The sequence below is a fragment of the Schistocerca serialis genome, chromosome 1 (assembly GCF_023864345.2).
Source record: "Schistocerca serialis cubense isolate TAMUIC-IGC-003099 chromosome 1, iqSchSeri2.2, whole genome shotgun sequence".
NCBI classification, from domain to species: Eukaryota; Metazoa; Arthropoda; class Insecta; order Orthoptera; family Acrididae; genus Schistocerca; species Schistocerca serialis.
Genome location: NC_064638.1, coordinates 232496502 through 233649934, shown reverse-complemented (window position 1 = coordinate 233649934; position 1153433 = coordinate 232496502). Strand labels below are relative to the sequence as shown.

At 42.4% G+C, this 1153433-nt stretch overlaps 1 protein-coding gene and 1 non-coding gene across 4 annotated transcripts; one reads left to right on the top strand and one right to left on the bottom strand.

Moving 5' to 3' along the window:
- The first annotated feature begins 206501 nt into the window (after positions 1–206501).
- Positions 206502–842529, top strand: LOC126466578 (serine/arginine repetitive matrix protein 1-like). 3 transcript variants are annotated; one of them, XM_050096396.1, is made up of 13 exons: positions 206502–206721; positions 497825–497865; positions 543978–544086; positions 645593–645669; positions 678045–678153; positions 753872–753993; positions 766232–766283; positions 775268–775757; positions 789986–790096; positions 805946–806083; positions 806238–806418; positions 827005–827187; positions 839469–842529. In XM_050096396.1, exons 1-13 carry the CDS (start codon positions 206661–206663, stop codon positions 839568–839570), a joined length of 1776 nt encoding a protein of 591 aa, XP_049952353.1. In that variant the 5' UTR covers positions 206502–206660; the 3' UTR covers positions 839571–842529. The 3 variants fall into 3 exon arrangements, with proteins under 3 accessions (XP_049952353.1, XP_049952352.1, XP_049952355.1); XM_050096395.1 differs by having other exon boundaries at positions 839466–842529; XM_050096398.1 differs by lacking the exon at positions 789986–790096 and having other exon boundaries at positions 839466–842529.
- Trnas-cga (transfer RNA serine (anticodon CGA)) lies at positions 610379–610453 on the bottom strand. Its single transcript has one exon. It is a non-coding gene; the product is annotated as a tRNA-Ser (tRNA).
- Positions 842530–1153433: the final 310904 nt, after the last annotated feature.

The following is a 1153433-nucleotide window of genomic DNA, read 5'->3' as shown; positions in this document are numbered from 1 at the left end:
TGCGACAGGTGTTTCTAATAGATCCATCATCCAACCTTTCCTCAATCTTAGATCCTCTTCGCTGCTACTCTTTGTCCGATTCTCCCATTCTTTAGAAGTTTAAAACTGATCGATACAACGTGAAAAAGCCGTTTCAGCATCGTACCTGAGGGCTGGGTACTTGTTCATTTGGAGACCCTGAAAGGATACAGGTAAACCCGATTGACGTGTGCGATTTTAAGTATTAGAAGAACTTCCTGAGAACAGTCCCACATCTAGCTCTGCTGAATGATTATGATGTCAGTCTCCCCATGAGAAATAATATAATCTTGCTGCAGTCACTGATATGGTTGTCTTCGCCAAAGTTTCTCAATATATTATTATGTGCCTAATACAACTCAAGATATGTAGGGGATCGCCTACTACAATTTACGAACACTGCTGAAATTTGTTTTATATTGCGTTGTCGGACATGCGTATTATATGAAGATACTTCGTTGATTTTATGGCTTGGAGTAAAAAAATATATTTGAAGCATGTCGTGACATAATCATTGTTGTAATGATTTTTGTCATTATAGTCCGTTACAATTTTCGGCGAAAACACATGTATATGAAACGGTAAACTAACAAACAAAGAAAAATATAAATTTAAAACGTAAAATAACAATTACAACCCAAAACAAAAATAAGGGAAACAATTACAGTAATAATTAAGGTTTAGGAACTTAAATTAATTAAGTTGAAAATACTTCGACAGCACATTATGTACAGCTTATTTTCCAAAAACGGTATTTCAGAAACCGGCTTCACTACACGTGGGTGAAAGATTCTTTAGTTTACGCTGTAAGAAAGGTTTTCATTTTTCAGAATTAAATAAGTATAACGGGTTATCTTTCAAAATTTCAAAGTCTTACAAAAGCTGATCATACTATTAAAGAACGTTGCTTACATTTAAACTTTTACAAGAAACACGGTTTTCTTTTATCTAATATCATTTGAAAGATATACCCTCTAAACCTAATGTGCCAAATAACATTTCGGGTTTTGTTTTATCCTTTAAAAGTAAAACTGGGGCAACGCGAAAAGAATACGTGTTGCCTTACTTTGACGCCTCTACATACCAACCAAATTTCATCAAGCTTGTTTATTTACATCAGGAAACGTTCTTTTGTCGGTATGCCAACGAATAAGAGAATAGCAACGGCTCTAAGGTCCCGAAAATCTGGAAAGCCGCTGCCTGACAGTAATATCAGACATAATGCCTTCACTGCCTTGATTTACCGACGAAAAACTATAGTATATATAATATAGTATATATTACTGTAGCACAGATCTAGATTCGCTGAGGCTTTTTTACCGAAGTTGCATTCTAAAAGCAAATTTGTAGCACAGCCATCGTTGACACAACTGCAAAAAAATACAAATGGTTCAAACAGCTCTGAGCACTATGGGACTTAACATCTGAGTTCATCAGTCCCCTAGACCTTAGAATTACTTAAACCTAACTAACCTAAGGACATCACACACATCCATGCCCGAGGCAGGATTCGAACCTGCGACGTAGCGGTCACGCGGTTCCAGACTGAATCGTCTAGAACCACTCGGCCACCCGGGCAGGCGCAAAAAATACAAAGCACATAATATCTACGTTGACTCTTACAGACAAGATAACGAATACGAGCCACTTTCTATAATGTTATTTCTTTATTTAAATAACGCCGTTACCTGTTTCGAGCCGACAGCTTCCTCTTCAGACGGCTCGTTCGCGTTACGACACATGTTGCATTAGCTTTCACTTTTTGTTTTCCCAAATTATGAAATTTCCTGGAGGTGATGGTGCCCTGCAACCAAATCAAAATGTGAGACAATGTCTTTTTAACTGCAGTTGTGCCAGACACTGATTTTAAAGTTTTTTCAACGTTTAAAATCGTTGTAATACACAATTACAGTTAAAAAGACACTGCCTTACATCTTGGTTTGGTTGTAGGCACCACCACCTCACGGAAATTTCATCATTGAAAACAAAAAGCGAAAGCTAAAGTAAAATGTATCTTAACGAGAACGAGCCGACTGAAGATAAAGCTGTCGGCTCAAAACCGGCAACAGCACTATTTAAATAAGTAAATAGCATTGTAACAGGTCGTTGGTTGCCGTTATCTTCTCTGTAAAAGTCAACGTATATTTTGTACACAGCCATGGGCTCAGAATGTGAGTTATCAACAAAATTGCATATAAAATCATTTGACGATTAATGTATCAGTGACGGAAATTTTCATAGTAAAGCTATGGATGGTTAACGCTTGAACTATCAAAATCCAGTACTAAGCAACCCCCCCCCCCGACGCTGACGGATATAATCGAACTTGAACTTACGCAAAGTGATAGCCTGTCATATAAGCAAGAAACACAACAAGTTCTAGGGTGAATGCGGCTGTGATTGACGCGTCCTAAGTTGCATTTCAAATTTAGTGCACATTCAAGAACTCAAAGCATATAAACTGTATTGACGATGGATGTGTTATTAACAGAAACCGTATTAATAAATTTGTGGCAGGATAATGCTTGTGCTATTAAGTGGCGGACGGTAGCAGCAATTAAATCACAAGAGACAGCGGTTCTTAAGACAGAAATAGAAACTTCGACTGGAGCACCAACAACACTGTCACATCTGGCAGCTGGCAGCTCGTTTGACACAATGTAATATATTCTAAAGGTCGGACAATGTAGCTTAGTAACGAGAAACAAGCAGAACATGTGCTGACATAACCTAGCAGATAACTATTTATAACACACACACACACTCATCTGAAAGTATCTCTCCGGTTGGCTCTTATAATCATAGTAAATTACTTCTTGCTGAAAGATTTATGCTTCCACTACTGCTGAGTTCTATTTTCCGACGAAAAATTTGTTTTATTGATAAATAATGCGAGCATATCATATTGAACCAAGTGAATAAAGTTACTTTTCTTCGTTATACACACACAGTTCCGTGACTTTATCATGCCAAAAGTACCATGTATAATAATTCAGTCATTCATTGAACTTTTGTGAGCATCAAGCTACCTTAAGTGTGACACCTGACTCAGTACAGGTTTTTTAATAAAGACATTTAAACTCCACAACGTACAAGATATTCAGGATTCTGTAGACTTCATTTCCTAAAACAATCGCATCTTCTAAATCAGACTTATACACCTCCCTGCTCACACGCCTTCCGTTCACATTTTAAACTACATTCTCTAGACGATTCGCTTGAAATCGTAATTCCAACACCAATTGGAGAAAAAATTTATCATGTGATTATGTGTGTTGTACTGGAAAGTGCAATGCGCACTTCAGTTCAGGTCTGTAATAAGACGCCGGCCGGTGTGGCCGAGCGGATCTAGACCCTTCAGTCTGGAACCGCGGGACCGCTACGGTCGCAGCGTTCGAATCCTGCATCGAGCATGGATGTGTGTGATGTCCTTAGGTTAGTTAGGTTTAAGTAGTTCTACGTTCTAGGGGACTGATGACCTGAGATGTTAAGTCCCATAGTGCTCAGAGCCATTTGAACCATTTTTTGTAATAGTACGCGTGTCAGACACTGTTAAAACAAAGGCATAGAGCTATTCTAAATGCTTCATCGTTCAGTGATAACCTGTTTACAGTGCAGTATTTAAATTTAATGTACTAGCCATCCACTCACAGTATTCAACGCCTTTAATTTACTAGCCAATATCTTAAATGAACTTCTTATTACGGATTCAACGAAATACAAAAATGGTGTGGTTGAGATGACAGATTCCTCTCAATTTCAGTTTAAGTAATACTTCTGCAGAAAGCTTCAGAGCCTTGAACTAACAACACACAAATGTCACTGTCCATGCCCCATTCAAAAACTATTATATGAGATCTGACTATAGACTGTTAACAAGGATAGGGCATGGGTGAAATTTCCTCAGTCATAATAGCAATGAATATGTAGTGGAAGCTGTAAACTTCACAGACTCAAATGCCACTTATAGGCTCAACAAGCGCCCACCTATCACAGCTTTACAAACTATTCCTATTGCCCAAAGTTTTCAACTGCAAACTTGTCATTGGAGTGATGTGTTGACATCGAACTTACTGCTGAAAATTACGTACAAAAACTTTTTGTAAGGGAACATTTGTGTCCCACGTGATCTTACGTAAAGTGGAGCGAGCATATTCAATAGATACGTAGTCCTATAGGGGGAACCTGTTGAAATTCCAACGTGGAACTGGTAGAACTGGGGAAAGGTCAAGAAAAGTAGATTGAGTGGACGAATGTGTGTAGTCAAGTTAAAGTGAATGCCCATATATTTGAGATATTTACAATTCAGGTCAAACTATTCACTTCATCATGAAGATTTCGTGACTGACACCCACATATGATGTGCACACATCCAGTACATGATAGCCTCCATTTTGTACATGACGCCGCATCGTCGTCAATATTAAATGAAACAACAAGTTTACTGTTACCAGTCACTGTTTATTTATCTCCACGACGCGTTTGAAGGGTAAATCAGGTGGATTTATGTTTTGTAGTATGCCGTGTGTGTGTATGTGTGTATGTGTGTGTGTGTGTGTGTGTGTGTGTGTGTGTGTGTGTGTGTGTGTGTGTGTGTATGTGTGCGTTGTGTTACAGATTTTTTGAGGTACTTGTGGCCTGTCTAGTGGAGAGACAAAACACTATTTCAGAATATGGTTTCGGGGTTTTTTTTTGACAAAAAGTTAAAGTATATCTAACAGTAAAAATAAATAAAATAGAGTACCTCCTGTAACCACAAGTTCCTTTCACTGTCGTAACATATCACATATATACTGTCATATTTTGTAAACAAATATGGCGTCTTAATACTGTTAGGTGCAAGGATAAGATAGCAGAAGAGAAAAATTGTCACAAAGTACAAAGAATAAACCTAATAACAACACTATTACAGAATGAATTTTCAAGTATTTTGGAGATCTTTAATTTTAGGTATTGAATAATGCCTTGGAATAAATGTTTTAGGTGGTATACAAATCCGATTTGGTTAAGTTAAAATAGCTTAAACTTCATACTCGTTGATACAGTCAGTTGACATGTTACAAACTTCAAGCACAATAATTATATTGAGTACAGTGGTAAACTTATATACAAATAACAATTTCGGTTGGGATTCAGAGACAGATATGAAAGGCAGTAGGTACAGGGAGAGGAAGAGAAAGAGAAAGTGAAGGGAGAGAGAGGGTGGAATGAGTGATAGGATGAGACAAAACATTCCAAAGCAGGACGTTCTTAAGATTATATCTATTACATAAAATAACAGTGTAAAGGTTGGGATAACACACTGGTTAATGCTTTATACGCAGATTGATGTACAATTTGTGCCAGTATTTGATGTACATGTAGTATCAAGCTGACAGGGGTTGTAAGCTGTTGGTGTGATGGTATATTTGTTAGTGAGGTCAATCCCTTGTACACTTGGGGGATTTCAAGGTCAGGGATTTCAATGTTGGGGATGTCAAGGTAACACAACTAAATAATTATGGTAAATAGTACGGTGTGTGTGTGTGTGTGTGCATTTGCAAATTTAATAACATAGGCGGTTGCTGAAAACACAGATGATACTATCATAATATATTTATGAAGACGATGATGACTATTGTAAATATTGTCATTTTTATCATTTAAGATGTATTTAGGTTGTTTTGTTTGTTGTTTGTATATTTGCAGTTTTTCAATAATGTCTGGTATTTTATCTATCGGTTGGATGTGTAGGATGCTGATACCTGTGTTGTTAACGTGGTGTTTTGTTTCATGTAGGTGGGTGGCTATTGCTGATGTGTAGTATTTTTATGTTTTTATTGGGGTCATGTGTTCTTTGAATCAAATATCAAATGACCTGCCTGTCTGGCATTATGTTGATACGATGTATACTTTTTGTAATTTGCCATAATGTTTCCTTTCTGTTATGTGATCCTAGCATCTACTAGTTTCCACACCAAATAATTGTTTACAAAATATGACACTACACATGTGACGTGTCACGACAATGAAAGGAAAATGTGATTACTGGAGGTACTGTATTTCACTTATTTTATTTTCACTGTTAGATATACGTTTACCTTTTTGTCAAAAGAAACCCGAAACCATGTTCCGAAATAGTGTTTTCTCTCTCCTCTAGACATGCCTCAGGTTACTCAAAGAATTGTAAAACACACACACACACACACACACACACACACATGCACACACACACACATACACACACTCGCACACATATCATACGAACAAAAGTAAATCCACGTGATAGTACCTTATTCTGCTTCATTGTACGTCCCTTAACCACTGAAAATATAATTGTAACCATATTGAGAATGTGTGAGGCCAATTCAACACAATTATAGTCTGGGCATTTTTCATTTGTTTCGTCATCTGACACCCGATTAACTGGTATATGGTTAAGTTCGTAATTATGTATCGCAATCAGCAATTCGGTCTCTGAAACTGCTTTCGCCTGTGGTCCCGGTAGCGAAGATTCTCGAAGAATTGATATGTTTTGAGTCTCATTAACTGCGTAGCGTTTTCTTCGCGTCTCTTTACATATTCTTTCGCCATTCCCTCTCGATCCTCGTCGGATGAATATTTAATTTCATTCGTGAATTTCTCTTGTGGGTTTTTCTTAGTACTCCCTACACTCTATGTATTTCTTTCTAGATTATATTGTTTGTTATGTGGTTTTCACTTGACTTTTGCTTTTCGCATCGAGTAGTGCCATTATTTCCAGCTAACTGCTGCATTCAGGTGTCTGGTCCTCGGCTTTACTGCTAACTGAAGTTGACACTAGTTCACTCTGTTTTTATATGTATGAAGTCGAAATTTTACTCGCGTTTAGCTCTGCTATTAGTTCCATGTTTACAGATTCTCTGCTAGTCACGACCCCAGACCCGAAGTTTTTAGTTCTGAACTATCTTATTTCCCCTCCTTAACGAGCTGAGCTCCCTCAACACTATCTGCTGCTACTTGTTCTTTCGCTGACAACATTTTAATGCGTGATAGTGAAATATAGAAAACGAAAGCACAGCTTCCTCTTCAGAAAATACTTCATACGCCAAATGATGCAGAAGTTTCACCTAGAGCAAGAGATTCAAACTATGTTCAGTTAACTTTATTGCAACACTTAACGTTTATTGCTGCGACTGCTGATTGACGCGTCAAGGTGTGACGTTGTAAACTGCGACGCTCCATTATCAGGTTGACATGCCTGTCTCGAACAATTCCCATCCAAGGTGCTATAGATTTCTGACTCTCGTCTCGAACCGGTACCGTCCAAGGAAATGCACATTGACGCTTCTCACACGATTCTGTTGGTGATGACGCACTCCTTTAGTCTCTCCATACGTAGGAACATCACTCTATTGATCATAGCTATTTCCTATGGATGGTTAACGCTTGAACTATCAAAATCCAGTACTAAGCAACATCCCCCCCCCCCCCCACCCCCCGACGCTGACGAATATAATCGAACTTGAACTTACGCAAAGTGATAGCCTGTCATATAAGCAAGAAACACAACACGTTCTACTGTGTACCGAGTCCCTAATCATCACTCAAAAGTGTATTCCATGCACGGTGCACCAAACGTAAAGTTTTGGTTCCTGTCACGGTGTCAAATTTAGGGATCTATTGTCACTGTTTCAGTTATTTGGCGGCTATACATAATGAAAACGCTTCGTTACGAAATAATGTGACCAATACCAACACGTGTCTCGTAGAGTCGTTTTGCACTAAACCGGCAGATTCGTAAAAGGAGTTTGTACGCGACTGTCAGGAGGTACATTTTATGAGACGTTTCACAGTTGCTCGGTGTCGATTAAACGGCACCAGGCACCCGAATGCCGTACTGCTGCTGTTGGCGGCAGCTCCAACTGCCACAGCCGGCAGCTGGTGACGGTAAAACTAGACGAACAATGGAGAGGAGGCTGTGTGGCATTGTTGGTATTCACACCTGGTGGTATTTGATTTTGATGTCTGTTGTTCTAGTCCTCACTGCTCATCTATTCTTTCGTGTGCCATATTTGTTTTGACATGTTGTTGTTGTAGTGGTCTTCAGTCCTGAGACTGGTTTGATGCAGCTCTCCATGCTACTCTATCCTGTGCAAGCTTTTTCATCTCCCAGTACCTACTGCAACCTACATCCTTTTGAATCTGCTTAGTGTATTCATCTCTTGGTCTCCCTGTACGATTTTTACCCTCCACGCTGCCCTCCAATACTAAATTGGTGATCCCTTGATGCCTCAGAACATGTCCCACCAACCGATACCTTCTTCTAGTCAAGTTGTGCCACAAACTTCTCCCCATCCTATTCAGTACCTCCTCATTAGTTATGCGATCTACCCATCTAATCTTAAGCATTCTTCTGTAGCACCACATTTCGAAAGCTTCTATTCTCTTCTTGTCCAAACTATTTATCGTCCATGTTTCACTTCCATACATTGCTACACTCCATACAAACACTTTCAGAAATGACTTCTTGACACTTAAATCTATACTCAATGTTAACAAATTTCTCTTCTTCAGAAACGCTTTCCTTGCCATTGCTAGTCTACCTTTTATATCCTCTCTACTTCGACCACCATCAGTTATTTTGCTCCCCAAATAGCAAAACTCCTTTACTACTTTAAGTGTCTCATTTCCTAATGTAATTCCCTCAGCATCCAGCATCACCCGATTTAATTCGACTACATTCCATTATCCTTGTTTTGCTTTTGTTGTTGTTCATCTTATACCCTCCTTTCAAGTCACTGTCCATTCCGTTCAACTGCTCTTCCAAGTCCTTAGCTGTCTCTGACAGAATTACAATGTCATCGGCAAACATCAAAGTTTTTATTTCTTCTCCATGGATTTTAATACCTACTGCGAATTTTTCTTTTGTTTCCTTCACTGCTTGCTCAATATACAGATTGAATGACATCGGGGAGAGGCTACAACCCTGTCTCACTCCTTTCCCAACCACTGCTTCCGTTTCATGACCCTCGACTCTTATAACTGCCATCTGGTTTCTCTACGAGTTGTAAATAGCCTTTCGCTCCCTGTATTTTACCCCTGCCACCTTCAGAATTTGAAACAGAGTATTCCAGTCAACAGTGTCAAAAGCATTCTTTAAGTCTACAAATGCTAGAAACGTAGGTTTGCCTTTCCTTAATCTAGCTTCTAAGATAAGTCGCAAGGTCAGTATTGCCTCACGTGTTCCAATATTTCTACGGAATCCAAACTGATCTTCCCCGAGGTCAGCTTCTATTAGTTTTTCCATTCGTCTGTAAAGAATTCGCGTTAGTATTTTGCAGCTATGGCTTATAAAACTGATTGTTCGGTAATTTTCACATCTGTCAACACCTGCTTTCTTTGGGATTGGAATTATTATATTCTTCTTGAAGTTTGAGGGAATTTTGCCTGTCTCATACATCTTGCTCACCAGATGGTAGAGTTTTGTCAGGACGGCTCTCCCAAGGCCGTCAGTAGTTCTAAGGGAATAATGTCTACTCCCGGGGCCTTGTTTCAGGTCTTTCAGTGCTCTGTCAAAGTCTTCACGCAGTATCGTATCTCCCATTTCATCTTCATCTACATCCTCTTCCATTTGTATAACATTGCCCTGAAATACATCGCCCTTGTATAGACCCTCTATATACTCCTTCCACCTTTCTGCTTTCCATTCTTTGCTTAGAACTGGGTTTCCATCTGAGCTCTTGATATTCATACAACTGGTTCTCCTTTCTCCAAAGGTCTCTTCAATTTTCCTGTAGGCAATATCTATCTTACCCCTAGTGAGATAAGCCTCTACATCCTTAGATTTGTCCTCTAGCCATCCCTGCTTAGCCATTTTGCAGTTCCTGTCGATCTCATTTTTGAGAAGTTTGTATTCCTTTTGCGTGCTTCATTTACTGCATTTTTACATTTTCTCCTTTCGTCAATTAAATTCAGTATCTGTTATGTTACCCAAGGATTTCTACTAGCCCTCGAGTTTTTACCTACATGATCCTCTGTTGCCTTCACTATTTCATTTTTCAAAGCTACCCGTTCTTCTTCCACTGTCTTTGATTCATCTGTTCTTGCCAATCGTTCCCTAATGCTCTCTCTGAAACTCTCTGGTTCTTTCAGTTTATCCAGGTTCCATCTCCTTAAATTCCCGCCGTTTTGCAGTTTCTTCAGTTTTAATCTACAGTTCATAGCTAATAGATTGTGATAACAGTCCACATCTGTCCCTGGAAATGTCTTACAATTTAAAACCTGGTAATTAAATCTCTCTCCTACCATCATATAATCTACCTGAACCGTTCCAGTGTCTCCAGTCCTCTTCCACGTAAGCAAACTTTTCCACGATTGTTAACCCAAGTGTTAGCTAATGTTATGGTCTGTGCAAAATTCAACTAGGCGGCTTCCTCTTTCATTCCTTACCTCCATTCCTTATTCGCCTACTACTTTTCCTTCTCTTCCTTTTCCTAGAATGGAATTCCAGTCCCTCATGAATATTAAATTTTCATCTCCCTTCACTATCTGAATAATTTCTTTTATCTCGTCATACATTTCTTTAATCTCTTCATCATCTGCGGAGCTGGTTGGCATATAAACTTGTCCTACTGTGGTAGTCGTGGGGTTCGGGGGTTCGTGTCTATTTTGGCCACAATAATACGTTTACTACGCTGTTCGTATTAGTTTATCTGCGTATACTCCTATTTGATTTTGCGTTTATAACTGTGTATTCACCTCATCAGAAGTCTTTACCTTCCTGCAACCGAACTTAACTAATTCCCACAATATCTAACTTTAATCTATGCATATCCCTTTTTAAATTTTCTAATCTACCTTCGCCATTAAGAGATCTAACATTCCACGCTGCGATCTGCAGAACGCCAGTTTTGTTTCGCCTGATAACGACGCCCTCCATAGTAGCACTCGCGCAGAGATCCGAATGGGGGACTATTTTGCTTCTAGAATAGTTTACCCAAGAGGACTCCATCATCATTTAACCGTACAGTGAGGCTGAATTCCCTCGGGAAAAATTACGGCTGTAGTTTCCTCTTGCTTTCAGCCGTTCTCAGTACCAGCACAAGAAGGCCGTTTTTGTTAATATTAAAAGTCCAATTCAATCAATCATCCAGACTGTTGCCCCTGCAACTACTGAAAAGGCTGCTGCCCCTCTTCAGGAACCACACGTTTGTCTGGCCTCTCAACAGATACCACTCCGTTGTGGTTGTACCTACGGTACGGCTATCTGTATCGCTAGGCACGCAAGCCTCTCCGATAGCGGGAAAGCCCAGCGTTGATTAGAGGGGAGGGGGATGAGGAACCAGACCTAGCTGAACTAATTACCGCAATGACGCAAAAGCAAGACCGACACAAGTCTTATTTAAATGAGATAATTCCGTCCTACTATGATAAGGTAATGAAATTCCAGTTTAGAGTGTTACAAATTGCTTCTGAAGAATCAGCAGAAAAATAAAATTATGACTACTTATGCTGACACATCCAGTGGATACATTCTGTGCAGGATAGCCTGAAGCAGCTGCTACAGGTGCGTTGCTAAAACTTCACACAGAACCATTACGAATTGTCGTAGTTGATTCATTCACCTTAAAATATTTAAATTTCCCTCTAGGATGTAGTTTTGAATTTGAGGTTCTTTGAGCATCTTTTAAATATTTAAATATTCCTCTAGGATGTAGTTTTGAATTTGAGGTTCTTTGGTTCTTAACCCTGTTTATAATATATGGTATTATTGAATCCCTTTCAAACACGAACAAAAATTTCGAAAACATTATGATGTTTTAATTTTTTCACTTATTGAGACTGCCAACAATATATGGGCTGGATACATTCTCTGAAAGATGTCATGATGTTCGGAAGGACTCCTCTAACAACCGGTAAAATTGTTGATTGTTAAAACAAGACGCCTCATTAGGTGCAAAATGGTTCAAATGGCTCTGAGCAGTATGGGACTTAGCTTGTGAGGTCATCAGTCCCCTAGAACTTAGAACTACTTAAACCGAACTAACGTAAGGACATCACACACATCCATGCCCGAGGCAGGACCGTAGCGGTCGCACGGTTCCAGACTGAAGCGCCTTCAACCGCTGGGCCACTCCGGCTGGTGTCGTCGATGCCAGTACTTTGTTACGATATACTTGCGGAATTCTATGTGAAACATTTGGAATATCTGTACAAGTGAAAAATCAGGAATATCTGAATAAGTGTATGTGAAAAATTAAGAATATCTGTACAGGTGTGAACGTGTACAGCAGTCGCTACTACTATACACGGTGGGCGCAAGCTGCAGCGCCGTTTGCACGCTAGCTTTTTTGATGGCTAGAGCGCCTACACCACCAACCTGCACCCGGCGCCGTTCGCTCGGCAGCCTGGTAAGTGGGAAACGAAAAGTACGAAATGGAAAAGGCCCCTTGAAGTAATAAAAGTACAAATCAATATTACTTCGTTTTTTTTTCATCCCTTTAGCATGGAACACACTCCCTAGAAATGTCTAGGCTCATCCATTCTTGCATCGACAGTTAAGCTAATTTCACATTCAAGCTGAGGCAGTCGTTGCTGCATTGTAATTACACATTAATTTAATAGGTAATCACTGATACTGATTACGAAAGTGTTTGCCGTTTGTTCCAACATGGATATGGTCCACCTCGGATGTTACTGATTAACAAAGACGATGCTGTTTCTTCCTCCAATTTCATAAACTACACAATGCGACAACAACATCCACCGCAGAACAAAAGTACGTGGTTGTTATGTAGTTCAGTGCCCTAATAACAATGATGAAAACTATTATTCCCTATCACATAAGGTTTTTCTGCCAATGAAATTTCATCTGCGCTCGGATGGTTATTCATGTGGTAGCGGCTCTTATCACATTCTGTTGTTTTAGGAATTTTGTTGCCTAGTGGCGGTAGTAGAAAGGGGAAGGGGAGATAGCCACTTGATGCATCTGCCAATCGACAGTGGGCCATCGGCTATCGCACTGTGAGATCACAAAGTAGCAACTCTTGACATCTGTATATCCGCTAGCGTGAAGAATGTTGTTTTGTACGTCTTCTCGTGTTTCTTACATTCAGTGATGTCTACATTTTTGGGAAATTTGTGGTAAGGACTATGGGAGCAAACGACTGAGGGCATCGGTCCCTAGGCTTACACACTACTTAATCTAACTTAAACTAACTTACGCTGAGGACAACACACACACCCATGCCCGACGGAGGGCTCGAACCTCTGACGGGGGAGAGCCACGCAAACCGTAACAAGACGCCTTAGACTGCACGACCATCCTGCGCGGCATCAACGATGTCTAGAAAGTGTGTTAATGCACGATATATCTTTATTTATGTTTGTAGCAATTTTACGACTAAGTTTCAAAGACATCTCATTTCACCGATCGTCATTTGCAGAGCTGCCCAGGCAGTAACGTCGTAATCCTGATGAATGTAAAAAAAAAGAAAAAAAATACCTGTAGTTTATGACTGCGTAGAAATGACTAATGAACCGCCACTTGAAGGAGGGTCATATTCCAATGGATGATGGAATAAGGCGCTCATTATCGGGTCATCAGCGACAGCACAATTTCCCAATCTTTCCATTTCCAGTGTCGACGTCTCGAATGATGATGAGATGAGAGCACAACACAAACACCCATCTCCGGGCAGAGAAAATCCCCGATCCGGCCGGGAATCGAACCCGGAACTCCCTGATCCATTCCCAATGGGGACGTGATGTTACTAAACGTGTGAAAGTTAATCCCACCCATCAAAAATTCAAGTTTCGATCAGAAGACTTCGAACTTTATTTGGTATTTTTTTAACTTTTTTCCGTCTGTGGTAGGAGTACCACCTCTGTCTCGTGAGTTTAACAAGGGTTATGTTCGGTGTATGCTACGCGAATGTGCGAATTGCCAAAGGGCTTGCATTTGTTGGCATTGAAGCAAATGAGATTTACTACACTGCCACCACTTAATGTGTTCTGAAATACATGGGCGGTGATGTCTTATTCCAGTGGCCGAGTGCAGAAGTAAGTTTTGTGAATTGACTTCTGTCCAGTGAACTAACTTTTGTGCGGTAATAAAAAATGAAGAAAATACTGTTGTTTCTCTTAACACGATTTTGCTCGACAGTATGGTACTGCTCGACTACATTTGTATCTCCAATTGTTTATTACCACCCATAAGTAAAATTCCTAGAAGTAACTCACTTTTCTTATTTTCTGTTACTTGTGCTGTTTAAGATATATCATAAATTTATAGTCAACGAATCACTTCCTTAAAAGTTCCTTCACCAACATAGCGAATACTTTTAGGTAATCTTAAACATATAAATGACACGCGGGATTAGCCGAGCGGTCTAGGGCGCTGCAGTCATGGACTGTGCGGCTGGTCCCGGTGAAGGTTCGAGTCCTCCCTCGGGCATGGGTGCGTGTGTTTATCCTTAGGATAATTTAGGTTAAGTAGTGTGTAAGATTAGGGACTGATGACCTTAGCAGTTAAGTCCCATTAGATTTCACACATTTTTAAACATATAAAGAACACACTGTAATACTTCTACTGTCCTTGGAGTGATGTCATGTGTCAACAAAATAATCTTGGTTTTCAAGCTGCGTCAGTTCGAATAAAATTCTAGAGCTTTCGGTTGTTTTTATTCCGGCCCTCAAAAGATTGAGTATTTTACTTGTTTTGCAGATCAAACTGCCTTTTCCTGCTGATAATTATTTTATTTAATCAAATGGTTCCAATGGCTCTGAGCACTATGCGACTTAACTTCTGAGGTCATCAGTCGCCTACAACTTAGAACTAATTAAACCTAACTAACCTAAGGACATCACACACATCCATGCCCGAGGCAGGACTCGAACCTGCGACCGTAGCGGTCGCCCGGTTCCAGACTGTAACCACTCCGGCCGGCTTTTATTTAATCCATACGCGTTTCGCCTTCTACTGTTTTAAGGCAACATCCGTGGGATCTATAATGATACAGTTTTGTTAGTTACAGATTATCAAACAGTTCACTTTGCGATTTTTTGTAAAAATGTGATTACTTACGATTTTCTGGTCCGCGTTTCCTCACATCTGGTCTGGAGGTCTCACTTCCAATTTTTAGCACTTTTCTATATTCACCTCTTCGTGTTCGTGTTTCCGCCCTCCACACACTGTACACCATGTTTTTCACTCTTTTTTGTGGTGGATTATCGTTCTTCTGTCACTCGACACAACTATTTCGTCGTTCACTTCTTTTCACAGCGTAAATATTGCGACTCCATTACGTGTTTCATCGTCTTTGGTATGTTTACCTATGTGTCGCCAACCTAACCAAGTATATGTTCGTTTCTAACTTCTGTTTATGCTGTTTATACCGTGTGTGCGCGTATGAGTGAGAGAGAGAGGGGGGGATAGAGCCGCTTTTTTTTATTTATTTATTTTTTTTTTTGTGGCGAAGGGTCGCGGTTATTACACTGAACACTATTTTTATATTAATCCTTTTTGCGAACATTATTCTATTATTTTATCTATTAGTGTAAATAATGAATTGCTTGGCATGCGTACTTGGTCATTCAACAGGATATTCCCCTCTGCTTTGGTTTCATGTGTGTGGTAATTTTCTTGCATGGTGAGAAGGTGCTTTTGATTGTTGATTCTAATTATTCTCATGTCATCTTCTCTAGTTGTTGGTTTGTGGTCATTTTCTCTAAGGTGTTCTGCAAATGTGGAGTGGTTTGTCCCATATTTCCATGCCCTCATGTGTTCCTTGTATCTGACACGAAGTGTTCTCTTTGTTTGTCCTATGTCTGGGCCTTCACAAGTGTTATATTGTAGCTGGTATATACCTGCTTTCTGGTATATGTCTCTATTTTTTGTCAGTTTTGGGGTGTATTTTTGTATAGAATTGTCTGTTGTGTGTGCTATGTCTATTCCCTGTCTTTTGAAAATGTTGGTGATTTTATGGGTGAGTTTGTGTTTGTATGTCATTGTGTACCATCTTGTGATTTCTTTCATCTTTTTCTGATTATCCTGTGTATTTGTTATGGAACTGCGTGTTTGTGTTTGGTTCTGTTGTGTTGTTATCTGTGGTTTGGAGCTTTCTGTTTTTGTTTTACTTTTAATTTTGTTGTTTAGCTTTGTGACTGTTATTATTGTATCCATTACTTTGTGCTATCTGCATTATTATGTCCAGTTCTTTTTGGTAGCTTTCTTTGGTGAGTGGTACTGTGTTGAGTCTATGGAGCATGTGTCGAAGTGCTGCTTTCTTTTGTGCGTGTGGGTGGTTCGAGGATTGGGGAATTATAATTGAGTATTTTACTTGAGGCGCCCTGAAAACCAAGAAAAATTTTTCCTGTGAAACTATTTCTTGGTAGTGAATATAAGGCCTCCCTGCAGACTTGGCTCATAATTTTCCGTATCGGAGTTCTGATTTTGCGTTTGCAGTCAGGGTGTAGTTTGTCCCTTCTCGCCTCGTGGCCTCAGATTCTCCCAGTCCCCTTAGAGAGGGCGGCTGCTGGGGCACTCCGAGGGCCCACAGTAGCAGGTGCACGGCAGAGGGGTGGGGCGGTGAGCCGTCCGTCTGCAGCCGGCCCAACATAACACGATTAGCGCTCCTCAGCTCTGCTCTGGTCTGTAATGGCTGCGGGGTGAGCAGTCCAGATACCTTCGCCGGCAGCACCAGACAGCTACGAAATTCTGTGGTCTCGCTTCCTGAGATGCCGGCTACTAGACGAAGGCCACCGCTAACTGAGTTGTGCGCCTGGCTGTGCTCTCGGAGTGAGCCGCTAAGGGACGACTGGAACTGTGCAGAGTTTCCAGCATCCAGGGGCGAGTAGCGGTTCAGTGCGGGTATTAAACCGCCGTTAAGGCATCTGACTGTCTGCTGTCAAGAAATGTGTCGGAGGTAACACAGGGAGTGTAGGTGAAACTTCTATAAGCTACAAAATACACTCCTGGAAATTGAAATAAGAACACCGTGAATTCATTGTCCCAGGAAGGGGAAATTTTATTGACACATTCCTGGGGTCAGATACATCACATGATCACACTGACAGAACCACAGGCACATAGACACAGGCAACAGAGCATGCACAATGTCGGCACTAGTACAGTGTATATCCACCTTTCGCAGCAATGCAGGCTACTATTCTCCCATGGAGACGATCGTAGAGATGGTGGATGTAGTCCTGTGGAACGGCTTGCCATGCCATTTCCACCTGGCGCCTCAGTTGGACCAGCGTTCGTGCTGGACGTGCAGACCGCGTGAGACGACGCTTCATCCAGTCCCAAACATACTCAATGGGGGACAGATCCGGAGATCTTGCTGGTCAGGGTAGTTGACTTACACCTTCTAGAGCACGTTGGGTGGCACGGGATACATGCGGACGTGCATTGTCCTGTTGGAACAGCAAGTTCCCTTGCCGGTCTAGGAATAGTAGAACGATGGGTTCGATGACGGTTTGGATGTACCGTGCACTATTCAGTGTCCCCTCGACGATCACCAGTGGTGTACGGCCAGTGTAGGAGATCGCTCTCCACACCATGATGCCGGGTGTTGGCCCTGTGTGCCTCGGTCGTATGCAGTCCTGATTGTGGCGCTCACCTGCACGGCGCCAAACACGCATACGACCATCATTGGCACCAAGGCAGAAGCGACTCTCATCGCTGAAGACGACACGTCTCCATTCGTCCCTCCATTCACGCCTGTCGCGACACCACTGGAGGCGGGCTGCACGATGTTGGGGCGTGAGCGGAAGACGGCCTAACGGTGTGCGGGACCGTAGCCCAGCTTCATGGAGACGGTTGCGAATGGTCCTCGCCGATACCCCAGGAGCAACAGTGTCCCTAATTTGCTGGGAAGTGGCGGTGCGGTCCCCTACGGCACTGCGTAGGATCCTACGGTCTTGGCGTGCATCCGTGCGTCGCTGCGGTCCGGTCCCAGGTCGACGGGCACGTGCACCTTCCGCCGACCACTGGCGACAACATCGATGTACTGTGGAGACCTCACGCCCCACGTGTTGAGCAATTCGGCGGTACGTCCACCCGGCCTCCCGCATGCCCACTATACGCCCTCGCTCAAAGTCCGTCAACTGCACATACGGTTCACGTCCACGCTGTCGCGGCATGCTACCAGTGTTAAAGACTGCGATGGAGCTCCGTATGCCACGGCAAACTGGCTGACACTGACGGCGGCGGTGCACAAATGCTGCGCAGCTAGCGCCATTCGACGGCCAACACCGCGGTTCCTGGTGTGTCCGCTGTGCCGTGCGTGTGCTCATTGCTTGTACAGCCCTCTCGCAGTGTCCGGAGCAAGTATGGTGGGTCTGACACACCGGTGTCAATGTGTTCTTTTTTCCATTTCCAGGAGTCTATGAGAGGCAGTTTACTGAAACCGAGTATCCGCCACAATGTGGCCATGGAATAGTTCCTTTCAAAAGAAACTACCACATGCATTTAGATATTTTTCCCACTGTGAGACGAGACGATAATTTCCTGTTTCGCAGAACACGGTCGTCCGCTGATAGATCCACATACGCACCCACCATTGCACTTTCCCGTCCGACTGCAGCTGACGTCTACACGTCTTTCTTCAAGTCGCCAAAGATGAGAAACTGACACAGTGAACTGTCCAGGCTGTAGGGAGCATATTGCATTGTTTCCAATCTAAATCGCTGAAGCATAGACTTCGTCCAGTTGCCAGTGTGAGGGCGGGAGTTACCGTGCAACAGGATAACTTGCGCCATCGGGTGGTGGGTTTCCGGGTTCCGCGCAATAGGTCAAGAGTCCACTACACACGGGAAGCGGCTACACGAGTAGCGGGTGTTGTGTGAAAGGGGATGGGCGGTATTTTAGGTTAGAGGGCCTCAGGGAAGCACACAAAGAGCGTCTGACAAAAAGTGGGCAGGTGAAACACAGTACGTAAGTCGTAGAAACGATCGATATTGTAGTTGTAAATTTTCATAGCTGTGATGGGAAAGAACCAGAGCTCCAAGCCCTAATAGAAAGCACTGAAGATGAAATAATTATAGGAACAGAAAGCTGGCTAAATCCGGATATAAGCTCAGCAGAACTTCTTTCTAACGATCTAACAGTGCTAAGAATGGATAAATTCAATTTGTGGTGGAGTATTTATTGCTGTCAGAAGTAGTTTACCTTGTAGTGAAATTAAAATAGAAAGTTCCTGCGAAATAGAATGGGTAGCCGCTACACTTGACAGTCGGACTACACTATTAATTCGGTCGTTTTACCGATCCTCCGACTCAGAAGACATAGTTGCTGAACAGTTCAAAGAAATCTTGAGTCTCATTTCAAATAGGTACCCAACTCATTCAATTATAGTCGGTGGTGACTTTACTCTACCCTCGACATGCTGGAAAAATTAAACGTTTCAAGCCGGCGGGCAAGCATAAAACGTTATCCAAAATTGTACTTAATGCTTCCTCAGTAAATTATTTTCAACTATTAGGTCATGAGCCCACTCGAAGCTTAAATGGTTGCAAAAGCATACTTGACCTCTTAGCAACAAATATTACTGGACAAATAGAGAGTATCCTGACGAATAAAAAAACGCAATCTATTTAAGAAAGGTGATAAAATGATCTTAACGCCTTTTTAAGAGACAGTCTGCACCCCTTCCAATCTGATCATGTGAGCGTAGGAAAGTTGTGGAATGATTTCAAAGAGATAGTATCGACAGCAATTGAGAGATACCAAATAAATCAATAAGTGATGGCACACAAAACGGGTCAGATTGTTTTACAGAAGCAGCGAAGAAAGCATGCCAAATTTAAGAGAACGCAAAAATCCCCAAGAGTGGCAAAGTTTTGCAGAAGTTCGAAATATAGCACGTATTTCAATGCGAGATACTTTCAATAAATTCCTCAACGAAACTCTGTCTCGAAATCTGGCAGAAAACCCAAAGCACACGAGTGGCAAGACGCAATCAATACATTCACTGTGCGATAACAACGGTGAAGTCACCGAGGACAGTGCCACTAAAGAAGAGTTGTTAAACACGATTTCCCGAAACTCCGTCACTAAAGAAGACGAAGTAAATATTCCTGAATTCTAATCAAGATCAACTTCCAAGATGAGAAGCATAGAAACAGATATCCTCGATTACACAAAGTAGCTTAAATCACTTAGTAAAAGCAAGGCTTCCGGTTCGGATTGTGAACTAGTCAGGTTCCTCTCAGAGTATGCTGATACAATAGATCCATATTCTGCAGTTATATATAACCGCTCGTTCACAGAAAGATCCGTACCTAAAGACTGGAAAATTGTTCGAGTCACACCAGTAACAAAAAAGGGAAGTAGGAGTAATCCGTTGAATTACTGGCCCATATCACTAACGTCGATTTGTGGTAGTTTTTTTGTACATTTTATTGTATTCGAACTTTATGAAGTACCTCGAAGAAAACTATTTATTGATACATAGTCCGCACGGTTTCAGAAAATATCGTTCTTGCGAAACACAACTAGCACTCTATACTCATGAAGTAATGAGTGCTATCGGCAGGGGATGTCAAATTGATTCCATACCTTTAGATTTCCAGAAGACTTTCGACACCATTCCTGCCAAGCGTCTTCTAACCAGGTCACAGTTAGTGGTAATAGACGGAAAGTCATCGAGTAAAACAGAAATAATATCCGGCATTCCTGAAGGAAGTGTTATAGGCCCCCTATTGTTCCTGATCTGTATTAACGACATAGGAGACAATCTCAGTAGCCGTCTTAGATTGTTTGCAGATGATGCTGTCATTTATCGTCGTGTAAAGTCATCATACGGCCAAAACGATTAGCAAAATGATTTAGATAAGATATCTGCATGGTGCGAAAAGTGACAATTGACCCTGAATAGAGAAAAGTGTGAAGTTATTACATGAGTACTGAAAGAAATCGGCTAAATTTCGATTACGCGAGAAGTCACACAAACCTAAAGGCTGTAAATTCAACTAAATACTTAGGGATTACAAATAGAAATACCCTAAATTGAAACGATCACATAGATAATGTTGTGGCTATAGCCAACCAAAGACTGCTATTCATTGCCACAACACGTAGAAGGCGCAACAGGTCTACTAAAGAGACTGCTTACACCACGCTTGTCCTGCCTGTTCTGGAGTATTGCTGTGCGGTGTGGGATCCGCATCAGATGCGACTGACGGATGACATCGGAAAAGTACAAAGAATGGCAGCTCGTTTTGTACTATCGCTAAGTAGGAGAGATAGTGCAACAGACATGATACGTGAATTGGAGAGGCAATCATTTAAACAAAGGTATTTTTCGTTGCGACGGGATCTTCTCCTAAAGTTCAATCACCAGTTTCCTCTTCCGATTGCGAAAACATTCTGTTGGCACCCACCTGCATAGGGAGAAATGATCACCACGATAAAATAAGAGAAATCAGATCTCACACAGAAAATTTTAAGTGCTCGTTTTCCCGCGCGCCGTTCGGGAGTGGAACGGTAGAGAGGCCGATTGAAGGTGGTTCATTGAACCCTCTGCCAGGCATTTTATTGTGAATAGCAGAGTAATCACGTAGATGTAGATGTAGATTCCATCTGTCAGCATTCCGACAGCCCAATGGTAAATAGCAAAGCAACTACTGAAAGCATCCGAAATCTCCTCCGCCAAAGAAATACATTCATACAAGGGCCAGTATGGTGATAGTGACCTTCATCGACTGACAGGGCCATATGCTAATCGAGTTCCTCAAGCGTGAAACTACAATCAATTTTCAAGGCTAAAAAGATACTTTGCAGTAATTGCGATGCACCATCAAGTCAAAACGCCTAGGAATGCTGTGGATGGAATTATCCTGTCGCACAAAAGCTCCCCCACACTAGCAATTGGATAAAGGCTGTACTTCAGCAGTCTGAGTGGGAACACTGCGACATCCTCCATACAGCATGGCTCTTTTAACGTGTGTTTTCCACGTGCTTCGCAACCTGAAGAAACACATCCATGGACATCGACTTCAATCGGACGATGAAATGCAAGAGAGGGTGTGGCTGTCTATCTGTCAGGGGCCAACTTTTACAAAACAGGAGTTGACTGTCTCATCTCCCAGCAAATTAATGTCTTAAGACCTGTGCTGGTTACTTTGAATGAAACCATTCCATTATCACACTGTGGCGGTTGTTTGTTTTTCGTATGATTGCTCCTTATAAATTAGTGAGCCGTGTGTGGCTCGCGTTGGTGCCGTTGGTAGGTTGGCGTCGTGTAATAGAGATAGTGGCATCTCGTTTTCTTCTTCTGTTTACTGGCGCCACTACAGGTTCTAACATTGTCTGTCCACGAGGGGCAGCAACAGCGTTTATCGATATCTAGTACTCGTACTATCTCTGGAAGGACGGAGCAGCAGAGATGTCCGGCAGTGCGGGGACATGCTGGGGCCACTGGCAGCACACAGGCATTGTCGGATCGAGGAGCTGTAGTTGTGAAGGCCACAACATCGTTGCCCACTGGACCCAGGACGTTGAGTTGAGTGAGCATTAATCCAGTTGTGTAACCTCCACTATTTTATGATTACGCCGTTTGTTCGTGCGTTGCTGCTCGCAGGATCACCGTGAGACGACAGCAACAAGTGGAGCATGTCGAGTTGGTGGAATCTATTATTCGTCTTCTACTGCCTGCTATCAGTTTTTGAGTTTTGTGTTACTATTATTGGTAAAGTGCAACCAGCAGTAAAATACCGCTGGCAGTATTTTTGCGGCAGTGTACTTTTCCTCGTCTTGCCGATGCTGTTTGGCATGATGTGTAGTTCGATGGCCTCCTTGATTGCGGTGTGGATTGTGCTTTCTTTTGCCTACCTTGGTTGTAGTGGTTCCCTCTGCCTTTAGATGTTTTAAACACCGGATTCTGAAGACGCAGTGCTGTCTGTCATGTCGTCCTCACTCTCATTATTACGTTGTTGTACTGGTTGTCACACGTTAGGTGGATTTGGTAAGAGCATTGATCGCCGTTTAAACTGTCCCTAGTTTGAGTTGCCATTCAGTTAGGTGAGCATAACTCTTGGCTGCCTGTCTCACCGCTTACGCAGCTGTAGAGACTTTTCTCGGGTCGATCTTTGGAGCAATGTCTTCGATCACTCCCTTCTGACTGCGTCAATCGTTTAAAAATAATGTTTTGTTTGAATTATTCCTATTGCTTGTGGCCTACAGATTTGAATTCTTCTTAATAAAGCCTTCAGCCATCAGTGTGGCTTGTGTTACAGTCAATTTTTTGATGATTATTTAAAAAATTATTTTGGTGTTTTTAACGTGTAATCGTCTTCCTCACTTGTAATTCAGGCCTTCAGACGCTAGTTATACTGAAGTATTGGTAGTGGATTTCAGCCAACAAATAATTTTGAATTCTTTCTTAATAAGGCCTTCAGCCATCAGTGTAGCTTGTGTTACAGCCATTTTTAATATGGTTGTTTAAAAAAAATTATTTCCTTAAATAAAATGTATGTGTTTACTGTGTAACCAACGGTAACTGATTAGGCCCCGTTCACACCTTTACCTGCTTTCCCTAAGCCCCACATCTCAATCAGGATTAGTTAAATAATGTAATGAACTGGGGACGGCCCATTCACTTTCCATTTCTTAATATTCTGTTGCTTCAAGAAACAGTACACCTCTAAGGTAAGTTTTCCCGACACATCAGTGTTAACTACAAGCAATATGCAAGTTTGTGGAAATTAGCTTGCACATTGGCTAATGAGCTAATGAGCCACTCCATGGCTGTAGACAGAAACTCGCCCTTTCATGGTGCTCTAATTTTCTATTGGATTGGAATAATACTGTGTCTAAAATAGAATAAAAGCCACATTTGTTAAAGTAGTAGCTTTTGATTAGTGACTAGCCAAATATTTTGTGTCTAGGGAAGACACTAATCACTCGTTAGGAATGGTACATGTGCATTTCTTTTCACGACAGAAGTAAGCACCAGATAACTAATATTCAGTTATTCAGTATATATTTTAGTGCAAACATGCACTTTTTAAATGGGACAATGCCTGTTGACATCAAGAAAGTAAAATAAAAGCAGGGTAAAGTAGAATGCAGTGGGGTTACTTGTAGGATTCTAGTGCGACTCGCTTACAAGATAGCGTATTTTGAAAAGTTTCCGCACCGACACTTTTTTGTGCCATTCTTCCTGCGTATATACTGAAGAGTCAAAGAAACGGGTAACCTGGGTAATACCGTGTAGGGCACCCGCGAGCACACAGAAGTGCCGTGGCATGGACTCAATTAATGGCTGTAGTAGTGCTGGAGAGAACTGATAGGGTGGAGATCTCTTCTGAACAGCACGTTGCACGGCATTCCAGCTATGTACAATAATGTTCATATCTGGGGAGTTTGGTGGCCACCGAAAGTGTTTAAACTCATAAGAATGTCCCTGGAGCCACTCTGTAGCAATTCTGGACATGTGGGGGGGGGGGGGGGAGGGAGGGGGTGTCGCATTGTCCTGCTGCAATTACCCTAATCCGTCGGAATGTACAATCGATATGAATGGATGTAGGTGATCCGACAGGATGCTTACGTACGTGTCACAGGTCGTAGTCGTATCTAGATGTATCAGAGGTCCGACATCATTCCAAGTCCACACGTCCCACACCATTACAAAGCCTCCACCAGCTTGAAGAGTCCAGAGTCCCCTGCAAACATGCAGAGTCCATGGATTCATGAGGTTGTCTCCATACCCGTACACGTCCGTTCACTCGATACAATTCGAAACGAGACTCGTCCAACCAGGCAACATGTTTCCAGTCATCAATAGTCCAGAGTCGGTGTTGCCGGACCCAGATGAGGCATTAATCCTTGTGTCGAGCAGTCATCAAGGGCACACTAGTAGGCCTTCAATTCCGAAGCCAATATCGATGATGATTCGTTGAGAGATTCGCATACTGACGCTTGTTGATGGCCCATCACTGGAATCTGCAGCAATTCGCGGAAGGGTTGCTCTTCTGTCATGCTGGAAGATTCTCTTCAATCGTTGTTGGTCGTACAGAAAAATCCTCACTTCATCGATATCTCGGAGATGTGATGTCCCATCGCTCATGCGGCGACTGCAACACCACGTTGCAACTCACTTAAATCTTGGTAACTTTCCATTGTAGCAGCTGTAACCGATCTAATACCTGCGTCAGAAACTTGTTGATGTATATAGGCGTAGCCGACCGCAGCGCCGTATTCCGCTTGTTTATATATCTCTGTGTTTGAATATGCATGCCAATATCATTTCTTGGGCGCAACAGTATATATATATATGCCAATTGCTTTGCCGCAATGGTAACACCGGTTCCTGTCAGTTCACAGAAGTTAAGTGCTGTTGTGCTGTGCTAGTACTTGGATGATCTGCCAAGTGCTTTTGACAAGCGGGATGCATTCAGCCCTTGTGAGGTAATCTGATGCGCTACTAGATTGAGAAATAGCATCTACGGTATAGTAAACTGATAAAACAGGTAGTAGTGGGGTTGTGCTGACCACATGCCCCTCCATATACGCATCCATTGATGCCTGTGGGCTGACGATGACACAGCGGCTGGTCGGTACTGTCGGTACCATCGGGCCTTCATGGCTTGTTGGGAGGAGTTTACATATTCCGATGAGTCACCTTCACCCTTCAGCCAACAGGATTTGCTCGTGTCTCAGGAAAATTCTCATATCCTGTGTTTACCCACCAGCCTCCCTACATTGCCCGTCTAGTTGTCCTTTCTTTGCGTGTCATCTTCTCATAATGTCCCAAACGACCATAAATTGTTTCTGAAATACAATTGATATATTGCTTTGTGTATTGCTACTCTGATTTGGAACACTCTGTTGTTGTTTGTAACTATTTAAGACGTTTCTGGAGTTGACAATAGGCTCCTATTTTATATTAGGTTTCTTGCAGTTGTGACACTCAGTTTTACAAGTCTTCAATTCAACGTTGATCTTTGTTTGATTCACATCTGTCTGTAAATGATCCAGTTATTTAGGAGGAGATGTGGTACACATGTACAAGTATACTTACGGGTACATTTGTACATGCTACAATAGCGTGAACTCTCCTCTGTTTGTGTCAGCTCTATTCCAAAGCTACCAGGAGAATAAAGATTCGGTGTGACCTCTTCACCTATATGTTACAGAGGCAGAAACGGCGTCATTATAGGTCAGGAGACTCCATCTGTAGTTGTTGTTCAGCAGCCTACTGGAACTATTTTTATTTGACACCACTTCGGGGACTTGTGTGTTGATTATGATGACGACAACACTGTAATCAGAAACCGAGCAGATAAAATCTCTGACGTCGATCTGTTGTAGAATTTTAGAACATGTTTTTTGCTCGAGTATCATGTTGTTTTTGGAAACCCAGAATCTACTATGTAGGAATCAACATGGATTCCGGAAACAGCGATCGTGTGAGACCCAACTCGCTTTATTTGTTCATGAGACCCAGAAAATATTAGATACAGGCTCCCAGGTAGATGCTATTTTTCTTGACTTCCGGAAGGCGTTCGATACAGTTCCGCACTGTCGCCTGATAAACAAAGTAAGAGCCTACGGAATATCAGACCAGCTGTGTGGCTGGATTGAAGAGTTTTTAGCAAACAGAACACAGCATGTTGTTATCAATGGAGAGACGTCTACAGACGTTAAAGTAACCTCTGGCGTGCCACAGGGGAGTGTTATGGGACCATTGCTTTTCACAATATATATAAATGACCTAGTAGATAGCGTCGGAAGTTCCATGCGGCTTTTCGCGGATGATGCTGTATTATACAGAGAAGTTGCAGCATTAGAAAATTGTAGCGGAATGCAGGAAGATCTGCAGCGGATAGGCACTTGGTGCAGGGAGTGGCAACTGACCTTTAACATAGACAAATGTAATGTATTGCGAATACATAGAAAGAAGGATCCTTTATTGTATGATTATATGATAGCGGAACAAACACTGGTAGCAGTTACTTCTGTAAAATATCTGGGAGTATGCGTGCGGAACGATTTGAAGTGGAATGATCATATAAAATTAATTGTTGGTAAGGCGGGTACCAGGTTGAGATTCATTGGGAGAGTGCTTAGAAAATATAGTCCATCAACAAAGGAGGTGGCTTACAAAACACTCGTTCGACCTATACTTGAGTATTGCTCATCAGTGTGGGATCCGTACCAGGTCCGGTTGACAGAGGAGATAGAGAAGATCCAAAGAAGAGCGGCGCGTTTCGTCACAGGGTTATTTGGTAACCGTGATAGTGTTACGGAGATGTTTAATAAACTCAAGTGGCAGACTCTGCAAGAGAGGCGCTCTGCATCGCGGTGTAGCTTGCTCGCCAGGTTTCGAGAGGGTGCGTTTCTGGATGAGGTATCGAATATATTGCTTCCCCCTACTTATACCTCCGGAGGAGATCACGAATGTGAAATTAGAGAGATTAGAGCGCGCACGGAGGCTTTCAGACAATCGTTCTTCCCGCGAACCATACGCGACTGGAACAGGAAAGGGAGGTAATGACAGTGGCACGTAAAGTGCCCTCCGCCACACACCGTTGGGTGGCTTGCGGAGTATAAATGTAGATGTAGATGTAGATGTAGAAAGAATCGAATCTATGCCCCCAGCATAGCAGGTAGCCCACTGAATGCACGTTTTCAACGAAAAATTGGTATCACAAGTCGGTAATATCATATCAATGTCAGAACACAACTGTGTAAAAAGAATGAAAAAGTCCAGACTCTTCCTTATAAGCAGACATAAGATGGGAACAATGGGAGATGAGCACATCTGCGGCGTCTCCTCGGGGAGGATGGCAGAATGTCTAGTGATTGACCACACAGGGCTGAGCCATAGCGTCACCAGCACCATCAGCCAATCTGAAATCGACGAGAAAGGTCAATCAAGGAAGGAGATCGTAAGCTGTAATTATGAAATTCCATCGCTTGGTAAGTAGGGGAGAGGTGAAACAGAAAACAAAGACAGTGTATTAGCAGACTCTACCCCCACCAGGGTCTTAACATGAAGTGCACTTGACAGCACTCAAGCCAACTGCACCTGGCACATTCCAACTGAGCAGGAGGTTGCTCAAAATCCTGTGGATTTAGCTCGCGAAACAGGACTAGGAGTGAAGACATCGCTCAACCACTGCACAAGCATCCTGTGGAAGGATCCAAAGTCTAAGCCACAGTTTGACCTCCGTTTCCATAAAGGTAGACGACCATCTATTCTTTGACCAAGAGTATTGCATGGGTCTTGGCTGCAGGGGAGCACACATCCCCCACATGAATGAACACATATTGTGCTATCTTGGATGGAAGAACGTGGAGGAAACAGGTGACCAGTTGCCACCCTGCATCCAGAATTCACGAATACTGCTGCAGGTCAAGCAATATGGGTTGACAATCAGCGAGTGACAGATGGAACATAAAGGAGGATCCATCAAACCAATAGCATGTAAACGAGGGTTTGTTTCGAATTTTCCACAGGCGATGTGTACCATGTCACTTGGACAAATGTCATGAGGTTTCACCATACCACAGTCGACACTGTTTATGGATACTTGATATCAACATTTTTGCAAGATATGTCATGCAGTAATATAATGTAGAAGTCTTTCAGGCATGGGGGATGTGTGTTTAGGAGGCCAGTTTGTGCACAGCTGAGATCCATGAAGATCACAGGCAGGTGGATGAATATGAGTGCAGTGTTTCCTACCAACAACAGGAGGCGATGGAGACCTGGGTGTAAATATCCAGGAGTAGTTACATGAGTAGGGTCCCTGTAGATAACCAGTGTTTAGTCATGGTGATTAGATATATGACTGCTGTGTACATTGATAAGTCCAAGTGAATTCACATGGTGAATTATGTTGTGTTCCACCTACAAAATGTTTATAGGCATCAGGAAGTGGCCCAACGTGGTCCTCAGGGTGCAACCAATCGCTGGAGATATTGGAAGGACCTATGCTATGTGCACCAACTTGCAAACATCATGCGTATTTAGATATTCCAGATAATGCAGTGCATCAGGTCATGTCGGTGACTTGGAGGGCACACTGGAAGCTGACTGTTGTAGTGCAGCCTGTAGTGGACTTACAGATAATGGCAAGACAGCAGATTTTCTAGACACAGAATAGAGGTGCCAGTTCTTCTTGGGTGAGTCCGTCGCCAACTGATATCATTGTAGATTTGGCCCCACTCATAGCATTGCACACCACGTGCCAGTATTTAGAGATCACGCCAGGTATGCACGTGGTCACTTCCTGAGAGCATATAAACAGGAACAGGTCTTCTGTATACGCACGCAAAACAGTGGATTGTGTATTGCTGCAGGGTGAATCCTGAAAACTGCATCTTACAACTCCTGATAAGGGCCTCCAGGGCCAGATCACAAGTCACATCGAGATTGGACACAACTGATGTAAGGATACGATCGTTTAACTGGACAAAGGAGCACATACTGATGCAGAAACAGTGTAGTGAAGCCCATCTCCCTTGTTACAGCAAAGAAGTAACCATGTCACATTGAGTGAAAAGCACTGTCAAATTAGATGTCCTCCAATGCTGTACGGAAAGTTCACATAACCGATAGAGCGATCACATCTCGATATTCACCGGTGTGCATCTAGAGGTCCACTTTGTGTCGTTTCTTTGGTGGATATTATAATCAGAAGGATGCGACAGCATCATACCCCCAATGTATGTGTAAATAACTTGCAGTCGGTTTTGAGTAGGTTTAAATGGCGGTAATGGGCAACTGTAGTCACCTCAGTTGGTTTGTGTACTAGGATGATAATGCCTTCGACAAATACTGGTGAAATCCTGGCAGCAGCCGTCAAGAATACTTGGTCCATCGTGATCCTTATTGGTGCCACAAAATCCGGGAAATCCCAGTAAAATTCCACAGGGAGACCTTGAACACCATGAGACCTGTTTGGAGCACCCTTCATGATCGCAGCCTCGATATCATCACAAATGATTCCTCGATTAGCGTTACCACTTTAGTGATAAAGGAGCTGCAAGTCATGTAGGACAACACCAGCTGAAATCATTAACTACATACTACTCATACTGGTAAATATAACGAAAGTATTCCTCAAACCAGCCACGATATCTGCTTGGTTGGTGGTCCGAAGTGCCCAGTGAGAGATGAAAATGGCTCAAATGGCTCTGCGCACTATGGGACTTCATCGGAGGTAATCATACCCCTAGAACTTAGAACTACTTAAACCTAACTAACCTAAGGCCATAACACACATCCATGCCAGAGGCAGGATTCTAACCTGCTTCCGTAGCAGTTGCGCGGTTCCGGACTGAAGCGCCTAGAACCGCTCGAAGTGAGAGATGAACTCTGAGACTAATTGTTGCTGGTGGTCCTACCTGTCAGTTACAATATGATGCATTGTGCAGTTCTGCTGCCACTCTGTGTCTTTACAGCGAGTACTCACGATCACTCCAAGCAATCCGAGGTGCGGTAATGTGACTATGTGAGACCTGATACTGTTGTAATTCATCAGAACGGCTGGAGAGGGCAGTTGCATATCAGCGTCACAGAGCACAGTGATGTAGTGTTCTGCTGTGTGGTAATTACATGCATACACTTCCCAGCCAAACTACATTGCAGCATCACAGGCTCTGCACAACCCGCCAGCAAGCCATAATCTTCGCATATGCCAGACGCCTGCATTTGCATGCTGGCCAAACCTCTGCCACCCGCTACTGGCAGACAGGTTTGGTAAGGTGAGAGCTGTTTAGGTGCACAAGTGTGTCACACCACCGCCTGCCGTGGGATGAGGACGATGCTGACGAAAGCATGATGATCCCAGACTGCGAAGGTAGCACCGCCGTGGACCTGAGGAACATAAAGCCAGGTGACTTGCTGAGTGTCCTGTCGTATACGTGTAACGTCGGATATCCCAAATATCACTGAGGGATGGGTCACGACGACAAAACACAGTTCCTGGCAAGGTTTCACGTGTGGTTGTTGTTCCACAACTGCAATTGCGGAGAAGCAGACAATGTTCATAGCAACTGAGAAAGAGGGTAGCGTATTCCTCACAGCAAAATCTTGCTCTGTTCCTTTTACAGTCAGAAGCACACGGGATGCACGCATTTAATATACGGGTGCCCATCATGGTAAATGCTATCCTCCTCACTGATGGCTGGTACATGACGTGCATAAGTGATATGCCCTCACGAACGTATGTTGCCACTGTGCGCCCAAGATCGTTACCGGGAGAGGTGAAAGAACCCGCCACTTCTGGCAGGGTTACCATGTGCACCTCCTGAAGCAGCAGAATGTCAGTGTCAGAAGCCCAAATCATTATTCGTTGAAGTTGTAGTGTCACCCAGCTATTAATGATATTGATGTTAATCAGAGCTGCGCCCCTCGGTTAGGCCGGATTCCGCTAGCACGCGTCAGAATGGGGGCAGCCTGAAGTGCAACGTTCTGGGTATTCCTGACATTTATCGCAGGCGCCGTAGACCTCCACAGGGGATCCGGTGGGTACTCGACGTCGCTTCATGCCGACGTCGTTAGTGCCTTGGGTGTGTCATCGCAAATGTCGGCAGAACAGCCCAGCCGTCATGGGACGGGGTCGTACTAGGTCGCCGGTTTGCGCTAGCAGCTTGTACACTCCTGGAAATTGAAATAAGAACACCGTGAATTCATTGTCCCAGGAAGGGGAAACTTTATTGACACATTCCTGGGGTCAGATACATCACATGATCACACTGACCGAACCACAGGCACATAGACACAGGCAACAGAGCATGCACAATGTCGGCACTAGTGCTGTGTATATCCACCTTTCGCAGCAATGCAGGCTGCTATTCTCCCATGGAGACGATCGTAGAGATGCTGGATGTAGTCCTGTGGAATGGCTTGCCATGCCATTTCCACCTGGCGCCTCAGTTGGACCAGCGTTCGTGCTGGACGTGCAGACCGTGTGAGACGACGCTTCATCCAGTCCCAAACATGCTCAATGGGGGACAGATCCGGAGATCTTGCTGGCCAGGGTAGTTGACTTACACCTTCTAGAGCACGTTGGGTGGCACGGGATACATGCGGACGTGCATTGTCCTGTTGGAACAACAAGTTCCCTTGCCGGTCTAGGAATGGTAGAACGATGGGTTCGATGACGGTTTGGATGTACCGTGCACTATTCAGTGTCCCCTCGACGATCACCAGTGGTGTACGGCCAGTGTAGGAGATCGCTCCCCACACCATGATGCCGGGTGTTGGCCATGTGTGCCTCGGTCGTATGCAGTCCTGATTGTGGCGCTCACCTGCACGGCGCCAAACACGCATACGACCATCATTGGCACCAAGGCAGAAGCGACTCTCATCGCTGAAGATGACACGTCTCCATTCGTCCCTCCATTCACGCCTGTCGCGACACCACTGGAGGCGGGCTGCACGATGTTGGGGAGTGAGCGGAAGACGGCCTAACGGTGTGCGGGACCGTAGCCCAGCTTCATGGAGACGGTTGCGAATGGTCCTCGCCGATACCCCAAGAGTAACAGTGCCCCTAATTTGCTGGGAAGTGGCGGTGCGGTCCCCTACGGCACTGCGTAGGATCCTACGGTCTTGGCGTGCATCTGTGCGTCGCTGCGGTCCGGTCCCAGGTCGACGGGCACGTGCACCTTCCGCCGACCACTGGCGACAACATCGATGTACTGTGGAGACCTCACGCCCCAAGTGTTGAGCAATTCGGCGGTACGTCCACCCGGCCTCCCGCATGCCCACTATACGCCCTCGCCCAAAGTCCGTCAACTGCACATACGGTTCACGTCCACGCTGTCGCGGCATGCTACCAGTGTTAAAGACTGCGATGGAGCTCCGTATGCCACGGCAAACTGGCTGACACTGACGGCGGCGGTGCACAAATGCTGCGCAGCTAGCGCCATTCGACGGCCAACACCGCGGTTCCTGGTGTGTCCGCTGTGCCGTGCGTGTGATCATTGCTTGTACAGCCCTCTCGCAGTGTCCGGAGCAAGTATGGTGGGTCTGACACACCGGTGTCAATGTGTTCTTTTTTCCATTTCCAGGAGTGTATATATGCTAGTCCGTCGTCCGAAGAAAACATCGTTGTCCGCATGAGAAATCGCCGAGGTGTCACCAGGGCGTTCACACACGGGATTACCGATGGAACACGAGGCATCCCCATCGGACGACGAGTGGTGCCTCCACTTGCGTTTCCTGGGCAACCACTCTTTGTGACCCGAGCTTCAGTGTCTGACGACGGGACGGTTTCCCGACGTCCCGGTACAAAAGTCGAAATGGGAACGGTGGGTGAAGAAAGTTCCAGGGCTTCGACAGGCGTTCTGTGATGTGAACACGAATTACACGGTAGGACTGGAATGCTGCTACGTATTCTTTCGCCGTTTTATCTCGAAAGGCAGCTTAAACACGTGTGTGGTTAGAAAGCCCAAGTCCGCATGCGTCACCGTGATTGCGTCGTCGTTACCGTCAGAGTCACAAAACCAGAGGCCAAGTAGAGAAGGTTTCAGTATTCTGTCATATGCCACACTCTCAAAGATTTTCACATATGCGGCTCTACTAAGTACGAAAAGGTGTATTCCCAGTGTGTCCGATGGTGGCATCTTTGCTTCATCAAGGAGGAAGCGTTCTACCTCCTGCACTTTTGTTCCTGCGTATTATTTATTGATGATGCATCGAAGTGTTGCTTTCCTAAAGTGATTGGCCGTGTTCCAGTGCACAATCAGGCGGACCGTAGGCTATGTGCGCAAAGTGAAACAATGCATGATGCGCGTATTGCAGGCAGAAGCTTAGCATGCATCAACACCGGTCGGCTTCTAAAACCGGACTGTCACCTATGGATGTGCATAGAACATAAAAGAAATTGAGCCATGAACGCCGACCACTAAACACATCAAAGCTGACAATAAAGTCTACAAGTAAGTAAATGTTGGGCGGTCAATGGCTGTGACCACTGCAGCGGCTGGTAAGACTAGAGCAAGGTGAATGACTGCTTCCCCATTCCCTACCTCACCTCTTGTAAGCATTCTTCTCAGCTGCGTACTGTATCCAGTTTGGTGGGGTAGTTCACAAAAGTTAGTGTGTGAGGCAAGAAGAGTCCAGGAGAAACAACATCAGAACATTTCTGTCCGCTCTCAGCCGACGGTGCCATCCGAGAATGAATCAAAGAACTTTTACATTTTTAGTATGGATCTGAACTGTGGTAGTTTCATCCAAACTCACATGTCTGCAGAATTATGTTCCCGCACTTTGAAGTTGCGTTATGACGAGCGATGTCTGACTTATATCTAGTAATTAAAGCTGTAACTGACCTAGTTGAATATTTATTAAAAAAAGTTGAGTAGCAGTTATTTTTAGTCAACAAGCGTTACATACTACGACGTGAACTAGAATTCTGAAGATTTTTGCTGTTTCACTTTTGGTTAGTTACTACGGGGTATAAATTACTCTGTAGATACTGCTGGTAGTTAAGCATCATGCTGCTTCATGTATCGGTCATCAAGTGGTGCTAAGTGTACAATAGACTAGTGAGTAATGTGTTATCAATCTGAAACTACCATAGTTGATTGGGAATATTGAGAAACACCACATGTTCATTTTTAGACAAAATTGAGTTAGCTATGATTCTGTACTTTAAACACATAGCGCAGTCATAATACAGAGGAAACCGCATGTGTTCTGCCATTTTCTGTGTTTTTATGTGGGCATTGTATCACCTAAACAGAGGAGAAACACAGCATGTATGAAAGATTTGGGCCTTCTCTAAATTTCAGTTCAATATCAGTTTTATTAGAAAATTTTCCTTGGTCATTTTTATTTAAAATTTGGCAGCCGCAACGGAACACGTTTTTTAAATGTGAAGAACTCGGTGCAAGACTAAAGTCAGCCTCCGAATGATGCTGCTAAAAGGGCAGCAACAGCTGAGTTAATAATGGAGCGGTGTGCTTATAAATTCTGCACAAAATTACATGCAGTATAAAGAAAACTCAAACAGACTCTACCATTACACGCCGCTCGTTTGATCTTACGCAGAACCTGCAACTGGTTCAGATACCAATAAAACACGTGTTTTACTAGGGTCATCTTCCAGTAAATGTCTTTAATGTGCTTGACTGACGGAAAAGAAAGGCTAAGTTTTACTTTTATATGGAAGGACAGCATGAAAAACGCCTGATGAAGTCTATTCAGTTCTTTGTTATTATATAAATGAAAATGTTAGACAATAGGTTAAAAACTTTCACTTCTTCTCCTATTCTTGCGGAGGCCTTAATAAAAGCTATACTTGTGGCACATGGAAGATTTCAGTATATCACCCACTACTTTCCAATAAGTTACCTTCCCTGCGATAAGTATTTCAGCATGGTAAAATGGAAAATCAGTGTGACAGAATGTAACTGCTGAAAAATATGTGCATACAGTTAGCAAGAATATTAATTTTGAAGTGAAAATACAAAAAACCAGAACTGCTAAATTTTAATAAACGGTGGCCAATTTTCTACCAAAATGCTATTTCCCTTGAAACTCAAGGAAGGGCTACACAAAGAGATAAGAAATAAGAAACAGGGCTATCGCATAACACAGTTCATGCAGTCCCACTTTACCCACGAAAGTATTTGTGTTACAATTAGGCCATTCAGTGACGGAGCAGAGGAGCATAGGTTCCTACAAGCTAACCCTTCTGTAATTCCACCACCTCTGTAAGTCAGGTTTAGCAAGATCATGTGCCCATAAATGAGAAGAAAATTCATGGCCTAAGGCAATTCCTACCAACGCCACTCCTACCAAAAGCAGAAATAGTCCAAAACTGGCCAACATTTGTGAAAGAACTATGTATGGTATAAAGCGCCAAGAGAACGGCAAATATGCATAATTCTTCTTTTCGCCACATTAGCAGCAAAGTGGTAGTTAAGTAACGATTGATGCTTATTTATTACGAAATATTGAGGAAGCTCATAAGTTCATTACATAAATTTTAGCTTAATGTCAGGAAAATGAATCAGGTTTGTCTACACTGCATTGAAATTCTTCCGTCAACATAAATTTTTTTAAAAAAATTGTAAATAAAACGGAATTTGAGATTAAGTTTAAGACCTGGAATAGTTTTTGTATCTCCTGAAACGTTTAGTTTTCTGGACATGCGAGGTTTCTCAATATTCCCATTCAAGTAAAATCTTAGCTCTCAAGCACGGCAAATACGAGTATAACCTCGCTTTCATACGCATTGGTGGACTTGGGTAGCAGCTTTTGGTTCAATAGGAGGGCATCACCAGATGCAAACCTGCGGAATTCCACAGTCAGGAGATATTGCCGTTAGAAGGAAACAATCATCAACTGAACTGGCATTGATGAATTACAGATAGAGCCAAAGGTGGACTAAAAGCCGAAGCGACGGCATTCTAAAACGTAGAAGATGACCACTATGGTGCTATGAATTCTACTGAAATGGGCTTTAAAGATTGGTTATTGCAATTCTACCCCTTTCCTACTGCACTTTCCTTGGTGAACGTAGTGAATAAAACTATTCATTTACGTAGCAGTGGCGTACTTTATTGAAACACTTAGCCCCATTCCTAATTGCTGCCAACAGTAAAGATCTGTTCTGTTGAAAAATATTTCTAATGGATACATACTAAAAATTTATTTAATATCGACGCGCAAGTCGCCAAAGTGGTTTCGAATCGAAAGACTTTTTAGACAATTTATTTGAAGTCACAATTCACAATGGTGGCTGGTATTAAGTCCTATACTTATTTTAATTATTGTGGAGCTTATTTTTTTCCAAAGGGACAGATATTTATGTTTACACATATTAATTTGATGAAGATTACATAAATGAACCATTTTATTGCAGTAGTATTTTCGTATCTTGTCTTTGCACCTTTTCTTTCGGTTATGTTTTGTTACTGATGTGCAAGAAATGAATGCATATTTATTTGCAATCTGTCAGTGTCATTCGGTCTTCAGTCGACTCATATTTCCTTGTTTTGTACGTATAAATTTTCCTTCCCTGGGTAAATGTGGATCGCTAAACTCGTAAGTACAGAGCAGAGTGCGGTTCTAGATGAATCCAGTCTATGTTTCACAGACTTGTCGTCAGGCTATAAAGATTCACTTATACGGGGTGTTCAAACAGTCTCTCCACAGTGCCGTATGATTGTTAGCCGCGCGTGCCATATACCGCGGTGAATATACCGAAATGAAACTCAGTGAAATACAAGTTATTAATTTATTGAATATTCATTTTTACTTACAAATTTTCACATTAAATGTTGAAAGTGTCCGCCCTGTTGTTGAATATACAATTCAATTCGTCTAATCATGTTAGCAAACACAACCTGTGATATTTCTTCTCTAACAGAAGCAGTGAAAGTGGATATTGCAGTTTTCAATTCACCGATGGATTCTGAACGGTTTTTATAGACAGTTGCTTTCGTTGTTTCGTTGTACCCCAGAAGAAAAAGTCTGGTGGTGTTAGGTCAGGCGATCGTGGAGGTCAAAGTCCATGTAAAAATATGCGATCACCGAAAACATCAGCAAGCAGGGACATGGAAACGCGAGCTGTATGCGCAGTTGCACCATCTTGTTGACAATAACCGTTCAGTATTTCACATAACACAAGGTCTCCTGTGTATAGGTGCATCACTGCAGTATCGTTGTGCGTTTATTGTGTCGTTGAAAAACCCAGGCAGACGAACAATCATACGGCACGCGCGACTGAACATCATCGACACCGCGGAGACACTTTGAACACCTCGTATATGCCGGGATTATTAAATATAAGTGGCTTTTTACATGTCTGTTTAGACAGAAATTAACATTACCTAAAGTACAAAATAACATTATGTAACGTACACGCACTCAAACGGACCGAAGTTTTTACCATGAATTCCTAATATTTTAGTTGAAAATTTTTTTAAGGCCACGATTACGATCCGAAGATTTGCAGCAATTCCTAGACGTGGTAATCTCATGTAGGACGGTTAAGTGAGCGGAATATCTAAAGTTGAGAGGACAGACATCATACCAGGAGCTTCCTCTGATTGCACGGGCAATCGATATACAACGAATGATACACTAGCTGATCAAAAGCATCCGAATATCCCTATGTAGAAGCTGTAACACCGGAATACATCAGACAGGAAGCTCAGTGACTTCAAACGTGGACTAGTAGTTGGTTATTACCAGTGTCATATGTTCTCCGCAACATTTCAAGCTTTTTGGAGATGCCCTAGTCGAATGTTGGTAATGTGTCTGGACTGTGATGTGGAAACGTGAAGGAACGACCACAGCTAAAACCAAGTCTTGGCAGACCTTATGTAACGATGGACATGGACCGTCGAGCATAGTCATACTAGCACGGTGACTGTGCGTAAGAAGTTGAAGGAAATGGGGTGCAACGGCCGAACATCTCCTGGTAAGACATGAATTTCTGCATTCAGTGCTACGTGACGCTTGTATGGTAGTTAAGAACGATGCCACTGGACAATGAATGACTAGAAACGAGCGGATAGAGTGCCGAATCACATTGCACCCTGTGGAAAACCGAGGAATTATTTGCGTTTTTCCAACGCTTTGAAAACATAAGCTGCCATCATGTGTAGTGCTAACAGTGATGTAAGGAAGACATTATGTTACGGTATATGGGTATTTGCCATGGCTAAAGTGTGGCCCCTCTTCTGCGCTTAAGAAAACGCTAAATGTGGAAAGATCTGAACACACAGTACCATGTACTGCGGATTGTAGAGGAACAGTTTGGATCGATGACTGTATAGCGCGACAATGCACCATTTCATAAAGAATTACTTATGAATCAATGATTGGTGGACTATATCAATTCTTAAATAGACTGTTCTTCCCATGGTCCCGTCCTGAATACAGTGGAACACTTTCGGAATGCGTTAGAACGTCGACTTCACTCCAGACCCAGGCGTCTCACGTCATTACCTTCTACAGTTTCTTTTCCTGAGGAGGAATGATCTGCCTTTCCTCCACAGATACACAGACTCCTCATTCAAAGTATCTCCAGCAGAGCTCAAGCCATTTCAAAGGTGAAGAGGGGAGACGCCTCATATAATTGTCCCCAAATATGTGGCCAGTTACTTTTGATCAGATAGTGCTTCTGCAATCTGAAACAGTCATGAAAATATGGTACATGAAGTACTAGGTGACAGAAATGATGAAGGATGGTTACCCTGTTTTACAAATGTTGCTGAAAACGAAAACGATATAGTCTAGGAAAAAAAACGTCACTTGAGGTAGTGATGTTATATGAATAATTCCAAGACGTCGAGGGATTATTGACTGGACTATCAAGTGAACACTGAAGAGATGGACTGATAAATATCAAATTTTGTATCCAAAATGTCCCATCTACATCTACATGGATACTCCACAGATCATATTTAAGTGCCTGGCAGAGGGTTCATAGAACCACCTTCACAATCCTCTATTATTCCAATCTCGTATAGCGCGCGGAAAGAACGAACAGCTATATCTTTCCGTACGAGCTCTGATTTCTCTTATTTTATCGTGGTGATTGTTTCTCCCTTTGTAGGTCGGTGTCAACAAAATATTTTCGCATTCGGAGGAAGAAGTTGTTGATTGGAATTTCTTTAAATGATATCCAGCCCAAATCCTGTATCAATTCACTAACACTCTCTCCCATATTTTGCGATAATAAAAAACGTGCAGCCCTTCTTTGAACTTTTTCGATGTACTCCGTCAGTCCTAACTGGTAAGGATCCCACACCGCACAGCAATACTCCAGAATATGGCGGACAAGCATGGTGTAAGCAGTCTCTTTAGTAGACCTGTTGCACCTTCTAAGTGTTCTGGCAATGAATCGCAGTCTTTGGTTTGCTCTACTCACATTATCTATGTGATCGTTCCAATTTAGGGTATTTGTAATTGTAATCCCAAATTTATAGCCTTTAGATTTTTGTGACTTCTCGCGTAATCGAAATTTAGCGGATTTCCTTTAGTAATGTGAATAACATCACTTTTTTATTTATTCATGGTCAATTGCCACTTTTCGCACCAAACAGATATCTTATCTAAATAATTTTGAAATTCGTTTTGGTCATCTGATGACTTTATCAGACGGTAAATGACAGGATCATTTGCAAACAATCTAAGACGGCTACTGAGATTGTCTCCTATGTCGTTAATATAGATCAGGAAAAACCGACAGCCTATAACACTTCCTTGGGGGACGCCGGATATTATTTTTGTTTTACTCGATGACTTGCCGTCAGTTATTATGAACTGTGACCTCTCTGCCAGAAAATCACATATCCAGTCACATAACTGAGACGATATTCCATAAGCACGCAATTTCGCTACAAGCCGCTTGTGTGGTACAGTGTCAAAAGCCTTCCGGAAATCCAGGAATACGGAATCGATCTGGATTCCCTCGTCAGTAGCACTCAGCACTTCATGCGAATAAAGAGTTAGTTGAGCTACACAAGAACAATGTTTTCTAAACCCACGATGACTGTGTTCAATAGATCGTTTTCTTCGAGGTAATTCATAATGTTCGAACACAACATGTGTTCCAAAATCCTGCTGCACATCGACGTTAACGATATGGGCCTGTAACTACGTGGATTACTCCTATTACCTTTCTTGAATATTGGTGTGACCTGTGAAACTTTCCAGTCTTTCGGTACGGATATTTCGTCGAGCGAACGGTTGTTTGTGATTGTTAAATGTGGTGCTAATGCATCAGCATACTCTGAAAGGATCCTAATTTTTATACAGTCTGGACCAGAAGACTTGCTTTAGTAAGTGATTTAAGTTGCTTCACTACTCCGAGGGTATTTGCTTCTCCGTTACTCATGTTGGCAGCTGTTCTTTATTCGAATTCTGGAATGTTTACTTCTTCTTCTTTTGTGAAGGCTTTTCGGAAGGCTGTGTTTAGTAACTCTGATTTGGCAGCCCAGTACTAACAGTGTTGTGGATAAAGTACTCACAGAGCAAAAAAGAAGGGGACTCTTACTAAACTTAAACGTCTTATGAGTTTAGTAGTAATTACCGACATTGTGTTTTCCTTAACTTTACGGAAATCATTTTCTCGTCCTATTCCAAACACAGCAGTATTGCAAACGCTTGTGTCAGAGGCGATAACGATAACCAACAAGAGGAAGCCTAACTCAGCAAGTTCTGTTTGATTCGCAGTTACGAATAAATTTAATGTATTGCATAACGGCTGTAGTCTCTGCAGTGCCTGTTCCTTTGAAATGCATGCGTGCATGCATGTAAAAACGAACTTTGCATCGTAATCAGAATCATACAGGCGCTGCAATATCGTATATAATTATATAAGTAATGGTAAAAATATATAGAACTTTACTCACCACAAAATTCTGTAACTTAATAATGAACAATACCTTGCAAATAGCTTTATTGTACAGTTTTTAAATTTTTGGATCTGAAAATATTTGCAAACGCTGCACAAAATACAACCTCAACCCTGGCAACAAAACGAGTAGGAAATCACGTAAACTATCCATGCGATCTCTAAATCGTATTGCTTCATGTGATTCTAAAATCAGTCATTAAATTGAAACGCCGACGAGGAAATATCACGTGTTCCTAGGCGTAACTCTCTCTCCTGTCTGCAGGAGCGATGACTACCCAATCTGTCTACGAAAGTGAGGCACTTCAGCACTTCCTTTTAAGGACAGATGCCTGAATACTTTTCTTTTGCGATAAATAATGTACATGTGGTGATGAACCTATAAAAAACTGAAGAAAAACTCTAGTAAGGGAGAATGTAGAACATTGTACTTCCCTGTAAGACGAGTGTTGGTACCACGAAGAAAAGGAGTATTTAAAATATAATTTCATAAATTAATAGTTTTAATAAACAGCTAATTAGTGCACTTAGTGAACAGTAGAATAGAGTGAAGATAAATTACAAGGATTATTAGTGCAGTTACTTCGCAATAATTGTGAAGAGTTGGTAAAATTGTGATAGAGTTCAATTGCAGAGTAAGAAAATTGTAAGCAGACTGATGAGAAAAGCGAGACTAGTCCATTAACCTGTACCACCCTCTTTCACCGTGATGATGGTGACGTCACACGTCATGCTATCGGGAAATATTGGTGGGGATGCCGATCAAGTAGATCCAATACTGTACAGGATGGAGGTTTGTCTAACTACTGAATATCATTTGCACACAATCGTCTGGGCACTTTAACCCCCCCCCCCCCCCCCCAACAAAAATGAATCAGTTTTAATGATGACACTGAGCTATTTCTATCTGAAAACGGAGAATTTCTGAATGTCCTATTAATAAATATTGAAGCAAGCATTACCATTAGCATTGTGTATTTTATCCATGATGGAAGCTGAACCATCAAATTAAAAACACGGTAACCAATAATTACCGAGCTGCATATTCAGACATAAAATCATGGCCGAGCTTGAATTGTGAGAATTTCGAAGAGTGAGCTAAGTTACATCATGTACGCAAATTTCTGTTTGGAAAGCAAGGGTGATGATGTTTCGTTTGTGGGGTGCTCAACTGCGTGGCTGTCAGCGCCTGTACAAATTCCCCGTCTTTACTCAGTCCAGTCTCCCCACTTTCGTGAATGATGATAAAATCAGAAAGACAACACTAACACTCAGCTCCCGGCAGGAGAGAATCCCCAACCTCACCGGGAATCGAACCCAGGACCATGTTATACAGAGGCAGAAACTAATGCAATGTTTCTGTGGCTGCTACAGTGTAAGCCGTTAAACTCTCTTCTAAGGAAAGAAAAAAAAAATAATATTCGAAATACCAGTCAGGACATTCGATAATTTCCAGCAATGCTTTGTATTCTGCAACATATACATTTTTTTTCACGAAGTATACATGTAGCTTATCATGAGCATTTCCTTTCGAAATGAGTACTTAAATTATATTACGCTAAAAGTTAAATTGCGTGTTTCTGTTAACTGAGCGACGTCTGCTTATGTTTGCAGTACAGTGCATACTGATATCACAGTGGTATCCTTCTGCTGAAGTTTGTTACGTGTAATTAGTAGTAAGTTACTTATTTTCTATTTGTAAACTGCTTTTGTTTACAGAATCAAACAGAAGTGCAGAAGCGGTATTTGTGTGTGTTCTTTTCTCTGCCTCGTGATGACTGGGTGTTGTGTGATGTCCTTAGGTTAGTTAGGTTTAAGTACACTCCTGGAAATTGAAATAAGAACAGCGTGAATTCATTGTCCCAGGAAGGGGAAACTTTATTGACACATTCCTGGGGTCAGATACATCACATGATCACACTGACAGAACCACAGGCACATAGACACAGGCAACAGAGCATGCACAATGTCGGCACTAGTACAGTGTATATCCACCTTTCGCAGCAATGCAGGCTGCTATTCTCCCATGGAGACGATCGTAGAGATGCTGGATGTAGTCCTGTGTTACGGCTTGCCATGCCATTTCCACCTGGCGCCTCAGTTGGACCAGCGTTCGTGCTGGACGTGCAGACCGCGTGAGACGACGCTTCATCCAGTCCCAAACATGCTTAATGGGGGACAGATCCGGAGATCTTGCTGGCCAGGATAGTTGACTTACACCTTCTAGAGCACGTTGGGTGGCACGGGATACATGCGGACGTGCATTGTCCTGTTGGAACAGCAAGTTCCCTTGCCGGTCTAGGAATGGTAGAACGATGGGTTCGATGACGGTTTGGATGTACCGTGCACTATTCAGAGTCCCCTCGACGATCACCAGTGGTGTACGGCCAGTGTAGGAGATCGCTCCCCACACCATGATGCCGGGTGTTGGCCCTGTGTGCCTCGGTCGTATGCAGTCCTGATTGTGGCGCTCACCTGCACGGCGCCAAACACGCATACGACTATCATTGGCACCAAGGCAGAAGCGACTCTCATCGCTGAAGACGACACGTCTCCATTCGTCCCTCCATTCACGCCTGTCGCGACACCACTGGAGGCGGGCTGCACGATGTTGGGGCGTGAGCGGAAGACGGCCTAACGGTGTGCAGAACCGTAGCCCAGCTTCATGGAGACGGTTGCGAATGGTCCTCGCCGATACCCCAGGAGCAACAGTGTCCCTAATTTGCTGTGAAGTGACGGTGCGGTCCCCTACGGCACTGCGTAGGATCCTACGGTCTTGGCGTGCATCCGTGCGTCGCTGCGGTCCGGTTCCAGGTCGACGGGCACGTGCACCTTCCGCCGACCACTGGCGACAACATCGATGTACTGTGGAGACCTCACGCCCCACGTGTTGAGCAATTCGGCGGTACGTCCACCCGGCCTCCCGCATGCCCACTATACGCCCTCGCTCAAAGTCCGTCAACTGCACATACGGTTCACGTCCACGCTGTCGCGGCATGCTACCAGTGTTAAAGACTGCGATGGAGCTCCGTATGCCACGGCAAACTGGCTGACACTGACGGCGGCGGTGCACAAATGCTGCGCAGCTAGTGCCATTCGACGGCCAACACCGCGGTTCCTGGTGTGTCCGCTGTGCCGTGCGTGTGCTCATTGCTTGTACAGCCCTCTCGCAGTGTCCGGAGCAAGTATGGTGGGTCTGACACACCTGTGTCAATGTGTTCTTTTTTCCATTTCCAGGAGTGTAGTTCTAAGTTCTAGGGGACTGATGACCATAGATGTTAAGTCCCATAGTGCTCAGAGCCATTTGAACCATTTGTGTGTGTTCCTTTTGTTACTTGTCTCACAAGGAACCCCTCGAGTGTAAGGTCACAAAAGGTGAATGATGTATGCGGCATTCGACGACCCACATATTGTCTGCAATCGAACAACTACATTGACTGCTAGGGCAACAAGGGCACGACTGGAGATTTCCAATGGTGAGCACAGCATGAGGCAATGGAGCGGAGTCGAACTCCTTTGTCGACGAGTAGTTGCAAACGGTGCTATAGTGCTAGGGGTGTTCGTAGAAAGTAGAACGATGGCAACCATAAACAAAACAAACACAATATTACATCTACAAAAATAGTAGCTGATGTTGGCATTTCGTCAGACCGTGCAAGCTATGAATATTCTATAAAATCACTCCGTCTTCCGGCCACGAGTGGCCTACCGGAACCATCCGACCGCCGTGTCATCTTCAGAGGAGAGTGCAGATAGGAGGGGCGTGGGGTCAGCACACCGCTATCCCGGTCGTTATGATGGTATTCTTGACCGAAGTCGCGACTGTTCGGTCGAGTAGCTCCTCAATTGGCATAACGAGGCCGAGTGCTCCCCGAAAAATGGCAACAGCGCATGGCGGCCTGGATGGCCACCCATCCAAGTGCCAACCACGCCCGTCTGCGCTTAACCTCGGTGATCTCACGGGACCCGGTGTATCCACTGCGGCAAGTTTGCTTTTTGTGAAAAGTAATGTCACACAGTTCAGTTTGGCATCTTACAGTTTAGTTGTAGTTTCCACATTTCCAAAGATGTTTGACACGAAATGGTAATCAATTTTTATCTTGCGTGGAATATTTGATATCTGCATCTACATGTATACTGTGCACACCACTTTGAGATCCATAGCTGAGGATATGTCCCATTGAGTTCGTTATTAGAGATGGATCTCGCGATGAATGACGACTTAAATTCCGGAGTACGTGTTGCTATTAATCTAAGCTTGCTTTTATGATCCCTGCGCAGCAGTATTATATTCCAAGAGTCCTGATTTAAAGCCGATTCTTGAAACTCTGTCAAGTTGGCTTTTTTCGGGGCGTTTACGTTTATCTTCAAGTGTCCGCTAGTACAGTTTCTTCAGCACCTCCGTGACAGTCACCCACAGATAAATAAGTTCCACACATTTGGAACATATTCTAGACTGGGTCGCATGAGTTGATTTGTAAGCAATCCCCTATGTAGACAGTTTGGATTAGCCTAGTATTCTAAGAATAAACCGAAGTCAGCCACCTGTCTTACCTACGATGAGCCTGTGTGATAGTTCTATTTCATATCGCTAGAAATCCTGAATCCAGTGTGAGTTGATAGATTCCAGTTGCGACTAATACATGTTAGTAGACACTACGTTTTCTCATCTTTTCGAACGTTTAAATCAAGTTTTCAGTCCTTGCACTACTTTGAAAAATTTTAAACATCTGAATGGATACTTGTGCAGCTTCTTAGAGACACTACCTTATTACAGATAACTGCTAAATCTGCGAAATGTATGAAGTTACTCTCAAGTGTTCACAAAGTCATTAATATACAACATTAACAGTAAGGGTCCCTACACAGTTCCCTGAGATACAACCGAGGTTACTTCTACATCTGTCATAAATTTCGCTTGATACGCCATATGATCAAAATTTTGACAATAAGCGCTGTTATGGTGTTGAGTCAAATACTTTACGGAAATCGAGGAGTGCTGTATCTTATTGACTGCATGATTTTTGGGATGTTACAGAAAATAGTGCGAGCAGGATTCCACATTGTCTATGTTTATGGATTCCATGCTGGTTGCCATGGAGAAGATCATGCCTTTCACGATATCTCATTATGTTTGAGCTCAAAATAGGCCTGTGTTCAAACATTCTACAACCACTCGATGTCAAGGATTATTGACAGTACTTTTGCGGATAACTTCTGTTACTTGTATACGGCAGTGACCTATGCTTTCATCAAACGTCTGCGAACGGTATTTTGTCTGAAGGATCTGCTGTAGATTACAGATAAAAGAGGTGCTAACTCAGCCGCAAATTCAGTATATAAAACGACGGGGATTCCACTGGTCCTGGAGATTCGTTCAGTTTTAACGACTTGAACGGTTTCTTAACGTCACTTTTACAATGGTATGACGATCAAACCAGGGCCATCGTCCTGAGACTTCCTTTCTAAAGGAAGTTCTGAAAACTAAGTTAATAATTTCTTCTTTTGCTTTGTTACACACAGTTTCAGTTCGCTCAGAATGGATTTTAACTTTGGAGGCGCTAACATCCTTCAACTAAGACCAGAATTTCTTTGGGTGTATTGTAATTACAGTTTCATTTATTAGCTAAGGCATTTGTTCTTATTTTGTATTTTTTTAAATAAAAATGTCGAATGCAACACCAATATGAATTTTTTCTGTAACATACACAGTGTCAATAAATCTTCCAACTAAATCGGTGATTATCTGGCGATAGCCGTTTTGTTGTTGCAGTTAGCTTCAATACTTTGTACATTACCTTGTTGAATTAGAAAGCAAAATTTTAATCTGCAAATCACCGCCCCCCTCCCCCCACTCCCATTCCAAAAAAAGGTAGTCAATGATCACACCTGAATGCGTGTAGCCAAAAGACACGGTCAAAATGTGAGAACATGCGGAAATATGTTAGGTATATTTGCGTTCTTAAACAGATTACTTTTATGATATAAATCATTTCTACTACTGTTGTTAACGATTTAACAAGGAGAAATACAGGACAGAAAGTACCAACATACCATTTGCAATTTTTTGTTTCTTGAAATGTTCGATCAAAGATCTTTGTTACGCGTGGTTAAGTTGTAATTCTTACTTTTACCGTACACAGCACTTCATGTATTCATCACTGCATTTGGGATTCAGTGTGACGCCGGGATGAAGCAAGCATCAGTGTTTACAGAGGGCATTAATCAACACTTTATGTGACATACTGGTCAAATTTTTATTCCTGCGAGAGTAACGTGATAAATGTTCCGAGGAAGGTAGTAGAAAATGAGTACATGCAAAGAAGTAATTTATTTCAGGACTCATGTCCATATAACACATTCACTTCTACACTGAAAAGCCAAAGAAACTGGTGCACCTGCCAAATACCGAGTAGGTCGCCGCGGGCATGCAGAAGTGCAGCAGCACGACGTGGCATGGACTCGATTAATGTCTCGAGTAGTACTGGAGGGAACTGACACCATGAATCCTGCAGGGCTGTACATATATCCGTAAGAGTACGAAGGGATGGAGATCTCTTGTGAACAGCACGTTGCAAGACATCCCGGATTTGATCAATAATGTTCATGTCTGGGGTGTTTGCTAGCCGGTGGAAATGTTTAAAACTAGAAGAGTGTTCCTGGAGCCACTCTGTAGCTATTCTGGTCATGTTGATGTGTCGCATTGTCCTGCTGGAGTTGTCCAAGTCCGTCGGAATGCACAATGGACGTGAATGGATGCAGGTGATCAGACAGGATACTTACGTACGTGTTACCTGCCTGAGTCGTGTCCAGACATCTCAGGGGTCCCATATCAATCCATCTGCACATGCCCAACACCATTACAGAGCCTCCACCAGCCTGAAGAGTTCCCTACTGAGATGCAGGGTCCATGGATTCATGAGGCTGTCTCCATACCAGTACACGTTCATCCACTCGATAGAATTTGAAACGAGACTCGTCCGACTAGGCAGCATGTATCCAGTCGTCAACAGTCCTATGTCGGTGTTGACGTGCCCAGGCGAGGCGTAAAGTTTTGTGTAGTGCAGTTATCAAGGGTACACGAGTAGATGTTCGGCTCCGATAGCCGTGTCGATGACGTTTCGATGTATGGATCACACGCAGACACTTGTTGATGGCCCAGCATTGAAATCTGCAGCAGTTTGCTGAAGGGTTGTACTTCTGTCACGCTGAACGATTCTCTTCAGTCGTTGTTGGTCCCGTTCGTGCAGGATTTATTTCCGTCTGCAGCGATGTCGAAGATTTGATGTTTCCTGATTTTCACGGTACACTCGTGAAAAGGTCGTACGTGAAAACCCCCACTTCATCGCTACCTAGGAGATGCTGTGTCCCATCGCTCGTGCGCCGACTACAACAGCACGTTCAAATTCGTTTAAATAGTCTGGTGACGGCAATATATGTGAAGTGCTTCACAACCAGACGAGAGGGATTATTACCCACATTTATAACTTTTTCAAACGTGAATTTGGAAGCAGGTCTCTTACTGTTACATTTGAAGACACAAGGATGGACTCCATAACCACGTGGTGTCCTCAAGAAAATTATAAAGAGAATTGTAAACGAAAGGGTCAGAAGAGGAGCTGTAGAAAAAGTTTGTTTCATGTCGCCTGGAAAGCATCGAAATCACAAGGAACTTGTAACACAAATGGATAGTTTTAACAACGATGTTTTAAAGTGTTCCATGTGAATGATGAACGTCTGACATTAACAAGAACGTGTTACAGTTACGCAGGACAAAATTGGCTTCGATGGGAAGCGTCTCGTCAATGTAAATAATTTTAAAAGACGTTCGTTCCAGATATGTTGAGAAGAGAGTGTTTAGTTCAAAGAAGTGACAAAGGTGCAGCACGAACTATATCCCAAATAGAAGATTCGCAATAGAAGAGAAGAAGGTAGTTCGACAGTGTATTACCTTAATGAAATATGAGTCAAATACAACCTTTCCAAGGATATTTTGCAGAAAAATGAGTGATGGTACAGGAGGTTTAGAGTTCTCTTAAGAATAGGTTCTCTGATAATTATTCCGTAAACTGGCTCTTCTTCTGGTTTGTCTTCTGAGAATAAACTTGTATTTATGTGTAAGAAAGCAGCAGGTACTACCGTTCGGAAGTGAATGCTGATGTTTCGTGACATGATTCACAATTCTTGTCATACCTTGTTTCGAAGTCGGTCATTACCAGTTATAATTCAATTGTTACAGAGAAAACACAAAATACAAGAGAAGCCAATATTTTTCCATGGCTTGAAACTAAATATTATTAAGCACAGTATAAAACAGAATCGTGCCGATCTCCTGCAGTTCCTTAGTTTATACAAGTCAAGTGACAACGTACAAAGTTGATTTTCTTGCATGGGTCACACAGTTTCCCCTTTACCCACATGTCACTGTCAGTGTAGCACCATGGAATTAATTTGGGCAAAGGTTAAGGCTATGTGGGAGACAAAAACAAAACATACAAGATAACGTACACTGAATCACTTGTGCATGCTTCAATAGACAATATCTCACCTAGCGCGTGGGTACAGTCTGTGCGGCTTGCTGATACCCTTCAGAAAGAGGAATTTGACAGGGAAGCGATGATGGATATAAGCCTTGAACCCATCATCGTAAATTTAAAGTCAGATTCTTTGGAAACCGACTTAAATAGAAGTGACGATGGTACTACGATGTTGACTTTGGAACAAAATAATAATATTTCTTAGTTTTCAAGACTCATGGTTTCAAAAATGTGTTGGTCAACATATCAGTTAGATATATAACAATGAGAACTTCTTAGCTAATTCTTTTTTATGTGCAGTGAGTACACTTAACTATAGTCAAATTCATCCACACACACAGCTTCAACATTTTTAAAAGTTGTATTAAGTAGAAGCAGTTGTCCAAGCAAATATAATGATGTGATGTTTAAAGCTTTCCCGGCGTACTGATTGTTCCATAAAAACACGGGAGAACTGCCGGATGTCAGTAACGTCCTGCCACGATATTTCGGTGCAGTCTTCTGGCCATCTTTAAGTGAGTACCACTGTAATTGATGGCCAGAAGACTCATTATTGCAAGCAGTTACACAATTGTATATTTTGGGAAAAATTGTACTTCACGTCTTCACAAAGCGACACCAGCTGTTCTCGCCTCCCTACACACAGAGTAAATATGTGGAGAAGTGAATGCAACGTCGTCAAGACGTAAATTAATACTTCTCTCGTGACGCTTGATCGAAATTGGTTGTAATATGTACTATCACCCACAGAGACTTGACTGTATTATACGATGTACCGTAGGCAAATGAGCCTGACTTAATCGCAGCAAATGCAATTCGGCAACGTGCACTTCTTTTGCCCGCTCTATGCTGCCGCACGTGTGCAGTTCTCATCCCTCCACTCTTCCTTACGGCTCCGCCTTCACGGGCGGAAGCGCCGTCCTACGTGACGCGGGCTTCAGTTGTTTTTGTTTGTTATGAGTGCAGTGAGATTGTAGAAATGTTTTCAGAAACTATTGATTAAAAAACACTCTTACTTTCCAAATAAACTGCCGATTATTTTGTAAAAAAGAGTTGTCGCTGTCTTCTGTGCGTACCAAGTTTCTACAGGCTTTCCTCATGAAATTTCCACGAGGAGGGACTTTGAATTCTCAGCGACGGTGCTGCGTCCTGGCGACGGAACAGCTGCACCCAAGAGACCCTCGGAATCGGCTCATTCCCAGCTACCATCAAACATTCATTGTACTGCCACCGCAACGGCTTCATTCATATTTCAAGGCGGAATATTGGCTGTAGAAACAGCTATGAAAAGTTACGCCGCAGATACTTCGAATGGAGAAGATTCGTACTGCAGCGGTGTCATCTGGAGGAATTGCGGAATATTACTCGTGAATGTATTTTCCTCCGTCATGCATTATTGAGTGTGCTTTGACAGCCGCACTAACTGCAACAATGCCCAAAGGCACGAAGAAGCAGAACCTCAGTTAAGGATTCCAGTATTTTTGTTCAGATACTCTCTGTTGCCTCTGGCCATATGAATTTTAAGTTTCTTTTGAATACACAGTGGAATCTCGGAAATATGACCTACGCCGTATAGCCAGCCATGTGCAACACTAGCACAACCTGTCGCAATGTGAAAGACTGGAAGACTCGCAGGGATTAAGTTGTCTTCTGCAATGATATTTCCTTCTTTGTACGTCTCGTGGCTTGCATTCGTCATGCATCATTGAGATTTCTCTCACACCACCGTTGCTACATGGAATGTATTTTCGATTTAAAAATGTCCCTTTTTCTGCACATATGACGCAAGTTACCATTTTTAGCACAGGATGATTCTGTTTATGTTTTAACTGTATCGCCACTGTTTTTGATTTCTTTTTATTTAGTTCTGTTGTTTCAAATTATGTTTCGGCCATGCTATTATCGTCGTGTTATTGACAGCACGTAGCTACAACAAAGGAATATAAATTAATTTCGGGCTTTGAGTGGTTACACTTTACTGCATCCTTATAAATGCTACGCTATAGTATTTTACATCAATTTTAAAGCTACAAATGAAATGTTGTAATAAAAGAATTGCTATTCTGCTAACCTGAACAGGTTGTGTAAGGTATAAAGTACATTACATTTATATCTCTGAATATAAAGGATTATTTTCCTGTCAGTCAAAACTGCCCCCCATAAGATCACAGAAATTGATGCAAGACTATCTTTTACTTTGTGTTCTTAGGTTTTGGATAGTTTTTATGTACTTATTCCAAGTACTATCCCATTGTAGTCTAGGGCATGCTGCAAGTAATGACTCCAAATTTTTTATTCTGTTCTCAGTGCCTGTTGAGGTATCAACGTGTAACCACCCTGTTAAATTGTTGCAATCATAGTCAGCCCGTGTCGTAATTTTGAAATGAGTGTGAAGCGCTGTTGCGACACAGGCAAAGGTCAATTGTGGAAACTAAGCTACTGGGTATTAAAAGTAATGATGTTAACTACTGACTACTGAAAATAAGAAGGCAAATACATTCGCGAGTGAGTGGTTCAAAATAAGAATTAATACTGCGAAGGCAATGGGTCATAAGTATAGTTATACTGGTACACAGTCAAATGTATGCGAACGTACGATGAGTTGAACACATTCGCGTACCTGTATTGTTGTGCAGCGCCGTCGTGAAGATCGTCTCCTGCTTCTAAATTCTCCATACAAAGTTAAAATAATAATAATTTTCCAGAGTTACGGAAGCTGCGATCCATGGTATCGTAAGTCAGAAAATCATAATGTTTATAAATTGCATTCATTATATGACACAATTTCACTTTTAAATTACATAGCACGTCTTATCACCAAGACATGAGAACAACGAAAGGTAACTAATGCTAAAACTAATAAACGAAGAGCGTAAATCTTTTTCGTCCATCAACGAACGACCAGTTTGTTGATACCGTCGCTGTAGAAAGTTTGACTCTGTTATTGGAGCCACGACCTCACGTCTGCTTGCACGGCATCATCACCTTTTAAAGTGAAGTCCTCGAAGGTGCTACTTAGGTATTGGAGACTACTGGTGGCATGTTTCAGAGACAGAACGGTGAACCCAGCTTTCAAGACGTGTCACGATGTTGTTGAAGAACCCAACACCCTCACCCTGAAAACGCAAAATGAGTTACTTACAGAAGTTCATTCTCCTCTGTTTCATGTCAGGAGTTCGCATGCGAGGTACCCACCGTATACAGAACTTTCTGTATCTAAGTTCTGCAATGATACTGTACATACTCTCGAGATATGCAGCACTTACCTGAGAAATGTGTCTGTGTTATCCGACGAGTGTTCTCTTGAGTTCGTGTATAAATTATCACTCGCACACAGTGCTTTCAGTTCATTAATCGCTATTGTCATAATTAATTGGGTAATGTAATTGAGGATGTGTTCGCTGAGTTACGCTGAGTTCCTTTACAAAGAAATCAACCACGGACAAGGTTGTCTCTTGCTTAACACTAATTCCTTGTTCATTAGACATATATCCATCATTTTAATTATTACTGGGACGTAGATGACGGGTCTTTGTGGTTTGGATTGTTAGTGGGTTAGTTAAAATTTAGTTACTCATTTAGACATGAAAAACATTATTACACCTCAGAAGTCTACTGATACTGGTTCGAAAACCTCATAGTTACTTTCTAGCTCGCAACCCACTACGGAACATAAGAATCCAATGTGGTCACTCTACCAGCACTGCTAATGTTACACTGTTGAACTTCTCATTCACCTTCACTTCACCTCTGTTTATCAGCTTTTGTTTGCTGCTCAATTTCCACTCCTCTTCCTATAATGTTTTTACCATTGAGAATTGATCTTTCGCCATTTCGTGCAGCTTGAACATTGGACATTTCTTCTATCCGTGACACATTTCATACCCCTTCTTGTGTATCACAACACCTAATTCCCTTAGAACAGTCAGTACACGTGGTTTCACGTTACCACCCATATTTACATCTATAATTACATGTATCCATGTCACAATGTCCTCCGCTTATTATCGAATTTCTTGACTCCCTGAAACAACGTTTTCTTTAGTTCGTCACAGTTCACAAACAATGCTCGTGGTAGACTTATCGTTTGTAATGGTGAAGTCAGAGTCTGAGCAGCTATAACTTTCGCCCTCCAAACCTCTAGTTACTGTTATCGTTTGGATTGAACATCTGTAGTCTTTCGAATCTTTACTATACTGATCATGTCTGCTTGCGTTATTTAGCCTATATTGCATCCCTCACTGCCCATACTTCTCTTATGGTTCCTTTGATTTCTGAATCTTCAAGTAGGATGTCACGCTCCACTCTTCAACATTCTGTTAATATCTTTCCATTTGACAGTAAGTCCCTACGGAGTGCACCAGCTCTTCGCTCCTGTACCACAATCGCAACAAAGCTCCTAGATACTCCTGGAGTGCTCTTATATCTTGGTTATTTCTGCCTGCTACCTTAATCTAGCTTTGTAGGTAAAAAGACAGCTTCATCAAACAGATCTTAACAAATCTGTCACCTCTTATGATGCATTGAAGAAATAGGTTGTGGTTAACCATTTCTGTAGTGTAATGGATTGGATCTTTCATAAATTTTCATCATCAATTCCTAACTTCACCTGATACATTTTAATCTTGAAACAGTTCTCATTCAACAACTCACACCTCCAGTCTTGGAATACTTTACACTCTCCCATGATTACTTGCATTCATGCTGATGCTTCCTCACGAAAATGCTCACAAACTGAATTTTTCTTTAGTGTGTGAGACCTTATAATTGTCAGTGCCTCCTGAAACTCTTCTATCCAGTTTTCAGGACAGATGCTATTTGAAGAATTCGGGAACAGTGAGTACCTTTGTGTTGGTACAAAGTGTTTTCCGAATTCACCTTCATCAACGTTTTAATATACGGTCCTCACTGTTGCAGCTGAATATACAAGTATATATGATTGTGTGGGCACACCTTTAATACGACGATGTGTCTTTTAGGTTTCGTAACTCTTCCCCTTGTTACCTCTTCTCTCCCTTGGTCGTGTTTGCTTCATTGTCTTCTCCGTTACTTCGTGTCAGTATTCTTTTCGTCTGTAACCAGTTTTACCACTGTCGGCCCCCCACCCGTCGATTGATGTGGGCCTGTGCTCTTCATATTACAATAATTCCTTGATGTCTTCACGATCACGCAGGCTAGTCGGAACTATTCTATTAGAAAGCGAATCTCCATACACAGGTAGCTGGTCTTCGACCATGATCAAAAGTTTGATTCACCGATTTAGTTTACCTATTTCTTCGTACTGTGACGTTAAACTTTATTTAACTACTTTCACCTTCGCTGTGATTTCTCCTTTCAAGCACTTTCTTTCAATGAACTTTGTATTAACAGTAACATTTTTTTCTAAATTCGTTGCTTGTTTTCGTAATGTTCTGCACAATCAACTCTAATTTCATATCACACGTTAATTCATCATCAGTTTTCGGCGTTAACTGTTTCTGCATCTCTTTACCTAAATCGTATATTTCAATTCGGAACAGAAATACTAAGAAATGAAGATATATGCTTGAGGTTCCCAGAGGCTATTGTTACTGCCATAGTGAATGGCTTCGTAGACGGTTCAGCTGAAGAGGGATAAACATTTCTAGAAAAGGCAATCATAGGTCTTGGAAAGAAAATCATACTTGCAAAGAAGGTATCTCCGAAGAAACCCTGGATAACAGAAGACACACTTCAGTTGATCGACAAAAGAAGGAAATACAAAAATGTGCACGGAAATTCAGAAATATAGAAATACAAGCTACTTACGAACGAAGTAAATAGGAAATCCAGGGAAGCTAATGGAAAATGGCTGAAAGAAAAATGTGAGGAAATCTAAAAGAAATGATCGTGGGGAGGAGTGACTCTGTACATAGAAACAAACTTCGGTGTATTAAAGGAAGAGGCGGTAACATTAAGAGTGCAGTGAGGCTTCCACTAGTATATGCATAGCAGAAAGCGGAGAGCTGGAAAGAGTACATTGAAGTCATCTTTGAAGGGGAGTATGTGTGTGTGACGTGACAGAAGAAGAAACATGAGACGTTAGGGAATTGATAGGTGATCCAATATTGGAATAAGAATTTAAAAAAGTTTTGAAAGACTTAACATCAAGTGAGCCACAAGAGATACGTAAAAGTCCATTAGAATTTCTGAAATCATTGGTGAAAGTGGCAACAAAATGACTATTCACATTGAAGGGGGTGTGTAGAATGTATGAGACTAACGATACGTCATCAGACTTCGGGAAAACCGTCATTTACACATTTCCGAAGATGGCAAGAACCAACATGCGTACGAAGTATCGCGCAGTCATCTTAACAGCCCATGTACCTAACAAGAACAGTACACATAAGAATGTAAAATTGAGGATGAAGATCAGTTTGGCTTCAGGAAAGGGAGAGGCTCCGGAAAGGCAGTTCCGACTTTGCGGTTGGTAACTGAAGCGGGAGTGATCTTAGGATCTGTCAGATGGAAGAATCTATTGATGATGAAAGTTGGTGCGATATTTCGGAAATTGTGCTGGAACAGAATGATTCCGCACGTTTTGGAGAAATAATTTCGCAAGGTTCGTTTCACTCGATTGAAACAGCACGAGACAAACTATGGGAAAAGTAACACATAAAAGTTTTTAACATTCCGTGTGTAATGTATATCTTGTGTATTTGTGCATATAGTCGAGTACCTTGTACAGCATGTTCACGAGGTGTCGGCAAAGATCATCCGTCAACCCACAGACGGCTGCAGAGCGCTAGAGCCAGAGATCATCGTACACCAGCTGGCCGTTAGAAGAACGACGGACGGCTATACAGGGTCTTACAAAAATGATGATAAATATTCAGGGATATGACAGGAACAATCATTCGAAACAAAAGAGACAAGTAAACATGGGCTTAAAACGCATACCTTAAGAGCTATGAGATATTCTTGATCGTCAATATTGTGAAACAAATCTCTTCTACTACACGCTCTTTGCTTTCCATATTCTGGGACGTGGTACTATGGACCGAAACAAGAAAAAATGTCCAGTAAACATGTGCTCTAAAATGCATACCTTAAAAGTTATGAGCACTTGTTCATTAGAAGAGTTGTGTTCCAAAGTACTGAAGATGAACAGGTGCTCATAGCTGTGAAGATATACATTTTAGAGTACATGTTTACTAGACTTTTTTTCTTGTTTTGGTCCATACTACCACTACCCAAAATATCGAAAGCAAAGAGCTTGCAGTGCAAGAGATCTGCCTCACAGTATCGAAGAACAGGAACTGCTCATACCTCTTACGGTATGTGTTTTAGAGCCCATGTTTACTTGAAATTTTGGTTAGAGTGATCAGACCTGTCATATCCCTGAATACTGACCATCACGTCTGAAACTGCCTGTATATTGCTCTATGATAATTTTTAAGGAATAATAGGTTTATGCCTGAGGAGTGACAGTTAGTATCGAGGAGCCGTAATAGCCTAAGTTTGCGTCCAGAGGATCGGAAGGACCGTATATGTACTTGATATTCGTTCGCTAACTTTAGCTGATGCGGTTAGCTATCGACATGAATTAACTGGACGGTTGTATCGATTTTCAGTCTAGGTGGGGAGTTTCCGCAATCTTAGAGGTATAACTGAAAGTGTCCGTATTTCGGCGAAAGACTGCAGAAGGATACAGAGCTGGATATTAAAGACTGGAAGTAATTTTATTTTATTGTGCTCCTCGATTTGAATTAGAGAAGTATCACTGCGACGCATTCTTCAGTTATCTGAGGGGGGTGCTTTAAGTTTTGTAATTGTAACGCGGTTACGAGTTTTCTGAGGATTGAGAATCGTCACTTAAAGAGGTATTATTTGATTTCAGCAATTAGACTGAAGCTATTTGCGTCGAGGTTCCGGTATGGTGTATTTGTAGCACGCCTATATAGTGGGTGCTGTGATTGTAAAAGTTGTCGAAGACGTTCTTGAGGCACAGGTAAAACGACAGTGAATGTGTTGGATGTATTTGGTATTTGAGGTGACATGTGAATAGGATTTAGTGGATGATGAATTATTTTATTGCCCAGCGAAATTCTCTATTTCTGAATAGATTTGAAGGTTGTTACCGGTAAACCCAGGCCGGTGGTTTTTCTTTAAAATAAAGTTTACCTTACTCGGTTGCGACAGTAACGTTTGGTGTTGATCCAGGTCCTAGCTGAACCATATTTAAGAGGAATTCCATTACAACCATAATTCCTGTAGTTATTAGTGGCGAGTGACTTTCTCATAGAGGTTTTGTTAATGGCACTGCGAATCTTTAGCACCTGAAATGTCGGAGAATTTAGTAATTTGGGTATTAATTTGAGTTAAAAATTGATGGTACCATCTAGGATTTTTGTTTAGAGGGGGGGATAGTTTTACTTGTGACTCGGCCACCCCATGGCGTTTGTCTCTGTACGTAGTTAGTAAAGAGAAAGGAAACAAACTGTTATTTTGCATCAAAGTGAAAATCTAGACTCGGCGTTCCCATTTAGCCCGCAGTAACTAAATTTGCTATTTCAGAGAAATTATTCCTAATGGCAGAAAGAAGTGAGATCTTAAACTGTGGAATATTAACGAGTAGAAGAGTGCTGTCGAGGTCATAGATCGTTGAGTAACAGATGGGGCAAGTTGGGAGTCCAAAGTATTTATGAGTTCAAGAATTTTCACTTCAAGATCATTTAATTGGTAAAAGTATAACAAAATAATTAGGGCTATAGTTTGTGTTTAAAAGGATGTGTGAGTGAATTATCTATTTAAAAGTATAGAACATACGAAGTACTGTTCTATTTTTGTAGAAAAGTATAAAGTTCGGGAACGTCATTTCATAACATAAGGACAGGACATTTTTTATATTATCAAATAACGTTGCGGTAGCAACAAAATGGATCGCTTACTGTATGTGTCAAAATTCATACATTTGAAACATTTTGGAGTTTTTGGTGAAGGAAGTACACATAAATAAGACGGTAACAAAATATGTCAACCTTATTGCGATTTTACTGAAAGCTCAATAGGGAAGTGAGAGCATTTAAGGTCTGTGATTTATGTTAAAGAGCGGTCTGATGTGTGTACTGCTAGTAGTGATTCTTAGCTACCCTAAAAGTTCACGATTAAGTAAATTAAGTTATTTCTGTTATTAAAATGGTCTAGAGTGCGACCTCTTACACATTTGTTTAAACAAAACAATTTCATATTAGTTTAAATCAATTTATGATATTTAACATTTGGTATTACCGAGAAGTATACAATATGTAACTGGATATTTCCGTTATTTTGTTGACGTAAATATAGGAGGAACTACCTATTAAAAGTTACTGCTATTGACCTTAACATAATAAATGAAAATTCACTGTGCCTAGGGCCTCCCGTCGGGTGGACCGTTCTCCTGGTGCAAGTCTTTCGAGTTGACGCCACTTCGGTGACTTGCGTGTCGATGAGGATGAAATGAGAATGATAAGGACAACACAACACCCAGTCCCTGAGTGGAGAAAATCTCCGACACAACCGGGAATCGAACCCTGTCCGTTAGGTATGGCATTCCGTCGCGCTGACCACTCAGCTACCAGGGCCGGACACTTTAACATAATAACAACATATAAGGAAAAGGTATAAACTGTATCGATAACAGTCTACGCAAATAGCTGCAAGTTGTCGGCTCAATTGCAATTCCCCAGAATCTGAAGTGTAGCACGATTCTGCCCTTTTTAGGAACGAGTAATCTTGGTGAAAGATTCCATCGCTATCGAGAAGCAGGTCAAATGTGAAAGGTGCAGATCGTCCGCTAAAGTGCTCGCGTAGTCCATAGCTGTCACAGTGTCTTAGGTTACTTCAACAGGCACCACGGAAATTAAAGTGAATTTCTCCCAGCAGCCTAATACTGCTCCCAGAGACCTGAGTACACGCCGCGGTGCGTGTTTAGAGCAGCCGGAAACGACCATTGACCCGATTCATGCGACCAATCTACAAGTTCCCGATCGATCTCAATAATCTCGCGTCCACTGAAAAAGTAACGGAAGATGTCGTGGGAATACGTCTGCTGGTGAACTCCAAGTTCAACAATGTGCACTTAACGGTGTGCCCAGAAACACTTGTGCCGGCTCAAGCACTGTATTCTGTCATCAGACCCGCCAGAGATGGTTGTCTATCCTGCTTTACTGAACAGGCAAGCATACGAACTCCACGTTTTGTGATGAGGTCTGGACATCCAACTTTTTGTCGTCTACATTTAGTTTCACCGTCTTTGAAACACTTTCCATACATGGTAACGGAGAGTAGCACGCGATCAGCCAACCAACTTCACCGTTTCCGAGAGTTTGGTTTCCTCACGAAAGGCCAGAACAATGTGCACTTTTTCGAAGTAGCTTATGTCGCTGAATTTCACCATTTCCGGTCCGTTTCGTTGCCAGAATGTTTTCAAACTGTTCTCTTCTCCTTACGTGCGGGCACAATTTCTACAACAGGCTTCCAGGATTTCGGTACAGAACCAGTATTCGGAAATGTGGTTTTAGGATGTAAAATAAGTTTGAATACAAGATTACTTTCAAATCTCCATCTCCTACAGTACGCACAAAGCGGGAACAGTGAGCTGTGACCAGTGTGACACACATGAGCCCATGGTATGGATTATATTTCATGTGCTCGTTGTCGGAATCTCTTTTACGTGATATATTGTGTCGTCTTGGAAGTCGAGAGTGTGGCGCGTACATGGAGCACCACAGTCAACTCTCCTGGTTGCGAACGCATCATTTTCTTCCAGCCGTTGTAGTTGGATAAAAAGTATATTTGATATCCTAATTACGACATGGACTGACAACAGGGCCCACATTTCATTCTATGCGCGAACCGTGAAGCGGAAGGTTTGGAAGTTTTCCGATTTTGAAACATTTTTGTACCAGACAATCTTATTTTGTGTGCGAACCTTGAAGTCGGAAGTCTGGATGTTTTCAGATTTTCAAACTTATTTTGTACCGAACAGTTTCAATTTGTGTTCATTTTGTGGGCGAACCCTAAAGCAGCAAGTAGGAAATTATCCAATTTTCAAACTTCTTTGTACCGGACAATTTCATTTTATGTACGAACTGTGAAGCAGGAGATTTGGACTTTTCCTATTTTCAAACTTATTTTCTATCGGAAAGGTTCGTTTCAGGACATAGGTTTCTTATCACAACCCTATCTACTATGCCCCATTTACAAATCGTAGCAGTATATTATAGAAATTGTAAAAGGCTATCTATAATATATATATGTATATTATTTTTCTAGGCCGTAGCTTGAGGTACTTGGATGAATGATCGCCTGTCAACCAGCAGATAGCGAAATCAGTCAGCGAGCACAGAGAAGACAATTTCGAATATCAAAATTTTATCAATAAATTGTTGAAGTATTCATAAAAAAGTTCTCGGATTTGCTGCCCTCCAGAAAATTTCTCTGCTCAAATCATCCTCAGGACCGAGAGATGACTGAAACTTGAAGCAGAGTTTTCTGAGATATTCAACGAGTCAAAGAACGTATATAGGAAAGGCAGATTAGACGCTATAGGAGGGGACGTGTTATTTGCATTCGACAGAAACATTGTCTCTATTGCGAAGGAATTTGAGAGTGACAGTGAAGTATATCGTCATGTTATACAGATTTGGGTGAAAACACGTTAATCTGATTTTAGAGTCATTCAAACCAAGTAATGGCCAGCAGCGCGGAAATGCGCAGATCATGCAATATTAGTTGGAGGCGACTTTAATCTACCTAGTATACACTGGTACGTCTATGGATTCTTTGCGGGGTTTGCGAACAATCTTGTGAAGTACTTTTGAACACGTCTTTCGAAAACTGTCTTGATCAGCTAGTTCGACAGCCTACACGCAACGGAAATGTTTCAGTCCTTGTAGCTACAAACAGTACTGACCGTACCGACGATTGTCAGTACGGAGACAGGGATTAGTGATCATGATGTTATCACAGCGACGATGATTACTTAAGTTTATAAACCAATCAAGAAGGATATGGGAACAAACGTTCTCTAAGAGCAGATACGTATTATTTAGCATCATACTTAGACAATAAATGGACATCATGTAATTCCATTATGATGGACTTAGAGAAATTATGTTCAAAGGTTAAATGGACTGTAAATTGTACTCTGGAGGATAATCGTCGGGTAATCGGATTAAGGACGGAAAATTCCGACCTTGATTTAACAACCAAATTCGATGAATGCTTAAGAAGCAAAGTCTGTTGCCCTCTCGGTTCAAAAGGGAACGTACAAATGACGACATGCAAAAGTCAGTAGAGATTCATAAATCTGTAAAAAGATCGATGCGCGAAGCATTCAACAATGTGATAACTTGGCAAGGAACGTGCCAAGAACCTGAGAAAATTCTGGTCCTACGCAAATCCATTAACATGTGGAAGGCTTCTATCCAGTAACTCGTTGACCTGTCTGGTGCGGCAGCAGAAGACTGCAGATGGACAGTCGAAGTTTTAAATTTCCCGTTCAAGACGTCGTTCAGACAGCAGAACTGTACAGTCATACTGTCGTTTGACCATTGCACAGTCTCCCTTATGGGGGACACAATTTCGATTCTACAGAATCTCAGCTAGCATTAGTCACGAATCCCTCAGACAGCGCAAAGTTCCAAGCGGTTTGTGAAAATGCTCCGGTGAGTCCTGAATTTAAGAATGATAAAACAAAGGACCCAAAAGATTACAGAGCAATATTATTAAAATCGGTTTGTAGCAGAGTTCTTGAAACTATTCTGATTTGCTGAAGATGCAAAAGCTTCTGTCCACAAACCAGCACGGTTTTAGAAAGCATGGCTTGTGAGAAACTCAGCCTCCCAACTATGGAAGAGTGGCAAAAGTGGATTCCATATTCCTAATTTCGCACTGTGCCCTATTTCAGACTGTTAACGCAGGCACGAGCATACAGACTAGGTTCACGGATATGTACGTGGCTCGAAGACTACTTGAGTAATACAACCCAGTACGCTGTCCTCGACGGTGAGTGTTCATCATAGACAAGGGAATCGTCAGTAGTTCCCCAGGGACATTTGATACAGGGTGTTTCAAAAATGACCGGTATATTTGAAACGGCAATAAAAACTAAACGAGCAGCGATAGAAATACACCGTTTGTTGCAATATGCTTGGAACAACAGTACATTTTCAGGCAGACAAACTTTCGAAATTACAGTAGTTACAATTGTCAACAACAGATGGCGCTGCGGTCTGGGAACCTCTATAGTACGATATTTTCCACATATCCACCATGCGTAGCAATAATATGGCGTAGTCTCTGAATGAAATTACCCGAAACCTTTGACAACGTGTTTGGCGGAATGGCTTCACATGCAGATGAGATGTACTGCTTCAGCTGTTCAATTGTTTCTGGATTCTGGCGGTACACCTGGTCTTTCAAGTGTCCCCACAGAAAGAAGTCACAGGGGTTCATGTCTGGCGAATAGGGAGGCCAATCCACGTCACCTCCTGTATGTTTCGGATAGCCCAAAGCAATCACACGATCATCGAAATATTCATTCAGGAAATTAAAGACGTCGGCCATGCGATGTGCCCGGGCACCATCTTGCATAAACCACGAGGTGTTCGCAGTGTCGTCTAAGGCAGTTTGTACCGCCACAAATTCACGAAGAATGTCCAGATAGCGTGATGCAGTAATCGTTTCGGATCTGAAAAATGGGCCAATGATTCCTTTGGAAGAAATGGCGGGCCAGACCAGTACTTTTTGAGGATGCAGGGACGATGGGACTGCAACATGGGGATTTTCGGTTCCCCATATGCGCCAGTTCTGTTTATTGACGAAGCCGTCCAGGTAAAAATAAGCTTCGTCAGTAAATCAAATGCTGCCCACATGCATATCGCCGTCATAAATCCTGTGCACTATATCGTTAGCGAATGTCTCTCGTGCAGCAATGGTAGCGGCGCTGAGGGGTTGCCACGTTTGAATTTTGTATGGATAGAGGTGTAAACTCTGGTGCATGAGACGATACGTGGACGTTGGCGTCATTTGGACCGCTGCTGCAACACGGCGAACGGAAACCCGAGGCCGCTGTTGGATCACCTGCTGCACTAGCTGCGCGTTGCCCTCTGTGGTTGCCGTACACGGTCGCCCTACCTTTCCAGCACGTTCATCAGTCACGTTCCCAGTCCGTTGAAATTTTTCAAACAGATCCTTTATTGTATCGCTTTTCGGTCCTTTTGTTACATTAAACCTCCGTTGAAAACTTCGTCTTGTTGCAACAACACTGTGTTCTAGGGGGTGGAATCCCAACACTAGAAAAATCCTCTGTTCTAAGGAATAAACCATGTTGTCTACAGCACACTTGCACGTTGTGAACAGCACACGCTTACAGCAGAAAGACGACGTATAGAATGGCGCACCCACAGACTGCGTTGTCTTCTATATCTTTCACATCACTTGCAGCGCCATCTGTTGTTGAAAATTGTAACTACTGTAATTTCGAAAGTTTGTCCGCCTGAAAATGTACTGTTGTCCCAAGCATATTGCAACAAACGGTATATTTCTATCGCTGCTCGTTTAGTTTTTATTGCCGTTTCAAATATACCGGTCATTTTTGAAACACCCCTTAGGACCACAATGACAAGTGTTACGCTTCGTGTCATACGTGACTTGACGGAGAGGAAGAGCAACAATCTGCGACTGTTTGCTGATAATGCTGTGGCATATGGGAGACTGTCGTCATTGAGTGATTGTACGAAGATACAAGATGACTTAGACAAAACTTATAGGTTGTGTATTTAATGACAGTTAGCTCTGGAGGTAGAAGAACGTTTGTTAATATGGATGAGTAGGAAGAACAAACCCGTAACGTACGGATACAATACATGGTGTCCCAAAAGAATGACCGGATTTTAACTCGTAATAATAAAATGTCACTAGGTAACTGAAACAGAGCTAGATGTAATCGGCATGGACTAGAGTTTCAGAAAAAATCCGCTAGATGTCGTTAGGAGCGCTGACCTGGAGCGTGCAGCCAGTCTCGCACAATACGGCGTCGGCGCAACAGAAGGCGTGTTGTGTTACTGAATTTAGTCGTACTCAATCAGTGATCGCAGTTCAGCAGGCGTTTCATATTCGATTTCGTGCTAAACCACCATCACCAAAGAACATTCGATGGCGGTATAAACAGTTTCAAGGAACAGGGTGCCTCTGTGAAGGCAAAAGCCCTGGCTGGCCACGTTTTTTTGAACAAACAATGGAACAAATCCGACGAGCATTTGAGCAGAGCCTCCGCAAGTCTACGCGTCGTGCTAGCTGAGAAGTTGCGTCACCGCAGTTGTCAGTGTGGCATGTGTTACAGCGTCCTTTAGCCCTTAAACCATACCAATTACAACTGGTACAACCTCTTCGAGATACTGACAAAATGAAACGAGTGGACTTTAGCGATGCTATTCTAGACGACATGGAGATGCCACTTTAATGTTATGGTTGATATTCAGCGATGAAGCAACTTTCCATATTAGCAGTAAAGTTCACCATCATAACGTGCATACGTGGGGTCTCGAAAATCCTCATGAAACAATTGAACACGAACGTGATTCACCAAAAGTGAATTTTAATATTTTGGGCTGTTTCGGAAAGCAAGGTTTATGGACCTACTTTTTTGAGGAAGAAAGTGTAACAGGACAGTCGTATCCTGCAATGCTACGGAACTGGTTATTCCCACAACTTGACTCTGACAATTTCATCTATCAGCAAGATGGAGCACCACCACACTGACAACAACGTGCTCAGATTCCTCAATGCCAACGTGCTTCAACGTTAGATAGGGCGTACAGAAACGCGAGACCCGGCTTTACACTCTTGGCCTCCTATGTCCCCTGTGATTTCTTCCGGTGGTGATATTTTAAACGATGTGTTTACGCTCCTCCCTTCCTACGTGAGACAGATGAAATAAAAACCAGAATATCAGCTGCTGTAGCTTCAGTGACAGAAGACACCTTATGCTCAGTTTGGGATGAATTTGGCTATCGGCTACATGTCATCCGTGCAGCCAATGGAGGAGATATTGAACATTTATGATGGATTTTTATCAACTTCTGTCTTTTCTGAGTAATTTAGTATGCAATCTGCTGGTGTTAAGCCCTTCTTCCTAATAAATAATTCTATTTAAAATCGGGTCATTCGATTTGGGACACCCTATATTATTAGTGTCCTGCTTGACAAAGTCACATTGTTTACCTATCTGGGCTTAACGTTGTAAAGTGATATGAAATGAAACGTACATCTCAGGAATGGAGTAGTGAAAGCGAATTGTCGACTTCGGTTTACTGAGACAATTTTAGGTAAGTGTGGTTCATCTGTAAAGGAGACCGCGGACAGAACAGCAATACGACTCATTCTTGAGTACTGCTTGGGATCCTCAAGAGGTCGTGTTAAAAGAAGACATCGGATTAGTTCAGATGTGGGCTGCTAGATTTGTCACCGGTGAGTTTGAAGAACACGCAAGGATTACGGAGATGCTTTGTGGACTCAAATGAGAGTCCCTGGAGGGTAGCCGATGTTCTTTTCGAGGAACATAACGCGTAAATTGAGAGAACCGGCATTTGAATCTGCGCAACGATTATGCTGCCGCCAACGTGAATTCCGCGTGAGAGCCATGGAGATAAGATGAAAGAAATTAGGGTCCGTAGGGAGGCATATAGACAGCCCTTTCTTTTTTTTCATTATATCCATTGCGGATGAACTGCGACTGTAATTTAAATTGACGTTTATTTGGTAAGAAATATGCGACCAGTTGATTTTTTACGATTTATTCAACCATGAACATGTTTTAGAGCCACTGCAGACTCACCTTCAGATGGAGGTGTTAGAGAAACATTATATTGAGGACCAAGTGTAGCTAGATGCAGTGCTGGTGCTGCTGGCGGAAATCACAGAAATTTAGTAATCGGTGACGAAACATCTACGAATCCGAAAGTTTTTTTATGTTTTAGGTACTTACAGTGCACTGCCTTGTGATATTCACATCAGATTGCTTCTTATATTGTGCATGCTATGTAAACAGGTAAACACGGTATGTAGCTACACTTGGTTTTACACTAGCTCACAGGATGGCAAACATTCGATGGTTTTGCAAAGAATACGGATATGACAGATACTGCACTTTTGCTACATGATAAGCTTTGGCAAGAGATGCAATGTGTTTTATACAAAAATTACTAGTAGAGGTTTCACATTTCAGTAAATGTTGCCTGCTGCATATAAAAGGTAACCATCTAGAGGTGAATATTTAATACATAACTAAAAACTTCTTGTTAGTTACAGAATACCACAGTCGCTGCACATGACGAAAAACAAGATTCATGCAGGAAGATCAGTTATTGTCATTTTTGTTGGATTTTGGTGCCAGGACATCCTGAAAATTCTGGAAGAAAAGGTTTTGCGATTCATTCAGAATTTTTTGGGGTGATTTTAGTTTGTGGATGAAAAATTCTAATTGTTCAAAGAGGTCCATCTGTAGTTCTTTGTCAGCAACGTGTAGCACAGAAAGACGGTCATTGATATCATCAACAGAGTGTTCATAATGAGCAAAATTGATGCAAAACTGGATTATCTGAGTTTGAGTCGAAGGGCATCCATATGTTCTTTGTAGTGGGTTGCAAAATTTCTCCCTGTTTGGCCTATGTATAAAGAAGAACAGGAGCATGTGAGTTTGTATAATTCAGAATTTTTATGCCAATCTCTAGTGGATTTATTATTGTGAACAATTTTATTATGTAGTTCATTGTCATTCTGGAAGGATATTTTTGTGTGGCCTGAGAAGATTTGCAAGTTTACATGACATTTTGCCAAGGAATAGAAGACAGACAAATTTTGGGATTTCTTTCTTAGTTTGTAACGGTGATGGTGGTGGCTTGAGTTTCGTTAGGATTTTTTCAGATAGGGTGTTTATCAAAGAGGTATTATAACCATTATTTTGGACTACAGATTTACGTCTGTTCATTTCTTTATATGCATCTTCTTCACTGATAGGGATTCAGATCATGTGGGTTACTGATGACCTGAAGAAAGCAGTTTTATGTAGGTTCAGGGGGCATGAGGTATTATTAATGGTAACATCAATGGTAGTGGGTCTTCTGTATATTTGAAAGGTATGCTTGTTATTGTGAATGGAGATAGCCATGTCAAGGAAGTTAGTTCTTTCAGTGCTCTGGTGTTCAACTGTGAATTTAATATTTGGGTGTGTTTTATTCATTTCATCTGCTAGGTTATATAGTTCTTCGTTTCGACCATTATTGGTCATCCACAAATCTTTTACGAGGGCAGTTCAATAAGTAATGCAACACATTTTTTTTCTGAAATAGGGGTTGTTTTATTCAGCATTGAAATACACCAGGTTATTCCCCAATCTTTTAGCTACACAACACTATTTTTCAACGTAATCTCCATTCAATGCTACGGCCTTACGCCACTCTGAAATAAGGGCCTGTATGCCTGCACGGTACCATTCCACTGGTCAATGTCGGAGCCAACGTCGTACTGCATCAATAACTTCTTCATCATCCGCGTAGTGCCTCCCACGGATTGCGTCCTTCATTGGGCCAAACATATGGAAATACGACGGTGCGAGATCGGGGCTGTAGGGTGCATGAGGAAGAACAGTTCACTGAAGTTTTGTGAGCTCCTCTCGGGTGCGAAGACTTGTGTGAGGTCTTGCGTTGTCATGAAGAAGGAGAAGTTCGTTCAGATTTTTGTGCCTACGAACACGCTGAAGTCGTTTCTTCAATTTCTGAAGAGTAGCACAATACATTTCAGAGTTGATCGTTTGACCATGGGGAAGGACATCGAACAGAATAATCCCTTCAGCGTCCCAGAAGACTGTAACCATGACTTTACCGGCTGAGGGTATGGGTTTAAACTTTTTCTTGGTAGGGGAGTGGGTGTGGCGCCACTCCATTGATTGCCGTTTTCTTTCAGGTTCGAAGTGATGAACCCATGTTTCATCGCCTGTAACAATCTTTGACAAGAAATTATCACCCTCAGCCACATGACGAGCAAGCAATTGCGCACAGATGGTTCTCCTTTGCTCTTTATGGTGTTCGGTTAGATAACGAGGGACCCAGCGGGAACAAACCTTTGAATATCCCAACTGGTGAACAATTGTGACAGCACTACCAACAGAGATGTCAAGTTGAGCACTGAGTTGTTTGATGGTGATCCGTCGATCATCTCGAACGAGTGTGTTCGCACACTCCGCCATTGCAGGAGTCACAGCTGTGCACGGCCGGCCCGCACGCGGGAGATCAGACAGTCTTGCTTGACCTTGCGGCGATGATGACACACGCTTTGCCCAACGACTCACCGTACTTTTGTCCACTGCCAGATCACCGTAGACATTCTGCAAGCGCCTATGAATATCTGAGATGCCCTGGTTTTCCGCCAAAAGAAACTCGATCACTGCCCATTGTTTGCAACGCACATCCGTTACAGACGCCATTTTAACAGCTCCGTACAGCGCTGCCACCTGTCGGAAGTCAATGAAACTATACGAAACGAAGCGGGAACGTTTGAAAATATTCCACAAGAAATTTCCGGCTTTTTCAACCAAAATTGGCCGAGAAAAAAAATGTATTGCATTACTTATTGAACTGCCCTCGTATTACACACAATTTTGTCTGTAAATTGTAGGTGTGGTAAGAAGAAGCTTTGTTTCAGATTATCGATCAACAAGTCAGCAAGCAAGCCTGCAAGGCAGCTACCCATTGCCAGACCATTTTTTTGCATGTAAAATTTACCATTGAATAAAAAATAGTTATGTGAGAGGACTAATTCATGCCACATCATGAGTTCATAAACTTCTGCATTACTTAGCTTATTCTATTTCATTAGATTCTTTTGTATTATTTTGAGAGTGTCTTTCCAGGGGATATTTGTGTAGAGGTTTACTATGTCAAAGGAGCCAAACGTTGCTGTGTCTGGCACTATCAGATCTTTAATGTAGTCAATTAACTCTGAACTGTTGATAATTGAAAATCTGTTTTCAAAGGCCTTGATAATTGAAAATCTGTTTTCAAAGGTGTAATTTTTCTTCAGTATATCATGAAGTTTTCTAGTAATTTTGTATCCTGGGCTGTTTATTGCATTTACAGTTGGATGTATGTGACAACCAGTTTTGTGAATCTTTGGCTGAGTCCTTAACCTAGGGACCTGGGTGTTCATTGTAACTTAGTACTGAGTTTCACTATTGGTCAGTAGAAAATTACAGTTTTTAAGTAGCCTTTTCAGCTTCTCTTGGTAATTTTGGGTGAGATCTGTTTGTAGTTCAGTAATATTATTAGATTAAAAAAATCCAAGGGTTTTGTTGTTGTAGTCTCCTTGGTACATGATAACTGCTGTGTTGCTTTTATCTGGTTTTATTACTAGGGCTTCATGACTAGTAAGTTTTTTATTGATTTTTGCAAGTATTATCTGCTCACTATAGGCTAATTTTGAAATTTTATTTTTTGTATTTTTGTATATAATTGGGTTTCCTTTATGTACTATGGTGGTCGGTGTGTTGTGGTTTAGTTTGGCTGTGGCACAGGCTATTTTGGTGTTATAATTAAATTTTTAATATTTTTTATTTAGTTTTGGAGCTATATTGTGTTTGATCCCTTTATTTAATAGGCTCAGCTCATTACTGTTAAAAGTTATATCAGTGTTATTCACAACTCTATGATAAAATATATGTGGTGTACATGCAAAGTCTACAGATTCGTCTTTTGGTTTCATTGTGATCTGATCAGAAACTTTTTCTTTTGCTTACATTTTATTTCTGGTTGTATCTTATTAACCTGTGCATGAACATTGTCAAGAAATCGCGTTAAGGCGACTTGGGTCGACGACATCACATAGTTCAAAGTGCAACTCATACAGCTGTTCTGTTAGCAGGTCTGTCTGTTGGTAGTGATTTCCGAGTTTAGCCAGAAGATTTCGCAACTTCTTTTGGCCTTCTGTGGTGACTTGCTGTTGTTATTCATCTCTACATGAATGTACTTTGGAATACCTTTTTCTGTGAGACACTTCTTATTAAATTTGATGGCTTGGATGGATTTAATCAGTTTAAACATTTTATTCCTGTAGGTGTTCATTGTTCGTTTTACCTGGTGAGGAAGTGGTAATTTCAGTATATCCATTGTGGATGACGAACTGCGACTGTTATTTAAAGTGACATTTCTTTGCTAATAAATATGCAACCAGTCGCTTTTTTACGATTTATTCAAGCATTAACATGTTTTCGAGCAACTGTAGGCTCATATTCACATGGAGGTGTTACAGAAACATTATCTTGTGGACCACGTGTACACAAAGTGTCACTTGGTCCACAAGATAATGTTTCTGTAACGCCTCTATCTGAAGATGACAGCGCAGTGGCTCGAAAACGTGTTCATGGTTGAATAAATCGTAAAAAAGCGACTGGTTCCATATTCATTACCATATAAATTCCAGGCAGTCTTTTCAGTTTGTGAATCGATGAGGAAAGGAAATGACTAATGGCTGTACGAGGCGCCTCCGCCACGCTACATGCGGTGACTTGTGGTATGTATGTGCATATATCAAAAAAAGTTTCGCATCACCCCGCTTCCCAGAACTCCTGAAGACAGATGTTGACTGTGTATATTGCATCACAGACCCAGTCCCTTTGATTGTTCAAAGATGTCACTAAATCCTCCCAAAGAAGTAAACAACCACCCATGAACAGCGCCTATTAGACGGAGAGAGTCCGACAGCCGATCACTTCCAGTCATTCCACCAGGAAGGAGGTGCACGGCTCTTGTTGTCTGTAGTTTAACCACGCCTAGACGATTAATACCGTGGTTCGATCGCGTCCGCATTGTTATTTTGTGCCAGGAAGGGCTCTTAACAAGGGAAGTGTCCAGGCGTCTCGGAGCGAACCAAAACGATGCTGTTCGGACAGGGAGGAGATACAGAGAAACAGGAATTGCCGATGACATCCCACGCTCAGGCTGCCCAAGAGCCACAACTGCAGTGGATGACCACTGCCTTCGGATTATGGCTCGTAGGAACCCTGAAAGCAACGGAACCATGTTGAATAATGCTTTTCGTGGAGCCACAGGATGTTGTGTTAAGACTCAAACTGTGCTCACTAGGTTGCATGATGCGCACCTCCACTTCCGACGTCCATGGCGAGGTCTATGCAGCACCGTATGGATGGCCCAACAACATGCCGAATGGATCGCTCTGGATTGGCATCATGTTTTCTTCACCGATGAGTGACACATATGCCTTCAACCACACAATCGTCAGAGATGTGTTCGGAGGCAACCTGGCCAGTCTGAACGCCTTAGACACACTGTATAGCGACTGCAGCATGTTGGAGGTTCCCTGATGGTTTGGGGTGGCATTGTGTATAACCGACGTACCCCGCTGGTGGTCATGGAAGGCATTATAACGGCTGTACAATACGTGAATTCCATCCTCCGACTGATAGTGCAACCATTTCGGCCACATATTTGCGAGGCACTCGTCTTCATGGACGGCAATTCGCGCCTCCTTCGTGCACATCTCTTGAATGACTTCTTTCAGGAGAACGACATCGCTCGACAAGAGTGGCCAGCTTATTCTCTAGACATGAACCCTATCAAACATGCCTGGGATAGATTGAAAAGGGCTGTTAATGGACGACGTGACCCATCAACCACTCTGAGGGATCTACGCCGGATCACTGCTCAGGAGTGGGGCAATCTGGATCAACGGTGCCTTGATGAACTTGTGGATAGTATGCCACGATTAATACAGGCATGCATCAATGCAAGAGGACGTGCTACTGAGTTTTAGAGGTACTGGGATGTACAGCAATCTGGACCACTAGCTCTGAAGGTCTATCCGTATGGTGGTACAAAATCCAAGTGTGGCTTTCATGAACAATAAAAAGGGGAGGGGGGGAATAGTGTTTATAATATCTCTATTCTAATTTTCTGTACAGGTTCTAGAACTCTCAGAAATGACGCGATGCTAATCTTTTTTTGATGTGTGTATATATAGATGTATAATCTCGTGATGGTCGTGAGCATAACCTTCTGGCTCATCAGCGTAAGCGCGCTTCATAAATAATAACATTCTCTGAAAAAAATGGAAATAATTTTTGACACAAATTGTTGCAGATAGATGTACTTACATACTTATGATGGCAATAAGAGGAAAGTTTCCTACTAATTAAAACTGAGTACTTACTTACTTACTCCTTGGCACTAAGTTACCTACTAATTGAAACTGAGCCCAATGCGGCCTTCGCCTCTCTGATGATCACAGCCCAGTCCTGGTAATTTTCTGATCGTTTCTTCCATCTCCTGACTCCAAGCTTTCTCAGATAATTTTCCACATCCTCCAGCCATCGTTTCCGAGGTATCCCATTGCTCCTTTTGCCAACTGGATTTCCTGTGTAAATCTTTTAGACAGGTCGACCCTCCGACATTCGCTCTATATTGCCCAGCCATCTCTATCTGTTACACTCAATTTCAGTCACCAAGCCAGGATTTCTAAACGTTTCTTCCAATTTCTTGTTTCTCCTTATCCTCCATTGCCCCGTCTCATACACGGCTCCAAAAATGGTTCTTCATATTTTCCCTCCCATCCTCTCAAGAGATCTTCTTTTGCTACAGTGATTCTCCACGTTTCTGAGCCATACATTACCACCAGTATTATGACTGTTCGATAGACAGTCACCTTCGATTTTCTGCTCAGGCTACGTGACTGAAGGATCTTGATCAGTGCCCAGTAAGCTCTATTTCCAGCTGCTATCCTAGATTCAATTTCTTGTCTTATTATGCTATCCTCCGTAACCAGCAGTCCCAGGTATTGGAACTTCTCACATCTTTCATAATTACCTCTGTTTAACTTAATATATTTCTCTTTAACAACAGCATGTTTCCTGGAAACAAAGAGGTACTGTGTTTTTGTGTTTTTTACTCTAAGTCCCAACTGTTCTGCCTGTTTTTCCAGTCTGCCAGATCTTTCTTCCATTTCTTTCAAACTTCTAGACAGCATACACACATCATCGGCATACGTTTAAACAGAGTGCCACCTCTGTTATCAATCTCCACCCTTCGCCTCTCTCTCTCCAACACTATGTTGAAGAGTAGCGTGGATAATACACCACCCTGTCTTAACCCTTGGCTGATTTCACATTCTTAACAAAATTTTCTTTCTACGTTTACCTTGCATTTCCTGCTGGTGAGAGTCATTTGTACCAATCTGATAATTTTACTTGGGAATTCCATCTCCATTAAGGTGTCATACAGCTGAGTAGGAAGTTACAATTGCGCTGCCACATTATAGAGACGTTTCAATAAGATAAAACCGGTGTAGTGAAAGAAATAACTTTGACTCGCTGGTTCCTTTCACTGTGTTCCCTTCTTCTGCATTTATAGACGCATCTGAAACTTAACACAGAGTTAAAACAACGACATTTTCTCCTTCGTAGTCTTTACGTACATCATTAAAAATTTTCTAAACCTCTTCCACCGCTGTGTATAACGAAAGAAAATGCTTATAACTACTCGTAGATACAGTTTAGATCCAGTTGCCTCAACGACTTTGGTGGGATGTCACACAGTGTCGCAGCACAGGTGAAACAAGACTATTTCGTAACCTGGCGAGAGTGTTGACAACGTTTCAAATCAGACAAACATGTATCATTCCGTTTAGAGAAGACACTGGCCACTTAAGTGTTGTCTAGAAATACAAGTTGACTGAACAGCCAATACAACATCGTAAACGACACAATGGGGAAACATGAAGACGATTATGGCATGAAAGGTATACCGAACAGCAAGTTGCAGTACTACTGTCCTTGTTTCACTGTCACAGGTAAACGTTTAAACTGTCGACTTGTAAACATGTTTTGTTGCTAGATGGTGAGACTATGTGTCAACTTGTGGCCGATTCTCTTCTGCATTAATGATAGTGAATCCTTGATTTTAAATGATTCCGGATTTACTACATTAATTTTCGTTAAGTTAATGTGAAATTATACTGAGTTTTAGTTGATTGGTTTGTTTTAGAACTAGAAATATATTTCCAAATAAAACTCTCAGTAGCTAATACATTGAAGATTTTTATCATATTACCTGCTTCGATTCAGCCACGAAACACAACCGTTAGTGCTAAACGTTGGTACCAAGGATATGAAAAACGTGTAAGTTTGGAGGACATGTGTCGTTGTGAACTGTAGTAATGATTTATAGCCCAGCTGACAATTGGTTCATAACGCTTGTTTATGTTTTTTCAATAAATAATTCGTAATTGATTCCTGCTTGGATATATTTATGGAAACCAAACGCCTGTTTAACATATTTGGCAAGCTTCTGATACGCAAATATTATCGTGAATAGTACTAATGATCCGTCAGTGTGGAACAAGAGATGAAATATTTATAAAAATTGCGGAAGAAAATTTCATCTCTGGTGTTTATACAAAAACTATGAACCCACGTCGTCAAAAATTTGTGTTTGTAGAGGAACGTGGGATTTGTTGCATTCTAATAACTACATAAAGGGCGAAATTTCGTTTAACTTGTATCTGTTTTCATGCACCACTATCCATAGTACATTGACTACAAGGGTCGATGCTCTTCCACAAGACAAAAGTTAGTGGCGAAGAGTCTGTTGAGTATATTCCTGAAGCAGCTCTCAGTTTAGTGTCATTAATGCTGAACATGGTTCAAATGGCTGTAAGCATTATTGGACCGAACATCTGATGTCATCAGTCACCTAGACTTAGATCTACCGAAACCTAACTAACCTAAGTACATCAAACACATCCATGCCGGAGGCAGGATTCGAACCTGCGACCGTAGCAGCTGCGCGGATCCGAACTGAAGTGCCTAGAACCGCTCGCCCACAGCGGCCGGCTGCCAAACATGATCTGCTAGCTTTGGGCCTGGAGACTTTTCGAGGCATTCTACCGCCCATTCTCCTGTGTTTCTGGGCACCACTTTTAGCAAGTTACATTATAATTAGGTAGTGATATTCTTTAAACATATGCTGTCGACGTTGTTGTTTTTAACGCAAAGGACCATGGAAACGTAAATGTTTAAGTCACAGGAATCTAGAAAATTTAATATGATTTTATAAACTTTATAGGTAAGTAAAATTAAAGCAATAACAGCTCCCGGGGGCAAAAATTAAGTATTTTGAAGTAGGTACGCTACTGGTATGAGTACCCTCATCAGAAGTAAAACATTCAAACTGGCCTATAACATAAGTGCAAAAATTATGGGAAATTTTTTTGTATAAGTATAAATACTGACTAGCAGTACAAGGAATAAACAGTACTTACATGTCACGCATAAAATATATGTCAATCGATAAAGCGTTAGTCACACCATTTTTGAAAAAGAGTATATGGAGGGCAGGCCACTATGGGCCGCTCACACATCTCTCATAAAGCGTTAGTAAAAAAATTTTTGAAAAAGAATACATGGAAGGGAAATCACTATGGCCTATGGGCTGCTCACACATGTGTGTGAGAATCCCATAGTGGTTTGCCTCCCATGTATCCTTTTTCAAAAATTTTGTGACTAAAGCTTTATCGATTCATATTTATTTTATAAGTGAAATGTAAGTACTGTTTCTTTCTTTCACTGTTAGTATTTACACTCATATAAAAATTTCCCTTTATTTTTTTTTATAGAATAGTTTGAATGTTTTACTTCTGATGAAGGCACTCGTAGTAGTACCGAAACCAGGTCAAAATACTTAATTTTTGGGACCGAGGGAGGTTATTGCTTTAATTCTACTTTTTAAACAGTCGCTGGCCATGCAGCCATGTTTAAAACTTCATAGGTAACCCTTTTGAAATATAGTCCGCTTGCTGATGCGTGATATACGGGGATAGCATTTATGGTAGAGAAAGAGCTAGAGACGTGGGCAGCTTCTGAGTCTGATCTAGAGCCGCTTTCACAGCAGTCGTAAACGTGAACGTGGATCCGGAGCGTGACAAGTTTTGCAAAGCCATAATGTGGAATTTAACGTCACGGAACGGTTTAGAGCGCGAAATAACGGAACCGACGAGGCCGGCTTTTCGAAACTGTCTGTGAAACCTGAACCAGTGCAATGCAAGATCGCTTTACAAGCCACAAGCCGTAAATAGCACTCGCCACATGAAAATAAACATTCCACGAGTTAAAGTGCTGTCTTTGTTGGTTTTTGCTTTCGAAATAACGTTCTATAAAAAAGTACTGTTTAAAGACAGTAGCAGAATCACGGTCGTTAGGTTACGACTTTTTATAACGAAATACCGAGAGATGGCATTATTGCATCGTAATATGTCTCCAAAATCCAAAAATATGAAGGGAATGTTAACCACCTTTGGTGTTTATCGCAACAAATGATTTTGGGTGTCTCCAATAGTTCTGTAAAAGTGAAACTTTGCTTTAATTTGAAATTGTAGAGTCTGGGAGGAAACCGATAAAACGTATATATTTCAGGATCTATGTGTATTCCATTGTAATAGCCTGTGTGGTATTTAGAGAAATATTTGCGGAGGCAGAAGGACATCTTATTCATCTTTCATTTTTCCGATTTTCTGTTCTTGTGTTTTTTCCGTGTCTGTCTCAACTTTAAAATACAGAAAGGTCTTGATCGCACATTTTCGTGTTTGCACTTAAAATTATTGGACATAGGTTCGGTATTTTATGTAAAACACTGTTTTTTCTTGTTACCCATATATGTTTGGGCACCTCTGTGCCATCATCGTTGGGTTTTGTTTATTGAGAAACTGTAAAAAGTAGAGATACTATAGTTTGTAACTGATCTAACAAACTGAGGCCTAAAGACAGTTTTTGATAATTTTTGTTCTTACCTTGATTATACATTATATGGTTTTACAAGACCATCCGTAGCGTGTCCTTCGTTGATAGCTTGCCATATGCAAACCAAACGATGTAAATTTGACTTTTATCAGTGAGTTAACCCATCACTTCATTTTTAAAAATGTGATTTTGGTGTGGCAAAATGTTTTGCGTATATATATATATGTTATTACTCACGTTTTGATGTGACTGATCCTTCTTCTTTCGCGTTCCGAGTGCACTGGACACACATATTAAATGTAATTTCTGTAATTTCGGTTTCACAAACGCCTTTTTACTTTCTTAAAACGCGGTGTGCATGAGGTTGTTCTGTGTCCTAATCCCATCGGCGTTCATTTGTCCCCGAGTGAGTTACGCGCCGAATTTTAATTTTCTTTATTTTTCTCTTAAAACTTGTTTTATTTCTGCTATTGTCTTCTGTACGTGGAAGTTTTCTTATACTGTTAGTTTGTGGTATAGGCGTTGGCTAGATATCAGTAGTTTTAAATCTGTTGGTACTGTACTGGGGTGGTGGTTACAGGCTGTTAGGTGGTTATCAAATGTGCTAGGGGTGCTGTAACTTTTTAGGGCTCTGAGGTGTTCTGGGTAACCTTTTTTAAAGTTCCTGCATGTTTGTCCTATGTATACTGATTGGCAAGTGTTGTATGTGAGTTCACATGTTCTTGAACCTACTGAATTTATATTGAGACGTCTCCTGTGTTCTGATATTTTTCTGTGTTATGTTGTCTGTCCATATACTATTTGAAGCCCCTCTTCCTACTATATGTTGCCTATCCTGTGCACAGTTTTATTGGTGTTGGTGAGTATGTGCCATTTTGCTTTGTGTGTGTGTTGTTACACTGTTGTATTTCGCATGTGATCTTTGGGTGCTGTGCTGTTCTGTTTTGTGTAAGGTTTTGGGTGTGTGTTGTGCACCCGTTCCTTTTCTGTTTATTAATTTGTTTAATTTTTCTATCACATGGCGTTTGTAACCATTCTTCCCTGATGTTCGTTTTATTGTGTCTAGCTCCTGGGTGTAATTTTGTTTGCTTATGGGTGTTTTGCTCAATCTTTGGATCTTGAATCTCAAGCTTGCTTGCTTGTGTGACACCGGCTGATTCGATAGACTGTGAACGGTGATGCTCATGTTGTCGGTTTCCTGAATACTGTGAAGCCATGGCTGTTGTTTGCTTTTCGTATGGTGAGATCCAGAAAATTGATTGTGTTCTCTGTTTTGTTTCTAGTATGAAGTGAATTATTGGGTGTAAGTTCTTTATTTCCATGTGCAGGTGTTCTGTGTGTATGTGTGTGTGTGTATATGTGTGTGTGTGTGTGTGTGTGTGTGTGTGTGTGTGTGTGTGTGTGTGTGTGTATGTGTGTGTGGTTCATCAGTCAGGCATATTATGTCATCGACATAACGATATCAGTATGTAACTTCGTATGTTTTTGTTTTATTATGTGTGTGAAGACCTCATTCTCTAAGTTGTTCATTAATAGGTTGCCTATGAGACCACTAATTGGTGATCCCATTGACAGTCCTTCGTGTTGGGTATAAAATTCTTTCACGAACGTAAAATAATTTTATGCTGTTTTGGTCTTGAGTGTGGTTGCTATTTCGGTAATGTGTGAGTATGGTGTTTCTTAGTCTCTGTATGATGATGTTGATGGTTTCATTTATTGGAATGCAAGCATACATTGATGTGACATCAAATTATATGAGGCTTGCTGTCTCTGGTATGTCTGTGTCCTTTGAATTTTCTAGGTTCATGTTGCTTTAAACATGCATATTTTCTGTGGTAATGTGTGCATATGTTGGGCTACGAAGTATGTCGGAGGTGGTGACTAGTCTTCATCAGATGTTCTTCGTGCACCTTGAGCAGAGATTTTAGAGTGGGTGCCCTTGGATTTTTTGTGTAATTTTTATTATCTGGACATCTGAGAATGTATTTGCGATGTTTCCCAGAGTCTGTTGAATGTTTCTTCGGTATCATGCTTTTGGGTCACTGGTCACTTGGTGATGATGTAGTCCTTCAGAGATACTAATGTCTTATGTGTGTATTCCTTTTCATTCATTCCACCAATAATCACAGAAAGGTGTCCTTTGTCCGCCATTGTTTGTATAGCATTCAAATTTGTTGCCAAACTCTCTCAGGAACATGAGCACCGATGGGGTTAGGACACGCAACAACATCATGCACACAGCGTTTTGAGAAGTAAAGAGGAGTTTTTAAAAATTAAATGCACAAAGTACATTTAATAAGTGTGTGCAATGCCCTCAGATCGAGAAAGAAAAAGGATGTCACAACAAACCTGGAGTAATAACAAGTATGTACTCAAAACCTTTCGCCACACCACAATCCCTTTTTGTAAAATCATGGGACGTGTTAACCCGCCGATAAAACTCACATTCACATCTTTAGGTTAGCAGGTTTTACAAGTGACAAGCTATCAGTGCAATACGTCATACAGATGGTTCTACAAAACTATATAATCTAAAATCAAGGTAAGAGCAAACACGAAAGAAACTGTCTTTAGCCCTCACTTTGTTATATTAGCCACAACCTAACATGTATTCAATTCTTATACTTCTCCAATAAACAAAACGTGCTGATGACGGCACAGAAGTGCCAAAACATGTTCCAGTAACAAGGAAAACCAGTGTTTTGCATAAAAGGCGGAATCTATATCCAATATAGGAGCCTTTTTTTTCTTTATTGTGATTTCATTCCCCTGCCCCATATGCCGCTCTTCCGCCGGAAGACATGACAACTAATACAAGAAATAAATGTTACATACAAGGTGATAAGAAAGGGGGGACATAAAACAGAGTATGGGGAGATAATGGAGGTAAAAATACAGTGGCGGAGACGTTCATGGGGAGACACACAAAAAAGTCGACATAAAGTTAAAAAACACAGTTGTCCATTCTTAAAACACAAAGAAGACACTGAAGGCACGTGGACAGATTAAAAGTCGGCCACAATATTAAAAACACTCCAGAAGAACATACTTTAAACCCATTTGGAGCAACATGATGAAGAATAAAACTGCCAGATGGGACCTGCCAAGTGAGAGGCCGAAGAGGATGGAAAGGGAGAGGAGAGCAAGGTGCAGCAGGGGAGGGGGCGGGATGAAAACTGTAGGGGGTACACCAAGAGGCAGCAGGTAGGAGGGTAAAGCTGCTCAGGAGAATGGAGGGAGAGGAGAAGAAGCCCTGAGAAGGAGGCAGGAGGAAGTTGGTGTTACAGTTGGTAGGAAGGGTAGATGTGACAGGGCGAAGCTCATCATCCGGGAGGGGTAGATGGTGGAAGTTGCGTTGGGAAAGGAGGCGGAGGGTGTGGAGATGGAGGGAGGGTGGGACAGAACACTAAAGATGTGGCAACGGGCTGGGGGTGGAGAGAAAGGGAGACACCAAAGGGTGAGGGGGATCAATGCGACGGACAATATACAGTGTGCAGATGTGTTCATGGAAAATGAGAAGGTGGGGGAAGGGGATGAGGTCGTAGAGGACTTGTGGGGGTGGAAGGTGGATGTGGAAGGCGAGGCGGAGGGCATCGCATTCGAGGATATGGAGGGATGTTTTGAACCGGGGAGGAGCGGAAATCCAAGCCACACTGGCATAACAGAGGATGGAGCAGATCAAGGATTTGTAGGTGTGAAGGATGGTGGAATGATACAGACCCCATGTTGTGAGCTTTGTGTTGGAAGGTAAAGAGATGGGGAGTCAGGTGAGTTGGTGGTCCAAGGTGAGGCCAAGGTATTTGAGGGTAGGAGTGAGGTGGATAGGATGACCATAAATGGTGAGGTAGAAATCATGGAGATGGAAGGATTGGGTGGTGCAGCGTTTGATGATCGCCTGTAGAGGAGCCTCTTTTAGTTCCCAGTTGACTCCTGGAAAATGCTAGAAACTTACGATTAGTTTACACGATAACAGATATTGAATCAGTATATGTATTATATTTAAAGCTCTCTGTTCAACATGTGTTGCACCCTTATGTCTCCAAAATGTCCTTCCACCATTGTTTTTTCGGCAGAGGCGAAAACTATACGGTCGGTGCGTCATACGTTAGGCCAGCTGCCACTAGAAAGCGCTGTAATCACTTATCACACTCCATGCTGTTCTGAGGTGCAACGTGGCTGTACACAGTGTTTCACCAAGTTAAATCTGTGTAACATGTTACCGTAAATTAACCTTGCCCACCAACAGATATTTCATTTCACCGAAAATGTTCTATGATGTACTGAATATATATACACAGTATTTAGAAATATCACTAACATATTTTGAGTAACGATAGCTTACTGACAGGAGATTATTTTCAGCCTGACAGTTACACGCGTAAGTCATGTCAATCGTCTCAAGAATTAATAAGAAATGTTGTAGAAAAATTTCATTTTGCTAAAAAATAAACTTAGTGCCGGTGTCCTGCATCTGGACTTACTGTATGTTTGCCACCGTTGCATTAGGTACCCGCCTGTTCCACAAGACGCGGCTGTACGGGCTAGAACAAGATGTTGCTGCTCGAAGGAAGCTGTATCGCGTTTAGCATTACATAAAGCGTTTTTTGTAGTAACTACCACTATGCTGTTTACTTTTAGCATAGTATTAAAAGTTAAAGTTCTTGAACGTAACCATATACTCACTGTATACTTAAGTAGGTGAAATACAACTAGTCTCACTTGGGGTTTCATATAGATGTGATTTTTCCTGGTGTTAAAATATCTTCCACTAACACCTGTGAGCAGCAGCATCATCAATACTTGGATAAAGAAACCACGGCACAAGCTCCAAACAAGATGTTAAACGAGTGGTCATATTGTCTGCACCTGCAGAAGGTGGTCGAGGTGTACGTTGAACTCGTGCAATAGCTTCCAAGCACTGTCAGCGTTCGTTCTTCCACGTATCATTTACCCGATGATATCTCACATGTCGCCTCAATTCAAACACATAAAAAATTACAATGTTAATGAATTCAATGATACCGGCTCTACGTACACATACGCCGGCCGATGTGGCCGTGCGGTTCAAGGCGCTGCAGTCTGGAACCGCAAGACCGCTACGGTCGCAGGTTCGAATCCTGCCTCGGGCATGGATGTTTGTGATGTCCTTAGGTTAGTTAGGTTTAAGTAGTTCTAAGTTCTAGGGGACTAATGACCTCAGCAGTTGAGTCCCATAGTGCTCAGAGCCATTTGAACCATTTCTACGTACACATACACTGTGTGATGAAAAGTATCCGGACACATTGCTGAAACTGACTTTCGGTAATGCTGTAATTCATTATGGTGTTGGTCCCCCTTAGTCTTCATGACAGATTCCACTTTCGCAGACATATGTTCAATCAGGTGCTGGAAGGTTTCTTGGGGAATGGCAGCGAATTCTTCACCGAGTGCTGCACTGAGGAGAGGTGTCGATGTCGGTCGGTGTGGCCAGGCATTAAGTCGGCGTTTCAAAACACCCAAAAGGTGTGCTATGGTGTTCAGGTCAGACCTCTCTGCAGGTCAGTCCATTACAGGGACATTATTGTCGTGTAACCACATCACAGGCCGTGCATTATAAACAGGTTCTCGATCATGTCGAATGATGCAATAGCCATTCCTGAATTTCTCAACAGCGGGAAGCAAGAAGGTGCTTAAAACATCAATGTAGGCCTGTGCTGTGACTATGCCACGCAAAACAACAAGGGGTGCAAGGCCCTTCCATGAAAAACACGATCATGCCATAACACTACCGCCTCCGAATTTTACTGTTGGCACTACAAACGCTTACAGATAACGTTCACCGGGCATTCGCCATACCCACACCAAAGCTATCAGATCGCCATATTTTGTACCGTGATTCGTCACTCCACACAACGTTTTCCCACTGTTCAATCATCCAACGTTTATGCTCCTTACACCAAACGAGGCGTCATTTGGCATTTACCGGAGTGATGTGTGGATTATGAGCAGCCGCTCGACCTTGAAATCCACGTTTTCTCTCCTCCAGCTTAGCTATCATAATACTTCCAGTGGATCCTGATTCAATTTGAAATTCCTATGTGTTGGTCTGTATAGATGTATGCCTATTACACGTTACGACCCTCTTCAACTGTCAGCGTTTTCTGTCAGTCAACAGACAAGGTCGGCATGTACCCTTTTGTGCTGTACGTGTCCCGTCACTTTTTCACTTCACTGTCACATCGGAAACAGTAGAGCTAGAGAAGTTTAGGAGTGTGGAAATCTCGCGAACAGACGCGTGACACAAGCGACACTCAATCACCTGACCACGTTCGGAGTCCGTGAGTTCCGTGGAGCGCCCCATTCTGCTCTCTCACGATGTCTAACGACTACTGAGATAGCTAGTATGGAGTTCGTGGAAGTAGGTGGCAGCACAAAGCACTTAATATGAAAGACGTTTGTTTTTTTTTGGAATGTCCGGATACTTTTGATCGCATAGTATAGGTAACTAAGCATTTGTAAATTGTGAAGATACTTCTTTGCAGAGTTATAAACAAGTTAATAAATAATCCAAATAAATGCTGGAACACTATTTATTCATGTCGCTTCACTGGTCACTGCTACATTTCCTCCTTGTACACTAGGACCACGTATTATACATTACATGCATTGCAATTACTTTCTCGGTTGACGTATGGTTCACAATGAATAGTTCTGCGTTTTTATTATACTCTTCCTGTTTTTCCATCTCTGTTAACAGCGAAATTGGCGTCTGTGATAATATGAAAGATGTGCGGATCTCGAGGAAACGGAAAGGGGTAATTATATAATTGTACGAGCTGAGTACCTAGCGTCGCACAGGTATGATTTGTTATAGTCTTGTATTAGACCATCTCCCACTTGTTCCTCTCTCTTTTCACCGCTCCCATCCCCTCTCTTTGACCATCTCTTCCACCTGCACATTTTGCCTCTGTCCTTCTGCTCCTTTCTTCTTTTCTTCTCCTCACCCTTTGTCAGTCTGCCCCTCCTGCCCCCTCTGTCTATCTTCTACTTCCCCCTTTGTCCATCTCGTCCTAATCCACTAATTCCATCTCGTTCTCCTTCTCTTTGGCTCCATCTACTCCTCCCTACTTTTTCCCTGTCTCTCTGTCCATTTCCTCGTCCCCCTATTTGTGCCCATCTCCTCCTCCGTCCTTCATGTTATCACACTCACCCAAATAAAAGGCTGGTTGCACTCGTCCCCTATCTCTACCCATCTCCTCCTTTTTCCTTCTCCCCCTTCTGTCTACCTTTTCGTCCCTTGTCTCTCTCCATCTCCTTCTTTCTCTGTATATTACCTCTTCTTCCTTTCTCTGTCCATTTCACCCACCCCTCTCTCTATTACTTTCTGCCCCTATCTATCTCCTTCTCCTCCCTCCCCCTCCCAGTCTGTCAATCTTCTCCTCTTTCTTTCTCTCTTCACCTTATCACGATCAACCCAACAGGAGGCTGGTGTGTCTCACCCTCGGAGTATTTCTTTCCTGATTGTAATTAATATAATGACTTGTCGAGTTCTTAAGGAGTGCTGCGATGAACGTCTTCAACACGTGGCAAAACCAAGGTGAAACCACCTCTAGACGTCCTCATGTTGGGCGGCCACCCCTCGTTACAGATATCGGATGTCATAGGCTAGGTAGACTGGGAAAACATAGGAACTAAATCAAACTTTAATGCTGGGCAGAGTACAAGTGTGTCTGAATACAAAGCGCACCGAACACTCCTAACGATAACCTCCAGAGACGACAACCCATACATGTGCGTACGTTAACATCACGAAATCGGCAACTATGACTGAAATGAGCACCTCTGCACTGGACGTTGGCGCCGTGGCAGGGCGTTGCGCACTCTGATAAATCCCGCTAACTTCATCATGCCGATGGGAGGGCGCGAATTCGTTGTCTTCCGGGACAACAGCTTCTTGACACCTGAACTGCGGGGTGGAGAAAAGCTGGTGGCGGCTCTATTATGCTAGGGGGAACATTCACGTGGGCAGCCACGGATCCCGTGGAGCTCGTTCAAGGCATCACACTAGTTTTTTTTGTTTTTTTTTGTTTTTTTTTTTTTTTTTTTTTTGTGTGGTGGTGCTGAAGTCTGATCAACTTCGTTGATTTTTACTTCTGTAGGGAATGGAAGGGGTAAAAATTTTCTCTTTATTTATTTATTCTTCTTTCAGCTTTAGTTTGGGCACACAGAAGGGTCCTTTAACTCGCTGCTTTTGGTGTGTGTTTGAAAACATGTGTGTAGAAGCGCTAAAGGACGATATGTCCTTAAATTATGGAGAATTACGTAGGGATATCATTTACGGAGGCTCAAATACTATCGCCTTCGGTACTTTATATTTGTGGTTGCGTAAGGGTACTACCGCCCCTACTGCGGTGAGTTATGGTGTACTGTCACGTATCATGTCCAACTTCCGAAATAAGGTTCGTGCCTTCTCCTTGACCTTGTCTGAGAGGTAAGATTCGCTTAAGGCTCGATGAATGTCTTGATTTCGGATCCACCATTGGGCTCCTGTGATCCATCGCAGGCATCTGCTTTGTACAACCTGTAACTGCTTGTAGTTCGTGGCACACGTAGTACCCCAAGAGGTCGATCCATACAAAATGGATGGTTCGACTGTGGCATGGTTCAACTGGAGTTTCGTGCGTTGGCTGAGGTATGAGCTCTTCAGAAAGGGGAGGAGAGCTCCCAGCATTTTGAGGCCAGACGTCTTCTTCTCCATAATGTGATGACTATACAACAGTTTGGCGTCTAGATGCACTCCCAGGTATTTTACAGTTGTTGCCCAGGGGAGTGGCTGGTCTGATATCCGCAGGCGGTCATTGACGATGGGTCTCCGACGTGTGAAGACAATAACTTTGGTTTTTTCCGCATTGACCGTTATTTTGTTCATGTGGGTCCAGTGGTCCACTACATCTAGTTGGCGCTGCATCCGTGTGACGAGGTGGTCCATTCTGGTGCCTGCAGTCAGGAGCGCTGTGTCGTCGGCATAGAAACTGACAGTAACATGTGGCACCGTCGGGAGGTCGTTAATATATAAATTAAACAGCAGTGGAGAGATGACCGATCCTTGTGGAAGTCCTTCAAGGACAGGCCGTGTTGTTGAATTCTTGTCATCAATGCGAACATATAATCTGCGATCCTGAAGAAAATTGTCGAGAAGTTTTAAATAGCAGTCTGGTAGGGGAGTGGTACGTCGGAGCTTGACGATCAAGTTGCGTTGCCATATTTTATCGTAAGCCTTCTCTATATCGAGAAAGACTCCAATAGTATGTCGTTTCTTGTTGAAATTGTCCTGGATAGATTCCGTGATGCGCAGTAGTTGTAACTCAGCCGATAGCTTCGCCTGGAAGCCAAACTGCTCCGGTCGGATGATGTTGTGTGCCACAAGGATGTCCAGCAGGCGTTTCAGTAGGACACGTTCCAGTACCTTTCCCAGCGTCGACAGTAAACTTATGGGTCTGTAGCTGCCAGGGTGTGAGAGATCCCTGCCCGGTTTTGGTATTGGCACTATTCTGGCAATCTTCCATGCCTCTGGGAAGTATCCAATCCTGAGGCAGCTGTTCACTATCCGGGTGAGAAGCACAACAGGCTTTCTCGGGAGGTGTTTCAATTCCGTATTGCTGATTCTATCCGCTCCAGGTGAAGTGTGTTTGCTATACTTGATAATCCTCCGAATTTCCTCCGGCGTTGTCAGCCGGGGCATAGTGTTAGTCGGGGCGTCCCGAATAGCTTCCCATTCCGCCGCTGTGGCCTCCTCTGCACGGTGGAGTGCATCATCTCCATCCTCCGTGGGGGGCGTAGTCATCTGTTGTTGGTATGTATCCGCATACAGCTCCGCCTGCGCCAGTGAGTCGTACAAGAGGCCATGGGGTCCTCGAATTGCCCTTTTGGGGGGCTGTTGCTGTCTGAGACTTTTAACTATTCGCCATTCATCTTTGGTGCGTAATAGAAAGTTGTCCATTTTGAGTTCCCATGTGTGTTGCTTCCAGTCCTGAACCTTCCGCCGGAGTTCTCGGGTTAGTCTGTGAGTTTCCCGTCTATCGTCCGGATGGCGGTAACGGACCCATCGTTTCCGACAGCGATTGCGCCTTGTCTTAAGCTCCTGCAGTGGTGGTGGAAACTCGTCATAATTGACTTCCGGTTGCAGGTGCTCCGTGAGTGCTCGTTGTTTCGCACTGGTAATCTTCTTCGTGAGTACTGCGACTGCCACATCAATCGCTTCTCTTGTAGTAACAACCTGGGTTGGTCGCACATTGTTGTTGAGGTACGCTTGGAACTGCTGCCAGTCGTAAGTTCTTGTCGTCGGCAGTGGGAGTTGCAAAGTAGCCCTCTCTATGAGTCCTAACAGCGGTCTGTGGTCCGACGAAAGATCATCCAGCGTCCGCAGATGGAGATTCGGATTGATGTTCTTGATTATGGCGATGTCTAGAACATCAGCGTCTTGTGTCTGGACGTAAGGTATCCTCGTCGGTTCCCGTGGTCCATGGACGGAAACATGTAAATTCTCAGCCAGTGCAAACAACATATGTCCTTTTGGGTTAGTCTTACGGGAATTCCAGGCAACATGTTTACTATTAAGATCCCCTCCAAGGAGGATCTTGTCGTAACCCTCTGTAACGGAGTAAAGATCTTCTGGGTGGAGAGGCTTCTTTGGGCTAAGGTAAGCCGCAATACAGGTAATGTTTCCGAGCGTCGTGTGGATTGTTACTGCCGTGGCCTCTAAAGTCTGGAGTTGAGGTAAACGTTCTTGGTGGTGACGAATACATTTTTTGATCAGAACTGCGGTCCCTCCACCCCGTTGGTCCCGTCTGTCCGTCCGGTAGATGTGCATGTTCCTCAAGCGCAGGTCGGTTGACTCGCGAAGATGTGTTTCGGAGACAAATGCTACGTCTATCTTGTGGCGATGTAAGAAGTCCGTGAATTCTATTTTCTTCGGTTTCAGGCCGTTGGCATTCCAAATGCAGAAGTTAAGATTCCTCGCGTGATGCCGTCTATCCATTTAGGGTGTTTGAAAAGCTGTCAGTACGCTTTCTACAAGCGAGAGGATAGACGTCAGCTTCTGCTGGAGGGCGGTGAGTAGTTGAAGAATATCTGTTAACGCTGGTGTAAAGGTGGTCGACCAGGCAGATGACGTCTCCGCTGGTGTTGGAGTCGGCGGATGGGCATGTAGTGCTTCGGAGTACGTGCGCTGTTGTCTTGTCTGCCGTAGAGTCACTCTGGGTGCCGGTTGTGGTCGAGAGGCGATTGTTTCCACAGGGAGAGGTGCCGCTTGTTGTTGGGTGGCCGGAATCGCAGCCATGGCCGAGTTCTTAAAAATTATAGGCCGTTGTGGGGTCGACTTCTTTGGTGTCCTTCTAGTATATTTCCGTAGGAGTTCTTGAAATTTGGGGCAGCCACGGAAGGTCGCTGGATGTTCTTGTTCACAATTGGCGCACTTTGGGGGCGCCGTCCTAGGATGGGTACAATTCGATGATTTATGGGATCCACCGCAGCGGACGCAGCGTGCTGGCATGCTGCAGTAGTTCGCTGTATGCTCGAAACGTTGGCAATGTCGGCGCTGGACTGGTCCTTCTTTACTGTTATAGGTTTCTATTATCACTCGTGTGTAGAGCAGGTATTTGACATCATAGATCTTGTCACTGTCTTTTCCGGATGGGAGGGTGACTCGGTACACAGGTTGCGGTATCAATTGTTTCGTCTTCTCGTCGCGTTCCTTAAATTGGTAGACTTGTAGCACTTTGAAGCCTTTTTCCTTGAGGGCATAGTAAAGTTGTTCTTCGGTAACTTCCGCCGGAAGGCGTTTGACAACTACTTTCAGTTCCCTGTCTTCTGGTGCTTGATGTGTAAAATAGGAGAAGTTGTGGTTCGTGAAGAATTTTATTGCACGCCTTTGGTCTTCGAAGGACTCAAAGTGGTATTTGATGCGGTCCTTTTGGTATATAGCTTTAAGGTTGCCCTCTAGAAGTCCGTTGAGCGTTTCATTGAGGTGAACGTAATCCTTTGTGTAATAAATTGTGACTGGGGGCACTTTGCGAAGCACATTCTTGTCTCTGTCCACGGCTTCTGCGGCATTAGAAGTTTGTCCCTGCGGCTTGTTGGTGGTTGATGGAGGCGCAGCTTGAGGTGTCAGTGGGGCGAATCGGTTCGTCGTGGGGATGGTCTCCGTTCGTCTCTTAGCCGGGTTGGCTAAGTCCTTGGCTAATGCGTTGCTTCTGCGCCGTTTGTTGTGTACGAGCGTAAAGTCCCCCTCTGCGTGTAGGGAGTCGTTGTCGTTGTCTGCTGGAAAGGCCGCTGCCATCTCCGCGTCGTCGACCGTTTGGTGGGAGTGCTGTGATTCGACATCTGAGTCCACAGATGGAGATGCCAGACAGGTGTCGTTCTCCTGCTCTTGCGTTTCCCGTGAATAGCGGATAAGGCGTTGTAGGTCCTTCAGCGTTTCTTTGTCCTCCTCCCGACATATATCGAGCCTTCTGGCGTAGTCCTGGCGGTCGTCTTCATTGCTGCGTCCGTCGTGATGTGATGTATGGCCGACGTCCGAATATGGTTTCGTCGTGTGGTGTGTAGTTTTCTGCGGTCGAATAGCGCCTGTCGATCGTCGTTCTATCCTGTCATGAACCGGTGCCGTAGCCTGGGTCGTCAACCTGGGATCCGTCCTGTGTGGAGCGGCCGCTGGAGCGTCCGGTGGGCCAGGCCCAACCGACCGACCAGCGGCCGACTCCAGCGCGTCCGAGGCGGCTGCCCCGGCCGCGCGCGCATCGTCCTCGCTCGTCGGCATCGCGAACTCCCCCTCACTCACACTAGTAGCAGACCTTGTATACCCGTTCATGGCGATCATGTTTTCCAAAGGCATTGGCATTTTTCAACAAGTTAATACGCCATGTCATAAGGCCAGGAGCGTAATGGAGTCGTTCGAGGGACACAGCGGCGAGTTAAGTTCTGGCAGATGTGTTACTCCCCACCCCCTCCCCGCCAGATATCTCCAGATTAGAGTGCTGCAACGCTCCATGTTTGACCGGTCACGGCTCGCCTGTTGACGGAGGGACCGAGCAGCTCGTGTCCGACCCCATACGACTCGGCTCGGTCACGTACTCGCCCCATGTCTGTTGTCCGGATTCCGGACACGCGGATAACCGAGCATGACAGGTCACCGCTGACGTCTCACCTCGCCTCGCCCCGGCTCGCTGCACTGTACATTACTGTACAAATCCAACGTCTCTCTCTCTCTCTCTCTCTTTTAATACAAAAGTAACATTTCCAAGAACGGGTACGTGACACAGCTAAATTCATAAAGCACCTGGAAAGTAAAATGATATTTCAATACAATCGCAGATAGAAGACGAGTCTCATTTCCAAACAAAAGAGATATTTTTCTTTTCATTTATAGGAAACATTAAATAACTGCTTTCCCTGTAATCTAGAAGACAACCATCTTCATAAAGAAAGCATACAAAGAACATTAAACATTTACAGACGTAACTTGTCATACGTTTCAATTCTTTGCAACATAAACAAAATTATAGTTATTGTTGATCAGCAGGAAATCACTAACGCGTTCCGGATTTAATTGGCTGCGGCAATTTGTTAGTAACATGCCGGCTTTACTAAAGCACCTTTCAGTAGGTGCGCTTGTTGCTGGGATACGTAAAATACGTCTTGCAACTGCAGCCAAACCTGGCAGATCTGTTTCATGTCTGCTCCACCACTTTAAGATGTCATCATCTCCGGGGCGCATTAAAATGTACAGATCTACTTCATCTGCTGCGGATGATCTGTTGTTCCTCCATTCCTTGAAACGAGCTCTCTTTCTGGGTGGTGATGACACAGTACTTGAAGGATCTATGATAATAAACAAAAGAGACAAGTAATACAGAACTGATATGGAATTCATCGAAACATTCCCGTAAGAGACCGATGACCTCGCTGTTTGGTCTCTCCCCCCAAAACAACCCAACCCCCGTTCCCATAAAAACGAGATGTTTTACGTTAATGAAATATTATACGAGTCACAACATTCCCGTTTCTCTATAATACACTTTCCACTAACTATGCAAAACCGATTATGTTAATGATTGAATGTTGCACCTGCGTACGTAGCACACATTTGTCGCACATTGTTAAGAACTTCCTGCTTTTCACTTATTTCAAGCATATTAAGATAACGGAAGGACGGCGAAAGAAACGATCAGTGAGAGGTTTCTTGCAACTGTGTTTCTTTAAATGAGTGGTTCCCGACTGGAAAAACAATAAAGTGGAGCAGTTTATGCACGATACGTACCCAGTAGACGCAATGTTTTCATCTACAACCAACAGAAATGTACTCCATACTTGGCTTTTAGACCTTCCCGTTTCTTTAATGTGTAAACATTGGTTTCAATCTTACGTCTTACTACACTGGCTTCCTCGCGCCGCATGATTACAGAGAGAGACACACCACAAATAAGATGCCCGTACTGGCTGCAGTGTCACACGGATAGTATCACGTGAAATGTGTTTGAAGTTATGTGCTACGTATTCGGTCACGGCTTCTATGCTCGGTCACATGAACTAGTGCGGGTAGCCTATCCAGTTAGGGTGTGCTCGCCCCACCTCGTATTTTGTGCTCGCTTACTCGGTCATGCAGGACTCTAGTCCAGATCTATATAACGTGCCTTGAGGGCTCATCACCTGCTTCCCTGAAATTTACGGGAATTAGGTGACTTGTGTGTGCAGATGTGGCGCCGACTCCCTCCAGTACCTACCAGGGCCTCATTGCTTCCATGCTACGACGTGTCGCCCTCTTATGCTCTTATCTGTTCTAATGGTTCAAATGGCTCTGAGTACTATGGGACTTAGCTTCTGAGGTCGACAGTAATGTAATGAATCCAGTTGGTTTATATATGCATATTGTCGAACAGGTGAACACTTCTTCCGTTTCTAGTAGTATTAACATTAACGGGGATTCTTGTTTCCTTGCACATAGGGTCGTGTTGTGACAGGGCAGTGTAGTATTTAGCGTTCTCTCATTGAACGTCACCTGTTTTTGGTCTCCAGTTTCGAAGTTTGGTGGTGATCTGTTTCATTTTGGTTTATTACGTTAACTTGCGTCTACGAATTTACGATTAAAGAGGGGAACGACATGGTAATTTCCAAACTGGGAAGTGAGTAGGTAGGAGGTAAAAAAGTGAACCTGTTACGAAAAATGCGGAAGAAGAGTCAGTCATCAAATTAGAAACTGTTTCTGAATTCACACTTCCCATAAATTATACGTTTGGCAGATTCAAAGATGAGTTTTTGAAACAAGCAGAGAGACAAAATTCGAAACGAATAGAAAAAAAAGAAACTTGTCAGGCTCATTATGAGTAGGACGCTTGTGTAAAAAGACTATAGCTTAGCTTTTGAGGATAATAAAAGGAAAGCTGAAGCATAGAATGAGTATTCTACATCTACATCTACATTTATATGCGGCAAGCCACACAACGATGAGTGGCGGAGGGCACTTTACGTGCCACAGTCATCACCTCCCTTTCCTGTTCCAGTCGCATATGGTTCACGGGAAGAGCGACTGCCGGAAAGCCTCCGTGCGCGCTCGAATCTCTCTAATTTTACATTCGTGATCTCCTCGGGAGGTATAAGAAGGGGGAAGCAATATATTCGATACTTCATTCAGAAACGCACCCTCTCTAAACCTGGCGAGCAAGCTACACCGCGATGCTGAGCGCCTCTCTTGCAGAGTCTGCCACTTGAGTTTGTTAAACATCTCCGTAACGCTATCACGCTCACCAAATAACCCTGTGACGAAACGCACCGCTCTTCTTTGGATCTTCTCTATCTCCTCCGTCAACCCGACCTGGCACGGATCCCACACTGATGAGCAATACTCAAGTATAGGTCGAACGAGTGTTTGGTAAGCCACCTCCTTTGTTGATGGACTACATTTTCTAAGGACTCTCCCAATCAATCTCAACCAGGTACCCGCCTTAACAACCATTAATTTTATATGATTATTCCACTTCAAATCGTTACGCACGCATACTCCCAGATATTTTACAGAAGTAACTGCTAACAGTGTCCGTTCCGCTATCATATAACCATACAATAAAGGATCCTTCTTTCTATGTATTCGCAATACATTACATTTGTCTATGTTAAGGGTCAGTTGCCACTCCCTGCACCAAGTGACTATCCGCTGCAGATCAAATTTCTAATGCTGCAACTTCTCTGTATACTACAGCATCATCCACGAAAAGCTGCATGCAACTTCCGACACTATCTACTAGGTCATTTATATATATTGTGAAAAGCAATGGTCCCAAAACACTCCCCTGTGGCACGCCAGAGGTTACTTTAACGTCTGTAAACGTCTCTCCATTGAGAAAAACATGCTGTGTTCTGTTTGTTAAAAACTCTTCAATCCAGCCATACAGCTGGTCTGGTATTCCATAGGCTCTTACTTTGTTTATCAGGCGACAGTGCGGAACTGTATCGAACGCCTTCCGGAAATCAAGTCAAGAAAATGGCATCTACCAGGGAGCCTGTATTTAATATTTTCTGGGTCTCATGAACAAATAAAGCGAGTTGGGTTTCACAAGATCGCTGTTTCCGGAATCCATGTTGATTCCTACAGAGTAGATTCTGGGTTTCCAGAAACGACATGATACGCGAGCAAGAAACATGTTCTAAAATTCTACAACAGATCGACGTCAGAGATATAGGTCTATAGTTTTGCGCATCTGCTCGACGACCCTTCTTGAAGACTGGGACTACCTGTGCTCTTCTCCAATCATTTGGAACCTTCCGTTCCTCTAGAGACTTGCGGTACACGGCTGTTAGAAAGGGGCAAGTGGTTTCACGTAGTCTGTGTAGAATCGAATTTGCATCCCGTCAGGTCCATTGGACTTTCCTCTGTTGAGTGATTCCAGTTGCTTTTCAGTTCCTTGGACACTTATTTCGATGTCAGCCATTTTTTCGTTTGTGCGAGGATTTAGAGAAGGAACTGCAGTGCGGTCTTCCTCTGTGAAACGGCTTTGGAAAAATGTGTTTAGTATTTCAGCTTTACGCGTGCCATCCTCTGTTTCAATGCCATCATCATCCCGGAGAGTCTGGATACGCATTTTAGAGCCACTTACTGATTTAACGTAAGACCAGAACTTCCTAAGATTTTCTGTCAAGTCGGTACATAGAATTTTACTTTTGAATTCACTGAACGCTTCGCGCATAGCCCTCCTTATGCTAACTTTGACATCGTCTAGCTTCTGTTTTTCTGAGAGGTTTTGGCTGTGTTTAAACCTGCAGTGAAGCTCTCTTTGCTTTTGCAGTAGTTTCCTAACTTTGTTGTTGAACCACGGAGGGTTTTCCCGTCCCTCACAGTTTTACTCGGCGCGTACCTGTCTAAAACGCATTTTACGATTGCCTTGAACTTCTACCATAAACACTCAACATTGTCAATGTCGGAACAGAAATTTTTGTTTTGATCTGTTAGGTAGTCTGAAATCTGCCTTCTATTACTCTTGCTAAACAGATAAACCTTCCTCCCTTTTTCATATTCCTATTTACTTTCATATTCAGTGATGCTGCAACGGTCTTATGATTACTGATTCCCTGTTCTGTGCTTACAGAGCCGAAAAGTTCGGGTCTGGTTGTTATCCGTCTGTTCTCTGTTTAATTGCTCGAGGTAATTTTTGGATAGTGCATTCAGTATAATGCCACTCGATGTTCTGTTCCTACTACCCGTCCTAAACATCTGAGTGTCCCAGTCTATAACCGGTAAATTGAAATCCCCGCCTAAGACTTTAACATGCTGAGAAAATTTATGTGAAATGTATTCCAGATTTTCTCTCATTTGTTCTGCCACTAATGCTGCTGAGTCGGGAGGTCGGTAAAAGGAGCTAATTATTAACCTAGCTCGATTGTTGAGTGTAACCTCCACCCATAATAATTCACATAGTGCTACACTACACTACAGGATAAACTACTACTAACAGCGACAAACACGCCACCACCGATTGCATGCAATCTATCCTTTCTAAACAACTTTCCCAGAATGTAGCAGAAAGGATGAACCGAAACGGAGAAAATTATAAAGAAGTCACTTTTGAAACCAAGAATAATTAGAATGTTTAGAATGTTCAAGACAAAAATTTCTGTGGGACACTTTCAGCAATCGATCTACAAAGTCATAGTAACTCTAACATAATGCATTGTGATCAAAGATTAGAAAGAAAAAAGGTTCAGATGGCTCTGAGCACTATGGGAATTAACATCTGGGGCCATCACCCCCCTAGAACTTAGAATTACTTAAACCTAACTAACCTAAGGACATCACACACATCCAAGCCCGAGGCAGGATTCGAACCTGCGACCGTAGCGGTCGCGCGGTTCCAGTCTGAATCGCCTAGATACGCTCGGTCACCGACCGGCAATGTGAAAGCACGCTCGATTAGTGCTATAAATAAGGTTAGAAGTTAGGTTACAGCTGAATGGTGAGAAAAGGACGAGTTGTGAAATGTTTGTGTAAGGAAATTATTTGCAAATTATAACTTTCAGTCACTACGCAGTGTGAAAGAGATTTTATTGTACTGTTGCTAAGGAAATTTCTTTGTCACAAGAGGTGTCGGTTGTGATACTTAACAGGCCATTGCCGGGCCGCCACGTCTCATGTGTTATTCATACGTCATTAAAAACATTTACCATCTGACCTCTATTGTCATTAATAATGAAATAGTTATTTCCAGGAGTAAGACGTCTACTTCTCTGTCTTTTCATTCCTCATGGCTGTTTTCCATATAATTTTTTCTGTAATTAGATACAGAATCGCAGCGGCCCAGCCCAGTGACTTGGTGGCGGACTGGATCCTCCGGGATATTGCGGCCCGCCCTTCAGAGGAAAACGCGAGGGAATAATACGAGCTGACCAATCAGGGCTGGCAGCTGCCAGCGACGTAGCCATTGTCAGTGCAGTTTTCGCATAATGTACGACGCACGATGTGGTGTTCAGAGCTACGTTTACAGAAATCATATAACATAGCGCGACGAATACCTGCAGTTGCAGAGACCATCCGGACACAGAACACTTCAATCGAACGTTGTTCTGTGCCGAACAGTCGCCTTCCAAGAACGATGTGCGTGGGAGGCCCATTATGAATAAAGGCCGCGGCATTTTGTCATCTTCAGAATTGTTAGACGGCTCCCTTGTGTGTAATCTGTCCGCCTCCTTAGCTGAGGTGCCCGGGTTTCATTTCCGGCTGGGTAAGACATTTTCTTGGCACCGTGAGAGGGTGTTTGTCCTGTCTTCATCATCATATCATTCTCCTCTACACACAATGCGCCGAAATGGCGATAACTAAGAAGACTTGCCCCAGGCGACCGGACTAAGCAACAGGAGCCCATAAAAAAAGCAAGAAATCGGAATGCCAATTTCCAAGAAATGCAGGCGCTGAGCTGATCATACTGTAGTAGCAAACGTAGCTGAGGAGTGCGAAAACAATTCATAATTGTTTAAGAACTGCATACCTGTGTGTGTAACGATTGACTGCTGTTGTCAAACTTTTGTTGGGAAAGACGATAGTTGTCTTGTTAGCAGAAATACCATTTTAGAATAGATACATGTTCCAAATAAGCTGTCTTCGTCTTATGATCTGTGCAATTGGCCATTTTCAACCATGTGTCATTTTAAAGGGCATATTTTCAGTTTCCAGCTATATTTTCCTGACAGCTTAAAATGGGAGCTTGTAGATGACTAACGATGGAATCTGTTCAATTGTACAGATAAAAAAAGAATACAGCATATGTGGACCATGGTTTCGCCCTCAAAACACGCTGATGGCGTGGACGCCCACAAAAACATTTTAAAACCATCATTGACCATTATTTTTGTGCAGCCTTTTTCATTGGTACACAGGAATCGTGCAGCCTCGTAGAGAGCAGAAAGAGCTCCATGTCGGAGATGACCACAGGCTCAGAACATGGTGGCGAAGACTTTGTCTGGAGACCAAGAAGTAAACACTTGGACTAGAGATTTCATCTGTAGATACGATAGATAGCTGTGTGTCATAGTCTGTGAGAGATCGTGAAGCCTGCTATGTTCTACACATCAGAGTGCTGAATGTGGCAAGAATTCGCAGCTTGGGCGAGCAGAACATGACAGACAGTGTGCATTTGATGGCGTGTTATTGTTATTGGTCACATTTTACAAATCCAATATTTTCTCACGTGACTCAAGGCACAGTCATGATTTAATCAGAATTTTTTTTTGCATATGTGGTTTTCCATTTTTCTGGCGGATTCAGGCAACCTCTGTGTGGCCACATTAGATTCATCTTAAAATAATTCATGCACAGACGTGGTCTTGTCCATTCTAATCACTTCGAGTCTTTGAAGTTTCAGATTAATACTGTCCATGTCATTAATTGCTAATTTTCTTTTCCTCTGGATTATTTCTGAATTAAGGGATCTACAATAATTCTTTATTCGTGACCTCCGTAATAAACACGGATTAATGGACCACTCTTTCATTTCATAGTTACACAGTCGCCACGTCGTCTTTTCATATGTATATCACCTATTTCCCTTTGGTTAACTGTTGTGTGACACATTTTTATTAAATATGTGTGAGCCTACGGAAGCGATCTATCGGCGAGTCCAACCAATGTGGATGATTCTGACAGTCTTTAAATTTTTATTTGACTAGTTTGATGCGGCCCGCCACGAAGTCCTCTCCTTTGACACCGTCCTCAGTTATTTGCCGGATGTGTTCCAGTCTCTGACTCATTCTACAGTTTTAGCCATCTACTGTTCCCTCTCGTACCATGGAAGTCATTCCCTGATGTCGTAACAGGTGTCCTGTCATCCTTTCTCTTCTCCTTGTCAGTGTTTTTCATATATTCCTTTCCTCTCTGATTCACTGCAGCAACTTGTTCTTAATTTTATCGGCCCACCTAACTTTCAAGATTCAATTGCTTCGATTCTTTTCTGTTCCTGTTTTCCCACAATCATTGTTTCACTACTATACAATACTGTGCTCCAAACGTAGATTCTCATAAATTTTTTCCTCAAATTAAGACCTACATTTGATATTATTGGCCAGGAATGCCCTTTTCGTCAGTGGTGGTCTGTTTTTGATGTCCCCCTTGTTCAGCCCATCATTGGTTAGTTTGCTGCCTAGGTAGTAGAATTCTTTAACTTCATCTAATTCGTGATCGTCAATTCTGATGTTAAGTTTCTCACTGTTCTCATATCTGCTACTTCTCATTATTTTCGTCTTTCTTCCGTTTACTCTTAATCCATATTCTGTAATCATGAGACTGTTCATTCTATTCAGGAGAGCATGTAATCATTCTTCACTTTCACTCAGGATAGCAGTGTCATCTGCAAATCGTATCACTGATACCCTTTCACCTTGAATTTTAATTCCACTAATGATTTTTATTTTATTAACACCATAGCTTCTTCGATGCACAGCTTGAGCAGTAGGGGCGACCTTGGGTAATCTTTTGCTGAACTTGTCACAGAACTAACCATCATACGTGGACTTGATTGTCATTTCTAAAAATAGTACCGAACTTTGAACCGGAATCGGATGACTTATCGTAGTACTGGCCAACATCATAACATAATCGTAAGAATAATTTTGTAATGAAACTTCTAGTAAAATAATAATACTGTTGTGTATAGGTTTAGTTCACTTTTAGAGGACGAGATGCGTCATTTTCACTTCTTTACATTGTCACACTGTAAACTGTGTAAAAGCGTGTATTTCCGTGACAAGATTGCAATACTAAACAATGTCATTATAGCTTACAGAGTTGTGTTCAGTCATAGAGTAAGGGTAGGCGCAAATTGGGACCCGTATAGCGCGTGTGGCGCTTCACAGGTTCAAATGGGACCGCGCAAATTGGGACGCGACGCGACTGGGACGCGACACACGCCCTCGCCTGGCCGCAAGGCGTTGTGGTTGCGGCACAGTTTCTCGCGCCGCGCGACACACGAGCACTGTGGGAGGGGTGAGGTTGCGAGCGGGAAGGCAGTCCTGCCATACGCTCACTTCAGCATGGCGCATATGGGCAGTGGAAATATTGCCCGTCCAAAAAATACAGCCTTATGGTATACTGAATTTTAGTATCATTGAGTAGTATTTCGTTTTTCGCCGTTTGAGCGCCCAATCTATTTTCGTTAGTACATAATAGTTTTCAGTCACATATAAAATACCTGTACGGTTTTTTTTTTCTTTTTTTTTTCTTTTTTTTTTTTTTTGAAGAGCAGTGGTAGTGAATACGGAATTAAGGACCCCTTTGTTCTTCAGGTAAAAAGCGTCCAAGATGTGAAGTTCATAAGTTTCACCATCGTTACTTGGATATGGATGTAACAACAGACATTATACTATGTACATGTGGACATCACATTTCAACTGCAAGCTAGGAACAGTCGAAAAGCAGTCACAGATAACAATGTTTTGATCGGCTCGCCGCGATAAGAAAAAGCATTTTAATTGTTGCATGCACATTATCAGCATTAATAATGATACAACAGGCTACACAAATGAAAAAAAATTGTCGGTATTATTACGAAAGTAGGAATATCCCAAAAGAGTGTGGTGATAAGATATATTTCATTTGTAGAAATGTACTGCTGACAAAGGCAGATCTACACTACTGGCCATTAAAATTGCTACACCAAGAAGAAATGCAGTTGATAAACGGGTATTCATTGGACAAATACATTATACTGGAACTGACATGTGACTACATTTTCACGCAATTTGGGTGCATAGATCCTGAGAACTCAATACCCAGATCAACCACCTCTGGCCGTAATAACGGCCTTGATACGCCTGAGCATTGAGTCAAACAGAGCTTGGATGACGTGTACAGGTACAGCTGCCCATGCAGCTTCAACACGATACCACAGTTCATCAAGAGTAGTGAGAGATCTGGAGAATGTGCTGGCCAGGGCAGCAGTCGAACATTTTACGTATCGACAAAGGCCCGTACAGGACCTGCAACATGCGGTCGTGCATTATCCTGCTGAAATGTAGGGTTTCGCAGGGATCGAATGAAGGGTAGAGCCACGGGTCGTAACACATCTGAAATGTAACGTCTACTGTGTAACCAATGGCGCCCCATACCATCAAGCCGGGTGATACGCCAGTATGGGGATGACGAATACACGCTTCCAATGTGCGTTCACCGCGATGTCGCCAAACACGGATGCAACCATCAACATGCTGTAAACAGAACTTGGATTCCTCAGAAAATATGACGTTTTGCCATTCCTTCACCCAGGTTCATCGTTGAGTACACCATCGCAGGCGCTCCTGTCTGTGGTGCAGCGTCAAGGTAACCACAGCCATTGCCTCCGAGCTGACAGTCCATGCTGCTGCAAACGTGATCGAACTGTTCGTGCAGATGGTTGTTGTCTCGCAAACGTCCCCATCTGTTGACTCAGGGATCGAGACGTGGCTGCACGATCCGTTGCAACCATGCGGATAAGATGCCGGTCATCTCAACTGCTAGTGATACGAGGCCGTTGGCATCCAGTAGGCGTTCCGTATTATCCTCTTGAACCCACCGATTCCATATTCTGCTAACAGTCATTGGATCTCGTGTATGTGAAATCGGTTGGAAACTTTCCTCATGTCAGCACGTTGTGCGTTTCGCCACCGGCGCCAACCTTGTGTGAATGCTCCGAAAAGCTAGCCATTTGCTTATCACAGCATCTTCTTCCTGTCGGTTAAATTTCGCGTCTGTAGCACATCTTCATGGTGTAGCAATTTTAATGACCAGTAGTGTACTTTCACGACAATGTTTTTCGAACTCCAGCTCACAATACGCACATGGCGAGCTTCTGCATTCTTGTCGCGCGCATTATCCTCCGCTGTTGACTATACACTAACCATTGTGGTGTGCGACAGATCAATTGCTTATTTTTCTCAGTAACAACCATTTTATTCGCGATCACACATTGTCAGTTTGGCAAGCCGTAGGTGAGTAGCCAGAAGCTGGCATGTGCCTATTATTGCTCCTGAAGGAACGCTCATCATTATTATAATACTGCTCTGATCAAGAGAAGGAATAAAGTCCTGTGGTAAGTTTCCATTCCAGTCGCTCAGTGTTTAAAATACGAAGGTTCATGTTGATTCAACCAAAATTCCAACAGAATTGGCAATTTATTTTTGTGTGAGTTTCACATTCAAAGAAGGATCACCACTTACGAGTAACGGCCACATTTCTCTTGTTGACAGGATTAATTGTACTTCCTTTGTCAAAAGACAGTGTAATTTGCACAAACTCATCTCGCAGCAGCTATTGCGTCAGAATTATGATAGAGAGTGCCTCATTAAACAAATAATTGGCAATTACGGAGCTCAATAGTTTACGAAGAACCTCATGGTGTCGATTTGCAGTAACATAACAGAAGAAACTCGATGTTTCTTTTCATAGTATGAAACTCTTGTTTCGAAAGCTGTCGATAACTCTTAAAAAATTACAGTCACTGGAGTAAGAAAGAAAAAGGGAAGTGAAAGTACTGATATATCGCCATAGATAAGAAAGATCTCTGTGTTTACGAATTGGCAAAATACTGTCCTCCCCCTGTGCTATCATCCGCCGAACTTTCGTTTCGATGTCTCGAGCGGTTTAGGAGATATGATAGATGTTCTGTGTATTTAATTCTCGCGGACGTGAGATCGGAAGTGAGTGCGCTACATAGGATCCATTGTCTCGAAATCGGAGGCAGATAGAGACCTGCTCCCAAGTCTAAACAAAAATTCAACATTTTAGTTAAATTTCATACACAGCAACATATGGTGTAATACGCACCAAACGCAAAATCATAGCGACCCCTATTTTCCTCTGCAAACCTTCCGATTTTTGCGTAGCGTCTTACTAAGCTGTGTATACCTCAATAAGTATGACCATGAGCGAGATGATGGGCACTTCGTCACGAAACTGACATATAACGCTACAAGCAAGGTAAAAATGAAATATTTTTACTCAGTAGTTTCTGTGAAATTGTTTGAGAAAGATTAGAGAGTGCGCGCGCTTCGTTTGTGTCAGCGCAGAGCACCGTCAACCGGCGCGTGCAAATGCATGTACGCGGCTCAATACGAGTTGGAACCGCGCGACATGCACGGAACGTGTGCGTCGCGCTGTAGTGTCGTGTCGCGTCTCACGTGCTATACGCGTCTCAATTTGCGCTTAGCCTAAGAAACCACATAACGATAACCTTACATAACGTTTGGTCCTAAACACTGTAAGAGGGCTCCTCATTCGCTCATCTAGTGTCACATTAGTACCGTCCCATGCCAGCTATTGTTAATTTTCTTTTTCTGCATTTCTTATGATCGACCAGATCCTGTAATAATATCTTATTCATGAACGTCAACAGGGAACGTCATAATAAAGACGAAGGTATGTCGATCATTGTCTCATTTCATAGTTAGACGATAACCGTGCTTTATTTAATGCTTTACAACACCCATGTCATATGTTTCTAGGGTTAGCCTATTAATTATGTGTTTGCATGACATCCTTTCTGTTAAATGCATATTATCCCGTAGGGAGCGGTCTATGGGCCAGTCGACAGTGTAGATCGTTCTGACATCGACAGTGGCAAGTCGAAAACTAGTAACGCCGTAAATGCATATCCTCCTATTTCCGTCTATTGTACTATAATTTTTTTTCCTTATTTTGTTACCTGAAGAAATGACGTTTCTGTGTCTTTGTATATTGTAATTGTTTTACTATTTGTATATATATGCATTTATGTCGATGTATAATTGGTTTGTTTTGTAAATATTATTTGTATTTTTACCCTGGGTCTTGCCTAGGGAAAACTATGATATCAAACGATTACATCGATAGGTCGTGTGGAGAACCAAAGTGTTTAGGATCTTTGGTAGTGTTAACTCAGCCTCGTGGAGCGCGGGCAGAGCAGAGTCTGGCTGGAGTAGTGCAGTGGAGCAGGTGTGTTGTGTGACGCTCCCGCGAGTTGCCGCGCTTTCGGGGTTTGGCAGCATGTAATTGCGCTCGACTTGCTATGTTGGTTTCTGACATGGTGTCGCGGACGGGAAGCGTTAGCTGGCACACATCAAGAGCCCGTTTCGGCTGGAGACCGTGTCGAGAAGAAGGCGCGCCAACATCCAGCTTCTACAACAGCGACGGCCGACAATGAGTGACTGTCGCCACCTCCTCGATCGACGACTTCAAACTTTCAATCAACCATCAAGGAAGACTGGTAGCACGTAAAGTTTTAGAACTGTATGGCAGACCTCAGCTTTTAAAATTGTTCCATTTGCCTCACAAAATTACAACAACTTAGCGTGAACCTTTGTTGCTCATTGTCCCAATTGCATTACCAAGCAGGGTCCCTTCCTTTTCCGGAATGAACCCGAGTGTCGTTGAAATTCAAACGCCAGCATTAAAGTAATATCATTCGATTTCACTGCTTTAATTTCAAAGTTCAGTTAAGGTATTCATAGCTGGCTTCAATATTTAGATTACACAAGCACAAATTAAGAGTGCGAGTTTTGTTACCGTATTTTAGCTTACCTGTGACTGCAGCTCAGCTTGGTACGTACTAAATTTTACTATTGTTAATTGCTCAGAATCATTTAATTCTAGTTCAAAGTTAAATCTCTGATTTATAAATTGCGTAGATTCAAGTAGCTTTTGAAATGACTGTTGAGGTAGCCCAAGACTAACCGTATTTCACTGAATTTCGAAGTGCTTCAGAAACGAAGCTCTCTATTAATTTCAGTCACTAAATTAACTTTCAGTTTTTCGGTTTTATTAATTCTTTTGCTACATTAAGTCAGAGTGTAGCGAAATTTATTACTTCTGACAAACTTTCAGTTTTCACACTACACGTGTCAACCTTCAGTTGCCACACTTCTAGTGCTAATTATATGTGTAATAACCTTTCTTTTTCAGTTACTATAGTAATTGTCCATAGGACTGGCGGCCGTAATTTCCCCGAAATCTTAAATATCTAATTATCGCTAATTAATTGTTAACGTAATGGCCGCACATTTACTTTCTTTATTAACATTACCCCTTTTCAAAATTAATTTCCACCAGTTTCATTTGCGTTTTTCCTTTCATTTAGATGTAACCCTTTCCTCCCTCTTTACCGACAGATTAACTTCGGTGACGATTGCTTTTCCCAAATTTCCATTAGGTACACGCGGTTTAATTTTTCACTGTCATTAAGGTCTATAAGAGAGGGGGAGGTTACAAACTCAGATGTACTTCACTGCACCTTCGTTTCCTCTTACACTTTGTGGGCAGTTTATTGTTCAAAATTATTTTCCGATAGAAGATTTAATGTGTTTTCATAGCTCATCATCGAGCAAAATAAGATCATCGAGATACTATAATCCGCTCCGTGATTATAGGCAAAGCAAAATGATGACAAAGAAGACCATTGTTTCTACATTACAAAAGAAACAATCGTCTTTAAGTATTCTTTGATTTGGTCGCATCAGAGAAGCGGCTTCTATATCCATTTGGAAACTCCTGTGAAATTCCTGTGTCCCGTGCCTCTTTTCTTTACGCCATTTTGACACGGTTCACTTACACTTTGTCGCAAATTTTTCAAGGAGACATAACACAATGCATGCTCTGCAATGGGTCCCCATACTGTCCACATGTAATAACGAATTCTTATCAGTGGATGTTCCATTCCTCCACCATCGCGGCGGACAAATGCGGTAGACGATCAGCGGTCCATTTGAAAGTGCAGCAGTACGCCTCCCCAACGCATTCCCCAACGCATTCCACTTTTGCTCGATGGGGATTCCAGTCGAGGTAACTAGCAGGCCAGTCCTCTCTCCAAATACCCTCTTGTTCCAAGTTCTCCTTCACTTGCCCTGTTTGACGCGGTCGATTGCTACCATCCATAATCATTTATCCAACCGGGAAAAGGGGACCTACAGTTTCACATGTAGTCCAAACAACGTGTCGTTTCATGCGACTCCTCACATCGTTGAGAAGTGAGGGCTAGGACAGAACGAAGACTGAAAATTCCGGTGACCAACCGCAATTCCATCCCAAGACCCCTCAGTTTTAAAGCACCCAGTTGACTACTAGACCAAGAGGTCCGACAAGTGTGTAGATCGTTACTCTACAGGCATTGATGACTGAGTTTGAGAAGTAAGCGCCGAATGCTCCCATAAAAAGGCGCATATGAGGAAGGTGTATGCTATAGGAATATCGTTGACCAGTGAGTGTACCGTGTACAAATATCTGGAGATCAGTACGTCCATGGGACACTGAGTGTTCCCACGCCATAAAAATGTCAATCAAAAGGATCATTTTCAAGAATTTAGCAGTTGTGTACCTGGCTGTTCTTCAACAACCCTATACTAGTTTCAACGTAGGATTAAACAGCCAACCGGTTGCACATAAATGGTAGGTACATTGATCTAGCTTTCGACACGTACTAGGGGTATTGCTAAATGATATAAAATAGTACATAGCAAATCACGTATGACCAAAACCCGTTAACCAAGATGACAATTTTCATGACACACGAAGTTCACTTACGTAAAATTACATTGCTAAAAAGCAATAGTCAGAATTTAGAGCAGTTACGTTCATGTCAAGAATAACATATTACGTTTTTACCATTTGGCACGTGTGCCCAGCTGGGAACAATGTTGTATCATGAGCTCACTAAAATTTTTCCTTTATTTTTTGACTCTGAAACATGTATTTTAGGATATTAATGACGATTTAGATAACTATAAGAATTTTATTGCAAAAGAAAACGAGAAGAAACTGGCTAATCTTAAGAGCCTTTTACGTGTAAGAAATCCTGTTATTACTAGTTTTCAAAGGTATGAACACGAATGATTCAACACAGTGCTGAATAAAACAGAAATAAACTCTACACCTGAAGAAACTGCGTTGTTGGAAAAAGAAATTAAATACAATGTAATGCCTAACCTGCCAAATAAAAATGTTGTAGAAAATGTGGTTGTAGATCATAAAATAGGCCTCGATAGCGTCAAAGTAAACGCTTCTCGACAAACGAGAGTAGATCATGACTTATGTAGTATTTTTGAGGGACAAGCAGTTGAAATCTCCTGTCAGTATGATTGTGATAAGATACTGATTAAAACTCTTATTGTTAAGCTAAAAGACAACAATGCCTGTATAACGATGTCTGAGAAATGGAATGTTGTAATCATTGCTACTGAGAACGAGTATGTGTCTAAAACTTTACAATTTTTTGAAGAGAATAATGTCTCGGAGCTAGATGAGGATCCGACCCACGTGATACAAAAAGAAATTAGGCTACCCGTTAACAGCGCTATGCATTTTCTCGAGCCATTTAATAAAAAACAGCTTATTAGTACGAAACCACAGACCCAAAAATTGCGTTCCCAGTTTAAAGTTCACAAAAGTCACCAACCGATAATTCCGAGCGTCAAAAACTTGATCAATGCATATCATTAGTTAGCTAGGTATCTTCACGAAAAAATAAAAAATACTTTGTTTTTTGAATTAATTATTCTGTCGTCAACAATCAAAATCTAGTCAGCAAAACCAAAGATCTGCAGTGTGACCAAGATACTAAATTGTTTTCATCAGACACTACGATCCTATACACTAACGTACTTTTAAAAAAAATATTTCTGATGAGCAGATCGCTGATCTAATTCGTTAAGAAGAGTAGTAAAAAACAACTGTTTCGTTAAGAAGAACAGTACCAAAACAACTCTTTCTTTCTCAGTGACAAATTACACCATCACCCTGGCGGCCTGGCACTGGCAGGCATCTTGGCAGATATTTTCATTAATTGTCTGGAAGAGAAATTCTTCAATAATTTTTCAGTTGTTGATCTTGGTATTTTGTCCTACGCTTGGTAAGCAGATGATATTTTGATCGCGTACAGTGGTTCTCGGGAAGGAATTCAGCATTTTTTTGAAATTTTTGATAGTCTTCATAAAAAAAAATTAGCTTCAGTTGGGAGCTAGAAAATAACGACCGTTATCTTAATTACTTGGATCTTAGTATTGTTATTGACAACGACAGACTTTCTTTCGGTGTTTTAGAAAAGCCTCTAATACAAATTGAATTCTGTCCGCTACTTCAGTGGGTCCTCATTCCCATAAGAAAGCATTTTTCCATTCAGCCGTTCATCGTGCAGTTTCTGTGCCTTTGTCACCTGAGAAGCCTAATGAAGAGACGAACGTAATAAAAACTATTGCAGTTAATAACGGCTGTAATTCCACGTTAGTTGACAAGATCTTTAAAGTTAAAACTGAAGCTAAGGTGACCAATTTAGACAGCAGTGCTGTTACTGACAGTAACGAAGTGTTTCCTCGATACCATTCTTAGCCCTATTTCGTATAAAATTCGTCGTCTTCAGATTAAAAAATATAGATTCAAAGTTGCCTTTTCCACGAACAATAACTTAAAAAAAATTCCAACCACAATCTCAAGTCCACAGTTGCTCCGATACACAACTCAGAAGTGTATAAAAACACTTGTGGTACGTCTCCCGTTTGTTACATAGGACAACCTGGAAGGTCAGGTACAAGATCATTTATTAGTAAAAAAAGAGGCACTAATGTACATAATTCCACTTTTGCAGGCCATCAGCTAATTTCCGAACACAAACCGAAACGCATTGCCCATATTTCCACTTTACACAGAGAAAAGAAAGGTCATAGGCTCGGTGTACTCGAAGAGCTAGATGTCTTCAAGCACATTTCTAAGAACGATGGTCTCATTCTCAATGAACCGATACGACAATGAAAGAAATATTTTTTCAATGGCTTCAATCCCCTGCTCGCGGAATTTTGATTCCTCAATGTTTTACAATATTTTCCCTGCTTCTGGTTTCGAAACATTACATACTTCTAATTTAATAGATATGTGCTGCCGAGGTTATCTTCATGTAAATATTTTCTGGATTGTACAGCTGTTTGTAAAATTTTTTCTATGTTATTCTGTCCTTTATATTTTAGTGATTTCTGTAAATCGTAACAGATGGCTCTATTATACTTAATTTGCTTGACTACTGTGTGTTTTCAAAAGGACACTATGCGCTCTTTATATTTTGTTTTTAAAATTAACTGTCGTTTTTTTCGAGGATTTTGTTATGATGTTTCAAATGGGTACATGTTACTGTCCGCACCTGATAGGCTGCCCAACTCGACTTGTTTTCGTGGCAGCAATGGAAGCTGAAATGGTTCAAATGGTTCTAATCACAAAATTGTTAAGGCTTTCGTGACTACTTGTTGACAAACTGCCTATTGGCTTCTGTCTCTGGTTCTTCGGCCGACGTTCATCTAATGATTTTACTGACTTTTCGCCAGCACCAGTGACTGGCATTGTGAAGGCTTCACCCTCCATTGCCGGTGGTGAACTGGAGCCGAGCTCGCGGCCGCAGACTATATGTACACTCCTGGAAATTGAAATAAGAACACCGTGAATTCATTGTCCCAGGAAGGGGAAACTTTATTGACACATCCCTGGGATCAGATACATCACATGATTACACTGACAGAACCACAGGCACATAGACACAGGCAACAGAGCATGCACAATGTCGGCACTAGTACAGTGCATATCCACCTTTCGCAGCAATGCAGGCTGCTATTCTCCCATGGAGACGATCGTAGAGATGCTGGATGTAGTCCTGTGGAACGGCTTGCCATGCCATTTCCACCTGGCGCCTCAGTTGGACCAGCGTTCGTGCTGAACGTGCAGACCGCGTGAGACGACGCTTCATCCAGTCCCAAACATTCTCAATGGGGGACAGATCCGGAGATCTTGCTGGCCAGGGTAGTTGACTTACACCTTCTAGAGCACGTTGGGTGGCACGGGATACATGCGGACGTGCATTGTCCTGTTGGAACAGCAAGTTCCCTTGCCGGTCTAGGAATGGTAGAACGATGGGTTCGATGACTGTTTGGATGTACCGTGCACTATTCAGTGTCCCCTCGACGATCACCAGTGGTGTACGGCCAGTGTAGGAGCTCGCTCCCCACACCATGATGCCGGGTGTTGGCCCTGTGTGCCTCGGTCGTATGCAGTCCTGATTGTGGCGCTCACCTGCACGGCGCCAAACACGCATACGACCATCATTGGCACCAAGGCAGAAGCGACTCTCATCGCTGAAGACGACACGTCTCCATTCGTCCCTCCATTCACGCCTGTCGCGACACCACTGGAGGCGGGCTGCACGATGTTGGGGCGTGAGCGGAAGACGGCCTAACGGTGTGCGGGACCGTAGCCCAGCTTCATGTAGACGGTTGCGAATGGTCCTCGCCGATACCCCAGGAGCAACAGTGTCCCTAATTTGCTGGGAAGTGGCGGTGCGGTCCCCTAAGGCACTGCGTAGGATCCTACGGTCTTGGCGTGCATCCGTGCGTCGCTGCGGTCCGGTCCCAGGTCGACGGGCACGTGCACCTTCCGCCGACCACTGGCGACAACATCGATGTACTGTGGAGACCTCACGCCCCACGTGTTGAGCAATTCGGCGGTACGTCCACCCGGCCTCCCGCATGCCCACTATACGCCCTCGCTCAAAGTCCGTCAACTGCACATACGGTTCACGTCCACGCTGTCGCGGCATGCTACCAGTGTTAAAGACTGCGATGGAGCTCCGTATGCCACGGCAAACTGGCTGACACTGACGGCGGCGGTGCACAAATGCTGCGCAGCTAGCGCCATTCGACGGCCAACACCGCGGTTCCTGGTGTGTCCGCTGTGCCGTGCGTGTGATCATTGCTTGTACTGCCCTCTCGCAGTGTCCGGAGTAAGTATGGTGGGTCTGACACACCGGTGTCAATGTGTTCTTTTTCCATTTCCAGGAGTGTATTTGGCGCGCCAACGTCCGAGGGCTTCTCCACTGTCAAAGCACTATGGAACTTAACACCTGAGCTCATCAGTCCCCTAGACTTAGAACTACTTAATCCTAACTAAACTAAGGACATCACACACGTCCATGTCCGAGGCAGGATTCGAACCTACGACCGTATCAGCAGCGCGGTTCCGAACTGAAGCGCCTAGAGTCGATCGACCACAACGGGTGGCAGCAATGGAAGCCACTTGGCCAATTGGGCTTATGATGCTCCCAGCTGGGGATACGTGGCAAAGGCTAGAACGTTATATTTCAGTTTTGTCCTCAGCGTAGTTGCTCTAAATTCTGACTATTGCCCTTTTTGCAAAGATTCTTGGTTAATGTGTTTTTTGTCATACTTGATTTACTATGTATTACTTTATTGGATCCAACAACATTTCATTGTGGTGAAAACACCCCTTAGTAGGCGTCCATAACTAGGTGACTGTACGTTCCGTTTATGTACAACCGGTTGGCTGTTTATTCCTACGTTGAAATTTTCGAGAATGTTAGTGGATAAATTTCGTCATCGCATCTCCGCTATATGAGGGTAGGTCCATCATTGCCGAACATGATCGTTTTGGTGGTCCAGATGTTTGGGTGCACGGAGGCGTAATGTGGCACACTACATTCGCTGCTCACTGTTATTGCGATGCTGTATTCCTTCCCCATTTGCGTCTTTTCATTGGTGAATTCTGCCCTGAATACGTGTTTATTGACGACGATGAGTGATCGCATGGCCGGCCGGTGTGGCCGATGGGTTCAAGGCGTTTCCGTCTGGAACCGCGCGACTGCTACGGTCGCAGGTTCGAATCCTGCCTCGGGCATGGATGTGTGTGATGTCCTTAGGTTAGTTAAGTTTAAGTAGTTCTAAGTTCTAGGGGACTGATGACCTCAGATGTTAAGTCCCATAGTGCTCAGAGCCATTTGAACAATTTAGAGATCGCATTGAACAGTGCTGGCGAAGTAGTTCCTGTAATGAGAGGATATTCGGTGAATGGGCTGGCCTACCAGTTCCTCCAACATGAATCGCACTGAACACATGTGAAATGCATTCCACAGACGTGCTGGATCAAGTCCACATGCATCATCGAGCATCCAGCAGTGGTCAACCGTGCTGGTGGAGAAACCGCTCCGCCACAGTAATGTCCTTACTAACCTTGTGGCCGTCCGTGGGGCACGTAACAGAGCATACATGGTCGTCCTTGGTGAACACACACCCTATTAAAGTCCCGCCGTTTGTAATGTCAACAGTAGGCCTACCGTCACAGATCGCGATTATTTCAGTATAGTTATTGTATTTGAATAAAAGTACCATTATTGACTCATTACCTGTGTTTCACAGCTACCTTCAGCACTATTCTGTAGCAGTCCTATATGTGGTCCAAGTTTCATCACGTTGTGTTGCTTGGAGTTGACAAATTGTGCAAAAGTTACTTTCATCGTTAAGTTTTGTGTATCATTTTACATAGCATACTGGGAGTTTCGTGTTGTTGTTGTAGCGGCTGTATTATATTCAGTCGTAAAGTTCGTGACATCTTCCCGGAAATTTGCATCGAAAAGTTAAGAGGCAACGTCATGTTTTAGCATCAGACTTTGTTGAGTAACATACATTTTTGCAGTAAGTAGTTTTATACCGTTGGAAGCCTTTCGCCCGATTTATAGCATGAAGAAATATCTGTTGTCTTGACGTCGCATATTTCCATCGAGAGTGACGTAAATATTAAGAATCGCTTCCAACGCCGGTAGAGTAAGGCGGAAACACCCGAGCGACCAACCATTTAAACGACAGCAAAAACGGGACAAACATCCCCACATTGAATGTATTTTTACTTCGTAATTTCTTCTCAAACACCAAAAACGATGTACTGCTCAGACTCATAAAATTTAGGAAGTAAACCTGTTTTCTGTAATAGTTGGATTTCCGTTCACGAGCCCCTGATCATTATTTGTCTAGGACGTTTGACGCAGTGTCGTTTACATTCACTTACAAGTATTCCTGATATCGAAATGAACAACATGACTGTCTGAATGTGCAGCGAAAATCAGACACAAGTGTTAACTAACTTCCGTCTCGTCAAATAAATTAACCGTTAAAAATATTAGTGACGCACTAAAAGAGCCCACGGATCGCTATGGAGCCCTGAGGGGTGTACAGTGCAGACACTGTAGTGCTGGTATCAGGCGGTCATGTGACCTGCTCCTGCGTAACAGTATCGAGGTTTGCACGTGCAAGTCGGGGCAATAAGACGCGGCGGAGACGTGACAGAATGCCAGAATGGAGATATAGTGTTTGGATATCATCTGTGCCTGTTTGTTTATGTTTCAACACAGGCTGTAAAAAGTATGGAAAAGAAGGGGACCCACAACTGCAATGAAACAGGAAGTAAGAACAATATCCTAACCGATATTGACCGTAGACGTGTGTCATGCCACGTCAATTATAGTCGGTTTCAAACCTGTCAGGAATTGCTGACGTCTCGAGGCGTGGAAATGTCACAATTTGGAGCGATAGGGAAGCTAGAAAATCTTAAAAAGGGAGATGATAACGCTCAATCTAGATAATGTAGTGGTCAGTAAAGTAAAATGTGATCATGACAAGGATCTCTGGCCAGACGAGTATAAGAAAACATCAACTGCAGCAGAAAGTGGAATAACGGGAGTAAGATTAATTAAGAATAGGGAGGTAAGAGGGTGAGTTACTCTGAATAGTTCAGTGACAGCTTTGATCTCATCAGAATCGACAGCAAACCAAAAGTGACAACAATAGTTCAGGTATACATGCCGACGTCGCAAGCAGTAAGATTAACAGATAGAGAAAATACATGAGGATATTAAACGGACAATTCAGTATGAAAAGGGGGGATGAAAATCTAATAATGATCGGGGATTGGAATGCGGTTGTAGGGGGAGGAGTAGAAAAATGGTTACGGGAGAATATGGGCTTAGTAGTAGAAATGGAAGAGCAGAAGGCTAATTGAGTTCTACAATAAATTTCAGATGGTAATAGCGAATACTCTGTTCAGAAGTCACAAGAAGAGGAGGTATAATACAAAAACCCAGGAGTTATAGGAAAATTTCAGTTACACCACATCAGGGTCAGGCTGACATTCCAACATCAGATATTGGAGTGTAAGGCGTACTCCAGCGGCAAATACAGACTCAAATAACAGTCTGTTAATGACTAAGAGTCTAAAGTTTAAAAGAGTAGTCAGGAAAAATTAATGTTAAAGGACTGGGACACGGAAGTACTAGAGAAGGAAGAGGTAAGCCTGAAGTTCTCTGACAACGAAATAATGAATTGCTCAGTAGGCAGATCCGATAAAGAGGAATGGACATGTCTGAAAACGGCAGTCACAGAACTTGGAAAGGAAAACATATGTACTGTGAAGGTAACTGCGAGGAAACCATGGATAACGCTTCAGATGATCGACGAAAGAAGAAATTATGTTGCGGGAAAATCAGGTCTACAGAAGAACTAGTCACTTAGGAATGGAAGAAGTAAGAAGTGAAGGGAAGCTGAGGCAAAATCGGTACACGAAAAACGTGAAGAAATCGAAAAAGAAACGATTGTCGGAAGGGCTGACTCAGCATGTAGAAAGGTCAAAACAGTGTTCGACGAAATTAAAAGCAAGAGGGTTAACATATAGAGCTGAATTGGAATTCCACTGTTACAGCCATGGAAGGATCACGCAGGCGGAAAGAGTACGTTGTGCACCTCTGTGACGGGGAAGACTTGTCAAATGACGTGAAGAAGAAACAAGGATCGATACAGTAGAAATAGGGGATCCAGTACTAGAATCAGAATTTAGAAGCGCTCTGGAAGGCTTAACACCGAATAACGGATACATAACATTCCTTCATATTTTTAAAGTCGTACGGGAAGTGGCAGTGGGTATTCACGCTAGTGTATAGAATATATGAGGCTGGCGCTATAGCATCATAGTTTCAGAGGAACATCATCCACACTATTCCAAAGAGTACAAGAGCCAGCAAGTGCGAGAATTATCGCACGATCAGCTTAACAGTTCCTACACCCAAGTTGATGACAAACATAACATATAGAAGATTGAAAAAGAAAAAAATTGAGGATTTGTTAGACGACGATCAATTTGGCTTTAGGAAGGTTAACGGCACCACAGGCAATTCTGATGATGCCTTGCTAACGGAAACAACACTGAAGGAAATTAAAGACACAATCGTAGGATTTACCGACCCGCAAAAAGCGTTTGATAATGCCAAACGCTCCAATATGCTAGAAATACTACGAAAACTGGGGGTAATCTTTAGTAAAAGACGAGTTTTGTACAATATGTACAAGAATCAAGAGGGAATAATTAGAGTGGAAGGCCAAGAATGAAGTGCATGAATTAAAAAGCGTGTTGGTCGGGAATGTAGTTTTTCATCCCTACTGTTCAATGTGTACATCGAAGAAGAAATGGCGGTAATAATAGAAAGGTTCAGGACTGGAATGATGAAGAAAAATAACAGGAACTGTTGAATGGAATGAACACTCTGATGAGTAGGATATGGATTGAGCCTAGATCGAATAAAGAGATTAATGAAAAGCAGCAGAAATGAGAACACTGAGAAACTTTTCATTATTGGTGATCATGACGTAGATCGAGCTAAGGAATTCTGTTACACAGGCGGTAAACAATCCATGACTGACAGAGCAAGGAGAACATTAATAGTTCAAATGGTTCAAATGGCTCTAAGCACTATGAGTCTTAACATTTGAGGTCATCAGTCCCCTAGACTTAGAACTACTTAAATCTAACTAAGCTAAGGACATCACATACATCCATGTCCAAGGCAGGACTCGAACCTCCGACCGTAGCAGCAGCCGTTCCGGACTGAAGTGCCTAGAACCACTCGGCCACAGCGGCTGGCGAAACATCAATAGCAGAATACCACTGGCAAGGAGTGAATTCCTGGCCAAGAGAAGTCTACTAATATCGAACATAGCCTTTAGTTTGAGGAAGACATTTCTAATAATGTACTTCTGGGGCAGAGCATTGTATAGTAGGGGAACATGGACTGTAGGAAACCCAGGAAAGAATAGAGATGTGATGCTACAGAAGAAGGTGGAAAATTAGGTGGACTGTTTGTGATAAGAAATTAGGAGATTGACTACAAAATCGGCGAGGATAGGAACATATGGAATACACTCCCAAGGAAAAGGGACAATATGATAAGGCATTTGGTCTGACACCGGAGAATAACATCCGTGGTACGTGGCTGTGTGATTTCTTGTCGATGTTTTTCGTATCACGACATAGGAAAATTGATTTTGGTTAAATATGAACCCGATCCTCGGTGACCTAGTACTGCTGTTCCTTCTTCGTTTACATGACGAGTATGCAGTCTGTGGTTCGATCCTCCGGTTATAACAACTGTGTTCACAGGGCTATATGTTTTGACGAACTGTGTACTATCTTATCGCACCTCCATTAGTCCAATGAATTAACTGAACATATTTACAAACGTAGTATTGAACGGCCACCTTATTTGGCAGATTTACGGTAAGTAGTCAGCAATGGGTGGCGTGCCTGAATAAACTATCAGAATCTCTTCCTAGCTGTTTTGGAGCCAATACAGGGTGAAAAGTATTTAAATCGACAAACTCTGGGAGGTTGTAGGGGACATAAAAACAAAAATTTTTTTCCTAGTGTCATTTTTTCCTATGAGGATTGTTTAAACCGGTGGAGGCCGTATTACGCTCTTCAGTTGTTAGAGGCCGTATTACTATTTTCAGTTGTTAGAGGGCGTATTACGCTCTTCAGTTGTAGGAAATTGCTGTCCACCAATGTAGTAGTGCATTGTCTCTGCTTACTAATGGAGCGATACACCTGGAGTGAGTACACTGACGAGCTGCACAGCGGGTTTATCAACAACATTATCCTAATCGTCGTATCCCGCATCATACGACCTTAGCTGCTGTGTACCAAACGTCTGCGTGAGACCGGGTCATTTAGCAGATTACCTGGACAGGGAAGCCGTCGCACGGTAAGAACGCTCCAATTTGATGAAGCTGTCTTGCAGCATGTGGAACGGGATCCTTCAATCAGCACTCGTGCAATTGCACGTAACATGGGGACGAATCAGACGAATGTAAGAACTGTCCTTCGAGAGCAGTTGTTACATCCATTTCACTTACAGCGTGTCCACGACCTGGAACCAGTTGATTATCCATCCATAGCAGAGTTTTCGCAGTGGTAACTGGAAGATTGTGAAATGCATCCTACATTTTCATCCTCTGTGTTGTTTACCGATGAAGCAACGTTCGGGCGTGATGGAGTCTTCAATATGCACAATTCGCATGTTTGGAGTGAGGGTAACCCACATGCCACAAGTTACTATCGCTCATCAAGTACGGTTCTTCATTAATGTGTGGGTCGGTGTTGTTGAGGACTGTTTAATTGGGCCGTATCTGCCTCCTAGGCCATTAAATGGCAGGCACTATCACAATTTTCTCGCCAGAGCATTGCCAGATTTGCTGGAAGACGTCCCGCTCCCTACAAGACAACGCATGTGTTTCCAACATGACGGGGCGCCGGCACATTTCAGTCGTAGCGTGCGTCGATTCCTGGACCGACGGTTCCCAGAAACGTGAATTGGCAGAGGTGGTCCTGTACCATGCCCTGCTCGATCCCCAGATATGTCCCCTCTGGACTTTTTTGTGCGGGGAGAGATGCGCAACCTTGTTTACGCAATTCCTGTTGCATCAGAAAAGGATCTGGTTGCCCGGATAGTAGCAGCAGCAGGAACAATTCAGGATACTCCTGGGGTTTTTGCCCGTGTCAGACAGAACACGAGCCGACGGTGTAACCTTTGTTTACGTGTCAATGGAGACATTTTTGAGAAGCTATTGTAATTGAAATTGGGTTATGTTAATCTGTCGTTTCTTGGTCATAAAAAAGATCGAAAAGTGTTTGTTGGCTTAATTAATTTGCCGACAGAGGAATCTTCCTCTACCGGTTTAAATACTCCTCTTAGGAGAAAATGACATTAGGGAAAAATAATTGTTTTGATGTCCCCTACAACCTCCCAGAGTTTGTCGCTTTAAATACTTTTCACCCTGTATAAAGGATAGAGACGACGCTGCATCTACATCTACATCTACATCTACATTGATACTCCGCAAGCCACCCAACGGTGTGTGGCGGAGGGCACTTTACGTGCCACTGTCATTACCTCCCTTTCCTGTTCCAGTCGCGTATGGTTCGCGGGAAGAACGACTGTCTGAAAGCCTCCGTGCGCGTTCTAATCTCTCTAATTTTACATTCGTGATCTCCTCGGGAGGTATAAGTAGAGGGAAGCAATATATTCGATACCTCATCCAGAAACGCACCCTCTCGAAACCTGGCGAGCAAGCTACACCGCGATGCTGAGCGCCTCTCTTGCAGAGTCTGCCACTTGAGTTTGCTAAACATCTCCGTAACGCTATCACGCTCACCAAATAACCCTGTGACGAAACGCACCGTTCTTCTTTGGATCTTCTCTATCTCCTCCGTCAACCCGACCTGGTACGGATCCCACACTGATGAGCAATACTCAAGTACAGGTCGAACGAGTGTTTTGTAAGCCACCTCGTTTGTTGATGGACTACATTTTCTAAGCACTCTCCCAATGAATATCAACCTGGTACACGCCTAACCAACAATTAATTTTATATGATCATTCCACTTCAAATCGTTCCGCACGCATACTCCCAGATATTTTACAGACGTAACTGCTACCAGTGTTTGTTCCGCTATCATATAATCATACAATAAAGGATCCTACTTTCTATGTATTCGCAATACATTACATTTGTCTATGTTAAGGGTCAGTTGCCACTCCCTGCACCAAGTGCCTATCCGCTGCAGATCTTCCTGCATTTCGCTACAATTTTCTAATGCTGCAACTTCTCTGTATACTACAGCATCATCCGCGAAAAGCCACATCGAACTTCCGACACTATCTACTAAGTCATTTATATATATTGTGAAAAGCAATGGTCCCATAACACTCCCCTGTGGCACGCCAGAGGTTACTTTAACGTCTGTAGACGTCTCTCCATTGATAACAACATGCTGTGTTCTGTTTGCTAAAAACTCTTTAATCCAGCCACACACCTGGTCTCATATTCCGTAGGCTCTTACTTTGTTTATCAGGCGACAGTGCGGAACTGTATCGAACGCCTTCCGGAAGTCAAGAAAAATAGCATCTACCTGGGAGCCTGTATCTAATATTTTCTGGGTCTCATGAACAAATAAGGCGAGTTGGGTCTCACACGATCGCTGTTTCCGGAATCCATGTTGATTCCTACAGAGTAGATTCTTGGTTTCCAGAGATGACATGATACGCGAGCAAAAAACATGTTCTAAAATTCTACAAGAGATCGACGTAAGAGATATAGGTCTATAGTTTTGCGCATCTGCTCGACGACCCTTCTTGAAGACTGGGACTATCTGTGCTCTTTTCCAATCATTTGGAACCCTCCGTTCCTCTAGAGACTTGCGGTACACGGCTGTTAGAAGGGGGGCAAGTTCTTTCGCGTACTCTGTGTAGAATTGAATTGGTATCCCGTCAGGTCCAGTGGACTTTCCTCTATTGAGTGATTCCAGTTGCTTTCCTGCGGGTGACTAATGTTCAGTCCGGTGTGCCTGTGTGACATTTTTACTGAAACTCTATCCAGGTAGTGAGGCGGCAGAGCCCCGGCAGTGTTGTGGAGTGTCGTGTACACGCGCGGTTGCGGGCATCGAGTGGGCAGGCGACGTGATTGCCGTGCTGCGTGCTCTGTGACAGGAGTGGTCGCCCGCTTCGCCTTTGCCAGCTACTGTCGGTTGCGTCTCTTCTGTGCCCACCCTTCTCGGCTGGCCTGGTCGGTGCATAACCTAATAAGCGGCGGTGATGTACGAGCCATGCGCGGGTTGGACCGCTAGAAAACTGCGTTACCTGCCTTGGACCGCCGCCGGCCTGGCAACAACCGTGTTACGATAACGCAGTTACCTTGTAGCTTCTGCCGCGGGCCCCGGCCACCTGCGTCCAACGCCCCCCCCCCCCCACCCCTCCCCCAACCCCTTCCCCACCACTTCCCCGACAGCTGCCCACCGCCACTACCACCGCGACTCCGAACCGGCATCGACCAGAGAACCGAAGTTTATCATGACCGCAGCAAGTAAATTGCGCAATAACATCTTCTTTGCCCTTACTGCTAGCCCTTAAGAGTACTGTATTCAGTAACTAAAGCAAATGCTGAAGCTTTTACTTGTTGTATGCATATAGTGCAGGAGAAGGAATGCATCATTGAACGTGATTTTGAATTGTACAAGGTGTGAAAATTAATACAGAGCTGCTACCTTCTGCACCAACGGTGGCACTAAATCGATTGAGCATCGAATCTAATGGAGCTTAGACGAGAGGTGTGGGTATGTCTCTCCATTTTGTTTCGACTCTGTGAGTCCATCAGTCATAGTGGCTGGCCACTGGTGGCACGTCAGTATCACGGTAGCTAATGACGAGATGGTTTCAGTGAGTTAGAAACTTCAGAGTAGGCAAGTTTGTTACTTTATGAGATGCGGCAGTTTTATGTGTGGTATCTACCACAGCAGACTGTTCTACTGAGTATACGTGTAAAGAAGACTATCTGGATTCCACAATTTGGAGTGTTCTCAAGAAGTCAGGCCGTGTGGGCATGCGCTACGGCGTCGAGAGTGTGAGATCTAATTCCAAGTAGGGGTAAGCTCGTTCCTTCTTGCCTTGTAATATACGCCAACAAACGGTTTAGTGGCCTTGCAGTTGTCGACTGTATTTTTCGCTGAGCCTCTGATTATAATTATGACTAACCAGTTGATTAAAGCTTGAGGAGATCTTTAGTTCTCATTTTCTCCTATCATGAATAGAGTTCTTTGTTACGAGAGTTAAAGATAAGTTGCGACTCTTTGGTGTTTTCTTGTAAGGGCTTCATCTTTTATTTACTGTCTTTTGTTAACAGCACTAACTTGCCTCATCTTTTGGCCGACTTCTCTATGCCTCACGGGCGCGGGGACCTGCCGATGTTACGGGCCGCTTTCTTGTTCGTTAACTTGTACTGTGGTGCTGAGGTTTGCCTTACGCGCAGTAATTCAGGCCATCTGTTGAAACGAGCAACTTTTAAGCTCTTGTGTATTTTACGGCCTGTGTTCTTATTAAAAATTTTACCCGTTCACATACAACATATAGATCATTAGCGCTTAAGATTTAAGTAACTCTACTGTACCAGCCCTCTCTCGACCATGAGTGATTCATAGTTTATTTCAAGCTGTTTATATTGACTGACTTCAGCCTGAACTTCCATTGTACTACTTTCGCGTTGTATCGCCTGGAGGCATTTCAGTGTTATTTACTGAAAAAAATGTAAAAAAAAGAGGAGGAATATCCTACTTTAACAGTATATTCGCTTTTTGGTACAAGGAACTGTTAATACTACTGCAAAATAATTGGTTGGCTTTTATGAAATTACTGATCGTACCATAAATTGCGATTAACAACATAGCTTGATCGAGTGCAGACTAAATGTGAGAATTTTCCTCCGAGGGGTAATTTTTGCCATTTCCTTAATGCGAAAACCTACTGTTCCTTATTGTCTGAATATATATGTTACGCACTTCTGACATATCTGCCCTTTGGTTGTTGTTTGTGAAGAGTGAGTCTGATCATTAGTGTGTTAAATAATATTTGTGTTTATTTCAATAAATGCAGCCGCGCGGAGTGGCCGCTCTGTTAGAGGCGCCATGTCACTGACTGCGCGGCCCCTCCCACCGGAGGTTCGAGTCCTCCCTCGGGAATGGGGGTGTGTGTTGTCCTTAGCATAGGTTACTTTAAGTTAGTTCAAGTAGTCTGTAGGCCTAGGCACCGATGACCTCTGCATTTTGGTCCCTTAAGAACTCACACACATTTGAACATTTTGAACAATAAATGCAATCAAATATCAAGTAAAATTACTACTCTGGGTTGCGCTCTCACGCTTACATATCTTTCCATCCTGCCTAAAGGGCTTATCACATAGATTGCTGGAGTATACAGTGCATTACTTCCTACAAAGTGTACATTGCGGGAAGACTACTGAGGGGAAACTCAAGAGATTCTAATTAATACGGAGTCTCGCGAGCTGCCGTTCCTCCATTCGGCGTTGCATTCGCGACTTGAACCTGAAGAGGAGCAAATGGGTTGTGTGGGGAGTGAGTGTGGTGCTTGAGGTAAACTCCTCCACACACAGCAAGGCACATTCCTGATTATACATGTAAATGAAGATGTAGACGCAGATGTACGTCTGTACTTTGAGTGACACCATACGGTTGCTGGCGGTGAGTACCTCGTGTAAGTCTGTTCGGTTCCTTTCTCACGCGCTTGGTCCACGCCAATGAAACTACGGCTACTCCTCTGCTTGGCCACAGACATCTCTAACTGTACCGTAGTAGTAACTAGGTGAGACATATGTTGCAGGAGGTAAAGCTTTTGTTGAATAATTTAGGAACGTGGGTTTCAGGAATTTGTGGAGTAAGTTTTTCCACGTCGTACATCGATTAACATGCAACTTTGGCGACTGCAATGCTTTCTGTATTTCGGTAAAACTTTTTATGCTAAGGAAAATAACCTGTGACGAATTGTGCCTCTCTTTCATGGATCTTTCTTTTACATTCAGTTCAAGTTGGTAACGGATGCAAACGAACGAACGGTACTAAAGAACTCGTTGAACGACGATCTCCTTATCGATCTATGTCGTGTGTAAATTACACTTTCTTACGATTATCGTAAGAAATCGATGTCTAACACTTGCGTTGCACACGCCTAGGGTTATGATCTCGTTCCAACTTAAGATATTTCTTAAGAAAGCATTTGCTGCTTTTATACATTATATGCCCGGTGTAAGTTATCACCTTTTTAAAAACTTGTCTTAAGATATCTGCCAATGCATACTGACGTGGCTTTTATATGTTAACTTTTCCCTCTGTATGATTAAATTGGGCAGTATACAGATTATTAGCTGTGTGTATCCATCAGTCTTACCGGTTATGAAGCTTCTATGTTTAAAGCACCTACATCTGTAATTACTTATCTTATTTGCAATCTTTACGAACACTACGTATCTGACCTATTACATGTTACTTTATAAACTTTATGCTTTATCTAAACATTTGGATCTCTAATGCAAAACACACACACAACCAAAGAGTCCTGCATACTAGGAGACTGCGACTTATTTCACGAGCATGAAAAGATATCGCATCTTTCCATCTATTTATGCGCATTGCATTTTGAGACGTGGTATTTTGCTGGTATGAAGGAAAACCTGGAAGGGAGGACCCACGAATGTTCAAAAAATGTGTGTGAAATCTTATGGGACTTAACTGCTAAGGTCATCAGTCCCCGTGCTTACACACTACTTATTCTAAATTATCCTAAGGACAAACACACACATCCATGCCCGAGGGAGGACTCGAACCTCCGCCGGGACCAGGCGCACACTCCATGACTGCAACGCCTAGACCGCTCGACTAATCCCGCACGGCCCCACCAATGTAACATTGCTTTGACACGACCTGTTTATTTAACAATATATAATCATAAATTGGTTTTCTTCCCAAATTAACAAATTTGTGAAATGAATAAGCTTTTATAATAGAAATGAAAACAAGGACAACATGACAATAATTACAAGGGCACGGACCTGCAGCCCGCCCATTATCGGGTGAAACAGCAGTGTCTACTACCCGCTTGACACACAGTCTCTCTCATTAAATTCCCTTCTGCAACACATGAAAACTTATAAGTACTATTGATGACAAGAGTGACAAGAGTGTTCCAGTTACTGAAACAAATGACGTAATTTTTTTATTTGTAAACCGTATGTCCAGAGTTTGGGGGATAAGACGCTCACTAATGCTTAAAGGTTAAACAAATTAGGAAACAATTATGACAATGGTAAGGCTTGCTTCAAAGTCAGCAACCCTTTCATCTCAACGCCAAACAAGTTGCTAATGTACCCCAACACGTCCCTTTTGACAATCTTACTCTGGCTAAAGCCCTGGTGACAGTTGGCTGTTAATATGTCAAAAGTTAAATTGCTTATCAGTTATGAAGGCCGCTCTGAAGGAACGTTTTGAAACATTACGTATGAGCACTTATTACAAGAGAACTCACTCGGCGGAACGAGTTAAAAATACACCGGTCTTTCAAAGACAGGAACGCACAGCATAGTACAATAGGTAGTTCAGATTAACTCAAATACAGTTACAATCAAGGAACTGAACCGGTCAACATCTATATCTAACCATAAGACCCTAGTTTGTTTAACGGCAACCTGTGTCTTGGTACAGTTGTTCCGACTGTATTTCCGAGCACGAGCTGATTCATTAAAACATTAATGACCGGGTATGAACAAGAAAGGAAGGGCAATGTAATGTCAGAACAAATTTTCGAACGACCACTAGTGTCTAGTTCAATACTAGGGACTATATTCACGACCAAGGAGCCGACCGAGTTTAGCTCAGAAAATAATTAGGAGTTCAGGTAGACATTGACACCAATCGCCACGAGGATTACAGCATGTTAGTCCCCTTTATCAGCAAGCATCTCCATGGATCCAGGGTGCGTTGCGGCGTTTGCCTAGTGGTGCCGATTAGAGATGGGTCGAACTCGTTCATTCCCGTGAACTACTTCATTCGTTTCCCTCTTTGCCGCGAAGCGTTCAAATGAAGTAGTTCATTCATTAAGTACGGAAGCCTGGCGAAGTTGCCCAGTTCGCCGCTCAGCCGCGGCTACGCTCGCTTCGCCTCGCTCGTACAATAAAGCTTCGTAATAATTCATAATTTTACCAACAGATGGCAGAACTATGCAGTAACGTGCACGCAACGTTTTACGCTCTTACAGCGTCTGAGTTAAATAGAGCATGATCGAAGGGGACAAAGGAAAGATAAACAGAGAAGGCTGTCGCATATAAAGAAGGTGATACCTTTAATCTTGCTCGACATTTTTTCATGAAGCGCCCAAAAAAGTCTTTATCCGCCAAGTGAAACATTATTTGTTGTATTCATGGACTGAGAACTAGGACTACCAACGAAATGCAGTCCAATTTTATGTTCCTTTTAAAATTTAATCCAAAATAGAATGAGTATGTTTACCACTGTCACAAAGTCTATACACCTACGTTAAGTAATTATTCAGAAGTTTTCCTGTAGATTTTATTTTGTGGTGAGAATAATAACCCTCACCATTCAAAACCTAAATTGTCACCTGTAGTCATTGGTACGATTTCAAGTAAAATCCCTCTTTCAGTGTTATTAACAAACCTTTTTATTTTCATGTTAGCTGTGCGTGCTCATACAGCCAGCCTCTTCGTTTGTATCTTTAATATTCATTTGTCTGCAAGCGCTGCCAACGGCAAGCTACCCCGTGGACGCGAAGTTTAACTGCACAAATAGTCACGGGTAATGCAGGAAGCAGCTGACGCTGCCTTCCCCTCACCCCTCACCGCCAGAACCGCTCATAAACCTATCGCTCACCACAAACACCGCGCGATTCGTCGACAGGCAGTAGAGGGAGGACTGAAGTGAAGGGAGAATGAGTGACGTAGCGCCGATGTAGTGGGAGAGGGAGAGGGGAAGAGAGTGAGTGAACTAGAATAAAGTGTGGAGTGTGCTATCTGTGAAGAGTCTGAAGTACCAGTTCATTGAAATTGAGTGGTTAGTTCACACTTCACTGGAGTGAAGCGTTCATTTGAATGACTCATTCACGAGCTCCCCATCACTAGTGCCGATGACAGCCAGGTAGAAGGGGGCGGCCAGGCCACGAGCGGTCGTCCGACACAATTGTTGCCAGCCAACCAACGGGATGTCGGCCTGCTGCTTGTAGTCGACGCTGACCCCGGTGAAGTACTCCGGTATCCTTCCTCTGCACAGGCCCTCCTTACGCAGCTCGTGTCTTCGGCTGCTCGAACCTCGTGGCCGCCTCTTGTCGCGACGCTACCTCCAATCCTCAAACTTGGTGCCTCTTTTCTAGACCCAGCGAACCCGTATACATACCGGGTGATCAAAAAGTCAGTATAAATTTGAAAACTGAATAAATCACGGAATAATGTAGATAGAGAGGTACAAATTGACACATGCTTGGAATGACATGGGGTTTTATTAGAACCAAAAAAATACAAAAATTCAAAAATGTGCGAGAGATAGCGCTTCATCTGATCAGAATAGCAATACTTAGCACAACAAAGTAACACAAAGCAAAGATGATGTTCATTACAGGAAATGCTCAATATGTCACCCATTATTCCTCAACGATAGTAATAATGTTGTGAACAGCACTGTAAAGAATATCCGGAGGTATGGTGAGGCATTGGCGTCGGATCTTGGCTTTCAGCATCCCTAGAGATGTAGGTCGATCACGATACACTTGCGACTTCAGGTAACCCCAAAGCCGACTATCCCACGGACTGAGGTCTGGGGACCTGGGAGGCAAAGCATGACGAAAGTGGCGGCTGAGCACACGATCATCACCAAACGACGTGCGCAAGAGATCTTTCACGCTTCTAGCATTACTTAGTTTTTGTTCTAATAAAACCCCATGTCATTCCAAGCATGTGTGTCAATTTTTACCTCTCTATGTACATTATTCCGTGATTTATTAAGTTTTCATATTTATACTGACTTTTTGATCATTCGGTATATCATCAAGCAAAGAGGTTCTGAGGACACAACCCACAGATACCAACTCTTCCTTATAGATACGGGCAGCGTGGCCGCAAGGGGGATAGTCGATACTAGCCTTGAGCTAGTTCAAAAATGGTTCAAATGGCTCTGAGCACTATGGGACTCAACATCTTAGGTCATAAGTCCCCTAGAACTTAGAACTACTTAAACCAAACTAACCTAAGGACATCACACACACCCATGCCCGAGGCAGGATTCGAACCTGCGACCGTAGCAGTCCCGCGGTTCCGGACTGCAGCGCCAGAACCGCTAGACCACCGCGGCCGGCCCTTGAGCTAGTGTTGCCAGTCAAAACAGTCTACTGATTTAATGGCACCACGGCTCGCATTTCATTTATTTCAGTTTAGATTCGACTGTCAGCCTTTCCACCATCTTATCTTTCTCTGTTTTAGGTCTGCATTTCGCAATGAGTCTCTAAAGTCGCATCTCTCCTCTGAAAACAACCGCGTCATCGGCGAACAGCACTCGAGCTACAGGAGTTATCCGATAGGTAATATACAGGATGATTCCGTGATGATGTAACAAACTGTCAGGGATGTGCAAAAGGGTAAATCTATCTACTTTAGGTTAGGGACACTGGTCCGAAAATTATCGAGTTGTAAGCTATAATCGAAAATCGTTCTAATGTCTCTGAAAATGGAATGTCTATACTAGTACTGTTGTTGCTAAGACTCTAGGGTAGGCGACGGGCAGTGGTATACCCCAAAGCAAGGAAAACATGTGTAATAAACAATGGGCGCTAAAATAGATACCTTAAGAGCTATGACCACTTGTTCATATTCACTTCCGTGAAACTCGTCTCTTCTACTCATCAAGTGTCCGTAGCTCATAAGACATGCAGTTGCAGAAGCCCTGCTTATTGGACGTTGTAACTTTCGACCCGGTCGTTCTCGGAACATGGTCCATTACCTCACATTGATATATTTACCCTGCTCAGACATCCCTGAAAGTTTGTAACATCATCATGGAATTACCCAGTATATGAGAAAAGAACAGGCGCTATCACGCAACCTTAAGAAGATTGACCACTTCGCACTCACCGCTGACACTATTTCAAAGGTGAACAACCATTTATGTAAGTCCTGTTGTACACCTGTTTCAGTCGTCGGTACAAAATGAAAGCCATGAAGTAATGTTCTCAAGTTAATGATCAGGTTATAGGTGGAGATATGATCAAAACTACACGGTCATAAGCATACTGATAGATCATGTTGAACGACAATTTATGTATCCCATATAGCCCCTTGCAGGTACAGTACAGTCTTGCAGTTGTGCACAGAGGTGATCATGCTGGTGTCGCATGCCACTAAATACCCCCCCGAACTCGAACTGCGGTCTTCGTGTTTCCGTAAACCTATTAACGCACAATTTGTGGCAAGTCTTTAGATTTAAAAATTATATAGATGAAAGAGTATCCTAACCCGAGCACCATGAGAAGTGCAATACGGTATATGAATTTGGAACAGGGAGGGGGTGAAATGACAGTGATAATGTAAAACATGAGTTTGTTTCCACAGTCATAACGTGCACTGAGTTGTCTTCTCTACAGGGTGTTACAAAAAGGTACGGCCAAACTTTCAGGAAACATTCCTCACACACAAAGAAAGAAAACATGTTATGTGGACATGTGTCCGGAAACGCTTACTTTCCACGTTAGAGCTCATTTTATTACTTCTCTTCAAATCACATTAATCATGGAATGGAAACACACACCGACAGAACGTACCAGCGTGACTTCAAACACTTTGTTACAGGAAATGTTCAAAATGTCCTCCGTTAGCGAGGATACATGCATCCACCCTCCGTCGCATGGAATCCCTGATCCGCTGATGCAGCTCCGGAGAATGGCGTATTGGATCACAGCCGTCCACAATACGAGCACGAAGAGTCTCTGTATTCGGTACCGGCGTTGCGTACACGAGAGCTTTCTAATGCCTCCATAAATGAAAGTGAAGAGGGTTGAGGTCAGGAGAGCGTGGAGGCCATGGAATTGGTTCGTCTCTACCAATCCATCGGTCACCGAATCTGTTGTTGAGAAGCGTACGAACACTTCGACTGAAATGTGCATGAGCTCCATCGTGCATGAACCACATGTTGTGTCGTACTTGTAAAGGCACATGTTCTAGCAGCACAGGTAGAGTATCCCGTATGAAATCATGATAACGTGCTCCATTGAGCGTAGGTGGAAAAACATGGGGCCCAATCAAGACATCACCAACAATGTCTGCCCAAACGTTCACAGAAAATCTGTGTTGATGACGTGATCGCACAATTGCATGCGGATTCGCGTCAGCTCACACATGTTGATTGTGAAAATTTACAATTTGATCATCAGAATCGAGGAAGTACAGTACATACTGACGAAACTAAAAGGAGCTCTAACATGGAAATTAAGCGTTTCCGGACACATGTCCACATAACATATTTTCTTTATTTGTGTGTGAGGAATGTTTCCTGAAAGTTTGGCCGTACCTTTTTGTAACACCATGTATATGAATGCGTTTAAGGAAGACGTATTTACTGTATGTTACACAACGGTACCGATAGACTTCGTCGGGGTGTATAGGATATCTACAGGAACAAAATGAGTATAGGAAGTCGTGTCCGTGGAAACGTCATCGAACGACGCTACAGAGAGTCGAAGTTACATACTCCGACGCCGGCGCCTGCAGTTAGGCTACCCATTTTAGGGGTAACAGAACTTTGTGCGCTGATAAACTGTAGACTGTTTGTTATTCAGTGATCGCGACTGACTGTCGGAGAAGATGGAGCTAGCTGCTGCTTAGACAGGCCTTGACTCCTATGAATGAAATGGTTTGTTGCCTCGGGGAATTCAGTTTCGTACAGGGGTTTCCACCTGTAGTTCATTTTTCTCTAGGAACCCTCTAAATTTTTCAATGATTTCAGTATACAAGAGAAAAACTGTAGTTGGAAATTAGTGTCCGAAACTGTCATCTACCAAGGCACCAGAGCGCCGCATTCGTAGGGGACAATGCCTGTTTACGAAGCTGCAGTTCTATCTTCTAAATAGTTCAGATGGCTCTGAGCACTAGGGGACTTAACATCTGAGGTCATCAGCCCCCCAGACTTAGAACTACTTAAAGCTAATTAACCTAAGAACATCACATACATCCATGCCCAAGGTAGGATTCGAACCTGCGACCGTAGCAGCAGTGCGTTTCCGGACTGAACCGCCTAGAAATGCTCGGCCACAACAGCCGGCTGTATCTTCTCTACTGGGCAATCGTTACATTCAATCGCTATCACTTAATAATAAAAAAACATTGCGAAACGTTGCACCTACGGTCTATCAGTGGGCAAAATCACGTGTTCTGACAAAGGAGTCGCCTAGTAGCTGTCCCCATTGCCTATAACATCGACGCACTGTGTCGTCGGTGGAGGCCGTTCGAAGACATGGGTTCCTACACCGACTTTGTTGCTCAACACACCCTTTACAGACCATCGATTTTTTTTTTTTTTTTTTTGTTTTGCAACACACTGCGAACTACTCTGAAGACATGTTCCAATGTCAACGTAGTTCCGTACACGTATACACCATAGGTGTGTATGCAAATACACTCCTGGAAATGGAAAAAAGAACACATTGACACAGGTGTGTCAGACCCACCATACTTGCTCCGGACACTGCGAGAGGGCTGTACAAGCAATGATCACACGCACGGCACAGCGGACACACCAGGAACCGCGGTGTTGGCCGTCGAATGGCGCTAGCTGCGCAGCATTTGTGCACCGCCGCCGTCAGTGTCAGCCAGTTTGCCGTGGCATACGGAGCTCCATCGCAGTCTTTAAGACTGGTAGCATGCCGCGACAGCGTGGACGTGAACCGTATGTGCAGTTGACGGACTTTGAGCGAGGGCGTATAGTGGGCATGCGGGAGGCCGGGTGGACGTACCGCCGAATTGTTCAACACGTGGGGCGTGAGGTCTCCACAGTACATCGATGTTGTCGCCAGTGGTCGGCGGAAGGTGCACGTGCCCGTCGACCTGGAACCGGACCGCAGCGACGCACGGATGCACGCCAAGACCGTAGGATCCTACGCAGTGCCGTAGGGGACCGCACCGCCACTTCCCAGCAAATTAGGGACACTGTTGCTCCTGGGGTATCGGCGAGGAGCATTCGCAACCGTCTCCATGAAGCTGGGCTACGGTTCCGCACACCGTTAGGCCGTCTTCCGCTCACGCCCCAACATCGTGCAGCCCGCCTCCAGTGGTGTCGCGACAGGCGTGAATGGAGGGCCGAATGGAGACGTGTCGTCTTCAGCGATGAGAGTCGCTTCTGCCTTGGTGCCAATGATGGTCGTATGCGTGTTTGGCGCCGTGCAGGTGAGCGCCACAATCAGGACTGCATACGACCGAGGCACACAGGGCCAACACCCGGCATCATGGTGTGGGGAGCGATCTCCTACACTGGCCGTACACCACTGGTGATCGTCGAGGGGACTCTGAATAGTGCACGGTACATCCAAACCGTCATCGAACCCATCGTTCTACCATTCCTAGACCGGCAAGGGAACTTGCTGTTCCAACAGGACAATGCACGTCCGTATGTATCCCGTGCCACCCAACGTGCTCTAGAAGGTGTAAGTCAACTACCCTGGCCAGCAAGATCTCCGGATCTGTCCCCCATTGAGCATGTTTGGGACTGGATGAAGCGTCGTCTCACGCGGTCTGCACGTCCAGCACGAACGCTGGTCCAACTGAGGCGCCAGGTGGAAATGGCATGGCAAGCCGTTCCACAGGACTACATCCAGCATCTCTACGATCGTCTCCATGGGAGAATAGCAGCCTGCATTGCTGCGAAAGGTGGATATACACTGTACTAGTGCCGACATTGTGCATGCTCTGTTGCCTGTGTCTTTGTGCCTGTGGTTCTGTCAGTGTGATCATGTGATTTATCTGACCCCAGGAATGTGTCAATAAAGTTTCCCCTTCCTGGGACAATGAATTCACGCTGTTCTTATTTCAATTTCCAGGAGTGTAGTTACGCATGCAGTTCTCTGTAACAGGCAGGACGCAGCCAGGCTGTATTGGTGCCGTTCATGTTTAGTAGTAGCCTACATAACGGATGTGAACAGCATCAAATACTGAATGCCTCAGATGTTAAGTCCCATAGTGCTCAGAGCCATTTGAGCCAAATGTTGAATAATCACTATGATGTCAGCGTTGTCAGCACCAGACACAGACTGAAAGGACCCTCGTAGTCTGTCTCTATTTAATCAGCCGGTCGAATAGTGCAATATCAATATTTGTGGGAAATTCGGGTGCCACGGTGGTTCAAAGTTGGACAACATAGGAACGTGAGAGCAGGCACATTCGTCATCAAGGTTCCACTGGATCACGTCTGACCGTAAAGGACCATCACTGGATTGTGGACGCAGCACGTGTTAACTCATTCACACCTGCTGTTGCTATCCGAGAACAAGTAATGGTGTCACCTTGCACCACTAGTCCAAGGCTAGCAGCCGGCGGGTTTGGGAATCACTATCCCAGGTGTAGGTTGACACAGCAACATAAAGGCCTGTATTTGAAATGACAGTGACCAAGAAGTATAAATTGCTGAATAATGGTGTCACATCGTGTTCAGAAAACAATTGCGGTTCTGTACAACACGACCATCACCGGCAAGTATGATAGCGATTGGATAGAGGTCCCATAATTCCAAAATATTGGAGAGGAACAGTTGTGTTACTTCTGGCGTTATGGTGTAGGGGACCATCGGATATGATTTCATGTTATGGTTGGTAACGTTAAAGGGAACCCTGATGGGTTAATGGTATTTCACGGTCATTCTGCGTCATGTGTTTACTTCTGATATGGCAATAGCGTGTTCCTATTTTGCAGCACGGCAATGCTCGTCGACACATGACGCTTTTCTGTGAACACCTGTGACCAACAAGAGCCTCTGATTTGTCTCGGATAGGAGATGTGTGGAACCAGCTCGGAAGTCAATATCGTGCCAATGGCAGTATACAGGCTGTGCAGGACCAGTTACAACAGTTGTTGACCTGTTCGCCTCCAGAGAAGATGCAGTGGGTTTCTGACACGTTTCCCATCAGAGTCAATGTATGCATTCAGATTAGCGGATCAGCTACATCATATTAATTAATAGACTCATATTGCTACGTTCTTTGGAAATTTTACTCGATTTTGCTATCAGAGAAATAAGATTACATGTACGCTTAACGCGTGTGGTTACTTTTCGTTGATTCCTCCCCTTTCTGGAAGCTTCACTTTTCTTGTCAGGTGGTGTATGAATATGAATATAACTGTACAAATTTATGAACTCATTGCCTGACTATTCTTTCCTCGCGACAGAACAAATAGTGCACGTAATAAACACAAACCAATTGTTTGGAGAACCTTGCTGTAAGCACACCATACTGTAATAATAACAATGATAAAGTCTATTATACTTAACATGTCCTGTTGATCAAGCAAGAGTTACTCGAAGATCAGAAAAAGTATAAATAAACATCGCTATAACGGTCAAGGGAAAACCACAGATATTGCACAACAAATAGCAGAGGGGGTGATAACGGTGACAGAGAGTGAGGAATGGGAACGAGGAACGGCAATGGTGACAGGGAGACAGATAGGGGCTGTTTCAAGAATTTTAATGCGGCATATAAAAAGATGCGGAAGGTACAAATGATAAACGATCATAACGAGGAAAGAGAAACGTAATGAGATAAGAAAGGAAGATTTCTACTGTTGTACGGAAAGAACGGAGAAAGTTATTGTTATGACACCAAAAACCGTGTAAATTTTTCTGAAATATTATACATCTCTCAACTAAATTCAAGTAGCTAGATAATGCAGGATCTGGCGTGCTGAGGTCAGCTATGATGTTATCGACGACGTAACTGATAAGTCTTTGGATTTGTCCCCATCCATCCCTCTGAAAAGGCCAATTTCCCTACGTATAAAAGGCTGGAAATTCAAATTTTTTGGGGCAAATTCAAACATTGGCGGGGTTTTCCACAACTACTATGACCTCACTATTGATGTATGGATGTTGTCTGAAGTATAAATTAGCAGAAAAATCATAAATCCAAGATGGTGAATTGTTATGCTGGTGGAAGCAGATAACTTTTACGAAGTTTAGATTTCGAGATGGCTGACCTGCAATACTAGCACTGGCTGTATAGTGCCAGAATCCAAGGATTGCATTATTAGCACTATGATGTCTGATTACTCCCCTGAGAAAAAGAAGGCTTCTTTCCCCTGTAGGTCCGTTAGATAAGCGGTGCCAGTCTGCTGAATTATGTAACATATCTCCCCCAAGCTGTAAATCACACAGAGCTGTATGCCAAGTTGACACACCTGAACTACTGACGCAGTTCTGTCTCACGAACTGTCGATTCAACTACCTAATGTAAAGTAGCAGATAGTAGTGCCATGCTGGTTGTGATTGCGCTACAACCATCGGCCACATGACCGAGGTTATATGACAGGTAACATGAAAAATTAAGATGTGCACATTTGTCCTCGATTCGTAAACACTCATGCTCTGGCTTTCAACAGAGATACAGGGAGAGAAAGAGAGAGAAATAGAGAGAAAGGTTTCTTATACTATGCTTGTAAAATACACCACCAAAATTGATTTTTGGAACGGATGTTGGCTATCTGAGTGACAGGAACATAGCCAGCGACCACAGATCCGCCAAACACATGAACTTAGGTATACCAAATGAGACAGTATGGTAATTTCTATCAGAGTAAGTGGTGAACACCACATTTCGGTATGAAACCAGTCACACCTGAACGTCGTCACCAGCAGAACCCATCGTCATATACTGGACATAAGATATACACTCCTGGAAATGGAAAAAAGAACACATTGACACCGGTGTGTCAGACCCACCATACTTGCTCCGGACACTGCGAGAGGGCTGTACAAGCAATGATCACACGCACGGCACAGCGGACATACCAGGAACCGCGGTGTTGGCCGTCGAATGGCGCTAGCTGCGCAGCATTTGTGCACCGCCGCCGTCAGTGTCAGCCAGTTTGCCGTGGCATACGGAGCTCCATCGCAGTCTTTAACACTGGTAGCATGCCGCGACAGCGTGGACGTGAACCGTATGTGCAGTTGACGGACTTTGAGCGAGGGCGTATAGTGGGCATGCGGGAGGCCGGGTGGACGTACCACCGAATTGCTCAACACGTGGGGCGTGAGGTCTCCACAGTACATCGATATTGTCGCCAGTGGTCGGCGGAAGGTGCACGTGCCCGTCGACCTGGGACCGGACCGCAGCGACGCACGGATGCACGCCAAGACCGTAGGATCCTACACAGTGCCGTAGGGGACCGCACCGCCACTTCCCAGCAAATTAGGGACACTGTTGCTCCTGGGGTATCGGTGAGGACCATTCGCAACCGTCTCCATGAAGCTGGGCTACGGTCCCGCACACCGTTAGGCCGTCTTCCGCTCACGCCCCAACATCATGCAGCCCGCCTCCAGTGGTGTCGCGACAGGCGTGAATGGAGGGACGAATGGAGACGTGTCGTCTTCAGCGATGAGAGTCGCTTCTGCCTTGGTGCCAATGATGGTCGTATGCGTGTTTGGCGCCGTGCAGGTGAGCGCCACAATCAGGACTGCATACGACCGAGGCACACAGGGCCAACACCCGGCATCATGGTGTGGGGAGCGATCTCCTACACTGGCCGTACACCACTGGTGATCGTCGAGGGGACACTGAATAGTGCACGGTACATCCAAACCGTCATCGAACCCATCGTTCTACCATTCCTAGACCGGCAAGGGAACTTGCTGTTCCAACAGGACAATGCACGTCCGCATGTATCCCGTGCCACCCAACGTGCTCTAGAAGGTGTAAGTCAACTACCCTGGCCAGCAAGATCTCCGGATCTGTCCCCCATTGAGCATGTTTGGGACTGGATGAAGCGTCGTCTCACGCGGTCTGCACGTCCAGCACGAACGCTGGTCCAACTGAGGCGCCAGGTGGAAATGGCATGGCAAGCCGTTCCACAGGACTACATCCAGCATCTCTACGATCGTCTCCATGGGAGAATAGCAGCCTGCATTGCTGCGAAAGGTGGATATACACTGTACTAGTGCCGACATTGTGCATGCTCTGTTGCCTGTGTCTATGTGCCTGTGGTTCTGTCAGTGTGATCATGTGATGTATCTGACCCCAGGAATGTGTCAATAAAGTTTCCCCTTCCTGGGACAATGAATTCACGGTATTCTTATTTCAATTTCCAGGAGTGTAGTTTAGAGCCCAGAGCAGAGGCCATGTAACAGAGTCCTTTACGCTATCAGCAGTGGAGATATTGGCGTGCCACCATACATGCACTGCAGTTGTTGGATTCATGCCAATGACGTTGCCGCAGTGGTAACAGTGCCTCCTGTCAGATCACCGCAGGTAAGCGACGTTTGGCTTGAATTGCATTTGCATAAATCACCATCCAGCTCTTCCGAGTGCTATTGGCAAGCGTGTTGCACACAGCCCTTGTGTGGGCAATTGAGGTGCTACTTGCTGAGAAGTAGTGGCATCGGCCCTGACAATGGTCAGGAGAGCGGTGTGCTGGCCACATGCCCCTCCGTATTCTCATCTGGTCACGCCTAAGGGCTTCAAGACCTGTTCAGACAGTGTTTTTTCTTAGTTATTTGATTCATGCAGCTTAGAGTAACTGTGCAACCCGCTACCGACCGCATATACCTGCTGGCTACCATGAGTCTACAGTCTAGCGTCGCAGCTGAAGCTGCCGTGTGTGTTGTAGAATAAGGAAGTTTCTTATGTATTTATACAACCATAGGGAACGTCATCAGACGGCAAAAACACTACTGGCCATTAAAACTACTACACCAAGAGGAAATGAAGATGATAAACGGATATTCATTGGACAGATATATTATACTAGAACTAACATGTGATTACATTTACACGCAATTTGGGTGCTTAGATCCTGAGAAATCAGTACCCAGAACAACAGCCTCTGGCTGTAATAACGGCCTTGATACGCCTAGGCATTAACAGAGCTTCGATGGAGTGTACAGGTACAGTTGCCCATGCAGCTTCAACACGATACCACAGTTCATCAAGAGTAGTGATTGGCGTATTGTGACGAGCCACTTGCTCGGTCACCATTGACCAGACGTTTTCAATTGGTGAGAGATCTGGAGAATGTGCTGGCCAGAGCAGCAATCGAACATTTTCTGCATCCAGAAAGGCCCGTACAGGACCTGCAACATGCGATCGTGCATTATCCTACTGAAATGTAGGGTTTCGCAGGGATCGAATGAAGGGTAGAGCCACGGCCGTAACACACCTGAAATGTATCGTCCACTGTTCAAAGTGCTGTCAATGCGAACAAGAGGTCACCGAGACGTGTAACCAATGTCACCCCATACCGTCACGCCAGGTGATACGCCAGTATGGCGATGATGAATAGCTTCCAATGTACGTTCACCGATATGTCGCAAAACATGGATGCGACCATCATGATGCTGCAAACAGAACCTGGATTCATCCGAAAAAATTACGTTTTGCCATTCGTGCACCCAGGTTCGTCGTTGAGTAGACCATCGCAGGCGCTCCTGCCTGTGATGCAGCCTCAAGGTAACCGCAGCTGTGGTCTCCGAGCTGATAGTCCATGCTGCTGCAAACGTCGTCGAACTGTTCGTGCAGATGGTGGTTGTCCTGCAAACGTCCCCATCTGTTGACTCAGGGATTGAGACGTGGCTGCACGATACGTTACACCCATGCGATTAAGATGCCTGTCATCTCCACTGCTACTGATACGAGGCCGTTGGGATCCAGCACGGCGTTCCGTATTACCCTCCTGAACCCACCGATTCCATATTCTGCTAACAGTCATTGGATCTCGACCAACGAGAGCAGCAATGTCGTGATACGATAAACCGCAATCGCGATAGGCCACAATCCTACCTTTATCAAAGTCGGAAACGTGATGGTACGCATTTCTCCTTCTTACACGAGGCATCACAACAACGTTTAACCAGGCAACGCCGGTCAACTGCAGTTTGTATATGAGAAATCGGTTGGAAACTTTCCCCATGTCAGCACGTTGTAGGTGTCGCCACCGGCGCCAACCTTGTATGAATGCTCTAGCTAACCATTTGCATATCACAGCATCGTCTTCCTGTCGGTTAAATTTCGTGTCTGTAGCCCGTCATCTTCGTTGTGTAGCAATTTTAATGGCCAGTAGTGTACATCATCGTTCGGATGTAGTACCTCCATGTTCGTGATCGAGGTGACCTATCGCTAGGACATGAGACACAGACATCATTGAGTTAATGGAATACATATGCACAATCCAACGAAAGTGAAGCGCAAAGTATTAGCATTCATTTTCTGTGACTATCGTACCACGGATGCTGTACAGCAGTTAATTCTTATCATCCTAGCAGAGAGTCTCTGATTTCCTTTCATATCTTTTCTCATGCACTTTAGGACCGTTCGTATTATGACCTACATGTCGTTTTCCCTTTACAATACATTATGCACCGAAGTGCCAAAGAAACTGGACAGGCATGCGCATTCAATTACAGAGATATGTGAACAGGCAGAATACGGCGCTGCGGTCGGCAACGCCTACGTAAGACAAGTGTCCCGCGCAGTTGTTAGATCGGTTACTGAGTGAGTCTGAACGTGATTTTACAGTCGGCGCACGAGCGATGGGAAACAGTATCTCCGAGGTATGGATGAAGTGGGGATTTTTTCGTTCGACTATTTCACATGTGTACCGTGAATATCAGGAATCCGATAAAACATCTATTTTCTGACATCATTGGGACCGGAAAAAGGTCCTGCACGAACGGGACCAACGACGACTGAAGAGAATCGTTCAACGTTATAGATGTGCAACTCTGCCGCTTACTGCTGTATATTTCAATGCTGGGTCATCGACAAGTGTCAGCGTGCGAACAATTCAACGAAACATCATCGATATGGACTGTCGGAGCCGAAGGCACATTCGTGTACGCCCAAGGACTGCACGACACAAAGCTTTACGCCTCGCCTGGGCCCGTCAACACCGACATTGGTCTGTTGACGATTGGAAACATGTGGCCTGTTCGGACGAGTCTCGTTTCAAATTGTATCGAGCGGATGGACGTATACGGATATGGAGACAACCTCATCACACCATGGAACCTAGATGTTAGCAGGGGACCGTTCAAGCTGGTCGGCCGTGTGAAGTTGGGGTGCTATGAAATCCCTGGTACGTCTAGATACGCCTCTGATAGGTGACACGTGTGTAAGCATACTGCCTGGTCACCTGCATCAACTTATGTCCATTGTGCATTCCGACAGGCTTGAGCAATTCCAGCAGCACAATGCGACTGCCCACACGTCCGGAATTGCTATAGAATGTCTCCTGGTACACACTTCTGAATTTAAACACTTCTTCTGGTCACCAAAGTCCTCAGGCATGAACATTATTGAGCATATCTGGGACGCCTTGCATCGTGTTGTTCGGAGGAGTTTCGTAAAGCTTTTCAGAGTACGGAATTACTCACAATTCACGGAACACAACTCCTTATATACGATTGCAACTATCCCACTTATCAGTATGCATAAATGACAGACATAGAAAGCAAATCCTTCCAAGGGATTTCTTAGTCACTTCTGACGAACTACGTCTAAAATTTGAGACTTGTAGTTTGATAGGAGTTGTAGTTGGTACATACACAAGCGCTCTAGGTGGCACTACATTCGTTGACGATGTACACTCCTGGAAATGGAAAAAAGAACACATTGACACCGGTGTGTCAGACCCACCATACTTGCTCCGGACACTGCGAGAGGGCTATACAAGCAATGATCACACGCACGGCACAGCGGACACACCAGGAACCGCGGTGTTGGCCGTCGAATGGCGCTAGCTGCGCAGCATTTGTGCACCGCCGCCGTCTGTGTCAGCCAGTTTGCCGTGGCATACGGAGCTCCATCGCAGTCTTTAACACTGCTAGCATGCCGCGACAGCGTGGACGTGAACCGTATGTGCAGTTGACGGACTTTGAGCGAGGGCGTATAGTGGGCATGCGGGAGGCCGGGTGGACGTACCGCCGAATTGCTCAACACGTGGGGCGTGAGGTCTCCACAGTACATCGATGTTGTCGCCAGTGGTCGGCGGAAGGTGCACGTGCCCGTCGACCTGGGACCGGACCGCAGCGACGCACGGATGCACGCCAAGACCGTAGGATCCTACGCAGTGCCGTAGGGGACCGCACCGCCACTTCCCAGCAAATTAGGGACACTGTTGCTCCTGGGGTATCGGTGAGGACCACTCGCAACCGTCTCCATGAAGCTGGGCTACGGTCCCGCACACCGTTAGGCCGTCTTCCGCTCACGCCCCAACATCGTGCAGCCCGCCTCCAGTGGTGTCGCGACAGGCGTGAATGGAGGGACGAATGGAGATGTGTCGTCTTCAGCGATGAGAGTCGCTTCTGCCTTGGTGCCAATGATGGTCGTATGCGTGTTTGGCGCCGTGCAGGTGAGCGCCACAATCAGGACTGCATACGACCGAGGCACACAGGGCCAACACCCGGCATCATGGTGTGGGGAGCGATCTCCTACACTGGCCGTACACCACCGGTGATCGTCGAGGGGACACTGAATAGTGCACGGTACATCCAAACCGTCATCGAACCCATCGTTCTACCATTCCTAGACCGGCAAGGGAACTTGCTGTTCCAACAGGACAATGCACGTCCGCATGTATCCCGTGCCACCCAACGTGCTCTAGAAAGTGTAAGTCAACTACCCTGGCCAGCAAGATCTCCGGATCTGTCCCCCATTGAGCATGTTTGGGGCTGGATGAAGCGTCGTCTCACGCGGTCTGCACGTCCAGCACGAACGCTGGTCCAACTGAGGCGCCAGGTGGAAATGGCATGGCAAGCCGTTCCACAGGACTACATCCAGCATCTCTACGATCGTCTCCATGGGAGAATAGCAGCCTGCATTGCTGCGAAAGGTGGATATACACTGTACTAGTGCCGACATTGTGCATGCTCTGTTGCCTGTGTCTATGTGCCTGTGGTTCTGTCAGTGTGATCATGTGATGTATCTGACCCCAGGAATGTGTCAATAAAGTTTACCCTTCCTGGGACAATGAATTCACGGTGTTCTTATTTCAATTTCCAGGAGTGTATTTCCAAATCTCAGTCTCTTGTGGGTGGCACTTCACATCAACAACACTGGATTTTCAAGCATGTGTTTGGTGTTACCCCCTGTCTATGGTAAATCCAAGGTCTTGACAGTACGTTACTAGTTATACTCACAAATGGAAAGAAACGATTACTGTCAGTACAGTTGTAACTATCCAACACGATGATACCAAGTTGTTTGCTGGAAAGAGTAAATTCACGGCAACAGCGTTTGACATCCGAACTTAAACAGTACTTTGCAGTAAAACCGTGAATAAGAACAGAACAGTAACTGCCCTCGATCCCTCTCTCTCACACACAACTGTTAACAAATGTATAGAGAAACGTATGCATAGAAGTGAGAGGACGTCACAACTTACTGTCATTATCTTAAGAGTCACTAAAGCTACGAAAACGAACGACTCGATTTATATTCAAGGGGTTTTAGAGTCATAACGACGTATCTGACAAATGATTGTTGTAAGATAAACTCAATAGAAATTTTGGAACAGTAGAAACACTATCACTGCTGCCACCAAGTTCACATTGCTGAGTGTGTTTATATTCATTTAACAAGTCCGGGGTTTAACTTAAGACAGCGGTAAAGTAGATATGTCGAAATGACGAATTTTGTAGATACGTTGTTATGTCTCTAAACCCGTCATCCCACATGCATCTTCGTTTGATGGACTCTAACGTCTGTAGGAGGAGCGACATGATTTTTGACATTTTGCATGAGAAACGAGGAATATCACATTGAAATTAGATTTCAAGCAATTTCTATGTAACCTAAGGCAATCTCAGGCAACATAGTTAATTTTATAAGGTTTTAGTTTGTGGCTTAGCAAAGGTAGGTGAACGTCTTATACCTACAAGTGATGCAAATAGTTCTATATAGTTGTAGACTTTACAGAGTAGCCCTTTTGATCTTAACTGCGAATGTGTTCCTCTCAATATACATAAATGACAGAAAGATATCGCAAATGTTTTTAAGGAATTTCTGAATAATTACTGATGTACTGTAACGCGGCACACCACCGATATACCTTACTGTGCTCACCACGTGTAGTAATCTATCGAGCGGCCCAGAGGAAAACAATGCGTCCCAGTTCAAAGCGCTGAAGCTGTACAACAGATACTCATCTGTGGGCATGTATCATTTAAACGATGTTCACTTCTGTTACTGCCTGCAGAGCCAAAACAGAGCCTGATCGTCGTTCACCGTGAATCACGAACACTACAACTCCTCAGAATGCTCATGTGCCATTGAATACAGTCATTGAGGCTGTTGCACTATCTTCCGGCAATGTACGGGCAGATAGAAGAGCTCCCTTCGACCTCACAAAGGTATCTCCGCAATACTGTGTCTTTACAAAATGGTCATGATGGAAACAATGCAGGTTATCGCCAGAAAAAGTACGCTAGAAAGCGCGGAATTAACGCATGTTGACGGGGAACTCGGTTTGTACTTAATTTCCCTCCAAGAACCGTACTCGAAACAGGGCCGTCTCTCATGTATTCCTCCAGAAACAATAACAATTACTGGTGACCAAATATCAGTGGTTTCCGTAACCGTACAGAATAAAGCCATTTTAATAAACAAAGCAGCTCAACACTGCCTAATGCGCATAACAACACAGCTCACATGGGGAGCCACCACACAGTGTCATAGTCTCTCTCTGTGCACAATACACCGACAATATAGAACCAGGTGTAAACTGCGTTACGAACACCTCACAATACGCCAGACATAAAACCCTTTTATCACGCGCAGACATTAACGCATTATGGCACTCAAATGCAACTGACAACAGAGGAAAAGTAATAAAGAATCGGATACATGAACAGAGTTTAGTCGTTATTGACAGGAAATAACAGCCACTAAACTTCCTAGGAAAAACTGGATGGATGGGTATCATAGATACCTGTGTCCCAAATAATAATGTCCCTTCACAAATAGACTAGACCGTTCACGAAGGTTGCACACAAAGTGTCCAAAATATAATCACAGTTAAAATCAAAACCTATAACAAGAGACTCTTATTCCATAAAGCAGAGCGGGATACTGTACGAGGAATCATATCAGATAATTCTGTACAAAATTCAACATGAAGCGTGGACTACAAAATGCGTGGATTGACTGAACTGATACAAACAGCACAGAAGACAGCAACACCACACACAAACAATAACCAAATCAACACAAAAGATCTGGAGTCCAAAAACCTAAGAAAACAAACAAAACAAAGAATAAAATACAACCAAGAAGCAAACAACACCGAAGAAACACAAGCAAAACTGCAGATATAAGGAGAGATGAAAAATAGATACAGACAAAGAAACGACACTGAGCAGACTTTAAGAGAAAAAAAAACTACAAATAAACATAACGGAATTACATTACAAAATTTTAACACTAAAAGAAAATCAAGTGTCAAATAGGCTCGTCATTGCTATATGATGACAGCATGCGAACGCACGGATGGCGACGCACTGCAGAATACTCCTACTTCATGATGATCGCAACACAGATCTGCAGATGCTCACGAAACCACCAAAAGAGCAGCTATATTACGAAACTGAAAGCGTCATTTGTCCTCGTGCGCTAAAGGACGTCGCGAAAGCGATAATGAGGCAAAATTGGCTCCGATGGCATCAGGCGGAAGTCCTACACCATATCTCACCGCTCATTATCCTATTTTCAACCGAGAATTGAAACGAGGCTCTGCTGATCGGTATAATACACGCAGTACGGAAAATAGTAAAGACTGTAATCTTAAAGTGAACCGTGGATTAAGACCCAACCAATCTACAATCATACGGGTCAATTTGCTTACTGAAAACATTTCATTAGATGCAGGAATATTTTCTGTGCGACACACAAAAAGCTAATGGAACTTATCCTGCCACACTACGGATTTCGGAAAAAGCAAATTTACTCTGTTATAAACCAAGCTATCCGCATACTAGAAAACACAGATCGGAAATACGTAAGGACTACTGACATCGCAGACGCATTCTGTAACCTCCTGCGGCTTGCAATGATGGCACGTCTTCGGGAGCTGCGGACACCGGCCACTTGGTACCACCTATGGGATCACTCTAGGGGCGGGTTTGATGTGTAATGAACAGGGAACTCAAAACTGTTCAGAAGAGAAACCAAGGAATGCCCATAAGGCTCGGTCTGTTAGCTTATCTTCAGGGAGCAAGCAATATAGCTTATTACACCTCGTGGAGAACCTTCATTGCGCCGACGGAACCGTCGCACAAGCCTACGGCCTGCTGGTGGTTGCGTCAGAAAACTGCCAAGCATAGCTCGGGGAGAAAGGCAGTGACATACCACTACACATGAACAAATGGTATGCGCAGAATAAGCTGACAGCACCTCCGAACAAAGTACTTTACAAAATTACATTTGAATGCATTACGGGAACAGCAGTGATCAATGTCTTATAAATAATTACTATTAAAAACAGTCTTGATCACGATTTATTTAACACGGTGACCGGTTTTAGTGATTCTCCAACAGAAAGAGGTTCCTACTCAATGGTCTGAAGATGACCACAGTAGTGGTCGAAACCGGTCACCTCGTTAAATAAATCGTGATCAAGACTGTTTTTAATAGTAATTACTTTACAAAATGATTCAAATGGCTTTGAGCACTATGGGACTTAACTTCTGAGGTCATCTGTCCCCTAGAACTTAAAACTACTTAAACCTAACTAACCTAAGGATATCACACACATCCATGCCTGAGGCAGGGTTCGAACATGTGACCGTAGCGGTCGCGCGGTTCCAGACTGTACAGCCTAGAACCGCGCGGCCACCCCTGCCGGCAAAGTACTTTACATACTAGTCACAGGAATACTCGTTGGAAACCTATCGGTGATATTTGAAAACAGAAAAATAGCGCTAAAATAAAAGACAAGGTACTGGAGAGTTACAATATATAAAGGAGTCTCCTTCGAGACCACATAGCAACTACAGCAAACAAGAACGAAAACGGGTACAAAACTGGCAAGAATGAACACTACAGATTCCCAACTTTCACTGACACACGTGAGAATTTAACACTGTGCAATATTTGAATTCATTACATGCTTTGAGCTAACCTCATGGGCGAATTTCCTCCCCCCGGTGACAAAAGTAACTTCTATGAGGCTTACGCTACAGTTATCACGCACTTTTGTAACTAAGTTTATGGAAACCCTATGTGTAATCTTTGGCGCCCTTCCAATCGATGTCATCATTAGACGAAGTACTGACATTTGTTGGATGAAGATGACTCGAGAGACTAAATAAGAACAATCACAGAAGATGACATCAGCGATAAGTGTCATCTTAAAATATGACGTATGAATACGTGCCAGAGGGCGAAGGGCACATTCCAAAAGCGCTGGAGAGTCTCGGAGCTCGTCCCGAACCTAAGGGGATTATTAGAAATAAGACAGGCTACCTCAAGCCGTGGAATGGCAAATATCCTAATTGGACTCATTAAAGGGATGTACATCCTTCTGAACCAAGAATGCGCGTGTAGAGAAATTGGCTTCGCCGAACATGTAATACTACCCTATCCCGTTTACACATAGGCCAGACGACAAAGTACGACGCACGGCAACATATTCAACTCCCTGTGCAATCCAGACAAATGATCGGACTTAAGCAGCATAGCGGAAACCATTTCCAAAATATTACAAGAGGAGTACGGAAAAGAGACGCCGTGTAGCCTCGTACACAAACCAAACATAACCATAACGCTATAACCGAAATACTCGTCCCGAGAGAATCAGCAAGTGTATTGATGTTTACAGCAATTCACATATTCTTCAGTTTCAGTTGCACATTGTTAATTACATCAGATGGTGTGAGCATTCTGGATCATCTTCAAATCCAAGCAGTTCGGCCATCTTCTTGTCTGCTGAGTACCTCATACGAGACTACTCAAATATGAGGTTCTGAACAGACAAGTGGGGTTGCTGGCGCAGCTACTTGGATCTGAAGATGATTCAGTGATTGAAAGGTGTAATGTAATAAAAATGTGCAAATGTCATTGAAGAATAAATGAGAGTTATTTCGAGATCTCCTTCCCTAACAAGCTCCAGAACCAATCACAGAAATAACTGCTACAATGAATGTCTTTGAAGTGTAATTAATAATAGTCTATAGAAGAAGACCGACAGTTGTTGCCTAAGGCTCACTTAAAGGTGTAACTAATTTAGGGAACTGACCATTAATTGAAAGTCAATTTATATACACTACGGGCCATTAAAATTGCTACACCAAGAAGAAATGCAGGTGATAAACGGGTATTCATTGGACAAATATATTGTACTAGAACTGACATGTAAATACATTTTGACGCAATTTGGGTGCATAGATACTGAGAAATCAGTACCCAGAACAACGACCTCTGGCCGTAATAACGGCCTTGATACGCCTCGGCATTGAGTCAAAGAGACACTGGATGGTGTGTACAGGTACAGCTGCCCATGCAGCTTCTACACGGTACTACAGTTTATCAGGAGTAGTGACTGGCGTATTGTGACGAGCCAGTTGCTCGGCCACCATTGACCATATGTTTTCAATTGGTAAGAGATCTGGAGAATGTGCTGGCCAGGGCAGCAGTCGAACATTTTCTGTATCCGGACAGGACCGTACAGGACATGCCACATATGGTCGTGCATCATCCTGCTGAAATGTAAAGTTTAACAGGGATCGAATGAAGGGTAGAGCCACGGGTCGTAACACGTCTGAAATGTAACGTCCACTGTTCAATGTGGCGTCAATGCGAACAAGAGGTGACCGAGACGTGGAACCAATGGCACCCCATACACTCACGCCGGGGGATACGCCAGTATGGCGATGACGAATACACGCTTCCAATGTGCGTTCACCGCGATGTCGCCAAACACGGATGCGACCACCATGATGCTGTAAACAGAACCTGGATTCCTCCGAAAATATGACGTTTTGCCATTCGTGCACCCAGGTTCGTCGTTGAGTACACCGTCGCAGGCGTTCCTGTCTGTGATTCAGCGTCAAGGGTAACCGCAGCCATGGTCTCCGAGCTGATAGTCCATGCTGCTGCAAACGTTGTCGAACTGTTCGTGCAGATGGTTGTTGTCTTGCAAAAGTCGCCATCTGTTGACTCAGGTATCGAGACGTGGCTGCACGATCCATTACAGCCATGCGGCTAAGATGCCTGTCATCTCGACTGCTAGTGATAAGAGGCCGTTGGGATCCAGCAGGACGTTCCGTATTACCCTCCTGAACCCACAGATTCCATATTCTGCTAACAGTCATTGAATCTCGACCAACGCTAGCAGCAATGTCGCGATACGATAAACCGCAGTTGCGTGATGGTACACGCCGCGAGGGATTAGCGGAGCGGTCTAGGGTTCTGCACTAATGTACTGTGCGGCTGGTCCCGGCGGAGGTTAGAGTCCTCCCTGGGGCATGGGTGTGTTTTTCTCCTTAGGATAATTTAGGTTAAGTAGTGTGTAAGCTTAGGGACTGATGACCTTAGCAGTTAAGCCCCATAAGATTTCGCACACATTTGATGATACGCATTTCTCCTCCTTACACGAGGCATAACAACAACGTTTCACCACTCAACTCCGGTCAACTGCTGTTTGTGTATGAGAAATCGGTTGGAAACTTTCGTCATGTCAGCACGTTGTAGGTGTAGCCACCGGCGCCAACCTTCTGTGAATGCTCTGAAACGCTAATGATTTGCGTATCACAGCATCTTCTTCCTGTCGGTGAAATTATGCGTCTGTAGCACGTCATGAATAAAAATCTCTCGGTGTACATGCCGCGTCAATTCAGGATAAAACTCCAAGCTTTCGAGCACTAGCTTCATGGTCGTCGTCAGGGCTAAAACTGACTGTTGTGAACTATTTTTTTTTTTCTTTATTGTATTTCAATTCCCCATCGGGGAGGGCTGGCAGCAGCATATGCGCTGCTCTTCAGCCGAAAGACATAAACAAACAATAGAAGACATTTAAAAATAACAAAGGAGAGAGTATGGTGAACAGAGACATAAAGAAAAGGGTGAACATCATGGAAGGCAATAGACAAAAAACAGGGTGACTGTAAAATGGAGATAAAAAAATACCCTGGTTAAAAGTAGCACACACAAAGAGCCACACACTGCGACAATTAAAAGAACACAAGGCATAGTATGACTGGAGCATAAAAGGTATCGACGGATGGCGTAGCACATAACAAACACTGACGGCGAACCTCAAGGCAGTACACAATTAAAATCACACCTCTGGATGCACAGGAGAAACAGCACGAAACACAACATTGATATGGCACACTGACGATGATCAAAATGGAGGACCGGCCAGGCGCAAGGAGATGAGGGAAACCAGAAGAAGGGAGGGAGGGGAAGAGATGGTGGAGATGAGCGGGGGGCGCACTGTAGAGGGCCAGGTAGGGAAGGATGTGGGAAGGAAAGAGGCAAGTATGGGGTGCAGGGTCTCAGTGGAGGGGGGAAGGAGGAAACTCCGCTCTGGGAGAAGGAGGGAAGAGGAAAAAGGGGGGCCCTGGGGAGGGGGTGGGAACAAGGCCAGGTTATAGTTGGGAGGAAGGGTAGATGTCACGGCGAAGTTCGTCATCCGGGAAGGGGAGGCGGTGGAAATTGCCTGATGAAGCAGTTGGAGGGTGTGGAGGTGGAGAGAGGGAGGGATACAGCGATAGAGTCGCGGCGGGGGATGGAGAGGAAGAAGGAAGCCAGAGGGTGGGGGGGGATCAAGCCTGCGGACAATGTAAAGAATGCGGAGATGTTGGAGGAACAGGAGGAGGTGGGGGAAGGGGATCAGTTCATACAGGAGCCGTGTGGGGGAAGGAAGGCGGATACGGAATGCAAGCCGGAGCGCATGGCGTTCAAGGATTTGGAGGGCCTTGTAAATGCGGGTGGGGGCAGAGATCCAGGCAATGCTGGCATAACAGAGGATAGGATGGATGAGGGATTTGTAGGTGTGGAGGATGGTAGAAGGATGCAGTCCCCATGTCCGGCCAGACAGGAGTTTCAGAAGGCGGAGGTGGGAATGGGCTTTCTGCTGGACAGTCTGGAGATGAGGGGTCCAGGTGAGCTGTCGGTTGAGGGTGAGGCCAAGGTATTTCAGGGTGGGGGTGAGTTGGATGGGACAACCATAAAGGGTGAGGTAGAAATCATGGAGGCGAAAGGAGCGAGTGGTGGGGCCTATGATTATTGCCTGGGTTTTGGACGGGTTAAGATGGAGGAACCACTGGTTACACCAAGTGGTGAACTGGTTAAGGTAGATTTGGAGGGTACGTTGAGACCTTTGAAGGGTAGGATAGAGAGCCAGGAAGGCAGTGTCATCAGCATACTGGAGAAGGTGGACTGGTGGGGGTGGCTTGGGCATATCAGCCGTATACAAGAGATAAAGGAGAGGGGAGAGGACAGAACCCTGGGGGACGCCTGCTGTGGGATAAAAGATACAGGAGTTGGTGTTGTGGAGGGTGACATAGGAAGGATGGTGCGAGAGGAAGAAAGCGACCAGACGTACCAAATTGATAGGCAGGGCGTAGGTTTGGAGTTTAAAGAGTAGACCGGGATGCCATACATGGTCATAGGCATTTTGGAGGTCAAGAGAAACAAGAAAGGCGGAGCGACGGGAGTTGAGCTGGAGGGACAGAAGGTGAACGAGGTTGAGGAGTTGGTCTTCAGCAGAGAAGGAGGGTCAGAAGCCACACTGGGTAAGGGGGAGGAGGTGGTGTTGAGCAAGGTGCTGATTGATACGGTGGGAGAGGAGGGATTCAAAGACCTTACTGAAGATGGAGGTGAGGCAGATGGGACGATAGGAAGAGGAAGCAGAAGGGGGTTTGTTGGGTTTGAGAAATAAGAGGACGCGGGAGGTCTTCCACAGGTCAGGGTAGAAGCCAATAGAGAGGATGACATTATAGAGATGGGCGAGGACAATCAGAAAGGAATAGGGGCTTTCTCGAAGGTGGCGGTAGGTGACAAAGTCGTGACCAGGGGCCGTGTTGCGTTTGGACCGGAGGATAAGTTTAATGTTTTGTGCTGTGATGGGAGTGTTTATGTCGGAGGGGGGAAACTGCCCCAAGTACTGGAGACTAGGAGCCAGTGGAACGAACGAGGTATCGGCACATTCCATGATGGTGGGGAAAAGGGAATAATCAAAGTGGGGATCATCAGGTATGGAGAAGACCTCGGAGAGGTGGGAAGCGAAGTGGTTGGCCTTACTGAGGTTATCAGGAAGGGGTTGATCGTTATGGAGAAGGGGGTAGTTGGGAGCGGAAAGTGAACCAGTAAGGCGATGGAAGGCGGACCAGTACTTGGAGGAGTTGAGAGGGAGGGTGGCGTTGAGTCGTCTGCAGGTCTGGCGCCAGTCTCGGCGTTTCGTTGCTGTAATAAGGTTCCGTACGAGCCGCTGTATTTGCCGGTGGTGTTGGAGTGCATCCATGTCACGAGTGCACAGAAAGGAGCGATAGAGGCGGCGGGATTCACGGAGGAGGAGGACAGCCCACGGAGGGAGAGTGGGACGGTGTGGGTGGATGGTTTTAGTAGGAACATGGGCCTCCGCGGCGTCAGTAATTACCTTCTGAAGAAGGACAAGGCGTGGATGATGTCGTCAGGATGGCGATAGGTAAGAGGGTGGCTTTCGACCTGGGTGGAGATGGAGTTCCGGTAGGCATCCCAGCTGGCACAGTGATGGTCATGGACGATCATGGGAGGGGGTGCAGGGTGCGGAGCCGGAGGGGGGCAGTGAGCAGACGTTATGGTGAGAAGGGCAGGGAGGTGATCGCTACCTGTGGGGTGAAACGTCCCCTTTGAACAATTATACAAGACTGTGCTTATCCTGACACAGAATATTTTTTAGCGCAACGCGATCTGACTTTCAAAAAACCCCTATAAAAGAATGGCCCTGACTAACATTAACCTATACCTCTCACAAATCACTTACCTCACAAAAATCTTCGTTACTGGAACTACTGCAATTAAGCGAGCGCCACTACTGCCAGCTAAATAAAAGATTCAAACTACGGAAGGCACTAACTACTGATAGGCATAGTTAGCAAATGAAAGATTTTAGTAGAGAACAAACAAAGTATTTACCTTAATAGTCATAATATATATATAGCAGTTCATGACATCCAGTGTTACAAATTCAAAACACCGCCATCTCTCTCTCCACATCCACCACTGCTGGCGGCTCACCTCCAACTGCGCAACGCTACGCGCTGTTAACAGCCAACAGACCAACACTACAATGGCAGGCCCTGAGTTATTATTTTGTGGCTGTTCCGTATTTCTATGTCCCTCTTCCAGTATTGGAGCGCGAGTGGCCTCTGAAATACGTAATTCTTGTATTACCTGTGTCAGCTGATCTTGTACTTCCCGGATTTCTCTTTGGTGTTGCGTATTAATTTGATTCTGATTTTGTTTGAATTTCCTAATTTGTTCGCACTCTTCTGTGTCATTAAAGACTACCGGTTTTGTGTCATTCAGATTATCATCTACCTTCGTAGATATATTATTTAGCTGATCAGAAAGTTAACTACTTTCTCTGATAATGAACTAATTTCCTCCATGTGTCTTTTCCTGAGTCATTGCAAGTTGCGTAACCGAATCGGTAGATGCAACTAAGTCAATTTTAGCTTGTAAGGGCTCATGATTTTCATGAACAATAGTTTGCAGTTCTTTTATGGCTGCTTCGTGATTCTGTAATACATTTTCATGACGCGAAAAAATAGGTTGGAAATGCTCACAAATTTGTGTTTTTACGTCATTACAGACTTTTTGACATTTCGATTCTATTTTATGTAACTCAGTAGTTAAATCTTCACGTGTTTGTTCAAGTGTGGTGTCTAACTTTTGAAGATTTTGTTCCATTGTGTCTAACTTTTGAAGATTTTGTCCCATTTGTTTCTGATTTTGTTCAAGCGTTGTGTCTAACTTTTGAAGATTTTTTTCCATTGTGTCTAACTTTTGAAGATTTTGTTCCATTGTGTCTAACTTTTGAAGATTTTGTTCCATTGTGTCTAACTTTTGTAGCCTTTGTCGCATTTGTTGCATTAACTGTAATAACAATGCACTGGTGTCTGAAACATGTTCCTCAGTGCTTTTCGGCAGTGAAGTTGCACCGGCAACATTCGCATTTTGACAAGCAGAAAATGTGTCTTGACTTATTTGAGAAAACGGTAAGGACCCAAAACCTGAATCTGCAGTATTTGCAAAATTGTGTCCTGTCATTCCCGATTCATGAGGCGGGCTGTTGCCGACCGATCGATCGATAATGCTTCCCTGTTCACTAATTGTTTCACTGTCTACACCATTGTTTGCCGCCCGCTCCATTTCCCTATCCACAATTACCAAATTACTATGTTGAACATTATTTAATTCATTACACGGTGGCGCTAACACACTGCTTTCGTCTTCACTGGCATTTCTAAGTTTACTTTGGAGCCTAGTATTACGTTTTTCACACGCCATTATTGTCACAATATTTCACACGACAACACAGAAAAGCACAATTTGAAGAGCAAAATAAGAAAACACATTAACATAGCATTGAAAATAATATCTCGTTAATTGCAAGTGCAGCTGCGAAATACTTGGTGCAAATCTACATGCATACTACAACTGTTTTACGGTACAAGAATGAAAGACTGCAACTACAAGGGAGATTCTCTCTACAATTACGCGATAGCAATAAACAAAATCTGCACTAATTACACAAACTGCAAGGAAAAAATCAGAAGATTCCAGTGAGGTATCCTCGGCTAACGGTCAACATATGAAACGTCCCCTTTGAACAATTATACAAGACTGTGCTTATCCTGACACAGAATATTTTTTAGCGCAACGCGATCTGACTTTCAAAACATCCCTACAAAAGAATGGCCCTGACTAACATTAACCTATACCTCTCACAAATCACTTACCTCACAAAAATCTTCGTTACTGGAACTACTGCAATACAGCAAGCGCCACTACTGTCAGCTAAATAAAAGATTCAAACTACGGAAGGCACTAACTACTGATAGGCATAGTTAGCAAATGAAAGATTTTAATAGAGAACAAACAATGTATTTACCTTAATAGACATAATATATATATAGCAGTTCATGACATCCAGTGTTACAAATTCAAAACTCCGCCATCTCTCTCTCCACATCCACCACTGCTGGCGGCTCACCTCCAACTGCGCAACGCTACACGCTGTTAACAGCCAACAGCCCAACACTACAATGGCAGACAACAATGCAAACTAGCCACAGACTGCACACAGCACAGCCAGCGATTTTCATACAGCGCGTTACGTGGCGTTACCAATAAGAAAACTTCAACAGCCTACTTACAGGGGTCAAGGACGGCGACAGCGATACGCCCAAGGAGGTTGGCGGAGGCAATGACAACATCGGGGGTGGTGTCACTTTCGGGTCGGGTGTGCTGGGGAAGGGGAACAAGGTCACCTTGGATCGTGGAGAGGAACTGATGCCACTGCCGAAGGGCAGCAGGAGTGCGACTATGGATGTTGAGGTCGGCGGCAATCACATAGGCGGAGAAGGTGCGGTCAATGTGTGAGAGGAAGTGATAAGGAAGAGGAGCAGTGGAGCAGACACAGATGGTGGCACAGGTAATGGTGAGGGAGGGGAAGAAGACGCTAAGGACAAGGTGTTCAGTGGGGTCATTGAGGAGAGGTTGTGGCCGGACGGGGATATGCTTAAGGTGGCCAATCGCGACTCCACGCTGCGCATGAGGATCAGGAGCGTCAGTGCGGTGGAGGATATTGGGAGAGGTGCGGATAGAATGGTGGGACTGGAGAAAGGTTTCGTTCAAGAGGAAGGTGTCGACCTGGTGGTGGGAGAGGGTGTGCATGAGGAGATATTTGTTGGAGCGGAAGGAGCAAATGTTCTGGAAGAGGATGCGATACTCTTGCCACGCCATGGTGGGGAGGAGGGGGGAAAGAGAGGGAAGGGAAGAGACTTAAACTAGGGTGTCGAGGCGGGTGAAGGTGAAGTGGGATGGTTATGGGAGTAAGTGACGAAGGTGTTCAGGTGGAAAATGGAGGGAGCGGCAAGGGAGATTTTCTTGGAAGGTGTGGGGGCGCTGAAATGGGTGAATGTTTTGGAGTACAACCGAGGGGGTTGGACGGAGGGAATTGTTGGGATGGACAGGGGGATAGATGGGACAAACTGGGACTGTAAGCTCAGGGGTGGCTGGAGGAGGTTTAGCTTTACACTTGTGGGAGTAGGTGGGATGGGGGCCATTGCAGGTATTACAGGAAGGAGGAGCAGCGAGATTGTGGCAGTTCTTAAGAAAGTGGGAGGCCTTGCAATGGGGACAGGTGCGGGGGTTTTTGCAGTTGGGATTCAGATGGTCATTGTACATCAGGTACCGCTGGCAACAGTAAGATTTGGGAGGGGATTTGGAGGATTCAACAGGGTGGCGACGGTGGTATATCAGGGCACCCTGGGTGAGGAGATGGTCAATGAATGGGGCAGACTCAGAGAATACCCACATGAGGTAGGTGGAACCAGAGGCATTGTGGATACGGCAGGCAGAGCAGATTTCCAAGTCTGGGTGGGAGTTAAGTTCTGCCAACACTTCATCCTCTGTGATCACCAGACTGAGCTTGGTGATCACAGCGGTGTAGGTGTGGGAGCGACGGAGAGGCTGGGGCTGACGAGGAGTGGAAGTGGAAGGGAAGGGTGTCAGAGAGACGTGGGGGCCCAACATAATTCGTGGGAGTTTTCGCAGGAGGTCCGTGTGAAAGGATGGGTTGGAGGACTTGATAAGGACTGAGTCCCTGTGGGGAATGAGTAGGGAGATGGGAGCACCAGGTAAGTACTTTCGTATTTCCATGGTGAGGGTACGAGCGTAGATGAACTTAGGATTGGGAGTTGACAGGAGGGTGGGGGCCGAGGTATGGGTGGCAGGAGGAGGGGTGGTGTCCATGGAGATGGCAGGAGGAGGGGGAGGTGTTGCTGACTTTTTGTGGGAAGTGGCGGGAGCAGAGTCGGTAATGACGCGCTTTTGGGGTTTTTTGGAGACTGGTGGCTGGGAGGAGGGGAGAGGGACGGGGAGGAGAGTGAGGTGGTGGGTGGCAGATCCCTGTGGCGTAGTGGAGGCGCCAGGAGAAGCAGCTGGTTCAGTGGTGGCGATGGTGGCTCGGCGCGACGTGATGCGTGCGGGATATGCAGATGACGAAGCGACAGGGTGGGTGAGAGAGGGGAAGCCGACCACCTGAGGGGCGGCAGCAGAGGCGGCAACAGAGGCGTATGTGAGGGAGGGGGTAGTGGTGGGAGCTGTTGAGGGTGTGGATGCTGGAGGAAGGGTGTAGAGGTGTGGGTATAGAGCAGGGGAGGAGATAGGTGGATAGTAAGTTGGGGAAGGGGAGGGGAGGTGTGAGGTGCAAGGCCAGGGGCGGCACTCCAGGAAGTGATTGTGGGAGAAGGGGAAGGGGAGGTGTAGATGACAGTGGAGGTGGGAGTACTCATTGCAGGCGAACGGCGACGGACGGACGGACGGGCAGCAGGCGGCGGCGGCGGCGGCGGCGGCGAACAGACGGACGGACAGCAGGCAGCGGTGGCGGCGGCGGCGGCGGCAGCGGCGGCGGCGTTTACGGCGGACGGACGAACAGTTACAGCAGCAAGCGGCGGGCGGGCAGACAGACAGACACAATCTTCGAAGACGGAGATTCCACCCTGAGAGAAGCCCAGGTTTTGCAATCTGACGCTTTCGAAGGAGGGGATCCAACCATCTAGATCTGGTCGCAAAAAGGAAGCCGCGCTATGTGTTGGTCCTCTTCTTGTATATGGCCGGCATCGTGTCTTACTTTCTTGGACAATACTGATTTAATTTCACAGGCAGAACGAGCGTTGAGCAGTCGCCACCCCCGCCCATCATGCTTCTACAGATACGTCGACGATACTTTTTTAATCTGGCCACACGGCAGCGACATGCTGCAGCACTTCGTCGAACATTTAAATGGTGTACATCCAAAAATAAAATTTACATTGGAGGTAGAGAAGGCAGGGAAATTACCTTTTCTAGATGTGTTGGTGGAGCGAAAGCCGGATGGACGACTGGGCCATTCTGTGTACAGGAATCCAACCCATGCAGACTTATATCTCCATAGCCACAGCTTCCATCATCCGTCTCAGAAGAGAGCTATGCTGAATACTTTAGTATACAGAGCCAGGACTATATCCGACAAGGACACCTCGGTCCTGAGATTAACCATTTGACGACTGTTTTCAAGAGGAATGGTTATTCTGCCGGTGAAATTAAATCAGTATTGTCCAAGAAAGTAAGACACGATGCCGGCCATATACAAGAAGAGGATCAACACATAGCGCGGCTTCCTTTTTGCGGTGCTACAACGAGCAAGATAACCAGAGTCCTGAAGACGCAAGGAATAAAACCAGTTTTCCGTCCACCTAGGAAATTAAGGAAATGTTGAGACCAGTCAAAGATAGTCTCGGCTTAAGAGTGCCGGGAATTTATACTATTCCTTGCGAATGCGGCAAGAATTACGTAGGCCAGTCTGTAAGAACCGTTGCCGACCGCTGCATCGAGCATCAGCCCCACCTGAAATACAGGTATTTGAAAAAATCAGCGGTGGCTGAACATAGCCTGCTTAACAAGCATAAGATATTATTTGAAGAAACCAGAGTAATAGCCCACGCATCGAATTACTGGGACTCTGGGATCCGGGAAGCAGTCGAAATTAGACTTAGCGATAGTAACTTTAACAGAGACAACGGCTATGCAATTAGCAACACTTGGAAGAGTGCACTGGATAAAGAAGAATCGCAAACTTCCCGCACTTTACCTCCTGATTCAAGGGATGGCGCTGCAAGAAACGCGTGATAGAAACTACTTCTATGGAAGTAGAGGGCACCTCTTCACTACGCGCCACATCGCTGTTGCTATGACGTATCCGAGCCAATCAGAAGCCGTCCTTTGCATATAAAAGTGGGAACCTCGCTAGTTCACGACAGTCAGTTTTAGCCCTGACGACGACCATGGAGGTAGTGGTCGAAAGCTTGGAGTTTTATTCTGAATTGACGCGGCATGTACACCAAGAGATTTTTATTCAAGAAATACGTCGCGAAAGACTTCGTAGCCATGTAGCACGTCATGTTCGTGTTGTAGAAGTTTTAATGGCCAGTAGTGTATGTATATGTATGTCAAATCGAAGAAAAAGAGGCTCCAAACAGTTCCGAGGCTTTCCGTTGCTACCACTTATCTGTGATTATCCGCTCTCATTCTAAATTACAAACATTTTTGTTCAACATACTCCGTTTTCCTTAATATATTTGCAGTTTCTATATTGCTCAATTTTCCTTGTTTCTAATTATTACTACTTTCATTTTTCTATGCCGAAAACAATATTTTATAGTAAAATGAAAGGAAAGCTCGATAGACCAAGAACGTGCTCGATTCCAATCAAGTTTCGGTTATTGTTAGGATTGTCGTCGAGTATTTGAAAAATGCACCCAAACACTAGCACTTCCGTTGCAAACTGCGAAGTGGATCACGTCAGTAAACAAGAACGAGAACAGTTACTTATTTTTATAGTAATTATTTTGCTACTTTCCTATACTTCCTGATGCCTCACAGTATGGGAATTGGCTCAACGGCATTCATGTGGTGACTTTTTAAGTGAAAAAGAACGTTGCCTTCAAAGATGTGTTTAAGACATTGAAATGATATTGATTTATCGTCCATAATACGTAGTTGCATTGAGATAAACCGGTAGAATTTTCTAAGATTTTATACACAAATTTCTATAAATGATACCAAAGAAAGAAGAGGATAAAGTAATTTGACGGTTCTTATAAAATCACGAAAGTTGCTTAGTCTCAAATTTAATTACGAAGTTCTCAGATATTCGTTATCTCTTTTTGTGGAGGAAGAAGTCATACAGCTATTTTCCTTCCAAATCAAGTTCTAAATTGTTGTAATTACGTGCCGTGAGTCAATTTTCGAACATCATTGTGATCATGATCAAAAACTAAGAGATAGCCAGTTCGTTATTAGAGTACAAAATTCTTATTTTTATGGCAAGGAAGGTGTCATAAATCACTGTTATTAATAAACATAGAGAATCTGTGGTTGCTGTTATTCACTTTAGTATATTCACTCATCGAAGATTGTATAAGACCGATGTGGGGCGAAATTTCTGGATGGAACCGTGCCTCAAACATAGGCGTGATTTTTGCGTTACTAAACTTACCCTGTCTTTCCTCGGACGTTTCTGGCAAACGACTTTTGTAATAATTTGTAGATTCAAGTCCTGTCTAAATGTCTCCAAATACGCTTTGACGAGTGAGATTAGCTCTGCCCGAGAAATTAGACGATATAAACACGTCCGTATTGACAAAATGACCGATAGTTAAAACAAAATAACCAAGATAACCCGTTTGTCGCGTTTATGTCCCACAATCATTAAAACTAGGTTTTCTCTGAAATTACGTCAGATAGTATGAGAACAGTAAAGTAGACAAACACAACTGCGATAAATTTACTAGTTCCTAAAAAAACTAAAATAATGAAATTAGAGACCAGCTCCTCCTCCATCTCTCTTCGTCCATCTCGTATTGTCAGTCTTCTTTCTGTCCCTCTCATCCTCCGTATTTCCATGTCCATACTCTTATCTCCTCCTCCCGCTATCAGTCTCCTCCTACCCCAGCTTATTTATTTATTTACACTTGAAATTCCATAGGACCTAATTGAGGAGCAAATCTCCAAGGTCTTGGAATGTGGCAGTACATAAAATTACAACATAAAAGTAATAACAGATAAGAATAAATGTTTATGAACCCGAAAAAAAGCAGACCATGAGTTTAAGTGAACGCAATCAGAAATACAACGAGAATCAGTTTAATCTCTTAAGGAACTCCTCGACAGAATAGGAGTGACCCATGAGGAAACTCTTCAGTTTCTATTTGAAAGTGCGTGGATTACTGCACAGATTTTTGAATTCAAGTGGTAGATTATTGAAAATGGATGCAGCAGTATACTGCACACCTTTCTGAAAAAGACTTTAGAAAGTCCGATCGAAATGTAGGTTTGATTTCTGCCGAGTATTAACTGAGTGAAAGCTGCTTATTCTTGAAAATAAGCTAATACTCTTAACAAGAAATGTCAGTAAATAATATATATACTGAGAGACCAGTGTGAAAATACCCAGACTCCTTGACAGGGGCCAACAAGAGGTTCATGAACTTACACAAGTTATTGCGCGAACCGCCCGTTTCTGAGCCAAAAATATTCTTTTAGAACAGGAAGAGTTACCCCAAAATATAATACCATATGGCATAAGCGAATGAAAATAAGCAAAGCAGACTAATTATCGTGTCGAACGATCGCTCACTTCAGATACCGTTCGAATAGTAAAAATGGCAGCATTAAGTCTTTGAACAACATCCTGAAAGTGGGCTGAACACCTAAAAATTTGAACCGTTCAGTTTCACTAATTACATGCCCACTCTGGGAATTAAAAATTAAGGGTTTTGTTGAATTGCGTGTTAGAAACTGTAAAAGCTTAGTCTTACTGTGATTTAGCGTTAGTTTATTTTCTACAAGCCATGAACTTATGTCACGAACTGCACTATTTGAAACCGAGCCAACGTTGAATACAACATCCCTTAATACCAAGGTAGTGTCATCAGAAAACAGAAATATTTTAGTTACCCATAATACTAGAGGGCATATCATTTATATAAATAAAGGAGTGGCCCCAACACTGATCCCTGGGGCATCCCCCACTTGACCGTACCCCACATCACAGCCATTGTCGACATTGTGAATAATGACCTATTGCTGTCTGTTGCTAAAGAAAGAGCTGAACCATTTCTGAACTGCTCCCTGTTTTCTGTAATGGTCCAGCTTTGGGAGCAATATTTTGAGATTCACACAATCAAATGTCTTAGTTAAATCTGACCAAGCGGTTCTAGTCGCTACAGTCTGGAACCGCGTACCGCTATGGTCGCAGGTTCGAATCCTGCCTCGGGCATGGATGTGTGTGATGTCCTTAGGTTAGTAAGGTTTAAGTAGTTCTAAGTTCTAGGGGACTGATGACCTCAGAAGTTAAGTCCCATAGTGCCCAGAGCCATTTTAGTTAAATCAAAAAATTTACCTAGCGTTCTAAACCTTTTGTTTAACCCATCCAGTGCCTCACAGAGAAAAGAGAATATAGCCTTTTCAGATGTTAAACGACTTCTAAAACTGAACTGTACATTTATAGCAAATCGTGTGATAGAAAACGATCTATATCCTGACATACACAGACTTTTCAATTACTTTAGCAAGCACTGATGGCATAGAAATAGGTCTAAAATTATCTACAGTATCCATTTCTCCCTTATTATATAATGGCTTTACTACTGAGTACTTTAATCGTTCAGGAAACTGGTAATTCCAGAAGGAAACATTACAAATATCCCTAAATACAGGGCTAATAAGAGCAGCACAGTACTTTAATATTCTGGTAGGCACTCCATCATAACCATGAGAGTCCTTAGTCTTCAGTGATTTAATTATTGACTCAATCTCCCTATCGTCTGTATCACAGAGGAGTAGTTCATATATCAATCTCGGAAAGATATTTGCCAAGAAACTTATATGATTCCCTGTTATTTAATTCACCAGAAATGCTCAGAAAGTGATTGTTAAATACTGAAAATATATCTCATTTATCAGTAACAGAAAATTTTTTACTGGAAACTAATCTTATATCGTGAGCTTGTGCTGCTAAGCAGACACTTCCTTGACAACTGAACATACAGGGTTATTACAAATGATTGAAGCGATTTCACAGCTCTACAATAACTTTATTATTTTAGATATTTTCACAATGCTTTGCACACACATACAAAACTCAAAAAGATTTTTAGGCATTCACAAATGTTCGATATGTGCCCCTTTAGTGATTCGGCAGACATCAAGTCGATAATCAAGTTCCTCCCACACTCGGCGCAGCATGTCCCCATCAATGAGCTCGAAAGCATCGTTGATGTGAGCTCGCAGTTCTGGCACGTTTCTTGGTAGAGGAGGTTTAAACACTGAATCCTTCACACAATCCCACAGGAAGAAATCGCATGGGGTTAAGTCGGGAGAGCGTGCAGGCGATGACACGAATTGCTGATCGTGATCTTTACCACGACCGATCCATCGGTTTTCCAATCTTCTGTTTAAGAAATGCCGAACATCATGACGGAAGTGCGATGGAGCACCATCCTGTTGAAAGATGAAGTCGGCGCTGTCGGTCTCCAGCTGTGGCATGAGCCAATTTTCCAGCATGTCCAGATACACTTGTCCTGTAACGTTGTTTTCGCAGAAGAAAAAGGGGCCGTGAACTTTAAATGAAATTGCACAAAACACGTTAACTTTTGGTGAATTGCTAATTTGCTGCACGAATGCGTGAGGATTCTCTACCGCCCAGATTCGCACATTGTGTCTGTTCATTTCATCATTAAGAAAAAATATTGCTTCATCACTGAAAACAAGTTTCGCACTGATCACATGCTCTTCCATGAGCTGTTGCAACCGCGCCGAAAATTCAAAGCGTTTGACTTTGTCATCGAGTGTCAGGGCTTGTAGCAATTGTAAACGGTAAGGCTTCTGCTTTAGCCTTTTCCGTAAGATTTTCCAAACCGTTGGCTGTGGTACGTTTAGCTCCCTGCTTGCTTTGTTCGTCGACTTCCGCGGGCTACGTGTGAAACTTGCCCGCACGCATTCAACCGTTTCTTCGCTCACTGCACGCCGACCCGTTGATATCCCCTTACAGAGGCATCCAGAAGCTTTAAACTGCGCATACCATCGCCGAATGGAGTTAGCAGTTGGTGGATCTTTGTTGAACTTCGTCCTGAAGTGTCATTGCACTGTTATGACTGACTGATGTGAGTGCATTTCAGCCACGACATACGCTTTCTCGGCTCCTGTCGCCATTTTGTCTCACTGCGCTCTCGAGCGCTCTGGCGGCAGAAACCTGAAGTGCGGCTTCAGCCGAACAAAACTTTATGAGTTTTTCTACGTATCTGTAGTATGTCGTGACCATATGTCAATGAATGGAGCTACAGTGAATTTATGAAATCGCTTCAATCATTTGTAATAGCCCTGTATGCCTTTAATTTTATCCTATGAATTAGCTACTCTATTTGCATACCACATACCCCTGGCCGCCTAATAACATTTTAAGCACCTTACAATACTGCTTGTACTGGGCTACTGTAGCTTGATTGTGACTACTTCTAACATTTTGATATAATTCCCACTTTGTTCTACATGATGTCCTTATACCACTAGTCAGCCACGTGGGCTGCCTATTAATGCTAGTACCCTGTAGCTTGATTGTGACTACTTCTAACATTTTGATATAATTCCCACTTTGTTCTACATGATATCCTTATACCACTAGTCAGCCACGTGGGCTGCCTATTAATGCTAGTACCCTGTTTAGAACGTTCCGATGGAAAGCAACTCTCAAAGAGCATGAGAATTCAGTTAAGGAAAGCATTATACCTATCATCTATGTAATCGGCACTGTAAACATCCTGCCACTATTGTGCATTGACAGGGTTTAAAAAACTTTCTATTGCTGTTGGATTAACTTTCCTACAAAGTCTGTTATTAAATGTGACATTTGTTTGGGTACTAAAGACTTTTAGTGTTAAAATTTGTGCATCATGGTCTGAAAGGCTATTCTCTGTTTTACTAACAGAATGCCCATCTAGTAATGAAGAATGAATAAAAATATTGCCTATGGCTGTGCTACTGTTCCCCTGCACCCTAGTTGGAAAAAACACTGTCTGCATCAGATCATATGAATTCAGGAGTTCTACCAACATCCTTTTTTCTTGAACCATCATATACAAAATTTATATTGAAATCACTACATGTAACTCATTTCTGGTACTTCCTACAGAGTGAATCAAGTTGCAGCAGAAATGCTCTGAAGTCAGAGTTAAGAGACCTATAAACAACGACAATCAGAAGTTTAGTTTCACTATATTCAACTGTTCCTGCGCAACATTCAAATATGAGTTCAGTGCAGTGCCGTGATAAGTCTATAGAGTCTAATGGAATACTGTTTTTTTTATGTACATTCCAACTCCCCCACCCCACAAGGATCTCCTTAAAAAACAGCCAGCTAATCTGTGTCCTGGTAAAGGATCCATGTGTATAGCACCATTGTGCCCACAAAACCTTTTCACCCTTATGTCCATTCATGCACTGCTGACTCTCAGCTAGCTGGTAAGTGCCAGTTGCACCAAGCAATGCTTTAGGAGAAAACGCTGGACATACACAAAGATACATACTCTTATTTATCCATGTTCAGAAAAAAACATAACACCTTGAACGACATAAGATAGGATATTCATATTAAGAGGGCATGTACATTACTATGTTCTGCAGAAATCATTAGCATTTCAATCACGTTGGCTTAGCATATGTTGTGTGGCCTTTTATGCACTAGTTCCCACATGGACCCTTATAACTTGATCCATGTGTGATGGGATTGATGCATATAAGGTATGAATGGCGTCCTGTGGTATACCCCTCGACACTGCATTTGCCTGGTTCACTTCATCTGTGGTGGGTAGCATTGGGTCACACCACTGGACCCATCATATCATCACATCCCCACGCATTTTAGCTTGGCGACAAGTCTAGTGCTCTGGAGGGTCAGGGAGAAGGCTGACATCCTATGACAGCAAGAAGGCACATGTTTGTGCAGCAGCATGTGGTCGCACAGTGTCTTGCTGAAAAATGGCGTCTGGGGTGCCTTACATACAGTGTATGGCTACTGGTCGCATATGTCACACTGGTCACAGTGCCCTGGACATGCACCATCCATGATTTGTGTTTGTAACAAATAGCACTCCACACCATAAGGCCTTGAGCTGGTGCCTTGTGTCTTGCGCGAATGCATCTGTGTCTGTGGCGAACCAAAATACTGCCACATTTTCAAGCAAACCGAACCTGGACCTGTCAGTAAACATTATCTCATGCCTTTACTGTCCCCAACAACGTCGTCCACACTGTTGCCATCTGGCATGTTTCTGGACATTTGTCGAGTGTAGGCGGAGTGGACTACACACACGTAACCCATCCTGTAATTAACGTCGACAGGTTGTTACCATTCTAGTGTACGATGTTTCACTGTTGCCTCAGAGACGAGGATGGTGCAGATATGGCCTGCAACACCATTTGGATGAGGTGTCGATCTACTCAATGGGTAGTATATATATATATATATATATATATATATATATATATATACCAGCCAAACCCGATTTTAGGATAAACTAGTTATGCCTAAGCCAAACTTGTTCACCCTGTTACCGATAGGATAAAACAATTTAGCCTAGGTCGAATCAGTTTACCCTAGTCAGAATATACATGGCTTGGGATAAGCTGGTACGTCCTAGTTTGAACTGGTATCACATAGTTTGTACCTTCAATAAGCTTTTCAAAGTAAACTGAATAAATGAATAGAAATAAAATATTCAATATGATTCATTAATGGTATTTGTTAACTAATTAGCAATTTCACATTTCTCAATAGAACAACTTACATACATACATCCACAAAAATCACTTTATTTGCAATTGGTTATTTACTTATTTTTGCAAGATTTACTTTGGTGGCACTTAGAATTGCAGCGTACTGTGTTTTTCTTACAATTGCATTTGTTTGTTGTACACTTGTTGATGCAACTGCGTTTCACAAAGTCTTGTCCTGATCCAACACAATGTTTTGTGGCTGCAGTCCTTAAAGATATTTCAATATCCTGGTTAATATCTCCCACATCTAAAAACTTCTGAATGCAGTCATCAAAATCAGTTCTAAAAAAATATAAAAATAAGTTAAAGGGAATGTTTTATAATATTTTATTACAAAAAATTATGGAAAGTTTTAATAAAATTATACCTGCATACCTTTTTTGAACTACGCCATATTTGGTGCCAACTTTGTACAGACCCTCATCAGTATTCTGAAGCAGTACTTCAATTATGTTTCGACGGTCATATCTGCCTTTATCTACATCTGGAATAGCTATGGTTACGTTGTCCCCAATGTCAGTTGGTGATGGGACTTATCAGAGGCAGCTTTCATTTTTTTAGCTTTTTTTTTCAATTTTCTGTCGCATTTTTTCTGCCATTTTGAACGTCGTATCTGTCAATTTTCACAATCTTATCATCATCACTGTCTTCATACTGTTTAGTATTGCTGTCATCTTCGATTGCCTTCTTTAGGTCATCATCATCCTGAATATCGTTTATGATTTCTTGATGCAACGAGGAAGTAGAAAGTCCTACTCGAGGTTCGATTACGAACAATGTTTTGTAAGGTGATTGTTTTATGCCAGAATGGTAAGCTCGATTTTTCATGAGTTGGACATACCTTAATCCTTCCGACCACTTCGTCGAATTGCTGTCCTTTAGAACTTATTACATTTTCGATGTCTTGGCTGGCACGTTTAACAGAACCTTGACTTTGGCTGTGCCTTTGTTTTCCATGCACATATAATCAGTTCTGAGACAAGCTTTGCGAGCTCACTTATAACATTATTGACAAATTCTCTGCCATTATCAGATTTAAGAATGCACTGCGCCCCGACAGTTAGGAATATGTCATTGAGATGATAACCCACTTCTTCAGCCCTCTTTCATGTTAATGCACGAAGGAGAACAAATTTTGTGAGATGGTATTGGTAAACTAGAATGAATTTCAAATTCCTATCTGGTTGTGTTTGGGAATCAATCAAATCGACTTGGCATCTGCTATCCATTTCCGAATGGATAATTGGCTTTGAAACTAGCCCTCTTTTCTTTTTTGTCTTTTTTTGTTGACAAACGTCATGCATTGATAAATAGAGGCATATCATTTTCTTTGTGATGTTGACTTATTTTTTTGGTGTCTCGGCTAACATCCTATCGTGACCGCCATGACCTACAGCTACATGAGCTGCGGCAATCACATCATAAAGTTCATCAGCTGGAACAAAGTATTTTATATTCCCTTCACAAAGTGCAATCAGTTTTTTCACATCACCAATTATCAAAACAGCAAATCGTTTCAGTCTTCTTTCTTGTATGACGTTCTTTGTACGAACTTTTCCGCTTCTTCTACTCGTTTAACAGAATCCTCATTGTGGTGTGCGTACTGTAAGACCTTCGGTACACACACCATCAGATTATTTGACTTGTCGCTCTAACGAAGTAGGCGAGTGTCAACAATATGTCTCATGGTCTTATCCTGGCACGTTTATCTTCTGCCATTAGGTCAGATGATAGAAATGCCACTTGCATGCTTAGAGTAGCAGATTGACAGTGACCAACTTTAAACAGAACTTGATTAATTTTCACACACATTTATTAAAATAATAAAAATCATAGATATTACATAACTTGATTCTGGATGCTGTTTACAAGTGACAATCTGAAGTTCCTTTGGTCTTGGTTTGTTACTCTTATTCTCACATATCTCTGATACTTGAAAAAGTGTCTATACATTTCTCTTCATGGCTATCTACAGGAAAATGATAATTTTATTAGGCGCATACTGAAACTTGAGTACAGACTAATGCAGACTAACGCAGACTGACTAATCGGAGGTCTGTACACTCGTTACAATACCTCGCGCGTTCAGGTATCACTGCGCGAGTGTGATCCCTGAGGAGAAAAGGTTCTGCGTTAGCAGCAATCTCATTGGCTGCATTACATATTAATACGCGGATCGGCGGAAGCAGAATTTGGTCCGTCTCTAAGACAGCGCCATCTCGTAGTGGCGGAGACAGGTGAGCGCTGCGCCTGCGCTGTTGTGCTTAGCAGGGCGCACTCTAGTGGGAAAGTTGTGTACGCGCTGACTACGCGGAACTATGTACACAACACTCATATTCTTCTACTGATAACGCTTTATAATGAGAAGACTTTTTGTTTTCACTCTGAAAAGTTTTCTCCAGGAACTTTTCTCTTCACGGCTTTTGATCGGGTTGTCTACTACACGAAGGCTCATCCATGATGAAAAATTGTACTAGGATTATAATAAAATCTTTTAAACGCAACCAGTAACTTAACACGCGCACTCATCGATGCAAAATACCGTTCGAAACGAAGAACAGTGTGAGCGAAGAACGGTTGAGAGGCGTGAGGGACGAGCCAGAGGTGATTCGGGGATTCCTCGTTCGTACAGGCGGCGACATGCGTTCCGGCTAGGCAAAATTACTTCAGACTAGGACGTACCAGCTTATCCTAAAGCATGTAAATTCCATCTAGGATAAACCGATTCGACCTAGGCTAAACTGTTTTATCCTATCGGTAACAGGGTGAACGAGTTTGACCTGGGTGAAACTTGTTCATCCTAAAATTGGGTTTGGTCCGTGATATATTTATAAAGTGTTTGGTTTATGTTTTCAGTGCTGGTGTCAGCGGGGATATTGAAGTAGGTATGTTATTTAAAATGGATCCGCATACTTTTTATAACTGCATTCAGTAGCTTTTGAGAAGACAGTTACAGTGATATAGCGTTTGTTAATGTTGACGTTGAAACCTGCAGCAAAAAAATTCGAGTGCTGTCCTAGAATTTCATAGCACGGCAGCCGGAATCGGCATTAGCGGTGCAATCTCCGCCAAGCAGAGCTCTCGTACTACGCTGTGTCAGAATGCCAACACATTTGCCCGTTTAACTTTCTGCACTGCTGGCGGCTCATTTCTGCTTTAACATTCGTTGCTTGCAGACATGTTCACTAATGAGAAGTTTATTATACTACTTTTGTATGGTGAATGTAAAAGAAATGGCGGAAAAACGGCACAGCGATATAGCGTTATCTATCCAGATGGCCAATATCCGACGCGTCAGGCAATTGCACGAATTATTAACACGCTTGTTTTGAAAAATAAACCACCTTTTGTTGCTTCAACTTAATTTACTTTTTCTCAGACGCGTTTCGCCTCTTTATTACTCTAAGGAATCTTCTTTGGAATCTAGAACGATACAGTTTTGTTATTTCTAAATTACCAAGCAATTCACGTAGCGTTTTTTTTTATGTAAGTAAGTAATTACCTACAGTTTGTTGACATCTGCTTTGCAGCAAGAAAAGCGATTTTATTTACAAAAGAAGTATTTCTCTGCGTGCTGCGGAGGATGGCCACGCAGACAAATTTGTTATTAAGACGCTACTGCGTGCAGGCTGCTTGAACGTCCAAAAGAGGACAAGAAAGAAGACGGCAACTGACAGCAAACAGGAAGAAGCTGTTCTGGCTACGACGCTAGTGAATCCGCACAGTCATACGAGATAATTTTCCAAGGAATGTGGAATCAGCCAGACGAGTGTCATTCGCATCTTGCATCGGCAGATTTTTCCATCCCTTTCATCTGTCACTACATCCGGCACTCGACGACCGTCAAATCGTACGTCGTTCAGAAATTTGTCGGTTTGTTCTTCAGCAACTAAGAGACGACCATAAGTTTTACCAACGGGTGCCCCTTCCCGATGAAGCAACGTTTACTAATGTAAATTATCGTAACATGATGTAATGGGCACACTAAAATACACACTGGCTTTGTCAGGTGCAACATCAACCGTCTTGCAGCGTAAACGTATGTAGCAGCCTCATAGGAATTACACTGCGGCCCTTACTTCATTTCATGCGTTTTAAATGGACATTCTTATGCACATTTCCTCACGAACGTTCTGTTTCTTTTTCTAGAAGAAGTGCGGCTGGGTATTTGACAGTGAATGTGGCTGCAACGCGATGGTTGTCCAGCTCCCTAGTCCCCTGTCGCTAAGCAAATGCTGAATGAGAACTTTCATTGACACTGGATGGGATGAAATTATGTTGTCAAATGGCCTACGAGTTTCCCAGATTTGACTTCTCTCGATATATTATTTTGGGGAACAGTCAAAGATGCAGTCTATGACGAAGCTACAACTACGCCAAACGACATGTGTCCTCCATTCGCCAGTGCGTGTTCCACCACATCGTCCACTGTAATTACGCCTGTTCCCAGTTCTTTCGAATGCCTACTGCAAATATGCCTCGTGATCAACAGTTTGAACGAATGCTTAAATTAAGGATAAAATCATTTATTTGGAAGACAAAGTTAATGTTATGTGATTTCGTTGGTTACCTAATCATTGTTAGTAATTTTTTTATTTCATTTACATATTTACGGAATTGCATATCCAATGTCAAATAAATCGATAGCGTGTAATGCACGTAGCTAGTAAGACTGTTATTACGTGCTTATCTTTTTTCGGTGTGAAAGGACTTTTCGTCAACAAGAACATTTGTTTTGCGATATACAGGTGATCACCAAAGTATTTTTAGTAAAATCTTTAGTTCAATCCAGTGCACCTGTATGATGTAATTTGGAGCGGTGTAGATAGAGACACTTGATCCCAAGCATATATTTTACCTCCAAGAAGCCACAACCACGTACAGAAAAAGAGAGATCAAATCCATATTCTAACATGCAGATATTTAATACTGTAGCTGTTTTCTGCAGCGAATAAGACCTCCTTATCTTTGAAGAATTAACGGTTGATTTCTCTGTTTCAGCTCACGTAAATCTGCGAGGATTTACAAACGTGAAACGGTTTTCCTAAGCCCTTTTTCGTTCGGTAGACTCTAGCCTATGTCGTACTTCCATGTACAACATTCGTAGGTGAATCTGCATATAGGTCGTAAGTTGGCTCAACGGGAAATAAGGCCTTATTCTTGTAATACAGACCACCATACGGTATACGACTACATAGCCCAATCCAAGAGGCCTGCTTGGCAATGTTTTTCACCGGAAATGCCGTTTTCGCCCATCGTGCTCTCACATTCTAGGATATTTCTCTAATTTTTTTACGACAGGCTTCAACGTCATCATGAACAAACGCTACTGTATTTTAATTGTCTCATCAAGAGCTATCGAATGCAAATGTAAAAATTATACAGCTCAATATAAAACGTACTTATCTCAGTATCTCAGAGATGATATCAGCGCTGAAAACATAAACCAAAATGTACGTGCATCTCGACTCTCTAACATTTAACGAAAACCCTGTTTCGATATGTGTAACCTCTTACGTGCCTCACCCTATATACACACAGGATGAAGCGAAATTCCTGCACTCAGACTTTTGATTTATTGGTTTTTCCGGTCTGGTTTGACATTATAAGAGAACAGACAAATAATTATATGTAATGATAGTAGTATGTGGTCACAGTATGAATTTTTAACTTAGCGTAATTGTTACTGTTAATTATCTGCTTTACGGCACGAGCATCCAACACCACTCTAATATTTCCGTTGGGGATTTTGACAAGTAATGGACTACCGTAGGGTGATGTGGAAGGTTCGATGATCTTCCACTGTAACATCTGTTTATATACTTGCCACACTGCAGGTCGTTGAGATAGTGTTACGTTGCAGGTTTGTGATAGAAAATTTGGTGAGACTTGACTTCAGTTTTATAAACATATGTCTTAATGACACCTGGTCATTCAGTAAACACCTGTATATACTTCTACATATTTTGTACCCAGCACAATACTTGTTATATTTGAGAGTCCTGGTATCCACGGCAATCGTGATTTCACTGCCCTTGCGCCTAAGGAAACATTTATATTTCGAGAAGTCAATAATACTTTCCTTCTCACATAACATATCTAAAGCTACAATACATTAGTAACTAGATTCTGGACCACGAGGAATGGCCATTGATCTGTTGCAATTACCTATATCCATGGTCGCAGAAACCTATGGCAGTTAAAATTTTACACTTTTGAACAGGGAACTCTGTTACAGGTCCAAATTCAGTGATTATCTTATAGAAATTATACGGCAAAACACTCACAGCCGCTCCTGTGACCAAGACAATAGTATTTGGAATACCTCCTATTATACCAGTAGTTGTAGCTAGAACTATTTCATTGCTAGTTGAACGACATTATGTATTTTCTTGCAACAGTTCACCAGATAAGCTCTCATCATGATTGTAGCGTATAAATGACTGGTTGCTGCTTAAACCTGTTCGTTACATAGTCGCTGTGTTCTTCATCAGTGGGTGTATCAAACAATGATTTGACATTGAAGTTACCCGCAAACCTTTTTCAGCCACGACCTGGGGCACAGTAGCGACTGTCTTTAGTTTGACGTCGCCGTAGTTGGTGCAGGTAATGATACAGGCAGAGGTGGAGTTTCACATGACACTTCTATTATGCTTAAATTAGGATATTGTGAATTCCACTCACCAGTCTGTTGTGGCTTTTGTGGTTGAGCACTTTCACTTACCTGCTGATTAATGGGTAAAGTCCAATTTTAATTTTGTAGAGGCTGTGGCGTCATTTGCCACGGACCTATGTTGATGTTGCACTGAGTTGGTGGACCAGTATTTCGGTAAGTATTACCCGTAGTTACTGTTTCAGTTTTGCTGTTCATTTGGTACAAGCTGATAGTTGATTCTATTTTTGTTGTTTCCGTTTCTGTTATTTCTATTATTGTTACTGCGGCGCCTCTTGTGTGGGTTACCACTTGCTGTGTATGATATGTTGTTTGTTGTTCATAATGAGGTGTGCCTGCCGATTTTGGTACGTGTATTGGTTTGCGGAATAAAGCTGTTGATTCTGCTGCGGTACGTAAACGACAGCGGCCGGCCCGCCAGCATTAAGTTAGCTAGCCTGCGCGTTTTGCATGCCTCTGACGTAAGAATTGTGGCAGCTGTTTTGCCGTGCGGAACGTTGATCCTCAAATAACATACTGTATCAACAGAATCAAGCAAAGTCGGAAATCATTCTGCATCATTGTCTGGAATGTGCAGTAACTTCTCTTTAATGTTAAAAGCTACTTCTTAAAACATTCTTGTACCGACTGCGACCAAAATTTGGCGGAGAAAGCTCTTTCAAATTGCTCATATGTCAAGCATCTGTCGGCTTCATAATATTCCTAGACAGTAGCGTAAGAAATTCCCTTTCGGCCACTCCATTCTCTTGCGAACGCACTTCTAAACGCTTTTTCGCATGAAAGATTGAAATTGCCCATGTTTAATCAGACTTTCTTCTTCTTTGCCACAGTAATGTCGATTGCTTTCACAGTGATTATTGTAGTGATCGGATGGAGAATGTAAAGGAATGTACTGCCCATAATGTAACGACTGTATTTAGGTGTCATGTGTACGGGTGTACGGGTGTACGGGTTTTGTGCACAACCGTAGGTAATTTTTCCTCTGTACGTTGCTCAAAATATTTATTTTACTGAAAATTTTGAAAAAGCTAGGAAGCAAGCTACAGTTACTGAATCACAGAAAGCGCTTGGACTAGCGTTCTAATGTAAAAATGCTATGCCTTATCTTGGATCAAAGCATGCAATGTAGATTGCAGGTTTCATCAACAATTTCAATATTTCGTCTTTTTGTTTGATCTTCGCAAATATTCAATGGCAATGTCTTGTCAGATATGAGGCCATTATCCATCCAACAAAGAAGAACACTGTACCAAATACAATAAAAGGTCCAACCGCGAAGCCGCCAGTCCGATTCATAGGCTTTTCCGATCTGGTTACAGAATATCAGAGAAGAGGCAAATAATAATGAGTAATGATAGTAGTATGTGGTCACATTATAGATTTTTAACTGTGCGTAACAGCATCTTTGGGCGCTTGACAATGGCTTTTCGCATAAAGTCCGTTCATTGCAAAATTCAAATGGCTCTGAGCACTATGGGACTTCACATCTGAGGTTATCAGTCCCCTAGTACTTAGAACTATTTAAACCTAACTAGCTTAAGGACGTCACACACATCTATGCCCGAGGCAGGATTCGAACCTGCGACCGTAGCGGTCTTGCAGTTCCAGACTGAAGTGCCTAGAACCGCTCGGCCATTCCGGCCGGCGTTCATTACGAGTTTGACCGTGAATGACTCTTCTGAAAATATTTCTTTATCGGACTTCATCGATTGAATAATTCCAAAGCGTTCGTTCGTGCTGGACCATTCCCAGACTTTGTAACACTAAATCTTTAGCCATGCAAAGACGGCGTTTAATTGGAACAATATCTTGCAAGATAAATGTAACACAAAAATAAATAATATCACTGTATTCACGAGATATTATATTAAGCTAAATTATATAGACACTTACATTAATTCTGTTTCTGTGTGTAACTGTGAGTAAGCCTAGAGAGATTGCGTCTCAATAAAACAGAATAATGGCGGTGTGCCGTATAATTATCGGCAGCGATGGCAGATATGCGTCCGATCCGGACCGCTTCAAGAACAAAAATGCGTACTTATTCTACTATTGCAGCGACTGCACGCCACAATCGATACTAGCGCTTATATTAATTAATATTTTAAGTAATTATTTATTTACATTCCGAACTTACACATACGTTTTTGCATTATGTATAAGCCCATTCTGCAAATGTACATTTAAAAACTTCACAGCCTGACTAATCACAAGCCAGTGTTAAAAAAAATGTCTGTCACAAAATTTCGTATGGCGAGTACATCCGGCAGAAAAAGTACGTTAAAAAGTGGCAATCTGGCAACACTGTAACCACATGTATGTTAAGTATCTTCCACAACTATCTTTCTTCGCGTTGTGTAGTTGGTGCAGTGGTTAGAATTTTGGGTTAGCATGCAGAAGGACGAAGGTTCGTTCCTGGATTAGGACGCAGTTTTTTTTTTATTTGCTAATTTCATTCAGACATTTCATATTATAATATACATCTGTTCTTAGGTCACACAGGTCCTATGTTTACAACATTTTATAACGCTGAACGTAACAAATATACGGTTAGACAAATAAGAAATAGGCAGTTGATACAAATGAGCTGTAATAGGACAGAATAACTACAAAAACAATACCAATTTCTAGATGCTAAAGATGAGAGCACAGTAAAATAACACAACATATAGTTTCCATCTATACTGCATGTAATACGACAGCTCAGATGTCGCACATTAGCAACCAGTGACAGTACTAATGTAAATGTTAATGACCGCGGGACCTTCGCAACAGAATACGTTGTCCTCAGAACAATACGTGCTCAAAGCAACCTTCCTGCCCATCCAGACACTGTGCAACCCGCCGTATCATAGAACTCTTGACCCTTCACAGGAAAGCTGCGTCCACAGTAAAGAGAGCAGCATGAACACACACTACCAATTCTTCCATATTTGTCGGTGGAATAGAGTACACATCCTCCTTGAGGTGTCCCCACAGGAAGATATCCTTGGCATTTAGGTCAGATGAATGCTGTGGCCATTTAACTGGAACTCTACGTCCGAGCAATTTCCCTGGAAATGTTCCCTCATTAATTCCAGAGTGTGTAGGTGCTCCATCATGTTGGTACCATATCCTGTGCCGAGCAGGTAATGGAACATCTTCCATCGCATCAGGCAGATAGTTTGAGAGGAATGCATGATAAAATTGTGCAATCAACCGGTCAGGCGACATGTAGGGACCAAACATCTGTTGCCCAATATTCCAGCACAGACATTTTTACCCAAGGGAACTTGATATCAACGGTTGCAGGTGGCGTGCGGGTTAACCTCACAACAATGATGGGCATTGTGCATATTGAAGACATCTCACGAGCGAATGGTGCTTCATCTGACCATATCACAGTGTTCACGAAGTCATCTTAGATTCCTGTTATTGTAGGAACCATTCACAGAATTGCATCCGCTGATGGCGTCTGCAGGATGCAAGTGTTGCTTGAAAGCATAATGATAGGGGTGTAGCCCATGCTCGAGCAGAATGTTAACGACAGTGCGTAACGAGATACGCAGCTGCCTTGCTACGCTAGGTGTACTTCGCTGAGGTTCTTGGTGTATGACCTCCAGAATAGCTTCCTCAGTAGCTGGAGTACGGCGAGTCCGTGGACAACCTCTGTCACGTGATGGTGGAGGGATAGAACCTGAATCACGAAGGTGCAGCTCTAGACAACGAAACACATTTTTATCTGGATGGCGTCGACAAGGATATCTAGCAGCATATTCACGAGTGGCAACAACAGCCCAGTAATCAGATGCATCAGGGACCAGCAACATAGCCACATATACACTGTCTGCCTCACTAGTTTAGAGGTTTACAATGAGAAAATTCGATACATGTACCCATGTACACCGGAGTCTGTCATGGGCACATTACTCCGCTGACAACTAGTCCCTCTCTGGTGAACAGCGCATATAGTATAAACACGCCATCGGTCCCGCACTGATCCACGTAACGTGCATTACCTCTCTGACACATATTGTTCTGCATTATTTATCCCAACTCCGTTAACTGTGAAATGTTCGGATTCGAATTACACTGTTTCCCTAACGGTAACAGACGTGATATTTCCACAATCCCATCCATAGAGTAATAATAGTAATAATAATAATAACAATAATAATAACAATAATAATAATAATAATGCATTGAGATGCATACTAAACAGCATGCGGTTACCACACTCAATGCTGAAAGGCATAAAAGTGGGACCATGGTAATAACACATACAAATATTAATCGAGTTTGGATGTTATTCAGAAATCATTCTGCTAGTCCTACTTGTAACATAAGGCCCTAACGAAATGTAATGGATCTGAACTAAGCAAGAATAACAATTGGTACTAATCCACGGGATCGATGGAGGTTGGTACAAAGAAAATAGACTTCTCAGCTAGTAGATGAAGTGGTGCAAATGAATTCATGCCCACGATGTGGAAAGGGCTTTTTTCAAAGCTGACCAATCTTTCATTTCTACCACTGTAGTATATAAGTGCAAATTTTTTCCAGAGGGGCCCCTGCAATCGCTGTTGACGATTAAGACACCAGATACCGTACCACCTGGACTACATTTACCAAATAAAAAACATATGCTTCAACCAGAAACAGAACCATCCACCTCCTGCATGCTAACCCAGACTCTGTCCACTGCACAAACTGTACAGCGCGATTAACGTGTGCTGACAGAGGTGGTTACCGTATATGTGGTTACAGTGTTGCCAGATTGCCACTCTTTAACGTCTTTTTTCTGCGGGATGTACTCGCCCGACAAAATTTTGTGAGAGACATTTTTTTTATCGCTAGCATGTGCGGAGTCTCGCTGGGAAGCCCGACAGTAATCTGTGCGAGCAGCGCGTTTTATTCTTTACATGCGAGTGTGAACTTGTTGCATAGTTCATGTAGGTACAATTTTAAAATCGGTAACATGATGGAGAAGCATTATATTTGATTCAGAGTTTCTTAAATTCAGTTTTGTAGGCTGTTTTATCAATAATCACTATCAATGCGGATCTTTGGCAGCAAAACCTTGCCAGATGCAATTGCCACTTTACACATTTAGCATAACGTAAATAAAGACAAATAGTCTGTCTTAGTCGTAAATCGACAAACCAATGGACAAATGCATAATTCTCTGTCTCTATATTTATTAAAACTGAGTAACAATTAGTAAATTCTATTTGTTTCATATGATCTTTAGCCTACGTAGTATTCTTTTGTTCAGCTATTCCTTCCAGAATTTATAGTCAGTACATAACGTGACACACAAGTGGCAAATTCAAACCAGCAGGTAGGTATGGTCTTCAGTTAGACTTGGGAGCACATGACAGCGTCTTTTTACCATAGTTGACTGATATCCTTTATTGAGAGTAAATATTATTTTTATTCATACTAGCTGCTATCGGCGAAGGAAGGTAGAAGAGTTCGACGATGTAAATTCTCCTATTGTGTTAAATGGCAGCGGTTACACTTAAGTACGTCATTTGCTTTCCGCAGGGTCTTCTGATGTTCCTAATCGGGCAACCTTCTGAACGCTGTCGACTACTGCAGGTAGCCCAGAAAATGGCAGTCAGTGTCCTTTGCTGCGATTCATTTTAATAGGCTTTTTCACAATCTCAGCCCCTTTCGTAAATTTTCGTATTCTCTTCATGGTAGTTGTTTGCCTAGCCACTATGCGAACTTTCCGAAAGTGTACAGCTTGGCCATGATCGTTATAAATTCCTCTACTACTGACCAGCTGTGCTGTCCAACATGTAAACTGTTTCGTGTTTCTTTAAGGGAACTGTATATATGTGCTATTATATAATAGACATGAGGTGAGTGCAACTTCTCGGTAACTTCCTTCGTGGAGCTAGAAAATAAATGATGAGCGTACTCCGTGGAGAACTTTACCGAAACGTCACTTTTACATATAGCAGGACAGCGACTTGCTTCTGTTCGTCGCCTCCCGTTTTAGTTTGATCATCATGCTTCGTGCAGTTCTTTTATCGTAACCATTGAATCTGAAATTAGCTCTCAGTTTCCGCACTTTCACCTTTAAAAATCCAGTATCGTTGATCGGTTAGCTGTATTGGTTAAAGTGTGAAGGGTAGAAGTGGGTTATGGTTGGAGATGACATACAGTTATATGTTGGTGCTGATACATTTCCCGCCCATATTGTGACCAAGTAAGCCACCAGGTTTGCAGTACAAAAAATGGCTCTGAGCACTATGGGACTTTACTTCTGAGGTCATCAGTCCCCTAGAACTTAGGACTACTTAAAACTAACTAACCTAAGAACATCACGCACATCCATGACCGGGGCAGGATTCGAACCTGCGACCGTAGCGGTCACCCGGTTCCGGACTGTAGCGCCTAGAACCGTTCGGTCACCCTGGCCGGCTTTTTTGTACACTTCTTAAAAATTGAGTGGCGTGTTACCATTTTTCGGTGTGGAAGTAGTGTGATGGAACTGAATAGTTTGACATTTTGTTTACATTAATGCCATTATTGCAGTTATGCAGTTACGTTTTTCATATTAGGTGCATTGTGCTGCCACTTACTGCCAGGTACTCCATATCAGCGGCCTCAGTAGTCATTAGACATCGCGACAGAGAAGAATGGGACGCTCCGCGGAACTCACAGACTTCGAACCTGGTCAGGTGATTGGGTGTCACTTGTGTCTTAACTCTGTATGCGAGATTTCCACACTACTAAACATCCCTAGGTCCACTGTTTGCGATGTGATAGCGAAGCGGAAACGTGAAGGGACGCGTACAGCACAATAGCGGACAGGCCGACAGCGTCTGTTGACTGACAAAGACTGCCGACAGTTGAAGAGGATCGTAAAGTGTAATAGGCAGACATCTACCCAGACCATCACACAGGAATTCCAAACTGCACCAGGATCCACTGCAAGTACTACGACAGTTAGGCGGGAGGTGAGAAAACGTGGATTTCTTGGTCGAGCAGCTGTTCATAAGCCAAACATCATGTCTGTAAATGCCAAACGACGCCTCGCTTGGTGTAAGGAGCGTAAACATTGGACGATTGAACCGTAGAAAAACGTTGTGGGGAGTGACGAATCACGGGACACAGTATGGCGATCCGATGGCAGGGTGTAGGTATGGCGAATGCCCGGTGAACGCCATCTGTCAGCGTTTGTAGTGCCAACAGTAAAATTCGGAGGCGGTGGTGTTATGGCGTTGTCGTTGTTTTTTTCATGGAGAGGGCTATTTTAAGCACCTTCTTGCTTCCCACTGTCGAAGAGCAATTCGGGGATGGCCATTGCATTTGTCAACACGATCGAGCACCTGTTCAAACAGCCTGTGGCGGAGTGGTTACACGAGAATGACATCCCTGTAACTGACTGGCCTGCACAGACTCCAGATCTGAATCCCATAGAACACCTTTGGGATGTTTCGGAACGCTGACTTCGAGCCAAGCCTCACCGCCCGCCATCGATACCTCTTCCTAGTGTAGCACTCCGTGAAATGTGGGCGGCCATTCCCCAGGAAGGGCGCTGATGAGCGCGCAGTTGAGCGTCCCACAAAGCAATCATCATTATCATCATCATCATCATCATCATCATCATCATTCCCAAAGAAACCTTCCAGCACCCGATATAAAACATGCCTGCGTGAGGGGAAGCTGTAATCAAGGCAAAGGGTGGCCAATACCATACTGAATTCCAGCGTTACCGATGGAGGGCAATACGGATTTGTAAATCATTTTCAGCCAGGTTTCTGGATATTTTTGATCAAATAATATGCGAATTATTCATGACGTGAATTCTGCAGTGCCCTGAAGAAGTCTTTCCAGACTCTAGGACATACTGACTTATGCTCTCAGTATATTTATAGTTTTTAAAATTTTGTCATTGTATCAGCAAGAGACGCTTTCTAACTTGTGACCGGCTTTCAACATTTATCTAGCGTAAGAAGAGCATTAAGACATTTTTGTCCTTACTACATTATTTCTTTACTATAACTACACTCCTGAAATTGAAATAAGAACACCGTGAATTCATTGTCCCAGGAAGGGGAAACTTTATTGACACATTCCTGGGGTCAGATACATCACATGATCACACTGACAGAACCACAGGCACATAGACACAGGCAACAGAGCATGCACAATGTCGGCACTAGTACAGTGTATATCCACCTTTCGCAGCAATGCAGGCTGCTATTCTCCCATGGAGACGATCGTAGAGATGCTGGATGTAGTCCTGTGGAACGGCTTGCCATGCCATTTCCATCTGGCGCCTCAGTTGGACCAGCGTTCGTGCTGGACGTGCAGGCCGCGTGAGACGACGCTTCATCCAGTCCCAAACATGCTCAATGGGGGACAGATCCGGAGATCTTGCTGGCCAGGGTAGTTGACTTACACCTTCTAGAGCACGTTGGGTGGCACGGGATACATGCGGACGTGCATTGTCCTGTTGGAACAGCAAGTTCCCTTGCCGGTCTAGGAATGGTAGAACGATGGGTTCGATGACGGTTTGGATGTACCGTGCACTATTCAGTGTCCCCTCGACGATCACCAGTGGTGTACGGCCAGTGTAGGAGATCGCTCCCCACACCATGATGCCGGGTGTTGGCCCTGTGTGCCTCGGTCGTATGCAGTCCTGATTGTGGCGCTCACCTGCACGGCGCCAAACACGCATACGACCATCATTGGCACCAAGGCAGAAGCGACTGTCATCGCTGAAGACGACACATCTCCATTCGTCCCTCCATTCACGACTGTCGCGACACCACTGGAGGCGGGCTGCAAGATGTTGGGGCGTGAGCGGAAGACGGCCTAACGGTGTGCGGGACCGTAGCTCAGCTTCATGGAGACGGTTGCGAATGGTCCTCGCCGATACCCCAGGAGCAACAGTGTCCCTAATTTGCTGGGAAGTGGCGGTGCAGTCCCCTACGGCACTGCGTAGGATCCTACGCTCTTGGCGTGCATCCGTGCGTCGCTGCGGTCCGGTCCCAGGTCGACGGGCACGTGCACCTTCCGCCGACCACTGGCGACAACATCGATGTACTGTGGAGACCTCACGCCCCACGTGTTGAGCAATTCGGCGGTACGTCCACCCGGCCTCTCGCATGCCCACTATACGCCCTCGCTCAAAGTCCGTCAACTGCACATACGGTTCACGTCCACGCTGTCGCGGCATGCTACCAGTGTTAAAGACTGCGATGGAGCTGCGTATGCCACGGCAAACTGGCTGACACTGACGGCGGCGGTGCACAAATGCTGCGCAGCTAGCGCCATTCGACGGCCAACACTGCGGTTCCTGGTGTGTCCGCTGGGCCGTGCGTGTGATCATTGCTTGTACAGCCCTCTCGCAGTGTCCGGAGCAAGTATGGTGGGTCTGACACACCGGTGTCAATGTGTTCTTTTTTCCATTTCCAGGAGTGTAATTGCTGTAATAGGCCTTAACTACCAAGTGGTAGATATGTTAAGCATATCACATGTGGTGAGTTTTAATTAAAATCAGACTTGTTCAGATAATAATGGAACTAATAAAATTAGTATAAACGACTACTTAGAGAAAGGTTTTACGGTTTTATCTACAATAACTTACGAATTGCTTGTGTGTCTTTGTTGAATACGTTTCTGGGGAATTATTGCATTGTTTATTAAAAGTAGATATGTTCAACATTTTTCCTGTTCCAAGTTGATGAGCAGCGTATCTACGAAATAAACATTAAATACAAGAATATGGACTTTTGTACAAGTGGTGCCCTGCCTATTGATCGTGAGTTGTTGAATGTTTTGGTGTACAGCTGATTTGATGTTGGTTTAAATGTTTCGTGGAGAGGTTCACAGAGCAGTGAGTAAAAAGTGGATCTTATTATTATAATTATTTTTGTGATAAGCGCCTGTAGAAGTGTCAGTCTATTGTTTTACCTATTATTGTAAACAAGGAGTCGTTTGGCTTGTGTACTTGATGGCACAACACTGTCTTCTTTTCTGCTTTGATATTATATGTGTAGTTACTTTCTTGAAGTAGTTGGAGGTGTTTTTTATTGTTGATTCTAATTGCTACATGTCTTCTTCTCTAGAGACAAGTATGTGATTGTGTTTGCTTAGGTGTTCTGCAATGTGGAGCGGTTTGTCCCACACTTCCAGACTTAATGCGTTCATCGTATCTGAAATTATGTGCTCTGCCATTTTGTCCAACGTAACTGCTACCAAAATGTTACACAGTAATTGATATACACCTACTTTCTGGTGTATGTGTCTGTCTTATGTCACTTTTGGGGGTATTTTTGGTTGAATTTGTCTTTTCGATATCTTATGGTTATGCTATGTCTTTTGAAAATTTTGGTGATTTTATGTGTGGATTTGTATTTGTATCTAAGTGTGCACCATCTTGTGTTTCCTCTTAGAATTTCAGGATTAGGCTGTGTAATTGTTATAGCATTGAGGGTTTGTGATTTTTTTGGTTCTTTTGTGTTTTGTTAATGGGTCTGTGTTGTCTGCTGTTGTTTCACTTTTGATTTTGTTGTTTACCTTCGTGATTATGTTTTTTGTTTGTCTGGATTATTATGTCAATGTATTTTTGGTAGTTCTCTTCTTTAATTAGCCCTGTGTTGAGTCTATGGGGCATGTATCAATGTGCTGCTTGCCTTTGTTAGTGTGGGTGGTCTGAGGATTGGAGAATGACTATTTCAGCTGCTGTCGATTTGTGGGAAATTTCAAACCTCTGCTTATTGTTTTGTTTTTAATTGTTATATTCAGAAAATTACTCTGATTATTCTGTGCTCTTCCGATTTTGAATTTTATATTTTTGTGTTCATGTATCCTACGTGCTTATAAGTGGGAATTTTCTGAAAGCAAGTACTGGCCTAACAGGACGATTCTTTTGTTGATCTTTTGCTGGCTTTGGAGGACAGATGCAGTGGGATTAATCTGTGCCAGTTTTCTTTTATCTGTGTTACCCAGCACGATCTTTATTTTGTTTTTTTTTTTTTTTTTTACTTTTGTATGTAATCTGTTTGTTGGGTCTGACTCTAATTCTGTAATGTTATCTTGTAGGAGGCATAATTGCGTTTTTACAATGTGTTGATCTTTGTCTATAAGTACTACTGTGTTCCTCTTGCCTGATTTTGAAATGACGATATTTTCATTCTCAAGATTCGTTCCAAAGTTTTCTGAATGTTATACATTCTGCGATTGTGTTGTCTTATGCTTATCTTTGCATGTCGTTTATTACATCATGGATCTCTTTTTTTTACTAGTTCCTAGATAATCCAATGTTGACACTGCGTTTTCTTTCCTATCTTCCGCAGTGAATGCACTTTCAGCATCTAAAATTGGATTTTCTGTGTAATTTTCATCTGTTTCTGAATTAAGGTATTTCAATCCTTTCTCCGACGGTTATATTTCTGCACTATTTATTTTTGTGTCTTTAAGTTTCACTAACCTTGGGTTGAATTTGTGTGTGTGTAATTTGGTTCGTTGTGTTTGGAGTTCTCGTCTTTTGATTGAAGGTTTTTGGGCTGATTTATCTTTCTTCTGTGAATTGTCTGCATTCCTTGTACAGTGGTTTTTCTGTGTGAATTTTGACTTTGATGACCATTTTGGAGAAATAAGTCATACTTTTAATAGAGTTTAAGAGTTGAAAATGTTTCCAGACATATTATTGACGGTGTTTGCAAATTTGAAAAGTGTCTTATGTACTACACAATTTATCTTTTGTTTTGTAGAGTATAGGCATTAGATTTCGGATTTCGACCATGTATACTGCTTGACATGCATTGCTTTTTGCGTGCTGGATGGCGCATTTTTAATCCTTATGCTGATATATTTCGGTACAAGATCGTTACAAGTGCATGCTGTGTTGAATTGTATGTGTTGTATGATTTTATGAACATTTTTGTGAACTCTTCTGAATTCCTGGTACAGTCTACATGGAAATACCTGGCATGGCGTTGTTTGTTCCCGTGGCGATCATTCGCAGCAACCATAGAAATATTTACTTTGCAAATAAAAAACCATCGTTTCTTGCTCGCGTGTATTTAGTTTCTCCCAGGCGCATTTCGGTTTTACCCTAAGGCATCTTCCGTGGTTTATAGAATGACATACCGTTCAGATATGTCATACCTGTGCATTATAAAACTGTTCACGTTACGTTTTTTACTTAAATAAGTTATTACTTATAGGTTTTTGGTTGGCATCTGCGTTTCTTCTCATATGGTCGCATGCTAGGGTTTCCACTATAACTTTTTCATTTACATGTTACAATTACAGAAATTAATTCCACTGCACCTCTTCTCTGAAGCCAACCAAAGGTCGGCCAACCAAATCTCCTTGTGAGGTCAACGCTTGGTTTTAGAGAATCTTCCAATGATAAGCTTGCATGTTATTTGTTAAAATTACTATCTGCAAACGTTAATTTCTACTAGACAGATCCACTATACAGCTAATACAACAAATAAAAGATGTAAAAATCTCTGACACGCCTATACTCCTCTCTTTTGATATGTAAACTTGTATTACAACAAACTAGTACAAAAACAATAGACACCATCGATGTAAACCTGAAAGCACTTAGTCACATCTCTGATGAACAGATTAATGTAACACTCACATTAAAAGCTTATAACATAACAAATTTACTTCCAATTTAATATTTGATATTCCTTACAAGGATGTGGATTTCCAATGGTGTCCCCAGCATCAGGATCCCAGGCAAATATTTTTATAGTCCACAGTGAGTTCTCCATTCTCACGAATATAGTAGCAAAAGAATACAACATATTGTACTGCTTCAGGTGCATGGCTGTCATCCCCTACTTGATACGCAAACCATAAACAAAAATTTAAAAATTACATACTATCCGAACAATGTACATAAAAACATAAAATTCACAGTTGAAAGAGAAGAGAATAACCAAAGAACTTTCTGGATATAACAATGAAAAAACTAGGCAATAAGTATATTTTTGAACTTTATCGTAAACCCAGACCATCTGGCATTATCATTCCCCAATCTATGAAACACCCATACTCACAAAAGCAAGCAGCACTCTGACACATGGTCCATAGACTCAACACAGTGCCACTGAACAAAAATAGCTACCAAAAAGAACAATACATAATATCGAAAGTACACAAAATGCATTTTTACAACAGTAACATGAACACAAAGCTAAACATTAAGACTAAAACTAAAATAAAGGAGGAAGACACTAAATCAAAGACAGAAACACAACACAACCCAACACAATCACAGACATTCAGGGAACTATAAGAAGAAAAAGAAAATGGTACACTGTGACACACACAAACAAACCCATACATAAAATCACCAATATTTTTTTAAAGACAGGGCATTAACAAAGCATACACAACAGACAGTTCTGTCCACTTCTATCCAAAAATACAGCCCAAAGCTGATGAAGGACAGAGATGTAACATAGAATTACAGTGTAACACTTGTGATGTCAAATACATGGGACAAACTGGCAGACTATTTGATGTCAAATAAAAAGGACACGAGAGTCTTGAATTGTAGGACAAACCACATCACTTTCATGAAACATCTAAGACAACACAAACCCACCTCTAGGGAAGAAGACATGAGAATAATAAGAATCGACAACGAAAAGATATCTTTAACTCCGAAAAGATATCTTTAACTCTGTAAGAATATTATCATGTCCAGAAAAACAAACCACAAAATAAAATGCTGTTTAGTGATTAAGGACATGTCCAAAACCACTAATTCTTTATACTAATAAGTAGAACTATTCAGGAACACTGAAACGACTTCTCTTTCTATGTCAGGTCATGTGTACAAGCTATTCCATCTGTATGAACATATACTACTTAAACAATTTCTACTACAATTTACATTTGTTTATACTACACTTAGCATGTGGCCAGGTAAACTCATAAGTAACGAATCTCTCTACAGACGTTATGAAACAACAAAGTAAGACTAGTGACAATGGAAAACGGAAAGTGATAGCGATGATTGATATGGTCGTCCTAGAAAAAGTGCGTATTTAGCTTGAGACTTCTGGAATCAGTGCAACGAATTTCGGCTTTCTAAAATAGTCACCTGTTGTCAAGAACTTAATAAGGTGTCACTTAACAGTATACACTTGTCAGGACGACAACAAGAATAACATTAATGCAGAAAAACATCGTATTTTGGGCCTGGGGAACTATTAACTTTTCTTCTGATAAAAGCCCAGTACGCAGAAAATGTGCTGTGGGCTGTACAAAGTGTAGTCAGAGTTTTAATTAACACGTTGAAAACATAAACTTTTGTAATTAATAATTTGTTTGTCTGCAGGCAAATTTCTGTTGCTGCGATCAGTATTAAATTCCTTATCACAGTAGAGTAGCAAACTGTTAGAGGAGGCAAAACAAAATGGTGCAGCTCAACTCCACTTTGCCCACAGATTCGCCAAAATTTAAGTGCACATTGGTCCATTATACATGTCACAGGTGTCACACAATGATAAAAATAAAGGAAAACTCATTTCAGAAACATGACTCCCGAAATCTACTGTAACTTAAGGAACAACATATATTCACAACAGAAAACAGGAGGGAAATTACTTCTGGAAGAACATTCAGGTGACAATGACGTACTTTATTTGAGCCTTTAAACGCTTAGTAGACATAAATATATCACTTGGCCACATTTTAGTTAACTGAAAATTATTTTGAAACTTACATAAGTAACAGAAAATTTCTTGTAACAACTACCCATAACTAGACTTTGTGGTGCACTAATTCTTAAGTTTACAAAGAAAAATTACTCTCCATAATGTTATGTTCATACCATGTATTTTAAAATAACAAACCTCTAATCATTTACGAAATATGTAGCGACAATGCAGCCATAGCTCACAGTAACAGTAGTTGAATTCACATGAGGTAACAGTATAATCTTGAAATTATTGGCTGGGCATGCTAACTCTATAAAGCGAGTGATCAAAAAGTCAGTATAAATTTGAAAACGGAATAAATCACGGAATAATGTAGATAGAGAGGTAGAAATTGACACACATGCTTGGAATAACATGGGGTTTTATTAGAACCAAAAAAATACAAAAGTTCAAAAACTGTCCGACAGATGGCGCTTCATGTGATCAGAATAGCAACAATTGGCATAACAAAGTAAGACAAAGCAAAGATGACGTTCTTTACAGGAAATGCTCAATATGTCCACCATCATTCCTCAACAGTAGCTGTAGTCAAGGAATAATGTTGTGAACAGCACTTTAAAGCATGTCCGGAGTTATGGTGAGGCATTGGCGTCGGATGTTGTCTTTCAGTATCCCTAGAGATGTCGATCGATCACGATACACTTGCGATTTCAGGTAACCCCAAAGCCAATAATCGAGCGGACTGAGGTCTGCGGACCTGGGAGGCCAAGCATGACGAAAGTGGCGGCGAAGCACACGATCATCACCAAACGACGCACGCAAGAGATCTTTCACGCGTCTAGCAATATGGTGTGGAGCGCCATCCAGCTCGTACGTTACAGCAGGTGATTATCAGCCAGGCTGGGGATGATGCGATTCTGTAACATATCGGCGTACCTCTCACCCGTCACGGTAGCAGTTACAAAACCATAATCATGCAGTTCCTCGAAGAAACAACGCCCGATAACGGTAGACGTGGTAAATCCAACCCAAACCGTGACTTTCTCGTCGTGCAATGGAGTTTCCACGACAGTTCTAGGATTTTTGGTAGTCTAAATTCTGCAGTTGTGGGCGTTGACAGACCCTCGGAGCGTGAAATGAGCTTCGTCGGTTCACAACACGTTACTCAACCAATCGTCATCTTCCATCATGTATTGAAACGCCCACACCGCAAATGCCCTCCGCTTCACTAAATCGCCAGGTAAAAGTTCATGATGCCGATGGATTTTGTACGGATAGCATCGGAGAGTACGCCTAAGTGCCAACCAAACAGTAGTGTATGGAATGCCAGTGCGACGTGCGACTGAACGCGCGCTGACTTCCCCGTGCATAGATGAACCCGCTACAGTCTCCATTTCTTACTGAACTGTCTCAGCAGCATTACGCTTTGTGCTCGGTCGGTCACAACGGTGTCTATCGTTTAAACAACCCGTGGCTTCGAACTTCGAAATCATTCTCACCACAGCTGCATTTGTCAACGGACATTTAGCCGTTCGAATCCCCTCCCATGGTGATAGGATCGTAACGCTGAACTAGCACAGTCCCATTCTGATAATACAGCTTCACTAAAATCGCCTTTTCAGGCAACGTCAACATGCTGCGACTGCTGGCGCATCTGATTCTCTCTCTCATTACAGCTCTTTTTATACACAATTGTCATGCGCAGTCACTGACGTTTTGCTGTCCATCTCCATCTGTCGGACATTTTGTGAACTTTGTTTTCCTGTTCTAATAAAACCCCATGTCATTCCAAGAACGTGTGTCAATTTGTACCTCTCTATCTACATTATTTCGTGGTTTATTAAGTTTTCAAATTTATACTGACTTTTTGATCACCCAGTAAATTACTCAAACAAACATCATCTGCGATAAAATATTGGATGGTAAAACATTGATGTGATAAATAACCAGGTTAACGTGATATTAAGTAGTTGGCTGAAAGGTACTGAGCACTGAAGAAGCCTGAGGAAACAAAAGACTAAATTATTGATTTAACATTTTGTACCCCAGACTACCGCCAGTGACTCAGAAACTATACTGTAGTCTACTGAGGGTTGTCGAAGCTCCAAACCGCTAACAATACTATCTCTGCAGATCGAACGAAAAAAAATCACCATCAAAACAAACAAACTGCGTTGTTTTCAGCTCAATCTCACGGCCGTAGGTTTAATTATCGCGCAAAACAGTGCTGTCGTTTGGGATTACCTCTCTTCCGGATGTCGCGTGCGCCTGGAGTGCCGAGCCGGTATGTTTGTGCCAGGCAGGTCGCTGCCCAGTAACGTAGCAGAAATTTCACCCTCCGAGCTTACCTGCAACCAGCAGCTCTTCAAACGGAGTTGACATCACTGAGCCAACGAGAAGTAACTCACAGCTGCCTCAACGGAGATAAACTTTACTTGAGTTTATCGTTTCACTGGAGTTCATCTTCACCATCATACAGCACGGAATTTCACTTGACTCTATCTTCGATCAGTCCTACTTCTAGCTGGTGACCATAGCCCCAACAGACTTAATTTCTGTAAGAACATTCAACATCAGAGACTGACTTTCACATTGCACTAAGCAGTGTGGGCTGACGTCCCAAGGGAACTGTGCTCTTGTATTCTGTTGATTAGATATGATTTAAATACTTTTGTTCCTTGCTGCCTGGGCACATAACGTACTGTTCGCTTCAATCACGAACACTACATAATTAATCGATTTACAAAAGGCATCTGAAATTGTTAGCGTAAGAGGAGAGGGCTAACGGTAAAGGTAGTGAAACGTTAACTAATGAAAACCGCTACACTTGCAGTGACTAAGGTAAACTGCTTCTCCGTGATCACTATTTTGGAAAGTTGAGCCTTCTCTTATGTTGATACATCTTTGACCAACAATCAAGCACGATATTCATGATGAAAAAAATTCTTTACTGAAATGGAAATCGCTCTTCTTTTCACGATGCGAAATAGATGTGCAGCATGATATACAATGTTAAAATAGATCCAAATGTTAATAGCATTCACAAAAATATCTTTGATTGTCCACAGTTATTTCAGTCTTTTACCGTTTGAACGTTTCAACGTTTATTGGACAATTTAACTGTATATTATAATATACAGGAAAGCTATTAATTTTCATTCTGTAAATTTTAACATTCACATATGAATAGTTATACACAAGGCAGACAAATAAATGTTTTTGATTTTAATGCTTATGGTACCTTAAGCCGTTAACAACGAAAAAATATATTTTCGTGCTACCGTTTCCGGTAGATCAAGACACTTAACAGTTCAGTATCGAGGGACATAGCTTCCGAATGCCCTCTTTTAATGAAACAGAATCCAATCAACAGAACCTATTAGTATTGACTATCTATTAATGTTTGGAACACTGCAGGAATACAGAACACGTCAACTTTATGCAACTGAAGCATAGCCAGTTATACAAGAGTAGATAATCGTCCAAAAGACAAATACCATTTTCAAAAAATAAATCACTCCCCTCACTAGTAGAGTCAGTTTTGGGAACCGGCACTGTCATGGGATTCATATCTTTGCAGTCGATACCCCAGTAGTCTGGGAGAGTGGTGCAGAAGGTCCCAATTGGGAATGTTTGGCAACGGGTTTGAAGTTCATGGATAACAACCAAGTGATAACTTGCAAAATCCCCAGTCGGAAAAGGGGGTAGGACCTATTTCCCTCTTTTTTTTTTTTTTTTTTTTTTTGCGGATGTTACCAGTCGTCCTTGAGAAAAATTAAAATGTGATTTGTGTAAGAGCTCCTATGTACAATGATTGCCCAGAAAGTAATGCAACAGAATTTCTTCCTCAACAATTCTTTATTGAACATTGAGAATTACATACACGAAAAAATGGTGTTTTATCTACACACCCTATAATTCGACATAATCTCCATCCCGTTCTACGGCCTTCCTCGAGCGCGTATCAAGGGCATGCATGCTGTGTCGGTGCCAATCCTTGTCCTGGAGGCACAGCAGGTCTTCACTGTGTGAATCAGCTCCTCATCGTCATCAAAATGTCTTCCACGAATGGAAGAACTGCCGAGTCGTAACGTGTGTGACCTTGCGAATGGCCGGCCGCAGTGGCCTTCGGTTCTAGGCGCTGCAGTCCGGAACCGCGAGACTGCTACGGTCGCAGGTTCGAATCCTGCCTCGGGCATGGATGTGTGTGATGTCCTTAGGTTAGTTAGGTTTAAGTAGTTCTAAGTTCTAGGGGACTGATGACCTAAGATGTTAAGTCCCATAGTGCTCAGAGCCATTTGAACCTTGCGAATGACAGCATCAGGTCGCTGCAACATGTCAGATGTGACAGTCGTGGATGGTCTCCCCGACCGCTGCTAATCGTGGAGCTCTGCCGAACTGCCTTCTGATGACGTCACTCTCCGTGCCCAGCGACTAACTGTGCTTCTGTCGACAGCAGGCGCTCCATAGACTTTGCACCAGTATTTGTGAATATTCCCCACAGTTTCTTTCTCTGCACAGAAAAATTCAATGACGGCACATTGCCTGTAACGTACATCACCTACAGACGCCATTTTGAAACTGTCCTGTATCTACACTATCCGTCGGAAGTGACGGAAACTTGACGCGTTCTCTCAGGAGACTTCAATTAATACATGCTTAACGTTTGGCATTTGTAGCAATGTTTGGGGCTGAGAAATAAAATGCTGTGCATTACCTTCTGGGCAACCTTCGTATGTGTGTACTGTTTATGGATTACAGCTCGTCATTTGAATTACAGCGGCGAAACCAGATAAACAATCATTCCAATTTCGCCGATTACATTCCATCTTCAGACACATGAAAGTTAATAATATGGTGTCAAGCATATGATTAGACATTAGCGATATTCACTGCACCAAGTGATCAAGAAAGAGCTGAAAGAGGTACCTATATGTAGCTGTATGTGGAAACAGTTTGATAAGGCGGGGGAAGCAGAAGTTGGTATCTCATTTTACGTATGAAGATCGTTCTAGTGGGTGAAAATTAGAATTATTCCAAATTTGGGAGTATCGATTCAGTAAGATATGAAATCAAACTCATTACAAATTTAAAACTAATTCCAGAAACTTTTGAAGTTAATAAAACTGGGTGGTTATGAAACCCATACGTGTATAGACGGTGTATGAGGTATAAGTGCAGATATTTTTATCGATGGTACCTAAATATATACACAAATCAATATGTTGGTTATTTTTCTCTGTGTTGAACAATTTCACACAAACACGTCCCACTCTTTAAGATCTGTTTTCTGCAATGTCGTAACTGCCGCACTAAGTGGATTACACCTGTTAGTATGGAGTAACTGTGTTGTGTTCTGCATCCACATTTCAACATCTGACGTGCTGATCGTGGGAAAACAGCCATTATTGGGCCGCTCTTGCCACGTGTACTTGCAAGTACTAAGTAACTTAAAACATGCTCTACTGCTTATAGCTATAATTACTAGGCTGCAGGATACGTAAACACTGATGTAGCGTTGTTCATTACATCGGCTTCAGTTACCAATAAAAATATTTGCACTTGTACCTATTACTCTCTGCGTATACAGCGAGAAGATAAAAATGGCGCACTTGTAGGTCGGCTTGCTGATTCAAGACAAAAGTTCACCTAGCAAATTCAGATAGGATGCGTTTTGAAAACACTGTGACATTGTCCAGCACATTGGAATATACAGAAGAACGTCTACAATGCTGCACTACCGTATCAGCCATCGTTGCTCACTAAGTACGCAGCTTGGCCATCAAACCCATATGCACTATGGAGCTGCGATCAGGTCACATTTGTCATTTTTTAGGAGTCCGGTCCCTATTTCCTGTCGTTTATAAGTAGGAAATCATTTTGTCACATGACAATAGCCTACTGTATGAGAGTGGGATCTATAAAATTGCATGCATGTGTCTCCTAACCGCACAGTGCACAACCATAACTACTCCTGTTCATGTAGGACGGCTTCCATATGGAGCACACAAACGATGAATCCGTCGATACGCTTTTGGTGCTGGGCGCTTCCGATAATGAAGATGCTGCCGCTGCTGCTTGTCCATACCCTCCATGGTAGTCTCAAAAGCGCCATACTGATAAGAATGTTTTTCGTCGCCTGGAGCAACGCCTTCTGGAAACCGATAATTTTCGTCCACAAGTAATAAACAGAGGTTTCCCAAGGGCTAAAGGTACACCACAAAGAGATGACGCGACTCTTGTAACCGTTCACCCACTACCTCAGAGAAGTACCCGTGATATTATAATGCAGTTTAAGATGTCCCTAACACTTGTTGTTGAAGTGCCGTACGACGAAGGCTGCATCTACACTCCTGGAAATGGAAAAAAGAACACATTGACACCGGTGTGTCAGACCCACCATACTTGCTCCGGACATTGCGAGAGGGCTGTACAAGCAATGATCACACGCACGGCACAGCGGACACACCAGGAACCGCGGTGTTGGCCGTCGAATGGCGCTAGCTGCGCAGCATTTGTGCACCGCCGCCGTCAGTGTCAGCCAGTTTGCCGTGGCATACGGAGCTCCATCGCAGTCTTTAACACTGGTAGCATGCCGCGACAGCGTGGACGTGAACCGTATGTGCAGTTGACGGACTTTGAGCGAGGGCGTATAGTGGGCATGCGGGAGGCCGGGTGGACGTACCGCCGAATTGCTCAACACGTGGGGCGTGAGGTCTCCACAGTACATCGATGTTGTCGCCAGTGGTCGGCGAAAGGTGCACGTGCCCGTCGACCTGGGACCGGACCGCAGCGACGCACGGATGCACGCCAAGACCGTAGGATCCTACGCAGTGCCGTAGGGGACTGCACCGCCACTTCCCAGCAAATTAGGGACACTGTTGCTCCTGGGGTATCGGCGAGGACCATTCGCAACCGTCTCCATGAACCTGGGCCACGGTCCCGCACACCGTTAGGCCGTCTTCCGCTCACGCCCCAACATCGTGCAGCCCGCCTCCAGTGGTGTCGCGACAGGCGTGAATGGAGGGACGAATGGAGACGTGTCGTCTTCAGCGATGAGAGTCGCTTCTGCCTTGGTGCCAATGATGGTCGTATGCGTGTTTGGCGCCGTGCAGGTGAGCGCCACAATCAGGACTGCATACGACCGAGGCACACAGGGCCAACACCCGGCATCATGGTGTGGGGAGCGATCTCCTACACTGGCCGTACACCACTGGTGATCGTCGAGGGGACACTGAATAGTGCACGGTACATCCAAACCGTCATCGAACCCATCGTTCTACCATTCCTAGACCGGCAAGGGAACTTGCTGTTCCAACAGGACAATGCACGTCCGCATGTATCCCGTGCCACCCAACGTGCTCTAGAAGGTGTAAGTCAACTACCCTGGCCAGCAAGATCTCCGGATCTGTCCCCCATTGAGCATGTTTGGGACTGGATGAAGCGTCGTCTCACGCGGTCTGCACGTCCAGCACGAACGCTGGTCCAACTGAGGCGCCAGATGGAAATGGCATGGCAAGCCGTTCCACAGGACTACATCCAGCATCTCTACGATCGTCTCCATGGGAGAATAGCAGCCTGCATTGCTGCGAAAGGTGGATATACACTGTATTAGTGCCGACATTGTGCATGCTCTGTTGCCTGTGTCTATGTGCCTGTGGTTCTGTCAGTGTGATCATGTGATGTATCTGACCCCAGGAATGTGTCAATAAAGTTTCCCCTTCCTGGGACAATGAATTCACGGTGTTCTTATTTCAATTTCCAGGAGTGTATATCAGTACACGTTAACACCACAGGCCAGAAGACCACATTAGACGAGTACTGTTTTGTGAATGGCTTACGCACAAAGTGGAAGATAATTAAAATTTTGTAAACAATGTGATACGGACTGACGAAACTAACTACAATTGTGAAGGTATTTTCAACCAGCACAACAGCCATTACTGGTCGGAATACAATGCACCCGCGCAATTGGCTTTCACGTACGATGCTTTGGCATAAACCTGTGCGCTGGAATCGTGGGAGTAAGGCTTTTGGAACCTTATCTCTTTACAGAAATGTTAACTGCGCTGCTGTATTGTGCGTTTCTTTGCAGTACTTTGTTTCCTGACGCATTTGAAAACGTTCCACTTGGTGTTCGGCGACAGGTATGGTTTCAGCATAGTGGTGAACGGGCACACTTTGGAATAAATGTGCGCAACTATTTAAATGAAGCGTTTCCAGAGGAATGAATTGGTCGTGGAGGTCCAAAGTTATGGCCTCGACGTTCCCAGGATCTTCATACGTAGATTTTTATTTGCGGAGACACTGAAAACTACAGGTTTACAGTACTCCATTCAAGGACGTAGATGACCTAATAGCTGCTGTGCATGCTGTTTCGCAAATGGTGGATGCAGGTGTGTTGCGTAGTGTCCAGTAAAGTAGGATGCAGCAGGTGGCGAAGTGTTTGCAAATGTGAGGTGATCACTTTTAAACATGTTCTCTTAAGTGAATGTTGGTCGTACATGTACGTACCAGCTCTGTGAAAATAAGACAGAATTTAAACGTACAGAATGAAATTATTGTGCATAGCCTAATTCGTAATCAAACATAGCATACCTACCGTATTTTTCGTACCTCTTTGCATAAAGACGTCCAATTATTATTTCCTGTTGGATTTATTTGTGTCATAAGCGAAATAAAGTTGTCGTTTACGTCTGTAAGAAGTTTACGTTGTGTCTTAATGTTTAAATACAGAGGACGGTGCCGGCCGCGGTGGTCTAGCGGTTCCAGGCGCGCTGTCCGAAACCGCGCGACTGCTACGGTCGCAGGTTCGAATCCTGCCTCGGGCATGGATGTGTGTGATGTCCTTAGGTTAGTTAGGTTTAAGTAGTTCTAAGTTCTAGGGGACTGATGACCACAGATGTTAAGTCCCATAGTGCTCAGAGCCATTTGAACCATTTTACAGAGGACGGTAACAGATATAAATTCGCAAGATACCACGTTGTAGAGGTGTAAATTGGATACAGTTTGACGCTTTAACTGAAAAATGGTTTTGTTTGGTACGAACGAGACTCGAACATCTGCAGGTCTGCCTATCAGTTCCCCACAGCATTATCTCGTCCAACCGAGCTAATGGGACAGCTCCGACAAAGTACATAGTTTACGCAACCTGTTCTTGGCCACAGCGTTGTCAGAGTCTCGTGTTACAATCACATTTCTGTTTAACCTAGTGGTCGGACTAGGTTTTTTTTACATACACTTTTGTCTTGAACTGGGCTGAGAAATAGCATGCAGACCGCCGAGTGCGTCGTTCTTCCTTCACACTGTATATAATAAAAATGGAGGTATGTGCATGTGTATGTATGTATATATGTATGTATGTATGGTTCAGCACTCTGTGTAAACCAGGGGATCAAGTTAACCAAACTTGGTACGCATAACCCTTAGTGTCAGACAATATTCGGGTAAGAATCATCTACGTATCGTATTTCAAGAGGTATGACGTCATAAACACTGAGATGCGTTCAAAAACTTCCACATTGTCTATTACGCTTAAATTTATTACTTGTTTGCTACTAATTATGTCCGCAAGATATTTCCCAAACAGTACGCACATACGCCGCTGAATGTACCTTCACAAAAGGTGTATGACACATTCTGCGAGATATATGAGGTCGTTAACAATGAGATGCGTAAAAAAATGCATGTAGTGTTAATACATTTATTCTTTACTACTTAAGGCACAGCTACAGGCAAGTCAACGTAAGCAACGCCTTGACATCTAGCAGATATTTGACAGTTTTCAACTACGTAGCGCCAATGGCTGTAGACGAAAACAATAGCGGTTAATACCGCTATGAAGAGGGGTTTCCATACAGACGTTTACAAAATCACTTTGTAGACACGCGAAGCAGCTGCCTCCATTATACAGAGACTCTCTGGGATACTGTACTTATACATTTGTACGTTATTCATACTTCTTTGTACGACTGTTTCATAATACCGAAAGCATTTTCGCGAAAAAATGGAAATGCAATTTTTCGATGTTATACATGAACGCAGTTCAATTTCTTGTTTTCGTTTCTAGTAGAAAATTGCCGAAATAAATAGCCCGGTAATGCCGGGTTCGTCAATTAGTATATGTACATATTTTTAGAAAAATTTTGACGAGTAGCTCGGCTGATCTATAGGTCTGTGCCCACCAGTCACGAATGCGAGCCCCTGTCAAGACACAAGCTGCGCCTTGGCGGCCGCTTCCCGCGATACTAGGAGTGTCTGCGGCTGGTGAAAGACGCGGTGAGCAAGCGGCGGCGCTTAGGCGACAGCTGCGCGGCAGCAGATGGTGGTGTCGGCCTACAGCCACAGCCGGCTCTTCTCCATTAGGTTCCTTTACTGTATTTAAGTAAGGTTCCGAAGCAGTGGAAAAGTCAAACCATTAATAATTCCAGAAACATGAATTAAAATACTGATAGCATCAGAGAGGAGGTTACACAACTAGCCGTTTTTTAAGAGAAATCTCTCATAATCAGCAGATTTTGCAAAGTTAATAAAAGATTTCTAAACCAGTTCCTAATTATAGAGGTTTCGATTTTATATTGTTCTGAATTAACGTTTCTCAAGTTTGAACGTTGTATTTTCACCTAAAAATGTACTGCACCTTTAACAGACGTGCTACATGTGTATAGAACAACACTATATGACTTCCGGCTGGGTAAGAAAATGCAGATGAACCCGCTGACGGAACAGCAAAGCACACACTCCAAGATTGTCGGTCGTGGATGCGTACCTTTTTGGCATGGTCACACATCTGCGACGAGCATACATTAGTGTACATAATAATATTGATACTTTGTGAAACCATTAATCGCTCACTCATGTGAAGTTAGTCACTACGATAATTTCAAATGGTTTTATTTGTTTAACAAATGTAGGGGTCGTCGTCACATTCAGTAGAGAAATGTCTTTGCACCCTATAACGGTAACACCGACCACCTTAAACGGCAATCGATGCTAACGTTATACCTCTTGCAGAAATTTTTGATAAGTTTTAACTGCGAGATAACCTAATGGAAACGAAACAATCAAACTCTGATTGGTTCCGAAACACTCCACTCGAGTGTAACCAACAGTAGACGGTGGGTCACTTCGGGAACAGGCGTGCTCCCAGCACAAAAGCAAGTTGTAAAATTACATCTTAAAACCGCTCGCCAGCCTAATTAGGCATTCTTGTGTCAAGCAAAATGATAAAGCAGAAGGCAGTGCTAAGGCTAACCTAACCCTCCTTGGCACACACACTAAACTCTTTCCTTATATCTGTTCACGCTACAACACAGCGACCTAAACTTTAAGATAAATATGCGACAAACAAACAAATGGCCATTGGTATAGTAAACAGTAACATATGCCTCTCAACAACACGTACCTTAAATGAACTAGGCGTAACAGTTTATAAAACCAATCACCGACACACATAAAACTAGTAGCAATGCTGAACAGGGAAAAGCTTGAAATGATTTTGAATTTAAATCAGGAGGTCTGTTAATGATCATAATCTATAACTTCATTGCTTACTACAGGGTCTCTGTGCCTGTGCGTTAACCAACTTTAACACAGTAAATAGTTCTTTCCTAAACTCGGTTAGAAGCACCTAAACAGAATGCAAATATTACTACATTGGTTCTGAAGGAGCCTTTGCATTGCTTAATTAATTAGCCTAGTACATAGCGCTCATTAACGAAACTACACCTGTATATACGAGAAATGGTAAGTATTCTTATCATTAGTTAGAAATTAAGTAAAGCACAACAAACTATAACTCTTTAACTAACAAATGTCCCTTCATAGGCAGTCTTTACACCTACTGAAAAATATAATAGGCTGTGCAAATGACAACACAACATGAAATTCAAATTCAACCACTTTCTTATAATAAATTACGAGACTTCGAATTAAATTCACTAGGATAGGCTTCTTGTCCAGGTTTGTAATTTTGGATAATCACGGGTGTAAGGTAGAGTTTAAAGCAACGGCAGAATTATTATTATAAAATCAAACAAATTTCACAAATACCTGGTCATTTACAGAGTGCCAAATACAGACAATTTAGTGGAAGGCTGGTGGTAATGGTGGCGTAATTTGCAGTGGCTATTAACCTGACGGCGATGCAATCATAGCAATATTGTTGGCCACGCCTTGTTACATATCTTCTTCGCGTCGTAATTAAATTAATAGGGCTAAAAAATACAGCATTCGAGGTCGATAAATATTGCCCTTAAGCTCTTCTGGCATAAAAACTCCAGGAATACGAGCCACAATGATCCGCCATTTCTAGCGAGGTGTTAACCAGAGCACTGTTCAGCCCAGATTCCTTACCCGTCACAAGAAACGAGTGGCCACCACATCTTGGCGCGCCAAGGACAAACAGTGACAAAGGGGTACTATCAAGATGTTTTCCGGCGACTCCGTGACGCAGTTCGGCGCAAAAGACCAGACAAGGAGCCGGGTGCAAGTCTCACGATTTGACGCCACTTCGGCGACTTCCGCGTCGATGGGGACGATATGATGATGATGATTAGGACAACACAACACCCAGTCCCTGAGCGGAGCAAATCTTCGACCTAATCGAGATTTGAAACCGGGCTCTTATGATTGACATTCTGTCGCGCTGACCACTCAGCTACCGGGGGCGTACTAGTAAACACTAAAACGAGAGAGAGGAGACTCATTAGAACAGGTGTCCTTTTTGCTGGTGTTTGTATAAGAAAATATTTATTTGTCCTTTTAAATCGCTCTCCTACAGTATTGAAGTGATATATTCATTATACGGTAGATAACGTCAACGTATTATAACCAGCCGCTAGTGAAATGGAAGTTCCAAATGTAAATTTTTTTCTATCACTTTTCATTTCAAATCTATGAAATTGGCACGCCAACCACACCTTTTTCACTCCGCCAGGCTACTTCCGTCCCTACGGGGGTTCCCCACATCTTTTAAAATCAACACGATGTTCCCTAACTATGGACCAAGTCATTTACAGCACATTATATAACAATGATTTCAGTAGTTATTTAAATTTACAAGCATAATTTAAACAACAGCTTTGAAAAGTTCACATAAGTAATATGTACACAAAGTCTAAGAATTTTCATGACAGATACAACATTACATGTATGAAATACTACAAATTGATTTAGAAATAGCGATACAGATAAAGAATAGTTCAAAAACAGATCTTAAAGTCGTACTTAGCTACTTACAAAATCATTTCCAACTATCATCGAAAACCTTTCCTAGTAACAATCAACGTAGTGTTAAAGGAAACTGTTAAGCGGCGACCGAGCGTTGCCTAATGGGACAAGTGAGTGCAAAGTACAGTTTAGTAATATAATCGTATATTTGAAGAGCATACGAGGCTTGTCTAAAAAGTATCCGACCTTCGACCAGAAAAAATGTTTCGAATACCTGACGGAGTTGGGACACTAATCCCCTTCAAAGTAGACCCCATGTGCTTGCACACACTCCTCCCACCGATCCTTCCACTGTTGGAAACACCTCTGTAAGTCTTCGTTTGGAATAGTGTTCAGCTCCGAGTCCGCAGCTCGTGGTCGTGCGGTAGCGTTCTCGCTTCCCGCGCCCGGGTTCCCGGGTTCGATTCCCGGCGGGGTCAGGGATTTTCTCTGCCTCGTGATGACTGAGTGTTGTGTGCTGTGCTTAGGTTAGTTAGGTTTAAGTAGTTCTAAGTTCTAGGGGACTGATGACCATAGATGTTAAGTCCCATAGTGCTCAGAGCCATTTGAACCATTTTCAGCTCCGTATTCGTGTTCCATACTATCTCTTCTCTGCTCTCAAAACGGCATCCTTTCAGTGGCGTCTTCAATTCTGGATACAACCAGAAATCTCAAGGAGCCTTGTCTGGATAGTAGGGAGGTTGCCGAACGGCTGTAGTTCCATGTTTGGCCAAGAAATTTTGGATAAAGTGGGATGAATGTGCGGGGACGTTGTCGTGATGCAGTTAGCCAGTTTTTCGGCGTCCAATTGTCTGGTCTTTTGCGCCTAACTGCGCCATGGAGTCGCCGGAGAACATCTTGATAGTACTCCTTTGTCACTGTTTGTCCTTGGGAGACTCCGTGGGAGAGTTATTTAAAAGGACAAACAATATACAAACACCAGAAAAAGGACACCTGTTGTAATGAGTCTTCTCTCTCTCGTTTTTAGTGTTTACTAGTACGCCCCCGGTAGCTGAGTGGTTAGCGCGAAAGAATGTCATTCCTAAGAGCCCGGGTTCGATTCCCGATTGGGTCTGAGATTTTCTCCGCTCAGGGACTGGGTGTTGTGTTGTCCTAATCATCATCACTTCGTCCTCATCGCCGAAGTGGCGTCAAATCGTGAGACTTGCACCCGGCGAACGGGAGGCCATAGTCACTCGACGTTTCATTTCAGTGTTTACGTGGTCACCTATATTCATGATTGGTGATATTCCTTTCAACTTTCTGGCTGGTTAATCTTCCACTCACCACAGCTGTCACTTAACTTAACGCAGGGAATTCGTGCGGCATCTATGTATCCAAATGGCTCAAATGGCTCTGAGCACTATGGGACTTAACATCTGTGGTCATCAGTCCCCTAGAACTTAGAACTACTTAAACCTGACTAACCTAAGGACATCACACACATCCATGCCCGAGGCAGGATTCGAACCTGCGACCGTAGCAGTCGCGCGGTTCCGGACTGAGCGCCTTAACCGCGAGACCACCGCGGCCGGCCTATGTATCTAAAATCTAAACTTTGTTCTAGTTGTTATCGTATTTGAAGTGTTCTTGTATCGTGTTTTCTAAGGCTCAGATTTGGAAGGAGCCCAGCATGACCTGAACTAGTGTGGAGAATGTCTGAAAACAGCTGTCAGGTTTGACGAAGTATCAGGCCAACGATCGTCTATAGGCCACGCACATTCGATCCCTCTCTGGCGCACAAGCACACTGTGTGTCACTATGCGAATAGATGGCTGCAACGGTCTTCTGAGTAAAAATACAACGGAATGAAAGAAGCTACTGGCTTTTATCCTTTACATGGCCAAAACAAGCAGTTTTGTGGTGCAAAATAACTTAGTTTGTAAATATGATATAGGAAAGTCTCTCGTTAGCGTCATTTGGGACCTTGGAACGCACCAAGACTGGCAACATTCAGCACCCTACACTATGTTTACAGTCTGTGTTCGAGTCCCGGTCTGGCATACAGTTTCAATGTGCCAGGAAGTTTCATATAAGGTCACACACCATCACAAAGTGAAAATTACATTGCGATGTTTGTTCTCCGGTATCTTGTAAAAGAACGGAAAATATGATTAAACTACTTGATGATCAGGAGTAACACGCTGTAATGAAGAAAGTCATTAGATTGATATTTCAAATACAGTTTTAGGAATTCACATGAGACATTAACATCTCTGTGTTCCTTTGGGAATTATCTCCACTAGAAAATATAATTTTCAGAGGTAATACCTATACCGGCGTAAACTATTTGTTACACACTAGCAATAGTTATGGAGTTCAGGTATTCATTGATAATCTCGAACATGGTTCCGCTTTGTTTCTTCGTTAAGCTTAATATACGCTGTGTTCTTTTTGTTGAACTATTTGTAAGAAGAAAAATAAACAGTTGTATTTCGGAAAGATATTAAGTCACAAGAGAAGCTCTTCCCAACGTTTTCGAATTACGTAGAGGCATTAATACGTCTAGAATAAACAAATGCTTATTGAAGCCCCCAGGTGTACGTTTTGGTGCAATGTCGGAGAATATCGATGTTCCTTTATGACACACATTTCCGCTCTAAATCCTTCTTTCAATTTGCTGTGTACGTCATACATCGGACGAAAGCTTATAGAGCGATGACGTCAACTGTATATCTGTTCACCAGATTTCTCCAAGCGGAATGCGAAGTGGCGACGGATGCAAAGTCATATTTACGGCTTCCTGATATTTTACACCGATTCAAAAGCTTTCAAGGCAACTCCTGGTAGATACGAAAAACATTTCACGACAGCAGTTTCGTTGTGAAGTGTTCGATCCAAGCTTACGTCAATGCAGTTTCTGTTAACCAGGCTGCTAATGCTCTAGAAAAAACAGCTGCAACTAGTTCGTTGTTACTCTTGGATACATTAGGACGTAAATGTCGATATTATTTGGATTATACAGACTGCTTTTATACATATGTATGTCCGGGAACGTGTTAGAAAATCGCGATGAATAATATAATAAAAGGAATACAACATTGAAGACACAGATTTCTATTGCCGACAATACACTTCTGTGAACTGTCGCCAAAGCTTGTTTTCAAATAAACAAAATCGCGAATATCGTCTGGAGTCATTTACAGTTTGATTCAACACTTAATTGCTTGAGTACTCGAGCCCGGATTAAATTAGTAGTTTCAGATGCCAACACAATGGTTTGCAAATGAGATTGAAATGGATAAAACATGTCAGTGAAACGTCATTACTGTTCAGCCTGTACTGTCTTCTGATTTTCCGTCGATACATATTTCACCTTACTCCCATCATTAGAAATACAGCGTTAACACTGTCCTTTATAATTCCGAAATCCTTCGATATCAGTCTTAGAGACTGTCGTATTCTAGTATCTGAAATCCCTTTTCGAAGCCAGAAACAAGTCAACGTGGTGCATTGGCAAAACATTCATCCTGATTGAGGCTTCCTGTGAGATGTCCAAACTCCTTGAGCTACATGATAGTATGGCTCCTATCAATTGCGCACAACCAGTTTCCTCCTTCAGATTCCTCAAATCGCTACTTGGGTACCGTCGACAGTTACATCTTCGTCAACAAGACGTTAAGCCTAGATCTTTCATTTTGTTCTACGTTATCTGGCGAGGAGTTTGTTAATAGTCACCAGAGCGTGTTACATCGTCGTATGCTTTGCATCTTAAACGCATTTCCGCGAGTCGTAACACACGAGGTTTCGTCCATGCCTTCCTATCAGAGTCTGTTGTATTGACAAAGTGTGGATGAAGAGCCGGTAGATTAGGTGGGAGACGGGGGTTGGAAAAAACAGATTACAACAGTAGACTTCTCCTTCTGACCCATCGAGTCATTCTCCCTCTCTCAACACAACCTCCATACAACTCCTCTTTCACCTTAACAGTGGGTTTTTGGAACATATACTTTGTTCGAACATCATGAAGTACCTCTAACGTAACGACATATTGATACACAGCATGGATTCAGAACATATCGATCTTGAGGAACATAACTAGTTATTTATTCCATGAAGGAATTAATGCTATCGACAGGGGATCTCAAATTGTTTCCGTATTTCTTAGTTTCTAGATGGCTTTTGAGACCGTGCCTCACAAGGAGCTTCTAATCAAATTCCATGCCTAGGAAATATCGCTTCAGTTATACCACCGGATTCGTAATTTCCGGTCACAAGGGTCAGGGTAAGTCATCGAGCAAAACAATATGCAGAAATTCTGGAGGACGCATCCAGATTTGGGTATAGAAACTTGTAATACCCTGACTAGAGAAGCAGAGAAGGAGATCCGCATAGCAGAAGTTCCAGATAAAGGAACAAGAACTTTTCTTCAAGACTAAGTGGCCGCGGAGAATGTCGTCAACTAACGGAATCCACAGGGATTACAGACATTCTTTTCTGACCGATGGCTTGTACGGAAATCTGTATTTTCGTGTCGCAGGGTGGAACATGGTTGAGAGACAGCGAACGATAGAATTACCTCTTAGCCGTTCCATTAAACTAAAATGCTTATAGAATTACAATGAAAACCACAAATATTTGGCACGAGATAGACTGCAGGGCAAAGAGTTACTAAAGTGACACTATGATTGGCTCGGTTCAGACTTGCCACAATCCTATCATAAAGACAAGGGTAATCAAGAAGTGATTCTGAGAATTTAAAAAAATGGTGAAAAAAGATATTTCGATACACAGAGTATTCTAGTTTTGCGGTTGTACGTAGTACACGCTACATCAGACTAATAGTCTTGTCAGCTTGTATTTTTCTTCAGTTTCATGTATCGATAGGTGCAGTAAATGGTAAGCTAAGGTTGTGAGACGTGCAATGAGACTCAGTACGATGTTTAGACGCGGAGGAATTTATTTCGAGGGAAAGGTTCATCTCACACCTACTTAGGAGTTGCTGATTTCTTGTTCCGTCTGTGACTAGTAATTTGATATCCGTGCCTTAAGCGATGTCAGAAAGATTTGTGATTTATATTGCGACGTCAGGATCGACGATTCTGACTGTTAGCATACATATCCAGCACAGTGATACTGAGATCTACCAACATTCATTTGAAACGGCGTTAGCTTGAGCCGCTACTGATAACGTACAGCACTATAATCACAGCTCCTTTGGTAATACACAGGAGTGAAAAACTTAAGGATGAAATTAACATTCACATGATGTGCCTCTGCCAAATAACATAGCTCAATGACACTTAGATTATACATTGACTGCTACGCTATGGTGCTGGAGGTTAATGAAAAAAATGCGCACTGAGACGAAAATGCATGACACTTTTTCTGGAAGACAATAACTACACTGAGTTCAGCGCGACTTATTATGGTCTCCTGTGTGAACTCCTTAGTGACCAAACTGCTGAGGTCATCGGCCCCACACATACACTACTTAAACCAACTTAACTAACTTATGCTAAGAACAACACGCACTCCCATGCCCGAGGAAGGACTCGAGCCTCCGGTGAGAAACCCGAAAGGGACACCGCGCTCCACCCCATTCGTCTCATTTTTCTCTTTCATATTATTCCTTTAATCTGTTGAACAGTCATAACTCATTCGATTCTCGTTGGATGCATATTCGTTCTTTCTTGGCGTGTACATTGGCGCAGCAGTCTGTTGCTATGGTAGATAACAGCATGCTCTGACCTCCATTATTCCGGAGTCGGACTTATAAAGGGCAGCCTTGCCATTAATTCCATCGCTTTGCGAAAATATGGTATCGACGAACACTAGAATGCACGTCTGTGATCGATGCTACGAGCAGTGCTGTGCTGCGTCGTATGTGTAGGTATGTGTGTGCGTGCGTGTGTGTGTGTGTGTGTGTGTGTGTGTGTGTGTGTGTGTGTGTGTGTGTGCGTCGGTATGCTCGTTCCTGTTTCGGTCTATGTCACCCTTAAACGAATATCTAGAGGTCTGATGGCTGATTAGTAACTCGCATTCGCTCGTTGTTTTTTTTTTTTTTTTTTTTTTTGGCATGTTAAGTTCGACGTATTTTTTGTTTCACATAGAAGGGTAGTATTAATTTGTCTGCTGACTTTTTGTTGTTTTCTTTAATACTTTTTTCAAATCATATATTATCCCTCGTCTAATCTAACTGTAAGGGGCTGTCAAAAAGCTTCGGTCAGAGAGCCATATTGTCCAGAATTGCTATGCCACTGAGACAAAAGCACCGTGAGGATTCTGGAAATCATGCTACTGTCACACCAGGTTGAAGATAACCGTATGCTAAAAAGCCGCGTCCTGCTGCGTGACGTAGTCTGTACTTGCTTGCTGGCGTTGAGAAGTCCATAAATGCTTGCATCGTCGTCCGACAGGAATCGTCGACTCTTCAAAAAGTGTCTTCCACTTGAGCTGATCGGTAATGGCCTGGCGTCTTGTGTGGAATCATAGCCAGCACGGAACCTGCCGCAGTATTCCACAATGGGGGTTTTCGATTAGGCGTCTTGCCCCATTCACATTCTTCCGATGGACCTCGTTCGGTGTTGGTATTTCGGCACCCAAGAAAAGAGTAACACGCTCATACGCACACACACACACACACACATACATACATACATACAAACCAAACACCACACGTGCCAAACACACTTCAAACTCGCGCGTATCACCCATTCAAATGCGCTACGAAACAGATGAACACTAGACGGACACAACAACACGTAATGGCGGCGAAAACTCTACCTATGTTTTGAAAAATTTGAGAAAGTGCAGTGTCAAGTGACAGTAGGTTCACCAACAACATATGAGATAGCACCACAATATCAAAACCGTAAGTTACGCACGAAAAACGTGATATGTATTCATTTTCATTTGCAAATGCAAAATAAACAGAAAAATTAAAATTACTTTTCGCTTTTTTGCCGATGGGAGTTTGTAGAATAGCTACCAAAATAAATGCCCAGTAGTATCACGTAAGGTATGTAAACTAATGCATACATCCACTCTTTTTGCCAATTAGCTATAAACAAAACTTCGACATAATGTTATAAGCAACACTTAGTGCATCAGGTCGTTAATAAATATCTTAACTGTGAACGATGAACAAATGATGTATAATATTGTACAACAGTTATTCATTCACAATTGTAAATATTATGTACGAAAAGTTTTGCTAAATGTTAATATGTAACAATAAGTTTACAGCTAGAAAATACCAAAATAACCCACTGAAGAAGGCTCAAAATGTGCTGAAACCTGTCTGGGTCAAACAAAAAGGTAAAAAGGTGTCTTGGATAAGGCGGAATTCCTCTTCCCATTTCGTAGCAAGCATTGACATAACAAGAAGAGCTGCAACACCGCAAGATGATTAGAGTAATAACACGTTGGTGCTGTTTGGACACATTTGCTAGTAATATCGCCACTTTTCACGTTTACCGCATACGCTTCGGAAAGACTTGATAGCCACACTAACCCTTGTCTACATGTCGGTGCTTGCATACCTGCGTCGGAGTCGCACGACGTTGCATATACGCTGCAGTAACTTTTTGATCGCCCCCTTACATTTATCTCGATAATCCGGTATAGGTAATAATAGTCCTCATAATGGCAAGTTTACCATAAAAATGAAGAATATATTTAAATTACACTAAAATTCCCGTGACAGTATCTCGTCCTGTATGTATACAGCAAGTTTCCGCAGAAGCACTTTCAGGACGACACTATCGCCTTGTCAAAGTAGTTTCTCTGCAGCTATGAAACAGCTGAGTACGGAAGTCGCCCCTACAGCATCGAGATACGTGTAATAGGAATAGTAAAACAACCCTTACTGAACACTCATGACGTTTCTTCGAGCAGCTAGTACTTCTGCGCATAACATTCGAGCGCCAACGCTGCGAGGTGGCAGCGACGGCGGCGTCGCCGTGGTGACGCCACTGTTGTCGCTCCCAGCGTGCCCCGCGCGCCACTATAAGCGCGCGGACGTTCGGTCGCGTCTCCAGTGCGCGTCTGCACGCCCAGCGCGATACAGCGGTGGAGGGGCTGCTGTTACGTTGCGCACAGGTCTCGCATGTCGCTTCTGTCGAGTCGCGCGACAGCCACGTCGCGTCTCGCCTGAGTGCTCGTACGTCGCAGGCTGGAATGTAGTGTAGCGTTCGCAGCCGGCTCCACACAGTCAACATGAAGTTCCCTTTGTCGTCATTCGTTCTACAACTAGCCGCTGTTTATCTCTCTTGCTTTGGTGAGTTCCTTTTACAGTTTCAACGAGGCGCTATGTTATGAGTTACTTCAATAATGGAGTAATTGCGCGAACTTCAAAATTCATTCAAGCCAAATGTGTAAAGCTTCAATGTGTGACGTCACTGACAATGTTATTACAGTCCCACTAAAAACTTATTACAGCATTTGTACACTGCTTTTCGTCCATTTTGAGAATACTAGAGCATGGGAACAACGAATTAAATTCACAAATTTAAAAAATAAACGATCGAAAAATATTTTTTAGGACTCATCCTTCTGATTTGATATTATTCTTACAACGGATTGTTTTTTAAAAAGCTAGGCAAAGCGTGTCTTTAATGGTAGGACTGTGGACCACAGTATTCTCAGCAGTTTTGCCCGTGTGGATTAACAGTAGTGAGCACCGCAGATGTGAGCCAAACTGTACCACACTGAAAACAATTGCTTCTTCCTATTAACCTTCGTAATAGTAATTTTTCAGGTATATGTTAACGACGATTAATGCGACTTTTATGTTATTTTGAAAACCCTCACCTTTTTTCAAACTTATTTTCAAGACTCGTGAATAAACAAGAATATTGTTTAAATTCATGCTTTCTAATTTCACTGGCGGTATTTAGCTTAGGAACACTATTGTACCGTAGCTCTAAAAGCCCGTTCTCCTAATCCCTTTGACTGCCAAAAACTTTTGTTGAGGGACCTCATTAAAGCATTCACACAACTTATTTCGAGTATAAAATGGAACGGAAGGGAGAATCATACCAACAAATAAAGCTTAGTCGTAGTGAACGATGTGTGCTATTACACCAGTTTTTCATTCGCATATGTTTATTGAAACACCTTATTAAGCTATACTGCAAAGTTTTACATAAGCAGTGTGGCTTCATTCATTTTATAACATAACGTGAACATATAATCGGTCACTGTTCTATCGAGTATAACAAGATTGAACAACAATATACGAATGGCTGCTTTAGATGCACTGATTCAAAGAGCGTGTGTTAAATTGATAGTGATAAGCATTTAGTAATCAAAAGCTAAATTCACTACACTCATGAAGAAGTTTCGAAGAAATTGCAACCTTATAGCTGTGACTGTAAATTTAATTAGTATAGGTATAGTACAGAAACTTTATCAGGTGTGAACAGTACATGTCCACCTTTTGTCTCGCTTAAATACAAATATTGTAAACTGGTATCTCATCTTTAACAGCAACTTGTGTCAGTGGAAAATTGTAGGTAACGATCACACTAGACGCTCTTGATTAAAACACACTCCTCTCTCTCTCTCTCTTTCTCTCTCTCTCTCTCTCTCTCTCTCTCTCTCACACACACACACACACACACACACACACACTAGTAAAAACAAATACTGGAACGCAGTAGTAAGCACGCACTTGTTCACAACATCACGCAAATTTTCTACAAGTAATTGATTAGCCAATAGAGCTTATGACAAAGAAACCTGCTGAAAACTAATTACGAACTATAAATTATTATTAAACGAAAATCTCTCTCTCTAAATGACGCTACAGCGTGGTACTATTCTACAATACTATAAAATTTTACCAAGTGAGATACATATCAAAGTGAACCAGAGCTCACTCAGATATCCGGCACTATAATTATATAATTTTTGGAGCAGTATATGACTCAGAAGTTGTGGTTAGTACATCAGGACGATTACTTCAAGTTCAAAATCGCATCAGTTTCTCTGGTACACCTAAGTCCTGTCAGGACATTAATCAGGCTTTCAGGAACGACACAATTTTACTTTTAGCCTCTGACACTTTAAATCAAAAACGTGCTCATCGTTAACCATACTTTACAGAAAAGAATTTTTCGATTTTCTTAATTTCTTTTTTATTACAGTTTCAGTGTCATTATTACATGTTATTATGTTTCTCAGCAATTGAATTATAATTAATTTTATGCAGTAATTCCAAACCAAAATGCGTACCGGATATGCGGTCCCTTGTTTAATAGCTGATCTGGCCTGTTTATAGTTCTGTCTTGAAACATTCAGGGAACTGAGAAATTGTTCGTTCAGAACAGGTACAGTCATTTTCCCTTACATTTGCTGAAACTGAAATGCTGCTGCCTGAAAAGATTTTCGTAGGGTCATGTGAATTTCTGTACTGCACCGTTAAGATTATAAAATCAATTCTCGTATAAGTCGCAGTACCTCAGTTTTATCACTCTTGCGTACATGTAACAAAATAAAACACAATATATGTGACGTTCTTATGAAAACATGAAAAAAGTCAGAGTTCAGTTTTGCAATTAAAGGGTCACTGATCTGCATATCATGAGCTGACCGGTTGCAAAGATAGTGTAATGCATTAATATTAGCAGAGCAGTAATTTATAGACGTCATTCTGTTTGTAATTACTTTTAAGGATCACTTTTGAGATAGTAACATTTTTTGGAGGGAGGGCATCCGTTGAATGCACTTGGCATTCTCACAGACAAAATTACCTTTCTCTGTCTTATAAAGCGTACCCCACTCTTTCTCTCAATTCGTAGATTTGAAGTTTTCGGACTTGGGATGCTACTGCGCTCAGTACTTTCGCCGCGGAGACACTTTTCGTCTGTTTCTGAGCAAGAATTCTTGATACTGCACTCGAGAGACAAAGCTACTTTGAACAAAGTCATCTAAAATACAAGTTGTTTATTACAAATTTTACTTATGAAATCGAGATAAATTAGAAGACACTACGAAAGTAGAAGGGGTTCATGATTATAGAGACATAGTGGCTAAATTTAGGAAAATGAATGAATGATGCATTAGAAATCCACTATCTAAGGCGACATTAGGTCTTTCCGCCGACGTTATTGAAGAAAAACCTTGACAGGACGCCCCGTGCTTTAATATTATGTGTCGCGACCGAAGTCGCAAGTTCGACTTTAAATTGGTCTTCTGTTATCGTCACGAGACGTTTTGGAACCGGCGCATATCATCTCATAAAGAAATAGTTCTTCGCTGTTACAACGGACGTACCTTGGTCCACGGTGTCGACTGGGGGTGCTGTCTGGTCAGCATTGATTGTTATGAATGACGTGTACCGTTAGCACTACACGACTTTGTATTACGTACATAACGTTTAATGTACTGTGGCATGATCTTGATGTTGTCAGTACAGTCACTGTATTGCTTGATGTTGTAAAAGAATTACTGTACTCATTTTTCATAATAAAGAAATACGGATACTCATATTAACATTACTAAATATACGAATCGTGCAACGCCTGTCGAATTATTAGGTTTCTTGAAGAAGTCACTATGTTTCCTTTATTTCCCAAATATGTTTCATCTAATACATTTGTACCGCTACAAGCGGAGATTCTCAGGAAATTTATTTCCGTAGCTCATCAGTGAGTGGAAAAATATACATTAAACTAAGTTCGTTGTTTTGTAATTGCCTATAGCTGTAACCATGGGTACTGTAAACGCACTTCATTAATGTTCTTCATCAAGAAATACGAAGTTGGTTTTGCGGTTTCAAAAATTCCAAGAAATCTTAACCTCTTTGTATTTTGTTCTTGAAGTGGACTGCAGTTCAACATTTAAGAGTTCAATGAGTAGCACAGTAGTACCGATTTGTGTGTACTGCATCTTCTTAGAACTTAATTTTCGTCCATACGCCTTGAGCCAAGTATTGGAGTTCGAAATATTTAATTAGCTTCACTAGCTTCATACACGGTGAAACGCCCCGTTTATCTTAGCTCTGCAATTTTTCCTTACCTGTTGGACTGCTTTCAGAATGCATATCACTTAGTATTCCATTGAGGGTAAGCACCACTACTGTATGTCCCTATCACATTCTCTAACTTACTGTTAATGTTTTGTGGAACTTTTTCAAATTCGTACTTCAGATCTAGCCGGATAACTTGTTGTTTAGACCACAGTTGAAGGAAAAAGCACTTGGACTGCGTCACAATTTACAGCCCTGCACTAACGCCGCCCCCACAGCACTCTGTTTCTTCAGCCAAGGGCGGTTCTGCTCTGGCTCGCCCGGGCGGGAGGACGAAATTTATGTTGGAGCGGCTGTTGCTTCTTGGTAAGCCGCAGGGTCTAAGACCTGTTGCTGGGAGACAGTACCGTACCACGTCGAGTTGCTCTGAGAGCTCATAATAATTCTTTTATGCTGTCCTCACTTCCCGCAGCGCAACGCAGTCTCGCGATATTAGGTATAAATATATAGCTTCTTACGTCCGGTTGCAAGTTCACAGCGTTGTTAACCTGTTAGTCGTTAAATAAATTTTCCTTGAATATTATTTTCCATAGGTTCTTGTGATCCTTTGCCCGTATACGTTACGTAACACCTTCTGCTAGGTAAGAAATTTTCTGTATTATCTGTGTGGACTTCACTACTATTTCGTAGTTAACGTAAGCTTGAACAGTAGCGACGGTTACTCACTTCCGTCACTTCTATATCACAACACGTTTCATTGAGTTAGCTCAACTGTCTTAAAGGATTATTGATTCCTTCACTTAAAGTTATGAAGAAAAACAGCAAACCTCTGTTTCTTTATTTCAGAGACTACGTTGTTTTGGTTTGGATCTGCCAGTATGTAGAAATCAGTATTTGTGGCAATCTATGTTGCAACTGCAGAATAGTCGTATAGTTGAGATATCTCTCCGGAAAGAAACATCCATCTGATTATAATAAATTTTATTCTAAGCATTCCTGTTACTATTCTACAAAACTGGCATTGTGACTGGTAGCTATTTGAAAGATCCTTGACATTCTCATCATCATTATCATCATCGTTATCACTATCATCATTGCGTTCGCCATCTTTGTTCAATGGTTAGGCTAGATACCCTGTATCTGTTCCTAATCGTTTCCTTGATCTTCGTCAATATCACCATGTTATCGCAGGGACCCGGCTTGACGACATAGATACTAGGTGGTCAATGTAGCGTTCTCCGTAATCCTTTGTTATACCCAGTACACTTTCTAATATTAATTCATTGCGCATGTCATTGTGTCTTTTGAGTACTCTTTTACAGTTTGAAGGAACCATGTATCAGTGGGCTGCAGCACAGATGCATTTGCATGTGTTAACGGTTCACTTCCATGTAGCAGTTTTTGAAACACTCTTGTTTTGCATAATTTTATCCTGGTTTCTTTCCTTGCCATATTATTCAGGAATTTTTGCTTTTCGCCGTACGTATGATTAAACTTAGTAGTTTTTACCATGTTATCAGTATCTCTATTAATAGTTAGCATGCATCCTAGATTACTGAAGTCCGCTGCTTGTTAGAGGATGTGAGCTTCTAGCACTATTTTCGATCAAACGCGGTCTTTGTCTAGAAAGACTAACTTTTACTATAGTTTTAGGTAACGATAATCCAAAATAAGAAAAGAACAGGTGTAATATTTACATTGTTCTTTCAAAGTCAACTTCAGTTCCTTTTGTACTATCTTCGCCATTTAAAAGAAATTTAGCGATTGTGTAACTATTTAGGTAGGTCTCGGCTGTAACTCGATACTCCTAGTCTATCAGAATGTCATCTGCGTAAATATTAAAACTATGGAGGATTCACAGTAATCTTATCCCACTGATTTTTTATTTACAATTGATTTTATTATATGGTCATTATAGTAATTGTGATACCGTACCTTGCTACAACTACTTCCATGGGATACCTCCTCTTTTGAATTACCACCTGTAGTTGTTGTTGTTGTTGTTGTAGAAAACTGCATGTACATATAATTTTCCCAAAAAGTCTCATACAGATATCATCTGTTAGAACTTGAGCTGCATGAAAAGAAAGAGAAACCCCAGGCACGCAATTATCAGTTGATTTTTATGATACCATGAGTTTTGGAATCTAACGAACACTGAATCTACCAGCAACCTCATTATTTTTTTACTAACGATCTCACCCGAAACACTCACAGAAAAAGGTTACTAGCTGTCTAACGGTTGGTATTTAAAGAAACCCCAGTTCTCACGAAAGTTTTCGTGTACCAAATAACTATAGTTTGACAGCCACATCTGCCGTCATGTCCCCACTGGTGGATAATATCTTCATTCATGCCATTGGATCGAATACAATATAAATTCCACGAAGAGCTTCATCAGGTTTAAACTAAGCCTGTATTGTCATATTTTAAATTATATCGTTCATTGGTAAAGTTACCGAGGAGTATTACGTGTTTTCCTCTAGTTCAGTTACAATTTCTCTGACGTACTGTGAGATTAAGTTATTGATTATTGAGGCACTCTTTATATCTCGCTATATTACGATGGAAATCACTATTTGGATTTTCGATGTACATTGTTCACAGTGAATTACACAGTAAGGGAACAGCTTCCGTTTTAGAGAATCGCTAGAATCGTGTTTGTATCTACGCTATTAAAGCTCGATTATTGCACATCGCCCACTACTATACTGTACTGTACTGTACTGTACAATACATCGCGAGCAGATTTTCCGCTAACCTAAATCTTTGCGAGTTGTGCCTGTATCGCAGAAGCAGTTTATGTTTGCGCAGGTGGATGTAATCTTCAGGTTTGAATCCGTGTTCTAGTGTAAATATCAACTTTACATGTAACCAACCAGGACATGGGATTTAGGGAAGCTTTGACATTTTCCTGACAGTCCACGAAGAGAAAAAAACGAGTAGCATGAGGTTCATTACGGGAAATTTGCTAAAGAACTACATCAGTCCCCTTTTTTTTTGTAACTTTATGCGGATGTTCATTCTACAACAGGTACTAAGTAGTAAAGTTTCATTCCATTCCGAACTGATGTCATTCATCAACATCAATATAAGGCATTACGTCCACGGGAACGTATACACCGTCTTATATGTTGTGTCAGGGAAGCAAACAGGTTCTGAATGTCATATTGAGGAATATCTAAACCACATAATATGTCAGTTCATGAAGATTGGTGGCTAGAGACGGGTATGAAATTATACGTCTCCCCATCGCACCCCAGACAAGCTCTCTGGATGATATATCGAGAAACAGGCAATCCGGTGAAGTATCCGTTATATTCCACAACGAATTTGTGGTGTGAGCTGCAGCGTGGGGTTTTCCTTTATCCTACTGAAGTATGCCAATTGGTACCAAGACCATGAGGGGCATGAATACAGAATTCACCATTCTTATCACCAATTGGAGAGTATTCACGCTCTCTTCAGTCAGTCATAACCTGTATCTCCCCACACCGTGATTGCACGAGTATGACTATTATGGGTCCCCAGAGTAACTGATTCCTGTGATCCATAATGAGGTCGCCTAAGGATCGTCACACAAAGAAGCCAATCTCATCTCTGAACACAACAGATTGCGACTCAATGTCCCAGTTCACTATGTTTCCACGTCACAGAAGCCTCTGTTGTGTGTGGTGTGCCGTCAGCAGTAAGCGACGTATGGGGACTTGAGCCCCGAAAACAGTTCCAGTAATCTCTTCCAGACAGTTCGTAGTGACACTCTATATGTGTACATTTTACCTGTCGTCATCCGTCCGTTCGTAAGAGCCATTGGAACAACACCATCATATTCTCATTATGTATTCCATCTAGGAGATCCCATGGCCATTCTCCTTTCCACCACTGTCTCCTCATCCTTCGTACTGCCTTCGTTACACAACACCGAACAGTCTGTGAAGTAGGTGGCTACAGTGCTCGTATGTCCTCCATACCTGTGATTTCACTTTTCTCAAATTGCAGAAGCAGGCAATAAGATGAATGCGTACGTCCTTCGAGCATGCTATGTTGAGATCTTCACCGGAAATGTTTCGAAGTTCCACTAACGTTAGACACTTTCAACAGCTACCATAAACTCACACGATTCGCAATGAGCAGTAGTGGTTCCTTCTACTAAAACTACTGTAAATTAGTCGACGCAGGGATGGAATTTTATTCAAGGTTTCCTAGAGGCATGTAAGTAATGGAATAGCAGTTTGGTAGCGTTAAATCAAGGTATTCACACATTGTAACACTTTCGAATTTGTGAGTGTACGTTGGATAACGTTAAGTTTTGATTATCACGTAGAAAAAAGAAAGGTTTAGCCATTACAAGTGGCAATGTTGTTACATGTTCTTTACGCATTGCCGCTTCAGTGCCACACGTTGTTCCCAACGGTGAGTGAGTTAACAGAGACCTCGATTGTGTACTCCGTCCGAAGAGCCATCGGAAGGTCCAACGGCACCACCCACCCGTTGTGTCAATCCTCAGCTGGATACTGATGTGGAGAGGCGTAGAGGCAGCATACCACTCTCCCCACCGTTATCAGTTTTCGTGGCCAGAGCCGCCACTTCTCTGTCAAGTAGTTCTTCAGTTGGCCTCTCTAGAGCTGGGTGCACCCTGATTGCCACTAGCGTTCGTGAGACGCAGACGATCACCCATCCAAGTGCTAGCCAACCCCGACAGCGTTTAACTTCGATGATCTCAAGGGAACCGGTGTTACTACGGTCGCAAAACCGTTGGCTTGACTGTATAAGTCTGCAGTTCTGCTGTTCTACTTAAGTGCAATTTGGAAAATCACTTCGTCGGTAATATGAAAATACCTGATACGCGATGGTCTCTTCATCCTGGGAAAGAGGGAGAGAGACCAGCGTCATGAAATTTCAGTACAGTGCTCCTGTCATGTTTCGCCCGGTTCGAGCATAATCAGCTAATCGTTCTGCACCACTTTGTCCGATTATGGTTGGGTCCTCACATCTTTTTAGTGGTGGTGAATCCGTAGCTTCAAAATGTCGTGCAAGATATTGAAAGGGTACCATAACTGCTTCTTATTTTTCCCACTTTTTCTTTGATCGTGGTATGGCGGTCTTACAGCACCCAGACCACCACTTATCTTGCGATTCCCAGTTTTTCACAGAAATTTGATCTGTCACTTCTCTCTCCGCACTGTAAGCGTCTGCGCCGACTAGGCACTGTCTTACGATGGGAAATTCTTTTCTTATACTTCCACCAATTCAGGACTTATTGTTTTAGAGTCATTCTCCTTTAGTGACGGAAAACAGTTTAACACACGACAATCCACTTATCGTTGGTTTCCACCATATCGTTTTTGTTCCTCAAGCGGCGTGATAGAGTTCTGAGGTGCGACGATTCTGATTGTGCGAAGACTGCAGACATTTTCCTGCAAACAGACATAGACTTAATTAACTAAACGCTTTACATGAGCGGTCGCCGTAACTACCTCGGCTTTCCGAACACGCTTCACGTCCAACCCAAATTAGCAACTTACAGCGCACTACATAAGTAGCGTTTTCCATCCAGTACCCTCAGAGATCGACATGACCGAAAGATCAGACATCACACACACACATACACACATACACACACACACACACACACACACACACACACACACACACACACACATACATACATACATACATATATATATATATATATATATATATATATATATATATATATATATGCAGATGCACTCTTCGTCCAACCTCTTGCGGGAATCAGCATGGGGCTGCAAGCGTTGAGAGAAATCCGGGTTCGAGTCCCAGTCTGGCAGAAATTTTTCCTTGTCGCCATTGAATTTATTTCATGGCCCAATTTACGGCTAATGTTGAAATATTAATTACGTGGTGAAACTGAGGGATCTGATATAAATGGTGACAGCTCTTTCGGACATGTCAGAAAGAAGTGACACCACACATATATAAAACTTATTTCTAATGCTGAAAATTAGAACGTTATTACTACCTGCCTTACATTCCAACCATGTTTAATGGATAATGTGTCATACGAAACTGCTGACCGGGTAAAACAATGTTAATTCTCATCGAAGGGTAGCAACGTCCTTTTTATGAACGGGCCGCCGTTTTAGCTAAATGACAGATTGACCCAAATTCGTAGTTCTTCGGTAATGCAAGTCTATTCAGAGCCTGCTGTGGTTCCATTACAGGTTGGAAAGGACACTGTGAACGGAACCATAGGTTATGCCAAAGGTCACCCAGCGCTGTGGTAACATTAATTGTATTAGAACTCAGAAGTCATAGCTTATGACAATCCTCTGTTTCTGTATTATGGTCACGAGGTCGCATTATGACAAACCTACTGGTGCGATTTTATAAGAATCTAGAGCTCGATTTACTTTCACGATGGTTAATATCTACTTCCAGCGATCCAAATTTACATTTTTTGTGGTTACCGTGAGCTGTATAAGGTTGAGGCCCCAAGGGCTCCTTTACAAAACACACATCCTATTTCCTTTCCGATCCGAAATTATGATTCTTACCTAATGAACCCGTTGTCGGCGTAATCTTACTGCTTTTTTTTCAGACACACGGAGATTCTGCAGCCTTGGACATCTATGAGACACACTGATACCCACTTTCACGCTCTGTCGACGGCTTTTAAATAACAAATACTGCCGTATGACTGAGCTTTGTAACCACACAGGACACAGGCACAACAACATCCAAGCGTAGATCATTCCTCTGCGGCTCTAATCTCTTTTTGCTGGTGTATTGTTTTACGCTTTCTCCAAGTTAGGGTTAGTCACCGCAATACTCTCTTGGTATGGCAGTTTACAAGGACTTCATGGTATTCTAAATTCTGCGACTTTTGTTTTAAAGAGTTCTGGTCTGATCCATTCATTTGCTACAGTATTGCTACATCGGCTACTACTTTCTGTTTCAAGTTGAAGAATAAAAGCCGCCGGCCGCGGTGGTCTAGCGGTTCTAGGCGCGCAGTCCGGAACCGCGCGACTGCTACGGTCGCAGGTTCGAATCCTGCCTCGGGCATGGATGTGTGTGATGTCCTTAGGTTAGTTAGGTTTAATTAGTTCTAAGTTCTAGGCGACTGATGACCTCAGAAGTTAAGTCGCATAGTGCTCAGAGCCATTTGACCCATTAGCCATTTGAATAAAAGCCCTCTGTAAATTTTCTAACACAAAGCAAACGGTAAAATCAACATTTCGACGGTCTTTATAGTGGCCCTCTTCGGGGCAGCGCAAGTGCTGCGTTCTTATAATGATAGCGTGTAATATATCCATATCATTAACGTCAATCTGCAGTAGGATTTTGAAACAAATACTGTGTTCGAACATTATGAACTATGTCGGAGAGAACAATTTACTGCCAGGATCAACCACAAATTCAGAAAACAATGTTTCTGTGAAACATAACTATCAAATGAAGGGCTTATTTCAATAGTGGCTCTATGGGACTTAACATCAGAGGTCATCAGTCCCCTAGACTTAGAACTACTTAAACCGAACTAACCTAAGGACATCACACACATCCACGCCCGAGGCAGGATTCGAACCTGCGACCGTACAGTCGCATGGTTCCGGATTGAAGCGCCTAGAACCGCTCGGCCACCGCGGCCAGAACATAACTATCGCTTTAGTCTCACCAAGTAATGACAGCTATCGATAAGGCGCATCAGATTCGCTCCATATACCCGTATTTCCAGAAGCCTTTTGACACTGTTCCTCACAATTGACTCCTGATCATTTTGTGTGCCTACGGAGTATTTTCTTAGTTGTACAACGTGATTCGTGATTTTCTGACAGAAAAAGCGATTTCTACATCTACATGGGTACTCTGCAAATCAGATTTAAGTGCCTGGAAGAGGGATCATCAGAACACCTTCACATGTCTCTTTAATGCAGTCTCGTATAGCGCGAATTAAACAAACACCTATACTTTTTCGTGCGAGCTTGTTATTATCAATACGGACTATCTAACGTTCCTACAGTCACGTAACACAGCGAAAAGTTCTAACCGACAGGAAACGGAGACACTGAGATCAGGTTTAAAACCTGACAGAGAAAGCTGCTGCTGGTCAATACAAGTCCATTTCTAATAGTTTATGAGGGTACATTGCTAAAGGTACTGTAAACATCGTACACTTAGAGTCGAGAACCTTGCAAAAGACCGTTGCTCACAGCAGCACATAAATCTCCACACCTCCAGAGGAGCAAACAACACTGACACCGGGGGGTAGTTGCCTGAATGTGTGTTATGAGATCCGACAGTCACGATTTGGTCTGTTCTCAAATGATGCAAAGCGTCGAGTGCACCGACTGGCAATGAGGCGTTTAACACTCAGTGGGAGGAGGGTGGGATACGTTTCTCTGATATTTTGATAGCATCTGTCGTGCAATGCCTTAGGGACACACACTGAAGTTACCATGCAAATGTATCTAGATGTTTATTTCAACATTCTCAGTGGCATATACATTTACATCTATACTCTGCTACCACTGCGAAATTTATGACAGACGGTACATTCCACTGTTAACAGTTATTGGGTCTTCTTTATTCTCTTGTCTTTTTTTCTTTCTTTTTGGGACAAACTGCTGATTTCGGTCCCTAAGCCTACTCACTACAAATCTAACTTTAACTAACTTACGCTATACACAACACACACCCTTGCCCGAGAGAGGATTCGAACCTCTGACGGGGAGTGGGGGGGGGGGGGGGGGAAGCCGCACGGACCTTGACAAGACGTCCGAAACCGCGCGGCTACGCCGCGCGACCATCGGGTTTTTCTTCCGTTCTATTCACGTATGGAGCTCGGGGACAAGGGTTGTTTAAGTGCCTGTGTGTGTGTTGTAGTTTATGTAATCTCGTTATTAATCATCATTTAGGAATATTGCTACAAGCCGCTACATATCGCTCCCACCAGGATGGTGAGACCAAGATTACATTAAACCATCATTTAAGGTCGTTTCTTGAAACTCTATTAGTAGACTTACTCAGGAAAGTTCCCGTTACATTGAAAGGTCTGTCAGTTCAGTTCTTTCAAATTTTCTGTGAAACTTTTCCATGGGTTAAAGAAACGTTTGACCATTCGTGCTGCCCTGCTGTGTATACTTTCAATACCGCTACTAACCTATCAGGTACATATCCCAGCCATTTGAACAGTATTCTAGGATGGATCGCAGGAGTGATTTGTAAGTAGCCTCTACTGTAAACTGATTGCATATCCCTGGTATTCTACCAAGCAAGAGAAGTCTGCTACCTGCTTCACCTATGACTGAGCCTATGTTGTCGTTCCATTTCATGTCCCTACCAACTGTTACATCAAGGTATTTATATGAGTTTATAGAGTCCAGCTGATAACTAGTGATGTTACCTTTATAGGATACTACGCTGTTTTGTTTTGTGAAGTGCACGGTTTTACATTACTGAAAACCTAAGCAATTTGCCAAACGTTGCACCACATTGAAATGTTATCAAGGCCTGACTCAACATTTTTACAGATTCGTTAGGACTGCACTTCGCTTTAGATAACTGCATCGTTTGCGAAAATTCAAAGGTTACTGTTACCATTGTGCCCAAGATCATTAATGTACTTCGTGAATATCAAGGGACCCAACGCGCTTCCATGGAGTACATCCGAAGTTATTTCCATATCTGTATATGATTCTCCATCAAATATAAAATGCAGCTACCTCCTACCAAGAACTCTTCGATACAGTCACAGATTTCACATATTTGGTGTGATACCCCATAAGATCGTACCTTTGGTAATACACGTAGGTGTTGTACTGAGTCAAAACAGAGAAACAGGGGGCACCTACCTGAGTGCCTTGACAGATAACTTTCAGTGTGTCATGTGAGATCCGGAACCGCGCTGCTGCTACGGTCGCAGGTTCGAATCCTGCCGGGCATGGATGTGTGTGATGTCCTTAGGTTAGTTAGTTTTAAGTAGTTCTAAGTCTAGGGGACTGATGACCTCAGATGTTAAGTCCCATAGTGCTTGGAGCCTTTGGTTTTATGTGAGATATGTGCGAGTTAGGTTTTACATCAACTTTGTTTTCGAAATACATTTAGGATGCTATGGACGAGGTGGATCTCCTCGAGATACCTAGTTACATTCCAAGGTTCTATAACAAATGGATGTAGAATCCACAGGACGAAGCATTTCCCTTTCTTTGACGTCTTCGAGAGTTTGCTTTGGCCACTCCCGTTGGCCAGGATGACAAAAGCCATGTTCACAGGGATGCAGGCACACGTTCCAGGATCGACGAGTACTCACGCACTCAATCGCACATTTACATCTCCATCTACATTCATACTCCGCAAGCCACCCAACGGTGTGTGGCCGAGGGCATTTTACGTGCTACAGTCATTACCTCCCTTTTCTGTTCCAGTCGCGTACGGTTCGAGGGAAGAACGAATGCCGGAAAGACTCTGTGCGCGCTCGAATCTCTCTAATTTTACATTCGAAATCTCCTCGGGAGTTATAAGTAGGGGGGAAGCAATATATTCGATACCTCATCCAGAAACGCATCCTCTCGAAACCTGGACAGCAAGCTACACAGCGATGCAGAGCGCCTGTCTTGCATAGTCTGCCACTTGAGTTTGCTAAACATCTCCGTAACGCTATCACGCTTACCAAATAACCCTGTGAAGAAACGCGCCGCTCTTCTTTGGATCTCCTCTATCTCCTCCGTCAACCCGATCTGGTACGGATCCCACACTGATGAGCAATACTACAGTATAGGTCGAACGAGTGTTTTGTAAGCCACCTCCTTTGTTGATGGACTACACGTTCTAAGGACTCTTCCAATGAATCTCAACCTGGTACTCGCCTTACCAACAATTAATTTTATATGATCATTCAACTTCAAATCGTTCCTCACGCATACTGCCAGATATTTTACAGAAGTAACTGCTACCAGTGTTTGTTCCGCTATCATATAATCATACAATAATGGATCCTTCTTTCTATGTATTCACAATAGATTACTTTTGTCTATGGTAAGGGTTAGTTGCCACTCCCTGCACCAAGTTCCTATCCGCTGCAGATCTTCCTACATTTCACTACAATTTTCTAATGCTGCAACTTCTTTGTATACTAGAGCATCATCCGCGAAAAGCCGCATGGAACCTCCCACATTATCTACTAGGTCATTTATATATATTGTGAAAAGCAGTGGTCCCATAACTCTCCGCTGTGGCACGGCAGAGTTTACTTTAACGTCTGTTGACGTCTCTCCATTGAGAACAACTTGCTGTATTCTGTTTGCTAAAAACTCTTCAATCCGACCACACTGCTGGTCTGATATTCCGTAGGCTCTTACGAGGTGCATTCAAGTTCTAAGGCTCCGATTTTTTTCCTAATTAACTACTCACCCGAAATCGATGAAACTGGCGTTACTTCTCGACGTAATCGCCCTGCAGACGTACACATGTTTCACAACGCTGACGCCATGATTCCATGGCAGCGGCGAAGGCTTCTTTAGGAGTCTGTTTTGACCACTGGAAAATCGCTGAGGCAATAGCAGCACTGCTGGTGAATGTACGGCCACGGAGAGTGTCTTTCATTGTTGGAAAAAGACAAAAGTCACTAGGAGCCAGGTCAGGTGAGTAGGGAGCATGAGGAATCACTTCAAAGTTGTTGCGTAACGTTAGCTCGATGTGCGGGTGCGTTGTCTTGGTGAAGCAGCACACGCGCAGCCCTTCTCGGATGTTTTTCTTGCAGTGTAGGAAGGAATTTGTTCTTTAAAACATTTTAGTAGGATGCACCTGTTACTGTAGTGCCCTTTGGAACGCAATGGGTAAGGATTACGCCCTCGCTGTCCCAGAACATGGACACCATCATTTTTTCAGCACTGGCGGTTACCCAAATTTTTTTGGTGGCGGTGAATCTGTGTGCTTCCATTGAGCTGACTGGCACTTTGTTTCTGGATTGAAAAATGGCATCCACGTCTCATCCATTGTCACAACGGACGAAAAGAAAGTCCCATTCATGCTGTCGTTGCGCGTCAACATTGCTTGGCAACATGCCACACTGGCAGCCATGTGGTCGTCCGTCAGCATTCGTGGCACCCACCTGGATGACACTTTTCGCATTTTCAGGTCGTCTTGCAGGATTGTGTGCAGAGAACCCACAGAAATGCCAGCTCTGAATGCGATCTGTTCAACAGTCATTCGGCGATCCCCCAAAACAATTCTCTCCACTTTCTCGATCATGTCGTCAGACTGGCTTGTGCGAGCCCGTGGTTGTTTCGGTTTGTTGTCACACGATGTTCTGCCTTCATTAAACTGTCGCACCCACGGAAGCACTTTCGACACATCCATAACTCCAACACCACATGTCTCCTTCAACTGTCGATGAATTTCAATTGGTTTCACACGACACAAATTCAGAAAACGAATGATTGCACGCTGTTCAAGTAAGGAAAACGTCGCCATTTTAAGTATTTAAAACAGTTCTCATTCTCGCCGCTGGCGGTAAAATTCCATCTGCCGTATGGTGCTGCCATCTCTGGGACGTATTGACAATGAATGCGGCCTCATTTTAAAACAATGCGCATGTTTCTATCTCTTTCGAGTACGGAGAAAAAAAATCAGAGCCTTAGAACTTGAATGCACCTCGTACTTTGTTTATCAGGCGACAGTGCGGAACTATATCGAACGCCTTCCGGAAGTCAAGGAAAATAGCACCTACCTGGGAACCTGTATCTAATATTTTCTGGGTCTCATGAACAAATAAAGCGAGTTGGGTCTCACACGATCGCTGTTTCCAGAATCCATGTTGATTCCTACAGAGTAGATTCTAGGTTTCCAGAAACGACATGATACGCGAGCAAAAAATATGTTCTAAAATTCTACAACAGATCGACGTCAGAGATAGAGGTCTAAAGTTTTGCGCATCTGCTCGACGACCCTTCTTGAAAAACTGGGACTACCTGTACTCTTTTTCCAATGATTTGGAACCTTTCGTTCCTCTAGAGACTTGCGGTACACGGCTGTTAGAAGGGGGGCAAGTTCTTTTCCAGTTGCTTTTCTATTCCTTGGACACTTATTTCGATGTCAGCCATTTTTTCGTTTGTGCGAGGATTTAGAAAAGGAACTGCAGTGCGGTCTTCCTCTGTGAAACAGCCTTTAAATAGGTGTTTAGTATTTCAGGTTTACGCGTGTCATGCTCTGTTTCAATGCCATCATCATCCCGGAGTGTCTGGATATGCTGTTTCGAGCCACTTACTGATTTAACGTAAGACCAGAACTTCCTAGGATTTTCTGTCAAGTCGGTACATAGAATTGTACTTTCGAATTCACTGAACGAATCACGCATAGCCCTCCTTACGCTAACTTTGACATCGTTTAGCTTCTGTTTGTCTAAGAGGTTTTGGCTGCGTTTAAACTTGCAGTGAAGCTCTCTTTGCTTTCGCAGTAGTTTCCTAACTTTGTTGTTGAACCACGATGGGTTTTTCCCGTCCCTCACAGTTTTACTCGGCACGTACCTGTCTAGAACGCATTTTACGATTGCCTTGAACTTTTTCCATAAACAGACAACATTGTCAGTGTCGGAACAGAAATTTTCGTTTTTATCTGTTAGGTAGTCTGAAATCTGCCGTCTATTACTCTTGCTAAACAGATAAACCTTCCTCCCTTTTTTTATATTCCTATTTACTTCCATATTCAGGGATACTGCAACGGCCTTATGATCACTGATTCCCTGTTTTGCGCCTACGGAGTCGAAAAGTACAGGTCTGTTTGTTATCAGTTGGTCCAAGATGTTATCTCCACGATCGGTTCTCTGTTTAAGTGCTCGAGGTAATTTTCGGATAGTGCACTCAGTATAATGTCACTCGATGCTCTGTCCCTACCACCCGTCCTAAACATCTGAGTGTCTCAGTCTATATCTGGTAAATTGAAATCTCCACCTAAGACTATAACATGGTGAGAAAATTTGTGTGAAATGTATTCCAGATTTTCTGTCACTGTTCTGCCACTAATGCTGCTGAGTCGGGAGGTCGGTAGAAGGAGCCAATTATTAATCTAGCTCGGTTGATGAGTGTAACCTCCACCCGTAATAATTCACAGGAACTATCCACTTCTACTTCACTACAGGATAAACTACTACTAACAGCGACAAACACGCCACCACCGGTTGCTTGCAATCTATCCTTTCTAAACACCGTCTGTGCCTTTGTAAAAATGTCGGCAGAATTTGTCTCTGGCTTCAGCCAACTTTCCGTACCTATCACGATTTCAGCTTCGGTGCTTTCTATCAGCGCTTGAAGTTCCGGTACTTTACCAATACTGCTTCGACAGTTTACAATTACAATACCGATTGCTGCTTGGTCCCCACATGTCCTGACTTTGCCCCGCAACCTTTGAGGCTGTTGCCCTTTCTGTACTTGCCCGAGGCCATCTAACCTAAAAAACCACCCAGTCCACGCCACACAACCCCTGCTACCCGTGTAGCCGCCTGCTGTGCGTAGTGGACTCCTGACCTATCCAGTGGAACCCGAAACCCCACCACCTTATGGCGCAAGCCGAGGAATCTGCAGCCCACACGGTCGCAGAACCGTCTCAGCCTCTGATTCAGACCCTCCACTCGGCTCTGTACCAAAGGTCCGCAGTCAGTCCTGTCGACGATGCTGCAGATAGTGAGCTCTGCTTTCATCCCATTTGCGACACTGGCAGTCTTCACCAAGTCAGATAGCTGCCGGAAGCCAGAGAGGATATCCTCCGATCCATAGCGACACACATCAGTGGTGCCGACATGGGCGACCACCTGGGGATGGGTGCACCTTGTACCCTTCATAGCATCCGGAAGGACCCTTTCCACATTTGGAATGACTCCCCCCGGTATGCACACGGAGTGCACATTGGATTTCTTCCCCTTGAATGGCCCGCAGAATGACCCGATATTTATCCAACAGAAAATGTCTAGGACCGTTTGGGACATACTGTAGCATCGTATTTATCGGTCGACAATGTGCAAGTGACTTTCAATGAAAACAGCTCCCCTGCACAGAAATATACATAACGGCCGTACGAGCGCAGGTTGTAAACACATAGCTGACTGCGTACAGAAGTTTGGGTGTGGCCGTGAAGAGAGCTAGGATAGCCTAATGGTAAGGCTACCAATCGCAATAAGCGGGAAATCCGTGTTCGAGTATCAGTACTGCACAAATTATTATTGTCGTCATTCCATTATACAGCTGACGGTTGTCCATATTTCTAACTGAAAATACATTTCAAGTTCTGAATAGCGTGCGAAATTTAGCGATCAACGTTGCCCCACTTTGGTAGCCCTTATCTGCAACGAAAACGTTTAGCTGGGGATGCGTACCTGAAATGAAATGATCGTACGGCATTGTTGGCCGGGAGACCCCATGCGGGGTGTTCGACCGCCGAAATTGCAAGTCCTTTTTAGCTGACGCCAGTTCGGCGACTTTGCGAGACAGTGATGGCGAAAGACACACAACACCCAGAGGCAGAGAAAATCCCTGACCCCACCGGGAATCGAACCCGGGACCCCGTGCGCAGCAAGCGAGAACGCTACCGCAAGACCACGAGCTGGGTACGTGAAGAATGTTTAGGACTGCCTTCCACTTCGGACTGAGGCCGCTATCAGAGATTAAAGGCGGTGTTGCACGGTACTAGTCTCATTACTGCTGGAGGGGAGAAGCGGGTGACTGTTTTTTTTTTTTTGTCCGCTATGCTTAGTTGTTGTTACTGTAACAAATTCAGCCGGCTTAGTACACGAAAAACTTCACCATAATTGTCACAATATCGTCACTACACGACGGAGGCGGTTTCAATAAGCGCGACGGGCGTTAATAAGAGCGGCCGCGGGGTTGTGAGGGCTACGCCCCGTCGGATTAGCCGCGCCCCTGAGCTGCCGGCCCGCCGGCCATGAAATATTCATGCGCGGGGTTAGGCCCGCTGTATCAGGGCCCCGCGCCACGCCGGCGCAAGTTTCCGGCTTCCCCGCTGCCCTTCCTTCCCCACGCGCGTCCTGATTCCGTCCCGCCTGCACCACCACCCGCCCCTCCCATCCCTTCCCCCTTCCCCCCCCCCCCTCTTGCTATCACCCTGTGACCCTTCCGCCAGGGAACAGGTGCCAGGGTTGCGGTGAGTCACAAGCCACAAAAACTGCCGGCATTACACTAGTTCTCTCCCTTCTGCTTCGAAGCCCTCCCATTGTTTTAATTCCGAGAACTTTCTTCGCTGGAAAAGTACTTTGACTCTGTCTGCGCTTTGTCGTTCTTGTGGTGGCACCTGAAGTTTCTTCTTACATATACACTCCTGGAAATTGAAATAAGAACACCGTGAATTCATTGTCCCAGGAAGGGGAAACTTTATTGACACATTCCTGGGGTCAGATACATCACATGATCACACTGACAGAACCACAGGCACATAGACACAGGCAACAGAGCATGCACAATGTCGGCACTAGTACAGTGTATATCCACCTTTCGCAGCAATGCAGGCTGCTATTCTCCCATGGAGACGATCGTAGAGATGCTGCATGTAGTCCTGTGGAACGGCTTGCCATGCCATTTCCACCTGGCGCCTCAGTTGGACCAGCGTTCGTGCTGGACGTGCAGACCGCGTGAGACGACGCTTCATCCAGTCCCAAACATGCTCAATGGGGGACAGATCAGGAGATCTTGCTGGCCAGGGTAGTTGACTTACACCTTCTAGAGCACGTTGGGTGGCACGGGATACATGCGGACGTGCATTGTCCTGTTGGAACAGCAAGTTCCCTTGCCGGTCTAGGAATGGTAGAACGATGGGTTCGATGACGGTTTGGATGTACCGTGCACTATTCAGTGTCCCCTCGACGATCACCAGTGGTGTACGGCCAGTGTAGGAGATCGCTCCCCACACCGTGATGCCGGGTGTTGGCCCTGTGTGCCTCGGTCGTATGCAGTCCTGATTGTGGCGCTCACCTGCACGGCGCCAAACACGCATACGACCATCATTGGCACCAAGGCAGAAGCGACTGTCATCGCTGAAGACGACACGTCTCCATACGTCCCTCCATTCACGCCTGTCGCGACACCACTGGAGGCGGGCTGCACGATGTTGGGGCGTGAGCGGAAGACGGCCTAACGGTGTGCGGGACCGTGGCCCAGCTTCATGGAGACGGTTGCGAATGGTCCTCGCCGATACCCCAGGAGCAACAGTGTCCCTAATTTGCTGGGAAGTGGCGGTGTGGTCCCCTACGGCACTGCGTAGGATCCTACGGTCTTGGCGTGCATCCGTGCGTCGCTGCGGTCCGGTCCCAGGTCGACGGTCACGTGCACCTTCCGCCGACCACTGGCGACAACATCGATGTACTGTGGAGACCTCACGCCCCACGTGTTGAGCAATTCGGCGGTACGTCCACCCGGCCTCCCGCATGCCCACTATACGCCCTCGCTCAAAGTCCGTCACCTGCACATACGGTTCACGTCCACGCTGTCGCGGCATGCTACCAGAGTTAAAGACTGCGATGGAGCTCCGTATGCCACTGACACTGACGGCGGCGGTGCACAAATGCTGCGCAGCTAGCGCCATTCGACGGCCAACACCGCGGTTCCTGGTTTGTCCGCTGTGCCGTGCGTGTGATCATTGCTTGTACAGCCCTCTCGCAGTGTCCGGAGCAAGTATGGTGGGTCTGACACACCGGTGTCAATGTGTTCTTTTTTCCGTGTCCAGGAGTGTAGCATCTAACAGTTGCTCACGGAATGTCATTTATTTTCAATGATTACGTAATAAGATTACGACGAAATGAATACCCTTAGCTGCATACATGACTTGATGTAAGTCAACGGGGACAGTTGAAAATGTGTGCCCCGACCGGGACTCGAACCCGGCATCTCCTGATTACCTGGCATACGCTCTATCCATATTTATTTTTCTTTTTTTATCCCATTTTGTTCTATATTGTTCGTGGAATTAGTCGGGGCGGACGTCCTATGACACCCGTTTCGGTCCTTCGTTGATCCGTTCATTCAGTCTTTTTATTACAGAGAGTAGCTAGCCGTCTGACCGAACACGCTGAGTTACGGTGCCGGCGATCCATCTGAGCCACCGAGGACACAGAGGATAGTGCGACTGCAGGGACTTATCACTGGCAGGCCTCCTGTGAGAGCCACATTGGTAACTTATTGTCCCGCACTATATTCATAGTGCCCCGGCCCATCGTACTCTTTACTCGCGGCTTTACTGCCGATTCCCGTAAGACTTCGGGCACTATTTGTGCATCCGCACAGAAGCAGATGGTCAAATAGCCGGAGAGCCTTAACTATATAAATATATGAATATGGTATCTGTTCTTTCGGACATTTCCGAATTACGCTATAGGCGTGCGGAGTGGCCGCGCGGTTTGAGGCCCCGTGTCACGGATTGTGCTGCCTTTCCCGCCGGAGATTCCAGTCCTCCCTCGGGCATGTGTGTGTGTGTGTGTGTGTGTGTGTGTGTGTGTGTGTGTGTGTGCGCGCGCGCGCGCGTTGTCTTTAGCATAAAAAAAAGTGAAGTAGTGTGTTAGTGTAGGGACCGATGACCCCAGAGTTTGGTCCCTTAGGAACTCACACACTTTTGAACATTTTCATTATGTAATACGCGAGCGCACAATACTTTGTCTCTGTTATGTACGTTCAAAAATCAGATGACATTGTGTTTAGTGTTAAGTAGTGAAGTACTGTTTGTGCGTTAATTGGTACTGAAACACGAATGAATATTGTAGCACAAGCTGTTTACATTGTTGAACATTTGTTATGTACAACATTATTGTACATTAAGTATAAATCGATTCTGGTTCCTTGTGTTCGTGGGTACAGAAGCTCCATTCTCCATCCAGACATGTTGGTTTAGGCTTTTCATTATAGCTGCGCTCTACTAAAACCATGGCTTCGTAGTTAGGTACACAACATAAATGATGTAGTAAATAGTAGGATAATTTGTACTATTTGTAGCATTAGTAGGGGAAGAAACAGACACGAATGTGTAAGAGAGAAACGGGGAGCAGACGATTCCTCTTTTTTTTTATTTTATGTTTGTTATATGGTTCTTCCGCGCATAATTAGAACTACACGTCATTCATTGTTTGTCCAGTAATAAAAATTAATTGAGCTCGCAACGTCTGCGCTTTTATGTTACCAAAGCAATTATCTTTGATGAAAGTACAGTTTACATTAGCAAACATAACAAAAAATATATAATTTTTGTTATTTTCTACTCAATAGAACGTTCTTAATCATGATCAAAGGCAAGAGTTCCCTGGTATTACTGATAAACGCGAATGTTGTTTCAGAATATCAGAAATATGTTTTATGTAACTTTGATGATGTGTTGAATCGATATATATCTTCATTTTGCGTTTTTTTACTCTACTCTCTTTTTTGGCGAAATGGAATTTCCTAGCACTCTATTATAAATCAGTATTATTTTCTTTATTCTTATCACAGCCTTCCTCTGTGCAACTTCACAAATGAAAATGTTTTAAATAAAGCCTGAAATAAGCATTGAAAATTGCAATTTTACAATAAATACTGCTTAATCTTACGTAACAAACAGAAGCATATAATACTGTAGGGCATTCATTTTCTAAAGAACAGGCTCGACAATGTCTTCTGCTGTAATGATATACATGAAATGTATTCGAAGTTGCGAATACAGACAACCGTCAGTTCAGTAATGGAATAATGACATTGACAATTTGTGGCGGACCGTTAAAAGTAAGAGTGCACGTTGGAGGTACGTTGACGACGACATATGGAAGTTTCGCTCAGACCCTTAAGTGTGCTTGGTTAGCCGAAGTGATGAAGGCGTTCGCTCACAAGTGGGAAAATCGGTTTCAAGTCCTAGTCTGGCACTAATTTTCAATGTCATTATTCCTTTATGGAGCTTAGGGTTGCCCATATTCGCAACTGCAAATACTTTCCATGTCGACAGGATAAATATGAAGAACGTAAATTTTCCGTTAAGTTACGTGGTATTTCATATATTTTCACGCTGTTTCTGGGCGGCTCACCGCTTCTGTTTTATAGGGTAATCTAGCAGGATACTGATCTTATACGAAAAAAAGCCATCGTATGATGTAACACCTGATAGATGTGCAACACACCTAACATCTGGAGAACGTGGGTACGATCTTAACTCATCAACACTACTAGAAAACTACTGTATTTTACAATTACTTGTGATAGTCAACGGTAACCTGCAGTTATTTTACAATTCTCCTTTTCAAATTTTCCCCAGCTTACTTCAGTCAAATTTCGGGGACCATTAAATGTAAGATCCTTCAACATCGCAGCGCGTAAAAAACTAAAAACCCGCCTCGATTGCGAAAAAAGCACCTAGTGTTAACCCAGGTTTCGGGGTAGATAACTACACCTTCTTCAGAAGAACAAATAAACCCACAAGTGCCTAAGAAGACCTTTGTCAATGATTAAAAGAACACCACAGCTATACATTTAAAAACGAAAAAGAAAAGGAAAACACAAACAGTACATATGTACAAGTATGTAAGTAGTGGTATTGACTTTGTACATATGTACTATGTGTGTTTTCCTTCTCTTTTTCGTTTATAAATGTATAACTATGGTGTTCTTTTAATCATTGACAAAGGTCTTCTTAGGCACTTGTGGGTTTTATTGTTCTTCTGAAGAAGTTGTAGTTATCTACGCCGAAACCTGGGTTAACACTAGGTGCTTTTTTTGGCAATTGAGGCGGGTTTTTAGTTTTTTAATATATAAACCATTAAATGTCTGTATATACGAATTATCATTCGTTTTTAAATGCTTGTGATAACTCTGTAAGTTTCTGTTCTAAAAAGCAAGCAGATTGCAGTAAGCAAGAAAGGACCAATGGACACTTGTCTAGAAGTTTCTTCAACAATGAGGAAACCGGAGATGAACTGTACTATCGGGCAGGCGAAGGATGGGCTAGGTTCAAAATCGTACAAATGGCTCTGAGCACTATGGGACTTATCATCTGAGGTCATCAGTCCCCTAGAACTGAGAACTACTTAAACCTAATTAACCTAGGGACATCACACACATCCATGCCCGAGGCAGGACTCGAACCTGCGACCGTAGTGGTCGCTCGGTTCCAGACTGAAGCGCCTAGAACCGCTCAGCCACTCTGGCCGGCGGATGGGCTAGGTAATCGGCAGTTGTTTTTTCAGCGGAAGATTCTTGGACATTCGCCATAAATGACTGAAGCAAACTGCGAGAAATTTGTATCAGGACGAACAGATTGACATACGAATTCCACTACTTCTTACGAGTGTACTGGTCATTAGAGATGACAAAATGGTTCAGAACGCTGGAAGATGCAGAGAAATGAAGCCCAAACCGATTCTGAAAGAAGAGACTTGAAGTTTATTTCAACTGACCAGGAACAGACTGGAAGTGTACATCATGTTTCTTGAACGTGGCTGACAACAGAAAAAAAGCAATAGGGTGAACGCCGAGCTCAGAACTCTCGTTCGAATTCCCTTTGCACTTGAAATGCGTGAGTTTCAGCTCTGAACGGAACAACATGGTGCAATGTCCGGCAGACTTTCTCATAATCCTTATATTCTAGAGTCGTAGAAGTCACTCCTAGGTGGCACAGTGCATGACTGTTGGAATGACACGAAGTTGCGAGGGGCGTACAAGCACTAATGCAACAGATCTTTTTCTGAAAGCAGATTGGGTTTAGTCATAATTCCAATACACCATATTATTCCCCACTCCTTTGGCTACAAAGTCCAATTTTTCAACATAATCTCCGTTCAGTGCCACGGCCTTACGAATCCACATTGGGAGGGCCTGTATTGCTTCACAGTACCCCTCTACGTTGACGTCGGAGGCAACGTCATGTTGCATCAACAACCTTCCCAGTATCCGAATACTGCTTCCCATCAGGTGCATCCTTCTTTGGACCAAAGAGAGGGAAGTCGAAAGTTGCAACTTCCGGGGTGTAGGGCGGAGAGGAACGTTTGTGCGATCTTGCGGGACATGGTGGCAAACCCCTCTCCCAGTGACTCATCGTGGTTTCATTCACTGTCGTGTCTCCGAAGACATTATGCAAGTGCCTATGAATATCTGAGATGTTCTGGTTTTCCGCCTTTTCCTTGAAACACACCTCCGTTACAGACGTGATTTAAAAGGTAACGTATAGTGCCGCCAGCTATCGGAACTCCAGCAAACATAGGGGCTGAAGCGGGAATATTTCATGATAACCTACACCGAGTTCTGCATTTTCTTCAACTGAAATTACAGAGAAAGAAAGTGCTGCATTACTTATTGAAAGTCCCTCGTACTGTAGATTCTAAATGACAATAATGAGACTAAACATTTTTTTTAAGAGAAACTCACACATGTCATAGTAATGACCTTCAAGAATGAAAAACCTGTGATAGCGGCACATAACTGCGTAAAGTCTGCGTGGCTGATAAGACTGCACAACATCTGTATCCCAGTTTTCATAGCCCAGCTGTTGTATACTCCACAGGACTCGAAACAGGCTCTGCGAGTGACTCTTTGTTCCAATAGTTTGGTTGTTATCCAGCCACTAGCGGCTACAGAATGCAACAAGAACAGTTTAACGTTCTTTTCATATAAAATTTTGTGTTTGGAAACTAAGCTATAACTCAGGCAATAAAGATCTAACTAACTTTAACACTATAACATCGTGTACTACGATGTATTGTCAACCTTGTGATGTGTTAATGCCTCGGCAGTTCTACACAGCATTTTCCTGTGCAGACGAGAGCTGTAGTGGCTTATAACGGGGCACGTTTACGCGTCGCAGGTGGCGTACAACTGCGCAGAGCTTATCTTACTTCTTGCATTATAATTATGATTTTCGTTGATATGAAGCTAGAGATGTTTATGAACGCTACAGGTGAAGGTTATACATCGATAGAGATACTCAAGGAGAGAACATATTTTAATTCTGCGTCAGCCCAATTTTACTGATGAAAAAGGAACACACAGAAATGTTCTGGGGAAGGCTAACCAAAAACTGCGTTTTATTGAAAGGACACTTAGAAAATGTAACAAATCTAATAAGGAGACAGCCTATACTACGCTTGTCCGTCCTCTTTTAGAATACTGCTGCGCGGTGTGGGATCCTTACCAGTTAGGACGGACGGAGTACGTCGAAAAAGTTGAAAGAAAGGCAGCACGTTTTGTATTATCGCGAAATATGGTAGAGAGTGTCACAGAAATTATACAGGATTTGGGCCGGAAATCGTTAGAAGAACGGCGTTTTTCGTTGCGACGGAATCTTCTCACGAAATTCCAATCACCAACTTTCTCCTCCGAATGCGAAAATATTTTGTTGACACCGACCTACATAGGGAGGAACGATCACCACGATAAAATAAGGCAAATCAGAGCTCGTACGGAAAGGTATAGGAGTTGATTCTTTCCGCGTGCTATACGAGATTGGGATAATGGTTCAAATGGCTCTGAGTACTATGGGACTTAACATCTGTGGTCATCTGTTCCCTAGAACTTAGAACTACTTAAACCTAACTAACCTAAGGACATAACACACATCCATGCCCGAGGCAGGATTCGAACCTGCGACCGTAGCAGTCGCGCGGATCCGGACTGAGCGCCTAGAACCGCTAGACCACCGCGGCCGGCGAGATTGGGATAATAGAGAATTGTGAAGGTGGTTTGATGAACCCCCTGCCAGGCACTTAAATGTGATTTGCAGAGTATCCATGTAGATGTAGATGTAGAAAAGATAACTTCATCAGATGGTAACTAATGTACAAAAAATGGCTCTGAGCACTATGGGAACTTAGAACTACATAAACCTAACTAACCTAAGGACATCACACAACACCCAGTCATCACGAGGCAGAGAAAATCCCTGACCCCGCCGGGAATCGAACCCGGGAACCCGGGCGTGGGAAGCGAGATCGCTACCGCACGACCACGAGCTGCGGACTAACTAATGTACAGTAATGAAATTTTGGGAATACATTAGCGTAGGAAACATATTTGATTGACATTTTAAGATCACAGGCCAATGTAAGCACGATATATGCCATTGCAAATTTGACATGCTGGTACATTAATAACCAGTGTAACAGCCAGAATGTTAAATTTGAGCTTGCAAACGTACATGCACTGTGCTGTACAGGGATGAGATATCAGTTTCTGTGATGGAGATGCTTGCAGCACTTGTTTGGTGAATGCAGGGTCGATTAATGTTCCTTGTGGATAATGCTGCAGTTGTCGTCCTCCTATGTCCCATAAGTGCTCGATTGGTCTGGTGATCAAGTAGGCCAAGACAACATATCGACACTCCATAGAGCATTTTGGGTTACAACAGAGGTATGTGCACGAGCGTTATCCTGTTGGAAACCATCATCTGGAATACTGTTCATGAACGGCAGCACAACAGGTCGAATCACTAGATTGACGTACAAATTTCCAGTCAGGGTGCGTTGGATAAGCACGAGACTTCTCCTACTGTTACTAGAAATCACACTATAGACCATAAATCAAAGTGTAGGCCAGTGTGTCTAGCATGCAGACAACTTGGTAGCAGGCCCACAACTGGCCACCGTCTAATCAACACACGGCCCTCACTGGCAACGAGACAGAACCACCAATCACGAGAAAACACAACAGACCTCCACCCTCCCCTCCAACGGGCTTGCAATTGACACTCCTAAAGACGCAAATGACGGTGGTTTAGGGTCAGTGGTAAGTACACTTCAGGGCGTCTAGCTCGGAGCTGTCCTTGAAGTAATCTATTTCTCAAAGTTCGTCGGGTTAGTGTGATGCCAACTGTTGCTCATACTGCTGTTTGCAGACGCAGTACGATGAGCTACAGCCATATACCGAACACAATGGTCTTTTGTGTCAGTAGAGCCACGTGGTCGTCCGAAGCCATGTCTTCTTGCGCCTGCACATCGTCGTGACCTCCCCTACCACCAGTCACGTACGAGATGCCTTTAATAGGTTCCACAACGAAACACTGTCTCGAAATTTGGTAGAAAATCCGAAAAAATTCTGGTCGTATATAAAGTACACAAGCGGCAAGACGCAGTCAATACCTTCGCTGCGCAGTGCCGATGGTATTGTTACCGACGACTGTGGCGCTAAAGCGGAGTTATTGAATGCAGTTTTCCGAAATTCCTTCACCAGGGAAGACGAATGGAATATTCCAGAATTTGAGGGGCTTTTGGGCGCTCAACATCGAGGTCATTTGAAACACGAACAGCTGCTAGCATGAGTTTCTTAGAAGTAGATACCTTAAGGGTTGCGAAGCAACTCAAATCGCTTGATACGGGCAAGTTTTCAGGTCCAGATTGTATACCGATTAGGTTCCTTTCAGATCACGCTGATACAATAGCTCCCTACTTAGCAATCATATACAACCGCTCGCTCACCGATAGATCTGTACCTACAGATTGGAAAATTGCGCAGGTCGCACCAGTGTTTAAAAAGGGTAGTAGAAGTAATCCATATAACTACAGACCTATATCATTGACGTCGGTTTGCAGTAGGGTTTTGGAGCATATACTGTATTCAAACATTATGAATCACCTCGAAGGGAACGATCTATTGATACGTAATCAGCATGGTTTCAGAAAACGTCGTTCTTGTGCAACGCAGCTAGCTCTTTATTCGCACGAAGTAATGGCCGCTATCGACAGGGATCTCAAGTTGATTCCGTATTTCTATATTTCCGGAAGGCTTTTAACACCGTTCCTCACAAGCGACTTCTAATCAAGCTGCGTGCCTATGGGGTATCGTCTCAGTTGTGCGACTGGATTCGTGATTTCCTGTCAGGAAGGTTGCAGTTCGTAGTAATAGACGGCAAATCATCGAGTAAAACTGAAGTGATATCAGGTGTTCCCCAGGGAAGCGTCCTGGGACCTCTGCTGTTTCTGATCTATATAAATGACCTGGGTGACAATCTGAGCAGTTCTCTTAGGTTGTTCGCAGATGATGCTGTAATTTACCGTCTAGTAAGGCCATCCGAAGACCAGTATCAGTTGCAAAGCGATTTAGAAAAGATTGCTGTATGGTGTGGCTGGTGGCAGTTGACGCTAAATAACGAAAAGTGTAAGGTGATCCACATGAGTTCCAAAAGAAATCCGTCGGAATTCGATTACTCGATAAATAGTACAATTCTCAAGGCTATCAATTCAACTAAGTACCTGGGTGTTAAAATTACGAACAACTTCAATTGGAAAGACCACATAGATAATACTGTGGGAAAGGAGTGCCAAAGGTTGCGTTTCATTGGCAGGACACTTAGAAGATGCAACAAGTCCACTAAAGAGACAGCTTACACTACACTCGTAAGTCCTCTGTTAGAATATTGCTGCGCGGTGTGGGATCCTTACCAGGTGGGATTGACGGAGGACATCGAAAGGGTGCAAAAAAGGGCAGCTCGTTTTGTATTATCACGTAATAGGGGAGAGAGTGTGGCAGATATGATACGCGAATTGGGATGGAAGTCATTACAGCAAAGACGTTTTTCGTCGCGGCGAGATCTATTTACGAAATTTCAGTCATCAACTTTCTCTTCCGAATGCGAAAATATTTTGTTGAGCCCAACCTGCATAGGTAGGAATGATCACCAAAATAAAATAAGAGAAATCAAAGCTCGAACAGAAAGGTTTAGGTGTTCGTTTTTCCCGCGCGCTGTTCGGGAGTGGAATGGTAGAGAGATAGTATGATTGTGGTTCGATGAACCCTCTGCCAAGCACTTAAATGTGAATTGCAGAGTAGTCATGTAGATGTAGATGTTATTACATTCCTGCCTCGTCTTTCTGAAATGTCACACATGTAAAATCTAGTTCCCGTAACCCAATTACACGATGTCGTTCAGTCTCAGAGAGGTGCTCATAACGACGTTTTGGTCGCGTTAGAGATATTCTTAACTAACTTAAACGCACCACGTCCAATCTCAAAGGTAGGAAAGGACATGTTGCTAGGGCCTCCCGTCGGGCAGATCGTTCGCCTGGTGCAAGTATTTAGAGTTGACGCCATTTCGGCGACTTGCGTGTCGATGGGGATGAAAGGATGATGATAAGGACAACATAACCCCCAGTACCCTAGATCCCGAGTGGAGAAAATCTCCGACCCAGCCGGGAATCGAACCCGGGCCACTTGGTATGACATTCCGTTGCACTGACCACTCAGCTACCAGGGGCGGACATCTCAAAGGTAACTAACGCCTATCGCCTGTATTTATAGCAAACCTCATTTACATCTTGATAGTGCCGCTACTTGCGCCACTTTTATGCGATTGGCACGAAAATTGAACAGTCATTATCGTCAGTTCTAGAAACTTTGACATCAACTTTGGTTTATATCGAACACCCACCTTTTGTCGTTATTATTTTTCGTCATTCTAGATGTGGACTTAATCGAGATGCTTACATCCACAAAACTGGTTAATTCAGAAGTCAGTAGCGGCTCGCAACACAATTAACATTTATCTCGTAAACGGTTCATTTGGAAGTCCAACGTAGTGGGTTGGTAGTACTACAATGTGCGCTCGAGTTATATCGCCGATTTTTCCCCTCATTCTAATCACGCGAGATCTGTGCATCTTGTGTCACTTCAATATTTAATCTTGCGGCCGTACACATTTTTCACAACTTCGGTGCCATGATTCCTTGGTAGCTGCTAACGCTTCTTTCGCAGACAGCTTTGACGACTCCCACATCACTGATGTAATAGCGGGACTGCCAGTGAAGGTGTGACCACTGAAAGTGACTTTCATTGATTGTTGGGTACAGCCAAAAGTCATTATGAGTCAGGTCAGCCATGAATCATGAAAAACCAAACTTGTTGTCATGACGAAACTGCAGCGTCGTCTTCGCCCAATGCCGTGGTATGTTGTCTAAGCGGGACAAAAAAAAAAAAAAAAAAAAAAAACATAAGCTTTCTTTTACACTCGTTTCCTCGCGATGCTGGAAGGGACTTGTTCCTCAAACCCCTTGGTAGGACATACCTGTCACCTTAGTGCCCTTTGGAGTGCAATAATTAAGTGCTACATTGTGACTCTCCCAGATGTTTTCCACCAACATTTTTTTTAGCATTGGCACACTTTTTTCGTGAAGGTGAGTGTGCGTGCTTCCTCTGAGCTCAATGGCCCTTCGTTTAAGCGCTCGCATCCATGTCTCATCCACTGTCACAGTCTCGTTCATGCCAGCATCAAGTGTAAATATTGTCTGGCAAATGCTACGCGCGCGACCTTGTGGTCGTACTTCAGCATTTCTAAGACCTCCTGAAGAACATTTTTCGTATTTTTAGATCTTCATGCAGGACTATGTGCACAGATCCCATGGAAATGCCAAATTCCGAGGCAATGTGTACCACACTCATCAGGTGTTCCTTCAAAACAGTGCTGACCACACGCTCAAGCACATCCTCAATCCGGTTGGTACGAGGCCGACATTGTTTTGGTTTCTTGACAGACGACGGTCTGTTTTCTTTGAACAGTCGCACCCGCGAACGCGCATTACACACAGCCGTGACACCATCATCGCATATCTCACTCAACTGCCGATGAATTTCGGTCCGTGTCACACTACGGAAATGGAGAAAACTAATGATTACACTTGTAATGCCGGCCGCTGTGGCCGAGCGGTTTTAGGCGCTTCAGTCCGGAACCGAGATGCTGCTGCGGTCGCAGGTTCGAATCCTGCCTCGGGCATGGATGTTGTGATGTTCTTAGGTTAGTTCGGTTTAAGTAGTTCTAAGTCTAGGGGACTGATGACCTCAGATGTTAACTCCCATAGTGCTTAGAGCCATGTGAACCATTTGAACACTTGTAATCTTGTAAGGAAAACATCGCCGAATTAAGAATCAAAAACAGTTCCCACTGTCAACGCTGCCTCTAAAATTCTGTGTGTTGTACAACGCTTCCATCTCTGTTACGCATTCATCGATAAGCGCATATTTCTGTTTCCGGTTCTAAGAAAAAATAATCGGAAGTGTTATAAGACGAATGAATGTTGTTGTACGTTTATCGTCCTCCTCGTTCCGCTAGGTCACGGGGTGCGCTCTCATATATTTTCAGCCGTGTCAGTTTTCGCTATTAATTATGACACTGGATATACACTAGTTAATATACATCAAGATCTACACACTATAGTAGCCATATCAGCAACGTGGTATGGTAATGTAACTCTAATTTCATCCACCTTACCCACATAGAACACCTCTGCATCTGCTACTTATTTATTGTATGGGGACAACAGCAAATATTGGGAAATACATACAATCTACAAATTATAGGTTTACGAGTTTAGGCACAGAGGTAATATGATCAAATTCTTAAAGTTAAGAATCCAATAATATTCAAAGGAGGACATTTGAAGTCTATAATTAAGATTGTCAATGAAAGATATACGTTAAATCAGAGTTCAAAGTCGGGCTGACTAAAGCCAACTGATAGCGGAGGGAGCAGCATTAATAAAATCACTGAATGGTCCTGCGTGCTTTCTCAGAGTGCAGTATCTGGCAATTGCTTAGCGGTTTGTTCGGAGGCCCCAAAATCACAGGCTGGAGAGTCTCTGAGTCTCCACTTCTGCTTCGGAGCGTTGCTCCTGGCGTGACCGGTTCTTATCCTGTTCATTCGTGTCAACTCACTTCTCTTCAGATCAAATCCTCGTAGACTTTCAGATGGATCTTGAACATCTCCTGAGCCCCATTTCTTTAAGTTCAAACTTCTTGTTGATTCTTCCATTGCCCCACAGCGGAGTGTGATATCAAGTGGTCTTAAAGGGGGTCGCTTAACACTGTGCGATTTGGAAGACCTTTGGAGTAATCGGGTTGATGCAGCTTCCTGTATTTTCGATTGGTCGCTTCGTGGCGTCGCAGTTTAGGTGGTGGAATGTTTCTGATGGTGTGCAGTCGAAGGTTCAAAATGGTTCAAATGGCTCTGAGCACTATGGGACTTAACATTTATGGTCATCAGTCCCGTAGAACTTAGAACTACTTAAACCTAACTAACCTAAGGACAGCACACAACACCCAGTCATCACGAGGCAGAGAAAATCCCTGACCCCGCCGGGAATCGAACCCGGGAACCCGGGCGTCGGAAGCGAGAACGCTACCGCACGACCACGAGGTGCGGACTGCAGTCGAAGAATCGGTGCTGATTTTAGTGTCCACGTAATAGTTCTCATTTATTCATTCAGATGGATGTCTAGTTTCCGTGTACGAGCATTCATTGTGTTGCCATACTGGAGCCCAGTATTCTGCTCCTGGCTATTCTAGTGCCACAACCGCAGTCCGAAGAGTGGGAGCTTCAGCACTCCTGGTTGTGCCAGCCACTTTCTGTGTGATGTTATATTGAGTCTTTAGCTTTTGGCTAGTGTTTCCCAGGTGTCTTTTATATGTTAAGGACAGATCGAGTGTGACATCAAGGTATTTAGGCTCGAAATAGTGTCTTATCCTCAGTTGACAGAAATTCACAATGAGTTGTTAGTTTGCGATTCTGTAGAAGTAGCATGCGCATACTTCTTTCTTGGATGCATTTGGTTGGAGTCTCCATTATTTGTAATATGTGTCCAGATTTTCGAAGTCTCCTTCCTCGAGTGTGCTGGTTTGTGTGGCTATGGCTAGGTCATAGGCGCAGCGAAACTTTTACTCAAAAAGTTTGTCATGTCACTGGTAAACAGGTTGAAGAGCAAGAGTGCATGGACGGAACGTTGGGGCGGCCTATTTTTTATGGTAAATGACTTATTCTATTTTCGTCCAAAGCTAATTCTTAATTAAGTTTTGTCAGTTTCTTAACTGGTACACGCTTTTTTAGCTTCAGCAGAGCTCCATCTAGCCACACAGTATCAAATGTTGTTGACATATCAACAAAGGCCAACGATGTCTTAAATTTCTTCTGGAATCCAAACCTTAATGAAAGATGTCAAGGCTAGAAACTGTTCACAGCAGCTGCACTGGCTGCTGAAGTCAGCATCATATGTTGGAGTTACATTATTTATTATTCCTTGAATTATTTCAAGGATAAATCATTCTAGAAGTTTGAAACACACGCTGAGCAGTGCAATATGCCGGAAACTTGAGGGATCATCAACTGGCTATCCGCACTTGAGGGTTCCTAGTGTATATGTAATCTTGAAATGAAATGTTGTGGTTATTTTCTAGTGTCAGTATATCGTTGTAGAACCTCTTCGGCCAAGTGCTTCTACTACGCTACGCGCAAACTAGATTCCTATAACTCTGTTGTCTGTCCTCTGATCACCAATGCTGGTATGCTGTTGTGACTTCACAAATCGGTCCCACTGCTCCTACAACTCGACCGCCACACACTCCGCCCAAATTCAACCAACTCCCTCTCCCACACAATGACGTCCGCCCAAATCTTACCCTTCATCCGATTTAAACTCTTCTCGACCATCCACATCAGGGCCCCACCCTCCCTTTCCCTCTATATCCACCCACATCCCTTTGCTCCTGTTACCACCACCGAATCCACAAATCAAACTCCTCTTCGCTCTATGTCTTCCCCACGACTTGTGTTCGCACTATCCACCCAACATGGCCTTTCATCTCAATAGTTTTCCTGCCTAACAGACCATGTATCTTTTCTACACACACCTCTCATGGAACATATTCTCTTTTCCATAGATTCTTCTCTCCCAGTGTGGGTCATTCAGTTTTCAATGAAAGTGAAATACTTCAATGCTTTGTTTCTTTTCATCGAAGAATTACAACATTCTTTGATGTATTTTTAACATATATGAGGTGCATTCAAGTTCTAAGGCATCCGATTTTTTTTCTCCGGACTGGAAAGAGATAGAAACATGCGCATTGTTTTAAAATGAGGCCGCGTTCATTGTCAATACGTCCCAGAGATGGCAGCACCGTACGGCAGATGGAATTTTACCGCCGGCGACGAGAATGACAACTGTTTTAAATACTTAAAATGGCGCCTTTTTCCTTACTTGAACAGCGTGCAATCATTCGTTTTCTGAATTTGCGTGGTGTGAAACCAATTGAAATTCATCGACAGTTGAAGGAGACATGTGGTGACGGAGTTATGGATGTGTCGAAAGTGCTTTCGTGGGTGGGACAGTTTAATGAAGGCAGAACATCGTGTGACAACAAACCGTAACAACCTCAGGCTCGCACAAGCCGGTCTGACGACATGATCGAGAAAGTGGAGAGAATTGTTTTGGGGGATCGCCGAATGACTGTTGAACAGATCGCCTCCAGAGTTGGCATTTCTGTGGGTTCTGTGCACACAATCCTGCATGACGACCTGAAAATGCGAAAAGTGTCATCCAGGTGGGTGCCACTAATGCTGACGGACGACCACATGGCTGCCAGTGTGGCATGTTGCCAAGCAATGTTGACGCGCAACGACAGCATGAATGGGACTTTCCTTTCGTCGGTTGTGACTATGGATGAGACGTGGATGCCATTTTTCAATCCAGAAACAAAGCGCCAGTCAGCTCAATGGAAGCACACAGATTCACCGCCACCAAAAAAATTTCGGGTAACCGCCAGTGCTGAAAAAATGATGGTGTCCATGTTCTGGGACAGCTAGGACGTAATCCTGACCCATTGCGTTCCAAAGGGCACTACGGTAACAGGTGCATCCTACGAAAATGTTTTGCAGAACAAATTCCTTCCTGCACTGCAACAAAAACGTCTGGGAAGGGCTGCACGTCTGCTGTTGCACCAAGACAACGCACCCGCACATCGAGCTAACGTTACGCAACAGTTTCTTCGTGATAACAACTTTGAAGTGATTCCTCATGCTCCCTACTCACCTGACCTGGCTCCTAGTGAACTTTGGCTTTTTCCAACAATGAAAGACACTCTCGGGTGAGTAGTTAATTAGAAAAAAAATCGGAGGCCTTAGAACTTGAATGCACCTCGTATATATAATCGTTTCTTAGCTGTCCAACTTTGATTTACATCTGAAAAAAGAAAAACATTCGGATGTGTAATTTTTTTATTTTCATTCTCATCTTTGTTACAGTTTCAAAACTGTTCTTGACTGAATAGATGAGAACTGAACCGCTGACAACGCACGCCCACCCTTGTGGAATAAGAGGGATGAAATAACAATAATGAAGGAAAGTAATGTTACTTTCGCGTTTAAGCAGCCTTTATCGTGACACGCGTCTCGGTTGTAAAACGGTGACCTCATTCGACAAAAATCTTTAGTGGGTCCGTAGCTACGGAGCATCTTTCCGTCGCCCTGTGGCGCCTTTCGGCCGGAGGTGAGTGTAATCTGGCAAGCTCTCTGCCGGATGAGGCGCAAAGCCGTGTGCCTGGAGACGGCTGCCCGACCCCCGACCATTACCGGGGATTTATGCCCCTGTCCGGGGAGGGTCCGCCCGCATAAGCAGATTGAAGTTCGGCTATGCGGTCCTCCAATATTAGTCATCCTGCCGGCGGCCGCGGAACCGAGGTAAGAAACGCACCCCTCCACCTCCGCAGCTGGTCTCAGATACGCTGGGCGTACGGACTCATAAAGCCTTCCTTTAAAAACACGGTTGATGGCTATTTCTTTCTTTGGCGTTAAATTCAGATAAAACGCAACCAAGTAGGGAGCTACGTACTGAGTTGTCTGTAAATTTATTTGGTGCTCGAGATACTCTCCGTTCCGCAATCAATCCTTCAGAACACTTACATTGTACTGTCTCATTTTCCATTTTCGCCCTATCCTCCAGCAAATCTCGTTTATTTGGTAACATTGATAAAACGGATTTCCTCCGTAAACTAGGCAAGATACACAGACCTTCAAATAACTATGGGAGGTGAAATAAGTTAAGTGAAACCCACCCTCTACAATTACGATTTAACATTCACACAACTGTCGAGATTATTACCGTACAACATCAGTGTGTTCAATCTAGATAATTTAGCGTGCTGAGAGGCTTTTTAAAGTTCTTTAGCATGTTAGACATACAAGGGTGTTGTAGGTACTAGGAGGCATACCAGATGCAGTCTTCACCACAGTGGTAGAAAGGACGTGTGTGCTTTAGAGAAATCGTGAGACGGAGACACAAATGGCAACTCAATTAGGAACACGCATCTTACCGAGTAATACCGCCTTTCACTCTGAGAACGGAGGTAACGCACAGTGATGCCGTTTAAACGACGTATCGGAAATGATATTCTGCGAAATATTGATGAATGGCGACAGTCAGATTGTACAGTTCTAGATCTCCGAATGGCATTTGACAATGTGACCCACCGCAGACTGTCTACGAAGATGGCGAGCATACAGAATAGGTTCCTAGATAAGTGAGTGGTTCAAGACTTCATATGTTATCCTCGACAGCGAGTGCTCGTCAAGGACAAGGATATCGTCAGCAGCACACCAGGAAAGTGTGATAGGACTGCTGTTATTTTTTATGCAGCGTGGTTTAGCTGCTCCTACCGATGTTGTTTTATGCAACACAATATTATGTCTGGCCTTCATAAACCACGTGCGAAATTTTCATATTCTCTCACTCGCTACGAGAAGACTGTAAGCCCTACAGGAAAAGTGAACAGAACCTTTGTGTAGGAAATATAATTTGGTTAAATTTTGTGCTGGGATTCGTTTTCGTTTCATGGAAATATTTTCGAGTTATTGAAAAAAAAAAGTGCCAAAGTGACCTTCAAACTCACCTTCACCCTCACCAGTTAGGATTGTTATTATCTTTTTTATGTCGCTCTTTCTCATCACTGTACGAAAACTTCCACCACACCAACTATTCGCGATATTCGACACTGTTTCGTCTGCATTGATTGGGATTCTACGCCACGAGCATAGTCGGCTGTTTCGTTTACATTTCAGGTTTAAACGTGCCCGTAAGTCTAAAGAAAGAAAAAAATGACTTTTTTGAACGTTATGCTAAAGCTAACGACGTTGACAATTCGATCCAAACGTAACTCATACAAGCACATGTATTCCATAATCAGAAGGCCTGACATGTACAACGATGTAATTGTTTATTTTATGCTGATAAAATTTTTCAAAACTGTTACGTAAAGTTTACACAAACGTCAATTTTACAATTTGTAAGTACGGGACTAAGGCGTTGGCGTCATAAGGCGAGTCAATGGAGACCAAAATGCAGGAAATAATTCGTACAGTAGCAAATCATGTACACCATACTAGAAATCACGACCGTGGGAAGGGGGGGGGGGGGGGGGGGGAAGGGTGTGGTTTTTCAAACTGAATATCATACGTTTTTCTTCAATAACCGAATAACCGAAATACTACTGCCTTCTGCGATAACATATCTCAGCATGAAATTTAGCTGCATTAAATTTGCTACAGAAAATGGTCCCGTTGATGTTTTCTGTAGGATTGGTAGTTTGCACTTGGCGAGAAAGAAAATATGAAAATGTTTCTAGTGTTTTGTGGGTTGCATAAAACAACAGTTGAATCACCCAGTGTACATATACGAATTAACGAACAGGATGAGCAGCAATCTGCAGCTGTTAGCTGATGATACTGTGGTCTATGTGAAGGCTTCTTCGTTTACTTTCCTCGGATTTCGGAGGACGACGGTTCAAAACCGAGTCTGGCCATCCAGACTTAGATTTTCCGTGATTTCCGTAAACTGCTTCAGACAAATGCAGGAATGATACCTCTGGAAGAGCACGGTCGATTTCTTTCTCCATCCTTTCCTAATTCTGGCTTCCGATGCGTCTCTAATGACCTCGGTGTAGGTGAGACATTCAGTACTGGTTCCCTCTTTCTCCTCCTCCTCCTCCTCCTCCTCCTCCTCCTCCTCTTCTTCCTCCTCCTGCTCCTCGTCGTGAGTGGCTGTAGGAGGATAGAAGATGATATAGACAAAATTTTTTGTGGTTTTAATGAATAACACCTAGCTCTAATTGTACATCGGTAAGAGAAACACATCCTTAATGTTCCAATACCAGCATTAGCAGTGTACTGCTCGACACAGTCACATCAAAGAAATAGAACCAGCATATAAGGATTTTTGTAGGGAATGCGAATGGTTGATTTCTGTTTATTAGGAGAAGGAGACCGCACATAGGCCGTATTGCGATCCATTCTGGCTTACACCTCGAGTGTTTGGGATCTGCACAAGGTCAGATTAAAGGAAGCCATCGAAGCAATTCAGAGTAGGACTCTTAGATTTGTACTGTTAGTAGGCTGTTTAGTTTTTATATTGGTAACGCCACGTAGCGCTCTGTATGAAAATCACTGGTTGTGCTGTGTGCAGTCTGTGACTGGTTGGCATTGTTGTAATACTCGCCATTGTAGCGTTGAGCAGTTGGCTGTTAACAGCGCGTAGCGTTGCGCAGTTGGAGGTGAGTCGCCAGCAGTGGTGGATGGGGGAGTGAGATGGCGGAGTTTTGAGAGCGAATGATCTAGACAGAGACAGTAAATTTGTAATACTGGATGTCATGAACTGCTACATGTATTATGATTTTTGAACACTAAAAAGGTAAATACATTGTTTGTTCTTTATCAAAATCTTTCATTTGCTAACTATGCCTATCAGTAGTTAGTCACTTCAGTAGTTAGAATCTTTTATTTAGCTGGCAGTATTGGCGCTCGCTGTATTGCATTAGTTCGAGTAACGAAGATTTTTGTGAGGTAAGTGATTTGTGAAAGGTATAGTCAGGGCCATTCTTTTGTAGGGATTATTGAAAGTCAGATTGCGTTGCGCTAAAAATATTGTGTGTCAGTTTAAGCACAGTCATTTATAATTTTTTTAAGGGAACGTTGTAGTACCACTAGGTTCGAACAACACACAAGCAATGTGGAGGTGCTTCAGGAACTCAAACAAGAATCCGTAGAGGCAAGACGACGTTCTTTTCCATGAACACTATTGAGAAACTGTGGAGGACCAGCATTTGAAGCTGACTGCAAAAACAGTTCTAATACTACCAAGATACATTTCGTGTAAGGACCACGAAGATGCGGTGTGAGGAATTAGGCATTCTACAAATGATTATAGACGGTAGTTTTTCCGTCGCTCTGTGTGCAAGTCGTACGGTAAAGTAAGTGATACGTGATACCCTTTCCCATGCTTTGTAATGTACATGCAGATGTAGACATCGGACCACTCTGACCCAAGATCATCAAACGCCACCCAGATATCACGAAACCAGGTTGCAGCTGGGTCCGAAGAGCGCAAATACCCCTCAATATCGTCTATTATGTGATAAATAGGACTGATGTAAGTTCACCTCGGAGACAGACGTACAGTATTGCCTAGTGTTAGTGGAGCGATTTTCAAATAATTCGGAATAAAATCGGCTGCCGATAGAGTGGTGCATTGTCTTTCTGAAAGTACAGCAGACCGTTGAACTATATGATGCATGCACATTACCGGACAATAGGTACCTCTGTTCTGTGTGGGTTACCTGTTTCATCCCGTGTACGTGATATGGACGCACACACGAATCAGCAGCTACATGCTTTTACATGCAAAAAAGAAGCGAAAGTGTGGATGACTTCTCATTTCTCCAAACCACGTGCATAGATAGTCTGTAGATACCACGAAGTATTTCTATCGTAGTGTACAGCAATAAACAGACCGGACTAGGTAGTGCAGTGGTCAGCACATTGTACTCGAATTCGAAAGGACGACGGTTCAAATCTCCGTCCGGCTATCCGGAATTATGTATCCGAAGGTTTCCTCAGAATGTATGATCCAAATGCGAGGGTGGTTACTTTGAAAAGCTCAGCACCCATTTCCTTCCGTATCCTTCCCCAGTCATAACTTCTGCACCTGTTCTTACGACGTCGTAGTCAATGATACATTAAATCCTAATCTCCATTCAAGGCACCTTACTAACATAATCTCACCATTGTGCTGGCCTTTTGCTGATGCTTCACTGTCAAAATGCTTGAAGCTTTTCTGCCCTTGTCAATAAAGCCTTATTGAGATGTTGACCGAATTGAAATCAAAAATTGTTCGACGTTTCGGCCACTATTGCAAGTGGCCTACCTCAGGGATTTGTGCTGAGCCGTGAGGAAGCCCTCTTGCAATGAAGGTCGAAAAGTTGGACAGTTTTATATATTGACAATACGGTTGACAGTCCAGAAGAATGCCGACTGACATAAGACTTTTATTGTAAGCTACAACTGCCGTGGAAGCCTACGCTTACCCTAATACTATCTTGAATCAAGCTAATATCAGAAACAAATGGCCTCCATGATTTGCGTAAGATACAAACGATCACTTTCTCAGAATTAATGGTATTGCAAGAACACCAGTGAATAATCATACATGCTGCACTTTGCAACAATGTATTAACAGTCATGTTGGATATCTTTTTCACCTTAACAAATTGATATGGAAAATCTCATACACATTTTTCTGAAGAGTCAAGCTCCAAGTGAGTACAAAATAATAAGCGACCACGTCATTGAAATTTACCATGAGCACGCATGCAGAGAAACTCTCGTTTATGCGGTTAGACACATAAACTAATTTACAGAGTTTCAGAGTGCCCCAGTTCTATTTCAATATTTGATGTATAATGTATAGCTAAAAATAGTACAGTTACAATTTGAATTACCAAACATAAAAATACACTGAGGGGCAAAAGATATGGCATAGCGATATGCACATATACAGATGGCGGTAGTTTGAAGTACACAAGGTATCAAAGGGCAATGCATTGGTAAAGCTATCATACGTATTCAGGCGATCCATATGAAAAGGTTTTCGACGTAATTGTGGTGGCACGACGGGAATTAACAGACTTTGAACGCGAAATAGTACTTGAATTTAGACGTAAGGGACATTTAATTTCGGAAATCGTTAGGGGATATACTATTCTGAGATTCATAGTCTCAAGAGTGTACCGAGAAGACTACATTCCAGGCATTACCTCTCACCGTGGACAATTCAGTGGTCGACGAGCTTTAATTAACGAAAGAGAGCAGCGGCTTTTGTGTAGACTTGCCAGTGCTAACAGACAAACAACACTGCCTGAAATAACCACTGAAATCAATGTGGAACGTATAACGAACTTATCCGTTAATACAGTGCGGTGAAATTTGGAGTTAATTGCCTATGCCAGCAGGCGAATGACGCGAGTGTCTTTCCTAACAGCGCAACATCTCCTGCAGCGCCTCTCCTGAGATCGTGACCATATCGGTTGGACCCTAGATGACTGGAAAACCGTTGGTTGGTCATATCAGTTGGTGAGAGCTGACGGTAAAGTTATAGTGTCATGCAGGCCCCCAAGAATGCGTAGACCAAGGCTGTCAACAAGGCACTGTGTATGCTGGTAGTGGCTCCATAATGGTGTCGGCTGTTTTAACATTGTATGGACTGGGTCCTCCCAACCAACTGAACCGATCATTGAGTGCCATTGGTTATGTTCGGTTAATCATGGGTTTATGTTCCCAAGCAACGATGGAGTTTTTGTGAATGACAATGTACCATGTATCCAGGCAGCAATTGTTCGCAACTGGTTTGAAGTGAGTTCTGAACAACTCCAACGAATGAGCTGGTCACCAGGATCGCCCGATATGAATTCCCTCGAACATTTGCGGGAGCACAGAATCATGCATTGGCAACACTTTTACGAAGGATGTACGGCTATAGAGACAGTATGGTTCAATATTTATGCAGATGACCTCAAATGACTTGCTGAGCCCATTCCACGCCGAGTTGCCGTACTACGCTGGGCACAAAGAAGTTCCGGCACAATATTAGAAGGTAGCTCTTCAGTATTGTCAGTTCAATGTATTATAAATTTGTTAGTGCACGGTACCGTATGATTTCATAACCTGAATTACCGCATTCGCCTGCGAGAGCGCAGCATAGTAAATAACATCCTTGGCTTGTTAGCGTTCCGTGATTTTCCACGCTTGTCTATTCCGTGACTTTACTAATGATTTTTTTTTCTGTTAGTAGACCTGACCACGGAAGGACGTATTTTCAAAGAAGGTGTATTTGTATTGATAAAGAAGAAAGGGCAGCCAGCATTGGTGCCAGATATAACAAAATATTAATGCTTGTCAGTTTACTCTCTTGTAAGAAGCTGAATACATACTGTAATATTTGAGCACTGAGTAGAATGTTGTTAAAATAATGGTTCAAATGGTTCTGAGCACTATGCGACCTAACTTATGAGGTCATCAGTCGCCTAGAACTTAGAACTAATTAAACCTAACTAACCTAGGGACATCACACACATCCATGCCTGAGGCAGGATTCGAACCTGCGACCGTAGAGAACGTTGTTACGAAATATCTTAGAAGGTAAATTTTTCTCATTTTTGAAGTGAATATTATAGTCATCTTCCCTCTCCTAGTAATTACGATGCAAAGTGCAAACAAGCAGGAGACTTCACGATTTTGAATGCTAGGTAGTACTGTTCGATCCCTGTTTAACATCACGCTCTTTTGGATGAACAGGTTCCCCTTTGTGAAAGTCGAAAATTTGTGGAACTTGCCCTACGGACACAGACTATCATAGTTGTTCATAATCGTAACCGTTTGACTTGCTCTGCAATAACAGCGTCAAGAATTTTTCAGAACTGCATTAGGACGTAAGTCTTCAAAAGCTGTTTCTTACGCTGGCTGCTAATAAGAACTTAAACGTTGAGTGTATTCAATTGCACTCCGGAGATGCCACGCTTTATTGAAAAATTAATAATTTACTCTTTTTCAGCCAAGAAAAAAGCAACCAAGATCAACAGCACTAAATATTTTATTTTTGATGGAAAGGTCAATTTTCAAATTCGAACGTTACACCAAAGGACAGATTTATTCACATCATTTAATACTATGAAGGAAAAAGGGCCTGGTAAGAGGGCGGAACAGCAGTTACAATTGATTTTGTAGCGGAAAGTTTCGAGGGTGCCTGTCTGTTTGCTGTTTTTGTTCTTATCAGGAATACTCGATAATTTTTCTAGTGTCCAAGGGAGGGTCATTAGAACACACAGGAAGCTGGTAACTACTCATTTTTATTAATTAGTTGAGCACCAACAGCCCTGTTATGAACTCAGTTATATGCACCAAGTATATATTTACTTAGAAAATTATTTAAGCCTGTTGATTCTTGAACGTAGTAGTAGCCGCTTGCATACTGCGTGTAGTCTGCGTTGATCATACCCTTAGTCACCGTAAGTTATGCGTCATATGATAATGTTCCATCAAGACACTTGCATAATGTTTTTCCTACCATCTTCTTCAGAGGATTTTGCATTGATTGAATGCGCCACATGCCCCGTAGGTCTCTTGTAGGCTTAAGTGTGCGACTGTGACTGTGCACGCTAGCATGTGTGTGTGTGTGTGTGTGTGTGTGTGTGTGTGTGTGTGTGTGTGTGTGTGTGTGTGTGTATGTGTGTGTGAGAGTGTGTGTGTGTTTATCCGAGCAGCGCTCAACGACTAGGTTATTAGCGCCCATACAAAATTAGTTGAAAAGAATGTGGTTAAAACGAGGAAAGTGCATAAAAAGAGATAAGAAGCTACCAGAGAGAAAATCGCATTCATTCACTCGGAATCTCCGTTTTATGGAGATTAACATTGCTATTACCTGTAGCTACATGTGGTAGGAAGTCGGTAACGTGTGGTTATATGGGCCAAGCAAGTCCGATCTTTCATATGCGGGGAAACACCTGAATTTTAACTAATTACAGCATTCAGTAAATGCTGTACTTTGTCGAACATGGTGCAGTAATAAATAATGTATCATTCAGATGCAACCGCTTCATATGCAAAGGAAGCTATTGTATAATTTTAAACTGATAATATATTATAATGTCTGTTTTAATTATGATAACTCGCTCATTGGCCACGCACGTGCATAATGTGATACGGTTAGCGTTCGAACTTCATACGTAGCATGCATTCATAATCACCATCTGATACGTACCGATTTCGCGAAGTACTTCAGTTGTCAGCTGAATTCACGTTAATAATTCATGGGCAGTGGGAAGATTTAATATGTCACGGACTCAAAACCCAGTTTCATTGAACAAGCGAAGTACTCACTGACAAAGCTGTTCCCGTCTTTGTAACTTATTTGTAATCTAACAAAGAATTTTAGGCTCCTGTATTCCTGGCTTGCTTCCATTTGAGATCATGTGGCTTGTACTCGTTACACGCAAACTAAATAAACAAACATTCCGCGATCTTTTGTTTCTTACGTCCAACATCAATCATTGTTACAAACATAAAAAAGATACTTATACCTGCAAGCGTGGACACCCAACGACCACAAGATACACTTATCCACAGCAGCAGTTGATTTGGAAGTCTACATAATAAGTAGAGGCTCGTACTGATGTAATTTCAACCAGTATACGTAGATCTCCATGGTGCATAGCCACGTAGAAGTGTGGCTAAGTGGCCCAAAAATTATTTAGTCAAGGTTACTGGTCTGACGTATTTTGGTGCTTTCGGCAAGACAAAGATCTTGTGCCTGTGAACTGTTCCGTGACCTGAAACTTCCTGACAGTTTGAACTGTCTGCCGGACCGAGACTCAGCCCGTCCTCACAGCGTTACTTCTGCTTGGGTAGCTCAGTTGGTAGAGCACTTGCCCGCTAAAGGCAACGGTCCCGAGTTCGAGTCTCGGTCCGGCAGACAGTTTTACTCTGCCAGGAAGTTTTATATCAGCGCACACTCCGCTGCAGAGTGAAAATCTCATTCTATTCCGTGACCTGTCTTGCCCGTATTGCCGGAGAATCTCTTCCGGTGTAAAATTTTCATACATCCGGGAAATGACTAAGCTGGAGACCTCCTGGCTCTTGTCACATGACTATGGCTTGTGTTCAATGCGCTTTCACACACACAGAAATTAGAAGGTCTTGGTAAAAACTTTAGTTTAAAGTGGTTGTAGATCGACTCTTGAGCATTGAAAAAACTGCTGTGACAGAGCAATCCACTTGTAATGTCCCCACAGAAAATACCCTCCACCGCGCACCAATTAATCATTGTCAATCAAACCATCCACATTCATTCACTTTGGAAAAGTATCTGATCTGATTTTCTCGTAACATATGCGGCGACAGCTAGACGACGCCAAAGTATTTTCTAGCGCGTTTATTCTTTGAAATAACGGAGATGTATATATGCATTCTCCATGGTTGTTAGAGTGGCAACTAGGACAGCTTCTGGAGTGAGGATTGAGGGATTGACGTCTTTCTGAGATACATATTCGGATTTTCTTCTCTCTAAATCGAGCGAATTAACTTTTGTGCCACTAGCGGTTTGTTAGAATAGAAAGAGAGTGTAAACGGAAATAATTAAGACGTGGAATCACCGGAGATCTGGATATGTAACGGAGATGGATTTAATACACAATTTCCTTCATAAATAAGGTTTGTGACTTTTTGTTCCGGAGTGAATGAACGAATGAGTTTGTTTCTGAACCATTTGATGATCACGTTGGCCCTGTAATTAGTGGGGAAGTTTCAGCTGTGTCGAAGAGAGCCTGCAATCACTGAGTCTGTGTTAAATCGTCCAAAAAGGCTTCGTACACATCTGGAATTCGCAATCTTTCGTAAAAGGAACAAATTGTCCACACGATTGATTCTCCCGACTGAATACAGTGTTTAACAGTAATAATAAATGTAAAGATCTCTTACAGACAAGACATTACATAAAGTTAGCGGCTAGCTGCATTCATCATCTATTCATAGAGAAGGAGACAAATTATTATTATTATCTTGTTAAAATGGCCAATCCGTGACAGGACACGTTTTTGGACGTTGCTTAAATAATTTTGTTCTCTGTTTCATGTGAACTATGACGAGCTAACCTAACTGACGCTTGGAAAAGAGAGGAAAGGCTCGCAGGTGATATAATTGGATCTACAAATAAAGCTGAAACACAGCACGTTTGGCGCAGAGAAAAGGACAGATCTATATTTTTATTATTAAAGCTTGCTAGTGTAGTTGAGGTATACGCTTTTTTGTTTATTGTCATTTGATTTTAGAATATTGATTAACTCTGTTCATGTTAGATGTATTTTCATTGACCTGTCCCTGTTGCATTTATCTGTGTATACGAGGTGCGGCTAGAAAAAAACCGGACTGATGCTGGAAAAAACATTTATTTACAATTTCATGTTATCTCCTTCAATGTACTCTCCTCCTCGGTCTCTACACCGCTCCATACGAATTTTCCACTGTTCATAGCAATGCTGCAGATAATTTTCGGTAAGTCCATACATTACTTCCGTCGCTTTTTCTTTTACTGCTTCAACAGTCTCAAATCTAGTTCCTTTCAAAGCTGACTTGACTTTAGGGAAAAGAAAAAAGTCACAGGGGGCCAAATGAGGTGAGTAGGGTGGATGATCTAAGATGGGAATGTTGTGTTTTGCCAAAAACGTCTTCACTGACAACGCACTGTGAGCTGGGGCATTGTCTTGGTGAAGGATCCATGACTTTTTTCTCCACAAATCGTTCCGTTTTCTCCATACTTGCTCACGTAGGGTAGCCAGGACGCTAATGTAGTAATGCTGATTCACTGTTTGTCCCTCTGGTACCCAATCAATGTGCACAATCCCTTTGATGTCAAAAAAAAAAAAACATCATTGCCTTGAATTTCGATTTTGACATTCGTGTTTTTTTTTTTTTTTTTTTTTGTCGTGGAGAACCAGGAGTTTTCCAATGCATCGATTGGCGTTTAGTTTCGGGATCGTAAGTAAAAAACCACGATTCATCGCAAGTAATAACATTTTGTGAGAAGGTGCGATCACTTTCAATGTTTTCCAGGATGTCAGAACAAATCATTCTTCGGCGTTCCTTCTGTTCAATTGTGAGACACTTTGGAACCATTTTTGAACACACTTTGTTCATGTTGAAACTTTCATGAAGAATCTGCCTAACACTTTCCTTGTCAACTCCTGTTAACTCAGACACTGCTCTGATTGTTAAACGGCGATCTTGTCGAACAAGTTTACCGATTTTTTCAATGTTTGCATCAGTTTTTGCTGACAATGGTCTGCCAGTGCGAGTGTCATCACTGGTGTCTTCGCGGCCATCTTTAAATCGTTTAAACCACTCAAACACTTGTGTTCGCGATAAACAATCATCGCCGTACACTTGTTGTAACATTACAAACGTTTCACTTGCAGATTTTCCTAGTTTGAAACAAAATTTGATGTTAACACGCTGTTCTTTCTGTACACTCAACATTTTCCGACGCACAGACAAAACGTCAACTACTTAAAACAGACGCCACGGGCAGACTGAGTGCAGGAGGCAGATGAAACTCGAGCAGTAGGCGGAGCGAGAGTCACGTGACAGGCCACGCGACTTTCAGCCTTATTGCATTCGTTTTATTGTTTCACCAGTACTAGTCCGGTTTTTTTCTAGCCACACCTCGTATACATAAAGAAGGTAGACACAGAAGTACTTTTGTGTGAACAGAGTTACATATAGTGACAGTAGAAGGGAGTTATATATATAGTGACAGTAGAACACTTATATGGTTTTAATTAGGGCAAGGTTTAGGATGAGTCAAGCAGAGCAAAGTAGCACGCAACAGCCTTCAGCTGTTAGCACTGATAATAGCGATGCAGTAAGAAGTGTTGTAGGACCGATGGCTACAGATAGCGCAATAGAACGCCCTGTAGACACGGCTGGAGGTGTAACAGCAAGTACACAGCAGGGATTAGATCCATTGGTAATTATCATGAGACAGATGCAGATGATAACCGAGAGGATGAATACTTTGAAAACCGATATTAACGCGAAATTAGCCTCAGTTACTGAAGGGCAAAATGATTTGAATACGAAATTAGCCTCAGTTACTGAAGGGCAGGAAAATCTGAAAACCGATATTAAAGCACAATTAGCGACAGTCACTCAAACTCAAGAAGAAATGAAATTAGTCCAGACTGAGATTAAGCAGCAGTTACAAGACAGTTTTTTCGAATTAGAGCAGCGGATAGAGGCGAAGACCAAGGAACTCAAAGATCAGGCCGAAGAGACGGAACGAAAGTTAACTGCACAAATAGAATTGGTGAAAGCACAATGTGAGGAATCTACTCACCGCGTACGCGTCGAAATGGAGTATGTGGCTATTAAGATAGATACTGTACGGGAACAAGTGGAAATGGTTCCGCAATTAATACAAAAGCAAGACGCCATGTCATGTGCAATTGCGCAACTTCCTGAATTGGCACGTTCACAGGCTAACCTAAAGGAAAGCGTTGAACATCTGACAGAGCGTCAAGACGTTATAGACCACCAAATTAATGTATTAACGGGTAAATTATCCGAAATCATATTAGAAAACAAAAGGCTAATGTGTGAAAACGTTGAGCAAAATGTTAAGGCAGCATTCCAGAGTTTATCTGGCAAACAGGAAGAGAATTTGTTTGCGAAAGGACTTGAGGAGGTGCGACACCAGTTAGGTGCTGATTTGGATCATTGGAAACAAACGATAGAAGAGTCGATGCGCGCTTCACAACAAGGCTCAGAACAAGTGAATACAGGGCAGCAGCAGAAGTTGGCAGCGACTATAGAGCCAGTTACTGCCCATTCGCACACAATACCGACTTGTGTAAGTAATTCAAACATTAAATTGCCACAAGCGGGCTGTTCGCGTGAATTCTTAGCTAACGGAGATTACGAAAGCCTTTGCCATGCCGAAGAAAAAATGATAAAGCATCGGCAATTCCAGATTTTTAACCCTGACAAAAGGGGGGTCCATCCAATTGTTTTTATTCGAAGTTTCAGAGGAGTGCTACCCAGAAATTGGTCGGAGTGGCAGAAGATCAGTTTTGTTACAGGATATATACAAGGTTCGGGGGCAATCTGGGCCTCGGACATGACTTCTGTTTGCTCGACATATGACGATTTTGAGAAGGCGTTTCTAGCAAAGTTCTGGTCAGAAGGGGTACAGGAACGCCTAAGGCAGGAGGTGCTCTACCCAGAGCCTTTCTCCTTTTCGAAAGGAAGCCTTAGAAAGTATTTCGAAAAATATATAAATAAAACGAGATACTGGGACAGACCTATGCCTTTGCCAGACATATTAAACATACATAAGGCAAGACTACCAACTAGCGTCCGGAATCAATTGATTTACGGCAACGACAAAGACTTGGAGTCGTTCCTCACGACGTTAGACCATATAGATATTATCGAAGAGAACAACCAGAGAGCCCGTAATAACAGATTCCAATATAGGGAGATAGAACCTCCGCCAAACGGTAGGCAAGGTGGAAGTATGTGTTATGCCAATGGCGATCAATCGACACTTAGAAGAAATGAACAGAGATCGTTAAGTAATGGAGAAACCCCTCAAAATCTCAATAGTAATCCCGGCAATGGTCTTGCGATGGGCTATTCATGGAACAACAGGAACGGGAAAAGATACAATCCCGTGTGGGGGAACGAAAGAAATTTCAGACCCCAAGCCTGGAATAAGAACGATAATAGGAAGTGGAATCAACCGGGAGGAATGAATTCAAATAGCCAACATCAGTGCGGACGGACATCTACGAATCAACCGGTAACTACCGAAGTGACGGATGATGTCAACCAGCAGACAAATCAAAATCCAACAAACTTGAAAGGACCCACTCGTGCCCCGGAGGAGCGGTCAACAATTGGTTGAGGGGCAACAGGATATGTGTACCCATGTTAACGTATAATGATGGACGATTACTGGCAGATGAACTGACCGAGGACTTAGAACCACAAGATGAGGATAAGGAACAGGTGGCAGTAGCCGAAGTGCAACTCATTATGGAGACCGTACCTATAGTGGCAGTTTTAGACACAGCTGCAACCACAAATGTTATTTCGGAGGCACTATTCAACAGGATCAGAAATATAAGACGAGTACCAATTTTTCCAGTTCAAAATTGCAGAATAATAGGCGCCGTTAGGGCTCGATCGGCTAATGTAAAGGTGCAGTCACTACTTGGTGTGGAAGTCGGAAATGTAGCAATATTAAGGGGCTCCGGAAAGGCTCAAAATCATGAAAAGTTCAATTTTTACTTTTTTGCGTTTTCTGAATCTGCAGACTATTACCTTTTAATAGATATATAATTTATTCAATTCCGATGACTACAACTATTTTTAAATTTTTTTTCAAATGTGTTCTACATGGGCGAGACCCACTGTGGCGCTGTTAAACTGCTGTCAAATGGTGTTATTATTAACGTCCGTGTTCATCAGGTACATTTTATTGATGTGAGATAAAGTATGTGTTGTGGCTAACCTGTGATTGTTCAATATATATCGCTGGTGTGATTGTCGATTGTTTCATGTTTATTTACTCTGTCGTTATCTCGAAAATATTCGTAATTAATTCTGTTTCTTGAGTCTCTGTTTTGTTGAAGTATAATAATGAGTAAAAGTAAAGTTATTAGAAATCCTCAGAAGGCTTTTAAGAAAAGGAGAAATGTTGGAAAGCCAAAGGTATGTGTTATTACTGTAAACCATAAAGACGATAACCAAGTGAGTGAACCTAACCTCTCAAGTACACCTGCCCATAGCAGTCAAAGTGGGAAAGAAAATACTTCACAGAGAAGTTTGGTTCAATGAGTGAAAACTATGAATGTTTTGTGGGCGAATCGGATGTGAATGAAATATTTGATATGTCGGTTCTCAAAGGAATTTTTTCAAACTGTGTAAGATGTATTCATTGTAGTGAAGTCGGTCTGGAACTCTCCATAATAAAGCACGTAGGACTTGCTAGTGAAATACAACTGAAATGTGATAAGTGTTCATACATGACCACCTTTTGGAACAGTGTTGCAGTAACTGCAACTGAAAAAAATGGTAGCAAAATCTACGAACACAAGAACGAGCGACGCTTGCTTTAGACAAGGAACGCCTTCGGGCTGCAGACACGGCTGTAAAGAGTCTAGAAATACAAGCAAGAGTAAACAGGAGGAGGAACAAGAGGAAGCTGGAGGAGGAGTTTGCAGAGGATGAAGATAATCCATCCTATGGACCTGGAATGCATTAAAAAGTTAATCCAATCTTTGTCGCTCGATTCCCAAAACTTTTATTTTCTCATACTAATTACATGTTTTCTAAGGATCTTCCAAATATATTTGTTTCAAACTTTCAGTAAATGTTACACAGTACCTTCTGCACAATTTAACACAGCCTTTTTCCAAAAAACTGCATATTTTTGAATATATGAATAAAAAATTGGAAAAAATGTTGTGAATTTTCATTACAATTGAAAAAAATCATCTTTAATAACTGAACTAAAATTTTGTAAAATCCCTGTGTTAAGTTGTAGCCCATATTCCAATAAATAATCTGTAAAAAGTTCAACTTCCTACCTCAAATACTTTGTGAGGAAAGATGTAATTTATAAGCGTTATTTTAACATTGCAAGTATAGGGCGTTCCGGAGCCCCTTAAGCACATTCCTTGTTGTGAAAAATTTGGTGGTAGATTGCATTATCGGAGTCGACAGCCTACGTCAATACGGATGCAGAATAGATTTTAAAACAGGAAACATTTGGTTGAATGTTAATAAACAAGAAATTGAGTTGGAGTTGTTGAGAAAAAAAAGCCTTACGTGAAAATATAATTGTGGGATCAGTGTGCAAGTAATCAGGACGCCCAAAATTCGAAAGAGCACGTAATTAATGAGTTCCAAGTCAAAGAAGATTTCGGTCAATTAGTGTTTGAAAAGTTAAATCAATCCGACTGCATTATCGAAGATCAGAAGAAGCAGCTCAATGAATTATTATTAACGTATAAAAACGTTTTTGATGAAAGGCCAGGAGTTAGTAAGGGATACATATGCCATCTCTACGTTAAGCCGCACGAAACGTATTTTAGAACTTTCTATCCTGTTCCCTGGAGGTTAAAGGCTCAAGTTCAAAAGGAAATAGATCACATGTTGAAATGGGGTTTGATCAAACCCTCTGCAAGCCCATACTGCTCCCCATTGCAAGTGACAGAGATGAACGCTCGAAAAAACATAAAAATAAACTGTGTGTGTTTAGTGTTAGAAAACTTTAAACTGAAATAATTAATCAGTGACACAGATTGTAGAAATAGTGACTAACTATTACTATCGAGTGCTGCAAAGAAGACAGTGGAGATGGGCTTCACCTGTGTTTGGGCAAACATGGAACTTTAGCATTGCTAATGTCATCAAGATTTATAAAGGATCTGAATGACCTTCAAGAAGAAAGTAATGTTTTCCGAAAATGACGCTGCATAATCAAGAGGTTCCCAGTGAATGTTCATATATAATTTCAAGTGCACGTTTAGATGTGGAAACGTGTGTAGTGAAGCGTTTACGCAGTGAATCATGAGTGACGGTTAATGCCGCAGGGATAATTTCCTGCGCAAAACAATTGACGCTGGCGCGAGAGTTAGAATCGATATAGACGACACAGATATGCTTTGTAGGAGACTCGCATCAAACGCGAGGGGAAACTGGTTGATGTTGAAGTGTCATAATTAGACGTTAAGAGTTCTTGATTTATTGTTGAATGTCAAAAGAAAGTAATATTCATAGAATTAGTAGTTATTTAATGGGTCTTGTTCACTTTGGAATTTTGTTTGAAAATCCATTTCCATATATGTGCATGTATGAATGCCGGATGAATCGGAGAATAAATGAAAGAAGAGAATCCACATTCCTCACTACTAATAACTTTTACATTACAGCAATCAAGCGGAGAAATATATGTATTTAGGATAAAATTTTATGATTATAGATAAATGATATGACTTTTCACGGGAATTATGGATTATGTCTTTGTATAAAATGAACCACACTTTCCATTATTCGATGATTTGAATCCAAAATCTACTGCAAGTTGCATGAATCCTTTAAATTACGAAGAACAAATCATTGACAGAAAATGTGTCAGAATTTTTGGACTTACAAGCACAAATGGTGATGCGAAGTCCAAAAGAAAATTCAAACTAGAGTAATTATTATGATGTTTTCGGCAACAGCATTAGTCAATGGATAAATGGAAACTTTAAGTCAATGGCTAAATTCCTTGCAGTACATCGTAAGAAAAAGGATGCATGAAGCCATAGGGATTTTGTTTTCAAAAAGGAGAATCTTTGACGGTGGAACCTAACCAGTTCTTTTACAGGAAGAGTTTCCCTTTCGGTCATTGCTAATTCTTTTGGAATGAATGTTGCATGTGAAATCTGGTATCCCTGTTCCTTCTACTCTTCCCATTGTGGGCCGCGTAGAAGACCGACTACAAATGTGGACGTCGGGGACGTGCAAGATCCGGGGGAGTTTCAGCATCGCAAGATATTGTCCTGGGAACAAGACTGTAAAAAAAAAAAAAAAAAAAAAAAAAAAGAAAAAAAAAAACTCTAGTTATTTATTGTAAATTTTTTTTTTTCTAGAGGTACAAATCATTCTTCTCCAAATCGTTATATTAATCGATCCCTATTTTTCCTTTAGAGATCAGTTTCAAAATCATTTTTTCTCTTCTGTAGGCTTTCCTATCTTCTGTGTACCGTAGACTGGAGGTCTACGCTTAAGAGGTTTTCCAAGGTTTCCCTGCTTAAGAAAGTTCCCGAATGGGTAGACCCTGATAACAGTCTCATGAAAGATCATCTTCCTTGGTTGTGCACAGCAAACATAACACCTTGACGCACGTAAAAGCAATACAGCCGCGGTACCAGTTTCTTCATTTCTTATGTTTCCAATGTTTATTTTCTTCGTCTGTCTTAAACAAAATTATTTCTTTTTCAGTCGGAGGACTGACACTCATCACTTCCGGGTTACCCACAATAATAGATAGCTCGCGAAGTGTGTTCGGTAAATCAAAATTAGGCTCACAAACTTCGCTCGCTGCGAGGGGCATTCTAATGTCCCCACAGAAAATACCCTCCACCGCGCACCAATTAATCATTGTCAATCAAACCATCCACATTCATTCACTTTGGAAAAGTATCTGATCTGATTTTCTCGTAACATATGCGGCGACAGCTAGACGACGCCAAAGTATTTTCTAGCGCGTTTATTCTTTGAAATAACAGAGATGCATATATGCATACTCCATGGTTGTTAGAGTGGCAACTAGGACAGCTTCTGGAGTGAGGATTGAGGGATTGACGTCTTTCTGAGATACATATTCGGATTTTCTTCTCTCTAAATCGAGCGAATTAACTTTTGTGCCACTAGCGGTTTGTTTGAATAGAAAGAGAGTGTAAACGGAAATAATTAAGACGTGGAATCACCGGAAATCTGGACATGTAACGGAGATGGATTTAATACACAATTTCCTTCATAAATAAGGTTTGTGACTTTTTGTTCCGGAGTGAATGAACGAATGAGTTTGTTTCTGAACCATTTGATGATCACGTTGGCCCTGTAATTAGTGGGGAAGTTTCAGCTGTGTCGAAGAGAGCCTGCAATCACTGAGTCTGTGTTAAATCGTCCAAAAAGGCTTCGTACACATCTGGAATTCGCAATCTTTCGTAAAAGGAACAAATTGTCCACACGATTGATTCTCCCAACTGAATACAGTGTTTAACAGTAATAATAAATGTAAAGATCTCTTACAGACAAGACATTACACAAAGTTAGCGGCTAGCTGCATTCATCATCTATTCCTAGAGGAGGAGACAAATTATTATTATCTTGTTAAACACTCTCCACGAAGAACTGGTAGATGTGTCACATCACATGACTGGAATGTCTTCTGACCGGCCATAGGCTCCACAGACGAGAATGCATTGTCGAAACCTTTTATCAAGGCCCAGATCAAGGTGCCCAACGCATCGAACTCTCAGTCTCAGAAATCGTAAGGGCACTGCGATTTTGGCCGGCCGCGGTGTTCTAGCGGTTCTAGGCGCTCAGTCTGGAGCCGCGCGACTACTACGGCCGCAGGTTCGAATCCTGCCTCGGGCATGGATGTGTGTGATGTCCTTAGCTTAGTTAGGTTTAATTAGTTCTAAGTTCTAGGGGACTGATGACCATAGATGTTAAGTCCCAAAAGTGCTCAGAGCCATTTGAGCCATTGCGATTTTCCCTGTCTGTCATGTGAAGGGAGGCTTGTGAGTGAACACCAGCCGCCATATTACACTCGAATGACATATTACGAAGTATCGATGACATTACTCCATGTCAACTGTCGCTTCGGATAGATGGGCTTCAGTGCCTCCTCCTGCCCGCTGTGTGTTACAAAAGCCAACGATTCACAGGTCTACCTCTACTTGTCGTAAACCACAGACCGCACAGACAAAAATAAGCGTACTTATATCGAAATTGAACTCTGCCACCCACATGAGATTGGTGTTACAGGTAGGAACTCGGCGACATAATGGGCTAAGTACACTACTAGCCATTAAAATTGTTACACTAAGAAGAAATGCAGTTGATAAACGGGTATTAATTGAACAAATATATTATACTGGAACTGACATGTGATTACATTTTCACGCAATTTCGGTGCTAAGATCCTGAGAAATCTGTACCCAGAACAACCACCTCTGGCCGTAATTACAGCCTTCATACGCCTGGGCATTGAGTCAAACAGAGCTTGGATGGCGTGTACAGGTACAGCGGCCCATGCAGCTTCAACACGATACCACAGTTCATCAAGAGTAGTGACTGGCGTATTGTGACGAGCCAGTTGCTCGGCCACCATTGACCAGACGTTTTCAATCTGTGAGAGATCTGGAGAATGTGCTGGACAGGGCAGCAGTCGAACATTTTCTGTATCCAGAAAGGCCCGTACAGGACCTGCAACATTCGGTCGTGCATTATCCTGCTGAAATGTAGGGTTACGCAGGGATCGAATGAAGGGTAGAGCCACGGGTCGTAACACATCTGAAATTGAAATGTAACGTCCACTGTTCAGGGTTCCGTCAACGCGAACAAGAGGTGACAGAGACTTGTAACCAATGGCACCCCATACCATCACGCCGGGTGATACGCCAGTATGGCGATGACGAATACACGTTTGCGATGTGCGTTCACCGCGATGTCGCCAAACACGGATGCGACCATCATGATGCTGTAAACAGAACCTGTATTCATCCGAAAAAATGACATTTTTCCATTCGTGCACCCAGGTTCGTCGTTGAGTACACCACCGCAGGCGCTCCTGTCTGTGATGCAGCGCCAAGGGTAACCGCAGCTATGGTCTCCGAGCTGATAGTCCATGCTGCTGCAAACGTCGTCGGACTGTTCGTGCAGATGGTTATTGTCTTGCAAACGTCCCCGTCTGTTGACTCAGGGATCGAGACGTGACTGCACGATCCGTTACAGCCATGCGGATAAGATACCTGTCATCTCGACTGCTAGTGTTACGAGGCCGTTGGGATCCAGGTCGCCGTTCCGTATTACCCTCCTGAACCCATCGATTCCAAATTCTGCTAAGAGCAGCAATGTCTTGATACGATAAACCGCAATCGCGATAGGCTACAATCCGACCTTTATCAAAGGCGAAAACGTGATGGTACGCATTTCTCCTCGTTACACGAGGCATCACAACAACGTTTCACCAGGCAACGCCGGTCAACTGCTGTTTGTGTATGAGAAATCGGTTGGAAACTTTCCTCATGTCAGCACGTTGTAGGTGTCAGCATCGGCGCCAATCTTGTGTGAATGCTCTGAAATGCTAATCGTTTGCTTATCGCAGCATCTTCTTCCTGTCGGTTAAATTTCGCGTCTGTAGCACGACATCTTTGTGGTGTACCAATAATAGTGGCCAGTAGTGTACATTTAAAGGCACATCAGTCATTGCATCGCGGTTTTCAACTGGACGACGTTCAAGGATCTGCTGCACGTCCTCTCAATTTGCAATGGAGAAAGGGGAGGGGGCTGATTTACAAGGGATGAAACGGGCCTCTAATCTCTTAACTACGAACGATACAGGAACGTAATATTAATCAAGTGTTTTTACATTTTTGGTCATTAAGCTCGTAACTGCGACACCGTGCCGGTCGGAGTGGCCTAGAGGTTCTAAGAGCTTCAGTCTGGAACCGCGCGACCGCTAGGGTCGCAGGTTCGAGTCCTGCATCGGGCATGGATGTGTGTAATGTCCTTAGGTTAGTTATGTTTAAGTAGTTCTAAGTTCTAGGGGACTGATGACCTCAGATGTTAAGTCCCACAGTGCTCAGAGCCATTTGAACCATTTTTTTTTCAACACCGTGGTATGCAACAAACGTCAAACTTGCATGAACTGTACTACACAAATGAATATCCAGATACATTGTCCAGTCGCATTAAAATGGCCATCTGTCAAAAGCACCGTCAGTAACGGTGACCACTGCGAGACGTGGAGGAGTGTCAGGGAGGTCTGGAAGATAATGGTAGGAGCGTGGAGCCATACCGACTCCAGTATCACGGCCAGCTGCGCTGAGTCTCTCGGTTGAGGATCCATGGCACGAAAAACCTGATTGAGATGGTCCTATAGATTCTCAGTTCTTGGCTATAGAATTACGGTAAAACCATCCACTTGCTCTTTAAACCACGCACTGGAGTTGTGTGAGACTTTGCAATGTCGTGGTGGTATATACCTTCGTGGGGAAAGCTGCATTCTTTTATTGATCCAATGTGCCTTCCAGAATGACGAAATCACCCAAGGAATGCCTTCAAGCCTTGACTCTTCTGACAGATTGTTTACTGTCAGAAATTTCGTGCCGTACACGTGAACAATCATCTGCTACAGAGAGCACAAAACGCGATTCATTTGAGATGGTAGTTTATACCACTCAGTGAACGTCTAGTTGCGATATTGGCGTGAAAACTCCAGCCTTCGTCGTTCCAGCGTTCGTCGCCGGTAAACAGCAGTCAGCATGGCTGTATGAACCAGGCACCTTCTGTGGAGGCCCGTATGCAGCAACGTGTGCTGAAGGGTTGTTGAAGAGACACTTTTGGGAGCCGCTTGGTTTATCTCTGTGGTTGGTTGCTCAACAGTCGTATATTATCCCGCAGGCACCCGAGCACTCGTCGTTCACCCGTATCATCTATGGCCCTTGGTGCACCAAAGTTGCCCCATCGCCGGTTTTGGATACTGTCATTTTGTCTTGCACGATATACTTCGACGACAGTGGCAAGCTATCAGTTTGCAAACTTAGCGATTCCGGTAATGCTTCCACCCATGGCTCAAAAGCCAATGATCATGACGTCACATAATTCTCTTCGCTTCCGCCTTGCGACAATGACTGCGCTGTTGGCTTCGTTCCACCAACCCCCTTTCTTACACGCTTTATAAACCCTCCATTGCTAGTGCTTCCACCTGTCGTCTGTGAGTGTTTATTGCACGTTGATGCCGAACATAAGCGGTGGTCACATTAATGTGACTGGACCATGTAATTTCCATTTCAGCAAATCCGCGGAAAGTACAAGTAACGCCATCTGTATTCTGTGAGGGTAAGGAAAGATTAAACAGTGGATTTTCAATTGACAAATCGATCTGCAATGTGACTAGTTTTGAATAGAGCGTGCTGCGATTAGAGTAAGATGAACAAATGTCTATTAGCAAATACTGGAATTCGATAGTGGGAGATTCGTCTCCAATACAGACTGATCCATCGTTCTGTGATATTGCTATTAACTTTGGTCGAGATCCCCGACTGTCATCCGGCTATGGCATCGCTGGGTTCAGGAGGGTCGTTTTGTTATCCGTATCGTGGATGTACGCAGAGCTACGTCAAGTACACTGAGTTATGAAATGTACTTGCGTGGAGCAAAGTAAGTTTCCACATGGGCAGTGCAGTGGCGTTTTGGACAGTACGCAATGTCGGCTCGGCGAATACGACATCTTCGCTTGACATGACACCTCAGAAGAGCGCTTCGACAGTATTGTGCTCAACAACACAAAGGGCACCAGACTGGCACTATATCGTATTTTCAGACGAAACCCTGTTCTGCTTATAGCACCACGATACCCAATCAGTGTGCAGTGGGTCCAAGGCGAACGAAGGTTGCCAGATTCGTCATAGACGAACAGATGCCATTCCGTACCCGACAAGATCACCTCCGTTTGCCACGGCCTTTTATTTGGACAATAGGCGTTACATTTCATAAATGTTAAATCCATTCGATATACACTAGTGGCCATTAAAATTGCTACACCAAGAAGAAATGCAGATGATGAACAGGTATTCATTGGACAAATACAGGGTGAGTCACCTAACATTACCGCTGGATATATTTCGTAAACCACATCAAATACTGACGAATCGATTCCGCAGACCGAAAGTGAGGAGAGGGGCTAGTGTAATTGGTTAATACAAACCATACAAAAAGGCACGGAAGTATGTTTAACACAAACCTACGTTTTTTTAAATGGAACCCCGTTAGTTTTATTAGCACATCTGAACATATAAACAAATTCGTAATCAGTGTCGTTTGTTGCATTGTAAAATGTTAATTACATCAGGAGATATTGTAACCTAAATTTGACGCTTGAGTACCACTCCTCCGCTGTTCGATCGTGTGTATCGGAGAGCGCCGAATTACGTAGGGATCCAAAGGGAACGGTGATGGACCTTAGGTACAGAAGAGACTGGAACAGAACATTACGTCCACATGCTAACACCTTTTTATTAGGTCTTTTTCACTGACGCACATGTACATTACCATGAGGGGTGAGGTACACGTACACACGTGGTTTCCGTTTTCAATTACGGAGTGGAATAGAGTGTGTCCCGACATGTCAGGCCAATAGATATTCAATGTGGTGGCCATCATTTGCTGCACACAATTGCAATCTCTTGCGTAATGAATATCGTACACGCCGCAGTACATCTGGTGTAATGTCGCCGCAGGCTGCCACAATACGTTGTTTCATATCATCTGGGGTTGTAGGCACATCACGTTACACATTCTCCTTTAACGTACCCCACAGAAAGAAGTCCAGAGGTGTAAGATCAGGAGAACGGGCTGGCCAATTTATGCGTCCTCCACGTCCTATGAAACGCCCGTGTTTGTTACAACACGCAACTGAACGTCGGAAGTTTCAAGCGTCAACTTTAGGTTACAATATCTCCGGATGTAATTAAAATTTTACAATGCAACAAACGGCACTGATTACGTATTTGTTTATATGTTCAGATGTGCTAACAAAACTAACGTGGTTGTATTTAAAAAAACGTAGGTTAGTGTTAAAAAACATACTTCCGTGCATTTTTGTATGGTTTGTATTAAACAATTAAACTAGCCCCTCTTCTCACGTTCGGTCTGTGGAATCGGTTCGTCAGTACTTGATGTGGTTTACGAAATATATCCAGAGGTAACGTTAGGTGACTCACCCTGCATATTACACTAGAACTGACATGTGATTACATTTTCACGCAATTTCGGTGCTTAGATCCTGAGAAATCAGAACCCAGAACTACCACCTCTGGCCGTAATAACGGCCTTGATACGCCTGGGCATTCAGTCAAAAAGAGCTTGGATGGCGTGTACAGGTACAGCTGCCCATGTAGCTTCAACACGATACCACAATTTATCAAGAGTAGTGACTGGTGTGTTGTGACGAGCCAGTTGCTCGGCCTCCATTGACAAGACGTCTTCAGTTGGTGAGAGATCTGGAGAATGTGTTGGTCAGCCAGCAGTCGAACCCTTTCTGTATCCAGAAAGACCCGCACAGGACCTGCAACATGGGGTCGTGCATTATCCTGCTGAAATGTTGGGTTTCGCAGGGATCGAATGAAGGGTAGAGCCACGGGTCGTAACACATCTGAAATGTAACGTCCACTGTTCAAAGTGCCGTCAGTGCGAACAAGAGGTGACCGAGACGTGTAACCAATGGCATCCCATACCATCACGCCGGGTGATACGCCAGTATGGCGATGACGAATACATGCTTCCAATGTGCGTTCACCGCGATGTCGCCAAACACGGATGCGACCATCATGATGCCGTAAACAGACCCTGGATTCTTCCGAAAAAATTACGTTTTGAAATTCGTGAACCCAGGTTCGTTGTTAAATACACCATCGCAGGCGTTCCTGTCTGTGATGCAGCATCAAGGGTAACCGTAGCCATGGTGTCCGAGCTGATAGTCCATGCTGCTGCAAACGTCGTAGAACTGTTCGTGCAGATGGTTGTTGTCTTGCAAACGTCCCCATCTGTTGACTCAGGGATCAAGACGTGGCTGCACGATCCGTTACAGCCATTCGGCTGTCATCTCGACTGCTAGTGATACGAGGCCGTTGTGATCCAGTACGGCTTTCCGTATTACCCTCCTGAACCCACCGATTCCATATTCTGATAAGTCATTGGATCTCGACCAACGCGAGCAGCAATGTCGCGATACGATAAACCGCAGTCGCGATAGGCTATTATCCGACCTTTATCAAAGTTGGAAACGTGATGGTACGCATTTCTCCTCCTTACACGAGGCATCACAACAACGTTTCACCAGGCAACGCCGGTCAACTGCTGCATCTTTATGAGAAATCGGTTGGTAACCTTCCTCATGTCATCACATTGTAAGTGTCTCCACCGGCGCCAACCTTGTGTGAATGCTCTGAAAAACTAATCATTTGCGTATCACAGCATCTTCTTCCCGTCGGTTAAATTTCGCGTCTGTAGCATGTCATCTTCGTGGTGTAGCATTTTTAATGGCCAGTAGTGTACTTTACATTCGATGTCTACATGGCATTAATTTCAACAAGGTAATGGAATACAGTAGTTAGCCTCTCCCACTGAAAACATTTGGTCATGACTTGCTGGGAGGCTTACATCCTACCTTCCACTAGTTACCACGACTGATTAAATCTGGCTTTACTTCAAGCATAGAGTCCGTCGTCGAAGCTCAGTTGAACTAGGTGCTCACATTGGTTAAAGCCGTTATTGCTGCCAGAGGTGATAGCTCTGTGTACCTATAAATTTGATGTGTTATTCCCATTACTGCATATGCAAAATAAGTAAATTTTCGTCATATGTTGTCTTTTCTGGTGTTGCACTTGTAAACACCAGCAATGTGTTTCACATACCTCATCATACAAACAAACTGTAGATCCAGCAAGGCTTCGACACCTCATCGCCCACCATCTTTTTTGGAACGCTTTTGATGAACGCTTCACGGAGACGAGACTACTTGAGTCGCTCCCAGGGAAACTGACCTCGTTCATAATGACGATATCTGGGAGGCTTTCGAAGGAGACGTGCGCGGATTTCAAACAACTTGAATCAATATCCGTGAAATTTGCACAGCTCTCAGATAGTCATTAATCAAGTTGGGTCCCCATCGATGTCTACGTTTTATGCTGCTGGATCCAGGTCTCGTCTTTGGCGTCCTCAGGCGAATGAGGGGACTACACGCTGTCAAAAAAATTGTTCTAATATCATTATTCATGAGTAAATTTGCAGTGTTGTCTGATGTAGCGTCGCTTCCTCCATATTAGCTCGTCCTATAATATTTTGAAATAATATATATGTCATGATGGACGATACAAATACCACTAGTTCACAAACATTTGAACCTTAATGCCAGACACACCCTACCTACACTTTATAGTAGGGAACCAGTTCTTTCCCAGCATATTATTAAGTTTTGTCCTTCTTTCTTTATTCCCTGCATAAACTCGGAAATTTATTTCTAAGCTGCCTTGTGTATACTGAGAAAGTAATCTTACCGGCGACGTATTCTTTTATTTATCTTAATTTTATCTCATTAAGCTTTTAAATTGTATCTTATAATTCTTTACAGTCAATCAAGTGTAATCCAGTAAAGTAAATCTTGTTCCCTTACATTCTTATACCTAATCGATAATTTTTGCCATAAAAGAGTATAACTGCAGCTTTATTCACCTGGTTCAGACGTGTAACCCGTTCGTTGGTCATATAATTTTCGCTGTTGGTAAAATCTAGAACTTCCCTTGCTTGTTGAATTTCTGAACCTAGCTGAGGACTGATCGGCCGTTTTACAATAAATGTATTTGTTGTGATAAATATTCCTAACTTCTAATATTGTTAGAATCAAATTATTACTAACGTGACAGACACACTGCAACGGCAAATCAGCACAGTTTTCCAAGACGACAGAACTCTGTTTCGAAACTCAGTAAAATAAAACGCTGAACGTCTTCGCAACGGCTATTGACAACTGTTTCGGATATGGTTCTTGTCTTTCACCATAAAGATCTCTACGACGAGAAAATTTTCTCTTTGTGGAAATCAAAGTAGTTAACTAAATAACTTAGTTAGCGAGACCCTTTATTTTCATAGCGCGTGATTGATAACTGTTACAGTCTTAGTAATGCAATTTCAAGTCACCTGGTGATTGCTTATTGTGTATAGTTCCAAATGCCAGCCGGATAGGGGAGCATAATTTAGATTCTTTGTTTGATGAAGGATGGAAACAGTCTCACTGATTGTGAATCACACTTCGTTATAAACGTTGATGCAACTTCAAACAGAGACGTTACAAAAATATTTGTAAAACAATTGCCTCCTGCATGAAAGTAATTATTCACAAAATAAGAGCACACACTTTAGCACAGGTATGTTGTTTATAATTGTATATTTTCTGTTATTGAAATAATGGTTGGTGGTTATTAAATTATCGGTAGATAGTACTCAACACCATTGCTATCCTCAAAAATATGCATACGTTTTATAGATTATATCATACATCAATGTTGTACAGTGGTTGAAACTCGTGGTCTTGCGGTAGCGTACTCGCTTACCGCGCGCGGCGTCCCGGGTTCAATTCCCAGCGTGGTAAGGAGTTTTTCCTGCCTCGAGATGACTGGGTGTTTTTGTGTCGTGTTCTTCATCATCATCCATCCCCATTACGGTCGGATAAAGGCAATGAGAAACCACCTCCACTAGGACCTTGCCTAGTACAGCGGTGCGTGTTTCCCGCATCGCCTCCTACGCTCCTCGGAGTATGGGACCTCATCATCATCGTGGTTGATATAAGTTTGATCCTTACCAGCAGGAAACCTAATAAATGCGAACTCCTTTTAACAGAGATCCGTAAAAGGTCTAAGCAAATAATTACGCTACCTCCGTAAGTTGACTGAAGCTGGTGGTGAGCTGTAAGAAGAGCTAGCGGTAATGAAGAAATTTTACGATACCCACAGAAGTTAATTAAGGGGACCTAGAAATTCATTTGGACGGTGTCTTTATAACTAAGCCTTGCGAAGTGTGTAAACCACGAAGGGAAGGGCAAGTAAAATAAAGGGAGTAATGAGATCCTCCGCAAACAGGGCACAAACAATATTTACTAAAGAAAGTTAGTACTCTGAAACAGCTTTCGGCGCAAAACTGGCCCCAAGATTAGCAAGTTGGCTGCCGCTGGATTAGCATGCAAATTAGAAGGTGAGGCGCCAATAGTGGCTAGCGGCAGAACTGGAGTGGGAGGGAGCGCTTCCAGACCGGGGGCAGACGGGCGTTCTCCGAGAAATTCCAGGCTGGAAAAGGTGGGTTGCAAGCGAACCACTTCATATAATTTCTCACAGAACATCCGTCCACAAAGTTCCCTCTCTTGCGAATTTTCCAAATTATTTTTGTATTCCCATCAGAGACTTTATATTGCAAATTATTTGGCTTGTTGGAAGTAAATGTCGAAATAGGTTTTGAGCAATAACCTCCTTACGCATTACTTCTATACAGACGCTGCAATACTGTTAACACATGAAAACTATATACTTGGTGTGGCTATAAAATAACGAAACTGGTGCTGTCAGTAAGTACGCATGGGCCGAAGACGAATGACCAATAGCTGTGAAGCGTGAAGCTTTCTCACTCTTATACGGCATCCCTGCTGTGTGTAGAAAAATCAGTGTGATTATGGTCATTATTAGTGTAAGAGCTGGTATGATATCGGCTGGTATCGCCACTAGAGACGTGGAACACATGTTACTACTTATTTAATGTAATGTTAATTGCCTCAGCTCTACTGGAAGCTTTCAGACCCTGTGGCTACAATTGCGTACACTAAATTTTACTGTGTCTTAGTTGCAACAGGCATTTTTTCCCAACGGAAACCTGAAGTATACATTTGTGAACGTTCAACCTTTTGATGATGCTCAAATTCTGCCAACTGTTGGGAACCACCATGAACATTTCAGCAAGTCTACGTAGAGTGTGCCGCAGCTCGTGGCCACTAGAACACACCGATATGGTCTTTCGCTATATTCCACTGTATAATTAAATACTATTATTATTATTTTGCATCCGATACTCCCGATCTTGCTTCTTCTATCACTTGTTTCGTCCATTCAAACAGGCGTTAAGGGGCCGTCGATTTGCCTCGGAAGATGCAGTGAAGGAAGCGGTGCATACCTGGCTCGCAGCTCTTCCGAAAACCTTCTTATATGAGGGCATCAGGAAGCTTGTCATGGCCAAGTGCGTTGCAACGCAAGGCGACTATGTCGAAAAATTATGTTCTTGTAAGTTTCTTATTTGATTACAATAAAACTTTGTCACTGCTTTGATGATAATATGTGACTTACCCCCGTATAATAGGTATGGCTAGTAAATAACGGGGCTGTTGCTGTAAAACATTTTATTTCAGAAACAAACATATTTAGTTAGTGTCACTCTTAATACGCTCACCTCCTCTATCCCTAAAACGCTCCATGCGATTTTTCCATTGATGCAAATAGTGCTGCAAGTCTTCTTCTTTGAGCTCCTCGATAATGCACGTCGTTTTGTTATTTCACCGGTTCAGTTGACTGAAATCGTGATCATTTTAACGCACATTTGATCTTGGAAAATAGACAGAAGTCATATGGTGCCAGATCAGACTTATATGGTAGGTTATGTAAAACTGTAATGCTGCACTTCAAACCGCTTAACGGACAATGTGGTACGAGTCGGTGCGTTGTCTTGATGCTGAACTGACGATCTTTCCCTCCACAATTCAGGTCGTTTTTCTTATTTTCTCACAGATTTGAGCAGGAACTTCAAGGTAGTACTGTTGGTTCATAGTATCACCTCCAGGAACTCAGTGGAAATACACGAACTCGTGATCGAGGAAAACAATCATCAGGGCTTTGAATCTTAATTTGCTCATTCGAACTTTTTTTCGCTCTAGGCGAAGTTGGACCCTTCCAATACATGGATTGGCGCTTAGCTTACACCAAGTTTCGTCACATGTTATCACTCTTTCCAAGAAATTATGATCATTTTCAGCGGTATTCAAGCGTTCAGTACGAACGTATTCACGAGCTTCTCTTTACTCGATCGTGAGAATCCTCGGCCCCAGTTCCGCACACACTTTTTTCGTACTAAATTCGTTATGTAAAATATGCCTTGTTAATCCCTTATTAATTCCTACAGTTTCAGTAATCGATCGTCTACTCAACCCGAATCAGATTACCTGCTTTTCCGATGTTTTCATCCATTTTTGATGTTGAAGGGCGTCCTGGGGCTGAGCCACCTTCAGAGTCCTCTCAGCTATCTGGGAAACGTTTGTACAACTCAGACACTCACGTACCTGATAAATAGTCTTCGCCATACACTTCGTTCCGTAAAACATAGGTATCAGTGGCTCTTTTTCCAAGAGTCATATGCAGCTTCACGACAGTTCGTAATAAAATTCGCCGACACGGAAGTTCTGTCTGGAGAGAAGCACTATCACACGCGCTTGTTCAGAGAAGCTGTAGAAATACAAAAACACGCGAACATTTTGAACAAGAAAGAGGAAAGCCTTAAGGTAAACGGATCCTGGCTTCCCGTACTGCAGCGGAGGACCGTCGCAGGTAGCAAGAGGAGAACCGCACCGGAAATGACCGCGGAGAAGCCCTCGGACGTCGGCGCACCATGTACATATAGTCTGCGTCCGCGAGCACGGCTCCAGTTCACCAGCGGCAATGGAGGCTTTGACAATGCCAGCCACTCGTGCTGGCGAAACGTCAAAAAAATCATTAGACGAACGTCGGCCGAAGAACCCGAGACAGAAGCCAATAGGCAGTTTGTCAAAGGAAGCAGAGATAAGATTCGTATTCACTGCCAACTGGCAAGGTAAGACTGATTGTAGGAGTGAAATATTCTGTTGTTGACACATTACGCTCATAAGTGGCAAAATGTTCCAGCTGCATGCTACCGAAATCTCACGATGACGTTATGGGTGGCTGTGACAGCGAGGTGTTGAAGGAAGGCCTAGGGGCCGATTTTGTTCCACGACAGTGTCCCAGCTTCTTCTGAGCAGAACACTGTCACACAGGCTGCTTCTTTGGGCTTTCAAATATTGCTTCTCGTTTTTATTCGCGAGCTTGTCTTCCAGTGACCTTTCCCTTTCTCCATAAATAAAGGGCCATTGCATACCAGGTATTTGCAGACAGAGGACGAGGTGATTTTCGAGATGGGTCATTTTCTGGATAGACAAAAGTTAGGTATACGCGAAGACATCTATCACTGGGAAAAATCGGTCGCACCCAAGGGTGAATAAGTACAGGAGGACTAATACCATCACCCAGTTTAACGGTTCGCAGCTTCATTTTTTCGGGGCGATTGTTAACACTTTGTGACTATCCTCGTATTTTATTTTTAAAGTGTCGCAAAATGTTTCGAACCTTAGTTAATGCTAAGGTATAAATTAACACTAGACTCTCATTTAATTTTCTTCAAACGTTAATTACCAAAGGGAGTCATACATATTTTCAACACGGAAGCTGAGCCTACAAGCATAAGATAATTAACCATACACCAGTATCCAAAAAAGAGTTACCGTATCTGTCTCCAACACCCTATACTTTTTTATGTGAGTGCTATTTATATAACTTCTACCTCTGTATAAAACTTCGGATAATCTCTTTCTTCCATTGGGGATTTTCGTCGGCCGTAGCACAGCGAAATAATGAATTCTTAGAGGTAGAATCATTTAATCGTGCAATTTTGCTTCAATTACAACTCTCATTTGCCACAGTGTAAACTGAGGAGGAAATCTCTTGTTCTCATAATTCCGGAAATTCAGTATACGAGGGCGTACTAAAAAGTAAGCCTCCGAATTTATGTGAAAACTCTTATTTTTTTAAAATAAAACAAACGTTACAAACAATCTAAATCTTTATTCTTCGTATTTACGTAATTGCAACTCTCTGCCGTCTAGATGGCTCCAAATTGTAGCATGTAACAGGGCGGTGTACAGCGTAATTATTCCGTCCGGCAGCAGCAGAGTTCTGTAATCGTGTTTTGAATTCGAAGAGTTCTTTCACACATACACGTCAATGCCAGACCGCACACGAGTAGTGAGGCATCTCCAACAATTCGACGCCTTCACTGTCATCGATATTTCTCCATACAGTCGCGACTTCGCCCCATTACGATAATTTATCTTTTTCGTGAAGTTAATGACCACCTTCGAGGGCTTTACCATGATATCGATGAAGCGGTGCAAGGAGGGATGAGGTTATGGTTCTGTCATCAAAGTCAAACATTCTACAGCGATGGGATCAACAAAGTGGTCTCTCGTTGGAAGAAATTTGTTCGTCACCAGCGTGAGTACGTTGAGAAGTGAATACGCAGACATGAAGAATAAAGATCTAGAATGTTATTAACGTTTGTTTTGCTTAAAAAATTTAACGGTTTTCACGAAAAAAAGACGATGACATACTTTTCAGTATGCTCTCGTAGTAAAAGAATTCCTGGAGACGGCGTTGATTGTACTGAAATCCACATCCACATCCATCAACCATCCTATATATGTTTGTTGGCACTACTATGGCTGGTTCCTGCTGTACATATCCAACATACTGTATTAAATACTCCGCCTGAAAAAAAAAAGTGAAGCAGCCAAAAGGGGAACAGCCGGCCATGGTGGCCGAGCGGTTCTAGGCGCTACGGTCGCAGGTTCGAATCCTGCATCGAGCATGGATGTGTGTGATCTCCTTAGGTTAGTTAGATTTAAGTATTTCTCAGTTCTAGGGGACTGATGACCTGAGAAGTTAAGTCCCATAGTGCTCAGAGCCATTTGAACCATTTTTCAAAAGGGGAACAGGAAACGAAATGAAACTTCACGAGTTGACAAGGCATGAGATGTTACTTCAACAATTGCAATACTAAGGCACTCGGGTGCCCATTTCACCTGTAACTTAGAAATACAGTGTTGCTGATTTACATACACTCCAATGGTGTGCACGGGTACAAAATTACATTGATATCCCACCATGCTTTTGGTTGCTCTTCTTTTCTTCTTTTTCAGATAATATAACAACCACAGTTCGCCAATACCGTCGTTATCAATAATTATATATATATATATATATATATATATATATATATATATATATATATATATATATATATATAGCTGGATTATTGGAAAAACGTATCAAAAAGTTTCCGATATGACTACTTGGTACCACAATAATCGTCAACGTATTTTATCCTTTAAGATTAAGGAGGAGATCAATAAAATACAATGACGTTACACAATCCACAAAATAGCTCTCTATAAGAGTAGAGTTCGAATAAATATATACAGATTATTCAATTGATTCATAGATACCCTGTAGGTATTTCCTGCTGTCGCAAATAATGTGCAAGTGCTTTCGGACTGGTAACTGCAACAACAATCCTTATGAACTTGCGAATTTTTACGGTGTATTTGCACATTTAACAGTGTCTCTTTGCGAATAGTGTCTCTAAGTTTGCTAATTTCACGTTTCTGAAATGAAAGCAACGATACTTCTTTCATAGTAGGCAGAAGAATGTAGGATTGGGGAATTTCTTTATTGAACTGCTTTTCTACAATAATTTGTCGAAACATAGCACGATTTGATGGCAAGGCAATTTAAGCATATTAAGGTAGAGAAACGAGCACATGCTACTGTCTTTACTTCATCGTCAGAAATCGTACTGAACAAATCTTCTGAAAAAATTTTGAACAATATTTCAGGAGTCCTCTCGAAGTGCAGATGGTTGCGGAAATATTCCTCACAGTTTATCATCAAATGATTCTGAGTCAAAAGAGAGCATCTTGACGGATATAGGAATTAGTGACCGAAGGACGTTCTAGCGGTAGTGGACACCGTAACATCCAAATATACCAAATATAAACGCAAAGTACTTCTAATTAAAAAAAAAAAAAGCAGACAAAAATTCGTTTGACGACTTCCTAAAAGACAGCCTCCACTTCTACCCAACTAAATGTGTGAGCGTACGCAAGATGTAGTTTATATTCAGAGAAGTAGTATCGACAGAAACTAAACGTTGTATGCCAAATAAATTAATATGAGATGTAATGATCATCCGTGCTACACGAAATAGAGTACAAAACTGTCACAAATGCAACGAAACAAGAATGCTAAATATAAAAGAACACAAATTCTCCAAGACTGGCGATGTTTCACTGAAGATAGAAATTTGAAGCGGGCTTCAATGCATGATGCTTCACAACGAAATTTTGTCTCGGACTCATGTTGAAATTCAAAGGGATTGTGATCATATGTAAAATACGCCTGTATTCACTGCACGATAACAATTGTCTTCTTACCGATGACAATTCCAGTAAGAGAAACTTGCCAAACCCGGTTGTTAGAATTTCCAGCACCAAAGAAATGAAGTAAATATCATAGAATTCGAACCAAGGACAGTTGCAAACATAAGAATCTTAGAATTCGACGTTCTCGTTGTAGTGAAGCAATTTAAATCACTTAACGAAGACAAGCCTTCCGTTCCAGATTGTATACCAATCAATTTCCTTTCACAGCGTGCTGGAATAGTAGTAACATACCTACAATCATATATAGTCTCTCTCTCTCGTCAAAAGATGCATACCTGAAGACTGAGAACTAACAACGGTCACATCAATTCTCATGTGACTGAATTCGATGTACAGTAGGAACATGCACTGTGTCCGAACATTGTAGCTACCTCAAATAAAACGATGTCTTGATATACAGTCAACATGAATTAACCAAAATCGAACCTATGAAACATAACACGAAGTAACGAGCGCTACAGACGGGGGACCTCTAATAATTTGGAAAGTTGTGGTAAGCTTCTATGGGACCAAACTGCTGAGGTCATCGGTCCTTAGACTTACAGACTACTTAATCTAACTTAAACTAACTTACTCTGAGGGTAGCATACACACCCATGCCCGAGGGAGGAATCGAACCTCCGATGAGCGGAGCAGCGCGGATCGTGACAAGGCGCCCTAGACCGCGCGGCTATCCCGAGCGGCGGACCTCTAATAGATTCCATATTTATAGACTTCCACAAACCGTTTGACACCGTTCCTCACAAGTGGCTTCTAATCAAACTGCGTCCTTGTGAGGGAGCATCGTCTCATTTGAGCCACTGGATTTGTGATTTCCTCTCAGAAAATTCACTGTTCGTAGTAACCAGTGGAAAGTTGTTGAGTAAAACGGAAGTGATACCTGTACGTTCCGCAGAGAAGTGTTACAGAACCCCTGCTATTATTAATCTGTAAAAGCAATCTTTATAAATGATTTAGAGGTCAATTTGAGTAGCTCTCTGAGATTGTTTGCCGATGATGCTGTCGTTTATCGTCTTGTAAAGTCACCAGAAAATGAAAATCTACATAAAAATGATTTGAGACAAGATATCTGTATGTTGCGGGAAGTGGCAATTGATTGTAAATAATGAAAAGTCATCCAAATGAGTAGTGAAAGGAGTTCGTTAAATTTCAGTTCGTCTGTAAACCACAGGTATCTAATGTTTGTTAATTCAACTAAAAGTCTACGGATTACGATTATGAACAACTTAAACTGGAACCATTACACAGAAAATGTTGTAGGAAGGCAAACCAAGGACTGCATTTTATTGGCTGGATGCAATTTGTCTGCTGAAGATACCGCCTACACCACGCTTGTTCCTCTTGTGTTGGAATACTGCTGCGCAGTATCGGATCCTTACTAGATAGGACTGACGTAGGACTCGAAAAAATTCAGTAAAGCTCGTTTAATATTACCGTGAAGTAGGGGAGAGGGTCTCATGAATACTATACGGCAATTGGTACGTAGTCATCAAGATAAAAGAGTTGAATCATCAACTTTCTACTCCGAATGCGAAAATATTTTGTTGAGTGTCAACTTCATTGGGAGAAATGGTGATAGAAATGAAATAACAGATACCGGAAAGGTTTAAGTATTTGTTCTTCCCGTGGGCTCTTTCGGAGTGGGATGGTATAGAAGCAGACAGAAGGTGGCTCCCTGAATCGACAGGCACTTAAGTATAAATTGTATGGTAGTCATGAGAGATGTACATGTACATGTACATATAGATCCTGCTCTTTCTTTGTGTTGGATAGTAGCTGAGTAATAGCGGTTGCCAAACTTCTACTATTACTCCATCCCCCACTCCCTATCCATCTCCTTCTCCCTCTCTCAGTCCGCCGCCTCCTTCCTCCTTTCCCTCTCTGTCCATCTGCTCCTCCCAACTCTACCTACTCCTCATCTCCTCTTATCCCTCTCCCTGTCCATCTGCTTATCTCCCCTTTCTGTGTCTATTTTTTCTTCTTCTCTTTCTCTGTTCATTTCCTCCTCCCGCTCTCTGTCCGTGTGCTCCTACTGTCACTATGTCCATCTCTTCCTCCTCCATGTCTCTGTCCATTCCCCCCCCCCCTCCCCTCACTTTGTAAATCTTCTCTTCTTCACCGACCTCTAGCCAACTTCTCCTTCAACCTCTCTTTCCGACCACCTCCCTCTGCCCTTCTCTCTACAAATTATCACTTCTTCTCCATTAGGCGGTTGCTGGTTCTTAGCCCACAGTATTACTTTCCAGATAGTAAGCAGTCCGTGTATCAAGTTTGGCTGAAATCGATCCAGGGATTTATCAGGAGCCTTTTACCCATGGCTTCACTAGCGTACACACAGATCACATACTTTTAACGTGGTACACAATTTGTCTGCATTGTTCACCGGTATCTTCAGCGATTTTCACTCTGCAGTTAGATTTTCACGAAGCTCAATGTTCATACCTGCTGAACTGTGCGTCATACAATTTGACAGTTCATTCAGTGGCATGCTTGAATACTGTCTGCATAATGTGTTGCGAATATAATCAGTGGTAGAGAAATAATAAATTAAACGTTATGTATGATACAGATTTTATATATGAACAGTGAAAATGTAGTAACCGAAAAACTTTTAGCCTTTCGCCATTTAGTGTGGGTTGTCAGTGAGAAAATGTTTTGTGAAGGTTTGGAATTGCAAGGGTCGGAACTTAAATAGAGGCAACTATTTATTCACAACCGATACAAAAGAGTTACATGTTTGCACCTGTTAAGCAGTCACCAGCTTTGTGTAGAACCCGTTGCCAGCGATGTGGAAGTCGTAGTATACCCTTAACAGAGCCTGTTCTGTTGATGGTGCGAATGGAGCGGTCTACTGCCTGTCGAATCTTCGGAACAGTTCTGAGGCGAATGTCACGAAGTGGTTCCTTCATCTTCGGAATCAAATCAAAGTCACAAGGACTTAAGTCGTATTACTGTTCGTTTTGGGAGCATCACCTGCGACAAGCTCTGCGAAAGAAGCGGCGACAAAAAAATGTTCAAATATGTTGAAATCTTATGGGACTGAACTGCTAAGGTCATCAGTCCCTAAGCTTACACACTACTTAACCTAAATTATTCTAAGGACAAACACACACACCGATGCCCGAGGGAGGACTCGAACCTCCGCCGAGACCAGCCGCACAGTCCATGACTGCAGCGCCCGAGACCGCTCGGCTCTTCCCGCGCGGCGAAGCGGCGACACTTCCTGCCCAACCCACCCATTATTTTGCACGACAATGCGCGTGGGCTTACAGCGCAAGCTGTGGCTGCTCTGTTCGGTCGATGGGATTGGGAAGTACTGTACCATCCACCATATTACCCAGGCTTAAGTCCTTGCGACTTTCATTTGATTAGGAAGATAAAGGAACCACTTCGTGGCATTCGCTTCAGAACTGTTCCAGAGATTCGACTGCAGGAAAACCGCTCCATTCGCAACCATCAACAGAACAACAGAACATGCTCTGCTTAGGGTATATTACGCCTTCCACATCGCTGGACACGGGTTCTACACAACCCTGGTGACTACTTTGAAGGACAGGAACAGGTGCAAACATGTAACTCTTTTGTATCGGTTGCGAATAAATAGTTGCCACTATTTAAGTTACAACCCTCGTATTTGTATATCCTCCTGCAAATCACTATGTCCTCTCATTCTTATCTACTGGATAAATAAACTCTGGGTATTTGCGCGTCAAGGGCTACACTTCTTCTTCACCTCTATCTTTGAAAGATAGGTGGTTATTATACCCACAGCAATTCTCACCTGACGGTGAGTGATATGTGTACCAAGTTTGGTTGAAATCGGTCCATTTGTTAGGAGGAGGTGCGTAAATACATACATACACGCACATCCATTTTTATGATATGTATGTATTACACGGAAACAGATTCTTGAACAGAGGGAACAAAATACTACTTCTGCTTCAGGATTGTTTTAGAGTTAGGAACAAGTGTACATGTTGCAGAGCAGCTCATCAGCGAGGAACAGATAGGAACTGGAACTGGTGGCGAAAGTGGCAGAAAAAGTTTGTCGGAACACTCATTTTGCAGCAGCGGGATAAAGTTTAGCCGGTTTTGCTGCCGCCGCCTAATGGTGTGCTGCTCGCTGTTTAAGCACAAGAGTGATACGGCGCGGTTTAACTCGTCCCATCAGGGCCGCCTTTTGTTGTGTCCCGACAACTTTTTAGGCGCCCCCCTCCCTGCTATCCACCAGAGTACAAGATGAACATCGTCGGCGGGAAATTTTTTTTCTGTTATGTGTCTGCAGCTAAACCATTAATTCCAGATGGCGTGTGGAGATTTCTACTGGAGATCCAACTTTCTACTTTATTAGCGCCGAGAAATTATTCCGGTGGATCATACATAAATTTCCCTGATATCATGATATGTAATTTGACTATATGTAAATTGAATGTGAGAGCGAGGAGGATGGGGAGAAAAATAAAGGGATTACTGATATTAGCTACATAGAGACATTACACGGAATCAGCGGCGACGAGTGAAAATGTGTACTGGACGGGCAGTCGAACCCGGATCTCCTACTTACTAGATAGGTGAATTAATCAGAGTGCTATCCAGTACACACAGTTAATGCAACTGTGCTGACTATGTCGGCACGCCTCATGGCCGACCCACACTCCCACTGAGGGCCACCTGTCCGCAGTCCCTACCAACTTCCTCCATCTAGTTTGATAACTATTTAAATATTGCATAGTTTCCTAGGGATTAGTCTTCCTTCATTTAAGCAACACACACCAAAAACTGTTATGAAAACAAGACGCCTCTCTATCACAAAATCAGTTATTTTCTTACGTATTTGAATTTCCATTTTCGACAGTAGATACCCATGTATAAATTACAAGAATTTGTTTGTCGAAATACAGACTAAGAATGAAAATTCCCTATCAATGACAGAAAGTGTGTGTGTGTGTGTATGTGTGTGTGTGTGTGTGTGTGTGTGTGTGTGTGTGTGTGTGTGTGTGTGTGCGTGTGTGGGCACACACGTGCGTCCGTGACAGTGTATATCAAAATCACACACACACACACACACACACGCACACACACACACACACACACACACACACACACAGACACACACACACACACACATACACAGAGAGAAGAGAGAGAGAGAGATAGATAGAGAGAGAGAGAGTGAGAGAAAGGAAGGGGGAGAGAGACAGGCAGAGAGAGAGGGGGGCGGGGGAGAGCGAGAGAAAGATTTTACTTGTGATATCTGAAACCTTACTTACAAAAGAAGTGTGAATATTAGCGTGGAAATAATCTTAAAACAATTAATATTAATCTGAATGTTCAACATACAGGGTGATCAAAAAGTCAGTTTAAATTTGAAAACTGAATAAATCATGGAATAATGTAGATAGAGAGATACAAATTGACACACATGCTCGAAATAACATGGGATTTTATTAGAACCAAAAAAATACGAAAGTTCAAAAATGTCCGACAGATAGCGCTTCATGTGATCAGAACAGCAATAATTAGCACAACAAAGTAAGACAAAGCAGAGATGATGTTCTTTACAGGAAATGCTCAATATGTCCACCATCATTCCTCAACAATAGCTGTAGTCGAGGAATAATGTTGTGAACAGCACTGTAAATCATGTCCGGAGTTGTGCTGAGGCACTGGCGTCGGATGTTGTCTTTCAGCATCCCTAGAGATGTCGGTCGATCACGATACACTTGCGACTTCAGGTAACCCCAAAGCCAATAATCGCACGGACTGAGGCCTGGGGACCTGGGAAGCCAAGAATGACGAAAGTGGCGGCTGAGCACACGATCATCACCAAATGACGCGCATCTGTCAGACATTTTGTGAACTTAGTTTTTTTTTTGTTCTAGTAAAACCCCATGTCATTTCAAGCATGTGTGTCAACTTTTACCTCTCTGTCTGCATCATTCCGTGCTTTATTAAGTTTTCAAATTTATACTGACTTTTTGATCACCCGGGGCTTGTAACTGCGGTACGGAAAATTTTCTAGTGTCACTGCTTTTTATAAAAGTGCCAAAGACGTAGGTTTGTGAAGCGATCGTCTGATGTGATCTTCAGTTGATAAAGTTCATTTCAAAGACGAAGTACCTAGAAACGCATAGTAACTACATACGTTTATAGTCGATTGAGCCCTAATAACAGACACGCAGTTGGTAACAGCAGCACATACCGTAAATTTAGAAGGGCTGAAATGTACTCTCCTATAATGGGAGACTTTCGTAACTGGCCACTGATTTTAATACAACACATTTGTGTGGCAGTTTCGGAAGCTTTGGATTAATGAAGCAGCGTCAAGTCAGTTTGCCGCAGGCCAGCACTTGAAAATTCTTTATTTATTTCTGAAGCTGCTGAATCCATCTGAATCTTCTTAAACAGCTGGGTAAAACTGAATCTACTATCTCTTTACTTATTTATATCATTACACTGACCTACAGAATGTTCCCTGACAAATACAACTCAAACTTATCCTATTAATTTATGACCGACAATATACAAGCGCAACGCAATCTGACTGCAAATAATTAATACAAAAGAATGGCCCTGAATTTGAAGCAATCCTAACAATAACCCATACACTTCATAAGTCACTTATCTCTCAGAAAATCTTCATTACACAAACTACAGCAATGACAGTAAGCAGCAACTACAGCCAGCTAAATAAAAAGATTCTAACTACTGTAGGCTCTAACTACTAATAGGCATGTGGTTAGTAAAGGAAAGATTTTGTTGCAGCGCAAACAATGTATTTGGCAGAGTGTACCTTAATCATGTGACTAAATCTCCATGACGGACACACGTCCAGACCGTCCGCTCGCGCTAACACTTCTCACCTCCATCACTGTTAACTATTAACTTCTAACAGCGAGTCCCTCCAACCACAGAGTCTCTTTTACGGGCGCACAGAGCGCTGTCAGTGATGTTAATGCAGTCTATAGCGCTGCCAACGTACAAACATATAAACAGGCTACCTACACACTGTGTAATTAAGACGGCAGTGAGAGACCATTGCACGCCAGAGGTGAAACGCTCTGCGCGTTCACATGGGGCGGCTGTTTGTGGTACGTTAGCTGTGCGTAAAGTAGGAATAATCTCTGCAAAACTCATTATATCACGGGCGTTTTGTAGACAGACAACGCGGAAAACCATAGTCTCACAATGATATCACCCGGCTACGTGGCACTGCGATGATGTCTTTAACGCACATATGGCCATTATCAAGTGTCTCAATTTATTTTTCCTATACTCTTTTCGTGGTAAACGTCATACAAACTAAAAGTTCTTTTTAGTCATCAAATAAAGCTTATTTGCCTACTCGTTTTATATATAGTTCATACATACAATTAGCGAAAAATAACTTCGAAAAAAGTACTAAGTGTAGAACGCATTCTCAGTCAGATACTTCCTACTACATATTAACATTACTCTCGATTATTTTTACATGTCGTCTTTCGATACTAATGTTAATCGCAAGACGTTTTTGTAGAGGCTGTTTCTCTAGATAGCTTTCCATGCTTCATATTATTTTTGAAGATGGAGATAATATTGGTAATGTCAATGAATATCATGACCAATCACCACCGTCCAACAAAATGCGATTTGGTGGCGAAAGAAAGTATGCACTACCTGACAAATACATGAAGCCGCTGGAAGACATGGTCGTTCGTCAATCTATGTTCAGGTGTTCAAGTATGTGTGAATTCCTAAGGGACCAAATTGCCGAGGTCATCGATGTCTAAGACTAGTTAAACTAACTTATGCTAAGAACATCACACACGCCCATGCCCGAGGGAGGACTCGAATCTCCGACGGGAGGGGCCACGCAATCCGTGACATGGCGCCTCTAACCATGGGGCCGCTCCGCGCGGCTAGCCAGCCTATCTTCGTAGGCGTATACACCTTAGACAAGTATATAAGTGATTAGAGTAGCTGTTCTCTTCTCTTCTAACGGCTTACAGAGGGCACCAGTGTTGTTCGTCTTTACTGTTGTTACCAGGCCTGGTAGGATAATAAGAAGTATGAACAGCATCAGATGTTGACTGATCTCTGCGAAGGCCACAGAGATGCCGACCATTAGTGTGAAACAGCGTTATCAGATCTTGACAAAATTAAAAGGTTCTTCTTTCTGGGTCTCCATGGATCTCTGTTTGCCTGATTGTTTGTGTCGTATTATGTCCACATTTGTGCGGTATTTCACCTGGACATTGTCCCGATATTGGACTGCATGAGAAGGTGCAGGCAGGCATACTTGCCGCAAAGGCTTCGTTCGACTACGTCTGAGCATCACAAGTGAGGATCGGCGTATTGTGCACCAGGCACATCGAGAGTACTTCACGTCTGAAGATTCCCTGGAACATTCTGTGTCATATCGAGCTACTGGTAGGGGGCAAATAGCAGCTAGACTATGGAATTACTATCTCATTCATAGGTTACCATTAACACCACAACACAAACGGCTGAGTTCGAAGTGGTATCGTTACCAGGATGTACGGGATGTTGATGTTATCTCTTGCGTCATGGTGTGAGGTTACTTCGGGTCACGGGTGGTGGTGACTGAAGAGATTCTGACGTCATAATGGAACGCCACGGGTATCCAGCCTCCTCGTATATTACCTCTCACGCGACAGTGTCCGGGTGCCATTTTTTACACAACACAATACTCGTCGATCCATTGGACGTGTTTCTATGAACTTTCCGTATGATGCTGAGATAGTCCCGTGGCCAGCACGAACTCTATATCTGCCCGCGATAGAAAATGTTTGGGACGAGCTCGGGTATCAATTCGATTTCAGTGCCAGCATCCAGGAAATCAACAAACATTTACAACGGCTGACTGTCAGCTTCTCACAAACGGCTTTGTTAAACTGTTCCAAAAAGCCTCCATTGAAATAGAGAGGGTAAAACGTCATACTATCCAGTTCTTTGCAGATTTGACTTGATGTTGTAATCAATAAACAACATTACATTCACTGCCAACCCTTGAAATTCCAGTTCTTTTCTTCCTCCCTGTGAGGGCGTCTCTTTGTTGGCCAGTCAGAGTGAACACGGAACAGAGTTTAATGGGGAGTCATTCTAGCGAAGAGGTGAGCCGCACATGGAGATATCAACTGACATAGGATTATCGTCGTGAACTCCAATGGAAAATTATTGAGAGGCGGTGAAACGACGACTAGATGGCAAGATGCTGGACATCCACGACTCATCACAGAATATGGAGTTCGCAAACTAGAGTTCCAAATGTAGACCACGTTGATAAGCGATCCAACTCTATTCTTGTGGCCAGCGAGGGAAACCTTACGTTTTATATCCAGCTAAACGAACTGTTATTTTATTTATTCTCTTGATGCCTACGTGAGATGCACGAAAGCAGCAAGAAGTAGTTCTAAAGTCTGATTCCTGTAGCAAAAAAATGGCTCTGAGCACTTTGGGACTTAACTGCTGAGGTCATCAGTCGCCTAGAACTTAGAACTAATTAAACCTAACTAACCTAAGGACATCACACACATCCATGCCCGAGGCAGGATTCGAACCTGCGACCGTAGCGGTTGCGCGGTTTCAGACTGTAGAATTCCTGTAGCAGCCTTCTGGACTTATTTTATCGGGAGAAATACGTCCCCTTTGTACCAAACATTCCCAGTAACTTTCTTGAGCCTTTCTGTTACACTACTGGGTATCGAGCCTGTTACGATGCTAGCAGAGTTTCGTTCGACGTCTAGTTTCATGTCCACTTGATGACGACTCCGGCCGCTAGAATCGCTAGAACCAAAGCCGGGTATTCATCTTCCTTCACAGACGTTCTGTAGCATCCCAGAATTCTTCTGATGAATACAAGTCTTCATTCACCATCCTAATATAGACTTTAAATCATCGTCCCAACAGTTGTAACTTTTTAGTATTGTTGATATACATTGTTGATATACACTTATTTTATGAAAAGATGGACACAAAAATTTACAACTGTGTTGCCTTTTACCTTCGTTAGGGCAACCTTCGTATTTATTCATATACAAATAAAGTTGCCAACCCTTACACCTATTTGACGTTGTGTTCTAGGTTTTCTGTTTTCTTATGCTTGCTCAGGAATATAATAAATCGTTGTATTTATTGAGATTACTGGATATCCCATTACAGCACCCTTTTGCCTACCCAATCCTTAAATTCGTCTAATCTCAACGCTTAGGACCCAGTAGACTTGTAACTTCTGTATGAGTAAAACTGAGAATTTCAGACAGGTGGTTTTTATCGAAACCAAGGGTTACTGTTTTTTTTTTTTAGAATCCCTTTTTTATCCAAAACAGGAGATTATATCTTAGATTTATAAACCCTGTCTGATCAGAAGTATGAAAGTATGTGATGCGCAATTGATCACTAGATCTCACGAGAGGCTGACCCGACAGTACATAACAAAGTATTTTGATGTGAATAGAGTCTTAATAACAGTATAGTGGGTCGGTGAGGAGTGCTGAATGACTTTCAACATGGAACAGTAATTGGGTGAGAGTTACTTGAATGAGATGCAGGGAAGTATGCCAAAGAGATGTCTGTCGAGACGAGATGGGCTCCTAACAGGCGTCTGAAGTTGAAAGCAGAATAATTTATATGGCATAGTAATTTACGTTGGAAATTTGTGGTAAGACCTATGGGACCAAACTGCTGAGGTCATCGGTCCCTAACTTACATGCTACTTAATCTAACTTAAGCTAACTTACGCTAAAGACTCGAACCTCCGACGGGGGGAGCCGCGCAAACCGTGACAAGGCGCCTACACCGCACGGCTACCCCGCGCGGCTAATTTATTTTGAAGATCATCATTAAAATTCGAGTTCCTGATACAGGAGGAGACTGTGAGAAGATAAATATGTCCTGTAGAGGTTGGTAGACAGAATATTACTTCGTTGAGAGCGACAATTTCTGTTATGTTATAGAAGATAACGTTGGAAATAAATCAAAGGGAGTGAAAGTAGCAACCAAACAGAGTTTCAACTACAGCATAGCATACGTCTGAGAGTACCAAATTCTATATCGGGGTCCTATTTCATTACTAGGCCTCAGTCATCGATCCAAACGTGTACTGCCCCTACCTGGCAGTTGGTTGCGTCGTACCACAGTTCTGTGGCAGCATCGTCGCTCTGTCTCAGAAGGAATTTGCGTCATCCGCGGCAGTGGCATTCCGAAGAGAATGAAATTTGATGGAGAAATGGTGGCTGGCCGGATTATTACGGCTGCCAGTGGCCCTTCCTTTCCGTTATCTTCCCTGTAGTACATCAGACAGTACAGTACAGCATTCCAGAGTGCTCTCTCGTGCCCCAGGAGACGGTGTCTGTCGGTCTGGCACTTTGTCGATTAGCATAAAGCAGCAGGGCCCGTCACCAGGGCTGGCGATACCGGATGATGCTAATGGCAAGAGGCCCCTCACCCTCCCTATCCGCTCTCCTCTCCCCCTCCCCCCCGCCCCCCTCCCGCCTCACAGGGTATCCTTAACTTCGTGGTTCTGAAATCAGCAGCGCACGCGGGCACAGGTCGATGTTCCTCGACATCGTATTGTGGTCTGCGATTACCTGCGCTGTAAAGTAGTTGAGCTAAGTAGCAGCTGATGGAAATGTCTCACGTCTCACTCCTGACGTATTTCGCAAAGGAAAACCAGGCTAAAATCAGCTTTACTAAGCATTCTCTTTTCAAAAATATGTTTATGTAATTCTCCCTGACTAATACCATTGAAAGAGATTGTTAAAACGTATAATCTTGATGTCTAAATTAATCTTGTCTTTTAGGACGAGTGCCCATTTTCTGGACATCTCCATCCCTGACTAATACCATTGAAAGAGATTGTTAAAACGTATAATCTTGATGTCTAAATTAATCTTGTCTTTTAGGACGAGTGCCCATTTTCTGGACATCTCCATCACCGAGTTTCTCTTATGAGATTTTCTACGATGAATTAAATTTGCGGATTACTGTGTCTCAGCGTAGTGGAAATTTCCTGCCTTTGTCTTGTATTTATCACGATGGTCGAATAAGTTGCTGTATTACAAATGTTCAAATTTGTGTGAAATCTTATGGGACTTAACTGTGAAGGTCATCAGTCCCTAAGCTTACACACTGCTTAAACTAAATTATCCTAAGGACAAACACACACACCCATGCCCGAGGGAGGACTAGAACCTCCGCCGGGACCAGCCGCTATATTACAACACACGAGCGGTGATTGATAGATTCACTTCAGTCTACCTCGTGCAGGTTAGTCATTTTGCATCTTCACATACATAAGCAAATCCTCGCACACACAATATGTCATACATCTTGCCCAGCAACAAATACAATGAGGTGACAAAAATCATGATACAGCGGTATGCACTTACACATACAGATGGCGGTATTATCGTTTAGACATGGTATAAAAGGCCAGTCATTGGCGGAACTGTCATTTCTACTCAAGTGATTCACGTGAAAAGGTTTCAACGGTGATTATAGTCACATGACGGATATTGATGGAATTCAAGCTAGACCCTTGGAAATTCCATTTAGAAAATCGTTAGGGAATTCAGTATACTGAAATAAACAGTGTCAAGAGTGTGCTGAGAATACCAAAGTGGCCGACGGTTTTGACATAATGACTGAGATCAGCGGGTGGGGACGTACGATGAACGTACCCTTTAGGACAATGCAGCGAAACTTGGCATTAACTGCTATGGCAGCAAACGACCGACGTCAGTGCCTTGCTCACAGCCCGACTTCGCCCGCATGGCCTCTCCTCGTTTCGTTACCGTATCGCTTGGACCCTAAATGACTGGTAAACCTGTTAGATGAGCCCAGATTTCAGTTTCTAAGAGCTCATGGTAGGTTTCAAGTGTGGCTGAGACCCGAAGAAGCCATGGATCCAGGTTGTCAACAAGGTACTGTGCAAGTTGGTGGTTGCTCCATAATGGTGTGAGCTGTGTTTACATGGAATGGATTGGGTCCTCTGGTCCAACTGAAACGATCATTGACTGGAAATGCAGCAATTAATGGACCTCATGTTCCCAAAGAATGATTTCATATCACAAATCCACAATTATTCGCTGTTCGTTTGAAGAACATTCTCGGCATTTCGAGCGAATGATTTGGAACCCTGATCGGCCGACACTTTAAACCTACCATGAGCTCTTAGAAACTGAAATCTGGGCTCATCTAACAGGTTTCCCAGTCATTTAGGGTCCAAGCGATACGGTAACGAGACGAGGACAGGCCATGCAGGCGATGTCGTGCTGTTAGCAAGGCACTGACGTCAGTTCGTCAACAAAATCCTGCATCGGCAACACATTCGTAGTTATGGACGGCTACAGAGGCACCATGGCTAAATGTTTCTGCACGGGACAGCAAACGACTTGAGTCTGTGTCACATCGAGTTGCTGCACTAAGTCTGGCAAAAGGATATCCAACACAATATTAAGAAGAATTCCAAGACTTTTGTCATCTCAGTGTATCAGTGGAAGCGACTTTAACCATATCTAGTGTAGATTAGAATGTCTATGAAGTCACTGGAGATGATATGGATAGACAGTCTTGTGAAGTACTTCGGAGTACGCTTTCCGGAAACTTTCTTGAACAGTTAGTTCGAAATACACCCGAAATGGAAATGTTTCGTACCTTTTATCTGGAAGCAGACGTGACTTTACCGATGGTGTCAGGACAGAGAGAAGGATTAGCAACCGTGATGTCAGTGTAGCGACGATGGTTACCACCAAGAAGGCTAGGAGAGAATTCATGCTGGAAAGAGCGGTCAGGAAGTTGTTAGTATCCTATTCAGGCAATGGAAGAACACCATTTTGTTCACTATGGTGGACGTAGATAAATTATGGTCAAACTGTGAACTGGCTGTATATGGCGCGCAGGGAAAGTGCGTGACGAGTAAGTGTATTAAAAAAAATGGCTCTAAGCACTATGGGGCCTAACATCTAAGGTCATCGGCCCCCTAGACTTAAAACTACTTAAACCTAACTAACCTAAGGACATCATACACATACATCCTCAAGGCAGGTTTCGAACCAGCAACCGTAGCAGCAGCGCGGTTCCCGAATGAATCGCCTAGAACCGCTCGGCCACAGCTTGTATGAAAGTCAGTAGACACAGAGGTTTAATAACAAAATTCGGAAAACGATGATTAAGCAGAGATTACTCCACTTTTGGGCCAAAAAAGAACATGGAAATGCTGACGGGTAAAAGTTAGAAGAAATTTGTGCATCTGTAAAAAGACTGATGCGCGAAGCAGACAGTTTCCACCTTCGTACCTTAGAGAATGATCTCGCCGAGAATTCTGGTCCGACATAAACTACTAAGCTGGTCAAAGGTTGCCATGCAGTCATCCGTCGACCACCTGGTGCGGCAACCGAAGATAGAAAAAGGAAACATGAAGTTTGAAATTTCACTTAGGATGGTCGTACAGGCATAGCATCGTTTGACCATCGCACAAACTTCCGTATGGAGATCGTAGAAATAGGCATGCCTGGTGTTGAGAAACAACCGAAAGACTTGAAAACGAAGTAAGTGTCCAGGCCCATACGGTAGTCCATTTCGAATTTACAGAAAGTACTCTACGGCATTGGAATCTTGTTCAGCTTGCATTTACAGTTAATCTCTCTCTCACCGCAATGTCCAAAGCGACTGGAAACAAGCGCAGGTGATTGCTGTGTACAGAACGGCATAAAAAAAGACCTCTCAAATTAGAGACCTATCTCATTAACATCGATGTTTTTCAGAATTCTTGAACATATTCCGAGTTAGGATATAACAAATTTCCTTGTGAAAGAAAAAACTTCTGTCCACAAATTAGCATATACTTAGAAAGCATCGCCCGGGCGAAACTCACCTTGCCGTTTTCTCACATAATATCATGCGAACTACAGATTAAGGACAATGGGCAGATTCCAAATTCCTATATTCCCTGATAGCGTTGGACACGATGACCCTCTGTATACTGTTAACGAGGATCCGAGTGTACGAAACTGGCTCCCAGACTTGTGGGTGGCTCGAAAACTACTTCGGTAATAGAACCCAGAATGTTGTTGTTGACGGCGAGTGTTCTCAGAGACGTGGGTATCATCATCAGTGCCCCAGGGAAGTGTGGTCGGTCCAATCTTCTTCTCTTTATACATGAATGACGTGTCGGATCGGGTAGCAGCAGTCTGGGACTATTTGTTGATGACGCTTCACTATATGGGGAAGCATCGTCGTTGAGTGACTGTGGAAATGACTTATCCAGAACTTCTATTTGCTGTGATAAATGGCAGGTGGCTCTAAATGTAGAATAATGCAAGTTAATATCCAAATACAGCATTATCAGTGTATTGCTCGACACAATAACGTATATTCAGTTCTTGTATGTAGACATAATGTTGCAGAGCGATGTGAAAAGGGACAAGCACGAAAGGATTGTAGCGGGGAAGGCGAACGGTCAGGTGCGGCTTATTGGTAGAGTTTTATGAAAGTGTAACTCACCTTCAAAGGAGACCGCATACAGAACAGTTATACAACCCTTTCTTGCGTACTGCTCAAGTGTATGGGATCCTCTTCAGATTGGATTAAAGGTAGACATCAAAGCAATTAACAAGTGTGCTGTTGGATTTATTACCAGAGATTTAGATCGCCAAGCGAGTACACAGCACAGTCACATTGACGGAACTCGGCAGTAATTCGCAGCACTGGAAGGTAGCCAGTTTTGTCCGTTAGCAGAGCTAATCCACGCCAGTGTCCGATGTGCAGCAATCAATTGTTGACCCGTTGTTACTCCGTGAGCAGAGCCCACATCACGGCAAAGTCGACGACGGATAACGAAAAGTGAGGTAGGCGGAGCACGGGGAGAACCAAATACGTAGAGCTTGTCGTTGATTGTGACCCTATCTATATACAGCCCAGGTTTGGAGAAGAAATTCCTGTCATTTGGTGCCGCTGCATCGGGTTTGCCACATCGTCTTAAAATCGGTGGTGCCGTCTCGGCAACGTTCCTATAGTGCGATAATTAGATGCAGTTTGGAGACGCCTCCCATGTTTTTGTCCGTAACTACAATAACCAGCGCCATGTCTGCGCCAGCTGGCTGTACACCAGCGTTAGCGGTGCATTTTCTGTTGTCGTACACTGTCTCCGTATCAACACCTTCTGTTTCCTGCTGGAGTGCAAAACCCCTCTCCTGGCACAGCCTATTTTTCTGGGAACTTGCACAAAAACCTGAATGGGTACGAAATGAAATGTGAATAAATTTGCCTCCAAATAAGGGACCGTTACCATTTAGAGATCACAAAGGAATCACTCGTTTAACAGTGGCACTATTAGTGCCACTATGAGGATGCAAATTAAATTTGCTTTAAATACACGCATCCTAGCAATGGCTGCTTGTCTGTCAGCTGGCTAGGAGCTAGCGATGCCAGTCTGCTGCCATCTCCAGGTGTGACCACGAGGTCTTGACTGACTGGAAGCTGCAGCTCAGCCTGATGTGTCCAGGCAGGTACCAAGAAAGGCTCCAGCTGGTCGGCTCTTCATCTACACAATACCCTTGGTAGATGGCGCCGGACTGGACTACATGTGACAGGCCAGTTTTTTGTCTTGAGATGCCATGTTCAAGTAAGGTAATGAGTCATACACTTGTAAAAAAAAATATTGGATGATATATTTCCTACATTTCTGTAGGCTAGGATGGGACGTGAGACTCAAAAGATAAATATAAGTTTGTTTCAGTGCCCAATCCTGTTGCTGCGTGACTCCTTTATGTAGGGAGCATGGGTTTATAGCAGCACTAGGACAGTCAGTCACCGTTCTAACATTAATACCCATCCATAGGTTTCTCCCACCAGCTATTCACTAGTAGACCGGCAGGAGGCTCCTCCCTAGCACTCCAGTAATAGTGTGCTGCTCCATTATTATTACCCATCGTTCCCTCATACCCATATAGGGCTATTGGGTAGACTGGCTCACTATGTACAGCAGTTAATAATGGGGCTGACTACAACTACTTACTAGTGCTTGATAAATGGCAGGTAGCCCTCCCCAGCTTCCATGCTTGACAGCAAGGGGAAAAATTTTGAATTTTCCCACTAACTTTTGAATTTCACATCAATAGGAGCATAGGAGTTAGACTATGACAATATTCTGGCTCGGCCATCTGGGACTGCACCAGTATTCCTAATATAAAATAGAGTATTCTCCCTAATTTTATACGAGTGATATGGAAAATGATTTTTAATAACAAGGAATATTATTATTTATTATTAGTAGTATTACTGTTTTATCATATACTCTGCAATACAATGTAAATAGCAATTTAATCTACCGCGAAAATCTGAATTTACCAAGAAACTTAAATTTCTCACTAATTTTGAATTTCAGGACGATTTTGAATTTCCTGCCATTTGTCTTGGTGGGTGAGGAAAGGATCAGGGGTTAGTTAATTGATAAATTTATTAATTACTCCATTAATGTGGTACAAATTCTGTATCAAAAGACCACCAGAATCGGCTTATCCCGTTACCTATGAGTCCATTCAGATGGCTGAGGCTACCCATCAGCAATACGCCACTTGGGCGGGGCGTCGTTGTCCTCTAGAATGCATGCTGCAAGTGCTTTTCACCTCTAAACTCAGCATAGTTACTGCGTGCAGAGTCAAAACAGATGGGAAACAGACAGCCCTCTAGAGCTCTGTCTTATCCGATGACCGTAACAAACGAATCACTAACACTGCAACCCCTCAGTATGCATATACACTCCTGGAAATGGAAAAAAGAACACATTGACACCGATGTGTCAGACCCACCATACTTGCTCCGGACACTGCGAGAGGGCTGTACAAGCAATGATCACACGCACGGCACTGCGGACACACCAGGAACCGCGGTGTTGGCCGTCGAATGGCGCTAGCTGCGCAGCATTTGTGCACCGCCGCCGTCAGTGTCAGCCAGTTTGCCGTGGCATACGGAGCTCCATCGCAGTCTTTAACACTGGTAGCATGCCGCGACAGCGTGGAAATGAACCGTATGTGCAGTTGACGGACTTTGAGCGAGTGCGTATAGTGGGCATGCGGGAGGCCGGGTGGACGTACTGCCGAATTGCTCAACACGTGGGGCGTGAGGTCTCCACAGTACATCGATGTTGTCGCCAGTGGTCGGCGGAAGGTGCACGTGCCCGTCGACCTGGGACCGGACCGCAGCGACGCACGGATGCACGCCAAGACCGTAGGATCCTACGCAGTGCCGTAGGGGACCGCACCGCCACTTCCCAGCAAATTAGGGACAATGTTGCTCCTGGGGTATCGGCGAGGACCATTCGCAACCGTCTCCATGAAGCTGGGCTACGGTCCCGCACACCGTTAGGCCGTCTTCCGCTCACGCCCCAACATCGTGCAGCCCGCCTCCAGTGGCGTCGCGACAGGCGTGAATGGAGGGACGAATGGAGACGTGTCGTCTTCAGCGATGAGAGTCGCTTCTGCCTTGGTGCCAATGATGGTCGTATGCGTGTTTGTCGCCGTGCAGGTGAGCGCCACAATCAGGACTGCATACGACCGAGGCACACAGGGCCAACACCCGGCATCATGGTGTGGGGAGCGATCTCCTACACTGGCCGTACACCACTGGTGATCGTCGAGGGGACACTGAATAGTGCACGGTACATCCAAACCGTCATCGAACCCATCGTTCTACCATTCCTAGACCGGCAAGGGAACTTGCTGTTCCAACAGGACAATGCACGTCCGCATGTATCCCGTGCCACCCAACGTGCTCTAGAAGGTGTAAGTCAACTACCCTGGCCAGCAAGATCTCCGGATCTGTCCCCATTGAGCGTGTTTGGGACTGGATGAAGCGTCGTCTCACGCGGTCTGCACGTCCAGCACGAACGCTGGTCCAACTGAGGCGCCAGGTGGAAATGGCATGGCAAGCCGTTCCACAGGACTACATCCAACATCTCTACGATCGTCTCCATGGGAGAATAGCAGCCTGCATTGCTGCGAAAGGTGGATATACACTGTACTAGTGCCGACATTGTGCATGCTCTGTTGCCTGTGTCTATGTGCCTGTGGTTCTGTCAGTGTGATCATGTGATGTATCTGACCCCAGGAATGTGTCAGTAAAGTTTCCCCTTCCTGGGACAATGAATTCACGGTGTTCTTATTTCAATTTCCAGGAGTGTATGTTGCCAATGGACGTAGTCCTTGAGGGTGTTGTATGTTTTCTGGCAGTCTATAAATCAATCCATGCAAGAATTACTGACTCTGTACTGCCTTGTTGACAGCAATTTCCTTACCTAAGGCAGAACTACATTTTTGTAATACCTAATGTTTTCTTCCATACTAGTCTCAACCAGTCCTTATGTTCGATATTATAAACTGAACGTTCTTCACGGAAATTGATATATCTTCCAACTGGATCGCATTCTGTTTACCAAAAAGAGAAAAAGTTGGACGACGAACCTAGTATGAAAGGCTAATAACTAAATGTCCATTACGCTAGCACAGGTTTTCAATTCGACTGTACCAAGCGCTACAACTACAGCCTCTGAACGTGAACTTCAGTATTGTTTCAAACAGTAATTAATAATTACTGGAGAACAGAAACTTTTGCTACACTATCCATAACAATCAAACGCAAAAATTTATGGTATTGATGTTTGTTACGAGAGAAAATTTGTGTGAAATGGAAAAGAGCATGGAACTAGGTTAAACATTAATACTTCAGTGATATCTGTAACGAACACTATGAGGAGGAACAGTAACAGTTTGCCAAACATTAAATTCAAGCAGGTAGAGTTATGAAATTGAAGAATTCTGCTATAAGTAAGTAATGCTGCACGTGATGTCTAAGAAAAGGAAGTAAGGAGCATTTACTGGCTAACAATGACTAAAATAAGTTTATCAGCATCAACAACTGAACTGAAATTATGACAGAAATTTCTAACAGTGAAAGCTAAATGGAAAATCAAGGTTCATTGTCAATACGAAAAAAGAGATAAATGATTTGAACTTTGGTCCTGATGAACAGTTTATTGTGCGTATTTCACAGACGAAACAACAGAGAACAACATAAAGTAATGAATTGAACGTCACAGGCAATAGAGATGAGCGCGCTTATGATTAGCTGTTAGGTCTTGGATATTCTACGTAAGAGAGATACTTAGCATTTTGTTAAACAGATTTCCTTCTATCTTAACCATCTGAAAAGCTTCTCTCGACGTATTGTTCTACTATCGTATTGTTTGATCCGTGAAATTTTTTAAGGAAATTATGCATAAATATTTACACATTACGTACTTGTAAACACAAAATTTCTGTTTAGCAATGTATTACGGGTCAGCTGGCAAATTTTTGATGTCTGAAATATGAACTACGGGTTACGCACTTATTTCCAACAAAAACGCATCGACTCTGCTTCATCTTTGCAGATAAAGTAACTGCGATCGGACACTATCTTAGGTTAAGAGCTATTGTGGAGTGAAGAAATGGTATAAATTCGAAGAATAGTCACGAGTGCCCGTACAGTGATCAACAGAACCGTTTTCTCCACTGATTTTGCGTTTATAACGGGGCTTCCTGATTTATTTGCCTCAAACAATGTACTATAGATTGTTTGCAGTTTTACCTGCATGTGGTTACATCACTTGTTTAAACAAGATCCATTTAGTGAGGCGAGTATATTAGTCCTAAATATCGGAAACATGATGCCGTCTCTCCCAGTGGTGAGCACACAGCAACCAATACAATCCATTTGAGGTTGATGGAATCAGTACATGCTGAATTCAGACTGTTCTCAACGGTATCAATATTAATACCGCACTCAGTTGCGTCGTACTAACATTCAGAGTTTTAGCTTCAGCAGAATGACAGAATCGGTTAATATTGTGTAATTATCCGTCTGTGGCTATTTATCATTGATGCAGAGCACCTAAACCATTTAATAAGTAGTCATTTGCAACATTATGTGACAGCAGAGTCTGCTATCGGTGAGACTGTGTCAAATATGTCAGGAAAATTGGTACAAAGTGGTTGGTGATACGTGACATTACAAGTGGCGTGGACGGATTACTTTATACGATGTCCTCGCGAGCTTTGAGAGCCGGCGGACTGCTACGTGCGGCTATTACCAGTCGGCAGGGGAACAGCTGTTGAGCAGGTGCACGGTTTCTCCAGGTGCCCAGTTGGAATGAAAGCCATCAAGGGCAAACGAGTGAAATACTAGCTAGAAATACAATATAATCAGATAAACTGGTAGAATTACTTTCAAGCGTGCTACAGGGAACCCAAAGACGCTTTTCATTGAAACAAGGCTCCAGATTCCAAAACAATTATCGACAAAGTCGTCCGATTTGAGGGTCAGCAATTATTATTGTATAAACATTTGTTGCTCTTAATTATGTAACGACTGTATACAGACACGTTAACGACTCACATGGCACTCCCATGGAAATGCACATCAGCTACACGGTAAGATAGTAAGGAGATGCAAATAATGCACACATAAATTACTAAAATATTACTATTTATTTTTATTGAAACATGGGTCGAAACAGTGCCCTCCACATCCACACAAGTTAGTAGCAGGAAATTTCATTTTCAATAAGTACCACGAAGTATTTATTAGTGCAAATACATGTCGTTTTAATCATTAATGTTAACAGAATTTGGTTTGACCAGTATAGTGCTGGATCAGCACACAGAAGTCAGTCAAATATTTAACTTGAGCTGGGCCATCCGCTCATTAAACCTCACAATTGCTTCAATGACGAAAGTGACACACTTACATAAGAAACTGTAGCTTTGTTTATTACATGTATGCAGTATAAAGAGCTATCAAAAACTTGTACATACTACGATTGCGTTTCATAGGGAAGCTTGCGTTTGCATGCTTACGTAGGTGACTTTAAGCACACAGACAGAGGGAGGCTCGAGACTTTCTGATTGCTGTCGTTTCGCTGAGGTGTTTCGTTCCTTGTTTGTGGAAATACTGGAGTGGTTTTTGCTCTCAATATTTCGCACGCCGCGTGAATTTGAGTTACCACTCTGAATTTTAAAGGCTCCAGAGTGAATGTTGGAACTTCAGTTAGTGGCGAACTTTGATAATGTATATTTCTGAGCGTTGATGGAACTTTTCATTCGTAGGTGACGGTTACTACAATGATGTATTTGCGGCATTAACGACAACGATAGATAACGCACCGCACAGACGATAGCCTACTGCCCCACTTGCTTATCACTGTTTTACTTATTTCTGGTGATTTAGAATTTAGTAATAGATTTTATGGCCACAGGTCATACACAATTTCTTTTATTTTCTTTAATTGTAATGAACTTTGCAAATAATATTTTAGTGCATTTTCGTTTATCATTATTTTATTAATTCTTTATCTGGTAAATGGTATAACCGCTTGCTCACCAAGTTATGTAATTTGACAGACTATTCTGCATGCCATGAGAATTTTGTATTGTGTGGACTAAAAGGCGACAATGTGCAACCGAACGCTTACTGAGTAACGAGTCGCCTCATTACTTAGGCGGTTCGCCAGCCCAGTTGCAGGGTGACTACTCGGTTAGCGTTCACCAGTAACACACGTTATAAGATTATAGTCCCACACACAGACACTCCACGTCCCGTCGTAATGTTTCGTATAATACAACCCTTTCACTACATTCCAGCGGTATACTGCTGTAGACTAGCAAGTCCTCTGCCCTTCGCATAGTCCTACAAGAGTCCCTTCCTTCTTCTGGGCTCCTCGATAGCGTAATCAGAAGATTTCTTAGTTCGATCATTCGCTGACAATCCATCCGGATGCCTAAGTTGCCAAATAGTTCATTTCTCTAAATTATACCGTTGCTTCCTTCACACCTGTTTTCAGAACTTCCCTACAAGCAAGGATCTTTCTTTTCGGAACTCCCGTCCATCAACAGATTTCGCAATTTTTATTTTGGTATTAGATGGGGCCATGTAATCTATAGCAAGTAACAGGAATCTGAAAGATTCCTATATACTGGTCGCATCGCTTCCTTAATAGCGGCAAGCAAAAAAAAAAAAAAAAACGGATTTTCGTTGCCCGTACCATCATTCGACCATCACAAGGTTTCCCATGTTCGCACAGTCCCATCTCGTACCCTCCACACCCCAGATTTCTTCTTATTGGTGGCCATAAATCATGTTGTTTACATATAGTTTATTTCATTATGCATAAGACGACCAGGGCTTACTATACAGTTATAAAATTTATTTCCAGAGAAGTCTTTACGTAGCTACATCAGGTTGGCTCCAATTACCTTCTGAAAGTGTCTTAAACTTCCTAGTGCTTGTATTTCAACATTGTAATATGGTATCTCATTACGTACTGCTACATGGCTATTACATTTTCCATGCCTAACGAACTTTGCGTTAGAAATCACAGCCACGCGTTTCTCTTTTTCAGTGCTGTCCTTGGTAAGACCCGTGATAGAAAGTTATTGCAAATAACTCAGCTGTAGTACTAAATTTCCACAGTCTTGCCATTTTAACGCAGTTAAAACAGAAATAAACTGTAAAAGTGAAGTCACATTTGAGAGGCGTGCATTAACTTAGGACAACACAAAATAAAAGGGTCTGTATAAAAGTTCTGCTATTAGTCATCACCTTCTTGATCATGCCTGTCGAAACATTCTGAAAATGTAACTATCCGATCTCGAATTGCATCTAATTTTCCTCTTGCCATGTACCATCACTAAATTGTAATGGGATGTGGACCGTGTGGAGTCGTTTATTCAAAGTACCTCCAAGATAGAAAGAAAAATGCAAGTATTGGTATACCAAACGTTTTTGAAACCATAAAAAATGGCTTGTTCACATGGAACATAATAGAAAAGTAAGATTTTTTTGGCCACTTCTCGACAAGGTCCTCTACGACAAATGCCTTGGTGGTTTCGTTGAAAAGACACGACTATATTTGTTCCTCAACTTCCTCTAGGATATGAGCTTGTGCTCCATTTCCAGTAACCTCATCATCAACAAGACGCTATTTCATCCTTCTTCTTCCTCATAACACATCATCTGCCATTCAACATGAATTCAATATTACTGCTTTTCAGACGTAGGGTACCACATGCTGCTTTATTTACCATAGTCGTTGCCTTGTGGTAAATAGTGAACTAGAGAACGTGATTGGACGTCGGTCTACCAGCAATGAGAATTTCAACCGAGAACATTCAGATTAAAAACTTAAGAAAGGACACCCGGATATACCAAAACGGATAGTAATGAGGATAATTTCCTGTGAGCAAGTCGCAAATAATTGATAGTCGCTAAAGAGAGGATTGTGGTGTTCTGTGTTGAGTAGTTATGCAACTTATCTGTAGCCTAAGGTAAGTGAATTATAAAAAGACATGTAATTACGATGTATCTGTATTCCAATTCCATTTTTCAATCCCGCATATGATTCACTTAATCGTTTTGCATATTTAGGTGCAAATGCCACATTCAGTTCCATGTATGTAATTAAGCGTTAATTATTCAATTTATCATTTCTGTTTTATGCGTATCACAAAATTAGCAACTACATTATTGCCTTATTAACATGAATGCAAATGTACAATATATAGCTACACACTAGTGATTTCCAGAAATTGGCCTGTATTGTTTGTGAGTAATAAAAGCCAATAGGAAAAACGAACCAATATATTGCTGGTCTAAATAAACATAGAATTGTGTATGTCTATGTTCTCTTTTCCTTTCTCTCCAGATCACCTCAAAAATTTTGTTTTTAATCGAAGATAATTACCTTTCACTAAAGAACAAATCAGTCGAAGCAAAGAAATAAATAATGATGCATGAACTTGAGGTCCTTGTGAGTATTTAATCAGTCTCTTTTCCTTTATGTCAAGGCGCCAACTGTTGCAGAACTAATTCATGGTACATAACACACTCAAATTAGTGTAATATTCAATGATTAATTTTCATTTTCATCTAATACTTAAAATGTATTTTTCGACATACAATGTTTGAAGTGAAGTGGAAGGAAGACAAGGATTTCTGGTCAGATGAATATCGGGTAATATCAACAGCAGCAGAAAATGGTATAACAGGTGTAGGATTCGTTATGAATAGGAAGGTAGGGCAGAGAGTGTGTTACTGTGAACAGTTCAGTGACCGGGTTGTTCTACTCAGAATCGACAGCAGACCAACACCGACAACGATAGTTCAGGTATACATGTCGACGTCGCAAGCTGAAGATGAACAGATAGAGAAAGTGTATGAGGATATTGAAAGGGTAATGCATTATGTAAAGGGGGACGAAAATATAATAGTCATGGGCGACTGGAACGCAGTTGTAGGGGAAAGAGTAGAAGAAAAGGTTACAGGAGAATATGGGCTTTGGACAAGGGATGAAAGAGGAGAAAGACTAATTGAGTTCTGTAACAAGTTTCAGCTAGTAATAGCGAATACCCTGTTCAAGAATCACAAGAGGAGGAGGTATACTTGGAAAAGGCCGGGAGATACGTGAAGATTTCAGTTAGATTACATCATGGTCAGACAGAGATTCAGAAATCAGATACTGGATTGTAAGGCGTACCCAGGAGCAGATATTGACTCAGATCACAATATAGTAGTGATGAAGAGTAGGCTGAAGTTCAAGACATTAGTCAGGAAGAATCAATACGCAAAGAAGTGTGGTACGGAAGTACTAAGGAATGACGAGATACGTTTGAAGTTCTCTAACGCTATAGATACAGCAATAAGGAATAGCGCAGTAGGCAGTACAGTTGAAGAGGAATGGGCATCTCTAAAAAGGGCCATCACAGAAGTTGGGAAGGAAAACATAGGTAAAAAGAAGGTAGCTGCGAAGAAATCATGGGTAACAGAAGAAAGACTTCAGTTGATTGATGAAAGGAAGAAGTACAAACACGTTCCGGGAAAATCAGGAATACAGAAATACAAGTCGCTGAGGAATGAAATAAATAGGAAGTGCAGGGAAGCTAAGACGAAATGGCTGCAGAAAAAATGTGAAGACATCGAAAAAGATATGATTGTCGGAAGGACAGACTCAGCATACAGGAGAGTCAAAACAACCTTTGGTGACATTAAAAGCAACGGTGGTAACATTAAGAGTGCAACGGGAATTCCACTGTTAAATGCAGAGGAGAGAGCAGATAGGTGGAAAGAACACATTGAAAGCCTCTATGAGGGTGAAGATTTGTCTGATGTGATAAAAGAAGAAACAGGAGTCGATTTAGAAGAGATAGGGGATACAGTATTAGAATCGGAATTTAAAAGAGATTTGGAGGACTTACGGTCAAAAAAGGCAGAAGGGATCGATAACATTCCATCAGAATTTCTAAAATCATTGGGGGAAGTGGCAACAAAACGACTATTCACGTTGGTGTGTAGAATATATGAATCTGGCGATATACCATCTGACTTTCGGAAAAGCATCATCCCCACAATTCCGAAGACGGCAAGAGCTGACAAGTGCGACAAATATCGCACAATCAGCTTAACAGCTCATGCATCGAAGCTGCTTACAAGAATAATATACAGAAGAATGGAAAAGAAAATTGAGAATGCGCTAGGTGACGATCAGTTTGGCTTTAGGAAAAGTAAAGGGACGAGAGAGGCAATTCTGACGTTACGGCTAATAATGGAAGCAAGGCCAAAGAAAAATCAAGACACTTTCATGGGATTTGTCGACCTGGAAAAAGCGTTCGACAATATAAAATGGTGCAAGCTGTTCGAGATTCTGAAAAAAGTAGGGGTAAGCTATAGGGAGAGACGGGTCATATACAATATGTACAACAACCAAGAGGGAATAATAAGAATGGACGATCAAGAACGAAATGCTCGTATTAAGAAGTGTGTAAGACAAGGCTAAAGCCTTTCGCCCCTACTCTTCAATCTGTACATCGAGGAAGCAATGATGGAAATAAAAGAAAGGTTCAGGAGTGCAATTAAAATACAAGGTGAAAGGATATCAATGATACAATTCGCTGATGACATTGCTACCCTGAGTGAAAGTGAAGAAGAATTAAATGATCTGCTGAACGGAATGAACAGTCTAATGAGTACACGGTATGGTTTGAGAGTAAATCGGAGAAAGACGAAGGTAATGAGAAGTAGAAGAAATGAGAACAGCGAGAAACTTAACATCAGGATTGATGGTCACGAAGTCAATGAAGTTAAGGAATTCTGCTACCTAGGCAGTAAAATAACCAATGACGGACGGAGCAAGGAGGACATCAAAAGCAGACTCGCTATGGGAAAAGCATTTCTGGCCAAGAGAAGTCTACTAATATCAAATACCGGCCTTAATTTGAGGAAGAAATTTTTGAGGATGTACGTCTGGAGTACAGCATTGTATGGTAGTGAAACATGGACTGTGGGGAAACCGCAACAGAAGAGAATGGAAGCATTTGAGATGTGGTGCTATAGACGAATGTTGAAAATTAGGTGGACTGATAAGGTTGGGAATGAGGAGGTTCCACGCAGAATCGGAGAGGAAAGGAATATGTGGAAAACACTGATAAGGAGAAGGGACAGGATGATAGAACATCTACTAAGACATGAGGGACTGACTTCCATGGTACTAAAGTGAGCGGTAGAGGGCAAAAACTTTAGAGGAAGACAGAGATTGGAATACGTCAAGCAAATAATTGAGGACGTAGGTTGCAAGTGCTACTCTGAAATGAAGAGGTTAGCTCAGGAAAGGAATTCGTGGCGGGCCGCATCAAACCAGTCAGTAGACTGATGAACAAAAAAAAATGTTTGACTTAAAGCCTGATGACAGAAGCTGCTTGAAGACTTTAATGCATGTCAGCATAAGCTATGTTACTGATTTCCACAGCACCTTAAACTTGTTATTGAACTGTTACCGTCCGGCCGCAAGTCATCCAAAGAAATAGTAAAAGGTATCTAGCATGAAATTTCGCTCTGCAGTGGAGTGTGCACTGATCTGAAACTTTCTGCCAGACTAAAACTTTGTGCCGTCCAGGACTCGAAACTGAGACCTTTGGATATCTCAGACGATTAAGCAGTTGTCCGCTAAAGGCAAAACACGGTTCACGGCCTGCGTTCAAAGCTTTACTACCGCCAGTAGCTCATCTCTTACTTGCCAAACTTCACGGACGAATCCCTGCATATCTTGCTTGTCTAACAACCCTGGATGAAAGGATTAGAGATGAGTCCGTTTGCAAACTAATGGGTCGAAAGGAACGGTTCACCAAAGTGAGTGGAAGGAACGAGGAACGAATTCTAAGGAACAGTCTTTCATAGTTCACTTCGGTCGCGGCTTTCTACTTATAGTTCCCGGGAACGGGAAACCGTCGGTCTTGTTCCCGCAACGACATGTTGGCCGGTCTCGTTCCAGCCTCGGTCCCGTTCCCGTCTGTCTCGGTCGCGGTCTCGCTGGACCGGACTCGTCAAAAATGGTTCAAATGGCTCTGAACACTATGGGATTTAACATCTGAGGTCGTCAGTCCCATAGAACTTAGAACTACTTAACCTAACTAACCTAAAGACATCACACACATCCATTCCCGAGGCAGGATTCGAACCTGCGACCGTAGCAGTCGCGCGGCTCCGGACTCAAGCGCCTAGAACCGCTCGTCCACCGCGGCCGGCTGCCATTTTGTTACCCAAAAAGATGTATGAATTACATGCCATGCGATCACCAGTGAACTAGTTCCCAAGGATGAACGACTTTGCCCATCTGTAGAAAGGATACTATGGACACCTGTGGAGTCTCTTGGAGAATTGTGCTTCTGTATTTTAGTCGGTAGAGCACTTTCCCGCGAAAGACAGAGGGCCTCACTTTCGGTTCCAAGATAGACATACAGTTTTAATCCACCAGGAATTTCAATAAAAAGTTTATCTGCAGATACATTTTTACTATTTGGGAAAAATGTAAAGTGATCACGGAACGACGAAAACTAAATTACAGGGTATATTCTGCTATTTTACAACCCTATAACGTATTAATAATTTGGGGGAAAACAGTGGCAAGTGCTTCTGAAAATGGACGAACTCTGCCGAAGCTATTTTGAATAACTAAACAGTATTTTGTGTGTTGTAGCAGCAAATGCTATGCTTTGCCCCTCAGACAACAACCATTGAAGAGAAAAGGGAATGTGTGCAACATAGGAGTCCAAAAGGGAGGGATACAATCTTTTTATTCCTTACAGAATTCTCAGCCATTTCTGGCAATGAATGTCTGAGACTCTGCCAAACCGCAGAAAATCTCGCGAGGGTGGCGGAAAATTCTGAGGCCTTGGCACTCATTATATGATTTGGATTTCCTCGTCTGTCGAGGTGGACGCAAGGGACTGTGCCGCTTCCTTGTCGCAACGGGGTTTTGCCGTTTTGTCTTGCAACCAATGCCGTTGAGAATTTTTCACAGCGTTGCTGAGATAGTGGCTCTCATAAAGCTCTGTTACTTCTTCGTACAGCCCTGATTGAGCTTCATACTTGCGCACATATCCGTGGTGAATTCGCAAGATACTTCTTATATACTTATCTACTTGAACACAGCAGTAGATTACCTTATCTCTACCCACAAATAAAACCTATTGTGGACTGGTGATATGCATCTATTACACAGCCAGGCGATTGTTGTAGACTGTTTAGAACATCGTCATATAATAATATAAGTGTACTCAAATGTGCTTCATGTTTGCATCTAGATACAACAGCTGAAAAGAGAAAAAAGGTTTCAAATCGTTCAAATGGCTCTAAGCACTATGGGACTTAACAACTGAGGTCATCAGTCCCCTAGACTTAGAACTACTTAAACCTAACAAACCTAATAACATTACATACATCCATGCGCGAAGCAGGATTCGAACCTGCGGCCATAGCAGCAGCGCAGTTGCGGACTGTACCGCCTAGAACCCGTCGGCCACAGTGGCCGGCGAAAAAAAGTTTTCTGCTATAGACTAGGTAAGAGAAAGTCTGAAATTTCAAGGTACACTTTTGAAGTTGTTATCTTCTCAAATTGTATTGAGGAAGACGCAGCGAAACATGCAGTCATACAGTTACGAATTTGGCAACCCATTTGGTATGGCCGCACAACAGCGTGGGAAACTGCGAACACGGGTCCGTCTTGATTGAAAGCTATACTGAACCGCCTGTGGTTTTAATAGCTTTGGTACGTACTTCTAGTCGAATGTAGGATCAGGGTTAAGCAGACAACCCAATAAGTAACTTTTACAAGACTCTTTTTCAATTTTTACTATGATAGTCAACATCGGAAAAGCAGACTGGATAAAAGTAACAGGACAAATCTATCAGCACGATCCGACGTAAGGTTTTGTAAGGAAAGTATATCAGTTTGCATCAAAGTTGCGTAAACGAATTTTTCGAGTTCATTTCTTTTTATTCCAGTTTGAAGAATGCTGTTCCTCGTGGTTATTTGTTTCTACCCAGTAACAAGTCCTCCGTCGTTCTGACTCATTTGTATCTCTAGTTCTAAATTATCAATGATAGGTAAGAGGGCGTGATGAAAAGTAATTCCGTCGAATATGTTGCATGGGGGCTTAATTATATTAATGAATGCAAATACTTTTATGGTTTTTAGTAGCTGTATGTCCGATTACGCTGTGTCTCGTAAACGGTTGGCCCTGACTAGTTTTTGTACGCAATCTGATTGCGTGGAACAACAACAAAGGTTGAAAGAAAATTTTCGTTAACACAATTAATTAATTAATTAAGTCCCCAGCAACTATAAAACCTACGAATCCAAAACACAAGTGTAATTGTTCTGTGTGTGGGAGTGTGATTCAACGTACACATCTGACACGGTTCCTCTTCAACAAGACAAGAAACTTCAAATACCATTTATACTGAAGTGATAAAAAAAATTAGAAATACTATAATTGCGCAAGAAAACCAGAATTACACTCTAATACAAGAACACAAGCCAGATGCTTTGTTGACTGAACCTGTAATGACGCATTATTCAGGACATTGAAATAATGAGAAAAAAAACGAAAAGGAGTTTGTTACCTTCATTTATATTGATGAAAAGCTCTCTAATCATTACAATATCTCCACACCGACTCGCTACTACCACATCTCAACAAGAACTGACTACTGCCACATCTCGACAAGCACTGCACTCCGCTACTTCTCAACAAAACTGCCTACTACGAGTTCTCAACAAGCACTGCCCTCCGCTACTTCTCAATAATCACTGCCAGTGGAGGCGGCGAAACAAAACTCTCAGGCGCTGTGGCTCAGTGTAGCCACCTTTCAATGTTATGTAAAAACTCTTAATGATTTTCAAGTAAACCAAACGTTATTGCCGCGCTGGGTAGCCGCTCGGTTACAGGCGCCATGTCACTAATCGTGAGGCCCCTCCCGCCGGAGGTTTGATTGTTGTCCTCAGCGCTAAGTTATTTTAAGTAGTAAGTCTAGGGACGAATGACCTCAGCAGTTAGGTCCCTTAGGAATTCACTCACATTTGAACATTTTTTGAAACTTTATTAACATTCTACACATTTTTTATTGAAGTCTGCGTATTTCGTTTTCGACATAGTCACCCAGGCGACGAACACATTTCTCCCAGAGAGATAGCAGTCCGTCGATACCGTCGCAATAGACTGCTTGACTCTGTTAACGGGGCCGCAACCTCACCTCTGGTTGCACCGCTTCGTCACTGTCGAAGTCAAATTCTCCAGGATGTTCTTAAAGTTTTAGAAACAAATAAAAATGGGATGGGGCTAAGTCGGTACTGTATGGGGGATCTTAGTGAACCTAAAGTGTCGGATTTTTGTAGATGTCGCAGCCCTCGTATGTGTTCTGACATTGACATGCTGAAGGAGAGATCCCCATATGTGGACGGACTGTTTGAATTCCAAACTCAATTGCAGCACGCTGTTTGTCACGCGCCGACATAATTACGTTACAAAATGGTTCAAATGGTTCTGAGCGCTATGGGACTTAACATCCGAGATTACCAGTCCCCTAGACTTAGAAGTACTTAAACCTAACTAACCTAAGGACAGCACACACATCCTTGCCCGAGGCAGGATTCGAACCTGCGATCGTAGCAACAGCGCGGTTCGAGACTGAAGGACGTAGAACCGCTAGGCCACAACGGCTGGCAATTACGTTACACACCGCAATGTTACACGCTACAATTCGGAGCCTTCTAGCGGAAGAAGCCTGTGAGAGATGAATAATAAAGATTTAGAAAGTTAATAACGTTTATTTAACTGACCTTAACAATTTTCACGTAAAAAATAGGAATTCATTACTTTTCACCACGTCCTGATACCTGAATAGAAATAATATTTTTTAGCTTTAGCTTCCTCCTAGTTGGATACTCTTGACTTATTCGCATGAAATTAAGATTTAAGATCATTAACTGGCTCCATAATCACATGAGTTCTATAAAAATATGTACACTGATTATGCTAGTGAGCTATTCTTACGTTTTACGTATGAAGGTAATTTTACTTCTAAAAATATATCTGATCGATAATCATCATTTATTTAACATACAATATGTTCAGGGTACTTCCAATAAAGTTTTTCCATTACGGTATAATACATCTTCAAATCACTGAATCCGGTATGTAAAAAGTAAAGCTCTTTCAATCTGGTCCCGTCTTGGATAAGTTTATGTGGACGCACATAATGTTGAACTGAAAATTATAACGATACTAATCGCCATCTTCATCAAGCCATGAAGCGTGGGCAGTGGAATATGACTGATTAAACCGGACAGACGAAAGCACTACAGCGGAGCATAGTATTGGGTATTGCGCGTGTCATGCAGCTGTCTGTTGGAGGGCGGGCGTTAACGGGGAAACTCCGCAATTGACATTGCTGCGAAGGCGGCTGGTATGCAAATACCTCTGAGCGGAACACAATGCGACGGCACAGATCAATGGCAGCGTGTGTGGCTGCTGGAAAGGCGGGCAGCGGCCCGCTAGTCGTGCTGGCTGTGCAGTCTGGCGCCGTGCCACATACACATACAGTATTGCAGTCTATCAGCCGGCACAAGCGCCACATCCAAAAGAAACACGCTCTCGCTGCACTGGCAGTGGCTCTGTCACAGTTCCAGTGCACCGTTCGCCAGCTCGAAAAGTCATTTGCGTCTCTGCGTGGCCACGAAACCCTCTTCTGTCGCTAAATCTCCGGTGTCTTTCGTGCAAGGCGCCACGATCGAAACGTGTGTACGAATTTTAATAATCACCTCGGAAAGTAATCGAACTATGACCTTGAAACATGGTTATACAGGGTGGTCCATTGATTGTGACCACGAAATAGGCGTCAAACGAAAAAACTACAAAGAACGAAACCTGTCTAGCTTGAAGGGGCAAACCAGATGGCGCTATGGTTGGCCCACTAGATGGCGCTGGTATAGGTCAAACGCATATCAACTGCATTTTTTTTTAAATAGGAACCCCCATTTTATTACATATTCGTGTAGTACGTAAAGAACTATGAATGTCTTAGTTGGACCACTTTTTCCGCTTAGTGATAGATGGCACTGTAATAGTCACAAACTTATGGCTCACAATTTTAGACGAACAGTTCGCAACAGGTAGCTTTTTTAAATTACAATACAGGAAGTAGGTACATTTCAACATTTTATTTCGGTTGTTCCAGTGTGATACATGTACCTGTGTGAACTTATCATTTCTGAGAACGCATGCTGTTACAGTGTGATTACCTGTAAATACCACATTAATGCAATAAATGCTCAAAATGATGTCCGTCAACCTCAATCCATTTGGCAATACGTGTAACGACATTTCTCTCAACAGCGAGTAGTTCGCCTTCCGTAATGTTCGCACATGCATTGACAAAACGCTGACCCATGTTTTCAGGCATTGTCGGTGGATCACGACAGCAAATATCCTTCAACTTTGCCCACAGAAAGAAATCCGGGCACGTCAGATCCGGTGAACGTGCGGGACATGGTATGGTGCTTCGACGACCAATCTACCTGTCATGAAATATGCTATTGAATAACGCTTAAACCGCACGCGAGCTATGTGCCGGACATCCATCATGTTGGAAGTACATCTCCAATCTGTCATGCAGTGAAACATTTGTAGTAACATCGGTAGAACATTACGAAGGAAATCAGCATACATTGCACCATTTAGATTCCCATCGATAAAATGGGAGCAAATTATCCTTCCTCCCATAATGCCGCACCATACATTAACCCGTCAAGGTCGCTGATGTTCTACTTGTCGCAGCCATCGTGGATTTTCCGTTGCCCAATAGTGCATATTATGCCGGTTTACGTTACCGCTGTTACGTGAATGACGCTTAGTCGCTACAGAACGCGTGCAAAAAAATCTGCCATCGTCCCGTAATTTCTCTTGTGCCCAGTGGCAGAACTGTACACAGACCTCAGTCCGTGCGATTATTGGCATTGGGGTTACCTGTAGTCGCAGGTGTATCGTGATCGACCGACATCTCTACAGATGCTGAAAGACAACATCCGACGCCAATGCCTCACCATAACTCCGGACATGCTTTACAGTGCTGTTCACAACATTAATCCTCGACTACAGCTATTGTTCAGGAATGATGGTGGACATATTGAGCATTTCCTGCAAAGAACATAATCTTTGCTTTGTCTTACTTTGTTATGCTAATTATTGCTGTTCTGATCAGATGCAGCGCCATATGTCAGACATTTTTGGAACGTTTGTATTTTTGTGGTTCTAATAAAACCCCATGTCATTCCAAGCATGAGTGTCAATTTGTATCTCGCCATCTACATTATTCCGTGATTTATTCAGTTTTCAAATTTATACTGACTTTTTGATCACCCGGTACTTGGGCATCATCATTTGTTGTTGCAGGTCGTGGTTGACGTTTCACATATGGCTGAACACTTCCTGTTTCCTTAAAAAACGTAACTATCCGGCGAACGGTCCGGACACTTGGATGATGTCGTCCAGGATACCGAGCAGCATACATAGCACACGCCCGTTGGGCATTGTGATCACATAGCCATACATCAACACGATATCAACCTTTTCTGCAATTGGTAAACGGTCCATTTTAACACGGGTAATGTATCACGAAGAAAATACCGTCCGCACTGGCAGAATGTTATGTGAAACCACGTACTTATACGTTTGTAACTATTACAGCGCCATCTATCACAAAGGGAAAAAAGTGATCCAACTAAAACATTCGCACTACACGAATATATAATAAAAATGGGGGTTCGTATTTTTAAAAAAACGCAGTTTATGTATGTTTGACCTATATCAGCGCCATCTAGCGGGCCAACCATAGCGCCATCTGGTTTCACCCTCCAAGCTGTCGTGATCCACCGGCAATGCCTGAAAACATGGGTCAGCGTTTTGTCAATGCATGTGCGAACATTACGGAAGGCGAACTACTCGCTGTTGAGAGAAATGTCGTTACACGTATTGCACGAGTTTCGTTCTTTGTAGTTTTTTCGTTTGATGCTTATTTCGTGAGATATTTGGCCCGGTCATTATCAATGGACCACCCTGTAGTGTTGACCTGTCTCCTCGTATTCATCCTTCAATACGAAACTTAGTACTCAACAATGGACAACTTGGTAATAGACCTTGGCTATAGAAATCTGCAGTTTCACTAGTCATCCAAACGTTCAAAATCGAACATCAGTAGTCTGGAAATGCCTTCCACACTGTGGTTTCGTCATCCGAGGGTAGAATAAAAGTCAGGAGAATACAAGCGTGACGCAAATCTGACAGCCCAAAGAAGCAGCATGTGTGGCAGTGTCCTGTGCAGTATGAGGTAGTGCGTTGTCTTGGAGCAAAAAATCCTCATTTGGGCAGCATCCCACAACGCTTCATCTTCATAGCATCTTATAACCTCCTCTGGAGATCTTGGTAGTGTACACATATGACGATTTCGCCCTTATGAACATAATCTTTTAGAGCCCCCTCATGCCAGTCCAAAAAGTACTCAGTATCACCTTACGGATGACTGTTGGATATTTGGCACTTCTGTTGGCAGCGAGTCAAAATGCTTTCACTACTACAAGGGCCGTTCAACACGCAGCGCAACATACTTTTTTTTCTGAAAGCAGTTTGGTTTAATACAGAATTCCAATACAGAACATTATTACCCACTCTTTTGGCTACAAAACCTTATTATTCAACATAATCTCCGTCCAATACGACGTCTTTACGTCAACTTATTGTATCTTTATGCACGCGTGATACCACTCTATTGGCTGACGTCAGATCCAACGTCTTGCTTCATCAGTATCCTACCTCATCATTCACGTGGAGTTCGTCCTTCATTGGGCCAAACAGACGGAAGTCACTGTTGCGACATACAGGGTGTAGGGTGCATGACGAAGAACAATCCAGTGACGTTTTGTGAGCTCCTGCGGGGACGCAGTCTTGTGTGAGGGCTTACATTATCATGGAGAAGAAGTTAGTTAGATATTTTTTCTGCCAACGAACAAGATGAAGTCGTTTTTCCGATTTTCTGAGGGTAGCACTGTATACTTCAGAGTTAATCGCTGTGGCAAGAGAGAGAGGACATCAAACAGAATAACCCCTTCAGAGTCCAAGGATATCGACGCCATGACTTTACCGGTTGAGGGTTGAACTTTTTCTCTGGGGGACAGGAGGTGTCCTATGTCGGTGTTCGACAGAAAACGTCACATACAGCCTCGTAATCTACAAGCAACTCCGCACAGACAGTACTTCGTTGCCCTTTTTGGTTTTCTGTTAGGCGCCGAGCAACCGAGCTGGACAAACCTTCGAGTACTCCAACTGGTGGACGAGTGTATCATCACTAGCCACAGTGATGTCCAGTTGTGCAGCGAGGTGCTTATGATCCGCCTATCAACTCCAACGAGAGTGTCTGCACTTTCCAGCATTGCTGGAGTCGCAACTTCGTGAAGCCAGGTGGCACGCTGAAGATCGGACAGGTTTGGGCGATCTTGTTGTGATGGTGGCAGAACCCTCGCACACTATTCACCGTGCTCTTGTTCACGGCTAAGTCTCCGTTTGTATTCTGAAATCGCGTATGAATATCTAACATGCTCTGGTTTTCCGCCAGAACGCACCTCCTTTACAAACGTCTCTCTGAGAGCTTCGTATAGCGCGCCACCATTGGGAACTTCATGAATCTACAGAGTCTGAAGCGGGAATAATCCACGATGTTCCACAAAAAATTCCTCATTTTTTTCAACCGAAATCGGCCGAGAATAGAAATGTATTGCAGGACTCATCGAATGCCCCACGTACAACCTCGCCGTATCGCCCACATAGGAATTTTGAGGAGAATGTTAGATGAATTTCATCACACAAAGAGGCATTTAAACACAAATTATTCTCGTGCTAGTTAGGTGAACGAAAAATGAAGAAATTGTAACAACTGGCATAATGGGATGTACCCACTGGCATGCACTTCACAGCGGTTTGCAGAGTATAGATGTAGATTTAGATACTCCAAGCTGTCAGTCGACTAAGATAGTTTATTTAGGCTCTTCTGCTGGCACGTTTATAATACTGAGCCGCGGGGTGTTCAATGTGTACCATAACCCCATGTACCGGGTGATCAAAAAGTCAGTATAAATTTGAAAACTTAATAAACCACGGAATAATGTAGATAGAGAGGTAAAAATGACATGAGGTTTTATTAGAACAAAAAAAAAAAAAAACAAAGTTCACAAAATGTCCGACAGTTGGCGCTGGACAGCAAAACGTCAGTGACTGCACATGACAATCGTGTGCAAAAGGAGCTGTAATGAGAGAGAGAGAATCAGATGCGCCAGCAGTCGCAACATGTTGACGTTACCTGAAAAGGCACTTTTAGTGAAGCTGTATTATCAGAATGGGGAATGTGCTAGTTCAGCGTTAAGATCCTATCGCCACGGGTAAAGGTCCGTTGACAAATGCAGGTTTGGCGAGAATGATTTCGAAGTTCGAAGCCACGGGTTGTTTAGACGATAGACCCCGTAGTGGCCGACCGAGCACAAGGCGTAATTCTGCTGAGACAGTTCAGGAAGAAATGGAGACTGTAGCGGGTTCGTCTATGCACGGGGAAGTCAGCTCTCGTGCAGTCGCAAGTCGCACCGGCATTCCATACACTACTGTTTGGTTGGCACTTAGGCGTACCTTCCTATGCTATCCGTACAAACTCCATCGGCATCATGAACTGTTACCTGGCGATTTGGTGAAGCGGAGGGCATTTGCGGTGTGGGCGTTTCAAAAGATGGCGGAAGATGACGATTGGTTGAGTAACGTGTTGTGGACCGACGAAGCTCATTTCATGCTCCGAGGGTATGTCAATGCCCACAACTGCAGAATTTGGGCTACCGAAAATCCTAGAACTGTCGTGGAAACTCCATTGCACGAGAAGAAAGTCACGGTATGGGTTGGATTTACCACATCTACCGTTATTGGGCTTTTTTTCTTCGAGGAAATGTGTGATTCTGGTTTTGTAACTGCTACCGTGACGGGTGAGAGATACGCCGATATGTTGAAGAATCGCATCATCCCCAGCTTGGCTGGTAAACCTGCTGGAACGTACAATGTTTATGCAGGATGGCCTCCACCCTCTATTGCTAGACGCGTGAAAGATCTCTTGCGCGAGTCTTTTGGTGATGATCGTGTGCTCAGCCTCCGCTTTCGTCATGCTTGGCCTCCCAGGTCCGCAGACCTCGGTCCGTGCGATTATTGTCTTTGGGGTTACCTGAAGTCGCAAGTGTATCGTGATCGACCGACATCTCTACGCATGCTGAAACACAACGTACGACGCCAATGCCTCACCTTAACTCCGGACATGCTTTACAGTGCTGTTCACATATTATTCATCGACTCCAGCTATTGTTGAGGACTGATGGACGACATATTGAGCATTTCCTGTAAAGAACATCATCTTTGCTTTGTCTTACTTTGTTACTTTGTTATGCTAATTATTGCTATTCTGATCAGATGAAGCGCCATCTGTCGGACATTTTGTGAACATTTTTTATTAAGCATTGGTGTCAATTTGTACCTCTCTATCTACATTATTCCGTGATTTATTCAGTTTTCAAATTTATACTGACTTTGTAATCACCCGGTATATGCGTGTAGACTTAAAAACCGTTCCTTAGGCAGCCCTGTGTTTCTCAACGTGGTAACTGTGACTTTTTGATTAGCCTTCGTACTTGACACGACTGGTTTCGGTCCTGGCCAGTATCACTTTTAAATGACAAGGGTGGAAGGCTACACGTCTGATATGATAAAACCTGCAGTAACGATGGCTGTCATTCCGTGTCTTTAACTGTTGCCCCGTGATAGTGACACTGAGCCAGGTCGCAACCTGTCGTATCAAACAAACAGATGTCGCAAAGGGAGCTGCGTATCCCATCCACAAGTCATGCAGAAAATGATGACAATATGTATGTGTACGAAGAAGAAACTCATGCGCCATTCTCACCGATGTCTAAGAAAAAACTGTTTTAAATCTTCGGCGTTCGAAATGATGAATAACTGATTGTGCAAAATATTACGCACACTTCATTAGAAAGGTTAGACCGGATTACTAGTGTGGCTGATATTATGCGAATATTTACTCGTTCAGGACATACCAACATAGTGTACGTAAAAACGAGCTCCTATTTCGGGCTGTGAAAGTCCGAGGGATGTCTACCGGCCGCCTTGTCACACTTTTCCTTACGGTGTCAGTCGAACGTGGTATGCAGCTCTCCCGGCCGTTTGCAGACTTTCCAGACCAGGACCCTCTAATATTCAGTCAGGTAGCTCCTATGCTGGTATCACGAAATTGAGTGCACCTCGTACCAGTCCTACCAACAAACAAGTATCGTTGGCAGCCATCTACGATGACCACTCAATTGTGGAGGCGACCACAATGTACATCTGCTATTACAGAAAAATAAATGCAACAGTTTCTTATCAACGATAACAGTAACGTGCCGCAGAACGAATTATATCACACAGGACTACGTACTTTTGTGTATAAAATGGTTGAAGTTGGCTGTCATTCTCTTGTAATTGTCCATCAAAACGAAAATGGAGCGATAATATTTTTGAGCAATTGAAAACAGCCAATTATTAATTGTTGAATTGTTTCTCCACAATTAGTCATCAAAGTGATCAGAAATGAGCCAAACGTGGGTTATCATTAGTACGGAAGGTGAACGTAGGAATTGGATTCTTTGTGAAGATTTTGAGAAAGTGTGTTGCATCAGTAAAGAATCCGCTTTCAAAACGCTACTTTGAAACTAGACTAGAATAGTCTCCCTATCAAATAAGGATGATCGTGGATATCAAAGAAATTCAAAAAGAAGAGGTCGATATGGCTCATAGGGAACAGCAACGGACGTACTAAGAAGCTTAATGTTGGTGAACTTCTAGAGAAAGACGACTCTGTTCTCAGGAAATTAAATTCGGTAAATTTAGAGAATTTTTATCCGAGGACTCCCCATCAGTTCTGCTCTCTCGGTCGTTTGTCTTTTGTAGGACCCATGAGAATAATTAAGAGGCGTTATAGCGGTTACAGAAGCGTATAAGTCATATTTTCCTCGCGGCGAACTCGAGCAGAATACTGCAGAAATTGGTTAGCACTGCAACGAAGTAACGAAGATATTGCTTCGTTGACTCTAAAGCACTTTGTAGCTTGCGTATTGCGGGTTCTTCAGCAGAGTATGAAGCGCGGTTCCTCAGCTGGATCTGTATTCATAGAACCATGAACGTGGGCAGAACATTGTATCTGAAAACTGTGTTACTCGATGAAGTTACATTACAACAACATTTCTGTTAAAAATGAAACTTAATTACTGTTATTACCTCTAACAACACCATCATCACCATCGATATGAGTACTGTGGAATATGATGTTTCTTTTCTGACCATGCTAAATAGTTATCTGGGCTCATAAAAGGTAATTTTCAAAATTTTTCCCCATATATTCTTGGTACCTTTAGCGTCAAACGCGCGAAAATTTCAGTACGAAGTCCTTATTGGTTTTATAATTATAGAGGAATATACAGGTTGGTGCACATGTGACATTTGAGCATTCCACGCCCACTTCAGGCATTAGTCCCTAACTGTTAGTATTAGGCGCTTCAGTCTGGAACCGCGCGACCACTACGGTCGCAGGTTCGAATCCTGCCTCGGGCATGGATTTGTGTGATGTCTTTAGATTAGTTAGGTTTAAGTAGTTCTAAGTTCTAGGGGACTGATGACCTCAGAAGTTAAGTCCCATAGTGCTCAGAGCCATTTGTTAGTTTCATTTTGAGATGCATTTCTCGTACTTCCATGTGGCATAACGGCATTGTAAACATCTCGGACTTTTTAGGTATGGTTCAGTACCGCAAGTGTACGCTTTAGAACTGTTTGTTGCTTGAGTTGTGCTACTGAGTGGGTCCACTACTTTCTGTTGTCCTTTTATTGCGAGCTGTAAGGTGATGATCTTTTTTTTTTTTTCTTACTTCAAAAGAGAAATCTCTCAGCAATTTACAGAACATACTACACTCATGCTCATAAATTAACGATAATTGCAAACCGTGGTGCCACACAACGTATTGATGATAAGTTGAGAAAACCGTCCCGAAACGCAATTGCTACAAACGCCACTGTTTCCCGCATCAATATGGGATATGATCACCATGCACACGTACACAGGCCGCACAATGGGTTATCATACTCTGGATCAGGTGGTCGAGCAGCAGCTGGGGTATAGCCTCCCATTCTGGCGTTTGAAGACGTGCAGCGATATGTCGACCGAGAGCATCCCAGACGTGTGCGATGGGGTTCAGGTCTGGAAAACAGACAGGCCACTCCATGCGCCTTAATTCTTCCGTTTCAAGGTACACCTCCACGATGGCAGCTCGGTGGGACCGTGAGTTATTATCCATCAGGAGGAAGGTGGGACCCACTGCACCCCTGAAAAGGCGGACATACTGGTGCAAAATGACGTCCCGATACACCTGACCTGTTACAGCTCCTCTGTCAAAGACCTGCAGGGGTGTACGTGCACCAATCATAATCCCACCCCACACCATTAAACAACGACCTCCATACAGGCCCCTTTCAAGGACTTCAAGGGGTTGATATCTGGTTCCTGGTTCACGCCATATGAAAACGCGCGAGAATCACTGTTCAGGCTATACCTGGACTCATTCGGGAACATAACCTGGGACCACTGTTCCTTTGACCATGTACTGTGTTCTTGACACCAGACTTTACGGGCTCTCCTGTGACCAGGGGTGAGTGGAATGCACCTTACATGTCTCTGGGCGAATAAACCACGTCTGTTCAATCGTCTGTAGACTGTGTGTCTGGAGACAACTGTTCCAGTCGTTTGCGATAAGGTCCCGAGCAAGGCTACCTGCAGTACTCTGTGGCGGTTTCTTGTGGTGTTGTACCCTGTGGACGTCCGGTACTGTAACACCTGGACACGTTTCCTGTCTACTGTAATCGTTGCCATAATTTTGATACCACACTTTATGGCACACGGAGGGCCTGTGCTACGACCTGCTGTGTTTGACCAGCCTCCAGTCGTCTTAATATTGTACCCCTCATAACGTCATCAATATGTGTTCTTTGAGCCATTTTCAACACACAGTCGGCATTAGCACGTGTGAAAACGTCTGCACACTTACTCGCTGCACGGTACTCTGACATGCACGAAAACGCCTCTGCGTATGTGGGCTGCAGCCAGCGCCACCGTGCGACGACCGCAGTTCAAATGCACTGTATGGTCATACCGCGAGGTGATTGAAACCCCCAAACCACCCACCAGAGCGTTGTTTCACCATGTGCCAGCATTATCCTTAATTTATGAGCATGGGTGTATTTTCAAGGAATGTTAATAATAGTAACACGCATTAAGTTACACGAAAAAAGAGGAAACGTGTTCCACTGTTACGGAATATACGGCAATCAGAGGAAATGTGATTTCAGATATAGATGTTCGTTTTACGGAAATAAAAGGTGTGTGAGCGGATACAATCAAAATGCTGTTGAGTCATACCACTTCTGAATTGTATGGATATGTCCTAAGACTGGCTTTTTGTAAGAAGAATGTTGGCAATGGCGATTTGTGATGGTTAGATTTAAAATTTGATGAATGAAGGAACGTGGAGAATAAACTCTCAAAAAAATAAATAAATAAATTAACGGCAGTATCAGCCACCAAGGGGGCAAGGAAAGCAGGAGAATAGCTAAAACTTTAAAACTAAGCAGGAAAGGAAGAAGAACATTGAGTGTACTATTCACCTTGGCAGTTTTTGGAAATAGAATTCATACGAAGATACAGTACAGCATTTTAAAACTTCGAAGCTGATTTTTCAGTTTGTGTATCTGCAAAATGGTTTCCCTGTCCTTGCATAGGATACTCTACATGTGATGGTCTCCAACATACACAAGGCTTTCTGCTGATGACGTAAAGTGTTTTACGTTATGAACTTTTAATCGATGAATGCATGATACCAATCGTGTTTACATGCTGAATTTATGGTAATGGAATTTCCGCAAGGAGTGACTTGATGATCCTAGTGAATGTTTTACCTCCGTATTGTAGCTATAATATCGAACTGTAATAAGAAAATAACGTTCATCACATACGAATTATCAAAGAAAACCATGAATTTGAGTACCATTGCAAGATAAAAATCTAATTGCTAGTTAACACATTTGCAAACTATTTATATATCCTAGGATCTGCAGATTTCATTGGCTCTGTGAATATTTCTTCATACAGCAAGCTGTATGGAAATATCTTTTTATTAAAAATTACGATGTACTCTAACTTCACAGTGCGATAACTTTATCTACCCCCTATTTCTCTTTAATGGGTCTCTTGACACATGGGTTCTTTCGGGACTCCTTTAGTAACTTTCTTCTTGGCACGAATAGTGCAACCCTTGCTGAACTGCATTACTACCTCTTTCCAGATAGCTTTTATAGCTGCACTTCACAAACAGCATTACATCAGCGACATATGCCACCAGAGCTATATTCTTGTAGTATTGCTAGGAGTGGATCGAGTATCAAATCCTGAACAATAAATTCACCCTTCAATGTTAACCTGGGTTAGGCAGTCTTGCTTGTGCTTCATAAATATTTAACTGTCGGCTTCGAAATAATCCTACAGTTACGACGGGATGAGCCATAATCTTGCTGAAGATAGGGAATGTGTGAGGGAAGATGCAGGTCGTGAAAAAGACGGAAAGGATTGAACAATAGTTTGATGATACTTTGCCAGTGAGAGATGCGCTCTAAGTTATCACTTTTCCCAATTTATAACTCTCAAGTATAAAACAAAAGAGCATACCATCACCGTATACCCAAGCGGCATCTTTTTGGGATTTGGCACTTCCTTGATTGCATTGAGCGTCTATTTTCGGTGTTTCTGCCTTCAAGACATTCTAAGTGCTCCGAGAAGATCGGTGAATTGAGAAACGTAGGTGGAGCAGAGGCTTGTGAGCAGTCAGTGAATTCGTGGTTCTCGAGGGAATTGATTTCGCGCCACTTGATGCAGTCCAGCATGGAGCTGAAGAGTGATCTGCCTTAGGGGTGTCATGTATTAAATAGCTTTGATACATTTTATGGTACTAACACAGCTTTGATAGTGTGGATGACAAAACTGTGCTTTGCAAACTAAACTGTTATTGCGTTAATAGTATACATCTTGCACGGTGAATATTTACTATCATAACAGTATGCACAGAGTCTGGTCAACAGACCGTATTTCAGGTATGAGATTCATCTCAGCATGAGGGAGCATAGCATGTGGGGTGCAACAAGGATCGTTAGTGGAACAATTTTTGTTGTTAAACTACATACATGATTATCCAAACACCAAACATTAATGCTGTAATATTTTCTGACAATCAAGCATATCAACCAAGGCCATACTCAGCGGACACAGATCAGAAAGGTAGCAAAGTTTAAGCCTTACTTTGACAAAGACACATATGAAGAAATTCAGACAAGGAATGAAGACCTGTTAGCATTAGAAATACCTTAATGCAGATACGCTTACTTTATCAAGAATCTCATTCCGAGTGTTATGACCTTAGAAGTATATCTCATTATGTTGATCAGTCTCAGCTCGTGGTCTAGTGGCTTGCGTTTCTGCCTCTGGATTACGGGGTCTCGGGTTCGATTCCCTGCCGGGTTGGGATTTTCTCTGACCTGGGACTGAGTGTTTGTATTGTTCTTATGATTTCATTGTCATCATCATTCGTAACACTGAGTAGATTTGACTGTGTAAAAATTTTGACTGTGTAAAAGTTGGGACTTCGTAGGGGCGCTGATGACCGTGCAGTTGAGGAGCGCCAGACAAACCAAACATCATCATGATTATGTTGACCTAGACAATAATGTTGGTTTATCTTGCATCTTTTCACATCCTCCTGTTTTACAGAATCATATTCTGGGCCAGTTCAACTAACGTATCAGGTGTAGAAGTATGAAACCGAAATATGATTGCAATAATTACACGTCTGTTGTTTGAAACCCGTAAAACAATATTTTATTCAAAATAATCTCCATTGCTATTTGTACATTGCTGCCACCTCTCCGGCAGGCTATGAATACGATGCCAAAAAAGCAGTTCTTCTTTTGAAGCGAACCCGTCAGCGAGCCAATTTCGTAAATTTTCAGACGAATTGAAGCATTGTTCACTGAGAGCGTGTCCCAGTGATGCAAATAGACGATAATGGGACGGAGCCAAGACTGAAGAACAGGCACGCCCTAGTATTTCCCAACTGAACTCATCGATCCTCCTATCACCGTTTTTGCTGTGTGTGGTGGGGCACTACCATGGAGCAATATGACTTTGTTTTGCCTTTTTCAAAAATTCCGGACGTTTTTCACGTCATGCACGATTGAAATCGATCATTCGCTGTTGGTAGTGATCAATGTTCAGGCTTTAGCAGCTCATAATATCTGACACCCTTCTGATCCTACCAAACACTGAGCATTTTCTTCTTTCCAAAGCGACTTGGTCTTGCAGTGGATGTCGATGGTTGACCTGGATTCACCAGTGATTTGCGACGCTCAGTAGTCTAAAAATGTATCCATTTTCCATCATGTGTTACTATTCGATAGAATAACAACTTTCTTTTGTATCTGTTGCACAGCGTTGACATGTGGTCTTTCGATTTGCTTGCTGTCTTTCATTCAGTTCATGCAGAACCCATTTTCCCTCTTCCTGCACCATTACCATACACGAGGTTTGGGTATGGAGGCAACCTCATGAATTAATGGACTCTGCATGTCAGCAGGGGACTTTTCAAGCTGGTGTAAGTTCTGTAATGGTGTGAGGCGTGTGCAGTAGGAGTGATATGGACCCCTGATACGTCCAGATACGACTCTGCCTGGTGACACGTATGTAAGCATCCTGTTTGATCACCTGCATCCATTTGTGTCCGTTACGCATTTCGATGGACTTGGACAACTCCAGCTGGATATTGTGACACCCCAATCGTCCAGATCTGCTACAGAGTGGCTCCAGTTCTGAGTTTAAACACTTCTGCCGACCAAGAAACTCGCCAGGCATGAATATTATCGAGCATGTCTGCGATGCCTTGGAACGTGTTGTTGAGAAGACATCTCCATCCCCACATACTCTAACGTATTTATGGACAGCCCTGCAGGATTCATGGTGTCAACTCCCTCCAGCACAACTTCTGACTTCAGTGGAGTCTGTTTGCCGCCGGGGGTGGCCGAGCGGTTCTAAGCGCAACAGTCTGGAACCGCGACCGCTACGGTCGCCGGTTCGAATCCTGCCTCGGGCATGGTTGTGTGTGATGTCCTTAGGTTAGCTATGTTTAGGTAGTTCTAAGTTCTAGGGGACTGATGACCTCAGAAGTTAAGTCCCATAGTGCTCAGAGCCATTTGAACAATTTTTGGAGTCCGTTTCAAGTCGTGTTGCGGCACTTCTGCGTGCTCGCGAGGGTCATACACGGTAATAGGCAGGCGTATCAGTTTCTTTGGCTCATCATTATATAACTGGAAGATAACTGGTTTTTGGAACTGCAGCATTCTATTTCATTTACTTAATTAAACATATTTGTCATAAAGATGGATGTCGTTAAACAGTTTATCGTTAGTTTATTGTTAGTACAGATGCTAAGTTTCGATATTTTCCTTTCCTTCTTGTTAGGGTGTGCCTTGCGTCTTTCCACATCCCTTCTAACATTCTGCGTGGTGTCTGTTTGTTCTATATCGTGTCTCCCTACCACTTTCGCGCAACGACGCTCTGAGCGTGTTTTTTAGGGAATTGACTAGTTTGAACCTGGGACCTGTTGCTGGTAAGGAGACGCCAGACCACACATGACATGTAGAATTCAGAAGAGTTCAGTGAGACTAGCGATGATATAACCAAATACTTAATGATTTCACCGATCGAGGTGGCGCAGTGGTTAGCACACTGGAATCGCATTCGGAAGGACGACGGTTCAATCCCGTCTCCAGCCATCCTGATTTAGGTTTTCTGTGATCTCCCTAAATCGCTTCAGGCAAATGCCAGGATGGTTCCTTTGAAAGAGCACGGCCGATTTCCTTCCCAATCCTTCCCTAACCCGAGCATGAGCTCCGTCTCTAATGACCTCGTTGTCGACGGGACGTTAAACACTGACCACCACCACCACCACTTAATGATTTCAGCGTCAGCTCCACTGCACTCCCTGTAAAAGAATCTTAATACTAATTAAATTTAGTGGAAGGGGTTCGCGGCTTTCCTATTTTTAGTTAGCTGGTAAAATAACGTCGAAAAAGCAGTTAAGTTTACCATTTGAAATTTTATTCTACTCACAAAACATTGTTTATAAATTGCACTATTGATAAAAGGAAATGTTTTAATACAGGGTGGTAAAAACCAACTGCGTTCAACAAAAATGTGAACGAATATTCGCTGAGTGGGTTTCCAAGTTCTACAATGGATTGAAGGATGACCTATGCCATATCACATCTATAATCTAGGTTTAAATTAAGTTTCACAAGAGAGAAAACTATCAAAATGGTCTACAGTGACCCTCAGTTATCTTTAATTACTTATCTAACTTGTCGTAAATTACAGTGGCTGATGTGGCTTCTCAATAACTGTATAACAGGAAAATCATCGCCTTTAAGATTTTTACTTCAAGTACCATATGTGAACACCATGAGCTTTAATTTACGATCGACACTAGTATTACGCAAAAAGGGGGTGTAACAGATGTGGCTTCTGCAGTTCTGAGTGGAGCTTTATGCGCTGTTATGCGGCATCGCGTGCGTTCATTACCTTGTCTGTGTTCGTCAGGGGGCGGCGGCCAGCGCAGCTCCGCTCACCTCGCTGTCTCGGAAGCAACTCCCTCCTAACTTCTGCTTACTACAATTTACCGAAGTTGGTTTTAAAAAAAATATCTGGCTGTGTTTTCATTTGACCAATCAGGGTCTCAATGTAAACCTTAAGCTCTGTGTACAAAAATTCTGTCTATCCAATGAGAAACATTATACTTTTCGTGGTGGGGCAATGTTTTTAAAGTTTGCAACGTAACAGAGATGCGAAGAAGTCTCACGCTAAAACTTGCAGCTGGTGAGGTCCTTTAGTGCTATCGTAAGATCTATACTGTTCTTCTGGAGGGCTCTATCTTTTAACATGAACTGGGGGTTGGTCCTAACGTAACAGAGACGCGAAAAAGTCTCACACTAAAACTTGCAGCGGGGGGGTGGCCCTTTTTGTGTTATCGTAAGATCTATACTGTTCTTCTGGAGGGCCCTAGCTTTTAACATGGGCTGGGGGGTGGTCCTGACGTAACAAAGACGCGAAAAAGTCTCACGCTAAAACTTGCAGCTGGGGTGGTCCTAGTGGTTAGCTGGCGACGTGGGTGTCAAGTCCGTCCCTTATTGTAGGGCCTTCTAGCTTAACATGGTTCTGCTCTCGGCTTCTGTTCTCTTTTCTCCCCTCGGAACTGCGTCTGTCTCACGGTGGGAGGGTATGACATGCATTTAGGCATTCTTGTGTTAGTCTGTGGTATTCCATTTTCTCACTCGTTACTCGTATTACTTTGGTTAATTTAATGTCACGATTTACTCGGAGCTATGTGACATACTACCGGATTTGCTTATCATGTCAGGGTTTTCATGGAAGGTGTTGGATCTGCCTGACACCTTACACCATGAAGGCTCCGCATCTAGGGACGAGGAGGGGGGGGGGGCGCATCAACAGAATGCCCAGAATGTGTAAATTAATTACTTTATTTATTAATATTGGAGGAATTGTGTGAAATGATAAAGAAATTTCACTTGCATGGGAGGAGGGATACACAGATGTGATGTGGATCTGGCCTTTCAAATTATATGGTAACATTGCATCTTGGGCACATATAAGCTTGGAAGAAACATTGATCAAACAGTGCCAGACTGTAGTTTGCAAGTACTACAGTATTAACGGCTGGAAGATATCAGTAAACTAGTCAGCGCCATCTAGTGAGTACGCCAAGCAGAGTTCACGATCTCGTTACGTCATCCTAGGTAACTGGTGAGTCATTTTTAGTATCCCTGATTCGAACCGATTGGGTATGAGGCAAATGTAATTAAATTTGGAAAAAAATCAGTAAATTTGCTGAAAAATCCTGCCAATATGAATGAAACAAGAAGTACCAGCGGCTAACTGCGGTTGTCAAGAGCAATTCTCTTACTGTATTTTCTACTCATGATCATCGTCACGTTCCGTTTATGAAAGATGCCTTAGTTACCTCCCACAACAGGATTTCGCGTAACGAAAAGACACTACTTAGTCAACCACGCATCACAGAAAGTAGTGAAAGAGAAATACATTACAGCTGTCTACCTCATTGTTGATGGTACTCATAAACGTTGTTAAAAGCGAATCAAACATTGAATTTACGACTGATGTTCTGGAAAAAGCCTCTTGGTACAGGCAAATACGTCCTTTCCTATTGAAGGCACAATGGCATGCCGAAATATGGAATACGAAAGGTTAACGGTATATGAGACAGTGTTCAACAACATTACCAGACTGATTCAGTACAATGCTTGCTTCCTCAGCAAGTCTGTAGACTTAATGTAACATTGACGGGTTAGACTGATTGTGATGAAATTTAGGATGTGAACTAAATATGCCCTGGTTACATTGGGAGTTTGATCGACTGAGATAAGCAGTTCCCATTAGTATTTTCACACTCTCAGGAATGGAACAGTCTGATTTTATCAGTAACTCAACAAGAAACTTATTTTTCAGTTACACTCAATAAATATGTGTGTTCGGTGGTGGCATATTTTGTTCAATAATATGCTACTGGATGTATGGTGAAAGAAGGAATAACGTTAATGGGTAAAAGATCCACCCAGTGAACACCAAGTGAAAAGGTACTCCTTATGTATCAGATCGAGACTGCAATAATAAAATGGGAATGAACTGTTACTTAGAACTCAGGGAGCAGTTGTAGTCTAATTGTCACTCGATTTATTCATCTTAAACATGACAACAAAATTATTAAAGAAACATCACACAAACATTTTTATTTAACAAACGCCTTACTAAAATGGGATCTATGGTGGAGAATGTGATCTGCTGGGGATCTACACACAACACTAACCAGAACACTAATCGCTCTATCTGACTTCTTACACGTGAATCCAGGTTATGGCACCAAACTACGCCACCACCAAGCTCCTATATTCCACCATACAAAAAACGAAAAATATGGTTCGAAAGAACAGGGTGCTGAGAAATATATATTATAGCCCTGCGTCGCAGCAGCAAATACTTTACCCTTCTGCCGGTCAAGGCGGCACACCACGATGCGTTCGGCGACTGAAGTCATGGATGGCCGCAATCTGTTATTAAATGCGCGTTCCCGAAAAAAGCAAGTACGCGGTCTCGCATTCGATTAATTCAGAACACAGGTACTTCCGTAAGAGCCTCTGAAACCCCGATGGATTCCAGTGTGCAGGTGGACACATTTTCTGGTCTGCCAAACCAATTTGACTCCATGCCACGACTGTGCGTGCCGGAATATGTCAAATGCTTAGATTGCCGACTCAAGACAAGTTGAAACGGTACAGTAGTTTCCGCTCTATAAGCAGCAGGTTTCGCTGCTCGCTCGCACCGAGAAATACAAACAGAGACAGCTCTGCCGCCAATTTTATTGCACGACGCGGCCGGCCGTGGGTGCAACAGAACCCATGTGGACGGGTGGACAGAAATGTGTCAGGCTTCATAATACGTATTTCTATGTGACGTGTATTATGCATTTCTTGTACGTGAATGTCAATCTGCACAAGAACTTTCCTAATCCTCCTCACACCTTTCCGTAAAGCGGGGCCAAATCTTAGTTGGGAAGTAGTTCTGTAGAATAGTAGTGCAAACCTCGCTCCTGGCTAGGGGATCCGAGAGACATCACAGGCAGGTAAAAGTCAAAGACGTTGCAGTGTCACAAGATTTGGGGTGGAGAGGTTGGTCACGGCCAAGTGGTTCGACCATCCCCTCCACCAGGACCCAGGAAGACTTCCGGGTGCCCGCCATATTCGTGGAGGGTTACATAAGACAGGTAAGTGAGCAGACGTGCCTTCAATGCGTCTGTCTCAATGTTCACGCATGGAAGAGAGGTATTTGAATATATGTACTAATTCTTTTATTCCCAGCTTCGGATTGTGTAAGGAAATGAATGTTGTCGTTTAATTTCGGAAATTTGTCCCCCTGTGTTAATGTGTCTGGTCGCCAGTTTGCCCGTTATCCTCCTCACATAGCGGATGTCCCATGAAAAATATTGGGAGACTTTGGTGGTATACATTTGACCAACACAATTCCGTCTTGCCAGTAGAAATGTGCGGGCAGATTAGTATATAATATACCCAAGCTATAAGTTGTAAAATTGTAATATCTGCAAACTGGAACAATTGCTGCAATCGCTGTAAGATCGAGTGATAATGTTTAAAATAAATAGGTAATCAGTTGTCATCAATCTTTAACATATCTTAAAAATCACAAAGAAGTCAAGTTAAAGGAATTCATTTAAGATAAAAGATATAGAATGCAGGAAACCACACATCAGCTCGTGAGCCCTCCAGCCCCTTGCCTAGTATCATACACAAAGGGCACGCTCTCTAGGTAGCGCTCTCAAGCTCCCCTTCCCAGTTATCCGTTGCGCTATTTTCATTCAGGGCTTGACAACATCAACTTTCATCTGGCGTCCCTAGGCAAGGAGGTTACACGGTAAACTTTCAAAGTCTCACTGTTCAGGTAGAGACCTGCAGTTCTATACTAGCCAAACGCCAGTACAAGAGACTCGTACAAGAGTGATCTTTCTTCCTTTCTCCCCACTTCCTCAACTTGGTTCCTCAACTTGGTTTCTCTTTTTTTGACTTCCCCAACTTTCGCACAAGCCAATCACTAGCTGAAGCCCGGCATTCTAGGCTAGGAGAATTGACTTTGGACTGCAAACCGATTTGACCAATGAGAGACTTTAAAGTTGATTGGCAGAAAACGGAAAAAAGATTCAGCTTTGCAGCCTCTTTCCCACGCATTTGCTGTGTCTTTTGCTAACACAATACAGGGTGGAAGCACAGCCCTCCATAAACAGCTTGTTATTCTCCCCTGTGGCGTACATTTCAATGTTCCCAAAGAATGGTCTTAAACTCTCCAAAGGCATCGTACTTTCACAAGTATGTTTTGAAACAGAGTCTGGACGTCTGAACGCCAGTTTCCCTGTCCAACGTAAATTCGCAGAACGCTTGCATTTCTTTTGGCGGCTTGCTACCTAACAAGGGCCCATCCTCTGCTTTATTCCTAGCGTACAATGCTCTGTCCGGTGTAGCAGCGACTTCTGAGCACTAGCCCATATACTTGCAAGACTGCCTACCGTCTGGCGCTAACTTAATGTGTTTTGCACAATGCGACCGTGGCACGCGGCAGTCAGGAAATGTCTCTTCTTCGTTTCCCAGAAAAACGCGCTTTGTCAGCCCACCAATGCTTTTACTGCAGTCGTTTAAGTCGGTACCCTATTCCTTTGAACGCAGGTAAAGCTTACTGTATTTCCTTCCATAGAGCATGCAAACAAGACCATTAACTACAGCCCACCATTTCATCACAATGTATGAAGTCAAATCGCAGTAAAGATCGTATTCTCTATGAATACGAAGCGGCATAACACTGAATCAGAAGTGAGAGTGCCCTGAAATCTCTCAATGATATCTAAATACTCAGATATACTGTAAATAAAAAAAAATGTTTACTGTCTTCAATATAGAGACCATCAAGTAGCTTCATACTGGGTTTGTTATTGCATTGTGCAATAAATAAAAATATACTGTTCTGTTACTATAGAGCAGGAATCCCCGAACTATTTTGGCCAAGTGACCCCTTTTTCAAAATGAACTGTTACCTCAGACCCCCCATGGTCAAATTACACTTTTAAGATCAACCCCCTTATTCACAATGGTCCGCTAACTTAAAACAGCTGCTACAGAGTGTTATTTTTCATTCTGGCTTAGGTCAATAGAAGAAGACAGAGTGAGAATTAGCAATGCTTTAAGTTAGCAGACTATTATGAATAAGGGGGCCTATCTTTAGTTTTTTCCTATTGATACAAAATACCTAGGTACTAAGGTACCAATTGGAAAACTTTGCACTTGGCTAAGTGAGTAAAGTTGACTTCATTTTCTCATCAAAATTTAACAAAAGAAAAACACATACAATTCAGTAAATATCAAATTTAATTTATAATGATTATTACAATTTAAGTACTTAAAGAATCTTAAGTAGGTAGGAAATTACATTTAAAATGTATTAATTCGCAAAGAGAAAATAAAACATTCAGTGTGATGGATGAACCTGGTGACTATCTACCAATCTAACTACATCCCGTTCAATATTGGTGAGTTGCAGCCGTAAATCTCCACGTTCGTTGATTTTCAAACGGTTTCTTTGTTTCGTCAAAATGTTTGTTACCACACTGAAACTTTTTTCAACTAGGTATGAGGATGGAAAAGAGGTAAGGTATTTTTCAGCAATGTTCCACAATGTAGGATACTGTGTTTCAATGCTGCGTTGCAACCAGAACTTCTGATAGCCTTGGTTGAACTTCTGCTTAAGCTCTTCGTCTGTGCTGATGGTAATCAACTCTTTTTGCATTATCACATTGGCTTCTTCTATGGGTGTGGTATTGTACGGATTTATTATCCATTGAGGAATTTGTAAATTTAAAAGATCCTCAAACTTCTCCGTAAAATCCTTGTGTATTGCGTCCAAGTGAGTGACATATAATAAAATGTCATCACCTTGAAGCATTTCTGGTAATTTTGACAAATGCGGAAACTGCGAATATTCTTTTCTGCCTAAATTTTGTTTATAAAGGATTAGTTTACCCACGAATGCCGATATTATTGATTTTGTTTTAATCAAGTTAAGATCGTCACCCTGCAGTTGCAAATTAACTTTGTTGAACATTCCAAAGATATCAGTCAAGTAATAAATATCTGTTTTACAATTGTTCAGATTTTCTTTCAAATTCGTATCTTTTTCTTGTAAAAACTCCAACACAGATTCAAAAATGGCTGAAAATCTTTCTAAGCAAGAGCCTATTGATAGCCAGCGAACTTTAGTGTGCAGAAGTAATCGAGTAAAGACTTCGTCGTTTTCCTCACATAGCTGAGCAAATAACCGAGAGTTCAAAGAATTGCTTCGAATCTTGTTGATAGCATTTATTACATATTGTAAAGATTTATGCAATCAGCTTTTTTGCTACTAAATGCTGCCTGTGAATCACGCAGTGAATGACCAGTACATCAGGCAGTTGTCGCATTAAGTGAGCTATAAAACCACGATGACGACCAACCATAGACGGTGCACCACAGTCGCAACAGAAACAATGTTCTTCCATGGAATACCTTTGTCAGTAAAAAAATGTTCCACGGCCTGAAAAATCGATTCTCCTCTGGTATCAGACTCTAAATATGTAGCAGAAAGCAGTTCTTGGCACTTATTTTCATCTTTGATAAATCGAACATATCCTAAGAACAGAGCTTCATTGCTGGGTAATGTACACTCGTCCAACTGGAGAGAGAATCTGTTGGTCTGTAAGAACTTGCATAAAATGTTTTCCACATCGCGTCCCATCTCGTCTATGAGTCTCTGAACGGTGTTATTGCTCAAAGGTATTCTCCTTAAAATATCATGTGCGGGTTTGTGCAATACATTGTTAAGGACCTCCGCAATGGCTGGTAAGATAAGCTGCTCTCCAATTGTGTGGGGTTTCCCCGACTTCGCTATTAGTAAAGATATATTATAGGGCGCTCGTAAACCATCATCGTCTTTAATAAATGATGACGCAAACATCGATCTTATGGATGGCCTTTTGTCTAGTTTTTCTTTAAGTGCTTGAAAAAATGACAAGGGCTTACTTTTTTTGTCAGCATGTACTCTTGATAAGTGGTCATCCATTTTTGAAGGCTTCATGGCATCGTTACTGAATACTTTTTCACATATGAGACACATCGGCAAGTGTTGATTTGATGGAGATGCAATAAATCCGAACTTCAAGTAGTCCAAACTGTATTGTCTGCATTGTTTTTCGTGTCCGCCATCATAAAACTCTCAGTAATCCTGCAAATAAAAAACTACCTAAATAAAAAACAGTAATTGTTAAATTTGCACACTATCTTATTTTTATCACACCCAGGTAATGGATTCTTGTTAGGTATTACTGGCTTACTCATTGACAAACTTGAATACCTATATTAGGTAAGTAACTATAGTAGGGAATTAGGTATAGAAAATTGGTATTAGGTAAGTAGGTACCTATCAGCATAAGAACGAAAACCATAGCAAACTGAACACTTCAAAGTTTAGGTACCTACCTGCTTAACAACTTAAGTGTAAGTAATTTTTACAAATACTTTTATACCTACCTATTTAAAATATGTTTTATGTTGTGTTTACCACTTTTGCAGTCACTTTACTTCACTTAATTTAGCTATGTAATAACTTTGTAATCTCTTGAAATAAATGAGTACTTATATGAGTTATTATCGTTCAAGCTCCAACGAATTTAAAAACGCAAATGAACTTTCAACCTAAGTGGAAGCTCGTTAAATAGTAAAATATCAATGACATCTTTGGGCTTGATCATGAATTCGTTCGTGTTAAATCGCGTAAGCGTCAAATAGAGAGCAAGTCAAAACGCGCCTGAAAGACGTACGCTCGAACTCATTATCTTGCACAAACTTATCCACGCAGACTTGCCGAGTTTTTCATCTTGTACTAACTTGAGACTTTACATTACTACAACAATGTTATTTCCTGCAAAAATATTAATTATTCTTAGTACACGTAACACAACATAAACAATACATTACCTACCTATCTTGAAAGATTTAAATAAGAACTTGTGTTAATTTAATAGGGGTCGATTTTTAGAACCAAAATCAGTTTTCGTTTATGTCGATCCCTACGAAACCGATATCGACCCCAGGGGGTCGATATCGACCACTTTGGGAATCCCTGCTATAGAGGCTATTTAAGAAAATATATGATATAATTACTTTCGAAAACAAATAATCAGCCGTTATATGTCTTAGCACGTTTTAAAACTAACCAAAATGATTTCTTCTGGAGAACTCCTTTTACTAAACGCAAGAATTTCTATTTAAAAACTCGTAACTTGCAAAGCTCTTGTTTTTAAATGTGGTTACATGAGAAGGACTAAAAATGTCTTCATTAACATTACCACTAACCATATAGAAATATCTTGTAAACTGACTTGTTCCACATCTCTGCTATAAAAGAATTGTACATATGATCTACAGAACATGTAACTTAGTAATGAATCAACCACAAAAAGAAATGAGAAAGTCAACAACCGAACCTGATCCAACTGTCAGATTCCAGATACTCAGAAATCCTTGGCATGACGTTGATATATTCATCTTGCAGTTAAACTCTATTTTTTGTTGTCGTTTTTATTTCAAATATAAATGTTTAAGCAAAGTATCCGCTCTGAGACAAACAGAATTTTCTTCTCTTTCAGTCACAAATGTTTCGTCAGAAGGTTCATTTCATTTTCTGTCCCAACACAGATACAGATGTACATGATTACATACAGAATTTCTGGATTTTATTCACTACAGTATATTCATCACATTTTAAGAAAATATACTCCCTAGTATCAAAAGATGATGCCAATTTAGCCGTTAGTGGTCTTCAGTGCAGCTCATATTTCGGTACAGATTGTCATCTGTAATTCATAAAGATTTCAGTATAGTAAATTAGTTTTACTGAACACAAATATTACGTCTAATAGCAGATTTCTGGGGGTGCGCCTTTGTGTGTTGTGTGTGTGTGTGTGTGTGTGTGTGTGTGTGTGTGTGTGTGTGTGTTTGTGTGCGCACGCACGCACGCGCAAGCGCAAGAAACAGAGGGAAAAACCCTCAAAATCTACTGATCAAACAAAATTATAAATTATTTAACACGAAACACTGTGGTGGCACAGCTGAATATTGCGTAAACGGTCTCACATGAAGTTTTAGCGGGTCCAAGGATCATATTCATCCAACTTAAAAACCGCAAGAATTAAGTAAAAACATACTGCATACAGCCCCATGACCAATTAACAAAGCACAATACAATCAGAATGTCTTCGCAAACAACAGACAGTAACATTTTCGACAACAACTACAATACGAAATTCTGGCATGCTTGAGTAATGGCAGGCAACAACTTGTGTTAACCAGTACAAAGGAAAACTAGCCAAAGTCTCAAATTTCACCTTTACTTTCTCGATGAGTAGTTCCGAGTCGGGAAGCATTTTCAGATCACGCGGATTGTCAAAATCCTATTTCCTAAAATATAAGAACCACGTCAAGACAACAAACATATGTGTATAACGAAGTGCAAATGAGGAATTACAGAACATAAGACGAACTTCGTAGTTGCGTGTACAGCTAAAAAAGAACAAAATTGTGATTTTTTTAAGAAATAATCACGTCACCATTTTAAGTACAACAGAGAATAGCTGACATTTCATCAAGAGACGTGTGCTGTGTACGAAACGACTTTTACATCTACTTCTGTAAGTTTGTGACAAATCAAGAGAATCGCTGATTGTCACATGGCGCAGAGCTTTAAGTAGCTTCTCAGCTTAATGAGCAACGAAAATGTCAGATTACGCACTTCTTTCCTAGAAGCTACTGTTTTGCATAGTTCGTTATGTTTTCATTTAAACGAAATTCTCATAGCTTTGTGTATGATCTTAAAGAATGGAGCGAATGACATGTCCGAAAGAACAGATACCATCTTATATAGATAAGGATTACCAGCCAATGATCTCTTCAGTGCGGATGCACTGACATTGCTCAAACTCTTACGGGAATCGGTAGACTGACTGCCGCGACTAATAGGCATAGTGGGCAGGGGCCCTACAAACGTAGTGTGTGGACAGTAAGTTGGAAATGTGGGTCTCACGGGGAGCGTCCCAGAGGTAAGTCCCTGCGGTCGCACTATCCTATGTGTCCTCGATGGCTTAGTCGGACAGAGCCTGCCATGTAGGCAGGAGATCCTGGCTTTGAGTCCCGATCGGGGCACTGACCCCGTCGATATTTATCAACTCCTGCAAGTAGCTAAAGGTCTGGATTTCACTGTTATTTCATTCAAACTACCCATTGTCGACTCGTTTCTAACGTACCCTATGTCGGGAGCCGCGATTATCAGTGTGTAGGGTACATTTAACCAATGATCATAAAAGTATATTTTACAGATACTTTGGGCTTTGTCACGCGCAATGAGAACAAAATCACAACTGATATCTCTAATAGAAAAAAGAAAATAGTTCCCCGGGAGAACTAGCACGAGGAAAATTCGTTTTAAATAAGGACGATAATCGAATATTTCGAGTAAGATCGACGAATTTATTGATAATAAGACGAAAACGTCTGAATGAGCGATATAAATTCCAGGATGATATAATCGACGTGTTGACATTGCTGGTTACGTAATTCCCGAAGACCATAAATTTCGTCTTGGAGCTACTAAAAATATTTGGTTCTAATCTTGATGCGCCTTGGAAAACATCATAGCTCAATATGTTTACATAGTATTTGTTACAACATTCATTTGCCATGAATGGAGAGTATGAAATAATAGCTGACGAATGAAAAGAAAACCATTTTTTTTATTGAAAAAGTACAGGAACGCTACAGTATACGAGCATAAGTAACACATTGCAAAAGTGTAACATGAACAGAAATATCTGTCTATGAACATCATACTCACAGAGGAATACAAACAGGAAGAATGCAAATGCAGAGGTCAGTCAACGCACACTGCAATTTTGCAGCTATTGCAAACTGATATTAGGCCAATCACTCTAACGTTCACCGGTGCCTGACCAATGGCAAAATCTATTTTACTTTACGTTTTAAAATAAGTACGCACCGGTGAGGTCTTAGTCTACTCGGTTCAAAAAAAAAAATCTTCCATGGGAAGCGCCGAAACACCGTTCCGCCCTGTTGCGGCCCAAATAAACCCTGTACTCCACTATTTTATTCAAATTTTTACAAACCACCTCTGATTTTAAGCAATCTCGCCAGTGATGCTCAGAACTTTTCGTGCTGCTTTGAAGCATCTGCCAGTCTTCGTAGTGATCATGTGTGTAGCGCTGCAGTATTGGTTACGCCGTGTATGTTCTATTGTTGTTATTATCGGTTTGTCGAGTGCTAAGTTGAACTTCTAACATTACTAACTTAGTGAGGAAAGTTTTCCTGGCACATTATCTAGTACTTTTTCGACGCCTCTAGTGCACGTAACAGGATCGTATAAGTGTAATAAGTATCGTATTTTAAATTCTAGAGTTCTCTTGCTGATTAAATACCTGTATCACAACTTGCTTACTCTAATGTCACATTCTATGATAGAAAAATGTACCACAGTCGAATATCAATCACTCTGCAAAGAAATCTACACCACAGCAGCCGTGCGGCACGACTGGGAAATGACTTCTGTGTATTGCTTACACAGAATTAGATGGCACATGTTAGACCTGTTTATGTCTCTCCTTGCACCTCATCGTTCGCGTTCTGCACCTTTCACAACTCTGCACAACTCGGTGGTTGATGTCACAGGACGTCCAACTCTTTGTTTGTCACGCAGGTCAGATGTTCCCGCCTCAATATCTTTAAACTTAATCGCACAACGACGCACAGTACTCACATCAGCACAATCACCATATACTGCTTTCATTCTCTGATGAATCTCCTTTGGAGTGACACCTTCTGCTCTCAAGAATTCAATGACTGCACGTTGCTTAAATCGCATTGACCTACCATCTGCGCAGGGTTTCATACTTCACACTGTAACAACACATCTGTTCAATGCCGTGGCTTCCCGCCAACTGGAGCTATGGAACAAGCCAGTACCTGTCGCATACCAATGCTGACAACTGTGGAAATGTTACGAAGATGGAGGCATTACTTTTCAGTCAACCATCGTATATCTTCGTCAGATAGAGGAAATTTTGGTGGCAGCCTTACTATAAGCGAACGAAAAACTATTTTTAAATTGGGTCCATTTAAACCGCAATGACCCTTCCCATAGGATCCAGAAACAAAGTGATGTTCTTCAGGCTATCATTATTCATATTTCAATAAGGCTGGTATAAAAATGTCAAGGCCATGGCTACGTTATTCTACTATTTTCAACAACTTCTGTCGGTTGTTTGCAGATCATACTACTCCGCAGGGGTCAACGGTGTTTCAGTTAGAAGCAGTTTTACACAATGTATATCTGACTATGAAAACTCACATCAGCATATTAACGCGGCACTATCTTTTAATAATTGGTTACAAGGTAGTGCTATCACTATTTTACTGCAAAGTAACATCAATAGCAAAATTAATTTCTGGCGAGATGTATTGCATTGTGATATTAATGTCATAATTACTTTAGATTCCTGCAATTTTCCTTTAAGAGGCCATAATTCTGATTCTGGAAATTTCATGTTAGTTTTGCGGTTACTATCGAATTATGATTATGTTTTACAAGAACTTATTTTAAGACCAAAAAGTAAAATAGATTACTTAAGAATCACGATTTAAAATGAGGTTGTTAATTTACATGCTACTGCTGTTAGAGAGAATACTGTTTTAGAAATTAAGAAAAGCTCCATTTATGGCGATTATTTTGGATACAGCTCAAGACATGTAAAAAAAATGACCCACTTTCTGTCGTTTACCGATACTTATCGATAGCAGAAAATAATGATCGTGTGCCTAAAGAAATAAAAACCTAAGAGTCCTTTTTGGGATTTATATCAGTAGCTGATTATGGTGCTCCCGCCAACTGGAGCAAATGTTATGTCAGATGTGTATGGAGGATAACAAGCCCTTACAAAAAAATTGCGCCAAATGCCGATTATATTCATTGTACGGCACATGCATTAAATTTCATTTTAAATGATGCTGCGAAACGGGTTTTTGAAGTGTCAGTTTGTTTCGATAATTTGGAAAAATATATACCTGTTTCGGCAATAGTGTAAAACGTTGGTCAATGCTGAGAAAAGATAAATATTTAAAATATAAAATTACTCTTAAGAATATATGCCCTACTAGATGGTCTTCTCGACACGACGCTTTATCGGCTATTAAGAAAAATTATTCATTAATAATAAAAACTTCGTGTCAGATAAATTTAATTTCTACTAAAAAAGATGAGCGTGACGAATGTAAAAGTATAATTACTATTTTAGAGAACTATAATTTTATAGTACTTGTCGTCTATTTTAGTTCATTATGTATCCAGTTTCTAAGGGTTTATAGCATGAAAATAATGACTTACAAAAGGCTAGTGTCCTACTAAGTAATAATTTGGATAGACTGAGCGAAATTAGAAATAAAAATTCATTCCATGGTTTGCTAAACGAGTCCAGAAACCTAGAAAAGAATAGGGGGCAACAACTGTTTTTAAAAATAAGAGACGGAAGACGACGAAACGTTATTTTGATGAGTAATCAGAAGATGAGAGAATTTCAGACCGGGAATCGTACTCCAAAGTCAGTGTGTACTATTGCTGCTTAAACATATTAATTTCTCAAACCAAACGAAGATTTCAAGGCCTGTATGACCTTAGCAATACATTTCACGTGTTACAACCGGAGTAACTCTTACCATTTTCAAAAGAAATCGTGGAAAAGGAAGCAGAAATACTGACCGCAAAATAAAGACATATCATTTGATCTGTAAGAACAGTGATTTCTTTGAAAATGTGTTTAGAAACTGAAACTCACGGAATTATTATGGTTCAAATGGCTATGAGCATTAAGGGACTCAACTTTTGAGGTCATCAGTCCCCTAGAACTTGGAACTACTTAAACCTAACTAACCTAAGGACATCGCACACATCCATGCCCGCGGCAGAATTCGAACCTGCGACCGTAGCAGTCGCGCGGTTCCAGACTGTAGCGCCTAGAAACGCTCGGCCACTCCGGCCGGCCGGAATTATTACTGATTAAATTCAACAGCTTTTCATTCTGCTTTTCGGAGGTAATAACAGCATGTTTCCTATTTTTGATAATTCCTGTAACAACCGTAATAGCTGAAAGAAGTCTTTCGAAATTAAAGGTCATTAAATACTATCCTAGGACTTCTATGAGGAAAGAACGGCATTAAGACTTGTCAGTGCTTTCTACAGAGGCAGAACTTCTCGAAAAACTAAAATAGTCTTCAACCAGCTATGGTTTAAGAAGTAAGTTTGCCAAAAATAAGGCGAGAAAAGTATGTATTTGAAGTATTTGTCTAATATGGCTCCTAGATGCACTAGTTGTGAACAATTACTTACCTTTGTAACCTAAACTTAATAAATAATTATTTTATTAAAAATGAGAGCTTTTGTTTCTTTTTCTGAAAAATATTTACCCTCCATTTGAGCATCGCCACAATCGGGTAGAACGGAACCGCGAGAAGTGTTGATATGGGACCGCCTAAGGCAAGCTACGCCACTGGTTGAACGATTAATTATAAAATTCAAATGAACTTAAACAGTTCAGTTCATGTAAGTAAAATTAATATATACTATTTATTTACGATTATTCGCCTTGTAAGTCAAAAGGCTATACGTGGGGGTAAAAAAGAAAGTAAATGAGGAAGTTCAGTATGAAAGTGAGTGAAAAAATTTGGATTTGTAGGTACGATGTTCACAATGCTCTTTATTTGTTTCCCGTGTTTGTTATTCACGAACAGTTATGCATCGGTTACAGAGGGAGTGAAAGATCAAGGCCATATTAATGTATTAACGAAGAAACATAGTGGAAATCATATAACATTTAAACTACATACTTTATCTTCGTGCATTAGCTAAAGCTGATATTGCAAGAACTTTAAGCAGCACCTGTCATGAGGACGTGGTGATACCCAATTTCTTTATTTTTGCAGCATCGCAGCACATTGGTAAAATCGTGCACAAGCCAGCAAAAGTCACCAGCATGTCCGAATAGCATAGCTTCTTTCTGCCGTTCTGTCACGTCACGATGTCGAGCCAACATACTACACTGACATCACAAAACTGACTGGAATATGCATACCATTTCTTTGCCATGACTGTGTGGAGTATCTTATTACCAGATGGAACCGGTGCTACACCATCGACAGCCCTCGAAAGGGAAGAGTGTGCTCTTTTAAGGAGGTGGCTAACACTTGGTCCCGTCAGCTTATTTGGTATAGTGCTGTTTTTATATTACAGTCGAAATATGGCAACATCAGCCTGTCGAACCAGGGAACGTAGTAGTTCTTCGCTGCCCTTTCCTTACGCTCTATTGCCACCGCTTGAGACGAACGCAAATAATCACGTCGCAAGCTGCAGCTTTGACGTCGCCACACTTTTTCCTCTGACATCTTCATCTTACGTTTTTCCATCCGTAGAAGAGTGCATCTTCTGAAAGCAAACTGTTGAGCGGAGTAAACAGAAGAGGTAATGAAGGTATGAGGTTGCTCACTTAAACGGATGAGCAATCTACCTGCGGAGGGCCACGCTCACGGCAAAGGCAGAGAAGCACCTGGAAGGGCCCGTCATGAACGAGTTTCCTGAAAGAAACTTGTGTGCCTCGAGAGCGGTTTCCTGGGCGCCATCCCTAGGACGACGCCAGCGCGCACAGGACGCGCACCGCGGCCAATTAACGAAGTTACTCTGCAGCTAGGCGAACCGACCACCGACAGTGCAGAACTGGCACACCCGCCTCTGCTGCTGCAAGACTGTCTATATTTCCACAACCGCTTCGATGCTGTCCGGCGAGAGTTCCATTTATATGCTTGTGTACTTGCTCGTTCGTATTCCTAACGACAGTTCATTACACGCAGATACAGTCTGCACTATTCAGTGGGAAGTTATTTGTTCACACTGTTAATTCCTAGCCGTTATTATGTAAAGCTATTGCTGACTTGCGATTCTGACTCTTCAGCACAAGGTATTTGCCTAATTAGGGGGGAACAACACATCATTAACAAAAAGAGAACGATATATCCAAACCGGATTTGTAAAAATTTCAGCTAATTACGATGGTTGTAACTTAAATAGTGGCAACTATTTATTTACAACTGACACAAAAGAGTTACGTCTTTGCAACTGTTACTGTCCTTCAAAGTAGTCACCAGCGTTGTGTAGAACCCGTTGCCAGCGATGTGGAAGGCGTAGTATACCGTTAGCAGAACCTGTTCTGTTGATGGTGCTCCGCATTTGGAACAAGAAGAAAAAAATTAGTGGAGCACTTGCCTGTGGCAAACATCTACATCTACATCTACATCTACATGATTACTCTGCAATTCACATTTAAGTGCTTGGCAGAGGGTTCACCGAACCACAATCATACTATCTCTCTACCATTCCACTCCCGAACAGCGCGCGGGAAAAACGAACACCTAAGCCTTTCTGTTCGAGCTCTGATTTCTCTTATTTTATTTTGATGAGCATTCCTACCTAAGTAGGTTGGGCTCAACAAAATATTTTCGCATTCGGAAGAGAAAGTTGGTGACTGAAATTTCGTAAATAGATCCCGCCGCGACGAAAAACGTCTTTGTTTTAATGACTTCCATCCCAACTCGCGTATCATATCTACCACAATCTCTCCCCTATTACGTGATAATACAAAACGAGCTGCCCTTTTTTGCACCCTTTCGATGTCCTCCGTCAGTCCCACTTGGTAAGGATCCCACACCGCGCAGCAATATTCTAACAGAGGACTTACGAGTGTAGCGTAAGCTGTCTCTTTAGTGGACTTGTTGCATCTTCTAAGTGTCCTGCCAATAAAGCGCAACCTTTGACTCGCCTTCCCCACAATATTATCTATGTGGTCTTTCCAACTGAAGCTGTTCGTAATTTTAACACCCAGGTACATAGTTGAATTGACAGCCTTGAGAATTGTACTATTTATCGAGTAATCGAATTCCAACGGATTTCTTTTGGAACTCATGTGGATCACCTCACACTTTTCGTTATTTAGCGTCGACTGTTTCACGTCCACCTCTCTCGCGGATTGTAAAATTGTTGCTCTTTGGTTTATTTATTCTCTTTGTAACAACGCATTTACGAAAAGAGTTACGTGAAATACTTTTAGCAATGCTGTGCTTTGCTTTTCTTTATCATCATTACCTTTTAGCGGAATAAAATGTATATATGGAAGTCTTATTGTTCTGTATCTGGCCTACAATTTAAGGAACGATTTTTCATAACTGCAACTCATGCTAAGAATCAATATATCTTCCCTACCTCATAGTGATTAAAAGTTGAAATTACTTTGTTATGAACACTGATGTTACAGTTCGTGTGATCGTTCAAAAACACAAGTTCGCAGTGGATTTTATTTCTCGTTAAAATGCTATTTCATACCACGACTAGCCCAAGAACATGAGTCTCTCATTAAAAAATACGTTGTCACTATAAAGTTTGCCAGATCAGAACGGAGCACAGCAAGATTACTATCAGATTCTGAAGGTACATTAAATTATTTGCACTGCAAATTATATCCTATCAGCAGCCCGCGTCAATCTGCAACACATCATAAAATCTGCTGATCTTCACTGCCAGTCTGGGAGCTAAAAGAAATAATATTATTTTACTATTATTTTACCGCTTCCTTGCGGTATGCTCGACTATATTGTAAGTCGTTTAAATACGCCGCGGCAGCGGCTCTTCGTTCTCCACGCAGCTCAGCACCACAGATAATATTTATATAACTGAAAAATGTCTCAACAGGATGGGATAATATGCAAGCAAGCTTAACAATAAATAATACAAGTTTTCATTTAAGCACCTCTATTAAAACCTTTAAATATCTCAGTGATTACAGACCTTTGTGAATTCACACGTAATGGCGTACATTGCTTAGTCTCGACAAAAGAATGCTACATTGGCGTTCTCTACGACAACAACAGGAGATCTTACTCGCACAACTTCCAAATTAAGACGACAAAGACATTCGTATTCAACACGTATTATACACTAGTTCTTTTTTAATCTCTGTTTAACATTTATCTTCTGTGTCGGTTTTATTACTCGCCGACGCAGACGTTTTCAGAAATAAATAATAAAAAAAAATACATAATTTTATACAATGACACAATATGATACATCTAATTCTCTAATTACTACATAATATATTGTTTTTGTTTCTCTAGACGTTACAACTGCCACCTGCCAGACCATACAGCCATCTTTTCTAAATCACTTTGCAACTGATACCGGTCTTCGCATGACCTTACTAGACGGTACGAAGATACAATCTTGGGTGGGCACACAGTTTCAGTCCACCAGGAAGTTGCAGGTCTGTTACATGGTTGAAAATGCGCTCAGAATGTTGACGACTGCGATGATGAGACACATTTTAGGTCATTTTGCTAAAGGATTGCTGACCATCACTTTTCACTAACCATCAGTCTCCATTAACCATCGTTTTTACTCTGACCATTTAACCATTAACTATTTACAATTTGTCATTTACCATCTAGTGCTGTCTGTATGAGTGAGTGCTATGCCATTTTCTGAAATACGAATTTTAATATTATACTCATCAAATACAGAGGTAGGCAAATATCTTCAGCTTTCACAGAACTTCTGCAACTATGCGCTTTATATACACATCATTTTAATATAATGCAGACTACACAGAGTGGTACATATATATTTGTGACATACTAGTAACGTACTGCAAGGTGACATAATTTTTATGCACCAGTTTAATACTTCGCTGTGATTGGCTGGGATGGGGGAAGTGTGGGTTTGGGCCATAAAGCGCAACTGAGCTACGTCCTCCCTCTTGGATTGTGATTGGCTGTTCCATTTTTGAAACTACACTGTGATTCGCTGAAAAGTGGGGCAGGGGGAAAATGGATCACCATCTGATGACGTCACAGATAAGGATGATGATGACACTGAAAGAATGATGATGTAAATGATAAGGAGGGAGAGGGCTTGAGACGTAGGTGTTGAATTCGAGAAGCTGACACCTTTAAGCCCAAGGACAGCATTGAAGATAATTTTCTTTCACGAGTCGCTATTGCAGTCTTAATGGTCCTCTTACTGCATTGGGAAAACGCCTGAATACAGAACTATATATACATATTTTACCGTGTTGCGTATTGCGTACAGTAGTGTAACAGTCGTAGATGATGTCTTTTGGTATCTGACTGACAATACATCCTATCATAAAGCTGCATTTGAGAACTATGGTTTGTGGACAGTCACATTCCTGAAATTCACTGGTTTGCTGGGAGTCCGGACATGAATCCCGTGGAACCCTTTTGCGATGAGCTAGAACTTCGACTTTGATCCAGTTGTACGCCAGTTTCACAAAGAAATATTGTTTGTAACCTATAAATAGTTAAGTATAAACCTTACTTCCAGAATGACCTGGTCCCTTTCACACCAACAACGAACCAAGCAACCAGAATCACCATGCACGAAGTAGTTTCAAGTAGACAAGCGAAACGCTACCGGTGAAAACTACTGTTTGGTTCAAGTAAGCTTAAAAAGAAATACCATTAATATTTGAAAAATTTCTCATGCTGTAAAACATGACCACTCCAACAAATGTATTAGGTTGCTTAATTCTTGATATTATGTTATTTCATCATTTTTAGTTAGAATTAGCCGTCTATTCAATTTAAAGTGATGTATACTATTGGTCAAAAGTTTTCAACCGCCTTTGATACACAGTATATAATGTATTTCAGGGTACAAACACGTGGTACGAACTAAATATTTTATCTAACATTAAGCACTATACAATGTAGTATACAGCGGAAGATCGTAACACTGTCCCTCTTTTCAATCGTCGTAAGAATATCGAAATGGCAGATACTGAGATAACCGATATCGGAATTGAAAAGCAGCTAAAATCGCTTAATAGCGGAAAGGCTTCAGGAGCAGATGAGACACCTATAAGGTTCTATAAAGTTTTTGTGAAACTTCAGTGGGCAGGGGTCGAAACACGAAACGTGGCCATGAAGCATCCCCCCCTCAACCATCTGTCAATGTGCAGGTCCCTTTTATGTTTTTTTTTTAAATTTTGTCTTTATTTTTGTTATTCATTTTCTGGAAAGAAAACTTGATATACAAAAATTCCACAATACTGATACCCAAAGCAAACATTTTTTTTTTTCCGGGAAGAACACCAACAAAGAAGAGGGAAAGAAAGCCTACAGAATTCCTTGACAATTAAAGACAAGGTGCTACATATTTGCAAATAAAGCACAATAACGTGGAAGCTTCTGACACTTACAATGACCATTCACCATCTATTGGGAAATACAAGGGCTCGTGATCGTTGTAACACTCGACTACATAGTCGGCGTAGTGTCCGAGGAGCCATACGAACGAATTAGTCTTGGTCCGAGGGAAAACGGATAAGTCTGGAGACAGAAGTAGTTCAATACAGAGAGCAGGCTCAGCTGATCGCGTAAGGAAAGCCAGTTGTCGGCTAATCTAGCACCAGTGTTCTCGTTCAGAAGAGGCAAACCGGTGTGGTAATGTATCTGGTTCGTGACATTTGTCACAAAGACCAGTCGAACTAAGATCAATGCGGTGGAGGCGTTCGTTGGTCGGGATCAGATTGTGAATGACTGTGTTACTATGAGGCGAGTTCCATTTGGAGGATCGGGAGACTAACGTGAAACTACATTATTTCCCACGATACTAATGGCGCAACTATTTCCACTGGACAGAGGGATGACAGTACTCCTCATCGAGAAAGCAAGGATCTGGTGGTAAGATGTGTCACTGATAAAATGTCAGCTTATAACATAAAATTCACGTACGTGCTGCAATTTAGATTTGATCCGGGCAATATCGGCAGGCGGAGTCAGACTGGCTGGTCGAAGACACATAATAAGTGAGGTATAATAGAGTTTCTCGAGTATATGTTATAACGGTACGCCGCATAAACAATACTGAATTCTTCACTTTGACTGATATTGGGAAATCCCAACCCTCAAAGAGCCCTCGCAACCGCTTTATACTAAAGTTGGAAAATATGACTTTTCCAAAGGAAGCTAACGGACATTTGCATCAATTTTCATGCCATCATCGCGGGGAGCGTGGATATCTGTGCAACATAGTCTAATTTGCTGAAAATGTAGAAATCTAAGATCCGCACTTCTTTAAGAAGACTAAGAGGACGGCGATCGTGTTCACGAATTGCCGCTTGAATTCGATTCGTCACCTCTCGCCAATTGAATGCATCCATTTTCATCGGATACCGTTCCACGACAATTCACAACGATCTGTGGCGAACAACAACAGTTTCCCATGGAATGACAACGTGTTGAAAGCCCTGCAGTGGTAATAGGGTATAAGTTCGTTAATTAATGCGGGCCCCAGAGAGAGAACAAAAGGAATCCAGCACGTCCCTGAGCCAGGATATATCATAGAGATGACGTGGTAATACCTGATGCTCGGTATGCCGGTACCGAGAACTTTTCTCCTAATACCTTCCAGCCACTTAACTGATGAGCAATACGGCGAAGCAGAAGCTCTAAGGAAAAAAACAAAAAGCGACTCGAAAAGCGGGCTCCCCAGTGGTAAGCCTCATAGGATGGTGATCTGAGGAGTAGGTTGCCCGTTCACTATGACAGTAAGAAGACTGAATAATACCTGACCGCAGTATGACTGAGACTGATAGCCTTGAGCACCTTCATCAAGAAACTGTGACTGACCCGGTCAGATTGCTTAATCAAATCAATGAAAAGCAAGACTCCAGAGACAGAAATCACTCCAGCTACCGATATAACGTCGCGCCATTCGAATACAAAAGTCAGAACCGTGCTCCCAGGCACACAACTTTGGTTGACAGATTCTTGCGCCCAGGAACACAACTTGGTGGACAGTAAGAATTTTCTCTAGCACTATAGACCAACGGCTATTTGTAAATACTGTGAATCAAGTTATCTTTTTATGCTTTAACGGTTATCATTTCTTTATTTCTACGTACGTACTTTGTGTATAAACTCTGTTAGAAAATCTGGAAGTCTAATCTTTGTCAGTTACAAATCTCATCTGGCAAAATTCTGGCCGGAGAGACCGAGGGATAGTGAAAGGTGTGTATGTAAATTTTCGTACGAACTTTTCTTGTTTCGGATGTCTGGAATCTTGCTTCTAAGGTTTGATTTGCTTAGACATGTGCACGCAGCCGCGACAGAGAAGCTGCACATATATGAGTTTCGGGTGATTTTTGATCTGCGAAGATGCTTCCCAGAGTTATCTGTTGATCGCGAGGAGAGGAGAGAGAGACAGTTAATCTTTGGGATTACATGTGAAGCGTCGCGTTCTGGTTCAGTACCAGTAAGCAGCAAATAATGGAGATATTATTGATTAATGGAAGAAAAGATTTTTACATTGGTACGTTTAGATTGTTTGTCAAGAATACTTTACAGGTAATGATTATGTTCGTTAGATCTGCAGCAGCGGTTTGATAATGCAGCGTTTTTGGTTCGTCAGACATCCAGAGAACTAATCTTTCTTTTTCTGATTTTTTTTCTTTTTGTTAAGGTTTATCGATCTTTGTGAGAAAACTGGATTTAAGAATTATGTTTTGGAATTTTGTTGAGGGAAAGGTTATTCATGTGACGTTTGATTCTCGTAAATCCTCGATTATAGTTCTGTGATGTCAGGGAAAGCTTAACTATTATTCATTTTTCATCAAATGTTATTAACTCAAACTATACGAGATTGCTATTGAAATCGTTCATCCCAGAGTTATTGTCCACTTTCCAAGAGTCGATTAATTTTCGATTTATTCAAAACCGTTATCAACAGTTATGAACCAAGAATAGCAGCAATGTTTATAGAGAACGCATTGCACCTTTGCGTATCACAGTAATTAAATTTTGCAGCTCCGTTATTGAGACGCGCTGTAGCTACGAGAGTAGTTTGCTATGCGTTACCCACTGCGACTCAGGTAAACCAAACAGTTTAGAAAACACTCTTTCTTTAATTAAATTTCACAGGGACCACCTTTAATTTCAATGTAATCAGTTTTTCATTAAAGTACATAGTCAGATTTTGTGACAGCAAAAAGTTTCAGAAACAGCATGATTTTCTTACAATTTTCGCAGTTACATTTCTCTACGCATTCTCTCAATTGAATTTTGTCGCCAACTGGTGTTATGCAAGCTATCGGCTTAAAGGCACCATTCAAGTCAAAAAGTCCTAAGTTTAGCATCGCAAGCTCATAAAGCAGTAATAATGCTCTCTCATTGAAACAGCCCCCCCCCCCACCCCCCCCCCCCCCCCCCCCCCCCGTGGTCAGCGAGCAGCGAGCAATCGAGTGCAAGCAACTGCCATGGCTCCAATTAATCAGCCGCCACCCCTCACCCGCCCCTCAGAACCCCCTCCACAAGCCCAACAACAATAGTTAGTTAATCAAAAAATCCACTTATGACATGGCCCTGGACTCAGCCAAGGCACTTTGAAGTAACATACGAAGTCTCCCTTCTCACAGCTGCTGGTAAACCTTTCGGAATGCGTGATCGTGATCCAAGAAACTATTCTGTTCCTGAAACTTCCTGGCAGATTAAAACTGTGTGCCCGACCGAGACTCGAACTCGGGACCTTTGCCTTTCGCGGGCAAGTGCTCTACCAACTGAGCTACCGAAGCACGACTCACGCCCGGTACTCACAGCTTTACTTCTGCCAGTACCTCGTCTCCTACCTTCCAAACTTCTGTCCCTGTTCCTGTCGCTTCGTCCAGGACTGCGCTAGACATCCCTAGAGGCGCTCCTTCGGTGAGTCTTGCCGACTCTTAGTTGAAAACTGTTGCAACTGACAGGAGAATAATGCTGTTACTTAATAAATTTAACTGTTCGAACCACCAATTTAAACGTGCTCCATGCTTTCAAATCTAGCACGAAGGGCTCCTTGACGTACAGAACAATTAATCCCGCCTTTCGATAGTTGTATTTTAATTTATTGTTCTTTTATTATTAACTAAATACTTGAATCACTGATGCATGCTTTTGTAAAGTCGTTCCATAGCAAATTTGCAGTATCCCTTAATTACACGCCTACAAAATCGATATTGAAAATTATCATCAATATTTTGTATCCGCCCCCGGTAGCTGAGTGATCAGCCCGAAAGAATGCCAATCTAAAGGGCCCGGGTTCTATTCCCGGCTGGGTCGGAGATTTTCTCCGCTCAGGGACTGGATGTTGTGTTGGCCTAATCATCATCATTTCACCCGATCGACGCGCAAGTCGCCGAAGTGGCGTCAAATCGAAAGACTTGCACCCGGCAAAAGGTCTACCCGACGGGAGGCCCCTGTCACACGACATATATCAATATTTTGTATCATTCCCACTGAGTTTTAAAGGCTTGTGACGATATTTTGCTAGACTGTCTTTTTGTGCCAAAAGCCGCTGGATATGAGAACGTCCTACACACCGTGAACAAATAGCAAAGGTAAATGTCGCCGATACCACGATTGTGCCGAACTAAAGAGAGCTGTTTCGACGGAAAAATGTCACCACCGCAATACGTAACGAAATTTCGTGATGTAGTGGGTACCTCCGAGAAGGACAAAACAAAGCCAATGCAAGGGTGAGCTTCGGCTGTACGCGGCCCACACCTGTGGCTCGTGTAAGCTTTAGCATACACCGTGGGCGGCCCAGGCGTAAATTTTTTTCCGGATGTAGCGTAATCTGTATATCTGACGGTGCTCCGCCTTCTGAAAATCCCGAAGTACATGCAAAGTGAGACTGAGAGCTTGATTTTCCATCTACAAGTGATCGATGTGTATATCGGCCATGTTACCTCAGACATCTGCTGCGTTTGCCAAAACCAAGTTCCTGCGCTACTGCTGACGTCGGGTATAGCAGCTCGTTCAGCTAGCGTGACGTGGCCTTCTCGTTGCTTTATCCCTCATTTCTTCGAAGTATTGACGTCGCGTTAGCGCCTGTCGAGAGTGATACTCTGGTACTTAACCGAGCCTCCGCGTTCCGTTTCTCCACCCAAGATGTCTATTGCCCCAAGTTTAATGGAACAAGGCGTCTCGTTGCAACGTACGTCTGGCTTCACTGCACTGAAGGCCAATTTACAATTCACCGCCAGTGACACCATGTCGACGTAGACGATTTGGAGTCTGTGTTGCGTACGCTTTACGCTCATGTTGCGCGAATTGTCACTTCTTCCGCTCCATGTACATCTTTTATGCCCAGTGATGGACCACGCCATTGGCCGACGTTTGGCCTTCAACGTCGACGTTTATCCGCAGATGTTCCGTTCCACCCGGTCTCCTTGTCTGACAGCAGTCTGCACTCAAGTGCACTGACGTGCAGTACGCGGTAAATTATGATGCAGATTTCCATGCATTAATGATGCTATAGCAATTGACATCTCTACGAGATTCTGAAAAACTGAATTCCTACATTGTCCTTGGCGTCACTGCATAGAGTGTTAGGAACCGAGTGAGGCTGATTTCTTTGGCTACGGCAGCATGGTGTCTTTCTCCAGTCTCTCTTGGAATGCTCGATGTATTTATTCCCACTTTCAAACAGGCCGCAATATAATGCTGTTTGTAGGTCGTCATCGACTGTGTCACAAAGCGATCACGTTCCAGCGTGAGGTGAAAGACACGCTTGATTTAATTTTCTTTTCAAAAGTGGTCGACTTCTTGGTATATGTGACCACCATAGGGCATGAATGCCATGTCGTTTAGTTCTTTCTGTGTGGACCGCACTGATTTCTGCCTCGGTCTGGGACGGATAGTATGTCTTTTTTCTTCTCGAACACAGCGCACAGATGATTTAACTCGCGTTTTGAATTTTATTGGTTGGAAATTGCGTAGACTCTATGCCTGGCCGTGTTCGCTGTGGTGTATCTGCACCGGCTGATGGCTGTTGCAGTCTTGATCATGTAGATGGATGTGTACTGCCTGTTTGGGTTTTGTACGACCCACCATTTCCGAGTTTCACCAGAACATCTGGAAATGGAAGTTGTCTGTTTTTACTCTCCATGATGAACTTGGTATTCGCATGTGTGGACTTAAGATGAGTCAAAAATTAATTGTGCTCCGATGTCCATTGGTGGTACCCTGAAACGTTATCATTTACATAGGCAAAGAAACAGTTCGGTTTCACTGTCAATGAGTTTAGAACAGTGTCCTCAAACTGCTCCACTAACGGATTGGGTGACACAGGGTTGTCCGCACTGACCGCGTCAGTTCTTTCCAGTACTCTGCACTGAGCAGACATTAGTAATGTAAGTTCATATTTCACGAGTTCAGTCATAAGCGTATCAAACTCGTGGGCGATGAACTGAGTTGAGTGTGCCATGAGAAATTCTGTGAAAAGTCGTAAAGTCGAAACCGACCATGATGTATCTGTCCCGAAGTTGTAACCCTCGCAGCCGGCCGAAGTGGCCGTGCGGTTAAAGTCGCTGCAGTCTGGAACCGCAAGACCGCTACGGTCGCAGGTTCGAATCCTGCCTCGGGCATGGATGTTTGTGATGTCCTTCGGTTAGTTAGGTTTAACTAGTTCCAAGTTCTAGGGGACTAATGACCTCAGCAGTTGAGTCCCATAGTGCTCAGAACCATTTGAACCATTTGTAACCCTCGCAAAAGTAGTATGAAGTCAGTGGAGTTCCGAATATGATCTTCACATTTTCCTGGGTAGAATCTTAGAATAGTCGTATTCGACGACATACTGGTAGGAGACAGCACAATCCTGACTATGGGTCTGAACGGGATTCCATGTAGTCCTTGTGGTTCGCGTCGTGAGACCACAATCTTATAATTACCTCCTCACTTAACATGCATTAGAAGATCCACAGTTCGTCTGTAAAATCATTATGTAGGAGCGAGATGCAATTTTCTGATGAATTGTGTCATCTACTGGATCACACATCTTCGAGATGTGTTTGGAATGCTACAGAACGACCACGGTGTTACCTCTGCCAACTGTCGTTTGAAAGACAATTGCGAGTTTCACATATATATATACAATTTTTCTGAAGAAGGAGAAATGTATAACCATTATCTGTAATGAAATGCTGTCTGGAGAAACGTACTCGTACATAAGTGCATAAGCTCTGCGTTTTGATTCAGACGGGCCATTCAGGATCGACCGACTCGTCTGCCAATGGCTTCCTCAAGATGTAGTATGAAAGGAGTAACCGTTCCACAAATCACACTCCCGACCATTGTCAGCTTTCTTAACATTGGAGCCGCTATTTTTCATACATGTAGCTCCTCAAATGGCATAATGAGACTTGAGTGTACACCATTCCATTTCAGTCTTCCCGACAAGGAAGAAACCCTGGCGATATCGCGAACCGGACACGAGTCGTCCACTTAGTTGCCAGACATGCTGATCACTGGGCTATGGAGTCACACAGTCTAAATAAAACTGCGCAAATATTCAGAAAAAGTTTTGATAGTACTTCAGTGCTGTGCAAACACTCGCAACTTGTTTTAACTGTTCCATTGTGTAACATCGTGCACTTCAGAAAATGAAAAAAAAATTGTATCCTATGAACACAGACTCAGTAAGTAACAGCTGTAAATCGTCAAGTCGTCCAAATACTCTTTGTAGAAAAATACTGTTTCAAGAAAAATGAAACGGATCGACTACAGCCGGCCGCGGTGGTCTAGCGGTTCTAGGCGCTCAGTCCGGAACCGCGCGACTGCTACGGTCGCAGGTTCGAATCCTGCCTCGGGCATGGATGTGTGTGATGTCCTTAGGTTAGTTAGGATTAAGTAGTTCTAAGTTCTAGGGGACTGATGACCGCAGATGTTGAGTCCCATAGTGCTCAGAGCCATTTGAACCATTTTGATCGACTACAAAAAGTCAGACGGAGGAAAATCGAGTGGGACACATCGATTCATTGTTAGAACGCTAAGAGAATGCAATCATTGCACAAATGAGTTTGCTTAAAAAACACTGATCTGACCTATCCTGGAATACTGGTCAAGTGTGTTGGTCCTGTGTCATATAGGACTAACAGGGGATTTTGAACGTATGCGAAAGGCAGCAAAAATTATGACAGGTTTCTTTTTCCCATTATAGAGCTTTACGGAGATGTTGGAGAAAGTGAAGTAGCTAACGTACCAACCCATGAAAGCCAGCATAATGTTTCAAGAACATACTTGATGTTGCTAGTATACTACAATTCACTATCTGTTATTACTCCCTTCGTAAATAATGTTGGAGGAAGTGAAGTACCTAACGTACCAACCCATGAAAGCCAACATAATGTTTCAAGAAAATACTTGAAGTTGCTAGTGTACTACAATTCACTATCTATTACTCCCTTCGTAAATATTTTAGCAGGTGTTTAGGCAGTCATTCTTCCAGCGCTATATACATGAAAGGAACGGACGTATGTCCTAATAACTGTTACAATGGGATGTAACCTCTTCCAAACACTGGACACTAATTTGCATGGTACGATTGTATGGGTATGCACAGCGTGATCCAGCTGCCGTTTTGTGCAACCTCTATATGTCTGTTCCTGGAACAGTATAATGGATGAAAGTTTCCTCTCAGAGCTTTAGGCAACTGATAGGAAACGGAATGATACTGAAAAATACAAGTCACTATTAGTCGTGAGTTACATGGTATTTTTGGACAAATGTCTACCTTACTGCCATACTCATCTAAGTGTCTCCAATCTTTCTTTGTGTAATTAGCGGTCTACTCATATGACTTTGGATTTTTCTGTACGTTTATTCCATTACACTGTAGTACTAAATATTTCGTAAATGTTTCAGAAAAGCTGCATTATAAAGTGTGTCTTAGATCGGAAGCAATGAAATTAACAAGAGAGATCAAAATGGGAAGTGTTGAAAAATTTCCTTATAAAGCCCAACGAAAGGATTACAGGTTGATTCGAGTGTCCCTAACGACGCCGCTTTATGCAACCACACATGGCAGAATAGTGATTTCAGCCAGCTGACTCTGAAGATGTGATGCAAATTGTTAAAATATCCCAGTATAACTAGTAAAGTATACGAAGACATCTTAACTTATTGTTCAAATTTTGTTCCAAACTACTGTAGCACATTACGCAGCGAATCATATGTTTATCTTTCATTCGGTTATTTACCGGAAATTTGTTATTTCTATACTTCCCATTTTAATATCTCATGTTAATTTGGTTGTTTCTGACGATGAAACACACTTTATAAAGCAACGTTTCTGAACCATTTACGAATGGGTAAGTGCTATAAACAGAATAAACTTATAGAGGCATCTAAAGGCTGTATGAATGCATCGTTGACGGCTGCGGTGGCCGAGCAGTTCCAAGTGCTTCAGTCTGGAACCGCGCGTCTGATACGGTCGCAGGTTCGCATCCTGCCTCGGTCATGGATGTGTGTGATGTCCTTAGGTTAGTTAGGTTTAAGTAGTTCTAAGTTCTAGGGACTGATGACCTCAGATGTTAAGTCCCATAGTGCTCAGAGCCGTTTGACTGCATCGTTAATTACAGAAAAAAAGATTGGTGACACTTGAAGAAGTATGACGGAAGTAGTATATATCTTGGTTAAAAAATCATTGCAAGCCTTTAGTTGTATTTTTTATAGTACGATTCATTTTGCTGACAGTCGCCCAAACCTTTGTGAGAGAATACTTATCAAATGGTTGAAATGGCTCTAAGCACTATGGGACTTAACATCTGAGGTTATCAGTCCTCTAAACTTAGAACTACTTAAACCAAACTAACATAAGAACATCACACACATCCATGCCAGATGCAGAATTGGAGACTGTAGCAGCAAGCACGGTTCCAGACTCAAGCGCCTAGAACCGCTAGGCCACAACGACCGGCGAACTTTTATCGACTAAGTGGCTGTCGCCTGTTTGGATATCGTTCCTGCTAAAGACGTAATGCGAGTTGCATAAAACGGATCAGTAGGGGCAGTTGAATCACCCGGTGGAGTTAATAAATTCTGAGCACATCGTAAACAGTAAGAGGGCTGAAGCGGTGAACGCCATAAGTAGAGCACACAATGCAGCTCACTGGTGAGCTGACAGGCTAGCGGAGGGGCATGCGATCTAGAGGACGATTTTGCTACATAGAAAAATTCTGCAGGATATCTTCCTGAAGAGGATAAGGAGAAAAATACTGATATGGGCGTAGTCGTATGCTATCCGATCAAAAATATCTGGACCTGTATTTGTTGACATTAATGTGGGGTGTATATACACTTGGCGTTTATGACTGCTTGAAGTCTGCAGGTGACACATTCAGTGAGATCTGTGGAGGAATGGCAGCCCATACTTCCCCAAGAGCCACTGCCAGAGGAGGTAGTGATGCTGGATGCTGAGGGATGGATTGAAGTCAAGATTATAACTCTCGCCAAAGGAGTTCAGACCAGTCCGTTTACAAAATGTTATTATCCACAGACGCTGCTCTGACAGGATTCGTTGTCATGCAGATACGAACAATCACCGTCTCCCAAGGGCTCCTCACCTGCATGCAGTGGACAATGCTGTAAAACGTGTTCATGTTGTTCCGCATATGGCGTTTTCTTAAGCGTAGTTTGGGTGGCACGCCCTAACTTTTTTATCCTGCCTGGAAGGCGGCGCGTGGGTCTGCTCCAGAAGACTGAAAGGTTGGCCGAATGACGAAAGCGAGTAGGAGCAGGAGAGGTAAAACACTTCGGTACTGAGTGTAAAAGTATAGATGTTTACTACAGGCAAAAATGAAGTTAATAAATGGTTACATAACTTTGCAATGATGAGCATGTAGGTGCGAAGTCTTCGACCAGTCGTAAGTAGTGCAAAGTCTCTATATGAAGCGAAGTGTCCCGGCCGTCTGCTCTTGATCAAATGGGCTGAATCTGCAGTGGAGTTCGTAGAGCTCCACAGTGCGGACTAGAGGGCGCTGTCGTCGGTGTCTGTCGTAGCGCCAACTTAAGAGTGTTCATCGGAGGTGAGGGTATAATCTGGAGTGCCCCAGGGAAGTATGGTAGGTCCGCTGTTGTTTTCTATCTACATAAATCATCTTTTGGATAGGGTCGATAGCAATGTGCGGCTCTTTGCTGATGGTGCAGTGGTGTACGGAAAGGTGTCGTCGTTGAATGACTGTAGCAGGATACAAGATGACTTGGACAGAATTTGTGATTGGTGTAAAGAATGGCAGCTAACTCTAAATATAGATAAATGTAAATTAATGCAGATGAATAGGAAAAAGAATCCAGTAATGTTTGAATACTCCATTAGTAGTGTAGCGCTTGACACAGTCACGTCGATTCAATATTTGGGCGTAACATTGCAGAGCGATATGAAGTGGAACAAGCATGTAATGGCAGTTGTGGGGAAGCCGGATAGTCGTCTTCGGTTCACTGGTAGAATTTTGGGAAGATGTGGTTCATCTGTAAAGGAGACGGCTTATAAAACACTACTACGACCAATTTTTGAGTACTGCTCGAGCGTTTGGGATCCCTATCAGGTCAGATTGAGGGAGGACATAGAAGCAATTCAGAGGCGGACTGCTATATTTGTTACTGGTAGGTTTGATCATCACGCGAGTGTTACGGAAATGCTTCAGAAACTCGGGTGGGAGTCTCTAGAGGAAAGGAGGCGCTCTTTTCGTGAATCGCTACTGAGGAAATTTAGAGAACCAGCATCTGAGGCTGACTGCAGTACAATTTTACTGTCAACAACTTACATTTGGCGGAAAGACCACAAAGATAAGGTAAGAGAGATTAGGGCTCGTACAGAGGCATATAGGCAGTCATTTTTCCCTCGTTCTGTTTGGGAGTGAAACAGGGAGAGAAGATGCTAGTTGTGGTACGAGGTACCACCGTATGGTGGATTGCGGAGTATGTATGTAGATGTAGATGAACTGTCACCTACGGCGTGGCATCGTAGCTATTGATACCACACTAAACACGAAGAACAGCCCCATACTTCACCACATCCTCCATACTTCACTGCTGGTGACAAACATGATGGCAGTTAAGTTCTCCCGGCATTCACCGAAACACTTCCATCAGATTGGTACATGTTACAGCATCATTTTTCACTAGAAACACAGTAAGTAGTTTCCAGTTATTCATTGACTAAGGGCGTCACTCTTTACGCCGACTCGAGTGTCGATTGATTACAGAAATGTGTGGCTAACGAGAAATTGCTCCACAATTGAATTCAATTCTTTTAAGTCCCGAGGCACATTAATTGCACTAAGTGGACTGCTGCTAATACGCAAGTGTTGTTGCTTCCTCTGGTATAATCCTTTGTAATAACTACTCTCCGCAAAGCTCGACGGTCTCTGTGCGCCAGTGCCTGAGGTCAGCCTGGCATTGGTTTAGCAGCGGTTGGTCCTTCGCGTTTCCACTTGACAGTCACCAAAAGTCGACTACGGCTACTTAAGAAGGGTTAAAATATCATTACACAGGTAACATCCAATGGTATACCACGCTTGAAGTCTCGTGACCGAATGATTCTGTTGTTGCAGCTTGTCTACTGATGACATAACACTTCCTGTCCGCCTCTCGTGACATTTAATTGTCGACTTTGCATTACATTCATATTTCGGATACTTTCGACCAGACAGAGTATTTGAATGGCATGGGAAAGAGCCATAGTAATTGGTACTTTGAGACGTAACCTCTTCCAAGCACTTCATATTGATTTCCATGATATGGGGCAGCAGAGCGCAACGCATGGCGCGCTGATAAGCCGACAGGTTGGTGGGCTGGTGTGTTCTGGAACGGCATACTAAAAAGCAATGCCTCCGGAAGTCTTACGAGAAATAAAGCTTTTGAAATAAAACAAATGTTATTAACATTCTACACCTTTATTCGGTGCGTGAGAAACAGCGTGCTGTAATCAAGTTTCAAATTCGAAGAGTTCTTCCACGCATGGAGAACCCTCTCCTTGTGAGCGTACGAGCTGTTGAGGGAGTTTAGAGCGGCACTTTCCCACCGCAGAGCGCGTGGCTCGTGGTTGCTAAGGGGCCGTGGCGAGCGGCTAGCGTTCACTCGGGCTTCGAAAAAGCCGAGTGGTTGGCAGGGGCGCGTATGGCCGTGTTTGCGCGCTTGGAGAAATTTGTATGCCAGAGAGAAATGGGTGAAAACAGAAATAAGAATGACACGGACGTGAGAGTTGGCACTCATGGACAGAAAAATATGTGATATTAAATTATCTAGACGCGCCACAAAAGTATGTAATAGTTTTAAAGTTACAGTCGTCTTAAAAAGTGTAAATTTATGGAGGTTCAAAAGCTAATATCTCGGCAATGGTTTTGCCGATTAATATAAACGAAGTGTCTACGGATGCGGACAGTGTAGCTGCATCGAGAAATAATAGCCGAATTAGCAGAATCTGTACCATTTTTAATGAGTGGTCGGAATATGGGATTAGACAGAGAGAAACTTATTTTTTCGTAATAAATAATTCTAAAACGAAACTAGCGCCAGCATTCTAAAGTTTACAGAGGTAGATCAGTAATTATCTATGTATTTTTATTTGTTTACTTATGTTTAGTACCAAAAATCTGGGAAAAGCAAAATCACACAAGAACAATATTGTTTGTGGAAAACAATGGCAGATACAAAAAATTTTACCTTAGATTGTTATTGCCCGGAAAATTTCCATACTTTTCAAAGTATTATATGTGTTTTTGTGTTTAGTTTTAGAATATTCGTAATTTTTTTGTCGAACATTGTTTTGAGTTACGCAGTTGTTTCGAGGGTGCATGGGGAGGCCATCTTTGACGGGAGTGGAGTTGGCTTTGAGCGACGCTAAGAGCCGGACGTGCCGCGCATCTGGAGGTAGTAGTGGGTTGGTAGACACGGACGAGGCAAGTATGTATGTAGCGACGTTCGAAAACTTCAAATTATAATTCGACGTGGGGACTCAAAATTTTTTAAACTTCACCGCAATGCCTGCCTACATTTATTTCTTTTTATATTTTATTTTACATTAAAAATTGAGTTTACGACAGGTGTGAGGTGGCACCCTATCACGAAACACGTAGCCAAACACTGAGACCAGCCACATCTCTGGGCAGCTCAATTAAGCTGAGTGTAACATATATATATATATATATATATATATATATATATATATATATATATATATATACATATTCGTGCCATAGGACGTGGGGGCTCGAGCTAATTATACCAATCTACAGTGCGTAGTGCTCAGTACCGTTGTATACTTCAACACGACACTGCCAGACAACACATGAGCGCTGCAATATCTGCAACAATCCGCTGCCTGAGATTCATTGTCATCGATCATCCTCCATACATTTCCGACTTCGATAGTGATGAACTTGTAGTGGCAGAGGCGTGTTTGTGTCAACGAAGTGCCGGCCGAAGTGGCCGTGCGGTTAAAGGCGCTGCAGTCTGGAACCGCAAGACCGCTACGGTCGCAGGTTCGACTCCTGCCTCGGGCATGGATGTTTGTGATGTCCTTAGGTTAGTTAGGTTTAACTATTTCTAAGTTCTAGGGGACTAATGACCTCAGCAGTTGAGTCCCATAGTGCTCCGAGCCATTTGAACCATTTTTTTGTCAACGAAGTCGTTACCAACTAGTCTCTCGTTGGGAGAAATGTGTTTTTCGTCACGTTGAATGTGTTGAAAAATAAATACGTAGATAGGAAAAATAAGGATGTAGACTGCTAATAACGTTTTCTTTTTTTCAAGAAGCTTATAGAGTTTTCACATAAAACTTCGGAAGCGTCACTTGTCAGCATGGCCTCATACACTTCTCACTCCCTGTGGTGCAGCGGTCCCATACCACTACCATCAGTCGACCTTCTTCAGTATCCTGATAACACTACTCTCCTCGCTCTCTACCGTACACTCCAGAAATTTCAACCGTTTCTCCAGATCCATCTGAATCAGCTCTCCTCCTGGTGTGACTAATAGCTCCTCAACATCAATCTTTCCGAAAGACAATTATTACAGGGCAATCCACCAAATACCTCAGTGACCTCTACCTCACCATCTAAAGCTGTTTCATCCATTGAACTAACACACATCAGTATCTTGGAGTAACATATGAACGCCCACTAACATGGACTCTTCAACAGAAAGCCCACAATATGATAAAGCTACTAATACAATTAAGAGGCCAATTTTGGGATTTTCTCCTCTTCACTATTCTCCATCCCTAGAAAACTGCGATCCGACCCATCCTTTTTTATGGAGACGTTGGTCTACCTAAGTTCTATCAGTCCCTCCAAATCCTTGAACGTCATGCATTCAACCTTGCATTCCTCATCTGCTCACCTTCCCCAACGTAGATCCACTACCATCTCATCGAATTCCCACCCCCTCCTCGTAACACATTGATTATCTCTGCACATCCTACGCTGTTCACGAACTAGCTTACAGTAACCTCATTTTCCCCTCTGATCGCCAATCCTGGAATTCTGCCCGTTCTTTACAAATACACCCCATCGTTTCTGCACCTTCACACACTCCAGTGCAAACTGAACTGAGTCTGCCAGCCAAACAATGAAATGTACGCTGATATTTAACCATTTCATAAAGTATAATTTCCCTCTTATTCCATTGCACGTAAGTGCCCCCCCTCTTCCTCTTCCTCTCCCGTCTCCATCTCTCCCTGTTCTGTCCCTACTTCATACCATACTGCACATCCGCTAGACTCCTCCTCACCTTCCACCTCGTCACTATTCATCCTAATGCCTACCTTCACCTTCTTTGCTACCTACCTATGGCCTATTAAATATTTACCCATTCCCTTCTTTCCCGCGCCACAGAACATGTTTTTTCGCCCCAAGCATTTTGCCCAGCGTAGGTCCTTCAGCTACATAATGGAAGTTCAGTGCTTCTGTTCAACAGATATCATTGTCGTTTTTCCACGTGTTGCAATGCATATTTTTCTAATATTTCACCTCTAACCGTTTTATTAATTTATTTGGAAATGAATAAAAACTATGTTCTCTTATTTTGTTATGTAAATAGCATCTAAAGGACTACAAAATTATTAAGGTTTTTGTGTCCACTTGTTGACAACCTGCTTGTTGGCTTCCGTCTCGGATTCATCAGCTGCTATTTGTTTGATGACTTTTCTGGTCCTTCACCAGCAATGGCGTGTGAAGCTTTGACAGTGCATGTCATTCGTGTTGGCGAAAAGTCAGGAAATTCGCCAAACAGTTGTCGGTCGAGGAACCTGAGACAGAAGCGAACAAGCAGTTTGTCAATTCAAAGAGGTTTTAACTTTCCGTCCTGAACCTCTTGTTTTCATAATGGAAGGGCATCATATTGCACCGCTGGCAGTCAACCTCATGCCCATATGGGCTGAGGGACATACAATAACAATAAGGAAAAAGAAAAAAACGCAGGTTACCAGTGGGCTTGCGGCCCAGCAGGCCAGCCCGAAGCACTTTACGGGCCAGCGAGCGTGAGACACAGGTTGATGGGGGAGGGGGGGGGGGAGGGGCGGACTGCTGCTGCTCCATGCCCTAACATAGCCACGTCCATCATCCACACAACGAGATATCAAAAGCATTATAAATCCATACTTTTCGATGATCGTCCAACTGCCGTATACAACGCACGGCTGGTTCGATGCCATGCAACTCGCTCAGTGGTGTTCGAGATCTGCACTGTAGGATTCAATCGAGATAGAAACAATAATTAACGCAATCAGGAGCACTACTACTTGCAATGTATCCGTCCTATATATAAGAATTCAGGTTGTTTGGAAAAGATTCATAGAAGAGTATATGTTCTACACGAGTAAAATTAGAAATCTTAGCTAATTTGAAACTTGCATATAGAAGAGTTTTGAATTACAAATGAAACGTATAATTTTACAACGCTATACCTTTTATGAGTGAACACTACAGTATGCTTTTCGCAATTACTTTTAGGGTCAAAGATTTCACTTCCTACTGACAAATCTTCAGTGTGCTACCTCCTGGAGGTACAACAAACAGCCATGATATAGTCACACACTTCTGCGAACATTTCAGGAGTTTCTGCAATCAGTGCTGTTCCCAGGTGACACTGCAGTTCAGCTACAGGTCTTCGAAGGACGCAGGGCGCGGGAGCACATATAAAGATTCTTACATAAACCCACACAAAAAAGGAAAATACGCCGTGAGATCAGGCGACTTCGAATGTAAACGGTGCAGTACGAGATCTGTACGACACTTAAGATCGATCTGTCATTGAGATATATCATTGTTTAGAAGTGCTTGAGGATACATGCAGGTGCTAGTGCGGGGATATACCATAGTGTTGATATATTCGGATTTTTTGTATGTCTTCTCGGAAGTGTGGCAGAAGTCATCTCTCCAACATTGTACGTGATTTCTGAAAATGTCGTTTTCGCAATGAAACTATGTCTTTTCTCGGAAATCGGTACAAACAACGTGCACCTTTGGAGAATCTGTTTCGTGCTCATCTATGGTATGTGACACTCTTTTTCGTAATTTTTACGTTTTCACTGTTCGCTTGTCAAATTACATAAAACCTTAACCATATGCCGGTTATTAAACGTAGAAGTAAATTCTTAATGGTCAACTCCGCGTTCAGTTTGAATCAACAAAACTCTACTAGTTGATATTTGTCATCATCATGAACGGCTTCTAGCAACTGGATCCTGTACGTTTCGGAACACAAACGTGACCGGATAGACATTTGACGAAAGGCAAACTTTCGGCTGGCCTGGCGAGTAGACTACTTGTGGACCGTGCGCAGAACTATGCCGAATACTGCTTTTAGCGGAGTTACCCAGATAAAAGCCTTATGCGATTTAGGGAATTTACGGAAAATCAAAATCTGGATGAGTGGACGTGAATTTCAACTGCTCTCCTCCCGAATGAGAAACCAGTGACGTACCATCCCGCTCAGTGCCCAGCTCTAGAGCCATTGTTTGTTGCTTCAGACTAGGGATAGCTGGTAAGATGCGTATCGTCACATCCCAGGGAAATGACAATTGGGAACTTAGTACTCTTTCAGAGCGCTAGGAATAGTCGCGAGATTTGATCCTCTTTTGTATTGGCAACTAAGATGACCGCACCTAAAAACCCAGTGTATTTACATGGAAAGAAACAAGTTTGTTAGGTTCACCACGTATCACGCATAAGCAGCTGAAGAGATCCACTACAGTCAGACTCCAGTATTGGCCATAATTCATTGCATATACCTACAAGTAACGGTTCGCAGTGACCCAGAGTGGAAGGACCACATAAAACGGTCGAGATTCATTAGAGCTATCTTAACGAAATCTAATTTACTAACGAAAGACGTAGCTTGTAAAACACATCTTCGACCAACTTTCTGATATTTCTGTTCAGTTGGAGTAATATGAGAGATAGAGAAGATCAAACGAAGAACAGCATGTTTTGTCACATGCAGTTTTAGTCGGCGAGAGGCCGTTATATAGATCCTCGAGGAACTACAGTACCAGGTTGTAGGTGCTACAAGACGGATTTTGCGTTATGTAGATTTCCACTATTGAAATTCGGACGTCGAACGTTCCAGAAAGTCGGGAAACATATTACTTCATTGTTACAGAGCTCTCGATAACTGACTACGACGCGAAAAAGGATATCTTGGTTCGCTTTCGGGAGTTTACCGATAATAAATCTTCCTACACACCACTTGGGAATGGAAGTTCTACATTCGTACTCGACGAGCCATCACAAGCAATGCGGCGAGGGACACTTCGTGCACCGCAGTCGCTTGAAGAACGATTGTTGGTTAGCCTCCGTGTGAACTTGAATCTCTCTAGCCTTGCTTTCATGGTCTTGCCGCTAGGTATTCGAAGCCGAAAGCGATTTATATTCTGTGTACGAAAGCATCATCTGCGAGAAGCTCATGGAACTTCCCATGTTACCCTCTAGGTCATTTATACGGGTACACTGGTGTGCTAAACTGAAGGACGAAAATAACTTTCGTGATGTGTCACTGCCAAGTTAGATAACTCGATGAAACGTGGACCGTACATAGAACTGCTACTGTACAGTGTAGAGTACAATTGAAATAATTTACAGTGAGACTAAAGAAATAAGATTTATATTCAAAGACAATAATTACAGTGAATCCACAGCAATTAATGATAATCCACTGGAGCACGGACGGCAATGCACGCTCAACAGCAGATGCCACGCTGGCCACTACGATGGTAAGGATTTCTGATGCTAGAGTGTTCCATTTCTCCACCAGTGCTACTCACAACTTTTGGATGGTCATTGGTGCATATGAACGTTCTGCAGTACATTTCCAGATGGCATTTAAGACAGAAGAACACGTAGACCAGTTAATTCACAAATTATCCTCTCGTTCCGAGGGCACCTACACCTTTCCGATGCGGTCATTGTCATCCAGATAAATGAGCTCAGGCCGAATACACTAATGAAAAGACGCACCTAGGGACGGGGTATTGTATCCCGAAAACGTTGCAGGATGAGTGTACTGTCTTCAAATATTAAGAGGTCACTACGTCCATACGACATTATGCCGCGCCAAATATAACACCTGTACCACCAAAACAACAATAATGTTTGGCGGTTGTCCCATGTACCCTTCGCATGGCGAGAGATTGGAAAATATATCCATCCAGGAATATTTTTCAATATGTTCGTTTTGGTGGTCGGGATGTTTTGGCGCTGGGAGGCATAACCTTGTTTGGGTGTACTGACTTCCTAATCTTTGAACAGGTTCTACCCATCGGCCAGCGCTATTGTGTCACAGTGATCCTTTCCCATGCACGTCTTTTAAAGTATGCATCCGGCCCTGACTGCCCTTGTTTAGATGACAACGAGCGACCGTATCGAACTGCGCCTGTGGAGGAGTTCTTGGAACGTGAGGAATTTACGTGAATGGACTGGCCTGCTCTTTCCGCAAATTAAATGACATAGAGCACTGGTTAGAGATGTTTGAAAGATGCGTTTGTATTTGTGATCCATAATTCATCGAGCTATGTTACTTGGCAGTGATATGTCATGAAATAGCCACCTCCGATTTTAAGTTTTGCTAACCAGTGAAAATACTATGAAAAATAATGCTCCTGTAACACTTCGTTGGGTTTCGCCTGAAGCTACTTTTACTTTTGAAGAGTCATCTCCTTTGTAAATGATATGCTTTGATCTGTCTACTTCAAAATCATTAATTCAGTCACACAGCGGTTGTGATACGGTACTGCATTTGTCCCCTATTTTGTTCATTAGGTGGCAGTGTGGAACTGTATCGAAGGCCTTTCGGAATTCAAGGAACACGGTATCAGGCTCGCCGGCATTTACGGCATTGCGAGTGTCATGCACAAAGAAAGCGAGCTGATTTTCGCACGAACATTGTTGCTAGAGCGGATGTTGCCTTCTACAGAGGAGAGTTTCGGTCTCCAGAAATGTAATAACATAATAGCCTGTTCTAAAATTCCAGCATAGACTGATGTCAGAGGTATAGGCGTATAGTTTCAGGAGTCTGTTCCACGTCCCTTCTTAAAAATAAAAAAAAATCCTGAGCTTTTTTTCACCGGCCGTTGTGGCCGAGCGGTTAGGGGCGCTTCAGTCTAGAACCACACGACGGCTACGGTCGCAGGTTCGAATCCTGCCTCGGGCATGGATGTGTGTGATGTCCTTAGGTTAGTCAGGTTTAATTAGTTCTAAGTTCTAGAGGACTGATGACCTAAGATGGTAAGTCCCATAGTGTTCAGAGCCATTTGAACCATTTTTGAGCTTTTTTTCCAAACGCTAACAGCGTTTCGCTCCTCGAGCGATCTACGGTACACCGTATTTAGAGAAGGAGAAGTTCTTTCACGTGCTCTGTGTAGAATCGTATTGATATCCTAACAGGTCATATGGTCTTTCCACTGCTGAGCAATTTTAATTCCTTCTCTATCCCTCGGCTGGTGATGGTTTGAGCATCTAAAGCAGAAATAACAGCACGGTATTATTCAGTCAGACGTCAGACAGTTTTGGAAAAACTAAGTTGAGATTTCGGCCTCCTCTCTGTCGACCTCTGTTTTGAAGGCTTTGTGGTCTCAGATTTTCTGTGTATAGATGTTTCCGGTCCGTGCAGTGATACCACAAGTACCCTCAGTCACACACCGTAAGGAGGCTTGCGGAGTAGCAGGTACAGGCGTAGACGCTTAGCTTAATTTCTAAACATCTCGCGCAGGAAAGAATTTCATCTTTAAATTTCTTTTACAGTTGCCCGACATGTTAGAGAAAACTAACGAGCGATGTGATACTGAGGTGACAAAAGTTATTCTAAAGTTCATCAGAGATAAATTATTACAATGACGCAATTTCTGTCGCTTACTCGGGACAGAAAATACATGGAAATACAGTTCTGAAAGATTAATCTATAAAATACCGGTAAAATATTTTTCCCATGAAGTCCTTCTCTAATACAAGTGTCACGTCGTGTGTAACTAATCCCCTTTGGGTGTAGCAGTACACTTTGACAACATCCCAGTCAACCGATACGCCAAACAGTAGAGCTCTCTCGAAACAGCGGCTATCTGTACCCCAGTTATTCACGTGTGAACATCGCCTCTTTGCAACTAGCGCGCCAGCTGGACGCGCAACAGATACGGGCTCTCTGTCAGAGTTTTCTGTGCACTTTTTTTAGTTTGTCTTTTGGTAGATATTCTCTGCAAGTGTTAGCAAAATAGGACAAAGAAGCAATTTAAAGTACTTTAAAAATGGCGCAACAGTCAATCGTCCAGTTATATTGTGTTCAGGAATGTTACTACCAGGAAGACGACTGCGTTCAGTCCTTCTTCTCATTCTCTGCATTGTTCTAGTGTAGCTTCATACTACGTAGGAACTAAACGGTAACGATATTCGTCGAGAGAAAGAATCCTGTAACGAAACAGGCATCTGCCTAATAGTATTCTGCCGCAAATGAACGTGTTTATATCAACTTTGATAATAAAACTAACTGATCTTCAAACTGAATCATAATTTCACCAATAAATACTAACATTGGAGGGCATTATTATTGTTCCCAACATTCACTTAGTATTACCCTCTTTCTGGCTTAAACATCACTGACATTCACCGACACAGTCAAGCAAGGCACTAGAACGTGTCTGGAACATCATAGTATGATGAGTTCTAAGATATGTACAAACTACTGCCAAGACGCAATTGTCACATTTAAAGTTTTCACGCGGTCTAAATACTTCACCAGTAAAAATCTTTCCCCACTGGTCGTAGCTAATTCTCTTAAAGGCGAACATTATTTCATTAAAAAAAATACAGAATTCGATATTCGATATGGATAAACATGCAAAACAAAGAAATAACAGTCGAACACTATAAATATACATTTATTTGCAGCAAAATTTGGAAAAAAAACTTAAAATAAAAAAGTTTTGCTCTACAGATTAGTGTGTAGCTACAGGAATGAAAGCAATGTAGAAAACAATCAAGTAGTATATTATTTTGTTGTAGAAAAGCACTTGACGAAAGAGAGAAATTCCAGCTTAGTATTTTTAAACTACTGAAGGTATGATACAAACTTCCTGCAATTTAAGTAACATAGAGAAGTCGTAAAATAACTCCACCAAATGACTGTATGTTTATTATATAAGTCTTCCTCGACAAAAGCTTAAGAGAGGATTGCTTCTTAACACTCATAACGTCCGAAGAAGATATACTCGGGTATGGGAAGTGGATCTCACGTTACTGTCTCATAACCTACATTAGCATGATGCTCTTTAACGATTACCGCAAGAATTTGTCGTCTTGCAATTGGCCGCACGTACACAGATGCAGTAGAGTGTGCGCTGTTTACAATATCCTCTTTGACGGAAGGTTCTGTAGTGGGCGGTAAAGGTAAAACGAGCTACACCCAGAAAAAAAACCTGAAGCTTAGCGATGTAATGTAATTATCATACATTGTTCACCACTGTTCGACGTTGTATTTCTTTTGTTAGATATTACCTATGGCGACGAACACGTCCGTACTTTTATAATAACATTTCACAGTCAGCGGCATGCATCAGAAACAATTCACTTGGTAAACACGTTACTTCCACTGTCCACACGTCTTAATTTTCTAGTTTACTTTGTGATGTGGTAGCCCACTATAAGAGGCACTTTAATATGCTCATTTTTAGATTCGCAGTCTGTAACATGCATCAAGAACTGCACGTGTTATACACAGAAGAAACAATCGAAAGTTGCTGTTACAAAGATGACATTGCTTCAGTCACGCAGGACAGCAGTCAGTCTTCGCTACTCTATCAACACTTCTTTGTTACCGTTTTATCCAGCGACCTCTCGAAAAATTTTAAGAGTATTACATAAGTTACAATAATTTAGGCCCTTAAGTGAAATTAAAATTTCCTACACAAGGAAATACTTCAAGCACACAACAGCAGAAAATAAAGAATGACAACTACGTAGTTGGCATTTATTGTATAGAAAGAAACAAGAAACCGGTACTATTGCAACAACTTTTTTGTGAAAAGAGAAGAAAAAAGAAATAAAATGAAATATATGAAACTGGGCTGTAATAGTAGTATCTTCACAAGTTCCAGAAAACAATACTCACCTGAATAATACTCAGATAAACAATTTTTTGCAAATGTACATTTCCTACACTTAAAAAAGTTGTTTGTCTCTCTGTTAATACCAATGACACGATTACACGAAATACCCTCTCATATATCTGATCCTCTACAGCCTTCAGTATTTCATATTACAAAGCTTTTCTTTCTTCTTCTACTGTATATCTTTCCCCTATATTTGTCAGTCGTTCCATATTGCTCTCTCTGAAACTGTCTACAACCTCTGGTTCTTTCAGTTTATCCAGGTCCCCTCTCCTTCAATTCCTAATTTTTCTTAGTTTCTTCAGTTTTAATCTACAGTTCATAACCAACAAATTATGATCAGAGTCCAAATCTGCCTCTGGAAGTGTCTTACAGTTTAAAACCTTTAACATTCTGGCAGACTAATACTGTATGCAGGACCGATACTCGAACTCGGGACGTTTTGTCTTTCACGGGCAACCAACTGAGCTACCCAAGCACGACTCGTCCTCACAGCTTCAATTCTGCCAGTACCTCGTCTCCTACCTTCCAAATTTCACAGTAGCTCTTCTGCGAACCTGGAGAACTAGCACTCCTGCAAGAGAGAATATCGCGGAGACATGGCTTATTCACAGCCTGGAGGATGTTTCCAGAATGAAATTTTCATTCTGCAGCGGAGTGTGGGGTGATATGAAATGTCGTGGAGGATCAAAACCGCATGCCAGACCGAGACCCGAATTCGAGACCTTTGCGTTTCGCGGGCAAGTGCTCTACTAGTTGGGCGACCCAAGCACAACTCACGATCCGTTGTCACAGCTTTAAAACGTGGTTCCTAAATATCTGTCATGCCATTATATAATTTATCTGATATCTGCCCGTGTCTCCAGGACTCTTCACGCAAACAAACTCCTTTCATGATTCACAAACCAAGTGTTAGTTATGATTACGTTATGGTACGAAGTGGTTTCCTCTTTCATTCCTTTTTTCCAGTTCATATTCATGTATTCCTTTTCCTTCTCTTCCTTTCCATATTATCAAATTCCAGTCTCCAATGATTATTAAATTATCATCTCCCTTAACTAACTGAATAATTTCTTTTATTGCATCATACATTTCTTCAATCTCTTCATCTTCTGTGGAGTTAGTTGGCATTTAAACTTGTACTACTGTGGTTGGCGTGGACTTCATATCTATCTAGGCTACAGTAATGCGTTCACTATGTTGTTCGTAGTAGCTTACCCGCTCTCCTATTTTATATTTATTACCCTGTATTCACCTGACCGTAAGTCTTGCTCCTCCGGCCACCGAACGTCACTAATTCCCGCTATATCCAACTTTAACATACCTATTTCACTTTTTAAGTTTTCTAACCTACCTGCCCTATTAAGAAATCTCACATACTACGCACCGATCCTCCGGGAAATCCAGTTTCCTTTCTCCTGATAGCAACATTATCCTGAGTAGTCCCCACCCGGCAATCCGATTGGCTGACTATTTTACCTGCAGAGTATTTTACCCAACAGGGAATCGTCATCATTTAACCATAGAGTAAAGCTGCATGCCCTCGGGAAAATTACATTTGTAGTTTCCCGTTGCTTTCAGCCGTTTGCAGTACCAGTACAGCAAGGTCATTTGTTTTAGTGTGACAAGGCAAGATCAGTCAATCATTCAAAGTGTTGCTCCTGTAACTAATGAAAAGGCTGATGCCCTTCTTCAGGAACCACATGTTTGTCTGCCCTCTCAACAGATACTTCCCCCTGTGAGTTGCACCTACGGTATGGCTATCTGTACCACTGAGGCACGCAAGCCTACCCACCAACGGCAAGGTCAGTGGTCCCATAAACAACTTTTTTATGTGGTGAGCAACACTCTAAAATTGTTTCCTAAGGATACGGGTGTCTGTATTGGGTGATGCTACATCTATATCTACATTCCGTCAATTGCTGCGAATTGTGACTTTACTGACAGGATCTCACGAATTGGGCCGGCTGGAGTGGCTGAGCGGTTCTAGGCACTACAGTCTGGACCCGCGCGACCGCTACGGTCGCAGGTTCGAATCCTGCCTCGGGCATGGATGTGTGTGATGTCCTTAGGTTAGTTAGGTTTACGTAGTTCTAAGTTCTAGGGGACTGATGACCTCAAATGTTAAGTCCCATAGTGCTCAGAGCCATTTGAACCATTTTTGATCTCACGAATTCAGTCGCCTAACTGAGGCTATACTCCTTAGGCTCGCAATTTGATTAGAAGTTGTTTGTCCGGAACGATGTCAAAAGCCTGCTGGAAATCTAAAAATATGGAAGAACGGAATTATCTGAATCGTGCTGGCAGTTTGTAAGTAAATCGTTCCTTCGATGTAATTCATAATATGCTCACAAAGTATATGCTCCAAAATCCTACTGCAAATCGACGTTAGTGACATCGATCAGTAACTCAGTGGATTACTCCTACTTCCTGTCAAGGGTATTGGTGTGACTTGTGTAACTTTCCAGTCTTTAGGTATCGATCTTTCGACGAGGGAGCTGCTGTATATAATTGCCAACTATGGAGCTTTTGTTTCAGCGTACTCTGAAAGGAACTTGATTGTTACACAACCTCGGCTAAAGTTCTTGTCCTTATTAAGTGATTTAAGCTGCTTCGCTACACTGCGGATATCTTGTTCTAAGTTACACATGTCTGCAGTTGTTCTAGATTCGAATTCTGAAATATTTAATTCGTCGTCTTTGGTGAAGAAGTTTGGGAAAACCTTGTTTATAGTTCTGGTTTAGTAGGACTGTATTCGGTGACATCACCGTTGTTATCGTGCAGTGAAGGTATTGGTTGGTTGGTTGATTTTGAGTAGGGGACCACACAGCAAGGTTATCGGGTCCATTGGGTTAAGAAAGAATGGGGTTGGAAGTCGGCCGTGCCCTTTCAATGGAATCATACTGCCATTGGCCTAAGCAGGTTAAGGAAATCATTGAAAACCTAAATGAGTTTGGCCGGACACGGGTTTGAACCGTCGTCCTCCTGAATGCGAGCCCAGTGTGGTAATGACTGCGCCAGCTCTATCCGTCGGTGAAGGTACTGATTGTTCCCTGCCACTTGTGTACTTTATATATGACCAGAATCTCTTCGGTTTTTCTACCATTCGAGTCAGAGTATCGTTGTGGAAGTGATTAAAACCATCTCGCATTCATGTTCGCTCTAAATTTCGTGCCTTTGTTAAACTTAGGCACTCTTGGAGACTTCACCCTATTTTTACTGTTGGATGGCCTGGGCTGTAGGTTCACTTAGTTTACGTGTGGAAGCAAGCATTAAATGTGGATAAGTACTCTCAGCAAACATTAGAAGATCACTGAAATCACTCACAATGTTATCGAAGCTATAATATCGTTTGAGTACCTACGCATGACACTGCGAAAAGATGTGAAACTGAACGTCCTTCAAATCAGTAGTAGATGCTCTTACCACAGATGATATAGACCGCACATGACGTCACTATATTGAAATAACACCTGTGTCAGCTCAGTAGTGACGCAAACATTTGTAGATATCTTCAGTAATAATGATGAACTTTTTTTAAATTTTAATATTTTCAGTAAATTTTCCTTTAATCAATGGTTGAACGATGTGCAGCGTTTGGTTGCACCAAAAGATATATCAAAGGAAGTAATATACCTGTCCGTAGGTAAACGTGTTTTAAGAATACGGAAAAGTTAAGAACATTTTTCGAGAGTAATTCAGTGAATTTACAAGCTGAATCCAATGGTTGACGCCATTATCAAGCAGATACAATTAGTCCTCTATATCAGAGAGTTTATTTGTGTGTAAGTATTACGAATTGAATGATAAGGGTTATCGTGTATGTATCCGTAAAAATACGTTTGCTCTCAGATTTAAAACTCTGTGAACGATGAAAATTTTGAGACGACATGATATTAATATGAGGATCACTACAAGAGTTTTCTCTATAGCCTATGGTTTCTGGTACATAATGCTCCTTCTCTTGATATTGCTTCGATTTATGTAGCTGATTAACCGAAAGCTGTAAAAAGTAGACTCTTATGTAGTTTAAAATACTCCTGTGGAAGCAGCGAACTAAGTGACTCACAGTGTAATTGACACAGGAATTCGACCAAGAACTGTAATTCTGTCGCTTGTAAACAGAAAGAGTTATCAGTACAATGTTTGTCAAAGTATTTCACAGTGTTCACCTGACGAAACGTATAAACCCTGGCATTAATATCAGAAATTTTGTAGATATTCTGTTAACTGTACAATTAAATGCGTAATACGGTTGCAACAACTTGTCCATATATTAAACTCAGTTCTTGATTTCGACTATAAATGATAAAAACAGTAATAGTTGACTCCTCTTCCCATAATGCGTAAAGACAGAAACTATGCTATTTTTCCTCCGTCACGTAGCTTACACGTTGGTTTAGAAGCCTTACACTGCGTTTGCGGCGCTAAAGAAAAAGGTTAGTTAAACATAATATCATGTTGTTAATATTTTCAGCCATTCTCTGTCAGTTATCACTTCAGTTACGTTTGGAATGTAGCTGAAATTAATGTAAGACTCTTCGTTTCCTTATCTTCCAACTCATCTTGTTCGGGTACCTCTTTTCGAGCATATAGCATATCTCTTAAAATTTCCTTTGGGCTTTACTAGACTGGTACACTTAGGAATCGTTTTCCTATACTCCTTCGACGAGGTTCTACGATTCAGTGTGTGCGTAACCGCAGGCGACGTTTTAGACAGTGCGTTCTGCATTGCTAAGCACAGTTTCTTACATTACTTTAACTAGCTTTCAGTGGTACCATATCCGCCGCGATGCTGCCTGTCGGACAATACGACGCACAGTAGAGAAAAAATAGATTGGAAACCACCCTTCCACTCGTGACGCCATATTGCTCTCATTCGTCAGTCGACCACGTGTCCACTTCAGCGAACCTGAAAGAAGCAGCATATATCACGAGCAGGAGCTGCCGCGTTCGCAATTCCCGCCCGGCGCCTGCTGAATTGCATTCCGATGAATATTTCGCGAGACAGTGTTACTGCTTGCACTTTTTTCGAGAGGGAGTGCTGCAATATTCAGTGCAGACCTACATGCAAACGGATTGTTTCTATATCCCTCAGATGATCACATTTACAGATTTCTATTGCTGCTTTTTTGGAAGACATGGCTTTCTCGCCTGACATACTCCCATGATTCACAGTATTGCTGAATATCCTGCATATCGTCCATGTAGCATCTTAGTTCCGACTAATTTCTTATGTGCCGTTTCAAGTACAGTTTTCAGTGCTTCATTTCTGCCTAAGAAAGCTGGGCCAGGCTTGAAAACTTAACAAGCACGACATGCAGGGATGGAAAAATGTGATGTCAGAGAACATGTTTACCCAGGTATCTGTTACACGCAGGCGTAGTCAAATGACGCAAATGAAGCAATAAAGTCACCCGACGTCATGAATCCGTTGTTGGGGTCTAAAGTAATGGAGGTTCCACCTGTTAAAAAAATGGATGTGTTACAATTCTTGCGCAAGCTCTACAGGGCACTTTATCCATTGCACACGAAAATGAAAAATAAATTAAACCAGCTCTTAGGCTCAAGAGGGTATTAAACTGTACAGTTACGTGTAATAATAACAGGGACGACAGGAAAATAATTGCTGGCGTTAATCTGCACGAAGAGAATGTGGTGGCAACGATGACTAGTACTAGAACAGTGTGAATAAACACTTACGTCAGAGCTCCTCTTGCCAAATATACCGAGTGTTTAGTAGAACACAAACCCTGCATCACCAGCTTATCGGAACGTGTAATGTTGTCAAAAAAATTCTGCTATCTCAATCTCAAACACGTCGTTTGTTAATATAACCGATCTCATGTCACAGTAGCAGTGACTTCTTTATTAGACCGATAACATTACTTCTGAGTGATGTTATATGAAAACTATCTCTGGAATTAATATGCTTCAAAAAGCAGGTTCCTTTTCAGTAATGTGTAAAAGCCTGTTAAAGCATAGCTTCGACAGCTGTCCCCTCATTATCTATTAGGAAGCAATCAAAATGTCTTGTTGAAACTCGAAATTTTCTTGACCTCTCGTGTAGAATAATTTTCAGAAAAATATGAAAAATCATAAGTTCCAATATCGATTGGCATTAAAATTGCTACACCAAGGAGAAATGCAAATCATAAACGGTTATTAATTGGACAAATACATTATACTAGAACTGAGAAGTGATAACATTTTCACGCATTTTGGGTGCATAGATCCTGAGAAATCAGTATCCATAACAACCATCTCTAACAGTAGTAACGGCCTTGTTACGCCTGGGCATTGAGCTTGGATGGCCTGTACAGGTACAGCTGCCCATGCGGCTTCAACACGATACCACAGTTCATCAAGAGTTCAAAAATGGTTCAAATGGCTCTGAGCACTATGGGACTCAACTGCTGTGGTCATAAGTCCCCTAGAACTTAGAACTACTTAAACCTAACTAACCTAAGGACATCACTCACATCCATGCCCGAGGCAGGATTCGAACCTGCGACCGTAGCGGTCGTGCGGTTCCAGACTGTAGCGCCTTTAACCGCTCGGCCACTCCGGCCGGCTCATCAAGAGTAGTGGCTGGGGTATTGTGACAAGGCAGTTGATCGGCCACTATTGAACAGACTTTTTCAATTGGTGAGAAGTCTGAAGAATGTGCTGGCCAGGGCAGCAGTCGAACATTTTCTGTATCCAGAAGGGCCCGTACAGGACCTGTAACCTGCGGTCGTGCATAATCCTGCTGAAATATAGGGTTTCGCAGGGATCGATTGAAGGGTACAGCCACTGGTCGTAACACATCTGAAATGTAACGTCCACTGTTCAAAGTGCCGTCAATGCGAACAAGAGATGACCGAGACGTGTAACCAATGGCACCCCATACCATCACACTGAGAGTGATACGCAAGTATGGCGATGACGAATACACGCTTCCAATGTGCGTTCAGCGCCATGTCGCCAAACACGGATGCGACCATCATGATGCTGTAAACAGAACCTGGATTCATCCGGAAAACTGACGTTTTGCCATTCGTGCTCCCAGGTTCGTCGTTGAGTACACGATGCAGCGTAAAGGATACCCACAGCCATGGTCTCCGAGGTGATAGTCCATGCTGCTGTAAACGTCATCGAACTGTTAGTGCAGATGGTTGTCTTGCAAACATCCCCATCTGTTGACTGAGGGATCGATACGAGTCTGTACAATGCGTTACAGCCATGCGGATAAGATGCCTGTCATCTTGACTGCTAGTGATACGAGGCCGTTGGGATCCAGCACGGCGTTCCGTATTACCCTCCTGAACCCACCAATTCCATACTCTGCTAACAGTCATTGGATCTCGACCAACGCGAGGAGCAATGTCGCGATACGATGGACCGCAATCGCGATAGGCTACAATGCGAGCTTTATCAAAGTCGGAAACGTGATGGTACGCATTTCTGCTCCTTACACGAGGCATCACAACAACGTTTCACTAGGCAACGCCGGTCAACTGCTGTCTGTGTATGAGAAATCGGTTGGAAACTTTGCTCATGTCAGCACGTTGTAGGTGTCGCCTTCGGCGCCAGTCTTGTTTGAATGTTCTGAAAAGCTAGTCATTTGCATATTACAGCATCTTTTTCCTGTCGGATAAATTTCGCGTCTGCAGTACGTCATCTTCATGGTGTAGCAATTTTAATGGCCAGTAGTGTAGTTAGACTACAATAATTTGCAGTCGGGACGTCGATCACAAAACTTCAGTAATGAAAATGAAGTTCGCGTCATCATTTAAGTGTTTTTGTGTTTACAGCGAATGAAGGCAACGCTGAAGGAGTAAAATTAGCTGTTGTATTTTGATAAATTTGCTTTTTCAATATCTCCCGGAAATTCTTAACATTGCCTCACTCAGGATCACAGCATTCGCCATGATTCTCCACAGTGCTGCCCTTCACCGTGATTTCGTCCACGTTCTGCTATCACCCAACAAGCGCTGATAACGCTGTCACTTCGCGAAAACTCTACTTCAGTCTGGTGGCTGCAATATCCTTTAGAAGTAATGTCAACTTCAATCATTTACATATTTTCCAATGGTATATAATTTAACGAAATGGCATGGACGTCGGAACACTATTTCATGGAATTCAGCTTCTGTTCTCAGTCGGTGGTGTCTTTCGTTTTTATTTTTTTACTTACAGTTCGCATAATTTTAATCCAAATGGAGGGAGACACAGAGAGCAAGGCGCTCGCATTGTATTTATTTTGCGTTAAGGAAACAACACACGCCTGTGCGATCAAAACTATTTTTGGACAAATATTTTTAAAAAATGCTTGCTAATAGTGTTTGTGGATACTTACACACTAAATTTCAAACAATCGGTTAAGCTTCCTGCACCCAAAAACGGCAAAATTATTCCCAATTGCTCGTCTATCGGAACTGCCTACTTCATTGAAGTAATTTGTTCTTCTATCCTTCCTCGTATTAACATAAATAAACAGTTCTTTTCCGTTTTGGACATATTCGAACACTGTGGTTGTTGAAAGAGAAGGTAATTTATAACGAATCAGCTGCAATCTGTTGCTTTTATAGGCGTTTGTTTGTTCACTCTGATATTTCTAGGTGACTGGCATCCCATCTTCAGATGTATACACTCATTCAAGTGCCGTGAACATTGTTTCTTTACCAACGGCGTTGGACAGTTTTACAACGAAATTCTTAAGGCGCCTATTGTAAAATATCGTCAGTGAATAAACCCTGTTCACGACACGGACATAAATTTAAACATCTTAAGATGGGGTGACATAAATTGAACACATTCCCAGAATAGCGTATTTCGTGGCATAATTTATTCACGTGACGAGTCGGGAGAGGGGTGCTGTTCATATCAGTACTTTACCCCATTAACATTAACGTCACGGACGCAGTAGTTTTCATTTTATGCGCTAGGAGCACAGCTGTTTCGTTACGCTACAAAGCGGCACTCAACCGCATAGTCCATTCTCCTCAGTCAGTCTGTAAAGGCGATTTGTAAGATTTATTCTGCAGTAACTAACGAAGCAGTCATCTTAATTCTTTTTGTACATTACTTATTGGTTCTTCGACATCGTTTCTGATTTTGTTAAAAATTCAGTCATCGCTAAGTCCCCATCCGAGGAGCTAAAATTTCTGTGCCAAAATGAGGTATGTCCATGACAGAAGTTCTGCATACTAGAAATTTTAATTTGAAATTTAAAAAGATAATTTTCTTAATCTATAAGGTATTGCGCAGTGAGTGATTGCATGTTTCTTTATTCTACAAAATAATAAAATGACGGTCATTTGAAACTACCATGTAGTTCCCTCATATGTTTTTGTTCACATTGTTTACAGTAACCAATAAACAAATCAGAATTAAGAAAATCAGCCTGTTACTGCTTGTGGACATGCTCCAAGAGTTATTCAGCCAAATCTAGGAAAATATCATTATTAGTATGCCCGCAACCTATGCCGTTAGCTTGCAAAACAACGTATTTCAAGCTGACGGAATGGACTGCTGGTACACCAATAAAGATATCTTTCTGAAATGTGGATGAATTACTCCTCGGAAATGTCTGCAGGGAGTTAAAGGCTCTTTTTTATTTTAAATTATTAATTAGTTATTGCAAACAAAATGGCCAAAAGCGCATGATAGAACTACAGCTTTGTTGCAGTCGTCCGCCATTTTATTATTCTGTAGAACTTAAAAAAAACTGTGCTTTTACTCCGTGCACAATATGCTTTAGATGAAACAAATTGTCTGTTTTTTGCTGTCAAATTAAAATTTGCACTCTGCGTGCGTTTTCGCCATGGAAGACTTAATGATGACTGAATTTCCTCTAACCAAAGTCTGTTGTACGAATGACAATACATTTCGACGAACAGTTTAAATAGCTACGTCAGACAAACATTATGCATTGAGATGTAATGCAGAAGTCAGTATGGATCTTGTTTCTCATTCATCATACATTTTACAGTATTGTCTTACCTTGCTTTAATAGATGAATTGTCGTGATGTCACATCTGAACAGTACTTCTCACTACAACTCAATATGCAGAAGTGAATAATTCGAACGAAATTAAATAGATATGTTAAAGGCGAGCCGGCCGAAGTGGCCGCGCGGTTCTGGCGCCGCAGTCTGGAACCGCGAGACCGCTACGGTCGCAGGTTCGAATCCTGCCTCGGGCATGGATGTGTGTGATGTCCCATAGTGCTCAGAGCCATTTTTATGTTAAAGGCGATGCATTGTTTTAGTTAGGCCGACAGTGACAGCGTGGTTCCCCTTCACAGAGAAACTACAGACGGTGATATTTGGGGTGATGACCGCAATGATAGCATTGCTAGAGCGTACAGCGTCGTGTGATTTCATAGCCATATTAAAATTTTAAGATTATAAACACCGTCCCACAAACCATCAAGGACTTCAGGGGGCAATCACCCAGGAAGTGGCTGCCATTCCGCTGGAAATGGCACGAAGAACCATGGACAAGTTGACGGAAAGGCTTTTTCAATGTATCAACGACGGGGGACTCGATTTACCAGAAATAATTTTTAAAATCAGATAATGTAAAATGCCATACTAGTGTTTGTTCAGAAATAAAAATAATTTCTCTGTATGTTTGTTTGTAACTACTTTTTGAAACACAGGTTGTGTATTATAAAGAGAGCCTAGAAAATTACATTATTAGTTCTTTCTTGAAAGTCGGCAGTTTTAAAATAATTTAGGATGTCTTCCGCAGTCAAAATTGCTTCTCATTCTAATCTAGTTGTAGACTGTCAATATGTGTCACAGTTAATTCTAAAATAAAATCCTTTACACCTATCCCAAAAGACCACGTTGTGTTTCTACTAGAGATGTTGGTTATTCAAAAGGCGGGCAAAGAACGGGGTGGTGTGCAGCTGAGAGCAAACAGGAAAACAGTGTGTATGCAGGTCACAGCATGAGGAGTGCCGCCAGATGTCACGTGGTGTCTAACCAGCCACTATATGGAAGCTGGGAACCGTGCAGGTCTTTAATATCCCAATAGCCAGTTCAGTTCCCTCACCGTGAACAACACTTAATATTTTTAAGCACGATTTTACAGCCGACCCATACAATATACGTCCACAGTCAAACCGAGGTTATAGAAGGGTTCGGTACATCTGGAGCTGACTTATTCTGTCTGATCCATAGCTTTCTGATTAACATATTTCACAATACTGAGTAATCTGAGGCATCTTATTTTCCAGCCGTTAACGTGCTACAGCAAGTACCTTTTTCGTGAAAACTGAGGCCCAGAAACCTCATCCATTCTTTACAGTTGAAATAGTTGTTCCTCATTCTCAATTAAGTCAAATCAAATATTTTGTGAACTGTTAGAAAGGATACACATTGAAAATCTAAAACGGATGTTACGTGTTCAGTCCTCCAGGATCCTAATTGGTAACTGTATGACTATCAGGAGATTTGTTATTGGCGTACATTCTCTTTCGTCATGTCCCACTAGACTTCTTTTTGTACCAAGACCAAACCGTACTTACATTGTCATATATTTGCTGTTCCTTATCTATTTCCCTTTTCTTCCTTTGTTCTCGTTTACTGCGTCATCCTATCATTTCCCGCTCTTTCACGCAAATTTTCCCTATTGATTCCTCGGCACTACTGCCATGCATTTCTGTTACTATACATTACTCCCATTTGAGGGTTATATCATGAGAAAAGTACTAAACAAAATGTTAATAAGAGGGAAGTTACTTTAAAATCCACGTTATAAATGAGGGGTTTTGACAGATACAGCTAAAATACTGTAAGAAAAAGCTTCGGACTAAACGGCTAAACTTGAATCTTCATGAAAAAGAAATCATGGGCGGGCTATCAAGTTGCAGAATGGAAACCACACATATCATCAGAAAACAACGACTATACTTTTACGGTAAATGATAACAGCCAAACAGTTGCAGGATAAAGATTTAATAAAGTCCTCTAAACTTAGTCTTATCGAAGAAGAAAAACAACTGGCTAACGCAGTTGGCATTCATGATGATACCGAACATAATTAGAACTCTAATTCACAAAGAAAAATTTCGGAGAAGCTTGTTCGACAAAATTCAGGATGGACAGAAGAACGTAAAAAGAAACACAGTGAACGAATGGAGATATATTGAGAGGAAAAGAAGAAAAAAGTATATATAAAACCCAATGCGATCCTCATTTTGCCAAAAAGCAGGAAAAACTGTAATAAAATTAATGACAAAAAATAAATAAAAATGATGGTTAACAATTAAGATTATCCACTTCTACAGCGCACTGTACATCATGGATATGCGGCTGTTTCCCTTGTGTATCAAAAACTTTTTGATAGTGATATCTTACATCAATGTTTAAAAACAAAGCAATTCAGGTGAACACGTATATTAACAATTACATATTCTAAGGAGCTTTCCAACTAGCTGATTTACAACGGTGTATATAGCAGCAATAGGATCGTGCCTTCCTGAAGTGACAAAAATAAACAACAAAATGGCTCTGAGCACTATGGGACTTAACATCGGAGGTAATCAGTCCCCTAGAACTTAGAACTACTTAAACCTAACTAACCTAAGGACATCACACACATCCATGCCCGAGGCCGGATTCGAACCTGTGACCGTAGCAGTCGCACGGCTCCGGACTGAAGCGCCTAGAACCGCTCGGTCGCCGCGGCCGGCAATAACAATAGCTTCATGAAATGTATTATGGACGTTTATTTCCGCTGATCATGTTAATGTTTTGAGTCATGTATAGTAAATTCTGAACATTATCTTACAGTAAAGTTGAAAATTAATTTTTTCATTAATCCTTAGCTCTCGATCCATCGATGTATATGTTTAAGGACGGAGCACATTCCACTATTGCACTTTGCAGTGTGTTCTTCTTAAATTACTGTTTCTGCCTATAGCTGATAGAGAGATATCTTGGTTTATTTATTCACGCAGAAAGTCAGAAACTACATCCTACGCTGAAAGCAAACTTGCAAACTTTCCCATAGCGCCAAACAGCTGCTAATACCTAGCGTAATCTACCGTGGCGGAAGTCGTGCCAAACCTGTTGAGCCGTCTTCTGAAACACCGCATGAAGTGAAAGGAAGACGTGTGAAGAGTCAGGCATGAATATTTAACGGAACGGAGCGGAGCAAAATGCGGACGATAATCTTAGTCAAAGGGACTACGGAAGTACTTGATGTCACATCACTAAGCCTCCGATCTTGGTGCTTGCAAGAGAGCATTAATGAACAAAGTGCACTAAGTACCTCCAACCAAGGGGCTCGGAAATCCTAAGCAGGAACGAACTGCCAGTAACTGCGACCCACAAAATAACTTATCCTGTGGATTAAGCCACAATGTGCCTAGAATAGCTTCGTTGTGATGTTTCTCCTCATTATATAATTAGGCATATTTTCATCCCATTCGAACATCTGCACTTGCCAATTGTTATCTTAATTTCTATATAAAATAATAACGGCATCTTTGAGAATCCAGAAGTGACGATGTCTTTTTCCTTTGTTGTTTCATTTCTTCTTTCTTTATTAATTTTTTATCAGAGGGGCTTTATTTGTAATCAAAAGACATTAAAACAACTTACAACTGCGTACAAACGATTTATTATTCGACTGGTGTCCATGTTTAAACCGTCATCTGGAATCCTACATAGGCATTATTCAAATCCAAGTTGAGATTTTGGAGGATCTTCGGTCGAATCAAAATATATCATTTGCACGCTGGTTAAAGCTGTTGTTTGAAAACCATGTTACTCTGTTGATCTAGAATCATGAAATTTGACAGGAAGCAAGGTTTTAGAGTACAAATGAAAGAAAAATCAGAAATTTGTTATTCTGAAGTCGCATCATACAAAAAACATTTTTCCTATTTGTTGTCCGTCTGTCTGTCGGTCCGTCTGTTACCTCTATTTCTCAAGAACAGACAGAGTTATCAAGTTGAAGATATGTGAAATATGGTCTATGATCCACTGACTTTGTTGAAAGTTTATTTTTCTAAAGTCAATAGAATGAAAAGATGCAGCCCTCTATAGAGACTCGTTTTTGGCACGAATAGATAGAGGTGTCATGTAGAAATTTCTGTGAAATACTGTGATCTGTGGTCCGTTGGCAGTGTGAATAATATAAGCTTATAAATCAGTGCAGGAAACAGATACGGCCATATATATCACATACTTAAATAAGTACCTCATTGTACTCGGCTGTATCAAAAGCATACGAATTCATTTGACTCCAATCATATGTTTTTTCAACCACTGATTTTTCTAGAAAACTCCGATTATCTTATGTTAGTTTCCCTCACCGAATACAATATTTATGTCCGTAAATGCAGGAAAATAAACTTTTAATTAATTTTCAAGAATAAAAATTACTTAATTAAGGAAAGGTAAATGTAATATAAACATGCCGATGATGACATAATATGGCGGCTGAATGATGAAAAGTAAAACAGAAGAAAGAAGAAGAAGGAAAAAATAAAAACAAATACAAAACAACTGAAAAACCGGTGAAACGCGTGCATGGAAACCGAGTAATCGCGGGATCGTATTTCGGTCAGACCTCGGATTTTTCAATCTTCGTTTTAACCGAGCCCTCACCTCTCAACGACGTAAAGAGTCGTCGCAAACAACATGTGGCTCGCGGTTGGATATCAGTGATAGGTTGGGACACGCAAGTCACTGAAGTGGCGAGCAATACGAAGACTTGCATCACGCCACTGAGCACACGAAATTATTATTATTATTATTACCTATATACATAATTAAGTTCGTATGGAAGCCTCAATGTCTAAGTCCTACTCGTACTTGAAGTTTTTATATCTTCGACCACGTTCGCGGATTGTGCGAGTAGCGACCCACAGAAGAATCAGAGAGCTTTTGCAAGGAAAGCGCCAGGCGCACGAGCAGAAGAGTCTCATTTGGGAAGATCTGGAAGATGGTCTCTAGTTCCAGAATTTTCCTTGCAACCAAGAGAAACCTCCAGAACCTCCAACACAACGAGGGAGTGGGAACTGCTATTAATTTAATGCTGGGAGTTTATGGCTGTGAAAAAAAAACTAAGTGTATGTATTAATGTGTGAGGGGGAGTCTAAAGCAAAGAAAAGAGATGAAAGTAAAGTAAAGTGTTCATAATTTCAAAAATGAACACCGTAATTGTTACCACACCTTAAGACTAAAAAGACAACGGAGCACGAAAGAATTATCAAAATTGACAGAAATTGGTGGATGTGATGTACATGTACAGACAAACAAATGACAACATATTCAGCATAAAGAGCTGCACAAAATGAGCAAGTCAATGACGCAATGTTACACATCTATCAGTTATTCGACTTGGCATTGACTGATAGAGTTGTTGCATGTCCTCCTGAGAGATACCGTGCCAAATTCTGTCCAATTAGCGCTATAGATCGTCAGATTCCCGGAATGGTTGGGGAGCCCTGCCTACATTGCTCCAAACGTTCTCACTTGTGAAAACATCCGACGATTTTTATCGACAAAATAGTCTTTGGAAGGCACGAAGAGAAGGAGTAGAAATTCTTGCCGTGTGGGGGCGGGCGTTATCTTGCTGAAATGGACGCCGATGACGTCGGTCCGCGAAGGGCAACAAAATGGAGCGTAGAATATCGTCGACGTAATACTGTGCTGTAAATGTGCCGCGGATGAAAACCAAACGGGTTCTGCTATGAAAATAAATGACAAGCCAGACCATCACTCCTGGTTTTAGGGCCGTAAGGCCGGCTTCACGCCGCTGTCTGCTGTGTCTCAAGACACCGCTTTTCTGGTCATCGGGTTCATTCGAAATGGGACTCATCGCTGAAGACAGTCCTACTCCAGTCAACGCGATTCCGTGCCGAAGACGTGTCTGAGACGCCCCATACAGCGGTGGCATAGTAACCCGTCTGTCGGCAACCTAACTGTCGCTCACCATACAGTCCAACAACCAGGTGCGCAGGTGTAATGGTCTGAGGTGGCATTTCTTTTGATAGCAAGATCCTTTTGGTTGTCCTCGGTGGGACCCTTACAGCACACTGACAAGTCGACGTTTTGTTGTTCTTCATGGCAACCCATCCTGGCGTACACTTCAGCAAGGTAACGCCCGCCCACACGGCAAGAGTTTTTGCTGCTTACCTTCCCGCTTATCAAACTCTGCCTTGGACATCAAGGTTACCAGATCTCGTCCCAATTAAGAATGTTAGGAGTATTATGGGGAGGGCATTGCAACCATCTCGGGATGCGCCAATTGTATAGAACTCGGCACGATATCCCTCAGGAGGACATCCAACAACTCTATCAATCAATGCTAAGCCGAATAGTTACCTGCTTAAGGTCCAGAGGTGGGCCAACCCGTTACTTTATTGCTGTCTTTGCCAAAGTTTCTTTCTTGAATAAGACTTCCATTATTTCTGAAACTGTATTCATTTGTTTGTCTGTACATGTAAATTTCACCATTTTCCGATTTCCTTGCCATTCCGGTTACTCCTTCGTGGTGCGTCTTCTTATTTTGTCTTATAGTGTACACTTATCCCACTGTGACATAAAACGGTGAATGCCTTCGTGGAAAAATGTTTTCTGTTCCCTACGGAACCGTGTTTGTACTCAGACGTGCATCCCTTCATCCAAGGCAAAACGATGGCCACGAATGTCTTCCAACAGGTGTTCATAAATATGGATATCGCAGCGAGACTAATCGGGACTGATTGGAGAATACGTACGGTCATCCCAGCGGAACTTCCTCGAGGCCACATGTTGCCAAGGTGGTTTGCAGTAAGCTGCAAAAGTTACGTTGGAAAAACCCATACACATTACCCATGCGGCCCCGATCCATCCCCATGAGATTTTCACACTTTTGAATCCCTGAACAAGAAGACATTCGTGGTCCTCGTTTTGCTTTTGACGAAGAGATGCATACCTGTGTACAAACACGGCTCTGTAGGCAACCGCAGACTGTTTTCATATTGGGTTTAGTGTAATAACAGTTTTTGCGGTTACTTTGGGTTGGGATGGTTTGGGGAGAGGACAAGACTTCGAGGTCATCGGTCTCATCGGGTTAGGGAAGGGTGAGAAGGAAGTCGGCCGTGCCCTTTCAAAGAAACCATCCCAGCAACACTCTGTCAATCAGGTGGTCATTATGGTTTTGCTCATCGATGTAGGTGTGCAGTCCTGCCATTGTGGAATACTTTCAACGTCTTCTATCTTCAAATAACAACTTTTATTAAAATATTTCCCTTATGCGTTTTTGTTTAGTTTCTAAAAATTTCTCACAATTCATTTCTTTCTCATCCTAATAGATAACACAACGATGATGATGAATTAAAACCCTACCGAACCCCCTCTGGAAGCGATGCCTCTTTATTGATAGTACACTTGCAGAGTCTGAATAATGGGGTATAACCTTCTTGCCAGGAACTTGTCTTCCGTGATTTCCTACACCCTAATCTTATTTCATACTAATATCTTGAAAGGCATTTCGTTCTTGTAAGCAAATAACTGAGGCTCGTTCTTTATCAGTCTGCCTTTAGTTTCTGAAATTGTTGTGTTCATTTAGGGACAGAGCGCAGCTGCTGACTTTCTACAAATATAGGACTGTAGTCCGAGTGTTAAGGTACACTCAAAATTCAAATTATAAAGTTTGTCCCTGGTAACTACGTCTACAAGGGGCCTAATATAGAAATTCCCTGAAAAATATAAGTTAACATCCCTAGTACATCAACTGAGTCCTTAGAATTCACATCTGAATACTTCCAATAGTTTCTACCATTCGGGGCGTCGACATCAACCAAAGAGTATTAAATAGCAAACCAATAATAAATAATTACCTCAGGTTCACACAGCAGTTAAAAAGAAAGCGACGAATTACTCTATTAACAAAAACTAGATACTCTACCAATAACGATACATGCAATACGTATCGTAGCAGTAATTTGCTGACAGTCTTTAAAAATAGAGTAACATAGCTGTGGCGGAACTACTAATATTCACTGGTGTGCAAAACTCGAGGAAACTGGACGATGCAGACAAATAACTGCTACCGTTTAGAACAGTAGCTAACCGAAAGAACTAGGCAGTGAGATGAACAGAAACGATAGTTTTATTCAAAGAGAATAATTACAATTGTGAAATCCAGCCTAGTGGTCAGATATGGGGTGTCTAGGAAACCTGCTTTCTCGGATCGCTAAACAACATTCAAACAAATTGTATTAATGATTTTTATTACAAAAGGAAAAGATTAGAATACTTAACTTTGACTGTTACACACAACTGCCGCGAACAAAGGGCGAGATGCAAAATAAGCAATATCCTTCAGTATAAATAACCCTCAAGACCGCTTTACATAGATAGTACAAGCAAAGTAAATAATGTCGATGCTGCTACAGAACTCGCTAATCTTGAAGTACCGGGCGCGGCGTTTATGTCCTCTTCGCATAGGGGCCTCTGCTGTCGCGTTGTCGTCCTGGACAGGGGTCGATCAGCGTGCAATTGGCTGAGGTATCACAGCCATCTCTTCTCCATCGTTCCCGACTGGCGTGCCAGCGCTTGACTTTACGCCGTAACAACAATGAAGCCATCTCGATTCACCATGGCTCACTAGACATTACAAAAGGCGCGATATGATTCTTAATAGGGTGAGCGATCACCACGGATGGCAGTTCGTGCTTGGCAACATGTTCCAATGCCACCCATAAGTCTGGTAAGGAGTTCTTAGGGTAGAGTCCCATTCTCTCTCCAGTAAGCTTATCAACTGTCGGATGGTCGTTGCTGCAAAGCCTGTCTAGCAAAGCATGTCAAACGTGTTCAATGGGATTTAAGTCGGGACAACGAGGAGACCAGTCCATTCGCCGGATATCCTCCCATTCCAAGAGACCTTCCGCCTGTGCTGTTCCACGCGGTCTCGCATTGTCATCCATAAAAATGAAGGCAGGTCCGAATGAAGCCTGAGAAGAAGCTCATGGAGAAAGTGTACAGTGTCACATTAGTGCACACTGTTGAATGTGGTTTGTTAAAAGGTTAGGACTCAGTACGCCCATTCTGTATTATGCCTTACCACACCATAACATCTGGACTACCTCAACGAGCATGTCCGATAATGTGCATTACGTGCTCTCACCTCTCGCCATACGACGGTACTACATGCACTGTCTAAGGTGATCGTTTTGGTGGTAATGATGTTAATACTGATTTTCAGAACACCTACATCGATTTTTCTGCTGGTTCATAAAACCTAATAATTACATGTCACGATCAACTTTGCCTCAATGCACCAGACTGCAACTATTGAATTCGAGGAAAAGTATCTGAATTGGATTGTCGATGCATATTTTTCCGTTGTAAGACTTCACTTTTAATTTCTGTGCGTTTCTGTGAATAGGTGATAAAAATAATTCTGAAGTGCTAAATAGGGCTACGAGTCTGTCGAACTTTCTGCCGAGGCAGCTCCTAAGTCGACAACTTCGTCTTTGATCCGCCACCTGTCACAGTCCGAGGAACGGACCACCGCTACTGCAGTGGTAGGAGCCTGCTTTGCGAGTAAAACGGTGGCCAGTGATAGTAATACGACCACATGTCAAAAGCCTGAATAATCACTTTCACACCGCGGATCGTACAAAGAGAGATAGTGTGGTGCTGTAAGATATGGACAGTGATGTGGAGCCATTGCCGTGTTCAACTGCGCCAGGCTTCTCGGTTGAGAATCCACGACGCTTACAGCCCGATTGCAGTGGTTCCGCAGAATATCAGCTGAGTTTAAATCTGGGAAGTTTATTGGCAGGGGAGTACGATAAAATCATCGCAGTGGCCTTCGAACCATGCGCGTTCACTGCGGGCTATGTGAGACGTTGTATTGCCTGCTCGCAGATACCATTGTGATGAGGAAAATCCAACTCCATTTGGTGACAGATATGGATGCATGCTTCTATCGTTCAATTGTGCCTTCTGGAATGACGAGATCACCCACGGAATCCAACGAAAACGTTCCCTAAATCATAATGCATCCTTCTCCGGCATAGGCCCACTGCTTTCAGGTGTTCTTGTGTACATAGTTCCGCGTAGTCAGCGCGTACACAACTTTCCCACTAGAACGCGCCCCGCTAAGCACAACAGCGAAGGCGCAGCGCTCGTCCGTCTCCACACTACGAGGTCGCGCTGTCTTAGAGCCTGACCAAATTCTGCTTCCGGCGATCCGCGTATTAATATGTAATGTAGACAATGAGATTGCTGCTAACGTAGAGCCTTTTCTCCTCGCGGATCACACTCGCGCAGTGATACCTGAACGCTCGAGGTATCATAACGAGTGTACTCACCTCCGATGAGTCAGTCTGCATTTGTCTGCATTAGTCTGCATTTATCTGTTCCAGTCTATAGTCAAGTTTCAGTCTGCGCCTAATGAGATTATCATATTCCTGTACATAGCCATGAAGAGAAATGTATAGACACTTTGTCAAGTATCAGAGATATGTGAGAATAAGATTAACGTACCAAGACCAAACGAACTTCAGATTGTCAATTGTAAACAGCATCCAGAATCAAGTTACGTAATGTCTATCCTTTTTATTATTTTAATAAATGTGTGTGAAAATTAATCAGGTTCTGTTTAAAGTTGGTCACCGTCAATCTGCTACTCTAAGCGTGCAAGTGGCATTTGTATCGTCTGACCTAACGGCAGAAGATAAACACGCCACGATAAGACCACGAGATATATTGCTGACACTCGCCTACTTCGTTAGAGCAACAAGTCAAATAATCTGATGGTGTGTGTACCGAAGGTCTTACAGTACGCACACACAGGTGTTTTATGCCGCGCACGCCAATGGCCTTCTCTCTGTTGGAGTATTAAACGCGATTCACCTGAAAAGGCCGCTTGTCGCCACTCAGAGGACGTCTACTTGCCCTACTGACGAGCAAATCCCAGTATTCGACGCCGATGAACGGTAGTAAGCAAGGGTGCATGAACCAGACACCTGCTGTTCGGGCCCATTGGCAACGATGTTTTCTGAGTGGTTATTGAGGAGACACTGTCAGTAACCCCCTGGCCCATCTCGGTGGTCAGATGCTCAACGATTGTACGCCTGTTCTCTTCTACACATGTCCGCAGCCTTGGTTCATTCCTGTCATGTATGGCATGTGGTGCACGCACCGTTGTCTCGGCGACGGTTTTGGATAGCGCCATTTCGCCATGCACCGTATTGTAGACATGGTGGCTCGCGAACAGTATACAGAACATAGCATTTTAGAGAATTCTTCCAACCTTGGCCCGAAAGCCGATGAACATGCCCTTTTGGACATCAAATAAATCGCGCCTCATGCACACTGTGAAACGAAAACACTGTTTTCCGTTCGCCAAGACACTTTTTTTCTACTCTCCACTGCCTGTACTGCCACCTGCCCTCTGTGACTGGCTATCGCAAGTTGACATCGAACTTAAGCGTTGGTCACATTAACATGAGTGGACATATACACTACTGGCCATTAAAATTGCTATGTAACCGATAGGAAGAAGATGCTGTGATATGCAAATGACTAGATTTTCAGAGCATTCACACAAGGTTGGCGCCGGTGGCGACACATACAATGTGCTGACATGAGGAAAGTTTCCAACCGATTTCGCATACACAAACAGCAGTTAACCGGCGTTGCCTGGTGAAACGTTGTTGTGATGCCTCGTGTAAGAAGGAGAAATGCGTGCATAACGTTTCCGACTTTGATAAAGGTCGGATTGTAGCCTATCGCGATTGCGGCTTATCGTATTGCGACATTACTGCTCGCATACGTCGAGATACAATGACTTTTAGCAGAATATGGAATCGGTGGGTTCAGGAGGGTTCTACGGAACGCCGTGCTGGATCCCAACGGCCTCGTATCACTAGCAGTCGAGATGATCTTATCCGCATGGCTGTAACGGATCGTGCAGCCACGTCTCGATCCCTGAGTCAACAGACGGGGACGTTTGCAAGACAACAACCATCTGCACGAACAGTTCGACGACGTTTGCAGCAGCATGGACCATCAGCTCGGAGACTATAGCTACGGCTACCCTTGACGCTGCATCACAGACAGGAGCGCATGCGATAGTGTATTCACCGACGAACCTGGGTGCACGAATGGCAAAACTTCATTTTTTCGGATTAATCCAGGTTCTGTTTAGAGCATCATGATGGTCGCATTCGTGTTTGGCGACATCGCGGTGAACGCACATTGGAGGCTTGTATTCGTCATCGCCATACTGGCGTATCAACCGGCGTGATGGTATGAGGTGCCATTGGTTACACGTCTCGGTCACCTCTCGTTAGCATTGACGGCACTTTGAACAGTGGACGTTACATTTCAGATGTGTTACGACCAGTGGCTCTACCCTTCATTCGATCCCTGCGAAACCCTATATTTCAGCAGGATAATGCACGACCGCATATTGCAGGTCCTGTACGGTCCTTTCTGGATACAGAAAATGTTCGACTGCTGCCCTGGCCAGCACATTCTCCAGATCTCCCACCAATAGAAAACGTCTGGTCAATGGTGGCCGAGTAACTGGTTCGTCACAATAAGCCACTCACTACTGTTAATGAACTGTGGTATCGTGCTGAAGCTACATGGTCAGGTGTACCTGTACACGCCATCCACACTCAGTTTGACTGAATGCCCAGGCGTATCAAGGCCGTTATTACGGCCAGAGGTGGTTGTTCTGGGTACTGATTGCTCAGGATCTATGCACCCACATTGTGTGAAAATGTAATTACGTGTCAGACCTAGTATAATATATCTGTCCAATGAATACCCGTTTATCATTTGCATTTCTTCTTGGTGTAGCAATTTTAATGGCTAGCAGTGTAGTTCTCGTGTGACGTGGGACACAGCTCTCTTGTCGAACACGAACCATTCTCTGCTGGTGTTCTCTCGGAATTACCTCATAGGTTACCAGTTAATAAACTTAATTTTTTTTGTTTTCGCTTTGGTCTGTTGATTATACACTTGTATGTGTCCTCCAGGCCGGTTTACTGGAGCAACGGCACTGGGTGTGAGGCCATAGACCGGCTTCCGTCCACCGTGTGCTGGTGTCGGTGGCAGCAGGTGTGAGGCCGTAGTTAATGAAGTGCTCCGCTGTGATACCCTGGAGGGCATTCTACGTGTTAATCGCGCTACCAAATCTGATTACACGTCGCCATTACTGCCAGACGCCCAGAGCGCTCTAGTCTCGGCAGTACACCAGACAGACAAACGATATGCAGTACATGTACTCAAGTATAATCTGCCCTTATGCTGCAATTAACTTCGCGTTGAACACCACGCAGGCCGTCATGATTTTAGACCTGAAATCCCAGAGTCACTGGAATGCGAAATTGTTATGGCGGTCCACGTCGGGATGTTTACATCTACCAGATGATTTCTGCCTCGCGGCTCATCTCATTAACTTCTAGCGTTCATTTTTGATATGCCTGACACAAAAGATTTCTACATTATATTTAACTAGCAACACAAGGCCACTAGACGTATTGCCTCCGATAAATGGCTGTTATAATAAATATAAGAAACAGATAACTGCGGTTTTTCCTGAGGACTGTTCGGGATTCATCACACAGTTGTCGAACGAGACGATGAACTGCAACGTTTAGTGCTGCTAACTGAGAATGAAAACAAATGTCTTTTGTGATGTTTCTCAGCATTACTGGGTCGCTGGAAGTCCATCATTCTAATAGTCAGAGCCAATAGGCTATAGTATTGAATGATTGTCTGCGCGTTTAATAACAAACAAAATAATAATGCACTTAAAGCTACTGAAAATTCTGTTAGTTTCCATTCTTTGACTTGCTATGGAAACAACGTGGCTACGCTGCGAAAGCTGGCTTCGGCGTGCCATGGGTGCCATAGGGCCACGCCATCTTTCTGGCCAGTTTGTGCTCGCAGCCACACTATTAAACTAGCCATGCTATGCTCTCAGACAGTGTACCGTGTCTGTCTGCTACTAGGGGCAACCAGCGACACTATTTACGACCTCCACCACTTGTTGATCACAAGGATCAAAGTTGAAACTAATGAGTAAAGGAAGGCCCCCTTCATTTAAAGCGCTGTCAGTGATTTCTCCCCACTGACAAATATTGCGGCTTGCCGGCCAGATGTGTCAGGTGTGGTGGAAAGCACCAATTACAGATTTGCCGAAAGAGATGAACCCAGAAAACGAAATACACTAGTAGCGACGGTGAACATCTGATCACTTGAAGAGCATGTTTTTACCTTCCAGCAGGCCCTTCGTACATATACTGCGTAGGGCCAGGCAGTGAAGGTATGGGGACAACAAATGACAGCAACTGCAGGATCACCGAAAGAATCACCTACCATCGCCCACGTCATCAGGCAAGCCGAAACACTCGTAAAGATGAAAACAGTCAACCAACAATCCACTAACATGATCAGTTCCGTTTGGTTACACCTACCTTATTGGAATGTTCATCACCATCGGGGATTTCATAGCCACGTGGCAGCAATGAAACATCTTCACCATCGAAAAATTGAAGAAAGCTCTTAAAACATAATGAAATTAATAGTCCTCTTCAAATGGTCCAAATGGCGCTGAGCACTATGGGACTTAACATCTTAGGTCATCAGTCCCCTAGAACTGGTTGGTTCAAATGGCTCTGAACACTATGGGACTCAACTGCTGAGGTCATTAGTCCCCTAGAACTTAGAACTAGTTAAACCTAACTAACCTAAGGACATCACAAACATCCATGCCCGAGGCAGGATTCGAACCTGCGACCGTAGCGGTCTTGCGGTTCCAGACTGCAGCGCCTTTAACCACACGGCCACTTCGTCCGGCTCCCCTAGAACTTAGAACTACTTAAATCTAACTAACCTAAGGACATCACACACATCCATGCCCGAGGCAGGATTCGAACCTACGACCATAGCAGTCTCGCGGTTCTGGACTGCAGCGCCTAGAACCGCACGGCCAGCGCGGCCGGCAAACCTCTTCGAGAGCGCCGGTCAGTCTTTGCTCTCCCATGGCCCGTAGACTCATAAGGAGCAAAGACTTCTCACTGCCCACAGCTAACCCCGGTGGGGTACCCATCACAAAAATCGAACTGGAATCAATCGTCACATGGCACCAGATAGGCATTCTTATGGTCACGGAAACGCATCTGCATCCAGCCGAGACCTCAAAACCGAAGAACATATACGACGGACGCTGTATATGGACGTGTGGGAGGTACAGCGGTCTTCATGGCAACTCGGGAAGCCATAGATACTACAAGCTCGACTTCTTAAGCATCATCACCCTAATAGCAGCTTACCCCACCACGCAACGACCTTTGGGGAAAGACGATTTCCTAATTCTCTTTGACCATTACCCGAAGATGCGGAAGTGTTTTAAGTAGGGACTGAAACGCCAAACACCACGCCCAGAATTCACGGACAACCAAACCCCGAGGTGTTTAACTTAACAACCTGGAAGAAAAACTACGAGCCTACACCCGTGTTCACGCCTAAATAGAGCCACAGTTAATCACAGACTTCTCTCACTCCAATAGTGGCATGTGTGTGTGTGTGTGTGTGTGTGTGTGTGTGTGTGTGTGTGTATGTGTGTGTGTGTGTGGTGGACCACAGACACACACACACACACACACACACACACACACACACACACACACACACACACACCCACACACACACACACACACACACACACATATATATATATATATGAAGCCGTATATGTATGTTTTTCCAGATGCAAATTACAAAATGTTTCAAGCAAATGTTCTTTAGCCGTCAGGGGAACATCAATCAGCATGATTGCCTTCGTTGTAACTTTGTTTTTTACAGAGATATGAACAGTGGTATGACTTTTTTAAATGGCACCCTGTGTTTTTTATTCGGTAATTCATTTCCTCTCCTAAAGACCTATTCAAAAATGTATCACAGTGTATGATTCAATGAAACACAACGTTATTAATTCCAAAACACAACACTGACGTTGACGCTCCCAGCGCTTAGTGCAGGTACTCGGTGTAATGGAACCCATCCACCTGCTGACGTTGACACAGCACCAATGTAAACATAAGTAGAATGCACACCCGTCATTTCGTCCACTATCGTCAGTCGAAGAGCTGTGTGTGCAGAATGTACACCAACGAAGATAAGGTAGAAATGCTACTCATCTATGGGGAATGGAAGTTAGCAGAACAGTAATTGCAATACTGTTTTCTTATGTACAGGTATATTTAGCACAGTAGTTTAGTCCTTTTAAATACTGTTGTGTAGAATAGGTATACAGTAAAGTCTGTCCTTCCTACAAACTGCATCGACATAACGTTTCTTTTATTGTTGTTGTTGAAGGTAGGCGAAGTGCTACACATGCACCGGAACTGTACCTTTTGGATATATGATGACGGTCTCGAACTGTCACTTTACCTTTCTTATACTTCCCAAGAAAGGTTTTTCTAGTGAAGAATTGTTCACCCATCCCGAATCCGTCCTACACAAATTCGAAGAGACATGCACATTGCTTTCAAATTACTATTTCTAGTGATACCATGTAGTATCTCATCAAGATTCGAATTTTACCAGTATCACAAGCAATCTGATCAGTTTTATCCGTCCTGGGTTGTGGATTTATGTAGATTGAGTCACCAATGCTGATATAACTTGTGCAAAAAAGCAAGAAGACTCTCTAATATTAACTGCTTATGAAGCAAGTGGCTCCCGATCCGAAAGTACACACGGCAGCCCTCGAACTGGAAAACCCTTGCTTTGACGATATTTTGAAAGTCGCGCATTATTTCGAAAACGTGCAGGCCGCAAATAAGCGCCTCTTGGCTGTACCACGGTGGGAGCTGTCTACATACCACTTCGCGCTGTGAAGGGATGGAATACTTCTAAACCATTTCGCAGACGACGGTGTCTTGATTTATTTATTTCTGATCTGTCGATGACCTACGAACGACCAATTACTCCCCATTGGCCAGGGACAGCGGAGTGTTGCTTTCGGTCCATACTGTTTCACAGAGCACATACATGTCTTCTGTCTGGCCTGTTGGGTGCACTGCACCAGTAGGGGCAAAGAAGGGCATCTCGATACCTCCTGCTGTAAAGCGTCAGGACATTCAAACCCCATTCCCCACATGCATCAAGAAACGGTGAATGATGTCTTTGAAATTGTTCCCCAGGGAGATCTTTCAGCCACGAAGATGTCTGTCAGCCCCACAGTTGGGAACCAACATATCTGTTTTAGGATGGACACTTCCAAACCTATCCTCGAGTGGTTCCGATGAACAGGCACCGTCTTCTCGAACGGTAGTAAAGTATAATGACATTTCGATTCTCCTCTGGGGTCAATTCACCTTGTCCACTGTCTACAGCTGATAACGATGTTTTTTTTGCCGATAGCAAAGCAGCGTGAAATATTTTAGATCTGGATACTCTCTCGTTTTTTAGGATTCTACTTCACTGACGAGATTAAGGTTGTTCCCTCCGAGAAATTCGACGAGTTTTGAGCCGCTTTGCACCTGAACATGGCTTTCCAGTCTAACATCTTCTTGCGTCCATGTGGAATGTCCTGTTTTTTTCGGTCGCGGCCCATTCCCGTCTCACTGAGGACAACCGATAAGCAGGAACACGATCACCTCCAAGAGCTGGGGTGATTGAACGTAGAAATACCAGCGCTTGGCCCACAATTGCCGTAGTGGTCGGGGAACCCAATGGCGCCCTCCAACTATGTAGAGGCTTTAAACAGACAATCAGTGTCCAGGAATAGGTGTAAATCTACCCAATACCCTGTGAGGAGGACTTCCTCAAAATTCTTGTCGGAGCTGAATATTTTTCTAAGACAGATTTTGCCGATGCAAATCTGCAGACCCTGGTCCACGAGTAGGCGCAACACACAATGGTTATCAACACACCTTTTGGCTTACACAAAAGGCGTTCAAGAAGTTTTCCACAGTCGTCTCTGTTCTTTTCATTTTTTGCAGGAGGAGAATAAAATGCTTTGTGAACATACATGGAACATTTAGCTATACATTGAGCCTACTCAATATAACCTCCATCAGCTGTGACGCATCTGGCCTAACGTTCTTTCTATGATGTGAATTCACTTTGGTAAAATTCAGCGGATTGACACAGGAAATAAGGTCTTCCCCGCTATCAAATGTTTTACCGCGCAGGTGGGCTTTCAGACGACCAAAGAGGTAAAAATCAGACGGAGCCAAGTCCGGACTGTAGGGAAGATGAGGAACAATTTTCTAACCCATTTTCCTGATTTCCTCCTGCGTCATAATGGCTGTATGTGGTTTGGCATTGTCATGGTGTAGTCTCATGAGCTGACCCTGAAGCTGTGGTCTGTGGGTCTTGATGGCACGTCACAGCTTGTCCAATGACAAACAGTAACTGTCCCAGTTAATTGTGGAGCCAGGTTCCAATGGTCTCCTTATTCACATCACTCACTGCCGTCGATGATCTACCGCATAGTGGATTGTCCGGTAAAGAGAAATCACCTTCTTTAAACCTCTGCAGCCACAGCTGGATACTGCTGCTATCCACCGTGTCCTCCCCGTACACAGGGAACAACTTCCTGTGAATCGATGTGGCAGTCATCGCCGGTATTGAAGAGGAACTCCATCACCAACCGTTGTCGCAAGCTGACATCTACTTCACGGTCCATTATGGCTCACCATTAAATAAAGAAAGTACTTTTATACATCAACTTATAGCTAAATTTTCCAAGTATGTTCACCAAAAAATTTATTCCCCTCCTGCAAAAAATTAAAAAAAAAAATAGAGCCGACTTTGCAAAACTTTTCGAACGCCCTTGTACTACGAGTTACATACTAATATGAGCCCCGCATTTTGTGGTCTCTTCCCCTTTGGCGGTCTTTCAGAGATACTTGTAACAGTTAACCATGTCCATGCCTCTTGGCACTAATTATTTCAATAACTTAATTGTCACAGGCTCTAAACATCAGGACTAACTGCGCAAAATTGACACCCTTTTACAGCATTGGTCGACACAAGCCTCCAATGCTGCTTACACAAATCACAATATTTCAAGAGTTAAGTGCAATATCTTGGACACTTGCTCAACAATGGAGGGATCCAGCCCACTTATCACAACATGGCAGGTACTGACTCTTTAACCCAACCCCAAAACTAACAAGAGCGGTTCCTTCCAGAAGTAGCCCGTATCATGCGTCCACTAAAGTAGTTGCAGCAGACAGGTACTCAGTACAAGTTGACGGCTACCTGTTAGCATGATGTCAAGCAGATGTAGGATCAGTCCAGTTTCGGCGGAAAGGGTCGGTTTCTTTCCCGTTACAAACATAACGATTTTTAAGTCTGAATCTTAAGTGGCCATTCAACAGAGCGGTCTCAAATTATTCTAGTGCTATATTCGTTTAATCGATATGTCTTAAAAGAGACAATAAACCACGAAGTGTAAACAGCACGCCAGCAGCTACAGCACCGCCTTGCCACATGGTGACCCATACCGCCATGCAGTGGCGGAGCTAGGTCGCTGCCGGAGTACTATGCTATTCTTCGCGGTTTACTGTACATGTTAATAAATACTGATGGAAAGAATGTTGCATTAGACTACTTTGGGACCGTTTTGTCGAACATGCACGTGAACTTCCGATTTAAAAATCATTCGGTTTGTACGGGGAACGCAATCCACGCTTTCCGTAGAAACTAGCTATCATGTGACAGACGTAATGAGCAGTATTTGTTTGGGGCAACTCCATCTACACTTCGTAAAAACAAAACCTCAAATATCACCTGAAACGCCAGAGAAAATGCGCCTGATGACTCATATGTAAGCGACTGAATCAACATTCTAGCAAAGGAGCCAATCTTGGCAGCCTCGTTCACCGTGAGAAAACGTCATGCTTTACAGAAAAGCAATCTTCTGGCATATTTAAGATGTTCTTACGAAGTGCCTTTGCATTCGAGGCAAGAGTTTAAAGACTGAATCTATGAGTGTATCACTCTTCGACTGTAGTGATGTTTCAACTTTTTGCACACTATGTACATTTTCTCTTCCACAGAAGAGAAAAAAATTGCCTGTATAAGACTATGAACCCAACGTGGGACCTCAAAGAATTCTGTTCGTACATAAGTACTAGTGTTGCAAGATGAGATAATAAATAACATTACTGACGAAGTATGTATGTAGCGTCGACTCGGAGTACTTACGTTAGACAATGAATCAACCATTTTACACTCCTCGTTACTCGTCTTCCTAGAAACGACCGGGAGGGCCAGTACTATCAGCATCCCAAGAAAATGGAAATGAAATTAGCGTGTGGCATTGTTGGCCGGGGAAGTTCGGCCGCCAAGTGCAAGCCTTATTTCAGTCGACGCCACATTGGGCGACTTGCGCGCCGGTGATGAGGATGAAATGATGATGAGGACAACACAACATCCAGCCCACGAGCGGAGAAAATCTCCAACCTAGCCGGGAATCGAACCCAGGCTTGCTTGCACGGGAGGCAAGGACGTTATCACCCAGATAAGCAAGCGGACATCCCAGGAGGAATTAATATAGACTGAGTAATAGTTACTACATTCACCTGTAGGTTAAATTACGGCATCATCTCTTGGATTCATATTTCAGCAAAAACTAAAGCACTGATATGTGTAATTTACTGATTTATGCATTTGAACTAAATAAACACAAAGAATTTTCAGTGCTTAAATTTTATAGAAATAACTTCTACTGCATTAGTGTTAATATGAGATCATTATATTGTAGTTGTAAAGAGTTCACACCAAGTCAAAGCATAACATGAGTTAAATACAAATCCTGTGTAACTTCAACACTTAACAAACATTTGTGCTCTCCCCTCAAAACATGAGTGAAAACAACATGTGAATCTTCGTCTATCTTCCTGTTTAAAACACTTAAAAGAAATCATTATTACCGCAGAGCCATCTGTATTGTCAGAAATAGGTGTAAGGGCAATTCCACAAATGATAAAGGTGTTACATTCACGTATAATAACTGCTACTGAGATCAAGTCGAGAATAAAGTACTCTAAAACTTACTCAGGAGCACACAGCCGGGAATCACAACAACCAAATATAATCATACAATGAAGGCTTTCATGACCGGATGTTTCAGCTGCTGAGAATTTTTCCGGGTTGTATGGCCGTGGTCCATGGAGCTCTTAATCCCTGACGTTTCGTCCAAGGCGACGTTTGACATCTTCGGAGGTGCTTCTAGTTGTGCTGAGTCTTACCGACTGACGAGTCGGACGTCGAAGAGTGGCCTAAATACCGTGGAAAGTGGGCGTGGTCTGGATTTCACGTCATAGCAGAGATAAACCTTGTCAAAGATAAAAAAATTTAACTATCGATTATAGTACGTCAAAGATAAAAACTTCTCATCGATTCTGTAGCGTCACAGTCCATATGTCGCTGAGTTTCACGGCCTCTTCTTTTCTGTTAAAATTATCCCCATGTTTATATGACTTCTCTATGTAGCCGTGGATAATAGTTCGTCATAGTACATAAAACGTCAGTATCCGAAAATTTCACATGTGATCTCCTGATTGAAGAGCATCTTCCGCTATGGCTGATTTGTCTGTTTTCCCTAGTCGGAAAAGAATTTTCTCTTCCTTCAACCGTGTATTCACACTTCTCTATGTAGTTCCAATGTAGACCTTGCCACACGTACACGGAATCTTATATATACCACTTGCAAACAGAGCTAATTGTTCGAATTTTTCTATTGAGTTCTACGATTGCTGACTTTTACATGGATTAATTCGAACAATTAGCTCTGTAAAAAGCGAGTAAGAAACCATGTCGATGGTATCGATACGTGGATGATACATTTGTTGTTTGATCAGATGGAAAAAAAGATTTAGAGGAATTCTTTTGTTATTTAAATAGTATAAACCAAAAGATCTAGTTTACCATGGAAATGGAGAAAGACAATGCAATATCCTTCTTGGATGTCTTCGTCATGAGGCAGTCTGATGACAGCTTGAAACACAAAGTCTTTCGGAAGGTTACACATACCAACAGATACTAGCATAAGGATTCCAATCATCATCCACAACAGAAAAGAGGTTTAATTAAAAGTCTAGTGGACAGAGCTAAAAGGATTTGTACGCCGGAACACATGGACGCCGAGTTAAAACATCTAAAGCAGACTTTCGAGAAGAGTGGGTACTCTAGTAAGGAACTAAATGGAGTTTTACGACCGAATAACTGGAGGCCTAAGGACAACGATGGGACACAGCGATGGAAGAACACGGTTTCTCTAGCCATTCATCAAAAAATTAACGGATCAAATCGGCAAGATTCTAAGGAAACATGATGTTCGACCGATTTTCAGTCCAACTAAGAAAATAGGCCAAGCACTTCGTTCCGTTAAGGATTAACGTCCCGCTCTGTCTGCAAGTGGTGTATGTAGGATTCCGTGTACGTGTGGCGAAGTCTATATTGGAACTGCATAGAGAAGTGTTAATACACTGTTGAAGGAACATAAAAGTCATTTCCGACTATGAAAACAGACAAATCAGCCGTAGCAGAACATGCTCTTCAATCAGGTGATAACGTATTGAAATTTTCGGAAACTGAAGTTTTATGTACTATGACGAACTATTATCTACGGCTATATAGAGAAGTCATCGAAATATATAAACATTGGGATAATTTTAACAGAAAAGAAGAGGCCATGAAACTCAGTGATATATGGACTGTGGCGCGCAGAATCGATGAGGTTATTATCTTTGACGTACTATAATCGATAGTTAAAATTTTTTATCTTTGACAAGGTTTATCTCTGCTATGACGTGAAACCTAGACGACGCCCACTTTCCACGGTATTTAGGCCACTCTTCGACGTCCGACTCGTCAATCGGCAAGACTCGGCACAACCAGCAGCACCTCCGAAGATGTCAAACGTAGCCTTGGACGAAACGTCAGGGATTAAGAGTTCCACGGACCACGGCCAAACAACCAGGAAAAATTCTCAGCAGCTGAAGTAAATATAAATTCATTTTGATCCTAAGAGTTTCTGAACGCAGAGTACCGTTACCCAGTGCTGTCACGTATCATGAAAACAAAGAGTGATACTCCATGAAGAAACGTCTGCTACTCAATAAGAGTTCTGTAACACATCATTCTGTTTCGATCATCATACGTCGTTGGCTTCACTGTGAAAACCAGCCTCCTCCACTCTCAACTCGCACGTTAGCATATTACGTTTTATACCGTTTGTTTTGTTAGGCTGACAACCGAGATTTCCGATTACGTACAGAACATCCACATAACAACGTCTCATGTTATATAAATGCTGTAGTTTTATGTTTTATGAGAATCAGACTTATTGTATTTGTGATGCTCATTCATTTTGATTTCCAAATGTTTTAGCAACTTTGAACGCCCAGCTTCAGTACCTTGGACAGAAGGTTCCATAGGCATTTCTTCGAGGATTATTTAATACTGATTATGCACTGTCCTGCTCACAGAAACACTCCGTTTAGAAGCATGAACTACAGCTCTCGTATGTTACGTTAATCTGTTACTGCACAAAAGTAAAGTTTAATCGTATGTCTGGTGGAATCATGTTTCCATATCGTTACTGAAGACCACAACTTAATAAAATATTTCTTCACATCTCGTTTTAGTGTAATTTATATTTATCAATATCCATGAATATTGAAAACTGGGATTGTGTTTAGGGAGAGACGTGATATTTCAATACGTTGCACTATAGATAATTTCCACAGCTGTCTATTTCTTAGGATGTCATTCTCATACTGGTGCTGTTCGTAATGTTCCTTCCATACTCTCATGCAACGCGTTACTGAATTCAGCTTGAGTACCTCCATTACCATTGTTCTATAAAATCGGCGAGCGCCTGTAATCAAGGGAAATGTGTGCTTTAGATTAATATATTTTCATGATTAGAATATTTATTTCACCTTTAACTGTTTTTATTTACTTGGCAACAATCGGTTTTACGATGCATTATTGTTAAGAGAAAAATTATTATTTAATTAATTAACTCGCGGGTATAGTAGCTTCTTCATACCTCTGTGGGACCTGCTGCGTTTTTCTCTGTGTTTCCTTCTATCAAGGAGAATTTCGCGTAGTTTCCTCGTGGCTCATGGCTCATAAACTTCGTGATATTCTATCTATGTATCGTAGAGTAGCAACAACACCTCTGGAGAAACGACTTTCTTTTATTTTTTTTTTTTAGATAAAGGAACGCCCTTCTCTCTCAAACTGAGCTAATGTGACTTGCTACAAGTGAACAAATTTCGGGCCGCGCGGGATTAGCCGAGCGGTCTAGGCGCTGCAATCATGGACTGTGCGGCTGGTCCCTGCGGATGTTCGAGTCCTCCTTCGGGCATGGGTGTGTGTGTTTGTCCTTAGGATAATTTAGGTTAAGTAGTGCGTAAGCTTAGGGACTGATGACCTTAGCAGTTAAGTTCCATAAGATTTCACACACATTTGAATATTTTTGATTTTGAAATAATTTCGTAGCAAAACGAAGAAGGCAAACATGCTAATAGTACAAATACTTAGGCTTTGCGGTAGACGTAAAACTCATTTAAATCGTTCTAAATGTGCTGGTTGGGTAATTTTATAAAATAGCAAAATAAACCAACGGCCGACTTGTCCTTCCTGAGGGCTAAGACGAGATGACGCGAAAATACTCCCTTAAGGATTTCAAAAATGATTGCTGCATCAGTCTGCGTAGCCGAATGGTTAGCATCGATACCTAGTTGCGGAAGGACCCGGATTCGATTTCCGATCGTTCTGAGGTAGGGAGGTCTCGAACGAGATCCACTCAGTACCGTGAGCATCTGCTTGAAAAAAGGAGCAGAGATACCATCAAGTTGCATCTGCTGCAGGGGTTCCCAAAGATTATATCTGAGAAGCTTGGTTCTTTAATGGAACACTTTATTTCGAAGTTTAATAAAATTTTATACAATAAGAAAACTTGTTTTATTCACTGATTACTTCGGGTTTTAAATTATAGATAATGTCACAGAAATCGTAATAAAATTAATAATAATAGTTAATATCCTCAGATTGAGAAAGAAATGCCATGTTATTAATAGCATTTAACGGAGCACTTCCTTACTTCCCGCAGAACACCAGTACTCTGCGGAACACAGTTTAGGATACCGTGCTCTACTAGCAATAGTAACTGGAGGGCTTGGCTTTGCTTGGCATGTTTTGAGATAAGATAGTGCGGATCAACACAAAAATATGTCCAGTAAACATGAGCTCTAAAGAGCATACCGTAAGAACTATGAGCACTAGTTCATTTTTGCTAAGTTGAAGCACATTTGTTACTGAACAAGTGCTGATCGCTCTTAAGGTATGCATTTTAGTGTCCACCTTTTTCAGACATTTTTTCTTGCTTTGGTCTATGCTACTTTCTTCCAAAATATGAAATGGAATGAGCTTACGGTAGAAGAGGTCCACAGTCAGCCATCAGAGCGATTTCCGCTTATAACTTACGACTGCGTCGTTTCCAGACTAGGACTCAGATTGATGCATGCGCCCTTCTCTATTGTCCCCGAAGTTTGTAACATCATCGCGGAATCACCCTGTATGTCTAATGATGAAATATTAAGTGATAAGGATCAATTTGTGAATACAAACAACAGTGGCATGAATAAAGAAAGTCAGATACAGTGATACTGCGGATTACTGAAGGAAGAATTATGGAACTACAATGATGCGGAGATTTTGCAAGAACAGACTCCATTCATGAATAAATATGTTTTATAACCTACGAGTAATTGTGTTTAGTAAGTAGTTTGCCCATGAATGGCATAAATTACTTGGTCCCTAGCGGAAAGTGGCTTTTTGGATTACTCAGTGTGACAGTTCGTCAAATCTGTGAACACAGTTCCCCTTCCACATCAGCCCACCTACACGCCCTCAAAAAGAAAAAAAATATTTTAATAGATACTCATATTTAAGATTCACATACAATTCTTTACTGCTACATAATAAAAGGTATGACTTCATGGTAGAAATTTCAGAACCAAAAGAAAAGTTTATATGACCTGTTGATGGTTCAGCACAAGGTGAACAGTGGAGAAACTCGATTTTTTACTACGCCGTAGACAGCCTAAAACGTCCAGTACATTTCCTACAAATATTAAGGATGTATTTTTAGTACATTCAGAACACTTAAAATTCTGCCTAAAGGCCCCTCAGGTCTGACGCAAAACCCGATCCCAAGATTCCTGCATTTATAATTACCGTTGATTACGCCTTCATGCGGTTAATACTATCAGATTTCCTGAATTAAAATGCCTTAAGATAAGAGAATGTGTGTGAGGTTGTGACTTATGTGTATGTATAACAATGAACTCGATCGCCTACCAAAATACACTGTAACTCTGCAAAATCTCCCTTTTCACTTCAGTTCCTAAATTTTAATCACGAATATATCAATGTACATTTTAAGGTATCGCTTGTAAAGTACGTGGAAATTATCTCCATTTAGAAGAAACGGGCATCATGGTGGTAAATCTTTGAAATTTATATTTCAGTGTAAGAAACACATTCGTGCGAATATTTTTATGAAATCACATTAGTTTTTAATTTCTTTGAAATTTGTAAAACGAAACATATATAAAATAGCGAGAAAAACATGAATAAGAACTAGTGCCTCGAGCCTGTGAGCTCACTCACTCTCTGCTGTTTCGTGGGATACATGTAAGTTGATCTGCATGTCAAATGAACTGTGTAATTATTGTACTGTGTGGTAATCTACCGTTCGGTTATTTCAGTTACGTTAATGATACGATGTCTTCTCACGCAATTAATTTTCAATTTGTTTTCAGTGTTTTAATTCAGGCTGCAAATAAAAGGGGTTGGTGACGGTTGTTGGACGAGGAGTAAACGGACGCTAATCACATTCTCTCGTTAATCGCCCCTAAAATGTAATTAATGCGTCTTTGAAATATTTTGTGCTGATCATTCTGCAATAGCTTATGTGATATTTTACGTAAGAATTGCAGTAGGTTGATCGATCACCCACGATCTAGATAGCGCGTTAACTAATTTGCTCGCCGGCCTGATGAAAAATTATAAGGAGAGGGAACCTTTCAGGCAAAAAATCTTAATGGAATGTTACCTACCTTACCTCGTACTGCTCCATCAGGTATAGTAACTTACATTTCTGATCCCCGTATTCAGTGAGGGTACCTTTTATGAATATCAATTAACTATCATTAAATGTACATTTTTAGAAGCTAACGTACAGTTTTCAGAGAGTCGGTAGATGTTTTTCGCAGCTCCATGAAACATCAGAAAAGAAATGTGTGAGAGAAGCGTAAGCCATGTTGGGTACTAATAATGCGTTCTAAACAAATAGAAGGTAAAGGCACAATTAGATTCTGCATTAAAGCATCAGCAGGTCTGAAATGGAATACAGGCAGCGGTACACGGTAATTGCATCGCGGATGTAATTTAGCTAATTTGAAAAAAAATGTGTTGCTGGCGTCGGCTGGTATGTTGTTGTTTGCAGCACACAAGCCGCAAACGGGTGCTGTAATGGGCCCTGGCCCCCCGTAAAGGCAAACCGCTGTGAATCGACAGACCATCACATCGCCAAATATTATTACGGCAGCGTAGTGGTGCACTTGCTTCTCTTGTGTCGGTCTCGATAAACGTGAATCACTAGCCCTGTCAACAAAAAAGGAAAACTTTCTCCATTCCACATAAAATGGACCTGCGCTATCTTTATTCATTACGAGAGTAGAAACGAACTGCGGTTGCGTTCTTCTTCTTTCGTAATGATTTTATAAATCAGTTCGACGCACCTTCTTGCAAACTGAAAAGACCATTGCCCTTTCCCCATCGTCTGGTATCCTTCTTCACCGACCTTCCATATACTACTGCTTGAAGGAGAGCAAGTTCTTTCTCATACTTTGCGCAGAATTTCACAGGTGCCTCACCCGACCCACGTGCATGTTGCTGATTTCCTTTCCAACAGTTGTTTATCTCAGAATGTATCACCTGCGTATGTTTCATGTTTAAAGGAGAAACCGTCTTGGTGGTTAAACCATTTGGAAATAATGAATTCAGTATTTCGGCCCAATATGTTTCCGTTTCGGTGCCATTGTAGCCACTGAGCGATTGAAGAGGTGTTTCCACCCGTTTAATGACGTTTAGTAAAACTAAAACTTCTTAGAACTTAGAAAATTTGGCCAACCTTTACTTTAGAATATACTGAGCGATTTCGCAATGGTAGGAGTTTTAGCCGTAGTGATTGGTCAAATTTTAGTTTCAAACTCATTCAACGCTTCTCGTATTTTTCATCTTACGCTCACTTTCGATTCGTTCAGATTTTTCTTTTGAATTAGACCTTGACTTACCTGAAAACTATGCTGAAGCTCTCTTTGCTTTTGTAGGAACTTCATAATACGGTGCTTGTACTACAGTGGGTCTGTACCATCCATTACAGTCTTGGGCGGTGTGTGCCGCTCTAAGCAGCAGAGTCATCCAGCGGTCATACAATGAAGGCTTTCACGACCAGATGGTAATGCTGTTGATAATTCTTCCGGGTTATATGACCGTGATCCATGGAATTCTTCTTTTCCTAACGTTTCGTCCAATACCACGTTGGACATCCTCAGAGGTATGGCTGGTCCTGCTGAGTCCTGCCGACTGACGAGTCGGGCGTCGGAGAGTGGCCTAAATACCGAGGAAAGTGGGCGTTGTCTAGCTTGCACATAGTAGCAGAGAGAAAACTAGTCAAAGATTAAATGTAACTATTGATAATAGTCCGTCATAGATAAAAATCACTTATCGAATCTGTAACGCCACTGTCCATATCTCGCTTAATTTCACAGCCTCTTCTTTTCTATTAACATTATCTTCATGTTTATAAATTTCAGTAGCCTCCCTATACAGCCGTGGATAATAGTTCGTGGTAGCACTTAAAACTGTAGTTTCAGAAAACTTAACTACATGGTCACCTGACTGAAGTACACGTTCCGCAACGGCCGATTTATCTATTTTTCCCAGTCGGCAAAGACTTTTATGCTCCTTTACCCTCGTATTCAAACTTCTTTTCTTTGTACCAATATAGACCTTGCCATAAGTACACGGAATTTTACACACATCGCTAGATGATAATGGTGGCCTTCTATCTTTAAGAAAACGAAGTACTTGTCCTATTTTTCTGGTAGGTTTGAATACCGGTTTCACTTTATGTTTCAGCAAAATTTTGCCGATTCGATCTGTAACCTTACTAAAGCATGGTAAAGACACCGTGTTCTTCCATTGGTGTGTACCATGCTTGTCCTTTGACCTGCTGTAATTAGGTCTTAAAACTCTATTAATTTCTTTGTTTGAGTACCCATTCTTTTCGAAGGTCTGTTTCAGATGATTCAGTTCCGTATCCAGATGTTCCGGCGTACAAATCCGTTTTGTCCTGTCCATTAAACTTTTGATTACACCTCTTTTTTGTTGTGAGTGATGATTGGAGTTCTTATGTAAGTATCTACCAGTATGTGTGCTCTTCCGAAACACTTTATGTTTTAGACTGCCATCGGTCTGTCTCATAACACATCTAGAAACGAAATAGCTTATCGAATCGCCAAAATTTTGCTGAAACATAAAGTGAAACCGGTATTCAAACCTACCAGAAAAATAGGACAAGTACTTCGTTCTCTTAAAGATAGAAGGCCACTATTATCATCTAGCGGCGTGTATAAAATTCCGTGTACTTGTGGCAAGGTCTATATTGGTACAAAGAAAAGAAGTTTGAATACGAGGGTAAAGGAGCATAAAAGTCTTTGCCGACTGGGAAAAATAGATAAATCGGCCGTTGCGGAACATGTACTTCAGTCAGGTGACCATGTAGTTAAGTCTTCTGAAACTACAGTTTTAAGTGCTACCACGAACTATTATCCACGATTGTATAGGGAGGCTATTGAAATTTATAAACATGAAGATAACGTTAATAGAAAAGAAGAGGCCGTGAAATTAAGCGAGATATGGACAGCGGCGTTACAGATTCGATAAGTGATTTCTATCTATGACGGACTATTATCGATAGTTACATTAAATCTTTGACTAGTTTTCTCTCTGCTACTATGTGCAAGCTAGACCACGCCCACTTTCCGCGGTATTTAGGCCACTCTCCGACGCCGGACTCGTCAGTCGGCAGGACTCAGCAGGACCAGCCATACCTCTGAGGATGTCCAACGTAATATTGGACGAAACGTTAGGAATAGAAGAATTCCATGGACCACGGCCATATAACCCGGAAAAATTATCAACATCATCCAGCGTTGATATCGATTTTTTGAAATAATCTACTGGGTTATGTAGGATAAGGAGCAAGGAATCACACGTGGCAACCATTCGCCCTGGTCAACCCTCCTTTGCGAGTAATAGAAAAAAAGTTCGGAATTCTGCGCTATGCTCTATAGTTTCAAAAACAGTGTTAATCTGCAGACTGGTGGGATATCTAGCTAGCAACGATAAGAACATTGTTTCCGACTGCTCTCGATAATATTGAGAAATGTAGATTATTAACTGTTCGGCTCTAAGCTGTGTTGTCTGGCATGAAACTCGCCCCACCAAACAGCTGACGACAAATAAGTTCCGTGTGGCTTCGGCAGCCATGGTGAGCGGTTGTGCTGCGAACGCCGGCCGGCTTTGCTCCCACAAGATGCTTCCTGTTGGTATTTTGTGGACCTGTGATCGAGTATTCTTTAGTAGATCTGGTGCAAAATATCTAGGTGTGTAATAACTCCATATTCCTAACCAAGATTCTTTGGTGTTCGTCGAAGAAGTGGGTTTTCTGCTTCCCACACGTTCCCCGTATCTTCTGGATCTCTCAGGAAAAATACATTAAGATTCTCATATGACAACAGCTACTGCATTGGAAATCCATGACAGGCTATATGATGATTTCGGTATTTAGAGGATAACGCGGTATTCACCTAGACTGATAGTGAAAGACGGCCGCAGTGGCCGAGCGGTTCTGGGCGCTACAGTCTGGAACCGCGCGTCCGCTAAGGTCGCAGGTTCGATTCCAGCCTCGGGCATGGAGGTGTGCGATGTCCTTAGGTTAGTTAGGTTTAAGTAGCTCTAAGTTCTAGGGGACTGATGACCTCAGATGTTAAGTCCCATAGTGCTCAGAGCCATTGAACCATTTTGATAGTGAAAGGTATTGTGTGTTTGTTAAGTAGTATAATGCTTTTATCCAGGATAATATTTTAATGAAAACTTAGTGAAAGTTTGAAACTCGGCATCGTGGTAAGTCTGTTAGCATGGCTGACACATGTAATGCAAACAGTGAACTGAAAGTGCTAGAATTTTAAATTTAGGAAATAATGATTTAGTACAGATTCTTTTAAAATATAGCTAGGTTAAAAACACTGAATTCGAGAGATGGTCCAGTAGGTACAAGGTTCAGTGTTATACTGGCATAGAGTCAGTGCAGATGTTTCCATATTACACACATGTTATCTGCTTAGGACGGAACCCTCAATGTCACTTGTGTAACGAGCCAGAACACTTTCTCGAAAATTGTCCTCGGTGGGTGTTTGTTTTGAGGAATAATTTACAACAGCGCATTAGAAAACAGCTAAAAGCTATGACACCTACGGTTAATTTTCAGGGTAGTAGTGAAGCCACTCCAATGTAATGTACAAAACAACAGTGGATATTATTTGAAGACAACTCACCTTTGATTGAAGAAACAGGAAAAGCGCAACAAGTATCGACGTAATTGAAAGGAGCACTCAGTTCCAACCCGTAACTACTGGGCATGGTAACAGCGTAAAACCGGTTGACGTGGAGATTTAGCGAAAAGGTATTGCCCTCAAAACGAGGGTGTAGGATTATCTCGCTTCAAACGAACATCAGAAAAAAACTGCAACAGGAAAAAGGTAAGTTCGAACTCAGAAGACGAATTTGGTGGAAAACCATCACAGACAATAAGAAGGCAACAGTCTGACAAAGCAATGAATTTACTGACCGAATCTGAGGTTGAAGCAGAAAACGAAGTACAAGCTGTGGTACATCAGTCACATCAACGAGATATAAGAGACCACCTGTCCGCCCCTGGTAGCTGAGTGGTCAGCGCGACGGAATGTCATACCTAACGGTCCGGGTTCGATTCCCGGCTGGGTCGGAGATTTTCTCCGCTCAGGGACTGGGTGATGTGTTGTCCTTATCATCATAATTTCATCCCCACCGACACGCAAGTCACCGAAGTGGCATGAACTCGAAAGACTTTTACCACGCGAACGGTCTACCCGACGGGAGGCCCTAGCCACACGGCATTTCCATTTCCAACAGACCACCTGAGCCTAATCCCAAAAAAATGAACAAAAACTGGTAGACGAAGGAACATAACAGGGCTACAGTGGAGCAACAACTGACTGTGACTTCATCAGTTTGTAAATGAAAATGAGAACAACAAGCAAGGAAGCAAAGGGAATCAGGCTTTCACTGTCGCTGACGAACCAGCTGAGCGCACTGGTACGGAAACAGAGAAAATTGCACACACACCAAGATGAAGATCGGGCGAAACTTAACCGCAGTACGCGATACATGGAAGGATGAAGAGGAGAAAGCACAACATAAAAACACAGGAAAGCTTTACATGGAAAGTGAACAGATAGAATCTGAATCCGAACAAAAACATAAAACACATGAAGAGGTTAAAAAATATTAACTGCTTGCTGTGTTTGAAATAGAAGAATGCTCACGTTTCTAATGTAAAACATAATTGTGGGATTAGAAATGACAAAAATGAACATTTTGGGGTAATTTCTTAGAAGAAATAGTACTGCTATCGCCTTCTTGCAACAAGTCCGCGAAGAGTTAGATTTCTTTCAGACGTGTAACGTATATGACTAAGTTAACTATGGTGAGAGAGGTTGCTGTATTTGAAGCAGAAATGGATTATAATTAAAGGATGTAGAAAACGAGCAGGGAGGACGTATTGTAAAAGAGATTCTGAGTGGTGTAACATTTCAAACCTCTACGCTCCCTCCGGACCAAATAACTGAGCTGCAAGTGGAAAGTTTTTCATCAATGAAGTCCAGTATTTTCGGAGGCAGGCAAAAGCTGGCATCGTCATAGAAGTTTTTAATTGCATTTTAAGGGCGATAGATTCAAAAGGCACAGCGTCCTTCTGTGGTAACCAGCAAACTATGATTGGAGGTCTGGACATGAAAGATGTAGTTCAGCGACTTGCCATTACACGTAATCACTACACACATGTCTCGGCAGTAGCACCTTCAAGGCTCTACAGAATCTACACCGCAACAGGAGGAACTGTGCCAGATTGCAAAGTGGTTCCCGTCAGTTTCTTTCCGACCATCACGTTGTAACTGTTGAAGCAAAAGTTCTAGCTCGTCCCAAACTAAGTGGCAGAATTAAATCCACATAACATAGGTAAATATGGATTTCACCGCTCGGTATGGCTCTGAGCACTATGGGACTTAACAGCTATGGCCATCAGTCCCCTAGAACTTAGAACTACTGAAACCTAACTAACCTAAGGACATCACACAACACCCAGTCATCACGAGGCAGAGAAAATCCCTGATCCCGCCGGGAATTGAACCCGGGAACCCGGGCGTGGGAAGCGAGAACGCTACCGCACGACCACGAGCTGCGGTCACTGCTCGGTATAAATTGTGGGTTAAACAAAAACGTTTATCCCGTAATGCGACTGATTGGTGAGAGGATCTCGTAATACGCTCGGTTTCGAGATTATTTACAAATGTTGTCGCCCAGAGTATTAATTAAAACAGAGGTAACATCGAGTATTACTACCGTACCACTCGTGAACTGCAAGCGAAGGTAGGCGACGGGGAAGACCGGACAAGTGATTTAAAAAATTCAAAAAGAAAATTGTAGAACTGCATAAAAGTGAACAAGAATGGAAAATTATCACTTGCAATGTATCATGCCATATACCAGATGAGAGTGGAGTATTTATCTTCTTACAATAGAACGAAAAAGGTGCCGATACGTATCAGTAACATACTATCTACAGATAGGAATGTGCATATTAGTCGAGAAGTTATCAAAGAACATTTCCAAGGTTTGTGTAGAACATACCCATCAGATCCTCTAAAAATATCACAGCTACTACAAATTTGTACGTCACTTCTAACAAACGAAAGTATCACTATGTTATCAGAACAAATATCAGAGAAAGAAACTGCAGATGTCAAATATTTGCCAATACGTAGGAGCTCGGGAGGAGACGCTATTCCTTATGAATATTATCAAATTTTCTTGTCAGTTATTAAAAAATAATTCATGGAAGTAGTGGGGGAGAAACAGGAATGCAGACACCTATGCACAAGAAAAGATCCCGGATTTATCGTACTGTTTCCTAAGAAACTGGCGCCTATCCAAAATGGGTATGTTGCACAAATCATATCCATCGACAGAAAAAGGTATCGTTCAATTTAAAAGGACATTGACTGTGCTTTTGGAAAGTTAGGTGAGTTCAAGCAGCCAGGGATCAACTGACGATACCACTTAACGAAGGTGGCGTAGGTTCAACAGACTGTTAAGGCAAAACGTTCAGCCCTTGTAGTGAAAAATCTCATACGCACCTTCAAAGTACGAGCTAGTCCGTCGGACGTGCTACATGCGGTCGATCGTGTCGTGACAGAAAACAGAAATGATAAGAGGACGCCAGTAAACATAATTCATGCCTTGAAAACAGCAACATATGGATTAGTGAAGACTTCGGATGTAAGATACCATACGACAAAGAAAATAAACGAAACTGTTCGGAAAAAAACTCCATATCCCCCAGTAAACCAGATGAAACACAAAGACGTAAACTGGAAGACGGTCTTATCAAATTTTGGAGGAAAATCCCTAAGTTCAAGGTTGCGATCAGGAACTTGCATGTTTATATAAGATATGATCTCGACAGCTGCAGGACGTCACAGAATAAAACTAACCAACCATACGTACTGCCAGTCTTGTGGAATGGTTGACAATGTCATACGCCGAGCAGTTGGTTGCTCCAGAATTGTAGGTCTATGGAAATGGATGAAGTTTAAATCAGAAAGTTTCCTATCAACCACTGTTAACGAAACAAACTCCAATAAAAGAATGCGTATGGACGTAAAAGCGTTTCCAGCATCCAAGACAAGAAAACTCATGTGGTTCATATATTGTTTTATAAGCAACATCTTCAAAATGGGGGAAGGATCTATATATGACGTGAAACAACACTTGAAGGACGAAAAACAAGATATTCCGAACAATAAATGGAAGAGAAATTTTCTTCCCGTTTATACATCTACACTCCTGGAAATTGAAATAAGAACACCGTGAATTCATTGTCCCAGGAAGGGGAAACTTTATTGACACATTCCTGAGGTCAGATACATCACATGATCACACTGACACATAGACACAGGCACATAGACACAGGCAACAGAGCATGCACAATGTCGGCACTAGTACAGTGTATATCCACCTTTCGCAGCAATGCAGGCTGCTATTCTCCCATGGAGACGATCGTAGAGATGCTGGATGTAGTCCTGTGGAACGGCTTGCCATGCCATTTCCACCTGGCGCCTCAGTTGGACCAGCGTTCGTGCTGGACGTGCAGACCGCGTGAGACGACGCTTCATCCAGTCCCAAACATGCTCAATGGGGGACAGATCCGGAGATCTTGCTGGCCAGGGTAGTTGACTTACAACTTCTAGAGCACGTTGGGTGGCACGGGATACATGCGGACGTGCATTGTCCTGTTGGAACAGCAAGTTCCCTTGCCGGTCTACGAATGGCAGAACGATGGGTTCGATGACGGTTTGGATGTACCGTGCACTATTCAGTGTCCCCTCGACGATCACCAGTGGTGTACGGCCAGTGTAGGAGATCGCTCCCCACACCATGATGCCGGGTGTTGGCCCTGTGTGCCTCGGTCGTATGCAGTCCTGATTGTGGCGCTCACCTGCACGGCGCCAAACACGCATACGACCATCATTGGCACCAAGGCAGAAGCGACTCTCATCGCTGAAGACGACACGTCTCCATTCGTCCCTCCATTCACGCCTGTCGCGACACCACTGGAGGCGGGCTGCACGATGTTGGGGCGTGAGCGGAAGACGGCCTAACGGTGTGCGGGACCGTAGCCCAGCTTCATGGAGACGGTTGCGAATGGTCCTCGCCGATACCCCAGGAGCAACAGTGTCCCTAATTTGCTGGGAAGTGGCGGTGCGGTCCCCTACGGCACTGCGTAGGATCCTACGGTCTTGGCGTGCATCCGTGCGTCGCTGCGGTCCGGTCCCAGGTCGACGGGCACGTGCACCTTCCGCCGACCACTGGCGACAACATCGATGTACTGTGGAGACCTCACGCCCCACGTGTTGAGCAATTCGGCGGTACTTCCAACCGGCCTCCCGCATGCCCACTATACGCCCTCGCTCAAAGTCCGTCAACTGCACATACGGTTCACGTCCACACTGTCGCGGCATGCTACCAGTGTTAAAGACTGCGATGGAGCTCCGTATGCCACGGCAAACTGGCTGACACTGACGGCGGCGGTGCACAAATGCTGCGCAGCTAGCGCCATTCGACGGCCAACACCGCGGTTCCTGGTGTGTCCGCTGTGCCGTGCGTGTGATCATTGCTTGTACAGCCCTCTCGCAGTGTCCGGAGCAAGTATGGTGGGTCTGACACACCGGTGTCAATGTGTTCTTTTTTCCATTTCCAGGAGTGTAATTTAAATGCTGTGTTTAAAGTCAATGCCAAACTTGCGTGAGACTTGTTGATGAATAAATTTATATATATTACAAAATAAAAAATTTTCACAGAGTAAGAGTTGAGGTAGTGACTTCACATGCAAAAGGTTGTCGGTTCAGATCTCGTCAGGTTCGTTGAAATCCTTGTTATTTTAAATCTTTATCGAAATGACTTTGATCATTATTTTTATTCAGTTAACTGGTTTACACACAATTTTCTTTATTTGTATTCCTTTACCACATCATTTTAATCGACTTTTTAACTTCCTCAATAGCCCTTATTCAGTTTTCCAATCATTCCTTTCCTACTTGGAATCTTCGTGCATTTGAATTTAATTATTTTTGTCTGTCATAATGTTTAAACATTTGAAAATTCCGATCTTTTGGTTAAAAAACAAAATATGAAATAATATTTTTATGTTTATCTTGCAATAGATCAGGAATGTATTTTTCTTTGCAAGATGTAGATCTTTTTATGGCAGTCGTTATACAAACATTTCAAAAGAATATTATTATTCAGCTATGGACATAATAACACAGATGACGATTTAAATAAAAGTAGAGATAATATGCAAAACCAAATTCAAGCAAAATGAGAAATAATGAATGCAGTAACATGGATGATAATGAGAGATGGCAAAATGGAGCAATTAAATCGAAGTTAATACATAACAATAATCAAAATCACATGAACGTGGATTCCAAGTGGAAAAACACTGATAGGAAGAAAAATGAGAGAAAATGTATTTCAGACGATGATTAGTATGGCATGACAAATGAATAGAAAAGATTCCATTTAAAACAATTGATTGAATAAAAGTGATGACCAAACCATTTCGATAAAGATTTAAAAGTAAATAGAATTACTATACTTCACAATAAAGGATGGCAGCCAAAAACAGTTGCAGGATAGAATAAAAATTCTATCCTGCAACTGTTCTTGGCTGCCATCCTTTATTGTGAAGAATTTTAACAGTTGCTGCTGCAGCCATGTTTAAAATCTTGAAATTACTATACGTTACGAAATTCGGAAAACAATCTTCTGGAAGAGAGTTTAATACCGTAACCATTACGCTATGCAACCAGGCTAAAAATTGTTACCGTTTTTAAAGATCATCACGCGAAAATATGAAATTTTGTTTTCGGCGATTACTCGCGAACGAGGTCTCACCAGGGTGAATGGCTGCAGGGTGTGAATCCTTGGACCTTAAACTAGATCACCCAATAGACTACTTCAAAAAGTCAATCCCAGCGCTGGGGACCTCCCTGTAAGCTGTGTTGTATAATGCTTGTTAATTACTTTCAGTTTTGTTTCACATCTTCAGAGCTGAATATGTGATGATGACTACTCAGATACTTTTTAATGTGTTTCCTATCATACTGGTTAGGCAAAGGTGTTTTCTATCATTTTTAATATTTCGTGTAACACCTGTAGTCAGCACCTGTAGGATGACGTTAAGGAACCCTGTTAATGAGATCGGCATAAATGACGTCGCTCTTAGAAACATGTGCACCGTTCTACAGGTACAGCCACAAAACGACAGCCAATCAGCTACTAGTATGTGGAGGAGCCTGTAGCAACGGATATTTCGACAGGATAAATCATTTGTTTCAGATAATGTGTCAGCTTAGTAACGATGTCGCAGACAGAAATTTCGGCTATTTTCTAGAAAAGTGAATGTTTGAGAAAAGAAATACCTGAAATTTAATACATATTCTCTTTCTTGTGAGTGACTCAGTTTGCATTTACTGGTGTACACATTAGAACAAAAGATCACTCAGGTTTATGTTAGCGAATATTCAAACACATAAGCTTTTAGATTTCCCCATCAGCTTTGTCGTTCTATTCACATGTATACGAGTATGACACGGATCCAGTATTTTTATTAATATCTTTCTACAAAGAATTAAATATGCCGGGCTTCAACACTTTGTAACTAAAAGTCTAAGATGCCGACCTTGCCTAGGGTATTGAAAGGAACGCAGGTGGCGGATAGTGAACGTTCCACCAGATATGGTGGACAGCTGCGAACACAGTACAAGCAATCGAGGACCAAGACAAAACAAAATCAAATTCACTGTGCGTCTGTCTTGTAGCAAGCGGCAAAGTGGTCAGTGTTCACCAATGCTGCGGCTGAAATTTATTTTCTGGAACCAACACTTCCAGTATCAACACTCTGAGTTCATTAAATGAGTGTACTCGATCACCTGACTCCAGGCACAACCACAATGGTGCATTTTGATAATCACAATATTATTCCAGGTGGTGTATTACTGGCGGATTCTGGGACGGCCAGGTTAAAATGCAATATAATTCAACAGAGGAGGTAGGAGTCCTCTGGCCAACTTAAAACCAAAACAAAACTTAGCACCCAAACACTTTCACAACCAAGTGAACTTCATAAGTAGGGAGATACATCAAAAGAACAGAAGTTTCAAATTTTGGCGCTTCAAGAAACACGAATGATGGACAATAACACCATGGATTTCGGTAATTATGGTCTTTTTAAAAGTAAAACTAATAAAAGAATACTTAATAATACACCACATCTGGGAGTTGCTTTTGCAGTCTCCAAAAATATTTTAAATTCAGCAATGGAGGTAAAACCCATTAATGATAAACTAACGACAATTTCTCTTAAATGCCCAAATAAGGCCTACACTTCAATTAATGCCCATATGACAGTCAATGAGGAGAATCCTAAAAAACACAAAGAAGTTAATGATGCTTGGGAAACGTTAAAAAGCATCATCTCGAAAAATCCCTAAACCAAGTTAAAATTGTAATGGTTGATTTTAATGCTGAATTAGATAAAGACAAAAAATATAAGAAAACGGTGGGTGGGTTTCCTGCGTATGAATGGACAAACCAAAATGGCCAAAGCTAGTTGAAACACAAAACAATTTTAACCTTAAAACCATGTCAACTCATTTTAAAGAGAATCTTTCTAAACAAAAACTTGGCGGTCACCGAATACATTTATTGGGAATTTCAAATCGATCACGTAGCAATTTCATACCCTAAACATAAAGAAACTGTAAATGTAGAACTTAGGAAAGGGGCTAATATAGACTCTCACCATTATTTAATGCCAATACAAGTAAAACTTCAACCTCAAAAACTCTTCAAAACAAAAACTGTTATCCCAAAATTTGACACAGCTAAAATAACCCCAAATTTAAAAAGCAAACTTGATAAAAAACGATACAACAATTGACAAACCCTAAAAGAAAAGTTGATCACAATAGTACAAAGTATAATTCCGCTACGAATGTAACAAAAAAACCCTTGGTGACAAGCGAATTGTGAAACAGCATGAAGTCTAGGCATGAGGCATTCAAAAATTGGAATAGCAACAAAAGATAAAATACGTACAACATCTTTCTAACTGTAAGGAAAGAAACACCTAAAATAATCCGACACACTGAAAGAAACTACGAAAATGCCGAACTTTTAGAAATCGAAAAAGACTTGCAAAAGAACTATGCAAGAAACTTTCATAAAACATTCAGGACCAAACTAACTGGTTACCAACCTCAAAGTCTTTGCTTCAAAAATGAAAATGTCTGTTTGGCTCTTAATAACCAGGAAAATTGTAAGGTACTATCTAATTATTTTGAAAAGCTGTTAAACTGTCCAGAACTAGCGAATAAATTCCAACTGCAGGAAACTAATAACACCGTAACTCTAAGGAACCTGACGAAATTGAAGTAATGAAAAGAATTAAGAGTCTTAAAAACGATAAAGCATCCGGAGAAGACGCTGTAATTGCAGAACTACTAAAATTAGCTGTCCCTAACACTATAAAACAGGACATATCAGGCAAACTGAGAAAATACCTAAGGACTGGAAAACTGCTCTAATTCATCCACTGGGTTAAAAATGAGGGTAGAACCGATGTTAACAATTACCGAGGAATCTCTCTTCTCCAGGTCATGTACAAAACTCTCTCGCATTGTTTACTAGATCGAGCCCAAGAACAGTTAGATCGTAAAATTGGTGAATACCAAGCAGGCTTTAGACCAAACAGATACAGTCTAGAACAGATTCTTATTTCAAAGCTAATCGATAGGCATCAAAGGATTTCTTATAACAATATTGTATGTACATTCGTGGATTTTAAAAACGCCTACGACTCAGTTGACCATGAATCCCTTTTCCAAATTTTAAAGGACCAAGGGCTGGGTAATGAAACTCTAACACTGATTAACGAAACGTTAACTGACACTAGCTCTAAAGTTAAAATCATGGAAGAAATTCCTGAAGCAATTGATGTAAAGACGTGTAAGACAGGGAGATGGATTCTCATCATTACTGTTTAGCTGTGTTTTGGAAAAGTTGATTACAGAATGGCGAGAGCAAAAGTCCAGTCAAAATATAGATCAATCAGTCAAGTTAGGCAGAAGTAATATCAGAGTGCTTTGCCTCGCCTTTGCAGGTGATCTAGAAATTTTAACTAGGCATATTACCACAGCTCAAAAATGAATTGAAATTCTTAAATAAGTTGCGGAAAAAGTAAGCTTACAAACATCATTCGAAGAAACGGTACGTATGACATGGAACAACAAGCACCAAAGTTTTTGAACACAAAATACGGAAAAATAAAAAGGGTTTCTCAGTTTAAGCACTTGGGGAAATCATACAGGAAAAGAAGAAGGCTGCCAGAAAATTTCCACTGCATTCAGAATAACACAAAATATTTATAACAAAAACTCGCTTTCTAAATTAATTAAACCGAGGCATTACAGCAGTGTGATCAAGTATGAATGTCTTTACGGAGCAGAAACTTTAATTTTAAATAGAAAGAGCGATACTGGAGAAATTGCAAAGAAGGAAAGAAAGAAAGATTATTGGGAAAATATTAGTCCCCAAAATTACTGATGGAGAAACTTATAGGCTAAGAAGTAATAAGGAAATAGAAGAATACACAAACATACATGGTGACATGACAAAACGAAGACTTAAATTTTATGGGCACTTTAAAAGAATGGCACCCACTAGGTTGGCAAAGCCAATAGTAGAATTCTACGAAAATAGAGGTAAGGCCAAAACTGTGCCAATTAAATGGATCTTACAGCAGCCGCTATAATTCAGGCAGACGTTGCATATAGAAGAACATCCAGGCAAATGATATTTGCTTGGGAGGGTGGGTAGAGGGAAATTAGAAAAAGGACTGGAATACCGTGGTATGATGAAAGAAAGAGACTTCATTCTGAAAGGAGGAAAGAAATTAGGACACAAAGGAAGGCCGACCATCAAAAGTGCCATTGATAGATTTTACCTCGTGTGGTAGTGTTGGGCACATACTTAAATAATAATAAAATTAGTAATATTGGTGAAAGCTACAGATATTTTCAATAATTGCGAGAGCCGTTTGTCACTAAAATATGTCAGTGATAGTAATTTTTTTTAGATAGTAGTTGTTACGTCTGTAGCGTCTGGATCGTATGAGTCAAGAAAAAAATCATTTTATTTTATTGTCTAACTTGCATGTTGTTCAGGATTTAATTTCACACAGTAATGAATCTATTGTCAGTGACACGTATTATGCCTCATATGAAATGCTGCTGGTGGAGAATTATTTGCCGGCCGAAGTGGCCGTGCGGTTAAAGGCGCTGCAGTCTGGAACCGCAAGACCGCTACGGTCGCAGGTTCGAATCCTGCCTCGGGCATGGATGTTTGTGATGTCCTTAGGTTAGTTAGGTTTAACTAGTTCTAAGTTCTAGGGGACTAATGACCTCAGCAGTTGAGTCCCATAGTGCTCAGAGCCATTTTTGAGAATTATTTGTTCGACTGTTACAATATTGGAACTTAGTTCACGAATACTCATCATGAGGATCGAAACACACATTGATGTTACAAGACAAACGTTCGTGTATATTTCGATTGCTGAAGATTCAGTATCAGTGTCAGCACAACACGAACTATTCCTTCAGGAAATCATGCTATATAATGGCAGCTATGTGTACTGCTGTGTAAAGCCAGTATAATGAAGAACACACCACCAATGAGAAATGCAGCCACCAGAATAACTGATGTAAGAAGTTCAGTTAAAACTATTTCTCATTTATAGGTCGAAGGGGAAAATACTGAAAGTGGAGGTGGACGACAATATCATGGCCAATAACAGATACACTTGGACAGTGTTCAGTTGTGAGCATATCTCCGATTGTTATTTCCTGTTGATGTTTATCGATCGTATGGCGATTCTGCAAAATGCTGGTGGGATAAAGAAATAGTAAACCTTTTTCCTCAGCTAAAGGGAAGAACAGGTAACACGTTTAAATTACCATACAATCCTGCTTCCTCAATGGACAGCAACAGCCAGTCTCATCCCAAGAGAGTGTATTTAAAAACTGATTTCAGCCGCGTAAGTATGCGACCATAAAAGATGTGTTGTGTTCTAACCACTCTGTTCTCAGGAAAACCGTCTTATTACAGGAAGCTAGGTTCCAGTCGGCGGGGCTCCATTCCTGTGGGTTGCAGATCTTTCATCATAGTGTGTATGAAACATGTAAATACTTCAGAAAACGATTCTTAATTTCAATTGTATTTGATCTTCCAGCGAGACATAGAAGGGAAACTAAGGTGACTGAATATGATAAATAAATAAAAGAACGATCAGTGTATGTAAAATATCGTGCAATTTTGACACTGTTGTTATGCCTGTAAGAGCGTGTAGCCCAAAATTTAACTAAAAAAATCAACAAATAAATTCTGCTGCGGTGCGAAACGTCACTGCAGATTTCTTGGTGAAGCAAATACACCGCTGAATTCATCATATACGTCCATCCTGATGTTCTGACGCTCCGTGAGTCACTTCCTGCAACTGGCTTCGTTGTTCTCGTAAAGCACCTCGTGCCCTTCTACTCTTTTGTAAGTTGTTCTTCAGTACTGACACATGCAATGATTCGTTTGCACGGTTCTATACAAACAGGATATGAAGATATATCTTTATTTGCTATAAACAAAAGTTCGTCTAGGCCGGCCGTTGTGGCCGAGCTGTTCTGGGCGCGTCAGTCTGGAACTGAGCGACCGCTACAGTCGCAGGTTCGAATCCTGCATCGGGCATGGATCTGTGTGATGTCCTTAGGTTAGTTAGGTTTAAGTAGTATGTATGACTCTCTATTCTTTCTGCATTCATTCTTTGAATTGTGATTTTCGCATTTTTTTTAAAAAAAATATAGTATGCTTTCCTTTTATTCATGCAAAATATATACAACTATTTCGGTATTTCAGAATTTTTTGTTTCATTTCTCACAGTACGAGTGTATCTAGGGGACTGATGACCTCAGATGTTAAGTCCCATAGTGCTCAGAGCCATTTGAGCCATTTTGAATTTAGTTCGTCTAGATCCACAAAGCTTTCATTGTTTACTTGTTTCCACACGCCTCAGATAAGTAAATAACATTACAAAGAGCATGAAATAAATTTACAGATCGCTGGCGCCAACTCGACATTATGCATGGTACTCTTTTTTAATACTATTAACTTATCCCCTTTCCTTGTTCCAATTGCGAATATTGTGCAGGTAGAATGACTGTCGGTAAGCGTCTGTATAACCCATAATCTCTCAAATTTTCTCGTGGTGGTCATTTGGGGAGGTTTATTTGGGAGAAATTGATTTGTTAAGCAACTATTCCCGGAAAATACTCTCTCGAAATTTCAATAGTAACCCCATCCATGATGCACAACCCCTCTCTTGTAGCGTCTGCCGCTGGAGTTTGTTGGCCACCTCTGTAAGATTGTCGCACCGAACACACTATCCTGTGACGAGATGCGCTGCTCTTCGTTGGATCTTCTATATCTCCCGTGTGTGTCCTACCTGCTAAGGATCCCAGACTGCTGAACAGCGGAGCAGAAAACCAAATGGCGCAGTGCCTTGTTAATGTGGAGTATGGCGCAATGATTAGTTTCCTGCACGTGAAACAGAACAATCCTACAAAAATCCACGATGACCTGGAGGAAATGTACGGCAACAAAGCATCATCACATAACATAGTGGGTGGGTGACGCAGACGCTTCCAATGTTTCTAATAAGACTAAATGTTGAAGAACGAAGTGGTACACCGTTTCACAGTGAAGAAACAGGAATCGAAAGAGCATTGGTGGCCCTGAAGACAAACGGAGCACAATACAGGCGACAGTGGAGTATATGAAAATCAGTCGTGAGTCAGTTTTCATTGGCTTGCACGTCATTTTGAATATGACGAAGATCGCCGATCGCTGGTTCTGAGATAGCTTTTAACAATTTAAAACCTCGCAGAATCCAAGCAGTAGCGCAAATGTTGTAGCTGCGTTAGGTTAATACAGATATCGTCTTTAGGCTCCTAATCACAATATGTTAGCGCTGAGCGTATCACCATAACCGTGACGCAATGAAGCAACGCTATCAGCGGAAACATATGGATTCTTTTTCTTTTTCATTTTCTTCTGCTTCGCTTCAAGTCTCCAGGCCGCACTCTTTTCTTAGTTTTACTCTGTCCATCTTTCCTTTAGGTCAATAGTCCGTTGTATGTCTCTCTATTTTTTCTGCATTCATTCTTTGAATATGATTTTCACATTAAAAAAAATACAGTATGCTTTTCTTTTATTCATGCAAAATATATGCATCTGTTTCCGTATTTCAGAATCTTTTGTTTCATTTCTCACAGTACGAGTATATCCTTTTACTTCCCCTAAACATTGAACATTTTATACTTTCCATGGTATTTCTTAATTTTGTTCAGGTCTCACTTCTGTATGTGAGCATCTACCATTCTAGAATTTTTTCTGGTTTTATTTGCTAACGATCAATGTATAGTGCCACATATTATGTGAAACTTGCTTAAGCAATTAGAGATGTATTTACCACACTCTTACCCTATGTGATATCGCAATACCTGAAAGTGAGATTTCTCTTCACCTGATTTTCCTGTTAACAATAAGTTAGAACTTACTGGAGAATTTCCTTTATTACCAGTAACTCTCATTTTATTTTCTAATGTTTTCAAGTAATAGAGTTTACCTGCTAAGGAGAATCGGTGTAGATGTGGTCATCAGCTAAAAGTGCAGTATTTAAATATATGTTTCGAATTAATTTTATTCCTGGGTTAACTTGATGTTTCCATTGTCTAACACTCTAAGACCATTTTGTTCCTCCGGGAAGAGTCCAGCGGCTACTTTTTAGTCTCTTACTATCTAGCCCTGCACAAAATTTAGATCCAGTGTTCAACAAATTTATTCCTATACAATTTTCACAGGCATTTTTAATTCCATTTTTATACAATGACATTACTTCCCCCAGTCTCCAAGAGTTGGGTATCATCTCCCGCTTCCAACGTTCATTGAATAAGTGCCACAGCCCAGTTTCAACATTTTATTCTCCACATTTTATAATTTCTGCATTAATACTTTCGGGTCCTGTTGCTTTTCTATTCTTTATCTCCTTTAATGCTTCTTGTATGTCCTCCAACGTAATATTCAGTTCATGGTATATTTCACTGTCTTCTTATATGTCCTCTTCTATGTTGTTTACTTGTTTTTTCATTTTTTACCTACAATAGTGATAGTGTTTTAGCCAAATTACTTTTCCTGTTTCGTGTAATCGTGCAGAATCCTTTCTCTGTATGGTAAGTAGCTCCAGGGGTTCATAAACCATCTCTTCGTTACCTTATAGAACATTTTCTCTATCTGATGTCATTTTTTCCCTGGATTGTGAAGTGCTTTTCTCATTATTTTCTTAATGTGGGCACCATTATCATTGTATTACGCTTTCGTTTCTTCTGGTTTGTGCTGTATATTTGTTTCCGTTTGATTCTGTTAACAACGTCTTCATACTGTATTTTGACATCCATTATCTTCCTAAATTACTTTTTTTCCCCATTCTCTCCTCCGCCTCTCGGATCACACATGATTTCATATTTTTCATTCTGCATTTATATATATTTATAATTTATTTAGTAAATAATGCACTAAGTTATAATGAAACAGACTTCTTACACTGTCTCGTTGCAGAAGGTAGACTTTGAAAATTTTTGTCTTCGAGTTTACTTGATATAATACATATTTCTTCCATCTAGTAATCAGGTTTACGTTGGAATAAGTAATCTGAGTCTATGTTACTACCTCTATGTACTAGTCGTCCAAATTTTCTGATGTTACTGCTCACTGTGTCACTATGTTACTACCTCTATGAACTCTTGTAGTAGTCGTCCAAATTTTCTGCTCACTATGACAGAATCAGTTATCAGTCTACACCCATTTTCTTTAGAAATCGGTAATAACTTTAATTTCGTTATATGGTACCACTTGAAGTAACTTTTGTCCAGTTTTATTTATTAACTGCTCTACAAATGCTTCTGCTCTTTCAGGTGTCGGCAGTCCACCTGTACGTATGCTTGAGGTCTCCATTTATAATCAGAAAATCTTTCTTGTTTTGGTCTAATTGAATTTCAAGGTCTTCTTAGAATACTTCAGTTTCTGTTCTCCTTCCTTCTTCAGGGGCAAAACAACTTTTATAGTGAGTTTATCTCTCTGTATTTTAGAAGTACTGAGACTTTTCTTTAATTTTTTAATCTTTAGTTGTTAATTCTGTTTTTGCATTTGTGATCTATTATTATTCCTAAGCCACACTTCGCTCTAGCTGTTGGACTCACTTCACTGTAGATCATTGCATTATAATGAAAACGTTTTGTCTCTTTTACTTTCAAATGGTTCAAATGGCTCTGAGCACTGTGGGAGTTAACATCTGTGGTCATCAGTCCCCTAGAACTTAGAACTACTTAAACCTAACTAACCTAAGGACATCACACACATCCATGCCCGAGGCAGGATTCGAGCCTGCGATCGTAGCGGTCACGCGGTTCCAGACTGAAGCGCCTATAACCGCACGGCCACTTTTACTTTCAGTTCCGTTTTAGTTGTTACTCTCATATTAACGATTCTGTCCTTTAACTCATTATTTAGTTGTTGGTTTCTTTGGCCTAGCCCTCGTACATTACAAGTTCGTATTTCCATCCGGTTCTTGTCACGTTTCGGTTGTTTTCTGTTAAATATGTCTGGCTTTATTTGTGCCGACTGTGTAGTCGAGATTCTTCTGCAACACGATACCAGCCTGTTTCTGGGGTAGTCAGGCGGATGTCGTGATACGAGCATTGGTCTCCTTACCTGACAGTTTTCTGTCGGGGTTTTCTCCCGTACCCGCAGGCCCAAGTTGTTTCGGTGGGAAGTCGGCTTCCGCTCTCTCCCATCTGCTACGCTCTGAGTGAGAGAGCGCATTGACCACCGGCTGTGCGATTTCCTCCTTTACGGATGTGGGGGTAGGATTTGGTGGTAAGGCTGCTAAGTGATCGCACAGACGTTACCCGAGGTTATACCGCTCACTCTGTTTGACATTCCCTGGAACGCTCGAAACCGAAAAAAGAAAAAAAATAGAAATGGTAAAGTTCCATCGCGCAAGGTGATGGTGAACGCTTGTTTGAAACTGCCATAGTGCTGACATATTATGCTCTCTGGGACAAACGGCCACGGAAACATACTAACAAAATCTCCTGGTGAACTTAGAAGGGTTGTCAACAGAAGCATCGTGGGAAACTACCCAAAGGAGTGTCAGGGTACCAAATTTTGCCTCACCTCACTGTATTCTTCTGAAATGGGAAACAGACACTTCTTCCTTTTTCCTTAGATGCAGAAATCATTGCGTGTTAGCAATTTATTTTCAGAATGACTAAAAGGTGAATGTAGAGGTGAAACGTTTCCTTAACAGTCAGCTTCAGCAGGTCATCCACCGTTGGAAAAAATTTATCGTTTTGAATAGTCAATGTATAGAGACGAATAAATACCATCACCATAGTTTGTAGCAAAAGCTTGTTTATTTTCAGATGTTAAATTAAAATCTAAGGTAAACAACCACAAATGTGCTCTGTTGCTCTGATAAGACGCATTTCTGAAAAATGAAATGACTTCGCAAATTGCGTATACGATAATACATCAGTGGTATGCTTTAATGTAAGTACATGAAAATTTTTGGCGGTCGCCTTAACCACTTCGGTTTTTTGGGCACGGCTCCCGGCCAGAGCCAAACTTCCACTGTCATTGTATCTATATCCCATACTGATTGCACACCGTTAGTAGTGTCATTCCCACATTGGTGTGTGTGTGTGTGTGGGGGGGGGGGGGGGGGGGGAATGTTTTTTCTCGTCACTTTGACTAGCTTTGGCATGAAATACAGTTGGCATGCATGTCACATGGACATTTGCATCTAACTACATGGACAGTGTCAAATACAGACTCTACACGAAATGTTAAAAGCTGTTCATTACAGAATATGGAACTGTACAATTTATTCAAGAGTTCCACGTAACAACTTGCATGTTTGCGAGTGTATTTAATTATTTTATTGATGTGTGCTTAAGTATTTTGTATATTATTTTTATTTCCAAGCATCCGATGGTCACTGTGTATTACCAGCCTGATACTCAGTAAAACTGATGTTTGACGGAAAGAGACATCAGCCGAGTACCGTAAAAAATTCCAATTTGCTGAAGGTTCTTAGTGGTATATTTCAAACAAAGATATCTAATTGCTTTATTAAATTTTCTTTAGGTTCCTGTTTTAACGTGACTTTTTATATGTAACTGATGTTCCGAGCAGAGCATTGAACGTAAGGAGGTATATTCTTAAGCATGTGTTAAAAAGTAGTTTATTTACAGACGCCGTCCGCAGACGGCGTCTGTAAATAAACAGTAGTTGCTAAAATAGCTAGAACTTCTTCTTTTGTTCATTTACAACACCATAACAATTACCTTTTCAGTCTAGCTGAATAGTCAACGTTGTCTTCTTTCCACATTGTAACTAATAAGTGTACCAAATTTCATTGAAATCGTTTCAGGGGTTTAGGGTGAGCTTTTTACTCGTCACTTTTCCCACCGCGTACGCGCATGTCAGATATACTTCACGTATATTTAACCCACTTCACACGTATTTTTTCATGTATTTCACCTGTATGTCTAGCTCATTTCTCCCTCAGGTTTCTTTTTCATATTTAACTCACTTCACACGTATTTGTTCATGTATTTCACCTGTATCTCTAGCGCATTTCTCCCTAAGGTTTCATTTTCACGCAGCTTAAAGTTTTTGACGTCACATCTCTTGAACTACGTCCGCCGCTTAGCTGGGTGGTTACGCGTTCGCCACCCATGCAAGCGGGCCCAGTTTCGATTCCCGGCCGAGTTGGATATTTTCTCCGCTCGGGGACTGGGTGTTGTGTTGTCCTCTTCATAATGTCATCTTCATCACCGGCGCTCAAGGCGCCCACTGTGCCCTTGGCTGAAATAAGACTGGCACTTGCCGGCCGAACTTCCCCGAATGGGGCCGCCCAGTCAACGATGCCATACGCTCATTTCCATTTTTCCTGATCTATGTTCTGCACAATTATATAGTTGTCCAGGTACGTCCAGTGGTATATGTGACTACCGTCTGTGAATCGTGGTGAGAATAGAAATTATGAAGTAGTAATAAAATAAAACGTCATGCCTCATGTGGGAGATTTATTGCATCAACAGCGAAAATGTTTTAAAAGTCAAACTTTCGTGCTTCATGATTTGTGGGGGTTTTGAACGAGAAAAAAATTCGTAACCGTTTGAAATTTTGTGCAAAGTTACTGCAAGCCACTAAGTGGTCTCATTCTCTAATACTGGATGACTAATTTATCAGATTTCGTGTCGTGAGCTACACTACAATTTCACCCGCTTCCACCTGTTTGATAGGTAGGTGGTTCTTGTCCCCATCACGATTCTTCCCAGACAGCAGATGATCTGTAGCGCAAGTTCATCGAAATCGGTCGAGTGCTTTAGCAAGATGTGGAACATACTCTACTAGCCATTAAAATTGCTACACCAAGAAGAAATGCAGATGATAAATGTGTATTCATTGGACAAATATATTATACTAGAAATTACATGTGATTACATTTTCACGCAATTTGGGTGCAGAGATCCTGAGAAATCAGTACCCAGAACAACAACCTTTGGCCGTAATAACGGCCTTGCTACGACTGGGCATTGAGTCAAACAGACGCTTGGATGGCGTGTACAGGTACAGCTGCCCATGCAGCTTCAACACGATACCACAGTTCATCAAGAGTAGTGACTGGCTTATTGTGACGAGCCAGTTTCTCGGCCACCATTGACCAGACGTTTTCAATTGGTGAGAGACCTGGAGAATGTGCTGACGGAGGCAGCAGTCGAACATTTTCTGTATCCAGAAAGGCCCGTACAGGACCTGCAACATGCAGTCATGCATTATCCTGCTGAAATTAGGGATTCGCAGAGATGGACTGAAGGGTAGAACCACGGGTCGTAACACATCTGAAATGTAACGTCCACTATTCAAAGTGCCGCCGATGCGAACAAGAAGTGACCGAGACGAGTAACTAATGGCACCCCATACCATCACGCCGGGTGATACGCCAGTATGGCGATGACGAATACATGCTTCAAATGGTTCAAATGGCTCTGAGCACTATGGGACTTAACATCTGAAGTCATCAGTCCCCTAGAACTTAGAACTACTTAAACCTAACTAACCTAAGGATATCACACACATCCATGCGCGGGGCAGGATTCGAACCTGCGACAGTAGCGGTCGTGCGGTTCCAGACTGAAGCGCCTAGAACCACTCGGCCACACCTGCCGGCCAATACACGCTTCCAATGTGCGTTCACCGCGATGTCGCTAAACGCGGATCCGACCATCATGATGCTCTAAATAGAACCTGGATTCATCCGAAAAAATAACGTTTCGCCATTCGTGCACCCAGGTTCGTCATTGAGTGCACCATCGCAGGTGTTCCTATCTGTGATGCAGCTTCAAGGGTAACTGCAGGCATGGTCTCCGAGGTGATAGTCCATGCTGCTTTAAACGTCGTCGAACTGTTCGTGCAGATGGTTGTAGTCTTGCAGACGTCCCCATCTGTTGACTCAGGGATCGAGACGTGGCTGCACGATCCGTTACTGCCATGCGTATAAGATGCCTTTCATCTCGAGTGCTAGTGATACGAGGCCGTTGGGATCCAGCACGGTTTTCCGTATTACCCTCCTGAACCCACCGATTCCATATTCCGCTAAGAGTCATTGGATCTCGACCAACGCGAGGAGCAATGGCGCGATAAGATAAACCGCAATCGCGATAGGCTACAATCCGACCTTTATCAAAGTCGGAAACGTGATGGTACGTATTTCTCCTTCTTACACGAGGCATCACAACAACGTTTCACCAGGCAACGCCGGTCAACTGCTGTTTGTGTATGAGAATTCGGTTGGAAACTTTCCTCATGTCAGCACGTTGTAGGTGACGCCGACGGTGCGAAACTTGTGTGAATGCTCTGAAAATCTAATCATTTGCACATCGCAGCATCCTGTCGGTTAAATTTCGCGTCTGTAGCACATCATCTTCGTGGTGTAGCAATTTTAATGGCCATTAGTGTATGTACATACATGTATAGACTACGTATATCCAATTTTGTAAAATATTTTTGGATTGCTGGTTTCGGCCACCTCAAACGTACATCTTCAGATTTAAAATAAAAATTTAAATCCGTATATAGTTTCAATACAGTTATCTCGAGGTTATATTCTCTTTATTTTACATCTGAAGATGCTGACGATTGAAACTGGTAATGAATTAATATTAAAAAATAAAATGAAACTGAAAGACGACATAACTTTAATATAAGTACATAAGGATCTTAATATTTGTTTTTGATCTGGAGATGACCGTTTGAGAAGGTCGAATTCGTTAGAAAAAATGATAATTGTGGTTGTGTCGGAAAACATAAAAACATTTTACATATGCATGTCATTGCAAATTGGAAGGGGATACCTTAACAGAAAATAGCCAGATGAAGTAGGAGAATTTTCGAGGATTTGTGTGCTACGCCAGGTGTGTCGGATGAGTGTATGCGTTTTCTCGTTGTACGTGGCTGGGGGCGGTCCCGCGACTCCCGGCAGCTCTTGATTGCGGTGACAAGTAACGGAATTACCGCTAACGAGGCAGCCCCCTCCCTCATCCCCCTCTCTCCTGCCCCAGCACGGCGGGAGTCCCTTTTTGTCTGCAGTGTCTTCCATACTAGCTAGGTCGCTGCGTAGTCGTCGCCAAATTCCTGAAACAAATTGTGAATATTCCCCATCCACAACGTTCATCTACCAAGCACATCACAATGAACGATGTCTGTTTCGAATGCGCGTCCCATTCCGAATACAGTGAATGCTGCTAACTGCCTTACTAGGACACCTCTTATGGATTTGATAATGACACGGAGAAGGTCGAGTTGCGATTATGAGACTCGGTGGAGGTGCTGGTCCCTCGTGCACTCTCACCCTTCAGTGCGACCATGCATGACTTTGCAGACACCTTGGGCCGATAAGTCTGCATTCCGGATGTTCAGGAAATGTCCTGCCTTGAAAATCACACCGTCATTTTGGAAAAGCCGAAAGCTAAGAAGTTTCTCGGTGCCATAGGAGAACATTACAGATTACGGACGACGAGGCAACAGTTGAAGCCCAGACGCTCAATGTGTGTCTGTGAGCTTCCCTTCGGCAGCTTCACACGATACTTACTCTTGACAGCCTCCTCCAGTCTCGGTAAGAGCGTTCGGTTCGGTAGTACAATCGTGTGATGGATACCCTTTACAAACATAAACTGTTAGCATCACAATGGCAGGCTCACAAAACACTCAAATGATCTGCCTCTTTGATCTCCGCTATCCGGATTTCTTTAACCATACTATCTCCGTGTCAGCTAATCCACTTTATCATAGGATATTGCCCTGTTGCCATACACTTCTATCGCATCAGCATGGGTTGTAGTAGAGATGTTCCCTTACAAATTAAGAAGAGGAATGACCGCACGATACTGTACTTTATCATTATGCAGTTCCTTTTTGCTTTGCCTACTGTAGTGACGATATAGATTGCCATGGCGTATAGCTAACATACAGAGCTACCATAAATCATTCATTTTCAAAGTTATGTATTTTCGAAAGCATTACATATACACACATAAAAAAAATTTTACCATCACCCCGGTTCCCAGAACGCCTGATCATAGACGCTGACTATGTACATTGTATAGCCTTCCCGGTTAGCCGTGCGGTCTAACGCACGGCTTTCCGAAGTGGGGAGGAGCGCCTGGTCCCCAGCACGAATCCACCCGGCAAACTTGTGTCGAGGTCCGGTGAGCCAACCAGTCTGTGGATGGTTTGTAGGCGGTTTTCCATATGCCTCCACGAATACGGGCTGTTTCCTCTTATTCCGCCTCAGGTACACAATGTCGGCGGTTGCTGCACAAACAAGTTCTCCACGTACGCGTACACCACCATTACTCTACCACACAAACATAAGGGTTACTCTCGTCTGGTGTGAGACGTTCCCTGGGGGAGGGGACGGGGTGTGGGATCCACCGAGTGCCGAACCGCACAGTAACCCTGAAAGGGAGGTTCGGTGTGGGGCGGCGAAGGGGTGAAGTGGATTGCGTTAGTCGTCGTGGGGTTGTGGACGCTGCGGCTGCGGCGGGGACAGAGCCTCTCCGTAGCTTCCACGCCCATGGTTAACATATAATGCAATACAATACAATGATTATTCTATCATAGACACAGTCCCTTTGACTGTTCAGAGATGTCGTTAAAACAGCCCAAAGATGTAAACATCCACGCATGAGCAGCGCCTATTAGACGGAGGGGTCCGACAGCTGATCAGTTCCAATCATTCCACCAGCAAGGACGAACGTGCCTCGTGTTGTCTGTAGTTCAACCATGTCTAGACGTTAAATACCGCGGTTCGATCGCGTCCGCTTTGTTACTTTGTGCCGGGTTTGACTCTCAACAAGGGAAGTGTCCAGGCGTCTTGGAGTGAACCAAAGCGATGTTGTTCGGACATGGAGGAGATACAGAGAGACAGGAACTGTCGATGACATGCTTCGCTCAGGCCTCCCAAGGGCTACTACTGCAGTGGATGACAGCTACGTACGGATTATGGCTCATAGCAACTATGATAGCAACGCCACCATGTTGAACAATGCTTTTCGTGCAGCCACATGACGTCGCGATACGACTCAAACTGTGCGCAACTTCACTCCCGACGTCCATGGCGAGATCCATCTTTGCAAGCACGACATCATGCAGCGCGGTACAGATGGACCCAACAACATGCCGAATTGGCCGCTCAGGACTGGCATCACCTTCTCTTCGCCATTGACTGTCGCATATGGCTTTAGCCAGAAAATCGTCGGAGACGTGTTTGGAGGCAACCTCGTCAGGCTGGACGCCTTAGACACACTTTACAGCGATTGCACCAAGATGGAGGTTCCCTGCTGTTTTGGAGTGCCATTATGTGGAGACGACGTACGCCGCTGATAGTCACGGAAGGCGTAGTAACGGCTATACGATACGTGAATGCCATCTTCCGACTGATGGTGCAACCATATCGGCAGCAACATATTGGGGAGGCATTCGTCTTCATGGACGACAATTCGCACCCCCATCGAGCAAATCTTGTGAATGATTTCCTTCAGGATAATGACATCTCTGGACTAGAGTGGCAAGTATGTTCTCCAGACATGAACCCTATCGAACATCCCTGGAATAGATTGAAAAGGACTTTTCATGGACGACGTGACCCACCAACCACTCTGAGGGATCTACACCGAATCGCCGTTGAGGAATGGGACAATCTGGGCAAACAGTGTCTTGATTAACTTGTGGATGGTATGCCACAACGAATTCAGGCATGCACCAGTGCAAGAGGACGTGCTACTGTGTGTTAAGAGGTACCGGTGTGTGCAGCATTCAGGCCTACCGCCTCAAAAGATTTCACTGTATGGTGGTACAACATGCAATGTGTGGTTCTCATGAGCAATAAAAAGGGTGGAATTGATGTTTATGTTGATATGTATTCCAATTTTCTGTACAGGTTCCGGAACTCTCGGAACCGAGGTGACACAAAACTTTTTTGATGTGTGTACATACAACGTGAATCACCTAACTCTACTGCTGGTTTTGATGCAACCAGCAACTTCTTCATGTAACACGTGCCTGATTTTCATGTTCTTCCTCTTGCTGTGTGTAAACCTCCGTTTAGGAAGTTTAATGCAGCTAAATTTTGTACTGCAATACCTTTCACTTAATGCCGTAGTTTGCGTATTAGACTCGAAAAATTTACAAAACTGACCCCCTTGAATAAAGCCGAAACCGTAGCCTCCAGCGAAAACGAAACACGTAAAAAATTTAAGAAAATTAAATTTCCTACAATAAGGTCCTTTCATTTTTTCTGTAGCATAACAGTCTGTGCATAGCGAGCGAGAGAATATGAAAATATCTATCGTAGTTTTTCTCGGAATTGCGCGTTGCATAAAGCCCAGTTGTAGAGTGGTAAAACTCACCGGGTTTGCATTGCGCATACCACTTGGCTGTACGCGTCCACTTTCTTGACAAAACAGCTATAAAGCAAGAAAAGACCTTCCCTTTTTAGAATATGCGCAATTTATATCTTTTACAACAGTGCAGCGAGCTTTCAGAAGGAATTTTGGATGCGAACTGGTACATAAAAGTAGCACTGTGCGTTGTTATCGACAAATAGGAGGGACTGGTTGTCTCTGTAAACATAAAAGCGCCGATAGACCAAGTGTGACAGGTGCAACCGCGGAGAGCATGATGGAAAGTTTCGTAAGCAGTCAAAAAAAAAAAAAAAAGTCAACACTTCGTACAAGTCACGATCGTTGAATACTACAGAAAACCGTTTGGAACATTTTACGACCGTGTCGTCTGCAGGTCAAACAACAGTTAAATCCGGAAGATTATGGCCGCCATCTTAGGTATTGCAGTACACTGCAGGAGCATTTCGCCTCCAAGCTGACATTTATAGACGTTATAACGTTACACTCATCTGGAAAGATTAATTGCCACAGTGTGTGATTGGGGGCACCGAAAATCCTCATAAAATTATTGCACATAAACGACATACGTCGAACGAAGACGAAGATCTACGTGTCGGTTTCCTTCTGTGAAAACACAGTGATGGGTACCTCTACCTTGATATTTTGCAGTTGTGTTTGTTTCCATAATTGCCTGCGGATTCCTAGATTTTCACATCCCAACAAGACGGGGCACCACATCACTTCAGCATCGATGTTCGTCGCTATCTAAACAACAACTTTCCGTATCGCTGGATTCGGCATAATTGTGACTTTGATGTGGCTGTATTTTTTGGAAAAAAGGCAAATGCTAAGGTTCACTCTAGATATAGCGGGGATCAGTGAAGTAAAGCGGAAAGAAAGACAACGATTTGTGGTCAGAAGAGTACACGGTAATATCAGGAGCAGCAGAAAATGATGTAACGGGCGTAGGATTCATTATGCATAAGAAGGTAGGGTAGAGTGTGTGCTACTACGACCAGTTCAGTGATAGAAATGTTCTCATCAAAATCGACAGCAAACCAACACCGAAATCTGTAGCACAGGTGTACCGGCCGACGTCGCAAGCTGAAAATCAAGAGATAGAGAAAGTACATGAGGACATTGAAAGGGTATTTCAGTACGTAAAAGGAGAAGAAAATCTAATAGTCATGGGGGACTGGAATGCGGTTGCAGAAGAATGAGTAGAATATGGGCTTGGTACTGGGAATGAGAGGGGAGACAGAGTAATTGAGTTCTTTAATAAATTTCAGCTAGTAATTGCGGATGATATGTTCAAGAATCAATAGAGGAGGGTGCATACTTGTAGAAGGCCACGAGATACAGGAATATTTCAGTTAGATTACATTATGGTGATAGAAATTGAGTTCTTTAATAAATTTCAGCTAGTAATTGCGGATGATATGTTCAAGAATCAATAGAGGAGGGTGCATACTTGTAGAAGGCCACGAGATACAGGAATATTTCAGTTAGATTACATTATGGTCTGACAGACATTTCGAAATCAGATCACAATGTAGTAGTGATGAAGCATAAGCTGAAGATTAAGAGATTAGTCAGAAATAATCAATATGCAAATACGTGGGGTCCGGAAGTACTAAAAAACGAAGAGATATTCTTGAAGCTTTCTCAGGCTACAGATACTGCAGTAATAAATTACTCAGTAGGCAGTACAGTTGAAGAGGAGTGGCCATTTCTAAATTGGACAATCACTGAAGTTGGAAAGAACATAGGTACAGGATCACAAGCCCCTCAGAAATGAAAGAAGTAGGAAATACAGGGAAGCTAAGACGAAATGGCTGCATAAAAAATGTGAATAAATCGAAAATGAAATGATTATCGGAAGGATTGACTCAGCACATAGAAAATTCAAAACAACATTCAGTGAAATTAAAAGCAAGGGTGGTAACATTAAGAGTGCAACGGTAATTTCACTGTTAAATGAAAGGGGAGAGCAGTTAGGTGGAAAGAGTACATTGAAAGCCTCTATGAGGGGAAGATTTGTCTGAGGTGATAGAGGAAGAGACAGGAGAAGATTTAGAACAGATAGGGGATCCAGTATTCGAGTCAGAAGTTAAAAGTGCTTTGGAATACTTAAGATAAAATAAGGCAGAAAAGATAGATGACATTCCATCAGAATCTGCAAAATCGTGGGGGAGGTGGCAACAAAACGACTATTCATGTTGATGTGATGTGTAGAATATATGAGTCTAACGATATAACATCTGACTTTCGGAAAAATATCATCCACACAATTCCGGAGACTGCAAGAGCTGCCAAGTGCCCAGAATTATCGCACAATCAGTGTTAACAGCTCATGCATCAAAGTAACTGAGAAGTATAATATACCGAACAATGGAGAATAAAATAGAAGATGCGTTAGATGAAGATCACTTTGGCTTTAGGAAAGGTAATAGTTCCAATGAGTTAATTCTGACGTTGCCGTTGATAATGGAAGCAAGACTACAGAAAAATCAAGGCAGGTTCATAGAATTAGTCGACCTGGACAGGCATTCGACATTTTCAAATGGTAGAAGATGTTCGAAATTCTGAGGAAAATAGGGTAAGCTATAGGGAGAGCCGGTTAACACGACGTGTACAAAAGCCAAGAGAGAATAATGAGAATTACGTAATCGAGGTATAAATTAGGGATGAGTACTTTCCTCTGTACCTGGAATCCTTCTGCAGTTGCTAATACTTCGTCTGTTGTTGCGAACTATTTAAAGCTGTCGAAATATTTTGAATTTTAAGTACAACCGACAAACGGAATACATACTTGAAGAAAGTGTGCTGTAAAAAATTGATTTCTTAATGGAATTACTAACGCGAAAATGAATACTTAGAAACAATTTGCCAATATATAGACTATTTAGAGGTGTACTGTGCGATCAAATTGAGAAAAAGGAATGAAAGTGAACGGAGAGGATTTGGGAATATACCGCCAGCGTGGTAGCCGTGAACTTCAGCCGATGTGCTATGGTCGCTTGGCCAAATGTCACTAAATGTTACTCGTATAGGTCGATCTATCGGAAAGCCATCGGCTGTAGCACGAGAAACCACTAGGCAGCTAGTGAGGAAAGGTGTCTTTAAGACTCAAAACCAGTGATTACTAGGTCTGATAGTCCCCATGTCAGATGTGAAGTCCAGACTAAGTGAGTTAAATGATCATTTAGACCAAAGCCGAAAATAAATTTTTGATCTCGAGAGCTGGATGGTTGATCAATGGCTTCCCGATGACCCGTAGCTTGGCTGCTTGCTGCAGTCTGAGGTAACTCGCTGAAGTGAAGATGTAACCATAACTGTCTCCACGATTGGAACGTTGGCCTGAAGCTGTGAAGCCCGCTAAGTAGTGGTACAGCGGAAGGTTATGTGCCTATTCTCTTCGAGGACATGTGATCAACTTCGAGAAATAGGCCGGTGAATTTGGCGCCATCCCTGGCGACGTTGAAGCCGCCGGTCCGAGTGGAGCCTTCTACAAGCCACACTACAAACAAAACCTTACTTTGATGTTTACTTCTACTGGCTAAGTAACACAACAAACCTGCTTCTATTGCGGAGGCCACTTCTTTCTTTCTTACTTTCACTGTTGCCATGCCCCGCACTGACGCAGGGTCGGCATTATTGGGAACGGATTTGGCGAGGTTAGGATGAAGGGGTGGCCGGACGCCCTTCCTGCCGTCGCCCCATAACCACCGGGACGGAAATAGTGTACCCCAACTGTCTGCGTATAGTGCAATTCATGGAGTATGTGAACGTGTTGAGATGTTGGCGAGTCGTGTAACTGAGGCGGAACGTGGGGACCAGCCCAGTATTCACCTAGGGCGATGTGGAAAACGGCCTAAAAACCACATCCCGGCTGGCTGGCTGGCACACCGGCCCTAGTCGTTAATCCACGGGGTGGATTAGATCTGGGCCCGTCGCGCCTACCCGAGTCCAGGAAGCAGCGCGTTGGCGCTCTCGGCTATCCTGGCCGGTCTGCGGAGTCCACTTCATGCTCTGGTTATATTCATTTACTATGGTCATACACTAAGTATCGAAGTAAGCAACATAAATTAATTCAGCTTTCTATCCTGGCAATTTTTAGCAATGTGCACAGTGAGGCTAAATACAGCAATAGAATTAAGGGGGCAAAATGTGGGATACCTTAAAGTAAATGTCACCTACAAGTAAGTATGTTCCGATAATAATTTTTACATTATCGATGCAGGGAAGAATCTAATGAAAGAATTTATGAAGTTCTGTTGCGTATGTTGTAATGAGTCGCACCTCTTGCTGCATTTGATAGTAGTTAGTGGATTTAAAACTGGGAAGAATTCTTATTATTTAACGACTTATCGTCGATCACGTCTTAAAGACGTGAAAAATGGGGAATAAGAGAGTGATTAAGACGTGAAAAATGGGGAATAAGAGAGTGATTGCGTACAGAATCTTAACCGAACGCACAACGAAATGGATCAGATCAGGAAAAAGAGAGAAGAACGAATTAATTCGAAGGTGGGTGCAACGAATAAAAGAAGGTAAATGAAGTGCTACGAATAAAAGGAAATGAAAGTGAAATAGAATGTGAAGATATCAGATAAGTGCTGAGAATTAGGTTACGTTAATATCGAAATTGAAAATTAGAATCTCAACAATTCCAGGAAAAAAAAAAAAACAATTAGAAATGGAATGGCTACATTTTACAAAAGCCAACGAGTCTACTACATCTGCAAGCATAGCTGGTTTCAACAACGATTTATTTTACTATCACATGAAATAATACAGTAAATATCCATATGTAGTTGTCATAAGACATGTGCATTCTGTGGCCCAAAGATTTATCGTTGGAACTCCAAGCGTGTACTGTATAAATGCAAACTCAAACTATCAAAATTTCCAATGCCACCACTGCAACTAACTCTTTGTATGACTGCAGACGTGGTTGTTAATAATTAAAGACTTATTTTGATAGAAATACTTAACTCTGTCCGGGTGAAATCAGTTGATGTAGCTAGTGTCCCTACATTCGGTATTCAGGGAGCTCGACAGTGGCATTGCAGCCACAACACGTGGAGCAGCCGGGAGATGCCGACGGGTCGGCCATCAGGCGGAGGCTGGTTGGTTTCCGTCAAGGGCTCTCGCTGGTGTTTGCACTGGCGAGTAACTACTGCCGAGAACCTCTCACCAGTGTTTACTCACCAGCCGACGAATCCTTGGTGGGGGTAGCCAGTAGCGTTCCCTTAAGTGTGGCTTGCCTTTGCATGAGAGTATCAGTCAGTGTCCGGAAACGCTAAAGTAAAAATTTCACTAAGTCAGATGTACATTATAATGCCATTTGCGATGTACTTAACTGCTATAGGCCAATGGCAAGCATTGGGTTCCTGTAATATTGGCGCTCTGTCAGTTACTGGGAGGTTTTCAATATTGCTTGTACTACACATCGACACTGCTCTCAGCTAATTCTTCTGGAGGCAGCTGTCACCGGTAAAAATGCAGTGGCATTGGTCGAGTCTATCTCGAAATGGGGCAAAAACGTAACAGTTCAGGCGCTGTATAAATATTAATTTATTCAATGAAATAAACAGATTTTTTATAACTGGAGGTTTACAATGTCCTGCAGCGTTTTAAGGGGCGTTAGAACGGAATTTTTTTTTCACATTTTCGGATGTTTATCTCATTATAAAATTTGCAACTTTCCGAATAAAATGATGTATATATCACTTATAAACTCCAATGGGAAGTATTTTATTTTATTTTTTAAGTATAATCTACACCGATTAAAAATGTTAAGATTTTTACTTGCATTACTTCAAATCTAACAAAATCGGTAATTTTTTTTATACAGAAGGCTGTTGATTGCTGTGTTAATGTCTAGAACATTATGAGCACCAGGTTGAGGAAGTTGAGAAACAACAAACTTTCTGGTGGTAGAACCATAAGAGACAGGCTGACAGACAAAATAACTGCTGAAGTACAGCTGTAATATGGAATGGCCATTAGAAATAATACTGAGGATTTGTTGAAAATGAAGCAGACAGTATGGGCTACCTTCTTCCACAGACTGTCAAGTAATGAAAAAACAGTACACCACCTTTGCCCTCCTGGACCTGACTCATGGTGCAATTACCGCAATTCCCAATACTCAAACAGTCCATACCGCCATGAACATTCCATCCCAGAAGCAGTCATGGACATCGTAAAACCTATTTACTGAGACCTGGGAAATCCTGAATTACTGAAGAAGTGTCTGCACAGTCAGGCTCAAAATCCCAATGACTCGCCTACCAAAATGTGTTTTTTTAGTGAAGAAACTAAAACGGGTGGTCAGTGATGATGTTATTGCCTTTAATGATGGCAACATTGGTAGGGTGAAAGTGCTACAACATATGGGAATTAATCCTGGAGCAAACTGCATCAGAGAACTTGAACGGATGGGTAGGTTCGCATTGATAAAGCCGAGTATGTAGCACAGTTGGCGACGAAGGAGCCCGAAAAGAAGAAAAAACTTGGAAAAAGATCAAGGGTATGATATACAGTATGGTGCAGGGTGCTTCTGAGTGACTATAAAAAAAATTAAGCATATATTAAGTGAGTTACGGTCTTTTGAAACTTTAGAAGCCCATCCTGAAAATCTGCATTTTCTGTTGCATTTTTCCCTAAATCTCAGAAACGACTTCGAGTAGAGTATTCGAATTTTCAGGGAGTGATAACATCCATATCCGGAGTCTACTGAACTAAAAGAAGAACATAATATTATGTATAATTAAAATTACTTCGGCTGACGTACAAAAAGGTACACAAAATTTTGAACGTGTAATTAAAAATTTTATTTCCCAAAGCACTGGCCGAAATGAAATTATTGTGGTTCAGTAGACTCAGAACATACAGTTTAATGTCATGTAAAAGCTTCAAGTCAATGGATGCAGTGGTTCCTGAAATACAGGGAAGCAAAGTCACTAAATTTAACATTGTGAGGATAGGGCGTTCCAAACTCCCCTTAAAGGCATCCTCACAGTTAGTTATGGGCTATTAACGCTACCTAGGCTACAAAGGCTGCCCAAATGAGAGCTCACACCTGAGCTTCTAAAGGGAAACGCGTCAGAAAGTGGAAGACCAGAAGTCTGAACGTGACCGGGAAGGTAAAGGTAACGTAGATAAATGTGTGTCAGCGAAGTGAAATGCAAAGAAGTTGAGGGTGTCTGATATGAATATTACATTATGCGAACAGCAGCAGAAAATGGTACATCGGTACTAGACATCGTTATGAATATGAAGTTAGACCAGAAATGAGGTTACTGTGTACATATCTGTTATAGGATGCTCTTACCAGAATCACCAGAAAACGAATGCTAACAACAGATATACGTGCCGACGTCACAAGCAGAAGATGAAGCTACATAGAAGGAATATAAGTATATTGAACAAGTAATCCGTTATCTAAAAGAAGCTGATACTCCAGTAATTATGGGAGGACTCGAATGCTATTCGAAAAAAAGTAACAGTTAAGAAAAATTGCCAGCGAACAAAAGAGGAGAAACACGAGTTCTGCAGTAAATTACACTTAAATATAACAACTAATGCACTGTTTAGAAATCACAAAGGGATTACTTGGGAACGGCACATGGAAAGAGGAAGATTCCAGCCGTCTTTCATCTTCGTCAGATAGAGATTCCGAAATCATATCAAACGTAGGAGTAGATACAGAGTCGGATCACAATCTCGTAGTGATAAAGAATGGATCACAATCTTGTAGTGATGAAGAATGGAAAATTTAAGAGAATCATAAGGAATAATGTGGGAGGAAGTCAAGTACTGAAGTACTGAGGAATGATGACTTGTTTTTAAAGTTACCAAAGGCTGCAGACAACGCGATAACGAATAGCATCCTTGGTATTTCAGCCACAGAAGAATGGTCATCTTTACAAAGGGCATTGACGGTACTCAAGCAAATATGGTTACAATGAAAATGTCTACGAAAAACACTCAGTAACAGAAGAAATACTTCAGTTGAAGAACTAAGGCAGTGCAAAATATTCACAGAAATCAGGAAAGGAAATATATGTAAACTGAGGATTCGAACAAATTTCAGGTAAACCAAGGCAAAGTAGGCAAAGGAAAAATGTGGAGAAATTAGAAAGACATGATCATCGGAAGGACGAGTTCAGCATATAGAAAATTCAAAACAACCTTCGCTGAAATCAAAGCAAAGGCGTTAACATTAGGAATGCATGAGGGATTCCTCTTTTACACAATGGAAAGAGAACGGATAGTTGGAAGGAGAACACTGAAGGTCTCGGTGACGGGGTTGGGCTGTCAGATGACGTGGCAGAAGAAGAAATGTGTGTCGATGTTGAAATCATTTTCTTTTTGAGTCATCAGTCTTCTGACTGGTGTGATGCAGCCCTCCACGAATTTCTCTCCTGTGCCAACCTCTTCATCTCAGAGTATCACTTGCAACCTATGTCCTCAATTATCTGCAAGATGTATTCCAATCTTTCTCTTCGTCTACAGTTTTTGGCCTCCACAGCTCCCTCTACTACCATGGAAATCAGTCCCTGATGTTCAAATGACTCTGAGCACTATGGGACTTAACATGTGAGGTCATCAGTCCCCTAGCACTTAGAACTACTTAAACCTAACTAACCTAAGGACATCACACACATCCATGCCCGAGGCAGGATTCGAACCAACGACCGTAGCAGTCGCGCGGTTCCGGACTGAAGCCCCTAGAACCGCTCTGTCACCGCGGCCGGCCATAATGTCGTAACAGATGTCGTATCATCCTGTCCCTTCTTCTTGTCAGTGTTTTCCATATATTCCTTTCCTCTCCGATTCTGCGCAGAACCTCCTCATTCCTTACCTTACCAGTCCACCTAATTTTCAACATTCGTCTATAGCACCACATCTCAAATGTTTCGCTTTTCATTCTCTTCTGTTCCGGTTTTCATACGGTCCATGATCCACTATCATACAGTGTTGAGCTCCAAACGTATATTATCAGAAATTTCTTCCTCTAAATAAGGCTTATGTTTAATACTAGTAGACTTCTCTTGGCCAGGAATTCACTTTTTGCCAGTGCTAGTCTGCTTTTGATGACCTTGCTCCGCCCGTCATTTCTTATTTTCTACCTAGGTAGCAGAATTACTGAACTTCATCTACTTCGTGACCATTAATCTTGATGTTGAAATCACACGGGATCAACTATAGATTTAAGAGTTCAAAACAGCTGTGGAAGACTTTCGATTAAATATCGTGAAAGGCATACTTAGCATCTCTTAGGAATCTGGTAAACTCATTTAGGGAAGTAGCAGACAATTGACTATTCAGATTTCTTTGTAGAATGTATGAGATTGAAGACATAATTTCAGACCTTAGGAAAACATTAAGCAGACAATCCCCACAATAGCAAGGGCAGACAAACGCGAGAACTATCGCACAATTAGCTCAACGATAGTGCATCCAAGTTGCAATGAAGAATAATACTCAGATTAATGCAAAATGTGATTCCGGATCTGTAGTAAGGGGCTCATTTCGGCTTTCGGAAATAAATGCACCGGAGAGACAGTTATCAGGTACGCTTGATAATGGAAACAACAATGAAATAAATATCGATGTAAGCTCTTAGGTTTTGATCACCTACAAAAAGCGTTCGGCAATATAATATAAAGCACAAATGTTCTAAATTTTCAGAAATAGGTATAAGCTCTAGGAAGAGATGTATGATATTCAGTATATACAAGAAGCAAGAGGTAACAATAAGAATGGAAGACCAAACAATAGGTGCTCGGATTAAAAAGGGGTGTAAGGCAGGGGTGTAGTATTTCGCTTATATTGTTCAGTCTATGTATGACGAATATAAAGCAAAGGTTCAAGACTGGGATAAAAATTCAGGATGGAGGGATATCAATGATAAGATTCACGAATGTCATTGCCAACCTCAGCAAAAATTAAGAAGAATAACCGTAAATAACTGTTAAATCGAATGAACAGGCAAATGAGTACAGAACACAGGCCGACCATGAACAGAACAAAGACGAATGTACTGAGAAGCTGCAGAAAGGAATCAACGGTAAACGTAACGTCAACATTGGTGATCAACTGGCATACGAAGTTAAGGAATTCAGCTACCTGAGCTTGAAAAAGAATTTGCTAAATTTCAGTTGCATTATAAATCGCAGAACTCCAAAGGCTGTAAATTCAGCTAAGTAGCTAGGGGTTACAATCACGAATAACTTAAATTGGAACTATTATATAGATAATGTTGTGGAGAACGCAAATAAAGGTCTGCGATTTATTGGCAGAACACTTAGAAAATGTAAGATGTCTTCTAAAGGGACTGATTACACTGCGCTTGTCTACCCTCTGTGCTGTATGGGATCCACATCACACAGGACTGAAGGAGGACATCGAGAAAGTGCAAAGAAAGTCATATCGTGAAATGAGGGAGGAAGTATTACGGATCTGATGTACGAATTGTTGTGGTAGTCGTTAAAACAATAGGGTCTCAGGCTGCGGTAGGACTTTATCATGAAATTTCAATCAGCAGCTTCTTTCTCAGAATGTGAAAACATTTCGTTGGCGCCCAACTACATAGGGAGTAATGATCATCGTAATAAAGTAACGGAAATCAGAGCTTTCACGGAAAGATCCAAGCGGTTATTTTTCCACGTGCTGTTCGAGAGTGGAACGGTTTCGATGAACCCTTTACCCGGCACATTATTTTGGATTGCAAAGAAATTATGTAGACGTATATGTTACCAACGCATAAGTGTTGTTGGACTCTACCAATAACAAATTCAGCAGCCCGTCTCTGAACTGCGTCGACGTCTTCGTTCAATCCTTTCCTATCACAATCCTCACGTGCGCGTTCCGTTTCACTTCGCCTTCCAACGTTACGCACAGGTATTTAAACTTCAGCGCTCTCAAGGAGGACGCTACTACATCTACATCTACATTTATACTCCGCAAGCCACCCAACGGTGTGTGGCGGAGGGCACTGTCATTACCTCCCTTTCCTGTTCCAGTCGCGTATGGTTCGCGGGAAGAACGACCGCCTGAAAGCCTCCGTGCGTGCTCTAATCTCTCTAATTTTACATTCGTGATCTCCTCGGGAGGTATAAGTAGGGCGAAGTAATATATTCGATACCTCATCCAGAAACGCACCCTCTCGAAACCTGGCGAGCAAGCTACACCGCGATGCAAAGCGCCTCTCTTGCAGAGTCTGCCACTTGAGTTTATTAAACATCTCCGTAACGCTATCACGGTTACCAAATAACCCTGTGACGAAACGCGCCGCTCTTCTTTGGATATTCTCTATCTCCTCCGTCAACCCGACCTGGTACGGATCCCACACTGATGAGCAATACTCAAGTATAGGTCGAACGAGTGTTTTGTAAGCCACCTCCTTTGTTGATGGACTACATTTTCTAAGCACTCTCCCAATGAATCTCAACCTGGTACCCGCCTTACCAACAATTAATTTTATATGATCATTCCACTTCAAATCGTTCCGCACGCATACTCCCAGATATTTTACAGAAGTAACTGCTACCAGTGTTTGTTCCGCTATCATATAATCATACAATAAAGGATCCTTCTTTCTATGTATTCGCAATACATTACATTTGTCTATGTTAAGGGTCAGATGCCACTCCCTGCACCAAGTGCCTATCCGCTGCAGATCTTCCTGCATTTCGCTACAATTTTCTAATGCTGCAACTTCTCTGTATACTACAGCATCATCCGCGAAAAGCCGCATGGAATTTCCGACACTATCTACTAGGTCATTTATATATATTGTGAAAAGCAATGGTCCCATAACACTCCCCTGTGGCACGCCAGAGGTTACTTTAACGTCTGTAGACGTCTCTCCATTGATAACAACATGCTGTGTTCTGTTTGCTAAAAACTCTTCAATCCAGCCACACAGCTGGTCTGATATTCCGTAGGCTCTTACTTTGTTTATCAGGCGACAGTGCGGAACTGTATCGAACGCCTTCCGGAAGTCAAGAAAAATAGCATCTACCTGGGAGCCTGTATCTAATATTTTCTGGGTCTCATGAACAAATAAAGCGAGTTGGGTCTCACACGATCGCTGTTTCCGGAATCCATGTTGATTCCTACATAGTAGATTCTGGGTTTCCAAAAACGACATGATACTCGAGCAAAAAACATGTTCTAAAATTCTACAACAGATCGACGTCAGAGATATCGGTCTATAGTTTTGCGCATCTGCTCGACGACCCTTCTTGAAGACTGGGACTATCTGTGCTCTTTTCCAATCATTTGGAACCCTCCGTTCCTCTAGAGACTTGCGGTACACGGCTGTTAGAAGGGGGGCAAGTTCTTTCGCGTTCTCTGTGTAGAATCGAATTGGTATCCCGTCAGGTCCAGTGGACTTTCCTCTGTTGAGTGATTCCAGCTGCTTTTCTATTCCTCTGCTGTATCCGAACATTACGGGTTTGATTTTCCTACTCACTCGCATTACCTTACTATGTTCTACATTTAGAGTTAGTTGACACTGATCACACCAACTAGAAATTGTGTCTAAGTCATCGTGTATCCTCCTACACTCTCTCAACTTTGACTCCTTAACGTATACAACAGTATAGACAGCAAAGAACCGCATATTGCTGCCCACCCTGTCACCCAAAACCATCTATTTGTATAGAGAATGTTATCGGTCCTATCACACTTCCTTGTGGTATTCCTCACGATTCCCTTATCTCTGTTGAACAACCGCCGTCGAGAATAACATACTAGGTTCTATTGCTTTTTGAGCACTCACGTATCTGTGAACGCATTCCATATGCTCGTTCGTTCTTTAACAGCCTGCTATGGGGTACGGCGTCAAAGGCTATCTATAATCTATAGAGATGGAATCTCTGTGTTGCCGTCCATCCATAGTTTGCAGTGTATCAGGTGAGAAAAAGGCAAGCTGAGTTTCGCACGAGCGATGCGTTCTAAAACCATGCTGATACGCGGACGTAAGATTCTTGGTTCCAAGAATATTTATTATATTCGAACTGGGAACATATTCAAGTATTTTTCAGCAAACCGATGTTAGAAATATTGGTCTGTAATTTTGCGGGTCCGTTCTTTTGCCCTTCTTATACGCAGGCGTCACCTACACTTTAGTCCAGTCTCTTGGGACTCTGCGCTCGGCTAGAGATTCGCGACAAATGCAAGCTAAGTAAGAGGCCAATGCCGTGCAGTACTCTGTGAAAAGCCGCATTGGGATTCCATCCTGACATTGTGACTTAATTTTTTTCAACTTCTTCAGTTATTTCCCTACGCCGGGGATGAATATTACTTTGTCATCTATGCGGGGTCCGGCCCCGGTAGCTGAGTGGTCAGCGTGACGGAATGTCAATCCCGGCTGGGTCGGAGATTTTCTCGGCTCAGGGACTGGGTGTTGTGTTGTCCTAATCATCATCATTTCATCCCCATCGACGCGCAGGTCGCCAAAGTGGCGTCAACTCGAAAGACCTGCACCAGGCGAACGGTCTAACCGACGGGAGCCACTCGCCACACGACATTTCATTTCTTCTATGCGGGAATCTGTTCGATGGTCTAATGACAGTATGTTTGTACGATCTTCTCGCGTCAGCGATTTCTGAAAGGTGGTATTTAAAACTCCAGTTCTCGTTTTGCTGTCTGCAACTGGCACATAAGACTCGTCAACACTTGATTGGATGGAAACCTTAGACCCACTTAGCGATTTCAGCGATTCTCGCTTTTAATGATGATAAATAACAAGATAGTGTCACTTGGAATGAGAAATAGTTGAGAGTATCGGATAAAAATCTAACCTGTAAGTTTCAGAATCTCGTCATATCTTCCAAACATCTTTGGGAAGTATTAGAGAAATATAGCGTATCGCAAGCAGTAAACCAGTAGGAGGGAAATAAATGAAAGACATAATATTAAATTTGTTGGGACGATGATGGTGTAATCTGGTGTAACTGCTAAGGAATCTCATACAATACTCTAGTGCGAATACTTCTGAGGTTATATCTTAGTGATGAGCAGACTCATAAATTGATCCTAAAGGAAGATGTGAAAGAAATTCTATACGCGCCCTTCATACCGTAACAGGTCGGTGTAACTAATACGATAACAATAATGATCCGCAAACTTAAAAGGTACCATTTCAAGGAAGGCTACATTGCTCCAATGAGAACCTCTAGTGGAGACTCTAGACAAACGGTATTTGATACATAGAGTCCGTAACAACGCTTATACATTCACATATAATTTTAATGGAAACTGTATGCTTAAAGTTTTTCGTTTTTTCATTGTCTAAACCACATTCGCCTCAAACTATTTTAGCACTCGTTGTTTGAGTTCCATGTATTCAGGAACTCAGGTAAACACACTTGTTACGCTCATCGCATAACTCGCATCGTGATACACACACAGTCTGTTTATTTTCTCTCCGTGATCAAATTGGAATTCAAAAAGGAATGGCGTTTATTTCGTCATGAAACTTGCGCAGACGTATATTATTGACGTAGTTCGAACGTACTGAATTTACGATGAACTCCAGAGTGGAGTGTGAGTAGAACAGACGTATACCAGAACGACGTGGAGCTGTCATACGCTGGTCTGCAGTAGCGCCTACGAGGTTCTGGCGGCCCCTGCAGTTATTTCGTAAATGAGCGCAAGTGGTTGTTATGTAATTTAGAGATCACTTAACTAGGTCATCCTGGTACCTTCGGTGTCTTAGGTTTATGCCGAGGACCCGCCACACATGTGAAATTTAGACATACGCATTAACAGACGGCAAAATAAAAACATCTGAAGAATGATTAAAGTAATAGAGGAATTACTCCACCGATTGAGAAAAGAAGTTTGAGAAATCTTACATAAGACGTTTACTGAACGATTAAATATCTCCACAATGGGGCTACTTTCGTATAATTTGATTAAATTTCTGGATTATTTGTACCATATAGTTGCAAACAAAGCGATCAACTTCAAAGACGATAAGAGAGAGGAAGTGCAATTATTCTCATTCTTAAAATTGTTGCTACTGCTGATTATTTTAATATACGAGGAGGGAACCAAAAGAAACCGGTCTCCGAGGGCCCTGCCACTCGTAGACGTAGTGCAGGGCTCTCACGCTAGATGCTGTTAGTAGAGACCTTCATGCAACAGCTGTGCAGATGGCGTCAGTGTAGAGCTGAACGTGCAAGTGTGGTATTGTGTTTCTCTGACTGTTGGCGGGTTACCTCTGCGAAGTCGTTATGGCAACTTTAAAAGAACAAAGAGTGTGTGTGAAATTTTGTTTCCTGCTTAAAAAAACTGCAACGGAGACACACCAAATGCTTCAGGAAGCTTTCCAGGAGGACACTATGAGCCGCACACAGGTTTTCGAGTGGTTTGGGCGCTTTAAACGTGGTGAGATACGTGTTGAAGACCAAGCTCGTTCTGGACACTCTTCAACATCGCGAAATGAGGAGAACATTGAAAAGGTCCGCCAGAAGATCAACGAGGATGGTCGCCAAACGATAGACCAAATTTCAGCAGAGACAGGAATCAGTTGGAGCTCGTGCCAGAGGATTTTGAGTGAGGATTTGCATATGAGACGTGCTGCTGCTAAATTTGTTCCGCACCTTCTCACACAGGAGCAAAAAACTATCCGCATGAATGTGTGTCTGAACTTGAAAATAGAGATTGCACGTGATCCAAACTTCTTGAACAGAATCATTACAGGGGATGAGAGTTGGTGTTATGGGTATGACCCAGAAACCAAGCAAGCGTCAAGCCAGTGGAGGACTCCCAACTCTACCAGACCAAAAAAAACAAGGCAAGTGAGGTCAAATGTGAAGACTATGATCATTGTCTTTTTTGATGTTCGTGGAATTGTGCTTCGGGAATTCGTACCCTCTGACCACACTGTTAACCAGCACTTTTACTTGGACGTTTAAAGGCGTCTGCGAGAGGATGTGAGGAGGAAACGCCCGGAACTTTGGCGATCAGGTGACTGGCTTCTGCATCACGACAACGCTCCAGCACACACGCCCTTACGAGTGACCCACCATTTGGCATCTCGGAGGTGGTCTATCGTTCCCCACGTTCCGTATTCGCCGGACCTAGCTCCGTGCGACTTTTTCCTATTTCCACGAATGAGAAAAACGTTAAAAATGGGGGCGTTATGACGATGTGGAGGCGGTAAAAACAGCTTCGCAAATGGCACTGGACAATATCAAACTTGAAGAGTTCCAAACATGCTTCCAACAGTGGGAAAAGAGACTTGTCAAGTGCATCGCATGTAATGGAGAGTATTTTGAAGGTGACTGAAGTAATTTTGTAAAAAGGTTCATCAATAAATTTTTTATGGCAACAATTCGGTTTCTTTTGGGCCCCCCCCCCCAGTAAGTAAAATTGTATTATTTATTTTAATAGTGTGAATAAAAACGAGGTCGAGGAAAAAATATTGTTCGTTAATGGTGCGGTTGCAGACGAATGACTTTGTGTGTAATTAATGTTCATACAAAAGAATTTACTTTTTAAAAATTTGATCGCACATCGAACTAAAATATAGGTTGACCTTTTGATAACAAAATAAATAACAATAGAACGCTGTGGCGCTAGATCGCTGTGACACCGACCTCGTGACTCCCAACTTAATGTCAACCGTCAGAAATTAATTACCTTATTTAATTAATTATATTATTCAGTTACAATCATAAACCGATATGCCATAAACCCAACTTTTCTAATTTCTAATAAAACGACTGCGAAGAAGAATACAATACAGCATACAGTAGTGCTTAGAATTTACGTTCAAAATTACATATAAAGACAAAGAATATGTATGGGAGAAGCAATTTTGTCTAATATTGTGACACACTGCTATTTTAGTCAAAATTGACTGCTGGAAAGAATATGAAACCTCACATTTTCACAGCACGGCATATCACATTTACTTATTCATTGTCGGGTCCAACAGAAAACCTGTAAATCGCCGTTTAAAAAGATTTAGAGCCTATATCCATTTCAATATTAACTAGTGGCATGAAAAAATTTCAAGTACACAGGTAAAGAAGTTTTAGAGATTTTTGCTTGCAGCATTTCCCCTTCATATAGTTTATATATCTTTATATACCAAATACATTGAGAAGTATGTACCATTTTTACGACTGAACATGTAAAAGTCTGAAGTAAATCAGTCAAGATCTTTTCGAGGTTTTTGATAAAAATGTTAGCTCATGACTAGTCTTTATACTGAGTGTTCGGAATTCCCGTAACAAACTTCTAGGACTTGTAGAGCGGAGCAAGTACATAATATTTTGAACAGGAATCCATGTCAGGAAATTTCATCCAACGATGATACAGAGCGACAGAACTATAGGCACCAACTGTTGTAAGTTTATGTATATAGAGGGTGATTTCATGATGACATTACAAATTTTCTAGGAAGATAAGTTAGGGATAAATGTATCAATGTCAGATAAGGGTCTCTGTACCAGAAACGAACGAGTCGAAGGCTATAATCGAAAACCGTTCTGATACCTCTAACATTGGAATAAATGTGCTGGTACTGTTATTGCTAAAATTGTAGGGTCGCCAACTTTCAGAGGTGGTAACATGGGCCAAAATAAAAAAAAAAATGTGTAGTAAACATGGCATCTAAAATATTTACCTTAAATATTTACTGGTAGTTGGGAGCTCCAACGTCAGGCGCGTAATGGGGCCCCTTAGAGATATGGCAGCAAGAGAGGGAAAGAAAACCGATGTGCACTCCATGTGCATACCGGGGGGAGTCATTCCAGATGTGGAAAGGGTCCTTCCGGATGCCATGAAGGGTACAGGGTGCACCCGTCTGCAGGTGGTCGCTCATGTCGGTACCAATGATGTGTGTCGCTATGGATCCGAGGAAATCCTCTCTGGCTTTCGGCGGCTATCTGATTTGGTGAAGACTGCCAGTCTCGCTAGCGGAATGAAAGCAGAGCTCACCATCTGCAGCATCGTCGACAGAACTGACTGCGGACCTTTGGTACAGAGCCGAGTGGAGGGTCTGAATCAGAGGCTGAGACGGTTCTGCGACCGCGTGGGCTGCAGATTCCTCGACTTGCGCCATAGGGTGGTGGGGTTTCGGGTTCCGCTGGATAGGTCAGGAGTCCACTACAAAGCAACAAGCGGCTACGCGGGTAGCAGGGGTTGTGTGGCGTGGGCTGGGCGGTTTTTTAGGTTAGATGGCCTTGGGCAAGTACTGAAAGGGCAACAGCCTCAACGGATGCAGGACAAAGTCAGGACATGCGGGGACCAAGCAGCAATCGGTATTGTAATTGTAAACTGTCGAAGCTGCGTTGGTAAAGTACCGGAACTTCAAGCGCTGATAGAAAGCACCGAAGCAGAAATCGTTATAGGTACAGAAAGCTGGTTGAAGCCAGAGATAAATTCTGCCGAAATTTTTACAAAGGTACAGACGGTGTTTAGAAATGATAGATTGCATGCAACCGGTGGTGGAGTGTTCGTCGCTGTTAGTAGTAGTTTATCCTGTAGTGAAATAGAAGTGGATAGTTCCTGTGAATTATTATGGGTGGAGGTTACACTCAACAACCGAGCTAGGTTAATAATTGGCTCCTTTTACCGACCTCCCGACTCAGCAGCATTAGTGGCAGAACAACTGAGAGAAAATTTGGAATACATTTCACATAAATTTTCTCAGCATGTTATAGTCTTAGGTGGAGATTCAATTTACCAGATATAGACTGGGACACTCAGATGTTTAGGACGGGTGGTAGGGACAGAGCATCGAGTGACATTATACTGAGTGCACTATCCGAAAATTACCTGGAGCAATTAAACAGAGAACCGACTCCTGGAGGTAACATCTTGGACCTACTGATAACAAACAGACCCGAACTTTTCGACTCTGTACGTACAGAACAGGGAATCAGTGATCATAAGGCCGTTGCAGCATCCCTGAATATGGAAGTTAGTAGGAATATAAAAAAAGGGAGGAAGGTTTATCTGTTTAGCAAGAGTAATAGAAGGCAGACTTCAGACTACCTAACAGATCAAAACGAAATTTTCTGTTCCGATACTGACAATGTTGAGTGTTTATGGAAAAAGTTCAAGGCAATCGTAAAATGCGTTTTAGACAGGTACGTGCCGAGTAAAACTGTGAGGGACGGGAAAAACCCACCGTGGTCCAACAACAAAGTTAGGAATCTACTGCGAAAGCAAAGAGAGCTTCACTCTAAGTTTAAACGCAGCCAAAACAAACAGAAGCTAAACGATGTCAAAGTTAGCGTAAGGAGGGCTATGCGTGAAGCGTTCAGTGAATTCGAAAGTAAAATTCTATGTACCGACTTGACAGAAAATCCTAGGAAGTTCTGGTCTTACGTTAAATCAGTAAGTGGCTCGAAAAAGCATATCCAGACACTCCGGGATGATGATGGCATTGAAACAGAGGATGACACGCGTAAAGCTGAAATACTAAACACCTTTTTCCAAAGCTGTTTCACAGAGGAAGACCGCACTGCAGTTCCTTCTCTAAATCCTCGCACAAACGAAAAAATGGCTGACATCGAAATAAGTGTCCAAGGAATAGAAAAGCAACTGGAATCACTCAACAGAGGAAAGTCCACTGGACCTGACGGGATACCAATTCGATTCTACACAGAGTACGCGAAAGAACTTGCCCCCTTCTAAGAGCCGTGTACCGCAAGTCTCTAGAGGAACGGAAGGTTCCAAATGAGTGGAAAAGAGCACAGGTAGTCCCAGTCTTCAAGAAGGGTCGTCGAGCAGATGCGCAAAACTATAGACCTCTATCTCTGACGTCGATCTGTTGTAGAATTTTAGAACATGTTTTTGCTCGAGTATCATGTCGTTTTTGGAAACCCAGAATCTACTATGTAGGAATCAACATTGATTCCGGAAACAGCGATCGTGTGAGACCCAACTCGCTTTATTTGTTCATGAGACCCAGAAAATATTAGATACAGGCTCCCAGGTAGATGCTATTTTTCTTGACTTCCGGAAGGCGTTCGATACAGTTCCGCACTGTCGTCTGATAAACAAAGTAAGAGCCTACGGAATATCAGACCAGCTGTGTGGCTGGATTGAAGAGTTTTTAGGAAACAGAACACAGCATGTTGTTATCAATGGAGAGACGTCTACAGACGTTAAAGTAACCTCTGGCGTGCCACAGGGGAGTGTTATAGGACTATTGCTTTTCACAATATATATAAATGACCTAGTACATAGTGTCGGTAGTCCTATGCGGCTTTTCACGGATGATGCTGTAGTATACAGAGAAGTTGCAGCATTAGAAAATTGTAGCGAAATGCAGGAAGATCTGCAGCGGATAGGCACTTGGTGCAGGGAGTGGCAACTGACCCTTAACATAGACAAATGTAATGTATTGCGAAAACATAGAAAGAAGGATCCTTTATTGTATGATTATATGATAGAGGAACAAACACTGGTAGCAGTTACTTTTGTAAAATGTCTGGGAGTATGCGTGCGGAACGATTTGAAGTGGAATGATCATATAAAATTAATTGTTGGTAAGGCGGGTACCAGGTTGAGATTCATTGGGAGAGTGCTTAGAAAATGTAGTCCATCAACAAAGGAGGTGGCTTACAAAACACTCGTTCGACCTATACTTGAGTATTGCTCATCAGTGTGGGATCCGTACCAGGTCGGGTTGACGGAGGAGATAGAGAAGATCCAAAGAAGAGCGGCGCGTTTCGTCACAGGGTTATTTGGTAACCGTGATAGCGTTACGGAGATGTTTAACAAACTCAAGTGGCAGACTCTGCAAGAGAGGCGCGCTGCATCGCGGTGTAGCTTTCTCGCCAGGTTTCGAGAGGGTGCGTTTCTGGATGAGGTATCGAATATATTGCTTCCCCCTACTTATACCTCCCGAGGAGATCACGAATGTAGAATTAGAGAAATTAGAGCGCGCACGGAGGCTTTCAGACAGTCGTTCTTCCCGCGAACCATACGCGACTGGAACAGGAAAGGGAGTTAATGACAGTGGCACGTAAAGTGCCCTCCGCCTCACACCGTTGGGTGGCTTGCGGAGTATAAATGTAGATGTAGATGTAAAAGCTATGGGCACTTCTTCAATAGAGCAGACGTTTTCCGTAGTAGCGAAGATGAACAAGTGCTCATAGCTTATCAGGTACGTATTTTAGAGCCCATTTTCACTGGATATCTTTTCCTTATTATTGTCCATATTGTCACATTTCAAAGTTTCCTACCCTACAGTCTTGCCATTCATAGCACCAGTATATGCATTCCACTGTCAGAGGCATCAGAAAGGTTTTCGTTTCTAACTTTCGACTCGTTCGTTTCCGCGATAGGGAACCTGACTTTAAATTAATAGATTTATCCTACTCCGTCACCCTAGAAAATCTGTAACATCATAAAATCACCCTGTACATACGTATGTGAGAAAACGTGTCACGTTACACTCATTGACTCACTACCTATGCTTCAGCTGTCGGCACACGGACCGTGTTGTTGAACGTTAACGTTGAGCATGTCAAGCTCAACGTGCTGCTGAACGCTCAGGAGCGATGCGACTTGTGCATACGGTACGTGGACCCCAACGTGGTATAAGCGATCGCAACGCACTCTAGCGGCAGTTGAGGGATGTTTCCAGTTCGTAAATCACACTGTTTACTCAACGGGCGGGCGTAAATTTCCCACGTTAGCTCTACTAAAACGCACATTTCCTCCATCGTCCACGAAAGGGAAAGTACCATGTCCAATCAATAAGGACACAGGCTTATAAAAGTTCCATTACAAACAGTGCGTTACAAATTTGGTATACTTCTCTGCATAAGATAAACATTATTTCATCATTCCCATATTTTAGTAAAACCCTAAGGTCAGTATTACTTGATCACTGTTCCTGCCCAGTAGCAGAATCTTTGCAACATGTGAATTACGAAGCGTAAAAGAAAAAGAAGCAAAATATCTGTATACAAATAGCGCAAGCTGTCCTTTAAATTAATCGAACAAAGTCACCCCTCAAAAAGAGGCGAACTTATATTTACATAACATCAAATATTATAGTATATACTTATATTAAACTAATAATAAAGTATCAGAACCTAATAAAAACGCCAATCTAGGAAACAAAATTTGCAATATCAAGTCGCGAACCACCGCCCCAGCAACCAATAATCAATGGACATTGACGCTGCCCACTACGCTAAACCAACATCAGATGCTTAGCATCTAATCATATATTCTTACCCTTGCTGTAAACCTTCATCGTCGTTATTTTACTGATTGAAATTTAATTATAGTAAATTGTGCCAAGAACAATACGTCTTGGATGGATCTTCAGTGTGTGGCTGCCTTCATATAGCCTCCGCTCTTAATACGCAAGTTACAATAATTCTTTTGCCACGAGTATGATGTTTCTCATTATTTTATTGGAACGAATCACACAGTTAACAATGCATTTTCCAGTGATTCTCAATTTGCTGGTGCTCAGAAACGGCGTGTATACGTATAAGTTTGAAATGAATGCCAATATGGCGCCCCAGAACTCTGTTCTGAAGGGAGACGGCGTGCGTGTGACGTAGATGGCGTTGTACCATCTCATTGGTCAACGCTCAGACGCACGCTCAGAATATCTGACATGCCAGATATTGCTCTGCACGTTCGGAAAGACTCCCGAGCGTGCTATTCCACGCTATGACGTCAGGAACTCGACACGCTCAACGCTCAACGTTCGGATGCACGGTCCGTGTGCCGACGGCTTAAGCATTCTGCAAAACTACAGCGTCAGCTTGACATTAAAACCTATTGTATACAGAATCAATGTGTCGGTTTCAGTGACATGGAGGAAAGTCTTTTCTCATCACCCTGATAAGGCCACATAGTACGATAATCGTAAAGAATCTGTTGACCACCCTACCAAAGAAGAAGCTACGCATCGAGACATAACTTCGATTAAGTCCAACTATGGATTAAAGACACATGCTATTTATAGATGTCATGGAACATTGACAAACGGAATTTCTGCGGGAAAGGGAGGGGGGAGGGGCTATCATGAAGTAGACCAAAAAGACATGAATTATTGAATAATTAGTTGGAACTCTACGTGATGGCTTTGTTTCCAGCGCTGATCAACTATATTAGGACGTGGTACTGACGTATACCGTCTCCGCAGGTATCAACATCAAATGTCAACATAATGCTGTCTATTGCATAATAAACTTGCTGTAACAGATCGAGAATGAATATGTCACTCTGCAGCCGAGAGTGCGGTGTTTTGAAATTTCCTGGCAAAATAAAGCTGTGTGTCTTCCAGGAATTCACTCATACAATTATGTAATAATCAGAATGTGTAACTCCGCTCTAAGATACAATCTAAATGAAATGAGATGAAAGACGATGCTGATCTGCTATTGTTACAAAAATATGCCACGAAAATCTCTATTACTCACTCGTTTACATCATTTAATAATGCTAACACGCAGAGGGTACGATCACTAGAGCAGTACCAACACACATAACAGCCAGAACGTGCTGGGTAGTTATATGCAGTTTAAAAACTTTGTAGTTTGGATACATACGATAAGGAATGGCAAGGCTTCAAGTCTTTCCGAAACTTCCATGAAACCTTGTATGTAGAATGGAAATAAAATATGAAAAGTAGTGGATAAAGGGTGATTAGGTTTTTATCTTTAGTTGCTGAGGCATTTATATGAATTTAATCTAAAGTAACTTCATCGTTTTACGTTACGATGTTATGTTAAAAATTTTTTTTGGTAAAAGTAATTTCATGAATGTGCTATGTACCACTTGTACGCCGAACAAACTGGAGCTGCAATAGATGACGCGTATTGTTGATGAAACAACAGTAAATAAAATAGAACATCACATTGTTTCGATAGTTTTTTTTCCTGGAGTCTCTGGCTCGTTGTGTATCAGAGGTCGCATGCACAGTGGCGTGGTGCTGGAGCGTCACCCGGCTGTCTCGAAATGGCCTGGACTATCCACAGCAGAAATATCAGAACAAAAGTTAAATTTACGCGCCTGAATGCCAGAAATTTTATGGACCAATCATTGCGCCGCAAAAATATGAAGATGCACATCAGATACCTGTTCCTGGATGACGTGGTTTTAAATGATCAAGATTGCAAAAGTTACGGAACTTGAGACTGACGTTACTGAGCTCTAAGTTTTCTTTCATCAAGGTGCCCTGACCATGGCATAGATCCGAAGTTTGCCTGCTAAGTTCACTTTATACAATCGAATCCCACGAATAAGATTTTAAGGAAAGCCTGTGCTGCTATTCTTAAGTAGAAAATCCTCTTTACCCGTCTAAAATTGGACCTGGATTCCGAACCACTTTATCGATGGCATCATCTTTCGAATTATCCTACAATTCATGGAACTGGATGGATGGCATAACGTGGGCCAAGTGAGACTGGGTTCGTGTGGTGGCCGCATCAAGATAGTCGGCAAAGTTTAGCAGGATTGAGACGTCTTCGCGGCAAGAAAGTACACACTTGAAAAATGTTTTCCATCACCTCGGTTCAGAGATTTCCGGGACCTGTACAGAAAATTGGAATAGAGATCAACATAAACATCATTTACGCCCTTTTTATTGCTCATCAAAACCACAAATTGCACGTTGTTCCACCACACAGTGAGACCTTCAGAGGTGGTGGTCCAGATTGCAGTACACACGGTACCTCTAATACCCTGTAGCACGTCCTCTTGCATTGATGCATGGCTTTATTCGTCGTGACATACTATCCACAAGTTCATTAAAGCACTGTTGGTCCACACTGTCCCATTCCTCAACGGCGATTCGGTGTGGATCCCTCACAGTGGTTGATGGGTCATGTCGTCCATAAGCAGCCCTTTTCAATCTATCCCAGGCATGCTCGATAGCTTTAATGTCTGCAGAACACGCTGGCCACTCTAGACGAACGACGTCGTTGTCCTCAAGGAAGTCATTCACAAGATAAACACGATCGGGTCTCGAATTGTCGTCCACGAAGACGAATGCCTCGCCAATATGCTGCCGATATGATTGCACTACCGGTTGCTGCAAACCAACATCGACAACGATAGTTCAGGTATACATGTCGAGGTCGCAAACTGAAGATCAAGAGATAGAGAAAGTATATGAGGATATGGAAAGGGTGTTCAGAACATAAAGAAAGCACCCCGTCTTCAGTCCACGAGTGGCCTGCCGGGACCATCTGACAACCGTGTCATCCTCGGTGGAGGATGCGGATAGGAGGGGCGTGGGGTCAGCACACCGCTCTCCCGGTCGTAAGATGGTATTCTTGACCGAAGCCGCTACTACTCGGCTACTACTTGGCATCACGAGGCTGAGTGCACCACCAAAAATGGTAAAAGCGCATGGTGGCCTGCATGGTCGCCCAGACCACGCCCCACAGCGGTTAACTTCGGTGATCTCACGGGAACCGGTGTATCCACTGCGGCAAGGCCGTTTCCATTCAGAAAAGATTGGGAGATCAAATCGTTGTAGGGAACCGGAATGCAGTTGTAGGGGAAGGAGTAGAAGAAAAGATTCTACGAGAATATGGACTTGGTACAAGGAATGAGAGAGGAAAAGGACTAATGTATTTTAAAGCCCTTATGGCCTGTGGCTGTACTCATCATCGTTGCTCCTGGTTGATGTCTATGTGTTCTACTAACCTTAGATTAGATCGTCGTGTTAGAGTTTTCTTATCTTCTGAAATTCAAGAAAGAAATTTGCTACTGCAGCTGCCATCGGTTGGCTCCGCTATATGTTCCGTCCGCATATATGTCAACTAGTAACAGCGAATACCCTGATCAAGAATCAAGAGGGCAGTAGGTATATTTGGAAAAGGTCTGGTGATACAGGAAGATTTCAGTTAGATTACATAATGATCAGACAGAGAGTCAGAAATCAGGTACTGGATTGTAAGGCGCACCCATGAGCAGATATAGACTCAAATCACAATGTAGTACTGATGAAAAGCAGAGGGAAGTTTAATAGTCAGGAACAATCAATACGCTAAGAAGTGGGATACATCATCAGAATTTCCATCTGAGTTTCTAGAGTCACTGGGGGAAGTGGAAACAAAACTACTCTTCACGTTGGTGTGCAGAATGAATGAGTCTGGCGACGCACCATCTCACTTTCGGAAAAATATCATCCACACAGTTCCGGGAATTGCAAGAGCTTACAGACGTGCACAATCTGCTTAACAGCTAATGCATCCAAGTGTGATAATTCCGTTTGTGCGACCATAATCAGGTCGGAAACCTTTTCACATAGATACAAACGAAGCTCAGCCAAGGCACTGCTGTTTTATACCTTCTGTACGCTATACCATCGCCATCTGAACATGTGTATATCACTATGCCATAACTTTTGTCACCTCCCAATCGACAGGTGTTGGATATAAGTGTCACGCCTTGTCAGTGATAAATAATCGGTTTCGGTCAGACAAAAATTACTACTGTCACTGAATTCACGATCACAACCATATTCCGAGGGAACACTGCAAAGGGAATTACGGGCAGAGGAAATTTGCCTTGCGATGTGCCGTTGCTGAAAGCGGCTCATAAAGCTAGTGTGCCAGACGACTTACAGTGGTTGACTGGAGACTTGAAGTGTAGTTGCCGGGTCACGCTTTCGCCTTTTTAAAACAGTTTTGAAGGGAGTAAAGTGCACCAACTGCCCAACGAAACGTTTACCCGCTGTAGGTGGTAAGTGCAGTTAAGCCAGGAAATGGTTCTGTGACTTTATAGCGGTGTTCTTCGTACCGTACTTGGACCCACACAATTAAATTACCGTGAACATGAACTGGAAAATTTATCATCAATCTTGGTGACCAATTGCTGCCCTGACGCCTACATCTCCATTATGAGTATGCTGTGGGTAGTCTCATATAGAAAGATGGCAAGATCCCCGTTCACAGGGCAGCATACACATTTTGAGGTTGATGAAAGCTTCTTCTCATTATCACATCTCGCCCATCGTAAAACCAGTGAAAATGTGTCGGACAGTTGGCAGCAGTGGTTGAAATATAGCAATTAGTAACCCTGTACTTCATTATCCTTATGAAATCTAGCCATCAGGGGAGTGGATTCGGCTGGATATGGCATAGTCAGGGTAAGTTGTGGACTCCCTTCAAATTGAGACCAATGTCAGAGATAGAGGATCATTTTATTATATCTTCTTGATTCCTTTCTGCAATCAGGCACCTGGGGTGACTGACCTTGGCGCGATAGGTTCATATAATCATCGTCCGTGAACTCCACATCAGTCCGCCATCATCAAACGAGGGCGAAGCTTTGACATTGACAGCAGCCACACGTGCTGTCGAAAACTCAAGGAAATCGTTAAACAAACGTAGGACGAAGATCCCGACACAGAAACCAACAGGCAGTAAGTCAACAAGTGACCACGAATCTTGCACGTTGTACTCTTCACATTTGTTGCAATCTGTACAGAAAATTGAAATAGAAATCAACATTAACATCAATTTTACCCTTTTTATTGCTCATGAAAACCACACATTACATGTTGTACCACCATACAGCGAGACCATCTGCGGTAATGGCCCAGATTGCTGTACACACTCTCTTGCATCGATGCATGCCTGTGTTCGTCGTGGCACTCTGGCTACAAGTTCATCGAGGCGCTGTTGGTCCAGATTGTCTTATTCCTCAACGACTCATTGGTGTAGGTCCCTCAGAATGGTTGCTGAGTCACGTCGACCATAAACACCGCTTTTCAGCCTATCCCAAGACATGTTCCGTAGGGTTCATGTCTGGAGAACATGCTGACCACTATAGTCAAGCGATGTCGATATCCTGAAGGAAGTCATTCACAAGATGCGCACAAAGGGGGCGCGAATTGTCGTCCATAAAGTCGAAGCCTCGTCAATATGCTGGCGATATGGTTGCACCATCAGTCAGAGGATGGCATTCACGTTTCGTATAGCCGTTTCGGCACCTTACATGACTACGAGGAGGGTACGTCCTCTCCACATAATGCCACCCAAAAACAACAGTAACCTCCACCTTGCTGCACTCGCCTGACTGTGTGTCTAAGGCGTTTAGCCTGACCGGGATGCCTCCAAACATGTCTCCGACGACTGTCTGGCTAAAGGCATATGCGACATTCATCGGTGATGGGAACGTGATACCAATTCTGAGCGATCCATTCGCCATGTTGTTGGGCCCATCTGTACCGCGCTACATGGTGTCATGGTTGCAAAGATGAACCTCGCCATGGACGTCGGGAGTGAAGTTACCCATCATGCAGCCTATTGCGCACAGTTTGGGTCGTAACACGACGTCCTGTGGCTGCACGAAAAGCGTTATTCAACACGGTGGCGTTGCTATCAGGGTTTCTCCTAGCCATAATCCGTAGGTAGCGGTCATCCATTGCAGTAGTAGTCCTTGGGCGGCCTGAGCGAGGCACGTCCGACTGTTCCTGTCTCTCTGTGTCTCCTCCATGTCCGATCAACATTACTTTGTTTCAAAGTAACGATGCGGACGTGCTCGAACAGCGGTATTGATCGTCTAGCCCTGTACCTCCTTCCTGGTGGAATGAATGGAACTGATCGGCTGTCGGAACTCCTCCATCTAATGGGCTCATGCATGTTTGTTTACATCTTTGGGCGGGTGTAATGACATCTCTGAACAGTCAAAGGGACTTTGTCTGTGGTGCAATATCCATAGTCAACGTCTGACTTCAGGAGTTCTATGTACCGGGGTGATGAAAACTTTTTTGATGTGTGTATTATTTGACACTCCATCATTAATATAAAAGACAATGATTTAGACGACGCTAAGATGATGGTTTTAAGTAAAGGACTGAACTTTGCACCCACACCAAAGATTTTGCAAACACCTGTGTTAGTCAGTGCGGTTGAAGAAGCTGTTCAACCTCTGTCCACGAATTCGGCAGAAGAAATAAGATTCGAAACATGTAGAGCAGAAACGAAGACTCGCCCACAAAGGAGAAACATTTCTGTGGCGGAGAGGGCTGCACTACGTAAGCTTCGTCAGGATACCAAGACGTTGGTTCTTCCAGCCATAGTAATGCCTCTGTTCTAATGTCTTGTGACGATCATCAGATTATTGGGTGATAGCACATACCGAAATATCAATAAAGATCCCATCAACAACGGTTTCTATTTCTCATTGGCAACATTTTTGTAAAGATATTTCAGATTTGTTTAAACATGTCTTGACTTCGAGATATTTTTTAATCAGTCACGAATTTTATGAACAGGCTGATGGTGTCGCCATGGCTACTCCTTTGCCGTCCATGGCGGCCGAATACCTTACACAGGACTTCGAGAAAAAGGCGCTGGAATCTACTGGCTTGAAGCCTACAGTATTTTGGAGATATGTTGATGAAACAGTAGTAGTGTGGCCCGATGGAGAAGATAAATTAAAAGAATTCTGAAATCACTTGAATTCCATTCACCAATAAATAATCTGCATTTCACAATGGTAACCGAAAAATATGGATACCTTCCATTTTTGGACGTTTTGGTACGATGCAGAGATCATGGCACTTTGCGACATTCACTACATCGTAAGCCGACCCATACGGATTTATATTTAAATGCAAATAGGTGCCACCATCCTTCGCAGACGATGATGTTCTCAGAACTCTGATACACAGAGGACGCTTCATTGTTGACTAGAGCAGACTGGAGCAAGAGCTTCTACATTTGAGAAGAGTTTTTGTAGCGAAGGGGCGTATTTTCCAAAGCAGATACGTAAGGCACCACGAAGGGAACCAACAGGGGGCATAAGGAATTCAGTAGAAGAAAGGGAAAGTTTTAAATTCATGTCTTTTCTGCCTCCACCAAAGACAGCATTATTCCTGGGTTCCATTAAAGATGATTTGATGCTTCGGAAACCTTGAGTTTACAACATCCCCTTTGAGTATGACCTTTCATATATCAGAAAGGCGACACGTACGGTCTATAAGAGATGCATAGAGCACTGCAGGCATATTCGGCTCTTACACTCTAATATATTGGCGGTGGCCGAGCCCTGTATTAACGCTGGGCAGTCTATGGTGTACGATAACGTCGAAATTTCATCTTTATGGAGCTCAGTAGTGAAAAACAACTGAAATTCGGTTGACGACGAATTTAATTAATCGAGATAGCGGCTTTAGCTTGGACAAATCATGGAATCAGGCACTTTCTGCAGTAAACTCACAAAGTTGTCGCAACGCTACACCCAGCAGTGATACGTCGATATCACCGTGTGAATTTACCGTGCAGCCATCGATCTAACTTCATGCATATATTGTACCTCTGTGCCGCCGATCAACGTCTCTGGCGCGTTGTTCTTAACTGTGGCCACATGCGCAGTGGCGCGGTGCGCGGGTTTAAAAGGACGGAGAAAGTGCTGGGGCGTCAGTCACACGGATCGTTCTGAAGATGGTTTAATGGTATACAGCCTAAATGTCTGAAGAAGAAATGAAATTTATGCCGCTGCATTCCAGAAGTTTTATGAGACAACGTATAAAACATTTGCTAGGTAGGGTGTTGCATCACTGTTAAAAACTAATGTCATTGTCCAATGTTTAGCGGAGCCTTCGTGTTGGTGGAGTATTCTTATGCGCAGGTTTGTGCAGAGCAGAAAGAAAAGAATTATTTGCGGATTTTGGCTGAAAATGCGCCAGTGGATTCTTAGGGATTGGAGACGGGGAGAAAATGGCGTTCTGACTTCACAGGCTGCTCTTGTATTTCTGAGATCGCGACTGACGACTACCTTCCATTTAAATACTCTTTTGTATGCGGTACTCGGTGCACGGACTTATCAACTATGGTGAGTTTATCTAGAAGCACAGAACAACCTGGAAGGAATGCAAGTAAGAATTTTTCGGTCCCTACCTTCTAAATTTGATTAAGTACCGTAACTTGACCCCTGGCGAGGAATTTGAGGGTTTGTCTATGACCGAGCACGCTTATCACTCTTGTACGTCTTTCTGGCATGATCGGGCTAATCGTTAGACATCTAACCACAGTTACATACAGGGTGTTAATTAATTAGTTATACAAAGGTAACTTCTAAACTGAAAATGGTAAATAACTTACAGAAATGTTCTAGCATTCTACGTTTCCGACGTTCCCTCTAGTTCGCATGCACGAATGAGTTTTTCCAACAGTCATCCGGAGGTTGTATAATGATACAGTGTTGTTGATGCTGTGTTGTTTATGGTTTCATGAATCCAAATCCGCTACTACAGTGTAGAGACAATTCAGCCTGCCTCGGGCATGGATGTGTGTGATGTCCTTAGGTTAGTTAGGTTTAAGTAGTTATAAGTTCTAGGGGACTGATGACCCCAGCAGTTAAGTCCCATAATGCTCAGAACCATTTATAGTGTAGAGACAATTCAGGACTAAATGTCAGAAGCCACCAACTCAAAGACAAATGGTTATTATTTGGTTAAATCGTTCCACCGAAACTCGCATGCATAAAACTTTGGATTGCACTGTAAACTTTAACAAGATTTGCGGTCCTTATTCTTGTCGAGTCCACTGTAACAGGAATATCGTATGTGGACATGTCTGATAATTATCTAATGCCTCAGTAAGAACACGTTATGGCCACCCAATTTTCCAACAAGATTGCTCACCACCATATTATCATCGTTAAGTTATCGCGTATCTCCGAAAGTATGTGCTTATTTGGATTTGATGTGGTGGAACAATATCCTGACCACCAGCATCACTTGACTTTACGGTACTGGACTTCTGTGTATGTACTTACATTAAAGAAATGTTGTTTGTTCCGGTGCTTCCCGGGAATATCGACGAGGTGCGACAGTAGAAAACACAAACAGTTTGCACCATACATGAAGACTTGCTTCATACGACCTGGCAGGAAAAAGATGACAGTTTGGGCATTTGTTGTGTTACAAAAGGCAGCCACATAGAACATTTGAAAAAAAAACTGAATACACACTACATTCGGTGTTGTATCAGTCACTTCTGTAAGTCGTTCACCTTCTTAACAATTAAAGGTCACTTTTGTATGACTAATTGAAAACGGCCTGTATTTTAAAAAATGACCTGTTGAGACGATGCTTACTCCTGTCTCACTTGTTCCTTATGAACTCTGACAAGCCAGTCTACTTCTAACTTAAGTCGTTTCGATGTTCATAATTAGTAGTTCCTCCAGCTTTGTAATTTATTGCTCACGTTAGTGTGTAATTATTCCTTATGTACTTATGAGCAATGGCTGTAATAAATTGTGGTTAAACTGGGTCAAGACTCAATTCAGTAGCTAAATGAAACCTTTCTTTTAGTTATTTAATCTTTAATGATATTTGTAAGAACTTTACTTGCGATTCATTTGTCAGTGCCATTCTATTCACACCGTTCAATGTGTCCCGTGACAGGATTATTTACGTATCTCACTTCGTAGGTTGTTACCTGTCTCTCGATGGGTCCATCCGGTACAGATCATTACAGCAGCGAAAACTCTTGTTAGCTCAGCTGTGGTCTTGTGTACTTTGAAATCCCTGCACCGCATTACCGTAGTATGCCGCAAGAGAGCGAAAACAACATGGCGCAGCCTATTGGGTCGAATAGAGGCAGCAGCAGACGAGTTGCAGCAGTGTCAGTACCAGTCCTGCTTAATTAAAAACGTGACCACCATGGACTAGTGATGGGGCAATTACCATTAGACCGATACGTATGAAGAAAGCAAGGAAAGTAAATATGTGAATATGTGAAGAAGTCACTGGTAAAGACAAAATGTTTCCATTATCATTGGGGAAGATGATGCAGAGAGCCAAATTTGCTAAGGCATAAATGAGAATTTGGGATGAGGAGGGAGGCGTGCCAGTGCAGTCCGTGCTGTTGTGCTAAGCCACAGTTTAACGGTGGCGTAGTACTTAGCGCATCTGCCTAGTGGCTGGACACCTGTGTTTGAATCCTTGTGTAGGTACCAATTTTCATTCGTCACTTCAGTCATACCAGCGAAATTTGTGCTCAGGCAAAAATCTGTAAAGTCTGCACCCAGTGTCCCAGAAAACTGAGTGCTCACTATTTCACAACCTGCCTGAGTCCCAAGAGCTCTCGTCCACCTCATGATTCCACAGCGAGGAGTTTCGCAACCCTGCCTAAGCCGCGTCAACGGCAACGTGCTGATGGGCAGCAATGCAAACGCTCTTCTTCTTGAAGAACAGCATCGCCGATGGTCGACATAATGTACTACGATATGTCCTCTTGTACTACGATATGTCCTCTTGATACGCATACTGCTCTGGTTATAGTTGTTTTAACGTTTAAATCCGGTTTTTCCTTCTTATATAATGGCTGTCTGTCGTAAAATGAAAAAAATGTACTGCATTGTCACATTGAATATTTGGTTTGTTACTACGTTCACCTTTTTTTGCTGCACACTGTTCTTTTAAGGTTCGTCTTAGTTAATATGCAATTTTGGTATGCTCATGTACCTTCCAGTTGACAATATTGACGATACAGAATTATAATTACGGAGATAATAGCTTCCATGTTGGTAGTCAAATACAGCGGTCGACCACAAAGTGGTAGAATTTCTTATTCTTTATTCTATTTCAATTCTCCATCAGGGCGGACTGGCAGCAGCATATGCGTTGCTCTTCAGCCAAAAGACAGAGAACATACAATAGAAGACGTTTAAAAATAACTTTAAGGAGAAAATACAGTGTACATAGATATAAAAAGGGGGGAAATTATGGAAGACAATAGACAAAAAGGAGCGACTTAAAATAAAAACCGTAAAAAGTAGCGCACTCAAAAAAATCACACACTGGGACAATTAAAAGAACACAAGGCGAAGTACGACCGGAGCATAAAAGTCCAGGTGAGATGACAGTCGAGGGTGAGGGCAAGATATCTCAGGATGGGGGTGAGCTGGATGGGACGACCATAAAGGGTGAGGTAGAAATCATGGAAGGAGTGGGTGGTGCAGCCTATGATGATTGCCTTGGTTTTGGAGGGGTTGAGACGAAGGAACCACTGGTTACACCAAGTGGTGAACTGGTCAAGGTGGGTTTGGAGTGTGCATTGGGAACATTCACGGGTAGGATAGAGAGCCAGGAAGGTGGTGTCAGCAGCATATTGGAGAAGGTGGACAGGTGGGAGTGGCTTGGCTTGGGTCTATCAGCTGTGTACAAGAGACAAAGGAGAGGCGAGGACGCAGCCCTTGGGGACCTTAGCAGTGGGATGAGAGAAACGGGAGTTGGTGTTGTGGTGGGTGACGTAGGAAGGACGGTGCGAGAGGAAGGAAGCGACCAGACGGACAAAACTGATAGGCACGGCATACGTTTGGCGTTTAGGAGGTCGAGGGAAACAAAATTGGCGGAGCGACGGGAGTTAAGCTTGAGGGGAGAGCTGCTGAACGAGGTTAAGGAGTTGGTCTTCGGCGGAGGAGGGTCGGAAGCCACGCTGAGTAAGGGGGAGGAGGTGGTGTTGATTAAGGTACTGATGAATCAAGTTGACACTAAACTGACGACATCTGATTATTATAGACGTCTCTGCGTTGGTGTGTGGTCTGGCATTGTCATGCTGAAGAACATGTGTTGACCAACTCTTCGAATGCAAAACTCGATTTCAGCACTCTGTTTCTCAAGCACCGACGTTGTTACGCTACACACCGCCATGTTACACCCTGTAGCTCTGAACCCTCTAGCGGCAAGATGAAGAGTAAAGATGGAGAATGTTAATAACGTCTGTTTTATTAGAAAAGCTTTAAGAGCTTTCACACAAAAAGTTTGAGACATTACTTTTCTTTACGCCTTCATAAGACTTTTGTGAGTACCACCAACAGAAAACAGAATAAATAATTATTCCTTTAATTTGTAAATATGTTGGCATTGTATCTCAAGTCCTCTTATTCAGTACACCGCGTAAGAGCCCTCTGCTCCCCCACCTGCCGGGCGAAGTTGTGGACTTCGTACAGAGCTATTAGGTGACTTTTCCTATTCTTTATGTGGGAGCAAATTTCGCTGGGAGCAGTTTACAGCCAACGGCTATCACCTCGTGGGTGTAAAGAGCAAGGATTGCTTTTGTTCCAAGACTAGGTGTTTTCCGAAATTTTATAAGTCGTGAGCAGCCAAACAATCTACAAACAAAAAGCCTACATCCGAGGCCTCCACTAACTCGTCCATCTTTGGGAGAAACGTTTCTTGTTGGGGAATGAACATGTACAGGGTGGGCCAGAAGTTACTATCGGAAATGTTTGATCTTATTGTATTGAAACAAAAAGTAACACGAAAAGCTAACAGGAATATGAAACAACTCCCTGATTGTAACAGAAACTGTATTTAACAGAGAAAAATACACGCAAGAATGGAATAACACAGAATCGAGCGTTCTTACAAATTTCTTGAGTATTTCAGACTCTCTCTGTGTGCTGACCATCATCCTCGACAGAGGGTTGGATACGCTGCCATGAGCATATGCTTGCTTGGTGCATCATTTCGGGGTATCTCATTCTCACTATTGTCTTTCGCCCAGATACGAATATTTGGGGACCGGGAGCTGAGACACACCGCACATTCATCTGTCATCATGACCTTGCAGCAAGCTGCCAATACTGGAAAAGCTTTAAGTCCCACGAATAACGCCGTGTATTCATATCACGATCACTTAATACATTGACGATGTCGGGTCGAAATGAACGATAGCCTTCTCCTTCATTCGACGACGTATGGAGGTTGTGAGAATGTTCATCTCCTTGTCTTTGGTGGTGAAGGAAACAATTATATACTTAAGTGTTCAGTGACTTCACTATCGTTGTCATATGTCTTGGGCCTTCCACGCATGGTGCGTCTGTCACATGTAGATCTCTCAGTTGCAAAGGCCTTTCTTTCCAGTTTCAGAAGATTTGCGTCCTTTGGAGCTTCTTTCTTCAAGCGATTATAAAAGCGTTCGTTCATTTTCGTGCATCCATGCTCCAAGAAAAAGACGTTCTACTTATAACCGCCATTATACCACAAATATGTACAACAGTATCACCTCCGTACCAAAAACCAACAAGATTATATACCGTACTATTATCCAGAACAGCAAGCAAAATAAGACGATCACACGATCACATACAGTGTTTTCTTTTACTGACGCCTGCACTGTTGTGATGTCAGTTACGACGATGACGAACGGAAGAGCAGAGAGTGCTGTGAGACGACGTCAACCAATAGTGCGCTGTCTAGGATGACACCACGACTGCAGCGGCGTCTACACGAAGAGAATATTAGCGCCGCGCCGTCCAGCAGCGGGCCGAGTGGACGACGAGCCGTCACACAGACGCTGCAGCAGTGACTTATGGACTATTTTGTTTTGAGTGCATTGAAATTGTATATAACGAAGGACACTGATTATGTACATGTCGCCATTTGCTTGCGACACACCTTTGTCAATACGCAAAGTAAAGTATTATCAGTTTAACTTATGTAATAAACTACATTAATATAAAACTAGGTGGCAGATTAAAACTGTGTCCCAGACCGAGACTCGAACTCGGGACCTTTGCCTTTCGTGGGTTGGCAGGAGAGCTTCTGTGAAGTTTGGTAGGAGACGAGGTACTGGCAGAAGTAAAGATGTGAGGACAGGGAGTGAGTCGTGCTTGGGTAGCTCAGACGGTAGAGCACTTGCCCGCGAAAGGCAAAGGTCCCGAGTTCTAGCCCCAGTCCGGCACACATTTTTAATCTGCTAGGAAGTTTCATATCAGCGCACACTGTGCTGCAGAGTGAAAATCTCATTCTGGACACATTAATAGAATTTGCTTGAATTATTGTCTAGTCCCCCTCCCGGATGATGCCCTCTCTCCCTCCATTTATCCCTCCTATCAACTCTGATCCTCACCTCCCCCTCCTTTTCTCTGTTCTTTCCCTAGGCTCCCTCTCCACCCCCCCACCTTTTATCCTGTTTTTCCCTCCCTCGCCTACCCTCTCTCTGCCTCCTCTCTCTCTCCCCCCCCCCCCCACCTGAGTCCTTTTGCATTCCCCTCCTGCCTTTCCCCACTCCCTCTCGCTTCTGCCCAGCCACCCCCCCCCCCCCCCCGCGCTCTTATGAGTCCTCGACCTCCGCCGGCTCCTTCCCGCCTCCCCATCACTTTGTTTTTCCTCTCCTTCCCCCTTTTCTTTCCCATCATCTGTCCAGGTTCCCCCCATCTACCCTCGGCTGCGGTGTGTCATATTTGTGCCAATTTTTTAGTGCAGTGTTCAAGTGAGTGTTCAGTGTTGTGCGTCTCTTCCAAAGTGTTGCGAACAGAGATCATGATGTGGCTGGGTGTGATTTTTATATGTCTTGCGAACAGAAACCAGACTGTCGCCGTGTTTTTTAATTGTCTGTCTATTATCTTACCCGTCTGCTTCCAGTGTATTTTATTAGCATCGCCAACCCTTTGTTTTATGCTTTAAGTTCCACAATTTTCAGCCATTTAACCATTTAAGTTTCCGACTTTATCGCCTGCTTTTATTATTTATTATCTTCATGTTTTTAAAAAAATTCTTTAGGCTGAACAGCGGCGTACTAAGCTGCTGCAAGCCTCCTTCTCAATAAAGGAAAAAAAAGTTGTCTAGCGATCTGAGAAACAGCTTCCTTGGCACCCAACATTAAACGCGTGGGCGGGATACTACACCCTCTATCGGAAGACAGACGTACAATTGGCAGGAAACATTATTTTCAACGTAGGATACATTTCCAGATCTATGTAACTGCGAAACTAAACCCAGTTTGACGCTGAAACCACTCTCTATTCTGGTCAGAACAACAACAACATTCTTGGCGCTACAGTCTGGAACCGCGCGACCGCTAAGGTCGCAGGTTCGAATCCTGCCTCGGGCATGAGTGTGCGTGATGTCCTTAGGTTCATTAGGTTTAAGTACTTCTAAGTTATAGGGGACTGATGACCTCAGAAGTTAAGTCGCATAGTGGTCAGAGCCATTTAAACCATTTTGAACAACAACAAATCAGCTCGACGTTTCAGGACGAATCGCTGCTTGCTTTACGCTGGCAACCTGTCAGGACGAAGCACGCGCCACGTCTACAGGAGGAGGAGCGGGCAGTACGGCACTGAATTATGCAGGTCCTGCCGCGTGAGACAGGAGAGCGGCGGCGGGTGCCCTGGTGTGTGCCCCCCGCGTCACGGGCACAGCACACGGCGCGCTCCCCACGGGTGCGGGCTAACGAGCTGCACAATGCCCGGCAGGGGCTGATGTCGGCGCTGGAGCTGGACGCGACTTAGCTCCAGGCACAAAGCAACCGCCCCGGCGCTAATGAAGCCGGCCACAGGGGAGATCCACTGCAAGGCGCAGCACGGCACTTCTGTAGTCTGCCTTCGCCACTAGCCAGTGCTGCTGTCGTCTGGCACGCTACATCTCACCAAACGTACACGAGTCGTGAGCTCTGTTAAGAAAGACTCACACGTGACGCAACACAACGAATCGACAGAACATTCTACGGTTAAGTCAGCTTAACACTAGAGGGTGGTAAGGAAGTAAGGGTAGGAGTATGCCGTCGTCAGTTATAATCGGAAGCTAATCTAATCTCGCTGCCTCCTTTCATAATAGATAGTGGACTTTGTGCTTTTACATATTCTTCATTTTATTTTTTGCTTTGTTTGCGTGACAAACAGCCGTTGCTGCACGACGGCTTTGCTAGATTTCCTATAAATATTCGCCCACAAAAGAAGACAAATATCCCAAAGGAAAAATGATTGGGGAGGGGCAGCCAGTTATCGTGCGCTAATGTGCAACAGCTGATGGTAAGTGTCGGATTAAAATTATACCATTTCTCTTCGAATGCAAGCCGCAAATCGCGCTAATATTACCCCATATCTCTTAGAAAGTGAGCCAGATAAAGTAAACCTGATTTCACACTAAAGTTATATTCGAAAGCATGTTGGTATGCAAATAAAATAGACGGAAACATGTTTTGTAGTGCTCTCTCCTCGATAACTAGAAACAATTGTCAGTTGCTGAAATTATGGTAAACCTATTATGATCAGTTTGGGGAAGGGACAGAGCTGTCTGTTTTCGATTGTGCATGCTTCATTGTGATGACGTTCAATTCGTCACTATCAGTGTGACGTTGCTCGCAGCACAAGGTTAGAATCTTTCTTTGAAATGGCATGTACGGCATTGTACACGCACAGAGTACGAGCGATTCTTGAGGAGTATAGAGACGCCGTGGCCGAGTAGTTTACTGCGATGACTGAGTATTCACTAGCCTGGGTTCAACTCCGCTGCTACCTTTCTTTTAAATTTATTTTACTCAAAAATGGTTCAAATGGCTCTGAGCACTATAGGACTTAACATCTTAGGTCATCAGTCCCCTAGAACTTAGAACTACTTAAAACTAACTAACCTAAGAACATCACACACATTCATGCCCGAGGCAGGATTCGAACCTGCCACCGTAGCAGTCCCGCGGTTCCGGACTGAGCGCCTAGAACCGCGAGACCACCGCGGCCGGCTTATTTTATTCCTCGCAATATTAAACGATTGACTACAAAATTTAAATATATTCAAACAGCTTAACTTGTGTACATTAAATTAATATATTCTATTTAGTTATGATTAATACCCTTCTACGTCAGAAGGCTATTGATGATGGTAAAAAAAGCGAGTTCACATGGAAATTTAGAGTGTGTAACTTCTGAGTATAAGTTCATGTATTGGCTCGGAAGCGTAATAGTCAAGCAAACTTTAGGCCAATTCGTCAACTCTACTTCAAGTCCTGCTGACGCCGATACAATCATTTTTTTTACATTTCTCTTATTCTTCACAAAGTTAAACGATGGATTATAAAATTGAAATACATTTCAACAGTTCATTTTATTTATGTGATATTAACATTTACCGTTCCAAGCCAAAAGACTGTAGATCAAAATATTTGAAAAAATTTTGCTTGAACCGCTACTGAATTTATGTTTTTCTATTTCTAAAAAAGAAAATAGCCTACACTGAGCATAAATAAGAACATAAACTGATAAACCATTTAACATTAAAAAACCCTTCTTCGAGTGTTAGAAAGTCAACAATATTAATGAAGAAAAGTACAGAGCTTTTTGATGTTTTCAGTGCTCAGAAAGGAAAAAACTGCAACGGGAGTGGTAAAGAAGCTGTATGTATAGCTATGTAAAAACTATTTGAGGTGCTAGTATACATAGGTTTCCTTTAAAAAATAAATGTCAATGTTCTGAAGTGTCTGGACCACATTTTTCCTTTTTTTCTGCTTCCCAATTGTTAAGACTAGAAAATTTATCAGGAACATCCATTATGAAATTTGGGTTGGCCATTAATTCACTTTTCCATACTAATGCCTTATTTCTGGTACTATCTCCTGACTTTTTGTGTCACAAACGGTACCTCACATACCCCGTTTCGTAATGGCTAACCGAAGTGACGTTAACATTCCATCTAATGTGAACACAACAACATTTAACGGTAACGTTGCCTACTGTTCCGTTGACGTCCCTTTCGCCTGAAAAGTAAACTGGAAGTGTGGCCAGCAACGACGTGTTTACACAAGAGAAAGAGGGTTAGACGTATTACATGCTCCATGTATTTGGCGCTTTTCTGCGGTAGGAGGAATCGCTGAAAGTCGCATGTCATCGGTTGATTATTGATTGCTTTCGGCCTTTGTTAACCGTAAATAGAAACAATGTACAGCGCGCTGTAGCAATACTGCGTTATTGTAGGCGACCTGAGCGCAACGTTGAACACAGCGAGCTGCATGCAAAAAAGAGGCTGGGCTGGCTCCCCCGCACCTCTTCTCTTACCGCAGCAGGCTCTGAGGTACAAGTCTGTTCAAAATTACTGTATAAATGACACTCGATTAGGAATGCATGCCGGCGCAGAACTGAATTCTACGTCCACATCTGTCTAAACGCATACTGCGCAAGCTGCGCAAGGCTGGTAGTGTTTTGCAGCACTACTAGTCATTCCATTCCTTTTCCATTCACAAACCGGGGGAGGGAAAAACGATCATCTATATGTCTCCACAATAGTCCTAATCTCCATTGTCTTTAATCTGCGGTCCTTACGCGAACTCTATGTTGGCGGCAGTAGAACCGTTTTCAAGCCAGCTTCAAATGCCTGTTCTCTAAATTTTCTTGATATCGTTCCTCGAAAATAAGATCGTCTTCCTTCCAGGGATTCCCATTTCTGTTCCCAAAGCATCTACGTTAAATCTAGCAACGCACCTCTGAATTGCTTCGATGTCTTCTTTCATTCCGACCTGATGCGGATCCCCAAAGACTTGGAGCAATATTCAAGAATAGGTCGCACTAGCGTCCTACACCTCCCAATAAACCGAAGTTGATCATTCGCCCTTTCTACCACAATCCTCACATGCTTCTTCCATTGCACATTGCTTTGCAAACGTTGTGTTCAGGTATTCTACTTCGTGACTGTGTTAAGCAGGACGTTACTAATGCTGCATCCGAACATTACGCGTCTATTTTTCCTACTCATCCGCATTAACTCACTTTCTTCTACTTGTACAGCTATCTGTCATTCATCACACCAAATAGAAACGTTGTCTAAGTCATCTTGTATCCTCCAACACTTCGGAACCTTATCTTATACCACAGCATAATCAGCAAAGAACCGCAGATTGCTGACCACATTATCTGCAAACCATTTATTTATATAGAGAATAATATCGGTCCTTTCACATTTCCCTGGGGCACTCCCGACTGTACTTTTGTATCTGATGAACACTCGCCGTCGAGGACAACATACTGGGTTCTATAACAGTCTTCGAGCCATTGGTATATCTACGAATCTTTTCCATATCTTCGTACCTTGTTTAACAGCCTGCAATGACGAACCGTGTCAAACGATTTCCTGAAATTTATAAATATGAAATCTGCCTGTTGCCGTTCATCCATAGTTCGTAGCATACCATACGAGAAAAGGCGAACTCAGTTTCGCACGAGCGATGCTTTCTAAATCCTTGCTGATTTATGGACATAAGCTTCTCGGTCTCATGAAAATTTACTGTATCTGAGCTAGGAGTATGTTCAAGGATTCTGCAGCAAACTGATGCTATGGATATTGGTCTAAAACTTTTCTGGTCCGTTCCTCTCCCCTTCTTATACAGGGTGGTCACCTGCTCTTTATTCCAGTCTCTTGGAAGTTCGCGTTGGACAAGGGATTCTAAATAAATACAAGTTCAGTAAGGCGACAATGAGCTATAGTACTCTTTGAGAAATCACATTCGGATTACGTCCGGGCCTAGTAAGTTATCTGTTTTGAGCCCCTTCAGATGATTTCCTACTTGAGGGATTCTTATTACTATGCAGTCCACGCAGGAGTCTGTTCGATGGTCAGAAGACTCTACGTTTGTACGGTTTTCCTGCGTCAAAGGTTTCCTGAAGGTGAAGTTTAAAATTTTGGCTTTCATTTTGCTGTCTTTTCCTGCCGCACCAGATTGGTCTACAAATGACTGGATTGAAGCCTAAATTTTCCCCGTAATCCCTCTAGATCCATCTTACTGGAACTGAGTGACGTCGGTTCACTGTCTAACAACTCCTTACCTGATCTTCCCTAACCTTCATAATTGTTGTATTAACTTTCGTAACCAAAGTTGCTATAATGACATCACTATCGCTAATCCACGTTTCTATACTGACGTTGTCGATAATGTCTGACTTATTTGTAGCTACAACGTCTATCATATTTCCATTGCTTGTGGGCTGCTGAACTAGCAGCTCAAGACAGTTTTCAGAAAATGTGTTCTAAAGTACTTTGCACCTTCATTGACAGCCTGCAGTGGGTGCCGTGTTAAATGGTTTTCGGAATCTAGGAAAGTGTAATATGCCTGTTGCCTTCCATCCATCTTAGGCAAGACTAGGCGACATCTTCCCGAACACCATCCATAGATTGCTGGTACCGTGTCTTCCATATCATTTATGTATACACAAACTAACACTGGTCCTGCTGCTATCCTTTTATCCGATGAAAACTCGCCGTCGGGAACGACGCACTGGATTTTGTTAGTCAAGAAGTCTTCGTAGCACTCACATAGCAGAGATCCTGCTCCGTGCGCTCGTACCTTCCTTAACAGTCTGCAGTGGACACGGAGTTAAATGCTTTTCGAAAATCTGGGGTAGTACAATATGCCTGCTGTCCTTCATCCGTATTTCGTTAGATATCATGTGATCAAAACGCAAACTGAGTTTCGCATGAAAGAGGCTTCCTAAAAACGTGCCGATTCGTTGACGGAAGCATTAGAACTCAGAATATTTTCAAGAATTCTGCAGCAAACCCATGTTAAGTGTCCATTCTGCTCTGTTAGCCTATAAAATAAGCGGGTTTTTAGGAAAAGCTAATGAAGCAATAAACGTAAATATTTCCTTATTGTATACTAATTCCTGGACAACATTTTTTTATTTCTTTTTAAAGAACTTCAGTCATCATTAAGACGCTATTGGAGAAGTTAACGTTGCTCTGTCTAAAATGAGGCGTGTACATACAGTCTCTCTCTCTCTCTCTCTCTCTCTCTCTATCTCTCTCTCTCTCTCTCTCTCAATCGCCTCTCTCTCTCTCTCTCTCTCAAGCTGACAGAATGGATTGCGGGCACACTAATGAAGAATCCACGGGAAGAAATGGGCTGATTTTTTATTTAATTTCTACATTAATTATTGCAAAAATCGTGACCAAAACACGTGAAAAACTACATTTTTGTTTCAAACTCCACCATTCTACTATTTTACCAAATTAAAAAAATCTGTGCTATTACCCTGTGCGCGAAGCCCTAAGGATTAAGAAACTTGTTTGGTTTTTGGTTTCAAATATGACCTGCAGGACTTCCGTCAAGGACACGCCTCGTTTTGGAGAAAGCAACTGTAACTCCTTGGTTGGGGGGCTTAATGACGACCGAAATTCTTAAAAAAATATGAAAAAATTGGCTAAGTTTTTCTTCTTTTAATCTTAAAACTTGCTTATATTACAGACTGACTGAGGAGAATGGATCCTTACGGATAACGATCTGCAATTTCGGTGGTCCGTTCTTTTACCGTTTTTATATACGTGAGGCACCTGTGCTTTTTCCAGTCGCCTAGGACTTTGCACTGGAGATTCGCTATAAACGCAAACTAAATAAGGGGCCAATGCCGTAGATTATTCTGTGTGAAACCACACGTCCCGTATGTATCATTTCCATATCTATGCATTTCGTTTAATTCGCCCAAACACCTGGAAGTAGGTGATCATGGAATGTTTACGACAATGTATTTCTGACGGCGTTAGCGAAGTTTTAATATTTAGGGAAATTTTTTGTTATTGAATTTAGGTGAACACATTATGTGAACCAAATTTGTAGAAAAAAATCATATTTTCACTTGAATTAAAACGGAACGCTATCGGAAATCACTAAAATTAAATAATTAGAATTAAATGTGATACATGATTTTGAACATCAAAACTATAGCGGCCCCCAATTTGGTTCCTTTGAGAGAAGCAGAGCATTAGTTTTATAATTAGCGCGTTATTACGTTTCCCAATCAAGCGTGCTATTCGTATGTAACGTTAAGAAATTATACCTGTTAGTCGAGGTTAGAAAACTAATCGACTCGGAAGAAAGAAGAACAGTGATAACGAAATACCCATCCATGGTACTGCTACATTTATAACAGGAACACCAAAAGTGATTTCTTTTGTGGGGTTATGACTGAGCTCTTGAGATGAACTTCATTCGAACTTAGTAGCTGATAACATGATGCATGTCCTTACGAAAATATAATTACTATTCAAATAATTAAAATGCACGTCCAAACATTCATATGAAACAGACTTTACATTTTTGTGAGGACAATGAGGAAACTGCGCTAATATTGCTATCGACGCTGTCCGCGTGCTTCAAGTCACACTTTCTGTCGTTATTTAATTAGTCCCCATTTCTTACGACTTATTTTAAAATAGCTGCATTCTGCTATACTTTTTCCATTATGCACTGCGTATGATTGAGAGTTCTCTTCCTGTCTTGACAACTAATTTTCGCCACCGCAACTATTTCAAATTATTTTTGGCAAAAGACCTTTAATTTGGACCCTTATGAGTTCTCTTATGTTGAAATGGTAATGACAAGTTGACGGCAGAATGACTGTGTACCCAAATTTTTGCAGCTTTCCGGTTTCATATGTTGGGAAAAGTAGTTCAAGGACAGAGTTTGATCCATAAGCTTCACTTAAATTTTGACAGCTGAATCATGGCATATCCGAATTTTTGCACCTTTCCGTTTTCGTGTATGGGCAACAATAGTTTATGGAGAGATACTGGACCCATGAGCTACACTTTCTTAAATTTTTCAGGTATGCACACATTTGACGCTGAAGCTTATCATGTCATACTTGCGCAGGCGTCTTGTCAGCCACAACGGAATGGTTGTCGACATTATAAAGAACAATTATTCACAGTGTACGCATGAAACTTCCGAAACATTTCTCTCGAATGACCTCGTAAGAGGGGATATCCTGGCCAGTAGAGTAGCTTAGCCGGCCGCGGTGGCCTAGAGTTTCTAGGCGCTTCTGCCGTGAACCGCGCGGCTGCTGCGGTCGCAGGTTCGAATCCTGCCTGGGGCACGGATGTGTGTGATGTCCTTAGTTTAGTTAGGTTTAAATAGTTCTAAGTTCTCGAGGGCTGATGACGTCAGATGTTAAGTCCCATAGTGCTCAGAGCCATTTGAACCACTTGAAGAGTAGCTTAGACGTTTTCCAGTGAATAATATTGAGATTATTTCTAATATTTTTCAGTATCACACAACACACAACAGTGATAACATGTTTTTATGAAATGTTAAACCCGTGACTGTAAGACATGAGAACAAACAAAATCTCGTTACGGAACGAACGATAACGCAAGTCAGCAGCGTATGTGCACCTGCAGCATGCTGCAAGCGGCAAGTGCTGTAGTGGCTGGAGTGAAGATCTGGAAGCTGCGTGTGGCTGCTGCAGCAGCAGATTTGTGGGATTATAGGCGGCTACCGTGTGCTTGTGTCACCAGCACATCCCGTAAATGTGTAAGTTATCTTAAGCGTGTAATAGTAACAGCGAACGCTCCATTATTTTTACGGCTGAAGCACTGTACGCACTCACTTGTCAATACGACAGTGCCCTGCACATCAACTGAATACTGTCGGGTAATTTTGTGTGACAGTATTTGTGACAGTACTCCTTACACATTCATTCGTAGCATTTATTCGTAGTTCAACGTGTAAACTCGACATGTCATCTGAATAAACCACTGGCAGCTTTAGTTGTAATGGATCAGAATTATGAAAAAAGCATTGTCGTGTGCAGTTTTTGAAACTAAGTCCTCTCATCTACACACACATCACGACTCATTTATTCTGATACGTTTTAAAGAGAAGTCCCGTGCCCATAATAATTTGTCTCGATATCTTCACTAGCCTTCAAATTCAATTATGTGTAAAAAAAAAAAAAAAAACTTTTCACAAAACTGTAATTTATGTGTTTTGTTAATGAGATTATAGAATTTGCTGTCCAATAGCACATTTATCCGTGTCATCAGTGGAATATTTATTGTGTGCACTTTCTTGGAACGGAGACGTAAGTACTTCTCTGCTCAGTATCGCGTTGTCCCTGCAATAATTTGCACACTGCTGGAACTTCCAAAATATACGGAATACGGCCATAAGTAGAACATCGAGCCGCCTAGTATGCTGATGGTAATATGTGTTTCCAGCATTTTGCTGGACAGGGTGATTCCGTGGTGATATTACAAAATTCAGGGGCAATGCAAAAGGGTAAATGTATAAATGTAAGGTAAGTGGCCCTCGTCTGGATGCGCACAAGTCGAAAGTTTTTAGCGAAACTCGTTCTGACACCTCGAACAGTGGATAACAAGTGTCGGTATCGTTGTTGCTCAGACACTATGGTAGGCAATTGTGGAAGGTGGTGATAAGAACCAAAACAAGAAAAAATCTATTAAACATCGGCTCTAAAATGCAAACTGTAAGAGCTAAAAAGGAAACCATTAACATCTGCCTAAGAAGAAGTACAAGAGTGAAAAAAAATTGTTTCAGATGGCACGTAATTCTTTTTCCATGAGTTAAACTAAGTTTGTTAATGAATGACATAAATCTCAGGTCCGGTAAGTACCCTTACACGCTACTTAGCTCTCATACGAAGGATAAACTTCGCAATCCTGAATTGTTCGTCAGTTTGAAAACAGGAACATCGCTACGCAATGAGGGCAAAGATAAGGTACAAGTTAATATGCATATGTAAGTATTCTTTGCTGCTTAGATTACGTTGTTACGTAATGGCGAAAATACGTCCCAGGCCAGTTTTATATTGATCTTCTGTTTTTAGTGCGGTAGCCTTTCCTCAAATAATGTATGATGATGATGGGGTCCGATAGAAACACACTACAGCGATGATGAAGTTGCAACACGTGGAACGATACGTCAGACAAAAACGAACTGTATACCATAGCTCAGAATCGCGACAATAGATAAATCAGTATAATTTGCAATACTGTATGTCTTCATAATGTCGAGACTGCAGTACTTTTTAAAGGTCCTGAATGTAGAAGTTAGAACCTTGAAACATTAAGAAACAAGAAAAACTGTTTAGGGAATATCCCACCATGCAATAGGACCGACGTGTGGTAAAAAGAATACGCTTCTGCTATGAGAATTAAGTAAACAACATTAGAATTAAGTTTCACCTGCTCCGATATATCCACTTCCCTTGTCTATATACCTCTTCATATGTGCCTTCTCTTGCTCGAAGCTGTGTTGTAGCTCATCACATATCACTTTGCTGAACAACGCTGCCGCTCTTATTTTTACCTTTTCCACTGATAAAATATGTTATGTTCGGTACGCACCTGGAAACTGATGGAATTCACTTGGAGAAACATCTAGCCGATACGGTGAATGCTAGGGCACAGCAATCTGTTTGCTTCACTTTTAAGTCACTGTGAACATTTGCTTTGTACTGGCGCAGAATACAGGATTTTTTCTTTCTCAAATACGTCTTTTCCTACTTTGTTCTTCCCCTCACCTTGCTTACGATTTTAGTGTAGTATTTATGATTAACAGATTGACCGTTTATTTGATTATTATGCTCTGCAGTTTTGACTTACACAGTCGTGATATTTCCATTCTTGCCTGTCCACAGTCTTCAATACCCAGTGGCGGACTTAAAATTTTTGACCCCCTTGGCACATCACATTATATGCGCCCCCCCCCCCCCCCCCCAGAGAAAACATATTTTAAATAATAACTATTACCCGATCACTTCGCAATTCCTGTTCTCGGTGGGAGCACTGTGAGCCGTTTCCGTACTCTGCTATTCGTGGTTCTTAAGGACGCTTCAGTAGTATAGTCGCGCTCAATCAAAATGTAATATGGTTCCTAAACTGTACTAGGTGTGCGGCAGTGGATGAAACAAACTTGAAACTGCCTCGTGTTAACACATTCTTCTGTGGAAAGACAGCAGAAACGAATACTAGGAAAATAACTTCCCTTTTATGACCTACAAATTCATCAGTGTGTGTAGGAGACAACGGATCTTTGTTATACATTCACTTTTAATATGTTCTTTTACACGAAACCGTTGAAAACGAAAATAAAAAAAGTTGTGTTACGATCTAAAAATTGAAGATAACGTAGCAAACATTAGAAATTAATACGTACTTTTACACAGATGCGTTCAAAATTAAAATTAAACTGTCGTTTAACGATCTAATAACTTGAATGTGTAGCAGATAAAAAAACACGTCCGGCATTATTACGTGAATCTGTAGGAAAGCATTAGAAGTGAATATGAAATAGAGATTTTGGTGCACGAACTAATAACAATTACACACGAACAAACACAGAACAGGATTTGCTATTACATAGTCTTACAGACTAGTGTGGAAAAATCAAATTTGTTTTATTATCTAATAGTTAAAGTGTAAAGCATTAGGGTCTTTGTAGCTTGATGCTGCATAATAAGTGTACACAATATCTTTAATACATGTAAGAGCTGAACAGTTTTGTACTGCAGCTACTGCTCTAACTATAGCTCAATCTAACGGTATTAGCAAAGCTTTTACGTATTTATCGACAGAAATGAACTACGTTATTTACTAACATCTGAGCGTACTCTCCGATAACGAATATTTCCGCGATAACTATACATTTCAGCAGACGCCAAGAATAAGCATCAGTTGTAATATACTGCAGTACCAGTATCACGTTACTACAGCGCCGAGTGGCGTGGGTCATTCGGGTATTGTTTAGTATTGTCGGGCGGCTTCGGTCACATTTGCACGTAAACGAGATTTAGTTCCGCGTTCTGCCATCGGCAATTGTAAAATAAACAGGTAATACGTAGTTTGTAAATCCAATGAATGTGCTCTAAGTTGAAATAAATATCACATTATAATCTTAAATTTTTAAAACTAGTATGAATAAATGCACAAATTCACCACTCAGCAAAGTTTACATCTGGCTCTGACGGCAGAAAACTCGTTGATCTTAGTTGGTTATCACTTTGGAGGTCGGCTTCGATGTGAAGAATGGACAAGGCGTTCAATCTCTCGTCAAACAACGTAGAACGTAGGTACGATTTCAGTCTTTTAAGAGCCGAAGACGAGCATTCTGCTGAACAATTTGTAAGTGCCATACATAGAAATATTCTAAGAGCAATGTCAACATTCTGAAACAGGGATTGTAACATTTCTTTTCGTACAAATTTACTGGCGTATCACTAATCTCAGAAGATTTCAAAAGTTCCGCGAAATGTACACATTCACTAGGGAAGGAAGCCTCTAAATCGATGTCATATGGGGCTTGGAGTTTTGCTGCACGTTCAGCAATATCGTCAGATGAACTTCTCTTAAGGTTACTGAAAACTGTGAAGGAGTCCAACAGTGTTCTATAGCTTTCCTTCCTCCTCACTAATTTGGCATAAAAGTTGTCGAGTACTGGGAGAAATGTTTCGACCCTAAATTTTTCCCTTCCAGCCAGAAAAATTTCTTCAGAGTCCGCTTCTTCGTCGTCATGAATTTTGCGTTTTCGTGATTTTTTATAGGTGCATTCATAGTCTATATCGACCACAATCTCAATGGATTTCATAATAGTCGAATATACCACGAATAGAGGCAATAAATCCTACAAGTGATTCATATAATTGATGCACTATTTTAGTATCAATATTTACACTTCGCAATTTCAGATTTACACTATTAAATCTCTGGAGTATGTTCTTCCAAACTGTCATCATGAATACTGTTTCTAGTCTGCTGAGTTGCTTCAGTAAAACTGAAGTCTCATTTCGTACAAGTGGTTTTTGAAACGTATTATTGGCAATATATGTAAGGGCATTGATAGTGCCCTCTCAGTTTTCATATAGACTTACACACGCTTCTTCTCTTGCTGACCAACGTGTTTTTCATAAACATTTTACCGTTTTGCTTCCTGGTTTCATGAAAGAAAGAAGTTTATCCAACTGCTTTGTAGAAGCAGAGAAGAAATTATGAAGGTTTTGTACTACATTGAAAAATGAACATGCTTCCCGACAACAGCTTGCAGCACTAGTGCCGACTAAAATCAAAGAATGTGCAGCACAGTGAATTCGTTCTGTAATGCGTGCCTGCAAACCAGTGTAGGTTCCTGACATATTGCTTGCGTTGTCATAATACTGGCCCCTACAGTCAGTAATATCAATGAAATTTGTAGGCAGTACTTCTAATACGGCCTCAGCTAAGTTTTCGGACTTGTGTCCCGGGTTTGGTAAAAATAGAAGGAAACGTTCAACAGGTTCACCATTCTCGTTCGCATATTTTAATATGAATGGTAATTGATCAGTATGTGAAATTTCCGCAGTAGAATCTACTATTATAGAGAAATATTTGCCCTGTTTTAATTCACTAACGATAATTGTTTTTATTCGTCAGATATAATCTCTATTATTTCATCACAGATTGTTGAAAAAAGATAACTTGTATGTCCCTGCCCTGGATTTACACATACTGAGGCCCACATATGTTACAGTATTTAAGAAAGTACCGATTAGTTTATCACAGCTTTTCAGAGGTCCCAGTATTTTCACGGGGAAAATATGCGGGGGTTAAGTAGAAGCCGACAACATTCTCGGAATAATAACCTTTCAAACATTGTATTGTAGATTGCCGTCGTGGCAGCTTACTTCAAAATATTTTGGAAAATCATGAAGATGGTACCAGACAAAAACCCAATGTTAAATTTCCATTCAGTAATTCAATCACCAAATAAACTTTGTACATTTCGAAGCTTGTGTTGTTGAATTTCATTCTTAAAGTTTATTTAAACTAGCAAGTTGCTGAATAATATTAAAAAATTTTGTCGTTTGTAAGCGCAGTTATTTTAAGGTGTAAAAGGTTAAAATGAGTACAGAGCAAAAAATGCCGCCCCCCTTAAGGTGCCGCCCCTAGGCCCATGTCAGGTGGGCCTATATGTAAATACGCAGCTGTCAGTAGCATATATTGAAGCTTTCCTTAGTAATATTTCATCACCTGCGATGACGTTTCTGAGAGAGCTTTGTTGTTCTGTGTTCACTCGATGGCAAAGCAAATGCTCTTTCGAGCTTTTTTTGTATCCAAGTGGATACGCTCTATACTACCCAAAATTCACGTAATCCTGAGAATGACCACCTGACCAAGCAGCTGTTCAGAAGACGAGTGACACTCCAATAGAAGACTGAGTGGTTGGAGATGACTTACGTAAAGCTGCGATACGCGAAATCACAAGCTGGCCACGCTGGATCTATCTAGAATCAGAGATTCCTGATGGAATTGCTGAAAACCACATTCTTGGAATATAGCAATCCTTTTTTCACACAAAACTTACTTACTGGGCTAGAACGCCCGCCCGTGTAAGACGTTTGTGAAGGCTCACTGTCAGTACGTCACATTTCTGTGGAGTGTGTTAATTTGCTACAACAACCTGGATTTGTTCAACCTGGATTTGTTCTCCTTTTTTATAGTCTGTAATTCCGTGCATTAAAGGCTAACTTCTGGCTAGCAAGAAGGGAGTGAAGCTCCAAATGATGTTTTCCCACACCGGAGCATCGCATCAACGCAGTAAATTTGTGGTGAGAAGAATTAAGCCAACATAAGACGGATTCACCTGTGATTATGCAGTCTTTCATATATCACTGATCCAGTCTCGATGTCTCTACCTACAACTATAAACCGACGTGCCGGCCGGCGTGGCCGAGCGACTCTAGGCGCTGCAGTCTGGAACCGCGTGACCACTACGGTCGCAGGTCATAATCCTGCCTCGGGCATGGATGTGTGTGATGTCCTTAGGTTAATTAGGTTTAACTAGTTCTGAGTTCTAGAGGACTGATGACCTCAGAAGTTAAGTCCCATAGTGCTCATAGCCATTTGAACCAGCCATATAAACCGACGTGTCTTTCCTGACTGCGGCACACCCTGTTGGACTTACGACACTCTGACCAATTGCTGTAATCCTCTGGTACACAACAGCCTGCGAAACAACACCTGAGCTGATGTTCGCTCTGCGGACAACAGCCTCGCAGATGACACTGAACTACATCTACATCTACATGGATACTCTGCAAATCACATTTAAGTGCCTAGCAGAGGGTTCATCGAACCACCTTCACAATTGTCTATGATTCCAATCACGTATAGCGCGTGCAAAGAATGAACACCTATATCTTTCCGTACGAGCTGTCATTTCCTTTATTTTATCGTGCTGATCGTTCCTCCCTAAGTAGGTCGGAGTCAACAAAATATTTTCGCATTCGAAGGAGAAAGTTGGTGATTGGAATTTCGTGGGAAGATTCAGTCGCAACGAAAAACGCCTTTCTTTTAATGATTTCCAGCACAGATCCTGTATCATTTCTGTGACACTCTCTCCCATATTTCGAGATAATATAAAACGTGCTGCCTTTCCTTGAACTTTTTCGATGTACTCCGTCAGTCCTATTTGGTGAAGATCCCACACCGCGCAGCAGTATGATAAGAGAGGAGGGACAAGCGTAGTGTAGGCAGTCTCCTTAGTATGTCTGTTACATTTTCTAAGTGTCCTGCCATTATCGCAGCCTTTGGTTAGCCTTCCCCACAACATTTTCAATGTGTTCTTTCCAATTTAAGTTGTTCATAATTGTAATACCTAGGCATTTAGTTGAATTTACTGCTTTTAGATTCTACTGATTTATCGTGTAACCGAAGTTTAATTAGTTCCTTTTAGCACTCGTGTGGATGACCTCACATTTTTCGTTATTTAGGGTCAACTGCCACTTTTCGCACCATTCAGATATTTTTTCTAAATCGTTCTGCAGTTTGTTTTCATCTTCTGCTGACTTTATTAGTCGATAAACGACAGCGTCACGTGCAAACAACCGAAGACGGCTGCTCAGATTGTCTCCCAAATCGTTTATATAGACAAGGAACAGCAAAGGGCCTACAACACTACCTTGGGAATCGCCTGAAATCACTTCTATTTTATTCGATGACTTTCCGTCAATTACTACGAACTTTGACCTCTCTAACAGAAAATCGCAAATCCAGTCACATAACTGTGACGATATTCCATAAGCACGCAATTTCACTACGAGCCGCTTGTGTGGTACAGTGTCAAAAGTCTTCCGGAAATCCAGGAATACGGAATCGATCTCAAATCCCTTGTCAATAGCACTCAGCACTTCATGTGAATAAAGAGTTAGTCGTGATTTTAAGATAGCTATGCTCACGTTGAGTGACAGCTCTCGATCGACATTCTTCTGGCCTATGGTGAGGCCCTCCTGTGTTTCTGAACAATCACTAAAGCCTTACCTGCTGCAAGGCGACCGATGGTTTTGCCATTCCAAACAGTTGACGCTAGCTTTAAGTAGTAAACCTCAGTAGGAACCTTTAGTGATTTCAAAACAAAAGTGCAGGAATTTCTGAAGTGTTATGATAATTGGTTTCCGTTGGTTTTGAATCACATAATTAATTGAAGCAGACGTAGTTATTTTACGGCTAACATTTGTAGTCTGCTCGCTTTCGCTCAATGTTAGCATTTTACTTCAGTAATTTCAGTCACTAAATAAGCGTTCAATTGTCACCGAATAACATTACATGTGCTATTGCTATCTATGAAACGTAGCTACTCATTTCACCTCGATAATGGATCGTCGGTGTTACTCGATTATGTAAATAAAAAGTAAGACGTAATGCTTTACAATGTAGAAATCGTACCGTCATTTTACTTGCGTAGTTTACTTACTCATGTCATTCGTGCATGATCTGTAGTGTTGCCCTGTGTTTCATTTAATTATCTGGAAATAATTAGACATTTTGTAATGCAATAAAACTGTTTCCTTCTGATAACGGCGTAGAAGTAAATGTATCGCACTCAAATATTCTGTAATTATATACTAGTCACCATTTATTCATCCGGGCGTATCTCTCAGGCAACATTCCTGTGACACACACCAAACGTATCTAGAGCTTTCTTATATGTACATTGCTATGAGTACTAGTGAGTCCAAGCTTCCTTACAGAAACTCCGAAGTAAAGCATCGGATGAGAAGTTTCAGAAATCTTTGCCTCTGATTTTCGTGATGCGATTCTGTCGTTATTTCTTATACCTGACATTAAGTGCTAAGGCACCATGTCTTGCGGAGTATATTTAAAGAAAATTCAAGTAAATCTTTTATTGCTCGCTCCTCGCTATTTATTGTATACGTAATGTACCTATGTGGTGTCCCGTTCACCCTTTCTGAAATATGATGCGAACTCATATTATTCTTGAATCATCTTCTTGTCGAATATGTTATAATAAAGCCAGTTAAAATCAATGCTTTTCTGTATATACGCTTTGGGATTTAATGACAGTGAATATGAAAGCAGATTGTCCTTGTGGTCTACACAAAACATGTGCAACACAGAACGTACCAATTAGTTACATTGCAGTTTAAGTTTCGTTTTTCTTGACAAACTCGTCGCAGCTGCACAGATGAAGAAATACATGCCCGTAAGTTGACGAAACGATACGATATCGACTGATCACGTGTTTTTCGATCAGTCACTAAAATCGTTCACACTCATACCGTACACAGCACTTTCTGTCCGGAGTGAACTGAAGTAACAACCACATGAACCTGATAAGAGAGAGGCAGTTTCATTGGTAGTCTAATGCCCGTACGAAATACGCTGCTTACAACACCATCATTCGACCAGTACAGTTATGTTATTCCTCATTCTGGGTATCTTACCAAGTCAGATAAATAGAAGAGATCGAAAATATTCAGTGAAGAGCCGGCTTGTCACTTGCCTTTTAGTCCGCGTGAGAGTGTTTCAGAAACGTTGTGAGAAGTTGTAAAAAACACCTTATTGTTGCGAGTCTAAACACTGGTTCTAACGGTGGTTGTAAATAACAAAGGCAATTGTATTCGTGAAGACTGCGATTAGCTCTCATTAAAATAATAGAAAAAAATGAGTCGTGTCACTCTCTCGAAGTCCTGTATCACCATTCGGTCCGTCCCTCTTTCTACATTCTCCTATTCTGCTGGCTTGAATAGTGCATTAACATGGGACCTTCCCACTACTGTTCCTACAATGAGCCCCTTCTAATCTCCCACACTCTATACAGACAACAACCACTAAATCATTTCATTCAAGACTACCTACTCTCCACTGTCGCGATGACACAAGTACATCCCCTAAACCTTACATTTGCACGCTCTTCCCCTCCTAACTTGTCACCTCCCACGAAACTACCAAGTAACTACCCATTAACTTACAATCATTCCAAATTTGACTAATTTGCCTTTTTCTTCCCATATCCTACGTTCTTCATCCCACGCCTCTAATTGTGTTTTTTGCTGCATAATTCTTACTCTTGTGAAAGTTACCTGTTTGCTACTGGTTATATAATTTAATTTTTCCTGAGGTCTGTGTCTTAGTGAAACATATGGTCTCCTTATTTACATGTAACTGAACTTTATTCCTGATGTTCGTAGCATAGAGTGTGAGCACTGGTAGACCAATTCCCTTTCCTTGGCCATAAGTCAAGTTATACTAGCATTAATATTTATTTAGGGATCGGAAAAGCAAAATTTTCTCTTTAAATTTAGGCAAAGTACTTCATGCATTAATGGCATCTGAATGGATTAGGGCATGAAGTGGGTCAAACAGTAGAAGACCAAGAGTTTGTTTAGGTATTCATGAATCATATTTATTTTTAGTTCCAACAGAAACCACAAATAACGTGACGCAATCAAACTCACCATCAGACAACACCCTGCGCTCAAAATAAGTTTAGTTTTAAACGTACAATTACTGGGCATGTTCCCCCGCATATTTCATTCAGTACCTGAGATCAATGCATCGTAATGAGAGGGCGGTGAAGGAAACACGAGAACTTATGAGGCAAACGACTAAATTTGGTACGAACACTCGATCACTCATACAAAAACAGATTAAGCAACAGACAATTACCTCACCACCGTAACTACTGAAACTACCACAGATTGGACAGAAAAGCAAGTCATGGCAATGAACAGATACGAAAACCGCGAAAATTAGTTAAATTGAGAAAAATAAGAAAATCCAGTTACACATGTCGGTACTCACTTTGCACCAGAGAAAGACAAAAGTCGATTACAGAAAGCTATAGCATGTTCCAGCATAATCTGATGACCACGATGGGACACAGAAACAGTTGTTTAAGAAATAATGAGACGACATTAAATAGGAAATCATGAAAACAGACAAAATTTTGCTACATGTATAGGTAGTTGTTTTACGTAGGAGATGGAGAGAAAGCAAACGCTGAAAGCTTAAGTACTCAACATGGATAGGATAGCTAGCACAAGGGACCACAAAAATAGCCTCCTAAGAAAACCTGAAAAGACATTATATTGGAAATGAGAGAAACAAATTTAAATACTCTATCGCTTATTCATTTTAAAGCGAAAATTTAATGCATTGCAACGCTGAATGCCAATAGGCATGTCAACATAGGCTAGTGACCAGTTGGTAGAAGAGTGATGAACACATTAAGTACAAAACGTAAGTACTTTGCCACAAAACTTCACCTTTGCAAAAAAAATTATCCTTATGGAAAAAATTCGAATCTGTTATTCTTTACGACTTCAACAAGTATGTTCCGAGCAACGTCTTAAGGAGTGGGGAAGTTACCAGGCATGTTAGAGAACTGCTCCTGAAACACATGAGAGGTTCATCACAAATTCAAGAGAAGCCGAAATCTAGCTGAAAAAAAAACGAACAAAGCACAAATGAGGGTACGGAGAGAAGCGTCCAATGTCTTTGAAAATAAAAGTGTGCCAACTGAGCTGACTAAAAACACTTACAGGTTTTGGCCTTACTTAAAATCAGTAAGCGGTTGGAAATCATCTGTATAGTCACTCTGTGTCCATAATGGCAATGAAACGGAAAATAACAGACAGAAGGCCAAAATACTGACTTTCGGTCTTTAGAATCTGTTTCGCCGCGGAGAATCCTAATATGGTCTCTCCTTTCAATCATCGTACGGACATCGAAATGGCAGATACTGAGATAAAGGATCCTGAAATAGAAAAGGTATTACAATCACTCAGCAGTGGAAAGGCAATACGAACAAATGAGATACCTGTAGGATTCTACAAAGATTAAACGAAAGAACTTGCTGCCCTTCTAGCAGCAAATAGTCGTTGTTCTGTGGAGCAACGAAGGGGACCAACCGACATGAAAGAATCACAAGTCATTCATGTTTTCAAGGATGGCCGTGGGACAGATGCACACAATTATAGGCCTATATCGTTCACTTAAATCTGTTGTAGAGTTATGGGACATTTTTCATGTTGAAGAATTATGACATTTTTGCTGTACGAAGGTCAAAATGGATTACAGAAACAGAGATCATGCCAAACCCAGTTCCCTCTGCTCCTCCATGAGATCGATAGCACTGTATACAATGACACTCAGAACGATGCCGTGTCGCTTGACTTCAGAAGGGCATTTGAAACCGTCCGCGCTGCCATTTAATGAAAAATTACGGGCTTATCGAGTATCGGAGATGATTTGAGACTGGATTCAAGACTTTCTTGCAGGCAGAGCTCAACACGTCGCTTTTAACGCAACAAAATCGACAAATGGAAAGCTAATTTCCGCAGTATTCCAAGGATATGTGGTAGGTTTTACGGTAAAGAAATTTCCTGAAACCCTCCAAAATATATGGTCTTCAAGAATTTTCATTCATTAAAAAAATGAAGGTTTTTAAAACTATTTCCAAGAAATTCATTCACAGTTAAAATGTATAGCCTAAGTTATGGTTACCCTTACTACCCTGGGACCGTTACTGTTTAAAATGGATACAAATGCTCTAATATAAAGTGTCGAAAGATCTTTAAGATCGGTCAGGCGAGATAATGCGATTGTCTGTAGCAAACAGCAACACCGGAACACAGTATCAATTTGCAGAATGATCTGTAGAAGTTTCATGGCATTTGATGCTGAACGTAAATGAATGTAACAAACTTCGCATTCATAGGAAAAGAAACCCACTACTTTACAAGTACGCTACTGATGAAAAATTGCTCGAGACAGTATCTACTGTAAAATATATACGAGTAACTATGGAGGGCGACTGTAAATGGAGTGACCACATAAAACAAATCGTAAGAAAAACAGATGCCAGACTGAAATTTGTAGGAAGGATCTTAAGGATATATAACTCATCCACGATCGAAGTGGATTACAGGTCGCATGTTCGAGCGCTCCTCGAGTATTTTTCGTCAATCTGGGACCCTTCCTTACCATGTAGTGCTGACAGGAGAGACACAGAAGATCCAATGGAGAGAGGCGCTTCTTCTCACGGGATCGTTTAGTCGGAGCAACAGCGTTAAAGAATTGCTCAAAAAACTCCAGTGGCAGACACTCCAAGAGAGCAGCTGTGCGTCATGGAAAGCCAACCAACGAAATTTCAAGTGACTACTTTGCGGGAAGTGTCGGAAAACACATCCGTTCCTCCCACATACATCTCGTGAAATGACAATAACGAGAAATTCGAGCCAATACAATGTCTTATAGGCAGCTGTTCTTCCCAAGCGCCATTCGCGAAGGGAACAGGAAAGAGAGTATCATTTAGTGGTGAGAGAAGTACCCTACACCACAAATTGTCAGATGGCTTTTAGGGGTATTGATGTTGATGCAGATGTAAATGCAAGGAAAATACATCGATCCCATCCATTACAGTGTCACACAGACACCCAATTAGGGAGGCTGGTAAAAATCAGGAAGATTACAATTAGAAAACCGTGCTTAGTGCAGATAGACACTTTTAAGTTATCCAAAGCATTGAGGATCAAACAACGTGCTAACATGTCTAAGAATGGTTTGCTTATCTTAAAACACCATGCGGTATTCAAACTGTCTGTAGATAAAGTCCTACTCATCTAAACATCAAAAACACCCGCAAACATACGAAATTACACCGTGAATGAATAATATAAAATTTCTCCTAACATTCTAAGCACTACAAAACAAGATTCTAATGCCTCTATCCACATCTCTGGGTGTCTACGAGAGACAGTACCTAATTTACCATGAACTAGGACAAGAGTGTTCCCCAATCGACTGACGATCGCTAACGCGCTCCGGAAGCCGGAGAGGGTGAGAGCGCTAAGCCAAAGACCATTACTACCCGATAGCACTCGGGTCATACAAGACCACCTGTCTCCAACTGTTGCTAAACCTTAATCACCCTAAGTTGGAAAAACTGCCCTTTCAGACTATAGGGCCGCCTTCACCCACTATAAAACAATCTGAAACGAGCACAGAATCAAAACGCGGAGTTTGGATAGGTGAAAAAGCGTTAGAATAACAATGAGAGAAAAATCAGAAAACAGGGTTCATTTCGTCCCTTATAGTGTCTTCCGTCACGAACAGGAAGCTAGTGGCATCGAAATCCCAGCAACAATACAGCTAAGAAACGCAAACATTTGAAACGGACCTGACAAATTCTATTCATCTACTTCTCATCGTTCCCCGTTACTTCCTTTCCCAAACACTTGCCCAAAAATTCCACATCACATGTTGTTCACTGCATTCTCAAAATTTACCAGTAGCAGTTATCTTCCGGCCCGTCTCCGTGGTAGTAAATATATCATGAACCACCAGCATTTATAACAATCCCAAAGGTTAAAGGAAGACATCAGTTTCTATTGCATCACTGAGATAATCGTTCGTTAACTGTGTAAAAAGCGCCAATGAATGTCACATGTGTCTCAAGTGAAAAATGTTATTCATAACATAAGAGTTTTTTGATATTTTAAAATTATTTTATACATTTTTTATCTCCGTAGCTGAAGAGGAATTTAACTGCTACTTCTGAATACCCACACCTAACCTACGTTAAAGCAGTGGAATGAAAGAACAATAAAGGAAAATAAATAACAGAAATTTAGACAGGTAAAAGAACCTTTCACACAATATTGTGTTAACACAAGGGGTTTATCACGCTAGAAGTCTCTTTTTTTTCAGTCGCAGCAGTAACCTAGTTACTCTAGTAGAATTCTGTCCGCAGTAAAGTATCTTTCTATTTCATGCAACCTATCCTCATTAAAAATGACAAGGTTACTTCTTCTTTAGTGTCATAGCCGTTCGACCTCCTTGTCGCGGAACCAGATTAACATGACATCAGCATCCACAGGCATTGTGTTAGTAACGTTACTCGTGTATATATACCCATGTTTGTATTATAAACACGTTTGTTTTCAAATATACGACGTCTCATTTTCGTACGTATCAGTCGTGAGTGTTGATAATATTATCACGGCCTTTGGTTTCTTTTACTTTGTTCGGAATTTCTGTTACGGCTCTACTGGTAATTTGCGTGCTGCTTTTAACAACGTGGATAGCGGTTCGTAAATTAGTTACGCCGTAATGGATGCCATTTAAAATCCTGAATTTTCGCTAACATTTCCAGTGTTCCCGAAAAGCTGCCGCTAAGAACTGAGATGCTGTGCCACACGTTTCTCCCACACGCAATTATTTTACGCTAATTAATTTGCATTTCCCAAATAAATGACGAATTTTGTTGTGTTTGTTCTGAATGCTGACTACATCGGCTGCTCTCTCTCTTTTCCTAGGTGCGGTTACACGAGGACGGGCGTTCATCTCAAAGCAACAGGTGAGTAAATTAGCAAAAGCTCGGAAATATCTGGATAATGCGTCAACGGTTGCAACAAAATACATCCACAATACAGCATAAGCCTAAAAACGACAGCCATAGTTATTTATGTGAGAAGAGACAATATTTAAACAGGACAAGCGATTCTCAAATTGTACGTGATTAAACAGTGATGTATTCGTTCGCTTTACTTGAAGGCGAACTATTTGAGTTACTGTGAATAACGACGGATACTAACTCCGCAAGTGTATATCCTGGATCCATTTACATACCAATAAATTTGTGGAATCACTTGTTAGTTAATATGGACAGCTCTATTGGCAGTGACATTAGAGTAATATCGTAGTTTACTACTCGTACATACTTGTTAGAGTGTAAGCAGTGAATAACATGGTTCTGTAAATTTGGGATGAAATGTAGAACAGCTTTGTCATTAGTGCTAGATGTGCATACGTAAACACACTGATCCTCCAAAACATTACGACCACCTACGTAGCAGCCGCTATGTCCACCTCTGGCACGGACAGCAGTGGTGACAAGTCGTGGCATGGAAGCAATCAAGCATTCCCAAGTCACTGGAGGGAGCTGGCGCCACATTTGCACACACAAGCCACCTAATTGTCGTAAATTCCATGCAGTGGGGCCATGAGCTCTGGCACCACGTTCGATCACATCCCAGATGTATTCGATCGGGCTCAGATCTGGCGAGCTCGGCCCCGCACATCAATTGGAATTCGCCACCGTATTGCTCCGGCCATCCTGATTTAGGTTTTCCGTGATTTCCCTAAATTGCTCCAAGCAAATGCCGGGGCGGTTCCTTTGAAAGGGCACGGCCGAATTCCTTCCCCATCCTTTCCTTATCCGATGAGACCGATGACCTCGCAGTTTGTTCTCCTTTACAAATGAACCAACCAAACCGACCGTGTTGCTCGAACCAGTCCATCACACTCCTGGTCTTGTGTCATGGCGCATAATCTTGTGAAAAATATCGATGCCGTCGAGAAACATGATCGTCATGAAGGGGTGTACGTGGTCTGCAACCATTGTACGGTAGTCCTTGGCAGTCATGGTGCCTGGCACGAGCTCCACTTGACCCATAGATGCCCATGTGAATGTTCCCCAGAGGATAATGGAGCCATCGACAGCTTGTCTCCGTCACCTAGTACAGGTGTAAAGGAACTGGTTGGTTCAAATGGCTCTGAGTACTATGGGACTTAACATCTGAGGTCATCAGTCACCTAGAACTTAGAACTACTGAAACCTAACTAACCTAAAGACATCAAAAACATCCATGCCCGAGGCAGGATTCGAACCTGCGACCGTAGCGGTCGTGCGGTTCCAGACGGATGCGCCTAGAACCGCTCGGCCACCCCGGCCGGCGTCAAGGAACTGTTCCCAGGGAAAACGGCGGATTCGCGCCATCTCATCGGTATGAGGATGAAAGTGTCGGGATTCATCAAATCACGCAATGTTCTACCTTTGAATCAGTGTCCAGTGCCGATAGTCGCGTATCCATTTTAGTCGCAGTTGCCGGTGTCGTGGTGTTGACATTGACACGTGCATTGGTCGTCGGCTGCGGGTGCCCATATGTAGGTGTGTTCACTGCACTGTGTGCAGACATGCTTATACTCTGCCCAACGTAATGTCTGATTTTAGTACCGCCACAGTTTGCCACCTGTCCTGCTCTACCAGTCTGACTAGCCTACGATATCCGACATCTGTAATGAGGGATGGCCGCCCAACCCCACGAGGTCTGCTCATGGTTTCACCTTACGTGTTCAAGACGCTTACCACAGCACTCCTTCTGCACCTGACAAGTTATGCACTTTCCGAAATTCTCGTGCCGAGCCTCCTGGCCATTGCAATCTGCCCCCCGTCAAATTCGGATAGAGCGCGTTCCCCACCCCTTCTACACACGCACAGCACGCTCACTGGTCCTACATGCACCGTGCCTGCGTCTGACTAGCAGTCATTTTTCGCCAGGTGACGCTGCTATCGCCTAGACGGGTTCATATCGATATTTCAGTGATCATAATATTCTGACTGATCAGTACTCATCCTGCGGTCACAGGCCTGCAGACCACTCTCTGCTTCCACTAACTGGCTCCAGTCCTTCCTGTTACGCTTCCTCCAAATCTCTTCAGAGCCGAAGGTAGCTTGGTCTTTCGTCTGGTCGTCCATGCAGCGTCGCCTTGGTCGTCCTGTGTTGCGTCTGGTGTTTGGTTTACCGTCAAGTGCTCCCTTCGTCTGTCTTTCCTCTTGCACGCGGACTACATGGCCTGCCCACTGGATTCTTTTGCTTCTCGGCTTTTGAAGTATTGCTGGTTGTTGCATCAAAAGGTTGTTTCCATTATTGTTCCTCATTCTCTGTTCTCTTTTATGTAAATTCGGTCCCCATACCATCGTCATTACCCTATTTTCAAATATTAATAGTTTTTCTTTTCTCGTTTAGTCATGCTCCAGATTTCTGAACCGCACGTGACTGATAGGTATATTGCTGTGTTATATATTCTCATCTTAGTATCCTCTGATGTTGATTTTGCGTCTAGCGTCTCCCTGATGGAATACATGCATTTAGTTCTCACTGCTATTCTTCCCGTGACGTTCATTTCTATGCTGTTGTTGCGGGAAAATCAATTATCTGAAGTGGCGAACTCTCTTGGACCGCATGTAATCTATCTTGAGATAGATTTTTGCAGTTAGATTTTTGCAGTTATTTTCTCCCTAATTGCCTGAACTACGTTTTGTCTTGATTCATCTTTAGCTCACCTTTCCGAGCGTAGTTTTTTATTTTCTGGTACATTTCTTCCCCTCTCACTAGTTGATCAATTTAGAAGTACTGTATCATATGAACAAGCTACACAATTGAAATTACTATCCATGTGTACTCCAGTCCATTCCTCTTGTCTATATTCCCTTATTACTTTATGTAAGTTGACATAGAACAGAACACACGAGAGGGGATCCACTTGTCTCATACCTATCTTAATCTCGAACGTTTCTGACGTAATCCCCCTGAAACACCCTGTTGCTCCTGGCCCATTCATAGAAGTTTGCACGATTGTTCTACCTTTTCGGGGATTTTGAAGCGACGCAGTTTACATTCAGCAATCTGATGCTTCTGTAGCTACGACATTCCATTTTGCATTCCTTCAGGCATATTACGGACAACTTATATTATTCTGGCAGAGTCTCATTCTTCCATACGAACTGGATTTATTTGTATATCCTTCTTTGATTAATTTTCCTGTTATTCTTTTCCACTTAGTGCCTTGTTTATAAATCTTGTGACTGCAATCTTCACGTCTTCTTCTGCCACTTTCCACTCTTCATCATCTCTTCTTTCCGCCACGGTGTTTATAGGACACACATCATCTGAATCTGGGTGACTCAAGCGTTCTGAGAGGTATTCTCTCGATAGACTTCTTCCTTGTTACTTGTCAAGTTGCTGTTCCTATCGCTAATGGAATGGTCGGGCTCTGAAATTCACGTTTCTGTATTTTGATGCTAAAAGTAATCTACTAAAATGCTAAACCAAAAGACCTGAATTAGCAAAATGGTAACACATAAACATAAATAAAGTTGAGTTAATTCGAAACACTAGAAGGTCTGTGACACAGTAATAAAGCTAGAAAACAATGACGAGTTGAAACAAAGAATTACAAGGGCGCACTGAAGAGTAATACCTTAGAAGTTTTCATCCTGATTTCAATATCCGTTGAAATATTAAACGTCATGCATATTGTTCCATCAAGTTCCCCGCTTCGCTGATGCAAGTTGCAACAGTCTGCTGCTCGTGTTTTCCGAACTGTAGCGTGCAACACGAAGGTGTGTAACGTAATTATCTCCTTGCTTGACAAGAGATACTGCGCGACAAAAAATTCGAGGAGTTCGTCCACACCCGGAACATCCTCTCCTTCAATATGACAAAATTTCTGTTTTACAAAACTTAAATAACACTTCCGAGAACTTCACTGTGATACTGACGAAGCGCTGCAAGCGGAGGTGTTGTTATGACTCCGTCAACGAAGTCAAACTTTCTACAGTGACGGTATCAACAAACTGATCTCTCGTTAGTAGAAATATGTTCGTCGCCGGGGTGGCAGCGATGAGAAATAGACTTGTAGACAAGACGAATACAGGTGTAGAATGTTAATAAAATTTGTTTTATTTAAAACGCTTTAAGAGTTACGATTTTTATAGGTTAAATACCGTATTTTGCAGTTACGATGGAAGTCTTATTAAGACAAATTGCGTTTCGCTTTATTGTAAAGCGTCTTCAGTGGTCAGCTTTCCTTGTTATTTACGTCTTTATTCCTTCTCTTCCTCGAGCATGTCTTAGATTTTAATACACAGTACTTTCGCTGACACTAACGTATTCACGTTTTTGTGAAGAACCAGTTATTTCGCCATGTTGGTAGGACAGCCCATAACCATGTCTAATCATTTTACGGCCAAAACCGTACAAAACCACAAGAGTAGATGATCCGGAATGCAACTAGGCGGGCTGAGGCGGTTAAGAAGATCACAGCTTCATCCAGGTCCATTTTTACTACATACATAGTTTCTGTCACATTATTACTAAATTGTTTTCAGACATTTTAGGGGTCACCTTTACATCACAAAACGGAAAGCGCTTGTTACTCTCCTATGTTGAGAGCTGACATTTACTAAACGCTCTTGTCCCTCAATTCACATCTCACGAACGCACGAAGTTAGACCTGCGGATTTCGCAAAAAAATTGAAAATATATAACGTTCAGATAGTCTTGTGGAAATTTTGATTAATATTTTATTATGACTGGGTATTGTGTGATGTCCTTAGTTTAGTTAGGTTGAAGTATTTCTAAGTTCTAGGGGACTGATGACCATAGATGTTGAGTCCCATAGTGCTCAGAGCCATTTGAACCAATATTTTATTCACAGAAGGATATCACGCAGATTATCGCGAGCGAAACCATCGATATCAATCATGACATATGCTGTGAACATTGGGTTGAACATGGCGCTGTTAATCAAACAATTAATGAAGATCAAAGTTGTCAAGAAAAAGAGGAGGCAGGTGCTCTGATTGTTTATCATATTTGTCACATTAATTAACGAGGTCGGGTATCGACCCATATTCAACAGGAATATTTTCATTACGAAGTTTGGAATTACTGAATTTGTAAAAAGTTCCTTAAAGATTTGGATGGATGTTAATGTTGGTAATTCCTGCCGTTGTATTGGAGTTTTGTGTCTGTATGAAACAATTGGATTGCTCTAACAAATTCATTACCTGCTTTTTACGCGTAGACAAGCTGTGATTACAGCCCCTCGCGTTTCGAAAAAAGACCATTGACAACGCTAAAAAATTCTACACGCTGCCCAAAGGCTTTTTTCACTGATTTGGCATATGTTCTCCTGATGCTGGAAATGTATTGAACGTCTTAGAAGATTCAGGTCCATATTATACAACAAGAAAGAATTAATCATATCGATTCGGTTAGATGAAACCTTTTTACATAAACGCACAAAATGAAAAGTGAACATCCTTCTACAGCTCCAATTCCGGATTCATCTAATTCGATGCCAGCAGTCTATAGCAGTGTAAAACATAATCGGAATAGGATTTATTGAAAACAAAGTATGATTGGCGCCGTGCGGAGTGACCGGGCGGTTTTAGGGGCCACATCCCGAATTCTGCGGCCCCACCCGCCGGAGGTTCGAGTCCTCCTTCGGTCTTGGTTGCTTGTGTTGTTCTTAGCACAAGTTACTTTAAGTGATGTGTAAGTCTAGGGACAGATGACCTCAGCAGTTCGGTCCCTTGGGAAGTCACACAAAAAAAATGTTTCGCTAATATGGAGCAACGTTCATACTAAAATCCTAACACATATCGAATAAGCCCCACAGATTTCACTTGGTGTGACAAGAGGAACGTTACCATTTCTCATGGTTCTCCAGTAGCCAGTTAACAGTAATAAGCAGCGTTATTTTAGACGAAGGGCGAACATCCACTAAACGATAACTCAAATCAATTTAAGTGTAAGATTTTTATAAAGAAATGAGTGCATGTGACTCATTATATTTCTTTTACAATAGAAGACACTTAAGCAACTTGGAGTGATCTGGAGAGTGATTTTGATGAGGACAAGAACGCTGATGAGTTCAAGAGTGATTAAAAATGTTCACGTTTCTTCTCTTTGGATAAACCGTGTTTTTGAACTCTATCTCACTTGATTTTTGGACAATTTATTTAAAGAATACTTCAATACGATGGTTTTCAATAAATTCTTTGTTAGTCACATCAGTACTTGACGGTTGCAGTTCGTGTGTTGGCTTGCAAAATAGACGTTCATGGGCCTGAATAGGATCTCTTAATGATTTTTGGTTATCGAAGGTGCTGCACTAAATTTCTGATACGATTTTTTCATGCATTTCGGCTGCTTTTTTTATCATATCCAACAGTTTGCTGACGTAATGCTTTGTTGACGATCAATAAAATTGTTGAACATTTTCATAAGGGTCAAAAAATTGAAGGTGCGCATACTTTCTTCTGACATATGATTTTTGCGCTTTAATTGCCGCAAATACACTAGTAAAACAAATTTTCAGAAATTTTGTAGTGATTTTTTTGTTTCATTTTCTTTTTTTTCAAATCTTGCATGAAGTTTGCGCTACATACAGATGCCTAAAACCTTTTTTTTTTATCTTAAATCTATTATTGACCCTCACTCCAAATGTCAGACACATTCAATGACATTTTTTGAAAATGCCGACGGATCAGATGTGACACGAAGAATATTTGAAATTAGCACTTTTTGGTTTAAAGTAATCGGAACTATCGATTTTCTACGGTTTAGACGGTATTGACACCAGCGAAAAATTTTGGTCGTGGGCTTTCGTAGTGCAAGGCACTGTTTGGATCTCACTTTGCACCATTGGCCTCCTAGGTGCCTGAAATCACGGTACCGTACCTTATTTGTTTGTAGCAGGGCTTGAGAAAGACTCTGTCTATGTCTCCCGTTCCAACAATGGTACTGAATGGAGTAATTCCGGATGTGCTCCTATAACTACAGGACGTGTTAGATTATCGTCTGAATATTAGTCGTGCATCCAGTCGAGAGCACACTGAACATCTGTGAAAGGTAAATGGAGAAATGGTTCAAATGCCTCTGAGCACTGTGGGACTTAACATCTGAGGTCATCAGTGCCCTACAACTTAGAACTACTTAAACCTAACTAACCTAAGGACATCACTCACATCCATGCCCGAGGCAGGATTCGAACCTGCGACCGTAGGGGTCGCGCGGTGCCAGACTGTAGCACCTACAACCGCTCGGCCACCCCGGCCGGCGTAAATGGAGATTCTAATCTTAAAACAACTCTAAAGAGTACCACTAGGCTATATGCCCATACATGGAAAAGATATACTACACTGACCACTCACATTAATGTGACCACCTGTCAAAAGCTTGTGTAACCACCTTCTGCAGCGCATAACGCGGCGAGGCGTAGAGGAAGTGTGTCTACATCTATATTTATACTCCGCAAGCCACCCAACGGTGTGTGGCGGAGGGCACTTTACGTGCCACTGTTATTACCTCCCTTTCCTGTTCCAGTCGCGTATGGTTCGCGGGAAGAACGACTGCCGGAAAGCCTCTGTGCGCGCTCGAATGTCTCTAATTTTACATTCGTGATCTCCTCGGGAGGTATAAGTAGGGGGACGCAATATATTCGATACCTCATCCAGAAACGCACCCTCTCGAAACGTGGACAGCAAGCTACACCGCGATGCACAGTCTGCCACTTAGGTTTGCTAAACATCACCGTAACGCTATCACGGTTACCAAATAACCCTGTGACGAAACGCGCCGCTCCTCTGTCAACCGGACCTGGTACGGATCCCACTCTGATGAGCAATACTCAAGTATAGGTCGAAAAAACACTTTGTAAGCCACCTCCCTTGCTGATGGACCACACTTGCCAAGGACTCTTCCAATGAATCTCAACCTGGAATCCGCCTTAACAACAATTAATTTTATATAATCATTCCACTTCAAATCGTTCCGCAAGCATACTCCCAGATAATTTACAGAAGTAACTGCTACCAGTGTTTGTTCCGCTAGCATATAATCATACAATAAAGGATCCTTCTTTCTATGTATTCGCAATACATTACGTTTGTCTATGTTAAGGGTCAGTTGCCACTCCCTGCAACAAGTGCCTATCCGCTGCAGATCTTCCTGCATTTCGCTGCAATTTTCTAATGCTGCAACTTCTGTGTATACTACAGCATCATCCGCGAAAAGCTGCATGAAACTTCCAACACTATCTACTAGGTCATTTATATATATTGTGAAAAGCAATGGTCCCGTAACACTCCCCTGTGGCACGCCAGAGGTTACTTTAACGTCTGTAGACGTCTCTCCATTGAGAACAACATGCTGTGTTCTGTTTGCTAAAAAGTCTTCAATCCAGCCACACAGCTGGTCTGATATTCAGTAGGCTCTTACTTTGTTTATCAGGCGACAGTGCGGAACTGTATCGAACGCCTCCGGAAGTCAAGGAAAATGGCATCTACCTGGGAGCCTGTATCTAATATTTTCTGGGTCTCATGAACAAACAAAACGAGTTGGGTCTCACGAACACCGACTCAAAGGAAGGCCTCGGCGCTTGTTCGTGACGTCACGTCAGCTAGGCACGGCGAACGCCAGGTCTGTTGCAGGCAGAAACGCCTGGGCGCGTTTATCACTATAAATCTCTTATTTTTGGACAAAATGTCTTTTGGATTCTAGAGTTTTATTTAGATGAAAGATTTTCTTACTATCGTAAAGCTACAAATGAAGATGATAGTTCTGTATTACTGAATCCTGTCGAAACAAACGTACGTAGATCAATATGAGAAGATGCTTTGGCTCACTGCAAGCTTCGGAAATTTTAGATTTAAGTAACTATATTTACTTGATCTATTTTGTTATCGAAACTTACCCCATCCCCCTTACAATGAACTCGTTTCTTTTATTTATTTTTGTTTGACATCGTCACTGGAAATGTGAACTAATTTACATGTGTAAATGTCCAACTGTTGCCAGTCATTAGATTACAATTGTTTTCAACGAAAGGAATTCTAAACAGGAATTAAAATAGCTTCGTACATAGAAAATACTGCTGAGCTTAAACTTTTTTAAACATGCACATTAGAAAAGATGAATATTCCCCTCTTGCAACTGAAAGGAGAAACTTTACAAGATAAAAAATTTTAATTTGATAAAACAAGTATCTCTCTTTTGCCTCTTCTTCTGTCCCCCACCCCCTCCCCCAACGTGTACAATCGCAAGATATTTCATTAACATTCAGTGCTCTTCCCCCCATAGTCAACCAAAATACCTAAAGAAGAGCACCAATATGTTCACAGTTTCGTGTAAAAGCAACCCAGTACAAACGTAACTTCCTCAGATTTATAAATAAGGTAAAGAAGCACGAATTCTGTTGCTGCTGGACCATGAAGTTGTTTTTGTATGTCAATCCCTAAAACAGGTGGAATTTTAAGTTCAGGAGTACACTATTTGTTAAGAAGTGTAATGAATTGCACAATTAATTGATTGCAGAAATCTCTCAGAACAATGTGTGTTGGTCAACTACCGCCAATAGTTACACGTTTTCTTGTGTCAGGGAGGGAGACACCAGCATTATGAGTATGCTTGCAACAGACCTGGCGTTCGCCGTGCCTAGCTGACGTGACGTCACGAACAAGCGCCGAGGCCTTCCTTTGAGTCGGTGTTGGTCTCACACGATAGCTGTTTCCGGAATACGTGTTGATTCTACAACAGATCGATGTCAGAGATATAGATCTATAGTTTTGCGCATCTGCTCGACTATTCTTCTTGAAGACTGGGGATACCTGTGCTCTTTCCCAATCATTTGGAACCTTCCGTTCCTCTAGAGACTTGTGGTGCGCGGCTGTTACAAGGGGGTCAACTTTTTTCGCCCACTCTGCGCAGAATCGAATTGGTATCCCGTCAGGTCCAGTGGACTTTCCTCTGTTGAGTGATTTCAGTTGCTTTTCTATTCCTTGGACACTTATTTCGATGTCAGCCATTTTTTCGTTTGTGCGAGGATTTAGAGAAGGAACTGCAGTGCGCTCTGTGAAGCAGCTTTGGAAAAAGGTGTTTAGTATTTCAGCTTTACGCGTGTCATCCTCTGTTTCAATGCCATCATCATCCCAGAGTGTCTGGATATGCTGTTTCGAGCCACTTACTGATTTAACGTAAGACCAGAACTTCCTACGATTTTCTGTCAAGTCGGTACATACAATTTTACTTTCGAATTCACTGAACGCTTCACGCATAGCCCTCCTTACGCTAACTTTGACATCGTTTAGCTTCTGTTTGTCTGAGAGGTTTAGGCTGTGCTTAAACGTGCAATGAAGCTCTCTTTGCTGTCGCAGTAGTTTCCTAACTTTGTTGTTGAACTACGGTGGGTTTTTCCCGTCCCTCACAGTTTTACTCGGCACGTACCTATCTAAAAAGGAATTTTACGATTGCCTTGAACTTTTTCCATAAACACTCAACATTGTCAGTGTCGGAACAGAAATTTTCGTTTTGATCTGTTAGGTAGCCTGAAATCCGCCTTCTATTACTCTTGCTAAACAGATAAACCTTCCTCCCTTTTTTTATATTCCTATTTACTTCCATATTCATGGATGCTGCAACGGCCTTATGATCACTGACTCCCTGTTCTGCGTTTATAGAGTCGAAACGTTCAGGTCTGTTTGTTATCAGTAGGTCCAAGATGTTATCTCCACGAGTCGGTTCTCTGTTTAATTGGCTCTGAGCACTATGGGACTCAACTGCTGAGGTCATAAGTCCCCTAGAACTTAGAACTACTTAAACCTAACTAACCTAAGGACAACACACACATCCATGCCCGAGGCAGGATTCGAACCTGCGACCGTAGCGGTCGCGCGGTTCCAGACTGTAGCGCCAGAACCGCTCGGCCACCAGCGGCCGGCTCTCTGTTTAATTGCTCGAGGTAATTTTCAGATAGTGCACTCAGTATAATGTCACTCGATGCTCTGTCCCTACCACCCGTCCTAAACATCTGAGTGTCCCAGTCTATATCTGGTAAATTGAAATCTCCACCTAAGACTATAACATGCTGAGAAAATTTATGTGAAATGTATTCCAGATTTTCTCTCATTTGTTCTGCCACAAATGCTGCTGAGTTGGGAGGTCGGTAAAAGGAGCCAATTATTAACATAGCTCGGTTGTTGAGTGTAGCCTTCACCCACAATGATTCACAGGAACTATCCACTTCTACTTCACTACAGGATAAACTACTACTAACAGCGACAAACACGCCACCACCGGTTGCATGCAATCCATCCTTTCTAAACACCATCTGTGCCTTTGTAATAATTTCGGCAGAATTTATCTCTGACTTCAGCCAGCTTTCCGCACCTATAACGATTTCAGCTTCGGTGCTTTCTATCAGCGCTTGAAGCTCCGGTACTTCACCAACGCAGTTAACAATTACAATACCGATTGCTGCTTGGTCCCCGCATGTCCTGACTTTGCCCCACACCCTTTGTGGCTGTTACCTTTTCTGTAGTTGCCCGAGGCCATCTAACCTAATAAACTACCCAGTCCACGCCACACAACCCCTGCTACCCGTGTAGCCGCTTGCTGTGTGTAGTGGACTCCTGACCTATACAGCGGATCCCGAAACCCCACCACCCTATGGCGTACGTCGAGGAATCTGCAGCCCACACGGTCGCAGAACCGTCTAATCCTCTGATTCAGACCCTCCACTCAGCTCTGTACCAAAGGTCAGTCAGTCCTGTCGACGATGCTGCAGATGGTGAGCTCTGCATTCATCCCGCTAGCGAGACTGGCAGTCTTCACCAAATCAGATAGCCGCCGGAAGCCAGAGAGGCTTTCCTCCGATCCATAGCGACACACATCATTGGTGCCGACATGAGCGACCACCTGCAGATGGGTGGACCCCTGTACCCTTCATGGCATCCGGAAGGACCCTTTCCACATCTGGAATGACTCCCCCCGGTATGGACACGGAGTGCACATTGGTTTTCTTCCCCTCTCTTGCTGCCATATCCCTAAGAGGCCCCATTACGTGCCTGACGTTGGAGCTCCCAACTACCAGTAAGCCCACCTTCTGTGACCGCCCGGATCTTGCACACTGAGGGGCAACCTCTGGAACAGGACAAGCAGTCATGTCCAGCCGAAGATCAGTACCAGCTGGAGACAGAGCCTGAAACTGGTTCGTCAGACAAACTGTAGAGGCCTTCCGTTCAGCCCTCCAGAATGTCTTTCACCCCTGCCACACCTCGAGACGACCTCCCACTCTACCACGGGTGAGGGGTCAGCCTCAATGTGGGCAGTGTCCCAGGCAGCCACAGCCGTAATCCGATTGGGGCATGCGTGGGACGATCTGGCCGTCCCCGACAAACCCCCATCCGGACCCCCACAGTGATGCCCATTGACAACAGCCTGAAGCTGTGTGACTGAAGGCAACACTGCCTGAATTTGGGAGCGAAGGGATGCCAACTCAGCCCGTATCTGAACACAGCATTTGCAGTCCCTATCCATGCTAAATACTGTTGTGCAAAGAACGTCTGAACTATTGTACAGAGAGCACGAACAATTCGACACAAAATTTAAACGGTTATTAAAATACAATATTGCCTAATAAATACAGTAACGGTGCTACTTGCCCACTCCTGACACACTGCTCGACGGCAGAAGGAGACTACGTGATGCTAAAACTCTCAAATACTATAATACGCCCGAAATTTATGAATTAAACAATGCAAGTACCCAAAGACACACAAAGAAATTAAGAATTAAACTTTGTAACAAATAAGTGAGCTAAGAGTATACGACTTGCTGCTGGCAGCTGCTTATCCAACGGCGTCAGTGATGTTCTGGAAGGATCGACAGGGATGTGGAGCCATGCCGATACCAGTGCCATCACCAGCTGTACTGGATTTTCAGTTCAGTATCCACTTCACGAACAGTCCAATCCTTGAGGTCGGACAAATTCTCTATTGGATTTAAGTTTGTGTAGTGTGATGGCCCGTGGAGTACGGTAAATTCGTCTTAATGCTCTTCGAACCCCGAACGTACACTACAAGCTGTGTGAATTGTTGCATTGTCCTGCCGGTAGATTATTATTATTTAGCGTATGATACATAAAAATCACAATAACACACAAAATACAGTACCATAGACACATTAAAATACAGTTTAGATCTTTACATCTAAGCCATTGATCCAATCCACCACTTTGGAAGCAATCAGGTTCGAATCCACTAGATTCCCAGGGAGGGCACGGAGGGGGCAGTCCACTGCTAGATGCTTCATTGTTTGTGGAACGTCAGCACAGTCACAATATGGGGTGTCCACCCAACCCCATTTAGGAAGAATCGAAGCACTTCTTCCGACACCACATCGGAAACGGTTAAGTCTGCTCCAAGTGTACCTTGGCAAGCTGAAACCATTGAGCCTTACTGTTGGATCTTTAACTTTCAAGATGCCCTTTGGAGTAGAATATGTCTAGTCTTTCCTCCAGCTGTCTTTGTGGTCGAAATGGTTGCTTAACAATTCCATGGCCGTTTTACCTGCCGATTTACGGGACTTCAATCTGGATGAGTCTATCTGTCTCACATCTTCGCGAATTGGGAGTGATGAGTTAGTCAGTATTCTTGACCACAGATGACCAAGATGTTTTTTTGCCTTCTGATGTGAGGAAGTATGTTACGTAACACCGGCAGCCATTGGACTGGAGTAGCTGGTAGATGCCATCGTGTCGCAGAAAATAATTGCTTGTAGGAGTGGACATGGTCCCCAATGGTAGATGCGTATTTGTGGTGATCCATTATTCCTTCTACAATGACGAGGCCACCCAGGGAATGGCACGAAAATATTCCCAGACCATAATCTCCGTCGTCCGACTCGGAACCTTCCAATGTTGTTTCAGGTTGTTTCCTGTCAGACGTTTCACACCATAAACACCGACGGCCATCTGTTCGATGGAGGAAGGAACGTGATTCACCTTAAAAGGTCAATTGTCGCCACTCAGTATACGTGCAGTAGTGATATTGGCGTGAAAATTGCAGCCTTCGTCGCCGATGAACAGCAGACAGCATGGGTGCATAAACCAGTCGTCTACTGCGCTGGCCCGTAGGCATCAACGACCTATTGACGTTCATGAGGACACGAGGTGTACCAACAGTTCATCTGGGCAGTCAGTTGTTCAACGGGTGCCCATTTATTGGCTCGAATACATCTCCGAAGCAGCCGTTCACCCGTGTCACCTATAGCCCATGGTGCACCAAAGTTTTGAATAGCACCATTTTGAAAGACATAGTATACTTTAAAGATGTGCGAATAGTTTTCAAACTTAGCTGTTTCGGAAATGTTTCGATCCTTGTCCCGAAAGCCAACGATCATTACCTTTTGGACGTCAGATAAGTCACTCAGTTTCCGCATTACAACAAACACTGCACTGTTTTCCTCGCACTGCAAGGCACTAACGAACAGACTGAACATATAGTTCGAGTGTGGCGGAGGACAAGCAGCATGGCTGCTGTTCCTCCTTTATCTGCTTTGCTGATGTGGTGGCCTCACTTTTGTACTGGCACAATGCTACATCTTCAGGTTGCTGAAGTTGGCGGTGACGACATTATCTTCTGGGGCAAGCCTTTTTCTGCGGGAGCGCCACCCTTCCTTCATCCACTTCTTCGAGACTCGGTAGACGTGCTCCCAGTGAGGGATGAAGACGGGGTGGGTGTTGATGATTCGCAGCTCCTTCCTGGACACGACATCGAACAATAAGCCACAAATGTGGCTAAGGTCATACAGATGGTGGGGAACGGGAGCTTGGACCTGTCCTATTGTGTGAATGGATATGGACTGTCATAATGGAGGTACAATCCATCCCTGAGAGACATCGCGGTCTTCTTCAGGAAGGGCTGCACCGTCAGACAAGCTTTATATACCCCCACAGCTAGGGCTGCCATCTGCGGTCTGCAATGTTTATTACGTGTTGTCGTCAAACATAGGCAGTGGTCACATGCTATCGCTCCACCGCATATTATCAAATCGGATGGATTTTTGTAAACAAAAACTTCGCAGTCCTATGTGTAAGTTAAAATTCACGGCACATTACTATCTTATTTCGTATAGAAGATATACATAATGTTGTGGAAGTGAAAGAATCTTTTTGGAGCACACCAAGTTTACAACTGTGGTCGCAGATACTGTACGTCTAATGACTTAACTGACTAATATCAGTTCTCAAGAATTTTTTTGGAAGCACGGCAGTTGGAAAACTGTGAGAGATTGTTTGAGAATTCGCAGTGCACATTATCAGTCTGTCGTGACAATGATAAAAACAGCTGTCGTATCATTTATTCACTTAATGCTTTAATTAAACTTTCCTGAATTCATTTACTATACCGTTGAAGATCCCTTTATATTTCTTTTCGTTGCGGAGAAGATCTTTCATCGGAAACAAGGATATTCGCGGATTGGATGGCTTCTTAAGACACACACCATAGGCAACATCGTTCACTGAAATTACATCTGGCTGCTTAAAAAAGAAAGCTGTTGGTGCATTACTGAATACCTATAAACTGATTCTTCTTGACGTATGATTTAGTATCGATACGTTTTCGTGTCTGTGCTGTCGAAGATTTCAAAGTTTTGGATACTGATATATGAAGTCGAGACAATTTGTACACCACAAGCATCTGTTGCCTTCTTAAACAGTGTAAGGACAACGCGGAGACATCGTGCCTTTGAAATTTCATTTGCAATTCCACCATGAACGAGAACGCTCAGGGATGTGGGACCACTCAAGTTATATGTTCATATTTAGAGACCATTATTGTTGGCTAATTCAGTTAGTAAGGTATGACTACTAGTAAGTGATATTTACGATAATTACTTCTATTATCCTTTATGTATGTATAAGGAAAAATCTTACGTTCAAGAAGGCGACTGCTCTTCTTCCTTTAGGACTCAGCAGTTGTATCTAATACCTCAAATCACTTGTAGATATACTAGTAGCAGTTTAAGTTACATACTGGCGAAGAGAGGAGCTATCTGATATAAATATTGGAGTGGCCTAGTACTTTTATTGTTGAGTCCAAGAATTCCCATAAATTTTGGAATGTGTTGCTAACAAGGTTTTCCTTTATTAAGTTTAGAAATATTTGGAGGTGTACAATTTGCTGCAACTTTATCATCAGAATCTAAAACCAACATCGTTGCTTCTCGAAAGGGACGCATAGCCGATATAGAAATTATGTCTACAGCTACTGATGTTGTTACCAATTGTTGAGGTTATCGTAAATTCATTGTTGTGATTAACTATAAATACCATTACAGAGTGTATGTACAATCGTGCATGCGTAATACACACAATGTTTCATTTACGTGCCTTATAACATTCGTTGAAGCATGCGCATGAAAGATGGATGATTGCACTCACCTCCCTGTATATTCTGAAAGACAGGTTTTCCTAGGAGCAGGAACTTTGCTACGCGCAGTATGTAATTCGCCCGGTGTATTGCGTCGCCATATAACAGGGTGAAGGTGTTTTCCGACATAGCGCAGTGCGTAGTGTGCTGATGCTTTATGCCAAGCCTGACAGCCACTTCATTGCGGACAATTCTAATGCGTTGTACGCTGCGTTCTAGTGGATGAATGCCAAAGGTAATGGAAGAGCGTCCGTGATGACTACACAACACAGAAAAAAGAAGAATAGTTATAACAGAGTCTGTTGCGATGAAGAAGAGAACAAGCTACTGAGACAGGTTGAGATTCCTACAATCTGTGGAAGATGAAAAGAACACTTTTTCAGATGTTATATTGCACATTGGAAATACAATAAATTGCCCTAACGTGTCAGAGGTACCTAATTATGGTCTCTGCAGAAACGCTGACGATAACTGTGCAGAAATAACTGAGTGTAAACCATTTTCACCTGAGTCCCAGTAAGCTTCAGAACCACCTAATTTAACCACATCCTAACGTCCTCCGGCCAAAGAGAGAAAGAGGAAAATGATACCCTTCTCGAATATTGAGATGAGAACGAAGAAGAAGAACTTAACTTTTAAACCTATTTGGGAGAACTGTGGAAATCACCACCACAAGAGAATGAAATAAGTATGCTTTTCAAAACCATGACGAAGACCGTCACATAATTTTGGCCAGATTTCACTACACACACCAAAATTTGAGTTTTCCAATCGTCAAGGAGATGGAAGTGTTGAACCAACAACTCAATGCGGTTCTAGATCACAAACTTTAGATTCTAATGACAGTCATTCGCCCCATAACTTTCTTGAGCACCGTTCCCCAACTCCACCATCGACATGACTTCGGCAACTCTTCTTGAAGTTTCTGTGAGCAAGTGACACTGTCACTCAGGCACTAGGTATTTCACTAAATAATTTTACTGATAAGCAGTACTCATGCAATAAACAGTATAGAACAAGACCATCTGTTGTATGGGAGTACATACTTTATTTGCTATATAAACTTCACTGTAATCTACGAAAATTGTTTTGTCGTTGTATGTAGCTGAGGATTTTGTTGCGTGTTATAGACTTGCAAAGTTTGAACACCGCCTTCGATCGATATCAACCTGCAATAACCAATCACAGAAGGCTGGTGGCAACACCGGCAGTGGAGGGTTGTAACGGGGTACGCGGAAAATAATGCAGTCGTTGTCGAAAGGCGGAAATGGAGCGAGTTATCTGACGTCCAGCCGGGCATGATCATTGGCTGTCTGGGCAAGGATGGAAGCAATTCCAGAACGGCTACTTTATTGTCTTGTCGTCGTGATTAAAAGTACACCATTTACGGAAGAATGGCCCTGTCCAAACCGGGCGCAGAGGCAACTGCGGTGCACCACAGGCCATAGATGGTATGGGTTAACGACAGCAACGGGGATGTGTGCGGGTGAACAGAGGTGCAGCTGGTGAGCAACTGACCGCCTGGATGAGCCAAAGGGCTGCCAACAGTGTCCCTAAATGACTGTGCAGCTTACATTGTTGCCTTGGGCCTCCACAGCTGGCGGCTGTGTCATGCACCTACGCTGACCACTGTCCTTTCTTCGAAGAAGGCTGGAACTTGCCCGCCAAAATACCGCAACTGGACATCGTCCACTGAGTAGCGACAGGTGGTCTGTTCAGATGACAGATAGCCGTTGGCGTGTAGGGCATGAAACGTCTGAAAGCGTACACCCTGTAACATTCATCGAGAGGGTCCAGACCGGATTAAATTTCCTGCTTGATCTCATCATTCTGGAAGTCACAATGGATCAACACTACTATGCACGAATCTTTGCGGATCATGTAGTTCTACCTGCAGTCTGTTATTCCTCGGCGTGATGGCCTCGAGCGGCAGGGCACGCAATGTGTCACAGAGCTCGCAGTATATACACCACTGGCCATTAAAATTGCGACACCACGCAGATGGAATGCTACAGACGGGAAATTTAACAAACAGGAAGAAGATGCTGTGATATGCAAATGATTAGCTTTTCAGAACATTCACTCAAGGTTGACGCCAGTGGCGATACCTACAACGTGCTGACATGAGAGTTTCCAACCGATTGCTCGTACACAAACAGGAGTTGACTGGCGTTGACTGGTGAAACGTTGTCATGCCTCGTGTAAGGAAGAGAAATGCGTACCATCCCGTTTCCGACTTTGATAAAGGCCGGATTGTAGCTTATCCCGATTGCGGTTAACCGCATCGCGACATTGCAGCTCGCGTTGGTCGAGATCCAATGATTGTTAGTACAATATGGAATTGGTGGGTTCAGGAGGGTAATACGGAACGCCGTGCTGGATCCGAACGGCCTCGCATTACCAGCAGTCGAGATGACAGGCATCTTATCCGCATGGCTGTAGCGGATCGTGCACCCACGTCTCGATCCCTGAGTCAACACATGGGGACGTTTGCAAGACAACAACCATCTGCACGAACAGTTCGACGACGTTTTCAGCAGCATGGACTATCAGCTCGGAGACCATGGCTGCGGTTACCCTTGACGCTGCGTCACAGACAAGAGCGCCTGCGATGGTATACTCAACGACGAATCTGGGTGCACCAATGGCAAAACATCATGTTTTCGGATGAATCCAGGTTGTGTTTACAGCATCATGATGGTCACATCCGTGTTTGGCAACATCGTGGTGAACGCACATTGGAAGCGTGTATTCGTCATAGCCATACTGGCATATGACCCATCGTGTAGTATGGGGTGCCATTGGTTACACGTCTCGGTCACCTCTTGTTCGCATTGACGGTACTTTGAACTATGGACGTTACATTTCAGATGCGTTACGACCCGAGGCTCTACCCTTCATTCGATCCCTGCGAAACACCACATTTCTGCAGGATAATGCACGACGTCATGTTGCAGGTCCTATACGGGCCTACCTGGATACAGAAAATGTTCGACTGCTGCTCTAGCCAGCACATCATCCAGATCTCTCACCAACTGAAAACGTCTGGTCAACGGCGGCCGAGCAACTGGCTTATCTCAATACGCCAGTCACTACTATTGATAAATTGTGGTATTGTGTTGAAGCTGCATGAGCAGCTGTACCTGTACACGCCATCCACGCTCTGTTTGACTCAATGCCCAGGCGTATCAAGGCCATTACTACGACCAGAGGTGGTTGTTCTGGGTACTGATTTCTCAGAATCTATGCACCCAAATTGCGTGAAAATGTAATCACATGTCAGTTCTAGTGTAATATATTTGTCCAATGAATATCCGTTTATCAACTGTATTTCTTCTTGGTGTAGGAATTTTAATGACCAGTAGTTTATCTTTGGTTCGAAGAACACCTGGACGAATTTACCGTACTCGACTTGCCACTAAACTCCTCAGATTTATACCCAATCGAAAATCTGGTGGACCACTTCCATAAAGTTCGTAGTGCCATGCTTCCTCCCTCAGCCGAGAAACCTTGTGCAGCTGTCCACGACACATGGATTCTCAACCCTGTCGGTAGCTTCCAGAACATCACTGACTTTCTTCCTGCATGTCTCGCTGGGGTCCACTACGCAAAAAGTTGGTTATTGCGTAATTCGTCAAGTGCTACATTAATGCGACTTGGAAGTATATAATAAGGCGACTTTCACACAATGCACTTCGCGGACAGCTCACGTGGGGTGAGCAGTTGATGCGCTAGCTGTTCATTTCCTGTGAAAGTGGGCTACGTTGTTAAGTTCTGCGTCCCAGCCGACGCAAAACACCTGGCCCTTTTCGTACGGCACAGAACTGATGCTTCAAAAGAGAAAACGGCTTGAAGAATAACACACAAGTATGGTAGTAATGCGCGTATTTTTGTTTCATGGTATGCTAGGTGCCGAATAAACTTTTACTGAAAACGAAATTAAGTTATTTACACAATGCGTGACAACAGAGACAAAAGTAACAATATTATACTTCTGCTTTCTATGACACTTCATCGAAGTTGTGAAACAGAATCAAATTTGACCGAAGAATGAGTGATCCAGCGGATTGCAATCAAATTGCTCAAATGGCTCTGAGCACTGTGGGACTTAACTTCTGAGTTCATCAGTCCCCTAGAACTTAGAAATACTTAAACCTAAGTAACGTAAGGACAACACACACATCCATGCCCGAGGCAGGATTCGAACCTGCGATCGTAGCGGTCGCCCGGTTCCAGACTGTACCGCCTAGAACCGCTCGGTCACTCAGGCCGGTCGGCCGGATTGCAATCACTTCCTGAAAATCTGTTCATACTTTTTACTCAAGAACGCAGCTTATATAGTTAACTGACAACGATTCACTATAAACAGAAACTAAATGTACGTGACGGATTAATGAATTGGAATTGCAAAGAAAAAAAAATAAGACATAAAAAAACCAGAAGAAATTCATGGCCTGATTCCTGTGACATGTGTACTTCATTTCTAAAGGTCACTTTGTCGATGGGATATCGAAACCCCCGACATAGGTACATTCTCTTGGTTTTACTGTACTTCATTTCTAAAGGTCGCTTTGTCGATGGGATATCGAAACCCCAGACATAGGTACATTCTCTTGGTTTTACTTTTTGCTGGAACATACAAGTATGAAGATGCAATAAATAACATTGGATATACACTCCTGGATATTGAAATAAGAACACCGTGAATTCATTGTCCCAGGAAGGGGAAACTTTATTGACACATTCCTGGGGTCAGATACATCACATGATCACACTGACAGAACCACAGGCACATAGACACAGGCAACAGAGCATGCACAATGTCGGCACTAGTACAGTGTATATCCACCTTTCGCAGCAATGCAGGCTGCTATTCTCCCATGGAGACGATCGTAGAGATGCTGGATGTAGTCCTGTGGAACGGCTTGCCATGCCATTTCCACCTGGCGCCTCCGTTGGACCAGCGTTCGTGCTGGACGTGCAGACCGCGTGAGACGACGCTTCATCCAGTCCCAAACATGCTCAATAGGGGACAGATCCGGAGATCTTGCTGGCCAGGGTAGTTAACTTACACCTTCTAGAGCACGTTGGGTGGCACGGGATACATGCGGACGTGCATTGTCCTGTTGGAACAGCAAGTTCCCTTGCCGGTCTAGGAATGGTAGAACGATGGGTTCGATGACGGTTTGGATGTACCGTGCACTATTCAGTGTCCCCTCGACGATCACCAGTGGTGTACGGCCAGTGTAGGAGATCGCTCCCCACACCATGATGCCGGGTGTTGGCCCTGTGTGCCTCGGTCGTATGCAGTCCTAATTGTGGCGCTCACCTGCACGGCGCCAAACACGCATACGACCAACATTGGCACCAAGGCAGAAGCGACTCTCATCGCTGAAGACGCCCTCCATTCACACCTGTCGCGACACCACTGGAGGCGGGCTGCACGATGTTGGGGCGTGAGCGGAAGACGGCCTAATGGTGTGCGGGACCGTAGCCCAGCTTGATGGAGACGGTTGCGAATGGTCCTCGCCGATACCCCAGGAGCAACAGTGTCCCTAATTTGCTGGGAAGTGGCGGTGCGGTCCCCTACGGCACTGCGTAGGACCCTACGGTCTTGGCGTGCATCCGTGCGTCGCTGCGGTCCGGTCCCAGGTCGACGGGCATGTGCACCTTCCGCCGACCACTGGCGACAACATCGATGTACTGTGGAGACCTCACGCCCCACGTGTTGAGCAATTCGGCGGTACGTCCACCCGGCCTCCCGCATGCCCACTATACGCCCTCGCTCAAAGTCCGTCAACTGCACATACGGTTCACGTCCACGCTGTCGCGGCATGCTACCAGTGTTAAAGACTGCGATGGAGCTCCGTATGCCACGGCAAACTGGCTGACACTGTCGGCGGCGGTGCACAAATGCTGCGCAGCTAGCGCCATTCGACGGCCAACACCGCGGTTCCTGGTGTGTCCGCTGTGCCGTGCGTGTGATCATTGCTTGTACAGCCCTCTCGCAGTGTCCAGAGCAAGTATGGTGGGTCTGACGCACCGGTGTCAATGTGTTCTTTTTTCCACTTCCAGGAGTGTATGTTCTCGCTTCGTTCCAAACTTGACAGCAATTTTCAGGTGCTGCTAATATAGGAATAGGTAAAGATAAAAAGAAAGCGTGGGGATAGGTGTCACTTTGGTGTGCAAATGCGAAGTTCGAACGTGTAAGGTATTTGCTCGAGCCACACCATCTACAGACAAAACCTGTAAAAGTTCTTTGCTGTACTAAATCCTCCTTAGAACAAGCACAGTAATCTGAACACATTACCGGAAATTCGGCCTGTTTGCCGCAAGAGAATCTTCTTCGAGTAGAATACGCGTCCCTGCGTTTAGTCGTGGCAGCCGATTCGACGTTCAACCGCAGTCGTTACGGGTAATTGCCGAGCATTTGCAGCGCCGATGAGGAATGGTAGCTCAGCGGTCTGGCGAAGGGGCTCTGGGCCAGAAAGTCGCCGTCAGGCTGGGAGATTAAGGGCTGTTAGTGTGGAAAGAAATTTAAAAAATGAGGGCTAGTAACGAGAAAAGTAGCCTCATCACGATAAATTTGCCTTTTCCTTCCAATTCATTGCCCTTCAACAAAAAAAATTACGTTGAATGTTGCAATTAATTCTCGAGGAAAAAATTATAATGTTATATTTTAGTGCCCAGACGTTCGGGTACCAAATGTTTCAGCAAAAAGAATTAAACGGAAGGAATCTTTCTACTGTGAAACACATGACATGCAAATGAACTGAATTTCTCCAATATCCTAGCAATTTTCCTTGTATCGCAAACAGAATTTTCTGTTAATTAAGAAAAGCATCAATTTCAAAATGTTTTTAACTTGTAACTAGCTTTTGTTAATATTCTTAATTTGCTTCACTTACATATCGTTAGTGTCTAGCATATAAATAATTTAAAACGCACAGACTATTAAACGCAACGTTGACAAGATTTTCTCGATTGCAACACTTTTAAATTTTTATACAAAATTTGTTCCTACGTAGATTTCCATGTTATACTTTTGAACAGTTTTTCAAATGTGGAAATAATAACTTCTCCTGAGTAACTTTTATACTTTTGTAACTTCAAAAAAAAAAAAAAAGTTTGCAGCACACATAAAGTTAATGATATTGTTTCAAAATGGAGTAACAATAAATCAAAAACTCTTCGGTTACAGGGTTGGAAAGAGGCGAAAGTCTGAAATCGTCCAATGTACAACACTTTACTCTGATATGTTAAGTTAATAAATATATACTTCATCGATGAAACGCTGAACAGATTTCATAAACACTTGTAACGGAACTCTTTTGTTGGAGCTTAGCGGTCGTGGGCCTCGGAAGTCTAACTTCTCTTGCTCTTAATCTTGCTCTACACAAGAGAACAAATGCAGATTGTCAAACGCAATTTCTGGTCTCTCGCTGATCATTCAACAACGATACCTTTGGAGAAGACATGGTCGTAATGTCTAGTTAATGAACCAAATATCACTCCATCTATAAAGGTAGTTTACGTACAGTGAATACTCGCAAGTGATACGGAGCCGTGACGTAAATTCGAATAACAAAATCACTTTTATGGATAAAGTGATTTGTTATTCCCTCAAGCACTATCACATAAAATCACGTAACTGGAAACGTCAAACGGTACAGTAATGTAAAGAAGGCCCTAGATACAATAGGAATCTAGAAAGTAAAGTAATAATCACTGCAGATTTAAATTGTTTTCAGACATAATTTCACTGTAATAATTATTACTGTGATCACATATTTCACGAAAGTTGATAAACAATTGCTCAACTGCAACAAAATCTGTACCGTCAGCCCTTGAGACAGTTTGCTTCAGCTTCTGTTACTATGTCAGTGCATTAAAGAAGACGTGTGTCAGTTTTACAGATTCCATTAGACTTCACAGTACCGTGAGAGCTTAAGAATTGAGGTAGAAGACTGACAGGTAGGTTTATGTCATTGAAGTTATTCTTAGAAGTCATACAGAAATCTTTCATATATTTGAATAGGAAAAATCAAAATTAATGCGGATATATGGGATATAGGAAAATATCAGAACCATGCTCGCTATCCGGGTCATATTGAATCACTTGCTTCTAGCGCAGATAAACTTAACAAAAGAAAAAAAAATACAGAAGAACTTAATGCAATAAGTTTGAAAGGACGGCTGAAAGACGATAACAATTTTGTGAAATGTTGTATAAGCAATATTTCGAAACGAAGGTGTTAGAAATTTATGTTGAAATAATAGAGGCAATGAATTTCTGTTGTTACAGCCGACGAAGTTAGCTATAGAAAGGAAAGAGAAAAATAAAAATTGATTGTTCTGTTTTTGGTAAACTACAAACATCAAAGAAAGTTTCTCATCAATCTGGTTACCAGAACTCCTGAATACAGACGTTGACTGTGGATATCCCAGACGCAGTCTCTTTCAGTGTTCAGATATGTCTCTAAAACCACCCAAAGATGTAACAACCATGCACGAGCAGCGCCTATTAGAAGGAGGGGGTACGACAGCCGAACAATTAGTCATTCCACCCGGAAGGAGGTACACGGCTCGTGTTGTCTGTAGTTCAACCATGCATAGACGGTCAATACCACGGTTCTATCGCGTGCGCATTGTTACTTTGTGCCATAAAGGGCTCTCGACAAGGGAATTGTCCAGGGATCTCGGAGTGAACCAAAGCGATGTTGTTCGGACATGGAGGATATACAGAGACACAGGAACTGTCGATTACATGCCTCGCTCAGGCCGCCCAAGGGCTACTACTGCAATGGATGACCGCTACCTACGGATTATGGCTCGGAGGAACCCTGACAGCAACGCCACCATGTTGAATAATGCTTCTCGTGCCGCCACAGGACGTCGTGTTAGAACTCAAACTGTGCGCAATAGGCTGCATGATTTCTAACTTCACTACCGACGTCCATGGCGAGGTCCATTTTTGTAACCACGACACCATGCAGCGCTGTACAGATGGGCGCAACAACATGCTGAATGGACTGCTTACGTTTGGCATCACGTTCTCTGCAGTGATGAGTGTCGCATATGCCATAAGTCAGACAATCATCGGAGATATGTTTAGAGGCAACCCGGTCAGGCTGAACGCCTTAGACGCACTGTCCAGCGACTGCAGCAAGGTGGAGGTTCCCTGCTGTTTTGAGGTGGCATTATGTGGGGTCGACGTACACCACTGGTGGTCATGGAAGATGCCGCAATGGCTGTACGATATGTGAATGCCATCCTCCGACTGATGGTGAAATCATTTTGGGAGCATATTGGTGAGGCATTCGTCTTCATGGACGTCAATTCGCTGCCCCATCGTGTACATCTTGTGAATGACTTCCTTCAGGATTACGGCATCGCTCGACTAGAGTGAGCAACATGTTCTGCAGACATGAACCCTATGTTACATGCCTGGGATAGATTGAAAAGCGCTGTTTATGGACGACGTGAGCCACCAACCACTCTGAGGGACGAACACCAATTTGCCATTGAGGAGTGGGTCAATCTGGACCAACAGTGCCTTGATGAACTTGTGGGTAGAATGCCACGACGGATACCGGCATACGTCAGTGTAAGAGGACGTGCTACTGGGTATTGGAGGAACCGGTGGGTACAGCAGTCTGGACCACCATCTCTGAAGGTCTCACTGTATAGTGGCACAGCATGTAATGTGTGGTTTTCATGAGCAATAAAAAACCTTGAAATGATGTTTATGTTGATCTATATTCCAATTTTCTGTACAGGTTCCGGAACTGTCGGTAGCGAGGTGATGCAAAATTTTTTTGATGTGTATGCATAAATAGAGCATCCAAATCAAGCTTCAACAAATGTGAAGAGTACAACAACGTGCAAGCTTCGTGGTCACTTGCTGACGTATTCCCTGTTGGTTTCTTTGTCGGGATCTTCGGCTAACGTTTGTTTAGCGATTTCCCTGCGTTTTCGACAATATGTGTGGCTGCCATGGCCAAAGCTTCGTCCTCATTTGATGGTGGCTGACTGATGTCGAGTCCACGGGCGAAGATTATATGAACCTATCGCGCCAAGTTCAGTCACTCCTGGGTGCCTCACTACGGAACGGGAATCCAGAACGTATAATACAAGAGCCTCTATCTCTGACAATGATCTCAATTTGACGGGAGTCCACAACTTACCCTAATTATGCCATATCTAGCCGAGTCCACTCCCGTGATGGCTTGATTCCATAAGGCTACTGAAGTACAGGGTTACTAATAGCTATATTTCAATCACTGCTGTCAGTTGTCCCAGACATTTTCATTTGTTTTACGATGGGCGAGATGTGATAATGAGATGAAGCTTTCATCAACCTCGGAATGTGTGTGCTGCCCTGTGAACGGGGATTTTGCCATCTTTCTAGACGAGACTACCCACAGCATACTCATAATGGAGAGGTAGGTGCCAGGGCAGCACTTGGTCACCAAGAATGATTAAATAAATTTTCCGTTTCATGTTCACGGTAATTTGTGTGGGCTCAAGTATGGTACTATGAACACAGCTATAAAGTCACAGAACAATTTCCTGGCTTAACTGCACTCACCACCTACACCGGGTAAACGTTTCGTGGGGCAGTTACTTACTCCTTTCAAAACTGTTTTAAAAAGGCGAAAGCGTGACTCGGCAACTACACTTCAAGTCTCCAGTCAGCCGCTGTAAGTCATTTGACACACTGAGTCAGCTTTATGAGTCACTTTCAGAAATGGCATTTTTAGAGGCATCGTATCCCAGATTTCCTCTGCCCGTAATTCCCTTTGCAGTGTTCGCTCGGAATATGGTTGAGATCGTGAATTCAGTGACAGCAGTAATTTATGTCTGACGGAAACCGATTATTTATCACTGACAAGACGTGGCACTTACATCCAACACCTGTCGATTGGCATCGTTATACACTCAGGTGACAAAAGTTATGGCATATTTATATTCACATATGCAGACGGCTATGGTATGGTGCACACACGGTATCGAATAGCAGTGTTTTGGCAGAGCTTCGTTTGTACGCAGGTGATCTATGTGAAAATGTTTCCGAAATGATTATGGTTCCACGAACAGAATTAACACACTTGGATGCATTAGCTGTTAAGCTGATTGTGCGCATCTGTAAGCTCTTGCAATTCTCGGAACTTTGTGGGTGATATTTTTCCGAAAGTCAGATGGTGCATCGTCAGACTCATTCATTCTATACACCAACGTGAATAGCAGTTCTGTTTCCACTTACCCCAGTGACTCTAGAAACTCTGATGGAAATTCTGATGATGTGTCCCACTTCTTAGCGTATTGATTGTGACTGACTCTTAAGCTTCAGTCTGCTCTTCATCAGTACTACATTGTGATTTGAGTCTATATCTGCTCATGGGTGCGCCTTACAATCGAGTAACTGATTTCGGAATCTCTGTCTGACCATGATGTAACCTAACTGACCTGTATCACCAGGCCTCTTCCAAATATACCTACTCTCGGCGTGATTCTTGAACAGGGTATTCGCTATTACTAGCTGAAGTATATACTGGTAGAACGTATAGCGGAGTGAACGGATGGTAGCTGGAGTAACAAATTTCTTTCTTGAATTGCAGGAGATAAGAAAACCCTAACACGGCGATCTAATCTAAGGTTAGTAGAACATATAGACATCAACGAAGAGCAACGATGATGAGTACAGCCACAGGCCATATCGGCTTTAAAATACATTAGTCGTTTTTCTCTCTTATTCCTCGTCCCAAATCCATATTCTCCTGTATTTTTTTCTTCTACTCCTTCCCGTACAACTGCATTCCAGTTCCCTATGAGGATTGGATTTTGATCTCCTTTCACGCTTGAATTACCCTTTAATATCCACATATACTTTCTCTATGTCTTGATCTTCAGCTTGTGACATCGACATGTATACCTGAACTATCGTTGTCGATGATGGTTTGCTGTCGATTTTGATAAGAACAACCCTATCACTTAACTGCTCATTGTAACACACTCCCTGCCCTACGTTCTTGTTGATAACTAATCCTACTCCCGTTATATCATTTTCTGCTGCTGTTGATGTTCCCCTATATTCTTCGGACCAGAAATCCTTGTTACCTTTCCATTTCACCTACCTGACCCCTACTATATCTAGATTGAACGTTTGCACCGAGCGAGGTGGCGCAGTGGTTAGCACACTGGACTCGCATTCGGGAGGACGACGGTGTCATGCCATCCTAATTTAGGTTTTCCGTGGTTTCCCTAAATCGCTCCAGGCAAATGTCTGAATGGCTCCTTTGAAAGAGTGCTACCGATTTCCTTTCCCGTCCTTCCCTAATCCGATAAGATCGATGACCTCGTTGTTTCGTCTCTTCCCCCAAACAACCCAACCCAACCCTTTGCATCTGCGATTTCTGATTTTCTAGCTTCCATACCAAGTTCAAACTTCTGACATTCCACCCCCAGACTCGTTGAACGTTATCCTCCAGTTGGTTATTTAATCTGGGTATGTCCCTGTTAAGAGCTACAATTCTTTATCCGTCTTGGCTGCGATAAAAGGTGAGGTATATTTCTACATTGTGTCTCTTAGTTGGACGGGCCTAATAGGATTTTTTGAAACATTGATTGAAAGTAGTTTGTCTGAAAGTCATTGTTAACTGCAGGGACAAATGAAGACTTGTGGCACCTTTGATTCATTGCGGTTACCTGTTTCAGTCTAAAAACATAATCGAAATGAACGCCCTTGATAAAAGAACAGTCGTTGAAATATTTCTTTCGTTTCACAAGTTCAGCGAAGTGTAGACAAAGCACGCTCAGCAACTGCAAAGTCGATGGAATCGGGCAGCTGTTGCCTGAAGAGAAGCTTTACAGCAACTTGGGCTGTGAGACCGAACAAGTGCTTTTGTGCAGCTGCTAGTTGCAACCCTCTCGAGCGATCGATCTTCCATATCGCCGCTGTCTCGAAACTGGCAACTTCCATCTAAGAGCTGAGCTGAACAGGCAGCCTGACGATAACAGAAGCGAAATCAGTGGCGAGCGCTGAAAGCGGAAATGGGAAGCCTGAGAGCTCACGCGCCTCCCCCTCCCCTTCCTTCCACCAACCCGCTAAGCGCCCGCTTAACTCCCAGCCGCATGCTGTGACTCAAGTCCTCAGCTCCAATCGATGCGATGTCTACAGAGTCTTAGGTGGTAGGGGACCGAAGGAAGTATATAGTAGATGTAAAAATAGTGGCTCAGCAGTTACATAATACAGTGCGGTGTACGAAAAAGTGTCCTCGGGTACTGGAATGCTCATTGGCGCCCGCCTATTATCATCTGCTGCTTCGAAGCTGCTGCTTGCCTTAGCGAATTTCATTAGTATCTGACTATTACATTTTTACCTATTTGTTGTTGTACCTGCCGTGGCGGGCATCAGTTCGTGCGTAAGTGCCGAACAGTCTCTACTTGGAGCCCGTTTTTCGTGCGCTACCCTGTGCTTAAAACACAACCTCAGAATTTACGAAAACAAGATTTTAATACTTTTTCCTAACAGATATCTGTACAAAACTTCCTGGTAGATTAAAACTGTGTGCCTGACCGAGACTCAAATTCGGGACCTTTGCCTTTCGCGGGCAAGTGCTCTACCAACTGAGCTAACCAAGCACGACTCACGACCCGTCCTCACAGCTTTACTTCTGCCAGTACCTCGTCTCCTACCTTCCAAACTTTACAGAAGCTCTCCTGCGAACCTTGCAGAATTAGCACTCCTGAAAGGAAGTTTCGTATCAGCGCACACTCCGCTGTAGAGTGAAAATCTCATTCTGGAAACATCCCCCAGGCTGTGACTAAGCCATGTCTCCGCATATCCTTTCTTTCCGGAGTGCTAGTTCTGCAAGGTTCGTAGGAGAGCTTCTGTAAAGTCTGGAAGGTAGGAGACGAGGTACTTGCAGAAGAAAAGCTGTGAGGACGGGTCTCGAGTAGTGCTTGGGTGGCTCAATTGGTAGAGCACTTGCCCGCGAAAGGCAAAGGTCCAGACTTCGAGTCTCGGTCCGGCACACAGTTTTAATCTGCCAGGAAGTTTCATATCAGCGCACACTCCGCTGCAGAGTGAAAATCCCATTCTAGATATCTATACGATTTTAACGTGTTGCGACGGGATCAAAATGCTGAAAACAGGATCCGTTCCACTGAAGTTAAACTGATGCCAGCGTTTTAAATGATACCTGCTTGCGTTAGTGACACACCAGGAGAGTAGAAAGTTACATATTTCACATATGTGTATGCCTTTATAGATTAATTTTTAAATTCATTTCATGCTCTTGTATTTAAGAAGTGTAGCCTCGCTTTTACGTAGCTGTAACTAGATACGCACAGTCTGTGGCGCAGTTGTCATTTATGATTTTTGAACTGCCAGCGACCGTTGAACACAGCTCAGTTGCGCGTAAGCCTTCGTTGATGACACACCGCAGAGTAGGAATTTACGTATTTAGCTCTTTCTCTGTACTTTAACAGTTTAATTCGTAAGTAAAGTGTAGTAGGACTAATAGGATGTGTGCGCGCTGTAGGCGGACGCTGGAGGAGCTCGTCGCAGTTCGCAAACAGCTGAACATGCTTTTGACCGCCGTCAGCCGCCTGCAAACTGCTGCTTCGTCGCATAGCGGTGCTGGAGACTCTGGCGTGAGCCATGGAACACCTCAGTTGTCGCTTGTTTCACCCACGGGCACTACTTCCGAGGCACCCTGCACGGTATTCGATCCGAGATTCACTTTCGCAGCAGAGTTAATGGCCGATTGATACACGTTCGCGTCTCTCGAGGTGAAGACTCAGTGTGGGGGCTGGCCGTCTGCCCTCGCTCATTCTCCCTGTGAATGGACACGTAACTGCTCCGACAGCTGTGTCCAAGCAGGCTCACGGGGACAACGGATTTCTAGTTATCGGGAGCTAACTATCGAGAGGTGGCTGATGGAATTGGTGGAGACGATGTGCCTCGCTCATGCGGTGCAAGCGGAGCTCAAAATTTGGAAAATCGTACCCAGGCTTGATGACGGTCCCTTGGTTTGAAGCTCAGTGGCGGTATCAACAAAAGGCTCCGCTTATTCCTTGACGATGTTGCCTGTACAGGGCTATTACAAATGATTTAAGCGATTTCATAAATTCACTGTAGCTCCATTCATTGACATATGGTCACGACACACTACAGATACGTAGAAAAACTCATAAAGTTTTGTTCGGCTGAAGCCGCACTTCAGGTTTCTGCCGCCAGAGTGCTCGAGAGCGCAGTGAGACAAAATGGCGACAGGAGCCGAGAAAGCGTATGTCGTGCTTGAAATGCACTCACATCAGCCAGTCATAACAGTGCAACGACACTTCAGGACGAAGTTCAACAAAGATTCACCAACTGCTAACTCCATTCGGCGATGGTATGCGCAGTTTAAAGCTTCTGGATGCCTCTGTAAGGGGAAATCAACGGGTCGGCTTGCAGTGAGCGAAGAAACGGTTGAACGCGTGCGGGCAAGTTTCACGTGTAGCCGCGGAAGTCGACGAATAAAGCAAGCAGGGAGCTAAACGTACCACAGCCGACGGTTTGGAAAATCTTACGGAAAAGGCTAAAGCAGAAGCATTTCTTAAACAGGAGATTGGAAAACCGATGGATCGGTCGTGGTGGAGATCATGATCAACAATTCATGTCAGGGCCTCCACGCTCTCCCGACTTAACCCCATGCGATGTCTTTCTGTGGGGTTATGTGAAAGATTCAGTGTTTAAACCTCCTCTACCAAGAAGCGTGCCAGAACTGCGAGCTCGCATCAACGATGCTTTCGAACTCATTGATGGGGACATACTGCGCCGACTGTGGGAGGAACTTGATTATCGGCTTGATGTCTGCCGAATCACTAAAGGGGCACATATTGAACATTTGTGAATGCCTAAAAAAACTTTTTGAGTTTTTGTATGTGTGTGCAAAGCATTGTGAAAATATCTCAAATAATAAAGTTATTGTAGAGCTGTGAAATCGCTTCAATCATTTGTAATAACCCTGTAGATTTCTAGGCCGGCTCTGTAGGGTGGAGAACTGTAGAACTTCCCTTAACAGATTAAGAGTGTTCTACACAAAGTAACCAGCCACTCAGCTAGCTGAGAACTTGCGATGTGCACATAGCGATTTTTCGGTTAGACGGTAGTTTGAGATCCTCTGATGAACGCACGCCATTCGAAACCCATACAGCGAAATGAGACCACGTACAAAGTACACACACTTCGACTGTTAAAAGTTTACCATTAACTTTTCGAAGTATTCATAACAGAGTCCCTGGCGTCGCGCTCAAAATGCTGACGGAACCAAGAGCTGATGGAAACCGGAAGTAGAAAACTCCGAAATAGCTGGTGATCATGAAGTCGCGATCCATTTCTAAGTTATAGTGGATGCATTTACGTAATGATAATTACAATTCATATCTGTGATAACGTGAGTGTACAGATTTATTTTGGAATAATCAAGAAGAATATGATTCAGAGAAAGTCAACGACCATTAGCGTGGAAATATTCAGATCACACAATATTGGCTAATAACGACTTAACCTATTGAGTATAGACTCAGACATTTATGGATTCATTGCAGGAGGTATGGACAGGCAGTCTTGCGAAGTACTTTTGAACACATCCGAAAACTGTCTTGAGCAGCTATTTGGACAGCCCACACGAAATGAAAACGTTCTTTTCCAGGAATGACGTTGAGAAAATTTAGAGAACTATCATTTGATGTTGAGTGTAGAATGATCCTAGTGCCGAAAACGCTCATCTCGCGCAAGGACCACGAAGATGAGAGAAATTAATGCTCGCACGAAGGTAGATAGACAATTATCTTTCCCTCTTTGTGTTTCCGTGTGGAACAGGAAAATAAATGATAATAGTGGTGCAAAGTACCTTCAGTCACGCACCACGTGGTAGCACGGTATATATGTAGATGCAGACGAGTACTCACGTTAGAAGAAAGTGTGGGTATTGTTATTGTGTGATTGCGCAATTTCCTTATCTGGAGATGCATCAGGAGTTCACCTGAAAATTTCATAGGTCAACTCCAATAAGAGGAAATATTTCACTTATCAGTAAATTCCAAACAACTGGAAACGTTACAGATAATCAGGCTGTCGGAGGTGTTTTTTACCGTAACAGATTTTTAGTGAATGGGAGAAGCAAAAGCAACAGGTGGAGGTGCCATCAACACTTCGCTTAAGTAACGAATGTGAAGTGTCAAGTACAAAATCAATTATTTTGAGTGTTATACGCGTAATGCAGAAGAAAAAATTGTACTACAGCTATGTGCTTCACTAATTAACTTAGCTACACATAGCGAATACGGAATGAAGTCGTTCGTGAAAGTATTTGTATGGAGTGTAGCCATGTATGGATGTGAAACGTGGACGATAAATAGTTTGGACAAGAAGAGAATAGAAACTTTCGATATGTGGTGCTACAGTAGAATTTAGCATTGGAGGGCAGCGTGGAGGGTAAAAATCGTAGAGGGAGACCAAGAGATGAATACACTAAACAGATTCAATAAGATGTAGGTTGCAGTAGGTACTGGGAGATGAAGAAGCTTGCACAGGATAGAGTAGCATGGAGAGCTGCGTCAAACCAGTCTCTGGACTGAAGACCACAACAACAACAGGGATACATTAGGTCAAGAGTGTACAAACCTAAAAAAAAGGGGGCGTACAAGTCGTGAGAGCTCGAATGCCGGATGCCTCTCAACTCTTTCCCAAGTTATGATTCAGAATGTATTCAGGTCTACTCCTTAACGATGGAAACAATATTTCGATATGAACGGAAGCCACGTAGGAGTGCTAGGAAAATGCATACATTTATTGACTACAGAGTGTTCGGAAATTACCGTTACAAACTTCTAGAACTTGTAGAGGGGAGTGAGTACATAATATTTTGAATAGGAATCCATGTCCCGAAACCCACCGTTTCCGTCCTACGACGGTTTCATTTCAGATGTGTACGGACCCACATCTGCTGAGGGAAAGATAAAGGTCTCGGAATTGGTTGTCCTGATACGCAATAGGGTGTGTACGTGTACTACGTCAGACGGTCACCTGATGTCACGTACCATATGCAAAGTTCACGAAACTCATGCAGAGACGGAGCAAGATATGCTGGCATGATTTCTGGCCGCTGCACTAGAAACTGAAGAGACGCTAGTTGAGACGGGGAATAAATACCAGGATATTCTTCGTAGGTACAATGTCTGTAACAACCTTAGTGATCGGCACATCGAGCCGCTGTTGTAATGGATCAGTACCGTTCTGTTGGCACAGTTTGCTGGGTAATCTTTTGTTTTGGAATAATGTAAATGAGCAATATTTGAGTGTTAATACAAACAAACGTACTTAACTGATAAATTTACGTTTCGTTATATTTCCTTTCCAACCGCTAAGTAATAATTGTACTGCGTCACACCTAATTCAATTCTTGAAGCAAAAGTGGATGAACAGAAACCTCTTTGAACGAAAACGATACGTTACCGGACATGGGTTCCTGTTAAAAATTTTATGCACTCACTCCATTTTGAAAGTTGTAGAAGATCGTAACGGCAATTTACGAACACCCTGTAAAACCATACATGCGAATTACAAAAATGCGTCAGCTAATTCTTAGAAACCGATCGAAAAGACAGACTGGACGCCATAGGACAGGGAGTGTCCACTGCAGTCAAAAATATTCTGTCTCTCGAGGTCGAATTTGGCGCTGTATTGTTATCTAACCATGATAGTAACCGTAAATGAATTCAAGTGAATTGTTAGATATTTTTACTGGTCACCAATTCCGGCATAACAGTTCTAGGTCATTCTAAGAAAGTTTACCCTGAGTAGCACATATATATATACCGTAGTATGGACTGGGACATGTGTGGGTAGATTCCAGTTGGTACGGACAGACATTCCTGAGATGTAGTTTCGAATACGTTTTCCGATAACTGTCTTGAGCAACTACTTTGACAGCCAACACGTAATGGGAATATCTTAGACCTTGTAGCTACATATAGATATGTTCTTACCGACAGTAAAGAGTAATTCCTCGTAGCAAGGATGTTTACTAAATGTAATACATCCATCAAGAAGGCTAGGAAAGTTTGCTGCTACTATCCCACTTAAACAATAAATTGACTTCACTTGGCTCTATTGTGATACACGTAGAGGAATTATAGGCGACGTTTATACGGGCTTTACGTAGCGTCGTGGAGAAGTAAGTGTCGAGCAAGTGGGTTAAGAACGGAAAATGTCCATCGTGGTTTCATAACAGTATTCGCAAAGTGCTGAGGGGTTAGAGTTTGTGGCAGACATGGTTAAGAAAAGAACGGGCTATTATTGTCAGGTAAAGGCTTGTGCAAGTTCGTGCGTCTGTTAAAGGATCGATACACGAAGTGTAGAACTTCTACCGCCGTACCTTAGCGAAAAATCTAGCCAAGAACCGAGAAAATTCCTTTTCTACGTAAGATTGTTACGGGGGTCGAAGGCTTCTACTTTGTCACTAGTCAAAAATTCTGGTTTGGAGATAGCAGCAAGCAAAAGGAAAGGTGAATTTTTAAATTTCACGTTTAAGAAGTCGTTCACGCTGGAGGATCGTACAAATACACAGTCGTTTGACAATGGCAAGGATTCCCATACGGAAGACAAATTACTGAAAGAGCTAAAAACGAAATGTCGCCAGGCCCAGATGCAATCTGTAGACAAACTTATTCAATATTATTATTAGGATGGACATTTGCGCATCGAGGCTTGTAATACTCATTTTTAACAATGTCTGTAGAAATCATATGGGTAACGGCTATGTAGCTGTAGTAGATTTATGAAATTTATTCGCATTTGTGGAATCTTTCTGAATTAACTTCATTAGATAGGAGTACATTAGCTACTGGTGAACCATGAAAATTTATGCCAGATCAGAAATCGAACCCAGATTTCCCGCTTGTCGTGAATACCGTGCAAGATGGTCACCAGTGTCTGTTTCTCCAGAAATTGTTGAAAATAAGTACCACAAGCCTCGACTGGCGAAACGACGAGTGTAACTAACGTTGAGTGCATTTTGTCTCCTTGACTCTGTGCAGGGAATCTAAGTAAGGGGCTAATCGGATCTTAGACAGTACGACATACAGATGTTTAGGTCGGTGCTGAAGGGTGCTCGAAAGGCCGAACTGATTAAGATGATCGCGCGCGACAAGCAGGACATCAGGACTTAACTTCCGGTTAGACATTTATCAATATGAAATATTTTCATATCTAACGTCGCTTATGTTAGAAATATTCCGTTACTGGTTATGAATTTAATATACACTAAGAGGGAGTTTTGAGACATAAACGAGTTGGTAATTGTATTTCTACTTCTGAAGGACGATGCGTGTTCAAATTTCGAGTAAGAGTTATGCTAGTAGCGCCACTATTTTTTTTATGGTAAGCAAATCAAGTTTGCCTTAAATACACACTATCGTGAATGTTAATTACCTTTGAGATAGGTCGTGCTGAGTTGATGTTAGTTAGAATGTCTTTAGGTTTATGTATGAAGATGATATCTCTTCTTTCGGACATGTCAGAAAGAACAGATACCATCTTCATATATAAGTAGTTAAGGCTCACCGGCCATTTGACCAGCTTCTTCTGTGCAGTTGTATAAACAGTGCCCGAACTCTTACTGGAATCGGCAGTAAAGTCGCGAGTAATGAGTGTAATGGGTAGGGGCACTATGAATACAGTGTGGGACAAGAAGTTGAGAATGTGAGTCACACGGGAGACGTGCCAGAGATAAGTCCCTGTAGTCGCACTATCCTCTGTGTCCTCGGTGGCTCTGATGGATGTCGACACGGTAGCCCAGCGTGTTCGGAAGGAGGGCTGCCTGCTCTCTGTAATAAAAAAACTGAGTCAAGTAATAAACGATCAACTTGAACGGATGTCTTGTGACGTCCGCCCAGACCAAACGCAATAAACTGTATGGAACAAAATGACGAAAAAAGATGGATAGAGCCTCAGCCATGTAAGCAGGAGACACCGGGTTCGAGTCCCCGTCGGGGCACACATTTTCAACTGTCCCCGTTGAATTATATCTGGCCTGTATGCTGCCAGGGGTATTCATTTCATTGTGATGTCTTTAGGTTGAAAAAGACGCTATTATCAACATCTCACGAGTTTGAACGAAGTCATAATAGGGATAGGAGAAACTGGGTGTTCTTTCCGCGACATTCCAGAAAGACAAGGCAAGAATGTACCTACTGTACATGATTGCTGGCAGCGGCTGTCACGGGAATGTGCGATTGAAAGAAGACCGGTCTCGGACGGCCACATGGCACTACACAGGGGGGAAGACCACCGTTCATGGCTCAGGTACGTCGCACTGCATCTGCAGCTGCAATTTGAACGGCACTTGGCACCACAGTGACACAACGAACTGTTACAAATCAGTTGCTTCAAGGACAACTCCGAGCCATAAGCCACGTAGCTGTTTTTCACTGACCCGAAACAACTAATTGGCATTTTCAGTGATGTCATGCGAAAGTGCATTGGAAGGCAGGGTGGAGGTTTGTTGTGTACACTAGTGAAAGCTGGTTCTGTCTCGGTGCCAGTGATGGCCGCCTATTGGCTGGAATGAGGCCAGTTAAGGGCCTGCATCCAACCCGTCTGCACACTGGAACTACATCTGGAGTTATGGTCTGTGGTCCGATTTCGTATGGCAGCAGGAGCACTCACGTGGTTATCCGACGCACCCTGACTGAATTCTGGTGATTGAACCCGTTGTGCTGCCGCTAATGAACAACTTTCCAGGCATTTGTCCTACCCCAGAATAATACTCACCAACATACCACTGTTGCAACCCAACATCCTCTACAAAGTATAGACAATCAACAGATCTGCCTCCAGTCAAGCACATATCGGATATCATGGGACGACAACTCTAGCGTAATCGACAAACAGCATTAACCGCCCCAGTGTTGACCGACCAAGAGCAACAGATCTCAAACTCCATCCAACAAACTGACGTCGAATAGCTGCAAAGCACAATGCATGTACGTCTCCATGCTTGCATTCAACATTCTGGCGGCTACACCGATTGTTAACGTACCAACATTTTATATTTCGAATGGATTATCTCTCGGTTACGTTTATCTGTGACCTTGTAATGTTAATCACTTCAATATGTTACCTAGACAAATGTATTGAAAAAATTTCGATACTCTATATTAATTATTTTTTGTGTTATCATTTTTTCAATCAGTGTATATAATGAAGAAGAAGATTAAGACTACATGACAATAGGTATTTGGTATAATACAGACGACTATAGGAAATAAAAAGACGATAACAATATGCAAAATGCCAGGACATCAGACTAACAACCTCGGCTGAGGTTTTTTTCTACAGGGAGCAGCCAAATAAGCAGTCACATTTGAAAATAAAATTTAACAACACAGCATTGCAGCAACTGGCCCAAAAAGGCTCCGCCATCCCGAACTGTCATCTCCCTCAAAAATCGAGTGACAGATAAAAAAAAGTAGAAAAGAAAGTTTCAGATAGTGTAACGTCGAGCAAATCATCAGCTTATGCATACACCGAAAAGACACACAATGCTTTTAAATAATGTTTGTCCCGAACATATTTTCCCACAGTTAAAGTACAAATAAGTCATATATCCTAGATGCGACCAATGTTTTCAGAAAGTTTTCCCTTGAATGTAAGGCAAATTCCGGAGCTGAAATGTTCTGCTACATTTTCCCAGTAAGGTATCCCACTGCCTCATTATCAGCTCGCCTGGTACTTGGCTGAGAAGTTCCCTACTCTACAGTGAGACGTTGCTCTGATGGCATCTCTGTACCTAGAGAGTGAAAAATATACACAAAGAATCTGGTATAAACTATGGAGTTTCCCTTGTTCATCAGGCGGATGTCCGAAGTGTAAACCTTCAAAATTGGTGACACACGGAAAGACCTTAGAATGTTGAAATTAGCTACATCCTTGTTTACTCCCTGTATTTACGAGGGACGTCTTTGGTGATATTGTACCCTGTGACATCAATCTAGCAATGCGTCATCGTAATGTGGGTACAGGTTAGTTTCTCTTAAATTGTGAAATTCCTCCCTGGCCCCATTTATTCTTGTTGTAAGTCCCTGATGTTGTGTAAAATTGGTGTTTCTTGCTTTGTAACATCCCTCGAGAACAATGCACATATTCCAGGGGGGTCTTTCACCTTTTCCGTTTCCATCGAAGATACCTTCGTTTTCTATACTTCCTGCGCCTCATAAGTTTTCTTGCATACAACTGACTCCCAGTATATCTTTGTACATAACACATAGTTTAAGTAACCACGAAGTTGGAAACATTGCCTGCTTCTGTAAATATGGCTTCTATTATTCTGGAAAGAGCGACGCAAATTCTCTTGTGCCACGAGTGTAATGTATCAAGTGCAGGAACAGGGAGTCCTGCTGGTTAGTGGATAAAAACTAAACCCTTATCTGTCTGTCTGTCTGCTCGACTGTGAAACGGGAACGGGCAAATCCGTCAAGCTGAAACTGATGTCACATATTTAGGTCTACGGTCTCTTGGCGATGTAAAAAAGTGTTAAAGCTTCTACCTCAATGCAGTAGAGACATATGATCATTTAAGTCACATATTGTGTTACTCATATACTCATTCACCAAAACCTGTAGGGTGCTTCCCGTTGACCTACGATCATCAACTTTGGTAAGAAGAAAAATTTCTCAGTAAAACTAAAGGAAAAAAATCCGAAAATTATTAGATTGTCACTGTATTACAGGAAAAAATTCTTTTTTTAGTCATTTTTTTATACGACAGTATCTTTGTCTGCCTGTTTGTCCGTCCGTCCGTCTGCTAACACATCTTTTCTCAGGAACAGGTACACCTATCCAGTAGATTGTCTGTTGAGCTTCTCTTTCGTCCGCTATGTCCCTTCTTCATATCGTGTACCGTTCCTTCGACTTCATACCTATCTCTGATTCTTGTAATTGTTACTCTTGTCAGTGGTGGTGTCTCAAATTCAACTCTCCAACGTCGGCGTACCGCACTCGCATTCTCTGTTTTCCAGTAACACTTTAGCACCCATTCCCGTTGCTCAAATGATAACAGCATGTTTGCTGACAATCCTGGAACAAAAGAAAGCCTTGTTAAATTTTTCACCGCCTTCTAAATTATTACCCATAAAAATTGTTATTCCTTCTCCTTTAATTAAAGAGATATTCTTTTTCAAAATGTGTATACATTATTTTGGGACACATTGTATAATTTTAGGTAATTTTTAAATATAGATTACTTCATAACCGAATTTTAATAATTTATGTTTTCTGAAAATTATTTTAGTTGGTAACATGCAGCATAGGAAGCAAGACAGCGTTCGTGAGATGAGTGTTTTAGGATAAGAGGCGAAAACGTGAAGTAATGGATATTAAAGAATATGTATAACGGAAAAAATGTAAAAACAGATTTTCAACTGTAGGTCCAATACATCAAAATGCATCGGCAGACACACAGTGAGGATATATGTTTCGTACATGCTAAAAAATATCGCAAGGACAGGTAGCGTTATCTACTACTGTAAAATCCTTACCAAAGTATAGATTCTTCTTAATAGGTCTACGTAATACGTGCTGCAGGTTCGTCAATGAAATAGTATGTGCTAATTAAAAGCATTGAACTAACGAAGCGACTGAAGATTCCAGGCAGTGTAAAACACTGTCTCAATAGGAGGTAAGGCAGGAACCCTTCTTATCACGATTGATGCTCTCATCGACTGACGAGCACAAGGGGCGTAGTAACAGAAGCGAAGCTGTGACTGTGGGTCGCGGGTTGTGGCGGGCTAACTCAGTCGGCTACTTAGCCCACTGAGGACGGCGCGACGGTCACAGACCGTGTTCCCCTCCTGCGAACAGTTTTTAATATGCCTGTTCCAATACTGAACGAATGACTCGTTATGGAGACATAGTTATTCACTAACGAGACGATTTGCATCCTTTAATTTTATCTCGCTGGAACACAACTGTTATTCAGTTACAAGACAATGCACATAGCGTCTGAGCTCGCACCAAAAAAGAAGCTGTCTGGTGTTGATATTGTCAATGATTTTTGTTTGTTAAACATTGAACAACGTTACCGATTGCGGACTTGGAGAAATACCGCTGCAAACTAGGTGTTTTGCTTGACCCAACACACCGCTTTCTTATTAGCTTGACCACTGTGCGATCTTCTATGGCTTGTAGTACTTACAAATTGTGGATACCGTTCAGTGACACAAGTAGGTATCATAGGTTATACATAAATTAAAGAAAATTTGAGAAAATGACAGATCGTTTCATAATATACCGTTAGACTGAAAACCTAATCGCATGTCATGGAAAAAAATAATAGTCTGTTGACGGGTGCTCTAAAACAACATGTTACCATCGAGACAAAATCGTTTTATAATCTTCATAATTACATAAAATGAATTTCAGGTGCGATCCTTGTAACCCTCTGCTGATTTCCCGCCTCATCTCTGTCCATTCCGAAAGTGTATCGTTCTTTAATGTGCGTGTCATGCGGGCGACTTTCTGCTCAAAATCTGCGGGTGTGCGTCACTTTCATTCTTGAAAACTAGCAGCCAAGCGAGTCTGAGTTGATTAATGTTATCAGTAATCAATTGACAGGGATGAGTGTACAGCTCTAAAATGTTGAGTGCGATGCAGGCTGTGCAAGCGCAGAAACGGCGGATTGTGCCGTTGTCTGCTACTGCTGGAAACTGACCTAATCTGTCCACGCTCATTCAGGTTATATTAATGGATTCTGTATTTTCATAATCTTCTTAATTCACCATTTGCTTTGCTTTTGTGATTAATTTCGAAAGTTATATCGGATGTGATAGTTTGCCTAATTATGTGGAATGTGAATGTACGTTTCATTGCGCAGTGAGTCGAAGTAGTTACCCCTAATAATTTGTTTATTTCAGGCTACTAGTCCCTAATGAACTCTATGCTTTGGAAAATAGTAACTCATTAGAACTGTACAACGAGTATAAGCTACAAGTCGGTAATTAACTGTGAAATGTTCCCATCTTTACTAATGTTCAGAAAAAGACATGAACGAAACACGGTAGAGGTACTTCGCTAAAAATGTTATTATTTGGTTGTGTTCCGTCAAGAGTTTCCAGAAAGTAAGATCTCATTTTTCCACGGTTTAAGTAGCCTTCTTCATCATCATCATTCATCCTCATTACGGTCGGAGGAAGGCAATGGCAAACCACCTCCACTAGGACCTTGCCTAGTACAGCGGTGCGGGTCTCCCGCATCGTCCCCTTCGCTGTCAAGAAGTATGGGACTTCATCATCATCAAGTAAATGAAGCAGAAATTTTAAAATAAAATGCCAATATAGGTCTATATTTTTAAAATTATTGCCTTTTAGACATACACTGAAATACTATAAACAATCAGTCTGGTTTCTTTAATCCTCACAACCAGCCAACTATAAACAATAGTCTTAGTAAAATTGTGAGTATTCTGTTAGTTTTAAATCTCAAATGCCATCTTTTTCTTATTTCTACGTTTATTTTTAAGGCCCTTCAACCCCTAACAATAATCGGCTACCTACTTTCATTCCTCATTTGATGGCACCCCTTCTCTCCAGCTCCTTAACGCCTTGGTGCTGTTCGTTATAACGTTTTCGAAGTAGTAGACAGTACGTGAGTTTAGGAAGTTGACTTTTATACCGATGCACAACCAAACTTCAGGAAAAATTCCAATATTATAATAGCAATGTTCTTGTAATTGGACGTTTTTTTACCGTCTACAAATTTTGGAATAACAGAAGTCCATCTATATTTTTCTCGGGTATTTACTGCTTTCCAAACTTCGTGACTTTACATCAGTTCGTTAGTATGAGGAGAAAAGGAAGTTTAAGTGTTCTTGACTTATGAAAGTAAATTACGTATAACAATACGTATGCGATTCATCTTTCAGTATCAACTGCATCAAGCCTGATTTAATATTAAGTGGAGGAAGAAATATTTATTGTGGTCTGAAAGCTGCTCAAGCAAGATATTTTTAAACGCAGGCAAGAAACGTCTTCAATATGGCCAATTATTTCTCTCCAATGCTTTCCTTTCCCCTGTTACGACACATAAAACACAAGGTAGTTTCCTGCTCCAAAATTGCTAACCTAGCAAAATTTCTGTAACAATTAAAAAAAACTTTAATTCGTTATTGTTGCACATCTGCTGACATCTTGTAGATACCTCTTCAATGAGTCACACTTAACTGCACATTTGCCACACATTCTCACATAAAATTCCTCACAAATAGTCCACGCCGGCCGCGGTGGTCTAGCGGTTCTAGGCGCTCAGTCCGGAGCCGCGCGACTGCTACGGTCGCAGGTTCGAATCCTGCCTCGGGCATGGATGTGTGTGATGTCCTTAGGTTAGTTAGGTTTAAGTATTTCTATGTTATAGGGGACTGATGACCATAGATGTTAAGTCCCATAGTGCTCAGAGCCATTTGAACCATATTTTTAGTCCATCAGAACTTGAGAATAATAGTAACGTCTGTACGTACAACATTAGTAGAAATGACATTTACTATACAGTATTGGAGCCGTCAATGGCTCAGACATAAGCAAAAATCTTTGATCACTTGCCCAATACTATAAAATGTCTGATTAGCATTATTAAATTCATTTTTACTGGACAACCCTTCCTATTCCATAGATGATTTTTTTAATAAAATGAGTAGCCTGTGAAACAACTAGTTTTTAAGCTTAATTGCACGAGTATGGTTGAAACACAATACGTTCGTTAGTTTTAAAACCAATCGTGTGTATACATCCCGTAAATTGACCCATTTCGCAGCATTGCGACAGTAAAATCGTTCAAATAATCTATGGAACATGTACCCAACCAATTATGAAAAAACTATGTATGATATAAGAAGACTAACAATAGTTCTGAAATCAATGTAACGAAGTTATTTGTTAACAAACTTTATTTTCAACTGCCTGACATCATGCAGACTTGTGCCATCAATAACAGAAGTGTGGTCGAGTGGGTAGAAAAAGTTGAAGTGTGTTATGAACGAGGGTTATACAAGTCTGTTAAAATGAATACATAAGTATATACTATTTGTCCAAAAGTGTCAAGCACATACTAGTAGACATTAATATGGAACCTGTCCACCATTCACCTTCATGAATCTTCCACTCTGGTAGGAAAACTCATCATAGGGTTACTGATTGTCAGTTGAGGACTGTCTTTGCATTCTTACTCAACATACGAAATCAGAGAATGTCGTGACTGTGGACGCTGCTGTTTGGAATAACGGATACTTCGTAACTCGTCCCAAAGGAGTTCCATTGACTTGGGGTAGGGCAGCTCTGTCCTTTTCATGAATGTTACTATCCACAAACCATTGCGTAACAGATGCTGCTTTATGACAGGGTGCACTGATATTCTGATACGTACAATGATCATTTCAGAATAGTCCCCCGATTCTACGCAATACACCATTCTGAAAAATTGGTTGATTTTGCGGAAAAGACCAAACAGGGCGGTCGTCGATCTTATCGGATTAGGAAAGGATGAGGGAGGAAGTCGGCCGTGCCCTTTCAAAGGAACAATCCCGGCATTTGCCTGAAGCGATTTAGGAAAATCACGTAAAACCTAAATCAGTATGGCCGGCCGCGAGATTGAACTGTCGTCCTCCCTAATGCGAGCCCAGTGTGTTAACCACTGCACCACCTCACTCGGTCTGAGTAAAATGTGTTCATATTCTTCCTCACTTAGTGTTTTACTATATACGATTAAGGAACCACTCCGCAAGCACGAGAAGCACAGAAATTGTAGCTGCTTCTCATCTGTACTTTACAATCGGCACTAATGATGGCAGGTGACATTCCACAGGCATTCACCAAACCCAGATACTACCATCGGAATGACATCGTGTACCGAATGATTCATCACTCCAAATCATTCTTTTCAGGTCATCCACTGTCCAGTGCCATTGCTGTTTACACCACCTCAAGCGTCACTTAGCACTGACTACGGAAATATATAGTTGGAGGAATTGTTAGATTATTGTACTTTACTCTTTTTATCTCCATAAAGACACATTTTGTACCAGCAGCACTGCTGGTAGTATTTTTGAACTCAATAGTGTTTTCTTCCGCTGATGTCGTGCTACTATGTACAACAACTACCCTCCCCAACATTCGGCCGTCCCTATCCGTTAGTGCCTGTGGTTAGCCTGGTCTAGATTTCTGATGTGATTTTTGGCGTTTTCACTTGCCAATCCCGTCACCAACTTGGACAGCCTTGGAAGGGTTGCAATGTACCAGACGGTTTCGTTACTCAGGTGACATCCAGTGACCAGACCACGTTCCGAGTCGCTGATTTCCCTGTCCGACCCATTATCCTGTTACTGCTTCTCCATTGACGGCGCAGAACTCCCCACTTACTGTTGTATTGACGGGTCCGCCTCTCCTGCCATCTAGTGATAAATTTGGCAATACATTAGGATGCCCGACTACTTTTGATCATATAGCATAGATCTCATAACTTGAGGCTACTGATACAATGTAAATATGAACCTTCTTAAGGGTTAAAATAAAGTTCTCTCGTTATTCCAGGTTTCCTCATTGCCGCTCACTGGAGCCAAGGAGCGCCCGTTTATGAACCTCTACAACAACACCGCTGGAGCAGCTTCTGTTGGCCACGATTACCACAGCGAGGCAACAGGTAACACACACAATACATTCCACAGGGCAGCAACGCGCTCAGCATTAAGTGCTACGTTCTTGTGCATCTTCGTGAAGCGTCGTGCATTGTAGCTTAGGTTACTTATGCTGTCCGATGACACCTGGATAACGCGTCACGAAGTTTAACGGAATACCGAAACGGTACGTTTTTTGTTGGATGAAGGATTTAAAAATTATTTTTCACATTCATTCACACATACTACGTGCACAAGAAAACAATTTCGCGTTGATAGTGAAACTATTCTTCATGGAAATGTTCGACACTGAAAATTATCTATCACAACCTGCCGATATGTCTACATAATTCTGTCTTTGTAAACGCTTACGAGAAGGATTATTATTAGTTCTTATTTCTCGATGACATTCCAGTGCAGTCGCAAGCAGAATTAAAGAGAACATTGGAGTGCAAGTTGGAGGGAAAATGTTTCGCTTCAAATATTTCATTTTGCAAGTAAATGCCGAAAGTCAGAAATAGGGATGGCGGTTATTGCTGAACAACCGGTTTCCGGTTATATCGCTTTCTTCCATGCCAGTTTAAACTCACTGTTAAAAGCGCTGAGAATAACCAGTTTCTGAAATAACCGATTTTCGGTTTTTTTTCCTACTCTTTCCTGTAATAAACACAGAAATCACCCGCCTCCGTAGCCGATCTCGCTAACGCGCTCGACCTGTGCGTAAGCTGGTTCGAATCCTAGTGATGGAAAAAATTTCACTGTGGCTATTTGGCCGGCAAGGAAGGAAAATTGGTGCTGTAAATTTCCTGATCAGCAGAATTCGCACCAATCTCCTGGTTTGAATATTAAAGCTCTTCGCAGTGTGTCATGAAGTGAGAGCACGTGACACTGCCGATGGTGATCCGCCCGTCGGATTGAGTCGTCAAGCTTGACGGCCTCTTTAGCCGTACTCAAGAGGAGTAGGCTGTGTCCCGGCACCGGGTTTAACCCTCTCCCTTCTTTCTCCTTCATCATCGTCATCATTATCATACAACACGTGCATTACACTACGTTCCACACACACACACACACACACACACACACACACACAATAATACATGTAAAATTACAAGAAGTTGGAATTGAGCATGTTCAAATGAAAGAAATAAACGTAGAAATCGGACAAAGATAAAAATATTTGGACTCTATATCAGTTTCAGAACACACAGAATGGAAATATAAAATGAAATAGGTGAATTAAAAAGACTTAGTCGGTTAAATGGTCGCTGCGTTTCTCTAAAAGTGATAAGTGGTAGAATACTACGAAAAATCTCCAGCATTCTGCCATTGACTCCAAATTTTTGAAACTCTGCTCAAATATCATGGTACAATCAAGGATCATACCATTATTTGAGCATTACGAACAGTCAGTGCGAAAGGGTGGAAAATGAGATTGAAGGACTCTTTTTTTCATGTTGATTTGTTCGTTTCCAAGGGCTACATGAAGGTAAAGCTATGATATGTAGACACAGCCAGTAGATCAACTACTATCTATTTTCATTGAATAGTGTGAATGAATTTTTAAATTTTAAATTTTTATACCGCACCATTAGTTCATTAGTCTTTTATTATTTCATAGAAATGGCAGCCTAATCTTTCATATTTTAAAGCAAATAAAACATTGTACCTCAATCCTACTTCACTTATTAAAAATATTTAGAAAATAGGGTTGCTGCCATTCTGCAACACAATGGACGTCCGGCGACAACAAAGACAAAGTACCGTATAGACCAGGGGGCAAGTCTTGCATACTGCACACGAGTACCTTAAGCCACGACACACGCAAAGAGACAGTATTGTCCCTGCGATTCTGTACCAAGTCTTATGTCATGTCTTTGTTGTTCGTTTCTGTCGGAAAAATTATTAAAATAGCACTGATCGACTGTCCCATCATATACAAGTACAACAATGCAGTATTTCCAACCACTGCTAACTTGAGGAGTAAAAATTACTTCCTTTTTTTAAAAAAAGTTTATTTAAATACCAATAATTTTTTCACTGCCGCTATAACAATTAGATATTTCGTTTTTTACTCAGTTACTAGTAAAAATAAAGAACAACCTGTTGCAACCGACACCTAACAAATGAAGAAAAATATATGTTATTCGAACCTATTATATCTCTATTGGTTTTAACCAAACGGTTTTTCCCAGACCTAGTGAAGAAAATTATGCAAAAACGTAATCAAGGTATGATTGACATAACAGTGGAATGGACGTTTCCAAATGTCGTTATCCTGTTAAACAGTTATGTCGTATCGTCATAAACGCTACTGACTGGAAAAATTTTTCGTAATTAATTTCTATAAAAATTAAGCACCACTCTTTAGATACACACGTAAACTCACGCTCAAATCGTTTCTCAAAAGGGTGAATATAAAAAATGGACTTCGAAGACACTGAAAGATTTTATTATGAAAAAATATGGATAAGTAAAAGTTTAATAGAAGTAGGTCTGGTAATAATTTTTTTATTCACTTATATCATGTAATGATACTTATCGGTGCTACCATTTCAGTTTTCATAAGAAAAATTTGAGTCATTCAAGTTGGTGTGTTCAGCAAAAATTATTTGCTACAACAATTTGTTGGAAATAATTTTTTCTTTGTTCTTAGACATTATCTTCAGGCAGCTGCTAATATATGAAAACCGAAATCAATGGATTATCAAAATTCTAATGCAAGTCCCTCGAGAGAATGCTACGTCATAATTTTGGATGAGGGGTTCTATATACTTTACTCCGACACTCATGGGGTCAATGGTACGAAACAATTATGCTTCCTTTTTAATAATACTGTCCGAACAGATGTATGCAAACTTATGTTCCTGTATCTGTTGTTGAGTATAAAGTACATACACAGAGAGTTTAAACGAATTTTTTTTTCAAAGAAAACATCGTCTGATGTAGGCTGCAAAATATTTTATTTCTTTTCGTTAACCGATGTGGACTGTGAAGTCATTTTCAAGCACATGTAAAAACATACCAATGACGAAAGAATAAAAAAATAATCTGCATAACAAATCCAAGAAAATATAAAACACAATTATTATTTTTTTCATTAATTCGACATCTGATTCCGTCTTGTACTTGCACACAAAGTAGCTCTTTGCAATATGCCGTCCATGATGTGACATGTAAATTAATCATTCAGACCACATGAGGAACCGCAGGTCAAAACTGGCATGATCGGTGACGAATACGAACAGAAAGACTGTAAAACCGTGGGAATTGTGACGTGCAATACAGTGTAGGGATCAACTTGACATCCATTACTGAAGAACCATTTTTTTATGCAACGAGCCTCGCTTTATAGAGTCAGTAAGTTCATAATCAATAGTTTATAATCATAGTCTAATAAGCTGTTCTGGCCTATACTGAAGACACAGTCGAAGAGATGACAAATGTGCGTCGATACTGTACGCCTAAGCATAATACATAGTTCACTAGCGTACAGAACGGTGTTAATTAGATATTACACTACACCAAGAAGAAATTCACATGATAAACGAGTGTTCATTGGACAAATATATTATACTAGAGCTGACATGTGATTACATTTTGACGCAATCTGAGTGCATAGATCCTGAGAAATCAGTACCCCGAACAACCATCTCTGGCCGTAATAACGGCCGTGATACACCTGGGCATTGAGTCAAACAGAGCTTGGATGGCGTACACAGGTACAGCTGCCCATGCAGATTTAACACGATACAACAGTTCATCAAGAGTAGTGACTGGCGTATTGTGACGAGCCAGTTGCTCTGCCACCATTGACCAGACGTTTTCAGTTGATGGGACATCTGGAGAATGTGCTGGCCGGGGCAGCAGTCGAAAATTTCTTGTATCCAGAAAGGCCCGAACAGGACGTGCACCATGCGGTCGTGCATTATCCTGCTGAAATGAAGGGTTTAGCAGGGATCGAATGAAGGGTAGAGCCACGGGTCATAACACATCTGAAATGTAACGTCCACTGTTCAAAGTGCCGCCAATTCGAACAAGAGGTGACCGAGACGTGTAACCAATGGCCACCCATACCATCTCGCCGGGTGATACGCCAGTATGGCGATGACGAATATACGCTTCCAATGTGCGTTCATCGCGATGTCACCAAACACGAATGCGACCATCATGATGACGTTTTGCCATTCGTGCATCCAGGTTCGTCGTTGAGTACGAGATCGCAGGCGCTCCTGTCTGTGCTGCAGCGTCAAGGGTAACCGCAGCCATGGTCTCCGAGCTGACAGTCCATGCTCCCGCAAACGTCGTCGAACTGTTCGTGCAGATGGTTGTTGTCTTGCAAACGTCCCCATCTGTTGACTCAGGGATCGAGACGTGGCTGCACGATCCGTTATAGCCATGCGGATAAAATGCCTGTCATCTCGACTGCTAGTGATACGAGGCCGTTGGGATCGAGCACGGCGTTTCCTATTACCCCCCTGAACCCACCGATTCCGTATTCTGCTAACAGTCATTGGATCTCGACTGACGCGAGCAGCAATGTCGCGATACGATAAACCTCAACAGCGATAGGCTACAATCCGACCTTTACCAAAGTCGGAAACGTCCTCCTTACACGAGGCATCACAACAACGTTTCACCAGGCAACGCCGGTCAAGTGCTGTTTGTGTATGAGAAAGCGGTTGGAAACTTTCCTCATGTCAGCACGTTGTAGGTGTCACCACCGGCGCCAACCTTGTGTGCATGCTGAAAAGCTAATCATTTGCATATCACAGCATCTTCTTCCTGTCGGTTAAATTTCGCGTCTGTAGCACGTCATGTGCGTGGTGTACCAATTTTAACGGCCAGTAGTGCACATAGTGTTAATTACTTTGTCAGAGCAATACTAACATAACGATGGCAATGTGTAGTATATCTATATGTAATAAAAAGTACACAGTCCAAGTGGAAATCTCATTCGCATCATCGATATGGGCAATTCATTAATAGCACGTCAGTGTTAGAAATTACGAAGTCATATCTACCTAGTTAAGTAGGAAACGGGAAATGAAGAAGGTGTCTATATCTTCATTAGCACTTACAGTATCATAATAGCTCTAATAATAGTTAGAAAATCACATAAAAGTAGTCGTAGTAACAGGGAACTAGGGTTTGTCTTTCTTGCAATGAAAAAATTTTAAAAAAGGCAAGCCACAGATAATTTGGATCATGAAAGAAGAACAATTTTGAGGGTTACATATCAAACTGGAGGTTCTTTAAACGCATCTCAGTGTTACAAATCTTTAATGTCGCTGATTGATCTGAAGAGGGGCAACGAAGGAACAAGAAATGAGCGAACGTTGTGATAGGTGCATTGTCAGTAGCATGTATGGCCGCTGTTGTATTAAATAAAGGATGTGAAAGTCCCATATAAACTTCATCCACAACATCAGTGCTTAACAATTTCATGAATTGCACATATCCACTAACATCATGAAGCACACAGCGGTAATATAAAATACGTAGGTGAACCGTCAAGCTCAGTAACGGATCAAGAGCAGAAAAAGAGTGACTGTTGTCACAAATAAAAGAGAAGATTTATGCTAGTTTCTATCAGTGCAAGTAAGCAAGGGTTGCCTAAAACATGAACAACACATGTAACAAAAAATGAAAGAACGTTATCATAACTGGATTTTCTGATTACAGTATATCTAACATTGGTGATAAACATACTGAAGCTAAAATACTATCAGTAACCAATTATTCTGTACTAACTCTAGAACATGTTTTGCGTAAAATGAAAGAATCTTCATATGATTTCAGTGACACAGGAAACAGAGGGTAGAACATGAAGATACATAAAAAGTTAAGTCATAGATCCAGAAAACATCAAATCATATGAAGTATAATAAAAAATGTAAAGCTATGGTCCTGATATATAAAAATCAAGAACACTGTTCTAATCTATCGTAAAATAGTATATAAAAATCACCTGCTGCATAAGGAAAGCATCTAAATGGAAAGTAGCCATAATATATTAACATCAAATGTCAAACAGATCATTCTCTTTCATGACATTTCTCTGGTGACAAAGTCCGGCAGAGGAAGGACAACAGAGATAGGAGGAAAAGCTGCCGGACGACGTGCTAGATTCTTACAATTAATACAGTGCGCCCGAATAGGAAATGTCGATATTCATGGACATGAGAGGAATGATCATTCGAAGCCTAAAAGTCTATTCAACATGGATTCAAAACGCGTTACTCAAGAGTTATAAGCACTTATTCGATCTCGACAATGTGAAAGAAATCTCTTCCGCTGTAAGCTCTTTGTTTCCCACATTTTGGGACGGGGGTGGTGTGGACCAAAATAAGAAAAAACTCTCTAGTAAACATGGGCTCAATAAGCACTCGTTTAATAGAAGAGATGCGTTTCACATTAGCAAGGATGGCCAAGTGGGCAAGCTGTCAAGGAGTGCACTTTAGAGCCCATATTTACTGCACCTGTTTTCATCCATACAATCACCTTTCAAAATATGGAAAGCAGAGAGCAGTAGAAGACATCTGTTTCACAGTATCGACCATGAAGAAGTGCTCTTAGATCTTAATGTATGCATGTTAGATCCCACGTTTTTGCTTAGAATGATAGTTCCTGTCACATTCCTAAATATTGCCCAGTCCTTCTGGAAAATGCTGTGTAGCTCACTGGTGCTATCTATGTACATACTGTCAACGCAATACGTGCCTGAAGTTCTCTAAGAAATTCCTATGTTTCTAGTAAGTTTGTTCACTAAGAACTTACTTTGGCTGTTTATTGAACGCATTATAAATTTCTGTTCCCCAAGAATATTCATTAACCCCATTTACCAAATTTGTGAAAAACCTGAATGGATCATTCTTATTAGTAGTATGATTGTAATTACGGAAATGTACATCAACCAACGATATATTACTTTTACTAATATTTATGTATTCCCTTAGTGTTGAGACTCCTACCTGTTTGTCCCAATACACTAATCAAAATCTTCGTCGTTAATATCGTAGATTCCAACCAGTTTATGGGGTTATGGCCAACGGTCTTGTAGCAATGGTAAACCGGTACCCCTCAGATCACCGAAGTTCAGTGCTGTCAGGCACGGTTAGAACCTGGATGAGTCACCGTCCGGTCTGCCGAGCGCTATTTGCAAGCGGGGTGCACTCAACCCTTGTGTGTTAAACTGAGGAGCTACTTGCCTGAGAAGTAGTAGCTCCGGTCACGAAAAGTGACAACGGCTGGGAGAGCGTTGTGCTGACCACATGCCCCTCCATATCCGCATCCAGTGACGCCTCTAGGCTGAGGATAACACGGCGCTCGGTTAGAGCCGCTGGGTCTTCCGAGACCTGTTCGACGGAGTAGAGTTGATTTGAGTTAAGGGATTATCCTTCTGTACATCATTATGAAGCATTTTACGAAGTGAACTGACAGCATGAGCAGACTTTTTGTTTCGAAAGACTTTTGCTAGCTTATATGATGTAGGTACGTAGTTCGGCGGTAAAACATATTTAGTCTTTCTCTTCCGTTATTCGTTAGCTAGTGCTATTTGATCTGGAGTTTTATTATTTGTACCGTTAAGGTTTTATAAGTATATGACCTCACGTCTATATTCATTCCTGACAGCTTGTTGTTTTGGTGTTTCAGCTCTTTACTGATTGCGTTACTATTAAATACACTACCAATCACACATTGAAGAAACTGTGAAAGCCTAACTACACCTTTGTGTTTCGAAAGATTTTTATATCTTGTCTGACGTAGGTACGTAGCACGGCAGCACAACATATTTAGCCTTTTTCTTCCGTTATTCGTCAGCTAGTGCAATTTGGTCTGCAGTTTTATTATTTGTGCCGTTAAGCTTTTCAGCGAATGTGACCTCATCCATTTATTTCACTTCTTATCCATTCCTAACAGCTTGTTGTTTTAGTGTTTTCAGCTCTTTACTGATTGCGTTACTATTAAATACACTACCAATCACACTCTGGAAAAACTTTTTCGCTGATGCAAACTATGACTGTGTCAGTTGTAGTTGATTTGTTGAAAATATCAGGATCGTAGGAGACCCTATTCTTACTAATAACAATCACAACAGCAACACTAGCCGACCGCGGTGGTCTCGCGGTTAAGGCGCTCAGTCCAGAACCGCGCGACTGCTACGGTCGCAGGATCGAATCCTGCCTCGGGCTTGGATGTGTGTGATGTACTTAGGTTAGTTAGGTTTAAGTACTTCTAAGTTCTAGGGGACTGATGACCACAGATGTTAAGTTCCATAGTGCTCAGAGCCATTTTAGCAACACTATTGTCTCAGGGAGCAGTTATGGTGCTGCTACTTTTATTGCACCATCGATTGCGAGACTTAATGCCGCATCCTCAGACGCACCTCTGCGCAGTTCACATTTCGTGGGATGGAATATACATATCTTCATTATCCCTCAAAGTGGACGATAGGAACGCAGACGCATATAGTAATATAGTAATAACAATAAACATAGTAGCCTCAGGCTGCATTTATTGTGTTACATGATTTATTGTACGACTGCCTTCGAGACTTCACGCCTCATCATCAGATGAACCTGTGCTGTGTTTCCTTTCCTTGGCGTGGCATATACATAATTTTACTATACATCATAGTGAATAGTGGGAATGAGACAGCATATGGAAATAACAATAAATAAAATAGCCTCAGCCAGCAGTTATGATGCTACAAGATACACGATCGTCGGATAAACCATCGAACTGCACTGATGTATTCGAGAATGAGGCGTCAAGTCTCGGAACGAATCATGCAGTAGAACTTGTAAAACGATGACTAAGGCCTTAGGCTACGAAGCAGGATTCGAACCTGCGACCGTAGCGGTCACGCGGTTCCAGACTGTAGCGCCTATAACCGCACGGCCACTCCGGCCGGCGGTCGCAGGTTCGAATCCTGCCCCGGGCATGGGTGTGTGTGATGTCCTTAGGTTAGTTAGGTTTAAGTGGTTCCAGGTTCTAGGGGACTGATGACCTCAGATGTTAGGTCCCATAGTGCTCAGAGCCATTTGAACCGAGTTAATATACCAAATAGATTAATGAGGAGGTTGTACTCACGTGTAGTAACAAATGAACAGATTTAAGAGCAAAACGCTCTCTTCATATAAAATATTTCACAGGAAGTTCATATATAAGCCATATAAAATTACAGTCACTGGAACTGACATAAACTTGGTAGTGGGCAGTAAAATTACAATTAAATGGAGTAGCACATTATACGCCACTAAGGAATGCAAGAGGAAACAGGCACTGGAGGCGGTGTGACACTAAGAAACTCATAGTCCGAAGTTGACACAACGTGGTCGCGAAACAAGTAGCGCCATCTACTAGCAATCGAAGAAATAAGCTCCTTAAATTACAACAATTTTTTAAATAGAGTGTGAGGGTTTCTTTACAAGTCAATAGTCAGTACAAAGCAAGTTGAATACTATACAGAACAATGCAATAGCGGTTATTGGTATTGGAGAGACGAAGACGATATTTTACTGTCTACTCTGAGGAAAAAGGAGAGTCAGTTTTAGACGTTCCTAAGTAAGCGCTTTATAGCGTTGAAGAAATTTTTATTATGTAGATTCAACTGCTCATTCAGAATGAATTCGTCCCTAAGTGAAAGGTAATTAATTACTTCTATTCAAGAATGTTAGAAAAGGTGCTGGCCAGGAGAAACATCGTTATTCTGCATTTAAAATCGTTTCTGTTATCTATCTGAATTTTGTTTCCCTTGGTAGATTGTAAAAGATTTGTATAGCTGTACATTTCACCACTTTTTATAACCGAGTTATATTCATTACAGTGTAGCGCAGATCATTTTTCCTTCTAGCGTTATGAAAATCAAATACTGTCAAATTGAGATTGTTGATAAACTTCGTAAGTGGGTAATGTACTCCAAGACTGTGATTAATATTCCTAGTTGCTTACAAGGATGTCTACTTGTGTGAGCCACTTACACAAATCTAACTACTAGCTTTTCGGCAATGAATACTTTTTATCTATGTAAGGAGACATCCAAGAACATTACTTCATGAGACACCAGTGAACAATGCAGAATATGTTAACGTAGTCTTCTCAATCCTGTAAGTTGGCAAACGTTCTGATGGAAGAAGTAGGAGAACCTAAACGTTTTAGGAAGATCAGTATGTGGTTATCCTGTTTAAGTTTTTATACGCTTAAGAAAATTAGAACTTTATGTCCTGTTTATATTATGTAGGTATACTAGGTTAATAGTAGGTGTGATACTTCCGACTGTACAAAACTGGATGAGAAGTTTTGTCATGGTTTGAAACTAACATATTTGTGCTAAACCAGTCACTAATATTCATGAAGGACGTCATTAACTATTTTATCTGTTGATTTTTTGTTGTTGTTGTTGTTGCATGGCTTAACTGGTATCATCAATAAACAGGACTACTTCTGCGTCTTGATATCAATAGGATAGCAGACAATAACCATCAGTAGGAGGCCAACGAGATCGCAAATGATAAGCAGTGATAACAACAAATGTGCTATCTTTTGTGATATATGGAAAGCCCTTTAATTCAGGAAATCATAATAGACAAACTTTTCTTTGGCGGTGTTTCTTGTATGTTAAGCGTTTGTCACGGTTCGTGCACTTCCTAGCGGTGTGGTTTTTTTATTTGTCTGATATTTTTGTATGTCGTCATTTTTCTTAGATCACGGGGTTCCGCGTTCCATTCCCAGACGGGTTGTGAATGTTCCCTGCCCCGGGACTGAGTGTTTGTGTTGTCCTAATCATTTAATCATACCATCATCATTCGTGACAGGGGTTAGATTGGATTTGGTAAAAAACTGGACTGTGTAAATATTGTGACACTGTGTGGGCGCTGATGACGGAGCAGTAGAGCGCCCCCTAAACAAACATCACCATTTTTCTCAGAGCGGTTTTGTGCATTTTCACCACTGTTTTACTACGGGCGGCGTTAATTATCGTATCATGTCGGTCCATTGTTCGTCCCACGTCTGTGTACCTCGTGTCCCGGTTTTGAAATTAACCTATTGTCTGATTGCTGCGATTGTAGCAGAACTCCAATGAGTCTGCCTAATTGGCCTGTGAAGAATTCATGGGTTAAGTGCATGGCAAGTTGCAGCAGTTGCTGAAGTGGACGGAGGTGTTTGTACGCGGCTTCGCCCCACCTTATGGCAGCATATTTTAGCACTGTTTGGATCAGTCCTAACGAAAACGTAATACATCCACATCTACATCCATACTCCGCAAGCCACCTGACGGTGTGTGGCGGAGGGTACCCTGAGTACCTCTATCGGTTCTCCCTTCTATTGCAGTCTCGTATTGTTCGTGGAAAGAAGGATTGTCGGTATGCCTCTGTGTGGGCTCTAATCTCTCTGATTTTATCCTCATGGTCTCTTCGCGAGATATACGTAGGAGGGAACAATATACTGCTTGACTCCTCGGTGAAGGTATGTTCTCGAAACTTTAACAAAAGCCCGTACCGAGCTACTGAGCGTCTCTCCTGCAGAGTCCTCCACTGGAGTTTATCTATCATCTCCGTAACGCTTTCGCGATTACTAAATGATCCTGTAACGAAGCGCGCTGATCTCCGTTGGATCTTCTCTATCTCTTTTATCAACCCTATCTGGTACGGATCCCACACTGCTGAGCAGTATTCAAGCAGTGGGCGAACAAGCGTACTGTAACCTACTTCCTTTGTTTTCGGATTGCATTTCCTTAGGATTCTTCCAATGAATCTCAGTCTGGGATCTGCTTTGCCGACAATCAACATTATACGATCATTCCATTTTAAATCACTCCTAATGCGTATTCCCAGATAATTTATGGAATTAACTGCTTCCAGTTTCTGACCTGCTATTTTGTAGCTAAATGATAAGGGATCTATCTTTCTATGTATTCGCAGCACATTGTACTTGTCTACATTGAGATTCAATTGCCATTCCCTGCACCATACGTCAATTCGCTGCAGATCCTCCTGCATTTCAGTACAATTTTCCATTGTTGCAACCTCTCGATAAACCACAGCATCATCTGCAAAAAGCTTCAGTGAACTTCCGATGTCATCCACAAGGTCATTTATGTAAATTGTTAATAGCAACGGTCCTATGACACTCCCCTGCGGCACACCTGAAATCGGTATTACTTCGGAAGACTTCTCTCCATTGAGAACGACATGCTGCGTTCTGTTATCTAGGAACTCTTCAATCCAATCACACAATCGGTCTTATAGTCCATATGCTCTTACTTTGTTCACACTACGAGGGCAAAATGTACTGTCGATTTATAGTGGGATAAAGTGCCTGCAGACAAACTAGTGCACCACCTCTGATATCACCAATGTACCGTCTCCAGGTGAGATGCCTGTTCAGGAACCCCCCGGATACTTCGCAATGCGGGACTTTGCGATGGAGCCTCCCATGATCCGCTGTGACTGCATATCCATAATACCTCTAACTCGCGTGATTAATAAGGTCTGCTGCATTTAGTGCTGCGATAAGCTTAAGTTGCTGCTTATTAGCGCAGGATTCCAACGCGTCGCATGCGGTTTGCAAGCGATGCGCTCAGGCGGCTAGAGCGATCCCTTCACGTGGAAGCTCTAACACGGTAAGGCATCTGCTGTGGTAGCTGCTGCTAAGCCACGTGTCTGGTGACGTGTGATGTGGTGTGCTGTGAGGGTGCGGCAGCTTGTTGCGCCCGTGGCAGACTGCCCTACTGACGCTGGCGTCGTAAGCCACCGATAACCGTTAACACACGCACGGACGAACACGCGGTTCCGCGCCCACGCGATCAGCCGGCTGTCTGGGTCACTCGCCCGTCCCTGTGCCCTGCCTGCATGTGGAATGAGATACGTATGCAGAAACAAGCCCACCCAGCCGAGAATTCTCGAAACACTGTCCTGTTTCTGATGTCACGTCTAGACGCTTGTTAAGGGGTGGTTAAACAAAAAACTACTGCCTATACAGGGTGTTACAAAAAGGTACGGCCAAACTTTCAGGAAACATTCCTCACACACAAATAAAGAAAAGATGTTACGTGGACATGTGTCCGGAAAAGCTTAATTTCCGTGTTAGAGCTCTCATTTTAGTTTCGTCAGTATGTACTGTACTTTTTCGATTCACTGCCAGTTGGCCCAATCGAAGGAAGGTAATGTTGACTTCGGTGCTTGTGTTGACATGCGACTCATTGCTCTACAGTACTAGCATCAAGCAGATCAGTACGTAGCAGCAACAGGTTAGTGTACATCACGAACGTGGTTTCCAGTCAGTGCAATGTTTACAAATGCTGAGTTGGCAGGTGCCCATTTGATGTATGGATTAGCACGGGACAATAGCCGTGGCGCGGTACGTTTGTATCGAGACAGATTTCCAGAACGAAGGTGTCCCGACAGGAAGACGTTCGAAGCAATTAGGGAGCACGGAACATTCCAGCCTATGACTCGCGACTGGGGAAGACCTAGAACGACGAGGACACCTGCAATGGAAGAGCCAATTCTTCGTGCAGTTGACGATAACCCTAATGTCAGTGTCAGAGAAGTTGCTGCTGTACAAGGTAACGTTGACCACGTCACTGTATGGAGAGTGCTACGGGAGAACCAGTTGTTTCTGTACCATGTAGAGCGTGTGCAGGTGCTATCAGCATCTGATTGGCCTCCACGGGTACACTTCTGCGAATGGTTCATCCAGCAATGTGTCAATCCGCATTCCAGTGCAAATGAGGCTTCATTCCAACGTGATCAAATTGTAAATTTTCACACTCAACATGTGTGGGCTGACGAGAATCCACACGCAATTGTGCAATCGCATCATCAACACAGATTTTCTGTGAACGTTTGGGCAGGCATTGTTGGTGATGTCTTGACCGGGCCCCGTGTTCTTCCACCTACGCTCAATGGAGCACGTTATCATGATTTCATACGGGATACTCTACCTGTGTTGCTAGAAAATGTGCCTTTACAAGTACGACACAACATGTGGTTCATGCACGATGGAGATCCTGCACATTTCAGTCAAAGTGTTCGTACGCTTCTCAGCAACAGATTCGGTGACCGATGGATTGGTAGAGGCGGACCAATTCCATGGCCTCCACGCTCTCCTGACCTCAACCCTCTTGACTTTCATTTATGGGGGCGGTTGAAAGCTCTTGTTTACGCAACCCCGGTACCAAATGTAGAGACTCTTCGTGCTCGTATTGTGGACGGCTGTGATACAATACGCCATTCTCCAGGGCTGCTTCAGCGCATAAGGGATTCCATGCGACGGAGGGTGGATGCATGTACCCTCGCTAATGGAGGACATTTTGAACACTTCCTGTAACAAAGTGCATGAAGTCGCGCTGGTACGTTCTGTTGCTGTGTGTTTCCATTCCATGATTAATGTGATTTGAAGAGAAGTAATAAAACGAGCTCTAACATGGAAAGTAAGCGTTTCCGGACACATGTCCACATAACATATTTTCTTTCTTTGCGTGTGAGGAATGTTTCCTGAAAGTTTGGCCGTACCTTTTTGTAACACCCTGTATACAGGCACCGGTACTTTGTAACAATGGTTCTCCCTAAGTCGCTGGGACAACGGAGGGTGCAATGCAATCGGAAAAAAAATCACAGTTCGTTCCTATTTTCAACAGGGGTAGTCGTATCGATGTAAGTAATTGTAGCATTCCTCGCACCATAATGTTCATTTCTTCGGCCGGGATCCTTCCGACCATTCCTGAAATACGTTTCCTTTCACACGTTTCAAGCGCTTCACGTCAACGGCCACCTGTAGGAAGGAGACTGAACCGTGGTTCATCTAAATAGGCCACCTGTCGCCACTCAGTGGAAACCAGTTGTGGTAACAGCGTGCAAATTCCAGTCTTCGTCGCCAACGAACAGCAGCCACAATGGGTGCATGAGACAGGCGTCGGCCGCGGAGGCCCTCACACAGTTACGTCCACTGAATGGTCGTTGAGGAGACGCTATTGGTATCTCGTGGTGGTAAGCTGCTCACAAGATGTACGTCAATTTTCCCGTACACATATCAGCAGCCGTCGTTCGCCTCTATCAACTGTAGCCCGTGATGTACTACATTTGACTGGGTGTCAGTTTAGGGTAGCACCATCGTACCATGCGTGGTATACTATAACCCGTCGGCATACGAACTACACTACTGGCAATTAAAATTGCTACACCAAGAAGAAATGCAAATGATAAACGGGTATTCATCGGACAAGTGTATTGAACTGACATTTCATTATATTTACACGCAATTTGCGTGCATAGATCCTGAGAATTCAGTACCCAGAATAATCATCTCTGCTCGTAATTACGGCCTTGATACGCCTGGGCATTGAGTCAAACAGAGCTTGGATGGCATGTACAGGTACAGCTGCTCATGCAGCTTCATCACGATACCACAGTTCATCAAGAGTAGTGACTGGCGTATTGCGACGAGTCAGTTGCTTGGCCACCATTGACCAGACGTTTTCAATTGGTGAGAGATCTGGAGAATGTGCTGGCCAGGGCAGCAGTCGAACATTTTCTGTATCCAGAAAGGCCCGTACAGCACTTGCAACGTGTGGTCGTGCATTACCCTGTTGAAATGTAGAGTTTCGCATGGATCGAATGAAGGGTAGAGCCACGGGTCGTAACACATCTCAAATGTAACGTCCACTGTTCAAAGTGCCGTCAATGCGAACAAGGAATGACCGAGACGTGTAACCAATAGCACCCCATGCCATCACGCCTGGTGATATGCCAGTATCGTGATGATGAATACACACTTCTAATGTGCGTTCAACGCGATGTCGGCAAAAACGGATGCGACCATCATGATGCTGTTAATAGAACCTGGATTCATCTGAAAAGAGGACGTTTTGCCATTCGTGCACCCACGTTCGTCGTTGAGTACACAATCGCAGGCGCTCCTGTCTGTGATACAGCGTCAAGGGTAAACGCAGCCACGGTCTCCGAACTGATAGTCCATGCTGCTGCAAACGTCGTCGAATTGTTCGTGCAGATGGTTGTTGTCTTGCAAATGTCCCCATCTCTTGACTCAGGGATCAAGACGTGGCAGCACGATCCGTTACAGCCATGCGGTTAAGATGCCTCTCATCTCGACTGCTAGTGATACGAGGCCGTTGGGAGCCAGAACGGCGTTCCATAACACCCTCCTGAACCCACCGATTCCATATTCTGCTAACAGTCATGGTATCTAGACCAACGCGAGCAACAAGGTCTCGATACGATAAACCGCAATCGCGATAGGCTACAATCCGACCTTTATCAAAGTCGGAAACGTGATGGTACGCATTTCTTCTCCTTACAGGAGGCATCACAACAACATTTCAACAGGCAATGGCGGAGAACTGCTGTTTATGTATGAAAAATCGGTTGGAAACTTTCCTCATGTCAGCACGTTGTAGGAGTCGCCACCGGCGCCAACCTTGTGTGAATACTCTGAAAAGCTAATCATTTGCATATCACAGCATCTTCATCCTGTTGATTAAAATTAGCGTCTCTAGCACGTCATCTTCGTAGTGTAGCAATTTTAATGGCCAGTAGTGTATTTAGAAACTAAGTCGTTTCGAAAGTACTTCTACCCCTGGCCCAACACACAATGATCATGCCTTTTTGGACGTCCGATAAATCGCTCCGCTTCCACATGGCGGCAACGACTGTACTTTGCTTATCATTACCCCGACATGCTTTATATACACTCCTGGAAGTGGAAAAGAGAACACATTGACACCGGTGTGTCAGACCCACCATACTTGCTCCGGACACTGCCAGAGGGCTGTACAAGCGATGATCACAAGCACGGCACAGCGGACACACCAGGAACCGCGGTGTTGGCCGTCGAATGGCGCTAGCTGCGCAGCATTTGTACACCGCCGCCGTCAGTGTCAGCCAGTTTGCCGTGGCATACGGAGCTCCATCGCAGTCTTTAACACTGGTAGCATGCCGCGACAGCGTGGACGTGAACCGTATGTGCAGTTGACGGACTTTGAGCGAGGGCGTATAGTGGACATGCGGGAGGCCGGTTGGACGTACCGCCGAATTGCTCAACACGTGGGGCGTGAGGTCTCCACAGTACATCGATGTTGTCGCCAGTTGTTGGCGGAAGGTGCACGTGCCCGTCGACCTGGGACTGGACCGCAGCGACGCACAGATGAACGCCAAGACCGTAGGATCCTACGCAGTGCCGTAGGGGACCGCACCGCCACTTCCCAGCAAATTAGGGACACTGTTGCTCCTGGGGTATCGGCGACGACCATTCGCAACCGTCTCCATGAAGCTGGGCTACGGTCCCGCACACCGTTAGGCCGTCTTCCGCTCACGCCCCAACATCGTGCAGCCCGCCTCCAGTGGTGTCGCGACAGGCGTGAATGGAGGTACGAATGGAGACGTGTCGTCTTCAGCGATGAGAGTCACTTCTGCCTTGGTGCCAATGATGGTCGTATGCGTGTTTGGCGCCGTGCAGGTGAGCGCCACAATCAGGACTGCATACGACCGAGGCACACAGGGCCAACACCCGGCATCATGGTGTGGGCAGCGATCTCCTACACTGGCCGTACACCACTGGTGATCGTCGAGGGGACACTGAATAGTGCACGGTACATCCAAATCGTCATCGAACCCATCGTTCTACCATTCCTAGACCGGCACGGGAACTTGCTGTTCCAACAGGACAATGCACGTCCGCATGTGTCCCGTGCCACCCAACGTGCTCTAGAAGGTGTAAGTCAACTACCCTGGCCAGCAAGATCTCCGGATCTGTCCCCCATTGAGCATGTTTGGGACTGGATGAAGCGTCGTCTCACGCGGTCTGCACGTCCAGCACGAACGCTGGTCCAACTGAGGCGCCAGGTGGAAATGGCATGGCAAGCCGTTCCACAGGACTGCATCCAGCATCTCTACGATCGTCTCCATGGGAGAATAGCAGCCTGCATTGCTGCGAAAGGTGGATATACACTGTACTAGTGCCGACATTGTGCATGCTCTGTTGCCTGTGTCTATGTGCCTGTGGTTCTGTCAGTGTGATCATGTGATGTATCTGTCCCCAGGAATGTGTCAATAAAGTTTCCCCTTCCTGGGACAATGAATTCACGGTGTTCTTATTTCAATTTCCAGGAGTGTACCTTGCACCCCTACTTGTGTCAACTGCTGCCTGTTGGTGCTTAGTACACGTTGACGTCGAACGTAGGCAGTGGTGATATTAATGTGACGAACCGTATCTATTTAACTTATAATATTGCAGGGCTACGAAATTTTGAACCAAGAACTGGCCACGTCTAGCACATGTGGGGTAGCCTTGATGAGGACTTTGGAAAAAGCTTAAGGAAGTGCAATTCATCGAAGAAACACCTGTTAGACATTTATTGAGTATTGTTCATCGGTCTGGATGCTTATCAAGTAAAGTTAACAGTAGACACTGTGAAGATACCGCGAAGAGTGACACGTTTCGTCCCTGGATCGCCTAGTTGCAGCGAGAACGTTACAGAGATGCTCAACTAACCCCAGCGGCAGAACCTACAAGAGATGCCTTGTGTATCACGGAGAGATTTACTGTTGAAATTCGAAGAACAGTCGGGTATTATGTTATTTCCACCCACATATGTCTCACGAAATGACCACGAACACAAGATCATGCAAATTAGAGCACATGCGAAAGTTTATAGACAGTCGTTATTTGCACACACCATTCGATGATATAACAGAGAAGGGGCAAAATGATCGTCGTAGAAGAGGTAGACTTCGTCACACACCACAGCTAGTGGGGTATGGATGTAGATGTATAAGTGTAACTTTGTTGCTCCCATGACAAATAGGACGTAGTACAGGGAAAACCATTAGCAGAACGTTGAGGTAGCCTCACCCTGAAGAGGACCACCACAAAGACGGTCGACACTTAGTTTTTATAAGGTTACCCAACAGACCTACTCCGCTAATCGAACCCCGTCCCCGTCAAGATTTTCTAAACATTAACTCAGCGTGGTAGACGTTCATGCAACTTTAACCGGAGCAACATAAATAACAAAAAAAGAAACGCGTAGATAAACTTGATTTTCATCTTAGTCGTGAAGGGTACTTGAATCAGAGAAATATAAATAAAACGAACTGGTAAAAACAAACTTGATTCCATCTCAAACGCGATAGGTTATAGGACGCGTTCACTCAAATACAATGGCCTAAGGGAGCTTACATGTGAAGCAGCAGCGCGTGCTCCACAAATTCACCGTAGCATCTGTGGGAGGAGAATGAAAGGGTGAAAAAACATCATCCTCCAGCGAGGCTGATGAGGGAAACTCATTCCGCAACAAAACTGCTGTGCATGTGTGCCACAGCTGTCCGCTCGCTCGCTATAGAAGTTTTCTAACGACACTCGAAAGCTGTTTCTTGACCGTTGGAGTTATTCCAAGAGCTGAGCGTGGGAGAGATGGATTATGAGAGTTGTGCCTCGCCAGAGTGGGTACTTTCTTTTAATACTTCTTAGCATATCTCTCCATCTGAAATTACAAGTCGTTTTTCCTGTAATTAGTACTTGTTTATTCGCTGGTGTACAGATAGTTCGAGTTCTTCATATCTGGACGGTTTACATTGACGTACGACGACTTTAGCGTAGGTTATTAGTTGTGTGGTATATTTCCTCGCCCTTGACAGTGGTATGTGAAATAGACTTACTATCTCAATGAAACTGCTGTCAGCTGTCGCTCTCATGGCGAACTTCCTAGAGGTATCTCCTGTGGTGTACCGAACCGGCTTTGTTATTTGGTTTACGCTTGTCAATTTCTCCTCTGCTACTACGGACTTTGACTCAGGAAGACTGTAGTTGTAATTATTTACCATCTTCTTCCTCATTCTTCCTTTTTTCGAAGTCTAAAGTCTGTTTCCTCCTGTACGCCTCAGGGTTTCTTGATGTTGTCACTCCATCTTTTCCTAGGACGGTCATTATCACTTTTACCACCTGGCGATTTCTTTCTTACGATTTTCATATTCTTCTGTTCATCCATCCTATGTGTTCGTTCCATTCATACTTTCTCTTACACACGAACTTATTAATGGAGTGCAATTTACATTCTTTCCTAATGCTTTAACTTCTGTCTCCATCCGACTGTGTCTTCGTGCTATGCTCCACAGAATTCTCATTTCCGAGGTTTCCAAAAAGCTCCCAGTTGTTGTCGTCTCAGGCCTAGTCTCAGCTGTGTTTGCCATAACTTGTCTCATTATTATTTTGTATATTCTAGGCTCCGAGTCTTTCTCTAATTTTTTTTTCAAATTCTAACATTTACACATAATGCTACATTTCTTCCTTTTGCTACTTGTTTTCTAAACTCCTTTACCACAGTTCCACTGCTGGACAATGCAGTAATACGTTATTAAACTTCATTACCTATTGCATGATTCTTCCATCTATTTCGAATTTGGATGGTGGTGGTGGGTAGTGTTTAACGTCCCGTCGACAACGAGGTCATTAGAGACGGAGCGCAAGCTCGGGTTAGGGAAGGATCGGGAAGGGAATCGGCCGTGCCCTTTCAAAGGAACCATCCCGGCATTTGCCTGAAACGAATTAGGGAAATCACGGAAAACCTAAATCAGGATGGCCGGAGACGGGATTGAACTGTCGTCCTCCCGAATGCGAGTCCAGTGTGATAACCACTGCGCCACCTCGCTCGGTCGAATTTGGGTCTAATTGGTTCCACAGATATGGTGATTCATTTACTTTTCCGAGCGGGTACGATCATATTTAAGTTTTAGCTTTCATATTACTGTATGTAAAAGTTTTTCCAGGATATCTTCACTATTTGCTAGCAGAACTGCATCGTTAACATAAATGGTTCTTATTTCTTCGCCTCTATTCTCTAATCACTACTAGTCAATAGCATACCACCTCACCCATTACCATATTAAAAAGTAGCAGCCCCATAGAGTCACCTTTTTCGATACCAATTTCCACTGCTACCTGTATACAACTAATATGAAATCATTTTTCACTTGTATCAAATGTTTTATTGAGTTGGAAGGAATACCTCGATAGTAGACGAGGATTACAACATCTGTTAACTGAATCCTGTCGTAAATTCTATAAACAAATACAAAATAACGTAAAGAAACCATTATAACACTTCCTCTAGTCATGCACCAGTGTTCATTCTTAGAAAAGTTGTAGAGAAGTCCCCTGAACACAAGAAACTTTCCTGTGAGCTTTGAAGTTAAAGAGATTTACTGTTCTGTAATTCGATGGGTCTTTGTTTTCCCTTTTCTTTTACTTGAGAATAGCTACGCTAGTGCTCTTTTCATTTGGAAGTTTATTATGAGCTATAACACAGTTAACTTAATTTGCTCATTATTCAGTTAGCTGATGTTCTCTGTAACACAGTGATTCATTGCGAATTCTACCTTTCGCCGGAGTAAGTATTTTTTTAGCAGACTGAAATGTTCGCCCACCTCTGCACTTGAAACAGACTATTCATTGCTTGCATATTAATCTCTCATATCTTTCCGTTTCCTCGTCGGTTTTTGGTTTCAAACAACTCTGTTAGATATTTAACCCATTATTACACGTTTATGCCGTTGACTTTCAAAATTTCATTTCATTCTCTCCTCTGTTGTATCATTCTTCAAATTCGTTTCTGCAGGAAGATTTCCCATTGTTCCTTCTCCAAATTCTTTTGTAATCATCACAAAATTCTGGTGTTTGGAATGTCTTATATGTCGTATGGGTACACCTCTTTGCTTTACGAATTTCCTTAACCTCTTTGCAAAATCATGCTGTTCTGTTCATTTTCCTCTCATGCTTTGTAAATCGTGTGTCTAATGCCTCTTGAGCTGGTACGTCAACGCTTTTTTCTATTTTCTTCCTCTGCGTTGATTCTTTCACTTTTATTTTCTTTGCTAATCGTTTCTGATATAATTTTTTTGTATATTCTTTCCAAAGTGACACTATGTTAAACTTTTCTTCTTTTACGACAGATTCTTCAGCATTATTGTTCCTTGCTACATCCAATCTGATTTTAGCTATGAGTAAGCTGTGACCACTGCATATGTTGACAGAGTCTAGATTTATAACATTGAGTAATGCCTAGCTATGGACGTTCCTCTTTGCAACAATGTAATCATTTAAAGATCTATGACCTCAAGTGTTCTGAAATGTATATTTATGGTGCTTTTATGGTCATAGAAGGTATTATTTATTCTGAATTCGCTGCGTGAGCATAAGTTGATCATAATCTCAAAACTATGGTCTATAAAGTCATTAAATCCTTGTCTAACTCAAGGGATGACACTATTCCCAATACATTAAAATCACGCACTGTCACTACTAATTTTTGTGAGGAATCTGACTGATAACTTCCTGTAGTTGCTCACAGAAGGCCTCTCTTTCTGTTCTAGCTTTACACTGCTCTGCACTTTATAGTGAGATAATATCCCATCTGTGGTGAACCAGTTTCAGTTTTAGTAATACTGTTATTTCAGATTGGCATTCGTCAGTAAGACGTTTATATTTCTTGAGGATAAGGACCCCTATCTCTCGTATATCTCTTGTTTCTTTCTCAACTCAACTATAAATGAGTAGGTTCTCGGCCTATACCTTGTGCCCTTTTGTCTTCCACTTTCATTTTTGTCTCTTGAATACCACATAATGAGTTTTCATCAGGTTCCAATTCCTGTGTCAGCTGTTGGCCTTCGTTTATAAAGGTTCTTATGTTCCATGCTCCACTTTTCAGAATATTTTCTTCTGAAAATATGAGACATGTTCCCAGCTTTGGTCGTCATATTTGTAATCACTGTACTGGCACACTGACTACTGAAGTTACACCTCTAGTAGATCGCTGACCTGCCTGTCAGTGAGTTTATCTTTTAGATTTTCGTTTCCTAGGCTGGCTGCTCTCACCACAGCTTACGAGCCCCATCTGCTCCATCACACTTTGTTGGGCGGTCCTGGCTTCTCCTAGTCTTTGGTGCTCCAGCATAATTTAGTCTGCAAGGTAAAAGGAAGCGCTAACTTTTTCTTGAGGATTTTATTCCCTTAGCTTTTCGTGATTTAGCAGTCTGTTCTACAAGACAGCAGTTTTAAAGGTCTGAGTTGAAGCAATAAAATGAAAGACTCTGTTGGGCCACGAAACTGAAAACTGTAGTGGTCAAAAGAGTAACAGTTGACCAAGGGAGACTGACAGGAAGGAAAGCAGGAGCAGCTTGACACCATAACAGGAAATAATGTCAAACTTGTTATTATTTCCGTAATACAGGTGATTTAATTCGTTATTTGTAAGTATAATTTAAATAGAGTTTTTCATTCTTACCTCTCTTATTTAGATAAGTGACACACAATTTGCAAGCTTATCGAGCAAAGGTCTTGGCTGACAAATGGAAATCTAAAAAACGAAACGCAAAGACTGATTTTTACTGCACAGAAACGAGCCATCAGAACTAACAGTGTCAAAGACTGAATCGTGTAATGGAATCTAGACCCAAAATGCCTACTGTGCTCAGAAGCTGAGAAAACAATTGAACATATCTTGAGCTGTTGGAAAAAGTTCGCTCTTTGATTTCGATGATAGGCGCCATGCTGGGGAATAAATGGTCATCCGGAACTTATTCAAAAATTGCCATTTGCTAGTAGGAAAGAAACAGGTTGGCACTTCAAAATCATTGGCACTGATAAAATATCCATCTGCCAACTAGAAAAAAGATTTGTACAAATTAACTGTCGAGACATACTCAGCCCTTGGGAATTTTTCGCCTAGTTATACAATATCATATGAAATCCATGACAGTGGCTCATTTGCTGTGTTTACTTAATAACAATAAATACTAATAATGACGACCCGACAGCGTATATCTTAACAGATGTAAGACAGGCAGAATCCAGACGACAAATTATACGTTTAGAGCTTGATTACTCTGTACCTTCGGAAACAGCGTCCCTGGGCAGAGATAATCAATTATGAAAATTAGTTGATTAGAAAATAATTAGGGTCGCCTGAAGAAGTTCAGTATTTTTTTCAGATTACATAAAACCCAAAAATCTTACAATTAGGGAATTTAAAAATGCGATATGAAGTTTGTGAATATTAAAAACATCATAGTTTTACAATAATTCTTAATATTTTACAAATTACTGCTTCCAAATGTAACAGTTCAAATTGACATCTATTAACCACCACAGAAAATGTTTTTAAAATATAACTTGAATTCGTCAACGTCTTTATGTTGCGAATTGTCTACATAACTGATCAAAATATGGAAAGAAAAAATAGTTTGGAGAAAGGGGAGCACAGTTAGAGGATAAGTCTATTAGCACATGGGTCATTTTGTCGTTTATTCACTTGCACAAGTTAAAATACTTCAAAACAAATTATTTTAGAACGTCAGTAGCACTGTTAACGAAACCATGTTATTGTTTTAAATAGGAGGATTCGAAGTTTAGTGCTTGTAGCTATGTACTTATAACTTATAGAAATCAGATACTTCTTCCAAAATTTTACTGGCCTCATTTCTCTAAGCTGGTGACAGGCTGTGTTCCAAAAATGAACAGCATAGAGAAAGAAGCGGAAACACTTTCTGCACGACCAACTTATCTGGCGCAAGTTGTAACTAAGTTGATAGATCGATGGGGCTGTACCGCCTACCACACTCCTCATACTTATGCCCTTGGGACTTCAACTAGATTCCCAGATTGGAGGAAGTACATAATTGCATTCGATTCAGAACTGGTACAGACTGCCGTCTGCCAACAGACTATCCACTCCATCTGTCGACGTAGCTGGCGCTACAGAGCGTGTCCTACGACTTCCCCATCGATGACAGTGGGTTATACACAACGCTGATGACTAGTCTGAAGGACGGTTAAACTTTGAAATATGTGTCTATTTTGCGCGAGTTGTAAATAAATAGTAATCACTATTGAAGTTCCAGTCCTCTTGTTGGGAAAAAAACAGTAAAGTCCAGGAACTTCTCCTTTTTATTGCTTATTCTGAGTTGAAGGTACTTGGAAATCTTATTTCTTGTTGAAGTTAGATATGGTCCATCTTGACAGCAGCGTCGTCAATGATGGAGCCATATCCTTAGAGTCAGCTCCGCATATCTTTTCCGATGCTTCCGTCACGAGTTTCACACACCATTCATCTGTCTCTGTTTAAACTGATAGTTCCTTGATTGTCACAGCCCGATTAGAATCTGAGTCACACTGAATACGAAATTTAGGCTTACCGTCACTAATTTCTGTTAGCAATGGGGGAGAAGGTAAATCAGTCCATCCGTTAATCATTTCCGCGTTTTCTTAATCCTGGAAATTGAGTTATGGTGACATAATTGTTCTCGTGATTTTTTTCTGACCTCGAACAAATACAACTGTTTGTTGGAATGTGAAACTTCCTTCACTCAAGTGCGTTCTAATCTCTTAGTTGCTACCAACGATCTGGGGTGTGACAAGAGACGAGGATCACGTACAACCAGATTCTCTTGATATCTCCCCGACTTTATCGCCATGGAAATATTGAGTAGATATTAAGCACGTTTCTGTTTGCTTTGGCCTAAACCAGTCCATACTAGAAATCTACCAACGGTCTTGGTTCGCAGTGAACCAGCTTTTCAACCATTGACCCATTGATGTTGTTCCCAGCTGGGCACACGCTACCGAGAGTAGAACCTTTTATTTTACTTTTGACTTCAGCATAGCTGTTCCAAATTCTGACTATTGCTTTTTAACAATGTAATTTTACGATTTAGCAACGTTTCATACTTATGAAAACAACCCTAGTAGATGTCGACCTAGGTCAACGTACATACCATTTATGTGCGTACGGTTGGCTGTTTAATCCTAATTTGAAAATACTATACGCTTGCTGAATAACAGCAACGTTCAAAATTGTTGGAATGTCTTTCGTGGCTTGTAATATACAGGGTGATTTACTAACTATTGTCACCAAGAATAACCCCGGAAGTATACATTTTATGGGACAAAGGTTGCATAGGACAACGGCGGCCATAATACGACGGGTTTTTGTTGCTTGGTGGGGTTGCGTCAGAGATATGAATGTCAATTTTTTTGAATGGGATGATATAGTTGGTACTTATTTCCTGATAGTGGCTATCAAGACGAATCCAACAGTAAGGTCTTTGAAGCACAACGATTGTCAAAAGGGTGGCATGAACGTCCATTTACAGAAGGTGTTCGAAGTGATGACAATTGGTATCAGTGCAATGCTGCAATCTTCTTATAATGGATTGAGTGGTATTCCTTACCACTTCGCCACTTATCGAAGCACATGCTCTGACAATTCTCTCTCGCATATCTTCAGGTGTAGTTCGAACGTCTTTATAAACAATGTCTTTTACGAATCCCCATTAGAAAAAATCCAGAGGCGTCAAGTCTGGCGAACGAGCCAGCCACAAGTCTCCTCGGCGCCCAATCCAACGATTTGGGAATTGTCTCTGAAACTCATTTCTAGCCATCAGCAAAAAATGTGGCGGACACCCATTGTGTTGAAACCACATTCTGTTCCTTCTTCCTAAAGGTATTTCTTCCAATAACAGACGTAATGTTTCTTGCAGGAATGTGGTGTACTTCCTACCGTTAAGGTTTCCTTCAGTGAAATAGCGACTTATAATTCTGTACTCCAGAATCCCACACCATACTTTCACCGACCACAGTTTTTTGTGTGCAACTTGCCGCAGACAACATGGATTTTCAGTTGCCCAATAACGCATGTTAAACAAATTAACATTTCCATGGTTCGTGAATGTAGCCTCGTCAGTGAATAAAATCAAATTAATAAATGTGTCATCCCTCATAATCTGAAGTTGAGCCCATCGGCAGAATTCAATGCAACCCATACAATCCGTACCTGTTAGTTCTTGGTGTAGACTGATATCGCAAGGATGATATTTATGGCGATGCAGAACACGAGCATCACTACTCTGGCTCATGCCAGATTCCCTTGCGATATGACGCTAAGTAACACAAGGACCTCGAACCACAGTGGCAAGAGTGCCAATTTCCGTTTCCTCGTTAGTAAGTTTCCTTAATCGAATATGTTTCCGATGCGTTAAAGATCCGGTTGTTCTCAGTTTATCAAAAACGTATTTAAATGTACGACGTGTATGGTGAATACGTTGAGCATATCTTCATGCGTATAAGTCTCTAGCTCTCAATGAATTTCGTGGGCATTCTCCGTAAATGAGAAGCAGATCGAACTGTTCTTCGAATGAATACATCATTCACATTCGCTTGATTCGACGATACTAATGTACCGTTCCTATTGGCGTTGTATTGCGAAACCGTCGAATGGTGTTTACATGTCAATGGTACGTTAGATGGATACGCCGTATTCGGCGAATATTTACTATTTGCACGATATACGAGAGAGTATTGTCAGAATATGTGCTTCGGTAAGTGCCGAAGTCATGGAATACAATTCAATCCATGATAAGAAGATTTCAGCATTGCACTTATACCAATGGTCATCACTTCGAACACCCTCTGTAAATGGATGTTCATGCCACCTTTTTAACCATTGCTGTGCTTCAAAGACCTTACTGTTACACAACACTGGATTCGTCTCGATAGCCGGTATCAGAAAATAAGTACCAATCTACAGCATCCCATTTAAAGAAAAAATATCTCTGACGCAACCCCACCTAGCAACAAAAAACCAATGTCTTATAATGGGCTCCATTGTCCCGTGCAACATCTGTCCCACAAACTTTTCAGCTATTATCGTATTTTCGGAATTATTCTAGGTGGCAATACTTAGTGACTCACCCCGTATATCACGCTACGCATTTGTGAGTTGTTCGATTCTCTTTGTCACAGATTATATGGATGGTTTCTGGATGAGAATTTTATGTTCTTAACTTCGCGCACCAGTAACTTTTGGAAAACGAACGCTCGTTATTCCTGTCCTGTAATCGACAATGAATTACGTCCTCATCACTGTTTAGTTGTTTACTGAAAGGTCTCTAGGTGTACCAAATACAGAGCAATCAAATGCATGTCTTGTGATTATTTTCTCAGAGGAAGCAGAAATTTATCATCATAACATCAAAAAATAACACAAAAATCTTAACAACCTGATGAGACTAAACCGTGAAATCAAGTCAGAATTTGGAGAAGCTATGCACAAGTCAAAAGTAAGATGTTTGATGTTGTTCCAAGATGGGCAAACGTGGAGAGAGCTGGAAAATAGAAAAATACAGCCAAACAATGAATACAGTTTCAGAAAAATTGGATGATTTGTTCAAGTGAAAGTACACATCACAAATTGTACAAGTCAGTGACCTCTGGCCCGTATGGAAGGTGTAATTCAGCTTGGCATTGGTAGATAGCTTTGTCGTATTTCCTCTTGAGGGATATCGTTAAAAAATCTGTCCAGGTTGCGTTTTAGATCATCACAATCCCGAGATGGTCGGAGATCCCTGACCGTAATGGCCCAGATGATCTCAACTGGGGAGAGATCTTGCGACTTTACTGGACAAGATAGAGTTTCATAAGCACGCAGACAAACAGCAGATATTCTACCCGTTTGCAGTCGAGTATTATTTTGCTGAAAGGGAAGCCTTGGATAGCTTGCCATGAAGGGCAACAAGAAAGGGCGTAGGATGTCATCGATGTACCGCTGTTCTGTAAAAGTACCGCGGATGTCAAGCAACGGGATCCTGCTATGAAAGGGAATGGCACCCCAAAACATCACAGCTTTTTAACCGTCCGTATGGCGGTCGACATTCAGTTTGGCATCCAACCGCTATCTGTGGTTTATACAGACACGCCTTCGTCCAGGAATCTCGTTGACTAAGCAGAATTGTCTTCAGTGATGAGTCCTGCTTCAAATAGTGCCGCGATGAACACCAAAGACGTGTCTGGATACACCCCAGACTGCAGTTGGATACTAACCTGACTGTAGCCCGCTATACCACCCGACAACGAGGTATAATGGTCTGAGGTGTCATATTTACATAGCAGGACCTATTTGGTGGTCATTAGCGCCACCCTTACAGCACAGCGGTACGTTAAAGATATTCTACGAACCATTTTGTTGCCCTTCATGGCAAACCATTTCGCGTACCATTTCAGCAAGATGATGCCCATCCGCATACGGGGAGAATTCGTACTGCTTGTCTTCGAGATGGCCAAACCCAACTTTAGTCAGTAAGTTCACCAGATCTCTCCCCAATCGAGAACGTCCGGAGCATTATGGGCAGTGCACTACAATCAGATCGGAATTTTAACGGTCTACGGTTCCAGTTTGACGGAATGTTGGCAACGTATCCCTTAGGAGAACATCCAACAGCTCCATCAAACAGTGACAAGCAGAATAGCTGCTTTCATAAGAACCAGAGATTGACCAGCGTGTTACTGACATGCTCAGTTTGTGAAGCACTTTCTCTTAAACAAATCATCCAGTTTTTCTCAAATTGTAATCATTTATTTGTCCGTACGTTAACGTCACATCTAGCGTTTTCCGTAGTATTCGGATAATTTTTAGGTGGTGAGTCTCTTTTTTTTCTCTGTCTTGCAGTGTAAATGATAATTTCAGTAGTAACTGGGAGAATGATTAATACATAAATCAAACACGAAGGGGGAAATTATTTTTCAAAAGAGCATTTATTTTAAGCACTTTCAGATATCAACAGGAAATCTGTACGTGTGTGGATGGACTACGATTTCACGAGCCGTCTCACTAACGCATTATAACCACAGATCTGCTTCTGTTTTGGGATGTAAACGTCATATACTATAGCTACAACAGATGAGATACACTTAATATGGACAAAATAAAAAGACAGGTAAAATTTTTAGTATTGCAGTCTCTCTAACACGTAAAATAAAGACGATAGAAACAGAAAAGAATGAGAAAATACAAGGTGCTAGCACTTAAACAGTTGGCATTGAACTCATTTTATACCCCCTGGTTGTTGATTCTTATGTCACGGTATTTGTACAGAAGGATAACATTCAAGAAACCTCCAGATACCTTTGAAAATCTTAGGGCTTGCTGCAAGAACCTTTAATGAAAGAAATATGTCTGTTTCTTTTTTTTTTTTTTTTTTTTTTTTTTTTTTTTTTTTTTTTTTTTTTTTTGTCATCAGTCTACTGACTAGTTTGATGCGGCCCGCCACGAATTCCTTTCCTGTGCTAACCTCTTCATCTCAGAGTAGCACTTGCAACCTACGTCCTCAATTATTTGCTTGACGTATTCCAATCTCTGTCTTCCTCTACAGTTTTTGCCCTCTACAGCTCCCTCTAGTACTATGGAAGTCATTACCTCGTGTCTTAGCAGATGTCCTATCATCCTGTCCCTTCTGCTTATCAGTGTTTTCCACATATTCCTTTCCTCTCCGATTCTGCGTAGAACCTCCTCATTCCTTACCTTATCAGTCCATCTAATTTTCAACATTCGTCTATAGCACCACATCTCAAATTCTTCGATTCTCTTCTGTTCCGGTTTTCCCACAGTCCATGTTTCACTACCATACAATGCTGTACTCCAGACCTACATCCTCAGAAATTTTTTCCTCAAATTAAGGCCGGTATTTGATATTAGTAGACTTCTATTGGCCAGAAATGCCTTTCTTGCTATAGCGAGTCTGTTTTTGATGTCCTCCTTGCTCCGTCCGTCATTGGTTATTTTACTGCCTAGGTAGCAGAATTCCTTAACTTCATTGAGTTCATGACCATCAATCCTGATGTTAAGTTTCTCGCTGTTCTCATTTCTACTACTTCTCATTACCTTCGTCTTTCTCCGATTTACTCTCAAACCATACTGTGTACTCATTAGACTGTTCATTCCGTTCAGCAGATCATTTAATTCTTCTTCACTTTCACTCAGGATAGCAATGTCATCAGCGAATAGTATCATTGATATCCTTTCACCTTGTATTTTAATTCCACTCCTGAACCTTTCTTTTATTTCCATCACTGCTTCCTCGATGTACAGATTGAAGAGTAGGGGCGAAAGGCTAATACGAGCACTTCGTTCTTGATCGTCCACTCTTATTATTCCCTCTTGGTTGTTGTACATATTGTATATGACCCGTCTCTCCCTATAGCTTACCCCTACTTTTTTCAGAATCTCGAACAGCTTGCACCATTTTATATTGTCGAACGCTTTTTCCAAGTCGACAAAATGTCTTGATTTTTCTTTAGCCTTGCTTCCATTATTAGCCGTAACGTCAGAATTGCCTCTCTCGTCCCTTTACTTTTCCTAAAGCCAAACTGATCGTCACCTAGCGCATTCTCAATTTTCTTTTCCATTCTTCTGTATATTATTCTTGTAAGCAGCTTCGATGCATGAGCTGTTAAGCTGATTGTGCGATAATTCTCGCACTTGTCAGCTCTTGCCGTCTTCGGAATTGTGTGGATGATGCTTTTCCGAAAGTCAGATGGTATGTCGCCAGACTCATATATTCTACACACCAACGTGAATAATCGTTTTGTTGCCACTTCCCCTAATGATTTTAGAACTTCTGATGGAATGTTATCTATCCCTTCTGCCTTATTTGACCGTAAGTCCTCCAAAGCTCTTTTAAATTCCGATTCTAATACTGGATCCCCTATCTCTTCTAAATCGACTCCTGTTTCTTCTTCTATCACATCAGACAAATCTTCACCCTCATAGAGGCTTTCAATGTATTCTTTCCACCTATCTGCTCTCTCCTCTGCATTTAACAGTGGAATTCCCGTTGCACTCTTAATGTTACCACCGTTGCTTTTAATGTCACCAAAGGTTGTTTTGACTTTCCTGTATGCTGAGTCTGTCCTTCCGACAATCATATCTTTTTCGATGTCTTCACATTTTTCCTGCAGCCATTTCGTCTTAGCTTCCCTGCACTTCCTATTTATTTCATTCCTCAGCGGCTTGTACTTCTGTATTCCTGATTTTCCATGAACATATTTGTACTTCATCCTTCAATCAATCAACTGAAGTATTTCTTCTGTTACCCATGGTTTCTTCGCAGCTACCTTCTTTGTACCTATGTTTTCCTTCCCAACTTCTGTGATGGCCCTTTTTAGAGATGTCCATTCCTCTTCAACCGTACTGCCTACTGCGCTATTCCTTATTGCTGTATCTATAGCATTAGAGAACTTCAAACGTATCTCGCCATTCCTTAGTACTTCCGTATCCCACTTCTTTGCGTATTGATTCTTCCTGACTAATGTCTTCAACTTCAGCCTACTCTTCATCACTACTATATTGTGATCTGAGTCTATATCTGTTCCTCGGTACGCCTTACAATCCAGTATCTGATTTCGGAATCTCTGTCTGACCATGATGTAATCTAATTGAAATCTTCCCGTATCTCCCGGCCTTTTCCAAGTATACCTCCTTCTCTTGTGATTATTGAACAGGGTATTCGCTATTACCAGCTGAAACTTGTTACAGAACTCAATTAGTCTTTCTCCCCTTTCATTCCTTGTCCCAAGCCCATATTCTCCTGTAACCTTTTCTTCTACTCCTTCCCCTACAACTGCATTCCAGTCGCCCATGACTATTAGATTTTCGTCCCCATTTACATACTGCATTACCCTTTCAATATCCTCATACACTTTCTCTATTTGTTCATCTTCAGCTTGCGACGTCGGCATGTATACCTGAACTATCGTTGTCGGTGTTAGTCTGCTGTCGATTCTGATTAGAACAACCCGGTCACTGAACTGTTCACAGTAACACACCCTCTGCCCTACCTTCCTATTCATAACGAATCCTACACCTGTTATACCATTTTCTGCTGCTGTTGATATTACCCGATACTCATCTGACCAGAAATCCTTGTCTTCCTTCCACTTCACTTCACTGACCCCTACTATATCTAGATTGAGCCTTTGCATTTCCCTTTTCAGATTTTCTAGTTTCCCTACCACGTTCAAGCTTCTAACATTCCACGCCCCGACTCGTAGAACGTTATCCTTTCGTTGATTATTCAATCTTTTTCTCATGGTAACCTCCCCCTTGGCAGTCCCCTCCCGGAGATCCGAATGGGGGACTATTCCGGAATCTTTTGCCAATGGAGAGATTATCATTACACTTCTTCAATTACAGGCCACATGTCCTGTGGATAGATGTTACGTGTCTTTAATGCAGTGGTTTCCATTGCCTTCTGCATCCTCACGTCGTTGATCATTGCTAATTCTTCCGCCTTTAGGAGCAATTTCCCTCCTCTAGGACAAGAGAGTGCCCTGAACCTCTATCTGCTCCTCCGCCCTCTTTGAAAGGCCGTTGGCAGAATGAGGCTGACTTCTTATGCCGGAAGTCTTCGGCCGCCAATGCTGATTATTCATCAAAATTTCGGCATTGGCGGGGATCGAAGCCGGGACCGAAGACGTTTTGATTATGAATCAAAGACGCTACCTTTTTTTTTTTTTAATTTCATTTTGTTCACTTTCGTTCGTTGCATCTGCTCGGGGCGGACGTCGTAAGACATCCGTTTAAGTTCGTTACTGACCGATTAACTCAGTTCTTTTATTACAGAGGGCAACTAACCCTCTCACCGAACACGCTGACCTACCGTGCCGGCCTAAAATTTAGGCAGTGGCGAGGATCGAACCCGGGACCGAAAACGTTTTGATTATGAATCACAGACGCCACCTCTAGACAACGGATACCCATAATCCTTAGACCACGGGTTTCATTATATACATGTAATTCTACTACGGATGGCGTTAGTACCAGAACTCGTGGAGCATCGAAGCTGGAGTCACAAGTTGAAGTGGTGAGACCGAAATATAACCTTTACGTAGATATGGGAAACGTTATTTGAACTCAAATACGAGTAGCGGTTGTTTTATTAAACAGCTCTATATTAGGAATAACTTGCCAAACACGGATCCAACGGTCTGACGTAAGCCACATATGGATCCCCTTCAATCATGATGGGCTCACCGTCGATTCCTTTGGACTGACAGCGCTAACCAAATTCATCACTTACGGTAGCACGACGTCGATGACATCTGGGACATTAGTTGTATTCAGTCTGAACTAAGCCATTAATCGAATTGTTCTTGAGTTAAGCTTTTTCGAAAGCTGTAAAAATCATCCAACGTAGGACTTCATGACAATTTATCATTTTTTCTTGTACACATACCGCAAAAAGCTACTCTGACTTCTGAGTAGGGCCATCCATGAAAAAAGTGTGAAATGCGACACTCCTAACACCACGTTCCTACTGAGAGAAATGATTTAGTCTATCAGAAAACACGAGATGAGGAATACGCAATGTAGCTGCTCGGTACCGAACGTAAAGACTGAAATCCGGAAGGAAACGCTTACCTCGGAAATGAACTGCTTAGCCTCCCTGAAGAGAAACAGATGGATTAACTGTTCCTGCCTTGAAGTTCCGGATAGAGGCTAAATTCCACAAAACGACTCAAGTTGTGATTAGGAGAAGTTCCTGAAGTGACCCGCCAGCGATTCTCTCAAGTGATAAGTGCTTACAGGAATGTCGTGAATTAATCTTCGAGCCTTGCAGAGCAGCCGCTGTAGGACGCACTAAGTCATCTGCTACGACCCCGCACAAATACGTAGTTGGCATCATGGTTGATATCAGTGGCGCCTTCGACAACCTGTGGTGGCCTTCGCTCTTCTCCTGCTTGCGGGAGAAAGAGTGTCCAGGGCCGCTATACGGTTGCTGAGGAGCTATTGCAAGGATCGGGAGGTCTGGTTATCATCATCTAGCGAAAGAGTTGGAAAGATAATTACCAAAGGATGTCCCCAAGGTTCCGTCTTAGGACCCCTCTTTTGGGACATCCATATGGAGCCTTTATTAGATAGATTACAACAAAGTGATGAGGTGCTAGAGGTGATAGCCTACGCGGATGACCTCCTCCTCTTGGTTGGTGGCCGTAGCCGCGAAGACATTGAACCGAAAATAGAGACAGCATTAGACAAACTCCAACAGTGGTGCCACACGACTAAAATGACGCTATCACCCAGTAAATCCACCTACCTATTACTAAAAGGACATCTTATTAGAAATCCGACTGTCAGAATAGATGGTTCACCAGTTCTCCGACGACGTGAGACACGCTACTTTGGAGTTATCGTTGATGAGAGGTGGAGTTTCGGAAGACACATTGATACTGTCACCCAGAGAGCCCTTCAGATATTAAATAACCTGATTTCAATAGGCCATAAAAGATTCCATCTTCCTCCACACCTAATTAGACTCTATCACAACAGTATCCTAACCTCAGTTGTGGGCTATGGCTCAGGAGTCTGGGCGCACAGGCTCACGAGGGTTGTGCCCGCCATGGCAGTGAGAAGGGTTCAGAGAAGCATGGTATTAAGAGCTGTGGGAGCCTACAGACCATCTCCAGGGGGGGCCCTATTAGTCATAATGGGGCTCTGCCCTCTGGACATAAAGATAAGAGAACAGCCGGCTTGGTATTGGGTCAAGAAGGGAAATTATGAGAAGATTGCGGATATTATGGGTATTAGGGTGGGGGATAAAAGAGAGATAAGGAAAAGAGGGGAGGAGCTCTGGCAGGAGACTTGGGAGGTAGAAGAGGCTGGACGAAGAACCTTCCAGTTTCTACCTGATGTGAGGGAACGACTTGGACTGAAATATTTTGAGCCTACAAGAGGTCTGATCCACTTTCTCACTGGCCATGGACCCTACCCGACTTACTTATGTCTATTTGGGAAGAGAGCAACACCAGCGTGCGACTATGGCGATCCGGAAGGTACACCCGAGCATGTAGTTTACGAATGTCCCCTCTTCAATGATATCGCAAACACACTACGAGACAGACTACCCAACCGAGACACATACCAACTACTCAGACGAGAGGAGACCTTTCAGACTTTAAACACCTTGGCAAACGAGGTATCTCGAAAAGTTCTATATGACTATTTAGGCGAGATACACTAAATAATGACAATCACCACCGATTGCGTCCAAAAGCCCTATTCCCATGCCGCCTGTGCGTGGACTGGCCGACTACATCTAAGTTGGAATCCGCCACGTGCAGGACTAGGGGGAGTAGGGAACAACCACCGATTGTGACACACACCAAATATGACGTAGGTTAAGTTAGATTGTAGGACTTAGTTATAGGAAATTAAGATAGGGACTGCAGCGAATTTAACATCGAGCGCTGCCCAGTGCCAGGGGCATGCTCTTCGGGGTTAGCTCCAAGAGCAAGGCATACGAAAGTAGGTTTATATCCTCACTGGCACACATGTGACGCTGCAGATTACATACATAAATTAAATTACTTGTAGGAATTAGGTACAAACAGTATATGTAGATAGTAGATGCCCATTGTTATGTTAATAAGTGTAGCTCACATACTAACACTAAACTAGCTGCAAAATTTATATAAATGTATAACTGTTAGGACCCACTAATGAATTAAGGAAGTGGGTTGATTTGTATAATTATAATGGTTTAATAATAATAAGGAAATTTTTTTAAAGTCATCTGCTGGGTAATACAGGGCCCGACAAAAAAAACGAGGCACCCAGAATACATGGCCGGATGTCAGTGTAGGGTTAAGAATGAGGAGATCAGTGTTTAACGTGCCGTCGACAACGAGGTGATTAGAGACGGAGCACGAGCTCGGATTAGTGAAGGAGGGGAAGCAAACCGTCGTGCCCTTTCAAAGGTGCCTTCCCGGAATTTGGGTGAAGCGATTTAGGAAAATCACGGAAAATCTAAATGAGGAGGACCGACAGGGTTTTGAACCGTCGCCCTGTCGAATGTGAGTCCAGTGTTCTAACCTCTGCGCCACCTTGATCGGTAGTTATTTAAGGGTGACACCATTTGCACACAATATCCGTACGACAGTGATTGTTTTTGCACTTAATATCCGAACGATGGATATACAATGCATTAAATTTAGCTCAAACAACATCTTTTGCAAAATGAATTAGTCGATTCGCTCAGTTTCACTGGATCGTTGTTCGTTGTTCAGACTTTTCTTACTATACTGTAACGTATCTGCAGTAAGACAGATGTTCGAATAGGTATATAAATGTATAAATGACCGCTGATCCGGGTTAAATCAGAAATATTGCAGTCCATGTTCCTAGCACAAATAGGAAGCGAGGACCATAACACCCCCCCCCCCCCAAAAGAAAGATCGCGATTATGTATCCGCGGCGAAACCATATACAAAAACTATATTGAAACACCTCCTGAATTTCCCCATAACATACAGACAAAAAATGCGGCAAGTGACTATAACTTACATTGTAAATAGATATTTTAACACAACTCGTGTAGTTAGAGTAGCAATGAAAACAACAAATTTGAACACAACTAAGGATCAAATCCTTACCTATACAATTGGTTCCCTGCAAAGGGAACATGATCTTCCAATGGGTACTTGCTTGTCCACTGCGCTGTGGATGTCATGGAGGAACAGAGTGAGCTGAGTTTCGCAGGATATCTGCTTGCGGAATCCATGTTGATTTTTATACAGGAGCTGTTCTTTTCCAGAAACGTCACAATTCTTGAGCATAAAACATGTTCCATAATTCTACAACAGATTGACGTCAACGATATAGGTTTATAATTGTATGAATCTGTCTTACGGCCTTTCTTAAAAACAGGAAAGACCTGCGGTTTTTTTTCCAGTCGTTAGGTACCTTTCGTTGCTCAAGCGATCAACGATAAATTACTGCTAGAAGGGGAGCCAGTTCTTACGCAAAAACATTATAGAATCTTACAGGGCCGGCCGCGGTGGCCGTGCGGTTCCAGGCACTTCATTCCGGAACCACGTGACTGCTACGGTCGCAGGTTCGAATCCTGCCTCGGGAATGGATGTGTGTGATGTCCCTAGGTTAGTTAGGTTTAAGTAGTTCTAAGTTTTAGGACACTGATGACCTCAGATGTTGAGTCCCATAGTGCTCAGAGCCATTTGAACCATTTGAACCAATCTTACAGGTATCCCATCTGAACCTGAAGCTTTTCCACTACTAAGCGATTATAGCTGCTTTTCAGTTCCGCGTTCGGTTATCTCAGTATCTGCCATTTCGACGTTCGCACTACGATTCAAAAGAGGGACAGTGTTACGATCTTCCGCGGTGAAGCAACTTCGGAAGACCGAATTCAGTATTTCAGCCTTCTCTCTGTTATCGTCCGTTTCTGTGCCGCTCTGGTCGCTGAAAGAATGAATAGATGATTTTGAGCCACTTACTGATTTTACATATGGCCAAAATCTGTTAGGGGTTGACAATGTCTTACTTTCGAAAGCACTGAACACTTCTCCCATTGCTCTCCTTACGCTGATTTTCACTTCGTTCACCTTTTGTTTGTCAACTAGGTTTTTACTTCTCTTGAATCTGAGATGAAGTGCTCTTTGTTTACCTAGCGCTTTTCTAACACGGCTATTAAACAATGATGGATCTTTCCCACCCCTTAAAACCTTATTCGGAACATACTTGTATAGCGCATATTGAACGATGCCTTTGAATTTTTTTTCCATTTGTTCTCCACATCTTCGTCCTCATCACAGAATATTTGGTGCTGACTGCTGAGATATTCTGAAATTTGTATCCTGTCACCCTTGCTGAGAAAATATATCTTCCTACCTTTCTTAACATTACTTGTAGGACCCGTCGTCGTAGATGCTGTTAAAGCCTTATGATCACTGACACCTTCCTCTACGTTAACTGTATCGGTAAGTTCAGGTCTGTTTGTTGTCAGGAGGTTTAAGACGTTACCCTCACGAGTTTGGCCTCTAACTATCTGCTCAAGGTAATTTCGGGCAAAATATCCAGAACAATGCCACACCATTCCCTGTCTCTGGCACCAGTTTTGATGGCATAATACTCCCAATCTATGCCTGGCAAGCAGAAGTCACCCCCTGTTACAACGGCAGGATCAGGAAATGATATTCTGCGGGCTCTGTCTCAAGCGCTCTACAACTACAGATCCTGACCCAGGTCGTCTATAAAAGCATCCGATCACCATTTCTGACCGTTATTTGATACTCAATTTCACCCAGATTAATTCACATTTGGAATCCGTGATAACCTCGCTATATTTTATCGGATTTTTTACTGCAATAAACACTCCGCCACCATTGGCGACTACCCTATCCTTACGATAAATATTCCAATATGAACTTAGGATTTCGTTGTCATTGATGTCTGGCTTCAACCAGCTTTCTGATACCAATGCTATATGTGCATTACAATCTTCAGTAAGCGATATTGATTCTGGGACCATTCCTTGGATGCTCCGGCAGTTTACTAAAATCATATTCATGTTTTATATCTCTGGTCTGCGTCCGCAGCTCGTGGTCGTGCGGTAGCGTTCTCGCTTCCCGCGTCCGGGTTCCCGGGTTCGACTCCCAGCGGGGTCGGGGATTTTCTCTGCCTCGTGATGACTGGGTGTTGTGTGATGTCCTTAGGTTAGTTAGGTTTAAGTAGTTCTAAGTTCTAGGGGACTGATGACCATAGATGTTAAGTCCCATAGTGCTCAGAGCCATTTTTCTCTGGAGGACCAAGAATCTCTCAGGTCGCTGTGGCCGATTTAACAGGCAGATCGTGTTTGCTCCCAAGGAAGAGGTCCTGTAACCTAAAAACTCCTCATGTGCACGCCACACGTTCTCCTCTATCCTAGCAGCCGCTTCCAGCTCGTAGTGCACGCCTGATCTATTAAGGGGAACCCTACAATTCTGCACCCGATAACGGAGGTCGAGAAATTCGCGTCCGACACCGTCGCAGAGCCGTATGAGGCTCTAATTTAGACCTTCCAACCTGCTCCAAACCAGAAGACCGCGATCAACCCCGTCTACGGTGCAACAAATAGACAGCTTAGCCTGCACACCGCGTGCGTTGCTAGTTGCCTTCAACAAATCAACCATCCGCCGAAAGGAGCCGAGGATGGCCTCAGAACGCAAGTGGCAGGGGTCATTGGTGGCGACACGTGCCACTACATGCAGCCGGTTGCACCCAGTACGCTTGATAGCCCCGGACAGATCCTCCTCCTTATCATGGATGAGACCTCATGGCAAACATACCGAATGCACACTGGAATTTTTTGTCGCCTTGCCTGCCATCTCCCTGAGGGCTCCATCACCTGCCTAACACTGGAGCTCCCACTGGCTAGCATACCCACCCTCTGTATTTGTCTGGACTGGGCAGGAAAATCGACGTCTGGCCCAACGGGAGAGGCATCCCGTGCTAGCTCAGAGTTAGGAACACTGGGAAGCACCTCGTACCTGTTGCTAAGACGTAGGAAGCCAGCCGCATGATCTGCTCCCTCTTTCGCCTTCCGCCCAGTGACACGAGAACCCACCACTGTCTGCCACCCACTCTGGAGGGACGACGGAACAGTCAGATGTTGCGTATCGGAAGCCGCAGTGACGTCCGGGCCACCAGGGGATTCCAGTGGCACCAAAGGTGTCGCAGGTATCGTCACCGGCGCGCCGACGTCACCGCAACTTCTAGCATTAGTTAGAAACTTGCCCATGGTAGCCAACGCAGCTTGCAGCTGTTTACGGAGAGCAGCCGACTCTCCCTGTGTCCGCTCACAACAAGGAAAGTCCCTAGCCATATCGTGCTGTGTATAAAATACACTCCTGGAAATTGAAATAAGAACACCGTGAATTCATTGTCCCAGGAAGGGGAAACTTTATTGACACATTCCTGGGGTCAGATACATCACATGATCACACTGACAGAACCACAGGCACATAGACACACGCAACGGAGCATGCATAATGTCGGCACTAGTACAGTGTATATCCACCTTTCGCAGCAATGCAGGCTGCTATTCTCCCATGGAGACGATCGTAGAGATGCTGGATGTAGTCCTGTGGAACGGCTTGCCATGCCATTTCCACCTGGCGCCTCAGTTGGACCAGCGTTCGTGCTGGACGTGCAGACCGCGTGAGACGACGCTTCATCCAGTCCCAAACATGCTCAATGGGGGACAGATCCGGAGATCTTGTTGGCCAGGGTAGTTGACTTACACCTTCTAGAGCACGTTGGGTGGCACGGGATACATGCGGACGTGCATTGTCCTGTTGGAACAGCAAGTTCCCTTGCCGGTCTAGGAATGGTAGAACGATGGGTTCGATGACGGTTTGGATGTACCGTGCACTATTCAGTGTCCCCTCGACGATCACCAGTGGTGTACGGCCAGTGTAGGAGATCGCTCCCCACACCATGATGCCGGGTGTTGGCCCTGTGTGCCTCGGTCGTATGCAGTCCTGATTGTGGCGCTCACCTGCACGGCGCCAAACACGCATACGACCATCATTGGCACCAAGGCAGAAGCGACTCTCATCGCTGAAGACGACACGTCTCCATTCGTCCCTCCATTCACGCCTGTCGCGACACCACTGGAGGCGGGCTGCACGATGTTGGGGCGTGAGCGGAAGACGGCCTAACGGTGTGTGGGCCCGTAGCCCAGCTTCATGGAGACGGTTGCGAATGGTCCTCGCCGATACCCCAGGAGCAACAGTGTCCCTAATTTGCTGGGAAGTGGCGGTGCGGTCCCCTACGGCACTGCGTAGGATCCTACGGTCTTGGCGTGCATCTGTGCGTCGCTGCGGTCCGGTCCCAGGTCGACGGGCACGTGCACCTTCCGCCGACCACTGGCGACAACATCGATGTACTGTGGAGACCTCACGCCCCACGTGTTGAGCAATTCGGCGGTACGTCCACCCGGCCTCCCGCATGCCCACTATACGCCCTCGCTCAAAGTCCGTCAACTACACATACGGTTCACGTCCACGCTGTCGCGGCATGCTACCAGTGTTAGAGACTGCGATGGAGCTCCGTATGCCACGGCAAACTGGCTGACACTGACGGCGGCGGTGCACAAATGCTGCGCAGCTAGCGCCATTCGACGGCCAACACCGCGGTTCCTGGTGTGTCCGCTGTGCCGTGCGTGTGATCATTGCTTGTACAGCCCTCTCGCAGTGTCCGGAGCAAGTATGGTGGGTCTGACACACCGGTGTCAATGTGATCTTTTTTCCATTTCCAGGAGTGTAGATATGAGGTCTCAAATGGCGCTACTGAGTTTGAAAATATAGCAAAGGCGAATAAAGTAACACTTAAAGTTAGTGTGCAGATTTCTCACTGAACTCTGAGACGGCAAACTATTAAACAGAAATAAATTTCTCTACACGAAAATATACACTAGCAAGCCGCCCTACACGTGGATATTCACAAGATTTACGAAAAAAAAAATACGATTAATTTTCTAACCGCTAGTCTACACAGTAAAATACACACGTACAGTTCACTTCTTTGCAGAAGCACGTGAGCAAGAAATAAAGACTAAATTAATTTACAGTTTATGACACAAGTGCTGCTGCTGCTATTCTGCGCGTCTTCTCGGCCCGGCGGTTGCCGCCACACACTGTACGCAAACGCCGCTGCTCTCGGTCGTTAAGTGAAGGTCGTCGGCCACTGCTTTGCCGTGGTGAGAGTTAAGGCCTGAGATTTAGTATTCTCACACTCTTCACACTGTGGATCACAGAATATAGAATTCCCTAAAGATTTCCGAAGTGAAATGTCCTATGCGTCGAGCTCCAATCACCGATCCGCGTTCAGTGTCTGTGTATTCCGGGCGTGCGGCCATAATCACGTTGGAAGACATTTTCACATAGATCTCCTGAGTACAAAGGACAGCTATGCCAATGCACTGCCATTAATTACCTTGTGTACGTGATACTACCGCTATTTGTACACCACTGGCAATTAAAATTGCTACACCACGAAGATGACGTGCTACAGACGCGAAATTTAACCAACAGGAAGAAGATGCTGTGATATGCAAATGATTAGCTTTTCAGAGCATTTAACAAGGGTGCCGCCGGTGGCGACACCTACGACGTGCTGACATGAGGAAAGTTTCCAACCGATTTCTCATACACAAACAGCAATTGACCGGCGTTGCCTGGTGAAACGTTGTTGTGATGGCTCGTGTAAGGAGGAAAAATGCGTACCATCACGTTTCCGACTTTGATAAAAGTCGGATTGTAGCCTATCGCGATTGCGGTTTATCGTTTCGCGACATTGCTGCTCGCGTTGGTCGATATCCAAGGACTGTTAGCAGAATATGGAGTCGATGGATTCATGACGGTAATACGGAACGCCGTGCTGGATCCCAACGGCCTCGTATTACTAGCAGTAGAGGCGACAGGCATCTTATCCGCATGGCTGTAATGGATTGTGCAGCCACGCCTCGATCCCTGAGTCAACACATGGGGACGTTTGAAAGACAACAACCATCTGCACGAACAGTTCGACGACGTTTGCAGCAGCATGGACTATCATCTCGGAGACCATGGCTGCGGTTACCCTTGACGCTGCATCACAGGCAGCAGGGCCTGCGATGGTGTACTCAACGACGAACCTGGGTGCTCGAATGGCAAAACGTCATTTTTTCGGATGAATCCAGGATCTGCTTACAGCATCGTGATGGTCGCATCCGTGTTTGGCGACATCGCGGTGAACGCATATTGGAAGCGTGTATTCGTCATCGCCATACTAGCGTATCACCCGGCGTGATGGTATGGGGTGCCATTGGTTACACGTCTCGGACACCTCTTGTTCCCATTGACGGCACTCTGAACAGTGGACCGTTACATTTCAGATGTGTTACGATCCGTGGCTCTACCCTTCATTCAATCCCTGCGAAACACTACATTTCGGCAGGACAATGCACGACCGCATGTTGCAGGTCCTGTACGGGCCTTTCTGGATACAGAAAACGTTCGACTGCTGCCCTGGCCAGCACATTCTCCAGATCTCTCACCAGTTGAAAACGTCTGGTCAATGGTGGCCGAGCAACTGGCTCGTCACAATGCGCCAGCCACTACTCTTGATAAACTGTGGTATCGTGTTGAGGCTGCATGGGCAGCTGTACCTGTGTACGCCATCCAAGCTCTGTTTGACTCATTGCCCAGGTGTATCAAGGCCGTTATTACGGCCAGAGGTGGTTGTTCTGGGTACTGATTTCTGAGAATCTATGCACTCAAACTGCGTGAAAATGTAATCACATGTCAGTTCTAGTATAATATATTTGTTCAATGAATACCGGTTTATCATCTGCATTTCTTCTTGGAGTAGCAATTTTAATTGCCAGTAGTGTATATGTGCATGTTACTATTCCATATCGTTTGTTACCTACGCCAGAGAAAATGCGTCTGACTACTTTTAGGGCAGACTGTGCCCGTCAAGTTTTCTCGGTCGTATTGGATGCTTCTCGGGAACAGATCTGCGCGTGCCTCCTGACTCTGGAGCGCCACAGTAACAGCAGGTATGTCCGGAATGCGGGTAGGAATTGGCGAATCGTGGCTCCTCTTTTTTGCGGTCACAGCGCCGGCGGTGGCGGCGGGCATTCGTTCCGCTGGCCGGTAACAGAGCAAAGGCCGGGCTCGGGGTATTGCGATGCCCGGTCCCGGCGAACGCCCTCGCCTCGTGGCGAGCAATTACGTTTTAAATTGAAAAGCAAGCCAGCCCTGCCCGCCGCCGACCCTACTGAGTGCCGCCTCCTTTCTTTTGCATTTCCCAGGACGCTTTGACTTTTTCGTCCGACGTCCGCGAACAAACGGTACGAGTTTTACAGCCTCATGCCTTCCTTTGCTGCCATTTAACCCAAAGTGCAGTCGACTATAGAAGCAGTAGCATGGTCAGTGAATTACGAAGTTTTGTGTGCAGTGTAATGAGATCTAACTTAGGGCAAATAGACTCCAGAGCGTTAAATGTCGTGTAGCGCCCAATTGAGTCTTAACATTTACTGTCCCTTATCCTGCGTTCCCGTATAACCAACACATGGTAGCCTTCATAGAGAATGCCAACATTCGACTCAACTTGAGGAAGATGGAATTTCAAAAAAATGATTTAAATAGCACTAAGCACTATGGGTCTTAACATCTGAGGTCATCAGTCCCCTAGACTTAGAACTACTTAAACCTATCTAACCTAAGGACATCACACACATCCATGCCTGAGGCAGGGTTCGAACCTGCGACCGTAGCAGCAGCGCGGTTCCGGACTGAAGCGCCTAGAATCGCTGGGCCACAGCAGCCGTCGATGAAATTTCGGAAACCGATTTTCGCTGCTGCAAGTTGTGAATCGATGTTGCTAGCCCGATAAAATATCGATTTTACAGGCCCCACTTGTGTTAATTGGACGGTATCTGTAACTGAGCTGTTTCCCTTCCGTCCGCATATTCAACTGAGTTTACTGTAGTAACTTACTAATTTTTTAGGGCTCCGTACCTCAATCGAGGAACCTTACAGGATCGCTTTGTTGTTCGTCTGTCAGTATGTCTGTCTATCTATCTTTCCGACTGTTAAAAACGTTTTCCTCAGGAACCTGTAGATCTATTAAGTTGAAATTTATGTCACATACGAAGGTCCATAGGCCCTAGCTTGTGTAATAAATGTAAGGTTCTAAGTCGCTGCAGCTAAAAGACACGTTCTTCTATGTCCCATATTTTAATAGAAGCAAACTTATTCATCAGAATCTATAGGGTACTTTCCGTTTACGAAGAATCATGAAATCTGACAAGAAGTAAAGTTTCAGAGTACAAGTAAAGGAAAAAATCCGAAAGTTATTAATCCGTAATTATATTACACAAAAAAATGTTTCATTGGTCATTTTTTATCCGGCGTCGAACTTCAAGGGCGAGGTTCAACAGCCATAAAGTCCTCTATAAAATGCATTTTAACCATCAGCTGTTTATTTGTCACATTAGTCATGTACCGGTTTCGGTACCCTACATCCTGGAGTATGCTTAATAGCCGGAACCAGTAGCCGACTAATGTGACAAACAAACAGCTGATGGTTAAAACGCATTTTATAAAAGCAATCAGTCGTTCTGCATTCAAGTTGCCTGGATCGCAATGATAAAAGTCAAACATCACCAAAGTATAACTTTATTGGTTATACGTCACACACAACATGAAACCTATATCTATTTTCAGCAATTGCTCTTACATATCTGATAATGGATAAATTCCGGAACACTTCATATGAGCAGTAAAGGTTTTCCCTGCCTGATGTTTGACATATACCATTGCGACCCAATCAATCTGAATGCAGAACTACTGATTAATATAATAACGGTCGCCGGCCTCCTGCATGACTTTGTCACATTTATGTAGCCGAGACTAAAACCAAAATCTTTAAATCCCTGGGACCGATATCAATGATCAAAGTCGATAACTAACAAAAATAATCGAGGCTCTCGATTTCCGGAATGGATGTACTATGATACGTGATTCCTATTCGCATCTGGGCAATTTTATTTTTAATAAAACAGTGGATGTGGGAAGCAGGAAGAGGAAGAGTGGGAGGAGGAAGAGGAAAAATAACTAGAAGAGAAGAAAAGTGGGCTCATCCACGCCAACGTATGCATGATAAAGTGTATTGTTACACCCACGTTTGTTTTTATACGTTGTGAAAAAGAAAATCAAAGAGGTTATTGAAACATTATTGGATTTTCAAATCGTAGAAGAGTGAGGATCACTAGGAAACTTCTGAATAAGTGAAGCCTTGTCAAATGTGACGGAAGGTTTGTGTGGCGTGGACACTCAGATTAGTATTCAGCTATGCCTGTATGAAATAAAGAATATTGTGAACACTAAAAGACAACATTTGCGTTCAGTACTACTGTAATTCACAACCAAGTTCTCATATATAACTGTGAGTTCTAAGTTTTAGTACAGAAACCATGGAAGTGTAATCACCTTGAGGCTGAGGCCCTTTTGTCCGTGCTTGCTTTTTTCAATACATATGTTTTTAATGGTGTCCGCAGTTGGCAAAATAGAATTTTGTTTTGTATCTGAAACGTGTTACACTGCTGATGCAGCATCATCAGTTGGCTTTTATTTTATGATCTTAAATATAAAGAATGTTTCTTATTGTTTGTATCCATGTAAATATTAGTTTTTAAAATCGTAGTTACAAATTTTTTAAGGACACATATAGTTATGTATTCATACTTTTTTAACCCATGGTGTGGTATTCTTGAGGTATTATGTTTTTCTAGTGCCTGATTTCGTTCACAGTTTGTCATCTGAAACCATATAAAATTATTGAAGACAAATTACTTAAGACAAAAATACGATTTGGAAACTGTTATGGCTATGCCTGAAATTAATGAATTCTATGTGGAAGGCTGTGTGTTTGCGTGTGTGCGTGTGTGTGTGTGTGTGTGTGTGTGTGTGTGTGTGTGTGTGTGTGTGTGTGCGCGCGCGCGTGTGTGTGCGCCCGCTTACACACCCAGTACGTAGATCATAATCCAAGGCAATCAGTTGCAAAGTTTCTGTGGTCAACGAAGCTCACGGGCGCAGAGGCGTTTCCGCACGTTGTAGTCGTGCAGTCAGCAAGCGCAACAGTCTCCGGCTGTGTTGTCCGTTCACGCCATCTGAAGCTGGAGACGTGATGCGGAGGAATTGAGGGGGCTTATCGTGGCAGGGCGGCTCGCTTCGTCAACAGACAACTCTGTTTTCTCCTCACTTTGCTGACTTACCTGCCTTCCTTGGGCCTTGTTTTTACTTGTTTTTACCCCGCTTCCCTCTACGTTCAATAACGTGTCCAAATTCATTTACTAGAAGTGTGATTCTTTTACGGCATAAGCAACACCTCGTGCTTCAAGACAATAATGAGCCATTATAAATATACATGCAGCTGTATTTCTGGGCACAGGCAGGTCTCAACCTTTCCAGGCATTTGCAGACAAACAACGCAGTATTTTCCTCTCAAGATGATATCGTCCAAACTGTGAGCTCCAGGTTTTGAACTTCGTTTTGGCCCGTCATTCATTCCGCATGACCTCTGATACTGGGCAATGGAAGTTGGTCATATGCGTCACTCATAAATACGCTCAAAAATAGCTCTTTGCGTCAGAACCGTCGTCTTCTTTTGCTTCTACTTTTTATTTGGTGTACAGTATTTAGTCAAAACCATCCAGAAAATCTTGCCCAATACGTGAGACGGACCTGCTAGTATGAAACGAGGTGGTAAGTTTCTGTGAGACCAAACTGCTGAGGTCATCGATCTCTAAGCTTATACACAACTTAATCTAGCTTAAACTAACTAAGGGCAACACAAACACCCAAGCCCGAGGGAGGACTCGGATCTCCGACGAGGGGATGAAACGATCCGCGTTTTGTTGTTAGTGAAAAATCTGTGAAAGCAGAACGTGTCGATGATGATGTTTCGTTTGTGGGGCGCTGAACTGCGCGGCCATCAGCGCCCGTACAAAGTCCCAAGTTTTACAGAGTCCATTTTTTTTAACAAATTCCAATCGAGCCACTGTCACTAATGATGATGATGATGAAATGATCAGGACAATACAAACACCTAGTCCCAGGGCAGAGAAAATCCCCAACCCTGCGGGGAATCGAACCCGAGACGCCATGTGTTCCAGAGACAGTAACCCGAGCCACTGGACCACGAGCTGCGGACAGAATGTGTCGATGAGAAGAGATCAGTGACTTCCAACGTGGACTAGTCATTGGACGTCACAAGAGTAACAAATCCCTTACATACATTTCAACCTCATTAAAACTACCCCAGTTGACAGGGGTGTTACGATTGTGAACAGGAAATGCGAAGAAAAGACCACGGCTAAACACGAACCAAGAGACTTCATATATAGACGGAGAGGGTCTGTCCAATGTCCAATATTATGGATACGGCTGATAAAAAGCGCATGAAATCAGCGGAAGGAACCACTCGTAAGTTTCAAAATGCTACCAGAAGTTCAGATGGGACAATAACTCTACAAGGAGAATTAAAAAAGGATGGGTCACAATGGTCGAGGACGTCTTTATAACCCACACATTTCTGTTGTCAAAACTATACGACGTAAGAATGCGGACTCTCGGGGCGGTAACACAGACTAAAAATTTTTCGGGTTTTTAGCTGCGTCTGATGATTAAAATTACACGAGTTTTCGGCCAAGCACTCCTTGGCCATTTTCAAGCGGTATGAGTGCCAGTGAGGTGATGGTATGCTCCTAGTGTGTAGCAGCAGTCCACTCACAGTTATACCACTTGACAATCGCCAAGGAGTGCTTGGCCGACAGCTCGTGTAATTTTAATCACTTTCCATACCTAGAAACCGGAGAACTCGTTATTTAGTACTAAACAACGTTTGAGGTGGGGTAAAGAGCGACGCGAGTGTACAATGGATGACTGAGTCGTTTGGCGTGATGAATCACGTTATACATGTGGCAATCGGATGGCATGTTTTGGGTTTGATGAATGTCTAGCTAACGTTATCTGCCACCATTTTCTGCCAGCACTGATGTAAAGAGGAGATGATATTACGGTACTTTGGTGTTTCTCGTGCTAATGGTGTGGTCACTTTCCCAGCTTAAGAAACCACTAAATGCTGAAGGGTATGAACACATTTTACAGTATTGTGTGCTGCATAGCGTAGAGCAAAAGTGGTAATGATAGTGACTATTTTTATCAGAATCACATAGCACCTTGTCATAAAACATTATCTGCTAGTTAATGATCTGTCAACAACAACGTTCCTGAAATGGACTGGTCTGCACGGAGTGCCGACCTCAATTGAATGGAAAACCTTTGAGGTGAGCCAGAATGTCGACGTCATTCCAAATTCTCACATCTGATATCAGAATTTCCTCTGGTTTCGGCTCTTGATGAAGAATGATGTGCCATTCGTCCACAGACATTGAGATACCTCAAGAAAAGTGTGCCAAACAGAGTTCAAGTTGTCAGAAAGGTGAAGCATGGACAGATCCATGTTATTGTCCACCCATATGTACCTGATAATATTGTTCAGATTTAGTGTACCTATATCCAGTGTCTGTTCCTTAAGCCACTGGTAATTTCGTTCATCTTTAATGGCATCACGTATTCCAGCTCTTCTTCCTGCTGTACCGATGAGGGTACAGCAGGATGTACTCCTTCAACGACCCTTCGTTCCAGGCAATTTCTTTGCAATATATATCAGGGCTACATCAAATTTTCTCACTATTACTACTGCCACGAACTAGTCTTCGTTCGTCTTATATTCTTAGTAATATCAGTTCATTTATCATTCTACTCTCCCATTTCGCCTTTAGCATTTTTCCCCTCAACCACATTGCAAAACTATAATAATATTTCCCAGTAATTCAGACTCTGCATGATTCGCTACCTTACAGTACTACACTTCAGATAAGGAACATTAGCGAATCTGTTTTTAGTTGCATCGGAATTCCTTTTTACTGTCCAACGGAATTCGTTTCCGCCCAGGTGCAAGCAGTTTTTCGAGAGTGGATGAACGGAAGGATGGTCGGTCATTTTCATACACAAGGACTGGGCAACAGTTTCTCAAGGCTGATGAATGTATGCGAAGATCAGTAGCACATGGTGAGGAAAGGAATGGAAAAGCACAGCATTAAATGTTATAGCGGTACCTCTTGTACCACGGGATGTGTATACCGATGAAAATGTGCGAGAGAAATGATATTTTAATAAAATCTGTAGAAATTAAACGATTCACGCTTCGATTAAAATATAGGTACTATGCTGAGCGACACAATTAAAGGACCACTTTTTGGAACCACGTAATTTTCTTCCATTGCGACGTGTAAGTTTAAATTTTGGTTCAAAGGTGCCTACGACCTTTCCTCTGTGGACACGTCCATGGTGGCATCGGGCAGAATTTTGGTGAAATTGGTTGCCAATGTGACATCTTGAAACCCAGCTTACACGTCACATGAAATTCTGAGCTCTGGTCTTTCCTTCGCATGAGTTTGTACCATTACAAAGGAACTTTGTGGTCACCTTTGAGCCAAATTTCAAAGATATGCGTCACAGTGGGAGATACTTACGGGGTCCCTTAATTGATTGCGGAGTGTAGGTTATTGAATGAGACAATACTTGTATTAGTGGCCTAATTACATACGGAAAAATTATTTTTAGTTGCTTGTGTACAGTAATCTAGGTAGCGTAGACGCTACTGACATCTTTAACTAGCTGCAGTATATTGTGACAAACACTAACTGAGAAAGTAATATCGTTAAATATTATCTGCATTTTCCCAAGACAAACTGCCTATTCTAATCGTCTGTTCGCATGTAATTATTGATAAATTTATTTCAGTTATAAATTAAAAAAAAATTTTGAACACAGGTTCGAATCATCTGCCATTCGTATCTAAGTGACAATGGCGCACCGTTGTATTGGTTTTGTTATCGGTTAATCCTAGAGAGTTCAGAGTCGGTTAGAGGGTTCCCCAGTGTTAGGGAATGGATCACGGTTTAAAACATTTGCCTGACAACCAATGGAAATCTCACAAAAGCCCTAGCCGAGGCCGCAGCGCAAGAAAATATTCCCAATTATCAACTCGAACAATGCAAGTATTGGTTTGTGCTTCATCGTGGAGCTTCACGTAATGAACAAAGACGTGGAGCGTTCAATAAGTAATGCAACACATTTTTTCCTGGAAGTATGTTCGTTTCATTCAAGATTACAGTACACCACGTTATTTCTCACTTCTTAAAAACCATTCAACAGTCAAGATCGCACAAAATATTTCTCTTTTATTCAAGAATGTGGAAACCAGTTTTCTTGAATAAAAAAAAATATTTTGTGCGATTTTGGCTTTTGAGTGGTTTTTAACAATTAAAACATATCGCCTTTCAATATTCTCGTAATGAGAGAGTTCAATCTTATTCCTCACTCTTTTGTCTACAAAAACCTACTTTTCAAAATATTCTGCGTTCAGTTTGACGCCCTGACGTCCCCTCACTGGGAATGATTGTTTCCCTGCAAGTTAGTATTCTACTGGTCGACGACGGAGCCAATATTTACTTGCATCAATTATCTCCCACGTACGGCTTTCGCGGAGTGCATCTTCCGTTGCGCCAAACAGATGAAACTCTGAAGGTGAGAGATTCAGGCTGCAGGGTGGACGAGGAAGAACAGTCTAATGAAATTTTGTGATGTCCTCTCATGTGCGCCTTGGGTTTTCGTGATAAGGAGCAGTTCGTTTGCTTTTCTTGTGGCGAACAACTCGCTGAAGTCGTTTCTTCAATTTCTTGAGGGTAGCACAATACACCTCCGAGCTGATCGCTGCACCATGAGGGATGACATCAAACAGAATAACCCTTTCAGAATCTCAGACGACCGTCGCCATGCCACGACGTTACCGGCTCAAGGTGTGTCTTTGAACTTCCTCTTCAGAGGAGAGGTGGTGTGGCGCCAATCCATGCTGTATTGCTTCTGATTCGAAGTGATGAACCCATGTTTCACCGCCTGTCATGATCGTAATGCGGAACGAATTCTGCACAGGTGGTTCTTCGTTGGTTCTTACGGTGTCCTGTTAGGTGGAGAGGAACCCAACCGGCACACCTTTGAATACCCTACCTTGTGGACGAGTATGTCAACACTACCAACAAAAAGTCCATTTGTCCTGCGGGTGATTGGATAGGTTTCCGCTGCCCAGTTGCGATGTTGACCCACGCCTCGCTCACCGACTCACCTTGCTTTTGTTCACTGCCAGGTCTCTGTCGACATCCTACAAGCGCCTATGAATGTCAGCGATCCTATGGTTTCCGCCTAAACAAACTCAGTGACAGTCCTCTCCTACGAACGCACCTGTGATACACACGCGACTTTGGACGCTACATAGAGCGTCGCCGGGAATCGGAACGTTCTTAAACTATGATGGCTGAAGCGGGGATATTCTACGGTTTCTCACAACAAATTACGTAATTTTTCGACGGACATTGGCTCAGAAAAAAGGATGACGTATTGAACTCCCGTTGTAACCCCCTGGCCGACGGCGAGTGTGACACACAATTCGGCTACTCATGCTTTTCAAGCTCCGGCACAATCCCCTTTGGATAACGGCAGCTTCGCAGTCTACATTCGTACCTGATGCCTTTGTATAATACAGGCAGATTTCATTTCCCGTGTCACGGGATGCTCATCCTTCAGGCCGTCAGGCTATCTGTGATATTAACCTTCGTGCCACCTTCCAGCAGTACCGCTACCATTTTTGATACTGTCATTCAGCTACAGGACAGTCGCCATGTATATCCCTCATCCTGTAGATCACATTCGCGTACAGGGTATCAAACCCTATTAACAGCAACCGATACACAACTTTTGTATGCCCGTTTGGAGACGGGCTCGATTGATTTTCAAGTGCCATGCAACAGGTGTAAATACTGTCGTGTTTTAATTCTTTCGAAAGCAGCCTGTGGCATGCGCAACATCAGCTAGGAGTAATAACTATGGTCGACAAGCGAAACTATACATTCTGTACTGATGGACCGAAACACTATGACTGTTGCCACCGCCAGATCGAAGGCCACATGCAGGCGTTGTAGGCATTTGACGCAGCAATTGAAATGTGTGAGCAGTGCAGAGGCGAGTGAGGAATCATTCGAGGGGCAATATGAGACCTAAATGAGGAAATCCACTGACATGAATAATTCTGGCAAAGCGCAGATTTTTGGGATGCCAATCCTGGGAACAAGCATCTTAGAAAAGTCGAAGGTGGTCAGCTCTTCGCGTGTTGCGTCGTCAGCATCTGTGCCGAGTGTTTGATGAAAAGGGAAACTATGTGCAGGTGATAGTGTGTGAGGCACGCATGCCTTATGACAGAGCTCGATTGCCCGCTTTGTAAATCAGAATAGGCACCGATATGTGTCAGATTTTAGACGACGAGTACAAATATTTCGAAGGACATTGCTCAGCGCACATTGTTGAAGATGGGGTTCCGCGGCAGATGCCTGCATGTTGAGCCAACGATATCGTAAGTTATTTTAGTGGTCACGAGATTGGAACTCGAAAACGTGTCGCTTAGATGTAATGAGTTAGTTTTTTTTTTCTTTTTTTTTACACGAGGTCGAGGACGAGGAACGTGTCTGGATACGCTATTACTCAGGCGATCGGCTGCTCGAAACATCCAGCGCGCTACATATGCAGACTGTTGGGGGTGGTATTAGACGAAGAGGCCAGACAATTGGCGTCCATGAGACGTGTGATAGTAATCGAAAGCGCCATCACAGCTGAGCTATACACCAGCGTTATAAGGTTTCCCAAAATTATTTACAGCTTTGATCACGTATATTTGAAAGATGGGAAAGATAGAAAGGTGCTATTTGAGACATAATGTTGACACACAACAAGGTTTTGGTAGCCGTTTAACAGAGTTCTATATGTGCGGAGCTGTAGCGCGCATGATATGTAACTTTTATTCCAGTTACTTTCTTTCCCGGCCTAGCATGTCCCAACTAACTTATGTGCTGCTCTGATACGAACTCACAGTCCTCGGAAGACCCGCACCAGGATCTGGTGGACAGTATCCTTTGATGAACCTAAAAAAAAAAAAAAATGTAATGAGATTATGTCTGAAGAGCTGCGTGGCCAGGAAACTGGTCCTCCTCTGAGAACCCAGTGACCTGGAAAAGTGTGCAAACCCTTCGAAACCACTGAGGTTCAGCGAGGAGGAATATAACATTATTATAAATATGAGTGAATAATTATTTGTAACTTTAATTGCTCTCTCAAAAAGCCATACCTGTGTTAATTATTTCTTTCCGCTGCAAGGAGCGCAGCCATTGATGATAGCTATTTGTATCGCGTTTTTTGTCTGTGTTTTCCTTAGAATGTCAGGTTGCCACTTTTGCACTTCTAGATATGCAAATGTCCCGATAAACAGTCGATATTACTGACGTCTCTGCAAAGGAAACCGGCCTCAGCCCATGGTCGTGAAACAGGCCACACCATGTGTTTACCTTTAGACTGTATCACACGCTCTCAGTGGTAAATTGGGGCTGTTAGAGTCCCAAATCGTCACACTGTATGCATTTACAAGGGAACGGAATCACGTTTATATTTACATAGTACATTGTCAGAATCTGAAATAACTTCGTCACACTGTATGCATTAACAAGGGAACGGCATCACGTTTACATTTACTCAGTACATTGTCAGAATCTGAAATAACTTTATCAATAGTTATTTCAATGTACAGACGGGGAAAGACATGTTGCACAATTAGTTTAAATGTACTTTATGACTGGGGTTTGAACACTTCACATCGATGTTATACTCTTGAACCATGGACCTTGCCGCTCGTGGGGCCTCAGCGATAGAGATTGCCGTAACGGAGGTGCAACCACAAAGGAGAGGTATCTGTTGAGAGGCCAGACAAACGTGTGGTTCCTGAAGAGAGGCAGCAGTCTCTTCAGTAGTTGCTGGGGCAACAGGGGCAGCTTGACTGATCTGGCCTTGTAACATCAACCGAAACAGCCTTGCTGTGCTGATACTATAAACAGCTGAATGCAAGGGGTAACTATAGCCGTAATTTTTTCCGATGGAATGCAGCTTTACTCTATGGTTAAATGATGATGGCGCGTTCTTGGGTAAAATATTCCGCAGGTAAAATAGTCCCCCATTCAGATCTCCGAGCAGGAACTACTCAGAACGACGCAGTTATCAGGAGAAAGAAAACTGGCATTCTAGGGATCGGAGCGTGGTATGTCAGATCCATTAATCGGGCAGGTAGGTTGAAAATTTAAAAAGGGAAATGGATAGGTTTAAGTTAGATAAAGTGGGAATTAGTGAAGTTCGGTGGCAGGAGGAACAAGACTCCTGGTCAGATGAGTAGAGGGTGATAAATACAAAATCAAATAGGGGTAATGCAGGAATAAGTTAAGTAATGCATAAAAATCATACGAGCTCAACTACGAACAGCATAGTGAACGCATTGCTGTAGCCCAGATAGACACGAAGCCCTTGCCTACCACAGAAGTGCAAGTTTATATGCCAGCTAGCTCCGCAGACGACGAAGAGATTGAAGAAATGTACGACGAGATAAAAGAAATTATTCAGATAGTGAAGACAGACGAAATTTAATAGTCATTGGGAACTGGGAATTCGTTAGTATGAAAAGGAAGAGAAGGAGAAGTAGTAGGTGAATATGCAATAGGGGTAAGGAATTAAAGAGGAATCCGCCAGGTAGAATTGTGCACAGAGCATAACTTAATTATAGCTAACACGTGGTTTAAGAATAATGAAAGAAGGTTGTACACATGGAAGATGCCTGGAGACACTGGAAGCTTTCAGATAGGTTATATAATAATAAGACAGAGATTCAGGAAGCAGGTTCTAAATTGTACGACATTTCGAGGGACAGATGTGGACTCTGACTACAATTTATTGGTTATGACTGTAGATTAAAACTGAAGAAACAGCGAAAAGGCGGGAATTTAAGGAGATGGGATCTGGATAAACTGAAAGAACCAGAGGTTGCAGAGAGTTTCAGTGAGAGTATTAAGGAACGGTTAACAAGAACGGGAGAAAGAAATACTGTAAAGAAGAATGGTTAGCTTTGAGAGATAAGATAGTTAAGACAACAGAGGATCAAGTAGGTAAAAAGACGAGGGCTAGTAGAAATCCCTGGGTAACAGAAGAGCTATTGAACTTAATTGATGACAGGAGAAAATATAAAAATGCAGTAAGTGTAGTGGTCAAGAAAGAAAACAAAGATCTCAAAAATGAGGTCGACAGGAAGTGCAAAATGGCTAAGCAGGGATGGTTAGAGTACAAATGTAAGGATGTAGAAGCATGTATCACTAGGGGTAAGATAGGTACTGCCTACAGGAAAATTAAAAAGAACCACTTGCATCAATGTCAAGTGCTCAGATGGAAAACCAGTTCTAAGAAAAGAAGGGACAGCAGGAGCGTGGAAGGAGTATGTAGAGGGTCTATACAAGGGCGATGTACTTGAGGACAATCTTATGGACATGAAAGAGGACGTAGATGGAGGTGAAATGGGAGATGTGACACTGCGCGAGGAATTTGACAGAGAACTGAAAGACCTAAGTCTAAATAAGGCCTCGGTAGTGGACAACATTCCATTAGAACTACTGATAGTCTCGGGAGACAAAACTCTATCATCTGGTGAGCAAAATGTATGAGACAGGCAAAATATCCTCAGAATTCAAGAAGAGTATAATAATTCCAATTCCCTAAGAAAACAGGTATTGACAGGTGTGAAAATTACCGAACTATCAGTTTAATAAGTCACGGCTGTAATATACTAACGAGTTCTTTACAGACGATGGAAAAACTGGTGGAAGCCGACTTCGGGAAGGATCAGTTTAGATTCCGTAGTAATGTTGCAACACATGAGGCAATACTGACCCTACTATTCATCTCAGAAGATAGATTAAGAAAAGGCAAACCTACGTTTCGAGCATTTGTAGGCTTAGAGATGGCTTTTGACAATGTTGACTCGAATACACTATATCAAATTCTGAAGGTAGCAGAGGCAAAATATAGGGAGGGAAAGGCTATTTACAATTTGTACAGAAACCAGATGGCACTTACAAGATTCGAGGGGTGTGAAAGCGTAGCAGTGGTTGCGAAGGGAATGAGACAGGGTTGTAGCCTATCCCTGATGTTATTCAATCTCGGTATTGAACAAGCAGTAAAGGAAACAAATGAAAAATTCGGTGTAGGAATTAAAATCCTTGGAGAAGAAGTGAAAACTTTGAGGTTCGCCGATGACATTGTAATTTTGTCGAAGACAGCAAAGGTCTTGAAAGAGCAGTTGAACTGAATGGACAGTGTCTTGAAAGGAGGATATAAGATGAACATCAACAAAAGCAAAACGAGGATAATGGAATGTAACTTAGTCGAATTAAATCAGGTGATGCTGAGGAAATTAGATTAGGAAATGAGACACTTAAAGCAGATGATGAGTTTTGCTATTTGGGCAGCAAAATAACTGATGATGGTCGAAGTAGAGAGGATATAAAATGGAGACTAGCTATGGCAAGGAAAGCGTTTCTGAAGAAGAGAAATCTGTTTATCGAGTACAGATTTAAGTGTAAGAAAGTCTTTTCTGAAAGTATTGGTATGGAGTGTACCCGCACATGGAAGTGAAACATGGACGATAACTAGTTTAGACAAGAAGAGAATGGAAGCTTTCGAAATGTGGTGCTACAGAAGAATGCTGAAGATTAGATGGGTAGATCACGTAACTAATCAAGAGGTACTTAGTAGAACTGCGCAGAAGAGGAATTTGTGGTACAACTTGACTAGATGAAGAGATCGGTTGGTAGAACATGTTCTGAGGCGTCAAGGGATCACCAATTTAGTACGGGAGGGCAAGTTACAGGGTAAAAATCGTAGTGGGAGGCCAAGAGATAAATACACTATGCAGATTTTAGGATTTAGACTGCAGTAGTTACTTGGAGATAAAGAATCTTTCACAGGATAGAGTAGCACGGAGGGCTTCATCAAATCAGTCTTTGGTCTGGAGACCACAACAACAACAACAACGCTTAGGGATTAGGTATTTGGAAAGCCTGGACTCGTCCTGAGGAAGCGCCAGTTTATTATACTGAATAGAATGGCGTTCAGATAAAGCCAGTAAGCCGACGAGCCTTCCACGATATGTGGTTTGGTCTGTGGCAATTTTGCACAGTAGCCAGACCCAGCGGAAAGCGCCGCTATAAGGGATGGCAACAGGCCTTCTCATTTTTCGCTTCTGCAACATCCTTTCTCTTCGCTGAAGAGGATGGTAGGATGACCGAAATTAAGAAGTAACCACCTCAAAGTGATCTCGTAATGCTGTGCTTCTCAAGATTTGATTGTTTTGTACTTTTGGAGGGAAACTAAAATTTTGGAATTTGGAAGTTGTTAGTCATCTCTGGTATAGTGCAGGCATTGGTGCAAGATATTTCCAAGCAGTATTTTGGTAGCGCTAGAATTACATTATAATTCAAGAATGTTTCCAAAAGGTAGACAATTTTGCATATTAAATCTGAATAAGTTACGCAATACGTAAAGATACTGCACAAGATATTCTACACCAAAATATCACTTGCGCTGCTTCTGATAATGCAAACTAGTTACGCTTTACTATGTAACTACACTACGCAACAAAATATTTTTCTCTGCTACTGGACAAAAAATACGTTCTTTATAGTAATTCATATGCGCTGAATACGGAACTGCTGTCATATTTGCTCTGGCACGTCACGAGGAAAGGTTATGTACAGGTAAAAGTTGCCAAGAGTAATGCTACTAACTTCGTTGAATTGCGAAATCGAGAAGTTTGAGGAAAATTAATGTGGGTATTTTGGAACGAAAACTAAATATTATAATTAAGAAGTGAATTATAAATGTTTGTTTACCTCCGAAATGACTCAACAACCCTTAGTTACATTAATATTGACAATGGCTTGGTTTAAAAGTGAGTAGAGCTTTTTGCTTTAGAACTGTGACCATCTTCTGTTTCTCTTTGCAAAAACCAACTGTAATCCCCCATTATGTGCAAACTGAACCGGTCTTGGTAACTTGCTTCAATGGAGGACATCTCCTGGTGGAATCTTTGATCGCGCTCGTCACTTAGGACTCCCGTAGTTGACGAAAAGAAGGTGAGATGCGAGTACAAGAAATGCATCTTTAGTGACATTCGGAAGCCGCGGCGATGGAAGGCTTTTGGAAAGTTGACCATAATTTCTGCGTGGTTGTCTGCTCTGTGATTCCCAAGAAAGTTACGCACGACAAGCACAAATATGTCTTAGGCTGCTAGTTTTCGTTCTGTGGGCTCCAATCTGAACTGTGGATCTCAAATCATCTTTCTCTCATTACTGGTCCAACAAAGAGCTTTAAATTATACGTCTTCCACCTCTCCAAACTTGCCTTTAAGGTACTGAAACGACGATTTGTTTTATCCATCGCTGCAACAAACTGTTTCATGAGACCCAGTTTGACATGGAGTGGGGGTAGGTAAATCATATTACGATCCACAAAATCTTATTACGATCCACAACAGGTACATTTTGAACGTTGTACTGTCCGACTACGGTAAATTTCTGTGTGTCCAATTTATCAGTATGTATTGATACTTTGTCATCGCGACTAATGCACAGGAAAAGAAAGCATATGTGCTTTGTATGTATACCCAGTCTGAATTCCCAACAGAAGGGCTACAGCCTTGAAATACGACAAATATTTCAATAAAAATTCCAATTATGCTCAGAAAACTTAAGCAGTATCAAGAGAGTGTTCCTTTTTCGTCGGTTTGCTTCATTCCAAAGGCATGAACAATAGGGACTGATGGTTTCTCGTTACCACTATTTAATAATGCACTTTTGAGACTGCTTGATCTAGAGTCAGTAAAAAGACTCTACTCTTCCCTTCTGAATTATGTCACATCATGACAGAAGCAAACATTACGTTCAACAGCATAGTATGCTGCAAATTTCACGTGGCCGTCTCGAAATTGCGTAACTTTAGGACCTCTCTCGAGTAAGTTCCACTCCTTCACTCTGGTGCTCAACAGGGACAAATCGCGCACCAGGCCTTTCAGATCGGTTAGCTGATCAAATGTACCTTTTTAATGTCATTGTCGGGATCACTCGTGGATTCCATAGCTCCAACGTCACGGTCATTACCTTCAGTATCACTCTCTCCGTTGTTCATTGCATCGGATGACGGAACTATTGGTAGTCGGTAATCTGTACCATGATACACAGGCCTTAGATCAGACTGACAGTCCGGATACACGATTTTTGGCTTGTATCCGGATATGTTGGTCAATCAGAAATAGTAATCTGAGTGGTGGTCTCTCAGCTCCCTGTAAATCATGAGATCAGCAAGATTCATTCGATTTCATTTACCGGTTAACGATGGAATGAGGCCGGAGTAATAGACAGGACAACAGAGATGACGAGCTTAGGATTTTGTTTGATCTCCGATTTTACATTCCAAGTAATGTTTGCATGCTATACGTAGCTTTCTGGCCATGTTCTTGTGCTAGTCGGACGTCATATACTTGCCACAAATGTAGCAAAAGTAGTACAGACAGTTCACATAACTGCATCTATTAATTAGAAACGACTGTGCTAAGCTTTTTAAACGCCCTTTGTATTTCTTGAAACAATTGCATGAAGGAATAAATGTACTGAGAAGCAGTAGTTAGTATACAAAGTTCCTCGAACAAGTTTCTACTTCGTGGTCTTGAAATTACGCCATAAATGATTCTCATTGCAAGGTTTTACATGCTAAAAACCTTTGCTCGGCTTCACGAGTTGCTCCAGAATGTTTCCCTGTATGGCATACTAAAGTGAAAGTAAATGGAGTATGGAAGAGTTTTGTATTTATGTCTCCTACATCTGACATCATTCTCACTGCAAATACAGACTTGATTAGAAGCTTCAGTAATTCTGTGTTATGCCCCTCCCAACTGAATTTATTATCGAGTTGTAATACCAGAAATTTAACACTGTCAGCCTCTTTAATCTACATGTCTCCATACATTCTACATATGCTGGAAGAAATCTCTTACAGGTTCTGAGCTGCATGCAGTGGGTCTTTTCAAATTTTAATGACAGTGAATTAGTTTCAAACCTTTTATTAATGCCAGTGAAAATGAGATTAGCAGTTATTTCTAAGTCTTTACTCGACTAGCTACCTAGTACAATATTTGTATCATCTGCAAACAAAACAAACTTAGCATCTGGCAGTGTAACAGACGAGAGGTCATTAATGTTCACAAGGAAGAGCAATAGACCCCGGGTGCAACCTTGACGAACACCACATGTAATTAATTCCCAATCGGATAAAGACTAATTGATTACTGCAAAGGTATTTAGCAATGGCAGCATTTGTTTTCTGTTAGTTAGATAAGACTCAAGCCATTTCGCAGCATTGCCAGTGACACTATAATATACTAATTTACTTAAGGGAATGCTATGCTTCATATAGTCAAAGGCTTTTGACAGGTCACAGAAAATGCCAGTAGCCGCTAATTTATTACCTAATGAACTAAGTACATTCTCACTGCAAATGGAAATAGCTTTCTCTTTGTCAGAATCCTTAAGAAACGGAAGTGTGACTTGGACAATATATTATTTGCAATTAAACGCTTGAACACAACTTTTTCAAATATTGGTGAAAAAGCCAGCAAAAATGAAATTGGATGTTTGTTCGATAGTATCTCTTTATTCTCCTTCTTATAAAGAGGCTTAACATTAGCGTATTTTAGCTAGTTTGGAAATGTTCTGATGATAAGAGATTCATTACACAAATAACTGAAGATAGAACGCAACACATATGAGAACTCTTTCATTAGATTGGTTGATATATCATGTCCAACACAATGCTAGGGTTTTAAGAATTTTATATGGATGCTACTTCTATGGCAGACGTGAGTGTCAAGACGTGAGTGTCACTTACATTTTACTGAATCTAATTTTGATGATTGGGCTCAGATACTCCATTGCGCAGTTCACCGAACCTGATAATCCCACGCTGTCAGTAACAGGAACAAAGTTCTTGCTTAAGAGGTTTCAACACCACACGCTATTGTTATCAATGTCTTATTTACTTTCAGAGCTATCTCTTCACCTTCCTTTTGGTCCCACCTCTCTCTGTCTTCACTATATCCCACACGGTTTTCTTTTTGTTGCCAGGTGTAATTATCGTTTCCTCATAAGAAAGCTGCTTTTATTTATGGATTACTTGCTTCAGTAATCTGCAGTATCCTTTGTAATGCATTACAATGCTATCATCAGATCTGTTCGTAGATAGTAGATACATTCTCCATTTTGTCCCATATGATATCTTTATTCCTTGTGTAATCCATGTTTTATTCTTTGATTTCTATTTGATTTACCTTTGGCGGAAAACAATTTTCAAAAGCAGAAGTAATTTTATTACTGAATGCTTCGTGTTTGCCTTTTGAGTCAGAAGTGTTGTAAACATGTATCCAGTTCATGTCTTTAGGCAATCTCCTAAAATTCTCAATTTTTTACTGATTTATTACCCTCCCGTACTCAGATTTAATAGATTTCTGTCCTGACAAGTTTCAACATTTAACACAAGATGCTGCGTGCCATGATCAGATAGGCCATTTACTATTGGTTTTGTGATATGACTGATTTTCCTAGATTTGTCTACGAAGATATTATCAATAGCTGTCTCAGAGCATTTACATAACCAAGCTTCAGAGTTCACAGTAATAACTTAATTGAATGACAGTGTTACTGATTGTAATAATTATTCACTTACAGGGCGTTTCAATAAATCCACATTAAAATCACCAGCAACCACTATTTCCTTGTTTTTTTCTTTGGGATGGGACAACAGACCTCACGGACGAGTTAGAACTTGTCGTGGACTAGATAGAACGTGTCCAAGTGCATCCACAGATGCTAGAGCAGAGCAACCTCAAAAATACACACACTCACCTAATAGTACATCAAACACAAATCGTTGATGCAGCTACAACATTACCAATGTACAGGCTACTAATATGATATGACTTTCAGCAATAACTCAAAATCCTGACGTACAACAACATTTCTGATTGCAAAATCAGTATCAGCACACACTGCTACGAAACACGCGCGCCGGCCGCTGTGGCCGAGCGGTTCTAGGCGCTTCATTCTGGAACCACGCTGCTGCTTACGGTCGCAGGTTCGAATCCTGCATCGGGCTTGACTGTGTGTAATGTCCTTATGTTAGTTAGGTTTATGTAGTTCTAGGTCTAGGGGACTGATGACCTCGGGTGTTAAGCCCCATAGTGCTTAGAGCCACTTGAACCATTTTGAAAACACTCGCGCCATTTTCACCCAGTAGCAAATTCATTGTTGGGTAGTGTTTTTCATGTAAATGAAAGCCAGAATAAAGTAAACGATAACTGTTGTGATTGTGTTTTTTCATTAGCTGAGAAACAGCTAATTCTCGATATTGTCATCTTTCTATTGCAAGTACGTTTTGCTTACATTACTAAAATACTACCTCAAAGCTGTATATCAGTCAGTGGAAAATTCATTGGATTTGATATTATGTTCATGAGACCTTTAATGTAAGAAAGCAGAGCCACAAAACTGTGGAAGGTTTTATTGTCAAAGTGCTTGATTCACTTCATTTGCTCAGTTTCTCAAGGCAAAAGTAAATTCAGCCAAGAATGAATAATGTACTAAATCTTTTTTAGAAAAGTGTCGTGCTGAAAATAAAGCCATCAAATATCTAGTGAGTTTCAATCTGCTACTAAAAGCGAATAATACGATTATTCAAAAATAAAATCATTAACAGTTATTAGTTTGATGAACAGAAATATTGTCTAAATTCGTCCCTTGAGGACTGGCGACCAGAATTACAAAGTGGAACTAGCCATTCCCTTTCCGAAGGAAATGTCTTAAGCGGAATAAATGTTACTTCCTGAGTCAGCGATTAATACATGCGGTGCACTTTGTTGTAGAACATTGAAAACCAAAACGATACTTAAAGATAAGTAGTGGAAGCTAAGTGTTTAACTTTGTTTCTCAGTGTAGCTACTCCCTAAGATCAAGCCTCTAAGTTTTTCACTAAACGCGTCGCAAAAGGTATGATAGGTAAAATATTACTCATCCATGTTTACACTTGGTTTATGTTTGTAGACTGTTCAGTTTAAAGGCAAACAGATCTCAAAGTGCAAATTTAATGCTCGAAAGCCTTTCAAGGGCGGGACAAGGTCATATGGTGTAGCAGGCGCCACCAGCCACTCGTAATAAAAGACAGCAACTAGACAGTAAAATTGCAGGCGAAATAGAGAGATGGAGTTTCGTTAAACGTTTACCGTCCCATTTACCAACCGATGCGAGTACTAACTGCAATTGCAAATGCTTGCCTTTTGTTCTGTCAACGTGTTTGTGTGCGTACTACAACTGCACCTTATTCTCAAGAAGCTTCAGAACATTGTGTAACACTGTATACAAATCACCTGCAAACCTTCCAGGGCGCTCACTCCTGGAAGAAGGATAATGTGGAGACACAGCCTAACCACAGATTAGGGGATTGTTTTCAGAGTGAAATTTTCACTCTGCAGTGGAGAGTAAGCTGGCACGAGACTTACTGGCAGATTAAAACTCTGCATCTTATAGGGACTTCAACCAGGGACTTTTACCTTTCGGGGGCAGCTAAGCTACAAAAGCATGACTAACGACCATTCTTACAGGTTTCCTTCAGCCAACACCTTGTCTCCTACCTTCAAAAATGCAAACATGCTCTCCTGCAAAACTTGTAGAACTAGTACTCCTGGGGGGCTTCGAAAAACATAAATATAGATCTCAGTCCTATACGTCCCGCATGCCAGTGCAGCGCTCAATCTCGTTCGGTATATCTGCTGCAGTAGAGCTTGTCGTCCAGTTCAGCAAACAAGTAGGCGGACTCTCTCTCTCTCTCTCTCTCTCTCTCTCTCTCTCTCTCTCCTAGGCAAAAACAAACAAACAAACACACACACACACATACACGAGGGTGGTTTGAAAGCTTCTCGGAACGGAATAAAAAAGAGTTAGTTTCAATGTAGTCAAAAATATTCAAATGTGTGTGAATTCTTAAGGGACCAAACAACTGAGGTCATCGGTCCCTAGACTTACACACTACTTAAATTAAATTAAACTAACTTATACTAAGAACAACACACGCATATGCCTGAGGGAGGACTCGAACCTCCGGCGGGAGGGGCCGCGCAATCCGTGATATGGCGCCTCAAACCGCACGGCCACTCCGCGCAGCTCAGTGCAGTCTTCTTGTAGATCAATGCACTTGGTTCAACGATATTCCAGTTCCTTGATCCAATCTCGATCATGAGTTTCCTCCAGGCCTGCACAACAGTTGTCAACTCCGGATATCAATTGTTCGTTGAAGCGAATCTTCGTCCACCAAGAAAAATTTTAAGTATTGGGAAGCCACATCAGATGAAGAAGTTGGGTGTGCCAAAAAAAAATGTTTCAAATGGCTCTGAGCACTATGGGACTTAGGTCATCAGTCCCCTAGAACTGAGAACTACTTGAACCTAACTAACCTAAGGACATCAGATACATTCATGCCCGAGGCAGGGTTCGAACCTGCGACCGTAGCGGTCGTGGGGCTCCAGACTGTAGCGTCTAGAACCGCTCGGCCATTCCGACCGGCGGTGTGGCAACAATTCATACCTTAGTTCGTGTAATTTTGCTGTGGCGGCGGCATATGTGTGCGGGCGCGCATTGTCTTGTTGCGGTACCGACCTCGCAGATAATTTTTTTATTTCCAATTCTTCAGTTGAAATGTGATATACCCTTTCAGATGACATCTGGCAAGCGCAAATAATTTCACACAATTTCAATCGGCGATCCTCCATGACCGTTTTGTGCACTTTTGCAATGATTTCAGGGGTAGTGACACATCTTGGCCGACCACTGCGCGGCTCGTCATCTAAGATCTCCCGACCAGATTTAAATTCATTTGTCTCCTTGGCAACAGTTGTATATGGAGGAGCAGAGTCCCTCAGTTTATTCTCGAAATCGCATTAATGTGCTTTGCGTTCATACCTTTCTTTACGAAGTATTTAATCACTGAAACTTCCTGGCGGATTAAAACTGTGTGCCGGGCCGAGACTCGAACTCGGGACCTTTGCCTTTCGCGGGCAAGTGCTCTACCAACTGAGCTACCCAAGCAAGACTCACGTCCCGTCCTCACAGTTTTACTTCTGCCAGTACCTCGTTTCCTACCTTCCAAACTTTACAGAAGCTCTCCTGCGAAGTAAAGCTGTGAGTACGGGTCGTGAGTCGTGCTTGGGTAGCTCAGTGAGCACTTGCCCGTGAAAGGCAAAGGTCCCGAGTTCGAGTCTCGGTCCAGTACACAGTTTTAATCTGCCAGGAAGTTTCATATCAGCGCACACTCCGCTGCAGAGTGAAAATGTCATTCTATTTAATCACTATTGGAATATCGATTTTTTCCATCTTCGAAAATCACCACTACGCGGGAACAACAGAGCCACGTCACCGCCACAGCTCTCGTCCAAGAGCACTGACGAGTCACTTGTTTACAGGCAACAGTGCAATGACTATCACGTGAACAACTCTTTGCGCTAGCGCTGATCTTTCGTCGTGGTGATTTCGGGAACTTTTCAAACCACTCTCGTACACACACACACACAGAGAGAGAGAGAGAGAGAGAGAGAGAGAGAGAGAGAGTGACAGAGGGGGGGGGGGGGGGAGATTGACGCAGCTTGTACAGTAGGGACAACCGCCTGGCTTTTGGCTTCCCCCAGCCCCACTGTCCGACGCGTAGCTCTGGAGAGAAGAGCGACACGCCACACTCGGCAATCACGGCAAACAAGCGCCCGCCAGCAGACGTAACGAGCCACTTCCGCGTGCCCCCTCGCAACTGCGCTGATCCCCTATGGCGGTAACTGAGACGACCGGCGAAAGTCCTAACGAGCAGTACTGTTTGGACCTGATGGATTCATGTTACGCAAACGTCCGTGAGCTCCAATCAGCAGCTTGCGATGAGCACAACAAGGTAGTGATGTTACCTCTGCCCGTCCTCCAGACAAACGCGAAAATAAGGTGTTACAAGGGTCACCTTCCTCTAAGGAGCGGAACTCCATAAATCTGTTCCCAGGAACAAGGATTTTTAATCATTTACGTAAACCCGATTTTCTTTTCATTTAGTTGCACCTTGATGGCGGTCGCTGAGTGAACTTACTATAACACACCGGAAACTTAATAATGAAATCTATCTACTGTCTTTTCAGTAATATTTCTAAATCGCCAGCGTTATTCTGAAGCACAGTTTAATCATCGGAGTTCCATTTATTTAACCGAGGACTTTCACTGCGGTGTCAACGTCGCATGTAGAATAGCTACTCTGCGAGAATATGCTGACCCGACTCTGTAACATCTCAGTGAAGTATGATTAGTGAATTATTGCTCAGTCTCAAGGAAATGGCTGTTACAGACAGTTTCCGGACAGGGTAAGGAGGCCAGTGCGAATAGGAAACTTGCGTAGAGGGTTGTGGTTGGGTTCTTTGGGGAAGAAGACCAGACATCGAGGTCTTCGGTCTCATCGGATTAGGGAAGGACGGGGAAGGAAGTCGGCCGTGCCCTTTCAAAGGAACCATCTCGGGATTTCCCTGGAGCGATTTAGGGAAATCACGGAAAACCTAAATCAGGATGGCCGGACGCGGGATTGAACCGTCGTCCTCCCGAATGCGAGTCCAGTGTCTAACCACCTCGCTCGATAAACATGCGTAGAAGCAAGTACCACGGCGAACAAATGGCTCTGAGCACTATGGGACTTAACATCGGAGGTCATCAGTCTCCTAGAACTTGGAACTACTTAAACCTAACTAACCCAAGGACATCACACACATCCATGCCCGAGGCGGGATTCAAACCTGCGACCGTAGCAGTCGCGCGGTTCCGGACATCTCACAGATTCTAAGACGCCACTATCCTGACAAATGACCAATATTTATGGTAAGCAAACAAAAGTCACTTCGACAACACCTAGGAAAAGGTGTGACAAAAGTACCCCAAACGACTACAAGAAACAATGCTTAGTCGCGTCTACAATTGAATATCAACGTGACTTGGATCGTTTCAGTGTTCATGAGTTTTGGATAAGCTGCGCTTTCATATCGTATTCCTAAGGTGAAATACACTCTCCGACTAAGGACGCAGAGTCCAAAGTACTGATGGCTACCTGCTTCCAAAAATTATTGCGTTAACACGTCTAAGTTGGCGAACAACATAGCTTTTTTATGAGCATGTGTGATTTATACTACAGTGCCACTTTAGGGTCAAAGCCCGTTGTAAATAATCTCTTCATTTTGAAGAGGGGCATATGTATATGATGCAGACAAGGTATTTTCGTTGAGAATTATTTATTGGTAATGGTACTCTCTCAATACGTTTCCCGAGGAAGTAATTACCTGAAAAATACAGTATTCAATTAATTTTTTAGATGTCAAGAAAAGCTCATTTTATCCTTGCATGGCTCCAAAATGTTCTTTTGGATCGCATACCTGCGGCAGTTGACGATGCTGTGTTCGCTAGTTAGTGATTTCGTTACAAAACTTTGATTGCTTTCACTATTCTATTCTTGCTACGGTAGCAGATTCTCCAAATTTCGTTTTCATAATTTTTATCAGTATCAGTAATAAATTATCATACTAACCATGCGTGTTACATTAAGGCATAATAGCACAGCTGTAATAACGGAGGTCCTCTACGCGTAGGAAACACCATTTTCCTCTGTATGAAAAATTATATTAGAAGGTTTGGAAAATATGAAAGAAGAGCTTGCGAAAAAAAGTTAATTCTAATCACGAACAAAGATGGCTATTGGGGTCTGAATCCAGATATGGAAAACATTCGTTTTGCCATAAAATAAAAGATGAGACGGGGTAAAGACATATTACACTCCTTAGATCTGCAGAGAGAATGAAGAGAAAACAGGTTAGCGAAGAAGATCCACAAATTCTTCCAAAACAGGAAAGCAGACACAGAAAATGTGAGGCAGCCAAGGCAACAAAGTAGTCACAATAAATGCAGACTGAATCGGAGACGTTGCTAAACGAAGACAAATTAATGCTAGAAGTTTAGAAATTCAAAGGTTTTCAGGATGAAAAAATAAATAGCAAGACTACTGAAGTCAAACGGTCAGGTGAGAGGAAAATAGCTCATTCTGATGAGATGAAAGGGTTTATAAGAAGGATGAAGGGAAAGAGAAATAAACATCTCTGTTGACATCATCTTTAGTTGAACTGAAACGAAACAAGGAAAATCATTATTATTTCAAAAATGTATCAAAAAGGCAATTAGGGTACGTACGGTAAATATAATTATAATGCAAATATCCGAAACTGTATAAATTCAAAATAATGTACAGAAAAATACCATACATGCCGATCCGTATCCTGCATCCTAACGTCAAGTGCTTTTACACTTTTTAATCGTTTCTTGAATCAAGAGAGCAGCGTAAATTTTGTCCAGAAATATATAACAACGGAGAATGTAACATAATACTTGCAAAACGACGCTACACATCCCCGGAACCAGGATCTGAAATGACGCAGCGGCTTATTTAAATAACGCTATTTTGTGACCGAAAGGGCATTTCGTATGACACTGCTGGCAGATGTAGATTTGGTAGAGTTACAGTTCAAGTGGATTCCTCTCTTCTTTCCTGACATTATCACAGAATGGCTACTTTTAGCAATTAATTTCGTTCCCCAACGTTCCTATATTTATCGCTAACGAGGCTAACACGGAATTGCTCATTGGACAAATACTGGTGATTTTTTACAGTACTGTTTGCTTTGTTGACTCTTCCTGGAAAGCACGCTCTCGCAACTTGAACAGGAGAACATACAGTGACGCAGAAGGCCTCCCTTACAACGCTTGTCACAGGATTGTGAAACACTAAATGAACCCGCGGAGAAATGCGCTGCTCTTCTTTGGATCTTCTCCATTTCTTCTGTCAGCCCCATCTGTTACGAATCCTACACTAACGAGCGATATTCAAGTATTGTTCGAACGGATTTTTTGCAAGCTACTTCCTTTGCTGGTGGTCTACATTTCCTGAATAGTCTTTCAATGACTTTCATTCTCGCTTCTGCCTTACTCGCGATCAATATTATGTTATCATGCCATTTCAGGTCACTCCGTACGCATTTTCTTAAGTATTTTACTGAAGTAACTGCGTCCAGTGACTACTCTGTGATTGGATAATCATACAGCGAAAGATCTTTCTGACTTCATATTATCAGTAAGTTACTTTCTCTATGTTGAGGGTCAACTGTCGTTGCCAGCAGCAAGCGTCGATCCCTTGCAGGTCTTCCAATATTTCACTACAGATCACCAGCGCGCAACTTCTCTCTAGACAACAGCATCATCCACGAAAATCATCATGGAACTGCCATGGTCTCTACCTTGCAACATTCACACAAAGCATTTCCAGTAGCGCCCTCGTTTCTACGGTGTTTTCCCGCAACAGTAGTATCAAAGCTTGATGTTATCTTTCATTTTAACAAGTGGATTTTACGTCTGTGTATCGCATTCGCAAATAATAGTGATATTCTCCTTCTTGTTTACTGTGAAATTGGGAGACACAAATTAATATATCTTGTAAAATTATACAGGGTTTGGGAAATGGGGGAGGCGGTTGTTCCATTTGCCTCGTGACGGCAGTGTGCAGAAAGTCGAAGGGTCAGGATTAGAGAGTGGGCATCCAGGGCTGCCGTTAAATGATAAAACCGGAATTAAGTACAATAAAGAGGATGTATTTAATGTACGGTGTACAAGGCGCGCGCCTAGGGTCGGAAGTTACCAGGTTTAGGACCGTCTAGGAAGTCGAACAATTGATGGAAATGTACAACGGAAAGGGAAGCGAATCATGTTAACTTAGGTTGGTGGGCGGTCGTGAAAAGCAGAGCCAGAGGGTCGGCCTTCCAAAGAGACGTCTGTTCTGCTCGAGGCCTGGATTAAAAGAGAGAGAAGCAACTGTGTTGTGCACCGCAGACCACTCCGGTGTCCACACACGTGATCAGCATCCCGCGCACGCTATTGGCTACAACCAGTGGCGTGAATTCGCTAGCAGTTTCAGCAGAGGGTTCGAGGCGTCTCTTGTCAGCAGCTTTAACTGGACAGAACTCCCTCGGTTTTGAAAGACAAGCGACTTGTGTTACATAGAGACGGCGTAAGTTACTCGGGGAGAACACTTGTAAAGATTTGACTGGGCCTCTGAAATAAACTTTTTAAATCAAGTCCCTAAAATATTCCTTGACTGGCTGCCACCATGCACATTCCTTCTCCCTTCCAGAGAAGTGGTGACAAACATTGTTTACAAAACTGTGTCAGTCACTTCTGGAAAGACGGTTTGCCCTAGTAAGGGCCTTAATACTATGGAAGGGATCTGTTACAACTTTTCATTTAGTGTATGTTAAGTGTCAGGGGACTTACGTGCAGTTAAGTTTATCAAAAATTCATGCGTTAAGAAAATAATTAAATATTAATTGTTCAAATTATAGTACAATATTTCCTGTAATAGTTGAAATCATCACTGTCCATTAATTTGACAGAAACAGTTTTTTGAAACATTTAGTTCCATCTGATAATTATGTCGATTTGACCAAACGAGCCGGCCGGAGTGACCGAACGGTTCTAGGCGTTTCAGTCTGGAACCGCGGGACCGCTACGGTCGCAGGTTCGAATCCTGCCTCGGGCATGGATGTGTGTGATGTCCTTAGGTTAGTTAGGTTTAAGTAGTTCTAAGTTCTAGGGGACTGATGACCTCAGAAGTTAAGTCCCATAGTGCTTAGAGCCATTTGAACCTTTTTTTTTTTTTTTTTTTTTTTTGACCAAACGAGATATTTTGGGGATACTAGAAACTGCATGTATGTAATCATTTCGATGACAGCTGAAGTAAAAATAATATTTATGAAACTAAAACTGACAAATACTTGTTTATGTAGCACTGATACATCGTGAATATTGAAATTCGGAATTGAACTATCACTTAGGTGATATTCAGCTGCTCCTCAGTGCCGGTGTATCAACGTCGGCTCTTCCCATTTAATGTGTACGTTCAGTTCATGCATTTGAATGTCCTCGCAACACTCCAGCCGTCCCATCTGTGGTGAGTTAAAAGCGGGTCCATCATTACGGTGCCGGCATTCAATTTAAACAATGGTGCTTGATGGATGGTATATTCGTGTCTACTACGGATCATTACCCATTCATCATGTACATTATCGCCTTGAATAATATGTAATGTCTGGCATTTGACTGATGTGTCATTTTTTACGAAGTGATTGCGTTTGTATGCCACATGGAGGCTAAAGGCAACTGTTGAGGCATGTGTTTCTGTCGAAATTTCGTTTTTATGAAGGAAAGAATTTTTGTCTTTAGCGCCATCTTCCACAGTAGGTGTTAAGATGCAATATTATTTTTCTCCACCTTAAGTGTGCCGCAGTTTTCAAAATGTTTAACACTTCCTGACTTCAGAACATGTAAAAGAGAGCAATAAATACCGACGATCAGTGATAACGCTTTGTAAACGGAAACGAAATGCGTGTCTAAAAAATCACTGTTAAGCCACGTTACTCCTAAGAAGGAAAAAAAGTAAAATAAATAACAGTTTGTAAATAAATTTTTGCGTATACTGCTTTGCTTCTCTGAAGTTAACATTTTCGTACTGACTATGCACACATTTACTAAATTCACTGCTTTGATCACGAAGCCCTTTGCTATTTTCACATATATTTATCCTTTTATTATAGATAAAAGTTAGTGTACTACTTTTTTCTTGGTTGAGCGTAACACTGTAATTTACTTCTCTTACTACTAACGCCATAAGCATAGGTTAAAAATTAGTACAAATTGTTAAACAAATATTTTGTAAATTATGCGCCATCCAGTATTCGTCACTAAAATAAATGTTGATGCAATTCATCACAAGATCTTCATAAGACTTTGTTGTATTGTATTAACATAATCCCATAAAATAACTCCTCTTCAGACCCGAACGCATACTGAAGAAATTAAATAACGAAAGACAACACATAATATTACAATACTGAAAATGTGTTTGTTCTTTCCCTTTGCCTTCATTTCAGTCTAACGAGACCGTCGTCCTTTAACAAACGATGATAGTAATAATCCCTGTGTAAATATAAGCTCAAGATACAAGCATCTCCGACGGAACACCACATCAAACTATGCAGGCACTGTCAAATACAGACATTCCATAGATGTATTTTATGCCAAAGCCTAGACAATAATTGTACTAGCACTGCGGGAAGCAGACACTGGGGTATATGGGGAATTGGAGGTTCCTGGAAGCGTGCTCGGATAACCGAAGTTCTTAGGGCAATCGTTCTCGACAAACAGGAATTCCGGGGTCGAGTCCCGGTCTTGTACATATTTTCATCGGTTACCAGTAAATCGTATAGCTCTTGTGGTACCATCTCTTCATTGGTCTTTCTACTCTTTTACCTTTTGGTTCACATTGTTTTCGTGATTCTGTCATCTAAAATACGGTTTAAATGTTCTTTCCACCTTAACTAATACTGTTTCATGCTGTAAGTTGTGTTTTGGATATTCAGTTCAGCTCGAATATTGTAATTTCTCGTTTTACCCATTAAATTGTGCACAGCCACGTATCTAAGGAATCTCATTTCACATATTTCTCTTCTCGTTTTTCCTTAAACATAGAGCAGTGCAGGTATAGCTGTAACGTAATAGGACTTCAGCAGAGTATCCCTCTGGACTTTCTTGCCCAGAGTTCTGGGTAAAGTTCTGTACACATGATTGAACAGGATTAACTTATGTCCTATATGAACATTTGAACCATATGTAGTACCTTACCACAACTATTTAAATGTATTAACTTTTTCTGTGATCTGTGTATCAATTTCGATCTTAAGTTTCACGGACTGGTGTCCTAAAAAGCCATTGATTTTTTATTCGTTATGGGGATATTTAGATAATGTTTCTAGCTATGTAACTTAATTTTTTTCGTATGTAATTTGTATTCTGACCAATAATTACTTGGTCGTCGGCAAAAAGCAGTGTACTATCATCCACATTATTTGTATCAACCATGTTAAGCCTGTTGCCGACTATTTTGATTCGTATTTTGTTATTCAAATGTAAACATTGTACAGCTCTTAACAGATTAAGTGGGATTCCTATTGTCTTAAAATATCCATGAGGTTGTTTCGATTTACTACATCAAACGGCTTATGATAGTGAATGAAGGCAAGAAAAGTAGATAAATTGATATCTTGGTGATATTCTGTAAGTTGTGTCATGGTAAAGATACAATCCATGAATGATCTTCCGTTGCGAAAGCCATTGGGCATTTAATAATATAGTTTCAACGACTGGTGATATTCGTTTGTTAAAATCATAGCCTATAATCTATACCCTGCATTTAGAACGCTAATGCCTTGGTAGTTCTGACATTTGTGTTCTTTGCTTTCTTATAAATTGCGCAAAACTGGACTATATCATTTCTTGAAGTATATAACAGCGAACGCATATGCGTAAAATCTATTATACTTTCTTGCAATATTCAGTGATATTTTATCAGTTCTTTAATGAGTCTACAATGTCATAGAGTCTTCCTGTTCTTGCTAACAGTTACTGCACCCTGTAGTTCCTCCAGCGTTATTAAGTCTACGTTCGTACCTGCTTCACCAGAAGTATCTGGGAATCGTGGGTATCTGTCCAGAATGCTTTGTAGTATTGTAACCAGTTATAATTTCTAGATTGTTCTTATCTTTTTTGTTTAAATATTTCATTATTTTGTATGCTTTATGTTGTTTTCCACTTACATCATGCTCAGTATCGGCTATATACTTCTCAAAACTATAGTTTTTAATTTCCATGAATTTCCTGTTCGCTAGTGCTGGTTTTCTCTTGTAATCCAATCTCAGATCTTGAGCGACTTGGGAACTTAACGTTTCTAAGTAGCCAACTTCCTTATCTTCAAAGAGACTAGGTATTTCACCATCCTAGTACCACAGATACCGTTAGAAAAAAATTTCTCCTTTCTTCTGCGATAGTGCTTCAAAAGCAGCTTTCATTAATGCGGCCTTCATATAATTAAAATCCTGGTTGACGTTATCCACTTTTAGTTTTAAACTAACGTATTTTTCAAAACCTTGTCTTATACAGGAACCGGATACTCTCTTCTTGATGAAAATGTACTTTAATTGGTGCACCAATGTTATTTTGTTTCTGGTTAGAAGTTATCTGCCATTATTTAGGTAGTTTTGTTTTTGAGACCAACAAGAAATTTGTTATGCTTAACTCACTACTTAATGAGAACGCCTTTAATCTACAACCATGATTATGTACTACTTTTTCCCTTCTGAACCAATAAGATTTGCTATCGTATTTTTTACCTACCCTTGAATTTAAATCTCCTTCTAAAATGGGATAACTATTTATGTTATCTTATACAGCGTTCTTCACAAAATGTCGTAGAATTCTTAAGAGTCAGCATCCTGTTCCTCTTCTGGGGCATGTATTCCAATGATCGATAGATAACAGTTTCGTATCTTTATTGATGAAGGTGTAAGAATGTACTTTGTATATTTTCTTCCCCAGAACAGCAACTGTATCTCACGCTCTTTCGTTTTGATGCACTACGCTGCACATCGTGACATACCTCTTTATTGTTGTAGAACCTCTTGTTTTCATGTTGATCTCTTTTATGATGGCCAAGTCTTTTTTGTGAATTTAGCTTATTTTGCAGTTCTGTTTTTATATCTCTCAAACTGTATACAACCCAAGCAGCTAGTTTGAATACACTGTCTGTTCCAAGTCCTTTATTCTTGTTGTACTCTTAATTCGTCTTCAATTTATGCGTCTTGCTTGCTTTTTTTTTCCGTGGATTCAGAGTAACATTACAATTCCCACGTTGCAGGGTGGGGCTGCTACCTATAGCTACGCCAACACACCCATTTTTCTTTTAGTGTTGTTTCCCTAAGAAGACAGCGTGCAGTACAGCTATGGATCCTTCTCTCCAAGTTTCGTAGGATGCCCGTCACTGTTTGTCATGAAGGCTGTCTCCCATATGAGGGTCGGCTCCCACGAGCCTGAGCGCCTTGCCTGGGTAAGCTGGATCTCCTAGGAGCTTTATCTCCGGACAGTATAGCCCTCAGGGTCATAGCAGAGAGCACATACCTCCTCGCCACGGCAAAGCTGCGATTCTCAAGGGGGAATTGTTTGTTAGTTTAATATTTAACATTGGAAGCCAAATGATGTGTCGCTTGTACTGTATGTAATGTATTTTATCATACTGGATGGTTATAATTTAAGTGCAGCCACACACAGGGGTCCAATGAGGGTTGTAATTATCGTATCACACTGAAACTTCGTAGCTATCCAATTTTGGCCACCAGGTGAAAATCTGGCGCTGTGAATGCAAAGAAAGGCGTATAGCAGTGTTTTTGTATATCAAGGACTATGAACTAGAAGTGGGCAGAAAAGATCAAACAAGGAAGAAAGGCATAATACTGATTTAATTATTAACTGCAATTTACGCAATTTGTGCAACGTGAGTACTGGAGTCGTCGTCGAGATAGTGTATAGCGACAGATATAGAGTGATTACAACTGAAGCTGATCTTTCAAACCGCTGTAGAAATAACACCATTGGTCAGAATGGCGCCATATTGTAACGGAATATTTCGGGGAAGGGGATAAACGTGCGGCAGAAGAAAGATAAATAGTTACAAAATGTAGCAATAGATGGCGCTATAAGCTTCATAATTTAATAGTGGTCGACTAAAAATGAAAATGAATCCTACAACAATACCTAAGGTGTACTTATTACGTTAAAAAAACTGTACTACTGAGTGTGCATGGGTGTACAGGTGTGATACTGTTAGTTACGTAAGTCCATACCCCAGCGCTTGGTCATATCACATCGGACGGGAAAAATCGGTTTTTTTATTGTCCAGAGACCAAAAAACGACTAAAAATCATCACTCACATGGGTTTTTAATCTCCCTGAGGCCAAAAACCGTATAAAAAGCATCAAACACGTTGGTTTTTAATTGTCCTGAGACCAAAAATCGCATAAAAAAGCATGAATCAAAATCAGATCGGATTATTAATTTCCGTGTGACTGGCGCAATACATTTTTAATATGCTTCCCACCGTTTTCTGCAACAAGTTAAAATCGAGAAACAGCATGTTCCACAACTGATCGAAGTGTTTTCGGGGTAGCGTTCAGAATGTGTTAGCAATGCGCACCTTCAACGCAGCTTAGTTTGCAAACAGAACACTGAACACAACATCTTTCAGACAGCCCCACAGCAAGAAGTCACACCGATTAAGATCAGGTGATTGGGACGACCATGCTGTAGGGAAATTACCGTTTTTGTCCGACCTCGGATTCTTAACTTTATCCACATTAATTCACACTCGGAATCCGTTATAACCTCGCTAGATACGAGTATTATCGAATTCTTTACTTCAATAAATACGCCGTCACCACTGGCGCTTGATCTATCCATAGGATAAATATTCCAATGTGAACTTACGATGTCGTTGCTTCTTGCTTCCGGTTTCAGCCAAATTTGAGCTCCTAAAGCCATCTGCGCCTTATAATCTTCAATAAGCGATTCTGGGATCTTTTCTTGTATGCTTCTGCAGTTTAATAATATCATATATAATATTTACCGTGTTACAGGGCTGGCGACACTGGTGCAGACACTAGTAACCTTGCTGTTGTGAGGACGAGCATCCTCTGACTACATTCTGGCTCTTCGATTTATGCCTGTCAATTCGTCTCTGATTCAAAGAAAGGGTGGGGGGGGGGGGGGAATTCCTTTATTCTCTAAACAAGAAAATTCCCACGTGCAAGTTATACGTACTCCGCTATACTAGTAGCCATTTCCTGACCTATTAAGGGGAACCGTACACTTCTACATCCGATAACAAAGACTGAGAAATTCGCGACCGTAAACATCGCAGTCATTCGAGTCATTTGTTCAGACCTTCCATGCTGCTCCACGGCAGAGGACTGCAGTTGACCCTGGGTGCGATGCTACAAATAGTGAGCCTCTAACCCAAAGCCGACCGCGGTGGCCACGCGGTTCTAGGCGCTGCAGTCCGGGACCGCGCGACTGCTACGGACGCTGGTTCGAATCCTGCCTCGGGCATGGATGTGTGTGATGTCCTTAGGTTAGTTAGGTTTAAGTAGTTCTAAGTTCTAGGGGACTGATGACCTCAGATGTTAAGTCTACCCCACGCGTGACGCTAGCTGTCTTCATCAAACCAATTCGCCGTCGAAAGGAACCCAAGATGGCTTCAGAACCCAAGCGGCAGACGTCACTGGTGCCAACACTAGCAACCGGCTGCACACAGTGCGCTCGATAGTCGTTGGCAGAGCTCCTTCCAAATAATTAAAATGGCTCTAAGCACTATGGGACTGAACATCTGAGGTTATCAGGCCCCTAAAACTTAGAACTACTTAAACCTAACTAACCTAAGGACATCACACACATCCATGCCCGAGGCAGGTATCGAACCTGCGACCATAGCAACAGCGCGGTTCCGGACTGAAGCGCCTAGAACCGCTCGGCCACAGCTCCTTCCAAGTCACGGACGAGATCCCCGAAATTACATACCGAGTAAACACTGGTATTTTTCCTGCCTTGCAAGCTATTCCTCTGAGAGCTCCATTAGATGCCTAAAGTTGGAGCTCGGAATGACTGGAACACCCTCTGCCTGCATTTGTTGCAACTTGACGGGAAAATTGGCCACTGGCCCAACAGGAAGGCATCCTATGCTCACTCAGTAGTATTATCAGTACTGGATAGAACCTCGTACTTGTCACTAAGCCGTGAGGACCGTTCCCTCTTTCGCCTTCCCCCCAGTGACACTAACACTCGAGTGAAGACGAACCGGTCAGAAGTTGAGTACCAGAAGACGCAGTAACAACATGATCACCAGGGTATTGCAACAGCACCTGGGTGTCACATGTTTGATCACCAGCGACCTGATGTCGCCATTGTTTTGAGTAGTAGCCGGAAGCCTTTCGGAAGCCTGGTCAACACAGACCGCAGCCAGTTCTCCTTATGTCTGCTCACAACGAGCTCAGTTCCTATCCATATCATACTGAGAAAAGAAAACTGATTGAGATCACAAAATATAAACAAAATAGTGAGGAGTAACTCAGGAAGCACAAACAGACGCCCGCAAAAGAGAAAATTACGCGACTGTGGCCCTACAGGGATTGGAATATACGTAAACTGTTAAAGAGGAGAATAAATAAGCACTAAAATAAGCGATGCAAAGTTCTCACTACAGCCTAAGATCGCAAGATCTGCTCGTTCTTAAAACAAATATAAATTACTCTTCTAAATGTCAATGTAGCGGTATCAACAGTTACTTTTTACTAGACACGCTGCTTTCATAAAAGCTACTTGAGGAAATAAATACGCTAACTGCAAATCCCTTATATAAACTACACTGTGTACAAACACTAGACTTAAGCGGAGGCGTGTGACATAGCTCATCAGGCGGTGGTTGCCTCACATAGATACGCACTAACATTTATCTCAAAAGAAATCTTAATGTACATTAGTAACCAATAGTCTACTAAGTAAAATACACACACATCACTTCCTCGCAGAAACACGTGAGAAACAGAAACTGTATTAAATTACTGTTTGTCAGACAAATTGGTCCATTTACAGGAGTCCTCTCTGCTCCAGGAATGCGGCTACAATTGTTGGCTAAAAAGTAATCAAAACCGAATATTACAGCTGGGATATGAGTTAACCTTTCCTATTTTTTAGAAAGTACAAAGTACTAATTCCATTTCTAACTGGCAAAAAAGAAAGATAAAAGGAAATATATACAATTATTTACCATAATACATGGTTTTAAACAAAACTGAACGCAAAATGTACGATTTTACAGTATGTACGATTTTTTCCTTCCATCACCAAAATTTCACAGAACAAAAGGCAGGGTGACTAGTTTAATTTGATAAACGGACATAAGTAAGTAGATCCGTGTGAGATTAATTTTTTACTGGCAGTTTAAAATAATTTTCACAGTTTTATTAAAATTAATAAGAGCTAACCTATACGGAAAATAATTTGAATTAATTTGTGAATGTAAAGTGAGAGATGTGTTTTCCTCTTAGTATGAATATACAGTACATAAAATCATATTTGTATCAGACCAGTAAGGTCCGTGAAGGTGTCTCATTCCATTTGTATAAGCACCTCCACCTGGGTCTCAGGCCGGTTTCCCCATTTACGTCCGACACTGAGTTGCTATTCCAGAACATGGAGAGTCTCAGCAATTCTTTTCGCGTGTAAGGAGGAATTTACAGTAGACTGGAGCAGCAGTGAGAATTTGGATCGAGGAGTGGGACGCGCCATGGTAATTAGTGCAGTTCTCTGAACTGCTAAGACAAGGTGGCTTAGTGGCTAACGCCACTGCCTATTAAGCACGAGACCCGGGTTCGATTCCTGGCCCTGGTACAAATCTTCCATTCGCCGCTTCAGTCTGTATACATAAAAGTTATGGAGGCTTTCTTGGAGGTATCTGTGATGGTTCAAATGGTTCAAATTGAAACGTCCCCTTAGAAAAATTTGTGAATTACTGTGCTGATAAACCTCTACGTTATTTGATTTTCAAACAGCTGAGCAAAACTGAACGTACTCAGACATTCGATAAACTGACAGACAATATTTTTAGCGCAATGCAATCTGTCTTTCAATAATCCCTACAAAAAAATGGCCCTGACCGACAATAACCTATACTTTTCATGAATCACTTACCTCACAAAAATCTTTGTTAATCGAACTACTGCAAAACAGCGAGTGCCACTACTGCCAGCTAAATAAAAGATTCTAGCTACTCAAGGCACTAACTACTGATATGCATAGCTAGCAAATGAAAGATTTTGATAGGGAACAAACAATTTATTTACCTTAATAGTGTTCAAATATATACATATATATCAGTTCACGATATCCAGTATTACAAATTTACTCTTTCTGGCGGACACACGTCCAGATCGTCCGCTCTTAAAATTCTGCCATCTCTCTCCCCACATCCACCACTACTGGCGGCTCACCTCCAACTGCGCAACGCTACGCACTCTTGACATCCAACTGCCCAACACCTCAATAACGAATATTTCAACAATGCTAACCAGCCACAGACTGCACACAGCACAGTCAGCGGTTTTCATACAGTGCGCAAAGTGGCGTTACCAACATAAAAACCTAAACAGCCTACTTACAAATGGCTCTGAGCACTATGGGACTTAACATCTGAGGTCATCAGCCCCCTAGAACGTAGAACTACTTAAACCTAACTAAGGACATCCTACACATCCATGCCCAACGCCGGATTCGAACCTGCGACCATAGCAGTCGCGCGGTTCCAGACTGAAGCATCTAGAACCGCTCGACCACCGCCGCCGACTCTATTTGTGATGAGTGTAGGGAAGGAAACGTGAGCGATCAATAGTTAAGACGAGAAGATAATGCCTTTCGATGTGTAGTGGTACAGGAGCATGCCGAAAACTGGTTGGGCGGAGGGTATAGCTGGTGAAGAGTTTCTGAACATAACTGGTAGGAAAAGGAATTTGTGGCACTACTTGACTAAAAGAAGGGATCAGTTGATAAAATGCCGCTACGGTCGCAGGTTCGAATCCTGCCTCGGGCATGGATGTATGTGACGTCCTTAGTTAGGTTTAAGTAGTTCTAAGTTCTAGGAGACTGATGACCTCAGATGTTAAGTCCCATAGTGCTCAGAGCCATTTGAACCATTTGATAAAATGCGTCTTGAAGCATGAAGGTATTGTCAAATTCGTAGTTGAGGCAAGTGTGTGTGGGGTGGTAGTCGGGTAGAGCGGCTGGGGTATAAAGGTAGAGGAGTGAGAATAAGGCATGGAGACAGCAAGTAGGTTACACCTAGGCAATACTTAGTCGTAGATGAACAGGCTTGCATAGGGTATTCTAGTGTGTGGAGATGCGTCGAAGTAGTCTTGACACCGATGATCACAACAACAACAGTGCTCCTACGGTACCTCGTAAATTATTACTCTAGCATTACTCAAGCATTGATCCGTTGCTCATTATCCTACGTCGAGAGTCTGCAAGAGCCGGCACAATACCTGCTAGCTGCAGTTCGAGTATGACGCTAGGAGAGAAGGGACGGTGCCGTAACGAGCTGCGTAGCAGTTAGCCCGTGGCTCAGTGCTGCTGCATGCTGCGAAGGCAAGGCGGAACAAAAGCTCGCTAACGAGGCGGGCCATCAGCAGCGGCAGTGGCGGTTCGCCGCAGGGCGGGCCGCACTCCGTGGGCGACTGCAGCGCTCTTCCTGGGCAGCGGCGAACGGCGAAATACGAAACCGTTTCGTTTTCGACACTTTATAGCTCTTCGAGTAAATCTTTAGAAAGGCTCTACTCGAGCAGCCGCCGGAGAGGTCGGTCGGAGGAAGAATCTGGTAACGGATCCTCAGCGCTTCTCCTGCGTTATACTTCCCAGGAAATGGAGAGGTTTGTTACAGCATAAAAGAAAACGCTATAGGAAAACGATAACGGTTTGGCCAATTACTTGGGAACTCGTGTTATGCAAACGTTCCTTCTCCAACTTTCCTTCAGAGACAATTCAATAATTTTTTTTTTCATATTAATTTTAAAAGCCACAGTTGCAAGTTGTCACAAAATTTTACTCGTTTTGATCACATAATGGTGACTTTATTAATATGTTGTATGCGACTGAACGCTCTTAGATGTCTGGTACAGTGCTATTCCGTTTATTTTACGGCTTATGCACTATGTCATCAAAAGGATCCGAACACCTGGCTGGAAATAACCTACAAATTCGTGGCGCCCTCCATCGGTATTCCTAGAATGTAATATGGTGCTGGTCCACCCCTTAGCCTTGATGACTCCTTCCACTCTCGCAGGCATACGTTCAATCATGTGCTGGAACGTTTCTTGGAGGTTGGCAGTCCATTCTTCACGGAGTGCTGCACTGAGGAGAGGTATCGATGACGGTCGGTGAGACTGGTACGAAGTCGGCGTTCCAAAACATCCCAAAGGTGTTCTACAGGATTCAGGTGAGGACTCTGTGCAGGCCAGTCCATTACAGGGATGTTATTGTCGTGTAACCACTCCGCCATAGGCCGTGCATTATGAGCAGTTGCTCGATGGTGTTGAAAGATGCAATCGCCATCCCTGAATTGCTCTTCAACAGTGGGAAGCAAGAAGGTGCTTAAAACATCAATGTAGGCCTCTACTGTGATAGTGCCACGCAAACAACAAGGGGTTCAAGATCCCTCCATGAAAAATACGACCACACCACAGCACCCCCTCCGAATTTCACCGTTGGGACTAGACACGCTGGCAGATGACGTTCATCGGGCATTCGCCATACCCACACCCTGCCATCGGATCGTCACATTGTGTTCCGTGATTCGTCACTCCACACAACGTTTTTCCACTATTCAATCGTCCAGTGTTTACGCTCCTTACACCAAGCGAGCTGTCGTTTGGCATTTACCGGCGTGATGTGTCGCTTATGAGCAACCACTCGACCATGAAGCACCACTTTTCTCACTTCCCGCCTCACTGTCATAGATCTTGCAAAGGATCTTCTTGTAGTTTGGAATACCTGTGCGATGGTCTGGATAGATGTCTACCTATTACTCATTACGATCCTCTTCAGCTATCGGTGGTCGTGTCAGTCAACAGACGGGGTCGGCCTGTACGCTTTTGTGCTATATCTGTCCCTTCACGTTCCCGCTTCACTATCACATCGGAAACAATGGACCTAGGAATGTTTAGGAGTGTAGAAATCTCGCTTACAGACGTATGACTCAAGTGACACGCAATCACCTGGCCACGTTCGAAGTCCGTGAGTCCGTGGAGCACCCCATTCTGATCTCTCAGGATGTCTAATGACTACTGAGGTCGCTGATATGGAGTACCTGGCAGTAGGTGGTAGCAAAATGTACCTAATATGAAAAACGTATGTTTTTTGGGGTGTCTAGATACTTTTTATCTCGTTGTGTAATTTACAAAAAAGTTTGATTTGTCACAACCAGTGTTAAATCACATTATGAACGTAATCACTGAGTGATCCAAAAAAGTAATGCAATGTGGCAATCTGCAGCAGAGACGGATACAATAACTATAAATTAACTAATTTCCTATTTCAACATATATAACATACTATTAAATAAATTTGTTCCCTTTTCTCTCTAACACATGCTTCATTCTGTAATAATTTAATGGTGTTTTTTCTGGTGTTTAGCCGACTGATTGACTCCATATTGTGCACAAAATTTCAACGACAGACCCGGTCGACTTCTACACGTCCTGCGAGCTGTGCAGTTGTGCATATTCACCACCTAGACTTCAACCAGACTGCGAGCTACTGATGGTGTCGCGCCGGATATAAGTTGCGGCGTGACATCAACAATACTTCACACTATAGCTGGAGTCCAGGCTACTATTAGGGCCGGCCGGAGTGGCCGAGGGGTTCTAGGCGCTACAGTTTCGAACCACGCGACCGCTACGGTCGCAGGTTCGAATCCCGCCATGGGCATGGATATGTGTGATGTCCTTAGGTTAGTTAGGTTTAAGTAATTCTAAGTTCTAGGGGACTGATGACCATGGATGTTAAGTCCCATAGTGCTCAGAGCCATTTAAACCATTCTAGGGGACTGATAACCACAGCATTTAAGACCCATAGTGCTCAGAGCCATTTGAACCATTTTTTTGCTACTAGGCATAGTAGTGCAACTAGCAGCACGTGAAGAAGACAGCTGGGTCTGTTGTCGAAATACTGTTTTAAAGATGAAACAAACCATTGGGCTAATCATCAGAAAAAAGAACATTAACTTGCTATCACGTAGCTATCCATTCGGAAAGTGGGTGCACTCAGCGACTGTTATGTGATTTGTAGATTATAGAGCGCAGCAGTCAGTCTTCCTTTTTGCAGGCTTTATTACGCAAACTGATTTCGGCCAGTGCCTAGCCATTATCAATGCTCTATTTTCTGATCTCGATGTATAGTAGTTCCCTGTTGTTAGGGTGTCAGTCACAGTTCTTTGAATACTAGCCGAAATCTGGATTTGCGTAATAAAACCTGTAAAAAGAAGGACGACTGATTGCTGCGCTCTATAATTTATAAATTAAATTATTAGTAAATGAAACATGGAGCAGACAATGATCTCAGCGGTCCCATGCAAGTTGTGCACGAAACGACATCGTGCAGGGCCGCACAGGCACATGAGGTACTTTCAGCCAACAGAGGTACGCAGACAATGCGACGACAGTTGGAGCGTCATACAGTGACAGCAAGACAACCATTGTTGTGGGAGCGCACAGAGGAGACAAGCCCGCAACTGTGGTGTGCACAACAGCACGGCGCGCAGAAGTAACAGCGCGTCGTCTTTTGAGACGAATCACGCTTCTCTGAACAGAGTCATAGTGGAGGTAATTGTGTGAGAATGCTCCGAGGCACTGAGCATCGTCATATCTGTCCAAAACTTGGCGTAATTGTATGAGGTGCAGCGGATTCCTAACACTGTTATGAATAGTACGCATAACCGGTAGTTCGGACAGCAGATGTTACATTTCTGATGTGTTACAGCCTGTGGTTTTTGACTTACCTTTGTTACGTCTTTGAATACGTGAACGCAAAAGGCATCTTGCTCATGTTGTCAATACATAGTGTTTTCGATTGCAGCCAAGGCCAACACAGACTCCAGATATATATATATATATATATCACTCGTTAAAAACATCTATGGTCGGCGACAGTGTTAACACCATCTGGCAGCGCTACTCTCAGGGAATGCTGCATTTTCAGTTCGGCTGAAAGCGCATTGACAGCAGCTACGTTTCGAACAGCTTTAATGGCAGAAGTTTAACCTACCTTGCTACGGTGTGAATCATGGTGTGTTACAAACCGTTTGGTGATAAATTTATTAAGCGTCCGGAATAAGTATGAGATACGCGTTACAGAAGTGAATTTGTATTCAATCTTTCCCAGCCATAATGACATGGAGAAAAACCAGTGATACAGATTCTCCCACTGCAGAATGGATTCTATAACAAATTGTACCTTAAAGAACAGGTTACACCTTCTGTTGCCTCTTACTATATTAACAAGATGGCCAAATTCTCAAATACGAAATATCCACAGTATGATGAACAGCATTTTAAACTAGTTATACTGTAGTGAGAATAGCAAGATCGCGAAAATACAGTATCCATTTCGGAACACGTTATGCTCTGAGCTACTTTCTATACATGTAGGTAAAGTAAATGTTCCATTCAAATTACAAAATAAATATATATTCCATTCACAAACCTTTTTCTTCAGATGTTTCACTGTCACTGCGTTCGCAAATGGAGCCTACGCAATGTACGCCAGATTGACGGTTAACGAATACATAACTTCGTCTTTAACAACTTTTTTCCAGAAATATTTTTCTTGCAAGTAAGAAACGGTTTCCAATCATCAACGCGGACTTTTTCTATTGCTTGATGGATCAGCCTTTCAATGTGGGTTATTTTAACGTAGTATTTTTATCTGCCCCTTATTTCTTCACCTGTACCCGCTCACTGACCATGTTGCTATAAAATCAATTTCGTAATTTTTTCTGTTGCCTTTGAAATCTTAATGCGCTACAACAACTCTGCTCCTGTTAGTGATTTCAGTATGTCGTGTATTATTACTTCACAGTCATGAAAGACTATTACTTGCTCTTGTGTTTGTACTGGGAGGCTTGTCTAGAATAACAGAGTGATCGCTTGTGAAGTCCATGAATATGACAGAACATGGATGAAAATAGGGCAACAGCTGAATCTGAAACTGTTTCCGAAATGTTTCTTCATTCATTGTAGAGTGGTCGTTTTCGATTTTGATCGAAATACAGGTTTACTTTGCGGCACAAATCCCGTAGCAGTGGAACCGTCGTGGCATATTATGAGACGACCTTCTTTTCCTGTTGTGACTTTCAGGCCACCTTGTACCTCTGTCGTCTTTCAAATAAAATTTCTAGCGTCATTTTGATTTACCCAAGTCTCGTCCAAGTAATACAGAGTCGACGTTTCTTTTGAGATTCCTCACTGCATTGACCTCTGAAACGCCATCCTAGCATCAGCAGTATCACCACACCCCATTAAAAATTTCCTCCTGCCGTATTTAAATCCTGTCTTAAATATTATTTGCATTGTCCTTGCACTTCCCTCGAAACCAGTGGCTTCATGCATTGCAGTGAGCAGTTTCGCTGACTGGGAAACTTGCGTCTTTCATAAAATTCTAAATCCTTTCGATGTAGAACATCTTCATCGAAGTCGTCGATTTCCGTTCCCCTCTGTGGCACGCTACGTTTCTTCCATGGAGACCGAAATTCTACATTTACGTTTGCCTGCTGAGACAGCTGGGTTTCCTGCAGAATGTGACCGACAGTTCGTTCACCAATACCGCCACAGGTCGCTGCATTGTATTCCTAGGCCTTGACAGCCTTGCAGATCAGCACTCCTGAGTCTGCCTCACGATTGAAAAACAAGTACTCTTTAAAAATAAGGTCCCTTTCCTGTTATGAACCGTTTGGTGCCTGCTACATGTTTCAACCATTATGAGAAAATACACAGAATATAACAGAAATCAATCACTCGCAGTCTCGCTCACAAAAAATACATCAGAACGCTCAAATACGACGGAAGTTAGTACGGAACGCGGAAACCGACTGAGGGCTGATGGATCAGGTGCGCAGCTGTCTACTGCACATCTCAGACTCAGGGGTCACCAACGCTGTCATACGTTGTCAAAAGGTTGGGACACCAGCATTCGCTAGCTCTCACAAGTGATGAGCAATGTAACAGAAATGAAACAGTATGGAATGATGTACCTGTGTCCATCAGTCAAGCTCTGTTCGATGTCCAGCCAATGTATAGTCATTGATGCTCCTAGAGGTGACAGCTCTGTGCACTAAATTCCACATCTTGTATACCCTCAAAAGAGCTACAAATTTCTTTATTGGCCATCATTTTTCGCCTTTATGTTTTGGTGAACAGCAGTGTAGAAACTTTTTCATATGTGGAAGTAGTTTTGTAATTCCAAGATTGACCATTGTCTAAGCCACGTAGTCTCCTCTCAGAATCTAAATAAAGTGATGACCTTATTGAAAAGAAATTCAACAACTCTTAATTTATTGATTTCTCCATATACTGCCTGCTCTGCAAATACTCTCGCCGAATATTTTAATATAACTGCAAAGCGACGGCAGTGTACTGTCTGGACACAAAACAATTCAGGTATTTTTCATTACTAGGTAACTATTTGCTGCGGCATATTACCTCTTTACCGTTTCTTGGAACTGAACCGTTTGCTTCGTTCGTGAGAAATTTCATCAAAGTGGATTAAATAATGGCAGTGGACAGAAGTTTACAACAGGTATGCTTCTGTGCTCCGCTGGAAACTTTTATGTACAAGTTTTTAAACCATACGAATAAGGCTAATGATTTTTAACTGCGTATTTATCAGTTACGTTCAGTTGGATACCTCAAAGGAAAACCCACTTGAGATCTCATGCACTCATATTCGTTCATTCACGGCACAAAAAATTTCTACTTTCAGACGGAGTGGAAGGTCACATTTTGAGTAAACATCACGACCAGTGCCATCTAGTTCATCATTTTTACAAAACCTGAAGCAGCGTAAGAACATAGTTCTCGTTTGAAAAGCAATACCGCACTAACACACTCTTTTGAGTTGAAGTGTTTATAAACATACGCGTCTTCCTAGCATTAGTAAAATATAGAAAATATCTTTTTCCTTCTTTGGGACCTGTTGTAACGCTGAACAGAGACATTCTCCTGTCAGCAACCTGTAACCGTGCTTCTATACGGAGCGCTAAAGCAAGTGTTCCCTATCTGGAAACGTATTTGTAGCGACAAACGAAAAACAAAAAGTCTAGTTGATATGTACTCGAAAACACGAGTACAATCTTTAAGGGTTACGGCCACTTCGGTCCCGTGAAAGACGTCTGTTCCACCGAAAGTCCTTTCTTATTACGAATAACCTACACAAATTCCTCTTCTCTCAAATTCTAATCCGTACCTCCTCATTAAGTACGCGATCTACCCATCTAATCTTCAACATGCTTCTGCAGCACATTTCGAAAGCTTCTATTCTCTTCTTTTCTTAACTATTTATCGTCCATGTGTCACTTCCATACATGGCTACACTCCATACAAGTACTTTCAGAAAAGACTTCCTGACACTTAACTCTATAAGGCTCGGTGTTAACAAATTTCGCTTCTTCAGTAGCGTTTTCCTTGAAATAGCCAGTCTACGTTATATATACTCTCTACTTCGACCATCATCAATTATTTTGCTCTCCAAGTAGCAAAACACATATACTACTTTAAGTTCTCATTTACTAATCTAAGTCCCCCAGCATCACCAGATTTTAGTCGACTAAGCTAAATTCCATTATCTTCATTTTGCTTTTGTTGATGTTCATCTTATATCCTCCTTTCAAGACACTGTCCATTCCGTTCAACTGCTCATCCAGGTCCTTTGCTGCCTCTGACAGAATTGCAATGTCATCGGAAAACTTCAAATTTTTACTTCTTCTCCGTGGATTTTAATTATTACTCCGAAATTTTCTTTTGTTTCCATTACTGCAGGCTCAAGTTACAGATTGAATAACATCGGGAATATGCTGCAGTCTGTCTCATTCCCTTCTCAACCACTGCATCCCTTTCGTGCCCCCTCGTCTCTTAAAACTACCATCTGGTTTCTGCAAAAACTGTAAATAGACTTTCGCTCGCTGTATTTGATCCCTGCCACCTTCAGGATTTGACAGAGAGTATTCGAGTCAACATTTTCAAAAGCCTTCTCTAAGTCTACAAATGCTAGGAACATAGGTTTGCCTTTGCTTAATCTATCTTCTAAGATGAGTCGTAGGGTCAGTATTGCCTTACATGTTCCAACATTTCTACGGAATCCAAACTGTTGTATATTGCAGCCGTGACTTATTAAACTGACGGTTCGCAAATTTTCACAGCTGTCAACACTTTCTTCCTTTGGGGTTGGAATTAACATATTCTTTTTGAAGACTGAGGTTATTTCGCCTGTCTCATACATCTTGCCCACCAGATGGTAGAGTTTTGTCAGGGTTGGCTCTGCCGAGGATATCAGTAATCTTAATGGAATGTTGTGTACTCTCGCAGCCTTGTTTCGACTTAGGTCTTTCTGTTCCCTGTCAAATGCTTCATACAGTGTCATATCTCCCATCTCACCTTCATATATTTCCTCATCGATTTCAATAATATTGCCCTCAAGTACATAGCCCTTGTATAAGCCCTCTATATACTCCTTCCATCTTTCTGCTTCCCTTCTTTTCTCGGAACTGGTTTTCCATTTCAGCTCTTTGTATTCATACAACTGGTTCTCTTTAACTTTCCGGTAGGCAGTATCTATCTTACCCCTAGTGATATATACCTGTACAGCCTTCCATTTGTCCTCTAGCCATCCCTGCTTAACTACTTTGCACTTCCTGTCGAGCTCGTTTTTGGGACGTTTGTATTTCTTTTTGCCTGCTTCATTTACTGCATTTTTATATTTTCTACTTTCATCAATTAAATTCAATATCTCTTCTGTTGCCCAGAGATTTCTAGTATCCATCTTCTTTTTATCTACTTGACCCTCTGCTGCCTTCACTATTTCATCTCTCAAAGCTACCTAGCCTTTTTCTAGTGTATTTCTACCCGCTCTCCTAGTCAATAGTTCCCTTATGCTCTATCTGAAACTCTCTACAACCTCTGGTTCTTTCAGTTTATCCAGGTCCTATCTCCTTAAATTTCCACCTTTTTGCAATTTCTCTAGTTTTAATCTACAGATCATAACCAATAGATTGTGGTCAGAGTCCACATCTGCCGCTGGAAATATCTTACAGTATAAAACCTGGGTCTTAAATCTCTTTCATACTATTATATAATCTATCTGAAACCTTCCAGTGTCTCCAGGCCTCTTCCACGTACATAACCTTTCATGATTCTTAAACCAAGTGTTAGCTATGGTTAAGTTATGCTCTGTGCAAAATTCTACTACGCGGCTTCCTCTTTCATTCCTTACCCCCATTCCATATTCACCTACTACTTTTCCTTCGCTTCTTTTTCCTACTATAGAATTCCAGTGCTTCGTAAATATTAAATTTTCAGTTCCCTTAACTATCTGAATAATTTCTTTTATCGCATTATACATTTTTTCAGTCTCTTTATCGTATGCAGAGGTACTTGGCATATAAATTTATATTCCTGTGGCAGGCATGGGCTTCGTGTCTTTCTCGGCTACAATAATGCGTTCACTATGCGGTTAGTAGTTGCTCACTCGCGCTCGTATTTTTTATGCGTCACCTAACCTACTCCTGTATTGCACCTATTTGTTTTGTACTTATAACCCTGTATTCACCTGACGAGAAGTCTTGTTCCTCCAGCCACCGAACTTCCCTAATTCCCACTATATCTAGCTTTAACCTATCCATTTCCCTTTTTAAATTTTCTGACCTGCCAGCCCAATTAAGGGATCTGACATTACACCCTCCGATCCATAGAACGCCAGTTTTATTGCTCCTGATAACGACATCCTCCTGAGAAGTACCCGGCCAGAGGTGCGAATGGGTGACTATTTTATCACTGGAGTATTTTACCATAGAGGACGCCATCAACCTTTAACGATACAGTAAAGCTGGATGCCATCAGGAAAAATTACGGCTGTATTTTCCCCTTGCTTTCAGCCCTTCGCAGCATCAGCACAGCAAGGCCGTTTTGGTTAACGTTACAAGACAAGATTAGTCAGTCATTCAGACATTTGCCCCAGCAACTACTGATAAGGCTATTACCCCTCTTCAGGAACCACACGTTTTTCTGGCCTGGCAACAGATACTCCTGCGATGTGATTTCACCTAAGGTACGCCTCTGTGTATCACTGAGGCATGCAAGGCTCCCCACCAACGGCAAGGTCCTTGGTTCAGATTAAGTAAGGAATTAATAAATTCATTACAATTTTAATACTAGGATTTCTAGTTCTGCTCGGCTACTTTCACGCCTTTCACGTACTTCCCCAGGAAGACTGGTTGTCCTACAACTTGTGTAATTTGTAAATACATTCTCTGCGCGTTGTGGTTATGTCCGTAAGTGCATTGCTGAAGAACAACGTTATATCTTAAATGAAATAAAAGTATTTAATTTAAAGTACTGGTCGTTCTTTCCTTTCATGTGTTACGTTGTAGTTTCTGATGTTTGCATGATCTGCTACACTACTGTCCGTTCTTCTCTCTATCTTCATATTCTTAACACAATTCATCTTCTTCTTAGTATTATTATTATTATTGTTATTATTATTACCGAAAGCATCTGAATCTTTATTTTTTGGTCTCTTTTTCTTTCCTCCCAGGAGTGTGTACCAAATGAGTAAGTTTCTTTGTGATTCGTCACTGATTTAACGCATTATTCATTCTTTCTTCTGTTACTATATGCTATGATAGTGACACTATCATCCTTCCTTAAAATAAATTACCACCAAGTTTTATTACTACTTGACTCTCATGTTATATCCCTCCCACATTCAAGAATTATATAGAGCTATCGCTTCAAAAAATATATAATACGGGATTTACCAAACTTTCTTTGGCTATTGTCCCTCGTCCAGAAAGAAAAACCATTTAATAATATACTAGCATGCTACGTTTTGGATATGCTAGTGATATACGTTTACATGCTGTCACCATCAGAAGTGAGCCTAATACGAGGGCAGTTCAATAAGTAATGCAACACATTTTTTTTCTGAAACAGGGGTCGTTTTATTCAGCATTGAAATACACCAGGTTATTCCCCAATCTTTTACCTACACAACACTATTTTTCAACGTAATCTCCATTCAATGCTACGGCCTTACGCCACCTTGAAATGAGGGCCTGCATGCCTGCACGGTACCATTCCACTGGTCGATGTCGGAGCCAACGTCGTACTGCATCAATAACTTCTTCATCATCCGTGTAGTGCCTCCCACGGATTGCGTCCTTCATTGGGCCAAACATATGGAAATCCGACGGTGCTAGATCGGGGCTGTAGGGTGCATGAGGAAGAACAGTCCACTGAAGTTTTGTGAGCTCCTCTCGGGAGCGAAGACTTGTGTGAGGCCTTGCGTTGTCATGAAGAAGGAGAAGTTCGTTCAGATTTTTGTGCCTATGAACACGCTGAAGTCGTTTCTTCAATTTCTGAAGAGTAGCACAATACACTTCAGAGTTGATCGTTTGACCATGGGGAAGGACATCGAACAGAATAACCCCTTCAGCGTCCCAGAAGACTGTAACCATGACTTTACCGGCTGAGGGTATGGCTTTAAACATTTTCTTGGTAGGGGAGTGGGTGTAGCGCCACTACATTGATTGCCGTTTTGTTTCAGGTTCGAAATGATGAACCCATGTTTCATCGCCTGTAACAATCTTTGACAAGAAATTGTCACCCTCAGCCACATGACGAGCAAGCAATTCCGTACAGATGGTTCTCCTTTGCTCTTTATGGTGTTCGGTTAGACAACGAGGGACCCAGCGGGAACAAACCTTTGAATATCCCAACTGGTGAACAATTGTGACAGCACTACCAACAGAGATGTCAAGTTGAGCACTGAGTTGTTTGATGGTGATCCGTCGATCATCTCGAACGAGTGTGTTCGCACGCTCCGCCATTGCAGCAGTCACAGCTGTGCACGGCCGGCCCGCACGCGGGAGATCAGACAGTCTTGCTTGACCTTGCGGCGATGATGACACACGCTTTGCCCAACGACTCACCGTGCTTTTGTCCACTGCCAGATCACCGTAGACATTCTGCAAGCGCCTATGAATATCTGAGATGCCCTGGTTTTCCGCCAAAAGAAACTCGATCACTGCCCGTTGTTTGTAACGCACATCCGTTACAGACGCCATTTTAACAGCTCCGTACAGCGCTGCCACCTGTCGGAAGTCAATGAAACTATACGAGACGAAGCGGGAATGTCTGAAAATATTCCACAAGAAATTTCCGGTTTTTTCAACCAAAATTGGCCGAGAAAAAAAATGTGTTGCATTACTTATTGAACTGCCATCGTATTTAACCTTCTCACGTCATGTAACTACTACTGTTTATCTCCAGCACACTTTAGACCGACTATTCGAGAAGAGCAACTACCAAGGTACTAGGCTGGTAGAAAGAGTCACGTCCAGACGCGAAACATTAGTATGATTTCATTCTTACACGACAAATGAAGCATACAACATTGTTTACTGTATTGTTTATGACATTTATCACGTCGGTGTTTGGAAACGATTGTGTTATTGCACATACCTGGAAGCATGATTTAAAAATACTTAAGTTTTACTATAAAACTGTGCTGTTTCTTTATGTTTTGTTTGAAAATCGCAACTAGTAAAAAATATCAGTGTGTGCTACGTAGATTACTGACATGGTATTTGCCTTTTTGTAGAAAGATTTGCGTTCATTAAACAAAACCGTAAACAAACTGCAGAGTATTTATGTTTTTACTCTATGTGTGCGTACAGCATTAACCTACGATTACCCTGTGGTATGAGTGATGTCTTGAAAAAAATTATATAACGGGGTCTCTGAAGTCTCTGTAGCCGAAAGTTTTCTCGAAATGAGATACACGTTCATGAAATGTATTCGCAGTTGCTAATTCTAACACCCCTCCAATATACAATTGAAAGATGACAACGAAAATTTGTGATGGAAATAGACTTGAACCCGTGTTTCTCGATTCACGCGACAAGAAGCCTTAACTGCTTTGGCTGTCCGTGTACGACCTACGTCCAGACCGACAGTTCCATATGTCGTCGCTCCTGCGTCACAACCTGTCCTCATGCACAGGCTATGTAATTTCCATACAGGGGACGACATTTTTAATTGAGAGTAGTTGCCTGGTATCGTCGGATAAATACTATATTGCAATGATTGTGTTATTAAGAAGCAGGCATGGATGTCCGAAGGAACATTGCACTCTTCTCCTTAACAATACAGGCACTAGAATATCGTATTTATACTTTCAGTATTTTCTGTGGCGCAGGATTTTGTGGGGGCTTCTACAAGCATAGTCTTATAATTAATATTCCCTTTACTAAACAACATTTTCCAACCACTTGCAAATATTAAGTCTCTGCACTCAGCTTGGGGAATAACAATTTCAGGAATGTCAAGATACTATAAATAAAAACTGCATGCTACCCCAACAGATATACAATAAGCTTATCTCACATGGAGCAACCATAATATGCAACAGAGCTCAAGCTAAAACACGTCCGTTGTTTCCTTCAGCATGACTATAAAGTGAGCTCCACTTCAAGACAAAAATCTTTACTTGTTTCCGCTTGTGATTAACATTACAAGTGGATATCAAAGAAAAAGTTAAATTAGCTTCTACCCGACAATAACTGTACTAGGGCGTACTTAGCTAACCAGGCTAATCAACTGATTCACTAAAATGATCTACAATGTATCACTTTCTACTCCTGTACCCTAGAGGTAACACGTTCAGATAGCACTGCAGCTACTATATTGAACAAGATCAGGCCTGTAAGGAAAAGACACAATAACAGAATGTATATTGTAAGGTGGCTGTAATTTGGCACCTTACTAGCACTCATATCCATACTTTGCCGTGATTTACAACCGGATTAGGTATCAAATGGCTCTGAGCACTATGCGACTTAACTTCTGAGGTCATCAGTCGCCTGGAACTTAGAACTAATTAAACCTAACTAACCTGAGGACATCACACACATCCATGCCCGAGGCAGGATTCGAACCTGCAACCGTAGCGGTCGCCCGGTTCCAGACTGTAGCGCCTAGAACCGCTCGGCCACATTGGCCGGCCGATTAGGTATCATTTGATAGGTTGTACATCGTGTATACGAATATTTAAAGAAGACTGACATTTTCATGTACACCTTGTAATTATTGTATGGAAGGTGGCAGACTATCTTTATTATCAAAATGGCGTAATGAATGATTGCCTATACTAGTAGAGGTTGGAACGCCAGTGGAAATAAGACGGCGGGCGTAACTCAAGCCCTGTGTGGAAGAGCCTACACTGGTGTGTTTGTCCTGCTTGACACAGAGAATATCCAAGATGGACGGTAGGGGCACTTGAGCGCTGAAGCAAAATACAGCGGCGGCCGGCCGGTATTGTAGTGGGGCCTGAAGGATAACCGGATAATACTTCGGAAACTCTGAAAATCTTGGACGCAGCAGAGAGGTACGAGGAAGCGTTACCTCGGAAGCCACGCAGGCTGGGATATTTCTAAGGATATTTACTCTGAGAAGCGTACCATTGTATGTATTCCTAATTAAAGGGGATAGGTATTTCCTCTCAAACTTTCCTCCGCGCTGGACGTCAAAAGGATAAAATATGGTTGGTCGGCGTTCGGAAGAATTTGTATAGAGGGAGAATATTCCGTAGTTTCGAGAATATGATTCGCTTTCTGCAGTTACGAAGGAGGGGAGTCGAGCTTTACTGGGAGGCCAGCGGTGGAGAGAAAGTGGTCTTCCATTTTGAGCACCCGTGTTTGATGGTCGCTCAGTGTCAGCTTTTGTTGGTACAGACGGACTTGCTGTCTTTGCTCTCAGGAGATTTTATAGTTAGTACGGTTAGACACTGTACTGTTGCGAACTTACACGAGTCTGGACCTCGCCTCCAGGTTGGCAGTCGTCATTGATAACGCAGCTTTCAGTAATTGAGAGCACTTCTTATGCTCACGTTGAGATGTTGTCTGAACTTCGTCCTTGTGGCAGAGAGTTCGCATTTCTCGTCTGTAGAACACAGAGAGGGGAAGACAGTATTAGAGTATACCAGTCAGAGGACCGTCTTCTGCCGTCATAGTGTTTCAATGAGGGTTATTTTTATATTGTGCTGCTGGAGTTCTTCCGTTGTTACAGATATGTACGAGAATCATCACTCCGACCCACCGGACGCAGTACATATGGTGATATTGCTAATTGCTTCGGTTTATTAGGGCTATAAAGCTCAACATCTGTGATGACGTAAATTTCATTCCAACTGAGGTTCCACAACATTGTAGATCATATTTGAAAGTAGTCTCTTCTAGTGTTTGGTACATAGGTGATGTCAGTCATCTCGCGCTATTTATATTAGATCACGTAGCCACAAAAAGGGGCAGATTTTGCCAATTGATCAATCATATTAGTTAGGAAATCCACTTGTACTTTTTTATGTCCATTGTTCATTGATATATAAACATTTGTAATATAAAGGGATTTCAGTCCACAATCAATGTTTAAGCAGAAACGGCATTTATCATTTGTAGTTACTAGTTCCCTTAATTATTCAATAATGTTGATGTTGTAATTTATATGTCAAAGAGCAAGAAGGCGGAGATAATATCACCACTAGGAGATCCTAAGATCTGCTTCAGGGGTAGTCGGACTGAGCGTTCAGTGTTTTCCTTTACGCACATTCATTTTACACCCGCCTGGAGTAACATCTTGGAAAATATATATTCTCTATGCATGTTGTAAGATAATGAGTGAAAGTAGATAAACATAAGAAATGTTATTATTTTTAATGAGTTATGAAAACCGTTTCTTTAGTTATATTACAAAACGTTACAAGAATTACTTGAAATTTTTGAAATAAAACATTATTTTCCAATTATCTAGCTGACATATTTAACCCAACTGTGTACAACTGCATTTAAATGAAATTTATATCAATTTTAGGTACGGTGCTAGGAATACTCAGAATTTTAAGCGTTGATGAAATATGCTGTACAGAATTGACTGTGTTCAGATGGATGTTTCGGTGGTGAAATATTCAGGTGTTCAAACGAGTGCCCGTTTTCTTGAATGCCCTGCTGAACAAGCCTTATAAACGTCCTGCGGTCGAAATGTAAAGTTACTGGGGTCACACAGCGACAGGTTTCCTTGACACGCCGATTAAAGTAAATTTCGATTACACAGTAGAATATCTCCTTACACTGTCGTAATAGAGGCACGTCGACATGTGCAAATAAAAGTGGTAAACATGTCATATACATCCAGTAAATATTTTGACATGTTGCTGATAGTCGACGAAAACTTATTTCAACACCAGTAGCTTTCTCTTTGTAGGAGTAGCTAAGGAATCGTGTATGCGTCGCCGGTCCCCCAGACGCAGATGACTCTGTGCGGCACAACTAGAGAGCTTGTCGGTTCACAAGACCAGCACCTATACACGTCGTTCCCAGGTTGTTTAGAGCGCACTTTGAGTTGTGCATGTGTCTGTAATTTTCTAGAAAATATCCAAATAAACAACACTCGGAAATCAGCAGAAAGAATCATGTTTCTTATCTTTACCTGTCGAAATAATCTTTCTTTCGCTTATTATTGTTTGAGCTGCTGGTAAAAACATCCCGAATGTTACACGTTCGCTCGCATTGAAAGATTTTCCATTATTTAAGGGTTCTTCTATTGCATCTTAAAATAACATCCTAAATCTTGAGGCTGAGAAACGACCTTTCGTCACAGACCTAACTGAAAGAAATATTCTCCTCAGGCAGAAGAAATGCTCTTGCAATTCCACATCCGGCATTAGTATCATTTTCTAAGATTTGTTGCAGTTAAAGGTATCCAGTTTTCACTAGATTTGGTAATTATTGAACACAATAAAATTTGAAACACCTACTAAGCGAGGTCAAAGAATTTGTAGTAAGCTGGTCTTTCAAATTTAATAGAAAATTTGAAATCCCAAGCAATGTAGATCAAAAAATATTGTAGTCTACCAATTATCTGCGCAAACAATAGCCTCTCACATAACCATGCCTTTCCAGAGTCTGTTAGCTCTAAACTCTTCATTGACTTCTTAAGGGATTGAACTTAGTTGTCCCTTGAAAACTGGTTTAGAGCACAATATGTAAGGCTGGCCAACCTCTTGACCACGAAGATGCAAACTACTAGAAACGTTGTTACTTCAGTTCAAAGAATGATGCAGACTTTTGTTCAAAAGTATTTATTGAAGTTGACATGGACCGCCGAAGGCTATACCTGTAGTTTTTCGTTTTACAAGGGGTAATGCGCATGTTCGATGAAGTGGGGCTCCTGATAGATGTATTATCCAAATTCAGCAACTTATGATAAAGAAATTTATCGTCCGTATCCTTTCGCAAGCACCATCACGGCCCTTTCGAATTGTACAGTACTGCCTAAAAAGAGACGTACAGGCATCAGAGTAAGAAGGTGCTTGTGTACCTAAGCCACCGCATCTCTGTCCTCGTCATTTGACGCAGATTCTGTAGATAACATGTAAGACATCCAGTGAAATGGGCGTTGATGGTGGAGATTGAGCTTCGAACGGTAAGAGTCAACAAAGATTTCGGTAACTCGTGGAGGCCATGCCACGACGTGTGGCGTCGTTATGACAAAATTGGTCCTTTCAAGTAACAGGAAGTTATTAGTAACACGGTGCCAGGGAGCTCGTGGCGCTGAAAATGATTTTTCTTGTCCTTTCATCGAATAGAGTAACGTTGGGCTTCGTTAATACTAGGATGGCTGAAGGTGTAGATACGCCGCACGGAGTCGGCTCTGGGAGGCGCAAATCACCAAGCAGTGTCCAACTAAAGGTCTTACACCTGGCCGTTGGCCTTAAGATGTTGTTGAGCGGAAATAAATTTTATAATGGAAACATACAAAGTGCTGAAAGTGTACGGAACAGCCATTTTTCGTATGTGCAGCCAAGGACATGCACTCATGTAAACGTCGAGTACTTTGTGTTTGAGTATGAGCTGCGTATGTACTGGTATCAGTGGAATAATATTACATGCATATTAATCTGCCTGGCCTTTAGTGGCGATTTGTGGATCTAGAAATGTCTGATACACTGGGTGTCCCAGAGATGTTGCGACAAAATTTGAAGTCTGCCCTTGTCTCCTAGTAATGCTATGCTCTGTCTCCCTGGTGCATGAAAAACATTGGAGATTTTACAGAGTTCAAGGAGAAAAAGAAACCGGATGTAAACCAGTGTCCGAAACCGTCATCCACCGAGGCAACAGAGCATCGCATTCATAAGAGACAAAACCTTTCTTCCGAGCAGCTAGCCCCATCTTCTCCACTGGCCATCGTAGGAGTCAGCTGCGATCACTGAATACCGAACAACGTCAGCATAGAGATTCTCGTTCTCTGCAGAACGGGAGGATTAGCGACAGGCGCTGGCGCCTAGAACATAGACGCTCCGTAGCGTCATTTGGTTACGTTTGCGGAGGTTGGTTTCTGTCTTTGATTTGTTCCTCAAGACACCCTCTACAACTTCTCGAATAGTATAGCAACACTTCTTGGGACACTCCAAATAAACACAGACACAATTCATGTTTGTGCACCGAGCGAGGTGGCGCAGTGGTTAGCACACTGGACTCGCATTCGGGAGGACGACGGTTCAATCCCGCGTCCGGCCATCCTGATTTAGGTTTTCCGTGATTTCCCTAAATCGCTCCAGGCAAATGCCGGGATGGTTCCTCTGAAAGGGCACGGCCGACTTCCTTCCCTGTCCTTCCCTAATCCGATGAGACCTATGACCACGCTGTTTGGTCTCTTTCCCCAAAACCAACCAACCAACCAACCATGTTTGTGCATTACTACGATTTCACTCGTCCCCTAATAATAAGGTGGAAATCTTAGTTTCGAGAGGAGAGGAACAGTGTGCATCGCAATTTTTTTCGGAGACTGACAAGATATTTGCAATACATGGAAGTTATAACCTCAGCTGAATTTCATTCAGCTTCAGATGATTGTATTATGGTACTCCAAACCGAAATACTGCAATCCTATCACTGAATTTACGTTCTAGTAAATATTTTCAATTCTCTTTCTAAATATCTGGTGTTAGACTATTTCACGTGCCGACGAGAAGAACGATTGCCAAAGTGCACTATCCATTAATTTTAAAAGTAAGACAATAACAGCCCTCGATCACAAAAGGAAGAGTTTTTGACCTAGGTTTCGGCCGTTACTAAAACTTTATCGCTTGATATTTACTTTATACGTGACACGCAAGTTTAAATGCTTTATTTCTGATGAAGTCACTCTCAGTAGTGGCCGAAACAGGTCAAAAAGACATCATTTTGCGACCGAAGGCGGTTATTGATTTAATTTTACTTTGTAACGGTCGCTGACAACGCAGCCATGTTTAAAAAGTTCCATTAAATTTGCCCTTTAGCAATAGACTAACGTTTTCGTTATTGCGCTTTTTCAGATACAAGTGATGGAACGCCAGAGGACCTCGAACGGACGCCGACGTTCTACGATCGCGCCGCTAGCATTGAACACGAGGTAAGTAATTTGGTCTCTCGCCATTCTCGCAGGGCGTTACAAAAGGGTTACGAGTTCCACATAAGAGCAGATAGTCATTGTGCACATGCACTGACGTGACAAAAGGAATGGGATACCTTCTAATATTGTGTTGGACCTCATTTTGCCCGGCATAGTGCAGTACAGGAATCCGTGGCGGGCCACAAAAAAATCATCCAAGAGACTGATGACGCAAAACTCGATGTGACATGTACTCAACAAGTCGTTGGAAGTTCCCTGCAGATATACTGAGTCATGCTGTCTCCGTAGCTGTCCATACTTTGGAAAGTGTTGCCGGTGCAGGATGTTGTGCACGATCTGGCTTCTCGATTATGTCCCATAAATGCTCTATGGGATTCATGTCGTGCAATCTGGGTGCCAAGATCATTAGCTAGAGCTGTCCAAAATTTTCTTCCCGCCTATTGCGAATAACTGTGGCCTGGTGACATGGCGCTTCACTGTTTGGGAACATGAATTCCTAGAATGTCTGCAAACGATGTCCAAGCAGCCGAAGATAACAGTTTCTAGTCAATGGTCAGTTGGACCAGAGGACCCATTCCATTAGCAAGTTCAGCTCGCGTCATTATGAAGGCACCACAGGCTTGCACATTGCCTTGGGTCCAGGGCTTCATAGGATCTGCGCTCTACTCGAATCCTACCATCAGATCTTGCTGTTAGCATAGGCATTCGTGTCTGTCGTCTGCTGTGATAGCTCATTAACTCAAGATTTCTAAGCATTGTACTAGCCGATACGTTCGTCGTACGTCCTACATTTATTTCTGCGGTTATTTCACACAGTTTTACTTGTCTGTTAACACTGACGATTGTACGCTAATGCTGCTGCCGTCGGCCACTGCGTCGTCCGTGGTGAGAGGTTATGCCCGAAGTTGATATTCTCGGCACACTTTTGGCACTGTGGATCTCGCAATATTGAATTCCCTAATGATTTACGAAATGGAGTATCCCATGTCTCAAGTTTCAGCTACCATCCCGCGTCCAAAGTCTCTTAATTCCAATCGTGGGGACATAAAACACGTCGGAAATCTTTTCACATGTAATCACCTGAGTACAAAATGATACAGCTCCGCCAGCTCAGTGACTCTACTACCTTCTCATGACTTGGGGTCACCACAGTGTGTATATAGAGTGTTAAGAAAAACCTCCAGTGTCTCAGGGGATGATCCGCATCAAAACAAGACCAAAATGTCATATGATCACAGGTCCTACAAAGCATATGAACACGTGTTCATAGGAGATACTGTTGTGATATCATCCATGGCAATGCGTCACTTGTCCTACTGCAGATGACTACTCTATAGTTAACGTTAATTATTACCCCTGGCATGCAATACTGCGAGGTAGGAAGGTATCATGGTCCTGTGATTGCGGATAGGATTACCGTTGTTGCATTCGCGGTATGTTACATAACGGGGTCAATAGCTTGGTAGGATACTGGCGTGCAGTATCTATGTAAACATTAGTTGGCTCAGTGTCTGTAGTGAGTTGTCCCGTTTAGTTGTGTCTTTGTACTTCAATCTTCTTACATCTGTTTACGTTAGAATACATTTCTCCTAACTCTAGTACGTACCGTGATCTTCGATCTACTTACGCGTCAAAAATGGTCCAAATGGCTCTGAGCACTATGGGACTTAACATATGTGGTCATCAGTCCCCTATAACTTAGAACTACTTAAACCTAACTAACCTAAGGACATCACACACATCCATGCCCCAGGCAGGATTCGAACCTGCGACCGTAGCGGTCATGCGGTTCCATACTGAAGCGCCTAGAACCGCACGGCCACAGCGGCCGGCACTTACGCGTCAAATTTAAAGTAGATACTATTGTTATGTTTACGGTGCCTACAACATGTTTCCTCTCTTGCAGATACCCTGAGACAGTCTAGCAATGTAGGCCCTTTATTCCACAAGGGAAGTGGCAGACATGATTTAGCAGATGGAGCTAATCTGAAAGTCCGTAGCCTGTACACTGGACAATTTCCAGTACTCAGGGTACCATCTGTTAAGCGGTTCAGCCAACTGATTTCAAGCGTCTTGGGGACATAGGTTCCGTAGCACCCAACAAAGTAGACACTGGAAAGCCTCCTTAATTTCGCACACCTTAAGTGGAGGGAGCGTGTTCTAGGTGCAGTGGAGAGAATCCTGAAGGTAGTGTGCAACGAATAGCAGCAGTTGAAGGTGTTAGTCATCATCCGGTCTGGACGGTACTTCACGGGTAGTTATTGTACCCATAGCATGGTCACCGCGTCCAGGTCCTTAGGGCAGAAGACAATCGTGCCAAAGTGCAGTTCTCCCAATGGTTCTTGCGACAGCGCGGTGCAGATTCACGATTTGCCTCCAATTTTTTTAAATTTATTTTTTATTATTATTTTTTTTTCATAATCATCATGTGTGGACCGATAAAAATCCCCATACAGTTTAAGAAGCGAAGCATCAGGACCGATACTGAATTAATGTATGGGTAGGAGTTCATGACGATAGATCACTAGATCCGTATGTGCTATCACAAGGTTTGGCCAGGGCTTGTTATCACCGCTTCTGAAGAACGTAAAGCCCACCTTCTTGGAGGATGTGTCGTGTCATGGCAGACTACAGATGTGGTTCATGCATGACGATGCACCAGCTCATTTTTTTTTTTTTCAGCATTGTGCGTCGGCACCTGATGAGAACATTTGAAAACCGTTGGATTGGCCTGAGAGGTCCCATACCTTAGCCAGGTGGTTACTCTGACCTAAATCCACTAGACACGTGACACACTATGTCTATTCCACTCCAATAAACGATGTGCAGACACTATACAATCCTGTGTTTCGTTCCTATCAGCACATTAAAACCAAACAGAGTGATTTGAAAGAATGCGTGAGTTCTTACACCGAGGGTCAGAGGCAAGCATTGAGATGAATGGACACCATGTTGAGCTCCTCCACTGAACAAATGGTCATATGTTAGAATGGTTATAAGACATTTTTTCTTGTTTTGATTAGCACAAACATCATATGGAATATTAGATAGCTTTTTTAACACCCTGCACAGACGGCACTGGTAGTTAGACATTGTCGTAACTAAGGCAGAGACTCGTAGTTGACCCAGAAAACAGACAAACAAATAGTTTTTCAAATAATTATCGTTTTATTACACAACTTGCAAATCAATGACTGTGAAAACTCACAGTCTTTAATTATCTAAGATAATTCGTTCGAATCGATTTCATTAGAACGAAACAAACTAATTATAGAAAAGACAGATGAGAAGCAAGATTTATTGAATCATAAGGAAGTACAATTTTCCCACCAAGAAGGTAGCTTGCAGATATTTCAAGAGACCGATTCTTAAACACAGAAATTCAGTCTATGGCTACTATCATCTAGTATTAATGGTGGAGAGAGACAAGATTCACACCCATATAGGACTAACAGCAGAGAGAGCTGTGTCGTTACCAATGTATAGCGAAAGTAGCGATAATACAACGAAAGTCATCGTGGTTTTTCACGAGGTCATGTGAGAAGAGCGATACTGTCTTATAAATCCACCTCCAATACCTTAGGCAGACGCAGCAAGATATATTGCACCTCGCGGAGACGTTTAGTGTTAAAATTCTTACAGCGTACGTTATGTTCCAATGAAACGTCAACCAACTTATTATTTATTACTCCCGCACATAGTTCTCAAGATAACCATGACAAAAAAATTCAGATGCATTCGAAATCACAAGAAGGCTTACGACAGTCAAGCCTTCAAAAAGAAAAAAAAAAAGGGGGGAGGGGGGGGGGGGGAGAGAGAGAGAGAGAAAAGGTAACAGTCACATAAAGACATTGGCTTGTGAAATGCAGATTATAGATCTACTTTTCAAATAAAGGTAGTGCAAAGATCATAGAAGACACACGCTCCATTCTAGCTAGGAAGACGTTAATCTTATTCGGCATTGTATGTTTATACTATCACCGTTTGTGAACTAATGTGAAGAGAACGTCTCTTATTGAAGGGTCGGAATCTATGTAAAATGTAAATTACTCAATATGAAACTTATTCTGCTTCTTATTTAGTTCTGGATTAAATATTTATGCTATCTCTCCTTTCCGAGTCGTCTTTCGTGTAAGCAATACGCCCACCATATTCAATAATATGTCTAGCATTTTCAACACTTTTTCTGTTTATATTACTGCTTTTCTCTGTGTTGTAATTTCCATTGCTAGGTTAACTGTTCTTCTATACAGTGGCAGGTGTTCCACTGGCATCTTCCCTAGACTAATTCCTATTTTTTTACCTTTTAGATTCGTTTTTCATCACTGCACTGAATTTTTAAACTTCTTCGACAGCACAACTTTAGGTAACAGGAAAATCGCTGTTCTTCTTCCTACTACTTTCATCATCTACGTCCTTGCCTTCTTACCCATAAGACATACTATGTGCGAAGTAAATTGTTAATGTCTCTCGGCAATTCTTGCATGTGGGAAAATTGACCAATGACACAGGAGTTTTTAACATATACGGTGTTAATTAGCACATTCGTTGTTACTGGTGAATTTTTCCACACGCACGGATACATCAAATTTAAATGTTATAAATATATTGCATTTATCAGTCATTATCTGTGGAAATTATATCGGAGAGCGGAACGCCAGACTTGTCATAGTGCTCGCAATGCTTTAAAGTACGTACCAAAGGAAAATGTGAACACATTGTTCAGTTTGTCATTGAATGAACTCAGTTTTATGTTTCAGTTACATTATTACTGTACATGGCATCGTGTGATGAAGTGCACTGATTTATATGTTGTTTCTCACCCAAATATGATGGTTTTTGTTGTGTCTAGACACGACAGCCTAGACACAATGAGAGGAAGCCGAAAGGTACGCGCTAAGCTAAAGCAGGATTGCGTGAGGTCTGAAACAGGATACGTAATGAATGCTATAAAGAAAAGTACGTAGCTTCTGGAATACTTAACTTTAATCCATCCTTGTGGTACGTCGCTATTGACGTTTCAAGTGAGACTCTATAGTTTCAGACAATATACTGCTAATGGCGCCTTGCTAGGTCGTAGCCATTGACTCAGCTGAAGGCTATTCTAACTATCTGCTCTGCAAATGAGCGAGGCTTCGTCAGTGTAGTCGCTAGCTACGTCGTCCGTACAACTGGGGCGAGTGCTAGTCCGTATCTCGAGACCTGCCTTGTGGTGGCGCTCGGTCTGCGATCCCTGACAGTGGCGACACGCGGGTCCGACATGTACTAATGGACCGCGGCCGATTTAAAGCTACCACCTAGCAAGTGTGGTGTCTGGCGGTGACACCACAGTTTTTTTTAGGGGATTTTGGGAGGAAATTGATGGTGCATCTTCAGTGATGAAACATAGAATGTATCATTGCTGGGTCAGTAATACTGTCCGTCAGTAAAATGACGGTGTTGAATATGGGTTTCGTAAACAGTTGTACATGTACGGTGTCCCCACTTTGAGTGATCGAATTGTTAAATACGATGAATCCTTCACAATTTGCATTTGAAGGAATTGTCTGTGAGACATCACAATGTCATTTGTTCTTTATTCAGTCGTGGCGCTGTTGTCTGTACTATAATTATGTTTAGTTGTTTTTTTAATCGCTTTACACATCCCCGGCACTTACAAACTGCACATAAAAATTGTTTAAAAATATATTTTTTGGGAGGACGAAAGGGGTGTTATTAGTCTTCGGACAGGTTTGATGCGGACGCAACGAGTTTCTCTCCTGTGCCAACCTCTTCATCTCAGAGTAGCACATGCAACGTACGTGCTCAATTATTTGCAGGATGTGTTCCTACCTCTGTCTTCCTCTATAGTTCTTAAGCTCTACAGATCCCTCTATAACGGTGGAAGTTATTCCTGATGTCTTGATAGATGTCCTACCATCCTGTTGCTTCATCTTGTCAGTGACTTCCGTATATTCTTTTCCTCGCCAATGCTCCAGAGAACCTCCTCATTCCTAACCTTATTAATCCACCTAATTTTCAACATTCTTCTGTAGTACCACATTTCGTCTGTTCCCGCTTTCCCAAAGTCCATTTTTCACTCCCATACAAAGCAGTGCTCCAAACACATATTCGCAGAAATTTCTTCCTCAAGCTAAGGAATATGTTTGACAAAGGTAGATTTGGCCAGGAATGCCACTTTTACCATTGCTAGTCTGCTTTTTCTCTTCTCCTTTCTCTGTGCGTCATGGCTTATTTTGCTGCCTAGGTTGCAGAATTTCTTAACTTCATCTACTTCGTGATCACCAATCCTGATGTTAAGCTTGTCGCCGTTTTCATTTCTCCTACTACTTATTGCTTTCGTCTTTCTTCGATTTACTCTCAATCCATATTCTGTAATCATTAGACGGTTCATCCCCTTCAGCAGATTCTGCAGTTCTTCTTCACTTCCACTGAGGATAAAAATGTTACGTGCGAATCTTATGACTGATATACTTTCACAATGATTAGTATTTCCACTCTTGAACCTTTTCCTTTATTTTCATGATTGCTTCTTCAAGGTACAGATTGAACAGCAGGGATGAAACACCACATCATGTCTTAACCCTACATATAATTGACGATGGTTATTCATATAAGAAAAGGGGACTACAGAAAATACGTTAGACATATCGTGGCGTGCTAAACTCACTACACATACAAATTACGTATTGTCTGAGGAAAGCGTGTGTTTCGGGTGTCCTGTATAAACAGTTCTGCGGGCAGTACGCGTAACAGACCCCATTTTTAAATTATTTATATGACAATGGCGTCCATTATCCTAGACTAAAACCAAAAATGTGTGTGTGTGTGTGTGTGTGTTTCTAAGCACTTCAGAACTCGTTGCCACTAAGTTTGTTACGACACATGACAAATATGCCACTCAGTTTGTTACGACACATGACAAATATTTTTGCTGTAGGCAGCGTTAGTTCTGTCGTATCCCAGAATAGGTCAAATCGATCAATTAAGAGTGTGACTTACGTGGCGCAATCAGGACAATGGCAACAGTTTAATTCTGTCATGACGTATGTCCGCCTAATTTTAGTTTGAAATAGAGTCAAGAGGGAGTAAAGATTTCTTGGTTGCTTACGTTCCGTTCTGGAGTACAGGGAATGTGACCTGACATGGATGGTGATTTATCGAGATAGTAAGGTGACATTAACTCTTAATTAATTCCAAATAAGTTTTATTCACCATCAAACACATTTACTCGTACATGAAATGTGTCTGACTAACTATCTCCATGAACTGTGTATCAATGGATTTCCTTTTCTTCTCGTCTATGGTATCAAAATTTTATGTTTATCAGACTACCGGTTTCGGTCTATAATTACCATCTTCGGATCTGCTTTATAAAAATAAACCGGTAGTCTTACGACGTAAAAATTTGTGACCGTAGACGCGAAGTAAAGGAATTTTATTCTATTTCTAGTCTCTGTTCAATTCGCGACCATGTCGCAACTTGTGGAACTATGTTTATTTACGATTCTGCCCGATTAGTTGGCCCACTCCTGGGGTAAACTGTATGTCCTTTTACAGAAGGGTATTGCCCATCCAAGATACAAGAGCTATCTGACGTCTCGCTTTTATCGTTATTAGATACACTAACTTGAGTACCTAATTTACTATATTAGAGACAAGTGCAGTTACTTCCACTCGTTTACCATGAAAACAACGGGATTCCTGCTCTGATTCACAGGAGACCAGTACTACGCAGGTACTTGCTCCTACCAAATACTAAAATTAAGACCAACTGTCTTTGTTCAATATTAATTATGGGTCTATAATACTTTACTAAACTTGCAACATATCTATCAGTTGTATCTCCTTCGCCACATCATTACTTATTCTCGTGGAACAGGTTCCACTGCTACTTTAGTTGGCGCTGCAATTATGGCAGTAACAGCTTCTGTCCGAGTGCTGTCTGTCACTGTCAATACTTAGACTGCTTGACTGTTTGATGATGATTGCCTTGCTACTGCTAACACTACTAATTTATACTATGCCTTCCGAAGGCCATTATCAATTATGCACGCTGCCTTGCTTCCGCTTTCCTTACATTACCAACACATTTTTCGATGCTTCTGAAATATACCGTCTCTTCGCGTCCGTGTTGATTTCTTTCTGGTTGGCTGAGATGATGATAGAAATTTTCCTAGGACGAGCAGACGAAAGCTAGGATCTTAACTTTTCATGGTCTCGTGGTGTTGATCCCGTCTTCCGTTCCCAGAAATATTACTTTCTCCAAAAGTTCTGTGAATCTGCTCGTCGTTAAATAGACCACGCTGACATGTCCGCCCAGAATTTCTGGCTTAATTTTTCTCCGTTGGCACTATAATGGATAATTAAAATACTCAACGATCATGACGTCTGTGATATAGTCAATAGTCTACAGAACTATGAGCTGCATTATTTTGGACGGTGTACTTCTTGCTCCATTACAGATAAAACACATATATCACTCGTGGGAGTTAGTTCTGCCAGCTATTCAGCTGGTATGAAAAAGAATTTTATAACACGAGTCTTACAACATTAGTCGTTCCCCCGCCCAGAAGCTCACGTTATGTATGTACATCGTGAGCCGTCAGATTCCTCTTTAACTTTTCACACCTTGACTCCATGTTTTTGTCAGCCACCCTCGTCGATTCTTTGTAGACTCATCTTTGTCGAGGATTCTGGTTTTGACATCAGTTGGTACATTTGAAGTAAACAGCAATACACCTAATTCGTAAAATCCGAACTCTTCGTTACGCTGCCAGTTTTGAAGTTACATTATACCGTCATAAGACCCCTTGACAAAAATAGATTGGATAAAATTCAACTGCATGTAGTCGTTGTACGAGTGACAATAAGATAACCGATGTCCGATGTTCTGTAATACAAAAGATATAATGACGTCTGTTACATCAGGGATTTGTGGACGTAGGTTACCTTATTGTGACTTCTGCAATTACTACACACGATTGGATTTTATCGTCATCAATCCCCTTCACAAAATTAAATTTGTCAAGGGAACTGATGACGACGTAATGTAATTTTGAAACTAATTTAGAAACCGGCAGCGTAATGAAGACTTCGGCATTTACTACTGAAAGTGCATTGCTATTTACCTCATCTTCGTCTTCGTCTTTCGTAAGGGACCGAATTGAAAATTTTTGTAGGCCACCATAGCTACTAGACTCATCTGAAAAGTGTGTGTCTAAAATGTCTTCCACCTGTTCTTAAAGATGTACTTAGGGCACGCTCCAACTTCTTCTCTATGAATTCAGACTATACAATTTCTTATCTTATTTTTTACTAACGTCTCATACTTCTGTAAGTTGCAACTTGCTCTTACATTCCTTTCGTAATATCATTCCCTATGAAACTGTACCAGCGTATACCATTTGGGACACACTGTACTCCATGGGTCTGGTGTCGTGGGATCTATCCCAGCAGTTCCTTATATTTTGAATAAATGTCGTCGGTAATGCAGTCACAGACTTCCAATACAAGAATAATGCGTTTATGGCCAACGGGCTTGTCAAATGAGCGGAGGATAGGACAGAGTTTTGGGTCACACTTTGGATGTAGAGGTGGGAATTTCCCCTAAAAAGCGGAAGAGTCAGCAACGATATGTGATGGGAGGCGAATGGAAACCACTGTGTTACAAAAAAATACTGTGTGGCCTGTGACTGAAAAAGTGTCATTATGTTCTTTCATTGACAAAAAATTCCAGATTAGTCTACGATTCTGATTTCCTGGAGCGGTTTTCCAAGGTGTTGTAATGGCGAAAAAAATTTGAATAGCCTAAGAAGCGGAGACATACTACGTGCCTGAATACAGGTGAAGTAGGAGGCTGGTTGATATACAACCAGAAGATGAAGAGAAAGTACACTATGTGACCAAAAGTATCCGGACACCTGGCTGAATATGACTCACAAGTTCGTGGCGCCCTCCATCGATAATGCTGGAATTCAATATGGTGTTGCCCCGCCCTTGGCCTTGATCACAACTTCCATTCTCACCGGCATACGTTCAATCAGGAGGTGGAAGGTTTCTTGGAGATTGGCAGTCCATTCTTCTTGGAGTGCTGCACTGAGGAGAGGTATAGATGTCGATCGGTGATACTGCCACGAAGTCGACGTTCCAAAATATCCCAAAGGTATTTTATAGGATTCAGGTCAGGACTCTGTGCAGGCTAGTCCATTACAGGGGTGTTATTTTCTTGTAACCACTCCGCCACAGGCCGTGCATTATGAACAGGTGCTCGATCGTGTTGAAAGTTGCAGTCGTCTAAAAATGGTTCAAATGGCTCTGACTTAACTGGCTGGGACTTAACATCTGAGGCCATCAGTCCCCTAGAACTTAGAAATACTTAAACCTAACTAACCTAAGGACATCACACACATACATGCCTGAGGCAGGATTAACCTGCGACCGTAGCGGTCGCGCGGTTCCAGACTGAAGCTTGGCCACAGCGGCCGGCTGCAATCGTCATCTCCGAATTGTTCTTCAACAAAGCACAAAGCACGAAGGTGGTTAAAACATTAATGTAGGCCTGTGCTGTGGTAGTGCCACGCAAAACAACAAGGTGATCCGACCACACCATAACACCACCGCTAACACCACCGCCTCCGAATTTTACTGTTGTCACTGAACACGCTGGCAGATGAGGTTCACCGTTCATTCGTCATACCCACACCCTGCCATCAGATCGCCAAATTGTGTACCGTGATTCGTCACTCCGCACAGCGTTTTTCCACTGTTCTGGCGTCCAAAGTTTGCGCTCCCTAGACCAAGCGAGGCGTAGTTTGGCATTTACTGGCGTGATGTGTGGCTTATGAGCAGCCATACGACCATGAAATCCAAGTTTTCTCGCCTCCCACCTAACTTTCATAGTACTTGTAGTTGATCCTGATGCCGTTTGGAATTCCCGTGTGATGTCTGCCTATTACACATTACGACCCTCTTCAACTTTCGGCGGTCTCTGCCAGTCAACAGACGAGGTCGGCCTGTACGCTTTTGTTCTGTACGTGTCCCTTCACGTTTCCACTTCAATTCCACATCGGAAAAGTGGACCTAGGAATGTTTAGGAGTGTTGAAATCTCGCTTACAGACCTGCGATGCAAGTGGCACCCAATCACCTGACTACGTTCGAAGTCCGTGAGCTACGCGGAATGCCCCAATCTGCTACCTCATGATGTCTAACGACTAATGACGTCGCTGATATGGAGTACCTGGCAGTAGGTGGCAGCACAATGCACCTAATACGAAAACGCATGTTTTTGGGGTTGTCCGGATTCTATTGATCACATAGTGTATGCGAGGTTACGGTGCATGTAAAGCAGGATGAAAACATAATAACCAAGAGTGATGGAAATGCTGCAGTGAGGGACAAAATCCAGATATTGTTATGGGAGAATACTGGTTCGGTAATAGAAATGGGACAAGGTGTAACTGAGTCGCGCAATAAATGTCAGCTACGCACAGAAGCATCATAAAGACCAATACTTGCAACTCAGGAGGGCTTTCATAGTCACATGTCATATAAGGGATGGGTGGGGGCGTATGAATGAAATATAAATTGTATTATGTAGAGGTCGACACAGCAAACTAAGTCTATATTACGTGAGTCTTAGAATGTGGGCTGCCTCTAAAGTAATTAGTAACGAATACTAATAAGAATTCATGCAGGTTCGTTGTTTCTTGCACACAGCTCATTTTTCCTGTTCCTCCATTCTGTTTTGCAGACTGAGCACATAATAGAGAACTGCAAATGGGCGTCAAAAATTTTGATATAGTTATTTGACGGACGGCGAGGATGTATCAGTGATCTACTTGTTTTCTTGCAATAGCGATTGAGTCTTTGTAATTTGTAAGACAGTTGAGGTAAAGCCGGAATGGCAGTGTCTATTTTGTGAATTAATCACAGTTGGGCATTCTCTAGACAGTTCTACCCTTTCGAGATTGTGAAATAAAACACAATGTTTATTAAAAGACCCTGACAAATACCGGTTGTCATACCAATAGTGTTGAATGCAAATGTAAAATTAATGACACGTGGTATTGTAATATTCTTTTCATGCCAAGTGTACACTTGGTGCAGGCTTAGTCAGAGACTTATTCTCTTAGAACTTATTCAGTTAGAAAAGAACAACACATATAATTGAGCAATCACCACGAATCCTTCTTTTTAGTGCCTGAAGTCTGTCAAAGAAGATGAAAGGTATCCAGTTCTTTGACGAAATGGTGTATTTCCAGAAAGGGACGTCTGGCGCAAGTGGGTAAAGTGCACCACTGTCCGTTGGGCGCATCGATCAAGACAATCGAATGTCGATATGGCCGCTGCCTCCACTCTCAAACTTTTGCATAAAAGCTAAGGCTGGCAGGGAAGCTGGCGCTGACAGCGGTCGAAATAGCGCCGACCTCTGACCCGGGAAACGGCGAGGCCGATGCATCAGCAGGCCTTATCGCTGTATGGCTGTCAGTGATAGCCGATATAGAGTTCCGGGAGGTTCTTACCAATATATAAGGGACGGAGTAGCAAAGAGTTTCAATCATATGGCGAAAGATCCCAGAGAAGTTCATTTTTAAGATAATTTGATACAATCTTTCATATAAGATGTGATTGTATCACAAGACACAGTCCTAGTGGAATACATAGTTTTGTCACCGTTAGTGTTAGATCATCTAATGTCCAAAGGCACACGTAAGTTGCCTCTTCACATTCTATTTATTTCTTTTCTTCTGCATTTCACTAATGGATTAATACGCAACTGAACGCATGATCAGAGAGAAAGGACATTTTACTTTATCTGTAATTCCAACGAACAGTTTACTGAAACCAGAGACAGTATCCACAGTAGATATGTATTAAAGGCATTCCATCAGGGGCCGTTGAATCACAAGCGATCGTTTAGTTCCTCTGCATATAAATGAGTCTCCGTTGATGAATGAGTCTCGCTGTACTGTGATAGCGGTAGGTAGAAGAGAAGAACTTTAAATGGAACCTGAGGAAGATTGGATGAGCCCTTTTCCCAAACTAATGTTTTATCCTCTACAGCTCCCTTTACATTCCTTTCTTCGCCGATTCTGCGAGAAACATCGTCCCTTATCTTGTCAATACATCTCATTTTCAACACCCTTCTACAGCACCACATCTCAAACGCTTGAATTCCCTTCTTTCCAGTTTTCCTGTAGTTCATAATTCACTGTCACAAAATACTGTGCTCAACAATACATTCTCAAAAACTACTTCCCCAAAACCTAGCCGATATTTGATTCTACTAGACTTCTTTTGGCCAAGAACGCTCCCCCAGCTTATGGTTCAGTTTACTATCAATCCTTAGCGTATGCTCATGTTCAGTCCACTCAGCAGGCCTGTAATTCTTCCTTCCATCACAGAGGATACCAACGCCATCAGCAATTTTTATCACTGATATCTTTCACCTTGAGTTTTAATCCAGCTCTTGAAATCGTCCTTTGTATCCGTCAGTACTTCTTCGCCGTTTGATACAACAGGAGCGGTAAAAAACTACACAGCTGTCTTCGACCATTTTTAATCCGAGTACTTCTTTATTAGTCTTCCAGACTCCCAGTCACTCCCTACCTCGCTACTCTGCGTCTTCATGTTTCCGTCATTTGAATTTCACCGAAAGTTGGTTCCATCTTTCTATTTGCTAAATCACTTCTTTCAACGACAGTTTCTTTTCCCATTTCTTCACATTTTCCCTGCAGCTATTTCTCGTTATCTTTCCTGCTTTCATTCTTGAGTAACTTACATAGCTCTACTCACGTCTTTTCTAGAATATTTTTGTACTTCATTCTTTTGTCCATCAGCCGTAATATTTCTTTTTGTCATCGAGTTTTTACGCCGCTATCTTTCTTCCATCAATGTCTGTCTCTCCATCTACTGTGATTGCCATTTTTTGGAATGTCCATTCCTGTTTCACTGAAGTTTCACTGAATACTGTGGTATTCATTATCGCACTATCTACAGCCTTTGAGAACTTCAAACATTTCTCATCATTCCTCAGCGTTGCAGTATCTCACTTCTTTCCAAACTAATTCTTCCGGATCATCCTCTTAAACACGGCTCTACTCGTCATCCTTACTAAATTGTGATCTGAGTCTGTATCTGCTCCTCGATACGCTTTACAATTCATTATCTCAGACAGAAATTTCTGTTTAACCATGATGTAATCCAGATGGCATCTTGACGTGTGTATAGGTCTCCAAGTATACCTTTTACTCTTGTAATTGATGAACAGTGTATCTGCTATTACCGGCGGAAGCTTACTACAAAATTCTATTAGCCTTTCTCCTCTCTCAGTAATAGTATCGAGGTCATATTATCCGGTACCTCTCAACTATTTCTTTCCCTGCCACACCTTTCCACTTTTCTCTAGTTATTAAATCCTCACCACCCTGTCCATATTGAGTTACCAATTACATTTAGTGCCCTGTTCGGCTTGAGACGTCGGTACCTGATCTAATGTTGTCGGTGTTGGTTTGCTACTGATAGTCACGAGCATAATCCTTTCACTAAATTGTTCAAGGTACCTAACTCCCTGAACTACCTTCCTATTCATAACGAGTCGTACTATCGTTATACCATTTTCTGCGTTATTGACACGGTCGTTGGAAGGTTGGGGGGTCACTCGTTATACCAGAAGTCTTCGTTCGCCTTTACTGATGATTTTATTTAATTTTAAAGACAAAAACGAAGACCCAGGTCAAATTGATTATTAGTAAAAGTCGTTACCCCTACACCACGGTCCGTGATACTCGAGCGTATGAGAGACAAATATAACAAGTGTTTAGAATATAGGAACGAAATCTTATCCATAATATTGAATAATTAACCAGAAAGAGCATGGAAGAACTTTTTGGGAGTATGTTAATGTTTCGCTTATGTGGTCGGATAATGTTAGTGTCACTGAAATTGCTCACTTGTTCTCTTTGGCGAAGGACAGTTGTTCGGAACATTACCCTGAAAATCGTGTTGTAAAGTTTCCCCTCAACTTTAAACGTTGTATGTTAGAAGAACAAATATCTTTGAGATAAGAGGCCAGTCACTGTTAATGCAACATTTATAGACTTTTCAAAAGAGGGAAACTTAATATCGACATTGAATATATTTAAATTGCAGTTGAAATCAGCGTCTCGGGGAGTAGACCAGTGTGGTCTGAGCTCCCAGTTGGTGCACATAGACAGTGCAGAAAGATACGTATATAGCTTCTTTTCTGTGTTTACTTCGTAGATTCTTACTTAAATTGCGTGTGAGTTTCGTATAGGAGGCGTAATTTCGGGTTTTAGTTACTGTAATCGTAAATTCAGGCAGATTGTAGGGCAGTCACTAGGCATTTGTACAGGTTAGTTCATACATTCTTTGCGTGTTTCCCTTGCGTTATCCAGGCACTGACTCGTCTTTCAGTAACTGTTGTTCAACATCGATTAGAATGGACAGGGACTGTGATTGCTGTGTTCGGATGACGGCTGAGTTGGCATCCCTTCACTCACAGCTGCATGTGGCGCTGACTTCGGTCACGCAGCTTGAGGCTGTTGCCAATGGGCACCACTGTGCGGAGTCGGAATTGGGTAGCATAGCGATGTCTACCTCGTCCAGTCTGTCCCCAGATCGGTCTGCCATTGTGGTTGCCACGGTTGCTGCCCGTAGTGGAGCTGAGCCCTTGCCCGTGGTTGCATGGGAGGTCGTTCCAAGGCGTGGCAGGCAGCGAAAGACGTCCCCGGAGGCTGATCAGAAAGCCTCCCTGGCACGTCTCACTAACAGGTTTCAGGTACTGTCTCTGGCTGAGCGAGATGCAGCTGCCTGCCCTGTTTCAGACTATGATTCTCAGCCTTCAAGGTCCAGGCAATCGCAGAGGGTGGGCTTATTGGTAGTTGGGAGCTCCAATGTTAGGCACGGAATGGGGCCCCTTAGGGATATGACGGCTAAGGGGGGGAAGAAATCCAGTGTGCACTTCTTGTGCATTACGGGTGGAGTCATTCCTGATGTGGAAAGGGTCTTTCCGGATGCCATGAAGAGCACAGGGTGCACCCAGCTGCAGGTGGTGGCACATGTCGGCACTAATGACGTGTGTCGCTTTGGATCTGAGGAAATTCTCTCTGGATCCAACGGCTATCTGATTTGGTGAAGGCTGCCGGTCTTGCTTACGAGGTGAAGGCAGAGCTCACCATCTGCAGCATCGTTGACAGAACCGACTGCGGACCTTTGGTGCAGAGCCGAGTGGAGGGTCTGAATCAGATTCTCAGACGGTTTTGCGACCGTGTTGGCAGCAGATTCCTTGACTTGCGCCATAGGATGGTGGGTTTCGTCTTCCGCTGAATAGGTCAGGAGTTCACTTCACTCAGCTAGCGGCTACACGGGTAGCGGAGGCTGTGTGGCGTGGACTGGGTGGTTTTTTAGGTTAGAAGACCTCGGGAAAGTACGGGGTGTGCTGCAATATCAAAGGGTGCTTGGCAAATACAGGACGTGCTTGGATCAAGGAACAGTCGGAATTGTAGTTGTAAATTGTTGTAGTTGTGCTGGGAAAGTCCCTGAGGTTCAAGCGCGAATAGAAAGCACAGAAGCTGAAACCGTTATAGGTACAGAAATCTGGCTAAAGCCTGAAATAAGTTCCGCAGAAATTTTTACGAAGTCTCAGACCGTGTTCAGGAAAGATGGATTAGGCGGAATTGGTGGTGGAGTGCTTGTGTCTGTCAGTAGTGGTTTATCTTGTAGTGAAGTCGAAGTAGATACTCCGTGCGAATTGGTATGGGTGGAGGTTATACTTAGCCGAACTAAGTTAATAATTGGCTCCTTCTACCGACCCCCAGACTCCGATGATATAGTTGCTGAACAGTTCAGAGAAAATTTGAGTCTCGTAACAAATAAATACCCCACTCATACGGTTATAGTTGGTGGGGACTTCAACCTTCGCTCAATATGTTGGCAAAAATACCTGTTCAAAACCGGTGTTAGGCAGAAAACATATTCCGAGATTGTTCTAAATACTTTCTCCAAAAATTATTTCGAGCAGTTAGTCCACGAACCCACGCGAATTGCAAATGGTTGCGAAAACACACTTGACCTCTTAACCACAAACAATCCAGAGCTAATAGAGAGCATCATGACTGATACAGGTATTAGTGACCCCAAGGTCGTTGTAGCTAGGCTCAATACCGTTTCTTCCAAATCCACTATAAACAAACGCAAAATAATTTTATTTAAAAAAGCGGATAAAGTGTAACTAGAAGCCTTCCTAAGAGACAATCTCAATTCCTTCCGAACGGACTATGCAAATGTAGACGAGATGTGGCTCAAATTCAAAGATACAGTAGCAACAGCAATTGAGAGATTCATACCTCATAAATTGGTAAGAGATGGAACTGATCCCCCATGGTACACAAAACAGGTCCGAACGCTGTTGCAGAGGCCACGGAAAATGCATGCGAAGTTCAGAAGAACGTGAAATCCCGAAGATTGTCTAAAATTTACAGACGCGCGAAATTTGGCACGGACTTCAATGCGAGATGCCTTTAATAGGTTCCACAACGAAACATTGTCTCGAAATTTGGTAGGAAGTCCGAAGAAATTCTGGTCGTATGTAAAGTACACAAGCGACAAGACGCAGTCAATACGTTCGCTGCGCAGTGCCGATGGTACTGTTACCGACGACTGTTGCTGCTAAAGCGGAGTTATTGAATGCAGTTTTCCGAAATTCCTTCACCAGGGAAGACGAATGGAATATTCCAGAATTTGAAACACGAACAGCTGCTAGCATGAGTTTCTTAAGAGTACATACCTTAGGGGTTGCGAAGCAACTCAAATCGCTAGATACGGGCAAGTCTTCAGGTCCAAATTGTATACCGATTATGTTCCTTTCAGATTACGCTGTACAATAGCTCCCTACTTAGCAATCATATACAACCGCTCGCTCACCGATAGATATGTACATACAGATTGGAAAATTGCGCAGGTCGCACCAGTGTATAAGAAAGGTAGTATGAGTAATCCATCGAACTACAGACCTATATCATTGACGTCGGTTTGCAGTAGGGTTTTGGAGCATATAATGTATTCCAAAATTATGAACCACCTCGAAGGGAACGATCTATTGATACGTAATCAGCATGGTTTCAGAAAACATCGTTCTTGTGCAACGCAGCTAGCTCTTTATTCGCACGAAGTAATGGCCGCTATCGACAGGGGATCTCAAGTTGATTCCGTATTTCTAAATTTCCGGAAAGCTTTTGACACCGTTCCTCACAAGCGACTTCTAATCAAGCTGCGGGCCTATGGGGTATTGTCTCAGTTGTGCGACTGGATTCGTGATTTCCTGTCAGGAAGGTCGCAGTTCGTAGTAATAGACGGAAAATCATCGAGTAAAACTGAAGTGATATCAGGTGTTCCCCAGGGAAGCGTCCTGGGATCTCTGCTGTTCCTGATCTATACAGCGTGTTCCAAAAAGGTGCGGCCAAACTTTGAGGAAACATTCCTCACACACAAATAAGGAAAAGATGTTATGTGGACATGTGCCCGGAAACGCTTAATTTCCATGTTAGAGCTCATTTTAGTTTCGTCAGTATGTACTGTACTTCATCGATTCACCGCCAGTTGGCCCAATTGAAGGAAGGTAATGTTGACTTCGGTGCTTGTGTTGACATGCGACTCATTTCTCCACAGTAGCACATCAGTACGTAGCATCAACAGGTTAGTGCTCATTACGAACGTGGTTTTGCAGTTAGTGCAATGTTTACAAATGCGGAGTTGGCAGATGCCCACTTGATGTATGGATTAGCACGCGGCAATAGCCGTGGCGCGGTACGTTTCTATCGAGACAGATTTCCAGAACGAAGGTGTCCTGGCAGGAAGACGTTCGAAGCAATTGATCGGCGTCTTAGGGAGCACGGAACATTCCAGCCTATGACTCGCGACTGGGGAAGACCTAGAACGACGAGGACACCTGCAATGGACAAGGCAATTTTACGTGCAGTTGACGATAACCCTAATGTCAGCGTCAGAGAAGTTGCTGCTGTACAGGGTAACGTTGACCACGTCTCTGTATGGAGAGTGCTACGGGAGAACCAGATGTTTCCGTACCATGTACAGTTCTGTGCAGGCACTAACAGCAGCTGATTGGCCTCCACGGGTACACTTCTGCGAATAGTTCATCCAACAATGTGTCAATCCTCATTTCAGTGCAAATGTTCTCTTTACGGTTGAGGCTTCCTTCCAATGTGATCAAATTGTAAATTTTCACAATCAACATGTGTGGGCTGACGAGAATCCGCATGCAATTGTGCAATCACATCATCAACACAGATTTTCTGTGAACGTTTGGGCAGACAATGTTGGTGATGTCTTGATTGGGCCCCATGTTCTTCCACCTATGCTCAATGGAGCACGTTATCATGAATTCATACGGGATATTCTATCTGTGTTGCTAGAACATGTGCCTTTAAAAGTACAACATGTGGTTCATGCACGATGGAGTTCCTGCACATTTCAGTCGAAGTGTTCGTACGCTTCTCAACAACAGATTCGGTGACCGATGGATTGGTAGAGGCGGACCAATTCCATGCCCTCCACGCTCTCCTGACCTCAACCTTCTTGACTTTCATTTATGGGAGCATTTGAAAGCTCTTGTCCACGCAACCCCGGTACCAAATGTAGAGACTCTTCGTGCTGGTATTGTGGACGGCTGTGATACAATACGCCATTCTCCAGGGCTGCATCAGCACATCAGGAATTCCATGCGACGCAGGAAGGATGCATGTATCCTCGCTAACGGTGGACATTTTGAACATTTCCTGTAACAAAGTGTTTGAAGTCACGCTGGCACGTTCTGTTGCTGTCTGTTTCCATTCCATGATTAATGTGATTTGAAGAGAAGTAATAAAATGTGCTCTAACATGGAAATTAAGCGTTTCCGGACACATGTCCACAAAACATATTTTCTTTCTTTGTGTGTGAGGAATGTGTCCTGAAAGCTTGGCAGTACCTTTTTGTAACACCCTGTATAAATGACCTGGCTGACAATCTGAGCAGTTCTCTTAGGCTCTTCGCAGATGATGCTGTAATTTACCGTCTAGGAAGGTCATCCGAAGACCATTATAAGTTGCAAAGCGATTTAGAAAAGATTGCTGTATGGTGCGGCAGGTGGCAGTTGACACTAAATAACGAAAAGTGTGAGGTGATCCACATGAGTTCCAAAAGAAATCCGTTGGAATTCGATTACTCGATAAATAGTACAATTCTCAAGGCTGTCAGTTCAACTAAGTACCTGGGTGTTAAAATTAGGAACAACTTCAGTTCGAGAGACCACATAGATAATATCGTGGGGAAGGCGAGCCAAAGGTTGCGTTTGACTGGCAGGACACCTAGAAGATGCAACAAGTCCACTGAAGAGACAGCTTACACTACACTCGTTCGTCCTCTGTTAGAATATTGCTGCGCAGTGTGGGATCCTTACCAGGTGGGATTGACGGAGAACATCGAAAGGGTGCAAAAAAGGGCAGCTCGTTTTGTATTATTACGTAATAGGGGAGAGTGTGTGGCAGATGTAGTACGCAAGTTGGGATGGAAGTCATTAAAGCAAAGGCGTTTTTCGTCGCGGCGAGATCTATTTACGAAATTTCAGTCACCAACTTTCTCTTCCGAATGTGAAAATATTTTGTTGAGCCCAACCTAAATAGGTAGGAACGATCATCAAAATAAAATAAGAGAAATCAGAGCTCGAACAGAAAGGTTTAGGTGATCGTTTTTCCCGCGCGCTGTTTGGGAGTGGAATGGTAGAGAGATGGTATGATTGTGGTTCGATGAACTCTCTGCCAAGCACTTAAATGTGAATTGCAGAGTAATCATGTAGATGTAGATGTAGATGTCCAGCTGATAACCGTAACGGAAATAGAAGTCGCTCCAAGGATGTCTTTATAATTCACTAAGTTTTTCATATCCACTTTTATTTGCCCTTCTACCAATTCAGCATATGTATCGTAAACGTCCATGAACTATGGACCTTGCCGTTTGTGGGAGGCTTGCGTGCCTCAGCGATACAGATAGCCGTACCGTAGGTTCAACCACAACGGAGGGGTATCTGTTGAAAGGCCAGACAAACGTGTGGTTCCTGAAGAGGGGCAGCAGCCTTTTCAGTAGTTGCAGGGGCAACAGTCTCGATGATTGACTGATCTGGCCTTGTAACACTAACCAAAACGGCCTTGCTGTGCTGTACTGCGAACAGCTGAAAGCAAGGGGAAACTACGGCCGTAATTTTTCCGAGGGCATACAGCTTTACTGTATGGTTAAATGATGATGGCGTCCTCTTGGGTAAAATATTCCGGAGGTAAAATAGCCCCCCATTCGGATCTCCGGGCGGGGACTACTCAAGAGGACGTCGCTATCAGGAGAAAGAAAACTGGCGTTCTACGGATCGGAGCGTGGAATGTCAGATCCCTTAATCGGGCAGGTAGGTTAGAAAATTTAAAAAGGGAAATGGATAGGTTAAAGTTAGATATAGAGGGAATTAGTGAAGTTCGGTGGCAGGAGGAACAAGACTTTTAGTCAGGCGAATACAGGGTTATTAATACGAAATCAAATAGGGGTAATGCAGGAGTAGGTTTAACAATGAATAAAAAAAAAAAAAATATACGAGTGCGGGTAAGCTACTACAAACAGCATAGTGAACGCATTATTGTGGCCAAGATAGACACGAAGTCCACGCCTACTACAGTCGTACAAGTTTATATGCCAACTAGCTCTGCAGATGACGAAGAAATTGAAGAATTGTATGATGAGATAAAAGAAATTATTCAGACAGTGAAGGGAGATGAAAATTTAATAAGCATGGGTGACTGGAATTCGGTAGTAGGAAAATGGAGAGAAGGAAACGTAGTAGGTGAATATGGATTGGGGGGAAGAAATGAAAGAGGAAGCCGCCTGGTAGAATTTTGCACAGAGCACAACTTAATCATAGCTAACACTTGGTTCGAGAATCATAAAAGAAGGTTGTACACATGGAAGAATCCTGGAGATACTAGAAGGTATCAGATAGGTTATATAATGGTAAGACAGAGATTTAGGAACCAGGTTTTAAATTGTAAGGCATTTCCAGGGGCAGATGTGGACTCCGATCACAATCTATTGGTTATGAACTGTAGATTAAAGCTGAAGAAACTGCAAAAAGGTGGGAATTTAAGGAGATGGGACCTGGTTAAACTGACTAATCCAGAGGCTGTACAGAGTTTCAGGGAGAGCATAACGGAGCAATTGACAGGACTGGAGGACAGAAATACAGTAGAAGAATAATGGATAGCTTTGAGGGATGAAGTAGTGAAGGCAGCAGAGGATATAGTAGGTACAAAGACGAGGGCTACTAGAAATCCTTGGGTAACAGAAGAAATATTGAATTTAATTGATGAAAGGAGAAAATATAAAAATGCAGTAAATGAAGCAGGCAAAAAGGAATACAAACGTCTCAAAAATGAGATCGACAGGAAATGCAAAATGGCTAAGCAGGGATGGCTAGAGGACAAATGTAAGGATGTAGAGACATATCTCACCAGGGGTAAGATAAATAGCCTACTGGAAAATTAAAGAGACCTTTGGAGAAAAGAGAACCACTTGTATGAATATAAAGAGCTCAGATGGAAACCCAGTTCTAAGCAAAGAAGGGAAAGCAAAAGGTGGAAGGAGTATATAGAGGGTCTATATACGGGCGATGTACTTGAGGACAAAATTATGGAAGTGGAAGAGGATGTAGATGAAGATGAAATGGGAGATATGATACTGCGTGAAGAGTTTGACAGAGCACTGAAAGACTACAGTCGAAACAAGGCCCCAGGAGTAGACAACATTCCATTGGAACTACTGACAGCCGTGGCAGAGCCAGTCCTGACAAAACTCTACCATCTGGTGAGCAAGATGTATGAGACAGGCGAAATACCCTCAGACTTCAAGAAGAATATTATAATTCCAGTCCCAAAGAAAGCAGGTGTTGACAGATGTGAAAATTATCGAACTATCAGTTTAATAGGTCACAGCAGCAAAATACTAACGCGAATTCTTTACAGACGAATTGGAAAAACGGGTAGCAGCCGACGTCGGGGAAGATCAGTTTGGATTCCGTAGAAATATTGGAACACGTGAGGCAATACTGACCGTACGACTTATCTTAGAAGCTAGATTAAGGAAAGGCAAACCTACGTTTCTAGCATTTGTAGACATAGAGAAAGCTTTTCACAACGTTGACTGGCATCCTCTCTTTCAAATTCTGAAGGTGGCAAGGGTAAAATACAGGGAGCGAATGGCTATTTGCAATTTGTACAGAAACCAGATGGCAGTTATAAGAGTCGAGGGACACGAAAGGGAAGCAGTGGTTGGGAAGGGACTGAGACAGGGTTGTCGTCTCTCCCCGAAGTTATTCAATCTGTATACTGAGCAAGCAGTAAAGGAAACAAAAGAAAAATTTGGAGTAGGTATTAAGATCCATGGAGAAGAAATAAAAACTTTGAGGTTCGCGGACGACATTGTAATTCTGTCAGAGACAGCATAGGACTTGGAAGAGCAGTTGAACGGAATGGATAGTGTCTTGAAAGCAGGATATAGGATGAACATCAACAAAAGCAAAAGGAGGATAATGGAATGTAGTCAAATTCAGTCGGGTGATGCTGAGGGAATTAGATTAGGAAATGAGACACTTAAAATAGTAAATGAGTTTTGCTATTTTAGGAGCAAATTAACTGATGATGGTCGAAGTAGAGAGGATATAAGATGTAGACTGGCAATGGCAAGGAAAGCTTTTCTGAAGAAGAGAAATTTGTTAACATCGAGTATAGATTTAAGTGTCAGGAAGTCGTTTCTGAAAGTATTTGTATGGAGCGTAGCCATGTATGGAAGTGAAACGTGGACAATAAATAGTTTAGACAAGAAGAGAATAGAAGCTTTCGAAATGTTGTGCTACAGAAGAATGCTGAAGATTAGATGGGTAGATCACATAACTAATGATGAGGTATTGAATAGAATTGGAGAGAAGAGAAATTTGTGGCACAACTTGACTAGAAGAAGGGATCCGTTGGTAGGACATGTTCTGAGGCATCAAGGGATCACCAATTTAGCATTGGAGGGCTGTGTGGAAGGTAAAAATGGTAGAGGGAGACCAAGAGATGAATACACTAAGCAGATTCAGAAGGATGTAGGTTGCAGTAGTTACTTTGATATGAAGAAGCTTGCACAGGATATAGTAGCATGGAGAGCTGCATCAAAGCAGTCTTAGGACTGAAGACCATAACAACAACAACAACAACATCGTAAACGTTTTCCACTACAAAGAGAGAGACAGTTTTCATAACAAAACATTTCGCATGGTAGCTCTGTGCACAAGAGAAATTACGGGTATATGACAGATTTTTTGCACCCGTTCTATTTAGCGACGAAGCGTCACTCACCAACAGCGGTAACGTAAACAGGCATAATATGCACTACTGGGCAAAGAAAATTCAAGATGGTTGCGACAGGTGGAACATCAGCGATCTCGGCTGGTTAATGTATGGTGTGGCATTATGGGAGGAAGGATAATTGGCCGCCATTTTATCGATGACAATCTAAATGGTGCAATGTATGCTGATTTCATACGTAATGTTCCACCGATGTTACTACATGATGTTTCACTGCATGACAGAAAGGCAATGTACTTCCAACATGATGGATGTCCGGCACATACCTCGCGTGCGGTTGAAGCGGTATTGAATAGCACATTTCACGACAGGTGGACTGGTCGTCGAAGCACCATACCATGGCCTTCACATTCACCGGATTTGACGTCACCGGATTTCTTTCTGTGGGGAAAGTTGAAGGATAGATAATATTCTTCTCGGGTGTGCAGCCGGATCATAACGTCTTCATGACACAATATTTCCGCGGTCCAACTGGCCGCCATCTTCAGGTGAGAGTGCTGGTGCACGATCTCGCCTGAACTGACTTCCCAGCGCAAGCGGCGTTCCCCATATAGGCCGCAGAAGACCCACAACGCGTGCTCGAGAAGGCGCCGTAACTGCTCTGTAGCGCAGTAGACATACCGCGCCGCCAGTGGTGGAAACAGGCGAAATCGAGATATCGCTGTCAAAAATTAAAAAAATTTATTCCGACGATCGAAACACAGACCGTTGTTTTTTAATGTCAGATAACACCGGGTCCCAAGTCTTACTTAAAAGATAATCCTTGTCTCTATTAATAATATTGTCAGATAAACGAATCTCTATGGATTCTTTTAAAACACAGTCCAAATAGCGAGATGCTGGGGCAACCATTTGTGTCTCGTCATATATCATTCTGTGTCCCTCGGTGAGACAGTGCTCTGCCACTGCAGATTTCTCAGGTTGAAGCAGCCGTGTGTGCCGCTGATGCTCAACACATCGGTCCTGAGTGGTCCGGATTGTCTGACCAATATAAGCTTTCCCACAGTGGCAAGGGTTCTTGTACACACCGGGCTTCCTCAAACCCAAGTCATCCTTAACAGAGCCAAGGAGCGCTCTAATCTTGGCTGGCGGACGAAAAATACTTTTGATATGATATCTTTTCAGAATCCTTCCTATCTTCGAGGAAATGCTCCCAGCAAAAGGCAGAAAAGCCACCGATTTGCAGGTATCTTCTTGTGGTTCAGGCGAAGGTCCAAACTGGAAAGCATGACGGATCTGTTTATCTGTATAGCCATTCTGCTTGAACACAATCTTAAGATGGTCCAATTCTTGTGTCAAGCTTTCTCCATCTGAAATGACATAAGATCTTCTCGCCAACTTCCGCAGTACCCCCGTACGCTGGAACGATGGATGACAGCTAGAAGCATGTAGGTAACGGTCCGTGTGTGTAGGCTTTCGATAAACACTGTGTCCCAGTGTCCCACATTCCTTTCTGTACACCAGAACATCCAGAAACGGAAGCTTTCCATCACTTTCCACCTCCATGGTAAACTTGATGCTAGGATGCAGGGAATTAAAATGACATAGGAGACGGTCAAGAGCTTCTCTCCCATGAGGCCACACCATAAACGTATCGTCAACGTACCTCCAAAAACAGGTTGGTTTTAAGGACGCCGTCTTCAGCGCCATGTCCTCAAAATCTTCCATAAAACGATTGGCGACTATTGGGGACAATGGGCTCCCCATAGCCACTCCGTCAGTCTGTTCAAAATATTTGTCATTGAATAAAAAGTACGTCGACGTCAACACGTGGCGACAAAGCCTGGTTGTTTCCTCATCCAGTTTCTCACCAATTAATTGCAAGGATTCTTCCAGAGGAACCCGGGTAAAAAGCGACACGACATCAAAGCTCACAAGCAAATCCTAGGGACTAAGAGACAAGGACTTCAATCTCTGAAAGAACACCATAGAATTGGAAATGTGATGTTCGCATTTACCGACGTGAGGGCCAAGAACAGATGCTAAATACTTGGCAAGATTGTAGGTAGGAGCACCCAAATTACTCACGATCGGACGAAGCGGGACCCCTTTCTTATGAATCTTGGGTAGACCGTATAATCTCGGTGGCACGGCAGCATACCTGCAAAACGGTGGCTTTTCTGCCTTTTGCTGGGAGCATTTCCTCGAAGATAGGAAGGATTCTGAAAAGATATCATATCAAAAGTATTTTTCGTCCGCCAGCCAAGATTAGAGCGCTCCTTGGCTCTGTTAAGGATGACTTGGGTTTGAGGAAGCCCGGTGTGTACAAGATCCCTGGCCACTGTGGGAAGGCTTATATTGGGCAGACAATCCGGACCACTCAGGACCGATGTGTTGAGCATCAGCGGCACACACGGCTGCTTCAACCTGAGAAATCTGCAGTGGCGGAAAACTGTCTCACCGAGGGACACAGAATGCTATATGACGAGACACAAATGGTTGCCCCTGCATCTCGCTATTGGGACTGTGTTTTAAAAGAATCCATAGAGATTCGTTTATCTGACAATATTATTAATAGAGACAAGGGTTATCTTTTAAGTAAGACTTGGGACCCGGTGTTATCTGACATTAAAAAACAACGGTCTGTGTTTCGATCGTCGGAATAAATTTTTTTAATTTTTGACAGCGATATCTCGATTTCGCCTGTTTCCACCACTGGCGGCGCGGTATGTCTACTGCGCTAGAGGGCAGTTACGGCGCCTTCTCGAGCACGCGTTGTGGGTCTTCTGCGGCCTACATAGGGGCCGCGCTTGCGCTGGGAAGTCAGTTTCGGCGAGATCGTGCACCAGCACTCTCACATGAAGATGGCGGCCATTTGGACCGCGGAAATATTGTGTCATGAAGACGTTATGATCCGGCTGCATACCCGAGAAGAATATTATCAATTAATACGTCGGGAAAGCCTTCGTACTCACATCAGTTGAAGGATATTTGCTATCGTGATCCAACGACAACGCCTGACAACATGCGTCAGCGCATGTGCGATCATTACGGAAGGCGAACTACTCGCTGTTGAGATGAATGTCGTTACACGTATTGCCAAATGCATTGAGGTTGACTGACATCATTTTGAGCATTTGTTGCATTAATGTGGTATTTACAGGTAATCACGCTGTAACAGCATGCGTTCTCAGAAATGATAAGTTCACAAAGGTAGAAGTATCACATTGGAACAACCGAAATAAAATATTCAAACGTACCTGTATTCTGTATTTTAATTTAAAAAACCTACCTGTTACAAACTGTTCGTCTAAAACTGTGAGCCATATGTTTGTGACTATTACAGCGCCATCTAGCACAAAGTGAAAAAAGTGGTCCAACTACAACAGTCATATTTCTTTATGTACTACACGAATATGTAATAAAATGGTGGTTCTTTTTTTTTTAAAAAAAAAACGCAGTTTATGTCCATTTGACCTATGGCAGCGCCATCTAGGGGGGCAACCATAGCGCCATCTGGTTTCCCCCTACAAGCTAGAGAAGTTTCGATCTTTGTAGTTTTTTCGTTTGACACTTATTTCGTGAGATATTTGGCCCGGTCACGATCAATGGACCACCCTGTATAATATTGCGGGGAAGGCGAAATAAAGACTGAGCTTTGTTGGCGAACACTTAGAAGATGCGAGAAACCCACTAAAGAGACAGCCTACATTACACTTGTCCGTCTTCTGCTGGAATATCGCTGCGCGGTGTGGGATCCTTACCAGGTTGGATTGACGGAGGACATCGAAAAATTGCAAAGAAGGGCAGCCCGTTTCGTGTTATTGCGCAATAGGAGTGACAGTGTCACTGATATGATACGCGAGTTGGGGTGCCAGTCACTGAAACAAAGGCGGTTTCCTTTGCGGTGAGATCTATTTATGAAATTTGAATCACCAACTGTCTCTTCTGAATGCGAAAATATTTTGTTGACACCCACATACGTAGGTAGAAATGATCATCATAATAAAATAAAGAGAAATCAGTGCTCGAACGGAAAGATTTAGGTGTTCCTTTCTCCCACGCGCCCTTCGAGAGTATAATGGTAGAGAAATAGTACGAAAATGGTTCGATGAACCCTCTGCCAGGCACTTAAGTGTGAATTGCAGAGTAATCATGTAGATGTAGGTAGATGTAGATGTGGTAAGATCCTATTGACCGAACCTCAGAGGTCATCGGTCCCTAAGGTTATATACTACTTAATCTAAGTTAACATAACTTACGCTTAGGATAACACACACACACCCATGCCAGAGGGAGTACTCGAACCTCCGACGATGGAACCCGCGCGAACTGTGACAAGGGGTTGTGACCGGGCGGCTACCCCGCGCTAAAAACAGAAAGGTATCGTAATTTTGCGCAATTTGAAAGAGATACGTAAGTTTTACATAAATGCGAACTGCGCTGTTAATACGGAGAGGTGGTTTCAGCGCTATTTTTGTCTGAGTAGGTCTGAGAAAGCATTTACATTCATAATGACACTCGGTGCTGGAGACCTCCTTTGCATGCGACGCACATTTGCTCTGGATTTGAAAACCCTCCCCGTCTTGCACGTCAGAGACCTTCGCGCTGAGTTGTACTACTGGCCATTAAAAATGCAGCACCATAAAGGTGGTATGCAGCAAGCGCTAAATTTCTGTGAAGCGTACTATGTACAAACGTTCAGCATTTCAGTGCAACCACTAAAACTGTGTAGGTGTAACGACGTCTGCTTTCTGCAAATTGGGAAGATGTATTTCTTTAGTAAGAAATGTCATTTGAGTATTGTTTGTAGGAATATCGTTAAGGAGAAACGGCTATCTGCACCTATTGTACGTCGACAGTGGCAGTATCGTGACCAATCGAGACTGAGATTTATTGTCCTCCAATACTGATGCTAGCTTTTGTCTGCATCCCACGGCTGTCGTGTGAATATAGTATCAATGAGTTTAGGGTAGCTATTCTTAGCGTCTGCAGTATCTCAACGGCCCCAGCTTCTAGCGCCCAAGAGGACGTGCATATTGGTGTTAACATCGTCTGGGTCGTTAGGCCGCGCAGTTTTCCTCCTAACTTCTTAGATGAACGACGTTTAGATTCTTCTGCTGATATATACGTCAAGATTCCACTAATATTACTATACAATTCAACAATATTCGATTCATCTGCTGGTATATACTTCCGGATTCCATGGTAGCACTATACAGCTGAAGACTGTTCGATCATTAAAGAAGCTTGAACAGGAATGTCATGCGGCCTGAAGGTTCAGAAGATTTTTTAGTAACTACAACGGCCGCGAAAGCCGGCCGACGTGGACAAACAACAGTGTTCACTCGACGTCCTGGGTCTTACGGAAATATCAAATACCATTAGTCAGCAAATGGGCACGACGGAATGTCAGCATGGTGACCATTTTTGTGGCTTCCTTTGATGTGCCTTCAGAGAGAGTGCTCTCCGACAATGTGGCGTCCAGTGGCAACACCCAACACCAGCGTGAGCGCGACACCCCTCCTGTCTTTTCACGTCTATTTACAACATGACGATGAATGTATGGGCGTGAAAGCTTGGAAGAAACGAACGTTATGAGATTGCACTCGCGATAGTCATTCGGGCTCTGCTTCTTGCGTCATGGTATGGGGTTCTTTTAGCTACACAACACTCTAACCTTTGCTGCGCACAGTCCACAATATGGGAAGCAGAAATTACATTTACGACCTATTGTGTCCGGTGGCTGTTCTATAAGTTCGAGGTGCATGTTACGCTATATTTCATTAAGATAACAAGAATATATGTCCGTATTTTCCTGATCTGCCTGCAGACAGACGGTGGTCAACTGTTATCTCGGACAGGTCGTTCTTCAGAAATCTTGCCATTAGTTTACAACCACTGCGACTGATAGATCCTGGCGTAGTGATGAGGCAACGTTGACTGATGTATGATCGAAATTCATCCGCACATCACTATGCTTCGCAGAACTGACCACTTGATATCACCAGAGGAAAACAAAGTATATCTCTCACGAGAGCTTGCTGACTTCGAATGTGTACTGCCACCGTATGTCACCTGAGTAAAACATTCATGAGGGACATTTGAACCCTTCTAAAACTGCCAAAATAAACTGTGGGTGTCCTGATTTTGAAGCGGAAATGAGAAGAAATAACCAGAGCTAATCCAAGACCAGGCCAACCTGAATGACAGGAAGCGTCGAGTATTGCGGAGAGTGACTGCAGAAACATCGCATGAAATCAGCGGTGGAAACACTTGTCAGTTCCAGAGCGGTACATGCTGTCCAGCTAGCACAATGACTGTGCGTAGAGAGTCAGAAAGGATCTGATACAGTGGTGGAGCAGCTACCCACAAGCTACACATTTCTATTGCCACTGCTAAGCGGCGCTTGAGGTGAGGTAAAGAGCGAGGCCACTGCAAGGGAATGAATAAAAACAAGTCATCTGGAGCAATGGTTCAGATGGCTCTGAGCACTATGTGACTTAACTTCTTAGGTCATCAGTCGCCTAGAACTTCGAACTAATTAAACCTAACTAACGTAAGGACATCACACACATCCATGCCCGAGGCAGGATTCGAACCTGCGACCGTAGCGGTCGCTCGGCTCCACACTGTAGCGCCTAGAACTGCAAGGCCACTCCGGCCGGCCCATCTGGAGCAATGAAACACGCTGTATCCTGTGGCAATCCGGTGGAAGGGTTTGCGTTTGGTGAGTGCCTGGAGAACGTTACCTGCCATTATGGGCAGTGTAAACCTGAGGTACTGATGATGGGGTTGCACATTCTTATGATGTGGTCCCTTACTGCGGGGAAACGACGTGGTCTTAGGCGCCTTGCCACGGTTCGCGCGACTCTCCCCCCCGTCGGGCGTTCCTTTCTGGAGCATGCGTGTGTATGTTGTCCTTAGCGTAAGTTAGCTTCAGTTAGATTAAGTAGTGTGTAAGCCTAGGAAGCGGATGACCTCAGGAGTTTGTTTCCATAGGAACTTACTTCCACCACCACCTGTTGCGGAAGGACATAACTCGTTTTGAAGCATTGTGTACTATGCATACTAGAGGAACAGGTCGAAATCTATGATCGAATCAGCATGAAAGTGCACCTCACCATACTGCACCGCTTACGACGCAATGTTTTCTGGACAATAACATTCCGGGAATAGACTGCCTGCGCAGAGTCCCTACCTGAACATAGTGTAATGCATTAGGGATGAGCCGGCCACAGTGGACGAGCGGTTCTAGGCGCTTCAGTCGAGAACTGCGCTGCTGCCACGGTCACTGGTTCGAATCTTGCCTCGGGCATGGATGTGTGTGATGTCCATAGGTTAGTTAGGTTTAAGTAGTTCTAACTCTAGGGGACTGATGGCCTCAGATGTTAAGTCCCATAGTGCTTAGAGCCATTTGAACCGGTAGGGATGACTTAAAATATTGGCTTTGATCCAGAGCCAGCATCCATCCTCACTAAGTTGTCCAGTTTCTGCCCTTCAGGAAAAACAGGCTGTCACCCATCCACAGGCAATCAGACACCTCACTGGAAGAGTCCCGAACAGAGTTTAGGCCGTCATAAAGACGAAGGGCGAACACATTCTATACGAAGTTCTAGTAACAGGTGTCGATACTTTTGATCAGACAGCGTAGCTATCTTCAAAGCTCAGTTTGGCTCGATGCTGATCCGGTTTAAGGTCGCTGTTGCTCAAACAGGCGGCAGCTGTTTTAACAACAATCACGCCCCGTATGGCCAAAATTTAGTGAAGCATTGTTTCTACAGCAGTGTAAGACCACAACAAATAATTTTTTTCTGTCCTTTCTGGTGCTGCAACTTTCATTGGCTGCAGTGCAAGCGGGCAGGTCAAGTTCTTGACGTTGTTCATTGTTATAATCCACTTACTTGTGAGTTCCAGAAATACTTTTATCGTTACCGTGGCAGCTGCTTGCAACAGGTGTTTTTACGTGATTTCAGGACTCCCTGCCGAAGTCTGGTCTGCACAACAGCCAGGAGACATTTGGCACAGATCCTCTACACACGTCCAGTGCGACTGCAAAAGCGGCCACATTGCACCGACGAATAGGTAAGGCATACAGCAGTAACTTCCTCTTTACCACTCTTACTGATGGCCGTACTTACCTGAGTCAGTCCCCTCCCCCCCCCCCCCCCCCCCCCCACTGCTGTGTACATCAGTCATCTGCCTAATCTAATTTCTGCTCTAGTATAATTTCGCTGTTGCTACAACGCAACGTTGTAATAATTCTAGAGAGGGAATCTGACAATGCTGGCAGCCAGAGATAACAGTTTTTCTCTGGAACATGACAGGTATTTCCTGTCGGTGGTAAACTTTTCTGTCAGCTGTATGTAAGGCCTTGGGGAGACGTAATTATATTGGATTTTTTATTGGCTACATAGACCAATAAAGCGTATCTCGTCGATGTTATGTGAAATTTCAGGAGAATAAAACAGGAAATAGGTAACTTAATCGTGAACTAATTTGCTTCGACTCAGTGCTTTTCCACAGATCTGAGACTAAGGGGCTTTCTATGACGGGGACTAAGGTAAAAGACAGAGACATTTTCATTGACGCCTACAATAACTGTCATATACTAAAATGTATGGAATCTAAAAAGTGTGAAATAGTGCATAGGGTACGTACTCGTTCACTACCCAATGAAACATTTTTACCGTGTTTACATATTACAGCATTTAAGATGTAAAAATATTCGAAAGTTAGATAGACCTTACATTGTGCGGTATCAATAGTAATATACTCGTAAAATAATGTTGTCGATTGGGTTCAGCATAGTTTCCAATTTATCTTTCTTATCATCGCTGGCTTGTAAGTTTTTAATAAGTTATATTATAAATTTAGTATCTGTCATTTTAATTTTTAACGACCATACGTCACATACTTTTATCATGTTAACGTATTTATTTTCCTATTTACTATTGTAAATCTTTGTGTAAGAAAACTATTTTATGTTGCAAATGTAATATATATAGAGTAATTGGTTATGAAGCTACATCATATTCCATGCCTATAGTGTAATCGTATATGAAACTATATCATAATGTGTCTGCATTTGTTTCTTTCACTTCGTTTTAATTTACATTTCATTTAATAATTCCTCTCATTTGTAATTTATGAGCTAACGTCCTGCACGAACTCTTGTGTACTTTCTTAAATTCATTTTGAATCTGTACGTACATGATTCCCGCCCTCGTTGTTTAATGCGCGCATAGTTCCTTCATGGATTTGAAGTTCATACATTACATAACTCATTTATTTCTTGTTTTCTTTCCTCTTTGATAGCCAATTAATCGCTGTGTGGATGCTAACGCTCCAAGTCGTCGCTTGTTTTAATCATAACCATATCTCCGACAGATGGTTAATGTTGTCTAAACATAACTAAAAGTATTATCTTCTCAGTACTCTTCAAATCGTGAACTACATGTTTAAACCAATATTTATGAAATTAGTGAATTTACTCATGGCACATTTGTTGTCTATATCTGCAGTTACTTTCCGAAGTCAAATTGAGTATAATTTAATGTGATTTAACTTTGAATTTCTGGTGTACCCAAACATTACCGCAAAAAATTATTAAAATGAGAATAGTGAATAGTTGAGGGAGTGTGAATGAGAACAGTGGCAAATTTAACTTTACAAACGTAATGACAAGTTTTTAATCATCCTACTATAACTACAAATAGCTGATGAACCTGACAAAAACAATGACAAACAAAAGTTAGAAAATGGATGGTGCTTGATTGCCAAAACTTTCATTGGGAAGGAAACTATACACATTCTCCCGTGAAACAATCTCGTCTACAATACAAATTGACTTTGTGTACAGGAATCCAAGGTGAGGCCCATTTGTATTCAAATTGAGTCAACTACGACCAAGTACACCTCAAACTATGGTTCACCGGAGAACATGGAGCTGTGAATATCATTTAACAACCCTCCGCCGCGGCAGAAATACTTTAGCCGTTCACCTGGGTTCAGACGGCAGAGGGAAACGGCCCACTGTAGGCGAGGAGCGGCGCAATGCGGCAGCTATAATTTTCTGACGTGTCCACGAAAACTTGCAAACTCTGTGGACTAGGATTCTGATTATTAGAATGCGGAAAACTTCCCTATAAGAGCCCTTTCTACTAAAAGAAAGAAGAAGTTGAATGCTGACGAGTACTTGTTTATATGGGCCAAAGTAGGGAAGTCCCCTTCAAGGTCACCCGCCTAGCGAGCAATCTACAGAGGCACTGCCACCAAAAAAAAGTGAATGTTTTTTTTAAGAAAAGGGAGGGAGATAAGGAAAGGAGATAAGGATTTTTATTGTCTATAATACAACATATATTCGGTCGAGACGACTAGTGGAATGACTTGTTGTATGTGTGTATCGAGAGCGGAGGGCGTGGACATGCTCCCAAATGACAACCAGATGCATACTATGCACCAACATTGAGGTAATTCCGGGCAAGGGGTATATCGAGGAAATTGGTCTTTCGGTGCAAGTACACAATTAAAATTGCCACCTAGGAATAATTGGTCGTGTCGACCTTGGAGGAGCGGGGCAATTTCGTCGGTGGATAGATGTTGATGGGTCGTATATCAGGTACTGTCATTGCTAATTCCCGTGCCGTGATGCCTTCTTTAAGAAGTATTGCTGTGCCGCTACCAATTTAGAAGGTTAGGATACTTACCCGCACATGGCAGGGAATTCATCGACGTATACGTCTTGTAGGAGGACGATGTGGATGTCTGCTGCTTGGAGCATATATATGGGTAAGGACATCTTAATCTGCGGTCATATTATTGATATTGATACAAGCAAGCCGATATGCTTAGTTTCGTCGCATGTATATCGGCCATGGGAGGTTACGCCGCCTGCTGTTGTTCTGGCACGTTACGTGACCTAGTCTTGCCCGCCGTCGTTGGTTATAAGTTGAACTTTAGCGGGGCGTCGCCCCGTCGTGTCGCCAGCTGCGACTATCGGTGGGTCCCCTCCACAGTCATAAGCCCAGTCTCCTTGGGACAAGTTTTTTGTGTAAAGGTGCTCGCCAGCCACGTCTCTCTATGGCTCCTCTTCTAAGGCTTGGGAGTGGCAGTTGACTGCAGGTTGCCGTGCGTTGTCAAGTTTTTCAGGTCGCTCTTGACGTATGCTGTTGTCGAGATGACGGTGTTCTGGATGGAGAAGTCTCTGGACCTTCTGTAAGGTGGCCGTCTTACTTGGTCGTTTCTTGATCATCGTCCTGCATACGTATTAAGGAGTCATTCGAAGGCCTTAGGCGTCGTTTCTTGCACCGTTTCGGAGACCATTGCCCACGCGTGTGCGTTTCCGTATCCGAATGCGGGTGAGTGTCTCTGTCACCACTGCAGTCGGACACGAAGGCAGCCGTTGGCACTATTCGACTGTCGATGACCATTGCTTCATCCGATCTCTGTACTGGTGGTATCAGCCGGTGCTGCTGGGTGGAGTCCAAAATGGTCCAACTCACTCTAAGCACTATGGGACTTAATATATGAGGTCATCAGTCCCCTAGACTTAGAACTACTTAAACCTAACTAACCTAAGGACATCACACACATCCATGCCCGAGGCAGGATTCGAACCTGCGACCGTAGCAGCAGCACGGTTCCAGACTGAAGCGCCTAGAACCGCTCGGCCACAGGGCTGGGTGGGGGGCGTCGCCGTCGGCTTTTCGACTGGTGTGTCCAGCTGCTGGGCGCTGTCACTGTTCGGTGGTGCGTCCATCCGGAACACATTTGCATATGTGGGAGGGAGAGACGTTGCTGCAGGTATTGCTACAGACTGACCTGTCGGTATCTGTGCAATTCTTCGTTGAAGACACGCTCAGCGAATGTGACCTTCCTGACCACAACCTGACCAAGTTTTCGGCTGTCCGTCGTAAATGACTATCACTCTGCAGCCACCAATTGTGAAATAAGACGGCACAGGTTTTGATAGCTCGATCCGTATTTGTCGCACACCGTTAAGTACCGGCTACCTGGTAAAGGTTGTCCATTTTTCTGCTATGTGATTAAGTACCCGTCCGTAGGTTTGTAGCACGATCTCAGCCGGAACCTTAAATGGTAGCTCAAATACTCTTACAATTCTCAACCCAAGTCCCGCATGATCAGTTGCCACTGTTCCGACGTGGCCGTATGAATGTCTACATTGAATTCCATCTTTATGGTCGCGTACGATCTTGTCACACGCCGTGTCGTTGATCAGTTTCAAATAGACCACACTGCTTGCGATAGAGAAGTGGAAGCCAATCATTTCTTGTGGTTCAGTTTTAATTTCTTCACGTATAAATTATATTCCAAATACCTTCGGTCGAGCAAATTCATTATCAAAGCCGATCTTGATAGTAGATTGTCGGTACGAATGAGCCATTCTAGTTCAAAAGTACAAGCACTAGCGAAGGGTAACACGAAGTAAAGAAACGCGTACGCGCTATACACCGCGACAGGGTCGTAAACAGACCTGCGCGCCGCACGACTGCGGAAAGCAGTCTGTCTATTTGGCTATCCAAGCACGCTTCACAGCTACACCCAACTTCCATATGTCGTCGAACATGTGGGTACAAGCTGCACTCGTACATCCCTGGTGCATTTCCATACAGGAGAGACATTTTAATTGAAAGTCGCTTGCTTAGTGCCAGCGGATAAATACGTGATTTCAGTGTCTGTGTTCTTCATAAATAAGATACAATGTTTCGTCGGACATTCATAGCGTTGAATCCTGTCTAGTCGTCAACCACGGGGAGTCTAGGGAACCTGTTTTCTTGGATCGCTAGACAACATTCAAACAAATCGTATTACTAAGTTTTATTACGAAAAGGAAAAAAAATACAATACTTAACTTTGTGTTAAACACATGTGTCGCAAGCAAAGGGCCAAGACAGAATAATCGATGTTCTTCAGTATAACAATTCCAAGTCTGGGATGCATAGAATCTACGAGCAAAGCAATGAGCTTTGACTTTTCTATTGAAGTCTCGTATCTCGAAGCTCTCGTAGAACTTGGCTGCTGTCGCATTGTCGTCCTGGAGAATGATCGGTCGCCGTGAAATTGGCTGATGTCTTCTTCACAGCATCTCTGCTCTATCGTGTTCCGTACAGACATGCGGGCGCTTGACTTCACGAATTCGCATTCCTCCACGCCCCCACCCCCTCCCACCCAAAGCGACGGACCATCGTCATGTAGAGAGCACGACAGCGGATGGGGAGGCAGGAGCGTGGCTACTGCGATGGACTCGAACCTGTGGCTGCGGGGGACGGCAGACCTCCTGTCGTACCCCGCCATCCGGCCTTCGCTCTGGTGGAACCGTCCCCAGGAAAACGACCTCCTGAGATCCACAACAAGGTGTAGAACGCGTCGGCTGCTGCAGCGTGGGCGGGTCCAACCACATCAGTAGCGTGAGAGGAGGTTGAGGAAGCGAAGGTTCCGTCTCCATGGAGTCGTCTCGCGGTTTCCTGATGACACCCTGTGGCGGCTGGTGTGGCCGCGCTGTCGGCCGGCGATGGCCCATCTCGTGGATGTGAACGACAGGAAGTGAGAAATAGTTGAATAGTTGCATTCCCTGGCATGTGCGGTGCCAAGTTTGGCCAACTGCTTTTTGAAGGTTCTGACAAAACTTTTCGCTTCGCCGCTTGACTGTGGATGAAAAGGTGCAGTATTTAGGTGCCGTATAACATTGCGTTCACAGAACGTTTGAAACTCATGTGCCGTGAACTGAGGGCCGCTGTCCGACACTATGACGTCAGGAAAATCTTCGAGGCAAAAAATAGAGGACACCACCATAATTGTGCTTCATGACTTTATCGAGTTCATTGGCACCACGAAAGGAAATTTGCTATACGAGTCTACCACAGTGACCCACGAGTGCTCCAGAAACGTCCCGCAAAGTCTACGTGAACACGTAGCCATGGTGATTGCGACTTAGGCCAAGCAGAGAAGTTTTGCGCGGAGCGGACTGATTTTCCGCAAATGCATGACACAGTGACGTTGTCTGTTCAATTAGGGTGTCCATACCCTGCCAAGTACAGTGTCGACGCGCTGACTGTTGCGTACGAATAATCCCTCAGTGTCTTTGGTGAAGTAACTGCAACACTATATTTTGCAAAGCTTTGGGGATCAACAAACGTGACTGTCCACTGTCATTTTGATCAAGAATCACACCTTGCGGTGTAGCGAGGCTATGCCGACGTGCAAAGTATCGGCGCACTACAGAGTTCTTTATGCTAAGCAATGAGCGAGGCCAAGATGTGCGAATGTATTTTAGCAAAATGTTCAAATCTGAATCAGCTTCCTTGGCCTGTGCAATTTTGCTATAGTTTAGAGGAAAGGAGTGAAGTAATTCAGAATAATGAGAATCGATATGTCAACAAGATGCCGCAGAAGAGTCAAACACGGTATCAGGGCCAATCGGAAGGCATGTAGGTGCATCCGCATTACCATGTTGAGCTGTCAGACGATACACAGTCTCTTACTGGTATTGAAATAGAGGAACCAGCTTCATTGGTGAAACAAGAACTGCAATGGCTTGTGAACCGTTACTAAGTAGATTTTTCTGTCATGCAAATAGTGGTGGAATTTGGTGACATCGTACACAACAGCTAATGCCTCTTTTTTATTTTTGAATAGTTATACTGAGCTTCGGACAACACTTTCGATGCGAAAGCAATAGGCCTGTCTTTTATCACGAAATCTGTGCGAAAGCACTACTCCGATTACGTAAGAGGAAGCGACAACTTGCCACGCTACTGTTTTGTTAGGTTCAGAGTGAATCAAGCACCGATCACTGAGCAATGCTTCATTAAGTTTTTGAAAAGCTTCTTGGCACTCATTTGTCCAAACAAACGGAACGTTCTTGCGACGCAAGCGAAGCAATGGAGTTGCGATTTGTGCAGCATTTGGTATGAACCGAATATAATAGTTCACTTTTCTTAAGACCGGCTGCAATTCTGTGACATTCCGAAGAACTGCAAGTCAGGAATGACTAACAAATGTGACTGAAGAGTATGTACACGTTGACTGGTTGCGACATGACCAAGATACTGCAACCCAGGTTTAAGAAAATCACACTTGTCCTGCATCAGATAACGTACGAAACAAAGCACGCCAATTTGCAGTGTCTTTTTCAGGTGTATGACATGCTACGACAAGATCGTCCCAATAGTTTTAAGAGTTTGGTACTTGAGCAGGGAACCGTTCCAAATATCGTTGGAAAATGACGGTTGCGGAAGCACTGCCAAAAGGCAGCCCAAATGAGTGTTCACAACACACACTTTTTGAGATACTTCGTCTAGTGGTGTTTGAAGATATGCATTGTGCTAATCAATATTTGAAAAGTAGCGACCAGCGCCTAATCCGTCCATTAGATACTCTGACCGTGGCAATGTATAAGTATTAATCACAGTTTGTGGGTTGACTGTAGACTTAAAGTCAACACAGAGGCGATTGCTACCTGAAGGTTTGGGGAGCAAAATCAGTGAACTCTCCCATTGACAAGCTTTTATTGGCACAATAGCTCCCTTATCTCGCAATTCTCTAAGTTCAGCAGAGATTTCGTCCCGTAATGCAACGGGAACAGTTCTGGACGGAAAATTTTGGCTGAGCATTGTCTTTCAAAGTAACATGTGCAAAAAATTGTTAGTCTTGTCTAAACCTTCAGAAAAGCGTTCAGGGAATTCTTTCAGAAAGCTAGCCAAACTGTGTTTGGTGTTGAATGCAGACAGTGACATCACATTGTCCTGAATTTGGAAGCCAAACAAATCAAATGAATGAAGGCCAAGACGTTCTCTCAATCGCCTGATTGTAGCACAGTAAAAGATACAGTCCACATACATGGCAGGCAAAGCACATTTGCCAAGAACCATTTTAAGTTGTCAGGTGTGTGCTAGTTTTAGACATCCACGGGTAACAGTTCATATGTGTTGCGATTCAGCAATGTAACAAAGGCACCTTTGTCCAACTGCAATTTCATACGTTTTCCACTAATACGCAAATGAACAAAAACTTTGTTGGACTGGCGTAGCACTGAAGAAACTGTTTTCTTGCTAGTTTTGCTAATGCCTGCAGCAGGCTTTGGATACACTGCATTGATTAGATGAGCCTTGTGACTAGATTTTTTGAGTGGGCGAAATTCTTCTGTTTTTTTCCGTTGCACACATATGGACTGTACGTGATCTCTCTTACCACAAGCATAACACCGTGCTTGTCTAGACGAGGAGTCTTGGCGTTTATGCCATGCATAGCACCGAGGGCATGACTTGATTCTGTTCGCCTGTGTAGGGAACTGTTTACGTGGCATGGCATTCGTGGGCTGTTGCTGCCTAATTGGCCAGTCGCGAGTATGGGGCGACTCGACCAGACGAATTTGTGATTGCTCAAATTTATTGTCCGACACAGCACCTGAATTATACGACCTAGGATTTTCACTAAGTGCTGGCATGGTGGATCGGACTGTTACAAAATCTGTTCTCCAAGTCTGACATCAGTTACATTGTACAAAATCACATCGTGCAACATAACATCTGAATATAAAACACTACATGAACATTGGAATTTGCATTTCCTCATCATATCCTGCAAATCTGTTACCACTCGCGATAAGTTTGTTCTGTCCTTTTCTTGCAACAAAAGAATTGGTACGTAGCTGCTACCACATTCACTTATTAGTCATGAAAGTTAGCGATTCTACAAACTGATCATAGGAAAGTTCACTCGGTGTGGCGTTAGGAAGCAATTTCTGAGATAGGCGAAACACTGCACTTCGTACCATTGATGAAAAGTAAAGTACCTGGTACGCTGTGAGCAAACTGTTGCAGCCAGTCGAACCCCTCCTTGTCTTTTCATTTAACTGGCGAAAAGGTGGTATGGCACTCGGAGTTACAGTTGTATTTTGCTCTGCGGTGTCCCCTTGAATAGTGAGAGCTTCTATACCGTGTTTAGCAGTGTATCTGAAACTGAAACATCTGTGTTAGCTGCATTGCATCTATCACTTGCAGCTGAGGCGCCTGAGCAGGCGGTGGGAGAGGTGGGTTGCTCATATTGGAAGAGACAGAGGCAATAAACAGACGAGGCAAAAAGCACCTTAAAACACTGATTGCAAAAAAACACTATAAGAGATGCTATTAAAGCAAATAAACATATCCCTGCAAAGAAAAGACAATGTAGAATCAATGTGCCAGCAAAACACATAAGAAAGTCCGCGGCCGCCGGCTGTTGAGGTCTTCTAATACTCGTCGTCAAATGTCGAATCCTGCCTAGTCGTTAACTATGAAGAGTCTGGGAAAAATTTCTCAGCGTGCTAGACAGCAATCAAACAAATCGTATTAATGAGTTTCATTAAGAAAAGGAAAAACAAAAATACAACAGTTAACTTTATGTGACACAGATGTGTCCCAAACATAGGGTGAAAGACAAAATAATCCAGTTTTTGAATCTTTGAATAGTTATAGAAAATCTGTATGTTATGTACTCACCACAAGTTTGGCATGTCTACAGTGTTCGATGATGGTTCTCTCCGCCCCTTTTGTTTCATTTCCTGGTTCTACATCCGTTTTTCCGTCTATCTTTCCCTTCTATTCAGTCCAATTCTACCATCATTGTAGTGCTTAATGGGCAACTTACATTCTTATCACCGCTTTCCTTTGCTTCAGATGTTAGCGTGTAAACTCGAATAATCAAAATCTTGACACAACCGATCACATCTTCGTTTCTGTGACTCTTCTATAAAATGGTGCAATTTTCTTAATATCCTGATCCATATCGGTGTTATAGGGTATATTAATCCAGTAAATCTTTTTCATCACATATTACTTTAAATTCTGCATCTTCAAATTCTGCGTCTCCTTGTAGGACTACGGATGTATATTCCAACGGTTGTTACTTCGTTTATGTCGTTTGCAAATGACACTTAAATTGTCTGTGTGTTGTTCACACCCACCTTTGACGTTTACAAGAACCTGAAAACTATTTTTTCGGTCAGCCTCGAAATCGGAGAGCATATCGACTATAATTTACTGCCTCTAGCCCACATTATTTTGTGTGTTCACTCACTGAAAATGTTCCTACTTGCTATTTACTCAGCGTGATCAGTAAATATGGTTAGAAATAAGAGTTTTGACTTTTAAGTGAGTGATGTATTCAATAAAAGTTCACACGAACATAACATAAGTCATAGTATTCAGTCTAACATAAGTATCGGGAACCAGTGGTGGATACATTTGGGGGGGGGGGGGGGGTCGCCTCACCTTGAAGGCCCGCCGCATTGCCACCAGCGCCGCCCCCGCCAGTCAGCCCGCACGCTACTCGTTCATTTCTTTCGTCAGTCGACTCGACTGAATCGAGTTATCGAGTGGTTGAACTTTTCTATGTAGCACGCACGTCGTAAATCTAACTATCCAACTTTGCACTCGCTCTACAAAATAGTTGCCGGTCTACCTGCATCTATTGCTACAGTGGAAAGAAGTTTTTCAAAGTTGCGGCGTACAAAGACATGGCTGAGGTCGACAATAATGGAGAAATCCTCCTGGAGGATCAACTTAATAGCTTAGCTCTGTTGACCACTCACCTTGATATTCATTGTCCTATTGCCGATGTGATTAACCAATTTGTCAGGAAGAGTAGGCGCATGGAATACATCATTTAAGGAAGGAAACAACTGTAACGTTTTTATATCATATGAGAGCATTGCCCTGTATATGTGTGTAATGAGTTTAAATATAATATTCTTAAACTTTGCATGTAACTTGGTTATTTTTTATTACGGTTAAATTAAAGGTAGCTCAAGATATCTTTAGCGCCCCTCCTTGAGGTTTTTCTGTAATCGCCACTGTCGGGAACAGCACTAATAGTGCAGTTCAGAAGCAACCAGTACGGGAAGTCCCAATTAAAATGGTCTAACACCCTCACTTTTAAACACCAAAAGTTAATTGCTTGCCTTAAAAATGGAAAATAATCTCGCCATTTGCCACGTCACTTTGCCAACATTGCTGGCGGCAGACAAAAAGCTAATTCAAGCTTCTGTGTATCCATTCTTTTAGCACGATGTCTCTGGGACGACGGCCGTTTATTATCTTGACAAAATATAAAAACACATACAGCCGTCGTTATGATTTTATTTTATTTTGTCGAAACTGATAGCGACAAAATACACTACTGGCTATTAAAATTGCTACACCAAGAAGAAATGCAAATTACATTTTCACGCAATTTGGGTGCGTAGATCCTGAGAAATCAGTACCCAGAACAACCACCTCTGGCCGTAACAAAGGCCTTGATACGCCTGGGCATTGAGTCGAACAGAGCTTGGATGACGTGTACAGGTACAGCTGCCCATGCAGCTTCAACTCGATACCACAGTTCATCAAGAGTAGTGACTGGCGTATTGTGAGGAGCCAGTTGCTCGGCCACCATTGGCCAGACGTTTTCGATTGGTAAGAGAGCTGGAGAATGTACTGCCCAGGGCAGCAGTCGAACATTTTCTGTATCCAGAAAGGCCCGTACAGGATCTGCAACATGCGGTCGTGCATTATCCTGCTGAAATGTAGGGTTTCGCAGGGATCGAATAAAGGGTAGAGCCACTAGTCGTAACACATATGAAATCTAACGTCCACTGTTCAAAAGCCGTCAATGCGAACAAGTGACCCAGACGTGTAACCAATGGCACCTCATACTATCACGCCGGGTGATACGCCAGTATGGCGATGATGAATACAGTCATCCAATGTGCGTTCACCGCGATGTCGCCAAACACGGATGCGACCATCATGATGTTATAAACAGAACCTGGATTCATCCGAAAAAATGACGTTTTGCCATTCGTGCACCTAGGTTCGTCGTTGAGTACACCATCGCAGGCTCTCCTGTCTGTGACGAAGTGTCAAGGGTAACCGCAGCCATGGTTTCCGAGCCGAGAGTCCATGCTGCTGCAAACGTCGTCGAACTGTTCGTGCAGATGGTTGTTGTCTTGCAAACGTCCCCATCTGTTGACTCAGGGATCGAGACGTGGCTGCACGGTATGTTACAGCCATGCGGATAAGATGCCTGTCATCTCGACTGCTAGTTATACGAGGCCGTTGGGATCCAGCACGGCGTTCCGTATTGCCCTCCTGAACCCACCAATTCCATGTTCTGCTAACAGTCATTGGATCTCGGCCAACGCGAGCAGCAATGTCGCGATACAATAATCCACAATCGCGGTAGGCTACAATCAGACCTTTATCAAAGTCGGAAACGTGATGGTACGCATTTCTCCTCCTTACACCTGGCATCACAATAACGTTTCACCAGGCAACGCCGGTCAACTGCTGTTTGTGTATGAGAAATCGGTTGGAAACTTTCCTGATATCAGCACGTTGTAGGTGTCGCCACCGCCGCCAACTTTGTGTGAATGCTCTGAAAAGCTAATCATTTGCATATCACAGCATCTAATTCCTGTCATTTAAATTTCGCGTCTGTAACACGTCATCTTCTTGGTGTAGCAATTTTAATTGCCAGTAGTGTAAAATAAAATCAAAAGAACGGCTGTAGATGTTTTTATTTTTTGTCAAAAGCTACTTTCGTGAAATCTAAACGATCCAGGACGGCGTATAGGTCTTGCGGGTTCACTTCCTACTTTTACCGCAAACGCATTTAAGTCTGCCTAGCTGTGACGTCACCCGAGGCACACCCTTCTTCTGGGCCTTGTTCACAGCAGACGCAGGCGTTTGGCTGACGCGAACAGATTTATATCTCGGAGCGAAGGTCTCCTTCTTACTGCCTCTCTGACTTATTTATATATGGGAGCAGATGACCGCCAGAGGAACGTCGGTTGTCAACCGCCCTGGGCACAGATGGCAGCATCTGAATGGGCCCTTTCTCAGACGTCTCGTAATTAATATCTCAGTCGTTTAGCAATTTGCAATCTTCTTAATTTTTATGTTAAAAACCTTAGGTTTACTTTAGTTATTGAAAGTTGTAGCTCGACTGTGTTTATACCTTGCCGGATAGAATTTCTAGAACTGAGCCGAAATTACATTAACTCTGAAATGTCTTAGTGTTTAAAATTCTTCTGGGTATTATGGCGCGTCATTGCTAAAAACTAACAACAATAATAAACTAAAACCGAAGTTTCGGCCGAATTGCAACGGCGTTCCTCAGGGCACGAGGAAGGCCGTTGCAATTCGGCCGAAACGTCGGTTTTAGTTTATTATTGTTGTTAGTTTTTAGCATAATACCCAGAAGAATTTTAATCAATACGACACCGGCCGCAGAAGCGTAAATTCTTTAAGATTCCTTGTAGTTATTATTAGTTACTATACGGCCTTGAAAGTTTGTGCAGCTGTATTTGTGCTTCAGTGTATTCGAGTGTTGTATTAGTAGTATAAATAGTAGTTAATCTATCTCTCCAGATTAGATTTTTAGTAAATAACTTGAAAATTAATGGAGGTAACTTATTGGTGTCGCATATACAATTTTGTAACATGTCACAGAGGTGACATACGAATTTTCTTTTCGGAGTCTAATATTTAGCACCTTCAATTTTACGTGAAAACGCCGATTTTTGCCAAAATATTACTTTGATAAATTTGAGACTTATAATTTTTAATTGTGATATACATGTGCATATTCGGGCTAATTGTTAGCTTAGTAGTCATATTATACAGCGCCACTATCTTTTGCCTAACATCTTCATTTGCCTATTTTGAGACTTAACAATGTTAACGTTAATGTATTGAGGCATACACTGACAAAGTTTGGAAAAACTAAATGGTTCAAATGGCTCTGAGCACTATGGGACCTAACATCTGAGGTCATTAGTCCCCTAGAACTTAGAACTACTTAAACCTAACTAACTAAGGACATCACACACATCCATGTCCGATGCAGGATTCGAACCAGCGACCGTAGCAGTCGCGCGGTTTCGGACTGAAGCGCGTAGAACCGCTCGGCCACCCGGGCCAGCTTGGAAAAACTATTTTAATTTTTAATTTCACTCTTAGATTACACTGCAGTCCCCTATATGTTGAGCACAGGCGTCTTATGAAGACGTAGCGCTGGTAGTAGAGAACAGTGGTAAGCCGCGGCACACTTAAAGCCCTTGTACGTCTTACAACGATACAGCGCTTGTTCCATCTCACCCTTACCACTGAACTTCAGCACATGGACGCAAAGGGTGTCCGTTTCTTGTCAGATATTCCATCTTTGCGTCATTAGCCGTTTGCATGCCTAGTTTACAGACTCCCCACCTCCCCGCCCATTCGACCATGGTAAGTTCGATTCAGGTGTATCGAGCTTAGGATGATACTGGTATTTCCTAAACTACCCAGCTCTGAGAAACATATCCTACCGTTTGTGAAAACTGCTGCACGAAAAAAAAATTCAAGTAACAGACATGAATTTTATGCCATAAAGTAGTTGCATAAAAATACATAATGGTTAATAGGGTATGTTCACTTTGTGTGCGACGCATCCGTGTGCTACAGCCAGAGTATTGAAATATTCTGGTATTAGGTGAAGGAGGATAGAAATATATTGCAAGAATACTACTATGAATTCGAATCGTTAACGTTGACTGCTGGTAGAACGTTACGAACAGAAAGCTGACTAATCAGACATCAGGCGTTTTGTGGTAACATGACAAAACCACAGACAAGGAAAGAAGTCGCAACATTCGTATTCAGTCTCCTCAGAAAATATGGTCTGTCATTGCAGTACAGAAATATAGCTGATACTATGGATGGAACTAAGCGAATGTTGAAGAATTATGAACAGCAGTCCCCGATCCGAAACTAAGCCATGCATGCACACTGAAGCACCATATAAGTCGGTATACGCATGCATATTTAAATACAGAAGTTTGTCAACAGGCAGAATACGGCGCTGCGGTCGGCTCACCTATTTAAGTCAACAAGTGTCTGGCGCAGTTGTTAAATCGGTTACTGCTGCTACAGTGGCAGGTTCTCAAGAACTGAGTTTGAATGTGGTGTTATAGTCGCTGTACGAGGGATGGGACACAGCATCTCCGAGGCAGCGATGAAGTGGGGATCATCCCGCACGCCATTTCACAAGTGTACCGTGAATATAAGAAATCTCGTAAAACAACAAATCTCTAGCATCGCTGCGGCCGGAAAAAGATCCTGCAACAACGGGACCAACAACCACTTCAGCAAATAGTTCAGCGTGACAGAAGTGCAGCCCTTGAGAAAAATTACTGCATATTTCAATGCTGGGCCATCAACAAGTGTCAGCGTGCGAACCATTTAACGAAACATCATCGATATGGGCTTCCGGAGCTGAAGTCCCACTCGTGTACCTTTGATGACTGCACAAAGCTTCACGCCTCGCCTGGGCCCGGCAACACCGACATTGGACTCTTGATGACTGGAAACATGTCGCCTGGTCGGACGAGTCTCGTTTAAAATTGTATCGAGCGGGTGGACGAGTACGGTTATGGAGATAATCTCATGAATCCATGGACTCTGCATGTCAGCTGGGTCTGTTCAGGCTGTTTGAGGCTTTGTAATGGTGTCAGGCGTGTGCAGTTGGAGTGATATGGACCGATGATACGTCTAGATATGACTCTGACAGGTGACACGTACGTAAGCCTCATGTCTGATCACCTGCATCCATTCGTATCCATTGTGCATTCCGACGGTCTTGAGTAATTCCAGCAGGACAATGCTTCACCTCAAACTACCATAATTGCTACAGAGTGGCAACAGGAGCACTGTTCTGAGTTTAAACACTTCCGCTTGTCACCAAACTCCCCAGACATAAACATTATTGAGCATATCTGGGATGCCTTGCAACGTATTGTTTAGAAGAGATCTCCATCGCCTCGTACTCTTCGGGTCTATTGACAGCCCTGCAGGATTCGTGGTGTCAGTTCCTTCCAGCACCACTTCACACATAAATCGAGTCCATACCACGTCGTGTTGCGGCACTTCTGCGTGCTTGCGGGGAGCCCTAAACGATGTTAGGTGGGTGTACCAGTTTCTTTGGATCGTCAGTGTAGAACTCATGACTTGCCCAATTAGCAAATGCGTTATGTGCTCAACTATAAGAGATAGCCGGCCGAAGTGGCCGTGCGGTTAAAGGCGCTGCAGTCTGGAACCGCAAGACCGCTACGGTCGCAGGTTCGAACCCTGCCTCGGGCATGGATGTTTGTGATGTCCTTAGGTTAGTTAGGTTTAACTAGTTCTAAGTTCTAGGGGACTATTGACTTCCGCAGTTGAGTCCCATAGTGCTCAGAGCCTTTTTTTTATAAGAGATATTCGGAAACCTAAGAAGAGATCAGTAGTTCGTGAAAGTACGAAGTTTATGATGATGTACGAGAATAAAGGCTGAAGCAGCTGGTTCTCCATTTTATATTGGGCATATTGTGCTGTTATGTTCTTCAGGCCGAAGATAAATCGAATGCTGCTCTTCATGTTAGTCTATAGCATGCAAGCCTCTTCATCTCGGCGTACCTATTAGACAACACCTGGCTGAACCTGTTTATTTAGTCACGGCTTGCCTCCCTCTAAAACATCTCTCTCCGCTGGCGATATATTCCCCTTCATTGACAAACTGACTATCACTTGACGTCCCAGGATACCAGAAATCTACGCTTTGCCTCCTCCATTTTGCAATAGATGGAACGGCAAGTGATGGTACAGGTGGTAGATTGTAATTGTCTTACAATAAGTTCAGGCACTTGTAAATATGACAACATCAAAATATTTGTAGATTTGTGATTACATTATAAAATTGTTTTCGATGTGAACATTCGAGGCCAGTTCCCTTCGTTTGAGGGGAAGATTTAATTTTGTGCCTTAACATAAATAAATCTATGGCTGAGGCTCATAGAAAGCTGTGTAATACCTATGGTGGGGTAACTGTTGGTGAAAGAAAGTGCAGAGGATGGTTTCAACGTTTCAAGAACAGTGATTTTGACGAACAAGTGCAAAACTGGATCATTTACGAATCTCCTCGCAAGACGCTCAGCTCTTCCGCCGCAGGATTCGAATGCTCCCCAAAAGATGTGAGAAGTAATGGACAACGATGTTCAGTACTTGGAGTTATAAAGTTTTAATGTGTTGTTCACCATAAAGTCTCTAACTTCGGGAAAGAACTGCGAAATCAAAGTTGTAGCTTTAATATAATAAGAACCGACGACCAATTATAATCTTGTTGGCTCATTAGCTCCCTTTCTGCTCGATCCACCTCAGTATTTCTTCTTTAGTTGTACGATTTGTTCATCTCCACTTTAGTATTCTTATTCCAGAAGCTTATTCTCCTTTCCGGCCTGTACTTTCTATGCACACGATTCACTGCCGTACAAGGCAACATTCCAAACAGGTTAAGTCCAGAAATGGATTCTCAACATTTATGTTTGTATTATACCATCTGAGCAGCCAGCGTTGCCGGGGTATGTATTTATTCCACTTCTATTAACTCATCTCCTTCGCTCTCCCTCAGTTCACCTTTTCGCGCTTCCCCTCTATCTCTTTCTCCCTCTCTACGTTGCCTCTTCCTCCACCGTTCACTCTCTGTCCGTCTCCTCCTGCCCTTCTCTCTGTCCATCTGTTACTCTCCCTCTCTCTGTTCACCTGATCGTCGCCACTCTATCTTCTATCTTCTCCCCCCCCCCCATTCTGCCCATTTCCTCCTGACGCCTTTGTCTTCTCCTCAGTTCCTCTGTCATCGTCCCACTCTCTATGTGAATCTGCTCTTCCCTTTCTCTGCCCATTTCTCCACCTCCTGTCTTTCCATTCCCTCCTTCCCCATATCTGTGTCAATTTCTTATTTCTCCTCTCTATTCCTTCCTCCCATATTTTTTCTTCACGTCATCATCCCCACTCCAATAGAAAGTTGCCGATACCGCCACAGTATTTCTTTGCAGATAGTAAGTAATATATGCACCAAGAATGGATGATATCGGTATATGGGTTTATGAGCAGTTTCTATATGTGTCTTTGTCGACATATGCAGATGCTGTATATATTTCACACACATTTAATATATATTACACCTATTTCACCTCTGTCTCTAGTGAACTGCGCCATGAAGTTTCGACTGCCCACAGCCCAATGTTTAAGTCGTCATATCAGCCGAACAGTGTGCTGGTACAATCAGTTGAATATGTGACTGCTGTGTGCAAAATGCTTTGGGATTCAAATACGTAACAAAGAAGTAATAAATGTTAACGTCATACATTTTCGCACATCTCAATATTTATATTGTAATGTGTCCTGAACTATGTGCCGTAAAATGATAGAATTTTGCATATGCATTCAGTGGTATATGTAAATACTAATGTGTCGCTAATACAGTTGATCGTAATGAAGTAACAAATTAGAACGCCATACCTGGTGTGGCAGCTTTCTGCACGAACAGCGATGTAATAGGCGGTAATTTTTTCCCCTTTAATGACGTTGTGGGTATTTTTACCGAGAACAAATTTTCGTATTATTTTTTAAAGTATGGGTGAAGTTAGTTACAGGTCACTAACTCTCTCTCCCTCAAATAGCGGATGAATAAAGTTTTGGTATTCAGGTGTCGTGAGGTACACTTGTTTTCCACGCTCAGCCTCACAACTTTGAACGGTAGGCGCCTCTTACCCCCACAGCGATTCCTTCACGACAGAAGTGATATGAGTACGAAAATCGGTAGAAATCGGTCCAGTGGTTTAGGTGGAGGTGTTGTACATACATTATATACACTAATGCTTACATTCATGCATACATACACATGTACATCCATTTTATAATATATATCGATGTCAAATATCTCCTTATTCAGAAATTTGTTTTTTGTTGTTCCCAGTATACATTTTGTGTCCTTTCTACAAATGGTATCAACTTGAAAAACGTGTCTTCTGTTTCCAGGTTTCCTTTTCCTAATTTAATTTCCTGACCGGCATATGATGTAATCTTGCAGCATTCCATTACACTTACTTTATCTCTGATGGTGTACACTGTTGTGTCTAGACAAGACAGCCTAGACACAATGAGAGGAAGCCAAAAGGCACGCCCTAAGTTAAAGCAGGAGGGCGTGAGATCTGAAACAGGATACGTAATGAATGCTATAAAGAAAAGTACGTAGCTTCTGGAATACTTAACTTTAATCCATCCTTTTGGTACATCTGGAGATTGTGGCGATACAAGTGAGACTCTTTAGATACATGCAATGTTACTAATGGCGCCTTGCTAGGTCGTAGCCATTGACTTAGCTGAAGGCTATTCTAACTATCTGCTCGGCTAATGAGCTATGCTTCGTCAGTGTAGTCGCTAGCAAAGTCGTCCGTACAACTTGGGCGAGTGCTATTCCGTATCTCGAGACCTGCCTTGCGGTGGCGCTCAGTCTGCGATCACACAGTGGCGACACGCGGGTCCGACATGTACTAATGGACCGCGGCCGATTTAAAGCTACCACCTAGCAAGTGTGGTGTCTGGCGGTGACACCACATACACCACATAATTCCATTACAAGACACCATCCATTCCGTTCAACTAACCTTCGCCGCGTAGAGTTGTCGAGCTGTTTGAGGTACCATGTCACGCCCTCCCTCCGGAAGGTCGAGTTCAGATGGTTCAAATGGTGCTGAGCACTATGGGACTTAATATCTGAGGTCATCAGTCCCCTAGAACGTAGAACTACTTAAACCTAACTAACGTAAGGACATCACATACATCCATGCCCGGGGCACGATTCGAACCTGCGACCGTAGCAGTCGTGCGGTTCCGGACAGAAGTGCCTATAACCGCTCGGCTACCGCGGCAAGCGAAGGTCGAGTCTTCCCCGGGCAAGGGTAATGTGTGTGTTGTTCTTAGCACAAGTCAGTTTAAATAGTGTGTATTTCTGAGGGCCAATGTTCTCAGCAGTTTGGTCCATTAGGGATTGACACACATTTTGAACTACTAATCTTCGGAATCCCCAGCCGCCTGTAAGAAGTTTGCTACGAGCAAACTTAACTTTTTAGGGTCTTTCTGAAATTCAAACGACATTCCAAGTCCTTTAGTGTTTTCTCATTAAACAGACTGAATGACATGATAGGTAATCTGAAGCACTTCTCAATGACTACTCCTCCTTAGTATCAAACACTTATAATTGCCGTCTGGTTTCTGAACAATTTGTAGATAATCTTTCACCTTCTCTATTCTTTTCTAGTGATTTTATAATTTAGATTTTTCTCTATGCGTCATATTGTTCCCGTCCACAAAATAAAGATGTTTACACGATGGTTAAATAACACAGGGTTATTTTGTACTGGCAACCTCAGAGCTGAGATCAGGACTGCAGCGACAATCTTGAGACTAACTGCAGCCTGATTTTGTTTAGTTATGTGTGTTCGGGAAATCCAGACAGGAAGCATCAGCCGTGCTTTAGAACCAATGGGAAAAATTTACACCTTCTCTGCAACAATCGGGACAGTAACTTACGCAGCTGTTACTGAAAATGCAAGTTCCATATAGTTAGAAACAGGAAATTGTCCTGAAATTAGGTGAACCCGTGCTGAAAATCTCATAGTTTCAGAGCTCTCCAGTAAAGAGAATACCACGACAACACTTTTTTGACATAGCAGCATCGGCGACTATAGCCACGAGTCTACACTTTCCTCTCAGATACGAGCTTCGTGTTTTCCTGAGTTTCTCAGCGCCGTCTTGAGACCCTGCGTGTCCCGCCATCCTTTCCTCGTCTCCCGCCCAATCGATCGACAGGACAACGGAGCCGCCACTCACGTAACAGGATTTCTGTGTCACGCGCTCGTAGCCAAAATGGGAAACCGTTACTGATGACACTCTAGCCGCCCTCACTTCCCTGCGTAAAGAAAGACGCACCACGGGTGGCTTGCTACACAGACTTGAGTGACAACCGCGAGTGAATAATGATATATCTGCCGCCTACGAAATGAAATGAAAATTTTGTATTTGTGGGGATCCACAGCCTCCAGATGCTTAATATAAGTAAACATGGTCCTTAGTAGGCTGTAATGCGATGTTTATTTCATCTTGCGATTAGCTAATTTCGAATAAGCGTCATTGTCAACCACAATGGTAACATCTGTATTTCGTGTACTTAAGAATGACTTGAAATAACATGAAACGCAGATGTTACAAATGCACTTGACAATGACGCTTAGTCCAAATTAGCTAATCGCACGATTATATAAACATCACATTACAGCCTAATACGGATCATGTATACGTTTATTAAATAAAATTGAGTTGCTCGTTCTCAGTTAAAATATTTTGTTATTCGACTTGTGTTAACGCTGTGCCAAACAACAATAAAATAACATATAAATCGCGGAAAAATGTACCGTCTATCAGATAGCGTGTTCCTGCCCTACATTTATGCGAGGACACTCAAAAAGCTATAACTATAAGCTTTGCCGGCCGCTGTGGCCGAACGATTCTATGCGCTTCAGTCCAGAGCCGCGTGACTGCTTCGGTCGCCATTTCGAATCCTGCCTTGGGCATGGATGTGTGTGATGTCCTTAGGTTAGTTAGGTTTAAGTAGTTCTATATCTAGAGGACTGATGACCTCAGATGTTAAGTCCATAGTGCTTAGAGCCATTTGAACTAGAAACTTTGTCACTGCCAGCACTCTTATCTGTTTCCTATTGTGCTCTTTTCCTGATGTTAATGACTTGAGTTAGCTTTTTGGCAACGAGTTGTGACACTGAAAACCGTTAAGGTGGTCTATTCCGTCAAGTTGCAGTTCCTCTTAGCACGCAGTTTGAGAACAGTGAGATTCCCGAAGTGAAATCAGTCGCGAAGCGAGAACAGTTTGAATAAAAACAATTCCAGAAAGCCGTGGATACTTAGGTCTAGATGGTGAATACTACGCCGTTTTTGTGCAAATAAATGAAAAAGCGCACAAAACTGGAGTACTAACAAGCAGAACATAAAGTAACTGCATAATCGATATTGTAACCGATGGTTTTAACGATATGCTAATTTTAGCTTGAAATACACTCCTGGAAATGGAAAAAAGAACACATTGACACCGGTGTGTCAGACCCACCATACTTGGTCCGGACACTGCGAGAGGGCTGTACAAGCAATGATCACACGCACGGCACAGCGGACACACCAGGAACCGAGGTGTTGGCCGTCGAATGGCGCTAGCTGCGCAGCATTTGTGCACCGCCGCCGTCAGTGTCAGCCAGTTTGCCGTGGCATACGGAGCTCCATCGCAGTCTTTAACACTGGTAGCATGCCTCGACAGCGTGGACGTGAACCGTATGTGCAGTTGACGGACTTTGAGCGAGGGCGTATAGTGGGCATGCCGGAGGCCGGGTGGACGTACCGCCGAATTGCTCAACACGTGGGGCGTGCGGTCTCCACAGTACATCGATGTTGTCGCCAGTGGTCTGCGGAAGGTGCACGTGCCCGTCGACCTGGGACCGGACCGCAGCGACGCACGGATGCACGCCAAGACCGTAGGATCCTACGCAGTGCCGTAGGGGACCGCACCGCCACTTCCCAGCAAATTAGGGACACTGTTGCTCCTGGGGTATCGGCGAGGACCATTCGCAACCGTCTCCATGAAGCTGGGCTAAGGTCCCGCACACCGTTAGGCCGTCTTCCGCTCACGCCCCAACATCGTGCAGCCCGCCTCCAGTGGTGTCGCGACAGGCGTGAATGGAGGGACGAATGGAGACGTGTCGTCTTCAGCGATGAGAGTCGCTTCTGCCTTGGTGCCAATGATGGTCGTATGCGTGTTTGGCGCCGTGCAGGTGAGCGCCACAATCAGGACTGCATACGACCGAGGCACACAGGGCCAACACCCGGCATCATGGTGTGGGGAGCGATCTCCTACACTGGCCGTACACCACTGGTGATCGTCGAGGGGACACTGAATAGTGCACGGTACATCCAAACCGTCATCGAACCCATCGTTCTACCATTCCTAGACCGGCAAGGGAACTTGCTGTTCCAACAGGACAATGCACGTCCGCATGTATCCCGAGCCACCAACGTGCTCTAGAAGGTGTAAGTCAACTACCCTGGCCAGCAAGATCTCCGGATCTGTCCCCCATTGAGCATGTTTGGGACTGGATGAAGCGTCGTCTCACGCGGTCTGGACGTCCAGCACGAACGCTGGTCCAACTGAGGCGCCAGGTGGAAATGGCATGGCAAGCCGTTCCACAGGACTACATCCAGCATCTCTACGATCGTCTCCATGGGAGAATAGCAGCCTGCATTGCTGCGAAAGGTGGATATACACTGTACTAGTGCCGACATTATGCATGCTCTGTTGCCTGTGTCTATGTGCCTGTGGTTCTGTCAGTGTGATCATGTGATGTATCTGACCCCAGGAATGTGTCAATAAAGTTTCCCCTTCCTGGCACAATGAATTCACGGTGTTCTTATTTCAATTTCCAGGAGTGTATATATGTCGTTAACTGGAGATCACATATTGGTACAAATAAAATTACACCACTTAAAAAACCTTATCTCTTTGTGTATTCTTAAGCTCTAACTATATAATCAGGTATTATGTTTAACTAACTATACATAAAATTGTAAGAATCAAACCGTAACCAAAATTCGTGTGCAGCAAATACACTCATGTTCAGGAAAAGCAGAACACCTTCAACAACTAGAGACAGGATGTTGCTTTTCACAGGACATGTGCATTAATATGTTCTGTAGAAATGATTAGCGTTTCAGTCACCTCAGCTCAGCATGTATTCTGTTTCTTAGTTTGCATAGCGTCCGCAATGGGCCCTGATAACTTGTTCGATGCGAGATGGCATCGATGCGTATAAGGCGCGAATGGCGTCCTGTGGTATAGCAATGGATACTGCATTCAACTCAATCCAAAGTTTATCTCTGGTTCCTGGCTTTGGGCCACAGCACTGCCTCCCGTTGTTTCAACATATCCCATACATTTTCGGTTGGCGACGGGTCAGAAAGGCAGAAAGGCTGTAGCTGTGGGTCGCAGGCTGTCATTCACGTTGGTTATAGTTACCCTGGACATGAACCAACTGTGATTTGTGGTTGTACACAATAGCACACTACAGCATAAGGCCTCGAGATGGCGCCGTATGTCTTGTGCGAATGCTATCACTGTGATGCCGCTCGCCCTTTCTGCGGCGCATCAGAACAAACAGAAGCTAGATCATCTGGAAACACTATGTGATGCCATTCCTGTCCTCGGTGACAACGTTCCATACACCATTGCCATGTAGAATGCTTCTGCACATTCGTCAAAGGTAGGCGGAGAAGTGGACAATGCGCACGTAACCGATGGTAAAATAAACGGCGACGAACTGTCACCCCTGATAACGTACGACGAGTTACATTCTTCCACTGTGGCGCCAGAGCCGGAGAGAACGAAGATCTGCACTAGAATGCCACTCGGATTAGGTGCCGATATATTCGGGGGTTGGTCTGGATGATGCGACCTGACCCATCTAGTCGGGTTCTAGAGCTTTCCGTGGACCATTCCGCACGCACCCTCTGAACTGCCGAAACACTTCGTCCCAAATGATCAGCGTCTTCCGGGATGGGTGCATCACATTATCTCATACCAACAACGCGCTCTTTTTCAAACTCACTGATTCGACGGCACGGTTCACACATACGTCTGCAAGGCATTCTGCATATCTGCTCAAATCACACTGACCCATTACATTCGGTTTGTAGCGACAACAAGAGCCACAGGCACATTTTACCGGTAGGTGCTGTTGCTCCGGAATACCGATGTTGATCTTCAACCCGCACCCGACCATGGTTCAAATGATAATGATTTTAGCCGAACATAACTAATGAACATATCGTGTGAATATGAAAGATCTGTCTCTAGTCGTTCAAGGTGTTCTTTTTATCTGTACGTGAGCGTATTTGTGTTGCAGATAATTCATCTATACTTGAGGTCAGACGAAAAGACGTATGAAACCTGATAAACACGGTGGATCATAGTGGAAGATACACATTGCACGCAGCAAAAACATGTGTTACCGTGAAGCCCTGTCTGAAAGACGTTGTGTCACTAACGCTGGTCGACATGGTTACGGCAAAGTTGTATGTGATAGTTATGTTCTACCAGTGCTGACACTACAATTCGACGAATCCGGACTAGCTTCGTCAGTGGTACCGCTACAGTTACCTTGTCTATCAGAATTTAGGGCACCAAATCTTCACAGAGGGCATCACGTTACCATTTACCTCCTCAACCCGCGTTATACAGGATGGTCCATTGATCGTGACCGGGCCAATATCTCACGAAATAAGCGTCAAATGAAAAAAACTACAAAGAACGAAACTTGTCTAGCTTCAAGGGGGCGCTGCCATAGGTCAAACGGATATCAACTGCGTTTTTTTAAAATAAGTACCCCCATTTTTTTATAACATATTCGTGTAGTATGTAAAGAAATATGCATGTTCTGGTTGGAACACTTTTTTCGCTTTGTGATAGATGGCGCAGTAATAGTCACAAACATATGGCTCACAATTTTAGACGAACGATTGGTAACAAGTAGGTTTTATAAATTAAAATACAGAACGTAGGTACGTTTGAACATTTTATTTCGGTTGTTCCAATGTGATACATGTACCTTTGTGAACTTATCATTTCTGAGAACGCATGTTGTTACAGCGTGATTACTTAAATACGACATTAAAGCAATAAATGCTCAAAATGATGTCGGTCAACCTCAATGCATTTGGCAATACGTGTAACGACATTTCTCTCAACAGCGAGTAGTTCGCCTTCCGTAATGTTCGCACATGCATTGACAATGCGCTGACGCATGTTTTCAGGCGTTGCCGGTGGATCACGATGGCAAATGTCCTTCAACTTTCCCCACAGAAAGAAATCCGGGGACGTCAGATCCGGTGAACGTGCTGGCCATGATATGGTGCTTCGACGACCAATCCACTTGTCATGAAATATGCTATTCAATACCGCTTTAACCGCACGCGAGCTATGTGCCGGACGTCCATCGTGTTGGAAGTACATCGCCATTTTGTCATGCAGTGAAACATCTTGTAGTAACGTCGGTAGAACATTACGTAGGAAATCAGCATACAGTGCATCATTTAGATTGCCATCGAAAAATTGGGGGCCCATTATCCTTCGTCCCATAATGCCGCACCATACATTAACCCGCCAAAGTCGCTGATGTTCCACTTGTCACAGCCATAGTGGATTTTCTGTTGCCCAATAGTGCATATTATGCCGGTTTACGTTACCGCTGTTGGTGAATGACGCTTCTTCGCTAAATAGAGCGCATACAAAAAAATCTGTCATCGACCCGTAATTTCTCTTGTGCCAAGTGGCAGAACTGTACACGACGTTCAAAGTCGTCGCCATGCAATTCCTGTGCATAGAAATATGGTTCGGGTGCAATCGATGTTGATGTAGCATTCTCAACACCGCCGTTTTTGAGATTCACGATTCTCACGCAGTTTGTCTGCTACTGATGTGCGTAAATGCCGCTAGAGCAGCTAAAACACCTACTTGGGCATCATCATTTGTTGCAGGTCTTTGGTGACGTTTCATATGTGGCTGAACACGTCCTGTCACCTTAAATAACGTAACTATCTGGCGAACGGTCCGGACACTTGGATGATGTCGTCCAGGATACCGAGTAGCATACATGGCACACGCCCGTTGGCCATTTTGATCACAATAGCACTACATCAACACGATATCGACCATTTCCGCAATTGGTAAAAGGTCCGTTTTAACACTGGTAACGTATCACTAAGCAAATACCGTCCGCACTGGCGGAATGTTACGTGATACTACGTACTTATACGTTTGCGACTATTACAGTGCCATCTATCACAAAACGAAAAAACTGGTCCAGCTAAAACATTCATATTTCTTTACGTACTACACGAACATGTAATAAAAAATGGGGGTTCCTATTTTAAAAAACGCATTTGATATCCTTTGACCTATGGCACCGCCATTTAGCGGGCCAACCATAGCGCCACCTTGTTTCCTCCTTCAAGCTAGACAGAGTAGTTTTTTCGTTTGGTGCTTATTTCGTGAAATATTTGGCGCGGTCACTATCAATGGACCACCCTGTATATGAGTTGCTGACAGGAGTACGGGACATTCAAATGATGTCGTTCGATTTGGTTCAGCTGACAGATCGATCTGTAGCGTATCTCGGGCTGTGGGTAGTTCGAAAATTGATAATTTGTTGATGAGTGGGCGAAGGTAACAAATGTTTGTGGCAAGTAGAGGTTCTAGTAAAAGATTCGCCTACCACATAGCTCAAATCTTAAGTTCGCGCCATTTTTTATCGGTTGATTTCAGCGAAACACCATTTGTACAGTGCTCGCCCTGCCGGTATACAGGGTGTTCGCAAATTTACGTTACAAGCTTCTACGACTTGTTGACGGGAGTGAGTACATAATATTTTGAATTCCTGAATATGAATGGCACGAGGATGTTTGTGTGCCCAGACATAACTGTTTCACAAACACAATCTCTCTGAACAGAACTCGGCTTGAAAAGGTAGAGGTGTTTCGATGTGGCGGTGCAGGAACCACGTGCAGTAAGCCACGCTTTTTGGAAAATCAGCTAGACCCGTAGTGTGCACTCTCTGTAAGCGATACGGACGTAAATGTTGCTTACGTTCGAAGTCCCAGACGATGCTATGACTAACGCCCAATGCTCCAGCCCGGTTAGCCGTACGATCTAACGCACGGATTTCCGGATTGGAAAGGAGGGCTTGGTCCCCTGTACGAATCCGCCCAGCGGACCTGAGTCGAGGTCCGGTGAGCCGGCAAGTCTGTGGATGTTTTTTGGCGGTTTTCGATCTGCCTCGGCAAATGCGGGCTGGTTCCTCTTATTCCGCCTCAGCTGTATTATGTCGGCGATTGCTGCGCTAACAAATTCTCCACGTACGCGTACACCGCAATTACTTTACCACGCAAACATAGGGGCTACACTCGTCTGGTGTGAGACGTTCCCTGGAGGGGTCCACCGGAGGCCGAACCGCACATTGACCCTGAAAGAGAGGTTCGGTGTGGGGCGGCGTAGGGGTGAAGTGGATTGCGGTGGTCGTCGTGGGGTTGTAGACTTCTGCGGCTGCAGCGGGGGCGGAGCCCCTCCGTCGTTTATAGGTCCCCGGTTAACATGCAACATTGCCCTAAGGGCGCGGAATTGTTCGAGTATTCGTTGACGGGTTCTCTTCAACGTGCTGCACCACATCTTCATCATGTTCGGGCTAGCGATGTTGCACCACAATCCTACCTTCTCATGGTGAAGTTAACTGTTCGTCGGTGCCATGAGTAACTTTGGAAAATAGTGGGGCTGCGTTCTACGTTGCGAAAAACGTTCAAGATACAGCCAACCAGCAGCTTTTCCGCTATCGCGAGCTTCACCACACACAAGGAGCATATCTGCGTATTCTGAAAAGGTGTACCGAACCATGTTGACTGTATCGTGACATGAAGTGACCGTCTAATATAGTACACGTCGTCCTGACTACCCTACTGCTTAACAGGATAAGCAGCTTTGATGGTTCTATAGGACTTAACATCTGAGGTCATCAGTCCCCTAGACTTAGAACTACTTAAACCTAACTAACCTAAGGACATCACACACATCCATGCCCGATTTAGGATTCGAACCTCCGACCGTAGCAACAGCGTGGTTCCGGACTGAATAAGCAGATTTGAGACTTTTCTCTTTTCCTCAGCAAACTTTTCGGGACACTTGTAACTGCTCTAATCATTATGTACTCACTTCCCTCTACTAGTCCAAGAAGCTTGTAACGGGAATTACCAAACACCATTTGAAAGGTGTACAGCAGTGCTCTCTCGTCTGTCTATCTGTCTTGATCAAAAGATAGATGAACCATTTACAGCCAAAATTTTAGCAGAAAAGTTTGGCTGTAGCTGAATTTCTGCTATTTTATGGGACAACCCAACTATGTGAGTGGCTCGAAGACTTCTTAAGTAATAGAACCCAGTACGTTGTCCTCGATGGTGAGTGTTCATCGGAGGCGGGGGTATCATCTGGAGTGCCCCAGGGAAGTGTGGTAAGTCCGCTGTTGTTTTCTATCTGCATACATGATCTTTTGGATGGGGTGGATAGCAATGTGCGGCTGTTTGCTGATGATGCTGTGGTGTACGGCAAGGTGTCGTCGTTGAGTGACTGTTGGAGGATACAAGATGACTTGGACAGGATTTGTGATTGGTGTAGAGAATAGCAGCTAACTCTAAGTATAGATAAATGTAAATTAATGCAGATGAATAGGAAAAAGAATCCTGTAATGTTTGAATACTCCATTAGTAGTGTAGCGCTTGACACAGTAACGTCGATTAAATATTTGGGCGTAACATTGCAGAGCGATATGAAGTGGGACAAGAATGTAATGGCAGTTGTGGGGAAGGCGGATAGTCGTCTTCGGTTCATTGGTAGAATTTTGGGAAGATGTGGCTCATCTGTAAAGGAGCCCGCTTATAAAACACTAATACGACTCATACTTGAGTACTGCTCGAGCGTTTGGGATCCCTATCAGGTCGGATTGAGGGAGGACATAGAAGCAATTCAGAGGCGGGCTGCTAGATTTGTTACTGGTAGGTTTGATCATGACACGAGTGTTACGGAAATGCTTCAGGAACTCGGATGGGAGTCTCTAGAGGAAAGGAGGCGTTCTTTCCGTGAATCGCTACTGAGGAAATTTAGAAAACCAGTATTTGAGGCTGACTGCAGTACAATTTTACTGCCGCCAACTTACATTTCGTAGAAAGACCACAAAGACAAGATAAGAGAGATTAGGGCTCGTACAGAGGCATGTAGGCGGTCGTTTTTCCCTCGTTCTGTTTGGGAGTGGAACAGGGAGAGAAGATGCTAGTTGTGGTACGAGCTAACCTCCGCCACGCAGAGGAGTATGTATGTAGATGTAGATGAACCAATACGCCATGAGAACATGAATATGCCTTTTATTCAGTTTACTATCTTTAATATTCAACAAAATCGAAATGGGAGTCAAGATGGTTAGGGTGTAATATTACACTCCCGTTTCTACTCTTCACATTGTTTATGTTTGCATTCATTTCGTCCATTCTTTCTCGGTGCCTCAGTTTTGACAAACTACCGCGTAATTCAGTTGGCCTTCGCTCCGCAGGCAGTAGGTGTTCACCCCTCCCTCCCCCTACCTCCCTCTGTCACACAATAAGCTGTTATTTCGCGCAACGTCGGCCAGGCCAGACGGAGTCGCCGCGAGCAGCGAGCAGCTGTCGCCTGGGGAAATGCAGCCGTATTTTCGCTCTCTAACGAGATTCCGGTGGCCGCGCAGGCGTATGCTAATCCCATCCCACCGCGCCATGCTTCCTGCATTCCGGTCCCACTACCCCCGACACCCGCCACCTCGCAATCCCCAGCACGCCCGCTAACAAAATGAAGCCCGGAGGTGGCGCCACCCGAGCCGAGTCGGGCCGTTGTTTGTTCCTCTGCTCCGATAATAACAAACAAAAAAATAAACCACTGCGTCTCATGAATCCCACCAGGCGAAAGACTTCGCGGAACGCCGAGGGAAGTACGAAGCTCCAGATTTTTCAATTTCAACCCTATTTGTTCTCTTCAGCTGGGCGGAAGTGTCTGCGACGTGATACGCAGTAGTGTAGTTGCGGTAAACGTGCACCCAACAAACAAGCAATAAGGACTGTGTTTGAGAGTCATCGCCATGGTTGCCGGATCTTTCCACGAACTTTCTGTCAGTGCATGCGTGTATGAACAGCAAACAGACGGATGCTTCGGCGGAAACGACTAATATCTGGACGTATATTGATATGGACGTGTTCCACCTTCATGTTGATAACATATCTTCGTGTTTACATCATTTTTTGGGAAGTTCATCCATTTATGACTCGTTGTCAGTGATCATTGTTATTATGGCCAATAAATACCAACAAAGCCGTGTACAATGGCACAGATTATTATAAATAATTCTGAACAGAAACACTGCTGCGTTCCATCTATATCTACAGCTATCTGTATCTCTGAGAAGTCTTTGAAACAGTGTCATTTACGTAGACTGTACATTAACCCAACATCATCAAATGACGAGTTGTACTCCCATAAACATGTCATGAGATTTAAATCGTATGACGAGCTCACATTGCAAATTCGGGCGTTCGTGTGTAGGAATGAATCAGTTTCACACTAATAGAGTGGTGTTACGTATCTCCTGCAACGAAGTGCAAGCCATGTGTCACGTGTAGCTAATCTTAGTAAACAACCAATATGGCGAAGAGTTGTTCATGGCGGTGATGAGGAGGTTTCACAGAAGCTTGCTGATAGTGTCCTCAACAAATGATGATGAAGTCAGCGATTTCTCTTTCAGTGATTCAAGAATCGCAAGCAGCATTCGAAAATTAATCAGTTCTGAAAGCAGTGTTGAAAGTGACGAGAGTAATGAGTGAGCACCGATTCTTTCAAGAGGTTTACATCTTATGATGTAGATTAAGCAAAGAGAATGGGATTTGTAAAATTGGTAATAGCCCTGGTATATTCCCTTTTCATGTTTACAGCTGGGTTTGTGAAGATTTGTTGAATAAATAAAAATTATTGCCAGAATCTTTTTAGAATGTATGGGGCCATTTTTCGGACAGACCTATGATGAGACTAAAGCTTGCGCGAGCAAACAGTTGAACAATAAAGACAGATAACAAACTAAATTATGATAATTCTTTTAAACTATGTGAGATAAGATTATGGCATATTTCGCATTAGTTATTCTGATATCACAAGAGCGAAAATTTGGAATCCAATTGAACTGTAGCAGAAACAGATTTTTGGAGACACTCATTTCTCATGAAATAATAACCAGAAAGAGAGGAGGTCATAAACCGTAAAAGTGCCCCTGAATATCAGAATAGAAATATAGCTGCCTTTTGAATCATGCGACGCATGTGAAGGGTTCCAGGTAGATATATTTTGTCTCCCTGATACGTGCATTTAGAGCTCTTTCCTTGCGTATCACAAGATCATAGGAAGGAAAAAACTAACGACACGTATTTAAAGATAATCATTTCACAGCAACTTGAAGAGACATCAAAAGCTAAGAAGTGGAATTTACGATTTGCCGTAATCTGAGTGGTAAATTGTGTGTAGCCTAATCATGTGGACTGTAAGTGCTAGACAGACTGATCATTAATGGGGTTGGAGACTGAAAAAGAAAGGTTCCATCTTTTCTGAGCATGCTCTGAATGAATCTCATTCTTATATTAAAGTGGAGGGGGGGAGGGGGGGGGGCGGAGGATGGCGCATATTAAATGTCATGTTCTCCATAGGGGACCCAAAAGCGGAAAACTAACATTATTGGAAATTATCTCCGTTAATAAACAGCAATCAAAGAATCCTGACCTGTCCTTAAAGAACAAACACAATTTCATTATTTACCCTTACGAAGGTAACAGTAGTTGTGTATTTTCAACTTCTCGCGGCTTTATGAATAGTTCATTAAATTTCGGGCATGCAGCCGCGCAAATAAAATTTCCTCCACTGATATTTCGGCCGCGTATCGTTCGCGGCCGAAATATCAGTGGAGGAAATTTTATTTGCGTGGCTGCGTAACAGTAGTTATTTAATACTTTTCTCATCATTAGATAATATGCTTGCTATAACTGTTCCACATTCACATTCCACATACTCCTTTCTCCTCTCTGCCGCCTCCCTCCCCCACTCAGCCCAGCCTTTTCCTTCACGGCCAGTCGATCACACTCACCAGTTAATTCATTTAACATAGTAATTTGTGCCTTCACTCTCTTGTACAACGATTTTGACCTATAAAATCCATTTACTTAAATTTTTTAGTGCGCTCTTATATACGGTCTGTTTGTTCAGAGCTTTTTTTTGTATTAGAGTGCGGTTGTGTTTTTGTATCGATGTATAATTGTAAAATGCCATGTATCCTTGAAAAACTGTCTATGTACAGCTACGAACTTTCGCTGTAGTTGTGTAGTTTATCTGTTTAGTGATAAGATACGTGACCATGGGCTAGTAAGCCGAAGCCGGTACGTAATGAAATATTAAATTTATATTAATATGGAAAATAAACACTGTGTTCCTCCAAATACCGTAGGAATGTTCCATAAATAGTAACAAACAAAACTGTTTCTAAATTCACCACGATAGAGAAACGAAACTTGATTAGAAACAATAACTTTAGTCTCCCATTCAGTGATCAGAATAGATCAGTTTTTGAATGGGGATGGGCAGGTAACTTAAAGTTGCTCCTGGGAGAGGCATGAGTATGAACAAACAAAACTGTTTTTAAATTCACCACGATAGAGAAACGAAACTTGATTAGAAACAATAACTTTAGTCTCCCATTCAGTGATCAGAATAGATCAGTTTTTGAATGGGGATGAGCAGGTAACTTAAAGTTGCTCCTGGGAGAGGCATGAGTATGAACAAACAAAACTGTTTCTAAATTCACCGCGATAGAGAAACGAAACTTGATTAGAAACAATAACTTTAGTCTCCCATTCAGTGATCAGAATAGATCAGTTTTTGAATGGGGATGAGCAGGTAACTTAAAGTTGCTCCTGGGAGAGGCATGAGTATGACTATTTCATAGACTTTCTGCCCTGTAATGTCATCTGTATAGCAGTAGCCTCTGTAATGAGCAACTATTTTAGTTTGTTATTTGCGTCCTCTGTCCACAGCACTCATGTGTGAATAGAAGTTTCTATGTGTGACAAAGTTTGGTTCAAAATACACACACACATTAATTTTATACAGGTTATCTACCTAGCGTAATGATAAGTAATACCTCCGACTTCTTTTATTCAGTTCTCAAGATCGGTTGAGGTATTACAATACATGTGTATCACACTGTCAGCTTTCGCTAACGCAAGTTGCAACCTGGTGCCGCTAGAACAGCTCCCAATTGTTGCGTGTAACATGGGGGTATGTAACACTAAGAAACCTGGAACCATGAATTCGAAGAGTTCGTCCACACGCACAGCATCCTTTTCCTGCAGCAGGACAATGCCAGACTGCATACTGGCGCTACGATCTCTGCACCAATCGTACTGCTTGTATTTACTGTAATCGATCATCCCCAAACAGCCCCACACGACATCCTTCTGCTCACAAACCTTAAAGAACACATTCGGGGACGTCATATGATAATGATGAAGCGTTCCAAGCCGAGGAGAGGTTGTCGCTCCGTCAACGAAGTCAAACGTTCTATAATAACGGCATCAACGAACTCGCCTCTCGCAGGGAGAAATGTGTTCATCGCCACAAAAAATTTCTGAGTAATTACGTTCGAGATCACCCTAGTTCTTAGTGTTGGTTAACATACTTGTACCGACTATCTGGATCTTTATAACATGTATGAGGTATAAATTACCAGTACTAATTAACACAGAAAATGCTATTGGTCGACTATTTCAGCAAGACAGCATTTATATGTAGTGTATGGGACTCGGTTGACGCTTTTGATGTGGGGATACCGAAATACAGATTGTTGAACTGTCTAAAGAGAATCGAATAGCTGTTGTGTCATTCGTCTATTACAATATTACTGTTGTTGTTATCGACTATTCCAGCAAGTCAGCATCTGTATGTAGTTATGGGACTCTGATAACGCTTTTGATGTGGGGATACCGAAATACAGATTGTTGAAGTGTCTAAAGAGAATCGAATGGCTGTTGGGTCATTAGTCTATTACAATATTACTGTAGTTGTTATTATTCTGTTAGTTTTACTAACGTTTTCTCGTCATCCCAGAACGTTTAATAGAAGAAAACACCGACCGTGAAAGTCGTCGTTGAACTATTACGGTTATTATAATTGTTGGCACGGCCAGCAATTTGCAAAAAAAAGTAAAAGCTTTGTACAGAAAGTGGTGAAAGGCTAAAAGCTTTTGACCATTAACCAACTGAGCTACTTCACAACTTTTTATTAAAGAGGCAAGTAAAATGCCAGTATTATTAACTCCCACAGATAGAGCTACAATTATCATCAGTACAGAGCACACTGATTTGCAGAAGTAGCCGGCCGCAGTGGTCGAGCGTTTCTAGGCGCTCCAATCTGGAACCGCGCGACAGCTACGGTCGCAGGGTCGAATCCTGCCTCGGGCATGGATTTGTGTGGTGTCCTTAGGTTAGTTAGGTTTAAGTAGTTCTGAGTTCCAGGGGACTGATGACCTCAGAAGTTAAGTCCCATAGTGCTCAGGGCCATTTGAACCATTTTTTTGCAGAAGTAGTTCGTTTCTTTCCCAGACTCGTGTTAGAAGTTCATTACGTAGTCTGTTATTCACGCTTATGTGTGCTGGTATACTTCATACAACATTTATTTCCTTCTCGCTAAGTAGTAGATAGGTTGTTATAGATCTGAATACAGCTTAATAGATCTTTTTGTTGGATGACAGGCATTATGCAAGCTTGTTATGGAGCAACACAAAGCAAGATATCATCATACAATACATGTAATCCCGTTTCTCTAGTGTTATTTATCATACGAGCAGTAGTAACTACGGCTTTTCTAAATGTATTTACCTTGTGTTATCTGGTAACAGAATTGCGGCATACCAAGCTAGAGAATATCCTAGTGTTGGTAGCCCGAGTCCTCTTAGTCGAAGATTTCGTGTTAATACGGGTAAAACTATGTTATGTTGGTAGCCTTTGTCTCGTCAGCTCGAAAATGCCACTGCAGTTTTCCATTTAGTAACTGCAGGCGTGAGGGTAAGCTCGAGAATATCGTTAATGTTAATGCGAAAGGAAACGTGTCTCAGAAATTAGAAATCTTTAAGAGAATTAATTATTTAACTAAAGACACATATCTTTCAGTACTATAACCAGCAGAAACTTTTGTATGGTCACGAAGAAAATTGCAACCAACCAAGCTTCTTGAATGAATCATTTATTTCACCGAATATAGTTTCGAACTTTGGCACACAGTCAGAGAGCAGCGAATATTTCACGCTAAAGCCTCACATTTTTGTTCTATAATACAGCAGGATATCCTCGATATTTAGGTTTATGTCTGGTCTACAGATTTTTGAGGTAAAACGTGTTTTAATACTTTCATTGGGTTATGAAATATTAGGAGATCAGGAATATTACACGTGCATGAAACTAATATCAGGTGGTACTTACTGACTCTACTGTGAATGATAATAAGAGACTGTATCAAGTCACTCGCTAAGTCGGTCACTGATATGTGTAGAACGATGTACATATAGAGCCACATGTGTGTCTGTATTTTCTGCCGAAAGTACTTCAAATATTTGTTCTCATTAATCGTCAGAAACTAATTCTACTTGCCAAATTAGTACTAAATCCCAATGTTACTGGATTTCTGCCCCACCGAGACCACATTCAAGCGTTTTTTTTTTTTTTTCGTTAAATTGATCAGTAATCGCATTAGCCTTCCCGGGACAAAACTTATTTAACGTCATCAGTGACCAGTAAAGTGAGTCGTCTTCTTCTTTTACATTTTTTGATAACGTAGTTTTATACTGAGGCAGTATTTTATGGTTATTTTACCTTGTCATAGACCTTCTCAAAAATTTGCTTGCTGATAGATTCTAATGCAGATTATTCTTCAGTATCCTTTTCTTCCTCTCGTAAGACATGTTCTTTCAATTTCTATCAGTTCTGTATTGTTTCTTTTTAAGAGTAGAACAGTTTGTTCCCTCTTACACAGTTAAGTACGATTTTGTTCCCATTGATTCGCCCTTCCTCGGTCCAAGGAATTCCAGTGCAAATTTTTGATTTTCTTATAAGATATTAGCTTCACTTTGATCAGCATAATAAAGCGAGAATTACTGTCGTATTGTTATGTTTTTCTGACTTAAATTTCGAATGTTCTATCAATTGTGCCACATAACCACTGATAGACGTGATTCGTATTTATTATGCTTTAGTTTTCTTCGTTAAAGTAATGGCGCTTGTTTTTATAACTCAGTAACCAACGAATTTTAAGATTTCTGGTGTACAGCCGAGGAACCATTGCTATTAGGGCTAAGATCAACTGCTAGAATGAATGGTCAATAAGATTCAACTACACTGCTCACCTCGAATATTTCCAGAAGTATGATCTAATAATTCTACACCAAGCAACGAACAAATTCTACTCATCGATATAACAGTTATAGAGACAACATCATCATTTTGTTTTAAATGTAATGCTAGTGAATGCTACTGCTCGTGTCGGAGGTCATGAAAGGACTAATTCATCCACGCCTCATTCTCTCAGACGCTGTAAGTGGTTTCGGAAAAGTAACTACGCAGCAAGTTCCGATTATTACACGGATAAAGGAATACACGGATTTTCTACTACACGCATTCCTACCTGAAACAGCTGTTTACCCTGTTTACAAAACATTCTTCGTGTCGCATTTAGAGCACAACTCAATTATTTACTCTCCAGAATCTGAGAATCTGTTTACCAAACTATACTTAAAACACACTGTCTTCGTATGATTTATTTTAAGGATGCTGATGGAAGCAAACTACCATATTTTCCTGTTTCTATACTTCGTTCACTTTCTTCATAACGACGGTCGTCATTTTGTCAATGAATCCATAGGTCGATTAGGCCTAATGCCTTTCGTCCTGTATACTCTTAATTACAAATCAACGCATTTCAGTGACTCCGTGTGGGTGTTGAAACACAAGTCATAGTATTTATTAGACAAAAGTACTCATTCTAATTATGTCAGAAGACGTCAAACTGTGTTTTATTATTTTTCCAAAATGGCGAACCATGCATAAATACTCGGCAAAGCGGATAATCTGCACCCGGATAATCCGAGGCTTGATGTTTATAGAATGGTTTCGAATGTCGAATGTGTAATGCTGTTGAAGATGTTGTGGCGTGTGTGTATGTGTGTGTGTGTGTGTAAGTGTGTGTGTGTTTGTATGTGTCGGCTCGATGGGGAAGGTGGTTAAAGTCTGGTTGACACAGGTCGGCGTCCGTCGATCACTACAACTCCGATCTGTAACTGTTGAAACAAACTCCTCGCTTTGTTTGGCTAGTTTCAGATACTATCTCCCTTTTAACAGACATCCGCGAACCGATGGAGCAGCACGCCGGAATGTATAAGCAGCCCTCGGTTATAATTGGAGCAATGGTGTTCGAAGGATGTCTGTCTTCTATACTGCCACACACAGTGACTGCACAACTCCCTTTATCTGAAACAATAAACCAAATATCCTTCGCGTGTTCGCGACGGGCTTATAAGCCTACGCGAAACTTAATAACTGTAGTTCTTTATGCCTGGTTTCCAAATGAATGTTCAAACATAGATAATATGATATCTCGAATTATAAGTTCCACCATTCAAGCCGATGCCACATTATAGTCTTGCGAGGATGTTGATTTGTAAAGTATTATTGCGTCACTACAGTGCTAATTCTCGTAAATCCAGAGATAATGTATTCTCTAAACAACGTACAGAAGGCGTCGTATTTCAATGTAAATTTACTGTTCCCTGTTAATAATGTCACTAAATCACTTTTAACTTTGGCGTTCACGCAAGAAATAATTATTTCACAGTTATACAGTAAAGTTCCATTGCATGATGTAGCCGACACGAAGCATTAAAGTTATATACGAATTTATTGAACTTTTGAATTATTTAACCATTGCACTTGAAAGCACACCGATATGTCATTCAAGGAATTGAAGCTATTTGCATCGGCAATTCTGACATTGACTACAGCTTCCGACAACACGGCGTACCTGTGAATTCTTCATGATCGCGTGTAGATGTTTCCTACTCAAGGCTATGTCGGCGGTTGGTCTGCTGCTGTATCCTTCAATGTTCGTTACTATCACAGATCACGACGATTAAGTCCCAGAGTTGATGAAGTATCACACGACTTATTTTTCCTCCACGTATAATAACTGTTCCGTTGTCTGGCTAAACGGTAATTGTTATCTTACATCTGTTCAGGATTCTGACTAGCACATCAAGACGATACTGGATAAGCTTTAAAACTTCAGATCGGTCTGAAACAATCTAGTAGCGGTCAATAGGCGTACTGTTATCGCAACGTCTACAAGAGAGCGAATTAACATCTCCATTGAAGTTTTTCATTGTAGTCGCAGCGAACTCACAGCTCGATGCGGCTACAACTCTCTTCTTGGATAAATGTTATCTCTGACCACTTTATCTTGTCTGGGTGTTAATCTTCGTAAGGCATATATTTATGAATTCTTTATGTAGAGTTTCTAGCTTCGTATCATCTGATTGTCTTTCATTTAGTTTTTTTCTTCTAATAAACGTTATTGGTTTGTAAAACAATAAACTGGTAGCCAAGATCGCAGGAATTCTTTTTATTCCATGATTGCCGGTTTCGGCAAAACTAATCCACCATCATCGGATTTAGGGAGGATAGAAATCACTATAAAAGTGGACTTGGATTCCACTTATATAACATGTATACATATAAATTTATTTACATACCTTAGGACATATACAGGTTACAACATCAAGGCTAACAATGGTGATATTAATAGTTGCCTATAACCCGCAGGTCTTACAAAATTGTCATAAGTAGCACATAGGCGTCCAAGAGAGATGACAAAAGCACGGGGGTTAATAAATTACGATGCGGCGAGTGCGAAGGGCTCTATGTCGGGCAGACAGGAAGGTCGTTTTTTACACGTTTTCGAGAACACACAAATGCATTTGGAGACCATATGCGGGCGTCTAAGAAAAAAGTATTAGATATATGCCGAGACATGGAGATTTTGCAGAGGGCCCCCAAAGGAAAAAGGCTTGACATTCCAGAAAACATCCAAGTTTATAGAAACAGAAAAGTCATTGCTTAATGATCAACTCGAATCTGCAGACCATAATTGCTTTAATATTTTTAACGAAGTCCTAGCAACGGTGTACCATGGGAACGCTGTCAATTCTTTTATGAATGCCGGGAGAATGTCCTATTTTAGGGATATAGCTCCCCCCCCCCGCCACCACAGTTTTACGTTTTCTTGGTCTCGGTCCGGGGATCGCCGCATACACCACAGAACAAGGTCTTTTACGACTATAACTTTTTGATAATGGTTTTGTTCGGTGACTGTGGTTCATTTACATGAGGCTGCCACATGGTTGTACTTCTTATATTAAGTGGTTCTGTTAAGACCAAAACCCGTAGGCTCATACGCAGTGTGTATTTTATCGGTTTGTTTCTTAATATAAGGCCAGACTGATATGCATTTGTGTAACCCTGCAGTGTTCTTAAATTTTTATATGACATTTGCTAGGTTTTATATATGACCAGACAGATGTACACTTATGTAACTCGGGAGTCCCAGAAAATTTGTATATCTGTTCGGTATGTTTTATATGTAACCAGGCAGATGTGCATTTGATATGACCGGAAAAATCTGCGCTTATACGCAAGGTATGTTTTATTGGTACTTTTATATACGACAATGCGGCTAAGTACTGTGTAACCCTGTAATGTTCTTAAAATTTGTATATACTCTCGGTAGATTTAATACATCACCAGACTGATGTACTGTGTATAACCGTGCAGATACCATAAAATATCTATGTATGATCGTATCTTATTACGTATAGTACCAGACAATGTACATTTTTGTATTCCGCAGTTATCATGAAATTTGCATTTGCTTTTCGATATGTCTTATATGTGACCAGGCAGCTGTGCAATGTGTAGGTCTGAAAGTTTCATAAGTTTTGTATATGTTTACGTCATACAGTAATCTCTAGTTTTATGTACAAGCCCTAATGACGTAGTGTCACCACGCACGCAGAGCCTGTTATGACGCGAGCTGTGACATTCACTGGTGCCTCTTCTGCTAGCGCCATCTCGGGACGCGGCCTGCAGTGTTAGAACAGAGGCGGAGTTGCGGTAGTACCTAGCTTGCGCTTGTATGTGATGGAGACACTTCACATTTATAATGTCATCTCTCTTGGACGCCTATGTGCTACTTACGACAATTTTGTAAGCCCTGCGTGTTTTAGGCAACTATTAATGTCACCACTGTTTGCCTTGTTGTTGTAACCTGTATGTGTCCTAAGGTATGTACACATGTTATATAAGTGGGATACAAGACTACTTTTATAGTGTTTTCTGTCCTCCCTAGATCCGATGATGACGGCTTTAGTTTTGCCAAAACCGGTAATCATGCAATAGAAAGAATTCCTGCGATCTTGGCTACCAGATTATTAAACTTCATGGCAGATTAAAACTGTGTGCCCGACCGAGACTCGAACTCGGGACCTTGGCCTTTTGCGGGCAAGTGCTCTACCATCTGAGCTACCGAAGCACGACTCACGCCCGGTCCTCACAGCTTTACTTCTGCCAGTATCTCGTCTCCTACCTTCCAAACTTTACAGAAGCTCTCCTGCGAACCTTGCAGAACTAGCACTCCTGAAAGAAAGGATACTGCGGAGACATGGCTTAGTCACAGCCTGGGGGATGTTTCCAGAATGAGATTTTCACTCTGCAGTGGAGTGTGCGCTGATATGTCTTGACAGTCAAGACATAGGTGAAAAGACAAGCCCCAATAGAAACCTTTGGATAACTCAGAAAATACAAAACTTACTTTATAAATGGAAGTATAAAACGGAAACAAATTAAGTAGAAGCTAGGGAATAAAAACGTGTGAAATATGAGACTAACAGTAAATGCAAAATGGTTTAGCAGGACTGAATAGAGAAGAAATTCGATTCTGCACAATCAGTGCTCGTCTACGCGAAAGATACATACCACCTAAAGGAAAAGTAAGACTTTTGGAGAAAAAGGAAGCAGCTTAGATGGCAAGACGGTCAAAGCAAAGAAACTAAAGCTGAAAAGTGGCAGAAACACAGTGCCTGTATACTTGAAACAGACTTGAGAACGCGTCATAAAAGGAGAAGAGGAATTAGGTGAAGATGAGATAGGAGATATGAAACTGCAGGAGGAAATCGAAAGAGCCGTGACAGGCCGAAGATGAAACCAGGCCGCTGGAGTAGAAGAAAGTCGCGAGACGTTATCGAGGTCCCTGGGAGAGCAAGCCGTGACAGAACTAATCCACCCGGTGCACATGATATATGAGACAGGGGAAATACACTCATACTTCAAGAGTAGTGTAATAATTCCAACTGCGAAGAGGTCGGGTGCTGAAAGGTGGGAATATTACCGAACCATAAATTTAATGATTCATGGTAGCAAAATACTGACAGGAACTGGCTACAGAAGAATGAAAAAACTGATAGAAAATGACCTCGGGGAAATGTAGTTTTGGTTCCGGAAAGACATAGGAACACGGGAAGCAGTACCGCGCTCAGATCTTGTAAGACAAGCCGAAGGAAGGCAAATATACGTTTACAGAATTTGTATTCGTAGAGAAAGCTTCTGACAACTTCGACAATGCCACACTCGTTGTAATTTTGAAGATAGAAGGGTCAGAAATAGCAATGAAATCGGAAAACAGTTGTAACAGTCGAACGATTCAAAAAGGAGTTGGTAATAGAGAAGGAGTTTGTAGCCTAATCCCGAGGTTATTCATTGTCACTGAGCAAAAAATAAAGCAAGGAGAAGTTTCGAGAGGCCATTAAACTCAGGGAGAAGAAATAAAATCTTTCATTATTGCCAATGACGTTAAAATTCTGACAGAGAAGGCAAGTGGCGTGGGATAGCTGTTGAACGGTATGGATAGTGTCTTGAAGAGATACAAAGGAAGCGCCAAAGGCATGCGTATTCAAATACAGACACATGTAAACAGGCAGAATAGGGCGCTGCGGTCGGCAGCACCTATATAAGTAAACAAGTGCTTGGCGCAGGTGTTGGATAGGTTACTGCTGCTACAATGGCGGGTAATCAAGATTTAAGTGAGTTTGGCCGTGCTGTTATAGACGGCCGATGGGACACACGATCTCCGAGGTAGCGATGAAGTCTGGATCTTCCCGTATAACAATTTCAGCAGTGTACCATTACTACCAGGAATCCGCTAAAAGATCAAATCTCCGAAATCGCTGCGACCGGAAGAAGATCCTGCAAGAACCGGAGCAATGACGACTGAAGAGAATCGTTCAATGTGACAGAAACGCAACCCTTCCGCAAATTGCTGCAGATTTCAGTTCTGAGCCATTAACAACAGTCAGCGTGCAAACTGTTCAACGAAACATCATCGATATAGGCTTTCGAAGCCAAAGGCCCACTCGTGTACCCTTGATGACTGCATGACACAAAGCTTCACGGCTGGGCCCCGCAACAACGGAATTGGACTGTTGATGACTGGAAATATGTTGCCTGGTCGGACAAGTCTCGTTTCAAATTGTATCGATCGTATGGACGTGTACGGGTATGGAGACAATCTCATGAGTCCATGAACCCTCTACATCAGCAGCGGACTGTTCAAGCTGGTGGAGGCTATGAATTGGTGAGGGGCGTGCGCTGTTGGAGTCATGCAGTAGCCCTGATACGTCTAGATATGACTCTGACAGGTGACACGTCGTAAGCATCTTGTCGGATGACCTGCATCCATTCATGTCCATTGTACATTCCGACGGACTTGGGTGATTCCAGCACGACAATGCGACACCCCAACGTCCAGAATTGCTACAGAGTGGCTCCAGGAACACTTTATCCGATTTTAAACACTTCCGCTGGCCACACCCCTCTACAGACATGATCATAATTAATCATATGTGGGATACTTTGGAACGTGCTGTTCAGAAGATATCTCCACCGCCTCGTACTCTTACGGATCTATTGACTGCTGCAGGATTCATGATGTCCTTACAGTAGTACTTCAGACGTTAGTCGAGTCCATGACACGTCGTGTGCTTGCGGGATTCCTACACGATATTAGGCAGATGTACCATTTGTTTTGGCTTTTCGGTGTGTTATGAAATGAATATCAAAAAAAGTAAATGGCTCTGAGAACTATGCGACTTAACTTCTGAGGTCATCAGTCGCCTAGAACTTAGAACTAATTAAACCTAACTAACCTAAGGACATCACACACATCCATGCCCGAGGCAGGATTCGAACCTGCGACCGTAGCGGTCACGCGGTTCCAGACTGAAGCGCCTTTAACCGCACGGCCACACCGGCCGGCCATCAACAAAAGTAAAACAAGGCTTATGGGATATAGTAGAATTAATTAGACTATTCCGGGAAATATAGATTACGAACAGAGGCCCTAAAAGTAGTACATGAATTTAGCTGTTTGGGCAGCAAAATTGCTGACGATGGCCGGAATAGAGAGGATATGAAATGGAGATTGGCTATAGCAAGAAAAGCATTACGGAAAAAAAGGATATCGTTGACATCTAAAATAAATATAAGTATTATGAAATCTTTTCTTAAGACTTGGTGTATATCAATGTACAAAAGTATGGAAAACATGGGCGATAAGCTTTTCAGACAAGAAGAAAAAAGAATCTTTTGAAATGTGGTGATGCAGAAGAATGCCGAAGATTGTGTGGGCAGTTCGAGTGACTAGTGAAGAGATACTTGATGATTCGGATGAAAACAATTGGCAGAAGTTGCCTACTAGAGGAGATAGATTGATAGAACACTTTACGAGCTGTCACTAAATAATCAGTCTGGTAATGAAACAAAGTGACATGGGTAAAAATTCTATAGAGTCAGGTATATAGTGAACAGCTCAAAATAATGGATGCAGGTAGCAGTAGTTATTCCAAGATAGAGGCTTGCACAGAATAGAAAGCGTGGAGAGCTTTTGAAACCGTATTATATACTGAAAACACAACAAAAAGGACAACATCTACAGAGAACTTGGGTCCGGCTACTGGGACACTGAGGTGGCTTGTAATAATAGACTTGATTAGAACGCTCTGAATAAATAGTACTTTATTAATTTCAATAAAAGGCATGCTACTAAGCAAGGGTCTGCTCCAGCTATGAAACTGAAGACGTAGACTTGAGGTTCAGAAGATACTGCCGCGCGAAGTGGCCGTGCGGTTAGAGGCGCCACGTTACTGATTGCGCCGTCCCTCCTGTCGGGGGTTCGAGTCCTCTCTTGGGCGTGGGTGTGCGTGTTATTCGTAGCATAAGTTAGTTTAAGTAGTGTGTAAGTCCAGGGACCGATGACCTTAGCAGATTGGTCCCTTAGGAATACACACATATTGGAACACGCTAAAAGAGCAACGATTACTGAGTGGCAAAGTGATAAAAGATCAGAATGGTCGTACTGTCGCTTCACTACAGTCACGAAAAAACCTAAGTCGGTAGACACTTGTTGACACAGCTGTGATAGCGTTAGCGCGTAGCCAGGGTTCATTAGAGACGGAAGTCTCTCCATTCCCCGACGGTGGACACGGGCCGTGTCACGGCGAGTAGGAAGTTGAACGACGCTATTCCGACAGTAATTTGCTGGAAGTGGCCAGGATTCGACCTCGAACAGAACAGCTCTAATTATCTCTGGCGACGCTGTTTCAAGGTAGAGGAGCGACGCCGGTGCCTCGGAACTACTGGAGGCACGCCTTGTTCCCCGCGTCTCATTGGCACCTCGTGATACCGCTTCGCTGTACAGTACCTCTGCGACGGTCGATACTTCTTGCGCAGCGCCCGATACTCGACGGCACTGCAGGAAAGTGTCATCATACTAAAATCTCAGTGATGCAGAGAGAGTAGGTCTCGAAACGTTTCGCTGTAAACATATCAGCATCACTGCAGAAAACCACTTACAAGTGCTATTATAATCACATACAAAGATTACCTATAGCACAAAACCTGAGACGTAATTAAAATACGAGACAGAAACAAATACAATAACATATGTCGTAACAGCTGAGTCGTAAAACAAACACCTACTAACATACAACATCACTTGGAAATGGCAAAAATTGCGAAGCCGGCTTGTCGTGATGTAAATACACTGACGGAAAAAATCGCAACACCAAAAAATAATTAATGTAGAGTAATGGAATTCGGCAACACATTTGTCTATGTAACATATAACAGGCGTCGGCTCGTAGTGGCGTTGGGGCAACTGTGGTGAGACCTATGCCTACTTCGGTGGCCTTGGAATCACATGGAACCCCTGATGTCGCTGCGTCTTCCGGCAGTGAGCATCTTACCGGTCAGCCATCACTCCAGGGTGAATGGCGGACAGTGGTGGGCTCGCGCGTGCCTGGCCGAAAGGCGAAGGTGGGATCTGGCCGCGTGGCAGCTGCCTTACCCCTTTCCAACAGGTATGGGGTGCTTCCTAGTGGTGATGACATCGTTTCCGAGCCACCACAGGGTGCCTCGCCTGTTGGGCCAGTGGCCGATTCTCCGGCAAGGTCCCGACAGTCACAGAGGGCGGGCCTATTAGTTATAGGGAGCTCCAACGTTAGGCGGGTTATGGAGCCCCTCAGGAAAATAGCGGGTAGGTCGGGGAAGAATGCCAGTGTGCACTCGGTGTGCTTGCCGGGGGGTCTCGTCCGTAATGTGGAGGAGGCCCTTCCGGCAGCTATTGAACGCACTGGGTGTGACCGGCTGCAGATAGTAGCACATGTCGGAACGAATGACGCCTGCCGCTTGGGTTCTGAGGCCATCCTTGGTTCCTTCCGGCGGCTGGCTGATTTGGTGAAGACAACCAGCATCGCACGCGGAGTGCAAGCTGAGCTTAATATCTGCAGCATAGTGCCCAGAGTCGATCGCGGTCCTCTGGTTTGGAGCCGTGTGGAGGGTCTAAACCAGAGGCTCAGACGACTCTGCGACTATAATGGTTGCAAATTCATCGACCTCCGTTATTGGGTGGAGAACTGTAGGGCCCCCCTAGACAGGTCAGGCGTGCACTACACACCGGAAGCAGCTACTAGGGTAGCAGAGTACGTGTGGCGTGCACACGGGGGTTTTTTAGGTTAGAGGGACCCCCCCTTGGGCGAAACGATAAAATACCTGACGGCTTACCAGAGAGGACATTATCATCGTTGATAAAGAATGTCCGTCCTCAGAGACCAAAAACAGGAAAAGTTAACGTAATATTGGTAAACTGCAGGAGTATCCAGGGCAAGGTTCCTGAATTAGTATCTCTTATTGAAGGAAATAGTGCGCATATAGTATTAGGAACGGAAAGTTGGTTAAAACCGGAAGTGAACAGTAACGAAATCCTAGACACAGAATGGAATATATACCGCAAGGATAGGATAAACGCCAATGGTGGAGGAGTATTTATAGCAGTAAAGAATTCAATAATATCCAGTGAAGTTATTAGCGAATGCGAATGTGAAATAATCTGGGTTAAGTTAAGTATCAAAGGTGGGTCAGATATGATAGTCGGATGCTTCTATAGACCACCTGCATCAGCAACCGTAGTAGTTGAGCGCCTCAGAGAGAACCTGCAGAACGTCGTGAAGAAGTTTCGTGATCATACTATTGTAATAGGGGGAGACTTCAATCTACCAGGTATAGAATGGGATAGTCACACAATCAGAACTGGAGCCAGGGACAGAGACTCTTGTGACATTATCCTGACTGCCTTGTCCGAGAATTACTTCGAGCAGATAGTTAGAGAACCAACTCGTGAAGCTAACGTTTTAGACCTCATAGCAACAAATAGACCGGAACTTTTCGAATCCGTGAATGTAGAAGAGGGTATCAGTGATCATAAGTCAGTGGTTGCATCAATGACTACAAGTGTAATAAGAAATGCCAAGAAAGGAAGGAAAATATACTTGCTTAACAAGAGTGATAGGGCACAAATCGCAGAATATCTGAGTGACCACCATCAAACGTTCATTTCTGAGGAAGAGGATGTGGAACAAAAATGGAAAAAATTCAGAAACATCGTCCAGTACGCCTTAGATAAGTTCGTACCGACTAAGGTCCAAAGCGAGGGGAAAGATCCACCGTGGTATAACAATCATGTACGAAAGGTACTACGGAAACAAAGAAAGCTTCATCATAGGTTTAAGAGTAGTCGAATCATAGCTGATAAGGAAAAGCTGAACGAAGCGAAAAAGAGCGTAAAGAGAGCAATGAGAGAAGCATTCAACGAATTCGAACATAAAACATTGGCAAACAATCTAAACAAGAACCCTAAAAAGTTTTGGTCATATGTAAAATCGGTAAGCGGATCTAAATCCCCTATTCAGTCACTCGTTGACCACGATGGCACCGAAACAGAGGACGACCGAAGAAAGGCAGAAATACTGAATTCAGTGTTCCGAAACTGTTTCACTGCGGAAAATCGTAACACGGTCCCTGACTTCAGCCGTCGCACGGACGCCAAAATGGAAAATATTGAAATAAACGATATCGGAATTGAAAAACAACTGCTATCACTTAGTAGCGGAAAAGCATCCGGACCAGACGAGATACCCTTAAGATTCTACAGTGATTATGCTAAAGAACTTGCCCCCTTTCTATCAGCAATTTATCGTAGATCGCTGGAAGAACGTAAAGTACCTAGCGACTGGAAGAAAGCGCAGGTCGTTCCCATTTTCAAGAAGGGTCATAAATCAGATGCGAATAATTATAGGCCTATTTCGCTTACGTCAATCTGTTGTAGAATAATGGAACATGTTTTGTGTTCTCGTATTATGACGTTCTTAGATAATACAAATCTCCTTCATCATAACCAACATGGATTCCGCAAACAGAGATCATGTGAAACTCAGCTCGCCCTATTTGCCCAAGAAATTCACAGTGCCGTAGACACTGGCGAGCAGATTGATGCCGTATTCCTGGACTTCAGGAAGGCATTTGATACGGTTCCGCACTTACGTTTAGTGAAAAAAATACGAGCTTACGGAATATCGGACCAGGTTTGTGATTGGATTCAGGATTTCCTAGAAGAAAGAACACAACATGTCATTCTTAACGGTTCAAAATCTGCAGATGTAGAGGTAATTTCGGGAGTACCGCAGGGAAGCGTGATAGGACCTTTATTGTTTACAATATACATAAATGACTTAGTTGACAACATCGGTAGCTCCGTGAGGCTATTTGCAGATGACACGGTTGTCTACAAGAAAGTAGCAACATCAGAAGACTCGTACGTACTCCAGGAGGACCTGCAGAGGATTAATGCATGGTGCGACAGCTGGCAGCTTTCCCTAAACGTAGATAAATGTAATATAATGCGCATACATAGGGGCAGAAATCCATTCCAGTACGATTATGCCATAGGTGGTAAATCATTGGAAGCGGTAACGACCGTAAAATACTTAGGAGTTACTATCCGGAGCGATCTGAAGTGGAATGATCACATAAAACAAATAGTGGGAAAAGCAGGCGCCAGGTTGAGATTCATAGGAAGAATTCTAAGAAAATGTGACTCATCGACGAAAGAAGTAGCTTACAAAACGCTTGTTCGTCCGATTCTTGAGTATTGCTCATCAGTATGGGACCCTTACCAGGTTGGATTAATAGAAGAGATAGACATGATCCAGCGAAAAGCAGCGCGATTCGTCATGGGGACATTTAGTCAGCGCGAGAGCGTTACGGAGATGCTGAACAAGCTCCAGTGGCGGACACTTCAAGAAAGGCGTTACGCAGTACGGAGAGGTTTATTATCGAAATTACGAGAGAGCACATTCCGGGAAGAGATGGGCAACATATTACTACCGCCCACATATATCTCGCGTAATGATCACAACGAAAAGATCCGAGAAATTAGAGCAAATACGGAGACCTACAAGCAGTCGTTCTTTCCACGCACAATTCGTGAATGGAACAGGGAAGGGGGGATCAGATAGTGGTACAATAAGTACCCTCCGCCACACACCGTAAGGTGGCTCGCGGAGTATAGATGTAGATGTAGATGTAGATATTTAAGTGATTAAAATTTGCGGGACCACAGCCTAATATTTACGCGAGATAATCGATATAACTACCAGAATGTTGAATACAAGCATGCAAACGTGCATTACTTTGTGTTGTACAAGTGCCATAAGTCAGTTTGTGGGATGGATTTCCATCCCTGCTGCCCTTGGTCAGTCAACACAGAGACGGTTAAAGCTGTGTATGACGCAGGAGTTGTCGTCCGATGGCGTGCCATATATGCTCGACTGGAGGCACATGTAGTGTGGAGCAGGCCAAGATAGTGTCAACACTATCTAGAGCTTGTTGTGTTACAACAGCAGGATGTGCACGAGCGTTATCCTGTTGGAAGACTCCCCTTGAAATGTTGTTCATGAAAGGCAGCACAACAGGTCGACGTATAAATTTACAGTCAGGGTGCATGGTATAATCTAGAGAATGCTCCTGCTGTCGTACGAGACCGCTCCCCAGGCCATAACTCCAGATGTAGATCCAATCCTTCTAATACGCAGACTGATTGGTTGCAGGACGCTAGTTGGTCTTCTTCGAACGAACTCACCGCCATCACTTTCACCGGAACAGTAACAGCTTTCACCAGAAAAAAGAACGGGCCCCCACCCTGCCCTCCAATGAGCTGTCGCTTGACACCACTAAAGTGTCAAATCGCGGTGTAGTAATCGATTTGTAACCGTTAGTTGTGTCGGTGTGGTGCCAACTGCTGCTCAATTGCTGCTGCAGATGCAGTAGAATGCACCAAAGCCATACCCCGAATACGATGGTCCTCTCCCTCTGTAGTGCCATGTAGTCATCCGAAGCCGGGTCTTCCTGCGACTGCACAATTTCGTGACCACCGTTACCAGCAACCATGTACATTGGCTACATTCCTGTCTAGTCTTTCTGTAGTATCAAAGAAGGAACATCCAGCTTTTCGTATCCCTATTACACGACCTCGCTCAATCCTAGTAAGGCGTTGCTAATGTCTTTGTCGCCTAAAAGGCATTCTTCAGTAACATCAACTCACCATGTACGCCGGCCGGAGTGGCCGTGCGGTTCTAGGCACTACAGTCTGGAGCCGAGCGACCGCTACGGTCGCAGGTTCGAATCCTGCCTCGGGCATGGATGTGTGTGATGTCCTTAGGTTAGTTAGGTTTAATTAGTTCTAAGTTCTAGGCGACTGATGACCTCAGAAGTTAAGTCGCATAGTGCTCAGAGCCATTTCACCATGTACAATCTCACAGGTAAATAACGCTAACCACCACTGCACCGTGCATTTACGACATACGTGATTTGCTTCGTCATATGTGACTCGTGCGAAATTTGAATAGATATAATCTTTCAGATACGGAAATACGACTATCAGCTTTGGTTTATGTCGTATAACTCCTTCCTGATGCTTCGACTTTTTTCTGTTAGTTTCTAACTAGTACATAAAGTATCAGTTGCAGCTAACACCTCGATGAAGATGCACCATCTCAGAATACTAATAATATATTATGTCAAGTGTCTGAATGTTGCGTATTTTAATCACAAAAGTATATTTCGAAGCTCAATTTCATATTGAGTACTTATGTAATAGATTAGTACGATACAATGGCCTGTTTTATTAAGGCAAATTGCTGTATTTTTTGACGGTGTATCGAAAACAGTGCACCTACATTTCTAATCCCATTTGGGAGGAAAGAGAGCAACATTCGCAGGTACATATATCCATCGCATTGACATGTCCGTGAAATGGTGTTGACAATGAACTAGAGTACTGAAAATACTTCGGAATATAAATGGACAACTAACATAGATTGTTAGAATACACTCGAATGATTTCTTAATTATAGTGCATAATAACTTCTTGGGAAATTTACCTGTTGTGGCCACCGTAATAAGACGCAGGCGCCTACCACGGATGAGAAAATGGTTCAAATGGTTCTGAGCACTATGGGACTCAACATCTTAGGTCATAAGTCCCCTAGAACTTAGAACTACTTACACCTAACTAACCTAAGGACATCACACACACCCATGCCCGAGGCAGGATTCGAACCTGCGACCATACCACGGATGAGAGCTAGGGAGCGGAAGGGTGAACTCATGTTACTTTCGTGATAAATCACGAAATTGTTTTGAGATTTAAATACTCTGAGTACACTTGGTAATAGTGGATATCTGTTACATCTCTGTTTCTTCACACTCATACTGAACTCTTATGTTTGTCTCTTCAGCGAGGCAGCATATGGATTCGGTTTGAAAAGATTTGCTGAGTGCCGCCTTGAAAAGATGAACAGATGTTGGTCACTAATATGATAAATCGTCGATGCTATGAATTAGCTATTGCCTTGATTGGTGCAAGTTAATTATCAGTGTATAAGAAAGCATTTGGGTTTATAAAGAGAAAATATTCGTTGTATGAATCGGAAAAAGCCTAAGGAACTGGAAATCCCCTCCAAACTGGGAGTCATTCTAATAAACTGATATTTGGATGAATAGCTTCCGACTCTTTTGCGGGTCGTTACTCAACCAGACCTCTTGTACCGTTTGGGTTAGGGAACGGGAAATAGTAAAATGAACATAATAGCATACCAATTCCTATTAAGATACATTAATTGAAGATCGATTGCAGAGCTTTCTACTTAATTTGAATATTACAATTTGTACTTTGTTGAGGTATGTCATTCAACAACCACACTAAATTAAAAAAATATGTCATTATAAATGCTATAAATTACAAACAGCATTCTGTAGAAGTAAAGGTATTGCTAAGCTACATGACACGGCTTCTTAACATCCCAACAGTTTTTTCTCTGGTAATTGGTTAGAAGTCAGCAAAGCGACACAAACTTATGTGTTAATCTCCCTAATTGCCGTTATTACTTTTATCTGGCTGTAGAGTATTTGCCTAGTGAGTTACTGATTTAATTGGACTTCGATGCTATGCAGTAGGTGGTCAACAAGAACACCATTCGTCGGACTTTAAATAACTCTCTGATTACGAGTGTTTGAATCTCGATTTACAGTACGCGAAAGAATTAAAGAATACCTCTTTGAAACCCCGCCTTTTCCCCCCATTGCAACGCAGAAGTTGGTTGGTTGGTTTGAGGAAGGAGACCAGACAGCGAGGTCATCGGTCTCATCGGATTAGGGAAGGACGGGGAAGGAAGTCGGCCGTGCCCTTTGAAAGGAACCATCCCGGCATTTGCCTGGAGCGATTTAGGGAAATCACGGAAAACCTAAATCAGGATGGCCGGACGCGGGATTGAACCGTCGTCCTCCCGAATGCGAGTCCAGTGTCTAACCACAACGCAGAAGTTTGAAGATTAGTACAAAGGGGCCCACAATCTTTCTCTGTACGATTCAGGAGCTTGGCGCTTTGCGGCGTCACTCTCAATCATGGCGACGCTTCAGACAGCGAGGTGTCGACACCTGAGAAAAAAAAGGCCGGAGGGCAGAAAAGAATGTGAGCTGTAAGATGGGCTAATGGTGTCACATTAGGAGCAGAATTCATCGAAACCATGGTCATGTCATACGATGGGACGGTCATCACCTCTCCAACCCTCCCTCAGCTACATCTCCAACCTTTTATTAATGCCATGGAGGTCAGACCCGCGACGCCCAGCGTTGAAATGACGTGATTTTCCTCTAAGCGTCTGAAGAAAACATTTCAGACACATCGCCACGCAGATAAAACACGAAAAGGACTCAGTAAGTGGCATAAAACGCCCCACTGACACGACCTCTTGCCTTCCGCTGTTCACTTACATTTCATCCGCGGTCAAAAACGACAGCATTCAGCGCGATGTGCAACGGAACGACATTCTTCACAATCTTTGAGATTGCAGACGCCCCCGGACGATTCACCCTTTCTCTAACGACGTCATGGTACTGCAACCACATGGAATGTGATCTGGGACCGCTCAAATTAATTCACATTCAGATTTCGTCGAATACTTTTGATCAGTCCCTAGAAAATATGGTTCAAATGGCTCTGAGCACTATGGGACTTAACAGCTGTGGTCATCAGTCCCCTAGAACTTAGAACTACTTAAACCTAACTAACCTAAAGACATCACACACATCCATGCCCGAGGCAGGATTCGAACCTGCGACCGTAGCAGTTGCGCGGTTACGGACTGCGCGCCTAGAACCGCTAGACCACCGCGGCCGGCACAGTCCCTAGAGTTTCCACATGTATACCACAGAAGTTGTCACATCATGCGCAGCGGAACTGCACCTGCACGACGTCCTGAAAGGTTGGGTGAATCATCGGAGTGTATAGGCAGTGTCAAAAGTTGTCAAGAACGTCGTTCTGTTGCACAATGTGCTTCAAAGTGCCGCTTTTGACAGCGAAATGGGTGTAAATGAACGACCCAAGGCAAGGAGTGGTTTCATTGAGACCTTTTATTCCTCCTTCTGAGACAATTTCACATCGATTCTTAGTGGTGGTGCCTCTAAAATGTTTTCTTCTGCACCTGTAAGAAAATAAGCATAATTTCAACGCTGTGCGTTGCGGTTTCGGCCTCCTTCACAGAAGAGACTTCAAGAGGAAGCGTGAAATGCTGCTAATGGGAGATGGAGGGCGCTCACACGACCTCCACATCGTGTGACACGTCCACGGTGCCAGTGGGTTCTTCTGTGTCGGTAAGTGGGAAAATGACGAATTGCCAGCGAAATTAATCCTTAATTCATTTGCGCAGTGTATTTTCAAAACCACGTTCGTATAATAATTATTTCTGTTCTGGATACGTTGCAGTCCTGGCGTTTATCCGTTTCAGATGTAGTGCAAGAAGATCTGCGTAACTTGAAATACTTTGTCCATCTTTATCATGTTCTTTCATTTAGAAAGCCCTCCTACAGAGATGTTCTGAACAGATAAGCATTCCAGAAAGTCATCGAGCCAATATCTTTTAATACCACTTCTATCTTTATATATCGCTTAAGTTTGGCGAGGAAGAGAATCAACAGGTGTATTCAGGTATACAATATCCAGATGAAGATGTTATCAAACAGCGAGGATACTGACCGTTACATTTCAACCGTTGTTGCAAACAGTCGCAAACATGTTTCATAGTGAAACTTCCTGGCATATTAAAACTGTGGAACTGGCGGAGGTATAACTGTGAAGACGGATCGTGACTCGGGCTTGGGTAGAGCACATCCCTGCGAAAGGCAAAGGTCCTGAGTTGGAGTCTCTGCGTGCACACAGTTTTAATCTGCCAGGAAGTTTCAAATCAGAGCACTCTCCACTGCAGAGTGAAAATTTCATTCTGCATGTTGCATAGTATTAAAACTGAGTGATTGAGCGAGTCGAGGTGCGAGGCAGTGCTTCGGTGTTTACCAAAACAGTAACGTATGCGTACAGCCCTGTGGACACGGCTGTCATCTCGGAAGACAGCAATGTCAACAGAAGTGTCAATATCAAGATATAGAAGAATGAGCAACACGTGGTCTCTGAGAAATTTGAAATGAACATCTTGGATCATGTTCACGGTAACCTTGTAAGTGGAATTTGGGAAATGTACAGTGATTCCTCATGTCTTTCCCGGTAGCAGCTAAAGCAGCATATTTCAGCGTTATTATCGTCGTGTAGTTTTGACCCAGCTTACAGGCAACTCTCCTAGTTCATATAAAAACGGTCCCACTGGTGACGGGAACACTTACCTGTAGGTTCTTACACCACGTCGCTCGCAAATTAAAGGTTAATTGTTACTAGTAATCTCGCATCTCTGCCCTTAGCGTCGCTAGTAACATGCAGTTGTGGTAAGGGGCTGGTACAAAGAAGGACTCACACTTTAAAGGATTTTAACGCAGATTCGTTTTTATTGGATTCTTGTAGTTCATATGAAAACACACATATTTGTTCCCAATCTCCCCTGAGTACTTTCACCTAATGCTTTATAGTTTGCCCATGCACTACACTTCTCTCCACCGTCACATGCCACAAAGATATTTTTGCGAGCTCTAGATTCGCTGGGTGTGGGAAATATGAAGGATCCTTGCTATCTGAATGAATTGACCCGAGGAATAGTACACGAAATAGCCCCAAAATATCACACAACGACATCCGACCGAAGATATCCCAGTTTAAGCACCTCATTTGATCACTGGTGCACGCGCCGTTCTGCATCACTCGAAAAGAGGCACAATAGCATCTCCAGTAATGTAGTATCCAGTTTCTGTGTTGTTCTCGTGCTGAAAACAAACAACTTTAAGCGCCGCTATGAGAAATTAACGTACAGTTCCCTTCGCAAAGGTTAGTCTGGAAGATGGTTGAGTAATTCTGCACTCACTGACAACAGCAGTTCTAGTCAGGTTTGAAACCGTTCGTCACTGATAAGGTGTGACATTCGTTTCCAGTGTATATAGGTTAGTACTTTTCTTATATCATTGTTCTTTCTGTATAATACATGCATCGAGTGGCAAACAACTCATATCAGACTCGTTGGGTAATACGTGATTACACGCAAACAATTAGTGAAATTTCATTCACGGTGTAGTCATCGGCACGTCGAAACACGACTTCTCCTTTCCACTACCTGCTACCAATTCGATACCATTTATAGCGCTCCAAACCGAACAGTGTGCTCCATTAATGGAGTGATTATTATTTATCATATGAGATTTTATGTGATTTTGTAACGAATGCGTTGGTTAATGAGTAGAGCATTCTTTTTGGGTACTGTTTCCGCTTCATTCATCTTCTATGCTCTCTGTCTTTCGGGGATGCTGTTTTTGAAACTTATCTGACAAATTTCTCACGCTTTATTTGACGTAATAATGGCTACATAAACGTACAGTTTCAGTGCTACAAACGCTTTAAAATATATTTGCTAGGTAGTAATCTAACTGTGTAGTCTCTCTTACGTCGGCCGGCCTACTGTCATTTGACATCTATCCTACCTCTCTGACCTGTTTCGAGCCTCATTATGTGTATGTGAGTGACAGAGCGGCATAGGTGAGTACTCGTTTGTAGAAAACACCGGCATGATCTTTCCGCATGGCTAAGGTCATGGTAATGGAAGAGCTGCCCGTCGTCTTTATCAAGATCGTTATCCACAACGTCCAATTCCAGCGCGTACCCTCCACTGGCCTTTACCTCTGGGGTCGAATGAAGAGTTTGATTCATGAGACTCCTATAAAGATAGTAGAAGATCTGGTGGCCCCAGTTGTGGTCGCTGCAGGACAGCATACTGAGACACCAGCTGTGATCGAGCGTAAGGTTGTTTCGACGTCGAACACTACTTGTACCGGACCAGAATGCTAACCCTCCTTTGAAAAGGACAAAACCGTTTGAGTTTAACTGGCGTTTCTGAAAACTTTTTTTGTTTCTTTGGTTATTAATCAGTGGAATTGCGAAACCAGTGATGTACTGTGTCCCCCTAATAGATTGCTTGTAAAAGTGGTGTCGTTACTAACGTGTTTTCAGATAGGTTGTATGACTGAAACGGTGCGTTTCGGACATGGGTACGGAAACAAAATATTATCTACTTACTCAACTCTGCAAGTCCTAACAGCTATTAAAGAGAATTTTAAAGCATCCTGTATTCCGTATATTACACTGTCTTACGAAAAGCATCCGGACATCTATTAGTGCAAATTAATATGGAAGAAGGAAACTATAGCTGAATATCCCGTCGACAACTCGCACGTTAGGGACGGTATTAATTAGGAGTGGATACACACTTCTCCTTATACGAGAGCTTGAACTCTACTGTGCTCGCTTCCAGTGCGGTGTCTGAGAGTTTCTGGCTGAATGCAGCCCAGTCTCCCTCAAGAGCCGAAAACAGAGAGGGTAGGGATTTTGGACTCTGGGGTCTGGAGCCAAGTCGACGTACTAACTCGTCCCAGAGGCCTTCCACTGGGTTCAAGCCGGGGTTACAGCCATTCCTCGCAAACAAGCCCTTCCATCCGGTCCACTGTCTTGTTACCTCGCTCTTTACACCGCTTAGCACTGACTACAGAAATATCTGGCTTATGAGGAGCTGCTCAACTATTATACCTCATCTTTTTAACTCCCTATGCACAGTCATTACACCAGCAGGACTGCTGATAGCACTTTGAAAGTATCGAGTGGTTTCTTACAACCATACGTCGCAATGCCCTACGGTCCATATCTGTCAGTACATGAGCTCTGCCTGGTCTTGGTTTAGCTGTAGTCACGTCACCAGTAGATGACTTGAAATACTTAGGTGACAGTTAGTGACTAGTCCGCTTTTACTGCTTCTCTAGTGACAGGGCAATCCTCCCCAACTCCTTCGTTTATTGTGGCCGTAACGCTTGTCGTGACGTCTAGAGGTCAGTTCCGCATTACATAGGGGTATCCGCATACTTCTTATGCATGTGTTCCTGTGCTTGCAAAGAATGTAATAATAACGTGATATTACTATTGTGAGAAGACGAAACGCCTACAGCCTTCCTCGTGATTTTCGTTATTTTGTAGCTACCAGTTTCGGCACTTCAACGCGCAATCTACAAAAACTTGATATTACACACATCAAAAAAACTTTTGAATCACCCCAGTTCCCAAAACTCCTGAAGATACACCTTGACTGTGGGTATTGAATCACAGGCACAGTCCGTTTTAATGTTCAGAGATGTCACTAAACCCGCCCAAAGATGTAAACAACCATCCATGAACAACGCCTATTAGACGATCGGGGTCCGACAGCCGATCAGTCCCAGTGATTCCATCAGGAAGGAGGTACACGGTTCGTGTTTTCTGTAGTTCAACCATGCCTAGACGGTCAATACCGCGGTTCGATCGCGTCCGCGTTGTTACTTCGTGCCAAGAAGGGCTCTCAGAAAGGGAAGCGTCCAGGCGTGTCTCAGTGAACCGTACCGATTTTGTTCGGACATGGAGGAGATACACAGAGACAGGAACTGTCGATGACAGGCCACCCAAGGACTACTACTGAATTGGATGACAACTACCTACGGCTTATGGCTGGGAGGAACTCTGACAGCATCACCACCATGTTGAATAATGCTTTTCGTGCGGCCAGAGGACGTCGTGTTACGACTCAAACTGTGCGCAATAGGCTGCCTGATGCGCAACGTCACTCCCGAGTCCATGGCGAGGTCCACCTTTGCAACAACGTCATCATGCAGCGCGGTACAGATGGGCCCAACAACATGCCGAATGGGCCGCTCAGGATTGGCATCACGTTCTCTTCACCGATGAGTGTCGCATGTGCCTTCAACCAGACAATCGTCGGAGACATGTTTGGGGGCAACGCAGTCAGACTGAACGCATTAGGTACAAGTTGGAGGTTCCCTGCTGTTTTCGGGTGTCTTTATGTGGGGCCGACATACGCCGCTGGTGGTCGTTGAAGGCGCCAGAACGGCTCTACGATACGTGAATGCCATCCTCCGACCGATCGTGCAACCATATCGGCAGCATACTGGCGAAGCAATTATCTCCATGGACGACAATTCGCGCCCCCGTTGTGCAAATCTAGTGAATAACTTCCTTCAGGATAACGACAGCGGTCGGTTACAGTGGCCAACATGTTCTCCGGATATGAACCCAACAGCACATGTCTGGGATAGGTTGAAAAGGGCTATTTATGGACGACGTGACCCACCAACAACTCCGAGGCATCTACACCGTCGAGGAGACGGATAATCAGGACCAACAGTGCCTTGATGAACTTGTGGATAGTATGCCACGACGAATACAGGCATGCATCAGTCCAAGTGGACGTGCTACTGGGTATTAGAGGTACCGGTGTGTACAGCAATCTAGACCACCACCTCTGAAGGTATCGCTGTATGGTGGTACAACATACAATGTGCGGTTTTCATGAGCAATAAAAAGGGCGGAAATGATGTTTATGGTGATCTCTATTCCAATTTTCTGTATAGATTCCGGAATTATTGCAACCGAAGTGATGCAAAACTATTTTTTAGTGTGTGTATTATGTTCTTTGAGGTTGAGCTTCACTAAGCTGTGTGGATGGAATTTCGTTTTTCTAAAATGTTGCGTTTGGAAACAACCTAATTAGCGTTCTCCATGCAAGAGATTCTCGGTATCACAGATGCAAGTAACAGTAACTCGAATACTTTTGTTTTTATTCATGGTTCAAATGGCTCTGAGCACTATGGGACTCAACTTCTGAGGTCATTAGTCCCCTAGAACTTAGAACTAGCTAAACCTAACTAACCTAAGGACATCACACACATGCATGCCCGAGGCAGGATTCGAACCTGCGACCGTAGCGGTCTGTTTTTATTCATATTCCCCCTTTTTTACCAGAACAACTGACAATCAGAGCAAACCCTGTATACTTGATTTACATGTATAAAAACATATAGCATCACTTCCGATGTTAAATAAATCTTCTTCAGCCAGCGAGGTCGGATTGAAGGGAGACTATGACGCAGTTCGAAGCTGCTAGATTCGTTACCGGTAGGTTCGAACAAGACGCTTCGGGAACCCAAATGGGAATATCTGGAGATAAGCCGACGTTCTTTTGGAGAAACACTATTGAAAAAATTTAGAGAACCGACATTTGAAGCTGACTGCCGAACGATTCTATTGCTGCCAACATACACTGTGCGGAAGGACCACGAAGATAAAATACGAGAAGTTAATGCTACAAAGTGATATGAAATGGAACGAACACATGAGGATGATAGCAGGAAAAGGTAAAAGTGGATTTCGATTTATTAGGAAAATTTTAGGAAAGTGTCGGTATAGAACACTAGTGCAACTGATTTACGAGTACTGCTCGAATGTTTGAGGCCCCCCAGGAACGGATTAAAGGAAGACATCAAAGCTATTCAGAGGCGGGCTGAAAGATCTGTTATCGGTAGGTCCGGCAACACGTGAAAATTACGAAAATTCTTGGTGAGCTCAAATGGTGTCCCTGGAGGGAACACTGCTTCTATTGAGGAAATTTAGAGAACCAGCATTTAAAGTTGACTGCAGACCGATTCTACTGCCGCGAACGTACATTTCGCTTAAGAACCGCGTAGATAAAAGAAATGAGACCTCTTACGGACGCAGACAGACAGTCGTTTTTTCCTCCTTGTATTTGCGAGTGGAAGGAAAATAAACGACTAGTGGCGATACAAGGTACCCTCCGGCTTTTGCCATGCAGTGGAAAGATTGGAAATTTGTGGTAAGTTCCTATGGGACGAAACTGCTAAAGTCACCGGTCCCTAGGCTTACACACTACGTAATGTAACTTACGCTAAGGACAAGACACACACCTATGCCCGAGGGATGACTCGAACCTCCGACAGGGGTAGCCACGTGAACCGTGGCAAGGCGCCTTAGTCCGCTCGGCTACCCTGCGAGGCTACACGCGGAGCCTTAAAGTATGCATGTAGATGCAGATTGCTACTGAAAATGACTGTCTAGTCAAAACAGGGCTCATACGGAGGCATACGTACATCGTTTTTCCCTCGCTCTATTTGCGAGTTAAACAGGAAAGGAAATAGTATGTAGTGGTACAAGGCGCCCTCCGCCATGCACCGTACGTTGCGGAGTATCTATGTAGATGGAGAAGTAAATGTGTTCTGGGTGCTTCAACTTTTAGCAGACAGTAAATTTTCATAGTTACTCAAGTTTCAACTTACGAGTCATTCTTAGCACTGCATGAATTATTTTCGGCCTTAGGCTGCGACAAAAATTGTTGGATTCATCTTATGTATGAGAATATTACTGTTAATGGAATCCACTTTGTGCAGCGAGATACATCACGAGAGAAACTGACTGCATTAAGCATTGTTAAAATAAATGTGCCTTTTCTGATTTTCCCCAATAACATGTATCTCTATACATGCGACAAATTGAAGCAAGACCAAGTGAGTCGAAAACAGCAAGCGGGGACGAAAGAGTTAATCACATCCCTTTGTGATGCATTGTAGTGACAAAAAACTAAGGCTCAGGTGGAAGTTTAAAGCGTCTGTCAGCTTTTCTTCCCTTGACAGAAGGAACATGATTCCATTAACAAATTTCAGAGGCGCCGTAATGGTTCCTCGATTCCGGCGGCAAGTTGGATGAAAAGTTGGTAATGATCCCGGATTACCGCCCGGGGGGGCTGCCGAGGATTAAGAGGCGGCCCCCAACGGGCGCCTGCCGCCCTAGGGCGCCATTATGCCGTAACAAATGTTCCAATTAATTAGGCTTAATTTTATTTCTGTTACTTAAATCGAAAAGTTTGAGGCCGAGCCTGTGCTCGGCTCTGCTTGGCGCGGCCTGCCGCTCAAACGGGGTAGGGTAGCTGTTAGCGGCCGACGAAAAGTTGTACGCGGACGGGGGAGTGAAAGCTCTGCTGCGGCCGCGACTGCCGCCCTCCCGAAGCAGGTAGCAGTGCGGCCGGGGCCGCCTCCTCGAGCAGCGCCGTTGCGTGCAGAACGACTCCTCGACGTAATTACGTCGGTACTGGAAACGTCGTTGAAATTAAATTCGGCGTGCATGGCTCGTCCAAACTGTACCCAGAGATCACTTTCCTGATTAAGAGAATGTACCGGCAAGTAATTATTTATTCAACTTTTTGCTATAAATCTACAGATGTACCAATGTATCTTAAGACGAAAAAATCTTCAACGATCAGTAGGTTAACGTACCGTCCATTTCGATGCATATCTTTATGTTTAGAAATTTTGTCCCCCCCTCCCCCCCAAAAAAAAGAAAAAGGAAACAGAAGGTGCAGATAAGTTTCATTTCTTATTCTGAAATTAGTTTCATCCATGAGGTAACCGACATAAAAGTTTCTGGGTATGGTACCGCGTCAGAATGTAAAAACTACTGCTGCTGGAGAAAAAAAACAATGTTTCACCCACGATTGCAGTGGCCTTCTTCTGGGTCTAATGGTGACCATTAGACGCAGAAGAAGGCCGCTGCATTCGTGGCCGAAACGTTGGTTTTTCTCCAGCAGCACTAGTTTTTACATTATGAGGCGGTACCATACCCAGAAAAACTTTTATGTCGACTGACTCCGGCCGCGGAAGCCTACGCAGTTACATGAGGTTACCGTCTAGCAGAACCTACAGTAGTTACTAAGAGCATTCCGTTTTGTTAAGTCAGACACTTAATGCATCGTCATGATCAGTTTATTTATTATTGCGGCTAACGTATATCTAAACTAAACACCGTCCGAACAGGCCTTGGAAGGCCTAACGGTACCGACCGGCCGTCGTGTCAGCCTCAGCCCCAAGGCGTCACTGAATGCGGATACAGAGGGGCATGTGGTCAGCGCAACGCTCTCCCGGCCGTATGTCAGTTTACGAGAGCGGAGCCGCTGCTTGTCAGTCAAGCAGCTCCTTAGTTTGCCTCACAAGAGCTGAGTGCACCCCGCTTGCCAACAGCTCTCGGCAGATCGGATGGTCACCCATCCAAGTGCTAGCCCTGCCTATTTACGCATGTATACAATTTTAAAATTTCATTCATGATTATTTATCAGTGTAGATATATGTGACCCTATGCTTACAAGTATTACGTACAAATACGCCATATCGTTACTCTTTTGGCCCAGTAAGTTGTTTATCATGTAACAGTCAGTTGTTGCTTTAATAATCTTTTTCTATTCTGAGAGACTGTACATAATGATAGTAATACAATATTAAGTGAACTGAAGATGTAGATCGTAATTTTTTTTATCAGATTGTGGTATTTTTAGTTTCATGAAATACGCTAAATATCTTTTATGTAAGTTGCGCAACATAATTTCAAGAACTGAGGTCTTCATCTTCACCATGAACCTTTCTAAAGCACAGCAGCTCTCCATGTAGACCGATTACAAGCTAACTACTTCATATTCACATTATTGTTGCCAACCGCTTGAGTCACGACTCCTTTAAAGAAACTCAGTGAAGTATGCTTCTCTCTCTGACCCTTCGTATACCTCCTCCTAGAGTATTTATAAGAAACTTATTGTTGCTTATGATGTGATCTCGTCTTCTTTCATTTATTTTCCTTAATGCCCTCTGTACATCAGTTCTCTGTGAAACTTGTAGGTTCTATCCTTCCATTACGTTTGCTTAAGTGCCTGTTAACAGCGTACGTCAAACGGTTGGTGTGCTGCGGATGAAGTTTATAACCTGTTTCTTTTTGTGATTCTTTAACCTCCCAGAGTACTGCATTCAAAACATATCACGAGTAAACTGTCGGATGTCAGTGTCCAACGGCACTATATTTCGGTCAAAGAATACGTTTCTATCATCAGCTGCATCTGAACATGGCAGCGTGGTCTTTTGCCAACACATTGTGCACGTTGGATACAGACCTGTGGCAGTTCATCCGTGAACTATTTCGACAGTTTCTTCTTCATAACTTTTACGTGTTTTCGATGAAGCAAAGAAACGGCTGTAGAAATACAGAGAGTTAGGTTTCAGCTGTCACAGCTACAATAGCCTAAGCTGAAAGAAACCTCCGAACAAACTTAGCAGATACGTAAACAATTATAAGAAATCAATGCACAAGGATATTAATACAAAAAAGCCACTAATACTGCTGTACTCCAAAGGATCAAAAGAAGTACATACTAAATTGTGTCAAATGAGACCAAATAGACAGTACTATGTAAATATTTAGGTAGTAAAATAACTGAAGATGGACAAACGAGCGAAGATATAAGTCAATTTTAGAGGGCGAAACTAACATTTATGAAAATAATGATTTGTCAAAAAACAGTTACTGAAGTGAAGAAAACACCGGTTTAAAAGTCGCATATGGGTCATAGCACTATATAGGTGTGAAATGTGGAGTGTAAATAAAAACTATTGAAGTGTACTGGTCTCTAAATGCTGACGTCTGTCAAAAATACGAGAGCGTATATACGCAAGGATAAAGAGGTGAACCATGTACCGTCAACCACACTGGCCTGAAAGAATTTCTCAGGCTGCCACTAGAATACACAGTGTTGTAATAATTCAAAGCGTAACGGCTTCTTGTTTCAAATATTTCGAAAATCGACGACAAACGTAGTTCAATTTAGTCCGAGAGATCCAGCAGCCAGTGACAGCAAAAATGTATAACGCATGGAAGGCGAAAATCCAAGTTTGAGAAAGTCAACTTACGCAACGACAAATGACACACAGATATTTTGACATGACTACATCTTGAAAAAGAAGGAAGGCAGATAGGTTTAACGTCCCGTCTACATATGTGTCAGAAGAGAAAGAGCACAAGGCCGGACTGTGTCAAGGTTGTGGAACGTAATGGACCGTGCTATTTTAAAGGAACCAACCCAGCATTTACTTGGAGATATTTGGAAATCACGGAAAATCTAAATTTGATGGCCGGAATTCGGTTTGAACAGTCGTCCTCCCAAATCAGAGTCCTCTGTGTAATCGCTAAGCCATCTGCTACGTGCACAAACAATCTCTTTTATTTCAGTCTCGTTGAACACTTGCATCTTGTTAGTCTTGTGCCTTTGTCCCTCATCTGTTCAGGATCACCGTAGTTGTTGACAGATGTGGCATGTTTAGTTTTAAGGGTGGCCGGATGCGCTTCCTGTTGCGACGTCATTGTCCCCCCTTTAACCACGGACCCCTGGACTTAACATGTATACCTCAACTATCTGCATGGAAGTGAACGATAGCTTTCTAAATGTTGGCGAATCATGTAAGTGAGATGGGACTTGCGTACCAGCCCGGTATTCACCTAGTGGGATGTGGAAACCGCCTAAAAGCCACATCCAGGATGGCCTGGACACCGACCGTCATCGTTAATCCTCCGGGAGGATTCGATGGTGAGTTCGAGACTTTTACTGTTAAGCCGATCATTCTCAAAGATCTGGTGATCAGAATGTGACGCAGAATGAGATGTCTTTAAGACGCATCTTTCCTTTAAAAAATAAAAAAAATCATACGAAACTAAATCTGTTGTTTCATTTCAAGATGAAAGAGGGTAGAGAAAATATCATGATCACAATGCGCAGCTGATAGTACTGCCTTCTGAAATATGGTATCTGTGTCGTATTCCAGGCCTGGTAGTTTCTGCAGGGTCTTCATGACGCTCTCCTACGTGTCAAACAAATCTGTGGTCATTCGTGTAGCCATTCTTCGTATATATTCAGTATCCCCTGATAGTCCTATTTGGTAAGGATCCATGCACTTCACCGAAATTCTAGGGTGGGTCGTACGAGTCTTTTGTAAGCAATCTCCTTTGCAGACTGATCACATTTCCCTATTATTCTACCTACGATCTCCAGTTTGCCAACTTCTTTACGTATAAATGAGCCTACGTATCATTCCATTACATATCCCCACAAAGACTTACATCCATGTTTCTGCTTGAGATGACTCATTTCATTTGTGCCTAATTGTTCTTGTAGCAACAGGATACTATGTTTTGCGAAGTGAACAATTTTTCATTCATGAAGTTAAGTTTGCTATATTTGACTACTTTAAAATCTTATAAATGTCCAAATGAATACTTGTGCAGCTTTGTTCGTTCAGTTCTTGAATATAGATAACGGTACACACACACGCACACACACACACACACACACACACACACACACACACACACACAATACACTCTTGCATTGTAGCAGGATTTATCCAGAAACTTTTTGGGGTCTAGAAGGAGTAGTCAAGGAGATATAATCACATGACCTACATCTACATCTACATGGATACTCTGAAAATCACATTTAAGTGCCCGGCAGAGGGTTTTTCTAACCACCTTCACAATTCTCTATTATTCCAATCTCGTATAGTGCGGAAATAACGGACACATATATCTTTCAGTATCAGATCTGATTTCCCTTAATTTATCATGGCGACCGTTTCTCCCTATGTAGATCAGACCAAAGAAATATTTTCACATTCGGAGGAGAAAGTTGTTAATTGGAATTTCGTGAAAATATTCCGCCGAAACGAAAAGCGTTTTTATTTTAATGATGTCCAACCCAAATACTGTGTCATTTCATTGACACTCTCTCCCCTATTTCACGATAATGCAAAACGTGTTGCCCTTCTTTGAACTTTTTCGAAGTACTCCGTCAGTCCTATCTGGTAAAGATCCCATACAGCGCAGCAGTATTCTAAAAGAGAACAGACAAGCGTAGTGTAGGCAGTCTCCTTAGTAGGTCTAAGTGTCCTTACAATAAAACGCAGTCTTTGGTTAGCCTTCCCCACAACATTTGCTGCGTGTTCCTTCTAATTTAAGTTGTTCGTGATTATAATTGCTAGGTATTTACGGCCTTTAGATTTGACTGATTTATCGTGTAAACGAAGTGTAACGGATTCCTTTTAGCACTCACGTAGATGATCTCACACTTTTCGTTATTGAACGTTCATTGCCAATATTCGCACTATACACATATATTTTCTAACTGGTTTTGCAATTTGTTTTGATCTTCTGATGACTTTATTAGTCGATAAACGACAGCATCATCTGCAAACAACCTAACGCGGCTGCACAGATTATCTCCCAAATCGTTTATGTAAATAAACAACAGATAAGGGCTTATAACACTACTTTAGGGAACGCCACAAATCACTTCTGTTTCAGTCTATGGCTTTCCGTCAATTACTACGAACTGTGACCTCTCTGACAGGAAATCAGGAATCCAGCCACATAACTAAGACGATATTCCATAAGCACGAAATTTCATTACAAGCTGCTTGTGTGGTACAGTATCAAAAGCCTTCCGGAAACCCAGAAATACGCAATCAATCTGAAATCCCTTCTCAGTTGCAGTAAACTCTTCATGCTAGTAAAGAGCTAGTGGTGTTTCACAAGAACGATGTTTCCTAAATCCATGTTGACTGTGTGTCAATAGACCGTTTTCTTCCAGGTAATTCATAATGTTCGATCACAATATATGTTCCGCTCTGTGTTTAAAATTAGTTGTATTGTCTGTTATAGTCTTCTCGTCACTTTGTAGGTGGCCAAACATACACTGATGGAATAAAATCACAGCACCAAAATATAATTTATGTAGAGTAATGAAGTTTTCGGAGTACATGCCTAGGTAACATATTTAACTGATGAACGTTGCAAAGCAGCATGTCAATATGAGTGCAGGATAAGCTATTGCAGATGTTAAATACCGATACGTAGATAACAGCTGCAACAGCCAGAATGCTGGATGCAAGCAAGCAAGCATGCCTGCATTGTGTTGTACAGGTTCCAGGTGTCAGTTTGTGGGATGGAGTTCCATGTGTTTCGCAATTTGTCGGTCAATACGGTGACGGTTAATGCTGTCTGTGGATGCGCTGGCATTATCGTCCTATGATATCCCACATGCGCTCGCCTGGAGACAGATCGGATGACCGAGCAGGCCAAGGCAACATGTCAACACTCTGTAGAGCATGTTGCGTGACAACAGCGGTATGTGGGCGAGCGTTATCTTGTTGGAAAGTACCCCCTGGAATGCTGTTCATGAATGCCATTACAACAGGCCAAATCACCAGACTGACGAACAAATTTCCGGTGAGTGTGCGTTGGATAACCACGAGAGAGCTCCTGCTGTTTTACAAAATCGCTCCCCCATATTATAACGCCAGATTTAGGTCCGTTTGTCTAACGCACAGACGGATTGGTTACAGCCCTCAACTGGCATCCTTCTAACCAAGACGTGACTATCACTGGTACCAAGGCAGAACTAGCTTTCATCAGGAAACACAACATACCTTCATCCGTCCATCCAATGAGCTCTCTCTTGACACCACTCAAGTCGCAAATGGCGACATTTTTGGCGTCAGCGGAATGCACGATACAGGGCGTCTGGCTCGGAGCAGTCCTTGAAGTAACCGATTTGAAACAGTTCGTTGTGTCACTATGGTACCAACTACTGCTCAGACTGCTGCTCCAGATGCAGTACTTTCGCCAGAGTTATGCGCCGAACAGGATCTCTTACCTCTAGGTAGCGTCGACTGCCCGTCCGGAGCTCGATCTTCCTGCGACCATACCTTCTTCTGACTACCGCTGCCAGCCAACAATAGTTGCTTCCTTGCCAAGTCATTCTGCAATATCGTTGAAGGTAAGTCCACCTCCTCGTAACGTCGTACGTTAGTAAGGTATTGGTAATGGAGTCTTTTTCGCCTTAAGGGCATTCTTGAGCAACGTCAACTCACCACGTCCAATCTCAAAAGCAACTAACGCTCACTACCGTTACAGCGTGTATTTAGAGCAAAACTGATCTGCATCCTCCTAGTCGCGATACCAGCGCCAGTCTTGTTTATACCAATGTAGGATGTCGTCTATTCGGACTTCACGCTAGTCGCCTAATAGACGACATCCTACATTGGTATAAACAAGACTACCAACTTTCGTTTATGTCGCTCATCTCCTTGTTGGTGTTGCGATTTTTATCCGCCTTGTATTTTCGTCTGAATACCATTCTACGCTATACATAGGCTGAGGGATAGATAGTGTAAATCATCTGCTTTGTAATAGTACATTAATAAATGTTGACAGTAGTTTCAAATGGTTGACAACAATTTTCATGTTTAATTGACTGCACTCTGAAAAGAGACCCAATCGAAATTCTAAATTTGTGGGCCGTGTAGGTCATTTTCGTGGTCTTATCGTAAAGTAAGACAACTGTTGCTATTAAATTTGCACAGTCATTTCAAATGTCAAGTCTCAGTTTAAAAAGTAATCGAGACTGTAGATCAGTTATTACTGAAGCCTGAGATTATATTTTCATCCACACGTTACTTTCTTGAGCCTATTTCAACCGCCTTTTCTAAATTCACGAGCACACTGTTCATGGCAAATCTCAGCCGTGTTATGACATATTGCGTGTAGTTATCGGCTAACGGACCGTAATTCACACACAGAAGTAATGTTCAGTTCCGTGCAAGGGGAATATCTTTTGTGCTATTGCTCTAGCCTGTTACTGTGGACAGTTATATTTACCGTTCAACAGGTCTTTAATTCTGTCATATGCTTCGTATATCATGAGACCAGAAGGCAATTAGAAAAGGCCTGTACCTCGACGATAAACTGTTGTAGTTACCCGATATATTACATGCGTACAAGGGGGAATAAGATATTTCGAATTTCTGTAACTGCATCTCTATAGTTCAGATCTAAAGGGCGGAAAGAACTGGGTCACACGAGACCACAAATAACAATGGCAGATATTTGACCAAGCTTTGCGGTGTGCAGCGCACGGACCTTACGTGCTGTTATGCTGCAGTGCACTCGTTGCAGTGGGTTGGATGTAGCTGCAAATTCTTAACGCAATTATTCTGTAAATTCACCTTTTCTATATTTTGGATTTATTTTAATATAATTTAGAAATTAGATTTTATATTTTCTTATGCATAGTTTTATTCACCTCCATAGTTTTAATACTTCTTGCCGCAGATATACAGAAGAATGTCAACGTTTCTAAAAAAAACTCACTAACAAGATAACGGGAGTTGCACACAGGACTCTTGAAAAATACGGCCGCCACGGGAATGTAACTGTAATGAGATTGCTTAACATCGAGCAAATATGGTAAGGGGTAACATTCAGAAAGGTATAAACGCTGGAAGGCGAATGGGAATCTATATAGCGCTACATACTTTTTAGCGAAGTGGACAAGGAAACCGCTAGCTATTACACGTGAAGAGTTATTAATAAACATGGAGGAATACTGTGAACATACAGGGGCCAGAGGCATCTAACTGTTTATAGGTTCAATTTTGGATCTTAGTGTTCCCAACTATTCCCATTTTTTTCGTATACATCTGTGTATTGATCCACCATTTATTCGTTTCATGCTAACAACGAATTCGCGTATGTGGTAATTACTTCATCTCTCATTCAATGTACGTGGCATCCTAGGAACAGGCTCTCGGCTCCACGACGACTGTCTCCCACTGTAATATGTGACACTCATGTTTTGGTTAAGCAAATCTGCGACCAATGTGTAGCCCTGATTTGAATCTCCTCTACCTCGTACGTTAATCGAAAGACTCACAGCCCCATCCTCAAAACGTTAAAACTGGTCGAACAGAAGTTTTGCAATCAATATCTCTCTTGCGTGAATTGACCTTGTGAGGATTCGTCCAACAAATGTGAGCCTGCACATCTGATTTCGACACAGTTACTTTCATGTCATCGTGTCCCTTTAAATAACTCCTCAAATACACCGTCAATCCGAAAAGATTGAACACACGATTAATGAAATTAGAGAAATGTTAAAATGGTTGTTTTAGTGCGGTAGATGTTTTACGTAGCTTCCCACCACTTGATTGCAACGCACAGAACGTTCATACAACCATTTGAAACTGTCAGGAAAGAGTTTCTTTGGGGTGTTTTTCAACTTGCACGTCAGATAAGTATGAATGTTTCTTACGTGGTGAAAACGTTTTCCATTAAAGAAATTTCCGCACTTTGTCGATTTGTGGTAGGTTCACACTGACAGCGCCAAAACTTATCACCGGTGACGATTATTGCCACAAAAGAATTCTCCGTGGTTTGCATTTCCATCACATCGCAGCAAGCGCCTAAGCTTCGCTTTTTTTTTTTTTTTTTTTTTTTGTTCAGGAGTCAACGCGTGCCAGGCAAACCTAGCGCACACTTTTTTCTTCTTGAATATATTCTGGCGCCAGTGCGATTTGCGACACATTAAGTTGACGTACTACTGCCGCACGTCCACTGCTCATCACTGCCTGCTCACACCTGACTGGTCGAATGAACATCTGTTGTTTATAGTTGCTAGTTCAGGTTGCCGCCGTAGTTGCTGCGCTGATTTCGCTTGTACGCTAGGAATAAAAGCAATCTCAGAACGTTTTCGACAGACAGTATACGAGCGTAGATAACTGAGGCCTGCGAATGAGTTCAGATGTAGATCACACAATCAAACGATTTCGGAGCATTTCGTCTGTTTCCCTCGATACATATTATTTATCTTCCATGTCGTTTATTTATGTTTAGATTCATCTGTCATTGTTTGCACTAGGCACCAATTATGTGTCAGTCTGTCAACTTTAGTGAACAACTTGTACACAACTGCTTCGTTGAGGCTTTGAGTTATCCGTCAGTAATTTGTAAACACAGAAGAGCGAAAAATTTATGACCACATCTTTCATACGTTTTCCTCCGCGTTTGGAATCCTATACAACAGTTATTCTGCTTGGCATTGATTGGGTAATTCCTCCTGCGGTTCCCGGAGCTATGTGGCACCACATGTTTACACATAGATCACGCAGTATCCGCAAATTACGTCCCGGGGTTTTGTGGAGCATGCCAGATGTGTTGCATCGGCCTCAAATCAGGTGGCCGAGTTATCAACGGCAGCCCACTATCATGTTCCTACAAGATAATGTTTGGACAACATGGCAAGATACGGGTGTCGTCAGCTTGCGTGCCCCATGTTCAACAGTGAGTGCTGATACACACCGAAACATCTGTGCATGTACCAAAATTGTACTCTGTCAGGAGATATACCGCCGCCTCCATCCTTAACGTTCCCTAATGAGGCATTATCCAACACTTTGTCTCGAATTGGTGGCTTCTCTGTTCTTCATTCACTTTCCACAGGTGCTCTCGTCAGTAAAACGCAAATAGTTGTCCAACTTCGCCGATTCCGAGACTTTCGTTTCCAAGCGCCAGTCCATAACATTCTATACGTTCCTAAGTTGCTTAGGCCTATGTCAGCGAATTTCATTTGTGGCAAGTATCGTCTGAGTTCCTGTTACATGATTTCCTTATCACGTGATTAGGATGTGTCTCCTGACACCTTATACCGATCCTAGCACTCCAGGTGTCCACCAAAGTTTCCACTTTAGTCACTCCTGCAACTCTTTCACCCACCCTCAAACACACACACAAACTACCACAGAAAGAATGAACAATACCTTTCTTCTTTCCGTTCAAACTCACTTTCGATTTATAATATGAACCTGCACACTGCGGAGGATGCAAACAACTAGCTAGACTGACCAAGCTGGTTCAAGCAAATTTTGCCGGCCCCGTTCGTCATTTAGAGGGGGCGGATACGTCATGAGCCTGGCGCTCTGCCAAGTTGGCAGCCCTGCCAGGCTGCCGGCCGCAGGTCGCGGCGGCACACCGCGCCTCTTTGTTTGCCTGTCAACCACGACCTCGTTATTAACTCGCACCCGGACAATGCACAGCGCGTGCTACTATAACGATGGGCAGTCCTTCTTATGGAGCTATGCTGCGGGCTGGGAACGAGTAATGAGATTATTCTTATCATCATTATTATTATTTCTACTATTAAACGTCGAAAAACTGCTTAAAATGTAGCAGTTGTCGCCTACGTTATTAGACCAGGTCGCCAATGCATTTCATCTTCTGGCTGCAGAGTCGAACAAGAGCCTTACATGCTAACAATGGTGCCCGTTCATAGTATGCTAAGGAGGCGTCATTTATCTACCAGAATTACTCTCCACCGTGTTTAACCTGAGGTTATAGCAATGGTATTGGCTTGGATGTACAATAAATAGAAAAAGCTTTAGCGTCATGGAGTAATATCATCAAACATGGACGATTCTGTTAAGTGTACATGAAATACGTTCTGTGTGGGATAGATAGAATAGCTGTATAGATGTGTTTGTTCTCACGCTTCAACAATCACTATGACATCCTGTGAAATTACTATACTAGTCTCTTTGGCAGCCTTTGATAACGTCCGCTAACAAGTAACCTGTGTTAGACTATCTCTGAACACAATTTAAGAGAAGAAATAAAACACACCAGGAATACAGAGGGAAGGAAGTGAGATTGGGTATTAAGTCTATCGGCTACACATCATTAGCCAGCAGAAAAAGCTCGGATTTGAAAATGTTGACGGAGCACACTGCTTGCTTTTTAATGGGATGTCCTTCATTCGGTTCCCAACACGTATATAGTAAGTACTTCTTATATTTTTCTTTGTGGGAGAAGTTGGGTGACGTGCGAGGGCAAAGCTGGGGCGGTGTGGGACGGATGTTTTCATCGGTCTTCTGGCTCATATGATGTACGACACCAGTCCATCACGACTACTTCCTCTTTGCAGCTTACTTATCACAGAGTGGTGTTTAGAATCAGAGTGCAATCTCTTTCTTCCCAAACCGAGAAATTTATTTATTCCCTGTTGTTACGGAACATTTTCTGACATCTTCTCCCTCCTTGTTGTCAGTTTTTTCCACATATTCCTCACCTCGCCGTTTAAGTGGAGAAACAACTCATATCTAACCAGTCAATTAAAATTTAACATCCTTCTATAACACTGCATGTCAAACACCTCAATGCTCTTCTTTTCCGTTTTTCAAAAAAAATGTTCAAATGTGTGTGAAATCTTATGGGACTTAACTGCTAAGGCTATTAGCCCCTAAGCTTACACACTACTTAACCTAAATTAACCTAAGGACAAACACACACACCCATGCCTGAGGGAGGACTAGAAGCTCCGCCGGGATCAGCCGCACAGTCCATGGCTGTAGAGCCTTAGTCCGCTCGGCTAATACCGCGCAGCTTTCCGTTTTTCTTCCAGTCGATTATTAACTTACATACAATGATTAACTTACATACATGTAGCCTTCCCCAAAAAATGTATCCCGAAATTAAAGCCTATGTTCGATACAGCTGGACTTTTCATAGTGAGGAAAGCCCTCTTTTTTTCTGTGCCAGTCTTGCCTTTTCTGTTGTGCTACTGTCGACTTTAGTCCGAAGGCTGGTTTGATGCTGTTCTCCATGCTAATCTATAAGGCACAAGTCTTTCGTACCTTCATTACTACTCCACCCTGTGCCCATTGAAAAGTGCATACTGTAATCGAATATTGGTCTCTCAGTGCAATTCTTACCGCAACATTTCCTTCCATAAAAAAACTGAAGATTGCATCATACCTCAGTATGTGTTGTATCAAGCGATTTCTTCTTATAGTCAAGTTCTTTTTTCCTAAATAGACTCAGTACCGGTGCCTCATCACTTACGCTACCAGCTATGTGATCTTGAGCGTTCTCCAGCGGCACCACAGACAAAAAATTTCGGTACCTTGTTGGTTTATCGTCCACCTTTCACTTCTCTGTGTTTATACTGCAAACAAATGCCTTCTTAAAAATGTTTGTCTTGCCAGTGCCATTATAGAGCATTTCAGATTCCACCACGTAATACATCAGTTTTCCTTTTTCTCTATGGCGACATCCACCTGATCACTACTCGCCCTGAGTCCGCATAGAGAAGTAATTCATCTGCGGGATATTATCACTAAAAGGATGCCGTTGACATTTACGTATACAGTTGAGCTGCTTGACCTTGGTAAAATAGCGGCTATTGTTTCACTTTGCTTTCATAGCAGATTCCACAGCTAATATCACAAGATCACACTAGTCAGTTATCCAGATAAATGCTCTCTTAAGTGTACTAATGGCTGCTTACTTTCTTCAGGTACCACTTCTTAATATTGCCTCTCCACAGATACCTCCCCAACGCTTTTGTTCCTACTGTACGGCTTTCAATCTCGTTGATCTACATTTGACATGCCTCCGCAGGAAGGCTCATGGGTCGTGATGGGATGTCTGAGTCCATTCAAAGCGCAAGGACTATCAACAGCAAAACAATTCTAAGCATTCGACTCAAGTTGGATTAACATTATACAAGCGAATAACTGATTCAGGTACAGACGAGTGTCGCACTGTGATTGACAGCGGAAAGAGTGCACACAAGTTCGTTGGCACTCTACAAGGAGGTAGAATAATTCAATGTCATTGGTGGTAGATGTTCCACAGCCATATTTAACTGGCAAAGAGAGGAGAGGTGGTTACGTGACATTTCTGATGATCAGACTATTGCGCTAATAGCCTGGATTACGTTCCAAAGTCCCCCACAGTGTTTGACAGAGTGAGGGCTTGTGACACTGTAATGGTGGTCCATCCGTAATATGTGGTATTAAGGTCAGTGGACTCTTAGTGATAGTCGAGATGAGAAGGCAATGTGTCGACAACAATTTTCCCCGCATCCTTCTCTCATCATGAAACAATACAACACCACAGTATACATACAAATCCATTGTAGTCAACGTATACCCTTCGCACATAATCCTCACACAAGGTAAGGAAGGGGAGAGACACCATGTGCAGATGAAAAAAAAAACCTCCCCAGTCATGCGGATGAATCTACTCCTCGGCGCCACCCAGCCAAAACGCAACAAAACTTTCTTTTCTGACTTACTTAAGAATCCTGTGATCTGTAGCTCCATGTGTTGCAAAAGCAATCTGCAGTATGATTTTTGTGTCGTTGCAGAACGCGATGCGCAGAAACCGTGGCTGCCAGACGATGAGGGCAGCGGCTTCAGCTCTGAAACAGAACTCGACGACGAAGACTTATTCCTGCAGCAGCGCAGGGCTGCGCGCCGAGGGCGAAAGGTAAGGTACATCCTGATCCGAGTCAGAGGGCTCCACATATTTACCCAAACATTCCAGATTGCCATACTCGAAACTGACGAAAACGGCGGAAAAGACTACACTTGATTTCTGAACTAGATAACATATTTATCCACCCCTCTCCTTTTTGCAAATGTGTCAGTAGATAGGTGTATAGTATATGACTGCTAAGTGTGAGATACAGTACTTTTTATTATACCAAACACTAAGCTTTCATCTTGTTCGATTCATACATGTACCACTGAAAGAATGGACTTCGCGAAAACCGACATTAGTCTAATTCTGGATTTAACATTTCTGTGAGTTCAGTAGTTAGAAGGCTGCGGAGTATTAACTGTTTCTGTCATGAAATCATATTTTTACTATTGTCTAAGCTAGTATTATTGTGTTACACAATTTTTTTAGAGATTGTGTGTTACGGATTATAAAATATTTACACAACCCTCCTGCCAGTGAAAAGAATATGTGGTAATGTGCTTACCTGTGTCAGTTCAGTATCGTATGATTTCATAGGCTCGTGCAGTATTCTGCTATGGAAAGTGCAAGTGATCTCCTTCAGCTACAAGCTGCAGTTGACAGTCCAGAGGCTGGACAATTGGTTGGTGTTTTGCATAAGCAAACTACTCACTTATGGTGTTATACAGCATTTGTTTAAGCAAAGTTTATGACACAATTATTTTCATGGCTTTAATTTATGACCCACTACCATAACATGACTACTCCACACTTAATCCTGTCGCAGTAGCTCACTTGTGCTCTTATCCATTATTTATTTACAACTAATTTGCGATCCAGTGTCATAACATGGATGCCTTTTTATTTCAGATACCTTATCTTAATTATTATAATATATGCATCATATTGGTCACATGATGTGCAACTCTGTACTTAGTTTGCTTTATTATAATTCCAATGTTGAATCACAATCTTTATTTCTAATCAGGTAATTAACTTCGACTTGTAATTATCATTTTTAGACCTAGAAAAATATAAGCACATAGAAAGAACCAAATTGAGAGATGCATTCCTAACTATATGAGTGTAGAGTGGGAAACACTATAAACAACTATATAACATATCCATACCTGATTATCATGCACTTGAAGACAATGCGATGTTTGTAGTGCATCTGTAAATTAGGCTACATCCATGAGCTTGTATTCGTCCAGGTCTGAAGATGTTCATCATTGACCGAAATTAATTACTTGACTGCAAATAAGTATTGTGATTCAAGACTGGAATTATACTAAATCAAGCATTTTTTGAATAGCTGGAAACATCTTTGTGACTGTGACATAACTTGTGTATTTCGAGTGATACTATTTATTCTCGCACTTGTACACTCTTGCAGTCTTCGGAGCTGTGTGGATGATTTTTTTCCGAAAGGAGATAGTATGTCGCCAGACTCATTCATTCTGCACACCGACTTGAATAGTGTTTTGTTGCCACTTCCTCCAACGATTTTAGAAATTCTGATGTAATATTGTTGATCCCTTCCGCCTTATTTGATCTAGAGTTTTCCAAAGCTCTTTTAAATACTGATTCTAATATTTGATCACTTGTCTCTTATAAATCGACTCCTTTCCCTTCTTCTATCACATCAGACAAATCTTTCCCCTCATAGAAGCCTTCATTGTATTCTTTGCATGTATTTGCTCTCTCCACTGCATTTGTTAAATGCAGAGGAGAATTCCCGTTTCACTCTTGATGTTGCCGCCCTTGATTCTAATTTCACCGGATGTTGTTTCGATTTGCCTATATGCTAAGTCTGTCCTTCCCGCAATCATTTGTTTTTCGATTTTTCTCATTTTTCCTGCAACCATTTCGTCTTAGCGTCCCAACATTTTCTATTTATTTCATTCCTCAGCGACAGTATTGCGGTATTCCTTGAATTTATCTGAGCATTTTTGCACTCTTACGTTGGAGAAATTGCTTTTTCAATGACTATCCGTTATCAAAAGACCAATCACAACTTTTATTTCTACACTACCATATTTTATACAATTCTTCTCAAATTCCTTTTCCTCATATCTCCTTTAACCCATTATATTCTCTCTAACATGTGAAGAAATATATAGTTCAGATGCTTCTTTTGGTGTTATAACAGTTTTGAAAGGAAAGCTTGACTTTATCAACTTGAGATTTTATTATATTATGTTTCCTTTCCTTTGTTTCCTTCTATGGAATTTAATTCCATTCAAATCCATTACATCTAAGTAACACATTTTCAGTATTTTAATATTGTTGGTATCATCTTCTAGGTTCAAAATATCTGCTACATTATATGTATCACTTACTTCTTGACAACATTTACCGTTTTTCCTTCCCTGTCTTTATGTTTATAATTTGATATGATGTCCGAATCTTCATCACTGAAACCGCTAAGATCAACAGATTCTTCCAATATTGGAAGAACTTCTTCATCTGTCAATTTTCTCGAAATCATGTTCTAAGGCCAACAGCTAATATGGTTTGTATCTACCAGATATCACTCAATAATGTGGGATCTTCAATGAACTATAACTGAAGTAAATAAATAAGAAGACTATAAAACGAGTCTGAGTTACTTGGGTCAAGCATCAAGCATGAATATATCCGAAAATTAATTTCGTTACTGAAAGACAATATAAAATCTTTGTACTTATCATTTACAGGAGCAAAACATAATGCTTTTAGAATAGTGAATGACGAAATCGTAGTATAAATATTTACAACTAATAAAAATGTAATGAGACTCTGAGACTCATCTTAGACAGTCTAGGAGTAATGGCTAGTAGATATGGAGAGTGTAATATATGAAGAACAGAATGGTTTTGGATCAGGACGCACATGTATTGATGGGGTTTCCATATCATGAAATCTGACAGAAAAGTCAATTGCCAGAAGAACAGAAACTCATTGAGTATGCATGGATTTCCTCAGAGCCCATGATATGGTACGACAAAATAGTCCGTGGATACATATGTGGATAACTGGTTGTGTCAACTACTTAAGTCAAACTAGTCAAACAGATCTGTGAAACGATGTGTGTTATGTCAAAGTAGGAAATACAGCGTCACCAGGATTTCCTGTTGCAAAGGGGCTACACCAATGATGTGTAATGGCACCAGTGTTATTTAATAATTTCTACGTATGAGGCACTTAAAACCTCCAGGAGCAAATGTGAAGGCATGGGAGTCCCTGTGCAGGACGAAATCTTGTACACACTGCTCTTTGTTGCTGACTAATTCATAGCAGTAAGAGACCTGGATAAACTAAGGACGTGGTTGGGAAATTAGACGAGGAATATGAAAAAGGGGGCTAACAATTAGCTTGAAAGAACCAAAGTATCTTATGGTTGGTTTGAACATTAAACGCAACGTGGAGGCTGGACGCAGTAAGAGCAAGGGATGTAAGTTTTTTAAGTGTCTGGGTTCATGAAGTCATCAAATGGAGAAAGTGAAGATTATGTAAATAACAAAACAGAGCAGTGCAAAAGGACCAACAACGACTTAGCTTGGTCTTTTGAATAATAAAACAACAAAAAGGACCACAAAGGCGAGATATCATTCAGTTGCTGAAAAGAGTGGTATGCACAGAACAGAAAAATAGGTAGTAAACAAGCAGCAGGTAATCAACTTGCTTTCACTAAAGATAGACTTTTGGAGGCGATGTTTTGGGTTTTCCAAGTTGGACTGTCTAACAAATACTAACATAAGAAAGGCTATTGGTGTCGTAAATCAGTAATAAACTCAGTGAAGACGAAATGTATAGAATCGTATAGCCTTCAAAACAGGATGGACAGCTGCTGGTGATGGCAGTGGACCATGGCAGAAAGAAAAACGCATAGGCGATATGGGAGCAGCTGTGGTCAAGATGTCCAGGATTTGATGGATGTCAGAGTCCTACTAGGGGAGACTGGATGATCAGAGGAAGTGGAATAAAGGAAGGAAGAAATGGCATGAGCTGTAGAATACTAGCAGTATGATGATGATGAAAAGCAGTAAGATACATGATAAGGATAATAAATTTGGTAATAAACTGGGTTCAAAATAAACATGTCACCTAGAGGGAGAGGAGGAATGGAGATAGGAGGGAGGTCATAAAACAGAGGTGTGGTTGGAGGAGTGACAGGGGATCAGATATTATACTGCTCCCTTGTGACACAGACACAAAAGTAGTGAGTTCCGCGCCAGAGTAGGCTTAGTTTCTATACTTTTACCCTCTACAGCTTTCACTAGTATCATGGAAGATATTTCCAGATGCATTAACAGATGTCCTGTGGTACCATACCTTCGTATGTACGAATGTGAACTATGTACAACGATAAGGAGCTACAATGAACAAAAAATTAATCATACGATGCTCATATAAGACGTAAATCAAACAAACAGTGGCTGTAACAACCATATCAAAAAATAACTTGCACAAGAAGCAAGTTCAATGAACATTTTGATTGTAATAGTGCAACAAAAATGAGACTAATTGTACGTCTGCAGCAATATAAGAATCAAACAAATATATAGTCAACAGTAAAACTCGTAATCTAAAGTAAAAATCTGTCACAGTACTCAAAAGGATGAATGTGCCATGCGTAATAAAGCCATAGACAAACAGAAAACATAGATGGCTCATCGCTGCACTATGTAATTGGTCGACAGCGAAATAAAAGATTTTTGTATTGACTAGTACTTACATGGCTGTTCCCCGTTCATAGCAGTAACATAACGTAAACAAAAATGGCAAGAAGAAGTGACGGTGGTGTGCAAATGTATACAGTTACATAGATCAACATATAAAAGGAATACTTGCTAGCAGAGTTTCAGTTGTGTGTAAAGACAACAATATAATAACTAAAGATATTTGACAATCAAATCAAATTATATAAGAAACGTGGGCCAGGCAATGGTGTCAGTGTTAGTTACAAGAAAATTACATTCAGAACATGTGACAGGAGTATGGTTGGTTACCACCGAAAGAAATTTAAAATTACTGTATTGACAACACATCATATTACAAAATAAAGTTTACAGCAACTGTGAGAAGACAGATCGCACAAAACGGAGACCACATCATGTGACTTGAAGGTGATTCAAATGGTTCAAGTGGCTCTGAGCACTATGGGACTTAACTACTGTTGTCATCAGTCCCCTAGAACTTAGAACTACTTAAACCTAACTAACCTAAGGACATCACACACATCCATGCCCGAGGCAGAAGGTGATTCAACTGCCAGTTACACGTGAAGTCTAGAAATCTGGAGGAATATAGCAGTAGTAGCACACAGTCCTTGGGCTAGAAATTTTGTTGTGCATCGTTAGCACAACACGATAAATTTATTTTTAATTTAGTTCCACAAAAATACTAAAGAAGTAGTTCTGATTAAGCTTTCTTACCCATTTAATACTCGATAAAAACTGTGCTCAGGTACATTTTTAAGATTGTCAGTAGGTGTGGGCGGGTGCCACCTAGGGTTTTGCAGAAGTGCGGTGGTGTGGGGGTGGGGGGTGGGGAGGAAGTGGTCTTAGCAGGAACTTTTGCCATTCTATTCTTGCATGTATCAATGTCGTACTACTCCGTGATCAAGCCACAGGAGGGCGTGAAAGAGAATAACTAAAAAAAAAAAAGAAAAAGAAACATATGGTCTCTCTGCCACCACGAATCAAGTTCAAATTTCGTTAAATGGTTTTAAACAATCCCTAGTGTTTCTCGCTTGTACACAAGAGCGAGAAACTGCGGTCTCGCCAAACGAGTGCTATCATGTCAATGCGGATGCAGCCCCAGTTTGTCCAAAGAGAAGGGTTTGAACATCTGAGGGTGTCAGTATCAAAAGTTGTTAAAAGGTCATCGAGCTGCGAGCTGTAGTTTTCGACCACGGAATATGTGGGAATCAAAGTTCCATGGAAAGGCGCGGTTCCACTGACACCCTCCCTGCCATCCCTTGAGACCTTTTAGTTAAGATTCGGCGTGGCGGTGTGTCTGAAATGTTTTCCTCGGCCACACATGAGAAAACCTGTTGATTTTAAAGCTGAGCGTCGTGAATCTAACCTCCAAAGCAGAGGCGTCAAACGAACGCGTGAAATATGGATATCAGGGGCTGTGGTGACATCTCAATTTTGTGACACTTCCAATCCGAAGTCATTAACCCACTTTACACCTCACATGAGCTTCTGACATCTGGGCTGTTTTCGTACGTGTCGACACCTTGGTCTCTGAAGCGTCGTCGAGCCAAAGGACGATGTCGTAGAGCGTCACGCTTTTTATCATTACAGAGGAACATTTTACGCACCTTTGAGGCAAATTTCAGACACATGCGTCAGAATTGGGGACAAGTATTAGTTTTCGAAAAAGTGATCCCTTAATTCGGCTGTACAGTGCATTTCATTGAGCAGCCAATTTCTATTCACAAAGTAAAAATTATTTTACGATGCATAGCACATCATAGTGATGCAAAATTACTTGAGTTAACCTCGTTACCCTAAAACAAATTTGAAAAATCATTCACATAACGATAGTAATATACTGTTTTCTCTTTTAAGGCGTCGTATTTTTATAGAATTTATTTTCCTGTTCATTAATGAAAATCGGTGCTAAGATGCCAGCCAGACATTTTGAAGATAAATTTCGCCATTAAATTTAAAATGATTATGAGATAATGACAGATCAAGTAATTCAGCCAATTCAGTGACTTTACCAATACTACGTGTTACGTGCAATAGCAGATTGTTCTTAGTAGTGTGCAGATAACCTTCAGTCAGAACACTAGTATGTAAATGACCATTGTCAAGTAACAATAATTGGGCGTTTTTCGGTAATTTAAGGCCTGTTAAAGTTTTAGTAAGTTTCTATTTTTTCTATCAGAAGTGTTTCGAAAAGCATAGCCTCTTTCGACTTCTTATTCAGTGCTTTGTTAAGTTGTATTTTGGACATTTAGTATTATTAACAAGTGACCTAATTTTCCTATGAACATTCTTACGACTCTGCTATGTTTACTGGAGGCTGCTGGGATTCACCATTTTCACAGATCTCCTTCCATAATCAGCAAATAGGAAAGCGGTATTATCTATTTTTCATTCGAGGTTGTTGTAGAACGTCCCTGCAGGATCCTTTTTTGTTTAGATGACTATATTACGTTATAAGTTTAACTAAAATTTTATTACGCTTGATATCTTCTTCCTTTTTAATACTTTCACAGCTTTTAACTTAAGATTTTTTTTGTTTTTACTATTTACTATGTATTTGTTTGATTCTTTTTTTCCTACAGCTATAGAGCCAGTCTCATTTGTGTTGTTTTGTTACAACCAAACTTTTCATTGAAGTTGCCTCTTATAAAAGGCACGTTATGATTATTATTAAAACATCCACTTTCTGTCGAACTGTCATCCTATACGAGGATGGCACGTTCAATACTTCTTTGTTTGGTATAACACTACGTAGGTGCAGCTATTTCATGTTCAGATAATACTGAGGATGATGCTCGTTCCGCCCTTTATAAGCTGACATTTTTACGATGTGTGCTCAGTTGTTCCCCCTGTATTTGTGTATACCTTCAGACACTGTAAGCTTGAGGATAATTCTATAACAAGAAATTTTTGCTAAGGCGACTTTCTGCTGTGTGTGTGTGTGTGTGTGTGTGTGTGTGTTTGTGTGTGTGTCTGTGCTTGTTCGCAGATCGGAGGTTTGTTATATTGACAACTGAAACTAGTCAAGTCATCACATTTCAAAATTTATATATGTCCGCGATCTAGGTAACTAAAAGGTTTTTTAAATTTCATGGAATTTCATTCGTGCTAGTCTTCATTATTTTTCTCTTTCTTCGGTTTACTCTCAGTCCACTATCGCTGCTCAGTGGACTGTTCATACCACACAGAATAACATGCAGCAGTTGTTTGAATTCACTGAAGATAGCATCGCTCTTAACGGATTTTATACTCTTTCATCCTAATTTCTAATCCTGTTTTTGATATTATCTCTTGTCTCTGTCATTGCTTCTTCGATGTACAGCTTAAACAGAAGGGTAGAAAGACAGCAACCCAGTCCAACATCCCTTTTTAATTCGAGCACTTGCCGGCCATGTGGCCGAGCGGTTCTAGGCGCTTCAGTCTGGAACCGTACGACCGCTACGGTCACACGTTCGAATCCTGCCTCGTGTATAGATGTGTGTGATGTCCTTAGGTTAGTTAGGTTTAAGTATTTCTAAGTTCTAAGGGACTGATGACCTCAGATATTAAGTCCCATAGTGTTCAGAGCCATTTCAACCATTTTTGATTTCGAACACTTCATTCTTGGTCTTCCACTTCTACTGATCCTTCTTGCTTTTGACCGACTTTCCCTGTCACTTGAACCTAATTATCTGTGAATTACTAACGTCTAGCACCATTTTACACTGTCGACAGATCTGGTGAGGGTGTCTTGATTTTTCTATAGTTCTGCTTCCAGTACTAAGTCTGAACTGCCCCTCTTGTGTGTGTACCCTCCCTTGCGCGAAGCCGATCGTCACCTAAGAGATGCACTGTTTTCATCTCCATTGATTTGTAAATCTTTCTTGTCAGCAACTTATATGCACTAAGTGTTAGATAGATTGTTCTACAGTTATCGCAATCTTTTTCCTATTCAGTATTCGGAATCGTGTGTATTATATTTCTCCGGGAATCGGATGGTATGTCCCCAGTAGCATAGATTCCACACATCAACATGATGGTTGATTGATTCCCTTTTTCCCAAAAGATTTTAGAAATTCTTCTGCCTTAATTATCTGAAGTCTACCAACAGCTTTATCATTCTTTGATAACAGTATTTTATCCGCTATGTAACCTCATCGACTCCTACGTTTTCTTCTGTTACGTCAGCCTACCGTCTCTGCCACTCCTGGAAGCCTTATCTTTATTCTACCTACCTGTCCACTCTTTTCACTGCCAAACAGTGGAATTACTGTTGCACCGTTACTGTTGGTACCTTCGATTTTAATTCATCGATTGAGCTTCTAACTTTTCTATGTAGAATCGGTCCTTGCGACAAACATTCTTCTTCTTCGATTACTTCGTGCACTGAAGAGCCAAAGAAATTGTTACACCTGCCTAATGTCGTGTAGGCCATCAGCGAGCACGCAAAAGTGCCGCCACATGACGTGGCATGGACTCGACTAATGCCTGAAGTAATGCTGGAGGGAACTGACACCATGAATACTGCAGGGCTGTCCATAAATCCGTAAAAGTGAGAGGGTGTGGAGATGTCTTCTGAAGACCACGTTGAAAGGCATCCCAGATATGCTCAATAATGTTCATGTCTTGAGTGTTTGGTGGATAGCGAAAGTATTCAAACTCAGAAGTGTCTTCTTGGAGCCACTCTGTAGCAATTCTGGACGTGTGGTGTGTCACCTTGTCCAGGTCCGTCGGAATGCACAATGGACATGAATGGATGCACGTGCTCAGCAGCATGCTTACGTACGTGTTACCTGTCAGAGTCGTATCTAGACGTATCGGGATTCCTATTTCATTCTAACTGCACACGCCGCACACCGTTACAGAGCCTCCACCACCATTAACAGTGACCTGCCGACATACAGTGTCCATGGATTCATGAGGCTGTGTCTATACCCATATACGTCCATCTTGTCCATACAATTTGAAACGAGACTCGTCGGACCAGGCGACATGTTTCCAGTCATCAATAGTCCAATGTCGGTGTTGACAAGCCCTAGAGAGGCGTAAAGCTTTGTGTCGTGCAGTCATCAAGGGTACACGAGTGAATCTTCGGCTCAGAAAGTCCATATCGATGATGTTTCTTTGAATGGTTCGCACGGTGACACTTGCTGATGGCCCAGCATTGATATCTGCAGCAATTTCTCGGTGGTGATGCACTTCTGTCACGTTGACGGATGCTCTTCAGACGTCGTTGGTCTCGTTTTTGCAGGATCTTTTCCCGCCCGCAGCGATGTCAGAGATTTGATGTTTTACCGGATTCCTGATATTCACGGTACACTCGTGATATGGTCGTGGGGGAAACCTCAACTTTATCCCATCGCTCGGTGCACCGACTATAACACCACGTTCAGACTCATTTAAATCTTGGTAACCTGCCACTGTAACAGCAGTAACCGATCTAACAACTGCGCCAGCTACTTGTTGACTTATACAGGCGTTGCCGACCGCAGCGCCGTATTCTGCCTGTTTACATATCTCTGTATTTGAATACGCATACCTATACAAGTTTCTTTCGTGCTCCATTGTATTTTTGCTATAGCCATTTCCCTTTGGCACCCTTTTATGCCGTATTTCTTCCATTCGAAATTGAATATTACTATATCCCTGTGTTTCCCTCAACATTTTTGCATTTTTTCTTACGTCAATGAGCAGCAAAATTTTATCTGTTACCCACGGTTTGTTTACAGCCACCTTTTTGTTCCAGATCTTTCTGTCCAACTTCCATGATTAGCCTTCCGTTCCTCTTTAACTGAAATGCAGACTGTGATTTTCGTTATTGCAGTATACACAGCCTCTGAGAATTTAAAACGCACCTCATTATTGCTCAGTATTTCCTTATCCCATTTGTTTCCCAATTGATTCTTTCAGATGATTCTCTTAAATCTAAGCCTATTCTTCATTTATACTGAATTGTGTCCTGAGATTTTATACGCCCTACAATCCAATATTTAAGTTTGTTACTCCTGTCTGGTCATGATGTAACCCAGCTGATATCGTGTCTGCAAGTCTTTCCCAAGTATACCTTTTGTACTTTTCAATTTTGGACAGTGTATGCGGTATTACCAGTTGAATTTTACAGAAGAACTCTATTACATTTTCTCGTCTCTCATTCCTGCTACCGAGCCCATACTCTTCACGTAGCTCTTTGCTCTTTCCCATTCCCTACCAATGCAATCCTCCGTAATTATTAGATTATCATCTCTCTTTACATCTGAGTTATTCATTCAGTGCTGTCATACATCCTCTCTATCCGTACATCTTGTGCTTGAGACGTCGGTATGTATACCTGTATTATTGTTATTGATGTTGGATTGCTACAGATACTGAAGAGAATAGTGCTTACTGAACTGTTCGAGCCGGCCGCTGGTGGCCGAGAGGTTCTAGGCGCTACAATCTGGAACCGTGCGACCGCTACGGTCGCAGGTTCGAATCCTGCCTCGGGGATGGATGTGTGTGATGTCCATAGGTTAGTTAGGTTTAAGTAGTTCTAAGTTCTAGTGGACTGATGACCTCAGAAGTTAAGTCCCATAGTGCTCAGAGCCATTTGAACCATTTTTTGAAGTAATCGTTATCTTCTTTCCAGTTCCTTCACTGTCTTCCACAACAACTATACTGAGCCTTCACATTTCCCTTCAAAGGATTTCAAGTTTCAGTGCCACATTCAGACTTCTGATTTTCCAGATTCCCAGTAGTAGAAGCTTACGTCAGTTAATTAATCTTTTTTTTCATGGTAACCTCCACCATGGCAGTCCGCTGTTGGAGACTCGCATGAGGAACTAATCCAAATATTTTACCAGTGGAGGGATCACATGAGACCTTTTTTAATTACAAGTCACATGTCTTACGGATATATGTTGAGTGCCTTAACGTAGTGGTTTCCATTTATTTCTGCATCCTCATGACATTGAGCATTGCTGATCCTTCCACCTTTTAGGGGCAGTTTCCACTCTAAAGGCAAAAGAGTGCCCTGAATCTCTTCCGACCCTCCGCTCTCCTTTGACGACGCCGTTGGAAAACAGGGGTTAGATTACTCTTTACACAGAGTGTGTTCCGCCACTAATGCTCAGTGTTTCTATTCAGAATTCAAGCAGTAGTCTGGGACGCTTTGATTAGTAGTTGAAGACGTTAACCCGACACCATCGTGACAAAATGTAAGAGTACAAACGGGTATATAATACTGATGTACTTATTTGTTATTAGTATAAGTCCACTAATGTTTCCTGAAAACGGGAACAACCTTTGTCTTCCCATTCATTCGGAAGTCTCAGGACGGAGTGACGCACTAATGAGAAGATAGTTTTTTATACAGTCTTATGGAATCGAAAAGTGACCTATTGAAAGTAGCAGAATCTTCCTTCTGATGTTTGTGCTCTGCTTTCCCCAAGACCTGATGTCACGGTCCATAAAGCTATAGTTTGCCTACCAGCACGCAGAATCCAGTTACAGTTAAAAAGAAACCAAATGGAATCACATTACTAATAATATTATCGTTAATCATGTCACTACTGCTAATCACAAAACAATTCTTAATTTCACAGGAAGGGCGGACGCCAGGGCGACGCAAGAACGTCGATTGGCTACAGCTACAAGGTCAGTGGTAATTGCATTATGTGCGAAGGTGCACTAATATCACCTATTCTAAGAAGTGACTCAAATAATATAAGCGTAACATTTTGCGGACTGTACACTTACAAACATGTTTTCTCATACTGCTTTTTAATGTAATGTCGCAGAACGTAGTGTTGAGGCAAACAGTGAGAGCTTTGTTCATCAGCCAGCGATTAATTAACCTAAGAGTGAAGGGGTTAGATTCAAAACTCTTTTGGACATATAAAAACCATTTGAGACCAGAACTCAAAAAAGATTTTCGGTTTCCTGAATAAGGAAGGAAATGGAGCTACAGCAGAGGAATTCACTAACTAAGTGAGTACAGCCGGCAATAGGCAAGAGAGAAGTGCAGAGAGACGAAATCATCTAAGTAGAGCGATTATACCTTATTGTCTTTGCTGTTTCATTTGTCACTTGAGATAGTCATCAGAAAGGCAACGCACGAGTTCTATCATCCGCATGTGATAAAGTCAATCGTGCAGAATGTGAGAAAGATTAAAACCTTATTAACTATTAGTTCGATTAAAAGATAAATAAACAGGAAGACAAATCAGTTAGGAGTGTCATAAAAGCGTCTAGCGATGAAGATTTCAAAATTAAAGTAGCAGAGCCTCTTTTAGAAGCAAACCGTGATCCATAGTGATTTTCTGTGCCACAGGAGTGCGAAAGAAACTAATACTGAAATAAATGTAATAAGAGTAATAATTATTATTACCATACGCCGTAAAAGAACATATACACAGAGGAGACAGAAGTCTTGGCGTACCTTCCAATGTCGTGTCTGACATCCTTTTGCCTGACGTAGTGCAGCAACTCGACGTGGCGTGCATTCAACAAGTCGTTGGGAGTCCTGTGCAGAAATATTGGGCCATGTTGCCTGTATAGTTGTCCATAACTGCGAAAGTGATGCCGGTGCAGGACTTTGTGTACGAACTGACTTTTTAATTATGTCCAATAAATGTTCGATGAGTTGCGAAATCAGTCGCGCGAATTGTCCAGAAAGTTCTTGAATTTTGGCCCAGTGATATGGAGCATTGTCCTTCATAAAACTTCCATCGTTGATTGGGAAGTCAAACAGAATGAGTCGCTGCAAATGGTATCCACGTAGCTGAACATAACAATTTCCTCTTGACGATCAGTGCAATTGGACCAGAGGATTCGATTACATATACACCAGGCCCATCCAAGAATTGTGCCCGGCGGCAGCGGCCGCGCTTCGCTGGCGCAAGGCAGTGTAGTTCAGCGCCCCGAACGCGACCGTGTGTCGCTCGTGTCGGCATAGGAGCGAGAGAGAGAGCTGCGGAGCAAGTGAGACCGCACAGCACTGCTCTGCTCTGCCCTGGACTGTACCGTGATCAGATCCAACGTAAACGAAATAACAGAGGAAGCGCAGCACTGTAAAAGTGGTCGATGCGCTGTAAAAGAAGCAAACCGTTTACTGTTTAGATAACAATTAGTGTTCGTGTGGAAGAATTACTATGCAGAGCTTTAGAAAACAATATTCAAAACAAGACTCGAAGAACAGCTTAGTAGTTCCCTGACCGACCGGTTGATTCTACTAGTATCGCATATGAGCACTCATCACATGCAGAGTAAGCATCTTCTGAAAGATAAATCAATTTCTTAAATGAACTAGTGTCAGAAATATTCTATTTTAGAAATAATTTTACGTAAGGGATATAGAGTCTCATTCTCCCTATTAGCAGTTAGAAGTAAATATGGTTTTTTTGTCGTTGTTGTACTTCGTGCCAAAGAAGACCATTAACATTTTACACATTGTTAATTTTCGAGGAAATGATTCTGTCTAGTTTTGGTACAATATTACGGGTGGCTGCTAACCACAAAGAATTAATCAAATTTTTATCGCTAAGTAGCGAACAGTTCTTACTTTTAGTTTCTTAGCAAGTTTTACTTTTAGTTTCTTAGCAAGTTTTAAAAGGGAAAAAAAGGCTCACAAATATACGTGGAATCAAACATTGAGCTACCTTAATGGCGTGTTGATGCAAAAGAGGATAATTCTCTCGTCGAAAACAGCTGTAAAAGACAAACCGAAGTTTTACACATAAGAAAGCGGTCCTTCAGGCGGATATCGCACTGCAGGTCAATCAGCTATAGTAGAAATAGTTGTGACACGTCCTCTGTCCTCTGCCCGAAGGGGAAACGGGAGAACAAATACATCCAAGACTGGTTGAAGCTCACTTGTCTCCAAAAATCTGTTTTCAATCTCTTCTTGTAATTTGCAAATGATTTGAACATAATCTTAAAAATCCACATGTTCTTTAACGTTGTATAACGTAGGGGAGTGTCCACAATTCTCATCGTGCAACTCTTTTCTCCACAAAATGATTTTTTTTTTTTTTTTTTTGGAATGGCTGAATCGTCTGCACTGAATTAACGACAGAGTGATTTTCACCTTGGAGTGAAATGGGTCTAAGGCGTGCAGTCATGGACTGTGCGGCTGGTCCCGTCGGAGGTTCGAGTCCTCCCTCCTCCCTCGGGCATGAGCGTGTGTCTTTGTCCTTAGGATAATTTAGGTTAAGTATAGTGTAAGCTTAGGGACTGATGACCTTAGTAGTTAAGTCCCATAAGATTTCACACACATTTACTGAAGATATTTGCCTCCTTTCATTGAAGCTGCTGGACATCTAGTTAAACAGGGTGTCCCTTTTGTACTTTTCGAACACTTGAGTCACGTTTTGGGTGATGTCGACCGTCTGTGATATTGCCATCATTTTCTGTTTTTTTTTTCTTTTTTTTTTTGGAGTGAATTGTAGTAGGGGATCTCCGGATACTCCACTACGATATCTGCCAGAAATACTTTCAACTGGCGATGTGTGGGTCCATGCGAGGGAACATAACTAACCGTTGGAACAACTGTGTCCATAACATTTCTTATGTTGACAGTCTTCGCACTAAGGGCCTCCTGGTGTATCAGACAATGGACTGCCGCGAATAGGGAACAGTCGACTTCAGTCATTTTTTACCTGACGTAACCAGCAATCCAGTGCGTAACCCTCGTAGCCCCATCCGTTGTGTTACACTGGCCATGCGTTCCCATTTCAAACCTACTGACTCGGACATGTTTTCCACAGCTACAAAAGTATCCAAATCCATGGTTGTCTCTTTCAATGGTATAAGGTCGAGAAATTCTTCGGATACGCGCAGGTTGTCGTCGGCACTCGGAATGAATATGACGAGCTGAGTTTTGTCCACAACGTCCGTGTACTCTTCAAGAGTGACAGAAAATGAAACTAAGTTTTCCGCTCTCTCCGTTAATTGCTGCTCCACATCTGGGGCTATAACTTCGAATGGGCGAGCAACAGTTTGAGGTGAAAGAGCCATTTTTTTTTTCTTTCCGTGAGGTCTGCTGACCAAATACAAGCCACCGAGTTGACCAGGAAATCCTTGGTGCAATTCCCAGCCGCAAACGGTTTCCCTTCTTTCACAGTTCTCAGCGAGCATTTGTAGCTTGAATGCAAACCTTTCCCACCTGTTTCCTTCTCCTACCACGGCAATAAAGAAAATAAAGCTCTTACAATTAAATTGGAGAAATCTGTTTTTAAAACACTTTAATCATTTTAACAACTAATTGTTTCATTCATTGAAAGCCAAATAAGATACTAACAACAAATATCAGTTTTAGATGCGTTTTTCTCCATGTCCTATGAAAAGCGGTCAAAGGCGCTAGCGAAGACAGTGAAATGTGGGCGCAAATTAAATTTTTATCTATTGAAACACTTGCGTTTTAATTAACTACAAACATAGATCAAACTACAACATATGTCTTCCCATACATCAAAACACAAATACACAAAAACAGAGAATGACTCGTAATGACACTTTGCTCTCCGACAGAGCATTTGTGACGGCATCTCAAAAAGTGGCAAAAAGTAACGCACCTGAAACTTTTTCTTATATCTGTGCGACGCGAATTAATGCAAACAAAATATAAAAATTAACCAAAAACAAATGTTCCTTGTTGCTGAAAATCTGATGTTCGATAACTGGCACATTGGTAAATGACATTTCAGATTGTAAAATATAGTTTTATTTATCATCTTTATAAATAATAAAAAGTCATACGATAGTAAACACTTACATCACCATAATTCGGCTTGATATTTTCTTTTAATACTTTGACTGGCGTTCCTTTCCTTACGATAAATTTTCGAACTGATCTGTGCAACAGGTACTAAAATGCCGTTCAGTCGAGCATTTTTTTTAGTACTTGAAGTTCCGATGACATACTAAATGTTTGGCGTGATTTCAGACAGCAGTACAAAAAAAAAAAACCTTTATTTCCTACTCAAATAGTGCGGATGTGCTGCTCCTCCGCTTTTTGGTTCAAATGGCTCTGAGCACTAAGGGACTTAACATTTGAGGTCATCAGTCCCCTAGAACTTAGAGCTACTTAAACCTAACTAACCTAAGGACATCACACACATCCATGCCCGAGGCAGGATTCGAACCTGCGACCGTAGTAGTCGCGCGGTTCCGGACTGCGCGCCTAGAACCGCGAGATCACCGCGGCCGGCCGTCCGCATTTTGTCTGCTGCTGTTGACCATTCATGTCGATCCACTGTAGCCTTACGTCTGTTGACTAACGTCTTTGTGTCGTATCAATGCTTCTGACCGCTGCTGGCGCGGCGGTCTGTCTTCCGTACGAAGCGCGCGTACAGCGGCATGGCGAGGCGCGACGGGTGGACACTCGCTGGCCTCGGGTGATCGCGACCGCTAGCGCTCCAGGTGCACAGTTTGGACGAGCCTGATATACAGACATCGCACACCATTATGGAATCAGTACCAGCTTGCACAGTATCTTCTTGATAACCAGCATGCATGGCTGTGTGGGGTCTGCGCCAGATTCGAATCCTACCATCAGCTCTTATTAACTGATGTCGGGACTGAAATTTGGCACTCTCGGTACACTTTTGACGCTGTGGATCTCGGAATATTGAATTCCGCAACTACTGTCGAACTTCAGAAAAGTGTTGTTGCTCTTATGGCGTGTGTTTCCGTAACTAATCCACCACGTAGTAGGAAAATGGGGAAAAAGCATGCGCCAAGTGACTATGTAGGCGAAAGTGTGAGTTGAGTCATCACCACAGGCAGTCACTAAAGAGGACACCTGAAAAAGTCATTGCTGCACTCATGAACACTGCCAGCGTCAAAACAACATGAACGGAGCTCCAGAAGCAGGAAACTACAGTGCGAACTGCAATTTCAAAACTACACATGAGTGACGCAAATGCCCATGATGAGAATACGTGTTGCTGAAGTCCTAAAAATTGGTCTGTAGAATAATTGAACAATGTCATTAGGTCAGATGAGCCTCGTTTCACACTGTTTCCAACTTCTTCCGGAGTTTACGTGCAAAGAGGGGAAAAAGGCGGGTGGTCGATCCTGATTTTGACACCCATATCGTGATATTACGTGTTTTCCGTGGGTACTATGCGAAGAATTATGCGACCATTATGACTTGTAAGGTCCGTCCCAGGGTACAATGTTTGTTACCCAATAGTTGTGCTGTGTTCCAAGACGACAGAGCCACCCTCAGCACAGCTCAAATCGTCCAGGAGTGGTTTTATGAGCACGAGGACGAATTGTCGCGTCTCCCGTGGCCACAACAGTTACCAGATCTAAATATTATTGAGCTTTGGTGTCTACTTCGGAGAGAAGGATCTGTGGTCGGTATCCACCTCCATCACCGCTACCTAAACCTGCAACTATTTTGCACTGAGACTGATATAAGATCCGCTTGAAAACCACACAGGACCTGTATTAATCCATTAAGAGACGTCTGGGAATGTTTCCTATACATGTTAGGAATGTTAAAGTGTCGTGTTTTGGAGTTTCCATGTTCATGTCTACACCATGAATGTAAAGCTAAACGACTCGAAACTGAATATTGGAAGATAAACAAATAATTATTATTGAAATCTGGTTTCGCAAGACAGAGCGGATTACGTTGTGGAAAGAGGCCCAAATCAGTTCCTGTTAGTTGCACAAACATTACAAACTTTATTTTGCTAAGACCATTAATCACACATGCCCTTAAAAAAATTCAGAAATAATACGGCTGAAGGCAAGAACAAAAGTTATTAAAAGTCCCTCAAGGAATACACACGGCTGAAAGCCTTAGTTACAATATAGAAGAACTGACGGCTTAAGGCGTGGATAAAAACAATTTCAGTAAGAAAATTTTAAAAGGTTTTAAACAAATGACCTTTCAAATTTTAATTTAAGACGGTTGAAGGCCTTATCTTTAAATATTTCACATAAAGTTCGGCTGAAGGTGATATACTGAACATAGAACAACTGAAGGCTTAAGGCCTGGATAACAAAATTAGGATAGAGAGGGAAATTTTCATGTTTTCAAATGATTTTTCAAATTTTAATTTAAGACGTCTGAAGGCCTTATCTTAAAATATTTCACGTAAGGTTCGGCTGAAGGCCATATACTGAACATAGAACAACTCAAGGCTTAAGACCTGGATAACAGAATTAAGGCGGAAAGGAAAATTGTCAAATTTTCAAATGATTTTTCAAATTTTAAATGATATTTCAAATTTTATTTTAATTTGGCTGAAGGCCTTATCTTAAAATATTTCATGTAGAATTTCGGCTGAAAGGCACATACCAAACATTAAAACAAACTAAATTAATACACAGCTGAAGGCCTCGCACAGTACCTGAGACTAAAAAAAAACGCAATCCAAAACAACAGAACAGTGGTGCTCAGAAGTGTTTCAAGGGTTGACATGGGGAGGAAACTCCAGCATAAATTTACGTGAGACAGGCAGCCAAGCGTAATACTAAATAATCGGGTGGCAACACGACCTACGGACATCTGAAGAACCAACCAAAAACCTAATCAATTGCCTTCCACCCGACCAATGACACGACAACTGAAAATATCAGCGAGGGCGAAGGTACCAGCAGCACTAAGTCTTGACAATTGGCGTCTAAATATAGTCAAGGTACATTAACCACTCTAAAAAGAAAATATATATATATATATATATATATATATATATATATATATACACAACATCAAGGCTGTGCCAGACGGCATCAACAGAGCGAGGAAAACACCTATAATAAGTTACAATCAATTCAATAATTAAACAACATAGAGGAAGACGGCAGCAAAATTTTGCCGACTCCACCACACCATACGTTGCTGCTTGCGAGAACGGCCCAGGAAGCAACAACCTTCCGTGAACGAAGAGATGTCACAGCAGTTGAGGTTTCATAGCAGTTTAACTGATTACTCAATTCCAGTATCCAGGTTCGGTGGGTCACCAACTTTGCTGCTCTCGCAGCTAGTGCCTCACAAATCCGACCACGTGTGCATGCCGCCAGTGGCCCCGGCCTGACCGCGGGCTGTGGAGACTTCCTCGCTGCTCTGTCGCAACCGACTGACTGCCTCACACACACCACCACACGGAAATATGGCGGCCATACTATATATGGTACAGCAGTAGTAGTATCGATAAGCACTGTTGCTTCTACAAATTGAGGCAAGTCAGCAACTCGTTATGGTAGCAACTCAGGGAGGAATAAGACACCACTCGATTGTGAGAAAATGCCAAAGAAGAAACAGCATCAACCTGAGCCGACCGAGGCTCAATTATAATAATCATTTCCTTTCTGCCGGCCGCGGTGGTCTAGCGGTTCAGGCGCTCAGTCCGGAACTGCGGGACTGCTACGGTCGCAGGTTCGAATCCTGCCTCGGGCATGGATGTGTGTGATGTCCTTAGGTTAGTTTGGTTTAAGTAGTTCTAAGTTCTAGGGGACTGATGACCCCAGATGTTAAGTCCCATAGTGCTCAGAGCCATTTCCTTTCTACTACGTAAATCAGCTAAGTGAAACATTTTTATTAAAAACAGAACTAAATTTTAGTTGCAAAGGGCTATTCTTCTACATCTACATCTACATCTACATCTACATTTATACTCCGCAAGCCACCCAACGGTGTGTGGCGGAGGGTACTTTACATGCCACTGTCATTACCTCCCTTTCCGGTTTGAGTCGCGTATGGTTCGCGGGAAGTACGACTGCCGGAAAGCCTCCGTGCGCGCTCGAACCTCTCTAATCTTACATTCGTGATCTCCTCGGGAGGTACAAGTAGGGGGAAGCAAAATATTCGATACCTCATCCAGAAACGCACCCTCTCGGTACCTGGACAGCAAGGTACACCGCGATGCAGAGCGCCTCTCTTGCAGAGTCTGCCACTGGAGTTTGCTAACATCTCTGTAACGCTATCACGCTTACCAAATAACCCTGTGACGAAACGCGCCGCTCTTCTTTGGATCTTCTCTATCTCCTCCGCCAACCCAACCTGGCACAGATCGCACACTGATGAGCAATACTCAAGTATAGGTCGAACGAGTGTTTTGTAAGCCACCTCCTTTGTTGATGGACTACATTTTCTAAGGACTCTCCCAATTAATCTCAACCTGGTACCCGCCTTACCAACAATTAATTTTATATGATCATTCAACTTCAAATCGTTCTGCACGCATACTCCCAGATATTTTACAGAAGTAACTGTTACCAGTGTTTGTTCCACTGTCATATAATCTAACAATAAAGGATATATCTTTCTATGTAGTCGCAATACGTTACATTTGTCTATATTAAGGGTCAGTTGCCACTCCCTGCACCAAGTGCCTATCCGCTGCAGATCTTACGGCGTTTCGCTACAATTTTCCAATACTGCAACTTCTCTGTATACTACAGCATCATCCGAGAGAAGCCGCATGAAACTTCCGACACTTACGTTGGATGTAAACAGCTCTGAATGAGCAATTGAGAATAAATGTGTACGAATATTAACAATACTACTAGCAAACCTTTAAGATGGGTTTTCGTTGTAAATTTGCATATTTTACTTTTAAATCCAGTGTATTTGTTCTTTAGTGTGACAGAAACTACTTGCTATTTGTCGTTGACGTGCGCAGGAGTAACGAGCCACCACGTCGAACAGAAGTCTGACCACAGCCGCCCGCAGGCCGCTGGCAAGAACGAGCTGCCCAGCCCGGAGCAGGCTCCCCGGAATGGCGACCCCACCAGGAGGCCGCAGCACACGGGCGCGGCCAAGAGGCGCCCCAAGAAGAGGCACCGCACGAAAGCGACCAAGCACGCCCCGAGCAGGCAGCTACCTGACACAAAGCCTGTGAGCAGCAGCGGCAGCGGCAGCAGTAGCAGTGCGGGTCACGGCTCGCAGCAACACCACCGCCAGCAGCAGCAACAACAACAACCAGAGCAGGGACAGCTCCTGCAGACACACAGAACCGCGCCAGCCCAGCCTCCGCCGCGCAAGTTCGGCGGCGGCGACATGTCCCTCGAGAGTCGCATCCGGGCGCTGAAGAAGATCGCGAGCGGGTCCCAGGAGGACGAGCTGACAGCGGTGCATTCACCGGAGCTGCCTGCCTTCTACTCTGGCGACAGGTAACTAGTTTTTGCCTTTCACGTCGTGTGGTATTTTCGGAGCGACGAAGCAACAACAGCCACGTCAGCAAGACACGCGCTGCTGTTGCGTGTTGTGGAAAGGAGCGGACGGTGACTGTTTCTGCTTTCACTACTCTTGTCTGACTACATTCTGAAAACATTCAGAAATCTGTGGGGCATGAAGTAAGAGATTGATCTCAACCGTAATATTCATCCCAATATTCAATTAAAAATCGTCACATAACATGTTTCTGATGCTATGAACACATCAAAATACCTTGATATGTATTTTAGTACTTTCAACATTGCTGTCAGCAATCGTGATAATGTAGTATATAAGAAACTATCAACCTCGATTGCGGTAATGAAACCAACCATTACCTAGGTTTCAGCTCAAGTAATTGAGCATTTTTAAAATGTGACTACGCCTATTCAGGCTGTTTTAGTCTTACTTCCAGACCATGCCCGCGTAGACATAAGTATTATAGAATCAGGTTTATCTCCTGAAGAAGGCTCAATTACTTGGGCTGAAAACCTAGGTAAAGGTTGGTTTCATTACCGCAATCGAGGCTGATAGTTTCCTGTATGTTACCTTGATATGCAGCGTGAGGGCGAACCATAGAGTTAACAACGAATCTGGCCCATACACAAATACGAAACGATTCAAGAAGCAACTGTAACGGAAATCGAGAGTTTCGACAGGCGTGTCATTCGTTGGACAATGTATTATTGGTCCAAAATGAATGGTGAGCGCAGGGCTGATTCCAGTTCTGCAAAAAAATTAAATAAAATAAAAATATTCTGAGCATTCATCTGCGTCCGCGAAAGTATAGCAGCAACATAAGATATAGACGGAGAAAAACGGCATAAAATTGGAAATTATTAAGGAGAAATGAGCAGATTTGCTATAAAGAATTCGACCGGCAGAGCAGTACATTAACAGTGCTATGCCTCCTATGTACTTTAGTGAGACTTACATATTTTCGTTAAACCCTTGTCACCATTTTTGGAGTTGAGCCAAAGACATTATTATCATTTAAGTCCCGACGAAATATTGTGACTTTGACTTTCAGGAAAATGTTTATTTATGCTTATCCATTACGGGTTATTATACACTCCTGGAAATTGAAATAAGAACACCGTGAATTCATTGTCCCAGGAAGGGGAAACTTTATTGACACATTCCTGGGGTCAGATACATCACATGATCACACTGACAGAACCACAGGCACATAGACACAGGCAACAGAGCATGCTCAATGTCGGCACTAGTACAGTGTATATCCACCTTTCGCAGCAATGCAGGCTGCTATTCTCCCATGGAGACGATCGTAGAGATGCTGGATGTAGTCCTGTGGAACGGCTTGCCATGCCATTTCCACCTGGCGCCTCAGTTGGACCAGCGTTCGTGCTGGACGTGCAGACCGCGTGAGACGACGCTTCATCCAGTCCCAAACATGCTCAATGGGGGACAGATCCGGAGATCTTGCTGGCCAGGGTAGTTGACTTACACCTTCTAGAGCACGTTGGGTGGCACGGGATACATGCGGACGTGCATTGTCCTGTTGGAACAGCAAGTTCCCTTGCCGGTCTAGGAATGGTAGAACGATGGGTTCGCTGACGGTTTGGATGTACCGCGCACTATTCAGTGTCCCCTCGACGATCACCAGTGGTGTATGGCCAGTGTAGGTGATCGCTCCCCACACCATGATGCCGGGTGTTGGCCCTGTGTGCCTCGGTCGTATGCAGTCCTGATTGTGGCGCTCACCTGCACGGCGCCAAACAAGAATACGACCACCATTGGCACCAAGGCAGAAGCGACTCTCATCGCTGAAGACGACGCGTCTCCATTCGTCCCTCCATTCACGCCTGTCGCGACACCACTGGAGGCGGGCTGCACGATGTTGGGGCGTGAGCGGAAGACGGCCTAACGGTGTGCGGGACCGTAGCCCAGCTTCATGTAGACGGTTGCGAATGGTCCTCGCCAATACCCCAGGAGCAACAGTGTCCCTAATTTGCTGGGAAGTGGCGGTGCGGTCCCCTACGGCACTGCGTAGGATCCTACGGTCTTGGCGTGCATCCGTGCGTCGCTGCGGTCCGGTCCCAGGTCGACGGGCACGTGCACCTTCCGCCGATCACTGGCGACAACATCGATGTACTGTGGAGACCTCACGCCCCACGTGTTGAGCAATTCGGCGGTACGTCCACCCGGCCTCCCGCATGCCCACTATACGCCCTCGCTCAAAGTCCGTCAACTGCACATACGGTTCACGTCCACGCTGTCGCGGCATGCTACCAGTGTTAAAGACTGCGATGGAGCTCCGTATGCCACGGCAAACTGGCTGACACTGACGGCGGCGGTGCACAAATGCTGCGCAGCTAGCGCCATTCGACGGCCAACACCGCGGTTCCTGGTGTGTCCGCTGTGCCGTGCGTGTGATCATTGCTTGTACAGCCCTCTCGCAGTGTCCGGAGCAAGTATGGTGGGTTTGACACACCGGTGTCAATGTGTTCTTTTTTCCATTTCCAGGAGTGTAGAAACGTGACTGTAAATTAAATGTAAATAAGTTCTGCAAAACTGCAACCAGTGACTTTCTTGAATAGTTATGTTTTATTTCATGAACCGGCTTTCGAACCTTTTGAACTTCATCTTCAAATGGTTTTAGGAAGTTACATCATCATTGGTAGCATAATGCTGGGTGCTGGCTCTATGACAAAAAGATGGAACACGCTTTAATGTATCGCCATGACTATTGCTTATCTGTTGATACGAATGTAAGTTTAGTTTTTTACTTACTGCGACAGTATAGGCGGCTTTTTTCGGTTAGTGTCCATCATAACTGGACATCAAAAATGGAGGCAGACAGATGTCCATCACAACTGGATATCAAAAATGGAGGCAGACAGATGGACACTAATCGAAAAAAGCCGCCTATACTGTCGCAGTAAGTAAAAAACTAAATTTACATCCATATTGATAGGTAAGCAATAGTCAAGGTGATACATTAAAACTTTTTCTATCTTTTTGTCATAGAGCCAGCACCCAGTATTATGTTACCAATAATGATATAACTTTCTGAAACCATCTGAAGATGAACCTGAAAAGGTGCGAAAACCGGTTTATGGAATAAAACATAATTATTCAAAAAAGTGACTAGTTGCAGTTATGTATAACTTACTTACAAATGTATATTTTTCACGAAGCTATGCAAACAGCGAAACTATGATCTTTTATTAAAATGAGCAATATTAGATTCAAAAGTTTCAAGAATGATACTACAGATCAGCAATGAGTTCTTACATTACTTCCTTACTTAAATCTTATTAAAATGCAATGATTCTAATTTGCGACACACCGAAGCAGTATTTACGAAAGAAGAGTGTGACATTCACGTTGGATGGTGAAATTGAAATGTGTAAGAATAGCTTCGTAACATAATGTTCTGTAGACTTCTTGCCTCAGTTTCGTTCGCAAATCTGAAGAAAAATAACCATAGCAGTACCAACGCATATTCCATAACGCCTGTTACTGAGCAGGGGAGCTTTATGCTTTTCCTACAGAAAATCGTCGTTAAATTTTGTTGACTTATATTAACAGCATACTTTTTAAAGACGTAGGCCTACATATGTGTTAGTAGCGTCCTGAACATGAAAACACAACATTTTTTCGCGCACTCTAAGCAAGATCAGCACACTTACAAAACATGTCCTGCTAAGGGGAGTCATTATGACCACTCTAAAAGAAACTTTAAAAACGCAAATTTCGTTAATGGTTGTTGGCTTTTACCCACTACGTCGGTTTTAAAGAGATACTTATGTGTAAGTAAGGTCCTCAACCTTAAAGTATTGAACATATGCTACCAAGATTGAATTTTTCGGTTAAGCTTGACTGAGAAATTTAAAATATTTGTAACATCTGGTAGATGAATTCATTATAGACAACATTACAGAAAAAAACCCTCGTTTTCAATATTTTAAACTCGCTCGGTAACTGCATTAAAATATTTTCAAAAGGCGGACTTCACATTCCCCCCCCCCCCTCTCCACTCCCCTCCTCCCTACTGCCCTTGGTAATTCATCACGAATCTACGGACCTAAAGCTCTAGGGGAACAGAGGGCAGAAATGTATAGACACGGGCACGAACAGTGACTACCAACAGCAGCATCAACTACATGAGTGGTCTTAATCTCACGCTAGATCTGTGTGCCAATTGACGGCATAATATTTTAATTTAAGTCGCAGAAGAGACCCACGATCACTCGCGGGGACTGCTTTCTCCCCTCGCCGAATATACTCATACTGTTTTAATTTCCACCCCTACAGAATCGAGTTTTTATCATGAAACTAGATGGACGTCCTTCTTTACACATTCAGCCTTCAATGTGATACATTTTTCCCATCGATGATATCTTGACGGAGACCTTTCGTGAGGAATTCTACGTGTTGGCTGTCTATGAAATGCTCCATCACGACAATCGCTTTCTTGTCTTCTGGCAATGCCTACCAAACAAGTTTACTTCATCCAAGAAAAATAAAGAAGAGGTTTGTCAGGAGATTATGGTGGAGGGAGGGAACTTATTTGACTCAACGATAAGCTTCTGAGCCACTTAACCGTTTTCTCATATGGTGATGCATTGTTACTGTACTCCTCCACCACCTCAGACGCCTTAAAATGCAGAAAATGTAATAATGCAGGGCACTCTATTTCATCAACGTGCTTCACTACTCTACCGCTGCTGCTATACTGTGGAGCGAGAATTTGAATGTGAACCTATACTGTAGGCACGTAACTGCAAAGAAACAAAAAATTAATTACGTAACTTATTTTTTTCGATTTGGTGATTAAAAAATTATAAATATGCCTCTCATCTCGACAAAGTGTTGCCAACAAGAATAATGATGGATTTCGCTGCCACGAAACTTGCAGTACGCTAAGACCGTAATCATTTGTTCTTGTTCATGCTTCATGTACCTAACATATGAAAATACCATTTTCATCTCTCCAAAACAGAAAACAGCATAATAATTTTTTTCTTTATCAGCGACATATTTTACTTGAGTGAGACATACAGAGTATCCTTTGTAAAACAGTAATAATCGGTGGTGAATATTTCAGTATAAAGTAGTCGGCAAATGCCTTGGGTGGACATTTTTCAGTAAACTTGTATTTGTAATTATATATCTGTCGAAATAGTATTCTTCTTTCTTTTAAAAGTTATGTTTATTGTTGTGACCAGAAGAAACTACTATCGTTCGTCCATAACGGTGGGTTCTTTGAATGCTCTGAGAGATGGTCGATTTTCAACTACAACAGATGAAATATTAGCTTACTTTGTTACTTAAATGAATAAAAGATTTACTTAACGTTTATACACTTTTGTGCCACAGGATTACTTCATATTTTAGAAATGTCATTCGCTAGCGAACCGTCTCTTGGTGCACTAAGTGACAAACTGTTGCTTTCAAGTACAGTGTTCGACATATGGTTGTGCGTGTGTTGTTCTTAGCATAAGTTACTTTAAGTAGTGTGTTAGTCTAGGGACGATGACCTAAGCAGTTTGGTTCCTTAGAAGTTCACACAAATTTGAACATTTTTTTTGAAACTAGTAATCTGGTGTACACAAACGCGTTCAAGGGAATAAAAAGCTTCATACAAGAAGCTTTCTTTATCTTGAATTAATTGATCGCTCTCCTCCCGACAGTGTCAGTTATTTACACTAAAGGGGCAAAGAAACTGGTGCAGGAATTCTTATTCAAATACAAAGATAAGTAAACAATAATAGGGCGTTCTGACCGTCAACGGCTATGTAAGACGACAAGTGTCTGCCGCTGTTGTTAGATCGGTTACTGCTGCTACAATGGCAGATTATCAAGATTTAAGTCAGTTTGAACGTGGTGTTACAGTCGGCACACGAGCGATGGGACACAGCATATCCGAGGTAGCAATGAAGTGAGGATTTTCCCGTACGGCCATTTCAAGAGTCCACAGTGAATATCAGGAATCTTGTAAAATATCAAATCTCCGACATCGCTGCGGCCGGAAAAGAGATTCCACAAGAACGGGACCAACGACGACTCAAGACAATCATTCAACGTGGCCGAAGTGCAACGATTCTGAAAAATTGCTGCAGATTTCAGTCCTTGGCCATCAAGTGTCAGCATTCAAACTATTCAACGAAACATCAACGATATGGGCTTTCGGAGCAAAAGGTCGAACCGTGTACCCTTGATGAGTGTACGAAACAAGTTTTACGCCTCACCTGGGCCCTCGACACAGAGTTTCGACCGACACCGAGTTTCGACCGTTGACCCCGGGGAACATGTTGCCTAGTCGGACGAGTCTCGTTTCAAATTATATAGAGCGGAGAGGCATGTACGGTTGTGGAGACAATCTCATGAATCCATGGATTCTGCATGTCAGAAGGGAAATGTTAAAGCTGGTGGAGTCTCTGTAATGGTGTCGGGCGTGTGCAGTTGGAGTGATATGGGAACCCTAATACGTCTAGATACGACTCTGATAGGTGACACGTACGCTTAAGCATCCGATCTGATCACCTGCAGCCATTCATGTCCATTGTGCGTTCCTTCAGACTTGGGCAATTCCAGCAGGATAAAGTGACACCCCACATGTCCAGAACTGCTACAGAGACGAAGGGGGGGGGGGGGGCTCCAGGAACACATCTCTGAGTTTAAACAATTTCGTTTGCCACCAAACTCCCCAGACAGGAACATTATTGAGCATATCTGGGATACTTTGCAACGAGCTGTTCAGAAGGGATCCACCCCAGGTACGCTTGTGGATTTATGGACAGCACAGCAGGTTTCAAAGTATTAGTTCCCTCCAGCACTACTTCAGATATTAGTCGAGTCCAAGCCACGTCGTGTGGTCGCACTTCTGTATGCTCGCCGGGCCCTACACTCTTCTAGACAAGTACACGAGTTTCTTAGGCTCTTCAGCGTATGATACCACACTTGTCTTAATGGGATTCTTCAGCAGCTTCAAAGAGCAATTATTTCCATTTTTTATGTTATTGCATGCACAATCAGCGTAGCAGATCATGCATACAAGTTGCTTGCAAGAATAATATACAGATTAACGGAAAAGAAACTAGAGGATCCGCTAGATGACGATCAGTTTGGCTTTAGGAAAAGTAAAGGCACGAGAGAGGCAATTCTGAGATTGCGGTTACCAATGGAAGCAAGTTTAGAGAAAACTCAAGACACGTTGATAGGTTTTGTCGACTTGCAGAAAGCGCTCGACAGTATAAAATGGGTCAGATGTTCGAAATTCCCGAAAAAAGTAGGGGTAAGCTATATGGAGAGGCGGGTCATGTACAATATGTACAACATCCTAGAGGGAATAATAAGAGTGGACCACCAAGAATGAGGTGCTCGTATTGAAAGATAAGGATGTAGCCTATCGCCCTTACTGTTCAATCTGTACATCAAGGAAGCAATGACTGGAATTAAAATTCAAGGTGAAAGGGTATCAGTGACACGACTCGCTGATGACATTGCTATCCTGGGTGAAAGTGAAGTAGAATTACATGGTCTGCTGAAAGGAATGAACAATCAATGAGTACATAGTACGGATTGAGAGTAAATCGAAGAAAGACGAAGGTAATGAGAAGTAGTAGAAATGAGAACAGTGAGAAACTTAACATCAGGATTGATGATCACGAAGTCGATGAAGTTAAGGTATTCTGCTACCTACACAGTAAAATAACCAATGACGGACGGAGCAAGGAGGACATCAAAAACAGACTAGCAATGGCAAAAATGGCATTTCTGGCCAAGAGAAGTCTACTAATATCAAATACCGGCCTTAATTTGAGGAAGAAATTTCTGAGAATGTACGTTGTATGGTAGTGAAACATGGACTTTGGGAAAACCGGAACAGAAGAGAATCGAATCATTTGAGATGTGTTGCTACTCACGAATGTTTATAATTAGGTTGACTGATAACGTAGGGAATGAGGAAGTTCTCCGCAGAATCTGCGAAACAGTAGAGGAAGACAAAGATTTTACTACATCCAGCAAATAACTGAGGACTGAGGACGTAGGTTGCAAGTGATACTCTGAGATGAAGAGGTTAGCACAGGAGAGGAATTCTTGGCGGGCCCCATCAAACCAGTCAGACAGTCAGAAGACTGATCACAAAAAAAACATGTTATTGCGTTTCTGATATTACATATATACAGTGCAGATTATTCCTGCTGGCTAAAAATAATATTACAGATGTCAGTGTTAAATATAACAATATCACTTCACTGTAGAATTGTTTAAAATTTCCTACGCAGAAACATAGGTAAAATTTGCTTCGGCTATCTAGAACTAAATCCAGGATCAAAAACGCCTTTTGAGTTTCGCTATGGCTATGGCTGTCTGGTAGTTAGTATGGGATCTAGAAACAACTTAAGCCAGCTCTCCCAATTTACACATACTTTACATCGTCGACCCCACTTGCTTTAATAGTTATCACCAATTGAGGTCTAGGTTTCTTATTGTGATCACAGTCCAATTTCTGTCGTCATTTCATGGAATATAGCACCCTATAGCAGTGAAACGTGGACTGCTAACACTTCAGGCAAGAACAGAATTAAAGTTTCTGAAAATTGGTGCTACGGAAAATGAAGACTAGATAGGTAAAGAAGAGGTAGAGAACCGAACTGGGGAGTAAGCTGACCATATGAAGGTATTTGTTAATAAGGCGCATCCTTAGGCGTCATGGAAATACAGAGTTGGAAATGGAGGTCAGGGTGGTGGGTAAATATTTTTGAAGGAGATCATTTTTAGATTGAAGTAAGCAGATTCAGCTAGATACAGGTTGAAGTACTTATGCAGCAATGAAGAGATTTGGGCGGGCTAGACTACCGCGAAAAGCTACATACGTAAATGAGTCTTGAACTGAAGACCACAACAAAAGTTATTTAATGTCTTGTCCCCTTATCGGCAGGAGAAAGCTTTGTCAGTATTGCTTCAGCCTAAATCCAAACAATATAATTAAAAAGGTGGAACGATTACATGTGATCAGGAATTTTTATAAACGGTTCTTTTATTACTTTAGAAAATGCGACTACTAGTGTTGTTCTCTCTGAAGCAGAAAATGAGAAGCAGAAATGTTGATGACCTTAAAGAGAGATGGTAAATTCAAGAAAAAGTGGAGGACCTGCACTTGGAAAGGATAAAGTTAACAGGGGATAGATTGAATTTTGGGCGCAAAGAAAGATGGAAATTTATTATACTTTGAAGATGAGTGTAAGTGGATGAGTGAATGACAGGTAACATCAATGGACCAGGTGACAAAAGGGATGTCAGGGCCATGATATGAAAAGGAAGTAATAAAAGGAGACAGAGAAAGATGAGGGGATCACAGATAGAATTGGATTTGTGGAGTGTGTGTGAATGTATATTTAGTGGACTGACTCGGCGCAGGCGAAGCAGTGCACCAAAATTAGAAATTAGATGGTAAACTATGGGGTTGTTGGAGTTCAGATGGCGGATAGTGTAGCATACAACGTGAACTGAAATTCCTAAATGAAATTTTGAGAAGTCATTCAAGGAAATTCTTCGAGTATTTTGGTACAAGTGAGCCGTCGCTCGTTGCAAAAGAACTTAATTTCGGCTGAGATCTTACTCCCTTCTGTCCTTACATCTCTACTGTAGTGAAAGTATATGTTTAACAATGCGAAAGCTGTTCCCTTTGTGTCATTCCTGGAAACAAGTTTGATCTCATTTACTCGTTGTATTTGCTGCTGACAAAAGCAATGCTAAATTTACTCTTCACCCTCCTACTTGCTTGGTTCTGTCTCGGGTTTGTTTCCACCGGCAATGTTAATTTTACATTAACAGTGACCCACACTAGTATTTGCAGGTTTACAGAGAAAAATTTGATCGAATGCACCTCGAGTATAGGTTCACTGAACGCAATGGAAGAGCAGCGCACGAACCTTATGCTGAAGTGATCTCGCATCCACGGAAACCACGGTACTATATTATTGCATCTGGGTGAGGATCGTTGCACTATTCTCTGTTTTGTGTTGTATGTCTTGGTGATTGTATGTAGTTCTAGTATATAGTTCTTGTGAAGGCATTTTCACAGAAAAATGTGTAGCTTGGATAACAGAGCGAATGAATCTCACTTACATTAAACAGCCTCTGGAGACCACGAGCGCCTACATAAAATTATCCCTGAACAACTTCAGAAATTTTGTCTCTAGAATTCTGGTTCATCCTGTACAAGGGTGTCAGAAGAAGCATTGTTTAGTTTGATGGAACCACGTATTTCGTAATCTGCAGATTTAGGGGAGACTGATGTTGCCCACCAACATGGAGTTCAGTCGTATTCCGGGCTAATAATACCGAATTCATCTACCGATTAGCCACCAGGCAAATAAAGAGGATTTTTCATTTAGTACTGGAAGGGGAGCATGCCATGCGCACAATGCAACCTTCTCTGAAGAATCTTCTACATCTACAACTACATCCTCGGAAGTACGGTGAAGTACATGTCACATATTACTTGAATATGACTGCTGAAGTGCCTCGGTTTGTACTGTAATTAGTCAATAGGTATGATGTTGCTGTATACTTCTAGATTCCTCATTTAATACCAGTTCATAAACCCTCTAAAGTAGGCATACACTGCGTTAGCTGACGTCTTCGTTGATCTGTATGGCAGTTCGGATATCTCAGCATCCGTGGAGTTCTCCCGCGAGTGACCGATCATTCGTGCTGCCATGCCTTGTATACGTTCAAAGTCCCTTGTCATTCCTGTTGCGTATGGGATCCATATACTTAAGCAACATTCAACAACAAGTCACACTACTGTCTTGTAAGCAGAGCCCTTCGCAAACTGAAGCAGTTTTCTTAGTTTCCTACCAATGAATAATAGGCACTTGCCTCCTGCGTTACCTACGATTGAAGTGGCGTGAGGTTTCCATTTCATATCTTCACAAAATGTAGCATACAGTTTGTGTAGCACATGTTATTGCAGTTGACTAGCTCCACATTGGGATTTTATTGTTGTAGTCTCTGCTTTTGATTCTTGAGTTGATCTCCGATGTAACTGCTCCACCACAGTGTTGTGTCACTGTCTTATATTCACGGCGATGCTTTGTGCAGAAAGGACGTGCTAGTATTTTACACCTCACGGCTTGTTACTACGGCATTGTGACTACACTATCAGCTCCATTGTTCTGAGTTCCAGCGTTAAGGAGAATTTTTTCTACGGAATCTATTCAGAGGCTGCATATATGCTTGTCGCTGTCGGATCCTGTTTCTAGGTACTCTTCATGCGTTGCTTCGGTGAAGCTCTCTGTCTGTGTGTTCAGTAGGGTCCATTTATGTTCTTTTCCAATTATCATATTAATTTTTGATTCTGTCTTACCGTAGTCTAGATGTAAAGTGTTCGTGAAATTTCTGTTTTGTCTGTAGAAAAGCACTGTGTACCGGGGAATTTTCAGCCCCGTATGTAGAGGCTGGTGTCCGTCCCACACCCACGACGTTTAGGTGCGTAGGTAAGGTCCGTGTCCAGTTAGGAAATGCACCATATCATGCATAGGATTCATATGTTTGTTTCCTAACAGGGAGAAAATCATGTACTTCAGGTCTCTTATCAATCAATACCGATTCACTTTGCCATGTACGCGTCAGAGTTTAAGCTGACGCTTTGTTTGTGCAGCTACACAGGTAATTGTGTTCACCTGGTTTACTCTCCCCGGCCGTAATCAGTACACCGCAGTCCGATATCTGATGGTGATATCGATCGGGTATACACCAAGTAGCAAACACAAACCACAATGCTTCCACTGAGGCGATACCGAACGCCACCTATAGCTTGAGCCAGACAGTCCTCTGCCCTCGTCTGACTTATATCTTGTTTGTAACTAAAGTTATTCTATGTGCCCCTGTACGCAAACTAAGTACTGAAAACCCAAGTACTGATTCGAAGCTAGCTTAGTTGCGTGTCCTGGTTTCTTGAAGAGGTATTCTGTATCCAATTGAATTTAGTTTATCAGTTTGTGTAACACTTTCTTCTACTTTGTCTTTGTCAATTTTCAGTGTTCATGTAACTGTAGTTTCTCAACTATATGTACTTGAAGAAATCGTCTTACGATTGTCCGTTTAATATTTGTGTCCCCGTTATTTAGTGGAAGGATCCGTTCTCAGGGCTCCCGTCAGTACATGTGTAGACTGTTTTATTTTCTAGTGTCTTGAGTTTATCATTGTTACATTAGTGATCGTGCGGTAGCGTTCTCGCTTCCCACGCCTGGGTTCCCGGGTTCGATTCCCGGCGAGGTCAGGCATTTTCTCTGCCTCGTGATGACTGGGTGTTGTGTGATGTCCTTAGGTTAGTTAGGTTTAAGTAGTTCTAAGTTCTAGGGGACTGATGACCATAGATGTTAAGTCCCATAGTGCTCAGAGCCATTTGAACCATTTGTTACATTAGTACACGATGACGTGGAGTGTTCGGTTGTGCTCTGTTCTTTGCAGAAACTGCTGCCAGTTGATCATTTGCATACGTGAAAACACTCTCAGCCCTATTATACCCATCCAATAAATACAGAAAGTGTTCAACAGCTGTATCCAAGAAGATGGGGCCGCAGATCGACCTTCTTGGACAGCCCTTCGTAATTAGTTTGGCTACTTTCCGATCTGCCCATTTGACGTTCTGCTACACCGTCTCTGCAGTAGTCCAGGAGAGTATCATATACCTCCTGCTGTCTTAATTTGGCAAACATTGCAGGCTACCAAGGCTGCCAAACACATCTTTTATGACTATCGATCAAAGTTCTCATTTCCCTGCGACTAACGTTCGTTGTGGCCACCTCAGGATAGACGACAGTAATTCAGAAGTAAGAATACAAAACGCTTCTTGTTGCTCGGTGGACACCATCTCGTCTCCACTCACACTGGACTGTGAGCGAGAGAATGGGTGAACTAGTTGCACCAGAGGTGCCCTACAGGTGACCGTATGAACCGGAAACACGGCTGCTGGAGACAAACTGAACTATTAGTATTATGCGCAAGTTAATATTCACCACAAATTTGGATTGTCATTCATGTAGAGGATATTGGCCTACAATTCGAATGAATCTTTCTGGAATGTACTAAGACAAAGAAAAAAAAGGAAGCACCAGAAATTCATTATACGAATGAGAGGGCACTCGGTAGATGTGATGTACACGTATAGACAAACTAATGATTACAACTTCAGATCAACAGGATGATTTATTCAAGAGAACGAGCTTCGCAAATTGAGCACGTTGTTAGTGCGTGGATCCACCTCTGGCCCACCGCCATCCCGGTAGTCTCCAGAAACCCCTTCGTCCTGAAATCTCATTCACTGTAGTAGAATTGTCTTCATAGATGAATCCCGCTTCGAAATGAGCTCCGATGACCAGCGAAATCGTGTCTGAACACAATCCGGACAGTGGTGGTACACAATCGGACAGTTGGCCGTCAGCGGTCCAACAACCAGGAGTGGTGACCAGATGTGCCTTTTCTGTTATTTGCAGGACCCCTTTGGTTGTCTTTCGCGGCACCGTTACAGTACAGCGGTACGTCAACGATATTCTACGCCACGTTTTACTGCTCTTCATGGCAAGCCATCTGGGCTTACTTTCCAGTTTACATTTCCCGCACACGGCAAGGGTCTCTACTGTTCATCTTAGTGCTGACCATACCGGACTTTCACCAGCAAGGTCGCTGCATCTCTCCCCAAATAAGAACTTTGGGAATGCTATGCTCAGGGCCCCAAAATATCTGGAAATTATGATGTAAGGCGCCAATTGGACAGAATTCGGCACGATATCCCTTGGGAGGATGTCCATCAACTTTAGTAATCAGTGGTAAGTCGACTAATTGCTTGTATGAGGGCGTTACTGCCTGCTCAATTTGTGAAGCTCTTTCTCTTGAGTGTATCATCCAACTCATCTAAAGCTATAGCCATTTGTTTGTCCGTACATGTACATGACATCTACCGATTTCTGTCCCACTCGTATAAATAGTTCGTTTCTTTTTTCCTTTCTTTTTTTATCACTGGTACAATTTTCATCGTGCTCTTACACTTACCGCTGAAAGGCGCTGAACTCTCTTTTGCCAATAAATAAATTCCATTTATGTGTTTAAGTGTTCACCTTTGAATGTGTCCCAGATATTGTCTACAGTCAATTGTGGAATATATCCGTGTGTAATATACTCAATACAGAATTGCCTTCAACAGTCCCGGATGGAGCGCGCAGGACGAGTGGGCATCCGGTTGGGACCAGCGCCTGTGGCACGTCCTGGGCAGCGGCAGCGGCAGTGGCACACAGCCCTACGGGGACCCAGGCAGGTGCAGTATCGAACCCCGACACATCCTTTTATTGAGGCTCGCCACCCAGTTTACCCTGTTCACTATCTTTTCAAAGCGTGCTTCAGTTCATGCCTGAAGAAGTTCTACCGAGCATATACCTTGGAATAGACTGTTTTTTTTAAAGGGTATGAGCTTTCTGGTAGTTCTTCAGACTTTACGATGTCTGTATTATTATTATGACAACGGCCTTGTCGCACTGGTAACACCGGTTCCCGTCAGATCACCGGAGTTAAGCGCTTTCGGGCTGGGCCAGCACTTGGATGGGTGACCATCGGGTCTGCCGAGCGCTGTTGGCAAGCGGGATGCACTCGGCCCCTGTGAGGTAAACCGAGGCGCTACTTGATTGAGAAGTAGCGGCTCCGGTCTCGGAAACTGACATACGACCGAGAGAGCGGTGTGCTGACCACATGCCCCTCCATATCCGCATTCAGTGACGCCTGTGGGCTGAGGATAACACGGCGGCCGATCGGTGTCGTTGGGCCTTCATGGCCTGTTCGGGAGGAGTTTAGTACCCGTGGTCTAGGGGTAGCCCCTTTGATTCATAATCAAAACGTCTTCGGTCCCGGGTTCGATCCCCGCCACTGCCTAAATTTTGATAAATAATCAGCATTGGCGGCCGAAGACTTCCGGCATAAGAAGTCAGCCTCATTCTGCCAACGGCCTTGTCAAAGAGGGCGGAGGAGCGGATAGAGGTTCAGGGCACTCTCTTGTCCTAGGGGTGGGAAATTGCCCCTAAAGGCGGAAGAATCAGCAATGATCAACGACATGATGCAGAAGGCAATGGAAACCTTTGCATTAAAGACACGTAACGTGTATCCACAGGACATGTGGCCTGTAATTGAAGAAGTGTCATGATGATCTCTCCATTGGCAAAAGATTTCGGAATAGTCCCCCATTCGGATCTCCGGGAGGGGACTGCCAAGGGGGAGGTTACCATGAGAAAAAGATTGAATAATCAACGAAAGGATAACGTTCTACGTGTCCGGGCCTGGAATGTCAGAAGCTTGAACGTGGTAGGGAAACTAGAAAATCTGAAAAGGGAAATGCAAAGGCTCAATCTAGATATAGCAGGGGTCAGTGAAGTAAAGTGGAAGGAAGACAACGATTTCTGGTCAGACGAGTATCGAGTAATATCAACAGCAGCAGAAAATGGTATAACCGGTGTAGGATTCGTTATGAATAGGACGGTAGGGCAGAGGGTGTGTTACTGTGAACAGTTCAGTGACCGGGTTGTTCTAATCAGAATCGACAGCAGACCAACACCGACAACGATAGTTCAGGTATACATGCCGACGTCGCAAGCTGAAGATGAACAGATAGAGAAAGTGTATGAGGATATTGAAAGGGTAATGCAGTATGTAAATGGGGACGAAAATCTAATAGTCATGGGCGACTGGAATGCACTTGTAGGGGAAGGAGTAGAAGAAAAGGTTACAGGAGAATATGGGCTTGGGACAAGGAATGAAAGAGGAGAAAGACTAATTGAGTTCTGTAACAAGTTTCAGCTAGTAATAGCGAATACCCTGTTCAAGAATCACAATAGGAGGAGGTATACTTGGAAAAGGCCGGGAGATACGAGAAGATTTCAATTAGATTACATCATGGTCAGACAGAGATTCGGAAATCAGATACTGGATTGTAAGGCGTACCCAGGAGCAGATATAGACTCAGATCACAATATAGTAGTGATGAAGAGTAGGCTGAAGTTGAAGACATTAGTCAGGAAGAATCAATACGCAAAGAAGTGGGATACGGAAGTACTAAGGAATGACGAGATACGTTTGAAGTTCTCTAACGCTATAGATACAGCAATAAGGAATAGCGCAGTAGGCAGTACAGTTGAAGAGGAATGGACATCTCTAAAAAGAGCCATCACAGAAGTTGGGAAGGAAAAGATAGGAACAAAGAAGGTAGCTGCGAAGAAACCATGGGTAACAGAAGAAATACTTCAGGTGATTGATGAAAGGAGGAAGTACAAACATGTTCCGGGAAAATCAGGAATACAGAAATACAAGTAGCTGAGGAATGAGATAAATACGAAGTGCAGGGAAGCTAAGTCGAAATGGCTGCAGGAAAAATGTGAAGACATCGAAAAAGATATGATTGTCGGAAGGACAGACTCAGCATACAGGAAAGTCAAAACAACCTTTGGCGACATTAAAAGCAACGGTGGTAACATTAAGAGTGCAACGGGAATTCCACTGTTAAATGCAGAGGAGAAAGCAGATAGGTGGAAAGAATGCATTGAAAGCCTCTATGAGGGTGAAGATTTGGCGGATGTGATAGAAGAAGAAACAGGAGTCGATTTAGAAGAGATAGGGGATCCAGTATTAGAATCGGAATTTAAAAGAGCTTTGGAGGACTTACGGTCAAATAAGGCAGAAGGGATAGATAATATTCCATCAGAATTTCTAAAATCATTGGGGGAAGTGGCAACAAAACGACTATTTACGTTGGTGTGTAGAATATATGAGTCTGGCGATATACCATCTGACTTTCGGAAAAGCGTCATCCACACAATTCCGAAGACGGCAAGAGCTGACAAGTGCGAGAATTATCGCACAATCAGCTTAACAGCTCATGCATCGAAGCTGCTTACAAGAATAATATATAGAAGAATGGAAAAGAAAATTGAGAATGCGCTAGGTGACGATCAGTTTGGCTTTAGGAAAAGTAAAGGGACGAGAGAGGCAATTCTGACGTTACGGCTAATAATGGAAGCAAGACTATAGAAAAATCAAGACACTTTCATAGGATTTGTCGACCTGGAAAAGCGTTCGACAATATAAAATGGTGCAAGCTGTTCGAGATTCTGAAAAAAGTAGGGGTAAGCTATAGGGAGAGACGGGTCATATACAATATGTACAACAACCAAGAGGGAATAATAAGAGTGGACGATCAAGAACGAAGTGCTCGTATTAAGAGGGGTGTACGACAAGGCTGTAGCCTTTCGCCCCTACTCCTCAATCTGTACATCGAGGAAGCAATGATGGAAATAAAAGAAAGGTTCAGGAGTGAATTAAAATACAAGGGGAAAGGATATCAATGATACGATTCGCTGATGACATTGCTATCCTGAGTGAAAGTGAAGAAGAATTAAATAATCTGCTGAACGGAATGAACAGTCTAATGAGTAAACAGTATGGTTTGAGAGTAAATCGGAGAAAGACGAAGGTAATGAGAAGTAGTAGAAATGAGAACAGCGAGAAACTTAACATCAGGATTGATGGTCACGAAGTCAATGAAGTTAAGGAATTCTGCTACCTAGGCAGTAAAATAATCAATGACGGACGGAGCAAGGAGGATATCAAAAGCAGACTCGCTATGGCAAAAAAGGCATTTCTGACCAACAGAAGTCTACTAATATCAAATACCGGCCTTAATTTGAGGAAGAAATTTCTGACGATGTACGTCTGGAGTACATTGTATGGTAGTGAAACATGGACTGTGGGAAAACCGCAACAGAAGAGAATCGAAGCAATTGAGATCTGGTGCTATAGACGAATGTTGAAAATTAGGTGGACTCATATGGTAAGGAATGAGGAGGTTCTACGCAGAATCGGAGAGGAAAGGAATATGTGGAAAACACTGATAAGGAGAAGGGACAGGATGATAGGACATCTGCTAAGACATGAGGGAATGACTTCCTTATTACTAGAGGGAGCTGTAGAGGGCAAAAACGGTAGAGGAAGACAGAGATTGGAATACGTCAAGCAAATAATTGAGGACGTAGGTTGCAAGTGCTACTCTGAGATGAAGAGGTTAGCACAGGAAAGGAAATCGTGGCGGGCCGCATATCAAACCAGTCAGTAGACTGATGACAAAAAAAAAAAAAAATTATTAGGACTGTCGAGCACAGTACATTTCAGAACAGGTTTCCACAGATCTCCTACAGGAGGGACGTGATAAATCAGGTACATTTATACCAAGTTCCGGGAAATTTCACTCTGTTACTAAGCACGAGTCCTTGTAATGGCTGTACTCTAGCTGTCTAACAGATGCAACAGCAGTTTATTCACGGCCGCCATTATAAAACCTGCACTGCAATGTACGAGTCGTTGCGGCTGACGACTGTCCACATGCGTGACCACAGTTTTAAAATCTTATTTGTGTAAAATATTGGAATTCCTGTTTTCTGCTTCCGTTATATTCGCAACTAAACAACTGCAACTCACTGAAATTGTGTCATCAAGAAGGGCGCTAAAATTAAAATGTACAGAAATTAAACGAGGACCGTGGCTTCAGTAGTGCACGTATGCTGGCGTCTAACACTGTGAGGTTACAGAAAACTTCTGTTGAGTTTTTGACCTTTCAACAGAATCCGTCTTTGTCAGGGTTTAAGAAAATAATTATAATATGTATATCACGATGACGCCGATCAAATTTCGGATTATTATTATTTCTAATATTATTATTATGTAAATATTATGCTAGTGGCATGTCAGTGTCTTCGTACAGAGAATTTCTGACCCCAATATTCGCTGTCTTTAGCTTCTTTCTTCAATGTGCTGCATGCCCTTCCGTCTTTTATGTCATCCAGATGTTTAATTTTTCTCCTTCTTCGTCCTCTAGTCTCTCTGGTCTTCCGTTCGATAATGCCGTTTATGGGCCGCTCGTGTCTATTATGTGTCCGATGTAGCTGATGTTCCTCTCAAGAGTTGTATTGGGAACAGCATTCCTCTCTCCTATTCTCAATTCATCATCGTCTCTCACCCACTTGATCTCCTCTATTTCCCTTCAGCAACACATTTCAAAACTTTTTCTGCATTTTTCTCATGGTCCACGTCTCTGGTCTTTAATTCAAAGCTCCCTTAATTCCAACCTCAACTCCTTGTTGAATGCGTCTCTTATTCCACTTTCATTTCGTCAGTGGTCTTTCTGTGTTAGCAATCTTCTCAAGCGCTTCAAGTGCTTCACATTCTCCAGTTCTCGATTGTCGACAGTAATCCTCAAAGGTTTTTCCCGTTTAGATATTCACATCACTTTAGATTTCTCAATGTTGATTAGCATCCCATATTCCCTTTGGGATTACACCAGCCGACTCGTCATATGTCACAGCCCTGTGTGATTTTTGGAGAGCATTTACTTACTTGATGATGTTAATGAGTCATCTTCATATCCTGAAGTTGCCGTATCCGTTCAAAGTTTCCCTCGCGACCATTCTCCATACAGATTTAAGTCTTTCGGTGATAAGACAACATCCTCACCTGATCCCTCTTCCCAATTCCACGCTGAAATTCAATCTCACCTTTTCTTTTTTACCCCGGCACAAGTTGAGAATTAGTCTCTAATCTCTTCAGTCTGTTCCTTGCTTTTGCAGGATGTTCATCAATTTTATCCATCTGACTTTGCCGAAGGCCTTATGCCAGTCTATCAAACAAGAGCGAACTTCTTCGTTAATAGCAAAAACTCTGACAAAATACAGACCACGGGCATCGCGTTACTGGTTCCTTTTCTTTTCCTAGATCCCAACTGGTCCTCTGCCATTACGTCTTCAATATTTTGTTCTAGACGTCTGTTGAGTATTCATCCAAAGATCGTCGCCACGTCTGATATCAGACTGACAGTTCTGTAATCACAAAATTTGTTGATTTGTTGTTTCTTCTTGACATAAACCACTGAGGCGTCCGAAGAGTTCTTAGGCCATTCGCAGATTTCGTAGATTTTGTTGACTAGTTGCGTCAGCGATTACAACCCTCCGTTTCCGACATCTTTCAGCAAATACACCGGCATGTCGCGGTCTCCTGTAGATTTCTTCATCTCCTTAATCGCTTTCTCTGCTTCGGCTGTCCGTATACTGGGACCTTCTCCGTCTCGTCAATAACCTCCCCTGTCTCATTTCGCTCTTTTGCGGACGACGTTTTCAGCAACTCCGCTTGTCCTAAACTTTTGTCCCCTGGAGTCATGTACTCCGAAGGTCCTTTGCTCAAAAATGGCTCTGAGCACTATAGGACTTAACATCTGAGGTCATGAATCCCCTAGAACTTAGAACTACTTAAACCTAACTAAGCTAAGGACATCACACACATCCATGCCCGAGGCAGGATTCGAACCTGCGACCGTAGCAGTCGCGCGGTTCCGGACTGAAGCGCCTAGAACCGCTCTGCCACCGCGGCCGGCGGTCCTTTGTTCTCGCTTCCTCCCGTCTCCTCCGTTTTCTGGCACATAGGGTCATACCTTCCGCTTCTTTGTAGCTACCATATTTCGCCGCACATTTCTTCTATGTAATAGTCTTTCGCTTTGTCTGTTTATCTCGTGAGTGTGCTGTTAATTTTTCTTTATTCTTATTAGTTAACAATTTCACGCTTCCTCCTTTCCTGGATCTTCCAGAGCATCTTATTGATAATTCAGGGTTTCCTTACTGTCTTTGGTTTCCTCCCAACTTCACTCTTTCAATATTCAACAATACCAGTGCCGGGTACTGGTATAAAAAACAGCCAATAACTTTTCTTTTAATGGATGTCATCCTCACCTTGGTATTTCTGGAAAATTTTATATTACGGGCCATGATTTCACCACCGATATTTAGCCATTTTCAAGAATAAAACTGAAAAATTGCAAGGAAAAGAATATATACTTAGTCCTATCACTTCAGTAACAATATCATCCAAGTGGCAGTTACAAAACGACGTATTACTCACTTTTCGTGTTTGAACGCAGAAAAAAGTCATTTAAGTTAGTTACTGCTGCCGATGACTGTGAGAAACCTTATCTAAAGACCGAAGTTATTCGTAAAGCTGACACGGTAAGAAGTCCGAGGACATTTTATCGAGGTGAGAACAGACATCTCACAGAAATTTCCCTTGAAAATACCCTAAGATGACTGTCAGAGAACCAGACGGTATGATACATAAATCCTAAATTACACTTACGTTGCTATCTGCGAGATATATTATATTCCTCCCTGACCAAATAATTGAGTCCGCTCCCATTACTAAAGAAATTTATTTCGTCGCGTGTTAGTGCGATAGTAATTTTAGATCTTCCACTGTGTACTTAGATAGTGATATCTTACGCGAAGCTAGTGACAGTGTGCGACCTTATAACTACACACTTCTTTTATATGTTTCACTGGGGACAAATAATTTTGGTGACGGAATGTTCAATGTCTTTACATTGCAAGCGTGGATAAATAAGTTTAAAAAAATATCAGTATGTTCCTGACCTGTGTATAAAGTAACTAAATCTTTGTAATACTTTTTTTTTCGTATTATGCATTTCGTTGTATGGACCATTTACGGAAGCTATTAGAAATACCTTAAAGTAAATAATTATGATCTCTCATGTTTTCGTGGCATGATTGATTTATAGTGTGATGCTGGATGTTCTGCCAAGTTGTTTCCACTTTATGTACAATATTTCGATGAGCGACGCAGCTATCTTCTTTAGGCCCTGCGAGTTTTACTGTTATGGGTACCCACTGCCTTGAATGCAACCAGACTATGAACTACTGTTCGTCTCACACAACTACTCATAGCCGAGTTCGATTCCCGACGCTCACCACCCACTACGTCCTTTGATGCTCTTTTGCTTTCCAAGACTCGTACTTATACTCTGTGTTAGTTAAATTCTCTCAGAGTTTGTCTCTTCTGCTGGATGAAATGGCTAACGAGAGTTTAACAAAAATGGTGCCCTACTCTGTAACGTATCTTCCCTCCCTAGCAGATATTAATGTGCGGGAAATGTTTAAATCGTGTAAAAAGTAAACAATGCATGAATAAAGGTTTGCCACGGAAAAGAAAAATCACAAATGCGATTTCACGATGTGGTTAGTACTAGAATACACATCGAAAAGCAGTCAAATTCTTTGTTGTGCAGTATCACTGTGATTATACTTTTAGGCTACTTTCGATGTATCACGCGCTGGTGGCTTTTGTACACCATCATTTTTTGAAGGCTCGTTGACCGTGAAAGTACTATATTGACTTCCGGCATTAGTTCAGACTTCGTAGAAATAGATCTGCAGATTCGTCATTTTAAGAATACGATACTTAAATAACACGTCGAAATAAGCATTCGGTCATTCTACCTTCAAATAATGTGAGCACAATTCCCGACACGTTCACCTGAAAATATGACCTCAGCAAATAAAATTAATATCGTAGTGATAAATGGTTTATATAAAAACTGCAAACACTGTTAACTACGAAAGTGATAAACATTATTAGATAAATCCGATATTTTACGATGTTTGCAACATGTACGCCCTACAGATCTGAAAAGTTTGAAGAGAAGATTCGGAGGAACTTAACAAGAAGAGAAACTTCTCTTCCATGTCTTGCGTTTTTCAAAAAACTGAATATAATTACTGAGTTTCTTTAACACATTTTATATATAGCACAGTCCCGAGCGGCCAGCAAGAGACATTTTCAGAATACGATATCGGATGGGTGCTGCTACCAATGTTTATACTGATTTGTAACATAGTCGTTACAATTGGTTGTGTATGCAGTGACATAACTATAAAATTACACCACATTTGTGATTATTTAGTTTCCCGAAGAACCTACAAATAAGAAACGTTGCGTTACAGGACAGTTTAGTTAATTTTCTGTTGGGACGTAGTGTAGACATTTACTGACTAATGTCATTTTCCTTAAGTAACAAAAAATTGCTAGTGAACGCCAGATGACCTGTCCAGCAAAGCAGAATTTTGTTCGCTACATTTTCAGCCAAATCAGTGAATATGGAACCTAGGAAACCTGTATGGAATGTAATACCTACATTATTCGACCTCTCAGATAACCCATCAGGACTTTAGCTTCAGGGGAAACCACAAAGAGGCGATAGTAAATCGTCAAAAGCAATAAAACTGTTTCCAACACAGGAGAAACCAGTTCCACGATTGCTACTAAATCTGAGCCACAAACGGCAAGAATCTTCACCACATTCGCGTTTGAAACAAATTTAATTACATTTACAAAAATATTCTTGTATTAGAAAGACAAGGGAAGTGTAAGACACGATGACTCATTGGACTCCATAAAAAATTTCTGAAGTGTCGAGGAAAGTGCATATGTTAATAATAACATCCACTAACAGAAATATATGCTTCTCAATAGTCTCTTGCTATTAGAAGAGTAATCCTCCAATATGGACATACTCGAATGTACTTCTTCATGAATGAGTTGTAGCTTATGAAGCTCAATCAGTGTGATTCGGCTGTTGTTACATGTATTTCAAAATAATTCACGTCTATTGGTAACTAACTAAACACAACCACTATTCCGCTAATTAAGTGAAAAATAGTTGAAAACAAACATTATCCTTACAATGCACGTGACTGTCTGTTTTCTCACCGCTTGGAGCGCTAGAATAGCTCCAGCTATAAAACTGTAGCAAAGAAAATTTTTTTTGTGGTAAGCCCAAACTACTGAGGTCATCGGTCCCTAGGCTTACACACTACTTAATCTAACTTAGAATATCTTACGCTAAGGACAACACACACACCCATGCCCGAGGGAGGACTCTAACCTCCGACGGGGGGCAGCCGCGCGAATCGTGGTAATCACCCTTAAACGGCACGGCTAACCCGCGCGACAAAAACGGTAACAATTTTCGCACCAGAATGTGTTCTGGCCGTATTTAATAGACTGTGGTGTACGCAATGCGATTGCAGCGCACCAAGTGGTCGGAATTTACGCTGTTGAGTTGGGCGAGATCTTCTGAAAACAAAATCCCAACTTAATTCTTTCTAATGGTCTGTAGAATTGTTTTTACAAAGGGGAAGGTGAGTAGCGCAAGAAATTGCAGCAACAACAAGAAACAACAAGAAGACGCCACTTTTTTCTGACAACCCTACTAGATGTGCACTGCTTCATTACCGAACAGTTTATTTACGAATTTCTTGTAACCTACAATATTTACTGCATACTATCGTGTCCTTTAAGAACAAAAAAATTGCTAGTAAACAGAAGAAGATCTGACCTTTTGCAGAAAGGCGTGCCATATCTACACAGAAACGTAAATTTTAAGTCACTACACTTGCAGTCAAATCAGTGAATGTCGAAAGTAGGAAACGTATACGACATGCAATACTAACTTCATTTAACGTAGCCGATAGGCTACCACAACTGTAGCTGAAAGAATAACCACACAGATATGGTAATAAAAGAAGAGAAGCAATAAAACTATTTTCCAACAAAGAAGAAACCCAGTTCCTGAACGGCTGCCGCACCTGGGGTACAAACGGCAATAATTTTCCAGACATTCGCTTCTGAAGCGAAAATAAATACATTTGCAAAACTACTTATGTAATAGAAAGGTACAATTAATATTCGATCTGTAATCTCCGGGGCTACAGGCACAATTGGTGACATGGATTTCTTAGAGACTGAAGATTAATTTATGCGAACAATAAAAATAAAATAAAATAATACATATTATGCGAGATATGTTTCAACTAGGATCATTATTGAAATTGAATGCGTCTTCATTGTTTATTAATTTTCTGACGTTTTTAATTCGATAGGCTCCTCATTTATACTGTTCCAGACTCTTGGTGTTTGCATCACGATAGTGGCCTCGTCGCATTTGGTAGTTTGATTATATTGCAGAGGTGCTTAGGTTTGTTATACACACTGTGGTCCTGGCATCCTTTCTTATCTCAACCAACATGTCAGCGGAAAAGTAAGTTCGCCCTGTTTTCCAAGTTCCATCGAGAATATTATGTTCCAGCATCTCTGTAAGCTTTTCCGCTCCACGTAGCCACAATACAAATGTGTCGTCCACGTACCGATAGAAGCATATTGGTTACAAAGTGACGGATTCTAGTGCCTTCAACTCGAGAGATCAAACATTTTCAAACAAAACAGGCATCGACGAAGAATTACAATGCCTAGGAATAGCATTCCGATAGGCTGAGTACTCAGATCGTAGCAGCTAAAATGAAGAACGCCTGACGAATCGGTTAAAACTGAGACCAAGAGAGAGAAGCTAATGCCACGACGGGTAGCGGCGTTGTCAGGGGATTCCTATCACGGTTCGCGCGCATCCCCTCGACGAAGGTTCGAGTCCTCACTCTGGCATGGGCGTGTGTGTGTTGTCCTTGCGTAAGTTAATCTAAGATTAAGTAGTGTGTAAGGTTAGGGACCGCTGACCTTAGCAGTCTGGTCCCATAAGATCTTATCACAAATTTCCAAATTTCTCCAGAGAAGCTGGAAATCGTTTATCTATTTTAAGCTGGCCGAATATATGGAGATATCGGTCTACTCCAACGGAAGAATGGCAACCACTACGCTCTCTCCAACTGAGGTAAAATATATTCCATGTAAAGTTATAGACGATTTAGGTCTCCGAATACCAGATATGTATCGTATTCCATGCGAATGTGGCATGACTTACATGGACCAGACTATCAGAACGTTCAAGGATAGAACTTAGGAATATTAGCGACAAATCCGACTAAAGAAACTAAGGAAAACAGGTGTCGCCCAGCCTCCCAGTAAAGTAGTATAGACACCAAGCTCCTGGGACAGCATAATTGCCGGCCGGTGTGGACGAGCGGTTCTAGGTGCTTCAGTCTGGAACCGCGCGACCGCTACGGTCGCAGGTTCAAATCCTGCCTCGCGCATGGATGTGTGTGATGTCCTTAGGTTAGTTAGGTTTAAGTAGTTCTAAGTTCTAGGGGACTGATGACCTCAGATGTTAATTCCCATAGTGCTCAGAACCATTTCAACCATTTGACAGCATAATTAAGGAGTCCATCGAAATAAAAATTCAGAAAATCGAATAAACAGGGAAGGTGGTTTCAGTTTAAATAACCTTGGGTTTCAACACTCAATTTATTAAAAACTCAGCGGCCATCACAGCTACCACACTTGTCAAAAGCTGACAGAATTTGTGTTTCGCGGAGTGCCAGTGCGAGTTCTGAGACACAAAAGAGAGTTGAATTGTTTATTTGGCCTCATGAATCGTAATCGACAATAAACAGCTGCAAGAGATAAACAACTGGTCGTATGATATTTCAAGGCCTGCGTTATTGTGATTACGATGCAAGGTTCCTTTGGACGTGCGTGTATGTCGAAAGGAACAGTCTTCCTTTGTACATTCATGTATGTTCTAAGGAACAGTCACTGCGGCGACCACAGCAGTTACGAAACACATCAAATGAATTCGCAGTTCCGAACAAGAACTACCAACAGCTGTATTTGCGAATGACGACAACGAAAATCTTTGCCGGACCGGCAGACCTTACGTATGTCGTCAAGCATGCGTCAACAGTTCAGTTTGGTTGGATTCCAGGCAGTCAGTTCACATAGGATAATAGCAAAACTCTCAGTACCTGGAGGTAATGTTGGGTCGGTGGTCGATTTGATTGGGTTAATAGGGGGGCAGAGACCAAACAGCGAGGTTATCGGTCTCATCGGATAAGGGAAGGAATTCGGCCGTGCCCTGTCAAAGGAACCATCCAGGCATTTGCTTGAAGTGATTTAGGGAAATCACGAAAAATCTACATCAGGATGGCGTGACGCGGTATTGAACCGTCGTCTTTCCAAATACGAGTCCAGTATGCTAACCATTGCGCAACTGCTCTCGGTGGTGGTCGATACGTGCAAAAAATGGAAACAACAACTTGGAAGCACGCCCGGAAGCTCGATATTTAGGTAAAGAGTTGTGTGGCATCGTTCAGCGGTAGACACAGGATGGCTATTACGACGCCTAGTAGATACGGTTTTATTCCAGCACGTAAAAGTGGCTCTGAGCGCTATGGGACTGAACATCTGACGTCATAAAAGTCCCCTAGAACTTTTTTTCTTAAATTAAAGAGAAAAAATTAAAAAAAACCTAGAACTTAGAACTACCTAAGCCTAACCAGCCTAAGGACATCACATACATCCATGCCCGAGGCAGGATTCGAACCTGCGACCGTAGCAGCCTCGCGGTTCGGGACTGAAGCGCCTAAAACCTCTCGGCCACCGCGGCTGGCCCAGCGCGAAAAGATGCTTATTATGACGCTTATGTGAGAGTTGGTTTTAAGCATATCTTTTTATGTATGCTGAGTGTGCTGTCGTGGTAGTCTCTATGTTCTGTAGAATGAAACACGGTGCAAGCATATAGCCTATTGCTATGAATAACACCATGGCGAGACCGGTATGGCGCCTATGTCCGACGAATGGACCACCATCGACCATTTCGCATGATCTCACTTCATGAAACACTGCGATGAGGGTTGAAATTTAATCCAGAACATTTGTTGAAAGTCTGGAACTATACGCCACTGCGTGTCCTCCCGGCACCAGCCTAACACCGGCAGTGATAGTTAAATCCACTACCAGCATTCGCGCTGACTCGAACGCCGCAGCAAGGGACTGCGCTAGCGAACGCGGCAAGGGAGTCTGGGATCCGTGGAAAATGTTGTTTTTGTGGACCTACATAATGATACCTAGCATTTAGGTTCAGTTTGTACAAGTCGCTTTCCATGCAGGTCCCATTGATTTCACAAACATTTGTATTCATTCGCTCCAGTGACGAAGTTTTATGCATTTATTTTCCGGTTGGGCTGTTCAGGAGACTCCCCGTTTTTGTCGTCCAGCGAAGAGGCAGAACGGATTTGCAGTAAACTGTTCTCCCATTGCCATTTAATTATTTGGTTTCTCTGAAATTCATTACTGCCTCTGGACACATTTTAACGTTAAAACGAAATCCACAATATTACGCAACTACAAACATTTTTTATTTTGTGTGTCGGTAATATTTACTATATTCTGTGATGGACGAGATATAGACTGATGGAAATGGAAAGTATTATACACGAATGATACACTAACTGAAAACTAACAAGCAGAGACGCTAGTATTTGAATGCCTGTCGGGTTCGTTACTTAAAAGTTCATTGTTATGCGAGCTTTTTTCCAATTTTTTTCAGTACAAAAGTAAACCATTCCTGCAGATGTAGAATCGTTTGCTTCTAACTTAACTGGAAAATTTTAGGGGGGACAGACAACATAACACCTCAGACAATACACAAGTGTAAATTATCGCTAGCTTTCAGCATCTGAGAGAGGTCGAATCAGTGGTAATAGAGACAAGGAGTCATCACAGCTGACTGATGCAATAAGCACAATTGTGGAAGGAAAGAAGGGAAAGCACGTGTCCTTCCTGAAGCACTACTACAAGACAGGACACTAGCATTGTTCGACTGGCTCTGAGCAACGTACGGATTACAACAGCAGCGGTTACAGACACTGTGTCAGCATGAACCGGCGGTAACAGCTTAGTGAAGGACAGATTGTAAACTCGAACTGGTTTCTGTTGTTTGAGGCTCACACTGTATCACAAACAAAGCGGCTCTGAGCACTATGGGACTTAACATCTGAGGTCATCAGTCCCCTAGAACTTAGAACTACTTAAACCTAAATAAGGACATCACACACATCCATGCCCGAGGCAGGATTCGAACCTGCGCCGGTAGCATCAGCGCGCTTCCGGACTGAAGCGCCTAGAACCACTCGGCCACAACGGCCGGCTATCTAGCAAACTTCATGAACGGATATAGTACGTTTTTTAGGCATTCCTCAAGATAACGTTCGAAGGTAGTTTGCTTCGTTGCCACAACTAATACAACTGTGTATTTATACCCGTGGAGTCACACTTCGCACTTACGATGATCGACAACAGTCTGAATGGAATGGAAGTTGTACCATTTAATACTCGTCATGCGATGTAATCGAATTAAAATCAAATATTATTGAGTGAATTAGATTATGAAACGAGGTACTTAAAGTAGTAGGGTTCCCGGGTTCGATTCCCGGCGGGGTCATGGATTTTCTCTGCCTCGTGATGACTGGGTGTTGTGTGCTGTCCTTAGGTTAGTTAGGTTTAAGTAGTTCTAAGTTTTAGGGGACTGATGACCATAGCTGTTAAGTCCCATAGTGCTCAGAGCCATTTGAACTTAAAGTAGTAGATGAGCTTTGCTGTTAGGGCAGCAAAACAACTTACGATGGACGAAGTAGACAGAACATAATATGTACACTGGCGTTTTCAAAAAAATACTTTCTGAAGAAGAGAAATTTGTTAGCATGGAATATTGATTTAAGTGTTAGAAAGTGATTTAATGGAATGTAGCCATGTATGTATTCGGTATCCGAAACTGACATACGGCAGGGAGAGCGGTGTGGTGACCACATGCCCCTCCATATCCACATCCAGTGACGGCTATGAGCTGAGAATGACACGGCGGTCGGTCGGTACCGTTTGGCCTTCATGGCCTGTTTGGGTGGAGTTTAGTTTCTTTTTTCAGTCGTGTATGGAAGTCAAACATGGACGGTAAACAGCTAGACAAGAAGAGGATAGACGATTTTTAAATGGAGAATACTTAAGATTAGACGAGTAGCTCACTTAACCGATGAGATGACATTGAACAGAACTTGGGAGGAAAGAAATTTGTGACACAATCTGACTAGAATAAGTAATCGGTTGATATGACACATTTTGAGACATCAAGGGATCACCAGTTTAGAATTGATGAGAAGTGTGGGCGGGTAAAAACCGTAGAGGAAGTCCAAGAGATCATTAGAGTAAGCAAATATAGAAGGATGTAAGTTCCAGTAGTAAGTCGGAGATGAAGAGGTTTGCACAGGATACTGTAACGTGGAGAGCTGCATCAAACCAGTTTCGGACTGAAGACCCTAACGACATAAGTTGTGGTGAACATTCCCACAAAATCTGAAAAATACGGGACTGCTGCTCTATCATGCTCCATCAGTGTAATTTTAGAATGCATCCAGTAACTTGTAAGCGATCAGCACTAACCTGCGCTGCTTCACTAGTGCGAGTCAGTACGTCAGGTATGTTGTGGAGAGTACAGTGAGGTTGCTTGTGCATGCAGGCCGGACAGCGGCCTAGTTCCGCCCCCGCCAATGCCTGCTACGCCACCGCCCACGCCGCCGCCGCCTCCCTGTCGCAGCACGGCCGCCACGCCGGTCAGCGCAGCAGGCGCCGCCCACAACCCGCCGCCCACTCAGAGGTAACAGACAAACCCAATCTGTCGTCATGGCTATACTGTTCCCTTTTGAAATCATGTCCACTCGTTCGTGATCAGATTGTATTAGTGACACGCATTTTCTTCCGAGACATTGCTATTTACACTTCGCTGCTGCAAATGCTGTTCGCTTCTGCAGCCGACACTTCGCGTACCACAGAGTAACCGAGGCGCAGTCCGTGGCCGCCGCCAGCCACCACCAGGAGGCGTTCGTCGCCGTGTCCATGGTGGAGCTGCCTGGCAACCACTCGCGGAATCACTCCAACAAAAACCATGATCAGACACAGCAGCAGCAGCAGCACCAGCACGTCTCACCCGAGGTATGATCAACAGCGTGTGTACAGTAGCTAGCGGCCGCGCGGGATTAGCCGAGCGTTCTAGGGCGTTGCAGTCATGGACTGTGCGGCAGGTCCCGGCGGAGGTTCGAGTCCTCCCTTGGACATGGGTGTGTGTGTTTGTCCTTAGAATAATTTAGGATAAGTAGTGTGTAAGCTTAGGGACTGATGACCTTAGCAGTTAAGTCCCATAAGATTTCACACACATTTGAACATTTTAGTAGCTAGCGTAATTAAAAATAGTTTTGCTAAAATCACGCTTTCACTGCTGATCAGATAAAATGTAGGACCTAAGAAAACTAACCGAGAACTGTTAATAGCTGAAATCAAAAGTATAGGTTTCTAGAAGCACATCACTGGGAAAACATTCTAGCATCTTGGAACTTTGGCCGGCCGAAGTGGCCGTGCGGTTAAAGGCGCTGCAGTCTGGAACCGCAAGACCGCTACGGTCGCAGGTTCGAATCCTGCCTCGGGCATGGATGTTTGTGATGTCCTTAGTTAGGTTTAACTAGTTCTAAGTTCCAGGGGACTAATGACCTTAGCAGTTGAGTCCCATAGTGCTCAGAACCATTTGAGCCATCTTGGAACTTTGTTGGAGAATATACCTTCTATTGAGGGGATAAGATCTGTTCTCATTTTTAAGCTTCAGAAGACTCAAACATTTTATAAAACTATAACAAATATGAATCAAATTTACAGTAATTTATCACATACATGATGCTCTTTCTCTGTCTCTCTCTCTCTCTCTTTCTCTCTCTTTCTCTCTCTTCTCTCTCTCTCTCTCTCTCTCTCACACACACACACACACATTGTTTAAGTTCCTTTCCTTCGAGCTCCATCCCTAGAAAATATAGTTAAGCATCAAACATTTACTTTAATATTTAACTTTTTGGCTAGTTAGTTGTAAAGAAATCTTTATGCAAGACCTCCTCTTTCTGGCCATATTATGCTGAATGAAATTGATCTTGCTATCTGCAGTACTTGACCTTGCTACATAGAAGTCGAGAGGCACTGTTTGTTAACAAATGCGGTTACAGCGTTGGGTATGTATAGTACATCTCCATTTGTTCAAGAAGATAAACGTTTCGTATGCCCCAATGTGATACTAGATAGAGTGATTCAGCTGCCCCAAATACTGGGTTTTCTTTAGATCGCCACACCTTCAAATATCATGTGTGATATTTCCATATTCTTTCAGTCGCTACGCGCAAACCACTAGACCTACAGAAAAAATAAAAGGGACGTTTTTGTAGGAAATTTAATGTAGTTAAAATTTGTACAGCGATACGTCTTCGTTGAAGGGCACGGTTCTCGGGTTATTCAAGATAATTGAATTTATAGATGGCTTTTGAATGTTTCTATTGAATAATTTCAAAACTATGTAATCTAGTGGAAACGTATTCCGGTAAAAATTTTAGCTGCATTAAATGTCCTACGAAAAGGCCATGTAAATTTTTTAAGTAGCGCTAATAGTCTGTTCGTAGCGAACGAGAGAATACGAAAATCTTCCACATGATATTTGAAGGTGTTGCGGATTTCATAAAACCCAGCGTTATGGGCAGCTGAATAACCCCATATACTGAAAACATCAAGTTACAAGAGCTATAATTGCTGTTATGAAAGTTCCTGACGGGTTAAGACTGTATACCAGACTGGAAGTCGAACCTTGGTTGTCAGACTAGAAGTCAAAACTTGGGCCTGATCCCTCCATGAACAAGTGCTCTGCCGACTTAGCTATCCAAGAAAGGCTCACGGCACCCTCTCCTTCACTGCCCCTGACCACACTGCTTCACACCCGCCAGCACCTCTTTCTTCTACTTTCCAAACTTTACAGTAACTGTCCTGTATACCTCGCGGAATTAGCAATCCTGGAAGAAACGGTATTGTGGAGACAGGGCTTAGCCGCAGCCTTGAGCAAAGTTTTCAAAATGTATTTTCACCCTGCTGCGGAGTGTGCGCTTATCTGAATCTACCTGGCGGATTGAAACTGTGTGCCACATCCGGACTCGCTGTTGGGAATTTTGGGACTGTCCCTTTTCAGTGAACCGGACATGCACGAACAAAATGTCCCATCTACCGGCAACAAAAACAGACATTAAATCGTTGTCGCCGGGCATTGTCGAATTTGGGTTAGACCGAACGATCACTTGCTCCCAATCAACCAAAAGATGATTCAACTCGATGATTATAAGCGTAACTAAGTCGTTCAATGCTGCAAACCAAAGCGCTTAATTGATCAAAGGGAATGGGCTTACAAGCACAGGAGATGCAAGATCGATTCTCGGGCTTCATCCCTTCCAGTATGTTACCAACAATTTGTCCCTCGGGAACTTGCAGTTCTAAGCCCAAAACAGAGGTCCTAAACCGCTTTTAATAGTTACTCAAGGCCTCATTACTTGATTGCACTGACACTGCAGCTCGTTGTTCAAACAGGATGACAGCTTGAAACAGATCACCCGTTGACACAACTCCTTCAACCCTTTTACCTCACGCAAATTATCAACAAATATTTGACTCAGTGTTTCGCTAGTTAACTGATTCTGTAACCAAAGAACCTGATCATGAGGCAAATTCAATGCGTTCGCATGCCGCTCAAATCTAACCGAAAGCCATGAAACCACGTTGATGTCACTCACCGACTCAGTGGGCTATTTATCAATTTCCCTCAATAAAATTCCTATAGGGTGTGGTAGTTCACTGAAATTACTCGTACAAAGTGACTGAGCACAAGAAAACGCCTGACTAGGATTACTCAAACGGACTTAAGTATCAGAAACCTGGTTTCCACTCGAGCTTGCTACATCCTCTAACGCAAACTGATTTGCAACATCTTGCACTTCGGTAACCTGACCCTGCCGTTGTTGAATAATTTACAACTGTTTGGCATCAGGCTTAAAATGGCCAAAATCATTAATCCGATTTTCCCAACGCAAAATCAGTGCCTGAAGGCCAGCGAGTTGTTTACAAGTGGGACAAGCGCCGTCAAGAAAATCGATGTTCAGAACTACACTGGCAAATGCAGCAGTATAATGTGGCATCGCGTCTCCTGCCTATGAGGTAACGGGCGAATTGTGGCGCCCTGAAAATATTCTAAGTTCGGAGTTGGCGTGGCCGCACGGGCCGCTCGGTATGTGCGGGCCGCTCGGCAGGGCGACCACGTGGTGCCGGGCGTTGGCCGAAGCAAGATTTGTCCAGTGCGAGCTGGTGGCTGGGAATTCCATGTTGACACTATGTCGATGAAAGAGACTTGCATGCCGGGCGTGCCAAAGATGGCGGACTTTGTGAAACCTTAATGGCAGACATTTCACAATTCGAATAGAAATTAATAGTAGCCAGAGGAATCACGATACCTCAAAAAGAAACATGTACATCACCATTATTTGCAAGACGATTGTGATGGTGTAATCAGATTTTCATTATCTTTATTAGTTTAAAGTTTAGTATCGGACTGTAAATTATACAAGTAACACCCAGCAGCGGATTTCCAGAATCTAAGCGGTTCATCCGATTTTGTCGCTCGACGTGTCTTTAGAAAGCTGTTAGTGTAAACCTAAATTGATATAAATTACAGGTATGTAACTTGAATAGTACATGAGTTATTGGAGGTCAAAGTGGCCGATTACTATTGATCACGTCAGGCCATCAGTACGAGGTGCATTCAAGTTCTGAGGCCTCCGATTTTTTTTCTCCGGACTGGAAAGAGATAGAAACATGAGCATTGTTTTAAAATGAGGCCGCGTTCATTGTCATACGTTCCAGAGATGGCAGCACCGTACGGCAGATGGAATTTTACCGCCAGCGGCGAGAATGAGAACTGTTTTAAATACTTAAAATGGCGACGTTTTCCTTACTTGAACAGCATGCAATCATTCGTTTTCTGAATTTGCCTGGTGTGAAACCATTCAAATTCATCGACAGTTGAAGGAAACATGTGGTGATGGAGTTATGGATGTGTCGAAAGGGTGTTCGTGGGTGCAACAGTTTAATGAAGGCAGAACATCGAGTGACAACAAACCGAAACAACCATGGGCTCGCACAAGCCAGTCTGACGACATGATCGAGAAAGTGGAGAGAATTGTTTTGGGGGACTGTTGAACAGATCGGCTCCAGAGTTGGCATTTCTGTGGGTTCTGTGCACACAATCCTGCATGACGGCCTGAAAATGCGAAAAGTGTCATCCAGGTGGGTGCCACGAATGCTGACGGACGACCACATGGCTGCTCGTGCGGCATGTTGCTAAGCAATGTTGACGCGCAACGACAGCATGAATGGGATTTTCTTTTCGTCGGTTGTGACAATGGATGAGACGTGGATGCCATTTTTCAATCCAGAAACAAAACGCCAGTCAGCTCAATGAAAACACACAGATTCACCGCCACCAAAAAAATTTCGGGTAACCGCCAGTGCTGAAAAAATGATGGTGTCCATGTTCTGGGACAGCGAATCCTTACCCATTGCGTTCCAAAGGGCACTACGGTAATAGGTGCATCCTACGAAAATGTTTTGATGAACAAATTCCTTCCTGCACTGCAACAAAAACGTCCGGGAAGGGCTGCGCGTGTGCTGTTTCATCAAGACAACTCACCCGCACATCGAGCTAACATTACGCAACAGTTTCTTCGTGATAACAACTTTGAAGTGATTCCTCATGCTCCCTACTCACCTGACCTGGCTCCTAGTGACTTTTGGCTTTTTCCAACAACGAAAGACACTCTCCGTGGCCGCACATTCACCAGCCGTGCTGCTATTGCCTCAGCGATTTTCCAGTGGTCAAAACAGACTCCTAAAGAAGCCTTCGCCGCTGCCATGGAATCATGGCGTCAGCGTTGTGAAAAATGTGTACGTCTGCAGGGCGATTACGTCTAAATGAGTAGTTAATTAGCAAAAAAATTCGGAGGCCTTAGAACTTGAATGCAACTCGTACTACACAGTTAGACGAAGAAACGATAGCAGCATGTTTATAAATATATTTATTCATCTATGTCTTCGTTTATATCCTAGATATACTATTCATGAAGAAATTGGTCAATTATTTACTGTGTTTAGAAAACACAGAAACATTAAGCTACAGGCCTACTTTGTTTCTATTCTTTTGATATATTTTTATATAATCGTTTATATATTTAATAATGTGTGTTAGAGCGTGTTTATGGTCCACCCGTAGGAATATTTATTTAATTTCAAGTTATTTAAATGTAAATCCAGTATTTCGTATGTGCTTCAATATGTTTGTGAATGTACGTTGACTTGGAGACATGGAGGGAGCGCTATCGCCAATCAAAGCGCTCATTACTAAGGGAGGCAACTACCAAAGTGAATGGAGGGGTAGTTCTGAAGAGTGCGGTGCGAAAGACGGTACGCGAGAGGACGCGGCTGAGTGCTGGACGTGACACTGCAACGGATGCACGGTCGCGGCAGAGACGTGGAGAGTGTGGAGCGGTTTGCGCGTGGTCGCGACAGATAGAAATACTTCGGAGTGCCGACTTGTGCACTTGTGGGATTTCCGTGGCTTCTACAGTGAAGACGTAGTGAGCGTCTCGAAGTGAATATCTCACGAGCTACGTTGTCGTTCATAATTAATTATGTGCAGTAGGAATATATTGTTTCCCTGTTATTCAACTTATGTTTTATTTAACTGCTGGACCATCGAAACCAATAAGTGTTTTGCAGAAATATACCGCATTCTCAAAAGTAATTCTATTATCGTACTCATCATTTTAATTCGTTAAAATAGTACCTGCAGATTTTATTTAATTGCAATCTTTCATTTATAAATTTCTATATTAATTCGCAATTGCCGAGTGACAAGAACCTTCAACCATTCGATTCATGTGTGTATTCATATTGTATACTGTAGACTCAGCAGTATTTGGCTTGTAATGCGGCAACTATGCATCCCAGCCCATAGACAACGAAACCAGCAAAAACTTTTAATATTTGAACTATGAATCGGAGGGTATGTAGTTGAGGGCCAACACACTACTCATTTTTACTTATTTGAAAGCCTGCATGCCTCACCAACAGTTTCTGCGGTGACGCCGAGGAGCTTATCCAAAGCCGCTCTCACTCGAGCTGTAAGACCAGGAAACGCTGTCCTCGTCAACTTGAGAGCGAATCTTAGCTTCGTAGACGATCTACTCTTTCCTTAACAAGTTGAGCCCCGGACAAGGCCGCGCCTCCATGGTGAACTTTGGCTTGAAAATCACAAATGTATAACTGACAGTAATTTACCTTAACCACTATATCACTAAATAAACAATCAAGGTCACAGATACTTAAACTCCCCACCACCACTCCCCCACAGTAATAAAAACTACGATCTGAGTAACTAGAGCCCTCATGGTATGCAGGTGACATTCTCTGAAGTTTGGAACGTAAGAGATGAGGTACTGGCTGAAATAAAGCTACGTGGGCGGACCATGAACCGCGCTTCGAGAGCTCCGTCGACAGAGTACGTGTAGCGAAATGGTAAGGTCCTCGTTTCGAGTCCCGGTCTGGTACACAGATTTCATCTGCCAGGTAATTTCAGAACATCTCACATTGTGCTGCAGAGTGTGTATTCATACTGAAAACTAGACTTGCTATATGCATCTCATAAACGATGTACAGACTGGCAGTGGAACATGACCCTTCATGTCACTTCCATGTGTCACACATACCGCAAAGCACACAAAGTATTATTAGATAAAGCTATATGAAACTCTGCAAAAATTTGGTTTTAATGTTTAACGATCCTCTGCTAATTAAGTACGTAGAAAATGCTTACTGCCCGTGACATTTCATGAGAGTGCACAATACTGTAACGAAAATGTATAATCATTTTAAGAGAGACATCAACACATTTTATAAAATGTAGTTTAATTAACGTGTATATGGTGTCAGTTCGTCTGGGGTTCGGCGTCGTACTAGTTCCGACTATCAGATCCCGGGTTCTTATTAATACAGTCGTAAATCAATTGTTTTTGTTTTCAGAATATTAGGTTTTATTTTCATTATGCGTGAACCAAACCACACTCATAAACACAGCTCAGTGTCACAAGATAAACATATATTCAGGTCGAACGCAGAGACTTGAAAATTGTTTTACTGTCTCTTCCAAAACCACTGTGTACAAAGAGAGTCAGTTGCTGCTAATTCTTTCAGCAGCAAAACGAGTCTAACGCGATAGGCGGCAAGCAATGACACTACGAGAGCTGCCCAGAAGGTAAAGCACTGCACTTTTTTCTCAGCCTAAAACAATGTTATGAATGGGAAACGTTAGGTATGTAATATTTAAAGTCTCCTGAGTGAGCGCTCCAGGTTTCCGTCTCTTCCGAAGGATAGCGTAGCTGCAGACAGTTTCAAAGGGGCGTCTGTACGTGACGTACGTTACATGCAACGTGCCGTCATTGAATTTTTCACTGCAGAGAAAGAAACTGTGGGGAATATTCGCAAAGGCTTGTGCAAGATATATGGAACATCTGCTGTCGACAGACGTACAGTTAGTCTTTGGGCACGGAGGGTGATATCATCAGAAGGCGCTTCGGCGGAGCTCCACGATTTGGAGCGGTCGAGACCATCCACTGCTGTCACACCTGACATGTTGCAGCAAACTGATGTTGCCGCTCGCGAGGTCAGAATACAGGATGCCATTCGTGGAAGACATTTCCAGGACGATGAGGAGGTGCTCACACAGTGATGCACTGGATACGCCAACAGGACAAGGATTCCTACCGACAGGGCATTCACACCCTTATTTCGCTCTGTAGGAAGACCTTAGAACGAGCTGGAGATTGCCTAGAAGAACAGGGTGTGTAGGCAAGACACCATTCTTTCGTGTGTATAATTCTCATTATGTTCAATATGGAACTGTTGAAGAAAAAAAATGCGGTGCATTACTTTCCAGGCAGTGCGCGTACAAACCGTGCTAATTATTCTCGAAGCACCCAAAATTTACTATGAGACAAAACGTTATTTATATATCTTACGTGTTCAGTTTAAAATTAATTTTTAATTTAATAAGTGTTTACAAAGAGTGACAGTTTGTTTAAGGATTTTGAGAGTAATAGCTGATGTTAAAATTTTTACGATGATGAAAGTATTCTAAATGCTGTTAACTTCATGTTACATTGGAACATCTTTTGAGTGTCGACACTATCTCGTTACAGTTACAAATACTCACATAGTTTTGTCTCATATTAAAATTACGAAGGAAAATAATAACAAATGGCAAGTTTTGTTTTATTAGCATATATGCGCAAGCTTATCTTCGTAGTGTAGTATCAGTACTTTAGGACACACTCTAAGACACAAAAAGTGACGTGCCACGAAAGAATTACCCGAACGGAACCCAACTTGATAGAAGTAAATGTTCGGATAAACAAATTGTTACAATTTCAGAAAGATTGGATTATTTATTCAAGAGAAAGAAATTCACAAACTGGGCAAGTCAACAACGCGTTACTGCCACTGACCCTTATGGAAGCAGTTATTTGGTTTGGCAGCGATTGGCACAGTTATTGGATGTCCTTCTCAACGATAGATATCGTGCCAAATTTTGTCCAGTTTCCGTGTTGGATCGTTGGAACATCAGTATGTTGGATGACGCTGCACATAATGCTACAAATGTTGTCAATTGTGGGGAGATCCGCCGATTTTAAGGGGCTCCGGAAAGGCTCAAAATCATGAAAAGTTCAATTTTTACTTTTTTGCGTTTTCTGAATCTGCAGACTATTACCTTTTAATAGATATATAATTTATTCAATTCCGAAGACTACAACTATTTTTAAATTTTTTTTAAAATGTGTTCTACATGGGCGTGACCAACTGTGGCGCAGTTAAACTGATGTCAAATGGTGTTATTATTAACGTCCGTGTTCATCAGGTACATTTTAGTGATGTGAGATAAAGTATGTGTTGTGGATAACCTGTGATGGTTCAATATATATCGCTGGTGTGATTGTCGATTGTTTCATGTTTATTTACTCTGTCGTTATCTCGAAAATATTCGTAATTAATTCTGTTTCTTGAGTCTCTGTTTTGTTGAAGTATAATAATGAGTAAAAGTAAAGTTATTAGAAATCCTCTGCAGGCTTAAGAAAAGGAGAAATGTTGGATAGCCAAAGGTATGTGTCATTACTGTAAACAATAAAGACGATAACCAAGTGAGTGAACCTAACCTCTCAAGTACACCTGCCCATAGCAGTCAAAGTGGGAAAGAAAATACTTCACAGAAGAAGCTTGGTTCAATGAGTGAAAACTATGAATTTTTTATGGGTGAATCGGATGTGAATGAAATATTTGATATGTCGGTTCTCAAAGGAATTTTTTCAAACTGTGTAAGATGTATTCATTGTAGTGAAGTTGGTCTGGAACTTTCCATAATAAAGCACGTAGGACTTGCTAGTGAAATACAACTGAAATGTGATAAATGTTCATACATGATCACCTTTTGGAACAGTGTTGCAGTAACTGCAACTGAAGAAAATGGTAGCAAAATCTACGAACACAACAACGAGCGATGCTTGCTTTAGACAAGGAACGCCTTCGGGCTGCAGACAGGGCTGTAAAGAGTCTAGAAATACAAGCAAGAGTAAACAGGAGGAGGAACAAGAGGAAGCTGGAGGAGGAGTTTGCAGAGGATGAAGATAATCCATCCTATGGACCTGGAATGCACTAAAAAGTTAATCCAATCTTTGTCGCTCGATTCCCAAAACTTTTATTTTCTCATACTAATTACATGTTTTCTAAGGATCTTCCAAACATATTTGTTTCAAACTTTCAGTAAATGTTACACAGTACCTTCTGCATAATTTAACACAGCCTTTTTCCAAAAAACTGTATATTTTTGAATATATAAATAAAAAATTGCAAAAAAATGTTGTGAATTTTCATTACAATTGAAAAAAAAAATCATCTTTAATAACTGAACTAAAATTTTGTAAAATCCCTGTGTTAAGTTGTAGCCCATATTCCAATAAATAATCTGTAAAAAGTTCAACTTCCTACCTCAAATACTTTGTGAGGAAAGATGTGATTTATAAGCGTTATTTTAACATTGCAAGTATAGGGCGTTCCGGAGCCCCTTAATGACAAGCCGAAGACAAGCAGTAGAAACTCTTGCCATTTCTGGGCGGATACTATCTTGCTGAAATGTAAGTCGAGGCTGGCTTGCCGAGAAGTGACGTAAAACGTCTAGCTCAATATCGTCGACGTACGGGTTTGTCACGGATGATAACCGAAGGGGTCCGGCTTTTATTTCTTTTATTTGTTTAATGAAAAGTCTTGTGACTGGTTTGATGCGTGCCACCACGAATTCCTCTTCTGGGCGAACCTCATCATCTCAGAGTAGCACTTGCGACATACATTCTCAATTATTTGCTGGATGTGTTCCAGTTTCTGTCTTCCTCTACAGATGTTATCCTCCACACCTCCAGTGGATGTCATTCCCTAATGTCTTCCGAGATGTCCTGTCATCCTGCCCCTTCTCCTTGTCAGTGTTTTCCACATATCCGTTTCCTCCGCGCAGAACCTCCTCATTTCTTACTTTATCAGTCCACATAATATTCTACATTCATCTCTAGCACCACATCTCAAACGCTTCGATTCTCTTCTGTTCTGGTTTTCCCACGGATCATGGTTCTACCACACAGTGCTGTGCTTCAACGTACATTTTCAAAATTTCTTCCTCAAATCAAGATCTACGTTTGATACTAGTAGACTTATCTTGGCCGGAAATGTCTTTTCTGCCAGTGACAGTATGCTTTGGATGTCCTTCTTCCTCCGTACTTCATTGGTTATTTTGTTGCCTACGTCGAGAATTCATTACTTTCATCTTGATGTTAAGGCCGGCCGGTGTGGCCGTGCGGTTCTAGGCGCTTCAGTCTGGAACCGCGTGACCGCTGCGGTCGCAGGTTCGAATCCTGCCTCGGGCATAGATGTGTGTGATGTCCTTAGGTTAGTTAGATTTAAGTAGTTCTAAGTTCTAGGGGACTGATGACCACGGATGTTAAGTCCCATAGTGCTCAGAGCCATTTGAACCATTTGATGTTATGTTTCTGGCTGTTCTCATTTATGCTGCTTCTCATTACTTTCGTCTTTATTAGATTTGCTCTCAATCAATATTCTGCACTCATTACACTTTTCATTCGATTTAGCAGATCATGTAATTCTTCTTCACATTCACTCAAGATAAAAAAGTCATCAGTGAATTGTATCATTGATGTCTTTCCACTTTGCTTTTTAATTTCACTCCTGAACCTTTCTTTTGTTTCCATTACTATTTCTTCGATGTACAGATTGAGCAGTAGGGACGAAAGACTACATCCCTGTCTCATACACTCTTTCAATCTGAGCACTTCGTTCTCGTTCGTTCACTCTTATTATTCACTCTTGTCACTTGTTCATATTGTATGTTACCGGTCTCTCTCCCTAAAGCTTCCCCTATTTTTCTTAGAATTTCGAACATCTTGAATCATTTTCCGTTATCGAACTTTATCAATCAATGCCAAACCGCATAACTGTTTGCACAAGATCCAGAGGTGAACCAATGCCGTATCGGCTTCAACAATTTGTGAAGTTTCTTCTCTTCAATAAATCATCAATTTTTCCTGAAACTGAAGTCATTTATTTGTCTGTACATGTACATCCACCGAATTCCGTCCCATTGGATTAACTCCTTTGTGCGTCGTTTGTTCTTGTTTTGTCTTAGAGTGTAAACCTAGACAATTGCAATGTGATTAACTTCCAGCTGTTTAGAGGACAAGTGGAAGTGCAAGGGGATGCCTCGATGCTCGTCAAACCATGGAGCTCTGTGTGTAAACCTGAGACTTTGGCTTTTAACATCTTGAGACATCAGACCAATTGCAAATATATAGGAAGGAGGATAACCCTTGCTCTCCTAGAGTGTTGAAGTAAAATCCTTGTTCATGTTCAAGGTAACCAAGTCCTGACACGAAAAATCAAACCATCACAGAATCACCTATGACCTGAAATGCACCCACAATATACTGTGGGTTCAACAACCCATAGCATCGTTGCACTCGACGTCATGTGTCATTTGAAAGAAGGCAAAATGAGATTCACTGAACAATGCTGTGCGAGTCCAGTGACTTACTTCCAAGTTTCTGTGTTATTTGACACACTGCAGATGAGCATCTTTATGTGCTTCTACGAGCAATAAATTTTTCTCTGATGTCCAGTACATGCAGTTCTCTTCGCTAGGTTTGCTGGGAAACTGATTAAGACGGATTTGCGTTCACTTGCAGGAGCAATTCTTTCGGGTCTGAAATCGATATTCATTATTGAGGGGTTTCACTCTTCTCCACTCCCCAACTTTTGGATCCTTCTACGATCATACACACCGTGTAACATGGCTGCGTGTGGTACGCCATCCCTTGTAGGCGCACTGGACAGTTAACCTATGTATACCAACAAAGATAGCAACTTCGCTCACTGTGTCGTCATACCCACGTTCAAACATGAAAACTCTTATGCCCCATTGTGTCAAATCTCCACATCGACTCATATTACAGCGCTTGACCGTCCAGTGGTCAGTTTTCAGGTGTTTATTTATTTATTTATTTGGTAAACTTATTTGGTGATTACGGGGGGGGGGTTCATTAAGTAATGTAACACATATTTCTCGTTCTGTTTGTGAAATCTTGTCGAAAATCGTGGAATATTGCCGCTTCAGCTCTTGTAGGTTCATGAAATTCCAGTACGTGGCGGAATTATATGTAACACTCAAGACGACGTTTGTAACAGGTGTGCGTTCCAGGCAGAGAGTTGTCTTCCAGTCTCATTTGGATGAAAAGCACAGCATCGCAGATATTCATCGACACTTGCGGAATGTCAACAGAACCCTATCTGTGAACAAAAGCACGGTGAGTCGTTGGACGAGGCTTCTGACATCTTCGCAATAAGACTGCAGAAACTTGTTAGACCACCGGCGTGTCAGCTGACCACACAAATGTGGCTCCTGCAGTGTCGGAACGTGCGGACACTCTCATTCGAGGTAATCGACGGATCACAACTAAAAATTTCGTTGCTGCTGGACGCCTCTGTTGTTACTGCTGAAACACTCGTCCCTCAAAGGTGTGTGCTCTCTGGGTTCCTCGCCACCTAATAGAAGACCACGAAGAGCAACGAATTACAATCTGTGCGGAACTGCTTGCAAAAATGGTTCAAATGGCTCTGAGCACTATGGGACTTTACAGCTGAGGTCATCAGTCCCCTAGAACTTAGAACTACTGAAACCTAACTAACCTAAGGACATCACACACATCCATGCCCGAGGCAGGATTCGAACCTGCGACCGTAGCGGTCACGCGGTTCCAGACTGAAGCGCCTAGAACCGCTCGGCCACTTCGGCCGGCAACTGCTTGCACTTTACGAGGCTAATCACGACAACTTTTTGTTGACATCGTCACGGGCAATGAAACATGGGTTCATCACTTCAAACAGGAAACAAAACGGAAGTCCATGGAGCGGCTCCGCACCACCTTTCCTCTGAAGGAAAAATTAAAAGCCACACCCACAGCTGGTAAAGTCGTGACGACGGTCTTATGGACTCTTCAGGGACTATTTTGTTTGATGCAGTCCCTGGTGGTGCAATGGTCAACTTAAAACTGCACCCTCATCCGGTAAAATCATGGTAAAGGTCTTCCGGGACTCTGAAAGGTGGTTATTAATGAGGCAAGACACTGTCTCCGGCGTCGACCAGTAGAGTGGCACCATATGGACATACAGGTACTTCCAATGATGTAGCGTAAGGACACCGCACTGAACGGAGATTGCGTTGAAAAATAGGATTTTGTAGCCAAAGAAGCAGGAAAAGTATGGTGCACAGGAATCCTGAATAAAACCACCTGCTGCAGAAGAAAAAGTGTTGATCTACTTATTGAAAGCCCATCGTATTAGATTAAGACGACTACTAATTAATTACTCAAAGATACAGAGTGCATATTTTCAGAATCGTAAGAACGTTTTTTCAGTGAGAACTCTATAGGTGTGTGAATAGAATATTTTGTATGCCTGTAGACGTCAGAAGGTAGAGAAGCGACACGTTCATTATAGACGGAGCAGGAGGAAGGATGTGGAAGGTAATCGGTCATACCCCGCCAAGGGAACCATCCTACTAGTGGTCTGAAGCGATGTGGGAAATGAAGGGAAAATAAAAAAATTCTACGGCTCGACATGGGTTTCAAGCGTTGTCCTGATGACGGTGATTTTGATTTGTGAATGAGGACGCTAAGCAGCGAGGTCATCACAGCACATGCATGAATGGTACTCAGACGAGCGTGGTGAAGATCTATTACAAAATAATAGTAAATCGGGAACATGCATACACGACAATTGAAAAGACGACATCTATAACTTCAGCATCAGAAAATACCTCAATAAAAGTCAGCCGAAACACAGCAGGTTGTCTATATAAAATCAGGGATAACATACCAGTACACACAGGGTTAAAAAAAAAGGAAAGGTAACTGTAGCAGTGGCTAGACTGAGTCACTGTGTGTTCCATTAAAATCATATACCCAGCATGTTGTGAAAAAATCAAAGAAAACCTCCTAAACACGAAACAACTCGGCTTGTTATCGGTTAAAATAGAGGACAGGTCCTGTAAGAATGCATTCAGCCCTCTGGTTGTAATATGAAACACTGTTACAATATTGATTGGCGACTCCATAGTGTCCTGTGCACTACGACCAGATAATGGGTATACTTGGAAGGAGAGACAGCATTGGTCGTTTATTTTTGTTTACTATCGCAAAATCGATTTTCGGTCACTTAGTGACCATCTTCAGTGCTAGAAGTTAAAAATTTTTTCACATTACGATCAGAGAGTATAAAACAGAAAATCACAATTATATCTGCATATGACGTGTTATGTTCATATGCAGATATAATTGTGATTTTCTGTTTTATACTCTCTGATCGTAATGTGAAAAAAAATTTTTAACTTCTAGCACTGAAGATGGTCACTAAGTGACCGAAAATCGATTTTGCGATAATAAACAAAAATATACGACCAATGCTGTCTCTCCTTCCAAGTATACAGTTACAATAAATATTACGTATCAAAATGGTTCAAATGGCTCTGAGCAAATGGTTCAAATGGCTCTAAGCACTATGGGACTTAACTTCTGAGGTCATCAGTCCGCGCCGAACTTAGAACTACTTAAACCTAACCAACCTAAGGACACCACACACATCCATGCCCAAGGCAGGATTCGAACCCGTGACCGTAGCGGTCACGCGGTTTCAGACTGAAGCGCCTAGAAACGCTCGACCACAGCGGCCGGCTTATGACGTATCGACAGCTGTGTCTCACATCTGTGGCACACTGGGCTCCTCGCTACGTAAGATAAAGACATGGATCAGTGAAAAGTGTCCCACACTAGGCCTTGTAACAGTCACTTCTTCTGCTCGTCGTAGTCAGCAGGAGCCAAACCACGACCGTACTGGAGATTTTACGGAACGTAGCTTAGTATTTGTGAATTTCATCCACTGAATCTCTCACCACCACATGGTCTTCTTGGTCACAAATGAGGTGACAGTCAGCACGGGGACTGAACAGCAAGTAGCAGGTGGAAGGGAGCTGCATCAGCGAGTCACTTTGCCCGTATCCCTATCTGCCACGGAACCCAGCAGAAATTACTTCCTTATCCTGTCTTTCGAAGAGAACAAGAGCGTCATGCAATTCTATCATCATCCTATATGATGGTTGCATCTGACCAATAGCGAGAAGGGAAGTAGGAGGGTGTGAGGATATGCGAAATTTTCTTGCTACCTCGTCTACACCGTTGCCCACAGGATGGCAAACAGTTTCGCTTAATAAACTGGAAACTGCTCTGGGAGCCCCATATTGAGGACAATGCCCGTGAACACGACATGGCAGCTAGTGAAATCTCTCTGCCTACACACGTTTCAACGACGATAAAATCCGGGTGGCAGTAAAAGCCTCGTTAGATTCCATTTTTGAAAAATGCAATTCTTCCAGTAAGCAGTCAGTTCGAAAAGTAGCCTGGGCCTCTTTATTGGACAAGGGGATCTCATACGTCACCCCTGGTTTTAACGTCCCCAGTCTGCAGTAACTCAAGGCTCCCCTTCGCCTGGATCCCAAAGGGCTTCGGCGCTTGTGAATGGTGATGGAACCGTCTTTGCATGGGAAGCAGAGGGATTCTAACTAGTTTGGGACAGACTATCACTCGGAAGACACAGCGAGTAGACAGCAGAGGCTCACTACGGGCTAGCAACTGGTGTCATGCGATAAGCCTCTCGGGGTGTACCGATCTAACATTTTGGTGGTATCCGTATTCAAGATGATCCTGCACAAAGGCTTTATAAAATTGGAGATCACGTGCCGTATCGGCTCTCCAAGACCTATGACTGACGGATTTTAGGATCATTAAAGCACTGTGACATCTCAGTTTCAGTTCTTTGAGGTGTGGCAGCCACTTAAGTTTCTCGTAAAAAATGGGGCCAAGATAACACTTTCTTAAATGTGAGAACTGTAGCTTCCAGTTTTAAAACTCCAAAGATAAATAAAAACTTTGTTGTTACACCATCCCTCCAACTGCATGCTCGTCAAATGCAATTGCCGATCAGTCGTTGTAAGGTTTGAATAGGTTCAGAAAACGGAGAAGTCGTCCACAAACAAGGAACACAGTAGAGGACGCCGTACTGAGGATGTAATATTGTTCATGAGTGACGAATTCCATGACACTTCGAACACTACCACGAGGGACACCTTATCTTCACTTAAAACGGTCAGGCAGGGCATTCCCAATCTTGTATCGAAATACTTGTCGGCGAGAAAGGACTGTACTAAAGTGGGTAGAGATCCACGAAACCCCCATATATCTTTTTTCCTCATTTTCTTCTCTAAAAGAGTAGCAAATATTGTAAGCCGTTTCTAAATCGATGGAGACACTGATAAGGTGTTGGTTACAAAGTAAAACATGTTGAACTGCTGCTTCGAGCACATTCAGGTTATCGAGTGTAGAAAGATACCTTCTGAACCTGCTTTGAGAGTGACTGAGTTGGAACCTGATTTCGAGGGCCACACTAGATTCTGGTTGACAATATGCTATAGTAACTTTCCTATGCAACTGGTCTCACTAATGCTATGATAATTACTGCGCTAAGTCGATCCTTCCCTAGTATTAAAATGAAGATTAGAATAGACTCTTTTCATGAATTTGGAAAGTCTCCTGTTATCTAAATTTCATTAAGAGCTGTAGAAGGAATCTCTTCACCACCAGTCCAGTTGTTTCAGCATGCTGTACGTTATCGCGTAGTGACTGGTTGTGGTATCACAAACCACTGACAAAGCAGAATCCAAATCCCACAGAGACATAGGCTGGCTGTATTCCTCAATGTTGGTGGAATTCAATTGAAAAACATGCCTCACACGAGTCTCGCGATAATGAAGGAACGCTGGACTCTGGTTAGAATCGAGCGTAATGGTCTTATACGACTGAGCCATTGTCTGAGAAGTCTCTCCGTGATGTTATGGAACACTCCTGCTCTCGTACTGCTGCTATTGGCAGTTGTGAGTTCCACCCTGAGATTCTCCTGACAGTTTCCATTCTTTATTTGCGGAAGTGAGACTATTGAAGGAACCAGGACGTCTATCCAGTATCTGTGTTTACTCTCCCAAATCGTTCTCCTCGTCTCTGTCCAAGGCATTCAAAAGGTTGGAAGATTCACATCCGTAGGGCGGCGACTGAATATTCGAATAGTCGTCATTCTGTCTCTGAATGCACACCTACACACATCATTCCACCAAGGTCCAGGCTGCGTACAACGTGTTACCACTGACTTCGGGATGGATGCATTAGCAGTGTGGTGGATAACAGTTGTAATGTGATCCACCCAGTTCCGGACGCCGTCTCACTAATCGAAAACAGCTAACGGCTTGTAAAGCATCCAGTTAGCCATTTTGAGCAGACATTTCGGTGGCTTCGTTTTGAAATGTGTCCCATCGGACAGATGGATCCAGGTGGGGTATTGGTCACCACCCCGAAGGTCCTCATCTTCTTCCCAGTGAGGACTGTTTGTAAGAACAGGCGAGCGTGAGATGCGGCCTGTGGTTGTAAGAGAACCAGTAGCCGTGCTAAAGCGTGTAGTTTGAGCAATGTTCATCAGTATGAGGACTATAGTTCCTGTAAGATCGTCAAGTATGTGAACTCTGAGACAAGAAGTGTTATAACCCAATAGCGCATTGCGGGCATTAAAGTCTCATAAAAAGGAAAAGGAATGGGGTAGTTCACGAAGAAGAGGACCTCAGAGTCAACAGGCACATTACAGAGCACACTGTGACAGAACAGCGACCAATTGTAGCGTAGTGTTTAAGGGGAAAGATGAGGAGAGGAATGTGTCCTTGACGAATGGTGTTACACCACGTTTCACCCTGCCACCGCTAAGGTCGTCTTTTCTGTGCAGGTGATAACCTCCTAATACAGGCGCATCACTCTGTTAAAAACGAGTCTCTTAGAGACAGAGAGAAAAAGGCCTGTTCTGTTTTAGGAGTCTCAACTCCTCCATATGAGTCCTGTATCCATTCACATTACACTGGAGTATGGGAGTCATTTCTTCTATGTGGTTTTGATTTACGCTACCGTTGTGGTGGGTGGTGAGGTACATGTAGAGTGAGGCGGAATGAAGGAGTTGCCTGGATCCGGTGACAAGGCATTGAAATCCAAGACATCCTCCACATGAGTCACATGTGCCAGGCTGACGCTTGTTGACGCCTCGGACACCTTTTGACATAAGCTTTGTGCGGCTTTCCCTTTGAGAATGATGGGGAAAGGGGGCGTTGAGGGGCATTCTAATTCCGAGGTGTTTTCGACGTGCTCACTGAGAAAATGTTGCTCATCTCTTTTGTCGTAGTTGCCTGGATCGCTACGTCTTTATTCACCTTACTTTGATATGTATGGATGCAAATACAGGTTCTGGCGGTAGGTAATGGTACGTTGGATGCTGTCTACGACGAAGCGTTCACCTTGGATACACATTTCTGCACCATGAAATAACACGAATTAGCAAAGACCAGTGGTTTTGTTACCTTATATTTATTTTTCGCTTCTGTACAGGGGATCAGCATGGTCACTTTTAATTTCTGAATTTACTATTGCTTAGCAAAAGCAAATCAGTCTCGGCTCCAGATTGGGTAGCTCCAGAGCCACCGACATCGTCGTGTGACCAGCCTTTGTAGTATCGCGTAAGTTTAAGTGTCTAAGGCCTAACCTTTAGTTCGAGGAAACCTGCCGTAATGTGTTCAGGCAGCGTAGAAGAACTGAAAGTCACAGTAAAAGAGACGCTCATCTCAATTCCTTCAACACACCTTCGTATCGTTTGCTCCAGATCCACTATCCGCTGTGATTACCATTCTTGTTTGAGTTCCGAAACGTCTATGTCTATAATGTCATGCCATATGACCACGCACTTTCTTCAGGTGAATGTGTTATGCAACTCAAAAATTATGACACAGTCACTCAAATTTTCCGACTTCCTCCGAGGTTCCACCTGCTTGCTCAGTTACTCTCGACCAATAAGGAACCATTTCATAACCGCTTAATAGACTTTAAGGTACCATCAAGCCCTTATAAACGTTTAGGAATATAACAAGTGGACACTATTTCAAATGTCTCTCCTTCCTTTTGGTAACTACAAGCAGTTTCTGCTTTACGACTCATTGATTATTGAGAGCCTTCATCAATCGTTCGGATGAGTGGGTGTGAATATTTGCTGACGGTACACTAAAAACGCTGGTAATTGAAGAATTAAATTTCGAAGGTTCCGTCCCACTCTCACGAGCTGCGAGGGAAATTGTCCACTCACACAGAACCCTGGTTGCCTGAGTAAGCCTTATACAACCAAGTTGCGGCACGTCCCCACCGGTCGCCCGCGACCAACTGTTCCACTTCAACAGCCCTGCATCATACCAGCGCACAGCACCCCTTCAGACAAACGGTTCTTGTATACAGCTTTCTGGTCTTCGCGACCAGGCGTTTAAGCAGGTATCACAGTTCGCTGTGACGCATATCGTTCCACGTCAGAGCCGCACGGCGGTCGCTGAAGCATGCTCAAATATTACATGGAGCCGTTCACCATTCTACGTCTCAGGAAACCCAGAGTTGCCAAGTCTTAAGCCAGCAAACGAATGTTGACCACCTGAGGTCCAAGAATGCGAGTCCAGCGTGCTTATCACTGTACCACTGCTGGAAGTCAATAGTAATTACTCGTAAATACCTCTCGCTCTGTGACTAAATTCTGAAACTCTATAACATTACATGGTAAAATACCTAAAACGTTTTAATTAAACTTATGTGTTAGTTTTTCTTTTCTTTAGAGAATTTCCACCAGTGGAGATACAGTACATTAAGCCTGTGGTCCATTACGGAGAAAAATTACTAGTTGCGCGTTAGTCGCTGTTGCTAATCTGAGAAGCAGTATAGCGTCAAATAGTTATCCACCTAGACATTGAAATGGAACGATAGATATTATGATTAGTTAGATGACAATTTTACAAGTAAAATACAGAATGTGTGCACGTATGCGATGTTGTCGATGTATTTGCAGAACTTGAGCACGAGAACAGCGAGATGGGAGACGCCAGACACGACCACGGCCGCCTCGTACTTCCCTGTGGCGGTTCAGGACAGCGATATCAGCCTGAGCAGCGACTACTGGGACAGCGGTGGCTTGGAAGCGCTGCCCACGTGGTTCCGTCTCAGACATCGTGGCAGGAACCACTTCCGAAAGGTGCGTAATGTCACAACTCTGTGTCTGTTACCATTTGCATTGAAAGTGTGCCGTCAGTAAGATATTTCACGGCATGCTTGATTTCCCCATTCGCCCAGAAATATGTGCCAGCGTAAGTTATGCGCGCCAGTAGCATCAGATGGCGTGGGTATTGGTGAGCTGGCGAACATAATTCAAAAACGATATCAGGCTACGTCCTACTTAAGCGACATAGGCGACTGGCAGTGTGCGACTACTTCCGTCCACAAAACAGGACTGTAGCTATAGCTACGAAAGTTTCCAAGTCCTGCGACATCCGTACTACTGCTTGTTGCCCAGTGTAACTGGTCATTAGTGAATTTTGTCACTGCAGAGCGCCTGGTAGCAACAGCAACAACTGTGACTCATCTCGGCGAAGCGCTGGACTGGTCGCTACTGTGAAATACTTATCATTTGATTATAAGATAACTATTAAGTTAAAACATTTGGTTCTTTCTCATCTTACAGCATTGTATCTTTACTCGGTAAAGGACTCGATTCCTTGTGGTTATTCGTCGTAGTTACTTAGCTGCACGAAGCAAAGTAAATGACTCCATGAAATCTTTAAATACGTAGAGGCAAAAACGCATTATGTAGACTTTTCATTTAGTTCATTTTAGGCCATACATTTCTGCGTATGAAATGTAGCCAACATATCGAAATTGCATTTTAGTTTCAGATCAGAATGGTATCTCTCTTCGTTCTCGAGACTTCGAATTTTCTGACTGGCGAACGGTTTTCGCGCGGTGTGCACACCGAGAATCACGGTTGTACAAATTTTCGTATTTCGCAAACAGTCCAACATATCGAAACGAGCACGCAAAGCTAACGTATTTTGTCGTACATTGACACTCGAAACGTTTTGGTCAAATCATTGAGTGGAGCTCAGACTCAGTATAAATTACATGATACCTCACAACTGTTGGGATAGCTTTAAGGAAAACACACGGAAGGTCGACCCACGTGTTTAGTCATTTGTTGTTTCAGGTAATACACTTTATTACTTAACAGCAATATTATCATTACAATTAAAAAACCATGTTGAAGGAATCAAAATTGTCGCAATTAAAACTTGAACAAGCTCAAGCCATAAAAAACTAATTTTAACAATTCTACCATTAAGAGCATGGCTTCAGACCGGAAGTGTACAGTTACCAAAAACAAGAAAAGGTCGCACCAACTGGGCGTGGTTGCAAGCAGGTTCCACAAACAATTTATCGAAAAATCAATTACAATGACAGCCATTAAGTGTACTAACAATTTCCAATCTTAAGCAACCGTTACACAATTGGATAACATCCATCCTATTACGGAAAGCATCACAGGCCACGTCACTGACTGTAGCTTTTGGAAGGCCGCTTAGCAATGTATAAGCCTTAATGAAAAATTCCTTAAGCAATAAAATTACACAATCCCTCAAAACAGACAAACTGATAAAGTATAAAACTTAAATATTAATCCCAGGCTATGCACTCCAACCAAGAATTTAAAAAAATGACGCTTAAATAAAAATGCAATTGCCCAAAATACGGGGAAATTGAGAGTGCATGCAGTTTAAATGCAACTCCCAACTTGTACAGACCAGCAGGAACATTGGCAATCAGCTTTAATAAATATACGTTCGGCCAAAATTCAGCTTCAGCTGGGAGCTACAGCAAATGGCTATCACAGTCAACAAAGAACGAGCAGCCAAATTGCGCAAAGGTTGAAGTTAGCTAATGACCGTGGATCAAGGTAAGGCTCGACAGTTTATAGTGATAAGCAACAGACCTTAAATGCAATGCGCTGAAAAACAGTGATAAGAGTGCAAGGTTTAAACGAGTAATTAAATAAGTTTGAGAGAAGGAACCTCTGGCTTACCAAATACGCCTTAAACATCCTGAGCTTAATAAATTCACCAAATAGAGCAGACTACTGGTTCCCGCTTAACGGCGACACTCCGCCGTGGCTCGCATCAGTCTACTTAACTTGAGCCACCACGACGCGGCTGTTAGCGCCACCAGACGACGTGCGACGACGGAAGTGCCGCCACGGCAAAAGCAAACACTGCTCTGTTCCGGGCCCGGGGAAAAGGAATGCTTCGTCTGCCGCCAAAGCTTCCCTGCCAACAGACATCAAAAGGCAACAGTAAACTGCGCAGAGAAAGCTACATACAAGAATACACGAAGAGTAGAAAATCGGATCCAATTGCACGAGCGACAAGCGATACAAGTTACAAATTTAGCACTGCTTAAAATTACTATTATTCAGAAGCCAATATATGAGTGCCTGCTGATGCAGTAACTCAAGCATACACATCTACAGAAGTTGCTTTACCTCCCACACAGACTATGTTACAATTTAATTCCCTTCATGGAACTTATACGGGGAATACCCGTACACTTGCACGACATATGGCCTGGAACACAAATTGCAATCATCAACACTTACTGATGATCGTGCACTCAGTAACTCGTAGGCCTGTTAATATAACAGTTCCAATTTCACATAACACATACATGGCCTTACAATATCAAGTAATGAAAAATAAGAAAACAACGCTTAACTCCCTCGGGTGTGACAGAGCCGTGACTTGCGTATTGCAGGCGGGGTGTCATAGCCTCTAATCCGTACAGACGGACGTCGAGGTGCTGTCAATTTTAAGCTTGCACAGAAGGGCAGGAAGATGTCGACCAGGTTGCACGCGACGTCTGTAGATATTCCTGCAGCTCGCCGCAACTAGTCCTTAAGCGAGCCGGCAAAGCTTGCCCTCGACTGATTTAACTAGCTGCACCTTCTCGAGACCCCCATCGGACAGCCAGAGTCCTCCAACAGCAACAACTTGCCAACAATATGTCCTCCCGCAAACTCCCTCTCCAGCCCCCACCAAATCAACAACACGCACCTAGACCAAAGACACTAGCCCGCGACATACGATCAAATCGATACCGGCAAGTCAAATAGTTAGTGGCGCCAGTGGAATTGCATGCTGGTAAGATTGAAGGCGCCATGGCTCATTATGCAATGGGTTTTTGTCCGAATTTTCGTAGCTAAAAGAAGAAATGGACAAATGCGGAGTCATTTTGATAACAAATTTGTTAATAAATTTTAATTACTTGAAAGTAATTAGGGTAATTAAGAAAATCATATTGTGGGGAAATTGAAATATTTCACGAACAGCTGCTGTATACGAATTGTCCAAAAGTTTACCTCCTCAAGGTCTAGCTATTTTATGTATAAAAAGACTCAATGGTTTGTTATTTAACTGTCGAAAAGGCTTTCTTGGAATCAGGAGCTCAATTTAGCACATTTCGAAGACTTAAGAACCTAAGAAGGTAAAGCTTTGCTCATGCTTTCTGAATAAAACACAGAAATAAATACAAAGGTAAAAGGAAATCAGTCCTGTATTTTGTGACATGGTTTTACTAAAGGAAATAAAATAGTTTACAGGAACATTTGACGTGCTTTTGAGTGATACTCGAAATCATTATATGCCAAATGAGGTGCACCGGATGTATATCTAATCTTGTATTTGTTACCTTGAGTCAAATCATTTCACGAAACATTTGACATTCTTTCAAAAACTTCTGGCCGCTTTCATTATGCAGGCTACTTAGATTAACTGAAATACTTAGCATTTATATTGATTGCCGATGAATTACAATCCCGACAATTGAATATCGATAAAATTTCCTTGTTGAGCAATGAGCTTTATTTCGAGTTGGATGTGTAAGTTATATTGGGACAGGAGCGTATACACTTAAAGTATTTTGGCAGTACCTTAAAAATATAGTGTAAGATGCACTGTAAAGAGTATAAATAAAACATAGTACACAAATGTGGGATACCATGTAACTGAGTTAAAATGTAAAAAGTTACTAGGTACGAACCAAGAATTTGCGAAGATGGTTTTTAACTTTCCTGGCTCTCAAATGAAGGGGTAGGAGCAATTGGGGCAGGGGTCGCAACCTGAGACGTGGCTCCAATGTCCTGTTCTCGCCCCAGGTACCAAGGAAAGCTTAGGGACCAAAGCACGTCAATGACAACGTTTATTTCTTTACTTATTTATGTTTTACCTTTTTTCTGTTATTTTATCTTATTTCCATCGAGCGTAGCAGGAAACCGATGTCACGAGAAGAACATTCCAATATCCAGAGAATAACCAGTACCAAGAGTGGAAAATGTGTGAATCAACTCATCATTTCAGGAACAGCTCAACTCTGCGATGGGCTATGGAACACACTACAAAGAAAATTAGAGAAAAATTGTTTGTATTTGGGATCGCGGATAACTGTATAATGCCGTCCAATAAGGAAGTGCCAGAAATGAAGAAATGAAAGACATTTCTCTCCCGCCAGCAAATAAGTAGTGAACTCTGTTCCCACTTACGGAGTTCGTATTTGTTAGTGGGAAACATCCTGAGTCCAGAAAGAGGAACAAATAAGAAGATATCTGATGAGGAGTCGTACCGATAATTAAGGCACCAAGAAACATAGAACTATCGTCGATATGCACACCAGGCAATGCTGGTCTGCGTCCAAAACATCACAAGTGACAGCAGTGGGGTGTCTCCGGGATGAGCGTGTAGCGCCAGCGGCATACTTGCTTCCAACCAGAGGTTGTTGAGAGTTTCGGAGAGAACATCAGGCAACGGTTGAATAGAACAGGAAAAAGGAATACAGTAGAAGACGAATGGGTAGTTTCAAGAGATTAAGTAGTGAAGGCAACTGAGAATCAAACAGGTGAAAGGACAAGACCTAGCAGGAATACTTGTATAACACAAGAGAAATTGAATTTAACTGATGAAAGGAGCAAATTTAAAAATGTAGGAAATGAAGCATCAGAAAGGGAATAAAAATGTATAAAAGATGACAATAACAGGAAGTGCAAAACTGCTAAACCGGAATGCCTACAGGAAAAATCTAAGGATTTAGAAGCATATTTCACTAAATGATAGGTACTGCATACAGGAAAATTAAGGAGGCCTTTGGGGAAAAACGAAGCAGCTGTACTGTATGCATATTAGGAGCTCAGATGGTAAACCAGTCCTAAGCAAAGAAGAGAAAGAGGTGGAAGGAGTATGTAGAGGGCATATACCACGGAGACGAACATTGAGGCAATATTGTACAAAGGGAAGTGAACGTAGATGAATATGAGGTGGGAGATACTTTACTGCGGAAAAAGCTCTGAGACGTCTAAGTCGAAACAAAACTCCAGGAGTTGATGACATTCCGCCAGAACTACTGATAGCCTTGGAAGAGCTAGCTATGACAAAACTCTTCCATCTTTTGTGCAATATGTATGAAACAGGCGAAATAGCCGCAGACTTCAAGAAGAATTTGATAATTCTAATTTCAAAGAAAGCAGTTGCTGATAGATGAGGAAATTAGTTTATCAGTTTAACAAATCATGGTTACAAGATACCAACACCTGTTCTTTACAGAAATGTGGGGAAACCGGTAGAGGCAGACCTCGGGAAAGATCAGTTTGGATGTCAGAGAAATGTAGAAACATGCGAGGCAATACTCACCCTACGGCTTATCTTAAAAGATACACTCCTGGAAATGGAAAAAAGAACACATTGACACCGGTGTGTCAGACCCACCATACTTGCTCCGGACACTGCGAGAAGGCTGTACAAGCAATGATCACACGCACGGCACAGCGGACACACCAGGAACCGCGGTGTTGGCCGTCGAATGGCGCTAGCTGCGCAGCATTTGTGCACCGCCGCCGTCAGTGTCAGCCAGTTTGCCGTGGCATACGGAGCTCCATCGCAGTCTTTAACACTGGTAGCATGCCGCGACAGCGTGGACGTGAACCGTATGTGCAGTTGACGGACTTTGAGCGAGGGCGTATAGTGGGCATGCGGGAGGCCGGGTGGACGTACCGCCGAATTGCTCAACACGTGGGGCGTGAGGTCTCCACAGTACATCGATGTTGTCGCCAGTGGTCGGCGGAAGGTGCACGTGCCCGTCGACCTGGGACCGGACCGCAGCGACGCACGGATGCACGCCAAGACCGTAGGATCCTACACAGTGCCGTAGGGGACCGCACCGCCACTTCCCAGCAAATTAGGGACACTGTTGCTCCTGGGGTATCGGCGAGGACCATTCGCAACCGTCTCCATGAAGCTGGGCTACGGTCCCGCACACCGTTAGGCCGTCTTCCGCTCACGCCCCAACATCGTGCAGCCCGCCTCCAGTGGTGTCGCGACAGGCGTGAATGGAGGGACGAATGGAGACGTGTCGTCTTCAGCGATGAGAGTCGCTTCTGCCTTGGTGCCAATGATGGTCGTATGCGTGTTTGGCGCCGTGCAGGTGAGCGCCACAATCAGGACTGCATACGACCGAGGCACACAGGGCCAACACCCGGCATCATGGTGTGGGGAGCGATCTCCTACACTGGCCGTTCACCACTGGTGATCGTCGAGGGGACACTGAATAGTGCACGGTACATCCAAACCGTCATCGAACCCATCGTTCTACCATTCCTAGACCGGCAAGGGAACTTGCTGTTCCAACAGGACAATGCACGTCCGCATGTATCCCGTGCCACCCAACGTGCTCTAGAAGGTGTACGTCAACTACCCTGGCCAGCAAGATCTCCGGATCTGTCCCCCATTGAGCATGTTTGGGACTGGATGAAGCGTCGTCTCACGCGGTCTGCACGTCCAGCACGAACGCTGGTCCAACTGAGGCGCCAGGTGGAAATGGCATGGCAAGCCGTTCCACAGGACTACATCTAGCATCTCTACGATCGTCTCCATGGGAGAATAGCAGCCTGCATTGCTGCGAAAGGTGGATATACAATGTACTAGTGCCGACATTGTGCATGCTTTGTTGCCTGTGTCTATGTGCCTGTGGTTCTGTCAGTGTGATCATGTGATGTATCTGACCCCAGGAATGTGTCAATAAAGTTTCCCCTTCCTGGGACAATGAATTCACGGTGTTCTTATTTCAATTTCCAGGAGTGTAGATTAGTGAAAGGCAAACCTACATTTACAGGATTCGTCGACTTAGAGAAAGCTTTTGACAATGTTGAGCGGAATAGTCTATTGGAAATTCTGAAGGTAACTACGGTAAAATACAAGGAACGAAAGTCTACGTTCAACTTTTACAGAAACCAGATGGCGGTACTAGGAGTCGAGGGCATGAAAGGGAAGCAGTGGTTGAGAAAGACGTGAGACAGCGCTGTAGCCTGTCCGCAACGTTATTCTGTCTGTATACGGAACAAGCAACAAAGAAAAATTAGGAGTAGGAATTAAAGTTCAGAGAGAAGAAGTAAAAACTTTGAGGTTTGCCGATGACATCGTAATTTTTTCAGAGACAGTAAAGGACTTGAACGGAATGGACATTGTTTCCGAAGGAGGATATAAGATGAACATCAACAAAAGCAAAATAAGGATAAAGGAATGTAATCGAATTAAATCATTTGATGCTAAGGGAATCAGATTAGGGAACGAGAAACATAACGTAGCAGATGAGTTTTTCTATTTGGGCAACAAAATAAGTGATGATGACCGAAGTAGAGACGATGTAAAATCTAAAATGAAAGGGCAAGAAAATAATTCTTGAAGAAGAGGAATGTATTAACATTGAATATAGGTTTCAATGTTAGGAAGTCTTTTCTGAAGGTATTTGTGTGGAGCGTAGCCTTGTATGGAAGGGAAAAATGGCAGGTAAACAATTTAGACAAAATGTGAGTAGAAACTTCCGAAATATGGTGGCACAGAAGAAGAACGCTGAAGATTAGATGTGTCGATCACGTAATTAATGGTGAAGTACTGAACTGAATTTGGGAGACTAGAAAGTTGTGACCTAATTGTCCAAAGGGAGGGATCGGTTAATAGGACACATTCTGAGATACTGAAGGATCACCAGTTCAGTATTAGAGGGAAGTCTGAGTGGTAAAACTCGTAGAGGGAGAGCATGAGGTGAATACAGTAAGCACATTCAGATGGATGTATGTTGCAGTAGTTACTCGGAGGTGAAGAGGCTTGCACAGGATAGAGTCCGTGGAGAGCAGATTCACGTCAGTCTTCAGACGGAAAACAACAACAAATTAAGTAAAACTCCCGTTTACTCGGGCAGAAGCTCGACTGCTGCAGGACTGCTAGCATGGCTGCCTGAGACTGTGTGGCTTCATCTTCCACAAACAGACCGGCGGTTTCTCGATATTTAAATAAATAGAAACAGATACGGTGCAATTGCGTGGTCTGTAATCTGTAGTGTTTGCCTTCCGCTTTTGCTGTAAACACAGCTCATTAGCAAGGAAAACATACGGCCAAGGCTTGGGCCCTAGCGTTTGATTACCACCGGAAAGACAGGTTCGGCTAATTTGCGTTGGTCGAGAGGTATATAGCCTGCTTCTTTTTGTAAACAGCGATGGTAAACTTCTGACGATGCTCTCATCTAGAACGAACTCTTCTGCCTGTCTGAAAGTAACATCTTCCGTGTTGGCGTATTTTCCTTTATTTTCTCACCGCTACGTGCAAAAAATTAAACACAAGCTTATATAAAATTGCAAAAGCAGTAACGTCTAGCACGATGAATATTTCTATAAGATCCATACTGAAGAAAACAGCAAATTAACTCTCCATATGTTTCTTTCCCTCTATTCAAGTGAAATGCATGTTTGAATAGCAGTCGAATAGCAGTTCCTTCGTTTCCAAGTGCATGTAGTTTGTAATATATTAAATGTTTATAGCTGCCAGGAAATCAAAATGTCTTCATTTGTGTTAACGGATCACAAAGACCCAGCAATGTTGTAAGGTGGTCGCTGCAAATGTGATCGTTTCGATTACTGATGGACCTGGGTATCGTCGCCAGACATCGAGGAATGCGAAAAAATAAGAGACGTCAATGAACGTGATCGCCACATTATCGAAGTATATATCGTATGTTACATGGATTGAATGGACCAGATTTTGTTGTTGGTCCACACATGGAAATAGCTGCTCCTAGCTGCTCTGGAAGTGTACCAAGCTTCCTCCGGTATTGTATTTTATCCTCTATCCATTTGTTTCCCATTCACAACACAAACTACACTGACAACTATCCAACACACTTAAAATTTTTTCCTTTGTGAAAGATGTTATCCATTCCATCACTAACGCTTCCATACGTGTGATACGGACGTGATTGGTCATGACGGGTCCCCCTGCGTGCTCTTGATCTTGTCCCTTGTCATCATATACTTCTTTATAAAAGTGTCACTATAGCTATTTGCCCTAAAAGTGATTCGTGTATGTGAAGCTCGCCTTCCGGACTGTTGGTATCACTGTTTCTGGGATGCTAGCGTTATAAATGTCTCACGGAGTTTTTTTTTAGCTTTGTGCTACTGCCGGGAGTATGAACTACACAAGCTACGGTCATTTCCAGGACAAATGCTAAGAGAGAGTACAATATAGAAATCTCTGGCAACAAGGGACTAGGTAACTAGCACCTACGAATAATGTTCACGCCAAATTTGGCGGCTAATTCCTCCAGAACCTCAGCATGAATACACAGGTTGGAGAGCTCTTAAAAGACCGTGAACAGAAATGCCCAGATCCAAAGGCAAGTTAGTTAAATGTATAATTCTAGGATATATAGATCAATTCTTTTGAGTGGTGAAAAACTCAGTGTCGCATATTGCAACCGGCACACAAAATACAGTTCAGTGCAACGTTACGTCCCTACTGCTAGCCGCTACAGGGCAGTAATACTGACGTAATTCTAGTATGAAACAATTGAATCTACTGTTAATTTTTGTTTATTTTTTAAATGATCACACAGAAATTTGACCGTATTGTTGTTTATTTAATTACGGCCTAGGTTCCGGCCTTTGATGCCATTTTCATGTGATTCAGTATTGTCAGTAACATACTGCCGGACATCAAGCTGAAGATTGACCTTAACATTAGGAAAAATTCCCCCCCCCCCCCCCCACAAATTGCCTATGTAAAATCATCATCCTGTAAAAAGATCAGTAAATAGTAGTGGGAGCACGTCGCATGCAATAGAAAGATGTTTTATTGTTTGTGATCGTTGATATCCTTATAAACTGAGTATTATTGTTTCTCAGATTTTATAAATTTTATTGCATCTGACATGATATTAGTAAATTTCTTAATTCACTTTCAGTGAAGAAACATCTAAAATTGATCCCACAATGCCGTTCAACGATCACACTTAATCAAGTTTTCCTGTTTAATTAGTGCTGCTGCATGAAAATGCATTTTGGATTTCATTTAGTAATTAAAAATTGCGTTTAAAGTTTTTCAGTACAGTTCGATTAATAAAATATAGCACGTACATCAGTGCTCAACTTTAAAAAAATTGCTCATAAAACATTACAAATTGTTTTTGTTGACCAGTTTCGCTTATACAGTGTGTTTCAAAACTCGACGGCAAAACTTCATAAAGGGATTCGTCATGTAACAAGGAGAAAAAGGGCTATGTCAGCATGAGTCGGGAAATGCATAGTTGCCGAGTTATTTGTGCATGTTACTGTTAAGTAGTGCACATTGACAAATTATAAGGACATAGATGTACAGGATGATTCCGTGACGATATCACAAACTTTCAGGGGTAATAGAGCAAGATAAATCTATCAACGTGAGGCAGTGGACCCTGATCCGGAAACGAGCGAGTCGAAAGTTAAGAGCGAAAACCTTTCTGATGCATCTTAGAATGGATCTCATCTACTGCAAGATATTTGCTTTCCATATTTTGAAAGGTAGTCGTATGGACCAAAACAAGAGAAAAATGACCTGTAGAAGCACAAGCCCTAAGGCGCATACCTTGAGACATGTCGGCACATGTTCATTTCTACTGCTGTGAAACACATCTCTTTTGCTGAACGTGTGCTCAGAGCTCTTAAGTGGGGTAAGACATCAAACGGGCCGACTTGGAGCAGGAGAGGCACCACACGACATTTTATTTTGCACTGTCTATAGTTTTACAAATAAATCCATAAAACTTTGTCAACATGATCAGGAGGGATTCAGAATTCACACTCTTAGCAATGTAAGTTCAAAAATATAACAAAAAAAATTTTTTTACGTGTGAAATTTCATCATTTTCTCACTTACTATTGGCTGCATTTGTTACTATAGGTAAACTTTTGTTTATAAGTCAGAGAGATACTTTGATGAATTTTGCACAGCATACAAACCATACTTACAGGTGTATGAAACTCTAGAATTTTCCAAATCTATTAAAAACTGTGGTAAAAAATGAGATAATTAACCATAAAATTTGAGTTTTTTCTGAACATGAAGTTTAAAATGTAACAGCTCATTCATTTTTTCATTAATTAAATAAATTCTAGAGCTTCGTACACCTGCACGTATGGTTTGTATGTTGTGCAAAATTCGTCGAAGAATCTCTCTTACTTATGAAGAAAAGTGTACCTATAGTAACAAATGCAGTCAATAGTAAGTGAAAAAATGATGAAATTTCACACGTAAAAAAAATTATTTTGTTATATTTTTGAACTTACATTGCTAAGAGTGTGAATTATGAATCACTCCTGGTCACGAGAAAGTTTTCTGAATTTATTTGTAAAAGTATAGACAGTGGAAATTAAAATGTCGTGTGGTGCCTCTCCTGCTCCAAGTCGGCCCTTTTGTCGTCCTACCCCCCTTAAGGTCTGCGTTTCAGACCTCATGTTTACTACAAATATTTTCTTGTTCTGGTCATACTGCCTTCTCCGAAGATATCGAAAGCAAAGAACTTACAGTCACTCATATTTATTACAACGATATCTGTCGACTCAACCGTTTGCGGACCAGGGTCCCTTGCCTCAAATTGATACTTTATCCTTACGTATTATTCCTGAAAGTTTATTACATCACGAAATCATCCCGTTCATCCACGTTTACATAATTTGTCAGTGTGCACTGTGTAAAGAGTAACATGCTCGAATAACTATGCATTTCCAGATACATGTTGTCACAGCCTGGTTTTCTTCTTTTTATGTGGAAAATCCATTCCTGAAGCCTTGCGTCGAGTTTTGAAACACTGTGTATAACCATCCTCAAACCAAAATATCCACAATAAGTTGCAACGTTGGCGGAATCGATGAAGTCAGTTATGTAAATTCAACATCTTGTTGATGCTGCCAACAACGCCAGCTCACCTTTAATACTTCGCGGTCTGACGGTATGATGTAAACCGACCGCCAAGCGCAAATGAACAGCATATTGGGATATTTATAATTCAGTTTTTGCTAAGCGATGGCTACAGTTCCTGTAATTGCAACGTTGTCCATTACACTTATTTTGTGTTTGTCAGCAGGGCGCTATGGAGGCACTGATGAACCGCCACCGGGAGGAGCAATGGCTACGGAGACGCTTTGGACTGCCCCCGGAGAGTCCCCATCAGCAGTTCGCAGGGTAGCCTGGTGACGTCACAGAAGTCTTTTCTGGTCGCCGCATCGACGTTCCAGCACCAAAGGCGCGAGAGTACTGTTTACTGTCTGGATGCATGCTTCGTCTCGAGGACTATTTGGAAATTAGGGCCGCGGATGTTACTAAGAGACTGGCAACGGCCTAAGTTCAATATTCTCTCGGCGTTGTCTTGTCAGGAAATCAAAGACAATTTTATGTCTGTATGTCAGTGAAACCGGACGAATTTCTTAACTCGTCTGTTTCGAGCTCGCTTGACTGAGTATCCACAGTCTCTATATGTTATTTGTAACTGAATAAGACATAGTAAAGTCTATTCCTAATTTAACATAACGGATTATTTGCTATTACATGCATATCTTGGAGACAGGAAGTGCTTGTGAACTTGGAGAATGATACATAAATCACTCATTATAACCAGTTTTTGTATATTTGTTACTCGAATTTTGATGTACCAAAGTGATGTGGCCCAGTAGTTCGATCACATGAATGATGTACTCGGAATGTTTCGATCTTAAAACTCAAGATCTTGGAGAGCTATATTAGACCAACACCTACATTCTGCAAAACACTGTGAAATGCATGCGAGTATTAATTTAATATGTTTCCTTCTGTTGCACTTACGGACAGGTAGTGGGGAAACGCGCAACAACCTGAGTGTCTAATTTTATTTTTATAATCTTCGCGAAAGTGGTATGTAAGAACACAAGACTATTTATAAATATGACCACGAAAATGGATTGCGACTATTTTCTACCAAGATTTGTGCTGGAAAATGACTACCACAGATCTCTTGAATCATTTATCTCGCAATACTGTTTGTACGAAACTATTTTTAATAAACCAGAAGTGCACTGTTCCTGCTGTAAAGAGAGCAGAAATATACGGCTTCTTAGATTAGCAACCGTTCGGAAGAAACTGCATTGTGAGTGGAGCGATTTGGAAATTCTCACATAGTCATCCCAGGGGAAAACAATAACGCTGCCATTTATACTGTGGTGTCAAAACCATCTATGTTCATAAATGGAATGCCAACGTAGCAAGTTAAAATATGAGATACAGCAAGTCTATCATAGGCGTGAAATTGTGATTGTGTACCAATGTAATAGTAAAGTGTCCATAATCTGGATCCCTTGATCTCTTCAGAAGCCATTTCACTCCTAGGTTTGCGGTTGAATTTCGCCCTTAGTACACAGGTTTTAGGATTTACTAATACCAAAGTCATACTCAGTCTAGTGTCACTGGATGAAAAGTCGAGACGAGACGAAACACTCTGATGCAGAACGAGGCAAACAAAACGAATCTTATGACTCAAACACCACTCACTGCACGAAAATTATTCGCACAAACCGTTTTCTTAAAAAGGACACAATAGCAACAGGATGCGCATCACAGAACCCCTATGCGAAAATATAGATATCTCTTACCTGTTTTTCATTTCGTTCAACGGAGTACTGAAAAAAGAGAAATGACACACATTATTCCACTGATTTCATACGACTATTACTAGATACTGACCATTAACGTATCATTCACTACTAGTAACACAACCCCCTTTCCTCAGTACATCTGCTTTCCTAAAGTAGCCAGCGAAAACCAAATATTGTTTTCTAACAAACGTACGAAGCAATCAAGCTCGTTTCCACAAGCTTACGGTAATAAAAGTACACGGTGTCACAATTTTTGTATTCAGCGAAAGAAGCTGAACTCATTGACGTTACGGAGCGTGATAATATTTGTTGTGTTCCCTGCATTCTCAGAAATTCCAGTTGTTACCTCGGAGACCTAGTATGTGCGCACTTTAGACCACAGTCACAATCGTAACAAGTTTCAACGATATTAACGATATCAGATACACGAATATTTATTGTTTCGATTTAAAAGCTCGTCATTGCATACACAAGCTAATTTGAATATAACCCACATTATCAGTATATTTCCTTTCAAATTACTACCAATGAATAAACTGTGTATAAAATAATTTGAAGATATTTGAGAGCATCGAAAGAAATTAGAACGATATGGAGCTGAGAAAAATTTCTGTTACTTACCCTTCTGTTGGTCCTGTACAGCAAACATAAATATGAGGCGAAACTAAATTGCAACTTCATTGTTAAATACAAGAAAACGATGGAGAATTAGAGTGAAGAAACCAATAAATGATTTCCCTCTAGTCTTCCTCATTTATCGTAAACTGTACTCAGTTTCAACCTGAAAACCTCCACTGTGAAGCGACTGTGGCCTCATAAATGGACTAGCTGTTGTATGTGTACTGTTAACTACAGTTGTACGGCTAATAGAAACAGATAAAAGTAGGAAAAGTGAAAAAAGAACGACTTTCCAATGTCTAAGAACGGTGCGCAAAATGGTAGGAGACAGAGATTGTGAAAACGTTTGCGATACGTTTTCAGCTAATATTTCTCGAAGAAAATATATCAAGATCTCAAGATATACTTTTTATAAGACTAAATCCGAAACTAACTGATCAAAAAATTCTGAATATCGGTTCATGTCCGTACTTTCACAATAGTGATCTATTTGCCATATTGGAAAAGAAAAGAAAGTAGCTGTCAGTCATTTTAATCCTATTTCATCGAAGAACTAAAGATTGTGTCAAGACCTGTCTCCATAAGTGTGTGGCCACAAATTTCTTTCCCACTGATTTGCCGTGATACATATGTAACAATTGAAAACAATGTTGTAATATTCGTATTATAACCGATTTCTTGTGAGAAAGTATCATGTGATCCTATTTGCCTTTGTACTAGGCAACTTGAAGGAGCAGCGAGATTGAGCAGGTAGCAATTATTTCGGACTGATCAATTATTCTTCTGAAGTCCACTCAAATTTTCAAATTTTTTGAACAGACACACCCAGTGCCTACTGAGTATAATAAAGTGAATATCATATGTTTGTAAATTCTGATTTACTTGAAATAATGTAACTGTGTAAGACGCAATAAAGTGTATGTATTTTAAAAGTTGTGTGTTTCCCTTGTGGTTTGTTCCTGTTTTCAGAGTCTTGCAATAATTCGTGGGAGATGTAATTGAGAACAGTTCTTAGTTACCACACGGGCACCAGTCACTATGTCATATGAATGGGAGGGAACTAGAAGAAACTTTTATGTCCAACATAGGGGATAGTATAAGTTGCAGAAAAAAACCTGTATATGCAATTAGAACTCTAACACTACATGCCTTTAGAACTACTAATTGAAATATTGGTGGTAATGAATATTACTCAAACAATAATTCCCAAATGTGCGTATATGGTGATACCTGTAATAGGTATATAAACTGACGACTCATGTGAAACAGCATTAAAATTTAAAATTTTTGACTTCGTGAGAAAACTATTTAATTATCTCTTGTAGGTTTACTGCAGAGATACATACTTATGCCTAGTTATCGATTGCCGCCAACAAATTTCGTCTTTATAAAGAACTCTCTGAGTTCCACTGAGCCGGCCAATCAGGTGCCCTCCCGCTCGACGGAGAATGTGGGTATCGTGTTTGAAGAGACTCAGAAGTTTTAATGAGTGTATGGCGAAGCCACGTCTTGGCATTCGAATGGTGGCGTTCGGTATTTGTGGTGGGACGGGGTAGAAAGGTTCAGTCGGGCTGTATATAGAATTTGCATAATTGCAACATGAGTATGTTAATCATTGACGGAAATGTGTACTGCACGTATATTAATTTTCTTGGATCGTATTGACAAGTTTAAGGTAGGGAGTTACAATGGATCTTTTATGACTTTAAAGCATATTGTCCATATAGTGATATGGTCTTTGTACTTTCTCGAAGACACTAGATTTCCATGTGCAGTGCAGAGTCTGTGTGCTGTTACTTTATTCGATTCGCTAAATTTATCAATATCGCACTGTCTACCAATGACTTTTATTTAATATTTTCCGCTGTATATAGATTTACACTTGTCTCAAATTGTTATATGTTGAAACTTGGAGTGTCCTGCATTGCTGAGCAGAAATGTCACACCTTCTCTGGCGACTTAAGTATCTGTTGGACATAATTATATGGGTTTCTATTCAAATAGTTATCAAAGTAGTTAGTTTTCCTCTTTACCACATTACCATTCAGGCGACTGTAGATGTGACTGGTGCTGTTCGGTTGCGAACAGGCAGAACGGACACCTTTTTCTATTCATAATTCTCTGGGCATGAGGGCTGTTCCATGAAGAGATTGAGTGCGGACCCTCAACTAACATCCCAAGCCCTGCAGGAATCAGAAATCTGCGGGTAGGTGATAATGTACTATGGACGAGGGTTGTTGTGGTGTGGCGAGAGTGACGTTGGGAATTTGGGTCTAACGAAAAGCACGTCCGGATCGCCGAGGCGGCTGCGATGTGTTTTCGCATTCTCGCTTCACCCGTCGGCGTAGCAAACAGTCCTAGTCATTGTTTACGTTCAGTATCGTGTGATTCCTTGAGTACGTCGCATTGCTATTTACCGTATAGTGTCTGGTGTTTGTGCAGCCCTTCCTAACGCGGCGTTGTCTCTCATCATGATGCCCAGCATGCTTCCCACGTCTCTTCCACATGTAGATACCGTCGGCTTCAGTTTTGATTCATCCACGCGGCATGTGCAGCCCGGTTGGCTGGTTGGTTCATTTGGGGGAAGGGACCAAACAGTGAGGTCATCGGTCCCATCCAATTAGGCAAGGGTGGGGAAGGATGTCGGCCGTGTCCTTTCACAGGAACCATCGCGTCATTTCCATGGGGAAATTATGGAAAACCTATATGAGGACGCGGATTTTGAACAGTCGTCGACCCGAATGCGAGCCCAGTGTCCTAACTACTGCATCACTCGCTCCGTACAGCCTGGCTCTTTACAGATACAAGACTGGTTGGTGGACAGGATCAAGATTACTACAGGTCAAGTGCATAATGCGTACTTTGATTCGGAATTATATGTGTTTTTTGTTAAGTTACTTGCTCCGCTTCGGGTTGAGAGTGGGAGCTAGAACATCATAAAGATGTTCTGGCTAACATGTGGCTCCTTTTCGTCGAAACGTCTTGGCTCAAACTCGTCTAGGGGTTGAGCCGCACGTATCGCATTTCACGCCCTAAATTAGGCACTTGTGACCCTTTGATTAAATTGTCTGGCTGATGGTAAGTTTGCGAAATACAAACTTAACGTAACACATAATAACAGAATTAATTATATCGGGAACTAAATTAGCGACCCATAAATTATATAGGCCACACAGTTGCGATTTTGTTAGAATAATGTTTATTCAGAAAGCAAACTAATAGCAAAAGTGGTCGTATTTAAAGTTACACTCGAGCGCCTATCCATTTGACATATTGCGATCATTCACAATCTCATCGAGAAAAATACAAGTTCGATACTCCAGCTCGTTAACTATGCGAAAAGAGTTCACACCAGGTGCGCGGCTGCTCACCGCTCAGATACTAAGTTACGCAATACTACACAACGCGAAATTTTCTAAGTCGTTTCCCTTCCTAGCTGCCTAAAGACCGACTGTCCGCTTTCGCGTTTCAATCCGAACTGCACCCTTTGGCGTTTTCACGTCTCCATCCGAACTGTCTCCTTTGGTGTCTCGGCCAGAACTGACCTCTGCCCGTCTCCGAACGCGTTTCCCGCACGCCGAACATTTTCGCTCAAGTGACTAGCGCAGTTCCCTTTCTTGACGCCGTCTATCTGATTGGCTACAGCTTATTCTCCATTATTCTACATTTAACATATTTAAATAATCAAAGCTTGACTACTTTCACGTTCTTAATAAAGTAACAATAATATCAATTACATAATAAACGTTAAATTCTTCTACATAAAACCAATACAATTTCCTTCTTAACTTTGAATGTCACGGCCAATAGCCTAGCACTAGTGTGCTTTTTTATAAATAAGTAAAGAACAAAAGTAACTATTATGCACTAAACTCTACAACAAATATCCCATTAGCTAATGATTCAATAGAGTGTGATGCTGTCATCGTTCAATGTATTTTGTGTGGAGGAAATGATGATTTGATGCTTAAATGAAAATACTGATAATTTTAATATACTATACCTTTTAAACAAGTAAAGTTACAGAGTTGGTATTTACAACATGTGTCATTTTCATGACGCGCTTCTACATGAAATGTCGGTCGTTAAGGTAGACCAAAGCGTTCAGATTTTGGCATTGAGGTCTTTGTTACAAAACTTGTTAATTTCACTTTAACAGTAAATCCTAAACTATTATAGATATGACCAATATTCACCACGAAAATGTACGGTGGATGGCAGATTAAAATTACTGTGGCTTGATTCCCTGCATTATTATAGAATTACGTAATTATCATAAATGTTTTCCTTTATGGTCGATCTTATGTACACCATATTTAACACTGCCACGTTTCCTTGGCCACAAAAGGCTTCTACTGGTCTTCCCTATGACGTACGTTCTCGTCTGTCTCACTCGCAAACTACAGCGCTTAGGCTTCAATAGACAATAGACGCCTGTGACTTTCCCCATCTCCTGAATATGCGCCCTTTGTGGCATCCGGTCCTAGACAACAGGGTTCGTTTCACAATTCCTGAAGACTGACTCTTTCGGCCATGTACTTAAATGAGAGCGCAATGCTCGATAAATCTCAGGAGGATATTATTGTCTCATTACTCAAGTGCCCTTTAGTCATCTTGATTCGTCTAGCATGGTTCTTTTTAAAATACAAAAGTACTCTGTAGAGACGTTCGCGTTTCTGATCTTCCACTCTAGGTAGATCACTATTTCTGAGGTCCATTTGGCTCCCTTATGAGGATGTACGACATGTTCAGAGAGAAGGGTGGTCTCCTCGGTACCCCTTACAGGTGTGTAGTGGTGTTCGGTCGGTAGAAATGGTGATTAAAAACAGTATTCTCCGTCACTTGCAGGTATGTGTTTGTCGGATGCATACAACTTATACTGTCCAGGAAGAAACCTGCTTTATTTGTAATCAGAGCGGCCACCTTTGTACTAATTGCCCGCATCGTGTGATGGTATTAAAACCAGCTTACGAACAGCGTAAAAAATTGACTTTAGCGGATCTTCTCCCACAGCATTCTACAGCTGAGCCAACTCCGCCTATTGAAGATTGAAATGGGTCTTTGAAAAATAATACTCATGATTTTTTTCACCGCTGTCCCGTAGGGACGTAACCGCAGTCACTCCGGCGATGCAGGCCTCGATTATTGAAAATAAGCATTGCAGAACACAGGACGATGAGATAGCGGAGGATTACTCTCCTTTGGCTTGCCCCCTCGGATAGCCCTCCAGTAAAGGACGTTCTTCTCCTACCTCAATTTGTGGACGAGGTAGCCGTGGATACTTATGCACCTGATGAGGTGATTAGACGATTCTCTCATTCTACAGGCCGTCTCGTTGGCGTAACCTGTTAAGGAATCTGTTTCAGGACCCCACCTCTCATCTCTGCCTCTATTGGGTACCTCTCCTGTTGTCGCAGCTTCCCACACTTCTGCGCCTTCTGTTGAGGCCTCCACGTCACCATCTATTAATGACGATAGCTTCATTGATATCCAGGCGCAGGAGGACCCAGATATTAGTAAACAAATCTCCACATGCGAGCTCCTATCCATGGAAAAGTGGTGTACAGAGGTCTCTTCCTCTCAGTCTGAAATGGATTTTCCGCATGACCCAGTCATATAACTACATTACATAGCACAAACTCCAAGTAGCCACAGCAAACATCGTATTCAGACTGATAGAGTTGCATCATGGAAGAAGAAAAAACATTCGGAAGATGCGAAGATGATCACACTTCCCCTCCTTCCGGTTTATACATTAATTCTGCCATGGACATTGGTGCACAGCTCCGTTCGAAGATGGTTTTTTAATTTTGTAGTTTTTATTCCAGTTCAATTGTCTATGCAAGCATGTACATCTCTCACCATTGGATAGGTTCTGAACTCCGGCTCGCCGACTTCCGACAGTCTACGAATCACTCCTGTGGAGACGTTACTTGTTTTTTACGCAAAGTATTATTTAACTAGTATTCAGTTCCTGGGCTCTCGACTTTGGGAACGCATTCCATTACGAGATTTCAAGGTTCTCAATGATGACAGGGGAACAGGATGCACCTTCTGTGATCTCACTTTAGTTCTTCTCTATACCTCTTCTGGCTCTGGTCGCTGTAAGGAACGTTCGCGATTCTAAAAACAATAACTTTTACCTTCTCCGTACATTACCTACAAAAATTCTATTGAGTGGTGATTTTGATTGTGTCCTCCGGCCGGTGGTCAGTCTTCTAATTAAAGTTTCAGTAAAGAATTCAATGACACAGTATAATCCTTGTCCTATTACACGTGATGCATGTCCCCATCCTACACTTGTCCGATACACTTATTTTACTCCCACCTCTAAACTTGATCACATTTAAATTTTCGACTGCTTGCGGGGACAGCTTCTGAACTTGTATGTGATACCCGCCTGGTTTACTGATCATTCAGCTGTAGCCGTCACATTTAATTACGTACAGCAGCTGATAAAACTGTAGCGTCTTCCCTGGATGCTCAATTTAGCCTATCTACAAGACCATACCCTTGGTATTGTCACTCAGGAAGTAAGGGCCTGTTGCTGTTGTGCCACAGAATGGTACTCGTCTATTGTGGCATGCTGGACACTGCATGTGAAGCCACAAATTCATAAAACTCTCATGCGATTTGGTCCTTTAATGTCGGCGGACGTGCGGGAGATCGTAGAATTTTTTTTATTTCGTATTACGTCTACGTCACGGTAGCGCTAGGAAAGTCCCTCCTCGGATCATGAATGTATGGCGAAATTAAGCCAAAATGCTGTAATTAAGACAGTCTCAGATCGAAAGACTTCGTACGCGATATCACTCACGTCCCATTTTAGAGAATGGACCGACTTCACTATACCACCTTATCCTCATGCGGGCGCGCAGGAAATGCGTTTGTATTGGATCCCTCCCTAAAGCCGATGGTCGAGTACCAACGTCCCACTGTGATCTTGTGAATATCACTTTTAACTACTGTGATGCGCTCGATCGGGCTGAAAATTAGGGATTAGAGCAGATAGCAACCCGATCAAAATGGTGGCACGTAGCTGGGTCGTGTTCAGGGAGCGGTTCGAAAGTACGAAAGCCGTTCCCTTAGCCTCATTCACCAAGTGCAGTTCTTACACGCCTATATTTTCAACAAAAGTGTATCATGTTCCTCAGACATTCCTGCTTCCCAAATGATGGCCCCCAGTCGACTGTTGTGGTGACATCTTACAAGTTCAGTATAAAGTGGTGGCCACGCCCCGCAGGCTCGGAGGATTAGGTCTTCACGATATTAAAGTGAAGGTTCCATCTTGTCTGTACGACTAAACGTCTTTATATCAACACAGGTACCATATTCCCTTACGTTTCCTTTATTTTCCTATCTCCAACTGATCAGTCTGACTCCTCCCATCGATGTCGATGTAGCCCAAATTGCGAAATATCCAAGAATATTATATAAATTTGAGTTTCTTAAATGGTGTTACCTTCCAAAAGACGCACCTTACTACTGGACACTTGTTATCTCGTTGGCGTCAACCATTTTCCCTATCCCTTGGTGACATAACTTCCCATCAACATAGTGGAAAACTGCCTGCTGTCATCTTAGTCTTCGACCGCTTCGTCGTGGTACAAGGTCTTCCATCTTCTGATACTCTCTGGCGACCGTCTTTTTTGGGCACACACCTTGGTCCGACTAACCAGTGTGACGAACGTCATCACTCTGATACCTTAGTTCACGGGCTGGTTTCTTGTGGACGGGATCATGGACTGTGGATTCGACAACAGTTGGCTTTTCTTTCCCGAGGTCCCGAATCCACCTTTCCGGATGAGTTTCTTATTCGTCCGGAAGTATCCTTCTTTCCTCAGATGAAAACAAATACAATCGTCTGGCTCCTCCATCAGTACGTTGTTGAAGAAGGGCCCGACCCTGATACCTGTGTCTTTCACCAGTATCTGGAGACCGCGAACTGGAACTGGCTACAGTTGACACGTTATCGAACGCAATTTATAAACATAATTTTTCTTGTTTTAGATCGACAGGATGTTGTTCGGTTCCAGTTTGGTCTTTGATTCATCCCTGTTTCTGGTGCCAAGTCACGTGAAGCCTTGTTTTATTCTCTTTTCTTTCTGATGCACAAAAAATATAAATAAAAGGAAAATAAATAAAATTAATAAATAGACAGCTTGTTTAAAGTTAGTTTCCTATTGACTTCGAACCTCTCACTTTTGTTTTGTTGCGGATAACTATTTGTCTCCTCAATTTCCAGCTCATATTACATGGTGATTTCGACTATGGTAGTCTGAATGTTCATGAAAGTACAGAGTCAATCTGATAAAAAGGGCAGTTAAGGGAACCATTCTAGAGAAGCAAAGCCTCTTAGTTCGAGTCCCGGCCCAGCATAAATTTGCAACTCTCGCCGTTCCATTGGCGCAATTCCCTGTGCGGCTGGAAGTCACTATTTTTTTTCTATCTCTTTCCCATCTCGTTTCCTTTCCATTCATTTCACCACACTTATTCATCATATTCAGACGAGTTTACGTCGGGTTGTTCTTAGCAGTCAGCTCTATATTACTCGATGCAGGGCGCACTATTTTCCGTCATAAATGGAAGCAGTTTTCTAAAATTATCTCTAGGGTCTGTCTCAAAACTACAATCAGTGGCGCTTAACATTACACTTCTCTTTTCTATACATGATTTTTGAGAACGAATGGTAGATGTCCAAGTCTGTCGCAGCTGCAGGTTCGCAGCTCTTTATTCTACGAAGAGTGGCTCTGCGATGTGTCGTATTTGTGAACTATAATCTCAGTGTGGGTCTAAATGTCCACTGCACGACGCAGAGCTATAAGCGCCGTTGATTACAAGTTTCTCACAGAAAGTCAGAGATTCAAATGGTTCAAATGGCTCTGAGCACTATGGGACTCAACTTCTGAGGTCATTAGTCCCCTAGAACTTAGAACTAGTTAAACCTAACTAACCTAAGGACATCACACACATCCACGCCCAAGGCAGCTTTCGAACCTGCGACCGTAGCGGTCTCGCGGTTCCAGACTGCAGCGCCTAGAACCGCACGGCCACTTCGGCCGGCGTCAGAGATTCGTTACGATTAATCATGATCGTGTAAATAAATCTTCCTTTGCAGTTTCCATTATAAATCGTTCTGCAAAGTCACCCTTATCTGCCTAGACAATATTCGTTAATTTTTTCTTTCTAGGTCGCGTTGCTAATTAAATTCGAGGGTCTAATTATTGTAAGTTACAGAACATTTTCAATGAAGAGCATATTTAGAAGTAACTTTTATAGGCAAACCGCCTTCAAACCATAGCTGGGAGCTTACAAATTTCGCGAAAAACTACATTTTTGTGTTATTAGTGAAACAACAGTCTAAAAGTCAACAGATCATAAACTCACTGCATTCATAGGCACAGACAACCAAAGAGACGGAGAACGCGGCCGGCTGAGCGCCCCACAAACCAAACATTATCACCGACGCAATGTACAAGCGGATGAAAGGAACAGGAAAATTTTTTACGAATGCTTCAGACGGTTTCAAAATGGAAAGGCACCTGTTGATAGACGCGCGGTGGATTGGACACTCAGCTAACACGATGACAGACTTTGAGCAAGCAAGAGAGAAGTCAGTGACAGTAGTTGACATTACATATTTTGAGAATTATTTGGCTGTAGAATCTAAAATGCGAAAACATATTTAAATTCAATAGCTTCACGTGCCTATATGCATACCTTCACCTCTTTCCGCTACTGAAGGACAATATAAGATGATTCTAACAATTAAATAAGAAATAATTAGTTAGCAAAGCATGAAAACTAAGAGGACGGACAGCAGGGGAAATATGTTAGTTTCCAGTTATTGTGAGTGAAAGCTGAAAACTGCAACTGCACTCAAAATATTTTGATGCAACTCTTATTGATGAAAGAGATGATGCAGGTTGAAAATGAATTGTAGCTGTGTGCGCGTTCGTTTAAAGGCATTTTTGCACCGCTAATGTAGCAGCTAATCTAGATGCCTCAGATGTGACAAAGCCGAGGTGTTAGCGCCTACATCAAAGCATCTGGATTAATGGAGCCATTAGGAAAATGAGAACAGTGGAAAGTTAAGAGGCCAGAACGTACTTTGGATACACTAAAAGATAGACCAAAGGAATTAATGGATTAAGCTTAGCTGGAATCGACGAGCTAAGAATAACAAAGATGTCTACCTCACAAACTTGTGAGTTGTAAATTATGTAAAGAGAACAGAACACTTTCCTAGGTCTACACGAAAGAAACGTTGTTTTTCTGAGCTAAATAGTAATTTAAATAAGCAGTTCACATTGAAAATAAAAGAAACTTTTGATTAACTCCTTAGTTATGATTTGTATCAGTATAGGAAACAACGACATTATGAGACACTCTTCTGGTCCTGTTTTAAAGTGTACTTAAGACAAGTCATCGTAATGTTGCTGGGAAAAGTATTGGCATTTTATTACACATTGTTTTATAAAACACCATTGCTCTCTGGCGAAATGTATTCTTATCGTAGTACCTGATTTACAGACAGCAGATATTTCATGCGCATGGTTATTTTCAGTCCGGAGATGAATTCTTGTACGAGATGAAACATAGAAGTAAAGACTTCAACAGCCAAGATCGCTAATTACAATTTTATTTTTGATGACTGTTTTTTGCAAATCTAAGTTGCCAACATCTGATTTTATGCAAATATATCTTAATACATCTCCACTGTAGGTAGAATGCATCGTGTTATGACTTCACACAATATATTGTACATTTGTTGGAGATGTATTTGTATAAGGTCCGATGATGGCAACTCAAAGTAGTCATCAGAAATAAGATTATAATTGTTGTTTTTGGATGATTGAGTTGTTACATCTCTGTTTCAGATTACTTCTGGTTGCCCCAGTTCTTGAATGATGTCAAGAATATGCAATCCTATACAAGTCCCTTCATTTTTGCACTGCGCAAAAGCGTTCGTCTCCTGCCAAAATTTCTATGACTCATACTTCCATCCACCACCAGCTTCATGATTCCTTCATACCTCAAGATGTGGTCTCTCAAACGTCTCCTGTCCTATGTAGTGTAATCTTCTTTTCTCATCAGTTACATTCCCTGCCTCCTAACTAGTTACACGAACTAATCTTCCGCATTCTTCAGCTGCACCACTTGTGAAAGGTTTAATTTTCTTCCTGAATGATCTGTTTATCTTTCGTGTTACATTTTAGTACAAGTCTACACCCAGACAACTGCCTTCAGAAAATATCTGCTAACATTATACTTGATATTAGGAACTTAATTTCTTTCAAACTTCGTTTCTTTCAAAAACGCTTTTCTTGCTTTGCCGAACTGCATTTTATATTTCTACTCAGTTATTTTGCTGCTAAAATAACAAACCGCCTCTACTATATTGAAGGTCCCATTTTCTAATCTCATTGCCTTAGAGCCACTTTATTTAATTAAAACGCACTTTATTATTTTTGCTTTACTATTGTTGATGTAAATCTTATAACCTCTTTCGAAGACACTAATTATTCCATTCAACGGATCCTCTAGGTATTTCGCCGCCTGTGACTACATTACAGTTCGTCGGCAAGCTTCAACTTTTCTGTTTATTCTCTCTGAATTTCGACTCACTTCTTTGAACTTCAACTTACTTGCTGATTCTTTTTCATTTTATTTAATTATTTTTTTCTTACTTGTTGCTCAAAGTAAAGACTGAATTAAATCACGGGAGCACTACAAAGCTGTGTCAGTCTCTTCTGAAGTACTGTTTCCTTTTCACGTCATTCGGCTATTACAATTGCATACTGGTTTATGTGAAAATTGTAGATAACTTTTCATTACTTATATTTTCTCCCTGGAGCCTTGAGAAGACTTCGATAAAATATAATTCATCCGAACAATCGCCTTGTGCAGTTTGGAACCCACTGCTACCGGAAAAAGAGCTGTACCTTTTTGGTACTGACTTTTTAAGACTGGTCTGTTGGGACATCAGTCTGTACTTCATACATCAATACAGAGAAGTATTTGTATGTGCTCACTGGTATTTATTTTTTACTTCCAAACGTGCTTCATCTATACGAATCACTGCGGTGATAACAGATAGGTTCTACATCGTCGTCGCAGAATAAATGTCTCCAATAGAGGTCATGTAAAAGTCCCCTGTCATAGTAAGGAAGGCGAACCAAGTACTGCGTTGTCCTAGAAATCCACTGAAAAAGCTAATTACGTCATGGTATTTTTCTTTAGTGTGGAATCCTTAGGAAATAGGTTAACAGAATACTTTATGTAATTCATTGTAGAACTTCCTGTTCAGCAAGCTAAACTTTTCTATTGCCTCCCATTTACATAGGGAACAATGACCATTGCATTAGAATGAGATAAATCAGAGTCCACATGGACAGATATGAGTGTCCTTTATCTAACTCGCCCTTCGAGAATTCTTGGAACCCCTTTTATTTCGTGAACGGATAGAGGTACTGAAACGAGGTTTTCGATAAATAATAGTAAGCAAAGGTACACGTAATTTTTTTCGATATGCAATACTCATATCTTTTGTCAATCAAGGTAGTAAATTAAATATGTTTCTTTGCAATTGTTTGCAGCCAGCCGGCACGTGAGAGATGGGAGGGGTTTCGCAAGACTCACTGTTCCTTTGTTCCCTTCCAGGGCTCCGTATACATTCTGCAAGTGCTTATGAATATAAACCGATGCTCAGATTTTCCTCCAAAGACAACTCTCTGCTTAGAACGCACCACTGTTTCAGACGACATTTTGAAGGCTACGTTTAGTTCCGTAACCTGTAGGAAATTCGTGAAACTGTAAGGGGTGAGGGGGGAATATTCCACGATGCCCCACAGCAAATTTCGCATTTAACCGAAACTGGCCGAAAAAAATGTGTTGCATTACTTATTGAACGAGCCATGTAAAATCTACGGTCCTTAGGCAGAGTAAGAAATTTATGCTTCTATGGCAATGCAATCAAAAGATCCGGTATGGTATGCGACATGTGTTGATATCTTGCTAGTATCTGTCTTGATAATAGGCAAAAATAATCAAAATTCTCAATTCCCGGTGAGGATGAAGTATCTGTATATCTAATTAATTTTGTAAGGAACCCCCGGTGTGCGACTCGTATTCTCACTTAAGCGGATTTTTGTACGGGACGATGTACTTTCACAACGGCATTTGAAAGCTCTTGATAACACAAGCGCAGTACTGTAGCGCTTGTGTCTGTTGACGTTGGACTCTTTCCCAAATTATCCGAAAAATATGCTGAATTGAAATTATAAATTGTGTATTTGCTTCAGTATCTGAATTGAAACAGGAGTTACGAGTACCACGCCAGCAACGAAACAACGTGACTCTCTGAATCTTACAAGTTGCCGGTAACTTGTTTTCAGACCTTGAATTGTACACGGAATGAAAGAACTGCAAGTTTTAGGGATAGTTCTTAGACTTGGAAACTGGTAGCTAGTACCTTCTGCAGAAGCATTTAAGTGTGGATTGCTGCATAATGTAGATGTAAGTATGACTGTATTTCAAAACATGTTACCTTTCCAAAACAACGACCCATGATCAATTCTGGAAGTTTTGTATGTATTGAAACTGAAGGTATAAGGTTGATATCATTGACGAACAAAACGACAAAGACAGCGCAGCTAATCTTAAATAAGTCGGCGCTCTTATCGTTGTTGTAAAACCATCTGCAATGTTTCTTATGCGCCCAAATTTGGTTCTGATATCATTTACTGTTACTTTTCCTTTGGTTCATCAGTCTTCTGACTGCCTTCATACGGCACGCCACGAATACTTGTTCGGTGCCGACTCTTAACCTCAGAGTAACACTTGCAACCTACGTGCTCAATTATTTTCGGAATGTGTTCCAATCCCTTTCTTCCTCTACCGTTCTGGTCCTCTACAAATCCCTCAAGTACCATAAAAGTAATACTCTCATGTCTTAACAGATGTCCTATCAGCCTGTCCCTTGTCTTCATCAGTGTTATCCACATATTCAATTGCTCTCCGATTCTGCGCAGAACCTGCTCATTCCTTACATTATCAGTTCATCTAATTTTTAACATTAGTCTGTAGCAACACGTCCGAAATGCTTCGATTCTCTTCGATTTCTGCTACATCTCATTACTTCCGTCTTTTCTCAATTTACTCTCCATCCATATTCTGCACTCACTAAATTGTTCGTTCGATCTTACAGATGATGTAATTTTTCATCACTTTTACTCAGGATGGCAATGTCATCAGTGAAGCGTATCATTCTTTCATTTTAACTTCACTCCTTAACCTTTCTTTTATTTTCATCACTGATTCTTCGATGTGCATATTGAACAGTAGGGGCGAAAGTCTGCATCCGTATCTTACATCTATTTTAAATACGAGCTCTTCGTTCTTGGTCGTCCACTCTTATTATTCCCTCTTGGCTCTTGTAAATATTGTATATCGCCCGTCTCTCTCTACCGCTTACCCCTATTTTTTTCTGAATTTCGAACTTCTTGCACCATTTTAGATCGTCGAACGCTTTTTCCATGTCAACAAATCCTATGAACGTGTCTTGATTTTTCTTTAGTCTCACTTCCATTATCAACCCCAACATCAGAATTGCCTGTCTAGTGCCCTTTACCTTTCCGAAGGCCAAACACATAGTTTTCTAACACAGCCTCAGTTTTCTTTCCCATTCTTCTGTATATCATTCTTGTCATTAACTTCAATGCATGAGTAGCTAAGCTGATTGTGAGATTATTCTCGCACTTGTCCACTCTTCCAGTCTTCGGAATTGTGTGGATGATATTTTTCCGAAAGAAGGTAGTATGTCGTCGGACTCAAACATTCTACACATCGACTTGAATAGTGTTTTGTTGCCTCTTCCCCAATGGTTTTAGAAATTCTGATCTAATACTATCTATCCCTTCTGCTTATTTGTTCTTAAGTGCTCCAAAGCTCTTTTAAATTCGGAGACAAATACTCGTACCCTATCTCTTATAAAGCGACTCCTGTTCCTACATCTATCACATCAGTCATAACTTCCCCTTCATAGAGGCCTTCAATGTACTCTTTGCATGTATCCTCTCTCTCTTCTGCATTTAACAATGTAATTTCCGTTGCATTCATTATGTTACCACCCTTGCTTTTAACGTCTCTGAAGGTTGTTTTGACTTTCCTGTATTCTGAGCCTGTCATTCCGACAAGGATTTTTTTCTTTTTTTTTTTTTTGGAATTGTTCAGATTTTTCATGTAACCATTTCGTCTTAGCTTCCCTGCACTTCCTGTTTATTTCATTCCTCAGCGACTAGCACTTCTGTATTCCTGAACTTTCCGGGGCATTTTCCTGCTACCATCTATCAACCAAAATATTTCTTCTGTTACCCGTTCTTTCCAATTACCTTTTTTATCTATGTTTTTTTCCAACTTCAGTGATGGCATATTTTAAAAATGTCCATTCCTCTTCAACTGTACTGCCTACTGAGCTTTTCCTTATTTCTGTATCTATAGCCTTAGAGAACTTCAAGCGTATTTCGTCATTCCGTAGTACTTCCGTATCCCACTTCTTTGCCTGTTGATTCTTCCTGACTAGTGGCTTAAGCCTACTCTGCATCACTACTATGTTATGATCCCTGTCTATATCTGATCTTGCGTACACCTTACAATCCAGTATCTGATTTCGGAATCTCTGTCTAACCATAATGTAATCTAACTGAAATCTTCCCGTATCTCCCAGCCTTTTCCAAGTATAGCTCCTCCTCTTGTTTATCTTGTACAGAGTATTCACTATTACCATATGAAACTTGTTACAGAACTCAATTAGTCTTTCACTTCTCTTATTCCTTGTCCCAAGCCCATGTTCTCCTGTAACCTTTTCTTCTACTCCTTCCCTTACAGCTGCATTCTAGTCCCTCATGAATATTAGATTTTCATCACCCCTTACATACTGTATTAACCCTAAAATATCCTCATATACTTTCTCTATCTCGTCGTCTTCAGCTTGCGACGACAGCATGTGTACCTGAACTATCGTTTTCGGTGTTGGTTTGCTGTTGATTCTGATAAGAACAACCCTGTCACTGAACTGTTCACAGTAACACACTCTCTGCCCTACCTTCCTATTCATAACGAATGCTACTCCCGTTATACCATTTTTTGCTGCTGTTAATATTATCCTATACTCATCTGACCAGAAATCCTTGTCTTCTTTTCACTTCACTTCACTTCACTGATCACTACAATATCTAGATTGAGCCTTTGCATTTCTCTCTTCAGATTTTCTATTTTCCCTATCACGTTCAACCTTCTGACATTCCACGTCCCAACTCGTAGGACGTTAGCCTTTCGTGGATTATTCACTCTTTTCATCATGGTAACCTCCCCCTTGGCTGTCCCCTCATGGAGATCCGAATGGCGGACTATTCCGGAATCTTTTGCCAATGGAGAGTTCATCATGACACTTCTTCAATTATAGGCCACATGTCCTGTGGATACACTTTACTTGTTTTTATTGCGGTGTTTTCCATAGCCTTCTGCATCCTCATGCCGTTGATCACTGCTAATTCTTCCTTCTTTAGGGGAAATTTCCCACCCCTAGGACAAGGGAGGGCCCTGAACCTCTGTGCACTCCTCTGCCTTCTTTGACAAGGCCGTTGGCAGAATGAGGTTGACTTCTTATGCCGGATGTCTTCGGTCGCCAATGCTGATTATTAATCAAAATTGAGGCGGCGGCGGTATTCGAACCCGGGACCGAAGTCGTGTTGATTATGAATCGAAGACGCTACCCCCACACCACATACCAAATAGAAATAGCTGTGCTCGCGCCTCTGCTATCCGATCTCCTCTTTCCACTATTTTCAAACATCAACTCGAATATCACCTATTAGTTTGTCTGCATTTTTCTCAATAATTTAACCTCTGGGAACCAGAAATTGTGTATCACTCACGTGTTTAGCATGCAAATGTATTTAAAGTAGTAATATTACGATTAAACATATAATCATTATTACATTTGCATTCAAAGATGTACCAAGTGAATATACCAAATTAGCTGCGATATACAAGCATTTCAGTTAGTGGATACATCTTTCACGCTATGTAACAATGCTGTTCATAAAAAAATTACGTAGGAAATTTATGTTACTTACAATTCTTATTTCCGTTTTAATTAGAGATTATTACTAATATTTTGATAATAAAGACTTGTTTTTGGTACCACTAGGGGAAGGACTCCCTGACGCATTTTTGTTGTTGACATCTGATATTCTTTTAGTATGCCTTGTTTGGTGTTATATCAAAAAATGTACCTGTTTGTTATTTACTGTTCATAGCACTACTTGTACGAATCGCCATTACGTCAGTTTTATTGTGTTTACGGATTTCATCATGCCATTAACTTATGTAGAACATACACCGATGAAAAAGAAAATGGCAGCACCACGAAATAATTGAATTAGGATAACGATATTTTGGGAATACATTTCTCTAGGTTACACATTAAAGTGATTAAAACTGCAAGATCATAAGTTCATGCAAGCGCGAGACAAGCCATCGCGAACGTGAAATGCTGGTACGTTAATGACCGGTGTAACGGTTAGAAAGTTGAATTCAAGAGTGGAAACGAGGATGAACAGTATTATATACGTGCCGGATGTCAGTTTATGAGACGGACATGCATGTCTGTAGCACTTGGTCGGTCGTCATAGGGTCAGCTTAATGCTGGTTGTGGATGACGCGGAAGTTATCGTCTGATGATATCCCATATGTGCTCGACTGGAGACAGATGTGGTGATCGGGAATGCCAAGGCAACATGTCGACACTGTAGAGCATGTTGTGCTACAACAGGGCTTGTGGGCGAGCCTTATCCTATTGGAATACACCATCTGGAATACTGTACCTGTATAGTAGTACAAAGGGTATAATAATCCAAACTGACTTAAAAATTTTCATTGGGATATCCCTGTGAGTGCTCATACGAAATCGCACCCCAGACCATAACTCCACCTGTACATCTAGTGTATCAAGCACGCAGACAGGATGATTGCAAGCCCTCAACTGGCCTCCTTCTAGCCAACGTACTGCCATCAATGGCACCGAGGCAGAACCAGCTATAATCAGAAAACGTAGCACACCACCACTCAAATATGCTCTTGGTTGACATCACTGAAGTCGTAAATGACGGCAGTTTGTGGTCTCGCTCGGGGCTGTCCTTAAAGTAACCGATTTTTTATAGTTCGTTGTGTCACTGTGGTGCCAGTTGTTGCTCAAATCGCTACTTCAGGTAAGATGCGCTGGAGCCATAAGCTGCATACGAAGTTTTTCCCTCTTGATATTGCCACATGGCCATCAAGAGCCCGATCTTTTTGTGACCGCAAATTCTCACTATCACCGCTCCCAGCATCCATGTGCAGTGGCTACGTTCCTGCCAAGTTTTTCTGCAATATCGCCGAAGGAACATCCAGACTATCGTAGCCCTATTACACGCTTTCGTTCAAACACATTGATATGTTGAAAACTGCGTCTTTGTCACCTCAAAGGCATTTTTGGCTATCATAAACTCACCACGTCGAGTCTCTACGAACGCTCACGACCGTTGCAGCGCAGACTTAAAGGAAACCTAGTTTGCATTTTCATAGTGGCGCTGTTATCGCCGCTTTCATATAAGTCGATCCACACAGCCTCGTCGACGAATACAAGTAAGCAAGACAAGCAAGAAACAGACAAACTGCAGCTAGCACTGCTCTTACCTCATGTGAAAATTGTTACTGACCTTCGTGTGGTTGGGGTGCAACCTGTCTCCTAAAGTGGTAGCAGGATCAAGGACGTGCTAGACTCCACTAAGGACAGGGTGGATGCATTACACACTGCAGGCGTGTACAAAGTGGAATGCGAATGTGGAGAGGCATAAATCGGCGAGACTGGCAGGCCAATACCAACGTGCATTCGGGAACACGAGCGCTATATTCGTCTAGGGCGCCACAACAAATCTGCAGTGGCAGGACATCGGCAAGATTGCGGAAAGGAAATGAAATTCAGCGAAGCCTGGGTGTTGGCCAAGTAGCCAGTTATGAAGAAACGCAAGATCAGAAAGGCCATCGAACTACTTGAACACTCGAAGAACATGAGTAGTGAGGATGAACTCAGGCTTGCCCCATCTTGGCTGCCAGCAATCATAGCCAAACAGACCGCATTGTCAACACGAGGCGCGAACACTACTGACGAGTAAATGCCACCGCGCGGCCGACCTCCAGTACTTAGTAAAAAGGAGCCAACTTCTCATTCGCCGGTGACCACCAATCATGGCACATAATACTAGAGCCAACATTGGATACGCTCTCTCCCCACCGCAGTAACCTATAACAAAAAAAGTAGCCACTCCTTCTTCCTTAAGTGACCAATGAAATGAACTACCTTTTTAAAATTATGACATAATGGCATTAGCAGTGAACAGTTACAACAAAGTACAAAGGACACTGCATAGCTAGAACGCACCAGTAGACTCACAACAAGTCCACTGCAACCGTAACCGAAACGATGGTCTTCTCCAGGAGTAGTTTTATATAATATGACGCGGTACCATACATAGAAAACTTATATGTCGTATGTTCTAAGTTTTTTCGAGCTGTTACTTATCAAAGAGTCGTCACGTGAAAGTTACTTTTTTCCTTAAGTATTTACGGAGTTAACTACTTGAAAATGGCTGTATAACGAAATTGAACCATAGTGGGGTAGTAAGGAGTAACTTTCAGTTTCGACGGGAACAGTGTCATCTTTCTATCATTTAAGCCTTAATCTCTAAAATTTGTTAATGAATTTGTGGTATGATTTTAGTCAGACTAACCTGTAGATCGGAATATCACCTCCTTTCACGCATTTTTTCATGTAACCACTTGTTCGAAGTCTGTTCTTTCAAGGCACAAAAATGTGAACCAGTAACACAGTGCTCCACAGTTCATTGATGGGGACTGTGATGTAACAGCTTCTTTCGATGGTACCGTAGCAAATGGAAGTTGTTTTCCATTGAAAACTGGACTTGCATTCAGTACTAATTTTCTCGTTCGAAACTTATGTGTGGCGTAATGAGATGAAGCATGCTTTCATTTCATAAGGCTCCAGTATATCTAGATACCTAAAGCTTAGTCAATCTTTATATGAATTCTCTGTTAAGATCAGTTATTAAAACTTTCATTAAGTAGGACTTTTCTGTCATAACATTCTCAGTGGATAATTCGAGACAAAGGAATGTAATAGTATCTCTCCAATATGAAGGACGCATGCATGTAGTTATATTGCAATACTCTGAACTCTATTTCTGGCTCAAATGGCAGCGACATTGTAGAATGTTTCCCACAAAATCGTGTTAGTAATTGTGGTCATGAACATAATTATTTTACAATAAAACTTAACCTTTTTACAATAAACATTTTAAATCTTTACGTAGGGTTTGTGAAAGACATCGGTTTCATTTATTCACTGTATTTTGCTTTTTCATACTATATGGTATTGCGCTTTTCCTGCAGTTTGTATTTTCCACGCAGGTTCATTCGAATTTTGTACTGTTAAAACACTTTGCTTCAGCCCATCAAGTAGCTAACTTTTTCTTTCTCTCTCCGTAAAACCTTTGAAATGATCGTATGTATGAAAGGATTCTCACAATGGGAGCGAAGCTGCTAGTATGAGTGAATAATTAATTGTTCTCTCGTTTTTAGTGACCACTCGTTTTGCTACTTCACAGTGTTTCCTTGCATTGCAACAAGTTTGAGCTTGTAGTGAATGATTAGTTTATTACATGCATGTACTTGCGTTTCGCCTGGAATTACCAAGCACGAAGCTTTTTACAAAAATGTTTACTTAATATTTGTGTACTTACCAAATATTGCATAAGGAGGGATGGAAACGTTTCCGTTCGAAGGCTGTGCAGTACAGACTAGGTAAGCCAACCAGGCAAAAACGTTGTGAGAATTGAGGCCCTATAACGACGTACAAGGTGGACGATATCCGTTTGATTAACGCTGTCTCCTGTTGTGTGAGAAACTCGCATGCATGCTGTGTATCCTCGTCGGACAGGAAACGTCGACCATTCAAGGTCTTTTTTTAAGGCGCCTAAGGGGTGATAATCGCACAGGTAGAGATCTGGACTAGAGGGAGGGTGCTCGAGTGTCTCGAGTGAATTGGAATGACTTGAGAGATACGACACGTGTGATTTGGAGAGGTGGGTTATCATGAAGCAGGAGTACCATTACGCAACGGTAGTTTTCTACGGACATGCTACCCCATACACATTCTTCATCTTCCGATGGATGTCTACCAGTGTTTCTCCTTCGGAAACCAAGAAAAGAATAACAGCCTAGTGGTCGTGTTTGGATGCATTTGGTAACGACGTCACCATAGTTCACGTTTCTTCATTCACCGCACGCACGTCGGAGACACACGAATGCCACATTAGTCCCTCTCCTACATATCGGTACTTATATATCCGCACCTGACTCGTGATATACGCTTTAGCAACGTCCTCATACGAAACTTTTTGATCGTTTCTTATTTTAGCCAATATCGCCTTCACAATTGTTCCCCGAGTTGAGTCCCCACACCTCTGCATTCCTCCCTTCCGCTACTCGAAACACTCCTACGAGTTGTTTCCCACGAGGCCGTGTAGAAGTTCCACCTCTTTTGTCTTCCGGTGAAGCAACAGGAAACATCTGCAGTAAACGTCTAGGGAATCAAACTTGTGGCAGAGTACATCCGCACCTAGCTATCTGACGAAACTATCCCTTGATGATTCGTGCCACTCTTTGTAGTACGTTATTTATCCTTTCTATAAACCCAACATTCTTAAGCGGCCCTCAGTGATGAAGAAACACTCACAAATCGTTGGGAAAAGTTTTTTGCAAGACGCTTTCTTTCGTGGACGAACTACGTTTCCTTAAGGCTTTCATAATGAATATCAGTGCTGTCTCGCGTGAATTATTAGTGTTGTCATTCCACCGTAGGACGCTACGAATGATTACGACAGTTACTGTTTCAGTTTTTTCGCCAATCGAGCAGTTGCTTTTTTTTTTTTTTTTTTTTTTTGCTTGTTTCAGCAAATTACTTTACTTTCGTTTAGGGTCGACTGCCTGTACCTATATCAATCGTAGACCGTCTTCTGCGTTATACACTACATAATCGTTTGCGAATAATCTCTTGGAGCCTCCATTTTCCACCATATCATTAATATTGTGAACAGTCGAGGCCCTATAACACGCTCTTGGCGAACATTTGACTTTTGTTCCGTAATGTAGAACTATGTTGCGCATTCATTCACAAATCTGCTCTGATACTCTTTAAGCTCGTATTTGGTTCTTAAAGGCCAGTACGGAACTGAATCGAATGATTACCGGAAGGCAAGGAACATGGCATGCCTAGGTGCTTTTCTCTGTGGTGTTTTGCATCTCACTGACTAACACAAAAATGCTCCGTTACGATGAGATATTTAAATTTTTAGTGATGCTAGGAGCATCGTTTCCTTTTTCTCAGATCTCAATTAAATGTGTGTATGTGTGAACCTAAACGTCCTGAGCTGACATTCTTTGTCACCCACATATTCTTCATCTGTTATCAAAAAACTTTCTAGGAATTATTTTGAAACTCTTTCATTTGCCAGTTTAGACGATAATACCAAACAGCCTACCGGTTGTCTGTATTCATACTAGGTAAGCGATATTTAAATTTTGGAGACGCAGCTGACTCCATTTTCGGCTCTTATTGAACTGATCTGTATCTAAAATGGTCTGCAGTCGAGCATACTTATTTCCTTTTTATAGTAGTTCGTCAATCACTCTCACGAAATATGTCCAACGAAAAACGCAGTGTTAGAAATTTTTCCATTGTATTTGTTCTGATATTATTATACGTTTTAGTTGTCCAGCCCCGTAGTAGTGGTCATCACGAGAGGCTCTCATTCGTGGTTCTCGATTCGATTCTCGGTACTGCCAGGGATTTTTCCTTGGTGGGAGTACTGGGCTGGGATGAAGGCAGCTTCGTTACGCCAGTTTAGGAGCCACCCAATTGATAGGTAGCGGCTCCAAGACCGGAAATCCGACAACGGTCTGACACCCATGTCACTCCGTACCACGTCCAATGATGAGCGACTTTGGATGCCAAGGTAGTCAGCTCAATATCGTGTGGTCTTCAGGGCCTCGTCGCGGGGTTTCACATCCTTTTTTGTCTTTACACGTTATATGTACCTTCACAAATGTTTAGAAAGTGGGATACCTCGATGCTAGAAGGATCAGTAAAGTACAGTAAGACGAAAGCTACAATATACCATCGTCATTATAAAGGGTTTTGGGAGTAGTATTTAAACAAAGTTAATTATAAGTTAAGGCAAAATGGAAGAGATGGATAGCATCAAACCAGTTGGGACAGTTTTACATTTAAATCTTTATTCCTATCTCGGCCAGATCGACATTCCAAGTAGCTTAAAGACGATTTTTCCGATAACAGATTTTGGATGCGAAACTAACTCTGTCACATAACAACTTCATCCCTGTACAACCTTCGATATATTTACATAAATTACTCATCTAATGATGTCCTATTTTTACTGCGGTACCAAGTCACATCTATGTCAAGTAAAATATTTAAATAAAGTGTTTTGACCCATTTTTGTACATATTGCTTCCAGTCTTGGATAACCTGATAAACGTAAACATTAAAAATTTTATGTCATTTTGGTCGCCTTTCGAGCACTCTTTTATTTGGTAACATCTCATTTATTTTTTATTATTTTTGTGTGCATGTGTTATAATCTCACATTTTTTATACTGACGTTTTGCAGCTGTTATTACATTGCAGGAATTTTCATTATTTCTGCCAACGGTTTGATTTCATTTCCGCTTCTGTTTGTAAGTTACAGTAATTCATGTTTCCTTTGATATTATCATCACTGGACGTCTTTGTGTGCTATGAACTTGGGGCGAGTTATTTACGGTGGCTTACATGGGGATTCGTATGTCTGTAGGAAGGGGAGGGGGAGGCTTGGGAGTGTAGTGCTCGTGAGTAGTAAAACCGAACTAACAGTGATCGCGCTTGGCCAACGTGCCAGAAAAGAAAAACCAGCACACTGGAAACTTGGAGTGACAGTGTGCCGAGGGACTCCTGGTCACTGTCCGCAGACATTTTCGCCGTGCTGAGGACGATAAACGCGACTCGCGGACCGGCGTGGCCCCAGCTGACCTTCCTACTGACCTTTGACCTTCTGCAGCTTACCAGAAAATTACCCCGCACTAGATTCACGGGCCGGTGTCATCACAACAGGGAGCGCTGCGTACTATTCTCACTCGTGTTTTCTTATAGTAACTGTAAAAACAGCTTTGTACGTTTATTGGTATGACTCTTGACATTGGTTGTAGTACACAGGGCCAGCCAGTATGGCCGAGCGGTTCTAGGCGCTACAGTCTGAAACGGCGCGACCGCTACAGTCGCAGTTTAGAATGCTGCCTCGAGCATGGATGTGTGTGGTGTCCTTAGGTTAGTTAGGTTTAAGTAGTTCTGTTCTATGGAACTGATGACCTCAGCAGTTAAGTCCCATAGTGCTCAGAGCCATTTGAACCATTTGAAGTACACAGGGAAATTACAATTCGTAATGCTCAATAAGGCTAACGGCATTCCAGCTTTAGAGTGCTAATGGATCGGAAGTGTGATTGTAAAGTACGTCAAGCTGTTACCAATCCGAGGATTGTTTTGGGCTCGACAGTGCTTTAGTAGGCATTATCCTGTTGGAGGTGGTATACCGTGGCCTTCCTCAGACCTTAGAGCAGACTTAATCGACCAGTGGGAAGGGGAGTCACAACGTAAAGATTGATTCCAAAGCAAGATGCTATTCGGAAATTTTCGTCTGCTCAAACGTTGGCAGAGGTGAAAGAAGTGATAAGCGACAGACAAAAATCCTAATGTTGACCAGGTATCGAACCCGAGAACTTTGGATATGTGATTTAGCACTTTACCATAGATCTACTCATTTTCCTTTTCTCTTTTATTTTTTAAAATAGCGCCTCCTTGTGCTCTCCAATTTCGCTTTATTCGGCGCTTAGTTCTTCTTCCAGACAGTGAGTCTCTTCTTATTGTGTTGGTCCATTAACTGGGTTTCTTCTTGTCCATACGGTCACCAGTTTCTTTTCTTGCTGTAATAATATTATTTACAATTGTACTTATACGTAAATACTGAACATACGAAGAAAGTAAACTACTTCTTCTTCGGTAAAGAAAATACACGTAAATTGATAAATAAAAGAAAACGCGGGAGAAAAAAGAATCACCTCTTCATGTGTAATTATTAACTGACAACGTGTTTCGGTTAACCGAACGTCTTCAATTCACCATGTTGGCCTAACGACACTGTCTGTTACGATTGCAGTGCATACAGGATAATCTGCTTGGGCCATGGATCAATGGAAAATAGTTGCGTGATCTGAAAAATTACATTTCATGTCCATATATGCCCTCCATCCAAGCGACTGGCTGCTGGAAACATGCACCACCCCACAGACGCGGGTAAAAAAAAATCAAATGGTTCAAATGGCTCTAAGCACTATGGGACTTAACATCTGCGGTCATCAGTCCTCTAGACTTAGAACTACTTAAACCTAACTAACCTATGCCCGAGGCAGGATTCGATCCTGCGACCGTAGCAGCAGCGCGGCTCCGGACAAGCGCCTAGAACCGCTCGGCCACAGCGGCAGGCTGACGCGGATCAGTGGAGGCAGTATTACGCTGTGGGAGACAGTCATCTGGGCTTCCATGTGTCTCTTGCTGGTAGTCACAGTCATAATTAAAGCTGTGGAGAACACGAACATTATTGCAACCTAACTGCATCCATTCTTTGTTGATGAGTTCCCCGAGGGCTACGACATCATTCAGTAAGATAACTGTCTATGTCGAAGTGTCAGAATCGTGCTTCACTGTTTTGAGGAGAATGAACGCAATGCTTCCTTGTCCAGCCTACTGACCTTATCGGAACCCGTCTGATCTTGGGCGATATCGGGTGCTAGCTTCTCTCTCACGAAACACCGGCCCGTAATTTAAGTTAATTGCGTGGCCTGTACATCGACATCTAGTGCCACATAGCTGCGGGAATCCACTAAGGACTTGTCGAATCCATGTCATGTGGAATCTTTACTGCACTGCGTACCAAAAGTAAATCGAAACTCTACTCAGCAGGTGGTCAAGAAGTTTGGATAGCGTATATCAGATGCATGTAGATTGTTGAGGTATGGCTGCTAATCTATTTTTGAGAGACGACTTTTGTAAGAATAATGAACACAGCAGCTGATGCATGGAACCACAGCTTTCCTTCAGAAGCCTAATGAGACAATCCGTTCTATATATCGAGATGTACACTAGTGAAATATTCTTACTACTCAGAGGTATAGCTGTAGTTAGAGCAGTGGACATGGTCACGGATACAGATGTGAAGGTATTTTATTAAATGTTGAACGAAAAATTGGTACTGTACTGGGTGTGTATATATTGGCGACAAGCCCATAAAGTATTGTGAGGCTACCAATAACGGAAGTACAAAACTTTATTATAAATCTAGCATCAAGGCGAACACGTAATTATTTTGATAGGTTTTCCAGTTGCAATATTATCTTATCTGATGTTAAATATATACCCTTGCGTCTACATAATTTTTAGTCCTTTACAAACTAGGTACCCGAATATGAAACCGAGCGTATTACTGAGTGTAGTATTGTTTGCCGCCGACAACAGTGAGTTAATTTTTTTCGCGTTAAACGTTTATTACCTTAGGGGAGGGGGGGGGGGGAGGATCTGAAGCAGCTCAATATGATTTACGCAAATTGAATATCCTACGAAACGGATAAAAATAGAAAAGAGGAAGAGAGCCTTTGGTATTCTGCCTGTACAGGTAGAGGCACGGTAGCACCGAGGCATGTCTTTCACGAATGGCGGAACAAATTCCAGTGTTGAGCGGCCGGATCTGCTCAGCCTCCTTGAGCTGCTTCCTGCAGTACTGTAAATGCAGAAACAGAATTCTGAATGAGATGAGAGACTGCTGGTTGTAAAGCTTTGACTCGATTCGTTTCACGTGAATAAACGTGCAAAACTTGCCGGTTGTTGCGAATCTGGGATCCATTGGAAACTGCACACATGGCTTTCAGACATGGCCTGTTCATTAAGGTGGAAACAAGGAAAAAAACAAAATTATCGGTCAGCGTTCCCTAACCGACGACATTACTGGAGGCGGAGAAAAATCTCGGAGTGGACAAGGATGGTTTGACGATATTGAACATTATTATGCATATGTCATGATGTACCTAGAAGAAAACCACACTACAAGATAGTCCTTCTGCAATGCGTCTCTCGTGCATAGGGTACTCTTCAGGCCAGCAGTGGGTACTGGTATCAATTGTTTAGTTAAGTCTGGACCTGTGAACTTTTAATACGATATTCCACCGTAATTAAAGCCTTCCTGTTCAGCAAAAATTTATTAGGACCATGGATCTCTAATAAGGGAGGCGACAGATTACATCTTTTAGTGGCATGCGTGGAGGCATGATGATTCCCTATACATGCAACTGTCTGCATTTCTTTCCCATCACTAATGGTTTTCGGTAATAACCATTTTCACAATATCTGCATACAACAGGCTAACTATTAACCAAACAGGACTGAATTGATTGCAACATTAACAAATGGCGTGTTATAACCCAATAAAGATGTTAATGTGTTATTAACCTATCGTGTCATTTCATATCAATACCTGAATACAGCTCCGTTGGAACTAATGAAACATGAAAAGAAGAAAGAGGTATCCGTATTCAAGAGGCCGACGAGTCAGATGTGAAAGCATAGTTCTAACACATCACCAACCAATTGTAAGTAAATCAGAGCATAACCAAAGAAAGATGTATAAAACTTCTGGGATTGAAGCTGTGTGCCGGACCGAGACTCGAACTCAGGAACGTTGCCTTTCACGAGCAAGTGCCATACTGTCTGCGCTAGACAAGCACGACTCAGGCCGCGTCCTCTCAGCTTTACTTCTGCCAGTACCTCGTGTCCTAGCTTCCAAACTTCACGGAAGCTCTCCGAGAAACCTTGCAGGACTAACATTGCTGGAAGAAAGGATTTTGCGGGGACATGGTTCAGCCACAGCATGGGGAATGTTTCCAGAATGAGATGGCATAGGTTCCGAATTCGAGTCTCGGTCCAGCACACAGTTTTAATCTGCTAGGGAGTTCCATATCAGCGCAGGATCCCCTGCAGAGTGTAATTCTCATTCATTAACAAAAGCAAAGGTAAATGTAGTATTAGTTCACCATGTTACATTTCATAAGCCACCCTGGCAGCATCATTTTTTTTAATGTTATCTCCACATACTTTTACTGTTATTTCCTAAGACAGTTTCGCGTGCTCCTTTACCTGTTAAATGTAATCGTAATCCAGAACTACACCCAAAAATAAATTTGAGGATCTTTGACTCCCGAAAAACTGAATTTTTGAAACCCTTCTGGGTGCTAGATACTGTCAAATAGCAACACAGAGCTGATAGTAGGCATGGTGAATTATCAATCACAAACAATCGTTCTTGTTTAATCATGTCTCAAGAGAGTAATAACACTATACACTTACAACCAAAGTTACACAGCCACATAATACCACAACTTCATAAAGAACAAAGAGATCATAAAGTTTAATAAAACTGAACTGCCCACATAAAGGTCTAGAGTGAAACATGCTTTTACTAAAAATACAAAGTGGGCCAACCAAGGACGCAAAACTTCCATACAGGAATAATAACAAGTTGCAAATTTATCAAAGATACAGAAATGATTGACATAAGTGTTATATAAGAAGGCCTAGTAATAACTCAACGAATAAAATGAATAATAGAAACTCCAATATTAACAAGATTGCCTCAATTAACGGACATAATGACTCGGAATGATTCCTAAATTGCACTTAATTTCAGGGAAGAGCGTTAAGGCTCACAGCAGTCCTTGGAAGCAATAACGCTACTGCCGGCAGGCAATATGAGCGTTCACTGCCCACGGCTTGTGCACAGGGTCACATAGCAGGCGGTATATATTTATATACAGGGTGGTCCATTGATAATGACCGGGCCAAATATCTCACGAAATAACGAAATAAGCATCAAACGAAAAAACTACTAAGCACGAAACTTGTCTAGCTTGAAAAGGGGGGGGGGGGGGGGGAAACCAGATGGCGCTATGGTTGGCCCACTAGATGGCGCTGCCATAGATCAAACGGATATCAACTGCGTTTTTTTAAATAGGAACCCCCATTTTTATTACATATTCGTGTAGTACGTAAAAAAATATGAATGTTTTAGTTGGACCACTTTTTTCGCTTTGTGATAGATGGCGCTGTAATAGTCACAAACGTATAAGTACGTGGTATCACGTAACATTCCGAAAGTGCGGACGGTATTTGCTTCGTGATACATTATCCGTTTTAAAATGGACCGTTTACCAATTGCGGAAAAAGTCGATACGTTGTTGATGTATGGCTTTGTGATCAAAATGCCCAACGGGAGTGTGCTATGTATGCTGCTCGGTGTTTTAGCTGCTGTCGTGGCTAATCCGCACATCAGTAGCAGACAAATCGCGCGAGCATCGGGAATCTCATAAACGTCGGTGTTGAGAATGCTACATCAACATCGATTGCAGACGTACCATATTTTTATGCACCAGGAATTGCATGGCGACGACTTTGAACGTCGTGTACAGTTCTGCCACTGGGCACAAGAGAAATTTCGGGACGATGGCAGATTTTTTGCACGTGTTCTATTTAGCGACGAAGCGTCACTCACCAACAGCGGTAACGTAAACCGGCATAATATGCGCTATTGGGTAGAGGAAAAACCACGATGGCTGCGACAAGGGGATGATCAGCGACCTTGAAGGGTTAACGTATGGTGCGGTATTATGGGAGGAAGGATAATTGGCCCCCATTTTATCGATGGCTATCTAAATTTCCTACGTAATGTTCTACCGATGTTACTAAAAGATGTTTCACTGCATGACAGAATGACGATGTACTTCCAACATGAAGAATGTCCGGCACATAGCTTGCATGCGGTTGAAGCGGTACTGAATAGCATATTTCATGACAGATGGATTGGTCGTCGGAGCACCTTACCATGGCCCGCACGTTCACCGGGTCTGACGTCCCCAGATTTCTTTCTGTGTGGAAAGGTGAAGGATATTTGCTATCGTGATCCACCGACAACGCCTGACAACACCGCAAGAAGGACTTAAAAAGCAGACTACTACAGGCAAAGACGACCAAGAGGGGTCTACTGGTATCAAACATTTGCCTCTATGTGAGGAAGACATTTCGTAGAATGTAGGGTTGGAGCACAGCATTGTATTGTAGTGAACCGTGCATATTGAAAAAAGTGAAAGAGAAGAAAAACGGAGCTTTCGGGGTGTGTTGCTAAAGAAGGAAGCCGAAAATCTATGCACTAATAACATAAGGAGTGAGGAGTTTCTCAGCAGAATCTGCGAAGTAAGGTTCATGTGGAAGATACTGGCAAGAAGAAGAAACAGGATAACAGGGCACGTGTTAAGGCGACATGAAGTATCCTCTATGGCACTAAAGGGAAATGCAGGATATAAACACTGTGGGGGAAGACAGAGATTTGAATAATCTTGCAAACAAAGGGGAACGTAGACTGCGAGGACTACTCGTATCTGAAGAGGCTAGTGTAGGAGAGGAATTCTTGACAGGCTGCATCAAAACCAGACTAAACACTTGCTACATCCAACAAGTTATGGTTCCGTATAAGAGTCTTAATTTTAATGCTCTGTGTCTCTTGATCTACCTTGCCATGTCCAACTGCAACTTCAATCAATTCTTGCTGCCTGTAGTGTTTCTCTCCATTCTTAGACCGAAAGCTCCTTTTCTGCCCTTCCTTTCCTATCTCAAACTAAAGTCAAATGGTTCAAATGGCTCTGAGCACTATGAGACTCAACTGCTGTGGTCATCAGTCCCCTAGAACTTAGAACTACTTAAACCTAACGAACCTAAGGACATCACACACATCCATGCCCGAGGCAGGATTCGAACCTGCGACCGTACCAGTCGCACGGTTCCGGACTGCGCACCTAGAAAAAACTAAAGGCATTGTCTCTACTAGGCTACGAACAAATTGCTGAGAATGTACGAGTATAGCATGGTATTCTATAGAAGAGGCTTGATAATGTGGGATAACGAGCAAAAAGGTGGATCTTAACATTTGGAATGTGGGATACCAACCTCTGTTTAAGGAGCACCAGCACCATAGACTATTTGTTTGTTCACTATAGTACAAGCTTCTAAGCAGAAGAGAGTCACTTATTTAGCTTTCTACATCTACGTTTACACAGATACTCTACATACATACTTCGCAAGCCAGCATAAGGCTTATCTGGAGGGTGCCTTGCATCACCACTAGCCGGTCTCATTCACGTTCATTAGCAAAAGTAGTGTGGAAAAACCGACTTACTTCTACGTACTAGATCTAATTTTACTTCCTGGTCCTTCCACGTTGCCAGCAATAGAACAGCTGTGCAGTAAGTCGCAGGTGCCAGTTCTCTATATTATCTGAATCTTATTGAACTATCCCTTTCTATATAGAACAAGGAAAGTTTTGGGTAGGATTAAATTCAAAACAAGTTGAATACAGCCCAAGAACAATCATGAACACAAGAGGAAGGACCAAATTCCGATGAAACTCGAGAGTGCACAGGAGCAGAACACAGAGGCAATTTTTTTTTATCCACAACATTTTATTGTAATCTTTTGAATCAAATAAAGATTTTCAACCAAAAAAATGTCCCTGTCAACAGCGGCCGCCTGCCACATGATTACAGTAGGACTCCGCATCTGACGTTTACGTTCAAATGAACGCGAGATGAAGGAGAGTGCGAAAGCGAAACTCGGTTGGAAATAATATATCCTGAGTTCAAAAGATGATGGGTGAAACAATGTTTGGGAGGGATTTTCATCAGTGACTGTTAGGGGTGTCGGCTGCAGGTCCTGTGGTTAGTGGTCTGCTCTCTTGTCTTACAGATCCACCTCCACACATCTGAAGGCACAATATGTCTGCAGGTAACGACAAAGTGTAAGTTCTGAATCGTTAGTAGTTCCCGTCACATGGAGGTGTATACGTTTCCTACATTTTTTCATATTCTATTATAGCACTATGAAGCACTGAAAGACAAGCCTATAAAATATGAGCGAGTATGATGCCTAGCATTTTCCAGGCCATAGGCATGAATGCTTGTGGATACATAATGGATTTATGGAATGACAGGTATAGGAAAACGTGTTACCTATTTAGTACTGTGCACTTTGCTTATCAGACTACGCACTGCAAAATGTGTCACTGGTGACAAATCACTTTTGTGAGTAGAAAAAAAAGGTTAGAGGAATTTATTAAGAACTACAAAGGGGAAACATTATTAAAATTGTTAGGAGTAAATCTCCAGCCTTTTTTATAATATTTAATTTGTCATTGAGAAGGCGCTAATAATTGTAAGGTACTGCAATTCTTTCAGCATTTTACATGCATTACACATATTTTGAACACATTCCTGAAACACATGTCAGAAGACGATTATTTGATTTATGGGCTTGCAGTGGTGTATTCCACGACTATGCTGCTAAGAGACAGTGACCATTTAATGGAGAAAACTAGTGATACGAATGCGACAGAGACAAACTTAAAGCAAGACACATACAGTTAGTATGATAGCTTGTTTAAAATGATACGGTATGTTCTAAGGCAGTAGGAAAAAAATATGGAACTGCTTCCAGAGAGAGATATCTCTAAAAAACTTATTAGTTGCGGCAACAACACTGCAAAAGAACTCGTGACATTTTTAGAGCGATTCAAAGATGGAACACAAATTCTGGAAGGCGAGAAGTTACCAACAGTTCAGTTTGCTTAGCTATGGGTGCAGAAACAAGGACTCGAAGATACATAAGTGCATACGTTCAAATTACTGTAGGTACACCGCTTGTCCAGCAAATCAAAACTGCGGTTATTTGCAAAACGGCACTTTTCTTGACACGGGTACTCTGGCAGTGCAGTGGAAAGTTCACACTATTATGTATTAACTATAAGTATTACGAGTGGTGAATTATCGCTGTCTTCGTCTGGCAGATGAGAAAGTCGAAATTCCAATATCTCACACAGTAGTAACAATTATGTGTTCACTGAGCAGTGCGCGGCTTGCAGTCATGCCATTTATTGCTCGTCATTTTGCTTTTGTGGTTCCGTCGCCTCGTTTTTGTTTTAATTCGATTTACTGGTGTCACTAGGTTGCAGGTTTGCTTGCCCGTGAGTGGCAGTAGCAGCGCTTATCGATAAGTGCACTGTCGTACCATCACAGGAGCGACCGCTAGAATTTCCGCCTCGTCGTCTGTCGAGAGTTGGGTCCGGACGCATCAGCAGTGAAATCGGGGACGGACCATCAGTGAGGTGCGGACAGACAGTGCTCGCCGAACGCTGGCGACACATATAGACTGTCCTGCGGAAGGAGATTGGAGCGAGACGACCGTTGGTCGGTCGTTCGGTTGGTCGTCTCATCGGGCGGCGTGTATTTGGTCTTTTGACCGTTGCTGGGCCTCGCCACTTGGTCATCCTGCTGGACGTGGGTCGGTTCCTTCCTTGTGCAGAGATGTCGTGGCCAATGGGCAAGAGTTACCTCGGCATGGTTGGGTCCGAACCGGGGTGCCCGGGTCGCCGTGTCTCCGACTTCCGAACGGACATGGAGTTGAGTCGGGATAGAGCTGCAGTCAGCTTCGGACAGCCAAGACTTGACCGACCGTCACCGACACATGTACCTTGAGTGGGAACGACCTGGATTGGTTGTTCGGTCGGTCGTCTCATGGGACGACGTGTATTTGGTTGCCGACCGCTTGTGGAGACCGTCTGTGTGTCGAATTGATTCGTCCTTGTTGTTCCACAGTGATTATCCGAGTTCTTGTGCAACTGTATTTACGTGGAACTGTGTGTAGCTTCTGTGATTTCCACAGAGCAAATGAATGCTTCCTGCGTAATGGAATAGGCAGTTCGTCAGTTGCGACAGAGGGAATTGATTAGGTTGTTGGTTGGTTCTTCAGCCGTCCCTAGGTCGTGTTGCAACCCGATTGTGTAGTTTTACGCTTGGCTGCCTCTCTCTCCTAAACTGTGATTAGAGTTCCCTCACCAGGCCGACTCTTGGGAACACTTCTGAGCACCACTGTTTATTGTTTGTGATGGTCATTTTATTTCTGTCCCATGTATTGTGCGAGGCCTTCAGCCGTGTATTAATATTGTCTGTTTTATGTTTAGTGTATGGCCTTCAGCCGAACTTCATGAGAACTATTTTAAGATTAGGCATTCAGCCGTGTATTATTTAAAATTCTTGTAGCTCTGCATTTAGGCTTTCAGCCACCTTTGTTTCAGAATCTGTGGCTTTAATATGTAAATCCTTGTCTGCAAGGTTTCTCTTTAATTATCTTGACTTCTTGAAACGACTTTCGGCCGTGTTCTGTAAATGTTTATCTGAAGGTGACCTTTAATTATTCTTGAGTAATTGTCTGGTCCTTCAGCCGACAAGATACTTCAAGTTTTCGTAAGATTTTATCTGTTGCACTGTGTAAAAGCTTATGTTTAAAGCCTCTCTTTTATTACGTAAAATATTTATTATTGGGCTTTCAGCCGAAGAATTTATTTGAATTTTCCTTAATATGGCCTTTAGCCGAACATTGTAAATGCTTGGCATCTAAAGAATTTCCTTAGCTGATCTGAAATATTATTTCTGCCTTCAGCCGTGAAGATATTGCAATCTTACTTAAGTAAATCCTTCAGCCATTACTCTAAATCCTGGCGTTTTAAAAGGAATCATTTAAACTTGTTCTCGATAAGTTACTTGGCCCCTCAGCAGTGAACTCATCTTGTTCTTTTAAAGAGAATACTGTGCATTGGTTTGAGGAATAAAGTTGTGTCTTCTTGTATAACTAACAGTAATTGACCTTGGCCCCTTTCCACAACCTGTTGCACTCTGTGCTGCGAAACCAGATTTCACTCACCCTTCCGATTGTTGAAAATGGTGTCTGTTTTTGATAGAGATGAGGCGTTAGGTAGTGTGGGTCAAATGTACGATGAAGTATTAGGTTCTGATAAACTAGAACGAAAAGCACAAAAATAAAAAGCAATCAGCGTGGTTTGGAACGTTATCTCTGATTGACTAGATCCGAAAAGAGTCGATTCACTGCAATGACGCCAACGGGGAACAGCTTGAAAAAAAAAATTGTGAGTTTTCTAATTTGTTAGGTTGTCAAGTTCACACATGTATATTTGAATCAACAAAGCAGATGTTGTTATAAAGAGCAGCAATCTGATCTTTCATTATGAGCCCGAAAAAAGATGGCAGTTACATAGTTTTCATGTTAAATCCAAAACTCTTTTCCAAGTTTCATTATTGAATAAAGCAAGCTGTTTTCTTTGGTGGCTCACAATGATGTCACGATTAGAAACTGCCACCCAGGGGTGCAGGTCTACTACGTAAACAAACTGAGTGTGCTTCATATCGGCTGATGGGAGTTTGTGAGGAGCGGCGCCAGCCCTCAGACGCACAGAGCTGGTACTGCACCGGCGCAGCAGATGCAGCAGCTGCAGCGCGGCGGGAGTGCCAGCACGGGCCAGCCTCTGCCCTCCGCAGGGCGCAGCGCCTCGTCCGACCGCAGCCCGCTTCGAGCGTTCGTATTCGGGAAAGCCATGACCGAGCGCAGTCGGCTCGAGCGAGTGTGACCGAGCGAAACGTCCCATTGGCAGATCTCTAGATTACGGGTTGGTAGAGGAAACTTAAAACAATAAACGAGCATACATGTGACAAAAAAACATTATGATTTCACAAGCCGGCAACCCGCCCCACGCTCGTGATTGTACAACACATCGGCATTAACTGTAATTAATCAAATATGTTCATAAACAATCAAACTTTAAAATCCAACTTTAAAATATACACGGCGTCAGCTAATGGCGCCGCAGAATTATTGAGCATTTACTTTACTTGGAAACGACAATAGACTCTAGCAACAGCCGTCCACAACAAACAGTTAGCGAGCGGTTTCTGAGATAAACCAACGAGTCGATATTTGAAATCTTAAGGTTTCTAAACAAGCGTTCTCGATAAAATTGTCCCACTTAAAGTAACTCAATAAAATGAATATCGCCAAAAGCTTTAAAAGGAACTTAAACACCTGTTTTCAGAAAAGCAACCGGAACACTGATATACCAGATTAACAGAAGGCTAATACAGCTCAGTTCTGTTAGGAATAGGGCAAGGCACACTAAACAATTAAAGCAGAGGCGATGAATGAACTTTTACAGAGTTGCAGATGCTCACTCGTGTCGTGCTGAAGCAAACCTCAATTCTAGCCAACCACATAGAACGATTTTATATCAGCTCACAATGCCTTCCCAATGTGACAGCACCTAAAAGCTCTTAACGTTAATCATATCCCACTTTAGCGAGCCACAAAAATTCAGCGCCACAGGACGGTTACAAAGGCCAGCTCAACCTGCTGCAACGAGGAACTTGCTTCACGCTGAGCGTCGTCTCTCCATGTAAGACCGTGTATGGGGGCTTAGTAGCGCTTCACAACGTTGCTCGGCTTCCAGTGCTGTGTACTACCAGCTTAAAAAAATTGTTCAAATGGCTCTGAGCACTGTGGGACTTTACATCTGAGTTCACCAGTTCCCTACAACTTAGAACTACTTAAACGTAACTAACCTAAGAACATCACACACATTCATGCCCGCGGCAGGATTCGAACCTGCGATCCTAGCGGTCGCGCGGTTCCAGACTGTAGCGCCTAGAACCGCTCGATCACACCGGCCAGCTACTACCAGTTTCAAAGTATGCTTTGGCAACACATCACCCCGTGCCTACAGTAAACGTCGTCCTCCACTGGGAATTCCTTTTGAGTTCACGAAACATCTCACGTGTCAGTCGAATCTACCGGTTAACAAATCTAGCAGCATGACTCTGAACTGCAGTGACGTCTTACTTTAACCCGACCTGGTGGGGATCCCAAACGTTCGAGCAGTACTCGTGAATGGGCTCCACTAGTGTTATATGCGTTATTCTTTATACATAAACTACGCATTCCGAGCATTTTCCCAAAAAAGCGAAGTCGCTACTATGACCTTTCGCCCTCGATCCATCACATATCATTTTGTAACGCCATGCCCAGATCTTTAGTCAGTGTGACTGGCCGGCCACGGTGGTCTCGCGGTTCTCGGCGCGCAGTCCGGAACCGTGCGACTGCTGCGGTCGCAGGTTCGAATCCTGCCTCGGGCATGGATGTGTGTGATGTCCTTAGGTTAGTTAGGTTTAAGTAGTTCTAAGTTCTAGGGGACTGATGACCACAGCAGTTGAGTCCCATAGTGCTCAGAGCCAGCCAGTGTGACTGTCTCAAGCAGCAAAATGCAGAAGCTGCTATCCAGTATTATAGTATTGTTCTTCTTTCTCATATGCATTAACTTACATATTTCTACATTTAGAGCTAGCTGTGCTTCGTCGTACCGGACAGAAGTTCTCTCTGCAGTCACTCGACAATGACAGTTTCTCAAACTACAGCGTCCTCAGCTCACCCCGTCCGTCACACCGTTTATGTACAGAGAGAACGAGAGCGGTACTATCACTATCGCTGAGGCACCCCTGCCGATAGCCTTGTCTCTGGAACACTCGCCGACCCGGACAACATGTTAGATTCGATTACCTAAACAGTATTAGAGCCATTCGTGTTTCTGAGAACCTAAACAGTATGCCCGGACCTTCGTTATCAGTCCGCACAGGGGCACCTCGTGGAACGCTTTCTGGAAACCTAGGAATATGGACTCCCCCTTTAGCCTTTCATTCATGGTTCACAGGATACCATGTGAGAAAAGGCCAAACTCAGTTACATACGTTACAGTTACACACAGTAAATCCGTACTCATTGGTGGGCAGAAGCCTTTTCATCTACAGCAAATTAATTACATTCAGACTGAGAATAAATTCAAGAATTCTGTAGCAAACCAATGTTAAAGATATTTTGAGTGTCCGTTCTGTTATCCTACTTATATGCAGGAGTCGCCTGCGCATTTTTCCAGCCACTTGGAACGTAGCGCAGGGCGAGTGTTTCGCGATTAATTCAAGCTACTTCAGGGACCAACGCCAAAGAGTGCTCACCGTAAAACAGAATTCAGTGTACTCTCAAATTTCTTTCGAATATTTTCAGAAATGCCTGACAAACATGTTTGTGCTTGTATGGACTCTCGTTGCCTTCCTGGAATCCTACCGAGCCCGTCTCGAACTCCATCTAGGGAAACACACGAGTCTTAACCTTAACTTTTCTCAATATCCGTGAGTATAATAGATAAATCACGGTTGAGGATGGTTTTCAAATGCTTTTATTGTCTAGTGCAGGTCAAGGAACGGTAAGTCATAGCCACCTCTAGTTTCGCCCCACTAGATGATTCTGCCTCATTCAACAGATCCTGAGGGCTCACGGCAGGTGTCATAACTGTGGCCTGGTCGTTATGAAGAACTACAGGACATTCTGTTCTGGGGCGTAAGCAAGCTCTCCGTGCATCGTAGATTGGTTTGAACACCACAATGCTTTACTCACCATGGTACTATTGGAGTTTAACAGAACTGCATTACCTCAACTTCAGAAGCCTTATTTACAGGGGGACCTAGAATTTAACGTGAAGAGGAAACCGTGGTACAACTCTGTATTATTGACGTTAACAAATGGCTTATACAATTGAAAGAAATTATAATAGGAAAATTCCGAATACCAGCCGTAGATCCAGCCACGATTGCAAAATTATTGCACAATTAGCAATCCAAGTTACTAACAAGATTAATATACAAAACAATGGAAAATTTTGGATGTGTTGGATGACAGTCAACTTGGCTTTAAGAAAGGTAGAAGCACCAGAGAGGTAGTTCTGACGTTGCGGTTGATAATGTAAGCAACACCGAAGAAAAATCAAGGCAGGTCCATCGATTTGTCGGCCTAGAAAAAGCGTTCGACAGTATCAAATGGTGCAACACGTTCAAAATTTGGAGAAAACCAGGAGTAAACTATAGGAAAAGATGGGTAATATACTAAATTTGCTTGAGCCAAGAAGGCACAATTAAAGTGCATGACCAAGAACGAAGTGTGCGGATTAAAAAGGGTGGCAGAGACGTACTCTTTCACCCTTACTGTTCCATTTGTACATCGAAGAATCAATGACGGAAATAAAAGAAAGGTTCAAAACTGGAATTAAAATTCAAGGTGAAAATATATCAGTGATAAGATTTAGTGATGACGTTGCTATCCTGCGTGAAAGTGAAGAAGAATTACAGGATCTGCTTTGTGGAATGAGTACAGAACATGGACTGAGAGAAAATTATGGAAAACTAAAGTAGTCGGAAGTATTAGAAATGAGGACGTTGAGTAATTCAGATCTGGATTGATAATCACGAAGTAGATGAAGACAAAGAATTTTGCTACCTAGGCAGCAAAATAACCTATTACGGAAGACGCAAGGGTGACATAAAAAGCAGACTAGTATAAGCATGAAGTTCATTCTTGGCCAAGAGGACTCCGCGGGTATAAAACATAGGCCTTAATTTAAGGAAGTTTCTGAGAATAGAGCACAGAACCGTATGGTAGCGAAGCATGGGCTGTGGGAAATCTTCAAGAGAAAAGAATCGAAACATTCGAGATCTGGTGCTACAGACGAATGTTGAAAACTGTGTGGACTGATGAGGTATGCAATGAGATTTTCCGCAGAATCGGCGACGAAAGAAATACGTGGAAATTAATAATAAGAAGAAGGGAGAGGATGGTCGTAAATCTGTTAAGACATCACATAGTAACTTCATTCGTACTAGAAGGAGCCATAGAGGGTAAAAATTGTAGAGGAGGAACGAGATTGGAATACATCCATCAAATAACAGAGGACTTAGTTTGCAGTTGCTACTATGAGATGAAAGTTTGGCACAGTTCTTCAGCCACATCCAGCTATTCGACTGTGTAGCGCAGAAGACATGTGAAAAGTGGTTACTCACTGATATATTCGTAAGACTCATCAAAAACTGTTAAGTTTCCAATGCAACTGTGGAATGTTTTTTCAAACACATTAAGTAGTGAGGTTAATTATACAATTGCTACGGGAGGTCACTGAATCTTAGTTATTTTACTGTTACCTCTTAGGTACGTCCGCACATCCGCACAACAATATATCGTGTTATAGGAAAAATTTGACTCGAAGGTAATTAAGTACTGTGTAGCCCGTGTGACTGGAGTCATCCCTTTAAAACAAAAACAGGTCAGTAAACAGAAATTTAAAATCAAGTAGTATGAGAAGGGAGAGGGCAAAATCATGGAGGTTGTGTTTGCATAATCACAGCCATTTTGGAAACCGCTATCTTGGACCCAACCAAAAAATTTTCATGTGCGAAAGATGTCCTGTGTCACTTCAAACATAACAGCTTTTATAAGGTCATCAACCTTCTTCTTTGGATTTCAAGTTCGTTAAGAAGTTACTTCACCCTGTTGCAAATGGTGCGGTATCACTCGTGGCACTGCCAAGCAAATTAGACGACGGAAATGTACCTGTCCTAAGCCCTCGTTTCCAAGGTAAAAATTATTGTTCCGGGAGAGAGTTTGGAAGATTGTTTCTTGGAAACTACGAGCGTTTCCTCTATTACTTGCAAGTTTCACAAGATCTTTGCTGCAGATTTTCAAGAACCAAATCATCTGGAAACTGCCTCATAGAGGCCAAACATGAAGCAGTATTTCGGGCTCTCTTGTTTTACGGCTGTAAGCATTACATTCTACAATAACATACGCTATGTGATCAGAAGTATCCGGATACCTGGCTGAAAATGAATTACAAGTTCGTGGCACCTCCATCGGTACTGCTAGAATTCTATATGGTGATGGCCCACACTTAGACTTGATGACAGTTTCCACTCTCGCAGGCATACGTTCAATCAGGTGCTAGAAGGTTTCTTGGGGAATGGCAGCCCATTCTTCACGGAGTGCTGCGCTGAGGAGAGGTATCGAAATCGGTCGGTGAAGTCTGGCACGAAGTCGGCGTTCCAAAACATCCCAAAAGTGTCCTACAGCATTCTCGTCGAGACTCTGTGCAGGCCAGTCTATTACAGGGATGTTATTATCGCGTAACCAGTCCGCCACAGGCCGTGCATTATGAACAGCTGCTCGATCGTGTTGAAAGATCCTATCGCCATCCCCGAATTGCTCTTCAAAAGTGGTAATCAAGAAGGAGCTTAAAACATCAATGTAGGCCTGTGCTTTGGTAGTGCCACGCAAAACAACAAGGCGTGCAAGCACCTTTCCATGCAAAACACAACCACACCATAACACCCCCGTTTCCGAATTTCGCTGTTGGCACTACACACCCTGGCCGATGAAGTTCATCGGGCATTCCCTATACCCACACCCTGCCTACAGATCTCCACATTGTGTACCGTGATTCGTCACTACACACAACGTTTTTCCACTATTCAATCGTCCAATGTTTACGCTCCTTACACCAAGCGAGGCGTCGTTTGGCGTTTATAACGTGATGAGCAGCCTCTTGACCGTGAAATGCAAGTTTTCTCACCTCCCGCCCAACTATTATAGTACTTGCAGTGGATCCTGATGCAGTTTGGAATTCCTGTCTGATGGTCTGGATAGACGTCTTCCTATTACACATTGCGACCCTGTTCAACCGTTGGCGGTCTCTGTCAGTCAACAGACGAGGTCAGCCTGTGCGCTTTTGGCTGTACGTGTCCCTTCACTATCACATCGGAAACAGTGGACCTAGGGATGTTTAGGAGTGTGGAAATCTCACATACAGACGTATGACACAAGTGACACCCAATCACCCGACCACGTTCGAAGTTCGCGGAGCGCCCCATTGTGCTCTCTCACGATGTCTAATGACTACTGAGGTCGCTGATATGGAGTACCTGACAGTAGGTGGCAGCACAATGCACCTAATACGAGAAACGCGTGTTTCTGGGGGTGTCAGGACATTTTTCATAAAATAGTGTAAAATGTGATCTCTTACACATATTCCAATCAAGCTGAGTTACAAATCCCACTCTGAATAGAACTAACTTACCGGTATTGCAACAGCGTTCCACATAGAAATAAGTACTCCAAGCGTTCCACGATGGCGTGATGTGCACAACAGATGAATCGCGTTTGCTTCAGCAGACTGCTTATCCCTCCCCCAGCCAGCCTCCTTTTCAACAGTCCATGATATCTGCTGTGGATATGAGATGCCTGGTTATGACTAACGTACTGCGCTGCGAAGGTGCCGATCAAGTTCCACACATTCTTCATGTACTGTGCGGCAATGAACGATATGGGTTACATAAAATAGGCCAGGGACGCCAAATGGACTTGTCTAAAGAAATAAACATTCATGATACACTATGTGGCAACAAATTGGTGAGTGGTCAACTAGAAACTAACATTGTAATTTCTTCATGAATTTCTCTAATGTGAAATTCCCTTTTATTATTGCATGACATAAACTGAGAAAAAGTGACTAACCAAGAAATACCAAATAATCATACTCCTACTTTAGTCCGATGACATGAGTATGCTTATCTGAAATAGATTGTATTTTCGTTGGTTTCACTGTCCAAGCAATCAAAGTAAGTTTTTCTTGGCGGTTAAGAGTGTTTGGAATGTAAAAACCTTAAGAGTGTTTGGAATGTAACTGTCTGAATATAATAGTGTTACGTGACGATGATGTGTTTATTATTGTGCTCTGTGAGCCAGACAGGTATATTTCCACAAAAATGTAATTAAATGCAATGATTTAAATGTAGGGTACAACTCAAGCTATACACTAAAATAAATGAATCTTTCTATATAGAGGTAAATTTCTGTAGATAAGCTCACTGGCACACACATCCAATAATCCTATTCACACTTCAAATTAATGAACATGTAAATCATGCTCCTGATGATGGCAGCAAGCTGCCGAAAAGTGTTGTGCTAACAACTAATTAGTAAAATGTGACTGAAGTAGTAAGAATTATTTAGCAAAAAGTAGTTTCTTATACGTGAATTTGCGGTAATCGAAATGTCCTATTGATTCACCCATTTTCCGCCTTGAACAATAGAAAATCACGTTTTTTTTGCTTCTTTTCAAATTTATATGCTGAAAAAATGGTAATACTTCTTCGTCACCTTGTGTTCACGCTGCAAAAGCGAGGTTCCACCGACTACAGTTCCCTCGCCTCAAAGTGGTCCATTAGGGATCAAAGGATTTCCTATAGCAACATAATCGATTTGTTCAAAATATTAATTGTCAAATATAAAACAAATTGAGGACAGGGCAAACGACCATATCGTGTATGAAGTTGTTGTGGGTTTTTTTAATAGAATGAAGTCTCCAGTTTTCAGCCGCAACACCAAGGTTCAGTATTTTACTCTTCACTAGGGTCAGTCTCGTGGATACGCTGTCAGTCTTCGTCAGTAGGTTACAACAAGTCATCTGGAATTTAGTGGTAAGTGACGTTCCAGTTGATACTGAGTATGAATTCTTAAGCAGAAACCGAATTCTAGGCCGACTGATTGTTTTAAGAGATCACAATTTTTCCCCTTCCATCTTTAGAAAAACTTCTGTCCCAAATTTATTAAATGTGACAGTTTCGGAGAACATAACAGTAAAGATATGGCTCTGCAATTAGAAAATTACAAGGAAAACTAGTTAAAATGTCTCTGAACTAATCCTTTTACAAAATGATTTCCGAAAGAGAAATTGCATCTATAGGCAATGTACTTTTATTAAGTAATCAGAGGTTCAAGATGTTGAACGTCATCGAAAAATTTCCAATTAACTGACATGAAGGTATAGGAAAAATTTTTCAAAGTGCGCCATGTAACGGTAAGTATTTGTAAGAATGAGAGATAAAAAAGAAATAAAAAGCCCTAGGGGAAATTTTCCGCTGAGTATAATGGTGTGACGAAAGAGGACGTAGCAGCAGGAGCAATGTGCCTTTCTACTTTTAACAACCCTACCACAACAAAGGTCGAAAATTAATTATCATTTGTAGTGTTGCTCACGCTGCTAAATGTTGCATTTTCGGGCAACAACAAAGTTATATTATGCGGCAGGTGTCATTAGAGCACAGCTAATAAAGTCATTTCATGAAATAATGCAAAAACACACTCATCTTTCCGTGTTTCCCATGCTGGTCTCGTTGTGAACTCATGGCTCAATCGTCGAAAAATCTAGGTAGTGATGATTCAAAGCTCGGATGCAAAGAGGCCTAGGTGTTATTCTGCGATATTAAAAAGTTTTATAGATGTGTTTCATAAACCATTCTTGAAGATTAAACTTTTGCAAGTTAAGACAATGGTGATGTAAAAAAGTAATCAGCACTCCGAATTTAAGTTACACTTCTTTTTTATTACTTTTGTTGCAATATCACTTCACTTCAGAAAATATAACATACTTGAAAATATCTTCCTCACTGTTAAAGTTGACATTTTATAAACTGACTACAATTTCCCTCTTTCCAACATGAGGTCCAAGCCTTGACTCTCTAATAACCGCTTCCGCGCCAAAAGTACGTCAAAGGTCATAGTGACAAAAGAAATAATTCACATAAAAATAATATCATTGCAATCAATATAAACATATCGATGTATCAAAGTACCTCTACATTAATGAAATCAAATCTGAATGTTGGCTCAGAAATATGTTAACTATTCTACAGACACACAGTAGAATACTGCTGGTATCGAGAGGTTGAGGTGAGGTTCCGTAATGGTACCATTATCTACTCCAGCTGCTTAAAACGCCGTTACGTAGAAAAAGAGAACAGTACGAGAAGGAATGAGCCGGCACGAGTGGCGTTACGCCGGAAGCGGTCTATTGAGTTACTAGGCCCTGCTTGCGCCGAGCCTCAGATGGTTTATCCATTCATCACTAGAGAAGCCGGCCGCCCATTAACAAAGCTGTCTGCTGCCAAAATTGATTGATGAATCGTCTGCGCGGGCAGCAATCCATCTCGCACCAGCCTCGCGCTGGGCTCTGCCTAAAGGAACGGGCACGGCTATTTCTCAGTTTGACGCGGAAGGCTCCAAATATCGCTCCTGAGAAACATAGCTGTCATAACAGGGTAATAAAAATTGCGTTACGAAAGGATATTATTTCAGAATCTTTCTTGTCTATTTCATTTTATAACACAGTTAAGTCGCTGCCAATGCGAACAATGTTGAAAAATGTACATTCATTGAAATGTAAGTTAACTGCATTATTAATATTTCTCTAAATAAATAGTTAGCGTTGTTGTTGTTGTTGTTGTGGTCTTCAGTCCTGAGACTGGTTTGATGCAGCTCTCCATAGCTACTCTATCCTGTGCAAGCTCCTTCATCTCCCAGTACCTACTGCAACCTACATCCTTCTGAATCTGCTTAGTGTCTTCATCTCTTGGTGTCCCTCTACGATTTTTATCCTCCACGCTGCCCTCCAATGCTAAATTTGTGATCCCTTGATGCCTCAGAACATGTCCTACCAACCGATCCCTTCTTCTAGTCAAGTTATGCCACAAACTTCTCCCCAATCCTATTCAATACCTCGTCATTAGTTACGTGATCTACCCACCTAATCTTCAACATTCTTCTGTAGCACCACATTTCGAAAGCTTCTATTCTCTTCTTGTACAAACTATTTAGCGTCCATGTTTCACTTCTATACATGGCTACACTACATACAAATACTTTCAGAAACGACTTCCTGACACTCAAATGTATACTCGATGTTAACAAATTTCTCTTCTTCAGAAACGCTTTCCTTGCCATTGACAGTCTACATTTTATATCCTCTCTACTTCCACCATCATCAGTTACTTTGCTCCCCAAATAGCAAAACCCCTTTACTACTTTAAGTGTCTCATTTCCCAATCTAACTCCCTCAGCATCTCCCGACTTAATTCGACTACATTCCATTATCCTCGTTTTGCTTTTGTTGATGTTCATCTTATATCCTCCTTTCAAGACACTGTCCATTCCGTTCAACTGCTCTTCCAAGTCCAAAAAGAAAATTTACTGTGGATTTCTCAGCCATTCTATTATCCTGTCCAATGTGTGTTCATACTGCTACAACACTCGTCTCAGTCGTTGCGCTGTAATCATCTTGGATCCGTAAAGGACTCATGAAAGTAAATTTCGCTTTGGAGTGGATAAAAATAGTCATGTATTAAGAGATGAAAGGATATTACTTTACTTAGCCTGTTCTCAGTGTATGTATTTGCCTTGATAATGTTGTTGCTTGTCTCTATTATTCCATTTCATCTTTGCAGCACTCAAAACTTTCAAAAATTTTCGGAATATTAATCAATGATTATAAACATTGTGTCATTTTCGCATATGCATGTTACTTTTGTGAATGACTACCATTTCTTTAGTTAATTTTCACATGTATTCAGAGTACTTTGTAGTGCAAGCAAAAACAGGTAACATTCGTGCATAAAAAGCTCTTGCTCCTGCAGATTGCAATAGATCTCTTTACTAAAGGCATGTATCATTTTAAGACCACTTTTATGCTGTCCTTGTCTGCTACATACTGCTGTACCAGTATTTAATGTGTAATTTTCACTTATAACTATGCTTTATATTACAGGATCAAGGTAATGTCTTTCTATCTGTGTAATGGCTAACTGACAGAGACTGAACGTTGGTTTAAACTCGATCGTGACTTAAAATGAGACAAATGTTTTAATATTATTATGTGTGTGTTTTTAAGCAGGTTCTATTATTCTATCTCGTATCGTGTGTTTGTGTGTATTTATTGTGTCATTCACAATTTTGCGGTAGATTACGGTATTAAGTTAATGTGCCTTAATATGTAAGTGTCTAACAGATAACAGACTCTGACATTTTAATTAAAATGTCACGCACTCATAACTTCTCGCACTCTTAGGCAGCTTACAGATGTTCAATAGTACTAGGTTTTGGTCCTGAATTGTAGACTTTGTTGAGAACAGATCACTATAAACGCAAAGTAAGTTTATTAGTTAGCAATGAGACAACGAGGACTCCCACAAGGAAACAGTCATGTGTCCAGTTCCTTTGCCCTATTAATTGTAAGGTATTCGTCTGTATCGTAGGGATCAGCATTATGAGTAAACAGATCAGAGATGACGCAGTGGTTAGGAAACTGCGTTCGTAATCTGGTTGCCTCCTTTAACCATCCAGATTTAGGCACACCGTAGTTTTTCCACATCGCTTAGGATGTTTTCGAAAAACTCATGACCGATGTACTTCCAGTTCTATCATAAAGCAGAGATTATCCTCCATTTCCTATTACTTACTCGTTCAGATGTTGCACCCTAATGTTCCTTCGTTTCTCGTTTATGTTCAACGTACTGGGTTAAAGTTTTGCAGAAGTGCTCTACCTACTTGAATGACATAACGCCCACATCGAATCACTTACACCGTTGTAACATGTTCTCGGTCACTAAAGCACTACGGAGAGGTTTGGGACTGAACTCCTTGGAAAGCATCGGGTCTATTAGTGTCTGAGCAACACAAGTCGCTCTGTAGCTTTGACACGATACGGCCACTAACAACTGCGTCGTAGCAGTCCACTGCACTAACGTTGCTGTCTTGACCATGAAATTTACTTGATCTGAACCCGATAGAACACAATATGGAAAGCTAACAACAACATCTCCGCGTCCACAAACAACCGATCAGTAATTTACGGGAATTGCGTGACCTCTGCGTTGACATTTAGTGAAACGTACCCCTGGAATAGTACCAGAGACTTGACAAATTCATACCACAAAGAATCGCTGCAGTTTTGCGTTCGAAAACAGAACCAACACGCTAATACACAGGTTACCGTAATGTTTTGGCTCATCAGTGTCCTCTGTAACCAGTTATCTTACTAAGTGTGATCGGGAATTACCAGGATTAGGAAAATGCCATGGAAGGACTAAGCTCCTACAATTAACATCATTTAACCTTTGACAACAAATATTCATTTTTCAAAGCAACAGGTCCCCTTTAAGAAAAACAGCCTGGAAAATTCATAGTTAATTGCCATGTTAAATTCACAAACAAGAAAATCGTTCGAAATAGTGAATAACGCTGTTACTCAGTTACAATAATGCCTTTTAACGGTCCTTAACAAGATGCAAGATGATAGGACCTTAACAATATTTGTTTTTAAAAAATTTAAATAAACCAGCAAAATATTTAAAACTGAGCTCTACATAAATTTCTGTAAGTGATCTCAAAACGAAGACATTAGGCAGGTCCCCGAAAGATAAATATTAACTAGTTAACAAAACCTAACAGTTCTCCTTTACGGCTTACCCAGAGGGTTTACACCAAAAAAATTAAAATAAGATTTAAAACAAAATTGCAATGCGCATTAAACCGACAAATGAAATTAAAGGGAATATTCTCTGTGCGAAGCCTATTAATCACACAACGTAAGGTACTCAAGGTACTCAGTTTCAGCACAGACAGTCAGGACACGCGTCTGCAAAAAAGCAGCAAGTACATCTCTCACTTTGTAGGCCAGTGCTCCTAGGATTAGAAGTGTTGCCCATCATTCTTGGTACACCGTCTCTCCAATAAAGTTCCGATCTTCTAGCTTCTGCGAGTCAAATTCAGTCTCTTTACACAGACTGGGCGCTGAAGTTTTTGTTAGTCTTTACCGTCAGACCTATACATTAATGCATATTATGGTGCTCGCAGAAACTGTCCATGATATTCATATATAGAGAGACACTATGTATTGTGGACTGACCCGATAGCCAATCCACTAGGACGGGTAGCCGATAGGCACGCGTTTAATTACACGCTGACTGGCGTGAGGTCTGAAACAGGATACGTAATGAATGCTATAAAGAAAAGTACGTAGCTGCTGGAATACTTAACTTTAATCCACAATTGGTGAACATTGGTCTTGTTGATACAGTATTATCATCTCAATATAACTTGGTGATGGCGCCTTGCTAGGTCGTAGCAATTGACTTAGCTGAAGGCTATGCTAACTATCGTCTCGGCAAATGAGAGCGTATTTGTCAGTGTGGCGTCGCTAGCAAAGTCGGCTGTACAACTGGGGCGAGTGCCAGGATGTCTCTCTAGACCTGCCGTGTGGGGGCGCTCGGTCTGCTATCACTGACAGTGGCGACACGCGGGTCCGGCGTATACTAATGGACCGCGGCCGATTTAAAGGCTACCACCTAGCAAGTGTGGTGTCTGGCAGTGACACCACACTATGAGCCAAACATCAAACATAGACCAAAAGTATTTACACTACTGGCCATTAAAAATGCTACATGAAGAAGAAATGCAGATGATAAACGGATATTCATTGGACAACTATATTATACTAGAACTGACATGTGATTACATTTTCACTAAATTTGGATGGATAGATCCTGAGAAATCAGTACCCAGAACAACCACCTCTGGCCGTAATAACAGGCTTGATACACCTGGGCATTGTGTCAAACAGAGCTTGGATGGCACGTACAGGTACAGCTGCCCGTGCAGCTTCAACACGATACCACAGTTCATCAAGAGTAGTGACTGGCGTATTGTGACGAGCCAGTTGCCCGGCCAACATTGACGAGACGTTTTCCATTGGTGAGAGATCTGGAGAATGTGCTGACCAGGGCAGCACTCGAACATTTTCTGTATCCAGAAAGGCCGATACAAGACCTGCAACATGCGGTCGTGCATTATCCTGCTGAAATGTAGGGTTTTGCAGGGATTGAGCGAAGGGTAGAGCCACGGGTCGTATCACATCTGGAATGTAACATCCACTGTTCAAAGTGCCGTCAAAGCGAACAAGATGTGACCGAGACGTGTAACCAGTGGCACCCCATACCATCACGCTGGGCGATACGCCAGTACGGTGATGACGAATACACGCTTCCAATGTGCGTTCACCACGATGTCGCCAAACACGGATGCGACCATCATGGTGCTGTTCACAGAACTGGATTCATCCGAATAAATGACGTTTTTGCCATTCGTGCACCCAGGTTCTTCGTTGCGTACACCATCGCAGGCGCTCCTGTCTGTGATGCAGCGTCAAGGGTAACCGCTGCCATGGTCTCCGAGCTGATGGTTGGTTCAAATGGCTCTGAGCACTATGGGACTTAACTTCTGAGGTCATCAGTCCCCTTAGAACTACTTAAACCTAACTAACCTAAGCACATCACACACACCCATGCCCGAGGCAGGATTCGAACCTACGACCGTAGCGGTCGCGCGGTTCCAGACTGTAGCGCCTAGAACCCCTCGGAGCTGATGGACCATGCTGCTGCAAACGTCGTCGAACTGTTCGTGCAGATGGATGTTGTCTTGCAAACGACCCCATGTGTTGACTCAGGGATCTACACGTGGCTGCACAATCCGTTTCAGCCATGCGGATAAGATGCCTATCATCTCGACTGCTAGTGATACGAGGCCATTGGGATCCAGCACGGCGTTCCGTATTACCCTCCTGAACCCACCGATTCAATATTCTGGTAACAGTCATTGTATCTCGACCAAGGCTACAATCGGACCTTTATCAAAGTCGGAAACGTGCTGGTACGCATTTCTCCTCCTTACACGAGGAATCACAACAATGTTTCACCAGGCGACGCAGGTCAACTGCTGTTTGTGTATGAGAAATCGGTTGGAAACTTACACCATGTCAGCACGTTGTAGGTGTCCCCACCAGCGCCAACCTTGTGTGAATGCTCTGAATAGCTAATCATTTGCGTATCACAGCATCTTCTTCCTGTCGGTTAAATTTCGCGTATGTAGCACGTCATCTTCGTGGTGTAGCAATTTTAATGGCCAGAAGTGTTTTACCGACATTGCCTGATTTATGCTCACTTCTTCTCACATCATCATAATCAGCCACTTCAATCATTAAATGATGTGGCCTCTTCGAGTCATGGATTCAGGTAGGCTTTCAGCAGTCTTCTCCAAGTGGGACGGTCTTGGGCAGTTCTCTGCCAGATGTTACCAGAGATCTTCTTGATGTCTTTGTCCCACCTGTCTGGTGGTCTTCCTCTGCGCCTCCAGTGCTCTCTCGGACTCCACTCCAGTACTAGCTTCGTCCATCTGTTGTTTTTTCTTCTTGCGACGTGTCCAGCCCACTGCTATTTCAAGGAACCTACTGTCTCTAAGATGTCATTAACCTTCGTCACAGACCGGATGTCATCTGCCCTTTTCCTGTCCTTTCTTGTATAGCCCAGCATTGATCTCCCCATGGCTCTCTGTGCTGTCTTAAGTTTCGCTTTTGTAAATGAGTTCAGTGTCCATGTCTCGCAGCCATACGTCATCACAGGAAGAATGCATTGATCAAATACTGCTTTCTTCAAATTTACTGGCATTTTTGATCTGAATACTTTTGAATTCTTCCCAAATGCCTGCCAGCCTAGCTTGATGCGTCGATAGATTTCTGGCCTTATGTCTCCCTTCATATCTATAATCTTGCCAAGGTAGACATACAAAAGTTGAAATTCGAAATTATACTGGCACGTATCCCAACTCATATCATATCTTATAAAACTGTTTTTCACAGTACAACATTAGCTCAATCTTTTTATGAGTTTCTGTACTTGTTAGGATTGTTTCGAAACGTAAACTCTAAGTACAAAATTTGATTACGCAGTTGACAGTATAGAGAAGAAACTATATTCATTTATTCTGAGATTTAAATTACATTGCAATATTTAACGAAATAAAAGCGGAAAGTGTTTAAATGTTTCGACTTTTCTGATGCCACTTTTTGGTGAGCAAGGTGAAATACTCCTTTGATGGAGGTAACACTACATTAATATTTATAATATAAAATGGCAACTTCTATATTTCATTACCTATTAAAAATAATTAACGCAGCATTCATAATTATGTGATCCAACGATTTCAGGCAAAATATCTTAATAGTAAATCAGGACAGTTATTATAATTGTCTTGTGTAGTGGCCTTCAACCCAAAAGTTGGTTTGATGTAGCTCTCCGAGCTACTGTATCATTTGCTTGCCTCTTTATCTCTGAATATGTACTGCAGTCTACAGCCATCTTAATCTGTTTACCGTATTCATCTTTTGATCTCCCTCCATGATTTTGATGCCCCCCCACCTTTCCCTCGAATAATAAATTGGTGATCCCTTCATGTCTCATAATGTGTCCTATCAACTGAGAATTCTTTTACTCAAGTTGTGTCACAAATATGTTTGTATCCGCAACTCTGTTCAGTACCTCCTCATTAGTTCTTGGCTAAAATATTTACTATCCATGTTTCACTTCCGTACATGGCTACACTCTATATAAAGACCTTCACTTAAATCTATGTTCCATGTTAACAAATTACTCTCCTTTAGAAACGCTTTCGCTGCCGCTGCCACTCTACATGTTACATCGTCTCTACTTTGGCCACCATCAGTTTCTTTGATGGCTAAATAGCAAAACCCGTCTACTACTTTTCAAGTCTCATTTCCTAGTCAAATTGTCTCAGAATCACCCGACTTGATTTGACTAGACTATATTTCCTTTGCCGTCTCTGACGGATCTGACAGAATTACAGTGTCGACGACAAACTTCAAAGTCTGCATTTGTTCACCCTGAACTTTAATTCATCCTTCAAATTTTTCTTTGATTTCCTGTGCTGCTTGCTCAGTGTACAAATTGAATAACGGCAAGGCTACAACCCTTTTTCTGTAGCTTCTCAACCACTGCTTCCCTTTCATATCTCTTGGCTCTTATGACTGCCATCTGATTTCCGTTCAATTTGTGAATAGCTTTTAGCTCCTTATATTAGACCCCTGGTATCTTCAGAATTTCGTTACTAGTATTCCAGTCAACACTTCAAAATTTTATTTAAGTCTAAGATGCTGTAAACCTACGTTTACCTTTCCTTACTCTAAGAGAAGTCATAGGATAAGTATAGGCTCGCGTGTTCCTACATATCACTTTAATTCAAACTGATATTCACCGAGATCAGCTTCTACAAGTTATTACATTCTTCTGCACAAAAATCACATTAGTATTTTGCAATGACGATTTATCAGACTGATAGCTCGGTAATATTCACACCGGACAAGACATGATTTCTCTCTAACTGGAATTGTTAAATTCTTCTTAAAGTCTGAAAGTACGTCATCTGTGTTACACATCTTGCACAGCAGATGGAATCGTTTTCTCTTGCTTTTTTTTAATTTTTAAGAGTCGTTTCTGCCCCCACTAATGAGTTCTGATCTCTTTGAAGCCGTTTATTAGAAGCCGTTAGACTTTTTTGTGGTGGTAGATGTTAGCAACTCCCGTTCTACAGAAAATAGCTCCTTTCGCTTTGCTTTCCAAGTCTGTGCGGAGAGCTCTTGTAATTTAATGTGCGAAGTTGTTAAAGCTTTTGTGGAAAGTGTATGAACCTCCAATCAAAACTTTTACCGTGGTTTTATCATGCCGAAAGGATTTGTAGACCAACAAGAATAAATTGCTTCAGGCAATTTCTGGTGTATTTTATAACAGCTAATGGAGAACGCCGAACTGAAGTTCCAAACAATGTTTTACTTCGAAACAAATGCCAATAAAAATTAAGAAAAATCACTGCGTGTAGCACGAACTTTATACATTCCTTCGTAGTTACCCATGAAGACCGTAAGCGTCCAACAGCAGAAAGTAAATTAAAACGAGGGCAGGTTTGATGGATTATTTTTTCCTATCTGTCGACGTAGATGTTGTTAGAGATTGTACAGTTGCCCATTTGTGAGATGTGGGACAAAATACTCGCTGCGATTTATTAAAAAAGCTTTCCGCGGAGTGTGTGAATGCAGTGAAATTGAAAGGTACGAACAATGTGAATTCTATTTCTACCAAACATAATAGAGAAATCTGTTTTCCACGACACACTTTGATTTGAGAAATATGTTCACTTTCACATTCTGAGTTCCGCTAAAGTGATTTTGACGTACTGGAGCGAAATAGCATTATTGTTTAATGTATATAAACGAACAGCAGATAATCTGTGGCAGGACCTGGTCTGAAGTTTTAATTTCCTACTTTTCGGGTGCAGTCGCACTAGTTTTTGGCATAGAGCATCATATTTCGTTCCTTTTCATGTTTCCTACCTCAGTCGGGAGAAACGGAACCTGTATATGATCGCTTTATAGTCGGTCTGTCTGACTGTCTGTTTATCTCTTTGTTCGACTGTTAAAAACCCTTTTTATCAGGAACGGCGGTACGTAACATATCGAAATTATGTTTAAGTCGGCAGTGCCTTGGCGGTGTACAAAATTTAAGCTTACATGTCAATGCAGTCTAAGCGTCTGCCCATTTGTGTCACATATTTTAATACAAACTCACTTATGGAAACGTATAATGCACTTTTCGTTGGCCTAGAATCACGTAATTTTGCCATAAGTAGGGTTTTACAGTACAATCAAAGGAAAAAGAAATCAAAAACTCGTAAATCTGTAAGTATGCCACACGAAAATGCTTTCCGTTAGTAGTTATCCAAAGTCAAATTTAAAATTGAAGCAGTCAGTAGTTTTGCATTCAGGCTGACTGGGTCGCAACGGTAGAAGTCAAACATGGGCAACGAGTGATATTACTCCTCTTCTGACGCGTTGCGGAATTTATCCGTCAGATAAACATCCAGGAGCGACTACTGAATGTAGATACGGTGTTTTACATACAATCTGAAACGCCATGTCTAAATGCCGTAATGGCTCCTGGATGTCTAATGGTGGTTAAATTCCAAAAAGTGTCACATGAACAAAAAAGTCATTCCATTCCTGATGTTTCACCATTGGAACCCAACCTTCCTGAATGGAGAACTGCTGTTTATTATAATAAGTCATCTGCCTCCTGCATGACTTTATGTCACGTCTTGGAATCCGAACGACCGATACCTCACCAGTGTCAATGTCGATAACAGGTAGAAACGGTCGAGATTCTCGATCCCGGCACTGGGTGAACAGCCCGCTTACAGAATTAAGCTTCCGAGGAATCGTCAGTGGGTGATTTTATTATTTAGATTTTATTATTTAGATTGTCTCTACAGTGTGAGATAACTGAAGAAAAGTATTTGCGCCTCAAGAAATACTTACAGTTACAAGATGGAGATCGTACTTGCCAATGCAAGTCGATTATCTCTTGTTCCATTACAAGAAATGTATTCGCAGTGGTGAATACGCACAACCATCAGCTGAATAATGGAATGACGGCAACGAAAATTTGTGTCGGACCGGTATTCGAACCCGGATTCCCGGCTTATCGCGAGTGGTCTCCTTACCGTTTGGCTATCTGAATACTACTCACGGCCACACCCAAACTTCCATGTGTCGTCAATCATTTGTCTACAACCTCATTATGTGTATTTCCGTACGGGGGAGACATTTTACTTGAAAGGCGATTGCCCGTTGTCGGCGGATATATACGATATAGCTATATAATGGAACTGAAATCTGGTTTCATAGGACAGAGCGAATCAGGGTACGGTTGTTGAAAGGGGCAGAAATCAGTTACTGTTAGTTGCATAAAACACACAAATTTTATTTTTGTAAAAACACTTAATCAGACATGCCCTTAAAAGGATTCAAAAACGAGTTATTAAAATTGCTTTAAGGAATACACACGGCTGAAGGCCTTAGTTTAAAAAAGAAAATAAATTTACGTAAAAGCTGGGCTGAAGGCCACATACTGAACTTTGAAGAATTGAAGGCTTAAGGACTGAATAAGAAAGATTTGAAATAGAGCAAAATTTCCTTGTTTTTAAAATAAGTTTTAAACAATTCAATATTGAAACGTTAATTTAAGTCGGCTGAAGGACTTACTTTAAAATTAAAACAAACTAAATTAACAGACAGCTGAAGGTCCTATCTTAAAATATTTCACGTAAAGTTCAGCTGAAAGCCACACACAGTACTTGAGACTAATAGAAAATCACAATCTAAAACAACAGAACAGTGGTGCTTAGAAATGCTCCAAGGGTCGGCTTGAGGAGGTAACTCTAACATAAGTTTAGGTGAGACAGGCAGCCAAGCGTAATAATAAATAATCGGATGGCAACTCGACCCAGGGACGGCTGAAGGACCGACAAACAACCTGATCAATTCCCTTCCGCCAGTTCAACGGCACGTGAACGCAAAATGTCAGCGAGGACGAAGATACCAGCAGCACTACGTCTTCAAATATTGGCGTCTAAATACAGCCAAGGCACAATAACGACTCAAAAATATTAACGAATAACAAAGGCTGTCGAACTACACGCCGTGCCGGACAGTATCAACACGGCGAGGAAACACACACTCGCTGCTCTGACCCAACCGACCGATTGCCTTAACCAGTACGCAGACAGCAATTATAACTGCTCAGTGCAAATCACAGAAGCTACACACAGTTCCACGCAAACACTTGCACCAAGAACTCCGAAAATACTAAAACCAATCACTGTGGAACTGTTGTGGACTGGCAAGACAGCCAATCCACTATGACAGGAAGCCGAAAGGCACGCGTTTAAGCTCACGCAGGCTTGCGTGAGGTCTGGAACAGGTAAAGTAATTGAGACTAGCAAATAAAGTACGTAGCTGCTGGAATACTTAACTTTAATCCATAATTGGTAAACATCGGTCTTGACAGTACATGTTTTACGGCATCAATAGTATCTGGTAATGGTGCCTTGCTGGGTCGTAGCAAATGACGTAGCTGAAGGCTATGCTAACTGTCGTCTCGGCAAATGAGAGCGTAATTTGTCAGTGACCCATCGCTAGCAAAGTCGGCTGTCTAACTGGGGCGAGTGCTAGGAAGTCTCTCTAGACCTGCCGTGTGGCGGCGCTCGGTCTGCAATCACTGATAGTGGCGACACGCGGGTCCGACGTATACTAACGGACCGCGGCCGATTTAAAGGCTACCACCTAGCAAGTGTGGTGTCTGGCGGTGACACCACAGGAACCACAAGGAGAAATCACAAGTCGCCACACACAGAGTTTCCATAAGCGGTCGGCGACCAAATACACGTCGTCCGATGAGACGACCGACCGAACGACCAACTAACTGTCGTTCTCGCTCCAGCCTTCTTCTGTCGGACAGTACACGTGTGTCACCAGCGGTCGGCGAGTACTGGCTATCCGCACCTAACTGGCGCACCGTCCCACAGACGATGACCCGGAAATACTATCGGTCGCTTTGGAGATAGTACGACAGTGCACTTATCGATAAGAGCTGCTGCTGACACTCGCGGGCAAGCAAACCAACAACTTAGTGGCACCAGTAAATCGAATAAGAAACGAGGCGACAGTACCCTAAAGACAATATGACAAGCAATAAACGGCATGAACACGAGTCGCGCACGGCTAAGGAATAATGACAATGAAAATTTTTGCCTGACCTGGACTCGAATCCGGATTTCCCGCTTGTCGCGTGCAGTCGCCTTACCACTTGGCTATCCGAGCATAACTCATGGCCAGACCCAAACTTACGTATGTCGTCGACCACGTCTACAATCTGTGCTCGTGCATCCGTTATGCGTATTCCCGTAGAGGAATCTTTGCATCGTAATCCGGGATAGCACAGGCACTACAGTATCGTATTTTACCGCCGATACAGGCAAGCGACTTTCAAGTAAAATGTCTCCCCTGTAAGGAAATGTACATAATTATATACGAACACAGGTTGTAGACACATAGCTGACGACATATGGAAGTTATAGCCTGTCCATGAGTCGTGTTTTGATAACCAAATGATGAGGCGACCGCTCGCGATAACCGGGATATCTGTGTTCCGGCGCAAATTTTCGTTGTCGTCATTCCATCACACAGCTGATGGTCGTCCATATAGCTAACAAGAGTATGAAGCCCACGTAGAAAACACTGATGCTCAAATCCTTAGAGGCACTGAAAGCTCGATAAAGTCGGAGATAAGTTCAGCCGAAATTTTTGCGAAGGACTCAACGGTGTTCAGAAAGGATAGACTAAACACAGTTGTCGATGAGATGTTTGCTGCTGTTAGAAGTAATTTATCTCGCAAAGAAATTGAAGCACTTAGTCCCTGCGAGTTTGTATGGGTAGAGGTTATCCGTGGCAACTGAAATAAAATAATAACTGGGTCATTTTACAAACCTCCCAACTCAGATGATACTATTGCTGAAAGGTTCAAAGAAAACTTGAGTTTAATTTCAAACATATACCCAACTCACACAATTATAGTTGGCAGTAATTCAATTTAACCTCTATACGTTAGCGAAAATACTTGTTTAGATCTGGAGGTACGCATAAAACATCGCCCAAAATTGTGCAAACGCATTCTCTGGAAATTATTTCGAGCACTTAATTCATGAGTTCACTCGAATAGTAAATCGTTGTGAAAACACACTTGACCTCTTAGTGCCGGCCGCGGTGGCCGTGCGGTTCTAGGCACTTCAGTCCGGAACCGCGTGACTGCTACGGTCGCAGGTTCGAATCCTGCCTCGGGCATGGATGTGTATGATGTCCTTAAGTTAGTTAGGTTTAGGTAGTTCTCAGTTCTAGGGGACTGATGACCTCAGATGTTGAGTCCCATAGTGCTCAGAGCTCAGAGAGAATTAAAACGGATACAGGGAGTAGTGAATACAGGCTTGTCGTAGCGAAACTGAATACCATAACACACAAATACTTCAAAAAAAAAAAAAAACTAAAAATATAGCTACTCAAAACAGCAGATAAAAATTCGCTTGACGTCTTCCGGAGAGAAAATCCCCACTCCTTCCCAATTAACAATGTAAGTGTAGACCAGATGTGGCTTGAATTCAAAGAAACAGTATCGACATCAGTGCAAAGATTTATACCAAATAAATTAATAAACGATGGAGCTGATCCTTCTTGGTAGACAAAACAGCAGAACATTGTTGCAGAAACAAGGAAGAAAATACGAAAAATTTAAACAAACGAAAAGCACCAAGAGTGGCGATCTTTTACACAAGCTCGAAATGTAGCGCGGACAATTTCCACAAGGAAACTTTTCTCTAAACCTAGCAGAAAATCCAAGAGATTCTGGTCATACGTAAATTATGCTAGTGGCAAGACACAATCAGTGAACTGCGCGGGGTAGCTGCGTGGTCTCAGGCGCCTTGCACGGTTCACGCGGCTGCCTCCCTCGGGCATGGGTATGAGTGTTGTCCTTAGCGCCTGTTAGTTTAAGTTAGATTAAGTAGTGTGTAGGCCTAGGGACCGATAACCTCAGCAGTTTGGTCCCATAGGAACCTACCACACATTTCCAATTACAATCAATGTTTTCTCCGCGCGAAAGCAATGCAAATACTATCGATAGAGTTCTGCTAAAGCAGAGTAACTAAACGCAGACTTTATCAAAGATGACTGAGTAAATATTCCAGAATTCTAATTAAGAACATCTGCGTACATGGGTAACTTAGAAGCAGATATCCTCGGAGTAGTCAAGCAGCTTAAATCAGTTAATGAAAACAAGTCCTTCGGTCCTGACTGCATACCAGTAAGGTTACTTTCAATAGAAAGTTGCACAGGTGATACCAATATTCAAGGAAGGTAATAGCAGTTATCCACTAAATAAGAAACCCTTATTGTTTACGTGGATATGCTCCAGGATTTTGAAACATATATCGTGTTCGAATTATGAATTACAATGAAGGGAATGGTCCACTGACAAACGGTCAACACGGTTGTAGAAAACATGGTTCTTGTAAAACACAACTGGCTTTTGACTCACGAGAAGTGTTGAGCGCAATTAAGAAGGGATTTAAAATTTATTCCGTATTTCTAGAGTTCTAGAAGATTTTCAACGCTGTACTTCACAAGTGGCTAGTAATCAAATCTCATGCTTATGGAATGTCATCTCAGCTCTGCAACTGGATTCCTTATTTCCTGTCAGAGAATCACCTTTCGTAGTAATTGACGGAAATTCATCGAGTACAGCATAAGTGATTTCTGGAGTTCCCAAAGGTAGGGTTACAGGTCCACTGTCGTTCCTTATCGTATGAGGGTTGCCCAGATACTAATGCGCCGCATTTTTTTTTTCTTCCACCATTCTTCGTTGAACATAATGAGAATTACACACACAAAAAATGGCGTTTTATCTACAGACATCTTCATATCGTTCTCTGGCCTTCCTCCAGCGCGAAACAAGGTTGTGTATGCCCCATCAGTACCAATCCTTGTCCTGCTGGCGGAGCCAGTGCTTCACTGTGTGAACTTCCTTTCTTGATAGACAGATGCAGCGGCAACTGCCCAGTCGTAATGTGTCTGTCCTCGTGAATGACATCAGCTCGCTGTAGCATGTCAGGTGTGACAGCCGTGGATTGTCTCCCCGACCACTGCAAATCGTGCAGTTCCGTGGAACCGCCTTTTGATGACCTCACCCTCCGTGCCCAGCAACTAACTTTACTTCTGTCGACAATGGATGCTCCATAAACTTTGCACCAGCGTTTGTGAATATTCCCCACAGTTTCTTTCTCTGCAGTGAGAAATTCAATGACGGCACGTTGCTTGTAACGTAAATCACCTACAGACGCCATTTTGAAACTGTCCTACAGCTACGCTATCTGTCGGAAGCGGCGCGCTCACTCAGGAGACTTCATACATAACGTTTTGCATTCGTAGTGTTATTTTCGGCGGAGTAAAAATGCGGTGTATTACTTTCTGAGCAACCCTCGTATAATTGATTGAGGAGACAACATGAGCAGCCATCTTAAAGTGATTGCATATAATGCTGTTGCTTAGCGTTTAGCCAAGTCATCAGGAGATAAAGACCAACCACAAACGATTTAGAAAAGATATCTGTTTGGTGGGAAAACTGAGAATTGACCCTAAATAATGAAAAGGGTGAGGTCAGTGTCTTGAGTGTTAAAAGGAATCCTTTAAACTGCGTTTACACGTTACATCAATCAAATCCAAAGGCCATAAATTCAACTAAATACAAACAAATTACAATCACGAACAACCTCAATTCGGAAGAACGAATGCAAAGTGTTGTGGGGAGGGTGAACCAAAGACTGCGATTTATTGGTAGAACATGTAGAAGATGCAACAGACATTTTAAAGACACTGCCTGCACTACGCTTGTCCGTCCTATTTTGGAGTACTACTGCTCGGTGTGGGATCCTTGCCAGACTGGATTAACGGAGCTCATCGAGAAAGTTCAAAGAATGACAGCTGGTTTCGTACTATCGCAAAACAGGGGACAGAGGGTCGCGAACATGAAACAAGATTTTGAGTGGATATCATTAAAACAAAGACGTTTCTCGTTGCGGCGGCTTCTTATCACGAAATTTCAAGTTATTCCTCCGAATGCGAAAATATTTCGTTGCTTCCGACCTACGTAGGGACAAACGATAATTTTAATAAAATAAGGAAATAAGAGTTCGCGTGGAAAGATACATGTGTTCATTCTTTCCGCGCACTGCTCGAGAGTAGAGTAATGAAACATTAGTGTGAACGAGGTTCCATAAAACCTCTTCCCGGCGCATAAGTGTGATTCGGAGAGTATCCATATCGATGAGGATTTTTGCTACTACTCGCATACTTCTTATATTTCATAACGGCTGTAGTCGCCGCAGTGCCTCCTTTTTCGGACACGCACACATGCAAAATGTTCAAATGTGTCTGAATTCCTAAGGGACCAAACTGCTGAGGTCATCGGTCGCTAGACTTCCAGACTACTTTGGTCCCTTAGGAATTCACACATATTTGAACATTTTAGGACATAGCCACCGGAAGAGGACAACATGAATTTACTTCCGAGTATATTGCTCTGCGGAGACCAATTCTCGGTAAAAGTAATTAAAGATGGATTCGTTTTGCTGTGGTGAGGCACAGGAGTGCGTTGAACTAGTGTTTCAACGCCGTTGTTTTGAACATATTTTGTTGTTGTCATAACACTGAATTTCCTAGCAGCGTTTGTGACTTATGTTCCTTGTTTGTTAATTTGATAATAGACTGAGCCCTACAATAGAATATTGTGGTCCTACCAGTTCTGATCATTACATTTCTGTCTGACTGTCTTAAAGTAACAAGTTTTGCCCTGTTCAGGTTGTCTACAATGTAGCGCCAAGTCTTACTTTTAATTGGTTACGTATGTTGATACTGTATATACTTCTTAGTGTAATATTTAATGTAGTTCACAGTTTCAGGAAAGGTGGCCAAATACAACTGTTGTGTCAAATATTTAGAGTGCAGTTGGCGCTGTATACTATTTCAGTTGAAATTTTGAACTTTCATTCACGTTATTTAAAAAAAAAAAGTTTCTTTGATGTCAGGATAATTTTAGTATTTACCAATATTTATTTTGAAGAAGACTAAATGGAATCGTGAAAAGTGTGTTAGTGAGGCTTAATTTCTGTGTATTAACCCATCTTACGTCGGTGATAAATGATTGATTATTGTAAGGTAGTTCTTGGAACGAGATGTATAGCTCTAGCCCTGGATTCTACTAATAATTTTCTTACTTAGTTGTGTGGTGTCACCGCCAGACACCACACTTGCTAGGTGGTAGTTGTAAATCGGCCGCGGTCCATTAGTACATGTCGGACCCGCGTGTCGCCACTGTGTGATCGCAGACCGAGCGCCACCACAAGGCAGGTCTCGAGATACGGAATAGCACTCGCCCCAGTTGTACGGACGACGTAGCTAGCGACTACACTGACGAAGCCTCGCTCCTTTGCCGAGCAGATAGTTAGAATAGCCTTCAGCTAAGTCAATGGCTACGACCTCGCAAGGCGCCATTAGTAACATTGCATGTATCTAAAGAGTCTCACTTGTATCGCCACAATCTCCAGATGTACCAAAAGGATGGATTAAAGTTAAGTATTCCAGAAGCTACGTACGTTTCTTTATAGCATTCATTACGTATCCTGTTTCAGACCTCACGCCATCCTTTTAGCTTAGCGCGTGCCTTTCGGCTTCCTCTCATTGTGTCTAGGCTGTCTTGTCTAGACACAACAACTTGTCCATGCTAACTCCAAAACTTTTCACATACCATCCCTATACGCATTACCTTTTCATTATTAGCAGATCGTAATTGCATTGGACGCTTGACAGCAATTAGAATTAACTATGTTTTAATTACAAATGTAAGAGCCATACTGTGTGTGCAGCTTGCTAGAATTGGTGGTATGGAACCAAGGCAGATATTGGGAGACAGTAAGAGAGATAAAGTGCAATACGAAGTGGCTATTTGTGGACAGTCAACGGTATGGAGCTTATGTGATCAGATGTACAGGCTACGCAGTGTGTTTTACCAGCCAATCGCCATCGCGCCGTAGCAGTTTGGCGAGGTGAGTGAAGCTGTTAATAGCATTATTGTTGCTTCCTCTGAGTTAGACTATTTGCTGGCCTCTTTAAAATCAGAAGATCAGAAAAAGTTAGAGTGTGGAGACACAGGTTATTCATTACTGCTTTCGTGTTAAGACACTTAAATTGTGTCTGGGAGAGTTAGTCGAAGTGAAGGAAATGGAAAACAGAATGATGTGTTATGAGACGACAGTAGGGCAGTTGGTAAATAGTATGGCTGCAATTTGAGTACGATATGCCTGCCAGGCAGTTAACAGTACCTTGAAACTGAGAGAACAACAATGGTCACGTTTGTTTAGTCGTTTGACGAAGTTATCTAATCCACTGAATAGGTCTCGCGTAGTCAGCTGAGTAGTACCGTCCAAAAGGCGTGTTATTTCGGCAAGCTGACTTCTAGCCATTTTCAGGCGTTTCTGATTACTGAGTGATATCTGATGTGTCACGCCTTTAAATCGTCTCCCATCGTCTCCAGCCAGCTGCCTCCGGGTGCGGATCTGTTGCGTTGGTGGGTGAGGCACGACCTCGGGCGTCGATCCAGTGTCTTCAGTAGCATGAGGAGCTCTGTGGGCGTGGCGACGATGCTTCTTCATCCTCATTCGTTGTCACGATGGAGCAGACCTACACGCACATGGCCGCTGTGCTTTGGTCATGCTCAAGGCGGGGTCCCAGGCCCTGCTTAATTGAAGATAGCTGTTCGTATTAATTAGTTTTTCACGTAGTAGGATCTCTACAGTTTTCTCGCGAATATCAACCCAGAAGGCGTTGAAGTGTTGTGACACCTGATGTCGTTATGGTTGACGGTATGTCCCTGGGTAGACTACTCATTCCTTGCCAGTGTGAGAAAATCTGGGTAGGTCAGGATATCCTGACAGGTCAAGTGATATGCAATGGGAATAAACGCCACGTTGACAACGTTCAGCTGACGAAGTCCGCTGTGGCGGAGCACTTCGTCTCTCACGAATATACCATGAACGACGAGATCAAGCTGCAGCAACACCTCCAGGGATTGTGTTCTCAAAGATGTTTCAGAGATCCGGCTGCATGATAGACTAATAAATCAGAACAGCGGTTTCCAATTAAGCAAGGCCTAGGACCCACCTCGATCGTGAGCAAAGAACGGCGGCAATCTACGAGGAGGTCTGCTCCTGTCATAACTGCCTAAGAGGATGAAGAAGCATTGTAGCCATGCCAGAAGACCAGTCATTAGAAGTCCCTCAAGGCGGAAAGCAGTCGTTATGCTGAAATATTGCTCCTTTTGGACGACACCACTCGGTTGAATAACCGAAAACTATTGCAGATTTCTCTACGCCAAATAAACCTCAAATCACACCTAATCCACAGTTTCGTCTCTTTCAGGCAGTGCAGGAGTTGTCGATAGGGAGTCTGTCCAGCATACACAAAATGTGCTGTTATTTCTCTTTGAAATTCAGGAGCAAGTAAGTGTACTTCTGTTGGAAGGTAAGGAATTTTTTGCGTTGCCGTATCCGCTCTCAAGGGAAATTACGTCGGTACATTAGGGAGCCAATTGGATCAGGAATTAATTTACATCTATTATAGAAAAATTCACTTTTTACAATATGTACAGAAACCAGATGGCAGTTATAAGAATCGAGGGGCATGAAAGGGAAGCAGTGGTTGGGAATGGAGTGAGACAGGGCTGTAGCCTATCCCCGATGTTATTCAGTCTGTACATTGAGCAAGCAGTAAAGGAAACCAAAGAAAAATTCGGCATAGGAATTAAAATCCATGGAGAAGAAATAAAAATTAGGGGTTCACCGATGACATGGTAATTCTGTCAGAGACAGCAAAGGACCTGGAAGAGCAGTTAAACAGAATGGATAGTTTCTTGAAAGGGAGATATAAGATGAACATCAACAAAAGCAAAACAAGAATAATGGAATGTAGTCGAATTAAGTCGGTTGATGTTGAGGGAATTAGATTAGGTAATGAGACACTTAAAGCAGTAAATGCGTTTTGCTATGAGGCGAGCAAAATAACTGATGATGCTCGAAGTAGACCGGCAATGCCAAGGAAAGCGTTTCTGAAGAAGAGAAATTTGTTAACATCGAGTATAGATTTAAGTGTCAGGAAGTCGTTTCTGAAAATATCTGTATGGAGTGTAGCCATGTATGGAAGTGAAACATGCACGATAAATATTTTGGACAAGAAGAGAACAGAAGCTTCCGAAATGTGGTGCTACAGAAGAATGCTAAAGATTAGATGGGTAGATCACATAACGAATGAGGAGTTATTGAATAGAATTGGGGAGAAGAGAAGTTGGTGGCACAACTTCTCTAGAAGTAGGGATCGGTTGGTAGGACATCTTCGAAGGCATCAAGGGATCACCAATTTAGCATTGGAGTGCAGCGTGGAGGGTAAAAATCGTACAGAGAGACCAAGAGATGAATACGGTAAGCAGATTCAGAAGGATGTAGGTTACAGTAGATACTTGGAGATGACAGCTGCATCAAACCAGTCTCTGCACTGAAGACCACAACAACAACATAGAAAAATTTATGAGTGTTTTGTGCTGGATAGCCTTATGCGTGAACTAACTAACAGATATTATTCACCATTATATAACTATAATTTTGACCTATGTGGAAGCCCTGCTGATAAACGTACATGAAACAGAAATTATTCATAACGCAATAGAACGATTAAAATCACAAGACGAATTTACGTTAATATTTTTAACGCCCGTTGAGAGTGTTAACAAGTTAGAAGAGGTGGGTTTGGAAAACGGAAGTATTAGGTTGAGTGACACGATGCGAAGCCAAGAGGGTTCGAATCGTGGGATAGAAGGCGGGAATTTCCAAATCAAGAAGCAAGAGGCGCAGTCCATAACATGGTACTGTTGTAGGAAGACTGGCCAGGTCGCTAGGCACAGTAAAGAAAGAACGGCAAGTTGACTCAAGAAGTGGGCGAAGGGGCGGAAAGCGTGAAGAGAATTGCTGTTGCGTGGTGCCATCGCTATTCGTAACCGCTTACCACTGGTTTGTACTCATATCGATGGACGACCAGTGCGCACCTTAATGGATTCTGCAAGTGCTGTCACAATTACGTATGGAACCATGGTACAAGCGATATTAAGCCGTTTGCTGACTTCCCAAGTTGCTGCGAATCAAAATTTTAACAGGATAATTCGTCGTGTCTTTGATTCAGGGATGGTTTGCACGTAAATATTCGCGTCCATATATTCAATTCGCGTATTAGTATTTGGGTTTTAGTGCCTGATGTTTTAACCGCTCCAGTGATCCTGAGGTGTAATTTCATACAAAAGGCAGGACTGCTGTTAGACTGGATGGGTCGTAAGCGTTCTTTTAAGTGCCGCCCAGAGCAGAGTTTTGCAGCTTGCCCGCATGTGGCGCAAGAGATGATTAGTAGTATTGTAGATCAGCTGGCTGAGGAAACCGAGTAGTCTCGTCGAAACAGTTGTTACAATCTAAAGTGAATGTCTTGCAGCAGATCATATAAAGGATTCCATAAGTTTTGAGACTAAATTAGGCATAAAAAAGAAAACTGGATATCAGATACAACTCACTGATCAAGGACCACTAAGGCAGGCTCCTTACAGGCTTTCACCACTCAAAACGAAGTAGTTGGGCCAAAGAGTAACAAATTATTGGAGCTGGGGTATAAGACCATCAATCTTCTCCTATTCGTTACCCACTGTTTTGGTTCCTAAGCTTGAGGGTGGTCGTTTCCGGATGTTACCCTGTTACAGAGTTTTAAATTAAAAAAAAAATAATTATTCTGAAATCAACGCTACAGCCGGATTTGCACACATGTTTTTCATGGTTTATGGGGATTCAATAGTTTACCGTCTCAGATCTCAATTAAGTGCATCATCAGATTCCTCTGGCTGAGGAGTCCGAAGCAGGGACTATATTCTGTACTGACTTTAAACTTTATAAGTTCAGTCACGTAACATGTGGGTTGTTAACAGGGACTACCTTATTATCACCGTTGTTAGACAGGACTTGTGGATCAATAAAATTTAAGTTTCTCTTTCACTATTTATATGCTATAATTACTCTTAGTAGTACTTTTGAGAGGCATGTGGAGTACTTTAGAGCACTCTTGCAGCGTTTACGAGATACCGGGCTGATTGCGAAACCATTTAAAGTTCATTTAGCCCGCCGTGAAATATCATTTCTCGTGCATATTGTGTCTGGACGAGGAGCACAGGTAGATAAATATCGCACCTCTGCTATCGCGAAATTTCCGCCGCCCAAGAATAGTAATGAAGTGGAAAAGTTAATTGGAATGGGAATTTGTTTTAGCAGATCTATACCCAGCTTTGCACAGTTGGCCGCGACGCAAAACTAATCGCAAAAGGAAGCAATTTTGAGCGGTCTGAAATTCAGTGGGCGGCGTTCGATGGTTTAAAGCAACCGTTAGCCAGTGCTGTGGCATTGGTGGTCTCTGGATTTTCTAAGCCCTCTATACATCAAACCGATGCCTCTATGATGGGGACTACCGCCATTTTATTGTGGATAGATAGAAAGGGGAGACAGCATCCCATGCTTAATACCACTTATAAGAAAACATCTAGTGTACCAATTAGAAGCGTTGTTGTCCTATTTGCCCTGTAAAAATTAAAGTTTTACTAACAGCACAAACGACTTAGTCTGGAGACTGATAATGAAGCTATTAGTTGGGTTCTAGGTAGACTTTGTAGGGGAGGTCGGATAGCAAGATGGGCCATAATGAACTGTGCATTCCAACTGAATGTTAAACATGTGAGGGGTACGGAGAGTGTAGTCAGGGATAGCATAAGGCCTACGTCAGCAGGAGGATGCGGAAAAAGGGAAGATTGAGAGCGGTGCTTGCAACTATAATGAAGCTATCAAGCAAGAGAGTAGTTAGCAGAGTGTTAACCATGTATAGACTGGGTTACCAGTGGTTTATGGGGATTTAAGTACCTGTAAAATCAAAATGCTTGCGTCTGCGACATTAAGCAGAAGTTAAAAGCGGACAACAACTGAAGCCATATCGCATCAAGAACGGCATAGTCGCTATACCGATCAGCAAGAAGGAAACAATAAAACAGTGCTTCCCGAATAGTTGATGGCAGTGGATTTTAAATTTTAACACGTATCCATCGTGGCGGTGGGGCTGACGAAGGAATTTTTAATATCTGGATGAAGATAAAATACTACTGTACTTGGAAAGGTGGAACTGGGGTCATTAAAAGGTTAGCCAGCAACTGTAACCGGCAAAATAAGCAAACCTAACGTAAACACGCAACGTTGAGCTACTAACATCCAGAAGAGAAACTGAGCATATAGAAAGAGTTTTTATTGATTATCTGGGACACTTGCCGAAGTCCAGCAAAGGCAATAAGTACATTTTCGTTATCACAGAAGCTTTCTCGTGCTTTGACTGATTAACACCGACCAATATAACGATGGCAGCTATAAATGTTAAATGTTTGAAGAACAAAGTTTCTAGTTTTCATCCTCCCAGAGGTACCATAGGCGATAGCACTGTCATTTCAAAGCTCTATTCTGCAACTCATTACAACTCCATGCTATGCTTAGAGATGGGTGAATCGGAATTTGAAGCCCATGCTGATTGCTTCCACGATAGAGGTCAGACCAGGTGGGACCGATCAAAATTCCCTGAATTAGCTTTGCTTTTAAAACGGCCTGTCAAGAGTGTCACAAACTACACCAACGAAGTTGATGCTCTCATACATTCCCAAGTCTGTTGTCTGCAACTTGTGATCCACCAATGATTTGCTTGCCGAGGATAGCAAGCTAAATATCAAAGGCAGAACTAGAAACGTTTAAAGGTCAACATCCAGATCGTACATCAGAGAGACGAATGCAAATACTAACACAGGTCGGCAGCCAAGCTCACTTGTGCACGGACAGAAGGTTTTTATAAGAAAACTTTCACAAGCGTAGTAGGGACAGGATTAAGCTTTGACAGAACATGTTGCCCCTGTCCTGGGTTGTGGATGATCCTGTAATTCATGACACCGGTACCTCTTCTTGTTAAAAATCTGCAAACACTGAAAATCAACAGAGTATTTGTCTCTAGTTTAGTTAAGTGGATAATTAACTGGTAAAGATATTATGAGATGTAATGTTCTAGTGATGCAACCTGTTTTAGAGGTACCTCACAGATCGTATGTGGCCCATTTCTTCATGAATGTTTTGGAAATTTACGATTTGTCGTGGTTGCTTTATGATTCCTGGCTTTCCTGCTTACAATTAGCATTGGGCCAAAGTCGGAGATCCTGTCATCGTGTTTTTGCTGAGAGACTTGTTTTAGGCTCTGCTCTCCTGTTCCAGTTCTCTGGTCACCTCGTAGTGGAGGATAAGCTGTTATTGCAACGACTGCGGATGCGGGTTTCGGAGAGGACTCACTGCTAATGCTGAGATCGAAGAGGAGCCTCTGTGACGAGTGGAGAAGTGAAGAATGTGCATCCGATCTGTGGTGAACACTCTGCGGATGCCCAACAAGAAAGCTACATTGCAGAGCGAGAAGACGGCCATTATCAGGTGACTACCGTTTGTCACTGGCTGTCCTCTGTCATTCAACTGATCCCTCTCTCTTCTCTCTCCCTCTCTCTCAACCTCTGGGCTGTGTACCGAGGCTTCTTTACCGCTGGCATGAGATACGTTGATCACTTTCAGTGGGGCTTCATGTGGAACTGACGGTTACGCGCTGGATGGAGTGGCAGCAGGTTGGAGGAGACACAGCTCCTAGCAGAGGCCGACGTGAACTTTTTTCCAAGTGAACGGCTCTGCGGACTGTATTATATGCACAGGGTGAGTTACCTAAAACTGGTACCCGAAATATGTACAGGGTGACTTACCTAAAACTGGTACCGGAAATATTGTGGAAGTGGAAAGTGAGATTGATGTGCAGTTTTCACAGAATGGATTGTTAGTCAGGTGCTCGTATGGTTGGCCAGTTAAAATATTGTAATAATAGGTAGAAAGTGAATTTTCTGTGCAAAAATACACTTATTTGAATGGAATAACGCCTATTGATATTAACTAACTTAAAGCAGCGTACATTAGAATGTTAGGGGTTTTTCTTCAAGGATCGTGTGTCAAAAAGTTCCTCACCGACACTTCTATAATAACCGCGAAAGAACACACTAAAGGATAACACAAGTGCATACACCCATTATATGGATTCCGACTAGTAACGAAACAACTCACCATCACAGTTTGTGTTCAGAATGACCACTGGCAGCAGCAATACATCTATGGAATGTCTATAAGCGACAAATCTTGGGAACGAACGGGCCTAGGTATAGTTCCTGCCCAATCCGACGATTCGGAAACAGTTCGTGAAGACATGCTGTAGTACTTCGGCATTATGGTCTGGACAGCCATCATGTTGTTACCAAAGGTTCCTCCTAGGCTGTAGAGGAACTTCTAGCATTTTTGGTTGATGGTGTTAGGTGGCTGCGATATTTGTACGTGTTTATTATTCCGTCTATGAAACACTGGCCTATCAGCTGATGATTCAGCTGTGACAGCTTCTGTGACAACGGATCCTACAAGGAATGTTAAGAAAGGTAGGAAGATATATTTGCTCAGCAAGGGTGACAGGATGCATATTTCAGAATATCTCAGCAGTCAGCATCAAATATTCGGTGATGAGAACGATGATGTGGAGAACAAATGGAAAAAATTTAAAGGTATCGTATAATATGCTCTAGAAAAGTGTGTTCCGAATAAGGTTTGAAGGGATCGGAAAGATCCACCATGGTTTAATAGCAGTGTTAGAAAAGCGCTACGTAAACAAAGAGCAAAATGCTAGCTTACAAACAAAAGCTGAACGAAGCGAAAACGAGCGTAAGGAGAGCAGTAAGAGAAGCGTTCAATGATTTCGGAAGTAACACGTTGCCAAACGACCTGAGTAAAAGCCTTGACAGATTTGGTCGTAAGTAAAATCATCTATTCATTCTCTCAGCGACCACACCGGCACCGAAACGGAAGGTAACAGAGAGAAGGCGAAAATACTGTCTTGGAGCTGCCGAAGCTGTTTCACCGCGGAAGATCGTAACACTGTAACTCCTTTCAATATCGTGCGAACGACGAAATGGTTTATGTTGAGATAACCGATAGCGGAATTGAAAGACAGCTACAATCGCTTAGTAGTGCAAAGACTTCAGGACCAGATGAGATACTTATAAGATTCTATAAGGATTATGCGAAAGAACATGCTCCACTTCTATCAGTATACAGAACGCAGAATGTCACTCTCAATGAAGAGAAGTCTTTCGAAGTAAGAGTGATTTCAGGTGTGCCGCAGGGAAGTGTCGTAGGACCGTTGCTATTCACAATATACATAAATGACCTTGTGGATGACATAGAAAGTTCACTGAGGCTTTTTGCGGATGATGCTGTAGTATATCGAGAGGTTGTAACAATGGAAAATTGTATTGAAATGTAGGAGGATCTGCAGCGAATTGACGCATGGGGCAGGGAATGGCAATTGAATCTCAATGTAGACAAGTGTAACGTGGTGCGAATACATAGAAAGAACGATCTCTTATCATTTAGCTACAATATAGGAGGTCAGCAACTGGAAGCAGTTAATTCCATAAATTATCTGGGAGTACGCATTAGGAGTGATTTAAAATGGAATGATCATATAAAGTTAATCGTCGGTAAAGCAGATGAAAGACTGAGATTCATTGGAAGAATTATAAGGAAATGCAATCCGAAAAAAAAGGAAGTAGGTTACAGTACACTTGTTCGCCCACTCCTTGAACACTGCTCACCAGTTTGAGATCCGTACCAGATAGGGTTGATAGAAGAGATAGAGAAGATCCAACGGAGAGCTGCACGCTTCGTTACGGATCATTTAGTAATCGCGAAAGCGTTACGGAGATAATAGATACACTCCAGTGGAAGACTCTTCAGGAGAGACGCTCAGTAGCTCGGTACGGGCTTTTGTCAAAGTTTCGAGAACATACCTTCACCGAGGAGTCAAGCAGAATACTGCTCCCTCCTACGTGTATCTCGCGAAGAGACCATGAGGATAAAATCAGAGAGATTAGAGCCCACACAGAGGCATACCGACAATCCTTCTTTCCAAGAACTATACGAGACTGGAATAGAAGGGAGAACCGATAGAGATACTCAAGGTACCCTCCGCCACACACCGTCAGGTGGCTTGTGGAGTGTGGATGTAGATGTAGATGTAATATATCGTAGAACGCTTGAGGAACGAAAGGTACCTAACGACTGGAAAAAAGCGCAGGTCATTCCCGTTTTTAAGAATGGCCGTAAGACGGATCTACACAATTATAGACCGATGTCGTTGACATCAACCTATTGTAGAATTATGGAACATGTTTTATGTTCAAGAATCATGACGTTTTTTGGAAAATGAACAGCTCCTGTACAAAAATCAACATGGATTCCGCAAACAGAGATCCTGCTAAACTCATCTCGCTCTATTTCTCCATGAGATCCACAGCGCAATGGACAACGGCGCTCAGGCTGGGGCCGTGTTCATCGATTTCTGTAAGGCATTTGACACCGTCCCGCATTGCCGTTCAGTGAAAAAAACAGGAGCTTACGGAGCATCGAAGCAGACCAGCGATTGGATTCACGAGTTTCTTGCAGATAGTACTCAACACGTCGCTCTTAATGGATTTAAACCGACAAATGTAAAGGCAATATCCGGAGTACCACAGGGAAGTGTGATAGGATAGTTACTGTTCACAACATATATAAATGATGTAGTAGAAAGCGTCGGATGCTCTTCAAGGCTATTCGTAGATGATTCAGTTGTTTATACCAATGTAGCAACGCCAGAAGATAGTAAGAATTTGCAGAACGACCTGCAGAGAATTGATGAATGGTGCAGACTCTGGCAGCTGAACCTGAACGTAAATGAAACATATTGCGCATACACAGGAAAAGAAATCCACTACTGTACAGCTACACTATTGATGAAAAACAGCTGGAGACAGTATCTGCCGTAAAATATGTAGGTGTAACTTTCCAGAGCGACCCTAAGTGGTATGACCATATAAAACAGATAGTGGGAAAGGCAGACACAAAACTCAGATTCATCGGAAGAATCTTAAGGAAATGTAGATCATCCACGAAAGAAGTGGCTTTGTAAAGCGCTTGTTCGCCCAATTCTTGAGTATTGTTTATCTATATTGGATCCCTATAAGGTAAGAATGATACAGGAGATTCAACGAAGTGCGGCGCGTTTTGTCACGGGATCGTTTAGCTAGCGAAACGGCGTTACGGAGATGCTAAACAAACTCCACTGGCAGAAGTTACAAGAAAGACGTTGTGCATCACGGAGAGATTTGCTATTGAAATTTCGGGACAGCACATCTCAGGAGGAATCAGGCAACACATTACCTCCCCCAACATACATCTCGCATATTGACCACGAGGAGAAAATTCGAAAAAAATTAGAGCGAATACGGAGGCTTACAGACAATCATTCTTTCTACGCACTATTCACGAGTAGAGCAGCTTTCGAGGGATCAGATAGTGGTACCGAAGTACCCTCCGTTACACACCATTAGGTGGCTAGCGGAGAATGATGTAGATGTGGATGTATTCTACAGCACACGTATACACTCAATGGACACTGAGGTTTCAACTGAGGAAGCCATTGGGGATTGTCAACAGACCGGTACTGCATGTCTTTGCGGTTTACCTGATCATGATTGGTACATGTGGCTTCACGACTAAGTAAGAGCCGGCCACTGTGACCGAGCGGTTTCAGGCGCTTCAGTCCGGAACCGCGCTGCTGCTACGGTCGCAGGTTCGAATCCTGCCTCAGGCATGGATGCGTGTGATGTTCTTAGGTTAGTTACGTTTAAGTAGTGTTAAATTTAGGGGACTGATGACATATGATGTTAAGTCCCATAGTGCTTAGAGCCATTTGAATTTGAACTAAGTAAGAAATGTGATACATCTAGATTCTCCTGTTTTAATGCCCATGTGCCAAAGTTACCACGATTCTCTTAGTCATTTCCAAGCAGCTCTCGATGGAGAAAAGTGTGGAAGAGATGGAGAATGCATTGGGCACTTGCCTGATTCGTGCCATTTCCTCGAGTGATTGCGGGAGCTAAAGTGCGGATCAACTGCAACAGCAGCAAGAACGTTAATGTCCCCATCTTCTGTCGTCACTTGTTTCTTTCTGTTACGTTGTCTAGGTGTTACACACCAAATTTTAAGTAATTTACAGGGGAGATTGACAAATAATTGCCAAGATGGTTGACGTGTGTTTGTATATCTCGCCATGTACACGGTGCGACGACGAACTGCATTCTTTCTACACTCTCCACACATCATGAACATGTCCGCATTTTGTCCATTGGTAAATCCCGTCGTCCACTCACGATCTACAGCTTGGACTGTCACACAGCAACTGACTAGCACGTCCCAATGCACTCCTCTGTTCCAAGCACACGTAACAGCAAGGTACTTAGTAACTACGCTGGTTGAATGGAACAAATAAGTGTCGCTCTGGAAAATTTTCAAAATACAATACCTCGTAAAGAAATAAGCTTCAGTAAGAGACTATTTTACTCACGCCTAATTTCTGTGTATTAAATCCATCGTATGTGGTTGATGAATGCCTTAATTTTTTTAGCAACTTTAGCTGAATTCCCATTTATATGCTTCATTACTCTTGTTGACTCTCAAGAGGCTCTTGGAGTGAAGTGTAAAACTCCACATCTGATTTGTAACAATTTTTTTAAGTGTTCTTCTCAATGCGAACCCCATCACGTTCCAAATCTCAACCCCCCCCCCCCCCCACCCTTCCTCGTTCCCTCGTTATCTTTTCATTTGTCCAAAATCAAGTTATGCTACCTCGGGCATGGGTGTGAGTGTTGTCCTTAGCGTAAGTTAGTTTAAGTTAGCTTAAGTAGTGCGTAATCCGAGGGACCAATGATCTCAATAGTTTGATCCCATACTCCTTATCACAAATTTCCAATTTTCCTAATTACAACAGAATTGCGTATTCCTGTATTACAGGGCTAAAATTTTCCATACCTTCTTCAGTTCACTTCATATTTCTACTCATGCATCAGCTTGCTGTCCGTAGATTGTCCGTAGATCGGTGTGCTGTAGGTCGGCATTCTAGTGTATTCTTCACAAGCCACTTTATCTCTGCATTACTGTTGCATCCTACAACCATTTGAACTGCCTTGCTGTAGTCAAAACATGAATTTCTTTTCCTTACCATAACACATAGTTTCGTCTTCAAACTAACGTTTCTAATGGTTTCTATCATCGTCTCATCTCTACCGTCATCCACATTTCAGTTTCATACAAGGCTACGATCCAAACAATTACTTTTGGAGTCAGCTTCCTAACACTTAAATTTATATTTGATTGTAACACTATGACGATCTTCAGAAAATATACGGTTTATCACTAGTCTAAATTTTATATTTTTCGCTTCCGATCTCGTCATTCATTTTCCTGTCCAGATTAAAAACCTCATAGACAATTTTCAGTCTGTCATTTCCAAATCTTGTCTCACACACACTTAGCATGAGCTCACTTTATTCTATCACATCACATTACTTTTCTTTTGGTGGTATTGACGTTTTCAGTACACTATCATTTCTGAAATAAAAACGCTCATATTACCATTTACAACACATTCCCCATATTAAAAATACTTTCTTGTCGTGTCTGTTTATAAATGTTAAGTAAGGGAGCATATATTTAATTGTACTTAAGGAAAACAGCAACTTATCTTCTTGAACGTTGTGGTTACTCCTCTATGCATATAGGGAATATTTAGGTTCCATTTGGACAATTTAATGCTGTATGTCAGAAGAAAATAGCATGAATTTCTTTGACAGCTACTGAAAAGCAGCCATTTCGAGCTGAATGTCCGCCTGCTTAGCTGGGTGGTAACGTGCTCGCCTCTCAAGCTAGCGGGCCCGGATTCGATTACCTGCTGGGTTTGAGATTTTCTCAGCTGGGTGACTGGGTGTTGTGTTGTGTTGTCATCATCATTTCATCCTCATCACCGGCGCACAAGTCGCCCAATGTTGCGTAGAATGCAGTAAGACTTGCACTTGGCGGCCGAACTTCCCAGAATAGAGGCCTCCCGGCCAACCATGCCATACGCTCATCTCCATGTCGACCTGAATAAATAGAAGACCCTTAGATTTGCTCCCGAACGTTATTAGCAAGGAGCACTGAGGACTCACCTAATGTAATATATATAATCACGAAGAACTGGAAATACATATAGATGTGCATGTTCCGTAGCCCTTTTTAGTTTTTTAGAAAGAAAGGGAAATGTAACACCCCGCCGTACGTTGCGTAACGCAACACCGAAAGCTTTCGAGAGTATTGTTTTATTTGGTGCACGAGTGCCACGTGTGGTTTCGCGAGTTTTGTAGAGTTCTTTCAAAGCTGCACGTGTCACAAAAGTATCGTGTGTGCAAAGGGATTTTTGTTTCCAAAGGTAGCAGGAATGTTGAGCTATCGATTCGTTGCCACGACACATAAGTCCATACCACAAATAATTCTTGCGGAATTATTAAAACCATACAACCGAATAGTTTCAGTACACACACTATTTCCGTAGTGTTTTTAAAATAAATGGCGCTACTGTTTCTCTGTTGCTCCGAAGCCGGTCTCTCCTAAGGGAACAATGAAATATAAGCTGCGAAAACCGAAAGTGGCGACCCTCCCTCAATCGGGGAACTAGCACCACTACTAGCTCACACGCATGATGAGGGACGTGGAACGAAATCAATATATCAGTTTACAGAGTTCTGTTTACAAGGAAACGATGTAAACGTATACTATCACTATGCTCGCAGCATCGGCCCTACCAGGTGCGCGTACCGTAGTCACATCGTGATCTGACAAAGTTTTGTGTTCACATTAATAAGTCATCCTGAACCATCATACCAGCAGTGGTGCCAACATACATACTTTCTATTTATTTATTTATTTATTTATTTATTGTTCCGTGGGACCACATTAAGGAGAAGTCTCTATGGTCATGGAACGAGTCAATACATGAAATTATAACACGATTGTAGAAACAGATAAAATGAAATATAAGAAACATATTCAGTTGTAGATCGTAGAAACAGATAAAATGAAATATATAGGAAACATATTCAGGCGACACGTCGTTAGTTTAAATAAAGAAAATCAAGAATGTAACATTGGAATTTGCTTAATTTTTTAGCTCTTCCAGTAGCTCCTCGGCAGAATAGAAGGAGTGAGCCATGAGGAAACTTTTCAGTTTGGACGTAAAAGCGTTTGGGCTACTACTAAGATTTTTGAGTTCTTGTGGTAGCTTATTGAAAATGGATGCAGCAGAATACTGCACTCCTTTCTGCACAAGAGTCAAGAAAGTGCATTCCACATGCAGATTTGATTTCTGCCTAGTATTAACTGAGTGAAAGCTGCTAACTCTTGGGAATAAGCTAATATTGCTAACAACAAATGACATTAAAGAAAATATATACTGTGAGGGCAATGTCAAAATTCCCAGACTATTGAATAGGGGTCGACAAGAGGTTTTCGAACTTACACCACACATAGCTCGAACAGCCCGTTTTTGAGCCAAAAATACCCTTTTTGAATCAAAAGAATTACCCCAAAAAATAATACAATATGACATAAGCGTATGAAAATATGCGAAGTAGACTACTTTTCGTGTTGAAATGTCACTTATTTCAGGTACTGTTCTAATGGTAAATAAAGCGGCATTTAGTTTCTGAACAAGATCCTGAACATGGGCTTTCCACAACAGCTTACTATCTATCCGTACGCCTAGTAACTTGAACTGTTCCGTCTCGCTTATAACATGCCCATTCTGTCTGATTAAAATATCAGTTCTTGTTGAATTGTGAGTTAGAAACTGTAAAAACTGAGTCTTACTGTGATTTAGCATCAAATTATTTTCCACAAGCCACGAACTTATTTCATGAACTACATTATTTGATAATGTTTCAATATTACACACAAGATCCTTCACTACCAAGCTGGTGTCATCAGCAAACAGAAATATTTTTGAATCACCTGTAATACTAGAAGGCATATCATTTATATAAATAAGAAACAGCAGTGGCCCCAGCACCGATCCTTGGGGAACGCCCCATTTAACAGTGCCCCATTGGGACTGAACATCATTACCACTCTCAGTATTGCGGAGAATTACCTTCTGCTCTCTATTCTTAAAGTAAGAGGCGAACCAATTGTAAGCTACTCCCCTTACTCCATAATGTTCCAACTTCTGCAGTAATATTTTGTCGTCAACATAGTCAAAAGCCTTCGTTAAATCAAAAAAAAAAAAAAAACACCTAACGTTCGCAACCTTTCATTTAATCCGTCCAAAACCTCACATAGAAAAGAGACTATAGCATTTTCAGTTGTTAAGCCATTTCTAAAACCAAACTGAACATTTGACAGCAAATTATGTGAATTTAAATGCTGCAGTAACCTTGTATATACAACCCTCTCGATAACTTTAGCAAACACCGATGGCATAGAAATAGGTCTATAATTATCAACATTATCCCTGTCTCCCTTTTTATAAAGTGGCTTCACTACCGAGTACTTTAATCGGTCAGGAAACCGACCACTCCTAAAGGAAAAGTTACAGATATGGCTAAGTACTGGGCTAACATACATGGAACAATACTTCAGTATTCTGCTAGATACCCCGTCATATCCATGAGAGTTCTTGGTCTTTAGTGATTTAATTATTAACTCAATCTCCCTCTTGTCAGTATCATGGAGGAGCATTTCAGGTAACAGTCTCGGAACACCTTTTTCTACGAGAGATATATGATTCCCTGTTGGGACTAGGTTTCTATCTAGTTCACCTGCTATATTCAGAAAGTGATTATTAAATACTGTACATATATGCGACTTATCAGTAACACGGACATTCCCACTACGCACTGATTCTATATCCTCGACCTGTCTCTGCAGACCAGCCACTTCCTTTACGACTGACCATATGGTTTTAATTTTATCCTGAGACTTAGCTATTCTATCTGCATACCACATACTTTTTGCCTTCCTAATAACTTTTTTAAGCACCTTACAATACTGTTTGTAATGGGCTACTGCATTTAGATTGCGACTGTTTCTAACGTTTTGATATAATTGCCACTTTGTTCTACAAGATATTCTTATACCTTTAGTCAGCCACCCAGGCTGCCTGTTTGTGCTAGTACCCTGTTTTGAACCTTCTAACGGAAAGCAACTTTCAAAGAGCACGAGAAAAGTCTTTAGGAAAGCATTATATTTATCGTCTACTGTATCAGCACTATAAACATCTTGCCACTCTTGTTCCTTGATAAGGTTTACAAAAGTCTCTACAACAACTGGATCAGCTTTCCTAGAAAGTTGGTAACTATATTTAACATGTGTTGCAGCACAAAAATCTTTTAGACTTAAAATTTGTGCATCATGATCTGAAAGGTCATTCACCGTTATGCTAACAGAATGCCCTTCTAGTAATGACGAATGAACAAAAATATTGTCTATGGTTGTTCTATTGTTCCCTTGCACTCTCGTTGGAAAGAATACGGTTTGCATAAGATTATATGAATTGAGGAGGTCTACCAGCTTCCTTTTCCTTGCACAATCACTTATACAATTTATATTGAAGTCACCACATATAACTAACTTTTTGTATTTCCTATAAAGTGAACCAAGAACCCCCTCTAGCTTTAGCAAAAATGTTGTGAAGTCGGAGTCTGGGGATCTATAAATAACAACAGTAAGAAGTTTAGCTCCACTAAATTTAACCACACCTGCACAACATTCAAACACCTTTTCAGTGCAGTACTTTGAAACATCAATTGACTTAAATGGGATACCGTTTTTCACATACATGGCTACTCTCCCACATCGCAAAGAGCTCCTAGAAAGAGCTCCCTCTAGGGTTGGTGTATTTTATTGACAATAATACTGACCTCTTTCAAGGACAGGGTCATCCTTGAATACACGTTTCGATGAGATTCACGGTTCCTCTAGCCAAAAAAGTAGACGTAGTTGTATTCATTAATATCATTCAAATTACTTTTATATTTTCCTGTATAAAACACACCTCAATGTCGTCTCCACACAGATAAGAATGACAGTGCAAGTGCACAGAATGTATATCATGTGTACAGGGTGGCTTAGTTCAACTATAAAGCAACATTATCCAAGAAACAACACGTCAGACCTTAAGGGGCACATACATTCCAGCATTCCAGGAAAAACACAAGGGGGAACAAAATGGTGAAATTTGGTAGCTGTTGGGGATGGCGGGCGGGGGAGGGGGGGGAGGTAAACTATGTTAACTTAAGAATATCATTTGGGAACGAGGAGAGTAAAAATTAGTACACGTGAGACATCCTCTTGAAGCTGGACATTTCGAAATCTTTTTCCTCCTAAACGCCGATTCTGCGGTACCATAACTTCCTCACAACTCTCCACGCCACTAAAGTACGCAGGTGGAAACACTTATTGTTTCTGACGTAGATTTCATTTTTACTGACTCCCTTTAGTAAGAGTCTTGTAGGGGCTACACTGTGAAAGGTTTCAGAGGCACTCTTGACTTGTTCATTTTATTCACTCATTAACGGCATACTCTAATGAAGATGCATTATATGCCCTGACGGAAATTCACCGTTCCAGTGGTGGCGTTGTGGATTTGAATTTCCTGCTGGGGCTGTCGAGTGACGTCGCCGGACCATACACAGGTCGCCGTTGTCCCTACATTGCCCGAGCCGGAACCATGGAGGTAAGAATAGAGGGAGACGCCGTGACGTCACAGCTGCGAAGCCATGTGAAGCCGAGGGTAGCCATCTCAATCCGACCAAAACATTGCTGCTGTAAGCTTGTGTGCATAGGCTTGTCGCTCGCTTTTGGAAGGATTTTGCTCTATTATGGTGACTTGTTTGGTGTTCGGATGTACGAATCGTTCTGATTGCGATGCGAAATCGAAGGGAATAACATTTCACGTATAAGTTGTCTCGTTAAGTGTGATTTTACAACTTCATTGTGAATGAACGTGTGCTACATCGGTACTTGTACTATAGCGTGTTTTTCTCCTGTATGATTTTAGATTTCCTAAAAATGAAAGTCTGAAAGCTCTGTGGGAGAATGCCGTGAGGAGGAAGAATTGGCGTGCGTCTAAATGGAGCACTATATGTTCTCAGCATTTCCGAGAAGAGGACATAGACCTAACTTCCCTTTCAACAGTAAGGCTCCGAGAAAATGCTGTACCATCAGTTTTCCCTACACACCCAAAACATTTGCAAAAGGTATGTTAATTCAAAGAATTAAATTCTTAGTTTTCAAGTTCACGTTTCAGTATAATACGTACGTATCGTCGATAATCTAAGTGTTTAACTCACTTTGTCTTCATCATGTACCAAATTAAAAGCTTACACTACATTAACTGGCGTAAAGTATAGGCCTAAACAGGACACTGTGTAGATTTGCCGTTCTATGTACCGTATTTCAGTAAATATTGGTGGTAATGAACAGTGTTTCCCAGTAGTGTAACGTAACTGAAACGTCCCAGTACGTATTACAAACAAGATGTATTTATGGGGCTTTGGAGGGAGGGTATAGCTAAACTTAGTTTTCAGTTTCTATTATTTAGTTTGTGTTACACGTTTATTACTGAATTAACAAAATTGTATCGTTTACATTGAAGACTAGCTATTCGTAATATTACATTAAAAACTATTTTTAATCAGAAGAAACGCGGAATTTCACCTTTACGAGATTTTATTTTAAACAAAAACTTTGAAACAACGAATCTGATGACGTTACATGCGTATATGGTGCAATTAGCGACTGTAATACACGCAGCGCTATAGCACACTGGCAATGTTTTGGTCAGAGTGTCATGGCAGCGAGCCACGCCCCCATGGCTTCAAAACGTAGTACGGCTGGGATACGTAGCGCCATCTCCCCTTATTCTTACCTCCATGGCCGGAACGCCGCATAGGGCACTCGCCGAAGCCACGGAGTCACCGCCCAGAGTTGGACGGTACATTTAGCAAGCCGGCGCGCAAGTAGACGAGGTGCATCTGTTTCACCTGGCCGTCAAGTTGGATGTGTCGTTGACTGTGTTGGGATTCCACCGTGAGAGTGAAATACATTCTGTGCCGGGCATTGTCTACAAGTATAGTGTAACTACTAACAGCACTTCTACAGCAGTATATCATTTTTTATATCATTTACTCTCCAAGGTCAACCGCCAGTGTTTTTTACAGGAAAACCAGCTTAATGTCTGCTGCTTCACTTGTATAGACTGTATTGTGTGCACAGATTTTTTTTCCTTTTCCTTTAATTGAATTAGTGGTTTGTTACTCTCAAATCTCATGTGTAAATCTTCACACTGTACGAAAAGCGATTATGGTAGCTATAAAAACGAAAATTAATAATTGGGTTGTCTACCACAAATAAAAATACACGTCTTGCAACATTTCTGGAAATGAATCCCCTAAAGAGTGAAAATAGATGCTCAATGTTTATTTGGAGAAAAAATTTCATTATTAAAGAACTACTGAAGCTAAAGATAAATCCATGAAAACTGGTATGTGACTTCACAGATACATGGATGTATATGTGTTTCAATGTTCTTGGAATTTCCAACCCTAAGGAGGTCAAATAAATGCTTTCGTATTTTTATTTGTTTTCATTTCTGACCGAGAAGTGAAATTCCAATTTTCGTAGTACTGCCCTAAAAATAGCCTTAATAGCGACATATTTTCACAAAACATTTCGTCCCCTATTTCATCCCCTTACGGACAGAATATCGAAAAATCCGTTCTTAAATGAACCCTACAAATGAGATCAACAGCCTCTGCAAGTTTCAAACATCTGTCCCTGTTAACGAGGCGGGTACGATGAGTCAGCGAATGAGTCAGTCTGTCGGGAATTTGCCTTACACATATAGATCATTATACTGTTGAAGAGCTTTGTCTGTTTATTGTCATTGAAGTGTTTTATTCAGAAATTAAATGACTGCCAGATTGATTTTCTATTGTGCAGCGGCTTACACATATTGTGAAGCTTAGAACACGTTACCAACCCATTCCTACTGCTCCCCTACCGCTCCATTGGACATTAGACACATTTATTGTTCTGGGAGAATGAGGCAAGAGTTATCAAAAAGCAGGGAGTGTTTATGCAGGGATGGATCAGGATCCTCCGAGCTGGTCGCGACATGTTGTTAGGAACATTGGAGGCACAGATTCGTAACTGTGTCCTGATGGAACCGACCCACCCGGCCAGAGTGGCCGAGCGGTTCTAGGCGCTACAGTTTGGAACCACGAGACCGCTACGGTCGCAGGTTCGAATCTTGCCTCGGGCATGGATGTGTGTGATGTCCTTAGGTTAGTTAGGTTTAAGTAGTTCTAAGTTCTAGGGGACAGATGACCTCAGATGTTATGTCCCATAGTGCTCAGAGCCATTATACACTTGTCACGTTGCGGTTACGCTGTCTGTTACGGCTGAGGTAGACGTGTAAACGTCTCCGGCCGCCTGGCGAGCTACGAAACTGACAGTTTTCAACACTTTTTTTAGAAAATACTTGAGGTGTGTCTTAGCAGCTAAAATTTTGACACAGTGTTTCTGTAGGTGTATTCTTCCTCTGTAAAAAATTTCAGGATAAGTTTAGAAATGTCGGATTGGATCGTTAGTTGCTAGAGACGTTATCGCGCGCCGATATTGCCTTACGTTAACGTCTGACAGCTCTACCTCGGATAAGTCTCGTTATTGCGTGGTGTGAAATATTAAGTGGTTAGAACGCCCTGTTGTCTGCTATGCTCGGTGACAGATCGCGGTTAGTGCTCAGTGTTGCACTAGATGAGTAGCGCTTGTTTCAAGTGCGTCACTGCAGTGTGGTGTTCGCACGCTGCCAGCGATTCGACGCTTCGCTGTGGCTTGCTGGCAACAGCTGGCAGTTGACACGTGACATTTCCGGCTCTGCTTAAAAGATGTCTATCATTACCTTATAATCAGGTTGCATGTTGTCGACTGGCAAAGCATGGAACCGTCAGCGCGGCTACAAATCTTTATAGCCATTAAAAACGAACTGTACATTATGCAGAAGCTGTTGAAAAGTGGAGGACCTCCAGAATTTCAAATGTGAACAAGTGACAATTTAGGACAAATAAATTACTCTCAAAACGATCAAATCTTTCCTCTCCTAACGCTGTTTATTTGGTATTATCAAAGGCTGACAATTTAAAAACGCGGAAGGAAGTAAAATGAGTTGTTGGAAAATAAATATGCTTTTCTAATTGTTGAACACATAGAAAAACGTTTCCCTTTACTTTCGTCTTTATGTAACTTTTGCTTCTAACTTTGACAATTAAAGCAAATTATAAGGAAACAAACATTTTTCTGTTTCTGTTAGCGGTAACAAGTGTTTAAAAGAATTTCCTTCTCATTAAAAGCCCAATCATGTCCACCTTTGTGCACTTTTACTACCAAAGTGGTCTCTCCACTTGGGAACGACCTCCATTCTTCGCAAATACTGTCTTTCGTATCATTGTGCGTTGTAAGACACTCTTGATACACCATGGCTTTGATACATCTCCAAAATGTAATCAAAGGTAATTAAATCTGGGGACAGCGTTGGCCATCTCATTGGCCGCCCTCTACCAACCGAGATTTGATTCAAGTTTGGCCTGTGAATGTGTCTGACAGCAATATCGTGGTGCTAAAGGAAAATTTTCCACCAACTTAGTCGGGACAAACTCCAGAAACTCAGACTGCCTCTTACCAGTTAATAATTTATAACTTTATCTTGGACGCATGAAATGTATTCGCGTTGCGAATTTCGGCAACCATCAGCTGTATAAAGGAATTACGACAGTAAAAATCTGTGCCGCATCGGCACTCGAACCCGGATTACCCCCTCATCGCGAGTAGTCACCTTACCATTTTTTTATTTACATTTTGTTCGTTATTGTTCATTGTATTTGATCGTAGTGGACGTCACATGACATCCGTTGAGCTACCATGCCGGCAGACCATAAGGTTATCTGAGCACGTGTCACGGCCACACACAAACTTCCTTATGTCGTCTACTATGTGTCAACAGCCTGCATTCATACATCCATTGCGAATCTTCCCGTACGGGGAAAATATTTTAATGGCCCGGTGGTGGCGAATGAGTACGATATTGCAATACCTGTGTTAATCAGGGGTACGATGCAATATTCCTCCTGAAATGCAAGCGCGTCTGAAGAAACATTACATCGTACTTTTGAATAACACAGGCACTAACCGGCCGGAGTGGCCGTGCAGTTCTAGGTGCTACAGTCTGGAGCCGAGCGACCGCTACGGTCGCAGTTTCGAATCCTGCCTCGGGCGTGGATGTGTGTGATGTCCTTAGGTTAGTTAGATTTAATTAGTTCTAAGTTCTAGGCGACTGATGACCTCAGAAGTTAAGTCGCATAGTGCTCAGAGCCATTTGAACCAGAGGCAACACAGGCACTGCAATATAGCAGTATTTTGGATCAGTGCACAACCGGTACTTATGGTTCTTACGTACTTCTTTTCTGGCTAGCGTGCAATTTGAGTCTTCTTCCAAGCTATAGGGAACATTTAGGACATTCATCTCGTCATTAGCTTTGAATATATCATCACCGACCCTTGACATGACACTCGTGAAGCCCGGATTCTAATTTCGAAACCAGGAGAGAAAGGCAATTCTTGTCCGGAAATCGTCTTCGGTAACAGCTCAACGGACGTGGATGTGACGCAGAGGTAAGCAACTATCATCTACAGCTTCGGACAGTACTTCTTCTCGTCCCGGAATGCCGTTACGCCCTTCGTATTAGAATATGGTGGTAAATATTTATATCAGGATAACTGTCTGCTCTTCTTCTACCTCTAATACATATTCTGAGTATTTGTTACGATTGTGGGTCGGTTCAAATGGTTCAAATGGCTCTGAGCACTATGGGACTTAACTTCTGAGGTCACCAGTCCCCTAGAACTTACAACTACTTAAACCTAACTAACCTAACGACATCACACACATCCATGCCAGAGGCCGGTTTCGAACCTGCGACCGTAGCAGTCGCGCGGTTCCAGATTGCAGCGCCTAGAACCGCTCGGCCACCGCGGCCGGCTTGCTGGGACATAACAACACACCTGTCGTATAGAGGACAACGAGAGGAGTTTTAATATAATTCAAATTCGACGAGAACTAATAGTGGGATTCAGCCTGTAGATCATGAAATTTTTCGGCAGTGTAAGGCATTTCTCAGAAAATTGTCAGACAATATCATTTCCAATAATTATTTGTCATTTCTGGTGTGGGAACAGTATTATTGAACTTTAGTCATATGTACGTTACCAGACTGCAACACTATGTTTTACGAATTTGATTAAGTATGCAGAACGACGGCCGCGATCATTTCTCCCTCCATTACAATTTTGTCTAAATAAGTCTAACAATTATAGTGAAGTGCCAGAATGCGTTAACTTTTCTTTTTATCAGTCTTGCTTGATGAATGAAAATGTTTCTTTTCGTCGTACTATGGACACTTCAAATTTTAGTGACGGATACGCGGAATAATCGAGGAATTGTTCGTTGTTAAAATATACATTATTGAAAAACAAACATGCTAGAGGAATTATTATAAAATATTTCGAATTAAAAAATTAAATTCCCGACTGACCTAAGCCGTATGAAATGTAATATCATACACTGCCTTGAATTTCTTTGTTCTACTTTCTAGTCACTTCTGTAATAATTACACCTCAACAGCTGTCGATATGAATTGCAAGATATTAAAACAGTCACGCGTCCAGTAAAGGAGTCACTTGCTCACTCTTGATGGAGCCACTGTGATGTTTATGTGGGCTCCTGGTCACGTCGGTCTGACAAGAAACGAGACAGCTGACGCTGCTGCTACATCTACATCTACATTTATACTCCGTAAGCCACCAAATGGTGTGTGGCGGAGGGCACTTTGCGTATCACTGTCATTACCTCCCTTTCCTGTTCCAGTCGCGTATGGTTTGCGGGAAGAACGACTGCCGGAAAGCCTACGTGCGCGCTCGAATCTCTCTAATTTTACATTCGTGATCTCCTCGGGAGGTACAAGTAGGGAGAAGCAATATATTCGATACCACATCCAAAACGCACCCTCTCGAAACCTGGCGAGCAATCTACACCGCGATGCAGAGCGCCTCTCTTGCAAAGTCTGCCACTTGAGTTTATTAAAAATCTCCGTAACTCTATCACGGTTACCAAATAACCCTGTGACGAAACGCGCCGCTCTTCTTTGGATCTACTCTATCTCCTCTGTCAACCCGGCCTGGTACGGATACCACACTGATGAGCAATACTCAAGTATAGGTCGAACGAGTGTTTTGTAAGCCACCTCCTTTGTTGCTGCACTACATTTTCTAAGGACTCTCCCAATGAATCTCAACCTGTTACCCGCCTTACCAACAATTAATTTTACATGATCATTCCACTTCAAATCGTTCCGCACGCATACTGCCAGATATTTTACAGATGTAACTGCTACCAGTGTTTGTTCCGCTATCGTATAATCATGCAATAATGGATCCTTCTTTCTATGTATTCGCAATATGTTACATTTGTCTATGTTAAGGGTCAGTTGCCACTCCCTGCACCAAGTACATATCCGCTGCAGATCTTCCTGCATTTTGCTGCAGTTTTCTAATGCTTCAACTTCTCTGTATACTACAGCATCATCCGCGAAAAGCCGCATGGAACTTCCGACACTATCTACTAGGTCATTTATATATATTGTGAAAAGCAATGGTCCCATAACACCCATAACACTCCCCTGTGGCACGCCAGAGGTTACTTTAACGTCTGTAGACGTCTCTCCATTGAGAACAACATGCTGTGTTCTGTTTACTAAAAACTCTTCAATCCAGCCACACACCTGGTCTCATATTCCGTAGGCTCTTACTTTGTTTATCAGGCGACAGTGCGGAACTGTATCGAACGCCTTCCGGAAGTCAAGGAAAATGGCATCTCCCTGGGAGCCTGTATGTAATATTTTCTGGATCTCATGAAGAAATAAAGCGAGTTGGGTCTCACACGATCGCTGTTTCCGGAATCCATGTTGATTCCTACAGAGTAGATTCTGGGTTTCCAGAAATGACTTGATAGCCAAGCAAAAAACATGTTCTAAAATTCTACAACAGATCGATGTCAGAAATATAGGTCTATAGTTTTGCGCAGCTGCTCGACGACCCTTCTTGAAGACTGGGACTACCTGTGCTCTTTTCCAATCATTTGGAACCTTCCGTTCCTCTAGAGACTTGCGGTACACGGCTGTTAGAAGGGGGGCAAGTTCTTTCGCGTACTCTGTGTAGAATCGAATTGGTATCCCGTCAGGTCCAGTGGACTTTCCTCTGTTGAGTGAGTTCGGTTGCTCTTCTATTCCTGTTCCACAATATACATCCGTCCTGCTGTTCCCATCGGCTGTGAATTCGTCTCCCATACTGACTGCACCTTTTCACCTATGTAATTGCTGCGGACCTTAACATACGTAGCTGTGACTCTGCCATTCTCTGGTGGTGTTATTAGTTCCTTTCCACCCCCCAAGGCGACCTTGTCCCAGCAGTGTCCTCACTTTCCCCAACCTACTTAGGCATACCATTGTGGAATTCCTCGATCCTATTGGCAGTGACACCCTCCCAGTCCTTTTCACCATCTCCTTCACACCCATCTTGTCACTACTCCCATGGTCTTTCAGGGCTACCACTGTGCTCATTAGAATGCCTACCAGGAACCCATTGACACCCAGGTTGATAACCATCCCGTCCACAACCACCATACTGACAACATTGCTCACACCTCATCTTTTCTCCAGAAGACCGTCTCTGATACTGTAGTGGCCCATGTTCCCATAAAACCTATCAACCCTGTCAGTGTGTGGGTGTTATGTTGAGTTGTGCAACGGATTGATCTGACAAGTATCCTTTGGCTCCTGCAAGAAGCCAGTTCCACCCGACTCTACTACAGAAGTCAGACAGACGCTCCTAACGGACCAAAAAGAATTGCCTGATAAACTTTCAGCAGTAAATATCTTCTGGAGTCTACCGCTGTAAGGAAAAGACACAAAAATATTTTATTTTCTTACGGATCTAGTGGGATATCTGGGAACTGGAGTATTGCTAGTTAGTCTAAGAAAAACATTAAACGAACGAAAAATATTATTTATTGCAAAATTAAAGAAAAATTAAATGAAACTTTTCTTTATAAACAGATACACAAATTTCCGGCCCGCATCTCGTGGTCGTGCGGTAGCGTTCTCGCTTCCCACGCCCGGGTTCCCGGGTTCGATTCCCAGCGTGGTCAGGAATTTTCTCTGCCTCATGATGGCTGGGTGTTGTGTGATGTCCTTAGGTTAGTTAGGTTTAAGTAGTTCTAAGTTCTAGGGACTGATGACCTAAGATGTTAAGTCCCATAGTGCTCAGAGCCATTTGAACCATTTGAACAAATTTCCGTGTTCTTTTCGGAATAGGAGGTTACCTCTTATGGATAGGAATCCTGTTAATGACATTTATATATAAAGTGTGGGAAAGCTCTTTTATCCCTTTTCTTTAGGAATGTTATTTACTCGGCAAAATGGCTGAGAGCGCGTCTACTCAACTTCAATAACTATCCAATTGAATTTTTCTGAGTACGGTCCAGGCTGTCGGGTGAGAAATATAATGGAGTGTCGTGAATGAAGTACGTTATTTCTAATGGAGGAAAGATGGGGTTCGCCTGCGCTGTAGCTCTTAATACCGTGAGCTGCAACCACTGCTGCCTGCGTCGTTCGCCGCTGAAAAATAACAAAACTATCTCTTTCTATCTTGATTGACCTTCGGCAATCGAACTCTCACTATGCCTTGATGACGTCAAGGACTCCTATCTGCCCCTAGTCTAACTATTGATGTGGTACACCAGTCAGATAACCAGTCCACCGCCATGCCACTCAATGTTCGCCCGCACGCACTAACTAATACTGTGTTCACACCACACATTAAGTCACCCGGCCAACACAGTGAACAAATGCTTAATCGCAAGCGACTCAGTATAGAGTATCACTCCGATTCGTTAGCGACAGAGGTGCTCTCTCATTGCAGTACTGAGTAGAGACTTTGTTCCTTGCTCTCTGCATACATGCATAAGCGCACTCGCTCCTGCTACGTGTTCCCGCTACAAGAGCATCACTGGAATGACTTCCCTCCATGCAAAAAGCGAAATGGTGTATCATCTGCTATCTTTCTCTCACTCCTCCGGCTCATTGTGTCAGAAACAGTCCACCAATCAGCGTTACTCTTACAAACAGGAGAATGGCTAAGCCGACCAATCAGGAAATATATAGTGTTAGGCGTTTACTGTCCACTTGTGGGAACTCTGTAAATGCGCACTAGGTCCGTCAAAAAAAATGCTCTCTGAAACAATACAGCAAAATTTGCTTTTAAGGTGAACACGCAAACCATTATCCCTTTTTTCCGGCAAAAACTGTTTTGGCCCTTGGGTGGTCAGCCGGCCGGCACAACTGCGTCCTAACCCATCCTCCTATGGACTTTCCAGCGGGCGGGATCACTATTGCATCACCTACCACCGCCTCAAGGAATGCCCTCTCCCCCTTTCTCATCGCCCCTGTCAACCTGTACAGTACTATCCTTTCCACTGTCTTTTACCATGACCTGTGGAACATCTCCTGCATCCTGTTGATACTTAAATCAAACAAACTCTCTTTGGACGCTTCCTATCACACCATACACTTCACCTCTGTGTTTAATAAGGTCTTTGAGTCCATTTTCTCCCACCATATTCTCACCACCGAACTCAACCCTCCTCCCCAGTGGGGTTTCTGGCCTTCCTTCTTCACTGACAATGACCTCCTTAAAGTCACCCATTTCCTCTCCCCCAATTTAACTACTGTTGCTCTGCTATTTTTTGATTTTCTCGACCTCCAGAATGCCTATAACCATGTATGACATTCTGGGCTGCTTTTCAAGCTCCATACCAAAGCCCTTCCTATCAACTTCATCGATCTCATTTCCTCCTTGCTCTTACACAATCCTTTCCCTGGCATCATTTATAACACCAATTCTTGTACCTTCCATCCTACCACAGGTATGCTCCAGTGCTCCGTTCTTTCTCCTCTCTTTTATCTCCTGCACACCTCTGATATGCCCAAACCACCCTCACTGTCCATCTCCTTCAACACACTGGTGCCACCACCTTCCTTACCCTCCATCCTACCCTTCAACGATCCCAGTGCTGGCCCCAAGCCCACAAAAAACAAGTTTACCACTTGGCCCAACCAAGGGCTCCTTCAAATCAATTCTTCTGAAACCCAGGCAATCAATAAAAGTCATACCACCCCCTCTTCCTGGCTTCATGATTTGTACTTTACCATCTTTAACCATCCTGCCTTGGCCTCACCCTTGACTGTCACCTCACCTGAACTCTCCATCTACTTTGCATCCAACACAAAGTTCACAGTACACTTCCTGTCCTGTCCAAATGGATATGATGATTTCATTCTTCCACCATGATTAACATCTACAAATCCTTGATCCATCCCATCCTTTGCTATTCCAGTGTGGCCTTGGATCTTTGCCCCTCCTAAATTCTATAGTCATCCAAATCATTCAGTGTCATATTCTCTACTTCACTTTCTGTATCCGTCTTCAGTTCCCCATGAGGATCCACTACGAGCTCATCCCCTCCCCACATTGCCTCCTTTTCCATGAAAACATCCATATCCTCTAGACTGCCTCAATCCTCCTCACCCCCTGGTCTCTTCTTTCCTGTCTACTACCCACCTACTGCCACATGTCTACCAATATGACCCTTCCTATTTCCGCACCCTCCACCTTCTCTCCCAACGAAAATTCCAATGTCTTCGCCCTGATATTTATTCTTCCAACCACGACTGTCCTGTTCCCCTCTCCTTCTCCCTAGAGCTTTCAGTCCTTCCCCTCTCCCTCTGCAGTTTCCTACTTCATACCACCAATCCTTCTCACTTCTTCTTTCCAAATCCTTGCATTCCTTCATGGGATGTTCCCTTCCCACCCTACCCATTCCCTCCCCCTTAGTGTACTACCTGCTCCCACCATTCTTCCCCTTCCTGCGCCCTCTCCTTCACCGACCTTCCTGTCTCTCTCTTTCCTCTCTCCCTCCTCTCTGACCTCATCTCCCTTTGAAGGTCCTTCCAATTTTAAACCAATTAATTTCTGTTGTATTTAGTGTTTGCCGTGTATGTAACATAAGTACAGCGTGTGTTCAGTGTCGTCGTTCCGTATGGCTCTCATTATTGTAAACAACTTTATTAATTGTGCTCTTCGTGACGCCAGTGTTTATATGCTGTGTCTTCGTCGAGTGACTGTTTCATTTCACGTGGATTTTATGTTAACGTCCCAGGTGAAACTACCCCTTTCTTTGTATATAGGGTGTACACGAAGTCTGGGAACACGTTCAATTATTTATTGCACAAGAACCAACATTGTACAGATATCATACATATGTCATTTTGAAGAGAAACCTTGAAAGCTTTTTTCTCATGTAAATCGCCATGCTTGTCGCAAACATGGCGAGTACACGTGTGGAGCGAGCATTCTGTGTGTTGGTGTTCGACAAAAATTGGAATACATTAAGACATCTGGTGTATGTGCCGCCTCTACCACGTGATGTAGCAGAGCTCCGGGAGAGAATACATGAAGCGACTGCTACAGTCGACCCTGCCATGTTGGGACGGGTGTGGCGAGGGTTTGATTCCCATATTGACGTCTGCTGGGTCCCTCAGGTTCGCATATCGAATGTTTGTAAAAGAAAAAACAAAACAAACAAACTTTCAGAGTTTCTCTTTCAAATGCAATATGTATGACATCTGAACAGTGTTTAGTTCTTGTGCAATACATAATTGAAAGTGTTCCAGGACTTTATGTACACCCTGTATTTTATATCCCACTGCTGCCTCTTCCCATGTGTAGACTTAATCTTTTATCCACGTCTGTTATCTATGTAACGTTTTATTTTATACAGTCTCTCGGCTTAAGTGCGGTGAATTGTGCCACACACAGCCCAAACCTGCCCACATGGGGCTACACATGAAGTAAATACAATTGGACTCCATTATCATGGAATACAGACTGTTACGATAGAAAAGACGGACGTGGTTTGCATGTATAGGGAAAGTGGCAGGAATGTCTATAATACTTTATTTGCAACCTATTTCAAACAGGGAGCAACCACTCGTTATATCTTTTTCTTTTTTTCCTTCTCTCGAGTTATTAGACAGTTCTCCATGTAGACCACTGTACAACCACGAGAAAGAAACCGACGAATAACAGTTGCTGGGGAGAATAATGAATTTGCGAGATTTACCACCGTGAATGGTAATTCCCATATTATCTCTTAGAATTATGAATCAGATTACTGTTTGCCGAATTTTCAAAAAACCCCTTTCATATTTAACTCCATGACGAAATTCATGGCAATGATTTCCGGAAAAGAATAACATATGGCAAGAGATCCTCCAGCAAATATAGAGACAAAACTTCTTCGTTCTAGTAGTATTAACTGATGAGGCAACCTTCATGAATTATGATACGATTAATAGACAAAATTCGCATTATCCTAATGTAGAAAACCGCCATTGTGTACGCCAAGTTGAATATTACCGTCTCTGGTGGAATGTGAATGTTTGGTGTGGAATAATTCGTCACAAACGCATTGGCCCATTCCTAGTCAATGGCTAAAATATACACATAAAAATTATAAATATTAAAATATAAAGGTTTCCTTACTTTCTTACTTCATGGCACTACGGTCTTCTGAGCACCTCGACGTCCTCAGTCACAGATTTCCAGTCGTCTCGGTCTTCAGCACGCCTGCACCGCCTCCCCACTCCCACTGCTCTCAGGTCGGCCTCCACATCTTCCAGTCATCTCACACGTGCATGTCCTCTCCTTCTTCTACCACCAGCATGTCCCATCATCAGCCTCCTTGGGAGCCTTTCTTCTGTCATCTTCTAGATATGTCCTAACCATCTTAGCCTTCCCATTTTGACTGAGGTGAGCAAATCATGTTCTTTGTAGAGTGACCTTATTTCTTCATTAGTCCTAATTCTCCATACCTCTTCTTCAAAGGTTAAAAAATCTTTCTCAGCACTTTTGTGTCCCAGATATTTACTCATTCTCCAAAGCCTCTGTCAGTACCCATGCCTCACTGCCATAAGGACAGAACTGGTTTGATCATTGTTTTGTAACGTATTAGCTTTAATTTCCTATACAGGTTTTTACTTTTAAGCAAGAAGTATATTGCTCTAGATGATATGTTGGCAGCCTTAATTCGTTTGCTATATATGCCCCCACTTTGCCGGCCGCAGTGGCCGTGCGGTTCTAGGCACTTAAGTCCGGAACCGCGTGACTGTTACGGTCGCAGTTTCGAATCCTGCCTCTGGCATGGATGTGTGTGATGTACTTAGGTTAGTTCAGTTTAAGTAGTTCCAAGTTCTAGGGGACTGATGACCTCAGATGTTGAGTCCCATAGTGCTCAGAGCCATTTGCCCCCACTTTGTTTTCTGGTGTTATTACTGAGCCAAGATAAGTAAAACTGTCTACTCTTTCGAAGCTGTACCCTTCTAACTGGAGATCATCTATGTTTCTTCTTACTCGCTCAGTTACCATGTACTCACATTTTGTATCACTAATTTCTAGACCAAGGGTCTCGGCGGCGGCTTCAAATTCTTTGAAGGCTGATGTTAGCACTTCCGTACTTCCAGCACTTATTACCACATCTGCATAGGCTAAAATTTGAAGCAGTCTGTTATAAATAGTGCCTCCTGGGTTTGTGGTTATTGATCTTCCTGCATTCTTTAATACCAGGTTGAGTAGTACTCTGGATAATGGGTGTCCCTGTCTTAGGCCTCCTTCTGTTGGAAACGATCTCGACAGATATCCCTGAACTTTAACCTGGCTTCTCCTGTTTTCCATTGTTACCTTAGTTAATTTCATTAACTTTTTAGGAAATGTGAATGTCTAAATTGTTTCCCAAGTGCTGCTCTTTTAATTCTGCCATAAGCCTGTTTAAAATCTATAAAGAGATGTAGTCTATAAAGAGAAGTCTATAAAGAGAAGTAGTACTCTGGATAATGGGTGTCCCTGTCTTAGGCCTCCTTCTGTTGGAAACGATCTCGACAGATATCCCTGAACTTTAACCTGGCTTCTCCTGTTTTCCAGTGTTACCTTAGTTAATTTCATTAACTTTTTAGGAAATGTGAATGTCTAAATTGTTTCCCAAGTGCTGCTCTTTTAATTCTGCCATAAGCCTGTTTAAAATCTATAAAGAGATGTTCTAATCGTACATTACATTCGTAGATCTTCTCCAGCATCATACATACTGTAAAGATATGATCAGCTGAAGACCTCTCAGATCCGAATCCTGCCCGGTACTTGCATAGAATCGTCTCTGCTCTTCTACTTACTCTCTTTGTTACAGCAGTAGAAAGGATTTTGTAGACGATGCTCAGCGGAGATATTCCTCGGTAGTTCTTACACTGCATGCGTAATACTTTCTTATGTATAGGGCAGATGGTTGCTAACGTCCAGTCCTCTGCCATTTTCTCCGTTTCCAAGCCCATTTTAATTATTTTATGTATCCTCCTTACTAATATTTCACCTCAGTGTTCAATCCTCTCCGCCATTATGAGGTCGTATCTAGGAGTTTTGTCATTCACATGTTGCTTTATAATTTAACTTAATTCCTCTATCGAAGGTGGTTCTGTATCTGCTACATCATCATCTCCATCCTCATGTTGTCCTTCTGTTTCTTATCCAGCCTCTCCATTTCCTTCTTCGCTTACGATGTGTCTGACTGAACATTTCAAAATGTTGTTCCCATGTTTCTACCATCTTCCCTTTTCCAAACATCAAACTTCCTGTGTCATCTTTCAGCATGTCCACCCTTGGCTGATATCCTCTATTTGTTTGTCCCATACCATAAAGAATTTCCACCGCTGCTCATTTTCAAGGTTCTTCTGTTTTTCATCAATCATTTCCCTTTCCTCTACTCTCTTTTTATTCAGCGCTGAATTCTAAGCCATCCTCCTCTTCTCTTTAAATATAAGCAAATTATTTCGCCTGAATCTCTGTAACATTCTTTGTCGACCTTGATTTTTATCATCCAGCGTCTTTGACATCTTCTCATCAACCCCTTCAACTGTTGTATTTAATGCTAACTTAGTTACCTCCCACAGTACGTTGATATCCTTTCCCTCCATCGCATCTCTTTCTTCTGGTCTTTAAACATCTCCACGTCGTGAACCTTACCTTTCTCGAACCCAGGCGTTCTGACTTCATACAAATCCTTTCTATAGTTCTGGCTCTTACAAAAACATGGTCTAAGTCAATATCCACTCCTCGGCGGCTGATCACATCCAAGACATCTGAAGCATGATGTCCATCTATCAGTATATGATCTATTTGATTTCTCGTCTGCCCATATGGTGATATCCAAGTCTCCTTATGAATGTCTTCGCGTGGGAAGCACGTACCTTCAATCACCAGTCCTTTGCTAAAAACCAGTTCAAACAATTTCCAGCCGTTGTTATTGGATTCCAGGTGTTTACTATGGAGTCCTGCCGCCGGTTGCTTCTCTTTCTCTTTAGCTACTTTAGCATTACAATCCCCCAGGACAATTTTGATATCGTACTTTGGCGGCTTATCATATACTTGCTCCAATTTCTCATAAATTCTTCTTTCTCTTCTTCAGCTGCATCCTCCATTGGTGCATGCACACTAATCAGCGACGAGCTGGAAAGAGTTCCCTTCAGCCTCATTCGACATAATCTGGGGTTTATTGTTTCATGCCCCACCGTGGCGTTACCTGGGCACTTCTTTACCTTAAAACCTGTTCCTAATCTATTTTCTTCTTCCCCGCTATTGATCAAGGTATAACGCTACAGATCGACTAACTCTGTTTGTACGAAGATGGTGTCTGTTCTTTCGGACAGACATCATTGGTGATCTTGCAACTCTCGACAAATTAAATTATAATGAAATACAGAAGATTTTAGCTGATAAATATCAATGGGGACAGTTGAAAATGTGTGCTTCAACCGGGATTCGAACCCGGGATCTCCTGCTTACGTTATAGACGCGCTATCCGACTGAGCCATCGAGGACACACAGGACAATGAGACTGCAGGGACTTATCTCTCGCACGCTCGCTGTGAGACCCACACTTCCAACTTATTGTCCACACACTACATTTGTATTGCCCCTGTCCTCATTACTCGCGGTAGTCAATGTGCCGAATCCCGTAAGGGTTTGAGCAATGTGAGTGCATCCGCTCTGAACTGGCCGGTAAGCCTCATCTATATGAAGATGAGGCTTATAGCGAGTAGGGGCACTACAAATGTAGTGTGTGGACAATAAGTTGGAAAGCCCGCATCTCGTGGTCGTGCGCTAGCATTCTTGCTTCCCACGCCTGGGTTCCCGGGTTCGATTCCCGGCGGGGTCAGGGATTTTCTCTGCCTCGTGATGGCTGGGTGTTGTGTGCTGTCATTAGGTTAGTTAGGTTTAAGTAGTTCTAAGTTCTAGGGGACTGATGACCATAGATGTTAAGTCCCATAGTGCTCAGAGCCATTTTTGAACCAATAAGTTGGAAGTGTCGTTCTCACTGGGAGCGTGCCAGAAATACACTCCTGCAGGCTATGCTCTGTGTCCTCTATGGCTAAGTCGGACAGAGCATTTGCCATGTAAGCTGGAGTTTGGGGTTCGAATCCCGGTCGGGGCACACATTTTCAACTGTCTCTGTTGATATTTATCAGCGCCTGTAAGCAGCTAAAATGGTCTGGATTTCATTGTAATTTCAAACCTCTGTTTGTTTCAAACTTAACTCTTGCACTGCTACAACGTCAATTCGGTACCTCAGTAATTCCTCCTCGAGCTTCCTGCTGCTCCCGCCTGGAATATACTACAGGGCTATTACAAATGATTGAAGCGATTTCATAAATTCACTGTAGCTCCATACATTGACATATGGTCACGACACACTACAGATACGTAGAAAAACTCATAAAGTTTTGTTCGGCTGAAGCCGCACTTCAGGTTTCTGCCGCCAGAGCGCTCGAGAGCGCAGTGAGACAAAATGGCGACACGAGCCGAGAAAGCGTATGTCGTGCTTGAAATGCACTCACATCAGTCAGTCACAACAGTGCAACGACACTTCAGGACGAAGTTCAACAAAGATCCACCAAGTGCTAACTCCATTCGGCGATGGTATGCGCAGTTTAAAGCTTCTGGATGCCTCTGTTAGGGGAAATCAACGGGTCGGCCTGAAGTGAGCGAAGAAACGGTAGAACGCGTGCGGGCAAGTTTCACGCGTAGCCCGCGGAAGTCGACGAATAAAGCAAGCAGGGAGCTATTTTCATCTTTCAACAGGATGGTGCTCCACTGCACTTCCATCATGACGATCGGCATTTCTTAAACAGGAGATTGGAAAACCGATGGATCGGTGGAGATCATGATCAGCAATTCATGTCAAGGCCTCCACACTCTCCCGACTTAACCCCATGCGATTTCTTTCTGTGGGGTTATGTGAAAGATTCAGTGTTTAAACCTCCTCTACCAAGAAACGTGCCAGAACTGCGAGCTCGCATCAACGATGCTTTCGAACTCATTGATGGGGACGCGCTGCGCCGAGTGTGGGAGGAACTTGATTATCGGCTTGATGTCTGCCGAATCACTAAAGGGGCACATATCGAATATTTGTGAATGCCTAAAAAAACTTTTTGAGTTTTTGTATGTGTGTGCAAAGCATTGTGAAAATATCTCAAATAATAAAGTTATTGTAGAGCTGTGAAATCGCTTCAATCATTTGTAATAACCCTGTACTTACATTCCATGTTCCGATACACCAGAATCGCTGCCGTTTGACGTGCCTTGGTTGTCGCAAGTTTGAGACAGACCGGTTCTGTCTGTGAATTTGTTACTGAACAACATTCTGTTTTGCGGTGGCGCGGTTGTTAGCCCCACGCACTAACCCCCAACCTGTACGACCAGGAGTCTTGATTTTTGGGACTCGGCCCCTAGAGGGTTGTCTTCACTGTGGCTGAGCGAGCCTCTCCTACCCGTGCTAGCTTTGGTCTCCCCTGGGTATTTTATTTCGCCGATACCCCCGATATCTACAGAGCATTCCCCCATCTTCTCACTTCTGTCGTATTATTCCGGGTACAGATAAATATGTCGGCGCCAAAATTTTTGAGCACTTATTGCGAAATAATTCATACCAACAAGCATCCCGTTATTGAGAGGTGAGAGGATAAACATGAAACAAATACTGCTCATCACATCTTTTATGCGACGGCCAGTATTCACGCAAGCGTTGGTTTGTTTCCAGTCACAAGCAAAATAATTCTTGAAGTGGAATTTTACATGCACTTCCGGTATATTTTAAGTACAATAAAATAGGAAGAAGAAAGAGTACCAGCAGCGACTGAGCTGCACTGCTGCATGGCGGTAGTAGCTAGTGTGTAACTGAGCGAGCGGTGCTGAACAGTATTTGTTTGGGCTGACCCTAACGATACACTACAGAACCGAAATTGCGGATGTCTGCCGAAACACGAGAGAAAATCCTCCTGACCACTCGCCGGAAGAATATCCTGTATGGTCAACAGCTCTACGGATATGGTAGATAGGTTTTGTAACAGACAATCACTATTTTTTTGTCAGTGTAAGCATCTACCGCTCCCCTTTTCAAAATACCTATGACGTTCTCCGAAATCCGTTCCAATAATTTTTATTTTTTTTTGGCATCAGTCTGACTGGTTCGATGCGACCCCCTCTTATCTGCCAACTTCTTCATTCCAGAATAGCACTTGCAACTTACGTCCCAAATTATTTGCTACATGTAATCCAGTCTCTATGCTCCTCTACAATTTTTGCCTTCTAACCTTCCCTCTAGTACCATGGAAGTCATTCACTGAAGTCTTAATCGATGTCCCATCATCTTGTCCTTTCTCCTTGTCAATGTTTCCCATTCTGCACAGAACCTCCCCATTCGTCGTCTTATCAGTCCACCTAATTTTCAACTTCCATCCACATCACCACATCTCAAATATCTCGATTCTCTTCTGTTCCGGTTTTCCCACAGTCCATGTTTCACTACCGTATGACGATGTGATGCAAACGTACATAGTCAGAAATTTCATCCTCAAATTAAGGCCTATGTGTGGTACTAGTACGTTTCTCTTGGCCAGGAATGCATTGCTAGTCTACTTTTCATGTTCCCCATGCTCTGCCCGTCATTGGTTATTATGCTGCCTAGGTAGTAGAACTCCTTGCTAATTTTGGAAAGTTGCGATGCGACCAAACTGCTGAGATCATCGGTCCCTAGGCTTACACACTACTTAATGTAACTTAAAATAACTTACTTTAAGGACACACACCAGTGCCCGAGGAGGACTCGAACCTTCGACAGGTGAGCCGCGCGAACCGTGTCAAGGAGCCTCACACCGCACAGTTATCCCGCTCTGCTAGAATTCCTTAAGTTGATTTGCTTTGTGACCATCAATACTCATGTTAAGTTTCTCACTGTTCTCATTCGTGCTTCTTCTCATTACTTTCAATTTTCTTCAATTTGCTCTCAGTACATACTCTGTACTGATTAGATTGTTCATTCAATTCAGCAGATCACGTAATTCTTCTCCACTTTCACTCAGGATAACAATGTCGTCAGAGAATCGTATCATACTTTCACCTTGAATTTTAATTTCACTCCTCAACGTGTCTGTTATTTCCACCATTGTTTCTTCGCTGTACAGACTGGACAGTAGGAGCGTAAGACTACATCCCTTCTTACACCCTTTTTCAAGTGAGCGTTTCCTTCTGGATCATCCTCTCTTATTATTCCCTCCTGGCTCTTGTACATATGTGTATTACACTTCTTTTCCTATAGATTACCCCTGCTTTTCTCATAATTTCGAACATCTTGCACCATTTTACATTGTCGAACGCTTTTTCCAGGTAGACAAATCCTATGAACATATCTTGATTTTTCTTTAGCTTTGCTTCCATTATCAACTGCAACGTCAGAAAAGCCTCTCCGGTGGCTTTCTTAAAGCCAAACTGATCATCATCTAAAACATCGTCAATTTTCTTTTCCTTTCTTCTGTACATTATCCTTGTCAGCAACTTGATGCATGAGCTGTTAAGCTGATTCTGCGATGATTCTCGCACTTGTCGGCTCTTGCGGTCTTCGGCATAGTATGAATGATATTTATCCGAAAGTCAAATGGTATGTGGCTCGACTCATACATTCTATACACCAAAATAAATAGTTGTTTTGTTGCCACTTCCTCCAATAATTTTAGAAAATCTGACGAAATGCTATCTATCCCTTCTGCTCTGTTTGATCTTCAGTGCTAAAATGCTCTCTCAAATTCTGGTTCTAATACTGGATCACCTATCTCTTCTACATCGACTTTTGTTTTTTCTTCTATTATATCAGACAAAACGTACCCCCCATATATGCCTTTATTGTACTTTTTTCACTTATCCACTCTCTCCTCTGCATTTAACAGTGTAAATCCCGTTACACTCCTACTGTTACCACATTTGCATTTAATTTCACAGCAGGGTGCTTTGACTTTCCCATATGCTGAGTCAGTCGTATACGACTTCTTCACATTCGTCATGCAGCCATGGTGCTTTTGCTTCCCTGCAGCTCCTATTCACTTCATTCTTCAGCGACTTGTATTTCTGTATTCCTGAAATTCACTGAACATTTTTGTATTCCCATCTTTCATCGGACTTTCATGACGAATTAGATTCACTGTAGTTCCTATTTATTTCATACCTCAGCGACATGTATTTCTGTATTCCTGAAATTGCCGGAACATTTTTGTACTTCCTTCTTTCATCGATCAAGCGAAGTATTTCATCTGCTACCCACGGCTTCTCCGCAACTACTTCCTAGTACCTATCGTGGGGCGGCTGCGCCGTCTCTTACGAGAACCTGAAAACTATTTTTGCGGTTATCCAGAAACCGATGGGTAACATAAGGATCATTGTTTCTGCAAGTCTGCAAGTCCACATTCTTCTTTTTCTTAGTTAAAGAAATGTCTCTACTTTCTATATACTAAAAAATGGCTCTGAGCACTATGGGACTTAACATCTGTGGTCATCAGTCCCCTTGAACTTAGGACTAATTAAAACTAACTAACCTAAGGGCATCATACACATCCATGCCCGAGGCAGGATTCGAACCTGCGACCGTAGTGGTCACGCGGTTCCAGACTGAAGCGCCTAGAACCGCACTGCCACACCGGCCGGCTTTCTATATACTCAACGGGTTCAAGCACTATCATTATAAAGAAAAGTTTTGCGTTGTAACTTATTAATGTATTTGGTAAATGTTCACAATCACAAACATAGTAGTATTCCGAATAATAATAATGATTTCTCTATCATAAACAGCACTAAGAGCAGTTCAGAGGCGACCCCAACCGTAAGTACTAAGAAGTCTTTCGCCCTGGCTTCTAATTATCAAAGATAGTTTCTCGCCGTAGAACTGAAGAATAATCTCACCACTTGCCAGGCAGTTTTGTTAAAATTAAGGGCGGCCCACAATTACTTCCGCGAAATCTAAGCGATGCAGGGAGGTGTACAGTCCTCGCGAGTTCACTTCCTATTTGTATCCAATACATGCGTTTACTTCCCCCCATGAACCATGGACCTTGCCGTTGGTGGGGAGGCTTGTGTGCCTCAGCGATACAGATACCCGTACCGTAGGTACATCCACAACGGAGGGGTATCTGTTGAGAGGCCAGACAAAAGTGTGGTTCCTGAAGAGGGGCAGCAGCCTTTTCAGTAGTTGCAAGGGCAACAGTCTGAATGATTGACTGATCTGGCCTTGTAACAATAACCAAAACGGCCTTGCTGTGCTGGTACTGTGAACGGCTGAAAGCAAGGGGAAACTACGGCCGTAATTTTTCCCGAGGGCATGCAGCTTTACTGTATGATTAAATGATGATGGCGTCCTCTTGGGTAAAATATTCCGGAGGTAAAATAGTCCCCCATTCGGATCCCCGGGCGGGGACTACTCAAGAGGATGTCGTTATCAGGAGAAAGAAAACTGGCGTTCTACGGATCGGAGCGTGGAATGTCAGATCCCTTAATCGGGCAGGTAGGTTAGGAAATTTAAAAAGGGAAATGGATAGGTTAAAGTTAGATATAGTGGGAATTAGTGAAGTTCGGTGGCAGGAGGAACAAGACTTCTGGTCAGGTGACTACAGGGTTATAAACACAAAGTCAAATAGGGGTAATGCAGGAGTAGGTTTAATAATGAATAGGAAAATAGGAACGCGGGTAAGCTACTACAAACAGCATAGTGAACGCATTATTGTGGCCAAGATAGACACGAAGCCCACGCCTACTACAGTAGTACAAGTTTATATGCCAACTAGCTCTGCAGATGACGAAGAAATTGAAGAAATGTATGATGAAATAAAAGAAATTATTCAGATAGTGAAGGGAGACGAAAATTTAACAGTCATGGGTGACTGGAATTCGAGTGCAAGAAAAGGGAGAGAAGGAAACGTAGTAGGTGAATATGGATTGGGGCTAAGAAATGAAAGAGGAAGCCGCCTGGTAGAATTTTGCACAGAGCACAACTTAATCATAGCTAACACTTGGCTTAAGAATCATGATAGAAGGTTGTATACATGGAAGAACCCTGGAGATACTAAAAGGTATCAGATAGATTATATAATGGTAAGACAGAGATTTAGGAACCAGGTTTTAAATTGTAAGACATTTCCAGGGGCAGATGTGGACTCTGACCACAATCTATTGGTTATGACCTGTAGATTAAAACTGAAGAAACTGCAAAAAGGTGGGAATTTAAGGAGATGGGACCTGGATAAACTGACTAAACCAGAGGTTGTACAGGGTTTCAGGAAGAGCATAAGGGAACAATTGACAGGAATGAGAGAAAGAAATACAGTAGAAGAAGAATGGGTAGCTTTGATGGATGAAGTAGTGAAGGCAGCAGACGATCAAGTAGGTAAAAAGACGAGGGCTAGTAGAAGTCCTTGGGTAACAGAAGAAATATTGAATTTAACTGATGAAAGGAGAAAATATAATAATGCAGTAAATGAAGCAGGCAAAAAGGAAATCAAACGTCCCAAAAATGAGACCGACAGGAAGTGCAAAATGGCTAAGCTGGGATGGCTAGAGGACAAATGCAAGGATGTAGAGGCTTATCTCACTAGGGGTAAGATAGATACTGCCTACAGGAAAATTAAAGAGACCTTTGGAGATAAGAGAATCACTTGTATGAACATCAAGAAGTCAGATGGAAATCCAGTTCTAAGCAAAGAAGGGAAGGCAGAAAGGTGGAAGGAGTATATAGAGGGTCTATACGAGGGCGATGTACTTGAGGACAATATTATGCAAATGGAAGAGGATGTAGATGAAGATGAAATGGGAGATTCGGTACTGCGTGAAGAGTTTGACAGAGCACTGAAAGACCTGAGTCGAAACAAGGCCCCCGGAGTAGACAACATTCCATTGGAACTACTGACAGCCTTGGGAGAGCCAGTCCTGACAAAACTCTACCATCTGGTGAGCAAGATGTATGAAACAGGCGAAATACCCTCAAACTTCAAGAAGAATATAATAATTCCAATCCCAAATAAAGCAGGTGTTGACAGATGTGAAAGTTACCGAACAATCAGTTTAATAAGCCACAGCTGCAAAATACTAACACGAATTCTTTAGAGACGAATGGAAAAACTAGTAGAAGCCGACCTCGGGGAAGATCAGTTTGGATTCCGTAGAAATACTGGAACACGTGAGGCAATACTGATTAAGGAAAGGCAAACCTACGTTTCTAGCATTTGTAGACTTAGAGAAAGCTTTTGACAATGTTGGCTGGAATACTCTCTTTCAAATTGTAAAGGTGGCAGGGGTAAAATACAGGGAGCGAAAGGCTATTTACAATTTGTACAGAAACCAGATGGCAGTTATAAGAGTCGAGGGACATGAAAGGGAAGCAGTGGTTGGGAAGGGAGTAAGACAGGGTTGTAGCCTACCCCGATGTTATTCAATCTGTATATTGAGCAAGCAGTAAAGGAAACAAAAGAAAAATTCGAAGTAGGTATTAAAATCCATGGAGAAGAAATAAAAACTTTGAGTTTCGTCGATGACATTGTAATTTTGTCAGAGGCAGCAAAGGACTTGGAAGAGCAGTTGAACGGAATGGATGGTGTCTTGAAGGGAGGATATAAGACGAACATCAACAAAAGCAAAACGAGGATAATGGAATGTAGTCGAATTAAGTCGGGTGATGCTGAGGGAATTAGATTAGGAAATAAGACACTTAAAGTAGTAAAGGAGTTTTGCTATTTGGGGAGTAAAATAACTGATGACGGTCGAAGTAGAGAGGATATAAAATGTAGACTGGCAATGGCAAGGAAAGCGTTTCTGAAGAAGAGAAATTTGTTAACATCGAGTATAGATTTAAGTGTCAGGAAGTCATTTCTGAAAGTATTTGTATGGAGTGTAGCCATGTATGGAAGCGAAACATGGACGGTAAATAGTTTGGACAAGAAGAGAATAGAAGCTTTCGAAATGTGGTGCTACAGAAGAATGCTGAAGATAAGGTGGGTAGATCACGTAACTAATGAGGAGTATTGAATAGGATTGGGGAGAAGAGAAGTTTGTGGCACAACTTGACCAGAAGAAGGGATCGGTTGGTAGGACATGTTCTGAGGCATGAAGGGAGCACCAATTTAGTATTGGAGGGCAGCGTTGAGGGTAAAAATCGTAGGGGGAGACCAAGAGATGGATGCACTAAGCAGATTCAGAAGGATGTAGGTTGCAGTAGGTACTGGGAGATGAAGAAGCTTGCACAGGATAGAGTAGCATGGAGAGCTGCATCAAACCAGTCTCAGTACTGAAGACCACAACAACAACAACAACATGCGTTTAGTTGCATCCAGACCGTGACAACATCCGAGGCAGGGCGTAAGCCGGCGTTTGACTAACGCGGACAGAGTGATAACTCGGTACGAAGTGTCTCCCTACACTGTCTTTCTGGTCGTATTTATAAACGCACGTAGCGGACGGCCGGAAGTAACACTTGCAGTCGTCCGCTGTGTGGCCTGGTAGCAGCATCTAAATGGCCGCTTTTTTGGACAGAAAGTATTTTATAACACTGTTGTGTATCATTTTATAATTTTCGTGTTTTTTATATGAATGGAGTAAAGTTAGCTTTACTTAAAGAAAAAGTTCAGCTCGACTCCATTTAAGCTTTGCTGGCTAGAATTAAAAAAAAAATGGCTCTGAACACTATGGGACTTAACTTCTGAGGTCATCAGTCCCCTAGAACTTGAACTACTTAAACCCAACTAACCTATGGACATCACACGCATCAATGTCCAAGGCAGGATTCGAATCTGCGACAGTAGCGGTTGCGCGGCTCCAGACTGTAGCACCTAGAACCGCGCGGCAACCACGGCCGGCATAAAATTTTTAGAACGGAACCGACAGTACAACATGGCTTCTCAACTACAACTTTAAGAGACCTTGTATTGACTGTTATTTACATCAGAGTCATAAAACCTTTTATAACTTTATTATTTAAGGGTTTCATCAGGTGCTGTAACTAGATGTTTCTATCATTAATATAAAGATACTTTATCTATTACAAATAAGGATGTTTTGTTCCAAATTCAATTATCAGTAAATAACTCGAAAAATATTAGAGATGGCTTAATGGGGTCACAGTGTTAAGATATTTTTATCAAACTGACGTTTCATACCAATTATCATATGTCTGAATATAATATTTAGCACTGTAAATTTTTCGTAAAACCTCCGATTTTGAACTAAATATTGTTCTGATCCATTTCGAACTTGTAACTTTTTGACTTTCTAGACTTATTACTTAGCGCCATTTATTTTTTTCTTAAAACGATAAATTTAGGGAAATATGTTCATCTGATCACTCTGAGATTTAAAAATTTAAACATTACTATGCTGGAGGATGTATTGACAAAGTTTGGAAAGCGTAGTTCAGTTTTTAAATTCATTCTTAGATTATGGCGCAATTCTTGTGAGCTACGCACAGGCGCGTTATGATGACGTGGCGCTAGAAACAGTGAACTGGGGTAAATCCCGGCACATTCGCTTGCCTCTGTACCTCTGAAATTACAGAGCGCTTGCTTCGCCTTATCACCCCCTATTTATTTTTGTGAAAATTTTTTTGTAATTTCATTGATTGTGGCAAAATTCTTCATATCAGATCCCTAAAATTACAAAATTTACTCTCAGATTATTTTTTTCAGTTTTTACCGGAAACAGAAACAAATAAAATTTCCCCTTTGAGAACTCACTTATTTAATAACAATCGTAGGCACCCCTGTGATCGTCTGTATGAATCGCTTTCCCTAAAACCATTAAGGTAGAGGGTGGGAATTCAGTTCTTCATTATATTTTGTTACAAAAGGGAAATGGGAGGATTTCCTGTAGACCGTGTTCTTTTCGCTTCCTTCTCTGCTGCAGCTTGCAGGTTGCATTTCATGAAGCCTCCATGTCCCTGAGAAACAGATAACATAGTCTAAGCTACTGCTCTCATTTACATCTAAGGGAGGACGAAGCCATTCTATATTCTATTTTCCTTCAATAATTTAAATAAATAATTGAGAATGAGATTTTCACTCTGCAGCGGAGTGTGCGCTGATATGAAACTTCGTGGCAGATTAAAACTGTGTGCCCGACCGAGACTCGAACTAGGGACCTTTGCCTTTCGCGGGCAAGTGCTCTACCATCTGAGCTACCGAAACACGACTCACGCCCGGTACTCACAGTTTTACTTCTGCCAGTATCTCGTCTCCTACCTTCCAAACTTTACAGAAGCTCTCCTGTGACCTTGCAGAACTAGCACTCCTGAAAGAAAGGAGAGCTTCTGTAAAGTTTGTAAAGTAGGAGACGAGATACTGGCAGAAGTAAACATTTTACTCCATCATTGAATCACAAACTTTGCAGTTCCCTTTTCTGTACATGAACCATAGCTATTATGCACTGTAGATCAGTTCATGTTCTTAAATAGTGACGTTTTAGACTAGTTAGCAATTTATTTTACTACGCTAGGTACTGTTTTACTTACAAAATCGCGTAACGTTTGTGCGTTATGTCTTCATATGGCTCAGTTATCGTGGGATTAACGTGCTAAAGAAGCCATTTGTTCGACAGCGGTTACTTTGATTTTTTTATACACATCATTAGAAGCTGCTTCACAACAACAAACCAATACTGTACGATATGCATTTCCTAACACATTCGTCTACCTGCATTTTGTTGTTTGTATTTACCTGTTAATTGACCATTTGCCTTAAGCAAGATTAGATGTTTCTCAAACCATTTAACGAGACACTTGGGAATTATTCTTGAATTTTCAACCTTTCTACCATATATGTCAGCTTACTGACTTCATTACTGATATTTCTCTCTATTTCCCTTTATCCACTTATTTCGACCCTTCTATCTCCGTTTTATCTCCGTTAGCCTGCTGACCTCATTATTTATATATACTTTCGGTGTGATCCTCACACCACTTCCATATATCTCCTTTGCTTAATATCAAAACTCTTTGATTTGCCTCTAGCGTACCCATTTTAATATTCTTTCTTACCTTCAGACAACCTTACTCCCAACTGAAAATTATTAATTTATACAGAGTTTGTTATTTCAGATTTAAGACACTTCTAGCTACATTAACGTCTCTTAACACATACTGTTCCGTATTCTGTAGTTGTTAACCCTTTTTAAGCACCTTATTTATCATTTGTTTACTTTAGCCACGATTTTTCTATCATGGGTGCTCAAGTTACCCATCATTATTTCAACATTTAGAACTCACTATTGCGAAATACCTTCCATATTCACTTCAAAGTCATCTCTTGTATATAGTCATTTTTGGAAATCATTCTTACTCACTAGAAGACATTACAAACTAATAGCGTATGTTCAACATGAAGACATATATTCGTTACCTAGTATGATAGGGCAGAAGAGGCGAATTAAACTTGAAAGAGAAATAAAGTTTCATCCCGCTGGGACTGCACAGTATGCCATACTCCCCACAGAAACTATTTTCTGTCTTCTTTGGATTTCTTTCTTATCATCCTAAATTATCCTTGATGCCCATGCATAAACTTCTTCTCTTCCGCTGGAATTTTCTTCGATTTTTCTATAATTTGGACTACCACTAGTTCACCAATGCTAAAACTAATGGGGGATGCTTTTGCGTCATGCCTTCCTTTTCTGCCCAAAGACTCTTTATCAGCAACTTTATTTGTTGACTATACTTCTGGCTCTGTCTCTTCCAGGATGTAGTCCTCTTCCGCATTAGCATCTGGTACCTTAATACCGAATTCAGTATCTTTCTGCAAGTACTCCTTATTCCTCATTATTCTAATAGGCAGTTACCATGCCTTTTTATTACTGCCTTTCTGTTTATCAGAAATTTAATCTATTGTTATGTTACCTATACCAACTGGTATCAAATCATATCGCTGTACTGGCTTAGAAACTTATCCAGAAGGAAATTTTTATTCTAAACCACTTTCTTTCGTGTCAGCTACATCATTCTCATTAGGAGTAGCATCAAAGATGACTTGGGCCAAGGTGCTTCTTACACTGCCACTATAAAGGAGGCTACGATGTGTTACTTCTGAGATTTCCGTTTTTGTATTCGGGGGAGTTATTCTAGTTTGAACAGGTTCCTCATAAAAGTCTTCCGATAAATCCCTTTCAATCCGTTTCCAGCTAAAGTAGTTTTATTCAGTTGCAAGTAATTCACACTTATATTCACGGGGTCATCAATCTTTACACTCTCAGCTGCCTTTTCCAACCAGTCCACCAATTTTAAATCGAAGTACATGACGACTTCCTCTTTTTCATTTCTTCCACACCTCTGCATCTCTACCTCTGAGCAACGGCGTTCGTGCGCAACATCGCTGTCTATAATACAATTTTTACAATTTGTGGCAGGCCAATACAGCTAGGAGATTCCATGATCTCATTGGTATTGCTGCCCTCTTTATCCATCAACTCCTACTTTTCAAAACGTTGCAAGACCGAATCTCTCTCTTCTACCGAAACTCTAACCTGCAGATTGCCATCATTGTCGAAGATGAAAGCTTTGTTTCATCTTCGTCGCTATAAGATCCAAACCCGTTAATTTCTTCAACCCGTTATCTATAGCGTTTTCTTTCTCCTCCTCGACCCATTTTTTCTAAAGCGTCAAAAATGCTGTCAACTATACAATGATAGCGGTTTAGCACAGCACCGATACGGTCTCTTCCCATTTCATCATCCCTGTTGTCGGTTAGCATGTACTAACTCGCTGTGACTTGCTATGGTACTGTTTCGGGCTTGTGAGGCCCAGTTTCCTCATAGACGGGACATAAGTTTCCCACACGTGGACTGTTCCGTACATTTGATACAGAATCAGGAAGGTTATGACGTTCCCACATGCATTGTGTCTGTTGCTTATGAGACCGTTAGAAGACCTGTTATTATTTAGCACCTGCTCCTCAACAGCAGCCACGTTTCTAGTATCTCCAAATATTCAGTTAACCTATCCATATAATCTCTAGGTGCAGAAATGGTTATCTACTCACAATATCACCTTCCAGTCCCATGATGACCATTTCCTGTTTCATCTTTTCTGTTAGGTATGACAGCCGTGAAACCCACTTTCTAGAGAACTCTTTTACTGACTTACGTCCTGGAGAACACATTTACCTCTCCAAAACGCTCTCCAGACATAGTTCTATTTGTTTTATGATCAATACTCATTAAGAAGTGCAATTTTAAATTCAGAAAGAGTTTTGCATCTTGTCACTATGTCAGCTGACCATCGCAAAGCAACTCCCAACAAATGACTTCTTATGAAGGGATTTTCTCCCTCTCTCTGAAGAAGCGTTAAACAAAACTTTCTAAAAATCATTCGAGAACTCTAATGGGTGAATCTGTTTGTCTGGATCGAAACGTAAAAACTGACGACATCCGATGCAAGCGGCGTCAACTGAAGCAACATGACGAACATTTGTCTTACAGGAACTACCAGAGGTTACTCTATTTTCTGTGTTAGTAATAGTAGAACTTAGTTCTTCCGCTTATAGTTCTACTGCTTCCATTCCGTGAGAACATCTTTACTCCACATCTTCACGTAAGTTCACAGAGTCAGCTTTTACTTTCTTAATATCCTTTTGACAAGCATCTACTCTAGTAGCTACTTCTTCAAATCGACTAGAGCAATTTTTGATTCGTTGCCTAATCTTTCTGACAACCTCCCCTCCATAAATTCACCTGCATCTTTGAAACACGAGAGTTGGAACTTTAATAGTGGCAACTATTTATTTACAGCTCGTAAAAAATACATACGTGTTTCAAAGTTTTATTGACCTCCAAAGTAGTCACCAGCGTTATGTATAACACGTTGCAAGCCATGTGAAAGTCATAGGGTACTCTTACCAGTGCCAGTTGTGTTGACAGTTCGACCGGTGCAGTCTAGTGCCCGACGAATTTGTAGCAGTTCTGAAGCGAATTCCGTTAAGTGCTTGCTTCAGTTTAGAAATTGAGTTGAATTCACGAGGGCCTAAGTCAGGGGACTGCAGTAGGTGGTATAGCACTTAGCAGCCCCAACAGTGAAACAGATCAGTAACAGCTTGCACTGTACGTGCTTCAGCATTGTCCTGCAAAATGATGGTCAGGTCCTGCAGAATGTGTCATCACTTTTGTCTTTACGCTGTTCACTTTTGGAACACAACCTACGACCAGCATCACAGGTGTTTCCATTTACGTATTCTGTCACACACAGCGCCATCTATTGATCAGTTTTCACACTATTTATGTTTCTTCAGCCATACGTTTTCCCCCTTTTCTAATAATATTCCGTTGCAGTTTGACGTCATTCTCACCAGTGGTGTTATTTCTACAGTTAACATCTAATTATGACCACCTCGTATAACGTTTAACCTTTGGAGCACTACGAGAATTGGGATTATACTGATAATAGAAACATGGAAAATAGTAGTTACTCGGATGTATAGCACCTGTAATTAACGCCGAATATTTACACATGCACTTTCGTTTTCCAGTATGGCTATTACAAAGAAAAGAAAGGAACCTTGATTTACGTTCATAAACGACTCTCGGTCTTCACGCAGTTTCGTAAGTTTCGTGACATACCACCACTCATATTTGGTGTTGGAATGAAAAAAAAAATCGGCTGCTTCATCCTTGAATACTAGAAATGATACTAAGTACCTACACTGATGAGCCAAAACATTTTGGCCACCTGTTTAATAGCTTGTTGTTCAGTCTTTGGAACGAAATATATCTCCGATTTCGCGTTTCAGGGATCCAAAAGTTATTTGGTAGATTTTTGATGTATATGGCATTTCATGTCTACGCACAGGTCACGTAATTACCCTAAATAACGGGAGGGTGACTTGCGTAAGTGATGATGGCGACCGAGAGCGACGCAGATGCGTCCCATAGTATTTACATCAGGCGAATGTGGTCGCCGAGACATCGTCGTGAGTTCACTATAATACTCCTCAAACCACTGTAGTACGGTTGTGGCTCTGAAACACGGTCAGTTATTCCGCTGAAAGATGACATCGGCATCGGGGAAGACACCACGCTTGAAGAGGTGCAGGTGGTTCGCACCAGCGTCGATTCCATTACTACCAAAGGTCCCATGCAATGTCTCCCATAGCATAATACTGCTCACAACAACCTGAGTCCGTGGAGCGCTACACGTTTCGAGCCACCGTTCACCACGATGACAACGCTTGTGGAGACGATCATCGACATAGTGAAACAAAAACATAATTCGACCGACAAGATGACACGTTTATGTCGATCGACGGTGGCAACCCATGTGTCGCACGCCCTCTGCGAAGCCTTTGGGTCAACAGGTAGGGGCGGCCTGGTGTGGAGCCCAGCTCCGTGTTCAGCAATGTACGATGAACGATGTACAGCGAAACACTTGTGTAAGCACCAGCACTGTGCTTATTCGGCACAGGTGCCACAGATCACCATCTATCCTACTTTCCAGAGAAGACAACCCTTCGAATCTCGCGTTCTGTGAAGAGTTCTGCAAGTCCAACCATTTAACGCCTAGTGGTAATTTCACTGTCGTCCTCATTCCATAGATGCTCACGACAGTAGCACGTGAAAATTCGATCAGCTTGACAATTTCCGAGATACTCGTTCACAGGCTCTGCGTAATAAAAATCTGTCCTTTTTCATAGTCGTTTTCTCAATGGATCGGTGATCGCAGTCCGTGTCTCTTCCAGTTATACTGGGTGTTACAAAAAGGTACGGCCAAACTTTCAGGGAACAATCGTCACACACAAATAAAGAAAAGATGTTATGTGGACATGTGTCCGGAAACGCTTAATTTCCATGTTAGAGCTAATTTTAGTTTCGTCAGTATGTAGTGTACTTCCTCGATTCACCGCCAGTTGGCCCAATTGAAGGAAGCTAATGTTGACTGCGGTGTTTGTGTTGACATGCGACTCATTGCTCTACAGTACTAGCATCAAGCACATCAGTACGCAGCATCAACAGGTTAGTGTTCATCACGAACGTGGTTTTGCAGTCAGTGCAATGTTTACAAATGCGGAGTTGGCAGATGCCCATTTGATGTATGGATTAGCACGGGGCAATAGCCGTGGCGCGGTAGGTTTGTATCGAGACAGATTTCCATAACGAAGGTGTCCCGACACGAAGAAGTTCGAAGCAATTGATCGGCGTCTTACGGAGCACGGGACATTCCAGCCTATGACTCGCGACTGGGGAAGACCTAGAACGACGAGGACACCTGCAATGGACGAGGCAATTCTTCGTGCAGTTGACGATAACCCTAATGTCAGCGTCAGAGAAGTTGCTGCTATACAAGGTAACGTTGACCACATCACTGTATGGAGAGAGCTACGGGAGAACCAGTTGTTTTCGTACCATGTGCAGCGTGTGCAGTCACTATCAGCAGCTGATTGGCCTCCACGGGTACACTTCTGCGAATGGTTCATCCAACAATGTGTCAATCCTCATCTCAGTGCAAATGTTCTCTTTACGGATGAGGCTTCATTCCAACGTGTTCAAATTGTAAATTTTCACAATCGACATGTGTGGTATGACGAGATTCCGCACGCAATTGTGCAATCACGTCATCAACACAGAATTTCTTTGAACGTTTGGGCAGGCATTGTTGGTGGTGTTTTGATTGGGCCCCATGTTCTTCCACCTACGCTCAATGGAGCACGTTACCATGATTTGATACGGGATACTCTACCTGTGCTGCTAGAACATGTGCCTTTACAAGTACGACACAACATGTGGTTCATGCACGATGGAGCTCCTGCACATTTTACTCGAAGTGTTCGTACGCTTCTCAACAACAGATTCGGTGACCCATGGATTGGTAGAGGCGGACCAATTCCGTGGCCTCCACGCTCTCCTGACCTCAACCCTCTTGACTTTCATTTATGGGGGCATTGGAAAGCTCTTGTCTACGCAACCCCGGTACCAAATGTAGAGACTCTTCGTGCTCGTATTGTGGACGGCTGTGATACAATACGCCATTCTCCAGGGCTGCATCAGCGCATCAGGGATTCCATGCGACGGAGGGTGGATGCGTGTATCCTCGCTAACGGATGACGTTTTGAACATATCCTGTAACAAAGTGTTTGAAGTCATGCTGTGTGTTTCCATTCTATGATTAATGTGAGAGAAGTAATTCTAACATGGAAAGTAAGCGCTTCCGGACACATGCCCACATAACATATTTTCTTTATTTGTGTGCAAGGAATGTTTCCTGAAAGTTTCGCCGTACCTTTTTGTAACACCCTGTATAGTTTTGTTGCTGCGACACGCGTACGCAGTGCCAGTAGGCGGCATCGAACGCCGCGGTGGGCAGTGATCATAATGTTTTGGCTTATGAGTGCCAGCAAGCGTAAAACTTTCATAGTAGATGTTTTTCGAAAAGAGCTGTACTTTCGTGTTTACTTATGTTGAAGTCCTCATCGTGTTCTTTAAAGGCTGTCACTATGAATCAGATCGGTGAGGCGTACTTCGTAGTTCTTCTTGCTAGCACCCTTTAACATTTCCACTTTTCTCCTTATTATCCTTCATTTCTTTCTTCTTGTCTCTTGTTTTCCCTTACTCTCTCACCACTCCTTTTTTTTTTTTTTTTTTAATTGCGGAAACGGCACACAGTGCGCACTCACTGGCCGCCACATGCATTTCGTAAAGAAAAGGCGTGGCTGTCGCCCGACTTTTGGCCTGGAGAATCAATTCTGCCGTGCTCGGTGAATGAGGAATGTTTGTAGTTGATGCGTACACATCCCGCTGAGCAAGGAAATGGCGAAGTTCAGAGCGAACCCCGTTCCCAGGCGCGCTGCGGGCGTACTTGACTTCAGCGGGAAGGGGGGCCGCCGCAGTGAGGCGGCGGGGGTGTCAGGTGATTTGTGGCGGCAGCAGCGGCAGCGCCAGGGGCTGCGAGTGGGACGGAGGGCGCGCTATGCACGGAATCCACGCCAGCGCCGCGCCGCTCCGTGCCACACCACGCCGCGCGAGGCGAGGCCAGCCAGGCTGTTCTACTGTGGTGGGGTGTGAGCGATCCTGCGGTGGTGGTGGCCACGGCGTCGCCTGAGAAATGGCTGCCGGCGTCTCCGGATGCCTGCCGTCCCTCTGTCTGTCTGTGGCTGCCCTCACCGCTACTGCCGGCTGTGCCCACGATCCGGTGGCGGTCTCGTGACTGTTTAATGACACCTACGTTCGTGCCCACGCACGCACACAAAGCCGCCCCCCCCCCCCCACACACACACACACCATACACGCACGCACACATGCGCGAACTGGTACGCGCAAATCTTTGCTGATTCATTTTTGTCTCCCCTGAATAATATCCACTTCACTGTCAAAGCCAATTGCAATTGCGACGAACACTGAGGTGACAGAAGTAACAAGATACCTCGTCATATCGTATCGGACCTCCTTTTGCCCTGTGTAGTGCGGAAACTCTACATGGCTTGGGCTCAAGAAGTCGTTGGAAGTACCGTGCAAAAACATTGGTCCATGCTGCCTCCATAGCAGTCCGTAACTGCAAAAGTGTATATTGTGCTCGAACTGACATCTCGATCATGTCCCACAAATTTTCGATGGGTTACTGTAGGGTAATGCGGGTGGCCAAATACACTACTGGCCATTAAAATTGCTACACCAGGAAGAAATGCAGATGATGAATGAGTATTCATTGGACAAATATATTATACTAGAACTGACATCTGATTACATTTTCACGCAATTTGGGTGAATATATCCTGAGAAATCAGTACCCCCCCCCCCCCCAAAAAAAAACACTTCTGGGCGTAATAACAGCCTTGATACACCTGAGCATTGAGTCAAAAAGGGCTTGGATGGCACGTACAGGTATAGCTGCCCATGCAGCTTCAACACGATACCACAGTTCATCGAGAGTAGTGACTGGCGTATTGTGACGAGCCAGTTGTTCGGCCACCATTGACCAGACGTTTTCAATTGGTGAGAGATCTGAAGAATGTGCTGGTCAGGGCAGCAGTCGAACATTTTGTGTATCCAGAAAGGCCCGTACAGGACCTGCAACATGCGGTCGTGCATTATCCTGCTGAAATATAGGGTTTCGCAGGGATCGAATGAAGGGTAGAGGCACGGGCCGTAACACATCTGAAATGTAACGTCCACTGTTCAAAGAGCCGTCAGTGCGAACAAGAGGTGACCGAGACGTGTAACCAATAGTACCCCATAGCATCACGCCGGGTGATACGCCTGTGCCGAAGTGGGCGTGCGGTTCTAGGCGCTGCAGTCTGGAACCACGAGACCGCTACGGTCGCGGGTTCGAATCCTGCCTCTGGCATGGATCTGTGTGATGTCCTTAGGTTTGTTTAATTCTAAGTTCTAGGGGACTAATGACCTCAGCAGTTGAGTCCCATAGTACTCAGAGCCATTTCAACCATTTGATACGCCTGTATGGTGATGACGAATACACGCTTCCAGTGTGCGTTCACCGCGATGTCGCTAAACACGAATGCGACCAGCATGATACTGTAAACAGGACCTGGATTCATACGAAAAAATGACGTTTTGCCATTCGTGCACCCAGGTTCCTCGTTGGATACATCATCGCAGGCGCTCCTACCTGTGACGCAGCGTCAAAAGTAACCGCAGCCATGGTCTCCGAGCTGATAGTCCATGCTGCTGCAAAAGTCGTCGAACTGTTCGTGCAGATGGTTGTTGTCTTGCAAACGTCCCCATCTGTTGACTCAGGGATCGAGACGTGGCTGCACGATACGTTACAGCTATGCGGATAAGACGCCTGTCATCTCGACTGCTAGTGATACGAAGCCTTTGGGATCGAGCACGGCGTTCCGTATTACCCTCCTGAACCCACCGATTCCATATTCTGCTAACAGTCATTAGATCTCGACCAACGCGAGCAGCAATGTCGCGATACGATAAACCGCTATCGCGATAGGCTACAATCCGGCCATTATCAAAGTCGGAAACGTGATGGTGTGCATTTCTCCTCCTTACACGAGGCATCACAACAACGTTTCACCAGGCAACGCCGGTCAACTGCTGTTTGTGTATGGGAAATCGTTTCGAAACTTTCCTTATGTCAGCACGTTGTAAGTGTCGCCACCGGCGAAACCTTGTGTGAATGCTGTGATAAGCTAATCATTTGCATATCACAGCATCTTCTTGCTGTCGGTTAAATTTCGGGTCTGTAGCACATCATCTTCATGGTGTAGCAATTTTAACGGCTAGCAGAGTAATTCTCTCTAATTGTCCACAATGTGCATCAAACCAATCGTGAACAATTGTGACCCAGTGACATGGCGCACTGTCATCCGTGAAAACTCCATCGTTGTTTGGGACATTAAGCCAATGAATGGCTCTAAATGGTCTCCAAGCAGTCTAACATAGCTATGTCCAGTCAATGATCGGTTCAGTGCGACCAGAGGAACTTATCCAATTGTCTCTAAGCACTATGGGACTTAACATCTGATGTAAACAGTCCCCTAGACTTACAACTACTTAAACCTAACTATCCTAAGGACATCACAGACATCCAGGCCCGAGGCAGGATTCGAACCTGCGACCGTAGCAGCAACGCGGTTGTCGACTGAAGGGCCGAGAACCAATCGGTCGCAGCGGCTGGCTGAACTAGTCCGTGCTGCGTAAACATAGCCCAAACCATTATGGAGCCACCACCAGCTGCTCAGCGCATTCATGATAACTTGGGTCCATGGATTCGTGGGGTCTGCGTCACATCGAACCTTAGCATCAGCACTTACCACCTGAAGTCGGGACTCATCCGACCGGGCCGCGGTTGTCCGGTAATATAGATCCAACCGATATGGTCTCGAGCCTAGGAGAGGCGCTGCAGACGATGCCACTCTGCTAGCAGAAGCACTCGCGTAGGTCGGGTGTTACCACAGCTCATTAAAAGAAAATTTTGCCGCACTGTCGTAACGGATGCGTTCGTCGTACGTCCCACATTGATTTATGCCGTTGTTGCACGCAATGTTTCTTGTTATTAGCAACGACAACTCTACGCAACAACCGCTGCGGTCGGCCAGTGGCCCGTGGTGAGAAGTAATGCTTGACATTTGGTATTCTCGTCACACTCTTGACGCTATGGCGCGGGATTAGCTGAGCAGTCTGAGGCGCTACAGTAATAGATTGTGCGGCTGGTCCTGGCGGAGGTTCGAGTCCTCCCTCGGGGAATGGGTGTGTGTGTTTGCCCTTAGGATACTTTAGGTTAAGTGTGTGTAAGCTTAGGGACTGATGACCTTCGTAGTTAAGTCCCATAAGATTTAACACTTTTTTTTTCTTGACGCTATGGATCTTGAAATATGGAATTCCCCAACCATTTCCAAAGAGAAACATTCCATATGCCTAGTTCGAACAACCATTCCGTGTTCAATGTCTGGTAATTCCCGTCGCGCCACTGTAACATCGCCGCAAGCCTTTTCACAAGTAGCATCTGATTACAGTTGCCAGTTCCGCGAATGCATTCCCTTTTTATGCGTTGTGTGCGCGACACTAACGCCTTCTATATATGAATGTCATTTGGGTAGTTAAGCCTCCTATCTTTTATTGTGACTTTCGATGTCGGCACTCAGATGTCGTTGGTTAATACCAGTGCTTGAAACTTTCTATTTCATTTGCACGTGGTTCCGTTCTGCGGTAGTCGACACCAACAGAGGACTGCTCCTAAATAGCGTCTGATATGGACGCCCATATAAAACAACGATATGTGACTCGATGCCTCACTGCTGAAGAAATTGCGCCGATTGAAATCCATCGACGCTTGCTAAAGATGTACAGAAACGATACAATAGACATGAGAAATGTAGGTGTGGCATTTTCAAGTTAGTGAAAATTTTGTGCATGACATCCCTCGCAATGAAGAACGTCTTGATCAAATCATCCGTGCTGATCAAAATTGAATGTCGGCTTTAAATGGTTGGTTCAAATGGCTCTGAGCACTATGGGACTTAACATCTGAGGTCATCAGTCCCCTAGAACTTAGAACTAGCTAAACGTAACCTAAGGACATCACACACATCCATTCCCGAGGCAGGATTCGAACCTGCGACCGTAGCGGTCGCGCGGTTCAATACGGAAGCACCTAGAACGGCTCGGCCACACCGGCCGGCCGGCTTTAATGCCTTGGAAACAATGTTGGCATATCTTGGTTACCGCAAAGTCAGTGCCAGAAGGTTCCGGTAGATGCTTACAGAAGAATATAAAACTCGTGGAATGAAAAATTTTCAGGACCTGCTGGACAAATATGAAACTGAAGGTGACAATTTTCTGAATAGCATCGTCACTGGAGATGAGACACTGTGTCACCACTACGAGCCGGAATCCAAAAGACAGTCCATGGAATGGCGACATGCGAATTCTCCATCAAAGAAGAAATTCAGGGCGCAGCCGTCTGCAGGTGGAACAATGTGCACTGTCCTCTGCGATAGCCAGGGTGCGGTTCTTTTGCATGTCATGGGGGAACGGTGAATTCAGCACGCTACAAGACAACGCTGACTACTCCAAAAGCTCTAATTTCCAGAGTAAGGCCAGAGCACAAGACCAATTTTCACCTGCACCATGCTAACGCCAGGCCCCACGTTCAGTTTTGTGACCACTCAAAATTGGACTGGACTGCCTTACCACATTCCGATTTAGCGCCTGCAGACTTCAATCCATTTGGACCTCTGAAAGATGGACTATGTAGCGAACATTTTCAAGCCTCGGATGATATAGCTGAAATATTGCTCTATTTAGTTGTGTTGTTGTGATTTATGTTTCACTTTTATCTTCCATGAATAAAAATAGGAGGCATTACCTTCGGAACTACCCTCGTATAGGCATATTGACATCCCATGACATTAATTACCTCAGTGTATAGTTACGTAGCATGCTGATGACCACACTGAAAACAAAATGTAATACTACATAAAGGTAGATAGGTAGCTAGTGAAAAAAGTTATGTTTCAGAAATGGAATAACGTTGTTGTCCGTAATAGACGAGACTCCGGCTTAGCCACCTTCAGATATCAGTTAAATATATGAAAGATTCATCGAAAATACAAAACTTCAGATAAATGAAACACAAGTGCCGCTCTCAATAGTATAAGCAAGGTACATCAGGCAAAAACATCCGTAGGAGCAACATGTTGCACGTGTATATGAAGGTTACGAGATGTGTACGTAACGATAATAGGCGGAATAGTGAAAAAACCGTAACATGAAACTTCGACTTGAGCATTCACCTCATATGGCACTATGGCTATGATAGTGCTGACATAATTCATCGTAATAGACAATATAGCACAAAAAATTAATCACAAAAATACACCAGTAAAATATACGCGGTAAAATGTATTCATGTCCATTACTGTTTATAAATAAAATTCACTATTTTAATCTTGACGATGTACGGTGCCAGATTTGCTACTATTCTGCCATACGGTTTAGTTCTTCACCGCTCTAATTTTAAAGTAAAAATATATTAAGCAATCTTTCTTGCTTTTATGATTTTATCGTCTATATTTGACTACTGCATTTTTACGATGAATTTTTTAAATTTTGTTGTCACTTACGATGAAGTATTGCCCTACACTCACTAATATACGGCAATCCGGCGTAAACGTTCACCTCTAAATTTGATGTTTACTTTGTTTCCACTGCTCTCTTTATTATTGTTACATACAGCTCATAATTTTAATATGTACGTGTAGCGTGTGGTCCTACGTACCTCTCTGCCTGAAGTACCTTGCGTGCAGAACTGAGCGTTGCTCTCGTATTTCAATACTCTGTTTCTGCTTTGTACTTCCATCTATTTAGAAGCACGTCATATCACAAGTAATAGATTCATTCCACTTTTAAAGAATCACTTTTTGATTAGCAATCAAGTCAGTCTTTATACAGAACCACCTTTCAAATCCAAATTTGTTCCAGTTGATAGCACTAACTAGTATACTAATTTACGACATCTCAGAGCAATCAGAATTAGCCCTTTCACTGCTCAGTGCGCAATAACAGTGCACAGAATCGTGTGCGCCTGGGACACTCTACACAGCAACGTCTTCAGTGGTACGAAGAGTGGCGCTCTACCAAAACTACGGATCAGTAGTTTTGGTAAAGTACATATATGACGTAGCCGACGATTTTTTTATTTCCTTTTATTTATTTATTTATTTATTGATTTACACATAATTAGAAGCATACATCATTCTGTGTTAGTTCACTCAGTGTTCCACATCCTTATCGAATATAAATTGCATTTTATAAGTAATAAAACATAAATATTGTTGATATTTTGTACCCAATACCGATAGAGATACTCAAGGTACCTTCCGTCACACACCGTCAGGTGGCTTGCGGAGTATTGATGTAGATTATGATCAAAGGCAAGAGGTTCCTGCTACTGCTGATAAATGCAAAATATGTTTGTAAATAAGAGAGACATGCTTTACATAAGGTCGACGAAGTATTGATGCAATGTTTGGCAAACGATCTGAGACAATGAAAAGGACACACCACAAAAGAAATATGCGAATGGGACGGAAATCGATAGATGTACATGTACAGACAACTATAAGATTACAGTTACAGAAAAAATTGATTATTTATTCAAGAGAAAGAGCTTCACATATTTAGCAAGTCATATACGTATGAGTCCACTTCTGGCCATTATGCAATCAATTATTCGGCTTGATACTGACTGACATTGTTACTGAATGTCCTCTTGTGGTACATCGAGCCAAATTTTGCCCCATTGTCGCGTTACATGGTTGGAAGGCGCTGCCCATAATGCTCCAAACATTTTCAATTGGGGAGAGATCAGTGACTTTACCGGCCAAGGTAGTGTTTGTCAAGCAGTGTGGCGAAACGCCTAATTTATTACAACAACTAACAGTTCTAGACTAAAGTTGACTTAAATTTTCTTGTTCCTCTCGGTTATATCTATTTGCAAACAAGATCGTCCATCGATAAGAACACTTTCAAATTGAAATTATTAACCGAATTTCATTAATAAACCAGTGATGTGAATGATCAACAATTTTGTAAATACGCTACTCTTGTTAGTATTTTGCATTTGCATAGTACACATATCTCACTTGTCTGTAAGTCGCTTTCTGAAGAGTCAGAAGCAAGAACTCATTCCTAGTGCAAAGGATACTCTAGTGTTGCCAGAAGAGATCAGCTAAAACATATGGAGTGGCAGTAAGACAGCAATGGAGCAAAGAAGAAACAAACGCCGCCGCTGCTACAAACAACTCTGTGCCTCCACTTGTCAGAATGCTTTTTGCAACCGCCTTCATTGTCGTGCACTGCTTTGTCTCTAGCGAATTAGCGCTCAATCCAGAGGTAGCTAATTTAATGTCGCAGGAGAAAATTTTGTCGGTAGTATTTGTCAAGGAAGTAGAGAAATCAGTTATCAAGATAACGTCTTTGAACGTACTGCGTGATGTAACTCGTCTGACAGATACTACCGGCTGCAGCTACAATTTGGCTGTGTCATAACTCTTCTCTCCTTGCAGTTTCTTTGGTCACCAAAGTATGATCCGACAGTGTGGATTCAAATCCATTTTCGTTTGGAGCGAGGGTATGTGATACTGTGTATGTGATCCAACTCTTAGGTGAGAACATTAACATCAGAGTGACACGTAGAACATTTCGGAATAAGTATACTAAGCGCCAGTATAGATAGCCATCTTCTCGTTCCTTTCATTCTGTACGCATTCGTGACAACGTAAACACTACCCACCAAATTTAACAATGGCATACAGATACACGCTTGTCACTTAATGAATCATATGAGAAAGGTTACAAAGCTTACTTTTATTGCGATTTTTCCCAGGTAGGAATATCGCCCTCTTAAATTATCACCTAAAATTCATTATTTAGTGATGTTCTCATTTCAACTTACTTATAATTTACCTGAATAAAAGTGTAGCAATGAGAATGAATTAACATTTAATGAATCTAGTAACTACTCGATTTTAATTTACTTGTAACTCGTATTCGTTCTCACGGTGACCCGCATGGCTCTCATTTCCTTTTTTTTTATTACAAAAAACCTAAAATTTGCAATATTTAAAATTAGTAAAACGAAAATATTACTTTTACTGCTAAAGAAACAGCTTATGTTTATTTAATATGTCATTGTATGGTGTAAAGATATCTAAAGCACTCTAAAAGTTGTGTTCATTTGATCTGATCAATAATGCAAAGAAAAACTGCCCTCTGTTTCTTACTAAGTAATTTTTGTTTTATGGACCTCGGACGTGGTCCAAGGCACATTTCTGTGGCTAACGTTTCATCTCTCAGTGATAGAGACCTTATCAGAGGCTACACAGACTCAAAAAGCAATACAAAAGTTAAAAAAACTCTGCCATCCGAACAGTTAAGCTTACAATTGTAAAATTTTTCATTCATTGGATGGTGTGTAGTTTTCAAACTATGTGTAATTGTATCGGAACATTTTCTTTCCATTGGACATCAGTAAAATTCTAGACTGGAGGAGGAGGAGAAGGAGATTAGTGTTTAACGTCCCGTCGACAACGAGGTCATTAGAGACGGAGCGCAAGCTCGGGTGAGGGAAGGATGGGGAAGGAAAGCGGCCGTGCCCTTTCAAAGTAACCATCCCGGTATTTGCCTGAAGCGATTTAGGGAAATCACGGAAAACCTAAATCAGGATGGCCGGAGACGGGATTGAACCGTCGTCCTCCCGAATGCGAGTCCAGTGTGCTAACCACTGCGCCACCTCGCTCGGTAAATTCTAGACTGGAATCATTATACTCACATGACTGTAAATACTTAACCTTTCCCTTTTGGAGTGTTTCCAGTCTTCCGGAAATCTACGTATGCTCAGGATACAATTGAACAACCTGAAACTTCCTGGCAGATTAAAACTGTGTGCCGGACCGAGACTCGAGCTCAGTTGGTAGAGCACTTGCCCGCGAACGGCAAAGGTCCCGAGTTCGAGTCTCGGTCCGGCATACAGTTTTAATCTGCCAGGAAGTTTCATATCAGCGCACACTCCGCTGTATAACAACCCTACCACAACAAAGGTCAGCATTTAATAATGATTGTGGTGTTGCTCACGCTGCTAAATACTGCATTTTCGGGCAACAACAGTCATATTATGTGGCGGGTGCCATTAGAGCACAGTTCATAAAGTCATTTCATGTAATAATCAAAAAACTAGGCACTCATCGTTTTGCGTTTCCCACGCTGGTCTCGTCGTAAAATCATGGCTCAATTGTTGAAAATCTAGGTGGTTATGATTCCAAGCTCGGATGCAAAGAGGCCTAGGTTTTATCCTGCTATATTCAAAAGTTTTGTAGATGCGCTTCACAAAACATTCTTCAAGATTACACTTTTGCTGCACAATGGTGATGTAAAAAAATAATGAGCACTCCGAATATAAATTACACTTCTTTATAACTGCAATATCACGTAAACACAAAACATCACTTCACAATACAAAACATACTTGAAAACATCTCTCTCACAGTCACTGTTAAAGTTCACGTTTTATAAGCGGACTACGTTATGCGTCTTTCCAACATGACGTCCAACACTTGATTTTCTCAAGGTCCGACTCTCTAACAACTTAACAATTAACTCTTTAACAACTAACTAACAATCGCTTACGCGCCCAAAAATCAGAGTTACAAGTACGTCAAAGATCATAGTGACAAAAGAAAGAATACACATAAGAATAATATCATTGCAATATAAACATATCGATGTATCACAAATGAAATCAAATCTGAATGTTGTCTCTACTTTGCAGAAATACAATAGAATATTACTGGTATCGAGAGGTTCAGGTGAGCTGCCGTAATGGTTACGTAATTCAAGTACCATTACAGTTGCAGGGTGAAAATCTCATTCTGGAATAGAACAACTTGTATATACGACAGAGTTGTCTTGTGACAGCCAGAGCGAGAGCACCAGCAGCAGCGAGTACTGTTTGTATAAAGCGTTTATTTTGCATTTTGTTTACGACCTTCCACTAAGGAAGGGATTCTATTTGTGTTTATCTGCTCTGCATAGTAACTAACAGTTCTTGATAAAACTTTACGTAGTTTTCGTGTTAGATTTCTTAGTGTTTTCTTGATCGTTTAGAACAGAAAGCGCCCTAAAACCGTCTTTTGTTTGTTTCGCGGCCGTTAGCCACCAGTCACTTGAATCAGCAGTTGTCTTGTGACAGCCAGAGCGAGAGCACCAGCAGCAGCGAGTACTGTTTGTATAAAGCGTTTTTGTACTTATTTGCTGCGCTTAGCTTTTAAATAGTTTTTCTGGGAAAACCTAGCGTAGTTTTCGCGTCTCGTATTTCAGTGAGTGTTTCTTGATTATCAGAGTAGCTCATCAGACGATTATCTTGGGAATTTGTCACCGTATAGAGTAGGGTAAACATAGTCATGTGTAGGGACTGTGGTTGTTGTGAGCGGACGCAAGGAGAATTGGCCACTCTTCGGGGGCAGGTGGAGGCTTTGTCTGTTAGGCTCATCGAGCTCGAGGCGCAGGCGTCGGCTCGTAGTGGCGTTGGGGCAACTGTGGTGAGACCTATGCCTACTTCGGTGGCCTTGGAATCACATGGAACCCCTGATGTCGCTGCGTCTTCCGGCAGTGAGCATCTTACCGGTCAGCCATCACTCCAGGGTGAATGGCGGACAGTGGTGGGCTCGCGCGTGCCTGGCCGAAAGGCGAAGGTGGGATCTGGCCGCGTGGCAGCTGCCTTACCCCTTTCCAACAGGTACGGGGTGCTTCCTAGTGGTGATGACATCGTTTCCGAGCCACCACAGGATGCCTCGCCTGTTGGGCCAGTGGCCGATTTTCCGGCAAGGTCCCGACAGTCACAGAGGGCGGGCCTATTAGTTATAGGGAGCTCCAACGTTAGGCGGGTTATGGAGCCCCTCAGGAAAATAGCGGGTAGGTCGGGGAAGAATGCCAGTGTGCACTCGGTGTGCTTGCCGGGGGGTCTCGTCCGTAATGTGGAGGAGGCCTTCCGGCAGCTATTGAACGCACTGGGTGTGACCAGCTGCAGATAGTAGCACATGTCGGAACGAATGACGCCTGCCGCTTGGGTTCTGAGGCCATCCTTGGTTCCTTCCGGCGGCTGGCTGATTTGGTGAAGACAACCAGCATCGCACGCGGAGTGCAAGCTGAGCTTAATATCTGCAGCATAGTGCCCAGAGTCGATCGCGGTCCTCTGGTTTGGAGCCGTGTGGAGGGTCCAAACCAGAGGCTCAGACGACTCTGCGACTATAATGGTTGCAAATTCATCGACCTCCGTTATTGGGTGGAGAACTGTAGGGCCCCCCTAGACAGGTCAGGCGTGCACTACACACCGGAAGCAGCTACTAGGGTAGCAGAGTACGTGTGGCGTGCACACGGGGGTTTTTTAGGTTAGAGGGACCCCCCCTTGGGCGAAACGATAAAATACCTGACGGCTTACCAGAGAGGACATTATCATCGTTGATAAAGAACGTCCGTCCTCAGAGACCAAAAACAGGAAATGTTAACGTAATATTGGTAAACTGCAGGAGTATCCAGGGCAAGGTTCCTGAATTAGTATCTCTTATTGAAGGAAATAGTGCGCATATAGTATTAGGAATGGAAAGTTGGTTAAAACCGGAAGTGAACAGTAACGAAATCCTAGACACAGAATGGAATATATACCGCAAGGATAGGATAAACGCCAATGGTGGAGGAGTATTTATAGCAGTAAAGAATTCAATAATATCCAGTGAAGTTATTAGCGAATGCGAATGTGAAATAATCTGGGTTAAGTTAAGTATCAAAGGTGGGTCAGATATGATAGTCGGATGCTTCTATAGACCACCTGCATCAGCAACCGTAGTAGTTGAGCGCCTCAGAGAGAACCTGCAGAACGTCGTGAAGAAGTTTCGTGATCATACTATTGTAATAGGGGGAGACTTCAATCTACCAGGTATAGAATGGGATAGTCACACAATCAGAACTGGAGCCAGGGACAGAGACTCTTGTGACATTATCCTGACTGCCTTGTCCGAGAATTACTTCGAGCAGATAATTAGAGAACCAACTCGTGAAGCTAACGTTTTAGACCTCATAGCAACAAATAGACCGGAACTTTTCGACTCCGTGAATGTAGAAGAGGGTATCAGTGATCATAAGTCAGTGGTTGCATCAATGACTACAAGTGTAATAAGAAATGCCAAGAAAGGAAGGAAAATATATTTGCTTAACAAGAGTGATAGGGCACAAATCGCAGAATAACTGAGTGACCACCATCAAACGTTCATTTCTGAGGAAGAGGATGTGGAACAAAAACGGAAAAAATTCAGAAACATCGTCCAGTACGCCTTAGATAAGTTCGTACCGACTAAGGTCCAAAGCGAGGGGAAAGATCCACCGTGGTATAACAATCATGTACGAAAGGTACTACGGAAACAAAGAAAGCTTCATCACAGGTTTAAGAGTAGTCGAATCATAGCTGATAAGGAAAAGCTGAACGAAGCGAAAAAGAGCGTAAAGAGAGCAATGAGAGAAGCATTCAACGAATTCGAACATAAAACATTGGCAAACAATCTAAACAAGAACCCTAAAAAGTTTTGGTCATATGTAAAATCGGTAAGCGGATCTAAATCCCCTATTCAGTCACTCGTTGACCACGATGGCACCGAAACAGAGGACGACCGAAGAAAGGCAGAAATACTGAATTCAGTGTTCCGAAGCTGTTTCACTGCGGAAAATCGTAACACGGTCCCTGACTTCAGCCGTCGCACGGACGCCAAAATGGAAAATATTGAAGTAAACGATATCGGAATTGAAAAACAACTGCTATCACTTAGTAGCGGAAAAGCATCCGGACCAGACGAGATACCCTTAAGATTCTACAGTGATTATGCTAAAGAACTTGCCCCCTTTCTATCAGCAATTTATCGTAGATCGCTGGAAGAACGTAAAGTACCTAGCGACTGGAAGAAAGCGCAAGTCGTTCCCATTTTCAAGAAGGGTCATAAATCAGATGCGAATAATTATAGACCTATTTCGCTTACGTCAATCTGTTGTAGAATAATGGAACATGTTTTGTGTTCTCGTATTATGACGTTCTTAGATAATACAAATCTCCTTCATCATAACCAACATGGATTCCGCAAACAGAGATCATGTGAAACTCAGCTCGCCCTATTTGCCCAAGAAATTCACAGTGCCGTAGACACTGGCGAGCAGATTGATGTCGTATTCCTGGACTTCAGGAAGGCATTTGATACGGTTCCGCACTTACGTTTAGTGAAAAAAATACGAGCTTACGGAATATCGGACCAGGTTTGTGATTGGATTCAGGATTTCCTAGAAGAAAGAACACAACATGTCATTCTTAACGGTTCAAAATCTGCAGATGTAGAGGTAATTTCGGGAGTACCGCAGGGAAGCGTGATAGGACCTTTATTGTTTACAATATACATAAATGACTTAGTTGACAACATCGGTAGCTCCGTGAGGCTATTTGCAGATGACACGGTTGTCTACAAGAAAGTAGCAACATCAGAAGACTCGTACGTACTCCAGGAGGACCTGCAGAGGATTAATGCATGGTGCGACAGCTGGCAGCTTTCCCTAAACGTAGATAAATGTAATATAATGCGCATACATAGGGGCAGAAATCCATTCCAGTACGATTATGCCATAGGTGGTAAATCATTGGAAGCGGTAACGACCGTAAAATACTTAGGAGTTACTATCCGGAGCGATCTGAAGTGGATTGATCACATAAAACAAATAGTGGGAAAAGCAGGCGCCAGGTTGAGATTCATAGGAAGAATTCTAAGAAAATGTGACTCATCGACGAAAGAAGTAGCTTACAAAACGCTTGTTCGTCCGATTCTTGAGTATTGCTCATCAGTATGGGACCCTTACCAGGTTGGATTAATAGAAGAGATAGACATGATCCAGCGAAAAGCAGCGCGATTCGTCATGGGGACATTTAGTCAGCGCGAGAGCGTTACGGAGATGCTGAACAAGCTCCAGTGGCGGACACTTCAAGAAAGGCGTTACGCAATACGGAGAGGTTTATTATCGAAATTACGAGAGAGCACATTCCGGGAAGAGATGGGCAACATATTACTACCGCCCACATATATCTCGCGTAATGATCACAACGAAAAGATCCGAGAAATTAGAGCAAATACGGAGACTTACAAGCAGTCGTTCTTTCCACGCACAATTCGTAAATGGAACAGGGAAGGGGGGATCAGATAGTGGTACAATAAGTACCCTCCGCCACACACCGTAAGGTGGCTCGCGGAGTATAGATGTAGATGTAGATATAGAGAACATCATGATAAATGGAATGGAGAACCCAACTGGTGAACGTATTATGTACAGGTCACTTAATCACTTATCTTTTCTGTGACAGGAACTTCTAGTTAAAGTATTGGAAGCTGACTTTAGTGTATAATAACTTTCCTCACCCAATGCAGTCATAATTATATTTTAAGGTTGGAATGAGAATTGATTTTGGTTACACTCAGCCGCGATTTGGATGCCATGCGCTTGTTATATAATCATCCGTCTCCAATGTCGATCGCTTAGAAGCATTCAGTTTAGATTGAATTGTCATTACGTTTTGTATTGCAGGTATCCCCCTCCCCCGCCCCCCTCCTCCAAATTCTATGTTACAGCTTTCATTTTTGATCACTATTTTGTGAACTCCCTGAAACAGCCATAACTTTCGTCTGCGAATCTTGTGCCTATGAAACCAGAAAAAAAAACCTGTTCCCCTATTCTGTAACGCTACCTTAAACATTTTATTTTTATAAAGATTAAACATTTTATTTTTATAAGTACGATGTTACAGAGAAGTAAATGAATAATGTATGTAATGAGAATAGCACAACATTTCACGAATTCGTGATTTACGCTACCATCTACCTTTAGAAGCGCCTCTAGTAATAAACGTCAATACAACTTAGCATAGTCATGAGTAGCTGTCGTTACTGGTTGTGTCGTGTGCACGTGTTCCCCTCGCGTATTTCCAGACGAGGACGTTATTTTCCAGCAAGAGCGACTGCTTTGCTCTCATGTCCGGCTGTGTGATGTGGTTTCGCTGGGACGCATTTGTTTGCTGCCATATATCTGGTAATTGAAAACAAATGTTTACTTACCGCCAAGCTGGCGGGCACATAGAGTGGTGAGCTGCTCCTCTCACTTTGCTACGTGTTACATCCAGCCAACATTAGTATCTTACGCTGCTTGTTCAGTTGTGTAATAATACGTGTAATTTACAGAACCGTGTCCTCCTCACTATTGTACCTTGGAACATCGCAGTAGTCTATCAGATATTGGATTATATGGAATATGCAGGAACAGACAAAAACTCAGATGAAGACTAGGCTGAGTTCAAGAGAATCAACGAGCAAGGAAGTGCGATGAGAAAGTACTCAGAAATGAATAGACACGCTTGAAGTTCTCAAAGTCTATGGAAACGGCGATACTGCAGCAATTCAGAATCCCGAGCATCGATGCGACAACAAGATGCAGCAGAAGCGTCTGTATCAGACGAGAAAGCGCGGTCGCATTACCATGTTGAGCTGTCGGACGATACACAGTCTCGTACTGGTATTGAGACAACAACAAAGCCCATATGTGCAACTCTTAGGCAGTTCGTACAGGAACCGGTTTCGTCGGATGAACAACGACTGCAAAGCTTGTGATCCGTTACTAAGTAGAATTTTCTGCCGAACAAATAGTGTTGGAATTTGGTGACACCATACACAATAGCCAATACCTCTTTCTCAATTTGTGAATAGTTACACTAAACTTTGGACAACACTTTCGATGAGAAAGCAATAGCCCTGTCTTTATCACCAATTCTGTGCGAAAGCATTGCATCGATTCCATAAGAGGAAGTGTCAACTTGCAATACAACTGCTTTGTCAGGATCGAAGTGAACTAAACATCGATCACTGAGTAATGCATCTTTAAGTGTTTGAAAAGCTACTTGTCAACCATCTTTCCAAACAAAGGGGAGCTGCGATTTGTGCATCATTCGGTATTAACCGAATAAAATAGTTCATTTTCCCAATACTTACTACAATTGAACGATACTGCGAGGAACTGGCTAGTTTCGTATGGCTAACAAATGCGACGGAAGAGGATGTACACTTTGACCGTTTATGAGACGACCAAGATACTGAAACTCAGGTTTTGAAAAAAATCACACTTGTCCACACTTCAGTCCTTCCTAAGATAATTCACGATTCAAAGCACATTAATTTGCAATATGTTCTTCAGGAGTACGACCTGCTACTACAATATGATCAAAATATTTTGAACAGTTTGGTACTTGCGCAGTCAGCTGTTCCAAATACCATTGGAAAATGGCAGGTGCGGAATCACTGCCAAAAGGCAAAGGCAAATATTTAAACAATCCCAAATGAGTATTTACTACACACGCTTTTTGAGATTGTTCATCGAGTGGTATTTGAAGACATGCGTCACGTAAATCATATTTTCAAAAGTAGCAACTAGGGCCTGATCTGTCCATGACATCCCCTGGGCGTGGCAATGTGTAAGTATCAACGACAGTTCGTGGGTTGACTGTAGATTTAAAGTCAATACAGAGGCGAATGCAATCTGAAGACAGAAGCGAATGCAACCCGAAGCTTTGGGGAGCAAACCAGTGGACTTGCCCACTGACTAGCTGATATGGGCGCAATAACTCCGCTATCTTGCAATTGTTGAAGTTCGGCAGTAACTTTGTCCCATAATGCAATGGGAACAGTTTTGGCCTGGCAAAATTTAGGTTGAGCATCGTCTTTCAGAGTACTATGTGCAACAAATCTGTTATCTTTGCCTAAACCTTCAGAAAAGAGTTCTGAGAATTCTTTTAGCACTGCACTGTCTTTTGCATAGAATGCAAACGCTGGCAACACGTTGTCCTGAATGTTAAAGCCAAACAAATCAAGAATCAAGATCAAATACGTTCTCACACTCGCATGGTTGTGGCACTGTAAAAGTAACAGTTCGCGTATGAAAGTGATACATGGGAGGCAAGGTACATGTTCTGAAAACAAGAATGCCGTGACCATTATAAGCCATCAGCTGCTTGCTAGTTTTAGACAGCCGTGAGAGAGCCTAATAGTTTATATGTGTGACGATTTAGCAGTGTAACAAAGGCACAGAGGCACCCGTGTACAGCTGAAATTTCACGTATTTCCCACAAAGAAGCAATTGAACAAACAATTTGTTCGACCGGCGTGTCACTGAAAAAAACTGTGTGTGTGCCAGTTTTGCGAATGCCTGTTGCAGACTTCAAACGTACTGCATTAATGACATGGGCCTGTTATGTGAGTGGGCCAAATTGTTATGCTTGTTCCATTGCAAACATACAGATTGTACGGGTCCTTTCCTACCACAGGTGTAACACTGAGCTTGTCGGGAGGGCAGTCTTGGCGTTTGTGCCGTGAATAACAACAAGGCCAAGTCTTAATTCTGTTCGCCTGTGTAGCCACCTGTTTAGTGAACAGCTTACGCGGGCTGAAAGGTTGTTTACTCGGTGTGGCGAGCTGCTGCCGCCACCGAATGGACCGATCGCAACCAAGACACTCAACCAAACAAATTTATGAAACGACAAGACACCGGAATCGTGCTGTTGTAGTATTTGCACTACTTGCTGAAATGATAGATTGGACTGTTTCAAAATTTGATCCCTGAGTTTGTCAGCTACATCGTACATGATCACAGCACGCACAATAACATCTGAATATAAAGCACTGAAAACACATTTGAATTTGTATCTCCTTTTCATACCCTACAAATTTGTTACCCACTCGCGATAAGTTTGTTCTGACCGTTTTTTGCAATTTGATACCTAGCTCCTATCACATTTACTTGGTGGTCATAATAGTTAGTTAACGACTCGATAATTAGGTCATAATTTAGATCACTCGGAGTGGCGTTAGTAAATAACTTGGTGATAAGCAGAACACTGCACTGCCTGCGGTGGATAAGAAATAATTGCTTTTCACAGTACCTGGTACATTGTGAGCGAGGAGGTGAACCTCTAACTGGGACAAACACCCGAGCCAGTCCTCGTCTTGTTCACGAAATTGTCGAAAAGGCGGTATAGCAGTAGGTGTTGCTGTAGATGGTGCTTGTTCCGCCGGGTGCCAGCATTGGCCAATAGCTGCTGCACCGTGTTGAGTACTGCATAAACCTGCTGCGTCTGGAACTGAAATATCTGCATTAGCTGTGTGGCACCTAACGCTTGCAGTTCTGGCATCTGAGCAGGAGGCAGGATAGGCGGCGTGGGCATTTTGGAAGAAACAAATGCAACAACCAGACAGGGCAAGCAAGCAAAATAAGTACAAAGGCAAAGAAATTTTCTGCAACGGCCACCAGAAAACACTGATTAGCAACAACAACAACAAACCGTTAATGTAAATAAGCACCCCTGCAAAGGAAAGACAAGAAATAATTAAGGTGCCAGTAAACAAAAAATTCCGTGGCAGTCAGGTGCGGGGTTTGATTGTAAGTAGTCGTCGCCAATGTGGGATCCTGCCCACTCGTCTCGTACAGGGTGCCTAAAGGATGCTGCATTCTTGGAATGCTATACAACAATTCAAGCAAATCTCATTAATAGTTTTTATTACAATAAAGAAGATAGGCAATACTTTGTATTACAAGAGCATGTCGCAGGTGATGGGCGACAGACAAACAGTCAGTGTCTATATACTCTGTCCATACAAGCAATGGATATGGATCTCTAATAACTGCTATCATAGTGCTCTTCTAGTGCCGGTCTAGTACTGTGCGGCTGATGCTGGCAGGAGTGGCGCTTATGTTCTCTTCTTGCAGTGGTCGCGCCTGTCGTGGTGCGGTCCTAGTCCACATCTACATCTACACCTACATATATACTCCGCTACCCATCAAGCGGTGTGTGGCGGAGGGCACAATTCGCGCCAAAGTCATATTCCCCCCCCCCCCCCCCCGTCTGTTCCACTCGCGGATCGCGCGAGGGAAAAGGGAAAAACGACTGTCTGGACGCCTCAGTACGAGCTCTAATTTTCCTTTGAATGGTGACCATTGAGCGATTTAAAAGTTGGTAGTAATAGTATATGCTCTACATTCTCGGCGAAGATCGGATTTCGGAATTTAGTGAGCAGCCCCTTCCGTTTAGTGCGCCGCCTATATACAAGTGGGTCCCACATCAAACTTTCTATGAGAATTGTAACGCTCTAGCGATGGCTAAATTTATCAGTAACTATTCTTGCAGCTCTTCTTTGGACCTTCTGAATCTCTTGAATCAGAACCAACTGGTAAGGGTCCCATACAGACCAACAATACTCTAAGACTGGGCGAACTAACAATCTAGAGTACGCCTTGCCCGTTACGTGTAATTGGTCATTCCATTTGAGATCATTTCGTATACTCACACCGAGAGACTTGACGGATGCTCCCGCTTCCAAAGACTGGGCATTTATTTTGTACTCGTACATTAATGGGGATTTTCGCCTTGTTATACGCAGTAGGTTACACTTAATAAAATTGAGAGATAACGACCAGTCATTACACCACCCATTTATTTTCTGCAAATCCTCTTTGATTTGTTCACAACTTTCGTTTGATACTACTTTCCTGTAGACTACAGCATCATCGGCAAACAGTCTAATGCCGCTATCAATACCATCAACCAGATCGTTTATGTAAATCGTAAAAAGCAGCGGACGTATTACGGCGCTCTGAGGCAGTCAGCGAGCTATTGACTGACGCCGTCTCACTGCCTCCTTTGCTCTTGTGTTCTTCATCCTCGTGCCGAGGCTTGTTGATACGCCGGAACACTTCAGTTGATCGATGAAAGCGGCAGGCGCAAATATGTTCCAGGAAATTAAAGACCACAGAAATACAAGTCACTTACGAAATAAATAAACAGGAAGTGCAAGGAACTTAATGCAAAATAGCTGCACGTAATGTGAAGAAATCTAAAAAGAAATTATTGTCGGAAGGACAGACTCGGCATATGGAAAAGTCAAAACAACGTTCGGTGAATGTAAAAGCAAGGGCTGTTACATTAAGAGTGCAACAGGAATTTCACAGTTAAATGCAGAAAAACTTATCTGATGACGTGACGAAAGAAAAATATAGAAGTCAACAGGGAAGAGATGGGTGATCCAGTATTAGAATCGGAATTTAAAAGAGCTTTGGCGACTTAAGATCAAATAAGGCCTAAGGAATAGATAACATTCCACAGGAATTTCTGAAATCATTGGAGGAAGTGGCAGCAAAACGACGATTCACTTTGGTTTGTGTAATGTATGAGACTGGCGATATACGACGAGACTTTCGGGAAAAAAATCATCTATACCATTTAGAAGATTGCAAGAGCCAACAATTGCGATAATTACCGCATATCCAAGTTCCTGACAACAATGACATGCAGAAGAACGGAAAAGAGTATTGAGGATGTGTTAGGTGACGATGAGCTGGGCTCTAGAAAAGGTTGACAATGAAAGCAAGATTGAAGAAAAATCCAGAAGTGTTACTACGTTTTGTTGACCTGCAAAAATCGTTCGACAATGTAAAATTATGTAAAATGTTCGAAATCCTGGGAAAAACAGGGGTACGCTTCAGGGAAGGAAGCGTAGTACACAATACGTGCAAGACGCAAGAGGAATCAATAGGAGTGGATGACCAAGGATGAACTGAACAGATTAAAACGATATTAGACAAGGATGTACTCATCCGACCCTGCTGTTCGATCTGTACATCGAAGAAGCAACGATGAAAGTAAATGAAAGATTCAAGGGAGAGGTTAAAATTCAAGTTGAAAGAACATCAGTGCGAAGATTCGCTGATGGAATCGCATTCCGAAATGAAAGTGACGAAGGACCTATTGAATGACGTCAACAGACTAGCGTGTACAGGATCTGAATCAAGAATAAATCGAAGAAAGACGAAAGTAATGAGAAGTGGCAGCAATGAGAATAGTAAGAAACTTAACAGCATAATTGATGATCACGAAGTAGGCGAAGTTAAGGAATTCTGCTTCCTAAGCAGCAGAATAATACACAACGGTCGGAGTAAGGAGGACACAAAAAGCAGACTACCACTGGCAAACAGGGAATATCTGGCCAAGAGCAGTCTACTGGTTCAAATAGGTCGTAATTTGAGGAAAAAATTTCTGAGAATGAACGTCTGGAGCACAGCATTGGACGGCAGTTGACATGGACTGTGGGAAGCCTGGAACAGAAGAGAATAGAAGCATTTGAGACGTGGTGCTACAGAAGCATGTTGAAAATTAGGTGGTAAGGCAAGGAGCGATGAGGTTCTGCGCAGAATCGGAGAGAAAAGGAACATGACGAAAAAACTAACAAGAAGGGATTGGATGACAAGACATGTATTAAGACATCAGGTAATAACTTCCATGGTACTACAGGGATCTGTAGAGAGTAGAAACAGTAGAGGAAGACAGAGATTGCAATACAGCCAGCAAATAATTGAGGGTGTACGTTGCAAGTGCTAACCTGACAGGAAAAGTTTGGCAAGGGAGAGGAACCCGTAGTTGGCTACGTCGAACAACCATTCAGAAGACTAATGACTCAAAAAAACTTAAACTGTAGATGCATCTACATTTATACTTTGAAGAGCCACTGGCAAAAGCATTTCAGAGTATACTTCTCACTATACCTCTGTATTAGACTTCCTTTCATGCCTATGCGTACTTGATGCGCACGATAAATGACAGCTAGAATCCCTCTTTATTTGCTGAAATTAGACTGATCTTACCTAGAGCAATACGTATGCAGTTGCAGTGTATTCCTATATTTCTCACTTACTACTGTTCTCACAACTTTGAAGGTAGGGTTCATGGGAGTGTTGACCTCTATGTTAAAGCATCTGCCATTTGAGTGACCTCAGCAGTTTCGTGCAGTTCGCTTTTGATTCAAAGCTGCTACCTCTCGTGTTGCCTTTCTCTGTATACGTTTAATATTTATGATAATGGTATAACTGTATAACACTCTTTCGTGGTATTCTAGGGCTGGTCCCACAGGCGTTAGGTTAGACGAGGAAGAGATTGGTTTTAACGTGCCGTCGACAACGAGGTCATTGGAGACGGAGCACAAGCTCGATTTAGGTAAGGATAGAGAAGAAAAGGGCGATGTACTTGAGGACAATATTATGGAAATGGAAGTGGATGTGGATGAAGATGAAATGGGAGATAAGATACTGCGTGAAGAGTTTGACAGAGCACTGAAAGACCTGAGTCGAAACAAGGCCCAGGGAGTAGACAACATTCCATTAGAACTACTGATGGCCTTGCGAGAGCCAGTCATGACAAAACTCTACCATCTGGTGAGCAAGATGTATGAGACAGGCGAAATACCCACAGACTTCAAGAAGAATATAATAATTCCAATCCCAAAGAAAGCAGGTCTTGACAGATGTGAAAATTACCGAACTATCAGTTTAATAAGTCACAGCTGCAAAATACTAACGCGAATTCATTACAGACGAATGGAAAAACTGGTAGAAGCGGACCTCGGGGAGGATCAGTTTGGATTCCGTAGAAATGTTGGAACACGTGAGGCAATACTAACCTTACAACTTATCTTAGAAGAAAGATTAAGAAAAGGCAATCCTACGTTTCTAGCATTTGTAGACTTAGAGAAAGCTTTTGACAACGTTAACTGGAACTTGACTAGAAGAAGGGATCGGTTGGTAGGACATGTTTTGAGGCATAAAGGGATCACAAATTTAGCATTGGAGGGCAGCGTGGACGGTAAAAATCGTAGAGGGAGACCAAGAGATCAATACACTAAGCAGATTCAGAAGGATGTAGGTTGCAGTAGGTACTGGGAGATGAAGAAGCTTGCACAGGATAGAGTAGCATGGAGAGCTGCATCAAACCAGTCTCAGGACTGAAGACCACAACAACAACAAGAGAAGAAAATCGGCTGTGCCCTTTCACAGGAACAATCCCGGCATTTCCATTGTCTGATTTAATGAAATCACGGAAAACCTAAATCTGAAAGGCCGGACGCGTGTTTGAATCGTCGTTCTCCCGAATGCAAGTCCACTGTGCTAATCTCTGCGCTACCTCGCTTGGTAAGTATTTGGCTAGCAACATGTTTTGTAATGTGTGATCTTCAGGTAGGCCTTTGCAATCAGCCGAATGATATGTGGGATGGCCGCCGATATCGTCTGCAGCATGGCGCCACAGTAGAGCTAGCACAGTACACTGCAGCATTGCATTCTGCCATTGTTGGCTGACTGTTGTACAGTGGCGGTCAGTGACCATGTACTAATGCGCTACGGTACACTGCAAATATCGCACTAAAAGTACGCCAACATCATCGTCGATGCTATTGTATGAGCTGTACTCTGTTTCTTGTTGCATTTGGAGAAATACAATTTATGTAAATCTACTGTTTACTTGTAACTTGATCGCTAATCGTTTCTGCTCCTGTCCAGCTTTCCTACGACGAATGCTGCGGCACCACTCAATAGCCACCGCTTCTTAGAGTTGTGTATGAAATCGCGATCAGCCATGCTACAACCAACTCAGTGAAGGGCCCAGCTACCTATGATCGCCTGTGCATGCTCTGATGTTATGTCACCCCCTACCAGCAGTAAGAGTGCCACGGTGCTCACACCACCACGTCAGTATTTTCCTCTCAAAGTGTGTGTAAAATGCTGTGTAAGTAACATAGTGAATTCCGCTGATCTGCTGCTAACAAGGCCCTGTTCCAGTAGGTCTTTGGAGGAGACTCTGACAGAGATTTAGGGAGGACTGCTGTAAATTTAAATCTAGCAGTGGGAGGGCGTGGGACAGAGGTCACCAATTTGACTCAGGTTATGTGTATAGAAGCAGGTAGGTGCACTTTTCGGTTTTCTAGAATACTGCGCCTCAACAGCACGTAGGAAAAGGTAAAACGCTGCCTAAGGATTTGCGAGTATATTATGTGAGAGTTTTGAACATTATAGTTATATTGGTGCTATGGTGCAGTTCTCTGGTGCACTGACTGGCACACTGTCGATTCAGGTTCGATTTTCGTTGTTGCCATTTCCTTTATTTTATTTTTTCTTCGCTATTTTAGCTATCAATTATAACATTCAAATGTATTTAAACAGCAGTTCTGAAATATGTGAAATTCATACACTGAATTTAGTTACAATTACTATCCTAGTAAGTCAAATGGCTGAAGGTAGTTTAAAGAAAAGCGAGTATACGAGGAATTTTAGTACGAAAACGTGTTAAGAGTTGGAATTGTGGGTGTGATGTTCGCAGTGTATTTTGCGATTTCCGTGTTTGTTACACAGGAATAGTGTTGTGTGGGATGCAGGGGGACTGATATCTAGGACATATTAATGGGGCCGGCCGAAGTGGCCGTGCGGTTCTAGCCGTTGCAGTCTGGAACCGCGAGACCGCTACGGTCGCAGGTTCGAATCCTGCCTCGGGCATGGATGTGTGTGATGTCCTTAGGTTAGTTAGGATTAACTAGTTCTAAGTTCTAGGGGACTAATGACCTCAGAAGTTGAGTCCCATAGTGCTCAGAGCCATTTGAACCATTTGAACATATTAATGTATTAACAAGATATATAGCGGAAATCATTAACATATAAACAACATGCTTAATATTGATGCATTACATGACGCTAATACTGAAACTATATTAGGGCGTGCCTATCATGATGACATATTCAAACACAATCTGTTTATTTTTACGTAAGTGGCAAAATGTTCAAATGTGTGTTAATACCTAAGGGACCAAATTGCTGATGTCATCGATCCTTGGACTTACACACTACCTAAACTAACTTATCCTATGAACAACATACGAATCCATGCCCGAGGGAGGGCTCGAACCTCCGGCAGGAGGCGCCGCGCAGTTTGTGACACGGCGCATCAAACCCCGCGGCCCGTAAGTGACACATGGTCCTGAGTGCGATCTGATATTTGAAGATAAAGAAGAATTTTCGCAGCCATTACCGCATACAGAAATATTTTTATTCCCTCAATAATAGGTTTCGGGTCTGACAGTGATCTTTGGCTTTACAGTACACCATGAGAAGAACGTTACTGCAACTGTTTGCGTAACCGTACAATAAGAACACAAGTGGGAAAAAATGTTCAAAATTGACCGGCGTTGCCTGGTGAAACGTTGTTGTGATGCCTTGTGTAAAGAGGAGAAATGCGTACCATCACGTTTCCGACTTTGATGAAGGTCGGATTGGAGAGATGAAACTGCTGAGTTCATCGGTCCTTCGACTTAGACTATGCATAAACTAACTTATGTTAAGATCAACGCACACACACCCATGTCCGAGACGAAGCTCCACCGGGAGGGGTCGTGTAGTCCGTGACATGACACCTCAAACCGTGCGGCCACTCCGCGCGGCACACAAAGTGGAGGACATAACAATCTGATAACAAGATTTTTTCGCAGCTGCTGGAAACAATATTACTGTGCGTGAATCACACAACCATACCGAGAGCACTCTCCATTTATGAAACAAAAGTAAAACGGAACAAAAAAAGTCCTTAGCACCAACAGTGTGCCACAGAGTGGAAGCGAGTTCGTTAACGGTGCCGTTATCGCTACGGCCCACCACGAAAAACTGAGCGGCCATGCAGCGGAAGCGTCGATGGACGGCTATGCAACTGGTCAACAGGTGGCGTGAGTGAGCCACTACATCAATAATTAAATGTTCTTTGAAATATAACACTGTGCTCGCCAGAAACATTGACATAGGAATAATTATTCCACAATGGAAAAACTATATATAGGTCTAACCGAAACAGCCATAAGCAGTTACGTAATACCCTAACGTAGGGTACAGACTGTCGGGTCACCTGAATCGCCAATACAGTTGTACACTACTAGTTTTGTGGCTTATTTATATATGAAGCTGAAATTTTTTGTTGAAGGTACCAATGAATGCAGACCTAGTTTCCACACCTACAGGACCATCCACTGAGCATACAGGCGAACGTGTCATGCAGACATTGTAAGTGTAATGAAAAACGTAACATACTGCAAGCACGTGAGCTGCAGGTACGAGACATCTATGGGGAAGATACTACACTACTGGCCATTAAAATTGCTGCACCACTAACATGATGTGCTACAGACGCGAAATTTAACCGACAGGAAGACGATGCTGTGATATGCAAATGATTAGCTTTTCAGAGCATTCACACAATGTTGGCGCTGGTGGCGATACCTACAACGTGCTGACATGAGGAAAGTTTCCAATCGATTTCTCATACACAAACAGCAGTTGACCGGCGTTGCCTGGTTAAACGTTGTTGTGATGCCGCGTGTAAGAAGGAGAAATGCGTACCATTACGTTTCCGAATTTGATGAAGGTCGGATTGTAGCCTATCGCGATTGTGGTTTATCATATCGCGACATTGCTGCTCGCATTGGTCGAGATCCAATGACTGTTAGCAGAATATGGAATCGGTGGGTTCAGGAGGGCAATACGGAACGCGATGCTGGATCACTACGGCCTCGTATCACTAGCAGTAGAGATGACAGGCATCTTATCCGCATGGCTGTAACGGATCGTGCAGCCACGTCTGGATTCCTGAATCAACAGATGGGGACGTTTGCAAAACAACAACCATCTGCACGAACAGTTCGACGACGTTTGCAGCAGCATGGACTATCAGCTCGGAGACCATGGCTGCGGATACCTTTGACGCTGCATCACAGACAGGAGCGCCTGCGATGGTGTACTCAACGACGAACCTGGGTGCACGAATGGCAAAACGTCATTTTTTCGGATTAATCCCGGTTCTGTTTACAGCATCATGATGATCGCATCCGTGTTTGGTGACATCACAGTGAACGCCCATTACAAGCGTGTATTCGTCATCGCCATACTGGCGTATCATCCGGCATGATGGTATGGGGTGCCATTGGTTACTCGTCTCGGTCACCTCTTGTTCGCATTGATGGCACTTTGAACAGTGGGCGTTACATTTCAGATGTGTTACGACCCGTGGCTCTACCCTACAAAATGATTGAAATGGCTCTGAGGACTATGGGACTCAACTTCTGAGGTTATCAGTCCCCTAGAACTTAGAACTATTTAAACCTAACTAACCTAAGAACATCACACAAATCCATACCCGAGGCAGGATTCGAAACTGCTACCATAGCGGTCGCACGGTGCCAGAATGTAGCACCTAGAACGGCTCGGCCACCCTGGCCGGCGCTCTACCCTTCATTCGATCTCTGCAAAACCCTACATTTCAGCAGGATAATGCATGACCGCATGTTGGATGTCCTATACGGGCCTATCTGGATACAGAAAATGTTCGACTGCTGCCCTGGCCAGCACATTCTCCAGATCTCTCACCAACTGAAAACGTCTGGTCAATGGTAGCCGAGCAACTGGCTCGTCACAATACGCCAGTCACTACTCTTGATGAACTGTGGTATCGTGTTGAAGCTGGATGGGCAGCTGTACCTGTACACGCCATCCAAGCCCTGTTTGACTCAATGCCCAGGCGTATCAAGGCCGTTGTTACGGCTAGAGGTGGTCGTTTTGTGTATTGATTTCTCAAGATCTATGCACCCAAATTGCGTGAAAATGTAATACATGTCAATTCTAGTATAATATATTCGTCCCATGAATACCCGTTTATCATCTGCATTTCTTCTTGGTGTAGCTATATTTTTCTTGGCGTAACAATTTTAATGGCGTGTACATATACAAGTTCTCTTATGATCATGGCTGTTTATTTTTGATCTATTTTAGCACACTGGTAAAATTTCGCAATAGCTGCCACTGCTACACGGCGTAGCACAAGGTGGCGCTTCCGCAGCTTACTACGTGGCAGCTGCGTCCTCCGACACATCTCTCAGGATGGAGTATAAATGCTTCGTGTCCAGCTGGTGGTAGCATTCCTTTGGTGTCGTGCATTCAGCAAGTAGCTGAAGCCACTGACGATTCATCAGCTAGCCCTGATGGTTCTGAGCTTCCGACTGGATCTACATGAGCGCGGCCTGCCAGTGGATCCACCGCCTACCACTCCAGCCATGACCCGCGGGCGACGCACGCCAGCACAGTTGCCTGGCCTGAGAGTGCCACGGAGCTGACGTATTACCTCTGCACGCCACCAGGGACTATATGGGAGGCACCTAATAAAAGGGATGTTCCTGTTCACCAAGCCTTCTTGACTCTACACTCGCCGTGCCACTGAAGAACCCACCTCACAGCTTGCGCCACTTACAACGCTCGCTGTAACCAGTACAGGCCAACCTGTAACGTTGGAGTCAGAAGTGGGTGCGCTATAAGAGTGGACTAAATGCATTTTTCCGGTATCCCACCTTCAAACTGAAGTGTAACGCTTGTTGAAATTCGTGGTGAGTGTATGTGATCTTTTGATTTTGTAACAACATAAATTGTTCCATTCAGGTACTGGTATGAGCTACCTGATAGCAGTTGACATTTCTGTATTTTGTGAGCTGCACAGTTTCACATTTATGGACATTTAAAGGAAGTGGCCTATAGTTCCTCCCCCCCCCCCCCCTAGAAATTTCTAATTGAGTAGTTATTAATATTTTCATAAAGTATTTGTTTATACATGGTCCTGTCACGTTAATGTGAACATTAACCAATTCGACGTGAAAGTGCAATAACTATCCACATACGGTACTTGTCAGAATTAGCAGTGGAGTGTAGCCGGCCGGTGTGGCCGAGCGGTTCTAGGCGCGTCAGTCTGGAACCGCGCGAACGCTACGGTCGCAGGTTCGAATCCTGCCTCGGGCATGGCTGTGTGTGATGTCCTTAGGTTAGTCAGGTTTAAGTAGTTCTAAGTTCTAGGGGACTGATGACCTTAGAAGTTGAGTCCCATAGTGCTCAGAGCCATTAGAACCATTAGCAGTGGAGTGTGTCAGAGATGTGGGCTATATTCCAGTTGTTATCGCAATTAAGAAACGGACTGATTTATCTGACATAAGAAAGGGCACGATCATTGGCTTTCGCGTAAAAAGATGAAGCATTTCCGAAAAGGCCTAGGTTTGTAAACTATTCACGTGACGCGTGGTTAACTACACTCCTGGAAATTGAAATAAGAACACCGTGAATTCATTGTCCCAGGAAGGGGAAACTTTATTGACACATTCCTGGGGTCAGATACATCACATGATCACACTGACAGAACCACAGGCACATAGACACAGGCTACAGAGCATGCACAATGTCGGCACTAGTACAGTGTATATCCACCTTTCGCAGCAATGCAGGCTGCTATTCTCCCATGGAGACGATCGTAGAGATGCTGGATGTAGTCCTGTGGAACGGCTTGCCATGCCATTTCCACCTGGCGCCTCAGTTGGACCAGAATTCGTGCTGGACGTGCAGACCGCGTGAGACGACGCTTCATCCAGTCCCAAACATGCTCAATGGGGGACAGATCCGGAGATCTTGCTGGCCAGGGTAGTTGACTTACACCTTCTAGAGCACGTTGGGTGGCACGGGATACATGCGGATGTGCATTGTCCTGTTGGAACAGCAAGTTCCCTTGCCGGTCTAGGAATGGTAGAACGATGGGTTCGATGACGGTTTGGATGTACCGTGCACTATTCAGTGTCCCCTCGACGATCACCAGTGGTTTACAGCCAGTGTAGGAGATCGCTCCCCACACCATGATGCCGGGTGTTGGCCCTGTGTGCCTCGGTCGTATGCAGTCCTGATTGTGGCGCTCACCTGCACGGCGCCAAACACGCATACGACCATCATTGGCACCAAGGCAGAAGCGACTCTCATCGCTGAAGACGACACGTCTCCATTCGTCCCTCCATTCACGCCTGTCGCGACACCACTGGAGGCGGGCTGCACGATGTTGGGGCGTGAGCGGAAGACGGCCTAACGGTGAGCGGGACCGTAGCCCAGCTTCATGGAGACGGTTGCGAATGGTCCTCGCCGATACCCCAGGAGCAACAGTGTCCCTAATTTGCTGGGAAGTGGCGGTGCGGTCCCCTACGGCACTGCGTAGGATCCTACGGTCTTGGCGTGCATCCGTGCGTCGCTGCGGTCCGGTCCCAGGTCGACGGGCACGTGCACCTTCCGCCGACCACTGGCGACAACATCGATGTACTGTGGAGACCTCACGCCCCACGTGTTGAGCAATTCGGCGGTACGTCCACCCGGCCTCCCGCATGCCCACTATACGCCCTCGCTCAAAGTCCGTCAACTGCACATACGGTTCACGTCCACGCTGTCGCGGCATGCTACCAGTGTTAAAGACTGCGATGGAGCTCCGTATGCCACGGCAAACTGGCTGACACTGACGGCGGCGGTGCACAAATGCTGCGCAGCTAGCGCCATTCGACGGCCAACACCGCGGTTCCTTGTGTGTCCACTGTGCCGTGCGTGTGATCATTGCTTGTACAGCCCTCTCGCAGTGTCCGGAGCAAGTATGGTGGGTCTGACACACCGGTGTCATTGTGTTCTTTTTTCCATTTCCAGGAGTGTATATCGTGTATGGGAAAATGGCGCTATCCAAAATGGGTGCTGACGCAACTGTGGTGCAGCATGGGAAATAGGAATGAACGACGGGTGAATAGACGTGCAACTGTTGGGCAGCTCACCGTACAAATGAACCAGCGGCTACAAACAGTGTCTTCTCAACGATCGTTCGGTGACTGCTGCATATGAGCCTTCACAGCAGGCTTCTGGTGCACGCACCTGTGATGACGGCTGTTGCATCGGTGAGGAAGGCTGGATTTTGCATGTCAGTGCCCAAAACAGGACGTCCAATGAATGTCGACGGGTGGCCTTTTCAGATGAATCACGTTTTATGCTCCAGCGGACAGATGCCTGGTAGCGTGTATGGCACTGCAACAATCGTCGGAAGGATCCAGGGTGGAAGAGGGAGTGATATGGTCTGAGGAATATTTTCGACGCATTCCCCAGGTGATTTCGTTGTTACTGAAGGCACGCTGGATCAATACGTGTATGCATCTATTCTTGAAGATCATACCCATCCCTACAAGCAATTTGTTTCTGTCTCGGCATAATGACATCTACCAGCTGTATAGTGCATCGTGTCACACAGCTCGCAGTGTACGTGCTCGGTTCCAAGAGCTACAAGATGAGTTTACGTACACCCTTTGTTACCGAAATGGCCGCGTTTAATCACGTCGTGAATCTGACGGACCACCTCGATCGTGCTGTCCCCGTCATAGTTCCTCAGTCGAAAAACCTAGTGCAGCAGGGCACGGCACTCTAGTCAGAATGGCTGCATAATCCTGTCGGTATTTCAAGAACATTTCTGATTCCCTTGCAGACCTCTGTGTCTATCGGTAACTCGAAGATAACATGCTGCTTCCTCACTTCCAACGAACTCTCATTGCAGACACATAGATCCTATTACACTCTGTACTTTGGTTAATAAGTACAGACGTATTAAGTCAAAAAGTTTTCGAAAATCGAGAAACAGCATCCTCTTTATTAGTTAGATCTTTGGCTTACAAGGTCTACCAGGTAAGAAAAGTGCATTTTGGGTGACTCGTAACTGATATTTTCGGAATCCACGCTGGTTGGAATGAGGGAGGACATTCTGAAATTCTAATGTGCTATAATTACTACATATATTTTTCGACGATATTAAACGGTAATGATTTGAATCATTTTCGATACTCTTCTTGTAGTGCATGTCACCAATACTGTCTTACAACCTAAGGCCACAGTTCTGTGTTCAAAGGATTTACGTTACATAATAGATAAGAAAGGGATGACTCAACGGCAAATTCTGTTTAGAAATTGACAAGAATTTTAATCGATTTGTGATTGTGTATAGTTTTAATGATTTCAGCTCTTTCTGAACGCCACAAGAGGAATCATCTATATCTTCAATCTTTCCAGTATTGCAAGGATTAAACTTGGGCAATCTACTAAGAAAGTTGAGTTTTTATGTTTTTCCATGGCTACCCATTAGTAGTATAAACGAGCCACATTGCTTATAAATAGGTCCTTTGTGCTTTCTTAGAGAAAATTACCAAAACAAGGAATAAACTTTTACTCGGTTTCACTGCAGGCTCAATAGCCAACTAGTTCCACACAAGCAATATCTCAGCTTCATGTCAGCGATATCAATAGCCACCGCTCTGCAGGAACATCTTTGCCCATTCGCTGGGTAACCAGTGAACGCAATGCTGTGACGAGGCAGTAACGGCTCTGTGAGCGGTGACATCCGAGGGTGTATGGCATGCGTGATGAGAGTTGGCATATTGGATGCATAGTGGGCTGTTCGGGGTTCATTGTTGCTGTGGGAGTATTTACTCGTACATTCCCAGTGTTCTGATCTTTGTGGCAGAAGCGACACCCTGGCCAGAGGACACTGAATACTGAAGTGTCTATTTGAATTAGAGCCACTAGCCATTCGTCCATCTGATGGACGGAAACGTGGCTTGGAATTTCCTCCCATCTGGAAACTGCTGCAAGCTTTTTGGTGAGCCTCTGCCAACCATCACTAGCGCAGCGGTTTGAACTTGTTAAACGCGTGTTGAGTCCCAGTCATCCTACTTACATTGCAACTAGAAAGTATGTTTTCTGTGGCTTGCATAAGACCGGATGCTCAACAATTAATTGTATTTGGCTGTTTCTGGCCGTTTTGAGAATAAACTGCTAATTTCTGTGTGCATATATTATTTGCTGATTTTTCTTGTTAACTGCACCATGCGAGAATTTGCCGTGCTTGTTGAAAATGTGTAGCCCGCTAGTGTTCACGCAAGCTTTACATGTAATGTTGTTATTCTTTTAGTAAACTGTGTGGTTAAGAAATTTGTTTTGGAACTTCCCTGCTGGTTTGCATTTTACGTGCTTTCTATGCTGTCAAGTTGTTCTGGACGTTTGCGCCTGTGTTAGTAGGAACTCTACTAATATAATATTGTACATTGCAGGGGAGCATATAATTATTATTACTATTATTACTGTTATTTACGTGGTAAAAAAACCTGGAAGGGGACCATAGTCCTATGTACTTTCTATCAGGTGCTTCAGCTGACAGCTAATTAAAAACAAAGTGCTACCTTGCCGTACTATTTTATTCCTGTACACGATGGCTACTAAAGGTAGCCGAGCGGTTTGAGGCACTGCAGTCACGGCTGGTCCCAGCGGAGGTTCGAGTCCTCCCTCGGGCATGGGTGTGTGTGTTAGTCCTTAGGATAATTTAGGTTAAGTAGAGTGTAAACTTAGGGACCCATAACCTTAGCAGTTAAGTCCCATAAGATTTTACACACATTTACTAAAGGTATTTGCCTTCTTTCATTGAAGCTCCTGGACACCTAGTTAAACTGCGTGTCTCTTTTGTACTTTTTGAACACTTGAGTCACGTTTTGGGTGATGTCGACCCTCTGTGATATTGCTATCATTTTCTGTTGTTACCTACTGTAGCTGCGAAGAAACCATGGGTAACAGAAGAAATACTTCAGTTTATTGATGAAAGGAGGAAGTACAAACATGTTCCGGGAAAATCAGGAATACAGAAATACAAATCGCTGAGGAATGAAATAAATAGGAAGAGCAGGGAAGCTAAGACGAAATGGCTGCAGGAAAAATGTGAAGACATCGAAAAAGATATGATTGTCGGAAGGACAGACTCAGCATACAGGAATGTCAAAACAACCTCCGGTAACATTAAAAGTAACGGTGGTAACATTAAGAGAGCAACGGGAATTCCACTGTTAAATGCAGACGAGAGAGCAGATAGATGGAAAGAATACATTGAAAGCCTCTATGAGGGTGAAGATTTGTCTGATGTGATAGAAGAAGAAACAAGAGTCGATTTAGAAGAGATAGGGGATCCAGTATTAGAATCGGAATTTAAAAGAGCTTTGGAGGACTTACGGTCAAATAAGGCAGAAGGGATAGATAACATACCATCAGAATTTCTAAAATCATTGGGGGAAGTGGCAACAAAACGACTATTCACGTTGGTGTGTAGAATATATGAGTCTGGTGACATACCATCTGACTTTCGGAAAAGCATCATCCACACAATTCCGAAGACGGCAAGAGCTGACAAGTGCGAGAATTATCGCACAATCAGGTTAACAGCTCATGCTTCTAAGCTGCTTACAAGAATAATATACAGAAGAATGGAAAAGAAAATTGAGAATGCGCTAGGTGACTATCAGCTTGGCTTTAGGAAAAGTAAAGGGACGAGAGAGGTAATTCTGACGTTACGGCGAATAATGGAAGCAAGGCTAGGAAAAATCAAGACACTTTCATAGGATTTGTCGACCTGGAAAAAGTGTTCGACAATATAAAATGGTGTAAGCTGTTCGAGATTCTGAAAAAAGTGGGGATAAGCTATAGGGAGAGACGGGTCATATACAATATGAACAACAACCAAGAGGGAATAATAAGAGTATACGATCAAGAAGGAAGTGCTCGTATTAAGAAGGCTGTAAGACAAGACTGTAGCCTTTCACCCCTACTCTTCAATCTGTACATCGAGGAAGCAATGATGGAAATAAAAGAAAGGTTCAGGAGTGGACTTAAAATACAAGGTGAAAGGATATCAATGATACGATTCGCTGATGACATTGCTATCCTGAGTGAAAGTGAAGAAGAATTAAATGATCTGCTGAACAGAATGAACAGTCTAATGAGTACACAGTATGGTTTGAGAGTAAATCGGAGAAAGACGAAGGTAATGAGAAGTAGTAGAGATGAGAACAGCGGAAACTTAACATCAGGATTGATGGTCACGAAGTCAGTGAAGCTAAGGAATTCTGCTACCTAGGCAGTAAAATAACCAATGACGGACGGAGCAAGGAAGACATCAAAAGCAGACTCGCTATGGCAAAAAAGGCATTTCTGGCCAAGAGATGTCTACTAATATCAAATACCGGCCTTAATTTGAGGAAGAAATTTCTGAGGATGTACGTCTGGAGTACAGCATTGTATGGTAGTGAAACATGGACTGTGGGGAAACCGGAACAGAAGAGAATCGAAGCATTTGAGATGTGGCGCCATAGACGAATGTTGAAAATTAGGTGGACTGATATGGTAAGGAATGAGGAGGTTCTACGCAGAATCGGAGAGGAAAGGAATATGTGGAAAACACTGATAAGGAGAAGGGACAGGATGATAGGACATCTGCTAAGACATGAGGGAATGACTTTCATGGTATTAGAGGGAGCTGTAGAGGGCAAAAACTGTGGAGGAAGACAGAGATTGGAATACATCAAGCAAATAATTGTGGACGTAGGTTGCAAGTGCTACTCTGAGATGAAGAGGTTAGCACAGGAAAGGAATTTGTGGCGGGCCGCATCAAACCAGTGAGTAGACTGATGACAAAAAAAAAAAAAAAAAAAGAGAGAGAGAGAGAAACCTACTGTTCTGCTTCACCCTGTAGCCTCAGTGGGCAAAAGTTAATTTAAGTACATTTTTGGAAGCTGGCTGCCAACAGCCGATAAGTAATGTATAAAACGCATATTTGAACGATCATCCGTTTTTATTTTAAAGTAATAATATACGTTAATTTAAGTCTTTTGTATATATTGTTTCTCGGTGTGGCCACTCAAGGACATCAACTGTTAAACTCGTTTTTTGAAATTTTTATCATTGCCACATGGTGTTTTACCTGATGTATTAATTTGGTACCAGAAATCGTTTTACTTGAATATCTAGTTTGTAAGATCCCTTTATCTGCATGTATTTTGCTGCTCAATTTTTGTTTATTGTTGCTCTAAGGCGGTTGTTCTCAGCGTAATCGTACGTGGCCATTGACGAAGTTTCCTTCTGATTAAAGAAACTAAAATAAACCTTTGCCAATACAGCTGTGAGGCGTTTTAAAGTCTAACTTGTAACTTGGCGTTGTCGGTGAAATTTTACTTCAGTTTCTTTTCTTGTTCTCAGTGGGCCTCCTCTATGTTACAGTCTGACATTCTGTGTATCTCAAGCACTGTTTTGAGGCGCACCATGTGCTGTACACTTATAATTGTCCATAAATATTGTTTTCTTTAATTACAATTTATTCGTTCGCTAGAAGCCGTTCGTCATTTTTAAAATTATGGGATTCTATGGCTTTAAAAAAAAGCTGTGAGGCGATAAAGTTGCTGTTAAGCTTGTATTTGCTTGTCGTACTAAGAAATCAGTAACCATCTGCCTTTCTTAATTGCTTTATCGGTGGGGACGTTTAATATTTATTTATTTTGCCTTGCATAGCATTTTCTCGATAGCGATGAGAACTTCCACTTTAACTGTTTGCTATTTATTTGCTATCTCTTGGTGTTAATAATATACACATAGATAAATGCAAAATTCTGCAAGAATGCGAGACAAAAGTTGGACTAAGCTTCATACAGAAATTAAATATAGTTGGGAGGCTACAACAAACGCTACCAGACAAGCGCTGCTACAATCGCATCAAGTAAATAACACTGTGGGAACGAACTAATTAACAGAGTTATAATAAGCGTTTCTATTCGTGGTATATAAGCTACTGTCATTTCTCATGTAACCTTCAATTAACTCGTAACTGAATCAGCGTAAAATGTTATCAAATATGTAGCTTCTGACACATTCAGAGAAATAAATTAAATATCCTGCGCCGTCTCGCGCTCACTCATACCTTGAAACAGTGATACCGAGCAGTACATATATTATTAAGAATAAAACCGGTGAAAATTTCAGGAATAATTGCGGTTCGGTGCACATCGACAATTTTTCCATGCAAAAAAGCAAATTCTGGGTACACATCGCTAGCACAATTTCTCCCAGCAAGCGCTGGGAGATAGGCTGTTATTACGACTACCTTTACTGTTACGCTAACTGATTTAACCCCATCAAGGGGAATCCGTTTATTGATCGCCCGCTAGACGCGTAGTATTTATTTCAGTGGTCGGCGCATAACAAACTGATAATTGAGTAAAAGTGAAATTTCACGCAAGCTACTTTTTCCGAAATATTCACTAAATTAGTAAACGTTGAACTTCAGTTTGCTTCTATCCGAAACATCTGTTTTTCATAGCACACATTATGCAGTCTGACAGGATTGCACTTCACATTCTTGGTGGCACAGACTCTCTCTAAATTCTAACCAGTACTCGTGGCGCAAGGCGAGTAACATAGCCGGCCGTTGTGGCCGAGCGGTTCTAGGCGCTTCAGTCTGGAACCGCGCGACCGCTACGTCGCAGGTACGAATCCTGCCTCGGGATTGGATGTGCGTGATCTCCTTAGGTTAGTTAGGTTTAAGTAGTTCTAAGTTCTAGGGGACTGATGACCTCAGATGTTAAGTCCAATAGTGCTCAGAGCCATTTGAACCATTTTTAGAGTAACATAGTTATCACCTGAGTTCACGACTGTAGACTTCCTTCCACTATTGCATTCAGTCCAACCGACACATAAATTCTGTCGCTAGCTTGACTGCGAATGCGCGCGAATCTACCATAAATTTTCCAACTGACGCTCTTAACGGAGCGAAAGCAAAGTGAACACAATTTTTAATGGGAACGTAAAATATTTCATACAGACTGAATGTTTATTTCCATCTAATTATTTTCTGAATATTGATGAGAGAATATACGAAGCGCAACGTTATCAACAACTTGTTAAGAAACCGGACTGCAGTTAGAAGTGTTGAAAGGCACGTCGGCTGTAACTCTTTAAGAGATGGCAAAGTACTTAAAATATCGGTTGAACGGTATGCAAAGTAGCTCGTAAAAATGCTGTAAAATGTTTATCAGCGGAAGTTAAATGAGGGTAATGGATTGTTGTAATAATGAACCATATGATTTAGAGGGCGTTAGATTACTAAATGAGACATTAAAAGAACTTACACGAATTTCGATATTCGGAGAATAACATAACTAACGATAGGTGAAGTCGGGTGTTGTCTACACTCACAATAGCCGGAAAGGCATTTCTGAAGATCAGAAATATTTTAACCTGTAACACAAATTGAATTTAATTTTATCCACATTTTGCGGCTTAAAACGTGACTGTATTCGAAACTTTGGAGGTATGAATTAAAGAACGTCTTCAGTCACAACTTTTTCGTGTTCTATGAACTACACGAGGCATTTCGGACCCTGTAGGTCCATCGTCAGGTGTACTTCGTCTTATTTCTTCTCCTGAATGAGGTGAAAATGCATATTCCACATAATCCAAGGAAAGCATTTTCAACGTTTTATTACCGGCAAACATTCTTTTCTCCGTCGTTTTAGTACATGTCACTTCATTGTGTGTAAATGTACTTCCTGAATGAAGTGACATGTACTAAAATGTTTGCCGATGATAAAACGTTGAGAATGCTTTCTTTGGATTATGTGGACTATGCATTTCACCTCATTCAGGCGAAGAAATAAAACATGTATTAAGACAAAGTATACTTGACGATGGACCCACAGGGTCCAAAATGCATCGTGCAGTTAATAAAACACAAAAAAGTTGTGACTGAAGGCGTTGTTTAATTCATACCTCCAATGTTTGCAAATTTAATTGTTACGAAGCCTGTTTTGACAGTATTTGTCAGCAATGCAACTGTGGGAAAGTGAAAAGTGGACGAAACGCAATACACACCAGAAGAGGAGAAAAGCTTTCGAGATGTGGTGGTTCAGATGCTTACTGGTGACTAGATGAATAAATCGAGAATATAAGGAAGAGGGGGTTAAATCCACTCGAATACATGATTACATCAGTGGCCAACATCTATGAAAACATCTATGAGCTGGTTTCCGTAGATTGCAACAACGATGTTGTGTCCCCAGCCATCCGCTACCAACATCTATGACCTAGTTTCCGTAGACTGCAAAAATGATGTTGTGTCTACAGTCATCAGTTATCAGGTGAAAGTAGTTGGTAGTTGATGCTTGGAGGCACAAGATCGTTGTTACAGTCCACGGAAACCAGTTCATAGATGTTGGCTACTGATGGCATAGTGTATTCGAATGGAGTTAGTCCTCTCAGCGTCAGATAAGGCCTGAAAATGAAGAATGTAAAAGTTTATTCCGATGAATATAATTGTGAACTGAATTTTTAATCACGTATTATTTATTAGTGTACTGAATCACCAAAACTGGTAGCTGTATATTACATACTTTGAAAGTACGCCTGAAGACGCTCCATTATATTACAGAAGTGAATGGCCAAAGTCCCTCAGACCCGCAATCAGGAGGATGGATATTAAAAAAACACACGAAAAAAGGCAAGAGCGCCGAATTTATGTTAGGTGTAAGGTTGGTTAATGATGTCACCACAATTATGTCCGGTGTCACCGTAGACATACCACACGATGGGATGGTCGTCACCTCCTTTCCTACCCACTTTTCAAACCCTCACTTGACCTCTTGGTGATGTAGGTCAGAATCGCAACGCCCAGGCTGGGTAGCCTTACTGGGGGTAATGGAACCGTCGATTCCCCTATGGAAACCAACAGTTCACCACGCAGGGAGCAACAGGACGACGTTCTTGACAACCTATGACACAGTAGACACCTCTGACGAGTTTGTAAGGACGTAATGGTGTGTAACTCCACTAAAAATGGTCGAATCACTTTGAAGCACAGCTTGACTACAATTTTTGCTGAAGTGTACAGGGTGGTTCAAATGGCTATGAGCACTATGGGACTTAACGTCTGAGGTCATCAGTCCTCTAGAATTTAGAACTACTTAAACCTAACTAACCTAGGGACATCACACACATCCATGCCCGAGGCAGGATTCGAATCTGCGATCGTAGCGGTCGCGCGGTTTCAGACTGAAGCGCTTGGAACCGCTCGGTCACACAGGCCAGCGTACAGGGTGGACCGATCAAAACCATTTATCGATATTTCAACGTTATCCGCGGCAGCAATGTCTGTTTTTTCAGCCTCCTGTGGCGTTATCACGGGGAGAAAGTGGGAGGGGACGTTGCGACATTGACACCTGCGTGATACAGCATATGCTTCCTCTAAGACCTCCCTAGCAGAGCAACACCCTTCATGCCACCTTGCACCGTTGTTCAGCAGCTTCAAAATGTCCTGTACACTGATTCGTAGACACCGACGTCACAAGTGTCCCTTTCGACTCCCCCTAGATTTTGCAGGCTGCCCTCGAGAGCTAGCTCGTTATATCGCCACATCTCGGTGTGTTGAAATAGCTGCCCGTCAGACAAGAGGCTATGAGTCAGTGAATGGCTGTCTGTACAGGAAGGTTCTTAAGCACCCAACAAAGTTAGCACCGAGGGTATTGCAGATAGGAGGAATCTTTGAGGATCTGGGTAGTTTTATTCGTGCGTATTTCAATATCACATCCTCCGTCATCACGACACAGGAGGGCATGAGACAAGACGATTGGAAAAGCATAAACACCATTAGCTGCTTCGTATCACGTTCAGATGTCTTCGAATGGTTTACAAAGGACCTTATTGGTTCCACCCTGTACACCAGACCAAAATCTGCGGTCGCACTACACTCGCAAGGGGTGAGATCACGATCAGTGGGGTGAGAGCCTCAAGATGTCCCTTTTGGAGTCGACAGGCTTCTGGCTGGTTTGATGCGGCTCACCGTGATTTCCCTTCCTGTGCCAAACTTCTTACCTTATAGTAGTAATTCCAACGTACGTCCGCAGTTATCTGCTGGATTTAGTCATCTACAGTTTAACCCTCTACAGCTCCCTCTAGTACCATGGAAATTATTCGCTGTTGTCTTAATAGATGTCCTACCATCCAGTCCCATCTTTTATCACTGTTTCCCATAAGTTCCTTTCCTCGCCGAGTCTCCTTATTCCTTGCTTTATCAGTCCACTTCGTTTTTAACATTCTTCTGTAGTACGACATCTCAAACGCCCCGATTCCCTTCCTTTCCGGTCTTCTCACAGTCCATTTTACACCGCCATACAATGTTTTGCTTCAAATGTACATTCTCAGAAATTTCTTCTGGAAATTAAGACCTATGTTTCATACTAGGAAACTTCTCTTGACTAGGAATGCTCTTTTTCTTCGACTCTTATGGGCTATTTTGCTGCTTCGGTAACACGATTCCTTAACTTCGCCTACTTAGTGATCCCCTAGTCTAGTATTAAGCTTCTCACTGTTCTCATTTGTGCTACTTATCAATATTTTCGCCTTTCATCGATTTACTCACAATCCATATTCTGTACTCATCAGACTGTTCATCCCATTCAATACTTTGAGCATTTCTTCTTCACTTTGACTCAGGATAGTAATGTCATCAGCGAATATTATCTTCATATACATCTACAGGGATACTCGGCAGATCACATTTAAGTGCCAGGAAGAGAGTTCAACGAATCACCTTCGCAGTTCTCTATTATTCGAATCTCGCATAGCGCGCGGAAAGAACGAATATCTGTATCTTTCCGTGAGAGCTCTGATTTCCCTTATTTTATCATAGTGATCGTTTCTCCCTGTGTAGGTCGGTGTCAACAAAATATTTTCGCATTTGGAGGAGACAGTTGGTGATTGGAATGTCGTGAGAAGAATCCTCCGCAACGAAAAACGCCTTTGTCTTAATGATGTCCATCCCAAATCCTGTATCATTTCAGTGACACTCTCCACCGTATTTCGCGATAGTACAAAAAGTGTTGATATCCTGTCACTTTTGAATTGTAATCGCACTCTTGAACCTTCTTTCTATTTCCATCTTTGTTACCTCGATGTATAGACTGAACAGTAGAGGCGAAAGACTAAACCCCTGCCTTACACCCTACTCAGTATGAACACTTTGTTCTTGGTTTTCCAGTCTTAATTTTCCCTCTGGGCTCTTGTACATATTATGTATTACGCGCCTAACGCTACACCTATTTCTTCTCAGAATTTCGAACATCGTGCACCATTTGACAAAGTCGAACCCTTTTTTCACGTCGACAAGTCCTATGAACGTGTCTTGATTTTTCTGTCTTTATAAACCAGTACCTCAAAACCACCTCTCTGCTGCCTTTACCATTCATAAATCCAAACTGATTGTCATCTAATACATCCTCAATTTTCTTTTCCATTCTTGTGTATACTTTTGTTGTCAGGAACACGGAAGCACTAGCTGTTAAGCTGACTGTGCGATAATTCTCACAATCAAAGGAATTGTGTAGATGATGTTGTATGATGCCATATTGTCAGTCTCATACATTCTACACGCCAGCCTAAATAGTCGCTTTTTTTCGCAAATCTCGTAATTCTTTAGACGTTTCGACGTAATTTAATACACTCATTCCACCTTATTTGATCTTAAGTAGTCAAAATCTCTTTTAAACGCTGGATCCAATATCGCTTCCGTGTCGACTCCTATTTTTTCTTCAGTCACGTTGTTAGACAAGTCTTCCCCCTCGTAGAGGCCTTCAGTATCCTCGTTTTTCTATCTCCGCTCTCTCTTTTGCTTTTAAAAGTGGAATACCCATTAAAGTCTCAATCTTACCGCCCCTGTTTTAATTTTACCGAAGGTTGTTTTCACTTTTCTATAAGCCGAGTCCGTTCTTCTCCATTTTGCCTTGGCTTCCCTACGCATCCCACTTATTTCGTACTTAAGTCGCTTTTATTTCTGTATTCCTGAATTTCTCTACTTTTGTACTTCATTCTTTCGTCGATCAAATGAAGTACTTCCTCTGCTGTCCACGGTTTCTTCGCCGTTACTTTCCGTGTACCTATTATATGATTGCCCGTTTTAGACATGTCTTTTCATTTTCAGCTGCACTGTGTCTTTTTATATCTGAGCAGTTCCGTATCTCACTTCCTTATGCACTGATTCTTTCTTGAACTCAGCCTAAATTTTAATCTGACTGTTTATGTGCTCCCAGGGACGCCTTACAATCGAGTATCTGATTTCGGAATCAGAAATTTAATAGGAATTTAATAGAAATCTTCCTTTATCTCGCAGCCTTTCCTAAGTATACATCCTCCTCTTGTGATTCTTGCGCAGAGTATGCACTATTACCAACTGATATATACTGGAAAATTCAATTAGTCTGTCTCCTCCCTCGTTTCTACTAACAAGCCCATTTCTCCTCTAACCCTTGCTTCTAACTACTCCCATGCAAACGCATTCCAGTCCACCATGACTAGTGGATTTTCATCTCCCTTTACGTAATGAATTACCCATTGTATATCCTCATAAACTCTCTCTGTCTCTTTATCTTCAGCGTGGGACGTCGACATGAATACCCCTATTATCGTTGTCGGTGTTGGTTTGCTGTCGATTCTGATGATACCAAACCCATCATTGAAATGTTCACAGTAACGCATTCTGTGTGCTACCTCCCTGTTCATAACGAATCCTAAACGTATTGTAACATTTTACATTGCTACTGATATAACCCTGTTCTCGTGTGATCAGCAACCGTCGTCTTCTTCTCATTTCGCTGTACTGATCCCTTCTATATCTAGAATTAGCTTCACATTTCTCTTTTCAGATTTTCTGGCATCCCTACCATGTTCGAAAATCAGACTTTCCGCGCTTCAACTTGTAGAACGTTACCATTTCTTTGGTTATTCAGTCTTTTTCTCGTGGTCAGCTCCCCTTTGCAGTCCCCTCCCAGTGATCCGAATGGGGCAGCTGTCCGGAATCTTTTGCTATTGGAGAGATCATTATGACACTTTTCTCAACCACACAGCCTGTGGATACATATTGTCTCTTTAACGGAATGTTTTTCCTAGCCTTCTGCGTCATCATGCCGTTAATCATTGCTGATTGTTCCACCTACTAGGGGTCACTCCAAGGGCGAGAGAGAGCACTCTGTCCTATCCTCTGCCCTCTTTGACAAAGCCGTTGATAGAACGAGCTGTCATCGGCTGCCAGTGCTGGTGATTTTTCATAAAAATTTAAGCAGTGGCGAGGTTCGAACACCAGGACCTACGTCTACAGACGTTAAAGTAACCTCTGGCGTGCCACAGGGGAGTGTTATGGGACCATTACTTTTCATAATATGTATAAATGACCTAGTAGATAGTGTCGGAAGTTCCATGCGGCTTTTCGCGGATGATGCTGTAGAATACAGAGAAGTTGCAGCATTAGAAAATTGTAGCGAAATGCAGGAAGATCTGCAGCGGATAGGCACTTGGTGCAGGGTGTGACAACTGACCCTTAACATAGACAAATGTAATGCATTGCGAATACATAGAAAGAAGGATCCTTTATTGTATCATTATATGATAGCGGAACAAACACTGGTAGCAGTTACTTCCGTAAAATATCTGCGAGTATGCGTTCGGAACGATTTGAAGTGGAATGATCATATAAAATTAATTGTTGGTAAGGCGGGTGGTACGTTGAGATTCATTGGGAGAGTCCTTAGAAAATTTAGTCCATCAACAAAGGAGGTGGCTTACAAAACACTTGTTCGACCTATACTTGAGTATTGCTCATCAGTGTGGGATCCGTACCAGATCGGGTTGACGGAAGAGATAGAGAAGATCCAAAGAAGAGCGGCGCGTTTCGTCACAGGGTTATTTGGTAACCGTGATAGCGTTACGGAGATGTTTAGCAAACTCAAGTGGCAGACTCTGCAAGAGAGGCGCTCTGCAAGGCGGTGTAGCTTGCTCGCCAGGTTTTGAGAGGGGGCGTTTCTGGATGAGGTATCGAATATATTGCTTCCCCCTACTTATACCTCCAGAGGAGATCACGAATGTAAAATTAGAGAGATTCGAGCGCGCACGGAGGCTTTCAGACAGTCGTTCTTCCCGCGAACCATACGCGATTGGAACAGAAAAGGGAGGTAATGACAGTGGCACGTAAAGTGCCCTCCGTCACACACCGTTGGGTGGCTTGCGGAGTATAAATGTAGATGTAGATGTAGACCTAGGACATCTTGATTACTAGTCAAAGATCCTACACCCTTTTCTTACCTTTTAACTATCTGCACATCTAACTTAGTTTAATATTCAAAGAAAGGAAACTAAAGAAAATTCGCCCCTACTAGGCATCGCTACTTTTACCCTACCATAAAAAAATGAACTATCCCTCTTCAGGCTTTACCCCTGACTATTCCCAAAAATTCTCCCAAGACGATAGGCTCCATAGGTCTACAATATTTTTCTTTATTTACTTTTTTATTACATAGCTATAATTTACAAATGAGTCCAAATGAAAATGCTATGAAACTGAATTTTACAAACAAATGTGATTCAAAGGATAAATTGATATAACTTTTTGTATTACTTGTTCTACGTCAGCTAAAGGTATATTTTTTCAAGAAATGGTGCAACTGGAGTTTTCTTGTACATTGCCATTGGTGTTTTCTGTCTACAACAATGCTATATAAATATCACAACAGTTTCATGCAGCGTTGCAAATGCCTCCATCAATGCAGCTTTTCGTGACTCAACTAATGTCTTTACTTCCTCACCACTATACCTAGGGTACCTTGCAGAAGGTTTAATCATCCTGGGGCTATCAGCTGTATCAACGCCTGTCAAGAATATCGTTCTGCTGCTCATCTCACTGCGAACTGTCGTTCCTGACCGCTAGACGTGTGAGAATCAACACGCCAAGGTATGTGGAGGTTTCATTGACGCACTTTGTTCCATCTGCTGAGGCCTTCTCGTGTCGGTTCAGAGCAGCAGCGTACGTGAAATGCTTTCATCTGCCGCTCGTAAGGAAGCCACGTGATTTTAACGCTGGGTGTCACGGTTCTGACCTTCACTGCAGAGACGTCAGTAGAAGGGGTGAAATGTGGGTAAGAGGGGCCGTAAAGATCTCCTCATTGTATGACACGTACACGGTGGCGTTTGGGCAGAATTGTGATGAAGTTTGGTGCCAATGTGACATCTTTAAACCACCTTACACCTCACGTGATATTCTGAGTTCTGGCCTTTCTCCGTAAGTGTCGACATGTTGGTGTTTGAAGTGTCGCCGAGCCCGAGGGCGACACGGTTTTGCACCATTACAGAGAATGGTTAATGGCAACTTTGAGTCAAAGTTCTAATTGCTGCTTCAAATGAGACAATGGTGCGGTTTCGAAAAAGCGACCCTTGGTTGTGTAGCAAATTTTACTTAATTTGGTAATGGAGTGATTGGATGGGGTATGTATCGTAGATGGAAACCAAGGTTTGACTACGCTATCTACGTGGCTGTAGGTTGCAGTGGTCACAGCGATGATGAAAAATGCAGGACTGAATAGCGTGGAGGCCTGCAGAAAACCTGTATTCTGGCTAAAAACGACAATAACAAGTACAGTCTTTCCTGAGGACAGGAAGTACCATTAAAACCAAAGCCAAACGACTTTTGTAAACCCCTGCGAATGTGGCTATATATTCTTAGAACTATAAGGTAGATCTATGCTGTAAGCAAATAATTTACTTTATAAATGTGTTTATTGTAGCAGCTAATGTGCGCTGCAGTATGAAATGTGCTCCAAAACTTCCGATCACTTAGTTACAACGTATTAGGATTTCCAAGAAAACACGACACAAACTGTACGATAATTCCTAAAATAATTGTTAGATTTGACATTGATGTTGCCTTCTCATATGCTCACGCCCGGATGCAAAATATATAGATTTAAGTTTTGGGAAAACGAAGTTATTGTAATCCATATTTGACAAATAAAGCACTTCCAACTGTATATGAACCTATATTTACTGGAAAATGAGCAGCTTGTGACATCAACTCACGTCCTCCGTTGTACATCTGAATCGGATACAAATGTACAATCACCATTACGATTTTAAAACAGGAACCTATTCCGTCTAATCCATACGACCACCAATATGAAGTACTCACACGTCTGTAAAACGTTGAGTCCATCACATGGTAAGGAGGAGGACTCAACATTCTTAAAATAAAATGCTGTTACCAGCAACGAGCAGGGCGTCATAAATCAGATTCACCAGTTATAAAATCTGACGTGTTAAATCCACATTAAGCTACTATGAAAGAGTAAAATAAGAGAAAGAGCCAACTAGTAACTTTGAAAGCACGGCGGTTAAGAAAACTCGCGTGCTACCAGGAAGAGGCGGACAGCATCCCTCCAACGGACGCGCCGTACAGTGCCACGCTGCTAGGAGACACGTGTGTCACGGTGGTGATCACAAGACCCGCCACACACATAAGCGGGGGAGGTTAGAAACATTTCCACGCGTATCCATATATCATGAGAGTTATTGAGTCCCCCTTTACATAACGCTTCCACAAAGACGAAGAAAACATTTCACCGTAAAAAAAATAAATGAAAAAAAAAGATCAGATGCAAGAGCATACAACAATAAGCCCTGGATCAATAATCAGGCATTCAAAAAACTGTAACATTACATCTCTGAAAAGCTATCAGAGATTGACAGTAAATTGTGATGTCTTAAATCCACCTGATTTTTCAGGAGTATTGGAGCTACTGTTTCGCACTTTATGTAATATGAGTCTCTTCACGAATGTTTACAATCCGCACTTTTCCTTATTTTTATAAGACTTTCAAGTTACATAGTGCGACAATGACATTTGCAGCAAAACAAAAATATGCGGTTGTCATGTAGTTAAGTGGTCTGATGACAATTGGTGAAAAACAATCACAAAAAATTTCTTCTGGAAACTCAGTTTTACGTGTCTTCTGCTGTGTTATTTATGTTGTCACTGCGCTTATCACATTCTGTTATTCTAGTAACATTATCGCCCATCGATTATCCCACTATGACCCAACACAGTATCGATTCTTGACGTATATATCCGCTAACGTGAAGTTATGCGTCTTCGCATGTTTCTTATACTCAGCGATGTCTAGGAAGTGTTTACCAAATATTCTTTGTTGTGAGTTTACCGCTATGTCTCACAGATATCTCATTTCATTGATAGTTAAACAGGCATACGGGTTGTATTTTGAATCAAAGATAGTCAAAGGTAAGTGTTGGACACCACAAAACTGCTGCTCACATTGCTCGCGCTATTCAAGAGTCTTGTTACACGGAAACCACCCATCTATGCCATTTGTCGTACGACAGTTGTAGATGGAACCTAGAGACTACGTTACAGATTGCTACTTTTGTTTAACGAACGAAAAAGAAATCTCAAGTACATCAAAACATATAGTCTCTTATCCACATCTGGAGTCTGCAAGTCACCAAGTTCTGCACTCTGCGAGTTCCCAATCCACCAGCGGAATGAACATTGGAAGATGAAATGGACGATTGTAGTGACGCACCAATAGACCATGGCGAGTATACGCCATCTGCAGCACTGCCACAACCGAAGCTACTGTCGCAAGCAGAATTGAACGGTCTTGTAAAAGCCAAGCGGAATTCAAGAAAATAACCCATTACAACCAAATCCTAGTACTACATTCCTTAAACGACAGCTTGATTTCACTACAGAGTTTGGTATATTCTGACAACATTAAGTGGCTGCGTACAAATTTTGGGATGATTCACAATCCGAAAGAATGTCACCTATTTACAGACTCATCCAGGAGTAGTCTCAAACACTATAGTGATCCCTGTTTCTTGAATCGTGCGGACATTCTGAATGTATATGTTGTTGTCTCTTTAGAATGTTACCGGAAGTCCTGTTAGTTTTTTAGAGTTTGACAATACAAGCAGTCGTCACATTTTAGTTATAATGTTTTAGATGCATCTGAATGTGGGACTATTGTGATCGCTTATTACTTGCAAATAAAATTTATCCAACTGTAGTCGATGTTATCACTCAGAAATAATGTGAGCGTAATGCTGAGATACTCCTATGCCTAGAACGGTCCGCAGATCGTTTCCCCATAGGACATGTACGAGGGTTCGAACTTTAATAGTGGTAACTATTTATTTACAGCTCGAACAAAATAGATACGTGTTTCAAAGTTTTACTTACCTCCAAAGTAGTCACCAGCATTATGTATAACACGTTGCAAGCCATGTGAAAGTCATAGGATACTCTTAGCAGTGCCAGTTGTGTTGACAGTTCGACCGGTGCAGTCTATTGCCCGACGAATTTGTAGCAGTTCTGAAGCGAATGCCGTGAAGTGTTTCCTTCTGTTTAGAAATCGAGTTGAACTCATGAGGGCTTACGTCTGGGGAGTGCAGTAGGTGATATAGCACTTAGCAGCCCCATCTATCAAACAAATCAGTAACAGCTTGCACTGTACGTGTTCGAGGATTGTCCTGCAAAATGATGGTCAGGTCCTGCAGAAAGTGTCGTCACTTCAGTCTCTAAGCTGGCCGTAGGTTGTGTTCCAAAAATAAACAGCATAGAGAAAGAAGTAAAGACACTTTCTGCAGGACCTAACCATCATTTTGCAGGATAATGCTCAAGCAAGTACTGTGCAAGCTGTTACTGATGTGTTTGACTGATGAGGCTGCTAAATGCTATACCACTTGCTGCGCTCCCCTGACTTAAGCCCTCGTGAGTTCAACTCGATTTGTAAACTGAAGGAAACACTTCATGACATTTGCTTCAAAAGTGCTACAAATTTGTCGGGCAATAGACCGCGCCGGTCGAACTGTCAACACAATTGGTGCTGCTAAGAGTATCCTACGAGTTCCACATCGCTGGTGACTACTTTGAAGGTCAGTAAAACTTTGAAACGCGTATCTATTTTGTACGACCTGTAAATAAATAAATAGTTGCCACTATTAAAGTTCCAACCCTCGTATGAAGACTATTCTTTCCCAGTGTCGTAATCAGCATCTCAAAGACCAATTAAACCATTTAGCATCAGAAGAAGATACACTGTCATTATGATACCCCTGCCAAGACATTTAGCGCATTTGGCATACCAGACGGGGTGTAACGTCATATTGATAAGTGGGCTCGCACTGCCATGTTCTTTTGAAATTTGATGCAGTTTTGTAATCACTGAAATAACATCACATACCACTTGAAACGTGAAGCTTCTTTTTGTTCCTTCTTCCTCTATTTACATGTTTTGTCAGACACTGCATATCCTTTGCGCCAGGAAAGCCACTGACTTGCATCAATCCCATTCATTCAGTGATGTTATACACACATCACACATACCGTGCTAGAACTATTCAGAAAAAATAGCTGCTAACATCAGTGACAGTGGTTTTGAAGCTAGCCAGGAGGCGTGCCAAGATGGCCTCAAGGTTAAGGCGACTGCTTGCGATAAGCAGACACCGAATTTTGACACCGGGTTTGGGTTACATTTCCAGTTATCGATACATATTGGTTGTTCGATTTCTCTATCGGCAATAAGTCACTTGAAAACGTAATAGCTACAAATATCTGTAGCTAAATTTCCATAACTATCTAAGTGAAACGATCATATACGTAAACATTGTTGTAGAAAACGCAAATGAAATATGCGTTCACAGAAAGAATTCCAGGTAGACTTTAATTACCCATGAAACAAGCGGCTTAAAAACAGTCCTTCCACCAGGTCGTTAATACCGCTCGTCAGTCTTACATCCATATGAGGCATGATGAGCAGAAGATAAAAATAAGGTCCAAAGATGGTCTCGTCGTTTCTTTACAATTTTCTTCAGTAAGAGGGAGATCATCAAGGTGGTACTCATGAACATTTACTGAAGAGAGGCTTTGCGTGACCCGGGAAGTTTTCCTGTCAGAATACTGAGAGCACGCGTCGCGAGATGAATCAGGATAAGTGTCGCACACATCTTGTGAGATGAACAATCGGGGAGAATTATAGAATTTATAACTCACGAGGACGATTATCGCCATCGATTTTTGAATGCATTATTCGCGGAGGAATATTTGCGATCTGTTTCGATCGTTTAGTCGAGTGCTGATAATGAGCACGCTCTTTCCTTTTGACTATGAATATTGAAAACTCTATTCCATATGTATTCATTTTTCAGTTGCTTGTTCATTCCCGTTGTGCAGCTTCGTCGTGGAAACAGTCGGTCTTTATCTTATAAGAGAGGTGAAACCCCCCACGAAACCAGTCATATCGCTGTAGGTTTTGACACACACTGTGGGCCGTGGAGCCGATCGCAGATGTGCAGCTTCATCGACGATGGAGACGCTCGTGACGTTGGCGTAGTATCAGGAAAGGCACCTGTTAATTAGCCGCCACGTTCGGATTGATTGTTAAGAGGCAAACGACATACAACGTTGAACCAACTGAAGCTGGAGTAATTTCGGTGACTGTCAGTGAGATTTTATGTGAACGGCATCTTGAACAACTATTTGGTTGAGTGGAAGGTATATTTAGAATTTCAGTCACTCAATCTGAGTAACAGAAAGCACATGAAAACTCTTGATGCTTGTTATTTTGTTGTTACGTGACAGATAGGCAGTTTCTCTGCAGGTCACCGTGCTCTCGAAATAGACTCAGCATTGGCCCTTCGGTCTAGCGTATTTCTAAATCCGCATATACAAAACCTTTCTAATGATAAGGTAGCTGAAACCAATATTCTGCACTTATACACATTCATAAATGTAGATAACATAAGGAAATTCTACCTACTACGTGGCAGTGCTCCAAGCACAGAGAAGCACAGGAGGACTAACATTCATTTCTACTCTGTTCGATACTAGTAGTTACATAAATGCGAATCCCACAGTGAGTGATACAATTGATGTAACCTTTAGTTCACCCTTAATATTTCGGAAAAAAATATTACTAATTTATTTCTGTAATACGTGAATGTACATTTAAAAATAAGTATTGGTTCTCTATTTTAGAAAAATTGGGCTCTGGCCCAACAGGAATGACATCCCGTGTTAGCTCAGAAGTATTACCAACAACCTCGTAATTGTTACAAAGGCGTAAGTAGCCAGCCGTTTGGACCGTTCCCTCTTTCGCCTTCCGTGATACACAAACACATCATTATCCGCCACCTATTCTTTGAGGGAAGACGAACCAGTCAGGGGAGATGCAGCAACAATGGGGTCGTCAGCGGATCCCACTGACACAAAGGGTTTCGCAGGTCTGGTCACTGGCGCCCCGATGCCGCTGCAGTTAGGAGCGGCAGCCACAGAGTAGTTTAACACAGGGCACAGTGCACAGTGAGGGAGGATGGCTACCTTACTTAGATTGAAAAATTCGTTTTCATCATACAAGGACTGAATATGATATTTTTAGAAGGGCTACAATGGCGAACGGCCAAAGGCCCTGCCGCAGTGGTAACACCGGTTCCCGTCAGATCAACAAAGTTAAGCGCTCTCGGGCTTGGCTAGCAGCTAGATGGATGATCGGTCAGCCCTTGTGAGGCAAACTGAGGAGCTACTTAACGGAGAAGTAGCGGCTCCGGTCCAGAAAACCGACAGCAGCCGGGAGTACGTTGTGCTACCACGTGGCCCTCCAAATCCGCATCCAGTGACGCCTATAGGCTGTAGGGTCCTCCTCTACTTGTTCCGATGGAGATTTGTTTAGCTTAGTTTTACAATGAAAGATATATTTATAGTCAGCACTTCTAATTACTCCTATGCGTAGAGGACGGCAGCTTTTAGATCAGATTTATATCGTCTTCACTTGGCTAAGAAAGCGCACAAACGAGACTTTCAACGTATTCTGCATATTGCATATGTCAATAGCTGTAACTCCAATTGCATAATGAATCTTACGTAAAAAAGAACTCGCTATGACTATGCAGACGTCAAAAGGTGGTGAAATAACACCATGGTTGTTGGACGAGGAGGAAAACGAGTTCATTGGTTACCATAAAGTATCATACTTTGGCACAATTTCCCAAAACGTTGGCAAAAGGCTAAGAAGAAGAAAGATAATGTTTGCATTCTTCATGCCACGGAATGTTGGCCGAAGACTTGTACATAGAGAGAAAGTTGTTACTCGTGTACATTGCATCAGCTGCGACAGTGGTCCTACAAGTCATGTGGGGCAGAATGGACAGGGGTTTGACATCAGGATCAGAAAACATCAAAGTCTGAGGAATGCGAAGCTTACTTTAAGTAACAGCTTGCTTGACTTTGATCACTGTTACAGGTGTAGATAATAACAAAGTGCAACAAATTTGAACTTTGTGACTTGCCGCGATATGTTCCAACGAAGGTAATTTTATTATAAAACATAAAATAAAATGATAACAGTACAAGAAACCTAAATAAAGCTTGAAATGTAGTTACAAGTTAGAAACTTTTTCCGCGAACGTTCCGTTTGTGAGTGGATGGTAAAACTTTTCGTAGGAGTGTACAGCAATATTCCGCTACAAGGTTTCGCGTCTACTTTGCCTTACATCGTCTTTTCATGACATCGATATCACAGTGAAAGCTCTCACGATGTCCGTCACTCACATCTCCAACATTAAGTGGGAAAAAATTCAAATGGGAATGAAAGACATGTAAGGATAGAGATATGTAGCACTCCATAGCCGTGTAACAGTCCAGTATGTGTTCCTTTTAATTCTCAGAGATTATGCTTTCCACAAAATTGTAGCATACATCTGTAAAACCAGTGAAGTTTACTTCTCAGTATCAATGAGCGACTGCACGACGGTAATATTTCTCGTCAATTCACGAATCTGAAGCCCATTGTAAATTCTTTCTTTAAGTTTTGCGGTATCAGTTGCAAGAAATTAAAATAGTAAAAATTGGAAACTCTGGCCATCTTTGTGCATTGCTTTCACAAAATTCTTCATAAAGCTAAATTTCACATGCAGTGATGGTAACAGCACACTGTCTTTGTCAACAAGGGATCCATGCGACCCTTTTTTTTTTTTTTACCGGTATTGAAAATTTCTCTCAAAGGCCACTCTGACTACATAATGGTCTTTCCTTGACCTACTGTCCCCGCCACACAACAAACAACAACATCTTGTGTAACCAGTCTGCGTTCCCAAAAATGTCCAGAGCTTTGAGACTACGAAAGATTTTCCATCTGTGATTGCAATAGCCAATACGCTTCAGGAGTAGCCTCATGTTCTCGTAAGCTTTCTTAAACAGAACGGAATGGGCCACTGCTGTCGAAGGTTTCTCCTTTCCGTTATGACGCGCTCGAAAATCGTTGAGGATAATCGTCCTCATCAGCTATAAATTCCATAATTTTCCCGGCTTTTCCACCTCCTGACCTTTTCGCAACGAGCGCTCTCAGTATTCTGACGGGATAACTTTCCATTTCGCGCAAAGCCCCTCTTCTAGCATCCACCACTAGAGTTGTGTGAGCAAAATCTGGACGCTCTATCACATAATGAAGAAAACCGTGGCAAAACGACCAGATCTCCGTTGGACCTTGTTTCTCTCTTCAACTTGTAATACCAGACATCGATCCAGGACTGACGAGCGATATTAACGAACTGGTCGAAAGACTGTTTTCAAAGCCACTTGTTTCTTGGGTGATTAAAATCTACCTGAGATTATTTCTGTGAACATGGATTTCATTTGCGTTTTCTAAAACAATATTTTCATGACCGTTTCACTTAAGTAGTTATGGAAGGTTGGCTACAGATATTTTACAGTTGTTACGTTTTCCAGTGACTTATCCAAGGCGGTATAGCCAAACAACCAATACGTATCGATAACTGGAGCAGTTGTCAAACCCGGATCGTCTGTTTACCGCTAGCAGACGCCTTACCCTTGAGGCTATCTTGGCATTCCTCTAGGCCGGCTTCAGAACCATCACCGTCACTGATGTTTTCGAGTAATATTTGTGAACAATTCCAGCAGTGTATGTGTGATGTGTGAATAACATCACTGAGAGAACGGGGCCGGTGGACGACAGTGGCTTTCCTGCCACAAGGGATATGCACTGCTTGACAAAAAAAGAAAAGAGAATCACCCAGAATAGGAGGAAGAAACGAAGTGAAGCTTCGCGGTTTCAAGGGGTATGTGATATTTCAATGGTTACAAAACTGCGTCAAGAACTTGGCAGTCTGAGCCCACTTATCATTGGACGTTGCACCTCCTCTGGTATGGACCTGTGCGCTGAATGAGTTGGTAAGGGCTTCATAACGACACAGTATCCTCTCATGACGCTAGCTGGTTTGACTGGTCCTTGATATCCTCAATACGACACTGGGACACAGTAGTCGTCTCAGCTGGCGTCACACATGACCTATAGGGTACAGATCTGAGGAGCGTCCTTCGCACAGGAGCACCTCAACATCACGCTGACATTTGTCATGATTGATAATACGAGCTACAGTTGTATAAATTTTATTTGCCAATAAAAGGGCGATCACAACAGTCCCATCTTCAGACCCATCTAAAACTTTACAACTAAAATGTGACGACTGTGCGCATTGTGAAACTCTAAAATACCAACACAACTTCTGGTAACATTCCAGGACAACATATACATGCAGAATGTTCGTACGAGTCAATTAAAAGGGGTCAATATACATGGCCCGTAAGCACAAAATCCATTTCATAGCATATTCCTAGTCTCAAACAGTCGACATAAAGCACATCAGATACCCGAGCATAAATGAGCACAATCACCTCAGATAAAATCCAAAAGTAAATTATTGACGTCCCCTCATACCATAAATCAGAACACAAACTTACAGTGGCGCAGGCTTAATAATGTCAATTACAAGCTTCTGTATAACCAGACGTTCGCAAACTGGAATCGGAAATAGATACGATAGATAGTCACTGCGCCTACAGGCGTCAGTGGGTACATAATATGTTCCCTGACGTAAAGATTCTTACTTCCTTGCACCGTATACTCGCGCATGCTCTACTGCAACAAGTGTTGTGTTGCCGCCACATAAACGATGGCACAGCGTGGGCCATTTCACGGCTAAACTCCAACCTACTAACCCCGTTTTCGTCCTGTATAAAACTTCTACCCAGAGCACCACTGCCATCATGCTAATTCCTTGTGCGTGAGACGCGCTATTATTACACATAACAACGCCTGTCATAATGCGATTACATCATCATCAGGTGTAACGAAAATTAATTGGATACAACTCCTATAACGCCACTCACTAAGTCATATTCCATCCTGTGACAGCATGCACAAAACTTGATGCTAAGTTTTACCCTTTCTGGGTTTTCGGTAAACTACAACAAACGGACCTTGTGACCACGTATACAAAGATTGTCGCTACGCGTGAAACATTCTCAGCTTTCTGTATAGTAATGCTTAATGGACCAAAATCTATAAAGAACCTATTAAAATCAACAGTCCTTGTAGATCACAGAAACAATATTAATATTAATACAAGCACAATAAAACCACATATTAGTAATCAAAGTAAAATCATTAAATTGCTCGGTAAATATCACAAGACTGTAACGAACACAAAGTCAGTGAGTGCACGAATACAGGGAACAGCCAAACATACTGCGGTCCAGCATGCCACTACCCCCTTGTCCAATATAGTTTATTTATTATATTCTTTATCTGGGGAAAGCACAATATCTCACACAGGCAGTGTCCTCCCTTCGTGTAAATAAATTCACACCAGTGTAGCAGAAGTCAGTAACGCAAGCTCCAAGGGGAAGAGGCGTGGCACTAACAAGTCGAGAAAAATACCACAGTGTAAATCTAAACGCAAGATACTAAGACCACCTGTTTTCTATACAAAATTTAGATTCCTCTCCAAGGATGCAACACGCTGAAAACGTATACAGTATTCAGTATGCTCTCAAGTTTAAATCAGCTTGTTCATTAGGGTCACTTTCAGGATCGTTAATTCTGCATTTCATAATTTCAGTTTCATTCAGGCGCTAAGTTCAAAAATGGTTCAAATGGATCTGAGCACTACGGGACTTAACTGCTGAGGCCATCAGTCCCCTAAAACAGAACTACTTAAACCTAACCAAGCTAAGGACATCACACACATCCATGCCCGAGGCAGGATTTGAACCTGCGACCGACCAGCTTAGGTGTTAAGTATCAAGCCCTTAAGCTGTAAATGCGAGATATCTAAATATTTGCTAATATCCTTCAAGTTATGGTTAATGAGCGAAAGGTGAAGAGACTGGCCTAACAATGGATTTTTCACTGTACCATTCTCCTAATATCTGATATGGAAGCCACTGCCCGTTTGACTATGTACCTGCAGTCACATTGCAGGCACTAGTCTCATAATCTCACAATCACCAGTATTATGACAGTGTCGTATCTGTTGTTCTTTGTAGTTTATAAATCATGGTCAACTCTTTTTGGGGACAAATACATAGATATGCATTCAAGACTCTTAACCACCTGTCTACCTTAAGCGAGAATGCTCCGTAATAAGGTATTCTAGAGTACCTTCTTCTTACCAGCCACACCCTGTCTGAGGAGCTTGCTACCCTCTAATCCCTATTCAGCACTATTTCACTTATATACTAGTGCCTCAATAACACTGGTAAACAACATACTTACGAGCCAGTAGGACATCGTCAACTATAAATAACGTGCTCGCATCTCACGACGTATAATCGCAGAAGTGTACTTGACAAGTAAAACATAGAAACACGACTACAACAGAGCCATTGAAAGTATCTGAGTCTCATTCTAGCCCCAATGTTTATGCATGACTGCTCTTGATTTATTTGATTTGCATATTCACGAGCATCCGCATGCTATTGATATGCAACTTTCGCATACCAGTGTTAGTAAGGTCTGTGGAAAATACGGACATTTGTTGAACAGCACACTGGGACATTCGGAGAATGTTCATGCGCACATTTCGCTCAGCGACAGTGCAAAAAGCTCTATTTTACCGCGCTCGTCCTGAAAGTGCGTTTCTCATTAGTGATCATCTAGCAACGAAATATCTATAGAAATAAGCTTTACAGCTAATTGAACAATATGTCTTCGCATCCGTCACTATCTTACTGCGCTACTGATGCTGTAACACGTTCTCAAAATAGCAATACAAGTAAAGCAGTTATTATTGTCCGCTACATAAAAGAACGAAAGTAATTATTTCCTACACTTTTCTGCTGTATTTTCAAATTTTTCACTTATTTATCACTTCACTGTCCAGTTTCCCTTCGTGCTGTAAAATAAACCAGCGGAAAAATGGTCATAATGGAGAACCAAAAACGTGTAATACGCTCCTGTTTCAAAATATTCCAACTGAAAAGTTGGGTACCAGTTGCCTCATCTTCCGCATCAGCTTTAAAACTTTTCCCAAAAGTTCTGGCATGCGAACATATTCGCACTCTTTTTAATACATCTGCAAGTCACAGCCCGCTCCTGCAGCTGTAACTCGTTCACTCGCCCATTCCACTCACTCATACAACCCACCTGGTTATCATTATTTCTTTATGTCTCTGTGTCACTTTTCCTGTCTCACAGCCCACAGCCTCTTTCATCCTGTCCTACTAATACAGTTCCCTGTCATTCTTCTTATCTCTCTTGCTTTCTCTTTCTGCTAATATCCCACTCACTCCTTCCCATTGCAGCTGTCGCCTCTCACTATTTCTCTCTCTTCCTCGTCATCATTATCACAGACTACGTCTCTCATTACCATTGCCGGTCGGGATGGTCGTGCGGTTCTAGGCGCTACAGTCTGGAACCGCGTGACCGCTACGGCCGCAGTTTCGAATCCTGCCTCGGGCGTGGATGTGTGTGATGTCGTTAGGTTAGTTAGGTTTAAGTAGTTCTAATTTCTAGGGGACTGATGACCTTAGAAATTAAGTCCCATAGTGATCATAGCCATACTCATTATCATTGGCTCTTACCCACTCCCATTTTTTCCTTCTCCTTATTCCTTTCCCACTGGCACTGTCTCCTTCACTCTTTTCCTAGCACTGATCTGTCACTATCAACTGTATTCCACTGTCAATGTTTGCCTCTTCCTCTCACACTGCCATTGCCTTCTTCGCTCTTTGTATAGCACAGCCATTGTGCACTCTCCTCCGGTATTTATTACTTTACCGTCTATTTCCCATTAACACTATATCCTTTTCTCAGCAAAAAAGGCGAATATACACCGACGGGAAAAGTTGCAACACGAAGAAGGAGTTTTGAGAAATAAAAGAAAACTGATAGGTGTGTTTCTACATGTTACAGCTGATGTCTATTCAGTTTTCTTCCCGGCCGCATACGAGTGGCAACAGTAACGCTACTATGAGGATGCAAATCAGATTTGCTTTAAATACACACTTTGAGATTGCAGCCGCAGTTGGTTTTTTCCGCGCCCTGTTCGAGAGTGAAATAATGGAGAATTATTATGAAGGTAGTTTGATGAACCCTCTGCCACACACTTAAGTGTGATTTGAGGAGTATTCACATAGATGTAGATGTAGATGTAGATTCAAGAGTGCCCGTAAGGCGACAAAGACACCAATATCAAAAGCGCATTGTCATTGAATTTAAATGCGGTGGTCTAATAGGGCTACGAGAAGCTGGATATTCCTTCTGCGAAACTGCTGAAAGAATGGCAGGAATATATCCACTATACATGACTTCTGGCTGCGGTGGTCACGAGAATGTTCGGCGGCAAGAAGAGCGGGCGGGCTCTGAACGGTCACGTGGCACTACCGAGAGGGAAGAGCGTCGTCGTATGGCTCTTGTGCGGTGTACTGTATCTGCAGCAGCATTTGGAGCAACAGTTGGTGTCACAGTGACACAACGAACTGTTACAAATCGATTACTTCAAGGACAGCTCCGAGCCAGACACCCTGCAACGTGCAGTCCATTGACACCATATCACCTCCGTTTGGGACTTCGTTGGTGTCAAGCGAGAGCTCATTCGAGGGCAGGGTTGCGGTCTGTTGTGTTGTCTGATGAAAGCTGGTTCTGCCTCGAGTGCCAATGACGGCCGTGCGTTTGTTAGAAAGACGGCAGTTGAGGACCAGTAACAACTTGTCTGCAAACTAAATAAAAATTAAAAATGTCCTGACAGCCAGCAAGAAACAATGGGAAATCAAGACAGATGGGATAAAATCCAGAAGTGGTAAATAAGACGGCCGGAGAAATAAATGTGTAAGAGGAAAGGAAAGAAACAACTAGAAATAGAACATAAAAATGCAGTTCACTGAGAATTCTACAGAGAGAGAGACAAGAAGAAATATGTAAGTGTATAAAGAATTAAGGTCTAAGCTCTTATGATGTCTAAGTAAAAGAAAAATGAATGGCTAAAGGAACAGAATGAGGCAAGAAAATTCTGTCATGCAACAGTAATAGTTTTCAGTCCACGCAAAATCGATGTAATGTAGGAATAGTAACATAATCAGAGACGAACAAAAATTCTTGTAGGGACGGGCAGAATACTTTTAAGACATGCTCAATGGTAACTCAGACCAGGTATCAAGAGATCCACACGGTCAGGAGGAGACTATAGTGGCAAGAGAAGATAAAAGGGAAGAAGCAAAAATACCAACACTGGAAGAGGTGGAGTCAGTGACATATAAACAGAAAAATAACCGTGCACCTGGCGAAGATGCGATAGTGTTAGAAATTGTAAAATTTGGCGGTCGTAATCTAATAGGTGACATACATACATTAATTAATAACATACGGGAAAATGGAATAATGCATGAGGACTGGAATAATATGCTCTATATATAAGAGAGGAGAACAGTTAAATGGTTCAAATGGCTCTGAGCACTATGGGACTTAACATCTGTGGTCATCAGTCCCCTAGAACTTAGAACTACTTAAACCTAGCTAACCTAAGGACATCACACACATCCATGCCCGAGGCAGGATTCGAACCTGCGACTGTAGCAGTCGCGCGGTTCCGGACTGCGCGCCTAGAACCGCGAGACCACCGCGGCCGGCGAGAACAGTTAGCTTGTCAAAATTATAGAGGCATACCTTACTGAAAACAGCGTACAAAATGTTTTTCAGGGTGTTGAATGGATAAAGAAGTGCGCTGAAAATACTGGTGGGGTTTCCGGCCAAATAGAGGTGCTTCTGATCAGTTGTTTCATATTAGACAAATAATGGAGAAAGTTTTTGTGTGTGATATAACCTTCCACTTCTTGTTTGTTGATTTTAAAAAAGCTTTTGGTAGTGTTATCATGCCAGGATTGTATAACGTACTAAAGAAATTGGGCATCTGTGACCAGGTAAGAAGGTCAGTTGAGATAACAATGACGGACAAAAAGGCTAAAGTGAAAGTGAACAACAGAATACCAAGACCCTCAACATTATAGATGGAGTTAAATAGGGTGATGGTCCCTCTGCAGTACCGCTCAACATAATACTGCGTGGTCTGATACACAAAACAGACAAGAGGAAAACCATAATGATGAAGTACGGTCAGATATATGCATATGCAGATGATATTGTAACTCAAGGAAATGTATGAATTAATGTATGTATGAATTAATAGAAGCAGAAGGAGCGAAAACAGTACCTAAGACATAGTAGTGTCCAGGTACGAGGGAAGAACACCACATGACCTGGAGTCCTCTAACAAATATTTTAAAACTTAAGTTGCTTCCTTTATTTAGGTGTCGTCTTAACTAGATATAATAACGTGAAAAACGTTACAAGCACAAAACTGAGTCTATAATGCAAAGTTACAGTATTCAAGAATTCTCTAATTACAAGATCAACCAAGTTAATATACTATTCCCTTGTGCGACCAGTGATTATGTGGTGTTGGCAGAAGCGCCAACACTGTGTTGGTAGAGGAGGCCGAAATGCACGTGTTTAATTACACGCTGACTGGCGTGAGGTCTGGAACAGGACAATATCTTGAGAATTGCAAATAAAGTACGTAGATGATGTAATACTTAACTTTAATCCACAATTGTAGAACATCTCTCTTGACGGTACATGCTATAACCACAATATTTATAGCAAAGGATTATGGCGCCTTGCTAGATCGTAGCAATTGACGTAGCTGAAGGCTATGCTAACTATCGTCTCGGCAAATGAGAGCGTATCGGTCAGTGTAGCTTTGCTAGCAAAGTCGGCTGTACAACTGGGGCGAGTGCCAGTACGTCTCTCTAGACCTGCCGTGTGGTGGCGCTCGGTCTGCTATCACTGACAGTGGCGACACGCGGGTCCGACGTATACTAATGGACCGCGGCCGATTTAAAGGCTACCACCTAGCAAGTGTGGTGTCTGGCGGTGGCACCACAGATTACATATGCGTCAGAGATATGGACGATAACAGAAGGAGATATGATCACCCTAGGGGCGTTTGAAAGGAAAGTCCTGCGAAAAATTTACAGGCTTCGGGAGATGCACAGGGTTGGAGACTAAGCTACAGTCTTGATATACAAGAGCTTATACAAGGGAAACATATAGTGAAATTTGTGAATACGCTGGTTTAGGGCACATGGAAGGGATGACAGATGACAGGAGGCCCAAACGAATAATGAAAGGCAGGCTGTATTCCACTAGAAGGAACGGTCGGCCTAGATTGCTGAACAATGTGTTGGCCGACCTTACCAACATGGAAAGCCGAGGATGGAAGAGAAAAGCAGAGAACAGAGATTTTTGGAGAAGGATTGTTGAAGAGGTCGAAGCGTATGAAGAGTTGTAGTGCCGAAGAAGAAGAAGAGTAAGTTAGAGGCCGGCAGCTGGTACCCACTTTCTAGTCAAATTCTCGTAAAACCGGAGCATATTAACCTTTTATGTGTTCTGAATGGAACTTTCTTCCACTGGTTCCCTTCTTTTCCCTGCTAGAGCAGGGTGTGTGCCTCACCTGAAAAGAACGTTGTGGTCCAGTAAAATTTTGATAATCTACTTAAGCGAAGCTGAAATACTGCAAAACTACTATTACACCTCGGATCGGATGTTTCCTGCGCAGAAATGTTACATGTGCTTCAGTACTACAGTATGATAACGGAGGCACATTATGGCATAAATCTCCGTGCCACAGCATTTCAGAAACTACGTTCTCGCCTCACACCACATATTAGGTGTCTAATTTACAAGTAAGTAATTTTGGATCTCTATATCTCGAAAACGGATAAAGATATCAACAAAATTTTCAGCTTAAAAATTGTTCGAATGGCTCTGATAACTATGGGACTTAACAGCTGAGGTCATCGGTCCCCTAGAACTCAGAACTACTTAAACCTAACAGACCTAAGGACACCACACACATCCATGCCTGAGGCAGGATTCGAACCTGCGACCGTAGCGGTCGCGCGGTTCCACACTGAAGCGCCTAGAACCGCTCGGCCACCACGCCCGGCTTTTAAACTTAGTTCGAGATAAAGATGTTAGGAGTATATCGTAAAAATTGCATCCATTTGATGAGTATACACTTTCCTGAATCTGCGGCTCGGCTTTGACATCCAAAAATCAAGTTTTTCAAATTCTCTCAGGAACCACCCATGAATTAGATGATGCGTCAATAAGCCCCTTAATGCACACCATAGACAAAAAGAACCAATTGATTTGTTCCATTAGCTTAAGCTGGAGCAATTCTATAATGTAGGATAGATACAGGATAAATACAGTAAGAAGATCCTTCTGTTTGGTATGCAAATGGTCCCTAGCCCATGGACTATCCGTATCGGTTGACCCCTACCTTTCTGTAACCAATAGAACCGGATGTATGATCCCCGGAAGCATCCACCTTTTGGAACATTTTAGATTGCGCATTCTTTTGCATGCGTACTGATAAGAAAAACTCTATAATAATTTTATAAATGATGAAAGCGTATTTAGTGTTTTCCCTCGTATGCATTCCTCATTAATCTCCGCTGCTACCAAATGTCCGAAAAAAGCAGAACACTAACGTGAAGAGTGAAGACTGGAAGAAAGGAAGATTTGGTGTTTATAGTCCGGTTTAACAAGATGTCAATTAGAGAGAGCGCACAACTTCGCTTTGGAGAAAAATTGGAACAGAAATTGGCGAAGTCATTGTGAATGAATGCATTCGTCTTAAGTGATTTAGGAAAATCACGAGAACCCTAACTGCGTATGACCGGACAGGGATACGAGCCGCCGATCCCACGAATATAACTCAATGCTGCGCTTCCTGAGTCGATATCAGTGACCATCAAAGGGATGCATTGTTAATAACCGCCTTCGAGTGAGACCTTCGTACACGATGCAGAGCGAACGCGGAGAGGAAGAGAAAGTCTGCACAAAGTAGAAGCAAAACGCTGCAGCTCATTTACTAATTAATACGTTAATTGGCTCATTTATCTTCCTTCTGTAAATTATTCATTATCTCCGCTTAATAGTAATGGAAAGTTTTAAAGTCGCAGCCCTAGAGGAAGAAGCCTTTTTTAATACGTCTACCGTCGGAGATTAAATTACTGCACAGACAGTAAATAGGTTTCAGGCGAGACATTGCAAGGCACAGAGATCTTGGCCGCACAGCAGCGCGAAAGTGTTTTTCATCACAGGTCTTCATTGGGATCTCTTTAATAATGTATCTTTATTAACAGGACACACTATTTCAGTATAGTATGCTGGCTTCAGCGGTGTATAATCTTTATCACAGTCGTTGTTACGTTACTCTGAAAGCCTGTGTCAGCTAATTTTCGAGACTGTGTTTTAGATGTGTACATATTCTGAATCAGTAGTGAGCATGAGCAACACTTAAAAAAAACTATTAATAAAAACCAATTCTAGAGTTTTACATCTCGCTACAATAGCCACCTTACAATAATAAAGGTAGTATAAGTTAACACACCGGAGTAACGTAGTACATAAATGACAATTCAATAATTAATATTGAAAAAAACTAGAGGTATTTGCCACCCACATAAGATGTGTTCAGTACATCGAAATTAAGCCTAACTAAGACAATTTTCAATTACATACTTAACATTAGTCATATATGCACATATATCAGCGAGACTTCTCCGAAATCGACAGCCGCAGCCATTGGAGTAACGTGTGACAATCAAACATATTTTCTAGTACATGCCCTTCTGTGTCCGAGTTACCTAAAATGAATTTTCCGCAGGACTAGCGGTTTCATTATCCTGGATATGTAATCCGCTTACATTATGAGTATTTGGCCTAAAAAGAAAAGTATCTGCTGCTTGTGTTAAACCGCTGGTCACGCCAGTGTCCCGCACACGGAGGACGTCACTACCACCTGGGTACAAACGTTCTATACTATTCACGTTGCCATTCGTTGGGTGTTCTTCGGCTACACGCACTGCTGCCTCATGTGCTGACTCCGTAGACCTGTTGCTGCTGTCTGAAACAGCTGTCTCTGCAGAATCTGAATCTGTCTCATCTGACATGCCCTCAGAACCACGCGACGAAATTTCACTGTCACTGTCTGGTTGAAGTTGAATAATTATGCTCTCAGTAGCTTCGTCCGTGTGTTTCTTTACCAGTATTCGTCCATAATGGTTTTCACTTTATCACATGTCTTCTTGCAGTCGTCTTTCGTAATGCTCTGCATTGCAGCCGCCGTCATTTGCTTAGGTTGGGAATGGGCATTTCTGTTGACGTTGTTCGATGAAACTTAGTTTTATTAAATTCCATGTAAGGTCAATGAGGTTCAGATCGCAGTTGCAGTGTTGGAGGCGTAACACTGTAACAAGTCCTTTATCGGTTTCCTTTGGTACTCAATCTACTGTATGGACTGTAACGTGCCATGATTTTATATCGTCTTTACCAAAAGATGTGTTAGGAACTTAATTTTCGTAAGCGCAATGGTAGGGTGCATTATCTAACACGACAACACTTCTATCAGTAATATCTGGTACTAGTCGCTCTTGCAACCATTTTATATACTTTTAACTGTTAATTTCGTTGTGATAAACTTCCGATATTATATCTCGAATCATAGATGAGCTCTGTGCCCCCGATATAACCCATTTCTTCTCCTTCATGAACCACTATTTCTCTTTGTCCAAAACTTTTATGTTTCCGCACATTCATTACGTCACTATGCAGCCAACATTTACTGACGGTTTAGTGTAAATGAACCCACATTTCATTAGTATACATGACGGGTTTCTTCGCACGTTTATCGTTTTCTCTCAAAGTTCTAAGAAAATGTTCACGCCATGCTACAATGTCCTCCCTCTCAATCAGAAATTTTCGTCTATTTTTACATTATTAAAACGAAACTACACTTCCTTCAAAATTTCTAGAATGTGGTTCGTTTCCCCTTGAAATTAATGTCTCTGTCCTCCTTCACTCAGTTGTAAACCTTTCAAGGAATCTGTATTTCTCTTTTAACGTCGTAATATTCAAAGTACTTTCATTTTAGTAAATACTTTAAAAAATCGTCGACACTTCGTTTTCTTCTTGAGTCTCTTCTAGATTGGTGTCATAATTTTCTGACCTCTCCATCTGGGTTTCTTAATGTCGTTCAGAACATTCGCGCAGTCCTTACGCTCTTTCCTAGTGCGGCTGCTGTTCTCTCTAGAGCTCTTTCTAACGGTATTAGCAAATCATTCCTATTTTCTTCTCGACAGAATTGCATTACGTTATTAATCAAGTATTTGCGCGATCACTGTCCATTACAGCAGACGCTAAGAATACACAGCTCTAGTATTCCGCGTTCTGCTTTCGACAATTGCAAAATAAACAGGTAGTACGTGACCTTGAAACACAACGCTTAAATCATGAAAACAAATCAGCGTACTGACAAAGGCGTATTGTTAGCTAAAATGAACACTGCAGTTCCGAGTGCGATAGTTACACAGATAAAAAACAGAAATTAGCGACCAAATGGGAGCTTTGACAAAAAGTTCTGAAGAACAAAATGAACAATTAAGCACAATTAAAGAAAAATTTGATGACTTTACAACCAGTGCAGATAAAGATTCAAATGACACAATGCCAGTATATTTTTGGTCACAGCAGAATAACAGTCATTTATGAATTTTAAAGGCAACCAAGTGAAAATCAATCGGGAAAATAAGCATTGCAGGAACACTATGAATGAAAAAGTTTAGAGTAGTGAAAGAAAGCTGAACCCAGAAGTCAAAAAGGACGAATTTCGTCGTTTACGTTCATATTCAGAAAACTTTGGTGACCATATAAGTCTTGGGTATTTAGGTGGTTTTCCGCGAGGACAGTACCACACACCCCGATTCGACAATGAATCGCCGACGTGGTACAATAGAGAACAGTCTGGGTCAAACAAAAATGGTAACTTTGATTACAAACACTTTCTGACAGTATGTAAATTCAAAGTTTTCCGAAATTACAGTAACTAAATTCATCCGCAAGCTTGGACTAATCAGTTGCTATATTATTTACATCAAATTAACCACTTGAACGCAAATTAAAATTTTTCTGTCATTCGGAAAATGAATCTGCAGCAAGATTGCCTTCAATTGCGAGAGATTGTCAAAGCATAAATGATTTCTGGCGAGGACTTTTGTCAGCCTACTGGTCGCAGACCACATAAGATCTGTTAAAACATAGCTAATTCGCATTTGTTTAACAGAGCTGCGTACACATTTGAGACACGTAATTTTGGCCGGGAGACGTAAAGATGATTTAGAAGCATTTCAATCTTTGCTTCAGGCATTGGAATTGGATAGTGACAACGGTTTAACGAGAAAACACAGTAGTAACCACAACAGGAAATATGATATGGAACACGCTTTTGTACCGGGGAGAAACGAAAACTATGGGAACTCGCATAAAAATCACAATCAGAGAAGGAGTTACACACGGGATAGGCGACATCGCCCGTATGACGCACAATTCTCGCAGCTGAATAAATAATTATTATTATTATATAACTACTTTGCAGAGCCCAAGCCAAAATCTTTTTGTACATAATATCAAACATGACTGACATTACAGTAATGAGAACAGGTGTAACTGTATAACCGTAACTGTCATAATAGCAAATTAAACGCAAACATGAACTCAGTTGGTAATCAAGCTAATTTTCGTGGGCACAATTATAGATCAAGTCCGCAAAATACATAGCACAACAATCATGCAAATAGCAAGCAACACAGTCATATTAATCAACATCAGAATTGATAGTGGTAAAACTCTGTAAGGGAAAACTCAGCACGATAGATAGAAATACTTTAATTTAGATCACAAAATCCACGAGATAATCAACGACGAGGGAGCAATGTAGGACGAAATTGAAACTACTCGGACACACAAGAGCAAGGTACTTCATCATTATTCGCAGATCAAACCACATGTAGAATAAATCTATTTAAGAAGTCTTAGATTACAGAGCTACATGTCATCTACTTGGAAAATATTTCATTACAGCGCACAGCAAGTATATATACACTCCTGGAAATGGAAAAAAGAACACATTGACACCGGTGTGTCAGACCCACCATACTTGCTCCGGACACTGCGAGAGGGCTGTACAAGCAATGATCACACGCACGGCACAGCGGACACACCAGGAACCGCGGTGTTGGCCGTCGAATGGCGCTAGCTGCGCAGCATTTGTGCACCGCCGCCATCAGTGTCAGCCAGTTTGCCGTGGCATACGGAGCTCCATCGCAGTCTTTAACACTGGTAGCATGCCGCGACAGCGTGGACGTGAACCGTATGTGCAGTTGACGGACTTTGAGCCAGGGCGTATAGTGGGCATGCAGGAGGCCGGGTGGACGTACCGCCGAATTGCTCAACACGTGGGGCGTGAGGTCTCCACAGTACATCGATGTTGTCGCCAGTGGTCGGCGGAAGGTGCACGTGCCCGTCGACCTGGGACCGGACCGCAGCGACGCACGGATGCACGCCAAGACCGTAGGATCCTACGCAGTACCGTAGGGGACCGCACCGCCACTTCCCAGCAAATTAGGGACACTGTTGCTCCTGGGGTATCGGCGAGGACCATTCGCAACCGTCTCCATGAAGCTGGGCTACGGTCCCGCACACCGTTAGGCCGTCTTCCGCTCACGCCCCAACATCGTGCAGTGGTGTCGCGACAGGCGTGAATGGAGGGACGAATGGAGACGTGTCGTCTTCAGCGATGAGAGTCGCTTCTGCTTTGGTGCCAATGATGGTCGTATGCGTGTTTGGCGCCGTGCAGGTGAGCGCCACAATCAGGACTGCATACGACCGAGGCACACAGGGCCAACACCCGGCATCGTGGTGTGGGGAGCGATCTCCTACACTGGCCGTACACCACTGGTGATCGTCGAGGGGACACTGAATAGTGCACGGTACATCCAAACCGTCATCGAACCCATCGTTCTACCATTCCTAGACCGGCAAGGGAACTTGCTGTTCCAACAGGACAATGCGCGTCCGCATGTATCCCGTGCCACCCAACGTGCTCTAGAAGGTGTAAGTCAACTACCCTGGCCAGCAAGATCTCCGGATCTGTCCCCCATTGAGCATGTTTGGGACTGGATGAAGCGTCGTCTCACGCGGTCTGCACGTCCAGCACGAACGCTGGTCCAACTGAGGCGCCAGGTGGAAATGGCATGGCAAGCCGTTCCACAGGACTACATCCAGCATCTCTACGATCGTCTCCATGGGAGAATAGCAGCCTGCATTGCTGCGAAAGGTGGATATACACTGTACTAATGCCGACATTGTGCATGCTCTGTTGCCTGTGTCTATGTGCCTGTGGTTCTGTCAGTGTGATCATGTGATGTATCTGACCCCAGGAATGTGTCAATAAAGTTTCCCCTTCCTGGGACAATGAATTCACGGTGTTCTTATTTCAATTTCCAGGAGTGTATATACTTCTACTAATATACATTATTTATGGAGTTTCTTTATAATACATATTCTCTGCGTAAATTGTTACTATTGGATGCAGCACCATTAGTATAATTATTATGTTTAGTGTAGTACTGTACTGAGCTCTCATAAGTCATGAGAGATGCAACAAAAGTCATGAACTATGTATTAGGAGAAAGCAAAGAGGAAAAAGTAAGGAAGGAAGTTGTACAACATACATGTGAGCAAAGAGATGGTTACAAAGATGAATCTGAGGTAAGAAAGGGTTGGGTAGGGCAAATATGAGAAATGGTTAGATAGGCCAAAGATGACAAATGGTTAGGTAGGGCAGTGGAGCTAAATAATATGAACTTATAAGAATGTATTAAATACATGACAGAAAGAAGCAAAGGAATAAAGTAAACATTGGTATTTTTGGAAGTTTGATGAAATTATTCATAAAATGAGTAAGAGATGCACAGACTAAAGGATGAAATATAACTAAATATCATGCTAATTATCGACCATATTAGGTATAACATTAGACTAAATGCATAAAATATTCTTTGGTATAAACCTTGGTTATAACCTAATCCATGTTTTTCCTAACAATTTTTGTGTGTCCTTACCTGTTTGTGAGCACTATCCTCATGTGTTTATTTCTTGTGCATGATCACTATACTTATGTGTCTCATTAAACATTACTCTCTGTACTTTGTGTATTTCACTGATGTTCACACGAACATATTCATTTAGATTGATTTAGAATTTTGTGTAGGTCATTCTTTACATATATAATAATTGTTTTCTATCATATGTATTACTGTACATTATTTCACATGATTTATCTATCTGATGTTTCTGTTATTCATTATTGTGGAAGGGTGACGCAATTTTTTGTTACTTTTTTATATCTATTGTTTCCATTACACTACATGTGCAGTCCATATATACAACTATGTCTTAATACTCCTGCCTCAATATAGGTGACTCTATACTGTAAATGTAACAAATTGTAACTAGCTGACCATTATCCACAAATGATTAAGACTTGCCCGGATAGAAAAACATGTCTACTGATCGTATACTGCGAAATGTTAGCATACTTCACAGCAGCAAGCTGTAACTGACATTCATAAAGAAGTCTTCGATACTGCGATATGGCTTTGGATCTAAAGTGAACTTCAAGCACATACTAATACGTATTTTACTGTTTGTGCATGTGTGCGGTTGACAGCTCGGAACTGCGCTTAGGCTAACTGAGTCTGCTCCCACATATATTACCACAACAGTGACATAATCGCAGCGAGCTAAAGAAAATTTGGTATTTTGTGACAAGAACACTCTTCTACCCACATTCATAGCGCCAATTACTGGTGCCGTATGCGGCTGTGCTACGAACACTGCCACTGGTACCAATCAGAGAGGCTCAAAACGACGCATGTGCGGAAAGTGAGTCGGGCAGCTCAAAGCAGCTTGGGCGGAAAATAGCGCCAGCCCTGGCAGTCAGTAGTTTTACTCCTAATGACGATGGCGGAGCTAGCCATCGGAAGCTCGCAATTTTATTCAAAGTGACGCGGCTTGAAAACCGAGAAGGTTTTATTCAGTCATGCCGCAGCGAGAGACCCTTGGGATATAAATCAACGAAGCTTAGTCGCTGTCTGCTTGCAGTTGCGCTTTCGAGAAATGTGCAACAGTATTGTCACGATGCGAGGTAAATAGATATTTTTATTAGAGCCAGATGATCGTTTTACTTCAGTTGCCCATTTAATATAGAGGCAAGTCGTATTCAGACCAGTTACCATTCAGTTCCAATTATTTTATTTAATCAAGGTTTAGCATACAAGTTTACGATGGATACTAGTTTGTGAGGACATAGTTTTGATAATAATTAGACTTTTTATAGAATATTTTGGGCTAAATTTAATACAGAAACATAATGGGGGGAGGGGGGGGGCTTGCAAACTTTACTGTAAAGTAGCAGTTTCAAACAAATTGCTACTTTTGTTTGTTCATAGCTACTGGTGTTAATTGTTGTTACTTTCCTGTATTGTTAACAGCAAATAACCTTAAAATATAAACCGGTATACTAGAGTAACGGAATTATACAGCGCTTGTACCTCTACGGAGGCAACGCATTTTACATTCAAAATCATTAATGCTCTCAAAGCAGTTCCATGCATTCATTTTATAGTTTCTTCTTCTGAAACTGACTTCATCTGCTGGTGAATGTAGCGCCTAATAATACTTCTAAATATACCTAAAGTAGTGTGTCTGGCATAACCGGGGAACCCATAGTTTCTGTTGATCGATATCTTAAAGGTCGGTCCTTGGTGGTTGTAGTACTGTACTGTCCTTCGCCTTGTTTCGAATTCTTCGAAACAACAGCGTATCAGTTCATAGCCGAAAAGTACAGCATCTGCTATGGTCTTTCAACCTCTCGAACGAGAGTGTTGTACAGTGAATGGCAGACGCAGCTAAGCCCCAAAACGGTAAGTGTAGGCGTGTCTGTGTGTGGTATCTGCTGACGGGTGCAGTCAGGCTGGACGGCATCCCGCAGCTGAAGGTGACGGCGAGGTCATCGGCCGCTTTCCCCATGCAGACAACAGATTCAGCCTCCGATACTGGCGAAAACCAGAGCCCACGAAATGTCAATGTTGTCAGAAGAGCAGCGCCATTGTGGTGGAAGAAACCACGCTGGACAACGGTTAGGACACTATGGAGGGGAGCTCCCGTTCCGGGGGGAAATGATCACTTGAAGTTATTATCGCTCTGACACAAAATCAATAACAATCAAACTAATACAACCGAATAATAAGTAAGTATACGAAATGAAAGAGGAAATTAAGTCTAGGATATGTATGTAACGCATTCTCGCTGCAACCATTAGTTTTTAAGTTATTCTAGATGAAAATTTTGCAATGACTAGTTAGTAATCCCTTAACTATTTGAACGATTTTCACAAACTGAGAGTCTACAGATAGCTCCTGAGGAGAACTACTCAAACATCCTAACATAATTTACGTACATGTAAGAGTGTTTGAATTATGGGCCAGAATGTGCTGTCCGATTTACAAAACCCTCTCAGGTCTAGCTGAGCTCGCAAAACGGACCAGCATTTAATCAGTTATCTAAACAAAACCGATATCCCTTCACTCCTTCTACACTTAGGACATATCCTTGTTAATTCAAGCTTCCTACGTGTCGAAGACGTTTTGATTATTGTTTAAAAGGTATGGGCATTTTTGGGTTCAGTCAGACCTGAGTTGTTTTTAATGTAAGCATAATTTCTAGTCTCTCGACTACTATAATTTCCGTACACAGATGAATTTCATAGACTGAGGCTCGTTTTAAATCCTTTACAAATTATATGTTTGTAAACAAATGTGTAGTGTTGTAACTCTTCAGGCTTTGCCGGCAGTCTAATGACATCTTGGGTTGTCGGATGTTCTGCCTGATGTCAGCGTCTGCGAGGTAACATCGCATAGATGTTCTGGCTCACATGCGGTTCCTCTTCGTCGAAATGTCTTTAGACACTTGTGTCCCTTTGGGTAAATTGTCTGGCATGTGGTAAGTTTGCGAAAAACAAAGTTAACATAATATATAATAACAGTAATAATAATATCGGGAAATAAATTAACGACCCATAAATGATGTGGGCCACGCAGTTGTGGTTTAGTTAGAATAATGTTTATTCAGAAAGCAAACTAATAGCGAAAGTGTTCGTATTTAGAGTTACTGCTACACTAGAGCCCATATCCATTTGACACAATTGGACCATTAACAATCTCATCATGAAAAGTTAAGAGTTCACACCACGCGCGCGGCTGCTAACCGCGATACCACAGAACGCGAAATTTTCTAAGTCGTTTCGCTTCCTAGCTGCCTAAAGACCGACTACCCGCTTTCGTTCGTCAGTCTAAACTGTATCCTTTGATGTCTCCAGCCGAACTGTCCAACTGTCCGCTTTCGTGTCTGCACTGGCACTGTCCCTCTGCCCGTCCCCGGCAGGATTTCCCACGCGCCGAATATCCTCGCTTAACTGACTACGACAGTTCTCTTTCCTGAAGCCGTCCATCTCATTGGCTACAGCTTATTCTACATTATTTTACATAATAAAGTTTTTAATTGAACAAAACTAGAACACTTTCACGTTCTAAATAAAGTAGCAATAAGTTCCATTACATAATAAAAATTAAATTCTTTTACATAATACCATTAACATTTCCTTCTCAACTTTAAGTGTCACGGCCAGTAACTTTGCACCAATGTACTTTCTGATAAATAAATAAAGAACAAAAGTAACTACTATGCACTAAGCTTTACAACAAATATTCTATTACCTAATGATTCAATAAGGTGTCATGCTGTCATCGTTCAATGTGTTTTGTATGGAGGAAATGATGATTCGATGCTTACAACATTTGTCATTTTAATGATGCGCTTCTATGTGAAATGTCGATCATTAAGGTCGACTGAAGAGTTCAGATTTTATTATATCAGTCTTTCTAACAAAACTTGTTAATTTCAAATTAACAGTAAATCCTAAACTATAATGCATATGATGAATATTAAAGCTTTACTGGGATCACCATGAAAAATTACTGTGGCTTCGTTCCCTGCACTACTACAGGTGTGTTTTCCAGTCTAGATGTTTGTCTAGGAACACACCAAAGTACCTGACAGCGTCATTAAGTGTCAGTGGTGTTTCCCAGAGTGTCAGTTGTACGTCATCTGTAGTGCATTACATTTCTGGCATGCAGTCGCTTAAATAAAATTTCCTCCATTGATATTTTGGCCGCATATCGTCCGGCCATCCTCAGAGTTAGTCGCAAGACTAACGACAAGATGCCAAGCGTGGCCTTACATGGTCAACCGCGGCGGTACTGCGCATGCGGGTCACAGATGCTGGTCAGCGACAAAGAAATACGCTTACACATGTGCCGCCAGTGACGAAGGCGTACAGACATTCGACGACTTTTCTGCAGTTTAATTACCCCAAGAGCCGGATTCCATGCTTTGTCCAAATTAAAACCATTATCTTTATTTATTAAATTATTAGCTAATTTAATCGCTATAGCACCCTTGAAGACAGATTCCCAAAAGGAAGAGATGGGTGTTAAAATCTTCACAAAACTGTCATTCATGGATTGCCCTGTATCAATACAATGGATGGACCGCAGAGGGAACGCTTTCAACCGCCGGTGGAGGGGTTAAGACCACAGACATACCACTACAAACCAGAATGGCCAAGCTCAGAACGAGATACGGGAAACACACTCCGGACAAGGCCAGACATGGAGGATATTTACACCATAAAACACAGAGAAAACAGAAAACCTAAGTACATAGGCGCACAATAGCCCAAAACACAGCCAAAACATTCCATGACCTCCTCCCAATCCTGCAATCCCTAAACGAAAACTCAAAAACACCAATTTATCTAGACGAAAGGTTAATGGATTAACCACAAACACATTACAACCACACACACACACACACAACACAGCAACACAAGAAACCACCAAACAGTCTAAACAACATCGAACACCTTACAACACCCAACACGACCCCCCCCCCCCCCCTTAAGGATCAATTACAAATTTCAATTAATACTGAAAATATTTAAGGAAAAAGATGCAACACCACCTAAAAAGAACACTACTGTATTCAAAACGTATTGTAAGGCTACTAAAATCGGAATTTGACACCTACTTTATATATATATATATATATATATATATATATATATATATATATATATATCGACTAAGAAAATCAATCATGTAACTTACCATACCAATACTACCAAATTACTTATAAATTACAGATGTTCTTACTTACACTGCTCCATTTTACTATCCATATATATCTATACCACACCAGGAGCAGTCTCAGGTCGCACCTACTAATGATTACGATGTATGTTACCGAGGGTTATGTGTGTGTGTGTGTGTGTGTGTGTGTGTGTGTGTGCGTGTTTGTATTGTTTTTCATTCAAACCTATCTTATCTTATAATAACACTTACTCTCAATAAGAAAAGAGAAAATACTGATATATATATATATATATATATATATATATATATATATATGTTGTAATAACATTGTAAACCATAAATGACGAATGCTCTTGCAAGATAAATAAACTGTAATAAAAATAAATTATAATAAAAATTGTAAATATAAATTGTAATAAAAATAAATAATACGTAAAACCCCTATGACTGAAAAGGAATATCAGCATGCCCTGAAACAGCCTGCCCACCCCCTTCAGAGATGGGAATGAAAAGTGCCAAAAGAAAAACCATTGCAGGCCACATCTGATAAAGATTACGAGCTACGTTACCGAAATATCGTGCAAGTACGAAGCTGATATCCGACAGAAAACTTGACATCCCAAGATGTTAAGTGTATAGAGTTTTTATGTTTGTGTAAAGTTCTTAACATTGTTGTATTTTGTTGTCCTAGTTACATTGTTATTTTTATGCGACATTATTTTCGCTCCTAAGCTTTTAATAGTTGGCAGCAAAATCCTACTTTTATATGCCCAATCCCTATTGCTCTTCGCTCTGTATTCGGCGAACAGATATCCTTGAATGTCTCCATTTTAATAATTTATTTCTAAATGATTACAGCGTAACCTAACAAAACTGGCCTGGAACTTCTCCAATAAAACTTTCTCGGCTGTACGACCACCACATCATGTTGTATTGTATAGGCTAATAGACTGCCAGCATAAACATAATGCCCAAAGCAACATAGAAATCTGCAGTTTCAACTGGCAGTGAGTACCACAGGTACAATAAATAATTGTTGTAGCCTTCCCATCACTTGTTAATACCCGGCAATAGTGACTAAGATAAAAACAATTTCGGTAAAGAGTTCGAGCTTCCATGGACTCTCTCCTGCCATCCAATCGATAATCTGGTTCAGTCACGTTCTGATGCTGATGGAAAGATGCTAATAAATATTGCACCATAATGAAGCCTACTCACGAAAGATAGTGCAGCCTTGTAACAACACGACACCATCACAGTGTGCGTTGGAGAGTTATTTCGCTGCTACTACTATTTTCCCAACGAAAGCAAATAATGAAATCCTATTGACAGTTGCAGTACATCACATCTGCATGTGATATTGTTGTTGGAAACGTTCCTACTTTCTAGGGGTCTCTATTACGCAGAAGCATTGGATGTATGCCTAGGGGCTTGCGTTTTATTTACTAATGTTGAATGCTTTGCAGAACAATCCAACAGAACAATTTCGAAGGCACAAAGGTCACGGCACAAGGGTCACTACTCATGCTCAGGATTTCCAGATAAATATCTGTATTATTTCACTTCACGTTTTCATTTCTGTTACTTTTATTCCAATCATTATTTACTAATTTTAATTATTCTGCTTAGTTGCGGTTTTTGGAGAAAACAATAAGTTTTATTTTTACACATCAAGTTCTTTATGGAGGTATATTTCTTATTTTTATGCATTTTTAGTGAAGTAATTTTAGTCACTAATTTGCTGTGCTACAAACACGTTTGTATGAGGTTAGCAGTAAAACGTTCAAGAGGACTAAAAAAATTTTCAGCCAACACACAAAAAGTTTATGAATGGTAGAACTCCACTCATTTATCAATTGGCCTTACGAATATATAGATGTGTACTCAATGACTTCGAATTTAAGTATCTGTTGACTTTCATGTGTTTTCGAGCAAAGAAGACGATTGCTTAGGACGTGCATGGTAGCAAGAGAAGGATACCATGTGCTGGTGTAGATGTATACGTCATTCCTCCTTCACTGTCTGTTTTGTACACTTCAGGATGTATGTTGAAAATACCTTGTCGTTTTCCCCATCGTAAAGGTATGGCGACGGTTATTTCGCCTGTTTTGTCATAACTTTGGGCAACACGAAAAATATACAACATGAAACAAATGAATTGCTGTTGTCACCATCCGGTATTCTAATGCCTGGATTTCTGTGTGAAATCTGACTTCGGGGTGACGCCTGAATATAGAAAGTTTCCTACGTTCCTTCGACAAGGCAGCCATAAAATCGTCGTCTGCTAGTAGGAATACCATTCTTGCCTTCGCTAAGAGCCTATTCCCAGTCATCATGGCACTGTCTTCAAATTAGGTGTATTGTTTGTGGTCTTGAAACTACATTCATTGTGAACACATACATAAAACACGGCCTGCTCTTGAATAGGAGCAGGAAGGACATTACAGACAGTCAGAGGGTCACAGTTTTTAGGTTAGAGTAAGGTTACTGACACACTGTGTGAGTGTGTGGGTGCTATTTTGTCATTCTGCGCAACGGATTAATCTGAGATGTACCCTTTACCCTGTGGCTCCTGCAAGATGCAATTTCCACCCCCACACTACTACAGAAGTCAGACAGACGCTCCTAACGTTCTAAAGAGAAGTGACTGAAAAACGTTCAGCAATAAATATCTTCTGGAGTCGTCCGCTGTAAGGAAATGATACAAAAATTCACAAAATTTCTTACGTAACTAGTGGGATACTTGGGAACTGGAGTAGTGCTAGTTAGTGTAAGAAAAACATGAAACTAACGAAAATTATTATTTATTTTGCAAAAATTCTGAGAAATCACAGTGGCACTTTTAGTTTTGAACTGAACAAGTTATTTCCGGGTTCTTTTCGGAATGTGAAGTTACCTCTCAATGATAGGATTTGCTAATGAAATTTCTATACAAAGTTTAAGATTGTTATTGACTTGGCAGAATGGCTGAGAGCCGCGCCTACTCAACTTGAATAATTATCCATTAGAATGTTGCTAGGTATGGTCGAGGCTGTCATGTGTGAAATGCAGTGAAGTGTACTGCTGTAGCGGAAATATGGGGCTCGCAAGAGCTGTAGCGCACAATACCGTAAACTGTGATGACTGCTGTCTGCACCGCTCGCTGCTGACAAATAAGATAACTCTTGTTCTATCTGGATTGACCTTCGCCAATCAAACTCTCCCTACGCCTTGATGAAGTCGAGGACTCCTATTCGCCCCTAGTCTAACTACTAGCATGGTATACCGGTCAGATAGCCAGTCCACCGCAACGCCACTCAAAAATTCGCTCGCAGGCATTTAACTATGGCTCTGTCCATTCACACCACACAATAAATGTGGCAGCCAACACAGTGAACAACACTTAATCACAAGGATTCAATATAGAGTCGCACTGCAATTCACTCTAGACAGAGGTGCTTTCCCAGTAAAGTACTGAGGAGAGACTTGTTTCTCGCTCCAATAGCGACAACAGAACGGCGCCTCTCCACACCAGACATGAAAGGGTGCATCTTTCGGTCTCTTCCATTACTCCTTCAATTCAAGGCGTCAGGAATATCGTCTGCCAATCAGCATTGCTCTTTTAAAATGGGAGAATGACATTTTGTTTAAGGCGCCCAATCTGGAAGTGTGTAGCATAGGCTTTTGGCGTTTGCTGTCTCCCTGTGAAAACCTCTGAACTGCATGCTATGTTTGTAAAGAATGTGTAGGCTGGGTGTTCCCACACAATGTAGCAGAATTTGTTTTTAAGCTGAACATCGGATCGTTCTCCCTTTCACTTGGGCAAACGCTGTCTGCTCTACAGGCAGTCGCTGTCCGACGTAGATAGGCTGACTCGTCCTCTGAAGAGACCAGCCCCCCGGCGTAATGTTTGCCTCTCCCAAAGTAAAAGAATCTGTGACCATTGTGTCTTGAATGTGTGTGTGTGTATGTCGGCCTCGAGTATTTCAATCTCGGTGCGTTTGCTTGTTATTTGTATATCGTTTACATCAGTTCATACAACATTGACTTTATCTTATCGAGTTTGGGTTCGAATGAAGCATCTTGATGTGCGGAATATGATTGTGTGGGCGGAATATATAAGCAATGAAGGTCAGGAGACCTTCACGTCTTACAACTGTTGTAAGAAAAGAGAAGATAACAGGACCATATTATAAGCATCAGCTTTAAGAAAAGTAAAATGAGTTTGTTCCATCACTGTGTGAGTGTGCTGAGGAATCGGGTGGTTCAGATTCTTGCATGTCTAGAAGATGTGAAAAATTCTGAAGTAGATGTTCTGTGCTTCTCTGAACACAATGTAACCACGTGGATGTGGAAGTTATGTGTAAGGGATTACGGATTAGCATCATTTACGTCTAGAGTGGATTTGTAGAGTTGCAATATTTGTGAAGTCAAAAACATTGATAATGCAACTTCCTGGCAGATTAAAACTGTGTGCCCGACCGAGACTCGAACTCGGGACCTTTGCCTTTTGCGGGCAAGTGCTCTACCATCTGAGCTGCCGAAGCACGACTCAAGCCCGGTCCTAACACCTATGTGAGTTCTGCTTCGGTAGCTCAGATGGTAGAGCACTTGCCCGCAAATGGCAAAGGTCCCGAGTTTGAGTCTCGGTCGGGCACACAGATCTGCCAGGAAGTTTCATATCAGTGCACACTCTGCTGCAGAGTGAAAATCTCATTCTGGATTGATAATGCAGGGTGTATATAGTTAAGATCTCTGAAACTAGCTCTTGTAAGTTACTACTGCAGAATATTCTTCTTGTAATTGTATCAGTCTACAGATCCCCACTGAAAAATTTCAGCTATTAACGGTAAAAACGTTATTTAACAACCTGTCAGGTAAGAATAAAAGTTAGTACTCTATGGAGATTTCAGTGTATATTCCTCAGTGAATTCTGACAGAAAAAATTAAATGGTTGTCTCAAACTGATTTCAGTAGTAAATTTTCCAGCTTGCATTTGCAAGGTAGCAGCATGATGACTCATAACATTTTTATAGACAATTACTACTAAATGGGACCATTCAGTACATTTGGGGGTCATTTTCTGAACCACTCCACTAGAATTTCCTTAAACTAAAAATGTCAAGAAATTAACAAAAATTCTGAAACTATTAAATTACAACTCAATATCATCAAATTCTTTATAGTAATTTTTGTGTGTCTTCACCTCATGTGACTCAGTTTAATATTTCTATCTTTAAAATTTTAAAATACCAACCCCTAATCAATTTCAAATATCTCTTTGGCAAAATAATTTTAAATTTCTTATTAGTTCGGTACAAAATTTTTCACTATATCTAGATTTTAAGTATTCACAGCCAGCAATGTGACAAATTATTTACTTCCTACTCAAAAATGTTTTTTCCAAAACATTTTTGAGTAGGAAGTAAATAATTACTTTTTGTGTTTTTAATCTTCTTCAGTAGAGTTTCCATTCATATACATTTAAAAATGTATTAAGCTTGAAATTATTAATCTTCTAAATAAAGACAAATATGTCTAATTGTGGGATGAATTTAAATTTGAATGAAGTATTATTGTTGAGAACAATATTAAAGTAAAAGAGAATCTAGTTAAATATCGTACCTGCAAATATTATTATAAGCTTTTAAGTGTATATAGCATTTGAGAAACATAATTTAATGCAGAAGAGGAGACATATGAGGAAACTGGTATACATACAAGGGAACAAATAGAAAACTTAAATTCTCTCTTCTTTACAATTATAAATAAATTAACAAATTAATATGTAGTCTTTGTTAGTTTTTCCACAACATTTTCTGTGTGTGTCTTCCAATTTAAGTCGTTCCTAATTATAGTTCCTAGGTATTTAGTTGATTTTATGGTCTTCAGATTTGACTGATTTATCGTGTAACCAACGTTTAACAAATTCCTTCTAGCACTCATGAGGATGACCTCACACATTTCATTATTTGGGGTTAAATGCCAATTTTCGCACCATTGAGATATCTTTTCTAAATTTTTTTGCAATTTGTCTTCATGTTCTGATGACTTTATTGATCGATAAACGACAGTGTCATCTGCATACAACCTGAGACAGCTGCTCATAATGTCTGTCAAATCGTTTATATATATGTGGAACAGCGAAGCGCCTATAACATTACCTTGGAGAAGGCCAGAAATCAGTTCTGTTTTGCTTGTTGCCTTTCCATCAGTTACTACGAACTGTGACCTCTCTAACAGGAAATCACAAATCCAGTTACCTAACTCAGACAGTATTCCATAAGCATACAAATTCACTACAATCCGCTTGTGTGGTACAGTGTCACAAGCCTTCTGGAAATCCAGAAATATGGAATCAGTCTGAAATCCCTTGTGTATAGCACTCAACACTTCATGTGAATAAAGAGCTAGTTGTTTTTCACAACTACGATGTTTTCTAAATGTAGATGATGTATGGTATTCTTGTCATCACAATACTTCAGAGTAAATTGTGAATAATAACCTTTAGCATAATGAGCTATAGATGTATAATTTATATGTTTGTCAGGTATCACTCACCTAAGGAATTCATACAGTAATTTTTCTTAAATTTGTTAGCAGTATCACCTTTAAAATTGTGAGCTATTATGAGATATGGAATATGTATACAAGTTACTTGTTGAGTTTCCAAATTAAACCACATGATTCTTTCTGTATAGGTCCAAGCTATGACCTTTTCACAATGTAGATGCAATTTTCCTGTAACTATTTTATAGCATTCCTAACATTAGGAAACATAATAATAATCTTTGAAGTTTCCTTTAATATAATGAATGTCTTCGTTACAATTTTGGCTGCCACTGACTACAAAATGCTCACCAAATTTTCTTTCACAAATACCATGCACTTACTGACGTCATGGGCCAGCTGATCAACAAGCTTCATGGTGTTATGACAATTTCCCCACTTTGCAGAGACAATGAGTCTATAGTCCCCAGTGGTTTCGATGCCACACCCCTATAAATAAACAAAAGCTATGAATAAGTGTGTTTTGCACTGCTACATATAGGGCAGTGACAAAGCGGAGTAACCAGTGAAAGTGTTGCTAGTATTTTGGTGGTGTATCCCCAGCACAGTCGATGCCACAGCCCAGTGCATCATGAACCAGTGAACATGTAGGCAGGGACCTAATTAGTAATTAGATAAATGATTTTAAACGAGAATATGAAATGCTACATAAAAAGTGTTTTGCAGTTTTCTGTTTAAGGATTACTTAAAAGTTACATGTTTTTTGTCAAATTTATTGCACTTCTAACCCTTTAAACTGTGTGCCAAAATCTGACAGTATCATGTTTTCAAAATATGCTGCAACTATGAGTGTCAATTTATGTGGGGTAGTAATAGAACATCTTCATGTTAATATTGAGTAATAGTTAGTGCTGTCTGTTTAGTATTTTGTTTACTTTTGAATCACATTTATTCAGTTAGGTCCATGTTTCTATTCATTCAATAAAATGACTATTTATAATTAGGATTCAATTACAAAAAATTACCTGAACAGTAAACGCTAACAGACAATTGTTAGTAACATATCATATTTTCCACCCTGTTTCAATGGGACATTACAGTATTGGGTTTCATGTTGCAATGTCATTTCAATGAGATTATCCAGTTTGCACAAGAACTTGTGATTAACCAGACTTATCGTATTGCTAATTAATGACTAATTGAATGAGCTAATTATATACTTCGACTATAATACCATGTAATTAAGCGATACTAAAACATTTCTTAAATGCCATTTTCCATATACAAAGGTAAACAAAAATTGTAGATGGGACTCATATGAGAATTATTCTTAATGAATTGAGGTTCTGGGTTATAAGCAAATAGTTTCGACTAATTACTACATTTTTTGAACTTTAATATTCAGATCTAATGTTGACATTATATTTTATCATATTAAAGCATTACTTTGGTGTGGATATGTAAGGGTACAGTACCCTTATACAGCTGTACCCATACATACGAGGGCTATCCACAAAGTACATTGCGTTTTGGAATTAAAAATAAACGAAGTATTGGAAATTTTTTAAATTATATACAGATGAAAGCCACACTTAAATACTACTTTTCTACATAGTTGCCATTTAAATTAAGGCACTTATCGTAACGATGGACGAGCCTGGAAATTCTTTCGTCGTAAAATTCGGCCGCATGCGCTTTCAACCACATGGTTTCCTCTTCTTGAAGCTGTGCGTCGTCATCAAAACGCTGCATAGCCAACCACTTCTTCATTGCTGGGAATAAGTGGAAGTCGCTCGGTGCCAGGTCGGGACTGTACGGTGGATGAAGAAACAACTCCCACTTAAAAGATTCGAGAACTTCACGAGTGGCATTTGCTGTGTGGGAGCGGGCGTTGTCGTGAATCAGCAAGATATTTGAGCCCAACTTTCCCCTGCGCTTGTTTTGTATTGCTCTTCCGAGGTTGTGCAGAGTTTGGCAATACCTTTGAGAGTTTATTTTAATGCCTCTTTCCAGGAAATCCACAAAATTCACACCTCTTCTGTCCCAAAAGACAGTCGCCATCACTTTCATTGCTGAGATTGCCTGTATGAATTTCTTGGGTTTTGGGGGGAATTTGTGTGCCCCCACTACATTGACTGCAATTTTGTCTCGCAGTTCACATGCTTAACCCATGTTTCGTCACCAGTAACGATGCGATCGAGTAATGAGTCGCCATCTTTTTCGTAAGCGTCCAAAAACGTTAACGCTGCAGCCATTCGCTGTTTTTTGTGAATCTCTGTCAAGATTTTTGGTATCCATCTTGCACAAAGCTTTTCGGTAATGATTTCGTGCAACAAACTTCGTGAAATTCGTGGAAAACTCATAGAGAGTTCTGTTATTGTGAAATTACAGTTTTCACGGACCACGGCATCGACTTTTTCGACAAGTTCGGCAGTCACTATGCTGGGTCTTCCACTTCGCACTTTGTTGTGAACGTTAGTTCGGCCATTTTTAAATTTTATGACACACTGACGCACTCCACCTTCAGTGATTATGTTGTCCCCATACACTTCACAAAGCTGCAGATAGATTTCTATCGGTGTACAATTTTTTTGCAGTCAGAAACCTTATTACAGCACGCACTTCACACTTCGCGGCATTTTCAATTAACGCTGACATTTCAAACTGTCAAAGTAACTCAACGGGTTACAGCACAAACCTCTCAGTAGCATGGCAGGATGCCGACTGAGCGGCGGAATGCCATGACACCAAGATCGCCGCGCTAGCCCCTCCCCTAACGGACACAAACAAATACATAATGTACTTTCTGGATAGCCCTCGTACTATCAATCACACACTCTATGCAGTGATCAAAGTTAAAGCAAAGACTGCATTGCAGTCAACATTATGTGAGTTGGTGAGTAGGAGATGAGTATTAGAGTCCGTGAGTGGAAGATGTGTGTGCCGACAATTAGAGATGGTTGCCTGCTAATAAGGCAGTAGATTAGTGGCAGAACATAGGTGTAAATGTACATGTATTTGATTTCTGTTGAGTATTTATAAACTTTGGTTTACAAAAGCGTGTTTTAATTAATAAAATCCAGTATTAGAGAGGACATGTTACCATTTAGTAGTTTCCTCAGACTTCACAAAAACAGAAAGACATGACAGTGAGTCAGATGCAAAGGAGCTATTACTGATTACGTCATATTAATTAAATATTACTTCATCTTCATTATATGTGAATATTTCGGTTTGGTGTGAAACTGGGGAGAAGCTATACTTTGTTTAAGGTGAAAGATGTATAAAAATATAAATGACATGGTAGTATGTTACATTACAGGAAAAAACAGTAAATGTTTTAAAGGTACAGTAAGTTCCTAACCTTACAACCAGATATAAATTCGGTCAAGAGCTTGGTCTATATTGACTAAATATGAAATCAAAATTGAAATTTGATGAAGATATTCAAGATAGGGCAAGTGAAGAAGTTTAACCATCAGTTCATGAACATGAAGAACATAAAATAAGAAAAGGAATTATAGATTCCTATGTGAATTTTATATAATGACTACCACAAACAGATGAAAATAATATATAGAAATAATGAAATCGGAAAAGAAATAATAGAAAATTTTAGAGAAGCAGTTGATGGTACCATAGAGATGAGAAATGAAATAAACAGAAAAATTATATAATATTACATGTTACACCTGAGACAACCAATCAAAATTTTAGGTTGATCTTCGTTCATTGAAGATTATTCAAGGGTTACTGGACATATAATTTTTATATAATTAGAGTACAAGTAAGATTTTTGCAAAAATACAGTTAAACAGTAATATAAGTGACTATTCAAAATTTGAAGAAATGTCGAGACTTAATTATGATCGCAACTTGTTAAACTTGTACCAGAGAATGAGAGACAGGTTGCATACTATTTTTCACACAATTATTTTTGTTTTAAATCCAACATTTGATTGAACATTTGACCCAGATTCCAAATTCTCAAATAGTTCTGACTTTATAACAATTAAACTTTTATTTTAAGATAAAAATAAAATCTACTGTCTTTAATATAACAATAAGCATATTTAATATTACAGTAATTACTAAATAGTTAGAAGTATTCATTCACAAATTCCTTTATATACAACAAATTTTATATCAAAATTTTTATTTATCTACTCAGCAATTACGTGAATGATCAGAACCAAAACAGTTTACATTTGCCTCATATAATTTGTTCCTCAAGGGCTTCTCCACATTATACACATCTGAACCTTTTCTCTTCTGTAGCTCTTGCTGATAAAAAGCTCCCTTCACTTCTTCTCCATCCATTGCCTTCAATTTATATTTGATTGGATCGGAATTAATAAGACCTGCAGTTTTAAAAATTTTTGTTGATCAATTGGCTGTGTATACTTTATCAAAAAGTTGTTAAATTTTACTGGTTATCCTCATATCTCCTATTTAAAATTGTGGTTTATCGTTAGAGACAATGAGAGTTGGATGATACTTTTTACCATTAACTTCTGTTGCCTTCATTTTTATTATTGGACGTAGTATATTACTTATTCAACAACTAATTTAGAGACAGCATCTGTCCATTTATAATTTCCTTGCAAGTCAAATTTTATCTCCATTTTTTCCCTTTAGTGTTCTGTTAAATCTTTCTGCAACAGATGCTTTTATTTCTGAAAAAGTTCAGTAAGAGGTAATGTTATATTTTTATAATTCCCTTAAAATCTATATTATAGAATCCTATTCTGTTATCTGTTTATAGATTTCTTGGTGTTCTCACTTAAATATTCTATCAGAACAATCAGCCACATTTTTATCTGTTTTATCTTTCACTGGAATAGCCTAAGCACATTTTGAAAAATATCAAGAACAGTTATATATATATTTATATGCATGATTTATTGTTGATGTTTTATTTTCAAGTTCCTAGAATCCATTTCTACTATGTCAGCTTACCAATTATCATCAATGATGAATGAAACTATCTTAGAAATTTATTCAACGTCTCTTTTACGTTTTTATTTGTTACTCTTTGCAAATGATGTAGTTAAGTATATTCCTGACCTTCTGGCACCAAATAAAGTTATAAACTTATATTGGCTAAACATGTATTAATTATTGTTTCATTCTATCACCATCATCTGATTCTAAAATCAGTTCACCAAACTATATCGAATCACCTTAAACAATACAGTTTTAACAAACTGAAGTAGAGATATAAGTATCTTACTTTCATTTCAAGTAATGGACCATTTTATTGAGTGGGATATAAAATTTGATGCTTATTGGGATTATATCCTTTTATCACCATTGCGAAATCAGTAGCTGACAGATCACCATCTGTATTGGCTAAAAAATATTACATTTGATTTTTACATTGTACCCAAGTGTATATTGTAATATCAAAATGAAATTTCTGGTTATATTTATCACAGAATGTTTTTTGAAGATCTTTTAAATGACTCAACGATGATGTTAAATCAGGTTTAAGAAATAATGTGTAAAAGATTTTTTAACCTCCTTTTGTGCAAAGCTTTTGTCAGTTGCATTAGAATATTCGTGTATTCAGGTTTTATAATATAATATATTTCTAAGCATTGTTTGGTAACTGTGTCACAAGTCCTTATTGGATCTTTTAAACCTACAAAGTGTTCTACCTTTCAAATCAATATATCCTTTAATTACTTTGAAAAGCTGTGTAATTCTTTGTGAAACAGTTTACTAAAACTTTCTATTTTTGGATGTATTTCATTTTCCGTTCTTCTAAGTTTAGTTTTGCACGTTTAGGCTGCATCTTTTATCCAAAAAGTCCATTTATTAGATTCAGATATCCATTAAACTTGTATTTATCTGCCAATAGCTTCAGCACATTCATATACTGATGACCAGAATTATTTCATTACTTTTTTGGATTCTTCTTACTATTGTAGTTTTCTCCATTTCTTCCCAAACAGATAACTATTTTTTTTGTATAGTATTAAAAAACCAATCAAATACAAGTTTTTTATCATGATTTTTATAATAGCATATCAAATGAGTACCAAGATGCACAGATGTATCCAATCTAATTATTGCAGATTCATATTCTCAGGAATGATTACATAACTCATCAATCACAAAATTCCATTGAAGTATTTAATGTTAAGTTTTTCTGTATCAGATTCACTTAGTTCATTAGGATACATATTACTTAGTTTTCATTTTGATTTTGGTTTCTATCCTTTTTTCGCCCTTAATAAATTTTGATGTTCTTGTTCTTCTGATTCTCGATCACCTTTAGTCTTGTTCATTACCGTCTTTTCAGTACTAGCTGCTCCAACTGCTAGTCAACAAACATTAGCTAAATATAGTAATACTGCCAATAGTAATGGTATAAAACTATCTTTGTATTTTATTAGACCTGAAGCATTTTTCTTTATTGTTATATATTCAATAATCTATTTCACAACAGTTATACCTGTTGTTATTAGTGAATTGCGACCAGTTTTTTGCCTATTTTCGTTTTTCTTCATCAGTTAGAAACTTATCAGTAATATGTAAGTGATCTTTAAGGAGTTTAATTTTAATTGATTTTGATTTCGTTTTACCACAAGGTATTGTACTATAACCAATGATGAAGTTATTCATTTATGAGGTAAAATATTTTATAAGGATTAAATCTTTTATGTACCACAGATATTTTCATCAATACCCATTCCAAATTTTCATTTCTACACATTATTTTATACATTGTAGCTGTTACTTTATCGCCAAGTGATCCACTGTTAGCACATTTTCTCTCTTTTAAACCTAACTGAAGATTTTTATCAGCTTCATATCTACAATCTAAATCTTTTTTATTTCTACATGCAACATCATGCTTTTTATGAGCTTCATCCTGTGGATTTATAACTTCATCACGATGAGCTAGTCTTTCTTCTCGTTCAGTAAAATATCCACAGTGCAAAAATAGTGGTAGTTCAATGTCATAGGCCCAACTTACTAATCCTTCCCATGCTTTTAACTTTAACTAAATGTTCATGGTAAGTTACTGAAAATTCTGATGAAAGATGCATTAATTTTAGTTGTTAACATTTGCATTATTCTAACTATTTCATTATAATAGTTTTTATTTCCACTTCATTCTTAATCAAGAGTTACTGTGAATCTCCTTTCTCATCGAAACTTGATTGAAAATCAGTTTTTAATTCTGGAAAATATACAGCAACATATCTTTTAAAATTTAAAATATTTGATACCTTCCCCTGATTTTATTTTACTTGAATTCCTTTCTGAATATAATTCTTCTGAATTGTAAAATATACTTGCATAATTTGATAAATCAACAGCATCAAATTTATATTCACATCTCTCATAATATTACGTTTTTCAGTTAACAGTTTCACAGTCCATTTTCATGGCCTATCACTAAATGTAATTAATCTCCATCAAATTTTACAACTAATTAACTAAATCAAATGTGCCAACAAATCCAAATCCAAAAACAATCTTCACTATGGTTGATATATACTATCATTCTTTCACTTACAGATATTGTTAACATCATCCGCCTTTTTTCTTTAATAGCACTCTGAGCATTTCTGTCTTCAGCCCCTTCTTATTATTTGATCAGTACATCTTGTATCTGTAATTCACAGAGTGTATAGTCATGCTGTGGACTTCCATTTTGGTTAACTAGTGGTATGTGATTAGATTCATCAAAATAGTGGTGATGTTGATAAGAGAAGATCTGTTTTTAACATTTTCTGCTTTCTAAGCTAACTTTCGAAACTTTCTGTCCTACTTCTTTGATTATGTCAGTATCAGATTGATACTCTTTTTTTATATTTTTCATTCTAGATTCCAGGTTGTTTCTTTTTTTTCTAAATTTTCTTTTAATTCTTCCTCTATCTTTCTATTTTGTCTAGCATTTTCAACACCCACTAGGTCATATTTTGAAAATACATATTAAAGATAAAGATACTAACAACGAGAATTTTAGTTAAGAAGTGTATTATCTTATGGCTGTATTTTCCTTCTATAGATTTCCGTGTAATGTCTGCTTTAGGAAAACAGAATTGGTCCTTATTGCAACATTTGCTGTATTTACCTTTAGAATCATCAAGTTTTAAAATGCCACTAACATATTCATGATTTTTATGACTAAAATTTGTATCATTTTGTCTAAAAATATTTTAATAAATTAGGTTATCCCTTAATAGTTGTTTTGGTAGTTATAATATATATCTGGCCTAAATAAAACATACTCCTTTATGTCTGTCTCCAGTAAAATGTTCCATAGTCCTGATTTTCAATAATGAAATCATCAAATATAACAACTGATTAACCTTTACATTCATGTAGTGGTACAATTTCATCATTACTTCTGATAAAAGTAGCAATTCTTTTAGTTATTTTTATGTTAAAATTTTTGCTTCATTTTATAAATTCCAGGTATTTTCTCTGATCTAAGCCTTTTGAATAAAGATGCAAGTGACTGATTTTATTCCAGTTCAACTATCCTAGAGCTATATTATAACTATCAGTCATTTACATGGCCTTTCCCCAACTACTTTTCCTTATTATTGCAGAAGAAACACAGTTCAGTATAAGCTTGCCACATTTATTTTTTGATTACTTTTCTGGAATTCTTATATTAGGATCCAAACCTGTTTTAAACTAATCACATAAATTTTTATCAACATTAAATTACTCATTCAAATCAATTGTATTGTATCACCTGTTGTCAAAAACACAGTATTTATAAAAAAAATTTAACTCCGAATATTACATCTGAAAGCAATCAATTATATTGTGATGAAGAAATCAAACTAGTTCCTGTAGGTCGAAATAGTTTACAAAATTTTGAAAAATTTATTCATCCAGAAAAGGCTAACTTTTTTGTTTAAGAAGATGATGTTTAATATATATAGTTATTACTTAGAATTATGTTAATTATATGGTTATATAATAAATGGTATTGGAAGTGTGCATTGCTTTATTGGTCAAACTATAGGAAGGTAATAAGGACTATTGCTAATGATGTGCCTAAATTTATTCAATTCGGATTATTTAATATAAATTTTAATTTGTCTGATAGGTTGTATATAATATTTTCTGATCATTTTCATCGAGAAGCTAATACACTCCTGGAAATTGAAATAAGAACACCGTGAATTCATTGTCCCAGGAAGGGGAAACTTTATTGACACATTCCTGGGGTCAGATACATCACATGATCACACTGACAGAACCACAGGCACATAGACACAGGCAACAGAGCATGCTCAATGTCGGCAGTAGTACAGTGTATATCCACCTTTCGCAGCAATGCAGGCTGCTATTCTCCCATGGAGACGATCGTAGAGATGCTGGATGTAGTCCTGTGGAACGGCTTGCCATGCCATTTCCACCTGGCGCCTCAGTTGGACCAGCGTTCGTGCTGGACGTGCAGTCCGCGTGAGACGACACTTCATCCAGTCCCAAACATGCTCAATGGGGGACAGATCCGGTGATCTTGCTGGCCAGGGTAGTTGACTTACACCTTCTAGAGCACGTTGGGTGGCACGGGATACATGCGGACGTGCATTGTCCTGTTTTAACAGCAAGTTCCCTTGCCAGTCTAGGAATGATAGAACGATGGGTTCGATGACGGTTTGGATGTACCGTGCACTATTCAGTGTCCCCTCGACGATCACCAGTGGTGTACGGCCAGTGTAGGAGATCGCTCCCCACACCATGATGCCGGATGTTGGCCCTGTGTGCCTCGGTCGTATGCAGACCTGATTGTGGCGCTCACCTGCACGGCGCCAAACATGCATACGACCATCATTGGCACCAAGGCAGAAGCGACTCTCATCGCTGAAGACGACACGTCTCCATTCGTCCCTCCATTCACGCCTGTCGCGACACCACTGGAGGCGGGCTGCACGATGTTGGGGCGTGAGTGGAAGACGGCCTAACGGTGTGCGGGACCGTAGCCCAGCTTCATGGAGACGGTTGCGAATGGTCCTCGCCGATACCCCAGGAGCAACAGTGTCCCTAATTTGCTGGGAAGTGGCGGTGCGGTCCCCTACGGCACTGCGTAGGATCCTACGGTCTTGGCGTGCATCCGTGCGTCGCTGCGGTCCGGTCCCAGGTCGATGGGCACATGCACCTTCCGCCGACCACTGGCGACAACATCGATGTACTGTGGAGACCTCTCGCCCCACGTGTTGAGCAATTCGGCGGTATGTCCACCCGGCCTCCCGCATGCCCACTATACGCCCTCGCTCAAAGTCCGTCAACTGCACATACGGTTCACGTCCACGCTGTCGTGGCATGCTACCAGTGTTAAAGACTGCGATGGAGCTCCGTATGCCACGGCAAACTGGCTGACACTGACGGCGGCGGTGCACAAATGCTGCGCAGCTAGCGCCATTCGACGGCCAACACCGCGGTTCCTGGTGTGTCCGCTGTGCCGTGCGTGTGATCATTGCTTGTACAGCCCTCTCGCAGTGTCCGGAGCAAGTATGGTGGGTCTGACACAACGGTGTCGATGTGTTCTTTTTTCCATTTCCAGGAGTGTATTTTTGCTACATTCAAGACTAATGCTGAAATAGGTGGAGTGCTTATTCATGGAGCACCTTATTCTGTATATATTCAAATTTTTTATCCTATTGAGGAATTAGAATAACTGTAACTGAAGAAAATGACAATTTGGGTGACTTGGTGGTCTTACTGTGAAAGTTCTTTGAAAAGATGTAATGAAATATTGTATTACACAAATAGTAAACAAAATAGAGAGATACCAGTTTTATTAATTCTGTATAAATGAGACAATTAAAAACAACCAAAATCTTCCCAACATGACCGCAGAGAATAACATATATATTGAAGATTGTTGCGTTCATTTTGTTTATGCTCAGCTGTATGTAAGCTTTTGAATTATTGATGCTGATGGTACAGAATAGCCTACATACGATGTAAAATCCAATGAAAGTTTGATTGACAACTATGTGGCAAAACTTTTTGAGATTATCACCATTAAGAAAGGAAACAATATCTTCCCTTTAATTTGAACATCCTTTTACTTTAAACTCTGTGCCATACCGAGACTTGAACTCAAGACCTTTGCCTTTCGCAGGCAAGAGCACTAGCCCATGAAAAGCAAAGGTTTAGAGTTTGAGTCTCGGTCTGGCACGCAGTTTTAAACTGCCCAGAAGTTTCATATTAGTGCACACTTTGCCACAGTGTGAGAATCTCAATCTGGATCGTTTCGATTCCTCATCTGCCTTCGTGCTATTCATCCTTAGCCAACAAGTTACGTCATATTCTCAATAATAGGAAAATGAAAAGGTGGGTAAATGAAATACTTCATCCCTTAGAAATATCTAGTGGAACTTTAATAGATTATAAGAAATTATTTCAGAGAGGGATTTAACTGTAACTGTTACATGGTCTTCAAGTGCTGGGGATGACATTTTCCGGTGGGATGACCATAATCAAGCAGGTGCTGAAGATGCAATGAAACTTCCTAAGGAAGATAAAATTGTTTTGGAAACAATGGATTTCTGTGTTCCTGCGGTTAGATATCAATCTGAAAAATCACTCGAGCTAGAGCACAAAATACTAAAAAAATCCAATGATTCCCTTATCTCTCTTTGAACCACAAACCATAGAGACTGCTGTATTGAATGTAAAGACAAATTTTGAACTTGATATCACCAATTACTGTAATTCTGAAGAATTTAATATGCCTTATTTCATCTTCATTGCTTCCAAGAGAAAAAGGAACGATAATTAATTGACTGCCTCTTACTTGTTCAATCACATAAAATTATAGAGTATCTATACAAGAATGGAGGAAACAAACTTCTGCATCAAGAAATGTGGACTCTAGGTCCATCAAATACTTATCAGAAACGATATGATGCATTCATAGAATTTAAAAGAGACACACAAATGAATAGTGATGTCTATGGAAGTACCTTCAATTTTCTTGAAAATTATCCTAAATACGCACCGAATACAATTAGAAAAACGAATGAGTTAACTATTCAGAGAACAATAATGAAGATAGATGCCACATACAGTGGTAAAATTCTGAATGAATCACTTGCTTATATATGGATACAGTAAGAAAAATTTAACATATGATACTCAGCTTAGAATTCTGAGTAAACTAAATTTTAATCTACATAAATGGAGGATCTGCTGAGGTAGCTCACCAACACAAACATTTCTAGTTTGCGCAAAAAGATTTGCAAGTCAAAAGCGGATAATTTAGATTTTATTCCTTTCTCTGAATATTTAAAACTAGTTACTATGAAAAATTTTGCATGGAGCTTGATAGTGGTTTTAAAATAATTTGGCAAAACATCTGAAATTAATTAGTGGTGGGGATTTTAAATTTTTTGAACAAGTTAAAATTAAAGTGAGATACAAGGGAATGGAGAAACTTAAAAATAATGATAATGAATTTCATCATATTGATTTTTTTATTTTTCTCATATTTTCTGTGTATATTCAGATATTTTTAGTTCTAGTGCAATGGTTCACAAATTGACCTCCAACTGTGGTGAATTGGCAAATGTAGTAGTAGTGCAGTGGCTAGTCTGAAACAATTAATGTGCTAACAGTTCTTCATGGATTATCTGACCACAATGCACAATTGGTGGAAGTAAGCAATGTAGCACCTTCGAACTCTAAGGAATGATGTAATGAATCAGTGAGGTGCGTTAATGAGAAGGCCATTTGGGATAATGGCAGAAATGTCGAAATGTTTTGTATGTGACACCCACTGAAATACACTGAAGAATTTCAAAGAGAGTGAAAATGTCTGCAAAAGTCTGTTGTTAAAACTTATGAAAAGTTTAGAAGGCTAGAGGTGAGGTAATGGTAGAAGTAAAGCTGGTTGTGGATGGTGATTGGGAAGCTCAGTTCATAAAGCACTTCCCCACTAAATATCCCATGTTTGAGACCGGGTTCAGCATACAGTTTAAATAATATGTTATAAGGTTTCATATCGACACATTTTTCCTGGAGAATGCAAAAGGTTCTCCTGAACAATTCAAATAGCTTACAAAGGAGAGAAAATTTTGGTGACTAGGGTGAATTCGTGAAGGGACGGGGTGGACTCCAACTTCTGCCATATGTGAATGATCTTCTGCTCAGCATTCATCAAGAAAACAGACATTGTTCACCAATAATACTAGTGTCACAGTAACTACCATCAAAGAAAATCCAACATAAGATATTGTCAGCGATTCTTTCAAAGTATTATAAAATTAAGACATAAAAGCATGACTGAAATTTGCTGCAGATAGGCTGATTTAAATCAATGGGGAAAGTTAAAAATTTGTGCCAGACTGGGATTGGATCCAGTGTCTCCTGTTTACTAGGTCACTGCACAATCCAGACACAATCAGTTAGTGAAACATCATGGACTAACTACCCTTGAACACCTCATGTCACACCCAAATTCTCAATTTATCAACACACTACAGATGTAATGCAATATACTCATTATTCAAGGCATATCACTAACTCCCCTTAATTATCCTCACCTTAATTATATATGCTGTATCTGTTTGCTCAGATATGCATGAAAGAAATGACACCACATATATAATTATTAAGTTGTTCTCTGAAAATGGACTCTTCCTTCGTTTTGAGAAAACAAGCTGTGTTCAGTTCTGTCATATCAAGAATTGATGCAGAGTTTAAACGGGATTTAGTAAACAGTTTACTTGGTGCAGAATTGTGAGTGAACATTTTCCTGATAACTTGAACTGGGAAAAGCGTATTCCTGAGCTGCTCAAATAGTTAAGTTCGCGGACAATTTCCGTTCATATAATTGCTAGGCTTGTAAACAAACTGTTGAAACTTTTGATATATTTTGAATATTTACACTCAATAACGTCTTACAAAATAATTTTATGCGGTAATTCGTCATTTACAATGAAAGCATATATTCATAAAGGCGAGCAAGAATATATGATGTTTACCTGAAATCAACATGTACTCATCTCTTCAAAGATTTATGTGTTTTAACAGCACCATCACAATACCTCCATGCACTAATACGTAAATCATCATAATTTCTGAAGAACAATAATATTCACACCAATGACACTACAGGAAAAAATGACATTTTTTATCCATTACTGAAGCTGTCAGTGACTCAGAAAGGAGTTCAGATTGTGGCAAAACATATTCTGCATCATTTTCTCAACACCATAAAATGTGCGTGCTTGTGAATTAGTAAGGGACCAAACTTTTGAGGCCATCGGTCACTAGACTTACACACTACTTAAACTAACTTGTGTTAAGAACAACACACACACACACACACACATCTGAGGCAGGACTCTAAACTCAAGTGGGAAGGGCCAGGTAGTGTGTGACATGGCGCTGCAAACTGCGAGGCCACTCCACCAGGCACCTTGAAATACCTAACAGGTAGCGAAGTAAGGATTAAGCCTAACCTAAAGCCATTTCTCATGCACAGCTCCATGTTTTCCACGGCAAATTTTTATTTAAAAACTGATAGAGTGTAAATAAGTTGACCACAGACCAACAGGTCTCGCGCTCTGATGGTTTCATACAAGCTTAATTGTAGTAATGACAGTTCACCCATCCCATGAATCGAGAATCTCGATGACTTTTCCCTGTTAACGACATCGATACCGACACGATATTCGTCCTTGAAATTTCAAGACTTCGGATAATGTTTCAAGTTCGAAATCGAATAACAAATTACAAAAGAAATATTTTTCGTGTGACATAGTTACAAACTGACAATATATTTTGATATTTTCGTAGTTGTATTGTGAAATCTTGCTACCTCCAAATTTGATGATTCTATGGTAATGGGAAGTACCGTATAAGTTTAGAAGAGGGAGTTTGCGAACATCAAAACATGTGACATAAATGGCCTTATCTTCTGACTTAGAAGCTTCAATGCTTTACATCATCAAGGGATCATAGACCTCAGTATGTAATACAAATCTGAAACTGAAACATCTACATGATCCTATGAATAACAGCTTTAAACAGCCAGACAGGTAGACAGACGGACAACGAAGTGGTTCCTTAAGACCTCCGTTTTTACCGATTGAGGTATGGAATCCTAAAAAATAAGAATATTAAAAGCATAGTATTTAGTGTATTCTCATCATTAGGACTAAAAATATTTTCATTACCATTAAAATTACCATATGTAACCTGACGCAATGCTCATCATTTCAATAAAACAATCGTTCAAATGATTTATGGAACATGTAACTGAATAAGTACCTAACTATCTAACTAACACACTGCACTTCACGATACATCGCAGAATGTCAGAACAGCCTGATAAACACCTGAGGCTTGTCATGAAGTTTCGTCCACCGTAATAACTTGCAGTGTGACATTGTTTAAAACGACATGGTAAAACTGACAGGAACTGTCTAGGAAGTAGTGGAAACCTTCTAGGGTGGATTTTATATTTTCCAGTTTCCATAGCGACAACGTTATCCTCCACAGTCTTTGTATTCGTACAACTACTGTGTTGTGCACAAATGTCAAGAGAGTAGACGTAATAAAGTATAAAAATGGCTTGGTATATCTGTCTGAGGTGATAATAGATGACGACCCTAATTATAATATAATAGTAATTCGGTGTGGCTCAACGACTTGGTGCAAGTCTTTCAATTGGATGTCACTTCAGCGACTTGCATAGCCCTAACCAAGTGTAGTTATCCCTCAGAGTAAATGTAATCTAGTGCCTAACACAGAATCTGGCCCATGTACCACAACCGGCAATTCTTCACAAAACTGAGTGGACAGTGCTAGGTTAAATGCACACATCTATTCCTGCTCAGACTAGGATTCGATTCTATGACTATCCATAATCGGGCACGCCCCTTACTGCTAGGCCACAGGAGCTGATTGTTCACTGTCGCAGAATGCATATGAAACTTTGTAATCAATGGATACGGACTAGGATGATTTTTTTAGTCGTCTCTGTGAAATCCGAAAACTGTCTGGCAAAGTAACAACTTCAGTGAGTATTGAGACAAATCAATGGAAAGGAACATCATAATTGTGACACCATATATAAAAGGAGGAGCTAATGTGACATAAGGTACAGAATAAGAGTAACTGAACAATGATATAGGTCTATAGTGACTGTCACATAGTCACTTCCTAGCTGACTTGCTACCATCCTCTTGCAAATTGAATAGAATCATTTTGTTTTGTATCGTTTACAATGTTGCAAATGAAGAGAGGTTTGCTCAAGTGCCAGTAAACTGTGGTCAAGTACATAATTGTGACAAAAGTTGATGGTATTTAAATATGCATGTTTCACATTATTTTTGATTAGTGAGTAAGACAGGAATGGGCAGACTGTTTTTTTTCTTCATGTGTCTAACATGAAAAAGAAATGGATAGGGGATTTAACTTATTTTTCATGAAGTCAGTGGTGGCTACGATCATAACACAAACTGAAACTCTCACTGATGAGTAAGCAGTCGAAGTATCACTGATAGTTAATGTCTGTCATCAATGTTAAAAGACCGAGAATAAAATCTACTATGAAATTTATTGGTGTAAAATTATTTTTCTCTGAGATCTAAAAAATAATTAAAGAATGGCGACTGTGATACATATAATTCCTGTCTCACGAGTATATCCTTGGACACTCTATAAAGTTATTTTAATGTGTCTTTTATGACCTGAGAGAGAAATGAACAACAGTGCTTCTGTAAACTGAGAAGAAAGAATAAAAAATCTCCTGTTAATCAGCAGTTATGTGAGAGTTTTAGGATCATTTTATAATTTTCATTAGCAGAGAAGTAAATCTGCATCGTAGCCTGCAGAAGTTGCATGGGAAATCACTATACCAGAGAGAAAAAGCATTTCATATTCGGTAGTACTTGTAAATTTCCGAACTAAACCTTACACCTCAACAGGAATAAAATTATCATGATACTATTTATTTTTCTTATTACTCTGCTATGGCTGAGAAATTACATGCTAATCATGTAATTCATTTTTCTTAACAGGAGTTTTTTATAAGTATCAGTCTGGCGCTCTTCAAATGAGAGGGGCATACTCAATCTTTTTTTTTTTTTTTTTGGTAACAGTACGTGACTGATACTGGGCAATACGTAACACAGTGGTATGCCTTGTACCAAACCCCAGCTACATCCTCATTGAAAGTTGTCTTCAGCGTGTCGAAAGAGGTTCTTGCTCTTTATAGTGGAGTACTACTCACTGGAAAACATTTTTGAGAATACATGATTGCAGTAGGCCTTTGTCCAGTAGTGAATCACAGACTGTGAAAGAATTGGAAAAGAAGAAAGTGAAATGTTGTAGTATGTCACTCGTTTTCATATTCAGACAAAGATATTGTGCAAAATCAGTAGTAACAATATTAGGCAAAAGTAAACCTTGATGAAACCAAAGAATCCATGAAGATCATAAAAGCATCGGTGTTGCATCATTTTGGAAATCAAGTCCATATAATTGACATAGAAGACCAAAAGTGTCATATATGAGACAATAAGACAAACGAATTATACTGAATAAATTAATAATGGTAATTTATTGAAACTTGAATATAGAAGTCAACATTATGTGAATAGGCACATAATTTCAGTGTTCACTGAATGACTCAAAATAAGTATGACCACAGATAATTCCCAAAGTGTGACAAGTAACTTGAAATACAATTGTAAATATAAAGTATAGGCCAACCACATAGTGGTAAACTTGTTCTACATAAGTCTATGTTCTGATGGTACAGTACACACCGTACCATAAAGTGCATGTTTTGATCCAGAACATGCAAAATTTGTGACATGTAACATCACTAACTGACATACAGTTTCATACAAATACATTGATGGTGACTTACTTGAAAAAATATTACAGTTAATCACAGTTCCTAGAGTTGATATATACATAATAATTACATCTGATTTAAATTACCATAAAACAGAAAATTAGCACTGCTCAAAGATACATTCACATACACAGTATAATTACAGGTAAACAATCAAAATATGAAGTTTATATAATCTAATTTCTGTCTTAAGCATTTAAGAAAAAATATGTATGAGTTTACATGCAATTCCTTCTTGTGCAGTATAAGTGACTTGAGCTCAAATCACCATAAGTTAGTAAAGAACGTCATTTCTTATGACTGGATATTAAGTTCAGTTCTTATTACTAACTACACAATGAATCATTGAGTAATGGGTCTGTGATTATCACAAGCACTTCCTTATTATTACAACATAACTATTTCATTTTCTTAAAATGATAGTTATGTTTAAATAATGAACATCGAATAGAAAATGGAAAGAGCTTCACAAGAAAAATATCGTCAGATGTTAAATGTCAACTTTTCTGTGTGTGGAGTGAGAATTATACGGAATGTGAAAAGAATAGAGTCAGGATCTTATGGAGTCAGAATCGTATGACCATACATAGTTAATTACAACAATAAAGTAAATTTAATATTCGAAAGGCATATCTTATGAAGCAACTATTAATGATATAACTTACTCTGATGCAACATAAAAAGGATTTATCGGCAAACTGTTCAGCTATAGCTGACAGAAATGATTTATTAACCGTAAAATGAGGCAAAAAGTTCTCTTGAGCTTTTGTATTGGTTAATGAGAAGAGAAAAAAATCATCATCATACAATCATTAACAGAATGTGAAGGAATTGGCACTCCATCAGTGCTGTAGAAGAACATTAAGAGAAAGTCTGAAACAAAATTGTTTAAATAGAAAGATACGAAAGTATTGAAGTAACTTATCTTACGCAATTATTTATAATAGCATAAAAATGTAGATGATCAACATGCATCAAGGACTAAAAATACTAAAACCTGAACAGAAAAGTTCTCAAAATGCATAACATATTTATATAGAAATCACAGATCAATATTTTCAAAATGGCTGGGTATTTCTGGCATGTCTAGTTCTCTGTAACAGACCATGCAACATTCATATTGTTAGTGTGTAACTCGCTCGCTAGTAACTTTAATCTGAAAATATTCTGTGGTACTGTGTTCTTTTTTATTACTTTTACAACAGAGAAAAATTCGGTTATGACCAAGTCACACAGAAAAAATAAAGTGTACTAAGTGTAATTGGTAACAAGTAGAAAAACTTTTCACTCAGGCAGTTTCATTTTACAACTTAGCAGAGTTAGAAAATTTATTTCACTCATACCTCACATAATTAAGCAGAAGAGAAAAAGTCATTGTAGATCCATCCATGCTCATTAATCGACAGGTAAATCAATATATATACTTTTATCTCGAAATACGAGACAATAAAATTTATCATGTGCAAGTGGTGATGTTTCAAATAGGTACAAGTTTCGTGTTTTCTGGAGTTTTCAATGTATCATAATCTTTCCACAATCGATAGCTCTTAACATCATAATGTAGCTCTTCAGGAGCATAAAAACTTCAGATGTACTGTTCCCTCAGAAATACTTTCATTATAAGAATAAATGTCATCTGAAAATGTTGCTCTGTCACTAACTTCGAATAAAGTATGCACACAGAGAGCCTCCATGTATGTTGCACAGCTGTGGGTTGCTTCGTTTAAAGAGTGTGCATTTGTTACATTGTATTGTTTCACAGATAGCTGCAAAAAATGCTCCCTCACCAAATCTTACGTAATGTCTCGTTTGTCTTCCTCTGAATAATATGTTTCATTAACCTTCAGCAAAAAATTGCAATGAATCATAATACACTTCAGAGAATATACCACATTGCACCATAATATACCATAGTTACACCATAAGAACACCATAAACCTCACATGGCAATCCTAGAGCTAAATTTTTTACATATCCCATATCCATATCACACAGCATTCCCTAGATTCATCATATGTATGGTAACAGCTCTGATATTATCACTCTTCACAATACTCCAGAAACAGCAGAAGAAGCATTTGTCAGAAAAGTTCCTAGATAAACTGCTTCCTATCAGAAATACTTTTCTCAATTCAGTACCACTCATACACAGTCTCTCATTCAAAATAATGTCAGCAGTTATACCTCTAGAACTCATGACCTACCTCAAATAATATGTACCTACAGAAAAGTCATCTCATACACTTTCCTAAAAAATAACACAGTATTCTGCCTATTAAGCTAAAGCAAAATGTATACTGTAAGCTACCAAAAGACACAAGAAACTTCAATATATGTGTATATGCAAACGATCTTCTTGAAGAAGAAAAAATTATTATCTTAGATCCTCATAACCAAGTTTACTCTGTTATACCAAGATCTCAAGAGAAAAGTTCCAAACTCATGAAATAAGATAACAGTATTTCATATCACATACTTACCAGTAAACTCAGAATAATACCAGCTGAACACAAATTGGTCACAGATGGCTTACCATTCTATATTATCATAACGCAAATGTAGATGCACAAAAACTGACCGCATCTAGTGTATTATCTCCTTATCAGACTAAGGTTAACAATTTCAAAATAGTTTTCTTCATATAACAAATATAATAGATTATCACTATTCATTAAAATTCCCTATAAAGTAGGTTGACTGTAAGAGGTGTATTAACAGATATACAGATTAGATTAAGTGTATGAAACAGTGTTGAAAGCTAAAGTAAGGAAATGAACTATAACAGCTGGAGCACTTCATATGTTCGCCCAAGTTCAGTAACCCTTACGGTACTATACTTTGTACACTTTGATGAACACCTCGTGATTTATACACTCCTGGAAATGGAAAAAAGAACACATTGACACCGGTGTGTCAGACCCACCATACTTGCTCCGGACACTGCGAGAGGGCTGTACAAGCAATGATCACACGCACGGCACAGCGGACACACCAGGAACCGCGGTGTTGGCCGTCGAATGGCGCTAGCTGCGCAGCATTTGTGCACCGCCACCGTCAGTGTCAGCCAGTTTGCCATGGCATACGGAGCTCCATCGCAGTCTTTAACACTGGTAGCATGCCGCGACAGTGTGGACGTGAACCGTATGTGCAGTTGACGGACTTTGAGCGAGGGCGTATAGTGGGCATGCGGGAGGCCAGGTGGACGTACCGCCGAATTGCTCAACACGTGGGGCGTGAGGTCTCCACAGTACATCGATGTTGTCGCCAGTGGTCGGCGGAAGGTGCACGTGTCCGTCGACCTGGGACCGGACTGCAGCGACGCACAGATGCACGCCAAAACCGTAGGATCCTACGCAGTGCCGTAGGGGACCGCACCGCCACTTCCCAGCAAATTAGGGACACTGTTGCTCCTGGGGTATCGGCGAGGACCATTCGCAACCGTCTCCATGAAGCTGGGCTACGGTCCCGCACACCGTTAGGCCATCTTCCGCTCACGCCCCAACATCGTGCAGCCCGCCTCCAGTGGTGTCGCGACAGGCATGAATGGAGGGACGAATGGAGACGTGTCGTCTTCAGCGATGAGAGTCGCTTCTGCCTTGGTGCCAATGATGGTCGTATGCGTGTTTAGCGCCGTGCAGGTGAGCGCCACAATCAGGACTGCGTACGACCGAGGCACACAGGGCCAACACCCGGCATCATGGTGTGGGGAGCGATCTCCTACACTGGCCGTACACCACTGGTGATCGTCGAGGGGACACTGAATAGTGCACGGTACATCCAAACCGTCATCGAACCCATCGTTCTACCATTCCTAGACCGGCAAGGGAACTTGCTGTTCCAACAGGACAATGCATGTCCGCATGTATCCCGTGCCACCCAACGTGCTCAAGAAGGTGTAAGTCAACTACCCTGGCCAGCAAGATCTCCGGATCTGTCCCCCATTGAGCATGTTTGGGACTGCATGAAGCGTCGTCTCACGCGGTCTGCACGTCCAGCACGAACGCTGGTCCAACTGAGGCGCCAGGTGGAAATGGCATGGCAAGCCGTTCCACAGGACTACATCTAGCATCTCTACGATCGTCTCCATGGGAGAATAGCAGCCTGCATTGCTGCGAAAGGTGGATATACACTGTACTAGTGCTGACATTGAGCATGTTCTGTTGCCTGTGTCTATGTGCCTGTGGTTCTGTCAGTGTGATCATGTGATGTATCTGACCCCAGGAATGTGTCAATAAAGTTTCCCCTTCCTGGGACAATGAATTCACGGTGTTCTTATTTCAATTTCCAGGAGTGTATGTGATATGGTTTCAAGTTCCACAGTATTTACATGTGCGGTTTGCTGTATGCGAGAAAGACCTTCATATATCAAGAAAAATTTGCTACATAAAGACTTTCCTTCATGAGATAAACTATGTGATTTGAACAACACTTTCTGACGTACCTGTAATCTCTCTATGTTCAGTAATGGAGTCTGTAGCTTCTTTCTTCTCTCTTTGGCTTTCTTGACATTTTCCAATTAAATTAATTATTTCATGGTGCCTTAAACATCATTGTGTAGGGAAGGCTACAAACTGATTTATGCGATCTGATAGTGGCTTATTCTTTAATACATGGAGTGGAGGCAAAGTTGTAGTATTGTTTGGCAGTTCTTAATAATATTTTGAAAACCAGGTAGGTGTAAATCCCAATATCTATGCTGATGATAGTAATATAATCTGCAAAGTTTACCAAATTTTTCTTATAATGTGTTCTGACGGATTAAAGGATGGCATAAAACGTGATGTTAATATTGGTTTGTTCTTCTAGGTCTCAAAGTTTTTACCCATATATTAGAAAGAAATATCTGGTCATTATCAGAAATTACTTTGTCAACACAGCCTACGTCTTTCAGAAAATTCTCTACAAATGCTATAGAGACAGATTTTGCAGTAGCTTTCCTGAAATGTGTGAATGACACAAATTTAGAAGTAAGTTGAACAGCTACAAAAACAAATGAATGACCATGTTTAGATATCGTAACAGAGATGTCAATAGCAACTACTTCTGTTAGTTTTACAGGAAAGATCAGAAATAGTGGTGCTCTGTGCGTAACAGTAGGTGGTTTATGCCGTTTGGCATAGTTCACGTTTAACCAAGATATTATGAATTCGCATTTCCATATTGTAGAAGTAACTTATCTCCCATAATTTAACAACGAGAAAGGTTTGAGATCGAAACCATATTTTTCTGAACTGATGAGTTTTGTCTCATACCATAACTCATGTTCCAGTCACTGTGCACTGCAAACATATCACATTCACGAGAGATGTGACCAACATTAAGAAATTAGTGTGTTCATTGTGATTTCCATCGTGTTATGACGATCAGCCTTTTCTTCGACACTGGCAAGCTGTTCCTGTATCTTTCTTACATCACGTTTATTTTGCTGATTAATCGTCACCTGCCCTTCTCTAACATGTTGCAGAGACAAAATCTTTGCCATTGGCAAACGAACCGGCTGAGTATTGCATGACCTTTTGTCAGAATCATTGTTCGTTTTCATGAATTCTCTGGGATAATCCTTTGATACGCTTTGCAACAGTCATCAACTGATTTTGCGACATTATGACGTCTGTTTTCTCAACTCAACAACATCAACAGATTGTACATGATCAAGTGTGCACTCAAGATTATTAATATCAGACCTGAGTTCCTCACGTGCCTGACATTTCAAACTTTTTGAGAATTACTCGAATTTACGACTAAAATTATCAATAATCTCATCACAAAACAATTTGAAGTTCTCTTACTGTTCTCTACTTGATTCCTTCCTTGCCATGAAGATCATCATTCAATTTTATAATCTCATTATTGAATTATCTAATTTCATTACTGGATTTTCTAACCCATTCATTATTGAATTTTCTTATTCATGAGGTTGAGCTGGTATTAACTTTGTAACATTATTATTGAAAGAGGAGAAGACAATTTTTTTGGTTCTTAGAAGTAGAAGCAATACCCAAATCCCTCGTAACAAAGTAGGTTTATGTTATGGTATTTTGACAGCCTACAAATCATAATCATGAATGGGTTAGAAAATCCAGTAATGAAATTAGATAATTCAATAATGAGATTATAAAATTGAATGATGATCTTCATGGCAAGGAAGGAATCAAGTAGAGAACAGTAAGAGAACTTCAAATTGTTTTGTGATGAGATTATTGATAATTTTAGTCGTAAATTCGACAGCCTACAAATCATAAGGAAATCAGTTCTCAAGTATCTGAGTACGAGTTTTAAAATATTCTCTAAGAAGTCCTAACAACTGTTCTGCAATGCTCATATATGCATCGGACAACTTTTCTCCCCTTGCCACAGCAACTGCTTGATCAGGACGATGCTGAAAACATTTGAAAAGCAATACTACGCTACATGCAGATTGCAATACATGGCCATAAGAATTACAACAACTACTGCCATATTCCTCTATTTTTATAGAAAAATTGAATGAGCAGAAGGTGTTTGGTCAATTAGCCTTAAATGGAGTGGAGAAAGTGCAGTTCATCATGCATGATTGGCAAATAATAGCGTGCACTCTGATTATTCAATTATTCTAAAGATCCCTGACTTCATCTTGCTCAGAAGAATATTCTACACTATGTCTCAAATTTTCTGACACTTAATTTGAAGCCACCTCTACACTCTTGTCTGTTCCTGCCCATGCTATAGTTTTTCTTCTCATTGTACCAATAAGGAAACTAATAGAAAATGTAAAACAACTATCTTACAGAAAACCGTTAGCTTGACTATTACAAAATAAATAGTGAACTAGAAAGTTGATAAAATAAAAAGTTTGGAATGAATGGAGAGCAGTACGCCAACAACAAAAATGCTATGCAACAGCTATCGACCATGTACTATTCTATATAATTTTGTAAATACAGTAGAAAGACAGGTTGAGAGGTGAAACTAGTTTGTAATTATATTTTTATAACTCATGTATATTTACAATGAAACGATATCCAGGCAGATAGGTGAAACGAGCTCATAATTATTTTTAATTAATATGTGTTCTGCTGAAAGACTTACGGAAATGTGTGATGTTGCATCTGTGCCAATAATGGAATACTGATTTACAACAAAGAGAAAGAAAGATTAATTACACTTCCTACAAATCATAAGGAAATCAGTTCTCAAGTATCTGAGTACGAGTTTTAAAATATTCTCTAAGAAGTCCTAACAACTGTTCTGCAATGCTCATATATGCATTGGACAACTTTTCTCCCCTTGCCACAGCAACTGCTTGATCAGGACGATGCTGAAAACATTTGAAAAGCAATACTACGCTACATGCAGATTGCAATACATGGCCATAACAATTGCAACAACTACTGCCATATTCCTCTATTTTTAAAGAAAAATTGAATGAGCAGAAGGTGTTTGGTCAATTAGCCTTAAATGGAGTGGAGAAAGTGAGAGAAACCAATAAAAACTTTAATTTACTATGGTCGCCAAGTAGATTATTAAAACACTGTCAAACTTCACACATACTGTAATTATTCCACAACGTCTATACTCAATAAAAATATCTCTGGCAATGACGAAGATATGAATGTTACTCTCAACTCATGCATTCACGGATTTGAGAAAATCCCTCCAGTGCGCAAACAAACAATAGCTATGTGCAAGAAAAAGGTAAATTACCAAAAATTCCTCAGTTAATACCAACGCCTCCTCCAACGCTACTAGCATGGTCACTACAGGCTGCAACGTCAGATATCGCGACGCCTATTCTCCACTGCAGGCTGCGTCCGACCGCTTTCGACTCCTCTCAACAACTGTTCGCTCGCTACTACTCGTGATAATATCTCAGACTCAGAGAGTTTGTGTTTGCACACCTCAGCAGAATCACTGGTCAACTCTGCAAAGAAGTATTAACGTCCAACATTCAACATCGGGGAATAACTGGCATGGTAGTAGGGACGGCTGCATAGGGTGAAAACTGTAGAGGGAGACATAGATTGGAATATATTTCCAAGAAATAATTTAGAACCAGCAACTCTGAGACGAACAATCAGACTCACTGCATTGCTTGCGCCCAACGGGAGGCGCCTGCAAAGAAAAGTGGTGATCGGGCCTAGCTGGCGTAAGGGCATATAGTGTTTCTCGTCCATTGCAGTAAGCGCTAAGTGCTTGTTTCGCCATACTCCCAACTTCCATTTAAGTGTGAAGATAACTGCAAGAGAGTAAACACTCCAACTTTTCTAAGGAAGTTTTTGTCCCGCGAATTTCTTGCTTATATTGAGATGCTTTGAATTGTTTTTATAGGTAGAGGTATTCAAGTATTGAAATGTTTTACAAACTTTGTAAAAGCGAGGCATCACTCTTTTGTAAAAACTCATGTTGGGGTAAGAAGCTATCATAGCCTATGGATATTTTGGGACAAACGCTATGACACATGCCAGCTTAATCTTCTTCTTCACTTTTGTACAGAGATATCTGGTGACGTGTTTTTAACTAGCTTTTGGTAATTTTTTGCATGTTTGCCATGTGGAATTACAAAAGGATGTCTAAAAGGTCGAAATATTCAACTCCGAGTTAGTGATTGATCAACTTCCTTGCTGCTTTTCTTCCATTTCATCTTCAAGTGATACACCTTCCAAAATCTATGGCAAGAATAGCTTAAGCGCTGCAAGCGAAGAAGTGAAAACGTTCACAGGGAAATGATTTCAAAATAACAGAATATGAAGCTGTGTCAAATTTAATAAGCTGTGCTGATAATGATGATAGCCCCGTTTTATAATCAGGCACCAACACTAAGAGGAATAGTCGTCCGAGCCTACATGATCTCGAGAGCGCCTTATTACAGCGAATCTTAATGTTAACACGCTGAAGTGATTTGGTGATATAAACAGTATCACGCGGACCATATCCTCGTGGCCAAGAACTGTGGTCGGATATATCCTGGGAAGATAATAAGGGATGAATTATTTGTTCCCACTATGAAATGCAACCCCCCCCCCCCCCCCCCCAACAGAGAAAATAGAAAATTCTACAAAGAAATAAAACCCAGCCACAGAACATTTGAAAAGTGTGAAGGATTCAAAAGTTTCGCATGCTATTTTGTAGCGTCAAGAGGTTTATGGGACTACCTTTTTCTCTCGTAACTATGTTAAAACACCTATTAAAAGACATCATTTGTGATCTGAGAAGTTAAAATATATTAGCAGTATTCATTCCCACCACCAAACAAAAACAAAATAAAAAATAGTGCTAATGCCTCAAGCCGATGCGTTTCGGTTGTCTAGCGTCGTTGTTCAGCGACTCTCAACTGCGAAAGTTTAGTAAAGTTCTTACACCGAGTGGTATAGAAGTTAATGTAATCGAACTTAGATAATGACGAAGACAACTTCTTTCTCTGTTAAGAGAATGGTAAACGAAATGGCACAAATAAATCTCATATCGTGTGGTCACTGAACATTCCAGCTCTAAGCCTCCTAAGAGTGCCTCTGAAAATGATAAAAGGAGCATAAATAAAAAAAAAATTCCGATAAAGTATTTAATATGGACAACGTAACTGAATACAGTTAGATAATTCATTTTAAATTAATATTCCATAAGTAAGCTGTACATAAGATGTACGTGTTACTTCTACCACGATTAGTCAGAGATAGGTAAGCGAGTCCGTAAATGGCAAGTGAAGCTACAACATAAGCGTGCAAACAAAATAACAGAGCTACGGCAAGACTCTCGGGCTTTTCCTCTTAGTAAAATACATTGGTATTTATACATCCAATGACTAAAGTTTTATATTCTTTTTAAATACCTCGTATACAAGAAAATTCTGTCTCTTCTTTATAGACCGTGACTTAAAAACTAATGCTACATTTGCAAATAAAGAAAATAACTTTTGGAGATATCAGATATTACACTTCTCCAAGGACTCTCATTTGAGTTCAAGAAGCATTTCCAGAACTCTGGTCAACTGATCGAATCAGTCGGTAAAAAATGTAACATCATTTCTCTGAATGGCTTCGCTGGCTTTCTTTAATCCGACCTGCAGGCGGTATCAAAGACTCGAGCACCATTCAACAGTGGGTCGGAAAAAAGTTCTATAAACGGTTCCTTCACAGAAGAACTACACTTGCCTAGAATTCTCTCAGCAATCCTTTGGCTTCCCTGTAACCTATGTTAGATGCTCGTTTTGTTTCATGTTAGTCTGCAACATCACTCCCAGATATTTAATAGACATGAATATGCCAAGAAGTACGCCATTAACGCAGTATTCGGGTACCTCAGGATCGTATTTCCTCCTCATCTTCATTAACTTATGTTGTCCCACCTTTAGAGCAAGCCACTCATCGCAGCAAACGGAAATACTATGCAGGGCTATTGGTGTCACCATGTATCCGCGTACTGTCACCCAGAAACGACACTTTCATGTACACTACAACTTCATCAGCAAACTGGCGTAAGAGTTCCGCTCATATTATCCATCAGACCGTTTCTGTATATTGAGAACAAGAGCTAACCTGTTACACTTTCCTTGGGCAGTCCTGATTATACCGTTATCTCTGATGAAAATTTGCCGTCCAGGACAAATTACTGATTTCTACCACCTGTACTTTTTTTCAAAATACTCGCTTTTCTGAGACCTATTCAGTATGCTTGGACTTTCGCTAACAGCCTACAGTGTGGCGCACCGAAAAAAGCTTTCCGGAAATCTAGAAAAACGGAATCTACCTGGAGCTTTTCATCCGTGGTTCACAGGAGATCGTTTAATGAAAGGGCTAGCTCAGTTTCAGAAGCGCTATATGAGCATCCGAGAGATTGTTGACGTTTGATTTATATTGAGGATACATATTGAATTCCTATAAAGTAATAACACCCTCGTATTCGTTATGTTAATTCTAACTGAACCCTTTATGCAATGTAAAATTTTATGTAAGGTAGTTGTAATACTGAACAATACGGAACCCTGCAGACGGTACCTATAGTTCTGGGAATGTAATTATCTCACTTTTCCTGCAATAGATGATTATGCGGTTATTTCGTAATGCTGCGACAACAAATTATGCTTAACGAGAATGGTATATCAGTGTGGAATATGAGCAGTACAACAGGAAAGCCTTGCAAAGCTCTCGCACACTCCTGGCAGAGGACATTCGCTTGCTGGAGCCTGATGGGTGGTAAACTGCTTGGCATCGAGGACTGTTACAATGTTATACGCCGTCGTATTCGCTGCGATAAAATGCTAACAAATGGGGTGGCAGAGCCTCGCTGATATATTGCAGTGCTGTCTCCCTGCCTTCAAATACCGAGACAGGTGTTCGGGAGATATTATTGATGGCAGCCTAAGCCATAACACGTGGTGTCCGTGATATATGGCGGTCACGAATCACTGCTACGTTATAGCGCTATCCATTTCTCTACCAAACCGTCGGACGGTCATCAGCCACGGAAGAGCTGTGTCGCGACTTTTAACAGCCGACGTGCTGTTTTAATGAATCTGATCATAGTGCCTCGGTTCAATAACGACTATTGCCAGCCCTATTCATCGGTAGTGTGGGTTGCTGCTAAAATTTTCCGAACGCGTCGTTGTAAGCAGTCTCTGTAAGCTCACCTCTAAGTAATGAAAACGTTACGGCAGACTGGAATAGTGGCCACCTACCACACTCACTCCTAGCGGTAATTCATTATAGAGCTTCACACGAGTAATTTTAAGCTATTTTAGGAGATACTGAGTGCTCAGTGTTTCCAGTTCTAGCTTTATGATTGCGGATCATAGCTGTGCAAGGCGAAGTATAAGCCTACATTCATAAAGGCAGATTTTCGTACACAGGGATCAAATTAAGAAAATTTTCAGTTCTTTGTCAGTGGCCTCCATGATTCAGTGTGCAATGCACGTTGTTGCACATCTTCTGTCTTTCTTTTCCATGTGAGTACTATACACTAAGGTCACGAAAGACATGGGATACCACCTAATATCGTGTCGGACCCTCCTTCCGCCCAGCATAGTGCCGCAGCTCGACGTGGCATGGACTCAACTAAAGCCGCCTGCAGAAATATTCAGCAATGCTGCCTCCATAGCCGCCCATAATTGTAAAGGAGTCTCAGGTGCATGAGTTTGTGTACGAACTGATCTCTCGATTATGTTCCATAAATGGTAAAGCTGAGTGAACAAATTGTTCAAAATGTTCTTCAGACCAATTGGGAACAATTTTGACCCGGTAACTTGTGCATTGTCATCCATAAAAATTCCATGGTTGTATCGAAACACTAAGTCCATAAATGGCTGGAAATTGGCTCCAAGTAACAACTGAGTTGGACGAGAGGACCCAGTCAGTTCCACGTAAACACAGTCACAATATTATAGAGGCACCATCAGCTGAGAGACGGCCGTTGTGACCGAGCGGTTCTAGACGGTCGCAGGTTCGAATCCTGCCTCGGGCATGGATGTGTGTAATGTCCTTAGGTTACTTAGGTTTAAGTAGTTTTTAAGTCTAGGGGACTGATGACCTCAGATGTCAAGTCCCATAGTGCTCAGAGCCATTTGAACCACCATCAGCTTGCACATTGCCTTGTTGACAACTTGGGCCCATCGGATCGTGGGGTCTGCGCCACACTCGAACATTACCGTCAGCTCTTATGAATTGGAATCTGGACTCATCTGACCAGGCCACAGTCTAAGGTCCAACCGATATGGTAAAGGGCCCAGGAAAGGCGCTGCCGGTGATGTCGCGCTGTTAACAAAGGCACTTACACCGGTCGTCTGCTGCCATAGCCCTACTGTCCTAAGGGGTACATTTGTTGTGCGATCTACACTGAATTCTGCGGTGTCACTTGTGTGTATTAGCACTGACAACTCTACGTAATGACGGCTGCTCTCGGTTGTTAGGTGAAGGCCGTCTACTGCTACGTTATCCGTGGTGAGAGGTAGTGCCTTAAATTTGGTATTCTAGGCACACTCTTGACACTGTGCTACTCGGAATAGAGAATTTCCGAACGATTTTCGAAACTGAAGGTCCCATGCGTCTAGCTCCAATTACCATTCCACTTTCAGAGTCTGTTAATTCCCGTCGTACGGGAAACCTTTTCACATGAATCGCCTGAGAATAAATGACAACTTTGTCAAGGCACTGACTTTTTACATCTTGTGTACGCGATATTACCGCCATTTGTATATGTGCACATCACTGTCCCACGCCTTTTGTCACCTCAGCGTCTGTTACAACCACCTTAAACGTTTCCAGAATGAAGACCAGTTGCCCGCGAAAGGCCAAGGTCCCAAGTTCGAGTGTTGGTCTGGAACACAGTTTCAACTCACGTGTTATGTATCAGTATCGATGTTGCGAATCGCCTGCATGACTCGGAGACTCTCTGCTCAGTGTTTCCGTCTCCTAGAGTAACTTTATGTTTCACTGAGTAGCATAAGGCATGTGTTTAGTCAATATTTTCAATGTGGAATGTAGCCGACCAGTCATATTGCTTGGTGTCGAGGCCTCGAGTTCCACTTGCGTGGTTTGGTGATACTGAGACGGTTGTTTTAAAGTTGAGAGATTTTTGCTTCCTTGCCCTGTGCTGCTGTAACTTTTCGTCAGTTAATATTTTCAGCTTCATTTACGGGAGGTATTTTGCAACTGTGTTTTCAAGTGAGCAATGATAGCACTTTTTTCGACTAGCATCTTTGCTAATGCACGAAAGATCCAGTTCCATTTCTCATTCTCTAAATAATACTCCCGGGTTATCATGAATATGAGGCTTTCTTTCTGACCTCTGTTAATGTGGCTCTGTGCAAGCTCACGGTCCTCCAGGGTACATCTGTTCCTGTTGTTCATGAGTTTTTTGTCAACTTTCTGAATAATAACTGAATTTAAATGCAATTCCGTCTTGAATTCTTTTCTTCACTCGCATAACACATGAACTGTAACAGTTCCGATGTCTTCCGAGAGTGTTTCGAAACACACTCAGACACATACACACAAATAATAAGTAATAAATAAAAAACAACAAAATTGAAAAAAAAATTGTAAAAACTTAAAAGTGATGACTACGGCAGAGGTACAATGGTAGTATTAACATTTATGTATAAATACATTAATATTGGTAGTCATACATAATACTCTTACGTTTTGTGAAAACAGTACCTGACCAACACAGAATTGCCCGGGTGAACATGAAATGAAAACTAAAAATTAACTCTGTTTGTAGAGTAATATCGTAAAAATTTCAATCCCAAGTATTCGCGAAAACACCTCTGACATTATGAAACGGTCCTACAAAGATATTGCACTGTTTCTGCACGCTGGGCGCAGCTGATTTTGTGAACGTCTCATAGCTCTATAGGCGGCTACTGTTTCCGCCTACAGCACTTTGTACTTCGCAGGTTAAAACCGTCAAAAGCGCTTCCAGGTGTCAGGGAATTGGTTAAATTGATTTCATTGCAGGAGTGTCTTAGCTTTTCTTTTTTTGAGGCACCAGTCTTCCCACTCGCCACGAATTCCTTTCTTGTTCCAACCTCTTCATCTCAGAGTAGCACTTGCAACCTTAATTATTTGTTAAATTTATTCAAATCTCTGTCTTCCTCTACAGTTTCCGCCCTCGACAGCACCGTCTAGTATCATGGAATTCTTTCCCTAATGTGTTAACAGATATTATCTCAACCCATCCCTTCTCCTTTCAATATTTTCCACACATTCCTTTCCTCTCCGATTTTGCGCAGAACTTCCTCATTTCTTACCTCATCAGTTAACCTGATTTTCAACATTCTTCTGTAGTACCACATCTCAAAAGCTTAGATCCTCTTCTGCTCCGATTTTTGCAGAGTCCATGTTTCATTACCATAAAAAGCTGTGCTCCAGACATTCACTCCCAGAAATTTCTTCCTCAAATTAACGTCTATGTTTAATACTAGTTGTTGTGTCGGTAGCTGGGCCGACACCGTGAAGTAGAGATGGCTGAAAATGAACTCTAGACTAACGCTGTAGCCGATAGGGCACGCACGGCTAAAGCAGACGGGCGTGAAGTCTGGAACATGAGAACTTATAAATGAATAAGAAGAAAAGTATGTAGATGCTTATTACTTATCTTTTTATTAGTCCTTGGAATACATCTCTCTTGAATACTCGTAAGCTATAGGCACTGATACAAATTGCGCCTTGCTAGTTCGTAGCCATTAACTTAGCTGATGGCTATTCTGTCTCTCGGCTAATGAGAGAAAGGCTTCGTACAACTGGGCGGTAACTCGGTTCTCGTACAACTGGGCGGTAGCTAGGTTCTCGTACAACTGGGCGGTAGCTAGGTTCTCGTACAACTGGGGCGAGTCCACTCTCGTATCACGAGACCTGCCTTGGTGGTGGCGCTAGGTCTGCGATCACAGTGGCGACACGCGGGTCCGACATGTACTACATGGACCGCGGCCGATTTAAGCTACCACCTAGCAAGTGTGGTGTCTGGCGGTGACACCACATTCCTCCCCCGCAAATCGGCGAACGGTCGTGTGATAAGGCTTCCGCCCGCCGTGGGGAGGACCACATGTTGACGTATGCGATGAGGTGGGGAGCCTAACAACAGGCGAGGCTGTGCCACCCGCACCCGGCCATTCGGTCCGAGGGGAGCTAGGAAACGCCTGAAAAACTAGTCCAGGGTGCACGTCAACATGCGGTGTATGCGCCCGTAAAGAGACAGGAGTGACCGAAGGATCAACCTCCATAGCGTCGGGGTAGCCGACGCGCGATGACGTCATGTGGTCCGGAGCGGGCGGGAGGTCCATGGCGGAGGACAGCTGGTCACGGGAAGCGATCGGCGGCGCGTGACCCTGGGAGGCGCTTGGCGGCTGCAACGAAGCGTCGAATGCGGGCGGCGCCGGCGGGAGAACAAGCGGCGGCGGCGGCGGCTGCTGCTGCTGCGGCGGCGGCGCGTCGCCATGGGGCAAAATGGAAGGCATCGTCGGTAACACCTGGGGATGAGGCGAGCCAGTAGATGGGTCCCCAGGGCGCTGACCGGACGGCACCGTCGCTGAAAGCAGACGGGGAGCGGCAGAACCCGAGCGACGACAGAGGCGCAGCTGATTGAGATGCCGACGCACCTCACCAGAGGCCCCCAAAACCAAATACATCGCGCGGCCGAGGCAGCGAAGAATGCGCCCTGCGAGCCAACGCCGTGAACCTCGATAGTTGCGATAAAATACAACGTCGCCTGGAGCAAAAGCAGGAGTCTGCCGCTGCACAGGAACCAGATGCGGCGGATGCAGCAAAGACATCAAGGTACGATGAGGACGACCGTGGAGCAACTCAGCCGGCGAGCGACCATCTCGGGGCTGAGAGCGATACGAAGACAAAAAGAGCAACAAGGCGTCCTCCCGAGAATGCGACTCTTTCAATTTCAACATCTGTGACTTGAAAGTCCGGACCAATCGTTCAGCGGCACCGTTGGACTGAGGCGAAAACGGCGCGGATGTCAGATGTTGAATACCATTGGCCTGGCAGAATGACTGAAATTCTGCGGACATGAATTGTGGGCCCTTGTCGGAAACAATAGTCTGCGGAAGACCTTCAATGCAAAAGATAGCAGACAACGCTTGGATGGTGGCGGAGGACGTCGTGGAAGACATCCGGACAACAAAAGGAAAATTACTGAAGGCGTCGACCAGAACCAACCATCGAGCATTCCAGAATGGACCAGCAAAATCAATGTGCAAGCGTTGCCAAGGGGAAGTGGCTTGTGGCCACGCAAAAACTTTCCGCGGCGGTGCGGACTGTTGTTCGGCACACGCCGGGCACGAAGAACACATATTCGTAATCGCAGCATCGATTCCGAACCAAGTACAGTGCTGACGAGCAAGTTGTTTCGTTCGCACTATACCCCAATGTCCTTGGTGAAGAAGCCGTAAAACAGAGGACTGGAACGAACGTGGGACCACGACTCTGGACTGATCATTATCAGAACGCAACAACAAAACACCACGTCGAACAAAAAGTCTCTCCTTGTGAGCAAAAAATCGGCGAACCAACGGATCCTCGATCCGAGACTTTGACAAAGGCCATTGCGTAGCAACAAAACGTAAAACAGTAGCAAGGACAGGGTCAGCAGCTGTGGCTGTAGCGACACGACGAAAATCAATCGGAAACGATTCGACCACTTCATCGGTTTCCGAATCAATGAACATGCAAGCAAGTTCGGAAGAATCGAATGCTTTATCCTCAGCAACAGGCAAACGGGACAACGCATCGGCGTTTCCGTGCTTAGCAGTGGACCGATACAAGATATCGTAGCGGTACTGCGAGAGGAAAATAGACCAGCGAATGAATTTCTGCGCTGTACGTGGAGGTACAGGCTTGGTCGGATGAAAAAGCGATGTCAAAGGTTTGTGGTCTGTGATGATGGTAAAGTGACGACCATACAAGATATCATGGAACTTAGTAACACCAAACACGAGAGCCAAAACTTCTTTCTCTATCTGTGAATAATTTCTTTGCGCAGACGAGAGCAATTTGGACGCAAAGGCAATAGGGCGATCATGGGAGCCAACTTTGTGCGCAAGCACAGCACCGATCCCGAAATCCGATGCATCTACCATCAACAAAAGGGGTTTCTGGGGATCGAATGGCGTAAGGCAAGTATTAGAAAGCAACGCCGATTTCAACTGGCGAAAGGCGCGTTCGCATTCCGTCGTCCAGAGAAACGGAACACCTGTACGGCGTAAGCGATGAAGCGGAGCTGAAATGAAAGAGGCATTGCGCACATTCACTCACACCTTGTGATTCTACATTGTTCAGTGTTCTTGCGACCTCCTGACGCAATGCGTGGGGAACATTGCGCGCTCTGAAAAATTTCGGTTGCGCGTTTCCTTCCAGTTCCAAATGTGCTTCATAGTTTTTAGCGCAACCTAGCCCGGTGCAAAAATGTCTGCAAATTCGTCACACAGCCGAGAAACACTGTCTGTAGGCACAGTCTGATTCACTGATAGGACCTGATTTACAATAGACATGTTAAACAACTGAAATAAATCTAGACCAAACAAATTCACAGCAGAAGAAGAACGAAGAACGTAAAATGACACAAGTTTTGTTTGTCCCTTGTATGTTGCAAGAAGGCTGCACTGTCCTAACACAGGAATTTTCTGTCCGGAATATGTAGTGAGCTTAACATTTGCGGAACGCAACGGAGGTTTGCCCAGTTGTTTGTACGTGTCGTGATTGAGCAATGAAACTGCAGCTCCGGTATCGAGCTGGAATGGTATCACTTTGCCTTCAAAGTCTAAGTCCACAAAAAGTTTATTGTCCTGCTGACGACAAAAGCGACTGTTTTGTGCAATTGGAACAGACACTGGTACAGAATCACTTGCTAATTGACGTGATTTCCGGCGACGTCGACGCACAGTTTTTGTGGGACGATCACAGTTACTGTTAGAGAAAGTGTCACTGGACGAAGCGGAATTAACGACATGAATGTCCATAGGCAAAGGTCCACGAGCCTGAGTGTCCTGGGTTCGATTCCGGCGCGAAGCAAAGGGCCTGGAATGATTGTGATTGTCTGATCTGAGCTTTTTCCGACAAACACTTTGAACATGTCCTTTCTTATTGCAGAAAAAGCAAATAGCTTGGCGTGACGGGCAATGTTCACGCGAATGTCTAGTAGCACACCGCGGGCATGATTTCACTGCATTTGTGGGCTGGCGCGGCACACCTGGCTTAGCACGCGGCGGTCGCTGTGTCGACGTGCGCAAGGCCCGGTTACCGGGCAGCGCAGCGCGTCCAGCGGGCCGGTTAATGTTACACACGGCTGGCGAAGTTTCAAAAGATTCCTGAGCACAGTCAAGTGTGTCCTGTGTATCCAATATGTCTATCACTTGTTGAAGGGAGGGATTAACTAGTTTCAAAATTTGCTCCCGTATGCGAACATCAGAAACGTTCTGTGCAATTGCATCACGCACCATTGTATCTGAATAAGAAAGACCACAGTCACATTCAAAGGCACAGTCCCTAGTAAGTCCTTGCAATGTTGCTACCCACTCCCTATTAGTGTGACCGGCCGTACGTTTTGTACAAAAGAACGTATACCGTTTTGCAACCACATTAACTGTTTCTTTGAAATAGGCATCTAATGCAGACAAAATTTCCTCGTAGGACAGAGTTGCTACGTCGCGTCGGGGAAACAATTTCACTATCACACGGTATGTGGACACACCGACACAAGAAAGCAAAAACGGCTGCCGCTCATTACCTTGAATTCTGTAGGCAGCAAGGTGGAAGTTGAACTGGCGAGACCACTCTTGCCACGTCTCATCGGCTGCCACGTATGGCCGAAAGGGAGGTGCAACAGCGTTTAGTGGCAGCGGTAGCGAAGAAGCGGCGGCGGCCGCATCGGTTTGAATGGTACGTTGACCCTGGACGAGCTGTCCAAGGGCATCCAGTAACGCCTGCGTCTGCTGATTCTGCAAGCGATAAAATTCGGACAGTACATCTGGAGAATGTGGCGAAGCCATGACACAATTAAATGTAAGCAATCAGAAAACACTTTAAATCGTCGCCAATGTTGCAAACGAATTAATACAAACTCTTTTGCTCGTCGCCAATAAATGTTGTGTCGGTAGCTGGGCCGACACCGTGAAGTAGAGATGGCTGAAAATGAACTCTAGACTAACGCTGTAGCCGATAGGGCACGCACGGCTAAAGCAGACGGGCGTGAAGTCTGGAACATGAGAACTTATAAATGAATAAGAAGAAAAGTATGTAGATGCTTATTACTTATCTTTTTATTAGTCCTTGGAATACATCTCTCTTGAATACTCGTAAGCTATAGGCACTGATACAAATTGCGCCTTGCTAGTTCGTAGCCATTAACTTAGCTGATGGCTATTCTGTCTCTCGGCTAATGAGAGAAAGGCTTCGTACAACTGGGCGGTAACTCGGTTCTCGTACAACTGGGCGGTAGCTAGGTTCTCGTACAACTGGGCGGTAGCTAGGTTCTCGTACAACTGGGGCGAGTCCACTCTCGTATCACGAGACCTGCCTTGGTGGTGGCGCTAGGTCTGCGATCACAGTGGCGACACGCGGGTCCGACATGTACTACATGGACCGCGGCCGATTTAAGCTACCACCTAGCAAGTGTGGTGTCTGGCGGTGACACCACACTAGTAGAATTCTCTCGGCCAGGAGTGCCCTTGTTGCCAGTGCTAGTCTGCGTTTGATGTCCTCCTTAGTCCGTCCGCCATTCGTTATTTTGCTGCAGGGTACTAGAATTCGTTAACTTATTCCTACTTCGTGACCACCTATCCTGATTTTAAATTTCGCTCTGTTCTCATTTCTGCTATTACTTCCGTCTTTCCTTTATTTACTCTCGGTCCATATTCTGTACTCAATAGACCATTCCACTCAGAAATCATGTAATTCACTTTGGATAATAGTGCTATCAGCGTATCGAGTTATTGATATCCTTTCACTTTGAATTTCAATTCCACTGCAGAACCTTTATTTTATTTCCATCATGGCTTCTTCGATGGACAGATTGAACAGTAGCGGCGAGAGACTACATCATTGTCTAACACTCTTTTTAATCCGAGCATTTCGTTCTTGGACGTCCATTCTTAATATTCCCTCTTGGCTCTTGTACATATTTTATATTAACCGTCTCTCCCTATAAGATACCTCTATTTTTTTGAGAATTTCGAACGTCTTGCACCAGTTTACATTGTCGAACTCTTTTTCCAAGTCGACAAATACGATCAAAGTGTCTTGATTTTTCTGTACTCTTGCTTTCATTATCAACTGTAACGCCAGATTTGCCTCTCTGGTGCCTTTACCTTTCCTAATGCCAAATTAATCGTCATTTATTACATCCTCAATTTCCTTAGTAGTACAGAATAATTGTATTAAAGCTTCATGCATGATGCAGCATATTTCGCACTCATCTCATTGTTTATGATGTCATGTCTCCTGAACTGTGTCAGATATGTATTACATCCCTTTTCTTCTTATCAACTTCTTACTGGTTACTTTTATCATATATTGTCATTATGTTTATCATTTTTATTATACCATTATTATTATTAATGTTGTTATTTCTACTTTTATACTGTGGCATAGCTTTGTAATCAATCAAAACACATAACAACTTCAAAATAATAGCACAACGTCTGCATATAGAGACTATCTGTAAGTCTGAAGGAAGCTGTAATAAATAAATTTATAAAAGTTAAAAAAAAGTAAGAAGATACCGAAAGACGTGCCTTTCTTTCTCATTCACTGGCATGTCTTTCATACTTAATTCTTTTAATAACGAAATCAAATTCTTTTTATGCTATTATAATTGTATTGGGATGCCTCTGTTGCTTCGATAATTTTTACTTTAAGATCACGCTGATTAATGACGGGAAAGGGGAGCAGGAGATTTTATACATATCCCGCATAGCCATATTGGTTTCCCTTTCCCGCCAAGACCATTGAATAGTTTCTAGAGGCCAAAGCTATCACTATTCTTAGTCTCACAAGTGGTACTACCAACTGAGAAACTTCACTGTCTTGTAACCGCGCGAAGTAGCCTCCCTGTCAGTTCCGCAGCAATTTCGGGCCCTATGATTGGCTACTTTAAGCGCACCCTTGTATCGCTGCCCAACGTTCCCGGCTCCCCTCGTGAGGAAAGGGACACTTTTCGTCGCTAGTCAGCTGTTGTCCGTGGCTGGTAGCATGGTGCTGAGTTCCTGTTGTACGTAAGCATGTCTGTTCTCTGTGAGCACCAACTTCGGTGCCTACAAGCCACTTCAGCTTTTTCTTTTCAAGCATTCATGACTTGTTCCGTCTATTTTACAGTAACAGCTATTGCATGTTGCTAATCCCATTCTATTGCTAAGGGGTAATGTAAACCTTTCCGACAGCGATCAGTTTCCACGTTCTCTTCCAACCATCCCTTATTCTTCGTCTTTGCGGAGAGGGTAGAAATAATGGTTCAAATGGCTCTGAGCACTATGGGACTTAACAGCTATGGTCATCAGTCCCCTAGAACTTAGAACTACTTAAACCTAACTAACCTAAGGACATCACACAACACCCAGTCATCACGAGGCAGAGAAAAGGAGAGGGTAGACAAAAGCTATTAAAATCAATATACCAGGTTTTTTTTCTAAAGTTGAACTAAATAAGACGTCGGTCACAATTTTTAGGCTTTTTGACCAGGTTTCAACACTTCTACGTGTACCTTCATCAGAAATTAAATATTTAAAGGGGCCTATAACATATGTACAAATTTATGGGAAAAACTGTTATCTAAATGTGTAAGTACTTACTAACAGCGTCCGCAGCTCGTGGCCGTGCGGTAGCGTTCTCGCTTCCCACGCCCGGGTTCCCGAGTTCCCGGGTTCGATTCACGGTGGGGTCAGGGATTTTCTCTGCCTCGTGATGACTGGGTGTTGTGTGATGTCCTTAGTTTAGTTAAGTTTAAGTAGTTCTAAGTTCTAGGGGACTGATGACCATAGCTGTTAAGTCCCATAGTGCTCAGAGCAATTTTTTACTAACAGTACAAGGAAAAGACAGTACTTACATGTCACATATAAAATAAATATCAAGCCAGGAAGGCTTTAGTCACAAGAATTTTAAAAAGAATACCTCAAAGGGGAGCCACTGTGAGCTGCTCATAACTATAAAGCCACACGTAGCAACAGACTGAGGCGCCCGCGTTAGCAAGTGCGGGCCGGTGAACATTACACCAAGAGTGCCATCTTGTAGCCGTAAATATGAGCAGACTACTTAATATTTAAAGTACAGACAGCTGAATGTTAAAATGAACAATATTTAGTACATGGACTCACGGGCACAGTTTTATTTGACAACAGCTGACATGCTACCCGTAGCTCGACATGTGCTAGAAGCCCGTAGTGGCTTGCTTTCCACGCATTCTATTTTAATATTGTGACTTAAGCTTTTTCGCTTAGTATCTATTTTACACATGACGTGTAAGTACCGCTTCTTTTTGTATTATTAATTATTTTTCAGTCTTCAAACTGTAAGTCATGTTTTTACATAAACAAAAAGTTACCATGTCTGCTGCTGCCAAATAAAATTCCGCCTGTGAGTTCATGTAATAAATACTGTTCATTTTAACATTCAGTTGCCTATATTTTAAATTTCAAGTAGCCTACTTATAGTTACGGCTACTAGGTGGCACTCTCGGTGTAGTGTTCAGCTGCCAACACTTGCTAACGCAGGCGCCTCAGTCTGTTGCTACCCGTGGTTTCATAGGTGTGAGCAGCCCACAGTGGCTCGCCTCTCATGTATTCTTCTTAAAACTTTTATGACCCAAGCCTTTCTGGTTTGATATTTATTTTATACGTGACTTGGTTGGTTGGTTTTGGGGAAGGAGACCAGATAGCGAGGTCATCGGTCTCATCGGATTAGGGAAGGACGGGGAAGGAAGTCGGCCGTGCCCTTTGAAAGGAACCATCCCGGCATTTGCCTGGAGCGATTGAGGGAAATCACGGAAAATCTAAATCAGGATGGCCGGACGCGGGATTGAACCGTCGTCCTCCCGAATGCGAGTCCAGTGTCCAACCACTGCGCCACCTCGCTCGGTATACGTGACTTGTAAGTACTATCTCTTTCCTGTACTATTATTCAGTACTTACACTTTTAGATAAAAAATTTTCCCATAAATTTGTACCTATGTTATAGGCCACTTTAAATATTTAATTCCCGATGAAGGCGCTCATATAAGTGTTGAAACCTGATAAAAAAGACTAAAAATTGTGACCGAGGGCTTATTTAGTTCAACTTTATGAACGGTCACTGAATAAAGCAGCCAAGTTTAAAACTACTTTTTTTGTATTTTTAAAGAACTCATTTTGTCTGCCTTCTTTGTAATAAAAACGTAATGATAATTTCAATCTGCTTTCCGTCTTCAATTAAAATTCACACCACCCTCTCACATAAGAATAGCTCGAAAATCCCCCAGCAGAAAAAGGTTTTTGTTGGCAAATTTAGCAGACACTCAAAAGAATTACGTAGGCAGTTTCCCGTAAGGTCGTGCCGAGCTCTTGTTTTTCTTAGTTAGGGCTTAGTTTGTTCCGTGAGATCCGCTCGGCCATTGCACTTGCGGAACCGCTGCGATAATAACTGTTAGGGTTTTGGAACAGAAGAAGAGATAATCTTTGATTATCCGGAATTATATTATCAGTAATTATGCAATCGCAATTCCTATCGCCTATTCATTCAGCCTCCTTATTAATCTATGCATCGAAATTTCCGCACCAGTGAGGCTAAATAGAAACAAGGCACTGCTTTCAATATCATCACGAAACCATTTATTACTCCTTCGAATCTTAATTCTTATCGCACAAATGCTCGTTTCAGTTTTGTTCACGAAAGCAAGACTTAAACGTGCAATCTGTTTGAAATATATTTAACTGAACGGACTTCAGCAGATAAAGCATTTCCAGAAATTGCTATTAGCAACTGCATTGTTCTCCGATTGAAAAGCAGTTTTTAGTTAACTAAGGTAGGAAGAAGCTGCAGTGATGTTCGAAGACCCCGTCAGAACGAAGAAGCTTCCACATTCGTTCGTATGAGAACATACCATGTCCAGCTACATCTGCATTGCACCTGTCTTCTTATATGGAAGGAAACATTGAGACTGAAAGGTGGCTTTATGACAGTTTGAGGACCTTCCTTGCGGTTCATCTTGGTTTAGCTTGTGTTAGAGGTCCTTCTATTCTCAGTTGTGCTATGAAAGCTACCCTTATTTCACTGAAAGTAATCACACCATTTTATTTGTTTATGATTGAAATTTCATACAAAATGAAAATATAGCAGGGCATTAAAACCAGGCACATAATATGCAATGTACTCATAGTCTGTAGTTAGAATGCGTAATAGGATTTTTGCTGAACTTGTGACCAAATGAACAGAATTATTCTGTTTCACGTGAATTATATAAGAGTACAGAATGATGTGACATCCCCAGGTACTACAATTACAAGCACCAATCGTCTTGACATAGTATATTGATTCCCCATATTGTAGTTTGACGACGAATAATTGCAGATTTGAAGCTTGTGGTGGTTTCCTGTCTCGTGGCTTCAAAGTACCAAAACTGAGGGTTTCCATTCCATTTTCGACATATTTATCTGCAGCATCCGGTGCAGAGAAAAAACTCTGCTTTCTAATTTTGTGGACAATAGCGCTTTTTGATAATAAGTTTACCTCTTTCCGGGTTGTAAAATGTATGTGTTGGGAGTTCACACTACGGAAGGTCCTATATGTGTGTCCATGAAGCATTGGGCTGCCCAGAGCGGCGTCACGAAGAAGTGCCTAGTCGTGGGCTACTGACCCTCGCAACCGCCTTGGGAGGCCTTCTGCGATATGCCTCTAAGGGTGACAGACGTCTCTTACTGTCCCTGCAACATGTCGAATACTTTCCACGTTATCTTACTTCTACATGACAGGAATATTCGAATCAGCTGTAAATTAAGAGTAAGTTACATTGCTTAGCTACCAAGAAGCACTAATGCCGCTGTTCAGCGGACTCCCTAGCATGAGTTAGATAGTCCGATATCATAGATATTCACTCATTATGTGATTGTTTCTGGAAAAATGGATTGTGACAAACTCCAACTCTATGCACCTGGCCTCGTGTAAGCAATTCACGCTGAAAGGACTAACAGCACAAACTCACTCAAGACCTGCCGCAGCTGCTGGAACAGATCTGTCACTGTGCATGGTAGAACCTGCCCATGGATCGTCACTCCCAAGCGTGTTCGTCTCTTCGAAGCCAACATACTCCCGGCGAGTCCCAGACTGCCATGAGTGAAACATTCCACAGCATACACCAATTCTCATCTATGTCTTAAGGATATAAGACTATGTCTCAACCCGCACAGCGCCCATATGCGCTCTGCTATCAAAATGTTACGTGGGATCGAGATGGACTGGGGTTTTTGCTTGGGGCTGTGCAGACGTGTGGCTAGATACCTTTGTTTTATTATCTATCTTTTTACAGTACAAAGACCCATTTAACAGGAGAGAAAACACTATTGTAGAGGAAAGACTGCTTGAGACGCACGTGCAGAGGCCCAAATACTGAGGCCCAAATAAATTTGAATAGGACTGTAACAACACAAAACATCTTCCTGAAATAATAACAACAATTAATACAAAACAATTCAGTCTGGCCCCTCATATGGAACCTGACCTGAGAAAATAGCACTCGCTCCAGCAGGTTGCTATACACACACCTTCTGGCATCGACGCACATGCCAAGTTGTTGAGGGTCTTGCACATGGGCTGCCACAGAACTGCTTTCCTTTGTGTCCCTCCAGCACCTCTCTGTCAGTCTCCATTTCTAGGCAGAAACTGAATCTCCAGCCTCGGCAGCCGCCAGAATCTCCCGTGTCCTTTGGTATGCATCATCGCGCACCTCTGGGCCGACCAAAACTGCGCACTAGCTACTAGAAGATGTGCTCACCGTGTTACTTCCCAGCACCGCTAAGGCGTCACACCCGTCGGTCAGGGCGTTGCAGTGGCCGCCAATAACATTTAGTCAAAGAGAAGATAGCCGCCCGCGGTAGCAGCGCGGTTGGGGCACCTTGTCACAGTCCGCGCGGCTCCCCCCGTAGGAGGTTCGGGTCCTCCCTCGGGCATGGGTGTGTGGGTTGTCCTTAGCGTAAGTTAGTTTAATTAGATTAAGTAGTGCGTAAGCTTAGGGACCGACGACCTCAGCAAGTTTGGTCCCATAAGACCTTACCACAATCGAAGAGAAGATATCTGGCGAGTGTCGCCAAAGAAAATAGCCGTGTTGTTCAAAACGACACACGACTGTAATCGAAAATCCCACCGTCTGTGAATTCGTCCTTGTGATGCGGTTTTTCTGTTTTCGAGAGAAACGAAGTCTGTACAAATTCGTAGTGAGCTTCAGGTACTATATGGAGATGCAATGAGATAATGGTGCTGCAAGGAAGTGGTGAAGATTGTTTCAGGAATGTTGAATGATCATTCATGATGAAGAAGAAGTGGGCGACAAACTGTTGTGCCAAACCTTTTGCAAAATTTAATGATAGAATCAATTATAATCATCGGTTCACGATTAGAAAATTATCGTTTTCTCTCTAACATGTTCGCCCGTAGCTTAGAGATCAGCACGGCTGATTAATATGCGGATGACAGGGGTTCAATTCTTTGTATTGGCAGGGATCTTTCCGTGGTTGGAGGATACCAGCTCAGGAGCTACATGAGTGAGGAGCAGCGGTTCTATGATCTGAAAAGCTAACAACAGTTGGGAGAGCGGCATACAGATCCCACTATCCTAAGGCCAAATATACCATGAGATGGTGTCATGATAGACAATGATGCGAGAACATGTGACTGACAAACTTGGTTATCGCAAACGTTGTACATGACGGTTCCCGAAGCTTCTGACTGATGTCCACAAAACGATGAGTTTAGGAACCGTGTTGATTTTTCTGATGCGGTACGATGCAGCAGGAGACAAATTCCTCAACCACATTGTGATAGGGAATGAAGTATGGGTAGCAAACGTTGACGTGGAGACAAAAAATCGATCTCTGGAGGGGACCGCACTACCTCACCATGTAATCCCACAATGTGCCGCCACAAATTTCCCGCACAAAATTGATGACAACTGTGTTATGGTTCAGAATGGAAATAATCGTAACTGACTTTATGGAAAGAGCCCATCAATAAATTACGAAATACACGGTGTATGTGTGTGTGTGTGTGTGTGTGTGTGTGTGTGTGTGTGTGTGTGTGTGTGTATGTGTGTGTTTGAGAGAGTGAGTTTGTGTGTCTTTGTTTAGAGTGTATGGGCGTTCAATGGCGACGGTATCAACGTCTCTAGAAATATTAAAAAAAGGTAACACGTATAAAAGGGCATGTCACACCATGAGTAGTAAACCTACGAAATGGCACTAACTCAGACCCACCTCACTCGCGTTGACTCAACAATCACTGCACCTCAAACGCTCTAAGACAATGGAGAAACAGTGAAGTGTTCAAACCAAGTAAACGACAGAGCTGCTAAAGTAACAAGCCGGCCGGAGTAGCCGTGCGGTTCTAGGCGCTACAGTCTGGAACCGCGCTACCGCTACGGTCGCAGGTTCGAATCCTGCCTCGGGCATGGATGTGTGTGATGCTCTTAGGTTAGTTAGGTTTAAGTAGTTCTAAGTTCTAGGGGACTGATGACCTCAGAAGAGTTAAGTCCCATAGCGCTCAGAGCCATGCGTCCGATGCAAAGACGAGCAAGAAGATTCTGAAACAGTAAACAAGCTCGGAAGAGCAGGCAAGAACACAAGGCGTGGGATTTTGAGTTCAGACATCTTTTTTGCACACGATAACGCTAGTTCACGTACTACATCCCACACACAAACGTGACTTCACACTTCCAACTACGAATTGTTTGGACATTCTCCGTACAGCCATGATTTACCAAACATTGATTCTTACTGATTGTCGAAGATGAAAGAATGGTTATAGTAACCGGCTAACGGCGAGATTCGCACCATAGCTTAACTCTCAGGCGGCAACGTTCTACAAGCACAGAATCGACAAACTCGTTCGATATGACAAGGAGAGGGCAGTTATGTACAAGTTCAGCTGAAGTAGTGAAAATAAATAAATGAATGAAGTGGAAACATATAAATTTATTTTTGAAGGACCGTATACTTGGTATTATCCAAATATTGTGGTGATACACCGAAGTCACCAGCGCACATCCTCACCGCAGATGTTAGTGACGTCTCAGATGGTTCAAATGGCTCTGAGTGCTACGGGACTCAACATCTTAGGTCATAAGTCCCCTAGAACTTAGAACTACTTAAACCTAACTAACCTAAGGACATCACACACACTCATGCCCGAGGCAGGATCGAACCTGCGACCGTAGCAGTCCCGCGGTTCCGGACTGCAGCGCCAGAACCGCACGGCCACCGCGGCCGGCAGTGACGTCTCGCTACTGTCCACAACGAGGAATGAGAGAGGCTGAAGGAGACACGCCTGCTGGCCATTAAAATTGCTACACCACGAAGATAACGTGCTTTAGACGCGAAATTTAACCGACAGGAATAAGATGCTGTGATATGCAAATAATTAGCTTTTCAGAGCATTCACACAAGGTTGGCGCTGGTGGCGACACCTACAACGTGCTGTAAGGAGGAGAAATGCGTACCATCACGTTTCCGACTTTGATAAAGGTCGGATTGTAGGCTGTCGCGATTGCGGTTTATCGTATCGTGACATTGCTGCTCGCGTTGGTCGATATCCGATGACTGTTCGCAGAATATGGAATCGGTGGGTTCAGGAGGGTAATACGGAACGCCGTGCTGGATCCCAACGGCCTCGTATCACTAGCAGTGGGGATGACAGGCATCTTATCCACATGGCTGTAACGAATCGTGCAGCCACGTCTCGATCCCTGAGTCAACAGATGGTGACGTTTGCAAGACAACAACCATCTGCACGAACAGTTCGACGACGTTTGCAGCAGCATGGACAATCAGCTCGGAGACCATGGCAGCGGTTACCCTTGGCGCTGCATCACAGACAGGAGCGCCTGCGATGGTGTACTCAACGACGAACCTGTGGGCACGAATGGCAAAACGTCATTTTTTCGGATGAATGCAGGTTCTGTTTACAGCATCATGATGGCCGCACCCGTGTTTGGCGACATCGTGGTGAACACACATTGGAAGCGTGTATTCGTCATCTCCATACTGGCGCATCATGCGGCGTGGTGGTATGGGGTTCCATTGGTTACATGTCTCGGTCACCTCTTGTTCGTATTGATGGCACTTTGAACAGTAGACGTTACATTTCAGACGTGTTACGACCCGTTGCTCTACCCTTCATTCGATCCCTGCGAAACCCTACATTTCAGTAGGATAATGCACGACCGAATGTTGCAGGTCCTGTACGGCCCTTTCTGGATACAGAAAAAGTTCGACTGCTGCCCTGGCCAGCACATTCTCCAGATCTATCACCAATTGAAAACATCTGGTCAATGGTGGCCGAGCAACTGGCTCGTCACAATACGCCAGTCACTACTCTTGATGAACTGTTGAGTCGTGTTGAATGTGCATGGGCAGTTGTACCTGAACACGCCATCCAAGCTCTGTTTGACTGAATGACCAGGCGTATCAAGGCCGATACTACGGCCAGAGGTGGTTGTTCTGGGTACTGATTTCTCAGGATCTCTGCACCCAAATTGCGTGAAAATGTAATCACATGTCAGTATAATATATTCGTCCAATGAATACCCGATTATCATCTGCGTTTCTTATTGGTGTAGCAATTTTAATGGCCAGTAGTGTAGTACCAACCATGGAAATGCTCGGCACAGATTGTGACCTCAGTGGGACCAGTCAACATAATCAAATAGACATAAAGAGTTATTCTAGTCTCAGAAGGAAATGTAATTTTATAAATGTTGAACATTCTACTTCAAGAGATCAGTTTGTTAATTAGTGCATAAAGTGACACTTTAATAGCAAATGACAGTGGTTAATTATCAAGCACTCCTATGGCAAAGTATTGTATTAAGTAAGTAAATAGTTTCATTATTTCATGTAATAAAGTGAAACAGAATATTGTTTTTCGTAGTTCAGCTATGACCAGACGATTGTAGTTTCGTTTGGTCCGAACACCATATTTTATGTGTTTCGTAGAGAGTGCATTTGATGTCCACGTTTCACAATAAATGAATAACCAGAAACCAGTCTTCACAGCCGATTCGTGCTGCCACAGAAGCTTTCGTGAGCTAGACAGCATTGAACTCTGCCTCCTCCAAATCAAGCATCGGTGGCAGGCGCCCGCTTGCATTTAATTCGGCAGTTTGGACACGTCGCTGTTGCTTATAAACCACAGGGCGCCGCGCGGCGGGCAGTTGCTTTAACGGCTGCGGCCCAGCATCAGATCCGCCGGAATTACCGACTCATCAAACATTAACTGCGGCGCGGCCCACGCGATCCGGTGGTAATCGCGTTCGTGGCAGACGTTGTGGGCGTGGAGGGAGGCAGGGGGTGAGGGGGTGAGGGGGGGGGGGGCGGCCCGCCATACTCGGGCTCCTGTAATTCCGGCGGCGGGTGCTGTGCCGCCGCCTGCACAGACGCGATTACCGCTACACAGCGCCGAACCGAGCCGAGCCGCGTCGATAATGCCGAAAAGCCGTAGTTACGCGGCCAAATCCGCGCCCGCCAGGGGCGCTCTGCATATCCGCGGAGCCAGCGATCGCCCGGCGACTTGCAGCCCATCATTCGGGCGTCGCGCAGCCGAGTAACAATTGTTATTCACATCACTTTGCGAGCCGCGCTCTTGAAACAATTTTTCTCAGCCAGGTAACCTTCTTTCGATGACAGATGTACCAGCTGTTTATAATCACAGCTGGGAAACGTTAAGTAAAACTGTCGTTTGGCTGACCATTAATCCTTTACTAAAACAAATAACTTCGGTAAACGATAAAGCGTTACTTTACTGGAGATTTATCGTGAGTTAAAGGGAACACATCCTGACTATCTAACCCACGTTAATTTAGGCAAGTTTTTGATAGAATTAGAGGTGGTTCTCTTTTCTCCAAAGGTCCCTTTAATTTTCCTGTTGGCAGTATCTATCTTACCCCTATTACCCCTAGTGATATATGCCTCTACATCCTTACATTTGTGCTCTAGCCATTCCTGCTTAGCCATTTTACACTTCCTGCCGATCTCATTTTGGAAACGTTTGCGTTACTTTTTGCCTGCTTGGTTTACTTCAGTTTTTATTTTTCTCCTTTCATCAGTTAAATTCAGTACTCTTCTGTTACCCAAGAATTTCTCTTAGCTATCGTCTTTTTACCTACTTGATTCTCTACTGCCTTCACTATTTCATCTCCCAAACATTCTTCTTCTACTGTATTTCCTTGCTTCATTCATGTCAGTCGTTCCCTAACGATCTCTCTGAAACTCTCTAAAACCTCTGGTTCTTTCAGTTTATTCAGATCCCGTCTCCTTAAATTCCCACTTTTTGCAGCTTCTTCAGTTTCAATCTACAGTTCATAACCAATAGTATTTGGTCAAAGTCCACATCTGCTCCTGGAAATTCTTACAATTTCAAACCTGGGTCCTAAATCTCTACCTTACCATTATACAATCTATCTGAAGCATTCCAGTGTCTTCTGGCCTCTTCCACCTATATAACCTTCTTTCATGATTGTAAAAGCAAGTGTTAGCTATGATTTTGTTATATTCTGTGACAAATTCTACCAGACGGATTCCTCTTTCATTTCTTACTACCATTTCTTACTAAGTTTCCTTCTCTTCCTTTTCCTACTATCGAATTCCAGTCACCCATGACTATTAAATTTTCGTCCCCCTTCCATATCTGTGTAATTTCATTTATCTCGTGATACATTTCTTCAATCACTTCGTCTGTGTGGAGCCAGTTGGCATATAAACTTGTACTACTGTGGTAAGCGTGAGCTTTGGGCATATCTTTGCTACAACAATGCATTCACTATACAGTTCGTAGTAGCTTGCCCGCGCTCCTATTTCTTTATTCATTATTAAACCTACTACTGCATTACCCCTATTTGATTTTGTATTTATAACACTGTATTGACCTGACCAAAAGTCTTGTTCCTCCTGCCATCGAACTTCACTAATTCCCACTGTATATAGCTTTAGCCTATCCACTTCATTTTTAAATTTTCTAACCTACCTGCCCGATTAAGGGATCTGACATTCCACGCTCCAATCCGTAGAGTGACAGTTTTATTTCTCCTGATAACGACGTCCTCCTCAGAAGTTCCCGGTCAGAGGACTATATATAGTCCCTGTGCGGTTCCATGGTGTTCAGCGAAGGCTCGATTGCGATATCCCAAAATATTGGTCAGTAGAAGGAGGCCTGCGAATTTCCTTTTGTTATTCTCTCTGCAACGTTGTGTGTACCAGCCCTCCACTCTGCCACTCTGCCTCTGCAGTGTCGAGGAGGTTATTGTAGAGCGAAAATATATTTTGTTCGAAAAGAAGAGGGGGGGGGGGGATGGGGGAGGAGGGAGATGCAGGGTGGGTCGGCCCGGACGAATTCAAGTAGCCATCTAAGAAATTTTATACAGACTCTGGTCACATACCCCTCGCCACAGTTACGTGGTTCTCATATTACCACCCGAGTGGCCAGATTGGGCGATATTTTTCCATTTGGGCTAATAATCATAGAACTTTGAGCAATTATTTTTTTGAACAAATGAAATTGTTTGCGTGATATTTTTGTTGATCAACGTGACTTTTGGACGACGGAGGGAAATCAAAGTGTATTTTGAGACACATATTTTAATTTAATGATGTTTATAATGCAGTTTATAGCTCCATTGCCTCCAGAAATACTGCAATATTATAACCCCATAGTTTTACTAGTCTCCAAATAACGACTCCTGTGCTAAACACTATACTGCTATCCATAGATAACTAAGCTATTATAGCAGTGCGAACATATTTTTAATTTATCACAATACCAGTGAACGAATTAAAATTAGTTTCCTTCTTCTTTCTTGGTAGAATGTTATGCATAATCAGAAACTATCACAATAGCTCACAGCGAACCACAATAAGCGGCAGCGCTTACATTAAATTTAACTCCAAGTAGTAAATGGACAGATTGACAAAAGAACTAAACTGAAGCAAGGCCAAATATACAGTGCTTGGTCTTGGCTGAAGCAGGGATAGGCGAGAGGATACAGTGCTGTCGATATAACCACAGTTTAAATCTACCAACCCTGTGTGGGGTTGCTGGTTCCTCATCGGGCGTCTCCCAAAGTGGTGAATACAGGAAAGTTCTCCAGATATGGAGGGTACCAGGGAAATAAAACACCAGGGATGGACCAAAACTAGCAGGTATGAGAGCCAATGGCTTGTAAGAAAGGCAGAGGAGCCTCGAACCATCAACTGCTGCCTTACAGTCTACATCTACATTTATACTCAGCAAGCCACCCAACGGTGTGTGGCGGAGGGCACTTTACGTGCCACTGTCATTACCTCCCTTTCCTGTTCCAGTCGCGTATGGTTCGCGGGAAGAACGACTGTCTAAAAGCCTCCGTGCGCGCTCTAATCTCTCTAATTTTACATTCGTGATCTCCTCGGGAGGTATAAGTAGGGGGAACCAATATATTCGATACCTCATCCAGAAACGCACCCTCTCGAATCCTGGCGAGCAATCTACACCGCGATGCAGAGCGCCTCTCTTGCAGAGTCTGCCACATCTCCGTAACGCTATCACGGTTACCAAATAACCCTGTGACGATACGCGCCGCTCTTCTTTTGATCTTCTCTATCTCCTCTGTCAAACCGATCTGGTACGGATCCCACAACGATGAGCAATACTCAAGTATAGGTCGAACGAGTGTTTTTTAAGCCACCTCCTTTGTTGATGGACTACATTTTCTAAGCACTCTCCCAATGAATCTCAACCTGGTACCCGCCTTACCAACAATTAATTTTATATGATCATTCCACTTCAGATCGTTCCGCACGCATACTCCCAGATATTTTACAGTAGTAACTGCTACCAGTGTTTGTTCCGCTATCATATAATCATACAATAAAGGATCCTTCTTTCTATGTATTCGCAATACATTACATTTGTCTATGTTAAGGGACAGTTGCCACTCCCTGCACCAAGTGCCTATCCGCTGCAGAGCTTCCTGCATTTCGCTACAATTTTCTAATGCTGCAACTTCTCTGTATACTACAGCATCATCCGCGAAAAGCCGCATGGAACTTCCGACACTATCTACTAGGTCATTTATATATATTGTGAAAAGCAATGGTCCCATAACACTCCCCTGTGGCACGCCAGAGGTTACTTTAACGTCTGTAGACGTCTCTCCATTGATAACAACATGCTGTGTTCTGTTTGCTAAAAACTCTTCAATCCAGCCACACAGCTGGTCTGATATTCCGTAGGCTCTTACTTCGTTTATCAGGCGACAGTGCGGAACTGTATCGAACGCCTTCCGGAAGTCAAGAAAAATAGCATCTACCTGGGAGCCTGTATCTAATATTTTCTGGGTCTCATGAACAAATAAAGCGAGTTGGGTCTCACACGATCGCTGTTTCCGGAATCCATGTTGATTCCTACATAGTAGATTCTGGGTTTCCAAAAACGACATGATACTCGAGCAAAAAACATGTTCTAAAATTCTACAACAGATCGACGTCAGAGATATAGGTCTATAGTTTTGCGCATCTGCTCGACGACCCGTCTTGAAGACTGGGACTACCTGTGCTCTTTTCCAATCATTTGGAACCCTCCGTTCCTCTAGAGACTTGCGGTACACGGCTGTTAGAAGGGGGGCAAGTTCTTTCGCGTACTCTGTGTAGAATCGAATTGGTATCCCGTCAGGTCCAGTGGACTTTCCTCTATTGAGTGATTCCAGTTGCTTTTCTATTCCTTGGACACTTATTTCGATGTCAGCCATTTTTTCGTTTGTGCGAGGATTTAGAGAAGGAACTGCAGTGCGGTCTTCCTCTGTGAAACAGCTTTGGAAAAAGGTGTTTAGTATTTCAGCTTTACGCGTGTCATCCTCTGTTTCAATGCCGTCATCATCCCGGAGTGTCTGGATATGCTGTTTCGAGCCACTTACTGATTTAACGTAAGACCAGAACTTCCTAGGATTTTCTGTCAAGTCGGTACATAGAATTTTACTTTCGAATTCACTGAACGCTTCACGCATAGCCCTCCTTACGCTAACTTTGACATCGTTTAGCTTCTGTTTGTCTGAGAGGTTTTGGCTGCGTTAAAACTTGGAGTGAAGCTCTCTTTGCTTTCGCAGTAGTTTCCTAACTTTGTTGTTGTACCACGGTGGGTTTTTCCCGTCCCTCACAGTTTTACTCGGCACGTACCTGTCTAAAACGCATTTTACGATTGCCTTGAACTTTTTCCATAAACACTCAACATTTTCAGTGTCGGAACAGAAATTTTCGTTTTGATCTGTTAGGTAGTCTGAAATCTGCCTTCTATTACTCTTGCTAAACAGATAAATCTTCCTCCCTTTTTTTATATTCCTATTAACTTCCATATTCAGGGATGCTGCAACGGCCTTATGATCACTGATTCCCTGTTCTGCACTTAAAGAGTCGAAAAGTTCGGGTCTGTTTGTTATCAGTAGGTGCAAGAAGTTATCTCCACGAGTCGGTTCTCTGTTTAATTGCTCGAGGTAATTTTCGGATAGTGCACTCAGTATAATGTCACTCGATGCTCTGTCCTACCACCCGTCCTAAACATCTGAGTGTCCCAGTCTATATCTGGTAAATTGAAATCTCCACCTAAGACTATAACATGCTGAGAAAATTTATGTGAAATGTATTCCAAATTTTCTCTCAGTTGTTCTGCCACTAATGCTGCTGAGTCGGGAGGTCGGTAAAAGGAGCCAATTATTAACCTAGCTCGGTTAATAGTGTAACCTCCACCCATAATAATTCACAGGAACTATCCACTTCTACTTCACTACAGGATAAACTACTACTAACAGCGACGAACACTCCACCACCGGTTGCATGCAATCTATCCTTTCTAAACACCGTCTGTACCTTTGTAAAAATTTCGGCAGAATTTATCTCTGGCTTAAGCCAGCTTTCTGTACCTATAACGATTTCAGCTTCGGTGCTTTCTATCAGCGCTTGAAGTTCTAGTACTTTACCAACGCAGCTTCGACAGTTGACAATTACAATACCGATTGCTGCTTGGTCTCCGCATGTCCTGACTTTGCCCCGCACCCGTTGAGGCTGTTGCCCTTTCTGTACTTGCCCAAGGCCATCTAACCTAAAAAACCGCCCAGCACACGCCACACAACCCCTGCTACCCGCGTAGCCGCTTGTTGCGTGTAGTGGACTCCTGACCTATCCAGCAGAACCCGAAACCCCACCACCCTATTGCGCAAGTCGAGGAATCTGCAGCCCACACTGTCGCAGAACTGTCTCAGCCTCTGATTCAGACCCTCCACTCGGCTCTGTACCAAAGGTCCGCAGTCAGTCCTGTCGACGATGCTGCAGATGGCGAGCTCTGCTTTCATCCCGCTAGCTAGACTGACAGTCTTCACTAAATCAGATAGCCGCCGGAAGCCAGAGAGGATTTCCTCCGATCCATAGCGACACACATCATTGGTGCCGACATGAGGACCACCTGCAGATGGGTGCACCCTATACCCTTCATGGCATCCGGAAGGACCCTTTCCACATCTGGAATGACTCCCCCCGGTATGCACACGGAGTGCACATTGGTTTTCTTCCCCTCTCTTGCTGACATTTCCCAAAGGGGCCCCATTACGCGCCTGACGTTGGAGCTACCAACTACCAGTAAGCCCACCCTCTGCGACCGCCCGAATCTTGCAGACTGAGGGGCAACCTCTGGAACAGGACAAGCAGCCATGTCAGGCTGAAGATCAGTATCAGCCTGAGACAGAGCCTGAAACCGGTTCGTCAGACAAACTGGAGAGGCCTTCCGTTCAGCCCTCTGGAATGTCTTTGGCCCCTGCCACACCTTGAGACGACCTCCCACTCTACCACAGGTGAGGGATCAACCTCAATGCGGGCAATATTCCGGGCAACCACAGTCGTAGTCCGATCGGGGGATGCGTGGGACGAGCTGGCCGTCCCCGACAAACCCCCATCCGGACCCCCACAGTGATGCCCATTGGCAACAGCCTCAAGCTGTGTGACAGAAGCCAACACCGCCTGAAACTGGGAGCGAAGGGATGCCAACTCAGCCTGCATCCGAACACAGCAGTTGCAGTCCCTATCCATGCTAAAAACTGTTTTGCAAAGAACGTCCGAACTAATCTACAGAGAGCGCAAACAAATCGACAAAATTTAAACGGTTATTAAAATACAAGATTGCATAGTAAATGCAGTAATGCTGCTACTTGCGCACTGCTGACACTGCTCGGCGGCGGAAGGAGAGTACGCGAATTTACACTATTCAGGTACTAAAACGCGATGCTACAACTCTCAAATACTATAATACGCCCGAAATTTATGAATTAAACAATGCAAGTACCAAAAACACGCAAAGAAATTAAGAATTAAACTATGTAACAAATGAGTGAGCTAGGAGTATACGACTTGCTGCTGCAGCTGCTTATCCAACGGCGGCAGGGAGCACAGTCAGTAGAGGGATCTACAAAGTCTGAGGATGTTCCCCTAAAAATGGAACCAGCTACCCGGCGAGCTGTAAGACACAACCCCTCAAATGGTTGGCCAGAAGATTAACAATCTTTCCCTGTAAAAATCACTTGTTACGAATGCTAACAAAGGAATAAGCTGGGCAGATATTTTGATGACGACCCCAGCAAACAAGAAATGATAAGAGTTATGTACATAGGAACATGGAATGTGCGGAACCTGTACCAAGCTGGCGCCCTACGGCAGCTGATAACGCAGGTAAGCAACTATGATATAAAACTATTGGCTCTCCAGGGAATTAGGTCGAAGGCAAGTGACATAATGGATCCAGGAAATTTCACAATCCTCCATAGTGGCAGGAGGACGTATACTTTTGATACAGTTTTTGTGGTCGCTAAAGGACTGAAACATGCTGTAACACGCTTAGAACCAATCAATGAACGGATGTCCGTTGGGAGACAACACGGAGCTGACTCCAATTCAGACCATCATCTTGTGAGAATTAAGTACAGGCAAAGGCACTCACTATGGAGTAAACAAAAAGGGCACAAAGAGTTTTGACATTAAGAAACTAAAGTCAGAAGAAACACGGAGAGCATATCAGGCGAAAATAGAAGAGGGGATTAAGAACGATATTGACACCTCAAATGAACAAATAGAAATAATGTCGACACAATGTAAGACTGGAATCATCGAGGCAACTGGGGAGGATTTGGAACATGTACAGGCTCAAAGGAAGGCAGATTAGTTTGATGAAGAATGTATCAGAAAAACTGAGGAGCGTAACATAGCACGAATGATATTATTTCAGAGAAGAACTAGAGCAAATCTGAGTGAATATAATGAGAAGCGCCGTGTAGCTAAGAGGGGAGAAAGAAGGAAAGAGCACTAGAAAAGAAGAAATTGGAAGAAATTTAACAGCTAGGAGAAGAGAATCTAGTACCTGAAATGTACCAAAAGATAAAGAAGGAAGGACTGCGTATCAGGCCAGAAAAAATATATGTGGAAATAAAGAAGGAGATTTGATAGGGGATAGTAATAAAATACTTGACAGATGGGAAGAATACTTCCAAGAGTTACTGAAACTAGAAGTAGAAGGATTTGAACAAGAAAAACTGGTGGAAATAACTCATTATGGACCAGAGGTCTTAAAACCAGAACCAACACTACAGAAAGTGATACAAGCCATTAAGGCCTTAAAAAATTATAGGGCACCTGGAGAAGATCAGATCCAGGCGGAACTTCTCAAATATGGTGGGGAAGCATTGTGGAAAGCAATACATAAAGTAATACTGAACATCTGGTAAGAGGAGACCATGCCAATGGAGCGGAAAACGGCTATTATGTGCCCCATACATAAAAAGGAGATAAATTAAACTGCTAGAATTACCGAGGAATATCCCTGCTAAATACTATATATAAAACGTTTTCCAAGATCCTAACTAGGAGGCTTACTCCATATGTGGAAGAGAGAATTGGAGAGTATCAGAGTGGCTTTAGAAGAAATAGCTCAACAACGACACCAAATATTCACATTACGCATACTACTTGAAAAATGTTACGGACATCAAATAAGCATACATCAGCTTTATATCTATTTCAAACAAGTCTATGATAGCACCTCAAGATTGACATTTCGGAATGTGATGCAAGAGGCACGGATACCTAAGAATCTCATTAAACCTACGATGATGACCCTCAGTGAAAACAACTGTAAAGTAAAAATTCAGGGTGAAATCTCCAGAGAAGTGAAAGTGAAGAAGGGACTGAGAGAGGATGACAATATCTTCTCACTGCCATTCAACCTCTGCCTAGAAAAAGTTATAAGTTAGATAGAGATGAATAGAGAAGGAACCATTTTTAATCGTTCACTCGAGTACCGGGCCTACGCAGATGATGTGGCATTACTCGCACGAAACACCGCTGTGCTGGCTGATGCCTATCAACAACTGGAGAGAAGTGCAAGGGGATTTCGCCTGGTGGTCAATGTTGAAAAGAAGGGTGACCCCCTTACATATGAATCAGTTACATAACGGTTCGAATGTACTGTTCCAGTTTTATGGCACCATACGATAAGCTTGTTAACATGAAAAAAGCGTATGGGGCCTGAAGGGTGGCAATATTGAATTGACGAAATTGGTAGCATTCGATATATAAGGTAAAATAACCCCAAGTACACGGCTGTTGGTAAAGTTTTTTGACTCGAGAAATATCTTTTACCGGACGAAAATTGCCATACGTGTTGCCGCGCGGGGTAGCCGAGCGGCCTGGGGCGCCTTGTCACGGTACGCGCGGCTCCCCCCGTCGGAGGTTCGGGTCCTCCCTCCGGCATCGGTGTGTGTGTTGTCCTTAGCGTAAGATAGATTAAATTAGATTAAGTAATGTGTAAGCTTAGGGACCGATGAATTCAGCAGTTTGGTCGCATAAGTCCTTACCAGAAATTTCCAAAAATTTTCATTACGTGTTGTGATTTTACATCATTTTCCAAAGGCTACAAGAAGTTATAGAGAAGGTATCATAAACAGGTAATGGTTACATTAACGTCACAATTAATATGTTAAAACTTATGGACAAATCATAACAATTTTTTAAAAAAATATTAGTAAAGTTTCATGCTAAAATACTGTTTTGGGTACATTGTGCCTCGTCATCTTCTATGTATCACAGCCAAGTGCAAAATGATCTTAATTTCGTGATCTTAATTCAAGCCGGTCAAAGGAGGGTGCTATAATGATATGTCTAACAATTACCTGTAGACTTTTACAAGGAGATTTTTATTTTCTTGAGATTAACTATTTATCCATAAGACTAAAAAACTGTCTACTACATTTTCCCTTCAAGTAATTTTGTCGCCAAAGCAATGCCATCAATCGGTTTGTGATGTGAACCTTCGTAATACTTTTTTCCATAAGTAGTGCCCTTTACCGGCTTGTGTTGTAACTCAATTCTATCACAGTTTAAATACTTCTTAAACAAATGTAATACATAGTTTGTCGGTCCTACAGTTACTTCATCAACATCTTTTTAATTAACTGTTCTGTAGCATGTGTACAGGTAAATTACAGACATACCAATTTTCTAGTGCCCTCTTGTGGGCGTAATGAATAAAGACCACATTGCATTAAGATCAGTTTGCACTTGGCTGTCGTATACGGCAGATGATGTGGCACAAGATACCGACATGTGAGTAACTTCAATATTATACTTTGTAAAATCTGGTAGTAATTCGTCATAAATTTTAGCAAATTCATCGTGACATAAACGTAAGTTAAAAATTTTGTTTCTATGAGGACTCACGATCTCTAAGTGTCTAATAAAAGAAAACATGGTCCGTAGTGATATGCAAAATAATTTGATAAGACGACATATAGTACGTAATACACACATGTTTTTCAAAGTGACAAGCCGCTGAAATTAACTAAACGCACGATTGAAATAAAGATCATTTACAGTACAGCCCACTATGAGCCATATTTTCTTCTATTAATTTGACATTTATCTTTTTATGGTACCTTGTATATAGTTGTTTGTAATCTTCGAGGATTACGTAGTACCGAAACACATAAAGCAGTTTTCATTCCATAAAAATATGGGTGGGACTGAAATTTCAAGCTGAAGAATGGAAGCTTCGGAAATGTGCTGCTATTGATGAATGCTGGAGATTAAATCGGTAGGTCGAATAACAAATGAGACGCTGAATCTAATCGAGAAAAATGTTGGAGCGCACTCTGACTAAAAGAAAGATCTGCTGATATGAAGAACCCTGAGGAATTGCCAGGTAATGGAAGAAAATGTATGTGTCTGTAATGTGGAGGTGGAGAGGGGTGGCACTGTAGAACGAGTGGAGATCATGGAGATGGTTCATGTGAATGTAGATGTCGGTATTTATGGAGAGATGAAGGGACATGCACAGGATAGACCAGCGTGGAGATAAAGACCACAGAAACAAGGCTGGTAAATTAATCACATTTGTAATAAATTACTCGATATGATAGTTGCTTCACTAGAGAACTTTCTTACCGACGTACATTTTTAATATTCGATTACTTATTCATTCCAGTCAGGTTGAATTTTTTGCCTTTTCATTACTTGAGTACACTTTTCATCTAAAAAAAGGAGCACATTACATCCCCATAATCAATTGATTTATTCCCGTTGCAGTAAAAAAGAGACTAAACCCCCTGCTACTCATATTCGAAGAAAATAGTGAATTTACAGTAAGATAATCCCTAAAGTGTGCTTACAGAAACAAAAGAAAAAGCCATCTCTGTGAAGTAGTCTCGACGGTCCTTTGTCTCTGTCTTTTTCTCTGTAACACGGACACAGATTTTCATACAACAGAAGCTAATCTCAGAGGCCGTATTTCGAAGCACGTCCTACAATATTTATGATTGTAGAAGGTCGCAAATATTCCGTCAGGCCCCGGTGTCGTTCGTCATGAGATTTATTCTGTTTTATACTACTGCCGACTAAAAGGGCTCAGCGGCACCGCAGTTACTGCTGTTCATATATTTCCATCCCGCGCTAAACGAGTAACGTATGTTGCTCGTGCAGTCAGCGCCAGTTTCACGAGCGATTTCGTGATATATCTTTATCGTCCCATAAATTATAGCATTTAACGTCGAAAGGAAAGAAAAATATTTCTTTAGGCAATAAAGAAATTTCATTACCAATGAGGCTCCCAGAGTGAAGGTGAAGTGTGTCAATATGGTGAGTACGCAGGACCGTCATTTATTTATAGGTCAATAACTTCAGCCAGGAAAGTAATTTGGAAAATGTATCTATCACGTCACGTTAGTTGCTGGATTGCCAGCCTGCAACAAGCTACATCATCGCTTCGACGATTACAGTTGTGGACCACATACGAAAAGAAATTTATTTTAAGTTTTCACCAGTCTTCTCTCCTTTCCCATGATGGAGAGAGTATACAATCGGTTTTGAAGCAATGAATTTATAAAATGAAATGTCTCACCCTCACTATTTCTCTGTTTGTATCCATTGCTTTTTCGTCGCACTGTCGCCTTAAAGCAAGTTAGCGGAATCACACTGAGCAATATAAATGACGTCTAATAAGACAGTTAAATATTAGACTGTTAAGGTATATTTCTATTAACCTCATCACATTCTACATTATAAGTAACCCAATTTGTCAATATATGTATGTCCTATCTGACAGAAGTATTGAATTGAAATTCATACAGAAATGCTAAATGAAACCATATTGTAATGAAATCTCATTTCTTCACCACCTTTAATTCGATATTGTTAAAATAGAAAGCAATAAATTGAGAATGTGTTCCACAACTTTTACCCTCTTATTTTTAATCTGAAATTGACACAGTCTTTTATTGTAATATATTTCGACGACGAACATTGATTCGATAGAAGACATTGCAAGTGACTAGGAACATCAGGATCTAACCATAGATAGTTAAATTGGTGCAGGTTTTGAATTGACCACCATCTTATTTTTGCTGTACAGCACAATTAATTGTGATGTCATGCCTTAAGTATCCGTTTTAAGTGTATTAAGAGTGGTCATCAGCATCCAGAGGACAATAGCAAGTGAAGTACCTGAACATATCACATGACGACAACCATTTCATATGAAAAAGTGAGTGGTTATTTAAAAGTTTTATGTGAATGTGGGACCAACATACGAAGTGTATATTCCCTCATATCAGGATAATCTCTTTCTCCGCACAATGACCACAGCACTTTCCGAGACTGTATAGAAGAGTTATAGTGTCTATGCCTACGTTTGTAAATGTTGTGTTTCCACGATGATATGAGGATGAGCTATGTATTTGAAAGACTGTTGCTTTATTAAATAATTTAAGTAGTCAACAATGGTCCTATGTGATAGTCTCTAAACAATCATTTCAAATGTTTAAAACAGTCGCAATGAGTTAGAGGCCAAAACGGCTTAAAAATGAAGAAATTAAGTCTTAATTTTCAACAGTACAAATTCTAAAATCAGTATTCAACAGCGGAAACGCATAATTATTCAGACCATAGAACTTTCAATTTAAATTTCAAAACAATTGTTTTAACTAATAACAATAGGGACACGAATTTCCTCAGGAAATCAGTTTATGTGAATGAAAACTGTATTTCATATCAAGAGTAAAAAGTTTTTGTTCCCAGAGCCACAGTTTTTGTACTCGAACATATGCAGTTTTTGTTTCAAGATAGAAGGTTTATTTATTTACTACTTTTTTTGCAACATTAGTCTTGCATATTCCCATATTTCTATCGGTGACAGGATGGGTGACTGAGGGTTGGATACTCAACAGAATTACATCAATTTTTATGGTATTTTCCTACTAATAACTATGGCTATTACAAGCTGTATATTCTAAAGTTTGGTAGTACATCCTCGTACGCATCTCACATGCAAGCTGTTAATGGTTATTTTATCCCGGGCAGTAGATCAGTTATTATTCGTGGCCCAGGCATAATCATGCAGAAGACATGACATAGCAAAATTCGTAACGTTTCTGCGGCAAGGCTGTTCGACACAGAGAAAAAAACAAACAACAAACTGATATGTGTACATATTTAAGTACGTCATATAAAAAGTCTCCACTATGCCGGTTACATCTTGTATATTTGTCAATCTTTGTACACGCTACATGTAGTCTAAACTGCTATCGATAATTTGCCAGTATCAGGCACTTATTCGTTTTCGTGGGGTTGAGATGGTTTAGTACGCATAGGTGCTTGGAGAAGTCCCGCCTGAGTTGACATGCTGATCAGGGTAAGGAGCAGGGGGTGTTGATAAACATTATGTAGGGTACTAACAAGGGATTAACTTTTGGTGCATATACGAGTAATCCATGGAACGGGACAGGCGACGTACACCCAAATTAATTTTGGGATCTGGCTGTGAGAGAAATTGTGGTGTATACGATATGGTGTGTTAATATGTGTTACAAACTTTCAGCGATAGTGGAGAAGTGTAAATGTACCACTTTGAAGTAAGGTACTGAAGTCCGGAAACGACCCAATCGAAAGGTATAAGTGAAAATTAATTCAAACTATTTCTTAGCACCGCTTGGGATTAGCCGAGCGGTCTCAGACGCTGCAGTCATGGCCTGTACGGCTGATCGCGGAGGAGGTTCGAGTCCTCCCTCGGGCACGAGTGTGTGTGTTTGTCCTTAGTATAATTTAGGTTAAGTAGTGTGTAGCTTAGGGACTGCTGACCCTAGCAGTTAAGTCCCACAAGATTTAACACACATTTGAACATTTTCTTTCTTAGCCTTGGACAGCGCTTAGACTAAGGCCTCAGCTTCTAAACCTGGATCACGATATACGTAGTACAGAAATCAAAAATCTCACTGAATACCCCGCAGTACACCCCCCCCCCCCCCCCCCACCAGATAATTGCCCCTGTGAATGGACGTAGCGACGTACGTAAATTGATGTGAAAGAGACCGAAATTCCTAAGTGTTTGGTAAAGTAATGATAAATTCTACTTAGCTGAACAGGTTTCACAAGCTAATACTTTTACGTTAACAGTTGTCTATAATGGCGTTCCCAAGAGTGAATGCAAGCATGACATTGTCGCACAAAGTTCTGTCGTACACTTTCTAATATCGTCGTATGAATAAAAAATTTTGCCAGGACATTCTCTTCAGCCTCGACAAGCATCTAGCACTCAACACTTTTCACATGGATCAGAAACAAGAAATCAGGTGCGCTGTCATCAGGTGAACGTGCAGGCTACGAAAAAGGACCTCCTCCGCCTGTCCACCTCCCTGGAATCGTCTTATCCAGGTTATCACGAACGCTCAGTCCAGAGTGTGAGGTGGGACTCCATCTTACTGGAACCACATCTGTTGATGAATTACAAGTCGGACTTGTGCACGCTGGTGCATTTAAGCAGGGAGCAAGAGGCAACGGACCTTTGCCTGCCCACTCCTTCATAATTTGTGCTGATGGTTCTCCACAACTGTAGCGTGGGGGCGACTACTGTGGCTGTTTAGCATATCGTATCTGGCGAAACAGGCTCCATCCGTGACGAGTACATGTGCAGCGGAGTGATTATCGATTGCAATATCCTGCAAGAATCATTGTCTGAACACGACCCGAGGGCCGGAGTCAGCAGTAGTGAAAGGAGGCACTTTCTGTGAACGGAGGACTGCAGTTGCATTTCCTGTGATTCTCGCCACATAGCCCCCTGCAGCTAAAAGACTGTTTATAGCAAGTGCCTCATCCACTTGAACAATCACTGCATTCTCTGAGTTGGTTGTAGTGTAGTTCGTCGTCCTGTCCCATTGTTGTACTATGGCACCATTTCCGCTGTTTCTCATTTATTGTTGAAACAGCCTTCGAAACACTGTGTGAGAAAGATGTCCTCTACTCGGATATTTGGTCCTTTACAATGTTTCCACTTCTCTGCTGCTTCTGTTTGCTTGCCCATACACGAATATCATGCCTGTAAGTTCCGTCACCGGATGCCAGTCCATCTCGTTATGAATGATCGACATTAGTACTTCAACCCTTCGACAAAGACTACATTCTACTACCGTGCAGACAATGTATACCAGTACTATCCACGCCAGCACACTGTTCACCATCTGCATTCGATTAGTTAAATTATTATGGAAACCTCCAGCCCTTAAATGGCCTTCTCAAGAATGTCGGCAACAACAGTACCGGCACACGTATTCCAATGTCACAGGTATCAGAACGGTATCCGCTTAAGACTTTTGAGTCGTTCATTTCCAGATTGGGCCACTTGCTTCTAATTTATACATTTATCCTTCTCCGTCACTCCTGAAACTTTGCAGCATCACAGAAGAAACCTTTATAATATTAGTGTGTGAATATTCGAGCCAAGTAATATTTCATGACAGAAATAAAATTCTACCAGAACTGTTCATTCCGTGCTGTACTGTTGTGGCGGCAGTGCCACAGAGGGAGAAACAGCCCGCCATAAGAGTACACAGGTAGGTGACATAGGACACCGTCGTTGCGCTTTGCTCTCGCCTACTTGTGCAGTGAAGAGCGAGAAAATGATTGATCTCCATATATAACGCTGTTCATATTGACTCGTACCACTAATCGCTGTGCTAAAGCACGATCGTTCCCCTTTTATGCCATGAACAATTTTTACCTTTTCCTTTCTTCGCATTTATACAAAGCCGAAATTATAGTTTTTGTTGGAAATTTCTCTCCAAGATGAAACCACGGTTCTTCGCGTGTTCTGCTGTTAAGGTCACAAGCTGCCCTTCAGACACTTCAAGTCTCTCCACCCACTGTGGTGGAACTATAGAAAGACACTGGACTAGTGCATCTAAAGACGGTGGTTCTGACCTCCTCCTGGACATTCTAATTTACGTTTTTGGAGATTTTCCAAAATCACTTAAGGCTGATGCTGGATTGATTAGTTTCAATGGGAATGGCCGAGTTTTATTCACTTTTATTCCCACATTTATCTTGTTTTTCGTCTCTAACTAGCCTCTTGTCGACGGAGCGTTAAGCCCTGTTCTTCGTTTAAGCTTTTCAAAAATAATCTGAAATGTCTTTGAGCGTGTCTGGATCACATCAAAAAACGTGACACCCATCCCACACTACACTTCTTCGAAGTGGAAATTAATCGAGACAATTGTATAGTCGTTCATATCAGATGCCGGCCATCTCAACAATCTTACGATCTTTATTCATGGTAACTGTCTAAAAGAATTATATGAACTGTTAGAGTATTCGACCACATTTTCATTTAACAACTAGAGAACATATTAACAACTTTTTGCATGTCAAAAAAAGCTATGATCAGCATGATGGGCACAGTTAAGTTTTCAAAATGAATTATCATTGTACGAAACTGCCCTTTATCCGAGCCAACGATATCTGTGCCCTTGAAAATTTACGGTGGCTACCAACTGCACGTTCTATCAGTTCAAAAAATCTCCAAGAACTATTCATACTAGTAACATATAAAATAATCTGCTTCTCGGCGAAACTAATCTTCGTAGTTATGACGAATCACGTTTACGGAAAATGTGGGATAGACTCGCATTTAGGTGGACCGATTTGTACTATGTATTGTATTCATTTAGATGTTTCGTGATGCATGTCACACAACATTTCTGCAGAAAAGTCACTAAGAGGAAGAGTATTTTCAGAACACGTAAGAGACTTATAATAATTATACATGCTTTTAACTGTAGTGCACCTTGCACAGACGTCTTCCAAAAACTGTGGTAGTTTGACAGCAACTTCAAAATATACGCACATTCCGTTATGTCCTCGGTGGTTGCCTGCATGGATCTTTTCTCAAATGTAATGGAAATCTTAAATATAACACTAGGAACAAAAATAACCTCTGCAAAGGCCTCAAGGACTAAACATTAATATATAAGCGAATCAGATTCGCGGGTACTCATGCATTCAACAACATGCCATTGTACATCAAATGCCACGCAGATAATTTGGTGTGGGTTATGGCTCAATAAACGAACTGTTTACTGGGCTACGTCTTTAGCACCTTTGTGGAACATCTTCAAAGAAACGTATAGTCTAGGTTATGTTAGAATTAGCACTCTAATGCAATACACTTTGCTAAGGGTAAGTCATTTCATTGGGTTTCATTTGAATTAAATGTTCATTTTTCTCTCCAAATCTCAGAGGCCACTGTCGTGGGACCACTCCATATGAAGAATGTAATGTAATAGTGAATCCATTTTACTTTGCACATAGTGCTCGTGATGGTCCCGCATGGTGTACGCAAAACGCATTTCCTTAATCTGAATGTGCTACGTTGTTTAATTAGAAGGTGCTGTGCACATTTGTAGCTACGAGACACGTGCAGAAAAAGAAAGATTAACACTTAGTCGGCGACTATGGTTTTCAAAATGGTTCAAATGGCTCTGAGCACTATGGGACTTAACATCTGTGGTCATCAGTCCCCTAGAACTTAGAACTACTTAAACCTAACCAACCTAAGGACATCACACACATCCATGCCCGAGGCAGGATTCGAACCTGCGACCGTGGCAGCCGCGCGGTTCCGGGCTGCGCGCCTAGAACCGCTAGACCACCGCGGCCGGCTGTGGTTTTCAAGAACAGATGTGACACCAATTCCTCTGCTGTCACGCCAAATATTTCCGTGTATGTCCAGAGGTAATCTCTTGTCTCGCATACGTAAATGTCTTAATCAAATCATAAAATTTTAAACACCTCAGCATTCATAAAATAATGAAGTATAATACCGGTACGCTCTCAGCCGGTAGTCATCAAATCGGACTCATCGGCCAGTTCGACTTTAATGAGATAAATCCGTGATGCCCCAGGCTTCTCTGGTCGTGTGCAGAGGAGCATTCTAATGCCTCTAACAATCTAGTCATTACCCGGCCAAATTCTTCCGTATTCGAGCGACCAGTTAGTCGGACATATATTGCCTCAGTGGGTGACAAACCTAATGGGCTAAAGAGTTCTTTGTGAAAGTCCACACACGTATGAGAAATGTTTTCCAACTGTACTGTAATTTCCTTAGGTAAGGATCTAAGTTGTAGCGAAGCTAAGACTCATTATCTTATTGTAGTTCCTTACACTTAGCCATTATTACCTAGAACATAATATGCTCTACCTGAGGTCAATTTTTGTGTGGGGGCGGGGGGGGGGGGGGGAGAGGGGATCATCAGTTTTCTGACTGGTTTGATGCGACCCGCCACGAATTCCTCTGCTGTGCTAACCTTTTCAACTCAAAGTAGCACTTGAAACTTACGTCCTCAATTATTTGCTGGATATATTCCAATCTCTTCCTCTACAGTCTTTGCCTTCTACAGCTCCCTCTAGAGCCATGGCAGTCATTCCCTCATCTCTTAACAGATGTCCTATCATCCTGTCCCTTCTCCTTATTAATGTTTTACAATATTCCTTTCCTCTCCGATTCTGCACAAAACTTCCTCATTCCTTACCTTACCAGTCCATCTCATTTTCAACATTCGTCTGCAGCAATACATCTCAAATGCTTCGATTCTCTTCTGTTCCCTTTTCCCAAGGTCCATGTTTCACTTCCATAAAATGCTGTACTCCAGACGTATATTCTCAGAAATTTCTTCCTCAAATTAAGGCTGATAATTGATATTAGTGGACTTCTCTTGACCAGGAATGCCTTTTTTGACATTGCTAATCTTCTTTTGATGTCCTCCTTGCTCCGTTGTCATTGGTTATTTTACTGCCAAGGTAGCAGAATTCCTTAACTTCATCTACTTCGTGACCATGTACCCTGATACTAAGTTTCTCGATGTCCTCATTTCTACTACTTCTGGTTATCTTCGTCTTTCTTCGATTTACTCTCAATGTATACTCTGTACTCATTATACTGTTCATTTCATTCAGCAGATCATGTAATTCTTTCTCAGTTCCACTCGGGATACCAATATCATTACCAAATCGCACCATTGGCATCCTTTCACCCAGAAATTTAATTCTACTCCTGAACCCTTTATATTTCCATCTTTGCTTCCTCGATGTACAGATTCAGCAGCAGGGGAGAAAGGCTACATCCTTGTCTTACACCCTTTTTAATACGAGCACTTCGGTCTTGCTCGTTCACTCTTATTCCCTCGTAGCTGTTTTATGGCCCGTGTTTCCCTATAGCTTACCCCTACTTTTTTCAAAATTTAGGACATCTTGCACCATTTTACATTGCCGAACGCTTTTTCCTGGTCGAAAATCCTATCAACGTGTCTTTTTTTTTTCTTTACCGCAATTGCCTCTCTCATGCTTTTACCTTTCCTAAAGCCAAAATGATCGTCATCCTAAATTTTCATTTCCATTCTTCTGTTTTCATTTTCATTCTTCTGTATATTATTCTTGTCAGCAACGTGGATGCATGAGCTGTTAAGCTGACAGTGCGGTAATCATCGCACTTGTCAGCCCTTGCCGTCTTCGGAGTTGTGTGGATGAGGTTTTTCCGAAAGTCAGATGGTATATCGCCAGACTCATACATTCTACACACCAACGTGAATAGTCGTTTTTTTTCCACTTACCCCAACGATTTTAAATATTCTGATGGAATGTTATCTATCCCCTCTGCCTTATTTGATCTTAAGTTATCCAAAGCTCTATTAAATTCTCATTCTAATACCAAACCCTTTATCTCTTCTATCACATCAGACAAATCTTCCCCCTCATAGAAGCTTTCAATGTATTCTTTACACCTATCCGCTCTCCTGTCTGTATTTAACAGTGCAATGTCCGTTGCACTCTTACTGTAATCACCCTTGCTTTTAACGTCACCAAACGTTGTTTAGATTTTCCTGTACGCTGAAGCAGTCCTACCGACAATCATTTCTTTTTTTATTTCTGCCTACTCTTCATCAGTACTATATTGTGATCTGCGTCTATATCTGTCGCAAGCCCTTATTCTCCTGTAATGTTTTCTTCTTTTCCTTCCCCTACAATTGCATTCTAGTCCCCCCTGATTATTAGATTTTCGTCTTCCTTTACATACTGTATTACCCTTTCAATACACTTTCTCTATGTCTTCATCTTCAGCTTGCTACGTCAGATGTGTACCTGAACTATAGTTGTCGTTGTTGGTTAGCTGTCGATTCTGATAATAATAACCCTGCCACTGAACTGTTCACAGTAACACACTCTCTGCCCTACCTTAGCATTCATAACGAATCCTACTCCAGTTATACCATTTTGCCTGTTGATATTACTCTATACTCAACTGACCAGAAATCCTTGTCTTCTTTCCACTTCACTTCGCTGACCCCTACTATATCTAGATTGAGCATTTGTATTTCGGTTTTCAGGTTATCTAGTTTCCCTACCGCGTTCAAGTTTCTCACATTGCACGGCCCGACTCTTAGAATGTTATTAATTCGTTGATTATACAATCTTTTTCTCATGGTAACCTCCCCCTTGGTAGTCTCCACCTGGAGATACGAAGGGAGGACTCTTCCAGAATATTTTGCTAAAGAAGAGCTCATTGTGACACTTCTTCCATTACAGGCCACACGTCATGTGTATACACGGTACGTGTATTTATTGCAGTGGTTTCCATTGCCTTCTGCATCCTGATGCCGTTGATCTTTGTTGGTTCTTCCGCCTTCAGGGGCAGTTTTCCACCCCTAGGACAAGAGAGTGCCCTGAACCTCTGTCCGCTCCTCCGCCCTCTTTGACAAGGCCGTTGGAAATTTATTAAACATTTTCAGGAAAGCTAGTGAATCCACATAAATGTTCACGATCTTTCATTAACCATTATGCTCCAATATTTGATGTACAATGTCCATTAAACAGCCGTTCATTTTTCAAATCCACTCGGGGGTCTATTGACAGAGCCACAGTTTTCAAGTGATATGCTGTTGACAAATGTAGGATTGGTTCAAATGGCTCTGAGCACTATGGGACTCAACTGCTGAGGTCATTATCCCATAGAACTTAGAACTAGTTAAACCTATCTAACCTAAGGACATCACAAACATCCATGCCCGAGGCAGGATTCGAACCTGCGACCGCAGCGGTCATGCGGTTCCAGACTGCAGCGCCTTTAACCGCACGGCCACGTCGGCCGGCGACAATGTAGGGTTTTCATGTTACTATACCCTCTGTATATATGTAAAAGCATTACCTGTAAACACACAGCTTATTTTGGGATAAATAAATGATTGGAGCATATCTTACGGTATATCCTTATTCATTTCAAGAATGTTTGGAGCGATATGTCTGATCCAGTTCATTATACAAAGATTTCAAATCAAATTCACTGCTCAGCAACGTATTTGTGAAAAAGAATGTAAACTGTGTTCTTTGCTAAGATATTGGTGCTGAATTCAGAAAGAGCTACCAGACTAATTTTCGTGTGGTACGTTACCGTCTATCTCTCGAAACCCTTGATAACACTATACATTGATTACTCTTCTGTGTTTTAACTTAAATACCATATAGATTTAGACAGTAAAAAAATGAAATATATACAAGAAATTGCCGCACAAGAATCTTATTTCAAAAACCTATCTCTAGGAAACGAAGGTGGTTTCGCAGCACTAGCGGTGAATCACGTTTGAACACGTAGAATCACATACTGTTTGTTGCCACTTACATCTCAGCAGTGAGATTTCGGTAAAATGTTGGAAGTAGCTACTTGTTATTGTAAGTTCGTAACTGTTTATTGTTTCTGTTTTATGTCAATTCAGTCCATATTTTTATAAACTAGTTTTTCATCTTGCCTCACGCGATTTAGTGGACTCGAAGGTGACATCTCCAAGTCAGTATCCTATCTAATTTTATTGACATAAGATGATTAAGAGTGAATAATAAAAAACATTGACTCTTTAAAACCTACAAAACCTAAAGCTGATGGCAAAGTCTCTACCAGAAATGTGCGTGAGAAGATGTTCCATGACGTTTACAGATGAGATACACAAGAGCTTGTCTCAATGACCTTGTCATTACTTACACTTATTGCAGAAATATGACACCAACTTTTTCAATTACGTGTAGATGTCACTAAAGTAATGTGATGAACGGGTGAACGATCTGAGACAACCATCCATTACTATGTCACAAATTTCAGAGCTTGTTGAACTCCTTAACTGTTAAGGATTAAATGACAATAAAACACGTTTGTCTACTGGGTACTGTAGATTTTCCCGATGTTTTCATCAAGGAGGGCTAGAATGAAAGCAGAGTGATACTTAACAGTAATGTTATTGAACTATATCTCGTTGAGTTCATTATAATATTTGTATTCTCAGAGCCGGCCGTTGTGACCGAGCGGTTCTTGGTTATTCAGTCTGGAACCACGCGACTGCTACGGTCGCAGGTTCGAATTCTGTCTCGAGTACTGATGTGTGTGATATCCTTAGGTTAGTTAGGTTTAAGTAGTTCAAAGTTCTATGGGACTGATGACCGCAGATATTTCCATAGTGCTCAGAGCCATTTGAAGCATTTTTGTATTCTCAGTTTCAAGTAGTTTACAGTCAGTATTAGTTGTTAGTTGTAAAGTATTTTCTAACACTGTTTCAGAGACTTGATACACTAGAGATTGCTTCAAGAATTTTGTTGTTAACAATGATTAAATATGAAAAAGATGTAGATATGACGGTAGTTGTTTTGGTCTTTAGTACAAGGACAGGTTAGACGCAGCTCTCCACGCTTCTCTGTCCAGTGCAATCCTGTTTATCTCTGATCATCTACTGCAGCACATATTTGAGACTACTTACTGTACTCGTCTTCATGTCTTCCTCTGTAACATTCAACTCCAACTCTACCATCAAATACTAAACAGCCGATACCTTGGCTTGGGTTCAAATGGCTCTGAGCACTATGGGACTTAACATCTGAGGTCATCAGTCCCCTAGAACTTAGAACTACTTAAACCTAACTAACCTAAGGACATCACACACATCCATGCCCGAGGCAGGATTCGAACCTGCGACCGTAGAGGTCGCGCGGTTCCAGACTGTAGCGCCTAGAGCCGCTCGGCCACTCTGGCCGGCCGCCGATACCTTGATGATTCAGAATGTGACCTGTTATCCAATCACTCCCTTTAATCAGAATGTATCAGAAATTTATTGGCTCTCCTGCTCTATTCAGTAGCTCCTAATCAGCTACTCATCCGTTCTTCAACATTATAATGTAGCACCACATTTCAAAATCTGTCTTTAGCCCACGTTTCGCTTTCGTACAACTCTACACTCCAGAAAAATACCTGCTGAAAAGACTTTATACAATATTAATTTACATTCAGTGTTAACAAGTTATCTTTTTCAGAAACGCTTTTATTCCCATTGCCAGTCTACATTCCGTAACGTCTCTACTTCCGTCAGTTACTTACCGCCCAAATAGCAAAATCACCTACTAATTTTAATTTCTCATTTCCTAACATTGATCCCCAATTTAATTACGCTCTCTGAAAAATACTACCAGGTGGCTTCCTCTTTCATTTATTTCTCCTGTCCATATTCACTTAATATTTTTCTTTATATCCTTTTATTACTATGGAATACCAGTCTCCCTTCACAATAACGTTTGCCTCTCCCTTAACTATCTGAATAATTTATTTTATCTCATCATATATTCTTTCAATCTATTCGTTTGAGGAGCAAGTAGGCATATAAACTTGTAGTACTGTGGTAGGTGTGCGCTTTGTGTATATCTTTCCTACGATAATGCTTTCACTTTGCTCATATTAGTAGATTACCCGCGTTTCTGCTTTCATTATTAGACCTATTTTTACATTAACTTCATTTCATTTTGTATTTATAACCCTGGATTTTCCTGACTGGGAGTCTTGCTCATCCCCTCCATGCAGGTCCAGGGGTTAGAATAGGCCCTAAATGTTCCTCATGCCTGTCGTAAAAGGTAACTAAGAGGAGTCTCACGCCTTTTGGCTTTTATGTGATGGTCCCCTGTAGGGTTTGACCTCCACCTTTCCAAATTTTCACGAAGAGCGAGCCAATTGGGGAAGGGCACCTTACATGGTGCATCATGTTCATCGTGAATTGAGATCTTGAGGTCCCTTTCTCGTCGTAGCATAGCAGTCCCGCTCATCCTCCATCTCTTGAGCGAGGAAACCTTACTGCGTGCGTTTTCTTCAACCCACTATGCAATGAGCCGGCCTCGGTGGCCGAGCGGTTCTAGGTGTTTCAGTCCGGAACCGCGCTGCTCCTACGGTCGCAGGTAATAATCCAGCGTTGAGCATGGTTGTGTGTGATGTTCTTAGTTAGATTTAATTAGTTCTAAGTCTAGGGGGCTGCTGACCTCAGACGTTAAGTCCCATAGTGCTTAGAGCCATTCGAACCACTATACAATGTCGTTTTCTGCGCTGACGATGACCATGAAATTCTTCACACTTCATATCCAGTACGGTAGCCAGTCCATAACTGTGGGGCCGCCATGTACCCTGTGGTTGTAGCCTCCTGACCACACAGGGATCACTCTGCTGATGCCTGCGCCATTAAGTCCCCACATGTACCAAGGAGTATATGCGCCCATCAGCCTGGGGCATCGGAACTCCTTGCCACGGCCATCATGCCAGTTGGTTTTTGTTGTGGCTGGGTGGTGCCCGTCGGGAGAGCCCCTGATTGGAGTGGGTGCCATCAGGGCGGGCGAACTGCAATGAAGCGGATTAAGTCACCTCTTGCTCGTGTCTGTATGGTACCAGCAGTCTCTAAAGAGAGCGGGATCGAATAAAATGCCGACAGGTATGACGCTAAATCGTTTCTCTCCTCCGCTACACCATGGGAGGAAGATAGGGCTACAGAACGGAGAGAGTCATATTCGCCTCGGTTTCTAGTCTGTAGGAGAATTGATGGGGAATCCTTTGTACCTACGAAGCCCCATTTGGTTCTGGTTGTCATATGCTGCAGCTACATCACCAATGCTGTCCACAGTGCCACTGGTTCCTCACTCTGTGCAACGATCAGTTGGCCCTCCTGGCCACCAGAATACATCTGTTCCTTTGATGGTAGGGCGCAAATCTTCCTCCTTTGCTCCTAAAGCACGTACATCGCGGCAAGCCTCCCCACCCCCCCCAAACACAGGGTATATCGTTCCCCTCCCCTCTACCAGAGAAGAAACAGCCTCCTCCGGTTCCTTTCATGTGGAAGGAGTCACTTTTGGCCCTCTCTCCCAAGGTCTCCATTAATTCGATGGCTGACACCCACCAGTGGCACAAGGAACCAAAAGCTACTCGAAAAAGAGCTTCGCGGTCTCCCTCTGTACATGAAGCTGCTTTGGAGAAATCTTCCCAGCAAGCCCCTAAAGAAAAGCGAGAGAGCAAGCAAACTAAGAAAAAGTCTGCTAAGAAACAGGACCCTCTGGTGTCCCCAACTCCACCACTCCCTATCAATTCTGCATCTGAGGATGTGGTGGAGATCTTAGCGTCTCCTGCAGACCTGGATCTCACTGATGCCTCATCCATCATAGATAAGGTTACAAATGCTCAATCAGTTGCAGCAAGTGATTCTGAGGCATAACGTGCCTCCTTGTGCTCTTAATGCCTTCCAAGCCTCAGTGGAATTTTCCACCACCTTGCTGAGCTAGGGCAACTCTTAAGCTTTACATCTGCATATCTATCTTGGGATGGTTATCGATGACCGACTGATTTGGCTTCAACACCTTCTCCATCTTCAGTGGGAGTGCTGGCAGTACCTCAATGCTCCCTGCTGCCTGAGCAACACCAACTGGGGTGCAGATCACACTACTCTGCTGCACCTCTACAGAACCTTTGTTCATTCCTGCCTTGACTATGGGAGTCTGGTTTACAGTTTGGCGGTGCCCTCAGTGTTGCATTTACTCGACCTGCACTACTGTGGCGTTTGACTAGTGACAGGAGCTTTTAGGAAGAGTCTTGTGAACAGTGTCCTGGAGGAGGCTGGAGTCCCTCCATTGCAGGTCAGGCATGTACAACTGCTCGCCAGCTACATTGCACACGTTCATCTCCTGTGCGTCCGAATTACTGTCTCCTTTTCTAACCCATGGTGGTTCATCTCCCGCATAGCAGGGCTTACAACTGCAGTTCCCGTCCGATCCCTTCTTTCTGAAGTCCTTGCCTTCATCACCCATACTCGAGGTCCATTTGCATACACTTCCAAGGTGTACACCTAAGCCACGGCTGTAGCTGGAACTTTCACATAGTCCAACGGACTCTGTTCACCCTGCAGCTCTCCGCTATCACTTCCTCTCGATTCTTGACATATACCGAGGCATGAAGTGTTTTACACCATCGGCTCGATGGCTGATAGTGGCGTCGGCTTTGCGCATGTCATTGGAGGGCATATCGAACAGCATTCGTTGCTCGATGGCTGCAGTGTTTTCACTGCAGTGGTCGTTGCCAAATCTCGTGATCTTGAGCACATTCGTTCATACCCTGTGGAGTACTTTCTTCTGTGTACTGACTGACTCTTTGAGCAGCCTACAAGTTATCGGCCAGTGCTAACCACGCCATCCTTTGGTAGCGACATCTAGGAGTCCATCTATGCGCTGGAATGGTCCAGTCGTTCAGTGGTGTTTGAGTGGACCACACTACACGTCGGAATCCCAGGCAACGAACTTGCTGACAGGCTGGCCAAACAGGCTGCACAGAAACTGCTTACGGAGATCAGCATTCCAATAACTGAGTTCGTTTGTACGCCACCAGGTTTTTCGACTTTGGGAGATGGACTGCCATATTCTCAGTTCAAAAAAGAAACTGTGTGCCACCAAGGAGACGATGAATGTGTGGCAGTCCTCCATGCAGGCCTCTTGCAGGGAGTCTTTGGTTCTCTGCTGGCTCCACACTGGCCATGCTTGGGCCACCCACGGCCACCTCCTGCTCTGTGAAGACCCGCCTCAGTGTCGATGCAGCGCCCAGTTGACAGTGACCCATATTCTGGCGCGCTGTCCCAATTTGACTGCTCTGTGACGAAATCGTAGGTTACCAGACTCGTTGCCGATAATTTTATCTGACAACGCTTCATCGGCTGATTTGGTTTCAAGTTTTATTCGTGAGGGTGGGTTTTATCATTTGATCTAAGTTTTCGCGGATGTCCTTTGTAGCTCACTGTCCTCCACCCTAATGCTTTTAGTGTGGAGGTTTTAATGTGTTGCAAAGTGGCTGGATTCTCCTTTTTTGTTCTCATTGTCAGCCAACCATGGTAATCTGTTTTGTCCTTTTAATCTCTTCTACCTGTCCCTTGAGTTTCCGTGATTTTCTTCTCCACTTTTGTCCATTTAAGTATTTGTTGCCCTTCTGTCGTTCTTGTGGTTTTTCCTTTCTCTCTGTTTTGTGTTGTCAATCTCACTTGTTTTATTCTCACCCTTTGTGGCATTGTTTTATTCAGAACAAGAGGCCAATGAACTAGCATTTGTCCCTTTCCCCATCCTTAAAACCAACCAACCAACCAGTCGGCTCTCAGAGCTAGAAGACTACAGCTGCACCATTGATGGTGGCGGCACTTCCCTCCCTGTTGCTCCCACACCACCCACCTCAGAAGTACTGTCCCCCCAACCATTGGGGGCACAAGTCCCCACTTCGGAGCCAGAGGAGCTTAAGTCTTCTTCGGCTCCTCTCGCTAGGAAAGGATCCCTTGGCTCAATACCTTCCCAGGTTTCTGCTAGTCGTAAAGATGACTCCAGCCAGTGGATGAAGTGAGAAAAAGTTGCTGGTCGTAGGGCTTCACAATCATCCTCTGTCCCAGAGACTGAATCAGTGTAGCCTTCCTACCAAAGAAACCTCAAGACCAAGGGAATTGCGGCGGCACCCACACCACTGCTGCATACAAGCTCTGCGCCTGAGGATGAGGTAAAGATTCTGGTGTCTGCTGAGAAACTGGAACTCACCAGATCCTCAGACACAATGGACATAGCCTGTTCAGGAAATAAGTCGGTAGCAGCAGGTGACTCTGAGGCGTAGACTGCCTCATAAAGAGTGTTTCATGATTTCCCAGTCTCATGACCACGTCATCCTCTAGTGGAATTGCGACTGTTTTTTCCTCCATCTGGCTGAGCTATGGCAACTCTTAAGCCTTACACCTGCTTTCTGCATTGCCCTCTGGGAACCTTTTTCCTGACAATGCAGACCTTTGCCCTTTGCGGCTACAGGAAACCGTAGTGACTACAATAGAGTGTCAGGTGGAGTTTGCGTTTATGTCCTGAACTCGGTATGTAGTGAACCTGTGCCCCTTCAAACTCCTCTTGAATCTGTGAGGATATGGACGACACAGGAAATAACTGTCTGCAGCATATATCTCCATCCAGATAGTGCGGTAGCCCTAAACGTATTGGCTGCACTGATTCATCAACTCCCTAAACGTTTCCTACTTTTGCGAGATTTTTAAGCATATAACCCGTTGTGGGGTGTCACCATACTCCCTGGCTGTGGCAGAGCTTTCGAAAATTTACTGTCCCAACTCGACCTCGGCCTCTCAAATACTGGGGCCTACACACATTTCAGTATGGCTTATGGTAGTTACTCGGCCATTGATTTACCAATTTGCAGCCCAGGACTCCACCAATTATCCACTGGAGATCGCATGACGATCTGTGCGGTAGTCACCACTTTCCCATCTTCCTGTGACTCCTCAGGCATCATGCTCACGGAGTCCTACCCAGATGGACTTTAAAGAAGGCGGAATCGGTAGCCTTCACCTCTGCTGTCACCGTTGAGTCTTCCCCACGTGGTGCGATCGACGTAGTGATTAAGCAGGCCTTTCGACCATCAAACGGCAAATGGAAAGTAAAGTCCTCTTGTTCACTACATGCCACAGTGAACACTATAACGGCGCATTTACAGAGTGGAAGCTCCTCAGCGCCATTGCACATAGGTCCGAGACAGCCACTGGGCCGGATCGGATACACAGTCAGATGATTAAACATCTCTCGTCTGACTACAAGCAATATCTCCTCGTGATATTCAAGTGGATCTGGTGTGATGGTGTCTTTCCATCGCAATGGTGGGAGAGCACCATCATTCCGCTGCTAAAACCCGGTAAAAATCCACTTGATGTGGATAGCTATCGGCCCATCAGCTTCACCAACGTTCTCCACGCTGGATGAACGTATGATGTGTTGGCGGCTTGGTCGGGTCCTGCAGTCACGTGGGCCTACTAGCTCCATGTCAGGGTGGCTTCCGCCAGGGTCGTTCTACCACTGACAATCTTGTATCCCTCGAGTCTGCTATCCAAACAGCATTTTCCAGACGCCAACAGCTGGTTGCCGTCTTTTTTGACTTACGTAAAGCATACAACATGACCTGGCGACATCATATCCTAATCGTATTGTAAGAGAGGGCTGCCTGGGGCCCGCTCCCGATTTTTACCTAAAACTTCCTGTCGCTCCGTACTTTCCGTGTCCAGGTTGGTGCCACCCATAGTTCCCCCCATATTCAGGAGAGTGGTGTTCCACAGGGCTCTGTATTGAGTGTATATTTTTAGTGGCCATTAACAGACTAGCAGCATCTGTAGGGCCGTCGTCTCCCCTTCTCTGTATGCGGATAAGCTTCTGCATTTCGCATTGCTCCTCCAGAACTGGAGTTGCTGAGCGGCGCCTGCAGGGAGCCGTTCACAAGGCGCAGTAATGGGCTCTAGCCCACGGCTTCCAGTTTTGAGCCCCGAAATCGTGTCTCATGCATTTCTGTCGGCGTTGTAGCGTTCATCCGGATCCTGAACGTTATCTTAATGACGAGCCACTCACTGTAGTGGAGACGTACCGATTCTTACGGATGGTTTTGACACCCGATTGACTTGGGTACCTCACCTTTGTCAGCTTAAGCGAGAGTGCTGTCCGCTGCCTGAGCAACACCGTCTGCGGAGCAGATCGCTCTACGCTGCTGCAGCTCTACAGAGCCCTCTTTCAATCCAGCCTTGACTATGGGAGTCTGGTTTATAGTTCGGCGGCGCCCTCAGCGTTGGGATTACTCGACCCACTGCACCACTGTGGCGTTCGGTTAACGCCTTTAGAATGAGTCCTGTGACCTATATCCTGGTGGAGGCTGGAGCCACTCCATTGAAGGTTAGGCGTGCACAATTGCCCGCCAGTTACGTTTCACACGTTCGTAGTTCTTGTGCGCATCCGAATTACAGTCTACTTTTCCCAAACATGGCGGTTCCTCTCCCGCAACGGCGGCCCAGGTCAGGGCCTTTGTTTGCGGTTCGCGTCCGGTCTCTTCTGTCTGAACTGGAGTCCTTCCTGTTACCACCTCTCCTCCAGGTTCATTCACGTACACCTCCAGATTCTTCTGGACCTATCGCATGGCCGTAAGGACTCCATTAACCCTGAGGCTCTCCGCTATCACTTCCTCTCGATTCTCAACACGTACCGGGGCCATGAAGTGATTTACACCGACGGCACGATGGCTGGCGCTCATGTAGGCTTTACGTATGTTCATGGAGGACATATTGAACAGCACTCCTTGCCAGATGGCTGCAGTGTTTCCACTGCAGAGCTGGCGGCAGTGTCTCGTCCTCATGAGCACATCCACTCGTGCCCTGGCTCCTTGAGCAGCCTACAAGCTATCGACCACTGCTACCATCTCCATCCTTTGGTAGCTTCCGTTCAGCAGTCCATCTATGCCCTCTAACGGTCCCGTCGTTGAGTGGTGTTTTAGTGGACCCCAGGACACGTCGCAATCCCAGGCAACGAAATTGCCGACAGGCTGGTCAAACAAGCTATGCGGATAGCGCTTCTGGAGACGGGCATCTCCGAAACTGACCTGCGTTCTGTCTTACGCAGCAGGGTTTTCCGGCTTCGAGATACGGAATGGCATAACAATAGACACAACAAACTGCGTGTCAGTAAGGAGACTACGAATGTGTGGAAGTCTTCCATGTGGTCCTCTCGCCGGCTCCACATTGGCCATACGTGGCTAACGCATGGTTACCTCTACCGTCGCGAGAACCCACCGCAGTGTCGCTGTGGCCCACCACAAATGACAATCGTCCACCTCTTCCAGGACTGTCCACTTTTAGCTACTCTCTCTACAACTTTCCCAACAAATGCCTCAACAGCAGCTTTAGTTTTACTTTTTATTCGTGAGGGTGGGTTTTATCATTTTATCTTACTCCATGTCCTTTGTCCCTTTGTGTCCTCCACCCTAGTGCTTTTAGGGTGGAGGTTTTAATGTGTTACACAGTGGCTGGCTTCTCCTTTTTATTCTCATGGTCAGCCAGCCATGGTAATCTGCTCTCTTGTTTTGATCCCTGCTACATGTTTTAAGCGTCTCTCTGTGGTTTTCTTGTCCGATTTGTCCATTTCTGTGTTTGTCGCCCTTCCTTCATTCTCGTTGTTTTCTCCTTTCTCCCAGCTGTGTTTTGTATGTCTCTATTATTTTACTCCCACCCTTGCGGAATTATTTTAATCGGGACGAGGGACCGATGACCTAGCAGTTTGGTCCCTCCCTCTTTTAAGCCAACCAAGCAATCCTGCTCATCCTGTGATCGAGCTTCCCTAAACCGCACTACACGTAACTTCAAGCTGTCCATATCTTTTTTTCCAGATTTTCTAACTTTCGTATGTGATTAAGGATTCCACAATCCGATCTGAAGAATATCGGTTTGGTTTTCCCTGACGACGATATACACCTGGGCAATTCCTGGTCACAGATGCGAATCGGGGAGTATTTTACCTCCGGAATATTTTACCGAAGAGGATGCCACCAACATAAACTAAGCACAGTAGAGGTGCATACCCTCAGTAAAAGTAATGGCTGCAGTTTCCCTTTGATTTCAGCCGTTCACAGTACCAGCATAGCAAGACTATGTTGGCTGATGATCAAGGCCAGATCAGTCAATCTTTTAGATCAATGATTTAGACTATAGCCCCACAGCTGCTGTAAAGGCTTCAGGAAGCACACGTTCTTCTGGCTCTCCACAGGTATCCTCCTGTGATGGTTACACCTACCTCGCGGCTACTTACATGGCTGACGTACGAAAGCCACCCCATCTCGTTAAAGTTTCTGGTTCGTGGAGCAGACGTGAATTCTGAATAAAAATTGGCTCCAAATTAAAATTGTTCTTTATTAGCTTCCTTCATTGTCCAGTTCTTCATCCGAAAAGATATCTAACATTTTTTACCAATGACCTTTTTACCTCCCAATTGAAGTATTAGAGGAACGTATGTTCCACGTCGCCCTATGACGTTCGATTTAAATAGTAAGCTGCTCTGTAGGAAAGGTCATTATCTGAAAAGAATTTAAAAACACACTATTCGACATCAGGTAGCCAAACTGAGTGCGCAAACATTGCTCATTTATAGCAACGCCACCGGTTGCCGATTCTTTGTCACCAGCACTCCTCACTCGGATTTCTGGTCTCCAGTTAAGCACTGCTCGCTGCAACCAAGTTCATAACCGTCATTACTTTCTTTAACGTCACGCTAGTGCAGCCGACTAGGCTGCTGACAGCGTGTGAAAGACATGAAAGGTTAGTACCAGTTAGCTAGGAAAGTCGAGGAGAAATGGCTACAAGAAAAATGTGAAGATGTCTAAAAGGAAACGGTTTTCCCAATGACTAATTTAGCAAAGTCAAGAAAACCATCGGTAAAACTGAAGGCAAGCGCGTGGGCATTAAGAGTGGGAGAGGAATTCCTCAACTAAACTTAGAGGATAGGGCAAACAGGCGGAAAATGTACCCTGAAGAGATGATGACCTGACGGAAGAGGAAATGGTAAACCATACAGGAGAACCAGTATTATAGTCTGAGTTAAGCAGAGCTTCAGAAGCCTTGTGATCAAATATACGAAATTTCCTTGCAATTTCTAAATTATTGGAAACCAAACAACTATTCAAATTAATCTGTAGGATCAACGAGTCTGGGGTCCTACTACAAGCCTTCAGGAAAAAAATCAACCACACTTTCCCGAGGATAGCAAGGTCAGGTAAGTGAGATCTATCGCACAATCAGCATAACAGTTCATTCATCCGCGTAGCTAACAAGAATGATGCACAGAGGAATAAAAAAGCAAACAGCGTACGTGTTACATGACTGTCAGTTTGGTTTCAGAAAAGATAAAAGCAATAGAGAGAGCTTAAGAAAAACCAAGACATGTTCATACAATCTGGAACCTATTACAAACAATCGAAAATGTAAAATGATGTAAGATATTCGATATTTTCAGTAAAACAGAAGTAAACTATAGAGAAAGACTGGCAATATATAAACTGTACAAAATCCTAGAGGAAACAAGAAGCCTAAGAACGTAGGCTCGGATTTAATTGTGATGTACGACAGGGGTGCAGTCTTTTTCCCTACTGTTCAATCTGTACATCGAAGAAGCAACGACTGAATTAAAAAAGATTTAGCGATGGTACTAAAATTCAGGATACTGATGATAAAATGACATCATGACATTACTATTCTCAGTGAATGCAAGGAAAAATTTGCGGGACTTTTTGAATATAATAATCAGTTCAATGAATACATGTTATGGACTGCGAGTAAATCAAAGGGAGAAAAAAGTATGAAAATCAGCGAGAAACTTAATGTCAGAATTGGTTACCACGAAATAGATGAATTTAAGAAATTCTGCTACTACGTACGCCAAATTAAGCATAATTGACTAAGCAAAGAGGTTATACGAAACAGACAAGCACAAGCACTCTCCGAAGAACGAAAATCCACTGCCAAACATACGACTTAATACGGGGAAGAAATTTCTGGCGAACTACGTTCAGAGCACAGCACTCTACTGTACTGAGTCATGGACAGTGGTTAACAGGGAAAGAAAACGAAGCGTTTAATGTGGTGCAGTCGAAGAAAGTTGGCAATTAGGTGGCCTAATAAGGTAAAGTTGAGGACGTCGGCCGCAGAACTGCCGAGAAGAGGAAAATAGAGAAGATATTGGTAAGAACAGGGGACGGAATGGTAGGACATGTATTGACACATCAAGCAGTAAGTTCCATGGTACTTGAGGTTACTGTAGACCTAAAAAGCCCTAGGAGAAGGGGCGTCGAATACATCTAACAAATAATTGACAACCTTGGGTTTAAGTGTTACTTTGAGATAAGGAAGCTAGCACAGTAGAGGAATTCGTGGTGTGATGCATCAGATCTGTCAGAAAAAAGATTTAAATATGACTTACGCAACAGAGGCTGCCAACATAGTACCCGCTAGTACACAGTATTAGACGATAGAAAGAAAAACACAAAAATCTTTACACAGCTTTGTGTGTAAAATTAGAAAAGCTATAATAGTATTTATAGTGTAAGTGATACCATTTATTCATACTTGTCCTGATAAGGCAAATCACAAAACTGACATCGACCTTTAGCGATAAAATAGTTACCAATAAACAACAGAAATCTGCAGTACATAGATAAAGCTCTGTCCTTAAACTTAGCATAGAAGATTAATCTGCAAAATATTGAATGACTGCCTTCAGTTTTGATACTGCCTCATCAGGTGCCCAAAAATGGACGTTCTCCCATAAATACACTCCTGGAAATGGAAAAAAGAACACATTGACACCGGTGTGTCAGACCCACCATACTTGCTCCGAACACTGCGAGAGGGCTGTACAAGCAATGATCACACGCACGGCACAGCGGACACACCAGGAACCGCGGTGTTGGCCGTCGAATGGCGCTAGCTGCGCAGCATTTGTGCACCGCCGCCGTCAGTGTCAGCCAGTTTGCCGTGGCATACGGAGCTCCATCGCAGTCTTTAACACTGGTAACATGCCGTGACAGCGTGGACGTGAACCGTATGTGCAGTTGACGGACTTTGAGCGAGGGCGTATAGTGGGCATGCGGGAGGCCGGGTGGACGTACCGCCGAATTGCTCAACACGTGGGGCGTGAGGTCTCCACAGTACATCGATGTTGTCGCCAGTGGTCGGCGGAAGGTGCACGTGCCCGTCGACCTGGGACCGGACCGCAGCGACGCACGGATGCACGCCAAGACCGTAGGATCCTACGCAGTGCCGTAGGGGACCGCACCGCCACTTCCCAGCAAATTAGGGACACTGTTGCTCCTGGGGTATCGGCGAGGACCATTCGCAACCGTCTCCATGAAGCTGGGCTACGGTCCTGCACACCGTTAGGCCGTCTTCCGCTCACGCCCCAACATCGTGCAGCCCGCCTCCAGTGGTGTCGCGACAGGCGTGAATGGAGGGACGAATGGAGACGTGTCGTCTTCAGCGATGAGAGTCGCTTCTGCCTTGGTACCAATGATGGTCGTATGCGTGTTTGGCGCCGTGCAGGTGAGCGCCACAATCAGGACTGCATACGACCGAGGCACACAGGGCCAACACCCGGCATCATGGTGTGGGGAGCGATCTCCTACACTGGCCGTACACCACTGGTGATCGTCGAGGGGACACTGAATAGTGCACGGTACATCCAAACCGTCATCGAACCCATCGTTCTACCATTCCTAGACCGGCAAGGGAACTTGCTGTTCCAACAGGACAATGCACGTCCGCATGTATCCCGTGCCACCCAACGTGCTCTAGAAGGTGTAAGTCAACTACCCTGGCCAGCAAGATCTCCGGATCTGTCCCCCATTGAGCATGTTTGGGACTGGATGAAGCGTCGTCTCACGCGGTCTGCACGTCCAGCACGAACGCTGGTCCAACTGAGGCGCCAGGTGGAAATGGCATGGCAAGCCGTTCCACAGGACTACATCCAGCATCTCTACAATCGTCTCCATGGGAGAATAGCAGCCTGCATTGCTGCGAAAGGTGGATATACACTGTACTAGTGCCGACATTGTGCATGCTCTGTTGCCTGTGTCTATGTGCCTGTGGTTCTGTCAGTGTGATCATGTGATGTATCTGACCCCAGGAATGTGTCAATAAAGTTTCACCTTCCTGGGACAATGAATTCACGGTGTTCTTATTTCAATTTCGAGGAGTGTATTTCAGTACACGATGCTCTCTTTGCTATGTAAATACGATATAGAGATGTGAAATGAAACAGGACACATCTACAATTTGATGAAACCACAAGTTGAAATTAACGGGAGGAATCAATCATTATGAAATGCCAATTTTTTTCTCAGTCCGTAGCAGAACACCAATATGGATAACTTAGTAAATTTTACCAGTGTAGAGAGTCCTCGTATTTCTTGCATTCGTCAGTCTTTCGGTATGCGTTTTACAATTGTTAAATTCGGATAATATTTTACTTCTATTCCATGTTTCTGTACGAGATATCAACCATAAGCGGATGAATAGTTGGTGCACACAATGAAATTGCACTCCTTTGTTTGTTGGGTCTCGGTTTTGTCTGTTTTATGAAGCCCTTTCAGGAGATCGACTGTCGAGGCTTACGGCGTTCCAGTCAGCTGAGAGTATCGATCTACTTCGACGCAGAACCTGTGAAACAGGAGAGCGTGGCGTGCAGTAGACGAGGACTGCCGGTTGTTTGTCCTTCAAATAGCCCTGTGCCGAGCGCCCTTTATCGCTCTTGTCAAATATTGACGAGAACATTTCATTAATATCCGGCGCTCCGCTGTTTGAATAACTGTTTCGCCCATCATCAAGGGCTGTGGGCTAAAATTGAAGGGGGAGCAGCGGACTGAATAAGGATACATACGTTCCAGGCTGGACGCACACAAGCGGGAAGCGACACACACACACACACACACACACACACACACACACACACACCAGTAATTTAATTAAAACACGGAGGTTACAGTATCCGTTATCCAGCTGTGTTGCAGTCGTTCTATAGTTTAACAAAAGTGACAAGTAAAGTTCTGTACTGCCATATCTACCGCTTCTGCTATGACGTAAATGTCATATACAATTTCATTATGAACCACTTTATTAACAGAGAGTGCGGTTTCCGTAAGTCTACAATAGCCAGATAAATAATATACTGAAATATCTAAACTGGCCTCTGACAGCGCTGCAGAGCCACTTGCGACTTTAGATGCCGGTTTTCTGCTGAGTTGTTGCAGTCAAACCATCAGTCCACACCAGCAGACCACTTGCGAAATCTCCCGATGTGCCCTGCACCTTAGGTAATTGGAGAATGCACAGTTCTGTTTAAAAGGAATAGATTGGTAACATCGTAGGGTCGATCCGCACACAACTGTTTTCGTGACCAACAGCTAACTCGCTGCATACAATAACTTGTAGCAAAGAACTTGCAGTCAAATTGTCTATGCACTCGCTGCAATTGCGAATTAACAATATAAACATATTAAAGAAAGATAAGTCAATAACGAATTAGAAGGGTTCTATTCGAAGGCCTGTAATTGATGTAGATGACAGAAAACTGAATAATGTTTCTTCATGAAACTTTATCTCAACTAAACAGCAAGTGATCCTATGATATCCATTTAAAATACAGATAGAAAATAACCTTATGAAATGCAGTAAATTGTGTCGAATGCTTTCGAGAATGATAGCAAAGTTCACAAGCTAAATAGTCATCCAAGAGACGTGAAAACTAAGACAATTGCGTGATCACAATAAAAGAAATATTCATCAGCTCAAATCAATTCAGAGTTCGAAATGACGATTGGAATTATTATTATTATTGGCATTTTCATTACTATATTGCCTTTGATTACCATTCGAATGCTGGTAGTCATTGGTTTCCTTACAGAGATGATCAGACTTTAGGCTATTACTATACTTTCCATTGCCATGGGGTTTGTTTTTATATTTATTGGGACTGCCTTCGCCCCTATTTCCATTACTTCCGACCCAGGAACCTTTTCCGTTAGAACAGTTGGCACTATTTATTGCGCCAGAATTCTTTCTGGTGTCTTCTTGGACTAAGTCGAACGAGTCTATCGTAGATAAAAATTCTTTAAGATCAGTCAGTACCTGTGACGTTCAACCGTTCCTCTCTAATATTTATTGGCAATTTAGCCTTCGATACTCGTAACAGGCCTCGTGTGGTTACTGGTTCATCCCAGTACCTAGTCCTATTAATATATTTTTCAAAGTATTTTCTGAAAGAACTTGTCCTTGCTTCAGGATTGTGATTTTCAATGTTCAGTGCCTTGGCTATTTCCGTTCGGACTCGTTTCTATTCTTCCGTGTGGATATCATTCTGTATTGACTCCACAGTAGTAGTCAAAGCTTTTAAATGTGTTTCTAACCTGTGTACTTCGATCTGAGTATTATCTATTTAAGTTGGTATGTTTGCCAATGGTTTCATATTAGACTTGCATTGCTGTTTTTGTTGAAATGAATCGTAAATGCTGCATAGCAATCGACTAACACCTGATTAATACTCTGGACAATTTACTTATCTCGTTGGATAAAGAGATTGTTTATTTTTCTATGAATTTCCTATAACGCTCTTGTTATTTTATAGCCTTTCCTCGCCTATCCTTTTCCATTGCCTGTTCCATGATATTAAACTTTTCAAATTAAAATGCAAGCAATTTAGCATCAGGTAGTGGCACAGCTTGAGAATTGCTAATTTCTGTCCCTTTCACGGTAGAAATATTATCATTCACTTCTAATGGTTTAACTGCAGGAATGTCTGTCAGAGTTGATTACTCCTCATTTTCATTTTCGCTCGGAATATCAGATAATTAATCGTTATCATGTATATTTGCATTATCAAGGACTTGCACTGAGGTGTGCTAAGGTTGATCTGTTTGAGGGTCTGATGACATTTCTGTTTCTCAGAAATTGCTTCCTCCAATTAAGGCCGATGTTTGATTTTAGTAGAATTCTCTTGGACACGAATGCTTTTTCTCCATAGCTAGTCTGCTTTTGATGTCCTCCTTGCTCCATCTGTCACTGGTTCTTTTACTGCCCAGATTACACAATTCCTTAACTTCATCTACTTCATGACCATTATTCCTGATGTTAAGTTTCTCGCTGTTCTCATTTCTATTACTTCTCATTACCTTCGTCTTTCTTCAGTTTACTCTTAATCCGTACTATGTACTCATTAGACAGTTCATTCCGTTCAGCAGATCATATAATTCTTCTTCACTTTCACTCAGGATAGCAATGTCATCAGTGTATCGTATCATTGATATCCTTTCACCTTGAATTTTAATTCCACACGTAAAATTTTCTTCGATTTCCATCATTGCTTCCTCGATGTACAGATTGAGCAGTAGTACATCCTTGTCTTACACCCTTTTTAATACGAGCACTTCGTTCTTGGTCGTCCACTCTTAGTCCCTCTTAGAAGTTGTATAGCCCGCCTTTCCCTATAGCTAACCTATACTTTTTTCAAAATTTCGGCCATATTGCACGATTTTACAATGTCCAACACTTTTTCTAAGTCGACAAATCCTATTAACATGTCTTGATTTATTTTAATCTTGTTTCCGTTATCATAAGCAACGTTACAATTGCCTCTCTCGTGCCTTTACGTTCCCTATGGCCAAAACGATCGTCACCTAGCACAACCTCAATTTTCTTTTCCACCCTTCTATATATTATTCTTGTAAGCAACTTGGATGCATGAACTGTTAAGCTGAGAGTGCGATAATTCTCCCACTTGTCAACTATCGCCGTCTTCGAAATTGTGTGGATGATGCTTTTCTGAAAGTCAGATGGTATGTCGCCAGTCTCATACATTCGGCACACCAACGTGAAAAGTCGTTTTGTTGCCGCCTCCCCAATGACTTTAGAAATTCTGGTGGAATGTTATCTATCCCTCCCTCCTGCCTTATTTGACCTTAAGTCCTCCAAAGCTCTTTTAAATTCTGATTCTAATACTGTATCCCCTATCTCTTCTAAATCGACTTCTGTTTATTTTTCTACCACATCAGACAAATCTTCCACCTAATGGAGGCTTCAAATGTATTCTTTCCACCTATCCGCTCTCAGCTTTGCATTTAACAGTGGAATTATCGTTGCACTCTTAATGTTACCACCCTCGCTTTTAACGTCACCGAAGGTTGGTTTGACTACCCTGTATGCTGAGTCTGTCCTACCGACCATCATTTCTTCTTCGATGTCTCCACATTTCTCCTGCATCCATTTCGTCTTATCTTCTCTAAGTTCCTATTTATTTCATTCCCCAGGGACTTGTATTTCTGTATTCCTCCTTTCATCGATTAATTGAAGAATTTCTTCTGTTACCAATGGTTTCTTCGCAGCTACCTTCTTTGTACCTATGTTTTCCTTCCCAACTTCTATGATGTCCTTTTTAGAGATCTCCATTGCTCTTAAACTGTACTGCCTACTGAGCTATTCCTTTTTGCTGTATCTATAGCCTCAGAAAACTTATAGCGAATCTCATCATTCCTTAGTACTTCTTTGCGTATTGGTTCTTCCTGACTAATGTAATGAACTTCAGCCTACTCTTCATCACTACTATATTGTGATCTGAGTCTATATCTGCTCCTGGGAACGCCTTACAATCCAGTATCTGATTTCGGAATTGCTGTCTGACCATGATGTAATCTAACTGAAAGATTCCCGAATCACCTGTCGTTTTCGAAGTGTACCTCCTCTTGTGATTATTGAACAGGATACTCGCTATTACTAGCTGAAACTTCTTACAGAACTCAATTAGTCTTTCTCCTCCCTCATTCCTTGTCCCAAGTCCATATTCTGCTGCAATCTTTTCTGCTACTCCTTCTCCTACAACTGCATTCCAGTCCCGCATGGCTATTAGATTTTCGTCCCCCTTTACATAGTGCATTACCCTTTCAATATCCTCATACATTTTCTCTATCTGTTCATCTTCAGCTTCCGACGTCGGCATGTATACCTGAACTATCGTTGTCGGTGTTGGTCTGCTGTCGATTCTGATTAGAACAACCCGGTCAGTGAACTGTTCACAGTAACACACTCTCTGCCCTACCTTCCTCTTCATAACGAATCCTACTCCTATTACACCATTTTCTGCTGCTGTTGATATTATCCTCATCTGACCAGAAATCCTTGTCTTCTTTCCACTTCACTTCACTGACCCTAGTATATCTAGATTGAGCCTCTGCATTTCCCTTTTCAGATTTTCTAGTATCCCAATGTCGGCCACAGTGGCCGAGCGGTTCTAGGCGCTACAGTCTGGAACCGCGCGACTGCTACGACCGCAGGTTCGAATCCTGCCTCGGGCATGGATGTGTTTGATATCCTTAGGTTAGTTAGGTTTAAGTACTTCTAAGTTCTAGTGGACTGATGTCCTCAGATGTTAAGTCCCACAGTACTCAGAGCCATTTGAACCATTAGTATCCCTACCACGTTCAAGCTTCTGACATTCCACGCCCCTACTCGTAGAACATACTTTCGTTGATTATTCAATCTTATACTCATGGTAAACTCTTCCTTGTCAGTCTGCTCCCGGAGATCCGAATGAGGAACTACTCCGGAATCTTTTGCCAATGCAGAGATCATCATGACACTTCTTCAATTACAGGCGACATGTCCTGTGGATACACGTTACGTGTCTTTAATGCAGCGGTTTCCACTGCCTTCTGCATCCTCATGTCGTTGATCATAGCTGATTCTTCCACCTTTAGAGGCAGTTTCGCACCCCTAGGACGAGAGAGTGCCCTGAACCTGTGTCCAATCCTCCGCCCTCATTGACAAGGCCGTTGGCAGAATGAGGGTGACTTCTTTTGGCCTAAGTCTTCGGCCAACAATGCTGGTTATTAATCGAAATTAAGCAGCGCGGGATTCGACCCGGGATCGAATACGTTTTGATTATGAATCAAAGATGCTACCCCTAGACCACGGGTTGACACTAATATTGCACAAAAATGTATCACAACAATAAATCCACAAAAATATATTACAAATAACACTTATACAAATAAAAATAGCTAAATGACTGAAATTTGTGCAAAATATATCCACCAGAAAATTACATTTGTAAACATTACACTCGTAGCCGCAATGCTGAAGCACTGATATTTAAGGCTGCTCTAACTTCCTCTGAACTGGTCCTAGTTGTAAAAGCACACAGGGAATTAATTTATACTGCGACTCTCTCTGTGTGTGTGTGTGTGTGTGTGTAAGATCGCAAAATACCCGTTCCTTGGTCCTAGTTGTAAAAGCACACAGGGAATTAATTTATACTGCGACTCTGTGTGTGTGTGTGTGTGTGTGTGTGTGTGTGTGTGTGTGTGTGTGTGTGTGTGTGTAAGATCGCAAAATACCCGTTCCTATCTCAGCCCTGGCAATCGGCGGATAGTACAGCTTAGTCGCTCTCGGCTATTACTTGCAACACTTCAGATGCCAATAATTCCGATACCCATATAGCAACCTGTCTCGTGTCAGATTCCCACATGAAAAGAGAATAACATACGTATTAGTATTTTATTATGGTACACTACAACTATAAACAATTAAAATAAATTTTGTGTATTGTGGCCATGTTGGGATCCAATGTGGCGCGTGGTGCAATTGTGTGTGTTGAGCTGTGCAATTTCAGCAAGATTGCAATAGAACTACATACTTATGATTAACGTAGCATGAGGTTTTATTTAAGTTGTGCTTTTCCCGGATGGTGAAAATTATTTTCTTAAGGAAATCTCCACCTGGGAACGTGGAGCAATATTGTCTGTCAAGGAGTATAAATATCACTTCATTCGCACATTCATTTATAACCAACAAACAAGCTAAATATAAGGTAAGTAATCTGAACTAAACAAGACTAATGATTTCAGTGCTGTTGTTTAAAAGATGCTTTGCTAGTTGCAGATCGTTTATCAGAATTAACGCTACTGCTATCTCGAGGTGGCAACAGTTTTCTTTGAGAAAAATGAATAGTTTTGTCACACAATAACACACGTACACAACACTAATGTATTTTCCTCTCGAAATATTTCATTAAAAAATGTTACGAAATTGGCATGGAGCCAAATGGAGAGGACTCGTCAGCACCCAGACCCGGCAGTAGCTGGAGCGGGATTCGGATATAGATAGATAGACAGACGAAATTACCAGGCTTCATACCTCAGCAAATAGAATTTACATCACGTAAGATGCTGTTTGCATTCGTAGGAGTTCGATGTGTTCACCATCTAACTGGATTTTATTAGCTCAGAGTCGGTCCACGGTCACTAGTACACAATTATTATTGCAATTATAACCAACAACATTTAAGTATGTATAGAAAAACAATTTAAAAATTCCGCTGCAATATTTCACTAACATGGCGGCTAACATAAGACAATCACTTATCGATTCTGCTTCAGGCTGTATTTTACTCGTAAAAAATCAAAAATATATTAAATCTTTTCTCACGTTCACTGCATGCATTTACAATCGAAACTATTTCTCTATGTTTCAAGACACATTAGTATTCACTATATACCAACAAACAGCGCTGTTGATCAATAGCGCCAATGACTGCGCTCTTCGGTAGCTGAGAAGAAACATTATCATTTACACTATGTGATAAAAATATCCGGACACCTGGCTGAAAATGAGTTACAATTTCGTGGCGCCCTCCATCGGTAATGCTGGAATTCAATATGGTGTTGGCCCGCTCTTAGCCTTGATGGCAGCTTCCACTCTCGCAGGCATACGTTCAGTCACATGCTGGAAGGTTTCTTGGGCAATGTCAGCCTGTTCTTCAGCGAATGCTGCACTGAGTAGAGGTATCGATGTCGGTCGGTGAGGTCTGGCACGAAGTCGGCGTTAGAAACATCCCAAAGGCGTTCTATAGGATTCAGGTCATAATTCTGTGCAGGCCTACCGATTATAGGGATGTTATTGTCGAATAGCCACTCCGCCACAGGCCGTACATTATGAACAGTTTCTCGAACGTGTTGAAAGATGCAATCACCATCCCCGAATTGCTCTTCAACGGCGGGAAGCAAGAACGTGCTTAAAACATCTATTTAGGCCTGTGTTGTGATAGTGCCAAGCAAAACAACAAGGGATGCAAGCCCCCTCCATGAAAAACACGACCACACCATAACACCGCCTCCGAGTCTTACTGTTAGCACTACACGAGCTGGTAGACGACGTTCACCTGGCATTCGCCATACCCACACTCTGGCATCGAATCACCACATTGTGTACCATAATTCGTCACTCCACACAACGTTTTTCCACTGTTCAATGTTTACGCTTCTTACACCAAGCGAGGCGCCGTTTGGCATTTACCAGCGTGATGTGTGGCTTATGAGCAACCACTCGACAATGAAATTAAAGTTTTCTCACCTCCCGCCTAACGGTCATAGTACTTGCAGTGGATCCTGATGCAGTTTGGAATTCCTGTGTGCTGGTCTGAACAGATGTCTGCCTATTAAACGTTACGATCCTTTTCAACTGTCGGCGGTCTCTGTCAGTCAACAGACGAGGTCGACCTGTACGCTTTTGGACTGTACGTGTCCCTTCACGTTTTCTCTTCACTATCACATCAGAAACAGTGGACCTGGGGATGTTTAGGAGTGTGAAAATCTCGCGTTTAGACGTATGGCACAAGTGACACCCAATCACCTGACCACGTTCAAAGCCAGTGAATTCCGCGGAGCGCTCCATTTTGCTCTCTCACGATGTCTAATGCCTGCTGAGTTCGCTGATATGGAGTACCTGGCAGTAGGCGGCATCACACTGCACATAATATGAAAAACTTACGTTTTTGAGGGTATCCGGACACCTTTGATCACATACTGTAGATAGGACGAGAATTACTATCAAATATAACTCCAAACACAGAACATTCATTTGCGCAACAAATAAACTATATTTTAACATATTAGTTAGCAATATAATAGTAGTCTAGTACAGTTTTTTTTACTGACCTCTATGTTACGAGACATCAATCATATCCTATAAGTACAACAGTTCGAACAAGAAGAAAGGTTTTTCTACAAAAATCATAGATAACCAAAGATTGAGATGTCCATTATCTTTTTACATATTGTCTGAGATACAATTTTTTTACAAAATATTAAATTGTGTCGTTAACAATAATTATTTATTATTTTACTAACGATGAAGTCCCTTCCATCAGCATCTCGTGAATACGTTCAAAGTTCAGTGACATTCCAGATAGAATGCTGTCGTCAATATTATTTTGAATGAAATATAGGCCTGGATATTACACTGATTAGTTTTTTCGATGTGAGAGGAGTCGTCCATTCAGAGTTTGATCGGCAAGGTCATACAGTTAACCAGGCTTTCTACCTGGAATTTTTAAGAAGATTCCGCAACAGTATACTGACGAAGCGGCCGGATTTGTGGCATTCGGGTGACTTTCCATTGTGACAATGGCTATGGTCACACAGCCTGTGTGTACCACAATTCTTAACAAAAAGTGGCATTACCCTGTTCCTCACCCCCCTACACTCACCCGACACTTCCCTGTGCGACATTTATTTTTGTTTCCTAGAATTAAAGAAATGTGTTTAGCTGATGTTGCTGAGGTGCAGAAGAAACTGACAAAGGTGCTGTTAAGTGTCCCAAAAGATGAATTTAAATAATTTTTTGAAAAATAGAATAAAAGATTAGCTAAGTGTATTGGTGCAGGTAGAGAGTACTTTGAAGGGCGTTGAAGGTTTTGCTTAAAATGCTAATAAATAAGTTAAAAAAATAAGTTCGGCTTCTTTTGGGTACCCCCTCGTATACAGTTGACTGTTTGGAGGTGAGTTTCCACGCACTGGGGAGAGAGAAGTTTCGAGATGCTGTCAGCTCGTTTGCCATCCTTATCCCATCTTCACTATATGGAAGGTTATGCCAAGCACTGATGATTCATCAGAGCCTGCCTGCGAGCTCTTGCCATTGTCTTATGGTTTTAATGTTTAATATTTTTGCATCATGCAGTATTCCGCCGTTAAATCGATTATCCTGCAACAGTATGCATGTTGGTATAAATTAATTACATCTACCCTATCCCTGGCCCTACGATATCCACATTGCGGCAACACACACATTCAATATATTGTAATTAGATTGGAATCACATCCACACTTGGAGGGCATGACGTAAACTGCTGCCGTCTTGGTTCTTTAGATAGAGATTTTTCATACCGGTATGAATAATCGACTAAACTGTGTTTGGAAGGTGGTGGTCTGATGCAAAAAATTAATCTGTCTATAACTTTAATCACTTGCCGTGGAAATCAATTACACAATCTTATGTACTAATTCAAAATCATCTATTCTGAGAGGTTCGCTAGTACTACCGAGGTCCATAAGCGCAGTGTTAGGGAACTGCTGAGGACCAAACTCTGGACTGTCCGTATTGTTTTGAGTCTTAGCTCTACTTAAACGACATCAAAGAGTCATCCATACATTATGACAACCCTCCATGGCAGAGTAAAATTATGACATTCTTCAATACAGTTCTACGGATTGTTCTGTACCGTTCACTAGGGAGCTGTATCCCAATTTTCTTATATGCGTCGGGCCTGACACTTGAATAAATACAGGGTGCAGCAGCGTTCATAGTAGGATATTAAAAACATACCATCAGGCAGTAACTGTAACTGATTTATTACCTCTTATGTCAATTAATAGTTAAAGGTATGCCATTTACCAATGTGTAAGTCATTGTCCATGGCGTGGATTACTTTTTGAATATGGCTCCTGACAAATGATGCTCCCTCTGCACAACATATTCATCTAGGCGGCGTTGGAAGCTTTCCATAATTCGGAGTAACTTATTCCCTGGGACATTGCCGACGTCAGTTCTAATGCGATCCTTCTACTCAGGAATGGTGACAAGTATTTGCATGGATTTCTTGCGACAGACATTTCCCGGAAGAGTAATTTCCCGTTTTGGTGACATTTCCTGGCCGCCTCGCTCACCTGACCTTTCATGCGCAGACTTTTTCCTTTGGGGCTACGTGAAACAAGAATAGTTCCGAACACGTTGTGCGACCATTCATGAGTTGAAGGATCGGATCAGAACTGCCGTCGGCAATGTCCCAGGGAATACGTTACGCCGAGTTATGGAAAGCTTCCAACGCCGCCTAGATGAATGTGTTGTGCAGAGGGGGCATCATTTGACAGATGTTATATTCAAAAAGTAATCCACGCAATGGACAATGACTTACACATTAGCAAATGGCATATCATTAACTATTAATTGACATAAGAGGTAATAAATAAATTACAGTTACTGCCTGATGGTGTGTTTTTAATATCCTACTATGAACGCTGCCGCACCCTGTATATGCCACTAAGTATGGCTTTTTCTGGGTGCAGAATACCAGTAGGCATAGAAAAAATACATGCACATATCTTGTCGTTTCTGGGCACACAGTCTACCCGAAGGCTCTGCGGTATCCATATCGCAGCACACACACAAATAGTGTAACTGGAGTGCAAATCCAATCAGATTTAGAGGGTATGACCAGAAGACAGGAAGTGTTTTCATAATAATCTATACCTGAAGATTTTTACTAGTGTTACAAATAAGCATCATCAGTAAAAAACATTTGTTGTTGATAGACATTCCGATCCTCTTTCAGTGTTTGCCCTACAGATATATTAATACCAAGACCGACTGACACGGGATCTAAACCAGTATTTACTCGAAAATTAAAGTAAGTATTGCGGACTTGTGTGAAGGTATGCTCGTTCCCGGTAATCTGGACGTATTATTGGTTATAAAACTAGAGTCTATAAGTCTATAGTTTTAAATAGTTAACGTTAAAGTCGATTACACGAACTATCAAACAGTGATGCTGACAGTTCTACTGTCGACTCTATTTTGGTGGTATTCTAAGTTTTGCATCTGGATGGTGCCTAATCATCGCCATAAAATCACATTCCACAGTTAGTATACACTTCAATACATTCCCAGAGGTTCTTGCTAGTATGAAGAATATGAAAAATTCTACTGGCAGTAAATCTGAGAATGCAAAGTACAGCTATAACTCTTTGATTCCTGACTATCTTCTGGCAAATATACAATATACATACCTTAAAGCAGTCAGTGCGTCGAACAGACTTTAACCATTATCTATTAAAGCTTTAGAGTATGTGTAATTTTAATAATAACGCCTCATTTCTGGAACTGTTATCGGATATACGTATTTAAAGTTAATATAGACTGTATTCTGGTGAGTTTCGGTTTATCGAGCCCAGCTCCATATTCTCCGCCATGGTTTCTATGTCTCGCCACCGGTGGCTACGTCCTGCTCCCTGCTTTATCTATTGTTGTTGGTATAGAGAGAGCTAATGCCCTTCTCACTAGCTATACTGTCGGTGCAACGTAAATGGGGACTATGATACTTGCATTAATCCCAATCACATTTACTTTTTTAAAGTGAAAGGCATTTCATATCCAACACCCTCTTTCGATGAAATTTATGTCATTTTACTTTTTACCTATGTTTTGAGAAGCTCGTGCAGTAATAAGGGTACCTCTTCCAAAAGAGAATGATGGATTCATGCTACCTTAAAAAGTAATATTATTTTAGGGACTCTGATTTATGAAAAGGATGTTGGAAGCCAAGAATCGTACTTTAAGAGTTATGAAATGTGTGTGTATATGCGTGACTGTATCACAATACTGACGAATATTTTATTTGGACACATATTATTAGGATTTTCTTTCTACAGATTTGCAACGCTAATTCTTGACCTGTGAAATATTTTTATGTGAGACTGTCACTGTAGCGGAAACTGGTGTCGTAAATATTTCCGTAAGAAAGTTAAGTGACCACCTGCTCGTAATGCGTTGTGGGCACGCAGCTGTGTCAAACACCTGGAGAACAAGCCATTAGGGTGTGCCTTTCCGGAAGCACAGGTAGAAAAAAAAAAAAAAAGGAAAAAAGGCAGGCCTTTATCCTCGCCATTGACATTCCTTTAGAGAAAATATTGCAAATGCGACACCCTCATTACTTCCATTAACCTTGCTATTGACATTCCTTTGTAGAAAGCATCGCAAATATTACACGCTCATTACCTGAAAACATATGATTACTCGTACTTTGTGCTAATTACTGCAATGCTTATGAATTGATGGGAAATATTCGTACATCTGCACACCTGATTATGACAAGTGTCTTTCTATGAGAGTTGAGAGCTACTGACTTACGAAATGCCACATGACTATTGAATGATGTTTTTATGCTTTGGTTTGCGTAATTGCTTATTTCATTTGACATCTGTTTTCCAGCTGTGTTGCAGCATTGGTTTCATAAAATAAAATTAAATGCATTTGCTAATGTGAACACTTTCTGTCAACAGATCTATTAAATAATAATTTTGTGATCCACATTCTTCAAAAAAGGAGCACTTGGAAAGGAAAGAACAATAAGAAGGGACTAGTAACAGTAACACGTAATTTTCTTTTCAAGTACATGGTAATATTTCTTTTACAATAAGCTGTTGTGGTGCACCACTATAATTACATAGACATTAAGATATGATTATACATTTCCCTTATCTGCATTGTTGTTTTTACTGTAATATTTTTTCTGCTTGAGCTATGTCATGTTTAGATATAAGCTGCTGTTTGCCAGGCATAGTGCTACTGAACGTGTGTTAATAACTCAGCAAGGGACTGGATAACAGCATTGCTGGTTCTAAGGACAATTCCAAAAACTTTGTGAGTGCACAAGTGGTGGTTTATGGACTTGCTATATTATCCGCAAGATTCTTCAACGGTGATTGTGCACCTGCACAGTCACAACAGATGGCTGCTGGTTGTCTCTACCAGGACTACAGTGGGTCTGCATCTTTGATGGCCCACCATTACCATTATCTCTACAAGGACCACAGTGGGTCTGCACCTCTGGTGGCCCACCAATACCACAATCTCTACCAGGACTCCAGTGGGTCTGCTCTGTGATGACCTACATACAATATTCTTCAAAACGTCGAATGAACTCTGCTGTGGGTTTGCTCTGTTGTGGCCCATTACCTGTCAGCATGTCGAGAGTCAGCACTGTCTTTCCGTTGGAAGGACAACACTACTTCTTCAAGACTGCATGGAAATCCACTACTTCCATGTGCATTTTCTTCTACTGCTCAGACTTTGAGAAAAACACTATTTTACCGTAATGAATGATCAGGACTGTCTTTATGGACTGTGAGAAAATTTGAGCTTTTGACCAACATAATATCAATAAGTGTGTGCATTTTATATCTTTGTTACTGTAATTGTGAAAAATTTTTGTCAAATCTGTATTGGCCAGTGCCCAACACCATTTGTAAAAATTTTTGTGGGGAGCATGGGGGCTATGTAAGTAGGCTGTTTATGTTTTCCTTATGTAAGTAGGCTGTTTAGGATTTCTTATTGGTAACGCCACCTCTGTATGAAAATCACTGGCTGTGATGTGTGCAGTCTGTGGCTGCTTTGCATTGTTGTAATACTCGCCATTGTAGTGTTAGGCAGCTGGCTGTGAACAGCGCATAGCGTTGCGCAGTTGGAGGTGAGCCGCCAGCAGTGGTGGATGTGGGGAGAGAGATGGCGGAGTTTTGTAATTTGTCATGAACTGGTATATTTATACATGATGATATCAAGGTAAATACATTGTTTGTTCTCTATTAATATCTTTCATTTGCTAACTATCCCTATCAGTAGTTAGTGCCTTCAGTAGTTTGAATCTTTTATTTAGCTGGCAGTAGTGGCGCTCGCTGTATTGCAGTAGCTTGAGCAGCGAAGATTTTTGTGAGGTAAGTGATTTGTGAAAGGTATAGTTTAATGTTAGTCAGGGCCATTCTTTTGTAGGGAATTTTGAAAGTCAGATTGCGTTGCGCTAACAAAAATATTGTATGTCAGTTTAAGGACAGTCTTGTAAGAATTGTTCAAAGGGGACGTTTCAATATTATTTTATTTTACGAGAATAAAGCACGGATAATGTGATGACAAACAAGGTTACTCATCCATCGCTACAAATCACCTTTCGAATACTCCTTACAGTATGTACTTCGAACTCGAAATGATGAGTCGCCTGATGTTTACCCTGTGGGCGTGTTTATAATTAAACTTTCCGTATTTAACGCGTTATAATACGGAAACTAATTACCATACGAGTAAGAAACTGGGTAGCATTAATGTCAAAAGCATGGGAAAGAGAAATAATGCAGATTCAAATCATTTGATACCCTTTTAATGTGATGATATGGTACATCATTCAATTCCATACCGACATCATTGCTGCTACAAAAGGGTCTCAATATGGCGCCAATCAGTGTCCATAAAAGTCTGAAAGCGCAGGATTGCATGCTGCACAGCAGAATGAAGCATGTCGGTAGGTATGCTGGATACCTCTCTTGATATGCTGCGATTCAGATAGGCACATGTTTAAATGTTCTCCTGGTAAACCCCGTCCTTCAGGTAGCCCCACAAGCAGAAACCACAGGGAGTGAAATCAGGTGATCGTGCCGTTCAAGCATTTGGAAACGATCGGCTGATAATTCGATCGTTTCCAGAAGTGTTTCGAAGAAGCAGGTGAACTTCGCGAGCGACGAGCGGTGGGGCCCCATCCTGCATGAAAACTGTTGAGTTCAATGTCTCTCTCTCTCCTGTGGGGTGGTTGTGAGATGCGGGTGAAGAATATCGCAGTATCCCTGGCCTGTCACACTGCACGTCTTTGGTGCTTGAGCGAAACCTGTTCGTAAAAAAAAAAAAAGGACCAATGATAAACGTAACCTTGAAGGGACACCATACGGTGACACGTTTACCATACACATGAACTTCATGCACAATGACTGGAGGTGAAGATCGCCACACTTGGCCATTCTGTGTGTTCGCGAGGTGAAGGTCAGAGAAAAATGGCCTTCGTCTGACTGTAGGATAGTTAAGGACCAGCCCAGTTTCAGCCCTTGCGAGGAAGTTCTGTACGATATGGATCTTGTAGGGATACCATTTAAGAATGATTTGAAGCTCGTTCCTTACAGTGAACCACGGGATCTTCTACTGTCGTGACACAGCACGCGCACTGCCTGACGACTGGGAATTGTACGTAGCGTTGTCTGCCACAGCAACAGCGATGTGGTGCTGCCAATCGTCGGCCTTTTCCCGGAGTGACGCCCAGTTCTCCACGTGATTCGAGCTTCTTCATCATGCTCCGCACAGCATGTGGAGAAAGAGGACCCATCGGCAATTGAAAATTGTTAAGGCTTTCGTGGCCACTTGTTGACAAACTGCCTAATCGCTTCTGTCTCAGGTTCTTCAGCCGACGTTCATCTAATAATTTTTCTGACGTTTCGCCAGCACGAGTGACTGGCATTTTCAAAGTTTCACCATCCATTGCCGGTGGTGAACTGGAGCCGAGCTCGCGGCCGCAGATTATATGTACTTCGCGAGCCAACGTCCGAGGGCTTCTCCGCGGTCATTTCCGGTGCGGTTCTCCTCTTGCTACCTGCGATGGTCGTTCGCTGCAGGATAGCCAGGATACATTTACCTTATGGCTTTCCTCTTTCTTATTGAAGCTGTTGGCGCGTTTTCGTATTTCTACAGCTTCTCTAAACAAGCGCGTGTGATAGTGCTTCTCTACAGCCAGAACTTCCGTGTCGGCGAATTTTATTACGTAGTCGGTCTCACTCAGTGCGTGCTCTACCACGGCCGATTTTTCCACCTGCCCCAGCTTGCAATGTCACTTATGTTCTTTGATCCTGGTGTTGATTGAGCGTCCAGTCATTCCGACATAAACTTTTCTGCATGTGCATGGTATACGGTATATTCCGGACATTGCAAGTGGATCCCTTTTCTCCTTTGCCGATCTAAGATACTCTTTGATCTTCCTTGTCGGTTTGAAAATTGTCTTTACGGCATGTTTGCGCAATATACGGCCGATTCTGTCTGTCACTCTCGGAATGTATGGCCGAAGCGGCCATTCGGGCCCTTCCTTCTGAAAGGGCGGAGGAAATACGCAGTGAAACAGCCACAATACTGCTCCAAGCAAAACCACCAACTTGCAAGCTGAAGAAAGAAGAGGTACAAGCCATTAAGAATCTCAACAACGACAAGAGTACATTGGTACTGCCTGCCGATAACGGGAATGCGACCGTCTTAATGAAGACCGACGTTAGATCCGACGACGTACCGAAAACTAAACGCAGATCCGATGCAGCGTATCACACGGAATACGAATTAATTAATCAAGGGGTCTTCTCTGCCGGCGGACATACAGAGATACCTGCGCAACACAGAAGCCCTACCACCTCGGCTGTATGGATTACCCAAGAAGAACAACGTTCCACTGAGACCGATTATTAGCGCTCCTGGCTCACCGACGTTTAAACTGGCGAAACACTTGGCCTCTCTGTTCCAGCAACACGTGGGGAAGACCGACACGTACATAAAGGACTCAGGACATTCCATTGAGAAGCTGAAGAAACTGAAACTTGCACCAAACGACATCCTGGTCAGCTCTGATGTTGCGTCTTTGTTTACGAGAGTGCCACTCAGTGACGCTCTGGAACATATCGGTTCCATTTTCTCGCAAAACATCACAAAGATCTTCCATACATGTCTCACCACGAGCTATTTCCCGTGGAATGATTTCTACGAACAGCTGGAAGGCGTCACCATGGGTAGCCCTCTTAGTCCAGTGGTGGCCAACTTCTTCATGGAACAATTCGAAACACGGGCACTGGACTTGGCGACTTGCAAACCTAAGGTGTGGTATAGATACGTCGATGATACTTTCAATGTGTGGAGCCACGGCGAAGAACAGCTTGCTGACTTCCTAAGACACTTGAAAAGCCTCCATACAAACATAAAATTTACCATGGAAGTAGAAAAGGACAAACAATTGCCATTTCCAGATGTGCTAGTCACAAGGGATGGCGAAAACCTGGAACACAGAGTGTATAGAAAACCGACACACACGAAACGATACCTGCACAAACTATCAAACCACCACCCGAGCCAGAAAAGAGGAATGATTAGTACGCTTGTAACGCGATCAGGGCGAATATGTGAGCCGCAACACCTCAAACGCGAAATGCAACATCTGGAAATTGTTCTGAGGAGCAATGGGTACTCCACAAATTATATTAGAAGTGTGACAGAGCCAAACACTCGGATAAGTAAGGAATCAGAAAAAGAAATGCCGGGTACGGCCTTTCTGCCATACATTGCCATAGTGACGGACAGAATCGGCCGTATATTGCGCAAACATGGCGTAAAGACTGTTTTCAAACCGACAAGGAAGATCAAAGAGTGTCTTAGATCGGCAAAGGAGAAAAGGGACCCACTTGCAATGTCGGGAACATGCCATGTATCATGCGTATGCGGAAAAGTTCATGTCGGAATTACTGGACGATCAATCAACACCAGGATCAAAGAACATAAGCGACATTGCAGGCTGGGGCACGTGGAAAAATCGGCCGTGACAGAGCGCGCACTAGACCGACCACGTAATAAAATTCGCCGACACGGAAGTTCTGGCTGCAGAGAAGCACTATCACACGCGCTTGTTTAGACAAGCTGTAGAAATACAGAAACACGCGAACAGCTTCAACAAGAAAGAGGAAAGCCTTAAGGTAAACGAATCCTGGCTTCCCGTACAGTAGCGAACGACCGTCGCAGGTAGCAAGAGGGGAACCGCACCGGAAATGACCGAGGAGAAGCCCTCGGACGTTGGCGCGCCAGTTAAATATAGTGTGCGGCCGTGAGCTCGACTCCAGTCCACCACCAGCGATGGAGGGTGAAGCTTTGACAATGCCAGCCACTCGTGCTGGCGAAACGTCAATAAAATCATTAGATGAACGTCGGCCGAAGAACCCAAGACAGAAACGAATAGGCAGTTTGCCATCCGTAATTCTTTCAGCCGTCGATATTGTCGAAGCGCAGATGGAGCGTTATTGTTGTTTTTATAATGTAACTTCACCAGTAGCTGCTCTTTTCGTCCAAGCTCATGTTGACACGTCATAAAGTGAACTGCGACTGGGCAGGTGTGTGAGACTGTGAATCAGGATGACTGATCACAGTACCTGGCGACTGTAGGTAGAACTGGATGGTGGCACTGTGACGTAGGGAAATCATGGACCCCAAACTATGGACCTTAATGGTACGTAATTTAGTACCCATACGGTTATTAGTTTCTGTGTTATAACGTGTCAAACAAGGAATCTTTAATTATAATCACCCAGTATAACTATTTATTTATTATTTTCCTCCACATATTGGGTAGTTACAGGGATTTTCAGATTCATTTGTCAAGGATGTGAAACAAACAACCATTATCCAATCATAAACGTAATTATTCTCAAAATTCGATGTGAAGCATTTGTTCTCATCGTAAGGTGGTAGAAAAAAACCACTGGGAGAGCAACGTCCAGGATGTTTAGGGCTACAGACTAATCCATGCCACTACATCGCTAGCCTTCAAACCGAATTACGTATTATAAGCTGATCTTTACGCCATGGACTGGAGTCAAGACTCCTTGCACTGTGGATAAAAATCGTGTAACGTGGTTGTTTCATTCGAGTTGTTCGATTTATGAATGTATTAAGGCTGTCCTCTGACGCTACAGCAGATAATGTTTTATGGAGATTGTGTCACAGCTTCACAACGACAGGCTAGTGTCAATATACTGATGTAACAAATACTCATGATTATCATTAATCTAATCCATAATTACTTATCTCTTACATAATACCCTTCGGCAAATGATTCGAATTTTCAAATGCGTTTATCATCCTCTGCGTTCCTTAAAAATGCGGATTTGATCATCAGCTTAAGACCCTTACGAGGTATCATTAACAGAAATGCTATACAATTATCTTATATGCACGTTCCCTAAAAAGAATTACCCAGCAGTCCGCTAAATGTAAGAGGAAATCATCACTAGTAGTTTCAAAAGAAAATTTACATTTAATGTGTCAAAACAAAGCAGACGTTGAAGCTATAGAAAAAAACCTTTATTACTGAAACACAACGTTTAAGAATTTATTTCTTAAAAATAACGCCGTTTAAATGCAATCCAGTATGTCTACGGCAATTTAAACGATGAACAAAATTTAGCAAGACTACTCAGCATGTAGAGTCTAGGCTGGCTGCAACTCCACTACGGAATTTGTCTTTCTCTTGCTCCAAAGAAGTCGGATTATTGACACACACTTTAGATTTTATATATACTTATAAGAGAAAACTTCATGGGGCTCAAATCTGGACTGCGTGGCGGCCCATTTATGTCACCCCTTCAGGAGATCAATTTGCCAGAGAAAATTTCACGCACTCGCATTTTAGACGTATTGACGTGTATGCTGTATTTCCGTCTGGATTAAACCATGTTCTTTGGTTGTAACAACGGATGTTTCGCATTTCAGGCACCAAAAAAAAGTCTCGTAATTCCCATAACGTTCAGAATTCACTGTAATCGCATGACCTCTCTCGTCCTTGAAAAAGTAATGGCCAATTCTTCATAGCACCAACATCGCAGCCGATACGGTAACTTTTGCCGAATGACAGGGTTTCTCATATTTCTGTTTAGGATTCATTGCACTCCGGTAGCACCAATTTTGCTCATTGACGTGACTTTCAGGTGAAACTGAACCTCGTCAGAATACGAGTGTTAAATTTGGGGAACTCAGTCACACCATTCGTGATCTGCGGCCTATGTCTGGAATTATGAGGCTTTAATGCTTACCACAGATGAACTTCGTACGGGTGCAGGTTGAGGTCCTCTTGCAGAATTCGGTGCAGTAATAATCCATGCACAATTAAAGATTTACACTCTCCATGGATTCGCTCATTCGTGACGACCTAGGTAGCGAGGAACTCGGTTTGTCAGTGTCGATACGGTCTCCTCAAACGTTTTGATCCATTTCCAGATGAGGGGAGCACTTGGAGCATCATTTACAATATGCGATCCACGATCACTGCACAGTTCTTCCGTACTACAGTCACCGAAACAACGTTTGAAAAATTCTCCCACACAGAATACACGGTCCACTCCCGTGCAGCACTTCATATCCTAAAGGCGAAGCAAACAATGGCTGTACCTTCCCCCCCCCCCCCCCCCCACCCCCGCCCACCACTCAATTTTATTTGATTTATTTTTGGCGCATTTGTACCTGCATCGAGACAATACAATGAATTCGAGTAATGAATATTGAATCTCATACAAACTCTAGGCGCTTGAGCATGGATTTTATTGTTGAAGGTACTTTCAGATATTTTTTAACCGTGTTTCTTCTCTCTGTTTTTAAAATCGGACTTCGTAATAAGACAGCAAGCGAAGACGACGGTGTAACGAGCTAGACGACTTTTTGCTTAGAAGTACGGAACCTTTTGCCATGCCAAGTCAGCAAACAATCATGCAGTGACTAAAGATATAAAATAAAACATACATAGGTTACTAATAACAATATATTCTGAAATAAAAACACAATTTAAATTACGACGCTTAAATTATCCAATTGCAAAGGTCGTTTGTCTGCTGCTCTTGAATGTATTAATAAAAAAATGTAGAATTAATGGCGGTGTGCCAAAATACGTCGGATCTGGACAAGATCTAGAAAACAAAAGGTACCTTTGATTCCGCCAGTATTATGACGATCAAAAAATCTTCAAATGTTTCCAGCGGCTGCATACAATATTTATACAGTCGTGGTCTATATCTACGGCTCAAAACATTTCTTTATTTCATTACTTATAATTACGGTTTCTGCTAATAAAAGCTCAGCATGCAAATGTGTGTTTAAACTGTCCCCTGAGTTGCGAGGCGAAAGGTCAAACCTGCAGGCATGCAACTCACTCTAGAGCACATTGCATACATAAGTCTACAAATACACATAAATATCATATATAACATACATATCATAACATAGTGTTTACACAAAATATTTTCAATGTTTGAATATGATGCATACGCCTATAACAGTTTTACATTGGTATTGCGCCTACCATGCATGCGCAGACGCCTAAAGTTCAGCACTAGCGCGGCCGTTGCGAAGAGAGTTCATCAAACGACACATGGTTTATACTCAGTCCAACTGTATCCATAGCAAAACGTTGAGCAATACATAAAGATCTAATACTCTTATACTTAATACATAGCATAGTTTTAGTCTTTGGTGTACATGTTCAATAACTGCAGCATATTTTCGACGACCTGTCTCCAAAAATTTAGTCAAATCATGAAAACAACTTTTCTGCGCCATAGCTCACACTATGTCTGGAGATCAATGTACTCACTACGTAGCATCACCGGCACATTTTAGTCCGTGTGTTCATGTGCACAAAATGTCGCGGAGGCAACAATTATTATCATGAATTTCACAAATGTGGATTAATATTCAAAACAGGTACAAATTCCTGAAGTTACAACATTAGTTAACTTGAAATTAAAACTTCTTATTGCTGATGGTCTCTTTCGCACTGTATTGGGCTTGAAACGTCTTTTTGTTTCCGATATAACGTTTTTTCACGACGTGTCGTCGTTTACAATTTCCATGAACCCAAAACACAATAACATTATAAAGGTGAACATTGTTTATGGCAGCTAAATGTCACAGTTCACTGCTTCGATACAGCTGCGAGTGCCTGATCACTTGTAACACAGTTTATATTTTTTCACTATCTACACTGTCCGCCCCTCTTCGACTCGCGGTAGCGTTCTCGTTCCCCGAGTAGAGGGTGCCGGGTTCGATTCACGGCGGGGGCAGGGATTTTTACCTTCCCCGAGATGACTGCGTGTTGTTGTGTCGTCTTCATCATCATCATTCATTCCCATTACGTTCGGAGGAAGGCAATGGCAAACTTACATCCTTTAGGACCTTGCCTAGTGCGGCGGTGGGGGTCTCCCGCATCGTTCCCCCACGCTCTGTCAAGTAGCATGGGACTTAATTCCCATTTCCACTGGTTACATTGCTTATTTAGACTGATGTAACTGTTTTTTGCCATAGGTGGCACATTACATGATAGAAGACTGGTGGATAACCATTTCACAGCGTAAGTTCATGAAGGCGTGGAAGCAGGACCTCAAATGGCACGATGCCGGAGTCTTTCTTCGTTTGGACCAGGTAAGAGTGTCCGTCATTTTCGAGAACATTTTGCTCCCTGAGGACCCGTCGAAAATTCCTCCATCCATCGAGTGGTCTCCATCGATTTGGAACAAAGCAACCGTAAGTGCAGTAAGGAACCAGTTCTTGCTATGCAGACTTGCAGAGATGGAGAGATGCAGTGCAGTAAATGTCAATTTGCGGTCCATTCAAAAGTGTCGGTGCACTTCATTATGACAGTTTTTTCACATACTCAGGCGATATACAAATATTCGTACACAAGTAGTTGTAACGTAGAACAAATGTCCGTTGAGAAGTGTTTAAGCAAACATTCGCAAAACGACTTTACATTAACAGTTTGTACACAAATTTCAAACATATATAGTTCACCACGTCTATATACATAGCAATATGTCATGAATAGTCTTCTTCAATTATGCCGTTTTGCACACCAGTTTCCTCGTAGTTACAAGTTCAGCGACGTGTAGTAAACATCCACAAATTGTTTCAGGTTTAGCAAATCTCATAACTTTTCTCATATGGGCACATGCAACAATTACAGATAGCGTATACAAGTGATCATATGTCATTTACCTTTACGTAAATACAGATAAATGCATAGCAACATGGACATATAGGTTTTTACATAGGTACAAATACATACAAACATATTACATATTGGCTTTACATAAACATAGAAACATATTTCTCTTGTCTTCACACAAGTATGACTGGTCACATGAAAACATTTTTCAGATAGGTTTATATAAGATTACAATATTTACCATCATTGCAAGTTTAAATTTATGTTTTGTTATGGCAAATGATGTCACCTGAAATAGAGGAGGATTAGACACGACATCCCACACCAGAAATAAGACCAAGCGCACAACTACAAATAAGCAAGTAACGAAAGCAATGAACTAACATCAAACACAAAAAATACTCGCGACACGAGTGTGAGTGTGCAACGTAAGCACGGCCTTAGCTACTCGTAAATGTGTGTGTTCAATGCTGAGATCCGTATCCAGTCAGTTTCAAGGTGAAAGTGTAATGGTGTATAATGATTAAGTATTCACGTCAATCAGTCGTTACTAGTCTGAGACTGACGGTGCAGATAGTCATCTCGAAGGCTGAAAATGTATCTTCTTCACAACTGTATAAAAGTTAGTATTAAATGTGCTTTAAAATTTTAAGTGGCTGCTGTAAGTATTCGGTGAAGACGAATCTCTTCTATCTCCTTCAGCTGCTGACAAGAACAACTGAAATAAAACTCTTATACTACGTAGCTTCTCTGTAGAAGTACCGTGAGGTACATGTATTTGATAGTTGTGTATAAATTAAGCGTGATCCATAGATGTGTTTACTGTTGAGTATGATGTACTCTAAGATCACAGTCAGCATGGAGTCCAATAATTCTGTTTGTTTTAGGATACTTCAGCAGATATGGACCAGGATGCGGAATGCTTCCAATACTATAAGGACCGCCGTACAGCAGACGCCACTTCGCGTTGCGCATCTGAAGAGCAGACGACTATTGTCAAGTACGCAAAAGCACTAACATACCAGTTTTAACTTCCTACCTCCTCTTGGCAGTGTGCGCATAAGTTTTGTTCCTAGTTTTGCCGTCCGCAGTCAGCGTCGCACAGACTTCCCTTACCTTTTCGTCGTGTGTTGTTTGCTGAAAAGAAAGTTTTGGTTACGGCGTTGTCCAATCGTTGTTTTCTTTGCATTCGAACATGAGCTGATTAGGAGTGTATGGAGTTTCATAATCATTGAGGTTGTCTTCAAATAATGACGAGTAAGTTACCCAATTGGTATGTTTAGTAGACGTGTAGGTTCTCATAAATCTGTTAATCTCACGGAACACACGTTCAGTGGGACTGGGGACTATACCTTGAAATAAAAAATACTCGTAGTACTATTGTCTTTGAGAAATTTACACCACTTGTACCCGGTATAGTATGCAGCATTGTCGGATAGTATTGCTTTCAGTTTCACATATAAGGAAAGTAGTCACTTAAGAAACGACGAATGATGGCAGTAGCAGTAGCAGATCTTACAGCATACAGTGTAACATGTTTGGTGAATAAATATTAAAATGCAAGAATATATTTCACATCACCACTGCTTGTGGGATGTGGACCACTTACGTCAGAGCTTAAAATTTCTGGAGGTTTACTGGGTAGAATAGAATGCAAATAAGTCTTCGTAGACAAGTACGGCGGTTAGACTTTTGACAAATCGCACACGCTATTAGTATACTGTGGATCTTGCGTCTCATATTGCTGAAGTAACAGCAGGTACTAAGCTTTACTAGGCACTTCTTGGTACCATAATGACCCCAAACAAAATGTGTGGGCCAAATTAGGTTGGATTCAGAATCCTTAGGAAAACAAACACACCAAGTAGTGGTTGACGGCGATAAAATAACACATCATTATGTACCAAATATCGGTTAGACAGAGGATGGTCAGGTTTATTTGTGAGTAAAACTCTTACCTTATTCCAGTGAGGATCAGATTTTTGCAGTGTTGACATATTTCTGCATAAGTCGATATAATACTGGTGATATAGCTCTTCCTGTATAAGAAGTATTTGGTAATCATTCACATTCTCCAGGTCAGAGTTACACTCATTAAAGCCTTGAAACAAACGAGACAAAGCGTCGGCAGTGATGTCTTTACCCTCCATATATACGACTTCAAAGGAATAGTTCTGCAAAGATAAAGCCCGCGTGATAATCTGGGGTGTACAAGCTTAGAAGTTAACAGAAATGTGAGAGCCTTGTGGTCAGTATAAATTTTAGTGTGCTTACCATACAAATAACCACTGAATTTATTAAAGGCTCACGCTACAGAGTTTCAAGTTCTGAGGCAGAGTAAGTGCGTTCGCATTCACTAAGTGAGTATCTCGCAAAACTAATAATTTTCACATGTTCTTGTTCTCCACTCTTTGCAATTTGAAAAAGGAACAGCATAGGATGAGGCGTCACTTGTTATACAAAAATCTAAGTTAAAATCAGGGTCAACCTAAATATTTGAGTTAACCGAAGCATGTTTAATCCTTTCAAAACCTTTCTGACACTGGTCACACCATATCCATATCTGATTCTTTTTGAGTAGTTTCCATAGATGTTTGCTGTTTAAAAGTTCGTGTGGTAAAAATCGTCGAAAGAAGATTTCGATTTCTTTCTAGTCCGACGACTAGGAAAATTCCTGATTGCGTCTATCTTACCTGGCTCAGGTCATATACCTTGAGCATTAATAATATGTCCAAGATACTTAATTTCACTTCAAGCGAATTTCGACTTTTTGAGATTAGCTGTCACTCCAACTTGTGCGAATTAATGCAGAATCTTTTGCAAAGTATCATTGCATTCAGACCAAGTCTTACTAACTATGACCAGGTCATCAATGTAGTGAGTAACTGATTCAACCAATTCATCACTAAGTACAGTATCCAGTGCGGTGATAAACACGCCTGAAAGGACGTTCAGAACAAAGGGAAGTACTCAAAATTGATACATTCGACCCTCGAATATAAATGCAGTATACTTTCTAGAATCTGGCGTGACTGCGACTTTCCACAACGAATTGGTCAAATCTAACGTAGTAAAATGCTTAGGATCTAAACATTTCTGGAGCTGCTCCTCTAAATTCACAGGTTTCGTACGAACAGGTAAAGTCATCTCATTAATTTCACAAGCATCCAAAACAATTCTAATATTCCCGTTGGGTTTCCTTACAACAAGTAAAGGGCTGCCGTAAGGTGACGTGGAAGGTTCGATGATTATCCACTCTAACATTTGATTCAACTCGTGCCACACAGTATGTCGTTGGGATAGTGGCAGATTGTAGGTTTTGTGGAAGAAAATCTAGTGAGGCTTAACTTCTGTTTTATACACATATGTGTTGACCACACCTGGTAGTTTGCTAAATACTTGTTTACAGGGTGTTACAAAAAGGTACGCCAAGCTTTCAGGAAACATTCCTCACACACAAAGAAGAAAAATACACTCCTCGAAATGTAAAAAAGAACACATTGACACCGGTGTGTCAGACCCACCATACTTGCTCCGGACACTGCGAGAGGGCTGTACAAGCAATGATCACACGCACGGCACAGCGGACACACCAGGAACAGCGGTGTTGGCCGTCGAATGGCGCTAGCTGCGCAGCATTTGTGCACCGCCGCCGTCAGTGTCAGCCAGTTTGCCGTGGCATACGGAGCTCCATCGCAGTCTTTAACACTGGTAGCATGCCGCGACAGCGTGGACGTGAACCCTATGTGCAGTTGACGGACTTTGAGCGAGGGCGTATAGTGGGCATGCGGGAGGCCGGGTGGACGTACCACCGAATTGCTCAACACGTGGGGCGTGAGGTCTCCACAGTACATCGATGTTGTCGCCAGTGGTCGGCGGAAGGTGCACTTGCCCGTCGACCTGGGACCAGACCGCAGCGACGCACGGATGCACGCCAAGACCGTAGGATCCTACGCAGTGCCGTAGGGGACCGCACCGCCACTTCCCAGCAAATTAGGGACACTGTTGCTCCTGGGGTATCGGCGAGGACCATTCGCAACCGTCTCCATGAAGCTGGGCTACGGTCCCGCACACCGTTAGGCCGTCTTCCGCTCACGCCCCAACATCGTGCAGCCCACCTCCAGTGGTGTCGCGACAGGCGTGAATGGAGGGACGAATGGAGACGTGTCGTCTTCAGCGATGAGAGTCGCTTCTGCCTTGGTGCCAATGATGGTCGTATGCGTGTTTGGCGCCGTGCAGGTGAGAGCCACAATCAGGACTGCATACGACCGAGGCACACAGGGCCAACACCCGGCATCATGGTGTGGGGAGCGATCTCCTACACTGGCCGTACACCACTGGTGATCGTCGAGGGGACCGTCATCGAACCCATCGTTCTACCATTCCTAGACCGGCAAGGGAACTTCCTGTTCCAACACGACAATGCACGTCCGCATGTATCTCGTGCCACCCAACGTGCTCTAGAAGGTGCAAATCAACTACCCTGGCCAGCAAGATCTCCGGATCTGTCCCCCATTGAGCATGTTTGGGACTGGATGAAGCATCGTCTCACGCGGACTGCACGTCCAGCACGAACGCTGGTCCAACTGAGGCGCCAGGTGGAAATGGCATGGCAAGCCGTTCCACAGGACTACATCCAGCATCTCTACGATCGTCTCCACGGGAGAATAGCAGCCTGCATTGCCTGCGAAAGGTGGATATACACTGTACTAGTGCCGACATTGTGCATGCTCTGTTGCCTGTGTCTATGTGCCTGTGGTTCTGTCAGTGTGATCATGTGATGTATCTGACCCCAGGAACGTGTCAATAAAGTTTCCCCTTCCTGGGACAATGAATTCACGGTGTTCTTATTTCAATTTCCAGGAGTGTATGTTATGTGGACATGTGTCCGGAAACGCTTACTTTCCATGTTAGAGCTCATTTTATTACTCCTCTTCAAATCACATTAATCATGGAATGGAAACACACAGCAACAGAACGTACCAGCGTGACTTCAAACACTTTGATACTAAAATGTAGACTTTCATGGCCGGAAATATCATGTCCATTATAATTATCCGGGCTGTTATGCCGTGGTCGATTGGGAATTGACACAGAATTCATCAACCGACCACGGCATAACAGCTCGGATATTCAAACACTTTGTTACAGGAAATGTTCAAAATGTCCTCCGTTAGCGAGGATACATGCATCCACCCTCTGTCGCATGGAATCCCTGATGCGCTGATGCAGCCCTGGATAATGGCGTATTGTATCAGAGCCGTCCACAATACGAGCACGAAGAGTCTCTACATTTGATACCGGGGTTGCGTGAACAAGAGCTTTCAAATGCCCCCATAAATGAAAGTCAAGAGGGTTGAGGTCAGGAGAGCGTGGAGGCCATTGAATTGGTCCGCCTCTACCAATCCATCGGTCACCGAATCTGTTGTTGAGAAGCGTACGAACACTTCGACTGAAATGTGCAGGAGCTCCATCGTGTATGAACCAGATGTTGTGTCGTAAACGCACATGTTCTAGCAGCACAAGTAGAGTATCCCGTACGAAATCATGATAACATGCTCCATTGAGCGTACATACTGACGAAACTAAAATACGCTCTAACATGGAAATTAAGTGTTTCCGGACA

Coding starts and splice junctions, on each gene's coding strand:
- LOC126466578 (XM_050096395.1), top strand. CDS start 206,661: ATGAAGTTCCCTTTGTCGTCATTCGTTCTACAACTAGCCGCTGTTTAT. Junction 766,284..775,267: donor CGATTGGCTACAGCTACAAG/GTCAGTGGTAAT, acceptor TGACGTGCGCAG/GAGTAACGAGCCACCACGTC. Junction 806,084..806,237: donor AACCCGCCGCCCACTCAGAG/GTAACAGACAAA, acceptor TCGCTTCTGCAG/CCGACACTTCGCGTACCACA.